The 1,135,758-nt window shown below is 28.5% G+C and overlaps 5 protein-coding genes, 1 long non-coding RNA gene and 1 other non-coding gene across 12 annotated transcripts; 1 reads left to right on the top strand and 6 right to left on the bottom strand.

The window, feature by feature from the left end:
* Nucleotides 1-26,914: 26,914 nt before the first annotated feature.
* Nucleotides 26,915-130,596, bottom strand: LOC107446793 (homeobox protein DBX1-A). The gene is made up of 5 exons (XM_071182263.2): nucleotides 129,589-130,596; nucleotides 74,262-74,324; nucleotides 69,696-69,821; nucleotides 44,637-44,926; nucleotides 26,915-28,588 (listed from the first exon to the last, which is right to left on the bottom strand). The coding sequence occupies exons 1-5, from the start codon at nucleotides 130,016-130,018 to the stop codon at nucleotides 28,283-28,285; spliced, it is 1,215 nt and encodes a 404-aa protein (XP_071038364.1). The 5' UTR covers nucleotides 130,019-130,596; the 3' UTR covers nucleotides 26,915-28,282.
* A 115,310-nt stretch (nucleotides 130,597-245,906) lies between these two features.
* Nucleotides 245,907-266,408, bottom strand: LOC107455318 (uncharacterized). 2 transcript variants are annotated; one of them, XM_016072832.3, is made up of 4 exons: nucleotides 266,256-266,408; nucleotides 262,730-262,841; nucleotides 257,469-257,535; nucleotides 245,907-246,100 (listed from the first exon to the last, which is right to left on the bottom strand). In XM_016072832.3, exons 1-4 carry the CDS (start codon nucleotides 266,281-266,283, stop codon nucleotides 245,918-245,920), a joined length of 390 nt encoding a protein of 129 aa, XP_015928318.1. In that variant the 5' UTR covers nucleotides 266,284-266,408; the 3' UTR covers nucleotides 245,907-245,917. The 2 variants fall into 2 exon arrangements, with proteins under 2 accessions (XP_015928318.1, XP_042899524.1); XM_043043590.3 differs by having other exon boundaries at nucleotides 266,265-266,375.
* A 14,940-nt stretch (nucleotides 266,409-281,348) lies between these two features.
* Nucleotides 281,349-950,525, bottom strand: LOC107455319 (potassium voltage-gated channel protein Shaker). 4 transcript variants are annotated; one of them, XM_016072833.4, is made up of 3 exons: nucleotides 949,514-950,525; nucleotides 360,896-362,518; nucleotides 281,349-282,208 (listed from the first exon to the last, which is right to left on the bottom strand). In XM_016072833.4, the coding sequence occupies exons 1-2, from the start codon at nucleotides 949,618-949,620 to the stop codon at nucleotides 360,955-360,957; spliced, it is 1,671 nt and encodes a 556-aa protein (XP_015928319.1). In that variant the 5' UTR covers nucleotides 949,621-950,525; the 3' UTR covers nucleotides 281,349-282,208; nucleotides 360,896-360,954. The 4 variants fall into 4 exon arrangements, with proteins under 4 accessions (XP_015928319.1, XP_071038363.1, XP_071038362.1 ...); XM_071182262.2 differs by lacking the exon at nucleotides 949,514-950,525 and adding an exon at nucleotides 708,505-709,057; XM_071182261.2 differs by lacking the exon at nucleotides 949,514-950,525 and adding an exon at nucleotides 523,969-525,009.
* On the bottom strand, nucleotides 304,838-304,909 carry TRNAE-UUC (transfer RNA glutamic acid (anticodon UUC)). The gene has a single exon. It is a non-coding gene; the product is annotated as a tRNA-Glu (tRNA).
* LOC147810952 (uncharacterized) lies at nucleotides 434,708-438,361 on the top strand. 2 transcript variants are annotated; one of them, XR_015433055.1, is made up of 3 exons: nucleotides 434,708-434,948; nucleotides 437,048-437,209; nucleotides 438,208-438,361. It is a non-coding gene; the product is annotated as an uncharacterized LOC147810952 (long non-coding RNA). The 2 variants fall into 2 exon arrangements; XR_015433056.1 differs by having other exon boundaries at nucleotides 437,048-437,197.
* Nucleotides 950,526-976,859: 26,334 nt separating the features above from the next.
* Nucleotides 976,860-981,530, bottom strand: LOC147810953 (uncharacterized). The gene is made up of 4 exons (XM_087162165.1): nucleotides 981,455-981,530; nucleotides 980,033-981,346; nucleotides 979,265-979,942; nucleotides 976,860-979,147 (listed from the first exon to the last, which is right to left on the bottom strand). Exons 1-4 carry the CDS (start codon nucleotides 981,528-981,530, stop codon nucleotides 976,860-976,862), a joined length of 4,356 nt encoding a protein of 1,451 aa, XP_087018291.1.
* Nucleotides 981,531-1,053,393: 71,863 nt separating this feature from the next.
* LOC147810954 (multiple coagulation factor deficiency protein 2 homolog) lies at nucleotides 1,053,394-1,054,328 on the bottom strand. Its single transcript, XM_087161081.1, has one exon. It carries the CDS (start codon nucleotides 1,054,246-1,054,248, stop codon nucleotides 1,053,829-1,053,831), a length of 420 nt encoding a protein of 139 aa, XP_087017207.1. The 5' UTR covers nucleotides 1,054,249-1,054,328; the 3' UTR covers nucleotides 1,053,394-1,053,828.
* Between the last annotated feature and the right edge of the window lie 81,430 nt (nucleotides 1,054,329-1,135,758).

A 1,135,758-nucleotide genomic window follows, 5' to 3' on the forward strand; every position in this document is an offset into this window, starting at 1 on the left:
TTTAACAAAAGACATTAAAAGCCTTAGAATTTTCAACTCCTGAACAAATGATGGCGGCGATCTAAATAGACCGCGAATCCAGGAGAAAATCGCTGTAATTCAAACCCTCTTCTCTCTCCTCTTATAAAATTGAAACCCATTCATTGGATGACCCTGCCGGCATGGAGATACACCATGATTCCGCATAAGGAAGCGGGGCGCAAAACGGGGCGCAAGAGAATGAACCGCCAGCCCTCAGGCAGCATATGCTTCTGACAGCCACCCCACGCTCCCGCTCCTCCTGACCGCGGCGGGGGCCATTCGCGAAAATGCGCAAATTGTTCACTCGGGGTATATATTTATGTAACTTTGCACGTTCTCCCATATATCCGGATTTTAGGTGTTGATCTATAAATATTAATTCTCAGTTGAGAGTGAATGGCCGGGATTTCTGTTATTCTGAAAAGGAGAGAGAATGTTAAATTAGTCTGGGTTGTGTAATAATCATTTCATCTCATTTGAATATTCATGGCTTACTAGTTAATTATGTCTGAGTGTGGTTATGGGACGACTATTAAAAAGCATAACAGCTTGTTTTAGTTGAATGATTAGGTGGTAATTTATACAATTATAGATTTACATCGTTGTGTTAGAACACATTTATTTTGTTTCAATTAAAAACCAAAAACGCTTGTTTTGGTTTAATTAATATTAAATATCACATTTGTTTTAAACTTTGAGTATTGTACTTAAATTCATTAACAATGCTTTAACTAATTCTGCCATAAATGTGGTTTATTTGTTTATTGTATAACACGTACATATACAGGCTTATAAGCCCTTGTTCAATTGTAGTATAGGTTAGTAGTAGTAGTACTTTAGTAGAAGTAGTACTTAAGCCAATATTTATTTTTGTTCTCCTGTACTACAGCTTTAGAAAAGCATCGTATACGGTATATTGTATTCAGATATAAATTGTCCTGTCAACTAAAATTTAGTAATAATACAGTTATCTTGTTATTGTTAAATAAATCCTTATAATTAAACGCTTCTGTGAAGAAAAAAAATTTCTGTTTGAAAAAAAAAGGAACCAATGGGTTAAGAATTGTCAATATTTAATAGCGTAATAACTATTACAAGTCTATTTTTATTTATGCGGCCACTAAGGTTAGGATATCATAAATTGTTATATAGATCTTATAAATCACTCCATCTCATTTGAATATTTATGATGTACTTGCTAATTATGTCTAATAAGTTACGTTGTGATACGACAGTTAAAAGTGGAACAGCTTATAAGGTGTTAATTAACTTATAAGGTGTTAATTTCTTTTCGTTGGCAACTTAACGTTTCATATTTCAAATAGTTTTTGTTTCTTCTCATTCATTTTAGACAAATCTTGAGAATGGGCTCCTATTTGTGAGAGCTTTAAATATGCTGAATTTTATTTTAATCTGCATATTTTTGAAGCCAAAGAAGTTTTTTAATCGAGTGATATCTTACCGCTTCAGTTTTTTGGGATTATTTAGTTAACAAATAAGGTGGTTATATTGATTCACATATGAATCGTTGTATTAGTACGCATTTATTTTGTTTCATTTAGGTAAAATTCATTAGGTTTTGTTTCATTTAGGTAAGACTTCTGAAGGTTTTGATTAACTTAATATTATACGCAGCAGTCTGTAGTATATTCATTAATAATGCTCAGATTTTACAATTGTAATCAATTCACGTTTACTTTTCATGTATAGAAACTAAAGTGAAGTTGTAGTTAGTTGTAGAATTATAGCGACGCGATAGTGAGAACAACATCGCATATACAATATATATATATATATATATTATATTACGCCCTAAGATGTGGAATAAATAAAATAATTAACAGTACGCAACATATAAAACAATCAATCTGAGTAAATTTTGGTTTAAGGATTGAATTATAGTGTACCAAAATGCAAATTGCTTACGTCATTAGTACTTACTTTCACTATATAGTAAATGATTAGAGCACACGGTACTTAAAACTGCTAACTAAATTTTTTCTTTACAAAAAATACTTTTTAAAATGAACTACATGGGAGAGGGTATTCCAATTTCGAAAATATGCTTCTGAATGTTTAGCCTCGAGAACGGTCGAAAATTAAAGCCTCAAATAATTAATTTTTTTGGACTTATTTCATCGCTTCTTCCCAAATATTTAAATGAAATGAACAAATTTTTAGCACAAGTATAATACTCATATATCCAAAAAATAAAGATTTCTAGCAAAAAGCAATTTCTATTATTTTTGTTGTTATTAAATTTGAAAATTATCAAAACTTTTTGAAATAATACTTATTTTAAACTTTAAAATCATTTTCAACTATGTACTTTTAAGTGACTAAATACAAAATTTTAATGAAATCTATCGACATTTTTTTTAAGAAACGCAATTATAAAAATATAAGTTTTCATGTTATTTTTTTGAAAAATATCCAAGTGATAATTAATTTAATAATAATAATAATAATAGTGAAGAAGAACAAAGAAGAAAAGAAAGAAAGAAGAAAAATAAGAAAAAGCAAAAAAAAGAAAAAAGGAAGAAGAAGAAGAGAAAGAAAGAAGAAAAATAAGAAAAAAGCAAAAAAGAAGAAAAAAAAGAAAAAGAAGGAAAAAAAAAGAAAAAAGAAGAAGAGAAGGAAGAAAGAAAGAAAAGAAGTGAAAGAAAAAGCATGAAAAGAAATAAAAGAGACGAAAAAGAAGAAAAGAGAAAAAGAAGAAGAAAGAATAAAAGCAAAAGAAGAAGAAGAAAAAAAGAATAAGGGAAGACGAAAAGAAAGTAAAAAAAGAAGAAGAAAGATGAAGAAACAGAGGAATGCTCTAACAACTGTATCATGTTCTAACGCGATTTTTACCCTTATCTAACTGTATAAAGAAAGACATAAGTTTAATTTTAAAATCACGGAAGAATTTTACTTTGCAGCAAGTTATATAAATTTTTTTTCTATAAGAGAAAAAAATGATTGTTGTGCACCGAATTCGGAAAATTCGAACATAAATCTATGTTATGATTGAGCATGTATATGTATATTATTTCGGAACTGAATTCAAGTTTTCCTTTCAGTATGAACTGGTTGCGAAATGCGGATGCAATCATAGAATATACTCCTCCAAAAGTAGTAGTAGATATATAGAATTTTTTTTTCTCCTACTCCTATTATGCTGTTAATTTTTTTTTTGTGTGTGTCAAAACTGATAGCAAATAATAAACGATCAGGATTGAAATTTTTAAAAATTGTGCTATCGCTATTTATATAAATTTGTGTTAACCGTAGTAAGTGGGGAAAAAACTGGGTTTCTTTTTTAATAGAAGTTCTAAATAATTTTTTAAAGCATCAACCACTTAATAATTTTCATTAATTTGTAGGCTAAGCTCGCTAAATAAGAAAGCTCTAGCTGATATTTAATTAAAATTAAAGAAGCTTATTAAAGTTAAAAGTTAAACATTTTCCAACTTTTTGCTATTAATAAGGAATCAGTATGCTATTAATCATTATGCTATTATTAATAAAGGAAAAATAATTTTTTTTATTATAATAGGAGTAAAAATTATATCGATACAAATAATTTAACATGATCTTTGAAAATACACCGTTACTTTTAGAGTTGCAGGGTGAACAAATTCTGCTTCCATGCAGATAAAGGCTATGTTCCTTTTGCTATGTTTTTTCTTTTCCTTCTTCAGAGAAACACGGGGTCCAAGGCGGCAGAGTGTCTATTCCATTTTTATTTTGCGTCAGACTTAGTTTATACCACCATTTAGTGGACTTACTTAAATAAAATATTACTGCTTTTATTTGGCATAGTACTGTCAAGATATTGAATTTTTAGACGTAAATTCCATTAAACTAAACATTTTTGTGTAGGTGTATTATAAAAAAAATCCTTTAAAATTCTAAAAATATAAATTCCCAGCATTTTTTCAAGACAGTTGTCTAGTGCTTTGAATGAAGTATTAAAAGTAAAGATGTGTTTTTAGAGAAAATGTTTCCCAGTCTGGTTTTTTTCTCAGTGCAATAGAAATGCGTATTAGTTTGTTTAAAAACATTCTCCCTATGTTCAGGTTTCTTTTTTATGATAACAAACGGTTGTTTGAGTTCACCTTGCATTAAACAGGTATAGAACAAGTTAATTTATGTTTCTCCCTTTCCTGTAGATTCAGTTCAACATTCAAAAATGATTAAATTAAACGCTATCGCCTCAAACCTATTACTTGGACAGACTGTTAATTAATCGTGATAAAATAAGTAATACACAGATTATTTATGAATCATAAAACTGTCTAAACAATCTCACATTCCTTTAATTTTCTCATTTGAAAACAAAAATAAAATAAAGAGTTAATCTTGAGCAATTTGGCTACAGAATATCCGCAACCAATATCAGTCACCACGCTAAATTTGCCATACGCCGATTCAAATAAATTAAATTTAAGAAACACTTCGAACCCGCAAGCATTTAATTGGTAAAATTACCTTCCAACACCTAGAACAAGCGACGTAGGGATAAGTCAAATCCAATAAGGATTTACACCACTTCCCCACTGAAAATCTCAACCGATATACACAGAGCTCTCATACTTGCATACATGTATGCATGCCATGCAGTAAATGCCTGCGAATTTGAATTTCGCCCCGAAGGGTATTCCGAGAAAATCTTCAAAGCCCTCTCTGATTGGTCGACGAAGCTTATGCATTTAGAGGGACGCAAAAGCGAGAAGGTCCCACCTTATTAAAGCAGACCTCAGGGTCTTATTCAAAATGTACACCGAGCACAAGTTGAGCAAAGATATTTCCTTTTTTCCCCTTGCCTCTTGTATAGAAATACACTTCTATTTTTTTTTCTTCTTTTTTTTTACCACCACCCCCTTGCCTATTTACTTCGAATATCAAAACGATTCCAAAGTTCCTTTTATATCGTATCGTAAAGAGAGGTATGCCAATAGATAGAGTTTTTTGAAGGAAAAGTTCTGGTCTAGATATATTTTAATATCTTCCGATTTTTTTTCGTTTACATAAAAAAGTGTTTTGTGGGGTGGGGAATTTACGATTTACTATTTTTTTTCTTCTTCTTCCTCGGCTGAGGATTTTACCGTCTCATTTTCTATCTCTCTCTTTTGAAGAAGTTTTCCTGTAAGACTAATTTTGCTTGGAGGTAGAATTTACCTCTTCAGAATAAGGGGCCGAGCTCACATTTACGCATGTTATCGTTTTCCTCACTAATGAGCACTTTGATGTCTGTCGTTCATCAGGAATTACTCTTTTTTATTGAAACGATTTGTTTTCTTATTTATTTGGGGTGTCCTGTAATCCCCCCTTTAATATACACTATCTGGAAGAAAGTAACGGGACAACTGTAAAGTTTGGTGGAGGAGGATTGATGGTATGGGACTGTTTCTCCTGGTATTGGGCTGGCCCACTGGTGAAGGTTGATGGTATGATGAACGCCAATGGATATCGTGATATTCTCGACAATCATGTCCTTCCTACCTTGTAGGCAACGTACGGTACGGATGATTGCTTGTATCAAGACGATAACGCAAGATCCCATGTTGCAAGGAGGACTCTTGATTGGTATGTGAACAACAACGTTAAGTGCATGGAGTGGCCGGCGCAGAGCCCTGATCTTAACCCAATTGAACATCTCTGGGGCGAATTGGACCGTCGGTTGAGGGCCTGCACCCCACTCCCCAAAAGCAAGCATGAACTATGGAGCTTCCTGTTAAACATTTGGAAGGAAATTCCTCTTGCCACTATGGCTAATTTAGTGGAAAGCATGCCCAGAAGGGTTGCAGCTGTGATGGCAGCCAAAGGAGGCCCTACCTCCTATTAATTTTAATAAATATGGGTTTACGTCGTTATAGTGTCGTGTCCCGTCACTTTCTTCCAAATAGGGTATATTTTTTAAATCTTTCTCAAGCTGAAATCAAAGAATTACACAGAACATTGGTTTTAAATTAATATTTCAGTAAAGAAGATAGGTATGTAAATACTTTATTTAACTCGTGCTAGAGCTGCAAAATGGGCTATCGACAACGGGAAGCACCCTTGAGGATGATCCGAAGATGCCATCACAATTTTGATCCTCTGCAGAGGGGATGTCCCCTCCGCTTTTGGTAGCCCAACCAAAGAATATCGAGGTAATCTCCCCTCTATATTCTTTGGTTCAACGATTTGCAAGCACTTTGAGGTAGAACAGTTTATCGAGGACTGATGTTGGTCCTCGTTAAACTGTTCAACCCTCGGGTCTTAACGAAGACTGATCATTGTGGTCATCCATTAGCTTACTGACCGCATCCAGTTATGTTTGACTTCGGTGTTCTACTGGGAACCGTGTCTTTACAATTAGTCTCCTACAAGATCAGCAAATAAGAAACAAAAACAGCATTGATATTTGTTGAATCACTAATGAAGGAGAATTAAAAGCACCCAATTTGTTTACCTTATAGAACTAGGAATGGGTTTTTAATAGCTCGCTTTCAAATCCCCCCTGTCTCCTCCAGTTTTCTACAATTTTTTTTGTCTGTAAACCCTAAAGAGTATACTTTTTCTCCTTAATCTGTCAAATCTTTAAAAAATATACATTAAGGTGAAAAATTACGAAATAACATGAAAAACTCCTAATCATCTAAACTAATTGTAGGATTAAGTTGTAAAATTTGGAACTATGAATAAACTATCTTTAAAATGATTTTCAACGGTATCTTATGGCCTTTTTTCTTCTTATTGTAAACCGAAGGGGCATAGTTTCTGTATTTCATTCAAATGGAAAAAGAGAAAAACATGAACTTTAAGTTAAACATGTGTATTTCTTATCAGAAAATCGGAAAATAAAACTTATAATATGAAAAATGAAATAATTTTTATATTTTAACGAGGGTAGAGTTTCACTCATACTTCTAAGAAAATTATACTCTTTTCTTTCGGTTTTGAAAGGTTAATTTTTTTTAAATTTTGCATTTTTACTTGTTATTTTTTCAATACTATACTTTTATAGTTACTTTAATTTTAAATAATAGTTCTTTTTATTCGTTACTCTTTAAAAACTATATTTTAGTTTAAAATGGTTACTTCAATTTTAATTATTTGCACCTCTTTGCATTTTTATTCTTAAATATTTACAATTTTCAAGAAAAAAGATGTTAACGTATTTAAACCATTACTGTGAGATATTTTATCTAAGACATTTTTAAACAGCACTGACGTATATTTTATGTTTACAATTAATTGAAAAAGAAACTGAAAAAGTTCCACCATTTCTTTTCCAGCAATTAGTTTTCAAGAACTAACAACAAGATTTACAAGAAAAAGTTTTTTTAAAAATTTAACTTCAAAATAAAGTTTTATTCAATAATGTTATTTCACGTTTTCACAAATTCTAAATTATATTTATAATTTAAAAAATTATTGGAAGCAAATCAGAAGACAAAAAAATTAAGAAAATTTCCTTCGTATAATCCTCTTTTCAGTTTGAATGCTATTAAAATAGAATTAAGTAGGTTTAATTTTTTTAAATCATAAAACAATATCCGCTACTTATTAAAATTTTTTATTAGGTAGTTGTATTGCATAAAAATTTTTTGCAACAGACTAGACTTTTTGATTGACTAGTTTTTCAGTACATAGTGTCTAAAGTTCTCATCACACTAATATTGAAATAATTTACACTCATCATAGCGTAATCATCATAATATTGAGACCACTCATCATAATATTGAAATGATTTGATGTAAAATGATTTTTAAAAGTATGCGAATTAAAACTGAAAATGCAATGAGCAAAAAAGGCATCAACATAGACTTTAAATTAGTATTTACTGGAAGTACCAGTAAAACGTATTTAAAACACAAGTTAAGAGTATTTAAGACTTTATAAATAATATTAACGCACAAGATTCATTTTATTATTTTATTTTTTATCTTTTTCCGCAATTCAATAAAGTGGAACAAAAAGTTTTAGTTTAAAAAATAAAATATTTTCTTTTTTTAAATAATCTCCTAAATCTCTTCACATAAAAATACAGCAAATCTCCAAAACAGATCTGAAATTCACTCAAAATCATTAAAATTAATATAAGAAAACAAAGTTCTCTTTATTTTTCTCTCTTTAATCCTAATTAAATAAAATAAACCAAATAATTTGAATTTGTAAAATAACTTATTTTCATTTTACAAAAAACTCCTAAATTTATTCACGTAAACACATAGAAAGTCTCAGAAACTGATCTGAAATTTACTCAAAATCATTAAAATTAATATTAACACGCAATATTTCTTTTATTTCTATCTCTTGTATCATAATTCAATAAAATGAACAAAATAATTTTAATTTAAAATATCAAACATTTTCCTTTTGCAAAAAAAAAAACTCCTAAATTTATACATATAAAAACTCAACAAATTTCAAAAATGGATCTGAAATTTACTCAAATTTATTTAAAACCCAATCCCTCAAAAACTATTTCTCAGCAAGAATATCTCATTGAATTTTAAGAAATAAGCCTTTTATTGAGAAGAATCTTCCTCTCAGGGCTTTTGAATCAAGACCAAAGCTGTTTAAAAGAAGAAGAGGCTTAAAAAAATCATTATTCAATTATTTATTTATCATTTTCTTCTATTCAATCTTCTTATCTAATGTGTTATCTTTGAAATCTTATTCCTCATTTTCATTTCACCCCCTCCAGTAAATTCATATTATCATTATTTGAAAATATAATTGACTCCCAAATCTCAAAGTTCCTCTTTTTCTTTAACCGTCTGAATATAAATTGGATGAACTGTAAGTACATTGCTAAAGAAAAAAAAATTAAATAAAGATCCGAAAAGAATGCTCATTTTCACGAAGTTTGTATTCATTTGTTATTTCAGATCTTTTTATTCTATTCACTGGGCACTAATTTTTTTTTCTTCTCCTTTTTTCTCATTTTGGCGCTTTTTAAGATGATGTTATTTTTATTGGAGATTCTCATTATTTATTGTGTGTTTCGGAGATTATTTGAGACGCATTTGGCGACCAGCTATTTATTTTGGTTTTGAAATTTGGCTTCTTTTCAAATTGAGCTTTATTGTTTAGAGAGGATTGAAAAGAGTTCATGATTATCGTCTATAAAATAAATTTAAGTAGAAATGAAATTCCAGGCAAATGGATTTGATATTATTTCTTCATAGATTTAAAGAATTCGAAAATGGTAAAATATATTTCAGACTTAATCTGGAAATAATTTTTTTTTTAATTTGATGAAAATATTTTATTTTGTTTAGATTGTTTATCATTGAGAAATTAATACATTTTCTTTAGCAATATCGATTTATAATGTTTAGCTATGTTTAAGCATTTCAGTTTAAGTAATTTTTCTCAGTAAAATGTGCTAATAGTTTTTAGAAGAATATTTATATCCAGAAGAAAAGTTTTTAAAATGCATTTTTTCATTTAAAATATGATGTATTTTTTAAAGTTAAAAAATTATGAGATGTCTTGTTTTAATAAAGTAATTATACAACTTTTATAAGTATAAAAAGTTTTTTTGATAAAATAACAATGCGCTAAAAACGTGAAATTTTTTTATTTTATCTTTTTTTTTATCGTGGAATTAACATGAGGTCAATTTTATCTGATAAATAAAATTACTCTAAATTTTCAAAAATTTATGAAACTGTTAAATGTACAATGCACCAGAAAAATTGATTACCCTGAATAATTTTTTATCTAATATTCGGATCTTCACGCACTAGGATTCATTCCTAATGGCTCAAGAGGAAGAATTCAATTATGCTAATTAAATAGTGTAGACGTTATTTTAAGTGACGAAATAAGATACAAAAGCGTACCTTCTCTGAATAAACATACTTTTTTTACAACTGATTCGGATTTCTGAAACCCAAAACATAGAGCGTAGCCGCAATCTGGGAAATATGGTCCCAAATGCGGTGAGAACGATTCAAAGCTTGGACCCCTTAAAGTTAATTTTATTTTTTGCGCTTTACATTATATCTTGAGAACTTTTTAAGCGAATTGAAAAATTTTGAGCTCAATTGTAAAATTTATTTATCCAAAGATAATTCCATGCAAAAAAAAAAATTTACTAAATATTTATTATTTTTCATTATTTTATTTAATAGTAGTCGAAAAAATTTTAAATTGTAAGGGTAGAAAATTTTTTTACATCATTTTTACCATGTAAAATGACATCATCCTGTCATTTTACAAGGTAAAATACAAAATTTGAGCGAACACGATTGAACAGTTCGTGAGAAATTGAGTTTTAACTATACGAGTTCTTTAAAATTCGATTTCTCAAGAGCTGTTCAACCGATTTCGCTCAAATTTTGTATTTTGTTATTTAAAATTACAGACTTTAAAATTATGTAAAAAGTAATTGCATATTTTAAAATTCAAAATTTGTTTGACTATTATTAAATAAAATAATAAATATTTACTCGAAGTGCTTTTTTATGTATGATTGTATAAGCGAATTTTATAATTGCGTACAAAAATTTAAAAGTTCGCCTAAACAGTTCTCTAGATATTGCGAAATATGCAAAAAATTAAATTAACATTAAGGGATCCAATACTTGGATCGCTCTTTTGATCAAATTATGTTGTTACCGTCGTTACCGTCTTGTTTCAAATGAGTTTCTATGAGTTTTAAGAATTGTCACCTTGTCGTCATAAATGAGCTTCTATGAGCTTTAGAGTCGTTCTAAAGTAAAAAGTGCGATTGCCCGGAAAGCTCTTGCCCTGATTTGAATGTGAGATTCAAGAATGTATTAGCGTGAGCTCTATGAGAAATGACGATAATTTTTTTTTCAAAACTAAGCACTTATGAACGCTATAGTCAATGAGCATCTATGAGTCGTTACCTTCTTGTTACAAATGAGCTTCTATTAGCTTTAAAGTTGTCACCTTGTGGTCATAAAGGAGCTTTTATGAGCTTTAAAGTCGTTTTAAAGTTAAAAGTGCTATTACCCGGTATGTTCTAGCTCTGATTTGAATGAGAGATTTAAGAATTTATTAGCATGAACTCTATGAGATAATACTTTGTTGCCACAAACAAGTATGAGTCATTATATTGCCACAAATGTGTATCTATCAGTTCTGTTAGTCATTATTTTGTTGTCACAAATAAGCATCTATCGGTTCTATGAGTAATTTCCTTCTCGTCACAAACGAACATCACTGAGCTAGCTCTATGCCTACTTTCTCGTCACAACTGAGCGTCTATGAACTCTGTGAGAAGATTCCTTGTTGTCACTAAATGGTCATCTATCAATTAGTTATCTTGTAGTCAGAAATGATGTACAACAAACTCAGGAAATTTTACTAGTTGTAGCTTTTTCTCATCACTTTTTAAAAGACGTAGCCACTTTTTCAAGAAGTGAAAATTTTAAACGATTAAAAAAGTTGTTATTCGTAATAATACCTAAGCTTTTTGTCACCAAGTTATCCACGTAAAATCTTGGTTATTTGAACCTCTTTTCATCAAATATTTCTGTTAACCAAAGTGAATTTCTTTTTTTTTGTTGGTAAGTTTGAAAACTATGTTCGCGTTTTAAAGTGTACCCATTCAGATATTGCAATAATTATTTTTTTTAAATGAGAATTATAATTTTTAAAGTATTGCAGTTAAATTATCAAAAGAAATACCATTTTCTTCAATCAAATTTATTCTTAAATAAAAATTTCTTTCAACTTCAATTATAAAAAATAAACAAGCAGTTCGTTGCTGAAAAAATAAGTTATTAGTTAGAAAACAAATTATTAATATTATTAGTTCCACAACAAGCTCTTCTTTATGGCTTTATGAGCTGATGTCTAAATTGTGTACTGTAAAAAACTTGAGTGAAATTATTTCATAGAATGGATGAAAATAAGTATTTACTGTTATAGATTTTAAAATCATTCGCACAACAGCCAGTTGGCGGCCAAGAGGGTATTTGAGGTTAACACTAGAAAGACGGAAAATTAGCATATACCTATATTGCCCAAAAGCAGTCAAGATGACTGGATTGTGAATGCGTAAATAAATTTGTTTAAAATTAATTTTTTAAATTTTTTATATTATTTACAGTTATATAACAAGTTATTAGTAAATATTAACAATAAAAAAATTATATGTTGTATAAAAAGTCACAAAATTCTAAGAAATTTTGTCATTATATACATCATTGTTTTTCTATTTGAAATTAAAAGCAGTCAAAATGACTTCCTTAGGCAATCTAGGGTTAAGATTCCAAAATTTAAGGTTCTACAACTTATATTTCCCACGTAAGCTGGAATCCATCAATGTTATTCTCGGTAGGATTCAAGCTGCCACCGGAGATAGAGCCCCAAACGTTCCCTTGGCAACTTAATACCTTAACCACTTTGCCGTAGTATGTTTTAAACACAGCTTGCAATAAGTTTCATACTTCAGATTTTGTTCTATTAAGCATTGTTCTAAAAGTGAAAATATTCTTATATAAATAAGATTTTTTATTTTATCCGTACAATTTAGCTAAATAATATTATATTTAGAAAAACTTATAACGTATATAAAAGCTAAATAACTATATTTAAATAAATTTGTAAGCAGAACAATTGCAGGATTGCATTAGGTGTTGATATTAAATAATGTCATTAAAGTGATGGTAATGGCATTATATTATGGTAAAAAATAATGTGATTAAAAATTTTTTCGGGTTTTTCAATACTTATTGTTTGTTCTTATTATTCTTATTTTTATGTTAATTTTCTTATTTTTATGTTCATTTTATGTTTGTCTTCTTAAGATCAAATAATTAATTTAAGGAAAAAAATTTAATCAAATTTTAAAAGGTGAAAAATACTCTGCAATACCAAATACGATAGTAAGGACTACAGATTTTAAAAATAGGGCATAAAAAATTTGCCTTTAGTGTTTTTTTTTTCCCGCAGTGATCAGGTTCTTTCTGCGATTCATAATTATTAATCCTTGTCATTAACATGTGTTATTAAAGATTATTAGCTTACCTATTCGTTAAAAAAAGTAAATTTAAGTATTACTTGTTTGAAAATTGCCTTCGCTTCGAAAATATGAAAATTCCAAACAACAGTCTACATGTTTCGAGGGCTCAAAAGCAGATACCAATTTTCAAGACTTGCCAGATGAATGTTATTTGCTATTTGTAAATTTGTGTAGCGAATGAAATTTTTAATTAAGTAATATCTTTCCGCTTCACTTTCTTGAGTTTATTTATTTAAAATATATTTAGTGCAGAGTTATATTTTTATTGTATCTAAACTATATATATACAATACCAGTTGTAATAAAACTCCTGAGATAGATTACTATATCTGAAGAATATTAATATTGTACCTATAGTATTGAAAATTTTGAAAATGTATCTGAAATATACTATTAATGAATTGATAATATTAAAAAAATAATACTAATGTGCTTATTGGGTTACTAAATAATATTAATACACATATTCTGCTTAAAATATTATTGTATTCAATTATTGTATTTAAAATATTATAAATCGCATTTTTATTATAAATATTATTGTTAAATTTGAGGTATATAATCAACTTAGACCAAATGAATTGATGAAGAAAATTTTATGCAGTTAATGTTAATTTGAATTATTTTGAACGTTGTTTCAATTCTCAAAACTCTTCATCAAAATGATCTTATAAATATTAATCAAATATAATTCATATTAGTATGACACGAATGAATAATCCATACTCAACTGAAAAACAATAAAATTATTTAATTATGAACATGAAATGAAGGAATATAAATTAATTAATTGAAAAAAGCTAATTAAGAGAATTATTTGCTGTGAAATTTGCTTCCATACAACTTATTCATTTCCTTCAAGAGCAGCGAAAAGACTGCCAAAAGTTATTTTCATTCTTTTTACAAACGCAGACAGAAAAAGCAGGTCACAATTCCTTCCCTTTGAGAAGGTAACACCCTCCCCCTCCCCCTCTACACCAGTACACAATACTGCGCGAGACAAAAACAGCTAATACCTTTAAAGAGCAATTAATAAGCCATCAACTTAACTAGGTACACGATATTAATAAAACTCCTTCAGGCTTGCTTATGCTTTGCTGAGATTACAATTATTATTATTATTATTAAAATAAATGAAGTCAAGACAGGACGGTGGTGTAAAGGTGTGGGGATGTATGTAGAAAAAAAAGGGGACAGAAAACGTCTTTATGCTGCTAGGTTTACATTCTCATTAACGCTAATTACGAACTTTACGCCATGTTAATTCTTTGGCGACTTTTAATAAGACGGCTGGAGTTGTTTGAGCGTTTATTTTTTTCTCCTTGTTCTCCCATCTCCCCCCGCCCCTTCACCACACCATCCTTTAATTTTAAATTGCTTACTGCTTTTCCCTTCTTCGGCACAATTTTTCCTCTTTTTTAGGGATTTTGAATATTGCTAGGGAATATTCTTTTAAAGAAAACTGTCGGATCAAAATAAGAATTTATTTCTTGCTTAGTATTCAACATCATAGTTTGAGTATTCGTTTGGGTTGGTTTTTATAGGTGGCATAAGACATTATAATAAAAAATAGAAACTCAATTTTGTTATTATAATAAAGAATAGAAACTCAGTTTTAATTGAGTGTTTTTCCAGAACTGCTATACCTGCTAGCATATCATGTTTAAAGGTTCATAGATGCCCATTATAGGTTTTTTTTTTTTAAATTACTTTCGAGCATGTTTAATTTGCAAATATAAAAACATTTTTTCTCTTTTATTTCTATTTTTTTATTACTTTTGCAAATGTTACTTTTGAAAAGTTAATCGTATGCATTTTCTAATGAAAAAAAGAAAGACTAAAAATTCAAGAAAAAATTCAAGTCTAAGAAAAAGCCACTAAAAATTCAAGTAGATAAAGACGTTTTTACTTTAACAACTTTATGACGACTTTATTTTAACAATTAGTTTGCTTTAAATAATGACCATGGTGTACTATAAACAGTAGTATGCCATGATAAAGACTATTAATACATTGTTGTGAAAATATTTATTTATCGCTCTCGGTATCTTTATTTTATAAGTTTATGCTGATGTCGAAAATAACAAGAGAGAGGGGGTGAAATGTTGCTTTGTATAGATGTTAACATTTATAATGAACTTTATAAAAATACTAAATATGTAATTCAATAAAGAAAAAGAAAACAGTTTTCCAATTGAATTGTTATAATATATAAATCTCAGTTAAGAAAAAAATTGCTCCTCTTTTATTTCTTCTTTGAAGTCGAGTGAATATTATACAAATTACTCTTCTCATTCAACAATGCGCCATCGGATTTTAATCTACTACAATAACTACAATATTTTGCCTGTATTAAACCATTTCATATATGCAATTTTCATATATTTTGCTCAAAAACCAATCGGTTTTTATTAACTCGACATTGAAAACTTGCATAAGAGGGTAAAAGGCTGCTGATATTGTGAGTGATTACAACATTGATTAAAAATAAATATTTGTTAAACATTTATCTATTAGAATCCACTGTTGTTGTCGCAGGACATTAAAGGCTTTAAGAGTGCTATTGCTTTTGTTTTCCAGTGGCGCCATCTCTGGACAAGAGTTTGACTTCTGCCACACCCGTACGTCACACCCTTTTATAGAGAGAATCCATTCATACGTCCATTCATTCATCCATAGATCATAATTTTGTCTTCAACCAGAGAACGATCAATCTCCAATTCAGTACTCTTGAGGTATAATTTGTTATGGGATGATTGAGGACTTTGTGACTCAACAGATTTAACGTGAACCGGTCACCATTTACTGCACGGGGAGTCTTCAGTCAGTTGGATTCGAACCCCCATTCTCATGAACATGAGTCCAGCGCCCTTCCAACCAGGCTATTCCGGCCCCTTTAGAATCTATTGTTAAAAAGTAACATCACTTTCCGATCCCCTTGCACTCTCAGATATAAAATTCTCACTTTTGATGATTTATCGATTTTTGAGCTATATTTTGTTAATTCTGAGAACTATTTCGTATCAAAATCACGTGATTCGAGGACGAAACGGAAACTCTCAGATCTATGATGGAAATGTTTCCTCAACTCGAAACCTTAGTGCAGTGCATTGTGGGAAATTGTTTATTAGAATAACGAAACTAGGAAGAAGACTAGACGATCGAAAACAACGTGCTGAAAAAAACCCGACCTGCCTGGACCGTTCCAGAAAGATCCCTGGTTCGAATCTTGCTACGGGCATGGATGTAATTTATCGCTCTGTTTCATTTGTTTTTCTTGTATTAAGGTGACATTGACCCAGCTATACGGTTCTCACGATAAAGTGATTATTAGAAAAGTAAGTTATCTTAAACACTACAAGATATTTTCCCTGGGAAAAAAATACAATGACGAAATTTGTTTCCTCAAAAAAGGGACAATAGTTATTTAACATTTTGGCTGAATGTTCGCTTTGACCATGTACAAGGAAACAATTTCGGAAAAACGTATATGTTTCATGAAATTTGAGTATCCATTTTTTACAGTGTGTAAGTACTAAATCCCTTTATCCCTAATTTTGTAATGGTTGATAAAAATATGCTTATCTTTGATCCAGAATTAAAAAAGGGAAAATAAAATAAAATTCGATAAACATTTAAAATGATTTTTTTTCTATAACCATGATTCTGAATGTAATATATCAAATGAAAAATAATTTGGATACAAAAGTATTTCAATTTTGCTGCAAAGTTTTCATCTTAAGAAATTTCCATGCTAAATCAATTTCAAGATTTGCTGCTTGTTGCCATATTTCCATGACTTTTTTAGACATTCCAGTGAGTAATACTCTCGAAAATTTAATAAGCTCAAATATTTAGATTAAATTATAAATTTTCTCTCGAATAAAGTCAAAAATAAAGTAGTTTTTCTCCAATACAGGACAGTTATTTGGTTTTCTTTTTTACATTCAGAAAAACATAAAATTATTAAAAAAGAGTGTTTTCGCAACTTTTTCGCCATGATTTAAGTTCTATTGCATTTGCATATTACAGATGAGTTCGCGAATATGTTTTTCAGTTACTTCAAAAACTCGAAATCTTAGCATAGTTCACAAATTTTTGTAATATACCTGTCAAGTTTGAATATTTCATTTAAAGTGAGCTATTTTTCAAGAGCATATATATATCGCGACTTTATATAAATATATCTAATTTTAAGAAAGAAAAAAAAACTAAAATGATGACGTAAAAAATCTACACTTCCGCTTTTTTTTTAAAATGTAATATATAGAAATAGAAATACGTGAAAAGTTATGCTTGAGAAACGTTTAAAGATATTAAATGAGAGAGACGAAAATCTAAAAAACGTAGCTTTTTATTGCTTAAATAAATATATATTTTTTTTATTTTCTTTACCCTCCAGTTTTTTTCATCTGTCTTTGAAAGAAATATCTTGATTGTAATGACTTGTAAAGCATGAACGCAATTTGCTTATTAAATTAAAAAAAAAAAAGAAAAATAATAAAAAGAATAACATTTTGGTAACATGCTATTAGCTGTCATTTTCTTAGCAGCGGGTGGAACTGTTTTTCGCCAAATTATTAAATAAATTGCTTTTTCCCTCCCCCTAGTCACTCCCGGGTTTTTCTCTCCCCTCTTTGCATTTATAGAAACGATACTGAAAAGAGAAGAAAAGAAAAATGAACATGAAAATAAAATCAAGGAGAAAAACTGCAAATATATAAGAAGGAAAAAAAATGCAATAATAAATTTATTTTTTGGAAATAAAAAAAATATCTTCCCGCACATGTAACAATATTAAGTTCTTACCATTTGCCAGTTTTTTTTCTTCCTCATGCCTTCCTGAACCAATCGCAGTGTCTTTCGTTTTAAAGAGGGAGATTACCATAAAAAAAGGGAGATTTTTCTCCCTGCTCATTGATAGGTGTGGAAAGAAGAAAATGATCGAAAAGAAAAAGAAATAAATAAATAACATTAAGAAAAAGAGAATTATACATATCCAAAGCTCCTGGGCTGTCAAATGAGTTTTCAGATCTTAATAACAGTGTCACCACCATATCTATATATGGGGGGTATAGATATATAGGCTACTGAAATGTCTAAAAGCTCAAATCCATTTTGCACTTTTTCTCCCCTGATTTTTCGGAGCGTTAAAATTTGTGCACTGAGTTACCAGTTTCTTTTTAACCGTTTTTTGAAGGTTATTTAAATGCTGACATATACCATTCAAAACGGAGTTTTTTATTCGTTTATTTTACTTTCCTTTACACGGGGAAAATTTTTCTTTCGTTTTTCCCTCCCCTCCCCCATACTCCCTCACATCTTTTCCCGAAAAATTATTAAAATTTTTCCCTTAAAAGCTGCAAAATGGAGAGTTTTCCTACTCCACCCCCGTGCAGGGGCGGCGCGCACGCACGCCTCACGGAGTTGATAATTTGTTGAAATAATTTTGCGGCCGCACTGAACGCAGGCGGAGTTAGGAACGAAAGCTAGAAAAGGAAAGTAAGAGCCAAGCGCACCTGTTAGAAAAGTCGTTTGGCTGTATTCCTCTTTCAGGGGGTGGTGCTGGGGGTGTGAAAATTACATCTCACCATTTTCTTTACAATATAGAAAACGAGAAGAAGCAATAAAGGTTTTGCCATGCGGGGTTTGCCCGGGCAAGGGCGCCTGTTTTAAAATGAGGTCCGCACTCGGGCGTTGAAAATTTTTCTCTCTTACCAACTTAACATACACGGTGACATGTATTAAATTAAATTGTTCATTTATTATTATGTTTTTTCTTCTCTATGCAGCTCTACCCTAGAAACATATTAAAACTACAACCTATCCCCTCACCTATCCCCCTTCTTCTTCGAAGTCAACATTATGTAATATGCATTTGGGAAGAAATTTGTTTATATTTGCGAACATGAGTTGCACATTCATTCCACTACCCCCCTCTCATTTCGTTTTCGCTACAGAAAACTCGGAATATTTATTTAAGACAGAGTATTCCGGGAGACATTATAAAGAGAAATGCATATTATTCTTTGAATAGCCAACCTAAAAGAGTTGCCTTTTTATTTTTATATTTTTGGAATGGTATTCAAAATACGCATTGTAATTTGCTAGAAATATGCATAGAAATGAAAGAAATTAACACCGAGTTTTATAATTTAAGTAAGCTAAATTTTGAAAAGAGTTTTATTAAAAAAATAATCAACATGAACTCAATGATGTTTTTATTTTTATTTTTTATGTGAAGATATATTGTAATATTTTTTTATAGTTTCAGATAATGTCGATTTGAAACTAATTTTAATGAATTCTATCAGTTTAAGTGACGAAAAATATTTAAATGCTAAGAAAACGAAATATAAGAACAATCAATATTTTCTTTTAATATTGATTTGACTCTAATTTTAAAAAAATGCTCAGTTTAAGTGACGAAAAGTATAAAAAGAGAATATTATGAATTTTATTAAAAAAATTGGCTACAATTACATTTTTTCATTTATTATTTTTTTTCCTCCTTCAGCACTACCCGTAAAACAAAATAAAATGTAAAGACTTATTCATTTTTTTCGAAGTCAATATTACACTGTAAAAATCTTAGGAACAATTTACGGTAAAAAGAACGGACACTCTAGGTACAGCATTCATAAAAGAACAGTAACTATTAATGCTACTGTAGTTTTATAGTAACTATTACTGTAAAAATTGGGGAACAAATCAATATTTTTTCAACATCAAATATTTTTTCAGTAAAATTTTACTGTGAAAATGGATTTTGCAGCAAAAAGTAATGGCAATTCAGGGTTCTAGTAATTTTACAATAATTTGAATATTTCTTTACAGTGTATGCAGCATACATTTGTGTATATTTTTTTATGCCAGCAACATCAGCTGCGCATTAATTTATCATCCCTCTGTCTTTTTATTTGCATAACAAAAAATTCAAAATATTTATTTGACGGTTTAACAATCCTTAAAGTTGACAAAAGACACCCGTAAACATGCGACATTTCCAACTGCTACTACTAATTACAATAAAACAAAATTTTAAATTGTTATTTACAGAAAATATATATAACAAGAAATAATTTGACGCCTTGAAAAAACTTCGAATGAAAAAACTTCGAAACAATTTCAGAAAAAATTAAAAAAAATTTCAGTTTTATACACTAATAATAAGGACACTAATTATTGAAAGAATGCTATAAAATGAAGTATAATTTAAAATTGCAAGTTTCACACTATTAAAAAACGGTTTTAGATTCTTGAAATTGAAAATTAGCTTGACTCTTTATCGTAAGCACCATGTTCTGTACGCTTTTGAAATTTAAAAAGTGCCATTTTGAATATTTTTTAAAATTTTACGAATGACATTTACCACTGTAATTTTCAAGTTGTCAAATTATTTCTGTATATTTCTCTTACAAGGCGACAAAGAAAGACCTCATTTCTTTTTGACGTTGGCAACAAATAATTGAAAAATCAAGCTTGTGAGCTGAAAGTGTAAACGTGCTCGTTTACGAATTTGTTTTCTGTAAGTTTCTCTATTGCATGCCATTTAATTAAAATAAAAATAAAAATTATTTCCATAATTTATTATTTAGCAAAAACTTTAATTTTTTAAAGAGCAATCAGTTTAGAAGATTTTAATTGTTGATTTAAATTCTTAAGATTTAACACTAGAACACGTTTCAAGTGGTAAAGTTGTAAATTGTTGGAACCTCAATTTCGACAAAGCAAAAATTAATTCCACTCCAGCAACATCAGCTCATCTTGATGCCCTAGAATCCTGTTTTATTAATATGAATTCTGATTCCCTTGTTAACAATATTCATTCCTCACTATCTCTCCATAGCACGAGAAATTTCATCTTAACCTGATTTGAGATCAGTCTGCGTAGGGACCGAGGGTGTGCGGTATTGGTCCTCGTTAAACTGTGCTACCGTAAAGTGCTCGACTTTGCGCGCAGGTCGTCGGGCTACCGAAGCGGGGGTGCCATCCCCTCCGCAGAGGATCAAAATTGTGATGGCATGTCTTCGGATCATCCTCCGGGATGTTTCCCAGACCGTCGCCAATAGCCCAATGTGCAGCTCAAGTGCGACGTAAATTAACAACAACAACAACAACCTGATTTGCCCTTCTCGGCAACTGCGGTTATTCCTGGTCTGTTTTTCTTTCTTTTTCTCTCTCAGCTACTGTGGTTTTACTAGTTTTGTTTCTCAACTTTTTTTTTTCATTTCCATCTTTACGTATTATATTTCAAAACACTCTCATTTCTTTTCATTCACGTCTTGAAAATGGGAACGTCTTCAAGGCTCGCGAGACTTCTTATACCCGAGTATTGTGTTCGACTATAAAGAGAAACTTGTAATATTTTTAAACATTTAACCTAAAAGGCCAATTTCACGCCAGCAGGTGATAGACTAATATAGCCTTCAACGCTGGTGCAAGATCTTCAATAATGAAAAATATAAAAGTTTCAATCAGTGATGAAAATAATTTAAAAACTACTAAAAATATTTCTTTACATTTTATTCTGAGATTATCTGATTACTAATTAATAAAACTTTGATAACAGATTAAAATTGATGATATTAATTTAAAAAGCTTTTAAAATAGTACTTTTCTGTTCCATTTTTCAAAAAAAAATTTTTTTTTAAGCATTTAAAAGGATAAGCTTATAAAGCTGAAAAATCTAGCTGAATAAGCTTAAACAGAGTAAGTATATAGCTAATCTCTAATGTAAGATTTTTTTTTCTTCTATTATTGTTTAAAAAATATAAAGATAAATATGTAATTTTCTTTGAATATTTCTACCTACCTTAAAAAGTTGTTTTTTATGTTTGATAGTTATGTAAGGTATTCAAAATGTAAGTCGCTATTCAGTGAAAATAGGCATCTAAATGAAATAAATTTATACAATTATATAACAAGCTCTTTGTTTTCTTGGCCTCGATAGTTTTGTAGAAATATTTTTACAAATATACTTGGAATAAATATAACTTATTTTCGTTGAAAATTATTTTAAAACCAAAATAAATGCATTAATTTTAATTCTTACTGTTTTTTCTGTCAATGCTTATTTTAAATTTATTAAAAAAATCCAGTTTCAAAGTAGTCAAGTTTCTAGTTTATTCAAAACAAAGTCTTCACAATTCAAAATAAGGGATAAAAATGTTAAAAGTTAAGATAACTTTAATATAAATCATACTGTATAACTTTAATATAAATCATACTGTAAATTTTAGTATAAATCATACTGTATTTATTTAAAACAAGTCTTTTGAAAGTAGAACAGTTTATAATATTTTTTGTAATAGTACTTTGAAAAAAAGTGTATTTAATGGATAATTAATCTTTTGTTAATCTTTGTTTTAACATTTTCCCTCCGAAATATTTGTTTCAAGCATAAAGAGAAAAATCTTATATTCCTTGAATATTTAATCTATCTTACAGTTACTTAATCTAACCTAAAATATTTCATTTTTTTCATGTTTTTCATATTTAATTTGCATTGTTTCTCAAAATGTTGTAAAATTTCGTTTAATTTCCTAAGAAAAAGCAGGTACTCCTTTTTAAATAAAGTATCTTCCAATTAATTACTTTTTTTGAATATCTGTATGCTAACGATAATTCAAAAAAAGAAAATCTCAAATACAGATAACAAATAAAATTTTCGGAGCAGAAACTTTTACCTATGAATAATTGCTTAGCTATTAATTGCATCGATTTTTAATTATTAAATTTCAAAATGATGGCGAATTTCTCTTCTAAGAAAAAGCAAATAAAATATAGGATTTCTAATTGTTTGGTTATCATGAATATCAGTGTATTATAATTGCTCTAAGGTAAAGAACTAAAACCTGTGTTAATAAAGCTGTACAAAATTGATTAAAGTAATATATATATATATATATATATATATATATATATATATATATATATATATATATATATATATATATATATATATATATATATATATATATATATATATATATATATATATACACTATTAGCTTACTTTCGTTTTCTTTTTGCTTCCGTTTTTAATTCGGTCTTCTAATTTCGTGTGTTTAGGGCATTGCTCTTTGAGCCTAATTTTTGGATTTAAGCAGCAATAATAATTTGGCTCCTGCTAAAAATCAATTCAAAACGAGTAAATTCTGTTATTTTTTTTAAATAATTTTTTTAATCCTCAAGAGCTATAACACATCTGCAGCAGAACTGGATATGAAGACGAAATTGCAGGACAGGAACACTTTAATTGTCCACTAATCTTCAGATTTCCTGCAATTAATTGTTAGAGAGAACAATACTTCATTCTGTGGACAGAGTTAAATCTATTTTTGCAGTTTGGGTCAGATGTCCTATAATAGTTTTTTTTGGTTTTTATCTCTTATGACAATTTTTTCGGTTTTATCTTGTATGACATATTTTTGGTTTTATCTCCTATGACAATCCTATTGGTTTTTATCTTTTATGAATTATGATATACCTTTAGAACTTTTATCTCATATGACATTTTTTCGGGTTTTCATCTTTTATGACAGTTACTTTTTTTGAATTTTATCTCTTAAGCATAATTTTTTGTCTTTATCTCCTATGGCAAATTTTTTGGTCTTTGTTTATGAGAATTTTTTGGTTTTTTTTTCTCTTATGACATATTTTTGGTTTTTACTCCACATTTTTTCTGGTTTTTATCACTTATGATAATCTTTTTGGTTTTTTATTTCTTATGACTTATTTTTTGGTAATATCTCCTATCGCCGCAACTTTCTTCTTTAAGTAAAGTAATCACTTACAACAGTAAAGGTATTACTTATGAAAATACAAATTTCTTTATGCAATCGGTAATAAAATTGTTATTAACGCATAATTGTATTGTTATATTAAATATTGTTATTTAAGTATAATTTTGAATAACTATAAAATATTTTTAAATTACAAAATATCCTTACTTCTCCATTGCGTTAATCTATTAAATATTGAATATTTTTACATTTTCAAAGACGGAAATATATATGAAATTTGTTGAATATTTATGATTTCCTTAATAATATTATTGAAGATTTTTTTAAAACTTCAATTACTTTCTATCTAACAAGAAAATATATGCATACGTTAATATTTTTTGATACTTTAAAAAAATCCAGGAATGCTTTTACAGTTAACAACTTTAAATTTTCATTGAAAAATCATTTTGATATTTTAAGCTAAAAAATATTTTTAGTTGCTTTTCAGTTTAAGTGTAAAGAATAAGTATTTTTATGTTTCTGGATTTGTGTTTCGTGATATTTTGCATTGGAAGTTTTGTGAAAGAAAAAAAATAAATAAAAAATAAAAACAATAATAATAAATAAAAGCAATAATAATAAAAAAATAAATAAAAAATAAAAGTAATAATAATAAAATAAATAAATAAAAAATAAAAACAATAATAATAAATAAAAGCGATAATAATAAAAAAATAAAAAAATAAATAACTAGAGGGATTCAGACAAAGATATAGAAAGTCCATTTCGAATAAAACATTATTTATTAAACTTTGTTTTATTGAATGTGTTTATTAGACATTTATAAACACAATGGAATAAATAATTCATTACAATCTGTTTTCTTTTGGCACGTTAATTGTGCCGATTTGGCCCAAGCATAAATGCTTAGCATAGGAACGTTAGTGTATACATTATTTACATATTTTATACGTAAACATTAGTAATTACACGCAGATAAATCATTATGAACCGTAAATTATTATTTCAGCACAAAAGAAATATTATTTTCCTTATGAATTCAGCAATGTAATTATTAAAAATTTTAAGCATCTTTATTTCTCAATGCTATATATAATTAATAAAAATAATAATGCTCACAAGTCACTAATAGCATTTTGTATTGTTGATATCAAAACTACAAATTGTTAAAAATTGATTTTTGTGGCTATCACAAAAAAATATTTAAGTTTGTTTTCAAATTTATATAGTTGAAGATACAATTTCAGCTACATTTTATCTGCGTGCAATTTAGCTACATTTAGAAACTCAACATTTTAAACTAAAAATTTAAATTAATTTGATTTATCCCATAAATAACGATTACATTTAGAAAAACAATTATCGTTTGTAAAAATTAACTTATGTTTAGAGCTAGCGATTGCAAAGAAACTTCCAAAGTGTATGCTATAAATGCTATATTTGTATTTCACGTAAAATATATGGTGAAATCAGATTTCATATTTAACACAATTCAGCCATTGCTTTAGATGCTATAACTGTAAATTTTGTCTATTCGTTATGCAAAAGTAAATGACGTATATTTAAAGTTAAGAAAAGATTCTAAACATTTATATTTAAATGAATCGTTTTCTCTAACATGTGTTGCCATTTTTTAACTTTAAATTATAATTTTTAATATTTTATAATTTTTAATATAGACATCTCGAAGCACACTTGAGTGATTTTTAAGTTGTGCAGAATTTTAAAATTAATTTTAAATTGTATCTATAGAAATGCAAAGAAAAGCTCATACTTAAATTTTAATTACTTTTATAAATTCGAACATTTATGAATTATTGAATTATTATTTTTATGAGGAATCAGCCTGTAAAGAGGAAATTACTTGCAATTTAAAAAAAAAAATACGTTTTTTCAAATATGTAACATAAGCACAGACACAAAATTTTTATTGTTTACTCATTCTATTATTATCTAATAGCAAAGTTTCACCGGTGTTAATTTATAACCTTCCTTTAATAAGTATAAATGAGAAAGTTGTTAATTAAGCAATATAGAATAACGTCAACTGCAAATTTGCGATGACGATATTAACGGCATTGAATGTTTAAGTTAGAAATTGCATATAAGTTCAATATTTAAAGCAATGATGTTTTCTATCACTCTTGATTTATTCGATGTTGCGCTATAATTTTTGTACTAACATTTGCTAAATCATTGTCAGTTTACTTATTATTTGCTTTACTTTTATCGATTTATTAATTATAGCTTCCACCCATTTCGTCTTTGAAACAGAAATTTTTATATCTGTTTTTTATACTTAATCACAAGTATTTTTACTAGTTATTCGAAATACAAAATCTCAAATCTAAAGGAAACATCATATTACTTAGTAGTTTACATTAATTTGGTTCTCTATTCAAATTAAATGAGCTACTGAGTTTGCATGGGAATGAGGAAAAATATTTTGTGCTTATATAATTGCACAAAAGAATTCAAGTATCTTTATTTTACCTTATTTCAATTTGTCTTATTTAAAGTAATAAAATGCTAACAGAAAATTTAATTGAATGTTTAAGTTAAAAATTATTTTAAACGAAATGACACAATGAAACTGTTTTAGTGCATAATATAAAATTGACTTGAGCCACCATCATGCTTATTTCGAACTTTTAACTTATTTGATAAGAGTACACAGAGAAAAAAGTATGGTTAAAATTGCCAGAATATAGTCGGAATTTGCCGTGTTTCTGGCTCTATGAGAGCAGCAAAAAGCTCTGCAAATTTTACTGAAGCGCTTTGATAATGATTTTGGTAAAATAAACAATAAAATATGGCTTTACAATAGACGTAAAATTTGGCAAAGAGGGTAGAAGTCAGTAATTTTTTCAATCAATTTACCATAGAGATTGACTTAAAACCATTTATTCGTTTAAATTTACTTCTCAATTTTGGATCTTTTACTAACCGTGGTAATAAGAACTAAAAGTTTGAACACCGGGATTTCGAGGAAACAGTTACCATATAAATGGAAAAACTATCAAATGAAGGGTTTAAATACAATGTATTTTGGTTACCATTTTATTAACCAGAATTATAATTGTTTTTTAAATTTTTTTTAATCAGAAATGCTATAATTATGCCATACGGTATATTATACCATACAGAATTGTACCATACAGAATTTCTTTTCATTTAAAAAGTTAAAAAGTGTTTGAGTTTCTAAAAGCACTAAATAAATAAATAATAACAATGATAAACACCGAGAATAATATCACGTCGCAAAGATTTACTATAGTTCATCTTTGATCATGTTTAAATTGTACAAAATCATCCAGGAGTGTTTTCAGTAAATGGACCAGGTGGTTGAGCTGCAGTTCATACCCAAACAAATTCAAAATTACATTGCATGTTTTTTATATATTTTACAACAAGAAAGTAAGAAAGCAATAAATATTTTTAATTATTTCAATTTCGGGTAGCCTTCTAGATTTTACGGAATTCCCGTAGTTTCAAAAAATATTTTTCCTAGTTTTAGCAAATATAATGCATTAATATTTTTTGATTTAAATGAATTTTGTCTAACACTACATACAAATAATTTAAACAAATATAAGCAAGGTCAAATAGACAAAAGATCATGTCATAAGTTGCAGTAAAAATGTAAAACAATTATATAGATATTTTTTGCTAATTTAGTTTGCTACCACTGGAATAGTTCATTCGAAAAAATCCAAAATAATGGAGGGTATGGCTGTAGGTAAATCACCTGTTCCTTTTTCTGAATACGCTACTGAAATCAGTTTGGATTATTTTTAAAAATAGCAATCACAGCCCGATTGCTCAATACAGTTCTTTAGGTCTCCAATAATTTTTCAGAGTTCGTACAAGATATACACATCTATGCAAAAATTTAATTCACAAAGCGCTCTTCAGGAATGTTATTCACAAATCTTGTATGCAGTAACTTGATTTCTTAAAAAACTGTTTTTTTTTTGTGAACATTATAGTTTTTCGACTAGACTCCAGCAAATAAATTGAATAGGATTGAAATTTGTACCGTACGTTGAGAGATTTTGAGATAAAAGTTGAGGACCAAGGAGGAAGAACTGTTCATGTCAATTTTACACAAAAATGGTGATCGGTTCATCATTTGTTGCATTTTGAGGTTTAATAAGTTTTGACAAATAAATAACGTGAAAAATGAGCAAGATCACACAGTGAAGATGGACCGTTCTATGGATGTTCTGTCAGCGAGCTTGTGTTTGTTTCTTCTCAGAATCAGCTTTCATAGACACAAGCCATTCTTTCCCCTTGATCTCCAATTGTGCTAATATCTTGATGACATCATTGATATGATATGAATTTTAAATGAAAATTTTTTTTCATGGTAAAAATGCTTTTTGCTTTTCATTGGCTTTTCGAATATTTTTCACAGGTGAAGTTGACTGCAGACTCTTAAGTCTTTCCTCTATAATTACAACCGGATCAGGTACACTCGTACAATGATCAGGTACATTCTTACAAGTTGGCCCGCAAACTCGGTACTTATTTACAACACTTTAATGTCCATTTCATCAGAACTGCGGTCAACGCAGTGGGAAATATGAGGATGTCCACTATCATCGTCTCCAGGACTGTCCGGTGTATGGCATGGGGTGACCTTTAAGTCTTTAAAAGCATCTTCGTCTCGCATGCAGTCCGAACTTTTGGATACGTAAGAACCGACGTCACTAAGGTCAGGGTTTGGATTGTGTTTGGTGGGGAGAGTCTGTTCTCTTGATCCACCACTGGATAGCAACTCGCGTTCTTTGGAGTTCCTCCACTTCATCCTTCTATTTTGAAACCAAATTTTTACCTGGAAAAGAAGAAAAAAAATAGCTATTAATTGATAATAAATTATAAAACTTTTATTAAAAGTTAAAAAAAATGTGCAAGTTAAGAAGAATATCTTTGTCCTAACTGCTTAGTGTTAGAAATGTTGGATAGCATTAAAACATAACATCGGGTAATTTTACGGTTCTAAGATCATTTTACGGCTCTACCGTAGCATGAACTTGCTTTAAATAGCTAAAATGCTTTAAATAATACGAAGAATAAATGTAATAAGAAGTATAAGAAAATAATAATATATAAATGTATAAGAAGTTTATTGATCGAAATAATTTTCGTAGTTATCCCGTATTTTACTTTATATGCTAAATTGAGGCATAAAATTCCACGTCCCTGATTTTAAAAAAAAGAGTTGAATTAACTTGAAGCTCATCACCAATTAGTAAATGTTGGGTAGGCTCTTAAAATGCAAAATAAAATTATTAAGTGTTGAGCCGCAGTGGCTCAAGGGACAGAGCGTTCATAATTCAATTAGGTGAGCCAGATTCAAACCCCAGCAGTTTGAACCCTAGTGGACACGAATTCTGCTCCAGAATCACATCGACCACAGTGCATACGTAAAATATCCTCAGTGATAGATGGATCATGGGTTAGAATTCCCTTGCCATCGGGCTAGTCATGGGAGGTTTTTGTGATTTCCCTCTCACGAGTAAAGCATACGTGAGTTAGTTCCATTGAAAAGTCTTCCACGAAGACCAATTTCTCTCATTGTTTGATCCAGGATTACCCTTGTCTTCTGGGTTGGGTTCAAAATTACAGGGCTACGGAGTTGAATACTGACAGTCGTAAACTCAGAGTTGGTTCGCTCTTCAACGCCGGTTATAAAATTAAATAAAATTAGTAACTGTAAATTAACTGTAAAAAACTGTAAAACTGTAAATTAACTTTCATTATAAATCACTTTTTGTGGTGTTTTCTAGCATCTGTTACAATTCATGAGTATGTATGATATTAAGGTTAAAATGAACAGGAACATTATATATTTGTTTTAGGGTTTCGTTCACAATTAGATTATAGCACTTTTTTTCATATTTTTCCCAATTTTATACTCATATAGATTTTAGAAAATAGTTTTTCTTTACAGTTTAAAAAAATAAACTTTCCTACTATATATCTTCTATACACAAAATGCCACATTTGTAGCATATAATCAACTCCTCTTTAGATGTTTTTTTTTTTTTTTTAACAAAAGTGCTTTTATGCAAACTTTATTATTACTACATATTACCAAAATGAAGTAATATTGTTACACGAGTTTGACATTAGGAATTGTGTACAACAGGATCGAGATTTGGAGGAAATATTTATCATTTATGACCTGCAATTTTAAAAACTAAAATTTTAAAAATATGTCCGTACATAAAAATTTAATGCAACTATTTTGACCAAGAAAAATGTTATTAAATCACGTTGGGATTCGTGAACAGTTCACTTGTGATTCAGGAAAACTATCTATCATCGAAAAATGGTTCTAAAAATTTCAATCTTTTATTTTTAAAACTTGATATAATATTATCAATCAGGAAGAATGTCATTACATGAGTTAAACGGTGTTCAGTTGCGTTATGATTCGAAATTATCTCTTATAAAGAAACCATTTTAAGAAAGTATCTATCATTTACAACCAATAGTTTTTAAAACTCAAATATGTTCTTTAGTTTCATATTTGAATGAGGGTTATAAGAAAAGACAGACACCTCATTTCTTTGCATAGCGCATGCGCGAATCAATGAGACGTAGCAATTCGTATGACAAGCGCCACTTCCCATTGGATACAGCTGTGACGTCATTGCTATTCACGATATTCAGTCGCATCCGTAGATTGAAAGGGGAATAAGGGGAAGGGGCCACCAAGTAAAGGGCCGTTAATGCAAAAGCTCTACTGGTTTTGCATGTATGAGGAAGTTTTTGGCATCACCTGATATCTACCACTCTTTTTTAAAGTTATTTTTTGGTTATGGATTTTTTTTAAGTTGTGTACTAGGAGAAATAGGGCTTTGCTCATATATATAAATGTATGTATGTGTTGCGTTGCGAATATATTCATGCATATGTTACGCTGAAATATCGAAATCTGTCAATTCTTAACATTCTTTTCTCAAAATCTTTTGCTTTTTTTGAAGGGAAAAAAAGAGGGTAAAGCCTCAATCGAATACTGAATAGCGGTCATGGTTTTTGTAAATCTCAATTGGTTTTTTTTCCCCGTGAAAGCAGGATATTGAATTTAAAGCAAAATAATTTTATATGGGTTATAGTCCTATTGCCTTAATTGTAAATGGAAAATTGCAACAAAGGAAAATTAACCAATTTGATAAAAAAAAAAGGGATTTTTCGTGTGTCACTTATAAAATTTAAAGCTGTATAACTTCATATTTGTCGCATACTTGCCAAATAAATTCAGTTTTAATTCATTGACGCTTTGGCACTAAAATTTGCAGTACTTTTTGTCTGTTTTGTGATAGGCAACAAAACTGTTGAAGTAATATGAAACAAAGTGAGATTTTTGTGTTAAAAAGTAACAAGACTGTTGAAGGAGTCTAGAGCAAAGCAAGTTTTTTTTTTTTTTTTTTTTTTTTTTTTGTGGGGGGAAGCAACAACACTGTTGTTCTAACGTAAGAAAAAAAAGGAACAAGTTTGTTATGAGGGGAAGAAGCAAGACCTCAGCTCTTTTCCAAAAATTAAAATGTTTGAATTTTCCATTCAAATGTGGCTCAAATTTTAGCTATTGAGGCAAAATGATTTCGCAGAACTGAGGAACCTCAACGAATTTTATTAAATAAGTTCATTTTACTTTTATAACTTTCGATATCCTCTCTCTATATTTTATAGAGAGGATATATTTATTTATATATAGATAAATATATTTATTTATATATAGATAAATATATTTATTTATATATAAATATATTTATTTATTTATCTATATAAACAACTTAAATCCTAAGTAAGTCATAAACTGATTAGTGCATTTCATAAATAATTGTAAGTGAATTGAAATATTTATTCTAATGCGACTGTAGCAAAAGTATTTTTTTAAAAGATAATTTTTATATGCAGGTTGAAATATCAAAATATAAAACAAAATAGTAACATACGTAAATAAGCTGAACCATAAATATAAATACTTTTTATTAATTAACAAATTAATTCAAAACAGAATTAAAACATAAATTTTTAAAAAAAATTTACCTTTTCCAACCTTGTTTTTAATTTTTACTAGAAAATTCTCAAATAATAATTTATTTTCTGAAAGACAAAAAAAGCTTCTAAAAATATTTTATCAGATTTTCTCTTCTCTGGGGATAACTAAGCCGGGAAAAAAAAGGAACAAAGAAAAAAAAACTGTCCTGGGGTTAATTAATTTTTGCAGAGTTGAAAAAAGTACATAAAAGCATAAGATATGAAACGTTTCAACTTACAACATGTCACCATTTAAGTAACACCTGTATATTACAAGTGAATTACCTGTCTTTTGCAAAGACAGTACAGGCATGAAAAAACTCATTTGAAAGAAGGCAACGAGAAATGTGTCAATTTTTTTTATGAAAATATTTTCTCATTAGGAGTTTCAAAACATAAAGATAAAGATTAAATGTGGGCTTTAGAGTATTTGTTGGATTTATTATCTGATTAAATTTGAAAAAGTTTTAGCATAAAAAGAATTTTTTTCCCTCAGATTTACTCATTTTTTTCTAATAAATTTTTAGCAAAGATTCACTTTTATCTTGCAAGAAACTATATTATTATATTTTGACATAGAAAGGATATATGCATGTAATTTTCATGCAACATATCATAAAAGTTTATATATAAACGTAGTTTTATGATAAAATATAAAGATGAATTTTCATGATAAAAAATTAAAAAAATAATTTCATAGATTTAACTCTACATTTTTATAACGTATCATAAATGCTTAATATACATATACATTTTTGTAAAAACTTGTATAAATTTTTAGGTATACATACTATAGAAATTCATATGAACACAGATATTTTCATTATACTTTATACTAATTCATAGATAAGCTTTAAAGTATTTGTTGAATTTATTATCGGATTATGTTTAAAAGAATTTTTCTTCTCACATTTACTCATTTTTTTTGAATATATTTCTTCACTATTTAATTTTCACCTTTACTTTTTTATTTTTACCTTTACTTTACCAAAGACCATCGTACTATATTTTGTTGTATAAAGAAAATATGCGTGTAGTTTTTCTGACAACATATCATAATAGTTAATATATAAACATAGCCTAAAGTTTTTTTATAATAAAATACAAACTTGAATATTTATGATAAAATATAGCGAAATTTGTAGATTTAACTGAAAAAAATATGATAACAAATCATAAATGCTCAGCATACATTTAACTTATTATAAAAACTAATATAAATATTTAGAAAACATGCCGTAGAAATACATATAAACGCATACAATTTCCTAACAATCTCAAAATTCAAAATTCAAGATACTCTATATAATATCATTTAAAGAACATTTGTTTCTTATAATATTTGTAAAAACAGCTACAAAAATGTTATTATTAAGTATATTCTTGCTCAATAATCGACTGATTTTTCTGAGAGTTTTTTGAAGGTTATCTTACTAAAATTTCAGAAAAGTGTCTCCGTATTATGGTTCAAGCTGCCCAGATTACTTGTCAATGTTAAACCGGTTTTTTAGATACACTTACAAAATTTTTAAAAAATTTTAAATATTCATTTTTTTCTTCTTAGTTCCAGTATATTCCTCCTAATATTCAAACTGCATATGTTGAGTGTTCTACAGAGATAATTATATGGTGCTTTTTACTGGGAAATAAACACGCTTAATTTAATTGCTCTAAATATGATTTATGTATATTTTTTTCCATCTCTTTTGAATGTTTTGTAAATGACCATGGACAAAGTTTTTTAAAAATTCAAATGGAATTTCAAGAACTAATTACCAAACATTCCTATTAAATATCAACACTTTCATTTTTATTTCAAAAGTATGAAATCTGTCAGGCGAATATGAAATCAATATTTTGGGAGTATTAAAGGAAGATAATTGCATGGTTTTTTCCTACTAGGAAATAAACACGCTTAGTTTAATTGCTCTAAATATGCTTTATATATATTTTTTCATTTATTTTGAATATCTTGTAAATGACCATGGACAAAATTTTTTTGAAATTTAAATGGAGTTTCAAAAACTAATTATCAAACAGGTCTATTAAATATCAACACGTTCAATTTTATTTCAAAAGTATGAAATCTGTCAGGCGAATATAAAATCAATCTTTTGGGAGTATTAAAGGAAGATAATTGCATGATTTTTCTTAGTAGAAAATAAACACGCTTAATTTAATCGCCCTAAATATGCTTTATATTTTTTCATTTATTTTGAATATTTTGTAAGTGACCATGGACAAATTTTTAAAAAATTTAAATGGAAATTTAAAAAACTAATTACCAAACATTTCTATTAAATATGAACACGTTCAATTTAAATTCTAAAGTAGGAAATCTGTCAGACGAATATGAAATTAATCTTTTGGAAGCATTAGAGGAAGATAATTTCATGGTTTTTTCTTACTAGGAAATAAGCACGCTTAATTTAATCGCTCTAAATATGCTTTATATATATTTTTTTCATTTATTTTGAATATTTTGTAATTGACCATGGACAAAACTTTTTAAAATTTAAATGGAGTTTCAAAAACTAATTACCAAAAATTTCTATTAAATTTCAACAAGCTCAATTTTAATTCAAAAATATGAAATCTGTCAGGCGAATATGAAATCAATCTTTTGGGAGTATTAAAGGAAGATAATTGCATGTTTTTTTCCCTTACTACTAGGAAATATACACGTTTAATTTAATCGCTTTAAATATGATTTACAATGGGGTTTCAAAAACTAATTACCAAATATTTCTATTAAATGATATCGACACGTTCAATTTTAATTCAAAAGTATGAAATCTGTCCGAAGAACATGTTCAATCTTTTGGGAGTGTTAACTGAAGAATCTACCTACTTGTGTAATACCTCAAAAAATACCCCGTTATCATAAAAGAGTTGGGGGGAACAGGATTCTAAAAATCGTCTGCCTTAAAACACACACTCACTCACGCATATAATGTCACTCTCTCTATTTCAATAACATTGCCCCCACACACCCTTATAAGAAATAAAAGGGGGAGGAAAAAAGCCAAAATTTTTTTCCACCCCCGGGATAAAGGCGAAGCGCCATCTTGTTCGAATGATCCCAGGGGTGGTGCACACAATGGTACAGCGTTGGCCACATGACAAGTGCACGCGGTGCGGGCTGAGAAGGTGATTTCGTTGCAATAGAGCCGTCAGCTGGCGCACCCCCTCAGCACTCCCCCACCCTTCGAATTTTCGGAACGAAAATGATCCTCCCTCAACCACCCCCACTCATAGAAGGATTTGCACCTCTCTTATGAATTGTCATCCATGCCAATTGCACCATTTCCAAGTGATGCTTTTCCTTTTTTTATTCTTTTTGCGCACCCCCGTTCATCCCCTAAACGAAGGGGATGCATAGAACGTCACCGGCAGGACGAGTTACATATTACATCTAATTTAAATAATTCATTTAAAACTGCAGCACCTAAGAGGGAGTCTAATGTGAAAAGAGGAGTTTTCATTAATCAGAAATTTCATTAGCATCTTTAGCGGAATTCGTGGGTTTTCTCGCTCTCTTCTCAAGATTCATTGCTTTCAATGAATCATTAAATTGTATTATTTCATTTTGAGTAGAATAATTTATAACCACTTTTATGTTCGAGAAGATGATTATTTTTAAATGCTGGGTGATTAAAGATTGTATAGATCATATTAAGTTGAAACTATTAATTGAAATGATTCGGCTGTTTTATTTCGTTTGAAAGAAGTTTGTTCGTTTATGGCTGTTCTATTAACTGTTATATTAAACAATACATTTTAGAGAATAACGTATATGGTTGTTTTTGTAAATGTCATGAGTGTTTAATATAGTTTTTCAAAGCTCTTTCGCCAAAGAGAATAAAAAACGCCTCAGTTTAAGTGTCGTATACTTGAAGCAAAGCTATAATTTTAAACTTTATATGCCATCTTGTAATGAATTATCTGGGCTTTAGGACGAACAAATAACTAAAATATTCAAAAAGTTGTTAAATTTCTTTAAAAATTGCCAATTTGGCGAAATTTTTTTACCTAGATGAAATATATCAAAATCATTGCCTTATTATCAGTTTTCGCAATTTTAAGTTTATCTGTTTATCAGTTTTTGCAACTTTATGAGCCCAGATAATGCAGCTATGGAGTAAGTTTTAAAATATATTTAAAAAAAAAAAAAAAAAAAAAAAAGGAGCACTAACGTTTTTCTTTTTCTCAAAACTGTGGCTTTTCTCCATTAACAGTTTCACAGTTCCTTATAGAATGATGAAATGATTATATATTACATGATACATTATATATTACATGAAATTTTGGAAACCGTTGTTTAACAGCTGACTGAATTTATGGTTTACGACTACAAATGTTCAACTCTATAGCCTTGCAATTTTGAACTAAATTCAGAAGACAAGGGAACTCCTGGATCAAGTATTGGGGGAAATTTGAAATCGCGGAAAACTTTTTGATGGAACTAACTCGCATTTGAGTTACATAGAGAGGAAAACCACGAAAACCTCCTACAGTTAACTTGAGGAAGAGGGGACTCTAACCCATGATCCGTTTGCCACTGAGGATATTTTACGTCAACACTGTGATTGGTGCTAGCCGGGTGCAGAATTCGAATCGACCAGCCATTGCTGGGATTCGAACCCGGTTCACCTGGAGAACACTGCATCCCCTAATTAATCACCCTTTTATTACATGTTATACTCTTAGCAATGCCCACTTCTCAAACTAGACTATATTTTATATTTTAAAATTAAAAACATAAAATTTTATATTAAAAAATATTTTCATATTGATATTAAAAAAATATTTATGAAAAAAATGCTTTTTATTAAAAATAAAAAAACCAGCAGAAAAACAACAAAAATACCGGATCAATTTCATGAAAGGAGCTTTTTTAGTGTCTTAAAAAAAAGTAAAAAATAAAAATAAATAAGCAAATAAAACCATCTGCCGTGGTTGAAAAATTTCCCCCATATTGCACAGATAATAAAGTATATTATCGGAAAAAAGCAAACCACTTTTCGGTTTCATAAAATAAAAAAAAAAGCAGAAATAAGAAATTGTATTTCTAAAAAAAATCTAAACGGAAAAATCTTCTCATTTCTTTGCATGCGTCTGAAATCTTTAATTCCGTTTTATGACGTGCTATAAAGGACCTTTAGGTTTAGCCAACTGTAAACGAATAACTCCCAAATAAAGAGAGAGAGAAAATATCGAATAATTTTTTTTTTCTACTTCATTTTCTCCCTTTATAAGATCGAAGAGTTGAATAACTTTTCCGAAGCTCTTTTATTTATTTTGTTTATGTATTTTTAAAGGATCAGAGAAATACCATACTTCTAACGTTAAATAAATTTCATGGGAAAAAATTTGGGCATAATTGGTATGAGGTAGTTTTTTAACTGGATAATATGTTACGAATGCATGATACTTAAAAGGTATTTGTTAATTTAATTCCAAAACAATATTTGTTAAATCCAAAATCACAAAGGAATTAGTAATATTACTTTTTACGATAATTATTAAAAATTTGGGCATAATTGGTATGAGGTAGTTTTTTAACTGGATAATATGTCACAAATGTATGATACTTAAAAGCTATTTGTTAATTTAATCTCAAAACAATATTCATTAAATCCAAAATCACAAATTAATTCGTAATATAAATTCTCACGATAATTTGTAAAAATGTGGGCGTAATTGGTATGAGGTAGTTTTTTAACAGGATAATATGTTACAAATGTATGATACTTAAAAGCTATTTGTTAATTTAATTCCAAGACAATATTCATTAAATCCAAAATCACAGATGATTCAGTAATATTACTTTTTACGATAATTTGTAAAAATGTGGGCATAATTGGTATTAGGTAGTTTTTTAACTGGATAATATGTTACAAATGTATGACATTTAAAAGCTATTTGTTAGTTTAATTACCAATATTTACTAAATCCAAAATCACAAATGAATTAGTAATATTACTTTTTACGATAATTTGTATAATATTTCAATAATCGATAGCAAGTGATTTGAGCTCGTTTATTAACTCGATAAAAGGTTACAGTTATTGATGCATTAAAACTATTAGCTAATATTATTCCAAAACACCATTAGTCAGAACAGAAATGACTATAAACTACTTTAATTACTAGTACTGTAAGTACTGATACTACTAATACTTTAATTATTTATGATTACACTGGGGAACAAATTTTTTGTTGCATTTATACGGATACTTGATCTTGCTTAATTTGGGACTGAAGTTTTCAAATCTGAAATTGTTTTTTCTCCAAAAGACATAGATGTTTTTTAAAAGAAAGTTCTTTAAAAATGTCAAAATGCATAAGCTTAAAAACGTAATACATAACAGGGGGCTCATAAATGTTGCGACAAACTTCTTAGGAAGTTAGAGCACAACATCAGGATTAAAAGTGCATATGAACCAGTGCCAGGAAATGTCGTCATACGTCTCTAAGGGCGCTTCCTTGTTAGGAAGTGTTTCTTCATGTACTTTTGAATTGGTCAAAATAGGAAAGCGCTCCTAGTTGCTTACGAGGATATTTATGGAATGAGTTTCCATGTAAATTTAATTTTGATTATGTGTCTTAACATCCGTAAGAGTATGTAGCAACGTTTATGCGATCCCCTGTTGTATACAACGTTTTTAAACTTCTAAATTTCAACAAAAAATAAAGTAAAAATGTTCTTTAAGAAAACTTTAGCTTGGTGGGCGAAATGGATTGCAGATACGAAATCAGTGACGCAAAAGTATATAAGATTGTTAAAAAAATATCAAACAACAGAAAAATAATTGTTTCCCAGTGTTGTTTAGGATTATTCATACAATATTCAAGCAGTTTTTAATTCAATAAAAAGTTAAAACATGGGGTGCATTAAGGTTATTAGTTAATTAGCTTTCAAAACAATCTTAATTCAAACCTTAATTATTAGGAATTGTTTTGGATTACTTATATTTCTTAATTTTTTATGTCTAAATGCATCGAAATTAGTTTAAAATAATTAAGCCAATAGGATAAATTTGATACATTTATCGTTTGAAAAATAAAAGATAAAATAATCGAGTGATATAGTATAACGTGACTAATAATTCTAACTCGTGCGAGCCGATTTATAAGCAAGTAGTTTTTGATATCTTATATGTTTGAATCTTTGAACTTACAATTTTACTTACAATTTAAAATAGCTTTATCAAAATTTGAAAAAGTACTCATATTTCAAAAACGATATATACTTTTTATAATTAAACTTTAACTTTTTTATGAAAAGTTAATTTTGAAATTAAGTAAATGACTGACATATAATTTTCAAAGAAAAAAAAACTAAATAAAGTTATTTAGAAAGTATAGAACAAAATATTTTTGAAAACAAAGCTCTCAAATCTGTTAGAATCTGAGGGCCAAAAGCATTTATCGATTTTAAAATCAGCTTCAAATATAATATCAGTTCAAATTTGAAATAAAACACTTTCAATGACTTAATTCACTTTTTTCGGAAATTTTATGGAAGGGGCTTGTTGTTTGATTATTTGCTTTTATTTATTATATTTCTCTTAGAATATATCTATATGAAATATTTTCAAATAAGTAAGAAATTTGAAAGGAAAAACGGATTTCATTCTCACCATTGAATGAAAAAATATTCCTCTCACCCTCGTACTTAAAAAAAATTTCTTCACTTCTCTTCTTTTTATTTTGAGTATTTGTAGACTATTTTTGCGTCATATTTTCCCATTGAATTTCAATCTAGTTTTTTCACGGTTTATTGGCAATGTGCGAATGGAGCTCAAAGCTTCATAAGAAAAACGAAGGGCTGGCAATATTTAAAGGAATAAATATATAGATAGATTTATATCTTTTGTTGCTTTTTACTTTTCCCTTTGGTTTTTAAAATCAGTTTCTTTCGAAGCGCTGGTGCTTAAAGTCTATAAATTTCTCCGGTTGAATGGATTTGCTTTATATCAGTAAAGATATCAATCATTTTGACTGTATTACGCTTTTCAAATAAAGTTTAAATTTACGATGAAAAATATGAAAGAAAGTTATTATATCTGATTGCTATAAAATACTAGAAGGCTTTGTCCAATGCTCGCTTCGCACATCAAAAAAAAAATTTTTTTTGTCTTCGCTCACAAAAAAAAAAAAAAAAAAAAAAAAAAAAAAACTTGAAAATTTAAAAAAAAATTTTTTTGTCTTCGCTCACAAAAAAAAAAAAAAAAAAAAAAAAAAAAACTTGAAAATTTAAAAAAAATTTTTTTTTTTGTTAAATTTTTAGTTTTCTATTTTTTTATTAAATGTGCAGTAATAAGAACTGTAATTCTGACAACCAAAGTTTCCAGTAAACCTCTACTATATGAACTGAAAAATTACTAAATGAATGGTTTAATTACCGTATATTTTGGTTTCATTGACCAGAATTATGACTTTTTTTTAATCAGTAATGTCATTACCGTATAGTAATTTTCCAAGAATTTTTTTTCTGTACATGTAAACAGATTAATGACATGAATAATTGTAGGATACCCGAACATTTATCTTATTTTTCTGAAAGTCAAACAGCTTTTATTCGATCACTGCCTTCAAAATTAAGTTAATATTTACCATAAATAAATAATCATGTCTTAACCTAATTTAAACTTAATATTGTAGATACCAACGAAGTTTATAGTTTTGTGCTTTGTCTCTTTCTCCTGAAAAACAACTATTTTTTATCACCTGATGAAAACACTGGCTTTGAGATGAGCTGGACATTTTTATGAATATAAAAAATAGTGCAGTTTATGCAGTCTATATGCAGTTTAAACTAATTATTAAAGATATGATTAATATAAAGATATTAATAATAATTGTACATATTTTTTGAAAATCAACTTTTTTATTCACTGATAAAGTGGCTTCTTTTAAAATTAAGTACAGAATGGGGAATAAAAAACATAATATTATGCCATTTTAACTAATTAATACTTAATGGGGTTGATATCGTGTTATATATATTTTACGAAAAACTATTTCTTTTTATCCACTGATTAAAGTCATTGATTTTAAAAGGAATGTAAATCCTACAATGACAATTTTAGTGGGTTAAAGTCATTGATTTTGAAATGAATTTAAAACCCAACAATGACTATTTTAGTGGGTTAAGGTCATTGATTAGGAAATGAATGTAAAACCTACAATGATTAGTTTATTGGGTCGATAAGTAATTAAAATAATTATTACAGATATTGTTTAATTTGATATCGGTAAATTTCGTGTTACATATCTTTTCTGAAAAACAAATTCCTTTCATATTTTGATAAATGTCCTACACTGTAATTATTATTTTAAATATATTTACCTACAGAATATTTTGAATTCATCTCACTCTAAAAAAAATCTGGATCAAATTACGGTTAGAAATACTGGCACTTTGGATGCTGGTACATTTTACCGTAAAATCCATTTTAACCAGAGCAAGTTACGGAACAAAAAAAAATCGAATATACCGTAATTTTTTCAGGAATAATTACCGCAAAATTACTGAATCATACTGATTAAATAAATATTACCGTAAAATTTACGGTGTAGTATTTTACGGTAAAAATTGATTTTACGGGTGATGCACCCAAAGTGCCCGTACTTTATGTCATAATTTGATAAGGAATTTTTTACAGTGTGCTTCTTAACTTTAATTTTAAAAACGTTATAAACATTCTAAGAATTTTTTTTTTTACTCACTGTTCTATTATGAGTCATTATAATGCTAGAAATTGATAAGAAACCGGTATATTTTGCCCATATTTAAAAAAAAAAATGAAAACGTGCTTTATCTGCTTCACAAAAAGTTTTTGTATGAAACAAAACCATCCAAGATGGATTATTATCAGTATTAGCTAAATGATGGATAGATCAGAATTCATTTTTACCTCTCAAATGCTAACAGTATTGAATCCCAATTATATACCAGACGGATCGATGCTGTTGTAGTATTATGAACCCAACAACTCCTACTTCATCAACGCCGCTTAGATCGGGGGTATATATCAGGGTCATTACCGTTGCCCTCCTGCTTTCTATCGATTGAGTGAGTTTGTACAAGGCAGGATGAGCGTGTCTTGCACGCTGTTGAAACAGATTAATCTGACTATATATTCCAGTGTTCAACCAGATAATAATTGTGCTCATCTCACGGCCATCATTTCTGCTGTTTAAATCGGTGTAAATAGGGAAGTGAAATTCAAGTAGGATGATAACTGTCAAGAAAGATTATAGTATAGGTGCAGTTATAATTTTGGAATTAGTTAGATGTTTATCGTATTAGAGAATTGACGTTTGTAATTGTTTTCAGTTTGACAATTGATTTTTAGAATTGTTTTCAGTTAAAGAATTATCATTAAAAGCTATTTTTCAATTATGGTATCGACAAAATACCTGTTTTCAGTCAGATAATAGACGTTAGAAATTGTTTTCCGATGGAGAATTCGCATTAAAATTGTTTTTCCTTTAGGAGTTCACTTTAAAAATTGTTTTTAGTTAAGGAATTGACGTTAAAAATTGTTTTTAGTTAGAGCATCGGCATTAATAGTGTTTACAATAAAATTGAACTAATTGACTTTTGTGAATAAGTGAAAAATGTTTTAAAATAGTATTTCAGTAAATATGAGAAAAATAACATTAAAATACATTGGGAATACTAGAAATACTGAGATAAATAATATATTTCTACAAAATATATTCTATACAAATATGAATTGAAAAAATACCACATGAATGGTTTAAACACTGTATAGTTTGGTTTTATCAACCAGAATTAAAACTTTTTTTTAACAGAAATGTTGTTGCTATACTATAAGGTAATTTTACAGGAACTTTCTTTTTTCGTGTTTACATTAAAGATGTAAGATTTCATATAAATATTAAATTTGCATGTAATGTGATGCAGATAAGAAGAAACTGTAAATAGTAAAAAATGCAAAAATACAAGTAAAAAAAAGGCAATATATGGTTAATGTCTATGTAATGAAATTTAATGAACTTTTACTCATTGTGTTTGGAAAGGAGATGTGACCGATATTTCTCAACAAATAATAACAATTTCAGTTTCTTTCACTAAACTATTAATTACAACGGGATATTAGATTATGCTAATATTAATGTTGACAAATGAAAAGAAATTTTTTTCACTCCCACATATTAAAAAGAAAATTATATTTATTAATTATGCAGAGTTTACAATTCAACTAATCAACAGCTGTCTCCAAACTAAGCAATATACTTAAAACTTTATTTGTTTTTGAAATTTAATGTAATCAAGGAACATCTTGTTTCTCAAACAAAATAAGAACTTTTTTTGAAAATGAATTTCAAAACTGCAAATGCACAAAGAAACTGATTAATATCTGACAGACATTTTGTGCAAGCTTTCGTTGACATAAACTACTCTTATTCGTAGGTGAGAATGGATTTATTTTCTAAGACTTAAAAAAAAAAAGAAAAAAAATGTTTTCCTTTACAGGGAGAAGTTTCATTTTTATCTATTTTTTTAATGATAGCATTTATAATTTTAATAAAAATTACGTTCAAATTAGTTTCTAATCTGTACATAACTGACAATCTTTTTTTAATTCAAGACCTGTCTCGATATATCCGATTTCAATAAGAAAAAAATGAAAATCGAAGCAAGTATATATGCCTAGCAGACTTTTAAAATCTCTTTCTAATTTATAACTTGAGAATGAATTCGGATTAGAAAGGATTCTTTAATAAGAAAATGACTTATTTGAATTTTTTGTTGTTGTACGATATAACACATATTAAGATATTTATTTTGTTTTTGTTTATTCTATAACAATATATTTTAAGTTGTGCGAATGATCTTTTTACCTTATTTTCTATAGAATTATGCAGTTATGCAACATGTAGACGTCATGCAACTACAGTTTTTAATTAAATTAAAATTAAAATTAACTATATATAATTTAGTTTGAATGATTTTTCTTTATATTTCCCAAGTATTATTGTAAATGTTAAAATAAAATCTAGCTTAGTTTTTATTTGAGCTAGAATATTAACGATAATACAAATTATTGAACTGAGAAAAAATATGGTGAATATTTTCAGAATATGGCGAAATTTACCGTGTTTCTGGCTCTAAAGGGATATAAAAAAGATCGGAATTTTTTACCGAAGCGCCTTTGATAACGATTTTGATAAAATTAACAATAAAATATGGTTTTATGATATGTGACAAAATTTGGGGAATGTGGTAAAAGTCGCTATTTAAAACATGATAGCTTAGAGCATGGCATCAAATCCATTAATTTGATTAAACTTACTTTTCAGTTATGTATTTTTTTCTAAAGGTTTGTTAAAAGAAATATGCTTCTGAAAATCAAAACTTCCAGTAAACTGCTACCACGTGAACAGAAAAATAACCAAATGAAATTGTTTAAATGACGTATATTTTAGTTGTAACCAGAATTATATATATATATATATATATATATATATATATATATATATATATGTATATATATATATATATATATATATATATATATATATATATATATATATATATATATATATATATACTGTCATTTATTAAGCACATTAATTTATACGGCGTATTCTTAAGTGCTTGAAATGGTCTTTTTGAAAAAGAAATACTGTCATTCTCCCTAAAAATAAAAAAGGTAATTCTTTTTCGAATCCTACAGAAAAATGCCTGTACACGTTTACACTATGATGCATCATCTAAATTTTGATTAAACAATACATATTTGAAGTTAGAGTTAATACTTTAGATATGAAAAAAATCATATAATTTCTACCTGTGAATCTTTAAGTCCTAATTTTTCTGCCAGTTTTTTCCTATCCGGCTTGCTAATATATTTTTGTATTTGAAATCTTTTTTCTAAGCCTTGTCTTTGAGCGTCGCTGAATACAGCCCTCCTCATCATTCCCCGACGGGGCTTTCCTCTTGCGGCCGCAGCCCAGGGAAATGTCGCCGGGAGGGGGAACGTCACCCCCGATGTTGGAGAAATGCCGGCTAATCCATTCATTCCAACAGAGTTGAAGCCTATTCCAGCCACTGTCACACCCGGTATATTAGCATTTGGACCTAAAATATACAAAGTATACATAATTAACATTACTAAATTAACGTGATTCATTCATGAATAAACGTGATTAATTCGTGAACTAACGTGAATCAATCATGAATAAACGTGATTAATTCACGAATAAACGCGATATATTCATGAATTAACGCGATTTATTGATTTATTCATGAATTAACGTGATTCCTTCATTCTAAGGAATCCGACAGGGTGAAAATCGGTGATTTCGATGAAAATTCCTGTATCTTTTTTTTTATTGCATATACTTTGTTTATTAGCTTTCTAATTCTTCTTAAATTATTGTTCTTCGATCTTTAGAATAGAAGTTAACGTTGTTTTTTTCGCTTGCTGGTAAACGAAACAGAATAGCAATTACCATATATACAGACATACATACAGATTAGCAATTACCATAGCATATACACTTTAAAAAATTCCGGATCAAATTACGTAAAAAGTACCGGTACTCAGGCTGCCGATTCTTTTTACGAAAATATTACAAAGCAAAAAATCTGAAATAACCGTAATTGTATCAGTAAAAATTAACGTAAAATCACTGAATCACTCTAATTAAATATAGATTTCTGTTAAAATTACTGTATAATATTATACGGTAAAAATAGATTTTACGGATGATGCACCGAAACTGATACACACAAAGTGCCGTAATTATATCTGGAATTCTTTATAGCGTATGTTGATAATGCGCTTTTGTCAATAAAAGCATAAGCTTTGTAATTTTATACTAACGCTTCATATTATAACAACATAGACTTAATGAGTCTATGTTAAAGTTTCAACTTAGCACTTTAACATAAAATAATGTTCTCATGTAATTGATATTATGTTAGTTTTGAAGCTTCATTTGCTGCAAATAATATGCAATTTGAAAATTTGCACAGAGAAATATGCAGTAAGGAAGCATAATTCCCCCCCCCATATAAATCAGCTACTATGATCTACACTGAACACAACAGCTTCGATTGATAAACTGTTATAATATTTAGCTTAAATAGGCATTGAAAAAACTATTTATTTCAAAACATATTCTTCAAAAAAATAGTTCCACTATCGTTTTTTAAAACTCTCTAATTGGAGGTATTTTTATTAATGACTGAGTGAATAATTTCGTTAAAATTTCTGAAAAAAAAAAGATATTATTTTAATTCTCGCCATCGTTGAAGTTGAGCTCATTATTCCGTAAGAAACGTAATAGTTTTTAATTTCTTTTTTTTCCTTCCCTTGGTTTGAAAGAGAGTTAAAAAAAAATTATGTTGAAATACTGAAACAGCCGAATGAATTTGGAGTAATAATTATTTCGGTAATTAACTCGAAAATGAGACCTTTCAACATCAACTCTTTTTTAAAAGTACCTCTTTTTTGTGAATTAAAACATTTGTTTCTTTTTGGACAAGAAACTCATTAGAATCGAATGTTTTTGTATGAAAGTGATAATTATTTCGTTTTTGCTTTTGAAAAAGAACTATAAATGGAGTTAAAAATAGTAATAATTGTTATTAGCAACTTGTACTGGTGAGCATATTTGAAGACAAGTGGTATAATAGTAAATATGACTTAATTTATTCTTTCATGTTTTCTGGAATATAGAGGAAGGAACGAAAAAGAAACTAGAGGAAGGAAAAAGAAACTTCTTTTATTAATTGATTTAGATACTAAGTAAATCATTTATTAATAATTTAGATACTAGACTAATTGGATTTTTTTAAATTTGGCACTAAATATATGTATTTATCTTTAGAAATGCGTGTAAAGTTCCTAAAATTATAATAATATTAAAATTAAAAATGATAAGAATAATGTTGCTTCCTGAGAAATATTTGATTCAAGTGATCACAATTTTAGCCATTATATATAAAAGCCCAACTTAGCTATACATAAGCATAGTTGATAATCAAAGTTACCAAATCAGACGAAGAGTGACTTTTTCTCAGGTGAAAAATGCCCTGAGCTGTCAATGGAAGGAATGAAGTACGATTTTCTGTAGCGGCTCAGGCCCATCCAGCTTCAAATTGATGGATACCAGTTTGTATGGGAAGTAAAAGTGGGTTGCGTGCCGGCTCAGGCCAACATCTACTAGAAGTGGTTATGGTTGTGTGCATTGCTGACCAGATTTTATAGCCGCAGTTGAAAAGCAGATTCAATTTTAAATTTATGACTACCAATGCTCAACTCTGTAACCTTGTAATTTTGAACCCAATCTAGAAGGCAAGGAAACGCCAGGATCAAGTATTTGGTAGAAATTTACTTTTGTGCAGGACTTTTTGATGGAATCAACCCGCATTTGCGTTGCATAAAGAAAGACCATGAAAACCTCCATGAATAGTCTGACGGCAAGGGGATTCTTACCCATGATCCGTCTATTTTGGGGGATATCTTTATGTCAGCACTGTGGTTGATGCGAGTCGGATGCGGCATTCGAATCAATCAGTCGTCGCTGGGATTTGAACCCTGTTCATTTCATTGAGAGGAGAGCGCTCTATCACCTGAGCCACTACATTGTGACTACATTGTCAAAATCATACCATTTGTCTAGAAATCAAGGAAACTTAACCACCACGATCCCCATGACTGTTGTCGAAAAATGCCTTTCGTTTGATGAAGCACAAATTGTACCTTTTTGCATCATTTTTTAGATCTTTCTTTCGTCACTTTGCATCTAATACTGTTATTGGATGCTCATTCTTTGAAATAGGCAAGTACGTTTCTAGTACTATCAATATGTTTCATAATTTTCTCCTAACAAAGATATTTTTCTCCATTTAATATTAAAACGATTCTGAATAACAATAAATGGAAACACCCATTAAAATGTAAATATTTGTTTGTCATTTTGTACCGAAAATTATCATTGACTGAAAGCTCATTTATAATACTTAAGTGCATTCCACTATATGCTATCATTATCTTTTACTCATTATCACTATATATAGTTCAATCTGCATTTATAACTAAGATTTCAGGTCAACTTTCTGTTTTATTGTATTTTTTATTGTCTTGTTTTTTATTGTCATTATAACACCTCCAAAGTTTTAAGCTGACATATTTTATGTTTATGCTACATCTTCGTTATAAAACGTACAGTATAAAATGCACAGTAAGAAATAAAATAAAACCCAGCGAATGATACAAGAGAAGCCACTGCAAACTCTTCTAACAAAGCTATTTTTCTTCAATTAATATTAAAACCGTTCTGAATAACAATAAATGGAAAGACCCATTAAAATGTAAATATTTTTCTTACGTCACTTTACATCCGAAGCTATCATTGGCTGAGCGCTCATTTAAAATACGCGAATCTAATAAAATAAACGAATAAAGAGACGCAATCCACAAAGAGAGAGCGGGAAACGGGACCTTTGATTATTTAAATGAAGCATTTAAAATCTGATGTGACTGTAACAGCTTTTCCTTGATATAAATATTTTTGAAAAATGGACTCCTACTACAATCCAAGCTTAAGTATCTATTTAATGACGGTTACAAAAGAACAAAATAAATGACAAAATTTTTTTCTTACTATCAAATTAAGATTTTTATTTTTATGTCTTTTTGGGAAGGTATGAAAACGTAGGAAGAGTTGGAAAAACGAGGGAGTATTTTGTGGGGGCCGTATTCATAATGCATAGATTTTAATGGCCTGAAAATTAATTGAAAAATCGATATAGTGTCTCTGTGACGTAGGAATTCTCTTAATGAAAAAAAAATTGTTTATTGAAGAAAGAAATTGTTTTATTATTTTTATGAATTAGTCATGGGGTTCTTAAGGCGAATTTAAATTATAGAGTTGCTTTTTTTGAAGGTATAACTTAATGTAGTTTAGGGAAAAATAAAGTATGTTATTGTAAAGTTAGTGTTTTACTTACAATTATAACAATTCATGTATTTTGGTGAGCTGAAAATTTATTTAAGAATCAAATGCATTATTCTTGTAATGTAGAATGCATTTATGTAAAAAAAAATTTAATCTTAAATAATTTTTTTAACATTTTATCAATCATTTATGGGGTTTTAACACTAATTTAAAACTTAGTGCTGCTTTTTGAAAATAGTTTTTTTTATTTTTATGTTGTTCAGAAAAAATGTACGAATGCTATCTAAAACTTTAGTTTTCAAAATTATCATTTATGTATTTTGATTTGAGGAAAATAATTTTATGATTCAAATGTATTACTCCTATAATTTTTTTAAAGGATAAGTAGGCCAACTTTTCTGTTTCTAATGATCCAGTTACAAAACTTTAACCATAAATTTAAAGCATGTTTTTTAAAGTAAATTTTAAAACAATTCTATGCAACCAACAATCTATACACAACTATATAATGTCAATACAATTATATACAATTTAATACAGTTTTAGTGCAGTTATATAATTATTCGATATGTTCTTAAGTCTGTATTTAAGAGAATTTGTCTGTTAAGTCTTTAGTAAAATTTATTTTCATTTAAAATAAATAAAAATACGTAGAATCTTTTAATGATCTCCAAATAACTGATAAAAATACATTTATTAAAATCATTACGACATTTAAAAAAAAGAACTCCACAGAAAAAAATAATCTATGTCAGCAAAATGAGCGAATGTATTTGCTTTTAATTAAATGAAAATAGCAAATGATCAAGCAAATAATATATTAATAATATTTCTAATGTACGATATTTTACATGCATGGACACATTTACATTTTGTTACAAATCAGTTAAGTTAATCGATTAAAGCAATCCGTCTATCATCGCTCAATGAAAAGTTGTGCATTGTTTTATGAATGAATTCTCTTATGTAAGGAGTATTTTTTTATTTAAAAACATAAAATAGTCTGTATAAAATATATCTCTTGTGGAAAAAATTTGTTCGTATTAAAGTTGTGCAATCTGTACAAGATAATTTTAACTTTTTTCTTATTAAAACCAATTTAACTAAAGGTTGCCATGAATTTTTACGTATACATCACTTTTTCTTAAGGCTATTTCTCCGAAGGTTTCATCGCATTATGAAATGATACCTTTTTACGAACAATATGCTATTTGTATAACTGATGTGAGTTTGCAAATGTTACTCATGACTGTTTGGTAAAGTTTAGTCTATCTAAAGCCGGCACTGTCTGTGCTTATTTAAAAATGGCGCAAAACGTCAATATGTAGAAAAGCCACAGTTTTGTGGAAAATGAAAAACGTTTGTGATCTAATTTTTTAATATTTAAAAGTTTACTCTAATGTTGCCTTACTTGGGCTCTTAAAAATTTGCAAAAGCTAAGAATGACGCAGTCATTTTGATAATTTTCATCTAGGTTGAAAAATGCCGCTGAATTGGTGATTTTTAAAAAAGTTTAATAACTTTTAATATATATAAGTTACTTGTCTGTTCTAATGCCCAGATAATTCTTCATGGCAAGATTATATATATATAGTTTAAAATACTTGCATTGCTTCAAGTGTAAGGCACTTAAGTTATTGCTCTTTTATTTTCCTTAGAAACAAAGATTTGAAAAAGAATTGTATTAATTTAATTTTTTTTATCAGTGTTAATTATAATGCATGCCGTGGTGTTATAATTATTGCCATGGTATTAAAATAAAACGTATTACGTGTCATTGAAGATGGCACGTATTACTTGCAATCAAAATTGACTGCAGTTCTAAATAGATAATAATAATTTAATAATTATGCAGTAATAGACAAAAACAAATCATTGATTAATTCTTAGTTTAAAATCTATATGTAACTAAAACTTCAACCCGATTGGTGAGCGAGCGACTCAAAGGAGACAGCGAGCAACGAAAAAATATATATCATCTAAATAATTTGATACTTACGTTCTAAAGATCGAATTTTCATGAATTCAGTGCTAATATTTATGATTCAAAACTAAAACTATTGTTTATGTTGCTGTATCAGACACAAAACGAATTTCTCGAAATTAAAATTTCTTTTTTTCTCTCGACAGATTAGTACTTTTGACTTTCAAAATATAAGGCGGAGTCATAAGAAATAAAATATCATAGCTCATCATAGCTTTTTCGCTTACAAACTTCCCCAAAGAGCGCAAAAAGGGAAATTAGCGTAAACAGCCTCTAGTTTTCACTCACTATTAGGAACTATTATTATTCCTAAATTATTATGACCATGCTTTCCAAATGTGATTAATCCCAATATGTGGAGGTCAAAACGCTAATTTGTTGAAAAAAAAGGCATGTTTATTAAAAAAAATTATGTTTTTATGACTGATTCCTTCACAAAATTTATAGTTATCAGTAATTAATTAGCTTATTTATGGTCATTCTTTTGGACTGTTTATTTAAAAAAAAGTTATCCAGGGTGATATTTTACCTTTTTAATTCACTATACTTTCCCTGTGGTAGTTATGGTTTTTCTTTTACTTGAAATGAACAAATCGGGTAATTTAAGTAATATATCGTAGAAAAATTACTTGTTCAAAGTACATGTTATAATCTGTTTTAAATATTTACTTGCAAAAACATTACATAATACTGAATAAGTACAACGAGAAAAAAAAATTATTGTCAAAACTACCAGAATATGGTAAAATTTATCGTGTTTCTTCTAACTCTATGGACACACTAAAAACGTCGGTAATTTTTACCAATGTGCTTTGGCAATATTTTTGGTAAAATTAATAATAAAATATCGCTTTATAATATGTAATAAAATTTGGTAAATGGGAAATTTAGTTTCCGAGAACCAGCCGGCAAACTTTAATTTTTTAATAAAACAAATATGCATATTAAATTAAATCAATATTTAACCTCATTTAACCTTAATGTTAAGATTAACCACAGTGTTCAGATTAAGCTATTTTGTAGATTTTAGGACATAATAAGATTTTTATGTAGATCCGGAACACCTATATGTTATATGTTACAGATCAGATGTTATAGATCTATAGATGCTATAGATCATATTGATGTTATAGATCTGTATGTTATAGATCATAAATATTTTTTTCTATTATCTTACATTTTTGATCTTTAAAATAATATTTTGTATTACATTTATGACTTTCAAAAAAATTTAAATGTACATTTTTCACCCAAACGTAAAAAAATTTTTGGTCCAATCTGTGAGGCTTAAATATTTTTCAATTTGACAAAAAAAAATTCTGGTAAATATCTAACCATAGTCACAACATTTAATCAACTTGAAATTTTGGATATCAAAGAAATTTTTTTTTCTTTGGAGTACTCTAATAAGCACACTAATAATCCTCCCAAAGCACACTAATGATCCAATAAATTAATAAGTTCCATCCACTTTAATATTAAACTGTGCTTCAGAGTTCATATTACCTAATTATTGACAAACAGGACAATGATAAAAAGGTGGTCTAGATCTGGTGGTTTGGTGGTTTGATCTTTAAAATAATATTTTGTATTACATTTATGCCTTTCAAAAAAATTTAAATTTACATTTTTCACCCAAACGTAATAAAACTTTTTGCCCAATCTATGAGGTTTAAACATTTTTCAATTTGACTAAAAAATTTTCTGGTAAATATCTAACCATAGTGGCAGCATTTAATCAACTTGAAATTTTGGATTTAAAAAAAAATTTTTTTTTGGAGTATACATCTCAGAACACACTAATAATCCAATAAATTAATAAGTTCTATTTACTTTAATATTGAACAGTGCTTCAGAGTTCATATTACCTAATTATTGGCAAACAGGACAATGACCCAAACGTAATAAAACTTTTGGCCCAATGTGTTAGACTTAAACATTTTTCAATTTGACAAAAAAAAAAAATTTCTGGTAAATACCTAACTATAGTGGCAACATTTAATCAACTTGAAATTCTGGATTTCAAAAAAAATAATTTTTTTTTGGAGTATGTATCCCAGAACACACTAATAATCCAATAAATTAATAAGTTCCTTCAACTTTAATATTAAACAGTTCTTCAGAGTTCATATTACCTAATTATTGGCAAACAGGACAATGATCAAAAGGTGGTCTAGAAACGACCCCCACATTAGAAATATTCAACCGACGAATGACAATGGTAATGTCTGCAAATGCCGAGTGTAAGGGGTAAGGGGGAATGGGACAAAATGGCAGCCTTTTTTATCCTTTTGACTGTATTACACCCGCAGTTGCGCTTAATGGCCTGACGGCTAATGTGCCGTTTTGGGCTAAAGCACATTCCCCAACAGATGGCAACATACATGAGAATTGGACAAAAAAAAATCATTTGTTTGGGAGGGGCTGTGTGAAAGTGATCTAAGTTGTTAGCACGAAAAAAAAAATGATAATTTATCCATATCAGGAAAATGAATAAATACATGTTTAACTTTGGCATCATTAGAAAATATTTAGTACAATGATTATGAATTATGCTATAGTTATGTTAGAATGTGCTTTTAAAATAATTATGAAGGGTAATTTATTATTTTGCTTTCGTTTTACTTTAACGTAAAATTTGTTGGGATATGTTCATTTAATATTTCAGTAAAAAGTAACTTCACTGATTAAGGTCACATCTATGAGAATATGGTGAAGTTTACCGTGTTGCTGGCTCTATGGGAATACGAAAGAGCTTGGTAATTTTTACCGAAGTGCTTTGGTAATGAGTTTGTAAAATTAACAATAAAATATTGTTTTATAATTAACAATAAAATTTGGTAAATGTGGTAAAATGTGGTACCTTAGATCATGGCATAAAAACAGTTCATTCGGTTAAACTTATTTTTCAGTTTTGTATTTTCACTAAATGTGTGGTAAAAAGAGCTACAATTTTGAAAACTGACACTGTTACTATATGAACGGAAAAATTACCAATTGAAAGGTTAAAACACCGTATATCTTAATTTTATTAACTAAAAAATGATGTGTGTGTGTGTTTTTATTTTTTAAACCAGAAATATAATTACCATAAATATATACCTTATATATATAATTACCTTTTGTCAGAAATGTTTTCAGTACCACATAATTTGACGGAAATTAGTAAAAAAAAATATTATCACGATTATTATTTTGGTAAATTTAAAACAATAAGAGGTCTTAATATTCTAAGTAATTTTTGCCTAACTTTTCACTATTTGTGCTATATTGATAAGTAAAACATGTTTAAAACAAATTAACAGATAGTAAAAAAATATAGTTATTGTTGTTAGTATGATTTTTTTAAAATTTTAAGCAGTAGTAATTCATTAAAATTTGAAGTAATGTTTGCTTAACTTGTGACTATCTGATGGTAATTGGATCTGGATTCATATTGGTAAGTAAAACACGTTTAAAACAGAGGAACAGGAGCTAAAGATATTATTATTGTTGTTATTGATATTATTTTTGGTAAATTTGAAATATTAATATTTTTAAAAAAATTATAAGTGATGTTCGCTTAACTTGTGACCATTTGTAAAATTGATAAATAGAGCACGTTAAAAACAGTTGAAATTATTAAAGAAGTATTAAAGAAAGTATTAAGGAAATTGAAAAACTTAGTTATCTTTTGAATCAGTTTAAAGACAAGAAAGAGGCAATTATTAGAAAACCATTTAAATATTTATGTATTCACGCATTTTAAAGTCCTAAAATATATTTACAATTTGACAAAGAAAATTATCCAATATGCGAATCTTAATCTGAGCAATAGTGTGTCAGGCTCAAAGTAATTAGATGTGTATAAACTGTGAATTGAAAAATATTTTCCAACGTATCAGTATTTTAATAATAAGTGAGTAATCAATTTTGCTTCGTTTAACTGTATATAGAGTTATTATTTTCTTATATTTCTCTAAAATTAATTTTAAAAGACATTTAATTTTTATTTGATGAATCAAAATTGAAATTTCAAGGCTTAATATTTTAAAATATCTTTGCAAGAGAGTTTTTAACAAATAATGATTGTAATTTATATTTTCCATTTTTATTTGTTTATAGACATGAACAGTAGGACGAAAAAACTATAAATAGCATAAAATGAGGAACAAATATTAAGCATCTCATGCAAACTTATTCGAATAACATAATCTTCTTTTTTTACATTAAAATAAATAACAACCTTTAGTTAAACTAGAAAATAAAGGTCAAATTTCACAGATAATTAACTTTTGATATAAAAGAGTTTGACTTTGACCTTCAGACTCGAGTTAGTCTCTAAATAGTTAAAAATCATAAGCATTTTACTACTCTTTAGAAATCAATTAAAATGTTAAAAAATTCTTTTCTAAATATTTCTTCTTAAAAAAATTAAATTTTGATTAATATAAATGGATTTGTGAGGGATGTATCATGAATTTAAAATAAAATTTCTTTAAATATTAGTTAAAATTTGAATACAAATCTAATTGCATCTATACACATTAAACACAAAGAAAAACATTCTGTTAAAATAACAGTACTGTTTGACATTTCTGGTAAAAAAAAACCCACATGATTCTGTAAAGTAAAGCCAAGATATGCTGTATTTAAATCATTTATTTGGCAATATTTCCGTTCGTATGGTATAGATTTACTTGAAATTCTAGTTTTCAAAATTATAGTTCTTATTATCACATATTTGGCACAAAATACAAAACTGAAAAATAAATTTAACCGAATAAATGGTTTTTATGTCATGCTTTAGGGTATCATGATAAAATTATCAAATTTTATCACATCACATAAAACCATATTTTACTTTTAATTTTAATAAAATTATTACCAAAGCTTTTTGGCGTTAGTTTAGAGCCAAAAATACGAAAATGTTTATCATATTCTGGTAGTTTGAACCATACTTTTTTTTTCTCAAAGTGTATTTATTAGCTCAGTGAAAAAAAAAATTCTGTTAAACCTTCTGTTTATTCTCCAGGTTTGAGAAGAACTTTCCCAAACTATACAGAGCTCAACTTCTTCATTTTGCATAAATTTAAGGAATATTTTAGATGTATTTCAATCATCATTTTTATTATTTTTATTGAATTTTAAAATTAAAAGCTTGTTAGTTTGAAAAACATACTTAGAAAATATTTTATTTTTTATCCCGGACCTCTTCGAGTAAATATGGGTCTCACGGCTCAGAAGTACAACATCGATATTTCTTTCTTTGTTTTATTTGCTTTTTGCCATAGTTTTTAGCATCATTTGATCGACTGCGTATATTTTTTTCGCGCTGTTTACGTTCCGAGCAGTTTAGCAGATTCCAATTTTTATCAAATTAGAATTAAATTAAAGTTAATTGCAAATTAAAGTTAATTGTAAATTAAAGTTAATTGCAAATTAAAGTTAATTTCAAATTAAAGTTAATTTTGCAATTAACTTTAAATTGATTCATAAAATATTTTGTTGGAAGCTAGAGTATTTATATTCTTTTGACAATTGGATAAATTATTAGGAAAGAAATATATTAAAAGCTTTTTGTTTAGTAATACATTTTATTTATTATCATTATAATTGTACAATGTTTCAAAAAATTATAATTTTTTTAAAACCGAATATATATATATATATATATATATATATATATATATATATATATATATATATATATATATATATATATATATATATATATATATATATATATATATATATATATATATATATATATATATATATATATATATATATATATATATTCAAATCTCTTTTTTAATGTTGCATGATTAAAAAATTTATTGGCTTAAAAAAATTATGCAAATTGGAAATAACAGTCGACATGTTTCAAGCGCTCAAAAATAGGCTCCCATTTTGAAAACTTTTTAGACGTAAATGAGAAGAAACAAGTCTGGAAAATGGCCACCTATTTTCGTGCGCCTGAAACATTTGTATATTTTTGAAACGAATGATGTTTTTAATTAAGTAATATCTTACCTCTTCATTTTCTTGGGATTATTTATTCACATTTTTAATAGTTAAACTTCTCATCCAGCGCAATATTAAAAAATTCACTATCAAATCATTGATATTATGACACACTTATTAAATTAATTAAATTAATTTAATTATGTAATATTTTTATGTTACAGGACAATATGAATCAAAATTTCTATTAGATCATTAAAATTGCATCAGATATATTTTCTGAAAGTAACGTATCATTTTTATGCTTTAAGATAGAAATTAAGGTTTTAACTTATGTATATTTTTTTACAAGTCCAAACAGAAAGAAATATTTTTTTACTAATTTATTTCCAACAGTAATAGCGCAAGGTAAATTTTGATTGTTAACAGAGAATTTAGTAAAAGTGTAAATCTTCTAACATACACCACTCTTCCAGAAAATACTTTTCGCAATATAGAATAAAAAGTCTCTCTCGGAGACGGAATGTGCAAGGCAGATAAAAAGATGAGTTTACATATAACAAATGGGCTGTTTGAAAAAAAAAAGGAGCAGGGAAAAAAAAAGAGCAGGAATAATGAAATGGGAATAGGAATCAATTCCAGAAATCAAAGTACTTAAGCGGCATGTGGTGCTGGATACTTAGAGCTTTTCAGTTTTCACACGGATTTCTACTTAAGCCTGATAAAATTCAATTGACGGCGATAATTTGCATTTCAGTTTGAATTTCATATTTTGAGAAAAAGATTTAACAAATAAATTCGAGAGATGGGAAATAATCCTTTAATTATATTTTGTTCGAAAAGGATTTTTGAAATTGATTTCATTCTATAAAACTTTCCTTTTTGTTTTGCTTGCGGTGATTGTGTGCGAATCTTTTAGAAAAGAACATCAAATAAATGCTGGTGTAAGTTATTGGCAATGAAGATAATTTCTTTATTAATATTGTGATTTAAGCTGCTGTGTTGTTAAGTTTTGCTTTAAAATTTTACTTAAATGAATGACTTTAGTATTTGAATATTTGAAGGTTATTATATAAATGAACTACTTTTTAATTGGAAACTAAAAAATAGATAAATAAATAAATAAAAGTAGGATAAAATAAATTGGTGTGAGAAATATGTCAGGACATTCTACAAGGACAATTAATGAAGACCAAGGGGGGACGGACGAATTAGATACATGAATACTGATTCTGACAATTGAAAGCTTAAGAATAAAAATGTACATGAATATCACAAGCGTTTATTCCACAAAAATTTCGAAGCAAAATTTGCAATTTTTATGTTCATGAAAAATAAAATTTTAAAATTTGATTTGATGTTCCTTGTTACTGATATGTCAAAATTTAATAAATCTAAAAATGCAACAGATAGTTATCACGTACCTCCATCTGAGTTTTTCAAAACTTAAAGGCAATTATTATTAGTTATAACAGGCTAAGAAGTTTACGAGGATCATTATATATTTTTCACTGCACTGGTGTTAGTAAGTACACTTAATTGTTCTTTTCTTCTTTCAAAAAATTAACTTTTACAAAAATTGTGAAATGATAAGACATACTCTTGAGCTAAAAACAAGAAACAAAAATTAGAAGCTTTGGGAATACTTACCGAAAACTAATATCTATCATATTTTACTTATAAAGAAAGAAACTGTAAATTGTATTGAAGCTAAAATTAAATTTACTTTATTCTATTATTTCTTTTAAATAAATGTTTAAGTTTAAGAATTACATTATATTTAAGCATTATGGACTTTTTTTTAAATCTATTTTTTATAGAAAATGCGAATAGAGAGTTTTTTTTCTTATAAATAGCGAATGAATTTTTTTTTACTTATTCTCTTTAAAGAATGTGAATATAGAGTTTTCTTACTTAAGGATAAGCACCAATTTCTATACTTATTATCAATAAATAACGTGAATGCAACGTTTTTTTTTTTTTTTTTCAAATATGAAGGATAAACTAAGAGTTTTTTCTTCTTAACGTAAATGAATAAGGAGAGTTTTCTTACTTACGAAGTCTGAGTGACTATATTTTAACTCATTTTCTATAAAAATGTGAATATAAGGTTTTCTTATATTTTTACATCAGTGTTTAAGTCCTTAAAACAGCAGAGAAATAAAAGTGGTTATATGTGCTTAATAAAATAAGATACGTTACATGTTTACGAACATTTAAGGAAATCGAAAAAAGTTATGGAAAAAAAAAGTTGGAATAAAGAGAACTGGAAGGAGATAATGGATTCAGTGGTCGGGAAGAAAAAAATATTCGGACCATCTGCCGTAAATCGATGGTCATTCGATACGCCAAAGACCACTGAAGGGCCTCGTGCCCGTTAGACCCATCACCTGCAAAAGGTTGGCCCTCGGACCTCAGTACAAACCCTTTTATTTGCTAACACTTCAACATGGAGTGGGTAATTGATCTCCTGTTTTGGTCAGAGGACTTTTTATTTAAGCTTTTCAATACATCTGCGTCAAGTTTTTCTTTGCTTTCTCAAGTATTTGTTTGACTCAAGCATAAACGGAAAAATATACACTCGTTTTGGTTGTTTTACTTGAATTCTATGTATAAACCATTACCAGTACATAAATTGCTTAATTTAAATCAACTTACCATGATCGGTTTTAATAAGCCCAAGCAATGCAGTGCTGGGGTAATTTTTCAAATATTAAGCTCTCAATTATTCAAATTCAATTAAGTTCTCAAATTAAGTTCTTAAATATTTTCAATTATTCAAAGTTTGATCAAAAACGGTTAAAAAAAATATAGATTTTCATCAGATTCGCAGTACATAAATTGCTTGATTTAAATCATCTTACCATGATCGGTTTTAATAAGCCCAAGCAATGCAGTTTTGGGGTAATTTTTCAAATATTAAGCTCTCAATTATTCAAATTCAATTAAGTTCTCAAATTAAGTTCTGAAATATTTTCAATTATTCAAAGTTTGATCAAAAACGGTTAAAAAAATATAGATTTTCATCAGAGTCGCAGTACATAAATTGCTTAATTTAAATCAACTTACCATGATCGGTTTTAATAACCCCAAGCAATGCAGTGTTGGGGTAAATTTTCAAATATTAAGCTCTCAATTATTCAAATTCAATTAAGTTCTGAAATATTTTTAACTATTCAAAGTTTGATCAAAAACGCTTCGAAAAATATAGATTTTCGTCAGATTGATATTTATTATTGATATTTAATTATTCATATTACGGATGAAAATAGTTAAAGTCATTGAATAATTCTTAGTTTTTGCATATTTTTGCATGAGTTTTAACAAAACCGTGAACTTTTTTGATATTTAAAATTAGAATTACGAACACCTTTTAATTTTAAGAAACTGGGACTTTACTTCAAATTAATAGTTTGCGAAAGTTTTGTAATTAGCATTGGCTGAGATCATTACACTTTACCTAACAGTCAGAAATAACTGTTATAAACACACAAAAGTATTACTAAAATTTGCTCTTTTTAAAACTGCTTAAGTTACAAGCTTACAACAATTATAAAAAGTGGATTTTTTTTTTCCACAGAAAATAGTTATTTGACATCGCAACGGGACCGCCGAATATGAACTCAAAAATAAATTTTGAAATAGAATATAAAAACAATTATTTTAAACGAAACAGAGCATTTGATTCTATTTTTGACTTTTTCTCAAATATCAACAACAAATTCACGGCTTGCAGCTTCTATTCAAAAAAAAAAAAATTCGAGAAAGAATGGAAGAAAATAAAGTCGATATTTTTTTACTTTGAATAGATCTACTTGGAGTGAAAGAAAACCCCCGAAAGAATAAGAGTTTATTTTTTGCCCAATTCGTTCTTTTCTACTAAGATTTTTGTTGCCAAAAGTAGATATTTAAGTTTTCGTAACTCGCCTACTTTCTTACCGAGCCCCAACGGGTGGTTTTTCAAACTATTCGGTCGCTCAATGCAAAAGCTTTCATTTTTAAAAGACGTCTTTTCACTTAAAAGAAAAAAAAAGGAAAAAAAAATGAGAGATAAGGTTTAAATCTTGGAATCAAACCCCTCCCTCTGCAACTTTTTGGTCCCGAGTTTTATATAAATGAGAAGACTTATCACCAGAAAAATAGAAAAAGACGGCTGTGCGCGTACAAGACGTCAGTTTAAATGCGGCTTGTGTAAAAAGCTTTTTTTCCCCTTTTTCTGGTATTATCTAACTTTTGTGGTATATAGAGAGATGAGAGAAATATGGGGAAGGCAGGAAAAAAGGATCAAAACTCTTTTTCTACTTGACTAGACTTGCATTTATAGATCAAACGTTGACGGCAAAGTTTGAGCATGGAATCATTAGCTTGCTGCAAAAATAACTTTCGCTTCCAAAAGATTTTTTTTCCTTATTTCTGCAAAAAAAAAAGTATTTCTTTTGAAGAATCGTTTGATAAAGTTTCTCCGTTTGAGAAAGGGAATTGTCATCGATATAAATGGGTAGTCAAAAGAGCATTTTTTCCCTTCCATATAGCTTTAACGAGGTTGTAAAGAAGTATTTGTATCAGAAACGAGGTAGAATTGAATTGATCAAAAAGAAGTTAAAAAAGAATTCGAGTCTAATTAATGCAATTTAAAGTATTGTACGGATAATGAATTTTTATGGGAGAATTATTTTTATAATTTTTGTGGCTATAATTCTCGTAGGCTATAACAATTGTTCAAAAAGAAGTTAAAAAAAGATTTTAAGCATAATTAATGAAATTTAAAATTTATTGTATTGATAATGAATTTTCGTGGGTGAATTATTTTTGTAATTTCTCTAGGATCTGTAGGTTTGTGATTCTGTTCTTATATACTTCAGAAACTTGCAAAATATCTAATTACGAATAATTTTAAAAGTAAATATTGAAAAAAAGAATTGCTTCATACTAACCTTCATGAATTTAAAAAAAAGATGTATGACAAAAAAAATGTACATATAAATATATGTAGTCTCGAGAAAATATGACCAAAATAGTTTTTATATCTGATATAAAGATATATCAGGTATTAATACGTTTTTAAGGAATGCCTTCAAACAACCTTAATTAATATGTTGTATATGTGTTGAATATATATATATATATATATATATATCATTCATATAGGAAGAAATAACATTGACACATATACATTTTTCATACTTTTCATTTTTTGACTTTGACATATTTTTAACGGATGTCTTTTGACTATCTAAACTAATATATATGACGTGTGGGACTTGTGGCGTGTGGGACTCAGTTATGTATTTACATTATTTCTAAGTTTACGTGAAAACTAATTTAAAATGTGTAATTCTTATTGAAAGCATTCCCATAGAATGCAATAACTTTTAATTAGTTACAATAGGCTTCAATTTGTTGCTAACTTATGACAGGGGGATTAACTTTATGAAGTATTCTACTAAGCCGTTAATGAGCAGTTGTCTCAATTAGTCGAGGGGCAAGAATTTTTTTACTAAATGTAGGAAGTTAAATATAGAGTTTTATTGGCACAAGAGTCGGGAGCGGCTATGCAGTGCCTAAAGTGAGAATTTCTTTCTCGCCTAATTAAACAAAAAAAAAAATCCTAGTATGACATAAATTAGGAATGGCGCAAGATAAAAAAAAAATCAAGCAAAAAAGAAATTAGTGACGAATGTTCGTGGGGGTCACGCGACCTGCCTTTGCGTAAAGAATGCAAACTTCTAGGGTTTATAATAACTGAAATTCTACATCATAAAACTTTTTTCAATAAAAAACTATACTTTCTTCTTATGTATTAAAATACAATAATAAAAATCAGACTGACTCTAACGTAAAACGTTACTGTACACGTTACAGTAAACGTAACGTAAACCAAAAACGCAAGTCATCTAATATGAAATCTTATTTAACAGGAAATAGCCCTTTGCACCTTGACAGTAATTAACACTCTGTCACTAGCAATCTATTAGATAGCAATCAACGCAATCCAACACTTATCAAATCCCTCTAGAATATTCCGCTACTAAAAACAATCTCACTCCACGTAATTATATCCAATCCCCTAAAATCCCCATCCATATTTTTTTCCCCCAAGCATACAACGTAACACGAGTGGGGAAAAAAAATCCCTCACATCTTCATGGGGACTACAGTTTTTCCCTCCATTAGCTTGACACAAAATCTGTTTATCCACTCCTGTAGTTGAATCAATTGCTCTTTAGTCCCAGCGAGAAGAGGGGGAAGGCGGAAAGCACTCGCTCAAATCTATCTGTATTCTATAACGACTGCATATGTTTATATGCGTGGGTTATAACGCACACGACACTTCAAATATTCTTTTTCTCGCAGAAGTGCTAACAAGTACTTAAAAACAGCTGCTTTTTAGGATCCTTTTTGTATTCTTTTTTTCCTAAGTAGTATTGTTTTATTATGCAGAGGTGCTACTTTTGATAATTTGTCGCGATGGTGGCATAAGACGGCACGCGAGATTTCTTGATAAGTTGAATGGGCTTCTTGTGTTGTATTACTTTAAGATGATAATAAAGGATAAGAGTTTTATGAATAGATTGGGCGGATAAGTGGATGGGTTTTATTTTTAATCATTTTGGTAATTATGTTTGAATACGACTGATACAATTTAATTTAAATTTCCTAATTATTTCATAAACATTTATTTATTCGCTTCTTGCTTATACTTAAAGAAACGACTGCAATAATATATTAAGTGATATTTTAGTGAATTTGTGTTTAAAAAAATGTGTTTTAAAATGGACAGAAAAAAAACCAAGAATTTGCTTATAAAATAGCTTTTTCAACTTAAAACCGCATACTTTAAAGAGAAATGTTTTTAGAACATGTGTATATGAATATGAGAAAATAATACAAGTTGATGATAAAAGTCTGTATTTATCGTTTTTATTTAAAACTTTACGAGAAATTTTAATTTTTTGCTTTCCAATATTGTTCTTTGTTTCCTAACGGCGACATTTATATATGTATAAATTAATCAACGTATCAACTAACTGTAAGTACGATGATTAAAAAATTGATCTATGACAATGAGGTGAAGAGGGTTTTAATTCCAGCGATGGCTGGTCGATACAAATTCTGAACCAACCACAGTGCTAACGTAAAATATCTTCTGATGGATCATGGGCTAGAGTCCCTTTGTCATCAGGCTAATCGTGGTATGTTTTCGTGATTTTCCTCTCCATGTAGAGCAAATGCGGTTTTGTTCCATCAAAAAGTTCTTCACAAAGGTAAATTTCTCTTAATACTTGATCTAGGAGTTCCCTTGTATTCTGATTTGGTTTCAAAATTAAAAGGCTACGGAGTTGAACATTAGTGGTCGTAAACTCGAAATATGGTCGGCTGTTCAACGACAGTTATAAAAATAAAAAATAAAAAATAAAAATCATCTTAGGCTTTCATAATCTCTTATCAGCAATATTTCTATCGATTTCTTTATTTTATGCTCAAGGTTTATTATTTTTTTCTTTTTTAATATATATGAGCTTACTTCTTTTACAACTTCTCATTGTTTTTAAAAGTTTCCAAAAAGCTTTTAACAATTTTTAAAAATTGAAATAATTTACAAAAATAAATAAAAAATTCTTCAAATATATTTTATTTTTAATTTATAAAGCAGTTTTATCATTACTTAGATTAAATACACTTTTTGGAGAGGGTAAAAAGTATTTTGTGGTCGGCAGTTTATTTTCATAATTGAATAACTACAACAAATTAATGTTTAGCATTAAAAAATTGATTTTAAAACTATAAGGAATGATGGCAGGCTGTTTTTAATTTAACATGTAAACATGATTTAACGCAAAAAGAGGGAAGAGGAACTTTAATTATGGAACTGTTCATAAAAGTCCATTTCTAATTATTTTTAATTATGGAACTGTCCTCCCCCCCCCCCCAACATTTTTGACCTCATCTTCTTTTTGTCACACTTCACTATATCTCCTACTTCTACTTTGTGACATGTCACGCTATACTGCATAAGCATATACTTGCAGTTCAGAAGTAAAACACGGCGTCGTACTTCAAATTTTATTTTTATTTTTTAAAATTTTATTCTATTTGTTTTAACGACTGTGAGTATAACAACAATAATTTTATGTTAACTTATTTTGATGAGAAAAAAATAAAAATATTTAGTCTGATAATTTCAAATGTTTTTATTTTAAACCAAATATATAACTTCACACTTTTAGTTCACTCTTAATTTTTTTCTTGTCAAAAAATGTCACAATTTCACGAACCTTTTCCATCTTGCTCAAACTGATATCATTTGCGGTCGGCACCAATTTAAATTAACGAAAACTAATAAATATTATATAATTTATTATTTTTCAATATTTGAATAAATCTAGCAACAAATAATAAAAAGTCTTATTTATTGAAATTCTCAAATTATAAAGAAATTTGAAAAGCGACTTCTGATCCTCTATATAGTGTTAGAAATGATGAAAAAATCATAATTAATTAATATAAATATTGTATTATTTATTATTTTTTAATATTTGAATAAATCTGATGATAAATAATAAAAAGTCTTATTTATTGAAATTCGTAAATTATAACGAATTTTGAAAAGCGACTTGCCTTCTGATCCTCTCTATAGTGTTAGAAATAAAAATTTTAAAAAAATTCATAATTAATTAATAATAAAACATTTTTTTAAGATTTTGTATCTTTAAATTTTATTTAAAAATATAATTTTTAACAACCACTTTGTTGTGTAGGAGGCGAATATGATCAGTCGTTTTGTAGAAAACAAAATAAAACAGTTTATGTTCTCGATTCTTACGGGAAAATAGCAATATGTTCGATCAAATCTCTGACACTTTAAAAAAGAAAAAAAAAATGTTTAAAATAAAATATAATGGAGAATCACGTTGTAAAAAAATACCCTATGCATTTAAGAGAGTAAACTATTGGAGGAGCTGAAAAAAAATTACGTAAAAAAAAGCGAAGGGCGTATGGTGTTAGTTTACAATGCCTGAGTGCTTTGAAAATCTTAAATTTGATACTCAATTTACTAGTTGTTCCTCCTCCATTGTATTTGCTTTAAAGGGTATTTTTTCGCTTGTTCCTTCTTTACTGATCAAACTTTTTAGTATTTAACATTATCTTTTAGTTTTATTTTTGTTCCTTTTACTTTATAATACATACACAGAGTTTTCATGAAGTTTTTATATTTTTTGAAGCTATATATTTGTGAAATAAAACCAGTTATGAAATTAAATTTTTTCAGTCAAATGATCTCTGGAATATCTGAGTTGAATTAACCCAAATTTGAGGGAAACGTGATTTAGTTATTTTTCTAAAATTATTTTGAGAAATTAAAATTATTTTGATTAATTATTTTGAGGTTCAATTTAAAGAAATGTTTTAATACTGCTTTAGTAAAAACAAATAATTTAATTCTGATATAAATAAAGTAATGAATTTATAACTGATTAAGTGATTATGCGTTAAACCAAATAATTTATAATTGACATTGTTTAACCAAATAATTTATATCTTATTCAGTTAAATAAGATATTTGTATTCAATTTAGTGTTACAAATATTTTATATCTGATTTTTTTCACTACAATGGGAGAAAAAAAACTTATGACTTTAAATTACTTTTGTTCTTGAAATCAGATTTTATCTTATTTTTGAAAATTAAACTCTCACATAATAGGATAATTTATTTTTTTGGCTTATTCTAATAATTATATAGAAAAAAATGAAAAATTCTTTATTGCCTTTGTTGGTTTAAAAAAATACATTTAGATATCTGATAAAAAATTCATCTGTTCACAAAAATATAAGTTTTGAAACTCATTTATAGAACAAATCATAGCACGCTCTAATAAAATAAATATGTAAGTGATTAAAAGTCTGCATGAGAATATAGATCAAATAATACTTACAACATACGCTCCAAAAGTGCAATGAATGCTTAGTGTATTTTTTTTCTTCAGAAATTAGTACAAAGAAATAAAACCTTCAATAATTAACAATACATGTCCAGAAATTTCTCTATTTCTATCTCTTCGGCATGCTGAGATATTCTTCACTTAAATAACCCAATAAAATAATTAAGCAGCTGAATTATATGGGGTTACTGTCAGGTTATATTGTTATCCATGATATCAAATGTGTAGAGAAACGCAAAATATCGGGCCGTATGCTGTTCTTTTATAAAATTTGATTTTTAAATAGGGTTCGCTTTTTATTTATTTAATTAGTTTATAATCGTTTGCTAAAACTGTTTTATCGTTTGCTAATAATGGTGTTTACTATCTTTAGCTAATATTATCTTAATCATAGCGTTTTCTATCGCTATTATCGTTCACAATTTATTGGCAAACGATATAAATTAGCGATAGCAAACGTTATAAATTAGCGATAGCAAATATTATATATTAGCGAGAGCAAACGCTTTATATTATGGAAATGTTAGCAAATGTATCACTATACATCCGCAAAGAATAAAATTGCATACCTGATAAAATTGTGTCTATCTATGAAAATATAAAATTTTAAACTCATATTTGTAGAACAAATTATAGCATGTTTTTATAAAATAAATTTGTAAACGTATGAAACTCTGGATGAGAATATGAATCAAATAATGCTTCCAACATGCACTCTAAAAACTGTAATAAATCTTTAGGGTATTTTATCTTCATCCATAAAATAACACAAAGAAGTAAAACTTTCAATATGCAACAATATATTTCCAACATTTTCTCTATTCCCGACCCGTGCATTATTTATTTTAAGTTCCATATTCAGTTTCTGCCTGCTGTGATATTCTTCACATAAATAACCCAATAAAATAACTAAGCGGCAGAAATATGTGGCGTTACTTACAGGTTATATTGGTATTCATGATTTCCAATATGTAGGGAAACGCAAAACATTGCACCACACGCGGCTCTCTCATGAAATATGATATTGGTCTTCATTTAGTCCTTGGTTGGTCCCTATAAATGTCAACTACACTCGCTCATATTTTATCGAAGTTGGATTTGAAAATATCCTGAATATATTTCAGATGCAAAAGGTTTTTAAATAGTTCGAATGCATTTTTATGATTCTTGGTTAATTATTTAATGGTAATCATGAACAAAGCTTTAAAATTGCAGAAAAATTCTGGATAGATTAAACGTTTAAGTGGAAAATATTGTATTGGAAATGTTATGGATTAAACCTTCCTTTATTTTATTTCTACAACGCAAGCTTACTTTATTATAAAATATTTCTTTTACTAAAGCATTATCTGTTAGTTAATCATAGTTTTTTCTTATTAAAATTAATATTAAATTTAAAATACAATTTAAAAATAATCAAAAACATTTAATTAGTAAAATTAACATTTTAATTGATGTGTGTAAATAGAACAGAAATTGACGCATTTAAAAAAAAAATTAAAATCACGATAAAAGAAGTGTTTTCTTAAATGTGATGTGATGTTATAATACTACAGATAAGTATTTAACAAAGAATAGTGTCAAAATTTTAGTTAGCTTTAACATCTGCATGGTAATATCAGATCTTTTTCGGTGAGTGAACTCGCTGATCATAAGAAGTAATCCCATGAATCTTAACTTGCTAGATGGTGGATTACTTGTGTAGATTACGTTTTAAGGTTTTAGTCTTTATTAAACCTTTTTTTCTGTCCAATTCCAAGTAGGAGCAATTAAGATTAATAGCAACGGGCACCAAGTATTTGTGACAAAAGAATTTCACTTAATAAGAAAATATTTCAGTTATCTTTTTACCTTTTTATCAATGTGAAACTTTAAATAAATGATAAATATGCATCAGCAATAAAGAAATTATGAAAAAAACCTGTGAAATAAGGGTTTCAACATGCCACTAATAAAGAAATGATATAAACCAAACCTGTGAAACAAGATTATAATCTTAATTAACCTAAGGTATTAGTCTTTATTAAACCTTTTCTTTCTGCCGAATTCCAAGTGTAAGCAATTGAAATTACTAACAACTCTCTCTAGTATTTGTGACAGTAAAATTTCACTTCATAAGAAAATATTTCAGTTGTCTTTTTATCTTTATATTAATATGAAACTTTAAATAAATGTTAAACATGTATCAGTAATAAAGAAATTATTAAAAAAACCTGTGAAATAAGGGTTCCAACATGCCATAATAAAATAATGATATAAACCAAACCTGTGAAATAAGGTAATAATCTTTATTAACCTATGGTATTAGTCTTTATTAAACCTTTCTTCTGCCGAATTTCTAGTGTAAGTAACTGAAATTAATAACAACTTGCTCCAAGTATTTGTGACAATAGAATTTCACTTAATAAGAAATTATTTCAGTTGTCTTTTTATTTTTTTATTAACATGAAACTTTAAATGAATGTTAAACATGTATCAGTAATAAAGAAATTATTTATAAAACCTGTGAAATAAGGGTTCCAACGTGCCATTAATAAAATAATGATATAAACCAAACCTGTGAAATAAGGTATTATTCTTTATTAACCTAAGGTACTATAAACCTTTTTTTTCCTGCCGAATTCCAAGTGTAAGTAATCGAAATTAAAAACAACTCTCTCCAAGTATTGGCGACACTGGAGTTTCATTTTATAAGAAAATATTTTAGTTTGGTTTTTATCGTTTTAGTAAGAAACTTCAAGTAAATGTTAAACATGCATCAGTAATAAAGAAATTATTTATAAAACCTGTGAAATAAGGATTCCAACATGCCATTAATAAAATAATGATATAAACCAAACCTGCGAAATAAGGTAATATTCTTTATTAGCCTAAGGTAAAAAACTTTTTTTTCTGTCGAATTCCAAGTGAAAGTAATTGAAATTAATAACAACTCTCTCCAAGTATTTGTGACAGTAGAATTTCACTTTATAAGAAAATATTTTAGTTGTGTCTTTATCGTTTTTATATGAAACTTCAAATAAATGTTAAACATGCATCAGTAATATAAAATTATTTAATCCAAACCTGTGAAATACGGGTTCCGACATGCCACTAATGAATGCAAAGGTGATTCTAGAAATGGTCTAGGGACGGGCTTTGCTACGGATGAAGCAGCATACGTATATGCAGGTGGACAAGGAATACCGGCACCTATGAAGAAAAAAAATTTAAACATTTTTTTAAAGGGAATTTTTGTTTGAAATTACATAAATTCCATAAATTCATTAGTGTAATTTTAAAATCAAAAGTATAATGCTTCTCAAATAATTCTTTAAAATAAATAATTTTTTATGCAATTGAGAGACTCTTTGATAATATATTAAAGTATTACTATGCTATAATTCCTTTGCAATTAATTTTTATACCGTGAATTTATCAAATAATAATCAAGTATTATTTATATTTATTATTATATCGTATATTAATTTCTTTCTTTTTAAGCTATGAAATAACCCTTTTAAATAAATATTCCACTCGTAATAGTTCAAATGTATAATCAAATTTGTCGATTGCTTATCTTGTTGTTAATTAATTCTTTATTGGCAATCAATTTTAATATCGTGGGCACATATTTACATATTTAGTAATAGTACATTTTCTTTATTTTTTAATGAATGCGTTTGAATAGTATATGTATGACTGTTTTGCATTAAATATTTACAATATACCATTTTCAATTCAAAGTTTTGGCAGGATAGTATATTCAAAGATAAATACGTGAATACACTGTAAAAAAATATATTCTCAAAATTCCTGAAAATGTCTTGGTTTTACGACAAATATGAATGTTTCATTAAATTGAAAAAAATAACTGTCTTTAATAGTTTAATTAAACACATTTCATAAAAAAAACTAGGCTTGCTTCTACATACTGATTAACACGCTTGATAAAAAAAATAATGGAAAACAATATGAATATAATGTGTGAATGAAGTGAGTTTTCAGTCTTCTGTAGGATTTGAACTCTGTCAAAAAATGCTAACGCAGTATTATCCCATATAATTATATTATCCCATGTAATTCCATGTAAACGCAGTATTATCCCATTACACAGGTTAAACGGTTTTAAAATTACACAAAGAACGTCAGAAGACCCAGAGACATACACATACAAGTGAAAAAGCTGTTTCGTTATAGATTTAAGAGTTTGTGTTTCGTCAAAAAATACGCAGTTTCATGATCAATAGATATCAAAAATAACTGAATCAAGCATAAATGAGAGTTCCGATTTATAAGGTGAAACAAGTAGAATCCCACAGAATTTTTGCGAGAGGGTAGTCTTGAGTTTATGGGTGACATAGTTTTCATTTCCAAAATGACCGGTAAATAAATCATCTTCAATTAGGAGATGGTCCTCAATCATTTCAGATTGATAACGCTAGAAACAGAAGTCAGCAACTCTTTTCAATCGATATTTGCATACCCTGTCTTTCTAAAGAGGAAAGAGAGAGAGAGGGGGAAAGATGAGATCTTTGTTAACTAAATAATCACCGTGTAATTAATCGGTCGGCATGGCGTACGCTAATTAACAATTAGTCACCGAAAAAGGCCACCCGCCTCATTTGCATATTTCCTCTATCCCTTCCCCTATATTCGACCTAGGGGGAGACTCCCAATTAGCAAACGCCATCAGTAATTAGACTTGAAATGCTCTAGACTTTCGTGTAGCTTCTTTAAAAGTCTAACCCTTCGGCACTATAAACCACAGGAATTATTGACACGGCGGTAATAATTTTGGCGCAGTTTTGAAAGCGATAAATTAGCTTTGCTTGCTTTCCGCACCCTTGATATTCCCTTCCTACACCCCATTACCCCACACGATTCGAAAATTTCCCTTCTCCCCTGCTTGAGTTTTAAAGTTTATAAATGCCTTCGGGAGATATTGGAATTTTCGGGCAAAAGACGGGCAATTTGAGACCGGGCTCATTGGAAATTAAAAGATCTTGTCGGTTTGCGAGAAATGAATGGCTATATTTCGATTCGGGTTTAAAAGGGGGAGAAATGAAACATTTTTCGCAATTATAATTTTCGTGATATTTCACAGCTGATAAGGCGAACAGTATTCTGATTCTTTATTTTCGAAGATAACGCCGTGGTTTTACCGCCATGGGCGCCAACATTTGAAAAGCTGTAATCTTAATTAAATTGCACGTAAAGCTACTGAGCGGTACTGTGAACACAATTTAGTTTGCTCGTAAATTGACTGCGAATTTTGTCTCATAGAGCTCTTAAAGTGTTTACCACCTTCCGCGTTTTCAGAAATGTTCTGTCTAAACTTAGTTTCTCTGAGATTTTATTAATTATCTTCATGCTAATGAGATGGGACAATTAATAGCTTGTCGTTTATAATAATGACTGGTGTGAAAACAACGTTTTGAGAAGAAAAAAAAAACATTTTTGAGAAATATCAATTTTGCTAAAAGTGAAAATTCTATTAATATTTTGTAACTTTGAAATTAACTCTTCAAAAATTGAAAAATGCTTTGAGTGATTTGCAATTAAAATAAGAGCTAAAAACTAAAAGATTTGTTAATGCGTGAAGCAATCACAACTAATATGTAAGCAAACTGATTAATTGTTGTATGATCGTAAAATTTTTTTCAGATTTATCTTTGATATATTTCAGATGCTTAGTTTCAAAATTATATAGATTCTGAAACTCAATTTTTGAGAATTTTTCTCAAAAGAGTAAAAAATATATAAATTAATAATTTAGGGACTTATTTTTTAGAAAAACTTGAACCTGCAGTTTAAATGGTGACTTTTTAATTCCATGGTATTTGATGTAAAAAGTGAAATTTATCTTTGGGATAAAATGAATAAATCTGAAAGAAAGATAATTATATATTTTATTGTGCTTTAATTTGATTAGCTTTTAGAGAAATTTTCGTTTTAAATTTCTGCACATATTCCATTATAGTAAATAAAATAAAATTTTACTATTTATGATATATATTATAGACCACAGTAAATTATGTACTTAAGTGATAATTTCAGAGTAAAGAATTGCGTACAGAAAAATTTTATACTAAAAATTGTAATTTATCTTCATAAAGAAATTGACGAGAAAAAAAAGAGTTGCATGCTTAGCTTGACTTTTTATGACTTTTCAACAAATCTCTCCATTTTAAATCACTGTACAAATTCCATTGTAATATATATAATCAAATTTAAATTTTGTGAAATATAATATTCTTAAACTGTTTTAACTTGTTCACTAAAGAAAACAAGTTTTTAGTTTTAAGAGGTATGTACAACCTTTTCTCGAAAATTTTTTTTGTGTATTTCTTAAAAAAATATTTAGAATAAAAAATTTTGTTAAATGTGTTTAAAAAAAAGTTAAATACCGCAACAGTTTTTCAAATACTAGTTAGACTGACATTTATTGCTTTGCATAAATATTTTCCAAACAAACTCTTATAATCAAAAATTGTTTGGAATAAGAAAAAAATTTTTTTTTAATATAATTTAATTAAATTTAAATAATTCTCATTAAAGTTTTTCGTTAAATACTTCGCAAAAAGTTCATCTAAATGATTCATTAATTAATAGAATAGTTTTAATTAATTAATAGAAAAGTTAAACTAATTTCGTTTATTTCTCTTTTACATAAAAAAGTAGTTATTTAAAATTATAAAGCACTTTGGAAAAAAACCCTAATATTCGTAAACATAATTAGTTCTTTTTATAAAATCAAATAGATAATGTAGCCATGAAATACTTCTATATCTCTCCCAAGAACTAATTTTTGTTCGTTTCGAATATTTCAGAAATTAAAAAAAAATGCAGTTTTTTAAAACAGTACAGTATCTTAACAGTTATTTTAAAAAAAATATTAAATGCCTGCAGTGTAAAAAATTACTGTAAAAAGTACCAGTACTCAGGGTGGCGGTACTTCTTACCGTATAATTAGTTTTTACTGGAACATCCTGTGGAATAAACAATCTGATATACCGTAGTTTTCATAGTAATAAATGTATTAAATCACTCTAATTAAACAAATATCACATATATAATTACGATATAATATTTAACGATAAAAATGGATTTTGTAGTAAAATGGATTTTACGGATGATGCACCCAAAATACTGAATATTGTAACAATTTGCTAAATTTTATTTGATAATATCAGTGCATGCACGAAAAATGTATGACTGTTAAAATTTACGTTCAAATTTAAGTTGCATTCATTTTATTTATTATATTTAAACAAAAAAATGCTGCTAGATGTGTGTTTAAAATACTCGAAAAATCTTTTCATGTTTTTATTTTTTTATCTTTTAAATTCTCAGAAAGCAAATATTAACATCCATAGAAGCTTACAGCAAATATGAAAATGAAAAATATGGAGGTTGTTCACCCTATAAAATCAGGAACATTCGAAGACTAACTATAATAATCGTAGTTCTCTAAGTTAACCCCAATATATTATGGTTAATCTCAAAATCTCCTTAAAAGATTTAAAAACTGAAAGTTTTAAGAATTGTTTACCATGGCGTTTAATATTGTTTACTATTTTACTACTACGATCGTGTATTACAAAAACGGAAATACTTTTTTTAAAAGAATATGTAAAAAAAATTTCTTACCAGAAAAGGCGTAACTGTTCTTGTAATCTCCTTTTACCGAAAAGTATTGGAATTTGGGGTGTTCTGAAAAAAATAAATGTTCTATTAGACTGTTTTTACACATTAGATTATTCTTATACTAAAATTTAATCTTTAATCTAGATTATTTAAAGGAAAATGACATTTAATCTTATTTAGAAAAAAGTAACGCGGAAGGGAAACCTAAAATATTATCTTGCTAAAAAAATAATCGTGTTTTCTTTAAGAATTTATAATAAAGTTCATTGACTGGTTTAAGAACAAATTTTTGAATTAAAGCTACTAGACTAAATATATTTGTCATTTATGACCATATTATATATATATATATATATATATATATATATATATATATATATATATACACATTATTGTACATTTTCTGTACTTTTACAACCAAAAACTGCTCTATCGTTCTTTTACCTTATAATGTTTTATTTTATATGTTTGCAATAAATTATCGTTAAACTATATGCTTACTATATGTTTAAACTATATATTCAAGTAATGTTTTGATGGCTTTATAGATCTATTGTTTGAGTAGATTGTTGAGTTCAGATATTTATCGAATTATATTCTTTCTAAAGCTAAATAATTAAAAAATAGTTTCGGTAGTAGCTATATTCTCCTCAAAGCAGATTAAACCGTTTAATAAAAGCTTATATCGGAAGGTACTTTATTCTTCCTGAAGTTATTAAAATTATTCAAACTTCTAAACATGTGTCTTAGTATTACTTATTATGTTCTTTCCAAAATTAGTAAATATATTTATTCTGCCACACATTAGTCTTTGTATTATTATTTATGTTTCTTCTAAACAAGTAAAAATGTTTTAATTTGCAAACAAAAGTCTTAGTATTACTTATTATGTTCCTAAAACTATTAAAAATTTAAAACTTACATTTGTCTTAGTATTACTTATGTTCTTCCTAAGGCTACTAAAATTATTTAAATCGACAAAAAATTGTCTCTGTAAATCAAGGAAGAATAAAGTAACTACAAAGCAAGTTAGAGCATTTTTACTATCCACAGATAGTAAAAATGTTTAAACTTCATTATGTTCTTCTTAAAGCTGCTAAAATTGTTTAAATCGACACAAAATTGTCTCTGTAAATCAAAGAAGAATAAAGTAACTACAAAGTAAGTTCGCGCAATTTTACTATCCTAAGATAGTAAAAATGTTTAAAACTCATTATATTCTTCCTAAAGCTACTAAAATTCTTTAAATCGACAAAAAATTGTCCCGGTAAAATAAGGAAGAATAAAGTAACTACAAAGTAAATTCGAGCATTTTTACTATCCTTAGATATTGTCCTTATCCTTAGATTTTTACTATCCTTAGATAGTAAAAATGTTTAAAATCTATAATGTTCTTCCTAAAGCTACTAAAATTTTTAAAATCAGCAAAAAATTGTATTTGTATATCAAGAAAGAATAAAGTAACTACAAAGCACTATCCTTAGATAATAAAAATGTTTAAAACTCATTATATTCTTCCTAAAGCTACTAAAATTCTTTAAATCGACAAAAAATTGTCCCGGTAAAATAAGGAAGAATAAAGTAACTACAAAGTAAATTCGAGCATTTTTACTATCCTTAGATATTGTCCTTATCCTTAGATTTTTACTATCCTTAGATAGTAAAAATGTTTAAAATCTATAATGTTCTTCCTAAAGCTACTAAAATTTTTAAAATCAGCAAAAAATTGTATTTGTATATCAAGAAAGAATAAAGTAACTACAAAGCACTATCCTTAGATAATAAAAATGTTTAAAACTCATTATATTCTTCCTAAAGCTACTAAAATTCTTTAAATCGACAAAAAATTGTCCCGGTAAAATAAGGAAGAATAAAGTAACTACAAAGTAAATTCGAGCATTTTTACTATCCTTAGATATTGTCCTTATCCTTAGATTTTTACTATCCTTAGATAGTAAAAATGTTTAAAATCTATTATGTTCTTCCTAAAGCTACTAAAATTTTTAAAATCAGCAAAAAATTGTATCTGTATATCAAGAAAGAATAAAGTAACTACAAAGCACTATCCTTAGATAGTAAAAATGTTTGAAACTCATTATATTCTTCCTAAAGCTACTAAAATTGTTTAAATCGACAAAAAATTGTCCTGGTAAAATAAGGAAGAAGAAAGTAACTACAAAGTAAGTACGAGCATTTTTACTATCCTTAGATAGTAAAAATGTTTAAACTTCAAAACAATTTTTATGGTAGCTATTTTTAAAATTGAATCTAAAATTCAATTTCCATAAAAGCTGATTTATCATTTTCAGGAAGAAGAAAAAAATCAGAAACAAACAACTTCTCTTTCAATTTTAATTACCACTTCGTCAATTTCAGTCTCTGTCTAAAATTCTTGATTAGCAACCTAATCCAATAATTTAAATATTCATGGCATGGTCAGGCTCATTAAGTACACGAGTCACATCATAGGTATAATCAACTTCCCGTCCTGTTTCCAAACTTTTCAGAGGTATGTTTAAAAAAGTGATTCATCAAATATCTGCCATAAAAACGGATTTGGTAACATGTGTTCTTCTCAAAAAAAGGGGGCTGTGTTCTTTAGCCCGAAACTTGACCTCTTCATCAAAAAACCGACGCAATCTAGCCAGCGCCGCCCCACGACCCTAACTTGTCAACAGATTCCATGCAACATCTTTATCAAGGCTAGGATGTAATAATTAGATTGAGAAGATAGGACCATGTTTATAGAAAAAGAATGAATTTATTTGAAATTCGTCTGAAAGCCCTGATTTTTTTCCCCCATTTTAGTGTTTTTATTTTTAAAATGGTTAAATGAATATTTCTGAAGTTAATTTCATTTATGAAATTATTGGCGAAAGAAAAAGCGCTAGTGAGAAGAAAAAAAATTAAGAAGAAAAATTAAAAAATTGTAGTTAAGCTTATTGAAGGAAAGATATTACTAAAATTTATTACCTTATCATGTTCTTTTTTTAATAAGTTTTTTATTGATAATAATATTAGAGCCAATGGGCGTGCGTCTAAAAATATAAGTGCACTGTAAAAAAATTCAGAACAATTTACGGTACAAAGTACCGGTACTTTGGGTGCATCATTTGTAAAATCTACTTTTATTATTCAGTATTATACCATAATTTTTATAGTAATATTTGTTTCGTGAGAAATTTTACGGTAATTATTACTGTGAATTATATGGTATGTCTGATTTTTTGTTCCGTATCATGTCCTGGTAAATACTTTTAGGTAAAAATGAATTTCACGGATAATGCACCCTACTTTGCATAGTAATTTGATCTGGAATTTTTACAGTAGTATAAGAAAAATCTAAGCCTCAGTTACAAATCCTTGAGCCACACACTTTTAAAATACCCAAGAGAAGAACAGTAATTATTTTACTTTAATTGTCTGTCTTAATATTTATTGAATAGTTTTAAAAGTATTTTAAATTGTACTTCAAAATTTCTTCATATTTTTACACCTGCGAGAACGATCTCCTTTCCAACAGTTTCTCTTTTTTAATTTTTTAAAACAAAAAAACGAAGAAAACTTTTGCAAATAATTCGCATAAAAAACGAAAAAACGATGTAAATGATTGTTAAAAAAACGAAGAAAAAAAAATACGAAAATTATTTTTAAGCGTATTCTTGTGCATTAATTTATTAAAGATTGAATAAAGAATTTTGAATAAAGAAAGCAGATTGGTCATTGTGACAGTTACGAAAAATTATCTTCCACGAGATTGTTGTCATAGATTTATTTATTAGTTAAGATATTTCACATAAAATAACTCTTTGGACTTCAATGCCTCCTTATACACCTTACACTCAAGTCACACCTTTGCATCTTTCTGTTAAGTAACTGTATTATTCTATGATTGTAAGTTATTATATAGAAAGTAAGTTAAAAGTAAGGAAGTTGTGATTTTTAATTTTTAAGTTCTTACTTTTTTTAATTAACATGCTTAACTCCGAGTTCAGAAGATTAACTTTAAAAAAATCTTAAAAAACTGTGTTATATGAAAGTTTAAAGCACTATAAAATGTTAGTGCTATAAAGCGTAAGAATTCTGGAAACTTTAGAAAATTAATGCATCGAAATTGTAGGCGGGATGTAGCATTGAGTGAAGTAAAAGATTTATTTTAAGTTAATACGACCCCGAAAAAAAAGTATGATCAAAACTACCAAAATTTAATCATCTTTTTTCATGATACTTTAGAGCATGGTATGGTATTCGATTAAATTTCTTTCTGTTTTGTATTTCTTACTAAATTTGTGATAGTAAGAAATATAATTTTAAAACCAGAATTTACAGATAACCGTTGTCATGTAAACTGAAAAATTACCAAATGAATAGTTTAAATACCGTATATTTTTGGTTTTATTACCAGAATTATGTTTCTTTTTATTTATTTATTTATTAAAAAAAACTAGAAATGCTATTACCATGTAATACAGTAATTTTGCCAGGATTTTTTCCCCTTGAAATATTACATATTTAAGGGTCAAAATCAATTATTATTCTTTGCTCCTTCTTATATTGAATTTTTCTATCAAATTATAGAGTAAAATATTAGAAATATTCATAACCCATGTAACATTATATAATATTTCTTGTTCGTCCATGGAACGATTCTAAATTAAAAGAAATTCTACACGTTTCAAATTTTAAAGATTGTTTAGACTTTTACTGCTTTTGATACCATGTATAATCCACTGAAATTAAGACTCAGTATATTTTTGCTTTTGAATAATATTATTTCTTAATATGTTTCAGTAGTTATGTTCTATTTGTTTAATATAAAATACAGTGGAGCATCGTTTATACGACGCCGAAGGGACCACCGAAAAACGTCGTATAAACGATAACGTCGTATAATCGATTTCTACTTCTAAAACTGAAACTAACTCTGTTTTCAGTTAATTTTAATGTTTAACGTGTTGATTTACATAAATTTCTAAATTAGACAAAACAAAACAAACAAATGACCAAAGAAGAAAAATTGCAGTGAGCAATTTGAATGTATGTTGCCTTTAATTATATTTTCTTGCTATTAGTTTCTGCAATGCTTTGAATAGCGAGTTGAACTTACTGCTTTCTATGATGCAATTTTAAATTTCTAATCACGGCTAAATCTAATGGCTGAAGCGCACTTGTGCAATTTGCAGGAAAAAAGAGAGCTTTTACATTTTCCAAAATAATTAGTATCGATGGATGCGCTGGACATTGGTCGATGAATAGCAAAGTTTTTCGTTTTTGCCTCTTCATAACATTGTCTAGTTTTTTCAGTCATCTAGTAAAAATTATGGTCGTCATCCAAGCATTCTTGTTGGCACCCTTTTCTGTATCATTCATGTTGGCAAATTCCGCCCTTTTTTAAAATACACAAGAAAAAATAAAATAAACGTGAACAAAATCTAAAAACCGACGTATAACCGATTCTGCGCATCGTATAAACGATATATTTTTACATTAAAATGAATAGGAATGATTTGGGACCACACTAAAACGTCGTATAAATGTAAACGTCGTATAAGTGATCGTCGTATAAACGATACTCCACTGTACATTAATGAAAAAGTTTTTTTACCAATGTTTTGATGTATATTACTTCAGATCTTATAAATTAAATCCATATACTTTTTATAAAACACTTTCATTATTAAAAAAAAATAGCGTTACAATTACCGACATTCATTTCAATCCTTATTTACACTAAAGCTTTCCATTCTTAATGGAGTTTTATCCTTCGAAATAATTTTCTGCTCATTTGCCGTCGAGCGAAGAGTAATTAATCAACGCAGTCCAGGGGTCAGCCTTTTTTCTTCCTCACCTCCTGTATATCTTCTCAATCACGTTAAAACTCGTATCACGTGATCAAGCGCAACGCTTGATTAATGAGCGCTCCTCATCGAGTGCTATTTATCACCCTCTTTAATGCATTTTCTTCTCCTTTACTTCTCTGCAACAACTCAGTTTTCGGTTTTGAATTTCAGATGTATTGAAATCTCCTCCCAAAAAAGATAATAAAAAAAACTCGAAAAACTAAATAAACTAGTTGTTTTTTTCCCCCGTCCATAAAAATAAGCGAAGCCATTTTTTTTTACGGTTGCCATCACTCATGAATAAGAAACTGAAGATTAATTTTTATTGCGTTTGTAGGTAGTTGTTGAATGTTTACATGTTGTCATTTATTTAGGTAATAACAGTACAAACTGTCGCTGCAAAGCGAGCGTCACTTTAAACCGAGGTTAACAGGCATTAATCACATGAAAGGTGTCCAAGCACCACCATGCGTCATATTTCTGGATAATTTAGCTGCGAGGGTAGTTATTCGTTGTCGTTGTATGCCACGACGCGAGTGATTCGTAAAACAACGCGTCCGGAATTCCCAGTGCTGAGCAACTTGATGAAATACCGATAGGGAAATATTACGGCCGTAAAATATAGCTGACATATATGTCGTTAGAAAATCATTGCTCAATTCAGAACCATTCATTTGCTTAGATTTTGAAGCTTTATAAACTTTAAAAGCAGCTGCAAAGTTTGTTAGTGGAGATTACTATGTAGGCTTAAACTATTTATTATTCTTAATTAAAACTGGAGTAACTCATAAATTGAAACTGTGTATGTTGCTCCTTACTTTGCGCGCAAAATTATAGAATATTTTTTGGAATTTACAAGGGAGCGTAATTTTGTAGTTGCTCCTTACTTTACCCAGCAAAATTACAGAATATTTTTTTGTAATTTACAAGGGAACGTAATTTTGCAGTTGCTCCTTAGTTTACCACTCAAAATTATAGAATATTTTTGGGAATTTACAAGGGAACGTAATTTTGTAGTTGCTCCTTACTTTACCACGCAAAATTATAGAATATTTTTTGGAATTTGCAAAGGAATGTAATTTTGTAGCGTGAAAGCTATTTTTAAATCCTTTGGCATAGTCAAACTCAGTATTGTTTTTAAACTTGCCGTGTATTAAAATTGATTTTAAAATTTTACTTATCTCACAGAATATCTTTGTACTATTCTTAATAACCTGTGATACACAGTCTTTAGTACAAAAAGAAATTTGATACGAGTAACTTTTCTTAAAACTTTTTAATATGCAAAATCATTTTCTTAAAAAAGTGTTTATTTAATTAAATTTTATGCAATTTGCAAAAATAGTTTTATACTATTATTTATGTGTAAAAAAATAGTCAATATTCTAATTTTATTATAGGTACACAATATTTTAAACAAAACTGAAATTGAAAGTAAGATAACAGTTGCGAAACTGTGCAATTTATAAAATCTTTCGCCTAATTAAATAAAAAAAAAGAACTTTTTTCTTTGTTTGAAATATTAATATAAGCTTATCGTAACACACACCGAATAAGAATGATCACGCGTGACATATATCGATTAGCATATCGTAACACTTTCTAAGTTAATATTTATTTTAACTTAGAAAGTGTTAAGTTGATATATATTCTAAGTTATGCTAAATAAATGTTAAATGAGATTTGATTAGGTGACAAAGCTGCAAATTATTTTATTTTATAACCGGCATTAAAAAGCTGACCAAATTGTGAGTTTACGACTATGGAGTTCTACTCCATAGCCTTGTAATTTTGAATCCAACCCAAAAGACAAGCGAACACCTGAATCAAGCATTAGGAAAAAAAATATTCTTCGTGGGGGACTTTTTCATGGAACTAGCTCGCATTTGCGTTACATGAAGAGCAAAACTATGTAAACCTCTAACGGTTAGCTTGATAGCTAGGGTTATGGTCACACTATAGTCGCCTAAAATGGCGATTATGTTGTAGGCCTAATATAAAAGAATAAAATGCGCGTGATTTACTCCTGTTCCATCTTAAATTACGTCCTATTTCATTTTTTTTTCGGCAATTTTCTCTACGGATTTTCACAATTTTTAGATCCTATTTTAGTTTTTATTTCTTTCTAATATGATATATCCTAACGATTTGCGAATTTGTGAAAAATATCTCGATTTGGTATTACCTCACATAAATTAGAGCTATTTTATTTTCCTTTTCAAATTCTATTTGCCTGAATCATCATTGAAGAATAGGCTACTCTTTTATTATCTTATTATGAAAACTTAAGGATTTTTAAAAGAAATGGCATTATTTGTTAAAATTTTATTTCTAGAATAATCACCATGCATCTACATTATAGTAAATTGAATTTTTTTTATCTGTTTTGTTAGCCAAGTCTTCGCTGACCAAGTTATATTAGAAAAAATTGTTAGTTAGTTCTTCCATTAGTAAAATTTCTGATATATTTCACAAGTATACATGTATAAGATTCTTTATGCTTATTTTGAAAATATATTAAATTTATTGCTACCTTGTGTTATTTAAATGTTCCTAAATTATGCATTTTTGAAGAAATATAAATTATCAGTAGTAAATGTTTTTGAAAAAAAAATATGATTGGAATAAAAAAAAACTGATTTAACTGACTGATTTTTCCATAAGAATATATTTAATCAATGTAAATTAATACCAGACCTTGTCAATTGTAGTATCAAATTTACTTTCCATTTTTAACCACACAGTTTTTATATCTGTTCCTTAGAATTTTATCAAATCTTTTAACGTCATCTTAATTATCAACCAGAATAAAAAAAGCAAACTAATACAATTCAAATCATAAAAGTGTCAATTCTTATTTCACCTTAGGTCTTCTTAATTGCATTATGGATTTTAATTCTTCTTTAGCACACAATTGTTGTATCAATTCTTTAGAGTAGTGTCAAAGTTTTAAATCTCATTTCAATTATCGACCAACTCATACGATTCAAACATTCAGACCATGAAAATACCTGTTTTAAATTTCCAGATGGTCTTCTTCATTGGTACAATTACGGTACGATCTCGGTACAATCAATTTCAATTCCATTTTTTAACAGGATAATTCTTGTATCTATTCTAGAGAATTTTAAATCAGATCTCAATTATCGATCAGAATAAAAGAGCAAACTAATACAATTCGATCCGTAAAAGTGTGTCTTCTAATTTGACATCTAGTCATCTCCATTGTATTATCTATTTCAATTCCCCCTTTTAACTTCACAATTCTTATATCTATTCTTTAGAGTTTTATTAAAGTTTTAAATCGCATCTCAATTATCAATCAGAATAAAAGAGCAAACTAATACAGTTCTTATCATAAAAGTGTCTGTTCTAATTTGACATCTAGTCATCTCCATTATATTATCTATTTCAATTCCCCCTTTTAACTACACAATTCTTGTATCTATTCTTTACGGTTTCATCAAAGTTTTTAAATTGCATCTGGATTATCCACTGTATTAAGAGAGCAAACTAATGCAATTGAGAACTTAAAGTGCCTTTACTAGTTTTGCCTGAGCATATGTCATAGCATTTAATAAACAATGTCAGTCTTTAATATGAAGACGCCTGTACTAGTTATCATAATTACTCCAGCAGTTGAATGACTATAGATGCTTATGAAATCTGCAGTTTTCAATAAACCATCAGAAGATGAGATCGCAGATGCCTTAGAGTATCACCGTTTCCTTTTGTGTGAATGGAACAAGTACACGATGCATGATTTGTGTGGCGATCGGAACGGCTTCTCTGGAATCCAGGAGCATTTCCCGGAATTGAGAAGCGCTTGTGCAATCTGTTGGCTTCATGATTGTCACCATAGGTAGCGTTATTAAATCCGGCTTTTCATCCTCCATCCTACTAAATAATCTTCTGTGTACGCTCATTGGTGCCACAAATCAAGCCCTGATGACTGTTTAAGGGTCCAGCTGTCGCCCCCCTCTACATAAAGAGAGGCGCTTCATATTCAGTTCGCCAAAAGCGAAGCCCAGCAATTAATTTCCAGATTAACTTCGCAGTGCCTCCGCTTCGGTTCTCGCATGATCAGAGGGGTCGTATATTATTTGAGGAGCGTAATAACCCATGGTTCCAACAAGAGATTTAATTTTAAATATTAGTTTTTTAACATCATGTGCATTCTTTTCTTAGTGGATAAAATAACTGTAGTAACAATAAGTTTATATCTTCATACTCATTATTTTTATAGCTGATAAATACCTGTATTAAGAATAAGCTCTTATAGTCATACTAGTTCTTTTTTATTTTGGATAAACAACTGTAGTAGTAATAAGCTATTGTACTCATACCCATTCTTTTTATAGTAGATAAATAACTATAGTAACAATAAGTTTTTATCGCCATGCTCATTTTATTTATGGTGGAAAAATGATAGCAGTAACATTAGTTAAAAAAAGTTTTATCGTTACATTCGTTCCTTTTATAGTAGATGACTGACTATAATAACAGATTAAGAATAAGCTATTTTGATCATACTAGTTATTTCTACTGTGTATAAGCAACTGTAGTAGTAATAAGCTATTATAATCATACTCATTCTTTTTATAGTGGATAACTAACTAAAGTAACAATAAGTTCTTATCGCCATGCTCATTCTTTTTCTAGTGGAAAAATGATATCAGTAACAATACTAAAAATAAGTTTTATCGTTACATTTGTTCTTTTATAGTGGATGACTGACTATTATAACACATGTAATAAGTTTTAATAGTCATATACATTCTTTTTATAGTGAATGACTGACTATTATAACACATGTAATAAGTCTTAATAGTCACATACATTCTTTTTATACTGGATAAAAAACAGTGGTAAAATCAGTAAAAAAAATAACTTTTTATCATCGTGCTTTTTCTTTTTATAGTGAATAAATAATAGTGATAATAACAAACTTAGGTTCTAATAAGAGATTATATTTAGGTTTCCTAAAATATTTTTATTGTAATCAGCATTATTTTATAGTTTTATAGTTGAACGGTAATGAAAGTGTAATAACTTGTAAGGTTCCAATTTAGAGATATTATTAAAACAAAAATACGTTTTTCTTTTAAATGTTTATAATTTATAGTGGCTAACTAACGGTAGTGGTAGTAACCTATCATTCTATTAAAAAATATATTCATTTCAAAAATAAACTTCTTGGTCTTAATATGATTATCTTTTTTTAATAGGAAAATATCATTAATGGTAATAACCAACTGATGTAATAAGAGATCCTAGTTTAAAAAATGAGCTTTTTTTTTATCATGGTAAGTACTCTTTTTGCAGTTTGATATTCTAACTGTGAGTTTTTGCATGTATTGTTATTTCTGTATTGATAGCATTTTTGTATCGAATTAGCAGTAGTGGTTAATAACTAATGGTTTCTAATGAAAGATTTTGGATAAAAAAAAAAGTTTTTAGCGTTATATGTATCTTACAGTGGTTGTAGGTAACGCTTTATTTGTAATAAATTAAGCACTGTTCAGTGTTTAATTCAATTGATAAATGAAGCACTAATCTCTTTATGAAGAAGTAAATAGAATTGAATATTTCTTTTATGAATTTGGGCTCTTCGAATCAAAATTTCTAGTTTAAATTAATTTCCTAACTTTTTGGATATATATATATATCCAAAAAATTAGGATATATATATATATATATATATATATATATATATATATATATATATATATATATATATATATATATATATATATATATATATATATATATATATATATATATATATATATATATATATATATATATATATATATATATATATATATATATATATATATATATATATATATATATGTACTTGAGTAGATGTAGATGTACTTGTAAAAATTGCGGCAAGCTGAACCATTCGTTATAAGTTTTAGTCTTCAACATTAAATATCTAATAATTATGTTCACATTAGTTAAATGCTTTAGTTATCATCTTAAAAACCACGAAAACCTCCCACGTTTAGCCCGATGGCAAGGGTAACTAAAAGTGTCTACATTTATTTTAATAATCTGCTTAAAAATTAGGGAACTGAAAGTATTTATAAGAAAAATAATATTTATCAATATCTTAACCATAATTTTAATACAAAACTGAGAAAAATATTTGCGTAACATACTCTCAAACCCTGCCAAGCCAGTATGAAAATCAAGACAAAACTTCTCAATAATCACGTGTGAAAGAATCCAATTATGTAACCCTATTTAAACCGAATTCATTTGAATACATTAAGAGGAATACATAGACGACACATACAATTCCACCCCCCATAAAACCTAAATAATCTTAACTTTTAACACGGCACTTGAATAGAATTTTCTACAAAACCCTCAAAAGATTTAGCTTTAGCATTATTCAGAAGTCACCAATGCCCAAGATTTCAACATAAGACTTTCTTGGCTGTGCACCTCCCCACAACTTCACGTCACCTCAATTCCTTATTAACTAAATAAAGCAGGAATTCCAAATGAAAAGGACACCCACCTACGCCACCCACTCTTTCAAACTACCCCCGCGTTAACTGCGATATTTGTATTAACTCCTTCTTGTTGAATAAACTCTCCTTCCAAGACGCCTCCCGGGAAGTCAGAGAAAGGGAGACGCAGGGGGTGGACCGAACGTTAGACAAAAGAGATTCGATTTCCCTGAATTTTCCTCGGTATCGTCTTGTAATTACGAATGTAATTAGAGGTTTATTATAATGTTCTAGCTACTCGTCATTGTAGCTTTTGTGATTATTAGGACGTTAAGAAGATGGAGAGAGGAGGTGGGAAAGGGAGGTGGAAGAAAAGATTTCGGCTTTCTTGATGGTACTCGCTTCAAGTGTTTTATGATTCTGTTAAGTCTTAATATTCTCTAGTCATTAGTTTACTTATATTATGTGATGAACTCGCATAATGTAGTCAAAAAGCTCAAATTATTACAAAACTTAAAACTGTATACGCATAAAAGTGGTTAATTAAAATTGCAAAAATGAGTTAGCCTCAATGATACAGCATATACACTGCACTTGTAGTATGATTTAAGCTAATTTAATGAACGAAATTGCTTATCAATGAAATTTACATGGTTAAGGCCCTGAACAGTCATCATAAGGAACTAGGATTCGATGCCCAATGGCGCCGTGAAGCCCACGGTGATCGGTGGGCACCAGCTTGTCTGGGAAGTAGAGGCGGCTAGTGCGCAGTACCGACCACATTGCCATAATCATGAAATTGTGAAGGCTTAACCTCCACGAACCCTCTGACATATAACTGGCTGGTGAGGGAATATTTTATTTTTTTCTTTAAAATAACAAATACTAGGTTGCCCGGGAAGTTTATGATTAATTTTGCTGAATTATTGAAAAGTTGTACAAGTGAATTTTTGTAAATATTTTTAACGTTATAAAAATATAATTCTGTTCCAGTTCTTCTCAATCTCTCAATTAAATAGGAAAATATCACCCGTTTATGATCTTTCAGTTTTTTAGTATTATTCTATTATATACATACATATATATATATATATATATATATATATATATATATATATATATATATATATATATATATATATATATATATATATATATATATATATATATATATATATATATATATATATATATATATATATATATATATATATATATATATATATATATATATATATATATATATATATATATATATATATATATATACTCGCTTTTTCACTCAGTGCAAAATATTTATATCAGTAATAAATATGTCAGTATAATATATTTATTTGTCAACAAACTAGTCAATTGGAAATGTCATGAACTTCACTACTTAGTCTAAAAATTTTGAATCAAATACTGGTACTGTCAAAAACTAGAGCAAAAACTAACTAAAATTGGTTAAAACTGACAAAAACTGCATTGCGGAAAGAAGAAAAAAAATGATGATAAAAATTATAATAAAATTTGAACAAAATAAAATAAGACTGTGAGTAATATGAGTATTATAGCCTATGAAAGTAAATTAGAATTTGCTTATCCGCAAGTGCAATTTTTTAAAAATTAAATTTAAAATTACTGGCTTTAAATAATTTTAATTTATATACTCGTTAAAAATATTAATAACAAACTTTAATAATTACACTTTTAAATTTTGTCATTTTAATTATTATGTTCGATAAGTTTAGTAATCAAGTCTAGCACATGAAAGAATACATATAATTTAACAACTATAGTTAAATATATGAAGTTATTAAAATTAAATGCCATGTACTCTTTCAATCTATTGATTTCAAAATTATTGCATTTCAAATAAAGAGTTCACAAGAAGAGTAAAAAAAAATAAATAATAAAAAAAACGTTCTCACGCATGAATTCGTTTAATTGTCTGGTTCTACCACCACTGAATCGAAGGATGCTGATAAAATGTTTTAAGAATTTTTATTTCCCTTAACCCCTTATTTCCGAAGCGTCACGAAAAAACATCTACATGCAAACTCCGGATAGGTGTTGTTTCGTGACTCTCCAGGTATATAAGGTGGGGAAGGTAGCTTCGCGGTTGTTGGGGTTCATTGGGGGAGGGGAGAAAATAGGATTGTCAGTTAACATCAATTAGTTCCCTCCCTATGCATTGTTGAAAAGTTTTCGCCTAAGGTTGCTATTCTTAACTTTAAAAATTGCAGGCATGTCTCTTTGAGAAAGCGCCAAACACCAAATTTTATCTTCTAATGCAAACTTCACGGAAAGACACTGTTTTAAATCAACAAATTGACGTATCCTGTGTTATAACGAAATGCTTCACAGCCCTTTTTTATAATAAATAAATAAATAAATAAATATTTTCCAGAATTGATGTTAAAGTATTTACAATTATTTAATCAATAAGAATTTATAATTGTGTCAAATTACAATTAAAACTAAAACATAGCGTTTTTTTATTCTTCGCGGGAATTCCTAAGAGCTGCTATACTTTAATAATTCTTTTCTCTTAGCCACAAGAGTTTGTCATAGTGCTACCGTTAAGCAAACTTCGAATAATTATGGAACATATATTAATTTCTTCGGTTTAATAATTTTTCTTTGCATTAACACTTTAAATTTCAAAACGAAATTATAATTTTTTTCATATCACATTATGAAATTTTATTTTTGAAGCAAAAAAAAAAGAACCATTTAATCAACGGCTGTGTTCATTTGTGGCAATTTGATTTGTTAAAATCGTGTTAAATATAAGTATATATGAATTTAAAATTTTTTCTTTTAACTGAAACGTAAAATTGTTGCCATATTGGATTTCCATGTCGAGTTTACTGACAAAATAGCCTAAACTGACGAAACTGTACTTCTCTCTAACCACATTAAATATTCGCTATTCATAGGAATAAGAAAGTTGTTTAATTAATTCTGTCAAACATTGATTAACATTTCTTTTACACTTGTTAAAATACATCCGTGGTTAAAAAAATGAATAAATGAAAGAAAGAAGGAAAAAAAACACTTTTGTATTAGAAAAAAAAAGCGTTTGTGATTAGCGCATACAGAAATTTGTTTGATATTTCAACTTAATTACCTAATACAATTGTTATTCTCAAGTCTTTGGAGGTTATGATGCTTGAGCAATTACCTTATACTTAATTTTTCTTATTAAAAAGTGGAATCAAATTTTAATTACAGGGCAATTCCATATGTGACGGAATGACATTTTGACTTGCATGATGACAATTAATTGAAGTTTCTATGCATCTAATTTCAAATAAACATGATTTTTTCTCATGCATATCATTATTATTGGTATAATGTGATTCATAAACTAAAAAAAAAGAATTTTGTATTTTTTTTATTTTTAATTTTATGAACTTTTTACTTGTGTGACGGAATGACATTTTGGCAACCAAGCTTTCGGCACGCCGCTTAGAACTGGTAGTTTCTGCGAATTTTACAACTATTATTTTCCTGAACTATTTTTTACTTTTAGTATAATGTGTAAGCAATGTAAATTGTGAATTTGGAAAATTAACCTCAGGTTGGCTAGCAGTTATTAACATCTATTTGCTGTGACGGAATGACCGTGACGGAATGACAAAAAGTTTAGTGGAAGAAAGTCTTCATTTAAAAAATGTTTTATTAATATGTAAATGATAAACAGAATGTAACAGATAAACAGAACTAATATTTACGTAAGAATCAGTTAAAATTTCAGCAATTTGAAAATTAGGTTGTCTCAGAAGAGGTTTTATATCTAACTTGCCAATGTTACATCTTATGCTCGTTCTCAGGAAATTTATGCATAAATCAATTTTTGTCCCATGTTCTTTAAATACTTTAACATTTAAATCGTCTTTGTTTATCAAAGTAATTTGCGCTGCATATAAATGTGCCTTCTTTTTTTTCGCAGTATGGGACAATGATTAAAGAGCCGACCGCATACTCCTCAATCATATTTTCCATTTCCTCTTCAAAACAGTGGCTTTTCAAATCATACACTTGGTTTTGGTTAAAATTAGAAAGCATTCCAATTTTGATGAATCGCTTCTCAACTACATGAGCATCTAGTGCAGGTCTCTTGCTCCTGGCAATGCTAATGTAGCAAGTGTCTAGCTGAAGTCATTCTCTTTTGCCCTCTCTTAAATAGAATAGCTGGACAAAAACAAAACTTCAACGATTTGTTGCTTCGACTTTATGAAATCATAAAATTCTTTTACATATTATGTGCCGTTTTACAGCAGCCAACATCCTGTTTGGCCTTTTAGAACAACATCACAATTACATGGTATTTATAGGTGCATGTGCTGTGAGGTATTAATGAAATACACTTAACAAAAATGAGAATAAGAACAAAAATGAGATAAGACACACTTTACATCAATACATGCTTCTTTATGAAAAGCCTCTTTTAAGGCCATAAGTATATATTGCATCTGCACTCTTCGTTACTCTGTCAGAGTTTGTATTATGACTGAATCCTTCATACTTGGGGGCTTGTACCTAACATCACCTTGACAGTAAAAATTTTTTAACCAAATTAAACAGCTCATCAACATTACTTTTCTCACTTAGTTTCTTTTGAGTTCGATGTTAAATACTTCTCACATAAAGACTGAATTAATTTTTTTTACCTCTATTGGTGATTTTGGAAGTGAGTGTACAATTTTTTTTATGGTGAGTGTACAATTTTTTTTATGGCTTTACCAAGACTCTGCAGGAATTTGTATAGGGAATTTAAATTATTTGTATGTGAAGAGATTGGTAGAATTTTATTTTTTCTTTGTTTACACAATCTCCGCACAACAACGTTTGCACTTCTGAGTTTTTTAAGTCCAACTTTTGTCGCGGAAGCTTTCTTCTCTGCCTTTCTTTCTCTGTTTTTTTTTCTTCATCATATCATGGGGATCTTGGTCCTTTTCAACATTTTATCTGTCTTTCAACAGCTGTTTTAGCCATTAGGTTAATTGAAAAAAAAAATCATTCCCTAGTTTTTGACTAAGCTTCTCAAGGACTCGTTTTGTCATTCCATCGCCGAAGATGTGTCATTCCGTCACGCTAATTATTGGAAGTTAATAATCAAATGCATAGAATTTTACAATTTCTCATTGATTCTTATGCCACATCTGCTTTATATTCCAAAATATACACATTTTCACTCAAAAACGCAGTTGCTATTTAAAAAAGTATACTAAAACATGTGACGGAATGACACAAAAAAAGTTACTTTTATTTAATATATTAAACTTAAAATGACTTAAAGGCTATGTTTTAAATGTTTAAATTTTGCACTATATGCATATTTTTATCAAAATATTGCAAAAGAAAGATACATTTCTTTTATTTTATAAGTATTTTTCAAGAAAACAATTTGAGCACAAATGTGAAGAATTCACTTGTCACCCATGTGATTACTTTAGAATGCTGCCAGATTCAAAAAACTTAAAATTATCAAAAATTAAACAGTAATATGTAGACTTTGGCTATTTTTGAACATATTTTTAAAATTAAAATATGCAATTCATAAAAAAAAATTTCACTTAAAAGTTGACACTTTCGTGGAATTGCCCTACATAGTTTTTCGCGGAATTTTTTTTCAAAACAATATATCTAGTACACAGAGGAAATGTAGGGTTTTATACGTACATATACGAATTAATGTGCTTTTGAGCAGGTACACAAGGAAACCTCAGGAACACTTACATAAAACTTTCGAATAGTCTTCGAATGATAAAGATCAATGCTTTATTGTTAAAGAATAATACGCCGCATAAATCGATAAAGGAAAAAAAAAAGATTGAAATTGAAAAAGGACTGATTTCTTGTTTTAGTTACTTTTTTAAATTTAAAAATGTATAACAACATTAAAACTTATATTTTTCATTATGATATGCGTCGTTATGTTACTCGATATTGATCGCGAATAAAGAAACTTAGACATTATTTTTTAATATTTTATGGTGCATAAAAATATTGAAAATACAATACATTAATGTCTACAAATTTATTTCAATGTAAGAAAAGATATGAATTTATTCTAAGGAATTTTCAGTATTTCTACTTTTTTCAATATCTTTTTTGTTTATTTTTGTTCAGAAAATGTTTAGAAATAGACGACCTAACGAATTTTTGAAAATGTTTGAAAGCCTTTCATTTGTCATACAAAAATCAAGTTTTTATCGATCAAAATACTACTTTAATTTCTCATTGATTCTCAACCTCATTGATATCAAACCGTTTTAATGTTATTCAAAATGCTAATGATTAGTGTTAATATTTTACTAACTTTAAATAATAAATATTTTCTTTTTTTCTTCTTTTTCTTAATTATGCGTAATCATTTTTTTCTTCTTAAAAATCATTCAGTGTTCTATTTCAAATTTATATTACTGTGGTAGTACACCCTTAGGAATATTTCTTTTTTTCGCGGCAAGGGAAAGACTAATGTTTGTAAGTATTCTGAGTAAGGATTTACACAATACGGTTGTCCACTATTTGCTTTACATAGAAAAATTTCACAAAGCTTTTTGACTCCTCTTCACCACAGGGCATCTAAACTATCCTACTAACCCACAGTTACCAGAGGCAGAAATTCTTTCAATACTTGTCTATTCCTTCTTCATTGTTACTTGTGGAATTACAATAGCTGCGGAAAGGCATTGTAAGGTATTGCACACAGTAAACGTCACCAAAGAAAAATACACAAAATTCAACCACTTCATTTTCTGTTGTTTTTTTTTTTAAATACAAGAAAAAATTATACTATATATTTTTTTTTCTGGGAGAGAGAGATTAACGATCATCGTAAAAAATAAGGAATAAACACGGAACACCTTAAGAAAAAGATATAGATAAAACTGATATTGGAGGAAAAAAAGTTAGAGAAATTCATATTCAAACATTGTCACACCAAAAGGTCGTGCAATTTTCATCAGATTTATAAATATAATATTAACTAAGTACTGTTGGTTTTTCTATGGTGATAAAATTAAAGATATCTAGCCTTTTTTCTATTACACTTTTTCTATTGTATTTAATTAGTTTCTTTTAGTAAATAATGTCTAATAATTCAACTGTTAGTCTCTCTCTCTTTAAACAATAACATGAGTTAATTAAATTTTAATTGTTTTAATTAGGGGAAAATAATATATACTTCAATTTATTAAGTGCAAATTTTTCATGCATTTTCAATTTCATACATACCTTCTCTGATCGACTACGTACCCTAGTTTATGGTGTTTCCCATAGATTTAAGAAAAAAAATAGAAAAATTTTTTATCCACACATAAAAAAAATATAATTAAGTAAGTAAATAATTAAGCAGAGACATATATTGTTACTAATGCAAAGTAGAAACAGAAAATTATAGGAAATAAACTTCCTCTACTTAGTTATTTTTCTCTCTTCTTAAATTTTTTTTTTTCAAAATAAGAAATGTGATTTTTATTAGAAATAATGAAATTTAATGTCTAAAAACTAATACTTAAAAATTAAAAGATTTTAAATATTGTGGGCATTTTTTTTTTTTTTGCTGGCAGCCAATCTTAAAGCAGATTTAACAATATTTAGAATATTTAATAAAGATTTTGAAAACCGAACTTTTAAGGAATTTAAAATACTTGTTCAATAAAATCTAATTGCGCAGAAATTATAATTTAAAACTCTAAAGATTTCAATGATATAAGAAATTACATTGTATAGTGATATTTAAATTTTAAATCACTTCACAAAATCAACCATTAAATAAATGTAAGCATATTCATAAAATAAATTTATTTCAATGGTACCATTCAATTGAAATTAATTCAAAACAATTTATTCAAAATCTGATGATTAATATTGGTAGACATAAGAATTCATATCATATTTTATGTAATCAAATCTTCTTTTTTTTTTCTTAAAGAAAATTCTTAAAAAGAAAACAATAGTTGTTTTGCTGTCTTTTCAGCTTTTTTTTCTCCTTTTTAAATTTTCTTTTTTTTTTCTAATAACGCAATTGGAAACAGTTACCCAAGTTTTTTGTTCTGTTTCGATTTTAGCAATTTTAATAAATTTCAAATTTTGTCAATAAATTAATCATTTGAATACAATTTGAAAAAGACTTTAGTCCTAGTCAGTCATAATTTTCCTTTTATTTTCTTTTGAATAACCTCTTTGTCTATGCATGCTTAAATTAAAAAATAAATAAAAATCAACTGTTTCACGAGGGAGGAAACGAGGGGGACTAAGTCTAGTAATTTTCGTTATGAATGAATGTGGTCTGCCGTTTTCCTATGTGTTCTAATGTAGGAGAAAGTGCAATAATTTTTCTTCTTATATGAGGAATGGATAAAATTTCTAAAAAATCGTTTCTATTTCAAAAATATTTTGAAAGTTTGATTGTTCTAGACGACGTATAAAAGTATTTACTGTTAGCCTGCAAGAACGAGTGGGAATAATTTTATGACACCATGTATTCTATAAGTTCGTATTCCTGAAAAACTAGGAAAGAAACCTTTTCATTTCTTTGTTATTCGTAGCTTCCTCTATCTATCTTATTCTGTCCTTATCTACCTTTTGTGAGTAATTAAAATGACATTTGGGCATTTTCCTTCATCACCAATAGACGTTTTATCATTTCCCCAAATATCTTCCAGTTTGTTCGACCAATTATTTTATTTTTTGGTGGTTGCTGAGTTCAGTGTATTATATTTTGCTCCCAACTGAATTTTCTTGAATTTGTATACAATGTTCACGAAAAGTTTTGCCGCAATACTTACAAGAACTGAGCTATCTAATAAAAATCCACAATTTGTACCTAAGACGCTACCTATCTGTGAATGAAAATCAAAAACCTTGCTATGTCATTGATTAGAATCACTAACTACGCGTTCAAATATTAAACGATTTTCGCCTGGAATCAACCAAAGTATAAAATAAAAACTTCTAGAAGTTTTCTAGACTAACGATTTGTGCCTTATTTTTTTCCGCCCCAAAACGTATGATTTCTGTCTGTAACTATTGTCACCAATATAGCAAAATATAAAAAAAATATATATTATTATATACAAACATGTCTGCATTAAAACAATCATATCGAGTATAATATAATAATTTATATTCAAATTATCAGTGAAGTAAATATTATGCTTTAAATTTTATTTCGAAAAAAAACAATGGTACACGTTTCAAATAATTTAGCAATAATTATTCAAAGTAAGTCTAAGACAAAAAGGTGATATATTTCTATAAAAAAAATTGTAATTTTTCTTTGCAACGTATAAATGAAATTCATTTTGCGTCAATCAAATTTTGAATCGCACAATACTTTGGCAAGAGTTGAATAGAAAATATGGCTTAACTTGATGTTTCTTTGCGGTTGTAGCAAATTTAATCTTGCACTGATTTTTCTGACATTGCATGTATCTCTTCTTATTTTGTTTTAAGAAATTATAAATGTTTTCACCTCATTAATTAAATTTTTAAAAAAAATTATTCAGTGTGCTTTTTTTATTATTATTATTTTCTTTCAAGATTTAAGTTATTTTAATGCTATTAACCATGCAACATACTACTATTTCTATTTATTCAAATTATTCACGTTAATATTGAAAAAAAGAACATAAATGAAACATTTTACTTTTAAAAAAACTCAAGTATCAACAGGCTTTATTTAAAATGTTAATATAAAGGAATGGATATTATCACCTTCCCGCTTCCTGCTCCAATGTGCTGTTTACTTTATTCATTTATTTAATTTTTAAAAAAACTGAGTGTAATAAAAAATACTTTTAAAATTTAGAAAAAGCCTTCCAAAATATTAAAATTAATCAGATAGTATCCTTAATTGTATTAATTTCTTTATCGTTTATACTTTTTTTCTATAGAGAAAATTTAAAAACAACTGAATTACTTTAGTTCTGTTTTATATAAACTTTTGTTTTTGCAACAATAAACAATGCTTTGCACCTATGTGACTTATTAAAGCATTCTAACGTAAGAAATAAATAAGAAAAAGATAATTAAATAGTTAAATTAATAACATTTGTAAAATTACGACAGTAATTATTTTTTTTAAAAATTATCTAGGGCGAAATGTTTCTAAAAATATACAAGCAAGAAGGATTCAAATACAGTTTCCGTTTTATTTACAGTGGAACCTGTCTAAATTGACCACCCTCGGGACCAAGTCAAATGGTCACTATATAGAGGTGGTTACTTTATGAAGAGTCTTTAAAAAGGACTTTTTAAATAAAACTTGCAGAAAATGGTCACCTTACTCAGATTCTCACTTTAACCAGGTGGTCACTTTTACAGGTTCCACTGTATTTATTTTTTTTTCGGAGAAGGAGGCCAGCACACCTTGATCGAAGAATATAGTGGTGTCAATCGCTATACAAAAGGGAAAGAATTCCCGATGTGTGTTGTGAATCATTGAGCCGGTTGGAAAGGGTACTGAGTTGAGGCGTGTAAGACGAATACCTGCTGCGTAATGAGAATATAATAATATACTATACAAAACACTTCTTGACATAAGATAGTAAAAGCTAAAATTTATTTTACTTTGGCCATTTTTGCTGAAAAGGATTGCAACCAGCAAGAAACATTTTCTTAGAAAAATAACAGTTGGGCTTCATTTAACCATGAAGAAATAACCACATTCTTTAATTTATTGTTGAACATTTACGCAAACAAATTCCGATTCGACGTCAAAAGTGGTTATTGGGAGAAAAAAAAGAATCTGTAACTAAACTTGTATTTTAAAACTTAGACTAAATAATATACTTTCAAACTACAAAAGAAAATTCTTTTATTTTTATTAAAAAATGAATTTAAGGAATTCTAACAACTTTGAAATTCTCCATTATCAAATATTAATGTTAACAAATTGCTTAATATTACACTTATACCGTTAAAAGTAAATTATGCCTGATAATTACATACAAATTAGCTAAGATGATAGTATTCTATTTTTTCACAGATTTCTTTTCACTGAAAAAAAAAGATACTAAACAGACTAATCCATCTTTCTGATTCTTCAATCATAAACTAACCATATATCTATAATAATACACACAAATAAAATGTGATAACTTGTGGCCACCAGATGCGGGAATAGTTTTTGTTATAATTTAATTTAAAGTTAATGAAGCCGATGACACTATCCGAATGTTCTTGCCTACAAGATAGCGAGCACGTTATGTAAATGCTTAGTTCTTAAAGATGAAAACGCAGGTCTTGATATCATTCAGTTTTATTACTAATTTATTGAACAATATAAGATGTGCTCTGCAATAAAATGCTGCTCTAAATATTATCACTCAAAATTTAATAATTTTGAGTCATGATTCTATTTAATGAAAAGAAATAATATTTTTGTCTTAAGAGGTCCACTTAGAATATGCATATTATTTCATATAACTATTGATTTCTATGAAAAATTCAATACACAGGTGATTCCTCAGAATGAAAATAAATATTTTTCAAAATATTGTTGTCAGAAAGGAAAAGATAATTTGGAATATATGGCCTTCATAGATCAGTAAAGAGAAAGATTGAAACTTATACCTTTAACTATTATGCCTTTCTATTACTCTCTCTGAATCTAATTATGGGGATCAAAAAGTATTACTCAAATAGTATAAAATTTGTTTACACTAAGACAATTTGGTTGAAAATAAGTGAAAAATATTATATTTAGCATTTTAATAATTTATGGATATGAAATAGAGCAGGAAACACCCGTATCTTTTTCTGAGTTAGATAAAATCTTCCAAACACAGATCACTTGCAAACATTATATATATATTTTTTTAAAGTTTGCCTTTATTTTCACACACAGTTATTTTGATCTAAAAGAAACAATTTTCTTTAATTTTCAATTTTTACAATTTCTTTAATTTTGAAAATCAATTTCGGATAACTTTTTTACATGTATGAAAATAAAATTTTTGTTCAAATTATTATATTCATATTTCATATTTTAGTATAAATATAATTCTGATAATCTAACAGAGTTTTTTAGAAACTATCATACTGTTTTTTACAATTAAAAAATACTGAAATAAGTTATAGATGGTAATTTGAGTGCAAGAAAAAGTATATATAAAAGGAACACCGGTGTCTCATCTTCGTCAAACGGTTAAAAAATAAAATCTAGTATTTTTTAGGGACTGTTCAACTGATCATTTCGAGCCATGGGTATTGTCATTTATAAAACTAAGATAGCTAAATCGTTCAGATTCTGCAAAATATTAATCTTTAAACTTTAATCTTTAAGATTGAGCAAAATTTTATAATTTAATCTTTAAGATTCTGAAAAATTTAATGCAATATACTATTAAAAAACTATTTAATCAAAATCTCCATTTAATGAAAAATAATAGGTTATTCAAATTATTTTTAAATTAAATAAAATTTGAGTAAAGAAGTCTCGAGATTCGATGTCGGAAGTGGTAAAACAGAGAAATTTGTGAGGTATGGTATACATATTATTTAAAGCTAAATTAATTATTCAAGAATTATTTGAAATAATGCAATGTAATAAAAAATTTATTGAAGAGCAATTTTTATCTAAACTTTTTACATTTCATGATTTTGTGAAAAAAATCGAGTAAAAAAAAAACAATAGAAAAGATGTAAAAAGAAAACAAAAAAAGAAGGAAGGAAACTTTTACAATTCTAGTTATTCGTCGCCAAAAAAGTGCTAAACTAACGTTTTGGTAAATGGGGTGTTTAAACTTATCCAACAATTTGTTGCTGCATGCATTTTTTCCCCACTTGACTGAGTTTCAATGAAGAGAAAGGAGAATCATTTACACCCCTTTTACTTATCTCACTGGGTGGGAACCGTGGTCGAGTTCAAGTGAAAAACCTTCCTTCTGAAAACTGCCGTAACAGGGGAACTCAAAATCTCAGACCCTACCGGAATGAAAGAGTTAAGCATTCGCAAATATTAAATTGTACAAGCTGGAAAATACAACGAATTGAACTCCACTCATGGAAATCAAAATATAAATTACTGTTCGACGATGATAAAAAAAAAAAGTTTAAAGAAATAATAACGACGCAATTGGTTTTGAGTATTAGTTTCAGAATAGCGATAATAAATTCAGTCATATTATTTTAATGGAACTTTTAATGCTTTCTAATTTGGTGGCACATTGTGAGCTGATATTAAAATTTCCCTTTCCTTTAATCTTATGTCGTAATAGCCTTGGCGAGGAGAAAGGCAGTCAGAGAAATAAATAAGACGCGGGAAAGAGGAGAAAACGAAATGGAATTTTGATGGAGTTTTCTGCTACTTTAATCGTTTGCTCTTTATTTTTTCTACTGAGGAGAGAATATTCGAAGTTCTTGTATGACGCGTATTGTTTTCTGCCCAATGACATCTGGCTTTAATAACTGCAGACAGCTTAAAATCTCTACCCGGGTAGAAATAGGGGTGGTGGAACTGTTCTATTTCACCGCCTCTTCACTTAATGCTTCACAAATCCCACGTTACTGGCAATCTGACAGAATCGCTTATTTTCAGAAGCAGACGACAATAAGCGCTGCGAAAATATAAATTTCGTTTTCCGATTTTGGCATTAGCAACTTCTTTTTTATCGCTTGCGAATTTTTTCCGATGGGTACATATATATATGTATATATTCGTCTCTCTTTTTCTCTCAATGAGAGGAAAGGAACCAAAAAAAGAATAATAAACTGAAAAATAGGATTTGACTTTCACGTCCTGTTTCTTTAATCTGCTTTTGCCTCTAAGTTTTCAATCAAATCGGCTCGATGATTTGGAAAAGGACTTCTAACACTTTTCCCTTTGTTTTGTCCCATTTGGTACTAACTGGCGCGAACCAGGCGGTTCGCTACCATTGGTTAAATGGCGCGCACGCGCCGTGACGCTCGCCGTTACGGTTGCGATCGGCTTCCGGGTCGTTTGGCGTTGGAAATAGATCTTTTAGGGCGTTTTAAAAGCTTCTAAGTTGAGTGCAAGTCGAGTCACTATTGCCGCAGATCGCTGTTCATTTTTGTTATCGTTATTTATTTTATTTATTGCAGCACCCCTTCTCCCTCTTATTATATTTTTCTTAGTAATCGTGAGGAAATGAACAATCGTATTTATTTCTTTTATATTTATATATATATCTTTTTTTACCCCTTGTATTACAAACAACAGGCTGTACTTGATAGCTGAAGAACAATACCGACGTAATGTTCGCCGAAACGAGCGACGTAATCACGTCGTTATCAGAATTCCATGGGCCGTTATTTTACTTCGATAACGAATAGAAAAGTCTTAAGCTTTCGTTTTTTAAACGTTTCATTAAACTTGTTCTATTTTCTTTCGAATATTTAATTCCTAAGCTTTAATATCTTTTATTACCACTCAATAAAAGGACAGCAATTTTATCTCGAATAATATTCAATTTAAAGAGCCAATTATCATGTTGTTTTTATTGTTTACAAATGTATTTTCATAGCTCCTAGAAAATAAAAATCACATCGGAACAATTCTTTCGTAATTTTTTATTGCATCCTTGTAAACTGTTCTTTTCTTTTTGTGACAAATTATCATATTTTCTGCGATCCTTTTTTTTAAATATCAAAATGGTTACGGTTTGTATTAGATTTATTCAATCTCGATTGTTTCATTCATAAAATTTCTTCTGTGTAATTTATTTGTAGAATTTACAATTCGATTAGGATTAATTATTTTTAACTGATTGTTTGTTAAACAGCAGAAAGAAAAATTTTACTTCCTCCTAGAAAGTAAATGCAGAAATAGCTTTAACAGTTTCTTACTATTAGGTTCAAATATATTGGTTATTTTTACGTTAAATTTTCTTGGGCCAATTTAAATGTATTTAAATTTAAGGTCAATCTAAGGTCATTCATAATGCTCATAGTTGTTATTCATTTACTTTTTTGATGAAAATACTGAGAAAAAAAATTCAAATAATAATGAGCTAAACATATGCAATTTCATAAGACATAAAAAAAAATAATAATAATAAAATAATAAAACAAATTTTGATTAAAAGGGGAAAAAATAAAAAAAAATTCTGTCGATGCTATTTTTTTTCATTGTGTCCATTCAGCTAGAATCGCTAATAAAAATAAAGATTATTTGTGTAGTAAAGCATGGCTTCCAAAAGAATTTACATTCATGTCTATAAAATAAGGATAATGCCAGTTCTGGCAAATGAAGGTTCAGTAACAAAACAAACGTGACTCATTCATAATGCTCATTTATTAAACAAAAGATAATGAATAAAAAAGATAGTGCATGATATCATTTTCAGAAAATACGATTTTTTTCCGTCTGGAGCAATCATAAAAATTATATCCTTTATAAAAAACTTTACAAAATTGCATGGTTGGTATGATGGTTAATATATTGCATGTCTCCTATGCGATAAAATGCAGGACATGCTGAGTATCAAATTATCGAGTAGATCTAGGGTGTATTACTCCACTCCGCAAGCAATGCTTTCCAAAGTTCCAGAACACGCATGGAAGATGATTGACGGACTGCAACTCGTCAGCAAAGCATGTTTTAGGCGGAAAAATATTTTTCATGAATTAGGTTCTCGTTCTCCCTCGACGGTGTTAAACGCACGCAGTGAGAATGGCCATTAATGCATGTGATAGCAATGCAATACTTGCAAGATTAACTGGTACCCATTGATCTGGAAAGCTGAGTGAGCTTTAAGTCGCTAATGGGAATAACACCTTTGTCCTTCACAATTACATCTTAGTACCTTTGAATAACTTTTATTCTAATACTCGGATCTTCATGTTCTAGGTCTCAATCTTAATGGCTCGAGAGGATGACCTCAAATATGCTAATTAATTAATGCAAACGATAGATTAAGTTAGGAAATCACACACAAAACGTACATTCTTTAAATAAGCATATTTTTTTTTAATAAGAGATTCGGATTTCTGACCCCCAAAATATAAGGTTAACCGCAATTTGGGAAATACGGTCTCCATGGCTAGTTCAAAAGAGCGATCCAAAGTTTAGACCTAATTTTACTTTTTGCGTATTTCGCCATATCTTGAGAACTTTTTAATTAACTTTTTGCACACAATTGTAACATTTATTTATCCAACAATAATTGCATGAAAGTAATACTTTCTAATTTACTCCATATTTTGAGGGTTGAAACTCCAAATCCGTTTAACAAAAGCTGTGTTTATTCAAATAATTATAAACTTTAAGAAGCTATTATTTAGACTTTATTATTTTCTTATTCCTTATCTTATAAAATATCCTCAGTGGTAGACGAACCATGAATTAGAATCTCCTTTCCATCTGGCTAAACATGTGAGGTTTTCCTCTCCATGCAATGCTAGTGCGGATTATTTTCATAAAAAAGTACTCCGCAAAGGCAAATTTCTCCCAATACTTGATCCGGGAGTTCCCTTGTCTTCTAGTTTAGGTTCGAAATTACAAGGCTACAGAGTTGAACATTAAAAGTCATTGGGTCCAATGACGGTTATTAAAAAAAATTAGTATTAGTCTGTTATCAAATGCTAACTATATTTAAAAGTTAATGCTTCGTTCTGTAAGCAAAATGCTCAGAACTAAAAATTTCTAAATCCTTCCGCTTCATATTGGTTGATTTTTTAAATTGTCGAGCATCTTTTAGGGAGAACACTCGGTATACAAAGTATTTTTTGAGATAAAACTTTAAAAAATATAATTCTTTTGGAAACTTAAACTTGTCAGATTGTCAATTCTTAAAGATTTTCTAAATACGCATTATGTTTTTGGTAGTTTTTTAATACAGGTTGTTCTGTAATGGCAAACCTTAATATAGATTTTTAAAATTTTTCTCGAAAATGTAGTCAAAACATTAGGGAACTCATCATAATCTTAAAGCTACCAAAAAACATAACTTCCTCAGTAATGTTTCCACATATTTAGATTGCATTATTTTGAATAACCAGCAAGCTAAATATACCAAAATGTGTCTTCCACTTATTTTGGAACATTTAGATTTATGCCTTTAATATTAATTTGTAACCTATAATGAGTATTTTTTTAAAAATAATTTTGATAATGATTTCTAAAATATCCACTAAGAGCGTTTGTTGCAGAACAATCTATAGATGCTAACCATAAAGTCAAGTTTTTTAAAGTACAGTTCATTTGTTACAGTACAATTTACAAGTACAATTTTGTAATGTACAGTGTGTTCAACTATACTAGTGAGAGTTCAGAAGCAAAAAGTAGAAATTTCAACACGATTGCCTAAGACTTTGGTTTGTTTCTTTTTAAAGAGGGCAATTAATAAAATGTTTAATTTAAACTAACTTCAACTAAATATGCTCGAAATTTATGCGATTCTTAATTTTACCACATTAACGCACCAGAAACCATTAATGGTGCTTCGAAATATCAATAACTAGTCGTATTTTTAACTGCAGTTTAAATTTAGTCTCCGTTTAATTTACATTCTTGAAAATGCTATTCCGTCACAGTAAAAAGATGATACCTATGCCTGCTTTACACATAAAACTAATTAAGCTGTACTCGTTTCAGAGTTTCTAGAGCACAAGTAAACGGTATGGAACAAAATTTTCGTCTTCTTTTTTGTTTTTAACGAAAACATGAGAAACTTTTTGACACTCATGATTTATTCAGATAGCTGAGACATTTCTACAACGACCTATATTACATTCTCTAAAACGTGTCAAAAACGCCAAAACCTTTAAACCGTTTTCGCTTATTTTTACACCTCTTGCCGTGAACTTTAATTAACTAAACATATTTTATGACTTGTCGAAATAACTTTCGGAAGTTATTTTGCTTAGGCACAAACAAAGGCAAAACCTTTCGCAAGTAACATACACACACCTGGAATAAGCAACCAATTTCAATTAGGGAAGAAAACCCGAGACGCAGAACTTTTACAACTCAACTCTCTTCATTTATTTGACAGACGACGGGCCTTTTACGCGCGAAATTCCCCCCTTTAGCCACGTACTTCTCCAGTTTTAGGAAACTACTTAAACAACTTTAACAACATTAAAGAGGCAAAATAAGACACACTCACGCTAAGTGAGGATAGTAAAAAAAAATGGCAACGGGAGAGAGAAGCATAATAATTTCCCCTGCGTTGTTTGGCAATCAAAACTACTTAAGAATAATGTCAGCAAACAACTCAGCTCTAAGCAGACGATTATTCGTTAAACACAGAATTCTTTCATTCGAAACAAAAGACGTGTTGTTCGGGCCTTTTAGAAAATATTTGCGACAGTAAATGTGAAAGCCCACCCCGCTCCCGCCGCCTACAAGCATTATTATTGCTCCATTTCATCTTAAATTAAAGAACGCATAGTGTGTACTTGTAAAGTAAGTTACACGCGTCTTTCTTATTTTTAATTAAAATGAAGCTAAACAACAGCTGGTAGAAGGATTTAAGGGGGGTTGGGAAGGAAAAAGGGGGGTCCTCAGGAGATTTTTCTTTCCCCTTTTCCTGCGCTCGTGAGTAAAGCGATATGTTAATTTGATGACATGGATGAAATTTAAATGCCGCTGCATTTGCCTTGTCTTCCCGTTTTGACGTAATAAAATTAAAATACTTGTTCGCAACTCCATGATTTATCAATTTATGTAATAATGGTCATTCACAGAAGTGACGGCGATCAATTTGTCTCCAGAAATATTCCTTTCTTAGAATATTCTGGAGTTTCGCATCTCATTGCTGTCCCTTTTTTTTCATTACTTGGCTCTTCTTCTTTCTCTTTTCTCCATAAATTGCAAATGAGAATTTTGATTATGACAAAGCTGTTATATATATTTTAAAAGATATTTCAATTTCATTAGTTTGGTGGCCGTGTTTTAAGCAGATTCAAATTTTATTTATAAAGTCATTTCACTTCAATTTATTTCAGTGCAAAGGCTTCTTTTATTTATTTTTTTCTTACGAGAATACTGCTTAATAATAATAATAAATTAGCACATTATTCATATCGATGCCTTTTGCTCAGGAAAATGAGTTATATAATTTGTGGCATACAGTAACATTACGAATTAGTTAAAACTTTTCTTTACAGTGTAAAAAGTAATAAATGGCTCAGATTTAAAAAAAAAATATTCGGCGCAATTGTCTTGAAAAATTTATATTTTTCTGCTCAAGATCCTATTTAAATTATATCACATTCGTTTATTTTGTCAAGGTATTGAATTTCGAAGAACACAGTAGATAAAGGTGCTTTGAATGACAATCATTACCTGTTTTTAGTGTAGTAGAAGATTTCAAGTACATTTGACAATAAACAGTCTACGCAAACCATGAAAAGCTTCTATCTTGATAGCTCTAAGATGCGAATAGTCTAATCTCTAACTCTCATAATAATCTCTAACTGATAGTCTAACTCTAAGATGCAAATAGGGCAAATGAGTACTGGGGTGTACATATTTCACCAATTTTAAGCTTGAGGATAAGAAATAAATGCAAGGCATAATCTTCAGTCTCCTCACGCACAAAATAGTGCAAATTTCAAATTTACTTTTCTTAAGTTCGCGAAAATGTCACTTAAAACCTTTACTCACTTATTAATTGACATTCAAACATTAGTTAACTCTTTAAGATTGTTCATATTTTCTTTATAAGTGAACACATGTTCTATAACAAGTTATATGATATGTTTGCTATATCACATCCCTCAAATCTTGTTTTTTTTTTTTTTTTTTTTTTTTTTTTTTTTTTTTTTTTTTTTTTTAATCTCCTGAACACATTAAATTTTATCATAACTGTGTTAAGAAAAAAATTAAATATTTTTTCCCTTTAAGTCAAATATGGTGGCTAAAATTTGTTACTATCACAGAACGATATTAAGCTAAACCATGTCATCAATTGTTTGCATGATTGAGGGACGAATGAATATATATATATATATATATATATATATATATATATATATATATATATATATATATATATATATATATATATATATACAATTAATAAAGATACATTAGATAAAAATACGAATAAAACCAGAAAAGAATTGAAAAAGAAAAACATTTTTTAAAGAAAAAGAGAAAAACTACCAAAACTGAGAAATTATTTTAAAAATTTAAAAGAAAATACTGTTACTTACTGTTACTGACGGCGACATTTTGTTTTCTAGCTTTTTATTTATATATTTATTATGCATATTTTATGTGTCTTATTTATATTCGACCTTTCTTTTATAAACTGTTTCAGTTTTTATCATTTAGTTCATTCGAGCGCTAATGATTACCTTTATTTAATTTTAACTAGTAAGAAAAACGTTTCTTTTTCTAATTTTTTTTTTTAATTATCAAACCCAGTATTGGCTTTCATTTTTCAAAATACGATAGGTGGTTTTAGAAATAAAACTACAATATTCAAAAAATAAAACTGCAAGTCACTCTATTTGGTTTTTAACAATATAAGGCCTTAAAAAAAAGTATACACCGCTAAAATTGTGCCGAAATATGAAAGTTTATAAATAAGTGAAAAAATTCATTACAATGAAAAATGTATAAGTCATACAAAATTGTACAAACCATTGTCCTTCTGCTGATTATCGCAAATTAGCTTTGTGAATTAGCATTAAAGCATAAAAAATACAGCGACAGATGAATATACTTTGCCAAAGTAAAATATGCATAAAATAAAGTTTAAAAATAACAAGATTATCACTTTTGATTGTAAGTTTTTTTAAGTTCTTCCCCTAAGAGTTTTAAACACATGCATGCCTATTTCCTAACTTATAATTATCTACATATTTTAAGACACATCTAAATAATTTATTCATTGTATTAACATCAAGGTCACAGTCTTAATTTTCTTAAAAATAAAACGCTGAGGAAATCTTATATATATTGCCTAGTCACGATTTCCAGTTTCGAGCAAGCGTGGTTAATTAATTACAGCGATCATAACTTAATTTGAGCAAACAGGAGATGGGTTAATTGCGTTGAGAACATCAATAGCATAGAAGTGTTAACGATGATATTTCGTAATAATAAATTGTGACCTTAATTATTAGTTATTATTTTTTTTTCACTTCATTTTATGTGTAAGGTGGGTTTTTTTAATATTTTGATTGCTTAAGATCATTTGTCAACACGAAATTAATTTTAAGAAATTTAATTAGAATGTCAACTTTTGTATTTAGTATTTGAAATACGATTACTGTTTAAAGTTAGTATTTTGAATAGTGATGATGTAAAACGTAAATGAATATTTCATTTGAATTTGAATGGTGTATTGTTTTTATTCATTGAAGGCATCTCTCAATGTCTAAGCATGTAAGTTATAGGCCCTTAATTCATTGCATGTATTTTGTACGTGCTATATTAATGTTTTCTTTGTTTTTTTATGCTAATGTATATTTTTACTGAATAATCTTATGTTTATTTATTATTTTTAAATTATCAAAAAAGTTTTCCGATAGAGGAAAAGGTGTAAATATGGGCACCCTCTTTTGTTTTTTGGATAAAGTTACTTTCAATTTGAAAATTTCTAGATTTTTATCTTTCATTAACAACTATAACAAGTTTCCTAAATGCAAGAAGGCAAACCAATGATTAACATCAATTATTTCATTTCAAAATCGACGATTTTCAAAAATCTTTTAAAAAAGCACCACAAAAAATGGGGTGTAAATATGGGCCCTCTTCAAAAATGCTACCAAAAATAGTTTAAAAACAGGATAAAACAATACAAAATAGTAGAGAATTTATTTATTACAGGAAATTTTTTTTTACAGAAATCGCAAACATAACTGGCTCTTTCACCCCCGGCACAGTGCCCACATTTGGCACATAACGCATTTTACCCACACCTCTCCTCGAGTGTCTTCAGAGAACTTTCATCACAAATACTGCAAGTTGCATCGCTTGAGTCTGGTTTATCGCCACCGTTGACATTTATTAGATTCGTATCATCATCGCTGTAGATAAGAGGAGGGTCATCGAGTCTGATGAGTCCGATGATGAATCGTATCGTTGCGTGGGCCGAATTTTCTTTTCTTGAAGGCCTTTCATTTTCCCACCCTGCCCTCTTGCCGGTCTCTTACCCCGGGAAAACTCAAGGACGTCTTCTTGAGAGCACTTGTCAAGCGTCTTGGTCAACTGATCCTTGTATGGTAATCCGGTGATGAGGCTGGACCTTGCTGCTTTGCGTCCACGAGTAGTGGTTATCTTCTTAATGTTGGGAACAGGAGATATGTCGAACGGAGAAATTGCACTTGAAGTTCCCGGGGAACATTGAGGTATTTCAGCTGCCTTATCAATTGGCATAACTAGAGCCTGGTGTGCTAAACTCCACTAAAAAAAGTTGGTGTAATTATGGGCACCCTTTAAATGGGGGCCCATATTTACACCAACCCCATCTAAGAAGGATGGCCACTATCACAAGTAACCTAAAAGCGTGCGTGACTAAAGGTGTGCTTCAAAAAATAGCTTAAGATCTCCGCTTTCCGGATATCACTGTCAAATTATTTTTAACTGAATATAAGTACATGAAAAGAAAACGATTTCACATACCTCTCAAAAGTTTGCAGTCCAGAATAAACACCAATTTGCACAATAACTCACGCTACATCCACACTACTTGAAAAAATGGTTTCAACTGCTCTGTGCAATCTTATATTAGCAACTGGCGCCATATACAGTCCTTGCCACCAGTCTTCAGTACCTCCCATAGCTACTAGGGAGGGGTGCCCATATTTACACCTGTGCCCATTTTTACACCTTCTCCTCTATACTATGCACAGAATATACAAGTTTAAATTATTTCTGGGTTTTGTATTTTATAATATTTGCTTAATAAAAAAGCAATCTTTGACAAAGAATATGCTAAACGAAATACACTAAAAGACAAGAAATCAAAAACCATTGAATTGATTCCTAATATGTAATTAGAGGTTTCGTTTGCAAAAAAATTATACACTGATTCCGGATCAAAATACAGTATAAAGTACCGCCAATTTGGGTGCATGATCTGTGAAAAACATTTTACCGTAAATTCTATTTTTACCATAAAATCTATTTTTACAGTAAAATATTATACCTTACTTTTTGCTATAATATTTACTTAATTAGAGCGATTCAGTAATTTTACTGTAATTTTCACAGTTAAAATTAGGTTATATCGGAATTTTTTTTTCCCTACGAATTTCGGTAAAATTGGATTTTACGGTAAAAAGTACCGGCACCTCGAGTGTCAGTACATTTTACCGTAATTTCTACCAGAATTTCTTACAGTGTATCTAGTTTGATTAAAATGATTGAATGCTACTTTTTTTTAGAAACTAAGATTTCATTTTTTGCTTTTCCTCGAATTTGTAAAAAAAAATTAAGAAATTGTTTTACTGACATTTTTCAGTTTCTGAAAACTAAAGATCAAGAATACTGTACTGAAATCAGGTACTTGATCATGCGCTGAATTTCCCAAAAAATATTTTCGTTCAAAAAACTTTCGTTCAACCAAGTCTCGAATACGGGAACAATTAAAAAAAATTTTTTTTTTTTAAACATGTGCTTTTCCGTGAATTTTTAAAGCATTCTTTTTTCAATCTCCAAAAACCATAGTGCTTAAGTTTGGAAGTAAAATTTAGTTCTTAACCTGCCATTAATCTTCTTTAAAATATTTTCATTCAAAAAGTTTACTCTTTCTTCTCTTTTCTTTTTTTTTTGATGCAGATTTTGTTTTTGAAGTAAAAAAAATAAAATAAATAATAAAAATAATAATATATAAAAAATATTTAGAAATTTCAATTCCAATTTTATAACGAAATTAAAAATTCTTCCAACAACAAAAAAAAAAAAGGAATATGCGAGCTCAGAGAGCTTCTACACTGTAAAATAATTCCGGATCAAACTACAGTAAAAAGTATCGACACTGAGGTTACGCTGCTTTTTATTGTAAAATTTATTTTTACCAGACCATGTCACGGAACCAAAAAACCTGATATACCGTAATTTTTACAGTAATAATTACCTTAAAATTATTGAATCACTCTAATTAAATAAATTAATAATTTGATCCGGAACTTTTTACAGTGCATAACAAAAATAAAAACAACAAGTGCTTTAGTAATCCAACAATGTCACTTTCTTCTCCAAAATCAAACAATATGAAAATTTTAACTCAATGAAACCAATCAGACAACTTTCACGAAGTTTCAGCAAAAACAAATTCCAATCCAAACAAATTACACACGCATCGTATCCAATCTCAACTGAGCACCAAATTCAAGGTTGATGTTTTGGAAAAAAATTTTAATGCAAAATTTCACTTCAATTTTGACTTAAATTACTTTCCTCCGTACCAGGCAAAGGATATTATGTTAAATACCTCATTGTCTTCGGCTCTATGCTTTTCAAACATATAGGGTGTTGTCTTAATCAGGTTTCCTGACATATGATGAATTGAGTCTCTCCAGCGCTGGTTAAGCGCTCTCTACCGTTTCCACGCTTCGCGAAACAAGCCTCGATTTATTACGACGAAGGCATTTTACGCTGGAAACAAATAGATGCTGCAAACAGTGTCGACGTGTATGAATTAGTTATTAAGTTTTCATATCAAAAACTGGGCAGGACATCTTAAATTCACAGTAAGATTGGGCTGCACGGCACGTAATCCGGAATTGAATTAAGAGCCATGATGTTGGGGCTGAAATGAAAACTCACCAAAGCGCCGTTTAGGTTTATTGCAAGGTATAAGACCATGTCTGATGAAATATGATTGTGCTGGATGATTTTCATCTACTCAAGTCACATTTATTTTTTGTCAATAGCATCAATTGATACAATAACGATTCAGCAAAGCGCTGTTTAGATTTTTAATAAGAGCACTGTAAAAATCAATCTAATTATGATATAGAGCAGTATTTCCTAAACTTATGACTTTTGTGTACCCTTTCTAAATTTTTCGTAACGCTGTGTACTACTAATGAAAAAATTAATGCATTTTTTACTATAAAAAATTGCACAAAAGTTAAAAATCACAACTGGCTGGTGACACCACTAATTATTAACTGTTAACTCTGCAAAAAATAGCTAATAGAAAAATACGTAATCGTAAATTTTCATGGCTAACTTTGTTTTTAAATACAATTTTTTGAAATTTTCGTTTGTTGTAAGGTATTTCACATAAGAACGTGCACCTCCGCTAAACTGTTCCCGTACCCCTGGGGTAACGCTTACCATACTTTGGGAAACACTGATATAGAGTATCGGTATTTTCAGTTCATTTCCCGTAAACTTTATTTTTACCGTCAAACATTATACCTTAATTTTTACAATAATATTAATGTATTAGATTGATTAAGCAATTTCGCTGTAATTATTACTGGTTATAGTATATCAGATTTCTTGTTCCGTAACATATTCCGTTAAAAATGGATTTTACAGTCAAAAGTACCGGTACCCTTAGTGCCGGTATTTTTCACCGTAATTGGATTCGAATTTTTCTACAGTTTATAAATCATAATAGAATAAGAGGATTTAATATATATACATATATATATATATATATATATATATATATATATATATATATATATATATATATATATATATATATATATATATATATATATATATATATATATATATATATATATATATATATTCAATAATGTTGAACTATTTCAACAATGACTAAAAAGAAAACACTGCTTAAATCAATTGCAAAAAAAAAAGGTTATAAAATATCATTGCACTGCATGACTTTTACCTCCACGCACTAATGCTTAGTTATTGTAAAGTTTTTAATATTTTAAGGCATTTTTTAAAATTACAATTAATGTAATAATGTTATTAAAAAAAATCACGTATTTTTTCCCTGAAGTTTTGTTACTTGATAATAATTAAACGCATTTTTTTAAATAAGAAATAATACAATAATATAAAGAGAAAATAAAACTCCTTATTTTTTTTCCTAAAGATCTGTGACTTGATAATCATTAAACGTATTATTTAAAATTGCAAATACTGTAATAATGTTTTAAGAAAAAAAAAGTACATATTTTTTTTTTTAAAGATCTGTAACTTGATAATTCTTAAAGAAATTTATCTATCATTTATATTCATTAGGGGCATTTTTTTAACGTGTGAGTAATGGGCAAATGGTAATACCATTAGGTATTTTATGCGATAATGATATTAATCATTGCTTGTACATAGTACCCAGTCATTTGTCTATGTGTCACATATTACTAATCATCTCTCGGAACCAGAAATCATTAATATCTCTCATATGTATATATGTATGAAGATGCAACCAGAAATACTGGAAAATATGCGTGTTTATAGGGAAAGCGAAATTCTGTCTTTAACCAAACCGCCATTTTTGTTCCAAGCTAAAAGAATTTTCTTGAAATTAATTGTATACTGTAAGAAAAAAAAACTTTACATTTTTCAGTTTCTCACAAAAAAAGACTATTTAAAGAAAAATACTGATTTTTTGTTTCGTTTTTTGTTTTTAAGCGTTATCCGCGCTTTATAAAAAATACCCGCTTTTTTACGGACTTTCTCTGTATATTTGATGGTCTAAAACTGTTTTGTTGACAAAACGGTTTTTCTTTGTTTTTCATCTTAATCATAAATGGATTAAAACGGTCAGTTATTCCTGTTTTTCCAATGCAGTTTTCCTTACAGAAAAATAATTTGATCTCGTTTCAAATAATTTTGCGATTATATTCTACACAAGTCCTTACTTTTCAACAATTATTTTATGGTTTTGAAAACAGTATAAGTAAAATTTTGATTCTACTTTACTTTCAAATTTATACTCTACCAGACTATTAACTATTTTTAGATATAATTTTCTGTTATTATAATTATTTCAATAAGATTTTAAGATAAAGACAGTTTAAGTTTTTTCTTCGTAACGGAACATTACAGCTGTCTTGGCTCAGGCAATAGAGTGATCGCTATTCAATGAGGAGACTTATGTTCGAATCCCAAAGTTGACACGAATTCTGCACTCAGCTCGCACCGACTACAATGCTGACATAGTTTTTTTTCTCGCTAAAATAATAGAGTTCTTTTTTGTTTAAATTACAGGATTTGTTTGTTAAACATAGTTTGTTTGCTAAAATAACAGGACTTATCTGCTTAAAAAGCAGGTGATGGTTTTTAAAAAACAGTTTTTTTCCGTAAATTTAACAAAAAAAAATCTTTTTTTACAGCTATAAATAGACCAAGCATTTTATTTTTGAATATGTAACTTTATTTAACATTTGTTTGAGCGTATTTGAAGAGTTTTAACTTTTATATAAAAAAATCAAAATGAAGGTTAGGGTTAAATGTTAACGAAGGATTCATTTTCCTTTTGAAAATATAAACTTATTTGGTATTAGTGATAAATCCGAATAACTACAATTTTTATTTGAGAAAATTCAAATGAAATTTAATCTGAACAAATATTATAATAACGAAAATTTTTCTCGTTTATAAAAATGTAATTTTATTTGATGTTTGTTTAAACTAATTATGGGTAGCTTTTGGTAAAAAATATTAAATAAGGTTACTTTTTATTTTAATGTTGCTTATTTGATACTTGTTTGAGCTGCATTTTAATGATATTAATTTTCAATTCAAACAAATCAAAAAGCAAAAAACTGAATTCTTAAATCAATTTAAATATATTCTTCTAATGCATTTTTTTTCACAAGAAAGTGAGCAAATTATTTTAGATTGCCACAAGTGTTTGATATCAATAATTTTCGCTAAATGTATCAGCCCAAGCAACAATTTTACCTTGGCCCCAGTTGGACCCAAAATTGACTCAACATGGGTCCGATAAAAAAAATGCACTGTTCCTTATAGTTTAGGAGTTATTTCATGGTTTTCTTGCCGTAATGTTTTTCTTGATCAATTATTATTGAAGCGAGCTGAACTAAAATTTGGGTTACATAAGATATTTTATTTAATAAAAAAAGTATATATTTCTTTAGTTCGCAATTCAGCAACTTAGAAAGAAAAAGCGAGGAAGTTTTAGAGGTGTTTTTTTCTCTGAGGCATTGCACTAGATATGTTGTGTAGTGCAATGACACATTGCCTGTAATAAACGTGCAGTAACTTTATTTCAAAAAGCATTTGGCATTTAAAATGATTGTTGAAATCTTCAGCATTAAATTATCAGAAAACATCTGCCCCACCTCTAACTTTCATAATTTACAAATTGAATCTTTCTTAATAGAATTCATTTCTTATATCATATTATTCCAACCTCAAAATGGCGCCATGAATGTGCATGAAGGAGGCAGCCATTTTTATTAATCGAATTCCGAAGGGAATGGAAAGCAATCATGTTGCCATCAGGCGCAAACAAATAGTGCTTTATATCAGAACGCAGTCCTCCCCCAAATTGTTATTTATTAACGTCTTATAGAAAGGCGATTACTCCTTACCTCTTACCCCCTACTACCCGTCCATAGATTATGTTTTATTCAAGGTAATAATATGAAGGGTATTTTTAGTTTTCAGCTATTAGGGCCAAGTAATAATCACATCTCCCTATCGTTATGGTTGCTATAGAAAAGGAGGGGAAAAAATGGGAAATAAATAAAAATATGTTTGCTTTTACGCAACCAATAAATGGATAATTGAAACTCAAGCCTTAAGGTAATGTTATGTCTTTAAATGTGGTTTTTATTCGATAATCATATTAATATTTTGTTCACATTACTCCAGTTTTTTTTTAATCTCTTATTAAATGAGAGATTGCCGTTGTTGTAAGTTATATAAGTAGTAATTTATAAGTTAGTGAAGTATATTATATTGAGGGTAAAAAAGACTTTTGTAATATTTTATTAAGGTATTTAATGTTACGTTTGATTAAATGAGAAGATTTTAGAGATAATTGTATTGGGTTCTAATAAAGTGTGATGATTAAGTGGGAATATATGAAGGTGTTAAATTACTTGCGAGCTGCATTTGCTGAGATTGTTTTTCTAGTTTAATTTATTGCTTTAATTTAATATTTGTGGGCGATTATTGAATAGTGCTGCTTGCATAATGACTGTCCAATTAATTAACATAACACAAAATAATATTTTTTGTTTTTATAAATTACTTGGATTGATTTTATTAGATTCTAATAGCATGTATATTAAATAGGAATATATGAATTTTTTTTTTAATTGATAGGAGGATTTGTTAATATCGTTTATTAGATGAAATCATTTCACTACTCGTTTACTTTAATGTTACTAGCGATGATTAAATAGGTCTGCTATTATAAAGATTTGATTATCATCATACTTAGGACGATCACTGTTATGGGTAAAAAGTAGTTAAGTTTTGATGTTTTTGCCATGATGCTTCGATTATTTCCTATGTTAATCTAAGATGTTTTAATCCAATGTTGAAATTTACATAAGTTGTAAATTATGTTCTAAGTAAGTGGATCATATTATATTGAGGGAAAAAAAGACTTATGCAATATTTTAATAAGATATTTAAGACTAGGTTTGATTAAATGAGAAGATTGTAGCGATAATTGTATTATATTCTAATAAAGTGTGATGATTACGTAGGAATATATGAAGGCATTAAATTGCTTGCAAGGTACATTTTTTGATACTGTTTTTATAGTTTAATTTATTGCTTAAGTTTGATATTGTGAGCGATTATTGAATAATGCTGCTTGTATAATAAACTTCAATTTACTCAATACAACAATAAATAATTATATTAGTTTATATAAATATAGATTTATTTTATTAAATTCTAATAACGTGTAAATTAAATAGGAATACTACATGAAATTTTTGCCTTAATTGCCAGGAGGGTTTTTTTAGTTGAAAGCTTTTTTATTTCTTTAATTTAATGTTACTAGCATAGATTAAGTAGCTCTACTATATTAAAGATTTAATAGTTATCATAGTTGGGAAACGAACTGTTATGGGTAAAAAGTAGTTATATTTAGATATTGTAGCTACGATATTCCAATTACTTTATATATTAGCTAAGATATTCCATTCATTTTTAAATATGATTTATAATAAGTTAATCATGTTAAATTTTTGTTCACATTAAACTAGTTTTTTAATTTTCTTATCAAGGAAGATGTAGCTGATATAAGATATATAGAGTGGTGTGAAGATAATTGTATCTGGTATTTATAATGGTAGCTGAATAGGTAATATATGAAATCGTTAAATTATTTGCCAGGGGCACTTGCTAACATTGTTTGCTAATTTATTCTTATAGTTCAATGTTCTTTGAGAGTATTGAATAGTGCTACAATTATAAATAAAGATTTAATGATTATATAAATCAAGATATTTTTAACAAACAACATATTCCTATATATATATATATATATATATATATATATATATATATATATATATATATATATATATATATATATATATATATATATATATATATATATATATATATATATATATATATATATATATATATTATTATTTACGTGTTAAATTTTTATTATTGTTGCGTGTTAAATTAGTTTGAGTAAAAGTTGAGCAATCAATTATTTAAAGGAGTCAAAATTTGATTTCAGTTTAAATTTTTTGCTATTCTCATTGGTATGTAATTTAATTCTCTAATTTAATGCTGCTAGCATAATTTGTGCCTTTGTAACACAGATTTAGTAGTTAGCTAAATCATGGTGAAATAAAATTTATTTATATGTATTACAAATTAGATACCACAATTAGTTTTATTTACTTATTAACAACTATTATTAATATAAATATATACATCAATTTTAAGGAAGTTGGCAGAATACGCTTCAAATTCTAAGGAAATAGAAATTTGATTCCTATTAATTGATTCCTATAATTTGATATTAGTTCCTATTCCTAATAATTTAAATATTAATACTTTTATGGTTGTTTGATTTTAGTATTAAATTTATTTATCTAATTTGATGTTAATAGCATAATTCATTAATATTGTTGTTGCTAAAAATGAGAAAATTAAAATTTTCTGAGAGCTTTATATATCATTGAGTTAAAGTTTGCTGCCGTATAAAAAAAAAAAGAGAGACATAATTGCTCTAAAAAATTTCATAAAATCATTAAATTACTACAATGATATGGTAATAATCTGAAAATAACTGATGATTAAAATTATTAGTTAGATATAGACACCATTTTAGAAAAAAGTTAAGAATAGAATTTTGTAATAAAATTGATTACTGTTTTCAGTATCCCTTTTTTTAAATTTTTATGCCGATTCCTAACAACGCTGTAAGATTCAAAATATATTGTAAAATAATTAATTATTGATCATTAATTATTGTCAAATAATTAATAGTTGACCTATTGTCTAATAATTAGTATTGATTAATTATTGAATTAATGGTTAATGAGTTATTGATAATTGATTATTGAAGTGAGCATAAATGTTTTTATAAAAAAACACGAAGGAGAAAAGTTTAAATAATATTCCTTTATATTTCACTCTTTCACTTCCAAAAAATGTTAAATTGGCTCACCATTTATTTATATCCCACAAAAAACATGTTAAAGCGCATATTTATATTTAATTTAATATGTTAAGATTAAATTGCGAAATAAAATAAATGTTGCTTCACGTAAAATTTTTTAATATATTTTAATTTAGTACTTGGTATAATGGACACCCGGTGGCTCCATTATACCAGAGTGGAGGTTTTATCCTTAGACCGGGCAAGTTTCACTTAGCTTTTCAACTCTTCATAATGTTTCATGTCTATGTTTATTATTTATGTAAACTAAAACTTAGGTATTGCTGACATTGGATTTTATCAGAAATTGTGTTTTTATGAACAATTAGAAAATAACTAAAAAATATTTTGAGATTTAACAGAGTTTATTATGTTACAATTACAGAGTTTGTAAAGCAATATTTTAATTAACAAAATATCTTGAGCAAATATAGTATATTTTAACCAAAAAATATTATAATCTCAAAGATTCAGGTCCATAAAATGAGCACCAAGCATGTTTGAGAACAAAATACTAGGGTTCCTAGTTCGACTGACTGTAATATCTGCCAGAGACAGTAGCGCGACAACCTCCATGGGCTGTCGCGTCACTAAGTTTAGAGTAATTTTGGTAAAACAAAAAATGTGATGCAATTTTTTGCCGAAATCAAAATATATCGTTAGTTACTACATTTCAAAATAAATAAGAATAAAACTTTTTATTGCCAGCATTTAAAAAATAAATAAGTCGAATTTTGATTTAATTAAGCAAAAATAAATGGTACGCCTCACCGAATTAATATATTCCGTAAGACCCTTATTATATGTCTGAAATATATGTTATAAAATTTTCTAAACACCATATTCAAAAATAAGATAATTGAGGTAATTTATCTTAGAAGATGAATTTTTAACGTACGGCGGCTTTTTCTGACAAGAAAAAATTTGAATTTTATAATGAATCATTAATTAAAAACTTCCTATAAATTACTTATTAAGCATTCGAGTCAATTTACCCTTTATAATTAAACGAGTTTATAATCATGGCATTAAATTTAAATAATTTATCAAGATTCATTTGCACCAAAAATAATAAACAACATACCGATAAATCATAATTTTTATAAATTACCGCACTTAAGCGATTAACATAGATCTTAATTTGAAAATTTCATAGATTAGTATTCCAAAATTACCCTTCAAAAAAATATTTTTTTAACAAAAAAAAGATGCGTATTAAATGATAAATATGCTCTTCATTTTCCTCTACTATTTTATATTCAATTTTCTTTTTTAATTCTTTTTCGAAAAAAAAAATAATTACAGGATAAGGTTTTATTGAAACATCAAAGAGTATCAAAAAAGAAAAAGCAATTTTTGTTTATAATCTTCACTAGGGTGTGATATAGCTTCATAAAAGAAGTCAACTGAAAAGCTATGTTCTGGTAGGGTCCGAATATTTTTTTTTCTCCCTATTTCCCTGTGACCGCAGGCCCATCGTTCAATTAAGCCGTCACCGATCTGAAAGCTGATGAATGTGGGCCCCGTGTCCCCCCCGGGTTACTTACGGTGCACCACCCCAAAGTGTCAGCCCTGTTTGCTCTTGCTTCTATTATCATTTAATTACGGGTTCAACTTGGATAGTTTCGAGGATACAACCGCCTGATGAAGATATCATGATCTTAATCAGTCGCTTTGTTCCTTTTTTTTTTTATTTCTTTTAAAAGATAATGATTTTTTTCGCCTCTAAAACTTCAAGTTCGTTGCAAACTACTTTTGAACAATCAATTTTTATTTTTTGATTCATATTTTAATGTTTCATTTTGCCAGGTTGGAAGGAAGTTCCGATTTTCGAAATTGGAGAGCTGCGCAATTGTTAAATTAGGAACCAGTTTGTTTATCAGGGATTCATGTCATGTTAACAGTTTTAATTCAATGACATGTTAACGTTTCTAATTTAATGATTCAATTGCATTTTGACAAGATTTTTGAGATCTAATTTCAAATAATCAGTTTCTCTTTTTTTGTCTTATATTTTCTAATTTTGTAAGGTTGTCAAGGAATTCCAGTTTTCAGATTTCAAAATACTGAGCAACAAAGTTGCAAATCAGAAATTAGTTTGTATCATTATTATTTTTTAACTTGTTATTATATCGCTATTATTATTGTTATTTGTTAAAAATATTGTTTATTAGCTTGTATTAGGAATCACGTGTTAAGGTTTCATTTCCAATCGTTCAATAATTCAATGGCATTTAAACAAGGTTTTGTGATCTAATTTTAAAAATTAAGTTTCTATTTTTTTACTTTGTATTTTCTGATTTTGTAAAGGAATTGCAATTTTCAAACTGCGAGTTACGGTGCAACAAAGTTGCAAATTAGAAATTAGCTTGTATCATTATTATGTTTCAACTTGTTATTATATTGTTATTATTATTGATACTTATTTCCATTATTATTTAGTATTGTTTATTAGCTTGTATTAGGAATCATATATTTACGTTTCAAATCCAGTTATTCAATAGTATTTAAACGAAGTTTTTGTGATCTAAATTAAATAATTAGTTTCTCTTTTCCGCTTTGTATTTTCTAAATCAGCTTTGAATATTTAAATTCTTTCGCTTTGTATATGTAAAGAATCTGTTTATATTTTTTTTCTTCGTATTTTCTGATTTTATGAGGTTGGTAAGGAATTGAAATTTTCAGGCTTCAAGTTACTGAACAAAATAATTGTAAGTTAGGAATCAGCTTGTATCATTATTATTTATTAGCTTGCTATTATTATTGTCATTTATTAGTAATATTTTTTATTGTCTTGTATTAGGAATGACATGTTAAGATTTCAGATCTGATGGTTTAATAATTCAATGGCATTTAAGCAAGGTTTTGTGATTCAATTTTAAAAATTTAATTTCTGTTTTTTGCTTTGTATTTTCTGATTTTGTAAAGGAATTGCAATTTTCAGACTTCGAGTTACTAAACAATACAGTTGTAAATAAGTAATTAGCATATATCAAGATCTCGTATCATATTTCTATTTTTAATTCAATTATATGTTAGCAAGCTAGCTTTTTTTATTTTGTAGGGGTGTAAACTAATTGAAACTTTCAAAATTAGATTATTTTCAGCTACACAATCCTTAAATTAGGAAATAGTTTGTATCAAGAATTCATATCAAGTTTTCATTTTGGACCCTATGACATTTTAACATGTTTATTACAATCCAATTTTGAATAATCAATTTGACTTTTTTTTCTTATTATTGAAAAAAAAATTGCATTTTCAGAGCTCAAGCTCGTAAGCTACATAATTAGAAAATTCTGAGTTATTTTTTGTTAAATATTCATATCAATTTACCATTTTCAGTTCACAAATTTGTTAATAAATTCACTGCGAATATTTTTCGAAGATTTGAAAATTCAATTTTGTAATTTTATGTTTAATCTTCGAAGGTTGTAAAGAAATTTCCATTTTCAGATTTCGAAGTTGAAGTTCTGAGTTCGTAAAAAGATTTTTACAAACGTTCTTACTTTAAAGAACTGATTCTGACTGCTGAAAATTAAACACGGCATGAAATAGGCACAATATATAAATTCGTTTTAGGAAATAACTGATAAATTTATTTACATAGACTACACCAATTCAAAATTTTAATCTAAAATTGCTTTTTTCTGTTAAAAATACTGTTCTACAAAATTTTTTAATGCTGAAAAACTGAAACGTTTTTTCTATTTTCAAGCGTTTTGTCAACGGTCTATATTGAAAATGTTAACTATTGTTCTATTGCCATATATATATATATATATATATATATATATATATATATATATACATACATGTTGTTTTCAAAATGACCTTTGTTTTATTTACGATCCCTCACATGTACTATAAAAAGAGTTATATTGCATCAAGCAACCATAATGACAGAAAAGATTGCTTTCAAGCAATTATTGTGTAAAATTAGTTTAACTGTTGGCAACCTTGAGCTATTAGAATGAATAGATCCTGAATACATAATTCCTTTGCCAAAATATAAATCATGCTTTGACGATAAAGGGTTCAAGATGAATAGAAACACAAACTATTTTTACAAATGATAATAAATTTAAACTACTTTGTTTGAAAAGATTGGGTTAAGCAAACATAGGAATAGAATTTGCATAATAATTTCAAGAACAAAACAAACGAAATTTTCGAAAAATTATCAAATTTAATTAGTTCTTTAAAATATAAGGCTTAAGAGTGAGTTCATAAGGAATTAAAATCATTAAATAGTTTATAATTTTCCCATTTTGCAATTGATACGTTTTTTCTAATAAAAACAAATTTATAAAAAGATAACAGTAATAGTTTAACTTATATATTTGCGACAATATATCTATATATACACAGCGATTCAGTCGAAACCTTATTTTTTATAAAATTATTAGTAAAGAACTTAGTTTTTTTTCCTCAAAATTAAAGTTTTAAGCTCTTTTTTTGTTCCTAAATTGTTTAGACATGAAATTTTTAGTTTTCATAAAGTCAAAGTTTTATGATAAGAAATTTTTTTAAGAAAATTAGAAGCATACAGAAAACTTTTACCTTCTAAGTTTAGAAATAATAATAAAAAAATGCCTCGGATTTAATATCAAACTTGGCCATAAAACTTCACCTCATTAAAGCTTTAACCCACATAAAAAAGAGTGAGATTTTTTTAATACCACTTAAAACTTAAAACCATAAAGATGGAATTTTTAATCTCAATAATGTTAGCAATAACGTTAAATGTATGGAGCTGCTTCCCATGGACCATGCGATAAATAAATTAAACTTTCAATAAAATAAGTACTACAACAATCTCCTACTATCGCTTACCCTTGATAAATTGCTCCAAAACCAATAAAGCGCAACAAATTCCTCTTAAAATATGCCCGAATATATAGGCTGATTTAATTTTTTTCTCCACTTAAGCGAGTTTTTAAAAGCTAAATCAAAATTTTAATTACCCACTGGTAAGTCGCCTGGCAAATTGCCACTTCACAACAACGAAAGCAATAAGGAAAAAAATTAGCGGCTCAATTTCCGAAAACTTAAAAAAAGCTTTTGAAACTTATCGCCACTAACCGATCAATCACTACGCTTAAGGATATTGCTAAAATAAATCTTTTACACTAGTCCGAATGCTAGGACCCCTGTACATAAGCCCTCTCTAGCTCACATAACACAAAATAAGTGAAGTATGTTACACGTATGTGTTTATGTGTACTATTTTTTCAAAGTTTTGTTGTGTAATAAGGAAGTGTTGAAGTTCTTACTTAATCTTATTTGATGTATTGCCCATGAATGATGATGCATTGGCGATAGTCTATTTTGTGAGCATTTATTCTTCGATTGATTTTCCACGGAGTGAATTTTATTGCCTGCCAAGGTTGTGTTGTAGCATAATGAGGGATGGTTTTTAATTACCGAAGAGTGGCACTTACAAGATTGATTTTTCTTTTATTTAATAAACGGCTCATTAAGGTTTTGGGTAAAAGGAAGAAAAAAAGGTCCCGTAAATGTACCATTTAATTATAATTAAACGGACTTTTCGAAACTCTCTATATCTCAAATCGAATGGAGAAATTTTTTTTTGTGAAATTACAGTTTTTTTTTTTTTTGGTAATGACACTTCTAGAAACGAAAATATACGGTATTTAAACCGTTAATTTGGTGATTTTTCTGTTTATATGGTAACGGTTTACTGGAAATTCTGGTTTTCCGAATTACAGTTCTTATTATCTCACATTTAGTAATAAAAAAAAAGAAGAAAAAAAATGCGAAATTTAAATGAACAAGTGATATTTATGCCATGCTCAAAGGTTTCCAGAAAAAATCACCAAATTTTATCACATATTATAAAACCATGTTTTATTATTAATCTGACCGAAATCAAAGTGCTTCGGTAAAAATTACAGAGCTTTTTGATCTTCCCATAGAGCCAGAAGCATGGTAAATTTTATCATATCCTGGTTGCTTTGACCATGCAATTTTTCTTAGTGCGCATTGGCATTTTAAATAAAATTTAATACAACTGCTTAAAAATCAAAAGAAAAATAGTTTTATTAACAAGCTTTTTACAAAGAAAAAAAAATTAAAACTAAAACTAGGAATAAAAATTTGCCTAAAACCGTTAAAAGTGTAAATCTTTACTTGATTTGTTTTATTAAGTTTATTTATTATTTGTTTTGGTTTAAATAAAGATGGAGCACTGATAAAAATAAATTATTTATATGTTTTATATTATATGTTTTACATTATTTGTTCTGGTATAAATAAAGATGGAGCACTGATGGAACACTGATTATTATTTATGATAACCTTATCAAATAATGAATCTCTCTAGCATTTTCAGTTCATAGTAGAAAAAATATTTAAAATTGAGTATTTAGTAGAAAATAAGTGCTTAAAATTTAAAGAAAAAATTAATTCTCAACTTTACTAAGTTTATAATTTATTGAAAAAAATAATTATAATTATTTTTATTTCTAACATAATTTAAGTTTTGTAGGACACCTTTTTTTCAAAAATCAGTAAAATATTGATAGTAAGACTGAAAGTTCGTGTTTTTATTCTAAGGTTAATTAGAGCATTGAACGACTGAGCTGTTAAGTTTCGGAAAACGATGTCAAAGTTAATTAATATAAGCTTTCTTTTATCAAAAAATAAGTGAAATTTTATCTTTTAGCTAAAAAAAAGAATAGAAAAGTCAATAACGTGAAGCATTTCTGAAATAGTAGTTTTGATAGTGAATTTATATCACTAGGAATAATGTATAGCAATTATGTATGTATTTTTCTCCGAATAAATTCGATTTTATTTGTCACCGATTTTTGTCTTTTTGTTTATTTTACACAAAAATAAATTAACAGCGAAAAAAAAATAAAGCGAGAGGATTGTTGTGACAAATAAATTTACGAAGCACTATGTTTACTATTCAAAATTGTATTTTCCTTCAAATGATTTTTTTTTATTATCCTTTTGGTTTCCGCGATTCTAAAACAATCGCTTTAAAAAGTTTTGCTGTGAGAATTGCGTATACTTTAACATAGAAAATTTCTTATATGAACTCAAATTAAATTTTTTGCTCAATTTCATTGTTTTATTTTATTATTTTTTGTTTTGTTACTGTAAAATGAAGGAGAAAAATAATTTTTTAAAATGAGAGTTATGGTTCTTTCAGTAAACTAAATTCTCAAATACTATTATAAGGAATTGTATTTTTTCCCAAAGAATATTGATTTGATTATTTTTCCAGCTACTTTATAATAAATTTTGAAAATAAAAAAAATTATCACAAGAAGTATGATCATATTAACACATAAAGTTATTAAACGCTATAAGGAATTCGAAATATTAGTTTCATTAAAATTTGTATTCAAAATTTAAATAGACTTGTTTCCGAAGGTCTTGGTTCATTTGTAGCTTTCCTAAGATTTTATAAAAAGTAATTTTGAAAATATCTAATCTTTAATGATTACTTTTGCTCTTAATAAAATAATCTAATGTTAACAATTGTATTTTTTTTCTTTTTTTGATATGGGAAAAATTTAACTCTAAATGATAGTTAATTTTTTTTTAAAAAAATATGGTAACTGTTTATATAATTATTTGACTTGCATAATATTTAAATATTCTCGAATAATCAAAGCTTTAAAAATAAAAATTAAATTATGCTTTGCACATTTGACGGATATACAATAAAATCATTACATGAAGAGTAATTTTGTTGCCGAAGCTCAGTTTGATTTGGTTGAGTTTTTGATACGAAAAGATGCTTTCCTGTTTTAAATTCAGTTATTTAGTATTTTGTTCGTTATATATTGCATAGTATTAATGAATATGCATATTATTTTGCGTAATACTCAGCTTAATTGACATTTTTTAAGGTCGATAAAGAGAAAAAAAGCCACATGCATTTAAATAAAATGATACATTTTCTTTAAAAAAATATTATGATAAGAGAAAGCATTGAGGACAATGATAAAAGAAAAAAAAATAAATAAATAAAAAGAAAAAGAAATAAATAAAAAAAACTAAAAATTTTTTTACAGTAATAAAAGAATGTATTGAGTTATTATAAGTTCAACTTCAACTTTCAGTAAATAATTAAAGACATTGTTATCACAATAAGACAATTTTATTATTTGTCTCTACATAGTTTTTGTTTCTGTTTAATTCAATATTGATTATTTTATTTTCATCGTTAAATAAAAACTGACATATAATGTTAATCGTTAATGTTATCTCTTAAAGTAAAGTCTCTTAAAAAAATTTATATAATTTAAATTTTTTTTTTAAAAAAAAAAGTGTATTTCTACAAATTTAAATTTTAACCAACATTAATTTCTTTTTCTTTTGTAATAAATAATTGCGAAAACAGCTACATTCTTGAATGTTAACTTTCCAGTTAGTAAGTTAAAATAGATCAAACAGCATAAAAAAGTAGCTCTTTTTAATTCATCAGTTTTCCAAAATCTCAAAAACAATTTTTTTCCCCTTCCTTTCAAACGGAATCAGAATTCTAACTAAATATTGCAGCTAATATTTTATAAATTTAGTACCATTTTGAGTGAAGGGTTTTACGTACTCTTTCACATTTTGGGGAAAAAACGTCTTATTTTTCTAATTTTAATATTTTTTATGATGCTAATATAAATGCGTTAAAGTACTCTTCCTTATGTTACACTATTGTTTCAAATTTTAAAATGAAAGTGCTCAATCACTTCAGAAGTTATTGCCAAAATAAAGTGGCATCTCGTTGCCACTGTGATAGAATTGAAGATAAATCTTTTCAATATAATTGATAAGTTGTCTTCAATCCAAACTAATGTATAGCTTTATTTAAATAAAAAAAAGTTTTATCTTTTATACTTTAAATATAATAGTTTTTTCTCAATAAACACATTATGGTACACGTAAATTAAGTATGTACTATAAGAAATATACGTAGAATTTCATTTAAGATATTATTCATACGTTATGTTCTTTTGATGTGGGAGAAATATTTCTTAATTACTTGAAAACATTTTATGATGTGTATACCAAACTATTTTCAAGAATAGAAGCTGAAAATCTATCAAAAACTATACTAAAGTGTTGCTATTTTAAACAAAACTTATCCAATTTAATGGACGAATTTTGCTTAATAAAATAGTAATATAAAAGCAAATGAAAGTACTTAATGAAATTAATTTGATTCAATAAAAAATAATTACTGATAATATTTTTAAAAAACCTATTTGACTTTTAAACTCTCGTTTTAAATCTGTATTCTAAAGATGTTAAAGTATCCATTTGAACTTTTTAGCTCTCTTCGTTTTACGCATGCATTTATAAGTACCATAAGCGTAATACTTTTTCGCACTCTTAAAGGTATTACGCGTATGGTACTTATAAATGTAGAAGTTTAAATCAGCATCCTTATGGATTACGATATAAGGGCAGCAAGATTTTTGAATATCTTTATGAGCAAGTGTATTAGTGTAGAAACATTAAGGAACAATTTATGTAAAAGTGTGGCTGTTTCAAGTAACATCCTTATGAGTTAATGTACAAGTGTGGCTATTTCAATAAACATTCTTATGAGTTAGATTAAAAAGTGTGGTTGTTTTAGTGAACATCCTTATGAGTTAGTATAAGAGTGTGCCTGTTTTGAGAAAAACATCCTGATGAGTTAGTGTATAAAGTTAATGAACATTCTATGAATCGCTGTTTAAGTGTAGTAAGGTTTATAATTAGCATTATTAGCGGTGCGAGGATTGATTAGCATTTAGCAGTGCAGTGCATAATACTTTCTGAAATTTTCAAATAAGAAATAAAAATTTTATCAAATTGTAACATATTTTATTAAAATGTGTTATTGTTTAAAACACATAGTTTGAGGCTTTTCTAAAACTTTTTTTTTAATTTTTAATAAAGTATTTTGTATTATATATTAAAAGAAAATGGTTTTCATTTTTTTCATGTAGGAATAATTTACTTTCATTCTTTTCTAATTTTATAGTTAGTTATAGTTAAAATTCAAATTTGTAAAGAAAATAATAAATTTGAAAAATGTAATAAATAAAACCGAAAAAGCTAGTTGTTGAAACAAATTTTAAAAATTTTTACGAGTTTGCTTTCATAATAATATATATTATTACAAAATACGCAAAAAAAAAAAAAAAATACCTTCATCATCTTTTAGTATGAGTTTTTACAGTTTTTAATGAATATGCTGTAGCTTCCAAAAAGTATGGAATTTCTCTTAAATAAATTTCTCTTTTTTATTTATCAGGAATCTTAATATTATGAAGCATTGTAGAGAGTATGAAAATTATGATTTTGAAATACCAAAAAGAAAAAAGAAGAAGAAAGAAGGAAAGAAATTAAAATCTTGGAATTCTTATTTATGACACATTATTTAAAATATCAAAACTAACAAAATGGTTTTAAAAAATTTTGTTTAACATGCTTTAATTTTTCAGATTTTTTTTCACCGTGAAAATTTACATTAAAATTTTATGTGAATTTTACGGTGAAAAGTACTTGCCTCCCGAGTGCAAGTACCGGAGTTTTTTTTACAGTGCATCAGAGCTTTTAAGATCTTTATAGTTACAGACCGAGTTGTTGCAGCAGGCTTAAAGTATTAAACATAATAGGCTAGATAGGACATGGTATATATAAAAAAACTTTAATTGCAGCTTATTATTCTCAAAACTACTAATTTTATCCGCAACTTCAAAGAGTAAAATCAGGCGTGATTATAGCAAAGTTGATGTATTCAACAAAATACGAAAAAAATAATAATAATAATTTTTTATTTTATTTAAAGAATAAAGAGAATCTATTTTTTTTCTTTTTTATCTGGTACATTTTGTTTTCAAATCTATGAGTTTCGATTTCTAAACAGAAAAAAATAAATAAAATTACTATGTTATGATACAGACATTGATGATAAAAAAATAAAGTAAAAAATAAACTTTAATTTCGGTAATAAAACCAAAATATACGATATTTAAACCATTTATTTAGTAATTTCTGTTCACATGGTAACGGTTGACCGGTAATTCTGATTTTCAAAATTATAGTTCTTATTACCATACATACTAAGAAAAACTTTTTTCTGAACAGTAAATTCTATCGAATAAATAGCTTTTATGTCATACTCTAAGATATCACGATAACATTAACGAATTGTACCTCATTTACCAAATTTTAACACAGAATATGAAACATTCTTTCATTATTAATTTTTCTAAAATTATCACCAAAGCGCTTCGGTAAAATTTACCTTGCTTTTGGTGTTCCCATTTAGCAATAAATTCAGTACATTTCACCATATTTGGGCAGTTTTTACCACACTCTTTTGTAGTTTTAATCAAATATCAAGAAAATCAAAAGATACTTAAATTATTCCTGATGATTCCCTTAGAAGCTTAAACAGTTGGTGTTTTGAGTTATTTGAATTGGTGAGTTTAATAATATAAGAAATAATTAAGTTAACTTCACCGACTGTTTTAAACAAGACTTTTTTTTGAAAAATTTCTATGAGTCATCAAAAAGTACTTACCAGAAACAGAAATCACATTTTTTGCCGTCAGTTTTTCCTTCGATTCAGCCGCTAGAATTGCGCTCACACCAAATTTGAGGTAGGGTGTTCCCGGACTCGCACCCGGAGATCCACCGTTCTGACACCTACCACTTACAGTCTTGTTTGCTCCCGTGGGGGAGCACCCCGAGCACGTGGTACACGCCGTACAACCTCCGACCTGTTCAGGACATGCAGACACTGCAATAGGTCTTGCAAGAAAAGGACTACCACTAGCAACAGCAGCAGCAACAGCTGCTCTGTCTCTGAGTATATTGTCCACAAGAAAAGAGCTACTAACTGGAGGACTGGATGCTGGGGACAGCGGGCTGGACATCAGACCCCCTGCAGGCATTGGACAACGTAGGAGAGGTGAATAAACCGATGTTTGAGCCAGTAAATTTGGATACATAATACCGTTTCAATTTTATAAATAGTTCTAAGTCAATGTTATTTGATCTCTGATTAAATTTGAGATCATTTTCATTTCAGTTTGATTTACCAATGCTTACTTTGAATAAAAATTTCCCAGCAAGTTTGGCTTATTGATGCAAAAAAATTTAAATCGTCAATTTCACAAGATCTAGATCGTTTGAAAAAGAATCATATAAGTCATTGTACACGGCAATCGAAAAAAGTTTTTCGTTTTCAGTTCGTAAATGTATTAGGCTTAACGATAAAATATTCTTTTTTTGTTTCTTTGCACAACGTTGCAAATTTAATATTAAATTCTTCAAATCCAGTTAACTTGTTAAATTTAAATAAATTTCAAATTATTTTAATGTTTAATATAGCAAAATCATAAATCACGTGCCTAATATAAAAGTCCACTTCTAATAATCCACTGCCGGCGAACCAGAACGATTAAGGTTAACCGAATGTTCTTGTCAAATCATTCCCTTCAGTCCATGAATTATACACAGCGAGACCGAATGTTTCCGTAATGTGCTAACACGGGCTGTGCCAACTCTGTGAATAAAGTGGGAAGAGCCAAATACATACACCCTGCACCACGGACCACATGAATGTAAAGCCCAGGACCTCCAAACAAGACGCTGATTGGACGAGAAGTGTGCTTATCAAGTGAAGAGTCCGCCTCTTTAGTGTCACGTGGCAGATATCACGTGATCACGCCCTCTCGAATCACCTGTTGAGAGAGAGTTTTGTTGGGTCTTACAGCTATTTTGCAGTTTTTCATTCGATGGTTTTAAAAGGGTTCATAGAATTCTTTACATGAAAATATTAGAAACTCTGAAAAATATATTTGCGTTTACCTGGAACTTAATTATTTTCTTTATTCTCTCGTTTACTTATTTATCAGGTTTTTTAAAGTAAGTTTTGAGAGTATTTTTTGCTTGTTATGAGTTTCTTTTTCAGAATGATACGATTTGGAAATGATTAAGATATCTTCTGAATAATTCTGTGCGAAAAATAAAAATAGGAGATATAATTTTCTCAGATTCTTATGAAATGAAATATGATGTATCGGCAATGAAGGACCTTCCACAAATCCTATCACGTTTTTTTTCTTTCAATGTTGAGCCCCCTCCCCCCTAACTTCTTCTCATATGTATACATAAACATACACTAACAGTTCAGAAGAAAAAAAAAAGTTACATATCATACATCAAATATTTCTTCAAACTTTAAAACTATGTGGTTAATCACGATAATTCTGCCCTGCATTAAAAAAAATCAACGTAAGCGACAAAAAATTCAAAATGGAGATTTTTTATATATTTGACATTTTTGCATAACAGGCAACATATTACGATTTTTTCTTCAAAAAAAATTTTTTTTATCAGTTTTTTTGATATTCTTTTTCAGTGTTCATGGAATTCAATTGTACGGCAGTAGTATACTTATTTTAAACAAAAAAAGTTCAAAAAATAAAAAAATAACTAATTAAAGACATTTAATCTGCCAGTTTTAAATGTTTTAATTTTAACCAATATGTGTGCTGTGGCATACATTTTGGTACCCCTTGTTCCAAGTAGTCTTAATTTTAAGAAACCTCTCCTCTTAGAGTGACACACACAGCCCCTTTCGTAAACAAACTTGTGAAAGATCATGATATGATTGACATTTTAAAGTCATAAGCAAATCTTTTTGATATTGAAGTAGATAGTTGCACGTAGTGCGATTAATATATTTTTTTTAAGTATGAAATATTGCTTGTTCTGTAAAATTAGTTCTGTATAAAACAATATGTAAATATTTTTTTGAAAAACTTTTTTTTTTAAAATATAAAGAAAGTAATATAAGTCAGTAAACATGATTTTTAAGAAAAATATTAAATAAAAATGAATTACTTGATATTTATGTGATTGTAAGAAGACGTAAAAAATAAATCTTATTTTCATGAAAATAATATATTTTTAAGGAAACATTTTACACTTTTTGAATTACTTATGTTTCGTTTATTCAGACAACGTACACCAACTACACTGTAAAAAATTTCAGATCAAATTATAGTTAAAAATACGAGCAAACACAGTGTCAGTACTTTTTTTGACAGTCAAATCCATTTTTACCAGAACATGCTTCGGAATTGATATACAGTAATTTTTACAGTAATAAAATTACTGAATTACTTTAATTTCGTAAATATTATAGTAAAAATTGTGGTATAATATTTTACGGTAAAAACGGATTTTACGGATGATGCACCCAACGTGCTGGTTCTTTATGCCGTAATTTGATCCGGAATTTTTTACAGTGTACAAGAAAAATACGTCTTACATTAAACTTTTTTTTGATCTCCGAAACATACTAGTTTTTATCATTTTTTTTTATCACCGACAGTTTCAGTGATTAATCTGCTGCTAATAAAAAATTTGATCGCAGTACGAACGGGTTTTCGAAGGCACTGTTGTCACATTAGACAACGCTTTTGCTAATTATGTGCAGTAAATTTGTAACTGCTGTAAGTTTGCAACAGTTATTTATGTAAGTTTTCAACAGTTAGGGCAAGTTTAGCTTATCTTTAGCCATTATTCTCTATGTAAATTTTGAAAATTGCCAAAAAGTGATAAGTCACAATCAAAGACAAAAAAGTCACCGAAAAGCATTCGCGATCTAATTTTGAAATATTTAAGAAGTTATTCGAACTTTTTAATACTAAAAGCATTATCTAGGTTCTTCAAAATTTGTTAAAATTGAGAAGAAATCTCGCCAAAATAATTGTTTCGAAAAGCAATTCATAACAATAAGTTCATGTAAAATTGTAACTTTTTATATAGATCTGATTGCAAAAGTCTAAAGCCTTTTAAAGGAAATTTAAATATCTTTTATGTAAATTTAAAATAATTAATTAAAGAGATAATAAGCCGACTAGCACTTACTTACTTACTTACTTATCCTCTACGTGCCTTTGGGTACTTAAGGCCTCTGGCATATCCCTCCAACGCCTCCTGTCTCTAGCAATAGATCTTGCTTCCTCCCAGTCAGATATTCCACATTCTTTTAATTCGCCCCAAAACATGCTCTGGATGGTAACTCTGGGTCTTCCTCTTGTTCTTTTAGCATCAGGGACCCATGTAAGCGCAACAGATGTAATTTTTTCTTTGGGCATTCTAAGGATATGCCCGAGCCAGCTCCATTTTCGTTTTTTAATTTCATCTTCTATTGTTTTTATTTTAGCTTTCTTTAATAGATTCTGATTTGATACTTTGTATGGCCAGAAAATTTTAAAAATAAATCTTAAACATTTGTTTTGAAAGGTTTCTAATTTTTGTATTTCGATCTTAGTCTGTTTCCAGGTTTCTGCGCCATATAATAGTACTGCTCTAACAATAGCTTTTTAAGCAACTATTTTTGTCTTTATTTCAATATTTGACTCTCTCCAAAATTTATGTAATAGACCAAAATTATATAATAGACCGACTAACACTCGTCTAAGTATAATTAACAATACTTATAGTCCTCGTTTCTCGTAATATTTTATTTATTTTTTAAAAACTGAATTTTGTGTTTCGGTTGTTTAACTAGGACGTTAGATAATGAGAGCTGACTCTAACACTGGAGATGCTTTAATTTATTATTTTACTTTTGTGTTGAAAAAAGTTATTAAAATTACTTACAGCAACGAAATTAAACTCAAGCAATAGTGAACAAGCTGTTAAACTACACTTTTGAGCGTTAATAGAAATACTCGGAACGAGCTTGAAAGTATTTTTCAGTTGATTATGTCGAAATTCTGTTAAAAAAAATAACTGAATAAATACTACAAATTCAATCTAAAGTAATGATGTAGAAGCTGAGGAATTATTTACAGTGAAACAATCCGAACTAATTTTGAAATTATCATTATTATTATTCATTCCGCCATTTTGGTGAAAAAATTAATAGAAATAAATCGTGAAACGAAGTTAAACTAAATAATTGATGTACAAGCTGTTAAATTTCTAATAATTTGTTAATAGTTGCATATGTTATCAAACATGCCATTTTTAAGTGTTTCAAATAAATAAAGAAAGAAATATAATTTTTAGAAAAAATATAAAAGTTGCTTAAAAAAATGGAATAAAATGCTTCGTCCAATTTTTTTTTTAAATATTCATGTCCGTTTTCTTAAACACGTCTTTCGAATTTTTTCTATTTTCGTAAACACGCATCATGAGCTGCGTCCATTTCAATAAACATGCACTTAGTGCTGGATCCATTTTCCTGAACACGCATTACAAGCTGCGTATATTGTTAAAAACATCTATTTTGTGCTCATTTTCGTAAACAGGCATTTTGAGTTGGGTTTAGATTTAAAAGCTCACTAACGATGAGCTCTTTTTAGCACGTGCTGCCTGTAGTTCTGTGCGGTGCAATAAGAAACATCGAAGGAAAACTTGTGTTACAGATTTTTTCGCTTTGTTGATGATCAATAGAAGGTTCTAATTTCCTTACAATACACTTCTCTTTTTTGAACCTCGATGGCCCAGGGAATGGAGCGTTCGCCTTCCAATGAGGCGAACCGGGTTCGAATCCCAGTCGATACGAATTCCGCATCCGGCTTGCATCGACCACAGTGCTGACGTGAAATATCCTGAGTGGTAGACGGATCATGGGTTACAGTCCCCTTGCCGTCAGGCTAACCGTGAGAGGTTCTTGTGGTCTTCCTCTCCATGTAGCGCGAATGCGGGTTAGCTCCATCAAAAAGTCCTCCATGGAGGCAAATTTCTCCCAATACTCGATCCAGGAGTTCCCTTGTCTTCTGGATTGGATTCAAAACTACAAGGCTACGGAGTTGAGCAAAAAGTAGTCGTAAACCCAAAATTGGGTCGGCTGTTCAATGACGGTTATAAAAGTATAGAACAAATTAATACTTTGTCAATGAATATCAAACTACATCGTAATACTGCTAAGAAATATTTAGTAAAATTTAATAAAATGAAATAATTATGGAAGTAATATTTTGTCGATGAATATCAAACTATATCTTAATAAAGTAAAGAAATATTTAGTAAAATTTACTAAAAGGAAATAATTATCGAATAATACTTTGCAAATGAATATCAAACTATATCATAATACTGTGAATAAAGATTTAGTAAAATGTACTAAAATGAAATAGTTATAGAATACTTTATCAATGAATATCAAACTATATCATAATAAGGTAAAGAAATATTTAGTAAAATTTATTAAAATAAAATAAACAAAAGTAATAATACTTTGTCAATGAATATTGATTTCTCAATTTAAATGATAAGGCAATGCAAAAAGAGACACACTATTGAAAAAGAAGAAAAAAAATCGACGTAATTATTTGCCTTTTATATCTTAATCCGTCGAGGCGTCTTTGAATTATAGAAAACAGAGCACATAAAAAGTGCCCTCTTTCCGTATCGAAAACCAATATGAGACTTCGTCAACCGTACAAACCGTACAAGGGGCCCAATAATAGAAGAAAGCTGCCCCCAGCAGGCTTTATTTGCACCAACGGTCTTTTGTACCCGTGGCTGCAGGAAAAAAAAGGAAGATGTGAAATAAAATGGGACTATTTTGCCTCGACCATATCGTATGGATTATATATATCCTTAACTCCATCGTTACTTAGTGATGCGGCAAAACGTTTTCTGAGGGGGCGGGAAACAAAATGGCAGAGCTGAGGGTGTAATGCCACCCTGTAGGGGGCGGGAGAATGGGATTTTTGGAAGACAATCTCTGCACGTGCGGGTGATCGCCTATAAGGCTTGTAGTCTTCCTATTTTGGCACTTCTGGAATTTGTTTACCTGCAGATTTTGTTTAGAATTTATGTGTGGATGTGTAGCTTTGGATAGAGGGAAATGAATAGGATTGTATTTTTTTTGGAGATTGCTATCTGAAGATGTTTCGATCCAGGTGTATTTAAAAAAAATAGAGATCGAGGTTTCTTGATGGAGAAGAATGAAAAGCGTTTTCTACGCCAAGATGGCAATTTCTGGAAATGTTGTAAGCTGGATTAAATGGTAGAAGGAAAAAGGAACCTATTTAGAATAAAATTACAGCTTGGATTCAATTTTGATAGCATATTATGTTTGAGATTTGCAATTCTGTTGGGAGATGTTTTGCTATAAACTGTGGAGAAAAAATTGTAAGCGTTTAAGCCCGATCAATAGTGAAACTTACATTTAGTTTAAATGACAAAAAAATGTTTTAGAATAATGTAAATTTTTCGATGCAAAAAATTTCTACTTTTAATCTTTAAAAGAAAAATTATTAACTATATTAAGGTTGCGGAAAATTTGAACGATTTTATGTCTCAATACGCTTTAAAATTTATAGCTTTGTGTTATTTTCATCCTTTGTCGATCAAAAGTATCCGTTTTACCAAAATTTAAAGTATTCTCGCAACACCCTGCTTTGATTAAGGAGGGTCATGGAGGTTAAGGCTCCAAATTTCGTGATCAACGGCGTAATTGTGGCAATACACACAGGTCGGCTTTATTTCGCAATATTGCCGCAATCAATATCCACCGATCTGATGCTGGTTGGCTTCAAGCGTCACCGAAGATCGAACCTCAGTCCTATAATTTTTTTTAATTTTTAAAATATCAAAATCCATCTAAGTTATGGCACGATTACTTTCCTACAACGTAATCCTGAATAATCCTGTTATAATTTTTTATTTTTGAATTTTGATATTCATTTGAAACTTTACTATTTAGTTACATTCACGAATTACTTTACTTAGTTTATTCTCTATTTAAAATTCAAATTAATAATACAGGCAAAGCAGAATTTGTCACGAAGTCATTTTTCCAGCCAAAAGAGGTACTCAGGCACATCAGTGAGGTTTCTATCATTTGACTTTTTTTTCTGGCAATTCCTATTTATTGACTTATTCCAAAACTATGCATTATTTGATTTCCAATCAAAATGACCTTCTTTTTAATGGACTTAAGAGTTTTTAAGAAATTATTAATGAAAGTGATGATAATTGAATGGCTCGCCATGACACAGGGTTGGGGGTTAGATTTTTTGTGTTGTAAGGCAAACCTTATTCGAATACCAACAGGACTTATTCCTTTGAATATTGCTTCCAACTCGCATTAACCACAGAGATAACAAAACATGTCTCCTACAGTTGGTAGATTACTGTCTCCTTTGCTCTTTAATGCTATTTGTGAAAAATTTTCGTGGTTTTTCTTAACCCGTAAAGTAATTGTTTATAACTTTTACTCAAAAATTCATTCTTGAGAACAATTTTGTTCTAATACTTGAATTATAAATCCGTTGATATTCAGTATTTTTTTCAAAATTGCATTTTTGCTATACATAAAATTTTTTCACTTTTATAGTGTGTCTATGGAAAGAACTCCCTCACTAGAAGGTTTAAGGTGGTCTATTGCTATGGAAACAAGAAATACACATTTCAAAGAGGGAGCTTTTATTTCTCCTGATTCCCTCCTCTCTGTCTCTCTCCCTCTGATTCCCTCTCTCTCCCCTAATTCCCCTTCTATCTCCCTGACTCCCTCTCTCTCTTTTTTGACTCCCTCTCTCTCTTTAGACTCCATCTCTCTCCTTTGACTCCCTCTCTCTCTTTTTTGACTCCCCCTCTCTCTCCTTTGACTCCCTCTCTCTCTCTCTTCCTTGACTCCCTCGCTCTCTCTTTTGACTCCCTCTCTCTCTCCTTTGACTCTCTCTCTCTTCTGACTCCCTCTCTCTCCTTTGACTCCCTCTCTCTCCTTTGACTCCCTCTCTCTCCTTTGACTCTCTCTCTCTCTCCTTTGACTCCCTCTCTCTCTTCTTTGACTCCCTCTCTCTCTCCTTTGACTCCCTCTCTCTCTCCTTTGACTCCCCCCTCTCTCTCTCTCACTCATCCGAGTCAAAACCTATCTTAAATATTGACCCAATACCCGTACTTGAAATAGTTAATTGAATCTCGTTAAATCTCGTAACCATGGTCACCGCCTCTGATCCAGATGAATGGGGAAGGGAGTTCTTTCCATAGACGGACAATATAATAATAGGCTTCTCAAAACCAATGGTGAAATAAAATTAAATTGGGTGGTAGTATACTAAGTGTTTATAATTTTTAAAAATTTTTTTTTAACATTACTTCGATAAATTTGATTCTGTCAAGCTAAGAATTTTATTATGGCATTATAGTTAGGAGATTTTCCTTTTAAAATATAAAATTTTAAAAAAATTCAAAATTTTCAGGTGTGAAGTTTGGAAGGTCAAATCATAAATGGAAAACCTTCAGAATATTTTAGTTTATTCAATTATACTATTTTGAATTATGTGATGCAACTATATAATATGATTTTATTTTATTCAATTATATGAATCGTTAGAATCCCAGCAACCGATAATAGACAATCGCTAAGACATTATTTTCTTATCTTTTTGATCAAAAAATTTCAAGAGTTTCATCTAATCACATTCTTTTTCCTCACAGGCCACTTCAATTCCGAAGAGGAAAAGAGAAAAAATAAAAAAAGTAAATAAATTAAAATTCTACCCTTCATTCTAAAATCAGAATACTGACAGCCAACCCTTTTATTTAAAACCCCCTTCGTTCCTTCTCATACCTTCCACCTGTGCTTGGAAGCCGAAGCACAAGAAAATAAGAAAGAAAATAGAACCCTTTTTCACATTTCGAATTCTCATTTTGTTCTATATTCCACACTCCCCTCCTCTGGCTCTAACCCTTTATTTATATTGCTAGATAAATTTTTCCTCCATACCCATTTTGATCCAATCATCATATTTATCGATTTGCAATGGAAAACAATTTTTCCCTCTCACACTTCCTTGTTGTTGATGTGTGAAGCCTCTCTTCCCTTCATTTTTCCCTATGCATCTTCTTCCAATCAGTCCGTATTTATTTATTATTTTTCCCTTTTTTCCTCCCTACCCTTGGTGTCGTTTGAGTTTTCATTTCGTATTCCTGCTTTTTAAATGATGGCAGGAAAGGTATATACGGAATAATCAAAGGAAAATGCATGCAAGTGATGTGGTAATAGGGAAAGCTGGTGCGTCTTTGAACGCTTTTTTTTTTTTGGAAGATTGTTTTTAGAAGTTTACTGATATTTTAAATTTTTGTTAAAATAGAGCGTTGTTTGGAAATTATAGTTCAAATTAAATTTTTTTTATATTATGGTTCAAGTGACTAATATAATTGTTCTACTTTCAACCGATTTTTCAACATCTCTATCAAATCTAAAATTAAGGTTCGAAAGTATTAATCTGAAGTTTTCAACATATGCACGCTGTCTTGTCAAACAGATTTTTAGTAGCAACTGATTAGTCATACCAAGGGCATTGATTACCTTTATATTTTACTGTAAAGTTTCAGGAATTGTATTTATTCATTTTCTTATCAGTTTTATTTCATGTCTTATAACATCATGGTCTAAATACAGAATTCATCGGAATTTTAAAATTAATAAATTTATCTGGAATCCTACATTTTTCGAATACTCTTTTACTTTGCTGTATAAGGAAATCTGTACTCTTAGTTTATATTTTTAGCGTTGAAGTGAAAGATATACAATTTAAGGATCACGAATAAAATACGTAACGGGTTTCGAAACTCTTTCGCAAAATTTTAAGAGGTCAAAGAAATTATCTAAGCAAGCAATTTTCACCATACAATGCATGAGTGGGGAGAAAGTGGTGAACTAACTGAAGATATCTGTTACTGTCACATGAACGAAAGAAGCACCAAACAGATAGAGTAGGTACTAAATTAATTTTATTAACAGCATGTGCTATTAACAATATGCATTGCATAAGCTGCAAATGGTAGAGCAGACATTACAACTGTGACGTGTAATGAGCGGTGCACGTCATTTAATTTACATCAAACGAATTTATCCGTTTCGTTTTTTCATGTCACAGTAGCGGATTACTCCTCGGTATTTTTTGCTTGCTTTCCGCCCATGATATGGTGAAAATTGCTTGCTTATATGATTCTATCACTCTTTTAAATAGTGCTCCATAAGCTTAGAATCAGCCTGTATAAGCTGAAAAAAACAAACAGACATAAAAGCTATCGAAATGTAGAGAATCACTTATAAAGAAACATCAAAACCAGTTTGATTGAGGGATGAAGCTTGGATGTGCTTCTAATTATAGTCTATTTGTTCCTTCTTGGCTTATTCGGCCCTCAAATCTTTCTTGTTAATTTTTAATCTCGCATTCCACATCAATAATTCGTAAATCCCTATTTTTGTTCTTTCCTCACTTAACTATAAGTTTGCAACTCCTAATGTGCATCTTTTTTTTCTCCTTTTTTCAAATTCCTTTTGATCAATGTTTTTAAAATTTATATGAAAGTTGGTTGGTATAGAACACCCTGTATGTTTAATATTTTGATAAATTTCATTCTATTCAATTTATACATTCGGAATTAGAATAAAAAGTCTTTCACTTTTAGAGAATATACGCACGATTAACATATACACCATGCTTCCATCCTTACTCATTTATTTCCCCATTGCGGATTGAAACTCATTTTTTTAAGCCCATTGTTCATCAATAGCCGAAATTAATGCTTATAAGAATTTGAGATCCTTATCCTCTTCAACCCCTCTAATTCTGTCAACAGCACTCATTGGCCGGCCGGATTAAACCTCTACTACAACACATCAAATAGAACGGAATGAACAGAACAAAAGAGCACAATTCACCCCCTCTTGCCCAAGAATGGTACGAAGGAACGTTTCCATTCATCAGTGCCCCGCCTTGTCACTTGCAGCTGCCCCACCCTCTGTCCCCCTCTTCTATCCCGGGCCCTTGGAAGCTCCATCGCTGGACCCTCGGACCCCCCTGGCAATTGATGATCTTTTATTGGTTTGTAGGTGATGGCAGAAGAGAATCTCGCATGGGGTGGAGGAACTTTTCCAAGGGGTCCAAAGAGAAGAGGGGTCAGCAAAGTCCGAAGCCTCCACTAATTATGAGGAACAAGACTAAAGGGGAAAAGTGGGGCAAATAAAGGCGGGCAAAGCTAAACGCCTGAAATCACCGCTCCTTATATGAAGACGGGGATGGGGTATAGGGACCTGACACCACGTGCTATTGACGGGTGTGCTAGAATCCAGATTGTGCTTGGGTGGTAATAGAAGGGGGGAAGGAAGTAGCTGGTGCGTATGATTCTCTATTGCTGCCGGGTAGACTGTAGCAAAACGTTGATAGAACAACCTTCTCTTTCTAGTTTGCCCCCCTTCCCCCAAAAGCATACGGACATTACGGTTTCCTATATTCCTTTCGCGTGTTATAACATGAATTTTCGTCCGCTGTCACTGTCAGAGAGAAGGACCGTTTCTCCTCATCTTGAGCTTCCTTCTCTCCATCCTCTTTCATCGAGTCCATCTCTTCTCTCTGATTGGTGGATAAAGGAGAGGGCTGTCATATTCCCCTCGATGCTTGTTTATTATTGCCCATTGCCCGTTAATGATGAATGTTATAGTTTCATTTCATCGCTCTACCCCCAGAGAGAAGAGGTTACAAGGAGGTTGGGAGGATGGGGAAAGAGACCCGTAAGACCGGATGCTTTGGTCTTCATCTAGACATTCTTCGCTTCGTTCGAGGGTTTCGAAATGGACACTTGGATTCCGCGTCAGTCCCTTTTCAGATTGTAGCCATTTCAATTAGTGTCACATGCAATCATAAAGTGACAATTTCTAACTGATAGGGTATCTGTTTGAAATGATTGGTATAAAATTTTAATAACCGTCAATACATTTTAAATGAGATATGATATGGTAGCGGGAATAATTTTCGAAGTGAATTCGAATTAAAGATGGTTTTCATAATTATTTAAAATAAACTTTATTATATTTTGAATCAGTAGTTAAATTGCTTATCTAAAATGTTTTTATTAATAAATATCATTATTTTGTACTAATTTTAATCACTTATAGTTATGCTACAGTTAGTTAGCAGTTACACTTATATTTAGTTTATATAAGGTTGGGTAAATTGCTTTAAAAATGATAAAAAACTTTTAGTCAAAAGATTTCAAAAGGTAAGGAAATTTTTTTCTCCATTCAATCTTTTATTATTAAAATCATACCATCTACATAAAATTATAAAATATATAAAATTATATCATCTTTAAATTATACCATTTTCATGCTCTTTAAATTAAAAAGAAGTGACAGCAAAAATTACACAATTATCAACATTCTCTGAGAACGAATACATTTATATAGAGTATAACTTTTAAAGAAATAAAAAAAAAGTACTTAGCACGAAAGCTTTGTTTTTACTATAAAACCTATAAAATTAGTCTACAACTTTTAATTGCCATAAATTTTATATCACGAAAATAATATTTATTTCAATTTTTAAAAGCCAGATAGATTTCGAAAACATTTTGCTTTGCAGAATTATCGTTCATTCTGAAAGTAATAGTATTAATTAAAAAAAAGCTTTAAGATCACAACTTCTATTAAATAAATTATTTAGCATTAAGTTTTTAAATTTCTACAAGATGTTATTATAATTAAAATAGCTGTTATTTTTTAAGAAAAAAAAAGATTTTTTTTAATTATTTATGTATTATCCGAAATCATAATTATATAATGCGATAATAGTTTGATAAGGCAATCATTTATAATGAATGATTAAAAAAATATTTCATTCAGGAAATATTATTCGTTCTAAAATAAACAAGCAAACGTTTAATCTAAATTTTAGGTTTACTATTTCATAACCATAATTTTAAAACTTATTTCGTATGACTTTTGAAATTATTGTTATCAATACTTTTATTCTCCTGAAAGAGTTTTGTTACATCATATTTTTATATAAAAAAAAGTAAATAAATAAAAAATGATAATCGGATAATCATTCAGAAAATCAATGTTTTCTGGCTAAGTTTTTCTGGTATATTTTTTTGTGGGGTTTATTTGCCTATGTTTACTCGCTCTACAACTTAAACGATAATATATAATAGACATACAACTATTTCGATGCTATAAATAAGCATTATCATCCGCGCAGAATAGAAAATGAGGAGAAAAATTTGTAACATGAAAGTTAACATTTCACTATCTGTTACGTTTTGTTTTTGTTTTACTTGCTCATGCGGAATTTCTTCTGTGCAAGTTTTAACTGTCAAGTACATAGTGTCAAGTGTTATAAAACTAGACTTGAGGGGAAATGTATGTTTCTCCCCTTCTTTTTTATTTCTCAATATAAATAGTTATTTTTTATTTTCACAGGGTGTACAAAAAGTGTGGAAACGGCTAAATGTATCCAAAAATACGCATCGGATCAAATATCTGAAAATATAGGTAGAAAATATTTTCCAAATGATCATACTAAATTCGATCACTTCATGATGTAGGGATAACTTTTAAGCTTTTAAATAGGAACCCTATTTTTTTAATTTTTTATTTGGATTTTCTATAAAAAAAAAAAAAGAAAAAAAAAAAAAAAAAAAAATAAAAAAAAACACCGCAATTTGTCTTGCTGGTCTTTGCATTATAGTTTACAAATGGTGCTTTAATCACAAATTGAAAATGGAGAAAAATTTGTTTAAAATTGCACTACATTGAAAAGTCATATTAGATAAAGAAGAAATTATAAATGTTTGATTCTTCAAAAAAACTATTTTATACTTTAAATTTGACCCACGCTTTCAAACTTTGAGCTATTTTAAACCAAGATACAGAGACCTACAGATCGAAAAGGGATACTTTTTTTCTTCTTCTGGAAAATCCGAACCTGTCCTCTAAAAACGGGATGTTATATAATGAAGTTGCCCCCCCCCCCCGTGTAATGAGTTAAGTAAACGAGGCACTCACAAAAAATACTGCCAGAAGGGCATTGAAGTTAAAAGAGAGTATTTTTAAGGGAATTGAGTATTTTTTTTAAAAATAAATTTCGACTTATAAATGGATACTTTTTTTAATATCAACATATTGAGAACTTTTTTTATCACAGTTAAAATGTTGAATTATTAAATTAAACTTATTCTTATATGTTTGAAGCTTTTCGTTTATTTATTTTATTTCCTTTATTTTATGCTTTGTTTAACTATTCAAATTCATTTTTTTAAAAATTATATCTCTTGATTTTAATTAGATTTGAGTTACAAGTTTTAGATAACACTGGAAAGCATTTACCTCCCTGTTGCATGAGATTATTTAACAGATCTTAAATGCTTTCGTATCGCTAATTTAAAATCTTCAATCGGTATCTCTCTCTAATCAACGGTTTTTTTAATGACATTTTTAATCTATTTTTTGTCGAAATGTACAAGTTTAAAAACGCTATATCAGCGGGATGCATAAATGTTACCACAAACTTCTATGGTAGTTTGGGAGGGTCATTAGGATTAAAATTACATAGGAACCCATGTCTGGAAATATAGTCATTCCTCCCTTGGGGTACTTCCCTATTGTAAGCTGGGTAGAAGCGCACGAAGAAGCAGTACATAATAAGGAACAGCCCTTAGCGGCGTATGGCGGCATTTTCGAGCATTAGCTCCTATGCAGTTTCAATCCTGATCATGAGCCCTAACTCTCCTAGAAGTTTGCTGCAGCATTTACGCTTATATATAACGTTTTTAGTATTATATATTTCGACAAAAAGAGACTAAAAATGTCATTTTTGTAAACAAAATCTGTAGCATTAGGAGTGAAACTAATTTTAGATTTGAAATTTCCACACCCGAATAAGTCAAGATTAAGTATTTGTATAAATACAACAATAAATTTATTTCACAGTGTTATTCCTTATGTAAAGCTGTTAAAAGCTTAAATCCTTAACTTTTATTCTTGTATGCTGTAGGCATTATCTTCAATCTCCTTATCAGATTCAGGTAATTTTCTTCCATATTTTGCCCATTTATAAAACTAATAAAAAAACATCTTTACTAGAAAAATAAATATCACAAAAAGGGCTAAATTATGAAAATAAATTTAACTAATAAAGGGAATTGATTAAATTGCAAAATAATTAGCAACATAGTTATGAACATTTTAATAGAAGAAAAAAGAAAAGAAAAGAAAAAACTTGGTAATAGTAACTTTGAAAATATTTCTAAAGAAATTGTTTGTAGTGTTTAAGTTTCAAAAAATTGTTCTATAACATCGTTACAGCTTAACAGTTTTTGTAGAAAAATTTGCAAGTGTTTTACTTAATTAATATTTAATCACTTTTGAAATGAAGGATAAGCTTTCCGCGAATTTGCTTTTTTACGTTTTAATGATGATAAAAAGTCCCAATTTGTTGGAATTTTTCTAACAACAAAGTGCCAAAATCTTCTAAGGATTGAGGTTGATCTAATTAAGGCGAACGATAAATATTTTCATAAAATTTCGAAAAAAGTTTCTAACTTTTTATAAAGAACTATTCATTTTATAAACCACGATCTTTTTTTATTAACATTCTACATTTTATTGCTGACTTGTAGCATAATTTTCTAAGTACTGTTTTCCTGCAAGATTAAATATTTTATATTTAATTGTATAGTGGTGTAACAAACTTGATACTTTGACCTCAGTATCAAACGGTGTTCCGTATTTATCATCATTAACATATAGTTTTAGAACCTTGTCAAAAATGAAATGTTAAAAATGTGTTGAGTGCGGGAGAAAAAACGTGAATTCCCTAAGTAACTTTTGAACTAATAAGCAAATTTTCATGCAATAAAACTCCATCTTGATAGTTCGAGGATCTAACCTTATAATATGTATAATATGTATAATTTTAAGCTGATAAAAATTATATATTGTAAAATTATTTAACACAAGAACACGACGGATTTGTCTCCATTTTTCGCCTCTCTTTTTTTGTTGTTCTGTAATTCAAAAAATAAGTAACTGAATGGGTAAAGTATTTCAGACTTTTCATTATTCGATACCAAGCATGCTTGAGGACTAAACACTGGGGGTTCTAATTTCGACTGACTACCTAACTGGAGCATGTACGCCAGAGCTCTAGGTAAAGAAAACTGGTATGGGCATAGTAGGCATTCAGTCGCGCAGCTGAATATAGTTTAATATGCATTAATACAATTTAATATAATCAAAATTTGAAATGTGCAGTGTTTCAACAAATTGCTTGACACTAAATTTTTCTAAACTTGTTTAATTTTCTTTTAAATCCTTCTGTATTGTTAAATGACTTATGTAATATGTTTTTATGCAAATATTAAAAGCAATTGTAGCTTGATTTTACCTAATCTATTATAATTTAAGAAATATGCACTGCGTGTACAATTATCAATTCTTTTAATACATATATATATATAGTTAGAATACTTGGAGAAATTGGTGCATAAAAGTGTACAAATTAAGAATTATATTAGTTTCATGGATAAGAATATTAATTTCACTTTGTTTCTTATTTAATATTTAAATACCGATATTCAACTGTGCAGATAAAATATGAAAATTATTAGTAAACATTCTGTTAACTAATCACTATAAAAAGGGAGTTAGTATTAACCTTTCTGTATGTGTTTCATGAACTATAGTTATTGTTTTTTTTTTAATATACAAGGTGTTTCATAAATATTACCCTTAATTTTTGCTTTAAGGTTTTGAATTATTACTGAATTTTATTTATTATGAAAAAAAACACAAATTAACCACGTCGAATGTTTTGAAAGCAACTGAAAATGTCAGAAAATGATTTCAGTCGGAAGTTGTTTCGATTGGTTATTTGACCCACGTGACTAAATGCAACCAATTTCGCAGCAAATAGTGATTTCTTTTATCGTTACGATACCAGTGATGTAAAAAAAAATACATCAAATTTGCTGTGAGCTTTTACAGTGCAGTTTAAAATACTGCATATACTGTACACTGTACACATAACGTATAAGCATGTATAAACTGTATAAACACACTGCATAAACGCTTTTCGCAGTGCAACTTAAGAACTTTTTACAGTGCAGCTTAGTAATTTTAATATAAATCTTTTTCACTGCACAAACATAGAATTAAAATTCATTGCTAAAATGAAAATCAGAACCGAAATAGTGCTTTAACAAATTGTTTGACACTAAATTTTCCTAAACTTCTTTTAAATCCTATCCTGTTATTAGATAATTCACGTAATGCGTTTTTATGGAAGAAATTGGAGATTAATTTTACCTAATCTGTTATATAATTTTTAAAATATTTGCCGTAATATGGAAAATTGATTGCCTTTAACCCTTTGACGCAGAATCTTTATTAAACACACATTTCCTACTTTTTTTCATTATTTTACATTAATTTGGGTAAAAATAAAGGAAATATTATATTTAGCATTTTAATAACTTATTGTTATGAAATACAGCATGAAACATCTGAGTTTTTTCTACGTTAAAGGTAAAATCTTCCAAACATGCCTCAATTCCAAGCAATAATTTTCCTAATTTTCAGTTATTTAGGTGTAAGTGAAACAGTTATTCATCATTGAAATCTCTTTTTAATTTACAAAATAAATTATTGACAAATTTTTGAATAGGAAAGATATTTTTTTTTGTTTCAGACTACTTTTTTCTGGATTTTATATTTTAATACAAAAATATAATTCCGATAATCCAGCAGATATTTTTAAGCAACCTTTAGACAGTTTTTTTTATAATTGAAAAATACCAAAATATATTTCTGCTTGTAATCATATAGCGTCAGAAAAAATATATAAAACTGACAACGGAGTCTCTTCTGCGTTTATCTGTTTCCTCAGATAATCAAACAGGTTTTATTGTTTTTGATTTCGTCTTCCAGAGTAATATTTCACAAAAGTGTTTTCATTTAAATATTCCGGCCTCAAATGTGTATTTATTTAACTTTTTTTTATTTTACTTTATTTTTAAAAGAAGTTAAAAATGCAAATTAAAGCTACATAAAATGTACTTATATAAAATATACTTATATTAAAATGACATATAATACTTAATTCCCTTTCAAAAGTAGTTTTTTAACAAGAATCTCTTATAACCATTTTATTATTTTATGCGTTCCGTTAAATATCAGTGTTCAAATATTAAATAAGAAACATAGCGAATTCAATATTCTAATCCATGAAGCTAATAAATATAATTTAATAAAATGATATTTTAAATCTCCAATCAAATTCTCAGTTTTTATTCGTTTTGGTGCTTAGATCTCACGTTATTGCCGCATTCGTAAAGGACGGGAACAGAAGCAGGTGAAGGAAAAGTATAAAAAAATAATAACAGATAAAATTCCTTTCTAAGAACACTGAAGGTATTGGTATTCCAACGATTAACTTCGCGGGGAATATAAATAAAAAAAAGGAACGTTATAAAATAAGCCGAATAATAAAATATATATCGGCGTTTATATTTATATTTAGCTCGCTTCTGCTTTTCAAAAATATTCCATACGTAATCCATTTTTATTGGCTGGCATTGAAGCCGTTTTTATTTCTTTTGGCTGGATAGCTTTTAGTCCAAAAGGAAAAAAAAATTTTTTTTTTATTTGTTATTGATTTATTTTTATTTATATACATTTTTCTTATCCCTTTCATTTCACAACCGAAGCATTTAAAAAATGGAAGGAAAAAAAATATAGTGGTATAAAAGAGTATAGATATACATATGGAGAAAGGGGGTTGGAAAATATCATATATCTATATTTAAAAATATATATATTTATAAAGTTGCGTTTTGAATGCACAGAGGAATTTTAGTTTAAAGTTATAGAAGCGATAAAAAAATTTGAGGCATGAAACCCGGTGGTTGAGAATCTTTCATTTTTTCATAGTTTATTTTATTTGGTAGAATGTACTTTTTTTCTTTCTTTTTTTTGGGATTATAGTGGTTTTTCATATATAAAGTAATGGTTTTAGAGGCAATCCTTGCAGATGTGCCTAACAGTGTTTTTTATATCCCGAAAATGTCGAGAAAATAATGCTGCATTTTCTTCCCTATGAAAATAACAGTTGAGAAACCTTTGTATATTGAAAGGTGAATATTTGGTTTTATTTGTGAATTTAATTCTTAGTTGCTTTAATATTTCTTTTTATTTGAAAAATATTTTCATTCATTTGGATATTTTTTAATCAGTGATTTGTTTTTAGTTTTGTATTAAGTAATGGTCTTAGAGGCAATCCTTGCAGATGTGCCTAGCAGTGTTTTTAATATCGCGAAAATGTCGAGAAAATAATGCTGCATTTTCTTCCCTATGAAACTAACAGTTGAGAAACCTTTGTATATTGAAAGGTGAATATTTGGTTTTATTTGTGAATTTAATTCTTAGTTGCTTTAATATTTCTTTTTATTTGAAAAGTATTTTCATTCATTTGGATATTTTTTAATCAGTGATTTGTTTTTAGTTTTGTATTAAGTAATGGTCTTAGAGGCAATCCTTGCAGATGTGCCTAGCAGTGTTTTCAATATCGCGAAAATGTCGAGAAAATAATGCTGCATTTTCTTCCCTATGAAACTAACAGTTGAGAAACCTTTGTATATTGAAAGGTGAATATTTGGTTTTATTTGTGAATTTAATTCTTAGTTGCTTTAATATTTCTTTTTATTTGAAAAATATTTTCATTCATTTGGATATTTTTTAATCAGTGATTTGTTTTTAGTTTTGTATTAAGTAATGGTCTTAGAGGCAATCCTTGCAGATGTGCCTAGCAGTGTTTTTAATATCGCGAAAATGTCGAGAAAATAATGCTGCATTTTCTTCCCTATGAAACTAACAGTTGAGAAACCTTTGTATATTGAAAGGTGAATATTTGGTTTTATTTGTGAATTTAATTCTTAGTTGCTTTAATATTTCTTTTTATTTGAAAAATATTTTCATTCATTTGGATATTTTTTAATCAGTGATTTGTTTTTAGTTTTGTATTAAGTAATGGTCTTAGAGGCAATCCTTGCAGATGTGCCTAGCAGTGTTTTTAATATCGCGAAAATGTCGAGAAAATAATGCTGCATTTTCTTCCCTATGAAACTAACAGTTGAGAAACCTCTGTATATTGAAAGGTGAACATTTGGTTTTATTTGTGAATTTAATTCTTAGTTGCTTTAATATTTCTATTCATTTCGAAAATATTTTAATTCATTTGGATTTTTTTTAATCAGTGATTTACTTTTAGTTTTATATTAAGTAATGGTTTTAGAGGCAATCCTTGCAGACGTGCCTAACAGTGTTTTTTATATCTCGAAAATGTCGAGAAAATAATGCTGCATTTTCTTCCCTATGAAACAAACAGTTGAGGAACCTTTGTACATTGAAATGGAAGAATTTTGTTTCATTTGTGAATTTAATTCTTAGTTGTTTTACTATTTCTTCTATAAGAAAAATATTTTCATTCATTTAGATATTTTTCATTAGTAATTCAAGCGTGATAAACCAGTGGTTCCCAATTTTTACCGGCTGTGGAATTCTAAATGATCAACCTTTTATTGACGGAATTCTAAAAGTTAATGAATAAATTTCAACAGGAGTTGTGAACGCATTAATTAAAGAAAGACTTTTTATTATAAATATGTAGCAATCTAAATTTATCAATTATTTTTGAATAAATTTAGTGACAGCATTAAATAGCATTGTCAATCGTTAATACTGTTGTTAGAATAGTTTCTAAATTATCTCACTTCAGTTCGTGAGCCATTACTTTAAAGTAAATAGGCAACCGGAATCTGTTGAAATAATTGTTTACTAGATAATTTCAGACTGCAAACTTTTTGAATCATTAGTATTTTGACATTTTTAAGAAATTTATCAAGATTCCATAGACAACAATAAGTTAACAATATCTACACGATGAACCAGCAAACGATTTCTTGTTCTAACAAACGAAATAAGTTTCGGAATCGAAGTTTTTAAATCGCTTTTGTCCTTCAGTTAACGATGATAGAACAAATGACAGGTTATCATTAGGTGGCACATCAGCGCAATCCTTAAATTGCTGTTAGAATAGTCTTTAAATAATTTCGCTTCAGTTCGTGAGCCATAGCTTTAAATTAAATAGACAATCGGAATCGGATGAAATGATTAATTACCGACCTCAAACTTCTTGAATCATTAATATTTTGACATTTTTAAGAAATTTATCAAGATTCCATAGACAGCAATAAGTTAATAATATCTACACAATGAACCAGCAGACGACTTCTTGTTCTAACAAACGAAAGAAGTTTCTAAACCGCTTTTGTCCTTCAGTTAACGATGATAGAACAAATGACAGGTTATCATTAGGTGGCACATCAGCGCAATCCTTAAATTGCTGTTAGAATAGTCTTTAAATAATTTCACTTCAGTTCGTGAGCCATAACTTTAAATTAAATAGACAATCGGAATCGGATGAAATGATTAATTACCGACCTCAAACTTTTTGAATCATTAATATTTTGACTTTTTTAAGAAATTAATCAATATTTCCATATAGAACAATCAGAAAATATTATCTACACATTGAATCAGCAAACGACTTTTTATTCTAACAAACGAAAGAAGCTTCTAAATCGAATATCATCGCTTTTGTCCTTCAGTTAACGATGATCGAACAAATGACAGGTCATCACTAGGTGATACATCCAAATTGCAGCGGATTTCTAAACGCGCCAAGGCAAGATGCTAAGGGGGATGTAGCAAGGATGAGTTATGCGACGAGGGGTGTATCTCCATTTCCTAATTAAAGTGTCGTCTTTCTAAAAGCGAAACACATGGCGACATCCTGAACTTGTTTAAACAATGCTTAAGCGGCAAGCCAATTAATGCGGCCACCCTTCCAGACAACATTCTAATTAACTGGCGGCTAATGAGCCAGCGAACAACCCTTTAGCGCGCTAATGAGACTACCCCCACTCTTACCCTCGCTTCCTTTTCCACTTTGCTTTCTGCTTTGGTGAGGGGTGATGGCGTGGGCGTTGTGGAACAATCGCCTTTTGATTGGCTAAGCGACTAGAAGCTTTGTGTAGAGATATTTTTCGTTAGGGCCAGTCAAGTGTGAAGGGGGTATTTAAATAACTTTTTAAATACAATGTTAACGTAGAAGGATTGCTCGTTTATTGCGATAGAAGGATTCGTGAAATAAAATCCTAAAGGGTTGGAGATGTTGCCAGAATCGGTGTGATGTTGAGTTACATTTTATTGTTTTAGTAACTTTAAATGACAGAGATAAATTAATGTGACTGTTTATATTCTTGTTTACGTTTTGATGGGAATGACTTTGAGTAATATTAATCAGTACTGTACTATGTTTAAAATTCGTTCTTTTGTATTCGGTACCTTTTTGTTAATTTCTTACCCTAGCAACGAAGTAAATTAGTTTTCCTTCTCTGCTGTAATAGAGAGATCCGATATGAACAACGAATGAGACAAACATCCTTCGTAACTTGTTATTGGTTTATAATTTCTTGATATGATGCGGGATTACATAAGTCTGGATATATCCGTTTAAGAATTCTTCTTCTTCATATGCACACCTGCCCACAACAAGCTATACTGCAAAAAAAAAAAAGAAAAAAAAAAAAAAATTCCGAAACTGTTTTGAATATATAGGGCAGCTACAGTAGTTTTCTAAAACGCTACATGTAGTTTTCTAAAACGTTTCTTAATATTTCGGAAACCTCTTGTGGGGCTAGGCTACCAACAATGTCAATCGTCATCTATCGAAGGTATCTTAAGATAGAATTGAGTTAACTCTATACTATACCAGTTAATCGAGTAAATACTCGGTCGCAGTCGTTTCGATTGGCCTGAGCCCGGATTGGCCCTTTAAGTCTTCATCATCAGGTGAGGATTGTTGAGATGGAAACTTTCTCTTTCTTGTTGCGTAAAAATAAAAGTAGGAATTTATAAATGGGCACATTACCCGAGTATAAGAGTAAACACTATACTATACTAGGTATATTAGGAAATTGGAATTTAATAGCTGAAGTGGTCTTTAATAGTTGAAGTGGTCTTTAATAGTTGAAGTGGTCTTTAATAGTTGATTACTCCCCAACCAGAATTTTATTTTCGATGGAATTCGAAGAATGGATACTTTCATCTAATTCATGGCTGTCTTGTGAGAGGTCAGGAGAGTTGGATTAAGATCACCAGACTTTGAGCGCATGGTTGTAGGCGTGGTCACTCTTGTGTTGCAATTAGCAGTCGAGTGTGTACTGGCCCCCATTGTGTGTGATCGAGATTGAGGAGCAACAGCGTAAGAAGGTCAATGTCTCATTCACAAATAGCAAGTCAACTGTTCACTGCTAACCATCCATCGAAATTGGTGAACCATCCATAGAATTAGTAAGTGGGCACATTAGGAAGTGGGTATCATTAAAGATTATACAGATTGTACAAGCAAATATACATAAAATAAAATAAAATAAGAATATATAAATAATAAAAATTATACTTCCTGTACGAAGTTCGTCTGTATAACACAACATGTTACTACCATACATCATGTAACGCATGCTCAACAGAATAAAGCTAAGTTTAGTTATAAGTGTGATAGAATCGAATTAACATGTCTTATTAGTGATATATGTCTAATGCATAAGCGGTTGGTATGGCCATGAATACTTTTTTTGGTGGTCATAGTGTCATTAGCTATAATTAGATATCCAGCTTATCTTAATCTTGGGATGTGAATAAAATTAATTATATATGGGTTTTTGTAAATTCCTTATTACTGCATATTTGTTTTTCGCCAAAATTTCCTTTGTTCAACAGCTTTAAAAATACCTCTTAAAAGCTTTCTCTCGATGATTTCCATGGTTCTCCCAAAAATTGCTTATTTTTCTAGCGCTTAATTATAGCCAAATGAAAGATTTCTGGCGTACACAGAGCTTATAATAAAATTGGCTTTTTTGGATAGGCAAGAGCTATTTTTACAGTAGATAACCAGTTTCAAAACCTAATGTCATTGATTATTTATATTTTAGCATTTAGAGGCGTTTCTGCAATGTCAATCAAGTCCCGTAACAATAATGCCACAGTAACTGATGAGCAAAGTGAATTGAAAACTATCTGCTGACTTGTCCATCCCTTACAAAAAGAGGAAAGAAAATCAGTCTTTCTCCAAACACTTCCCAAACTAACTTTTATTCAAATCGATGAAAAGTGGCACAATGCGATGATAGCACCTCCAAAAAAATATTAATAACAACAATAAAAAAAACTTTTAAAAAAAATGTCGGTAGTCCACTGTATCACATCTCTTTGTAACCACGTCTCAAATTTTGACGCGTCGCTTCTTCGCTGTCTTTTCATGCCTTCCCGCCCCCTAGCGAGGCTTTCAAAAATTTCCTTTTTTTAAGCTTACTTACTTTAAGTTAATATATTCACTTTCTTTTCATGTGCCTAATATTATCTATTCAGACAGAGGAATAAGGCCATCGTTGATGTTGCCACATCAAATGTAATATAGTAGATAAAAAGATAATTTTTGCAGGTTTTGCATTCGAGTATAATGACATTAAAGGAAAAATCATATACTAGCAGTTTTGATGCCAACAAAGGGAGGGTATAGCTTAAAAAGTTCTTTCAGTTCGCGTGTTTTTATTGTTTGGATAAGAACGGATGTTCTCAAAAAAACTAAGCTATTGTTTTTTTTCTTCTTTGTAGTAAACATATTTTTAATTAATTTTTTTTACCATGTTCTGTTATTTTTTTTATATGGCGGTAAAATACTTAGTTAAATCAGTGGTTACAAAAGGCTTTTTAGCCGGAAAACAAAAAGTTGTGTGGCAAAAGGTGTAATGCGTGATTTTTTTATTTAACAAATTTAAAGAACTTCTACAGCATAAAAGGAAACGTAAAGAAGTTTATTGTGTTTTCTACTTTTATGAAAGAGAAAATGTATTTAACTTCACAATTTCTATTAACGCGAGCTTCACTAATTCTATTCACTTATTTATTCAGAAAAAATATGAGTATTAAGAGTTGATAATAAAGCTAAAAGAGTGATTTTTTGTGAATCAATTGAATTTCATTGAAAGCAAAGTTTTAAAATAACAAATAGTAAAAAATTATTTAAAACCTATTATAGACGTTTTTATTTTATTTTTCACAAAATTTTACTATTTTGGATTTTTAAGGGTTGTTTTAATGATTTATAAATTTTTTAAATGAAATTTTACCATTTGTGATTTTAAAACGGTGTTTTTAATGAAATTTACTAAGAATCAAGCTTTTTAATAACAATATTCGTTGCATCTTTTTATCTATCCCTTATTATGTCATACAATAAATTCGTCTATAAACAGAAAAAAAAACTACATTTGTAGCGATTTGTAGAATCTGTTCTCCAGTTTTAAAGGAGTAATAGTGCATGTCAATTATATAAATATGCATTTTGTTAAACACAGGAATAAATATAAGTGCAAGGAAAATGGTGAGAAATTAAATATTTAATAATTACAATTTATTTTGCAAAGTGTCCTTTTCTTTTCATTAACACACGGCATCCTTAATCAATTAACATCTAAGCATTTCACAGATATAAAATAAAACAAATAATCAAACGATTATAAGGAACTCCATAAATTTAATTACAGAAAAATGTTCAATAAAATTCAATTTAATAAGGAGAGCGGTATTCTCATCAATTTAACTAGTAGCTAAGCATTTTGCCCCATCGTAGCGCTAAATACACTGTGGTCAGAGATTTGTCATTTTGGAGCGCATACATAAATAAGTGCGTTGTCTGTTTATATGCTTTAGCATTAGAGTGACAACTATATTTCTGTATTTAGCTATGGGGGCATATCATTCATGTAAATAAGTATCTTATTCGACATTGAATAGATTTTAAAAGAATAAATATTGAGATAATTAAAATCCTTAAAATAAATCGTACTTTACACAACAAAATGCACATTTGGGTTCATTAAAATACATTCTTATGCAACTTACATCTAAGCATTTCATTGAACTAAAATAAAACATAGCCAAACGACTACAAAGAACTTCATAAATTCAATTACAAATAACAAAAGAAAACGATAAACTCATCAATTTATCAATCTAAATAGTACCCGTAGCATGGCGCTAAAAACTATAACCGGAGTGTTGCCCTTTTGTGGCACGTATTGATAAAAAAAAAGTCGTCTTTTTGTATGCACTAGCATTAGAGTGGAATCTCAAAACAATGGCTAGTAGGCATGAAAATAATGCCATGGCAACTAGTGAAAAAATTCCATTTTTCAAACTTGTCTTCCGAATGATCTAATTGAGATTTTTAAATGATTTTTAGGATCGTGTGCTAAATTTGCCTCTTTCATCCCTACTCAAATTTTAGGACGTTAGCTCTAATGATTCTTGAGTTATAAGAGTGACACACAGACAACTCTTAAATTTATTATTAATTGATATAGCACCAATTTATTTTGCCAAGTTTTTAACAATTTCGTAGATTGCACTTTGAGTGTTTTCAAAAGGGAAGAGGCTCGAAGCGCATTTGGTAAAAAACCCACAACAAGCAATCTTAGACCATCTGTCTTTTGACAGCATATTAAAAAGTGCGAACTTATAGCACGAATTGTTTATAATGAGTGTTAAGGTATAAATAAATTCGCCAATAGCGTTTAAGAAAGAAAAGCAATCCAAAATCTTCACTTTCTATATTCAGTGTATTAACTTTAAAACTAATTGACTCAAGGTTCCCAAACTGCCACTTAGAAATATTTATCCACCAAGTCATATGATTCAAGAAGTCAAGTCAATGGTCATGTCAGCATAAAATGTTTCCCAGCAGAGAGAATAGAACATTTTCTAAACTTCAGGCACTCATCAAAAAGCAACATATCAAAAGCCCGAACGCGTTTCAACAGGTTTTCCATCTTCTTTAGCAACATAAAGTGTTTGTAGAGTAAAAGCCCTAGAGGGTGCAGTCTCTGTTTTTGACAGTACTACTGTAACTTCGGTATCGGAATTCTGAAAGGAAGAAGCGAAAGAGTCAATTGTGGTAACATTTCTAAGATTAAAGACAACATTTCAGAATAGAAGAATTTTGTAGAAGAGGCATATTTTTCACCTTCAGGGTCGTGGGTGAAAAGGAATTTTGTAGATTCAATTTAAAGACTATTGTAAAGCTTTCATGGCTTTTATTCTGAAGTTTGTGATCAGTTTGTTTCAGGTGGAGTTTTTGAATTCTATCTTGTTAAATATTTAATTTTTTATTAGCTTGAATAATAGATTTTTCATGATACATGTTTATTTAATTAGATTTATTGCTGCTTTCAATTCGCTGAATGCATTACACAATAATAAGACAGTATTATAATTTTGCTAAAATATATATGCAGGCTGATCCAGAAAATAACAAGAGGTTCTAGGAGAAATTTCTGTATTAGGCGAAATTAATTAGTATCAATTGGACTAATTTAGTATTCAATAAATTAATTCCAAGAAATTTGAAATTAATTAGGCTAATATAGTATTCAAAAAATAACATGTGGTGTTACTTAGAAATTACTGAATCAAATAATTTATTTAGTAACCAGAAAATAGCATGCGGTGTTACTAAGAAATTACTGAATCAAATAACTAATTCAGTATTCAAAAAATAACATGTAGTGTTACTTAGAAATTACTGAATCAAATGACTAATTTAGAATCCAAAAAATACCATGTGGTGTTACTAAGAAATTACTCAATCAAATCACTAATTTAGAATCCAAAAAATACCATGTGGTGTTACGAAGAAATTACTAAATCAAATCACTAATTAAGAATCCAAAAAATACAATGTGGTGTTACTAAGAAATTACTGAATCAAATCACTAATTTAGAATCCAAAAAATACCATGTGGTGTTACGAAGAAATTACTAAATCAAATCACTAATTTAGAATCCAAAAAATAACTTGTGGTGTTACTAAGAAATTACAGAATTAAATCACTAATTTAGAATCCAAAAAATACCATGTGGTGTTACGAAGAAATTACTGAATCAAATCACTAATTTAGTATCCAAAAAATAACTTGTGGTGTTACTAAGAAATTACTGAAACAAATCACTAATTTAATATCCAAAAATAACTAAAAATGTTAATATAATACATATTCACTTTCAAACACTACTATTTTTAGTTTTTATATGGATTCAATTTTTTTAAATGGGTGTTTGGGTGGGGGCAAACTACTCACAACTGACGTTTTCCCAAGATCCAGAACTTCATCTTTCCCCATAATAATTAAAAAGGAGAAGAAAAAAATTCTTTAAGCAACATGATTAATATTTTCAACGAAATTTATTAATATCTGAAATGAGACATTGGAAGAAAATACTTAATTATTTAAAAATTAATTTCGGCTTCGAGGTATGCTGAATCTCGATCTTTTAAATTATCTATACCACATTTCAATAATCCGAATGACTAAATGATATTAAATGAAAATTCAATGTTATTTCAATGAATTAAATGGCAATTAATTACACTCCAATAATCCAAATGGCATCCAATTTCTTTCCAATAATTTGGTTGATATAATATTTTACAGAATCTAGCTATTAGTACATATGTACAGCAAAAAACATACTCAAATATTAAAACTGTACTTCATTATACCATTACGCCAATCCAGTTAAGTAAAATTACCAGACTCTACTTTCCTTGCCATCTTAGATATTTTGATTAAATTTTTGAATTTTCGTTTTCTGGGTCTTTTTTGTTAAGATTTCATGAGAGCATAATTCAACAGCACACTTTTCAAAAAAAGGGGTGAAAGCCTATTCATCATTTTAGTAAATTAGAAAAAACAACGTTTGATATTTTTTTAAGGTTTTTCTCAAAAATGTAAACCACTAAAAACAATCGATTAGTAATTGTAAGTAAATTTTCTATTTTTAAACTACTTTTTTAGAGTTTACTTTTTTTATAATTTAAATTGATTATAACCAGTTTGGATAGGGCTGAGAATTATTTTCGTTCTCTACATTAATTCCGCAAAATCAAAGATATTTATTAGAAATTTGAAAACAGACAATAATATTTAACCAATTTTTAAAACTGTTGATTACAGAATTGTATTGGAATAATTTTGTTAAAAAAAAATTAATTATAATGCTAGAATAACACCAGCTATATTTTCTTATTTTAGGTCTAGTGGAGTGAAGCATTTTAAGTTCCACTTAAGGCTTTTTTTATAAATTAAAAATTTACATATACTTTTCACCTTTTTTATATTTTTGCATTTTTTTACATTTTGCACTTTTTTTATACATTTTACACTTTTTTTACTTTTTTAATTTCTTTAATAACACTAAAGAACATCTCTTTGGGTGACCGTGCAAGGGACTTATTGGGTTCATAGACTTTTCCCGCCACGCCTCTTGTGTTTTTGTTTTCTTTATGTTCTCATTTGTTCCTCCCCTATTGTGGTGCAGAGTGTCTCTCTACAACTCTGGTCATTGAAAATAAAGTTTCTTTTATAAGTGCAAATTTTTTTACACAATTAGTTTTTTCACGCATTTTTACCTTTTTACACATTCAGCTATTTTTACAGTTCTAACTTTTTTTACATTTAACTCTTTTACACTTTTAACGTTTTTACACTTTTATATTTTTTTACACTGCAACACTTTTCGATGTACGAAAGCAAAGTAATAAAAAAGAAAATGAAAAGAAGTAAAATTAGAAAAAGAAATTACAGCAAGAAGAAAAATAATTCATTTAACATCTCTTACACACAATTCGAGAGAAAATACTCAAATAAACAACACAATATTTTAGCAATAAATATAAAGTTTAAATAAGCATACTTGAGTTAAAACATCTAAGGAATAACACTCTTAGTTCAAAGATAATTGTACTGTTATAATCAAAATGAAGAAAAATGTTTTTACTTCTTTTGTTCAAGACGCTTTGCTAATAAGGCAGCTTAATTCTCAGAACTTTTGTTCCTAGTTTTCGATGTCACAATCCATTAAACTGACGCAATCCATTATTGGAAATCTTTTAGAGCTTTTTCGGCAACATCTTTGGGGTGTCTTTTTTTCCGACAATGACTGGATATACACAGCTTTTGCTATTGTTTTTCTATTCTGTCAGGAATGTATAAGCTTTAGGAATCGTTCCATTAAAGGGAACAATGTTATAAAAACTCAATATTTTTTTAGCACATTTCATACGATTTCTTCTCAAGAGGGGAAAAAAAAACAAGTACAACAGCCAAATGTTTCTTTCATTGGTTTTCTGTTTATTAGTTTTGTTGACTTGTTTGTCCAATTCACTTCTTTTATTTGATGGTATGAGAAGTTCTATACATTTATTTCTATCATTGTTTCAGACATTGCTTTCAAACTGGTCAAATAACAGACAGAAGCATTGAAGTGTTTTATTTGAAGTTTATTGCAATTTATTTCGCATCACGTGACACTTCTGTCCAATAAGCTTCTTACATTCAATAGAATGATTCTAATCAAGTAGAAATGTAATGAAAATAGATATATTCTGCTTATATTTAATAATAACGAAATTAAGTTGGGATTTTTATTTTGAACGCAGCTCAAATTGCTCATTTTGGAAAAAGGAAAAATAATTTCATGTTTTAATAAAATATGTTAATCTCCTCACAGTGTTACAGAAAGAATTTAATCACAAACATTAATTTTGTTTTGGAAAATATTGTTTGATACGGTAATAAGAGGCATTATACTAAAAAAATAAAGGTTATTTTATACTGAAAACATTTAAATAAAAACACAAATTTATAATCTTTATTTTTCCAAAAATTTACGAGCAAAAATTTCTTTTTACTGGTACTTAAATGAATCTTAACAATCAATTTTTGCTTTGGACAATAATAATGTTTATGTGCTTTAACAATACGTGGCGATTGTCTCTATGATACGTGTCGATACTCTACGATACGTGGTGATACTATGATACGTGGTGAATAATACGCGGCGAATACTCTTCGATGATAAAATATCGCTTATTAAATGATGACAAAATTTAAATAGAAAAAAGAATTCATTAATTCGATTGTTCAAAAATTTACTGTAAAAATTTGTTTTTACTCTCACTTAAATGTTTTTAACTCAACAGAATTAAAAAAAAAGTCTTGTGAATAGAATTTATAAATCATGTGTTTACAATACATCTTATTACTTGATAAATTAATATAGGAAAATAATTTTTTCATACTTATCAAATTAGCAATGTTGTAATTTTTATTTTAATATCATTAGTTTAACTCAATTGATAACATAAGAGCTTAAGTAAACAATATGTTAAGAGATATTTGAATATTTAAAAAAAATGAAAAGAAAAAATAATAAAAGTTAAAAAAAGTTCACAAACACCTAATGATTTATAAACTCTATTCACAAATTTTATTCAAAATATATATAAATTATATTCATAATATATATAAATTCTATTCAAAATCATCATCTTTATTTTTGCACTGAAAATCACTTTTTTTGAAAACTTGGCAATCTAAGTAATACTTTTTGAAATTCGAAAAATTGATTGCTATCAGAATATGACTAATTTTATTCATCCTCTTAACTCATCAATGTGCTTTTGCAGATTTAGCAATTTTTTTACAATTAAAAACAACTGTCATGCTATCAATAGGATCACATATTTCACACTATATATATATATATATATATATATATATATATATATATATATATATATATATATATATATGTGTGTGCAATTCTACAAGTAAACGCCAATTAGGTGGCCAAAAAAAAATTTTTTTTTCTCTATTTCTACATGAATTTTTGCACCCTAAAAAGGCGAGAAAAAATCGTGAACATGAAATTTTTTCTTTGTGACATACTTTAAATGTGACATACTCTTTCTGACATACTCAGATAAACCTGAGCCATTTATTCAGATAAAACGATTTTTACATAAATATAATATTATTATACTCTCTAAAATGTATTTATAGAGATTTCATACTGTAAGATTATATTTTAGTATAAAAATTGTCGTTTATTTGTAGAATTGCTCATATCGTCGCTTTCAAACTAAACCGTGGTAACTCAAAAAAATTTTTGCTCTCTTTTCTCTCAATTGCTCTCTTTTCAGGAGAGCAATTTCTAACTTTCCGCGCTAATGCTAATCGCGCCAATGCGATAACGATTTATCTGCTTTCTAAATTAATTTTATGGAACTATGAAGATAACACTTTGTTTCTCTAAAGGGGTGATTTTTTTTTACACAAAATGACCCAAATATCTCATTTTTCGATTTTTTTTGAGTTACTACGGTTTAGTTTCAAAGCGACGATATGAGCAATTCTACAAATAAACGCAAATTAGGCGGCCAAAAAAAATAAAAAAAAATTTTTTTTTTGGGGGGGGGACAAGCTATTTCTACATGAATTTTTTTCTTTTTTACACCCTAAAAAAGCAAGAAAAAAATATTAAACATGAATTTTTTTCTTTGTGACATAATTTAAATGATAAAATACCAATTTTAAATTTTTCCGATTTTTTCAATTTAGGAACTTTAATTAAATTTTTTTATTTTTGTTTTTTATACTGAAATATAATCTTATAGTACGAAATCTCTATAAATACATGTTAGAGAGACATTATAATAATATTATATTTATGTAAAAATCGTTTTATCGGAATAAATGGCTCAGATTTATCAGAGTATGTCAGAAAGAGTATGTCACAAAGAAAAAATTCCATGTTCACCATTTTTTCTTGCCTTTTTAGGGTGTAAAAAAGAAGAAAATTCATGTAGAAATAGTGTGCCCCCCAAAAAAATTTGTACATTTTTTTTGGCCGCCTAATTGGCGTTTATTTGATATATATATATATATATATATATATATATATATATATATATATATATATATATATATATATATATATATATATATATATATATATATATATATATATATATATATATATATATATATATATATATATATATATATATATATATATATATATTGTATATATATATGTATCTGGTAAATTTATATTCAATCTTTTAACTCTTTTATCAATAAATACATTTATTAAATATTTTTCCCGGAAAAAAAATCCCTTGTAATGGGAACATTATTCCTGGAATAAATTTCCACGGTATAAGATAGGTTGAACTCCGACCCACCCCAGGGGGGGGGGGTATACGGAGATAAAAGTAAAATTATTACAATAAATTTCTCTAAAACCAAAATTACAGTAAAAGTTTGCCAAATGACAGTGGTGGTGATCAGTTAAAAATGGATTAAAAATAACACTTGACAATTAAAAACATGTGTTAAAGGCAATGAAACCCAATAGCGCCGGTGTAAATGTCGAGAATTAAATGATTATAATAATAAGGAAACAAGAGATAAAAAAAAAATCTCAAAACTAAAATCAATGAAAGCCAAAAGTCCAAATAGTAAATATCTAAAAGTAAAAGTCTGACTAGAAGTCCATGAAGTCTAAAATCAAAAGTAGATAAAAATTCAAAATGTAAGGCTAAAAGTTGATTAGTAAAAATTAACGATGACATGCTCTATTGTTGGTTCATGACTGGGGTCAGTTGATCTGGGGCTAGAATGTCCTCGAGGGTTTGTTTAATAATTTGAGTCACAATTTTCCTGCAGGTCAATATAGCGAAGAATTGATGTTCCTCTTCGCAATTATTCATGTGGGTTCCACGAAGTGCTCGGAATCTTGGACAGTGCTTAAGTAGATGATCAATGTCCTGTTTCACTCCACAGTAATTGCATGAAGCTGATTTTTTGAAATATTTTTGTTGATAGATCCCGAACACTCCCTGGCCAGTAAGGAGCTGGTTTAAATAAAAATTGGCCTGCAGGCACTTTATGCTTGGGTCTTTAAAAAATTTATAGGTTTGTCTTCCCTTGTCACTAGACCTCCAGTCATCTCTCCAGCGGTTAAAAGTAATGTTCTTAATGTAAGATTTAATTTCGCATTTTTCACCCGGGATCTCAAAATCAATCTGGCTTCCTTAGCAACCCAGTCGGCCTCTTCATTCCCTTCAATGCCTGAGTGTGCTTTAATCCAATTTATATTATAGTTGCTACTCCACATGGCTTTGGTGTCTTCTATAAGTTTGAGGTGTTTACGTGGGTCCTCCAGGCTCATAAGTGAAGAAAGGGAATCTGTGTAAATGCTTGCCATTGGAGAACCCTGGTTTTTAAGCCATCGGAGCGCTGTCTGTATCGCAAGGAGCTCAGCCAGATAAATACTGCAGTTGTTATTTATACGCGCCGAGATGGTACTGATGGTTTTGCCATTTATCTTCATTACAACACCATATGCAGATTTGTTTATAAGTCTACTATTGTTCTCAGTTTGAATTCTCGACCCATCTGTGAAGATTTCAATGCCATGGTTAGTTGGAAGAAATTTTCCCCAGGGCAACGCGAGAGAGTTTGAGGGATGAACCAGTTTGGGAGGTAGTAAGAGGTGATCAGGAATATGATTTTCAAGCCAATTGATGTCTTCTATCCTCCATTTCCAGATATTTCTTTTAATGTAGATCTCGTCAATGATTTTATAGTAGATTGGTTTTACTCCGGCCAGTATCTGGAGTGCATCAGTGCTGACAGTCCTATAAGATTTGGTAATGGTAATAAGCGGAATTCTTTGAATTGATTTTAGTTTTTCTCTTATTTTGACTGTGTTTCTAACCCAGACACAGGCCGCATAGATGATGATTCTCTCGGTTGCCTGGAGGTAGATCTTTTTTAGATCATGATGGTTGAGACCCCAGGTGACTCTAGCAATCCTCTTTAATTTGTGATTGAACATTTGTACACGATCCTTAACTTCGTCAAGATGGGGAATCCGGGCAAGTTGTGGATCCAAGATAACACCTAGATACTTTAGTGTTTTCACATTCTTCATATTAGCGTTATCCGGAAGATCCATCTTGACACAAGGAAGCCTAGCAATTCTTTTGTTAGATTTCGGAAAAGTGATTAATTTTGTTTTTTCCTTGCTAAAGTGATACAAGATGGTACGCCTCAAAAGTAAAAACATGTCATCAGCAAAAATGATAAGTTTAAAATCAGTAGAATTAAAATTATTAAAACGGCTAAAATATTCCTCGTTAAAGATATTAAAAACTTGATCAATAAGGATCAGCCATAAAATGGGCCCGAGGGAAGAACCCTGAGGAACACCAACGTTAAAAGCTCCTCGAGTTAAAATGTGACCCGCACTGTTTTCATATAAAACACTTCTGTCGTTTAAAAAACTGAAAAGAATCTTGAGTATGTTGATTGGAAGATCCAGGCTGTTAAGTCTCTTCCTGAGTATAGCCCATCTCGCGTTGTTAAAAGCACCCTTGATGTCTAGGGCCACCCCAATTGTATGTTTGCTGGATTGTTTAGCCTCACCAATAAAATCCACTACAGCCTTCAATGCGTCATCCGTCCCCCTACCAGATCTGAAGCCATATTGATTATCATTCAAGCTATTTTTACTTTCCAAGTAATATGTAAGTCTTTTGCATAAAAGTTTATCTAGAATTTTTCCCCAGACTGGCAGTAGGGAAATGGGCCTGTAGGAATCTGGATTGACAAGATCTTTGTTTGGTTTACCAATTAGGGCAATCCTGGCAATTTTCCAGCATTTTGGGAAGTGACCCAAAGAGAGACATTTATTCATGATACTAGTGAACCAGATCTTATTTGTGTAAAAAAATTTCCACGGTATAATAAATTTAACTCATACAGATATAAGTATTTTCAATGACTATTAACAGATAAGTTTACCATAATAAATAGTGTTGAAATTACGCGTAAAAGTCTATATTTCCCCAAATCATTTAAAATATAATTATCCGTTTCCATTGTGTGTGTGTGTACGTTCGATTTTTAATAAATAGTCAAAAAGATTTTTAAAATGTTTTTAATAATAGTAATAGTCAATTTCTTTCGATGATAACCGGTGACAAAGTTACACTTTCTCTTGAATCGAATCCTGAAGAAAGAGGCAAAGGACAGTAAATAGGTGTTTCCTGTCATTAATGATGATACTATGAAAATGTGATTTAAATTTCTCCCTTATAAAAAAAATCAAATTTTCAACAAAATATCATCGAAACAACTGAAATATTACGAATATTTCTATTGGAGCATAAAAATATGTGAGCTGCCATTTAGTTTTAGTCGATATAAACGAAAATTGAAAGGAACTACAGCATTCTTTTATTTTGAATTGCCCTATAGGAATATGCCATGCACAATAGAAAAATATATTAAATCAAAGAATGGAAATGATAGCTGTTGTTCTCAACCCCTCAGAAAGCTGGCTTTGACCCCTCAGGCATTTGCCAACCGAGCAAGTGACAAAAATCTGATGTCTTTTACACTTGTGTGAATAACTTCACTTTGATTTTCGAAAAGCGATGCATGGAATATATGATTCAGGAAAAAGGAAATTACGCTAAAAAGTAATAAAATGAATTTTTTTTTAAATATGTGAGGTAGTTTTTTTATTATGACTATAATAAGGATTGGTTGTATTTTGGAATTGTTATTTTTTATGGACTATTCAATTAATTTATTTCAAAATTTATTAATGAAAATAAAAAAGCTGCGTGGTTACTAAATTTGTTCAACTTTTAATTAAAATATTTTTAATTTGAAAAAAAATATGTTGAAAATTTCTTGTTACATACTTTTGGAAAAACATTTTGGTAAAACTACCGTACTATATAAATGACGTTTTTAGTAAGAGAAAAGGAAAAACATAATTCTGGTTAATAAAACCAAAATAAACGTATTTAAATACTTTATTTCTTCCGTTCATATAGTTCCATTCTTATTATATTAGTGTAGTGTAGTTGTTATATTTTAAGTTAGTTAGTTATTTAGTTAAAACATTTTTATTATACTCCATATACAGTGAAACCTCTCGGGAGAGACCACTCACTGTTTCATAGTAAAATGGTCGTTAATGAAAGTTGGTCGTTCTAAGGGGTTACCGCCATTGACTTCAAAATGTTATCGAAGGTACATGATTTTTCGCAAGTGATTTTAAATTTATTTATTGTCATTTTCTTGGTGCAGAAATGCCATTGTGTTGGCGTCACAAAAACAGAATTTATGAATAAAATTAAGCCACAATAAAAATGATCCCATCTGATCCCTTAAGGCGACTGCCCACGTTCGGTGAACTTTTTTTAAAAAAAATAAATTTTTAAAAACTTTTATGCTTAGTTATATAAAATGGGATAAAAAATGACACAAATAAGAAAAATTAAAACAATATATTTTATAGTTTGTAAAATTTTGTTGAAATTAGGTCAAAAATTAGTGATTTTTAAGAGTTACGCTGGACACCCTCAACTTAGTTGTGCGTAATAAAATACAATTTCCTTTGGAATATATATTATTCTAACCCTTTTCTGTGTTTTGAACTAAAAGTTAATCAAAATATCAAAAATTTGGTGAAATATGCCCAATTACGTAGAAAAACAGCAAAATAACGATATATTTTTTAAGTTTTTTTGATTTACTTAGCTATAAAATAATCAAATATTGAAATAGAATTTTAGTTCTAGTTCAGAACACAGATAATAATATTTATAACAGTGTTACAAAATTTAATCATAAAATTCCTAATAGTTTTTGAGAAATAAGGTCCAGCGGGAATCGAAAAACGGAAAAATTCAGTTTTCCAGAAAACACATTTTAAGATTTATTTGTACAGTAAAAGTAAATTACATTTATCATACAAACATTAAACTATCCAAAAAGATATACCTAACCTTCATATACACTATACTTGTTTAAATTGAACTTTTCACTGAATATTCTTTTTTTCCTGATCCTTTTTTCAATAAGTTGAAAATCTCCGTACAAATGCTCGATTTACTATTAGTAAACATCTGTTTATTTTTTGTCATTTTAGATTTAATTACTTTAGAAATACAGGTGATAATAACATTGCATAGCTTGAGTTAGATATAAAAAACAATAAAAGTGCAATTTCATATCAATACATAATTAAATATTTTAAAAATTTGAGTATGAAATTAGTACATTATATGTTTGTGTAATACACGATTACACAAAATTATAACCAATAAGACATATTTCCTTTATACTACATACTGATTTTGCTCTATTTTGTGCTTTGAACTAAAAGTATAAAATTTATATAAAAAAATTGAAAATATATGCAATATTATGCTTAAAAACACAATATTTAAAATAACATTTTACGAAGATTTTTGAAAAAAGAAAGAAAAGATTTTTGAAGAAAATTAAAAATAACTAAAAAAATATCAAATTCTATCGAAAAAATTTCAAAATATAAATCGGATCTTGTTCAAGAACGGAATGTAAAGCGCGTGAATCAATCAGAAAACAAAATATGTAAACATCATAGCAGTTGCCATTCAAATCATATTTCTTTAAGAAAAATCATTAATAAAAAATTGCCAGATGCATTTCAATACATTTATAATTGTTATTAATATTATTTTATGGCTTTTCACTGAAAGGAAAACAAAAAACCAACGCATAACAGCTTTGTTTACATTAAATTCCGTCATTTTTTATTCACTTCCGGTTTTTCAGAATGTGACTTCCGGTTTTTAAATCGGCTATAACTTTACAAATAATTATCAGAAAATTAAAAGTAAAACATTTTTGGAATCTTGAAAGTTCATATTTTTTAAAAATGTAATAAACAGAAAATCGATTTTTTGTACGAAATCACTCATTTCAAGGTAGGCAGTCGCCTTAAGTGTAAAAACAAATTTAACAATTATGAATGAGAGGGGCCGGGATAGCCTGGTCGGTAGGGCGCTGGGCCCATATCCAAGAGGTCGTGGGTTCGATCCTCGCCGGCCGAAGACTCCCCGCGTAGTAAATGGTGGCTGATGCACGTTAAATCTGCCGAGTCTCAAAGTCCTCCATGTTCCCACAACAAATCAATACCTCTGGGGGTACTGATCCAGGAGTTCCCTTGTCTTCTGAATTGGTTCAAAATTACAAGGCTACGGAGTTGAACGTAAGTAGTCGTAAACCCATGAAATTGGGTCGGCTGTTCAACGACGGTTATAAAATAAAATAAAATAAAATTATGAATGAGAGAGCCGCGATGGCTCAGGGATAGAGCGTTCGCCTTCCAAAGAGGCGAACCGGGTCCGAATCCCGGTCGTTACGAATTCCGCATCCGGCTTGCACCGACCACAGTGCTGATGTAAAATATCCTCAGTGGTAGACTGATGCACCATGCCATAACGGCACCTTTTTAATATCCAAGCAGAGGAAAAAAATAACATAAAAATTACGTCTCGAAAACCTCCAAATGTTCTCCAAAGCTGGGGAGCCATCCCCTCTGCAAAGGATCAAAATTTTGAGGGCATATCTTCGGATTATTTTCAGGAATGTTTCCCAGACCGTCGCCAATAATTCATTGTGCCCGCATCCGGCTTGCACTGAGTCCCCTGTCAAACCGTGGGAGGTTCTCGTGGTCTTCCTCTCCGTGTAACACAAATGCCGGTTAGCTCCATCAAAAAGTCCTCTACCAAGGCAAATTTCTTCCTATACTCGATCCAGGAGTTTCCTTGTCTTCAAATCTGTTCAATGACGGTTATAAAATAAAATTATGAATGAGAGAATTATTTTAAATAAATAAACAATTATATTTTTTGCCTGAGTTTTCATTTAATTTATATTATAAAAATTAGTTTTCTTTAATAAAAAATGAGAAGAGGTATGTTTGCTTAAAATGCTTAGTTTTTCTAAAATAATTTTTTTTTTTTTAAATTTAACTTACTATTCTAAAAATAAATCATTGATAGCATCGTCTTTAGTACGCTTTGATGGCAGCATGAGAATTTTAATCTCTTTCAGAGATCGTTTAAAAAGAGCTCTCTAAACAAGAACCATTCACAAATATTTTGAATACATATGAATTAACTTACTTGTTTTGTTAACTTCTTTTGTTTTGATATTTTGTTTTTCGTGTTTCCTTATTTAACCTTTTCCGCAATTGGTGTGGAGGTTTACCCTGTCACTCGAAGAGATTTTGGTGGTCTTTTTTAAAGGTTTTCTTCAACATAAAGTTGATGAATAAGTTCTGCGCCTCTCAAAATTGGTGGTAAATAGAGGAGTTCGCTACACAGAAGTGGTCTTTCTTGGAAGTTTCTCTGCACTATTATTAAAATAATAATATTACTAATAGAATTTTTATCTTTCCTTCTGTGGAAAAATATTCTGCAACAGAGCTGTTTGAGCTATAAAAACCATAGTTCTCTACAGGGATAATTTTATATTTAAAAATGTTTCTTATCCCTTTGAAGGAATATCAAAACATATTAAAATGGCACCTTTTCAGAGAAATGAAATTTTATAAATATTTTTTTTTTAAAATTTCTATGAAAGAGGCTTACAATATAATAATAATTGCTCGATAAGATCAGTGGGATTTCATTTTTTTTTTTTATTTGAAAGGAGACGATATACTGTTCTAAAAATTAAAAAAGTACAGAAAGTTTATGCCTAGTAATCATGTTAAGAAAATGTTCAAAAATTGATAGCTTCTTAAAGCGATTCCATTGAAAAACTTTCTCTTGTGAAAGCAATTAACAAAAAATAAAATTATTCTATATTTTATTTTTTTCTTCAGAAATCGATTTAAAATATTCATATTGATTAAAAATGAAACCGTTTCTAAAACTGTATTCAAAATTTATTTGCGTAATATACGAGTACGAATATACGAATACGAATATACGAATACGAATATACGAATACGAATATACGAATACGAATATACGAATACGAATATACGAATACGAATATACGAATACGAATATACGAATACGAATATACGAATACGAATATACGAATACGAATATACGAATACGAATATACGAATACGAATATACGAATACGAATATACGAATACGAATATACGAATACGAATATACGAATACGAATATACGAATACGAATATACGAATACGAATATACGAATACGAATATACGAATACGAATATACGAATACGAATATACGAATACGAATATACGAATACGAATATACGAATACGAATATACGAATACGAATATACGAATACGAATATACGAATACGAATATACGAATACGAATATACGAATACGAATATACGAATACGAATATACGAATACGAATATACGAATACGAATATACGAATACGAATATACGAATACGAATATACGAATACGAATATACGAATACGAATATACGAATACGAATATACGAATACGAATATACGAATACGAATATACGAATACGAATATACGAATACGAATATACGAATACGAATATACGAATACGAATATACGAATACGAATATACGAATACGAATATACGAATACGAATATACGAATACGAATATACGAATACGAATATACGAATACGAATATACGAATACGAATATACGAATACGAATATACGAATACGAATATACGAATACGAATATACGAATACGAATATACGAATACGAATATACGAATACGAATATACGAATACGAATATACGAATACGAATATACGAATACGAATATACGAATACGAATATACGAATACGAATATACGAATACGAATATACGAATACGAATATACGAATACGAATATACGAATACGAATATACGAATACGAATATACGAATACGAATATACGAATACGAATATACGAATACGAATATACGAATACGAATATACGAATACGAATATACGAATACGAATATACGAATACGAATATACGAATACGAATATACGAATACGAATATACGAATACGAATATACGAATACGAATATACGAATACGAATATACGAATACGAATTCGTATATGCAAATATACGAATACGAATATGAATATAAAGCAACAATGAGGTTGTTAAAACAAGATAATTGATAGTATACAAAGCAAACGCAAGTGTTTTATCTGAAACAGCTTTGTTAGTAACCTGTCATCTCAACAGTTATTTGCTTTCCCATAATATGCGAATGTGAGTCTCAAGACATATACGCTCATAGCCATAATATTGTCTTTGTCCTTTATCCCACCTTTTTTTAGTCAAATGTTGTTTTCAACACCGTTTGATTTCATTATCTTGAGCACGCAAAAGCTTTTGTGTTTTGAGCTGTTTATTTGCTGTACCATAAAACTCTACATCTATTTAAACAAACGCTTAAACTGAAGCTTCTGTTTAACCTCCTAAAATAGTTTTAAAATAAATAACTCGTGAAAGTAATCCAATAAAAAAAGCATTGAAAAAAGGATGGAGTATAATGACTTTTATGATGTAATCTTTTTAAAATTTAACACGAAACAAAAGTAAAAAACTTAACACCCTAATGATCATTCCTCTTTTTTACTTAGTCTATTTAATTTCTCGTCGAATGACACTTGAATTTATAAATGGAATCTGTAATATCTAATAAATTTGGCACTGTACAACTGTTTCTATTTCTGGTTTTTCCCTTTGATCGATCCACTTTTCTTAAATATTTTATGAGAAAATAGACTGTGAATTTAATACTGCAAAAGTTAGTTTTGGCAGAACTACGCCTAACTTAAATGATATTTCGCATTTAACGTAATGAAAACAAATAGCTTTATAAATTAGGTTTGAGGAAAAATAGGAAGCGAAAATTAAGCGTATCTCTTGGAGTCAATAGAACCAGTAGAAGGTCATTTTTCAAAAAAAAAATTACAATTTATAATTTCTATTAGGTATGGTTTATAATTTAAAGTAAATTTACTCAGAAAATAACCATTTTATTGCTGATAAACTTGTGTTTAAAGATACAATTTCTAGCTAATAAATAAAAAATATATACAATTATATTTTTGTAAAATTGAGACTTAAAGTTTTAAAATCAATTTAAAGTTATATATTCCATATATCACATTTTAAATACTATAAAATTAAGTAGTATTTTTCATGCGTGATAGTATTATAAAACTACATTTTGTAAAAACTGGTATTTAAAGCAAAATAATCAATTGTAAGCGAATTGGAATGGATGATTTTCTGCTCCGGAGAATATTAAATACATATTTCTAAAAGAGACCAGAATAACTTTACTGCATCACTGAAAATGGTATGATAACTTTACACATTCCATCTATCGCATTTTAAATAGTATAAAATTAAGTAGCATTTTTCATGCATTTAAGTATTATAAAACTTATTTTTGTAAGAACTGGCATTTAAAGCGAATTGGAATGGATGATTTTCTTCTACGGAGTATATTAGATGTAAATTTCTAAAGGAGACCTGAATAACTTTACAGCATCACTGAATATGTATTCCATCTATCACATTTTAAATAGTATTATAAAATTAAATAGTATAGTATTATATAACTTTTTTGCTGTTGTAAGAATTGGCATTTTAAGCAATATAATCAATTTAAAGCGAATCGGAATGGACGATTTTCTTCAATGCAGTATATTAAAGACCATTTTCTAAAGGAGACCCGAATAACTTTACAGCATCACTGAATATGTATTCCATCTATCACATTTTAAAAGCTGACTCTCATAATAAAAAAAACCGCTCATATTCTGTCCAGCTTTTATCTATGAGTGGAAAAGAAGGACGGTCGTTGGATCATTGAATTCCATCCATTGCCCACGCCCAAATGAAAGCAGATAACAGCGTGTACCTCCAAAAGGAAGATCCTCCTCCTCCCGTCAAAAACCCCTCATCCCAAGTCCTTTGGAGTGTCACCGCATCGCTATGAATGGGGAGGATAGAGGCATGGCCATAGCATCTTCCCATTCACTTGCTAATGTAGCATGAGCAGATGGGATATGACTTACGCAACCGCCGGATGCTCCACAATGGCTTGTCTCTCTTTCTAAAGGAGAAGGGAAATCGAATTTGAGGATCATCATACACACTTCAGAATGGTAATGTTAGTTTGATGCGGTATATTGAACAAGTATTGGGAGATATTGGGCAATATGTGTAAGCCTTTTGTGTCACAGAGTTGCCACCCTTCCTTTGCGAGTATATTGGATTTTATCTTCTGATAGTCGGTTTTATTAGAGTAGCTAAAATTCAGTTGCCTGTCTCGCAGTTGGGAAAGATTTTACCAAAGGATGAATGCCTCTACTGGTAAATATTTATTAGAAGGCTTGCTGCATAAGATATTAAGCAGGGAATCGGACTGTTGGAAGTCTTTGGTTCAAAATAAAATTTTACGTATGTTTGCAAATTAGAACATTTTATATAGTTGATATATTGGAGAGCATTTAAATATTGGGCGATATGTGCAAGCCTTTTTTTCTCAGTGTTGCCCCCCTTCATTAGCGAGCTTATTGAATTTATAAACTGATAATTGTTTTCGTTAGAGTACTAAAATTCAATTGTCTGTTTTGCAGTTGAGAAAGATTCTACCAAAGGATGAATGCGTCTACTGGTAAATATTTATTAGAATGCTTGCTGTACAAGATATTAAACAGGGAATCGGACTGTTGAAAGTCTTTGGTTCAAATTGAAAACTTACGTATGTTGACAAATTAAGACACTTTCTAAAGTTGATATGTAGTATTAATATATTGGAGAGTATTTAAATATTGGGTGATATGTGCTAGCCTTTTATGTCACAGTGTTGCCACCCTTCCTTAGCGAGTTTATTGAATTTATAGACTGATAGTGGCTTTTATTAGAGTAACTAAAATTCAGTTGCCTGTATTGCATTTGGAAAGATTTTACCAAAGGATGAATGCCTCTACTGGTAAATATTTATTAGAATGCTTTCTATATAACATATTAAACAGGGAATTGGACTGTTGGAAGTCTTTAGTTCAGAATGAAAATTTACGTATGCTGACAAATTAGGACATTTTCTACAGTTGGTATGTTGGAAAGTATTTAAATATTGCACGATATGTGTAGGCCTTTTCCCTCTCTTCCTTGGCAAGTTTATTGAATTTATAAACTGATAGTTGTTTTTATTAGAGTAACTAAAATTCAGTTGCCTGTCTTACGGTTGGGAAAAATTTTACCAAAAAATGAATGCCTCTACTGCTAAATATTTATTATATAGCTTGCTATATAACAAATTAAATAGGGTACTAGAATGTTGGAATCCTTGGTTAAAAATGAAAATTTAAGTATATAGATAAATAAGGACATTTTCTACAATTGATAGAAAATATTTATATATATCATAAAATTTAGCACGTGTAATCACAGGAAAGTTTAGCTCTCACAACTATATTGCGGTGGATTACTAATTAAATATCTTTATCAAATAGACTTTCATAATACACTTAGTCAATTGGTAAAGGTTCTATAGTGACTGCAAAGCTTGCTTTTATAGAAACTCTTCTATGTTAAATGATATAGATGCTCGACGTAATTTATGCTTACGACATTTGCAACGAAATTAGTTGATTTCTTCATAAACCATTAGTACTAAAATTAGTTGGTATCCCGTGATTACATCACGTGCGTTGTTTGTACCAACAGGCATTGATTCTTAATTAGAATACAAAGTAAAATGATTATTATTGCCCGGTGTACTCGTACAATACGCTTCTTTCTTCGCGTCCATAAATGCCTTATAGGGGCTTTTAAATATAGATTTCGAAAAAATATTTCGGTAATAATGTTAAAAAGTTACGATGGTCCTTGAAACTTCGTTTTGTGCTGAAAGAATTGAGCTGGCGCATCAGAAGAAATTCTATTCATATTTTATCTATGCATTGGAAGAAGTAAGGGGAGTCGGTAGGGCATATATAAATAATGCTAAAACTGACCTTTTTTTATGTTCCTTTTCTAAGAAACTTCTCATGATATCTCCTTGAAGTTTTTGGGGGATGTTTGAGATTATTTTAGTTGTATGCTGCGTTTCAGCGTTAACAGAAATACTTTTTGAGTTATGAAAGATTTTTGCTCAAAAATGATGAAACTTTTTAAAAGTTCTCAGTTCATAATTTTTTTAAAAAAAATTCTGTCAAAGACGTATTAACAGTTTATTATCAGTTTATTATGTTAAATGTATTGACAGTTATCATAGTGTAAACATGTATATGTAAACATTCTGTGGAAAAAAAACTGAAGCAATATCTTACTTAGATGCCGAGAAAAGGTACATCGAAAAAGGTCAATTTTAGCATTATTGGTATATGCCCTACCCCTTAAGAATTTAGAAAATTCATACAGTATGTATCTGTTGGAAGGGAGAATATATATATATATATATATATATATATATATATATATATATATATATATATATATATAAATATATAACTGATAGTTACCCTTTTCTGACACCCATGTCTCATAATTTGATATATTTTAACACAGAATCTTCGGTTTACTTTAAATTGTATGACACTATAAATAATGATTTATATTTTATTATATTGCTTTATCATTTTTTCTGTTCATTGCTATTTTAATGAAATGGTAACACTGTGGGGAAAAGAGGAATTTCTGAGATAAATACAATACAACCAATATCTAAAAATGAGTAAATACTTTTCCAATCCGGTCACTCACTAAATGCGAATGCAAGATTAGTACAAAAAAGTTAACATAATTTCAATACAAAAATAAGTTGTATGAATAATTTGCTTCGAGATAAACATTGTTGAGTAATGGGCTTATTACATCATAATTAAGGTTAAAAATATGGTTTATTGTTGCATAATTAGAAAAATCTTTTCTAGACAAAAAAAAACGAAAAAAAAACGTCCTGTCTTTAATCAATTAGAGTATCAAAAAGAAGAAAAAAATGTAATTTATATTACTGTGAATTTCACCTATTTAACTTAATCATGTGTAGTAATCTTGATTTACGGCGCAATTCTAATTAATTTGATTTCCAATTGCTCATTCCTAAACAATTCCTGAGCTATTGAAACTTCAAAATTTGAATAATGATTGTAAAACAAATATAAAATGTTTATTTTCTTCCAAATTTCTACTCTGTTCATATATTTGGGAAAAGCTGGATTCAATATATATGATTACAAGAGAGTTTTTAGTTGTTAAATAAGGAAAAAAACTAAAATATATTCTCTATTTCCAGTTCCAAGAAAAATACAAAACAACATTACTAGGTACAAAACAACATAGGTACAACCAAGAAAAATAGGTACAATTATAAAACAATTTCAGGCCAGATTGCCATAAAAAGCTCAAATAAAAGATTCAAATAATAATTGCAAAAGAATTCTGGAATTTTCTCTTTGAATCACTGAGATGTCTATATGTTTTGCAACAAACAAATATATTAGATATTTTACAATTTTATAAGCGATGATGAACTGCTGACCCAATTCTGAGTACGTTTATCGATGTTCAACTCCGTTGTCCTTGTAATTTTGAACCCAACCCAGAAGATAAAGGGAACTCCTGGATCAAGCACTGGGACAAACTAGTCTTCGTGGAAGACTTTTTGTTTGAACTAACTCGCATATGCGTTACATCGAGAGTAAAACCCTGAAAACCTCCAACGGTTAGCCAGAAGATAAGGGAACTTTAACCCGTGATCCCTCTATCTCTGAGAATATTGAGAATTGACTAACTTATTGAGAGAAATCCAAATATTTTATTTCTTCATATCCCTTTTTTGCAAGCAGTAACTCAACTATAAAGACTTCCGTATTTAAATAATAATTGCACAATAACTCATTAAAAAAAATTTCAACTCTAATCATATATTTCATAAGAATCAAATAAATAAACATCAGAGTAAAATTTTTATTAGTCACTAAAAAAAAATACTAAGTCAATTATGAGTTTTTACTTTCAGAAAAAAGTAATTTTTACATCCTGCATGAAATTCAAATTTATGCCCAATAGACATTAAGGACTTTAAGATTTGAATAATAGTAACTGCAAAATAAATATGAACTATTTCCTTAAAAATAAACTCTGTAATGTTCATATGCATATATTGTAAGAATATAAATATTAGTGTAAATTGTTTGTTGGTTATTATATGTAAAAAAAAAAAAAAAAATTAAAATCAATTCCCCATTTTCACTTTTAGTAAAGAATTTTTTCTTTACCTTAAAGGAAACTCAATGCATATTAACACTAAATATTTCAAGATTATAATAAAGGAACTTCTTTTTTTAAATATCTCTAATGTTCATATATTTTATACTGACTTAAATATAATTTTAAATTATTTGTGCTATGTTAAGTAAGAAAAAATTAAGTCAATTCACCATTTTTATTTGCAGAAAAAAAATTAATGTTTACATATTTAATAGCAAAGACAATAAACACCAATAATATTTTTAAAAATTCAAAGTCAATTTCCTATTTTCGATTCAAGAATTTTTTTTTATCGTCTTATTGAAAATCAATGCCAGTCATAATAACGTTATGTATCTCAAGATTTGAATAATACCTGTTAAATAAATATAACTAGTTATTAAATATCTCTTATGTTTATACATTTCATATTAGCCGAGAAAATAAATATAGAAACAAATGATTTATGAGTTATTAGATAAGGAAGAATTCAAAGTTAATTTCCAATGAGGAGATGAAAAAATAATTTTGCTTTTTCATCATTATTGTTTATTGTAATATTCATATAATAAACAAACATAAAATATTTTTAATGTTCATATGTCCTATTAGCCCCAAAAAATTAATATCAATATTAATGAAAAAACAATTAACGTTAAAAATTTCAAGATTTGAATAAGAATATAACTATTTTTTAAATATCTTTACAAAAAAGGCCAAAAAATATATAAATATTGATATAAATGAAAAAAAAATTAACGTTAAACATCTCAAGTTTGAATAAGACGTGTTAAATGAATATAACTATTTTTTAAATATCTTTGTAAAAAAGGCCAAAAAATATATAAATATCAATATTAATGAAAAAAAATTAACGTTAAACATCTCAAGATTTGAATAAGACGTGTTAAATGAATATAACTATTTTTTAAATATCTCTACAAAAAAGGCCAAAAAAATAAATATAAATATCAATATTAATGAAAACAAATTAACGTTAAACATCTCAAGATTTGAATAAGACGTGTTAAATGTAAAACTATTTTTTAAATATCTCTACAGAAAAGGCCAAAAAATATATAAATATCAATGTTAATAAAGAAAAAAAATTAACGTTAAACATCTCAAGATTTGAATAAGACGTGTTAAATGAATATAACTTTTTTTAAAATATCTCTACAAAAAAGGCCAAACAAATATATAAATATCAATATTAATGAAAGGAAATTAACGTTAAACATCTCAAGATTTGAATAAGACGTGTTAAATGAATGTAACTTTTGTTCAAATATCTCTATAAAAAAGGCCAAAAAAATATATAAACATCAATATTAATCAGAAAAAAAATTAACGTTAAAATCTCAAGATTTGAATAAGACGTGTTAAATGAATGTAACTTGTTTTTAAATATCTCTTCAAACAAGGTCAAAAAAATATTAATGAAAGGAAATTAACGTTAAACATCTCAAGATTTGAATAAGACGTGTTAAATGTAAAACTATTTTTTAAATATCTCTACAGAAAAGGCCAAAAAATATATAAATATCAATATTAATAAAGAAAAAAAATTAACGTTAAACATCTCAAGATTTGAATAAGACGTGTTAAATGAATATAACTTTTTTTAAAATATCTCTACAAAAAAGGCCAAACAAATATATAAATATCAATATTAATGAAAGGAAATTAACGTTAAACATCTCAAGATTTGAATAAGACGTGTTAAATGAATGTAACTTTTGTTCAAATATCTCTATAAAAAAGGCCAAAAAAATATATAAACATCAATATTAATGAGAAAAAAAATTAACGTTAAAATCTCAAGATTTGAATAAGACGTGTTAAATGAATGTAACTTGTTTTTAAATATCTCTTCAAACAAGGTCAAAAAAATATTAATGAAAGGAAATTAACGTTAAACATCTCAACATTTGAGTATGACGTGTTAAATGAATATAACTATTTTTTAAATATCTCTACAAAAAAGGACAAAAAATATATAAATATCAATATTAATGAAACGAAATTAACGTTAAGCATCTCCAGATTTGAATAAGACGTGTTAAATGAATATAACTATTTTTTAAATATCTCTACAAAAAAGGCCAAAAAAATAAATAAATATCGATATAATTGTTTTGTTGGTTATTAAATGAAGAAGAATTCAGAGTCAATGAGGAGATGAAAAAGTAATTTTCATCTTCTCAATGAAACTCAATCCCGCGCCATTATGACGTGAAGTGATCTCGACTGATTGAGCATTCAATCCAATCACACAACCGCATGAATGACCCCGAGTTCTACTACCGGATCGTCCGCTTCACCTCCGAATACGTCCTCCGCATCCCATACCGGCTGTTGCGCATCCGTGACGTCACAGAATGAGAAGCTCAAGAGCAAGTCATGCTGATCCCAAGCATCACCACGTGTTTTCTCTATGGAAGCGCTATTAAATTTCCATTAGACGCTATCGGAGGTCGACCCACTGATGAGTCAAAGATGGAGGTCGCAGCTGTAGTCGATCCCCTCTACCCCTGCCAAAATCTGTATCTTCGCCCCCCTTGCTCTTCAACATCTATTCCCATCTGCATAGCTTGATCCCTGTCAATATCACCATCAAATGACCATTAGCAGTTATGAAGGAACACTACTCTTGAAGCTTGTGTCTTTCCGCTTTTGAAAATTTTAAACTGTTGCCAATTTTTTTTTCTTAAATTTTTACTGACGACATTCTATCCCTCTGGTATGTATTTATGGATTTTTTACGGCATTCCAGATTCTTAAGCAGATTTTCTTTTAAAGCGGCTCTTTTCTGCTTTTAGAAAATGGATTGTCGCGATAGTTGCTCGCCAATTGCGAATAAGAGGGATTTATTCTGCCTTTTTTTTATTTATTTCTTGAAGTGTTTTTATAAAAAGACATGCGCGTTTTTTACGACTCCGCCCAATCTATAACGTAATGTTTTTTTAAAGAGCGATGCTATTGGCTCTTTCTCAGAAAATGTTATTTTAATAACGGTGATTTTTCTTACGATTGGGTATTTGTCTTGATCTATGCAGATTGGTTTATAGAAAAATACGAAATAGATTTATATGAAATACTTAAATTTTAGAGGTGTATTAAGATTCAAAAGTTTATAATTAAAAAATATCGGCAAATTTGTTGTAAATTTATGACAGGACCTATTATATTCCATGGATAAACTACAGTGTAACGTTTTATTTAGGTATTTTTTTTGTTTTTAATATAGTTAGACATAAAAACAGTTGCTATTGAAATTTATTTTGTAATATTGTTTAATTTTACTTCCTATTAAATTCCCTTTTTTCTTTTTTAATTTATTTGTTGCCTTTTTCAGATTAATATTTATTTTCAAATACCAATTATAACTATTTAGAAACATTTCTATTTTTATTTCTTCTCTCACTTCTCAGTTTTGTTTCAGCGTCAGACATCAGACATAGTTGATTTTTAGAGTAAGAAATGAAATCAGCTACGCAATATTGCGCAGTATAGCCGCATTTGGCTTCAGGGCAAAGAAAATTTAAAAAAAGAATCTAAATGTCTAAGAAATATTCTTGATTTTCATAATCATTATATTCTATATTCAAACCAATTCAACAAAATGTCAAAGATGTAAATCATTATTATTATCAGAAATATATTAAGTTTCAAATATTTAAACTAATTAAAATATAGCTATCGATTTCAACTACGATTGCTTTCAAGTTTATTACAAGGACCCACAATATTATATGATGTTGAGAAAAGTTACAGTGTAATGCTTTATTGAGGCTTTGTCATTGTTTGACACAAAAACTGCATCTTCGTTTAACATTGTTTCATATAAAAACTGTTTGTAAGTAACTATTTCGAACTACCCCTTAATTTTACTTTCAATCAAATCCCCTATTCATTTTATTTATCTCACTTTTTTTCGCATAAATACTTGTTCAAAAATTTCGAATAAAAAGATTCAGCTATTTTATTTTTTACTTTACAAGTTTTATCTTAATTTTGTTTGTGCATTAGATGCACCACCTTGCATTGTTTGATTTTCAGAATTAGACCATTGTTAGATTAGACCATCTGACATTGCTTGATTCTTAGAATTAGAACATTGTTAGATTAGACCATCTAACATTGCTTGATTCTTAGAATTAGACCATTGTTAGATTAGACCATCTAGCATTGTTTGAATTTTAGAATTAGACCATTTTAAATTAGACCATCTAGCATTGTCTTATTTTTAGAATTAGAACATTGTTAGATTAGACCATCTAACATTGTTTGATTTTTAGAATTAGAACATTGTTAGATTAGACCATCTGACATTGTTTGATTCTTAGAATTAGAACATTGTTAGATTAGACCATCTAACATTGTTTGATTCTTAGAATTAGACCATTGTTAGATTAGACCATCTAGCATTGTTTGAATCTTAGAATTAGATCGATGTTAGATTAGACCATCTAACATTATTTGATTCTTAGAATTAGACCATTGTTAGATTAGACCATAATGCATTGTTTGATTTTTCCTCAAGAGTAAATAACGTCGTCAGTTTTTTTTATTGTTTTGCATATTATAGTCGAATTCGCCCATTTTGTAAAGAAAATTTAAAAAAGAAATTCAAACGAAAATTCAAAAAATATTGTAAATTTACTGTAACGAATACTACATTTAAACAAATCTAGCAAAATAATCATTATCATTATCTTCATCATAGATCATTATTATCATTATAGTTGTAACTTTGTTACCACTATATGTTATAATTATTTTTGTGCTAAAACTGTCTTTTCCTATTTTTTTAAATGCGTGTTCAGTTCAACAAATAATCTTCAGTTTTAGTGTTTTTTGAAAGAATTTTTTTTTTAAACAATCGTGAAATTACTTTGTTTTGTTTGGAAATAAATGCTAGGAATAATCAGCAAAATTTTTAATTGGAAGTAATTTTTTGAACTAATTGTTCCGTCCTTTTTTTCACAGAAGAACTTATTATAAATAACTGTTGTTCTTAAGAAGAAATAATTTCGAGATAACAAATTACATTCTAAGATCAACTTAATTTTTTAGCTGAAAAATATTTCTATTTATTGAAATGTATTTGATATAAATAATATATTGTTTTGGCATGTAAATCGGCAGCTTTAAGTTCTTTATTTTTAATTCTGAAATTTAAACTCAGAGCTAGAGCAACTAAATTTGGCTACTCTTTCAGCAAATATAAGAATAGAATCAAAATTATATTGGTAATAATGATTTAATAATTATAATGGTAATAATCGTCGTTTTTTTTAGTATTATCGTATGTCAAATTATAATATGCAAAATGTTGTAAGGATATAAAATTGTGTTAGAATTCAGAGGTCGTGTTATTTTAAACGATATTTTTCTTAACTTAGAGAAATTAGGAATTTTTTGACTGTAAAGCTTGAATTTTAATCGCTAATTACGTCGAATTTTAAATTTGACCTAAGTTCTTAGACTTTCATTGCAATAATTTTCAAACTTAAATTTTGATTATGGAAATTTTTTTTCAAAAAAAGAAGTTTAAAGGAAAATTATGATTTTACAATGTAAAGAAATAATAGAAAGTCGTTTATAGACATAATTTTCTTTTTTAAAACCACAGTTTTGAATAACAATTTCGTAGAATACAATATCACTGTCTCTAAACTTGTTCTTACGCTGGAATATGCTCAACTTTTTTAGTTTACTTACTTTAGTTATAAGTACAGGTCTCACGTCCTAAGAGTATCGTAGTAATTATTTCTCATTTATTATCTTTAACTTTATTTTTTCAGTCATAATTAATTTATAACGCCATTTGATTTTGCTTCATTAAAAATGCTATATCATTTGCGTTTGGTGCAGTATTGCCATTTTCGGCTTTTGTGCCATTAAATTTGCATTTTTGTGGCATTAAATAAATGCTCATGAAATTTTAATTAAACAATCAATCAATAATTTGAGTGTTTTTCAAAAGTAACTAAACAAGTCATTCTTTTTTGCTCCTAATTTGAATAACATAAACAGATGTTTCATTAATAAATGTTTTTAAAATCCTTATTAAAAATAAAGTTAACACATTAGGTGTCATGAATTAATATTTAAAAAAAATAAATAAAATTCATCATAATCAGTTTGATTATCGAGACCAGATTAAACATTAAAAACAGATTGATTACCTGATGAAACTGATATTTTAACTATCGCAATTCTCCTTTTTTTCTAGCAATCAAACAAGCTTCGATATTTGCCTGTCTTACAGACATAAGTTTCATCAAATTTCTGTAAAATTTTTACATCTGCTTTGCTTAAGTAGTAATTTATGAGTCTTAATTTATCGAATACTCTGTATTTATTTAATTATTTAGTTAAAACGCTCAGCTTAATTAATTTAGTAGTAATTTGTGACTACAAATTTATTGAAAGCTTTCTATTTGTTTCATATTTAGTCAAAACGCTTAATTTTGATAGGTTAGTAACAATCTGCGACTTCTAATTTATTGAATCGCGACTCCTAATTTCTTTTTTTATTTGATAGTTTAGTTTAAGCGAAAATCATGCATGTTCTCAAGCAAATCAAATTTTTTTTAAAAAAAATATACTCAAATTCGCGACTCCTAATTTATTGAATCGCGACTTCTAATTTCTGTATTTATTTGATAGTTTGGTTTAAACGAAAGTCATGTATCAAGCAAATAAAAAAAAATTTTAAAATATACTCAAATTCGCGACTCCTAATTTCTGTATTTATTTGATAGTTTAGTTTAAACGAAAGTCATGTATGTTCTCAAGCAAATCAAAAAAAAAAAATTAAAAATGTACTCAAATTTGCGACTCCCAATTTCTATATTTATTTGATAGTTTAGTTTAAACGAAAGTCATGTATGTTCTCAAGCACACCAAACATTTCTTCTTTTAAATATATTCAAATAAAAATAAATTTTATCACTACAGATCCAACGTTGATCCCACCATTTTAATAATTTAACTACATTTTATTTGATTTATTTTAAAATATTTTGCATTCCTATCAAGTAAAATATATTCTATTCTTTTTTTTTCTTAAGTCTAAAGAAAAAAGGATGAAGATATATGGTCGTTCTCTGTTTTCTAGACATGTCTCTGTATCCTAAGAGTCACTTGTCCACTGCATTAAGTTGAAATAGCGCTCTTATCCATCTGGACTGTATATATACACCATTTCCTATATATTTATCTATATCTCTTCTGGCTCCCATATTTATTTTATTTATTTATTTTGAAGGAAACGTGGGCTGTCTGCAGGCCATAACAGCGAACAAACACAGTTGATGATATGTGGCCTTACAACACATCACGGACTATAGAGCTCGTTACGGTCAGGTTTGCCAAATTTGGCACATTTTTTATACCTTGGCGAGAGAAATGTAATGAAAATTGAAAACCATTCAGTTTTTGGTTATGAATTAGTAGTTCCTATAAATGTATAAATTATTAAATATATTTCTAACTTACTAATTTAAGATTATTTTGACATGAATTGTAATTCTATCAAGATGAGTCAAATACAAGGTGTTGCCTGTTTCAAAAAATAAGACTGCTAATGTTTTACATTGATAAAGAATGGAAAAAGTCTAAATTATTATTCAGAATTGTTTTTGGAAAAGAAATACATTTTAATTTTCACATTTTGTGGAACTTTATATTAATTGTCATAGAATAATTTCATACTCAGATGATGTCTCATTAGCTCTAAAATTCTTCTTCTTCTTCGTCAGCACTACAGTCTAGTGCAGGCCAAGGCTTTCTCAATTAGCTGCCTCCAGGTAGATTTTTTCACCTGTTTATTCCCAATTTCCTCTCTCTCCTTAAAGTTTCAATTTACCTAAAAAAAGTCGTTTAAGTTATTATTTTATTTATAAAACTAGTTTATAAAATATGCAAAGGTCATAAGATCCATTAGCTATTTCTTTTACCTGAATATTTCGTTATTGTAATTCTGCAGAAGTATGATTAATTTTTAATATTTTTGTACCACAAACAAAAAGTCTTTAAAATAAAATTCAATTCGAAATTTTACTATTAAAATGTTTAGTTTAAATGTAACTTTCATTCTATGAGTTATTTAAGTTTTTGATTTTTAAAGGAAATATTTCATTATCCTTGCAGAAGGAAGCAAATTCAGCTCTCTATCTATGTAATACATAGGCTGAATTTGCTTCTTCTCGGTGACAATAAACTCGGGTCCCACGATCACGAGATACTCAAATAATCATTTCTCTTACCCTCTTTCTAGTAAAGTTTCGGTTCTAACACCATTTGATCAGCTTACGTTATGACCTTAATATTTCTTACCTATACGATTAGTGCATTGAATTCAACCATTATGATTGAATTTCTTTCATATTTCAATCATAATATGCATATCGTTGTTTAAAAAAGCAATTTAAAAATATTTAAACTTATAAATTTCAGTATTTTTTTAAATGATTCAATTAATATTGTTTATCTATTTATGTTTGTTTCCTTAAATGATTGACTTAATTCGGTAAACACGTATTCTACAGGCCCCAGGTGGTATTGTTCGATTGAATGAGGCTTAGGAAACTCGCAACATTACTTTGTTTTGTGTGTCTGGCAGATCTAGTTTATATCACTGCTTGATTAACTTGGAATAATGTTGTTTACTTTAGCAAATTAAACCAAATTTCGTCTTGTTCTTGTATTATCGAATTCTACAATCAAAGTAACAGAGCCGTGATTGCTCAGGGGATAGAGCATTCGCCTCCCAATAAGATGACCCGGGTTCGATCCCAGCGATGGCTGGTCGATACGAATCTGCATCCGGCCTGCACCAACCACAGTGCTGACGTGAAATATCCTCAGTGCTAGACGGATCATGGGTTAGAGTCCTCTTGCCATCAGGCTAACCGTGAGAGGTTCTCATGGTCTTCCTCTACATGTAATGATGGGACTACATGTCTACATGTAGTTCCATCAAAAAAGTCCTCCACGAAGGCAAATTTCTCCCAATACTTGATCCGGGAGTTCCGTTGTCTTCTGGATTGGATTCGAAATTGCAGGGCTGCGGAGTTGAACATTAGTGGTCGTAAACCCAAAATTGGGTCGGCTGTTCAACGACGGGTATAAAATCAAAGCAACAATTCTCAGTGCAACCCTTTTATTTTCTTATTTGACAATAAATAATTAGTTATTTATTTTCCCCCATTATTTAGTTTAAAAATCTAAAGCAATAATAATATTGGGCGGTTATTGTTTTATTTCGGGTAACAAAATGAACAATACATTTTCTAGATTTTAAAATAAATTTAGAGGTCAACATATATAAAATGTATGTTTAAAATACGTTTTATTAGATCAAATAATAGAAACTCACACCGATGAGACTAATGAGATTTGTTTCAAAACAAAATTTTCCTTCTTAAAGTTGCCAAAGTCTTGAAATGGCGAATGCCAAGAATTGTAGAATTGTAGCAACCTACGGCCATAGAACGAGCGTCACTCTCGAATTTTTACGACCTTCTCAGCCGTTTCACTCGTTCAACGGACCTTTAGTTTTACGGCTTGTTGACCGGCTATAGTGGACACCTTAACACAACTCGAACAACAACGACAAGCTTTACTTTTTTCTTCTTTTTTGAAAAGAGAAAAGGAAGAAAAAAAATCGTCACACACTCCTTCATCTTTTACTGGCCAGTAATATTTTGAGCTGAAAGTTTTGAAACACTTTGGCGCAAGTCGAAGGTTATATCACGGATATAGTTGCGCCATAAAAGAATTGTCGTTAGTTGAGTACCTTATAATTCCGCGATGGTGGTTGAAAGCATAAAGACTACACTTCTTTCTTCTTAGTACTTCAGACAGTAAAGTATATTTTATTTGAAGATTTATGCGCTACATTTATGGAGCATTTTAATGTTAAGACAACTTTCAAATTTATCTATAAATACTAAAACTTTTAATTTGAATGTAATTTTGGATATTTTAACTTATGTTTGTATTCCCTAACTTAGTTGCGCCATGAAAGAATTTGATTATTTTGACATGAAAATGAATCGCATAATTTAGTTGCTCAATAAGAAAATTGTAGCTTAATGCATACAGTAGAATATCTAAATTTTCGAGTTTATCAATTCGACTTCGGTTTTACATGTTAAAGTCAGCAGTATGGTTAGTAAAATAATTTATTCTGATAAATTCATAAATTAAATAGTTTTTAAAGTTTATTCTTTACTGTACTTCAGACGATAAAGTATATTTAATTTAACGATTTATGCACTACATTTATAAAGTATTTTAACGTCAAGAATCCTTTGAAATTTATCTAAAAAGACCAATTTTTTCAATTTGAATAGAAATTTGGTTATTTTAACTTGAATATAAACCGCCTAACTCAGTTGCGCAATTTAAGAATTTGATTATTTTAACTTGAAGAGTTTCAAGTAGTGGAAAATTTCAACGTAGGCATTATTTGGCTTATATATCCCAGGTCACAGGAATTAACGAAGGCCTAGTGAATAAACGCAAAGGTAAAAAATGCTTTTTTCCTTCTTTTGAAAGGGTAAATTTTTTAATTTTTACTAATTTACTAAAAATATTCTAAAAAGATTTACTTCTTTTTTTAAATGAATTATTTTTGTAATGAAGCCATAAATTAATTTAATTGCGTATGAAAGTATGACTTACTAAACAAACAAAAAATAAATTATAAGGAAATAAAACTATAACAGTAAAAAAGTAACTAAAAATAATGATTACATGCACTGTAAAAAAATTTAATTTACCTCAACAGCAAAAATGGTAGTAAGTAAACATCAAACTTTTTTTTATAGTGCGAAATTTTTTTACCTACTGCAAAAGAAGGGTAGGGGAGAGTTCTCCCACAAAGCTTTTAACTGAATCTTTGAATGTTAATAAGCTAAACTAATTTTTAGTTGAAACTCTCATAGGACATTTGAATATCATACTAGAAATAAATAATTCCTTTTAATAAAATATCGCAACAAAAATAAAATTTTTCTTTACCATAAAGTAGTTGTTAAAACGGCAGCGAAAAAACTTGCTTTATTTTATTTTATCTTATTTTATTTATATACTAGTGGGCTGCGCACCCTGCTCCCTAACGCTCGCCAACACCCGAAAATTGCTACGCAATCTTATATGGTTTGCTTCGCGTACCAAGATCGCTTCGCTCGCTACTAACTTAGGTACATTGCAAATGCACACAATTCTAAGAATTCAAAACAATCATTCAAATCCATATAAAAAAATTACATCTTTTTAGTAAATACTAAGTCATTAAAATAAATTTGAATTCAAATAAATGACATGTAATTCGTTAAACCTATTAGAAATGTGCTATAGTATTATTCGTGATGTAAATCAAAAATCGTCAAATAAATTCGTAATCTATAAATTCGTGAAAAAAAGCGCTTTCGACAAAATACTAAAATAGAGATCTATCGACAAAGACTACTCACTTCTGCCTAGCTTAATAGTATGAGATTGCCGCAGCTGATGCTCTCTGGTTATTTCAGTTTCCGTTTTTAAAAGCGCTATATGTTGAGTCACCTCAGATAGATTTGGCATGTGACATTTTAAGCGGCAATCATGGGTCATTCGCCGTGTAACAGAAATAGTAGCGTAAGCAAAACAAAGCAAACGTTGCCACCGGCGGAAAAGAAATACAGCCAAAACTTGGGAGCCACGTAAGAGAATTATATATATTAGATATTTAGATCTATTGGTAAACAGAAGTGATTTCTCTAAGTAATCATTTTTTTAAATAACATTTATGTTGTTATGACGTTATATTGTTGAAACAAATTTGATGAGTTCACATCCTTAATTTAATATTTTCACTTACCAAACGGTAGGATATATTAAATACTTTTTTTTTTTGCCTGCATCTCATTGTGCATGAAGCTGATCCTTAAGTTCTAAATCATTTAACAGATCTCTTTAACTGTAATTTATAACAGTATATTAATGTTATTTGCTCAAAAATAATAATTGTTAGACCACCTTTCTAAATAACTTTATCTTAAAATGTGAGGCAGATTTACATTATAATACTAATAAAAAAACAGCAATTCTCTTAGTTTTAAACTCTTGAATTAAAAGCATAATAATAGCATTACAGGAAAATAACTTTAAGTTAGGGATTCAAAAATATTTATAGAAAAGCATGACTTTTATTAATTTTATGCTGACTACAACCAAAACAATAAGGAGACGAATGAGGAAAAACTGGATCACACCACTTGATTTTCTGGCCAATAAAAATGCACCGACAACAATGGAAAACTGCGACACCATCATTAGAATTTTATATATAGTAAGAATTATGATAATAATAATAAAAACAATCTACATAAACTCTTAATTTAGAAATCAAAAACTTAATAATAACAGTGCAGGTAATTTTAACCTTTAAATTAGGGAAACAAAAATATTCATGGGAAGAACAGTAACTTAATGACTTATATCAATTTTATGCTGATGACAACCAAACCCATATGAAAATTAAAATGAGAAAACTGGATCCTGCCATGTGATTTTCCAGCCAATAGAAATGCCCGGACAATAATGGAAAATTGCGACACCATCATTAGATTTTTATATATAGTAAGATTTATTTATTTTTCAAATAAAGAATAGGACTTAGTTCAGACAAAATCGAAATATTTAAAAATGTATTGCATTTAGAAAGGGACTTTTTTTTTAATGGCTTCGAAAACTCGAAACAAATGCGCATATTTTCTATAGTATTTGAAGAAAATTTACGCAACCTTCATGCGTACACCACGCTAAAGGAAAGATGAGTGAGAACCATTTAGTGAATTATTGATTCAGTTACCAATAATTAAGCGATATGTGAATTGGGTGAATTAAGAATTAGAAAAGCAGCATTCGGGTACATCCTGGTTAATAGCGGGATTCGAACCTGCTATCTGCACGCTTCTGAAGTTTTGGTGGAAAGGCAAAACATCTCGGCCACAGAGACCCTAATCTTCTCGAGCTACTTTGATAGAAGCACTGGTCCCGCAGTGGACTGATCGTTAAGACACGGTTCCCAGCAGATCACTGAAGTCAAGGATCACTGGCTGCGGTCAATGTGCGGGTGGGTGACCACTTGGATTAGACTACGTAGGGACTGAGGTTGTGCGGTACTGGTCCTCGCTACACTGTTTTACCGTAAAGTGCTCGACTTCGCGTGCAGGTCGTCGGGCCACCGAAGCGGGGGTGCCATCCCCTCTGCAGAGGATCAAAATTGTGATCGCTTGTCTTCGGATTATCCTCAGGGATGTTTCCCAGACAGTCGCCAATAGCCCATTGTTGACAGAAACTTGACAGAAGCACCGAAATATAGCATACTTACTAGCATCGTGATCATCTGTAAATTTTCCGCTAGCTTTATTGTATTGCCCTGGCCGAGCGGCAGCAAACGCGTAGAGGTATCTGGTTTGAAATTCGTATGTAACTCCTGATGTATCTATGTTTTGTCCTTCCCTCATTTGTGCTATTTCCTGGAATTCTGTGCTACATATATATTCAAAAGTTTATAAGTAGTTCTTTATAAGGAGCACAAAAGCTGGAAGTAGAATCGATAATAAATAATATGGGCCTCGCACGCTATTGCACCAAGCGCTCGGTAGTGTAGAGATAGCAGATTCGAATAACCTTGAAAGTATCTCCATGATGTCCTTGTCTAAGTTGTGCTATCTAATCTTCAACTTGACATGGGCTTGTACGCCATATACTGGCATGCAAGCCTGCATATGTATGAGTTATAATTAAATAAACTAATAAATTGCATTGCTTTGAGATTAAAAACTAATTACAAGGACCTTCCTGGCCACTCGGTAACTCCCGCCAAACAATTAGGGTAGAGAGGAGGTAGCGGGTTCGAATACCGCTGCTAAGCTGAATGTATCTGAGTGCTGCCTTTCTCTGTATTGTTCTATCTGTTCTTTTACTTGACAAAGGCTTATAAGCCTTAATTGAGCACAAACGCCTGCAAATGTATGTTGCACCAATAAACAAGACTACTTGGTGCTGTCTCTCCTATTGTGCTATCTGTCCTCTTCTACTTGACGAAGGTTTATAAGCCTATTTTGAGCACACAAGCCTGAAAATGTATGTAATTGCAATTGCAATAAACAATAAACAAATTGTGTTGTTGAAGTTGTGGGTGCTTGGGTTACGTAGAATCAGATGTATGAGATATTTCAAATATCAGACATAATATTTAGCGTGATATTGTATTTGGTTATACCGAAAATAACTTTTTGTAAATAGTTTAAATTTGGACTTTAGTTGAATATATACTAATTCTGCGATTCTGCGGGGTACCGACTCTCTTATAAACAGCTGTTCAATATTTTGAAGGTATGTATATTTAACTTCCATCGTTTTTAAGTTCAGTTATTTATTCTTCAGAATGACTTTTCGAACAAAAATGTCTGTTAAGTAAATCGTAACTAAATATTTTACAAAAAAATATTTCTAAGCCAAATATATTCATTTAAATTAATTGCTATTCGCCATAAGTTGGAAACAATTTAACATATGCTGATATTTTAACTATTGCATATATTCGAACAAGCACTTTATCACCATAAGATCATAGCAAAAAAAAAATATTTTATACGTTTTTATTTCAGTTTAATTTTTGTCTGAAAAACTGTAAAGAGGTATTTATTATAGTTTTAAACTCCAGATTATCATAGCATGTTTTTGTTGATAAATGTCAACTATTTATGTAACTCTTTGATGAAATATAGTGAAATTGAATAAACAATTTAAAATAATAGAATATCTTATGAAATCTAGTATACTCATTGCGCTACAAATTATACATTGATGTTCCTACATTCCACCTTAGATAATTGGTGATCCGGAAGGTTGAAGTTTGAATAATTAAATATATTACAGTAGTTTATTAGAAGAAATTATGAGTATGATCCCACAATTGGGATATGATTCAAAGGATTAAAAATGGGCTGAACTTAATTTGGTGATTATTTTCTCATTTGAGATTATTCAGATCATTGTATTTTGGGACATTAGAATTCTACTACAGTTGGTCAGAAAATTATGAACATTTTAAATAAGTAAGATATAAATAATGCCGTGCAATTGAAAAAATACCGTAAGAGACAAAAAATTGAAAATTGAGAATTCTATACACTGCTCAGAACAATTAAAGAATATTGAGTTTGTGGGTTGATCTTGCATCTGTAGAATTGTTTGAATGATTCATACATTATCGACAGACGCAGACGTTATAGGCCAAGGATGGCGAACCAATGGCACGCGTGCCCTAAATGTGTGTCGCTACACAATATTTTGATCCATCACAAAGTTCATTATGAAGCATATTAATAATTAAATTAAAAATTCGCAATAAACGAGCAAAAGAATAAACAATTTTTAACCAAATAATTAACAATTAATGTAAAAAAAAAAACAATTAATAAGCATAAAAAACAAGCTAACAATTAATAACTAGCAAAAAATTAACAGTAATGCTTGAACTAAAATCTTACAACCTAATATAAGTTATTTGTCATCTAATCTGCAACAACAGAAGTCACACTGATGTTACTTTAAGTTGAATTACGTATATAACTGAAACATTTCAAAATGTATTATTTTTCATTGTAAATAAAGAGTTTTGAGTTGATAGCATTTAGTATTATTATTTTCCCAATAATTACGAAGTCAAAATTATTTGACGGCAAGTCTATGGCCTCATTAAACAATTGTTTAGAAAAAAATGGCACGCTGGTGCACAAAGGTTCGCCACCCCTGTTATAGGCAATATGAGATAAAAATGATATTTGTTTGTCAGAAAAAATGCGTTTTATTGAGCATTTGGGTACAAAAGGAAAACAAACTCAATTTGTGCATATGCGAAAAAAAGGTGTTTCCTTAAAACAAAATCGATGAGGTTATTTATGAGGGCTGTTGAATTTTGTTCCACTTCTCCAAAAGCGCTCTTTCCATTTCTTAGAGAGTTTGTGGGGTGGCAGGCATCTAGTAATTCGTCTGTCTAGAATCATGCTCGATTGGGCTCATGTCCGGAGAACATGCTAGCCAATCCAGTCATATGATTCCTTTCTCCAGAAGGAAATCATTCACCGAGTTAGCACAATGTGGCCTGCAATTGTCGTAAATTAATACGAAGTCATCTCCAATTGCTGAGGCGTAAGGGACTACAATAGATCTCAGGATCTTATCCTTATATCGCGACCGGTCAGTGCTAAATTTCGAATGATATTGAGATCGGCGCGCCCATCAATAGAGATGCCATCATAGACCATCACTCCACCACCGCCAAATCGAAACTGTGGTGTCAGTAGCCGAGAGAAGGTGTTGTTAAAGAAGAGTGGCATTTACATTTCAGTGTCGTCGAGCCATTAGCGTTAAATAACGATCTTCATTGGGTGTTGTAGCGCTTCTGACCTTTTGCCCTGAGCTTTGGTCTGCATTTCCAGTCTCCAAAAAACGGTTCCAGCTCCTTGATATATATATATATATATATATATATATATAGTCTGTCACGGTGAAAGATCGAATATTTCATTACATTCTTGTACATTCGGACCCTCACCGGTGTATGTCGACAGTCACAGATATGCTTTGGTGAATGTCCGAAATATTTATTACATTCGATTTGATATGAATTTATTCGTGGATATAAATACATTTATTCGATATTTTAACCCTACACTGATGTTTTTTTAATGTTAAGTGCCACTGCCCGGTATACATTTGCCCGGTATACCCTACATTGATGTTTTTTTAAGGTTTAGTGCCACTGCCCGGTATACATTTGCCCGGTATGCCCTACACTGATGTTTTTTAGGGTCAAGTGCCATTGCCCGGTACATATTTGCCCGATACTCCAAACACTGATGTTTCTGCGAATCTATCGTCAGTAAGTATTAAAATATAGAATAAATATAAATATATCAAATAAATATAATAATATTAACGAATAAATTAATATAAAATTGGATATAACAAATATTTCGGACATTCAACAAAACGACTATGTGATTGTTGACATTCATCGGTGAGAGTCAGAAATAAGGGTATTTAGCAAATATTTCGGACATTCACCAAAACGACTTTGTGATTGTTGACATTCATCGGTGAGAGTCAGAAATAAGGGTATTTAGGAAATATTTCGGACATACACCAAGCGACTACGTGATTGTTGACATTCACCGGATTATACCAATATATATATATATATATATATATATATATATATATATATATATATATATATATATATATATATATAGGCAGAATTTTGGCCATCTGATCCGGATCCTTAAAATTGGTCATAATCATTGGCGAATCGTTTGGTTGAGGTCGGGGTTGCAAGAGTGTCCCAAAAAGGAGTGTCTTTCTAAAGAGTGTCCCAAAATTCTCGCAAGATTTAAAATTTATTCAGTACGTAAATTTAAACACTTAAAATAAGATTGCGGTACAGCAGATAGACCAGGGTTATTAAAGATGAAGAAATACAGAGAAGAACAACGCAATTTGAGAAAACTTTGAGCATTTTTGTCATTCCATGGCTGGAAAATTTCCCATTTCGTGATCAGCATTAGTTTTCCAGATCAACAATTTAACATATTAAGACCCTATTTTAAAGTTCTAAGTCAATAAGTCCTCGAACATTCACGTCTTCAAGGTGGAAATTCAGCACTATATCAACATATCAGTTTCTTTAATGTTAAACGTTCTTTGAAATTTTCAACAAAAGGGAGCGCATGTACCAGCAAATTCCTTTGCCGGTATACCACGCAGGCAATTAACTAAACATGCTATTCACACACCTATATGCACAGAGTTTGTATTGTCCTTAAAAAATTTGTAAGTGGTAGTAAAAATAATAATAAAGCAAGATATATTTCAGTAAATTAATCTTCACTACCATGCTTATTATTTTCAAATATGTCTAATTGCAAAATTCTCGGTTTCGTATTTTCTTTAACTTGAAAAGGAAAGCTAATAAAAAGAAGCATGATTTTTTATTGCAATATTGTCACTCTTTTTTACATTTCTTATAACCTTCGTATATTTCATGAATCAATGAAAAAGAAATCCGAGATTTGATTTCGAAGCATTTCTTTTCTATTGTTGGGAATATTAGGATATATTAGAAACAACAATGATTTAAAAAAAGTATTGTAGGAACCTTACAAAAGTTTTTGATTTTTCACATATGAAATGATTTTGAATGGTAAAGAAAACTGATAGATGAATTAAACTTCGATTGAAATTTAAAATCCAAACTGCCATTTAAGTTTTAGAAGCGTAGATCATCTAAACTTTTTATATTTGCCTTAATTATTATTTTAAAATCTTTGCAATCTACTAGGATTGCTGCAAAAAGAAAAATGAGTTCATGCTAAAATTTGTAGCCATCTATTAACCCTTTGGCACAGAATTTTAACAAAAAATATTTTTTATACCCTTTTCAATATTTTGCATTAATTTAGGTCAAAATAAGTAAAAATTATAATATTTAGCATATTAATAATTTGTGGTTATGAAATACAGCTGGAAACACCGGATCTTTTTCTGTATTAAAAGTAAAGTCCCCCAATCATGGTTCACTTCCAAACAATAATTTTTCAAATTTGCCTTTATTTGAAGTTATTGAGATCTAAGAGAAATAGTTATTCCTCATTGAAATTACTAGACCAATTATTGATAAATTTTTGAATGTAAGTAAAAAATAAACTTCAACTTTTTTTGAAGTTTTAGTAAAAATATAATTCTGATAACCTAACAGATTGTTTTCAGTGACAATTAAACTGTTTTTTTTTTATAATTAAAAAAATACCTTCATACCTTCTAATGCAAGGTCAGGGAACTGGCCTTTCATCAGAAAGGTTCAGGGTTCGAATCCCGGGCAAAGCATGGGTGTTCTTTCCATCTCGGTACTTTCTGTCCTTACTGTGGGAGCAACGTTGGCCCACCCAATATGGCGACCCTGAAAGAATGGCCAACAAATCTATCTGCCTTTCAGATGTCTGTATGACAAAAGGTCATTCTCCAGGTAAACATTGGAAAAAAAATTGCTTGTAATTATAGCGTCAGAAAAAAAAATGGACACCTGTGTCCTATACGCGTCAAACGGTTACTTTTCCTCTTCATTTCTGATTTATATAATTTGTTATCCAGATTGTTCTAATTGAAGTTCTACTATGACTTATTAAAAATAACTAGTAAATTGGGAACCAGAAAGTATCTATTTTGCTCAAATTATTAAAAATTATTTTTCATTTGGGGATTCGGATGTTCGGAAGTTAGTATAATATATTATACTAGTAATTAAATTTTTACAGCAATTTATTTAAAGTGCAATTTTGGATTCGGATGACTTAAATATTTAAATATTTGGGTAATAAGAACTCAACCGTTGTTTATAAGATTTAAAAAAATTAATTTTGATAAGTTTTGTGTGAAATTTATTGATTTAGTTAATGATCTAATCAATAAATAATTGTTGATTCCACATGATTGAGGTTCAGATGCCATGAGTTCTGTTGCAATGTATTAGGGGAAAAAATGAAAACAAAAAAAATTCTGTTGAAATGATCATTTTATCAAGGAAATATCAAAAGATGAAGAAAATAACATGCACCACTTTTACTCTTTCAAGAAAAGTCTGTTGGTCTTGAGTATATGAGGTATAACAATTCTGGATATGTTTCTTGGAAAATTCACCCTTTGAATGGCAGTCAAGATTTTAGAGGAAGCATTTTTGCCTACCATTTATCCTAACATCCTGCCAGTAATATTCCAGCTATACAGTCAAGACGGTATTTTTCTTTCCTGGCATGGCAAAAAATAACAATGTTTCAAGAAAGTATTTTTTGAAAAATGTTGTCCGATTTCTGCATACATTTATCGCACTGAGGTTGACAAGTTGTTGAGGCTATATTCAAATATTAAATGAGGTCTAGTTTGTGGATTAAAATAATAAATAAAATATTATAATCTTATTTTTAGAGACCGCGAAATTTTAGGAATTTAAAAATTAGCAAGTAACATAAAAAATTTTTTTGTTATATATTGATGCATTTTATATATAAAAATATATAACGTTTTGTCACTTTATGCCAAATGACAAAAATTGTTAGATGACAACAAGTATGTTGCACTAATATGCCCCTCTCTGTCAAATCATATATAGCATGTTTAAGGGTTACACAAGTATCATATTGTGTTTTATTGCTTGATTATCTAATGTACATGCGATACATAGGCCTGTAATAATACAAATTTTTTTTAAAAAGTACTCTAAGAAATAATAAACTTATTTTAAAATATTTTACAAAATATTAATAATTCAAATAATTTTTTAAACAATGAGAAAGTAATGCGCTAAAGCATGTAAATAGCACTTAATTAAATTTTGATTTCTAATTAATTTCTTATGCCTCACACTGTGCATGATTTAACCCTCTGACGCAGACGGGACACAGGTGTCTCTTTAATATATATTTAATATACAGTACCGCTCAAAAGTATCAGTACACCTAGAAACTTATAAAAAAAATGGCAAAATTCAAAGTGTCATAACTTCTTTAAAAATGATCAAAAATGCTTCTGCTTTAGCTAATTTTGAAGCTTAAAATCTCTACTTTTATGTACTTTAATTGTTTTCAATTAATATATTTCAACCATGTACAATTGCCCTCTAAGCAATCATAGAAAAATGTATTAATTTTTTGTGAAGTTTGACGCGATGTACGGGCACAAAGGGGTTAGATATTGTTAATTTTTATTATACCATTGAAAAATTTGGACTTTTAGCTTTCATTTAAAAAAAAAATTCCAAAAAAACATGTTTTTTGACGAAGTTATTGTCAAATAAAAAAAAAAGATTTTTTTTCAGAATTTAATGATTTTTCAGCAATTTTAATGAATTTTAGTGTAATTATAATATGATATGAAAATTTTTCAATTAAAATAAATTAAAATTTAATATTTCTCGATAATATTATTTCATAATTTATTATAACAATTTTAACTTTTTTTTTTGGAAAATATAATAATGAAATAAGAATCAACGTTTACAATTTAATGTTTTGAAATTTATTTTTTCGTATTTTTCTCAGAAAAAATTTGAAAACAAAAATGTACATATATTTTTGTTATTTTTTCGTATTTTTCTCAGAAAAAATTTGAAAACAAAAATGTACATATATTTTTGTTTTCAAAATTTGTTACATATGTTTTTGTTTTCTGAGAAAAATACGAAAAAATAAATTTCAAAACATTAAATTGTAAACGTTGATTCTTATTTCATTATTATATTTTCCAAAAAAAAAGTTAAAATTGTTATAATAAATTATGAAATAATATTATCGAGAAATATTAAATTTTAATTTATTTTAATTGAAAAATTTTCATATAATATTATAATTACACTAAAATTCATTATAATTGCTGAAAAATCATTAAATTCTGAAAAAAAACCTTCTTTTTTTATTTGACAATAACTTTGTCAAAAAACATGTTTTTTTGGAATTTTTTTTTTAAATGAAAGCTAAAAGTCCAAATTTTCAATGGTATAATATAAATTAACAATATCTAACCCCTTTGTGCCCGTACATCGCGTCAAACTTCACAAAAAATTAATACAATTTTCTGTGATTGTTTAGAGTGTAATTGTACATAGTTGCAAAATATATTAATTAAAAACAATTAGAGTACATAAAAGTAGAGATTTTAAGCTTCAAAATGAGCTAAAGCAGAAGCATTTTTGATCATTTTTAAAGAAGTTAAGACACTTTGAATTTTGCCATTTTTTTATAAGTTTCTAGGTGTACTGATACTTTTGAGCGGTACTGTATATAATGTATTTTTTAATGATAAAAAACAGCTTAATAGTTACTAACAGAAATCTAATAGATTATTAAAATTATATTTGTAATAAAATATAAAATCCTGAAAAAATAGCTAAAAAAATAATCTTTTCATTCATATGCAAAAATTTATCGATAATTGATTTTGTATATTAAAGAAATTTTAATGATGAATAAAAGTTTCTCTTAAATCTAAATAATTACAAATTTGAAAAATTATTGTTTCGAAGTGAGCCGTGTCTGGAAGATTTTATCTTGAACGCAGAAAAAGACACCGGAGTCTTTTTTTTCATAACCATAAATCCTTAAAATGCTAAATAAAAAATTTTTTTTGGCCTGGTTTTTAATAAAATGACGAAGAAAATATGAAAAATACGCTTAATAGAGATTTTGCTTCAAAAGTTTAATTAAATTAACTAATGAAAATTTTATTTTGGTAACAACCTCATCAATTTACATAGTAACGTTTCTTCACAAATGAACGTCATATCGAACACAGAAGTTTACGGTATCAATTGATATAAAAATTCATTGATCATGTATTTTAAATAAACAAACGTTTAAGTTTCATTAAACTTCACACAAAATGGAACCTATGAAATATAAAGAAGCAAAAATATCAACAACAAAAAATCCGACATTAAAGTATAAAGAATTATCTACAAAATCATAATTTCTTAATCGAAAAAAAAATTATAAAAAAAACTAATTACCATTAACGCTAATCGTTTTTAGTCTAAAACTATTTGTCTAAAATTATTTGACTTTCATACTTTTTGTAATACTATATACGTAGTAATTTTTAATTCTTAATCTTGCCGTTTTAAACTGAAAAAAAGATGTTTCTAGAAATGATAAATTTTTTAACAATGGTGTTCCCAGTTGATCACCGAAGTCAAGCATCACTGAGCGCTGTCAGTGAGCGGGTGGGTGATCACTTTGATGAGTCTGCAAAGATTGAGCAGTATCTGTCCCTGTTAAACTGTTTTACCGTAAAGTGCTACTTCGAGCGCAGATCATCGGGCTAACCAAGCGGGGGAGGCATTCCCACCTCTGATAATCAAAGCTGTGATGTCCTGTCTTCGGTTCATCCTCAGGAATGTTTCCCAGATCGTCGCCAATAGCCAATTATGCGAGCCGCGTTGGCTCAGGAGATAGAGCGTTTGCCTTCCAATGAGGTGAACTGGGTTCGAATCCCAGCGATGCCAGGTCGATACGAACTCAGTACCCGACTCGCACTTACCTCAGAGCTGGCGTAAAAACATCCTCAGTGGTATACGGAGCATGGGTAAGAGTCCCCTTGCCGTCAGGTTAACCATGGGAGATTTTCGTTTTTTTCCTCTTCAAATATCGCAAATGTGGGTCAGTTTCATCAAAAAGTCTGCCACGATAACAAATTTCTGCAAATGCTTAATCTAGGAGTTTCATTGTTTTCTGGATTGGATTCAAAATTACAAGATTACGGAGTTGAACGTTAGTAGGCGTAAACCCAAAATTAGGTCAGCTGTTCAACGACGGTAATAAAAAGGTAGCCCATTGTGCAGCGTAAGTGCGTTATGAATAAAGTAGTACTACTACTACCTTTTGATAAAGTATTTAACAATAAGAAAAAATTATTAATTGAGAAAGTACTATGATAAAAATTCAACTCACAATATTAAATATTTAGTTGAAGTGATGAAACTATTTTCTATTATTACTTATATTAAAAATTTAATATAAATCATAACATAAAATATCAATTTGCTTAAAATATAAAATAAATAATTACTTAAAATATACTTTGAAAGAAAAATTTAAGCTGAATAAAACTTTTTCTTAAAACTTTAATTTTCAACAGCACACTTGATAAATTTTAACTATTAATTTTCATTCAAATTTTACGGTATTAAACCTTATTAATTTTAAAAACAACGCAAACAGAAACAACGCAAAAATTTCGATTTATTATTATCATCGTTATAAATTGCGGATGGAAAAAGAAGAAACTTCCATTATAAGAAATATGCTTTCGACAGGAGTCCGTTCATAATGTATAGATAGTACAACCAAAGGTCAGCTTCAATTTTATTCTTCACCAAAAAAACGTCTTCGAATGTTTCGGATATATTTCCTGATGACCAAGACAACGACCATACGAGCAAGCATATCCAAAAAGCCTAACAAAGGAGTAACAAAAATTAAATAAATAAAAATAAACCTTTTTCCAAAAACCTCAAACTTTTCAATGTCAAAAACATACTGCTTTTGAAAAATTTTCAATCCTTACCCCACCCTCCCTTCTCTTCCCTCCCGTGATGCTCTCTGATTTTTCTTTTGGAGGTTTTTATACTTCTAAAGTGCAATCTATAGAACGTTCTGCCCCGCGTTTCTGGGGCATTTGTCCGTAAATGATAATAATAAAAAATCGTTTCTTTTTTTCATCTTTTTTTTCTTTAAAATAAGTTTCAAACATCCTTTATTATTATCCTTTTTTTTTTTTTTTTTCTGGAGATATGATTCGAACTGAAAAAGCGGGGGGCTTGGAGTTTCTTAAAATGCCTGCAAATAAAATGTTATAGCTTCTAAACGTGATCTGGTGATATAAAGCGGGGGTGGCGGTTGATGGGATAAGGGATGGGTAAGACGGGGGTTGATGTTCTGAAGAATTCGAATGTGTATACAACAGGGGAAACGTAATATATAAGTCTATATCGAATAAAGCAAGTTAGTATAAACCGGGAATTTTCAATCTTATAAAAAGTCGAATGGAAAGTTTTATATATATTTTTTTAGAAGTCCTTTATTTTTATTTTTTTTTTACAAGATAGTTGGTAAAAGTTATTTTTTTTTTTTTAAGACAGTGAAAATATATATTTGTTACGATTTGAAATAAAGAGATTTTCTATTGGCGAAGATAAGATATATAGTATACGGGTACTGTCTTGAAGTATTTTTTTTTTTTCAAAATTGTTCTTTATTTACTTATTAGTTTCTTTTTAGAGTGACAGAAGAGCCTTCTTTTATGAGTTTAAGTATCGAATTCTTGTCAAAATATTAGATATTTTTTGTCAGATGCTGTACACTACTTTGACCATATTTGAGAAGTTTTAAAAGAATGGTTGATCCTTTGTTCTTCAATAGAAAGTAAAAATTTTAGTTCTGGAAGTAAATATATATTGAAAGACAGAATGATGTGTTTTAGAAATAAATCCCTTAAATTTTTGACATATTAGAAAAGTTTCTTTCTATTTTTTTCCCCAGAAATGTGTCAAGTTTGATTCCAAATGTCTTGACATGTATCGACATACTTCGTACTGTACTTTGTAATGAAATAAGCTTTTTGCAGTTATACTGTATTTGAATTGAGTCTCAATCCTATGACTTTAGTGTGATTATATGGAATAATCAGCCTGGTTATTTATAGAATAATATACACTGAAAAATGAAGAATTATGTATTTTTGAAATAAACTTTTTTTTATCTAAGACATATTTGAGCTAGTACGTTGATATTAATTCTTAATATATTGAAAAGTATGAGAACTGTGATATGTATTTTGTAAAAAAATAACTTTTCCATAATATACTGTGCTTCAGTACCGGTTCAGAAATAATATGTAAACCCCATGTTTGAATTGTGATTATGTAGAGTTATTAAAATAGGGATACTGAAAAAGTTTTTTTTTTATAAAAATATTTTTTTAAATTTTTTGTCTTTATACTACGTATAGATATTTATGCCTGGTTATTAATAGAATGATATACATTAAAAATAAGAAATTATGTATTTTTGAAATAAACTTTTTGATATAAGACATATCTGAGCTTGTACGTCGATATTAATTTTTAACATATTGAAAAGTGCCAGTTCTGTGATACGCATTTCGTAAAAAATAACTTTTCGAAAATATACTGTGCTTCAATACTGGATCAGAAACAATATATTAATTCCATGTTTGAATTGTGATTATGTAGAGTTATTAAAATAGGGATACTGAAAAAGATTTTCTTATATAAATATATATATTTTTAATTTTTTATCCTTATACTATTCAGATCAATCTCACCCCAACCTGCATTTATTTTTCAAATGGAATATTTGGAGTTTTATACTGTCACACTTCTTCCAAAGGGACTCTTTTTCAGATAAAACTGTTGCTCAGTACTGTTTCTTGAAATATACCTATCAAGTTTTCTAAATTGCCCATTATATAGCAGCACGATACGGAAATATTTCACGGACTGCATGAAAATAGTGGTATTTTTTTACTGAAAAATCCCTTTTACACGAATTATAATTGCGGATTATAACTAAAATTCTGTGGCTTATTATTAGAATTCTATTTTCAAAAACAATATTCAGTGAATTTAGTAATTCAATGGAAAAATGCATCCTAAACTGATCATAAAATATTATTCGCATTAAGTAAGAAGCTCAGCCAACGTCTAAAAGGAAGACAAGGCGTCTCGATTGACTGACATGGCATGTCGTTGCTAGGTCATATGACCCTAACTGGGTAAAAGTATACGATATCGATGAAATTGAGCATATTTCTGAGCAAGATAAATCTGAGTAAAGCGGAAAATACATTTTGATATTGATGTTAATACTGTTACTCAGTTTATAACATACATACGAATTATAAATGTGTATAAAATGTATCAGAAATTTATTGCCCGTAGAATAATATTGAACCACAAATAACTAACCATAAAATATTAGCTCCAGGGGTAGGGGGGTAAGAGATTGAGTTTGGTATTATTGATTCTATCAATGGTTTTATAAGCATTAGTAATTTGTATTTTTGTTTGAGTTTGTTTGAATAACATGTATTATTTATATTTCTGTTTTGTTTGAGTTACTCATTGATTTAATGAGTTTGGTACCATTGATTTTATCAATGATTTTGATATCATTGATTTTATATTACTGGAATCATCAAGCTTGATATCAGATATTAAAACAGCCAAATTTACGAGTTCTTCCAACCAACTTAAGTAATGTTGTCAACACTTGTTTGAGTTATTCAGTGATTTAATGAGTTATTTGTTTGAGTTACTCTGTGATTTAGTGAGTTTGGTATCATTGATTTTATCAATGATTTTGGTATCATTGATTTTATATTTTTAGTATCATTGAGTTTGGTATCCGATATAACAACAGCCAAATTTACGAGTTATTCCAACCAAAATAATGATGTCAACACTATCACTTATTAGAAATGAACATGCTTTTCATAGGAATTTGAAAAAATAAAAATAAATAAAAAAAATAACGATGGATTTATGGCAAAAATATTGTTCAATAGACCAGCAAAATGACATTGATATGACCATACTATACAACTAGAACCGTACATATATTTATTAAAAATAATTTATATTAATACGGCTTACCAACAATCTCTTTATGAATTTATTGCTTGTATTGCAATAGTCAAATTTACGAGTTGTTTCGACTAACACAGCTTCTCAAAGCCAACGTGAAAAAGCTTGAATGATTAAAACACATTTCTCAAGCTTTTTGGTACACACTAACATATGGCGTGAAATCGCTTTCAATACATTACGCTGTAGAGCAATGTGGTCAACACACTATCACTTATTAGAAAAGAAGATGCATTACACGGGACTTTGTCAAAAGCAAGCAAAAAAAAACGATCGTTACATGACAAATAGATTGTCTAATAAAGCAGCAATACGACCCTGTGATGATCATAGAAAAAACATTATCTTTTCTGTTAACACATCGACACCACACTTACGCCGAGCCAGGATCTCCCCATGTATTGATAACTGTTGCAAACTCTATGCAAACAGGATACGAAAAGATTATTTATCATTTTTGCCCAGGCTTATGAGTGTATAATACATTTCATACAATAATAATGCCCCACGTTTCTAATAATAATGCCCACGGGAGGAGGTGAATGGGGCAGATGACTATGTGGACCTTCTTTGTAAGTTCAAAAGTCGGAAAAGATTTTGTTGAAGGGGCTGTATAAGGCGTGATTGGGATTTCAGTGGAAGTCATATTACCTACACCCTTGTGTTGTTACCCCCCCTCTATTTTTTAGACCATCTGTTGAGTTTTCAACTGCCCTCAACATTTTTTTTCACCTATTAGTTTATTACTTTTGCTGTTCAGGTTGCGAGTAATCGTTTCTACACTCTAAAAACTGTACCTCTGATTTCAGAGGCACATTTGAATCATTTGTGCCTCTGAATTTTAAGGGCACAACGTACCTTTAAAAATGAAAGGCACAATGTACCTCTGATTTCAGAGGCACATTTGGATCGTTTGTGCCTCTGAATTTTAAGGGCACAACGCACCTTTAAAAATGAAAGGCACAATGTACCTCTGATTTCAGAGGCAAAATCAGATGTACCTCTTAACTTGGAAGGTACATTGTACCTTATATTTTGCTTTTATGTACCGCTCATTGAAACAAGCATTTAGTGGTACCAAAACCTGTTATTTACCAGATTTGAACACATTTTTTTTTACCTATTTGTAATTTGCATGCACTTTATATAAAAAGGGACTTTCTGTTTGGTTTACACTATTACCAAGATATTAGTTATAATAATTCTTAATGAAAAATAATTTTCAATTCTTTGAATATTGGCCACTTGAAAGTGATTATTTCAAGGGATTCCATCTAAGGCTTTTTCATAGACAATTATAAAATATGTAAATTTATACAATTTCTTTAATTATGTAGCGTTTAATGATACCTCAACAACTACAATGATGCTTTTCTAATCAGATATAGGTACAAAAAGATAATATTTATTTCTGTTAAGCCAAGTCAATATAATTCATGGATTTTTTTTCTTTTCCAAAAAGCATCCTCAAAATGGAAATTTATTATAAATTTAGATATTTTTTTAAATATTTAGAGATCTCATAAAATAGTTTTATAAGGATCAAAAATTAAACACTAAATATCATGAAATCTAATATCTTTTATTTTCACACATAAAGAACAATTTTACATGATTTAGTAACAGTTGCAATATGATGTATACAGCTGCACAAATTTGGAAAAACATAGAATATTTTAAAATGATAGATGTAGATTTTGACAACTTGGATATTTTATAACATGAAATATGCTTAAACAAATGACTTAACAAGTGTAAAATAAAAGATTTCTTGCTATTGAAATGAATTTTTTTTAAATCCAGATTTTGGCGAAACATATTAACCCATTCCCATCATTATATTAACATATTAACATATAAACATATTAACATCATTCCCATTTTGGGAACATTAGCTTTCAATTTTTTTAGAACTAACTATACTTAATATTATTTAATAGATGATTTTATTTGAGTTCAGAATATATGAAAAGCCTTCTGCAATTTTTTTGGAAAGCTTGTTTCAGAAATTTTTTTTTATTATATTTTAAAAAACGTGAAATTCTGCATTTTTGCCCCAATCATTAAACATGCATTTGTTTTATAAATATTATTAAAATAAAAATTACTTTCGTGCTTAAACTTGATTACAACAATTGGATATAATTCTCTTTTCTATAATCCGAATTTCGATGTCTACAGTATTTCTTAAAATGTCCTATTTCACCACAATCGAAACATTCACGTTCAGATCTTCTTCACAATACTTGGCGAATTCCATTTCTCATTAAAATGTTCTTTCTGGCGATCGTTATTACACGGAATAGCTTGTGGGTCATACTGAAAATTGGCAATGAGATTTTCTTTAAAGTAATAATAATTATCATCATAAATTTCTGACCTTTCAGCAGGAATAAGCTGTAAGGATCGAAATTCACACTAAATCTCTTCGCTTTCTGTTCAAGGAGTTCGATGTACCGTCGAATTCCACACTTCTTGGCATCAATTTTAAACATCTCATTCACTAATTTTTCTAAAGTAGGAAATCCTTAATAACAATAATATTTGTCACCAATTCTTTCAAAAACTTAATAAAACATTTCTGGAACGGATCCCACCGCTGCCACCAATTAATACATAGCTGTAGCGTATCAAGCTATATTAAAGAACTGTTCAGTTTTTTCATAAAAACATTTATTTCACACCACAACAAATACAAAGTACCCGTAACGGGATAGTTAAATCTTATAAAGGAAACTAGAAAAAGTGCCCGTAGCGGGATATATGAAAACTCACCCGTAACGGGATAGATAAAATATCATAAAACAAACTAGATAAACCCGTAACGAGTAATATGAAAACTCAAATTCCACACAAAACTAATTCTAAAAAATCAACAACTTTCTGGTGTTCTAATTTTATCGTCTGCTTTTATTATTTGTATTTCGTCATAAAATATTTCATTGATGTGCGCATGCGCTTCTTCTCCGTTACATCGTACCGAAGAAAAAAAAGAGAAGCCCATTTGAGAGGCACAGGGAACCGGTAAAATCCTTTCGTACCGCGCATTGACTCGCGTTTGCTTTGGTGCCTTTCATTTCTTGCGGTGCCTCTCATTTTTAAAGGCACATTAGTTATGTGCCTCTAACGCGAGAAAATAAAGGGTACATTTAGCTTGTGCCTTTTATTTAAGAGGTACAGTTTTAAGAGTGTAGAAAAGTTTTCCTGGTGAATTTTATAGTCAAAGAAATCAAATTCTGATTGTTTATTCCGATGTCACCTAATAGTTTATTGCTTTTGCTGTTCAGGTTGCGAGTAATCGTTTCTAGAAAAGTTTTCCTGGTGAATTTTACAAAGAAATCAAATTCTGATTGTTTATTCCGATGTCACCTAATAGTTTATTGCTTTTGTTGTACAGGTTCCTAGTAATCCTTTCTAGAAAAGTTTTCCCGGTGAATTTTATATTCAAAGATATCAAACTCCGATTGTGTGTATACATGTTTACATAGCTTTATTAGGAAATCAATCAATCACTCCAATTTTAAACAGTTAAGAAATTTAAAACAGTATTAAAATGAGCAATAATCGGCTAAAAAGAATAAGTCGCATAAAACAGCCAAGTGCAATCTTTGTGAATTCATAATGATCTTTGTCTTACAAGGGAGACTAGGGAAGGGTGACTCGTCAATTTTGAAATAAACTAGTGGGATGTATGCCTTATGAGGAATAATTTTAGGGGGCAATATTCGTTTCGGCCCATAGAAGGTCCTATGAGAGATTAAAAACAATTCAATATATAGAAAAATCAGTATTTTATTACTTCAATGCAGACTATTAGTTATTGTGATTGTCTCATAATCCAATTAATCTGTAATTAATTGGATAATTAATTAATTTGCCAATTAATAAATTAATCAGAAAATTAATTATGAATTAATTGTTAATTATTTATTAATTAATTAATTGATTTGTAATTACATGCTCCAATTAATTCGGAAAGTTTTTTGGAAAAAAAATTAAAAGAATTTGATGTCAATTTTCTTTAAAATTAACCTAACAGGTTTTTCTGAATAACTATAGATATATAAAATTTTCGAAATCAATTTTTACAATAAATATGCATTATATAGTATGTAAAAGTACCACAAAATTAATTGGAGTATGAGACAATTACAATAACTAATAGTCTGCATTGAAGTAATAAAATACCGATTTTTCTATATATTGAATTATTTTTTATCTCTCAAAAGACCTTCTATGGGCCGAAATGAATATTGCCCCCTAAAATTATTCCTCATAAGGCATACATCCCACTAGTTTATTTCAAAATTGACGAGTCACCCTTCCCTAGTTTCCCTTGTTAGTGTAACGATTATATCTATCTTTTTAAAAGTACCTGACTTTCATTCTAAGTATTACGCATTAGCTAAAACCTAAAGCCAATTACCATTTTTCACAAAATTAAAAGGTTCTAATGGCATTTATTTCTATTTTATTTTAGAGCTTTTTCTATGTCATATGATACAGTATCGTAAAATTACAGAAAACTAGCTATATCTTACTTTCCTGTAAGTTGTGGTTATATCTGCAGTTATAATTTTGTACGAAAATCATTTTAATATGCTATTAAACAATTTATTAATACGCCTAAAAAATAAATAAGTGAAAAAGTTGTGGAAATAGGAACATTTTTGGAATCTTAGTTGCTTAGTTATCTAAGTTTATGACGAAAATTCATCAAAACTTCATTAAGTTCAAAACTAAAGATTGATTTATTTTTAATGTTTTTTATTTACGTTTAAATTACTGTAGTATAACTTAAGCTAAAAACGTTTAAAATTGAAAATAAGTTTTCTGGTGGGTTTCAATACGTTTCGGAAACTGATGCGAGCGTGATTAAAATTTGAAAAAATGATAGTTCAAATTCACGTCTGATTTTAACTGTAGTTTTGCTATATTTATGATTAGATTTTTGGGGAATTGAAGATCTTTTCAGAGGAATTATTTTTATATTTTTCCCACATTTTTTGCGTATTTATGTTGTGGATATTCGCTATTGAATTTCTAGATGACTGAACTAGTTATTTCCTATTTTTTTAGATTTTCATTAATTTTTTTAGAAAATGATAAATAATTGGTATCAAGTGCATGATTTAGTGTATGAAATTGAAATAGAAATTATAGGCCTTTGGAGTCAGAATAGCTTCTTAAATATATACCGTCATTTTGTTAGAATATTTTTTAAATATCCCACGTTTAATAGTAAGCTATACTACAAAATTGAAAGCTTATTTGTAAAAGTTTACTAACAGCAGATGTCTCTATTTCGTGACAAAATTATGCATTATACTACATCCGAACAGTCAACCCGAATTTTTTCTTAAAAATTTTACTTAAGATTTATTTTTAAAAAAATTTAAAAATTAAATGATAATTTTTTGTTTCTGTGAAGGCGCAATAAATTTTCTTGAACTATCTTGAAAAATATTTGTTGGATGGAAATCAAGCGATATTTATATTGATGTTTATAAATGTTATAACACCCCAAGGTGGCGCGGTGGATCTGGAGATAATACATTCACTCCCTAAGAGGTGATAAAGGTTCGAATCTCAGGAAATGGCTGATAGATAAGAATTCTGGCTGACCAAAAATATTCTCAGTGGCAGACAGATCATCGGTTAAAATACCCTTGCAGTCGGGCTAACAGAGAAAAGTTCTCATGGTTTTCCTATCCATGTAAGGCAAATATGAATTAGCTCCCTCAAATAATCTTTCGAAAAATCCCCAGTGCTTGATCTAGGAGTTCCCTTGTCTTCTGGGTTGGGTTCAAAACTACAAAGGTATTAAGTTAAACAATGATAGTCGTTAAGTCAAAATTGGGTCGGCTGTTCAACGTCGGTTATAAAATAAAGTATTATATCCAACCGAGCAATAAATAATAATTTTACTAGATAAAAATTAAAATGTTTGCCGGGTACCAGGAACCGGCTGGGTTAAAGATTTAATTTCATCGGTTACAGAGTAAAAAACTTTAGGACCCGGTACATCCCTAATGTTAAATTCTCACACTCCTGAAATTCCTCAATTTCCAATTTTTCTTCATCCAGTTTTCTATTTTTTCCTAAAAAATCCCTCTTTCCTCAATCAGTAATTTTATTTCTGAACATAAAGCTTTCAACGGATAATACCTCTTGTAATAAAAAAAAAAAAATGTTCGAAATAAATCGTTGAAAAAGGGAAAACAATTTTCTAATGGAGCTTTCATCCCGAAAGGGGGAAAGAGAACAGGGAGACGAACGGGAAACCCACAGAAACAGTTAACCTCCTGATCCTGTTAGTAATTGTTTAACAAGCACCGGAAAAGTACTCCTCTAATTCGGAGCAAATACTTCAGCCCACCCCCCTCTGTTGATAATCTGGATTGAATAAAAGGGAAGGACGCTAGTGAATGGGCATTTTATTCCGATATAGAGTGGAGAAAAGAAAGTTATCGGGAGGATCGAATTTCTTGGATAAGAAATAAAGTTTTCTAGATAAAATTACTTTTCATAAAATAAAAATAGTACTTCTAATTTTATTCGTTGTGACACTTTGATTTAATTATTTTCTTTCATTGTGAGTTCTTCTTATGTTGACAAATAAAGTTACAAATTAAATGATTTATTTAGTGTTTTACCCAAAAGAAATAGAAGACAAGATTATTCCACGAAATAGTTCATTTCATGGAATATAAATTTCATTTTTAAATACTTGATTTTAGAAATATTTGAGTTCTATGTAATAGTTTTATTTTTTTTTAATGTAACTTTCTTTATTATATAGATTAACATTTTATTTTTATCACTTTTTATTGCTTAAGTATGAGAATGAAAATTTTACGTGGCATTAGGATTACGAACCAGCGGCATTTTGACAACTGTAATCGGTTAAATACGGCGTTACACGCATAAGAAAGGTACATTATTGATTAAATTGTATAAGCGAGAAAGCATTTATTTTAAAAGTACTCGTAATGCTACTGTTACTACACTATCTACCAAGAAGCAACTGAGCATCAGTGATAAAAGAGAAAAGCACAATTTATTCATATTTCAATAGTTGATAGAGCCTCCACCTGGAGCAATTAAAGCCTTAACCCTCAGGGTCACCCTTTTTACAAGTGTTTGGAAGATGGACAGTGGTATTTTCTTCTACATAGCTTGGAGAAAACATGTAAGTTCTTTCACCAATTTTGGACGTTATCTGCACTTTTTAATTTGGCAATCCAACACGTCCCACAGGTTTTCTATACAATGCAAGTCTGAACTCTGGCCAGGTCAGTTTATTCCGTTCACCCCATTGTCGTCACACCAATCCATGGTAAACATGGATCTCACAGCATGAGATATGGCATTGTCATCCTGGAAATAATTATCATCCAATCTGTAAAACTGCCGCATCGTAGGAAGCACGTTATTGTCTAGAATAGTAAAGTAGGAGTCTGCGTTGAGCTAACCAGTCCTTATCACGAGAAACATCCCCAGATCTTAATTCCACCTTCGCCAAACTTCACTGTAGTCATAATGCATTCTGGCCATCTCCAGGCATACGCCAAACTCAGACCCTACCATCTGATTGGTAGAGATTGAACCCGATTCATCACTTCATAAAACCTGTTTCCACTTATGAATGGTCAAAATGCGACGTGCCTTGCACCACCTTCAACCTAGGATCATGGATTGTTTTTATAATCAAAGGATAATGGGCGGCAGCATGACCATGTAAACCATACAAATGTTTCCGGTTGTTTCTCCTGGATTAAGTGAAAAATCGGTTTGTTGAGTTTTTTCCGAATTTCTTTAGACAGCATTCGACGGTCACTGTTAGTTTCATGCGTCGAAGCATATTCCAACAATCCACTTCTTAATCACAAAACCCACTGTCGTTCTGAATCTTTAACTCACTAGATATGTGCCTTATGGGTCGGCCATTTCTAGGATGTCCGACAATTATGCCTCTCTCAAAGTAAACAGGGCAGTAGACTTTACCTTAAACAAATTATCAATGATCAATCCTCAATGTCTGTATACCGAGCAACACACCCCCTTAAAAATGTCAGTGTAGGGTAAACTTGGCAATAACATTCGCATCCTTTCATTAATCAGATTATTAAAAATAATAATCAGTAGTTATTGATTAATTATTCTGTTTTAAGTTTGATATGGCCGGAAAAAAAATAACCATCACTAACGACCACCATAAAAATATTAAAAGTAAAAATGTAAAACATTTAAAAAAAGATATATTTTAAAATATATTTTAATCTTAACCTCAATGTCTGTATTTACAAATGAATGATTAATTTTAATATTCAGCATTTTTGGGAGCATTACAATCCATATGCCTTTGTCCCATTAAATTATCATTCTTTATTTGAACCTCCAGTGACATTAATTTAGTGACTTAAATGCTCAACGAGCAATAAATCACAACTATAACGAAGTCCAAACTACGATATTGCCTCCTTTTGTATTCAACGGTTAAACTTTAGAACGGGAAAGAGAGAGAGAGAACGAAAAAAAGAATGAAGTTTTCATCTGACGAATATGATATAATAAATATCCTTTAACGACTTGTTGATAATCAATTCTCCTCTGCAGAGCGACGCTAGTGAATGAGGTTGAGGGAGTTATGAAAAGGCAAGTAAAAAAATATTAAAATGAGTTTTGGTAACAAAGGTTCAGCACTAAATCATGCACAGGACAAAATAAAAGATAATATATAGGGGGTGTGATATTCCCCTATAGTTAGGCGCGAGTGTTGCGTTAAGTATTTATGATGTTGCTGCTTTTCGAATAGGCACGCGCCTGCCATGCCATAAAGTATACCTAAATAAATATGCATAGAATAGAGAATATTCCAAGTTAACGTTGATAAAATATATTTTCTTGAAGTTGATTCTAAGTAGATTTTTAAAGTAATTTCGAATAAAATGCTCTATTTGCGGTTTTTGATAACAGATGGTATATTTAGTGTTAAAGTATATTGTTATTTATACTATATAGATTATATAGATATATTTTTTTTAACACCACTTTTGCTTGATTTTGAGAACATTTTTTAAAAATTTCTGTTAGCATTTTTTAAAATAAAACATTTGATATGGTGCAAGGATTCCTGGAAAAAAATAAAAACAAAAGGTAAGACAATTATTATAAGCAAAAGTTTTCGAAATAATATTAAGACAAAAGCTCTTTTTAATTCGATTTAAATAGTACGAGGAATATAAGTTCTGAAATTCAAGTTGGTTTCTGTAGTATTTCTAGAATAAGTGTTTTAATAGGTTTGAATTTTGAGAAAAAGCAGTCAAAAGAAACCGGTTACAACGTTAACCTTTACCACTAAGAGATTTTGAAAAATGATAAAACTTATTCAAAAACGCAGTTATGTTTTTAATACTTGTACTTTTTTAAAAAATAAACATTAAAATATGTCTTTTTTAAAATTTTTTCCTTAAAAAAATTGCTTTTTTCTTTTGGAAAAAAAAAGAGTTCTTAAGGAGAGCTCTTCGATGGGACAGATTTACCCAATGTCTATGTCTAGGGCCTGCAAGTTTGAAAGAGACTCTTAAATTCAAGTACATACAACCAAAAAGTAAATATTCGTTGCTCATAATAAAAAATATGCTAGACAATCAGTTAATTGTGCTTGTACTAACTCTCTCTCTCTCTCTCTCCTTGGTTTTAGGTTTAGTTTTTAGTTTTTACTTTCTTGGTGCTTTTTTAAAATTTTTTTAAAACAAACTTTAGAGTATCATTCGAATGCGCAATACTTTGCAAGAAAATTAAATGCTTTTAAGAAATGAAATAATTTTTTTAAATTTTTGCTGCATTTTTTCTCACATCATTATCGAGCATAGTTAACGCAAAAAAGATATAAATCAAAGTTGAATTAAAATAAAGAAGTAAATACAAATCTTTTCATTTTGATGCAAATTAAAATTAAGATAAATATTCGATACATGGCTTAAAATGCGCTTTGTCAATGCTGCACAATGAACCAAAATTTATAATACCTACCTCAATCACCTATTTAGAAGTCACTTAAACCTTGTGAATAAGAAAATTCGATTTTTTTTAAAATATGAATTACATTATTCACTAATTCTTCCAAAATATAACAATCATAAGAATAATAAGAAAAGGAATGAAATTCTACGTCTATTTTCCTAAAATAACTTAGTCTATTATTTTAATAGAGCGTTTTCAGATTTGTCAATTTTTTTCAAGCACACATTTCAAGCCACATTTTCTTATATTCGCATTTCGAGCTCAGCTAATTGTTCTTCAAACATGCCGAGGTTAGAGTCGTGATGCTTCAGGGGAAAGAACGTTCGCTTTCCAATGAGGCGAATCTGGTTCGAATCCCAGCGATGGCTGGTCGATACGAATTCCGTCACAGTGCTGGCCTAAAATATCCCCAGTGGTAGACGGATCATGGGTTAGAGTCCCCTTGCGGTAAGGCTAACTGTGGGAAGTTTTTCTGGTTTTTCTCTCCATGTAACGCGAATGCGGGTTGGTTCATTCAAAAAGTCCTCCACGAAGGCAAATTTCTCCCAATACTTGATCCAGGAGTTCCCTTGTCTTCTGGTTAAGGTTCAAAATTAAAAGGCTACGGAGTTGAACCTTAATTGTCGTAAACCCAAACAATTGGGTCTGCTGTTCAACGACGGTTATAAAACAAAATAAAACATGCCGCTGTTGAGAAAGCTTTCACTGACTGAGCTCAGAAAATACGGCTTAAAATGTGCGATTGAAAAAAATTGAAATAGCTTAAAACTCTCAATTAAAATTATAGACAATTTCAGATAATAGACATAGAATTTAATTCGGTATCTTAAATTGCTCTTATGATCATTGTATTTTAAAAGAATTAGTGAGCTGCGGTGACTCAGGGGATACCTGGTCACTTCGAACCTGGGTCACCTCCTAATGAGGTGACCCAGGTTCGAGTTCTTAGTAGTGGTTGGTTGATATGAAGTGAACTCCTACCGCGCACAGACCACTGTGCTGACTTAAAATATTCTCAGTGGCAAATGGGTTAGAAGAATCCACTTGCCACCTGGCTAACCGTGGGAGGTTTTCGTGGTTTTTCTCACCATGTAACGTAAATGCGGGTTAGTAGCATTTAAAAGCCCTCCACGAAAGCTAGTTTGTCCCAATATTTAATTCAAGAGTTCCCTTGTCTTCTGGTTTGGGTTCAAAATTAAATGGCTTTCGGAGTTGAAAATTGATAGTCGTTAACAGCATTGGGTCAGCTGTTCAACGCCGGTTATAAGAAAGACATGCATTTACCTTTTTCTCAAGCGTGCATATAGTGATTCTTATTTTCTTTAACACTCATTAAACTTTTCACATTTTTTACATACCTGTAAAATGCAATATCTCCTTAAATTGCATTAATATTTTTACATGTATGATAAAATTACATTCATTTTTTGAGCTCGCAATTCAAGCTGTGACATTTTTAGATACGTATAGTGAGCAACGCCCATTTTTTTTTCAATCGCCAATAGAGCAATGCTAATATTTTATTACTGGCATTTTTGAGCTATGAGAATTTTTCTATGTCTGAGGAATGCTACGTTTGTATTCTTATGTAGATTTTTCTGTTTTTTTTTTATTTATTTTTTTTTTTTTTATTTATTTTTTTTTTTTTTAATTCTTCATTTTGAGGTATGTTTCGTTTTTCAAATTTTTCTATATCTGAGAAATGCTACGTTTGTATTCTTAAATAGATTTTTCTGTTTTTTTTTTTTAATTCTTCATTTTGAGGTATGTTTCGTTTTTCAAATTTTTCTATGTCTGAGAAGTTTGTATTCTTAAATAAATTTTTCTGTTTTTTTTTTTTTTTTAATTCTTCATTTTGAGGTATGTCCCATTTTTTAAATTTTTCTATGTCTGAGAAATGCTACGTTTGTATTCTTAAATAGATTTTTCTGTTTTTTTTTATTTATTTTTTTAATTCTTCATTTTGAGGTATGTTCCGTTTTTCAAACGTGTATTTTAAGTTATATCAATTGCTTTAGAAACAAAATTTTAAGGTCTACTCCCTTTTGTATCCCCTCTACTTCCTCAATACGCATTTTGAGCGGCATCTATTCACTCAAACGTGTATTTTTATTTATGCCTATTTTCTTTAACACACATTTTGAGCTATGTTGATTTTTCAAACTGTGTTATAATCTCTCAAATGGGCATTTTCTTAAGTTTAGTCCATTTTTCACGCGGGCAATTAAACCATGCTTGTTTTCTTAAACGCAAATTTTAAGTTAAGTCAAAAATGAAGTCCTTCAACGATTTTTCCGTTTTACTAAGCAATTTTCTTTTATTAATTAGTTTTGTTTTATTAATCTTTTATTATCTTCAAACGGATATTTTAAATACTTACATGGTCGAGGGAAGTATACTTTCCCCCAAATTCATTTTTTAAATGTAGATGGGAAGCTATTATCCCACACATGAATTGTGCGCCATCTGTTGATAACTTCAAAAAATAGGAAAAAAATACCGCTTTGTTTACGCAAATGTGGATAACAGTAAAGGTTCGCGTAGGGCCAACAAGATATGCCTACACTGTGGTGCTATTTTCTCTAATGCATTATACGTTCATTTGATCACCTTTCGGCCAGTTTATTTGAATTTATAAACGCCGAATTTTTAAATTCAGTCATATAAAAGTAAGGAAGTTCAAGTTTATGGCTATTTCTTTACAGTAGGCAAAAGTTTGGAAATCCCCACGCACCTTCGAGCAAAAAAAAACAAACAAAAAAAAACTAAATTAATTTTAGGTAATATACTAAATTAATTATTTTTATTTAAATGAATCTCAATCCCGATTCAGGCAATTTAAAATATGCCTTTTTTCTTAATTGCGCATTTATTATTAATTTGATCCTAAAACCAAAAAATCTACTTCGAACAAAATTTTGAATATCGTTTTAACAATTATCTTACATTTTACTACAACTCCATAAAAAGAATTTTATAATGATTGTTTAGTACATAATAAGGAGGGGGAAAGGGATGTCAATAAAAAAGAGGGTGTTTTATGAATTATTTTGCCCAGCTGAAGGTGTGGATAAACATATTCAGTTTCGAACCCTGGTGTATTTTGATATCTTTATATTTGCAGTGGAGGTATAATAAAGTTATACCAGCAGCTGCCGTCATTCTGAATCATTTAACACAATCAAAATTAAGGATTTATAGACACATAAAATCTACAAGCAGCTTTTCTGTTGAATAGAAAACAATTATTAATACAGAAAGTGGGGCTAATAAGGGTTGCTTTGAAAGTGTTGGCGACTTTATGCAAAATTTGGCATCATAAATGTTGTCAGCATTAATAAACAAATTGGGATAAATAAATTTTTTTAAATCTAAAATGCTGAATTATCGTTGGGGCAGTTCAACATAACGTTACATTTTCTTTAGCTGCGCAAAAATTATACGAGTTAAAAACTATAAATTACGAAGATGAGTTGAAAAATGTGCTGGGAGTAAGTAAAATGGAAAAAAAATTAAAATTTCATAATGAGTTCGATGATTATTAAGTGTTAAACTTGTAAGAAAAATACCATACGGGCTGATCTATAGGCCGCAGTGGATGCTACTACAGAGTTGCAATTTGTTAATTGTTAAACTTGTAAGAAAAATTACTGTACTGGCTGATCTATGGGCCGCAGTGATGCTACTACAGCTTTGCAATTTGGTATGATGAAAGGGCCATATTTGTTTATAAACTTAACACAGAGTTTTTTCCCCCCTGAAATTTCAATTTGTTTTCTAGTTATTGCAATTTTTAGTGCCTTTTTGTGATTTCTTTCTCATTTTTTTAGTTTATAAATTGCTACTTTTTTTTCTTCTTAAAATCTATAACGCTTAGAAACTAGAAATTACTCAGATATGTAGAAAAAAATACATAGAATATGACAAAATAAAAATAAAAATTAAGATTTGACAATTAGTCCGAAAATTATAGCTGTTAAACTTGTATGAAAATTTACTTTTAGTCAATCTGTAGCCCATTGAAATGCAACTACAGTGTTAAAATTTGACCTGCAGTAAGGGCCGTTTTTATTTGTGAACTCCTATTCCAATTTTCATTTCGTTCGAAAGTAATTGTAAATTTGAGTTTTATCCATTGTAAAAGAAAATTAATATTTTCCTCACGTGATCTTTCTTTCTTTATTTCACGTTCAAATAGATGTCGGTCAAAAGTAGTAAAATAGGTAAATAAATAAAAAGATAAAGATATTCCATGTTGGTAGATATAAATCTTAACATTTGTAGCAAAATTTTTAAAAATAAAAAGCCTTAATAAAGAGTACCAGCGGCACTTATGAGTCACTTATGTAGAGAGACTTGAACAACGAAGACATTTTAAGAACATAATGTATATTTTCAAAGTTGTGTATTTTTGAAATTGTGACACATAATTTAAAATATATTTTATATTTAGGTAGGATTCTTTCAGATTCTAAAATGTCTTCTTATAATAAATTGAATCGCCAACATAACTGAGTGTAAATTATTGAAGCACTAAAATAGCTTATCTGTAATGGTGGTCAATGTTAAATATTCTGGTGCAAGTTCCTTGGAATTTGTCAATTAAGAGTAAAACGCTCTAGCTTGCAAAATGCTCTTACTAAAGTTTCATTTAGATTTTCCCCCGTATTAATTAAAAAAGCGAAACTTTGCGTATTTAATTAACACAATATTGACAAAAGATTCAAACTTAAAATGAAATACAATTCTTGACAATAAACCTTTATTTTTAGTTTTCTTCAAATTTACCATATTTGACAGTTGGACATTATCTTAAAATGTCCAAGCCGGGGATTGAACATAAAATTAAGATTTTCTCACGTGACTTCCTCATTATTACCATTTTTAATATAAATAAAAATAGAAACAATATAAGGAATAAACATGGCACTATAAGGCATAGAAATAGTCTTTTATTTAATACAAAATTGCACATTTTATAAAAAAAAGAAATTTTTCTACCGACTTCGTAAAGTCGCCAAATAAAGCCACAAGCGTCTTTTTCAAGGAAATTCGAGCCAACATTAAATGTCACTGAATTGTTAAATTTTGCATGGAAGTGTAAGGAGGGGGTGAAACGGGCCATTACATCGACCCTAAAATGATGTTTGGGTAGTATAAAGAAAACTGAAAGGATAAAATGCCCCCTCCCTCCCTGCTGCACTACGATCATTTGGTTTAGGGTGAATTTATAACATGTGGATGTTAATTCTGATTTAAGGTTATAGAGGTAGGGGGAAAAAAGGCAAAGAATAGAGGAAACTTACTCGCGCCCTCAAAATCACAATATTTAGTCTTGTATTGTAGTATGATTTTTTTTTAAATGTTAGTAAAGTAAAACTACAAATTATGAGAACGATGAATGAAAAACGGACTCAAGAGTGTTTATATCTTGTCTCAAACTATGTGCTTGAGTTCTATTATATACATAAACGCCGTGGAATAAATCCAAAAAGACTTAATGTGAAGGCTTTAGAGAGTAAGGATTATTGCAATTCCTGAGGCGAATTTTGTAACTTTTTAGTTGTATATTCATCATTTAAGAGCTCGATTGGAAATGCACTTAGTGGAATTACATAAATAAGTGAAAATAAAAAGAATAAAATTAATAAAAAGATTTTCAATGCAAAAACAATTTTAGGGCTCTCAGATCAAATTAAGTAAGAGACCAAACTTTCTAATCTGCTTAAATATATGTACGAAAAAAAAAAAATATTTTTTCGTGTAAATGTTTTGATTTGCTAGGGATATTTGTTAAGTTTATCATGAGTAATTTTATAAAATACGTTTATTTTATTATGAGTAATCTTCTAATTTAATGTTTATTATATTAGCCACTGGCGCTGTTTAGTTATATCTATTTTTTAATTATGTATAATTTAATTTGTTCCATTATGAATAACTTTTAATAAGTTTAACTTCATTACTTATCTATCCTCCATCTTGATAAGAGAACTTACTCACCAACAAATGATTACTAATTATCTTTATTTAAGAATAAACTCATATTTTAAAAGACAATCCAAACATTTACTAAATTATTAATGCCTCCTCGAGTCAAAATTCTTGATGGCTCCATCAAAACATTTTGATGGTTGTTGGTTTCTGTGAGATTTATAATGGTTCAACAACATTTTATGGTAACCATCATCCAACATTTTCCATTCTGCGTTCATGATTTTTGATATGCCAACAAACTTCCATCAATCCATGGGGTCTGGTTCATTTCATCGACAATCACTTCATCGACAGGCCGTTTCATCGACACCACTTCATCGACAGGCCATTTCATCGACTAGGTCATTTCGTCGACAGGCCGTTTCCTCGACAGGGTCGTTTCGTCGACAGGCCATTTCGTCGACAAGTCATTTCGTCGACAAGTCATTTCGTCGACAAGTCATTTCGTCGACAGGGTCATTTCGTCGACAGGGTCATTTCGTCGACAAGTCATTTCGTCGACAGGTTCATTTCGTCGACAGGTTCATTTCGTCGACAGGGTCATTTCGTCGACAGGGTCATTTCATCGACAGGGTCATTTCGTCGACAGGGTCATTTCGTCGACAGGGTCATTTCGTCGACAGGGTCATTTCGTCGACAAGTCATTTCATTGACAAGGTCATTTCGTCGACAGGGTCATTTCGTCGACAAGTCATTTCATCGTCAAGGTCATTTCGTCGACAGTGCCATTTCGTCGACAGGGTCATTTCATCGACAAGTCATTTAATCGACAAGTCATTTAATCGACAAGGTAATTTCATCGACAGGGTCATTTCGTCGACAGGGTCATTTCGTCGACAAGTCATTTCGTCGACAGGGTCATTTCATCGACAGGGTCATTTCTTCAAAAATCATTTCGTCGACCGGGTCATTTCGTTGATAGTGTCATACGTAAATCTGAAACTATTTTAGAGATTTAATCTAAATATTTCTATTATTAATTAGAAAAATGCAATTATTTAATTTTTATACTAAAGTAAAATTCTTTATGGCTGTGTATTGTTCCAATTGGACTAAAAGAAGTTCGCTTTTTAAATTAATTAATTGGTAGTTGAGAAGTGTTTAAACGGTTCATGTATCGAAATCTACTTTTCTATATCTAAATCGTAATAGCTCGACACTTATTTTCGGGATTGGTAAGGAATGTCTTCAGAACATTACCAAGCATTATATCCGGACCGTGGTCAACAGTTAATATAGTGTGACGTTAACAATCAAATTGTTCTTAATATCAAATCAAATTAATAAAATATATTTTTAGAATTAAAAGTAATAAAAATATATTACAATGAAATTTTAGACACTATTTCAAGGAGGGGAAGCTAAATTTATTGCTGTAAAAATTTTCAACATTTCTACATAAATTTTAACAAAAACATAGACTTCAGTCGAATTCTCACAGAAATGAAAATAGTCATAGACCTAATTATTATATCTGAAGAAGTAGAAAAAAAATTCTAGGTTTTTTATGATGGAAAAGTAATTTCTTAATGTTCACTTTAATTGCATAATGTTCACTTAAATTGCTTTAATTCCATTCAATTCACTTTAATTGCTTAATTAAATTTTTTTTCAGCATCTTAAACATTAGGACAGGAATATGCTTTTTCGAACAATCGAACTGAGTCTTAGTTTCGTTACTACTATTACAGATTTCGAAGAACAATTGGAATGCAAACTTGATGTTTAGGTATTTACCGAGGCGATTGTAGATTCCTACAATATTTAAAGTGCTACTCACCCTACCAAAAAGAAGAACATGCGTAACGTTGCAAGCGTGTTAGTGTTTGCTCTTCACAAAATGTGTTTTTTCTATGAATAGTGAATTTAATAATAGTATTAATTATTAAATTCTAATCTAATACTATCAAATTATACTATTTTGAATTATACTATTATTATAATTAAATAATAATAGTATAATTTAATAAGAATAATAATAGTAGTAAATAAATGATGAATTAATTCATTTTTTATTTGCAGGATTTAAATTAGACACATTTTGTTTAAAAGAGAATTAACAAGAAGTCAAACCTGGAATTTAAACGTAAGAATAAATAACTCTTACTCTACAAAAAAGAAAAGAAAAATCTTGCAATTAAAATTTGACCAATTTTTTACTAGTATAATTGCTGAAATTTTTGACTGATTTTCTGTACAGGATGAAAACACAATTTTCAAACTCTTACTGACCACTATTAGCACGATTTATCACCAATCAAAATTTTGATTATTTTCGGCCTGAACAAGCCAGGAGGCTCAAAGTTAAAATGCAGAAAAAATGAAAATAAAAAATGCATATATATTTAAAATATCAGGTTTGTTCAGTAGACTACAAATGAGAAAAAAATTTATAAAAATTTTCACGCATAGCAAAAACCACAAGGGCAAAATTTCACAAAAAATTCTATCAACATTCAAAATTCCACTCTTTTCGTTTTGGTAACAAAAATTCACATTTCTTTTTCAGAACACATATCAAACATAATATTTAAAAACATTTCCATTTCCGATTACACTTTTTAAAGGACTTTCCTTAGTGCTCGCCTTTAAAATACATACTCTCACTGCAAATTCTATTTATTTAAATAAATTTTTATTCTCTGGCAAATCGAAAAGAAAAACATTTTAATATTTGAGTAAAAAAGCAAGTTTGCTACTAAACTTATTTTAATAAAATATTAATGAGAATAAAATCAGATGCATATGGATAACTCTCCTCAATTATAAACACAAAAGACAATTTATTTGTTATATCATAATAAATTGCGTTTTTTTCCCAAATGTTTTAGATCATAAAAACCAATTAGACAGGTTTCCTCCCCTCCTCTGATTTGGAACCATCTTTTATATCATTTCGATTCCATCGTATACCGAGGATGTGGAGTCATTGTGAGTTTTTTCTTTTTTTTTACATTAACGAAGTTTATTTTATAAGGTAAAACAGCTTATAAATGTTTAGGGAGCATATAGGATAAAATACATATTAAACTATTAAGCACCAAAACATTATAAATAATTAATTGAATAAGAAATAAAATAAACTGGAAATGTGAGAACAAGACTTTTGTTTCAAACAATATTTCATTTAAATTTCACAAGAATTGTCAGAAACTTCCCTCTTCAGCAGCATAGCTAACAAAGACATGAGGAAGAGGGTTAGAACAAAATTTTTTCCAAGTTGGATTTTCATTTTATTTTTCCCCACATGCATTTTCCCCTCAATATTTTTATAATGCTAGGAAGTTCCGCCCCTTGCTCACTTCGCTCACCAACCTTCGTAATAGCCACTCATACAACTTATATTGTTTTTCTATATATCGATATTTTTTTTAAAGAGAAAATATATAAATATTGAAATTTTATGTAAGAAAATTTCATTAATATGTCAATAGTAACAAAATTAACGATTACTTGCATATGAAAAAAAAAATCAACTAAGCTTGAAAAAACACCGGGAATATATAAATTTTTGATAAAACAAGAAGTAATTTTACTATCTAACTGTCTAAAAGATTTGTGTTTTTCGGATTAAATTCTTCGTAAACCATTGTTATCATTGTAAAAGTTTGTTCCTTTTCTTTCTCTATTTTTGACAAGATTTTAAACTGTATTAATGCATTTTACTCATTGTGAGGGAATATTATATAAGTATAATTTTCCCTTTATCGACAGAAAATTTTTGCAGCGGAAATGGCCTGTTAACGAAAAGACCTTGTCATTGAAATTACTTATCGACCACAAGGTTTCATTATCTCACAGATTCATTATATACTGTCTTTTTTCCCTTTATAATTTCACTCGTCATTCACTCCCTACATCAAGAATCATTTACAATAGTTTCGCAATTGCTTTTGCGATGCTACTCTACAATAATGTTCATTAGAAATTAATCTTAGAAATAAATGTGTTAAATATGACTGGAAAAAAATTGTGTAATATACAACTTAAATGTGATGTGAATAGAGGAGTAAGCAATTTTCAAATAAAATGCTTTTTTCTGGCAACTTCAACATACTATTAAGATTTTGCATCAGGCTAGGTTTAAAAAATTTCTTCATAAACATACTAAAATACAAAGAAGTGGAAGGGGCATAACGTCTAATGTAAAAAATCATAAAACGAGTTTCAAAATTACGCATGACTTTGCCTACAAAATAATCTTTTCTTAATATTGTTGACGAAATGACCTTGTCGACGAAATGACCATGTCGATGAAATCACCCGGTCGACGAAATGACCCTGTCGACGAAATGACTTGTCGACGAAATGACCCTGTCGACGAAATGACCCTGTCGACGATATGGCCTGTCGAGGAAACGATCCTGTCGACGAAACGGCCTGTCGACGAAATGACCTAGTCGATGAAATGGTCTGTCGATGAAGTGGTGTCGATGAAATGGCTTGTCGATGAAGTGATTGTCGATTAAATGAATGATGACCTGTCGACGAAATGACCCTGTCGACGAAATGATATGTCGATGAAATGACCCTGTCAATGAAAAGACCCTGTCGACGAAACGACTTGTCGACGAAATGACCCTGTCGATGAAATGAACCTGTCGACGAAATGACCCTGTCGACGAAATGACCCTGTCGACGAAATGACCCTGTCGACGAAATGACCCTGTCGACGAAATGACCCTGTCGACGAAATGACCCTGTCGACGAAATGACCCTGTCGATGAAATGACTTGTCGATGAAATGACTTGTCGACGAAATGATCCTGTCAATGAAAAGACCCTGTCGACGAAATGACTTGTCGATGAAATGACCCTGTCGACGAAATGACCCTGTCGACGAAATGACCCTGTCGACGAAATGACCCTGTCGACGAAATGACCCTGTCGACGAAATGACTTGTCGACGAAATGACCCTGTCGACGAAATGGCCTGTCGACGAAACAACCCTGTCGAGGAAACGGCCTGTCGACGAAATGACCTAGTCGATGAAACGGCCTGTCGATGAAGTGGTGTCGATGAAGTGATTGTCGATGAAATGAATGCGACCCAATCCATGTTGGAACATGCTACTTTAACACTTTGATGTTTAACCATCAAGAGAAGTTTGATTCTCATGGATCAACAATCCATAATATTTCCAACTCTACATTTCCATGATGATTTAATGGGAATTCCTGTTGGTTCTCAGGAATATGCCATCAAAACTATTACGTATTTTTTATGCTGGACCATCATAAATCAGTCCAAACTCTGACATTGGGATGATGGTTGATCATGATCGTTCAAACATTTGATTTCGAAGAAACTATGATGGAAAATTTCTGATGGTTCAACCTGAACAAAACATCAAACAAGTTGCTCTTCTTATGTTGGACCATCATAAATCTTTCCAAATTCCTACATTGTGGTGAATATTACTTATGTTGGTTACCATCGAAAATATAATGGTTCATGATAGAATTATTGATAGTTACCATCAAGATTATGTTGGTCCATCAATGGAAAACCATCAAAGATTTTGACTTTGGTCAGCTTACTGAGTTAGTCACCAGGTATTCGTCCAGTTTTGAAGAAGATATAGTGAAGAAAGCGCAATAGAACAAGCATAATAAGTTATAATTACTATAGTATAACTATAGTAGGGGAGAGTGGGGTCAATTGTAACATTTTTTACTCAACTATTTTTAACTAACAAAAAATCCAATATATTATTAGTATTAATTGACAGACGAGTAAAGTAGACTATCCTCTTCTAGAAAAAAAATAAATACCTGATTTTAAATATTATTATATTAGTTATTAACAATTTTTGACAGTCGTGCAGTTGTTACAATTGTCCCTACTTACGGGGTCAATTGTAACAGTTCATAAATTCAACTAAAACATAGTTAATTATACATATTATCATAGTTGTGATATATTTTTTAATTGATCAAAATAGTAGAGATATTTTAGGAGTAAAAATAATAATGAGCAGAAACCTAAAGGGTTAAACTTTTAACTTTAAGGGGTTAAAAATTTTAATTTATGCCGTGAAAGGTGACACATAAAATAATGCACATGCAACATAATATAAATGATATAGGAAACTATTGGTGGTTCTTAAAGAGTTAAGTAATGGTTTGTAAACATAAGATTATTTATTTTCAGCTGTTACAATCGTCCCTTTACTTATTGTTACAATTATCCCCAAGACGCCATTTCAGCTTCATTTGTTAAAAACAATGCTAGTTAATCTTTTTTTTATTGAAATGTTAATTAAAGTGTCCACTTACATATTCGGTTACTAATTTTTATTTGTTTAAACAAAATTACTTTGTTACAATATAATATTCTAATACCAAAAAAAAGTACTTGCGTGGCGTGAAAATATCTTTTGTGATGTAACTCCTTCAAAAGTACATAAAAATGGTTGCCATCAGGGGTGTACATGTAGATTTATTAAATACACCTTGTGCGTCACCTAGGAACCAAATCTAGAACCCGACACTCGAAATTTTTGCTCTGTTACAATTGTACCCTGTTACAATTGACCCCACTCTCCCCTATGCTACAATAACGAAGCTATATTTTTAAACTATATATATTAGCGAAACTATTTTCTTACCATGAAGAATAAGTTGGTTTTTAAAACAAACAAATAAATTATTTTAAAAATTATTAAACTTTTCTAAAAATGGTCAATTTGGCAAAATCTTTCAACCTGAATGAGAATTATCAAAATCACTGCCTTATTCTCTATTTTTTTCAGTTCCTTCATGAGTTCAGATAATACAGAGCTGAAGTAAGTTTTAAAATATTAAAAAATCAGCCAATAAACACTTTTCAATTTCTCTAAACTGTGGCTTTTCTCCCTATTGACGTTTTGAGCAAATTTTCAGAGTAAGCATAGAGAGCAATTGCTATAGATTGGCTAAACTTGACCTAACAATCTTGAGTAACTGTTGCAAAGTCACTGCTTTCATAAAAAAAAAGCATACTATTCATAAAAAAGCATAATTTCATTTGACGTCGAAGCCTTATAAAAACAGCCTTAAGTGTGTGTTTACTGACAGTTTAAAATGATTAACAGCAATGATATAAAAACTGACTAGACATTTCTGTTAAATATCTTTGAAATTGGCGTAGAATTGCTCTCTCATTTAAAAGCTTATTGATTACACGAAACTACAACTAGATAATCACTATAAATTGGATTGTTGCATGACTAGAATAGTTCAGCAATTTATGATAATTCAATGTCCTAAACTATAATCGAATCAATAGTGCAATTCTAACTTAACTACCTATGGATACATCCATTAATAACATTCAGTCTTCCTAAACAATTAATCTAACAAATTGAAACATTACCATTGCTAATATCCTGCCTATATTGCGTTGTTAATGAATGAATATTAAATAGCATATTATTTTATTAATTTGTAATCTGTGGTGTTTGCAGATTGGTTTAATAAACTGAATAATGATGCTCGGATTATTGCTTTTTGTTGATTTCATTAACTTTACTAAAGTTATAAAACGATATCGATACAAACATTTTGTTTTCGAGTTGCAATTAAGTTTCAAATGATTAGTTGAAAATGCAATTAAATTAAATGAGGCAAAAACTCTTGGTTTTAAGTTGTATTTAGTGGTTTTTAATTGTATTGTCCTTCTCTCTATACATATAAGAGCGAAAATTTGTCTGGATGCATGTTCGCCAATAACTTGAGAATGGGAGTACCGATTTGGATTGTGTTTTTTTCAGCTATTTACTAATTTTCAAGGTGTGGCTGAAAACAATCACCTCTTAACGGTGTTTTGTTGTTCTGGGAACAGTATCGAAAATACAAAATTTTATTGATGAAAACCATTGTTATAGATTACGCGCACTATAGAAAAAAAAAACATTTTTACAATATATTAAATTGAAAAGAAAGAAAGAAAGAAAGGAATATGGAAATAGACCGCTGACGAAACCATTAAAAAACTTAAATACTCTTAAAGCTCTCTAAATTCTCAAGCATTAATTAGCAGAATTAAAGCGATCTAAAGAAAAATATGCAGGCTATCACAAGGTAGCGAAAATTGAAGAAATATTATATTTCATCGTCAGCGGTAATGTAAAAAAAATATGTTTATTTTTATTGATTTAAACGGCATTTCAAATTCAAGGCTTTAAAATTTAATAATTTCTAACGTTAAAACATTTTAATACCAAATATTTTATAGTAATAGTTAATTGTTCACTTTTTTTTTTTTTTTTTTACAAATTTCAAATTCTTAAACTTTATTTTTATTTTATATCGGCGTTGAACAGCTGACCCAATTCTAAGTTTGACTATCAATAGATCCGTAGCCTTGTACTTTTGAACCCAACTCATAAGACTAGAAAATTCTTGGATCAAGAATTTTGACAAACTAGCCTTCATGGGGGAATTTTTGATGGTACCGACCCGCATTTGCATTATATGGAGAGGAAAACCACGAAAACCTCTCATGGTTAGTGCGATGGCAAGGGTATTCTAACCCGTGATCCGCTTTCCACTTAGGATATTTTACGTCAGCACGGTGGTTGCTTTTTTTTTTTTTTTTTGAAGTGGTATAACAAGAAATTACTGCACTTATTGGCTTTGTGTTAATTAACGCTTCAAACACTGTCACATATGTTTATTACAAATAATGCTATATCACGTTTTTTCTCCTCTGATAGGCACGTCATAACTGGAATGATTGTATTATTTCTTTTGTGATAGCTATGGTCTATCAGTATTAGATAACTTTTTTTTATTATATCACTAACAAAAAAGTACATTTTTTTGGGGTGCACTACTTTCGATCATAAGTTTATATCCGCTTTTAAAAAAAGTTTTCAATGAAATAACATTGGTTATCCGACGACTTTGGTTTTTCCTATAGCCTTTCATACCATCAGATGTCTGATGAAATCGGGAAAGGAAGATATCATGTTCCAACAAATGATTTCCAAGAAGTGTCGGAAATATTTCTGATGGTCTAACACAATCCAATCATCAAAACACGTTACGTTGGATCATTAAAGAGTAGTCCGGAATTTCTATTTTGAAATAATGGTCATTTATGTTGGTTACCATAAAAAAATAAGATGGCATATGATGGATTCATCTAATGGTTACCACTATGATTATGTTGGTCCATCAAAGATAAAACCCTCAAAAATGTTGACTTGTGCTACGCACTACAGAAGCTCTATATCTTCAATCAAAAAATACCCTAAGAATATTACCTAATCAATATATAAGACAATAAATCAAAATTAATTATTATACATTAGCAGTTAAATATCATTCACAGCTCCCTCTGCGAAATGCAGCTTCATCATAAGCTTCGTAACTAAGCAATTAGCTATGCATGTAAAACAACTCCTTTATCGTATTCGAATAAAACGACGCTAAAAGGAAACGTTCTTTTTTTTTCTTACCGGAACCGTTTACTGAAGCGAACGTGAAACAATAAATCACCAGCGAAACGCTCTCAAATCAAGCACTGCTGTTTCGTTCCACAACAAACGAGCGAATGGGGACATCCCTTGTGTAATGTAATTGCTCCCCCGCATTGCCCGCTTATTTAACCGCTTTTCTGCAACCAAAAGCCATTTATAAAATCTCGCGTCTCTACAGTTGGAACAAATAAATGAATTTAATTCTCTGCGACAACCGCAAATTACACTCACAATACTCATAATAATTGTCTACGTCATGGGAAAAGTGAAAACCCCCAGAAGTATTTGTGATTACTCCCCTCTTTCTCAACAACATTACACGGTTTGTGCTTTCATTAGCCCTCCTCCATCCACATAAATCCCCCCTTTACCTCTGGAATCATCGTCTTTTGCAGCAAGTGTCAGTACTGGTTGTACTAATATTTCAAATCTGTGTCTGTATAATTTAATCGTGTAATGGTTAATGATTTATATAATTTATTTTCTTTTATATAAATTTAAGATTGATGGTACTTAATTTTTCGTTCGAAATGTACTGCTTTTAGTTTTTTGGTTGTACCTAAATTTGGTATAATCATTGCGGTAGGTAGAGTTTTTGCTTGCATCGGTTTGGATCGAGGTTCGTTTCTTTGTGTTAAACACTGAGTGCTGAATCAGTTTGCATTTTTTATGATCAAATCCTAGTGTAATGTCTCTGCTGATTTTATGGCCGTAAAAGTCCACATATGGTTAGGAGATCGGAGATCTTCATGGCGAAACCGGGTGATTCCTACTACTATCTACCCTCTAAACTAAATAATGCAGTGCATTATTCGTAAGCGGATCATCATTCAAAATGGACATCATACCATCGTAATTAGCATGTTAGAGTAGGGCTAATGCGATGTTAACTATTAAACAAATCCAAAATCAGACTACGATCGACTAGTACCAAGCTTTGGTTTAGCTTCCGGTAGATAAATCTAATGTATTTCTATAATAATTCTTTATGATGATCATGAACTGCATGTAGCTATGTTTCTTTTAAACCCTTTGTTAATAGAGATAAATGTATATTGTAAGCAAAGATTTTCTTTGCTTGGGCTCAATTTTAGTCTTACGTATAAGCTTTCAGAATTGCGTAATATACGTGCTCTAGAACTACCTTTTCTGGAAATTTTTTTTTTACAAACATAATAATAGGTTTTGCAGACCTTTTTTTTACGTCACACTAGAACTGCACAATGGGCGATTGGTGACTGTCAGGGAAACATCCCTGAGGATGATCCGAAGACATGTCATTGCAATTTTGATCCTCTGCAGAGGGGATGTCTCCCCTGCTTTGGTAGCCCGACGACCAGCGTGAATCGAGCACTTTACGGTAGAACAGTTTAACGAGGACCAATACCACGCACCCTCTGTCCCTACGTAGGATGATTAAAGTGGTCAGCCACCCAATTACTGACCGCAGTCAGTGATGCTTGACTTCGGTGCTCTACTGGGAACCTTGTCTTTACGATCAGTCCACTGCAGGGCACAAACATTACGACGTCTGTATTTTAAATGAGCGAAACTTATGCATGATTAACTATAATTAACTGAATTGATTATGTAAATTTAGATCGCTTATTTATGTTGATCGTAAATTTCTGACGTAAATTTGCAAGAGGAAACTGTCGGAAATAAATGAAGCTACGTAGCAACACATGGAAATATAAAAAAGCGTAAAATACATGATAGAAAATAATTGAAGCAACTCATAAAATAACCACAAACGAATGAAATTTCATGTCCTAATGAGTCATAATTTATGTTTCAGCTGTTACTGCATGTCTAAGTAAGTCTGCAAATTTTCCGGTATTTTATATTTTAAATTAGTTCTCGAAAAATTTTAATCCATGATTTTTGATTTTTCTAATGTTTAGAGCCAATAGTAGTGTTGTGTGGAATTGCACCTATTTTTAAATTTTTGCTTTCAGTTTGTGCTACAGGTACATCAAAGGTACAAGCACTTCATCCAAATGGTCAATCTATTGTCGGAGGATTCCACAGTAAGGATTACTACAATCTGTTCTACTTTGAAGTATTGGTTTAAAGGACAGATATTGTTATCATCTTAAGAATAATAATAAAAGTAGGATTGCATTTCTTGGACAGTTGTAGACGAAATAAATCGAATATCTGAAATATCCCAGTAAATATAGGATTACTTTTGTGCTATAACTTCTTAGACGTTCTTATTACTCGTAATTGTTATGAATTTCTAAGTGTTTAAGATTCCATTGCCTAATCAAAACTCAACAACTGCTTTTTGCACGCTAAATTTCCACTAGCATTCAAAAATTTGTTCTAATAATCTCTTCAATGGTTGAAATTTGTTCTTATAATCTCCCTAACTTAAAATATTTAAGGCTGCTTTTCGAACACTCTATCGTCAAATGAAATAACGGTTTTTTGCAAATATATACTTTTTTAATAAATAATAATCTGCTGTGAGTTTGCAATAGTTATTGATGACTAGTTGGTCAATTTAAGCTTGTCTTAAGTCAGCATCCTACATACTAAATTTGAAAATGGCGCATAGCTTCAATATGAAAAAAAGCCATTGTTTTTTGGAAATGAAAAGTGTTTGTGCTTTAATTTTTTTTAAGAATATTTAAAATATTACTCCAACACTGCATATGAAAATTGAGAATGTTTCATTAATTTTTACCTACTGTAAAAGGTTTTAAAAAGGTTTAATAGCTTGTAAAATATCTAAGTTATCTGATCGTTCTAAAGCCCAGATAACTCTTAGCTGCAAAATTTGTATAAATGATTTAAAATTATACCTTGCCCTCAAGCGTAAAATATTTAACTTGTGGAGATTTTTGTTAAAAATTTATTTTTCTTTGGTGGCATAAAAACACTTCCAAGAATCAATGTTGACCTTCTCTCTGTCCTTCATAACTCTATCTATAAGAAATTAATCACTTAATTCAAAGAACTGCCGAATTCGAACTTTCGTTTTACTTTATTATCCTAGAGTCAGGAGTAAATTTGAGCTTTAAGTCGTTTTCTTTCTAGCTAAAAAAATCAATTTCGCCCATTTTAAGGACTCTATTGCTGATAATAATAGCAGGGATACTTGCAAAATTTCTTGGTATATTTGACAATCTAAACGTCTGTTTATTAATGTATAACTTTGACTAAAAGAACATGACAAAATCAGGATATTAAACAATCTCAATATTCCCCACACAACTAGACTCCTAAACATAGATTCAAGATTTTTTTTTTCTGAAGTTATTTAACACTATTTCACAATTCAAAGCCATTAATATAGATTAATGAGAATCATTTCAGATTTTCTAGTATATTCTAGTATATCACCTGCTACACCTACATAGTACACTTGCTTTCTATCTTCCTTTTGTTTGACTTTTCAAACTTGTTCTCTCTACTCCGATGGACAACCTTCTTTTCTTTCTTTCTTCCTTAGTATAATTAGCTTAAAATCTTCTTCCACATCTCTTCGTCTGTGTTTCGATACTGAAGAAGGCTCTTCATGAGTACGGAACTGCAGTATGTATGTTTATATGGCATTTTTTGAGTTCTTTTCATTATTTGAATTTGTTTCATTATTTAAGTTTTTTTTTTAATTTTTTTTTTTAATTCTTTATATGAGGTCTAAAACTTGCAACTACGACTAAACACAGAATGTTAAAATATTTTGTCTCGAATTTTATTCGGTTCATTATAATGTTTTATACACACTATATGCAGAAGTTAATACAGAAGTTACGTTTAGTAGTTTACGTAAATAATCACTATAAGTATCTGTTAATATAAAGAAGAAAAAAATTGTATTTGAATGCTAATTACATGCATAAGAGGGTATTTTTATCCGAAAAAATAATCATACGAATAAACAAACCCCATCAAATCCACGCTTTCGGCCCAAAGAATCTACCAACCCACCCTCCGATCTGCATCCTAAGCCAAAATGATTAATCGCCAAGAAAGAGCGATGTATATTCCAACCAGCATCGGGCGTCGGCCGGGCAATGATATATGAGAGAGTGCACTAACAGCTCAATCAATGGGCCTAAGCCGTCAGTCCCAGTCGCGGTATCTCCTTTTAGAAAATCTCAGCCATCGTTAATACCTAGTACTTTGGCTACGGAACAGGCGGCTGCCCCAATTTGTCAGCGGCCGCAGGAGTTAAATAAATATGGGGACGCCCCGGCACACAAAAGGACCTGGTTTTCAGAAGGGGATTTATTTTGTATCGCTTATTGCTACCCCCCCTTCAATCCGTGGACATAACTGAAGCACTGGCAACGGGTCGGTTATGGTTTAGGGTGGGAAGAATGGGTGCAAAAAGGGGATAGGGTGAGGACATATAAACGATTTGATCTCGTTTATTGAATAAGTGTACGATATGCAATGTTATTAGCCTTTATCTCTATTTGATCTGATTGTATAGGGCCTGTATGGCCTATACAATTAGAGATATCGCTTATACTATTGACCACATTGTGATGTTAAGGGTTTAATGTGCTACATTTGTAAAATTTGTAAATATTGACTTTAAAAAAATCGGTTTAATGTTGAACTATATTGTCAATATTTTGAACCGAAACACAAGGTAAATTTGCAGCAGTTTTAATTAGTATGCTAAACTGAATAATATTTTCTTTCAAGTTAAGCCACATTATCGTATAATCAAGTTTAAGGAGTACTATAATATAGTTCAATTTAACACCATATAATGGTTGCTGCGACTTGAGCGATGTTATGGTTCAACGTATATTAAATTTTGATACATTATGTGTGTTGAACTATTGAGCACGAATATACTACATTCAATATATATTCGTGTATGTTGTTTAACATGTCGTATTTCACATTAAAAAATAACATTTACCACTGATTTAAAAATAAGATTCATCGATTATTTACACTCTCAAAAAAATCGGTTCAATTCTAATCCACACTTCGATCTAAATACGCTGAATCATTAATTAGGTGTAAAATTGGACCATATTTTCTTTCACGTTAGACCATAATTTCGTAAAATTAAGTTTAAGAATTACGATATTATGGTTCAATTTTGCACCAAATTTGAACGACAAATTTGTAGCAACAAATTTGAACGACTTTATAGTTCAACACGATCTAAAAAATTTTAACAGTTGAATCAAAACAAATTGCTGACAAACGAAGTGAAGTAACACGATAAACCAGATTTTACAAATTTTTAAGAACATGCGTTAACTTGAAAAGTTATCAAATATAAACAATTTTTTTAAGAATATACGTAACATTAATTTATATTCAACCAGTATGGTATTTTTGTTACTACGATATTTTGTTTTCTACAATGAAATATTAATTTACTATGAATCAAATATTATACTTTTTTCTTATAAAGGAAATTTGTGATCTTGTCAAAAAAACAATAATGAAAACAAATAAAAGCAAAAAGAACAGGTTACTTTTAGTTTAATATAGGGAACTAGATTTTGAACATAGTTGATTTAATTTCGTTATTTTTAGTATACATATTTATTTCAATTTATTAAAATAAATTTTTAAAAATAAGGAATCCAGGCTTCCTCTGAGTTATAAATTGTTATCTGACAATATCTTGTAAAAATTATAAAATTTAGAACCAAAATTTTGTGGGAATGAAAATTTTTCCCAATCTTTATTAAAAACAAAATAATAAGAATTAAAATATCAATTTTTAAATAAAAAATATATAATTTAAAATTTCTGTCAGTGCTAGTGAAATTTTCAATGGTAAAAATAATGATAAGTATTCATCTATATTCATCAAGAAATCAAAAATATATATCGCAACGGAAGCGTAGCTGCTAACAGCTTTTGTTTCCCATAATCCTAAACAATAAAAAACCAGCTAACAACTAGTGTTTCACAGAATGCTAAACAATGAAAAACTTGCTAAAAACCTCGATTTCTTAAAATTCTAAATAACGAAAAACTTCCCTACAACTTCTATCTCAAAATCCTCAACAAAATTAGAGAAATAAAGCGAATGTGAAATCACAATCCCTACTAAGTATACCCACCAACTTTATATATGATAAAAATACTACTGAAAATCTAAAAAAAAGTGCTAATATTGAAATGGAAAACCAAACCATGGAAATTTTAAGAGATATTTATTTCGTTTCCATCTGGTAACCAATGGACTTTGTGCTTGCGGCGATGCTGAGCACATTCTTCTTCATTGCAAACTGTATGCGAGGGCCCGACTAAATTAAGGACTGATTTGAGGCGTCTTTCTATTTGTTGGCCTCCTGTTTTTTCAGAACTGGTCAAAAGTATGAAAATTTTACATTTTCTTGTTTATTTTCTATTTACTTCTGTAAGCCTCGTGCTATACTTTGTGGTGCGTGAGGAGTTTTCAATCGTTTAAATAATAATAAAAAAAAATAGTTAAACGGATAATTGAAAACTTAAAACAATAATAAATTTAATTTTTTCATAAAAAAGATGGAGTTACCAGATTTTGAATCTCGGATATCAAGTACATAATAAAATGAAACTTTTAGTAGTTGATTAACAATTATAGTTGTTACATGAAAATCCCATGTTCATTTCATTAAATTCACTGGTTCATTTGAATGTTAAGTTACAAAAATTAATTCTATTTTTTTTTCTCTTGGTGCTGAAAGTTTATAGCGTTATAAACAACAATCACAGCGATCACATACAATATCCTGCTTAATGGTGGCAGGGGTGTTTCGAATAAATTGGAAAGATCCGTGAGAAAACAGCATCCCCTAAAAAAATCAAGAAAAGCCCCAGTATGACTCTGAATAGATTCGCTACGCCCGATTTTCGGACTTGGGGATGTATTAAGACCTTTTTCCAACTTCCGAAACCGCGTGATGATGGAAGGGGGGGGGGGATCCCTTGGGGATTGATATACATTTTCACTGCCCTCTTTTTTTCATAACTCAGTCTCTAAAATGCATTCGTGTTATGGCGGTTAACCACGGCTGTCAACTTAAAAATAAAAGAGACGTTCAACCGAGGATTAAGTTAACCACGGAAAATTTTGTGTCCATGAAAAGATATAAAGGGGGTGGACCATGCCAACTATGCCATCTGGCTTTTCATGTTATTCAGCAATTCGTAATCGTCTTTGGGTTTACTTTGAGAATACAGTTTTTAAGGGGGACAGCAACTTGTATAATCGACGATTATCAGCTTATCGAACGAAATTGATGATCCAAAGGCGTGATATTTTTCAGATGGAATATTTTTTTGCTGCATTCAGGTTTGTGCGATCACTGAAAGGTATAATAGTGCGTGAAAGACATGTATATAACGCGTTTGGCGGCGGAAACACCACAATGGGTTTAAGTTTATGCTTCAACTATTGACTCGGATTGTGAAAAAGTCAATGATTATGTAATGCAAATTTTACCTGAGAAAACCATCTTCTTAGTATGAAATAATATGCTCAAGTTCTAGGCGAGATACAAGGTTTCACTTCATATATTATCCTGAAGTGCATACGTTATAGGCTTATTGAAAACTCCGGCTATTTTAAAATTTTGGAGCCAGGTTAACTGGAAAAAACTTCAGATTATATATGCCTGATGTTTTTATCTTATTTCAATCAGTCTATATGCTTTAAGGTTCATTGGAGAATGAGTAAATAAGCACTCAGGCTGAACAAGCTTAGGCTTATTGAAATAAACCTTTAATAAGGCTTTCTATATTTAACTTTCCCTACTCTGGACTTATTGCAAACTGCCTGATAGGAAATAGGCTAATTGATAACATCCAGCAGGTTGCAATAAAGTTAATTGTAAAAAGATCTTTGTATACTTTTTTATATTTAACCTTCACTACTAAGGGATTATTACAGAATGCCTGATGGGGATCAGATAGATCAATTGATTATACAAATCAGTTTGAAATAAAGGTTCATTATAAACCTATAATAAGGTTTTTATAACTTACCATTACAAACATAGGCTAATTGAAAACTGCCTTATTAATCAGACTAATTCAGCAATGAATGATGTATTTTCTAGGTAGCCTAGAGGTATGTCAGCTCACCACCTTAAACCTAAAAAGTATCAAGCTTATTGGAAAATTCCAGTCCTTTTTTTTAATCAGCCAAGCGCATGACAATAGGCTGTTTACAAAGAGGCAGATAATTCAATTAGCTTTCAACACAGAGAATATTAGAATAATAATACTTTCGAAGAATTTTGAAAACAACGGGAATAATATGGGTTCCATTTCGGTTATAACTTTTAAAACATCTATTGAAAAAGTTTTTTTTTAACAAACTTATATAATGATTCTAAACTTGAGCTTTTTTAAGAATGCGAAAAATGGAATCCATGGTAGAGGGTTTTGTTTTCTAGATTTTATTCTAAAGTTCATAGAATACATTGCCTGCTATTAAATGTAATTTTACGGTACCTGAAGGTTTTGATTTTAATTATTGCTGATTAATGATGCAATAGAATTAAATTAAAGTTTTTAGAGTTAATCAATTAAGAATCTTATATTTTAATTTAATAAGTTTACGGATCCGCAAGGTCAGTTCCTTGAAATTCATGAGTGGCTGATTCCACTAATCAGTTATTTTACAAACTGTCACTAAGCGAGGAAAATAATACTTTTGTAAAAATTTTAAAGAGTAAGGTTTGTACTAATTTTGGAGGCCATTTTGATTTTTACGAGCAGCCATTGAAAATAGTTCCATAGATTGTTACGGTAACTTTCAATTGTGATTCATCAGAATGTAAAAAAGTTCAACCATTTTGGGTTCAGATTGTGATAAACTCGCATTCCATTAATAATGATAATAATCAATATTAATGGAATGCGAGTTTTATCTTGAATAACGAGTTTCTTGGAACAATTAATGCAACGAATTTCACAACGCAAGTGCGAAATTTTCGTCAAAATTTAATAGGGCTGAAAGAAATCAAAGCTAGCGTTATAGTAAACGTAAAGCAAACGCAAATAGACAGGTATTTCTTTTAGGGGCTTTTTTTTTATTTCTCTCTAAAAAGGAGTGTATAGATTATGTATGTGATATTCTCAATAAATTTCAACGTTTGTGTTTATAATTTATTCGGAAATGCATACATGCAAAGGAAAGTAATATTGCTGTATCAAATTTCAAATAAAGAAATAAATGTAAAATGAGCAATTTTTAAGATTTTAATTTTAAAGTAACAATTTTTTTTAATAATTACAGAGAGATTTTGATATTATATTTTATTTTTTGTGGAGCAAGATGTTTTGATATTACATTATATAGAGATTTAATTGCCATTCTTCCAAACAAATATAATTTTTTAATTTAATAATGGATAGAAATTTTTTTTAATTGTAAGGTGTATACAGCTAAGTTTTACCTTTAAGTTATGCAAAATTTCAGCGAAATCGGTTAAATAAATTCTGAGTAGTAAAATTTCAAAAGAGTCGTTTTTTCATCTCAAATATTTGGCCGATTCCGCTCAAATTTCGAACTTTGCGGTGCACATTTACGCAGTTTAAAAATGATGTAATATTTTGTTTACATTGAAATTTTAAACTTTTGCGATCATTTTTTAAATAAAAATAAATTTAAAAAAAAAAAATTGTATACCTAGTTTATGTTATGTTGTTAAATCTTAGTAAGAAAATTAGTTTCAAAATTGTGTGCGAAATCGCTCTTGGCTAAATAGATAGGTATAAAAAAAATTACCAGGGAGTCTAAATTTTCGAAAACTGTCTCGGCTAAAATAGTGAGACAATATTTCCTATATTGGGGTTCTGCCCCCACCCCTCGATTGACCAAAATTCTAATAGTGAATTCAAATAGATAGATTAGTAGATCAAGAATCAAATTAATCGATAAAAGGTATGTTTGCTGAAAGAAAGTAAGTTTTTTTTATTTCTTTTTCGTAACTTAAAGTATCTGAATAGAGCAAAAACACATTTTTAGGAAACATTTTCAACATTAAGTTTTTATTAATTTAAAATTCCAGTACTCTAAGCTTTCTATAAATACTTTACTTTTGTTTGTATTCTACTTATTTACAAAGTTATAGCAATTTTTGTACATTGTGATAAGAGTGGATAGATTAAAGATTTTAAGTCTTTTAAATGCGTTTATCTCAAAATCAGATTATTTCAGATTTTACACCACCATAAACACGATATCTTAATCGATTTTTAAAATAATTATTGAATATTTTTTCATGAGTGCTAGTGATAATAGCATACATGTTTTAAACTACAGACTAAAGGGAAAAAAAGTAGAATTTCATTTTTTATGCATGTTTTTTTTTTTTTAGCTAAGACAAGTGAGGAAATTTTTAAAAATTTTGTTTTTTTAAATACATTGATCTCGAAGTCAGTAGTAAATATAGTAGTAGCTTTTAAGATAAAAGTTCAAAACATAGTTGATAGGCTTCTAAATAAACCCCTCCAAGATTTTTGTTGTTTTAAGCGATAGAATTTTTTTTACAGTGTTTAGTGTATAAGCAAAAAAATTTCTTATTTTTACTAATAAATGGTCATTTTAAAATAATATTTTTTTTGTGCAAATTTTATAAGTTTTTATACATAATAAAATAAACTAGTTTTTCTTAAAACTTTATAATAATATTTAAAAAAAAGTAGTCGAAACTATTCGGATATCTTAAAATATCGTATACATAAATGAATAATTATAATTAAAGACATACTTTTGAACCATTAAGATTTCTTAGTAGTAGGCAAAAATCTGATCATTAGATAAAAAGTTTTCTTTTTCGCCAGTTTTTCCTTTTGTGCACTGTAAACTTATGAAAAAGGAAATATAGATGAAATAAAAGAAACATGCTAATAGATATTGAAAAGAGAAACAAAAATTTTAAATTTTGAGCAGAAAATTTATTTATTTTTTAACTCTGCAACTATTTAGCATGCATAAAGCAGAATTTTATTTAGGTCAAAGAGTTTATAAATTCGATAATGAAATTCATTAAAAAAAACCTATACACATGTAAAGTAGTTTTCAAAATATGAAATGAAAAAAGTTTCCGTCATACTCGATTTGAATGATTACCTTTTTCTACGATAAGATAAAAGTATTGTGAATAGCAGTGGTTCAAAAAAGTGTCCTATCGAAGCCCTAAGGTTCCGTGGAAGAGGGTTCCAAATTAGGACTTCTTTTTTATCATTTCTTTCTTTCAGTTATGATTTACGAAATTTGTAATTAAAGTTAGATCTAATCACTCATACAGTATTTATTATGAAATTATGTCAGTAAAATGTTAGTGAAGAAAGAGAAACAAAATTTTAAAAATATATGTACAAATATCATCATTATATAAAATGTATAATGAAAAAGATATACATTCATAAAAAAATTGCATTAGAAATTTCGCATGGAATCTTTCAATTTAACATGAAATAACCATGTTTTGTAAAGAATTATGTTTTTCTAAAAACAATTATCAACATTTATTTTCGAGCAATTATGTTTTTCTAAAAGCAATTATCATGATTTATTTTCGGCCTCTAGTTTTCGCGTAAATTCTACTCCCGACCTGTGAATTGAACTGAAAACCTAATTTTAAGATTTCGATTGACGAAAAGCTGAAAAAAATTTAATGAATTTGTAGTCTTTCATTGATTAACATGTTCACAAGTACTAATGAACTTCATAAGTTTAGGAGTTAATTAGCCAAAAAAAATAAATAAATAAATAGGAATCGTTGGTAAATGATTTTTTGAACTGACTCTCAATCAAGATCTTTCATTAATGTTCAATTAATTCTGGTACAAGTTCTGCCCTCTAGTAGCGGCCAAGTAAAGTTAAAACTACCCTGTAGAGTTGAGAGTCCTACCACAAAGTCATTATTATGTATTGAGCATTTATAAATTTTGCTTAATTTCAGACGCAACGTAACGATTCGAGGAGAGATAATAGTTAAAAATCAAAAAGATTTATTATTCATTATGGTAAAAATGTGATAGCTGATTGTGTTAAATATTTAAAAAATTATATAACTTCTTACTTTTTTAAAAAAAATATTTATATCAAATTAATCTCTCTCTTTCTCGATCGAACAACAACATAGATTACCTTTTAAAAATTTATAAGGTCTTAATTTTTTTTTATCGCTCCAGAAATGATTTTATTAAAATTGTTTTCTCGGTTTTCTCTACTCTTCAAAGAAAACAATGCAGGTTCTGCCATCTATCAATCAAAAAAGTAAATGTAAACTAACCTCCGCAATATCGGTCCACTTAACGATGTATTATGAACTAAGACTATTTTTTATTTATTTGAAAGATGAAACCAATAACAAATAAGATGAAATATTTCAATCACAGTTTAAATATATTTTCTTTCCTCATTATATCAGAGTATTTTACAATAGCAATGACCTTTATTAATTTTAGAATCTGCCATACTTTTTCGTTTTATAACTATTTTTATCAATCAGCAACTGCTTGTTAAAAGTATGTTGATTAAAACACATAATTTAAATGAAACTATTAACTTTAAAATCCCTACTTCAGAATTTTCATATTTCTTTTGTGTAATGAAAGAGAGACAATGATGCTGTTACGATTGTTGAATATTTAAAATTTTGGCATGGTTCTACAAATGTCGATGACTATTTTTCCAGAAGCCACCACATTAAAAAATGGAGAGTAGCGTAAAGACAACACTTTCCATTTAAATCTTTTTTTTTACTGATTTAATTGTTTTCTTTCAATAGTTTCTTTCATAAACGATTGCATTTTAGCGAACGGAACTGAAAAAACTGGTTAAAATATATCACACATCCAGGTAAAAATGGCGATTATTATATCATGGTGCCGTGGCAATAGCAATGTGGAATTTTTGAATCTTGGCATTTTATGATAAAAAAACTGTTTTTTTTTTCGATGATTAATTCCATTGAAGAGAACAAAAATTTTTACATTAAAAAAAGTAGATTTTACACAAAAAAAATCCTTGCATGTGTCTTTTGGTATTAGATTTTTTAAACGGATAATTAGATCGATACATTAAAAAAAAAACAAACATTGATACATTTTATTATGAAAGTTTTACAGTATTCCTTCAAAAAATAATCTATAATTGCTCGGTTACAAAACATAATTTTTAAGTCAATAAGAATAATAACAGAAAACATTATTACAGCTCAAAGTTTCGCTAGAAACATTATTTTTGTACAGGATATGCAAACACGTTTTCTTAGCAATACTACTTGTGAGCTCAAAATCTCTGTAGTCAGAAATAAGTGTCTAATATTTAATTATTAAAACTAATTAAATATATATGGTAATATAAAATTTATTTTAATCTAAAATGTATGTGCATTTGAAATTAATTTATGTATGATTCATAATTTTAAATAAAAAAATTGTGAGACGTTTAAAATAATTTTTAAAAATTCATCTTTATTTAAATTTTTAAAAGGTGACCACTGATGACGTCGGCAAGCCACATGATACACATCGAATTCCACTCTTACGAGTAGAGTTTATGATTTTTGGAATTGAATTCAAAACATAAATAGTTAAATTAGTTTAAATTGAATATTATAACATATTGCCCACAAGTTTTAGATGACACATCCAAAAATTTTTGAAAATGTATTATAAAACAAGAATTTGTAGAGAGCAAGGGGAAAAAAAAACCCCAAGGAATTTTTCATGAAACTTAACTTATCTGCTTTTAGGAAATGTTTTTCTAACAAATTTTTATTCAAAAATATTTTATGGGCATTTTGATTAACAATAAAAAAAAATTTACATTTATGTTACAAGGTGAAAAGATTTTGTTCTTCTCCGATCATTTAATTGAGTGGTTCTCAATATTTTCGGCTATAAAAACCCTAAGCGATCTCACTTTTAGCTTTCCTGACTTCATACATAAAGTTCATAAGCAAATGTGAATATATGTATTTACCGAAAGCATAACTATTTTGAATGGACTACTAATTATTATAAAAAGTTTTCATCTGAAGAAAATTTTTTTTGATCATTTTATCAATATTAGTTTTAAAATTAGATTTTACGCCAGGCAAATGAATTTGCAGAACTACAGAGGCATTTTAGTCTACTTTTGAGTTATCTAAAAATGTATCGAGTAAGCTGAATTATGGTTTTTCTTGAAATGAAATAGATATATATATATATAAAAGTATTAAAAGTGATTATCAGGTAAACATGTTTCTTTATGGATAATTTTTTTTTTTTTTTGAATTGAGAAGTTCAGTGGGAAATATTGATTATATTTTTTATAAATGTGTTCTTCTTCACAACTTATGTATTGTATTTAGACTAACTATATGTGTTTCAAAGATTTGCTATATTTTCCACTGTCATTTTACTTAAATAATTTCTTAAAAATAACTGAAATATTAACTAAACAATGGATTATTTATTAGATATAATTATAGGTTTCCAAAGTCAGAACTGGTTAAAATCAGTCCCGACTCTGAGAACCCCTATAACCCTTCCATGGGACCCTAGGGACACCATTTATGAAGCACTTTAATTAACATATATTTAAATCTTATTAATAGATTATTCATGTAACATATCATCTTAGATGATAATTCCATAATTATAAAACAATATCTTATAAAATGTTGGTGTTCCATAAATGACATGAATTAGATTAGATACCAAATGAAAATTATAAATGTCCTACAGAGTTGATGTTTACTTTGGCATCCATCTTTCGACTTTTAATACCATGGTCAATGTCATTTACAAAAAAGATCTCATTATCAGCACATTATTTGTTAAACTTTTTACATTGGTTTTTATGTGATAATTTTTTAAAATTCAAAATGAGCATTTTTAAAAGTTGCTATTTAAATTCAAATTTCATAATAAAAAGCACATAAGTTTTAGCTGTGATTTGACTACTAAATATTTTTCAATGTGTTGAGACTATTAGTGTTCCAATTCATTTGAAACATTAGCTATAACAAATACAAGGGTCTGTCCTGGGCAAATTTACTACCGTTTAGCGGTGCCTTCACAAAATGCTTTTTCTTAAAATTTTATTTCTGTATCCCGTAAGAAACGATAAATCCATATTTTTGTGTTGATTTTTAATATAATTTTTAATTTTCACAAATTATGTCTAAATTTTCAGAAAATGGGTACCTCTCAGAAAAACCTAGACAGACCCCTGCAAATAGTTTGTTGACTTCTTCACATATAATGAAAATAACATAAACTTTTACTAATATCATCTATTTATTGAATCTGATCCTACAGTCCTTTCAATTTTTTCTAATAATATTTCCATTCGGCCCTTCATAACAGGTTGACCCCATTTGGTTCTTTGAGATAATTTTTTCATATTAAGCCTTTTCTTCTGCTCATATTTTTTCCTCGCTTCTTCTCTTTCTTTCCTTTTAGCTTCTATAGCCTATGAAGCAAAAAATACCATAGTTAGTTCAAAATATTTAATACTATGCTCATAATCATGAGGTTGTCTATTATGGCAGGTAGGTAATTCTAAAAATTCAGTCATGGAAAATCTGGTGATCTTTTCCAAAGGATATTTTTCCCCTCTGTACATAGATAATTTCAAATAGCAATTTGCTATGGGTATAAAAAAAAAAAAATATCACTAAAAACTGAAGAGTATTGTAGTTGCACTACTAAAGAAGTATCATAAGAATGTTTACAATAATCTTTAAAATAAATAATAATAATAGTTAATAAAAGGTTTTTACATTTTTGAATTATAATAAAAAACAAATTATAATTGACGGAGCGCATATTTATTTATAAAATTATACATTAGTAACAAGTAATTTAGTAAACTTCTCCTATTTTGTCAGTTTTCAGAATATCATTTGACGAATAAATTTATTTTATTTCATAAAAACTTTTTTTAAATTTAAGATTAAAAATATATTTAACTTTATTAAGTTCAAAATGCATTTCACAGCCATTAACAATTTTTCTTTAAATTTCATTTATAATATTTATTTAGTTAAGAAACTGTAAATAATTTAAAGCAATGATAGGTTTTAATTTAATATTAATGTAGAAAAAAATTAAATTAAAAAAATTTCAAGCAACTTCATTTACAAGTATTTGTTTTTGGTATTTGTAGTCTATGAAAGGACCCATATTTTCTAAAGTTGATCTAAAAAAGCAGGATCATAAAAATATTTAAAACCATGTTTTACTTCTATGCAAATGACTATGTTTTGAGGGGTAAATTTAAGAAAGATTATATACTACCTCTTTGAAACTTCTATAGTAAAAGTGTTTGAGATGTTTTGACACTATATGTACTCTTATTTCAAGGTATGATAGATATTTGTCAAATTTACTCTTATTGATTAAGGTGAGCTGAAAGTAGTATTATTTCATTTTCAATATCATATAATGTTATTGAAAGGAAAAAATTGTCTTTATTGTTCTGTAATGTTGCACACTACAGAATTATTAAAGATAAGGAAATGTGCATTTTAAAACACCAATTTAATCCCTTGACAATGGACCTACTCATAATTTTTTACATTCAACCCTGTTTCAAACCCTGCCATCAGTCATATTTTTGTGCACCTCGTAATACACCTCATGATTTCTTAGAGGTTTGAAAACCACTGGTTGTGCCGAGCAGCAGCAAATGTTTACATTAATATTGTATACATTGCAACAAACATTGATTGAAATTATGACATATATAACAGAAAATGTAAATGAGTTTTAATATATAATAAAGGTACAGATTTTTTTTTCCTATAGAAAACTGAAATTTATATTCCATGGTAAGTATAGAAATTTAAAGTTATATTTTTAGTCCTAAAAAAGGTATTTAGTAACATTTGAGGTATTTATTACACTAAAACTTATACATCATTTGAATTTGCTGCTTTTTATGCAATTAGAATTAATATTTGTTATAATGTTACCAATATAAAAACCAAAATTAGCATAAACTTTTTATTACGGAAAAACATTACATATCATTATAAATTGTAGGTAGAAGTTCACGAAAATCTAATTGTAATGGTGGAATTTTAAATGAAGTAAAAGAATAAATAAAAATAATAAATTACCCCAGTCAGATAATGGAATATAGCAATTTAAATGGCTTTAAACCAAATTATTAGTCAATTTTTTTTTAAAAATAAAAATTTATTTTAAAAAACAAAGATTATGAAACTTAACTTAAAATGTTCAAAAAATGATAGGTACTTCAATTCTAACTTGATACATCGCTATAGTAATCAAACTTAGTAATTGGATCCTGAGGCCTCAAAAATATTATGATTAGGTAAATTATTTAATAATATTATTGTCACAAATTAAATACAAAAAAGTCATGCCAGTGATATCATCCAAACCCATTAAAAGTGGGCACATATGTCTTAATGTTGCTACAGGCAAACTACATTACAACACCAGGTGCTGAAATCTAAGTCTCATACAAGGGTAAAATAAGAGGAGAAAAGATCATTTTGGGGCAGCTATATTACGAGCTCAAGCATAGCAGTAAATCAATTCTCTTGCACTACAAATAATTTAAGAAGCCATTAAATTCCAAGAAACTCAAAAGGTAAGATATAAATTGATTTAAAAACAAGAAATTGGAAATAACAGTTGACATGTGTCAGGAGCCAGATAATAAGAAGTAGAAAATATTGCCAACTGCTTTTCAATGCAATGGTAATTTCTACAAACATATTGAAAGTTAAGCCACAATTAACTTCTTTTCTTCCATTTTTTATGATACATACATTATTTCGAAGTAAAAGTTTTTAAATTGTTTGTATTCTCATGTTGGAAAAGATACGCTGATGATACGTTTAGCTTAGTTAGACAGTGATACTGATTTTGAAGAGTTACTTTCTGTTGTCTACTCAATTGACTCCATCATTCATGCGCAAATTAATTTAGAAGCTTTAAACATAGAAATTAATTTTACATGTTCTTATAACTAAATACCTGATCATTTCCCCACATCTGTTAATCGTAAACTCTTTGCTACCTCATGCCAATTCTAATCACTTTAATCCTTTGACGGTTAGGGAAATGAGCAGTTTTCATTTAATTAATTCGAGCAGTATTACAAGCAAACAGTAGTCGAAAGTGGCAGCTGTTTCCCCCCGCCGTTCTTCCGAAAATGTCTCACTTCTCTGGCAATGCCTCATGCGTTTTAAAACTTTCTTAAAGTATTTGTAGTACATTTATGTACTTTAAAATAATTAATAAATGAAAATTATCAATAGTAAATTATAAATGATTATAATCAATGATATAAATAATTATAAATATAAGACAAATATTAAATTACAACTAATGTAGAACTTTATGAAGCATTTAAATACAGTAATTACCTAAATACTCTGAACAAAGTCTTCATCAGACTCAAAACTTCATAAGCTTTCTCCATCACAATCATCATCATAATTAGCTAACTTTCGCTTTTCAGCCATTTTACTTTACAAACGCGCCAAAATACACTTGAAAAGAACAAGGTAAAAAAATTAATTCCCCCTTCATTATGAAAAGAAATTTAAGGAACCGGTACTGCCATCTGTAGGCAGTAAAACTAACTACGCTTCATGAGTAGGATTCATTTTTAACATAATCAATGCAGAATAATAATGGCGAACAAGCTCAGCGCGCATTGGGGGGAAATTTCACTATGGGAGTAGTGCTCGTTACTAACCATAACGGTCGAAATCTTGCTCTCGAGCGAAACTCGTTTGATTGCGAGCCGAACTCGCTCATAACCGCCAAAGGGTTAATTGTCAGAAAATTTCTGCATTTCAAACTTTTGTTTCCTATGCACTAAATCTTTAAACATAATTTCCTGCACTTACTTTCTTGCTGCTTATCGTGTATTTAACCAAACTCACTTCTTTTGATCCTTGCAGAGAATTTGTTACTTTAGTGTTTTTTTCCCAGTTTGCTAATATCCTCTCCTATTTTTAGTTTTAAAGTCATCTTTAGCTCAATTAAGAAAATCATATTAAAATCTCTAAAGATCCTAGTTTTGACAATTGATGGGATATTTACCACATTACTTGTCAGTGTCTATGCTACATTGAACAAACTAGACGAACATTAAAATTTAGACTTAGAGAACACAATAGTCATGTCAGTTACCAATAATACGAGAAATTTGTGAATATATAGAATTTCAAAATTATTTCTACCCCAGTCACATCAGCTAATCTTGAAATCCAGGAATTTTGTTTTATTCACATGAATTCTGATGTTCATGACGACACTGCCACCTCTCCATAGCAAAGGAAATGCATTTTAGTAGCTGCTGTGATTTTTGAAATTTTGTTTCTCACACCTATTTTCCCATTTTACATCTCAAATCACTTGTGCTCATTGCAAATCAAGTCTGGCAATAAAGTCTTCATTCAAGCAAAAAAAAAAGTTATTAAATTTCAGTGTAACAGGATTAGGTTATAAAATATCTAAATAAATAAATCTTTTGAAGTTTCGTCATCACTGTTTGAACAGATGCATAACTGAGAATTCCTAACCTAATTCTCAGTTCCTAATTAAACTTTGATTAAATTATAGTACAGAGTCATATACATTAATTTCTATTAAAGTTAGAAACATAAAGGAAACAATAGCCTAAACTTTTCTCGTAAGTTGACATAATAAAATTCAAAGGATTTAATTTTTTTTTGTTTCAGTCATTTATAGGCGCAACTGCATTTTCAAGCAAACTATTATTAAAATTCTTTCAATGGGACTGGGGAACACTTTTTGGTATCTACACTTTTGAATTTTTATAAGTTCAAAAATTAACTTTTTGATGATAGAATAGGATTGTCTGTAGTCTCATTAAATAAAATGGGAACATGTACAATAAAAACGAGTTACATGACAATGCATTGGTCACTGATGCTATAACACCAGCAAGAATCTTATCTTTATGATTAAGTAAAAGCTTCCATGCAGTGTTAATAAAAATTAACTTATAAAAATTGATAAGGTTTGTCCCTTCTTAAGTAACAAAGCCATCTAATGACATTGGATTGGTAATATACGATTCACAAAATAAATGTAAAGCCATATTTTTACCATCATGTTTCAATATACATTTGCTATGCACAAATAAAAAAAAAAAGGAATTAAAACTTAAAGATATCTATAACTGCAATAGATCATTTACTTGAAAAGAATAGTTATAACTTAAACTATTTTTTATTTATTAGATATTTAAGCTAAATCAATGATAATACCCTTCAATAAAATAACGTTTATAAAAATTAAAGTTAGATTTTTTTCATATGTTTTATAAGCAATAAGAAAAAAAATTATTTGGTATCTTGCATAGTTAATAAAAGAAAACTATTGATATGAATTGTATTTTTGAAGGTAGTTGGATGAGAAACATACATTACCTTCTTACATTGTAGAAATGTAGCATTCTATTTAAGTAAAAATTGGCAATGCTCTATAAAAATTTAAACAAAATCAAGCAAAGTATTTTACCACCAGGCCATTTCACCATTAAACAAGTTAAAACTTAGCTAGAATATAAACTGCGCTTAATTATTTCAAATGTGCTTTCCTCAGAAATGACTGGCCCATATATTTCACTTTTAAAATTACAGTTAAGACATACTTCTAATACACGAAATTTCATCCTACAACGAATTGTGAGGGCGAGCGACCCCATTGACATATCTAAACATGACAATAGTAGGCCTCAAAATATGCCACAGAAAAATAAATAATTATAAAAATAGACAATATTTTTTAACCAGAGTATACACATGCCTGACTACGTATAAAAAGAGTAAATGACAAACTAATTAAAGTACATTTAACTCAACTTAGCTATAATAAAAGCTGAATCACAAATGAATTTTAAAATATACTATTTCTCATTTATTTTATTCACAGCAAAAAGAAAATCAAGCACTTTTTACCGTAATTTTATTAATGGAGTACAAACCAAGTCTTAATAGTTTGACATAAATATATAGAAAACTTGTTATAGCACTGTTGTACTATTAAAAAAAAAAGTTTATTTTTTTCAATACTGATATTTAATTAAACTTGCAATTCACTTCAAGATTTTGTTAATCAATTAATTTTAAAATAGGATTTCAATAATCTTGAAATGAAAACACAGTAAATATGTCCCTTAACATTTTTGTACAAAATTAATTTAGAAGATGTTCCCTCGATTGATAATTTAAAACTTCTATGATAAGATTACAGTATTATAAACTGGAATTGTTCATTTTTAAAATCAGACGAAAAAGACAAAACAATAAGTGTGAAATTACAAAAGTCTACTCTAAAAGATTTATTACTGAAACCCCTGAATTCCTTACCCTAAAAACTTGATAATGCAAAATTGTTGAGAATATTTTTCATGAAATGACTGAATTCTCAAAAAGTTTGAAACAATGAAAAAAGATGTAAAATCCAAATTTTTTGATTATTCAAACTAATAAAATTCGAATTTGTATTCATAGACAGTGTGAGTAGCTAAATGTTTCAACAAAAATTAAAGACCTTTTAAGTACTTTTGAAGCACTCAAAAAATATTTTTAAGCACTACTTACATTAAACACAAAGGAAAATTATTTTCAAAGACTTTACATAATTCTGGATAAAATAACTAGTTTCTGACAAAGAACTCTTTTCATAATTATATTAACCAATATAAAAAGATAGAGAGATTTTTTGGTTTGAATTTCAGAGGGTGGAAAATGACATGCAGACTCGCAAGAATTTCATCAAACATGTAAAATGATTGGCTCCTTCATACGCTATGGATCGACGGTACGACGAAATAAATAGTGAAATCATTAATCAGAACAATGTAAAAAGCACGCTTTTATAAGGCTCCAATATTCATAATAAATTGAGAAAATTGATATGGCAAAGAAAAATAAATCACGTTTTTGAAAAGGGAAAATTAAACTTTTTAAAAACACCCAATGAAAAAAGCACCTTTAAGGGCTTTTAAAAAACAAATATTGAAAATAAGCACTTTTCAAAAACGCTACGCACCATGATAGAATATGGGATTCTCAGCCCTGCAAGTATCCTAACAGGGTTCTTCGTAGGTAAGTGATAAAGTTTGAAAAATTGAAAAGCATAATTTTTATCAATCGAAATTAATGAAATAATTATTAATATTTACGTCCTCTGTTTTATTTTGAATTCAGTCAAAATAGGAATTAAAAGTGAATATTAACTTAATAAAATTATGAGAAATAGTGCAAGAAAAAAACCGCTTGTTGTTTAAGTATATAATGTAAGAAAGATTCTATTTTTGAATAAGAAAATAATTTGTCGAAAATTGAAAACCTAGATAACAGCATGTGACAAACAAACAGTTGAGAGGGTTAAAAATAGACACATAGCAGGATGTTTTATTTGAATTAATGTTGAGGCCCACTAGTGAAGATATTAACATTGATAATAAACTTTATTTCCTTAAACTAACAACTTTATTTCAATGGAATTTGGATTTCTGACCCTTATGATACTGTTACCTGATAAAAAGTGCACCACGACTTTATAGACCTAAAATCTGAAGAGTATAGTTTAATGGCTCTGGCAAGAAAAGGTGAAATTCAGAACTACATAAAGCTATTTGTACTTTTAGTATATGGATCAAATTTTTTTTTCTTTCCTTTCTTAGAATTAGATTATCCAAGGATAAACATACAAAATAAATGCATTTTAAGATATCATTGATAGAAAACACTTTGAATTGTAATAAAATAAGAAAGAAATGTATAAAAAATTCTATAAACTTGTTCCCAGATGACTATCGTTGAAAGAGTTATTGATTACAATGAAGTTGAATTATGAACATTTTTTTAATAAACTTCCCTTGTGAGAAAAAAAAAATATTGAATGTTATTTAAAAAAAATGCTCAAAGTTAAATCCTGCAGATATTTTTAGAAGTTGAAATAATGTTAGAAGGCAATTTTGATGCCTTTAGCTAAGTTGAAATTTATGGAGAAAAAAACAATTTGAATTTTCAGAAAATAAAAAGAATAATAATGTAGCTAATAAAATAATTTTATAAAACTTCCTATAATCTCATAAAATCCCCAATGGTAATACTTTAATAAATAACGATTCTCACAGGGGTGAATTGAAAGGGAAAAAAGGGGACATCTCTTTTTAGAAAAGCAGTCTTATTCAAAGCGTATTTATGAACACAAAATTTTAGCTGTATCAATATATACTTTTAACCATTAAAATGGTAAATTCTCAGCAATTCACAAAATCTGACAAAAGTGTATAAATATAATCACAAATAGTTGAGAACTGACAAAGAAACAATACTCATAAATATGAATAATTTAATTAGAATAGGACTTTGACACAAGAGGGACTTCACCAGCAAGTGTGCATGCTGAAAGGGAGTGAAAAAACCAGTCAGACTAAAGTTTAATCCCGAATTATTAGTGTACACTAAGATAAAATGCCCAGTATAAGTGAAATCATGCATGTAAAATTTGTATTTCTTACGTTGCAATCTTTCAATGCAAACTCAAGACAAAAATTTCTTAAAAATGGCAACATTTGTAAATCTCGCCAGCAAATTTTCTCTTGTTTTTTATGAGAAAAGATCTAATAATTCCATATATCGATATGGCAGCCTATAAAGTTCCATCATTCTAATTCCTTGTCTTTAAAAAGGGGATATTATTTAAAATTAATCGTACAAAATCAATTTAATCTAATACTATACTAGATCATAGCTTTAATTTCATGAATCCATGCATCTTTGCTGATACTTTAACACAGTTGCTGATACTTTAGTAATTAATTTAACACAGTACTAATGAATTTCATGGATACCAGAAAATAAGAATCACGCTAAGAATTGATGGTCAAAAGAATATTTTCAGGCATTTCAAAAAATGCCTTTCTTGGTGATATTCATTCTGCAATAATCTTTAGTAATGCAGGTAGAAATCTAGTTTTTTTAAAAAAATTATGCTATAAGATTCTTGAATGCCATACTAACAAATGGCTGAGTTATAATATCCAACTATGTGTTGCTGTATACTATCTTAAGGATTTAAAACAATTAAGTTCCATGTGGGGATATTGTTGAGACATATAGTCATAAGTTTTAAGAGGATTTTGCATAGGATTATGGTTTCCATGAACTATAATGTTAACTTTATTCGAGCTTAATAGCTCATGCACAAATTTTTTCCCACAAATCATCTTGCACCTAAGGGGTAGAAAATCAAGTTAGCATTACACTTAATGCAAGATAAATGGTATACAAAAGCTTCCTTTTATTAGCTGTCTTTAATTCCTAAAATGACTTTTTTTGTTGTTGATGTTTTTAAGACATGTTTACTAAAATATATTAGTTTCAAATTCCAGTAAACATTTTGTAGAGATAACAATGAACTGCAGTTAATCTTAATTCATTTGTATTTAACAAACAAAATATAAAGGATGTCAAATAGATAACTCAAGTTGTTTTTTTTAATACTGTTTTTACAATCTGTATTAACCATGGGTCCCTCCCAATCATCATATTGACACGTTAATCATTTCAAATTACCTCTCTCTGATCCTTTTAAATAATTTTTTTTTAAGGCTACAGATACTTTAATTATTTTAATTTTCCGTTATTCTTCTTTTCTCATATGTTTCTGAATAGTGCAATATTTTTTATGATAAGTAATATTTGTTGGAATAGCCAATACAATAAGAATTGAATGCTTAAGCATTTGAGATTTTTCATTCAGGTTAGACACACATCAGTCATAGCGGGTTCTTATTTGTTATCTTTTAAAAGATTTTGTTGAGATGAAAAGCTGGGGAGAATATTGTGATTTGCAACAAGTCTTCCCTTGCAACAAACTGTTCCTCACTATGATTCAAGATAAGTACCTTACAAGTTACTGAAATTTCTGCAAGATAACAGAACAATACAGAGAAACATCCTGCATGCATGGAAATGTTTGCAATTTTCTCCAAAATCACTATTAAAGAATGGTCGCCTAAGCAATTTAAAAATATAGCTTACCAATATATTGCCATTTTTTTAAGCATATCACCTTAAAGAATGCAGGAAGTACTTAACACTATGCACAAGTCTTCTGCTCAATTTCAAGGCATTTTGAAATTCATTAATTAATAGGCAACAATAAAAATACACCGAACAAAAATAACACTCAGAAATTATATAATGTAAACAAAATGAAATATTTCTAATAATAATAAAAACTCAACCATGAAAAAAATTATGTTCACATTGGTAGCAGCAAGAGAAAATGAATCAGCCAGCGTCGAGGAAGCATACATGCGCCCACTTAAAAATAACTTTTATCAAATCACACAACCTTTATCATATTCCTTTATTCATATTTAATATTCCAATGAGAAATTTTTTTAATTCAGCCCCCTCTCAACCTCTAGTTGCAATTTTTTTTTAAAACTCAAAATAGATTAAATTCTAGAAATTTAAAATTATTTTTGATTTTGAAAAATATTTTATATCAAATTTTTTTTATTTTCATTTTACGCTACTATAATATCATATTCAAGTATCAGTTAAAATAAGAATATTAATAATATCTAAGCAATAAAAACCTTTGAATAAGACCTAGGGGAAAAAAAACTACCATCTTAAAAATAAGCTTCCTTAGATTGTTTACAAGTCATTGAAAAACTTTAGAAGTAATGAATATTTTGAAATAATTTTCACACATAAAAAGCTATATATATACAAAGTACAAGGTTATTCATGATCCAACTGGGGTTTCAAAAAATTATAACATAAAAAAAAAACTAAAACAAATGCTGTAAAATGAACTTAATACTAAATTTGTAAACTCAGAATAACTGGTATTAGTGTAACAGTTAAAAAAAAAAAACATTACATAAAGAAAGCTCATGTGTGTATGCGAAGATTACATACTTAATCTAGATGGCATTCTTTTACCATGGATCTGCAATACTCAGATTTATCACTGTGATTTTTCTAAGGTGCCTTGTTTTCTACACCCTACTCTAGTATTAGAGAAACCCAAGGAAATAATATTTAAATGATTTTAGGTTTGCTTTGTGAATAGAGTGAAACAAATTGATAAAGCACAAACAATGGCATGAAAACAGACATATTACAGCTTGAGTTCAATTAACATGAACCTCCCTTAGTGTCAATATACAGAGCATGTTTTAAAAAGAATATTTAAAAAAATTTCTTTTTAAGTTGACATATGAAAAACAAATATGTTTTTCGCTTAAAATGAAATAAACACGAAAAGCCATATAATAAATAATAACAAACTTCTGGAAAAAAAACTGATATGCAAACATATAATAAACATATTTCAGTGCTAAAAACATGTTCTAAAATTTTAGCATCTTTATAATTTATAGCATCTTTATAAATATGGATAAGAAAATTTATGCATTAACATCGAAATATAAAGAGGTGTAAATTTAAAAGCTCAGTTCAAGTACAAGACACTGACGAAACTAATTTTATTTTTTATAAAAAATACCTCATTAAATATTATTTTAACACTCAACCAAATATCTTTTTAACATAATTAATTTTCACATTATATTTCAGGGTTAATAAATATGTTTTTTAAAAAAGATATATTGTATATCTCGTGAGTACTGTTGATTTATAAATTCAGTTCAAGTACAAGACACTGGCAAAATCGATTTCGTAAATGATTCAGTAAACATTAGTATTATTTGCTAATTATAAGATATTTAATACAATCATACCATTAAATAATAATAACAATAAAAGAAGTAACATAAATTATCTTACTTTTTTCTTTTCCTCTCTAAAAGCTTTTCTGCGCTCATATTCACTCATCGCTCTCTGGAAAAAAGTTCTAAAAAATAAAATAAAATTATATTGTAGGCATGTAATGGATATCAATGCTTAACATTAAATAAATCTACTTTTAATATAAAATAATGCACTGTATGCAAGACTATCAAGTATAAAAGTTGTCAAAAATCTATCTAAAATTTAAAACCTGAATATTAAGACACAAAGAGTAAAAATTTCTGTCAGACTGAATTTAATAGCATCTACATTTATTTAGAACTCATTCAAGATTAAGAAATAAGAAATATCAAAATAATAAAAAAAGAAAAAAAATTATTGGAAGATAACTTTTTATTGAGTAATTCTAAGTTATCTTTGCATAATTTATTTTCATTTTGATGCTTTAAAAACTTATTTTCAGCATTTGAAACTGCATGGCTTAATCTAGGTTTGCTTGAACCCAGTATTTCGATACTTAAAATTTTAAATTATTTATGGAGGCAAAAGAGATTTTGTGTCGAAAAGTTTCTGCCGTGATATGGCGTCCACTTAATTCACATATAAAATGGAAGACAAGAAGAAACCATTTATGTAAAAATTTACAAAACATTTTAGGATTGTTTATGTTCTTGCAGCTTTAAAATGGATTGTAAATATATTGTCCTATGACAGGGATGAGAGTAGTCAGAAAGTAAAAAAGAGGAAATCCAAGACTGAATAATTAATTATATATATGTATATATATATATATACACACAAATTTAACAAAAAAGAGTGATTTTTAAACTTGTAAACCATGTGATCACAAATCCCGATGATTAATTTTATAATTGTATGAATACGAATCACATGCATGATTTTAAATTGAGAGAATATGAATCCCGATATGAGGTTTTTAAATCACGTGAATATGAAACTCTATATCAAATTTAAAAAATGCGAAAATACAAATCATGATGCGTAATTTTTAGATCACGTAAATAAGAATCACGATGCATAATTTTTAAAGCACGTATAAATAAAATCGATGTTTGATATTACAACCACAAAAACGAATCACGACATTCGATTTTAAGCTCGCGTGAATACAAATCGCCACATAAGGTTTTGAAAGCGTGTAAATACAAATAGCGATATTGGATTTCTAAAACTCGTAAAAAAGAATCGCAATGTACGATATTTAAATCGCCTGAATAAGAACTACAACGTTCAATTTTTAAATCAGGTAAATACGAAAATCAATGTTTGATAATAAAATAATAAAATCAAATGTTCAATCAATGTTTGATAATAAAATCGCATTATCAAAATCGATTTTAAAAATGCATAAATACAAAACGCGATTTTGGATTTTTAAATCTCATAAATAAGAATCATAATGTATGATATTTAAATAGCATAAATAAGAATCAAAATGAGCAACTTTGAAATCAGGTAAATACGAAAATCGATGATTAATATTAAAATCGCGTGAATAATTTCTAAAAGGCTTGTTTGTATTGTTTAGGCATAATAAATAAAAATTTACAAGATTAATTGAATGAGCAAATATTTTCACCGCAATTCCACCTCTATTTTTTTTTCTCGCTTGCTCACGTCAGGAAGCAACAATGTCTGAATTACGAAAATACGAGCTATCCAGCGGACAGATAAAAATACGGAAAATCTTATTTTCTGTGCGTAAAAGCGGAGAAAATAGCTAAAATAAGTAAAAATGTGGAAGGGTTAGCAGGTAGATATAGCGTGAATTCTCTGTTTATCTTTGAATTCTCTGTTTATCTTTGAAAACTGTAAATAAATATAATTATTTTATTTCAACGACTTAATTTTCTTTTAAAAAAAAAAAAGCGGGATATTTAATGAGGGAAAAAAAACGAAGCTTTTAGAGAATCAGAGTTTTTGATAAAAAGGCTGAAATTCGAGAGACAAAAGCGATAAAAGCAAAGATCCGCTAAAAAGCGGAAAAATCTCATCCCTGTATGAAGGTCAACCAGTTTTATCCCAAGGAAATGATTTTTAGAGAAACTTTAAAGGGAAGAATGAAGACTTCAATACTTTCACTCCGAGGAAAATTAAATTCCTCATAAAATATTTTATCTTGTTCAAAAAAAAAATTTCCGCTGAAATTAGAGGGAAAAATCTGAAGAAAAAGAAAGAAAAAAAACGGAAATCCACGAATCTGTGGAAGAATCACATCCCTGCTATGAGTAATATACTATAGCCCTTCTGAAATGACATGCAAAATAAGAATAAAGTAAAAATTTAATGCAGTTCTTTTTTAATATTGATATATCTGTAAAATGAGGTTAGTAAGTAAAATATTTTTTTGTGTGTGCAGAAAACATGATTGTAATGATTCATCCAAGTATTGAAAATATATGTTTAAATCTTAAAGTATATACAATACAGAAAGAAAATTATCTGAAATGAGTGTAAAGGGGCTGTTTAAAGAAAAAAATATTAAGTTTAAATTAAAATAATAATTAAATAAAAAAAAATTAAATATAAAAAATCATTAAATAAAAAAATAATTGAATAAAAGACTTGAGGTTAAAGAAAACATTTAGATTCCTTTATCTTATGGTGATTTTGTTTTTTAATATATGGGTACAAGTTAAATTATCACATAAAGAAATATTAGTAAACATACGGTAAGCGAAGATAAGAGACAACACATTTCAATTAAAGCTAGTAATATGTTACAAAAGGTTAAAATGAAATTGAGAAAATTAGCATCAATGGAACAATTGTAACGATTTGTCCACAATCATTGCTGTTAGCAATTGTAAGAAAATGAGTGATAAGTTAGCAATGCTTTAAAAAAAATAATTCACCAGCTTCATTGGATGGGAGTACAAAAACTTTCAGAAAAAGAGACAATAAAATCGATTATTGAATTATAAACACCTAATATTTGGAGAATTTAATAAGGTAAGAAATATTAAAACATTTTGTCAAAAGAAAAAAAATACCCTTAAAGCATCGGAACAAACTTGAATAATAAATGGATTCAGCTCATGGACTAGGAAAAAAAAACCTAATAAACAGAAACAATATTCTAACCTCTTCTTCCATCTCCACCACAATCTTTGCCCCTTTCTTAAACTGCATAGTCCCATAGTCTCTAAACAGGTGATTCATTTAGCAACCATGGGAAAGTTTTATGTGGCATTCTAGTTTCAAAGAGTTGTAACAGAGCAAATTTTAATGCAAGCAAAGCATTACTAAGTTGATGATATTTCAACCTCTTTAACGATAAATTTCCGTTAAAAAAAAGTGGGTGTAACAAATGGTAAAATTATTTAAATTAAGAAAAAAATTTTAGCTTTTCTTTAAAACTCTGATTTTTTCAGGTTTCCATAAAAATTTCCCCTACTTTTCCAGGTTTTTTTCAGGGTGGCCACCCTGTTTGCATTAAGATAATTTTAAATAAGGTTGAAGATTTTTATGTTTAATAGATCAATTCACAAATTAACTTTATTGACTAAAGACAGTAACATATCTGAAATAATTCAATATTATTGCTTTAAAATAATTTTCATACACAAAAACTTTTAATATTGATTATTTACAGAAAAAAATTTAAAATATCAAGAAATTCAAAATAAAATCATGAATTAACAAATGTATCACTTTTGGTTAGCTTTAGAGATTGTATAGTATTATAGTTTATAGAGAATTACAATTTATCAGGGGTGATTGTGAGCCCAAGTCAAAATTCCGGAAAATTTCTTGAGTTAAAAAAAAAGAAAAAACAGTTTACATTGAAAAAAATTTAAACAAGGTTTTTTTTCCCTTTTTCTCAATATTTCTTAGTTTACTTAAAATATATTTAAAATTTTACACATACCTATACCATTTACACATACCTATGATGACCTGGAGAAGTAATTAAAATTTACAAATATGTATTTCTTTCTTGAGTTTATGATTATAATAACTATTTACTTATAAAAAATTAATATTAATCATGAATATAAGCTTATAAAGTATCTCTCTGGCTCTCCCTTACAAACAAATAAAATAAACTGCGTTTTTAAGCTCCACCTTTGAAAATTTGATTTCCGTAAACTTTCGTGATCAATGATTTTTTTAAACATCTGGAGCTTCGATCTCCGGAAATCCGGATTTTTTCCGGAGCACAATCAGCCCTGATTTATAAAATTGCATTATAAAAATTTTCTACAGTATCAATACTTATCAACTAAACATAGCAACGTATACATATTGCAAATATTTAGACTTTGAAATAATTTTAAAATACAAATACTTAACAAAGATATAAGTTTAAGTATTTATTCTTTGCAGAAAAAAAATCATAATTATTAAGAGCATTAGATAAAAAAACAAACAAATTTATTATTTCTGTTTGCTTTAGAGATTGTAAGGGTAATGTGGATTATGGTGAATTATGTTTTATAGAATTATAATATATAGAATATTGTACTTAATGTTTCATGTAACAGTTGAATATCTTCTAGTTTAGGATTAGTTTGGTTTTAATTGTACAATGGATTAGGAGCTGTAAAAGCAGAAATACTTTATTTTAATAATTCAATAAATGAATAAATATTAAATGAATAGAACTTATATCATTTCGAATATTGAAATTAAATAAAATTGCCATATCACTTGAGATTAAGCTTATACTATGTATTTACAAAAACATAATTTAATATTTGAAAACCTTCTTTCAGTTTGCTGTTATTTTGATAAAAATTTTGTTAAAAATAAAAAAAACAAATAAATAAAACAGGGATACCAACTTTCTACATTTTGGGGGGAAATTTCTTCTAGTTGTAGTAAAATTTATGTTTTAATGTATGATTCTTTATTTAGCAAGCTTGATTTAAAATTATATTCCACATTACTGCATATGAATGCTCAAAAGTTCATATAAAAAGAATTTTGTTCTGGTTCTCTCCTGGTAAACTTTTAAAAATGTTTACAAATTTCACAAAAATTCTGAAAGATGTAGATTATGAATGTCTACAACTCTATAAAATAGTTTTCAAAAATAATAGTAGTTGGCAGCAATATAAATTACATGAACATTTCTAAAATGGACATACATTTTCATGGCCTTATATTAATATTGATACTATGAATGAAACTATTAATTAACAGTAATATTAACATTACTCTATCAAAATAATCAGTTATCAAAATATCAGATAACAAAATAATCTATTTATTTGATATTTACAATCTCAAAAAATTAATGCTTAAGTATTCGAGAACAAAACTTAACTTACTGTTGCTCATCTTGCTTATTTTCTCTGTTGTGTGACATATTTTTCGGCTTCTTGTCTTTCAGCATTTTCCTATAAGCTCTCATTATAGCATTCTTCTTCTTACCCCAAACAGCTATAATATAAAAACTAATTTTAATAAAATTTAAAACATAGATAAAAATTCAATAAGTACTCTTTTAAATAAAATTCCTAAGAAACTGAAGCAGTAAGATATTGGTTCATTTAATAAGAAAATAAACTTCTTTGATTTAAAAAAAAATATGCAGAAGGAAATAAAACTAGAGATGTTTCAAGCAAAAATAGATGCACATTCTCAAGACATGCCAGGCATGAATAAGAACTAACCAAAGTGATTTTAAATATAAAATGCAGTGTTCTCACTAAGCGTTTTCAGAAGGGTGAACCACTCTGCCAGCCCCGTGATCTCTGTAGATACGTCCTCTTTGTTCGCTTAGTAAAAATAAGTTGCCCATCTCTTTATATTCATATTCCATTATTAAAAAAAATCACTGTTTAAACAATAATTACACACTGGTAAAATTATCTGTGTTTGTATAGGTGCAGTTCCGATTACTATTACAAATATTTATTTTGTTAGATTACTCTCAACTTGTTAAAATTTTTAATAGCTTTAATTTTTAAAATTATTCGTTTAAATAAATAACTTTAACAAAAATACAGCTTTAAACATTTTCTCCTTATTCTCTCTATATCTCATAGCATTTTCTCATAATTTTCAGTTTAAAATACATAAAAATCTTTCAAATTGTTTAACAATTAATAACTATTTTAGTTTACTAGTTTTAAAATAAATTTATGCCTAGAGATTATCGATTAGCATGGCATTAATTATTTTTATAAACTAAAAATTTTTCTCTCATTCTGATAATGAGTAAGAATTATTTTTTGAAATATACATATAAAATAGTATAAGAGGGTAATTTAAAAAATTGCTGAAGATAAAATTCAGTTATTGCAGAACATTACACATTTTGATACATTTTTACGGTGTTGCACGAGTACTCTTTCATAACTTAGTGCCCTTTTTTGGTAGCCAGTCCCCATCCCTTTTTTATTCACAGGGAGAACTCTGCAAAATGTAAAGAGGCTACCAGAAAATAAAAAATAAAGGTGAGAAACAAAACTAGAAAAAATGCAGTGGCGGAATGTGAAACAAATATAAAGATGAAAAAATAGAACAAGAAAAACCATCGTGGATGAGAAAAGGAAATCAGGGTAAAATATATTTTCACATGCTGTCGTTTTACCACATACCTTGCCAGAGCAACTTGGCAATATCGTACAAACCAGACTCATTTTAAAATTTAGACTTCAGGTACATGATACATACGCATGTAATCAAGAATACGGCATATTTGTAATCAAGAATAATGTGCATTGCTGGAATCGTGTGCATAAATTCAATTTTAACAATGCCAAAATTATCACATCAGCTCATTTTGATGCCCTGGACTCGTTTCATTCGTATCTGATTCCCTTGTTAACGACATTAGTCTGTTACCACAACTTCATAGTACATGGAAATGCATTTTACCCTGATTTGTCCTCTAGGTCAGTGTTCCCCAACCCCCGGTCCGCGGACCGGTACCGGTCCGTAGATCAAATGGTATCGGGCCGCCTATTTCATTGAAACTAAATTTAAATTCCTAGATTTATACCCCAAATTAAAAATTAAAATTTTATTGATTTAAAATTCTATTGACTTAAATAAAAGGGGCCCCTGAAGGTAGTGGCATAAATTTTTTAATGTTTGTAATGCATCATTGTCTCCGATTACCCCCAGATGGAACCGTCTCATTGCAAAGAAACAAGCTCAGGGTTCTCATTGATTTAACGTTCTAGTAAGTTAAAATGTTAAATCCCTTTATATTTATTTTTTTGGTGTAACTGTATTTTATTTTGAAGGCATGTTTAAATATAATTAAATTAAAATTAATGAATCAAAATAATCTAAAATATAAGCAATCAGCGTCCCCCCCTCCCCAGCGGGCCGCGGTGAAATTTGCAAACGTTGACAGGTCCGCGGTGATAAAAAGGTTGGGGAACACTGCTCTAGGTGGTTTTTCCAGTTGTTATCATTATCTTTACTTATCATTTTTAGTTGTCACTTAACGTTTTATATTTAAAATCACTTTTTTTCTTCTTATTTATGCCAGACAAGTATTGAGTTTAAGTGGCTATTTTTGAGCGTTTGAAGCATGTCAACTTTGTTTCCAATCACAGATTTTTTAGTGAGATTTTTCTTTTTTAAACCAGGTAATATAAATTTTTAGCTACATTATGAAGATATCTTAATATATAGTAGCTAAAATTTGGCAAAAAAATTGTTTGATCTAATGTCTGTTACTATGGAATTGACAATTCCAGTCAACGATGTGATGTTTTAAAATCATCTGTTTTTTGTTTTCAAGTGTTTTGCTAATTTTCAAAAGAGCTGACCATTATTAGATTTACTTTTGCCTCTCTAGACTGTACATTTTTATTTCCAAGCATGGCATGCCTTATTCATTAATTTTTTATTTTCGAATTTGATATGAGTTATGAAATTTGGGTGAATTTCCAAACCAAAAGTGTACTCTTTGGCTTCATTTATATTGTTTTAGCCTATTTGAAGAGCAGCGATAACGTATGAACTGAATAAATCTCAAATATCTGTATACTATACCAAATGACAGTGAAAATTTCTTGTAATACAAAAACTATATATTTAGCTTAAAAATGATATTTTTTAAAAAGGAAAATTTATAAATAGATACCTGAAGCAAAATAGTTATAATTATAATGTCAAAATAGCCACATTTTAATTATTATCAGTCAGTGGCATTTCAAAAAAAAAAAAGAGTTATTATAATAACACTGTAGAATCAGATGACACACTTGAAGAGCAAAACTAGCAGACATGAAGGGACAAAAAGTACTAGCAAACAATAGGAACTTTTCGAGTTTTTCAAAAAAAAAAAAATGCTATTTTTTAAAAAGTATAACCAACATTACAGAAAAACCAAAGTTGTTTCATAGTGCTTTATCTTTAGCTTACAATATGATATAAAGTTGCAGCAATTTAAATGATTTTAAAACTTCTTTATAAGATATTTTATCGATCTTAAATAATACATAGCTTTCAAGATATACATTCAGGTCACAAAGTATATAAGCATTGAAAAAGTATCTGATAGAGTCTAAAGAGTGGTAATAATGCTTATTAATAACAATAATTAAAATCCACCATCGCCGAAATTGAGAGTTTTTTACAACTGATCAATGCCATAATTTAATAACAAATTTTTATTTTAATATATTAATAAATTATTAAGAATATAAAGATTTCAATTGAAATAAAAATTTTGTTTCAGGGTTCAACTATCTGTAAGAACAGTAACAGAATAATTTCTCAGAAAAAAACATTTCTCAAACGAAATTCAACAATCTTACTTTGAATTGAAAAAAAATACAGGACAGGGATAAAAGAGAAAGCTTTATAAAAAGTATACTTCTTGCGTAGTACCTTGCTTACCATCTTGACCCTTTGGCATTTTAATTATTTTATTACATAAAATTTACTTTGAACTGGAACTTCGCACTCGATTTGCATACATAAACATAAATACGCTCATAGCGACTTGTTTTTGTCAAAAAAAGTACCTTTGCGTCTTGGATGCGGCCTTTCTCATAGCATCCGATTTACCTCTCACATGAAATTTTGCGCATGTACGAAAAGTTCCTAGAAGCCGTTCACGCTATATTGATTTTCAAATCTGAAATTGTCATCGAGAAAAACGAAGAACCAAAACAGGATTCTCAATGTTAGTGAACTACTAGCTGCCAAACTAATTATCCCAGCAGCGTGTGCGAATGTTTAGAATTTAATGTAAGACACACAGCTTGCTTAAAAAAGTTGACGTTGAATCACATATACGAACCGTATGCAGTGGGAATGCTTCATAATGAGTTTTTCGTGGAAGAATATATTTTTGTCATTCTCCTTTGAAGACATTGGTTTTCATCTGCGGGATTTGTATGTAATGAGAATAACCCTTAAATGTACCTAAGGCTCCGTTTTCATTGCTAGCAAAGAGAATGGTCGTTTCTTCACTTCCTGTTCCACCTGTTTTGTTGCAATTCCCACATCTCCGATCATCATAGAGGATTAAGGGGAAATAAATTGGTGATATTTTTACTTTCGCGAAAAAATATAATTTACCAATGAGGTTTCATCAGCAATTGGAATCGAACCCAAAGAAGATCTGCTCACGCAGGTGTGAATTGCTTATGCGTGCGATCGCATCAGTTTCTGATTTGGATACAAAAATTCGCTAATGCGAATTTAGAGATGTAAATGAGACTCTGATATGAGTTTACTTTTGCTTTTTTTTTTTCAACCGTCGTTGAACAGCCGACCCAATTTTGGGTTTACGACTACTGGTGTTCAACTCTGTAGCCTTGAAATTTTGAACCAAACCAGAAGACAAGGAAACTTTCGATCAGTACCCCCTGAGCTACTTATTTGTTACGAGAACGTGGAGGACTTTGTGACTAGACAGATTTAACGTGTATCAGTCACCATTTACTACACTGGGAAACTTCGGCTGACGGGGATCGAAATCCAGACCGCTTGGACATGGGCCTAGTGCCCTAACAACCATATGAATTGTTACCCTATATGAATTTACTTGCAAAAAACTGACTAATCAGTTTCACGTTTGAATTTTCAATCTTGCATATGCGATTTTTTCCGAATGGGTCTCTTTTATTTCAAAGCGAAAAATATGTAGTTGTGAATTAAGAGATGTAAAAGCGAAACTCATTGTACTGTTTATAGCAATTAATGCATTCCATAATAAAACATGTGAAATGATTCTCAAGCAAACATTTTTTGTTGCAACTTAATACTGATAATAATTCGGTTTGTAAAATGGAAACCTTGTTGTATTTTGTAGATTTAAGTTTATCTGATGATTCTGATAAATATCTTGCTAAAGTCGTATATTCGAATAGTAGTTACAAAAAATGTTACTCGTTTGTCAACAACGTAATTTATTAAAAAAATTTTGTTTTTATGAAACACAAATTTTACTTTAACCACTTTGTCATAGTTACTATCAAAAATCGATTACGTTACATTCGACTACTAGTAGTAGTTTATTTACGTCGCACTACAGCTGCACAATGGGCTCTTGGCGACGGTCTGGGAAACATCCCTGAGGATGATCCGAAGACATGCCATCACAATTTTGAATCTCTGTAGAGGTGATGGCTCCCCCGCTTCGGTAGCCCGACGACTTGCACGCAAAGTCGAGCACTTTACTGTAGAACAGTTTAACGAGGACCAATACCGCATACCCTCGGTCCCTACACAGACTGATCCAAGTGGTCACCCACCCGCACACTGACCGCAGCCAGTGATGCTTGACTTCGGTGATCTGCTGGGAACCGTGTCTTAACGATCAGTCCACTGCAGGACTACGTTACATTTGAAGAACATCAGTAATGGGAATGCCAATTGCTATAGCCCTTAGCCTAACAAAATCTGTATATGTTATACAAGATCAAATGTATTCGCTGATTGAATCTACCTTGCGTTCAAAAGACGAAAAACAGTACGTATTTTTATTAGTCTTTCAAAAATACATAAAAAAAAGAAAGGAAAAAGAACTTCAAAATTTCGTAAGTCTCTAACTCCAAAACTAAGACGAAATTTTACTTTTAAATCAAATAATCAAAAATTTTTAAATCTTCATTTAAAAGAGTAAATGGCTGGAAAAAAAATTATAATTTTGCTGAAATTAGCTTTGTATTTACCTCGAGAAACAGTTAATTTTGAATTATTTAATTTGAAATTCAAGCAGAGTGAGGCCAGTTGCTCATCTTTAGACATAAATGTTTAAAGCAGCACATGAAAGAAAAAAGTAAATTTCTAGCTAATAGTTTTTGCTAACCTGAATTACGCTTTGCTTTAAAAAAAAGAAAAGAAAAAAAAAACTTTTACGTAAAATAACTATAAAACTAATGTACTATAAAGCTAAATAACTATAAAGCCAATTAAAGAAAAGAAAAGAAACAAGCTTTTGAGATGAATGTAGGAAGCTCCTAATACATTTAGAGTGATAAACGCAAAAACGAAAATAAATAAATAAATAAAGGAAACGGCAGAAGTGGTTAAGTTTTTTTTCTCTACTTAACTTATGAATTAAGAAAAGTGCATATATTACATACATTACGTAAGTAATGCGTATTCTTGTATAGTTACTTGCTAACAAGCAGGTTAAGTACTGAACAAAAGCAACCTGAAAAGTATAAGATTAAAAGTACTTGAAACACTTAAATTACTCGAGTTACTATATTAACTGGATATATATATTGGATATATTGCATAAATAGAATATCCACTGATTAATTATTTTTTTCAAACATAATATAATGTATAATATGATAAAATGTATAATTTAATATAAGGAAATTGTATTATATTAAAACAACTTCATAACAAAAAAACAAAAAAAAAAAAAAAAAAAAAAGAAAGAAAGAAATTACCTTCTTAATAAGAGAAAAGCAGCTTTTCTCTTCGTTTTTGTGATATTCATGTTCAGCACGACAAATTCATTCAAGATTGGATACTTTCCCCCTAAGAATTATTAATTGGCCATTAATATAGTGTATGTGGTATTTTGAAGAAGGATAGACAACCAAGACTTGAAAAGGAACTGTAGCTTTATTAATTTGATCGCGGTATCTACAATTCAGTAAAAAGGATCTATGTATATGTCGTGCAAGAAAAAGGAGAACAATATAATTTTTTTGAAATTTATTTGTATCATTTTAATTTCATGCACACAGAAAGGAAATAAAGAAATTGATCTTATGAAGATTCTACAAAAAATCAGACTGGAGACAACAAATGAAAACAGTATTACATATATCACATGCTCACAAGTTAAACAAACTTCGGTGGAAAAGAAACAAGAGAATAAACCTTTTGCACATCTATAGTATTTTTTTCAAACAAAGGTTTGTATTCCACATTTTGGACGGTTATTTGTAATAAAATCAACCAGTCAAAGGCCAGGCAGATGAGCCTTGACAGCTTCTTTAGCCTTTATACTGAAGGACATGGAAACAGGTATCGTACAAAACAACAAGAGCAACAAAGTAAACAAAGATGAGATTCAATGCATTTAGAGTGTTTTAAAAACTTTGCTGAACAGTAATGGTCATTTTCATGGAATGGCAGTGAGTTATACTTGAGCACGTTCATTTAAATTTTAAAAAAAATGTTCCTTATTCCAAATTGTTTGATGACAGGAACTTTTATTCAGTGCTAGAGACTTAATCCAACAAGTCAGATTCACCATCGTTTTAATCAGCTGTCAATGGATGCTCGCCTCTCGAATCTGAGCTTAGCGTAACATATGAGGTAGGCTAATTGAAAATTCCGGCTCTTTGCAAACGTTTCCAACATTTTAAAATGTGCCAGACTAATTGGAAAAGTTCTTAGCATTCTCTAGTCCAAAATATATTCTTTAGACTTATAACAATCAGCCTTTACACGTTTTGGAAATGTGAGGAGAATCGCTCAATCAGACTGAATTTTCTAAGGCTTAATGCAATAAACCAGCAATAGGTCTTTACTACTCTCGGCCTACTGAAAACTGCCTGAAATAAATCAGGCTGATTGAATATTGCATAGTATGTTTTATAATTAGTCTAAAGGTATGCAATAAGCTTAAAAAGTATAAAATAGATTAAAAAATGCTAGATACTTTTCCAAATTAGCATGGCGCATTGCAAAATGTTAGCGTGGCTATCTGAAAAAAGCCCGAATATCAATTTCACCTATGACACATGCATTATTTTTTACTGGGCTAGCTGCTATAGAAACTAGGCGCATTCTATGTATGGAAATTAGGATCTTGTAAATTACTTATTGATCATTATTTTCTTGATTAATAGAAATAAAAAGTACAAGACAACTTTTGCATATAACATCAATTATTTTTTCTTTCTAAAATCATAGTGTAACAGTTTCCACTGAACTATTGTCGAAAACTTTTTAAAATTTACTTTAAGTATTCCAAATTAATAAAAGCATTATCATTAAAATAATAACAAACAAAATCAAATTAAAAAAAAATTTATTTTGTAACTGGAAAACTAATTAAATCATAATCAAAAATAAATGTCTACCCATAAAACCATATACAAATGAAATAAAACGCTTGTATTTACATCATTTGTAATTAAATAGAACAGCTAAAGTGTATCACTAATAAATAGTCATCCATTGCAATATCGAAATTTTTCAGATTTTTTTTACTTAAGTAGACAGACAGAAATGTGAATTAAATCGTAACTTTTTATAGTTATATTTATAAATAATTAATAATACAGTGAACATGGACATTGAACGCCTGGTTACCACTGCTCATAAAGAAAAAAACTTTTTTTTCTGCCAATCAATGAAAAGAAGCTGTTGCAATGATTTTAAAACACTTTTACATTACATTTTTATTTGCACTGGTACTTTTCATTTTAAATATATTTTACAGTAATATGAAGGTTATTAGCAGCTTATTTTTAAACCCTGTACCAACCATATATGAGAATAGGTATTTAACAAGCAATAAATGGAAGCACCTTTCAAAATCTTATCACATAGGAAGAGTTAAACAGTTAAAAGGCAAGTGAAATGCTTCAATATCAATATATACGAAATAAATATAATTTCAACCTAGTTCATGGTTAGCAGTGTAAATAAAAATTTTCAAACTGTTATTATGTATATGTTTCGCTCAGTATTAGCAACTTTTGGTTTGAGTCATTCAGAGTCGTACATAAAATACCAAATCCCTTTTAAATATTCACCAGTGATACGAATCTGTGTCTGAATAATAAAACATTAATTTCTTGCTAAGTTTTAAGTCTTATGCAAAACGTAATTTAATTCATATAATTGAAGTAATGGATGGTAACACGCAAGTAATTCATTTTCAATAACATTTAATTCAATTTTTCATTAATAATAAAAAGAAAAAAAAGCGAGGGGTGAAAAAAAAATTAAACAATTACATATTACTCAGTTTGTGGATGCATACGAACGAGTTAGAACAGTTCTGACATTAAGTTTTGTTTCTAATAAAATTAAATTTCTGCATAAAAAATTCGTTTTTTTAATAGTTTTAAAATTTTTACAATAAAGTGTTCAATGAGTTTTCGAAATCTAAATTTGTCGAATAATTGTGGCAGAAAACATTATTGTTCTATGATTATTGATTGAGATGGTATTATTGTTCTGCGAATGCTGCATTTCATGATTAAAAAGAAAAGAAAAAAAAGATAAGTTTGTTGAATTTTCAGAATTATAATTTGTTTAAAGTTAATTGTGCTCGAAACACTAGAATAAAAATATTTGATTATCCTTCTTTGTGTGTTTTATCTTATGATAAAAAAAAAAAGTTCATTGATTTTTTGGAGTAGAAATTTATTGAGTAGTCGGTGTACTGAAATTGTTCTAGAAAACATTAATACGAAAAAGATGTGATTATTGATTATTATTGTTCTATAATCGTTGTATTTTATACTTACAAAAGAAGTTTTCATACAACTTCCGAAGTAGAATTTTTTTTTTTTTAAAGTTCGTTGTATTCGAAGACTTTGGAAGAAAGGGCATGAGATTATTGTTCTACGTTTGCTGTATGACCAGAAATGAAAGATTTATTGAATTTTTGGAATAAAACTTATCGAATTTTAAATGTATTCGTAAAGATTTGGAATAAAAATGATGTGATTATTGTTTATTATTGTCGTATTTTTTGATTGGAAAATAAGTTGGATATATAAATGGAATAATATTACATTTCAAAGTATTTTTTTCTTTTTTTTTCTTTCTCATTCGCAATTACGACCTATTATTGTACGTATGCAAAAAAGATAGACAAATGATAGAATAGAAAATGTGTTTTGATATGGTAAATGGCAGCACTATAATGTTGTACAATTCTTGCTGTAATCGACATTTCGAAATAGCTTCATGGGAATCCTCTACGCATGCATAAAGTTATTGATTACTAAAAATAAAATGCGGTAAATTTTTTAAAGGAATACGATTTATTTCTTTAAAAAAAATTATAATGTTGTCAAAAAATTTCTACTTACACTAAGTATTTTTAAAAATATTTTTGCAACTTAGTAATTTTTTTAACTAAAAAAAAAAATCTTTTTTGTGCAAAAAAGTGGTTTTGTCTAAATTATTATTTTCTTAATAATTATTTTTAATTGTTTTCTTTTTAATAGAAAAAATATTGAACATTTATTTGGGATCACATATTCAATCAGTACGCCTACTTCTAGATCATTCCTCGACTTTTTAGAATCTCGAAATCAGAAAAATCTCGAGACTTTTTTATGCGTATTGATATTATTCATATTTTAAAATTTTTTATTTTATTTAAATGTCTGTACTTTCAAGAATATTTTAGAAAACAAGTGTTTCTTTGAACATCAAAAATAAAAATGTTTTGCGAAACTAGGAGTGGAGTAATCTTTTTCGAAGTTAATGCAGTTTTTCAATCGTGTTTGAGATTTAAATTACTATTATGATCATTTTGTATTTGCACCTTAATGTCACGTGTGATCATAAGGCTATATGTCATTTAACGTCAATGCTGTCATTTCTCTGCATACTATAGCTGAATGTCATGTAGTACGCAATAATATTTACCATACAGCTAAACGTTATTAGAATGTCTTTCAATGTCATTACTCAGTATTTTACAGCTGAATGTTACGTGCGAAACAACATTTACCATTCAGTTGAATGTCATTAGAATGTCATTCAATATCAATACTGTCATTATTCAGCAATGTACAGCTGAATATTATTACGTAAAATAATATTTATCATTAAGTTCCACTACATTTAATACAGTATTTATCGTACATTTAGAAAAATTGTTTCAAAATAACTAGGCCAGTGCTAATTACATGGTTATTCGCTTAAGCGTTAAAAGAAACATTAAAAAAATTAATTTTTAAAAAATATTTTATCTAAGCAGAAATGTAGCACCAGTTCAAATTTACAGGTAAATTTATAGATCATCGGTCCCATTGCTTTGCTTTTGAAGCTTGTACAAAATGCTTAGAATTCATTTGAACATTTTTAGATTGTCTTAAATTTCTTATAAATTTTAGTGTCGAAATTCGCTTTCACATTTATTTTCATTCTATCATTTTAACATTACTTCGAAATTCAAAAAATGATCTTTATTAGAATTTTTTTAAACAGCTTGCTAATGATTATTTATCAATAATTTATAAAGATAATATTGCAAGATAATTTTAATTACCTAATGACTGTTTTATTTCTTTTATTTTTTTGTAACTTTTACACATAAAAAAATGTGTGTATTTAAAAGTTTGAGGATTTAGTTTGGAAAACATATTGATTCGTAACTTCTGCCGATTTAAGCTATTGTTTAACTATGTAATAAGTGATTTTTAAGTATAACACAATTTATACAGATAAATAATCAGTGACTTTAGAAAAACGAAAATATTGTTTCTTTAATCTATGAGATTCAATTTTGGTTCAAAAATAATTTCAGTTGACAAATGAAAGTTCTTTTTTAAAATTGAATTTGAAAAATAATAAAATCGAAAGATTCTTATTTTATGAAATAAGAATAAATGTACAATTTTATTGATACATTATTTTGTTTTTACATATAGAAATTTTTTTATTTTTAGACTTATTTTCCATGGTACTTGGTTAGTGCAAATACAAAAAACCTGTTCCAAAAAGTTCAAAAATGTTCTATATTTAAAGCTGAAATGAAATTTTCACGTTTTGGTTTAAAATACGCTTAAAAATACGTTTTTGGCTTAAAATACGTAAAAAAAGAAATAACTGAAGTCAGCATTTATTAATTTTTTTTAAATGTACAAACTTTCGATCTTTTCTAACAGTTACTGCCGAAAATATAAAGTATTTGGTTATTTATGTCGCATTCGAGCTACACTGATAGGCTACTGGTGACGGTTTGGGAATTAATGCTTAATAATGACTGATGATGTAACAGTCGAAGAAAATGTCACTAACAGAAAATAATTAGATAATAATTAGTAGAAAATAACTTTGCAAGCAGATGTGTAATTAAAAATAATTAGTCCTAAGGAGTCGTCTTTAAAAATCATGGAAACGATTAGCAAATAATAAGAAAAGTAAAAGGATTACCCCAAAATTGACAATGATTTTTTTATTAGAATCATAAATAGCACTTCTAGCTCACAATGCGGCAAAAATTCAAAGGCGTCGAACACTATAACATTTATAGTATGCTAAATGAAAACAAAATGTAGGCGCGAGGCTTTCTTTGCAGGTCAGTGAATTTGGAAAAGTTTGGTGGTGGCAATATAGCACTCCTACATTCTAACTAAAAGAGTTATTGCAAGTTTACTGAAAAGAATATTAAAAATATTACAATCTATAAAGCGAGGGTCGTGGTATTAACGTATAAATGTAAATTACTGAAAAACTTCAAATTGTATTATCCTTGCTTGAAGAACGATATTATTGTTATTAATTGACATTATTTATAGTGAAAGAAATCCGTGAAAAATTATGGCATAAAAAAGTTAAATGACATAAAGTAAGGACGTCGTATAGTGTGAAATAAAATAAGCTTAGTGTGTCAACAAAGGAAAATTCAAGACAGTGGTTCAACTGGTAAATAAAGGTATATTTAATAGCCTCACTGTGTAAATAAAACAGATCTCTGTGTGTAAATAAATGAAAGTACATTTAATGATGACAAGTATAAAAATATTCACCAAAGTTTTTCAGATTAAAATGCCTTCAAGAGACATTACTAAATTAATTTATTTCCACATTTCTTACAATGTTTGAATACCTTTCCAAAAAATAAATACTTTTTAAACGGACTTTTATTAGAATCCTATTAAATGGTTTCAACTAATCATTCCATACCATTAGTTCACGACATAAAAGCCATTTGCATTACACTTTTATTGCGTAGCATTTTCAGGTTTGCACAGTTCACACTTTCAGTTGCTAATTTGTAATTGTTCCCTTATATTCATAAACTCTCTCGTATATGGTTGGTCAGAGTTTTACATACATTTCATAGCTGCTTTAGTGTTGTCTGAGCAATTGTAACTTTATTATATATCGGGCAACTAGTATATAAATTATTATTGATCCGAAGGTAGCTGTCGTTAGCTAGGTTTAGAAGAAAAAAGAAGTTTAAAGTATTAATTATTCAAGTTCAGCTCGGTGACTTGAAATTCCGAGCTACTTCCCTAATTCTAAATGTAAATTTATTCCTACTTCTACCGAGGTTTAATATTGGTTTGAATTGAGCTACCTTGAAGGGATGTCCTTCCTGCTTGCATGTACCGACATGTTGGATAAGATTGCAATGTCTCACTTCATTTTTTTTCTTCATGATTAGATTCTCAGTTTAATGAGTTTAATTGAAACATGAAGGTTTTCAGTTTAATTATTTGAGATTTCGGACACAAAGCGAGCTATTACATTCTTATCCTTAGATAAAGGGATGGTTTTTGGGTCCAATGAAATAATTATTTTTTAAGAAATAATATTCCAATTTTATTCCATTACTCTTATTTGCTGTTATCGAAACACAGTTATAACCTCTATTTAAAGCGTCGATGAAAAAATATGTTTTGATATCTTGTTGCCGTTAAAAGATACTTTAAGAAAATAAAATATATACACAAGTATTACGTTCATGTTTAGATCACATTGCTTAGGCATCAAACTTAGAATTGGAAAAAATTGTATTTAAATCATTATACATTATTACTAGATAAGATCTGGTAATTTTCTTATATGTCTTGAAGCCGTTAGATGTTGGTAATAAGATTTTGTAAAGTGATCGCATGACCGATCGGTAATGGATCAGCAAAATGATTGTGATATTCTTTCAACAAACAGAGGCATTTCTTTGGCATAATTTGCGTCTTTTTGTGCGTTAGAAACATCAATGTTCATTTAGAAATTACATATTTGTTCAATACTTAATGCCAACCAACGATTAAAGCAATAAGATGACAGAATAAGATGAATGTACCAGATGATAGATATATGTTCCCAAACAAGCAAAGGAATTTTTACAGCACAATCCGCGTCCGGTTGTGCGTTAGAAACTTCAATGATTATTCAGAAATCACATACTTGCTCAATACTTAACGCCAATTAATGATCGCAGCTATAGGATGGTGGAATAAGATTAATGCACCAGATGATAGAAATATGTTCCCAAACAAGAAAGCGAATTTCTACAGCACTATCCGCGTCCGGAAGTGAGTAGAAAATACCCTTTTTTGTTTAGAAATCATATATTCATGTAATCTTGCACAATTATCTTTCGTGGCTAGCTTTTATAAGCGATCACTATAACAGGTCACTATAAAGTGACAAGATAATATTACTTGGCTAAGGGATAAAGACACGTTCTTCAGCTAAAAAATAACACTTGTACTGCCCTATCCGCATTCAATTTTAGGACTTAAACATCCATGTTTATTTATGGACTATATGTTTGCCATCTCGCAAAATCATCTTCAGTCTTCAGCTTCAGCGACAGACCTTCAAAGCACTTCAGCGACTATGTACCCTATGATGATAGGATAAAATGATTATGCTAAATAATAGGGATGTGTTCTTTGATAAATAAGGACATTTCATCAGCACAATCCGCGTCCGGCTGTGCGTCGCAAAGGTCCGTGTTTATTTTAAGACCATATTCCTGTCATTTCGCACAATAATCTTCAGTGTCCAGCTTCAAACAGTGATCCCAGCTATTGAGCACCATACGAAGACAAAATAAAATTCTTAGACTAGATGATAGTAACATATTCTTTAAATAAATATTGTCATTTCCAGAGTCCAATCCACGTCTGGCTGGGCTTTGTAAATGTCCATGTTTATTCACAGATTATGTTCGCGTCGTTTTGGAGCAAACATTTGATTTTATTATCTTATGGTACACTATTATTATGATCAACATGCATCATCTTGGCACTTTCTAGAAATTTAGCATAAAATATAAAGCATCCAGGTTGTGTAAAATTTAATGAATGTAATAAAAATGTATCATATACATTCAGTTACTATTTACAATCCCCGTTAATTAAAGTTCTTTAGATCTACTTGGGTAGAAATAATAACAATAAAAAAATCATACATATTTTATTTTCTTGTAAAGGAATTACATTACCAAAAAGTTTTAAAAAGCTGATTTTTTTAATAAATTGTAGGTATATCTTCACCGAAAGTAAAATGTAGAAAGAATTATTTCAATAAATGGCATTTTGATGAAAAATTACGGAGCAATTTTTTTGAATTCTTTTTGTAGAATGAAATAACAAAAACTGAGACTCAATTTCGAACCTATATCATATTGTATAATTGACAATATTTCGCCAAAAAGTATTTCCATTAAAGATATTTACACAACGAATATTTATCATAGTGCTTTCTTTGTTTGTATAAATGCTGTTAAGAAAGAACTGGAATGTTAGTTAATCACTAGATTTCTTTACGTCTGCTTCATTTTTTTAAGAAAAAATATTTTTTTCCCGAAAAATATTTTCGAAGGTTTTTAAACTGATTTTTTACGAACAACGTAAGTTTTCGATAACAGCACAAGTAACGAAATAGCTTATTAAAAAAAAAAGTAGGTTGGGGGAGTAAAATTTATCAAAATTTGAAAATATTTAGAAGTAAAAAAGTCAAAATAACTGATTCAGTTATAACTGGTTGGTGCGTTTAACGCAGTTTTAAAGCAGATCAGTTGATCTATAGGATGTGCGTTCCAGTCAAACATACAATCCTTACAGCTATAGTCAAGGCGTTATTAGCACTTTTTACATAATTGTAATAGTCTGGTAAAGTACTTGTTAAGAATTATAAATAAAATTGATAGCAAATAAAGAATAATGTAAGAATCAGTTTCATCCGTAAGCAGGCAGTTCCCGAACAAACAATATAAAATTCTTTTCACAGTATTAACATTAACTAGAATACAGAACATTTCAATGTTAACAACTTTGCAATTTCAATAGGATATTTATTAACAACTACAATCATCAAACATTAGTGTGTGGCATTGCTTAACTTATCCTTCAATCATTAACTTCGTTTTTGTACCCTGTACAACTAACAACGATATCGAGGCAAGCTATTCGTCTTCGATAAGTTGTCAGTTGCTTGGGTACAAGACTCTCACTGTTGCCACCTTTCAGTGGGGAAAAAGGCTTTTAGAATAAATTTTTTTATAATATCGTTTGGAACAATAAGTTCAAAGGCAAATTTCTACAAGGCTTAGTATAATCATTTTTTATACCGCATTTGGTGAAACGCTTAAGAAAGACAAAAAGAGAAAATTTTTCTCTCATTTTAACATGTAATGATTTAAGTGTTAACCATAGAGTCATAAAAAGGATAAGGATATATCTATATTTACAATATCATAAAGAAAAATATCGTAATTCTTTAAAACACAATAAAGTTTGGCATGTTAAAGTAATAATTACATTATAAGGAATGTTTGGTATCAGCATCATCAAAGTTCATTTTTGATTCACCAATTATCATAGAGTAATGATAAATTTTTTAAATTTTATGATGATTTTTTTCTAACCTAATAATTGGACAACCCGAAAGTATTGGAGGAAATTTTGAATATGTTTAATCATGAATAGTACAAAATCATTTGAATACAGAGTAATCTATATACATAATGCAAATACTTTTCTAGTAATGGCTATGGGCTTGTACTTCATAGCGAATTGGTAGAAAATCTGGAATCTATATTCGGCAATTTGTTTCTTCACACGCAAATGTAACAAGCAAGCTACGTCACAGTAACCAGCAGAGATGACGTACTCTCTTCCCTACAATTCATTTTATTATTAAATTTATCTACAATAAATGGCAACAGTTTCAATTCTAAAATCTATATGGTTAACGGAGTTTATAAAATATTTCTAGTCTGATCCCAGGAATATTTTGTAATTTTGTATTCTTCGCGGTAACTGTTCTGAATATGATTTTAAACAGTTATTTATTATGAAAAACCATAGATGGGTATAGATTTAACATCATTTTTTTTGAAAAAATAATTGCATATGTAACAAAAAAAGAACACAACATTTATGTTTTCAAAAAACCCTTTCACCTTTTCTCCAGCAACTGAAAGACATGTGGTTTAAGCAACCAATATCTTCGTTCAAATAAGAGCACTTTCGAAATATTTCGTTTATTTTTCTGGCAAATAATGATGAATATTTTTTTAATCATAACTCACCAGAAAAAAGGATAACATATTAAATTTCCTAAAAAATAAAAAATAAGCTTAATATTAACTTTATCACATTTTGAGATATTTCTAGTTTGTGCCTTGTCATGAGCGCAATTTCATGGAATTTTTTAATTTTTTTTTATTTGAGCTTATTCCGTTTAAAAGCTCGAAAATATTTGATATGAGCTCCACAATTTGAGCTCCAATTTATCTGATTTAAGCTCCACTCAATCTGATCTGTGCTCCATCTAATCTGATCTGAGTTCCACTTACTCTTAACTTTCCTGTCAATCTGATTCGAATCTTGTTTCAAAGATCTAAAAGATATGATATGAGCTCTAATTTAACTGATCTGAGCTCCTTTTAAACTGATCAGAGCTCAATTTTATTTTAGCTCCACTCAATAAAATCTGAGCTCCACTTAATCTAATCTTAGCTCAACTCAATCTAATCTGAGCTTAATTCAATGTGATCTTAGCACCTATTTATTTTAATTCCCCTCAATATGGTTTGTTCAATCTGTTATGAGCTCCACTCAATTAATTCTGAGCTCCACTTTATGTAATAAGAGCTCAACTCAATCTGATCTTAGAACCTGTTAATCTGATTTGAGCTCCAATTTATCTGATCTTAGCTCCACTCAATAATGCCTGAACTTCGTTCAATCTAATCTGAGCTCCACTCAATTTGACCTGAGTTCCATTTAATCTCCCCCAGGTTTTTTTTAAAGCAATCGATAAATGGTAAATAAACTGAAATTTTCAAAATTACGCAAATGATTGTAGAAATATGTCAAAATAATGACACGAAATTTAGAAAAAATTACCCACCTAAGAAAAAAAATTACGTCACCTTATTATATTGATAAAAAGATTAATTTAACTTTCAAAATACTTTAAAAAAATTAAATATTAACATTTTTATATGGGTTCGTAAAGATTAAATTGATTTAAAGGAGTTCCTAGAACATTGTAAGATCAGAAATTTGTGAGAGTGATTTTTTTTTTTTTTAGTATTTTTTAAAATTTTTCTTTTGTAAAAGGGAATAAATATGAAAAAGCTAGACCCTCCTTCTGTGCTAAGCACAAAATGAGGTTAATAAGTTGTATGCATGCATACTCTTTTTTTTTTTACTGTTTTAGTATTTAAAAATGCGTTTCAAGATTCTGACCTTAATTTTGAAGACTTTTCTTTTTAACGAATTTCTCTTCATAAATAGTTTTAATTAATCAATACGTTGGAAAGGGAAATAATTTTTCTTTCAGGTTAATAATGCAGAATAGTTTAGGAATTTGAATGATTGCAATGATTTAAATTTGTCTCAAAGTTAACCTACGTATGGGAAATAATTCTACAGAAAACACCGGTATCAATAACTAGAGTCAAGAAAATGGAAGGCATATGATATTCTGCATATACTTGGTTTGGGGAAGGCAACCACTGGTTTCTTCTTCTTTGTTTTAAAACAACAGCAGTCAGCGCCATCTGTAAATGGCACTCGGTGCCTTCATAGGCTCCTTTTGGCGAAGAAATCAATAAATAAATACTTAATAAGTAGATAAAGTATAAACCATTTAAAGTTGTTTATTTCTAGTTCTCATATGACGTTTTTTTTTTTTTGGCTTATATCAAAATAATTTGGGGTAATAAATAAATAATTTCTATAAGCTACTTGGAAACGCCTTGATTGACTTCGTTTAACGTGACTCGAACAATAATAACTTAAGAACAAACAAACATAATAACCAAAAATGTCTTATTGTAGAACACACCATCACAGTTATTTTTTTTGTAATAAAATGATTAATATAATCAAATCCACTTTTAAACTAATCGATAGATTTTGTTTTGATGTAGTAAAAAGGAAAAATACTGTAGCTTTTGAAGTGTGGCACATTCTTTTGTGCCGAACTTCAAACGAACCTCCTTAGTCAGTATCGTTGGCTCCATTCAAATGGCAATGGATGAATTGGGCGAAAAACTTGGCTCCTTCCTTGGCGAGGGTCAGCTCCAAAGTCTTTATAATTAATAGAATAATTTATTAAGCTTGAAAGACCTTTGGTACACATCTTCTCATGTATCCAGCCTGGAAACCAATATGGTTTTATGAAACTGGAAGCTGAACCAAGAGTTAAGTTTTATAATAGAAGATTAATAAGGAATCAATTATATAAAATAATACATATTTAAGATATATAACACATTTATCAGCACACATAAGATTCAATAAATCTAAAGACATAATAATTAGTAACCAAAGCATTTATGTTAAGAAAATGCTCCGCTATGACTATTCTTAATGAAATTTTGCAGAATAATTGTTAAAAATTAGTACAAAAAGTGCAAATTAGTATTAAAGCGAGGAAACAACACAAATGTTATCTAAATCTTAAAAAAATATTATCTATGGAGGGAGGCACTAAAAACATTAAAATCAGTTTGATTACATAAAAGCTTGTTCACACATAAACCCCTTTCAATTCTTCTGTTCTATTGGCAATCAAACAAGCTTTAATTTTTCAAATTCCATTCTGTCTCCATTGTGATTCTTTAGAATTGATGGCGTTTTTTACCCGTGTTTAATGACACATTATGGGTATGTATTGATTTCATGTTTCCAATTTGTATATTTCTATATGTCACGTCTACTGAAAGTTTATCTTAAGAGTGATCATTACGAAACCAACTGCAAAATTTCGGAAGAATCATTAAATAAATTAAATAACATGAAGGCAATATTTGACAACATCAATAGTTGTTATAAGAACTATTTGCTATATTTGCTGAGGTATGCTCGTTATTAATATGAAATTTTGACGTGTGGTAATTGTGTGAATTTGAAGCACTAAAAGCAAATAATTAAATAACAATTTATTAAAAAGCAAAAACGATAATTTAATCAACAAATGAGAATTTACAATGATAACGTAAAATACATTTGTGATCAAAAATTAGGCCCTGTTACGTCCTCATCCTTCAACTTTTCGGCATCAAACTCAACTGATTATTATATTATTCAACTACAAATGTCTCGTATGGCTCTAGCCTTGGCCTGAAAGCATTAAATACTTCGCTAAACCATGACACTCTTTTAAATATTACACATAAAAATTTATTAAATAATTATTAAAATTATTAGCTGGTTTATAATTTGTAGTTTCTAATAATCGTCTTAACCCATTTATAAAACTGGTTTTGAAGTTTTTCTTTCTTTTTTTTCTAAATCCCGACATCCGTAGTAATGGCTCGTTTGATTTTAATAAAGTATACATTTTTGTTGGTTTAAATACTAATATTCAACCTTTGGTACGTATACTTTTTAATTTCATTTTTGATTTATTAAGATTCCAAAATTTGGCATCATTATGGAACAACAAATTATAAACTTAATCTGAAATGAAATTAAAAAGTAGGGACATCAATGGTCTGAAATTAGTATTTAAATCAGAGGTATCCAATGGATCACTACTGCGGAGGGTGGAATAAAAAAGAAAAAACACCAAGATCAGTTTTTTTACAAATGGAACTTGAGGGTGCCTCTTAAAATCTTTAATAATCGTCCGATATAGTGCATATATATATATATATATATATATATATATATGGAAAATGTTTTCTAAAGATGTTAGTCTGTTACAATAGTTATAATGAAACAATTACCAAATTTTACCACAATATCAAAATTTTAATACATATTATACAACAATATTTCATTATTAATTTTATCAAATTACTTATCAGAATGTTTCGGTAAATCTAACCACGTATTGTGTTCCCATAGTACCAAGAACATGGTAAATTTTACCATGTTTTGGTAATTTTGATCGAAATTTTTTTCTCAGTGTACGATAGATAGCCTTCGTTAATTATAAATACTACTAAGATATTCTAAAAAAAATTACGTTTCCTTAATCATTATTAAAATAAATATTAGACAGAAATAATAGTGTTTGTATTTCGATATTGTCTTGCTGTTTCATTCATTTTCAATGGTTAGAAAAGCCGTTGAATAGGAAAAACACCTGTAATGGTCATCAATACGCAGAGAAAGATTCTTGTCTGTCATTGACTTAAAATTAAAGTTATAATTGTATTTACCGGTAATATATTTATTAATTACTCATTTAACGGTATTTCTTAACCCTATTATTCTTTGCTATTTCTGCTGTTTTCAATTTTGATTATTAGTAAAATTAAGAGCTGGCAACTAAAGTTTAGTAACTAAATTTAACAACTAAATTTTAGAAATTACTCTTCTTTTATTAAATGATAGGGAAATAACAAGTTATTACTTATTATGCAGCATTCTGTGATAAAAAATTTTGTTACCGTTTTAAAATCCTCAAACGGTAAATAAGTTATAGTTAATTTATAATAAGTAATATACATGAAATTGTCTTAAGTTAACTTACGATATTAAATAATAAATAAAATGTGCTTGCTTAGAATTCCATAGCATTCATATTAAGAATCAACTTTTCCCACTATTGCGAAATAACCTTATGGGTAAAAACATTTAATGAGCTTTTGATATTGCCAAAAGTTAAATATAAACTTAAAAAAAGCAACTTTGTGGTTTGTGTATGCTATGGTAATTGAGCAAAATGATTTGGTTTCAATTTAATCTCAATCGAATCTCAACGAAATCTCCAGAACCAAATCTGTATTCCCACAAGAAAAACTCTTTGAATTGGATAATTTTTTAATTTGCTACAATATGTTTACCATAAAAAAAAATTATATTCGAGCAACCATGGGGGTTTGTGACTGAAGCGAGCAGAGATTATAATTCTTTACTGATAATATAAATTTTTAAAGTAGATGAATACAAACTTGCCTTAAAAGTTAATGCAATGCTCAATGCAAAATCAAATTGCCTAACCATGAAACGAGCTGTATAAAATGTTTTATCATTATTATTCATAAGAATGAATAAGCAACAATAAAAAGTTAAAAATCTTAAACTTTGAGCAGTATAATAAAATTGGAGTGGTCATAAAGATGGACAAACACGTAAATAAAAATTTTCATTGAAAAGATTCCGAAGAATCCCAAATGTTCTAATAACAATTGAGGGGCTTTTGATGTTTTTTAAGGTCATTCTGAGGAATTCAGGTATTTTTCGACTGCGCATGCGCTGGAAGATGCTCGCTGAATCGATGGAGGCGTAATGATTTTCTGATTCGAAGTTCCAGCTTTTCTGGCGGGAGCAGTTTTGGTAGGGAGATTCTGGAAATGGTATTCTTATAAATATTTATAATTGAGAAGTTGGTATTCAAAACCTTATCTACTTTTACAATGAATATCAATCTCTTATGTTAAAGACACCCATATTTCCTAATATGAATGAGAAAATTTAACATAAAATATGAAATTTTTATAAAATTTTTATAAGTGAGAAGTTGGCATTCAAAACATGTATTGTAGTTTTCATGATATGTCAAATTGGTCCATGAAAAACGCATGAACTCTAAGCGAAACATTAAAATTAAAGTTTTAAGGGGATATTATACAATTATACATTATACAATTCTGAGACGTAGTATTTACATATTAATTTTACCTAGTTCAGTAGAATAATCAATATTCTGTTGAATTCATAATACTTAACTATTCAATATTTTTTTTTTAAATATTCAAAAATAACAAACATGAAACGTTTGGCTTGCAGATGATTGCATTAAGCTCTAAAAACCTTAAAACAAGTTTTTATACAATGTTATGAATTTAATAATTCCTAAAATTTTATCTAATTTACTTGAAAATTTAGAAGAATTAGGAGAAATAAATTACAAATTTAAAAGAAACACATTACAAATGTAGTTTAGTTTTTTTTTTCAGTGAGAGAGTTTTGAGGGTGAGTTTTTCTATGAGTTTTGTTTTGTTAGGATTTGTAAAAGACATTGTTTTCCTACTTGTTAAGTGATTAAGCAAAAATGCATTAAGAATTCACAGAGACTGCTAATATCATTGATAGCATCATGTTGAATAAAGAATCATGTTGAATATAGAATCATGCTGGAACAGGACTATCTCATCCATGTGACAAGGATTCAAACATAACTAAATTTAAGGGTTGTTGTTAAAGTTTGAATTATCGCTATATTTAAAACAATCTTCTTTTTTGCTGCATTCGATTTTTTTTTATTCTAGCCTTTTGAAATCCTTGAAAGATTACATATGCTATGATTTATTAGGTGATCATTAAATTTAATAGGAAAAACAAATCTTGAAGAGAAATTGCAAATTGCACTGGAGTTTTACGCAAAAGTAAATCTTATCAAAAAAATTTTAAGTAGTTTCAGAAATTATTACTGTAATGTATATAAACTATATAATGACTGTCAAAGATTTTCGAAATAAAGATCCTGATAATGCTACTTTAATAATAATTATCAACCTTTTTTACCAACAAACAAAATAACAGTATTATTTAAAAAGTTATTGCTATGGTTTTTTATATAAATGCCCATTTCTTCTAAAGATCAGAGTTGGAAAACAATATTAAGCAGAATAAATCTTGTGTTTGGTGCTTTTATAAGTCAAATTGCATAATACTATTTAAAAATTTAAAAAGTATTATTTTACATTGATAAAATTTTGAAAATTGGTGAACTAAATGATGTAAAAAGTACAATTTATGCCTAATAAAATTTCAAATTATTATAAAATAAGAAAATTTCACGTTTAAAGTGCTCTTCTACAGTCAAGTTAAAAGAATAAAGAAATTTACATAAATTTTATACTTGAAATGAAGCTCTGAAATTTGTAATTTCTCAATAAATATTATGTGTCACCTAAAATTACATTAACATGTATCAAGTTCATATAATAATAATTAAAAAATAACACTAATTACGAATTAAATTTAAAAAAAACTTCTAAAATATTTTAATTTAATTTAAAAATAGGGCTTCCCAAATTAATGAAAGAAAAATTATGAGAAATAGCAAATAAAAATTATAAGAACTAACCAGTTAAATCTTTAAGAAATAATGAATAAAAAATGATGCTGATTTTTATTCAATTATTAGAGTGATTTAAGAAAAAGAAAACTCTAAGTTGGGTTGCATTCTATACAGTTTCCGTCTCATGAAATTTGCATTTTAAATTGTTTAAGAAACCAAAAATTGCGAAAATTAAATATTTTGATACAATTAGGGTAAATCTTACTTATTAATTATTTACTGATTTTATTTATTATTAAAAATTAAAGCTGATTTTAAAATAATAAGTCTGCTCGGAAAAAAAATATGGTAGAAACTGCCAGAATATAGGCACATTTAGTGCACTTTCACTGTTCTGGCTTAATGGGAACACCAAATGGCGAGTTATAATGATAAGGAGTTTGGTAAAATTAGCAAAAATATATGGTTTTATAATATGTGATAAAATTTTGTAAATGTGGTAAAAATTAAACTTTATCTGACTATATTAGACCATTGTATAAAAGTTATTTATTCAGCCAAATTTACTTTTCAATTTTTATTTTTCACTAAATGTGACGTAATAGAAACAATAATTTTGAAAACCAGGATTTCCGTTAAATCGTTCCATTAAATAACGGTCATTTTGATTTTTCTTTTTGTTAATATTGCTTAGGCTTTTTTCATCAGAAATGTCATTACCATACAATACGGTAAAAATATCAGAATTTTTTCTCAGCTCGCTAAGTTTGGAAATAGCGAAATATTTCGAGAAATGCACATTGGATCAAAAATATAGATATAGACGTGTGAAATAGGAAATATTTTCAAAGGAGTCAGAATCAATCCCTCATATCCTAAGGATGGGGCAGAGAGCAACTTTAAAATTTTATGTGAGAACTTTTTTTATTTATTTTACTTTGTTTTATTTATTTTATTTTATTTACTTATTTATTTTCTTTCCAGATTTAGATTCTCTATAGAAAACTGCATGTTTTTGCATTATGGTGTGCAGATGGATACGCATTCGCAAAATGAAATTTGGGTAGAAAATGATTAAAAATGAGGCTTTTCGTGAAATAAATGCCAAATAAAAAATAAATAAAATCAGACGTTTTAAAAACCTTTCTATTTATACGAAATACGACTCCATCCTTATTCTTGACAGGAGAAACTCTCAAAGGGTGAATGTCAATTATGATTGAAATTCGATGATTTTTGTTAAAGCTCTTCGAGAAAATTTGTTGCGTTACTGATGCTAAAATTTGTAAAATTAATCAATTTCATTATGCAAGTTTATTGCTTTGCTTCACATTGTTGTTTTCCTCAGAAAATCACTCTAGTTTTGAAAATCAACTGTCATAGTCTTCACATTGCAAAATTGCAAAATAAATAAATATATATATATGTAACATAAAAAGCTTCAATTAATCTTTTTATGTTAGTTTCTTTTATAAAACTTCATCCTAATTAATTATTCTAATCGAAATACTTTCTCACACTTTTAAAAGCCACATCCTGTTCTTAAATCTATTTTTGGCTCGAGTATGCATTTAATTAAGAGCAGGACATTTTTCCCTTTGCTCTGTGTGGGAAACGTTCGATCTATTTTATAAACCAATAGCAACTACTAAGATTTCCCTCTTTCCCTAAATTAAGACATTTTACGGATTTTACTTTGCAAGATTTTCCCTAACATATAACCAAGGAGCGCAACTTTTCATGTGACTTTCACTCTCATGACTACTCTTGTCTAATAATTAATAAATAAATTTTGTACCCTCCTTCCCGACCTGGGACCTGTTTTAATCCTTCCACTCGGCAATATATATATATATATATATATATATATATATATATATATATATATATATATATATATATATATATATATATCATAAAATATAATTTACGATACTTAGAAGTGAAAGTTTTGCTCTTTATTTTACACCACAATAAAAGTACGTTTCATCCGAAAACTACATAAACACTTAAATTTATAATGTAAAGTAGCTTACAGAAGCAACTACAAATTTAAAAGGTTTTTGGCACTTGATTGAAAAGGACAAATGTTTATAAATGCAGAGAAAAACTCTCCAGAGTTTTCAATATAGCAATTAAAAAAGCAACATACTTTTTAAAAATCTAACATATACTACAGCTGCATTATAAACTTAACTGTACTCTGTTGCAAGTTAAGAAAAAATCATTATAGCAATTAATATATGATATTATTGATACATCTTAAAGCTTTTTATTCGCGATCGCAACGAACTATAGGGGGCGTTGTTGTATGAGACGCTTACCTGCGATTTCCATATGAACCGTCATTCAGTTACTCTGGAGACGTCGTTAATGTAGCGTGTAGCATTGCAACGTTCCTTCTTTAATGTGGCTTATTAAATTTAAAAAAGAAAAATGCTTGATCTTCTTTCTTGTACAACCGAAAACAAAATGGTATCTCTTTTTATTAGAGAAGGAATATCCAAAACACATCGGAAAAATATTTGTACATTAACAGAAAAAAATATGTATATTCTTATAAGAGTTAAAACCTAATGCCCGAGAAATAGTATTACTAAATTTAATGATATAACATGAAAGGCCCATTTAAACTTTACATTCTATAGTTTTAAGAATCATATTAGTTCAAAAATTAAAATGAACAAAGAGTATACATAAGCCTCATAATTTTATGAAATTTAATTTTGTAAACAACGTTTTTTGACAACAATTTTTATCAAAAAATTTCAAGTTTCAATAAAAATCATTATTTAGAAACTAAGAAACGTAAAATAAAGAATGCTGACGAAACAAAAACAATTCTTTTTTGTCGCCATTTTTAGTGCTACGAATATTCGTCTTTGGGATTTGCCAAAAACAAAACAAGATGCAATTTTATTTTTTCAGGAGGGAAATATTTTACCGAAAAAACGAAAATGTACCAATTCCCACAACATAAAACTTTATCTTGGCAAACGTACGTATTGGAAATGTTATTTCATTTGGAATCTTATTCATCAGAGTTCATATGGCGATATGATTGTTTTGAATCTATGCTAAACTCTATATAGGCTCATTTTCCACCGAAATCCAATTAACTATTTTGATTTTAAATAAAGTGTTTTATTTTATGAACTGTCGCAAAAATTTTAAGTGTAGATTGGCGGCACTTAAAAACCGTCAAATCTGTAGCGGCGGTGGCGTTAATACGTCGTAAGTACCGAATTTTTATTCCATACTTTTCTGAATCATATTATTTCAAACATTGGAATATACAAGAAGTATACATAAACACATAATGTTATACCATTTAATTTTTCAAAAGTATTTTGAGAACAATTTTTATCAAAAAATTATAAACTAAAAAACGGAAAATAAAGAATTCTTAGGATAAAAAAACGATTTTAAGAATTATTAACATTGAAATAAAAACTTTCATATTGTTTCTTTTTTTATTATTCTTATAGTTCTTAATCAGACGTAAAAAACCATTCTGTAGAGAACCATCATCAAATGAAAAAAAAATATTTACAAGCAAATTTTTTATTGTAAAAATCATTGCACTTACCTGATTTATGATTCCCGGAGAATTCCAAAATGATAAGTTCCTTGTTTGAAAACTTTATTCTCAAATAATAGATACATAGTTTATACCTTCATTACTTTTAGATAACATACTACACAGCAAAATTTTATAATTGATATGAATTTGAATATGTAGCTAAAAACAGAATAGCTGAATTCTAGTTGAACTTATTCTTTCAAAATTAAAAAAAACTTACCAAGAAAACGATTTAAATTAATTAAGAATCAGCACAAATGGCACTATTTCAAGTAACTTGGATAATTTTTTATTGTTGTTTTCCGAATTACATGGATACAGAAATATATACTATTCTATAACGAAGAAGAATATGTTATAACTATTACAATTCTGTATGTTCTGAATTCATATTTATTCACTGGAATGACGAAAGCAATGTTGACTTCACTTTAATTCGTAATGAATTGAAGACAGAAGAAATGCATTTTACCTTAATACACACATCTGTAACAGTATCCGAAATCGGAAGTCATCAGTTGCAAGTTTGTTGATAATAGAAATTAAAAATTATTGAGGAATTTTTCTTCAAATGTTTGGCGTGTTCTGTTCCTGAAAGATTTACTAATATTCTGGAGATTTTTTTCAAGTTCTTCGGCCTTTTCCTTAGGGAAATTTTCTTTCTTATTTGCTGCTAAAAAATGGCGTCTGATTCAGTCAATGACTTTGATGGAACTAAATGAAAACGTGATAAATTAATGTCCGATATTTACAGGCTCCCGCTAGACGGCGTACTCGAGCGTTGCGATCGCGAATTGTATATTTGTGAAATTCACTAAAATCGTTTGCTTTTTAAAAAATTATATAAAATGCTTGAATTTTTCTTTAAATGTTTGAAGAGTCAAAGAAGACAAAAGTAAAGTTTTAAGTAAAATAAATTATGACTTGGTTTTAATGTTCTTATAACTCCAAGTTTTATTAATTTAATGTGATTTAAATGTTTTCATTTTCGAATGCTTTCTTAAATTTATTTCCATGATGGATCGAATGCATATTTATATATTTGACGTGCTCTATCAACCATTTTAAACACGCGGAATAAGTGCGGGTTATTATTGCTTATAGTTATAAGATAATTATTTTTCGATTAATATAGATTTTTCTTTCCTCAATTTAATTACCATGACAATTAACATAATTATATAAAAATTATCATATAACTGAATCAGATAGCAATAAATAAACACAATAAATAAAATATAGCACAGGCATTAGAAAGCTTATTCTGTAACTGTGACTAGCGCAAAAAGAAATAGAAAAGAGAACCAGAAAACGACAATGGAATGACCTAAATATTTTTTCTTCATTCTTTAAAATGTTACAACTTATAATACAAAATTAAGTTTCAAAGTATCGCAATAACCCAGTAGTCGCGATAGAAAAATAAATTAATAAGAAACATTTCTTCATAAGTAGTAACATTCGTCATTTCTTAAAATATGTTCTAATAAATAATATCGTCTACTAATAACCTATTTTTTTTATCTACAGGAAATTTTTTAAAATCGTTTGAGTTTATCTTTACAAGATTCTTTTGTTAACATCTTGACAACAACAACGAGTCCAATAAAACTTATTTAAAATGTGCAGCGCAGTGGTTTTTAAAAATATACTAAATATCTACACTTCATGACGAAGACTTTCTCTCAGATTGACTTCTTTCATATTGATTTGAATAAATTGTTTTCAAAAAACGTGTTTGAGGGTTAGGAATGTGTTTAGAAAGAAGAAATTATAATTAAGTTTATAAGCGTTTGTAAGTCCAGAGAGTAAGAATGCTAACATTTGCTAACTATTAACGCAAACCATATAAAGCGTGATTCATTTTGCTGTTTTTTTTTCTGTCTCTATGATTATTGTTCGTTTATTTTTTGTTACTGTACATATGAAAATTTTGTTAGATTTTTTCACGTGCTTGTCTGATTAGCTCGTTTTGAATGTGGTTACTTTTTAAATTGTTCATTTTAATTTGAAAAAAGTACTATCATCTGCTCGCGTCACTACCTCACTTGTAATTTGTTTGATTGTAGATATAACGTGTGAATAAAGGGAAGAAACGGATGAGAAAAGAAAAGAAGAAAATCAATTTATAAGCTAATTGATAAATCAGCTTTTAAGAAGTGAGTTAATCGTCTTGTTAGTCAATCAATTAATCAATTAAAAATAATATCAATAAAAATAAGCAGAAGTTTGCAATTAAAAGTAATAAATAAACAGAAATCTAATAAAAGCAAACTTTGTAATTAAATGAAGAAAAAAAAATGGTTAAAAATATAGTTTCTATCACGTTCACATTTTTTTTCCTTTTGAGTTTCATAAACAAAAGATTAATACATTCATAAAAATTAAGACTGTCTAATATCCCATTAAACAATTAGAAACAATAAGGGTATTGATATAGCATATGAAAACTCTTTACCACAAAGACTTCTAACGAAAAAATTAAACATTAATATAAAAATCAGTAAGCTCAGCAAGAACTTTCATAACGTTTTCTACTTAGGTATTAATCTTAAACACATTACCAATAATATCTATTTATTGTTTATTGTTGTTGTATATCTATTTATTGCCTATAATATTTATTTGACTAGACTATTTGCCTAGAATCACAGGATTTTAAATCCTAACCATATCTTCATGAACATTCAGAGTGAAAAAAGTCAGAATAAAGAAGCTTGATACCGTCAATTGAGGTTACTTTGGACGCTTTTAAACTTTGATTCAAAATTTCGTGTATTTCACGACTAGTTAGGGAGAGGAAATAATTGTAGATTTGATGGGTAAAAAATTTATATAAGTTTAAAACCTGTTCAAAAATACTAGTATATTTAGGTACTTAAAAGGCTTTTTGCAAAGCCAGCGAGAGGTGGTCAAATCAACCCCGTTGTACAGCAAAAAATTTCCGTAGAAATTGAGGTATAAAAATTTCAAAATCATATTAATCTAATGGTTATCATATACGACTAGGGCATGAATAGAAAAAATATGAGAATTTCACTCGCTATTACTATGGTTTTATGGAACAAAGTTGCCAAGGTACTCTCAGCAGTCACTTTTCAAATGAGTTATTTTAACATTTATGATCTTTTACTAAATGTAAACACTTTTGCCACAATCTTTAAAACCATCAGTCCTGAGTTTGAACTGTGCTTTCAAGGGCATAAGAGTAAGTGTATCTTTCAGCCAGATCTAATCTTTTAGAGAATGGCTAATGTTAGTTCTACTGGCCAAATTAACTCCAGTTGAAGGTGTGAAATGGGAGATAAACAGAAAAAAAGTATAGCAAAAAATGCGATAATACAAATTTAAAAATCCCCTCTCTCTTAAAAAAATCTTGAATGAGTTTAAGCCAGCAAACTTTGAAAACTGAAAGAAAGAAACAAGTAATATTATGAATTATAAATTAGTTTTCAAATTTTTATTTATGTCTTTATGAATCGATTTAAACATCACCAGGAATTTCATGATAAATATTTAACTCTTTGAAAATATTATTTATATGTTATTATATATTGTTTTTTAAAACATTTTAAATAAAGATATCTTATGATATCTTATATGACTAATAACATATATCAACAAGACTAAAGATTATTGCTTCAAACAAAAGATAGTAAAGATAAAAATAGTGTAACAGTAAAAATCTTGATATTTTGCATGATTTTTTTAACCTTCATTTTGAAGAAAACGCTTCGAGAAAATGTTCCTCATGCCAAAAAAGCTATAATTTTCGACATGTTAAAATATTAAATTTACTAAATTTCTATCCTATTGAAAATTGAATATACAATGAGTAAATGTTACACAATTGAATAACCTCATACCATAAAAGAATATGTAGTGCAATAAAGTAGAAAGCGTAATACAATCTGATGGCATTGGATGTTTTGTTTTGTGGTAATTATTTTGTCTTAAAGTTTATTGAAATTAAAAACAAAATCCTCAATTAACAATCTCTAAGTAATTAATTTGAGCGTCCTATAGCACTACTTAGTTTGAAATTCTAACTGTTGGTTAACCATATCTACAACACAATGGATATTTAAATAAATTTCCTACTGTTTTGCGGGTAATTTTATCAACAAGAAGCAACAAGACTCATCTAATTTCATTGTAAAAGCAGTCTTGCGGAAAACCAAATCTGTCATGCTATCATCGACAACGCCCTCTCTCGGGCAATAAAGTCAATTCGTTATTTTATCTTCGATCTAAACTGTGAATGGTGATTTTATCTTCTATTCTTCGGAGTATTAGCTACATGCTTAACAGAATTTATCAGTAGGAACGTGCATTATAATTTTTCATAAAAATAAATGTTAGATTTATTGATAGTTGTACACATTTGATATTAAACATTTTTATTTATTTATTCTTTTAACGAATCCCCAAAAAGAAGGACAAAACTAAGCTCTGACTTACATCATTGTTACGTACCAAAAATGCAGTTACAAATCGATTTCTAAACCGCAAAGAAAACTCGATATGTCAGTTCCAAGAAACGATTTTCTCTTTTAAAGAAAAGACCTTCCATATTTTTGTTCAACGTTATTTTTATAAACATATTTTCTAGAAAATATTTTTCTATCGAGATTAAAAAATAAAGAAATAGAAAGAACGAAAACAGAATTCGGATAAAACTAAATGTTTTCTCTAAATTCTGACTAAAAGAAAGCTGAAAATTTTCATAAAAAAATGAATATTGTTTTAATAGAAAAAAATACTGAAATGTAAAATGTTTAAGTAATTATATAAGTAACTGCAGCTAGACAAAATAAACGAAGCAATATATATTTTTCCTAAAAAATTGATTTTAAAATATAACCTTCCATAAAAGCAGAATTTAAATTTTTATAAAAAAAATCACTATTTATGTTACATTTCAACGTTTTTTCGTGTTTGAAACAATGGAACGTTGCAATTGAAACTTCGACCACTCTTCACCCTCAGAAAAAAAGTACGGTTAAAACTACCAGAATATGGCAAAATTTACCATGTTTCTGGAAATACCGAAAAGCTCATCAAAGTGCTTTTTTGGTAAAATTAACTATAAAATATGTTTTTTTTTATAACAAGTGATAAAATTTGAAAAATGTGGTAAAATTTGCTAATTTTATCGTGTTACCTTAAAGTACGGCATAAAAACCATTTATTCGGTTAAGTTTAATTTTCAGTTTTCTTTATTTTACTACATGTGTGGTAATAAGAATTTTAAGTTTGAAAACAGGAATTTTCGATGAGCCGTTATAATGTGAACCGAATGAATATGAAATAAATGATTCAGAGAAACTGAAGCTGTGAGGTATTGTTCACTTAAAAACATCATTCGCGTCAAAAATGTACGAATTGGAAATAACAGTCGACATGTTTCAAGTGCTCACAGGCAGGTGCCCATTTTCAAAACTTGTCAGACGTGAATTAGAAGAAACAAAAGTGATACGAAATATAAAACGCAAAGTTGTCACCCAGAACATGAAAAATGGAGGTGAGAAACAAAACTAGAAAAACCATAGTGGCTGGGAGAGAAAAAGAAAATTCAAAGTGTCGTGAGGGGGGAAATGAGAGTAAGATGCATTCCAACGCTCTTTGGTGAGGCGGTGAGGAACTAATGTCGTTAACAGGGGATTAAACATTCATATGAATAAAACAAGATCCCAGCGTATCAAGATGAATTGATGTGACTGGGTGGAAATTACTTTGGCTTTGTCCAAATTCAATTTATGCCCAATATTCCATCAATGTGCATCAATTGATGATTTCTCGCATTCTTGATAATAAACATACCTATCGTGTTTCTTAAGTCTAAAATTTAAATTGCGTCTAGTTTTTCTGATCTACTTAAATTTAATTTTGTTAACAAGTCTTAAATTGCGTTAAACCAAAACGAGACAGGATATTAGCAATTTTATTACAAACGGAAGAAAAAAAACGGTAAAGCAACAAGCTCTCTGTAAAAATTGGAAGAAGAAGGGTGTTTGAGTCAAGTGAGTAAAGCAAGAGTTGAATCAACTCTAGAAGGTTTAAGTAAACGGTTAGTAACAAAAGAGAGGAAGAAGTTAAGTTCGGAGTGTAAGGAAGAAGAGTCAAAGAAAGGTTTAATTCCTTAAGTCTAAATTTTAAAGCGTGTCTAGTTTGTCCGATCTACCCAAGGTCTCAGTGACAAGAAATGTGGTAAATACCCCAGTGATTAACAGAACTAATAGGACCATTAAGAGACTTAAATATGATTTTGTTAACAAATCTAAATTGCTTCAGACCAAAACGGGAGAAGATGCTAGCAATTTTGAAAGAAACGGAGGAAACAAAAAAGGGTAAAGTAACAAGCTTTCTGTAAGGATTGGAAGAAGAAGGGTGTTTGAGTCTAGTGAGTTAAGCAAGAGTTGAATCAACTCTAGAAGGGATAAAATTGAATCAACTCTATCCACTGTTGGTAGAAAAAGAGCGGAAGAAGTTAAACTCGGAACATAAGGAAGAAGAGTCAAAGAAAGGTTTAATTCCTTAAGTCTGAATTTTAAAGTGTGTCTAGTTCGTCCGATTTACCCACGGTCGCACTGACAAGGAATGTGGTAAATACCACAGTGATAACCAAAACTAATATGACCATCAAGAGACTTAAATTTAATTTTGTTTACAAGCTTTAAATTGCGTCAAACTAAAACGGGAGAGGATATAAGCAATTTTATATCAAACGGAAGGAAAAAAACGGTAAAGTAACAAGCTTTCTGTAATGATTGGAAGAAGAAGGGCGTTTGAGTCTAGTGAGTTAAGCAAGAGTTGAATCAACTCTAGAAAGATTAAATCCACGGTTAGTAGCAAAAGAGTGGAAGAAGTTAAGCTCGGAGTATAAGGTAGAAGAGTCCAAGAAAGGTTTCATTCCTGAAGTCTAAATTTTAAAGTGTGTCTAGTTTTTCCGATGTACCCAAGGTCGCACTGACAAGGAATGGGGTACATACCCCAGCGATTAACAAAACTAATAGGATCATTAAGAGACCTAAGTTTGATTTTCTTAATAAGTCTAAATTACGTTCAACCAAAACGAGAGAGGATAGGAGCAATTTTATAACAATCGGAAGGAAATAAAAACGGTATAAAGTAACAAGCTCTCTGCAAGGATTGGAAGAAGAAGTGCGTTTGAGTCTAGTGAGTTAAGCAAGAGTTGAATCAACTCTAGAAGGGTTAAATCCACGGTTAGTAGCAAAAGAGCGGATGAAAAGTTAGGAGTATAGGGAAGAAGAGTCAAGGAAAGGTTTAATTCCTGAAGTCTAAATTTTAAAGTGTGTCTAGTTTGCCCGATGCACCCAAGGTCACACTGACAAGGAATGTGGTAAATACCCCAGCGATTAACAAAACTAATGCTACCATTAAGAAACTTTAATTTGATTTTGTTAATAAGTCTAAATTGCGTTCAACCGAAACGAGGGAGGATATTAGAAATTTTATAACAAATGGAAGGAAAAAAAATGGTAAAGTAACAAGCTTTCTGTAATGATTGGAAAGAGAAGGGCGTTTGAGTCTAGTGAGTTAAGCAAGAGTTGAATCAACTCTAGAAGGATTAAATCCACGGTTAGTAGCAAAAGAGTGGAAGAAGTTAAGTTCGGAGTATAAGGAAAGCGAATTAAGGAAAGGCTTGGTTCTTTAAGTCTAAATTTTAAAGTGTGTCTAGTTCGTCCGATTTACCCTAGGTTGCTCTGACAAGGACTGTGGAAATACCCCAGCGATTAACAGAACTAATAGGACCATTAAGAGACTATTTAATTCTGTTTATAAGCTTTAAATTGCTTCAAACTAAAACGGGAGAGGATATTGCAATTTTATAAGAAACGGAACGAAAAAAAAACGGTAAAGTAACAAACTCTCTGTGAGGATTGGAAGAAAAGAAGGGCGTTTAAGTCTAGTGAGTTAAGCAAGGGTTGAATCAACTCTAGAAGGGTTAAATTCACGGCAAGTAGCAAAAGAACAGAAGAAGTTAAGTTCGGAGTTTAAGGAAGAAGAGTCAAAGCAAAGGTTTTGTTCCTTAAGTCTAAATTTTATAACGAGTCTAGTTTGTCCGATGTAGGCTAGGCCGCACTGGCAAGGAATGTGGTAAATACCCCAGTGATTATCAAAAGTATTATGACCATTAAGAGACTAAAATTTAATTTTGTTAACAGATCATAAATTGTGTTAACCCAACACGGAAGAGGATATTAGCAATTTTATAAGAAACGGAAGGAAAAAAAACGGTAAAGTAACAAACTCTCTGTAAGGATTGGAGGAAGAAGGGTGTTTGAGTTTATTGAGCCTGGCAAGAGGTGAATCAAATTTAGAAGGGTTAAATCCACCTTTAGTAGCAAGAGTAGCAAAAGTTATCATGATATTTAGCTACAAGAGCATCGACTAAGGGTTGAGTAAAATTAATTTCCATGTCAAATGTAAATTGAATGTTGGGATTAACCGAGTTGACAACAGAAAGTAACTTTGTGCAATTGCGTTAATGATTGCAAAATAATTATTTAAAATAGCAAAGAGATACTAAGAATCAATTTTTCGCCCTTTTGCTAATATATTCTCTTTGACGAAAAACACTTAACGAATTTTATAGTAAACAAAAACTAAATTCGAATTTAACTCACTAAGTGTAGTCCCGTCCCTTTCCGAACTTTCAGCTGCAAGTTCTCTTGGATAATAAAACTGGTTTTCCCCATGTTGATTAATAGGAAGGTCGTGCGTGACAGCAAAATTTCAGTGAAATTTTTACTCATTGGCTTAAGAATAGGAATTATTATTCATCATATTAGCAATATGTACTTATGTTTGAAAATTTTGTTAATTACTTTTGTTTCTTGCCGCTCTATCTATTGCGAATTGTTATGCGTTGACGGTTTTTAACAATTTCGATTATTACAATTTTCACTATCCACTTCTGAATAACCAATGAAATTTTATTTATTAATCTAGAAGTTATATATTATTAATCTAGAAGCAACCTAAAAAGTGTGTCGCTTTGATAAACATTTATTTACTGAATGATAATAATAGAAGCAAGAAATTGCAAATTTTGCACAAAATACCTGTTTTCGAGCAGATAATTAAAATTTCCAGGAAAACATATATTTCGCAACACTTTTCCAGAATAAAATAAAGCAGAAAACAGGATTAGAGCAATTTTGAGCAAAACGCTTGTTTTTGTGGACATATAATATTTTCTGGAAAAATACATATTTTGCAATACATTCGAGAATAAAATGAAGTAAGAAGCAGGATTAGAGCAATTTTATGTATAACACCTGTTTCAGAACAGGAACGACAAAACTTTCATAAAAATATATGATTTATGGCACATGCAGTTCATATTGAAGTAGGGTTGGAGCAATTTTATGCAACTTGCTTTTATGCAGATGCGGCAAAGTTTTTAGAAAAAAAATATTTTGCAGCACTTTATTTAATATCAGTTTGTGCAAAGTTGCAACATGTTTGGCATAGCAATAAAACTCTAGACTTAATTTTGCCATCTGCAAGATTCAAAGAGATAAAAAACGATAACGGTAAAAAAGGTCTTTTTCCTTAAATTTTTTTTTTTTTTAAAAAGTTATCTATTTATTTATTGTGGAAACAGAGGAGAGTTTAAGATCTCAATTTGAGCTCATAATTTTGATTGCAAAATATTTTAATGAAGAAAAATCATAACAACAAAGAAAAATTGTAAAATTTTATGCTGAATATATAAATCTTTCGTTTTCTTCTCAGGAAGAACAACCATTCCTACACTTCGAAAGCGAGACCAAACCTCATGACGTCATGTTGTCAGCTGGCACATCGATCAGTACGTCATTTGGTTACGTCACACTCCTTGCGCAAACTCCAAAATATTGGTTGATGGTGGAGAGCGCGGGAGCCTATTAATAGAGTCAGGTGCTCCGATGAAAAACAATGAGGAATGGTGATAAAAATCTCTTTCAGAACCTTTTCATTCAGGATTCCGGAAAAATAAAATGGAAATTATTTGTATAGATTTGAGAAGCAAAGGCTAACGGCAATGCATTTGTAAGGCTTGCTTTAGGCTTGGCTTTAACGTGCAGCTTTATTTCAGAAATAACTTCGCCAAACATTAGTATTCTTATTCATTGTTCTATGCAACATATGACATTGAAGATATATTTATAATGATTACTTGTAAAGAATTGAATATATTTACATTATTTTATCGCATCGAAGGCGCTAGACATATTTATAGAATCGAACTAAGAACTAGCCAATAAATTTGTGATACCTGCTTACGCTTCATATCAATTTTTGGAACAAACGCAAAGATTTATTTCAGGAGTAAACTCGATGAATTCCAGTGTTTTAATTTATTTTTTACGCAAGGTATGATATTAAAAATGTAATGCTTACTTGTATGGAATCGAATATATTTCATAAATTTTTAGACTCAGAATAAATTTTTGGGACAAATGTAAAATTTAATTTCAGAAATAACTTATTATCAATATATTGATTCATTGTTCTATAATGATATCAATATACAAAATGCTTACTATTAGTGTGGAAAGCATCAAATGTATTTATAAAGAGACTTAGCACTAGCCATCAAATTTTTAAAACTTGCTTTAAGTTTTTCGTTAGATTTCAGACTTATTTGGATAATTTTAATATAATTATCAGCATAAGAACACTAGCAACAATAATGGAATCATTGGTGTGCTTAAAAATTTGATAAGTAATGATAATTGAAGAGAATACAATGAAGTAATATAAAGCAATAGACAAAAAGAAAAGTAAATTTCACTTAGTAAATTGCGCCCATACTAAACTTGATTTAAAGCTTATGAAAGAAATGGCATTAATATCAGCGATGGTTTAAAAATTATAGCTTTAAATTTGATTTAAGACAAATTTATTGCATCATGACTCTAACCATTCTCATCAAATTAAGAAACAGGAAACTCAGAATTTATGTTTTAGCTCTTGAATTCTACACTTATAATTTAAACGACGTTTTTGAAGTTTATTTAAGCAATTACATCAAAATCTTGTATTAAAGTTTGATCCAATATAAGTAACATGAGTCTGAGCAAGTTTCAATTTGGAAGGTTTCTTTAAAAGTAAATTGGTGTCTCTCTGAAACGCGTTTTTGAAAAGGACTAAAGTAATCTGTTGATATATGATAATGATTAAGCAAAAAAAGGCTAAAAATTTTAAAGTGTATTTGTTAAAATTTAGCCTCGATTCGGTGTCCTTAGGTACATCGACAGAAGCGGGACACACTGCCAGAATTTAAAATCCAAAATTACGGGAAAATGACCGGCACAAGTCTGTCCATGCAATTAATAATGCATTTTACAGTTAGGTACATTTTTATACCTTTACGGCTTTAAAACCATTTACAACTGGAATAGTTAAGAAACCATGAATACAAGATTGTACGATTTCGTTACCATTTACGTCTAGTAATATTTCAAATCGTAAAAATAAAATTTAACTGGACATTGGAGTTATGTTATGCCATTCGTTAAGTCATGGGCATTGGGATTGAGTAATATTTTGTCAAATGAACAGTGGAATGTGGTTTAATTAGTTTATCTGGTTGTGCAATCTAGCGTGAGAGGAGGGAAATACTATACTTTTTTGTGTTAAGCAGGTCTGTGGTGCTGCCACCCAGGCATGAATTATAGTTTCATATTTCAATTGGCCAGAGTCACCAACTGGGGAGTATAGGACACTGGAAATTCTTCAACACATTAATCAGGGCTCGAAAAAACTCAGAAAGTTTACCCGTCCCGGAGGACGGCTTGTCCAACAATGTACCCGTCCTCCTTTGAAACTAACCCGTAGCTTCTAAATAAATAAAAATATAATTTTCTCTTATTTATTGCTAACATTTATATAAATTGCACAATGAATTAGTAGTTACTAGGATTACAAATACTAGGATTACATTATACAGTAATAAAAGAAATACTAGGTTACTAATAGCAAAACCTAGTATTTCTTTTATGAAATAATTTATTTCTTTTAGGAAATAATTTAAATGACAAAGGTCAAGTTATCTGGAATATCAATTTATTCGAGGGTACTGAGTTTTTTAAATGAATCAAATATCACGTTTGCCAGTTCCACAATCAAGCCAATGATTTACAGAGGCTTTTGCACAGAAATCTGAAAGGGGTTTTCCATTTAGGTAGATGTTCAAAATTGCGTTTAATGCTTCTTGTTTAAGACCAGTATATAATGAAAAGCCTCTTTCAACCGCTGCAGTGCTCCCAGACAGAGAAAACATTAATTCCACCATGCACAGTATGTTGCTGTATTTCTAGCACTTAAAATCGTTATGATTTCAGAACTTAAATACAAAGTTGCCACTCGATTGGCAAGTGACAATTGGATACCTGATCTGTGAGAATATAAAAATAAGAATTTAACATAGAGGAAAGTATTTTCAGCAAAATGAAAACTGTAGCACCTGAATGACTTTTGATCTAATGATTGGATTGTCAGGAATACAAATGCAATTATCATAATCACAGAGAAATCGCTACAACTAAATCAGGTAAAAGGTTAACGAATTTTTTCTAAGCTAGGCAAAATGACAAAACTCTTTGACCAAATGGGTTGGCCGCCCAAGCGTGGTAGAAAATTTAACTACTATTTGAAACGAAGCTTTTATAGTTTTCTTTTATTATTTTCAATAGAATATTTAAAATTCTTTATAATCGCTTTGTTATTTGTCGATTTTTATTCAACAAAATGTTTGGGTGTTTATTTTAAAGCAGTAGTGTGTTAATGAAAGCCGAGGTATATTTTGCAAAGTAAGTTACAATTTAATTTAAATAGTTTATTTTTCACAGCTTTTCTTGTCTTGAATTAATTTCTGTGTTGAATAAAATGAATATTTATATTGGTGAATTGCACCAATAATCATGTTAAATTAATAGAAGAGTAAATACTCAAAAGAATTATTGCTGATAGTTACAGTATAAATGTTTTCGATAAATTATGTTAAGTAAATTCTTTTTCCGTGCTTAGTAGTGTTAAATATATAGCAGAAGGAAAGAAACTGGAAAAAAGAGCATGACAGAAACACTTTTTGTTGAGATCATAAAATATTAAATATTTGGGAATTTAAGATAAAATATCTGGAATTGATTAGAAAAATTGGAATATCTTATGTTTCTACTCAAATGCAGAGTAGGAAAAACATTTCAAAGCACTACCAGAAATTGACGCTTTAAGCTTAAATTCAATAAATTTTACTAAAATAGCGCTTAAGAACACAACTTAAAAACTTTAAAGTTGTTAAATTCATTCAAGTTATTAAGAGAATCTCACAGTAGTGTAAATTATTTTCGCATTAAAAAAAAGTAAAAAATAAGACTAAAACGAAACACTAAATTACAAAACGAAAGTTTTAACTATCCAAATCTATTGCATTAACCAATCATTTCTTCTAAATGTTGCAAAGGGGCACCGAGGCCAGAAAGGCAAAAATAAACTTTTATGAAAAACATTATGAAGATATCAAGTGATCGTCTTTAAGTAAATGGTGCTAACTTATTAGTGCAAATGATCTTTTAAGTTGTCCCTTGTTTTCGACACAGAATACTTACTCCCTCTGAATAAACATACTAATTTTTCGATGGATTCAGATTTTTAACTGTCAAGATATTGAGGGGAGGGAGGGGTTAGCCGCAACCTGGAAATTATGATTCCAATAGTTTGCTCAAAACAATGATCCACACTTTCATAGCTTCACTTAAACTTTCTTTTCTGTCTATTTCACTATATTTCAGGAGCTGCTGAAGCATCAGAATAAATTTGCATCTGGTTTTAAAACTCGTTTTTCTGAAGATATTTCCCCCCAAATGGTATGGGTTACTGACCACGAGTTGGCGTGTGCAAAGTGAGAATGAAGCACACCGGTCGAGTTTATTCCAGTGATCTAGGGTAAGAGGGCCAAAATTCATCTATATGTAAATATGGTATATGTAAATGTATATATGTGTGTATGTGCATATATGTATATATGTAATAAGGTATATGTGTGTACGTAATTATTTATATGTAAAAAAAAAAGTAAAAACAATTAAAGGGCTTTCTGTTGTTGTTGCTAATCTCGGAATCGTCTAGCGCGCTAGACGACTCCTATGAATTCGAACACCTCCAAAAAGTCCATAAAAAGACTGGAGTCTCACACGACCTCATCTTTACCGAACCCCTAACAAGTCAGAATATAAAAAGCTTCCCATGCTGGGAATTGAACCCGGGCCGCGTGGGTGAAAGCCACGAATCCTAACCACTAGACCACATGGGAGTCTAAGACATAGGAGTCTCCCACATGGGAGTTTAAAGAACTTTCTATCGTAATTAACCGAATAATCGGAATGGTATGCTAGTTTTCAATTCTCGAAAAAAAATATGCTCATATTTCGCACCTTCTAACTTTTTCTCTCTCTGAAAGTGAATTCTCTGAAAGTGAATTCGTCTTCTAAGCTTTCAGATTGTATTTGAATTTTTGATAAATATTTATTATTTAATTTAATATTGTGGACAAATTTTTAACTGTAAGGTACACACATTTTTAGATCATTTTATATTTTGTAACTTTAGTTGACAAATCAAAACTTTGAACGAGCTTGATCAAACGTTTTTCACGAAGGTAAAATTTTATAAGGTGGTATTTTGAATTTTTATTGCTCAGAAACTGCAAGAACGATTTCAATAAAATTTTGAATTTTGTTAATTAAAACTACTTTTTAAAATGAGAATTTTTTTTTTATATCTGATGATTTAGAAAATCCGATCATTGATAAAATTAAATAAAGAAAAAAAAATTCACTCTTTGAATTTTTTATTTTATTTTTGGAATTGCTATTATTTATTTTTGGAAATTTACGTCAAAATTTCTTTGATTCGATTAAACAGTTACAGGGATAAGGAAAGAAGAGGATAGACAGGGATGAGGATATGACAGGATTTCGACATTTTCAGGATGAAAAAAAAAACGGTAAAAAGACGTGAAACAATAATTTTTCCGCCATCACATATTAAATAAGTACACTGTAAAAAAATTCAGGATCAAATTAATTCAGGATATAAAATACCGGTATTTAAAGTGCACTATCCGTAAAATCCATTTTATCATTAAGAATCCATTTTTACCAAAAAATATTATACCGTAATTTTTGTTGTAATATTTAGTTAATTAGAGTGGTTCAGTGATTTTGCGGTAATTATTACTGTAAAAAAACTCCGGATCAAATTACGGTAAAAAGTATCGTCACCTTAAGTGTCGGTACTTCTTACCGTAATTTGATCCGGAGCTTTTTACAGTGTAGTGAATTTTTAATTCAGTTTTATTAATTCTTGGTCAAATCATTTTATTGCGATGGAAATTGCATGATTTGGGAAAGATATAATGTACCAAGTCTTATCTTAATTTTCATAAAATAAAATTGAATTAAATTCGTTTGATGCTGCAACTGGTAACGTGAAAATATTAACGTATAAAAAAAAAGCTCACGTAAGTGAGAAGGGTTACTTATTTGAACTGAAATTAACGAATACTTAAAAACATTCTTAAAGTTTCAACCAAAGCAACGCAAAGTAGATTACCAAATTACTCATTAGAGCGATATTGTTTAAGTTGATCACACTTCCTTCCTTACTCGAACATAAAAGGATTTAAAAAGACAAGTTCTAATAATAAGAGTGTCAGCAACGCCCTAAATTCTTATTTTTAATGTTACCTTTACAATTGGGTGGATGTGTTTAACGAAATCATGCTTAAAAGTATCATTAAAACTGACAACTAATTCAGACCAGTTACCTACATATTCAAATAATATTTTTAGACTAGGTCTAAATATATTAGTTGAGTTCTTAAAGAGGCTGCTAAAATTGTAAAGGGAATTTTGTTAAATATTTTTCTTTTTCATTTTTTACAAATTGGAGTTTAAAATAAAACCGAATTGCAATTACTAATGCTTCCTGTTCTCCAACAACCTCAGGACCCACCAGCTCTTGAAAGAAGTATCATGCCATTTTAGTCTACTCTTTTTCCTTAATATTTTGTCTTTTGAAAATGATGTTTTGCAAAACATTACTGACGATGATATAAATGGTAGTTTTGAAGTTTTACCGTAATTTAATAGAAAAAAATCCTTTATATTCTTTGTTATTAGTTGCTCACATGTAATTCATTGCATCCTGATATAATAGGTATCTATTTGAATTATTTTAGGGAAATAAGGATGTCCTTATTTTGTATAATTGAAGAAAAACTATATATTTGTATAGTAGAAAAAACCCAGAGTGAAACGTAAATCTGGTTAAATTTAAAGGAATTCAATAAATATCAGGGAATGAATAAACAAAGTGCTGGAAAAACAGAAGTGTTTACTTTTTCTTTTCTGCGCTTATTCACTGCTCTAATAGTAATTTATAGCAACAAAATGATAAGTTCGTCTTCCTGTGTGTCTGCATGTTTTAAAACTCCAGAATCATTCGTGCAAGCCTCCAGAAATTTGAACAGTGAGTGAAAGAAACAATTTCAGTCTCCCGATTCTAAAAATCGCACAAAAAATTAAATTAGATCGTTAAGGAGACGCATTTGAAAAATTGAATTTTCTCATTAATTTCAAAGCTATTGTTTTTTTAAACAATAGATTACTTTATTTTTAAATATTTCAAAACTAATAACAGTGTTGTTAGTTAGTTTTTAGCTCTCATCAATAAAAAAAGGAGTTTATTGAATTATTTTTTTATTAATTATGTCATGTTTTTTATTGATTTTGGTTAAAGTACCATTTATAAAAATTCAAAACGCCGCAGTTTGACCATCCCTACTGTAAATTGACCATTTCTGAACCTTCGGAGGCATTAAGAAGACATGTTTTAGCATAATAAACGCAAAATGCTAGGATTTTGTTTGGATATGCATAATGATAATTTATCAAAAATTACTGTAGAAAAACCTTTTTTTTTCAGCTTACAAATATTTCTACTAAGCAAAATTTTTCTATAATTTTGAGATTTTTTATCATTGAGATTTTGGTTAAAGTACTATTTGTAAACATTCAAAACGCCGCAGTTTGACCATCCCTGGTATAAATTGACCATTTCTGAACCTTCGGAGGCATTAATAAGGCAAGTTTTAGCATAATAAACGCAAAATGCTAGGATTTTGTTTGGATATGCATAATGATAATTTATCAAAAATTACAGTAGAAAAACCTTTTTTTTCAGCTTACAAATATTTCTACTAAACAAATTTTTTCTTTTGAACAATGATTAGGCGACATAAAAGCAATTATAGAATTTTTTTGTTAAATTACAAGAATGGAATTGATACTGAAATGTTATTGGTTCTAAGCAAATATGAATTTTTATTCAAAACTTCAATCTAAAATATATTCAAATGGAAAAGAAAGAAGCCGAAAAGTTCTTTGTTAATTTTTCTCACTTTTGATAAAAACTTTTATGAAATGATAGCTGAAACAACATTTTATTGTTTCAGTGTCCAAGACCAATTTCCGTAAAAATATAAATTTTGTTCCGAATATCATATGCATGACTTAACAGCAATAAAAATCCTCTACTCTAAAAAACATCAAAGAAATTCTTATTTAATTGTTATTGGTCTTTCTCAAATGTGATTTAGAATAAAAATAGTAATTCAAAATATTCATAGTATTGGGAAAAAATGGAAAAGAAGTTGACAGTTTTTTCAGTTTTCTCTATTTAGTTATAAAGATTTATAAATTAACAGTAAACAAATGGGTACACTTCAATCGAAATTGATTTCATTTTAAAGACTGACGTTAATCATTACCTGTATTTAAAACAATTTCAATAAGTACATTTCTGAAATAGCTCTGAATTGTGTTTTAGAAATAATATTATTGAATCCAAATTACTAATTAAAATAAATCTAATAATAGCTTTTAACTCACTTCACACTCTTTACACATTATTGTTCAACAAATAGCAAGAATCAGCACAATTCTTAATGAAATCAAATAAAACGGAGCCTAAGTACTTTGAAATAGCACTCTTCCATTGTATTAAATGCAATTCAATTAAACCCATTAAATCAGTCCAAGAAATGTTTACACATACAACAAAAATAATCGGTGATAAATATAGAAATAAACGTCGCACATTAAAGAAAAGAATTGCCCGTCACAAAAGGGGTTTGAAGTAAAAAAAAAATGGCTCAAGCTCGTTTTCCAACAACAATGGAACAACTTCTCGAAATGTAAGAGCACTGGCTATGTTGCTTACAAAGGAAAAGGCAGTAACTGCAACCAACGTTTCCGAAACTGCTTTGGAACGATAAATAATAATTTACCACAGTAAAAAGCAATAAGGAACTAAAAGAAGAATTTGATTCATTTTTGAATAAGAAGAGATCGTTTGCAACAAAAGAAAGTGGAGGTTCAGGAACTGAAGTGAAATAACCTTCTACGCCGGATGTATTTATACCCTTACTACCTTGGACGCAATCTGTTGAATTGTTGCCAGTTATCAAAATTTTTAAAATTAAGGTTACTCCCTTAGGCATATTCTGAATTTGACGAAGAGTTTTTGCTAAAACCCTTTCTACAAGCGTATGTCTTTTGACAATAAACTATGTGTACTTTTTTGCGTTTTGGGAATAAATTTTAAGTTCTTTTTTGTGTAAAGAGAAACTAAATTTCTCTTAACTTTCAAGTACATATTTGTCTGAACAACATCCTGGGATGCCTCTAAAACATATAAATTTTCCACTGATAAAATAACTAATTGATGTGTATTTCATTTCAGAGAATTTAATTTTAATTTATTTATGCAATCAATTTCACGTTTGTCAGAGTATTTAACTTTTCTAAGTAAGCAAGGAGTTAATATTACGATTTGCACTAAAAAACTTCTTTTTCCATTTTTGCAAATTCTTCACATAAAAAAACACCTAGAACCATTTATAAATATAAGGAAGAACAAATGCTAAAAATTTTAATAATTATCATTTTAATTAATATCAAAAATTTTTATACTATAAGACATACAAGTTTTTCAATCATATTAAAATAAAAATTTCAGTGCTTCATAAATTTTGAAATAAAATCAGTCTTATTAACTCACTTAAAAATTATTATTTACGCTAATATTTATAATAATTTTTTAAACTATTATAGTTCGGAAAACTATAATTATGTATTTTGATGCATAGTTTTGGATCTAAAAATTTATGTGTAAATTATTAAAGGTTAAAGCATCTGAAAAACTATAATTTTCATTGCAATTGCTGTTGGCTTTTTATGTTTTATTATTCTACAATAGCACTTGGCCATTTTTCAAACTGTCACAATAGTTGGATCCGTGAACTTTAACACAAAATCTGTGCGTGCATATTTGTTTTATTACACAAAAAATTTGTTTATTATGGTAAATTATTTACTTTTTTTAAAGCAGACAATCATCAAAATAGATTTTTAGAAACGAAAATAATTAACGTGGATAATTATTGAATGGTTTGAGGTATGTGATAATTTTTTTTAGAAATTTCAGCAATAATAAATTTCGATTAAAGAGAAGTTTTAATATTGGAATAACAAAATAGTTACTGTATTTTAATTTTATTTTCTAAGTACCATCAATCTGTAAATCAATTTACAGTAGCAGATTTACATCTGTTACTGTCTAACTTCGTAATCTTGTAACTTTGATCCAAACTCAGAAGTCCGGGAAATCTTCTGCATCAAGTGTTGAAACAAAATGATATTGGAGGTAGATTTTTTTGATAAAATTAACACGCATTTGCGTTGCATGGAGTGGAAAACCTCCTAAAGTTAACTCGACAGGAAGGAGATTTTAATCCACGATACGTTTATTATTATGAATATTTCACTTTAGCATTGTGTTTGGTGTTAGTAGGAGATTCGAACCCGAGTCATCTCCTGCTTGATGTAGGCTGGGAATCTCCTACATCAAGTATTGAAACAAAATGACATCCGAGGTAGATTTTTATGATAAAATTAACCCGCATTTGTGTTGCATGGGGTGGAAAACCTGCTAAGGTTAACTCGACGGGAGGGAGATTTTAGTATGCTATCCGTTTACCATTATGGACATTTTGCTTCAGCATTGTGTTTGGCGTTTGTAGGAGATTCAAACAGGTGAGATTCGAACCCGGTTCATCTCTTTCCCAAGGCTGGGAATCTGCTGCATCAAGTGTTGAAACAAAATGATATTCGAGGTAGATTTTTCGATAAAATTAGCCCGCATTTGTGTGGCATGGAGTGGAAAACCTCCTAAGGTTAACTCGACGGGAAGCAGATTTTAATCCACGAACCGTTTACCATTATGGATATTTTGCTTCAACATTGTGTTTGGCGTTTGTATTAGATTCGAACAGGTGAGATTCGAACCCGGTTCATCTTTTTCCCAAGGCTGGGATTCTTCTGCATCAAGTGTTGAAACAAAATGATATTCGAGGTAGATTTTTATGATAAAATTAACCCGCATTTGTGTTGCATGGGGTGGAAAACCTCCTAAGGTTAACTCGACGGGAAGGAGATTTTAATCCATGATCCGTTTACCATAATGAATATTTTATTTCAGCATAGTGTTTGGTGTTAGTAGGAGATTTGATTCTGGGTCAGTGAAATGTGAGTGTTCTATCCTCTGAGCCATCCTGTCTGAAATAGTTTTCCTAGTCACTAAAAAAAAACTAGAAAAATTTCAAACATAGCTTAAGCTACTCTTGTACCCTTAAGTGTAATCAAAAACTAATTTTGTCTCCCTTTAAAATAAAACAAAGAATCTTAATGGATTTTAAGATCTTTATAAATTTCATTAAACTCATGATCAAACAAAACGGTTTGGATATTATTGTTTAAAATAATCATTAATCCATGAACCCACGTTTCAGACTGCAGGGGTGCCAAATAAAGACCTGTTAAATGAGTTAAGTAGAGAAATGGGGGATTCTCAATGAATATTTTGGCGGACCACCAACTAATTAGTAAATGACCACTACAAAGCAACGACCCATTTAGAAAACCGGGCCTCACCTGCAATCGATAAATGAAATACCCAGCTGATCAAGAGACGGTTGTTAATTACATAGAATTATGTCTTTTAGCCACAATCGCCACAACGAAAGAATACTTATTTGGGAAAGGTGTGGCCCATTTGAATATAGGCAGAAATAAAGGATATTATAATCCGTCTTTCCAAACTGTTTCCTCGTAATTCTATTTGAACGTGTTGAAACTTGTTTTCGTGTTTTGCGAGAATCTAACTTTTAAATTTTTTTTATGTACTTAAAAATAATTATGAGGATAAAATTTTTGCGATTTATTTTTGAGTTAAAGAATTGCCTCATCATAGTTAGCAGAGCTAAATGGGGAAATAAAAGTTTTACTCAAGCTAAATAATTAAGCTACTAATTAAATTTTTTAATAAGGTATTTGAGGAATTGTTAACTTACGAAATGTATTTTTATTGCAATACTATGATATGATTTTATTGCAATACTATGATATTATTGTTAACTTGCGAAATGAAAGAAAAGGCTTAAGAAATCATTTATTTACAACAGTTGGAGAATGTTAAAAGATTAAGTGGCTCATAATAATATATAATTTATAAATGGCTTATAGTTTAAATGTTTACCTACAAGAGATTATGGCATTATAGATTATGATTGTTTGTTAATAATAACAACTATATAATTAAATAAATGAATAAAATAAATAGATAGAATGTCTGATCTAACAAATAATAAATGTCTGTTCTATAAGTAAGATACGTCAGGCAACAATTATCAACCTCATTAAAAGTTTGTAAATAGTTTTTAGTTCAGAACAATGTAAAAGAGAATCTCATCCTTTTATTTTGGTTATAGAAGTTCTTTTTTTTAAATTTTTTTTTTTTTTTTTACAAAAATGAGTTTATTGTGATTTTAGTATTAATCACTGAATTATAAATAATCACTATATATTATAAATAATATTAATCTCTGAATTAAAATATTACACCATCAACTTGGCAGTAGTATTTTTGAGTCAAGCTTAATGTTATGACATTATTTTTTTCAAGCAATTTTCTGCATTGTTTGTCAGAGATGGATAAAATATAAATGTTTGCAAATATTAAATCTTGATTACAAATTAATAATCACTTGAAATCGCGAGTGCATGCAAATCAAGATTAGCTGTAATCATAAGTAGTCTTAATCGTTGATCATTAGCAGTTGTGATTGTAGCTAATATTTGTTTGTAATTATGATCTCGATTGCAAAAGTAAACTATGATTGCTTATAACAGTGAGTTAACATAAATTATGATCACTTGGGATTCAAATTTCAAGCAGTTGGTTACTAATAATCATCTTCATTTTGAAAACTTCATAGTCTTAGTCCCTGGTTTTACCAAATTTTTAGGTGCAGGATTTTATTGATTAAAAGCCCGGTTTTCCCCATATAACATTGGGAAAGTAGGAAAATTTCAGAACAATTTGGCTTCGAGGGTTTTAAAACTAACTACTACTAACGTGCGGTAAAACTAAATTGGTAATATTATTAATGCAAAATAGTGGAAAGTTTGACGGAAAGTATTTACTTAATGGAAAGAAACCAGCATTATTTTATTACAGAAAGTATTAAAAGACCAAAATTAAAAATGATTGACAAGTGATACTTCAAATAAACTTAGTGGGTAGTTAATTCATGCACAAATTTAACTGCATCCCCATTTTTACCTATTAATTCAATTTTCTTAAGTTTTTTAAAAATACATTTGCTGTAAGTTCCTAAGTTGAAAGAAATACGAATATGATCCACTTTTGGTGACCAGAGAAAATACCTTTCAAACATTTCCTTTGCAACAAATAAACTTTAATGGTAATCAAGGCGAATGCACAGCACAACTGTATTGAAATATAATTCTTAAACCCATCTTATAATCCTAATACCTTAATTAGTTTTAAATAATAATTCCACCGATAATATTTCCACCGATTTAAAATAATATTTCCACTGAGCCAATTTTTTTCACCGTCAAGCTGTTGCCCGCGCAGAAGTACTTTTTTTTTACAATTTAACTATTTCCAAGAAATGTTCTCGATAGAGTGAAATTTCTGTATGTTTTGAATTTAGTAATTGTTACTGTTAAAATGTATAATTATTTTATTTCCTGAAATAACTAGACAAGTAAGTCAAAGTATACACCGAAGAGCCATTACATTATGACCCCCCTCCATTTATAACAATGAACTCGACCAGGTTTTCATGGCTTCTGGCCGAGGAACAATGTTTTCATGGGGCACATTAGGACCCATAATCCTCATAGAACAATCCCTGACGTCTGTAAGCTACTTGAACATAGTTGCAGATAAGGTTCACCCATTCATGGCAACAGATTTTTCTACTGGGGATAGTGTTTACCAACAGGATAATGCACCATGTCATAAGGGTCGAATTGTCATGCATAGGTTCGAGGAACATTCCAGTGACTTTCAAGCCATTTCTTGGCCCTCAAATTCACCTGATCTTAATCCAATAGAAAACCAAATTCGTGCTCCGATGCTACCCCCTCGCAATATGAGGGAATTGCAGGACCAGTTGGTGAGCGCTTGGTACCAGATACCTCAGACTACCTATCAGCACCTTGTGGAATCAATGCCACGGCGGGTACTAGCAGTTATGAAGGCTAAAGGTGGTCCTACATGCTATTAGCAGATTGGTCATAATGTAATGGCTCATCGGTGCATAATAGATGAAAAGTTTAATACTTTACCGAATTATTCTGTGGAATGACTAATGTAAAACCATTGAGGTGAAAAAAAACTAAAGTTATTTTATTAATTAATTGATCATAAATAGCTAACCTTTTTCGAAAAATACATTTTATCCCTATTGCGGATGAATAATTGATAAATAATAAGGAAAAACAGATGATATAATTTATTATTGTTCATATTAATAACTACGTCTAAAAGTAATGAATTGAAGCGCACACACACGCACTCACATCATTGCAAAACAGCTGTAAAAGATTCAAAGCTCACTAAAAGCATCTAGAACCCGGTTTAAAAAACATTTGAGTGCTAATTTTCATACTTTAAGGATCAAGTAATCGTTATTCTATAGAATAACGTTAAATCGATGTAATATTACTAACGTGATATCGATATTAAATCGTTATTCTATAGAATAACCAAGTTAAATCGTAGGATTCAATTATTTTATGTACTTTAACTGACTTGTCTCGTTATTTCATGAAATACCTAGCTATTCTATGTGAAATAACATTCTGTGAATTATATATATGTACACCAAAGAGCCATTACATTATGACCACCTTCCAACTATAACAATGGGCTCGCGCAGGTTTTCATGGTTTTCTCGTCCAAGAACAATGTTTTCATGGGGCACATTAGGACCCATAATCCTCATAGAACAATCCCTGACGTCTGTAAGCAACTTGAACATAGTTGGGTACCAGATACCTCTGACTGCCTATCAGCACCTTGTGGAATCAATGCCAATGCAGGTACTAGCAGTTTTGAGGGATAAAGGTGGTCCTACATGTTATTAGCAGGGTGGTCATAATGTAATGACTCTTCGGTGTATATATATATATATATATATATATATATATATATATATATATATATATATATATATATATATTATTGCTGGCTAACGCATCAGTAGAAAGTATTAAAAGTATGAATCGTTATTCAATTTTGATATTAGAAAACAGGTCATTGTTATTATTTTTTCTCAGGGAAACTCAAAGTATGTAATAGGAGAATAATCAATAGTTAAATTCAGGATTTAAAAGATAAGTGGAGCTTAGAGGATTTAACCGTATCTAACAGCAAGAGAAAAACGAAACAAACTATCTTTAAGATTACAACATATTATTACATTTTTCTTTCTTTTTTTTCTTTAGATAATCACATACATGAAGTTATCACTTTAAAATCACCAGTTGAAATAATCAAAGAAGGGCAACATTAGGTATTTTGTGACTATTTGCTTGAGTAAATCACTTAAGTTTGCTTGAAATTACTTTTAACGGGATTGAGTTTCAGTTTTATTACTTTTCTAATCGCTCCTGTTCACTACTCGATAGAATGTATTGCCATTTTTCTCTTAATATGGGCTTAGATGTCTTAGGAAGTTTCTCTTTATCGTTTTCTTTCAAAATGTTTTTTTTTTTACTTTTAACATACATGACTTACATAAAGTGCAATTTATTTTATGTGTTTTATTGGCTCATTATTTATATTTTAACAACAATGTTATATATTAGTTTTTAAAAAAATATTTTAATGATGTTGAAGTACAGTGCAGTTGTAAGTATTATATTTATTTCCCAAATAACAAAATAATTCTTTTTTATGAAGAACAATACTCTGATGAATGTATGAGTCACGTAATGTTATGAGCGCTATGATGTACTGAGTGAGTATTTAAAAAATTAACTGAAATATGCACCAAATTTGATAATTTTAAGAGAAATTAGGATTTTGATAATTTTTCTGCACTTTAGAGGGATCTTTTTTTACAGTAGGAATTAACGGAGTAAGTCTAGGTTAGATGGTCATAGAGGAGAGAAGGCCAGTTTAAAAACTTTGATATTAGTTAATATATTGCTTTGATATTAGTTAATATATTATCCAATATATTATATTAATATATTAGTTAATATAATATATTGGATAATTTCAAAGGAAGCAGTTGAATTAGTCATCAATTTGGACAAAGGTTTGCCTTTCGTTACAGCAAAAAGTATGTTAAATTTCAACGTTTATTTTATTTAAGGTTCAAATATTTTTTATGAGTTAAAGATTTTGTTGTTTTGAATGCGTAGGTTATATTTTTTTTCAATTAGCTGGACTTTTAAGACACATTAATTGTCCAATCCTTTTTCCTAAGTGAAAAGCATAAAAATATAATGGCAGCACGACTCTGTAAATTCAGTGACCATCTCATCTTCAACTTGGTCACATAAAATAGAGGAGTGAGGACCACTTTTTATTAAGGAGTATAGACATATCTGCGTATCGACCACCTTTAAAAAATTAATAATGTGTAGATACAGTAAATTATAATATGTATATTAGTGAATTCTTATTCACCACTCCGCTTAATATTCACAAATAAATAAATCGAGTTACGAAATCATCTCTGATATCCTTAATGGTTTTCGTTTGGTTCGGTTTTGTAAATTTAAGATAAAAGTTAATAAAAATAAATCCTTCGTTTTTTAATACAATATTAAACAACCTTCTAAATTTTTTTTTCAGGATCGTATTAACCTCAAACGTTACATTCCAATTCGACAGGCTTAACGCATAATCTGATCGAATAATATAACCTACACGATTCACTGTTAGAATTTTCATTCAAAATTCATGGTAATATAGCAGGCAGCAGTCTGTTCATCCTATTAATTGTTAAATTTACGGTAATGAACATTATTAATCTTTAAGGATTTTTAAAATATTTACAACTAGTATGGTTAAAAACATTGAATATAAAACTGTATGGTTTTTTAACCATTTATGTCTAGCATAATTTCTAAACCGCAGAAAGACCGGATATATTAGCTAGACTGTTTAGGTAATGGGTATTGGAGGGTGCAGGACACTCTTGATGCGTTGTAGAGAATGGTGGAAATACTGTGGTCAAAGTTGGGACTCGAACCTGTGTTCCGCCGGTCAAGAGACTGAGAGATTTGCCCTATCAACTACAATATATAAGCAATTGAAAGGAACTTAGTGGTTTCATTAGATGGTCTTAGTTGGTGCGATAAATTGCTGGTTTCTTAACCGTATTAGGTGTCAACAGTTAATAAACGGTTTTTCCCACAGTTAACAGCTTGATTAGCATCTTACTTAAGGTTATTTGGCTATTTTGTTTGAATATGGTAAAATAACAATTAAATAAATTGTAGTAAACCATTCTTTCCGCAAGGTTTTTAACTGTCTACAAACCATAAACGTTAAATTCCAATTCAGAGGTTTAACTCATTATCTAAACGAACGCTATAATACTCGATAGAACCCTACATATCTTCAGACTCTACAGACTCATAATATAAGGGTATTAGGGGAGGAGAAAGAAACAATACCACTACTAAAAGGTGAAGACCTAATAAGATTAGTAAGGTGCATGCAGTGGCTCCATGAAACATGTACAACCTTTGGAACTTTTGCCAAAGATGTGATAAAGTTTTTTCGAAAGTGTTGGATCAAATCTATAGATTAGATGTTGTTTATATGATTCTTTATACCTATTTTCCATGATAAAATGCATTCTTCAGAATTTATCTTAAGATTTTTATGAATAAATTTATTTTATTTTATAGCTGTCGTTGAACAGCAGACCCAATTTTGAGTTTACGACTACCAATGTTCAACTCTAGAGCCTAGTTATTTTGAACCTAGTCCAGAAGACAAGGGATCGAACTCTTGAATCAAGCATTGAGAGAAATTTGCCTTCTTGGAGGTTTTTTTGCTTTTGATAGAACTCACCTGCTTTTGCATTACACGGGGGAAAAAACCACGAAAAGCTCCCCAGATTAGCCTTACCGCAAAGGGGACTCTAACTCATGATCCGTCAACCACTAAGGATATTTTACGTCAGCACTGTGGTCGGTGCTGGCCAGGAGTTGAATTCGTATCGACCAGCCATCTCGGGGATTCGAACCAAATCACCTCGATGGGAGGTGTTTATAAAATGTGTTATTTTTAATATAACTTTATTTCATTGGATGGCAAACTCACCTAGACTTTTAGGATAAATGGCCACTTGAAAGTTTTATTTCGAACATTTTTTTCCATATTTTGTTCTCATTATTTCATTATTTTTTATCAAAATATGTTGAGTGCATTTATGAAAATTTAAGATAGACATAAAAATTTCTTGTATCGCTTAGTTCTTAGTACTTTTATTTAGATTTGAAAAAATTACGGCCATCTATCCTAGACGTGCCCTACAAGAAAATAGTTCAGATTAATTTACAGATCAACAAAATTTAAGGCTTTTTACGTTATGACACAACTTTTGTTGACATTATGTGCTATAACACAAAGCTGTAAGTTAAGCTGTAAGTTATTACACAAAGCTGTATAACTCAAAGCTGTAAGCTCATTTTTGAAATGTTCCCATACGAAAATTTTATTAATCACAACTAACTCGATGAAAATAATTATTTACTTTCGGAAATTTTCCAAAATTTAAAAGAGCAAAAGTTTTTAGAGATTTTTGTTATGTCTGAAATATAAAACATCATTTTCGTATATTTTTAACATTTTAAATCAGAAAGTTTCCGTGTTGGAATTATGTTCTTTTTTCCTCTTTTAATAATTATGTTTTAAATTAAGATACTTCAATGGAAAATGTTTAAAAAAGCTCAGTTTATGAATAGTTGTTTTAAATTCAAAATCAAACGTATGCAATTTAGTAAAATGGCGTTTTGATATAAAATGTTATTTTAGAGTTTTCCTCAATTGTGTCACCTTCGACCAAAAACCAATGGCCACCAGATAAATAGTTTGTATTCTCAATTAGATATTTCTTGAAAGGAATTATTCCAACCATTTCATCAACAAAAATTACTTTTAAGAACCCAAACCGAGGACTCGTTTCAAACTAAACAAACCGGATCCAACCTCAGATTTTCATAGCTCTCATTAAATTATTCTCACGAACTCTTCCTCTTCATCACGATGGCTGACGGATCACATTTTTTCGACGTTTTGCACCGAAGAATCTGAATGAGTGCATTTGGCGACAACCCTTGGCTGTTTTCCAAGGACCGTGAATTTTGTGTTCTTAAGGCAACCCCTGTTTACTGCAGTGTCCCGTCATGTTGAACGGAAGCGGAGATAACGGATTTTCTGGAGAGTTTACAGGAAAGAGAGTTAAAGGTTAAAAAAGCTGGAATATCGTGCACTAACAGATAGTGAAGAAAAAAAAATCTAATCCTTTTTTGCTGCAATTAATAAGCTTACAGCAACAGTTAAATTTTTGATTTAGAGAGGCGGGCGATAATCTCTTTTTTTTTCACCTGTTGACATTGAAAAGCCATAAAATAATTATTCGGATTAGTTGAACATTAATTCCATTGCTATTTTGTTCATTTCAAACACTTTTTTTCCGTTTTGTTTAGCTTTCAATAAAGTTTGACGTCTTTTCGTTTAGTTTTCAGTTTTAAGTACAATTTAAAGCTCATTAATGTAATGAGGAAAACTAATTTAGAGACGACGGTAGAAAATGAATGGAAATGTTGATAGCGGAAAAACTTTAATGCATAGCTTAAGTCATTAATTTTATAAAGGATACGAATTTGGCAAAACAAGAAAGTGAAAAAATGTACTTATTTAAGGAAATAGAACATTTTACGCATGATTGAAAAATGGTCATAAATTCATAATTATAATAAAAATTACAAATTTGCAATACAAGAATGAGAAAAAATTCATTAAGTATTTTCGAAGAAAAGATACTTTACGCATATGTTTTATTATACTTTCAGATCTGTTATAAAGATGACAGATTTGGAATAACAACAAAGAAATAGAATTATAAAATGCTGGGAAAGCTGTTTATGCATTTTAAAAACTAATCATGTTTTCATAAATACGACGAAGGTTACAGATTTGAAATATTAAAATGTGAAAATTTTATTAAATTTACCATAAGGAGAAAAGATAATTCATGCAAAAATTTTTACAACATTTTTAGGATTATAATGCAGATCATAAATATGGCAAAACATAAAGTGAAAAAAATATATTGATTGTGTTAAGAGAAAAAGCTCTTTATGTATAATATAAAATTGAACGATTTGAGGGAAATCGAGGGAAAATTGATGAAAAAACTTAATGAAAATAATAAGCATAAAATTGAAAAATGATGAAAAAATTATAAAATGATGAATCATCAAGATAATTCTATCAAGATAAAATTTTATCAAGATAACACTTAGATGAAAATTGATATTGGATAAATAACAAAAATTAAGATTAGAAATGTACAATATAAGAATATGAATAAGGCATAAATATATTGAGAAGAATGAAACTTTTTGTATAATTTTCCACTACATTTTCACAATTATTATTAAGTTTACAAATTTTGTAAAACAAGGTCACGTGAGCATTAGATGACTTTTATTGTCATACATTATTAAGAATTAGTACATCATACTTTCTTTCTGTAGGGCATAAAAAAATTTTATCCCTAAAATTAGACATTTTTTGGGTGAATTTTAAGGGGCATATTAGCTTCGCCTTATCCTTATCTTCTCTGGTAACCGATACAAAACTTTTTCTTAACAAATTTAATAAATCATACGTTTCAAATTTTTAATTCCTGTCCATTATGAAGGTGCGATTAATTTTATCGTATTCCATCGATTGTATGGGCCTTCTCAAGTAATTCCTAAGCTGAAATTTCTTCGAATTGAAATTACGTCAGTACTAAAGTTTATTTGTAAGTTTTTAATGTATTTTATAAAATAAACAAGTAGGGTAGTTTTCTTTTGTAAGGAAAAAGAAGTAATAAGAAGTAAAATTTGAATATTTTCATTGATCAATATTACGGTTCCTAAAGCTCAATTCAATAAGATTACATGAAATGAATAGTAATATTTTTATCATTATTATCATCTAACTTACTTGTACAATTAGATAACCTTTTAGAATATTTGAAAAGCAATAAAATGCTCACCTTTTTATCTGTTGGAGTTTAAATGTTTTGCAAAACATTCTGCTAGGTTTCACATATTCAAAAATCGTTTTAGGGGAAAAAACATGCTTTAAAAGACTTAAAATATAGCTTTGTTTCGATTGATGAATTCAATTAAGTAATCTATGGGTTCAGAATACCTTTAGGAACAGTTTGTTTTGCTCTGTAAATTTTTAAACACCACTAATTATCTAATTTATCTTCAATTGTATATTTAATGCTGTTCATTTGTTAGTATTGTAATAAATTCTTAAATAAATTTTTAGAAGCTGAATTTCAAAATGATAAATGATTTATGGGAAAATATTTTTCTCCTTTCTTAAGAGAATAAATCGATAACATATTGTTTAAACTTATTTTGTAGCACAATGAGATTAGCCTTTTAGCATATGTAAAAAATAACAAAATTCTTACCATTTTATCTTTTAATGTTTAAATAATTTTCTAAAATATTCTACTTGGTTTCACAAATTCATTAATTATTTTAGAGGTACAAAACACATTATACAGAGCTTAAACTTTAGCTTTGTTTCAATTGACGAATTCAATTGAGTAATCTATGGGTTCACAATACCTTTGAAGGATCAGCCAGTTTAGTGTTGCGAATTTCGCAAACATTTCTAATTCACTAATTCATCGTCGATTGCATATTTAATTCTACCCATTTGACAAGTTTTTAAATAAATTTCAGAATCAAAATTTTACCATTTTAAATGATTTAGGGGAAAATATTTTCCTATTTTTTAAAAAAAAGAATAAGTGGATAACATATTGCTTAAATTTCGAAAGAACTTATAGTAACTGCTTTAAAGGAATTATTTTTCTTGTTTTGATGTACGATATTACACATGCTTGTTGAACATTAATGGGAAATTGACATTTAAAAAATATTCCAGGATTAATAAATGCTTAAAAAGCATAAAATTTCCCCTTTCTGTCTAAGTCAACTACAAAAAATACTATCAAATTAAAATATTTAATCATTATTTTGAAAAATCAATCATTATACAATAATTATATTTATCATCATCATCAATTATTGTATTGATGAATTCAGATAAGAATCTTTATTTTATCGAGGACAAATGGTTTTATATAAATATTATAAGACGTTTATAGAGATATAAAGCATTGTTTGCGAAATACAGAAGGATACAGAAGAGAAATACATTGTCTGCGAAATTGCAGATATATTTTTTAATATTTTGATTATAGCAGATATATTTTGCGATAAATATAATGTTGATTTTACTTACAGTAATGTAAATCCTTTATACACTAAGTGAATAAACTTAAAATACTTTTGCCCTAACTGGTATTTTGAGAAGCTTAATAAGTATTCCATTTTTAGATAATTAAGAATTCTTCAATAAATCCTATATTTTAAGTTTAAAATTGAAATATTTAATTTTTAAAATTAATTCATAATCAAGGAAATAAAGTAATAAAAAATATTTCGCCCACCAGTAAAAAAGAATGAAAATACTAATTACTCAGAATAACTTTTGATCTAACAATCGTATTTTCCGTACTAAGACTCAGTCTTAATGGTTCAAGGGGTAAATCTCAAATATTCTTAATTAATCAATGCAGAGGATAATTTAATGTACGAAATACGATACAGAAACATACTTTCTCTGAATAAGCATATCTTCTTTTTGATTGATTTGGATTTCGGACCCTTAAAATATAGGGAGTAGAAAATATCGGGGAATTTGGGAAATATTGTCTTAATAGTTAGGTCAGGAAAACAGTCCGAAGTTTGGACTCTTTAATGTTAATTTTATTTTTTGCTTATTTCGCTATATTTCTAGAATTTTTTAAGCATACATTTATAAAATTTGTTTTTCTATAGAAGACGTCTGAAAAATTTCGTTTTTATTAAATATTTATTATTTTTATTATTTAATTTGTATGTAAATTTTTACGTAATTTTTTAAGAATTTTATTTTTATATGCCAAACTACAAACTAAATTGGTCGGATAGTTAAAAAAATCACATTTTAAAGAAGTAGCATATTTAAAATTCGATTTCTTAAGAATTATTTTATCGATTTTATTCATATTTCGTAGTTTGACATATAAAACTATACGTTCCTTATAATGATAGTACATAAAGTTATTCCTTAAAATGGCCTTCAAGTTACGCAAACACATACTTCGTACAAAATAAATAAATATATTTTTTCTTATTAAATAAACACATTTTTTATTTCTTACAAATTAAACAAATATTTTTCTTCTTATAAAATAAATACATTCTCTACTTTTTACAACATAAGCACATACCTTTGAAAAAAATTCTTATAAAAGAAATTTTTTCGGAAATAAATTATTCTCTTACGATGAAAATATATTTTACAGTTTTGTTAAAATCTTACTATATCAAGATACTTATGTTCTTATTGTCTAGTAAAAAAATCCAGCATATTTAACAAGCTTTTTATAAAGTGATTTACATTTTCAACGATGCAATTTTAACGTTATAATTGGGCTTTCATATTTTTACAAGAGTTTGATCATAAATATAGTACAGACTATATTTTGAGATTGTATTTTAACACTGATTAGTACTAACTATAAATGCAAAATCAGACTTTTTTCGACAGGTTCCGATTGTTGAATACAATTTTTTAAAATTATTTTTCAATAATGGAAAAGAGAAATTTTGAATAGAAAGTTTCAGAAATTTTTCCAATATTTCAAACTGCCTAATTTTAAATACTAAATAAGAAATTTGAATTGAATAGTTTCAAAATCTCTTGAAAAACTATAAATCTAAAATACGACTTTTTTCGTATGTTTATTACTGTAAAATATACTTTCCAGTCTCATTTCATAACTTGAATATATTCTGCACAATTAAATTGAGTCTTATAAGTCCTAATTTTGGAAACATTGAGATGGTGTCAGATTACAGTACGTGGAAATCTGATTATTAGATCAAAAGTTATTAAGTTGTTCATTTCTCGCACTTTACAGCAATAGTTTCTATAGGATTTTCAAATAATTTATTTAAAAAATGAGTTTTAAGCTATAAATTTAAAAAAACTTATTTTGAAAAAAATTCTATTAACAAAAAGTTAGCTTAAAAATACTTTCTTAAAAAAGGTCGCAAAAATACTTTACCAAAAACAATTAATTTATCGAACCTACTTATCGTTGGTATTTTAGCATTTTCACTGAATGCTAAAAAAAAAAACTCTGGTACGGACGTGATTCCTATTAAAAGAAATTTCAAATTAGATATTAATTGAGAAAGCGCGTGCCATACATAGAAAACTTTGAAACAAATTACACCTTCTTAATAGACAGCCATCGGAAACATGAAATATTTCACCCATTGAGTACCTTAAATAAAGAGGTTTAGGGTATTGTTTTAGAAATAGATTTGTGTCGGTTATCGGATAAAATTAGGACAAGGTGAAACTAATGTGTCATTTAAAGCATTACCTAAAAAAGAGTTATTTTCTAATTTGAAAGAAAAAAATAGTATGTAGCTAATGAAGAAAGAATGTATCCAGTCAATAAACACACCATAAAGTTTAATAAGGTACTTGAAATAGTTATTTTGTGGGTCATTTTATAAAAAATTAACAAGTATATTTTATTGAATGCGTTTGATGTTCTATTAATAACTATGTGATAAATAAAAACTAGAATTGCGTATCACTTATGGAGAAGAAGGTTGTAAATAAATCGGAAAGGAAAGACTGTCTATAATAAATTTTAATTAATGCCCTTTGTCACGTTTTTTAAAATGAAAAATGACTATTTTTGATTATGTCCCGTCTTATCTTATCATTTAAGTAAGTGATTAAGCTACCGGATGTGTGCTTTTATTTGTTAGGATAGTGTAAGCCTGAATTTAGTTAAAAAATAAGGGTATTTCTAAGTATTGCGCTTTGATTTAGGCCATTTGATTAATAGGTCATGGTACCTTTCAATTTTTTTTAAATTTTAGTCTCTGGTAAAATTTTATTCCCTAAAACGTATTCATAAGGGGTGAAAAGAACATATTTAAAACTTGAAATGAGGAAATTAAGAATTTTTTTTTCCAATTAGTTAAATATTAATTAGTTGCAAAGTTTTGAAATGCTCTTTTTCTTCCAGTTTTGAATAATTTTTAATAAAACTTGCACTGTATAACCGTTACATTTTGATGATTAATACAAAAATATTCCTATAGGTAAGAAATGGTGGTTTGAAATTCCAAAACAAATTAATTCTGTTTCATTATTAAAAATTATTTTTGAAAAATCAAGTTTTAAAATTTTTCAAAAAAAAAAATTACTGCTAGACTTAAAAAATTCAAACATTCAAACATTTAAACAGCCCTTAATTGTATTATTATTATTATTAATAGAATTAATAGATCATTGGAGCAATATTCGTTACTATATTAATGATTAAATATTCCAATTCTGTGGTAATATAAAAAGTTACATAAAAAAAAAAATTTAAGTTTCATAGTTAAAAAAAACTTATTGCTCGACTTATAAATTTAAACTAACTTTTAATTATCGAATTATTATTACTATGTGTCCAAAACATCTAAACATTTGAAGATTTGTAAAAAAGCTTTAGTATCATACAGGCAGATAAAGTTGAAAAATTTATTTGGCTCATATTATGTCATAGAAAACTTAGATCAAAGTATTCATTACTGTAAAAATTGTTAAATTCACATTTAAATTTTATAAGTTTACAGGCCTGACGAATAAAAGTATGAAGAATAATTTAAACAGAAAAATGTGTTTAGATATTTAAGTCGACTTTTTCCAAAAATTAAGTAACCATAAAATGAAGTGGAAAACCACAAAACCTCACATCGACAGTAAGCAGATTCTAACATTTGATTAGGTAACGACTATGTCTAAGTATAATGCTAAAAAGCGTGAACAAAAGCACAAATAATATCACATACTGTGCTTTTCCACATTTTTAATTTTATTAATGGGCAGTACAAGTTTATTTTTTTCCACCTGCACATTTTTATCTTGACTTTGCTGTGTTCAGCATGTTATAAAGCATTTCGCGAGAGTCTTATGGAATTCGAGTGTGCCGTTTCAGTATAGTGTGAAAGCAGCGTTTATATCTAAAAATCCGGAATTGATCATACTGCCCTAAGCGTGAAAGTCTTTAAATACGAATGTATAATAAAACGAAATCAAACGGCATGATAAATTAAGCTTTTCAAAACAGAAGAAATTGGAAAAGAAGAGTAACCTCGTGGTGCTCATGTTCATCTGAAAAAAGTGAATTATCTCAAAGGGGTTAACTCTATCAACAGCAGCATTATGTTTTCGTTTTGTACAATTTTTGATTTTGGAAGTATAGCTCATAAAGCGTAGCTTATTTAGCTCACAACCTATATAGTGTAACCTATTTGGAATATAGTTTATAGGCTATTTGTTTATTCGGTATATAGCTAATAGGCTATTCGGATTATAACTGATTCTGGATATAGCCTATAAAGTATTTTCTATTCGGACTATATCTTATGAAATAAAAGTATTCGGTATACTTTTTACACAGTAAAAACTTAAAACTTCGGGATAAAAATACAGGAAAATAAGTTCCTACTAAAACATGTTAAGGAGCAAAAAAAAAAAAAAAATCTGATTTACCGTAATTTTTACAGGGACAACTTTAGTTAAGTCACTAGAACACTCGAATTAAATAAATATTACTTTAAAAACTATGGTGTTATATGTTACGAAATAAATGGATTTTACGCCGGTACTTTATACTGTAATTTAATCCAGAATTTTTTACAATGTATAAAAAGTTGCCAATTTGAAACATAGTCTATAAAGTAAAGCTAATTTAGAGTCAAGCCTATAAAAAAAAAGATCATTTGATGTATAGACTATTCGAGATACAGCCTATAAAATATTTCCAATTCGGAGTTTAAACTTTTCAGTATAGTCCATACGAAATTTAGAATTTTAAGTATAGCCTAATCGGAGTACAGCCTATAACGTTTGGCCAAATTTGGAGTATAGAAAGTATTAAACCTTCTTTTCCAGAATAATTAATGGGTTAACTTTCTTAATTAATGGGTTTCAAAGTGTAAAAAATAGTAAGTAATAGATCCTATGAAATTTTCCTAAAATAATATTCTACATCGAAATAAATCCAGATGTAACTCATAAGTAACAATCATGTATTATACAACAAATGGATCAAATGTCTGTCAAACTAAGTAACAATGCACAATTGTTGTATGCTAGCTAAGTCAATTAACCCCAAAAATGATTTGAAAAATTTTTTTAAGTTTTAATTAAATTAAAATTCTTTTTAAATTACTCTTCAGAAATAATTCAAGCTAAATAGTAAATAAATAGGATCATAATAAGCAAATTTAAATAACTAAGTTCAATATAAATCACAAAAAATTACATCTTAACCAGTTAAGAACTTTCAGGGATGCTTGTTTGAAAAATTTTAATTTTATTGTAGAATTAGTATTTAGGACAAATGATCAACACTATGTTTAGTAAAATAATAATTCTTGATTATGCTTAAGTATAAAAAGAATACTTTACATAGTTTCGTCAGAGTACATTAGTGCTTTACTCTCACCTACCACACTCACTACTACTATACGATGTTCCGATTCCGGACGCATTCATGTATAGCAAAACTTTACTTTTGATCAATTTCAGCTTCCAAGAAAAGCTGTCACTGTTTAAAGCCGTATGCATTGTACACCTCATATTGCCCTTTCCATGACGCAACCGCACGTGTTCACTTTTCATTTTGACAATCCTTACAGTTTTTGCATTACTCTAAATCTTAAATTAAAAGATTTTTAGTGTTACCTTTGTTAAATATAGATTATTTTTTACATTCACGCTTAATTTTGAATTAAAAGGGTTTTCATTATTTTAGATTTACGCAGGCATTGGTTTAACTTTCATACTCCTTTTTAATTTCAAATTAAAAGCATTTTAGTGTTATTTTGCAAGCATCTAGAAACCAAAATTAAAAGAGAATTTAATGGTTTCCTTAAGGAAGAAATAAAAAAAGAATCTCCCGAAATGGTTCTCAGCGGAATTTCAAAATGAATGGTGAATTATTACAAATCAATAAGAATTTAATTACCGATGGTAATTAAGGGTAAGCATTTGATCACCAGTCGTAATCCATTTGCTATTGGAGTTCAAGAAGAGTTTAAAAAAGTTAGGGATTACTAATCAGCATTTGGTTTCAGTGAAATTCAAAACATATTCTCATCTGCTTTTCAACTAGATCTGGCAACATTATTGGAATGGAGATAAATCGATCTCTTATGTACTGGTAACGAGATTGCGTGAAATTAGAAGAGTGAGGAGGAAAACTAACTTGATTGGTTCCCTGGATTGATTAATTAGGTGGGGCAAAAGTGTTAATCCCAAGTTTCTCTTAATTTATGGTTAAACTCCTTAGATCTTTTGTGACGTAAATTCCCCGGGCAGTTATTTTTCCTGAAAGCAACTCTGATAAAACCGCATCAAAACGAAATAAACAGTAAATGAAAAGATTAACTGAGTTCGTTTTGTTTACGTCCTTTCCATTTTAGAGGCATGACAAAATTTGGAAAAAGCAGCAGGATGTAATTTTTGTATTGTTAAAAATAATTTGAAATTTAAAATACTCAAACGGTTAATTTTCTGCACGATCTAATTTTTTTTAAAAATAATTTAATCCACTTACTATTGATGCAAAGTGCTAAAAAATGGTTCTTTTGATCTACTAATTGGATTTTTACGTATCTATCTTCAGTTTTTGAGGGCTTGACCATGAATAATCTATTTAATTATATGCAGAAGATTTACTAAGTTGCGAAATCAGAAGCAAAAACTCACTTTCTGTGTATAATTATACCCTTCTTGGGGGGAATCTGGATTTTTGACTTCAGCATGTGACGGGTAGCCGCAGAAGATATGGTTCGAATAGTTTAGTTAGGAGAACGGTAGACAGTTTGTACTCCTTAATATTAATTTCACTTTTTGTAAATTTCGTCCTACCTCCAGAGCTTTTAAAGCGAACCGAATTTTTTTTATCTAATTATACAATTTGTATATCCGAAGATATTGGGAGTACAAATTAGTTCTGTCCATTTTCAAAAGATAGCTCAGACTGTTATGAATGTTTCATAGCGACAGCTGGTTTCGGTGGCTTCAGAGAGGTTAGACATCTGCCAATAATATTCAGTTTATATCGGTTACTCAGTTAAGCGATCACTTTGAGTTTCATACGAAAACCCTGTTTTTTAATTTGTTGAATATGTCAAATTTTGTGGTAACTAAGCAGCATTTGTTTATAGATTGTTTATTATTATTGCTGCATAGGTTTTATGTTTCTGCTTTAATTTTGAGAAAAGTGCAGCTGAAGCTCATCAAATGCTTGTAGAGGTTTATGGCGACAATGCTCCAACTGATAAATCATGTAGGAAATGGTTTCGACGTTTTAAGAATGGTGAAAGAAGAATGGTGAATGTAAAATGGTGAATAGTGTTGCATACTATTAGCTGCTACAACCTGGCGATTCCATTACGGGTAACCGGTATAGGCTGCAATCAATTCGTTTGAGCCGTGCATCACGAGAAAAACGGCCGGAATACGAGCAAAGAAATGACAAAGTTAATCTTCTGCATGATAACGATCGACCTCATGTCACGAAAGTCGTAAAAAATTATTCGGAAACGCTCAAGTGGGATATTTTACTACACCAGCAGTATTCACCGGACATTACTCCTTCTGATTACTGGTTGTTCAGACTGATGCAGCATGACTTTGCAGATCACCGGTTTGCTTCTTTTGCAGACATCAAAAATTGACTCCTAACTTGGATTGCCTCAAAAGACGAGACATTTTTTCGAGATGGAATTCGAAAATTACCTGAGAGTTCGGAAAAAGTAGTAACCAGCAATGGACAATACTTTGATTAATCTGTTAATTCATTTTGTTCTGAAATAAATGCATTTTTGACCACAAAAAAGAAAACGGATCGAACTAATTTGTACTCTCAATAATTCTATGCAAAATAATAATTTTCAATAACTATTTGTAATTTTTTGATACTTTATTTAGTAATGGTCGAAAATTTTTTAAATAAATTTGAATAATTATGAATAAATTTCAATAAATTTGAAAAAAAAAAAATATGAATATAAGGCATAATAAATTTGTATTGAGTTAGAAATGACTTATATAAGGCTTTCGCCTTCCAAAGAAGGTTATTCGATTCGTATATTGTTGTCATCTTACACTGAAAACAGTTCTGTTGTAAAATATCTATAAGCAGATCAGGCGCAAGAAGAGTCCATAGTTTTTTTTCTCCACATAGTTTTACGCAATAAGCCTTCCACGAAGGCAAATTTACCTGGACTCTTGATTTGAGAATTTGTCTTCCGGGTCAGGTTCAAAATTACAAGACTACAGAGCTTTAACACTGAGTGATGGCGCAGTTTATGTATGAACTAATTACGCAACGCTGGTTAAAAATGAAACATAAAAACTTGCATTAAGTAAATTTTTTTCCATAATTGATTTACAGATATTGCGAACCTAAGGAAATTAAGTTTCGATAAATATTTTCTAATAAGATATGTAAACATAATGAAAATTATATTAATAATTGTTTTTTTTTGTTGGGATTTCTAATATTTTAAGGTCATTAATAAGATGTGAAATGAGTTAAGCGATCGGTAAGATGATTTCAACTACTATCAATTTATTAGATTTCGGACCGTAGTTTTGTGATTGAAAAAATAAACTAAAACTGTGAGCTTTAATTGATATATTTTTATAAAGGTTATTTTAATTGTTCACAGGGATTTTTTAGTTGATAAATTCAATTGCTTTTGTTGATTTTTTAAAAAACTTAAAGCAAATTTTTCCTTTTATCTACATTAAGTTTTTTTTATTATTATATTTTTGACAATAACCTGTTCGCTTAGCAGCAAGGTCTATGTTAAAATATCAAAGAATAAATAAATTTGTAAAAAATATTTAAAAACAATACACAAACAATTATTAAAATTTTTTTAATATCAGAAGCAAGAAACATAAAGTAAAATAGCTATGAATCTTAAGCACTAAAATTTCATTAGGTATTTAGTTTTAAAATATTTGTCCCTTAAGTATTAAAATTATCAAAACAGATATAAAATTTTTAAATTTTCAGTATTTCACAAACTAAAAAGAACCTAAAATTTAAATTGTTTGAAAATTATTATGATACTTTGACTTTAAACAACATGTGTTATAAAAATTATTATGTAAAGCTAATTCATTGCTGAAAAAATAATAAGTGAAACTTTAAAAGTAGCATTAGATTCAAATTATGCAGTTAAAACTTTATAAATGAAAGAGTTTTTGTTAGCATGGCGAAGTATGTAATTCGATTCCATTTATGTAAACGGTATTTATTAAACATGGTTTGTTAGAAAGAAAAAAATATGACAAAATATTTTCTTAAAGGGAGTTAGCGATTTTTAATCAAAAGCAGTAACGAAACTCTTCTTAAAGATTAATATATTGTAGAAATTTCAAAAATTAAATTTAGGCTAAACAAAATTTTGCTTTTAAGATTACTTCTGATATTCTGCTCTACTTTTGGAAGATTAGTCTATTGAAAAAACCATTACAACCAATGAATATTAGAATAAACTTTTCGTTTAAAATAGTGTCAATCACAGTTGTAGTTTTTAAAGTAAATTAAAAATCATAAATTTAATAGTAAATGAAAATTTAACATAAAAAAATCCCAAAAATAAGTTTTAAGAAATTTAGAAATTAAAAACTAGCTCATGTATGAAATAATTTGATAGGAAAAATTATCTTTGATGCCTTTATATTTATGTCTGTAGAGTATTACTTGCACAAATTCCAAAAAAAATAACGTGAGTCCTTAAAATGACTAGAATATTCTTAAAATGTTTGCTGCTAACATGCATCTAGGACAATATTAAAACTAATCAAAAATCGATAGGTAAATTCTTTAAACATTTAACCAGTGATTTCAATCTCGACTTCAAATTCTAGTAATTTTATAGTCTAGATCGTAACACTAGACCTAACACTTTAGATATTCATGTTAATGCTAAGTGTTCAAGTTATTGTTGAATAAAAAAAATTAAAAAAGAGTTTGGATAGTTCTCGGGAATTCAACAACTTCGTAAAAGCGATAAAACAAATTTCATTGCGAATAAAGCAAGCATTAAATTCTATTCCTACGTTTTGGAAATGAAGTAAATAGTACACTTTTCAATTAACAATATTAGCAGTTAGAAAAAAATTGAAAGATATTCTAAAAATCGGTATAAATTAAATTTATTAAGTTATTAAAATAATTAACGAGGAATCAAGAATATGCTGTAGAAGTCAAGAAAACATGGGTAAACGAAATAAATTAATGTTGAATTATGCAGATGTAATAATTAACATAAAAACGGAAAAACATTGAGACATTTTAACTAAGAGTAGTATTTATATTTCGAATTTGATATCATGAATGTTGCATGCAATTTGAAAACTAATTAGATATTAAGTGATGTTTTTTTTCATTGGAAAAATATAGAGTTTAAATTGTTTCCCATTCTACATTCTATTTAAACGAGGATAACGAGATCTGTATAATTTTTTAACGGCATGTGTGTAAACGTAACCTTGTATTTTAAACACGGCCCGAAAGACCCCAGAACGTATGAATTAAATATCGACGAAAACTCACCTTCATGAAAAAAAAATTTTGTAAAATAACTCGCACAAACTTTTCGAAGGGAAGAGACCATAAAAACGCGCATATTTCATTTATAACTTATAAATACTTATAAATAATAAGTAACTCAGAACCATTAGAGACACTTGAACCTGGTTTATGTGCGTTAAATGCAGAAGTTCTATCGTCTAGTTATTTCGACCTCTAATCTTGAAATGTATAGTTTGGGAAATTAGATTGAATATAAAGTTTAATAGCCTTAGGGCTAGAATCGGCTATACTGCACTAAACTGAGACTGTATAACATACTTAGATAATGAAATCAAACTATGTTAATAAAATTTTCTGAAAAAAATAAAAAGAAGGCGGAAAGATTAGTGGGATTTCACGCGATTCATGTTTAAAGAAGGCAAACATCCCACGAATTTATTTCAATACTATTAAAGTAATAGAATATTATGTTATATACATTATTTTATTTATATTCCCGCATGCAATATATTCCTTCATATTATTGTAACCTATTTAAGTAATAATGTAATGTAATTTTTCAGCCAGCATTTTGCAATGCAATATTGGTTATAGCTTAGAAATGTTTTCTTACAAAACTTTTTTTCCAAAAATAATAATAATAACAATTTCTCAAAGCTTTTTCATTAAATTCATTTTAAGTAGGAAAAAAAAAGCAATGTTGTATCCCCAAAAAAGTCAATCGTGAAGGAAGGATTAATTTCAACTAACGCCTCATTAATTTGTTTAAAGTTTATCGAAATGATAAATGTGCAAATAAATTTTTATCTCTGCAAAAGTTTAATATTTTTTTCTTTCAAAATCACATATTTAGGATTTCCATTTCAATGAAAAATTCAACGGATTTTTCGTAGCTTACATTCTGCTTCAAACATTTAGATTCATTTTGTATTTCGCCAGTTGATATGAAATCGAATTTGGTTTCACGCATTTTCCGCAAAATTACTTCCCAAATTTCAATTCAACTGGAAGAAACACGCCTAAAAAGATAAGTGAGGAGAAAGAAAAAAAAAAAAAACCCTTTCATTTCCATATTCAATGACTCTCAAAATATCCCCATCATATTTTTATTTGATACAGTAATGCGATAACTTTTTATAAACTCAAACCCTTTTACCGCATGGTATATATACCTTTTACCCCAAATAAAAATTTATTCCTGAAATGGCTAGATAAAAAAATAGGTGAATTGCGTGTCTCCAGGGCATCCATATTTGGCGACACTATCATCCGGAGAAGCGATCGTTCCGTCGATAACGAAGAGAAACTATGCGCATGCGCTTGTGTAGTGGACGGATCCATGTCCGGTCTTTCAGGGGGATGTGATGGGAGTAAATTTGAAGATGGGGAGAAAAGAGTAGACGGAGTAACCGCAGTTAGCACCGTGATCGATGCTGTTTTAATGGAGAAAAAGTGTAAGGCATCGTTATGTTTGTTACAATGCGAATGAGCTATTGTTGTTGTTTTTATTATTAAATCTCGACCAGTTTGTTGGGGTTTTTCAGTTTTTTTATGGTGGGATAGTAATAGAAATATAGGATTTTTCATTAAAATATATCTCAATGTTCCAGGGGCGTATTTTATATTTATACATTTTGTTCCATTAAAGAACGATGGATGATAACTGAAAGTTTTTATTGAAATGATATCGATGAATCGATTAGTATCAGTATTTTTAAAATAATATTTTTACAACCTATATTTTAATAATGGGGTTCTCCATAATAAAAATTCATATATATATATATATATATATATATATATATATATATATATATATATATATATATATATATATATATATATATATATATATATATATATATATATATATATATATATATATATATATATATATATATATATATATATATATATATATATATATATATATATATATATATATATATATATATATATACAATAATTATACAAAGATTTATTTATTACGCATAGATTATTAGATAACATGCAAAGAGCACGATTGAATTTTTTCACGGGTTTTGGACAAAAATCTTATTAATTGCGCTTCTTTTGAAGTTCGTTAACTTCAAATTTTAAGAACATATTATTATGTTAATGCCACTGTAGCAACGGTTATTGGAACTATGATAAACTAGGAATGATTGATATAGCTAGTGAATAAAGAAATAAAACAACTGGTGACGAAAGGAAAAGTAGCAATTGATCAGAAAAATATCTGATTTTAATGAAAATATCGTAATCTAAGGCAAAAGGCATAAAAATAACAAATTTGTATTTAAGATCTTTGAAATATTTGTATACCTGATCTTAGTTTAGCTATGGAAAATAAGACGCCAGTTCTGATTTTGTTAAATTACAGTATAAAGTACCGGCATTTTAGGCACATCATTCGTAAAATTCATTTTACCATAGAATTCGCTTTTACAGTAAAATATTATGCCGTAAATTTTACAATAATATTTATCTAATTAGAGAGATTCAGTGATTTTATGGTAATTGTTACTGTAAAAATTACAATCTATCAGAATTTGTTTGTTCCGTAACATGTTCCGGTAAAAAAGATGTTACGAAAAAAGTACCTGCACCGTGATTGCGGGTACTTTTTACCGTAATTTGATCCGAAACGTTTTTACAATGTATTTGGAGCTGAATCACTTGAACAAATTTTATAAGCAATAAATGGGAAGTAAGGTGAGAACTATAGAAAGCCCATTTTAAAGTTTAACATAAATTTTTTTTTTAAATATTTGATTTTTTAAAATTATAAAGAATTAAGTTTTGAAAAAATTAAATTAAAAGATTACAGTTTTAGATTAAAAAAAGGGAAGGATTTTGCCAAAGTTTCACATTTTTATGCATTTTTCTTAACGTACTAGATGAAATTTAAATATAAGACAAAAAAAATCATGGATCAGAATAAAATCATGGATCAGAATAATTCAAATCCTGTTATTAAAGAAGTTTTTCAAATTCAATGACTCGATAACTCCACCTATCTTCAACTGATATTTTTATACTCATTGCATGCAAGTCTTTAACGAAGTTGATGTGCTTTTTTTTCAACTGAAGAACAAAAGAAAAATGGCTTCGAGTTGAACGATTTATAATGCAAACATTCACGTTTCTAAAGATTCTCCCGCCCTCTATCTTCACTACTGAAGCATTTTTATAGAGCCCACCCCCCTTTTAAAACAAGCATACTATATATATAACCTTTATCAAGAGCTGAGGCATAATTCTTGATAGATTATTTATTTATTCTATTTATTTAAAGAGACATATTTATAATTTACCAAACCAATTCTTTCTGTCCATTTAATTATTACGTTAGTATTAACATTACAAATAATTGAGCAAAATTTTGAAGAATCAGAATTTATTAAAGTAAAACAAATACTTAAATTTTTCTCGAATCCACGTAAACTATGCATTTATTCTTTAAAGCATTGGAGGATAAGGGTACTGATTTATCACCAAAACTTAAATCAAAAATTATTTGGGAAAAATGTAATTATAATTCTCCCTAAAAGCAAAATTCAAACAGCCTTTCTATTTATTCAATATAGAACTCACATGTTTCTTCCAAAACAACATTTTGAATAAGCTGAAAACACAATACCGAGGAATAAAAAATAATCCCATTTCATCCGCAAATCCATGGTTAAAAAATGCTTTTAAATCGATCCAACAGCCTCATAAATCCGAGTCCATCCAATGACGCCCTGGAGGTCAAGAACGCTGAGGTATCACTATCTTCACCCGTGTAACCGTGACTGTTGCAGAAATGGCGGCAGAAAATAAAAATAAGGAAAAAAGCAGACGAGAATCAAAAAGGAAAAAACGGATGGATCTGGCAACAGAAAAAGGAAACAAAAAGAAGAAATGGCAGCAAGCGAAGTCTTCATCAAAGTGGTTGGTCATCGAACAAAGCTTTCGAAAAGCAATCTCCAAGGAAAGGACAGGATCGTTAATCATTTTCGGCGAGAAATGCTTTAGAACGTTGGAATTATCTCTTACACTAAACCTTTTTACTGGAAAGAGCAGTTTCGTTGGAAAAAAGCTCCAGAACTTTCACAGAGAATGAACGTATTATGAAATCAAACGTTCTCAATGAAAAAAGATGGGGGTGGATGAGCCAATTTAAAAGCAAGAATGTAGGTAAAATGTTCACTTTTCCCAAAGGGAACTTATAAAAAGAATTGATGAAAAGTGTAATCCGAAATGCTACAAGCTGCACTTAGTGGTCAGAAATAAAAAAAAAAATTAAAAATATGTTTTGGCATCATTTAAAAAAAATTACTGCAAAATGCATTGGATTTAAAAGTAAAATTTAAAATCAATACATTTTGACTGTAGGAAAACTTAAATAAATTGAATAAAATCTGTTCTAAATGGCAAAACTATTTTCATAGAACCAAAAAATGTTTTTATAATACTCTATAAAAGGGGTCTGGTTCATTTCATCGATGATTACTTTATCAACAGGCTATTTCATCGACACCACTTCATCGAAAGACCATTTCATCGTCTAGGTCATTTCGTTGATAGGCTATTTCCACGACAGGGTCGTTTCCTCTACAGGCCATTTTTACGACAGGGTCAATTTGTCGACAGGTCATTTCATCGACAGGGACATTTCGTCGACAAGGTCATTTCGTCGACAAGGTCATTTCATCGACAGGTTAATTTTTTCGACAGGGTCCTTTCGTCGACAAGGTCATATCGTTGCCAAGGTTGTTACGTCGACTGGGTCATTTTATCTACCGGGTTATTTTGTCGAAATGAATATGAAAGTGTCAAGCCTAATTTTGAAATTATTTTGGAGACCTAATCTAAATATTTTTATTATTAATTAGAAAAATGCTATTTTTTAATTTTTATACTAAAGTAAAATTATTTATTGCTGTGTAGTTGTTCCAATTGCTGTAAAAGAAACATTGTTTTCTTTTAAAAAATTCATATCGGCCTTTACTTGTGTTGCACATTCAATTGAATCGAAGAAACTTTTGTGAGTTCCAGCTGTATTTTTCAAGTATTTATTTCGCAGATAAATTGTTTAATTTTTAAAGCGTGTGCATTTTTATAGATCATCATTAGCCAAGCTTTGGGCTATATGGTAAAGGGTCCATAATGATCAAGGCACATGTACAAAGCTTGGAGAAAAGAAAATATTAGCACCACATAGGCACTTGCTATAACTACTGAAAATGATTCGTGATATAGCAAGTGAATGGAGGGGGAAAAGAATTAGTAAAAACAAGGCAATAAATTAATGAATCTAAATTGGAAAAAATAAATTAGGGAACAATGACATAATTTTGGAATTGAAAATTTTATTTCAATTTCGCTTTCTAAATAAAGTGATAGGTAGTTGAGAAGCGTTTAATCGCGAACGGTTGATGTATCAAAATCTACTTTTCCATGTCTAAATTGTAATAGAATGACACTTGTTTTTAGGATAGGTAAGGATTGTCTTCAGAACATTACTAAGCATGATATTCCGGCCGTTGTCAACAGTTGATACAGTGTGACGTTAGTAATCAAATTATTTTTTAAAAAAATAACATTTATTTTTATTTTTTAGTACGCTTATCAAACGATGATAAAACATTTCAATTTCCGATTTCACTTTTGAAAAGGACTCTCCTTAGTGCACTCCTTTAAAATATGCACCGAAGAGCCATTACATTATGACCACCCTGCTAATAACGTGTAGGACCATCTTTAGCCATCAAAACTGCTAGCAACCGCCGTGGCATTGATTCCACAAGGTGCTCATAGGTAGTCTGAGGTATCTAGTACCAAGCGCTCACCAACTGGTCCTGGAATTCCCTCACATTGCAATGGGGTAGCGTGGCAGCACGAATTTGGTTTTCCAAGTAGGACCACAAATGCTCTATTGGATAAAGGTCAGGTGGATTTGGGGACCAAGACATGACTTGAAAGTCACTGGAATGTTACTCGAATCAATCCATGACGATTCGACCCTTATGACATGGTGCATTATCCTGTTGGTAACCACCATCCCCCGGGGAACAACTTTCACCATGAACGGGTGAACCTGGTCTGCAACTATGTTCAAATAACTTACAGACGTCAGGGATTGTTTTATGAGGATTATGGGTCCTAATGTGTCCCATGAAAACATTGTTCCTGGGCGAGAAACCATGAAAATCTGGGCAAGCCCATTGTTATAGATGGAGGGTGGTCATAATGTAATGGCTCTTCGGTGTATACGCTTATTGCAAATTTTATTGAATTAAATAAATTCGTATTCTCTGGCAAGTCGAAAAGACAAATATTTAAACTTATTTTTAACTAAACATTAATGAGAATAAAATCAGATGCATATGGACAACTCTCCACAATGATAAACTCAAAAGTCAATTTATTTGCTATGTCGCAATTATTTGCGTTTTTTTTCGATATGCTTTAAATCATGAATACCAATTAGACAAGTTTGCTCTCCTCGTCTGATTTGGAACTCATGAAACAGTTTTTTATACGATCATTTCGATTGCATCGTATTCCGAGGATGTGGAGTCATTTTTAGATTTTTTCTTTCTTTTTAGATTTTTTCTTTCTTTTTAGATTAACGTTTTCTATTTTATAAGGCAAAGGAACTTATAAATGTTTGGGGAACACATAGGATAAAATAAAAACTATTAAACATTAAAACGTTAAAATAATTAATCAAATAAGAAATAAATTAAACTGGAAATGCGAGAATAAGTTTTTTGTTTCCAATAATATTTCACTTAAATTTCACCAAATTACGTAAGGAACTGTCAGAAACTTCCCTCTTCAGCAGCACAGCTGACAAAGACATGAGTAATAGGGTCAGAACAAAATTTTTCGCAAATAATATTTGCAAATATGTTTTCCATGTTGGATTTTCATCGTAATTTTTCCCCACAAGCATTTTTTCATTTTTATAATACTGGGAAGTTTCACCCCTTGTTCGCTTCACTCACTAACCTTCGTAATAGCCACTCATTCATCTTAGTTTGTTTTTCCCTATGCCGATATTTTTTTAAAGAGAAAATACGAGGCCTCATCCAGAAAGTAAGTTTCCCTAATTTATTAAAAAAAGGAACTCGCACTTTCAGGAACTTATTTATTGGCAACAAGTACAACAATGTTTCAGCTATTTTTCAACATAGCCACCACCAGAATTGAGACACTTGTCGTATCGTGGAATCAACTTTTGTATCCCTCTGTCACAGAACTCTGCCGCCTGTGAATAGAACCAACGTGTGAGAGTTGTCTTCAGTTCTTCGTCGTTGCTAAAACGCTCACCGGAGGACAGGAATTTCTTGAGGTGAAAGAACACGTGAAAATCACTGGGAGCAATATCAGGGCTGTAGGGTGGATGATCAAACAACTCCCAACCAAATTCCGTCAAAACAGCTGCTGTGCGTCATGCCGTATGTGGACAAGCATTGTCATGGAGGAGCGCAACACCTGCAGTAAACATTCCACGACTCTTGACCCATTCACAGTCGGCAGAGTTCTATGACAGAGAGATATAAAAGTTGACCTCACGATACGACAAGTGTCTCAAATCTGGTGGTGGCTATGTTGAAAAATAGCTTAAACATTGATGTACTTGTTGCCAATAAATATGATTCTGAAAGTTTAAGTTCTTTTTTTTTTATAAATTAGGAAAACTTACTTTCTGGATGCGCCTCGTATATAATTATTGAAATTTTATGTAAGAAAATTTTGCTAATATGTTAATAGTGAAAAATTAATAATTAATTCCATATGAAATAATATCAACTGAGCTTGAAAAAATCAAGATATAAACATAGGAAATATGTATGTTTTAAAAAAACAAGAAGTAATTTTACTAGCTAACTAGCTAAAAGATTTGTGTTTTCCAGATTAAATTTTTTATAATCACCACCATTGCAAAAGTTTGTTCCTTTTTTCTTTCTTTTTTTTGACAAGATTTTAAACTGTATTAATGCGAATTACTCATAGTGGAGAAATATGATATGAGTATAATTTTCTTTTTATCGCTAGATAATTTTTTCAGCTGAAATGGCCTGTTAACGAAAAGACCTTGTCAATGAAATGACCTATCGACGAAGAATATCGACGTAATCAAAGAATGAAACAAATTTACAAATTCAGAAAATGACGAAATAAGTAAGTAACATTAAAATAAAAATGGAAAAGTGCTTAAAGCAGCTGAAACCAAATTTGTTTTATTTTAATTTAGAAACTCAGAAATACAATTTTAGCCGAAAACAACAAAAATTTCAAGATATGTGTATTAGCAAGACAGCACTTCATCAGGGGACGCACTGCCTGCGAACATACAAAAGCCCTTCCGCTCTCAGTGATGAAGCAGAACACTGACACTGTCCCGAGGCCCCTTAAAATAAGTTTGTGGAATATTTTGGGGTAACAGACAGGTCAATATACCAAAAAAGATTAAAAAAATTTCAAAAAAAATTTTTATTCGATTTTTGGCGATATTAGGAGTACTTCAAAAAACGTCTATCCAAATCTAACAGCACCAAGATTAGTTTTTTTTAAAGATGGCCTTGTCTAAAATCATAGATAACTTGGTAATTTTTTAGCACAGAACAGTTATTTATATTTTTAACATAAGTTTTTTTCTTCATGTTTATAAGTAACAAAGTTACGGGAGTTTAGCCGATTTGAGCAGTGGCCATCTTGGAAAAAATGCACCTTCTCTGTCAGATAGATTGTTTTTTAAGTTAAAGTACACGCATAGTAGTACCGAAATCCGTCTACAGACCGAATTTTTCTATTTTGGGTAATTTTTTTCCCGCTATTTTTTCACTACCTATAATACACTATCTTCCTGTAAGTATCTGGATACCTATACATAGCATATCGTAAGTGAAACCGTAATATTCGGGTACTTCTTCTGGAAGGAACCCTTGGTCCAAATTCAGTATAAGAACAACGCTGGCGTCTACCACACTTTTTTAGGTGATATTGGACTTCTTCAACAGTAGCATGTTTTACAAGTTGAATCCTGTTACTATTAGGGCCATAGCAAGCGCTATAATGTATGGTAACAATATGATTAACCGAAAGTACTTATAGTGTGTGGCTTTTAAGAGAACTCCTCCAGACTAAAAGTCTGTGGCTGCTATGGTAACAAGCAAAAGCATATTTTTAATAGGTGTGAAATTGAGGAAAGAAGGTGTAAATTGGTTTACTTACGACGACCTACGCTAAGATTAAGACAACACTATACACCCCACACCCCTATTCAAAGTGACCTTTCCTCGTAACCATAGTACCCGCCCCGACGCGAGATGGGTGTCTGGAGGAGTTCTCCTGAAAGCCATACTATAACTTCCCCGACACATGTAAACTACCCATAATACTCAGAGGAATGGATCATTGAACTAACAGTCTGAAATTGGTGAAGATCTTTGCATGTCTTCTCCAAGCTAAGTGGAAAATGATCGTTATTTTAAATTGTTTTTTTTTCTTCTTAAATTGATCGAATAATTTCTTAAAATCATGACTCTATTTAAATTTTTTTAGCTATATCTAGCAGCATGACTGATGTACGTTTGAATGATTTCAAAATTTTGACAAAAGATGACTCAAAAACTGGAAGTTAGTATATATTTTTGTAAATTCTTATTTTAAAATGAATTATAATTACAACCCTAATTTCGTACAAAATACGGAATTTACAATGTTTGTGAATTTTCACTAAAAAATGGGTAAATGTAGAATGGCGTAATATAGGAAGAGAAAATACCAAAATAAATAAATAATAGGATTTCCAACCCGAACTAGGCTTTTCGATTGTTAAAATATTATTAATAACCAGTAAGCATTACTGCACTGAAAATTAATTCTATAATTCAGCAGAACTTTCATTCAGGAGCATTCTATTTTAAGAAAAAGTTTATTTATTTACTTATTTTTAATTCTTTTTTGTTACGAACAACGTTTTGGAACATATACTACTCTTATCAACCTTCAGTTACAAGGAAATAGTGCTAGAAAATAGAAATAGAAGCATTACTTACGAAGAAAATATCAGAAAAACTTAAGAATCAAGTTTTATTTTTCTATATTAAAGATAATATTTCTTAATTATGAATTGAAATGGATTGGACTGCAGGAGTTCACGTTCAATTCAAAAAATGCAACACCAGAACTACACTTTTCAAACATTAAAAATTTATGAATAACCACTAAGCATTACTAATCAATTTTGAAATGCAATGAAACTTTTGTTTTAGAGCATTCAATTTCAGAACAAGTCTTTTTAAAAAATGTTTTACATTACGAACAACGTTTAAAAACATGTACAATTGCAATCGACAACCTAATTACATAAAAATAGTGCTAGAAGGAAAAAAATATAAAACTATGATAAAATAGAAAACAATAGAAAAAAATGACAGAATATAGTTACATTTTGTAATATTCGAGATTAAGAATAAAAATTAGACGCTTAAAACTTCGAAAGACCGTTAAACTATTTGTAATTTTCAATTTTGTGAAAACTTAACTTGAACTAATTGTAAAACTTAGTTCAAACCTAAATTTAAGAATTTACAATTTTTTTACATTTCGCACCAAAACTCAATTTTCTTTATTTTAAGTATAAATATAAATTGAATATATAAATTAGTCACCTAAATTCTAAAATTTCAAAAGATGATTTAGACTAATGTAGAATCGAGAATGTTGAACATCCTAGAAATTAAAACAAATTGCTTATTATTTTTCTTAAAATGATCGAAAATTGGATCATCATAATTAAATCACCTCATCGAATATCTTCCAGCAAGAATTAAATATTTACTGTTGGTAGGTTAGTGCATTTAATTATTGAAATAAGTTAAAACTTATTCTTTTTTCTTTTCTTACTATTCGATTTTTTTTTGTCTTGGGTCTTTCTTTCAAACAAACTTCCACAATCTATCTAGACTATAAAAAATGTAATTTGTCAAAATATTTCTTTAAAAAAAAAACACTCAGAAACGTTGGTTCAACGTTGAACAATGATATGGTGTCTTAAACCGTAATACTGAATAAATTTACTGCAACCTGAATAAGGTATTAATATGAGACAAGGTGAACTGTAGTATAGTGTAACCAAGTTTAGGGAGTACGATAATATGGTTCAAATCAACACCACAGATTTCAGATTTCAACAAATTTGAATGATATTATTGTACCGAGAACAGGGGCTCGTTTCGATTGTAGATTAATGAAACAGTCTGTCTACTCTCTACTCTGTGAGGCAGACTCCTATTTATATAGACTTGGGGAGGAAGTCCCAGAACATTCGACACGACTATCTATAGTTTTCCAAACTATCATTTTCTAGCCAAAATGGTCTCCAAGATTATCGCCAAATCACAAAACTTTTACTAAACCGAGTCCTCCATAAGAAATACATTAAACCTAATTTTTTCTCTAAATTAAGTTAAAATTACGCGACTTTCTTAAAAATTTCTAATTAAATTGCTTATTTGTGATCAGCCTGAGATATTTAGTTTCATAACAAAAGAATATTCACAAAATTATACACATATTTACAAATTCATAACATCTCGTTCAGAACATTTAAAACTTTTTAACAGACTAGATATATGATTGAAACTTTCGATACAACCAAATTATTTAATCATCTAATCTTAAAATAATTTATTGGAAAAACAAATTAGAAAGAGCGATTAGAAGAATTGAAATTTAAATGCTACGAAAAATTAATGACAAATAAACACGCTTTAAAAGTGGACAGAGTGAGACTTAATAATGATACGCTCACAAATAAGATAAATAAATAAAGATAAAGTTACAATTGGAATAACCAAATCAAAATATAATATAAATTGCTAAATCATTAAGAAACTTTAGAAATAAATCAAGTGCTGACCCCTTTTTGAAAATCGTGAAAAAAAAAACAAAAAAAAAACATTCAATGAGTAAAAATTCTAAAAAAGTGCTGCCATCTATATGCTTCAGGAACAAAAAATTCTAAATTACACCGCATAGGCCTATTTATGCTGGCTTCAATATCGACCGCAATATTTGAACGTCTTTAATATATTTTGAATAAAAATATCATAATTACAGTAATAAAAAGGAAAATTATTAATTATCTAATGTATTCTTGAAATTCCTGATAGCTGAGAGAAAATCTGTTTTATATTACAAATAAATTAGAATCTAATAATTTGACCTATCAAAATATTCTTAAAAATCTTAAAGTAAAGGTTGGAATTAAAATGTGTTAAACTAATAACATTAAACTTAAAATCTCTTCTGTTATCGTATAATCCGCTGAAAATTTTTTGGTTATGAGGTTTGATATCAAGATCTGAAAAATAAGCACAATTTTCATCTGAATTTGCATTCATTGAATTTAGTTCCTCAGGATAAATATCTTTAATTAAATTAAAATCATTACAATCGAAAATTATTAAATCAACAATAAATCTAAACCCAATTAGCAAATTATGTTCTAAAAATTTTTGCTCATAAAAATGTAAGAAAATATATGCAAATGCGCTTGAATAACAATTCCCTATTGAGATTCCTTGAATTTGTCAGTAAAAACAAGTACCATTAAAAAGATAATTGTCAAAAATGTTTATATTACATAAATTTATACAATCTTCCTCATTAATGTTCTCATTATTCAAATAATTATCTAAAATTTCCAAACAAATATTCCTTAAATTGTTATGTCGTAAAGAGATTTTCAAAATGACATGTAAATATAGTATTAATATTATCGTAGTTCAAATATTTTATAACGTCTTGGTTGTTATTAATAATAAAGTGCTTATTATTTGAAATAATCTTATTTAAAATAATGTTTCAATGATTAGAAAATCTTTTACCAAAAACAGAATTATAACAGCCAGTACTGAAAGCTACAAATCTAAATTTAACCGGTGTTTTGAGGAACTTAATTGTAGGAAATAAATAAGGATAATTAATGCTATTGATTTTTAAACCTATTTTCTTGGAAAAAGCTAATAGTCGATTATAAATTTCTTTTTCAGAATTATTAATTTTGATAGAAGTATTATTATTATCATATTCTTTACTCATTAAATGTCAATTTTTTTTTACATATAAAGCAAAAATTATTAGATGCTTTGTCAACAATGCAAGTAATAAAATTATATTTTAATTGCTTGACAGATTTAATAATATCAGAATTCAAATAGAAACCCTGATATTTTGCATTATTGTTCAAAAAATTTAATTTAAAATGATTTAAAACACAAAATTTTCATATCGCCGAAGTGGTTTCATTATTTCACTGATTCATTATATACTCTGTCTTTTTTCCCTTGCTAATTTCGCCCTTCATTCACTCCCTACATCAAGAATCATTTACAATAGTTATTGCCATTCCTTTTGCGATGCTAATCTACAATACTACACATTAAAAATTAATCTTATAAAAAAATGCGTTTAATATGACTAGAAAAAAAGTGTGTAAAATACAACTTAAATGTGAAAAATACAATTAGAACACCAAATGTAAAAAAGGTTTCGTTTTTGCAACGTAATGTGAATAGAGGAGTAGGCAATTTTCAAATAAAATGCTTCTTTTCTGCCAACTTCAACATACTATAAAGATTTTGCATCAGGCTAGGTCTTAAAAATTTCGTCTCAAATATACTAAATTACAAAGAAGTGCAAGGGGCACAACATCAAATCTAAAAAATCATAAAAATAGTTTCAAAATTACGTATGACTTTGCTTACGAAATAACCTTTTCTCCAAATTGTCGACGAAAATAACCCTGTCGACGAAACGACCCTGACGACGAAATACCCCTGTCTGCGAAATGACTCTGTCGATGAAATGGTCTGTCGATGAAATGGTCTGTCGATGAAGTGTTGTCGATGAAATTAATGCACTATGCCTCAAAAAAGCACTAGTGAAATTAACTTTAGTATACTTATAACTGCAAGCATCAATACTTTTTGAAATTAGAAAGATCAAATATGAACTTTATTCTTTATACATATCATAATAAGGATAAAAAATAATTTTCTAGTTCCAATATTTTGAATAAATGTGGTAGAAATACATTATACACAATATTTAAATTCAAGAAGCAATACCTTTAAAAATTAAAAAAACTCAATTATGGAGTTCACTTGGCCTAAATGGTTTTGTTATTCTACCCTTGTAGAAAGAATTGATTTAAAACCAATAAATGGCTTCCATACCATGTTTTGAGGCATCACGATAAAATGTTACCATATTTAGTAAATTTTTTCACACATTACAAAACCATATTTTATTGCTAATTTTACCAAAATCATTGCCAAAGAGCTTCAGTAAAATATCCGAAACTTTGGGTGCTTCCATAGAGCCAGAAACACAGTAAAGTTTACCATATTCTGGTAGTTTTGAGCATAACTTTTTTTCTCAGTATGAGTAGTGAAACACATAGTGTCACTAAAAATAAAAGGTATAATCAGATCTGATCAGATCAGATTTCATCAGAACAGATTTATTTGTCAAATAAATTGTATTATAAGATTTTGGATATCATAATTGAGACTCTTTAATGCTAACTTATGTGAAATTCAGCATTAACCTTCTTTTATAGAAAATATTATAACTTGAACTTTCAAGTTGTGTTGAGTCACAATGGCTGAATATTAAAGTAAGGAAATGGCAGTGTAAAGATTGGTAGTTCGATCCTCAGTGGCGGCTTGATGTCATTTAGATTCAGATCGATGGATACCAGGAATTCCGGGAAGTAAAAGCGACTTTGTGTGCAATGTTGACCTGATTGCCACAATCATGCTGTTGGTCACAATATCGAGAAGCTCTGACCTCCATGACCTCTTTGCCTAAAACGGCCTGTTGCAAATATACGTTCCTTCTAGAAATTTATAATGGAGAAATTTACTTAAAGAATAAAAAAAATAGTTCTTGAAGAAGAAAATTATACATTGTTTTGAGTAAACAGCAAACATTTGCGTAATTTTGTTGAAGAAATAAACTAAAATTTCAAAATATTTAACATGAGGCATGAATCGTACGCGAAATATTTAATAATTACGCGTAATATTTGTAAATGGTGAAAAGATATAGTTAAAAAGTGTGTTTATACTTGTAGTTTGGTATGTTTTTCAATAAAAAAATATCAAAAACGACAGTAATTCACGAAGTGTTAAGAATTATACAATGAAAATTTAAAGCTTAGTAGAAGAATAAATCTGACAATTTTTTTTTCATAGCGAGAGCAATTTATTTCATAATCCAGTTGTAAAGTTTCTTGCTTTACCTATAGCACCGTAACAAAACATAAGCGTAAAGCAAACAAATCGTAAACCGCATTGCCTCTGTTTTGCAATCAACAACCCATTATAAATCCTGACAAAAATGAAATTAAAATAACATTTAATTGCAAGAAAAATGTATGTAGCAAAACATTTACACTATCAGTGGGGGCACAAGAACTGCTGTCACCAAATTTCAAGAGACACAGGGGACAAAACCCCGAACCTACCCAAGGATAGTTCATTGTCATTGCTATTGAGTGTTTACATCTCTATTTAATACGAAGTTATGGTATATTTTATTATATTTCATTTTGGTATATTTTATTATACCCATAGAAATTTATTCAATCGATTTACCAATTTTAAAATCTTATTCTTTTGTATTTTTTTCCAATTTTTTTCAAACTTGCTCGAATAGTTATTAAAAATTATAGCAATTCTAAAAATGGTTACTGGTGGGCTCAATAGATCCTATTTAAATGAATAACAAAAAATTTAACAAAACAACATGAAGTATGAATTGGGTATAAAATTAATTATTAAAATTTTTTAGTTTTTAATGAAGAATTAACTGCACATTTTTTTTAATTTTTCCGAGCGCTGTCTAAAAGGACTCTTAAGAGTTAAGAAATTTTTTTTAAAACAAAACACGTTTAATTTTTGCAGTTAATCATAGTTTTAGTCAATATTTTTAATTTATTCGAAATTATTACACGAAATTTTAATTTTTTGAATTTAATAAATATTATTTATAATCATATTTCAAAAATTAACTGGAACAAATAAAATCAGATTATTGTTTTATAATTAATTTTTTGTTTTCGAAAAAAAAGACACATTGTTTTGGATTGATAAAATGTTTTCAAAAATTAATGAGTCTAGCAATGATAGTAAACAAATAGCGTTTCAAATTGGGATTAATGATTAACACATTGGGATTCTAACACATGACTAATGATTCTTTACCTATAACCAATAATTGCATTTGTTACATCATTTAGCAAAATAATTCGAGCTGTAACGTAAAAAACAATTACCTTTGATCAGATAATGTTGAAGTAGTTATAATGTGATGGATTGTATGAAAGCAAATTTTTTTAAACTCAAATATGATAAATTCTAGTTCTTTTCAAACAAAGCAACCTGCCCGGCTTTAGAAGGTTGTTTGATCAAATATATTTTTCATTCGAATGCTTCCAATTAAGGGTTTGTTTAAATAAGCAAACAAAATTTTTACAATTTACAAGTTATTGTTGTAACTGTTTTACCCAAATACTTTTGTTTTTTTGAAATTAATCTAGCATTATATTAACAACGTTTTTAAAATATAGATCATACGCTACCTAAACCATTTTTGTCAGACTAATTTTAGATAAAATTGAAATAAAATGAAAACTTATTGAACAATTAGCATTGAAGCAGAAAAAGAGTGAAAAATATTCTTATTTAATTATTTCTTTAATCTTTGATTTTAAACCAAAGCTAAATTTAATATTAATATGCTAGTGCTATTCCCTGATGCTAACTGATGGTAGATGTTAATCATCAGTATAAAAATTTTCCACTGTCATAATATGTTCAAAAATGACTTAATTGGATGCTTGCATTTGCGTAACATTTGTTTATGCCACGAATCAGCTGCCAATCAGGTTTGACACTGACTCGTTACATGGCTTGTCGGTATTCAATTAAATCTGAACCGAAAATTGATTTAGCGGGTTAATAAATCAAGCCAAATAGCTAACCCGTTAACCCGACATGCTCAACCACGTGATTTGACACAGCGGTTTCTCAAGTTGCAAGGACTAGCTGTGTTTTCAGTATTCTTTTTGAAAGTCATTGACCAATTGAAAATGCATGGATGAAGTTTAACTCAATGTATCCTAAGGATAATTTTTTTAACTTTGTATATCAATATTCTATATTATGATGTCAATTAGAAAATCATTTTAAGGTTCTGTCTGAAAGTGCTTTCGTTTTTATTTAAAAAACAAAAAACCATACAATTTTGAATACAAGGAAAAAACTAAAAAAAAGGCAGAAAACTATTTAAATCTGAAAATATGACATATATTAAAAAAAAAAAATCTTGCAGTTGTACATATATGACATTTTAAACTTACGAAGCCATCATTTCATGCAACATAAAGTTATGAAATACAGCCTTAAAAACTTAATTTTTTTTCCTTAAAGGTAAAATCTTACAAACACTGCTTACTTCCAAACAATAGTTTTTAAAATTCACTCTTATTTGCAGGCATTTAGATCTACGAAAAACAGTTATTCATCATTGAAATTTCTTTAATTTTCAAAATCTATTATTGATAAATTTTTCAATATGAATGAAATATTTTTCTTCATACTGTTTTCTTTTTATATTTTTGTACAAATATAATTCCGATAATCTAAAATATTTTTTTGGAACTACTTGACTGTTTTTAATGATTAAAAAAATACCAAAATAAATTTTTGCTTGTAATTAGAGCGCCAGAGAAAATATATAAAATGGACACCTGTGTCCCCTCTTTGTCAAAGGGATTTAAAAAGGTTGTTTAAGGATCAGGTTGTTTAAGGGAAATTATAGACTACTGTAATTTAGTATCTGGAGCACAAGCAGAAAGAGCTTGGTTGCGAAGCGATTCGAAGGGAATCCTTATGTCAACGAGCAGGTTGTTTAACGAGATTTCTAGACTACTGTAATTTAGTATCTGGAGCACAGGCAGAAAGAGCTTGGTTGAGAAGCGATTCGAAGGGAATCCTTATGTCAACGAGCAGGTTGTTTAAGGAGAATTCTAGACTACTGTAATTTAGTATCTGGAGCACAGGCAGAAAGAGCTTGGTTGAGAAGCGATTCGAAGGGAATACTTATTTCAACGAGCAGGTTGCTTAACGAGATTTCTAGACTATTGTAATTTAGTATCTGGAGTACGATCAGACTGAGCTAGGGAAGGAATCCTTATGTCAACGAGCAGGTTGTTTAATGAAAATTCTAGGCTAGTATAATTCTATAATTTCGTATCTGGAGCACGAACAGTTGGAGCTCGGATTGCGAAGCGATCCGAAAAATATCCTCATGTCAACGAGCAGGTTGTTTACGAAAACTCTAGACTAATATAATTTAATGTCTGGAGCACGAGCAAAGTGAGTTCGGGTTGCGCAGCGATCCGATGGGAATCCTAATGTCAACGAGCAGGTTGTTAAACTAAAATTCTAGACTGCTATAATCAAGTATCTGGAGCACGAGTAAAGTGAGCTTGGGTTACGAAGTGATCCGAAAGGAATCCTAATGTTAACAAGCAGGTAGTTTCATGAAAATTCTAGACTACTGTAATTTAGTATCTGCAACACGAGCAGAAGAATCTCGGGTTTCAAAGCGATCCGAAAGGATGGAGTTGGAGTGTGATGGTGAGGGTGAGCAGAAAGTAGTAGTATTTATAATTATTTTCTGCACTGAGAAATAAAAATTATTGTCAATGTCAAAAGAATATGATAAAATTTACCGTGTTTTTGGCTCTATGGGAACACTGAGAAAGTGTTTTGGTAATGATTTTGGTAAAGTTAACAATTAAATCCGGTTTTATCTGTGAAAAAATTTAGTAAATGTAGTTTAATTCGGCATTTTTCCAATATTATTTCCTAGAACATGGCATAAAAATCATTTATTCGGTTAAATTTACTTTTCAGTTTTGTATTTTTCTAAATGTGCAGTAATAAGAATTATGATTTTGAAAATCAAAATTCCCAGTATAATGTTACAATATGAACGGATAAATTACCAAATGAATTGTTTAAATAACGTTTATTTTGGTTTTATTACCCAGAATTATGTGTTTTTTACCAGAAAAGGTTATTACCATACAGTACGGTAATTTCACCATATTTGTTTATTCGTGTGTAATAAATAAATTGATTTCTTAATCTATTAAGGAATTTGTAAAAAATAAGAAGGAATGGGAGAGAGTAGCACCTTTGTTTTAAAACGTTATACATTTTTATACGTTTAAACAGCATTATAGACTAAAAATTTAATAATACTACACTTAGTTTGCAAAATAATCAAAGTAACTACAAAATTCTTTTATTTATAAGGTAATCTTTAATTAAATTGAAGAATTTAATTAATTAGTTACGATAATAATTACCTAGTTTAAGTTACAGGATATGGTAGTTTCATAACCTTAAAAAAGTCGACTTCAACGATTTTAGTTATGATGAATTATCTATTTTTAAGATGTACTTTTAAAATTATTTTGTTTCTATTCTTGGTACCATTTTTTTAACATTACCACAAATATATAGAATCACAAAAATAAAGTTGTGCAGGAAATAAGATACGCGGAAATATATCTAATTATTTTTTAGCAAATAAACTTTTTTTTTTTAAAGAAAAAGGAACTAAAATTTGAGCGATATTTGTAGCATAAATTTAAAAATATTGAATTATATTGAATACCTAGATTTGAAAATATACTTATAGTAAAATAATTTCAATGAGCATTTCTACACATTTTGCACCTAAAATAATGCTATAGTGTTGTTAATGGTAACTTTTTTTAAGCCCAGTGGTTTCCAATCTTTTGAACCTGAAAGAAGTTGGTCAACACTTTGTATAATTTATAGAAACAGGTTTAAAATCCCTAACCCCTAAAATAGATTAGAACTTTTGTTGTTTACGTCGCACCACATTTCAAAACAAAATGTGAAAACGTAACCATAAAAATAGAAAATGATACAAAAATTGATTAAACAAACCAACTGATTTTCAGGAAAAGCATTCGCAGCTGTCTGACAGAACAAATGACTAATGTCTAACGGTGTCATTCTTAGATGAGGTTCTGCGCTTGATTTCAAGTAAATGTAAATTGAAAATCTTTCCTCAGGTTGAAATATATTTCACATTAACATTTTAATGAATTGGTTTGGCAAACAGCACTGATTCAGACATCAATTAAAGAATGATCCATAGGACAAAAAATAACAGTTTTTAAAGAGTTACCTCAGAATAAACTCGATATGCTTCCATGTGATATTGCGTTTATTAGGGTAATAGTTGTATATTGTTTCAGATATTCATTGACAAATATTTTTGAAGTTTTCATCAGGTTCAATTGACTTTTCTGATAGCTGCGGCAAAGAAAACTATAATGTAACTGTGTTGTTACACATCCCCCAGGGGAAGAAAAGCCTAGACCAGGTCCAGAAGGCCTGTCCCATCAGTTCCCCATTTATCTGCAGAAAGTCCCGATCAACCAGAAGCTGCTTATAAGAAGCGCCAAGGCAAAAAAGAAGGTGATCGGGACTAGCAGGTTGTGAGCAGGAACAAGGTTGGAGAGTCTTCTCCCCATTTTGAAACCTTAAACACTTGAGATGGCCACTACGAAATCTGGCCATGGCCGATTGGAAAGGCTGAGGGCCGCTGCATGTTAATGATAGGCCAGCGCGGTCACCAGCATACCACTGATGGGATGGAGTACGGTGCTACACTGGAAGCAAACGATGTTTTCCCAGGGAGTGGACCTCAGTGGGAGTAAGACGGTTCAAACAGTCCATAGGAAGATCACAGCCATTCTTGGCGAGCACATCGGCTGTCTCATCGCCATGTACCCCGACATGCGGTGGGATCCATTGGAGGCTTATTGGTGTCTTCAGGCCGATTTCAGATAGAAGCTTCATAATCTCCTGGCCAGGAATATTATCTGACTAAGGGTTGTTTGCAGCTTCTTTTTAGTTAGAGGAACCACTAGGGCAGAAGACTGACTAGACCTCGGAATGGAACTGTATTTGTAATTATTCATCAGCAGGCATTAGATCAAAAGTAGCTCAAAATGTCTAATGTCCGAGTAGCTCAAAATGTCTATGATACACATAGAAAATGGCTATAATCACGCGTTGTAATGATGTATTTTTCTTCTCTTTTAAATGATGTTTGTCAGAGTATGCAAGCTTTTCTAGCCGAAGTATATAGAAAATAGAGCAGAAAAAATTCATTGCATAGTAAAGTAAAGGTAAATATTTTTTAAATTAGTAATTTAAATCCTTTCATAATAATAACTTTTACGAACACCCTTTCTACACCTTGTTAACCACTTAGGCTTCTCAAAGTAACGGTTGGGAAATAATAATATAACCAATTGCTTTAAAGATATAGACCGAAGATTAAAATGTACTGAAAAACAAATATTTAGAAGGACAGCAAAAAAAAAAAAGAAAAAAAAAGATGAATTAATTTTTATTCATTTAAGTTAAAAAAATGACACTGGTATGAGGTAATTAGCAACGAAATTCACTTAAATAAACTAAAGTAATAATAAAGTAAAGTAATGAATAAAGAAACTTGAAAATTTAAATATTGTTTCAATTTTATTATTACTATTATTGTAATTAATACTATTTATTATTATTATCTATTGTCATTGCTATATATTATTTTTTATTACTGTTATTACTATTATTTATTTTTATTACTATTATTTATTATTATTACTCTTATTTCATAATAAATTATTTTCATGATAACAGTGCAAATTTTCCTAAAAATGAAGGACTAGATTTCACACAGTTTAAAACGTGCCGAAAGCGAAAAAGACATGAGTAGGTACTTGGGACTGGCAATGTCAAATGTTAAGCCCGACAACATGTCACGCTATTTACGATAATTCAACCTCTCGAGCCGTGGCTGCTCAGAAGAAAAAACACTAGTCTCCCAATAAGTTGACCCAGGTTCGAATACCAGCGGTGGCAGGTCGATACGAATTTTGCACCCAGCGTGCATTGCACGCAGTGCCGACGCAAAATATTCTCAGTAGTAGATGGATAATGGGATAGAGTCCTCTTGCAGTTAGTCTAACCGTAGGTGGTTTTCGTGATTTTCCTCTTCATGTACCGCAGAGAGATAGTTCCATCAAAAAGTGCTCCACGAAGGCAAATTTCTCCTAATACTTGATCCGATCCAGGAATTCCCTTGTCTTCTGGATTGGATTCACAATGACAAGGCTATGATGTTGAACATTAGTAGTCGTAAACCTGGAATTGGGCCGGTGGTTTAAAGACGATTATAAAAGCAAAAATAAAATTAATCTTCTCAGGATGGTGGCTTAGGAGCACTCGTTCCCCATTGAGTTTTGAATCCCAGAGATGGCTGGTCGATACGAATTCTGCACCCAGCTGTCACCGATCACAGTGCTGACGTAAAATATTCTCAGTGATAGATTGGTCACGAGTACGGGGAAGCCGTGTAAGGTTTTCGTGCTTTTCTTCTCCGTGTAACGCAAATACAGCTTAGTTAGATCAAGAAGTCCTCTACATAGGCTAGGTTGTTCCAATGCTTGATCCTGTAGCTACCTGGTCTTTTGGGTTGGGTTCAAAATTATAAAGCTACTGTGTTGAACACTGATAGCTGTAAACTCAGAATTGGGTCGGTTGTTCAACGCAGGCTATAAATAAAATTTATCGCCTGAATTCTGCTTTTCGCCGATAAATATGCATTTAGTATCTTATCTATCCTAAAATTCATATATTTCACTAAAAAAGCTGGAATGTTTAAAAAAAAAAAAAAAACTTACAAGATAAGGCAAAAATATTTCGAAAAATTCTCTATAACTAGGTTTTCCGACAGATCCAAGAAATCCTGCATAACAACTCTTATTTTCTTTTTTTAATCACGATTACTTGTAACTAACATATGTATATTTTAACGCAATAAGTATAATATCCGTACAAAAATCTGAAATGCATAAGAATTTTTATAACTTTACTGTTGTTCTCGTTTAAGTAATTAATAGTTTAATCGGGTAAAAAGTATTTGTGATTTAAAAGAGGTGATAAAAATCATTAAAAAGAGACTTATGGTGTTTTAATAAACTAGAAAAAGATAATTTTTGTAAATCATTTTGCGAAATAATAAAAGCTTTCAAAACATATAAAATGGAAGGAAAGAGAAACTAAAAGTTTAGTAATTGTGAAAACTATAAATTTTAATAGAATTTCTAACGAAATTGGTGGTTTTTTATTCGAACATAAATTCTTTTTTTTTTGGATTCTACTTCCTTCCTGGATTCCTTTCATATTTTAAATTCTTCAATGATGGAACTAAATATAATTCGGGTTTCTACTACCTTATCAAAATCCCAATTAAATAGAGAGAGATATATTAAGTATTATTTATAAAACATTTTTTTTTCTTCAAAAAACAAAAACAAAAAATAATCACAATATTTTAACATTTTATACGTTTCTGGTTGCAGTATTTATGTTTAAAATCAGAATAAGATGGAAGCCTCTCATAAAATTGAAAACATCTTTTTTCTGATCTAGATTTCAGAATCTAATATTAAAGCAGTGTTGGAGAAGGTAGAGTTGGTAAGTGTTAGGGAAAGCGTCTCTTACAATTGGATGTAAGAATATAATATTTCAGTAAAACCATTACTAAGACTCTATTATTAAGGTAGGTTTGGTAGTTTTTTAGGAAAGCGTCTCACGGAATTGGATGTAAGAATGTAATATTTAAGTTAAACCATCACTAAGAATCTACTATTAAGGAAGGTTTGGTAACTGTTAGGGAAAGCGTCTCACGGACTTGGATGCAAGAATATAATATTTAAGTTAAGCCATCACTAAGACTCTATTATTAAGGTAGGTTTGGTAGTTTTTAAGGAAAGCGTCTTACAGAATAGGATGTAAGAATGTAATATTTAAGTAAAACCATCACTAAGAATCTATTATTAAGGAAGGTTTGGTAACTGTTAGGGAAAGCGTCTCACAGAATTGGATGCAAGAATATAATATTTCAGTAAAACTATCACTAAAAATATACATTTAATGTCAGTTTAGTAAGCGTCAGGGAAAGTGTTTCACAGAATTGATTGCAATAATATAATATTTCAGTAAAATCATCATTAAGAAGAAAAGAAGCAAGAGCTCTTTAAACATGTCTAGGAAAAAGTACAGTTTTGTATCGAAGAGAAGAGTTTTATCATTAGTGGATATGGAAACAGGATCCTTATCTTCAAATCTAGAGAGATTTATTTTCCTCCCAATCAGTAAACATTTCTCTTTTTTAATCTTTGACAGTACTAGAGCTGGAGATTGAATAATACATTTTCATGTTGTTTAATGTGTGTATTTTCACATTATTTAATTTTTTGATCATGCTTTTTTCTTTTATTTATTTTCTGGGTTCATATACTAAGATTCTAAATTGTTTTCAAAAATTGGTTTTCTAATTTTTCTTTAATTTTTTTTATTGTTTTGAGGAACAGAATGAACAACTATTAACAATTAATGTTGAAATTTTTAATATTATTCTTTATTGAGTAATAAGTTTATTTTTATTGCTTTTATAGGTTTTATAATTTGTATTATTCATTATTTTTTAATCAAATCAATCAAGTTAATTAAAGTAATCAAGCAACTCTAAACTAAAAAAAAGAATGAATAAAAATTGAAAATATTTCCCAAGGGTTTTCTTCTATTTTTTATCCTTCTAAAATTTTAGGGAAAAATTTATAATATTAAAGTTTAAGTGTTAATCTCATTTTTACATTGTAACAAAACTGTATGGTATTTTCTTGGTGATAAGAATTGATGATTAAACTTTTACTAATTAAGGTTCATTCTCTAACATTGAACTACTAACTACTAGAGTAAAAAGGATGTTAAGTGAAAAAAATGAAGATTAAGTTTTTTTTTTCCTAAAAATTTTATTTTTCAGAAATATAGACAAATTAATTAAATAAAATTTTAACGATAAAAATACAGAAAAAAGTCATAAATATCCGCTTTTTATGAATTGTTTAGCTTATTTTTAACACGACTTTAAAACAAAAAGGATTTACTATTATGGCTTCAAAGTTTTGTTTCATTTTTTTATATTGTATGATATCTATTGTAATTCTAGTATTTCTTTTGGTCTGAATTAAATTTACTGAATTTATATATATATATATATATATATATATATATATATATATATATATATATATATATATATATATATATATATATGCATTGAGAATGATTTAAGAAATGAAACACCTGATTTGCATTTCATTTTTATGCCATGCTTTGATAATAAATGAAGTGCAAATCTGATTTTGCATTTATTTGAGTACAGTATCTAATTTAACTGAACCCTCAAGAGCAATATCGAAGAAAAATATGTAGTTACTGTATATATTCCTCAATTTTCAATTTTCTTTAAAAATTTTATAATTCATGTTCAGAAGTAATAAATACATTAATAGCACAAAGATTTCAAAAATTATGATTAATTGTTTTTCAATCGTAATGATATAATTGGTTTTTCAAATTAACAGGACATGTATGAATTTTCTTGTTCATAATAAATTCAATGATTAATAATAAAATTAATAGAAAATGGTCAAGGAAACTTTTTTATTTACTTTGAAATAATTATATTATTTTATTTAAATGTAATCCATTAATTTAATCATACATTTCAAACTAAAAAATTGACGACAAAACTCGGGTACCAAGCAGTTAAATTAGGAAAAAAATGCACTTGGTACAGAAAAATATGTAAAAGAAATCATGAAATCCCAATGAAAAATCTAAAAAATTCAATTCAGGGTACGCCAATCAACTAGTTCTGAAGTACAAGAATCCATAAAAAATAATGATAATAAAAAAATAAATAAAAACTAGAAATCAAATGAATCATAATTCTTCCTAAACACAATGAGCAAGAACAAATCTTATACAATTTAAATTTAGCTCAGTGTATTATTCTTATGTTTAACTACTATTGTATTCATCCGACTACTTCACATTATTTTTCAAAGTTTAATATAACTTAATAAATATAGGTTTCAATAATCACGCTCTCTTGATGCTGTAATTGGAAAAGTACCGTAACTTACAAAAAAGAGCATCACTTGTTGCCTTCCAACGTTCCTTTCAAAAGTAAGAGTTTCGTATATAGGAAACAAAATGACTGTGAAAGTTGTGGAATTCATGTTTAAAAAATTTCCGACTGTGATTTATTTGGATTTAATTCATCATTTAATGTAATTGAATTCCTTGCTTAAACCAAGCTTTAAATATTGAGATTATTGATAAAAAAAACAACAACTGAAGACGAAATTTCAACAAACCACCTTAATTTTAGTGTGCATATTTGAAACCTCATCTTATGATTATATATGATGATTTTAAAATGTTTTTATTATTCTCACAGGGAAATTTAAAAAAATTATGTACGGCAGTTATTTTAAATAATCTTTAAATCCTTCCCATCTCTTCTCATGGCTGATTTTTTTCTGGTTATAACTAAAACAGCTTTTTTTTAAAAAAAAAATTATGTAAAATTGTGTAATAGTTTTACTTTTATGTACTTTTATACTATATTATGCACTTTTAAGCAATATTATGTATTATTTTCATTATTTTGGCACACATAAATGTAACCAAAAAGAAAAACCAAACAATGCGTGAACATATTTTATAATTTAGAATCATTGATTATATTTTTTTAGGCACAAGTCGATAATTTTTTGCGGTATAGAAGTTTAGTCAGAAGAAAATAATATAAACACTCAAATATTTTAGAAAGAACTTTAGACAAGTTTAGGTAAATTGAAAATGTGAATCAATTATTTTTAATTGGATTTACTACTTACAAAATTCGTTAGAATATGATTAAAAATGTTACTTAATATTCTAAACTCCAACAACTTAAAATAAAGTAAATAATTATCTAGAACTTACATAAATAGGAAACAATGATTATCTTAAATAAGAGATTAAAAATTGGAAGAAAAATACTGTCAATAAAGTAAAATAATGCATTTCAATTCCTTCAATTTCAGTATTATTATATTAAGAGTAAAATGTTTTCTGAATTATCGTACTATAAATTGTTATAAAAACAGAATGAAATTGTTTAATTTTATACAATAAAAGATTTATGTAATTAGATAGCAGACAAAATTTTGATTTACCATCATAAAATTTTCGTTTTTATGTAAAGATTAACAGTTAAAAAAAAGTTTGAAACATTTTTTTGAGTATTTACAATTACCATGTCATAGGGAGATTTCAAAATTAAATGTATATATACTCATTTATTTACATAAACTAAATATAAATAATGCTTATATTGATGGGAAAAATACATTAAGGTATCATGCTATACCTGAGTTTTGTGATGCAATTATATAATAAATGAAATGAGAGCTTAAAAATCTATATCTACTATAATATAAAAAATATTGGTTCAGATTAAACTGTATTATCATACAAATTTTCTGCATATTTAAGGTGTTAAGTTAAGCCATATTTCCTTGGAAGTTAGTTCTCAAAATGAATTGCACGATACATTGGCTTAAAGTTACACCTTATTAAGCAAATTTAAATGATAATATGGTTTGAAGTACTGGTATGGTTTTCAAAAGTAGAACTTAAGAAAAATGAGAAAAGATATGCAAGACGAAAGTAAAACATGCATGTGACTTACCCGCGTTTAAATCCATAATGAAAGCATGTAATGGGTTAAAAAAAGAAGAAGAAAGGATACGTGTATATAAAGGCTGCTCTGTAGGAGGACATTTGCGCAGCTGCCAACCAAGCACTACTTCAGACGTCGGTTTCAATGGAGACGGCATTCACGTTGTTATTGTGAAGGGGATTGCAGTTGGGCTTTTTCTGCTGTTGGTGATAGTTGAGGAGCATCTGGTGTTGATGATTCTCGACACTGAGCAGCATGCCTTCCTCCAATTCCATGATGTCTGAGGCAGACTCGCTGACAGAATCGCGCTTGAGCTTGGCGCCCACCGTACCGGGCAAGTACGGGCAGCTAGTTACATGATTGAAGTTCTGCGACTGCATCTCCTCCTGATCCGTCTCCCGGTGGTAGAAGTAGTTGAAGTTGGAGACTATGACGGGAACTGGCAGGGCGATGGTGAGCACGCCAGCGATGGCACATAGCGAGCCCACCAGCTTGCCCCAGACCCCGACGGGTCGCATGTCCCCGTATCCGACAGTCGTCATGGTGACAACTGCCCACCAGAACGCGTCGGGAATGCTCTTGAAGAAAGAGCGTTCAGAGTCCGCCTCAGCGTAATAGACGGCACTCGAGAAGAGGATGACGCCGATGAAAAGGAAGAAAATGAGCAAGCCCAGTTCTCGCATACTGGCCTTTAGAGTCCGGCCTAATATCTGTAAGCCTTTAGAGTGCCGGGAAAGTTTGAAGATCCGGAACACCCGCACAAGACGGATAACCCTGAGTATGGCCAGCGACATGGCCTGGTTGTTGCCCCTCTCGTTGATGGGCCTCTCTTGTGGCCGCTGACCAGACACTACGGTGGCCAATGTAATGAAATAAGGGATGATGGCCATCAGGTCTATACTGTTCATGGCGTCCTTGCAGAACGCCATTTTGGAGGGACACGCTAGGAACCTAACGAGCAATTCGAAAGTGAACCAAATGATGCAGCACGTCTCGATGATGAAGAAAGGGTCTGTGGTACGCGGCACTTCGTCCTCTATTACACGTGTCATGTTGTTAGTTGTGTTAAAGAGGCGGTAATGCTTGAACTCGGGCAACGTCTCCAGACAGAATATGAATATCGATAACAGAATCACTACCACGGACACGATGGCGATCACACGAGCTCCCTGTGAGCTCTCGGGGTACTCGAATAGAAGCCAGAGCTTGCGCTGAAGCTCCTGCTTGGGCAAGGGTCTCTCCTCCTCTTTGATGAACCCCTCGTCTTCGCGGAACTTGTTGAAGGCCATCTCTCCGAGTTCATAAAACTTGATTTCTTCAGCAAAAACGTCGAGTGGGACGTTTACAGGCCTTCGGAGACGTCCTCCGCTTTGATAGTAATAGAGGATTGCGTCGAAGGAAGGGCGATTCCTATCAAAGAAGTACTCATTCCTCAGCGGGTCGAAATAGCGGATACGCCGAGCCGGGTCCCCCAACAGGGTATCAGGGAACTGGTTCAGCGTCCTCAGCTGGGTCTCGAACCGAAGACCACTCACGTTGATCACAACCCGTTCGCAATAGTCGTGGTCGTGTGGGATGGGCTCGAAGTTGCAGAGGGGCGGCAATGATAGCAGCTGGGCGCCGCCCACTCCTCCACCCTCGGTGATGCCTCCTCCACCGCCTCCATCTTCGCCGTGCAGCTTCGGCAGGGACCTGGAGAAAGGAAGAGAAGATGAGGATACAGTTTGTTTAATAACTAATTCGTCGCGACTTCCGAACCAGTTTTTATTTCCTTCACCACCCCCTCCACTACTTGCTCTTCTCAGGTGGGCTACAGCCGGTGGCGGCGGTGCCAAAAATGGGGCCCGCCGGGGCCGGAGGACGGGGGTGACCCCCCACTTCTCGACCAGGTGGAGTTTCGAAATGGTGGAAGGTCGTTATCACCACTGTTTATAAACCCTTCACTGATGTTCTTAAAAAGTTCAATTGTTTAACTATGTAAAAAGCCTAAAATCCCGGTTTGATTGAGTCCGGCTAACGATTGTGCCGGATATCCGGGATGTAGGATAACTATCCTCCTGCCGCAGCAGGGGTTTTTTCCACCGACTCCTACATCGGCGCATCCCTTTCCGATGGGATCCGTTGCTCGCACTGATGAGGATTTTGTCGACGAATTTACCCCCAGAATCAGGGTTGCCGGATCAAAGGGGGAAAGAAAGCAACTACTCCGCCAATTCCTACATCGATGTTTCTACTCTTTCGCCAGCTTTGCTGGCACTTTTTTTTTAAACGTCAATTAATGCTCACTTTTAAAACTGTTTACTTATTATAATTGCTTGGCAGTGCAACACTTTTGACGTAAAGACGACATAGGTTTAAAATTAATTTCATGATATCGATCGTAGAATTTCTGGGACTGAAACATCTCTACATATAGTTCTCTGGTTGCTCGAATTATGATTTTGATTTCTATGTTCGCAAACTGTTTAATAAAAATAAATCGATAATGTAATTCTCATTATAAATTTATAAGTCCTTATAAAGCAATTAAAGTGGATTAATAAATAAAAATTTAGAAGTATAGAAAATTTCGAGTAATTTATTAAAAAACTGTTCAATTGCAAAATTATTTTCATTTTTGTTTAATAATTAAAGGCATATAAGTTAGTAATTAAGTTAAAAGTAAGTAGTGTGTAGTAAAATGAAAAAAAAGAGTATTCGGAAGAAAATAAAGTTTTATTGATTTAAATTTGTCTAGAGTAAGAGGGCAGTTTTCATGTTTTTTGAAGGATTTTAAGATATGTTTAGTTTAAATCCTTAAAAAGCACATTGTTTGATAAGAAATAATTTATTTTAATGTAGTTCTTTTTTTAATACTTTAATATTTAAATCTAATGTATATTCAAGAGTATAAATTTTAGCATTTAAGTGTTTAAAAAATATCAGCATTGCAAAAGGATAAAAACTTTTAAGAATACACAAGTTGCAAGACTATACACAAATTTTCTAAAATGCATTTAAAAAAAAATAACATGAAAATAGTTATGTTTCTAATTTGTGAAACAATTAAAAATTGCACAATCTTTACTTAGCTAAATGTTGTATTTGTTTTTAATAAAAGTACTGATATTTCAGTTTCTATTAAAAAGCTTTTGGCACAGGATTTAAAATATGCATAAATTTTTTTATTTAAATTATTTTTAAATATATTCCCTTATTTTTGAAAAAAAAAATAGCATCAAAGTCTAACTTTATTTTTCACCGTCATGAAGATCAATTAAAGTGAAATATCTGTAATATAAATTATTCAAACTTCATTCCACTCATTAGTTTTGCAAAAAATTATTTTAAAATTCTTAAATATATATATATATATATATATATATATATATATATATATATATATATATATATATATATATATATATATATATATATATATATATATATATACGTAAAAAATAATCTGGTATATAAAGAAGCACTCAAATTTCATACAAAGAGAATATAAGACTTATCTTGCATTCTATTCAAAATAGCCCTAACCCTTAACCCTTAACATAACCCTTTATCCGTTAAAAACAATTAGTTCAGAAAAAATCAAAAGAAAATAATTATTATTCCTTTTATGTCCCATTTCAAATTGAATTAATTATGTTGATAATGCAGTACAAGGGCTCGAAAAAAGTTCAGAAGATTTACATGATCTACTGAATATGTTACTCTACAAAGTACTTGCTGAATTATGCCTTTTCAATTGCATGTTATTGAAAACATGTGATTGTAATTATTATTATCATATGAAAACAATGTTATTAGCAACATCATATCTACATCACTTTTACTTTAAATCTGAAGCATTAAGTATTACAAACAAGAAAATATTAAATATTGATAGAGTTTATGCAGACTATTACTGCAGACTACAAAAAAGTCATGTAATCAAATTTTTTAAGACTATGGGCAAGAACATGCCTTTCTAAATTTAATTTTTTTAAGTACATTATAAACCTTTGTATTAAATATTTTTTCATGTACCGTGAGCAAAAAGAAAACATTCAGAATGACTTATGATTTAATGTTCCGAATTTTACAAACTGGAACTCAATGGTTCATTTTTTAAATTTTTTTTATTTGCAGTTAATAAGCTTTGGATGTATATCTTTTACAGTTACTAAAGAAAACTTTTGTATATTTCTGTCTTTGTGTGGCTTATAACTCCAAAACTCCAACTAGGATCCTGAAGTTCTAACAACGGGTGTAAGGGATAACATTAGCCCCCCACCCCGATTCTAAAATTCCTTAAAAAATATTAGAAAACGAGAAAATTTTGTTGATTAGAATTTCACAGGAAAAGTTTTAAAACGTTCGAGAGGGATGCATGAAAAATGAATTTTTATCATAGAAATATCATCAAGCATTGTTACAATTTAATCTGCAGATTCATTTTCTAATTAGTTACTCAAAAAAAATAGTGCTAGCTTACAGCTCAATTAAATAATGAAAACCGAGTTTCATTGGAAGATTTTTTTACGTTCTTTACTCAAGAATCCAAGTATCAAGAGGGCACTTGGATGGCATTTAAATAAAATAGTAAATTGAAAGCTCTCTTAAAAATTCTGGTCTTTGTTTTTGTTTATAGTTACTTATTTCTATAATTTGAAATAATACGAAGTCAGCAGTATTTTCTCCGGATAAAAAATATAAATTATTTTAAATTTTTTAATAGTGTTTGTATATGCACATTAAAAAATTCCGGATCAAATTACGGTATAAACATATTCCATCATAGGGTGCCTCATAGGTTTGGGTGCATCATAGGAAAAATCCATTTTTACCGTAAAATATTATATCGTAATTTTTACAGTGATACTTATTTAATTGCAGTGATTCAGTGAATTTACGTTAATTATTACTGTAAAATTTACGGTACACTAGATTTTTTGTTTCTTAACATGTTCTGGTAAAAGAGGATTTTGCTGTAAAAAGTACTGGTACTCTGAGTGCCGGTACTTTTTACCGGAATTCAATCTGAAATATTTTTCAGCTTGCCTTTGGTTTTGTGCAAGATTGCGCGTTGTCTTTGCTGAATATTCAGCAAAAATAAAGAGCATTTGGCAATTCAAAAAGTCATAATGCTCGAACAATAAATGTCGTACCAACAAAAATCTTATCCGCGTTCGCAAAATATTTTGATAAATGATTTTGATTGCTGTTAAACGCCAAGCATCTACATTTGTTGCCAAAAGTTTGATGGCTGATGATTATAAAGGAGGAAAAGAAAATTTGTCTATTTAGCAGTTCCTATCTGACATTGAAAAAGAAACGCTTATTTTACTCTTATGCTTCCATTTTAGATTCAAATAAATTATTTTACACACTAAAATAAAAATAGCAAATAAAAGAACAAGCAAGACAATTAAATGGTTCTTGAAACAAACCAAATGACGCAACCTCAAAAATGCTATTAATGTTCACTAAATATTTGGATGCTGGCTTTGTTTAAAGCCAAGAATCTGTTATCACTGCCAACATCTTAATGGCTGATGATAGTATACTCTAGTGATCTGTTCTTCTAATTTCTCCTGAGATTTCTAAATGTCTAAAACAAAATAAATATGTTTAGATTTTTAAACTGACATAATCGGATGACATTCTGAAACGCTTGAAGGCTGGACCAGGAATGTTTTGAAAAGGAATTTTCCAGATGTTATTCCTGCAGGATATTAAATTTAATGTAAAGGAATAAGTGGCATTTAATGTGTAAGTGGTTCTTCAAAAAATGAATATTGAAAAATTGCACGGTGATGAATTTTTATGACTTTAAAGTTTTCTAATAATGTTACTTTTGTATGAGTTGCCATATACTTTGCAATAAAGTTTTAATTTTTCAAAAATGATATTACAATGTTAAACTTTGTTACTAGGAAAACATGGATAGTATTCTAAAGTTATAGAAGGTAACAAGAAAAAGTTTGAATCATTAATTTGCAGCACATCTCCTAAATTTAAAAAACAAAAATATTTTCCCCAAATTTTAATGTTTTAAATGATTGGAATGGTAACATATACCTTGTGTTTGACAGCTGAATTATATTTTTGCTCGATGCATTGCTTTTGAGAAATGGCAGTTGAATGTTAAGTAAATTAAAGCGGTAAGTAAATCTAATTTTTTGACTTTGCAAAGGGTATTTAAGAAAATAATATCCAATATGTGTGTCATAAAGCTCAAACTTTTGAGCTATAAATAGTTTTTGCAAGTGCAAATCACTGAAAGAGTGGTATGACATAGAATTGGAAACGCAATTTAATTCAAAAAATGACAGTTAAGCGTCGACATTTACTTAGAGCAAATTACAAGGAGCTCCTAAAAAAAGTAAAAATTTAGCACAAAAAACTCATTACTATTTTTTGTGAAGTGACTGTGAGATGCTGGATTATATACAAAGGATTGGGTGAACCAAGTAATCTACGTAATGAATTTCAACGAACATTGTACTTGACTAAAAGGTAAATTCTGAAAAATCTAACCGATTTTTAGAAATTGATTAATTTTGTTCCTTTTCTTGCCTCCTTTAATTTGTAATCCTTCTTAACCTGGGGGAAACACATATGGAATCGTAGTATGTAATTAGCATTGCACTTGGGATTGCATAATTGGCTATTGGCAACGGTCTGAGAATCACCCCTGAGGGTGATCCGAAGACACGCTATCATAATTCTAATCCTCAGTGAATAGGAGGACTTTTTCACTTTGATAATCCGATGAAATTCATGCGAATTCGAGCACTTTACGATAGAAAAGTTAAACGAGGAACGATGCCACACTTCCTCGGTCTCCTTGTAGTTTTATCAAAGTGGTCAGCCACCCACTCACTGACAGCTTTCAGTCATGCTTGACTTCGGTGATCTAGTGAGAACCGTGGTCCACCGTGGGATTAATACACATGGAATGTTAAATATTTTACTGAAGGAGATAAATAATTAATTTTATGATATCGATCGCAAAATTTCTGGGACTAAAATATATGTATAGATTGCTCCCTGATTGGCAGAATTATGATTCTGATTTATATATCCATAAAATTTTTAATATTATAAATAATTTGTATACATGCTATATGTTGAACTTAATTTTTTAATAAAATATAATGAAAAATTAATCATGGGCAATTCATTCTCTGCACTATCTGTCCTTACTGCGGGAGCATAGTTGGCCCACTTAAGATGGTGCATCTGAAGGAGTGGCCAACAAATCTCCCCTTCAGATGCCTATATTGACGACATTGCCCAGGTGGGCATTGGAAGAAAAATATAATCGAAAACTTATTAAAATTTTTTAAATACTTCAGACGGAAACAACAGACAGTGAAACATAAAGTAGATTTAGCGGATAATTGCTGTCCTATTATCTCACGTAACAAAAGTTTCTGGTAAAATTACAGTACTGTATGGAAATTACATTTTAGGTAAAAAAAATAATTCGGGTTAATAAAACCAAAATATGTGGTATTTAAAGCATTCATTTGGTAATTTTTCCTATCATATGGTAACGGTTTACCGCAAATTCCGGTTTTCAAAATTATAGAAGAAAATACAAAACTAGAAAAGCCCTTTTAACCAAAAAAAAATGGTTTTTATGCCATGCTTTAAGGTATTATAGTCAAATACCCAATCTTAACACATTTAACGAATTTAATCACATATTATGAAACATTATTTTTTACTAAAATCATTACTTAAATTGCTGTTTGAAAAATTACCCATTGAGCCAGAAATACGATTAATTTTAACACATTCTGGTAGTTTGGACTATAAATATTTTCACAGTGTGGAAAGTGATAGAAATTTAAAATGGTAGATCCCATCCTCACAAACGTGAAAGCCCGTTGACTAAAAAACGTTTTAATATTATATTAATGGTGATTCTTTTATAAAAATTTAAATTCTGCTCCAATGAATGATTATCGATTAAAATCAAATTATTCGAATATTTTCAAAGCATAAAATATTTCAAAGCAAAGATTTCAGGACAAAAGCATACTTATAAGTTTTTTTGGCTAATTTTAATAAAAATAAGCAAAAATTGCTGAACTTTCGAGAAAAAAGATCCCAAGGAAATTTGTTTTAAAATGTCTTTATGTCTAATGCTCGTAACAATTCTAAGAAACTTAGAAGTTTTGTGCTGCATTGAATTGTTAAGGTATATTGTTTTAAAATGTCTTCATGTATAATGTTTGTAACAATTCTAAGGAATTTAGAAGTTTTGTGCTGCACTGTATTGTTAAGGTATATTGTGTTAAAATGCCTTTATGTATAATGTTTGTAACAATTCTAAGAAATTTAGAAGTTTTGTGCTGTATTGTATTGTTAAGGTAATTTGTTTTAAAATGTCCTTATGTATATGTTTGTAACAATTCTAATAATTTCGAAGTTTTGTGCTGCATTGTATTGTTAAGGTATTTTGTTTTAAAATGTCTTTATGTATAATGTTTGTAACAATTCTAAGAAATTTAGAAGTTTTGTGCTGCATTGTGTGACATCAGACAAAAGAATAATTGCTGAGTGGTGAGTCTGAATTACGCTGGAGGAAAATGGAAAGATGCAAAACTCTAGAAATTGATTGATTTGATTAGATAGAATGAGGCTTTGTATTGTTTTTGAATTTTATAAAAGGTAGTTTTGTTTTTTTTGTTAAAACTATGAAAGTTCATCATTTACTTTAAATTTAATCGTTTTCCTTTGAGATTTACTTCTGAATGACTTTGCAATGGATTGTACAAGAAAAAGAAGACTTTTTTTTAAAAAACTTATACTTATGCTTGAATCCATGAATAATTGTGGAATTCAACAAAAAAGTACTCAATAGTAAATGATAAATAAAGTTATCAGTCGGTTATCTAATGTCAGCTATATAATAACAATTTAAAACTCAATCTGTCGAATCAAATAGCAATACAGTACTTCCACAAATGATTTTTATCATTGTGGGGAGAGGAGTTGCAGACCATGTCAACCGTCATCTATGAAAAGGTACCCCAACATAGAGTCGAGTTAACATGTCTTATATACTAGTGAATTGTAGTTGTAATTTTGTAGTGGTAGATACGCTACAGTACTCCCCCACCAGAATTATAGCTATGATAGAATTCGATTAATGGATGCCACTAGTTGATTCATTGCTGTTTTTGTGCGAAGCCGGGAGAGCTGTATTAAGATCACCGTATTTTTTTTTTTAGTGCTGAATGTGAGAGGTGTATTAACTTCACGGTTGTAGTCGCTCCTGTGTTGCCGTTAGCAGTCGAGTGTATGCAAGCCAACGTTGTGTGTGATCGAGATGAGACTGAGTAGCAACTGCGTGAGGAGGTGGATAATGATGCAGTCACAAGTAGCAAGTCAACTGTTCAATGTGGACCATCCAACGAAGTAGGCGTTACTGCCGATGTAGGCGTATCCAGATCAAAGTGGGCGTTTTTGCCAAGGTAGGCGTGTTCACATCACGTCCGGGTCACCAATGTGGGGAGAGGAGTTACAGACCATGTCAACCATCATCTATGAAAAGGTACCCCAACATAGAGTCGAGTTAACATGTCTTATATACTAGTGAATTGTAGTTGTAATTTTGTAGTGGTAGATACGCTACATCATCATTAAATCACAATCATATTTACAAGTGAACGTGCTTTTGTGTTACAAGGAGCATTTCTTTATACACAAAATGTAATTACGATGTCAAGAATTACTTACAGATGATATATTAAAACAAAACTAATAGCGCACAAACAAGCAAGTAAAGTATTTTCAGAAAGTACAGGTAACTGCAGTTAGTGAAAACTTAAAATTAGTTGAAGAAAACGAATAACCAAACAAATGAAAATGTTAAAGTTTAAATCACTTTCTAATCTAAATTGCTAAATCAATAACTTTAAGTTTCATTACTTTATTAAAGACTGCTAAATAGCTAGAAAAGCATGTGATAAAATATTATGTTTAAATAAATTACCTATTTTAATTATATATTTTATAATATCTTAAATAACTAACATTTTGTGTACAGATATGCAATTTGAAAATATTACTCATATTACTCATGAAAATATTTCTCATTGTTAGAGATATGATATACTTTTTTCTCGCTTGGCAAATCTTGAGAATGGGCTCCTATATTTGAGTACTAGTAACATATCGTTTTTAATGCCATCTTCATATTTTTTGAAGCCAGTTAAGTTCTTAATCAAGTAGATCTTTCATAATCCTTTTCTAGGGATTATTTATTTAATAGGCATAATATAGTTGCGATTCTATAATGTAATCACGTAACTTCTTCAAGATTTAAACATAGAATAAAAGAGGAAAATACAGTAATGAAAAGGAAAACTTCAAGAGTGAACACGAAAATTAAAGTACTGAGTATACGTTATTTTGAAAAAATTCAAATAATTTAGTTGATGTTCGATTGTTGCCTTCTTTCCAAATGACTGAGAATCTATTTTGTTTTTATTACAAAACCTAGTAACATCTGAATTTCCCACCTTACCTGCACCACACCTATTTTAATGACCTTCTTTTGATTATCTAGAACATTTCTTCCCCCTTACCCAAATGCTCAACTCTTTTTTCAAATATTATATTTATAAAGTTCAGAGATATAAAAGCATTACAATGCATAGTTAAAATAAGTTTAAGGTTAAAAAAACAAAAAAACATTCAATTGAATCTTTACATTATCATCATATTTTAAAGAAACATTTCCGTACTTCCGTATGTCACTTTTATTCAATTTGAGTCATATTCTTAAAAAAGTAATATATATATATATATATATATATATATATATATATATATATATATATATATATATATATATATATATATATATATATATATATATATATATATATATATATATATATATATATATATATATATATATATATATATATATATATATATATATATATATATATATATATATATATATATATATATATATATATATATATATATATATATATGTATATATATATATATATATATATATATATATATATATATATATATTTCTTTTTTTGTTAAATCATTCCAGAATTATTTTTAATTTTATTTGTTTAGAATTTCATTTATTTTGAAATTCATAGTTAGTAGTGTTATCTAGATATTATTAATATGATTAAAAGTTAAAAAACATCTTCGGTTAACTGTACTAATGAATATCATATAAAATTTAAACTAATCTAGAGAATTCATGTATATTGAAAGCACAACGTTATAGGTTCTTATAAGATTTTTTTAACATTCATATAGAGCAAGTAATAAAATCATGCTACTGATTTTATATTGTAAATTTTTTAATGTTAATTCCTTTGTTTTAATAAATTACAGAAGGTGATAATACCAATTGAAGATAATAAGAAAAAAGTGAACTATATAGCTAATAAGTTTTAATTTATTAGCCATTTATCCACAAGAGAAATTAACGAACTTGATCTTGAAATAATTACAATCTTTAAAGTTTGCTCTTTTACCATCCGAAAGCCACCTTACAAAGAAAAGCAGAAAAAAAATCGCAAATCTACCAAGCGAAAGCCGCATCGCCAATTTGAGCAATCCACCGCCAAACTGTGGCAAGCCTTATCATTTGATCAGGAGAGGAGAGAATATAGCGGTATATCTCATCCGTATGAGAGGAGCAAGAGCAAAGAGAATGAATTCGAAGAGTTCTGGAAAGGAGAGTTTTTATGAGACCAGTCAAAGCTAAAGAGGGCTAAGTTGCTTTTCACGCAAGCGAATGACAATTAGAAGTTGTAAGAACATCGATTTTGGAAGGCGTCATTACCATCATGTGTCCCCCCTCTTTCATTCTTTTGTTTTGTCTCCTTATCTGCTTTCGTCTTAAGAGAATATTAATCGGATTATAATTGAAGGAGGATATTTCATTTTTAATAGAAAGAAATTCATATATGGTGGAAATGACTGCTCCATACGGTAGTTAAATTCAATACGTTCATTGTTGTCTATAGATTGTATTGAATAGGGGGAATGGGGTTGGTTTTTTTCGTTCGAAATAATATGGCAAATGTGTTTTCACGAATTGTGGATCGAACTTTGGAAAATATTGCTCTTTGCTGTAAAAATAAAAATTCTGAATGCATTTGATGAAAGGTACTTCAAATGCGGTTTTAAAGCTTTTAGCATTTTCATTTTAAATCCTATGCTCCCAGTATTATCAATAAAATACTTTAAATGGGTTTTATAAGTCGAGTTTTATAAAAAGTTGCTTTTGTTTAAGCATTGTCTCAAACAAAATTACTTTGATACTATTCATAGTATTTTGATATTGGAACACGCAGTCTTTTGTAGTATTTGGATTATATTGCTCGACATACTCGAAGCATGTAAATATTCATATCGGGCATGTATTTATGTATTTCCTTTTTGCCTTAAATATCCGGTGTGGTAAATAAATATTTAAGCCACGTGGTTTTACTGCATTTAGCACTTTTATCTTGAGTCTTAAGTCTCCCTTAATATCAATAAAGTGCTTTGAATGTGTTTTATTTGGCGAGTTTTACAAAAAGTAGCTTTTTTCTGAGGCATTATTTCAAACAATTTTTTTTAACACTCCATACAGTATTTTTATACTAGGACACGCAGTTTTTTGTTGTATTTTCATTATGTTGCTCGACATATTCAAAGCATGCAAAAATTCATATTTGGCATGTATTTATGCATTTTTACCTTACATATCTGGAGTGGCATATAAATATTTAAGTCATGTGGTTTCACTGCTTTTAGCATTTTTATCTGGAGTTCTATGCTTCCATTAATAACAATAAAATGCTTTGAATAGGTTCTATTAGGAGAGTTTTATAAAAAGTCACCTTTGCTAGAAACATTGTGTCAAACAAAATTACTTTAACGCTTTGTGAATCATTTTGATTCTAGAAAACTAATTTTTGTTGTATTTTGATTATACTGGATGGTAAAAATTGATATCGGGCATGAATTTTTGCATTATTTACTTTACATATCCAGTGGAATATGTAAATATTCAATCAAAGATATCGGAAAATTCAAACTAAATACTCTTTAAATTTGTACTAAAATTACAGTTGTACCAAAAGGTTTGGAAAGAAAGGAGACTCTTGAAATAGAAATTTTCTTCTTTGTTAGTGATAAAGCTACTCATTTACTTCATCAATGCTTTTTTGAGTATGTTAAACAGTTCTATCAGTCCTCATTCAGTCATAATTCCTTTTTGTGAATAAAAAGTGTTAAAAAAATACTACTACATATTACTTTATAGTAATTGATTACATGATTTACGCTTAAAATAAATGTTGATGTAGGCGTTATGTAACTAATGTAATTTCTTTCGTTAGAATAACAATAAGTGCATTTGTACGTTTTTACTTGTAAGCAATCGAAAAAGATATTTGGATATGTGAAAGCTTTATTCCAAAATGTATTTCGCTCAATTTGATTTACTTCATTCATTGTGAAATTCCTTTTATAATAATACTTCATGCCAGAAAGTGATTTAAGTGCTTTTTTTTCTACTTTCAAAATATTATTTATAAGTTTTCTCGAAAAGGTAGTCGATTATGAAGATTCTGTTGTGTTATTGTGTTATAAAGATTGTATTGGTGTCATTTAAAGTTGATATTTTTTGAAGTCAGTGTAAAATATATAATTTTAAAAATAATTGTTTGGTAATTTTCCAAGTAATTTTAAGACATTCAGCTTTAATAAACATAACAGAATGGTGTAACAAACTCACCACAAAATAATACAAAACCAAAAAATAAGACAAATCCATACAAAATCATAAAAAAATTGCACAAACGTTACAATCTATAATAAAAGTTAAGACAAAGCAATTAAAAACACACGAGAGAGTTGATTTTTTTTTATTATTTGAGACTGTTCCATTGATCCTAAATTGAGACTGTAATATTTCATTCGTAAAGGTTAACTCTTTTTTTACTCGCATCTTTTTTTTTCTTTATTCTCCCTTTTTTACCAATTACTTTTGTATTTCTAACGTAACACCTTTGAATGTGATTTCCATTTTGTGTATTTTTCTATAATGTTATTCGAGTTTAGGTTAAATGGAGTATTATTTCCTTACTTTTACATAGCGAAATATTTTACATCGGCTTAAGGACTTATTATCTTTTTGTCACTTTTCACATTATAGTATTGCAACTTATCTTATTAGAATCTCAATATATATAAAGGAGTTATTTTAAGTAATTTTTAAAAATGCCATCTGTTAGTCCCTTCGTTTCACAAAAGTTTTGTCGAAATAGAATTGGAAATGTAAACTTTCTAGATAAATCTTCAACGCCTTAATTTTTTGAATTTATTTCCGTACTTTTTCGTTTCCGTTTAGGATCTAATTTTAAGATATTTTTACAGCCTTAAGACTTGGATTTTACATTGTTTTGTTTATTAATTTCCCTTTAAAACTTCGCTATTTAATTCAAAATCAATCCCAGTTTTCAATTTAACTACCAGTACTTTGGATCTTCACCTTTTAAGACTTAACCTCTCTATGTTTGGCTAAACACTATAACAGCTGTATTGAGCCAAATAAGAAGTTTGACATATTGATTATGATGATAACAAAATGATGAAACATTATTTAAGATTTAGCATGGGACAAAACTAAACGAATAATTAATGGAAATGTAAGAGAATTTAAGATCTTTGAACTAAAAATACACTTATCCCCGAAAAAATTATGGAATATTATTTAATGGCATGTAACTACACTTCTTGATTTGATAACCATCAGAACTGAGTTTGGAAGAATTGGGTTGGATTTTCTGGTGCGTCATATTAAAAAAAAATGGTGCGAAATTGTTTTGGGAATTTACCAAAGCTCGAAGATTATGATTTAGGCATCTTGCCTCTTGTTTCAACATTTCCTAAAAGTTTTCTATGAGGTTTAAGCCAGGTGATTTCACAGGACAATATAAAAGTAATGTGGTCTGGAAATGTTCCTAAACCAGTATCATGTTCTTTGGACCATATGAACCACCTGTTAATTATATTTAAAAACAGGGTTATGACAGCATACTTATCACGAAAACACTGAAGGAAAGGAAATAACAAATCCTTCAGGCTGTTGAAGTAACCATACTGGTTTCTATTAGTTTCCCTAATATGAAAAATGTCCCTTAATCATTATGGATCCACTTCCATTAAAAAAATATCTTAATATGATTTTTCAAAGAGTAGCTGATTTCTGTTCCTGTGGGTTAATGGGGTGTTTGGATCTTTGAATCTGCATTTAAATTAAAAAGTAAACCCTTTGAGAGGAATTTATGAGATATTTAACCATTGTTATAAAGTTTAGCAACAGAATAAGGTGAGAAAAGGGTTGAATAAAAACGATAAAACAATGATAAAAAACACTTAAAGAGCAATTAACTGTAGCTGCATTACATTCAGTCATCAGCAGTATTTCAGTATCGGTTAGTCACCAGTTTTCACTAATGCTGAAGTTTTCATTTATTCATTTTTTTGTAATATTATCTAGATTCACTTTTTAAAATTTATACCTTATGAAATGTGTAATGAGCCTCATAAATATTCTGATATCTATGAACAATTTTATTTATCAATAAAACTTAGCGTTTTGTTTCATAATAAGTATTATCTGTTTACTTTTGATTAATGTTTCAAGTTTTTAGTTTTGCAAACGAAATATAAATCTATTACGACATACTTTTAATGCGCAAGAATTTATACTTTCGACCAGAAACACTTGTTGAAAGTAGCTTATTCAAATGTTAAATAACTTACAAAATTATAAATTTGGAATGCTTTTCATATTTACAAATTGTCTTGAAATATTTTTTACTTTTTTATATAATTTTAATTAAATTAAATGTAGTTTTGTAATTAAAAACTAAAATTTAAGATAAAATATATTTATCTAAAGAGAAAACTAATATTTCAAATTAAAAACGCGTGAAAAACCCCCCATACAGAATTATTTATAAAAAGAATGAAAACTAAGGGGGGAGACTGGTTTTATGTCTTACTCTCAGAAAAATCACGACTGAATCGTTATCTGTTGCGTTTAGAGGTTACAAGGGTTCTGACAAATTAATAACAGAAAAAATTGGTTCTACTTGAGAGTTATTACACAGTAAAGATAGACTGTTTGGTGAAGAAAAAAACATGTTTTCTGCGCGCAAGATCGTTTTTTCTTAGAATCAGCTTTTTCGGACATAAAACTGCTCTTCCTGTTTTTCTTACTTTAAAAAAAAAGGAAATTTTTTAATAGAATAAGGCACGTAAATACAATGTTTTAGTAAAGAATTACTGTACAATAGCTTAAATTGCAAAATAGCCTGAAATCTGGAAGTCTTCATAAATATGTTAAACTAGAGAATTTAATATTAAGGAACTAATTAACGTTTTGACATATTTTTGTCTAGCATACTCGGAGAATAAAGGTATGGTCAAACAACCTGAATTAGGTCAAATTTACCGCGTTTCCGGCTCTATGGGAATACCAAAAAGCTGGGTAATTTTTATAGAAGCGCTTTGGTAATTATTTTGGTAAAATAAGCAATAAAATATGGTTTTATATGCGTGGGTATGGTTTTATATGTAAAGGTGGACAAATTTGATAAATTTAGTAAAATTTGGTTATTTTATTGCAACTATCATGGCATGAAAACCCTTTATTTGGTTAAATTAACTTTTCAGTGTTGTAGTTTTTACTAAAAGTGTAATTTTGAAAACCTGAATTTCAGGTAAACCGTTACCATTTGAACGGAAAAATTACCAAATTAACAGTTCAAATAACGTGTATTTTGGTTTTATTGCCAATAATAATGGTTTTCTACCAAAAATATCATGATCACACAAAATATTACACGGTATTTTTTATTAGAATTTTTTTTTCTATATGTAAAGTATTGTCTAGATTAACGTATTTTTATGAAAATAGATTCCACTATGGAAAAGCCAATTTACATTAAATTCTAATCGAGATATGTATTAATAAATATAAAAACAATCTACAAAATTTTGTATTTTTCATACGTTAAAAAATTCAAATGTCACTAATATAATTTAATTTGCCGGCTTTTAATTTGCCGAAAAAAATATTAAAAGTTTTGACGCTTTTTAAGATAGAAGAATTTGAAAAAATATTTCTTGCCTGTTCAGCAAGATCTTATAATTGTAAAAATATTTACTATGAGGATTAGAAAATATATATTGAAAAATAAATTTTACGTACGTATCATACTTATGATATTTAAGACGTAATGATTAAAAAACATTCTTAGACAGTGAAAATATTTTTGATATTAGGATAATTTAAACACTGTTAATTTTTAAAAAGTCAGGGAACTGGCCTTGCATCAGAAAGTTTCTGGGTTTGAATCCCGAGTGAGGTATGAATGTTTTTTTATTTCTCTGTACTATTGTCCTTATTGTGTCCAAGGTTGGCCTACTTAATATGGTATTCATGAAAAAGTGGCCAACAAATCTGCCCTTCAGATGCCTGTATGACGAAAGGTCCTCAGGCGGGTATTGAAAAAAAAAACGTTTTGAAAAGTTAGCATAACATTCACCAACTTTTTTATTATTTTAATAAAAAAAATTCAAAACATAAAATGCTTTTCTGTGGAACGTTAAAAGTCTATTTCTTTTCTACAAAATCCATTGGTATATGAAAAATGATCAAGCTATCTCTATCATTTTAAAAAATGCAGAAAATTATCTATCATACTAAGAATAGGAAATTAGTCTAAATTTAAATCTTGAAGGAATTATTTTGGGATTAAATCCACTAAGCCTAAATGAATGATGATGCATCGATTCCCAATTCATATAATTTAATCAGAAAATAAAACGAATAAAGTCAACGCCCATGCAGCCTCACGTGATTTTTTACACGTGACTTTAAGCTAAGTGTCCCGGTAGTGAAACGTCTTTGGCATTGCAATGTATAATGAGATTTTAACGTTGATAAATTATTTTTAAGGAATACTGTTAAATAATTGTCTGGGCACAAATAAAAAAATTAAAGTAAAAGAGAATCTAAATATAAATTTTTTATTACTCTGTTCATAGATAATGTCAATTATGTATTTTTGCTGCAACTGGGTCGATGCAAGGGACGTTATTGTAGACGAATCATGCAATTTGTCGATTCAGAAAGATAATCAAGTCAGCCACACACGTTTGGCTTCGTTACAGATGTCTAATTAAATCTGCTTTAAATTAGAGAGTTAGGCATAATCAGTTTACTACTTTTCGAGTTGCAAGTACCCAATTTCGTTTTGTTGTTTCGTTTTATCCTTTTCGTTCAAAAAGTAGACATTAAGGATGATAATTATTAAGCTACAAAATTATACACAGAGAAGTATTTCGTCACAGCATTTATACGAAGAGAAATACTTTTGAAGTTTGAAAAATATGCCGACTGGATTGTGTAGGGGTCAGAGAACTGGACTTGCATCTGAAAGGTTCTGAGTTTTAATCCCGAACAAGGCATGGATGTTCTTTCATTCTCTGTAGCATCTGTCTCCACTATGGGAGCAATGCTGGCTCACCTATCATGCTACCCCTGAATGAGTGGCCAACAAACCTGCCCTTTAAACGTCTGATTTGATGAAATGTTAACACAGGTGGGCATTGAAAAAAATGTTTGAAAATATTCAATTGAATTATTCACGTTAGCTATTTCTAATGTACTTTTAAATACCAATTTAAATGTTTACATACTTCACCACTTTTCTGAAACAATGTATTACTATGTTTAAAAATCTGATGATGATGTTGCAGTTTTCAATTGGTATAGGAGCATTTTTATTGGCCGGAAAATCACATGGTAGGATGCAGTTTTCCCACATTAATTTTCATATTGGTTTGTTTCCATCAGCATAAAATTGATATGTCATCAAGGTATCGTTTTCCTATATGCACTATTTTTGCATCCCTAGTTTAAAGGTATTTACCTGTACTGTTATTATAACGTTTTTGATTTTGTTTGTTTTCTAAATTAAGAGTTTAAGAGGAATGTTTTTAATAATATTACGGTTAGAATTACGTAATTCTAAGTTTTATTTTAAGATAAAGTTATTTAAATAGGTGTCTGATTTTATTAACCTTTTTACAATTTTAGTTTTTTTTTGCAGATTACTTTAATGTATTACTATGAATTACTGTTAAAGACATTCGTTCAATAATTTAGAACATGTACAAAAGCAAAAATTGTGTTTTAAATATTCATCCGTTTATTTGGTAAGCAAAAATATTGAATTTCAGTTGTGAACTCACAAAATTTTTTATAAAAATATACTTTTAATTTTAAATGTTATTAAAAAAACTATTACTTAGAAAAAGGATTTAAATTCACTAATATATTGAAATAGTATCATAAAGGAGGGAATAGTATCATAAAGGAGGGAAATATTTGGGCATGGGAAGTGGTGGGACAAGTGTTCGTTTTAGTACATATATTTTTAGTTCAATTTCAATTGTTTCATGTCAAAAAACAGCATTTATTACGAAGCAATCATCGCTTAGCCCTCTCGTTCATGAGTAAAAAAAATGCGGACAGAATTATAAAACTCGTAAATCGAGAAATAAATTAGTGCAAAAAGTTACTTTCTATCATATTTTATTAAAATTTTTATTATTTAGATATATTAAATTGCAAAAAAAAATCACCACGATATTTATAAATTTTCACATTGAATAGTTTTACTCAAGTAAACTCAAACTTTGAAGGAAATCAATGAAATAGTTGTCGGAAAATGCAGTAAAAACTATTATTGATAATAATATGAAATATTCCTCTAAATACGTTAAAATGCTACTATTATTTGGTACAGAAAGAACTAGGTACTACAAAATAGTTTTCGTATCTTGAAAAATGTTTAGTGAGTTGAATTTTGCTGGTTTTCATTTAAAAAAACATCATCGGGAGTAATCCCAATGATTATGGCGTTATCTATCACTATGCGAAAAATCGTTTTTGTAACGAGTATTCATCATATTAACGGTCACCATAATGACGTACAATTAATTGCGCTTAGAATAAAATTTGTTGACTCTAAAGTCACAATTCTTTCAACTTAGAAAAAGCTAAGTTATTAAAAACTGTAATAAGTAATTATAAGAAAATGCAGACAGTGTAGCCAAATTTGTGAAATTTCTTTCTAAATTTGAGAAATCAACGTGTATATTTTTTTTGCCTTTTTAAGTATGCGATGGGATTTAAAAATTTCTTTTATAAATGGAAATGTATAAAATTTTTCGTCTTTTTGTAAAAGGTAATATTGCACGTATAAGAACATATTCTAAAACAATATAAAGTAATTCGAATTAAGACGAGTGGTTTTTAAAAATAAACGTAATAATAAAACATGTAATATAATAAATGATGGAATAAATCTTGTTCTTCAAAATTTTTAAGTGTTGAGGTTTAAATTATTAATTTTGGATAAATCGTTGTAAGCTGAAAAAAACATCTAAGACTTGAACCATTTTTCTCAAAAATAATTTTATTTTGATAGCGCAAAAAAGAAAAGAAATTCTATATGACATTGCTTGATAGTTTATAATGCTTGCGATCTGTTTACATTATTATTTTTTGATGTTTTTCAACAATAGACAACCCTTTTTATTAATGCTTCTTGAAGAGTGAACAAACTTAGTCAAAACTCTATACTTGAGGGTGATTTGACCCGTTGTGAGAAGGACTAACCCTACGAGAATTAAAAGAGTTTTAAAACCTATGCAACAATAATTTCCCATATTATCTGACAAATGTCCGGATTTTTCTTTAAGAAAAAATATGTGAAAATGAATATCAACGGCTGCAAAAAAAATTGATACATCATATGGATTTACGGCGTAAATTGAGCAAATGAAAAAGTGATTACTTAGATTCCCCATGCTAATTGCACGTGTCTAAATGATAATATCGTGAACTATTTTTTTAAATTTTGGAATTACTTTTTAAATTATTAATTTAAAATTCTAGCTGAAGCCAGCTGCTGCAGAATTTTCTTTCCTTTAAAATCAAAGTAGTAGAGATATTTGTTGAAAAAATTTCTGCAGAAAAAAAGTTCTTTAAAAAAATTGCGTAGAAAAGAAAAAAATTTTTTTTGCTTCTCAAATCTGCAAGAACTTTGTAATGTTGCTGTATTATCACAACATTTGCTACGGGGTCTTACATATACATCATGTTATATCCAAATGAAGCATGCTCAGATATTTTATTATTTTAATCTCTTTTAGAAGTTCCTAAGTTTCATATTTAATTAATTATAGATTTAAGAAATTTCAATTTTTACTCAGTTTTTACAGTATAAAATTTTCATTATGAACTAAATATGTATTTATTTCTTTATTTTTAATCAAACTAATAGAATATAATTATAAGAGTTTGATAATTTTAAATTTATTGTAAATTATCTCAGATCACGTAGAAAAAGTAACTAAAAAAAGAAAGGAGAAAACGTGTTTATTTTTTAGATTATTAGTATAGTTAATAAAATTTTATTTGCAAAGTTCAATTTAAAACCTTAGGCGTATATGGTACACCAGTGTCCCCTTTATGTATATTTTTCTTACGCTCTAATTAAAAATAAAAATATATTTTGGAATTTCTTAGTTATTAAAAAAGACAGTTTAATAGTTATTAAAAAAAATCTGTTAGATTCTTAGTGTTATATTTGTTCTAAAATATAACCCTCCAAAAAAAGTAATTTTAAAATATTTTCTTTCATTCATATTCAAAAATATATCAATAATTGTCTTTGTAAGTCAAAGAAAATTCACTGATGAATTACTGTTTCTCTATATAACTGAAAAAAAGTGTAAATTCGAAAAACTTTCGTTTGAAAGTAAGCCATGTTTGAGAATTTTTACCTTCAATGTAAAAAGAGACACTGGTGTCCGATGCTGTATTTAATGAACGAAAATTATTAAAAGGTTAAGTATAATATTTTTTTTTTACTTTAATCAAAGCAAAATAATGAAAAAAGTATGAAAAATACGGTATGAAAATTATAAAAGTATTCTGCATCAAAGTGTGAAACTAAATTAAATGATTGGCAAAGAATAAAAATCAGGAGTACCTTTGTAACTATAAATTTAATATAAGGAAGGGAATATTCAATAAGGACTATTCAATTAATGATATTCAATAACGGAAGATCAATTAGGAAAATCAATATTAAGGATGACAGGTGCATTTTCGGAAATTAATGCCATACAAAAGTGTTAAGAGCATTCCATGGACAATGTATTTTTGTATCAATTTAGCTTGAAACAGATTTATAGATTTAAAAAAATCATCTTTATCAGATAGAGAAACAACTAAAAAATATCAAGAAAGAAAGCAAAATATCAGATACTGAAGAGAATTCCGGAACTTCAAAAGTTCGACAAGAACGGATCGTTTTTCCGAGGCATCCCCATCCTTTTTAAAGAAAGCAGGGGTAATTATCTAACGGAGTGGTCCGACCGCTGAACAAATTACGACTCGATAGATAAAGATCTAATGAACCCCAAGAATGTTGAGATAGACCCAGGACTTTCCAAAAACCCTACTACAATGCAGTAAGTATGGACCCCGGACTTTTCTGCAGTGCAGCTGTCAGGACGAGTGCCAGAAACCCCCTATTTCCCCAAACCCCTGCTCGTTGTACTCTTGCCAAATCTAAGTACGTTCTCTTCTTCCACAAGCATCTTCTTTTTTTCCCCATTTTTCCCCACTCTACAGTGGAGGGGATGCCGTGCTCTTCCGTTTCGTCCTTTTTCCCTAATTTTGCAATTTTTTCCCCCTCTTCATAAGGTTGAAGAAATTTGGTTTTTCGGTTTGATTTTTTGCTCAAAAAAGTAAACAGAAAAATAAAATAACGTTTGAATTTATTGCTGCGTTTCGTTTTTTTAAATTTAGAGATGGTAAAAAATGATTTGTAGTTCGAAAAATGCAATCTTATAAATGTTGACGACCGTTTCTGAGGAAATTTAAGTGCACCGAGGTAGATAAAGCGCTTAAAGGCCCTACCAGCTATTTGGAATGTGTTTAACAGATCGAATTTATTTTTTACTTTCAATACAAGGAACGTGACTTCGGCTTCGAAATGTGCCTTGAATTTATGATTCCTTGAAAAAAAATCTTGTATATATATTTGACTCTTAAAAATACCCAAAAATATATGCCATTTTAGATTTTTATTTGATACTTGTTAAGGATTATCTGTTTAAATAAACTATGCTGTCGTAAATTTGTAAAGTTAATTAGATTGATAATGTTGAGCTTATAATCGAAGAACAAAAAATGAATTTCTCGGAAAATAGAAATAATGTAAAGTCCCAGGATAATGTAAATTTATTGAATTATGTGAATAATGAATAATATAAGTTCTGAATATGAATAACTTTAATTTCAAATCATGTGATGCTATTAAAAGATCTAAATGTTTGAATAATACGAAATATATTTAAATTGTTTATTAATATAGATTGATAAATAAGTAATGTACGTATTAGGAAAATATTTACGCTTCTCAGAAAATTTAATTGCAACGAGGTAGATGAAGGGTGTAAAGACTTTTGCTATTGGAATGCGTTTAATAAATCGAAAGTTCACGAAAATATATTATTTTCCAGTATGTTTTAACTCTTGTTAACAATTGTCTGTTCAAAATCCAAATAAATAAGTAATCCACAAATTTATGGACTTCATCATATAGATAATGTTGAATTTAAAATTTACTTAATTTGCAATGAAAAACAAAACCATAGAAAAAGTTAGTGAATAAATTAACTTCACTGAATAAACATTTAAATTTTATTAAATACTGTAAATTTACTTACTAATATAAAATAACAGTGTCAATTTGCTTATATTTTTGTATTTACAAATGTGTAAAGTACTGGAAATTATGAAAATACTTATTCTCGCCAAAACAATAATTCAAAAAAAAAAAAAAAAAAACGAACAAGCTCGAGAGTTTGACTATAATAAAAAGTAGGGGTGCTTCTAGTTCTACTACTAGAATACGGTTGATTTAAATCCACATTTATTAAGCAGACAAATGCGAAAGGATTCAAAGAAATGTCGGTACAATTTTTCAGTGGTCAACAAATTTAATTTAGAATAAAAGATGCATGGTAATTAAGAAATAAGAATGTAATATAATATAATATAATATAATATAATATAATATAATATAATATAATATAATATAATATAATATAATATAATATAATATAATATAATATAATATAATATAATATAATATAATAATATAATATATTATATTATAATATAATATAATATAATATAATATAATATAATATAATATAATATAATATAATATAATATAATATAATATAATATAATATAATATAATATAATATAATATAATATAATATGATATAATATAATATAATATAAAATAATGTAATATAATATAATGTAACAGTGTACTTTCATATGTACTATAATCAGTACAGACATTGTGAATAAGTATTATCGAAACAGCTATCTGAAGTTTAATTTTTGTATCTGAACTTTATATGCTGTTTTATATGTTATAAATAATATATTGAGTTCAGGATTTTTTTACACCATTTTCTGAAACAAATATATTTAAAATTTGGTATTTTATATCTCAATTTTTGTCACCAAGGCTATTATAAATACACATACACTATATTTAGTCGAACTACCTGAATTTATTTTAAAGTTTATCTTTAAACAAAGAATTAAAGGGTAATTATAAAGATTTATTAGTAGCGCTGATAATTATCCTGTAAGGGACAATTTTTTTATCTGATTTTAAAAAAAAATCATTACTTTTTAATGACAAAGATAAAATGATAAAACAAGAGGATTTTATAGGGAAAATAAGTTTTTCAAAACTATTCTTATGAAACCAGATTAGTATTAAAAATTCCCTCTAATGTTAGCAATAAGTATTAAATAATCTTGATTAACAACTGTAATAAGTATTACTGTTGTATTACTGTTTGCGTTTTTCGTTTAAAAACAATAAGATAGTTATAATTTCGAATTTAAATGGCCACAAATATAAAGGAAGTGCATTACTTTACATCATTTCTGAAATAAATGACAGGATCATATGATTGTCTCAAAGTGCAAACGAAAGAAAAAATACTTTGTTTAACATAAATAATAATTTTAAGAACATGCCTTGGTGAAAAATAAAACAAAAAAAAATTAAAGATAATAAATGGTAGTAGTAAACAGATAGCTAATAATTTCTTTAAAGAGATAAACGTGTAAAATAACTGAGAAACTCTGAAAATTTAAAATAATGAAAATTTATATTTATTCTGAGTCAAATTTTAGAAAAAAGAGATTAAATAAATCACATAAAAGTTTTTTTAAAGGTCAATTCCTACTTAGATCAAGAAAGAAAATTTTAATTTTTGTTGCTTTTTATTAAATAATTGAAATTTTTCTCCAATTTAAAATTAAAATTAATTAATGAAATTTAATTAATGGATTAATATTTGAAAAAACTGTATTAACATCACTGCATGTTTAAAAAAAATGTATTTGAACTCGAAGGGATAAATAAAAATCATTTTATTAACCATTGAAAATTTAAACAAGATATGTAAATATATATAGGGAGTGTGAACTAATTGTAAGAATTGAAAAAAAAAATGCGCGAAGTATCAGACAACTATAAAAGTATAAATTTAGTAACGTGAACCACACGTGCTACCACATAATGTTCTACAGTGAATTTATCTGACACAACGAATATAAAATAAATATTTAAATATGCGCAATAAATAATTTTTTTGTTCAAATTCAACTATGAGTTAGAAATTATAACTGATATTATTTTCAAAATATGTAGAAAACTGAATCACTTATAGTAAAACTTAAGACAATGACTAACACTTAACTAATCGGAAAATTCCATTTTGTTTTTCACTCATCCCAATTTTAATGAATGAATTAATCATTGAAAAAACTGAATTAACATCAAATGTATTTCACTACAAGTTGTAAAAAATGAATTTGATTTTGAGTGGATGAATAAAAAGTATTTTATTGACGATTAAAAATTTGAGCAAGATATAGGGAGAGTGTGTACTAATAGTAGAAATTGAAAAAAAAGCAAGTATTTAAGTAAGCATTACGTAAAGTGCGTAGTATTAGGTGAATCTAAAAAGAAATTTATAATAAAATCTGTACAACTTACAAACAACTTATGACAACAATGATTTTTGAACTGTTTTCTTATTTTTAGAAACATATATTTAAAAATTGTTTTCGAATGTTTTCTGACTATAAAAACATAATAAAAAAGCGCGAGTTTCTCATATTCTGAAACTTTAACAAAATTAATTTTTGAAGTTATACTTCTTATGCGACTTCCAACAAGGTTGCATTAAACGTTTAACGCTACATTTTTATTGGCCGGGAAATCACGTGGTAGGATCCAGTTTTCCCTCATTCATTTCCATATTGTTTTGTTTCTCACTAGCATAAAAATAATAAAAGTCATAAAAGTATTGTTTTTCTATAAATATTTTTTTAGTTTGTTTTGATACACATATAATTTAATAGGGTAGTATTTTTTATTTTCAAATTTGGTGGATAACAATTGTAAAAAATGAGTGGAAACAATCTCACGGACAATGCGACGGATTTAAGATTATGTCAAGGTACGTCTCTTGTGAATATCAATTGATTGTTTCTCTTTTGAAATTACATTATGACGCATTCACATACATTATTAATACAAATACATTTTCCATGGCGAGACGAACCACAAGCACTTCCACTGGTTCAAGAGATCCACGAGGGAAAAATGCACAATATTACTGTTATTACAGAGCACGGAAGAGAGCTGAGCGGGAAAAAGAGTCGTTGAATAGAACTAGTGATCCTTCTACGACTGCTGATTCCTCTACAATTAACGTCGCAGGTTACGAAGTTTAACTTCTTCCACGCGGAGGGACTCCACGCTCTATTTTTTTTAAATATGATTCATACAGCTATATTTAGGAACTTCAAGTATAAAAAATATAAAATGTAGCTTAAAATATGTATCTTTTAAATATATTAGAATTGAATCTTTGGCTGTTTTGATTTAATTTATATTACTGAAAAAATAAACATTATTATCGTAATTACTGCTTTCAGCAGACTTTCATGGGTTGCAAATTTACACTTATAATGTTTGCAAAGCGTTGTCTTTCAAGTGAAAAAAATCATAAATACATAAACGCATTTAAGTAGTCTGACAATTTTAAAAGTCAGCAAAGCATGAAGCAAACTTTCTCTTCCACTTTCTTGACACAGTGATGGATAGCAGAAAGTAGAAAATTGTTCATCGCTTCTTCAAACAAAACAAACGAAAACTAAGAAAATTTTCACCTCAACTCTTCTTAAAGGTGTTTAAATGTTTGAAGAGCAAGATGTGGATGAATCTCAAACCTTTCATGCACTCTCTTCTTGGATTTAGTTATCGCTAGATTTTACGTCACAGATGGAAGCAGTCCAATCAGGAACGTTGTTTCATTGTAAAAGAAGAAATATTTTTTTTCTCTCCCTTTGGCGCTGGTTGCTGCAGGTTGAGGTCAAAGCGCAATCTTGACTCTTTTCCTCTTTATTAAACAGCTCTCAAACATCGATTTTAGCTCCCGGGATTTTTATGTAAGCCGATTCATAAGATACTTTTCCCAGAATTTAGATCTGCATTAGAAGAGTTGATGAATGAGAAATGGTTTAAATCTGAATTTAACATAATGAAGATTGATTTTATACGCCGAATTGGTGATGAGAGATTTGCTTGAAGAAGCAGGAATTGAACAATAATTATGGCTAGTTAATGGGTTATGGATTGAGTTTCATGGAAATTGTCGGTATTACCTTGAAATTCTATGTGATTTTGGGAAATGCTGTAATATTCCTAGTCTTACGCATATTAAACACATCTGACGACTTCGAAATAGTTGCTTTTTACCCACATTGATAATAGTTCATAAAATATAAAAGTTAATTTACACTGATAATCTTAAACAAAAATTTAAAAGGAAAACTGAATAATAGTTTTTTCAAATAGTAATTTGAAGATAAATAAAAAGTAGGGAATGATTTCGTCGTAATTTTATAATTTCATTGAAGTATGGATATTTTTTTAATAAATTTTCAAAACTAATTACTTCTTATAATTTATTAAATAAACATCCACGTGAACTTACAACGCTTGTACACAGCACTTGTAAATTGCATGTAAACTTTCTCATTTAGTTTTACTTTTTGCACTAAATATGAAGTCGTAAATCATGATTCAAAAGCAAGCAATTTCACAATGAGTGTATGATTTTAGTTTATAACCTGCGTTCGGTGAATAGCTGGCCCAATTCTGACTTAACGCTCACCAATGTTTAACTCCATGGCCATCCCAACCCATACGACAAGAGATCACCTATACTATGCTGTATTACAAACTATCCTTTGTGGAGGACTTTTTGATGAAACTGATCCAAATTCGCGTTACATCGAGAGGTTAGCCCGCAGCGGGATTCTGACCCATGATTCTTCTACCACTGAGGATATTTTGTCTCAGCACTGTGGTCGGTGCGAGCTGGGAGAAAAATTCGTATCCATCAGCCCCTCCTGGGTTACGTAATTGGGAAGTTTCCTGAGCCACCGTGACTGCAGTGACCATCTTATGACGCTACTTAGATCCTTGAAGCAGGGTACATACTTAGGATGAGAGTGCTACGTTAATATTATGATCGGCTGAGTGGCGGATTCGAATTTCAGCACTGACACTACAATATTTCACCCCTTCCTTCAACGCATGAGGAGTAGCCTTTGTCTAGTACTTCTTAGTGCTTCTGATGAGAAATCAAAATGAATGGATTGGATTTTCATGTAAGTATAGAATTGTAAGATTTCCCCTGAATTGAAAATCAGCTTTATAAGATTTGATAAATGTGATGGGGTTTTAATCTGCATTTAGCGTGATAAAGATTGATTTTATACGCAGAAACGGAAATAAGAGTTTTGTTTGAACAGTCAGAATTTGAACAATTACTTAAGATAGCTTGTGGTTTCATGTAAACTGCCGGAATTACCTAAAAATTCAACATAATTTTGGAAAATGTTAAAATATTTCTAATCATGCACATATTAAACGCATCTGATGACTTACTTGAAGTTAGCTGTTCTTTATCCATTGAGAATAGTGAAAAATATAATTTAAATTAGTAACGTTAAAACAGAATTTAAAAAAGAACACAGAACATTAAGTCTTTATTACTAAATCATTGCGTGGTTTCAGGAATAGAATTAAAAGCAGAAATGTCTTTAAATGATTTTAATAATTTCATTAATAATTTCTTTGAAAGAGGAAATTTCTTGATAAATTTCAAAACTAAGTACTCCTTACAATATATCATAACAAAGTTTTTAGAAGTTAACTCTAAATTGTGTGGAAAAAACTCAAGCAACCTATACGGTTCACATTTAGTACTGCTTTTTACACTGAATAAGTTTTAATTCAAAAACATGCATTTCATGATTTGTGTTGCTATTCAAAATACAATTCAGATGAATTATTTTATGCGAGGTATATTTTAGTTTATGAGATTTCTTATGTAAGTTAATTCATAAGATAATCTTCCTTCTGCATTGAAAGGTTAAATATAGGTGAAGAATTTTTTTACCTTCAAATAACAGGATGAAGATTGATTTAATACACCAAAATAGCAATGAAAGATTTGCTTGAGTAAGTTTCTATTCTTGTTTGTTAACGAATAAACATTATTTCTAAGAAATTTTCGTTTGTTTAGAAGTTAGTTAAAAGCAGAAGAATAAGAATCATGAAAAAATTAGGCTAACTTAAGCAACGATAAAAAATAAGCACTACAACGGGATCAATTAAAGAAAGCAGACTGCAATTTCGGAACTTTATTGCAGTTGATTACATTCTGACAGAGTTTTTAGTTCTTTCTATTTTTCATGAGTTAGAATAACCAGTGAGCCAGAAAAAAGTATAATGCCACTGATAGGTATAAAAATATAATAATATTTCGTATAATATTATCAACAAAAGAATTTTCATTATTTTTTTTCTGTCTTCATACTAAAAATCATCTGACAGAGGGAATTTTGTATGTTTTTAACAGAAATAATTTAAAACAATGTTATTTTCTATAAATACAGCTTTTCAGTTATAATATTAGGTGCAGAGAGTACGCCATCAATGTTTTAATTAATGACCATTAGAATAATACAATTTTTGAAACTGAAACTTTAAAAAGAAAAATATGTTTTGCTACATATGTAATCATGGCAATGTAATTTCAAGGTATAAGAGGTTCGATTTAGGTCGTAATAGTTGAGATAGAACTCTTTTCTGAAAGGAAGCTGGTCTCTCAAGGAAAGAGTTTAATTAAATGAAACTGATGTTTTTTTTTTAAAAATATCTATCATAATAAAGTCAAAACTGTCACGTTATAAGTTGATTAGAAAGTGATATCAGATTTGCAAACTAAAACCTCTAAAATTGTCATGGTAAGTTGCAAAGCTATGTCAGTTTTTATTTTCAAGCAGTTTGGTTTAAATAATAATAGTCATTCATTACGGTAGAGCTAAAACATCATTTTTTGAAAATACCCCTAGAAAAAGATCAATTGATTGAGTTATTGTGACTTGATTATTCAATTGATGTTATTGGTGACTTAAACGTTAAGGGCTTATATCTAAAAAATGTGAAATATCGCAAAATTTTTAAGGAGTTTTAATATGTTCTACACTAAATGCAAGTTAAAAAATATTCAAAAAACATTGTCTCCTCTTAAAATCCCTGTCACAAATATAACAAAGAAGGAACTTTTCCGATCTCATTCTCTGATTTTACCACATTCTTTAAAATACTCAAGGATAGTAAAAGAACTTTCCAAATATAGAAATTTAATTTTTTATGATGTGGTAGCAGTATAGTAATTGTTAAACGATTAAATTTTTGCGGTTTATTTATCATCAAGTTTTTGTTCAAACTGAAAAGCTTGTTTTCTGTTATTGTAGAGATTAAGCTATAAAAACTTTTTCATTTAAGTCACTTTATTTCATCCCCATTTCTTCGAAGGACTGCTAAAATATATCAATATTTTATCGCTGGCTGATACGGTTAGTAAGTTGAACTATTGGCATAATTTTTGCCTTTACAAATCGAAGCACTTAAACAAGTTTTTGATCAGATTTTTTCTGATCATTTACATACTCTCTATAATGAAAAATATTTTGAGACTAAACCTATTAAAATATAAATAAAATTTATATAAATTCTAATACAAATATTAGTCTGAGGACCAGTCAATACGAAACACTGATATAAATGATCAATATTTTCGTAAGATTGCCTCTTTGAATATAACATAAAATATTTATTTTGTAAAATCATGTTTTTTTAAAAATAATTTGAAAAAAAGTAATCTGCAGTAAATTTTCTGTTAAATTCAAATATTACACGAAATATTCATTTATAAAATTATCTGTCGGTTTTTATTGAATAGATGAGATTGAAAGCAAGTAATATATAATGGAATTTGAGATATTGCAAAAAGCATTTATTTTACATTAAATATCGCATAACATGAAATTATTTTATTCAATTATATGTATTTTACGTTACATTACACGAAATATTTAGTTACAGCAAAAAATTTCAAACGAAAAATTTATATTTTGCATAATCGTCTGCCAATTTATCAGTCAATTTTAATTAAATTGGAGAGTTTAAAAACGTGTAAACTTTAGCCGTTTTTTTTGTCGAATTTGAATAGAATATTACACCGAGTATTTATGTTACAAAATCTGAGGACTTTAATATAATCGATGTGTTTGAAAACAGTCAATCTACACTGAAATTTTCAATCTATGGGATTTGACTTTTAAATAAAAGTTTCTTGCAAAACTATCGGTAAGTTTTTATTGAAATGATGAGTTTGAAATTCTATTTACGCTAACATCTTCTAACGAAGAAACGGCATTAATTAAGGAGTAACAGTTTAATTTCCAAAACCTAACTGTTAAAGTTAAAAACTAAAAAAAAAGAAGCACTTTATTTCGAGTATTTTTTATTACAACCAACTACTTTTAGGAATTAAAAATTCCTAGAACTTTAGAGTTATGACATAATTTTATGTTATCACATCAATTTGATATTTATAATAAATTTTTAGATGTTCAGAAATCTATGATAATTGCAACTTATGTTTTGTATATTTGTTTCTTCTAAAAATATGGGAATGCGAATTCAAAATAAAGGTATAGATACGTAAAATACAAATATAGTCAACGAAAAAAGCTTAAGAACGTAGATACATAATTCTGTTTTTTAGTCTTTATGTTCGGCTTAAAATTTCCCACTGTAAATTGTTCATATTTTTGGTCTCACATCTAATAATAGTGTTTATGATATACGAGATATGATTCACAACAACTATTCTGCTTAGTTTGAAGTCAAAAAAGAGAAGGTTGACTGTTTAGTCAATAATGATGACTCCAAAATAATTTTACACAAACAGTGAAATTTCACTGACATGGCGCCATCTGTACGTTTTGTAACAAAATAAACAAACTGCTGAAATTAACAGCAAATATTTAAATTAATATACAAGACTGATCCAAATGTAGCAATTCTGTTTGTGAATAAATAATTCCAATGCTAGCAGAGAGGTCCAAAAATGCACTGAGAAAAACAGTAAGGTTAAAATTGCTTAGAATAGAGCAGCATTTAGCGTGTTTCTGTCTGTATGGGAATACCAATATAGCTCGGTAAATTTTACCTGAGTGCTTTAATATTTATTATGGTAAAATTACCAATAAAATATGGTTTTATAATATGTGATAAAGTATGGTAAATATGTTAATAATAGGTAATTATGCAATAATATCTTAGAGCATAGCATTACGATTTATTCGGTTAAACTATCCCTTTTCAGTTTAGTATTTTTTATTTCCCATGTAACAGTATGAAGCCGTAACTGTACACCGTACTGTATTACATTATGAGACAGTTACCATAAGAAGAAAAGTAACGAAATGTATGGTTTAAATAAAGTTTTTTTTTTTTAGTTTCTATTATCAGAATTTGTTTTTATTAAAAGAAATGTTATTACCATACAGTAAGCTAATTTTACCAGAATTTCTTTTTCGAGTGTTAACAGGATTTTAATAAAATAACTACTGTTAAGACTATAATTAAAACACTGTTTATAAACTAATATCAAGAGGCAATTTGTATAATTTAAATACAGTTTAAAATACAATTATTATTTGTTCAAATTTGAGCAAATAATATATGAAATTAAAGTATTGAGAGACTAAAGTTATCTTAGCTATATTTTGTTTGATTAAAATAAATATGTAATGTTTAGATCTGACAACTACAGTAATCATTCCCTAATTTTGAAATTTTCCGGAATTTATGATAAAAAAATAATTTTTTAAATGTTTTAAAGAAAAGAAATTTGGATAGGTAAAATAATTAAATGATGTAAATCAAATATTGTGTTTGATCCCTGAAAAGAGTTTTCAATTCCTCAATCGAAAATTTTTAAAATCAATTTCAAAATAATATAGTATGTATTATTTTTTTTACTTACTCTATATGAAATTTATGTTTCTAACTAATTGTTTTTAAAACTGATCTGCTTTTAAGAGATAACTTAGTTTTTTTAAATAATGCGAAATAGATAATTTTTTTGAATTCTGAATCGTTTTCCGGAATTAAGTCTGAAAAATAGTAGCATATTTTTTATTACTCTTGTTTGTATAATTTTACTTTCAAATAATGTATAATTTAATCTTGAATAATATTAGTGAAAATTAATATTTGCATAATAATATTAATGAAATTATAATGTATAATATTTGCAAACACTTATTAAAAAGTAATACTCTTAAAAATGGGCAATGAAAAATATTTTGAGATTACGTTAAGTATTTGACGTTTCAAGTACGCTTCTTACAACAAATTGAGTTAAATAATGATGGGCATTGTTGCAATTGATAATTTTATTTATAAATGTATTCATAACGAATGATATATATATGATATAGTGAGTTAAATAATGAAATGCACTGTTGAACGATAATTTTATTTGTAACTCTATTTATGAGAATTTATATATGTTATAGAACTTTATCCTACATCGTGAATTAAATAATGAAGCTCATTGTTGTAACGCCCATTTTCTTTATATTTCAATTATATTCGAAGTTCAATCGTGAATTAAATTGTTGAATGAATAATTTCTTTATATATTTGTTCATAATAAATGATATGCATGATATAGGGACATTGTTATTCATAGTAATTTAAATAATGCAACGCATTGTTGAACGAAATATTTATTTACAACCCTATTTATGAGAATTAATATATGCTATAGAACTTTATTCCACATCGTGAATTAAATAATGAAGCTCATTGTTGAAGTGACCATTTTCTTTATACTTAAATTATATTCGAAGTTCATCATATATATATATATATATATATATATATATATATATATATATATATATATATATATATATATATATATATATATATATATATATATGAAATGGAAATGATAAAAATTGTAAAATAAATAGCAATAAATAGCAATGCTTATTGGTGTAAGGGTGAGCTTCTACTCTTCATAACATTTATGATACGAGATTAAATCCGCTGGAATATTAAAGGCCTTTTTTGTATTATACTAATGAATGCTTCAGCAGATTTATTCCAGACATTCAACGGTTAGATTGCAAATATACGTCAGACATATTTATCAATGAAAAATTTAAGTAATCTGAATGAAATTATGCAGAAGTAAAGATATTTTCGTTATAAAACTGAGTTTATTTACTGATTGTGACATGCACGAAATACAGGCTGGAATTAGTATTATCACTAAAGGTGAATGGATAATGGGTCAACTGTTAGTGGTTGTGATTTTCTCAAGAAATCATTTCTTAATTTTGTAACGAGATTGTGTATATCTTGTGGTTTAAAGGAGACATTTTCCTAGACTTTTGTTATTTTGTCTTAAAAATAATACTCTGTTTATATATTTTGGAACGTATTTAACCATAATATCGTTCCAATGTCCGGCAACTATACTTTCATAGCTTTATAATAAAATAAGCTCACCGGAAAAAAATCATTAGAAATCATTGGGGAAATTATTAAAAGTATAATTTAATTTCAATTAACTTGGTCTCTAAACTTTATTGTGTATCTCTGGGATTCTATCCCTGGTGGTTGCTTGAAGATCACCCAGGTTTAGTTCAATGAGTATGAAATTTCGTGGTAAGTTAAGGCATCCGATGCGCAATGCTGAGTACATTGCAGCCATTACACTATTGGTCATAAAATTGGTGAAACTTAACCCACTTAATAACTTCTGCAACTTTTGTCATTTTGTTTAGATGTAAAGAATTGAATTAGGCAATAACAAATCTTAGATAAGTAATTAAATCCTCCAAGCATTGAGTCCCCATGTAAAATTGTACTGAAAGTTCCCTGGTACGCATTTCCCATTCAACAACAGAACCAAGCATATAGGAAAGCCTGCTTCTAGAACTTCGAAAAAAGACGAATCTAACGCTCAGAGGGTCACTACGAAGAATTTGTGTATTTTAAAAAATTTTAAAGATTTAATTGTATTATAATTGTACTATATTGTTTAAACTAATTAAAAGTGATTTAAACGACATAAAAAAACTGCCTTAATTTATAAAAAAACAAAGATATTTATCAAATATCTAAAATCAGATAATTATATAATTGTAAATTATGTAAAAAAACTGATTTCAGAATAGTGTTGGTTCAGTTTTGTCTGAAACAATCAAAAGAGAATACGATGCTGTAGGATTGGAGGATATTCTGATTGGAGGAAATTCTGATTGGAGGAAATTCTGATTGGAGGATAAAATTGTATTTTAAATCCTTCGAAAGAAAATATTCCCATTCACCGTTATTTTATTTTAAAAAATGAATTAAAAATGATTAAAACATATTTGGAATTTCCCCTCCATATTCACACCTTTTATAGTTGTATTTTGTAAGGAGGAAAAAGGCCTCTTAAGTTCCGCGTCAAGCATTATAATTACGACGTTTTATCCAATGTTCATAACTTCTATGCGGTTGCAAGTTGATAGATTTCGCAGAACAATTAAAATATAATAGGGTGTGTGAGTCTTCATAAAACCAGTTAAATATTCTTTCAGCTTGATAACTTTGCTGTTGTCATCTTACAAAAATAAAGGTACAAATCTGCAGTTTCATCACAAAGATGTGAAATAAAAGATCTGATCACGAAACATGTCGGTTCACGCTAGTGATTGTCTCCGTGAACTGGCCTGAAACATAACACAAAATATATCCTTAAAGCCAGAGCTGTGCAGTCGGTATTGAGAGTACTACTCCTGATTATACTGAGAATTTGACACCAACTTATTGGAATCTTTCCAGGATGTTCAAAAGAAATTTAGATATTAAATTCAATTCGTAATTAAACTATTGGATATAAATATGTTTGATTCAAAATTACATTTTGTATTTCAGCATATCACTTGGGGATTAACCTTACGAAATATATTTGTATAAAATATTGAAATTGCACAAAACCACTATTAGAAAAGATCTAAGTATCAATATCACACCAAACCACACTCTTGCACACTCAAATTTGTAAACATCTTATTATAAAAAGTGTTTTTAGGAAACATTCTGATATACTACAAATGATGGTGGAATTCATTCGGATATCTCTTTAATTTAATTTTTGAATGTGAAATAAATTTAATATTGGCATCGAAGTAATTTTAAATGGTACGAACAGTTTTTTTTATAATTTATAATTTAAATAATTGTCACAACATTTCTTTGAGTAATATTTTTATCCACATTTTAATAATAAATATTTGTTCATATGACTTTGACTTAAAATTCGTTTCTTGTTTTAAACTGTAGGATCTATATGAGCAATTTTACAAATAAACGCCAATTAGGCGGCCAAAAAAATAAAAAAAATTGGGGGAGGGGGGCACGCTATTTCAACCTGAATTTCCTTCTTTTTTACACCCTAAAAAAGCAAGAAGAAATCGCGAACATAGAAATTTTTTCTTTGTGACATACTTTAAATGACAAAATACCAATTTCAAATTTTTCCCGATTTTTTCAATTTACGAACTTCGATTAAATTTTTTTACTTTTGTTTTTTATACTAAAATATAGTCTTATAGTATGAAATCTTTATAAATGCATTTTAAAGAAACATTATAATAATATTATATTTATGTAAAAATCGCTTTATCTGAATAAATGGCTCAGATTTATCTGAGCCATTTATTTTAAAATTGGTATTTTGTCATTTAAAGTATGTCACAGAGAAAAAACTCCATGTTTAAGATTTTTTCTTGCTTTTTTAGGGTGTAAAAAAGAAGAAAATTTATGTAGAAATAGCGTGCCCCCCCCCCAAAAAAAAGAATTTTTTTTTGGCCGCCTAATTGGCGTTTATTTGTAGAATTGCTCATATAGGAACCAACCGGGATTGGAGTTGATTTTTTTCTTCCAACTGATCCTTACATTTAATACAATCAAAGTACTTCTTTTGGTTGGAAGGATTAAGTCTTTGTCAGATAAGCCTATTACAGTTTAACTTTGAATTACGGTCCAATCTTAATAAAGTCTTAAAAACTTTTCAAGCTACCGATAATATGATATATCGCTGTACCCATTTTTCTAAGAGTCTAAGGATGTGAATTTTCCAGTACTTTAATCCCATAATCGGTTTTATCCCTAAATTCATAACACAAGTAGGCAGTTAATGTAATTCAGTGAGAAAATTTAAAATATTATTAACTTACTTTTAAATTGTAACACGTCTAATATATTGCACTTAAATTATATGTTAGGTAACATTATAATGATAACTGCATGTTTTTCGAAATATATACTGTTTTTTTATTGCATTTTTTATTAGATAAAGATTAAACACGAAGAATATTAAACCTTATTTTCGAGAGTAAACGGAAGTTAGTTTTTAATTTGATATAAATAATCCGCTTTATCCCTATAACGCAAGTGTGTAGTTGATTTCATTGAGTGAGAAAATTTAAAATAGTATTAACCTATTCTTTTAATTGTAACATAGCAATTATACTGAAATTTGAAAGCAAAATTATATGTTATATAAGATTATAATAATATCTACATGCTGGTACGTAATATATATTATTTTTCTATTGCATTTTTTATTAGATAAAAATTAAACATAGAGAATGCTGAACTATTTTTCCGAGAATCTAAGGAAGTGAATTTTTTCTATAACTTATTTTCTTCTGAGTATCATTACGCAAGTAGGTAATTAGTTTCATCCAGTAAGAAAATTTAAAACAGTATTAACTTATTTTTTAATTATAACATGTCTAATATATTGCAATTAAAAATAAAATTATATGCTATATAAGATTATAATGGTAACTACACGATTGGACGCAATACATATTGCATTTTAAGTATATTTTTTTATAAGATAAAAATTAAATACTTTAGTTTCACGAACGTTATGAAATCAAATCTGTGATTTTTTACAGTGTCATATATTTATGGTAACAAAATAACATTGGAGAACTAAGTCACCTTTTTTAGTGATCTGTGGCATGGGTTTGCAATAAAACATGATACCAATAAGCTTTTATGGTTTGATCTGCTGTAAAGAATGAAGAGTTGAAAGATACTTTGAACAGTGAATACATTTTCCTTGAATACAGTGGTTTCTTTGGAGAGCTTCCAGCTGCTTTATTTACCTCTTGTTGCAGAACGTGCGAAGTTGTTGATCAATTTACAGAAAAGGTGCGCCGTTTTAAGTAACTTTTAGTCTAATGGTCAATTTTAAATAACAGAAAAATGCATTTTTTCTTCTTTTCTTAAGAAAATATGATGCTCGGTAATTTTCACACTTAGATGATATATGTACTTGTTAAAAGTATATAAAATATTTAAAATAAAATCAAGAAATGCTTTGGGTATTTAAATATTTGTTTATAGTGTTTCTAAATTCAACGTTTGATTTGATTGATAATTTGTCTCGAACATTTAAGCAATATTCGAAAATTCTGTTAAAATTACCAATCTATATTTTGTATGCCATGCTCAAAGGTTTATGATAAAATCATCAAATTTTACCATATTTACCAAATTTTTTCTCTTATTATAAAACTATACTTGATTATTTTCCAACTCCCAACTAGAGAATGACCTTCCGTCATAGAGGTCTCTGAAGGGCAGATTTGTTGGCCACTCTTTCAGAGGCACTATATTAGGTGGGTCAATGTTGCTCACACATTAAGAACAGATAGTACAGAGAAGGAAAGAAAAATCCATGCCTTGGCCACGATTCGAACCCAGTACCTTTCGCATGCAAGGCTAGTTCCCTGACCCCTACGCAGGCCGGTCGCGGATATACTTTATTGTTAATCTTACCAAAATCAGTACAAAAGCACTTCGAAAAAAATGCTTAGCTTTTTGCTTTTTTCAAAGACACTGAAACATGAAAAATTGTAGCATTTTCTGGTCGTTTTTAACATACTCTTTCACTCAGAGCACAAATATTTAGTTTTGAACTGTTTCTAATCATCCCAGAAACATGAATTCGATGAGCCTGATTAAATATTCGTTTTCATTTATAGGATTCCTTCTTGTTAAAGAAATTTTTCACTGTGGTTTTTATACTTTTTTGCTATTAAACCAATCTTTTTAGTAAAATTATAGCTTAGTAGATGGTTATTAAAATAAACAAAAAGTGAAACATTTATTTTTCGTTTCGTAAATTGGTAATTGCTGTTGTTTATTTATGAAAAATATTTCCAATATAGAGCCGAAAGTTATGTAAAAGAAAAAAATCCCGCTGAGTTAGATATACATTAAACGAATAAAAGTAAAATAATTTCCTATCACCATCTCATAAGTAAATGAGGAAAAAAAAAGGATTAGTGGAATGAAAATAAATGTACCAAAAATGCCCACTTTTAAATCCGGATAAGTATACTTTCAGTTAAGCTTCATTCATTTAGTAAAAATTATAGATGTATTGAAATAATTCAGAAAAAGATACGGGCATATTTATTTAACTGCAAAACATGAAATATGATGCACATCAGAATCAAAATGGGAGAAATATAAAAATCTAGATCTTTGAAATCTTTTTTTAAGAAACACGAGGAACTGGTAAGCGTCAATAACGAGACTTACGAGAACATAATACATTTCTGTGCAATCATTAAGAGAAATTACTTATGCAAGGTACATGAGTAATAATTTAAAATTCAATTCATTCTAAGTTTCTGTAATTATTTTTATGTGTAGTAAGTATTAATTTTTTTATTTCTTAATTTGCATCAGATTTTACCATATGTAAGTCACTTTATTATTCGCTTCAGACTTGATAAATTCTCTAAATATTTTGGCACCTGATTTATGGCAAATGATGCATGATGTGATTATTTTATTTCTTCCATTGAGTTAGAATTGGACTTATGCTAGTCCCCCAAGACCCTTAGTGTTATTTAAAAAAAGTGATACAAAATTCAGGAAAAAAACTGATTATTACAACTGATTATTAAGTATAATGAGAGCCATGATGGCTCAGAGGATAGAGCGTTCGCTTTCCAATAAGGTAAATCAGGCTTGAATCCTAGAAATGATCTATATGAATTACGTATCCGGCTGGCACCGACCACAGTCCTGACGTAAAATATACTCAGTGGCAGACGAATAATAGGTTAGAGTTCTCTTGTTGCCAGGTTAACAGTGGGAGGTTTTTGTGGGTTTCCTCTCCATGTAACTCAAATGTGGCTTAGTTCCCTCAAGAAGTGCAAATTTCTCCCAATACTTGATCGAGCAGTTTCCTTGTCTTTGGGATTGGGTTCAAAATTACAAGGTTTAGGAGATGAACATTAGAAGTCGTAAACCCAAAATTGAATCCACTGTTCAATGACAGTTATAAAATAAAATAAAATGAAATGAGTATAATGATAAAATAAATGCAAACTAAATTTTTTTTCTTAAATTTTCAGAAATGCAAAACTTTTTGAACTATTAATAAAGTAAATTTTTAAGATCTAAAAAGTATCAAGACCCATTTATTTAAATAATTTCTTTTCATAAATATTACATATAATGAAAGAGTTTAATAAAATAGTAAGTTTTTGAAAAAAAATCAAGAGTAAAAAATAAAAATTCATAAATGTAAAACTTTAAAACTGTATAATTCTCTGTAACAGTATGATTCAATCTATATACAGAATTTAAAAAATCATTTTCCAAACAATGCATTCAATTTTATCATTTTTTGTTCATTCAATTCGACACAGGTAATCAGAAGGAAATATAATAACAAATTAGGCAATGCTTAATATCAGACTTACATATGACAAAAATGCAGTATCATAAAGCAACGTATGTTTGTTTCTTTTAAATACTAAGCCCAAACGTATCATTTTTAATAAAACGCTAAAAATTTACGTTAATGAAAACTTTCGTAATGAACTAAGGAAACATTAATTAGTTTTTTACCTACTCAAAATACCATAACTATAAAATATTGATTTTAGTACATATACATAGTTTTCAAGAATTAAATCCCTAAGTGCAAAGGTTTAAGTCATTTAAGCTTTACGTATATGAAATTCTTTATAGTACCTTGCATTGAAATTTCACCTTAGGCAAAATATCCACCTAAATGATTGAAATTTACTCTTAACGGTAAAACAAAATATTAGTCATATATAATTCACCCACATCGAGAAAAATAATGGTCAAAACTACCTGAATATTTTAAAATTTACCGTGTTCGTGGCCTGATGGAAACACCAAAAAGCTCCATAACTTTCACTGGAGTGTTTTTGCATGGATTTATGTAAAATTAGCAATAAAATAAAACTTTATAATACGTGATAAAATTTGTCAAATACGCAAAAATTTAGTATTTTTATCATGATAGCTTATAGCATGAAGTAAAAACAATTTATTTGTTTAAATGTACTTTTCAGTCTTGCATTTTTTGTTAAATGTTTGGAAGTAAGAAATATAATTTTGAAAACCAGAATTTCCAGAAAAACCGTTACTATTTGAACGAAAAAATTATTTAATGAATGCTTAGATACCACACATTTTGGTATTTATTACTTGATCAATGTTTCTATTTACTGGAAATGTAATTACTACAGAGCACGGTAATTTTACCAGACTTGTTTTCTCTATAGAAATGCCTATAATATTTACTACTCATAAAATAATCAAATTCTACTCAAATTGTTTTGAATAAAAATTTAAAAAATATTTCTAATTGCTTCTAAAATGTAAATTAATGTAAATTTTTCTTTTGAAAATATATAAAAAAATGGAAAAAATAAAATTAAACCAAGACCCTTAAAAATATAATTTCTCTAATATATTCACCAGCAAAAAAATCATCCACAATAATTGACGTTTAATAAGCAATATCATGGGATTTCTTTTTATTATGTTTTAAAAATTTGTATATATTCATACAATTATAAAAATTAAAAAATTTATATGAATTTGTCTTTTTGATTAGTTAAATAGCAAAAATTTAGTTGTATTTAACAGATGTCTTTTCACATTTTTTTTATTTTGTTTAAATATTGAAAATGCTAATTCATATAAGTTTCTAAAATATTATTTTTAAAAAGCATTTTTGCCTTAAATTTAATGAGTATATAAGATATTCCAGAAATTTTTTTAAGAATTGTAAAGTTACTTTTTAATTTTCATTACTTTTCGCACCACTTAAATAGTTTACAGGAGTGTCGCTGATTGTTAAAAAAACTGTGAATACTTTAAACAATAAAAATAAAATAAAAATAAAGTAGAATAATATTTAATGGCATTTATATTTACTGCTAATTACATGTAGGTAGTCTTTAGAAGAGAAAATTCAAATTAAAAACATGTTCATATTTTAATATAAAATCAAATTACTTCAATGCTAACATTAACTGCCCTGTATAATTCTGAAAGTTGTGAGCGAATAAAATATTTTAATAAATCAAATAAGCAGATGAATTATTTTTAAAGCACCAGCAAATCAAGTAATATATATTCAATTGGAATTGCAATAACTTTACTAAAATTTATTAAGCGATTGTGCAAGAAATCATTAGTATTCAATAAGAAATTGAGAATCTGCAATCAGAAAGTTGTCTCAAATTAAGGGAAGACAGTTTCCTCATTTACTTATTCATATTTCTGATGTTATAACAATAATTTAAATCACTATATTTCAAATTTAAAGATACTAAATAACAAATAAATATAAATGAAAATTAGATTTAAAAAAATGAGATTAACTTAAAATACAGGTTTGCATAATTTTGCATAAACTAAGCTTTTGATATGAAACAACTATGAGTTTATCAGAACTACTATATTTCTTATTACATTTAATTTAAAATTGAAATAAATAAATGCATACACTGATTTTTTTAAATGCAAAAATAAAAAATATTTATGATATTTTAAAATGGAAATGAAAAATAAAACAGCTCAAATATAAATTTTAACTATTAAAAATTATATGTTGCATTTTAGCAAGCAACTAAAATGGGAGAAATCATACATAATACAAATACTTCTGTAAATTACTTAAAACTTCTGTAACTTAATTAAAAGCGTTCCCCAACTTCATTTAAACTTCATAAATTCACTTAAAGTAATTTAATATTGACATTGTACTAAATCTACGAAATTTGTCTAAATTTTAATTTAATTTTACTAAAATTAATGGGAAAATTAAAATTATTTGTTTGAACAATATTATGCGCAAATGAAATTTGGAAGCTAAGAAAGATTGCATTTCCCAATAATTTTGATTAATTTATTTTGTTTTGAAATTAGGGTATATGTGTTTTGATTTTTAAGTTAGTTCTGTTAGTTTGGGTAATTTTTGTTGCATAAATTCAAAATATGAATACAAAAATATTGTTTGATAAAATTTCATGAAAATTAAATTTCATCGTGTTTAATTTGATTGATTCATAATTTCAAGCTTTAGGATAAAAAATATTTAAAAAATCTTGATATGAGATATGTATAAATGAAGCGCAAATATTTGATGAAAAAATAGTATATTAAGACGAGCAATCTTAATTTACTCTTTAGAAATGTTAATAATAGAAAGCTTAATTTAGCAGGAATTGTTTTCACAGCTTAATAAATATAAATATAATTATTTTGAGTATTTATTTAATGGTTAATGCAGGCAAAAATATGTTATAAAATACGTGAAAATATGTTATATGTTAGAAAAATGTTATCATCATATTTATAGCAAACACTTTATTTTCCCCTAAAAAGGCCTAAGAATTTAAGAAAAAATTTCACGTACTCAAAATTAATTTTAAACAAATGTCATGCGGATATCTTTTAAGAATAATTTTTACTAATACAATGTTTCGTTGTAATGTATTAAATTAATTGAAAAATTTATGCAGAATTTGTTAAGATTGAATAAAGGTTTTTTGAAATATTTTGCGTTTTTTTAATTAGTCACAATGCTTTATATTTTATTTATTTAAACTATATTATATCTTTCAAAAATATTTTTTTTAAATTGATGAAATTTACTTACTCGTTCATATGCCACTTGGTTGTACATTTCCTAGTTTATTATCAAATACTACTCTCGTATGCCTAGGCAAAATTTTTCTCATCATTTTTCCACCAGCTTTCTTATTCATCACTTTTTCATAAACAAAAGAAAAAGCTAATCTTTCTTCAAAACAAATGTTCTTGCTTTCAAAAACTTTCATGTTTAGGTTCATTTCAAAAACGCACAAGTAAATAAAAAAAATAAAAAAATACTAGTAAAAGTTTTTTTGGCGATCACGAGAGATTTAATTTACGCCAGTCAAATATTATGTCACCAGCATTAATTAATCCGTCAAACATAAAAACAAGGAAGACAGCAGAAAAAAAAATCGCCAAGCTTGCTCTATTTTTAAAACACTTTGCCACTTGGTTTGTGAACAAGTACGCTTTTACCACTTATTTTAAACATTGTCATCTTCCTCAGCAGATCATCATAGCTCGTTGCTACGCCTACGCTAGTTTGCTACTGCCACTTTTACTCGAGCGGCCATCTGTTAGCTTTTGTGTGTAGTTTATTTTTAGTTATGTACTTTAGTTTTCTTGGCATCCATCTCGCTATGTTTGTGTGTGCGCACATTCCCCTTTAAGAAAAGAACGCCATCTCTTTTATTATGGTCTAACTACTGCACAAAATAAAACGAAGAAAAAAGGGAATGAATCACGTTTGAATTGCGGGAATTTCTCTCTCCGTCAACAATCTTATTCTTTTCTTATCAAATTTACGTCTTGAAGGAATTCCAAATATTGATACCAGGAAAAATGGGACGATGTGAAAGTTTTAAAATAGTTTTTTTTTTCTTTGTGTGTGATCGAATTTAAGGTTGAGGAAGTTTTATTTATCGAAGAATTATAATGAGTTTGGCGAAGTTCATTTAAATTGAAAGAATTTAAAAATTGCAAGAAATGGCGAAGATGAAAGGATTTAGAATAACGATTTTTTAATAAAATGCTATGTAAATAATAAGATATTATAATTTTTTTTTTCAAATTTTAAAATTGGAACATATTGCAAAAATGACATCAAATCAAAGTCCTATTTGAGATTTAAGAAACATTTATTTCCAAACACTATTTTATAAAATTACTTTTAGAAATATCGATAAATTATATATGTTTTCATATTTTATTATTTCTTTAAAATATAAATTGGATTTTTTGCACTGTGTAAGGCATACATTAAAGTCTGACTAATGTAAATGCATTTTAAATTGACTTATCAAAAAGTACTAAGATTCGGCACTATGAAAGGGCAGAAGAACTTAATCATGCTTATTACCGCCAAAGATATTTAAATTGTAAATATTTGAAAGTTTTTCTAAGTACTAGATTTAAACAAACATCAAAAATAAAATTTTATTTATATACCATCATTTAAAGTGTATGATTTGGTAAACAAATGATAAACTCCTACGTAAAAATTTGAGTATAGCAATGCAAAAGTAAATAAAAAAATAAAAAAGTTTGCACGAAATATAATAAACACTTTGTACAGATACACTAAACACTTTGTACAGATTTGGGCGATGAGTTTTACAATATTTGTTCACTGCAGTCGATCTATAGAATTGTGTAATTAAATTTAAGAGGTACAATGGTATGGTTGAATTAGTATCCTATTTAAGATTGCAGAAAAATGAACAATATAATATTAAGTTTCAACACGTTTTAAAAAACTCCTTTTTACGATTTTTCAAAGACGTTTTCAATTATTTTTATGCAGGAACTAAATTCATTTAAAATATTTTCCATTTGAATAGTTTTTAAATTCAACTAAAGTGTAAAATTTTAAAGTATTAAATTTTAAAGTATTAAATTGAATTGTATAATATGATTACAGAGATACAAGGATAAAAATGCTGGTAAAATTTCTTTACAGTATGGTAATGATACTTCTATCAAAATAATTCATGATTCTGGTTCATAAAATAAAAATAAGTGGTATTTAAACTATTTATTTGGCCATTTATTGACCCTACTTTTTTTCTCAGAGTAAAATTCATTCAGCGTAAAATTCTCGTTACCAATGTTTTATTCCACAAATTGCACAAAATTCAAATAACATGCGAGTAAGCACTCTTTATAATAAGCATTTAACACAATGAAAAGAAGATAGTAAGTATCGGAATTTTGAAGAATTTAGAGACACCAATAAATTAATATTAAGTAGTTGCAAACTTTTACCACACTCAAAACAATACAATAAAAAAATTGTACCCAATCTAAAAATTTTCATTTTTTCTAACATATAACTTTAGCTTTAACAATATCAAGGTCTAAATGTTCATAGATTCAAATAATTTTACTGCTTTTTAAAAAGTTCGAAAGAATTTTTTTACACTAGAGATTTGGGAAACAACCAATTGTTTTGACATTAACTGAAGCATGAAGGTCATATGTTTTAAATTAAGATATTTTAGACATAAAAAAATAATTTGAGTTCGAAATACTAGTATTTTTTTAAATCTCATAGGAATATAAAAGTTTCACGATAATTCTTTTGTGTAAAGTCTTTTATATTTAGATATTTTAATCGAAGGAATATAAACTAGCGGTATTAAAAAATTCGTGAGGATTGACATCTTTCTTGTTTTTGCTACATCCAGTAGAAAAAAAGATTATTAATAATATTTTTTTGCATTTATATTTATTTAAAGATAAAATGATTATATTTTTTTCCAAAATATAAAGTAAAGTAATTTTGCTTGTTTTCGTGATCTGAAACTGATGAACAGAATCCAAAACGTTGCTTTACGTGTTTTAAATTTAAATTAAAAGTCAAAAATATAAAGAATATCTACACATAAACATAAACGTATCTACACATAAAAGAATGGTTTGAAAGTTTTTATGTTTATTTCATTCTTTCTGTATTCTGATCCCATTTTAATTAAGCAATGAACTTTCCCCACAATTATAAAACCAGTTTTTTTAAATATATTAATATGGATATTTTTTGTAATTATTTATTGTTTGGGTAAGAGCTGTGCAAAGCATTTTCAAATTGTAAGGTAAGCAAATTTCTGAAAGATTTTTTTTAATGGTGGGCACTTGGGATGTATTGTTCCATTGGTCAGGAGTGCCAGAACTGCTACTCTCTTCTCGTTTCCCAGTGAGCACTTGTGGAGAAGCCACGGAAGAGGAGCAGCGTCGCCCATGTCACACAACCACAAACCCATTTAAATGGCGGATCACATTCGCACAATCACACAAATGTGAAAGTACATAGAACTCAGAGAGAAAGAAACATCCATGCCCTGAGCGGGATTTGAACCCGCAACCATCGACTCCGCAGTCAGACACGCTAACCACTCGGCCACCTGGTCGGCTCTGAAGAATTTTAAACTGTGTGACGTGAAAAAAATCCAAATTTTTTAGATAACAATTAAATAATTTCCCAGAAATGAAATTTAAAAAATACGAAATTTTTAAATGTGATCCCACAGAATTCTTCACTTAATTTTGTTCAAAGTTCGGATTGTCGTTAAAAATTGTCCAAATAAAATGCATTTTAATTGTCAATAATCTAAAAATCAATTTTTATTTTATTATATTTTCGTTAAGTTTTTTTTTTTTTTTTTTTAATTTTGTGGAACATATTTTATATTTTTTTCCCGAACTGTTTCAGAGGTAAAGCGAATCCGTACATTTAGCTTTAAAGGCGTCAAACCAAATGTTGCGTAATAGGGAAAAGTTGAGAGACTTCTGAAACACGTAAAAAATTCAAAACCGTGCCAGCGTTGAAAGTAAGGCAGAAAAGTTTATATTTTATTCAGAGCGACGTGTGAGCTGTTTTCTAAGAAGCATACTAACACGGATAGAAGTATATTTCAAATATGAAAAGTACAATTTTGAAGAAAAACGAATAGCACTTTATTATTAAAAGCTGAAAAAAGGGCGGATTCAAACAATTTGACAACCTGTGAGAGCAAGTATTGGGCATTAAATGACAGATTTATTAGCGTTTATGTCTTTTATTACTGAGGGCTGGGATACCCTGGTTTGTAGGACGTTGGACTTGTGTTCCTGGGAACGGGAGTTTCAATCCAGCCAAAAGAAGAATCCCCGTGAATTAAATGGTAACAGGTGAGCTCTAAATCTGTCTGGGACACAAATTCCTTGAAGTTCCCATAATAAATCAATGCCTCATGGGGTATTGATCTAGGCATTGTCTTCTGGATTTTGTTCAAAATTGCAAGGCTACGCAGTCGAAAATTGGTAACCGTAAATTCAAAATTTGGGTTTGTAGTTCAACGATGGTATATATTATTATTGAGAATTGTGGTAGCTTAGGGGATAGAGCATTCGCCTCCCAATGAGGTGACCCAGGCTCGAATTACAGTGGTGGCTGGGTGATACGAATTCTGCTACTTACTCGCACCGACCACAGTGCTGACGTAAAATATCCTCAATCGTAAACGGATCAGGGGTTAAAATCTGCTTGCATTCGGGCTATCCATGGGAGGTTTTTGTGGTTTTCCTCACCATGTAACACAAATGTGGGTGAAGAAGTATTTCAAGAAGTCTAGATTGTCTCAATGCTTGATCCAATTTTCCTTCGTCCTCTGGATTGGGCTCAAAATTTGAAAGCTATTGTTTTGAATATTGATAGTCGTAAATTCAGAATTGGGTCGCCTGCTCAACGCTGGTTATAAAAAGAATAAATTAGTAATTACTGTAAAATTACTCAACATAAAAAAAATAATTTGTAATGTAGCGTAGGCGTAACTGGAAGGGTTTAGATTAGTACTTAAATTATTTCAAGGTTATCGAACTTTCATTACATTAATTGTATATAAATTCCGTTATCTAACGTAGTTACTGTTATACGAGTAATAGTTTGGGATTGGTCGGGAGCCAAATTTTACTAAAGAGAAACGAAACAAAATTTTCCTCTAAGGAGTAAGCAATGCATCTGTACCTGGTAGTATTTCAGATCTATAGATATGTATTAATTTTTCTAGCTTTAAAGGTACAGACTATTCAAAGTATTCATTATTCGATAAAATACTGTTAATAAATGCATAAAGTTTGAGAAACTTAGATTTTAAAAATTACAAGAGTGATTTAATAAAATTGTATCAAATTATTTAGACAAAATAGTGATTGATTTAATGCAATGTTAGTTTATTTTGCTACAAAATATTTCTTATAAAAAAATTCCCAAATGATCTAAAATGAAAGTTATATACTAAGAAAAAAAGATGGTAAAAACTGCGAGAATATGGAAAAATTTAGCATGTTTCTGCCTCTATGGGAACACCAAAAACCAACATAATGTTTATCGAAGTGTTTTCGTAAAATTAATAATAAAATATTGTTTTTTAAAATGTGTTAAAATTTGGAAAATGTGGTAAAATTGGGTAATTTTATTATGATTCCTTAGAGCACAGCAGAAAGACTCTTTATACGGTCTCAGATACTTTATACTCTATAGTTTACGCTTCAGTTCTGGATTATTCTTAAATATGTGGTAATAAGAACTAAAATTTTGAAAAAACGAAATTCCGGTAAACCGTAACCATATGAACGGAAAAATTATTAAATTAATTGTTTAAATACCGTATATTTTGGTTTATATAATCAGAATTATTTTTTTATTAGAAATGTCTTTACCAAACAATGCGGTAATTTTAAATGAATTATTTTCTCTGCCTATGTTTATAGTTAAAAGGAAAAATTGCCAAATGAATCGTTTAAATACCGCATATTTTAGTATTTATAATGAAAATAATTGTTTCTCACCAGAAATGCCTTTACCATATAGTACGGTAATTTTACCAGAATTGTTTTCTCCGTCTACGTGTTTAGTTAAGGAGCTGAACTATTTTCCCCAATAATCAATTATTTATGCAAAATTTGGTGTAGTTTGCGTGTACTATGATCAGGAAAAAGAATAAATTATCTTGTACAGTAAACATGATCGGGGTACAGTTGATTTCGGTACTGTTGACATGATTTCTAACCAAAAAGTAAAAAAAAAGGAAAAAAAAAAAAAAAAAAAAAAAAAGCAAGATTTGAGAAAAACTTAGTTTTATATGTTATTCCATTTCGGTGTTTTTTGTTCTCCATGTTTAACAATTTAGAAAATGTTCCATTTAACACCTAACTTCCTTAGGTACATGGACTCAATCTTTACTCAACGGTTTTAATTAAAAGTTTTTTTTTAAAATTTAAATAAGCCCGTTATATATATCGACAGTGTTTCAAAGTCAAAAATATTTTTAAATTATTAGTTTTAAAAGAGTAATTCTTTCAAAATTTGAGTAAACAGAGTTATTTTCTATTAGAGTTTGGAATATTTATTTATTTGTATTGAAAAAAAAACTTTTAGCAATTATAATCAATCAAAATATTTCTCATTCGACAAAAAAGATCCGAATTCGTACAGAATTCTCATTGGCGAACATTCAGATGGCGAAAAACCAAGTTGTCCTTTGCCAAATGGTCATTCATCCAAAATATCTACAGTAAACAAAATACTATTTCTCAAAATCATTGCCAACGTACATAATGATATTATAAATTTTTTCGATGAAATGCCAATGTTTGTGGATCTGCATTGCTGTAACTATTATAATACTGACTGAGATGGCAAAATATTATTATTAAATCTACAGCATCTATATGAGGTAACACAACGCGTAAATAATCTATAACTTTATTGTTCTATGAACTATTCCATGTTTTGAACTATAAGCTATTCATTTATCTATAGGTAAGTAGACATTTTAGCTATTTTTCTACCAGTACTTAATTTTGTGTTCTATTATTGAAATTTGTTGACCATTTAGTTGCTAAAATAATGAAGTATTTCGAACATTTGAAGCTTTAACTTAATGTTAGCTGAATTCATTTCTGAAAAAAGTACTTACATTTACTAAATTAGACAAATGTCTGGTATTTGCAGTAATATTAACAAAAACAGTTGTTATTTCAATATCTAATAGTTTTGCTATTTATGTAAATAATGTGTTTTTTATTTTTTTATTAAGTTAAAATAAAAATGTCCATCATTAAGTAACTCAAAATTATCATAATTATTTTTATTTATTATTTATTTCTTGGTAATAAAAATGATTTATTGTTTGTAAACTTTTATGAAATGTTTTTTGGTAATCTCGTAGTGATGTGTTACAAAATAACTTGTTTCTCTGTTAAAAGTGTTAATTGCATGCATCATGTTGTTTAACGTAACCATAATAAGTAACGTAATTACTTATCACGATAAATAACATTAGTAATATGATTAACTGATAAATGTGTTAGTCATTATGCTTTAATTTATTCGATCAATCATTAAAAAATGTTTATTGAAAGATTGATTGAAAAATTATTATTCACATTCGGACATTGAGGATGCGCCATTAAAATAATTAATTCTTAATTAGCATTTGTTATGTAAATATTGAGAAGATTACTGACAATGTGCAATGTGAATGAAAATCATAATTTAATAGGAAACAAAATATAAATTTGTAGAATTAGCCTAAGTCATGCAACAAAAATATTACTTGATGTTAAAAATTCAATTTCTTATAAAAATCTGTTGCAGAATAATGTTAAAATTTATTGATATACTCACGGGCATTAAAATAAGGACCTTGTTTATTCAAAATCTCAGTTCGAAAATAGACTTACAGATGGCAGCACCAATAAACTTCTGTTTTAGTTTTCTAAAGTCTAACGTATTACTTTTTAAAGTCATTGTTATCTCAAAAAAAAAAAAAATATTTAAAATTTAATTTGATTTTCAAATGCGCTTCAGAAAAATACAATAAACGTACAGGTCCAGCTGTTTCTACTCTTTTAAATATTTAAAAAAAAATTTTCTTAGTTGAATTGTGTACGTTCAACTAATTATGTCTGTAAATATATTTCTCCTTTGATATAAGTTAATGGCAGGGAAGAAAATTTTACCAACTTTTGTGTCCTTCCTCTGTTATGCACTAATTTTGAGACTCTAATTTTACAAGAAATTATATTTACATGAAATTATATTTAGAAGAAATTATTATTTTTATTCCATTTAAAATTTAGAGATGACAAGTTGCTTGATGCCTAAAAATGTTCTGAAATTTGCTTTTAATAAAAAACACTATTGGACATTAATATTTTTGGTTACAATTTGTATAGTTCAGAAAGAGATGTTCTAATCAAAATACTTAAAGCAACTTTTTCACAATGCTGTTATATTACTTGGACTTGAAATAATCTAAAATGGAAACTTTTAAGGTTTAAAAAGTTAACTAATAATTTTATAATACATGTTCACTATAAAGCATCTATTGAGTAATGAAGACGAGTTAATCAATTAAAACAATTAGAACTTTGTAAATTTTTCTGATATAGGTTTTTTTATTTCTGATTAACATAGTACATAATTTTAAAATTTTCAATTGAAAAAAATTTTTGTTACAAAATGCCATTTTTAAATGTGGTGAAAAATTAAAAAAAAAAATTATTTCGAGAATTTTATTATTAAAAAAAGCCATGAGAATTTAAAAAAAAATTAAAATTTAAAAGAGAGAATTAAAATTTAAAACCACATACTATGATATTTAAAAATTATGAAATTGATATACATTTGATTAATATGCGAATTGAAAATTTATATTGTTATTAACAATTGATTATTATAATGAATTTGTAGAAAAGTTTAAATTTTTTTTATTTATGAATAACGTAATTCTATTTTAATTGTAATTTTTCCTAATCTGAAGTTTGAAACTTGCTTTAATACTTGATCACATCAAATATATTTCAACTAAAACATTAAATCTGTCTTTCAGTTTCCACTTAGTAAGCATTTTTGGTGAATTACCCTAAAGGAAAAAAATATAAACACTAAGAAGAAAATCTGTATTGTAATGACATTTCTGCTAACTAAAAATAACTAAAAAGCTATTATTCTTGTATTAAAACCAAAATACCCGGTATTCAAATCAACAGTATTATTTTATATTCATATGGTAACGACTTACTGGAAATTCTGGTTTTCCAAATTATAGTTCTTATTACCTCACATTTTGTATAAAATAGAAAACTGAAAAGTAAGTTTATTCAAATAAATAGTTTTTATGTCATGCTCTAAAACATCATGATAAAATTAATACTAAATTTTACCATATTTACTAAATTTTATCATATATAATAAAACCATACTTTTTTGTTAATTTTACCAAAATCATTACCACAGCACATCGGTAAAAACTATGAAGCTTTTTGGTTTTCCCATAGTGCCTGAGACACGATATATTTTATCATATTTTGGTAGTTTAGACTATACCTTTTTTCTTGCACTTTGCTCATTGAAACTGACGTTTAATTAAGGAAGTCAAATTAATTTATAAATATTTAAATTTTTTGTTCATTTAAAGGTGTAAAAACTTATTTAAAGAATAATAATATTTGGAATTTAAAATTTAAAATTCGTTTTTAGTTTACCAAATGCAATTCAATGGTTTTTTATATTCTCCTTGGGGAACTAAATGAAACAAAAGAGTAACAAAAAGTATTCAAAAATAACTTTTATTTGAATCCTGTGATTAAATCGCTACCCAAAACGTATTGCTTGTATTAGTATTAAAAGTACCCATGTTTAGTACAATCATAATTTGAACTATTTAAATGGTGTATTAACACTATTCTAAGATAAAATCTCGTGGTTATGCAAACGTATTCATAATTGTGCATAAAGTTTAGTGTACTTTAAATTTCGCATGAACAAAATACAGCAGATATAGAAATGAACTTAGACAAACTATGTATCAGGTACTTATTTCACCTAGACACATAGTACAACAAGGCAATTGCCTAGACAAAATACTTAGCAGGTACAAATTACGATTTGATAAAATATATAAAAAGAAATCTCATTTATACAAAATATTGAGTGTAGGAAAATTAGTAGACATAGAATATAAGAATTAAATGAGTTAAGAATAGTTAGTCCTAAGAGGAAATAAATGATCTAATATGTTTATCAATATGTTTAAAAATAACCGGGAAATTAAATGATATATCCTTTTAAAAAGCATTACAAAAAATTTAAAAAAAATTCTTTACAATACATAAAATCATAAAATATATTTCTTCAAATTAAAAAAATTCATTTGACAAAAAATATAGAAAAAGTGGGCAAAGATGGCCTATTTAGAGTTCATTTCGATAATTGTTATCTATGATCTACAAAAAAACAATAAAATAAATTCTGAATTTCTGAAACTAAGAAGCTTGTATTAGAGTAAGAAAAAATATAAAGATTTCTTCTATTTAAGCATCAATTATTAAAGAATCCTATCAAAATATAAAACATAATATTTTCCATGGATTCCATATAAAATAAGCATTTAAACAAAATCCAATCGGCGAAAAAAAAGTGGAAAAAAATGGTTGATTTACACGAGTTCAGCACGTATCATCTTCACCTAATGATGTAATAAAAATAATACAGCAAATTGAGCATTCTATGAATTCGTCAGCAAGTGGCAGATAAGAGAAAATAGAATGATTCTGCCTGACAGTGATTGCTTTAAATAATCGATAATTCTGATTCTCTTTTCCGGAATGGTTATCTAGATACCACATCCGGAGTCATAAAGACACATCTTTCTACTCCCGCCACTATTCTGATTTCAATAAATATCAGAGATTTCACCATAAATACTAAAGAAACTAAACACTAGCTGTTTTATCGGTTTCTGGAAGTAATTTACAAGCGAACTATTTGAAGTTAGTTTTTTCTTGGCTGGTACATAAGTCCTGCACATGTTTTTGAAATTAGTTTATTTTATTTAGCGAAAGAAATAATAATTATTATAATTGTGGACTTCTATAAATGAAGTTAATAATTGTTTTTCTTTCCAGTGATATCAGAAAACTTAGGGTTTAAAATAAAGGATTAAATTTAAAGGTTTTAAAATTAAAGGTAAGACGCAAAATTTTTAAATCAGACTATTTAAGATTGCCCTATTAGTTTTTTAAACAGGACATTTGTCGTCTAAAATTATATATATATATATATATATATATATATATATATATATATATATATATATATATATACATTCTATAATAAAAAATTCGACGCACCAAGAAGCAATCATCCGATTGCTTTGAAATTTCGTATGCATGAATGTTTTGAACAGATATGGCTGGAATGATGCCGACTGGGGACGTATAGTCTTTAGCGACGAATCCCGCTTTCAATTGTGACGATCCTGACGATCCTGAAATCATCGTTCCTGACGATCATCGAAGACGTGTTTGGAGAATCACAGGGGAGAGGGGGGATCTTGCTTTCACTATTGCACGCCACACCGGCCTTCAACAAAGCATTATGGTCTGGGGTGCCATTTCCTTTGACAGCCGAACCCCTTTGGTCGTCATTAGAGGTACACTTACGGCACAGCGGTACGTCGACGACATCCTAAGGCCTGTTTTGCTACCGTTCCTTTTGCAGCGCCCTGGGCTGGTTTTTCAGCAGGACAATGCCAGACCACATACGGCACGTGTTGTTATGAACTGTCTGCAAGCTTGTCAAACTCTTCCTTGGCCTGCCAGATCACCAGATCTCTCTTCCATCGAACATGTCTGGGATATGATGGGAAGGTGATTGCATCTGGCACGGAATGTTGATGACCTCGTTCGACATTTGGATCGAATTTGGCAGGAAATACCGCAAGAGACCATCCGGGAGCTTTATCGGTCTATGCCACGCCGTGTGGCAGCTTGTATGCAGGCTAGAGGCGGGTCAACACCTTATTAAACTTGTTACTGTAACTCTGCAATACATTATTCAATTGTTTTGAAATTTTAATCATTTACTATTCTGTACATTGTCTTCCTACCCACCAATTTTCGGTTCAATCGGACAACTCCTTCTTGACGGTCGATTTTTTTTGTTATAGAGTGTATATAACAGACGCAGTGAAGTGTTTTAATAATTACTTGTTTTGCTGTTTGTATGCAATACTTTTATATTAAACATACAAGTAATGGGATTTTATTCAGGTGATTCTTTATATTCTTCCTATTTGTATTTATTTTTAACGAATTGCACAAAATTTTTAATCAAATTATACGCGAACATAGACTAGTGTAAGCCGGTTTCAGCAGCGTCCGAACAATAATGCCGTGTAGTATCACCATAATTTGACCAGGGACATAAAGGTTTGTTCTAATATTAAGAGAATGATTTTAGATTAATTATTTAATTTACATGTAAAAAATAAATGTAGAACTAATTTAACTGGCAGAAAATCTCAGACTCTAACTTCACAATCATTATAAATATTAGCGCGACGAAGGGAATTACTTTTAGGACTTTAGGATGCTTATTTTACATTAAATTTTTACAAAAGCATTGATTACATAATTATTAGTATCTTAATAAGTTGCAGATTTGCAAGCATAGTATTATGATAAAAGTTACTTATTATGCATAATAAAAATAATTTTACCTTGGCCAAAGATATTTTATATATTTAATAACATAATTTTTCAGTCATATTATCCTGTCGTATAAATAATTTAATTAGCATACAATAATGAATGTAGCTTTAATTTGTCTTAAGAAATCTCTAGATTTGATTTTTTAATCAACATAAGACAAATAAATTTTACTATCTGGAAAGCTAGTTTTTTTACGAGGCAATCAGGTTACGTTTTCAATTGAGTCACTGGCAATTTTATTTCCTTCGGGACACTAAATTCACCAAAAAGAATAACTTAAGGTTCTATGGAAGTTAGTGCTTGAATTTATGGCTTTCTTGCTCTTGAACAATCTTAATATATGACATCATTCACTGCTTGGCTCTTTTTTTTGGCGGCATTATACGTTTTTGCCACGGATTCTTGCCATTTTTCAACTGCCTCTTTACGTATGGTGGTTTGAGTAACAATCTTTTTCCGGGAAGCATTTTTTATTCCTGAATGTGTTTGTTTTCATAAGCACCACTTGTTTCGTAATAAATTTTAAGCAAAAATAAAGACGCATTTAAAAATAAAAGCAAAAATAAAAACATAAGATGGGTTCAGTTTAGGATGTATTAAAAAAAACAGTTTTGCAACGTATTAGTTTTTTGTTACTCAGGTGCATTTGAAAAATAGAAAAAAAATCGTTGTTTACTTGCATTATTTGAAAAAAAGCTTTAATTTTTTTTGAAAGACATTATCAAGAAAATGATCACTTGAACACTGTAACTTTGTGAACCACGTTATCCATCTTTGTAGTTTTTGTTAAGATTATTTATCACGCTTGAATAGATTTAATATTTATAGGAACAGTTCAATTTCCTGAGCAAAATGAGCTAAAAATCAACTTTATTTCTTAAAAATGTTAGCAAAATGGGAAAAATTCTGACTGAAGTGAATCTTAGAAAAAAATATGCAGCTAATAAAAATGTTTTGGAAGTTTTATTATTTTTTTCCTGAGAAAAGCATATAAAATTGCATTTAAAACTTTTTACAAAATGAATTAAAAGTTATTAATGAAAATCTGTTAATTTCCGAGTTAATTATTTTTATTGACTTATACACTATTAATTACCTTCTATAGGCTATGTAAGTGGGAAGGAGTATATTATGAGCATTTGCGAACAGAGTTCATTTGCTTTTTAATTAGTTTACCCAATTATATATCCATATACAATGAATTTTGAAACACTGTGGTGCAATGTTTATTATAATGTGATACTTCTACGATGTAAATTAATATTTAATGATTGTTATTTAGTCAGTAAGTGTCATTTCAAATTTTTCGTCCTAGGACGATCTGTCAAATTTTTATTTAATTTATCAAATTAAGTCTTTTAATGATTCTTGATAGAGTGAGTGATGAAAGGATTAAATGAGTGAATAAGTTTAGATTAAAATACATGAATATTTTATAAATCTTTGTTTATTTTAAATTCATTAAAGTTTATAAGATAAGTTTCATAAAGTTGGGTTTTAAGGTCTTTTAAACCAATCTGACATGAAAGTAGTCGGTCAACGATAGTTTTTATATTTTTTTTCCAAATTGTTTAAATTGCGTTATGAGCAAAATATTTGTTAGGCATGATTAGTTTCGGCATGCAAGTACATTTTAAAGAAATTAAATGTACTTTTATGCCATTTTAGGTCAAAAATGCGTACTATATAAAGGTTAAACTTTTTATGGGTGTTTGATGTATTTATATAACTTAAGCTGGAACTCAACATGTTTATGAAAAATGAAAAGTAAAAGTAACATCACTGAAAGTTACATTAGAGTGTAGGAATTAAAAAAACTGAGATTTTTCCTATTAAGAAGAAATTTTAAGTTAACGTTACTGAAATGTGTTTAAATATTAAAATATTTAAAAACTCCATTTATGCTTAACAGAAACAACTTTCAATTAAATTCGTTAAAATAATGAGTTTTAAATATTGAACTAATTAAAAGCTAAATTATTACTTTTCAAAAGCAAATTTAAATCAACATTGCTGAAATGGATAGTAAATTTTAAAAGACTTGCGTAATTAAAAATAAACTTAAACTAACTCCTCTGATATGCGTTTTATTAATTGACGGCATTAAAATACAAAATTCTTTACTTTTACTTCATACTTTTACATAACAAAGACTTTGCTTCTTAAAAACAACTTTAACAATGGTGAAAATATATTAAATTTAAGACAAATAATAAATTTAAAAAAAACTTTAAAAATGCTATTCTTAACTAGAGCAATTCACAAACTCAATTAAAGGCTTTATTAATTCTTTAAACGACGGAAAAATACAGTGAATTTTAATTGCTTTTAAAGTAAAAGATATTGATTATTTTGGGAAAAACATTTTTCATTAAGAATATGATGCAATTATGCACGTAGCAAGGCATTTAATCTCGAACCATGTATATTAACTCAAACGTTATTAAGTTGAGACAAACGAGCCATTAAAGAACGCTTTTATCAAGATCTGCAACTTTCATCAGGCATTAATCATGCATCAGATTTCTAAGCCATTTTCTCATATTGCGTGTAGCAAAATTATTTTGAAGATAGTACAGAATTGTTGAAGAACAGGATGCAGTTTCCAAAGGAAGTAGAATTATGTTTTTAAAGATAAGTGTAGTACCTTTCAGTTTGGTAATGTATTCAGTTAATATCTGAAAACGGCATTTATATGCTTACGTGTTGCTTTTACGCAATATAATATTTTTCATTTGTTTGCGTGAAGTAAAGGAGAATTTTCGGTGATATGAATAAGAAATGATTTAAATGTAGCTCCGTGTAATCAATAATATTAATTTTTAAAAATTGAATAAATGGATGAAATAAGAACGAATGATATAGGTGTTTCGAAAAATAGAATAAAATTGGCTATATAAATCAAAATTCCACTTATCTAATTTTTCAATATGCAATTCATTAGAAGTAGGCATGTATCAAGTTTCTGAACCATTTTACACTCTCTTTATTTCATGCATTCTATTTATTTTTAAGATATTTCGTGACTCTTTAAGAGTATGAAATATTTAAGAAAACAAAGAAGTAATTAAGTTCTAAAGAAGTAATGAAGTGAAATCTATGATTTTAAGGAAAAGCTTAGCTTTTTTTTCAACTTGATAATCTATTTATTTAATATCTGAAAACACGCTTCGTGTTATTTTACGGTTTGCATCTATGTAATATATTATTTCCTCTATTTGCATAAAGTAATTTAATTTTTTTTCACAATTTCTGAAGAATATAAAGAGATTTAAATATAGTTTTCATATAATTATCAAATGAACTTCAAAATGTTAATTAGTTTGAGAAAATATAAAGAATAAAATCAATAATTTAATCATTAACTATTCTAAATTTTAAACATATAACATTTTAGAATTAATTTTAACAATGAATTATCTTTCTAAACATATCAATAACTCTATTTTATAGAGCAATAATTATTTATAAGATTGTACATGCTCTAAATTTCGAAGAAAGAGGAGTAATTGTTCTGAAGAAAATGTAGTTGTATTCGAACATGTAATTTATTTATTTAATGTCTGAAAAGGCCTTTATTTGGTTGAGTGATGCTTTTAAGTGATATATCTTTCATTTTTTATGAGGAGTAACAATTTTTATTTTTGCAATTTTAAAAGATAAAAATGTAAAATAATTTAAATATCACTACGAATAACTCTAGAAATTAAATTTTAAAATATTACTTATTCTTAAAAATTATGAATGAGTCAATTTGATGAACTAGGGGCAATGTATTCAAAATTTTAAGCATGTAATATTGACGAAATAAATATTAGTTATTCAAAAAATCATTAAAATATTTTACATTGTTATTTCATGTAGCATTAATAATTTTAAAGATAATTGGTAATTGTTAAATTTCATGCTACAAATTTCTAAGAAAGCAAAAATGTTTGTTCTAAAGGTGATTGTTGTTTTGTTCGAGTTGATAGTTTATTCAGTTGATGTCTGAAAACGGTCTTAATGTGATTACGTGTAGCATTTTTGCTGTAAAAAAGAACTCGTTTGCAATCTATTTAATATAAAATGATTTAAAAGTCACTTTGATAATATCAGCAAATCAATCTTCGAATAGTTAATTAGTTCTGAAAAATAGAATTGGATGTATATGGTAAATATATCACCACTTGATTTAAATATTAAATGTATAATACTTTAGTATTAATCATTCTATAGAGTGCAGAAATTTAGCGCATTAATGCACCGTAAAATTACTGAAGGATTCTTAAAAAGCTATTAAAATGACTAATATATGATAGTTATAACTAATTTTTACTAAATTAGATAATAACGAGAATAATTATTAGTTTATCATTAGTAAACTTAAATAAATAACATTCCTGATAATTTGTAAAAGTTTTGAAAAATTATATATTTAAAGGCCCTAAGCAACAAAATAAACTATATTGTAGGTGTTAAAATAAACAAAAATCAAATAATGCTTTGCTGGAGTAGAATGAAAATTTCAGATTTCATTACAAAGTCTTTAGGAAATTAAACTGCTTAACAATTCGAAAAAATGATGTGTAACTGTACACGAAGTCTATAAATAAATATAATACGCAATGAAAAACTTTTTATTTGAGATAAATTTTTATCGAAAAATTTATATTTATTATTATTATAGACAGTTTTTAGATACAAAATATAACACGAAATGCATATAGATATAAAATGCATTTTGTATAGGGAAGGACCAATTTTGAATAAATTCTAATTTTATTCATAAAGCTATTGATACTAGTTTTTAATAACAATAATGCCAGTTAACAATTATGCATTAGTCACTTAACATTGTGAGCAAACGAAAAATACTTTTAAACGCCATGTCTAAATGTATTTCAGTTAAAAAATATATATTGCTTAAAAAATACTATTCAAAAATTATGTTTTAATAATAATAATTACATTATGTTTTTTTTAATAAGAATAATTTGATGTTTATAAGATCTTTCTTTTAACGGAAAACCGAATGTACCGTACAGTTATTTGTAACAGCTAAAAAGAAAATAAAACATTTTAGACATAAAGAGTTAGATATTTTTTCTTGTTTCTTGACTTCGCAGCCACTCATCCGCGGTCACAGTTAATAAAAAAACAATTTGAATACGAAAGGGCGTCCTCAATGATGACAGACGACTTTGTCTCACCCCCTCGTACTTTCCCATCTAAACCCCCCCCCCATCCACTTTACCCGATCGAAGACGTCGAAAAGACTCAGGATACTGTCCCGTCCACAGGAAAACCCTTTCTTTTCCTTCTCCATACAAAACTTTCATTGGCGATGGGCTATCATTGGCCCTATGCCAAAGAGGGCGCTCCCCACCCCCTTTCCTATGGATGTGTGCTGGGGCGCATTCCTTTTGAGGGACAGTAGAAGGAAGAAGCTTGTCTTATTTTCCTGCCCCCCTTTTAACCTCTTTTGGAAAAGAGGGGCGTTGTCATTATCATAGCGGCAGTATTGATAGATGAGATTAGATGGAAGACCGAAATTGTCTTATCTCCCCTGTTTGTCGTTCTAAGGGGAATTAAAGACGATAGATGTAGATGAAGTCGTCTACAATAAGTATTCGGCGTAAAAGCTCGTTATTTGGACGATAATTGCCTCTCAGTCAATTAAAAATTTAATTGTATGCATATTAGAGTTGTATTAAATTGTTGCAATATTAGTTGTCTAACAAATAAACGAGATTAGATAGTTGATAAATTTTCTTATCGTTCCTATTTCTCACTCTGAGTGTTTGGTGTAAAAGCTAGGATGATAATTGTTCTTAGTCAATTAAAAATTGAATTATATCACTGCATGTATGTTAGAGTTGTGTTTAATTGATCCAGCATTGCATATCTAACAAATAAGCGAGATTTGATGGTGGAATAAAGTACTTTTATCTTCCCTATGTGTTGTTTTAAAGGGAATTAAAGATGATCCGTGAAGATAAAGTCACCTACGTGTGTGTTGTAAGTGTTACGTGAGTGTTATGAGTAAAAGCTGCTGATTTGGATGATAATTGCCCTTACTCAATTAAAAATTGAATCATTTCATTGTATGCATATTAGAGTTGTATTTAATTGTTACAATATTAGTTGTCTAACAAATAAACGAGATTAGATAGTTGATAAATTTTCTTATCTTTCCTCTCTCACATTCTTAAAAGAATTAAAGACGACAGGCTTAGATAAAGTCGCCTACACTAAGTGTTTGGTGTAAAAGGATTATCATTATTTGGATGATAATTGCTCTTAGTCAATTAAAAATTGAATTACTTCAATTTATGTATATAAGAGTTGCGTTGAATTGTTCTAATATTACTTGTCTAACAAATAAACGAGATTTGATGGCGGGATGAAGTACTTTTATCTTCCCTATTTGTTGTTTTAAAGGGAATTGAGCACGATCGATATAGATGAAGTTGCCTACAACGAGTGTTATGAGTAAAAGCTGCTTATTTGGATTATAATTGCCCTTAGTCAATTAAAAATTTAAATTATTTCATTGTATGTATATTAGAGGTGTGTTGAATTGTTCTTATATTACTTATCTGACAAATAAACGAGATTTGATAGTGGGATGAAATACTTTTATCTTCCCTATTTGTTGTTTTAAAGGGAATTAAAGACTTTAGATGTGTTTACGCTCATGTTGGGAATAAAAACTAGTTATTTAGATGTTAATTGCTCTCAATCGCTTAATAATTTTATAAATTCACCACTAAATGTATGTGGCTCATTTTCAAACAAATGTACCTTTGATGTCTCATAACTTTAAGTAATTTTAATTACGCAAATTAAATTCCAAACAATATTTTCACGCATTCGAACTAATTTATTATGTTTTGAGTAAATATAGATACATAGAAATTAGTACTTAAAAATTATGTATCTAGTATGTCTTTAATATGTAAGATTCAACCAAATTGTTATGTCCTGTTCTTCTTTACCTCTCTTCTAACTGCAGTGAAACATACTGTTAATTGAAAATAATGTTGATGTTGTTGTTACTGCGTTATGTCGCTTATCAATACTGACAAGTCTATTTTAAGGCAGAAGGGTGCTCTTCTTCTTGTTTTCCAGTTTCGCCATCTATGGTAACGATACGACTTTTGCCAGAAACATACGTCACTGCCCATTTTACAGGAAATGCGCATTAACACACCATCCATCCGCATATCGTAATTTTGACCTGAACCAGAGACAATCAATCTTTGATCTAGTTTGATTTGTTATGGGAACTGGGATTATTTGTTATCCCAACTGATTTAGAGTGCACCTAGTCACCATTTTGTATTTAAAATTAAGTTAATTTATCCCGAAAATAAAGTTAATCATGGAATTTTCTTATTATAATTAAATAATAATGTAAAACAATAAGTAATAATAATTGTTGGTAATATACTTCTAGAGGTAAAAATGCGATATTTTCTGTTACAATTTAAGAATATTTTATATTTTTCAATTTTGGTTACTGACGTAACATAATTCAGTTACAAGTTAATATTTCAGTTTCTATTTTATGCTCAAAATCATGGGAAATATAAAACTGTTTCATTTTTTCCATTTCTTGATTAAAATGGGTGTTAAGATAATTTAGCTGTCTACTACACATGTTTTGAGTAGAAGCAAGTTATTTAAAAGATAATTGGTATAGTTTAGTTAAGTATTAAGTAAGCTTAAAATTAAATGCAAATATAGTAGTTAATTAGGGCAAATTTAGGTAAATAAAAGATGGAAAAAAATTAGAAAAAGGATAAAAATTCATATTTCACGTAAGTTCTTACGTGTCTCTAACGTGTTTATAACGTGTCTCTTAATAAAAGGAATTAACTAGAAGTGGTGCATCTATATACGTCTAGTTGCTGTATTTATCATTTAGCATTATATTTTCTTTTGTTAAAATATTTAAATAGCTTTAAAGTATATTTTTACTATAACTTTTATCGGTGCATATTAGCATGTGTCCGAGATGTTGCATAAAAGTCAGAAAATCAGTTTGTAACTTAGAATTGTAGATTTTGCATTTTTTGAAATATTTTTTAAATGCATTAGCTTCTTAATTTTGTAGATATTTCACTTCAAATTAAGGTACTAAGAATTTTACATAATAAGCACTCAATATTTTAAGATTTGTATTTGTTCCTTTAAAGAATAAGTTAATATCTCTTTTATGTTGAAAATGAAATAAATTAAATTTTTAAAAAAAATGAATGAAATTTTCTTAAAAATAGTTTTGATTCGTTATCAACCAATAGGTGAAACAATCTAAACATATGATTCACAAAGACACAAAACAATTTTACATATGCGGTAAAACTCTAATGTTCTGAAACTTTTTTTTTCTTTTCATTTTCCTAGTATCATTACCAAGTTTCATTATCAAGTTTTGTAACTGGAACACATAGGTTTGTAAATCGTTAATTTTATTCTTCATGATAAAAATAATGAAATCCAATTAAAAAGGCCATCTTAGTTTCCTGGCAGAGAAATGTATCAAATTTATTCTTCGTTCTTTATTAAATTTTAATAGAATTGGTAATTAGATAAGAATTTGGACGTAATAAAAATATAATCTTCGAGTCAGCTTTCGCTTTCATTAGTAGCACTATTCTTTTCGAATTGAATAAGATCATTTGAAAAAAAAGAAGATAAGGTCATTTGGAATATGAGAAATAAAAAGATTATGAACTATGCAATGCATATATAATAAAAAATATACTTTAAAAATGTTTAATTTGAAGAATATACCTAGGCAAAAAGATCATGAAATTGAATAATTATAATCGATGTACAAAAAATTAAAGAAAAAGATTCAACTAAAAAAATATAATTGATTTACGAAATCGTTTTAATAGTCTGAGTTATCAAATTTTATAAAGTCGTTGCTAAAATGCAATTACTCGAGAATTATTAGACAAAATTTCAAAAAAATAGTGACTTTTGTTATTGAAAATTACATACTTTTAAGTAATATAAACATTTGTATATCTTACAATTCAAATTTTTTTTAAGCTTTTTATTGAAACAAAAGAATAAATAATTATTCAAAATAATTTTTTATATCAAATTATTTTTGGAAAAGCGAGTTTTTAAATTGTGCACAAAAAATTTTCCATTTACTTGTAAAGTAATTGATACATAGCTAAATACACAAAAAAAATTATTAATAATAATAAGAAATAAAGCTTTTAAATGCTCTCCTGAACAAACTATTGGGACCATATATTCATATTGCATCAACCCCCATATTTCGAGAATCTAGTGATCCAAATGTAGTGAAAAATAGGTATGCTTATTAAGCGAAATAACGTATTTGTCTCTGAATTTGTAATTTAAAATATCTTCTGCCCAAATCAATTAGCATATAAGATTAGGCCATTAATCCAAGAAGATTGAGTCCTAGTGAGTGAAAATTAGATAATTGGATCAAAAGTTATTAAGGATATTATTTTTCTTTTGGGCATTTTTTTACCAAAACAGTTGCAAAGAAGATACACAGTTGTATCATACACATGACGTTTTAAAGCTAATTAATATATTTGTCAAAATTTTTTTAGTGAATATATATCTATACCTGAAATAATTTGGTACCAAATAATTCTATAAAAATAACATTATTCATGTTCAAAAGAAAAAAAAAAGTATAAAAATACGGCTTCCTATTATCTCTATGAAATTGATATTCAACAAAAATTTGAAACAGACTAAAGAGTCATACATTTTAACTATTTCATTGCTACACCAGATTAAAGTTGTCGGTGACTTTCATTTCATAAAGATTTTATTTTATATTTCTTAGCATTATTTCTTGTTTTCATCATGCAAAAAGCATTAGGTATTTATTATCAACGAAACTTTGCATTCGCAGTAATAAAACTAAATAACTATAAAATTCGGAAAACATAAACTTTTATTTAGGAAAACAATATTATAATATTTCATACAAAAGTTTAGTTAAAATATAAATGTCGGGTTCAAATATTGATCGAAATAACTTGTAAAATATATATTTAAAAATAAAGGGGAAATTAGTTTTGTGGTATATATTAACTAAGTAACACGGGTGTTTAAATAAACATTTGGTAATGTCAAACAAACAAGTTTTTTTTTAAATAATGCATTCAATGTGTGAGTATTTAAAAACTTGAAATGGTGAAAACGGGGAGACAAATTTAACAGATGGAAATAGTGTGCTTCATGAAGTAGCATGCAATAAAAATTTCATGAAGTAGTATGCAATAAAGAAAGTTAAAGGTGGATTTAATAGCACCGAGACCAAATGGGGTTAGCTGCGCGGACACTATAAATTACATAACCAGAATAAAAGCACCTGTCAATATGTAAGAACTAATTTAAAGAATTCATAAAAACATATAAAATTATGGGAACAATAAAATAATTATAATAAAATTTTAAATCTCAATAGAATTAAGAAAACACAAATTTATGTAATAATTGTTTCCATTCCACCATTTGCTTTGCGAATGCGATACTTGCGGACTTGCAAAAAGCATTTAAAACAGAGGTCTTCTCTGTTTAAAATAATTAAGTATTTCTGATATTTTAAAATAGCTAGTGTCATTTACACCTGCTTTACTTTTCACAAACTCTTATTAACATAATTTAAAATATTAAAACTGAGCGTTTACGGACGTAACACAAAATGTTGCTTTCATAAAATATCTAAAAGTCAATGAAAGTTAGGATGAATTCAAATTACGCTAAGAATTTATAAGTAATTTATCGGAGTTTTCTGGTCTATGAATTACAAAAAAATGAATAATTTTTTATTGCATATTTCGATACGTTATACCATGGTGTATATGTGGGCAAAACTGTTTTTCCGAAAGTATTTCATATAGTTGAAAAACGAGATCACTGAATCGGTCGTTCCTCGGTGTCGGAGGATCTCGGGTGGTGCAGGAGGTAATCAGGCCTATTTACAAAACTTGTTATAAGTCAGTTTATTGAAACATTTGTTGGCGGGAACAGTAAAAAAAAAATAGCTGATCGCTAAATTCTCTTATTTGGATGTTTTCACCAGAACACATTTATTACATTAAAGATATGGTTGAAATTGCAATGGTTATCTTTTACGGCGGTTTCATGGAGAATACAAGGATGATGGATGTCATGGGTATTCGAATTGCCAACATGTAGTTCGGATTTTGAAAAAGTGCAGAGCAGATCGCATTGAACGCTGGGAACACAGCACGTCTACCTCCAGTAAAGAAGCCAGATTTGTGGACCGGGAAGATGGTGTGCACGCAGACGAACTGTATGAGTTCGTGGAAAACTAACAATATGGTCTGGGAATCGCCGATTGATGGTAAGTCCCAATGAAACAGAAAAAGAACGTTATAAAAACGTACGTTACGTATTTAGATAGCAAAAGAAACACTAAATTGATTTTGATGTCACTTTGGAAATTTCTAGAGAATTGATGTGACTACGATTGAGACCAATAAAAACTGAACCTTTTCCAAAATTTCTGTTTCTTTTATGTGCGTTTAACTGCTGCAAAAAGGGATTGTTGTTGTTTTTTATAGCTGTCGTTTTTTGTGAAAAAAATGACATTTTTCTGATTATTTCGGCTCTAAATATATCTACGCTCATACATAATCCTTAATATTTAGTTTGTTTCAGATTATACCATGTGGGTGCACGCTCTGCTATCCTCGCCATTATTTTTATAAGTCAATTTATTTTAATTTCGGAAGCGAAAAAATTTAAAATGTAACTGAAATTGAACTAAATAAAACCAGGAAATCATTATGAAACTTATCTTTTCATTTCACTGAAAAAAAAAGCTGAAAAATGCTAGATTTTTTAAATAACAAAATTTTTTCATTTTTAAATGTGTCATATACATAGAAATCTCACAAATATGACATCTACAGATGGTAATCCAGTCGGAATTCAAGTTCGGAAATTTGCAGTTCGAATCCAGCTGGCCGAAGTAATGAATGGTGACTGGTGCGCGTTGAATGAATACCACTGGTGCGCACAAAGTCCTCCATGTTCTCATTACAAATCAATACCTCTGGGGTACTGAATTGGAGATCGATCGTTCACTGGTTCAGGTCAAAATTGCGATCTATGGATGAATGAATGGATGAATGAAGGGGGTCCACCCTATAAACGGGTGTGACGTATGGGTGGGTCAGAAATCAAATTCTTGGCCACTGGTGTCACTGGAAAGCAAGATGGTGTCACTGGAAAGCAAGAATAATTGCACTCCCTCTGCTTTAATGGTCGATGACAATAACAAAGAGACAAACTGCAAACAATACTATATACGACCTGACCAAACGTTCTAATGCGGTTAATCTGAATTAAAAAAAGTGGTTAGATAAAGAAAGAAGGACCTCTTTCAATGTATGAAGTGTTATCCATATTTTGATACTCATCAGCGAGCAGGGAAAATTATCAGTTTTAAATTTAACCATGATTTTCGTAGTTTTGCACTTAAGTAGCTGGAGTTAACTAATTTTAGCAACTGGAGTTAACTCAGACGATAAGAGTTGACAAAACCAAGCAGAAGAAAAGCACAAAATAAAATTTTTTAAAAAGTGTACGCTTCCAGTTTTAGAATAAAACAGTTAATTCGGGATATCTGTTAAATACGTTGATTGGATTCAGTCAGTTTTGAAATTAAAAAAATAAAAATCTAAGTATATTTTAATGGAAAAGCATAAAGAATCTTTTTAGAGGAAAACAAGTTAAACCATAAAAGCAACCAGGAGTGTTTTTTTCTTAATATAGACTATTTTTCTTAATAAATCTAATATTTCTCATTAGAACTTGATCACTTTTGAAAGAATTTCAACTTCAAAGTACAAAATTAGAAACCATTCAAATGTACTGGAATACAAAATAATAATTTAAAATATTTTTTTTCCTTATTTACAAGCGCTCTTGCTTTGATTTTTATTACTTAAAAGTTAGTTTCCTATTTTTGTTTCATACAACATCACTTTTATTAAAAAGAAACAAACATCTGAGGCCTAAATACAGAAAGAAAAATAGCTAAAAACCACACCCAAAGTTACTTTTCTTTCTTCAAGATTTATATTTTCCTTTCACTTCATTTCAAACTGGATATAGAAGAAATATTTCCGTAAAATAACAATTCTAAAGATAGAGTAAAAGCAGACGATGTTATATCGCCTTGCTCTTTTGCCTGTTTGGTCAAAATGGAACATGATCCCGTCTTCCGAAGTTTAAATGGAAATAATTTATCAAAATGACAACACTGCTTTACCATATGCTTAAGCACAACCATTTTGTTGTCTAGCCATATTTTGTTATGGCTAAAAGTTGTTTTTTATTATTTTCGAAAAATGCTTAAGATTAAGGGAACTGTTTGGCATTACAGTTTAGGTTTTCATTCTTATGCATCATAAAAATATTTCATGTGCTTCATAAAAGTTTGAACGAAGTATTTTTTCAGCTAATTCAGTTATTTGTTTATTTTCTCATTGTGAAAATATAGTCGAAATATGATCACTTGAAATTTAATCGTTACGTATATTTGAAATGTATTATTCACTATTATTGAAGTAATTTTTTTAAAAATTAGTTTGCAAAAACACTTTATGTTTGCAGAAAAATTCCGGTTTAAAGAAATAAAAAATTTAGATAGCGTTTTTTAAAAACTAATTGGATAATTTTTAGAAGAATTTATTTATTTAAATATGATATAAACTTAATGCTTTTAGTTTTATACACATAACTTTATTTTATACATATTATATACTATGCACTATACTCGTATTTACATTATTATATCCTATTTTAGGAATTTCACTTCTGTATACAAAAGTATAATTAATACTTTTAATTACTTAAAAAAGTGTAAAAAATTTAGTTTATTTAAACATGATAAAAACTTAATAATTTTGGTTTTGTGCGCATAACTTTATTTTTTACATATTATATACTAAGCACTATGCTAGTATTTACATTGTTATATCCTATTTCAGGAACTTTACTTCTGTATTCAAAACTATAATTAATATTTTTAATTATTAAAAAATGTATTTAAAGATATACACAGTAAAAATCCAAGGCAATTACGAAACACTTATGGGTGGTTATGATCATTGGATGTTCCGTCACGATGCAGAAAAAGCAATAATTTAAAAACCATTAAACGGAAATATGCGATAATACTTTTTAAACTCGATTGTACGGAGTCTAACAAATTAGTCTATAAAGTTAAATCCCATTGGATTAATCAAAACGTTTCTCTTGTTATTAAAGATTATTTTGGTTTTAAGGATTTTGTCTGCATTTGAATTCATCAATTAAGAACGGTAAATGATATCGCAACATTGATTAAATACATCGTTAAAAATTTCTCAGGAAAAATGGTTTAACAACAATTTACTTAATTATTATCATACTGAACTGAAACAGTCAATTGGCTATAAAAATTATATCCAAAAATATGATTAAACGACTAGAGTTTTATTCGCGCCAACAACGCTCACCTTATGAAGCTACTTAGTTCATTACAGCTGAGTACATACTACAGCCGAGAGGATAGATATGTCAATCTGGTGACCAACTGAACGGGTATTCGAATCCCAGTGTTGACACCGCAATATTTCTTTCACCCTTTCAACACATGAAGAGTTTTCAGTATGTTATACTCACCTATTGGCGACTCTGAATTATTAGAATACGAAATTTTTATTCACGTATAGATGATATCACTACAAATAATCTACTATTTCCAATCTCTCACGATAGATGGCATGACTAGATAATCTAATTCAGCCACATTCCACTATTCACTTGACAAAACTCTACCACAATACAACTAGAAGTTTAGATTGGATACAATACCGTATAGTTTTGTATTCATAGTTTTTTAATCATATCTGTTGCAAACGGTTTCATAACCCTAAAAGTAAAGAAATGTTCCTAACAGTAAACTTTATGGTTAATTGGATGGACAGATTGTTGCCGGTTATTTTACCGTTATTTCAAATTAGAAATTCTAGCAATGTATTCAACAAAACGTTCTTTATTCATGGAATACTCTAATTTACTTTCTTTATGCAAAGAGGAATTTGTTTCAAACTATTTCTTTGTGATTTATTTCAGTTTTATACAGGGTAAACATAAATACGTCTGTTAAATAGAATGATCTAATGGTAATTGTTTCAACAAATGAAAAATAAGAGCACATATGCTAGCGAAATAAAGAAACACGCATAGTTTATCTTCTCCACTAATGTTCTGCTTTGTTATTGATTATTTTGTTCCAATAATAAATCAGGTATCGTCATATGTTTGTGACTCGCTTACTGTTCATAAATCAAATAACGTGCAATAATGATTTGTGGTTTCATTTCCAGAATTTATTTTGGAAGAGGCAGATTGAAAATTTAATCTTTAATAAACCTCCACACAATGTAATTTCTCGGACTTTACATGAAATAATTCTTCCTCCATACTAAAAGTCTCCTTTGAACTGTTAACTTTTTCTTGCCTTTTAAGTTAATGCCTCACATTATCTTGATTCAGAAAACTGATGAAACTTTCAATGCTACAATACTATGAGCTCAAGATAAAGGTAAAATATTACTATCCAATATTGAGCAACAACACAAATATGATTCCATAATAAATTTTATTTACGAAATATTACGAAATTGGCTGACAAATCTACGCCATAGAAGTATTTAATTCATGAACAGAAGCGTTCTCAAAAATACATTATTGAATAAATTAGTTATTTTGATATCTTTATTTTCTGCTGCTTCTATTAGGGTTCTCTACTCTAAACAATTAAGCTTTATTTTTAATATCATTTTAAAAACAAAAATGAAAAATAAATGTTTTCGTGAAATTCGCTGTGGCGCTATTTTATTACCTTCAATCATCGCCAATATTTAATGTGATATGATTACGAACAACGACATATTTAGCAATTTACGAACTTCGAAATTGCTAAGAAAGATACTGAATTACTGATGTCGCGATTAAATGAGCAATGAAAAGTAATTTACTTTCGATTTTTCCCACTACCATTATTGACGACTGGTCATTAATTTCGCAGTTCCACATCCGCTAGATTTTCTGGAGCCTCGGATGCTTTCCTTGAAGAATATATCAATTTTGAATTATTTCTTTACTGCGAGGGGGAAAGTATTAAGAACGCAGTTCACGTCGAAAAATATTTTATCTACTATCTCATAAATTTTGTCAAGAAAAATATTAAAATACAGATTATAACACATATTGGAATGCGAAAAAGAAGTAGATTTAAGTACGACTATCCATATTTTATTTAAAAAATAAAATTAGAAGTTATGTAGTTAAGATGATTTTTAATTTTAATTCTTCGTTTAATTTACAGATTATGGAATATATTTCATGCTAAAATAGGCATAACATATTTCGATATTTTTCGGTTTGCCGTGTGAAAGCGAAAAGTCGCCAAAAAATGCAAACCTCAATCACCTTTTTTATTTATTTTATTTATTTTTTAAATGCAGAAAAATGAACTGAAAAAAGAACAAATAAAATTAAATAAAATAGAAATAAAACTTATGACGATATCCAATTAATTTGAGAAATGATTTATAAAAAAACGAGCCAAATTATGGTGATATAACTCGATTACTTTCTTTGAGAAACTGTTATTGTCTTGCCCATACAGCAAATTTCGTCCTAAAGACATCCCAAAACATTCCGAACACTCCTGGAACAGTCATATCCGTAAAGTGTCAGAAGAAAGAATTTCGGAGGATGTCACAAATAGACAGCAATATGACAGGCCTTTCAAAGGAGTGTTTTAGGAGTCTTGTAGGATCATCGTTCAGCGCATGCGTGTTAACTTCAACTTTGCCGTTAATGTTATTTCTTTTATCCAGTGACAAGAGCAATTCTGCTAGTGAAATCTAAACAATAAGGTATTTATAAGCTCAAATATCTTATTAGTTTCTTTTTTGTTTATCTTTCTTTTTTTTATTATCTATTTATATATTTGATTTATAAGTGTACTTGAACCCCCGTCATTATCTTTAATATCTCAATTGCAATGTTTACATACATTACTAAATGTTTAAATGCGTGGTTTATTTAATTTTTTCATAATTATTGAGGAAGTTTTACTTTTATTATTTCGTGAGGCAAATTTTTATCTGTTCTGATAACTCATTCTTTCTATTTTTGTTTTCTTCCTTTAAGTTCAACTTGTTATTTGGCATGTTTTTTTGGTAACCCTAAATTAATCATTTCTTCTAACTACAAATGAAATGACATTTAAATTATTTCAATGTTGCTATTCATCTTCATTATTTAGTATATTGTTATTTTACCATTTTTTACAAAGTTTTGTCTATGAATGGTGTTTTCAATATAAATGTAAACAATAACAATCTCCAACTCAATACTTGCTACTGCTTATTCTGCTAGGCTATATTTTCAAACTGATAATTTTGTTTTTAACAAAAGAAATAAATTATATAATTTTTAAGCTCAAATCTGTTGTATTTCATAAGATAGTAACGATAAGTAATTCTGGTGAGAAGTGAAAATTTGTTTTATTTCTTTAGAGATGCATTGAGGCAGAAAAGGTGATATGGTTGCTATTTTTTGAATAACTCCCTTTTTTGGCAATCCTGATTTGGCCTCTTTCAATTTGTTTATTATTGTTTGTTCTTGTTGCAAGCTGTGCATCATCTTACGTTAGTGTTAGCACCTTTAGCATTGTAAACACAAGTAATAAGTAATCAAATACCACGTTTGCAAGAATCACAATGTTCTCTTGCAAGTTCTCAAAACACAATGATCGCGTTGTGAGCCAAATGGCTTTAAAATACACTCGAAACAGTAACCTGGAAGTATAGGCGTATAGAGCTTGCAGCGTTCCCTTGTGTAAAAAATGCGGTCCATAGGGATTTTTAAAATTAGAGATACTTAGCCAAGTAAATAACCAGGCAAAAGGGTTGCAGGTTTTTTTTTCCGTCCTAGTCTGAGTAAATTGCAGCATTTGCTGCAATGAATTCAATTTTTCTCCTTATATGATTGTTCATAATCAATCTGTCTTAAAATTAATAAAAAGTTGCAAAGTTATCTAACTATTATATTAAATTTAATCAGGCTATCAATTTTAACTGCTGAAGATAATTACATTATTTTCACTATCTCAGTAATTCATATCTTTTTAAAAATAGTTCTTAAATTATATTTATATTAATGTTAGTTAAGTTTATTATTTAAAAAAGAATCATATGGACGCGATCGAAATGTCTATGTGTGTAACTAATTTTATACAGAATAGTGTCTGCATTTTCTCATTTTAATGTCATTGTTTCAAAAGCAGTTATTAGAATTTCTCCTGCTTAATGCTTAGTTTCATGCTCACTACTTAGTATTTCAAGAAATACTTTTTTTTTTAAAAAATATCGAAAAGTTAATAAAAGTATTGAAAAAAGTTATTGAATCTGTAAGGAGTTTATTTTCTTTTAAAAAGTTCTTGTAAATATATTTGTCATTATTCACCTCTTGCATTGTGAAGCTGGTTTAAATATATGTGTTTACAATTTAATTCTTAGTTTACTTTTATAGATATATTTTAGGTAGGTATCTTGTGTTTCATAATATGTATTTTTTGACGGGGTTAAAAAATATTCAATGATCTCTTAAGATAAAATATTTAGTGCTTTAAAAGGCATATAAAACTTACTTGTAGTTGATCTGCATATTTTCTCAATTATTAAATTTTTGTTAACATTTTTAACTGATAATTGTGGTTGAAACATTTAATTAGTATTTACATATTTGTATTTTTACAAAAAAAAATTGTATGCTAAATTTTAGTATTGTCTTTTTCTTGATTCTCCAAGAGTTTGTTCTTTTACAAGGACAGATTTACGATAAACTATTTTCAGAATGAAATTTTGTTTTCTTTAAAATAAATTTTTATTAATTATATCATATTATATTTACATGTCAATTTGCTTTTTTAAAATATTTTTATTTGTATAATTTTTTTTCTTTCTCATAGTCTGCTAGATTGCAAAGTCTTGATGGAACTGATTTTAAAGAACGTACAAGACAAGCTATTCGTCACATCATGCCTGATGATGTTGTTGAACTCTAAAGCTGGATGGTGGGCAATAAGGAAAAAAAAGATTTTTTGGTTACAGAGTGTCAGGTGCAATTATTGGTAATATTTAATCCCTTTATATATATATATATATATATATATATATATATATATATATATATATATATATATATATATACAGTACAGAACCTGTTATCCGGAAATCAGAAAACCGGAAAACCAAAAAACCGGAACGAAATTCGATACATTTTCCCGCCATTTTTTAAAAAAAAATTTTTTTTCCCCATAAGATTTTAGGATTTTTCTTTCTTTTTTGAAACATGTTTACCTTACCATCATTTTGGAAATAATCATTAGTGTATTACTCCATCGTTTTTTCTTCTTTTTAAGATTATTTCCAAAAAAAAATATTTTTTTAGTTGGGATTTACAATAAAAAAACGGCTTTTTGTAGCGATTCAGAAAACCGGAAAAATCAGTTATCCGGAATAACGATGGTCCCGATCGTTCCGGATAATCGGTTTCCTACTGTATATATATATATATTATTCCATTTGTAGTTTGACAGTATATAGTTAAAATTTGTGTTGCTAAAGTTGCCAAACTTTTTAATATACTATAAATTTAGTATTCCATGAATTTTCAATGAGTTTATAAATTTCAAACATTGGAATAATTTATGAGTGTGTTGTTTGAAATAATATTGTTATTAGTATCACCATCTTCTTTTCCAGTCATAGTAGAATGGTAATCATACGATACTTCAGTTATCCAACACTTTTTTTTTACTTGCACTTGTGTGTACTAATAGCTTTATCATTATTACAGTTGTTGTTACTAGATTATTCTTATAACAATGAATCAAACATGTATCAAATCATTTTATTTTTTGTGAACTAGTATTAAGTTACGTATGATGGGCAATTGAAAAAGCAGCTTAACAAGGTTACCCCATAATATTTTCCCTGAGAGTAACAGAAATCTGGGCTTCTACTAATTTAGTTTGAGGTACCTTTTAAATAGGTTCTGAAATAATTTTATGTTTATTCATGAAAATACCTACTGGTTTGTTTATATTTTCTTTTTGTTATGTTTTAGAAGCTGTTTGCAGTGTTTTCACATACACTAAAGTAAATGAAGTTGGAAGCATTATTAGAGGCTGGTTGCGCCATGCTAAAGAAAGAAGAGTTTATTCTGTAAAAAAATTAAGGAAATAATAGTGTAAATAAAAGTTTCACTTATGTGATTCTAATATTGTTTATTTTTTTCTATTCTCATATTTATTTGCATACACTAAATTTATGCTGCAAAAAATAGATAAATCCTTAAAACAAGTTATTTTTAATATTTTCAAGATACTGATTTAAGTATCCCTTCAGCTAACAATTCTTCAGCAAAACATGGCAACAGCTGTTTTAGTTTGTATATAAAAACAGATAATTTTCTAATTTTATTTGTTTTTTTAAATTGCATCATTGACACAATAACTAAACAATAAAGTATGTGATCCATAAACATCTATTTTGAGTTTTTGATAAAATTGTCACAACTTCATTTAAACTATTTATAATATAAAATGGTTTTTAGTAAATTTTGCAGAAGAATGTAATGAGAATTATTTTGCCAATTAACTAGTTTCAACTGATCATACGAGAAATTTAAATATTAATGCGAAGTTCTCAGTATTAGAGCAACATTAAAATAAAAATTATTCATTATTTTATTATAAGATATTTAATATATCTACTACATTAAACAATATGAGCAATAATGAAGCAATCATAAATTACAATGTACATAATAGATTCAATAAGTCTCATAATTTAATTTAATAAGAAATATTCTTTACAGAAAACTAACGCTAATTAGGAGAATGGTAACCTTCCTTGGTGTTCAAAGGGTACATTCAATTAGACTTTTTAATAATGGCCAAGTTTTTATTCCAAGCAATAGAAATGTGAAATCCAATTATCTTGCATATTTTTGTATTAAAATGATACATTATTCTTTTCTTTAGATACGTTTGTTTATTAACTGTTTTACTCCCTTTTCCTTTACTAATTTTCCTAAAAAAAATAGTAGAGGAATAGCCCATTTTTCTGGAAAAATAGAGTGGTATACAAATTAAAAACTATCACCTTTTTTTTCATTTAGAAAACATTTTTCTGACCTCTAATTCAGTAAATTTAAAAGAAAAACCTTATTTAAGTTGCTAAAATTAATAAAAATTTCAAAGATGAAATTTATTTCCAAAATAAGACACCCTCCTATTACTATCATACCATTTCCAACATGCATCCCACAAGTTACCTCAATCCTTACTAAACAGGTCTTCTTATGTCCTAATGCCATCCTAAAGCGTTCTAAAGGTATCCTGAAACTGTCCTAGTTATGACATCATTAAGATATCTGCAGGTGGGACATTCTAACACGCAGATGACATCCGTAGGACATTTAGCGGTAAATATAGGACTTCCTCTGGAAGTCACAGAATCCTAAAGATGACAACTTTAGGATGTTATAACGAAGTCAATGTGCTGTATGGGTTGTCTTCTACCCTGTCTTAAGAAGGTTAAAACTAAGCAATAAAAGTTGCACAACCAAAATGGAAATGGATTTTTTAATGAAAAATACTGGATAATGACGACACTAGTTCATTTATAACTAAGTTTTTGTTTTGTAAAAATAATTTTATATGCATGACAAATATTTTTAAATGGGCAATTACTAAAATTTTACTAAAGCGTAAACCAGAAAAATATCACGTAACTTGTTTTGGAGCTAACACAGAATTTTTTTTTATAGTAGTAAATTGGATATCAAATCTTTGTCTGATTTCAGTAAAATCTATGTTGGCGCGATCACGTCAGCAAGTTCCGACGGTCTCGCCAACCTAAAGCCGGATGGATTTTAACTGCCTTAGTATGAAATAAGTAATTTAAAATTCACAATTTAAAATTTTTTTTAATAAATATTGCAGAATTGTAAATCTAGCAAATACTACATATAACAAAATTAAAAAGATACTATGGCAGCTAGAGTGTCATTAAAATATTAAATTACATCTTACTTTAAACAAGAACTAAATAACAATATAAAAAAATAAGTACTAAAATATGTTTGGATGTGGTTTAAATTTAAAAAATTATCAAAAACAAATTGTGATCACGGCAAGTTTATCACAGGCTATCCATTGACAAAATGGTTGTTGTCAAATTTTTCTTTTGATAGGCAATTTTACTGTGTTTTCATCTTGGACATCTTTAACTGCTAACAAAATTACAAAATTAAAAGGGAGAAAAAGAATTCTAAAAAAATTATCAAACAGCAGCGGTCTCCATAGCAACGCATGCAATGACGACGCATGCGCACTGTTTGCTATTACCCTTGATTATTGTAGTTGAAAAGTGTGAGGATTCTATCATATCCAAATCAAGACCCATTTTGCCAATGGATAAAAATAGTTGCATTTTTTGTTCTCAGCTAACCGAAAAGTCCTTGTATTTCATAAAATTTAAAAATCAATTCAGGTTTTTTTCTTCAAAAAACAAAATCCTTAGTTCTTTAGTTAATAACGTTAGTTCCCTAACGACCCTTAATACTTAAGTTAAGCTCTTACCAGACATAATTAATATGATTATTAATAATATTATTTATTATGTATTTAATTATGATAATATTCAAGGCTCATATGACAGCAATAAAAGAGAAAGAAATACGAAAGATATTTGCCACCATAGTATGCAAAAGTGCCATGTCGTTTATACGGCAGCATTGTTCCTTTGAGGCTTAATGTCTTTTTCTTAGTAACTTTGACAAGTAAGCACAAATCAATTTCATTTTTAGAAATTTTCTTTAAGACTGTTGTATCAATATTTTGAATGCCATCAATTTTGCAATAAACACAAAGAACAATCCAAACATCTTTTTTTGGAAAAAAAAAAGAATTGAAATTATACTAGCAAGTGAGTAAAATATGCAGCTTGGGAGTGGAATTTCGTTGGTTCTTAGTATAATTGACAGTTTTTCTTTAATGCAAGGTATATCGAGACTTCAGTAACTATGAAAACCACTTTTCGATTCTGTACAATTTCTTATACCTGCAGAAAATCGCAAAATAAGAACGCTGCTATAATTTGCTTTCTGCAGTTGTGATTAGATTTCGCGATTCTGATCAGTTTATTTATTGAGATATCGTGTATGTATTATCTAAGATAAATATCATCTATGTGATATTTTATTAATGAGATATTTATTTTAAAATGAGTTATAATGTCTATGCATCATTTTTTCTATGTAATAAATGATTAATGTAAAATATCATGCGTGATTAATAATATTCACGTGATGCATTACTATTGTAAAATATAATTAGTTTAAAGAGTAACTTATGTGGTATATAATCACTGCCAATGCTATATATCGTTTACTTTATACTTGCAATAAAATGACAACAAGGAATTTTACTTTATCATTTTTTATCATTAAACCTATTTAGTTATATTTCTTAAGGCAATGCGCTGAGTTATTACTTTTAACATTTTTGGCAACAAAAAGACTTTCATCTACATAACTCTTTTTTTTTTGTCTTATCTTTCGTGCTAGTATAGTTTTTGTAAAGTAAACTACTCTAAATCTTATCACGGTAGATAACATAGAAAATGAATCTGACGTACAAAATTAGCATCCTGCAATTATTTTGATTAATCAAGCTTCATTAATTCACCACAGTGTAGTTGAAGTTAACTAGAAGAACTCTCTTACATTCATCTAATTTATTCAAAATACATTGCAGATTTCACGAAACAAATTTATAATGAGGATTCTCAATAATTTTGTTGCATGCAAAAATACCATTACAGAAAACGAAACAGTGTTAAGTTTCGAATTCGCTCAGAATATTATAATTCTTAAAACTCAATCGATTATATATACTTTGTACTTAAATTGAAATGGATTACTATGAAAAGGCGTCCGATTCTATTAGTTAAAGTGATTTATCATACAGCTGGGAGTCTATGGTAATAAAATATATAGTCCATACATTTAAAGTCTAGACTTTTAAGAATGTATCAGAAGAGATTTACAGAAAGTTTTAAGTTTGATAGATATGAATAAGTTTTAGGAATTTGGAATGTTAATGCAAAATAATTAGTTATATTAATCATTTTATCTTAAGAAATAAGTCTTAGTTACTAACCAAAAGACTTAATAAAATCAAACAAAAAACTAACACCTTTAGTAGAAAGAATAATTACTGTAATAGTAAATATTACATTTATTGACCTTCATGAAGAAAATAAATCAGATATCAAAGTGCATAAAATGTTAAAATGTATTATAATTCTAGTTTTATATATTTTAAAAATATTGATGAAATTGTAATTTAATATTTTCTATGATATGCTCATATTATTGACCAGTGGGAGAATGAAAGTAAAGTTCAAATTCATACCAAATCACTTAACAAAAAGTGTCCAAATATAGTATAGTTTTTAATCTATTTGAGAATGATAAAAAATTTAGATATTGCATTAATAATGAAATTCCTCCGAAAAAGTAGACAACAAATTAAATATTATGGCCAAAATGCTCATGCATCTAAGCTATGAAACAAATTTAGAATTCAATATTTCGTTGAAATGGGTTTTTACGCATTAGTTTTAGAACCTAAGATACATCGCAAAAAAGTGAATGCATTTTAGTTTTCAGCTTAGAAATATCTCTTTAAAGAAAATTTAAAAGAAAATGTTTAGAAATGCATTTTTGTTTTACTCTTAATATTTTTACATAACATGATAGCAAAATTTTTTTTCAAAGTTTTTATGAGAGATGATTTGTAATCAATTTTTATCAGTGAGTTAAGTATGCATACTATTGGCTTGTTGAGCTAAGGGCAACAGGATGGTAAATATTTCACTTTTTTAAAAAATAAAAAAGAAATACTAGAATTGAAATGATAACTTAATTCTTAATTATGAATTTGAGCAATCAATTGTTATAGTAAAAATTGTTCTAAAAAGAAAGAAAAATAAATCAATAATAAACGAAAAAAACATTTAATTCAGCATAACATATTTTTCTAAACCTCCCACGACTACACTGTTAAAAAAAATCAGAATAAAGTTATTGAAAAAAAAGTACCGAAACTGAGATTGTCTGTACTCTTCATTGCAAAATCCATTTTTACTAGAACGTGTTATGGAACAGTTTAATCTCATATACCTTAATTCTTTCAGTAATAATTACAGTAAAATCAATGAATGGTAAAAATTGATTTTACGAATGAGGCACTGAAGGTGCCAGTTGTTTATACCATAATTTTATCCGGAATTGTTGCAACGTAGATCTGGTAAAATAGGCGCGACGATGTGGTGAGCGTTAACTTCAAAAAATCTAGATCTGCCACTGTCTCTTACGAATCATTACATGAATTAATTTTAAAGTTTCATTATGCAAAAATAGTATTTTACATATAAAATTACCATAAACTATTAACTAGATATGTAAAATATTACATTTTACATATGTAGTAATAGTACATAAAATACTTAATTTTTATACTTTATGATTAAAGACTCTTTGCTCATTGCATTTTAATGATGTTAAGTAGACAGTTCCAAAAAGTACTTTTATATACTGAAAAAAATTACGAGAATATGATAAAATTTACCATATTTGTCTGTCTACGGGAACATCAAGAATTTTATCAATTTTTTCCGAAGAGCTTAGGTAAAGATTTTGGTAAAATTAGCTATAAAATATGGTTTTATAATAAGTGGTAAAATTTGGTAAATGTGGTTAAAATTTAAGAATTTTAACATGATAGCTTAGAGCTTGGCATAAAAACCATTTATTTGGATAAACATATTTTTCAATTTTGTATTTCTTACTAAAAATAGGAGAATAAGGACTATCATTTTGAAATACCAAAATTTTCGGTAATCTGTAATCATATTAACGTAAAAACATCTGAATGAATGGTTTGAATATCATATCTTTCTGTTTCAATAACAAGATTTATGGTTTTTTTCTTATTGCAAAGACATCATTACCACACCGCACGGTATTTTACCAAAATTGTTCCTCTGTGTCCACAAAAGATTTCTATAATTTTATGCAATTTTTTTTTAACTGGCATATTAAGTTACACCAATACAGAAAAATACGCATAATACTGAGGTTCGCAAAACAACACAAAACATATGATGTTTAACGCATTTTCTATCAAACAATTGAGGTAGACCTTTAATCAAAAGTAGGAAATCTTAAAGAGTAGGAAGTCAAGCATTTTAGGCTATCTTTAATGGCTTAGTCTTAAAATAACGAATTAAAAAATTTTGAACGAAACACTCTTAGCTAAATGAAATCAAAAACACTTCTTTAAGATAAAGTACTTCTGTAACAGTTTCTTGACATTTAAGGAGTTATAAAGGTTCAGTTTCTACAACTGTAATACCAAGGCGTAGTGATTGCTAGTTGCTCTGAGTAGTTACCCAAATACACTCTATAACAAAAAAATCGACGCTCCAAAAAGCAATCATCCAATTGCTTTGAAACTTCGTATGCATGAATGTTTTGAACAGATATGGCTGGAATGATGCCGACTGGGGACGTATAGTCTTTAGCGACGAATCCCGCTTCCAACTGTGTCCTGACGATCATCGAAGACGTGTTTGGAGACGCACAGGGCAGAGGGGGGATCCTGCCTTCACTATTGCACGCCACACCGGCCTTCAACAAGGCATTATGGTCGGGGGTGCCATTTCCTTTGACAGCCGAACCCCTTTGGTCGTCATTAGAGGTACGCTTACTGCACAGTGGTACGTCAACGACATCCTAAAACCTGTTTTGCTACCGTTACTTTTGCAGCACCCTGGGGTGGTTTTTCAGCAGGATAATGCCAGATCACATACGGCACGTGTTGCCATGAACTGTCTGCAAGCTTGTCAAACTCTTCCTTGGCCTGCCAAATCACCAGATCTCTCTCCCATCGAGCATGCCTGGGATATGAGGGGAAGGCGATTGCATATGGCACGGAATGATGACCTCGTTCGACAATTGGATAAAATTTGGCAGGAAATACGCAAGAGACCTTCCGGTAGCTTTATCGGTCTATGCCACGCCGTGTAGCAGCTTGTATCCAGGATAGAAGCGGGTCAACACCTTATTTAACTTGTTACTGTAACTATGCAATAAATTATTCAATTGTTCTGCAATTTTAATCATTTACTATTCTGCACATTGTCTTCCTATCCACCAATTTTCGTTTCAATCGGACAATTCCTTCTTGGTCCGTCCATTTTTTTGTTATAGAGTGTATTTACCCAACTATTTAAAACAACCAGAGTCAAGTATTTGACCTATTTTTTGAACTATTAGAATCAACTATTTAAATTATCCAGACTATTTATGACGGGATGGTAAGCGCCATCTGCAAACAATCAAGATCAAGTGGGCTTCAACTCAAGATCCAGAGGATTTAAAATTGGTAATTTAGAATAAATAAATTTTATCTAGGGTAAACCAACCAGTGAAGGAACCCTACCCAGTGAAGGAACATTTCATATATATTGATTAAAAAAAAGAATTTGAAAGTTTTTCTTTAGATTGGTTGGTAAACAGCTTACTGCCAAACAATAGGAAGTCATCTAGTAATGTTTTGGATTACCTGGTGAAATAGACTTCTCTGGAAAAATTTTTGAATTTGTTATTTTCTCTGCAACACCTTGTTTCTTTGAAAAAATTGTAAGGTGAGTGTTTGTATTTATATGTTTGAAGTGGAATTATTGGCATGTAATAGTTTTATTTTTCTCACTGTGAAAAAGAGAATTCAAAATATAGTTATTGAAGTTACGTTTTATTTTTTTAAGCATAACGGCATAATAAAGTACTGAGATAGGGGAGTGTTTATTCACTGGATCACCAAACGATGAGAACCAGTGAAGGAACAAATGTTCCTTTACTGGTGTTTTTTCTAAGTTAATGAAAATAAAAGATAAACTTCAATCTTCTTGTACCTTTAGTGATGTTCCGCATCAAAAGTATGTTAAAAATACGAAAAACAGCTTCTAACCAGTGAGGGAACAGGCATGTTTCTTTACTGGGCATAGATTTCCTAGTGAATGAACAGTATGTGTTAATATGTTGACACTTTAATTTTCAATTCATGATTACAAAAAAAAGTTAGCATTTTCCAAGCATTTATATGTTATAATTTCAAGAACAGGCTTGTTTTTAAATATTTGTATGGCTTATAAATTCACAAAGAGCATTAAAAAATAACCAAAATTAAGTATTCCTTTACTGGGTGTTTATTCACCGGTAAGAGCTGTTCCTTCACTTGGTCTTCTTTTCACTTGTTATTTGAACCTCCAAAACTTTAAAACAATATTATGTAAGTTCTCTACAATTTTTTTTACATAATTTGCAATTAGTAACAAATATGTTGACACTGTCATTTAACTAAAATTACGAATTTTGAAATTAATATGATTTTTTAAAAGGCAAGCGAAGCTTAAGTGTTCCTTCACTGGTTAGTTTACTCTACTCTCTTAAAATGAACGAGTGAAAATAACTCAACTTGAGTGCGATTTAACTCTTTCACCTAGAAAAAACCGGCCTTCTCATCTGGAGTTAAAATCACTCAAGTAAAAGAGTTATATGGAAATAGCTCAATTTGAGTGAAAAAAATTTCACTCTAACTTGAGTTATTTTCACTCCAGTTTGAGTGATTTTCAGTATCACCTGAGTGAATCGTTTTCACTCAAACTTGAGTGATTTTAACTCGTGTTTGAGCGATTTTCAGTATTTCAGTTTGTAAATTGCAGTCAAAATTTTTACTGTTAATATTCGAAATTTTTGTATTTAGTGGTGCCATCTATCGTAAGCGATAAAAAATACTATAGTTTTCGTTTCAAAAAAATTCCTTTTGATAGAGAAGGCCTTAGATACGAATTTTTTTTATCTTAACGTTTGATGAATTTAAATATCGAATTAGATAATATAGTACTAGTGAAAGTTTTAGCTGTGAGCATATAGACACTGGCTGAGATTCGAACTGGACTTCGCCTGTCGTGAGATTGACCGATTAACCATCTCGGCTACAGTCCTGTGTCAAGACGGCTACAAAGAACTAATTAGTTTCATGAGCTGGATCTCGTTGGCGAGTATAAAGTTTTTATTTGTTAAATCAAATAAGGTGAAAACACAGTTAAAAAAATTTTTCAGAGTTAACAGTTTGAATAGCAGCATTTTGTGGTTATCCAATTATTTTGATTGAATACGGTAAAACAACAATTAAATGAATTATTACTTAAGAGTTTTTTTTATGAAAAATTCCTAACCATTGTAGATTTGAGTTTTTTTTTCCTTTCCCCTAAGTTACGTCATTTTTCTTTCAAGTTTAATTTTTAAAAGTAAGGAGCTCTAAACGAATTTTTAAAGTAAGCAGTTTTATAAATATTATACTCATTTAGGTTCAATTGAAAATACTATGAGTCATTTTTTTTCGAACAAATTTATTCGTTTAATTTATAAAGCTTTATTTTCAAGCAATAAAAAAGGTATAGTGTTTTAAATTGCCTAAATTTTTTTAAGACAAATTTCAGAAACTAAGTGAAATTAATAAATTTTTGAAGAAGACGTTAAAAGCTAAAAAATCTGGATTAAATACCCTTTTTCAAGCTCAATTTTGCAAACTCTTTTGATATAAATTTGTTTAAAATCCAAACTATATATTTGTTTTGATTAGAAAAAAAATAATTATAATTTTTGTTCTGCAATAATCCTAGCTTAGTATGAATTCGAATAAAAAAATTAACTAATTTACATTAACTACTTGACTTTACTTTAATATTGTTTTTACCATAAACTTTGCTCAAACATAGTTTTCTTAAGTCAAAAAGAAATAAATAATAAAAATTAATGAAAACGTCATTTTTAATAAAATTACTAAAATACAGAAATATTTAAATACCTAATTTTAGGCACATTTTAAACTAATTAAATTGTATCGCTTCTGAATTATAAATAATTACAATTAAATCAAGTATGTATTTGATGAATTTTAACTATTATGAATATAGATAGTGTGCGTTATTTCCGTTATCAATATATATGTTTAGAATTTTTGCCTAATTGTAAGAAATTAATATATAATCAAAAAGAAAAAACATTATAAAAATTTAATATACCAGCCAGGAAAGCAAGATTGAAGACATCAAACTCCTTCAATTTTACAACAATGCAAAGTAACTGCAGTTTTCCTGCAGATTCATCAGAAAGTATACTTCTGAAACAATGACTGCATAATTACTTCAAATTTACTGCAGAATGACCACGGATTTAAAATTTCAGTTTTTTCTAAATTTATGATTTTAAAGTGACCTCACTTAAACTACAGTAATTTTGTAGACAATAGCTAAAATTTTTTCGAAATAAATTACTGAGAAATTACTTCGCATTAGCTGCAAAATAACTGCAGTGTTTTTACAGTTAAGATTGCACTACAGAAAATTTGCAGTTAACTCTAGAAAAACTACGAAATTACTTCAGTTCTGTAGAATAACTACAGTTTATTTTCAGCTGGGATATAGGTATATAAATTCAAATTGAACTATATCTCATAATAAATATTACTTTTAATTTTGTTCCTATTTTTTTACTATTAATCTATAACTATTGTAATATTCTAATTTATTTGCATTTTCAAATACTTTAATTAGCATTGTACTTTTAATTAATTATTAATTCTGCATTTTCAATTTTGCCTCGAAAATTGAATTTGAAGAAAAGTGGTAAGAACTTTTATGCTAGCAGCAAAGGAAAAATAGTTTGTATAATGTGATAAATACTTTATGAAATAAGAAGATAGTATTAATTCTGAATTCCAATTAAATAAAAGCTAAAAACAGGATAAAAACAGAAAAATTCGAAATGCTGCTTAATTTTTTTAAATATAATATTTTCCACTTTTTCTTTAAATGATATATTTATAATAAAATACATTGAACATCTGAAGATTCTGATTTGCATGAATGGTTGTTGCAGATGTGAGCTTTCATAAATTAAAGACAGTCAACTTTATTAATAGAAAGCAATTTAAATAACAGCAATTATAGACTGTATGAACAATAATTTCGTAAATATCTTTTATAAAAGAAGTATAGAATGATATGAAATTAATTATCCAGAAATGTTTTGTACAAAAATTATACATCAAAAAAACTAAAACATGGATATAAATTTATTATATTAAAATAAAATGTTAAAACTTTAATATGAAATCTGAAAAAATTCTAAAACTCTTATCAGATATAATATATTCCCACATGCTTTGACAAAGATTCTGGCAGGGAATCATATTTTTTTAATATTTCATAATCATCCACATTTAACACTTTCAATTTTAATAAATTTTTTTGACAAATAATTTAAAAGAATAGTATATTTTATTAAAAAACGCTGAAAAACAGATAATTTAAATGGAGTGTGTATATAACACATTCAAAATAAAAACAACAAAGTATATCTACTTACTGAAAAGTAAAACAGCGTCTTCTTCAGAAATACCGCTGTGAACTAAAAGTTGTTTTAATTCTTCTTAATTCAAAATATTAAATGACATATTCTCCAGAAAAAAAATTAAACGTAAAATAAAAACGAAGACATAGTCTATTTAGATCACAGAACATAACAGTTTTATTTAGATTTATTATCGTTTGCTTTTTAAAATAAAACGATCGAAATTCCAGCTTATATCTCGCACACAATTAAATAACAAATAAATCAGTCAAGTTTGAGCTTAAAGCACTCGAATATTGCTTAATAAATACCACTCAAGTTTGAGTTAATGCAAAGCAAGACTTTCGCTCAAATAAGAATGTATTTCACTCAAGTTGAGTTAAAAAAATTTAACTCTTTTTTGAGTAGGGGAAATAACTCTTTCATTTTAAGAGAGTATATAACTTCTAAAATTTATAAGTGGTTCTATATTAAAATACTCGAAAAAGAAGTGAAAAATAATTATCTCTATCTAAAAAAATACGGTATTTTCTGATACAAATCCAATAAAGAAAAACTTTTCATTTCCTCTTATCTTTTTTCTTTTATTTTATCATCTTTATAAGGCACTTCTTAAGCACTAGAGCCTTTTACAGACTAAGGTTGTTTTTTCAAGTATTCTCCTTCTGATACTACCCAGCGCAATAAAATATAAAACTAGTATGTCTGAAACTTTAAAATATTTTTTAATAAAATAAAATAAACTTTAAACACACTTTCTATTCGGAGTCAAAACCGCCAATGACTCAAGCTATCGTATATGCTTTTGGAATATAGAATAGGATATAACAGCACGAAATAGAAAACAAATGGTTGAATAAGTCATTGAAATTCAAGGAAGGAGATTCCGCTGAGATTTCGTATTCAAAATATAGCTTTTGTACCTTTCAACGTTAGAAAGATGATATCAAGATTCAGAAAAAAGTAAAAGAGTTGATATAGTTGGATTGGGTGTGCTTTTGTAACTAAATAATTTGTAACTGACAATTCATTTAGTTCAGCTTTACTTGATCTGTATCTGTTTCTAAATCTATGTAAACATGAATTTATTTTATTTAACTATTAAAATACATTAGGCTGCACTCTGTTAAGTGTCCTGTCTGTTGTTAGAGACAACAATTAAACAGAAAGACGCTCCTTACGACGCACAGAGTCATTGATGTATAATTGTATGTTGATTGTATGTTGAATTGAATGCTGTATAATTGTATGTTGAATTGAATGTTGTATAATTGTATGCTGAATTGAATGTTTATGTATAATTGAATGTTGATGTATAACTGAATGTTGATGTATAAGGCAATCAAGACGAATTTTAAAGGGGACAGAGAAGAAAATTTTTTAAAAGACTCATAAATATTTTCATTCTATACATTAAAATGCAATTAATTTTCTTTTTACTAATGAATTAATTTCTTTTTTCTTATTTTAAAATTTAAGTTTCAATTTTCTCAGTATTAAACTTCAAGTTACGTACAAATAATTCTTTCAAATAGCAATATGGTATTGTGGTAATTTATCAATAATGTTAACAAATTTAAATCTACACACCCTTACTTTTATTTGATTTATTTCTCAAAAAAGTTTTAACCAATTTATTCAGACTTACACTGCAAAAACTCCGGATCTAATTATCATAAAAAAATACCGGCTTTCAGGAACATGATACAAAAAAAATCTGATAAATCGAAATTTTTGCAATAATAATTACAGTAAAATCACTGAATGACTCTAATTAAAAAAATACTACTGTAAAAATTTCGGTTTAATATTTCACGGTAAAATGTATTTTATGAATGATACATCCAAAATATTGGTACATTATACCGAAATTTGATCCAGTATCTTGTACAGTTTGCACTATTAATTCAAATAAATAAGATTTATATATCCAATATATAGTGTTCTGAAAAAATAATTATTTTGGCATACGTTTAGATTCGACACTTGCATGGTTGCAATTTCAGACTTACTGCTATTAATATGGAACAATTTGCCGATATTTTTCATAAATTAATTGACTAAAAGTTTGTGAAAAGTTTGTATCAAATTTTAAATAAATTAAAACAAACAAATGATTAATTAAAATAGTAAGAATGTATTTTGTTAATTTATTAATTTATTTGCTAACAATATATATATATATATATATATATATATATATATATATATATATATATATATATATATATATATATATATATATATATATATATATATATATATATATATATATATATATATATATATATATATATATGCACCCTCCTTTTCTTACTTATTTCTCGAAAATGCTTAAAATAAATTATTTCAGATTTACCCAATAAAAATTTATAGCGAAAAGTACCGGGGCACTCAGTCAGGGTGCTGGCACTTTTTATCGAGAAATCTATTGCTACTGGAGCATGATACGGAATAAAAATATGATATATCATTTTTCGCAGTATTAATTACAGTAAAAATCACTGAATCACTCTAATTAAATATATGTCACAGTAAAACTACGGTTTAATATTTTACATTAAAAATGGATTTTACCGGAAAATGAATTTTATGGATTATGAGCTCAAAGTTCTAGTACTTAATACCATAATTTGATCTAGAATATTTTTTTACAGTGTGGAAACGTAAAAATTGCTGAAAGTTGTAAGAAACGTAAAACTTAAAAATGTAAACCTATATTTATGAACTCCTAATTCATAAGTTCAAATTTAGAAAAAATATCGTCTTTATTCTTCGTTAAGTCGATTATTTGTTATTACAAGAATTGCGAAAATGCATACATGAAAAAAACCCTCAGTTTCTGCGAAAATTAAGACAACAAAGGGATCGCGTGCATTATATTAATTTGAAAGTGCTTTTAGGAACTTCATTTCAATGTGAATAGATGATTAATTCCGGTCTTTGTCTGACATGTTTAATATTAACAATTCAGATGCATTTGTTGCTTGGACACTAATTTCCTAACTCATACCAATCAATGAATTGTTGAGGCTAAACTCAATCTATTCTTTTTGCTAAAAAATGGTTTATCTAAACGGTCTAGGTGATCAAAACATTAAGAATTAAAAGCAGATAATTGAAAATAACAGACTCTGTGAATTGGGATGAATTGGATTTCAAATCTGTTTAGCTCTGTAACCCTAATTATCAAGTTTCAGGAACTTAATAATCAATTTTTCATTAGTATTAAACAGAAATAATAAGTTTTTAGTTCTTTATAAAAGGATAGAAATTCTTCATTTATGAACACACCTTTCAATAAAATGGGAAAAAAATAAACAGGATATGATAATTTGTACACTAGTTTTAAAAAATTAGAGAAAAATTACAAAAACAGTGATAATTTTTCCAAAACTAAGCCACTCCCGATGAATTAATTAGAGTGATTCAGTGATGTAATTATTAAAATAATAAATACGGTATATCAGATTTTTTGCTCCGTAACATGTTCCGTAATTTGATCTGGAATTTTTTACTATGTAGAACATGCACAAACTTTAATACCAGAATTTATACGTTTAACTCTAGACTTCACAATATAAGAATTTTTACAGAAACTAAATAAAGTTTAAATTTTAGATTAAAAGAAGATGTTTGACTTAAAGATTTTATTAAGTAAAAGCAGATTTTATTGAATAAAACTCAAATGCAATGTACGAAGATCAAGGAACTCAAGAAAAGAAAAGAATCAAATGTCTGTAGGTTGTTGGAATTTTTTTTTATATTGAGGCCTCATCAATAATTTCTTCCTTCGATTCCTTTGAAAACACCCCAAAGGGACGAGTGGCATTTCGTAACGAAAATCTATACTCTAGAATCCCTTCGCCACAGCGGTACAGAATCTTATTACACATCTTAATGGATTTTCGGGACATTTACTTCCAATTTGTTTTTCAGTAAGTCATTTATTTGTCGTTAGAAAATCAGAAGGAGAGCATGAATGTGATATGATTTGCTTATTTGGGTGTCAATGCAAGAAAACTCTGGTTTAGATTATTTTTCTCAGAGGTTTCTTATTTCCAGATATACATTATGAAAATATATGCCTAGTAGGAGGATAACTTCATCAATATCACGTGCGCTTCTTTGAAGTTAGAGGATTGAAAAAAAAGGATTATGAAAGAGATATGTTTTGCTTCTTTAAGTGCCAATGCAAAAAAAAGGAAAAAAAAGAAACTGGTTAAGACAATTTTCTCAAAGTTTCTTATTCCCATATACACCGAAGAGCCATTGCATTATGACCACCCTCCATCTATAACAATGGGCTCGCCCAGGTTTTCATGGTTTCTCTCCTAGGAACAATGTTTTCATGGGGCACATTAGGACCCATAATCCTCATAGAGCAATCTCTGACATCTGTAGGCTACTTGGATATAGTTGCAGACCAGGTTCACCTATTCATGGCCTATTCTGCGGGGGATGGTGTTTACCAACAGGATAATGCGCCATGTCATAAGGGTCGAATCGTCGAGGAACATTCCAGTGACTTTCAAGTCATGTCTTGGCCTCCAAATTCACCTGACTTCAATCCCATAGAGCGTTTGTGGTCCTACTTGGAAAACCAAATTCGTGATGCCACGCTACCCCCTCGCAATGTAAAGGAATTGTGGGACCAGCTGGTGAGCACTTGGTACCAGATACATCACAGACTACCTATCAGCACCTTGTGGAATCAATGCCACAGTAGAAGGTTGCTAGCAGTTTTGAGGGCTAAAGGTGGTCCTACATGTTATTAGCAGGGTGATCATAATGTAATGGCTCTTCAGTGTATATATTAAGAAAGCAAGTTGACGAAAAGTTATTCATAGTTTTGTTTTTTATTTTTAAAATCAAAACTTAAATATGAATCATGACAGTAGTAGGATAACTTTCTTAACATCATATGCACTCAAGTCATTTATTTATCATTTATTAATCAGAGGAAGGGCATGAAAATGATATGTTTTGTTTCTTTGTCTGTCAATGTAAGTAACTTTTGGTTTAGATTATTTTTATAAAATATTTATTATTTCCAGATATACATTTTGAAATTAATGTGATTGAAAAAATATTCATAACTTTTATTTTTTACCTTAAAATTAAAAATTTTAATATTAATTTCTGCAGTAGTAGGATAGCGTCATTAGCATCAGAGGCACGTAAATCATTTATTTATCGTTAAAAGATTGAAAGAAGGTCAAGAATACGATATGTTTTGCTTATTTGGTTGTAACTGCAAAAAAAAAATCTGGTTTACATTATTTTCCTAAGGTTTCTTATCCCAAGATAAGCACTATGAAAACAATATAATTTAAAATATATCCATGGCTCTTATTTTTAATTTTTGAATCAAAACTTGAATTTCATTCATGGAAGTATTAAGATTACTTTTTTAACATCACGTGTACCTTCAAAATGCAGAATATTCTCTTTTAAGATGTATACTTCTTTTATTGTGTTTAAAATCAGTATTGAAGACTATTTTAGCTTGCGGTGATCCCTCTAATTTAATTTAAATGAATTATAAATATTTAAATTTGTGATTATTTGTAAAAAGATTTTTAATTTCTAAGAATTATAAATGTAGCTAAGCTGCTGTTATTTGCTTAGGCAAATTTTGACTTTAAAGGTAAAGAAATTTATTCCTGCTACTTTACAGCATCCTATTTTTCAAGGTTCATTTTTGACCTTGTCATTCTATTACCATAGTTAAGGTTTAGCTGATAAGTCAAATTTGGAAGGGGAACATTCTAGAATTTAGTGTCTCGGCCCTATTTGTATTTCCTCTTCTTTCTTCTGTTTTTAAGTTATATTGCAAAATAAAATTTACTCTAAAAAAAGAGTACTATTTTTTGATAATTTACAGTAACATATTTATTGTGAGAAATAATATTTATCCGTACTTATTCTTTTATAAGTTTAACTGAAATAATAGTCAATGTTAAGCTCATATACAGGTGGTTATCAAAATAATGGAAATAGGAATTTTGAGGGAATCGCCGTTTTGAAGGAAGGCCGTAAATGTTCTTTTTATGAAGGTATCCTCTAACTGTAATTGTTGACACTGGAGAATCCAGATGCTGATTGAGCTCTGCGGTCACTTTAGCTGCAGTTGTTTTCTTTTAAGACATTACAATCCGCTTCAATACACGTCGGTCTCTTTCACTCAGCTTCTCCTTCCGTTTAGTATTTTGCTTTGCTGAGCTTGTCTTTCCGCGCTGCGTGTATGCTGTCATGACTTTAGACACCGTACCTCTAGAAACGCCTAAAAGCTGGGATGTTTCGGTCCCTGTTGCTCCAACTAGTCGGGCTCCTACAATTTGGCATCTCTGAAAATCTGCGAGGTTTGACATTTTACGCTTCTGACAAAAAATCAAAACGCAGACAACTCTGCTAAAGCTCTCTCATACCACCTAATATATGTACTTTTTATATTAAAAAAAACTGGTAGCTAAGATTATATTTTAATGTTTATGAAGCGAATTCTTAAACGTCTCTTTTATTCGCAAGTGTTTCCACTATTTTGATAATCACCTGTATATGCGTGATATACGGCATAAAGACAGAATAAATAAAATCGCGAAAATTTAAAATATTTAACCTTTTGCAGTCATACTACATAGTTGTCAGTCATACAAGTCAAAACTATTTTTGTTAGACTATAATAATAATAATAATATATAGAGTATAATCCAGTTTAAGAACGAGAATAATTGAAGGAAGTTAAAATCATTAATCCTTTGTAGTCATATTACATAGTTGTCAATGGATCGAAATTATTTGTCCACGTTAAAAGTGTCCACGGTGTCCACGTTAAAGTGATTATTATATAGAATATAATCCAGTTTAAGAACGAGAATAATAGAATGAAGTTAAAATCATTAATCCTTTGCAGTCATATTACATAGTTGTCAATGGATTGAAATTATTTGTCCACGTTAAAGGTGCCCACGTTAAAGTGATTATTAGAAAAGTGCGATACATTAGGCCATACAAGGTTTTATTTATTTATATTTTGGAGAAAAAAAATTGAATAAAAAAATTCGTTTACTTAAAGAAGTAACGATAGTTATTTCATCACTCTGATGAAAATTTTGCTCGGAGTGGTTTCGTTAAAATCGAAGAAAGTCTTGTGATATTTGAATATTAATTTTTTACAGTGAATAATAAGACGTTATTAATATTATACGAAGATTACCGTAATTGTGAATCTAAATTTGAGTAATATGTGAAACTACCCTTATTAGAATTGCGATGAAGGGATGATCAAATAAAATACATGGCTGACATTTGGTCTCGTGATGAAATTGCTGAGAGAATAGACATTAAATTCCTTTTCTTGATCTAATGTATGATTTGCATGGTTTTGTAAAGTAAACTATATAGCTCGCTCTAAAACGTTGATAAAAACTAGACTGAAAACTGCAATTATCTTCAAAAATAGTTTGAAAACTTCTAGATTGATTTAGGATCACTTGAGTGCGTTACATTATTATTTAGTGTTTACTTTAAGTATTTAAAAAAAACATATTAGGCTTATGTTTATTAATTTAAAATAAAATTAGAAATATTTGTATTTGTATAATCAGCACTACAAGATTTCAGCGGAATCTGTCGAACTGTCCCTGAAAAATCGAATTTTAAAAAGTAGCTCGTTTAAAAATCGATTTCTTAAAAATAATTTGTCCGAGTGCACTCAAATTTGATATTTTTTCATGGAAAATTGCATTCCATAGAACTATATTAAAAATTGAGTCCTTTACAATTTTAAAAATAATAAAAAATAAAAAATATTTACCGGAAGTTATTTTTGTTGGAAATTATTTTTTGCTGAACGGATTCGGATAAAATAAAATAATAAAAATAATAAGTATTTAATAAAAGTTATTTTTTGTATGGAACTTTCTTTGGATAAGCGAATTTTATTATTGTTTGCAATAAGCTTTCAATTCGCTTAAAACGTTCTCAAGAAGTGGCGAAATTCACAAAAAGTAAAATTAACATTTAGGGATCCAAAAGTAGAATCTCTCTCCTGACCATGTTATTGGAACCATATTTCTCAGATTCGACTGTTCTTTTTATTTTGAGGTTCGGATCATCATAAAAAGAGTATGTTTATTTAGAAAAAGTACATTTTTATGCTCGTAACTTAAAATACCATCTGCACTAATTAATTAAATTGTTTTTAATTTTTGAAAATTTTCCCCTCGAACAATTAAGATTGAGTTTTAGAATGCGAAGATCCGATCATAAGATAAAAAGTTATTTAAGGTGGTCCGTTTATGTTTTTGCACAGGATGTTTTTATGTTTTTTATAGGACCAAATTATTGCCTGACTAACCAATTTTTAATGTTTCCATTTTGTCGGATAGTTGGCGATCGCTGAAACAATTATGTTACTACTATTTACTTTTTTTAACAATGGATATCATACTAGCTTCGAACTGAATGAAGAAGAATAAGGAAATCTGGTCACCGATATTTCTAACGAATTCAAAAGAATTACGTTGAATAACAGAAGCGAAATGAATCGATTGGAACCAACATATCATGTATTAAAATCTACATTTTGATGAGCATCGCTTCCATTTTTCTTTGTTTTTTTTTTAAAGAGATCGATCAGTGGATGTCTTTTGTTTTCAAATAACATTTCCTACACTGCTTGCGGTATTGATTGAAAAGGGAAAAATCAAGCAAAGGTACAAAATGATAACAAAGATGACGTCATTCACAGAGATGGCTAGAAATCGAATATTTGTCTGAGAGAGGGGAAAAAAATAAGAAAAAAATTGGGGAAAATAAAAGAGAAAAAATGAGATATTCTATATCACCCACAAGAGATCTTTCACACAAAGAGGGAAAAAAAGCAAGCATTCTTGGGAGTATCTAATGTTTTTTCTTCTAAAAGAAAAGGTTTTTGGGGAAATGGAATCGATGAGGGAATTTCAAGACGCTCTTCTTAAAGTGATCCAAAGATTTTTGTTTTTATATTTACTTGAGAAATATGAGTATTGTTTTTATGTTAAGGACTCCCAAGTTTTGCAACGTCAAACTTTTTCGTTTAGACGAAGGACAGATATGGGAGAACTGTTAGAGTTTGCGTTATATGGATGTTGAAGGATGATTTACTCAGTAAATAAAGTTCTGTTTTCTGTTTTTCTGTGTGCCCGAATGCACATTATAATGATGCTTTGTTTGAAATACAATATAAAATAAAATGATATCAGCAAAGCACGCTATTTGTTTTGTAGGGATTATTGAAGGGCTTATGGGAATAATATGTTAGATGGCACTCGAAAAACAATTAATAATAGTGCATTGCTTTGTTTGAAACACAATGCAAAATAAAAATATCAGAAATTGTGCTATTTTTGTTGTTAAAAAATAAAGAGTTTAATGAAGTAACATGTTAAACTATATAAATATATTACAATTACGAAAATTCACAAAAGCAAAATCAGTCTGAATATGTTTACATTTATTCTTAAAATAGTTGTGTAAAGTGTTAAAAATAGTTGTGTAAAATGTTAAAAATATGTTTTATATTATTAGAGGCATTTTGTAGTTTATAAAAAAATGAATTTCTTAAATATAAAAAAATATTCATATACAAGCATTTAAATATAAAAACTACTTGCAATATAAAATTTCATATCAGAGTAAATCAAAACCAGCTTTCTGAAATTTCGATATGCATGCAAGCTTTTATCAAATAAAAAATCCAAAATTAACAATATCTTTTTAAATTTTATTATTTTTTTTGCTTAACATCAATAAATTAAAGTAAAATAGTAAAAATAGCGAGTGAATATTTGAAATGAATATTTGAAAATCATATCCATTACAATTCTAATTAGGTGACAGAAAAACGATTCATGATAATATATTGTCTAATTAGTAAAAAAGTAAAAAAATAAGTAAACATTTTATTAATAATAACAATGAATTTAATTCAGCTAACAAGAAAAGAGTGAGTGGAAAAAAACAAAAATTGTAAATTTGAAAATCATATCCATTGCAAGAAAATGATTCTAATCACGGGACAGAATGATTCGCGATGATATTTAATCCAAATATTAGGGGGGAAAAGGAAATGAAATATATTTTAACAATAACAATGAATGTAACTCATTACAAAAATTACAGACTTAAAGATCATATACATCGCAAAAGAATGATTTTGCTCAGATAGAAAAAAATCACGATAATGTTTTCTACCATTACCAAGATAAGGTACGAAAAAAAAATTTATTATTCATGATAACAATGAGTTAAAATCATTAAACATAAAATTGAGCTTACGAAATTGTACAGGTCACTAATTTTATAGAAGAACATGATAAGGAAATAGTCCCAAAACAATAAACGTTTTAAATTATTTCAAGTTCAAAAAGAAAAGAAAAGAATGATCATGCAGTGCAAAAGGTGATAAAAAAAAAGAATCATTACCATTTCGAGCAGCTACAGTTATTTATGTTTGTGAAATCATACATTAAAACTCAATTTATAAATAAAATATGAAAAACTTTATAAATCTACATTTCATATAATCGAAAAATAATTATCTATATTGTATAAACAAACATTGTCACAAAATCGAAAACACGCTGAAAAGAAAAATTTGTGGACAAAACCCGGAAATAAACTGAACTATAAATTTTACAGAAATGGAAAGTTAAAAACAAAAAGCTTCTATAAAACAAACTTTCAATTTTATTATTGTACTTAATAATTTTCGAAGGTAACTACTAATTTAGAGTTATATTTTTGTTTTTAATGATACGTAATAACTAAAGCAGGAAAGGAATGAAAGGATGAAGGCATTTTATTAACGGGAGATCAATCAGAAATGAGATCGGAGATAGAGCTCATTGAGACAATTAACATAATTCTGTATTTTGTTTTTAAACTTTGGTATACTACCTTCAGTTTAACTTACGTTATTATCAGTTTTGTTTTAATTTACTTACCTTTTCTTTGGTTTGCACGGATGTTTCAAATTTATGTTGGAATAAAATTTATGTTCGACTTAAAACTGTTACGCCTCCAATCACTAATGTTCACAAGTTCGTAAGTACTGAAATTTTTTGGATTATTTGTTTAAAAAATAATTCCCTAGTAGCACGGAAATGCATATAAAAAAAGCATTAAGTATATAAAATTTGAATATTTTTTTATTAATATAAATTTTTCGAAATGTGTATCTTCTTCACTTTAAAAATAGTAATAGTAGAAGAAATTTGGGTCCGTTATCGAACCCTTCACAAAATATCTTTTCATAAAAACGGTCCCTTCATAAAATATTTAAACTTAAAAACGGACCCTTCACAAAATAATTTATCTTTTAATCAGACCCTTCACAAATTTGTTTATCTTCATTATTGTTTTGTTAATCGAATGAACCCTTCCCAGGAAAGGGGGAAAGAAAGACAGATGTACTCTCTTAAAATGAAAGAGTTATTTCCCCTACTCAAAAAAGAGTTAAATTTTTTTAACTCAACTTGAGTGAAATGCATTCTTATTTGAGCGAAATTCTTGCTTTGCATTAACTCAAACTTGAGTGGTATTTATTAAGCAATATTTGAGTGCTTTTAGCTCAAACTTGAGTAATTTATTTATTATTTAATTGTGTGCGAGATATAAGCTGGAATTTCTATCGTTTTATTTTAAAAAGCAAACGATAATAAATCTAAATAAAATTGTTATGTTCTGTGATCTAAATAGATTATGTCTTCTTTTTTATTTTACGTTTAATTTTTTTTTCAGGAGAATATGTCACTTAACATTTTGAATTAAGAAGAATTAAAACAACTTTTAGTTCACAGCGGTATTTCTGAAGAAGACGCTGTTTCACTTTTCAGTAAGTAGATATACTTTGTTGTTTTTATGTTGAAAATACTTTTATTTTGAATGTGTTATATACACATTCCATTTAAATTAGCTGTTTTTCAGCGTTTTTTAATAAAATATACTATTCTTTTAAATTATTTGTCAAAAAAAATTATTAAAATTGAAAGTGTTAAATGTGGATGATTATGAAATATTAAAAAAAATTGATTCCCTGCTAGAATCTTTGTCAAAGCATGTGGGAATATATTATATCTGATAAGAGTTTTAGAATTTTTTCAGATTTCATATTAAAGTTTTAACATTTTATTTTAATATAATAAATTTATATCCATGTTTTAGTTTTTTTGATGTATAATTTTGATACAAAACATTTCTGGATAATTAATTTCATATCATTCTATACTTCTTTTATAAAAGATATTTACAAAATTATTGTTCATACAGTCTATAATTGATGTTATTTAAATTGCTTTCGATTAATAAAGTTGACTGTCTTTAATTTATGAAAGTTCACATCTGCAACATCCATTCATTCAAATCAGAATCTTCAGATGTTCAATGTATTTTATTATAAATATATCATTCAAAGAAAATGTGGAAAATATTATATTCAAAAAAAATTAAGCAGCATTTTGAATTTTTCTGTTTTTATCCTGTTTTTAGCTTTTATTTAATTGGAATTCAGAATTAATACTATCTTTTTATTTCATAAAGTATTTATCATATTATACAAACTATTTTTCCTTTGTTGCTAGCATAAAAGTTCTTACCACTTTTCTTCAAATTCAATTTTCGAGGCAAAATTGAAAATGCAGAATTAATATTTAATTAAAAGTACAATACTAATTAAAGTATTTGAAAATGCAAATAAATTAGATTTTCACAATAGTTATAGATTAATAGTAAAAAAATAGGAGCAAAATTAAAAGTAATATTTATTATGAGATATAGTTCCATTTGAATTTATATACCTATATCCCAGCTGAAAATAAACTGTAGTTATTCTACAGAACTGAAGTAATTTCGTAGTTTTTCTAGAGTTAACTGCAAATTTTCTGTAATGCAATCTTAACTGTAAAAACACTGCAGTTATTTTGCAGCTAATGCGAAGTAATTTCTCAGTAATTTATTTCGAAAAATTTTTAGCTATTGTCTACAAAATTACAGTAGTTTAAGTGAGGTCACTTTAAAATCATAAATTTAGAAAAAACTGAAACTTTAAATCCGTGGTCATTCTGCAGTAAATTTGAAGTAATTATGCAGTCATTGTTTCAGAAGTATACTTTCTGATAAATCTGCAGAAAAACTGCAGTTACTTTGCATTGTTGTAAAATTGAAAGAGTTTGATGTCTTCAATCTTGCTTTCCTGGCTGGTATATTAAATTTTTATAATGTTTTTTCTTTTTGATTATATATTAATTTCTTACAATTAGGTAAAAATTCTAAACATATATATTGATAACGGAAATAACGTACACTATCTATATTCATAATAGTTAAAATTCATAAAATACATACTTGATTTAATTGTAATTATTTATAATTCAGAAGCGATACAATTTAATTAGTTTAAAATATGCCTAAAATTAGGTATTTAAATATTTCTGTATTTTAGTAATTTTATTAAAAATGTCGTTTTCACTAATTTTTATTATTTATTTCTTTTTGACTTAAGAAAACTATGTTTGAGCAAAGTTTATGGTAAAAACAATATTAAAGTAAAGTCAAGTAGTTAATGTTAATTAGTTAATTTTTTTATTCGAATTCATACTAAGCTAGGATTATTGCAGAACAAAAATTATACCTATTTTTTTCTAATCAAAACAAATATATAGTTTGGATTTTAAATAAATTTATATCAAAAGAGTTTGCAAAATTGAGTTTGAAAAAGGGTATTTAATCCAAATTTTTTAGCTTTTAACATCCTTTTCAAAAATTTATTAATTTCACTTAGTTTCAGAAATTTGTCTTAAAACCTTTTTGGCAATTTAAAACAATATACCTTTTTTATTGCTTGAAAATAAAGCTTTATAAATTAAACGAATAAATTTGTTCGAAAAAAAATGATTCATAGTATTTTCAATTGAACCTAAATGAGCATAATATTTATAAAACTGCTTACTTTAAAAATTCGTTTCGAGCTCCTTACTTTTAAAAATTAAACTTCAAAGAAAAATGACGTAACTTAGGGGAAAGAAAAAAAAACTCAAATCTTCAGTGGTTAGGAATTTTTCATAAGAAAAAAAACCTCTTAAGTAATAACTCATTTAATTGTTGTTTTACCGTATACAATCAAAATAATTGGATAACCACAAAATACTGCTATTCAAACTGCTAACTCTGAAAATATTTTTTAACTGTGTTTTCACCTTATTTGATTTAACAAATAAAAACTTTATCCTCGCCAACAAGACCCAGCTCATGAAACTAATTAGTTCTTTGTAACCGTCTTGTCATAGGACTGCAGCCGAGATGGTTAATCGGTCAATCTCACGACAGACGGGAAGCCAGTTCGAATCCCAGCCAGTGTCGATATGCTCACAGCAAAAACTTTCACCAGTACTATATTATCTAATTCGATATTTCAATTCAACAAACGTTAAGATAAAAAAAATTCCTATCTAAGGCTTTTCTCTATCAAAAGGAATTTTTTTGAAACGAAAACTATAGTATTTTTTATCGCTTGCGATAGATGGCACCACTAAATACAAAAATTTCGAATATTAACAATAAAAATTTTGACTGCAATTTACAAACTGAAATACTGAAAATCACTCAAACACGAGTGAAAATAACTCAAGTTTAAGTGAAATTTTTTTCACTCAAATTGAGCTATTTCCATATAACTCTTTCACTTGAGTGATTTTAACTCAAGATGAGAAGGCCGGTTTTTTCTAGATGAAAGAGTTAAATAGCACTCAAGTTGAGTTATTTTCACTCGTTCATTTTAAGAGAGTAAACTATCTAAATTTTGTCTTCGGCAGACGGTTCTTTTTTTATTCGTCCGAAATGAATATTCTGCGTTCAGCAGTATAGGGTAAATATCAAATATTTGTATGTTGAATCTCTAATTGAATAACAGCAATTGCTTTAACAGCAATTGCAACAGCAATTTTTTAAAATTTAATTTTTTTAATTATAATTTCACTGTATTAAGCATAATCTTGTATGTCTTTACAATTCAGAAACTCCTTGAAAAAGGTTTTTTTGCAATCACGAACCCTATTTGCACAAATTCACAAAAGTAGGGCCCTGGTTGAAGGAATGTGACTAAACGTTTATTTTATATTCTCAAATTACGAGTAATTTTTTCGCAATTTCACAAAAACGGATTTTTCACAAAATGTCTGGACTGACACCTGGTATAGTATTACCTAGTTTTTCTCTGTCAAGAAGTTACATTCAAACAAAATGTTTAGCTAAAATGTTGAGACTGTACAAATAATGAATTTTAATAATAAAAACAATTTTCTGTTGTTATCTGAATGACATTGTGATGACTGCTACGAGAAATGACATCGCACAGTGTTGCAAAATTTAAAAAAAATTCCAAAACAATATACACATGAGTTAATAATTTATTTACAAAGGAAATGAAAATAAAATGAGCGAAAAAAAGGAAGCACGTTATTGATCGGGTTTCCGTAGTAATCCTAAATGACTAGTTTTATTTTGTGGCGTATTGATTCTTTCCATAGAAGACATAGCAAAAGTCTTGTATCACTTTGAGCTTAGGCACGATATCGACGAACACATAGCAAAGACAGAGTAGAGATAAAAATGGGTTAAATTGTTGTTAGAAAAGGGATTATTTGCTGAAGGGATCTGTTAATATTTACCATTGCGCCTTACTGAATGAAAAGGTAATCGAAAAATCGTGAGATGTTGTTTGAACTTAATCTATATTTATGAATTGGATTGTATTTAGGAGATCTTTTATGTTCTGGAAAAAGTTCAAAACAGGCTTTGATTTGATTTACGAACTTTTTTGCTAATTTTGTAACCAATTAACTCTTCTAGCATAGTAAAATGCTGTAAATAAATCTCGCAATTATTGTAAGGAATTTCATTTAAATATGCGTACATTATTGCATTGTAATTTACATATGCGTACATGCACACATCATTTTAAGTATACTACTTTCTTTTAAATTCGATTTCGAATTCGATCAAAATTTGAGCAAAATCGATCGAATAGTTCCTGAGAAATTGAATTTCAAAAAAAGTTGGGTATTTAAAATCCGATTTCCTTGGATTTATTCGACAGATTCGACACTAAAATTTCGTATTTTGCCTTAGAAAATTTCATTTTATAAAATGATGACGGGAATTGTAAATCTTACATTTCGAAATTTTTTCCACCATTATTAATTAAAATAATAAAAAATCCGATAAAATCCGATTTCCCTACGAACTATTAGGCAGATTCGACACACAAAAATCGTATTTTGCCTTTGAAAATTACATTTTATAAAATGATGTCTAAAATCGTAAATCTTACATTTCGAAATTTCTCCACCATTATTAAATAAAATAATAAAAACATAAATATTTACTTAAAGTAATTTTTTGCATGGAATTATCTTTAGATTAACGAATTTCACAATTGTGCGCAAGCATATTTCAATTTGTTTTAAAAATTTTTCAAGATATGGTGAATACGCAAAAATTAAAATTAACATTCAAACTTTGAACCGCTCTCTTGACCATACTATGGGGACCATATTTCCCAAATGACGGCTGCTCCTCATATTTTGGGGTATGAAAATCCGAATCCATCACAAAAAGACAAGTTTATTCGAAGAAAAAAAGCTTTTGTGTTTGATTTCGTAACTTATAATATCGTCTAGCATAGAGAATGAAAAGAGAATATAAAGAATAAATATAGGGAACATAAAGAATATAAATGAGCCTCTCATGTAACAAAAACTAAGAAAAAAATCTAGTTGGAAAGATTTTAGCTGCAAAGCCTTTAACTAGTCGGAAAATAACAAAGCGAAACTACACAATCAATTCGATTTTTGTGAATTTGAATTTGAGGGTAATTTGAATGTAGAGCTAGCATAAAAGGTCTTAAAATAGGTTGATCCTGAAGTTCTTTTAATGGAAGGGTTCGGCTCACCCTAGACTAATGCTGAATGTTCAGATTTTATGCAGGTGAAGATGAAATTTCGTGCTATAAATGAATAAGCCTAAACAACGTAAAAAAACACAACTAATACATCAACTAGAAGTAAAGTAGACTATAATTTTTTTTCTGTAATGAAATATGTCACCATCGTCAAACACGGCAATTGCCACCATGTTAATGTACTAAAAGGACTTTTATCCAATCCCCTCCTTTACCCCGAAACTGCTTTTTGTTTGCTGAGAGCATTAAATTTTACCCTTTCTCAAAATGTCAACAATACAGGAGTTTAGCTGATAGCATCTTGGGTTGCTCATTTTTTTTATTTTTAATTTATTATTATTTTTTGGGGGGAAGAAATACGCATTTTTCTTCCTCTCATTTACGATATTTTGAATATTATATAAAATATATAATAAGAAAATTATTCTTTTATTCTTACAAAATTTTCAGAGTGTTTTTTTTAAAATTTATTTTTGTATTTTTATAGGAAAAATTATATATAACGTGACAATTATTATCATAATTATTTTACTTTTTGTTCTACTATTTGAGGTTGTTGTAAGCCTTTTAAGGTTTCAAAAATATATTGACTTGGAAATATATTTTAGATTATGCTTCTTTTGCTACCATAATATTTTGAGAAATACAATGCAAAGTATGAAGATAGCATTTTATGAAATATGTGACCAAATCAAAATAAAATCAAATGCTTGATATATCTTGCTTAAATGCTATAAATGCTTGATATAATAAATGCTTGATGTTATCAGTACATGAAAACATTTTTCAAATTCTTGAGTAAATTATAATCATATATATTTTATTAAAATGTTCTGAAATGTTATGATTAAGTCATATAAACATATTTTATTAAATGAACACTTGTAATTATGCACACAAGTACACAAATAAGAAAGGTAGATATTCTGCTTTTTTTAAAAAAAAATCGAAATCAATATATTTTATTATAATAGTACAAACATTCATAATTAAACACTCAAAAACATTTATTTAATTCAACGAAAGTGTATAACATTATTCCTCGAAAAATAAAGGACACAGGTATAGTATTTATGTGTTCAAGTGAAAATATACATGAAGAAAGCTAAAAGATAGATATTTTACATTTTTATTCAATTAATAAGAACGGTTTTAATTTGATCCCAAAACAACAACAAAGATGTTCCTTAGTCTGAGGATAAAAACCGTAAGAATTTAAATTACAGCGACAAGTGTTGCTTAATGAAATTAATTAAAATATTTTCTCAATTTCTGCGCTCATTTCTTTATACTTAATTAAAAGATTACCTAAATGAAATTTCTACAATGTTTGATACAAGGAAACTCTCGTTGTTTATTTAAATTTAATTAATCTCTGAAAATATTGAGTCATCTAAACAATTGCGTGTATTAATAGGGAATAAAATGATTTATTTATTGTGAAATTTAATTAATATTTTCTCAGAAAGGATTTTTGCTGTTTCAATATATATACAACAAAATAAATAAATACAAAAAAACAGGAGGAAAATTAAGAAAAACAATAATTTTCAACATTAAACAATAATTTAAAATTTTTTAATTACAAACAATTTTCATTTTATTTTATTTTCAACTTTTACGTGTTATTTTTACTTATTGTGTTCTATTTTATTTGTTATAGTTTTTGTAAAATAATTTTTTTTGAGTGCTCCTCACACTATTGCATTAATATATTTTGCTTTGACTATATTGATACAATATAGATACAATCAGAAAGCACTCTTTTTTGCGGATATAATCATGCGGGCTGATGAAAATATTATATCTTTTATTTTCCGGATTTTTTAAAAAAATTTTATTTTCTCCCAGTTGTTTGTTATATTTTATACTTACTAAATTATTTCTTACTAAAATGCAAATCAAAGTGTAAAAACAAAGGAAACTAATAAATCTAACTGAGTTAGTTACATTTACGATTTTTAGACTAATATCATGAATTTATGAATCTATATTAGTTTGAGAAGAGAAGGTTCAAAACTTTGGAAATATTTTTAATAATTAAAAGAGTGACACTAGTTTTTTTCCCTTTTTTCTGTGATTAACTTTGATTTACCTTTAGACCACCAGATGGCATTTTTTAATTATCCATGATATAGTGCAGTGTTTACCAAAGTGTGATTCGCCTACCCCCAGGGATACGGGAACAGCTTAACGGGGGTACGCGTTCTTATGCGAAATATCTTCCAGCAAACGGAAATTTCAAAAAATTTTATTTAAGAACAAAGCTAGCCATGAAAATTTATGGTTACGTATTTTTCTATTGCTATTTTTTGCAGAGTTAACAGTTAATAATTAGTGGTGTCAACAGCCAGTTGTGATTTTTAACTTTTGTGCAAGTTTTTTATAGTAAAAAATACATTCATTTCTTTTATTAGTGGTACACAGCCTTACGAAAAATTTAGAAGGTGTACACAAATCATAAGTTTGGGAAACACTGATATAGTGAGTGAAGAATTAAATATATGAAATAATGGGCAAGTAAAATTAGTGAGCGATTTGGTGAAACAGCATATGATCGAATCATTTGTTGAACTACTCAAAAATGGTGTGAAGGAATATTTTATTTCAAGTTAACATCAAGTCAAGCGTCCATATACACTTTAATAGGTGTGGATAAATCTAAACGTATATAATGGAGATTGCTTACATGAAGTAATTTTCACTATTCGTCAAATATTTTAACTTCTGAAACACCAATTTTGATGTACTTTTAATATCGTCGGTAGAATATTTATGATCAAGTATGAAACGGCGTAGGTGTTGTGTTGTTTTCCACGCTGGTCTACATCTACTGGAATCAAAGTTCGCCCTTATGAAATTTATGCATGATTTTAGTTGTTTAATGAGAGTAATTGAATTAAATAATTTATAGTATTTAATTTGATCTTCTAAACCTTATTTAAATTCGTTTTAATATTTTTTTTGTGCTATGCACGTTTTTGATTGCCAAACTAATTTTATTTTGTGAATTAATGCGTGTATGAATTGTAAACTAATTGATTCTTTAAATTGTATAGCAAAAATAAATTAATTGAATCTTAAGTGTATCATATCTTATTGTTATTTTATATTGCAATGTCACGGCATCAAAACTACCAGATGCTACTAAACTCCAAAAGTAGGCAAAATGGATATTTTTTCTGTTTTACTCCAAACAGCAAAGAATTATGGAGTTATCTGCGGTGATGTGAAACACTTCAGTGTATCATACCTTATTGTTATTTTATATTTCAATGTCACTGGGCATCAATATTACAGGCTGATACTAAACTCCAAATAAGGCAAAATGGACATTTCCGCTGCTTTACTTCAAACAGCAAAGAATTATGAAGTTATCTAAGGTGTTTCGCAACAGCACATTTGCCACCATTTTTGATGTTAAGATACAATAAAATTTTTAATAGTGTTAATACAGTAATTTTTGTAGTTGTGGTATGGCAATCAACAACTACGCTTTTTTATCTATTTCTTGACTGCATCCAAGTTGCCTAGTTTTCTTAATGATGGTTGGTGATTTTTATATGAAATATAGATTGATTAAAAAATGAGTATTTGTGAGTCAAGTCAAAAACCAAAATCCTAATTCAGATAACATAAACAGATCTAAATTTTAGATTTAGGAATATTTAATGTTACCAATTTATAATTGTAAGGTGTTTTTTCTTGAAAACATTTCATGTTTTTTTTCCAAATAGCGTCTAAATTCATTTGCAACAATTTTATTATATATATGATGAAATTTAATATTTTGTGGTTATTCAGTGATCTTATACCCAAATACGGTTTCATAGCTATTAATATTGTTCTTAAATATGTTTGTTTTGTCATTGTTAATATTTCTTCAAGCATTTATTTTTCATAATTATTTCCATTTTTAGGTAAGTTTTTCATTAGTCTTTTTTTACGAAATTTTTTTTCTTCTCATCTTATTATCTTTGTCCCTGAACACGTGCTTTTCGTTATTGTCAATCTTCTTTTCCTAATATGTGTGTTTTGAAAGGAAAAAAGTTATCTAATACATGTTCATGTTATTGTTAACAATGCTTCCAAACACATATTTATCTTATTTTCGTCACGTTTTCGTTACGATAAATCTTGCTTCAAAATATTTGTCTTACATTATTAGTAAGCTTGTTCTAAATATGCTTAGTATTTTTTAGCCTTAAGACCTCTTCTACTTTCGATTTTGTATCAGTTTTAATCATATTTCATATAATTACATGCTTGTTTATAAATATATGTCTACGCTAATTTTAAACTTTCACTTAAACATAATTTATAAGCTTTTACTAGTCAAGTTTTCTGTTTTATATTTTGTAGCGGCATCTAACTATGCTTTGCACGTGGAGAAAATAATTTTTGATATTTAATTACATTACCGAAATATATGGTAAGGGCAATTCAGGCTAAAAGATAACATTATTCTGGAATTAAAAAATACAGTGAAAGGTATTTAAACAATTCATCTTAAGGTAACAGTTTACTGGAAATTCTGGTTTTCAAAACCATTGTCCTTATAATGACACATTTAGCAAAAAATACAAAAATTTGCAGAATAAATAGTTTTTATTCTATGCTCTATGATATCGTGATAAAATTTCCAAATTTTCTCCCTCGCTTACTTAATTTTATTAAATATTATAAAATCATATTTTATTGTTAATTTTATCAAAACCATAGCTAAAACGCTTCTGTAAAAATTACAATACTTTTTGGTATCCCCATAGAGCGAGTATACGTGACAAATTTTAATTTATTAGTTTGGGCCATATTTTGTTTCTCATTATAGAAAGACTAATCATCTATTTTGAATTAGCTTTCAGTCATATTTCTCACAAAGCCGTACTTGTTTACAGATATATGTTTATGTAAATGTTAAATTTGTTCTCAAATGTACTTAATAACAAATTGCTAATAAAATCTTCCATTTCCTATTTTGGATCAGGGTTTATTTTTACTTAACTCAAACATAAGCTTGTTTAGAAACATGTATGTTAATGATAATCTTGTTCTCAAACATGCTATATATCCTTTCGCTAGTAAAACATATTATCATTCAGCCTTATTCTTCACAAACATGTCTTACAACACGAGGTGTAAAAAAGTTGTAGATAAAATCATCAAAAATCGAAAAGAAAGTCCGAATCATTTACGATGGTGTTTCACGCTTCACACTCGTCACGCATGGGCATCGCTGCAGAGGTGTGACATTATCCACCAGCCTTTGCATTTATATAACATTTATTGATCGTTCAGAAGTTCATGTCACTCTAAATTCACAGCATTACGTTTCTTTTCACGGACAATCATTGACAGTGAAATGTATCTGAGATGTCAGGCTCTGTATTCGTGACTCTTAGTTCACTCTCAACAAAAAAAAAACAATCACTTTTGACTATTCAGCAATCCTTGAGCTATATTTTGTAGATTTGGAGAATCATTTCATCCCCAAACCAAGTGACTTGTGCTGAAATAGGAACCCTTAAATATATGACTAAATGTTTCACGCAATGTTTAGTAACATTGTAACCTTATCGTAGTGGATTGTAGAAGATTGTTAACAAGAACGACGAAACTAAAATGAAAACTAAACACTCGAAAATAAAGTGACGGATTTAGCCAACCTGGGAGTATAGTGGTCAAGGAGTTGACCTCGAACCAGGAAGATCACGGATTCAAATCATGGGTGTAATTTATCTATCTTTTTTATTTTTATTTTTTGTGCTTTTAGGCAATATTGATCCACCTATATAGTGCCCACGATAAAGTGATTATTAGGAAAGATAGATACTTCAGGCATTTTTTTTTGAAAAAATAAAATGACGAAATATTTCTTCAATTTTGACGAAATTTAATTCCTTGAAAAACTGACTACAGTTATTTTGTAATTATTATGAAACTTTTGTTATAAGCATATACCAAGGAAAGGTTTCGTCAAAACGGAGAAAATTTCGAGAAACTTGAGTATCTATTTTTTACAGTATAGACTTTAAGAGGATTTCATATTATTCTGACGTGAATTATGAATTTTCGTCATTCTGATTTTCATAGCTATTACTCCTTTTATCCAATCGAATGATAGTAACGTAAAACATTTTAAAATTAAACAATTTTACGTAATCTAAGCACTTTGTCTAGCAGGGCGTATACCAGTGGCTCTTTTTATAAGCGGCCATATTTAAGTGACTGACCTTGTCATCCATGCTGTTAAAATCTGAGAGTTATTGAGTTTACTACTCAGAGGAAATGGTTCGTTATTCCTATACTAGGACATATGGAGCTTTGCTTTTATGCTAAAAGTTGTTCAGATCAGCTAAAAAGAATCTGCAATTTTTAAAACGTCAACAATCCATTTACGCAAAAGTCAATTTTTCTGCTTTTTCAAAATATTTTGCCGTAATTAAAAATATTTTATATTCCAATTCCTTAATAATTATTCTCAAATATTCACTTCAAGTATTTTGATGTTGACAAAAACCTTACAACGATTCAACTTTAGAGTAATTTATATTATTAATGACTGAAATGCAGTTATGATTGTTACTTCTCCTACTTCGTGAGGACATTTAACGAGAAGTATTTTCTTAAACAAACCATCAAATCCATTTAAGCAAAAGTAAATTTTTCTGTTTTTTTTTAATATTTTGCCGTATTTAAAAATATTATTTTGTATTTAAAAATATTATCTTTTATATTCCAATTCTTTAATAATTATGATCAAATGTTCACTTCAAGTTCTGATGTTTACAAAAACCTTACAACTGTTCAACTTTAGTGTAATTAATATTGTGAATGACTGAATTGCAGTAATGATTCTTAACAGTTTCCTCTTCCTCATGAGGACAGATTGCGTGAATAGTTTTCCTACATAAACCAACCAATCCATTTACCCAAAAATCAATTTTTGTGTTTTTTAAATATTTTGCAGTAATAAAAAAAATGTCTTCCAATTATTTAATAACTATGCTCAAATATTTACATCAAGTATTCTGCTGTTTACAAAAATCTTACTACAATCCAACTTTAGTGTGATTGATATTGTTACCGATTGAATTGCAGTTATGATTGTTAACTGTTTCTCCTACCTCGAAAGGACAGATTGCATGAATAGTTTTCCTGGTTTTATCACAGTTGTTAAAAAGTAAGCATAGCAAAATAATTATGATAGTGTGAAAATGTATAAGCACAAATGTAGTCAGCTTTATTAATTTGCAGATTAGAAAAAAACTAGATGATACAAGCTTTGCTAAGTTGTACACAAACCCTCCTAGCACTAGCCTGCACTTTATGCCTGAGAAATACGTATTGTAGAAGAAGACAAAAAATAGTACAGTCTGAAAATACATATGTAAATTTAAACTTTATAATAAGCAGGAATAATTGTGAAATGGTAAAAAAACTGTGCAAGAGAATGGCCTTTAGGCGTTACTGTAAAATTAAATGTATTCTGCTGCAGAAATTAAATTAATATAGTTCAACTTTGATCATTATCTTGGAAGCGAAACTTTGCACTTTAGTAATATGTGATTTAGTCAAAAAAGTAAATTTAAAAATTTAAAATAAAAATTTCTAATATTAAAAAAAGATGATTTTATTGAAAGTAACCATAAAAAATACTGGGTGTCGTAAAACTTCTAAATTGAGTATATTAATGAGGATTTTATTCCTTGCTTCAAAATTGCGTATTTTTATTATTTATTTTCATATTAGTTTCCGAGGGTCTATTACAAATATATTATCAATTTGTTACAATATTTTCCTTCGCTTCAGAATTTCAAAGAATATCTAAAATTATTTAATAATTTAATTCTAACTTTTTTATTATTCAAAATTGGTAACAAGTATTAATTTTTTCTGCTATAAAAAGTGAAAAAATGTGTTATGAGGATTAAATTATGTGTAATATTGATGGTATTTATCAGCATCTGGTCTTCTATGATAAAGATAATAAAGGGCTAACAAAAGAGTGTGCTACTTTTAGTTACTAGTTAGCTTAACTAATGTTTTGTAGAATAAACAAATCTTTTTGTTCTGTTTTTGACAGCATAAGCTCTGGATTTCTCAGACCTACTAAACGATTTAGAAAAAAAATATATGTGCTGCAGAATTATTCTGGCAAAGACTCAACGGGACGTAGAAGAATAAAGTTTATTTCTGATATGAATGTGTTGTTCAGATTTGGCAAAAATTTATCAAATGAAATGTCTTAGCTTAAGATTAATTTATGGTTTGACGTATCTTTTGGAAGGTCTCCAAATACTCAATTTAATTTAAAATCTAAAATATTTTTCATTTTTAAACTTTTGTAGTACATGCAACAATACTTTTGAAAAATTTAAAATTGAATAAATATACGTTTACTCTAAGATATGTTGAACTTATCAATAAATAAATTTAGATCAAGTTTATTTTTTATTTTTTGCATTAAAATGTGTCTTTTTTGGCAAAACCATTTCAAAATTGAAGATTATTCATCATCCTTTTTCCTCTGAAATATCAGTTTAACTTTGAACAGTAACCGTAAGACGGAATTAATTTACGGAGCTATCTTAATATGGAGTTAAATGCCATAATATTGCGTATAAATAATATGAACCCTAATATCACGCAATCAAAACTAAGAAGTTAGATAACAGGAAAAGTGTATTTACTTTATTTTAAAAATTGCTGCTACATTTTTAAAATAATTTACCTAATAATTATTTCAAGATAAATTATCAATTTTGTAGAAATTACTGAATGAAAAATTTTGTAAGTGAAGTTTTTGAGTAGGAAATCTGCTGTGTAATATTGTTAGATAATAAATTGTAACATGAACAACAAAAACTAGAACTATTTTAAAATTAATTTTTGGATCAAAGAATGGATTATATGGTTCATAACTTTAGCTAGGTTTTGATTACAAAACAATGCATTGTTGATAGTTTAAATTTTTGAAAATGAGAAAAAAAAATTCTATCTATCTATCTATCCATTTTTTTTTTGTAAAATGCTATACCATGCTTTTTAAGGTGATATTTTATTAATTAGAATGATTAAATAATTTTACAAAAATTATTTCCGTAAAAACGATGGTACATACGATTTTTTATTCCGGTATACATTTTACCGTAATACATTTTACCGTATACATTTTACCGTAATTTGATCTGAAATGTTTCACGGAATATGGGTCGAGAAGCGATCAGAAAGAAACTCCAAAAGAAGGAAAAAAAACTGTCCCTGGGTTAAGTGAAACGGAGAAGTTCATACATAGGAAAAATATAGAGGACCTTACTTCTTTTATAGAACACTCTTATATAAGAAATAAATTGAAGCATATACCAACAGAAAATACAAAATAATTTTTCATTAATGTTTCGAGAAAATATAAATACGATAGAAAAAGGGACAAATTAGATTTGGGTTATCTTTAGCTCCGTAGTTTTCTGTAAAGATTAAAAAAAAAGGAGAGTTATAAATAATTAATATCGATTCAGCAAAACGATTACACACTTATGAATTGTGAAGATAAGAAGAAAATTGTGATCTTACTTTTTTCTAAAGCTGTTATAGATCAGTCCAAAAAGTTATTATCTGGAAAATAATCAATAAATGGTCGAAGAATTGAGCGAAGTATATTTTGCGAGGAGAAAATATACTTTTTTAATAATGTAATAATGCATAAAGTATTGATTAAAATCTTACTAACTAAAAATAAATATTTTTCTTGAAATTAATAGTGAAAATACGTTAGCTTATACTAACTAATATAAGAATATTTTCATGCAAATCAACTGTTTTTTAAAATTGTTACCGTTTTTTTGAGCTAAGTAAGTTTGCAACATTTAAGTAATCTCTAGTTTCTAATATGATTTTTTTAAGATTTGTCGCCAATTAAAATGAAAAAAGCAACAGCTTAAGTACTTTACATTCGAAGTAAAATGATGATTTTAAACTATATCTATTATCCTGACGTAAAGAATTATTTAATTTGTCGAGCGTATAAATGACTTAAATATTTCAGAAGTTATTTAACTTTTTTAAAAATCGCCAATTCGGCGATATTTTTCCTCCTAGATGAAAATTATCAAAGTGAATGTCTTATTTTAAATTTTTACAAATTTATATAAGCCCAGATTATGCAGCATTAAAGTAAATTTTTAAATATGAAAAATTAGACCAGAAACGCTTTTGATCACAATGTTCTCAAAACTGTGGCTTTTATCCATATTGACGTTTCGCGCCATTTTTAAAATAAGCATAGACACCTCTGGCTTAGATACACTAAACCTAACAGCCATGAGTAACTGATCAAAATCACGGCAGTTTTGAAAATAGCATATTATTCGCAAAAATGGCATCATTTCATATGACGACGAAGCATTCGAAAAACAGCCCTAAATGACTTCATTGATTGACGTAGAGTATTTTCGTAAGAATTGGTACAATTTTTCGGATTAATATGCATTTTTTTTTCACTTTAAATTTTTCGCATACAGTATAAAGAAAACCTTTTTTTCCTCAACATTTCAGAGTACGCTAATAAGGCAACATGATTTGCTATAAGAACGTTTATCTTTATAATTTCAAAAGAAATAAAAGGAGGCGAAATCTAATAAAAGATTATAAAGCTCAATTTTATATTCAATTTATTTTCATTTATTTCTTTAGTTTTTGAAGGAGAATAAGTCTTCGAATCTTATTAGATGATGAAATTGGAAGTTTTACGATAGTAAAAATTTATTTCTTTATTTAATTTCTAAACGGAAGAAAAAGGGATGAAAATAGAAATAAAAATCGATTGATGCAAAACTTTCGAAAAAAAATACAGTAATGCACGAGTTAAATTTAAAACGCTACATTAAACGAAAAATAATACTTAAATTGCCGATGCATATGGGTAAGTTATACGTCTTTGATCCAAATACATTTTTGGTTTTGAGATTCAATACATAGGCCTATGATAGCACTAACAACGAATTAGGCTAAGAAATATATATTGTAACTAAATTAACTAACAAATAAATATTAAAGCTTACTAAAATGCATTAATAAATAAATGACTAAAGTATATAACTATGATTGATATTTATAATTTAAAGCATAAGAATCAGCTTGAAATATTTTATTCTCTTATATTTTCAAATTTGAAAGAAGGTCTTTAGAATTTTTATGGTTGACGTTGACATAAAATAACAACAAACCAAACAATAATACTAATAAAGAAAAAAAAATACTAAAAACTGAAAGTCTTAAAAAAATTTCGTTCAAAAGATTCAAATTTTCTAATATACATAGATGTGCATAATAAAATTTTGTGATCAAATGTTGATAAAGATTTCAAGAAAAAATTTAGGATGAAGAGAAATGCCTTCTAAAAACTAAAGGGAATTTCAAAGAGGAGTTCTACATTACAAATTCAAGCTCTCATTCAATAAGACGATACAAGAAATCAACTCAATGCACTTCAGTTGCTTTTAAATTGTTGCTATAAAATATGCAGTGGAATCTTCTGTTAAAGTAACACTGTTTAGAAAATATTTTCACTGAAAGGATTTAAAATTAAATATTCAACAGCTAAACTCTTTCTCAAATATATTGCAGCTCTTTCACTCATCTTTCGATTTTTATGTTTATTTTAACGATTTATTTACCATTTTCAAGTTTATATTATTATGCAATTTTTTTTATACTTCCTAAGAGATGATAAAAAAAATTGACAAATCAGAGAACTGAACAACACTACAAAGTCATGCGTAACACTGAAGAGTTTGTACAGATATAATTAATAACGCCAAATTAATTTCATTTCTTTTTAATTTGTTACTATTTGTTGCCCATCTCGATTTTTTATATTATTAAATTAAGCAAAATGAGTTTAATTTAAGTTCACTCCAGCAAAAACTGTATTCAACTATTGCTCGTAGTTAACTCACAATAGTCAAAACCTACCACTATCAAGTAATTATGGGGCCGTAAAACAATTATTTCCTCAGTATCTGTATCAAAACTGCTAAGTATTGGTGCAGTTTTAATAATTACCAACTATGTCAATATAATGCTTTATACCTATATTACTATGTTTGATACCTATCAGGCAAACAGGGATGGCAAACTGAAACCGAATTTTTAAAATAAAAAAATAGAATTATTTTAAGACTATGATAAGATCTTTATAGCATGGTCATTTTTCTATCGAAGTCTTAACACACTGTATTGATGTAAAAAATGTATGCATAAGTATTGGTGGAAAAAAGTTTTTTCAAATCCAGTTTTTTAAAATATTAATACACTATTTCTGTTACCACTGGAAAAATACTTTCCAAAACTAAGAAGAATCCGTTGTAGAATTCCTATTAAAACTGGACTAATTAGCTTAATACTAGCAGTACATATGGCTAAAATTGATTTAACGTCATCTGCGTATGGCGATTTTCTAGGCTTCATTTAGGCGAATAAGCATTTTTTTAAATCTTTATTTTGCTTTTTAGTAGATAGTTTATTTTTTAATTTCAATTAGTGCATCTTAACAAAATTAAGTAAAGATTACTGACGTCAATAATAGCCTCCAATAATAGTATGTAATTTACGTTTCTCTTAAGCAAAATAGTACTAATTTTCATTAATTTTGCCTTTCAATACATAACTATTTTTTTTTTAATTTCAGTTACTATTGATTTTAAATTCGTTACTTTTATAGAAATACGTTTTAAAAAAGTTACTTAAAAAAACAAGTGGTTTCAGATAACTTTAGAAAAGATAATTTGGTAGAGTAGTCCCCCCCATGTTACTTCCTTATCATTATTAATAAAAATAGTGAATAATAAATAATTAAATATAGTTAAATAATTGGTACTTGAAAAAAAGTCTGTTTTGATCAAATATATTTATAAGCTAGCAAATATCACAATATTTGCTGGCTTATGCTGTTATTATTTTCAAAATAATTTAAAAAATGGAATTATCTTTAGTTAAATTTAAAACTATTGCTAACGCTTAACCATTCAGAAAATATTTCAATTCGTGTTTGACTCATCATGCTCAAATGGCTCATTGCAGAATATTATTATGTCATAAGTGATCTTTCTCGCGCTTTAAACAATAAGCATGCCAACTTTCATCGCTCTCGCTCGGATGGTCATTAGAGTCTTTAAAGGATAAATAGACAAACAAGCATAAAGTTTCATTTGTATGAAAGAATGTAAGTATGCAAATGGCTATAAAATATTATTACACTTTTCTCTTACGCATTTTGTATTATAGATACAAAATCAAAAATGAAAATTAATGAATAAAAATTTAGAATATTTGTTTATTGATTTTAAATATTTTTGGCAGTAAACTAGTTAGCACAACAAAATAAAAACGTAACACATTTTCCATGTCAGAAAAAGAAAATGAAAATATTCGTGATAGTTGGAGAAATAAGAAGCGAAATCTAGTGAAATTTTATATTAAAATATATTTAAATGTAAAAAAAGCGATGATAGCTTAAAAGTAACGGCAAGGTTTTGTCGCGGCTAAATAGTCTAAAATTTAGTCAAAATTGGACTTGAAATGGGTTTGATGTTGGGTATGACTCTTCCCCTGGTGGCAGATCAAGTTACACAATAGATTTTATATACAATAGATTACGAGACACAATAGATTACGAGATTCTCTCTGCGACTAGACACAATAGATTACGAGATTGAAAATTATTTTGAAACACTAAATTAATTTTCTATACAGGCAGTTTATAGTCCGGAAGATTGACCCTGTATCTCATTGGTCCTAAAAACCACATTGATTTAAAAACTACCACAGAGTTTTGAGGTAGTTTTTAAACTACTATTACTCTTGGTACTGTAATTGTAAAGTTGCATTTACAGTAACAAGAACTTCTATTTATATAGTCTCGAAAAATTTGTGAAACTGGTAAACTGCGCGAGAGCTTATTAAAGCTTGCATTGCAGCCAGAAGCCCAGATGAGTAGATTAAATTATTCAAATAATTACGTAGTTTTGACTCTCCACCCGTATTTTAAGGGTCAGGAATCCAAATCTGTCCAAACAAAGACTTTTTCATTTTGATAAAGAACGCTCTTTTGTCTTAAAATATCGTTTGCACTACTTAATTGATACATTTAAAGTTAGGTTTTCAAACCATTAAGACTGAGTCCTAAGTTAAAAACCGATCATTAGATTAAAATGTGTTTAGGAAGTTCAATTATTTATTTATTTATCATGTTTTTACACTCTGTACACATGGTACTTTTTATTGAAGTAAAGCCTTTGCATTAAAACTCTTTTCTCAAAACAATTGTTTCCTTTCATAAAACATAGATTAAATAAACGTTTTTCCACGCAAATAAATTTTCCTATTCCTCGCGTATATCACGCAAGTTTTTCAGTTCTTATCTAAAGTTCTTTGGATTAGGAATCATACAACTGCATCTTATATGATGTGGAAAACTTGGATTTTGCACAAATACTAAAAGGAAACGGAATAACTGCTAATTCTAATTTAAATTTATTAGTAATAAATTTGGAAGCAAATTTATTTCTTTACCAACAAAAAATTATATTGTGTTAATTTATTAATTGTAGTTTATCTATTAATTGTAGTTTTTTACACTATTTAAAAAAAAAGCCCTCAGTAGTTTTGAGGGAAGTTATAGGGAGAGTTGTAGGGAAAGATTTAAGATACAGAGTTTAGAATTGCAAACAAAACATCTCAATTACAACAGTAGAATATTTGTATATAGGTTTCCACCAGCAGCACATTGTGTCTGTTTGTCACTTATGGAATTGATGAACGAAATAAGTGTTGAATATAAAATGAATGAAATACTTTTTTATTATAGTAGTCTTATGACACATGTTGAATGCTAACAAGCCTATTTCAAGGCTGAGGTGTGAGCTTCTTCTTGATTTCTAGTGGTGCATTTATAGCCAAGAGTTCGACTTTTGCCTCACACATACATCAGAGCCCGTTTTACAGGAAATATGCTTTCACGCACCTTAGATCCATACCATGATCGTAACTTTGACCTGAACCAGAGCACGATCAATCTCCGATCAAGTATCCCCAGAGGTATAAATTTGTTATAGTAACTTGAAGGACTTTGTGACCCCATAAGATTTAGTGTGCGCTAGTCGTCATTTTGTAAGTGCGGAGTCTTCGACTGATGGGTATCGAACTCACGACCTCTTGGGCAAACGCCTTACCAACCAAGCCATCCCTATTTTAATGTAATATGATAATTGAAGCTATTAAACTCCAAAAATAGTAATTACTGAATACAGATATAAAAATATTTCAAGCAAAAAATAAAAAAACAAAATGTCTAAAAATGAACAGCTTATTTCTGGCGACTTCTGTTTAACACATTATGAATAAATTTAGTTGAAGATAGGGGAAAGAAGTTTTGAGAAATTCATTTTTTTCATATATAAAGTTCTTATGAGGCAAATTAAGCAGTTAATTGCAAATACTATTAAAGTTTTTCAACTTTCGAGCTGACAACTGAAACATTTCAGAATAAATAAAATAAAATCATATAACTCACCATGCAAAACAATTGGAATTGTTTGCTAAGAGATGCTCCTTGGTGCTGTACCTTTATACAAATCGATAAAAGTTTACTAAATGGCAGTTTTTATTACTATTTATTGATGAATATTACGCTCTGGTGTTTGTTTTTGGTGTTCCTGGATTTGGAGTCAAATAAACTATTAACATTTAGCGTGGTCTGTAGTTGTCAGTAAGAACTCATATTTTATGATAATGAGAACTTTCACATTTTCCCTCTTCAATAAAATTACTTAAAAGAAAAAGTTTTTCATATTTTTTAGAGTTAACGTCGCCTTATAAGCTAGTGAGATATGTTACTTTTAAAGAAAAGAAAAAAAAATTACAATGTTTTTCATATTTCTTAGAGTTAACGTCGCCTTATAAGCTAGTGAGATATGTTACTTTTAAAGAAAAGAAAAGAAAATTACAATATAAACACATTGTCAAATACTAAGCCGTTAAAGACATATTTAATTTTACAAATTTTCTCTTTTACTATCTAATATTAAACAGCGTATGTTAAGCATGCAAAAAAGTAATTATCACAGAACGTACCAATCATTATAAGTACCAAACGAATTTCAAACGACTACATTATTTTTTTACGTGGGAAAATAATGTTTATAGTTTTTGAGCAAGAAAAAATAAATTAAAATGTCCAATTTATAAATAATTATAAATTCCAAATGTAACAATTATTTATAAACCTTTTTTGATCGCACCAAAGGTATAGAACTCTTAAAAATAAATAAATAAATGCTTATTCTAGAAGATTAAACATCAAAGTTACGTATTCAAGAAGAAGAAAAAAAATCAATTTTTCATTATGATTCAGATTAAATTGCACGAAGTGTAGTTTTTTTCCTTTATCTGACTTGCTTTCAAAGTGCATGTATAAACTACTTAGTTATGCTAAAAAGATGGGAAATAAAACAAATGTAAAAAAGAAATATATCCTTTATCAGATTAGTAACTGGCTTCTTTCCAGTTCTCAATAACAAATTAAGTTGGGCTGCGAGTTTAAATTTCTGTTCTTCCAAATGTCTTTTTTTTTCCCGAAATTTTCATAGCAATGCGGAATAATTGTAATGTGGTAGTGATTATTATAATAAATGAAACAAATATAATTCGTGATAATCAACGTTGTTTAATTATTATAAAAAGCAATATTTGCAAAATCGAAAGAATGCATATGCTCTTTGGCTTTCGCAAAGATTACCAAATTTTTTCTGTTGCGTTACCCAAAAAAGTACCATTCGTTTAATATTTATCTATAGAATATTATTATAATAATGATAAAATGAACGTTTAATATGCGTAAGAACATGAAACGGGGAAAATACAAACATATTTTCAAATACTAAGACTATAATTATTATATTATATACAATTTGAATAGTTTGGAAACCTAACCTTGCGTATGCAAAGTTAATTAGTGAAGATTAAAAGTTACGGAATCAGTTACGAAGTTAGTGAAGTTTCAAAATCAGATACAAAAATGTGCTTTCTCTGAATCAAAATATCGCTTTTTCGACGGATTCTCCTTTTTAACCCTCAAAATATGGGGGATAATTGCTGTCTATGGAAATATGGCCCTTGGTCAAGCTAGAAGAGCGGAGGAAAGTTTAAACTTCCAAATATTAAATTTACTTTTTGTGTATTTCACCATATCTCGAGAGCTCCTTTAGGGAATCAAAAAAATTTTTTTAACACAATTATAAAATTTGCTTATTTAAAGATAATTCCATTCGGAAAATAAATTTTAACAATTATTTATTATTATTTCACTTAATAACTATCAAAAATATTTGAATTATAAAGTAAATTTTTACACCATTTTAAATTTTACTTCAAAGGCCAAAATGCAAAATTTGAACGAAATCAACCGATTAGTTCTTGAGAAATAAGACTTTAAATATAAGACTATTCCAGATAGCAGGGTAATGTTGATTTCAGTGTCAGCAACAACCTTTATCAAAAGGCCCTACAAGGTTCATAAATGATTAGCAAATAAACTATACAAACTTTGAACAACGTTAAATTGAACTCTACTAGTTCGAGGGCTATGAGATTGATTTATGATCTTCTATATAGAGATTGAATCTGCAAAACAAGTAAAACCTTCTGAAATCGAGGTTGAATCCCCATCATTCGCAAATAGAGTAGAAAGCGATCTCAAACCTAGGATAAATCTACCTTTTCAAGGTTTATTTCAGTTTTATGACCGTTACTGAAACAAGGTTTCTTCGCGCAAGCTTTTGTGTACTTTTTTTAACACTTTAAAAGGGATGATTGGCCTGATCATTGAGTTTTCAACACAAACAAAATATTGCGTTTGAATGCCTAAATAAAGCTAGAATAAAAAAAAAAGGTAAAAATAAGGTTTATGGGGTACCTTGGAAACCTTGGCTTGCTTCAAACATTTACGAATTGAGTAAGATATAAACAAAGAAACAAATACTACGCTTAAAGATAATTTAAAGGAATATTTTTATTTCACGCAAGAGTTGTGATGGCTTAATGGATAGAGTGCTTGCCTTCCAGTAAAACGACCCAGGCTTGAATTCAAATCACCCTGGCTCACACTAATCGAAACGCTATAGTTGAATATATCCTATAGATGGCTCAGCTGTAGATGGTCGATAGCTCACGGGTACAATCGGGTTAACAGTTGGATTTCGCAGATTTTCCCTCATTAGTCTTTCGCTCTACGCTAATGCGGATTAGTTACCCTCATGTTAGTTCCTCAAGAATGTGAGTTAGTTCCAATTCTTGATCTGGGCTTTGTTCCACGCTGATACGGTTTAGTTACACTCAAGACAGTTCTTAAAGAATGTGAATTAGATCCAATTCTTGGTCTGGGCTTTTGCTCTACGCTGATGCGGGTTAGTTACCCTCAGGATAGTTCTGAGGGTAACTAACCCGCATCAAGAATGTGAGTTAGTTCTTCAAGAAGTTCTTCAGGAAGTTCTTCAAGAATGCGAGTTAATCCCAATTTTTGATCTGGGTCTTTGTTTTCGCTGATGCGGGTTAGTTACCCTCAGGATAGTTCTTCAAGAATGTGAGTTAGTCCCAATTTTTGATCTGGGTCTTTGTTTTCGCTGATGCGGGTTAGTTACCCTCAGGATAATTCTTCAAGAATGTAAGTTAGTCCCAATTTTTGATCTGGGTCTTTGTTTTCGCTGATGCGGGATAGTTACCCTCAGGATAGTTCTTCAAGAATGTAAGTTAGTCCCAATTCTTGATCTGGGCTTTTGCTCTACGCTGATGCGGGTTAGTTACCCTCAGGATAGTTCTTCAAGAATGTGAGTTAGTCCCAATTTTGGATCTGGGTCTTTGTTTTCGCTGATGCGGGTTAGTTACCCTCAGGATAGTTCTTCAAGAATGTGAGTTAGTCCCAATTTTTGATCTGGGTCTTTGTTTTCGCTGATGCAAGTTAGTTACCCTCAGGATAGTTCTTCAAGAATGTAAGTTAGTCCCAATTCTTGATCTGGGTCTTTGTTTTCGCTGATGCGGGTTAGTTACCCTCATGATAGTTCTTCAAGAATGTGAGTTAGTCCCATTTCTTGATCTAGGAATTAATTTGTCTTCTAGGTTTGGTAATTATGTAATTGAAGTTTGGCAGCAGCGAAACTGGTGTGGTTCGGCTGTCCAAAACCAGTATTAAAATAAAATATTCTGCAAAATATTTATAAACATTCTAAAGTTACACACTAGCAAAGCTATGCCACCTTGAAAATTTCTTCGCCTTATTATTTATTTCATGTTACTTGAGAACATCAAGTCTTTGGCCATCAACGCAATTTCATGAACGCGATTCTTAGAAGTGCTGGTCATATCAGAAATTTTTAGAACTTTATAATAATAATATTTCAAGACTTTTTTTTAATTTTTCATTTACTTAATTAATCAGACTAACCAGTCAAATTTAAACTAGTTGAAATTAATTGAATGCTTAAATAAAGTGTAAAGGAAATCGTATCTAGTTGTGTTATATAATTATGAATCCATGTTTTACTTGACCATCAACAGGAGTTTGGCTCACTTTGTAATTGTAAAGAACTTATAAAAATTGTTAAGATTATTACTATATTGGTGAAAATATTTTAAAATTTATTTTTTGGTATATGCATGAAATATTTTTACACTCATAGTAATTTCTTCTTTGATAAGTTTTCGAAATTTCTTTGAAAATTTTCGACCTAACTTAAATTATATAATGAATTCTTGTTAAATACACTACACATAACGTCAGTTTTTACATAACTTTATTCTCTTTTAATATGGTTTTCCGAATATTTTTTTTTCAACTTCAGCAATTTCAACGTTTTTTTCAATTTTCTCTGAAGAACATTCTTTCCTGACATACGTAGAGGTTTTTACGATACGACACTATAGAAATAAAGCTTCGCTCTTTTCTCTTGCGTTAATTACATTCTCTTTTTCCAAACTGGTTTGAGAGCATATACTAGAAAAAGAAAATCTTTTTCGTAAAAGAAGATTGCATGTGCAAAAGAATAATTATTTTACCTTTTTAGTCAACATTTTGTATGAAAAATGAAAATCAACAGATAATAAGCGTTTTCTTAAACTTAAAGCTTTAAATCGTCTTACATTTCTAATGAATCCTAACACATAGCTCATACATACCAATTTGTTTAATATATTGTCTCAGTAAAAATTATATGTTGGAAGCCTAGTTGCTTCTGGCAGCATTACGATCTTCATAGTTTTAATACCACTCCAGATGTTTAAATCAGAGTTATGGCTTACAAAAATTAGAAAGGCATATGGAATCACTCGATATCACTGGAATTCGAACTTGAATCGATTATACAGGATGTCCCAAAACGACCGTATAAACTCTGCACACGTTGGGATTCCACGTTGGGAGTACATAAAAACTGCTCAAAGAAGCTTTCCTGTACGATCCATTGTTTGCGAGAAAAATACGAAAAACAAAGTATGACGTCACTGCCGGTGCAAGAAAAAAACAGTTTATTGGACATTCCACGGCTTGCTCAAGCCTGCTTCGACATGCACGGTGGACACTTTGAACATCTTATTTAAATTGCGCATAGTATACTGCTGTTTATATGTTCAATAAAGTGTTTTTTCCTGCTCCGGCAGTGACGTCATACTTTGTTCTTCGTATTTTTCTCGTAAACTATGGATCGTACAGGAAAGCTTCTTTGAGCAGTTTTTATGTACTCCCAACGAGGAATCTAGCTGTGCAGAGTTTATGCGGTCGCTTTGGGATACCCTGTATATGGTTCGATCGTAACGTGATTCTAGCGTTTTATATAATTTCCTCAGTAAATACTTAAATATACAGAATTGGGGAAATTTTGATGGACATTGATTATTAAAATTCGGTTCTATTTATTAAATTCTGCAAGAGCCATTCTCAATCTTTCAGACGATCTGAAAATTCCATCATTCTACATGGAGAAAAAATGTGTTAAAATGCACGTACTGTACGATAATGACATTTTTTGTAAAAAAAAAAAAAAAAAAAAAAAGACAGCATAACTTTGGTGAATAAAATCAAATGATCGTTAAACCATTCATTTGTTAATTTTTCCCAGTCATATGATAAAGATTTCAGAGAAATTTTGTTTTCAAAATTATAGTTCTTATTGCCTCACATTTAACAAAAATTACAAAAATTTGACCGAATAAATGGTTTTATTCCTGGTTATAAGGTCGCATGATAAAATTTCCAGATTGCACAGCATTCATCAAGTTTCATCACATAATATAAAACGCAATTTTATTGTTAATTTTACGAAAATTATTAGCAAACTGCTTCGGTAAATTTTTTGGGCGTTACAATAGCGCCAGAATCACGAAAAATTTTACCATATTCTGGTAGTTTCAACCATGCTTTATTTCTCTGTGTAGAATCCTTCAGGATTTTCTGTGAAGAATTCTTCTTTGGGAGTTTTTTATTGACCAAAAATTTAAAGATTCCTTTGAAAGAAATAACAGGATATATGAGAGTATGCTGTTTATTGAATATAAGCTAAATCATCCCAACAAAGGTTTCACAACTTTTATCTAAATTATAAAGATAAACCTGGCTTTGGATATTCCTGGAGATGTCTTCCAATTCACTACATCTTGATATTTTTATGTCCTGATTTACATCTTGATGTTGATTATTGCTTTTTTTAAATTATCAGCGATATTTTTCTTAATTTCCTTTCTGAATATGCTATTTACTTTCAAATTTTCTCTTATATTCTGAACTGTTCATACGCCCTCTACCGAAAAACAGCACTACTTTTCAGGGCAACAGAATTATAGTAAAATATTGCACTATAAATGCAGTTGTAATAGCTTTGACCATTACTTGAGTAAAAAGTTCAATTACTTCAAAAATATATAAATAGGAAATAACAGTTGACACATTTCCAGAGCTCAAAAACAAGACTCATGACTTGCCAGACGTGATTGGGAAAAAGGAAATTTTTTGTTTGTTCAGATTTTGTTTCTTCGCGTTCACGTCAAACAACGCTTGAAAATGGATGCCTGTTTTTGTGCGCTTGAATTATGTAGACTGCTATTTCTGTTTTTATACTTTTGAAGCGAATAAATTTTTTAAACAAGTAATATTTTACGGCTTCATATTTTTGGGATTATAAATTTAACTTTGAATCTCATTTTGAATCTCTTTTGTGATGGTTTTACACATTTAGTAAAATTTAAACTCAATGGAAACGGAAATTGATGTTTCCCATTTTAGAGTGACATCATCTTGTATTCTTTAAAATAATGAAATAGATGAAAGAAGACGCGGCATAAAATAAACGTTTGGAATCGAATTTCTGGAGAACACCAACTGTTGACACAAGTTTCTATGACTACGAGCCAGACAACTTTAAGTGTAAATACGGAAGGGAGATCAAATGAAAAAATTTACCTATTTCAATTCGTAACACATCTTAAAAACGTCTTTTTTTTCTTAACTTTGATATGAATCTTGCGGTTCATGTAACACAATTTCCTATCATAAGAGAGTGATTCAGTTTTCATAATGGAAAGTAAGTTTAGTATTTAATTGTGGTATTGTCATGGCAGCAAAAACATTACCTAATATTTCTGAGGTTTCGTACCAAAACTAATTCTATCCAATTTTTTAATTGATTTTTTTAAACTTTTTTTTCGAAGATTTATGATCTCTATTTAAACTCGATTCCTATTTAATTTCGATTCCAATCAACATTGAAAAAAAACTATTTCCGATTTTTTAGCGATTTTATTTAATTGCAACTTGTTTTTTCTCTCAAAATATTTAAAAATATAAATGAGTAAAAAATGTAAAAAAAATTTAAGAAGAAAATGAAAAACACTTAGCATATTTTCTTACAAACTTTTTAAAGTCATTCTTATACGATAAACAGATTTAAACAAACGAATTTTCGACAGGTAATTAGAATTAATCCATTCAAGGTTTGATAAACAAAACAACAAGATAAACAAAATGACAAAATATAACAAACATTTCTTAAAAACTCAGTGTTGTGTTATTACGTTTATAAATGACATTTATGTAATTAATTACAAGTCTGTTATTTTTATTTTTATAAATATTTATATTTAAATTTAAAAAAACATGTTTTATCCTAATTGTACGAAAATGTGCCAACTGTGTACACTTTTATAACTACTTTAAGAAGCATATTAAAAATGAAAATGAATAGAAAATAAAAGTCATATTTTAAAAACTTCATGATTCTTTACTGTAAAAAATACCTCCAATTCCATTGTGTATACTATAAAATAAATAAAAAAATAGAAATTGTGGTTTTCCAGTTAATATAAATGTTATATAGCTTTCGATATGATACTGCAATTGTTCCATTTCTTCAATTACTTCATAGTAGTGTAATAATACGTAAAAATGTTTTTAAAGTTTATTTTACTCAAAGTCTTAAAACTCAAAATTTACATCTTAATTTAAAAATATATCTAGCGCCCAGATATTTAATTAAATATATGTAGATATTTTTAATTAAATATCTGTGTTAGCAAACATTAGCTTTACTATAATGAAAGCCAACTGCAAAAGCTAAGCTACTATTTAAACTCTAATTAAATATCCTTACTAGAAATTTCTGCACTGGCAAAGAATACTGTATATATATATATATATATATATATATATATATATATATATATATATATATATATATACCATATTTACAATGTTAAATTTTTGAAACCCGGTCTGATTTATGCAGCAAGGGAAAATGTATATACTGTAAAAAACTTTGTTTACCATTTTTGGTGTTGAGATAAACTTAATTTTTTTCGCAGTTCATGTATTCACATTTTTTATTAACTTTTTCACTGTTATCCTTTTATTTATTTATTTATTAATTTATTTTGTTTCAATACTGATAAAACATATTTCCATGTGCATTAGAATCAATTTAATGACTTCATAACAAATACATTTCATTACACATTAATTCTTTCAAACAATTGCTATTTTGTCAATTTCTTATAATTTTTTGCACGATAACTACATTTTCGTACTTAGAAAATTTATTTAGTTTACCATAACACCATAAAATGGTTACAATTATGCAACAAAGTGTTTCACAGTTCACTCCAACCAGAGAGGAATGAATAAGTTTGTAATTTGACATGGCGAAGTTCTTTTTTACTTAAGAAAATTTTGCAAAAATATAATATTAAAGCACAATTTCAGCTTGATAACTAGTTACATTGACTTCAATGTAGCCTGTAGAATATACCTGTCTATTGAGCTGCTATCAAGAAAAAACTATGGGACTGGTAAAGTATCTAACAAGGAACAATATTAAAGAAGAGTTTGTGGCAAAAACCTATGGAAAAGCATGGCTTTTAACTATAATTATATTACTCTAATCCCTTCATATACAAAATTGATCTCAACCATCATCATTTACATGACAGCTCGGAGTGGACCTTAGACATCTCCATCTCCAGAATCTTTCTCCATGGAGTTTCCACATCAGATCTTGACAACTCAGTAACCTGTTGGTTGTTAAAAGCAGTGACATAGGCTTCACAATAACATAGCACCAAATTCTTTACTTTTCCTAGCGTCTACCTGAGAGCTGCAGAAGAGATAGCACGGATCAGCCAGTTCTTAAACACCAGAAGTTAAGGCATAATAGGCCTAGCAACATATAAGACAAATGAATTGGCCTTCAATGACCGTGAACCTGTTCAATCCATGACCTAAATTCAGTGTCCTCTTCCGCGTGACAATAAAAACAATAAAAAGCTATTTGATTCAAATAAGTATTTGCGTAACCTACAAATTTCTTATACTGGTAGTGAAACACCCTGTATATTAAAATACTTTGGGTGCAACAATCGTAAACTTTTTTTACCGAAAAATCTAATTTTACCGTAAAATATCATACCGCAACTTTAACTGCAATATTTTTTTAATTAAAATGAATAAGTGGTTTATCAGTAATTACTGCTATAATTATTTCCGTATATAAAAATTTTTCTTCCTTAACATGTTTCGATAAAAAGGAATTCTAATCAACGGTAAAAAGTAAATATAAAAACAACGGTAAAAAGTGCCGGTACTCAGGGTACATTTTACCGTTGTTTTTACATTTACTTTTTTACAGTGTTCTCCAGTATTGTAAGCACTGAGAAAGGTAATCCTCATACCGTAGTCTAAGCAGAAAAAAAGCCTGAAACCTTAAGAAAATGAATATTTCATAGTAAATGTTAAAGAAAACTCAACTTTTAGAAATGAAATAAGCTTTTCTTCTTGAAACATTTCCAAAAACTTAGTCTTTGCGATTTGGAAAAAGAGCAATAATTTTTTTTTTGAGTTTATAGAACGTGAAAAAAAGAATCGGAATCTTCCTTCAGTTCTTTTTCTGACAAAAATAGGGAATTTGAAATTCGTTCAAATATCAGAAAAAATGAAGACCTGATGGGAAAAACAAAATAGAAGTGAGATCGAAGCATTTGCTTGTAAATAGCTAAAGGTTCCTGTCACAATGATGTTCAAGATACGTCTGAAAATAGAAGCAGTTTGAATTTCTGTTTTTATTAAAATTTTTCGAAAATGTTTCAAAACTTTCAGTATAGCAATATATTTTTCATCTTTTATTTGAAAGTTTTATTTTCAACCTAAAAAAAACTCAACAAATGATTTTCATTTTTGCAAAGTCTTTTTCAAAGCAAAAGAAAAAAATTTAAAATTTGTTTTAAGCTAATATTTACAAGACTTGATTTAAATTTAATGGGTTGATAACTGGATGTGACATGTTACACAAGGCTAAAGACGATTATAATCACGATAAAGTAAACTCACAGTGAGGCACCCGATAGTTGTTACACTGAAAAAAAATATATAGTGTGTTTCTGGCTCTATGGGAACACCAAAAAGCGGACACTTTTACTAAAGCGCTTTGGTAATATTAACAATAAAATATGGTATATATGTGATAAAAAGTTGTTATTTTTTCCATGATACCTTAGAGCATGGTATAAAAACTATTTACAGTGATAAATTTATTTTTCAGTTTTGCATTTTTTACTAAATGTGTGGTAATAAGAACTACAATTATGAAAACTAGAATTTCTGGTAAACCATTACGATATAAACGGACAAATTACATGAATAGTTTAAAAGCGGATAATTTTGATTTTATTAACAAAAACTATTTATTAGTTGTTAGAACAACAATTTTTTTTAAACCAGGAATCGTTGTTCTTTGTTTATAGAGGAGAAAAGTTCTTCATGGGGGAAACTTTTTTCAAAAGTAAGATAGGAATATAATTGTTATTATGATGTCAATTGTTTCTGCATTATTTCTGTTCGTAACCGATGTGAATCATTTAGCCAAATTTGCGAAATTCAAATTCTTTATGGTGTTATCTCTAAGAATTTTTTTTTACAATTCTGATAAATCTCCTAATATGGAATAGTATCAAAATATATTAAATACGTAAGTCTTACATAATTGTTAGATTATTAAAAATGGTTATTTATAGATAATTTTATGGAAAAAAAAACAAATATATAAAACAAAGTGTTCACTCACATTTAACTAAACATAATGCATTTCAATAAAAACTTATATCGTATAGCTTAAGAATAACATTAATTCATAATATGTAGATTGTATTTTATTGCAGAAGTAGAAAAAGCTGCTTCAGAAGAAACAAAAGAAATATGACTGCATATTTTTCAACAAAAACGACTTAAAATTCCGCATAATAACAATATATATATATATATATATATATATATATATATATATATATATATATATATATATATATATATATATATATATATATATATATATATATATATATATATATATATATATATATATATATATATATATATATATATATATATGGTAACAGCACAGAGCACAAAAAAACACCCAGAATAATTTTTGATATAATGATCGGATTTTCAAGTTATAGGCCTGAATTTTAAAGGTTTGAGGGGGTAGCCTCAAATGTGCTAACTAATTAGTGTAGACGATATTTTAAGTTACGAAATCAGACACAAAAACGTACCTTCTCTGAATAAACATATCTCTTATTATCATTATCAGTATCATTATCATTATCAGTTCATTATCTTTTTTTTTGTTGGCAGATTTGGATTTCTGACTCCCAAAATATAGAAAGTAGTAGCAATCTGAAAAATATGGTCCCCATGGTTTGATCAGGAGAGCGGACCGAAATTTGAATCCTGTAATGTTAATTTTATTTTTTCAAGATAATTCCGTGCAAATTATGAATTTTAGTAAATATTTATTATTTTTTATTATTTTATTTCATAATGGCCTAAAACAATTTGCATCTGCTGTTCCCTGACATAGAACACTGCTCGATAGAACCAAATATAGACCCACTGAAAGACCTTCCGAGGGTTTTCTTTCACGAGGAACTTTTGGCCTCCAGTAGTAAGAAAAATCAGCATCCAGCACTTCTTAGACAGTTGGCACTGGAGACAATCCACAACACCCCGAATGAAGCAGTACATATTTTCAAGGATGGAAGTAAATTTGATAATGGCAACACTGGTAGTGGTGTTGTCATAAAAAACCAAGATGACGTTACAAAAATTAAAAGGCGTAACCCAAACCATTGTTCAGTTTTCAGATCAGAACTAATCGCCATAAACGCTGCTCTAGAACACATGATTTCCATTGAGAGTACAGAGAATATCTGGATTTTCACGGATAGTAAGAGCTCAGTTTCATATTTGAGTTATTGGCAAAACATCAGTGACTGAATTGGCCTAAATATCATCGACAATTTGATGACTTACTCTTATCACAATGATATACATCTTCAGTGAATCCCCTCCCACGTGAACCTTCACTTTAATGATCTGGCCAAGGAGGGCTCCAATGATCCCATAGATAGAAGTGGCCTTCTAACATACAATGAAGTCTATGCAAAAGCAAAGGCCGACAATAATAGGATTTGGAGGATTCCACCTAGTCGTGAATGGTATCAACAAAATAGTCCTTGGGGCTGCTCTGGAGCTAAAAGGTGATAGGAAACTGCAGACAGCTATCACAAGACTAATCACGGGTCATACCCGCGGACTAACATTTGTTCAGGGCCAAAAGACGTTCCCTGTATGCCTAAAATGTAATGCTCACCAGGCTTCACCTGATCATTTGCTGTCCTGTATGGGACTGGAGAAAAAATTTTTTTTGGAGGATCCGCAGATGGTGTTTGATTTTCTGTCGGTGAACGGTCTCCTGGACTTGGTCTAGCCTTGTTCTGGGCCAAGAGGAATAAGTACCACCACCACAAATTGCATTGCAAGCTTTAGCATCTTTTACATCAATTTAAAAGATGCAATTTTGCATGACGAAATGCGAAATTTGAGCGAAAATAAGATATTTTTAAATTCGATTTCTCAGGAACTACTCGAGCGATTTTCTTCACAAATTGTATTTTGCCTGGTAAATTTACATTCTTTGAAATGAAGTAAAAAGTTTATTACCTAATAATTCAAAATTTCTTCGACTGTGATGATCTTTTTTATCCTTGGATAAACGAATTTTATAATTATGTGAAAATTTTTTTCAATTCGATTAAAAAGTTCTTGAGATATGGCAAAATACGCAAAAAATAAAATCAACATTAAGGGAACTTTCATAAAATCAACTTTGGAAGCTATCTTGCCCAAACTATGGGTACCATGTACCAAGATTGCTGCTACCCCTCTACATATTTCGGATCAGAAATCCGAATCCATCGTAAAAATATAGTGTTTATTCAAAGAAAATACGATTTTGTGTCCGATTTCTTAACTTAAAATATCATCTGCACTAACTAATTAGCATATTTTTGTCACCTTTTCAAACCATTAAGAATGCATCCCAGAAGGAAAAGATCCGATTATTAGATAAAAAGTTATTCGGGTAGTCAATTTTTGTTATTTTGCACACTGTACCTAAGAAGTTATTCTGTATTAAAGTAAACAGAAGTAAAGTGTGAATACAAGTAAAATGTAAATGTAAATTAAATTAAACCATGTGAAAATAGAAATTTACGAGAATAAGCAAAAATGTATTCTCAAATCTTAAAGTGCAAAATAAGAAATGCAGAAAAGAGGAAATCTTAATATATTTAAAATGCATATGTATTTTTTAAATTGTAAGTAGGGGGATTTACTGTCAAATTAAAGATGTTAGAAGGAGAAATTAATTAAAGTAACGAAGAATTGTATAATATCAGATGTGTTGAGCATTCAAGCCTCTGAGCTTCAATATTGCAATCAATGTTTGTCAGATACATTTAAAACTACTCTCATTGATTTAATTTGATAATTATTAAGGACGTTTCTGCAATTAACACATTTAATTACTTTAATGTTACTTTTTGTTTTAAAATATCTATGAAGTTTTCTTATAAAAGTTAATAAATTGTGAGTAAAGTCTAATTCTACAAATTACATATTATAAATTAGCAAATTGTAACACAAGTATAAATTATATATTAGCAAATTGAAAACTGCGAGAAATTTTCTTGACATCACGCAAGTTTGAAATGTAATTAAATTTACTGTTGTGTGTATTTATGACGTTATTTAAAATAAGAATTTCATACTTAATTACTATTATAATTCGAATTCTAAATTTCGTGCATGTTTCGGATTCCTAAAACTGTTTCCTTTTTAACAAAACAATTCTAATTCTAAGCAAACGTTAATTTTATTTTAAGTTGAGTGAACTTTAAGGCGATAAGCTGAAACATATACTGAGAAATTTTTTTTTGTTGATGAAATCACCGTTCTGTTTTGCAAAAAATTTCTGGCAAAAAAAATAACAATAATTTTGCTTAATAAAACTGAAATTTACGATCCGAAATTTCTGGTTTTAAAATTATGGTTTGTATTACCACACATGCAGCAAAAATTACAAAACTCAAAAGTGATTTTAACCGAATAAATTATTTTTATGCCAAGCTCCAAAATATAATGATAAAATAACCAAATTTTAGCAACCACATTTATCAAGTCTTATAGCATATTATGAAACCATATTTTATTGCTGACTTCACTAAAACGTTTGCCAAAATGTTTCGTAAAAAATTACCGATATTTATGCGCTCCATAGAGTCAGAAATATTATAAATTTTATCATATTCTGGTAATTTTGACCGCACTTTTTTTCTCACTGTGCTATCACGCTTCATAAATCTTATTACATGGTTCGTAAGATCAGCATGAATAAAAGCAGAGTTCATCTTAAGACCATTAATTTTGAGAAACGATTGCACTAGATTATTGTTGAAGTATCGATATCATGGATCAAAGTTAAATTTTTCTTAATGCATAGTTTAATTTTTCGTAAGAAGATTCCTGTGGGAAAATTTTTACTTAACTCTAGCTCATATCGAAAGGGAAATGTTACAGTTTCCAACGCGATTGAGAGGTCTGAAGCTTATTTTCTACGTAAAAAATGAAATATCCTGCATTCGGGAAAATCATGAAAGAAAAAAAACGTACAAAGATAAAAGATGAAGGAAAAGCAATCGAAAAACAATAAAACGGAAAAAATAACTAATCAAAAAAAATATTGAAAAGATTATGATTTTGATTAGGGAACAGAACTGCCTCAGGACCTGGTTTTAAATAAGTGCGAAAATATCTAAGTTACCTAAAAAAATTGTGAAGATCGAAAAAGAATTTCAAATGGAAATAGATAAATTTTCGTAATTTCAGCTATTTGGTAGTATTGAATCACGGAGAAAAAATTCTGGTAAATTTGCCATATTGCTTGGCAACGGAATTTCTGGTAAAAAAACAACATATTTCTGGTATTAAAAACCAATATAGACGATATTTAAACCATTTATTTGGTAATTTTTTCCTTCATACAGCAACGATTTTAGCAAAAATTGCAATTGCAATTGCAATTAGGAAAAAGGGATAATTAAGAAGAAAAAAATTTCCCATTAATATACAGGGAGAAAAAAACTTCTGGTGAAATTACTGTACTCTGTAAGTGTGACATTTCTGGAAAAAAATTATAAATTTGGTAAATAAAACCGAACTATACAGCATTTAAATCATTATTTTTAATTTTTCCGTTCATGCATGGACGGTGTACCGGAAATTCTGGTTCTCAAAATTACATTATTTATTATCACACATTTAGTAAAAAATACAAAACTTAAAAGTAAATTTAAATGAATAAATATTTTTTACGTCATGCTCTAAGGTATAACGATAAATTTACCAAATTTTATCACATTACATTACTGTATCTTAATGCTAATTTCACTAAAAATTATAACCAAAGCACTTCAGGAAAAATAACAGAGCATATTAGTGTTCTGGTGCTCCTATAAAGCCTGAAACACGTTAAATTTTAACATATTCTTATGGGCTTAACCATACTTTTTTTCTCTTTATGTAAAATGAAATTATAAAAATATTAAATCGTATTTGTTTCAAAATTTAAAGCGCTAAGTTTTTAAATATGTTTCTAGATGTTCTAGAAGGCTCCAATATCTATTTTCCTTACATTATGTTTTGATTCTGAAACAATCAGGGACATTAGAATGACTAAAAAATGTCCGAAATACAAAGACTAGATGTGTAAAAGCACAGCTCAATTAGGCATCTCGTCTTTAGCTTGGAGAATTGAATCCTAGAACAAGCTGAGGTATAAGAAGACTTAACCCATTAGGAGGCTGCAATTTAACTGAAATATTTGTTAAATATACTTGAGAACGTGCAAATACCCATGAAAAAATGGCCTAAACCCGTTAGACCGACGAAAGGACAAAGAAGCACTTCCTTAGCCACACCAGCTGCGAGTTTATACGTACTGAAAAGTAAGTATCCATACAAATACGAAATGTAATGTGAGAGTATCGTATTGAGGTCACGTCCGTGTGATTTTGAGCTGTTAGAGTCAGAAAGACCCGTTTCATACATCATACCGTGGGTCATAAAAGGAAAATTGCGTGATCGTGTATCCTGAAAGAGATAATATACGGAATTTAAATGAAATTTTGTTCCTTATTTTTATTTTTTTATTTTATTTATTTACGATTTCTTTCGAAAATAAATTTTATTTCAAGTCTATAACTGTTTACGTTAAATATACTTTTAAAAAAAATAAAATACAAAGCAAGAAACTAATACATTTTTCTCTATTTCTGTTCAATTTTGAATTAAAATACTATATTTTTAAGACGATTAAGTTCCAAACGCTTCTTTTCAAGGGCTTAACTATTTGTAAGCGAAAGTCTTAAATTAAGTCTTTAAATATTCATTAAATAATTAACTCAGCATTTCTGAACATTATGTCAGGAATACAAGTCTGTAATACTTTAATCCCATATTATTAATTACATTTTTTCTGACGTTGTATTTCTTCTGAAAGTTTCCAGCTTGTTAAGTTAAATTAACTTATTATTAGCAACGTCTTTGCAAGGCATTGAATACAGTAATTAAAAATCATGGTATCTTAGATCTTGCACAGTAAAATATCATTGACTTAAATTGGTAAATTATTTTGACCTTTATTGTTTTTATATAGTCTTAAAGAGTCTAAGACATGAGGATAGGTAAGTGAAAAAGAATCGGGAACATCAGGTTATATCATTTGTTGCAGTAATTGTGGTGTTTTCTAGCAGCTGTATGTTTCAATTTACTTAAATATCTAAGATGGTATTGACATGCTGTTAAAACTTAGCTGGTTAACATTTTTGGTAAAGAAGCTGTTTCAAACTGTATGTCAGGCAGCTTACTTTTGATTTATAAATTAATTTTGAGATTAGAATAAGATGGGAAGGAGATACAAGCTAACTAAGAAAACAAATAGATCGCCATAAATTATTACTATATTAAATTACCATATTTGTCTGGCAGCTTACTTTTGCGTTATATTTTTATTTTGAGATTAGAATAAGAAGGGAAAGAGATACAGGCTAACTAAGAAAACAAATAGATCACCATAAATTACTACCATATTAAATAACCATATAGATAATTTTCATATTAACAAGTTAAGATGAGATCCTACACAAAAAGATACAGAAATACAGAAAGTAGACAAAAAGATAAATCAAGTATTTTTTTTCCATATTATCATATTGACATGAAAAAACAGAAGCAGGAAGAAAAAAAAACTATAAATAAAATTCATTTCATTTATTTATTTCAGAGACAACTTACCACTTACTTTGTCTTATAAGAATATTGAGTTAAAGACGGGATAATAAGTGAGCAAATACGATAAGGGCAGACCTTATAAATATTTTCTTTCTAATTTCACAAAATATTCAACACCTTGTTTCATCCAAATATTGAGGTAAGACAATGTGCTGGCAGACACAGGAAGAGAAAACTATTAGTTTTTTTTCTTCTCTTTTTCATTTTTTGTTTAATTTCACAAAATATTAACACTTAACTCGTCTCATCGAAATATTTAGGCAACGAATAATAAGATACAAAAAAGGTAAAAATTATAGATCTAGAATGTTTAAAAAAAATTCATTAATAGTAAACATGATTACCCAATATTATCTGATTATTGGGGTAAGGCAGCATAAAGAGTAAATAGACTGACTAAATATCAAGCCAAACAACTAGTGACTTCTTGGGATTCAGGGATTTTTCCAAAATTTATTTAATTGAAATTTGAAATAAGAATCAAATCATAATGACTAGAAGCATTTGAAAAAAAAAACAGCAGATTAAAAGGAGAAGGTAATTGTACTGCAAAAAAATTCCAAATCAAATTACGGCCTTAAGTAATGGCACTTCAGTCCATTTTTATCTTAAAATATTATACGGTAATTCAGTAATATTTATTCAAATATTACTAAATTCAGTGATTTTATGGTAATTATTATTTTAAAAATTACGGAAACTCAGACTTCTCGTTCCGTGACATTGCTTCGTTAAAAATGGATTTTGGCAAAAAAAAATTCTGTTTCCATTTTTTTTCATTTGCCGTAATGATAGATTTATTGCTATTATTAATTGTTAATTTTAAGTTCATTTAAGTAAGTGCTGAAGAATACAACTTCGATTTGCTGTTTTGAGAGCAATATTCTAGTACTCCGTACATATAGGATTATTTTGTCCGAAAACGCCTCGTAAGCATGAAACAACATGTGATATTTTCACTTTTCTGTTGTTTTAACGACAAATAGATTTTAATTAGAGTGATTCAGTGATTTTACGGTAATTAACACTAAAGAATTATGGTATATCAGATTCCTTGTTTCATAACATAATTCTTTTTATTGCAAAAGCACTTGATTTTACATCATTGGCCCCCATGCATCGAAGATGCTTGAGGTTAGAGCATATAAAACAAAAACTGAACCATTGAACAATACAAGAACAATATAATAACAAGAACAATAAATACTTGCAAAACGTGAACCACTTAAACATGAACGAGAATCAGTCGCTGGATACCAATTGCATCAACTCCCTAGCTCGCCAATATCGACTGAATAAATCTTCTTCATTTAATGAAGAACAACTGAGCAAATGATCTTTGTCCATCTCAAAGTTCTGGTTGCACAAAGTGCACATGGGACTGCCAAATATACCAATTCTGTATAGATGTTTAGCAAGGCAGTCATGTCCAGTCTCCAGATGGAACGCCGCCACTGCAGTGGATCTAGGGGAGTTTGGAATTTTATTAATTGAATACCTCCATTTCTTATTCTTGATTTCTTCTGCTAAATTAGCATCATAGCTTTTCTTCTCAATATTTTTTATAATTCTTTTAATTGATGAAAATAGTACTTTGGCATTACCTGCCTGCAAAATCTCTGTTCCCTTCTTTGCTAATGTATCAGCCCATTCGTTACCATTTATTCCTACATGAGATGGAATCCACTGCAGAACAACAGTCCTTCCCTCAGAAGCTAGGAGATTGTTTCGTTAATTCGTGATTTTACGGTAAAAATTCTGTTTCCATTTTTTTTCATTTGTCCTAATGAGATTGATTATTATTATTAAATGATTTTTTTCTAAGTTCATTAGTGTAAGTGCTGACGAAAACAAACTCGATTTGGTAGTTTGAGAATAACATTCTAGGTTGTGTATATATAGGATTGTTTTGTCTTGAAACTACTCGTAAACATAAAATATAATATGAGATTATTCTTTTTACGTTGTTTTAACGACATACTTAGATTTTACTTAGATAGATTTTACTTCATTTTACAGTAATTATTACTAAAGAGTTATGGTATATCAGATTCCTTGTTTCATAACATGTTTCGTTAAAAATAGATTTTACGGTAAAATTTTTGATTCCATGTTTTTTTTTTCATTTGTCCTAATGAGGTTGATTATTATTATTAAATGTTTTTTTCTAAGTTCATTAGTGTAAGTGCTGACGAATACAAACTCGATTTGGCAATTTGAGAATAACATTCTAGATTGTCCATATATAGGATTCTTTTGTCTGGAAACTACTCGTAAACATAAAGCAAAATATGAGATTATCCTTTTTACGTTGTTTAAACGACAAATAGATTTTACTTAGATAGATTTTACTTTCACCGTAATTATTACTAAAAAAATTACGGCATATCAGATTTCTTGTTCCGTAACAAGTTCCGGTAAAAATTATTTACACCTTGAGGGCTGCCGTTTTTACCGTAATTTGATCCTTGAATTTCTCACATTGTGGTACGTGAAAGATTGAAATAATAATTTTACTCTTGTAAATCACGAGAAACTTGAAAATGTCGCAATTTTAAAATAACCCTACGAATGATACATTTTCAAATGAAGTGTCTTTTCAATAATAGTTTCCAAAATTGAAAAATAGTAAGCCAGGTTAGTCGAAGTAAAATGGCTTGGAAAATACAAAAATATGAATTAAATGTAAAATTATTGCAGTAATTTTAATGATTTAACAAACTGCTTTTGATAATAAATATAACATGCATTTGTTAGTATGTTTAAATAATATTGATCAATATTAGACATGTTAATTACATATAACACTATAAATGACAATTAATTTAAAGAAAGAAATATTTGTGCTATAAAGCATTTAAATACCAATATTATGCACAGAAATAATTTACAATGATATGGTTTAATTTATAAAAAAAATCGAAAAATTGTTAAGTTACATAAGATGAGTAGTATTGAATTTTACACACTTTCCTGATCGCGGACAAATAAAAGAGTTTCTTTTACAAAATGGCAACATACTTTTCTGATTTCAAATATCGGAAATCTGTGAGTCAGTCACAATCCGTTACATCTGAAGATGAAAAATTGATCAAGACAATAAAAAAAAATGTTTAATGTTGTAAAAGTTATTTTTCAAAACATTTTCCTTGCTTTAAATTTTATTTCCTGCAAGCTTAGCAAGTCTTAAAAAATCATCAAAAACTAGTTCTATTTTTGAATTGCCATATTTCTCCTTTGATGAGTAAAATACACCAATGCAAATAATTATAACAAAAACATAATGTTATGCAAATTATTTAGCAGTAAATTTATCGAAATGAAGATAGGGTATGTTTTGCACAACGTACACTGATGAAGAAAAGTATAACAAAAACTACCTGAATGTGGGAAAAATTACCACGCTTATAGCTATGGGAATGCCAAGCTGCTCGGTAGTTTTTACCGAAGCACTTTGGTAATGATTTTTGGTAAAATTAGCAATTAAATATGGCTTTATAATGAATGATAAAATTGGGTAAATGTGGTAAAATTTGTTAATTTTATCATGATTTCTTAGGTCATGGTATAAAAATCATTTATTCGGTTAAATTTATTTTTCATCCGTTAACTTCATATTTTTTTATTGAATGAATGGTAATGAGAACTAGAGTTTTGGAAACAAAATCTACAGTAAAGCGTTATCAAATGAATGCTAAAATTACCAAATGACTGGTTAAAGTTCCGTACATTTCGGTTTTAGACTATGAAAATCAAAACTATGATTTTTTTGCCAGAAACGTCATTACCATACAGTAAGGTAGTTATTCCGAATTTATTTTTCTTAGTGTATGAATAAAACAAAACAGTGGGAACAACAATACAAATTGGACATACTTAATTTAACATATTTGTACTTAATTCACATTGCTTCGCAAAATTCAATCAATTTACCCTCCAGCTATAAAGTTTGAATATTTAATAGAAAACAAATAACAATTTTGCTTCATTTTCTGAAATAAGTATTCCACTTTAAGACTTAAAGAACCAATAAGAATTTATGTGAGATAATAATAAACTCCATACTTTTTTCAAATTTCAAATATATTTTCTCACCCTGAATATAAGAAAGAGTATAACAGGTCAATTTTTTTTGAGAAGTTCAAAACTTTTATGTTAGATAGAACTTTATGTTTTCATAAATATGCTGACATCTCCAATTGCTTGATACTTTGTGATTTAAATAAACTGACTTAATTTTTGAATTTATGTTAACTTATGTCTTATAAACATAAATCGTTGGCAAAGTTTATTAGCACTAATTTATCTTGTTGGAATTAGAGGTAAATTATAAAGTAGGAACTGGACGACACAAAGTAATTATTACCTAGTATAACTTTAGCGCACAATTTCTGCCAGCTTTTCTGACAATTGTTGCTCTCATTCTGGACAAGACGTTCCTGAGGAGAACTCAAGAGAACCGGTGTCTTATTATTTTAGAAACATATTACTAACTATTTTTATTGACTGATATTTTTGCTGATTTTATTAATTTTAAGCAAGTTTAAAATTAAGATTTATAATGGTAGTGTAACAAAAAAAAAACGCATACTTTTTTTAGGATTATGTTTTGTCCATTATTTTTGTCCTATATAATCCGTAATTTGTACAAAACTCCCCCCTCTCTCTTTCAAAAAAACAAAAACAAAACATAAAATCACTCTGTGCGAAAAGGAATATATTCTGCAGATAGGAATCATTATGTGATATTTGCATATAGACTTGGATTACCACTAACATATGCACACAAAATCTAAGAGTAACACAAAGTATGACAGGTTATGCAAGTATCACGTCTATTTTCTTTTAACAAAGCAGAAGTATCCCATGTCATATATATATAGAGAGAGAGAAACATTGCATAACATCATAACATGATATTGAATTGGAATAGAATGGAAATGAGTTGGCCATGCAAATCAAAGGATGGTGACAATAGCTTATATTATTGAATTCATGTTATGTGACAAGGAAGATTACTGCATACAAGGTAGTCTAATGAAATTAGGAAAGCAGCAGCTGTCAATTTTGAAAGCAAGATCAAAAGATCTTGCTAATTCTGCAGGATGCCTTCAATCATCGGTTGGTGGATGTCTGTTGAAATTCATATGATAATGCATATAATTATATAATGGATAAATTCGTTTTTCAAAATTTCCAAATCCATTCCCTCTATATTTCAGCATGAATTATATTACAATAAAAAATTAAATTGTTTGAAAAGAATGATTAAAATGACAAAAGTCTTCCAGTAATGTTTAATTTAAAAATGACAAAATATTTATGTATTTTTCTTTAAATATTACAGCATATAAAAACATGATGCCAGAAAGAGAAATTTTTTCATTTAACTTATATTAGGAAGTATTTTAGAGAACTTTAGATAAATATTGATGATAATGAATAATATGTGTAAATTTATAATAATATATGAAGCTGTCAATATTAAAAGGTGGTCTGTAACATTTTTAGGAAAAATTTTTTTTTGTTGGTTTTGGAATCTGTACAGGTAAACGCTATGTTTCAGATGAGTATCTAACAATTTAAAAGCAATTAAAACAGTATTTCTCCAACAGACGCAATTTTTTTGGTCTTTCTCGAAAGGGCAGATTTATAACATACCCCCTATTAACATTGACCGCTTCACATATTGGATAGACTAGTTTTTCGAAATTTTCTAGCACAATTTCTCCATTTGCAAAGGTACTTTATCACTATTTTACAATAATAAATTTAAATTATTATCTAAAAATGATTTAAATCATGAAAAAAAATTTCCGTTGTTCACATTTTAAAACAATATTTTTTGCATTCATAAAATTTTCATATATTCTTTAAATTTTTATTTTAAGTACTGCTTATGAAAACACAATACCAGATAAAAGAGCCTTTTTATTCTCATAAAATGTCTTAAAAATGTCTCAAAAAAGTTTTTCAAAAAGCTCATATAAGCATAAAGCAAAGATTTTCAGTTCATTTTGAAACGGAAAGGAGAATTCAACACGCAAGGTAAAAGGGTAAGTGAAAAATATTTCTTCCTGTAAAAACATAAGTAGAAAACGGTGTTCACGATTCAGATTCTAAATCTATGAGTTTTAAGAATTTATTTTTCGTGTTTGTGATGATCACGAAATGTTATTTCACTATCTACAGTGCAAGAACTACAATTCATATTCATAATGCTATAATAAAACGTTAACAAATATCAAATTTAAGGCATTTATTTGTTGTAAAGTTTATTTCTGAAGTTATATACATGGAACATTATTCTGCTATAAATTTTTGACATACTAGTTACTGGAAATAATAATAACTGAATTTTGAATTTTTTTACGGCTTTATTGTAAATTATAAGGGAAACTAACGGGAATTATCAATGAGATATCTATTATACATTTGATTGGCGAAACTTCATAAACTTTAAAAATTTAGGTGGGGGCCACAATTGCTCAGGGGATAAAACTTTCATCTTCCAATGAGATGACCCAGATTCGAATCCCAAAGGTGGCTTAGCTGATACGCATTCTTCTTATGGCTCTCACCGAAAGCAGTTCTGACGCAAAAAGTATTCTAAGAGGTAGACAGATCATGGGTTAGAATCCCCTTGCCTTCAGTTTTACCGGGGGGGGGGTTCATGGTTTTCCTTTCCATGTAACGCAACCACTGGTTAGTTCCATCAAAAAAGTCCTCCACAAGATTAGTTTTTCCCATGAGTTCCCTTGTCCTCTGGGTTGGGTTTAAAATTTCAAAGATAAGTAGTTGAACTCAATGCTGATTATAAAAATGTAGATGGTAAACTTGATGTTTGCACCATTCACCTATTTTGGACTAACGAGACGTGCTTTAAAATTTGAAGTATAGGAAAAATAACAGAAACTTTCGTTGGCAAAAATTTGATAAATCATCTATTAACAAGTATTATTGAAAGTTAGGGCATGTATTTAACTTCGGTAACGCCAAAACGTCTTTATAATTCTGTGACTCTAGCTCATCTTGATGTTGTGAAATTTAATTTCAGATTACTAATGCTAATTCCCTTTTATATGATATAAGTTCTAGACCAACTCTTCATTCCACCTGGAAATGCAACCTGTCCTGATCTTCCTCCTCCATCATTCGTCTTGGTTACTGCAGTTTGTTTATCATATTCATTTTTTTCTTCCCCTTTTTAAGGTGGTAACGCTGAGTTTTCTTTTAAAGTCTGTTTTGTTTTTATCATTCGCGTATTGGCTTACCTCGGTAATGAGCAGCAATTTTGAGTGGTAGAGGGATTGTTAATCTTTGAGTTTTGCATCTAATTTAGTGTTTTTATTGAAAAGTTTCGGCTTCAGTTACTTGGAATTAATGTACAAATTTCTTTATGTAAAATTTGCCATCAAGTATAAAGATTTCATTGAAAACGATGCCTAAATGATGAATAATGTACTAAGATGGTACATATACTGTTTCAAATCTTTTTAAAACATTATATCAATCGCAGATAAAAAAATAGTATTTTTATAATAAATAAGACAAAAGTAGTGAAAAAACAACGTAGAGAGTAAGGTAATCAATTTCTTGAAATCATTAGCTTATATGTTTATGGGGGTGTTAAGCTGGGGCATGCCCTTTCTCGCTTATAGAATGCTTAAGCAATGATCCAGAAGAAAAGATAAAACAAAGATACTAAAAATTAAATAATGGTACTATTAAGATGCTAAAAATTAACAGTGGTTTCCCGTAATATCAGAACTAAGTGAAGCTGTAATCAGCCAATGCACCACGGTTTAGCCCCCACTGGTGTAGAGCAAACCAGAACACAACAAAACTTTTTTTGTTTTTAGTACCAAACTGTAAAAAATTATAGATTAAATTATGGTAAAAATTACCGTCACTCTGGATGCGGGTACTTTTTATCTGATACCTAAATCCATTTTTACCGGAACATGTTACGGAACAAAAAATTTGGTACACCATAATTTTTACTGTTATTGCCATAAAATCACTCTATCACTCTGAATAAACATTACAGTAAAAATACGGTGTAATATTAAACTTTTTAGGTAAAATGTATTTTTAGAATGATGCACCAAAAGTACTGGTACTTTATACTGATCCAGTATTCCATCCGAAATTTTTTTAAATTGAATAATAGCTGCTTTTCTTTCAAAATGTATATATTATTTCTTTTTTTTTTACTTTTATGATACAGTATTTCCTTACTTGCTTTAAATAAATATAACTAATGAATAATTCCCGCTGTAATAAGACCTTTGTGAAAGCATATCAAAATAACTAATAATATAAAATTGAGTTGAAAAGTAGGAACTATTTGTAGTAACTATATACGTTTTCAAATTTAAAGAGACTGAAATAAAATATCTTTTAAATGAATAGCATGCTTAAGACATTTTATGTTTAAAAGGGTAACAATGTTTCCTACTTCATTTACTTGACTTTCTTTAACAGCATTCTGACACTTGCTAACACTAGAGAAGTTTAAGAACAAAAGAATTAAAAGTTGACAAAGATGAATGATCCATATTAACTCATTCATCAGTCAAATTCAAGGGTAGAGCTGAATTTCTCTCTTAAAACTAATAAGAGTTGAATAATAGCACCAGCACGCGATAAATTTCTTCAAAGTTGCAAATAAAATGAACGATAAATGTAAAGAATTATCTAACATAAAAGAATTAATTTACAAACTGATTTTCAAGCTTTTAATATTTCATAATTTTATCAAGAATTTTTATATTTTCGAAGTGTATCTAAATTACTATCCAGTTCTTTTTTTACCTCTTTTAAATGGTATATACTATATTATATTAATTATATATTTATATAAATATATAGTTAAAATAATATAGTATCAACTATACTATATAGTAATACAATATAATATTATATCCATACTTTTTAATGTGAATTGCTATGCATTTTCCTTTTCTATGTAGTGTAAATTTGAAATATTTACTTTGTGTTAATTAACTTTAAAGTATAACCTTCGAGCCTTTATGAAAAAACTACAAAGTCCCGAGTTATCATTGAGTTTGTGAAAAACTAAATCAATATTTTATTGTTTCAGTTAAAACTTTAGCTTTGAAAGCCTACCTAAAATTATTCAAAACTTACAAAAAGAAATCTTTCTAATATTAAATGCTGTTAATAATTACAATTGCGATATGCATCGTAACTTTAAAAGAAAAAATTATGTATTACTTCGCTCTTTTTAGTATTTTATTAAAAAGAGATTAATGACTTTTCTAAAATGAGAAAAGAAAAAAAAATATGTAGCTACTGTATTTTCTAATTAGTATTGAAAAAAATTAATCTGTGGTTGTTAAGAAATCACAAGAGTTTATTCAAGAGAATTCGTAAAGATTTTTCGTCTGAAAAAAAAGACCAGACTTAATTACTTTTAAATCCGTTTTCATTTCCATTATTCAGATTTATTACTTTCTTTTTTTACTAATATTTTTAAATTACATTATGCAAGATCGAAGTTTCCTTTCTGAGCTGCTATAATTCATAAAAGTAAAGATTTGAAACAAACTGTTAGTTTTGGATATTTTTATTTCAATTGATTTTTCTTCGTGAATATTTCAACTTTTTGTTATATTTCAATTTATAACAAAATAAGTTGCTTTTATTTGATCTAAAAACTACATCAAAGAAATTAAAGAGTTCGAAAAAATGAAAAATTAAAGCAGACACATTGTATTGGTAAAATCTGTAAATCAAAAACGCAAAATTAAGATAAATCTGCGAAATATCAGTTTTAATGCTTGTTAAAAATTGATTAAATAAAATATATCTTCATAAAAATGTATTTACATCAAAGATGATGTGAAAAACAGAACAAATGTATAAAATTTTAAAATAAAATAACTTAAAATGCTTTTATGTTAAGAGAAAGTTTTCGAAAATGATTTAAACTGTTTCGTTTTTGTTTAGGCATTGAAACGTAAAAGTATCAATTTTTTTGAAAATATCTTGAAAACGTTTTATTTACGTTTTCGTAAATTTATTTAATTCTTTCAAATACATTGCAGTAAGTTTTAAGTGCTTTTTTGAGTAGAAACTACCAAGGTGACATTTATTTATAAAACAGAAAAAAAAGCATGCTACCAAAGACTTAAGCATACTAACAAAAAACTTATGTAACTCATGAAAAAACTTAAGTAAAGTAACGTATACTTAAAGTAACGTATATTTAAAAATGATTATGATTAATAACTTAAGACTTAAAGTTTTAATAAACGACCACGCATTTGGCGTGTCTGGAGTTTTGCTGACGCAAGTTAGTTTGAAGACGCAAGAGCATCTACTGCGCTGAAATCATTGTAAGGAAAGCTGAAAAAAGTTATCTTACTCTGAGTCAACATTATTAAAATTTTCATTCTAAAATTACGGTAAAATAACAGGCAGCAGTTTGTCCATCCAAATAAACGTAAAGTTGACGGTAAGAAACGTTTTTAAACTTTGGTGCTTCTTTGAAACCGTTTACAACTAGTACGGATATCAAACTATGCATACAAAACCATACGTTTTTTTAACCATTTGCAGCTAACAGGGTTTCAAAATGATAAAAAAGAAATTTAACTGGACATTGGAGCTAGGTTTTTGGTTAGGTAATGGACATTGGAGAATGCAAGACACAAATTAGGGAGTGAGGGACACTGAAAATTCTTTCAAGGGGTTTTAAGGAGATGAGAGAAAATATTGTAAGGTGACTCTAGCAATCGAACCCCCGTTCTGCTGGTCACGATCCCCCTCGGCTATAATATGTAAGCAGTTGCAAAGAACTAAGTCGCTTCATTAGTTTTGATTAGTAGGTGGGATAAAATTCTGGTTATTCAACCGTATAAGATGAAAACAGTTAACAAAAGATTTTTCACACAGTTATCAGTTTGAATATCATTTTACTTATGATTATATGATTGTTTCGTTTGAATATGGTAAAATAATAATTAAACAAATATTTATTTAACAGCTTTTTTCTGAGAACTTTCTAACAGTGTAATACCGAGACATGGGAAAAAAATATTGGTTGTGAGAACCGTTTTTACCTAATAGTGGTAGGGGTATATAGTGTCAGAATTTTCCAGTTCCTTCATCAAAAATTTAGTTAAACTGAGGTAAATAATAAGGTAAATAATTTTAAAAATTTAAAATACTATTATAAAATGGAGAAAAAAGTAAAAAGTACTCTGGTTGTTAGTTAAGCAGACTTCATCTTAAATTTTAAATAAATAAATAAATAAAAATAAATAATCGTTATGTTCTTTACTTTAAAACTGATCAAAAAAGGAGATTATTAAAATAACTGAAATAATTGATTTGAAACAACAAAAAAGCATAAAATAAAATATTATCTTATCCAATTTTTACACATTCATAATGGGTATAGTTGGTGCTTGTTGAAAAAATAATAACTTGAGAGTTTAATGTTTCCAAATCGTGTTCTATTTCTAAAAAAATAAAATCTTATAGGATTTAACGATTGGCATTTATATTTTTATTGCTTAAGAAAATAAATATAAAACATGTAATTCGTAATTATTCATCAGTCTATTCTGTAAATATCAGTAAAAATGTTTCATATTGATAAAACTCAGTGCCTCAGAAAATAAGATTTCTAAATTTAAAAAAATGAATTTTCCAGAATTATCAATTTTTATTGAAACAGTTTTAAACAAAAAATAGCAAACTAAAATCCATTCTGAATATGTTTCAACATTTATTCTGAACATATTTATTTATTCAATCATTTTAAAGGAAAATTCGATAGTACTTTTATCTAGAAATATTTATTTATTTTATAAATAAATGGAGTAGTTTCTTAATTAATTTAATCACTATTTTCAGTTTGTAACGCAAAATAGATTACTCTTTCAAAATCTTTATTTACACAAAGAATGGAAAGAAACTAAATGACTTAGATGAACAAGCAATTGGAAAAATACTAATTATGCAAAATGTTCTCATTTCATTATTTAGATTAAATAAAAGAAACGATTAAACGTAAACTACTTTTCTTAATGTAGGTGATGAAATTACAGAAGGTTTGTTTAGTGCAGCGCTAATGTAATTCCTAAAAATTGTTTCGAATGAAAGTGAAACTTATTTGTATTATCTTTTCAAAACATCCCTAGATTAAACATATTGTTCGTTTAAAAAGGTTTTCAAATTATAAATAAGTTTGCACTTCATCTGTTATTTTCTAATTAATTATCCAACTTAGGATTAAGGTACAATAGACCATTGTGTTACAACGATGTATTGTGCCCACTGTTAGAATTGTCATTGTAAAATTAGGGTAAACTAACCAACAGCAGTCTGTTCATCCAATTAAACGTTAAGTTTACGGTAGAGAACAATTTTTACCTTTACGGTTTTGAAACCGCTTAAAACTTGTATGTTGAAGAAAACCGTAAATACAACCATTTACAACAATTATTGTTTCAAAGCCATAAAAGAGAAATTTAACCAGACATTGCAGAAAGTTTAGTAGCTTTATGTTGCTACCGTCTATGCAATAATAAGAGTATCGCATTCTAGTAGCCCTAGGTCACAAATTATGGAATGGATGAGAAGGTCACAAATAGAGGAAATATTGTGATGTCAATGCTGAGATTCCAACCGCGTTCTGTCGGTTACGTAAATGACAGATTAGCCCTCTCGGCTGTAATACGTATCCTTCTGCAATGATGTAAGTGCATTTATTAGGAGGGTTTAGTTGGTAAAATAAAATTCTGGTTGTGTAACCGTATTAGGGGAATAAACTATTAATGAACTATTTTTGTCACAGTCAACAGTTTGAATACAATCTTATTTATGGTTATTTGACTGCTTTGTTTAGACTAAAATAACAATTATCTAACGGTTTGAATACAATCTTATTTATGATTATTTGACTGCTTTGTTTAGACTAAAATAACAATTATCTAACGGTTTGAATACAATCTTATTTATGGTTATTTGACTGCTTTGTTTAGACTAAAATAACAATTATCTAACGGTTTGAATACAATCTTATTTATGATTATTTGACTGCTTTGTTTAGACTAAAATAACAATTACATAAAATGTTATTTAATAATTTTTCTTGAGAAATTTCTAACAAGGGTGTAGTATTTAACCCTTATTTTATATTACCTACACCTTGATGTTATCTTCATGAATTAAATTAATGTTAGAAGGAAATAAGTTTCGGTACTTTTTGTACACTTTAGTTAGTAGGTATCCTAATACTTAATGTTTTTCGAAATTTAACGATCAAATTAATGATTAGTACACAATACATTTTTGTGTTACAAAAGATCTATGGTATTATTTAGGCTAAGTTTATATTACTTACATCTTTTTGTTTTCCTTCTAAAATTTAAATTGCGTTGCTAAAAAGGAATTAGTTTTGGCACTTTCTACAACCTCTTAGCTTTTGTCTCTATGATTAATTGTTTAAATAAACTAATGATTACACAATACATTTCAGTGTTATAAGAAAAATCATGGCATTTTGTCAAAGTCTTCATTACGTAAACATTGATTTTTAGACTTACTTTGTAAATTATGTTAATGTCAGAAGTGAGTATGCTTAAATAACTTTCGTTATCTTAAATTAACTTTCATTAAGCTTGAATTATGTCTGTATTTTGTGTAATATTTGAATAACATTAATTTATATATTATATTTATAAAAATCATTGCCAGGTTAGGTCATTTCAGCACAGAGAGAAATTTCTGGTAAAATGATCATCTTTCTTCTGTAAGAAAATTTCTGGTAAAGAAATCATAATTCTGGTTAATAAAACAAAAATATATGATAATCAAATCATTCATTTGTAGTTTTTCCATTCGTATGGAAATGGTTTGCTGCAAGTTTTGGTTTTCAAAATTATATTTCTTTTTACCAAACATTTTGTAAGAAATGCAAAATTGAAAGTAAATTTTATGGAGTAAATGGTTTTTATATGATGCTCTATGGTATCGTGATAAAATATAAAAAATTTACCATATTTTATCAAACTTTATAAAATGATAGTTAATTGTTAATATTTCCGGAATCATTGCCAAAGCGTTTTTTAGCGTTCCTAAACATGGTAAAATTTAAAATGTTTCTGTCTCTATGGGAAGGCCAGATAGCACTGTATTTTTGCCGATGCGCTTTCGTAATGATATTATAAAAATTAACAATAAAATATTGATTTATAATATGCGATAAGATTCGATAAATGTGGCAAAACTTGATATTTTTGTCATGATATCATGGCATAAAAACTGTATTTAATGGTGAAATTTACTTTTCAGTTTTACATTATTTACTAAGTGAGTGGTAATAAGAACTACAATTTTGAAAACTTGAAATCCCTGTCATCACATGAACAAAAATTTACCAAATGAATAGTTAAAATACCGTATATTTTTTTTTGTTTTATTAATAAGATTATGCTTTTTTTACTAGATATATCATTACCATAAATTACGGTAAGTGCACCAAAATTCTTTTCCTAATGACACACAGATCATCAGTATCTCTATTTCCCTTTAACAATTTAAATAATATTTTCAGACCAATCCGCAAGTAATTACAACTTATATCAATGATAAAATGTTTCATTTGAAAATTCTAAACTTCTAAATGAATTCTTTAAACTGATTGCCTTTGAATTTCAAATCGAAATGTATGGACTGATTTTCAACTCCATTCCAATGAAGGTCACATTAGAAACTGAAAATGGTCTGATTCTATTGTCATCGATTTTCCGTGCGTTTGTTGTTCGCATCGGGAAGATTAACAATGAGTAATGATAGTGGCAGTATTCTATTGATTGACCTAAAAGATTAAGTGGTTGTTGACTCAATAAGAAACTGGAAGGAGCTTAATCTGTTTATTTGATATAAAATTAATTTCAAGTTAAAGTTAGTGTTTTTAAAGAATATTAAAGTTAACACTCTTTCAAGCTTTTTTTTCCTAGTAATGTTATGTAGAAATATTTCAGGAAATGAGATTGATTTATGAAAATAAATTTCTTTACTACATAAATAAAAAAGATCTTTAAGATACTTTTTTTGAGAAGGTGGTTGAGATTTTTAAAATTATACTTTCCATAAAGAATTGGTTTAAAATTATAGGCACTAATAAATAACCGAATACGAATCTTGTGTTTAGAAGGACAAATAAACTCAATGATCAAATGAATACCGCACGAGCGAAGATATTTCTCCATTGCTAGCGTTTCTTCTTGACCTCATGCTAACCTTTACTGTTACCTACATTTATCTAAACAAAGACCTTGATTGGCGTTTTTTATACTCGTATGTGTAATGCCACAATTGGCATCACATATTTATTTTCTATCCTTTTAAAATATCTTTCATTACTTAAGCTTATTTTTATAAATAGAATTACATTTAAAATAAATCGAAGACTTAATCTTTTGAAATGAGAAGAAAATATTTATTCTTCTTTTGCATCGATCAATGTAACGAATACTTTTTATTTCATTACTAATGCAAACTTATTAATTCACTGTCGCCTCTAATTGAAAACAAAACTCTATTTATAACTTTTTTTTCTAAATTTCTAACCGCTAAATGTTTGGATGGTATGGTTGTAATAATTCTCATAAATTTGTTGGCGACTCGTGATTGCCAAGGTGTTCTTTTAAACCAATATTGATATGCTGGTTGGCTTTGTTTTGGCTATGTTATATTTTGATAATTCGCCAATTTTGGATCTCCTGCCCTTACTTTCTGTGTCCGTTGGGAACAACTGTATTCACTTTTAATTTCAAAATTGTGGAGACTGGGAGTGCCTCTTCGGGCCTCCCCAGTCTCAATTTCCAACCGTCAGAAATGATATTTTGGCTGTATGATCTCTCAATAAGAGGGTATTCTGATTTCATCCATTTAAGGAATTTCTTTTTTTTTTTTTGGATGAAGAAATGGCCATTCTCTATCACCAATTATGCTTAATAAAATCTAAATTTCACTAAACAATTTGTATATTCTCTCCTGGAGACTGTTAATTCTTTAATCCATTCATTAATGGCCAGAATGAAAATTTATAAAGTTATTTTCCACTATACGAATATTGGCGGCTACTGATGGAGAACCAACCTCCGCCATAGTATGCTATGAAGCTAACTGCAGATAGTGCATAAAATATAGGTGAGAAAATAGCTTTTCATCGAAATTTAAGAAAAGTTGACGATAAATATACAATATATGGCCCGATAAAAGGTAAAAACACTCTCTGGATATCTTGATGAAATATGGTATAATTTAGCTATAGGATAGTCATGGAATAATCACTCGATTAATTTAACTAAATATTTAATACTGATTGATAATTTCATTTGTTTCTTCTAATATTTTTCTATTATTTTTTCTAACTCTTAAATAGCAATATGCTTCCTCCAGCCTCAATTATTAGATTTTTTTAATATTCTAACCCTTCTTTATTATTTGTGTTTTTAATATGTAAATCCTTTTAATCCAAGAATGACAAAAAACAAACTCAATCTCTATGGTATATAATACGGGAAACCTACAGAGAGCTTAAAGGGGATAATAATCTTCCATTATCCTTTCAGTCTAAGATATTTACCAGGCACCTTCTATGTTTATTACTAATTATTATTATTAATAAATTCTCTATTATTCTGTTTTCAAACTACCAGGACAGAGGTAACCTATTCCGAAGACATTTATCGAATCTCTAGAAGATACTTCGAATTAAGAGACCTTTCAAGATTTTATAATCCATAAATAGTAATAATTACATAATTTTCGTAATTTATTAACTTAACACACGTTTCTCTTAAGCTTAATTATAATTTATTATTATTCAAACCTTTCCTTATTTGTCATTTTAGTATGTCAATCCTTATTATCCCCAAATGATACAAAATAAGCTCAATTTCTAACGTATACAGTACGGGAAACCTACACAGAGCTGCTTAGAGGGCATAATAATCTTCCAGTCTAAGATATTTACCAGACACTCAATCTATTAGGTTGACCGGAAAGTAATGTTGTTTCGGCTCATTAAATATTTTTTAGTCTTAAAAACCAATTCATTTTTTTCAACCCATTTCTATTCATTTTCGATCCATCATTGAAAGGTTAATGCTGACGAGGGTGAATACATTATTGATTGAAAATAAAATCTTGATGATAAATATCAAAGGCATCGAAGTGACACTACTTTCCTGTCCACCTAATAGTAACCTCTAAAAGAGGCTTATAATTAAAAAAAATATATGGCCTTTATTAACTTATAAATGGAAAAATTAAAAAGCTAGACCTTGAAAATAAAACATGCTTAAAGTAACTCTTAAATAGCAAAAGCTTCCTCCAGGCTTAATTATTATTTTTTTTATTATTCAAACCTTCTTTTATTTGTCATTTTAGTATGACAAGCCATATAATCACCAAATGATATAAAATAAACTCTATCTGTAACGTATACACTACGGGAAACTTACAGAGAGCTTAAAGGGCTTGATAATCTACCATTATCCTTGCATTCTAAGATATTTACCAGACACTCTCTCTGTCTAGTAATAAAACTTCCAGAGGACAAAGGCAACCTATTCCTACGACGTCCATCGCATTTCTAGAAGAGGCTTCAAATTAAGAGCTCTTTTAACTGAATAGGTTTCCTAGCGGATTCTATCTATCTGTGAAACTTCTCTCTTTTCTGCTGCAAATAAACGATCGATAAGACATACAACGAGTGAGGAATAGAGAGAAGAATAAAGCCTACACAGAGAACTCGGTTACCAGCAAGGCTTTATGATTCCTATTCACTCAAACAAGTTGGTTGCGCTTTTGGCAAACGGGCATCCCGCTGTAAATTGTTGGTTTAGTTTTGGTGGCGTTAATTTATGTGACACATGGCGAAGTGTCCATAATAGTGCCAAGGTGGCTTTTCACGTTCACCAAATATAGATTGAGTAATTTATTTTGGAACTTGTCGCTGTATTGTTCCTGCTTTAACATTTGCTGTTATTTATGATGATCTTTACTCATTTTTGCATTTCGCTTATGTAATGAAGTAATATAAACTTCAAAAAATGCCTAATATGTTGTTGAGTATTAAATCTGTAGTGGGAAGAGGATATTGTTTTTTTTATAATTTATGTTACATTGCTTAAGCTTTATTCTCGATGGTAACCCATAAAAAAGCAACTTTTCAATAGCTTATTTTCTTAAAAAAGAAAATAATAATAATACATCAACCAAATTTTATTTCACTGGAAAAAATATTAATTTTTGAATAAAAAATAAATTTTTTTTCTTGAAAAAACAAGTTTTATCGATTTTAACGAAATTTACTATGGGTATAGTCAAACATATACACAATTTCCTTCAGTGCAACACATGTATAGCTCCTAATTGCTTATTTTAGTTCATTCAGTGAAAGCTAAACAAACAAAAAATTGTTGACTGTTGTATAATGTTTATCTTTATACCTAAAATTATGATTTTGTTGTGGTATAATTACTTATAAGTTTCCTTTTGGGGGAATTGTAATGGTATGAATCTGGAATTTGATTAATTTCATCGTCTCAGACAAAAATGTAATTTTTGTTGTTTTTAGTATCATTATTACAATTATCAATCAATACGTTGTCATTGTAAAGAAATAGGATTCGATCTCCAGCGACGGCGTGATGCTCACAAAACTTTAGATGAGTGGGTACCAATTTTTTGAGTAAACATGGTCGGTGCACAATGATGAACTCATTGATAATATCATGCTATTGATCACAAAACTGTAGAACCTTACCCTCCATTCCGACTCTCAACTGGTTATTATGGGTTACTTTAGTGTTGTACTTTTATAGATTTTAATAGTAATTCGACATTTAGTGATTTATTTTTCTAGTTTATATTAATTTAGATTAGTTAACATATTTCAATCAGATTAATTTAGATTATTATGACTTGCATGTAGACAAAGATTCTAAAATTATATATTAAGGTTGATGCTTAGGTACTATCTTATATGGTCGTGAATTGTGGATGTGATCTAAAATAATTCATTGACATTTTTGCATAAGTATCATCAAAATCCTTTGCGATTAATTTTATTCCCTATATAGATTGAATTATGAACCTTTAAATCTTCAGTAACTAAAAGACTGAGAAACTGTAAATTGGTACAGGTAATATCAACTATCGGAAAAGATGCAGGGGAAAGGATATCGGAGGAGATGCATATCAAAAAGATGCAGAAGTGAATCAGATTTAAAAGTAATGAAATGTTTTATCAAAATATCAATAGTTAACCGATGTACTCGTGTAAAAGTCTTAAATTCAATAAAAAAAAGATTACTTTATAACTATTTTTGAAAACTCTATTTCATTAAAATTCTTTAAATATTTTAGTTGTGAGAGTTTTACTTTCCAACAAGTATCCAAAGTAAAAGACACAAATATACTTTTTCCGGAGAATAAATTTGAATAAAACGATTTTGAATTACATGTCCGACGGTTACCACACGAATTAATTTTGCTAACATACGCACGAACGCTAGTGCGTAACACACACGAGATTAAAAGTAAAAATATCATACATGCTTTTGTATAAAACAATAAATAAATTTAAATATGCTGATTTAAAAAATTAAAGGATTTTTCAGCAAAAACATTGTTTTCTCTCCAAAATTAGTCATAGTCAGCTGAAGGCTACACGGAAAAACTCTCTGGTAAAACTATCGTACTTGATGGTAATGACATTTCTGATAAAAAAAAATATTGAAAAAAAATATACGGTATTGACTATTCATTTGGTGATTTTTCCGTTCATACGGTAACGGTTTTCAAATTCCGGTTTTCAAAACTATAGTTTTTACTACTACACTTTCAATAAATAATAAAAAATTGAAAAGTAAGTGCAACCAAATAAATGTTTGATTACATTTACTAGCTCTAATGTATCATGATGCAATTATCAAATTTTATCACAATAACCAAATTTTTATCACAATTACCAAATTTTTATCACAATTACCAAATTTTTGTCACAATTACTACATTTTTTACCATATTGCAAAACTATATTTTAGGGTAAATTTTAGAAAATTTATTTCATCATTATCCTAGCCCTACAGCAAAAATTACGGAGCTTTTTGGTTTTCGAATAGAGACAGAAACACGGTAAATTTTACCATAGTCTGGTAGTTTTGAATATAATTTTTTTCTCAATGCTTTTAATAATGTAATTTTTCATCATAAAATGAGTATGTTTAAAATAACAACTCTTAGCCCAAAGATAATTTCTCATTTGTTATAATGTTACTATGAGTTTGTTAAAATTTTTAATTTTAGCACAAATCATGAATAAAAAATTAATCCAAGTCATAAATAATAAAAATTATAAATAATCATAGATAATCCAATACAAATCATAATTAAAAATCTACTTTCTACTTACGAAACTATAAATAATTATAAATTAATTGAAAACTAGTTTTGAGCTTGCATTCGAGTTTTTTAAATTTTTTTTAAATTCAATAAATAGTTCTAAGAATTAGGACGAAAAGTAATAAACTTTATTATTTAAAACTTAAAATTAAAATTCTTTATTTCCAAACTTGAAATTGTAGTAACAAACAAATACCATATTCCATTCTCTTTTGATTTTTAAGTTCATTTTGTATGAATTATATATATTTCTGAAATAACTGTCCTCGGTATAGTTTTGTTTTGTTTATGCACATAAATAATGCAATTTAATTTTTGAAAGAAAATAAAATTATTATGCAGCACACATAACTACTAAAATAAAATACCATAACAGAACAGAGCCTGCTAGATTTTGTTACAGAAATGACTAAAAAAGACAAATTAGAAAGCCTTTGGAAACTGTTCGCGAAATATCAATAAAAGTCGATGCCATAACAACGTAAATTATTTCTGCAAGGATACGCTATTTGCATTTAGTTATTAACATTACACTGAATTATTCAAACCTTTGTTGCATTTAGAAAACTTTTATTCTGACTGGGTGATCCAATATTAGACGTTAAAAACTAGTTTTGTAAACAAATATACTATTTATAGTAAAAAATAAATAAAAAATTAGAAAGTATGATGTTGAGGGTAAATGAAGTATTAAATATTGCAAGATGATTAATGGTAACGTAAGAGATTAAAACAAGCAAAAGTGCCAAAGATATATTAGGTATTCCAGAAAAAAATTTGAATTATTCAGATTAAAAATAAACATTTTTTATTAAATATAACATGCAATACATATAACACATTATATATTTAAAATTGAAAATTATTTGTTAAATTTTAATTAAATTTCCGATCACGCCTTAAAAACATATTCTAAAATCAAACACCACATACTCTAAGCTAAACCTTGTTAAATTTCATGTTCTTATAGAGTTTAAAAAAATTAAAAGTAAATTTTAAAAAATGTACTTATTTTAGCTTTATTAATATGCTGTCTGTAAAAGTCTTATAGCTCTATGCATGATTTCGTAGTGTTGATTAATAATGATCAAAGAATTATTTTACTTTTAGAATCCATAGAAGAGCGAGCTCTCAGTTGACATTTTATCTAATTGGGTTTCTATATAAACTGCCATTTTCTATTTGGTTTTGTTTAACGGTCATTTTATTTTGCTCATATGGTATCTATATAAACCTTTTATAAACCATAATGAGGTAAAAGTATTTAACTACGTTAATTTTGGCTCAGCCGGGTATAAGTGAAAAGTCACCAAATAATTTAGATTTGTGTTAAAATATAATAAAAAAATATTGATGAGTCATTTTTTATTTGGTTTTATGTAACTTCCATTTTATTTTTCTCGTTACATGTATACTATTCTACAGATTTCATTCCAATTTGGCATTTTTTTTAACACAAAAATCGCATTTTTTAAAATGATGTTAAGATTTGTATACATTACAATTTAACATTTTTTCGAAAGTTATTGAATAAATTAATTAAAAAAAATCAATTCTGATTTTTCTTTCAATTAATTATTTTTGAGTAAACGAGTTTTTTAACTGAGTGCAAAAAAATTTCAATTCGCTAAAAAATTTCTATTCGCTTAAAAAGAAAAGGCGAAATAAGCAAAAAAGAAAAAAAAACAAAGAAAAAAAAAACGTTTAAGGGGTCGAAGCTTACGACCGCTCTCCTGATTAATCAAACTATAGGGACCATATTTCCATGATTGCGGCTATTTGTTATGTTTCGGGGTTAGAAATCTGAATCCATCGAAAAAATGCATGTTTGTTCAGTGAAAGTACGTTTTTTGTGTCTAATTTAATGACTTAACATATCGTCTTCACTAAATAATTAACGTATTTGAAGTAACCCTTGAACCTTTGAGATGGAGTCCGACTACGTGAAAACCAATCATTAGATTAAAAATTATTCTGAGTGCTTCGTTCTTTTTTTTCCACACCGTACTATATAAATTTAATTTTCATTTTCAGTTATAAATTATTCTTCCATTTTCAGAATATATTTTTCTCATACATACATTCATTACATAATCGCTCAAAATCAAACTTTTTTTATGTTTAAACAAACTTTCTGATAAAGTGAAATATTTTAAAGCTTTTAATAGTTATTAAATTACATAAAATTAATTATTTTCAAAGTAAAAATAGTATTCTTTTAGATGTCAATTTGAAAATGACGAGATTTTACCATTTAGTAATTTTTAATTTGAAAGATTTTGTTAATATAGCGCATTTTTATTTTAAGTAATGGCTTATCTATACCAATTGATTTCAGATAATGGAAACATAACATGTAGGATAAGTCTAGAACAGATGGCCTAAGAGGAGAGATTGCCAGTTTAAATATCCTCGATATTTTTCAATTTATTGTTGCAGAAGCAGTTTTGAAGGAAGCAATTTAACGTGCACATCAATTTGGACAAAGCCTTACTTTTTGTACCAACAAAAAGTATGTAAAATTTTAAGTGAATTAAGTATTCGATTGCTTTGCAATGCCTAAGTTATACTTTTTTGAACTAGATGAACCTGCAATGCGCGTAATTAGTCTAATTATTTTTTCTGAGTACAAAAAAAAAACCGAGGAATAATATAGTGGAGTGACGCTATAAATTCGGTGACCATCACATCATCAACTGTAGAAGAGATGACCAGGTAAAATCGAAAAGTGAAGGCCATTCTTTCATTAATAGGTATTAACATATCAAGGATTATACAATTCCTAAAAAAATAGAAATAGGTAGCAAAAGTAAGAAAATAAGATGTATTTCAGTAAATCACTACATTTAATACAATCTAATAACTAAATCTGGTTACAAAATCCAACCCCCAAATCCATTCAATTTACAGTAATATTAAGGTAAGAAATATTTTTTACCCTAACGATTTAGAAAACGTTTACAACTATTATGGTTATAAGACCATGAATTCAAAACTATACGGTTTTCAACCATTTACAAGTAGCATGGTTTTAGAACTGTAAGAGAAAAATTTAGCTGGATATTACCAGCTTTATTGTGCTGCCATCTATGCGTGAATGAGAGTATCATATTCTAATAGTCTAGGGTCACAAATTACAGAGCGCAGGAAACTGGAAACTCTTCACGAAGGGAAGGAAGAAATGATGTAGCGTCAACGCTGCTACTCGAGCACCAGTTCTGTCTATCATGGGATTAACAGATTAACCTATTCGGCTATAATATGCACTGAACTGCAGTAAACTAAGTGGTTTTATTAGGGGGGTCTAGTAGGAGCGATAAAATTCTGGTTGCTCAACTTTATTAGGTAAAGGCCAGTTAATAAACGGTTTTTCTCACAGTTAGCAGTTGAACACCCTCTTATTTATGGCAATTTGACTGTTTCGTTTGTATTTGGAAAAATAAGAATTGAATAAATGGTTGTTTAATCTTTTTTCCAAGAAATTTCTATTACTGTATAAGATATAAAATTACATTAATATCATTAAAATTTAATTTTTTATTATATAGTAATTATGTGTTTAAATTATAAAAAACTATCTGCAAATACTTACGATTGTGTACCATAATCCAATATGTAATCGCCAGGAAGTTGCTCGGGATAGGACGATGCCCCGGCTTGCGACCAAATTGCAGCCATTGATTCTTTTCACACCAAAGAGGAATCAAGAAGAGGAAAAAAATCTCCCGAAATTGAGTTAGAGACTCAGTAAATCACTTTACTTGCAAATCAAATCATCTCCCATTATTCACTAAAGATCAAGAACCAAAATGGAGGATTCGCGCACTCACTAAAATGCTAGATTGTTGATTTTGTATTCCCTGTTGTTGCTTCGCGCTCCATTTAGCTATCTCTTCAGCAATAACTCACCACGATTTGGTTTTGATTGATGATACATAATTACAGTAATATTACTGGCAGTTTGAAATTTATAGTCAACGTTATTTTAGTATGCAAGCTAGACAGTGAAAGCGTTTAAATCTTATTCCTAATCTATTTGTTGTTAATTAGCTACACATTTTAGATTTTTTTAACAATGATCTAGTTTTTTAAGTAACACGTACGTAAATGGATCTTAAGTTTTTCTAAGATGCATTCTAAAATTACATAGGTTTTTCAAAGGTGCTTCAGGAATGTGCCTTTGTGCATTCAAAATACTTGTAAATAGTTTGAAATTCCATTGTCTATTTTACAATTTTGTAATTAAATGTCATGTATATTATTCCTAAACTATCTTGTCTACTAGTACCTTATGTTTGAGTAGAATATAAATTATTTCATCTTATCTTCCACTGCATGGTAAATTAGGATCTTATAATCCTGCAATTTTTATAGAAATATAACTTTAATGAACAAAAAATCTTCTATAGGCATTACTTTGACTACGTTTTCTAAATAGCAATTGTATAAAAGTTCAGATCATTTTTCTTCTGTTAATCAATATTTCCACGTCATAAGTTAAAATGAAATCAATAAAAAAACGGATTAAATTAATATTAATTTGCATATTCGAAACAAATTCAACAACCAACAATTAGAACTTAACGTATGTTATAAACTATAAATAATGTATGGATTCGTTGAGTATTTGATAAATAATATGATAATTTATAAATTAATGAACTTAATTATGTACCTAAACCTTAAACATCTGAAATGTAAAATTAACTATTTTTTGATAAATCATAAATTTCGGTTATCAATATTATTTAAAAAAATACTAAAGTGAATACTTTTGTATTCAAAAATGTATTTTAAAAGTAATGTAATTTTAAAATTTATGAATAATATGAATTATATTATCATTCAATTATAAATGTTTAACAAATATATTTTCAAGTATGTTTTAGAGGAAGTATTTACAAACAAAAGCGTATATTAATTTCAAATATGACTTCTAAGAATTAGCTTTAGTTACGTATACTTTTCCGTGATGTTTAATGCTTTGCAGAAAAGGGAAAAAATATATTGTAGTAGTAAAATTTTAACAATATTATAATTTATTAATAAGAAGCACTAATTAAAATAATATTAATTATTATATCCCAATTGGTTAAAGTTTAATATTTTAATTACGATGTCAATAGTTGAGATATCAAAAAATTGACATTTTATTTTCCAAATTGTTAAATGAACAGTAATTAATTATTCTCTACAGTTGCTCCCAGAATTAATCATTTGCTTTAACATCTAGTTTAATTTAAGCTAATTATTACACTAACGTGATTTTGACTTTTAAAATATTTACATAAAAAGCAACAAATATATTAAATGAGTTAGAAATAATAAAGTTATAATGCTTTTCGTAAATTCGAAATAATTTTCGACAAAAAAATCATAATTAATCTTTTGAAATAATACTGAAAGATTTTTCGGAAAATCATACTGATAATTGTTGATTTAAATAAGAATACGTTATAAGCCTTAAGAGATTATTGCATTCGCAAGCATTAATTATTCTGCAGTTAATTTCGAATGTCATCATTGCAATGTTCAGTATTTAGATAATTTAATCAATCCTTATTAAGAGCTAATTTTATTTTAAATTATACTTTTTTGCTTAATATTTAATTTAGTCAAATTATATAAAAGCTATAACAAGCGGTGCATAATTTAAATTATGTATAGTGCTGGTGATAAAGTACAACTATATGTATATATATATATATTTATAACGACCTGATATGAGTATTTAAAAAACAAGGTTTGACGTTCAACTTCGTCAATTTGTTGATAGCAGTGCAAATAATTTTCATACTATCTACTATATTACTGGGATTATTCTGACATTTAACATTCAGAATGTCGAAAAACTTTTAAAATGCCATATAAATATGTAATTTTCGAGAAAAACAGGAAGAAATCTTCAGGTATTTGTTATTTATATGATAAAAAAATTAATTGATTCGTCTCAATATTCAACATCAGTATGAAAGAGCAAATTCAGGCAGGTGCATCATATATGTAATCTAGTTACAGAAAATATATCTTCATTGCGATAGTAACATTCGTTGAATAAATTGCAGCTATTTTCTAAACTTTGATGTTAAAGAAGAAATATAAATAGTCCCAAATTTGAATTTCAACCTATAGTAATTCCACACAAATTTGATGAAAGCGACACACACATAAACACACAATTGCACGAATTATTTACACAGTCGTGCACAACTGTTGCATTTCCAATAAGAACTAATCGGTATAAATAATTACAAGGCATCCATGTAAAATTTACAAGTAAAAAAATTTCGTAAAGCACAAAATTATAATAAAAAATATTATTTCACGTGATACGTTTTTTTATACATAATTATATAAAACGAGCGAGATATTTAATAATTAAAAAAAGCACATTATCCGGGCACCACATTTTCAGGGTCCGTGTTATCCGGTTCGGAAAACGTTCACTACTCTATGTAGGCAGGAGCTAAACCGCTCGCTGGTCGATCTTGCGCGGGGTTGTATCCCCGCCACCGGACTAGTAAGGGACTTCTGCGCATGTGCAATTGCTTTGAAAGAAAAATCCGAGGGTGTCACGCACGGTGCGCGCAATCTTGTTTATTTTCCACCGCTGCTTGTTACGTTTTCCTTTTTTTATTCATATTTATCAAAATTCCACGCTTTTACATTTTATTCATTTGATGGTGTTGATTCAAAGCGAAAAAAGAGAGAAAAGCATATGGGATCCAGGGGAAAAGAACGTAATTCTGATGAGCAACAGGAAAGGAGATTGACGAGATTTTTTTTTTCCACTTCTTTTCAACTGCAAAAGATGTGTTTGAATGGGGATAAATCAACTAGGTAAATCTTGAGAGGGAAAAATTCATTCTCAGGTAATGACGCAGGGAAAAAGCGTGCGAGAAGAAAATTTGAATATTTTAACATTGAAAAGCACTGCAGTATTGATCGTGAAGATTTGATTTTCATTAAAGAATTATGCTCCGTGGCAATAATTGAAACGTCGGGATTTTAAATGTCATTTGAAATTTTTAATAATGCAACTAATTCTTGTTTACGTAATTTTAAATCTCTTAGAAAAATTTACATCACAATATATATAGCTCAATACAGCTGATATTATAAACATAATGCAATAGTTGAAACTGTTTCACTAACTTTCATTGTATCGAATCATTTTGTCTGTTTTCCTTACTTTCTGCTCATCTTTGTCATTAAGTAAATTAAACTGCAAAACCAATATATTTATGGAATGATATTTTCCATTAAAAAAAAACATTTAAAGTCAACACTAAAATCTTAGCTGAATTAAATTTGATTGTAAAAAAGCTCTTAAGCATACTTTATTATAAGTATTCAATCCTTAAAAATTCAAGTTATTTCAATTACAACTAGGGTAAAGGGATAATTAAGGAAGAAAAATCCCCATTATAAGAAAAAAAAATCTGGTAAATTACCATACTATCTATTACCATCTATGTGGGGGATATTTCTGGTAAACAATTATAAATCTAGGAAATAAAACCAAACTATACAGTATTTGAAGCATTAATCCTAATTTTTTCGCTCATGTAGTAACAGATTACCGGAATTTCTGGGTTTAAAACATATAGTTTATCACATATTTAGTAAAAATACTAAAATGAAAAGTAAATTTATCCGTCTAAATGATTTATATGTCTTGCTCTAAGGTATCATGATAAAATAACCACATTTTATCGCATATTATACGATCCTATTTTGTTGTTAATTTTACCAAAGGGCTTCGTTAAAATTGTAGAACTTTTTATTATTCCCATAGAACCAGAAATACGGTAAATTTTATCATATTTTTGTAGTTTTTCCCAGACTTATATTCGCATATTATACAATCCTATTCTGTTGTCAATTTTACCAAAGGGCTTCGTTAAAAATTGTAGAACTTTCTATTATTCCCATAGAACCAGAAATACGGTAAATATTATCATATTCTTGTGGCTTTTACCAGACTTATATTCCCATATTATACGATCCTATTTTGTTGTCAATTTAACCAAAGGGATTCGTTAAAAATTGTAGAACTTTTTATTATTCCCATAAAACCAGAAATACGGTAAATTTTATCATATTCTTGTAGTTTTTACCAGACTTATTTTCTCGGAGCAGATTGTTTAGTTATTAATAAAACATGCATTATATTAAAAGGAAATTCAAACTTAATTGCAATATAGTAATCGATTGATTTAATAACTCAGTTTATTTTTTATTCTTTACTTTCGTTTCTACTTCCTTTTCTTTTCTTTTACTATTATGTTTTCAGACTTATTTAATAGATCATTTATAACGTAGGAGATTGGTTAACTGGCTATTATTAGATGCATTTTACGTAAAATATAATTATTGTTACCACCTTTCAGTGAATTGTAAATATAATCTTTAAATTATCTCTAAATACAATAACAGAAAATAACAAACTAGAGAAATGGTACCTGCAGTTAATACAAATTTTAAACTGAAGAAATTGAGAGAAGATAATATCATAAAAAGTCTAAATAAAATATATCAAATCAAATTATTAATCAAATAACTTAATAATTTTTTTTTATTCTAACACTAAAAGGAGTGTCTTAGAAATAAGAAGCTCCACTTATTAAGTATTTATTTTAATTATTTGAATTCGAAATTTCAGTAAAAAATTAAAAGTAGATGTATGTTGAAGTTTTTTTTATATTGTGAGATTCACAACATTTTCTATATCATTAGTTTCTCCCTTTCTCCCTTTTTAGTAAAAAAAAAAAAAAAAAAAAAAAAAAAAAAAAAAAAAAAACACTGCTGATAATCATCTGTTTCTTAGGGTTGTCAGGAAATAAAAAAAGGGGGATGGATTTTTTTTGTAAATATTTCTTCAACTGAGTTCGTCCTTTTAAAATACAAAAATTGTCAATAAGACAAACGGTATTTTAATAAAACACTTAATAACTAATGTGATGAACATATATTTTAATAAACTTATAACAGTATTCACGTTTCATGAAAATAAGAAGAAAAAAATTAGAGAACCATTACAATATAAAACTTACACTTATAGATACAATTTTAAATTTTTTAATAATTCTTCAAATAAAATAATATAAATGAAATCGTGTATAATTTCTATTGTAACACAATAATTTATAAATTTTCTATACTTGAACGATAAATAATTTACAAAGAAGGAGTGTTTTTATTATATATTTTTTTAAAATATAGATACGTAACCTTAAATTTAACAAAAATTTGCAGTGTATATTTGTAAAATACATAATCCGAGTGAACAGTAATGCTAATAAATGTAATTTTATACTATGTTTCCTTAACAAATTACTTAGATTTTATGTTCATTTTTACGTGTAAATTTAAAAAGAGTAATGATTTTCTATGCAATGAACGCATGATCTTAATTAATTCAATAAATGTCATTCTCATTTGTAATATGCAAATGCATACCTCAAAATAAAATAAAAATGTTCAGAATTCTAACTATCGAATTTGCCGTCAAAATTTATTTATTTCTTAAAGCTTTATCTTTTCTAACTATTAAAACAAAAACATCATGCATGCTTACAAAAATTAAAAAAGTTACTGTTAAAAAAATCTGTAATCTCATAATCAAACTATGCAAAACTTGTTTGATATTGATATTCCCAAGTTACTCTTAAGATGGGGTGAAATGTAATAAAACACGTTTATTGCATTTTGAGAGAAACATATATTCTGAAGCAGTTTTACGGGACTCCTAACGAGAATTACCAGGATATTAAAATAACAGTTAAATGACATTTAACGTTGGTATCTAACTTAATTATCTAACAAACTGATACACAATTATTTATTTAAGTCTTATATTAAGTTTCTTGCAATCAAAACTTTAATCTACTTTCAATTTTAGGTAAAGAATATATATATATCTAATTTTATGTATGATTGAAACTATTTTACCTTTCTTATAATAAAAAAAATTGAAAAAGTAATTCAAAAATTAAGTTCATAAATATGCTTTTTCTTAGAAGAAATATTGCCACACAATAAAAATAATTCTGATGAAATTAATGACAATTCCGGTAAAAAAGGACTATAATTCTGGTTATAAAACCAAAATTTACGGTATTTAGACCATTTAGTTGGTAATTTTTCCGAATATATAATAACGGTTTACCCCTAATTTTAGCTTTCAAAATTATAATCCTTTTTACCACACATTTATTAATAAATACAAAACTGAAGAGACTTTTTTTTGTGTAAATGGTTTTTATGCCGCTCATTAAAGTATCATGATAAAATTACTAAATTTTACCACATTATCATGTATTTGATTGTTAATTTTAAGAAAATCGTTACTAAAGCGCTTCGGTACAAATTACCGAGCTTTTTGGTGTTTCCATAGAACCAAACGCATTCTTAATTTTACCATATTCTGGTAGTTTTAACTAAACATTTTTTCTCAGTGCAATACATTTACTAGTTCTCTGAACGGAAAATTAGTTACTGCTAAAAAATTAACGATAACGTGTAACTTCACGACTAAACGAAATAACTGTCCATATATGGTTTGGTATAATAAGTGGTATAATAAGTGAGGTATTATACTGTATGGTATGATGTTATTGTATAATAAGTGAGTCCATAAGTTCTTTCGTACGCGTCGTATCCATTTTAAGGCATCTGACTAGTGTAAAAACATGATTTTGGACAAAATTTTCGAAACTGATTTTATTATAAATTATTATGAACTTGGCTTTCTAAAAATACTTTACTTTCGTTTGTACTCTAATTAATTGCAAAGTTACCGCAGTTTTCATATTTTGCACCACCTTAAGCACGATATCTCGTATTGTTTTTAAAATAATTGTCTTCAATTTTTCATGAGGGTTTATGATAACATCAGACATGTTTTGAACTAAAGACATTTAGTTGTATTATATTAATTAATACGCTGTTCTCCTAAAATATTTTTTTAACGATAATTAGAACAAAAGCGTTACGATTGCTTTTTTAGTCATTAAAAAATTACATTGACTATCAGCGAATAATTTAGTATTAATTACGTATGTGTGAAAATTCCAATTAAAATTCAATAAATTATGCAATTAACAAAGAAGATGAAGAAAAACTGATGACTTATGAGAGAAAAATATTAAGGGAAATTTTTTGGTACAGTAAAAGAAAACGGAAACTGGAGAATTCGCTGCTACCAGGAATTGCAATCAAAATGTAAAGAACCAATCATAAGGATTCTCAAATAAGGTGGCTGGGATATGTGTTTCGATATAGTGATGAAAATCCTGTCAAAAAATAACCTTCCAAATTGAAAAAGAAAAAGAGGAAGACCTAGAACAAGATGGTTAGATGGAGAAATATGGAATCGAATAGATCTGGATGTGGTAAAATGGTTAAGACGGCACTGGCCGATAACCAACTGAAGTGCTTAAGAAGAAGTTTAAAATTCATTCGCGACGAATTATAATTTATTGTAAATTTGGCTTTCTCTACTTTATGATAAATACTAAGTTGGAGCCGTGATGGCTCAGGGGATAGAGCGTTCACTTTCCAATGAGGTGAACCGGGTTCGAATCCCAGCGATAACTTTTCGATACGAATTCCGCATCCGGCTTGCACCGACTGAAATACTGACGTAAAATATCCTCAGTGGTAGACGGATCATGGGTTAGAGTCCTCTTGCCGTCATGCTAAACATGAAAGGTTCTCGTGGTCTTCCTCTCCATGTGACGCAAATGCGGGTCATTTCCATCCAAACGTCCTCCAAGAAGGCAAATATCTCCAAATTCTTGATCCATAAATTCCCTTATTTTCTGGATTGGGTTCAAAATTACAAGACTTCGGAGTTGAACATTAGTAGTCACAAATCCAAGAAAATTGGGTCGGCAGTTTAATAACTGCTATAAAAAAATACTAAGTTGGAATTTCTTTTAAGTAAGAAGAAAATATTATTTAGAATCACATAGTTTGAGTGATATGTTAAGTAACACAAAAGTTTATGGTCAAAAATTTGGTATTGATCAATTATTACATGAAAAGCAATAAATTTCACGCTTACAATGTGTATCAAATTGCCGGAAAACATTCGTCCTGAACATATTCTTTCCAAGCTTTGTTTGAATTCAGAAACATATGCTCTCTTTTTCAAATGAAATAAAAAAACACACTAAAGCATTTTCCCGATTGAATTCAAAGAATTCTTCCAAGTAGAAGAAATAAACGACTCCATAAAGTTCATTTCTTCCTTTTAAGTTTTTCTCCAAGAAATATAATTCTCCTATTTTCCAACTTTTATTTCTTTTTTTCTCTCCTATTTTAAAATATAGATGCACCTTCACTGAGATCCATTATTCTGATTCATACGATTTTTTTTTCTCTTTTCAAAATTGTTTTAAGAAAAGACGATGATGGGAGATTCATGAGGCTATTTATAGTTAAAAGCTTAACTGGTTAGCTAGAAAAAAAATCTTTAACAACGTTTAATTTTTGAAGCAGAAGGATTTAATCGCTATTAAATCTTAGTTGCATGGCAAAATCTTATTGCTTAAGTTTGTTAATTTGTCATTTCATTTGGTGGAATTTGATTTTCATTTATTTCGATTACTGAGATTTGTATAATTTTTTTCTATATCTTAATTACAATAAACGTTAAGAGTTTTTTGGCATTAGTTCAATGTTTTGTGAGAAATGAGAATAGTTAAAGGATATATATATTTATATAAAGTTAAAAATACAAGGGAAATAAAGAAAAAATAGATATTTTTAAAGAGAAGAAGAAAAAATAATGCTTTTAAAAATTATTAAAAAATTTAAATATATGGATATATATAAACCAATGCAATGAAAAAATTTTAAACATTTCAATTAATATTTCATAATAATTTCAATTTTCATTTCTGACTTTTAATATTCTTTAAATATTCTTTTAAAAAATATTTTTGTATGATTTTTTTCTTTCTTTTTATAATAGTGATCTATTTACTGTATGCTATGCTTCATAAGTTACAATTTCAGCTACAGTTATTTTAATAAAACGTTACAATATTCCAATTAACAAAAATACAGGATGCACAAAATTTCACTTGATGCATAAAATAACGGATAATTACAATGCGATCTTTGATTTTCAAAACACATACAGAAAAATTTGAAATTATAATGTTCTTAAGTTTCTTCAACAACACGATAATTTTTTAACGGCAGCCACAATGAATAATTTATTCAGAATCGAAAAAAAATTACTAACAATATATTTTCCTGAAAGTAATTTTAGTTACAATTTTGTATCTGTGTTAAGCATCGATTTGTTAAAGATGTTGTTTCTTATTTTCATGCTTCCAGAAAATATAATTGCATGTTGGCATTCGTATTTTCAGCATCACTTACGTCTGATGTTCTATCTATCTTCCATTTTTGTTGTTCGGATTACCTTCAAACATTGTAAAAGAAATGTTTGGTATTAGGAAATCTTTAAAAATATTTTGTTGCGATATTTAAAAAAAGATAGAAACTCTCTATTTATTAAGAAAAATATCTCTTTCATGCAAAATATATCTTATGTGGTGTTTTATTTCTTCTTCATTCTTGTCTGCTGCCAATATAGCTTTATCCATATTTGTCAAAGCTTCGTGGTTCAACCATGCTTCAAAATTTTTAACAAATCGTTTCTATTCTTTTCATTGGAGTGGTGCTGACTATAGTGCTATATTTTATGTTAGCACTATAAATGCTATATTTTATGTTAGACTATAGTGCTATATTTTATGTTAGCACTATAGTCGCCCTGACTGTAGTGCTAACATAAAATATCCTCAGTGATAGACGAATCATGGGTCAGAGGCCCCTCTCCTCCTGGAAATTCGTGGGAGGTTTTCGTGGCATTCCTCTCCATGTAACGCAAATGCGCTTTAGTTCCATCAAAGTCATCCATTCCGTCCTCCACGAAGGCAAATTTCTCCCAATACTTTATCCAGTAGTTCCCTTGTTTTCTGGTTTGTGTTAAAAATTAAAAGAGTACGGTGTTGAACATTGGTATTCGTAAACTGAACATTGGTCGGTTGTTCAACGACGATTATAATATTAAAACAAGGTAAGGGAATGGGGATTATATAATGTCTGATGAAGTTAAAAAATAATCATATGATTCTTCTGTTCAATAGGAATGCACGAAACTCTCATCATTATTTTTTTGTTTAGTTAGATATTCTATCGTAAAATATTAATATTTTACTACAATATCTACTTTAAGATATAATATTGTGATAAGATATTAATGTCATTGTAAAATATCTACTTTAGTTGAATTTTACTTAAAATAACTATTTCAATGAATATAATACTTTGAAAACAAATGATTGTCATAAAGTTAACTATTTGTTATAAACTTTTCTAGATAATGAATGAATAAAATTATTTTCTCAATCCAACTTTGAGTAACTTATTAGACATTTAAATGAAAACCAGAGCGAGAAACCAAGAAAAAGAGATGTGACCAAATATGTCTGATCGACCATAATTCTCAATTCTTCCTATGACAGTTTGGCACAAAAGATCACGCAACCAATTGATGGACAGCAAGTTGATTGGATTTTCCGTGGCAGTGACATCCATTTCTTGTCAAAGTGTAATATCATTGATTGGGAAAAAGTTGGGGGGGGGGGGGAACATCTAGCCATTTTTTAGTATTTCTGGTTAAGCAATAAAAATTATTTTTTTATATTTTATTTACAAGATGCAATAAAAATGCTTTTATTTTACTTTGAAAAATGAAATATAAAATTTTTGAGGATCTGTACGATACATACAATTCAATTATTTTTTAATCTAGAAGCTTATAAGAAATGCCTTATTCTTGTGATAAAACCAATTACAAAATCTAAAGTAGAAATATATGGTAATTTGGATTAAGTGATTTTTTCAATTTTAAATGGAATTAATACTTTATTTTACTAAAAAAAAAGGTATGAAGGAATAAAATGGATAGAAAACATGTTTATTTATAGTATTAATGAAATGTAATTGTAAAGGTTTCCATTAATTAATTTAAGTACAATATAAAATTGGTGCTATTTTTAATTTTAGTATATAATTAATAGTATACAATCATTGGTGCTATATTAATTTCTATAGCGGGATCGAAGACTTCCATAAAAGCAACTATATTAAAGGATAATAATATTCTGATAAAATTACCGTACTGCATGGTAAAGATATATTTTTGGTTGAAAAAATTATAATTCCAGTTATTGAACCAAAATATACTGTATTTAAATCATTCATTTAGTAATTTATCCGCATTTAAATGGTATTGGTTTACCAGAATTTTGGTTTTGAAAATTATAGTTCTCGTTAACACACATTTAGTAAAAATTACGAAACTGAAAAGTAAATTTAACCAAATAAATGGTTTTTATGCCCTAATTTAAGATATCTTAGTAAAATTATTAAATTTAACCAGATTTGCACAATTTAATCACAAATTGTAAAACTATATATTATTGTTAAATTTATCAAAATTATTAAAATTGAAGAGCTTTTTGTTGTTTTCACTGAGCTAGAAAGACGATTTTACTATATTCTAGTGGTTCACAATGTACATTTTCTCAGCGTGTAGTGTAAATTTATTCGTTCTAGCTAATAAAATATATTTAGCCACATTTTGTTTTGTTATAAAATAATAAATTCTCTATTAAAACAAACATACTTTTCACAAATGACGAAGCTGCATAATTGTTACGACTTATTCATTTGCTAATTCTCCTTATATATTTATGTAAAAAAATTTTGACGACAATATACAACATTCCATTACAAGAATAAGTATAATTGATTTCCAATTTTATGAATGAAAGAATTTAATTTCATTATTTTTTCTTTTTATTGAGAAATGTAACATAGCATTCATTTACCAAGCTTAAAAAACAATATAAAGAAAATTAAATTTATTACCCACTACCCCATATTCTTGAAACTAAATTCAGAAAACATCCGGTTTGTATATTTTTATTAAAACGTTTGCCATTTTTTCTCTACAGCAATTTATTTTACTGTATTTAATTTTTAAATATTCTTAATTAGAAAGGTTTCATTTGAAAAGTATTAAGAAAAAAGAAGTATAAGGAGAAAAAGAATTGAGTTTGGGAATTAGAAAATGAAAGTGCACGATTAAAAAGAATAAATTTAGACATAAAAATAAGATTCATTAGCTAAGAGCAAAATTAGTTCCTAAATTACTATGCAATTTAGATACTTGTTCTAAGTATTTTGAAGATAATTTATTTGCTAAATTTGAACTTTAACAAGAAATTGTTTGAATTGATTTTTTCAGCATTTCAAAAGTGTCTCTTTAAAATGCAGCTATTACGGTATATCTGGTGAAATTTCTGAAATTCTTTGAATTTTTTGGCCAAACTTCTATCCTTAAAAATCTAAGAATAATTGCATAAAAAATCTAATTGGAAGCGCGAGTGGCACTTAGTGATAAGAAAAATCGCTAGTGATTTCTAATGGAGTAAATTAAAAGTCGAAAGAACTTTTTAGATTCCTTTAGAAAAAAGAAACGTGATGCCAAAATTAAAATACTTATTGATGAAATTGATAATGATTAGTTATTATAAGAGTGTTTAGTCAAAATTGAGCAAAAATATGTGAAAATAGCTTCGAAATAGACATTAGTCGAATTTGAAAGCCAAGTGTTGTCAAAATTAAAACATAATGTACTTATTTTTGAGCAGTTTGTGTAGTTTCAAAAATGATGTGGAGGGAAAATAAGGAAGATGTTCGTTGTTTTATCGGCAGGAAATTCTAGTACTTATTAGGATGCCCTAATCATCGCAAAGATACAATCCAGTGCAGGAAGAGTTAGGAAGGTTTATATAGTGACCACCACAAAAGCACATCATGACATACTGACTTCCCATTTCAATGGTGTAAAAGTTTGCAATCTAAAAAAGTATTGCTTTAATACTTTGTCAGGAAATCGGTAGTTTTAACTACACTTTTTTGATATTTCGCTATAACTGTTAAGCGAATGTAAATGTATTCCATATGCAAAGATTGTTTTCTAGAAATAAACACAACTATTTTTGAATTTTTTTTATATAAGTAGTATATTTGAGTATTGTAGTTGTTTGAGTACTTTTTAAAAATATTTTTTGTTACAAATAACTGTTCCTTCAACTTAAAAGTAATGAAAGGCTGCGTGAGAATACTTCCTTTTTTGGTGATTGTAACGAGAACGATTTATTGCAAAGCATTCAAATAACAGAAAAAAGACAAAACATTGTGGGGACTAAAAAATTTAATGATTTCAAATGAGAATAACTATAATTTTGGTTTCTAATCCTGCTTTGCCCTATTCTTATACATTAAATTTATCACAAATTTTGCGTAATTCTTTAAATTCATTGAGCGTAGCAGCTTCTCCTATACCTATTTTTCAATGCTAGTGAGCGATTAATGCTACAAATGTATCTAATTTGAAATGTTATTTCCTTTATTTATTTTTTTAAAAACTGAAACTGTTTATTTATTGTAACTGTTATTGTAAAGACTCCAAATATCTTTGAAAACTGTATGAATGAAAATTATTTTCATTTTTGTATGAAAACCTTACGACCTAATTAAAAAAAATATTTTTGAAAATCGAACATAAATTAATATAATGAATAAATATAATAAATTAATATAAATAAATAGAATATAAACTAAATTTAATACAAATTTAACCTCTTCCTTAAAAAAATTGCAAACATAAATACTATATTTAGAATATCTGAATAGAATGTTTTAAATTTTCAAGAATGAGTATCCTTATTTTCTTTTTTCTCTACATTTAGGGTTGTTATTTCTTTTTGCAAACTTCAGATAATGTGAATTCTGATCTGATCTGATTTCGATATCAAAAGATTTAATTTGCTTTCTTAAAAGTGTATAAACTTCAAAATAATGAAAAACCAACTGTAAATCAATGTAGAAATTGAGTAAACTTAAAAATTTTAATGAAATATTCTAAAACTATCCCATAATGTAAGTTTGATTTTGATTTCATAAAACACCAGTCAAATAAATCTTTGATAATATTTGTACCATTCTCAAAGCAAACGAAGAAAAAACCATCAATAAAAATCAAAAGCAAGGAAATGTAAGATAAAAAACTAGGAACATTTGTTTCCAAAGCAACGAATGGTACATTACGGAAACTTCAAATTTAGATAAATCGCAAACTCAGCAGAATGATAGAGGACACGAGAATTTTTGCTTCACTACAATTGTTCTATCTTTATGTTACTCTTTAAATGCTTGTTTATGCTGTTTCCTTGCTTTTAAGATTAAATTTGTTCATTTTTTATTGTTTTTTTAATTAAATACCAATTTTTTAAAAACAAATTAACAAAAATTTTTCAATATAAAAATTATTGCTTTTTAAATTGTCAGAATAGCACTATGGGAAAAATTTTTCCGTGGCATAAGATTTTTACAGCTCTATAATACGCTAGCTTTGCTGCTTTGAAATTTATAATAGGGTTCTCGCTACAATATGTGAAGATACAATATTTAAAGATAATCCTGACGATAAAAGTGGAAGAATAATTAATGCCTTGTTGAAAAAAATTAAAAACTTCAAAAATTAAAATTAAAAAATTTAATTTATTTTAAATTTTTCTGTGAGTTTTTCAAAACGAATTCAAGGGGATTGAAGATAACATTGTAATTTTCTGTTCAAGTGAAATTTCATGCAGCTTTTAATTTTGTTATTTGGAATATTATAACGATTCATTAAAAAAATTGTACCTAAAAGTGTAATTTTTGCAGCATAGCATATAGTTAAAAAATTAATATATAATTTTTTTTTTAAAAAGTATTAAAAAAATGTTACATTTTGAAAAAAAAATAATAAAAAAAAAAAAAAAAAAAAAAAAAAAAATCTATATATATATATATATATATATATATATATATATATATATATATATATATATATATATATATATATATATAACAAAAAATAAATAAATACAAGAAAACACGAAAAAAGTTACGAAAAACAATAAGTTTAATTTATTGCGCATAAGCTGCAAGAAAACAGAACTCATTAGATAAGTTAAAAATGAAGATAAAACAAAGGAAAATTATAGACATATGAAAAAAAAGGGGGGGGGGAATAATAATTAAAAAATAATTGTAAGCACTCTTTTTTGCGGATATAATCGTGTGGGCTGATGGAAAGATTATATCTTTTTTTCCCCAGTTTTTAATTTAAAAAAAAAAAAAGAAGAAAAAAATCAATATCTTTTTTCATTATTTCCTTTTCATTAGTTTTTCAGTGTTTGATTTTTATTTTCAAGTCATTCTTATTTTTTATTTTTTTATTATCATAATTTTAAACTATTTAAATCTTTCTATTCCATAATTCATAGTAATATTTCCACAAGTTTCACAAAATGTAATATGATAAAAATTGTAAGGAAAAATTGAGTTAATGAACTTGTTTTAAGTCATTAATCTTCTTTTGAAAAAGCAATGCAGGTAATTAGTTTTAGTTTGAAAATTTGTTTCTAATTCCTGCATGAAAAGCTATTTAATCTTAATACTTAAAAGCAAATGCTGAGTTCATTTATTGTAACTCTCCAAAAATACTTGCATTGCTTAAAGGAAAAAATATTATCATTGCATTCAAGAAAAATAAATTTTTGCGTTAAAAAGGCATTTCTTTGAAATTATCTGGATAACCAATGACCAACATTTAATTGCTGAAAGTAATATCTTTATTCAGTCAAAAAAATTTATTGCTTAAATTTTATGAAAAAAATTACTATTTAAAGTACAAAAGAAATGTTGAGACATTTCATATTCCAATTTCAACACATATTACCTGAATATAAATATCAATAACTATTAAAAATATAAAAATTTATCCATGCACAAATGCAGATTAAAAATAAGTACTTTATAGTCTAAATAAAAATTTTATTGAAGAAAAATTGAATAAATTGAAGAAAAAAATGTTAATGTAAATTTGTCTCCCATGAAAGTTTTACGAGAATATATATTTTCTATTCTTGACTGTCAGATGTCTTTACAAATAACTCTACCGGCAAAGCGATTTATTTCCGGAAGGCTATCAGATGCATCCGGAGGAAAATGATAACCAGAAACTGACCATTTGTCTGTCTTAAATTGTATCTTTGACATTATCGAGAAGCATTATTACAATATTCTTGCTTATCTTTTCTTTGAGTCTTCTCAAATAATGATTTTCTTCACGGCTTTCTTTCATGTTCTTTAACAAATTTTAATTACTTTATTGATAAATAGTAAAAAATAGGAAGAAAACTCTGTTTCAAAAACTGAATTATTGTTTCTTTTTCTTATAACAATTTTGTGTTTTTATTGTTACTATTTTTAATGATTGATTAAAAATGAAGTAATTAAAAAAGGATATTTGTATTGATGAAACTGGAAGTATGTGTAGATAGAATGCAAATTGAATATAAAATTTATACTGCAAAGCAATCCGGATCAAATTACGGTAAAATGGACTGTTACTTATAGGGGTCGGTACATTTTATTATAAAATCCGTTTTTACCCTAAAGTTTAAAGACAAAAAATCTAATATAACTGAATTTTTACAGTAATAGTAACTGCGAAATCACTGATTCTCAGAGCACTGTAAAAAAGATATTTAAATATCACGAAATTTTTTTCGCTTTTGATGGAACCATTTTATAGTAAATGCTCTTAAGAAAATTTCGTCAAAGTGATGAAATAACAATCATCACTTCTTCAAGGAATTGAATTTCGTCAAGATTAAAGAAATATTTCATAATTTTTTTGAAAAAAAATCTTTGTAGTGACTTTATTATGATCACGACGCAGGCGAATCAAAGCCGTCCTAACAACACATAAAGGGCAGATAAATTGGATGAATAGAAAAATAAATTGTACATAAGCTTGAAGCGGTATTTGACCCCTGGGTTTCATTAGTGCGAGGATTATCGTCCACAATGCATTATGATGAGGTTTCGAGTTGAGAAAACATTTTCGACATGTATTTAATAGTTCGCGTTTTGTCACAAATCATGTGATTTTGTGACGAAATGATTCTCAAAACGAATATAGCTCAAGAATCACTGAATCGTCAAAAATGAGAGCTTTATTTTTGGGAGAGTACTAAAATGAATAGTACTATAAAAATTACGATAAAATTTTACGGTAAAAATGAATTTTACGGCAAAAATGAATTTTACGTAAAACGAATTTTACGGATGCAGCACTTAAAGTACCAATTTTACCGTAATTCCGAATTTTTGTTTACAGTGTAGGGGAAATGATTTTTTAAGACTCTCTTTTATGTTTTTTAACGTGTTTTTTTTTTTTTTTTTTTTTTTTTTTTGTGATAAATTGTTTTATCAGGAAAAGTTTGAAAGTGCAAATTTCTATGTTTCACTTACTGCCTTTTTAATGATTGAAAAAAAATGAATCGATTAAAAAAGGACGTTAGTACTGATGAAACTAGAAATATATACAGATAGACTGCAAACAGAATTTTAAAGTTTTAAAACTTAAAATTAAGTTATTAATATCTAAAAGAAAGTTTCGTTACTTTTGAGTATTATTTTACGTTCTATAATACTTTTTTATTTTGACGATAAATAATTTAGATAGAAAAAAGTTAGGAAGTGTAGACATCTCCAGATTATCTCTCACTACCAGCTAAGTGATTAATAAAAATAATGAAAATTATAAAGAAAATAATGCCTGTACTGATTAAGTAAGTAGATTATGTAAATAACCCTTAAATCTAATCATACATTTGTGAAAATTTAAATTGTATAATTTTCATTTTATATAGATGTATAATTAGAGCTTTCTTCCTTTTCTTTGTCTGTGTCTTCTATTACAATGATCTCTTCGCCTTTATTTAATATTTTCTTTACAGAACTTTTACTTTAGTGATAAAAAGTTTTAAAGTGCACACATTCTTTTCACTTCCAGATTGGCATGATTGGCAAAATAGAAAATTAAAAAAAATATGGTTTTTAATGATGATCGACTGAATGCAGACCATATCGACTGAATGCAGACCATTCTGTCGACCCATATAGATCGACTGAATGCAGATTTTTAAAAATAAAACAATTATTAATGTAGTTTTGTCTGACAAGTCTCTGCAAAATATTAAAATTTTCATTCTCGTATTATGTTTTCAAAGAAATTTCGCAGAATTTAATACTTACAATCTAGGGATTGAATGAGATATTAATACATATTTTCCAAAAGCATGTTTTGTAATTATAAAAGAACAAGAATAAAAAACGATAGCATTGTTCAAAATGTTTAATTTCAATATCTATTTAAAAATGTATTACTATAATCTAACTCTTCAAATAAAAATTAATAGTGTGAAAGGATATCATGGGTACTTACATTATTGATGATGATTATGGTGAAAGAAATGAATTGATGGATTTTAAATAATGGGTATTCTTATAATTTAAATCAAATTAATAATATTATGCAAAAAATCTCTAACTTTTTAAAGATTAGCTGCAATAGATATTTTATTGTTACCTTTATTCTATTGTTACTATATTTTATTGTTAATAGTTGTCTACTTACTGCCGTAAACTCCATTACCAGAGCATTAAAAAATGAATGCTGGTTGTTTCATTCGACCCTCTGAATTTTAAGGATGTTTCGTTAAATTACCTTAATCAAATCGTTAAATTACCTTAATCAAATCGTCAAATCGTTAAATTACCTTATACAGTCATAATAAAAAAAATGTGGCCAACTCTTACGCTTTTTTTTTTTAAATAATCTCTATAAGTTTCGTTTGAAATGCTTTCTTTTGTCACCAAATCCATTCAGCGTATTTCTCTAGGTCGCTTATGCATTTTTACCTCTGTATTTTTCTTGCAATATATATTGCAGTAAATCACTATGCAAACGCTCATATTTACAAGGACGAAATTCATTTTACATTAAAATGACTTAATTTTGTTTCCGTAATAAATTCAATAAAAAACGTATAGATTTTTCTAATAATATACTTTTAAACTTTATTGCCCATTTTATAAAACAAATATTTTTGTAATAAACATAACGAATTCTTGCATATTTTTTTAAAATCACATTTATGTGTGATGAAAGTTTGGATGGTGCGGAATTCTTTGAGCCCGCAAGCACGGAAAGAAGATACATTTGAGAAAGTTTGACTTTATTTAGAAAAGAAACGTAGTGAATTCTATTCTTACAGGTTTTAATACTACAGATATCTCTACATGCAAGAATAAAAACTAAATCAAAAATACATAAAAAATTAATTCCGGCATACAGAAAACCCATGGCAAAAAGGAATAAGTGAAAAAAATCATATGAAATACGTAGAAACACATAAAAATAAATGAAGAATAGAAGTAAAAAGAACTGCATGCCCACTCAGAAAGAGAAACACACGAATCACGGGAGCAAATGCACAGGATATGTAAAAATTCATGTTTTTGTATTACATGTAAAGTCATCAGGGTATATATATATTAATTGTTTGGTTTTTAATTTTTATAAATAAATTCCCAGTCTCCCAGTTGCAGCTCTAATTCGAACAAAAAATGCTTATGCTTTTGACAATGAAAATTAAATAAATATTTATAGATATAGATATGGATATATATCAGAACTTAAAAATTAATACACATCACATAGGAATTATCGTTAAACAAAGAAAAACGGAAATACTAAGAGATTTTTATAAAGCTACTTCACAGTTGAGTAGAATATCTATAAAAAGTACACTTATTTCAGCTTTTTGCACACAGTTTCGAACCAAGTAAAGAATATCTAAGGGGAATAAAAATAAGCGAATGAAATTCTTCGACTAAATTTATTGCCTCATCTAGTTTTATTAGAGCTAAAACATTGGATTGATGCTCCAAAAAATTCATTTATTTTGTTTCCCTAAGGTTAAGTTCTCCTGGGGCAAAAGACAATGTTATGTTATTATATTTTTTGGCTCGTTTTATTTGATATTTTTTCTGTTAACACACTACATAAATAATTATTTGTGAAAATTTTCCTTGCAGTTAAAAAATAAATTCAGAAAAATCTGTAAAATTCAGTATACTTTTATTTGAAAAGAAATTAAAGTTAACATATTCAGAGTTATTTAGTTCCATAACTTACTTTGACTGTCACGGATATAAAGGTGCTTATTTCCGTAATAATTCACAGGATTATCTAAAGCTCATTATATTTGCAACTATTAACTTATTCACAAAATGTTTTAGCTTTTTTAACCCGTAGCTATTTATTCACATTTAGAAGTGGTTATATCTGTAAACATTTATTCACTTATTCCTAGCTGTTGAGTTCTATAACTATTTTTTATACTTATTCACAGCTGTTTATTCATTCACCTTTTCTTTCATTCACCTTTTCATTCATTCACATTTTCATTCATTCACATTTTCATTTAATTACTTTTTCATTCAATCACTTTTTCATTCATTTACTTTTTCGTATATGTTGAAAGCCATAACTATTCTTATACTTTCTTAGAGCTGTTTATTCACTTCCGGATTCATTCGCTTATTCATAAATGTCGATATTCAGAAGCATTCTTCTACTTATTCTGAGTGGTTCATTCCTTCCTTCATTCCTTTTTATTTATTCTCTTATTAATATATGTTAAAATGCATAACTATTTTTCGACTTATTTAGTGCTTCCTATTCATTCATGTACTTATACTTTGACTTATTTCGTAACTTTTTCATCAATTCAGTTCTGTTTAAAGTGTTTACATTCTTAGCTATTCATTCATAATTCCAGAGTTATTTCCTTTCTCAATTATGCATTTACTAATTTTGAGGCGTAACTTTTGATTCCCAATTGAAGTTGTTTAGACAAGTAAATATTTATTCAGTAATTCAGATATGACTATATAACTAGTCTTTAACCAATAAATGGCAATATAAGTAGTTTATAACTATATAATTATGATTATATAACTAGTCTTTAACAGACGACTTTTTCGACAGATAATTAAAGCACCTTTATATCCTTAATTATTTCTTGAAAATTATGATATACTCGTTTTAATAAGTTTAATAAGGGAAGGTGAAATACAAAATACGCTCTCTTGACTATATAAATAATACTCTAAGCATGCCCGTTGGTACCATGGTTGGAACATTTCCAACTAATTCTCAGATCCTTAATTAAATTAAATTTAATTAAAATTTAAAAAATATTAGTTTTAATTAATTTAATAAGGGAATGAGAAATACCTAAAATACGCCCTCTAGACTATATAAATAATGCTCTAAGTATGCCCTGTGGTACTGTGGCGTAATCATCGTACTTGATTCGAGAAGTTCATGCTCTGGCGAACCTGAAAATTTCAACATACGATCAAAGTATTTTTCGTAATCTTTTTCAACTGAGACTGAAGTTCAAGAAATAAAATGTGATCATCGTAAAACTTCGTTACCATCGAAACCATCGCGATACTTTTTTCTTTTCTCTTTTCGCAATCTGTTTTACGTTTTTCTTCAGTTATTACTTGCTCGATTATTCCATTTGTTAAGTTTTCATTAAAGTTATGTTTAAATTTAGCATTTCTCCTTTCTGTTATCTTTGGCGACAGATTTAACTTAACATGCAGATTTATAATAAACAAAACCGATTTCTCGCCAAAGATAAGTGGTGACCCGGACGTGATGAACACGCAATCTTCTGATCTGAATTGAGTTTTCATTAAAGTTATGTTTAAATTTAGCATTTCTTCTTTCTGTTATCTTTGGCGACAGATTTAACTAAACATGCAGACTTATAATAAACGCAACCGATTTCTCGCCAAAGTACCGTGAGATTAACATTTCCAACCGAACACATATGATCAAATCTTATTTGGCTTCTAATTGCATTATTTCTTCCAAAATTTTGCTCACACTTTAGTAATCTTCTACATTTATTGCATTTTTTTAAAATCCTTTCCAATCCTTTCTAACACAAATTCCTTCTAAGAACATATTGTTTTTTTTCTAAGATTTCGCTTTGTTTTCCTTTGGAAAGAAGCAAATAGTTCTTGTTTACATTTATGAATAGTTGCAATATAAATAGCTTTGAATAAGTAATTTATGAAACGAAATAATAATTATACACAGATAAAATATTTGAGCAATGTTCAAACATTTAAAAAGCATCAATATGTGGTAATACGTTACCATTAATGTGCACAGTTTGATGCAATTTTCTTTATTCAAGGAATGAGGAATGACAAATATTCATATTACTCACCTAAAAAATGAAACAAATTAAGTTCTCGATAACATAATTAGCATTCATATTTTTATTTTTGCATTAAATAAGGAATAAAAATAAAAATTACAATACGTATACATTTAATTGTAGAAAAGAATAACTTGATAAAATCCCTATTTAAACTTAAGATTCTTGACAAATAAATAAAAGATGCATAAAATTTAGTAGCATTCGCATGAGTAGAAAAAAGAGGCTAGCTCATGAATTTATAAAAATTACTTTTGATAATTTGCTGCAATTTAATTACATTACAATTGCATTTAAACGAATTAATTTTTTGCACTAATTATAGCTTAATTTTGGATCTATCATGAAATTAATTGATGTTTTATGGAAAAAAAGATGCCAAATAATTATTTACTTTTTTATTTATTAAATAAACTAAAGCAACTACAATCATTTATTGGCGTTAATTGTAGCACCATAATTTAAATTTTTTTACTGGTGTTCGCAAACATGAATGTCGATAAAAAATTTAGTCAAAATTTGTAGTAGCAACAAAAATTAAATATAGCGCACTTAACCACAGTAAAAATGATTTTTCAAATACCGAAAACAAATTGGATTTTAAATTTTCTAAATTAATTTCAATGCTGTAACTTTTAAAAGTTGAAAATTCTCAAAGTTGCAAATTCTTAAATGAAATGTTTTCATTGTTCCTTTTTTTATTTCTAATTTAGCTGCAAAGATTCCTCACTAAAAACCTCTCTATCAACATTAAATCAGTATTTGGATGACGATAATTAATTGTAAAAATGATTTTAATCGAAAACAAAAATGTTTTTATGAAAATAATCAGGATTGCATGTAATATTCACAAATATAAAATGAATTTGAACTTAGCAAAAAGATATTAATGTAGGAATAAATGAAAGATTATGAGTATGCTAAGAGGCTAAGCCCTTCTATTTGTTGTCACTCACCCATCCCGTTGATTTATTCGTAATTATTATTGTTTCTTGTTTTCTATGAAAGTATAAACTATTCACTTAAAGCATACGTACTAAAAAATTTTCTTTGCTTATGCTCCCCCCCTCCCAAGTCAAAAAATTTCCTAGATGATTCGATTAAGATCTGTTAGTGAACATAAAAACTTTGCTCAGCAATTATTTTTTAAAACAACATTTAAAATTATAGGTATGTTTTTATTGCAAATTTGATGAGCGCGTAACTGTAATTTAAAATTTTCGTTTACAGAGCAGGCTGATATATTAAATACAATTTGGTGCATGCATCACATTGTACAGGTAGCTGATTGACTCAACTGTAATTTATGTAACCAAAACCGTAATTTATTTAACCATATTAAAGTAATTTTCACCAAAAATAATAGTTGTGAAACGGTTAATAAATTTAGACATTGATTTAAATACGGTTATCTTTAAATGTAGCATATTAAGTAGTAATAAAATACAATTAGATTATAATAAAGACCCTTTCAAATCCACGCTCTTAATTTAGAAGACAATCGAAATCAGAAACGTAGTAATAGAGTAGAGTAAGAAAAATAACTATTACAGGTAAATACATTTTAAATTAGGGATACAAAAATATTTTATAGGAAAACGATATATTTATGACTTAATTAATTTTATCTTGATGGCAACCAAAAATATATGTAATATAATGTGGAAAAGCTCGATTCTCCCTACTGATTTTCCGGCAAATAAAAATACACCGACTACAATGAAAAACTGTGTTAGACATTTTGTATTTAATGTTATATAGAGATTTATAGCTCGTTTTTGAAAAAGGTTCACTAAATTAACAATAGTTTCTGAATTAATAACGTTCCCATTTCTGATTGGCTGGATGATGTATATGGAGTGAAAACTTATGTTTCATCAAAGATTTCATTGGATCATGAGACATCATCATTAAATTTTTATATATATTTGGAAAAATGATTTTAGTGCCGTGATACCCAAAAACACATTTTAAAAGTACTAAAAGAACTCGTTTTTACTTAATGATTTTAAAAAAAGGCCATATAAGAAAAGACAAAAAATATGCTTTTATAATTAAACTTGTTTTTATTATTTATTAATATTTTAATGTTTTTTTTATCAGATCCCTTCTCTTTGTTAAAGTTGTAAGTTGAAAAAAAAAATTTTTCTACGAAATGGGCAAAGTTTCTCATAACTTTCTTTTTCAATTTTTTTTTTTTTTTGAAATATAATTATTAAATAATCTTCTTTGACAAACGAAAATTGTAGAGGAGTTTGTTTTTTAAAACAATTGTAATAAAACTAAAATTATGATAAATAATTAAATATTTTTTTATTTATCAGCCAATAAATATGTTGATACTTTCGAAAAATAAGTTGAAATTTCGCAACCAGTAGGGAAAAATAAGCCATTTTTATTAATATATATTATGAGTGACTAAATATGACTAAAATTTATTATGAGCGATTATATGTATAGGTATTTTTTCCTAAATAAAAAAAAAATTCGAACAATAAAAGTAAAATGCGACTATAAGGATCACGTGCTCTTTTTGTGCGAATAGCAAATGGTTGCATTTAAGTACCTATCTGCATTATTTTTTAAAAGTACAGTAAGTATCTGTACTACCAAAATTAATAAAACTTTGCTTTTATAAACACTAATAAATAGAATTTCTTATGGCTTGCTCCTCTTCGTAAATAGCAGATAATATTTTATTAAAAAAAAAAACATTAGATTAAATCAGTGTTTTCTTTTTTTTGATAATTAGAAGCAAAGCTTATTAATTCACCAATATTGTACCAAATCATTAAGACACAAAAAAAATACTTCAAAGTACTCCCGATTAATCTATGCTTCTGTTTCCAAAAATGAAAAGAAAATACAAATTATGATACTAATTTCCTTCCTTTTTTTATACCAATCACAATTTAAACCATAAAAATCTGGATAATGGAAGCGATTTATTTTTTCTTCGACTTGAACAAAAATAAGCATAAAAACGTCAAACTATTTTAGGTTGGTAAAAAAGCTGAAAAGTGTATTGGTTGTTAGAATTAATCAGAATAGCTAAGCTATAATGGCGTTAGTAAGTGTTCGCTCGATAGAGTACTAACGTTCCCCTCCAGAAAAGGTCATAATATTCCCTTAGGACATGGGTGGGGCGGACTAGTACAAGAATACCAATGCACTTTTGGACTAGAAGACTTTATTCGATACCGGGAATGAAGTGGCTAATTAGAAAATTTCCATATGAGTCATTCTAAAACCTACAATCGTTTTTATATATATTTATCAAATTATATAAATGAATTATTTCAATTTAGTGCAGTCACTACATTTTATTTATTTTGGTTCTAAATTTATTCCATTCCCAGCAGTAACGTTTTTTATATCCTTCGATTGCTTTCTAGCATATTTTTATTTTATTGAAAATGTAATTTTAGGTATTGATTTTTTTCAATCAGTATTTTTTAAAAAAAATATAGCAATTTGAATTATTTATAGTAAAAGAAAACATTAAGTTGGTTAAATTATTAACTGATTATTATAATGATATGCAAAATTACTTTTCAATATTTTTTTCTTAAATTTATCTTATATATTTTTAACGAAATTTTTTTTCTCTAAAATGAAACTGTCTACTGGCCGTAGACGCCACTGTTTTAAATGTTCAACTAAAAGATAGATTTTGTCACACTGAAATTATACGACTTAGAACTTGAAATTGCAAAAGTGTATAAAAATTTGTACATCGAGTACAAAATGTAATAAAAAAATAATCATTCCATAAGTAGTTCGAGAACGATTAATTGATAAACCTGTAAGAAAAAACACCATGCGGGCCACTCCGGCTGCTGGAAAGCAACTACAGAATTGTAATTTAGCATGGTGAAAAGTTTACGGTTGCTTATGAACTTTTATGGAGGTTTAAATTGGTGAGGTTTATGAAGGTTTATGGTTGCTTATGCTCCAGCTTTTCGTGAAATTCGAATTAAATTAAAAGTTTCTGCATTTTTAAGTGTTTTTTGTGAATTTTGTTTCACTTTAATTTGCTATATGTTACATTTTCTAATGCTGAACAAAATCTTTAAGACTAAGAAACCTGAAATTGAGAAAATAAGTAAAAACATGCACAAGAAATTCGATGGAATAAAAGAAAAACGGTTCGATTATTAGTTCGAGAATTTTCGATTGGTGAATTTGAAGTAAACAAAAAACATATTGGCTAAACTCTACGCTGTAAAATAATAACAGTAAATTCTACAGGAAAAAAACAACATATGTTTTTTAAAAAAACAGTTTGAGGATAAATACTATTTCTTTCCGTTAGAAAATTATTTTTTGTTCTGTATAAAGCTATTGTTCATTTCAATTTAAACATCAAAAAGCTGTTCTTACATAACATTTTAATAATTATTTATTGTCCGAATGATCTTTTTTTAACAGTTTCGAATTCATTGGAAGAAGACAAAGAGAAACGAGAGGTTGGTGAACGGAGCCTCCAAATTGCATAAATATAAATACGAAAAATGTATTTTTAGTGTTATGAGATAGTAAAACGAGATAGGTTGGTGAACGGAGCCTCCAAATTGCATAAATATGAATACGAAAAATGTATTTTTAATGTTATGAGATAGTAAAAACGAATTCTTAACAAATAACTATTTCTTCAACAATAACAACAAAAAAACTACAAAAAAATATTATTATATTGTATTGCATTCAAGTTCTGCACAAAACCGAAAGAATATGCGTAATGCATTTAACTTCAAACACCAAAATAGAAAAAAAAATTTCATTTTATAAAACTCTCGGAAAACTAAATTAAACTTTTGACTATAATTTGGTACTCTGAACAGTAATATCATAAGCAATTTGTTACAGCTTTAATATAATATTACACAGATTCCAAATTCCCTTCATTTTGTATCATAATATATTATGTTTTCAAGTTTAAAATATTTTAATTTGTATGATTATATGGCTCAATGCACTCTGAAAATTTCAACAATGAGCATTGATCAAAATACACAAAGGTTAAATGATATATCACAAATCATTTATAGATAATTATTGTTATTTTATGTATATTACTGCCATTTTTAAAACTAGAAGTATTTTGAATTTCTTAGAGCATGAAACACCAAGAAAAAGAGTATGGTCAAAACTATCTCAAAATATGGTAACATTTAACGGTGTAACTTTCCCTATGGAAATGCCATCAAAAAGCACGGTAATTTTTACCAAAGCGTTTCGGTTGTTATTGTTATAAAATTAAAGATAAATATCATTTTTAATATATGACAAAATTTGTAAAATGTGTTAAAATTTGGCAAATTTTATCAATCAATTTACGATAGAGCATGGCATAAAAACCATTTATTTGGTGAAATTCACTTTTCTGTTCTGTGTATTTTCACAATGGGTGGTAATAAAAACGTTAATTTTCAGAACAAGATTTTCCTGCAAACCGTTATCATACGAACGAAAAAATTACCAAATGAATGGTTTAAGTTAGTTAGCATTTTAGTTTTCATTATCAGAATTAAGTTCTTTTTTTAAGTAGAAATGTCATTACTATAAAGTATGGTAATTTTACCGATTTATTTCTCCGTGTGGCATTTAGGTTAATAAAAAACCTGAGCAGATCAAATCGAGCTTTTTTTCTTACACAATGCTGAGCTTGACAACGAGATGTAGAAATCATCTCCAAAAATTATCATTCTGTTATCATCTTTCAAAATCATTCTGAACAGGAAGAGTTGTTCAAAATCATGCTTCTGTTCGCCTCAGCATGTTATGGCAAGGACAGTACTGCAGCAAAAAGCAACTCGTTTCGACTCTCCAATTTGAACTCTTTAACGCCCCATTTCCTCGCTGTTTCAGCTTTTTTTTTACATGTTGAAATTTAAAAAAATACTCAGTATGTAAAAAGTTCCATTATAAGTTTTAGGAAGAATCACTTATTAGGAGAGAAAGCCTAAGGTTAAGGAGACTTACAAGCAAACATTCAAGAGAACATCCCAAAATTGATAACAAGGATCAGAGAAGTGGAATTTTCTAGGTTTCTATAATTCAGAGTAAAATATCGCTTCTTTTTTCTAGAAAAAAATGTAACGAATATTTCTTTTCAACTTATTTAATTTATATTTTTGTGCTTTATATGTTTAGGGTTATGTCCCAACTCACCACCCTAAATGTACACCAGGGAGATAAATAAAGGAATTAAAGAGTAAACCTGTTCTTCAAACTTAATATTTGGAAAAAATTTTTAAATTTCCGTTTCTTACACCCGAGGAAAACATATCGAAATGTTCCTGTTCATGACACTTAGTAAACTAAAAAGTATTTTTATAGTGATAGATTGAATGTTTGAGGTGAAATGATAAAGGGATTTCTCCATCGTTTTTAATCAATAAGTTCATTTGTTTCTAGTTTTTCAGATATAAAAGATACTTATTTTCATATTCACGAAAAATATAAGTCCCAGTGCCAGACGTAAGAGTTAATATCTCAAAGTCTATTAAGGCTAACATCGATTAAGAGCCAAATATATATCTTGGCGACGATAAATACTTTTAGAGAAGTGAGATTTTCTCGCATTTTTCATCAAAGTAAATCTAATTCTGTAGCTTTAGAAGAATAGGAATGGATTTCAGAATAGTTAAATGGATATAAATCTAATGTTTCTGCAAAAAGAAAATTTTCGATTGTAAAATTAGGTCGACGTCTTTCGCTTTTAAATCCAAGAAGATCGCATAAGGAAGTTTGAGGGGGTAAAGTAAGTGCATGCCCAAATGGATTGGCCCTTGTTTGGAATCAGGCCAACATTTTGAAAAGGGTTCAATGGATTAAAGCTCGGAACAAAAATGTTTAGGAAATCGTACTGCCATCTGTCGGCATTAATAAAAGATAATAGGCAATTTTAAGACTTTCCAAATTTTTTCAGTGCTAATATTTCTATTTCATTTCTTGGATGTCTGTGCCAGACGGAGCACTCTAAATTGAAAATTGTATTTAGAACGGTGATATCATGATGCAAAAATATAATTGAGAAATATTTAAGAAACAGAATTCACAAACTTTATACAGAACTAAAGAAATGCATTAAAATTTCTTAATTGAGAAAATTCATTTCTAAAGCTAGAAAGTAAAACTGCATGTTTGTTTAATCGCTACATATTTAAAGTTATTATTAATGAAAGAAAACAACTGCTTCTTATAAAATGTGACAAATAAAACGAGAAGTGCAGGAGAAAAAGAAAGCGTTGGTAATTTCTCTCTAAAAACTGTAGCTAAAAATTTAAACATAAGAAATTTTGAAAAATAATGATGACTGTTTTTAAATATTATTACAGTTATTATAATTGACATATAATGTAAAATATAATAGAATTCTTATTATTTATAATTTTTTTACTATATATTGAAATTATTATTATTGTAACAATATTAATATAATAATATTAATTATAATTGAAATTATTATAATATTAATTCATAGTGCAATTAATGATCTAGTATTGCACTAATTAGTGACACCAAATATTGAATTACAAACTAATTTTAAGCGAAAAGAGAAAATAAATGCGATAATCTAAATGGAAGTATTTCCTTGGGATAAACTGCATTTTGACCTGAGTTTTAAAAAATCTTATATTGGCAAAAACGATGTTAAGTGACTAATTTTATTCTAGTAAAATTGGCGTAAGGAAATCTTTCATAAATAAAGAAGGAGATCCGCTGTAGCTCAAGGGATAGAGCTAGGCTAGCTAATTCCGCACCCGACTCGCACCGCACCACAGTGCTGACGGAAAATATCTTCAGTGACGGATTATGGATTGGAGTCCCTTTTCCATCAGACTAACCATAGGAGCTTTTCGTGGTTTTCCTCTCCATGTAACGCAAATACAGGTTAGTTCCATCAAAAAGTCCTCCACGAAAGTAAAATTTCTCCCAATATTTGATCCTGGAGTTTCCTTGTCTTCTGGATTGGGTACGAAATTACTAGGGGTAAAATTGGGTGAGCTGTGAAAATTGGGTGAACGGTGATTATGAAATAAAATAAAATACTGAAAGAACAACAAATACATTAACAGCAGCCGTGATTTCTCAGGGAATAGAGCTTTCGCCTTCCATTAAAATAAATTGGGTTCGAATCCCAGCGATGTCTGGTTGATTCGAATTCCACATCCGGCTTGCTCCGACAACAGTGCTGACGTAAAATGTCTTCAGTGGTAGACGGATCATGGGTTAGAGTTCCTTTTCAGTCAGGCTAAGCGAGGTAGCTTTTACGGCTTTCCTCTCCACGTAACGCAAATGCGGGTTAGTTCCGTCAAAAAGTCTTCCACGAAGACAAATTTCTCTCAATATTTAATCCAGAGTTCCCTTGTCTTCTGGATTGGGCACGGAATTACAAGGCTATGGAGTTGAACATTAGAAGTCGTAAACACTAAAAATCGGGTTGGTTGTTCCACGACGGCTATAAAATACATTGACAAAAAAGTCTTTGCTTTATTAATGCATTGATCTATAGTAATTATTTATCTATTATCTAAGCATAAAAATGAAGAGTTAGTCTGTTGGTCTCCTTTACAACTGCAAAAACTTGTGGTTGGATATTGAAATTTTGGCATTGGATCAAAGAAGAAATTTTAACTCCCGGTTCTAGAAATCGTTCAAAATTTTAATTAAATTGTTCCTAAGAGATGTTTAAAAAATGGAATTTTTTCATTGGCTTAGAACTCACCATTGATTAAAATGGAGATGACTGTGTTTTTTATTAAAAAATATTTTAAAGATGACAACAGGAATGTTTTCTAGTTTATAGCTCTCACTAATAAAAAAAAAGGAGTCTTTTGAACGTTCTTAAATATTTATAATTTGTTCATCATCTCAGATAAACTCAATGATCATCGGGAGCGTAGAAGCATAAGCAGACTACGAGACGCAAAGCAATATTTCCAAAATTATCTTTAATCACTTTTTCTTTATTTATCGTTATTCTCATAAATTAATTATTTTTTGTTGAATTTCATAATAGCCACTGATTTAAGGTTAAAAATATATAAGTAGGGGAAAGTGGGGTCAATTGTAACAGGGTACGATTGTAACAGACCAAAAATTTCGAGTGTCGGGTTCTAGATTTGGTTCCTAGGTGGCGCACAAGGTGTATTTAATAAATCTACATGTACACCCCTGCTGGCAACCATTTTTATGTACTTTTGAAAGAGTTACATCTCAAAGGATATTTTGACGCTACGTAAGTACTTTTTTTGGCATTAGAATATTATAGTGTAACAAAGTAATTTTGTTTAAACAAATAAAAATTATTAACTGAATATGTAAGTGGACACCTTAATTAACATTTCAAAAGAAAAGAGATTAGTTTTGTTAATTAACTAGCATTGTTTTTAACAAATGAAGCTGAAATGGCTTCTTGGGGACGATTGTAGCAATAAATAAAGGGACGATTGTAACAGCTGAAAATAAATAATCTTATGTTTACAAACCATTACTTAACTTTAAGAACTACCAATAGTTCCCTATATCATTTATATTACGTTGCATGTGCATTATTTTATTTGTCACCTTTCACAGCATAAATTAAAATTTTTAATCTCTTAAAGTTAAAAGTTTAACCCTTTAAGTCTCTGCTCATTATTTTTACTCCTAAAATATCACTCCTATTTTGATCAATAAAAAAATATATCACAACTATGATAATATGTATAATTAACTATGTTTTAGTTGAATATATGAACTGTTACAATTGACCCCGTAAGTGGGGACAATTGTAATAGGTGCACGACTGTCAAAAATTGTTCATAACTAATATAATAACATTTAAAATAAGATATTTATTCTTTTTTTTCAAGTAGAGGAAAGTCTACTTTACTCGTCTGTCAATTAATACTAATAATATTTTGGATTTCTTGCTACTTAAAAATAGTTAAGTAAAAAATGTTACAATTGACCCCACTCTCCCCTATTAAGCAAAATAAATGGAGAGATGGTACTAATTCATTTAAGTGAAGTGTATAATATCGCCAAACTATTAACGATACCAACGACGCAATATAAATTTTTGTAACAGGTATTAATTGTAACAAAAAACAAAGCTTTGTACTAAAATGAAGAATTAATGAAGTGACGGTAATTATTTATTTTGGAGAAGAGTTAGGAATTGTCAAGATATTTTTGCCACCAGTGATGCTTCATTGATTTTGTAATAGGTACTACTTGTATTGTGATTATTAGGGCAGTTTTTAAACTTACAATATATAGAAACACACACACATTTAGTATTTATGATACTGATAAAAACTACGTTAATCTTACATAGTTTTAACACAGATACTGTGGAAAAAGTTTTCTCACGATCTCTCGATACCATGCCAAATGATACCATTCGGTATCATGCCAAATGATACCGAACACAGTTATATTTTTTTATGGGAAAAGCTGCTAAGAATGTTTTTTTATTAGTTTAATAACGTAAATTCATCGGAAAAGGCTAAAAGTACTGAAAAGTAAAATTATAAAATTTTTTTTCGCTGATTGCGTTGTTCAGTGTCTTTCAGTTATGTGAATTATTTCGTTGCGTTCTACAGCTCTGACTTATTGATTGGTCACTATTTTTAATCCGTACGAAGAATGGGTATGCCGCTATTACATACTTCAACATACTATTAAGGTATTAAAGAATTAAACACTAAAAACGTAAACCGACTGCTTAGGCGGTGGGATTTACTTTTACCATATATATAATTTTATTAAGCAAATTAAATAATCTGTTGAATTTAAACAGATTTTACAAATGCACAAGATAAATTAGTAGTACTCATCTATCTTAATCTGCAATATCCTATTATGCATATACATTAAAAAAAACTGAAATCATAAGTATCTTTCAATTTATTGATCTGATTTTCCAGTACTAGGACTCAAATTTAGTGGTTAGCGGGGTTGATCTTAAATGAGCTATTTTATAAATGCAGGTGATGATTTTAAGTTCTGAAATCAGATACAAAAACATAATTTCTCTGAATAAACATGCTATTTTATTCAAAGGATATGCATTCCGATATTCAAAATCAAAAAAATTTGTTCCCAATAATTTAATCAAGTTTCGTATATTTTATAATATTTTGAGAATTTTTTAAACAAATGAAAATATGTGATCACGCATTTATAAAATACGTCTATCCAACGATAATTCCATGCAAAAATATATTTTCGAATTATTTATTATTCATTATTATTTTATTTAGTAATAGTTGAAAATTTTGAACTGTAAAGTATCCAAACTTTGACATCATTTAAAGGGATGCAGTTTTGCATGATAGAACATAAATTTTAAACATTACAGGTGGAGTAGTACTTGAGAAATCTAATTTTATGTATACTACCTTTTCTAAAAGTATTTTATGAAATACAACTACAGCGTAGGGGATACTTGATAAATATAAGCCAGGAAATAGCACTTAAATGTTTTTTTAAAATAAGAAGAAAAAATGGCGGAATGGTTGGAAATGGCGGATAAGTGTATACTGAGCAAACGTTTCAAATCTTAATAAATAGCGAAGTAGAGAATATCGGTTATTAGTCGCAACACTTGTACAGTATTCCCAACTGTGATGTTTCTCCTAAACAGATATTAAAATATGGAACAAATATTTATGTATCGAAGAATAAATCAATATCAAATCATATTTAGCATATGCATGGGACATTTACAAGGTGATTATAAGATTGTTGACATTCACCGGTGAAAGTCGACGTTCACCAATTATGGTATTTCACAAATTACATATACACCGAAGAGCCATTACATTATGACCACCCTGCTAATAACATGTAGGACCACCTTTAGCCCTAAAAACTGCTAGCACCCGCCGTGGCATTGATTCCACAAGGTGCTGATAGGTAGTCTGAGGTATCTGGTACCAAGCTCTCGCCAACTGGTCCTGCAATTCCCTCACATTGCGAGGGGGTAGAGTGGCAGCATGCATTTGGTTTTCCAAGTAGGACAACAAATCGTCTATTGGATTAAGGTCAGGTGAATTTGGGGGCCAAGACATGACTTGAAAGTCACTGGAATGTTCCTCGAACCAATCCATGACGATTCGAACCCTATGACATGGTGCATTATCCTATTGGTAAACACCATCCCCCGCAGGAAAAACTGTTGCCATGAATGGGTGAACCTGGTCTGAAACTGTGTTCAAGTAGCTTACAGACGTCAGGGATTGTTCTATGAGGATTATGGGTCCCAATGTGCCCCATGAAAACATTTTTCCTAGGCGAGAAACCATGAAAACCTGGGCGAGCCCATTGTTATAGATGGAGGGTGGTCATAATGCAATGGCTCTTCGGTGTATTAATCAAATCTTTTACAGGATGCATGTATGTTGCATAGTTTTTTTATTTTTTAAAAAAAAAGAGAATCATTATGCGTACAAGGCTAGATTAAAATATATAACTCTCCAATGAGCCATGTTGAGCCGATTTTGTAGTCGGAAAGGAATTGTTTCAGGCAGTGGGGTTAGCGAGCACACAGAATGGGGAACCCATCCACTTCTATGTATAGAGCGGTTGCTGGTTGTTACTGCACGGTCGTGATGTCATCACTGATCAATATCAACCTCTGTTATTATTTAGTATAAGTAATATGGAATAAGCAATAATGATTTTTATAGCGTTTGTGTTTTTGTATGGTATTCGTGGTATTGTTGAGCATTTTTTTTTAAGATCACAACAACAAACAAAAAGCGAAAAAAGGGAGTTAGAGTGCATCATTAGGATTAAAATTGCATAAGAACCAATGCCCAGCCAATATTTTTTTTAAAAAGTGTAGTGCATTATTTGGCATTATTTTTTTAATATTTTGAATTTATTTCTGAAAATGAATATTAAATTAAATCTACTTAAAACTTTCGGCATTCACGGGTTATTAAAAAATAATCGAAAAATTATTAAATAAATCAAAATAGGAAGGAATCAAAAATAATAAATAAAAATTCTGGATATACTTCTTTATGTAAATAACGGCATTATTTAAAGAAGGGCACAGAACTTTTTTTAATACGAAATAGAAAAAAATGTTTGTCCAAACTTTTTAAAACTAGATATTAAAGGCACACAAAGATTTCACTTTAAATTTTATTAATATTAACTATTTAATGTAATAAAGATCATAAATTCTAAGAGTATACTTCTAGATGGCAGCACCACCTGCATATTTCCTTTCAGAGTAAAGTTTTTATCATATTTTTCAAGGATTTAATACTTTATTGAATTATATTTTAGCTCACCAATTAATACTTAAGCAAAATATTATACACAAAATATTATATTAAAAATTTAAAGGTCTAAAAATCTAAAACTAATCTAAACTAAATTTGAAATATGCTAAAAATCTTAGTACTAATTTTAAGCAACTTTGAAGTCAATCTTTCAAACGAAATTAATATTAAAGGACTTCATATTTAAAAAAATGGGTATGCAACACGAAAACAAGCGCACGGGAATAATAGGGAGATGTAAAAAATACCGAAATTGGACATACAAAAATGTCTAAGAAATTCATGGAATAATTTTAGTTTCTATTTCTGAAAATTTTTAAAGTAATGGCTAACTATTTCCAAAGCATTTATAATAAAACGGAAATTTTTTTTTATTTAACAGATGATTGAAAAAACTTCTATTAACTTGTTTCCTTTTACCTTAATAAATTCTTTGTTATAATCCAACAAAATAATAAGATTATCTGATTCAACAAAATAATAAGATTTTTTTTCTCCTTTCTACAACTTGTTCGTCTTCATTTTTAGAAAAATGGAAAACTATAAGTTTGCCTTTTTGCTTATTATTATCTGCAGTTTTGTTTTTAGTTCATGAATTTTTATTTAAAATAACTAAGTTTATATTTAGAAACATCCTTATGAACTATTTTACCAAATGAGTTGAAACTAGTATGCGGTTAGGTCTTTGTAAGGAAATAGAATGTTTTTATAAGTAAATAAAAACTACTTAAAGCTTTAGTCTTTAAATGATCTGATTAATATTTAGTGAATGGTTCCAGTTTATATAGAAAAATAGATTTTAAGGATAAATTTGACGTAAAATAAATGACTTCGAAAAATAAAATTAGACGCGCATTTAATAAGACAACATAATTTTTAATACATGGTAGTATTTTTATAAAAATTATCGGAAATCAAATGCAAATTATAAAAACATAAATTAGTAAAAATTAAGATGCATTTTTCATATAATGGTCTATAAATAATATATTTATGTACAAAATATTTCGTTTTCTTGAGCAATTTTGCGCGATAGATTTTTTTTAACATTGAAATATTAGTTCATATTTTCATCAAACCTTTCGAACCATTGTCAATATTTTTAGAAATATAATAATAATGAGAATGACAATTGTTTAAAAAAATTTTAAACAATTATTCATTGTGAAAATACATAATTAGGAAATAACAAACAAATGCGAAACCTGATAATACGGAAATTCAATCAACTTATTGCTCTTTTAAATTTTTAATTAATTACTGGAATACTTTAAATTTGAAACATTTCTTTTAACTTAAATTCAAGTCTTCTTAGTAAATGTGATTAAAAGAAAGCATTATTTAATATGTAATTGGGGTAAATTGAAACATAAAAGAATCATTTCAAAAAATCATTCAAGAAGTTATATATTTTAAGACCGTTTGTTTGGTAGTAAATCATTAATCACTATGTACTTATTCATTGAAAGCTGTACATTATTATTACTGAAATTATAAAATGCAATTAGTTATTTTCGATTTGTAATTTTAATAAGAGTTTTGACTTACTAAGTAGAAAAATATTGTTGAAGAAATAGTATACTTATCTATATTTTTTTATAAATTTTAATATTTTAATATTTAATTTTTATATAAAGCTACTTATTGAACGCACACAAAGGAAAATATTATTCATTATATAATTACTAAAAGTAATTTAAAACATAAAAAGAAAGAAATATTGTTTTGAAAATAAAATCCTTTAATAAGTTTTAAATCATAAAATCAGTTATCGCTAAATAGGCATAAGCGTTTGGTATTTGTATATAATTGTTATTTTAATATGAAATGCCATGAATTTTTTTTCTAATGATAATTTTAATGCGACATACAAATTAACAAGAAGTTTCTAACCAAAGTAGAAGTAACCAACTTATTTATCATATAAATTTAAATCAGAATCAATATAAGTAAAAGTTACGTTTTGTAAATGAGTTGCAAGTCGTTACTTTAGAAAAATGAATGCTATTTGGCAAAGAAATTAAAAAGAGAAATTTGTGTTATATTTCAAGTTATGAGAATGTAATATACAACCATAAGCAATCCAATCATATAGTTTATAATTGGGCTCACTTGAACTTTTTTAATAACTAATGTTCCAAATTTCCCAATGACATTTTTAATTATTATGGAAAATTTGATTAATAAATGTGTCACTTATCACACGACAACTCGTTGCTTGTTTAGAACTTAAATAATTTTTGAGGAAGATGAGTGCAAAATATATAAGAGAGGAAAATTTAAAATTATAAATTTTAAGGTCATCAAATTCCTTAAAAAAAACGTGCTTTATTTGACTAAAATGATGACCAACAGTAACGTTTAATAAACAAATATATGAAATAGAAAATATTAATAAACTTAAAACTATAAAATCAATAGAAATTGAGCAATAAAAATTTATTAATAATAAAGCAATAGTAATAAATAGAAATTAAAGCAATAGAAATTAATTTATTGCCTTTCATTAATTATTAAATTTAAATTATTTTAACATTATTATTTTAGCACTATCTTGTTAATCTTGAAAAAAAAAAATCACTGAAAAATTTTACTTAAGAATACTTTTGGGGATTTGTGCTTTCTTGACGCTGCCATCTATTGTCAAAAGTCCTAAACAATAAAACGTAACTCGATGTTAAAATCATTTAATGCAAAATATGATTGTTAAAAACAATAGATTAATAATTTTATTAATTTTTATTTTACGAAAATTTTTTTTTTAGTGAAGTTATTTTACTGATTGAAGCAATGCAAATTATTCTATATTTATCATGAATGTTATAAAGTATTTTTGCTTTATTTTATTTGCTATGAATATTTTCATATAGATCATTAATTTCAAAAACATTAATTTTAATTATATACATCATATCACAACATAACATGAAAAGTTTTTTCTCAATCTCTCCCCTTTAATTCGATATATATATATATATATATATATATATATATATATATATACATAAATTTAGAGAAAAAAGGCAAAATTAACGGATATACATGAAAATTAACTAAAAAAATATTTTTCAATAATCACAAAAAATATTACTTTTTAATGTATAAACTTAAAATAGGGTCCTGTTTTATAGAACATGGCTTACAGTTGCTGTTGTTCGCCACATTACTTACACGAAATTCGGTGCTCAAGGAAACATAATTGTAATGCCAGTCTTGGTTTAGGAGTTCTAGCATGACGTTGTTTTTTTATATATATATATATATATATATATATATATATATATATATATATATATATATATATATATATATATATATATATATATATATATATATATATATATATATATATATATATATATATATATATATATATATATATATATATATATATATATATATATATATATATATATATATATATATATATATATATATATTAAGGGGAGTCGAAAGGGGCATATACCAATAATGCTAAAACTGACATTTTTTGATGTACCTTTTCTCAGCATCTGAACAAGATAATGCTTCAGCTGTTTTTCGCAGAATATTTACATATACATGTTTGCACTGCGAAAACTGCTTCTTCATAGCTTTTCCAGAAATTGCTTGAAAAAATTATGAACTGAAAACTTTTAATTTCTTAAAAAGTTTTATCATTTTTGAGCAAAAGTGTTTCATAACTGAAAAGTATTCCTTTTAATGTTAAAATGTTATCACAGCCTGTAATTGATATAATGTCAAGCATAGCCAAATAATTTCAAAGCGATATGATAAGTAGTTTCTTAGAAAAGGTACATTGAAAAAGGTCAGTTTCAACATTATTGATATATGCCTATCGACTCCCCTTAATTAGTCTAAAATCAATATAACTCTATTTATTTCAAGAAATTTCTTATTTTCTAATACTTAATAGCCATTGAAAGCCATTTTATGTCTAATAATACTTAATAAGAAAGCAGATGGCAAAGTCGCCAGTTTTCAACTGACAGTAATAACATAAAAAATATTATTATCAGTTATTTATGCTTCCACTGTTATCCAATAAAAGGTGTTAAGTTGTTAAAAAGTGACTCTAAAACAAACAAAAATCTACTTATTAAACTAATATTTTGAACAATTTATTCGCTGTTATCAAATGTAATATTTTTTATTACTTTTGCAGCTATAAATATCTTTATTTTATTTTTTCTATTTTTTGTTTCCTCACTTTATTCTAGAGTTCTCTAAAACTGTTCTTTAGAAGAAATACATTCAAAAACGTGGTTTAGGATCATTTCAACTAAATTTCCCATTATCGAAAAAAACACAGATTTCCTTTCCCCGTTTTAAGACCTATAATACTTTTTGCTATCAAGTCAATCAGTTATGTTGCTTTCTGAATCATTTGCTTCTCTGCTCTTTCTCTTCTAGCATGTGTTTCGATAACAAAATTTTATAAACATTTTCCCGGACTGTTTAAATCTCAAGTAAAACTCTAAAATTTCTTCCTTTTCCTCCTTTTGCATTAAACAATATAACGAGTCATGTGTAAGTGCACAGTAAAAAAAGGATACTCAAATTTAACGAAACTTTCTTCGTTTATAATGAAGCCGTTTCTTGATATATGTTCCGAGTGAATATTTCGTCAAATTGACGAAATAGTTATCGTCACTTCTTCAAAGAAACGAATTTCGTCATTCTGCTTTTCATCTTCCAAAAAAGAAAGAAGGACCTCGTAATGCCTAACTTTTCTAATCATCCCTTTATTGTAGGAAGCATACAACTGAGTCAATAACACCTTAATAACACAAGAAAGACAAATAAAACAGTGAGATAAATGTCCCCTATACCCGAAACGGGATTCAAACCCAGGTATTACCTGGTATGAGGCAAACTCCTCGGGCACTATACAATAACTAGATCAGCTAATTTTATTTCGTTATTTTCGATCATTTAGTCTTCTCTCTAATTTTATTCTAGTTAACAATCTCCCACAAAGCACTATGATGAGGTTTCAAGTTGAGGATACATTTTCGTCATATATTTGAAAATTCCCGTTTTGTCATTGGCCACGTGATTTCAGGACAAAATAATTGCCATAATTAACGAAATATAGCTCAAAAATTGCTGAACCATCAAAAGTGAGAGTATTATTTCTAAGAGGGTAATCTTTTTCAATAATGTCGCAATAAATTCTGCTTTCGATGATCTAGAAATGATGGAAAAAATATTCTTTGTCACCTAGTTTTGATTTCTGAATTAGATTTAAATTCTTCAGTCAATCAGAGAGCTTTCGAAATTTCGATTGTCAGCTTAAATCGTCATAAACACGAAAAACAGTTAATGAAGTGGTAATAAAATAAATAGTCTAAAAATAGTGGTATTTTTATTGCAATGTAATTTTTTAAGCAGTAAATCAACAACATTGTGAATAAGCTAACATTGAAGTAAAATTTTTATTGAATAATTTTTTTCTTTCAAACACTGGGGAACTTAGTTCAAAACTACTCGAATATGGTAACATTTAATTTTTTTCTAGTTGGTACTATGAGACACCAAAAAACTCGCAACATTTTATTGAAGCACTTTGGTAATGATTTTGGGCAAATTAACTATAAAATATAATACTTAATAACATTTGAGAAATGTGGTAACATTTGGCAATTTTATCATGATACTATAGACTCTATAGTGTCATGATAACTGGTTTTTATGTCATACTCTATATTATAGTACATGACATAAAAACCTGTTATTTGGTTAAATTTGCATTTCCGTTATGCATTTTTACAAAATTTGTTTAAATAAGAACTATAATTTTGAAAACCAAAATTTATGGTAAACCGTTACCGAATGAACGAAGAAATGCCAAGACGATTCGTTTAAATACCACATCTTTTGGTGTTATTAAAAAGATTTTGTTACAAGAAATATCCTTATCATATAGCACGGTAATTTTTCCAGAATTTTGGAAATTTTTTGTAACATAAATTCTTTAGAATTGAGTGTGGTCAGCAAACAAGTTGTGAAATTGAACAAGAGTGAATTTGTAATAATTCTATAAATATCTTTAAATAAGTAGTTACTATATTTTTACTTCCGGTTTTGAAATGCTGTGCCTTCGTGAAGGCATTTTTGAATTCTTTTTTTTATTTTCTAAATATGGCCTTGGTGTTTCTTTTTTTCCCTTTTCTTTTTTTTTATAAAAGCAATTTCGAAAAGACAAAACAGCCTGTTCATGAATTCTTCATGAGCAGGCAGATAATACTGTATTGACAAATTGATGTTTCGATATGAAATGTATAATTTCATCGAAATTGCATTGTGGAAAACAAATCGATTCAGACTCCAGACTACTTACAAATGATAAATCAATACAAGAAATTCCAATATAGCTAGAAGAATATATTTTTTACCATAATTGACTGAACTTCTAAGTTATTTTTCAATTTATTTAATTTTAGATAAATGTTATCTTTGCACTTGTCAAAAAGTTTTAATACTTTTAAACGAACTGATATGTGTACTTCAAGCAAAATTTGCTTAGTTTTTTCGAATATTTTTTTACTGTTTCATAGAGAAAACTGTATATTCAATTACTTCAAAGTTTGAGATTTGTTTATTCAAAATAACGTAGTTTAACCCATTTTTGTTCTTTATTTTTGGAGAGGCAAGGGCAAGAAAGTTGAAATTGTCGTGACATTTTTGCTGATTTGAAAACTTCAGCAAGGAATTGCTTTCTAAATAGGTTTACTCATTAAGTTTTGCTTTATTTAATGACTTGGCAGACAATTTCCATTATATAGTTTCAGTAAAACAAAGGCTAATTAAAACCAGAGTTCTGAAGTGAGCAAAATTTCTCTATTCTTTCAGAATTTTGCTATGTACTCCAGATTTAAGTTGCACTAAAATAAAATAATTCAATTATGTATTTTAAATTAATTATTATTTGTGTGCCTGTGAAAATACGTCTATTATAATATTATTAAAAGAAGACGAAGTATGTAAAAATTAGGATTCATTAAAAATTTATTAAGTAGATATTTTTCGCTTCCAAAAATTATTTAAATAAAGATTTTTCCTCAAAAATATACCAAACAACTGTTATACAAATTTATGTACCCTTGAAAATTAATGAAGTGACAAAAAAATTACTTAGTTACAATGTTTAAAATCAGTTTTTTAATCTTTTTTTCGTTTAGGACAAACAAAGTGTGTTTTTCTTATTTCCAGAAGTCAAATTTACTGTGAGAGTCATTGTCAAAGGCAATTTATTTTCTGCGTATTGTCTTGGCTGTCTGCTTTACAATATGAAGATACTTAGAAACACAAAACTAAATGGAAGAAAATTATTAAATCAAATGCAAATTTTTAAAACTAATTTTTTTGAAAGGAACTGAGGAAAACAATAACTGACTTTCTTGTCAAACCTAAAATAAGAAGCGTTCGGCCCATAACTTCTGCATTTGCGTTCCCCGTTTTAAGTGCGACAAAAATTTAACTATTTTCTTTTTCTTAAATTACTCTAAAATCACATATTTTTAAATATTCTTTTAAGGGTGATGTTTTTACTTTTTTATTCATTTTAGTAGCTCGTACAGCAGTATGTTAAATTTCAAAGTATGTATAACAGCTTTTTATAACTGCTTTCAATAAATAATGCAATGATAAATAATCAATTAAAAAATGTTACACGAACTATCTTTTGATACATCACAAAATAAATTTTTGAAAAAACTTCAGAAAAAAAAAATTTGTACCAGAACTCCATTTATGATAAAAATTTTAAAATTCGATATTCATAAAATCTAAATGTGGATACTTAACTAAGAGGAAATAGAATCAAAGTAAGTAAATTTTATAAAATTAAATAATTACAGCATCTACATTCATGTTCTATATTTCCCTTGTTATATTATTTGATAAGTCCTATTTAACAATCATGATGGCATTCACTTATAATGTATACTTATTATGGAATAAGGACGTTGATTTTAAAATTGTAGAGTCATAATCTCCGTAACCCTTTGGTCTTCAACGGACTGTTTCGGGAATGCGTTACTTAATTTTGATAAATCAATGGGTGTAAATTACTTTATACAATTTATGAAGGATAATTAGAGTTTATTACATTGTATTCCTTAACAAAGTTAAATATTCTTTAAGTAATCATTATTTAATAAGTGCTATTAGACGTTAATGTTGTCTTATAAAATGCGATTTGATTTCTCGAAAATAACAATTATACATTATTCTAACAGACAGAGCAATTATTTTTTTTAAGTTTGTAAAACTTAGTTATTTACTTTTCAATTACCCACAAATAATGTTTGAAACTAATTTTTTGAAAATGTGTGAACAAGAATAATAATATATAACGTTGTATCTATCAATATACCTTAATATTTTAAAATTGACTATTTTTATATTTAAATTCCATAAACATTATTTTTTTTTTCATCTAAACTTTTATAAAAAAATTAAAAATTTCAAATAAAATTGATTGAAAAAATGAAACTATGGTAACTAGGTTTCAATTATCTAGTCTGAAATTAACTCTATAGTTTCGGTATTCGCTATTAAATTACTCTTACCATCTAAGTAGCGTAATTGCTTTCAAGTGCATTATACAGTAAATTTCTCTAATGGAGCGAAAATGATACTCATGATTATTATATAGGTTAGCATTTAAACCATATTTATACAAAGATATCACAATATAAACATGTTTAATTATGATAATAAATTACGTGTTTTGGGGCAGAACAAATTATAAAAATAAAGGAAATCGGTATTTGTATAACTAAAGTAAATCAAAATTAATTAATTTATAATTTACAAATGTACATGAAATATGAAATAAAAATACCACAAAAGGTACTATAATTACAAATAAACAAAAATGAAACGGGCATGTAACTTAAACCAAAACTGCAGCACGAGAAACTTTACTGTTCAAAGGATCATGCCGACAGAGTAAGACTCATAATTACCACTTCCAAGTTTTAATTTCTCTTTATTTTGTATTCTACAAATAATCACATGTATTAACTATTTTTGTTTTAAGCTTTCATTAGATTTGTCTGTATCAAAAAATAGTTTGTTTAGTATAATTATTCATGTTTATTTATTTCATTTAATTTATTTATTTATTTATCCATTTTGTGCCTTGAAGTTATACTACCTCCAGTCACCTAAGCGGTAACAAATATAAACAATTCCAGTAAATGTCTTATTTTCAATTTGCAATAGTTACAAATTGCAATAATCAAATGACAATTGTTATAATTAATGTAATAAATTGCATAAAATTTTAAATAATGCACTAATAGTTGCAGTAAATTTTCAAAAACATTTTCACCGACTTTCTTCTTAAAAGTATTTTTTCTTTGCTTCTATTAAGTTTTTGATCAAACAAAGTAGAGAAAAACCCGTAAGTTATTCAGAACTATAAAATAAATCAACAATTTTCAAACTGATTTTAAATTAAAATTTTTAATATAGTATAAGATAGAACAAGGAAAAAAAAATTAAACTCCCCTTACCGCATTCGAATTACAGCTTACCAAATTCCGCGAATGAATACTACAAAATATAGAGACATTTCTAGCTGTTATTGATAATAGATGGAGCTTGTTTGAGCTTAAATTGTTTTTCCCAGAAACAATTAATTCGAAACCCAAAACCTAATATATATGTATATGTAGGAAAAAAAAACCTTTTCTTAGATTAAAAATAAATGGAGTGTAGAATTAGTTTCTTAATGCAACAGTAGTAATGTGATGAACTCAATACGTAACAGTTGGTATGGAATAGAGTGTAGAAAATTCCCTTATTCAACTGAAATTTTAGTTCATTTCTTAGGTAAACATAGCTTAAAAGATATTTGTTTTTATGGAGCATTAAAAAATGTTTTTATAAGGGAAAATATTTAAAAGACTAAGATAACGTTTTTAGTTGTACTTTTAGATAAGCTTCAAAACCTAATTTAATATTTTTACGCAAATGAAGTACCCAAGATATATTTATTAAAATTATAAAGCTTATTATAAATATATAATAACACAGCATTTCAAAACAAATCTGGGCAAGACATTAAGATTAGTATCTTTTATCTAAAGAAATGCCACTATAAACTACGCTTATTTTGAACATAATTCATGAATAATTTCAGACACTTGCAGAGAATGTTACTTTAATTAGATTATTTTCCTGCATAAAAGTGAGTTAAATACATGCGCACTTGAAAATGAAGAAAATTAGTGTTATTTAAGATGTTTTTATTAACAAAATATTTATAAATCCGATATTATTTTGCAAAACAAGTAGTTTGCATCAATACTTAAAAATATATAATAATTAAACAAGTACCTTAAAGAATTAAAGCAATTTACTTTTTTTTTGGTTGCAGAAGTTCAATTAAACATTTTTTAAAATGATTTTTGTAAATGCAACATTTTAATATAGAAGAACTTTTTAATATATAAAGTAGTTTGGTAAATTTTATAAAGATAAAATGAGCCGACCGGCGTGTATGGTGGTTAGGGAGGTGATCCCATGTCAGAAAGGTCCCTGGTTTAAATCCCGGACAAGCCATGGATGTCTTTTCCTTCTCTTTTGTGTACTATCTGTCTTACTTACTGTGGGAACAACGCTGGCTGACCTTCTATGATGCCCCTGTAGAGTGGCCAACAATTGTGCTCTTCCGATACCCAAATTATGAATGTCAATATCCAGGTAGGTTTTCGAAAAAAAATTGTGAAATGATGAGGCAGTTGTTGCTGGAGATTAAAGTAGATGGGGAAAATAGCATTATAATCATTAGGATTATAATCATACTAAAACTTGACTTGAGATCTCGATGAGTAAAAAAAAAAGAATATTATCCAAAAGAGATTTCAACTAAAATCATAAATTTTTTATTATGTGAATAAGGACAGGCAATGGGAAATAAACCTGTCTAATCGAAAGCTAAATTAAAAGGATCTCTTGTTGCTAATTAAAGTGAAGTTAATGAAATACAATGCCGTATAGCGCATCGAATTTGTTAAAATATAATTATTTCTAGTCTACGTCTTTTGCTTAACTTAGATTTATCATTTGTTTATGTATTTCATTGTAACCGTGATATATATTTTTGTTTTGTGCATCTGGCAACTTCGATTCATAAATAGTTCGTTTATGTTCTACATGGTTTCGTGCCTGTTTATATATAGTGAAAAGAAATATATAGTGAAAGAATTAGAATATTAGTAAAAGAATTTTTGTTAAAGAACATAGAATGTGCACACTTAAGTGAATTGATGCTTGACGGGGTTGGTTACTCGAAATATAAGGAAAAGAATAGTTGCTAACATAAACAAATGCCCCCTTTCAGCACCCAATCAGGATCAAGATACTCACTCTTCGTCCCTTGCAGCTACTGCATTGATAAGAACTGCATTTTTTACTTAAATCCAATTTCACGATACGCAATTTTTTTAATAACTTGAATCATTGAGTTAATGCTGTTCACCGTACAGCTTACATATAGTAATTGATTTACATTTCCGTTTTTTTAATAAAATTGAGTTATAGTTGTTTCAAACTAAAAGAAACAATTCGCATTCTGTGAAGTAACATTTGACTCTTATATATAAATACAGTTTCTCATTCCTATTTACCTCAGTTCATTGCCCAAATAAGGATGTAACAATTTTCGGCGTAGAGCTCCATTTTCTTTTTTACGCTATCAAGTTTCACGCCATTTATACGCCATCTGGAACCCATTTGCCGACCACCGTTTGGATATCCAAAAATATAACATGCCAAATTGTCTGAAAGATCCATAAGTCTGTCACCAATTGTTCACTGACATTCAAAATTCCTAATGCCCATAAACTACAAATGGAAAGAAGAGCTATTCAACACAGAAAATGACCAGCCATTGACCTAGTAATCGGAAACCAAAAAGGGATTACGGTTGCGGATCAATACATGAACAGTTACATCTCAACAAAAGCTTATTTAATGGAGAAAATGACAAATTCCACAGATTTAGACTTTTTGTTCTACTGTCTGTAATATTTACGGTACTTGCCATTGTACGCCAAAATCAGCAGTATACCGTTACAATGCATTCAACACTTCCTTAATCGATATTTTTCATGTTGTTAAACACAGTTTTAGTTAAACAACCGTTTATAATGCAGACGAATTAAATACTTATTAAACTAACTAGCAAAAAATAAGAGTGATTAATGATTAAAATGTGAAATTTTGTAATTAGTAATTAAGAAGGATTATTAAATTCAAAAACTTAATGAATGAAATATGTATTGGCAATATTTCTTAAATAATATTCCAATTAAAGTTCTGTATCTTACCATTGATATAAATGGAAAAGAATCTTAATTGATAGCGTTAGAAATGATATAACGTAAAGTAGGTCAAAGCTTATTTTCCTGTTTTGGATGTGGTAATTAATTTCATGAAATGGGCCTTGAGCTCTATTTTGATTAATTTAGAAATATTTAGGAGAAATCTCATCATTTAATTATTTTACACAATGCGAGGAAATATCGGTCAAAATAATGAAAATTGAAAAATGTTTAAAATAATAATAATGATGGGAAAAAATGAAAATTAAGTAGAACATTCCAAAATAAAATTTAGACTAGAAATAAATGCTTAATAACATCATGAGATTATTATAATTTTTCGTATAGATATTTTGGTCGTCCAGTCTATGACGGTTTATTTTTTCCCTACAACGACTTAGCCGAGATATGATTCCCTATTTTCTGTATACTCAGATTATATCTTCTGAAATTAAGTCTCAGTGATTTTAAACCAACAGTAATGCAATTTAAGGAGCTAAAAAAGTGCACAGATGGTTTGAGAGCATGGTGTGAAGACCGGGTGATTGCTACCATCACTCCTGTGATCTAAATTTTGGTAGTTTTGCGTGCTCAAGCACCAGTGTTGTTTTCAGAACATCATTAAGGATTGAACGTAGAATTATTCCAGAATAGAGCATTACTATAGCTCTAGTGTGATGTCAACAACTGTGGTTAAATCATTAGCCTCAGAGTTGACCAGGGTTCAAATCCCGGCTGTGGCCGGTTGATACGAATTTAGTTCCTGGCTATTTCCGATCACAATGCTGAAGTAAAATATTGTTAGTGGTAGGCGGATCATTGGTTAGAATCCTGTTGCCGTCAGAATTATGGTGGGAGGTTTTTGTATTTTACCTCTCCGTTTTAATCAAATATGGGTAAATGTCATACCTGAGCCGCGATGGCTCAGGGGATAGAGGGTTCGCTTTCCATTGAGGTGAACTGGGTTCGAATCCCGGTGATGGCTGGTCGATACGAATTCCGAATCCTCCTTTCACCGACCACATTGCTGACGTAAAATATCCTCAGTGGTAGACGGATTATGGGTTAGAGTCCCCTTGCAGTCTTTCTAACCATGGGAGGTTCTCGTGGTCTCTCCATGTAACGCAAATGCGGGTTATTTCCATCATAAAGTCCTCCACGAAGGCAAATCTCTAACAATACTTGATCCAGGAGTTCTCTTGTCTTCTGGATTGGGTTCAAAATTACAAGGCTACGGAGTTGAATATTAGTAGTCGTAAACCCAAAAATTGGGTCGGCTGTTCAACGACGGTTATAAAATAAAATGTCATACCTATACCAAGGCCAGTTCACCCAAGACTTGATGTAAGAGTTCCCTTGTCTTCTAGGTTACATTCAAATTTACAAGTCTGCGGAGTCTAACATAGATGGTCGTAAGCTGGGAATTTGGTTGGATTTTCAATATCAGTTATAAAATAAAGTAAAACAGCCATATCAATAAACATTGTGTATTGAAGTAGCTTACAAAACGCTTTACAAATATTTTTAAATACCCTATGCCGTAAAATAATTCGACTCACGCATTATCAATGAGTGCATCGTTTTTATGTACAACAATTATATATTCACTTTCTTAAACTTAGCATACATATTGCAAGCAATATAGACAGATTTTTAATTATACGTTTTGAAGTCATGATTTTTGATTTCATAATTAGTTTCTTAAATTATCATCAAAAATAATAATTAAATCAACACTGCACTAATAAAAGTACTTTCAAAAAGTGAATAAAATTGCCTATTTGGTGATCAGTTGATTCATTCTTTACAAATACCTTCTAGTAGGGCACTTTCAGAATACATAGAGAATATTTAGTTTAATACTGAATAAGATTCTGAAAGCATTAGAATAGTATAAATTAAGAATATAAATTTTAATATCTAGAAATATTAGAATGTAAAAAGTATTAACGAAAAAAATAATGATAAAAATATAAATTAAATGAAGTGTAATTAGAGAAATGCTAATATAACTAAAGAACATGCTGGATTTAAATTATATTTATTCTGGAACATTTAATAATAACGAAAAGATTTTCTTTGAAAATTAAGGTTTTTAAGAGCAAGTGAAATAGTAAAAATATTTTTTCTATTTTACTTGCTCTTGCTAAAGAACAATGTGATTTAAATAAAGGAATAATTTTTTCCCTTCATTTGAAGCAGTCAGTCTCATAAAAATGGTGTAAAAACAGAAAGGAATGCGTGGAAGAAATGATTTTCTTTTAAGTTAAGAGAGAAATATTTAAAAAAAGAACGTGTACAACTACAGAGAGAAAAAAACGAAAAGTGGTGAACTGACTTTTCTTTTTTTAACTCAGTAGAAATTCATTTTATTGAGAAAATAATTTAAAGGTTTTCTTATAGTGAGAAGTCACATTCCTAGACAAACTATATTTTAAAAAATCTTAAGCTTATTGTTTTCTTCATTATTTTTAGAATGTAATTTTTACAATTTTAGAATGTTTATTATTCCTTTTTTTAAAATTCAAAACATTAATTTTTCTTTAATAAGTCCAGTTAAAATTTCAAAACAATGTAAGAATTATTTACTGAATATAGTCAAAATATTTGTAAGATTTTGTAAATAACGCTTACAAGAGAAGTACACGTCTGTAAAATTTCTACTACAATGAAATCAAGCTTAAACTAATGAGCATGGTCTAAAATTGGGAAAGGTCAAAATTTGCTACAACTGCGTAAACGTATGGCCCTTCAATGTTTCAGTTCTTTTATTAATAAAACTCTAAAAGCTTCCAGAAGATGACATTGTGTGGCCGAATGGCCAACATATCCAACACATACAATGTAAAAAATTTCGGATCAAATTACGGTATAAAGTACTGTCAGTTTGGGGGCATTATCCGTAAAATATATTATTACCATAAAATATTATACAGTTTTTTACAGTAATAATATATTAGAGTGATTCAGTGATTTTAATTTAATGACCAGGTTTTGAATAGTAACATGTTCCGGTAAAAATGGATTTCACCGTAAATTCACTGATAGTGCCGGTACTTTTTACGAAGAAATATATACCCTTACTGTGAAATCGTAATATGATTCAGATCTTTTTTTTTTTTTTTTTGCTGTAGTAAATTAGAAACTTTAGAAAAAAATCAGTAAATAAAAATAAATTTTAAAATTACGCTAACTACTGAATTACTTACAGCTTATAAACTAAAAGGTAACTTTGCTCATATTTAAATGAATTTGCTATTTAAGCAGTATGACCAAGTTTTCATACATCAAGCACAGACATAAAATCCAACTTAAACGTCGTTAGTTTTAAGAGTTGAAACACTTACAATAAACGTGCCTCCGATACTCTGATTTCGAGGAACGAACTGTGATACTATCACGTATAACCACAGCGATAAAGAACCAAAACTTATGTCATGTTTATTCAGGAAGTTTCTCCGTTTTTTAAGAGATGCTGAATTGCGCTTGGGACAAGTACGATGGGTAATTCCAAATGCTATTTTTACTTCTTCTGTCTAGTACATGTATACAAACGCATTGCCATCACGGAAAGCAATAAAACTCTTTGGTTCAGATGCAATCTTTTCCCTTCTTTGGAATCCTAGGTCACACGAGCAATTGAAGATCACGAAATTACAGAGATACCGAAAATTATAAGAGGAAAGAAGTTAACCAACTGTGACTTTAAGAGCTTACTCCCTTAGATTAGAATTGCGAGTGAAAAATGAGAAATCGAGGATTTTCGCAATCCATGGGGATTAAGAGAATACTTTGAGATTGAAAACCATACGTTATAAAAGAATTTTTACCGAGGTAATTGTATCAAGAAAATAAAGTCACAATTTATTTTATATGGTTTATATTGTGTACTTAAAAGAACCAGTGACTTCAGAAAGAGGATATGGTTTATTATACTTTATCAAATAATGCAAATTACTATCAGGACGAGTTTAGATAAAAATTAAATCAGGTTCAGATTTAATGAGTGTAAGAACCACAGTTTTATATCTTTGTAGGGATGGAGAGTATTATCGGTATTTTTTACAGTAATTTCATTCAAAATGCTTTACAGTGATGCTGAGAGAGTGGCTGTTAATATCGGCTGATGGCTTTATTTAGATCTTTATTTCTTTGTACTGAAAGATGTGTTATTTATTTTAAAAGTGAATAGGTAAAAAATTATTAATTTTTGTGTCAAATCTTCAGTTTTCTTAAACCTAAAAATGTTCAATTTTATTAATTTATTAGTAATAATTTTTTTTCAAAATTCTTTTTGATATTTTAACGTTTTTTTTATGACAGAAAAACGTTTTTTTTGAAAAAAAAGAGGCAAAATATAGTTTTCTTTCAGAAAACTATTTTTTTTTCTTTTGAAGTTAAAATAACTAAAAATTAAAAAATACAATATTTATAAATTTCATAAAATACTTTGAGTTTCTTCAATAGAGAAAAAAGTTAATTTTTTTTAAGGAAATCAATTGAGATTCTTAATAAGTATGACTCTTAAATAACTCTTAATTTGCTAACGAATATAAATTAACATCATTTAGAATTAATAAATATTTTTAAGTAATTACTAAATTTAATGAGTCGAGTTTTTCACACATATGCTTAAAATAAAAATATATAACATATTTTTCAGTATTAAGAATGAAATGATAAAATGTATTAAGAATGAATTAACGAATTTAAATGAAAATTGAACAATGGCATTAGTTTTGATAGCTATGTTTTGAATGCCTAAACAATTTAACCACGCATTCACATTGTCCTTAAGCTTTTTCAATTTTAATAACAGATGAACTGAAACTTTGAGAGGTTATACTTTGACCCAGGGGCCGTATTTACAGAAAACTTTCAAATTGCGTTATATTTTCGGCGGTGCTTTTTAGTTTAAGCTTGGTTTCGTGTCAATAGGTATTTTACAAAAGTGTACTTATTTTTTTATTTTTTTTTGACAGCAAAAACTAAAAAAAACTTTGACTTCAGTAACTCTTTGTCTAGATTTTGTAAAATATAACATTTGGTGTTTTGATAGATTTATAAAATTGAACTTGGTAAGGACAGTTGTTTTCTCAACGAAAATGTTCGTGATAAAATGTTCTAATAGAAAATAATGAATTTCCGGAAAAAAAATTTACATTTTTGTTTTATTTATTGACACAAAATTGATTTATTTTACATTTTTTATAATTCTATTTATACAAGTGTGAATTTTTAATATTAAGTTGCATAAAATTCATTTAACATTTAACGTTTGATTTTTATACACTGTTAGAAATTTCTCATAAAAAATGGTTAAATAATAATTTATTTGTCATTTTGGCATATTCAAACAAAACAGTGAAATAATCATTACTGAGGTTGTATTCAAACTGTTCACTGAGGCAAAAACCGTTTATTAATTGCTTTCACCTAATAGGGTTCAACAACCAGAATTTTACTGCACCAACCCGTCCTATCTAATGAAGCCACTTTGGCAGATAGGAGCATATTATATTCGAGAGGGCTACTTTGTCAATATCATGACTAACAGAATGGGGGTTTGATTCCCAACTCTGATGCCACAATATTTCTTCTATTTCCTTTAACACACGAATAATTTCCAGTGTTCTGTACTCCCCAATTTGTGACCCTTGGATATATGAATACGATAATCTTATTCACGCATAGATGGCAGCACCATAAATCTGCTGAACTAATTCTAATATCCAGTTAAACACTTCTTTCTTACGATTTTGAAACCATGCTAGTTGTAAATGATTAAAAAATCGTAAAGGTAAAGCATGTCCTTTACCGCAAACTTTATTGCAACGGTTATTTGTATGAACAAACTGCTGCCGGTTATTGTACCATAGTTTTAGAATGGAAATTCTAACAGTGTACACAAAAGAATTTTTGCGATTTTCAAAATATCTGACAATACAAGATAAAATTTATTTTTTTAAAAAAAAAAAAACGTCCCCAAAATATGCTATCAACCCTGTCAAAATTTTCATGTATTGAAATTGTTTTATGCACCGAATCTTGAATTGTATTCAGTCATTCCGAATTGCCGTTTTAGCATAGCGCTTCTGAGTTACCGTTTTGCGCTTACGAGATATGCTGACACGCTAAATACATAGAAGTTCGATTAGTCTAAACATATAAGTATGATGCGAACGTCATTAACAATTCTATAACTTTATTCTATAAATTTAGCTCCATGTCCAAAAACTGTGTGCGTAAGCGAAAGATTAACGCCTGCCTGTAGCTTTATTCATTTGGTGTAGATATTTAATGTACCAAATCTTAATTTTCATTCAGTTAGTCCGAATTGTCATTTTAACGTCGCACTTGCGGGTTATCGCTTTGCGCATCCGAGATATGCTGACAAGCCTAAGAAAAAGTTGATTAATCTAAACAGACAGGTATCTTGAAGATATCATAAGGACCTAGGATGAAACCTGCAGCAATTCTGAATAACTTGAATTAATTTAATTGCAGCTGTTCCGAGTTACCGTTCTGTGCTTCAGAGATAGGCTTACACGCCAAATAAAAGGTTGATAAGCTTAAACAGAGAGGTCTAATGCAGCCATCATAAGGTCCTAGAATGAAACCAGATCACAAAGAGTTCCCTTGTCTTCTGGACTGGGTTAAAAATTACAAGGCTGTGGAGATGAACATTAGTAGTGATGAATCCAGAAAAAAAATTGGGTTGGCTGTTTAACGATGGTTATAAAATAAAATAGTAATTTCGAATAATTTAAATGAATTTAAAAATAAATTTAGAATAGTTAAAATTAATTAAAAAATAATTTCGTTTATATAATAGTTTAGTAATTTCGTTCATATAATTATATAATAACTTAAATTAATTAAAATTAAATTTTTAATTATTTTATTTAATTAAAAAAATTATCTTTCTTGGACAATTTAAATTATTTAATAATAAATTTTCTTATTTTATAATTATTAAAAATAAATTTCGAAAAATTAAAATTAGTGGAAAATAAAGTTCACATAACTTAAGTAAATTAAAAAATTTTTTGAATTATTAAAATAGTAATTGAACATTAACTTTGGTGCTTAAGCACCAAATATTTGATGATAAGATTGACTCAATTGACGCTGAGACTATATTAACTCGATTCTTGTAAGTTTCTCACTTTTTTGTACATGAGTATAAAAAAGTTGTTTCTAAACGATAACAGCTCTAAATTTTGAAAATAGCATAATAGTTTTCAATGAAATGTTTAAATATATCCATCAGAAATTTATCTATGCTAAATTTATTTAAGAAAAAAAAACTGAACGTACTTAAATTCTTAAAAGTCTATACTGATTTAGAATATAAAGTGTTCTTTCAAAATTTTTCAAAGCAAAGTCTTTCCCGAAGAAAAGATTTGATTTGTATACCTTCCTGTCTCAATGCACTAATTAAATTTACCCATTAATTGCTTTATCACCAAGTTACAAGCAAGTTACCCAAAAGAACATTTTCAGCGAACATAACTTAAAAGCAGGTTCAAATTAATGTCAGTAAATAGCGATGAAATTATTAATGCCTCTGCCTTTTGAGACATTAAAATAATTTTTGGCAAAGCTATAACATCAGTGTTCTAGGGCAAGCAAATTAACTATCATATGTATAAGTAATAACGTATAATTGGTCTGAAAACTGCATAGAGTTCGTATGACGTCATTTGTTCCTTTTATGATGCATTTAATGCAACGCGTCATCGGTGAAATTAAGTGCCAGGCTTACCCATTTGTCAGGTAGCCAGCGTTCTGAGGTGAAAATTCCTAAAAAAAGTTTGTTTCGAAAGTTAAATTAACATTGGATGAGAACCAAGAGGTTTGAGAATTTTTTGGCGAAGAAACGAGTAAACGAGAGATGGAATTGTATTTTTTATGAGAAAAACAGTGGCAACACACAATTTAACGTTTGTTGTCATGGAGACAGCTGAAAAAATACTTCTCAAGTTTTTGTGTTTTGAAAGAATAAAACATTTGTTTTTACATTTTAGGAACACTTTTTTTATTTTTTTTTTATTTTTCTTCCTTTACTTTATTTTTTTTTTCTAGTAAAAAAATCAAATTTAGGAAGAGGTTTAACTTGAATCACAGTCAAATAGCATAATTTAAACATTAACTACGATTGTAAGTGCTCCATTACGTCCATTTATATTTTTGCTTGATATTATGATAATACGTAACTTATTTACTAATGAGCTTCGACTCTTTTATTTTTACTAAGGGGTTATCCATATATATATATATATATATATATATATATATATATATATATATATATATATATATATATATATATATATATATATATATATATATATATATATTGTTATCTCGTTATTTTTTTACTTATTAATTCCCCCCCCCCTTTTCTTTCATATGTCTTTAATTTTTCTTTGTTTTATTCTCCATTTTGAACTTATCTAATGAGTTCTGTTTACTTGCAGCTTAAGCGCAATAAATGAAACTTATTGTTTTTCTTAACTTTCTTCGTGTTTTCTTGTATTTATATATATATATATGTATATATATATATATATAAATGAAACTTATTGTTTTTCTTAACTTTCTTCGTGTTTTCTTGTATTTATATATATAAATATATATATTTATATATATATTGATATATATTGATATATATATATATATATATATATATATATATATATATATATATATATATATATATATATATATATATATATATATATATATATATATATATATATATATATATATATATATATATATATATATATATATATATATATATATATATATAAATGCAAGAAAACACGAAGAAAGTTAAGAAAAACAATAAGTTTCATTTACTGCGCTTAAGCTGCAAGTAAACAGAGCTCATTAGATAAGTTCAAAATGGAGAATAAAACAAAGAAAAATTAAAGATATATGAAAAAAAGGGGGGGGGGGATTAATAAGTAAAAAAATAACGAGATAACAAATAACAAATAACAATCAACAGTTTAAAAAGAAAAAAAAGGATGAAATTCTATTTAAAAAACCGAAAAAAAAAATCGGTAAAAAAGAGAAAGCACTCTGTTTTGCGGATATAATCGTGTGAGCTGATGAAAAGATTATATCTCTTTTTTTCCGGTTTTTAAATAAAATTTCATCCTTCTTTTTTTTTTTTTTTTTTTAAAACTGTTGCTTGTTATTTTTTTACTTATTATTTCCCCTCCCCCCTTTTTTTCATATGTCTTTAATTTTTCTTTGTTTTATTCTTCATTTTGAACTTATATATATATATATATATATATATATATATATATATATATATATATATATATATATATATATATATATATATATATATATATATATATATATATATATATATATATATATATATATATATATATATATATATATATATTTAACAAAATATACGATATCAATGAATAATAGCTTATATGAGAAAAATTGATTGAATGATACAGAAAGGTAAGATATTTACAAGCGATAGATAACTGGTAAATAAGTTGAAATTATTTATGTTAAGAAAAATAATATCAATCAACTAAATGATGTCATAATCTAAGCCTGACAAAAGTTTATAGACGTGTAACCAGTATGTTTTCCTAAAATAAAATTAAAATTATTGAGTGATAACTGAGATTGATGTCGAATTGTTTTCTATTATTACATTATATTTTTGTTTTTAATTATAGTGATAATTAATTTTTTTTGCAAATTAGGGAAAACATATAGTTTTAAGAACTTTTTATTAATTTTATATCCTCTCATTCATTAGTAGTTTGAACTCCCTGCACACACAGAGATTTAATCATTAATAAATCTAAAAGAAAGGAAAACACGCTATTTAAGGAAATAATATTATTTTAAAAATTGCTTACTTATAAGTCATCTACGCATGAAATTGGTATAATTCGAGGATTTTGATTATAAATGAACGTCGATATGCCAAATTTATATAATCATGTATATTTTTTTCCCGTTTTCTTAATAGATATCACACGCTTTCGTTTAGTTCAATATATGCGTCAGCATTTTTATTTTATATTGATGTTGAAACTATCTGACCACAAAAACTTAAATGATGAAGTTGAAGTATTAACGATACTATTATCAATAAAATTCTGTGATTGTTGGGCAAGTATGACTGATCTGTCTTTGGTAATAACATGTTTTTGCCAACAACAAGGCAAATTAGATTTAGCTATCTTTTAGTTTTATGACAAGATCTATAGGCTATAATAATTTCTTCAAGTATCCATACTTATTTTTATAAACTAAGTACCTAAATAAAATAAAAATGAACTGATTCAAAATGAAAAAAATCAAGCGGCAAATTTGCCCATTACATTTTAATCTCAGTTATTTTTCCACTCTCTAGCGAAAGTACTTGCTATTTAAGTAACTATTTGAGAAGAGAATTTCTGTAATAAGAATTTTATAATGAATTAGAAGAGTATAGCCCTGTTAAGGAGATATGATAAAATTAAAAACAAATTCCCATTTACATATTTAAATACTGGTTACAGTAATTGAAAGTGTATTATTTTAATTTAAAATTCATTCATCATCCATTCATCAACTTAAGTAGTTGTCAATGAAAAAAATAATAATCTTAAATAGATTCTTAATGATACTACTTGATGGTATAAATTTACCGAAAAGTTTTTTTAACAAATTCTTTAGGTAACATCATTTGTTCATTAGAAAGTTCATAGGATAATTTATTTTGAATTAAATTACTTAGGATTACTGAACTCGGTGTATATGAAAGAGATTTTTCTTAACATACTGCTGAAAAAATTAAAAAAAGAATTGAATAGATCATTATTGTTATTTTATTTTCTAAATTTATTAAAATGCCTCATAACACGCTATTTTAGTAGTATTTTCAAATTTTCATTCAAATGTTCATAGGAATATTTGTTTTAAGATTAATTATTTGAGATTACTGAATTCAATGTATATGAAAGACATTTTTTATAACAGGAAAAAAATTAAAAAATTAAAAAAAAATTAGATAGATCATTTGTGTGACCTTATGTTCTAAGTTCATTAAAATGTTCCATAACATGTTATTTCAGTAATACTCGTATTAACAAGTTTTAATTAGAATGCTCATAGGATAATTCATTTTTGAAAAAAATATTTTTGTACTGATCATTAATATAACTTGATGATATATATTCACTAAAATGTTCCTTACGATGTAATTTCAACAATATCTTCAATTGCTCATTAGACTGATCATAGGATAATTCGTTTTAATACACATATTTGGAGTGAATTTACCGTATCAGTAAAACATTTTCCTAAACATACTGTTAATTAAAATATTTTAGGACATATTCTTAATGTTAAGTGTTGTTTTTAAGTTCACTAAAATGTCTTTTAACATGTTATTTCAACAAGCTCTTTATTTATTTGTAAGACTGTTCATAATATTAGTTGCTTTTAGATAAATCTCTTCAGATCATTGAACACACTGCACATGAAAGAGATTTTAGTGTAAAAAAGTAGGACTTTAAAAGCCATTCTTCAAAGTTGGTAGTGTTCCAATAGCGTCTCACATTTGTATATTCTTTATTCATATCACTTTGATGGAGGAATGCTGAGGATCAACTCAACTTGACTCCACCCCTTATGAATCATGCATTATCAAACTGCATATGAAACAGATTATACTGATAAAAAAGGGATACAAATACATTTGCCTAAAAGAAAATATGGATTGCCATTCGATGGATGTTTTATTTATTTGTGCCATTTTGTCAAGCTTCAACTTTAATAGCAATTTGTCTATTATATTTTTTATTTTATAATTGTCGTTTAACAGCCGAACCAATTTTGAGCTTTGAACCCAGACAATCAATGTTCTACTCCGTAGCCTTGTAATTTTGAACCCAATACTGAAGACAAGGGAAATCTTGAATCAACTATTAGGAGAAATCTGCCTTCATGGAGGACTTTTTGATGGAACTTAACCGCATTTGCGTTGCATGGTCAGGAAACCTCCTGCAGTTAGCCTGACGGCAAGGGGAATATTACCTATGGTCCATATACTAAGGAGGATATTTTTCGGTAGTACTGTGGTTAGTGCGAGCCGAGAGTGGAATTTGTATCGAATAATCATCGCTGGGATTTGAACCCGAATACCCCATATGGAGGCGAGTGTTCTATCTTCTGAGCAATCAAGCCTTTCAAAAAACGATTTTTGCGAGAAACAAAAAATTCGATTTCTGCAAAAGCGAAAAATTACTAAAAAAATAAGACAATGGACATATTTTTTTTGTCTCCAGAAGTATTTTAATGTGGAAAATGCTTGAATTTATTTCAATTTAAAAGCATTAAAATTTTGCTTTATCAAAATAAAAGGAGAGCAAGAAATGAAATTCAATAAAAATGCAATAAAAATAATGAAGTCAAGTTTTTAATGGCAATCAAATTCTAGATGAATTGAAATGTCAACGCAAGGATGCCAATTGCCAATCTGAATGAAATTAAAAGTAATCGATGTTAATTGAAGTAATTTCAAAAAGTTACAACTCACTAATTGCTCGGGTGAGAGTAATCACCTTCTTGATACCCCATAAGCATTTAATGTTTTGATTATGGCCTATAAATATTTGTTAAAACAAGGAAATAGTTCTATATATGTGTAAAAAATATATACATATACCCTGATAACAATTAAAAGGGTAATTATTCTAGGTTATGCAAAGTTACCTATAATTTTAAATTCGCTTAAAGTGCCAATTTTCGTTCGATATGCATAATATTTTAACACTTCATCTAATCTTTCTAATCTAATCTACTATCTAATCTTTCGCGTTTCGATGCCGACTTTAGATAAGAAAGGTAGTATGTTATAAATCTAGCAAGCACTTTTCAACCAAAAGAAAATTGGATTTGGGAAACTGTGCTTCTTTTGTCTCATACGCATTCACAAATTGATGTTGTGAAATGACTAGATTGCCTGTAAATTAAGGTTAAGTGATCAAATATTCCTATCTATGAGCCTTGAGCTGCAATATCTCGGGAGATAGAGCTTTCGCCTTCCAATGCGGCGAACCGGGTTTGAATCCCAGTCGATATGAATTCCGCATCCGGCTTGCCCATACCACAATGCTGACGTGAAATATCCTGAGAGGTAGACGGATCATGGGTCAGAGTCCCCTTGCCGTCAGGCTAACCTTGGAAGATTCTCGTGGTCTACTTCTCCATGTAACGCAAATGCGGGTTAGCTCTATCAAAAAGTCCTCCATGAAGGCAAATTATTCCCAATACTCGATCCAGGAGTTCCCTTGTCTTCTGGATCGGGTTCAAAATTACAAGGCTACGGTGTTGAACATTAGTTGTCGTAAACCCATAAATTTGGGTCGGCTGTTCAACGACGGTTATAATATTTGTGTGCCTAACGGAGTATGTGTCTAGCAAAAGTGGTACAAACATAGTGGCTATAGCTTGCCTATGGATACTTAAGGTACTTTAAATAAATGTAATAATTTACATGGTCAAGTTAAAGCAAAATTTTGAACTTGGCGTTTCAATTTTAAAAAAATGTATAAAAACACAAGTTATGACAAAAAAAATAAGTTGCAGAATTGTAGAATATTAATTTATACTTTATTTACGGGAAAGGTTTGAAAGGCTTTGTTATTTTTCGAAGCTGTGATGTCACAAAACGAGCTGTTTCAACACCTCCTGTAAGAGAGAAGGCCTCCGTATGGATCAATTTAGTACTTCGATGTAACAAACATTAACTAGTGATGTGGGTGAATATTAGGAAATATGTCACTACTTTCGGACTATAAAGTTTCGGATTTCTCATTTTCGGTTTGTTTCCATTCAAAGATCAAACCGTGTTAATTCGTGTATTTTAACCTTTAATAACAGAGCTTCAGTTACAATAGTTAACTTATCCTCTTTTTCGAAGAAAGAGGGGAAAAAATAGTTCATAAAGCCAAAAATATTCCCATTTGGTGCAATATTATATTCTCAAAAAAATGCCCGAAATATTCTTATTTTTCAAAGTTTTGGTAGCCGTCTTTTAAACATCGCTTTTAGTATAACATGAAATGAATTATGAAAAAATTGGCTTAAAAAATATGCAGATGGAAATAAAATACGGCATGTTTCAAAAGCTCAAAACTTGCCAGACATCAATGAGAAGAAACAGAAGTGATTTTATTTTTTCTCATTCATTTGGCAAGTCTTGAGACTGGACGCTTATTTTTGAGCTTGAATCGAATTTTATCTTGTCGGATTTTATTTCTATCTGCATATTTTTGATGCCAATGAAGTTTTTATATCAAGTAATCAGTTTCTACATATTATTTGCGTAATATTTTTAGTAGTTGAAATGTAATTCTTAAAACTGTTTTGAATTTGTAACAGTTTTTTAGACTATTAGTCTGAATTTCATTCATCATCAGTCTGTGATTACTAAATTCTTTAAGAAACTTTCGACATGGCCAAAAACAAGAGTTTTTGGAAAATAAAAAGTTCTTTTTTAATCATATTATTACTTATTCGAAAAGCAATGCCTGCGCTAACTATTTGGGCTCATAAAAATATGAAAAAACTGAGATTTATTCAAGCATTATAGTAAAACGTCGAAAAATCACCAAATGGGAGAATTTTTACAAAGCTAATATTTAAACTATTTGGCTTACTAGACATTTTTTTCAGAAAAATAGTATCTATATATAGTTTAAAATTAAAGCTTTGACTTGAGTTTAAAGCACACACTTTGTGGCTTTTCTACTTTAAAGCTTCACTTTGTGGCGTAAAAGCTTTAAAAAACACCTTTAAAGTGCATATTATTCTGCAATACTTTATAGGTGATCATTTGTGTCCTATGTTTTATAGCATGGGTATAGTGTATTTTTGGGTTATATACTCTAGTTCTGAATGTATGCTACAGATGGCATTTAAACTGCTTTCATCCAGTTTCCAACTCAGTCATTTAATGAATCAAAGCAGACTTTTCATGGAAATAGTTTGTATATTCTCATCAAATTTTAGCTTTAGCCAGAATTATTTTTTTTACCTTTAATTGGAAATAATATTATGAGAACAAACAATCTTAATTTCACATTTAAACCATAACAATACCATGTGGAAAGTCACAGCATCAAACTGACAAAAATATAAATGAATATTAGTCCATAATGAAGTCGCGTTTTAATATTTAAACACAGCTTTCTAATAATTGTTCATTTGGTATACATCAATCGATTATCTTTCCTAACTAACAAAATTACGAATATTTTGCCTAGAGGTTTTTTTTAAGCTATGGTACTTTGCCAAATCACGAAAACAATAAATTCATTTTCCAAACTCATGCTTGCAACTCATGGCAAAATCATGGTTAGAGGAACACAAAAGCTTCAGATATGATTTATGTCAGTTTGAGAACAACACTCTGCATTTTCAGATGTGAGTAATTACATTATTTTTAGTCTAGGCTAAATTAGTCATCCAAATAATTAGCTTTACTCCCTAACGAAAGGATCTACATTATGCAATTTACAAATGCAATCCTTTTTGGCGCAGAATCAGAAGAAAAAAAATATTTTTGCATATCAGTATCTAAATGAAATCTCTCTAAATTATTCAATATATCTCCTACTGTATATTGAAATCTTGCTGCTTAGAAGATTGAATATATTAGATGTATATATTTCAGGAAATATTAAAGCTTTGAAATTCGACTATGATGAACAAAATTGGTAGTTCTAAATTTACCTTCAATAACGAGATGGAGCGATTTCTATATTTTTTGAAATTATTTGCCACGTACTCTTGGATATATAAAAATTTAATAGTGGTCATTGAAAACTCGCATGAAATATTTTCTTTAAAATATTTTAAGTTGAAAACAGTGTAGTTTTTATAGATGCTTACGACCATTCTCTCTTTCTGATTACGACTCAAAATCGGAGCAACACAATATTATGAAGCAATAATCTAGTTTGAAAAGAAATAAATAGAATTTCGAATGCTGATTTTATAAAGGAAAATTCATCATGATGATTGCAATGTAAAGATAACAATTGTCACTTTGCACTTCGCATCGTAAAATGTAAAGGAAGTGTGAGTTTATTTTAATACAAAACGAAATTCGTATTAACATGTAAAACAACGCATAAAAATAAGAAATAACCTAGTAAAATATAGTCAAAAATCTCGTAAAATTTTAGCGACCTGCAATCATGAAGTTCAGGTGTTGCCACAGCTAGTTGATGAAACTAAACGTGCTTTCGTGTCATTATTTAGTGATTCCTTCTTGATATTTTATTCTGCTTTCATACAATTAATTTCTAGCTTTCAAAGCATACACAATTTCAGGGAAAAATAAAAATAAATAAAATTAAAAAACGACTAAATAATTAAGGTTTGACGATTAAAAAAAGTGTACAATGATTCTATAGTACCGAACACAGCGGTACGTTTTGATTGGAGATGAATCGAAAAATCTTTAAGACTACCAAAATTTATAAGCAGACTCTTCCAGAAATATAGTTATTTCTAGCACTCAATTACAGCGTAATGCAGAAGAGGCGCACACATACTTATACAGGCTTGGCGACGAAACTTTCGATATGATTCTAAATGATTCTCGCATAACTCTGTAAATATTGTTCCTAATTGCTTTGAAAGTAAGTTTCTAGAACTACACTGCTCAAAAAAATTAGGGGAGCACATGGTTTTAATGAAATTACGCAAATATTTACACCGATAAGTAACAGAAAAGTAATCATTTATAATGTAAGACCGAGCAGGAAAAGGAAGAAGAAAACTTCATATGCAAATAAAAGTTCATGACGTCACAAACCAGAAAAGAAGATAAGAGCAGAAATCGGGATGTAGCAGAGACGTCTGTTTCACTGCCGTAACTCAGAAAGTTGATTTCTCAGTTATTGTTTTCGAGAAAGGGTGACTTGAAAATGTCTCAACTGGACTGGAATCCGGGCAAACACAGCGCAGTGTGGCGGATGCTGTTGGAGTCAACAGAAGTGTCGTTGCAAGGCTGTGGAACTGATTCCAAGAGACTGGAAATATGAGTCGTCTGCCAGGGCAAGGTCGGCCACGTGCAACAACTGCAGCTGATGACCGGCATATACATTTAACAGCACGTCGTAACAGAGCAGACAATGCTACTCAGCTGCAAAGACAGTTTCTCGTATCAACAGGACGAAGAGTTTCCACCCAAACAATACGGAATAGGCTCCATCAGAGAGGTATCTATGCTCGTAGGCCCATGATCTGCATTCCATTGACCTCAAGCCACAGTGCGGCTCGCAGAAGATGGGCTGCTGAACATCAAGATTGGGAGCAACGGGATTGGAGCAACGTATTGTTTACAGACGAGTCTCGATTCAGTCTGAAGAGTGACACCCGACGTGTTTTGGTGTGGAGGGAAAGGGGCACTCGAAATAACCCCACTTTCACTCGTGAAAGGTCACACTACAGACGAGCTGGTTGGATGGTGTGGGGTGGAATAAGCATAGGTGGACGCAAGGACCTGCATATCATTCGGAACGGTACTTTGACGGCCCGCAGATATGCAGACGAGATATTGAGACCTCATGTCATACCCAACGCAGCAGCCACTGGAGATTCCTTTGTTTTACAAGATGATAATGCGAGACCGCATACAGCTCGTCTTGTGGAGGACATGCTGGAAGCTAAAACAACGCAGCGTATGGAATGGCCAGCGAGCTCTCTTGAATCCAATAGAGCATGCTTGGGACGTGCTCGGGTGACGCATTGCTGCGAGACCAAGGCCTCCATTAACTCTCCGTGACTTGGAGATTGCTCTTCTTGAGGAGTGGAACTGTATTCCCCAAACTCTCATCGATACCATCATCGCATCCATGGAAAACAGGTGTGCAGCAGTCTTAGCTGTTCGAGGAGACCACACGCCTTATTAACAGTACTGCATCATTTCCAAACATTACTTTTTTTTATCGTTTACATGTAAACCAATTGTTGCCTTAAATCGGCTTTTTTTTTCATAGTTTCCATGAATTGAAGCTTAATTCCATATGTTTTTACGTCTTTTTTTCTGTATCGCGCATTGATACGTATGCACTATCCATTTCATGCAGCTCTGTGGATGTCTCGCACGATTTTCTTACTTTCTTTGCTTGATCACCTAATTTTTTTGAGCAGTGTATTTGTTTTGTCGTAAAAATAGTCGCCAAGTATCGCCAAGTTCATAAAAATAATTGCAAAGTTGGCGAAAGTGTCGCAAAATCTTTCAAAAGGCGTCATTTTCTCGCTCTCTCTCTCTCTAAAATACGTTAGAATTACGCGATTTTCTAGCGAGTTTTCTTATTAAACTGTTTATTTAGGATTCGAGTGGGATGTTTTGCCTCATAACAAAAGAATATTCACAAAGTTAAATACATATTTACAAATTCATTAAATTATATAGGTTGTTAAAATCAGCTATCAATGTAGGATTAATATTATCATTTAATTTACACAATGTTTTTTAAACGATATTTCACATAATTTACACGTATTTTATTTATTATATGCTTGATATTTATGTTGAAATAATAATCATTTTTTGAGAAGTTTATAATAGAAGTTCATAGCCGCCTTGAAAAATAAGTTTAGTCTCTTTTAAACTTACGTAGTATAGTTAAATATTGCTATTAAAATATGAGGGGAAATATTTTGTTTCGGTCGTATGTTTAATCGCAAACAAAACATTTTAAAGTTAAAATCGAACGTTCATTTAATCTTAAATTTTAACAGCAAATTGTGGTATCAAATTCCTTCGATTGTTAGCCTATGTAAGAGTATTACCAGAGGATTCGTCATTTCGAATAATGAATAATAAATAAAGAACAAGAAAAAAGGAATAATTAAAAAAGAATAATGAATAAAGAATTTATTATTCTTTTTTACATAATTAATTATTACATTATGCATTAGCATTAATTATTAATTTTTCATTACAACAATATTCATTGGTGCTTTCAAATTTGAAGTTTCGCATTGTTGTGTACAAAGTAACGGAACTTACTCTCATGGTTCTAATTAGATTATTTTATAGTTTTAAGAGGCAAATAAAACTCAGATTATATATATATATTCTGAAAATCATCAAATTAGAATAAAGTAAATTTTGCAATTATTGAGTAAGAAGATGTCATTTTATTAAAAACAAGAGGGAAGGTAAAAACTTATATTAATCCCTATATTAGTGAACTTGTTCAAGGATCTAGAATAAAGTAGCCAATCAATTGCAGTACTTTACTTTTCTGTTGGCTAAAATAAGAATTATCTTCTGGAAAGGAGGTGCTTGGAGCTATTAGTCCATCATAAGAATGCCATTACTCAAGCCGCATTAGCGTAACTAGGGTAAGATATAACTGGCAACATAACTTTTATTTAGTTAAGAAAACTACTTGCATAAGAATGAAAATTCCAAATACGCTCTTATTTCAGACTTAATATTGTTATATAAGGTAATTTTGGAAAAAATTTTATTTATTGAAGAAAAAAAGATTGGTTAATGACTTTTAGTTTAGATATTACAATACACGCTTCTTAAATAATTTTAAAATTATAGTTGAAAGTAAAATTTAAAAGAAATAAAAGCCTGCTTACAGTAAAAATTGAAAAATTATATTAAAGGAAACAAGACCAAAACTATCGAAATAATATCTCAAAAATATGTATCACAAAAATCAATAATTATTAATAAAGTGAAATTTGTGATTATTTAGTAAGACAATAATTAATAAAAACGAGAAAAAAGTTAAAAACTTGTATTAATCCCAATATTAGGGAACTAGTTAAAGGATCTAAAATAAAGTAGCCAATTAGCAGCAGTACTTTTCTGTTGGCGATAAAAAGATTTATCTTCTATAAAAAGGGAGCTTGAAGCTATCAGTCCGCCAAAAGGATGTCATTACTCAAGCCGCATTAGCGTAACTAGGATAAGATATAACTGGCACAGTCACTTATGGTTAGTTAAGGAAACTACTTACACAAGAATTAAAATCCTAAATACATTCTTATTTCAGTCCTAAATAATCTTTAATGTTATTTAAAGTAATTATGGGATACACTTTATTTATTTTATGAAGAAAAAAAATTCTGCGTCTTGAAATGGCATAGTTTCAAAATACGTATTATAATATAATTCCAATAATGATAAAACAGTATTTCCATTCAAGCATCACTATTGATTTTAAACAATGCTGAACGAAAGTTCTAAGCTATATTAAAATAACAAAAGCATCAGAATTATATAATAATTAGTAAATAATAAAAAAAATTAACAATAATGATAGCATCAGAATTATATATATTATAATATAATTCTAAGAATGATAAACCAGTATTTCCATTTAAGCATCACTAGATTCTAAGCAATACTGAGCAAAAACTCTAAGTTATATTAAAATAGCAATAGCATCAGGATTATATTAATTATACATATGATTTAAAAAGGCAGTAAAATAAAGATCATAGCATAATGACTGTTTTAATATATCTTCCTTTTTACTTAAAAAAAATAGATCTTAAATACCATATTTGTAATCTAGAGTCACAATGTTTCAGAATTCTTAGATTTTTCGACATTTTTAACTGAAAAAATTGAAGCTTACGAATTTAAAATGAATAAATAAAACGAAACAAGTTTAAAATAAAGCGATAAATATCACTTAAGAATTTTTTGTGCAAAAATTCCAAACTTATGTCTAGACTTTTAAATTTTTTGTTACGATTGTAGTAAATTTAAAAAAGAAATCTCATTAATAAGAAGATAAAAAAAAATTTTATTACGAAAATTAATGGTATTTAGGCGGTATGTTTTAACGATTCCAATCTTTATCAAATGACTATTGTCACTAAGTAGTCGATATTATTTTCTAGGCATTCCAGTTTTGTTAAATAAGTGAAGATTTGCAATAATATTACTTGTATTTTGCTGAAATGGATTAAATTTTGACAACAGAATAAATTTCCAAAATTTTTTAGAGTGTAAGATGTGCTTGGAATATTGGCTAGAAATGTTAGAATTCAAATTTCGTACTGAACTAACATGATTACTTAAAAAAGAGATATGATTAAAAATATTTAAACATTTATATTTGTATTTATTTTTACATTAAATGAAATATGAAGCCCCTTTTCATCTATATAACTTTGATTAGAGATTTATAATTTTTAATGATTAAATATTCAGACTATGTAACGGTAGAGTATTTAGATTTAAATTTCGGAAACGTAAAACATTCAGCACATATTTTTTAATAAAAGCTTCAGTTGAAGCCATTAAATAATATAAAAATGATATATTCTAACGATGTAAGTTGGGTGATCAAACATTATCAAACGAAATAAAGTAAAAGGAAATACATTTTATGAGGTGTTATTAAATTTACACAGTTGACTAAAATTTGAAGGAATATGCAAAGATTTATCCATTTTAAATGGAAAAGTAATAATAAAAGCTTAAATAATAAAAATGCAAAATTTACTTTAAAAAAAAAGAAAAAGGAAAGAAAAAGAATATCCCATTTTATATAGACGTGTTAAAAAATAAGTATTGACTTTTCCTCTAATCAAAGAAAGTACCAAAAATTCACTCATCTGGAGTTGAAAAAATAATAACGACTGTTTGGGAAGTCTATAGAAGCCATTTTGGAAAGACGTGGAATTCGAACGAAAAAAAGGAGAAAGAAAAGTACTGTTTATTTTACACTTTAAGTAAGAACTTAGATTGAAAGAAAAATAAATATGCAATTTAAACGAAATTTCAGAAAATAAATCGCAGACTTGTAAAGCTGATGTTTTGTTTAGTGTAAATTGTAAAATAAAAAAATAACTGTTTTGAACTAAAGCTTTGAAAACTGTACATATTAGAATACGTCAGTTTTTAGTCGGCGGAGTCTATGGTATCCGTTATTGCCAGTTTCTGAAAACCTTTTTTTTAGATAAACATTTGGGAATTAGAAGTTATAATTGATAAATTACTGAAGCAAATTTGTTTAGCATTTTAGAGACTGCTGTTGAAATCTATGTCTTTTTTTAAAGTATTTTATATATAAGTGACAAATATTTATTTTCGTGAGATGCCATATTTATTTTGTCTTCATACTGCGTCAGTCAATATAACACAACATGTATCTTATACATCAAATACTTTTGTAAAACAAAAAGTCTCCAGGTAATAACTTTTGCACAAGCTGTCTTTCAAAGGTTAATAATAGTTTTAGTATAATAGCGAATTTCAGAATGATTATTTTAAAAAGCATGCTTAGCGTATACATTTGTGGCTGTTATGTGAAAAAAAACTGCAATCACGTTTTAAAATCATTTTAAAATAAACATCTGAGTGTTTCAAATGATAATAAAAGAGACAAGAGTTCGCAAATTTACGTCCGCTTCCGTACGCAAAATTTCAAGTAATTGCACATGCGTCCATTTTGGTGAAATGCTCATGTGCCCGTGAAAATATACCAAACTTATGTAAGGAAAAATATTTCGCAAAAATCCGTAAGTTAATGCGAACGAAGTGGAATATAATTTTAATTTCAGCCATAAAATCAAAAGAAGCGTTCACAATGAGTGTAAACTATCTGTTTAAAGCTGTAGTCATATGATTCAAGATGCTTCACTTTAGGCAAAATTGTGGTTCTATGAGTAAAAAATTAGGTAGATTATAGATTTTGATGAATTCAGCTATAGAGAATGCAGCTTATTATTATTATTATTAATTAAAAATTACTAGTGAATTTTTATGCATTATTTAATTCCTTTTAACTAAATTGTATAGTTAAAATATAGTTTATAATTTGGAAAAAGTGAAAATATATTTAGTTTCTTATGAAACTTGCGCAATTAGACAACCATAATATCGAGCAAAAACAAATAAATTTTTTTATTAAATGAACCAATTGTTACAAGATTATGCAATTTATTTCTTAATTTCATCATTTTTTTTTCTTCAAATTCGCATTTCACGTCCATGTTTTTAGTTCAAAGGCTGGCTTAAGCGCGAAAAAGCATTTAACAGCTATAAACAGCGGGCTTAAGTCTTTTTAGCGTAAGTCATGTCAACATGCGTATTACCTAAAATAAACGTAAACGTGTGCAGTTGTTTCAATCTTACGCACGAGAGCGTACGGAAACTAACGTAAAAGTGAAAATTCTCCCTAATATAACTGATATGTGAATCAAATGTATTTTCAGTTGAAAAAGATTAAAAAATAAATAAAATTTCTGAATTAGAATTGAAACTAAAGGATACTTTAAGCATTAACACATGTGACAAAATGAAAAATCGCAACCCAGTTTTCAAAAGCATTTTACGATAAGCATTGGAGTGTTAAATATAGCTGAAAAATGACTTAATCAGTAACTTTTAAGATTGATTATAGTGTTTTTTATTTAAATTCTAAAATTACAGATTTTTTTTCAGGAGATATTATCATATTATTGCTATAGAATGGAAGTAAGCGAGAAACCTAGAAAGAAACTTTTCAATAATACAACGACCGATAATTTTATTTTTGTAACAAATATTCTTCTCACAATAACTGTCCTTTTTTTTCCAATTTCTCTTTTAATAGAAAACGATGCATCACCAAAGTCAAACTGAATAGGAGAATTAATGGATATTATTGACATATTGAGGAAAAGGAAAGATTTTAGAGTGGAATGTATTAATAAGAATATGCAACTTTTTCGCTTTTTTATCCGGAAATTATCATACTCCTCAAACGATTCAATATATATGTTTAAATTTTATAGCTTTACAAATCTTATTTAATTTATTTATTTAGTTTAGTCGAAATAGCTCATTACTAAAAACTATAAAGAAATCATACGTTTTAAAAATACTTTAATAAGTTAGGTTCTAATATTTTTTTTCTTTTTTGGAAAAAGAATGCTAAAAATGTCATGAATAATTTTTTTGAAAAAAAAAACAGATAATGGCACAATTAGTATTAAAATAATAAATAATAGTGATTAGGAAATCAGTTTATTTAGGAATTAAAATCTTCAAAATTGCTATTTTAGGCAGGTACATTGCGCCAAAAAAATAGGACCACTCAGATTAATTTTTAATCTAATGATCGGATTTTCACATTCTAGGACTCAATTTTAATGGTTAAAAGGGATGACCCAAAATTTGCTAATTAGACGATATTTTATGTTACGAAGTAAGACACAAAAACATTCTTTCTCTGAATAAACTTAAATTTTTTTCGATGGAATAGAATTTCTGAACCCCAGAATATAAGGGTAGCCGCAATGTGGAAAATATGGTCCCCACAGTTTGATCAGGAGAGCGGGCCCTTTAATGTTTATTTTACTTTTTGCATTTTTTGCTATATATCGAGAACTTTTAAACTGAAATGTCACATAATAATAAAAATTTACACAAACATGCAAAAAATATGCTACACAACTATGCAATTTTACACAAGCTATAATTATTTCAGTAAATATTTATTATTTTTTATTATATAATTTAATAATGGACGAAAAAGTTTTGAAATAAAAGGTATGCAGTTTTTTACGTCATTTTGAAATATATAATTTTACATTGCAAAATACCTAATTTGAGTGAAATCGGTTGAATGGCATGAAGAATAATAGGTTGAATGGCTAAGAAATCGAATTTTAAATATACGACTTAAATTCGATTTCTCAGGAACTATTCAACCAATTTCGCTCAAATGTATTTTGCTATGTAAAATTACAAACTTTAAAATGTCGTAAAAACTTGTATACCTAACAATTCAAAAATATTTCGACTACTATTATATAAAATAATAAAAATAATAATAAATATTCATTAAAATTTATCTTTTGCAGCGGAATTATCTTTGGACATCCAAATTTTATAATTTTGTGCAAATTTTTTCAATTCTCTTAACTTCTCGAGATATATGGTGAAATACGCTTGGTGAAATACGCAAAAATACGATTGCTGAAATACGCAAAAATACGCGAAATACGTAAATATAAGGTTAAGATTAAGAGGTCCGATTTTTGTATCTCCCTCCTGACCAAACTTTGGGGTCCATGTTTCCAAGATTGTGGCTTTTTTGGAGGTCAGAAATCCGAATCCGTTAAAGAATAGGTTTGCATACTCAGAGAAAGTACGTTTTTGTGTCTTATTCTGTAACTTAAAATATTGTCATATTTGAGGCCAACCTCTCAAACTATTAAAATTGAGACGTAAAACGCGAAGATCCGATCATTAAATCAAAAGAAATTCAGGGTGGTTCGTTTTTTTTTGCGCTGTACAAGTACGTCTTATGGTGTATAGTGAGTCGAAATAAATCATCGTCGGATAGCTTTCAGCTTATGTTACCATAATGTTATAAAATCTCTTTAAATATGCTACCTATTAAAAATGTTTAATCCTATAAATATAATATCTTATAACTGGAAAATATGCTTTTTTTAGGATTAGTAATTAAAACCACATTTTCAAGTATTAAATTAATTATCCCAAGTAACCGAAGCGATTAGATATTACTTGAATAAAAACTTCATTGCTTGCAAAAATAAGTAGAGTGGGAATAACAGTCGATGTGTTTAAAGCACTCATATATAGACGCCCATTTTCAATATTTGCCAGAGGTAAATGAGAAGAGACAAAAGTGTAATGAATTTTGTTTCTTCTCATACGCAACCGGTAAGTCTAGAAAATGGGCACCGAGTTTTGAGCGCTTAAAACATGTCGAGAGTTGTTTCCATTTTGTATATTTTTGAAGTGAATTAAGTTTTAAATCATGTAATATATTTATGCCAGCTTTCTCTGTACGGAAGAAAAAAAGCAAACGAAATACCATACGTACCAAATAAATATCAAATCATATATTACGGTAAAATTACTGTAATATATGGTATAATTACATTTCTGTTAAAAAAATTAGTCATTAAAACCAAAATGTGCCGTACTTAAACCATTCACTTGGTAATTTTTTAGTTCATATGACAACGATTTTTCAGAAATTATGCTTCTCAAAATTATAGTTCTTGTTAATACACATTTAGTAAGAAACACAAACCCGAAAAGTAAATATTTAACTGAATAAGTGATTTTTATGCCATATTCTGAGTTATCATGATACAATTATCAAATTTTACAAGATTTAAAAGTTTTATCGCGTAAGTTAGAACCATATTTTATTTATAGTTTTACAAAAGTCATCATCAAAGAGCTTCGGTAAGCATTACCGAGTTTTTTTGTGTTCCCATAGAACGAGTAGGTTAATTTTATCATATTCTTGTAGTTTTGACCATACTTTTTTCTCATAGATAGTGGGTTTTCTCAGAGAATACTCGCATCAAACTGGTTTGCACATGGAAAATTTTCATAAAAACTTAAAAAATTGTTGCTAATCATTGCTTAAATCAAATAATTTTATTGCTTAATCTACATTGATCAAAAATGCAAATAGAAACCAAGTAGTATGAATGCTGAAAAAATATAAACCATAAATTAAATAACTTTTAATTTTAAATAACAATTTATTTTCTAAAATGTTATTTAATTGAAGAAATTTGGCTGGCAAATAAACTTCCTAAACTGCATTGATAAAATATAATGAAGTACCGTTTAAGAGTTCTTTTTTCTAAACGAAACCAGATTAGTTCAGATTTAAGGACTTGCGTTAATGAAATGATGACCTAAATAGGCTTTTAGATTTTGTTTTATTTGCTGGCAATTAAGTTTTAATGGAAAGGAGGCTTAAACCTAGGATTATATTGAATCTACACACTAATGTTGTAAATTAATATTATTGTGATCAATTCATTAGATTTTTTTCGAAATTTAGTTGCTTAACAAACATTGATTTATTAATTCATTTAACTACTAAATTTATTTTTGCAAATAAATAATCACTCTATAAATTTTGTTGTTCCTTAATCTAAACAAATCTATTATCGATTGTTCTTATTTTTGAATAAATACAGTCAGTTTTACTAATTTTTCTAGTTAATAAATAATAATTATTAATTTATTATTTTTTTTCAAAATTTAGTTTTTTAGCTAACACAGTTTATTTAAGAATTTGTATTAATAAATTCATATTTGAAAATGAATGGGCACTGTTAAGGTAGGAAAATGGTTGTTTCTTAACCTGAAAAAATCAAGATTTTTCTAGTGCACTATTAATTTTATAATTTAATAAATACGATTTTTCATTTTCCATTGCATAAATTTCATCTGATGATTTATTTATGTTTTAATTACAGATTTCTTTTAAAATACGCAAATAAAGATTTAAAAAAGAAAAGAAACAATCATTACTGAGAAATTTCAGTCGACGCGTTTCAAGCACTCAAAAAATAAGCGTCCATTTTCAAGACCTTTCAGACGTGAATGGGAAGAAATAAAAGCGACCCGAAATAGAAATGTCAAGTTGCCAACAAAAAATGGAAAATAAAGATGAGAAAACTCAAATGTTCAATGCCAGAGACCCAAACGCTCTCATCTACAACTAATACTTACAAGAGATCTTGTTGCTTTACCGTTGTTTTCGCCAGTTTGTTATAAAATTGCTAATTTCTTCTCCCATTTTGGTTTTAAAGTTATTCGCTGGTGCATTTATCTTAATCCTTGTCAGTGTGATCTTGCCTACATCGAACAAACTAGACGCTCTTTAAAATTTAGATTTAAGGAACACAACAGATATGTCTGTTATCAAGAATTCGAAAAACCATCAGTTGCTGCACATTGTTGGAATCTTAGGTATAAATTCAATTTCGATAAGGGCGAAGTTACTTCCACTCCAGTCACATTAGCTCATCTTGATTCCCTGGAATCTTGTTTTATTCGTAAGAATGCTTTATTGTTCCTTACCATATCCTCCATAGTACATGGAAACCTTTTTACTCTGATTTGCCCCTCTTGGCCACTGTGGTTTTTCTTGTTCTGTTTTTCATCTTTTTTTCTTTCTTAGTTATTGTGGTTTCATCTTGTTTTGCTTTCTCAACTTTATTTTTCCATTTTTCGTTAGCAACTTTACGTTTTCCTTTCAAATAAGTTCAATTATACGCAATTTTATGTAGTTTTCGTAGGGTTACATTCGTTACAAATGAGACTTTTATTTACTGTCAGTATGCTTCAAAAGATTTCTTTACTAATAAGATGATTTTTTAGCCAAAAGTAAAACCCTCCGACCTTGGAGTTTTATACGCTTTAATAGAGCAACTCTTAAAATTTATAATTTGGTTTAAGTCATAAGAGCTGTATTTTATGTTATCTATATGTTGTTTTAGAACTAATATAGCTTGATTATATGTTATCTATGCATTACTATCACACCAAGATAAATGCATTTTATGTTACCTGTGAGCTACTATCGCACCAATATAGCTGCATTATATGCTATTTTTGTGTCATTATCGAACGAATAAAGCCCCAATATTATGCTAGATCTGCGTTACTATCGCACTAATATAGCAGCATAATATCTACTTGTTACTAGCCCACTAACACAGCAGTATTATATATTGAATATTTTTGACCCTTACTCTACTCTAAAAAAATAAATAGTTAGGTTTTTATTAAAAAAAAAATGGTGGAAAAGTTAGAATTTCTAATGTAGTTAGAAGGCAAAAGCGGATGACATTTTTATAGCACAAGTGTTGGATTAGGCTGAACTAATTCTAAGATAAATGGTGTTACACATTCCGAATCATGAAAGCAGCTAGAATTCTAAGAGAAAGGAATAGAAAAAAGCTTAAATGGTAACTTGGGAATCTTGGTGATAGAAAAATGAAATATGTTAAAGATATAAGAAAATTTAAGGTTCTATTAATGAATTAAAGAACCAGTGACAATATTATTAAAAATGCCACTTTAAACATCAGTCGATACGAGCAATGCAAATGTACTAATTTAAACAGGCCAGAACTTTCTGGAAAGAAAAATAATTTCAGGAACCGAATGGAAGAACGTATACCTTCAGAAGGAAATTAAACTGCATTTTTTCATGCCCTTGAAAGTTGAATCAAAAGTGCGATTTTAAATAAAAAGCATGATTTATTTTTAATCTCACATATTTAACTATGCTTGATCATCTAAATGCTTTTTAACATTAAAAAATAATGTCGGTTGTTTTTCATTTACTAATTTTTTAATAGTATAGGTATTTGTTATAGGTTATAATGTACAACAAAGCTCTACTTGTAGTGGTAAGTGCTTGTGTAACAAGAAAAAAATGCAGTCTTTTTGTTTAAATTTTTATACTCACTTTGAAATTCTTCAAAAACTAATAATTCATAAATTTAAGAAATAATAAATGAGAACATTCAATTTTGTTGTGTGCAGTTTTTCAACAAGCAAAAATTTTTAAATTTTGTGTTAAGTTTTAAAATAATTTCCTTGAGACCTTTTTTTCTTTTTGTCTATTTTATTTTTTTAGTTAAAAACAATTAAAATATAATCTTTGTATTTCTATAAACAAGTGTAGAATTCCATCTTGCAATAACTTCTAATACTTGAATCTAACTAAACACACTTAATTTTAATTTTTTTTGTGGATTATTTTCTCTCAACTTAATTTAAAGCAATAAAAATGCTTAATTCCTGTTTAAAAAAATACCGTCCTTAAGCAAATGACGACACTGATCATAATACTTGTTAGAAATAAATGTACATTTTTTATTCATACTTTTGATTTTTTCACTTTATTTTTATTGCATCCCAACATATGTATATAATATGAATTAAATACAATGTTTAATACAGTCACTTGAATTTTAAATTAACGCTTTGCTCGTAATCGTAGAATTTTATGGTGATGGCTCGAATGTAAAGATTAAATTTGCGGACGAAAACTGTACTCTTTTCCAACAGTTTTGTTCAGTAGTCTTTTTAATAGTTCGATATTTAGAATTCACTTAAACTCCATCACTAAAATTCCCAAGCAAATATTTTTCTATTTAAAATTACTCAAGCCGTGTTGTTAGATAGTTAGTTGTTAGATATAAAACTAGTACAGTCATGAATAAAAGTGTTGCTGTGAATATAATTAGGGTTAGTTAATGGTTTTAAACTTGCTATATTTAACAGTGCTAGTGATTTTTCTGATGATATAAAGTAGCTTATGTTTGTGTAAATATTTACAGTAATAAGCATTTTAAACATATTTAATATCACAGATTTTAGAATGAATTGATACATTGGTTTTTACGACAGTAAAAGGAAGGAATATAGGTCTCAAATGAAAAAAGTGTCTTAAACACACACCCTAAGCATTTAGAAGTCCAAGAAGTTCAGAAATTCGAGACAAGAATTTTTATTTAACTTTTTAGTAAGAACTCAGGGAAAGTTACTATCCCCCACGTTGGAACAACTTCACTTTTTAATATTTAGCGACAGCAATCACTAACTATAGATCGCTTAGTATATTTTACAAATTTCAAAAATCTCTACCTCTGCCACGAGTTAATTCACATTGATAGGAATTGTGCAAGAAAATAAAATTTTTTTGTACTTTTCTTCTAATTTTTCAATGTAAATAAACTAAGACTGACAGATGGAGGCTAATACTGTTTTAGTTGCTACTGATAATATTTAAAACCGAGTCAAATCTGCATCATTTAACCATAATAACAATGACGGCATGCTTTACTATAGCTGAAACATAAAGATATTGTATACCAATTGTTTGGCTGCAACTCAATCAGCCAATCTGATTTACTTTTAATGGGCTTATCATCCAACCATACGAAACCACACCAAGACTAATATTTCGAAACTTTTTTCAATAAAAGCGTTGTCAACATACACTGGTGGACAAAATTAAGAGATGGAAGACATTTTCTCAAATATCTCAAAAAATACTGTATATAAATAAATGAAATTTGGTATGGATATAGCTTATTCCATGATAATTAACTATGCAAAACAAAAATAAAAGTGCCATTCACTGGCAAGACCTATTGCCAATAAATCCAATGTAGTCTGAACTAAAGGATAAAAGATGACACTAAAAGTGAGGCTTGTACAGTGTGTGTTGCCTCTAGTATGATGTATGGTCACCCCTGACAGACAGACAGCATGCACAACGAGTATGCATGCTGTTAATAAGGGATTTAAGGAGGACTTGAGGAAGACCCTCCCATTCTTCCACCAGAGAAATTTTTAACTCCAGAATGGTTCTGGGGGGGGGGAGGTTGGAGCATCGCAATAGCTCTCCCAAGAGCATCCCAAGCATGTTCAATAGGATTCAGGTCAGGAGATTTGGCTGGCCAATCCATTCGTTGAATATCCTCGCTTTCCAGATACTCATCAACCATGAGAGCCTTATGTGGTCGTGCATTGCCGTTCATAAAAATGAACTCAGGGCCAAGAGCGCCCCTCTGGGCATTCACGGAACCATTGTCAAACACATGGAGAGGTGTGCGGGTATCTTGCATGATTCCTGCCCAAACCATGAGTCCTCCACCAGCATAATGGTCCCTTTCGATAATGTTGCTGGGATGGTATCGGATTCCAAGTTCCCTCCATATCAATAACCGTCCAGAATCAGGTTGTAGACTGAATCTGAACTCATCGGTGAAGAGAACATTAGCCCATTGAAGCTGTGTTCAATTCTGATGTTGTCTTAATTTTGTCCACCAGTGTAGATTATCATATAATTTATTTCTTATACATACACTAAGCAATATAATGGGTTTTTAAGTATTTTCAGTGTTTTATATGCATGTTCGATGCTTACAATAGTTTTTATTTTGTTCCAAATTGTGTTTAGTTGATATTGTATTAAAACTAAAATAGCCATCGGGCTAACGAAGGTGACTGGATTCTTGCATTGGGTCAATCGCACTTATTCTCATTTATCTAATATTTACTCAACGTTTTATAATTATAACTTCTACGCATACACGCAGAAAAAAAAATTTGGCAAAATTACCGCATTGACACATTAAAGTTTTAAAACACTTTTTATTTCTGTTTCAAGTTATCTTATGTATCAATAGTTTTGTTTTGCTATACTTTCTAAAATTTATGAAATGTTCCAAACATTTAAAAAAATCAAAACTTTTTAGAACATCAATTTATTTAGTAATTCTCCAGTTAATTTCATGACTTTTTGAGTAATTTATTATTATAGAATATTGGCAGAAACTTTAAACGATGAAATACAAAATGTTATCTAATTTTCCAAATAGTTTGTAAGCATCTTTCAATTTATATTAATTGGGATTTTACAGCTTATATTTTTACTTCAAGAAAGTTATTATTATTTCCATTTCAAGTAAGCCTATATTTTAACAGTTCGCTTTGCTGTAATTCCTAAAACTTTTGAAATGGGTTTTATTAAATAAACCGAAACTTTCTAGAACATTTATTTACTTAGATATTTTTCAATAGATGTCATGGTTTTCCTCTAATTTATATTTACAGAATTTTGACTTCTATATTTTTATCTTGTTTGAACTTTAATTGATAAAAAGAAAAATGTCATTTAATTTGTCAAATGGTATAAAAGAATATTTAAATTGATGTTGGTGGAAGTGTCATGGCGAAAATACTTCATGAAATTTAATCACAACTATTTATGTTAAAAGCATTATTCATTTTGACATCTTAAATGCTCATTGGAAACCAAATATTACTTTTAAGGAGAAGGGAAATAAAAAGAGGCACACAATTAGCCTCCTCTTTTCCTTGGTGAAGAATGGACTTAGTAACTTTATGATCATCTCCAAGACATAAAGCCATTTTCTAATGACTCTTAATGGAAAAGTGAGAATGTAAAATGAGATTACCTAATTAATCGATCGATTTAGTTTCTTAAAAAAAGAGATTACTCATGTCTTTTACTGTTAGAACTGAAATTCAATATTTTTCTTAATAGGTTATTCTTTGCTGTAGTTTAATTTCCCAACGCTAAGTAAATATATTTCTACAGTGAAATACATTTATGTGAAAAACTATAAATATATAATATTATGTATTGATCTTGTAATATTATTAATGAAATTATCAAGTTAATCGATTCTATCTCCAAAAAAGAAGCAATTATTTATGTCTTTTACGGTTTAACTGAAATTTAATATTATTCTTAATAGGTTATTCTTTGCTGTAGTTTAATTTCCCAACGCTAAGTAAATATATTTCTACAGTGAAATACATTTATGTGAAAAACTATAAATATATAATATTATGTATTGATCTTGTAATATTATTAATGAAATTATCAAGTTAATCGATTCTATCTCCAAAAAAGAAGCAATTATTTATGCCTTTTACGGTTTAACTGAAATTGAATATTATTCTTATTAGTTGATTCTTTGCTGTAGTTTAATTCCGAAACGCAAAGTAAATATATTTCTTAAGTGAAATACATTTAGTGGAAAAACTATATACATTATGTATTGATCAAGTAATATTATTAATGAAAATACATAATTAATTCATCTGAAATCTAAAAGATCTAAAAAAGAAGCGATTATTCATGTCTTTTACAGTTATAACAGAAATTCAATATTATTCTTAATAGTTCTTTCTTTGCAGCAGTTTAAATTCCCAAAACGCAAAGTAAATATATTTCTGAAGTGAAATACATTTAGTTGAAGAACTATATATATTATGTATTGATCAAATAATATTATTAATGAAAATACATAATTATTTCATCTGAAATCTAAAAGATCTAAAAAGGAAGCGATTATTCATGTCTTTTACAGTTATAACTGAAATTCAATATTATTCTTAATAGTTCTTTCCTTGCTGCAGTTTAAATTCCCAAAACTAAGTAAATATATTTCTTTAGGGAAATATATATATTTATTAAAAAACTATAAGGATATAATATTATTAATTTATTATAAAATTTTATTAATGAAATTATCTAATTAAGTGATCATTTTGGTTTCTAAAAAATGAGATTACTCATGTCCTTTACAGTTTCAGTATTATTCTTAATAGTTCGTTTTTTTCTGTACATTAATATATCAATAGAAACATTACAGTTTTAGACTGCATATATTATGAAAATATTTATAAATGCATTTCTTTTAATGTATACTGCAAGCGTATAATGATAGAGATTTTAATAATATTATATACTTATAGTTTTTCAAATAAATGTATTTCACTACAGAAATATATTTACTTTAAATTTATCTCGTAAATAGAAGAAAAAAAACTAAAGTTTTTTGCTATGTAGAAGAGACATTACTTTATTATTTATTCTTTTTTTTTTTTTATTTATTGAAGCAATTCATTATAAAATTTCGCTATTAGTGAGATTTATCATTCATGTTAAGTTATAACATTATTAGTAGCTTAAAAGCCTGTTTTTGTAAGAAGAATAAACAATATCTGCTAAATTAAAATTAATTTTTACTAATGAAACGCTAAACACGGGTGAAAAATAAAAAAATATTTCTATTATAATTGTAAATTGAAAAGTGTAAAATATATTTAAATTTTAATTTGCTTTAATTTTTATTAAAAAAAATCATTTTGATAAGTCTTTAACTGAAATTTTACCAGTTATTTCACATAACATTAAGTAGAAATAAAATGTTTACTTTGCATTTGAATACCTTAAAAAATTTCATACAATTTAAAAAGTTTTTTAAATTTCAAATAACGTATTTATTTCGCATCATTAGTTGACGCTTAAACAAATTATTTTAAAATTATTTTTTCTATAGTTTATTTGTTTTCACTTTATAAAAGTGAAAAAAAATACAAATAATAAAAATATATTTTGATAAAAAAAGGAAATTATTAACTTAAATTTCAAACATAAACTTAATTTTTTAAGCAATATTTTATTGGAGCATAAATTTCAATTACCGTCAGTTCCTGCTACATTAATCATTATCTGATGGAAAAGAGATATGTTTCACTTAATATTTGTGTTATTTTGTATAAGATCTTACAGTATAAATATGAAAGAAGATTTATGTATCCAATTACTTATAAAGGTCTCAAATGCGAGCCGAATAAAACCCAAAAGGAATTTTACACGGACGAGGTACTTGTATTCAAAAGCTGAGAGCAGGCAGTCAAGCATTGCAATAATTTAATGATTATAAGTCTTAAAATGCTTTAAAAGGAAGTGAAAGTAATTTATGTTCCTTTCAATGATTTTTTAAACAGATAGGACTAGAATTGCTTAAATATTATTAATTTATTTTGTTGTAAAAATTTTGTTATTCTTCTAAGCAAAAGAAGTTCGAGAATTTGAGAAAATGCAAAACATAGGAAGAAATAAAGCTGAGTTCGAAATTTATGTCATTATTTTGAAGAAAAAAAAAGATTTTTTGCATATCTTTAGAGATTATTTTTAAAAACCAATATAAATAGTTAAAATTTATAATTGAAATACAGTCAAACCCCGCTATAGTGAACACGGTTTATAGTGAACTCCCGGATATAGTGAACAAAATGTTCTGTCCCGTGCCTTGCCATACACGTATAATGTTATTTTTTGAGGATTAGTGTACCAAAAAAGTGAGGAAGTAGGATATAATGAACTTTTTTCTGTCTTCGACTTTTTTTTCTTGTTTTGTGTAATAATTTTGAAATTTCTACTTCAAAATAAATACATATACCAATGTTTAAAACAATTTATAGAGGGGAATGCAGCGATAAGCATTTTTCATTGTTAGCTTCGTTTATCTCACTTTCCAATCCCTAAACAAATCAAGCAGATGTTTTCAACCCAGGCAGTTGATGCACCTGTAAAATGTCAGTGGGATTAATATGCATTTTCTGCCAGAGGGAATGAGTAATCATTCATTATTGGTCAAAGCGTTAGACACTAATATGTGTTGATAAGGCTCTCATTTCAACTCCTTTTTGCTCTCAGTTCAGTTAAAAAAAGTCTGCAAACAAGTATATAAATTTAACTATGGCGATCAGTAAACGTAAAACGTTCTCAATTGATGATAAAATGGGCATAATCAGAAAAATTTATAATGGATGCAATCAAGTTGATATTTGCAGGGAATATAAACTAATCAAATTTGCAGTTTGTAACATATGGAAAAATAGGTAATTAATAATTTCTGCCCTTGAAAAATTTTTAGAGGGCAGAAAAAAGTTGAAAAAAGCAAATCACTAGGATGTTGAAAAAGCATTACTGAAGAGGTTCACTATTCGAAGAAGTCGTAATCTTCCAGTATCTAGACAAATGTCGATGAATTTGCTTAGCGATTTTATGACACTACTTTTATTTGCTCGAATGGCAAGTTAGGCTGGTTTAAGAAGTGGAATAACAGAAATGCAGGAAAAATTATCTGAGAGTCAAGAAGTGTTTCCATATCTAATGTTGAGGATTGCTCATTAGCAAAAAATTACAGTTTTTTTTTTTTGCACGCAGGACGAAGAGTAATGAAAAATAACACATTTTTTACTACTACATAATATTTTCCAATCATTTATTTGAATAATGTGTAATAAAATGGAGGAGTTTGGCAACCATTAGTTAAATTGCTTGCGTAACGGATATAGATAACTCCCGGTTATAGTGAACCAAAATTTCAGTCCCTTGAAGGTTCACTGTAGCGGGGTTTGACTATTATGAGAAATAAATCATAATTTATATAAGAATGCAATGTAATTTTGCGTACATATAAATTAATAAATTTAGAAAATAATCTGGATAGTGTGGCTGCAGGGTTAAGCCCAAAAGGACATAAACGTCCTCCAAGAAAATGAAAACGCAAGTGTCATGTGTACGCTAAAATAGTTATCGCCAAGTAAAGTAAAAAAATCACCAGATTTATAAGAAACCACACGTTAAAAGAAGACAATCTCTAAGAAACAAATAAAAATGCTTTAATATTGAATTAAATTGTTGTTTTGAGATCATTTAAAACTAGGGCACTTGGGTTTTTAAACAAGAGATCGGTAGGATGTTGATTATTCTCATTTAAAAAATATCCATATTTCATAAGTACTTTTTTCAGATTTATAGATGATGATGAAGTAACGTGTAGCTAAGGCCTGTTAGAGCTAAGGATCTAGAACTGTAAAACAAGAGAACATTAGAGAATTGACAAAGTCAAACTAACTTATCTAAACAGACGCCATAAATTAATCAACAACAGGCCAGTATGGCAGGACCTTTTTTTACTGGTAAAGTGCCTTTACCATCAAAAATAAACTTTTTTGCCTTCACCAGACTCAAAAATAAAAACTTTTTTTTGGAGTTACTCCACTAAAAAGAAAAACTAATTTCATTACAATTGATATATCCAATTTTACCCTACTCCTCCCAATCTCCCATTAATCAAAAAATTATAGATAAAATATCATTGTATAGGTAGATCAAAGCGACTTCACTAGGTTAGCAAATATTTATTGGTAAGTCTCTTTATTATTTTAAATTAATAAATTAATCAAATAAATTGTGTAAAGAAATTGTCCCCGATTTTAGTAATGACAGTTGAATATTTAATATTGCTTTTGAAGACTTATTATGACGAACTTTTAATTATTAAATATGTAATACGACTTGTGATAACAAATTATTAAATATTAAATAATTTCCAAGAATAGAATTTTTAAAACTTACACAAATTTTCACTTTTTTCTTAGTTGGCATTCTGAAAAACTTAGTTGGCATTCTAAAAATCTCAAAAGAAAAGAAAGAGTGAGTTTTAAATTGTCATTTCAAACAATCAAAAACAAAATACTAATGTATTTTTGTTATTCTAAACTCATTAGCACGCCAATAAATTACAAAAAATATTAAAACCACCAAAATCAGTAAAAAAAAAATTCAAAATATCTCATATTCTAATGTCTTGTAAATTTTTAAATCAATCACTTTATTAAAAAAACTTGTTTAAATCAACGATTTATTTAAGGAAAATCAGTTGATTTAAATAAACTTAATTACATCAACGAATTGCGTGATAAAGATTTATTTAAATTTTAATACATTTTTATAAAGGTTTTCTTAATAAAATAATTTTCTGTTTTCAGAAAATCAGCTTCAGTAAGAAGGAAATTTATATAAGCAAGAAAAATCATAAATCACCGATATGTCTAAAATCGTTAATACAACTTTCTCACATATGTCAATTTTGCTTCTTAACGAGCAAGAATAGTATGAAAATAAATCAAACCCAAGAAATATTGCTGTACTTTCTTAAATCTATGGGCTTCAATTTGTGGTCTACTATGTATCTAATCATATTTTGTATTATATAATTATAATAATGTATATTTAAAAAAATATGTATATGGCTTAGAATAAAGCAATTTATAAGCAATAAAGCAATTATGAGATTTATAATTTCGTGCATGAAAATCGTAATTTCACTATAAATAATTATATAGAAGTTCAACTACTAATCTAATGATCCAAATATAAAACATGCATGTCAATTTTCTTGAAAAAAAATTTCTATAAAAAAAGTCTGATGTTACTTAAGGTTTAAACAATGAATTAATCATGATTGGCATGATTAAAAATTGTCGCTTATTGCAAATAATCTGTGATAACTTGAGATTAATTTATTGTTAGCATCATTTTCGAAAGATTAAAAAGAATATATTAAAATTTATTCTATGTATGGGGCACAAAATAAATCTTATTTTTGACTTGTTTTACGTTTCGAAAAAAAACTGACTTACTATACGGAGAAAAATGTTCTGGTTAAAGTACCGTACTGTACGTTAATAGCATTTCCAGTAAAACTAAATCAGTCTGTTTATAAATCGAAAAATAAAACCAAAATATATGATATTTAAACCATTCAGTAGGTAATTTTTTTGCTCATATAGTAACATTTTACTTGAAATTCTTATTTTCTAAATTATAGTTCTTATTTATACACATTTAGTAAAATATACAAATGTAAGAAGTACAGTAAACCAATCAAAGATTTTTTAAGTCATGTTCTAAGTTATATTTTGAAAAAAATACTAAATTTTATCTGTGATATATGTGAATTCTATGTATGATTTCATATGTGATAAAATTTAACTAAATTTTATCATATATTTTAAAACTGTGTTTTATTATTAGAGCTTATTATATAGATTGCCGAGCTTTTTGGTGTTCCCATAGAGCCAGAAATAAAATAAATGTCACCTTATTCCAGTAGGTTTGTGCAAACATTTTTTAATCAGATTACCCTTGATTTAGTAACTGAAATCGCGATTCCGCACAAACAAACTGCAGAAGCCCTTCCCTGCAAAAGTAAGCTTAAAATCCTCGTAATTAATTACAACATTGTTTATCAAATGTTTTCACACTTATTTTTCTTGGGAAAATTACATTCGGCTAAAAAAATATTTAATTAAAATTTCCAAAAACAAAATTATTTAATTATAGGCCTGCCATGCAACTGTCAACTCTGATTAATCTTTCTTTCAACTTAAAATTAAACTTGTGTTTTTGATATTATCTTTTAGAATATCTTTTTAATTTAATCTAAATTTCAAAATAAAGTGAAAATTAATTGATTAATTACAATTTTTTCCTAAACCTTGGAAGGAGAAATGAGCAGAACTAAATTACTTTTTTTCGGATTTGGCATAATTATAGTTAAAACTATGAACACGTTTATACATCTTTTTAACAATTGTATCAATAATCTGGAGAGGATAACTTCCATCTTGAGTGATGGCTTCAATGTTATTAATTTTAACACTTTAAAAGCTTAGACGAGGAACACATTTTAAGAGCTCTGGAGACAAAGGTGTTGAATGCTGCAGTTATTTCGTTGGTAACGTAATAAAGATTTCGTTGGTAATTGACGTAATAAAGATAAATGGATATTTTAATCCAAACTACGATGTCATAAAACTAACTTAAAACATACCCCATAAAAGAGACAGCACAAAGCTTCACATCATCATCAGAGTCAACCACTGACTTTCCACAACACTTCTAAAACTTCAACATTTTTTCACTGGACTTCATAGGTGTACCATCAAAAAAAGACTAGTATTACTCAGATGCAGAAAATGCCAAACAATTGGACACCATCAAAACTCCTGTACAGAGTCTCATTGTTATTGTGAGAAATGCGACTACAAAGGCCATAGTGTTAAAAAACTGCACAGAAAGGGAAGAATATTGCATAAATTGACATTCATCTAACCAAGACTTCAACCTAAATTTGAACTGTCACCACAGAGCCTCCTCATCATCCAGTCCAACTTACGTACATGAACTGAAGGAGTTTCGTCAATCCATTCAGAGTTGAGATTCCACTTTTTAACCGTCGTCAACCAGCTAGCAAACCAGGAAATATACTTTATATAATTAAAACAGATTTCTAACATCTTCGCCCTTGTTTCAAGGAATATATAATATTTTTTTTCCTTATTATTAGATAGTTCTAAATTTTTTTTTCTTTCTTTCTTTACACATTAGAAAGGGAAAATTCAATCTTTCAAGCCAAAGAGTTGGCAATCTTTGAATGAATTAAATATATTAGAGCACTAAAAACTTCAATAATAATGATAGTTATATCCTCTGGTCAGACTCAAAAGCATCAATATCATCAATTCTTGAGTTTGTCACAAATAATAGAATTTTTTTTTTGATATTCAACAAGAACTTCAACACACATCAATGCAAATTTCCTGGATTAAAGCACACAGCAATAGAGTAGGTACCCGTTCCTAGGCTGGAGTGATCTGGACTAGTGGCCAAGTCCTGGGCTATATGGTTAAGGGTTTTTCATAACCTAGGTACATGATCAGGGCTTGGAGGAAAGAAGAAAAAAAGTTATTTCGTTGGTTGGAAGACAAGAGAAACGCTGTGGTTGAAGGTGAAATCCCTCTCGGGAGTGACCACTCTCTGTTCCATAGTAAAATGGTCCATAATGGAGGTTGGTCGTTTTTAGGGGTAACCTTCATTGACTTCAAAATGTTATTGAAGGTGCATGTTTTTTCACAAGCAATTTTAATTTCACTCACTGTCATTTTCTCGGACATGAAATACCACGTGTGTTGGCGCCATGAAAACCGGATCGATAAATAAAATTTAGCGTCAATAAAAATGACCTTTAATGATATAATTATGTGTAAAAGCAAATGTACACATTATGAATGATAGAGATATTATGAATTAATTAAAAAATTATGTTTTTTGTTTTAGTTTGCATTTAATTTTATATCTTAAAAATTAGTTAGCTTTAAGGAATGAGAAGAGGTTTGTTTGTTTGAGATGCTTGGTGTTTTTTTTTTCGAAAATAACTTTCTTTTCTAATTTAAATTTCAACTATGAAAGTAAATCATTGATAGCATCGCTTTTAGTGCACTCTGGTATGAGGTTGTCGATCTCTTTCAGAGACTATAAAAAGAGCTCTCTAAATAAGAGCCACTCTCAAATCTTTTGAATACATTTAAATCTACTTATTAGTTTTGTTAATATTTTTTCTTGATATTTTTTGTGCTCTGTTATTTGACCCCTTCTGCATTAGGGGCAAAGATTTATAGGGTAGCAGTGGAAGGTTTTGATGGTCTCTCCTAAAGGTTTTCTTCAACACAAATTTATGGGACAAAATCCATGCCTCCCGAAAATGATCGCACAGAGGTGCTTTTTTGACGTAACCTGTGTCCAATTAAAATATCTTTGTTTTGTCATCCCTATCATTTGTCTTACCGATGCATGTGACACTAATTCGTGTATATGATTTAATTAAATTTTGCTATTAGTATATAGGCTGTTTTTTAAGCAAATTCAATTTTATAACAAAAGACTACCCTCATTATCTTATGAATGAATTATCTTTGTTTCCCTTCAGTAATCCCTACAGTCATGAATATACTGCAAAAAGTGACCATGTCAAATTTTTAATAGGTGTATGATTAGCTGTTTTCATTTTAAACTATCATTTAAAAAATTATTCCGAATAATTTTTAAAATCTGAAAACTTGGTCAATTGATTTTTTTTCATTAATTGACTTAACAATTGACAAACTTAAAACATAAACAACCTAATTTAGTGATACGTTGTTAACAGAATATCTATAAAAAAAATTAGCATTTCATTTAAAAAAAAAGTGAAAAATTTTTAGTTATGGAAAAAAATACTAATAAATTTTTTAAAACATATATTAATAGTTAATCATAATATACTGAATATTTGTAAGCATTTAAACATATTTATCTTCAGCTAATGAATGTTAATCACATTATATTTCAAGAAAAACTCATAAAAATTAAAATATGCCACCCTTTAATTAAAAATAATTTCTAAACCATATAATAACGATAATTGCATGCATACATTGCCTCGCGTTTGATTTTCAAAGTAAATTTATATGATCTAATTAACAAACTTACTAATAAACATATTATTCCCTTATGATGAAAATACAAGCTTAATAATTCCATTTATTATGGAATTCCATGTTTTACATTAAAATTCTTTTTTTATTGAAATGAAGTTAAAGAAATTTTCTAATTAACAACTTCTGAAATCCAAAACAATAGTGTTTATTCTTTAACGTATTAAGAATATAACTATTTTATGTTTAAATATGGTTTAGGAAATAATTTTAATTTAGAAAAGAAACTATTGCGGTTATACTTACCACCTTATTAAAATTAAATTTTTTAGCGAACTCGATTACTGGTATTACAAAGCTTATTGTGATTATTACAAGGTTAGAAAAATATATAGAAAAAAATGCTTAAAATATATATCACGATTTATTCGTTTTTATAATTATTAAACAGTATCTAATAAAAAAGTTGGCATATAGCTTGCATACATTCAAACAAAAAATAAAATTCTAAGTTAAATTGAGTATTTAAAAGGAAGAAAAGATTTTTCCAAACACAAGTAATAAAGTCATAAAATACTGAAAAGTTAAAGGAGGGGAAAATTAATACATTAAAAGCAACAAAACAAAAAGAATCAAAAAAATATTGATCTTAAAATCAATGAAGGACATAATGATAAAAGAGGATAACTTAATCAGAGCGTCTTAATAAAATTATTCAAGCGATGAAAACACTTTTTGAAAAACATTGTACATATGTTGTCAATAACATCTGATAAATGCCACACTTATACCATGTTAAATGCGAACATTTAGAGGTCGATATGAGATTAACGCTTTTGAGGAAAATACCGATATGCCCCTTTTATTAAAATATCAAAAAATTTGAGAAAAGAAAATTCGTTTTTCTTAGAAACTTTTGTATCATATTAGACAGATGAATTCGAATGAAAAGTCCAGAAATATATTTGACTTAAATTTATGCCACAGTGTTGTTATCAGACTTTTAGAGACAAAACTACGGAAAACTGTTTTATAAATACAAGCCTGTGTATCTTTTTACATACATAATTAGACGTAATATAAGAATTTTTAGTTTTTCATTAAAGTTTTAAAAAAACATCAAAATTATATTTTACATGAAACATATTTTGAGAAAAAATTGTAAGATTACTAATGATATGTAAGATACATATAGTTTAAAGGACAGCACCCCTAAAGTAATTAAAAAAAATCGGAAGTTTGTCTACATGTCTCTTCATATGACTTCTATGGAAAATTACAGCTTTAGTTTTATTCTTCCCAAAATTAAAAAGTAATTAAGATACATAAATGTCAGTAAGGGTATTTAACAAAGCTTCTTAAATTTATATTTTAATCTTTGCTGGAATTCATTGAAAAGAGTCTTTGCTCACCAAATACTCTATTAGAGAATAGAGTATTTGGTGAGCAAAGACTCTTTATTCTCTCCTTTTCCGATTTATTTCTCTTTTTGCTGAAACAGAATTATAATGATGACAAAAATGATTCATAAATAAATAATAATATAAGAAAGAATTTAAAAAATCATTCTTAGACCATATACTTTTTACTCCAAATAATGCTATGTGAACCAGTTATTTTACTTTAGATATTAAGAATAATAATTCTAAAATTATAGGAGCAGTTTTAACAAATATATTAGATAATTAAGGACTATTAACAAAAATTAGATTTTTTATAAATGGTGCTAATTAATAAAACACAATAAATAATTATATATCTTTCATAAAACCACCTACTGCAATTTTCTAGCTTCTGAACAAGCACTTTTATGATATTTTATTGGTCTAGTGTTTTACAGAAGTTGAATAATAAAACAAGAATATTAATGTTTTTGCATTTAACGCTTATAAACTATTACGTTGGTAACAAATTTAAACTAACTATTTCGGAAAATAAACTTGAAATACATTTTATCACGTTCTATGAATTCCTCAACAAAATACTTGTCATGTAAATAGTACAATAGATAGATAGTAGTACAATAGAACAAAGCAAGTCAAAATAATGACAAATGAGTTCTTTTTTTTTTCCACTGTCCCATCAGGTTATAAAATTTAAATGAGTAATGTTTTTCCAATTTAATTGCTGAAAATGCTTTATACTTGTTCCCATTTCAATTAATAAATTACATAATACTACACTCCAAATACTACACTGTACTACACATAAATTACATAATACTACACTGCAAAAAAATTTTTAAATTTACGGAAAAAAACTGTCTGCTGGTGTGAGCGTATAAAACCGTTTATTTCGCAGAAAAATATACATATTGCTTTACTCTCTGAATTTGAGCAGAGAGCTTCTATTGTAGCTTTCCATCTCACTATATTCGTGGGTAGATAGTTTGCGTTTCTCCATGTTTTTCCTATTGTATTCAATCTTCTTAGGGATTCCAATCAGAAACCTGTCGTACTTTAAAGTTTTCAGGTTTACGTCGAACATGACCAATCTATTTCCACTCACGTTTATTTTAAATTTCCAGATCAATCGGTTTCCGGTATGCTTTTTACTATGGATTTCTGCACTAAAAATTTCATGGAACCACTTGATACGCAAGATTCTTCGTAAACTCATTGAAAAATACTGTTATTTAAAAACAGATTACCTGTGCTTGAGGCAAATTAGTGCTGTTTCTGTAAAAAACAAACTCCGCTATTTTAACGAACAAACTCTGTTATTTTAACAAAAAAATTTTTGCGAATAACTATGCCAGCAATGAGAAATATGTGAGCCTAGAGCAGAATTCGTAGTGTTCGGACCATGGTCGCATTATTGGGAGGCTAGCACTCTATCTGCTCAGCTACCGCAGCTCTAGTGTCTAATATGAGGAAATAATAAACTGTTTTTCATACGTCTTACTTATTGAAATAGTATTTGAGTGAAATAAAACATTTAAAATTGTCGTGGCTCACTGGTAAAAATCAGTCTAGCAACTTGACTTACCAAAGAGATATAGTAAGCAATTAGTGTATCGATTTCAGAATAAAATCCGATCTCATTGCCATTTTATTCATGCGATGCTCAAAACCTTAAATTAACTAACTAAGACCAAGTATAGAAAGTAATTGTAAAATGATTTGTAAGAAGGTGGACTAATCGGTTGGAAACTGTTCAGCAAAGACTATAATTTGAATTGACGGTTTTAATCCGTTTATGATTAGGATAAAAATCAGAGAAAAACTGTCTCGTTTACAAAACAGTATGTTTGATGGTTTACGTCAAATATACAGAGATAGTTTGAAAAAAGAAGGGGGATTTTTTAACAGTTTATATAATTTAAAGTATTAAATTATTTTCGACAACTTTATTTTAAAATATTAATATAAAATTTTGAAAAACTAGTCTATTTATTTTATTATGTGTAAAAATGTATGAAGCTAGCAAGAAAAACTATTATTATAATTATATTTTTTTCTTCTTTAAATTGCCATTTTTAGGTGAAAATAAGGTATTTTTTTTACATATACGCTAAACACTGTAAAAGAATTTTTATAGCAAAAGAAATACCTTGAGTATTTTATTTAGGAGGTTATCAACTATGTTTTGAATTATTATCCTTGCATATACTACTGAGTGAGGGATTAATGTAGTCAAAAAAGCAAATGTTTAAAAATTTCCGCACTTGTCTTTGCGAAAAAACATGCATAAAAATGAAATTCTACTTTTCCCTCTGAGTCAGAAGGTAAAAACATGAAAAATCGTAGACAATTTTTTTAAGATGAGATAAGGCTGTGTAAAATGCGAAAAAACTTGATTTTGAGATAAACGCAATTAACGTTAACTCATTTGTCTATCCACCGTTATCACCTTGCAAAAAACTGCTATAACTTTCTAAATAGTTCTAGTACGAAAAAAAGTAAAGTATTTTTAGAAAACTAAGGGAATAGGGAATCAAAATTAAAAATAAACTGAATTTCTAAAATTTTGTTCAAAATCATGTTTTGTCACTAGTCATACACCTTAATGAAAACAATACAAAAAAATTAAAAGATAATTTATCACATTCATAAAAGCAAACTATCAAAATAAATTTCAAAGTCCTATTTAATATAATAGATACATTTTAAAATTCATTTTCCAAAATATCTTTTGACTTTCATTCAAGATAGGCTAAAATATCAATATGTTTGTAAAAGTTGTATATTTCTAAAAGTCAAAGTAAAATACCAATAAGTTTATATCAAAACTAATTTCAAGTAATATTTGAAATTTGCTTAAAACATTTTTCATACTATTAATGACAAACACGGAAGCTTTTGTTGGATATGCATATGTCATAGAAAATGACAAGCATGTAAACCAAAATTCTTGAAGGGTAGATTTATATTAAACCTACATATTTTGAAACATAAAAATCAACAAAAATATAGAGTAAATATTCCATTACCAGGCCGAGTGCATAAATATTCAGGGAAATGTTTTCAAAAGTATATACACATCTGTTTGTTATTAAGAGATGGATTACGAAATTTATATTTTAACAGAGAAATTCTCACCAATTATGTTTATACATACAATGCCGTCTTTGGTTTGGCATTTAAGAAATGGCTGTTTTTCTTGTTTAACATCATCATATAAATACATGCATCGTTATGATAGCATGATTTATAGAGTACTACGATCAATTTGTAAATATTAAAATATTTTATTAAATGTCAGAATACAAATGTTTAGTTTTATTAAAACAAAAATGTTGCACAGTATTTAACTTTCTTTAATTTTTTAGAGACTAGAAGCTGCACCTCTCTTTCCTTTGTTCCGCTCATCAACTCCCACCCCCATAATCGCTCCGCATTTGCCATTGTTTCTCCAGAAGAGGACACCATACCACGTGAGAAAATTTTTATCTCAAATTTTCTTTCACCTCCATTATTAATTTAAGATTTAAAAGATAAAAAAATGAGTTCAGGCAAGTCTAGAGTAAGCCCGGAAGTTTCGATTGCTGAAAAAAAATTCCAAATACCAAAATGGCAACAAATTATTAGAGGGGAATTTCTTCACTGTGTAATCCATATTATCTTCTTGTAATTTTTATTTTTATTTTGATATTTTAAAAGTTTCTCTTCAGTTTTTGACTTCAGTTCAGTTGACTGAACTCACTTTTTCTATATTTTTAATCAGTTATGGAAGGTGAAAGAGAATCTTCGACGAAAAAACGTTTCTGCATTGATATGTCGTCCTCTTAAGACGTCGATGCTTGTTAGGAAAATAGAAATTTTTAGCTAAGTACAATTATTAAGCAAAAAAAAATTGAGAATAAAATATTGCTATCAAACAAGCAAGAATTATTTTGATAAATTAAAATTCCTTTAATCTTGATTTTTACTTAATGTGACTCATATTTCATTCGCCTGATTATTTTATGCAGTTTTGAATCCAATTGTGAAAACAAGTAATAAGAGTAATTCATCTTCATTGATTGTCGATAACAACATTTAGAAAATTGCATCCATGTTATAAAAAGTAGCAAACCTTGAAATCTTTTTTCAGCAGCAGCATAACTCAACCACCAAATCAATTTTAATTAAACTACAATTAAGGCTAGTTTTTGTCAGCAATGCAGCAGTGTAGTTTCAGGCAAACTATTTTTTTTCATTTATGGAAGCTAATTAAAATTATCTGCAATGAACTGAAATTAAACTGTTTTCTATTTCTAGTGTTTAATTAGGTAACCGATTAGTTTCAACAACTTTTTTTAAATATTATTGTAAAATGTTTCACAACTAGTTTATTTGTTTTATCATGTGCGAAAACTTCTAAAACTAGCAAAAAATATATTATTATTACTTTTTTTATAAATGGCCCATTTCTTGGTAAAAATAAGGCATTTTTTGCATATACGCTAAACACTGTAAAAAAATCCATCGCCAAAAAAAAATCCATTGAGAATTTTTCTTAGAAGACTATCAACTACGTTTTTAATAATTAACTTAAAATAAGTGCATATATTACTGAGTTAGAGATCAATATAGGGAAAAAAGTGATTTTTTAAATATTTCCGCACACGTCTTTGCGAAAAAACATGCATGAGAAAATAAAATTCTGCATTTTTCTCTCAGTTTGTAGATCAAAACATGTGTGCAATAATCATTAGCAAACGTGACAAATTAAAGACAATTATTTTGAAAACAACATGAGATATCGTGTTTAATGCTATGTAAAATGTGAACAAAATCTGATTATGAGATAAACGCATTTAAAGATTTAATATCACTAGTCTATCCACTGTTATCACCCTACACAAAAACTGCTACAGCTTAGTAAATAATCCGAGTACAAACAAAAGTAAAGTATTTTTAGAAAGCTATAATTGCAGGTCGAAAATCATGTTTTTGCACTAGTTAGGTACAGGTACCTTAACTTATTTTTATGTATAATTTACTCAATTCGCTTAAAAATAAAAGCATATTTATGACACTTTCAACATATTTGAGTCAGTCGGTATAAAATTTATGATCCTAATGATGAACAAAAAAATCACAGATATTTTTTAAGAGCTGTTGTTTTTGAAAAACTAGTTGCTTCAATACTAGTTAATACATTGGTTAAGAAAAAAATAACTACTAAAATGAAAAAAAATAATTTAATAAAACACAGAAAAAAGAATTCAGAACCTAAAAAAAAACTAGTTTTTTTAGCATGTAAAGTGTGGTGGCTTATGCCAAGTATTCACAAAATTTTGTCTCAGAGACTTAAAGAGTTATTCTCTTATTTATTTTGCAGAACAGAGCTGTTTCAAACGATGCATAGACTGTAAGGTGCACGTAAAAATATCAAATAACAGAACATAATCTTAACATCAATTCAATTCAAAAATCTTCTTATTTGCAACCGCACTCATTTGCGAAAAATGGATATCATATAAATTTAAAATAGCGCAAGAAATATTTCTTTCACGTCAAATCTTCAAATCCCAATTCTGAATAATTAGCATCACACAGAGATAATAAACGAGATTGAATGTTTAATTTAAAAAAATATATACAAATTTTAGTAAAAAACCATTCTCCTACAAACTAATTTGCTATCCCTCACTTATGGGAAACAACTTAGGAACCCAATAGGGGCCACAGAATGGAAAAAACTCGAACAATCAAACTTTATAAAGGAATCAAACATTATAAAAAAGGAAACTTTATAAATTGACGAAAAGGTTAGGGTATATTAGTTAAAAATGAACTAAAGAGCTTTTAGATAGCATTGATGAAGAAATAAGAGTTAATCTTCAGTTTAAATTGGAACTAAAAGTAAAACTAAAATTACTGAAATCAGTGAAAAGATTAAAATAAAATGTGACAATGATTCTAATGTTTTTTAACTGATTTCCTTACAAACCGTTTGCTGAAAATTATATTTTTTAAACTAAGAGGATTTTCTTATCGTTATTTTCGGAAAATTTTTGAAGTTCCTCCTGTTCCGATAAAAAGTTGCTTTAAAATTTTTAATCATTGAGAGATAGATAAAAGACGATTTTTTTAAATATTGTTTTCGAGTTACTCATTGCCAGTCATAAAATGCAAATACAGTATGCTCTCAATATCTCAAAGTTGAAGGGACGCAAAAAATTTCCGAGACAGTGAGTTTTCAAGATAGGATCAGAAATAAATATGTTCTAAAAAGTTTTTCTAAAAAAAGTTGGAAACAGAAGTAAAAATAATAAATAAATGATAAATAAATAAAGTAGAAAGAGAGAAAAAGGTGTGATGAACAACATCATTTACGGGTTATATGATCATTAGTGGGTTTGAAAATAAAAAAAGTAAATAAATAAAAATCTAAAACAAATAAATAATTTTAAAAAGTTGCTTTGAAAATAGCTGGAACGTGCAGTTTAGGACGTGTATTAATTGTTTTTAGCTATCTATAGTTTGAAAACAAAATAAATGAATAAGAATGAAAAGATATAGTTTAGAATGGTTGCTTTAAAAAAATTATTTTCAGACGGAGGGAAATGGTTACTCATAGATAATCACAGGTAATTTCAGAACGAAAGAAATGGATATACGGTGAATTTGTATAAAAGTTGAATATTAAGATATATTTTTTCGAAATTTAAAATTTATCTTTTCCTCTTATTCCCATTCGCTCACTTGGCATGTATGTTGAAGATTATTTTCTTAAACGCAAGTAAAGTCAGACGCACTACGAGCATTGATTTGGTAATATAATAATATACTATATTTGTTAAATATTATTAAATTAAAAAACTACGTTAAAAAAACCATTGAAAAACACAATTTGAAAAACATATCTTTTCAAAGATCGCATTAAAATCTCCAAGAAAAACCTGAAATTTTCAAAACAATAGATTTCTTCAAAATCAAAAATTCACATAATGTTCAAGTTGTCGTTTGCAGTAAAATTTCTTTTCTCGATTTTCTCCTCCCAGTCAATTCCTATACATTTTTCTTTAATTGTGTCTAGTTACTTTTTTTACAATGATAGAATGATATTTGAATCGAATTGATCGTTTTTTTATACAGGAGAACCAGTTTATTGGAACTTTGAGCTATTTTTAACTTTCGATTAGCTAGATAAAGGGAACGTCTTGGATACTTTTGAAAAGTCCAACTTCCTCCGCAAATACACCTCGAAAGAAAGCTAATTTTGAAAATCTATAGGGACTTCAAAATATACTAAAAGAAAATTGATTTTTTAAGTGTTTTGAAAGGTGTAAAAAGCTTGCTCCCCCTAAAGAGATGTAACAATATATTTTATCTAAATCTAAGAATGTAGTATAATTATTCTCGATAAAAGCCTTTAAATAAAGGGTGTTTTACAATAACTACCCTTAATATTTATTTTTAAGCTCTTTGTCAAGCACATTGAGGAGTGAAAATAATATTTCAGTAAGGAAAAGCAGGCATGCTATTTTAATCTAGCTATAACTATGGCGAAATGCATTACTAAAAATTGTAGAAATCAGTTTGATAACATAATTAAACTTTAAGGTTCTTACAATAATGGACTCATAGAAAAAATATAGCCTTGTTCTATCTCCTTTCTATTTTCATTCCCTTGATGCATATTTTTTTAAACATATTTTTCACCCTTTCATTTTTTTAATTTGAGGTCAAAATAAGTGGAAATAATATATTTAGCATTTTAATAATTTATGGTTATGAAATGCAACAGGGAACACCGGTGTCTTACGATAAACTAGGCCTTATTTGTATCAGTTTAAAGAAATCTAAAAGAAACAGTCATTTATCATTGACATAGATTTGGTTTTTTCAGCTGAAGTTTATATATATATATATATATATATATATATATATATATATATATATATATATATATATATATATATATATATATATATATATATATATATATATATATATATATATATATATATATATATATATATATATATATATATATATATATATATATATGTATATCTTATTGCGAAAATATTTTAAATCATTCTTGAAAGATTCCGGAACGCGTAAGTTCATTTTATTTGCTCCTCACTATGTAGATTTCCTTTCGTGTACTGTTCTCTAATCTCTTTACATTTTATTTTCTCTTTTTTGCTTGATATATTTGGTTGTTTTATCGTATATATTTTTTACTTAATATGTTCTAATTTCGTTTAAATTTTTTTGAGTGCTCCTCACGCTATTGTATTGATATATTTTGCTTTGGTTATATTAATACAATATTAGAAAGCACTCCTTTTTGTGGATATAATCGTGTGGGCTGATGAAGAGATTATATCTTTTTTTAGTTTTGCTTTCCGGATTTTTAATTTCTTCTTTTTTCTTTCTTTTTTTTAGATATCAAAAATTATATTTTTTTAAATACTTTTGAAAAATTATTTTTAATAATTTTCTTCTCTTGTCATTATTTTCTAAATATTTAGTATATATATATATATATATATATATATATATATATATATATATATATATATATATATATATATATATATATATATATATATATATATATATATATATATATATATATATATAGTGTTCCTTTATATTTAGTAAATGGAAATACTTAATTTGGAACAACAATATTAATAATATTATTCGTGTTTTAAATATCCATCATTCGATCGTGTTAAATGTGAAAAACGCAATTGTTGTAATAAATATAAATAAACATGATATGGGTATATCATTAAGAATAGAGTTTACTAAGTAACATACAAGTCTTTCTTTATAATAATCCGTTAAACAAATAAAGATTTCAAAAATTGCCTTTAAATCTTACCATTTAATACAAGTCAAACATAAATAAATCGATAATAAATCAGAAGTAGAATCATTAGGATTTTTAAACAATGGAATAGAATGGGAAATTCAACTATTATGGTGGTTGTTGAACGATCATTAAGGAGCAGTATATTTTTGGAGAAGTATTCGAATGAATTTAAAGGAAAAGTAACTTAATATTTGGAGGAGCATTATTTTTTGAAAGCAAAAAAAAAAAAAAAATTCGAATGCAGCAGTCGTTATAATGCATACATCAACATTGAAATATTTTGTATTGTTTAATTATTTATAAGTATACAGTTAAATTATATTTTTTTATTTATATTTGTTGCTAAATAATCTACAATAAAAAAAAATTCTGAAAAAAAAACGCTGAAATTTCGTGAACTTTTGCTCTAAAGCTTCATATTTAATAGCCATAATTAAAGATTTATTCAAAAACTATATAAGTATGTATATAAATAAACTACTAGCAAGTATTATTAAAAGCATGTATTTAATTTAACCATTTTTTGCATGCTGGTGGAAGTTTTCTTCATAGGAATTTGGAGAAAAGAAAATTGTACTCCATACAGGTGTACAGTAAATTGGTTGTTGCTGGTTATTTTTTCACGACTAGCGTTTAATAAGGAAAGTAGCAGTGAAAAAATGACACAAACATTATGGAGGGTTTAGATTTTCTGTGATATTTTTCTTATAAAAGTAATAATGAGTAAAAAAAAGTTTTTTTTTTTGAATTTCTGGCATTTTCTACGTAATTTATATCGAATATCCCAAATTATCTTCCCCAAGAGGCAAAAATTTATATCACTAAGCATTTGTTTCACTTCTAATGTATGACGAAAATGTTTTTTCCCTTTACGTTTATTGTATGTTATTTTTGTAGATAAATTTAGAAGAGAGGGACAATGAAGATTATACTTGGAGGAGTTAGTAGGCGGTTGACTATCAGAAGATGGCGTGAAAGACGAATATTCTGGCGATGAGTCCCGCTTTGAAGATGGAAGAGGAAAATAATATTTTGCAAGAAGAGAATAATTGTTTCGTTTTAATTATCATCAGGAATAAAGATATATTGATTTTTAGTTATTTCGTACTGAGCTTTACTTGTGTATTTGCATGATGATGGGTATTTCGCTTTTTTAATAAATTAGATATTTATTCCAGGGATTTTTTTAAAAAACTTATTTCCTTTAATCTTGAAGAATTATAGCATCCTGATTTATTTCATAAAAAAAGAAAAATAAATAAAATAAATGTTGGATAGCTAATGTACAGGAAGGAAACTAAATCATGATAATGCTTAAACCATATAACAACAAATTATATAACGCGACAGACTAGAATGTAGGGTAACGTAGAAAAATGAAATTTTCAAAATTTAATTTCAAAATTTAATTTTCAAAAAACTGAATAGAGATTTGAAATATGAGAAAAATAATAATTTTGGTTAATTTTCTTGGGTTAACATTTTTCTGATTAACATTTTTCCTTAAATCTGGACTATGACTTATATCACCCCTGGTTTATTTCACAGAAAAGATAAATAAATAAAGATACATAAAAACTTTCTGGATAATATAAATTTTGAATAGCGAATGTACAAAAAGAAAAATACATCATTAGAATGCATAAATTATGTAATAACAAATTATGTAATACAACAAACTAGAATATAGGGTAACAGAGAAAAATGAACTTATCTTAGAAAAATCTGAACTGAGGTTTGAAATGTAAACAAAATGATAATACGGGTTAATAAAAATAAAATATATGGTATTTAAAAATGTAATAGGTAATGTTTCCATTCTTATGCTAACGGATAACCGGAAATGCTGATTTTCAAAACTATAGCTGGTTTAAAAAGATGTGTTTCGAGATTGGGCCAAAATAATCATTAAAATTTCGCTAAATGAAAATCATATGTTTAATTATTACGGCTTCAATTTTTTTTATCCGATTCCAAATAAAATCAGAATTTATCATCATTGTTTGACTCAATAATTAAAATATATGACAAAAACAGAATGTATAATTTAAATATGTCCCATAAAATATATAAGTTTTCTTAGTATATAAAATTTAAAACTTTAAATTCTCTTCTTTTATTATTTTTAAAAATGAAAATAAGAAAAGTAAATATGCTTAGCAATTCTTTAAGGTAATTTAATTATTCGGTAGTTTTCCAAGCATTATTAAATGAAATTCATTAAATTACTTTAAGCCTTAATTCTAAAGAAAAAACGTTAACTTGAAATAGTCAATAGAATTGCTAATGGATACATAAAAACTTTATTGAACAAACGTTAATTAAAATTGACGATTTGAGGGGAAAAAATAAATTTCTTATCCACTTAAACTACTACTCTTGTTAAATCTTTTATGATAAATTTGAATGTTCTAAGAAAAAACACTTTTTTGTAAAAATAGCATTCGGGACTCAATAATATTTCTTTTTGTAAATAGTAAAGAAAAAAATCTGAAGCAGTTATTATTCTTTTTAAATTTTTGTGGAAATAAAACAATTTACGCAATTGATTTTTTAAGGCAATAATCCAAAACTGTAAAAGATATACTAAAATAATGTATGAAAATGTATTAAAATATACTTTTTAATATCTAAGTGCATACCTTAATGATGAAATTTCATTTATATCCCTTAGAGACATCAACAAAATTTGAAATTTCCAAGACTTTTAACATCATAAATACACAAAGTAAAAAACGCGGATTTACTTTATTTCAACAAAACGTATTAAAAATTGAATAAGGCATTTTTGACACATAGGCACAAATTGTTCTGGAAATAAAACTTAAGTTTTGTAAGTAAACATGAAAGTAAAGTTTTAACAAGTAAGTTTTACTGTTTTCCTCTTTGGACAACTGTGCCTGTTAACAAATTATTATTATTAATTGTAAAAGCATAAACAAGTCTGGTATTAGGAAAGGAAGAGCAATAAAAATAAATTAATTAATTGAAATTAATTAAAATCTCGCTTTATTAAAATTTTAATCAAAATTATCTCACATGTTTTTAACTTCCTTCTTTCGAAATTTTATTGCATGATTGGTTTCATTTAAGTAGAGCTTTAATATTTTAGCTTACAACTAAGCTTGAAACGCAATACAATAGTTAAAATTCAGTTTCAATTTCTCTCCTCAATCTTTTATTACAATCATTGGTTATGAAAATCATAAGACTTAAAATAAACTACTTTATGACACGGCAAACTATAAAATAATATTCTTTAAGACTCATAGTCAATAATAGGGTAAATTTATCACGCCAAAGCGTGTGACAAAGAATTTATAATGCATTTCATTTCTAACACAATGTGAAAATGTCAAATGACGCGATAATTTGGAAACTAACTGGGTTGGATATTTTACCGTTAAAATATTTTTGGTTCATAAACTTCTGCATAATTTTAAAACAAGTTGGAACCAATATTTTTTAAATATTATTTAGTTAAAACTCTGGTGTAAAAGAAAAAACAGGTTCTGGGATTGTTAAAGTTAAATATTTAAAATTAAATAAGTTGATTACAGAGAACAATACGTCAAGATGTCAGGAGTCTCTTTTAAACCGTTTTGCTAAGTGTTTCGATTTATTTTCTGAAAGCATTTTATAATTATTGTTAATTTTAGTAAAACAAATGCGTAGTTAGTACACAAAAGCAATTAAAATGAATACACTAATGTAAAATGTTATGGAATATAGTTGCCACCATTTTCGGCGATGAAGAGAACTAATATTTTTACAGTGCATATAGTCACATTTTTTATTGACTTTTTCACTGTTTAAGTTTTATTTATCTCTTGCTTATTTATTTAATGACAATGCATATTTCATATCAGACTCAATTTAGGGCATCAATGCAAAAACATTTCGCTTAAATAACTAGCACAATTTTAGTAATAAATCTGTACTAATTTTTTCCAACAAATGTTATTTTGTCTATTTATAAAATGTTTTTGTACGATAACAATAGTTATATATTTAAAATCTGTTTAATTTACCTCAACACCAAAAATGGTGGCAACTGAACATTTTTTTTTTACAGTGAATTATTTAGTGAAGTTTTTACGGTGAATGTTTTTTATAGTTCGAGAGAAGGACCTCAAATATGCTAATTAATAAGTGCAGACGATATTTTAAGTTACGAAATCAGGCACAAAAACGTACTTTCTCTAAATAAAAATACCTTTTTTCCGACGGATTCGGATTTTTGGCTCCAGAAAAATGGTTCCAATAGTTTGAGCAGGAGAGTGGTCTAAAGTATGGACATAGTAATATTAATTTTACATTTCGCGTATTTCGCTATATCTCGAGAAATTTTTAAGTGAAGTGAAAGAAAATTCCCCACTACTATTAAATTCGTTTATCCTAAGATGATTCCATGCAAAAAAATATGAAGTAAATATTTATTATTTTTAACTATTTCATTTAATAATGGTCGAAACAATTTTGAATTGTAAGGTGCAATTGCAATTTTTAATGGTAATTCCATGCAAATTTTTGCATCACTTTATAGAATATGATTTTACTATTAATGCAAAATTTGGCAAAATTATTTGAATAGTTCCTGAGAAATCGAATGGATTTGAATTTCTGACTCCTAAAATATAGGGCGCAGCCGCAGTCTGGGAAATATGATTTCCCTAGTTTGGGCAGGAGAGCATTCCAAAGTTTGGAGCAATTAATTAATTAATTTTACTTTTTCGTATTTCGAAAATGAAGTAAAATCGAGGAAAAGCGATTGAATTACTCTTGAGAAATCAAATTTTTAAGAAGTCGTATTTTTAAAATTCAACTTAACATATTTTAATATTATGTTATATGTTTATTACGTTATATAAAATTATATTACATAAAATTATGTCATTTATTGTTATATTTAAAGTTAGAATGTCTTCAATACTCCTTAAAAAAATTCAAAAATAAAAATTCCAATTCCGTTATCTATTCTGTAATGAGATTTTAAATGCATTTTTTTAAAGTTTTTACGTAAAAAAATTACCCCCAAAACCAGATAAAAAGTACTTTTTCGTAACAAAATCGGTATATATGTGTGACTAAATTTCGATAATTAGTATTGATAAGTAAATACAACTTTCGAAATCAAAACTTTTCCATGGTTTTCACTTATTTTAATGTTATATATAACCAGAAAAAAACGCTTTAAAATATTTCTATATACATTAACTTTCAAAAGAAAACATAAACTATAATATTATGTTTCATTCAATAATTTTTAAAAATATTTCCATGTTTTTACTCTTGGTCAAAAATGCATTTTTGAAAGTTTTTTTAAAAAAAATCACCCCTGAAACCAGGTGAAAAGTATTTTTTCGTAACAAAATCGGTACATATGTGACTAAATTTCGATAATTAGTATTGGTAAGTAAATACAAATTTTGAAATCAAAACTGTTCCATGATTTTCACGTATTTTAATGTTATATATAACCAGAATTAACGCTTTAAATTATTTCTATAGATATTAATTTTTAAAAAGAAAACATAAACTATAATATTATGTTTCATTTCAATAATTTTTAAAAATATTTTCATGTTTTACTCTTGGTCAAAAACGCATTTTTGAAAGTTTTTTTTTAAAAAAATCACCCCTGAAACCAGGTGAAAAGTATTTCTTCGTAAAAAAATCGGTACATATGTGACTCAATTTTGATAATTAGTATTGATAAGTAAATACAACTTTCGAAATCAAAACTGTTATACCGTTTTCACTTGTTTTAATGTTATATATAACCAGAATAAAGGCTTTAAAATATTTCTATAGATATTAACTTTAAAAAAAAAACATAAACTATAATATTATGTTTCATTTGAATAATTTTTAGAATTATTTCCATGTTTTACTTTTGGTCAAAAAGGCATTTTTGAAAGTTTTTTTTTTAAAAAAAAAATCATCCCTGAAACCAGGTGAAAAGTATTTTTTCGTAGCAAAATCGGTACATATGTGACTAAATTTCGATAATTAGTATTGATAAGTAAATACAAATTTTGAAATCAAAACTGTTCCATGATTTTCACGTATTTTAATGTTATATATAACCAGAATTAACGCTTTAAATTATTTCTATAGATATTAATTTTTAAAAAGAAAACATAAACTATTATATTATGTTTCATTTCAATAATTTTTAAAAATATTTTCATGTTTTACTCTTGGTCAAAAACGCATTTTTGAAAGTTTTTTTTAAAAAAAATCACCCCTGAAACCAGGTGAAAAGTATTTCTTCGTAAAAAAATCGGTACATATGTGACTCAATTTTGATAATTAGTATTGATAAGTAAATACAACTATCGAAATCAAAACTGTTATACCGTTTTCACTTGTTTTATTGTTATATATAACCAGAATAAAGGCTTTAAAATATTTCTATAGATATTAACTTTAAAAAAAAAACATAAACTATAATATTATGTTTCATTTGAATAATTTTTAAAAATATTTCCATGTTATACTTTTGGTCAAAAAGGCATTTTTGAAAGTTTTTTTTTTTAAAAAAAAAATCATCCCTGAAACCAGGTGAAAAGTATTTTTTCGTAACAAAATCAGTACATATGTGACTAAATTTTGATAATTAGTATTGATAAGTAAATACAAATTTCGAAATCAAAACTCTTCCACGGTTTTCACTTGTTTTAATGTTATATATAACCAGAATAAACGCTCTAAAATATTTCTATAGATATTAACTTTAAGAAGAAAACAAAAACTATAATATTATGCTTCATCTCAATAATTCTTAAAAATATTTCCATGTTTTACTCTTGGTCAAAAATGCAGTTTGAAAGTTTTTTTAAAAAAAATCACCCCTGAAACCAGGTGAAAAGTATTTTTTCGTAACAAATTCGGTACATATGTGACGAAATTTCGATAATTAGTATTGATAAGTAAATACAACCATCGAAATCAAAACTGTTACATGGGTTTCACTTATTTTAATGTTATATATAACCAGAAAAAAACGCTTTAAAATATTTCTATATACATTAACTTTCAAAAGAAAACATAAACTATAATATTATGTTTCATTCAATAATTTTTAAAAATATTTCCATGTTTTTACTCTTGGTCGAAAATGCATTTTTGAAAGTTTTTTAAAAAAAAAATTACCCCTGAAACCAGGTGAAAAGTATTTTTTCGTAACAAAATCGGTACATATGTGACTAAATTTCGATAATTAGTATTGATAAGTAAATACAAATTTTGAAATCAAAACTGTTCCATGATTTTCACGTATTTTAATGTTATATATAACCAGAATTAACGCTTTAAATTATTTCTATAGATATTAATTTTTAAAAAGAAAACATAAACTATTATATTATGTTTCATTTCAATAATTTTTAAAAATATTTTCATGTTTTACTCTTGGTCAAAAACGCATTTTTGAAAGTTTTTTTAAAAAAAAATCACCCCTGAAACATGTGAAAAGTATTTCTTCGTAAAAAAATCGGTACATATGTGACTAAATTTCGATAATTAGTATTGATAAGTAAATACAAATTTTGAAATCAAAACTGTTCCATGATTTTTCACGTATTTTAATGTTATATATAACCAGAATTAACGCTTTAAATTATTTCTATAGATATTAATTTTTAAAAAGAAAACATAAACTATAATATTATGTTTCATTTCAATAATTTTTAAAAATATTTTCATGTTTTACTCTTTGTCAAAAACGCATTTTTGAAAGTTTTTTTAAAAAAAAAATCACCCCTGAAACCAGGTGAAAAGTATTTTTTCGTAACAAAATCAGTACATATGTGACTAAATTTTGATAATTAGTATTGATAAGTAAATACAAATTTCGAAATCAAAACTCTTCCACGGTTTTCACTTGTTTTAATGTTATATATAACCAGAATAAACGCTCTAAAATATTTCTATAGATATTAACTTTAAGAAGAAAACAAAAACTATAATATTATGCTTCATCTCAATAATTCTTAAAAATATTTCCATGTTTTACTCTTGGTCAAAAATGCAGTTTGAAAGTTTTTTTAAAAAAAATCACCCCTGAAACCAGGTGAAAAGTATTTTTTCGTAACAAATTCGGTACATATGTGACGAAATTTCGATAATTAGTATTGATAAGTAAATACAACCATCGAAATCAAAACTGTTCCATGGGTTTCACTTATTTTAATGTTATATATAACCAGAAAAAAACGCTTTAAAATATTTCTATATACATTAACTTTCAAAAGAAAACATAAACTATAATATTATGTTTCATTCAATAATTTTTAAAAATATTTCCATGTTTTTACTCTTGGTCGAAAATGCATTTTTGAAAGTTTTTTAAAAAAAAAATTACCCCTGAAACCAGGTGAAAAGTATTTTTTCGTAACAAAATCGGTACATATGTGACTAAATTTCGATAATTAGTATTGATAAGTAAATACAAATTTTGAAATCAAAACTGTTCCATGATTTTCACGTATTTTAATGTTATATATAACCAGAATTAACGCTTTAAATTATTTCTATAGATATTAATTTTTAAAAAGAAAACATAAACTATTATATTATGTTTCATTTCAATAATTTTTAAAAATATTTTCATGTTTTACTCTTGGTCAAAAACGCATTTTTGAAAGTTTTTTTAAAAAGAAATCACCCCTGAAACCAGGTGAAAAGTATTTCTTCGTAAAAAAATCGGTACATATGTGACTAAATTTCGATAATTAGTATTGATAAGTAAATACAAATTTTGAAATCAAAACTGTTCCATGATTTTTCACGTATTTTAATGTTATATATAACCAGAATTAACGCTTTAAATTATTTCTATAGATATTAATTTTTAAAAAGAAAACATAAACTATAATATTATGTTTCATTTCAATAATTTTTAAAAATATTTTCATGTTTTACTCTTTGTCAAAAACGCATTTTTGAAAGTTTTTTTTAAACAAAAATAACCCCTGAAACCAGGTGAAAAGTATTTCTTCGTAAAAAAATCGGTACATATGTGACTCAATTTTGATAATTAGTATTGATAAGTAAATACAACTTTCGAAATCAAAACTGTTATACCGTTTTCACTTGTTTTAATGTTATATATAACCAGAATAAAGGCTTTAAAATATTTCTATAGATATTAACTTTAAAAAAAAACATAAACTATAATATTATGTTTCATTTGAATAATTTTTTAAAATATTTCCATGTTTTACTTTTGGTCAAAAAGGCATTTTTGAAATTTTTTTTTTTAAAAAAAAATCATCCCTGAAATCAGGTGAAAAGTATTTTTTCGTAACAAAATCGGTACATATGTGACTAAATTTTGATAATTAGTATTGATAAGTAAATACAAATTTCGAAATCAAAACTCTTCCACGGTTTTCACTTGTTTTAATGTTATATATAACCAGAATAAACGCTCTAAAATATTTCTATAGATATTAACTTTAAGAAGAAAACATAAACTATAATATTATGCTTCATCTCAATAATTTTTAAAAATATTTCCATGTTTTACTCTTGGTCAAAAATGCAGTTTGAAAGTTTTTTAAAAAAAAATCACCCCTGAAACCAGGTGAAAAGTATTTTTTCGTAACAAATTCGGTACATATGTGACTAAATTTCGATAATTAGTATTGATAAGTAAATACAACCTTCGAAATCAAAACTGTTCCATGGGTTTCACTTATTTTAATGTTATATATAACCCGAAAAAAACGCTTTAAAATATTTCCATATACATTAACTTTCAAAAGAAAACATAAACTATAATATTATGTTTCATTCAATAATTTTTAAAAATATTTCCATGTTTTTACTCTTGGTCAAAAATGCATTTTTGAAAGTTTTTTTAAAAAAAATCACCCCTGAAACCAGGTGAAAAGTATATTTTCGTAACAAAATCGGTACATATGTGACTAAATTTCGATAATTAGTATTGATAAGTAAATACAAATTTTGAAATCAAAACTGTTCCATGATTTTCACGTATTTTAATGTTATATATAACCAGAATTAACGCTTTAAATTATTTCTATAGATATTAATTTTTAAAAAGAAAACATAAACTATAATATTATGCTTCATCTCAATAATTTTTAAAAGTATTTCCATGTTTTACTCTTGGTCAAAAATGCATTTCTGAAAGTTTCTTTAAAAACAATCACCCCCAAAACCAGATAAAAAGTATTTTTTCGCAACAAAATCGGTATATATGTGTGACTAAATTTTGATAATTAGCATCAATAAGTAAATACAATTTTCGAAATCAAAACTGTTCCATGGTTTTCACTTGTTTTAATGTTGTATATAACCAGAATAAATGCTTTAAAACATATCTATAGATATTAACTTTTAAAAAGAAAACATAAATTATAATATAATGCTTCATTTAAATAATTTTTAAAAACATTTCTATGGTTCACACTTGATCAAAAAGTGTAAATAAGCAGAACAAATGCTATATTTGGTTTTTAAATATGACTGTCTCAAAATGATAATTAATAATATTATTCTTCAAATTTAAGTATTTCTTAAGGCTATTTTAATGATTAATTCTAGGATAAATTTTGTCTGAAAGCTATAAAGGAAAATAAATAAAAACAACTCAATAAACTAAAGAAAAAATCTGAATTATTTTGCATTTGTATATCTGAATATAGAAATAATATATTTATAGATAAACCTTTTTGATTTTTGTCTATTGGGTCATGTTAGGTAATAAAAATAAGAATTAAAAGCTGAAAAATATATTCAAAAAATGAGGAAACATCATACTGATGAATGTACAAACACGCACAACTCTTTCCGCCTGTGTTGCCAAAGTTGTGTTGATTGTGTGGTAGTTATGACAACAGATCATATTTCTAAAGAGTGTGAGAGGGGTATACGAATGATTATTCCAAAGTGTTGGCAGGAATGAGCTCTTTTGGCACTGTCTTTAGCATTTTTTTTTACTCTTGGTCGGTCATCGATGCTTTTGAAAGAAAGTTATAATAAGCCATTTTTAAATATATCACTTTTTTCCATTGAAAAATCTTTTTCTTGTCATCTAGATGAAAATTATAGCTTTTGTGGTTCTCGAAATTGATATATAATAAAGAAATAAAGAAATCGTAGAAAAGATATTTAAATACCTTTAGATGATACGAAATAATATGTGTGGTCATTTTAAATAATTCTTCTAAGAAATGTCCAACTAAAATGTTTTGTTTCATCAAAAATGATATAAAAAGTTTTTAATAAATAATGTTTTGAGCGAATATAGATATGATGCATTTAACTCTTTTTAATGTAAATATACATTAAATCAAACTAACATAAACACAGTAAAAATTGTTGTTATTTTTTGCTAAGTAAGTGAAAATCACTTGAAATTTTTACCAAGTTCTGTTAAAGAATAAAAAAGAAAAATATTTCATATTTCAAATATTTAAAGCGAAAGGAAATTTTTTTTTCTTAAAAAATTAAAGATTTCTTGAAATTTAAATTGCATTTTTTGTTTAAAGAATAAAAAACAGAAAAATTCTTTCATGTAAAAAATATTTTAATTGGATTTAAAAATTTTTGGGGTTGCATTTAGAAACTTTAACATAAACATCAGAAAATAAATTGTTATAAGAAACTTGATAAGAAAGTACTTAGAAAATTTAAAATTATTAAAGTATTTTAAAAGCCCCAAGGAAAAATTAAATAAAATAAATTATTTACATACTACAAATGCTTTAATATGTTAAAAGATAATAATTGAAGAGTAAATTGAATTGATATTAAATAACTTCAAATAATTAATTTTGATTTCATATAATTATTTTTTCTAAGATCTAAAACAAGACTATTTTTTAAACTAGAAAAAAGTTAAATATTATGATTTCAAATTTATTTATATTTATTTACCTTATCATTTGTATTCAATATCTCAGTGATATATAAAATGTACAGCACTATCAATTAACAATTCTATAAATTTATCTTCAATCAGTAAATGAAAAAGTTTCGGTACGTACTATGCTATAAGTGAATGTTTAATTACAAAAAGATATGGGTAAAGTAAGCAGGTTGACAACACTAGCCAAATTCAAACAGCAATTAAAACCTACACCATTTAAGATAAGGAAAACTATACTTTATAAAACTGATATTGATTTATGTATATCGACAAGCTATTAGTTTTTAAATAAAAATCGATATATTTTTTTTGTATTAGAAAGAAATGTCAAATAAAAACACAGTTAAATTTAATTTTATACTATTATAAATTATTTTCAAATAAATTATTCAATAACTATGAAACACATCTACGAAAAATTATAAAACAATGTTAGCATACCTGGGGAAAAATCTGATTTTTTCAAAAGCATTTTGCAGGAACAACTCAATGGAAATTGTGCACAGAAACAAATATTCAGGTTTACTTACCTAAAAATAAATAAATAAATAAATAACTACAAATTTTCAAAAATCAGGCATCAAATAATGATATTTTACTTTTTTTCACTTTTCACAATCGTTAAATCTACATTGGGACAGTTTAACCATTGACTAAATTATACATAGTCCAACGTTCAACGTTAGACGCATAATAGCGGTCCCTTGAATCACAATACTATGCAAACTTTTCTGCCTTCTTATTAACATAATGAATTGAACTATGTTTCAGTACAAGTCAAGCCATTGTATCATGAAATCAAGTTTACTCTGAGAAAAAGCATGAGACATAGAGAAAGAGTATGAGACATAACTATGAGATTATAGTAAAATTTACCGGTTTTTGGTTCTATGTGAACACGAAAAAGTTAAGTAATTTTTACCAAAACCCTTTGGTAAAATTAATAATAGAATATAGTTTTATAAGTAATATAATTTGATTAATGTTGCAAAATTTGGTAATTTTATCATGATATTTTCCAAGCACTGAAACTGTTTATTTGGTCAAGTATAATTTTGTATTTTTTACTAAATGTTTCATAATAAGAACTATAATTTTGAAAACCTAAAATTCCAACAAGACATTTATCATATGAGTGGAATAATAACAAAATTGAACGATATAAATCCCGTATATTTTGGTTTTATTGGACAGAATTATTATTTTTTAACCAGAAATATCATTATCATATACTACAGTAATTTTACAACAATATTTTCTTTCCATAACAAGTTCAATAATATAGCTCAATTTAGCACCATATTAAAATCACTGCATGTTTGAAAGATATTATAGAGTTCAATATACGTTAATGTACAAAAATATTCCCTTAATTTACGAAGTCAACGCACTTAATCAGGTATTGTACTTACAATAAGTAAAACATTAATGTTTGATTTTAGCTTTTAAATTTAAAGTTAAAAACAGATTATAAGAATAATTTGATTAAAATGGGTAAATTAAAAAGTAAATTATGGCTATTTTCAATAAAACTCGTAAATCTTCCGAGGATAATAAAAATAAAATTTTGGTCAGTAATGTGTTTTTATTTTACATAATTATTTGCTTTTTGGTTTTGCTTACCTTCTCGTAGGTTTGGAATCAATAAACCATTATGACTATGCATGATAATAAATTTTTTTATTGCAAAAAATAAAAAGAAGTTGGCAAGCAGGAATTAGACTGTTATTGTGGAGGTGAAAACACGAAAAAAGGGAAATTAGTATTTCAATATTGTATTTTTTATAACTTATTAAAATGGTTATGACCTGAAATAAATGTTACCCGAAATGTTTTTAAAAATATACAATCGGGGGCAATGAATATTGTTTTGAAAAGTTATTTGATAACTGTATTTACAAAGACTATTTTCAGAAGGCAATATAATCTGGAAGTCATTCCATAAGGCGAATATTTCTTTTCAAGCACAATAAAAATTTACAGAAATAGCAATAATTATGACACTATAACAAATAACATTAGAAATGACATTATAACAAATTTCTCTTAAAATGAAAAATTTGTTATAAGGAAGAGTAACAGAATTATTTATATTACTATGTAATTATTTATCTAATACAGTGCGGAGAAAAGTATCATGATAAGATAATTGTATGTGCAAAGATAAAGTGCAGAACAGTAGCATACCAGTTCTTTTACGATGCTACAATAACAGTAACTGGTATAACAGTAACTGATAAAAAATATCATTTTGTTAACTTCATTGTGATATTCATAAAAACTACTTCTATTTTGTTATTTATAAAACTAGATTCCTAAAAATTTGAATTTATAAAAATTAAGACCCTTACCTATCGTATTTACTGGATAGATTTACGTAGTTAGATGCAGTTAAAACAGACATAGTTATATCCACATGTAAAGTTGAGTCACGTTAAGCCTCTTAGAAAACATTGTAGACGCACCACCATCGACAATAATACTGAAGAAAATATCAATAGATAGCTGTAAAAACGACTTTTTTAATAAAAAATAATCGTATTTACCCGATATTGATTGAATGCATATACGTGACAGCTAGTCGTTAAAGTTTGATTAAATGCCAATCAATATTTACATATATTAGGTAAATTTGTGGGAGATGTACTGTCACTTAATACCACTTATAATTTTTTGAATTAAACATTTTAAAAATTAATTTGACGAAAGATATTATCTCTCATCCATTTAAGGTCATTTCCTTCGTTCATTGAGATTATTGTCAATATCGTTTATTTTAGCAAGCGTATCCACAATGATACAGAAAATTTTATTTTTTTACATCCATGGTTAAATCCGAGATCATTTGTTTAAAGAAGTATTCAATTGATTTTTAAAAATCTATAAAGCATCAGAAAAGTTGAATACTTCTTTGCATAATTTATTTCCTTAGACAAAAGTATAATTACGTTATTGCTTATAAATTTTAGACCGTTTTATCCCTTTGTATACCTGTTATATTGAAGTGATAAAAAGTAGCTTTATGAAAAAAGTTGTATAATGCTCGTATGAAGTAAGTGGAGATTTTCTCCTGTTACTACCACTATTTTTTAACCAAAGTTAGTCATGGATTTTTAAATGCTCAATCGTGCATAAATTATGATTATCTCTTTATTCTCTTAGGACATTTGAAACAATAGTCCTACCACCATATATGTTTTTGAAAAAAAGTAATTGTCCTATAAATAGGACGCTGGACGCAAAATGGTTAAGGCATATATCTTAAGAATTCATTTTAACAAAATTTGACTTTCCTCGATTCAAAGTGATTTCCCTTTTTATTATGGTTATGAATGACATCGATTATTTCAACTCAAGTATTCAGAGTTGCTGAGAAATTTTAAATATTTATTTTTCCGGCCGCTGTAAAATGGTTAAATTTGAGATAATTTGCTTCAGGAACTATTGAATTGATTTTTAAAAACTATTAAATTTCATAAGGTTTGAAAAATACTTTGTGTAATTTATTACCTTAGACGTAAATAAAAATACGCTATTACTTATAAATTTCTTAGAACGCATCCTTAAAATTAGTTTTAACAAAATTTTTCGCGAAATTCATTCAAAATGAATTTCTTTTTAAATATCAATTGTTGGCGACAGAGGTTATTTTAACACAAGTATTTATAATAATTGAGAAGCTTTTAATTTTTGTTTTCCAGAAGATCATGGTAAAATGATTAAGTTTGTGGTCATTTGTTGCAGGTATTGAATTGATTGATTTGATTCTTAAAAATTATTGAATTTCACAAGAATTGAATAGTTTTTTGTGTAATTCATTACCTTAGATGTAAGTTTAAATATGGTATTGCTTATAAATTTTATAGCACGCATCTTTAATATTAGTTTTAATAAATTTCGTTTCTCATCTGTGCAAAGTTAATTAGTTTTTTTTTTACGATTCTTGGTGACATGGTTTATTTCTACTCAATTATTCAGAATAATTAAGAAACTATTACTTTTGAATAACTTTATTTCTATTATAAAATAGTTAATTTTGAGGTAAATTTTTAACTACATAAAAGTACAAAACTAAAAAAACTGCATAATTGATTTTTAAATGTTGAGGAGATGACTGATGAAATGTTGAGGAACGGGAATCTATCATAAAGGGAATAGTTATTAACAAGAGTCAAAACAAGATTGTAGAGCATTAAAATGAGTTGATGTGACAAGGGTGGTGAAAAACATTCCGGCATTATTCCTTTTTTTACAACCGTAGTTGAACAGTCGACCCAATTTTTGGGTTTACGACTACTAATGTTCAACTGCGTTAAAAATTTCGTTTCTCATCTGTTCAAAGTGAATTCGTTTTTTTTTACAATTCTTGGTGACATGGTTTATTTCTACTCACTTATTCAGAATAATTAAGAAACTATTACTTTTGAATAACTTTATTTCTATTATAAAATAGTTAATTTTGAGGTAAATTTTTAACTACATAAAAGTACAAAACTAAAAAAACTGCATAATTGATTTTTAAATGCTGAGGAGATGATTGATGAAATGTTGAGGAACGGGAATCTATCATAAAGGGAATAGTTATTAACAAGAGTCAAAACAAGATTGTAGAGCATTAAAATGAGTTGATGTGACAAGGGTGGTGAAAAACATTCACGCATTATTCCTTATTTTACAACCGTAGTTGAACAGTCGACCCAATTTTTGGGTTTACGACTACTAATGTTCAACTGCGTTAAAAATTTCGTTTCTCATCTGTTCAAAGTGAATTCGTTTTTTTTTTACAATTCTTGGTGACATGGTTTATTTCTACTCACTTATTCAGAATAATTAAGAAACTATTACTTTTGAATAACTTTATTTCTATTATAAAATAGTTAATTTTGAGGTAAATTTTTAACTACATAAAAGTACAAAACTAAAAAAACTGCATAATTGATTTTTAAATGCTGAGGAGATGATTGATGAAATGTTGAGGAACGGGAATCTATCATAAAGGGAATAGTTATTAACAAGAGTCAAAACAAGATTGTAGAGCATTAAAATGAGTTGATGTGACAAGGGTGGTGAAAAACATTCCGGCATTATTCTTTTTTTACAACCGTAGTTGAACAGTCGACCCAATTTTTGGGTTTACGACTACTAATGTTCAACTGCGTTAAAAATTTCGTTTCTCATCTGTTCAAAGTGAATTCGTTTTTTTTTACAATTCTTGGTGACATGGTTTATTTCTACTCACTTATTCAGAATAATTAAGAAACTATTACTTTTGAATAACTTTATTTATATTATAAAATAGTTAATTTTGAGGTAAATTTTTAACTACATAAAAGTACAAAACTAAAAAAACTGCATAATTGATTTTTAAATGCTGAGGAGATGACTGATGAAATGTTGAGGAACGGGAATCTATCATAAAGGGAATAGTTATTAACAAGAGTCAAAACAAGATTGTAGAGCATTAAAATGAGTTGATGTGACAAGGGTGGTGAAAAACATTCACGCATTATTCCTTATTTTACAACCGTAGTTGAACAGTCGACCCAATTTTTGGGTTTACGACTACTAATGTTCAACTGCGTTAAAAATTTCGTTTCTCATCTGTTCAAAGTGAATTCGTTTTTTTTTTACAATTCTTGGTGACATGGTTTATTTCTACTCACTTATTCAGAATAATTAAGAAACTATTACTTTTGAATAACTTTATTTCTATTATAAAATAGTTAATTTTGAGGTAAATTTTTAACTACATAAAAGTACAAAACTAAAAAAACTGCATAATTGATTTTTAAATGCTGAGGAGATGATTGATGAAATGTTGAGGAACGGGAATCTATCATAAAGGGAATAGTTATTAACAAGAGTCAAAACAAGATTGTAGAGCATTAAAATGAGTTGATGTGACAAGGGTGGTGAAAAACATTCCGGCATTATTCTTTTTTTACAACCGTAGTTGAACAGTCGACCCAATTTTTGGGTTTACGACTACTAATGTTCAACTGCGTTAAAAATTTCGTTTCTCATCTGTTCAAAGTGAATTCGTTTTTTTTTACAATTCTTGGTGACATGGTTTATTTCTACTCACTTATTCAGAATAATTAAGAAACTATTACTTTTGAATAACTTTATTTATATTATAAAATAGTTAATTTTGAGGTAAATTTTTAACTACATAAAAGTACAAAACTAAAAAAACTGCATAATTGATTTTTAAATGCTGAGGAGATGATTGATGAAATTTTGAGGAACGGGAATCTATCATAAAGGGAATAGTTATTAACAAGAGTCAAAACAAGATTGTAGAGTATTAAAATGAGTTGATGTGACAAGGGTGGTGAAAAACATTCACGCATTATTCCTTTTTTTACAACCGTAGTTGAACAGTCGACCCAATTTTTGGGTTTACGACTACTAATGTTCAACTGCGTATCCTTGTAATTTTGAACCCAATCCAGAAGACAAGGGAACTCCTGGATCAAATATTGGGAGAAAATATGCTTTCGTTGAGTACTTTTGATGGAACTAACCCGCATTTACGTTACATGGAGAGGAAGACCACGAGAACCAGCCACGGTTAGCCTGACTGCAAGGGGACTTTTTCCTTTTTTCTTTCCTCCAGACGTGGTCACGTACCTAGGTTTGCAAAACCCTTACCCGTATAGTCGACGTCTGGCTACCAGTCCAGCTCGCCACAACCCGGCGAGCTAGCCTGATCAGTGGGAATTTATTTTAAAAAAATTTGCATATTACTTCATACATATAAAAAATTTTACAATAAAAAACAACATTGAAAGTCTTGCAGAAGACAATGAAGTGCAACACATTTGCTTCAGAAAAAACAGTGACTGAAACAATAAATGAAGAAAAAAGAGCATGAACAATAAAAAAAATGAATTTTGTTATATACATAAAAATTTAAAAAAAGAGAAATAAAAAGAAAAAAGTATAAAGAAAGTGTGCATAAGTATAATGTATCATGTTAGACAAAAAAACTTTTTAAATATATGAATATATATATTTTTTACAATAATCAAATTTTTTTTAAAGATTTTTTCAAAGACAAATTATTTCTTTTTTTTTGTAGGCAGATTATAATCTTAATGAGGTTAACATTAAAATTTTATTAATTTATCATTAATAGATAAAAAATGCATTGTGTTTTTAAGTTTAGTATTTAAAGTCTTGTTAGTTAGGAAGTTTTCTAACTCATGATCTGTCTACCACTGAGAATATTTCACGTCAGCACTGTGATCAGTGCAAGCCGAATGCGGAGTTCGTATCGACCAGCCATCGTCGGGATTCGAACCCAGTTCAACTCATTGGAAGGCGAACGCTCTATCCCCTGAATCATCGCGGCTAATTTTTAGGGCGTTATTGGGGTTAAATGCATGTCTAAGGATTCCAACACTGCTGCCGTTAGTGGACACAACTCTGTCATGTGTGGATGTCATATAACGCAACTAAGACTGACATGTGTGGATGTCATTTAACACAAATCATTTTAGCATATGTGTCTATTATAACACAACTCCTGTTAAAATGTATGCGTTAGGACATAATATAACGTGTTAAAGTAAAATACTGTGTTCGCTATCACAACACTATTTTGAGAGTTTATATAAATAAAGAAGCTCATTGTAGAATTATTTGTATAGCAAAATTTAATTTAAATTAAAATTTACATATAAATACAAAACACTCACCGACAGTATTTTTGGAAATTTCCCTTCAAAAGCTTGGATTTAAATTAAACTATCACATAATCAATTAACATTTTGAATAATTACAGACATGATAGAATTTTTACCGATAATTAAAAACTAATTTTAGTTTCAAAATCAAATTTTTCTTTCTAAAAATTCACCCTATATAAACTTGAAACCAAATTTGAGATAATGGTAGAAACACTAAAAAGTCTAACTAAAACTTTCAAAAATTATTTTTAGCAATATTCTTTGAAGAAACACTTAAGACAGTGCCGTGAATATTCACTTAGGCTGCGAATTTACTTCGGCATAAATCGAATTATTTCCCAGGCAACAGAAATCCGACTATTCCTGAAATTTCTCCCCCTAGACAATTGTTCCTAGAAATTTAATCCCCATGGCTGCGTATTAGCTTTAGAAACTTTGCAAATGGCATGGTAGAAACATATTTCACGCGGAATTTAGAGACTTATAAATAGAAACAAATATCACTGGTGGATTTCCTAAGATATTTTAAGTCCCGCTAACATTAATATCTGGAGAGTTTTCGACGGAAATCTCAACAAAAAAAATTATAATAAATAAAAAATGTCTTCGTGACACTGTTTTCCTTTTTTCTTATGGTGAAAACCGCATTTGAAAATTCACGCGAGAATTATAGAATACTAAATCAGTGGCTAAAACTATATCGCTAATAAAGACAAAGTAGGGGAGAATGAGGTCAATTGTAACATTTTTTACTTAACTATTTTTAAATAACAAAAAATCGAATATATTATTAGTATTAATTGACAGACGAGTAAAGTAGACTATCCTTTACTAGAAAAAATAAAGAAATACCTTATTTTAAATGATATTATATTAGTTACTAAAAAATTTTTGACAGTCGTGCACTTGTTACAATTGTCCCCACTTACGGGGTCAATTGTAACAGTTCATAAATTCAACTAAAACATAGTTAATTATACATATTATCATAGTTATGATATATTTTTTAATTTTTCAAAATAGTAGTGATATTTTAGGAGTGAAAATAATAATGAGCAGAGACCTAAAGGGTTAAACTTTTAACTTTAAGGGGTTAAAATTTTTAATTTATGCTGTGGAAGGTGTCAAATAAAATAATGCGCATGCAACATAATATAAATGATATAGGAAACTATTGGTGGTTCTTAAAGAGTTAAGTAATGGTTTGTAAACTTAAGATTATTTATTTTCAGCTGTTACAATCATCCCTTTACTTATTGTTACAATCGTCCCCAAGATGCCATTTCAGCTTCATTTGTTAAAAACAATGCTAGTTAATTAACAAAACTAATCTTTTTTTCGAAATGTTAATTAAGGTGTCCACTTACATATTCGATTAATAATTTTTATTTGTTTAAACAAAAATACTTTGTGACAATATAATATTCTAATGCCAAAAAAAGTACTTACGTAGCGTGAAAATATCTTTTGTGATGTAACTCATTCAAAAATACATAAAAATGGTTGCCAGCACGGGTGTACATGTAGATTTTTTAAATACACCTTATGTGTCACCTAGGAACCAAATCTAGAACCCGACACTCGAAATTTTTTCTCTGTTACAATCGTACCCTGTTACAATTGACCCCACTCTCCCCTACTTATTCGTATTATTTTAATTTTTATACAAAACACGTGAAGTCTTCTTCACTAAATAAAAATTCTTGTAAAATTACCGAACTGCATGGAAATGTAATTTCCGTTAAAAATAAATTATGATTCTGGTTACAAAACCAAATTATACCAATCATTTGGTAATTTTCCATTTATGCGACGGTAACGGTTAACTGGAAATTCTGGTTACAAAACCAAATTATACCAATCATTTGGTAATTTTCCATTTATGCGATGGTAACGGTTAGCTGGAAATTCTGGTTACAAAACCAAATTATACCAATCATTTGGTAATTTTCCATTTATGCGATGGTAACGGTTAGCTGGAAATTCTGGTTACAAAACCAAATTATACCAATCATTTGGTAACTTTCCATTTATGCGACGGTAACGGTTAACTGGAAATTCTGGTTACAAAACCAAATTATACCAATCAGTTGGTAATTTTCCATTTATGCGACGGTAACGGTTAGCTGGAAATTCTGGTTACAAAACCAAATTATACCAATCAGTTGGTAATTTTCCATTTATGCGACGGTAACGGTTAGCTGGAAATTCTGGTTACAAAACCAAATTATACCAATCAGTTGGTAATTTTCCATTTATGCGACGGTAACGGTTAGCTGGAAATTCTGGTTACAAAACCAAATTATACCAATCATTTGGTAATTTTCCTTTTATGCGACGGTAACGATTTGCTGGAAATTCCGGTTTAGAAAATTATCGTCTAATCTTTAAGTGGGGGTAATTCTTATTGACAATTCTTATCAGCTATAATATGGAGATAAATTCTATGTGTAACTAATAGATAAATTTTCGAGTTAAAGAAAAAGCTGGGAATTTGTTTGGTCATCCAGAACAGGACTATATTTATATTTAAAAAAATTTCTAAATGTGGTTACAAACTCGATTGACTATGAATTCAATTTTGCTATAAAAAGGTAATAAATACGTCTTACATTCACCAAGAAGCACTTAATATTTGTTCCTGTTTATGGAGCATTTAAACTTGTTATAAAAGCGTCTATAGTTTGAGAGTAAGATTTTCTTTTGTTACAGACACAAAAGCAAAGTTAATACAAACGTAGTAGAAATGCAATGTCACATTTTGGTACCTTGGAAATCACATATAATGTCTGAGAACCATGAAGGCGACAATGATATATCTTGGTTTAAGATTCAGAAATTCAATTTCATCGATAAAAATTTTGGTTAGAAATGAAGTGATAATAAGCTCTTTTCTGTGAGTATATAATTAAATGATCAATTTGACCTAATTACGACGAACTTATAAGAAATGTATCATCGTATCTAAGTATATTGACCTGTTTTTTATGCATTTAGCGACACTATCATGACAATGAAAAATAATGAAGAAAAAATGGCGTTAAATGAATGGCATCGGGTTTCTATAATCTAAAACAACTTAAAATCAACATTGTTTTGTAAACATATTTAAAAATGTTGACAATAAAATTGACTAAAATTAAACTTCAAATTGTGCTTCTTTCATTAAATTATTACATAAAACGTTAGCCAATTAAATTTAAAAAGCTGATTTTTTATGAAAATTTATGTTAAAACAAGATCAAAAAATAAACTTATAGCAGATGGCTTCAAATTCTTACCATCTTTATAAAATGCATGAAACAATTGAAATATGTTACGGTAGAATAAAATTCTAAAAACATGAAATTCACAGAACAAACGCAAATTAGCATAGCCTCATGAAGCTTTAAAAATCGATCAAAATAAAAAAAAATTACCAGCAGTAAGTAAAAAACAAATTACGACGACATTCGTACAGACTAATTTTTTTTCGCTTCAAATCCTTCTACAAGTTAATCACCGAATCCATCAGCCCCGAAAAAGCAAGAAATTATACAGCTAGTTTCTTAACAGTCAGAATACACTAAGTCACTATATCCTATTGTTCCCGTTTTCGAGGTTTTTGATGAGGAAAAGATCGCGTTTTCTAATTAAATACTGATGAAAATCACCGGAGTTGAAAGAATAAAAAGAAAAATTCGTTTGAAGATTCCGATGCCTGCTGTTCATTTTCAACAAATATGGTGATTTTCCCTATTTACAATCAATGGAATATTTTAATGCAAACAATTTTGTATACAACTTAGAAAACAATTACTGGGAAAAGGGCATCTTGGTATTTAATTAAAGTTTCCAACATTTTTTAAAAAAATATTCTAAGCAATATGGTTGTTCAGAATTTTTTGTTTGCTTTTGTACGCGTGTATTTTCAATTCCTTTTGTGATATAATAGCTATTCACATATATAGAATCGAATCAGTACAGAGTATACAAAAGAATCAAATCTACTAACTTTAGGAATTTGTGTTCTCATTAGTAAAAAAACTTCATTAGTAAAGATCAACTTTGTTTAGAAATATTTGCAAGTAAAAAAGTCAAATTTCAACAATAATTAACTAAAATTATACTTTTAATTAAGCTAATTTCATTACATCATTATGCAAAGTGGACTTGGCTTATATTTTCGTTATAGAAATTCACATTTCCTTGCAATGTTTATATAATGCATGAGACAAATGAAATATTCTGGAAATAAGTTTAAAATTCAAAGCTTTTTAAACATGAAATTCCTAGAACAAATGCAAACTAACATAGCCTCATGCAGTTTTCAAATTGATCATATAAAAACAAAATAACAAGCAGCAAAAAAAAAAATTACGATGACATTCGTAACTCATTTTTGTTCACTTCAAATCCTACGAGTTAATCACTGAGTCCATCAGCCCCGAAAGAGCAAGAAATTATACAGCTAGTTTCTTTCAGCCAGAATTCCAACTACACTAAGTCACTACATCATATTGCTTCCTTTTTCGAACTTTTTGATGAAGAAAGGATCGTGTTTTCCAATTAAATACTGTTGAAAATCACCAGAGCTTAAAGAATAAAATGAAAAATTCTTTTGAAGAGACCGATGTGCTTTTCATTTTCAACGTATATAGAGATTTTCCTATTTACTGTCAATGGAATATTTTAATGCAAACAATTTTGTATACAAATTAGAAAATAATTATTGGAAAAAAGGCTCCTTGGTATTTAATTAAAGTTTCGAATAACTTTCACAAAGGATTCTAAACAACATGGTTGTTCAGAATCTTTAGTTCTGCTTCTGTACACATGGAATTTTAATTTTTTTAAAAATATAGCACCTATTTATGTACATAAAATAGAATTAGAAGAGAATATAAAATAGAGTCAAGCCTATTGTCAAAAATAAAGTGGCTTTTATAATGTCTATTAATTTTAGCCATTACTAAATAATTTCTTAGAGAAATGTAGTGAAAAGATAAGAATTTATTAAAATTACATTTATTTATTTATATATATATATATATATATATATATATATATATATATATATATATATATATATATATATATATATATATATATATATATATATATATATATATATATATATATATATATATATATATATATATATATATATATATATATATATATATATATATATATATATATATATATATATACCAAAGAAGACCAAAAAGCACTATAATTTTTACCAAAGCACTTTGGTAATGAATTTGGTAAAATTAACAATAGAATATAGTTATAAAATATAAGGAAAATTTGATAAATATGGTGAAAATTGGAAATTTTATCATGATTCCTTAGAGCATGACTGCAAAACTATTTATTCCTTTCAATAGAAATTTCAGTTTCGCATTTTTTTACTAAATATGTGATAAATAGAACTATAATTTTCAAGACAAGTGGTCTTTTCCTCGAAGAAATTACCATATGGACGGAAAAATTACCAGATCAAATACTGTATACTTCGTTTTTTATTAACTAAAGGTATGTTTTTTTTGCCAGCAATTCACTACGATACAGTAAAGTGATTTTTCCATAACGTTTCTTTATTCGTGTTCGATTAATTAATTTTCCTAACTGATATTTGTTAATTCTGTTATGATTGAGAAAATTAATTTTTTTTTCAAAAATACCACAATTAAATAGATTACACAAATATTTCTTCGCCAATGAGGTTTAAAAAATGATAGTACCAACTAGCTTATGATAGCACCAGCATGATAATATTTGTAAACGATATTTTTAAAAAAAGCCAAAAGTTTCGAAAATAATAAAATTAGTCACAAAAAATACATTATTTTTTTTTGTAAAATTGATAGCTCGCTTTCAGTAGATGTTAATGGTGAGTTTTTACGTTTTTCAAACTCATTCTTAGGATAATGAAACCTCTTTAATAATATCGTTTTTTAAATGGTGGAACATTCTTATGCTTCTGATCAACATCCATTAGTTGTAACTATAAACATAAAATACTAAAAAAGCAATTTTTCTATTTAAAATAAATTAAATCATTGTTTAGTAAGATAAACAAACTAATTCATACTGCCATAGTTTTAACATTAATCTAATTATAATATGTTTGCAATTTGAAATGTTTTATTAAACTTAGAATGCGCGAAAGGTTCACCATTTTGACCTCCTGAAATAACACCAATTCAAATTTAATAAATTGTAATTTAAATTTTAAAAGGTTAGATGTGATGAAATGAGATATTTTTTATTTTAAAAGCAAACTCATTGAGCAATACCCTAAAAAATAATATAAATACATAAGTGCTTTTTAAACTTCAAATCAACAAAATGTAAAATCCATCAAAACCATAAAACTATTTCAAGCAGTTCACCATACTTTGAAAAGTATTTGTTTTTTATCATTAATAATAATTTCGACTTGATTAATAGCTTCATGAGGAATAGTAAATTCTTCAACAGCATCTCACACATCAACACAACGCGTAAAACTTAACGTCATGTCACTACATGGAACTCTTAAATGACGTCACCGTGAATTTGCATTGCGTGAGAAACCATAGCAACAAAAAGTTTGGCTCAAAATCAAGAGTGAAGAAGGTAAAGCAATAGAAAATTAAACTGAAAGTTCTTAGAGTAAAAATACTGATTCAAGCGGTAATAGGATTCTTGGGATTCTTAAGAAAAGAGTTGACAATGGTATTTGAGTTATTTTATTCATTTACCATCTATCGTATTTGAATCTAATTCGTAGACAATATAAGATAAAATGCACTATTAAAATAACAGTTTAAGTCAGGTAAAAAATATAGTCCTGCAAAATAAAGAAATAAAATATTTGGTATTAAATATCTCAATCCCTTGTTCTCTACCTTTTACTAATCTGTCAACCGGATAGCATCGGGACCATTCGGTGGCTGCTGTAAAATTGCTTCTGTATGGCAAACTGCTGTCAAAACATATATATAAATATACATAGTATGTATATGGGTACTTGTATAATAGTAGTAGGTACCTGTCCTGGGCTATATGGTTAAGGGTTTTCATAACCTAGGTACATGCTCAGGGCTTGGAGGAAAGAAAAAAAAAGAAAAGTAGTAGGTACCTATATGATTGCAGTATTAACTTGCCAGGTGTACTAGTCTTTTATATAGTGGTAAATTTGCTCATTTCAGCGCATAGGATTTTTATACACGAAAATAAAAAAGTGTATTTTTCTCACTCGGACTCTCTCCACCTTTTCAATGAATGCAAGATACTTAATTAAAACGCTCTAATGCTTTGTATAAATGAGAATACTGATATCATCGATATACAATGACACCATGAATCATAATTGTCAAATCTATTGTTAGCATTAGAATGGTGATCAATTGTATTTGAAATTACCTAAAATTGGATACTAGCAAGTAACGTCATTGTAGGTAAATCATGGCTTCTGTCGATTCAGAGAAACCAATCAGGATCGACACATACGCGTGACGTCGCTTACATGTATCCCATCAAATATGATTTAAATTACATGGTTAGGAATAATCCCTTAACTTATTCTCTAGTTGCAAGTATCCAATTAAAGATAAAAGCCATTTTTAATAATTAAGAATATAAGCGAATTTGGTAGGTAGGTAGATATCTTATTTACATAGCACTAGAGCTGCATAATGGACTATAGGCGACGGCCTGTGAAACATTTGAGGATGATCCGAAGACATGTCGTCGCAATTTTAATTCATAAGCATAAGTTTCATTGTACTATTTAGCATATAATTTATGAACCATGTATGCAAAAATGTCATAACGTTATACAAACTTATAAAATTAATTTATTTTAATTTCAGAATGTTTACAATAAAGAAATGTAATCCCAACCTTGTAACTGGTCACAAATATAATCAAATAGTGGTCGTAAACAAGGAAGGTTTGAAAGGTACGGTTACCTGAAAAGAATACGAAGAAGAATATGAAGATATAAAATTGCAGAAGAATATGAAGTTATAAAATTTGATAAGAAGGCACTTGAACTTTGAAGTTATATCAATTTTGTGGATTCAGATGAAGTTCATGTGATTAGTTTATTTCAGATGTAACTAACTCAGATTTTCTACATTAAGGCAGATATTTTTCACTATATATTATGAAATATTTGCTAAATACGCATGAAGTAGACACTCTAAATAAGAATTCCTAATTGGATACTTGCAAGTGATGTCACGAGTGAGTCGGGTACGGCGCACACATGCATGACGTCACTTGCAGCTATCCAATTAAATCTGATTCGAAAATTGATTCAGGATAATAAACCTAATCCTTAAAGCTCTAACTTTGAATCAATATAAACAGCCATGTGATTAGACTCAACCATGTGATTAGTTGCCAGTGCCCGATTCAACAATTCGTGAGATATACTATTAGGTGAAAAATCTCTGGACACCCAATTAAAGAGAATGCTACACAAAAGAGAAACTTTTGCTCATAAGTTCTCTTCTTCATCTCCATTGGTGGTATACTAAATTTTAAAATTTTTGAGAAAATTGAGTTCAGGTAAACCCAGAATAAATTATGAAGTTTCAAATCTCGAAAAAATATTTCCGAGACATCAAAACGCAAACAAATTATTGGAGGAGAATATTCTAATTCAAGTAATCCTCTCGTAATTTGCTTGCATTTTTATATTTTGAAAATTTTTCAGTATGTGAATCTTCACGATTCATTCCGTATTTACCTACTTTCGCTTTTCCAAAATTTACATTTTTAAATTACTTCTAAAATTGCATTTGGCAGAAAGGATTTCTTTTTCCGTGTCACAGTGTCCTTTTAGGAAGCTGGTGTGAGGGTACTTCTCATACTTTGACCTGGTTCCCTTATTTCCCGTGGTTGGAAAACGGGATTTTTAGATGTATTTGGACATTTTGGACAAAGTTGTTCTCCTAACTGTACAGTATTATTTCTGAAAGGTTCATTTTTATTCCAGAAAAACAAAAATAAAATTTATTTTTAGTAAGTTTCTAAATCAATAACTACCTTCAAAAATTTATTTAGCAATTTTTTTTTTGTTACAACAACTGTCTTGGTTCTAACAAGTGTTTTTATTTACTATCAGGAAATCTAGTAATCTATCTAGCAATAGAGCTAGAATTATTGATGTCTCATTTGTGAGAAAATATTTGTGCTTTGCAACTGTGGTCTATGCCAACAAATCCAAATCATGAAAACATAATATTGCATTTGTTCATTTACCGAAAGCAAATTTAGTATGTGAGTAATTCACATATTTAATTTTTTTCAGTAGTTATCTTTGAATTTTATTAACTACTGTTTTATTGACTTTAAATATTAAAATTATTAATTATTCGTAATTTTTCATTTATTTAACTATCACATTAATTTAGTTAAAACATTTTTCAGAACTGGATTCAGAAGTTACATATGTTTCTTATAAGCAAGCGCCTCTTTTTTTTTTGCAAAAATATTTCTCTGCTCAAAAGATTCTCACTTTACCTAAGTTTTCATGAATTAAAATTCTGCACAAAGGTGAGATATCTCATATTTAAACCAGTTATTTCAAATTAATTATTAAAAATATCACCCTTGATTATTCTGATTGATGGAATACGTAGATTTCCAAAACTATAATTGCTTTCATGAATAAGATTACCATAATTTTTATCACTGAATGTGATTGAGTTAATATAGTTGTATCGATTATAAATGAGTGTTACCCACAATTAGGTAGCGGGTAAAATTTGTCAGATGCATGCACACTGTAACGGGCACTAAAACTGCAAACTGCGCTCCGACTCAAAGCATCCAGCATGGTTTTTGTAATTTTTTCTTTTAATTTAAACCTTTTAACTATGCAGGAATTTATGCTTTTGGCTATCAAGAACGTATGTAGGGTTTTGATTCCTGTTTTTTTCACTGTTTTTTAATGTTCACTGTTTTTTTAATTTAATATATATTGTTTTTTCTAATATATTGTGTAATTGCTACATTGTATTTAGCCGCATGCTTTTGACGAAATTTTTATCCTTAAACAAGTGCAGAGAAAAACTTCTTTTCATTTTGAAAAATAAGAATGTTTGCTCAAAGAATTTTAATTAGCTTTGTAGAAAACGAAGAAATTTTCGTGAAGTTTAAATACCTTATTTCAACAATGTTAATGTATATTTGCATGACTTTTGTAGCAGTTTCGAGAAGTATTAGCTGATATATAAGGCATTCTAAATGTTTGCGGCACCATTTAAATATTTAGCACTATATTATTAAATCTTCATAAGTGGGAAAAGTTTGGTGAAATTTTTAACTACGGTTTAAGCTGAACGCAAAAAACACTAATTTTATTTTATTTTTTGAATTAAAGCTTTACTTATTAAAACTGAAATAAAAATACCAGCTATAAATTCAGTAAAAAAATCATTACTTTTTAATAATATACCATAAAAGTGAATTAGTAGTTTTTTTTCAAATCAAGAATAAATTAATCATATATCTAAACCAAAAAAAATTAAAATAGTTAATGTGTAAAATTGTTTCACACGCATCTGAACCAAATAAATATCTATAGTAATCAATCAAATAATAATTATCAATTAATAAGCAAGCTGAATAATAATCAAGTCAAATAATAAAAATAATACTATTTAAATAAATCATAAATAAAAAAATAGCCACAAACACTCTTAATTCTTCTACGAAATCAATATAAAAAACACTACTTTTTACTCCTTACAACAACCTTTCGTTGTGTTCCATTTTTTATTTAAAGACTCTGATTTAACTTCAATGTACGATTCAAACTAATAGAAAGGGTAGAAACAATTTATTTTTGGGTTTTACAACTTAGAAACGTAAAGAAACGAAAGGAATTAAAAATAACGATAACCGTAAGTAAGGGGCGTGGCTTAGGGCAGTTTCCATAAATAAGCATTTGATGACAGTTATGTAAGTTCAAAATTTTGCAAATCAACCAATGGGTGTGTTTGCCTGAGGTATTATTATATTTGCTCTATATTTGTATGTTCTAATTTTTTTCTCTATAACACTTTTACTGTTACAAAACAATAAAAGAAAATTTTATTTGTTATTTTATTAACAGTGTCTTTTTTGTTGCTTTGTTATTTTATTAAACAACTGCCGCTTTTTTCCTTTTCCGAGCCAAGTAAGTTTGAAAACAACGCAGAAGATAGATAAACTCTTGGATTAAGAATTCGGGAAAAACTTAGCTTTCTAAAAGGTACTGTTTACTAAAGGTACTATATTCTAAATTTAATATTTTCAATATCTAGAAGGAGAAATGCCTCAAACATCTCATGATTTTGAACCCAGCTAAAAGACTCTTCCTTAAAATAGAACAGTGTAAGCATAAGCAGGTGGGGCAAAATAAGGAAAGTATACGCAGCAATTAATCATGGCCGAATTTCGAACGTAGTTATTTACATGAAGGGAAAGTGACTTTCGATTTCACAGAGCCCTATCCCCTAGCATGATAAAAAATTTATAATAATTGTCCACTTAGTGTTAAAAGCAACATTATTTTATCACCGCATATTTGTTACAGAAAAAGATATTTAACGATATTTTAAGATATCTTAAGATATTTAACGTTTCATATTCCATCTCTAAAAAGTAGGGTGACAGAAATAAAAAAGAGGATTAAACAAACAAAAGAGGATAATAATGATATCTAGACAGATGTGACTTTGTTGTTGGCGAATATTCATTTGCTGAATTGAATAAAATCAATCCAAAGTCCTTAGTTAGGGAGTTGCCCTGACAAGTAGTAAGGAATTTGTTTAAAGTTGTATGCAGTACAGCTTCGTACAGTATGTTTGATATTGCTCCACAGACAACTGATGCATTATTTTCTGAAAACTCTGTTACGCTAAAATGTATGAAATCAAAACCAAGTCGATATAATAATTAATTTATAATAGTTAATTGATAATAATTAATTATAATAATTAATTTATATTGCCTTTAGCAGTCGAGTGTATACGTTGTACGTTAGGTATGATCGAGACTGAGAGGCTACAGAGTGAGGAGGACAATATCGCAGTCGCAAATAGCAAGTCAACTGTTCATTCTGAACCATCCATCGAAGTATGCGTGTACAAATCGTAGTGAGCGTTTCTGCCAAGGTAGGCGTGCTCACATCACGTCCGGAGCACCAATGTGGGATGAGTTGTTATCAACAATGTCAACTTTCATCTATGAAAAGGTACCCCTCAATAGAACAGAGTTAACATGTCTCATATGCTAGTGAATTGGAGTGGTATTTTTGTAGTGGTAGATACACTACTGACAAAATAAATAATTTTAAATTTTAAAAGTTATGAATGCTTTTAACACATAAAAAGAACAAATTTTGTCTCATACATAGTTGCACGTTAGGCATTCCTATATAGAGAAGTGAGACATTGTTTCTTATGCATTTATTAATGCATTCAAATCAAAATTAACAACTTAATGTCAAAAGTTAGGAAAAAGAACATTCCTGTCATTTCGCTACACCAATCACCTTTTGTGTAAGTAGTTGCCTAAACTCCTGGTAGAAAATAAAATAATTTTTTTTTCAATGTACGTTTGTATAAGAGCCTTAACTTTAATATGAATCAGCTTTTTAAATCTGTTAGTAAAATAAATATACAGGTAAGTATCCAATTTTGTTTTCGAGACGACATTTATTCAGTTTTCTCAGAAATGAATATTTTAATGTTACAAGGCGACAAGCAAGACAACGAATTTTACATTTATGTCCTGCTGTAAGCAATTCCTTTCATTTCTCATAAGCTTAGTCGAGTCCTCTAACTTACTCTAAACTAGTCCTCTAACTTACCATTCTGAATTAAATTTGAAACCACGTCTTTTATGAATTCGCAAAGCAATGCAGTTAAGTATGTTTTAATGCTTAACTTCTTTAGCAAGTTTAATCTTATATTATTAAAACGGTACTTATTCTATCAGGAGGCAGTAAATATGCTTGTTTAAGATGTATGTTATGGAATTATTACTAATATAAATATTACCAGGAGTAACAGACATATTTATTAATTAATAATTTGCCCTATTTAGGCATGAAAAGAATATTTAAGCCTCCATCAAACCAAGTCTTGGGTGTGATAATATAGAGAATATCTCTTAAACTAATACTTTCTGCTTAGTCAATAATGAAGATGATGAAAAGGATTTATAAGCACAGTTGCTACTTAATTATTCTTTTCTCATTTATATCAGATTATTGCGATTAAAATATGACTGATTCGAATCATTCTGATATAAATAAATTTATTTGAAAAACTGATGAGTCAAATTAGTACTGAAATAATAATTTATTCAAAACGATGTTTTCTTAATTTTATTTATAATGTTATCTATGAGTCGTATAAATTATTTTAACGTTGAAACGAAACATAAGTTACGTTATTTAAATGGATTGTAGTTAGAATTATCATGACCAGAATTATAATAAACTAATAAAAATCATAAAATACAATAAATTAGTAATAACTGACAGTGAAAAAATTCTCCAGTTTGTCAGTTTTGTTTTATTTGTTAGTTTTGTTTGACTCTATTTGGGAATTGTTAATTTGATTTTATCGTTACACTAGAAATTAGTGATATATTTTGCTTTATCCCTTGTACGACTCTTTTTAAAATAAACTGACTGGCAATTAAATATTATGAGGGGTAACTATACGTTGATTTTAAGAACATGCAAGTAATGTAGTGTAGCTGTTGTTAGCAAAACTGTTTCAATTTATTTCTGGATCTAACATTTGTCGTAAAAATGAAAAAAATCCTTTTATCGCGTTTTTTTGAAAGCCGAATTTAGAACTAAGTTTTGAATACTGCATGGTAACATTCAAATTATACATGATATAAGGTGAATTATTTGAACAAGATATATGTATTTCCATGTGAAACTACCTGAGGGAGGTGGTTATACGCATAAGGAGTATATTGGATAGAAATTGCTTACAAACTTACCAATGAAATGTCCCAAGACTGGAATTACTAAAGGAGAGAGTTTGGGGAAATTTATATGTAAAAAAATTCAATTTTCATGATCATAATTGCTTAATTTAATGCTTTAATAAAATAGTATATTGTGAGTTGTGAGTTTCAGGGAAAATTTCAAAAAAATGTGTATTATTGAGAGATCATGTGAGGTAATGGGAATTAACTAATAACAAAGAAAATAATGTCTGATAGTCATTCAAAAATCTACAGTGTTTGATGCGTTTTACTAAAAACATCCACAATAAACAGTGATTAATAGAGAGGAATAAAAGCCTGTAAGCAATTGTGTATTGCAACCCTAACTAGTTATAATTTTAGTAAACGCACCAAATGAGGAATTTCCATTGCCATTAATCGGCAGAGTTATATGATGACACAGATAAATGTCAAGTAGCAACATTCCAAATGCCCCCAAAGAGAACAGTAAACGGAAATTATGTGACACTCAAGGTTTGTCTCTGTTAGTAGGCTAATGGCTATCTATTACGGTTCTGTTGTTCCGTAAGGAATTTATTGAGACAAACGATCCAATCAGGAGAGCGAAGGTAGAATTCATCTCATAAATGCTGCTATCCGATGAGAGTTACTCAAATTTCTCATACTGCAGTTATGCGGCTCTCGTATTGATATATAGAGGAAAGGGATTTTAATTTTTTTTTTGTATCAATTGTTATTTTGCAATCATTCAGAATTTTTTATATATCCTACCAATAACATATTATCATTATAATTTATATGTATCGAAAAACGAACACTTGTTTTTTTGAAAAAAATGGAATAGAATTTATCTTATAAGTGCTATCCGATCAGAGTTAATCAAAAGTCTGCTATTGTAGTCATGCTACTCCTATACTGATGCTGCTAAGGGACTTTAATGGTTTGTATTTATCACTATTTGTAATTTTTCAGCAATTCTTTTATAACTTTCTACGATATTTTACCATTTTCTATGCTATTTTACATGATAATTCATATATTTTGAAAATCCCACTTTACCTTTTTAGGAAAATGGGATAGATAGAATTAATCTCATAAGTGCCATCCGGTGAGGATTACTCAACTGCCTGAAATTGTAGTTATGTTGCTCCCCATATGATATATAGATGATAAGGATTATGATTTTTTGTATTAATCAATATTTTGCAATTATTCAGAAATTTCTTATATTTCTCATTGATATTTTATCATTTCCTTTGACATTTTTTAATTTTAATTTATATATTTTGAAAACCGCACTTTCGATTTTTGTGAAAATGGAATCTCATAAATGTTATCCGATGAAAATTACTTAAATGTCTGTTTTTCCCTCCAGAAAATATCAGGCATTTGCAGATCAAGCTACTATTGCAGCTGCAATGCTCTCCTATTAATACTGATAAAATTTATTAGAAGGTTTTGAATTTATTATTCTTCTGTAATTATTCAGCAAAATTTTGTAACTCTAAAAAAAAAAGTATCATTATGATTAACATCATACGAAAATCACATTTCTGACTTTTAAGAAAATGAAATGATCTCATAAATGGCAGCAGATGAAATAATTTCTACGCTGTGAGAGCTCAAAAGATAAATGCTACTAATAAAATTTTATCCCGAAGTAAATTTACAAATGGTGCGTTTTCTTTATAAGTCTGACCTTAAAAAGGAAAATTAAAGAAAAGAGAAAAATGAAAAACATAAATAGAATGCCGCCACGTTGTGGCATCTACATTTACATGGAGACGATAAATACGGTTTCTGAAACACACTGAAGTGATAAAATAGGAGAAGATAAACCACCGAGGGGATAAAATTATGTAAATAATAGCCCTACACTGAATAATATTATATTTTTCTTCATATCTAGAATGATTACTTTTCCCCTTTTAAAAATTTTTTTAACAAAATACAAAATGAATTCCATTTTATTTCAATTCTTTACAATATATATATATATATATATATATATATATATATATATATATATATATATATATATATATATATATATATATATATATATATATATATATATATATATATATATATATATATATATATATATATATATATATATATATATATATATATATATATATATATATATATATATTTATATATATATATATATATATATATATATATATATATATATATATATATATATATATATATATATATATATATATATATATATATATATATATATATATATATATATATATATATATATATATATATATATATATATATATATAAAGTTTAATAACACAGACATGTCTAGTTTTCGTTCCCGTAATAATAACACTTCGCTCAATATGTTTTAAGAACATTTGACTGAAAATAAAATTTGTCTATAAGTAAACAAGGGATCTTTTTACTTCAAGGAGGTTTCAAGGAAGTTTTATATTTTAGTTCTTTTAAAACAAATCATTTAAATTTTAATGACTTATGAAAAAATTAAGAATATTAAATATTTGCAGACACGTCAAATTAATTTAATCTACACTTCATTTCGCCTGTTTTAACGCATGAATACTCTTTCGCTTAACAGGCTGATTTTTATTTAAAAAAATAAGAAAGAAGAAAAATGAAAACCTTTTATAGCATATTTTTAAATTATAAGAAAAACTGAAATATTTTTATTTTTATTTATCTATTTATTTATTTGAATTCATTATAATGTAATTAGTAAAAACTTCTGATCATTATTTAACCTTTATTAACGATTAATTCCGCAGATTAACGATTAATAATTCCGATTAATTTTTATCCGCAGAACAAATTTGTTCTCATTTTTTAGTCCAGTTCGCTCATTACTTTTATTTTAAGGAAATATTACATGAATGACAATAGTTGAAGCGATTTTGAATTTTACATTTAATGTTAACACAATTTAAATAGGTGTAAACAAGAGCGATATAAATATTATTTTAAGAAACTGTTGTTGTTTTTTTAATAAATTTTTTGGACCTTTTAAAGAGCCTTTTAAAAGCCTTTAAAGAGCCTTTTTCACTGGCCTTTTTAAAGAGCCTTGAATTGTAGTGAAACTTTATAAGGTGTTACGTTCAGTTTCATTGCTCTTTTTTAATATGAATAAATAATAGCTGAACTGGAAATCTTTTAAGAAATAATACAGTTGAGTCCAGATAATCCGATCTCTGATTATCCGATCCCTGACTATCCGATCTCTCATTATCCGATCCCCGACTATCCGATCCCTGGTTATCCTATCCCTGATTAACCGAGTTTCCGCTTTAACCAAGCTATGAAACATTGCAAGGAATTTTTTTGCTCTAGTTTATTTTTTGTTTTTAAAATTACCAGAGAAAAAATATTCTGACTTTTATCTTCCAAACTCTCAGGAAAAAAAGTTGACGAACAACACGAGATTACCGATGAAATAATCGTTAATATCTTCAATAATGAAAATTGATGTAGCGAGAATAATGAAGACAGTGCGATGAAAACCAACGTACAAAAATCTCTCAAGCTTATGATGGATTAAAAGCTATCGAAAGTGCTAATGATAAGATAGAACAATAAGAAGAGGCGACACTAGCTTTCTTGTTTTCCCTAAAAAAGGGGCAAAACATTGCTGCAGAAAAGTGCTAAAATAATATAAAACGAAAAACAATTAAGGATTTTTTTAAATAAAAACTCCTTAATTATCGTAAAGTATGCTCTTTAAGTGTTTTAAGTAAGCTTCTTAATTATAATATGAATTGTAGGTGGTGTACTCGAATGAATTTTGTAATTGACAAAAATATTACATTTGTACTACTCTTTTCCTTTCCTTTTTTACACTCTTCGCCTTAACCGAGTTTTTCGGTTATCCGAGTTAGTCGTGGTCCGAATTAACACGGATAATCGGGACTCTACTGTATTATAAAAATAATCAGAATAATAATTATTTTCCTTCTTAGATTCCTGTTCGAGACTTAATATTATCATTTGAAACAAGTAATTGCATAGAAAAACGTTTTATACTTTATTATATCAACCATTTTTATCATATCAATCGATATTACTCAGCTTATAAGCTCATTATAAATAAATTGTACTAATCTTGCACTTATTTAAGATCTTGCATTAAATGCGACATTATATTTTTGTTGTTTGAGATTTAATGGGATTTATTGAACTTCTTTATTACTAATTGCTCACTTTTTAAGTTATAAAAATGTTAGTTAAAATGATTATATATTGTTGCTATAGTTTTAGATACTAACTAAATAGCAGTAAACACTTACAATGTCACTGTTGTTAATTAACTAACTCTGACTTCTTCTTTGGAAGAAATAAATGCATGTATCGATCACTGATAATTTGTATGCATAAACTTGAAATTTTTAGAATATTTTTTTGTTTCTTTTGAAAGCTATAATAACGATTTCAAAAAAGTAAAAAAAATTTTATCAATTAATTATATAAATTGCATCGTTTTATACTAAGTAATATATATCTGACAGACTTTGCCTTAATAAAGCAAATATTCAATATGCATTTTTCATCAATACCATCAATTGTTCAATATTCTAGACATAAGTTTGAAACTCTTCCCAGTATTCCATACCAAGGTATCAAAATTGGTTCAAAGTTGAACCATAATGTCGGTATCTCAGTCAATAATATAGTGCAAAAATTTACGGTAACCTTTATAAATTGTAGGATGAAGCAATTTTTACCATTATTTACAATACAGAATACTATTGTTAAATATATAATCGCAAGAAACTGAAGTTGTAAGATTTACCTTTACGATTGGCCATTCTTTCACTACAAATCCTTCATATAATATTTGGATGTACCTAAATAATAATGTTTTTCTGGTCTAAAACTTTATTTAATCAGTAATCCTTTTGACCAAACTGAATCGATTCAGTTCAATTAGTAAAAAATAGTAAAAAAAAAACTTTCAGATGGCAAGAGAGCCTCTGGTAGTACTTTTAAGATTTATGTGGCATAAAATATATCTGGGTTATAACCATAAAACTATTCCCTCGTGGTACTTAGTTTAGAAGCTTACTGTATGGCATAAAAAAACTCAGTGACCACTGTTATTTAAAAAATTTAAGAACCACATCTCTAAAGAAGGATTTTATGCTTTCACTCACAAACTCGGCTTTTATATTTTCTTTCTTATCTCTGACTTTTATTACTTTTTTTTCTTAAAACCTAAAGAAAATTTGAAAGTCGCATAATATAACTACGAAGTCCTCGACAGATTTTATTGAAAATACTACGAATTGTGAAGTACTAAATAAAATAAGAAAACAAATATGATTATGCTTTGTTTAATTGGAAAACTATGCAACACTATATATTACAATTAAAAAATAAATTTCTTTCATAGCCATTATTTAAAATTATCTTAGGTCATAAGTAAAATGTTCTAAAAATCAAATAACTATATTAAGTCCAAAGAATTCTGTAGTTCTGGAAGATTTCCTAAATGGATACAAACTGCGGCACCATATCTAGAAGGACAGTTCAGGTAGGTCTTTCAGAAATTTAAGATCGCGTAATTAATGAAAACTTACATGCTTATTTTTAATTTATTCTACCTGTTTTCAACTAAATTCAAACACGTTATTTAAATAATTTCTTTAAAACAAACTCGTTTAACCAATTCATTTGACCAATATTCGTTTAACCAATAGTTAAACAATTTTTTTCAAATATCTGATAAAGATAGACACAATAATTCCATCAATTTTATTGAATCTTCTTCAAAAAATTTAAATTATATTCATGTAGTTACTGTTACATAAATGGTCTTATTCCTCCTAAAAAGCATAGTAATTGATTCAAACTTACGATTTTTTTAAACTACAGATATTTGATAAACGCGATAATTTCATAAATTCCATCCAACTTGCTTAAAAGAGTTCAAATCGTATTAATATAGTTACTGTTATATATAAGCCTTTTCTTTCCTCAAAATAGCAAAATGATTGATGCAAACAAAATGATCAATTTTTTATTAAAATGCAGATATCTGATAAAGAAGAAAAATTCCATTAATTTATTTTACCTAATTTACTTTATACATCTTAAATCGTATTAATGTAGTTGCTGTTGCAGACATGGAACGCCATAGAATAGGTGAATAATTGATGCAAACAAAGCGATTATTTTTTTTTATAAAATACAAAATATTAATTTTTAAATAGTTCATTTGGATGAGCAATAAAAATCCTCGAATATGATTTCTATTTAAATATGCGCTTAAATAAATTCGATAAAAAATTTGGCAAAGCTAGGAGTTTTCTACTTAGAAAAGACAAAACAAAGACATTTTGATTACAAAAGCTGAACGCACCACCAAATTCAGTTTGACAATAGCGACGGTAAATGTTTTTATGCAAATAAACTGTTTACTAGCTTTCATTTAAAAAAAATATTAATAACACTCATCGCAGCCAATATTAACTACAATACTTCCTGGCGGATGCTTTGTACTTTCGACCTCCCATTTGTTGTTGTAATTACATAAGCTAAACGAGGTGGGTCTTGCCGTGGCTGATAAACGAACAAAGGCTTTATTTTCAGGTGCATGCATTCTCTCATCTTTTTACATTAATTACTTTTATTTCATGGAATAATTTTGAATAGTACTAAAACAGTGTATATCCAGGAATAATTTTGTTTTTTGAAGTAGTTGATGAGTTGATTAACTATTAGTTGAAGAGGAGGATTGATGCATCTGTCTATGTTTTATTCCAGAGTGATTCAGGCTGGCAATGATTTATTAAACATCATTAACTGCTAAAATGAAGAATAATTATTATGATAAGTATTTTATTTCGGAAATTGCGTGGAGCTCCAAAGTAAAGATTAATCTTAAGTTTTAATAAAAATATACATCATCAAATTATAAATTTGAAAAATGGCTCAGAGAGTGTGACTGCAGGGCTAAGCCCCGCTGAAAACTCCTCCGGCCACTAAGAAATCAAAAATGCTAGTGTCATGCGGACGTTAGCACAGTTTTTGTCAAGGAAAGCTAAAAAAATCCGTGTATTGGCCATGCCATCAATTGATTTTATTTATTGCCAAGGTTCCTTTTCTTAGCCTTAAATGCGTTGGTGGAAAAGAAAGGGTGAGAAATAAAAACGAATTTTTATGAATTCAAACCTTTAGCAACCATATAACGGTTTACGAATTCTATGCCAATGTGTTAAGCAGATGTAGAGGGAATTTCTAGAAATAGAATTTATTCTGCACTAAAACCAAGGTTCTGGTATTACAAGATAACTGATTATAATAATGTTTTTTATATATTGAGGAAAGGGTTAAATAAGATATTAATTTAGTTTTTAAATGTTGGGATATATGATACGCATATTTCAGCCTGACAGTGTATTTCTTCTGAAATCCTTTAATTTGCTTTATTTGAAGATTTGCGTAATTAATTAGCTTTAATTCCATGATTTACGTGAATATTTTTGTTTTAAATAGCAAATGTTTATGACTTAAAAACTTTTTTAAAAAAACAATTAAAAAAACTTTTTTATTTTATTAAAATTAAGTATAGTGTTAAGTATATTAAAATTAAGTATTTCATTTAGTTTCGTTTCTCTCTTAAACTTATAATTACTTCACCGTTAGTTGCAATTTAGTTAGCCTTTATGACTTAAAATATTATCTTATTTCTACATATTTTGTGGGCTTCTGTATTGAAAAACATCGAATTTCAGATACAAATATACCGAATGATGTCGATCGATAAGTGTCAATTTAAAAGATTTGTAATTAAAATCATGATAATGCAATGTTTACTATTTAGAACACCCTACACCATAGCTCATATTTTAACATTTAAGCGTGAATTTATTCCGATGAAATTCTATTAAAAAAATTCAATAGATAACATTTTATCATTCATTATTCAAATAAGTGTGAAATATTCTTGACAAAGGACCTATTTCACTTAGCAATATTAAAATACAATACGTTTATGATTTGGAGGTGCAGTCATTAAATTTGCATTTTCTAAAAAAAATTTCAAGTATATAGTTGTAAAAAAATTTTTTCACGTGCTTTAGAATTAAATATAAATGCAAATTTACCCGAGTAAACTGTTTAAATAGAAGTTTATTTTTCTTGGAACTTAAAGCTCTAAAATAAGCAATAACTAGCATATCGAAAAATTAATAATTTATCATCGTTATAACAGCATGCTCAAACTATGTTTCACACATAAAGACCTTTCGCCGATTTATAATTAAAATTCTGGATATTTAATTAGATTTGACAAAATATACATTTAAATGCAAAAGATACTAAGTTTTAATGCACTTTTTGTCGTGAAATTTATTAGAAATATGCGCATGAAATGTATTGTTATGTGTAAGAAATAAATATTTTCGTTGAATACTTTCAGTAAAACATATTTTAAGAGCAATATTGCTATATTTTTGCAGCATTTCCAAAAGTTAATATTTCATTATCAGTAACAGCATTAAAACCATTTAAAATTAACCTATATTTCAGAGATAAAGATCTTTCGCCCTTTTAAAATTTTTCTAAATAAAGTTAATTAGAAGCGACAATTGATGCATTTAAAAAAAATTATAAATTTTAATACACATTTTTGTTTGGGATATAATTTAAAATATGTCCATTAAAAAATGAAATGTATACCAGAAAAATATTTTCGTAAAATACCCTCAGTAAAATATATCTCAAAAGTTGGAAATTGCTATTGTTAGCTAGCATTTCCAAAATTTTATAGTTTATAATCATTAAAAGCATTTTTAATTAAGAAAAATTTATAATCATTCTATGTTTCAGAAATAAAGTTATTTCTCCTATTAATAATTAAAATTCTAGACGTTTAATTAGATGTATAAAGTTATATATTTAAATTAGTTATATATACAAAAAATAATAAGTTTTAATGCACATTTTTGTTAAGGAAATTATTAAAAATATAAGCCAGAAATATATTGAATTATATAATAAAAGAGTATTTTAGTGGAATATTTTCAGTAAAATATATTTTAGCAGTTAAATATATTTCTAAGTATTATTATGTATTAATAAAGATATTTCTATCTATATTTCTTTCCATTACGTATATTTTTTATGTGCATAGCATGAAAGAGTCTTTAAATCATGACAAATAAGGGTTCATTTGGCAGTGTTAATCTGTAGATATGTATGACATTCAACACCATAAGTGATACATCACTTTTTTTGGCTCGTATTCGGCCGTTATCAAAGCATTGAAGACAGTTCAGACTTAAAGTATTCATTTTTATGAAAAAGAAAGAGAGAGTAGACAGAATCTGTCTGCGAACTTTAAATTATTTCCCTCGCGACTTGGTATCAAATAAAAAAGGGTAATTTTTAAGCTCTGCTTTTTTACTGTTGTTTCTTCAGTTTTAAAATTGTTTTAAGGCAATAGAGTGAGGAGAAACTCATCGTATTATTCACTTTTTTGTTAATTGTTTGGTAAATTTAAAAAAAAATCATTTGTCAACATTTTTGATTAAATGTTGAGTTTGATAACACAAAAGTAAATGGCAAATTTAAGCATGAGCATTCTCATGTGTTTCAACAAGAGTTATGCCATAGTTATGAGTCAATATAAATAAAAAATAGTTGTGTTATTATGTAGGGTAGTGCAATACATCATTGCAAGAAATTATTGTTTTTAGTATTTTATAATGAATCAGTGGACTTAGTTAAATAGATTACTTAAAATTACAATTAAATTTAAGTAACCTAATTTGGTTTAATTTGAGGAATTCTACGTCACTTGTAATCTAATATTATATTTTTATACAATTAATTAATTATTTTAATTTTTTAAATTGAGGCAAAATTTTCGTTTGTATACTAATGTCTAGAATAAAAGTTATTTTCGATACTGATTCGTATTCACAGAAAGTTTTTCGAATAAAGTATGTAGTAAAATTCTCATGTCTCATGCATAAAAATTTTTCGTTTGGTCATTAGTTTATCCTGAATATTCTATATTTAAACATCTTAATAAGCATATTTGTTTCAATAACAACTCTGGATATTAAATTAAGTTTAGAGAAGTTTTTGTCTACAAGAGCATATCTTTACTATGATACTACCAAACACTTTAGTTAAACAATGCAACCAGATAACTTTGCAAGGTTGATTTTAATGTAGCTGTAACCTTTATCACGAAATCCCAACAAGGTTTATAAATGATTAGCAAGTAAAACATGCAATCTTGAAACAATGTTAAATTTAACTATGCTAGTTTACTCGCACTAAGGTTCACATTAAGCTTGCATAAACAGAATTTTTTAGATCGAGATTGAATCTAAAAACACTACACATCATCACTAAAACAATGTTTCGTTTGAGAACTTTAACGTACAAATGAAAAAGAAAGTTCAAAAACAAGGTTTGCAGCAAAAGCTAATAAATTATATTTTTTGTGAAGGTTTATGCGAGATTTATGCAGCTTTGAAAAAAAACAATATTGGCATCGAAACATTTAGGTTTGTAGGAATAAGGATTAAACAGTCAACATTATTGTGTCAATCTAATGATACAACATATACATTAGTCTCGAGGTAGATTTTTTCCTTGATATGAATTTCTGAAAAAGAACATCTTTTCAATTTTTTTCCTTGGGTAATTTCACACAAGTAGAGATCCCTTTAAAAGGATGTACTTGTATTCAGTCACTTATTTCAATTTTCTATAAATTCTAACATGTAATTAACAAAACTTAATAAACAATCAATGGGTAATAAATGGATTACGTAAAAACCTATTATGCTAATTCTATGTTTATGTTTACTTTAACAAATTTTTTTAAAAAATGAATATGCTTATGCAAGCAATTATGTATGCTTTAACATTTATGTGTCTGATAATTTTGGACTAACATGGCAGTAATTACATATTTAAGTTAAATTCAGTGAACTAAATTAAACTATTTGTTTTGTGTGCCTATTGCTGCAATTATAAGCATTTTTTTTTTAATGATAAAGAGGATTTAGCAGTTGCAGTCAAGCAAATAAGCGTGCTGTATTGCGAAAATAATTTGTTCGTCACGTAGAATACAATAAACACAATACAATACATACAATTGAATACAATAAAACGTTAGACAAAAGGATGCTTTGAGGCATTAAGTAAAAGAAAAATAAGAAAACTTACACAAAATTTTTAAGAAAACGTTTATATGCATATTTTATTCGAGTACACGTATCATTTACTCTGAACGTGTGAAAACATGTTTTTGATTTTAATTGACCTTCTTTGAGTTAAATTTTTTCAATCTACAACTTTGTAAGTTTAAATTATTATTTATCAGTTTTTAGAAAATTCCAACACAATTATGGAAAGTATTTTTACTTGTTTATCCATTTTGGAAAATACTTTATATATTAAGGAGAACTTCTGAACTTTAAATAGCTGATTCCGAAAGCCGATTGTTTGAAATATTACGCAAAGCATACTGTAAAATAAATATTATTATACAGTTCCATAAATGCAAAGCTGTCATAATTTGTTGCCGCATAATTGAAATTTTCAATGAATAGAGCTTTCTATTGTGTTAGAATAGGGCATTAAATTTTAGTTAAGGTACTAGACAGACTAAAATGTCTACTGGCCTTTATTTTAACGACAAATATGGACTATTTTTAAAACATTTACATATATAGTACGATAAATATCTTTTTACAAGAAAAGAATGTAGAAATGAAAATATATTTATTATAAAGTAATAATAATAATAATATTTAAAGATAAATATCCCGTAAGGTCTTAATGTTTTTAATATCATCCAGATATCATTAAAATTCGTTAAAATACGAAAATATCATAAATTTACAATATTAGAAATATCATTTTTCAATAGCAGCCCTTGTAACAAACTATATAACCCTCAGACTCTATCCTTGAGTCAAACTCTAGTACACTAGAATTACAAAGTTTGACTATATGACACTAGAGTCAAAATTTAATACACTGGAACCTAACCTTTAAACTAAAATCCTTTTACAACTTTTGAACTAAATTTGAAGTCTGTTATTTTTAAATATTATGTCTAGTAAATTTAAATCAGCCTGTTATATTAAAATATTATGTTATATTATGACTAGTGTAATAGAGTTAAACTCTATTGCACTAGAGTTAGTATGTTTTACTAACTCACTAACCCTAAATACTCAGTTGTCAATGGCGAGCAGGCGAAATTAAATTTCAGACCCTGGATTAGAATATTAGCGAATCAAATTAAATAATAATAGAATATAAACGAATCTTATTAATCATATTAAATAAACAACTGATAACATCAATTTAAAAAATAGAATATAGAAAAATTTAAAATGAAATAGGCTGATTAAAATGAATTAAATAGGGTGATTAAATTATTAAAATGAATAGAATGATTGAAATGAAAAAAATATTAAACTTTTACACAACATTTTATGATTCCTATTTTTTTAATGTAGACTAGTTGCAAATATTCGGAAATAGCTTCTGTAATAACTAACTTTATATTTCAAAAAAATTTCATCAAATCTTAAATCAATTTTTTTTCTCAATAAAATGTTAAATTGTGTTATAGCGATCGTTTAAATATAGCAAAAAAATATCATAAATCACCAGAGTGTTCTGAATATACTATACTAAAAATTACCTTCAGAAAGTTTCGTTGTAGTAATGAACTTTGCAATAATTGCCCTTCTTTGGTTCTGTCACAAATAAAACTTCCTCATTACATTTAGAATTTACTTTTATTCTAATTTACTTGTATTCTAATTTTAATCTTAACAGAACGTCTATTTATCCGGAAAAGATTTTTAAAAAATCGGTAGTAAGAGCATTTCATCCTCTTATTAGCTACAACCACTTTTTTTTCTTGATTACAACCTATATGTTTGCTTGTGAAATTTCTTTTAAGTTAACATGCATTGTAACATTTTAGATTGTTTATTTCTCCCGAAAAGAATGACGAATTTTGTGTCAGTTTCTTAACTTTTCTGGATAAGTAAGAGACCTGACTCATTAGTTAACATCGAAAATCAAGCGAAAAGTATTACGGAATGTCAGTTTTCGAGCGTGGTGTTCATATATAGATGGCGAGAAGCTATTTTCTGTAGTGTGAAATTAACTATACCAATTTTTTTTTAAAAATTATCGAAAACAAACTCTCAGCATTATTAAATGCTTATTTTTATTTTTTTAGTTTGTAGAAAAGCGCTAAAATTATGTGTTTTTTAATTTTCACCACAAAATCTTAAAAAAACTCATCACTTTTTTTCTTAACAATACATCAAGCAACATCCCAATGAGAAATATGGTCAAAACTATCAGAATATGGTCGAATTTACCATGCTTTTGGCTTCATGGGAAAATTAAGAGACTCGGTAATTTTTACCGAAGTGTTTGGTAATGATTTTGATACAATTAACAAGAAAATATGGTTTTATAATATGCGATGAAATTTGATTATTTTAACATGATGCCTCAGAGAATAGTATAAAACCATTCATTTGGTAAAAATTATTTTTCATTTTTTTTATTAAATGTGTGGTAACAAGAACTATAACTTTGAAAAACCGAATTTCCATCACCATATTAACAGAAAAAATTAATAAAGGAATGGTTTAAATACCTTATTTATTTATTTATTTACTTTCTTTACCAGAAACATCATTACCATACAGTACTGTAATTTTACCAGAATTTTTTTCTACGTCCCTATCTTCACTGTTGTTCAAAACTTCAATTTAATGTGTTTCAATGCAGAAAAACCTGAATTTAAGATTATGCAAACAAAAAAGTAAAGATTTTTCCGTTGCAGCAAACATAAGAAATCCATTAAATTAAGCTCTTATGTCACAAACACTCTATAATCATATTATCTACAAATAATCGAAATCAATTTTAGATGGTTATAAGTTCATTTCTGTCGGAAATGATTAATATTTAGCAGTCACGCAACTCAAGAAGACAGTAGTTGGGACAATCTTTCATTCCTTCTGTTTTCCATTACTTCGTAGTCTTACGCACTCTTGCGAACGATTAGAATATTGATTACAAAAAAAGGTAAAAGATTTTTTTTAAGCATTATGATAGAAAAATTTATCATCACAGATATTGTTTGTTTCCTGATATTTTTTAAGTACAAGAACTCCTTTTATCACTGCCCTGAGCAATTCGTCTTAATATTTATTTAATTAGATTAGAAACTGTATTTCATTTAAGCAGTGTGAAGCACACTCAGATTCGTGCAGTTTAGCATCAGCTGATTTCAAAAATGAAGACGTTCGGTACGCTGTTCTGGACTTGGGGAGTTAAACCTTCAGGGGTTAAATAGTCTTGAGATTGAGGAGTTGAAGAATCAAGTAACAATCTTGTAACAATCAGTAACAATCTTGTACAACTGGATTTTGCAGAAGTTTTCTAATTATTATTTTTAAATCGAGAATCCAGTTGGTTACTCTTCATTTTGAGGAAAATATAGTAAAAACTATCAGAATATGATTAAATATGTCATTTTTCTAATTTTATAGGAACATCAAAGAGCTCGGTAATTTTTATCAAAGCTGTTTGGTCATGATTTTGGTGAAACTAACAATAAAATATGGTTTTGAAATATATGATGACTTCGGATACCTAATGAGATTTTATCAATGATGCCTTAGAGTATGGAATAAAAGTCATTCATTCAGTTTGACTTACTTTTTTTTAAATATTTTTTGTCTTGTATTTTTATTTATGCGTAGTAATAAGAACAATACTTTACAAAACCAGTAAACCGTTACTATATGAACGAAAAAACAACCAAGTGAATGGTTTAACACCGTATATTATTAACCAGAATATGAGATTTTTTCCCGAATAACCATATTGTTCGTACCATATTTTCCCCAGTTATGGTAGGTTAAATTAAGAACTAATCAACATCGATTGCTTTTAATTGTTAAAATAATTCATAAAACTTAATTACATTTTTCTGAATACAAAGTATCTGAGGTTTGAATAAAGATAATTTAATTTACTTCATTATCCCAGTAGGTCTGTTTCAAGCCACATTGTTTTGACACAAAGCATTTCTAGTGGTACAACAATTCTAAGTTGGAGTTCAGTTACCATTGGGCTAACAATAAGTTTTTCGTAGAATGTGAATGTAGAATAGTGTCACTCACTAACTCATTTTAAGAAAAGCAAGTTTATCCCAATGTTTATCCCAATTGTTAATTGAATTTTAAAAGAGTGCCTTCATTTTTGATCATATCTAACCTTGACCAAAAAAAAGGTTACGAAGTTCTATAACTGGAATGGTAATAAAAGCCACAATAGTTTACTAGTTAAGGCACTAAACTGCTAGAGTGAAGGAATTGTATATAATTCCCAATAACGGCTTGAAGTTTTTCAGGCCTCAGATAGATGGATGCCAGATTCTCTGAGAGGTGAAGGTGGATTTTGCACAATACTGATCACATTGCCTTCCTTGTCACGAATTTGCGAAACTCTAATTTGCATTACCCCCTGCCCCACAGTGTTCTGTTCGAGAATGTTTTGCTATCCATAGTACATAGATCGGATGTTCAATGCTGGAAATGAAAAACAAAATTCCATTTTTCGGCTTTCCCATAGATATACAGTAAATAGGAAGTATGTAAAAAATCTCCTGAATAAAAACCCATTGCATATATGTTTAAATATAAAAGTATTGCATATAAACTAGTGTGAAGCATGTAATTATTAAGAAACTACAGTGCTTCTAATAATTTGATCTAATTATTACAATATAATACCTATATTAATAAATATTCTATACTTATACAATATATCGTCCAATTTGTCGAATCATTGAATTTAGATGGTCTAATTTAACCACTTGTTACACGAACGAAAACAAGTGTAAACCTGTTTCAGTCCTGCAAAAGCTCATAGTTTATACTAATATTTAAGATTTTACATAGAATCTTAGAGTATGTTTGATAATTTGGCCAGGGATATTTATTTTTAACGTATTGTATTACAATGTTAACCAATTAATACACGAACGTAAACAAGTGCAAACTGGTTTCCGCCACATAAAAGCTATTAAGCTGCATATATATATATATATATATATATATATATATATATATATATATATATATATATATATATATATATATATATATATATATATATATATTTATTTAAATGACTTAAAACTCCTCATGCACCACAAAGTATAGCATGAGGCTTACAGCTGTAAGCAGAAAGCAATAGAAGAAAAATTTACAAATTTACATTAAAAACAAAATTCCGCAAGGCCGCAAGACTTTCAATACTTTTGACCAGTTCTGATAAGACAGGTGGCCAACAAATAGAAAGAAGTCTCAAATCAGTCTTTAAATTCATTCGGACACTCGCATACAGACTACAATGAAGAAGAATATGTTCAGCATCTTCATCAGCATCACCACAAGCACAAATTCCACTGGTCTGCAGATGGAAACGAAATAAATATCGCTTAAAATTTCCATGGTTTGTTAAAATTTGGGTCAATTTAAAATCAGTTGCAAAGAATTTACATTGCAAACGGTGAAAAATGGATGGAAAGAACCTTTTCGTCCAAAGCGACCGAGGCGAAGCAAGAAATTCAGCATTGCAGTCCGCAATGATTTTATCTCTAGCGATGCGCTTTCAGTGAGAAGCTGGAACAGACACACTTAAGTCTATTTTACCACACGTAGCTTCCCTAGCCAATTGGTCTGCTCTTTCATTGCCCAAAATACCGCTATGACCACGAACGTAAGAAAAATGAATAGTTACGTTTTCAAGAGCGTTCAAAATCGAGTGAATTTCCATCACAAGCTTCTCAGTAGAAGTCGTGTCATGCAAAAAAAAAGGTGAAGAAAGAGAATCTGTACAAATGAGATATTTAAAAATTTGGTTTTCACTAAAAGAATTTTGTATCCACTTAACAACCAGGTTTATACACAAAAGTTCAGCCTGGAAAACAGTACATTCATTATGTAGTCGGTGCTTGGCAGTAACCTTCTCTGTTCCATTTTCATAAATTACAAAAGCAAGACCAACCCTTCCATCAAGCTTACTACCATCCGTAAAGCAGATAGTTTTATATTCCTGAAAAACATTATTTACATAAGGAATAATTATAACAGGTTTCCTGCATGCTGGGTGGGGCAAACATGAAATAGGAAGCTTCCCATCCAGGGTTAGACAATCGTTGTTTTTTATCTTCTCCTTTAATTCAAGATTATTTAAGATAATTAAATCAATAGGCAGAAGACCAGCGATAACAAAGACCGCATCATAACTAACAGTTCTATATCCCCGAATAATACGTAGAAGAATTCTTCTTTGAGTTTTTCTAAGGATTCTAATATTTATCTTCTTTCTCAAAGAGTTTCCCCAAGATCCTGAAGCATATGAAATAAGTGGTACAATACCTTGATTATATATTAATTTAAGAACATCTGTTTCAACCCCATAAGTATTTTTTGAAATTCGCAATAAAGCAAGAAGAAGTTTTTCACTTTTACTGGATACATAAGATATGTGCTGCTTAAACTGCAGTTTATTATCAACAATAACTCCCAAATACTTTATCAGCTTTACTTCTTCAATAGGTTCATTCCCAAGAGTCAACTGAATAACCCCATCCGGCATCGACTTTTTATGTATCATCATAACTTTAGATTTAAAAGGAATGAATTCCAGCTTATAAAGTTTCGACCATTCAAAAACGTAATCCAAGATATTCTGAGAAAGAACACAAGCATCATTAAAGTTCTTGCACTGAACAATAATAAGTAGATCATCAGCAAATGCAATTTTATAACTATTTTGAAATTCTGATAAACCACAGAGCAAGTCATTCATAATAAGGTTCCAAATAAAAGGTCCCGTAACGGACCCCTGAGGACAACCCTTTTCCAAAACAAAGTTTTTTGTGATATTGCCCAGAGTAAGATCAGCAGAGCGACCGTGCAAGAAACTCTTTATTAAGTAAAAAATATTCTTAGGAACTTTGAGTTGTCTAAGCAAGTGCAGAATTCCAGGCCACCAAGCATTATCGAAGGCTCCTCTAATGTCTAAGGAAACAAGAAAAGTGACAAAATTTTTATGCTTACCCTGTCTAACTTTATTACAAAGCCGGATCAGAGCATCTTCAGCTGACTTCTGAGGTGTAAAACCATACTGATCCTCACTTAAGAGGCTTGATTGTCGTAGATGAAAGTTGAGTCTATTTATGAAGAGTTTTTCATAACATTTGCCTAAACTAGGAAGTAGACTTATACATCGAAAGTTATCAATATGTGACCTTGATAGCTCAGAATTTTTTGGAATCGGTACAACTTTCGCTCTTTTCCAGATTTTCGGAAAAATACCAAGATTTAAACAAACATTAAACAAGGTCATCAGTATAGAAGGACAACTAACATGCAAATTTTTAATTAGTTCATTCGTAATTCTATCGTATTCTGGAATTTTATTCACCTTTAAATTTTCGACTACACAATCAACTTCCGCACTAGAAAAGGGAACATCATCTTTAGCGTCATAATCCAATTCAGCCTCGTCACGTAAGAGCTTATGACTGAAATGGTCCTGTGATGCCACATTTGACATTACATATTTATTTCCTATCTTTTTAAGATATCCTTCATTACTTAAGCTTATTTTTATTAATAGAATTACATTTAAAAATAAATCAAAAACTTAATCTTTTTAAACGAACATAAAATATTTATTTCTTCTCTTCCAGATCAATGTAACGGATACTTTTTATTTCATTATTATGCAGACATGTTAATTCACTGTCGCCTCTAATCGAAAACAAAAATCTATTTATAACTTTTTATTCTAAATTTCCAACGGCTAAATGTTTCGGTTGCATGGTTGTAATAATTCCCATAAATTTGCTGGCGACTCGTGATCGCCAAGGTGTTCTTTTACATCCATGTTGATATGCTAGTTGGCTTTGTTTTGGCTATGGTATATTAGGAAATATCGCCAAATTATGGATCTCTTACCCATACTTCCTCTGTCCGTTGAGAATAATTATATTCACTTTTAATTTCAAAATTTGTGGAGGCTGGGAGCCCTTTGGGGGCCTCCCCAGTCTCAATTTTCTAACCGTCAGAAATGATATTCTGGCTGTATGATCTCTCAATATAGAGAGTATTCTGATTTCATCCCTTTAAGGGATTTCTTATTTTTTGGATGAAGAAATGGCCATTATCTAAATCACAAATTATGCTTAATAAAATCTAAATTTACATTCAACGATTTGTACATTATTTCCTGGAAACTCAATTGTTCAATTCATTCATTAATTGCATAAATGAACATTCATGTACTACACTATACAACTATGGGCGGCTACTGACGGAGACACAAAACTTCCGTCACAGATCCTGCATTTTAGAATCACGAGGAAACGATTTCTTCAATATAGCATCAATCGTATCTTCAAAAGAAGAGGTGAAATGACCGGGGGAATCTTCAATAACCGAGATTTCAAGCTGTATATTGTCACCAGATAATTAAGATTTTGCATAGAATCTTATAATGCGCTTAATAATTTGGTCAGGGACTGTATATCATACAATAAGCTGGAGCGAAAAAAAAAGTTTTCGATAATTGAAAAGCACTGCCTCCCAAAAGTTGTATATGAACTGGTATTTTACGCGTGATTTTTTTTTCCAGAATTTTTAGGCATCATTTTCATTTCCCACAAAGGACTTAAAATTTAGAATTTTTTCTTAAAAACAAATAAAAAATTTAGAAATTTTTCAAAATGTCAGAACTTGTCGGAAAAAAACAAGTTACCTGTCAAATTTTTTTTATTGAGCGCTAGTGACTTTTTCAAAATGTTTCTTTCATATTTTCCTTTCCAGGAAAGTTCACGAATTTTGAAATTTCTATAAATTTCAGTATTGAAGCTATACATTGTAAATTTATTTTCCCAATAAAATTTTTCTCAACAGGAAAATTAGAAAGGCATTTTGAGAAGCATTGTCAACGCGACAGTTATCTCTTTTATGGTCTCTGTAGTTACGGATATCCGGGCACGAGGTCTTTAGAAAATTCTTTAGCACCATCGTAGTAGACACCTAGAAAAAGTCAGTGCCCTTTAGCGAGTTACGACTTGCGTTTAGAGCATAGAATGTATGGCGTATTGTGCTTATTTAGTTGCCTTCCATTACTCTGTAACGCATGCATGAGTTTTGGGACACCCTGTACGGTTTTCAAACAGTCTTTTAAAGGGCCATAGAAAATAATATTTTAAAATACAAATGCACTGAAACATTCAGAGAATTTGGAAAGAGAAAAAGAAGTGATATTCAATGTAAGGTTCCCAGAGTTTTCCGTAACATATTAGAAATAAATATTTTATAACTCCAGTCACTAACAACTGTTTCATTATATCGGATCTAGAATATCCCATTAGGGAAAGTAACAAGAATTGCATCTGGCGAAAACGATAAAATCCAGTTAGTATTCCGATTGGATGTTAGCCAATATATTAACCAATATATAGTACATAAATGACAACGAAAAATAAAGGAATAAGGTTAAAACTAGTGCAATAAAGAATTATAAGAAGTTGTGGTGAACTAATAGTAATATTTTTTGTTGTATTGACAGTTTAAGCAATGAACATCGTAATATATGTTTTTTTTGAAGCAGTTAAAATAATTAATTTAATCTCGAGTTATATATATATATATATATATATATATATATATATATATATATACATATATATATATATATATATATATATATATATATATATATATATATATATATATATATATATATATATATATATATATATATATATATATATATATATATATATATATATATATATATATATATATATTAAATCATTTAATTTACTCATTGATTATTTGTTGTTGTTGTCGTTTGACAAGTGCGGAAAAGTACAAGTTAAATGAGACCAAAGGCATGGAGCACAGCCCATTGATTATTTTATCTTAAATAAAGATAATTAAGTTTCAATAGCAAAGTTTTTAAAAGCCCGTGACAGAAAAATATATTCTAACACAGTATCTTAAAGTCTTGAAAATATTTAAGAGAATATGTAAACATTTCTTATAAAGAATATTTAAACATTTCTTAAAAATACTTTCTTAATGAAAGAAGATAATGAATTTCTTATAAATCTCAAACATTTGTTTAAATAAGTCCTTTTTTGTAACAACAAAAAATGTAAATTCTGTTGTTTGTTTGCAGCAACTGATTTAATTAGACTAAGCTGACAAATGTAAAATGCTTTTGTTACGTACCTTTATCGTTCACTACTTTTAACAAAATAAGTTTTTGTTTATACCAAATTAAGAGTAAAATGTTCCACTTTATTATCGTGATTGTTCTTGTGACTCGTCTTTTAAGAATTTAACTTGGTATGATTTTCACTGTTTCAAAAATGCTTTCTTAATATATTTTCTCTAGATTAAAAAAGAATTGTTTTTCCTGAGTATAAAAATATTTTTTTCTTTCTCTTAAAAACTATTTTTTTCACAAAATGTATTCTTTTAATCATTCATTTAAAATAAATTTTACATTTTGAGATATAATATCTCTCTATGAAAATAAACTTTTATGAGTACATGATATATGAACATGATATATGAACATGATTATGCAAATAAAATATTAAAATAAAATCTATACAAAAAGTGAAGCAAGATTGATGGAATGCGTGTAAAGCGCAAACTAATAAATGTTATACCGAAATATTACTAATAATTGGATTTTTACATACGTTTCGGTATATTTTACACACGTTTCGGTATATATTATTTCTGTAAAATACTGCGGGTGTTCTCAAATATGGGAGAAACACTATAGGCAAAATATACTCAAAATAGTTTGATTATGAGGCATAAAAACGTTTATGTTCCTTACTGTTCTTTTCATTTTTTTTCTAGAACTAATCGCGCAAGCTATTTTGTCCTAATACGCAAGAATTATATATTTGGGATCATTTTTAAATTTTCGTTTCCCTAAAGCAGCGTTTCCCAAAGTGTGTCCCCAGGGGTACTGGAACAGTTTTCCGGGGTTACGCGCTCTTATGCGAAATATCTTGCAACAAATAAAAATTTTAAAACATTTTATTTAAAAACAATGCTAGCCATGAAAATTTCCGATTACATATTTTTCAAATGGCTATTTTTTGCAGATTTAACAATTAGTAATTAGTGATGTCAACAGCAAGTTGTGAGCTTTAACTTTTGTGTAATTTTTTAAAGAAAAAAATACATAAATTATTTCATTAGGAGTACACAGCGTTGCGAAAAGTTTAGAAAGGATACACAAAAGTCATAAGTTTGGGAAACACTGCCCTAATATTTAGCTATCCAAGAATCGTTTTTAACCTTAATTTTCTTACTAGGTGGTAAAATAATTGAAAACAAATTAAATTTTTAACTTCTCCTGTTTTACATCTCTTAAAAGTATGTTACTTCATCAAAATTTGGACTAAATGAACTTAATCGTTTACCAAGAAAGCAATTGAAAAACTTTTTATTCTTGTGTAACAATTTGTAAGACTTTTTATTCTTGTATATTACCTTTAGTTCCAAAAAATATAAAATCTTTTCCTTAAGGAAAAAGTCATTTGCAGTGTGATTTCTATTTGAATTTAGGTACCGCAGCGCATTGATCATTCTTTCACGTCATATCAAATGAGTGAATTATATGTAAAACGTTTAGAATTCATACCGTATGAAATTCATATAATCTATTTCATTGAAAAATTAAACTTGAATATCAAACCTATCTAATATAGTTAATTTTGAAAATACGAAATATATTAATTGAATAATAAAAATTCAATTTAATAATAATTCACTTCGGTAACGCAAGTCTCTTTTCAATTTAAATTCCGAATCGATTTGTATTGCAATGTCATTTCAGGAATTCAGTCCGGCTGCTTCTTTTATATCGTTGAAATTTTAATAAAATGTAAAATGAAACGGCTTTTTAATGTCTGGAATGAACGTCGCTTTCTCACGCAATTCTTTGAGTTGCTATTAATAGCTCAATATTGAAGCCGTAGTTGTCTAGCTTCTAACCGAGATTGCTCCATTCCATATTGAGAATATTTTCAAATGACAAATGACTTTCTACTAATTTTAGTTTCTACTCAGTCAACAGATTATTTAATTTCAAATTAGTAATCAGTTTATTTTATTAATTTTAAACTCGTTGGTAAATCATTTTACAGTTGAATACTATTTAAATCTTAGTTTTGAATGTTGATTTGTGCAATTATTTAAATGTGTTCGATGAATGTTAGTTCTTTATATAAATATATATGTATTTTTTCGCCAGATCTACTATATCTCTCTTCATTGCTTGCTATTCATAAATCTTTGTGTAGTTTAAATTTAAAAATAGGATTTTTTTTAAAATTACCCTTTGAATTCTTTGATGTAAAAACTATGCCTATCTGTGTTTTTTTTAAAAAAAAACTCGTTCAAGATAAATCACAGTTTTAAACGTCAAATATTTAAAGAAGGTCAACTTTTATTGTTTCTATATTTTAACATAGCCTTAGGTAAGAAGCAAACTTACCTTAAAAAATCTTACAAATATTCTTAAAAGTTTATTTAATATTAAAAGAAAATTAATAATGTTTATAAGGAAATAAATTTTTAAAATTTAATTTTATTTCTTTTTAAGGGAAATAAATATTTTATGCACTGTATAAACAAAATATAATTTAATTAAACAATCCATTTATGAAAAGTTAATGCTTTAGTTCAAACTTTCTTTTCGTCTATGCCAAATATCTAAAGTTAAGCAAATAACAATTAATTATGCAGCCGCAATCTCTTTTTTTTTAAAAATTCAAATATTGAGTTCAATAGTCAAATTCAAAAATTGAATTATGGCTTGGAGTTAAAAATTAAAGTGGTAATTTCAGAATATATTTTTGTTTTTTTTATATAAAGCATTGTAGTTAGGGATCTATTTAATACAAATCCGAAATTATAAACTTTTATTTTGCAAAAAAATAAAATTAAGGGAAGTTGATAATAAAATAAAAGTATTTATTTAGCCAGTAGACTGAATATGTGTGATAAAGTCCTAATATTCAACATGGAAATAAATTAATGTTGAAACAAAAAAATATTTTCACATTTTTTTTTAATATTTTTTTTCCAAATTTCTTAATTAAGCATTTAACATTTTGTACAGTGATTCATTTTATGTTATATTTTATTACCGTCGTTGAACAGCTGACTCAATTTTAAGAGTACGACTACCTGCTCCACTCCGTAGCCTTGTAATTTTGATTACGATTCAGATGACAAGATGGGATTAACCAATATTCGCTTTTCATTAAGAGGAAAAACACGAAAACCTCCCACTGATAGCCTTACGGCAAGGGGACTCTAACTCATGATCAGTCTAATACTGAGAACATTTTACGTCAGCATTGTGATCGGTGCGAGTCGGGTGCAGAATTTATATTGACCTGCCATCGCTGAGATTCGAACCCGCCTCGTTGAAAGGTAAGCGCTTTATCCCCTGAGTCAAAAAGGCTCTTTAAACTTGTTGTAAAACTTGAAACGTAAGTCTATGATATGAAGTACCTAAGCAGAAAAAAATTACCATAATGATAAGTATTTCATTTTTTAAGCTTAACTTTCACTATTTTAAATTTTTCTTTTGTGAAAATTTCACAAATACATCGTAACTTAAAACATAATCTGGATTATATATTTTATTACTTTAAAACTTTAAAAAAATTCACTTTGTCAATTTTTTGATTTTGAAATTTCCTCTAAATTCTAAATCTAAAATTTCATTACTGCTTTCCGAAGCACTTGAGCTCTGTTTTAACTGAACATCTTAACCGATTATCCATTGGCAATAGAGTTATCTTTATGCTTTAAATGCGCAAAGCTTCATTCTCTGGAGAATTATCTAAGTTAATGCATCAATAAATTTAATTCTCCAAGTGGTTTATCTTTCACCATTTGAAAATTAATTCCATAAGCTGGATATCTATATTATGTATTGTTGGCTTTAAGTGCTTTCATTTCTTGTAATATGCTGCTTTCTTGGATGTTCAGGAAGACGTTCTGATAAATTTACTATACACACTGTTAGAATCTTCATTCTAAAATTATTAAAATTACCGGCAGTAATTTGTCCATTCGATAAACTTTAAAGTTTACGGTAAAGAACGTTTTTTACCTTTGAGGTTTTGAAACTATTTTCAACTAGTATGGTTATAAATTCATGAATACAAAACTATACGGTTTTTTAGCTATTTACTGGCATTAACTGGCATTGTTTTAAAATCGTTGAAAAAGAGTTTTAACTGAACATCAGAGCTAAGCCTTTCCAATGGAGAGTGCAGGGAACCAATTGGGAAGGGCAGAACACAGAAAACTCTTCATGTTTTGAAAGGAATGGATGAAACATTGTGGTGTCAATGCTGGAACCAATTGGGGAGGGCAGAACACAGAAAACTTTTCATGTTTTGAAGGGAATGGAGGAAACATTGTGGTGTCAGTGCTGGAACCAATTGGGGAGGGCAGAACACAGAAAACTTTTCATGTTTTGAAGGGAATGGAGGAAACATTGTGGTGCCAGTGCTGTAACCAATTGGGAAGGGCAGAACACAGTAAACACTTCATGTTTTGAAGGGAATGGAGGAAACATTGTGGTGTCAATGCTGGAACCAATTGGGGAGGGCAGAACACAGAAAACTCTTCATGTTTTGAAGGGAATGGAAGAAACATTGTGGTGTCAATGCTGGAACCAATTGGGAAGGGCAGAACACAGAAAACTCTTCATGTTTTGAAAGGAATGGATGAAACATTGTGGTGTCAATGCTGGAACCAATTGGGGAGGGCAGAACACAGAAAACTTTTCATGTTTTGAAGGGAATGGAGGAAACATTGTGGTGTCAGTGCTGGAACCAATTGGGGAGGTCAGAACACAGGAAACTCTTCATGTTTTGAAGGGAATGGAGGAAACATTGTGGTGTCAATGCTAGAACTCGAACCCCAGTTAGTTTTTCACTCATTACGGAATATTTTTTTTACGCATGACGTTTTATGTGTGCTGGAAGCTATAATTTATGATATATTGCCCGTGTGAAATTTCATTCTACGATAATTTGCATCAAAGTCTCTTCTTAGTTTCTATAGTCATCCTTAAGCCTTTTTATACCTTATGTTATATAGCTTCTTAAGATCCTTTTCAGTTTATTTGATCTTCAATAAATTTTGTTTTGCGATATTTTATTTGATAAGGCTCTAACATTCGATACTTTGATAACACATATAACGATGCTCTGCCCAGAGAAGATTTCACTTTCATATAACTTTTTCTTCCTTTAGCCTTTCGGAAACTTAGTTTGCAGCTATTTGAGATATTTTGGTCTAAAACCACTTTTGTCATAAAGCATTTAATATGCATGAAGTTCTTATCTACGATATTTTGTTCTAGCTAACTTTCATCTCATACTGTTTCATGCAGATGATATTTTGTGTTTGTGAGATTCTGTCGCATAGTAATTTATGCACATGAAATATAACACAATTTCGTTAACTATCAAGTGTTCCATCCCTCGAAATTTTGTCACAGGTGATGGAGTAAATAACACATAGAAAATTATAATAACTGCAAAATGTAACTTATTTGCTAAATACATAGATTCATAAATCATTACTGCTACATCACGAATACGAAAAAAAAATTTAAAAACAAACAAAATATATTTATTAATAACTCCATAATCTAATATTTTCCCCAGTGGTGTTCAAACGAAAAATATTTTGAAATATACAAATTACTTTTGTTTAATAATGAAATAAATCTTCTTTAAATTAATATCTTCACTAATACCTGATAAAAATGTTTTTATGGTAAAATAATTTTGTTAATGAATAATTTTAAAATATCTAAAATTAAATATACTTATTTGCGATAAAAAAATGCTATCATGTTTATCATATTCCCAAGATAATTCAGTTTATTATTCTAAATGAGGTTTAGAAACAAGAATTCGTTCCAAGGCGAAAAAAACAATAAGAGAAAAGATCTATATTTTCTGTTACATTAAATTAAAAGAAATAGCCTGAATTTAATCTTAAAGAAAATGCATTTTGGTAAGCGTTTTTTGTTTCGCTTTACAAAATTATTCTCCAACTTGCATACAAATAGATATTTTAAAAGTATGGGGAATTGTGCAAAAGCTTGCGTCAGCATTTCTGTTATTTTCTTTTATTTTCCGTGAAATCCGATTAAATTCTATTTTACATTAAATCTGAGATGTTACGTTTCAAAACTCTAAGATAATAAATTATATTTTTGTATTAATTCTTTTAATTGTTATTATTACCTTATATGCTTCATTTAAAAATACATTTTTGAATAAAACTGCACAACCTTGAATATACAGAAAAAAACGTCTGATTTATGCTTAAAAAATTTTTAAAGCATCATTTTACTTATATTTAATCATTTGCATTTAATGCGTTTTATTTAATAAGAAGTTTTTAACAAAAGCTATGCAGATACATAATATAACGTAATTTATATTTAAAAATGTTTAATACATGAAATCATTTCTGTTACAGATACCTAAAAATAACACCATTCATGTCGTCACATAATTAAAGTAACTAGAGGGCTCTCCCCCTGTTTGCTACCGCCCACCAACCATCAGAACTGCTTAATCAATTTCTTCAGATCATTTTTTTAGAAATTCGTTTTAACAATACAATTTTTGTGTTTAAATATGCTTATTTCAATAATTTCAAAGAGAATTTTACAGCAATGAGTTAGTTTGAATAATAATAAAATCATATTTTAATTTATACAGTATTTTTGAAAGGATAATAAAATTATTTTGAAAACAAAGTTCTATGCTTCAGCAAACTTACGTTGATAAAATCAACTAATATTTTAAAACAATGTTATTTATTTGAATATCAATTAAAGAAACGCTATAAATATTGAAAGTACAGAATGTTTCGAATGGTGTTTATTTTTAAATTTTTATCAGATATTTTTTAACAGCATTTTACCATGTTTCTTTTATAACTTTCTCGTGCTTCTTTGAAAGAAATTTAAAAAAAAAATTTTTATAACAATGTGGCTTTTTTTAACAATTTTTAAAGGTATATTCCAACAGAATAAAGAATTTTTCGAGAAATATATTAAAATAATGCAATGTATATCTTTGAACTTCCATTAGAAATTAATTTAATAAAATTACGAATTTCAAATTATTTCTTTAAAAAATTAATAAATCTTTTACAATAATGTTAGTTGCTTGAATTACATTAAAAAATACACCTCAAATGTTGAATTATGTAATGTATCAAATATGATTTTTATTTAATATAATATATTTTTTAAACATTTATCAGATAATATTTTATTAAAATTATAAATGTTTTTACTTCGGCAAACTTCCTTTAAAAATGTCAAACATTATTTTTATGACATAAAAAGTTGGCGTGTGTATTTTTCTTTCAAATGGTAATGTAATATGAAGACGAGACTTTTACGCTTTACACTAAAAAATATTTTACTTAATACTAAAAATACTTGCAATACTTCAAAAAAAATTCTACTCATTCTTTATACAGTATAAAATTTTTGATTAATATTTAAAAGCACACTATTGGAAACACAGAATGCTTCAAATATGTTATTTTTAAAAATTAATACAAAAGATATTTTAAAATGCACTAGAAAATTATTTCCTTAATAATTATCATTTCATTTCAGCATGCACTCTAAAAAATATTCCGGATCAAATTACGGTAAAAAAAACCGGTACTTTTTACCATAGAATCAACTTTTACCATAACATGTAACGGAACAAAAATTCTGATCTACCATAAATTTTTACAGCAATAATTACGAAAAAATCACTGTAATTAAATAACTATTACAGTAAAAATTAACATAGATTATTTTATGGTATTAATAGATTTTATAGATGATGCAAGCCAGACTTCAAAACCAGACTTTGTTCCAGAAATTTTTACCGTGTAGATACTCAAAGTTCAATTTTTTTAGATATAATAACGATATGATATTTTTCCCAGAATTTAAGATTGATGCAGTCAACGTAGTTAGGAGATAAATAAAAATGGTAAAATTAAACCTATTTTAAATGTTTCGATGACGTATTGTGATCAGAGCAAAATATACTTCACTCAGCGTAAGTGAAAAATATGTTTTTAAATTTTAAATATTTTTGCATAAGTTAATAGTTAAGAGATAAAAAAAAATGGTAAAATTAAACCTATTTTAAATGTTTCGATGACGTATTGTGATCAGAGCAAAATATTCTTCACTCAGCGTAAGTGAAAAATATGTTTTTAAATTTTAAATATTTTTACATAAGTTAATAGTTAAGAGATAAAATAAAATGGTAAAATTAAACCTATTTTAAATGTTTCGATGACGTATTGTGATCAGAGCAAAATATTCTTCACTCAGCGTAAGTGAAAAATATGTTTTTAAATTTAAAATATTTTTACATAAGTTAATAGTTAAGAGATAAATAAAAATGGTAAAATTAAACCTATTTTAAATGTTTCGATGACGTATTGTGATCAGAGCAAAATATTCTTCACTCAGCGTAAGTGAAAAATATGTTTTTAAATTTTAAATATTTTTACATCCTTTTACTTTAATATTAATTGAAATATTGCATGATCAATTTTATTTTAAATGTACACGAGTTTGAGATAGCAGCTGCAAAAGAACGATCTTATGAATGAGAAGTAAATCTAAAGAGTAAAATGTTCGGAATAAGTAAAGAAAAAAAACGTAGGAACAAGGAAAAGTAAAAAAAGAAATCTAGATTCGTACAAAAAATCTTTGAAATATAGAATAAAAGGGCGTGGTAAATGAAGGTTTCAGGTTATTTTTTTATCTGAATCAGCCAGTGACAAAAGGCGTTTTTAGTAAAATGTAGAACTTATATTTAATACGACTGACCGAATACTCGTTTAGCAAAATCGTTAAACTATGAAAACAGATTTAATTAACACTACGTAATCATGCAAAAAAAATGTAAAGCACATATAATGCCAGCTGAAAAATTTTAATAATTAAATTTTTTTCCTATTTTTTGGCCTTCTTAGTGGCTTAGATTAGACAGAGATTTTTCCAACTGGTTAATTTCATAACATTATAAATAAAAATTGTTTAAGAAATTTAGGCAATAATTTATTTGGCATTTTCGATTCAACATTAAACCATAAGTTACAGCTCTTAATATATCGAAAAAAACTACGGCATACATTTTTGAAATAACTGGAAGGTTTTACTTATTTTTTTAAAGTGCAATATTTTACCTTCACATCAAAAATGATGGATTACCCAAGTTCATCATATTTCACTTTTCTACTGCTAGAAAAAATGCAAATTTACTTTTTTGATAAACTGGATAACGAGCTTTTACAAATCTTTGAACGTAGAGGTTTAAACCCCTTTATTAAAACCACTTGCACTCAAACGCTTTATTTAGTTCTTGCAATAATTACTAAGCTATTTATTTTTTAGCTATATTAATTGTGAACAAAAATGAAACCGAGTATAAATTAGTTGTTGCTAAATGATTTGAAAGCACAAATGTGTAGAGTGTATGACCAAAATGTGAACGATTTCGAAATCAACTCTAGATACAAGAGAAAAACATAAGGAAAAGGATTGAAATAAACTGTGTATTGATAGTGTTTAATAAATTTTGAAGTAAAATTTAAAAACAGATGAAGTTGTAGGATGTACGTCGTAAAAAAGGGACTTAAAGGGAAAGGCATATTTTTACAACATACAAGGATCCCTATAATACCTTATGGTATAACAATATCTAATCGGGCCGATTTTTCTTGCAAATAATTCCCAGTATTTTCCGAAACCATCAAAATGACAGCTCAATGGTAAAAATACCCAAGACATCCAAAAAACAACAAAAAATTAATATTAATTATAGAGTTAGGTGAACTTGAAAAAAGTCCTTAAAATCGAGGTCAATTATTATCTGAATGCAAACAATAGAGGTACACATCTGGCATTTCATGGTTATGAACTATAGAACATTCGGATTCCCCCCGTGCTACTGCTGTAGCCGTGTTTAGACTTTTGACCGGACATGATTGTCTACGTTCTCATTTATTTTTAACCACATGCTTTCTACTTCATCAGATTGTCTTTTATGTAACTCCGGACAAGACATGACTGCTGCGCATTTTGACACGTGCTCTGCACTAAAAGACTTTGACTGTATTGTTAAGAAATATTGGGGAGCTAGAAGCCTAATGACCTAATAGTCAATGGCTGGCATTTGTTTAATAAAAACTATACAGGGTGTCTCAGTTAAGCGTTTCAGAACTTCTAAGAGGGGTAGGGGGCATCCTGACGACTCGAAATCATATAGCAATGTGGGGTCGGAAATGCTTTCCTGAAGCTGTGACGTACACAGACGCACCATAAAGAAAAGAGACCGTAAGTGAAAAATCGCTATAATAAGTGCAACCTCGAAAATCCGGACTGCTGGGGGGTTTGGAAGGTCCGGATTTCCGAAATTTCCGGATTTTAGATACCTTACTTAAATTGATAGAATTATCGAACTTTCGAAGTTGCCAGGCCGATTTCGCGATTAAACGCGCGTGTGTAGACCATCGACATCAATTTAAACATAAATATAATCTTTAAATAATAAATAAAAGACATTAAAAATCAAACTTTCGTCATTTTTCTCCGTAATCGATCGTTTAGATAACATAATATTAGCAATTAAAACTAAAAATATAGGCTTAAAACGCGAGCTGAATTTCAACTTGTCGCTGAAACAGATGCTTCTAGACTAGACTGTACCAGCTGATACTAATCCTTTTTTTGTTGGGGGATGAAAGAACTTGGCCCCGCCTCCTAAGCTTCAAGGTTAAGAAAGAACCAGTTTTCTTTCTTCACAAGGAGGAAAAACAAAGTGGTAGAATTCCTCCTCCTGAGGGGATTCCCCTTCATATTCTTTGTTAACTATACAGAGCTGATAAGATTGACTGGAATTTCCTTATCAGCTATGAGCTTTATTTCACTCCTCACCCCTACCTCTTCATCTACTGCTTCATTGTTGGAGGAGGGGATTCCCCTTTATATTCTTTGTTATCTATACAGAGCTGATAAGAATGACTGGAATTTCCTTATCAGCTATGAGCTATCATTCACTCCCAACCCCAACCTCTTCATCTACTGCTTCATTGTTGGAGAAGAGTTGTGGTTTTGCACTCTTACATGAAAATTTTTATTTTAAGCGATTTTTTTAAACTTTTTCTTTTGAAAATTTTTTCTGACGAACTGGACGTATGAGTCCGGATTTTAGAGATTTCCGGATTTCAGAAGTCCGGATTTTCGAGGTCGTACTAATACATTGAAAAAATTATATAGTACATGAGCCAAAGTAAGTGTTCGAAGTTTCTGCCCCCGGCTACAATGTACACCTCACATCTCCGGCGCATGGACATTCGAACATTCTGCAATACTCCAGGCATATCTCGCAGGCAGCTACTGCGATTCTTGTAACCAGCATTATCAACAGGGGTGTCATAAACCAGTGTTTTCATATGACTCCAGAAGTCAAAACATGATAGGTCGGGTGACCGAGGAGGCCATATAATTTTTTCAATGTATTATTATAGCGATTTTTCACTTACGGTCTCCTTTCTTTATGGTGCGTCTGCGTACGTCACCGCTTCAGGAAAGCATTTCCGACCCCACATTGCTATATGATTTCGAGTCGTCAGGATGCCCCCTACCCCTCTTAGAAGTTCTGAAACGCTTAACTTACACACCCTGTATAACATTGAAATATATAATATTTTTCCGTCACGTGATATAATCTATAATAAATAAGGCAGACTTTCTTTATATTCTAAACTTACGCCTCGGAGCTCGAAACGCATATCTTATCGCATAGTTGACAGAACCTCTGAAATATATTTATTACAAAAATTTTTAAACTATATGTTTTAAACATACAGAGTGAGATTTCTATCATTGAGCAGAATCCTTAAATATAGCACCTCTATTTGGTTGTAGTTATTGGCCGTATACTTTATGAAGTTTAAAAATTGCCATCTTGATAACGAGTTAGCTCACGTTCAAACAAATTTCCCGTACAAGAAAGTTTATTACAATTTTCAAGTGTAAAGTAAGTAATTTTGTTTCAATTTTTAAATGTAGGCAAGTAATGCATAACTTTCAGACGTCAATAGTGTTACAAATGTTTCTAATAATATTTGAAACTGTGTTTAATCATTATTTAGCCATTAACAGTGCTTAACCATTCACAATCCATCAACAATGTTTGTTTACTTTGTCATAAGAGAATTTACGAACAAATTACAAATCAATTGCTAGTTGCATTCAATAAGACAATCTCAATTACTATGAATGAGCTGGTGACCCTACTTTAGATACATTATCCAGGTTAACATTTTCTAAGCTGTGCGAACTAAAATGTCATTGTGCCTGGTTTTATAATAGCATATCTGGAATAATTAAATAATAATTTGTTGATTCTATACAGATGCATAAACATAAAGGAATATTAAAGTAACAGAAATCACTAAAAAATTTCGTAACTATGCAATTACTACTGAATCAAGCAGACTCATAATACTCATAATCTTTGCAAAAACTCTCTTCCCCGATGAAAGCGACAGGTTTCCTTCATTAGGCCAATGTCACTAATTTTCCTTTTACCAATGCTGACTTACATTTTATAATTATTACTACGCCTAGGAACATGCAGTTTGGAAGAAAATAATTATATTCAAATATATCAAAATACAATAATTGCTAAATTTGACGCCAAAAACAATAGCCACAAATAAGTAGCCCAAAAATAGTAACCTTCCATTATCTGACAGACGAAATGAACAGACAAAATAGACAAAATTTTCAACATACAAAAAAAAAACAGAAATCACTAAAAAAATGGAGTAATTTTTATGTTAGTAGCGAGTCAAGCAGGCACATAATATTTCAAACTATTCTACTGACTTGTATTAAAGTGACACTTCATTGCAAAATAAAATGGCTACTTCGCAGAAACTGTTCCCAGAAATTGTTATATAGACGTTTAGGTACGCATGGTTTGGAAGAAAATAAATATATTAAAATGTAACAAAATATAAAATTGTTATATTTTGAAACCAAAAACAATTTCGAAAAATAAATCGCCCAGCAATAATTACCTTTCCCTATCTCACAAAACCAGAAAGAACGAAATCGGGGAAATTTCTAGCATCTCAAAACAGATTAGACAATACATAAAAACTGACTTCCTATAAATTTATTTAAAAACTGATATTTTTTGCTTTTAAAAGACTATTACATTGTCTGATAAATGGAATGGATAGCGATTTTAAAGTTAAAAATGGAGTGTTTTTCAAAATTATAAAAGTTGAATTTAATAGCATCATCGGTTTAAACATTTTCAAATATGAAAATAATTTCTTTTTGGCGAACTGAAAAGAATTTAAATGTTAGAGAGAAAAAACAGGATTTTAATTTCATACAAGTCGAATGTTTGTCTTAATAAAAACAAAGCATGCAATTAGAAATCTATAAAGAAAAAATATCTTCTTACAGAGAATTGAAAAATTTTAAGTAGACGGAGAATCTAATTTTAATTACTTTTAATCTCAGATTGAGAAACGGTGTAAGGAATTCCTTTCTTTTGAATGCATTTTTTTTTAAAATTTGTGATTAAAAAGTAATTAGGGTTTGTAAACTTCATTAATATTCACAATCTAACATGTTTTGTGAGCGAAATATATAAATATAAATGTAGAATATTTTGCCCTTTATGAGTTCAAACGGAATTTCGAAATAAAATTAAGATCCTTTATCTATCATTGTTTTAATCAAAAAAGTTGCAAAATTACAGAAAATAATCCGACTACCTTGAATAACTTTTGATCTAATGATCGGATCTTCACGTTTTAAGCCTCAATTTTAATGGTTTGAGGGGTTTACCTCAAACGTACTAATTGTTTAGCACGGACGATATTTTAAGATACAGAATAAGACGTAAAAATGAGCTTTCTCGGAATGAAAAATGGATTTGGAATTCTGATCTCCATAATCTAGGGGTAGCCCAATATGGAAAATATGGTCCTAACAGTTTGGTTAGGAGAGCGGTCCAAAGTTTGGAACCCTTACTGTTGATTTTATTTTTTGCGTATTTTGCTATATCTCGAGAACTTTTCGTTCAATTTGAAACATTTTTACGCATAAATATAAAATTCGTTTTTCCAAAGTGAATTCCATGCCAAAAAATATCTTTTAGTAAATGCAGTGTCTTAATATAGCAGTACAGTATTTTAGCAATAGAACAGTAAAGCAACAGGGTCTTTTCCTCAGCAGTAACTTTTAAAATATATATAGGATAAACTAACCAGTGAAGGAACACTTAAGCTTCGCTTGTCTTTTAAAAAATCATATTAATTTCAAAATTCGTAATTTTAGTTAAATGACAGTGTCAACATGTTTGTTACTAATTACAAATTATGTAAAAAAATTGTAGAGAACTTACACAATATTGTTTTAAAGTTTTGGAGGTTCAAATAATAAGTAGTAAGAAGACCAAGTGAAGGAACAGCTGTTACCAGTGAATGAATACCCTGTAAAGGAACACTTAATTTTGGTTATTTTTTAATGCTCTTTATGAATTTATTAGTCATACAAATATATAAAAGCAAGACTATTTATGAAATTATAACATACAAGTACTTGTAAAATGCTAATTTTTTTCTGTAATCATGAGCTAGAAATTAAAGTGATGCTAAATACAAAAAAAATCATTCTTTCTTATAATTTGACAGTCAAATCTAAATCATTGCGTCATCCGATGCTGTTTATTATCATTATTATTTTATCACCTTTTTGTTTACTCTTTTTCCTCTTATTTCTTGAAGCTTTTTTTCTTTTTTAAGTATTTTTTATTTCTTTTTCTTCTCCATATTCTCTTGTTTCAACATTTTTTCTAGATCTTTCAGCCTCTTGAAACTTTTGTCATTTCTCTGAAGTTAGTGCAAAAGGTAATTTATTCGTTTTTCTTCTTATTTGTCCTTTCTTTTTATCATCAATATTTGGCCAATGTAAATGGTTCTTCCAACATTTCCAGAATGCCTTTCTCAAAAATAGACTGGGGAAAGGTGTCTTGAAGTTTGAGGAAAATCCATCTCTTGCTGACTTATATCTAGAGGATCTTTAGAAGTACTGATTTTACTTATAGAATCATTTCTTTTTTCAACTAAGAGAATGAGGACTCATTTCAAATTCGATATCTAAGATGCATTCATTATCAATACTAGCTTCAGTTCCTAAATTTGACTTAACCAAGTGGTCTTCTTTTAATACGTACTTCTTCCATATTGAAAAAAGTACAGGCTCTTGGACATTTTCGATATAAGACTCTTTAGTCAATGCTGCGTTAAAAATTTGCAACATATCATGAGGGATTTCCCTCTCAAGCTTCTGAAGAAATTGAGTATCGCTTCTGTTTAAATCTGTTTTTTGTTGAGGAGCTTGCTTCTAAATTCTAACATAGTAAAGTAGTTTTTTATAAATTATATAATCGCGTTGCTATCCCATAATGATAACTTATTAGGAGTTCTTGGTGCAAAAGCCAGCGAAAAAAATTTCTATTCAAATTTTTATGATTATATTTAATTAGTTTTCGATTTGTAAACATAGTTTATTAAGTTGCCTAACATTTGATGTAACTACACACCCTATCAATAAATATAAATTATAATTTTTTCATAAATTCAGCTATTAAATTAACATTTTAAGCTGAAATTATTTCAGGAATTATTCATACAATTTTTAACAAAATTTCAGTTGTCCTCTATATAGCAGAATTACTTATCCTAGAGTCATGTAAAATCATGTTTCACACATTACTGTTCATTCACTGGAAGTATTCCCAGCGAAGGAACATGCCTGTTTCTTCACTGGTTAGAAGTTGTTTTTTGTCTTTTAAAACAGAATTTTTATATATAATATGACTAAAAGCACAAGAAAATTAAAAAATTTCGTTTATTTTCATTAACTGGGAAAAGAAACCAGTAAAGAATCACTTGTTCCTTCACTGGTTTTTCATCGTTTGGCGATCCAGTGAAGGAACTTGCCTGTTCCTTCACTGACTAGAAATTGTTTTTTGTCTTTTAAACAGAATTTTGATGTATAATATGACTAAAAGTACAAGAAAATTAAAAAAATTCTTTTATTTTCATTAACTGGGAAAAAAACCCAGTAAAGAAACACTTGTTCCTTCACTGGTTTTTCATCGTTTGGTGATCCAGTGAGTAAACACCCCCTTATCTCAGTACTTGATTATGCTATGGTGCTTTAAAAAAATAAAACGTAACTTCAATAACTATATTTTGAATTCTCTTTTTCACAGTGAGAAAAATAAAACTATTACGTGCAATTAATTCCACTTCAAACGTATAAATACAAACACTCACCTTATAATTTTTTCAAAGAAACAAGGTGTTGCAGAGATAATAACAAATTCAAAATTTTTTCCAGAGAAGTCTATTTGACCAGGTAATCCAAAACATTGCTAGATGACTTCCTATTGTTTGGCAGTAAGCTATTGTTACCAATCAATCTAAAGAAAAACTTTCAAATTCTTATTTTTAATCAATATATATGAAATGTTCCTTCACTGGGTAGTGTTCCTCCACTGGTTGGTTTACCCTATTCAAAGCAAGAACTATGGATTTATTCATTAAAGAAAAATGACTGTCTCATTTGATAACAGCTAGCAAAATCAAGCTTTTCAAAATTAGGAAACATTTTAGACTAGTATCTTTTAAGGAATTTAATGTATATTTAACCCATATTTTATTTTAAAAATGAAACCTTTAGACTTATTCATTGACAAAATAGCAGTGTTTTATAAAAACATCGATAAAAGTAAAGAAAATATTTTTTAAAAAAAGCTGAATATTGCAAAGCAGATTAAAAAAAAATATTACGTAAGACATAATTCAAATACGCAATTTTTTTCCTACAATGAAATATTATCACTGACTCGTTTCCCTGCACCATTAATGTGAGAATTATCCTTTCAGATTTATGAATAGAATATTGAGTGACCATTTTTCTAATTGAAAGGATTTTATTTAAAACCCGAATTGCTCGCAAATGGAAATTGTGAAATTGCTTTAAAGAAAAACGCACAATAAAATGATCATTCAAAATAAACTGTATAAAGAAAGTTTAGTATAAATAATTTAAACTACGTTTTAGAAGGATAAACGTACTTAATGTAAATGTCAGTATCGATTAAAAAAATGGTTTATTTAATACTTTTTTTCTTATAAACTTCATAATTAATGCTTTTTATTCATCTTAAATCCACAGAAATCTCGACTAAAAATCAAACTCTCTCAAAGTCAAATCTCACCAGCAAGAAAAAATGCTTGCTAAATAGAAAGTATTAAAGGTGAGATTCAGACCTTCCAATCATGTAAGAAAAAACATCAGGCCAGAAAAATTCGGCGATAGCCTTTAATTGGGAAGATTCCCAGAGTCTCAGAAAAGTGAACTTGGAATTGCCTAGGTCAGTTCCATCTCTTTTAGCAGATGATACCTAAAACAATGGAGGGGTGGAAACTTTTCATTTCTTAAGAGCCTGGGTCTCAAGTATTAAATCTAGTACTAATACATCGTAGTAACATAAATATATCTTAGTAAATTACGAAGAATAAAAGACTATATCTGAACACTTTTCCTTTTAAATATTGAAAACTGAATGGTATGAGTATCATTAATGTAGCTATTCTTGCTCTAATAGGTGTTTTCTTAACTTTAATAGTTTATGGTTTGTTAAATTTTCTATGTCAGACTTCTAAGAAAAGCCTTAATCTGATATTATTACTTAGGTAATCAAAAACTCTCAACAAATTACAAAAAATTTAACAAGCAAGAAGAAATTAATTAGATATAATTCTATTAAAAAGAGAATCGGAATAATCTTAAAGAATTGTTGAGATGTTAAACACGAAAAGCATTGTTTGGGAAAAATAAATTTAAAATTTGTGGAACTTAGTTTTGTTCAATGCGCTTTAAACTAAAGCAGGACTTATCTTTCAAATTTTTAGTGCATTAAAATTATAAGTTTTAACTCAATTATTCTTTGCGATTAATTAAACTTTTAAAGTCAAATTTCTAAAGAAAAGCCTTAATCAAAAGCTCTAAACATTACAAAATTTTCGCAAATGGGAAGGAATTAATTAGATATAACTCTTTTAAAAAGTGAATCGTAATAATCTTAAAGGAATTGTCGAGTTTTTGAATGGGAAAGGCTTTTTTTTTAGAAAAAGAAATTTAAAATTAGTGGAAACTTATTTAGTTTATATGCTCTTTAAAATAAGGCTAGACGTATCTATCTCACTTTTTAATGCGTCAAAAATATAAGTCTATGACTATAAATATAAGTCTAAAATTATGAGTCTATATTCAACTCATAATTTTAGAATAATTTTATTAATCTTATACGCCAATTTATGAAAAAAGAGGATTTCATCAACAAAAAAAAGTAATAAGAATGTCGTAGGGGACTCATTTTAAATAAATTTCGCTCCTTTCATTTGTTTTCTCGATTATTTATTTAATTTATTCATTTCGAAATTTCATAATTCCACTGCAAAAAGGTTATGGCTTTAAAACTACTTTTTACCTGACATTAGAAAATGTATTATCATTTCATTAATTTAAAATTGGAAAGGAAAGGGAGGAAAATTTCTTGGAAGAACCAAGATTTCAAAACTAATTTTCATAACGAAATTGAAAAAATACTGCATCCAACTCATCGGGATTTGACATGTTGAAAATATCAACTTTTGAAGAAATCAAATTAACATATAAGAGATTGAATTTTAAGTTTGAATTTAAGATCTGCATTTATAAAAAGGAAGAAAATTAGCCACTAAGTTCGAGGAATTATTTTTTAAGGAAAAAAATACTTTCTCAGTAGAAAATAGCGGTTTTTGAAATTTTTGAACGTTTTATATCTTAATAACATTCTTATTTGTTGCTACTTCATTGTAATGCTAAGTTTTAAGTTCTTAAAATTACATGATACATTAGTTAAGCATATGCGAAAAGATTACTTAGTTCAAAACCTTGTTAACTTACAAATAATTTGCACCGTATTCAAAACACTATTATTATAATTCAACACTATTATTATATTTATTTTTCTGAAGGAAAAAAAAATTCAAAAATTAAAATGCTTGACTCTATAGATGATCCACACTCCGTAAAGTTTTGATCTAAACAATGTGCAATAAGAAAGAAAGTATGGTCAAAACTAACTGAATGTGGTAAATTCTAAAGGAAATTTTTTGCTCTAGGGGAAAAAACTCGGTAATTCTTACCGAAGTACTTTGTATATGATTTTGAAAACATTAACAATGAAATATGGTTTCATGTTATGTGATAAAATTTGGTGAATGTGATAAAATTTTGTAAAGTTGATAAAATTTGGCGATTATCTCATGATACCTTATTGCATGGCATAAAAACCATTTATTCGGTTAAATTTAATTACCAGTTTAATATTTGTTACTAAATGTGGGGCAGTAAAAACTACAGTTTTGAGAATCAAAACTTACTGTAAACTGCTCTTAATTTTTATTACACGATCTAATGTGTAAACAAGAACGAAACGCCGTATTAAGTTTCCGATAATTTGCACCGTATTCAAATTATCGATGTTACGGTTCAATGTTAATTCTTTTAAGAGAGAGCAAAACTAAAACATAAATACTCGACTATACAGACGCAGACGATCCGTATTCTATAAAGCTTTTGTCTAAATACTTCAGAAAAAACGTATATAAGTATATGGGAAACTAAACTTGCAGTAATATTTGCGGGCATTTTTTGAAATATTGCCCTCAATATTCATTTAAAATGTTTAAACATAACGGGAAATGTAACCTTAGGAAAGATTGATTTAAGTAAGATATACTTAGATAAATACCATTAATCTACATCTGGAAGAAGATTCCAAAAATCACTTACTCTTAAGCTGTTATACTGCGTGGAAAATGTCTTAAATATTATTATTCATGCTTAAGAAGTTTATTTTACTAAATATTTTAAAAGAACTTCGAATATAATACTATTGAACAAAGAATTTTCATACATTATCCACTAGACTTTTAAAAAAAATTTTCTGCTTTTTAAATATTTTTCAACATCAAAACTAAGATATGGAACTGTGCATAGGGAATATAAGAATTGAGGAAAGAAATAGTATCAGGGAATTATAAATATAACTTGTTTTAGTAGTTATTTTTGTAAGTTACTAGTTAGTTGTTATGTTCAAATCAGATATTTTTTAACTCACTAATGGCAGTTTCTTTATAGAATAGTATGAAAAGTTTTCAGAAATACATTGAGAAGCCAACAGCCAACAGCCAGAAGCCAACAATTAATTTACCCAGAAATCTATGAGATACTTTTAGGAGGTACTCAAAATGATTGAGTAAATTGAGATATGCAATAATGTAAGAAGGAAAAAAATTCACCATTGCTTTCTCTTTACATTTTAGAATTTTGACTGATTTACTTAGAACTTAAACATTAAAACTTAAAACTTTAAAATGATTTTGTTTAAAATTTATGAAACGAAACCTTAATTACAAAATCTGACTTTTAAAAATTTGCAACTTTCTAAATAATATTTTTTTCCTTTGAAACGCTAATTTTTCACAATGCGGAATAAGTTTTATTAATATTGAGATCAAAAAATATTGCTCATGCAATGAATGAAAAAAATTTTCTAAACAGACTGATTTAATTTTAAGTTTATAAGATTTAAAACACATTTACGTAAATGCTTAAGATGGAGAAGTATGGTATATTCTTCAAAAAAAGACTTTGGATATTATTATATAACATTAATCATCAGGTTTAGTGAGGTTTTATATTCTACGGTCAAAGATAAATCCTTTTTACGATAATGGTACAATTACAAAAAGAATTTCTGATACAAAAAGAGAACTAATAGTAAGTCAATTGTTTTATTGTTAGAATTTATCACGCATAACGACAAAAGTATTTCCTTTTTTTTCATAAAGGAGTTTTCCTTCTTACTTTAAAATATGAACTCAGGAAGCAAAAGAGTAAATAATAAGGTTATAAAGCTTATTTTTATCTGATGTTCAAAATCTCTATTTTATGATACTTAACGAAATGATAATAATCATATAAATATCAGTTATGAACACCTAAAGATTAACATTATATTTAAGGATAGGTATGATATTAGTTTTTTAATATCAACTGAAATTCAATTATTTAATTTACTTTTAATTTTAAATGGCGATACCACGCTTTAAAAGAGTTTTTTGGTATGCAGAACATTGTCTGTAAAAAGGCATTTTAAAAATCACAAATTCGTTATTCAGAAAAGCTAACCAGAGCAAAAGAAATTAATTGCAAGTGCAATAAAAGACAGAAAATAAACAGTCGACGTCTATGATTAAATATGTTGGCAAAAGTGATCATACGAGAGCGGCAAGTTACTCAGATACAAATGTCATAGTAAGCCTGATCGGCATAGTAAACCTATTCAAGGGGGAGAGTTTTTGAAGGAATCCTGGTTAACATGAAATCCCTCACTTTTTGATGATCTCGATAATAAAGATAAGATAATTCAGCGCATCAAAGATACTCCTCTATCTAGAAAAGCAATAAAAGAAAGAATCTTGAAACTGGCCGGAAATGTAACATATCAACAAAAAATTGACATTAACTCCGCTCCTTTTATATTACTATGTCATGACGAAAGCATTTACGTCACTAAATCTGCACGGTTAGCTGTTTTTTCTCGATATAGTGTAGGAAACGTCATTAAGGAAGAATGCGATAACATCGTTGCTAACTACAAAGGGCGCAGATATTTATACGGCTGTTAAAATTTCGCTTGCTGAGAAAAAATTGATTTGAAATTTTGTTTCAGTAACAACTAATAGTGCTCCAAGTATGGATGGCAAAGCAATGATTTCCTAAGTTTATTTCAAACAGACGTAGGACATTCGATTCTTGAATTCCACTGCATCATTTACCAACAAGTCTTGTGTGCTAAGAGTGGTTTAACATCTCTTGATAATATAATGGCGGTAGTCACAAAAATAGTCATTCTTAGTTCGTCGCAATCTTCAAATAAGCGAAAGTTTGGTGCTTCGTTAGACTTCGGCGTATAATAGCTTACTGATGTATAATAAAGTTCGCTGGTTGCCGCTGAGCCGCGGGAATGTACTTCAAAACTTTGTTGATTGCTTGGAAGAAATCAGACAGTTTCTGCAAAATGTTGATCGATGTTTTTTACAGACATGTGCCAACGTTAAAATGAATTAAATGCAAAGCTTCAAGGCATAAATTAAACAATTATCGTCATGATAGATCTCATTCACACTTTTAGCGATAAACTGCATGTTTTTATAACGATATTATTACAAGAAACTACAAGTATTTTCCGAAATTGAAAGGAAATATCAGCGATTTAGATGCACGTGAGAAACCAAGGGAAGAAACAGTCTCTGAAAAATTTACTTCTGTAATTGATTCTGCAATAAGTGAATTTTCAGCGAGATTTTCTCAGCTCAAAGAATTATTGGAAGCAGTTCAGTTTATTATGTACCCTGATGTGACTTTATTTGATAAACTGAACTTGTCCCAATTTGATTGGTTGGAAATTGAAGAATTTGAAATGCAGCTGATTGATTTCCAGTCTAGTTCAATATAGATTCAAAAATTTATTAAAACAAGGAAAGAGTTAGAATAAATTAAAACAGAAAGATTGACAAGCAATATAAGTAAAAATGTCAATAACAAAATTTTGGAAACATGGCATTTGTTAAAGGACACATTGATTGATTTCCAGTCTAGTTCAATATAGATTCAAAAATTTATTAAAACAAGGAAAGAGTTGGAATAAATTAAAACAGAAAGATTGACAAGCAATATAAGTAAAAATGCCAATAACAAAATTTTGGAAGCATGGCATTTGTTAAAGAACACATTCAACTGTTTGAAGAAGCAGGCTCGTGCTATTATAACCTTATTTTCATCTATTTATACCTGCGAGTCATTATTTTCAGAGATGAATAACATTAAGAACTCGCTTAAAAACCGTTTGAGAGATGACTCCAGTTCAGCATGCATTCTGCTACAAATAACATCTTACAACCCTAAAATAAGTTATTTGTCATCAAATCTGCAGCAACAGAATACTCACTAATATTACTTTAATTTCAACTACGTGTATAACAGAGACATTTCAATTTTTTTTTTGTAGTAAATAAAGAGTTTTGAGTATTTAGTATTATTATTTTCCCAATAATCAAGTCATAATTATTTGACAACACGTCTATGACCTCATTAGACATTTTTTTTAAAAAAAAATGGCAAGTTGATACATAAAGATTCACCTTCCCTGTCCTAAACGAATTAGTTCCTCCATTAATTTTGACTTTCAGTGCATTACTTATTTATTCTAAATACCATTGATTTTAAATTATTTCATTTCATATTAACAAGTTTGTAAAGCATAAATATAAACAAAATAAATATGAGATATCAAATAACTTTAGAAATGGTAATTTCTTTATGCTACCACATATACGTTGACCTATTATCTAATCTGACGTAGCGAATGAAAAATAATTAAACATCTGAGAAGCGTGAAATAAAGTTATTGGTTAATGATAGCTAACAGATATCGTTGGTGCAATCTTTAAAATATTTTTTAACAAAACAGAATCATCTGCAGTTAATTTTTTTTAACAATGACAAGTTCTAAGCCAATGACACAATTCCATTTTTCAAGCATCTCTCCCAGACAATGAAAATGAAATTTTTGAATGATTTTTATGATCGGAGGTTAATATTGTTTATTTCATACACTGTTGAAAATTCAGAAAACTACCATAAACGTTTCTAAAGTGATAACATAGACTCACAGAAAAGCACTTCATTCTCTTATTATATTATTAGTCAATATTTAAGCGTATAAAATAAATCTGTACCACCAAATGCTTGCAAGACAATATCTTGCAGAGGAAAAGGAACTAGGGATTAACTTTATCTCCCACAACCAAAATGTCTCGCAAAATAAACTATCATGTTTACTAAAACATTGCAATAATTGTATTCGTATTTAACCTTGTATCTGAGTATTTATCTTATACGTACTTTTTTTCAACTTGCAATTTTTATTCAACTCAAGATTATTTTCAAATTGGGCTCGCCTAAGCGATATTTTGTCTCTTTTTAATCATGTCGTATTTTTCTAAGCCATGACTGCACATAATTTTTCTATAATTGCGATCGACACCCTTTTGAGATTTGAAATTTTCACCTGGCAAACTGGCCATATAATATTTGCCAAAGTAATAATTTTTATTACGTACATTTTAATGTATGTTTCATTTGTGTTGGAATATGGAACAGAAATGAATAAAACAGCAAGTGGTGAGAGCATGAACATAATAATTACTTTTTATATGAATACACGCAAGTACTTTACTTGCAACCAAAACAAAGGTATGAATATATAATACTATAATTATTAATATTATATTTAATATTATAATTATGAATATTATATTTAATATTATAATTATCAATATTATATATAATATTATAATTATCATCATTATATTTAATATTATAATTATCAATATTATATTTAATATTATAATTATCAATATTATATTTAATATTGTAATTATCAATATTATATTTAATATTATAATTATCGGTAGAATAAGTGAAAATAAATTAGAACCATTACAACCACAATAAAATAATTCATAAGTAACAAAAGTATTGTAAATTTATTTAGTGTCCGGAGGTGAGCTTGCTGCTCGTTACGCAACATTTCAAATTCTAGTGCAAACTCGATAACAATCAAAAGGGGAGTTCTTAATCAAGTAATTTTCAGTTAAATTGATGGTTTTTATCCTGATTGTCAAATATTATTCTCATTTCTTTTTCGGAATTTATTTTCAAATGATATTTTCTCTTTAGAACAACAACTTCTGAAAACCAAGTTTCCTCAAATATGAAGTAGCAAAATAAATGAGGAACCCCATAGCTTTTGTTTCTTAAGAGGACAGGGTGCACCTATATCTTACTCATATAGAGAAGATCAAGTCAGAGGCTAAACTAGATCAATGTTCCACTATCATTCAATCAATCTCCGTTGACACTATTCCTATTTGACTATTCCTTTTGGTAAATGATGGATTTTCAGTTGACAGGTAAGTGGGGGGATGTCAGCTAAGATATTTTGATACAAAATTGCAACATCTCTGCCTAGATACTTTTTTTGTTTTTGAATATCCTCATGTTAGAGTTAAAGAGTTAATGTTAGGCTTGAAGGTATAGACTTCAAGTGGCACTTCTCTTCTCACTCCAAGGCACCCCAGGATGCCACGGCACACATTTTGGAAAACTTATTTCTTATCATATGTAATCGAAAAGCAGAATTTACAGATTTCAAAGAAACTATAGATTTTACTGCCTAAACTATGTATTAAATTTTCAAAAAAAAATTTTTTTTTGGGGGGGGGGGGGAATCTAATAAATATATTTCAATGCAAATGGTTCTAAAAAAATATTTATTTGGTTAAATTAATCATTATTCGTGTTTTATTTTGGTGATCATATCTTAATGTAGAACTCTACAAAGGTTTTTACGATTCATACACACGAAACATGATTTTTGACAGTATAAATTGTTTAAAATAATTTCCATCTTAATTGGTTCATGCTTATTTAACTAAAACAGAAATAGAATTTTAAAATATTGCATCTAAATTGGTTTTTTTTAATGCGAAAAATTTTATTATCGGTATTTTTCTAAGCGCCCACGCACGCAATGAAGTTGAAGAGGATAATGTACTGTGTTTGCCGTGTTTGGTTCCTTGGGAGTATTCATCCACTTTTCCTTCGAGGTTAATATCTTCCTTACCTGTACTATGCATGATTCTTTATCGCCTTAGGGCGCTTTTTCATTACACGACACGATACCGACAAAATCGGACGACAAATGTGTGAACGACAATATATGGTTGCCGGATCGTTCAAGCAATTGTTTTTTCACTTGTCCGATATCGTTCGTCCGAGAAGTAGAAATTCTTGTTCATTCAGTGTTTTGAGCTTGAGTGAGCAGTTGTTTGTGTTCTGCTGCTATTCTTTTTCTGCTAACTTTATTTATGCCGGATGATAATCATCGTCTCAAACTTCTTACTTTATTTTAGAAGAAAAAAGCTTGCAGTGCAAAAACGTTTTCGGGTGCACGAAATGGTACTTACATATTAACGACACCGCAGCTACAGATTTGGCTGTTTTTAAGTGCCGCCAATCTACTCCTAAAATTTTTGCGACAAATCATGAAATAAAAAACATTATTTAAAATCTAAAAATTCAAAACACTTTATTTAAAAACAAAGTAGTCAATCGGATTTCGGTGGAAAATGGGCCGATATAGAGTTTAACATATATTCAAAACAGTCTCTTTTCTTTCATCAGATGCTGTCGCCATATCGTCGCTTTGAAACTAAACCGTAGTAACTCAAAAATGAGATATTTAGGTCATTTTGTGTAAAAAAAAATCACCCTTTTAGAGAAACAACGTGTCATCTTCATAGTTCCATAAAATTAATTTAGAGAGCAGATAAATCATTATCGCATTGGCGCGATTCGCCATCTTAGTTTTAGGGAATAGTGTAGCAGTGTGCCAGTTGCAACAAAACCTTGGAGGAGATAACGTCGCTTTGAAACTAAACCGTGGTAAGTCAAAAAAGCAAGTTTTTCAGGAGAGCGATTTTTTTCCTACACTGTTGTATGTCAAAATTTGAAATGAAATATGTAATATTTGGGAGGATATTTTGAAGAATACCGTTGTATTTTGAAATAACTCTCCACTTTTAATAAAAGTTTTAGAGAAAAGTGTTGCAACTCAAAGTACCTTAACTTATTTTGAAATTACCACAAAATTAGAAATGCTACAAGAATCTGGCCTGGTTCATTAAAAAATGTAAAGAAACAGAGCTTTTTTAAAGTAAACTATTTTGTAATAGTCGCCATAGCTTTGAGTCAACCTGCGGTGGAAGGCTTTTATGTTCATATTTTACATTTATGACATGATCAAATAAACGATTGAAATTGCTTAAAAGAATATAATAATGATATCAAAAGAGGAGATAAAACAGGAAAAATACACAACATCTAATAAAATCGCCACGATTTGAAGAGAACTTGCTTGCCTAACCGACATTTGATTCCGACAAACGATTTCGCCTTGTCGGATACGACATAATCGTTATCGTATCGGTGAGTGGAAAAGCGCTCCGTCGCTGACCATGTATTTTACTTGACCCTATGTCGTTCGCCGACAATCGGATCCGTTTTGTCGTTATCGTGTCGTGTAATGAAAAAGCGCCCTTACGAGATCATCGCCAACAAAACCAATTATTTTTATTTTTTGAAATGCCGGATGCTATTTAAGTAAAGTATGAAATAATCTTCCTGATGAGGTTATTATGCAAATGATGTGCATGTTACTGTGAATGACCGAAATCGGTGGTTGTTGACTTTCACCGGTGAATGTTGACAATCAAATTAGTCGCTTTGGTGAATGTCCGAAATATTTATTACATCCGATTTGATATTAATTTATTCGTGGATATAATTACATTTATTCGATATTTTAATACTTACTGACGATAGATTAGAACAAACATCAGTGTTTGGAGTATCGGGCAAATATATACCGGGCAATGGCACTTGACCTTAAAAAAAAATCAGTGTAGGGTATACCGGGCAGTGGCACTTGACCTTAAGAAAACACCAGTGTAGGATGTACCGGGCAAATGTATACCGGGTAATGGCACTTAACCAGACCTAGTATGACTAGACCTTTGGTAAATGTCCGAAATATATACTAGGTCTAGTGCCACTTTTGCTATAGCTTAAATATTAAAAAAAATTAAACAAAGCGTTTGAATCAATTTTAAACTGATAACGAAATTATCGCTTTAAAATTAAAAAAATAATAATAAAAACTGCGCCAGATAAGAGTAATTGAAGTAGTTGCTTTATACAGCGCATCTGCGGAAATTTTTTTTTAAAAAAATTATCCTGGTGCATCTAAAAATGGATGAATATCCCAAGACACCACTGTGTTTTGATTTTCGATTTGATTCGAAGGTTTTTAATTTATAATTAATTTTTAAAAAAAATATTTGCTTCGATTTTAATCAATTTTAAATGTTAAAAAAAACTGTAAATACACGAATATAGAATACACATCATAGTGTTTTGTGTTTGATTTCAGTAAGGAAATTCTTTAAGTTTAAGTACTTGATCTGGTAAGTTTTTAATATTTTGTGACTTGGCTCTAACTAACAAATATCTTATAGGTTACCTATTAAAAAATGTTTCAATTTGCTTTACATATTTTTCGTACAATAAAACCAACTTAATTGAACGTAAAAAGGAATACTAATAATTAAATATCAAATTCCGTGCATGTGTATATTTTTTATATAATTATTTAAATTCATATAAATAATTTTTTTTATAATTTTTAATTTGGTACAAAATATTAATTTTTTACATTATTAGAAAAAAACTATAGATTTTATTACATATTTCGCGCAAAAATATTACTGGGTGAAATATAAGAAATAAATTTCTATATATAACATATCAAGAAATAAAATTTTTAATTTCTTTTAATAATTGACTAAATTAAATATCATATAATCCCGAAGAATAATACAATTTATGCATTATGAATTATTCTATGGTTTTAGAGTTCTAAAAAAAATATAAGACTTTATTTGTTTACTTTCTCTTTGCAGAAATTATTCTTCTTCATCCATTTTGCAACCAAAAACTGCATTGCAAAGACCGAAAATAAACTTTTTTTCTAAATTTACTTACCTTGAAAAATGCTCTGCCAACGCATATTCCGTCACAGCAAACATTTCAGTAACAACTTATTTTTGAAAAACAAGTTTTCACGTCGAAATCTTCCGTTGTCGTGAAAACCGGGGAAAGTCACATTTTTCTTTTTAACATAGATGAACATTAGAAACAAGAAAAAGATTTATATATCCATGCGTTATCCATATTCGAGACGGATCAGGAAAATATATTTCAAATCGGTTGAATTTTTTTACACATTTCTTTCGTTCTAATTCATTTTCGGCAGACGAGAACTTCAAAGCAAATATTATTTAAAAGCAGACGATATTTATATAAAATTTAAAAGCACACGTCAAACTAAGATAAATATAAAAAATGCTTGATGGCAGAAAAATAAAACGCTGAAAATAGCTAAACTTCTGATTTTTCAACTATTTTTTTTAGCACCGGAATTGAATCTTTATTTACTTTCCTCAATCTGTGTCAGTAGTAATAGAAAGTTGAGGAGAACGATGGCGGGAAAAACGGGCTTTTGCGGCTCTATTGCTCCCTATAAACGGAGACGACTGCGGAAAATGAGCACGTGATTCCATGCGAGCCTTTCTAGGTTTCACAAAGTTTACAGCGCCGCTCTGCGACTGGAAGCACTTTGACGCAAATTAAATGCAACAGCCCCTGTGCACTTGAAATCTGAGTTTTCTTTGTATATATATATTTTTACTTTAATTTGCAAACTATTTTGCATTTTTTGTGCATTGATGCAGAAAACAAAAGTCAGAACACAATGTAAAAAATGATTCTTTATTGCATGAATATCCATATGTTTTTCAATATCAATGACTACACGCATCTCTTTTTTTTCTTAACACTGACAATGAACCAGTAATTCCCTTGCTTGAGATGTAATAAACGTAAAAGTCAATGTGGAGAAATCGAATTTCATTTCTAAACTTGCTTTTTAAACTAGACTGGTTTTTTTTTTTTTTTTTTAATTGTCGTACTTTTTGGCAGAGACAATTTCAAAAAAAATCATACAGTAACATTTCTAATTAAAACCATTAAACATAATTAAGCATAAATTTGATGTTATAGGAAATATGTTGTAATTGTACTTTGGGGCATGCCTTAAGGTTCAAAACATGTATGATTCTTAATAATTCCGAAGCTTTTGCTTGAAGAAAATACGTTATAATCTTTCGTAATTTTTTTATGTATTGAAAATATTACCTCTCCCAAGAATATGATAAGTTAATGAGTAATTACAATAGTTTGATTATTTTTTATAATTTCCATATTGAAATACATTTATTTGGGAGCAATGAACTTTTTTTACGAGTAATTAAATTTTGCACGGCAATAGCTTTCATAAGGGTATTTTGGTTCGATAATTATTTTTTTCTCAGTTAGCTCTTTGTGTTCCAGACCCAATTAAAATATATTATTTTAAAAATTTTAATATGTTTCTTCTTCAATTTTATGAAAGTATTTAGAAAAAATTTAAATATTCGTTCTCCTTACTGCACCCGTAAAAATACTAATATTTGCATTATTTAATCGCGATCGAGGGTTCTGGACAACCAAATATTAGTATCCATCATTCCTTTTGCAATAAAAAGTATAAAAAACTATTCGCAATAAATACTTGAGATTTCTCAATTTATCGTGCAGATTCTGCATCGAATGTTTTAATATGAACTGTTGAAAAAGAGAATCTCTATTTGTTGTATATGCAATTCTAAAAAATGGAAAAAAACCTGAAAAACCTTTGATCTGATGATCGGATCTTCACCGATAAAAAAATATGGTCAAGGCTACCAATAAAAACCAGTTAAAATATAATAAAACTTGAGAGATAATGAATATAATAAAACGAGACAAACAATATGGTCAAGACTAACTGTAAAACCAGTTAAAATATAATAAAACTTTATCTATAAAGTTTTTGTATCTCTTCGTAATCGTAGTAGTATTTCTGTCATAAGAACTTATAACATATTTCAGAAGTACAAATAGCAGAAATACAATCATAATACGAAGAAATTGGAATAAATAGTAGAAAAACGTTATAAATATTTCTGATGATATCTTAAATTGATAAACGTAAAAATCACCAGGAGAAAATTAACGTAAACGTTTCTTCATATTTAAATGTATATACATCTAATTGTGACAGCTTTCAAAAAGCGGAAGAAAGTAAAATGATCTGAAGAGCGGAAGCGGTAAATGATATATTTTTAATAAATATAAACATGACGTTCGTAATCCACTTCCTGATATGTAGTCTTAGCAGCTATATCAAAACGAAGTTAAAATTATAATCCCGTCTAGAGCACAAATTAAGGAAAAAAACAGTTTTTTTATAAAAATGTGACGAATCATGCATGAGAAAGGCGAGACTAAGAGCATCAAGAATTTTTTGATTGCCAGACAGATTCTAGAAAAGGGTAAAAGTACTTGCTAAAAACGTCTACAAGTTTCATATAGTCTTAAACATATTTTTGATGTTTTTATTTCTGACTACCTCAGATTGGACAAATTTGATAACGGTTTCATTTTTATTATCGCTTAAATATTAATAAGTTACCCCCATTATACATATTTTTTGGATTATAAGACTTTGGGCCTTGGATTATTTACATCTTTTGGATAAAATTTCAAATCTTATAATAAGGGTCATCATTACGGAACATATTTTCAAAAACACAATCGCTCTTCATATAAGCTTCTATTTAAGACAAAGCTTTGTCTAAGAGTTCCCTTGTCTTTAGAGTTGCATTCAAAATTACAATGCTGCATCAGTGGAAACTCTATGTAAAATGGTTGTTTAAAACAACTTTAAATCAATGTATGAAAAAAATGCTTAACTCTAAATTTGAATTCAACCCTGATGCATTCATTGATTTATGCGTAAAAACTACACCTTTAAAACAAAAATCAGTTTTGAAACTACTATTTGCAGTACACTCTGAAACAGTGATTTGAAATACTTCGACACTATAAGAATATTCTAAAACGTCTTGCCTTATTTCAAGCAATGTTCCTTGAAATATTGAAAACTGACTTTCTATGGAAAGGTTTTAAAATTCTTTGGACATGTTTCATGTTATTCCCTAGAAGGTTGCCGACTTTCAATAGGAAGGCTTTTGAATTGTTATGAAAGATTCCTGCTTTTTCCAAGAAGGTTACTGATAAAAACTGAGTCTCATTAGATGCCTATTATATTCCAAAAACATTCCTGAATTCATTATATTGTGTAGCATTTACTAAGATAATTTCCAACTAAAGAATACTTGAGAGAAGTAAACATATAACTCTAAAGATCTCCCTTCTACATTTCAGGAGGCTTATTAACTGATACTCCTGTAGTCGTAATCATGTTTCGTGTTCTCATTATAATAATATAATAAAACTGCCGTTGAACAGCTAACCAAATTCTGAGTTTAAGACTGTCAATTCTAAACTCCGTAGCCAGCCTCGTAAATTTGAACGCATCCCCGAAGACAAGGGAGCTTCTGAACCAAGAAATGAAACAAACTAGCTTTGGTTGAGGGCTTTTTGATGGAACGAAACAGCATTTTGCGTTACATGGAGAAGAAAAGCTCAGAAACCTCCAATGGTTAGCCTTACGGGAAGAGGACTTCAACCAATGATACATTTATCATTAAGGATTTTTTTACGTTGGCACTGCGGTCAGTACGAGTCAGGGGCTTAATTTATATCAACCTGCCACCTTTGGGATTCGAACCTACTTCACCTTATTTTCATATCCACTATCATTGGAAAGCAAATTCTCTATCCCCTGAGCTACCACGATTTTTTTCAGTAATATATAGAATGAATTTAAAAATTTAAAACCTTTATCAAATGGAAAATCAAGCATGCTTATTTCTCCAAAAGTATTTATGATTGTTACGATATTGCCAGAATTGATTTTTAATATTTTAAATGCTTGTAAATATCTATAAAATTTAAAACTAAGCGAAAAGTTACAGAATCAAAGAAATTATATTTTTGAAAAGCTCGACATTCCCTAAAGCATTATGAAAATTTACAAAACTCACTTTCGTAGAAAATATTGTTTTTAATTTTCACTTAGAAAGTTTTCTTTCCTTCATCTTTTCAATTTACTGAAATTCGAAAGAAATTTAAAGTAACTGTTCATCACTTTTACCGAATATATGTTAATTAGTTTTGCTCAATTTGAGCTTGTTAATTTGCTTTTTTTATACATAGAGAGGAAGGAATTTTAAACAGAGTTTCATTTTTAATGTTCCATTTTCTAATTTCATTAGTCCTATTAACCAATTTCGTGGGGTGCTCATTTAAGCTAACACACTTTTACATTATTATCTGTAATGGAAAAACTGCACATCTCTGTGAACTTAGTCGTAATGCCTATTTTTATGACGAAGTAAGATAATTTGCAGATAAATCTACAACAAGACAAACCATTGTGAATAAATTGAAGATGCTTATTAGTACATTTGCTTTGTACTGCGATCTTTCGTAAATGGTTGTACAGATGCTATGAGTAAGGGGACAGAGATAATTACACCTATTCGTAATATGAAGTCGGAAGACAACTTGTAGATGTTTATAAAACAATACCATTGGCACAACTTTAAAGACAGATGAGCCTATTTTTAATAAGTAGCTTTATGTATCGTGAGAATATTTCATAGATAATTCGGCAACGATTAATACCAATTCAGCAAATAGCTGATTCAACCACGATTAATATCAATTCAGCAACGATATGCACCAATTCAGCGTATTGATATTACAGCAAGTAAGATAATTAGTAGCTAATTCTACAACAAGTCAGACGATTGCTAACAAATTAAAAATGCTTATTAGTACGCTTGTTTTTGCTTTGTACTATGATATTTCGCAAATGGCTGTACGGATGCTATGGGTAAGGGTACAAAGATAAGTACGCCTAATACCAATAATGAATAATAATACCTTTTCAACACATATTTCAAAAATCATTAATACCGATTCAGCATATTGATATTTCAGTTCGTATAAATAATTCATGAATGATTCGGCATATAAATATTTCAGCAAGTATAGATATCATGTTTCCATTTTTTTATGGATAATTCAGCAACAATAATTATAAAAGCAGCGTTTTAATGATAGGAAATATTTTTGCGTATATAATTATACAATTATTACTGTTACGGAGAAGCTTGCTCTCTCTAGTAATACGCTTTTTTCCTTTGTTATGCCAAGATATTTTGTAAATAATTTCACAACTATGAATACGCTTTATAAATGCGTGAACTGATAATTCATAGACTCCTGCACTTATTAACTCGTGTTAGATATATATATTATTGGTAGCGTTATATATATTATTGGCACATGAAGATTTTTTGGTAGACAGTCCTGCAAGAATTATTACCAATCCTGATAAATCGTAGACTTTGATACGATTTGTAACGCTTGTTTTAAGGAGTGACAATAATTACACTACACTATACAAAAGAGAATATAGCATTTTTATAGGGCACAATGAACTATTGAAAAGAGGGGAAGACGGATCGAAAATTTCTGTTGATATTTGCTAAACTATCGAGGCATCTATTCACTCGATACCTTCATGAATAACATATTTGAGGTCACTAATGGTTTTGGAATTGTGTTTGTAAATTTTGTTTTTAATAGCTCCAAGGATTTAAATCAGAGTTTGACGATCGATAGAAGCTGTGACTGTGCAATATTTTGCACTCTCGCTTCTGTTGCGTGATCAAGTGCACATTTCAAAAACGTGTTTTGTTATATCTAAAATGAATATCAATTTCATAATATGAATATATTAAGCTTGCATATACGTGCTTGCTAAACAAGTAAAATTATTTAACCCGAAGATGACCAAATGGGGTCATTTAGCCACTTTAACACAGATTTTTGATAAATATTTACATAAATAAAAATTATAATGCTATCAATATTTTTCTAGCTTAGTTTTATACAGTATTATGAATATCCCTGAAGTTGTTTATTTAATTAAGAGCAAATTTAGTAATTAGAAATTTTCGTTTTAATATGAGGCCACTAAATAATTCTTACTGGTTTTTAATATTTTTAAGAAATGAGAAGAGACTAGTTTTATATATGGCCGATGATAGTTATTTTAGATATCTGTCTAACACATAAGATTTAATAATATAGCAAATACCAGTCACTGGTGGAGCTGAACCAAAAAGAAGTACCAGCTGCATATTTGTAATAGGCTATGATGGTTTCATATGTGCCTAAACAAAACAGAGAAGTATTCATGCTTTCAATCCATAGCTTTTATTTGGATTTTAACATGACTTCAAACTCTTGTAATTCTTGGAAGAAGTAAACGTGAAGATCTTGGACCGATTGGTTTGCAAGTATTGATGCTCATGTAATACTAAAAGATGGGCACTTTGCTTATCTTTTCATATATCATTAATATAGTAGCACATTAATTTTGTTTACTAGCTAATTTTAAGACAATGAGGAAGGTATATTTTTTTGAAGGAAACTATCAATTTAAGTACGACCTTAATAAACAGAAGAAAAAAATTCTGGTAAAGTTACCGTACTGTGTCATTAGAGTAAAGTTACGGTAATGACATTTCTAGTTTAAAAAAAACATAATTCTGCATAATAATCCAAAATATATGGTATTTAAAACATTTATCAGGCAATTTTTTCGTTCATAGAGTAACTGTTTGCTGGAAATTCTGATTTTTAAAATTGTAGCCCTTATTATCCCACATTTCTTAAAAAATACAAAACTGAAAAGTATATTTAACTGAATAAATGGTTTTAATGCCAGTCTTTAAGGTATTGCAATAAAATTACAAAATTCTACCTAATTTTCCAAATTTCATCGCATATTATAAAACCATATTTCAATGATAATTTTTCCAAAATCATTACCAAAATTTCAGATTCATATGTATGAAATATTGAATACCGGTTAGAGTATAAATGTCAAAAATTAAAAACATAAATTGTCAAGTTTTCCACGTCAAGTAAAATATTACTGTTAAATAATATATTACCATTGAAACATTGTACTCTATTAAAACCCAAGTCTAAAATATAAAATATTAAAATTAGGGTTTTTTTCAATTATTATATATGTAAGTGTTTAATGTAATTATTGTGATTTAAAATATTATTTTTTAAACGAAATAAGATAAATTTTATAAAAAGAATTATTTTGCAAAAATATTCAGCAATAAATTCGAAAGTTTTGCTTAAATATATTTCTTGCACGATATATGAATGCCGTGCTATCTGAGTATTAACCCTTAAATTTTGGAGTGAAAACCTTCGATTTAGAGTTTTATTATTTAAGATTTTACCATTTGTAAATTTGTATGATATGCGAGGATGGAATTGTTTTTTTTTCCCTTCTAAATATGAGGAATTTATGAGGTAAATGTAAATAATATTCATATTCTTCTGCATGCAAAAGAAATGCGGATTCTTACTCTGCTTTTTCTGTTTTCTTTTTTTTTTTATTATTTCTAATAGCATTTGAATTTTAAATTTTAGTAGTTCTATACTTACGTAAAATGAAGTGTATGATTACCAAACGTGAAATTAATCATAAAAAATTAAACTCTTTTAACCTATTCTTATACTCTTTCTTCGGTTTAAAAAAAATTTCAATTCTTAAAATTAGCCATGTTTTCAGATTAATTGAAAGTCTCAAAAATCAGTTGTGACTATACAGTGCCAAATACATCATAAAATCATTCCTGATATGTACAGGTGAAACTAGCCTGAAAACTATGCCTTGCTCTTAAACCAAAAGGAGAAGAAAGAATGTTAATACAGTAAGTCATAGCTGAGACGGAATTAAATTTATCTGGAAAAAAGAATATGTTTTGGTGATGGATTGATGGATGTTTAATATTTTGGTAGGATATAAAATATTATTCCAGAAAATTATTTCTAAATTTTTCAGACTTTCTTCGTTTTTTGATAAATGACGTTACAATCAGACATTTCATAATAAATCGAAATAAATTTTTATTCTATATATGCTATTTCATAAGATGTCTTTTAAATTGGAACTTTTCAAGAAAGATTTTAACAACATTCCGAAAGTTTCACATGAGTTAGAGTATAAATAGAACTCAAAGTGTGAGATATAAGTGAAAGTTTGAGCATCGAGGAAGCTGAAGAGAATGATTGTTATATATATATAGAACAGTTCAAATAGTAAATCTAAAACCATGTATGAACTGTAAATAATTTTGGGATGTGAAGCTTTTTCTGAAACATAAATAGACTTTTTATCCCGTTCATGTATGCAAACAAGCAATTAAAGTTAGTTATAAAATTATATATAAATTGAAATTAAAATAATTTTTTTTAATATGATTTTTAATTTTTCTTTTCAAACATTTGTAAATACCATTTTTAAAATTTAATTAAATTCTGAAAAGCGAGTTTTATTTTCCATTTAGAAATATCTACAGTTCTGATTATTATTTCTAAAATGAAACAAGTTGGTTAATTATTTTAGTTAAAAAAAAAATTTAAGAAAATTTCATATTTTTGATACATAATAGAGCTAAGTTTTTCAAACCTGTCAGAATTCTCTAAAAACTCTCTAAATCCACTCTTCATACTCTTTTGATGGATACCAATTAATATATCATCACGAACAGCGATTAAATACAACAAATACATAATAATTTCCTTTAATATATAAAATTTTTGTAAATAATGAATAAAATAATTTGCACATTTTAATTGCGAGAACATTTAGGCTATGGATAACGATCGTTATCAAAGACCTCGTATGCTTTTTCATTTTAACATTTTCTAAAATCATACATAAAAGGTAGTGATTACGAAACACATTGTCAAAAAATCAATATATATACACATATATATATAAATTGAAGTTCAAAATGAAAATAATGCAAAGCAAAATTACAGACATATGAAAAAAAGGTGGGAAAAAAAATAATATTAATAAAATAACAAACAACTAGGGGGGGGGGGTGATAATAATAATAAAAATCCGAAAAAAAGGATAATTTTTTTTTTTAAAAATCCGGAAAATAAAAGATACATTCTTTTCATCAGCCCACACGATTATATCCGCAAAGTGAGCTTATGAGTTCTATTTACTTGCAGCTTATGTGCAATAAATGAAACTTATTGTTTTTCTTAATTTTCTTCGTGTTTTTTTGTGTTTATTTATTTTGCTGTATATATGTATGCATGTATATATATATAAATATATATATATATATATATATATATATATATATATATATATATATATATATATTGAATGATTTTTTGACATATATATAGAAAGATAGATATTTATTATAATTATGAACAAACTTTTACTCTCGATATTTAAACTTAACATAAAAACGAGTCTAAAAGTATAAACATTTCTTGTCAGACTTACATATCATAAAATCTTTCTAACTTTTTTTCTATATTTATCATGATAAAAAAGATGAACTGATCATAAAATGATATATCATTTCATAAGAAAGAATATATAGTATCTAAAAATGTCAATTTAGTGTTGACATATCTGATGTATATATGTTCCACGAAGGGATACATTCTAAAGAATAAAGCTAAAGAAAATCGTCTTTCCTCCCTAACTGAAAGCGGAATATTTTCGTTTCCCCGGTATTGGGCTTTTCAATTTTGTCTTTTTATCATAAAATAAACAGAAAATGAAACGACGAAGTATTACGGTCTGGTTAAGAGTAAAACTCTTGATATATTTTTTTTATTTCAAAATTTTCCGAACTTTAAAAAAAAAGAAAACGTTATCCCTTAGTACGTTTTCATAGAAAAAAAATAACGTGTAAAAATAATGTTATTTTGACGTTATGAAAAAATCATAAACGCAGCTTTCTTTAACGCTTTGTGAATACGATATTTCATTATTTATGAGCATTGTTATTGTCTCTTTATTAAGATATTTTTATCAATGATAATTATTTTCAATTTATTGTTATTTTAACTAAACATCTGATTAATACATAAATTTTAATGATTGATGAAAAGTGATTATTAATTATATGTTCCTTTAATTAAACGTCTTGTTAAAAGTAGTAAAAAGTGATAACCAACATTTCTGAAGTTTTAGAGAAAAATATATTTTTCTGTCACATACACTACAGAGATGGGTAGCTTCTCATGAAAATAAACTGGCATACTCTATCCTATTTCATTTTCTGATACTTAAAATCAAATTTCAGATGTACTCAGATCTAATCAAAATACGGATCTAATTTAAAATAATTTCAGATAATTGTCGAAGATATTTCTTTGATGTTGTTGTTGCTGCTAATTTATGTCGCACTAGATCTGCACAATGGGCTATTGGAGACGGTCTGGGAAACTTCCCGGAGGATGAACCGCAGACATGCCATTACAATTTTGATCCTCTGCCGAGGGGATGGCACCCCCGCTTCGGTAGCCCAACCACCTGCTCGCGAAGTCGAGCACTTTACGGCAGCATAGTTTAACGAGGACCCATACCGCACACCCTTGGTCGCTACGCAGACTGATCCAAGTGGTCACCCACCCGCACACTGACCGTAGCCAGTGATGCTTGACTTCGGTGATCTGCTGGGAACCGTGTCTTAACGATCAGTCCACTGCGGGACGATATTTCTTTGAAGAAGATAAATTAAATGTTATTTTGATGTGTGTTATTACTTTTTGCATCTAAAGTCTTTAATTATAAATTTCCAAAGCCTTCAACTTAAATATGCAGAATTCCTTCAACTTAAAATCAGCTCATTAAATTTTAAAATTTATAAATTTACAACAAGTTGTATTCAATTAATGTGTATTAGTAATTAATAAATTCCAATACGAGAAAATCAAGCCAAATTTTTGTTTCGCAGCCATCCTCAAAAGTAAGAAATTGAAGGTAGTACATATACTATTTACTACTCCCCACGTTAAAGCCGAAGTCGATTTTATTTACTATCAGGTGGAACTTAGTAAAAAATGAAAAAAAAAACATAGTGAACTATGAGCTACACTTTTAAACAAAAACGGTACTTACGTATTAACGCAACCAGGCAAAAATTCGCATAAATCGCCAAATTTGGCGTAAGTAGAAAAAATTGAAATAAATTTTTTTTTATAAAACAAAGTATTTTATAAACAAAATTATAAGCATATATTTTAATAACCTTTTAGATTACATATTATTTCGACATCACATAGTGCATTATTTCTCATAACAAATACAGTTTTTTATATTATTTTGTTTTAAACTATAAGATTTAAAATATAAGATTTGCTTTCCAAAATACAGTTTCATTTTATGAGAATTTTTACAAGTACGTTCGTTCGGTATAATTCCATATCCCTGTAACAATTCAACAGCATCTTTTTCACTCGCAGGCAGATCCCAAATACCTATAGTTAAAGTATTTCACGGCATTCAATCTAACCAGTAAGCAAAATAATTTGTTTACGAAAAACCACGTATAACACGTAGGGTTGCCGTAAGTAGGGTCGCCAAATTTGGCGTAAGTAGGGAATTTTTATGCGAATTTTGGCCTGGTTGCGTTAATACGTAAGTACCACAAAAACTGATACATTTTTATGCAATTAAAATCAACAACAAAAATTATTAGAATTTCTGAAAATGAAATCAAAATTAAAACTCAAAGCTGTTAAACATGTAAAATATTGAAGACCCCGTCAGACTCAACTAAACTATGAATCAAGAAGAAGACTCGAATATTTCGCTTATAATGATCGAATTTAATATTCTAAGTTAATTTAAACTTCAATAAATTGCCTGTTTTATTTTTAAATTATTTAAAACAATTTTTATAATTTCATAATTTGGCGAGAAAGAAAGGCGATTAACTGGCTATTGTGGTTTAGAAACATCTAGCAAACAGATTTGCCATCACTTTAATATCTGTGTCGCTTTTTATCGGCATGTTAGTCTTACCAAAGGCCAGAGGTGAGGTTAAAGAAAAGCATAGATGAGTTTCCTTGGTTGGAATTACTTACAACGTCTATTAAATCATAGTAGTTAAATTTATGAATTAACGGAATAAATGATGGATACTTTTCTTTGCCACAAGAATTTCACATACGGCATTTTGCTATATGGACCAAATTTGTACACCTATAATACACAGTTTTTTTTCTTAGAGAGATTAGTAAGTTAGCTTCATATGATCAATCAATAGTTTAATTTTTTGAAGATTTTACGGATAAAGCAAATGGGAGCTTTATAATTAAATGGCTTAAATTTGATAAAATAAGAGATGGCGGAAAATGCAGAAAATTCTGAAGTTCTAATTATAAACCGATGCCTACCAACAAAAAAGTCAGACAAAAAATTCAGTTAAATTTAGTGTCCTAAAGTTAATTTTCTTTTTATACAAAATCAAAATAATAAAATAAGAAAAACAAAGAATGCTGCCAAAAACATTAATGGTAAGAAAACATCAAAAAATACTGATAAATAATAAGCTAATGGAAAATATAGCAAACCATAAACGAAGTAAACAACCTAAAAAGGATCAATTTTGTATCCTGGCTTCATGACAAACATTTTTGTCGAAAAATAAAGATTTTCTTTTTCTAGGAAGTGAAAGTTTTATTTTTTTTAAAAGGTGCATGTTTGTACATTTCATTTCTCGAACGCATGTTCAAATATAAGTTTTCTTCATATTTTGATCGAGCACTTTTTCCCCTTAGATAGCAGTATAAATATTGAATTTCATTTTTTTTTTCTGCTGGTGCATGAAGGAAAGTTATATTAGTAAAGTTGAAAAATATTATTTTAGGATCTTGAAGAAAAATTGACTACCTGTATTGATTTTCTAATGTCGCAGAATTGATTTAATAAAAAGTTGATGTTTGGTTTTTCGACTATAAAATATATAATTTTTATGAACTGGAAGAAGTTAAATATTATTTTTACATCACCACTATGTTCAAGGACATATTTTGTATGGAGTATTTTCTAAATAGTTCATCAGATAATTTTTCAACATTTACTTGTCATTTAGATTTTAAAAATAACTAGTGGGCTGCGCCCCCTGCTCGCTAACCCCCGAAAATTACTACGCAATCTTAAATGGTTTGCTTCGCAAGCCAAGCTCGCTTCTCTCACTTTTAACTTAGGTGCATTGCAAATTCACAAAATTCTAAGAATTCAAAACAATCATTCAAATCCATATAACAACTTTCTTTTTAAAAAAATTACATCTTTTTATTAAATACTAAGTCATTAAAATAAATTTGAATTCAAATAAAGACTCATTGACTGAGATTCATTTTTCAATGAATAACTAATAACAATAATAAAACAAATAAATTCGTGATATAATTCAAAAATCGTCAAAAAAATTCGTAATATATAAATTCGTGCAAAAAAGCGCTTTCGACAAAATACTGAAATAGAGATCTATCGACAAAGACTACTCACTTCTGCCTAGCTTAATAGTATGAGATTGCCACAGCTGAATTTTTATTTCAGTTTCCATTTTTAAAAGCGAGCCACCTCAGTAGATTTGGCATGTGACATTTTTAGCGTCAATCATTGGTCGATTTTCTAGCGTTGCCATTCGGGGAGTTGTAATGAGGCTTTTTTTATCGCCGTGTAAGAGAAATATATATATATATTATTTTTCCATAAATTAAGCATATTAAATTAAATTTTATCATAAATCTACATTTAAAATCAAAATTTCGCCATCAATCCATTTTGTTAATAATTTATGCAAATAATTTTTATTTAAAAATTTATAAACAGGGGTGAATGCATTTCTCAATTCCATAATTGATAAAAGATTATCTAGAAAAACTTAAGAGGTTACTAATAAAAAAACATAGCATACTATGTCATTTAGTTTAGAAACTTTTGGTTAATTTTTACATGAAGAAAAAATATAAATCAACTCAAATTATGAAGCCGTGTTACTTTAATTGCCGCGATGTAAAAGGTTTTTGATAAACCTCTCAACCTTCCACAACTATTGAATTTACATAATGATATGTAAAGCGACTAAAAGCAATCTAAGTGAATACCCGTTATCACTTCCGATAATTACAGCATAACCATTCTTTTATTTTCTTAATCTTGTTTGCCCAATCAAGAATTTCCAGATTGCGTGTTAACAAGTACTTGATTAATCAATAAATCTTAAGAGCCGTAATTATCTATGCATATTCCTTGAATTAAAGATAAGTTAAATTTATGGTAAGATGTCGGTAATTCTAATATGTGCTTAACTCTCCGTTTTATCTAAAAATAATAATTTTACACCTTCGAAAAAAATCTGAAGTGTCACTTGCCAATCTTATTGACATTTTTATATATGTGGTACTGTTAAAGTGCAATAATCACACAAATTGTCTGAATTCATGTTGGTCTAATTGAAATTAATTTAATCAATTAAATTCTTGTTGGTTTGATAAAATGCGATTTCGGTCATTCTAATTAATGTTTAAGCTCTCCGTTTTGTCTGAAACTAAGACTTTTTGCATCGTCGAAAGGCATTTGAAGTGTAAATAGCCAATGTTATTGAAAATTTTATGTTTGTGGTACTGCTAATTGGCAAAGATAAGCTATTCTACAAATTATCTATTTTCTATTTAATATACAAATTAGCTAAAGTGATCTGTTAAAGTGATGAAAAATTGTTTCATTTATCTAATCATCCATTTAATCTTAAGGTATCCAACTAGGTCTAGAACGTCAATTTTGACAAAAATTTTAATTTTTTTTTTACTCTCCCCTTTTTTTTTTGTCCACGCACTTCTGTTTCTAAAACTGTTTTATTTGTGAAGATTAGCTAACTAGAAATGAAGTTATTTTATTATTGAAGATTAATATTAGCAACATATACCACAAAAAGCTTGAAATGTAAACTTTAAACACGTTTATTGAAAAATCTATTTTTGAGTAAATTTAGCATTTAGCATTCGTAAAACATTATATCTTAAAAACTTACTAAGTAATCAAGTTGAAATTTTTCACAGTTATTAATTAATGCTTTGTGAAGGTAATGACCCACTGATAAATGTGTATATAGCATGATTGTTATTTTAGAGGTTTTTTTCTTAATTACTACCCCAAAAATTTAAAGAATTTTTGTGTTGTAGCATTCAAAAGCTTATAACTTTTAAAATTTTTAAACATTTTCTTAGTTTTGGGTCATTGCTTTCTCCTATGTCATAAAATGATACATGTAAAAGGAAAACTAATTATATTAAGTTCATTTTGTGTTAGAGCGTTTTGCGTTATTCTATTTTTTTGCCGATTTTTTACCAAAAATGTACCATTTTTAATATTTTTTATGTTTGTATCGTTGTTTTATTACTTTAGTAGCAAGTTTTAAGCTATGATGTTTTAAAAAATGTACAAATAATATTACATAACAAAAAATTTAAAAAAAAAGCCTCCGCACCTAGTCGGATACCAATTCTCTAGATAATCACCACAGTATTAACTAGGCACTCATTAACTCGCAAATTTACTTATTAGGCACTCGTTAAAAAAGTTCTTTGTTTGAACAACGCTTTTGCATGCTCAAAATAATATTGTGATTTTTATTTATTTTTCAATATATAGAGAACCAAGATTATACAATGAGACAATTATCAAATTGGAGATAGAAAGGAACATCAATCAATTAAAAAACTATAACACAAAGGTATCAAATTGGTAAATTATTGCAACTAAGAAAATCAACATAATACTACTTATTTATCTTTCAATAACCAAAGTGGCTTGGTAAAAGTAGAGATTAGGCTTAAATATGACTTCATTTCAGCCTCTTATCAAACCATGTTCACCCTCTTGCCAAGTCTGTTAAATCCTATATTTTAGCGGTTAAACATAATTTTTTGCAAAGTGGCTTGATGGAAGTTCGAGGTGTGCTTTTTTAAAATTTGATTTCTCATGAACAATTCAACTGACTTAGTTCAAAATTGGCATTTGATATAAAATTTTTCATTCCTTAAAATGCTGCAAAATTTTATGTATTCAAATGCAATTATGTAATTCAAAATATTTCCGACAGTTAATGATTGAAATATTAACATATAATAAATAATTATTAAAATAATATTTCCTGTGGAATAATCTTTGGATAAACGAGTTTTATAATTGTTTTTAAAAATATTTCAATTCGCTTCAAAAGTTTTTAAGACATGACAAAATGCACAAAAAGTAAAATCCTGACTAAATTATCTCCTGAGTAAACTGTATTTCTCAGACTGCGAATGAACTTTATAATTTTGGGATCAAAAATCATAAACAGCCAAAAATTAAAGGTGTGCTTATTCAGAAAAAATACAGTTTTGTGACTTGTTTCTTAAGTTAAAATAACGTCTATACTAATTACTATATTTGAGGTCACACCCTTGAACAATTAGGACTATGTCCTAGTGCGAGAAAATTCGATCATTAGATCAAAACTTATTTAGAATGAATGCTTTTTTGGGCACTTTACATTTTGGTTTTTTTTTATTTTAACACTCAATATACATCACATTTCAATTCTAAGTAATAAGTCTACATTAAATAAAAATATTTTATTAAACATAAATTTATAATATTTTATTAAATATATAAATTCATAATTTATACAATATAGCACAAACGAGACTTACCGTTAGGTAATTCTTAGTTAAAATTATCTTAAAACATGTTTGCTTCATTGTTCGAAATTTGAATTAATCATTATTATTGAACCTTACTCACCTAAAAGAAAAAAAGAAAAATCATGTTTTAATCAACAGAGGAAACTGAATTAAACAAATTGTGGAATAATTTCATGCAAAATATGAGTTCTTTAAAAGACAACGTATGGCAATAAGCAGTTATAAACAGATTCTTGTTTGAAAAAAATTTGCCTTGCCGAACATTAAATATTCATGGCAAATCGCTAAAAAAGTAAGAACTATTAAATCTCTGCTGTGCGAAGTTTTATTCTGTCACGTTAAACTCAAGCCATCATAAATGAACACTGCGAAAAAAAGTATGGTCCAAACTACCAGAATATGGCAACATTTAATGTGCTCCAGGCTCTATGGGAACGCCGAAAAGCTCGGTAGGGTTTGCGAAGAGCTTTGGTAATGATTTCGGTAAGCTAACAGCAAAATATGGTTTCATAATACGTGATAAAATTTGGTAGTTATTCATACCTTACATATGTAATATCATACCTTAGAGCATGGCATAAAACTTTTTTTTTCCTAAATCTACTTCACTTCTGTATTTTTTACTGAATATATCGTAATAAGTAATATGATTTTGAAAAAAAGAATTTCCAGTTACTATTAGTATAAAAACGGAAAAAATCACTAAATAAAGGGTATGAATACAGTATGTTTTGGAATTTTTCCGACCAAAATTACAATTTTAACCAGAATTATCATTACCATGCAATAAGATAATATTACCATAATTTTTTATCCGTGTAGAATATATGAATTTAGTTGAACTTAGTATATCTCTGACCTTATTTTTTTAAAGATCAATATTAATAAGAGTTTTCTAAAAGAATGATTAAAACTGCCTAATTTATGACAGAAAATATTTCTCTACAAGCTCCTCAATATTATCTATAGCATAATAGCCTTACAAAATTATCCGTACACTCATACATCAATGCATTTTAACATTACTTGTAGGGAAATTTTTATTCTTTTAGAAAATATGCCATTATAGGCATTATATATTTCCCAGCTTTCAAATTTCCTATTTGTCATAAATTTAATCATTCATAATTCTTTTTTTTGTTCTTTTTTTATGATCCTGTTTTCATCACTTGCTTCAATCAGACAACTTCTATTATTTATTTCAGGTTATTTTACTTTATTTCATTTTGCATACACTTTGAAGAACTTTAAACTGTGACAGAAATCGTTCAAATTTGAAATAAACTTGATATAGTGGTAAATTGAATCTTAATATCATCATTCATGAATTGATTAAATTATATTAATCCTTAAATTAATATAATTTAATCAGATTTTGCCAGATAAATTGATCTGATAATTTGATCAGATTTTCCAGAATTTAGAGCCTTATTAGATTTGCAGCAAAGTGGAACCGGTTATTCTCCAATTACCAATACTATTATTCAATATTGAACCAATTTTTCTGTGAGTGGAATATACTAGCTAACATATTCATGAGCATATTTTTAAATTCAGTTATAATTTATTCATTATGTTATGATAGGAGCTCACTTAAGGTCATTTATTCCTACTTTTTAAGTAGTTTTAAAGTAAAAAACTATTAAAAAGGCAGAGAAAGAGGCACCATCTATGGCTAAAAAAAAAACCCGTACAAATCCTACAAAAAGATTTCTGTCTTCCTCTGACGTCATATCAAACAACACTATTTATTTTTTTCCAGGTCTTTTTCTCTTTAATGCAATATCCCATTGAATTTGGTATGATTGGCCTTAAGGAAATTTAAGCATCTAATTTCAGGTGACAAATAAGTGTTTCGGCGTGTAGGTCACCCAGAAAGGAAACCATCCCTGCCCCTCGCGAATGAACTCTTTGCCTCTAAAATCGAATATTCTATTACAAAAATAAGTCGGAATTTGATGTAAACAAACAAAGAAAAAAGAAAGAAACTATAAGTGAATTTTCAACCGGAAGTTGAAAAAACATCTCTAAGCCATACTGCTCCCCGCCATTGAAAACCCGAAATACAATAATAAAAGTTTTCTTGCTAATGTTACGGGAAAGAGATATTTTGGCAAAATACGCTAAAAATAAAACATGATGTAGTTGATGAAAATATGTCGTCATCATTGAAATTCTTACAAAGCAAATTAGCGGGAAATTGATATTTTTTAAATATAATAACTCGAAAGCTAACTTTCAGTAGCTGCATTTGAATCAGGGTTATTCTGTATCTTAATTCATTTTTATCTTAATAATAATTTATTTAGTTTTATATTATATAAATACATTTAATTTTAGTAATTTTTTTAATAACTAATATAGCTTATTTTAATATATATCTTTATTTTTATATAAATATCTACTTTAAATATAGATACTTATTTTAATTTAAACACAAAAATAGGATAAAAATTAAAAATTACAAACCCTTTTTTAATATATATATATATATAGGCATCAATTTAACAATAACCGATAAAAATCCTCCTCATTCAGTAGTAGCTATTATTAACTTACATTTAATTTTCTTTAGAGGTTATGATCAAAATTACCTATTCTCTAATGGCATCATAAAAAGTATCAATAAAAAATGTTTTTTTCAGGGAAGTCTGAAACAAAACTAAAACAGAAAAAATCTTGTCAGGGATTCCATTGTTAATATAGCCATTAGGAAAATGACATATGTTATTTGAGCATAAAAACATTAAAATTCTGAAAATAGCCATCTATACTTTTTTTTCTTGGATATTGCAGCTTCGTCAGTTCGTTTTGTAAACTATTTAATTCTCATGTAAATTTTAAATAAGCACATACTACGAAATATGTTTATTTCTTGTAAGCATTTCCACAATAATGATAAATATATTAGACTCTAATCGACAACTTTTTTTTAATTACAGTCTAATAATGTGGTGCCAAGAAAATTAATTATTTAAATTATTAATAACGGCTAATTATGGCTAATCTCAAGACACAAATATTTATCTATGTCCGTCCACTAAATTCTATTTAAATAAAAATTATACTTCAAAGTTTAATTATTAATAATAATTGAATTAGGACAGTTCATCTAATTTTGATGAATGATCTTAAATTCAATTTTTTGCTTTAAGGGGAATTTTATGATTTTCAACCACCAGCAACATTCTGTGTTTATTCATTACTAAGCTACATTCGTTTTGATAAATAATCCTGTGCAATTTGAATGGTGATTTTTTTGCATTTTATTATTCTAATTTTTTATATTAATTAATATTTATTAATTATTTGTTTATTATTAGTTTACTTAGGAAAATGAGAAAACCATCCCAATAGAATCAAAGAGGAGGTTTTGCTTAATATAAAAGTTAAAGAATTTTTTTTTAAATTGTTTACATGATAACGTTGATCTTAAAAACATCACCATTTCATTTTTTATTTTATATTTAAAAAACGGCTAGTTTTTCCTTCCGCTTTTTATATCGATGGGAATTTTTTGTTCATTTTGGAAAAACATCTCAATAAAATTAAAAAAATACTTCTCTCTTTAAATAGAAAAAGAGGGAAAAACATTTTGTGTACTTTCTTTGTCAAAAAAACTGCGTATTAGAAACAACACATATATTAATTTTACTCCTAAAAAACATTAGCTTTAATAAATTTAATTGCGTTGAAAAGTTTAGATTTTAAAAAAGTAAAAATTACGTAGTTTTTTTACTTAATAGTAATATATATTAAGTGGTAATCGATAAAGATTTTAAAGTAGATTTTGCTATAATATAATGTATAAAATATGTTTGCATAAGCATCCATAAAAAAAGCTTTTTGGAATAAATTAGTTTCCGTAATGAAAAGATAATTAAATGAGTATTATTAGAAAAAGTCGTTTTTGTCATTTGAAGATCAAAGAGGAAGGAAGGTTTAAGCAAAAAATGACGATTGGGTCTCCATATTTTTCATACAACCGCCATTGAGCAGCTGTCTCAATTCAGAGTTTGAAACTTTCAGTTGTTGTTGTTGTAGTTTATTTACGTCGCACTGGAGCTGCTCAATGGGCTATTGGCGATGGTCTGGGAACCATCCCTGAGGATGATCCGAAGACATATCATCACAATTTTGATCTTCTGCAGATGGGATGGCTCCCCTGCTTTGGTAGCCCGACAACCTGCACGCGAAGTCGAGCACCTTACGGTAGAACAGTTTAACGAGGACCAATACCGCACGCCCTCGGTCCTTACGCAGACTGATCCAAGTTGTCACCCACCCTCACACTGATCGCAGCCAGTAATGATTGACTTCGGTGATCTGGTGGGAACCGTGTATTAACGATCAGTCCACTGCAGGACTTGCAACTTTCAATGTTCAACTACATAGTCTTGTAATTTTGAACCCAACACAAAAGAAAGATAACTCCTAGATCATACATCGGGACAACATAGCCTTCGTGCAGAATTTTTGGATGTAGTTAACCATCATTAGCGTCACATAGAGATCATTGCCAAATCCCGAAAACAACTCACGGTTAGCCTGACAACAAAGGGATTCTAAACCAGGATCTGTCTATCACTGAGAATATTTTACGTCATCACTGTTGTCAAAGTGATCCAGGAGCAGAATTCGTATTAACCAACCACCACTGAGAATCGAACCTGGTTCACTTTATTCCCTGAGCCACTGTGACTCTGTATCACCACCTCGTGCATTACTAAATTATGCAAATCACTAAGGATTTCTAAAGGATCCTTTCTAAAAGGATTACTAAATATAGACAAATCACTAACGATAAAATTTGGTACTCCTAAAGAGTTATTAAACAGTGAAGATGAGAGGAACTGGAGAAAAAGTTTAATATTCACACGCAGACAAGAAGAACAAAGGTGTAGTGAAGAGGAAGACTGGAATAGTGACGAAGAATTGATTGTGGTCGAAATTATAGGAATAACTTGATCTTGCCCGACAAAATTTTGCTTTTTCTCCACGTCAAAAATAGCACATTTTGTGTCAAAAATTTTAGGGGAAGTATATAAATGGTTGTGACATTTGTGCACATATTTATTTTTACGATTTCAGCGGAATGCTTGCTCAAGAAAATTTTTAAACCTTGAATTTCTCTTTTTTTAGAATCAGTTGACATGGACATAAACTAAACCGTTTTTCTTCCTCCAGCCAGGAATTTAATATTTAATTCCAAGCATCAATGTTGGGAAATAATATTTTTTTTATTCCAAACAAGAGCGACTTTTAATTTGCAAGATGCGTGTAAAGAAAAGAAGATAAAAAATATTAAAGTAATAAATAAATTTTTTAGCATTCCAAAAATAATTAATGAGTTTAGCGGGCTCCTACTCACGCGTTGATAAGTAGAAAAGTATATGAGCTATTTTTAGGTTAATATTTTTCTTCTTCTTTTTAATGAAAAGAAAATTAATATTCGTAGTCTATGAACGTTTTGGGTAAAATGAAAAGCCTGAATTTAATTTCTGTTTATTAACTTTAACTGCTGACTTAATCTAACATTTATACTGGTTAAACTGTACTATTTTTTGCGACAAATTTTTGATGAACGACAAATGACACAGTAACGGTATGGTATAATTATTTCATGTAAGTGTGCTGTATGACCGAATGAAATTATTTGAATTTCAAGTAGAAAGACATCTTACAACTATTTAAGAAAAAGAGTTATATTTCAATTGTTAGCAAAATTCATTTCTTTATTATCTTTTTTATTTGACGTATTTTCTAATCTGATATATATATATATATATATATATATATATATAAGAGGAATTTCTTATTATAAATCACTTTAATTCCAAAAAATATTTTGACATAGCATTACTAGAAAAAACGCCCCTATGAAGATTTAACCATAGCTTACGAATAAAGAAAATAAAGGAAATGTCTTATACTTCTCAACATTTTTGATAAAAATATATTTAAAAAATTGAATGATTTATATATAAATGTAATGTAAATCAGTACATAACTTTCGTTAAAAATATTGCCTGAAATTAATGTATTTTTAAGGAAAGTGTGATAAATTTCTACTTTGCAGTTAAATTATGCACAACTCAGTTATAAGTAATAAAAATTAAACTACGAGTAGTTCCAGCTGGAAAAAAAACTTATAAAATAAGTAGATTAAACAATTTGTAATAAAAATACAAGTATAAAACATCAGTTACTGAAAAAATTTAAAACTGATAAGAATTATATTATCAGAGAAGATTGTAATGTCTGAAATATATTCTATCTTAACAAAAAGTTCGAATAAATTTAAATATCTCCTTCCATTACATGCATTAGCTTGAAATTTTACTTTAAGCAAATGCTCAAAATTGGGTCTGCTGCTCAACGCCAGTTATGGGCTACATAAAATATGGTGATTCAATCAAAATATGACAAATTGGCCCACCGCTTCATTTTTGAACGGATGAAAAAGCTGCGAGATGAATATCAAATTTAACTTAACCCAGGCAATTTTTTTCGAAGGTTAATGAACAATGTTTGGAGGTTGCTTTAAATGAAACTTGAAAATCAGCATTCTAATGATGCCAACTAGAGTTAACTATCTGCTGTTTAGGTTGGATATTAATTTTGAATTTTAAAAGGAATTATTGGCGAAAAATGGAAAACTTATATTACAACGGGTGAGAAATGATCGTTAGAAGTAATCGGTTAAATAAATAAAAAATTATTTGTAAAAGGATATAGTAGAGGTTTTATTCAAATTAAATGAAGATGCACTTTACTAATAGAATAATTTTTATGTTAAGGTGAAATAAATAATTAAACATGGAGGAAGATTATTTCAATACGATAATGAGTCTGTTTTTGAAGGAAATTATTAAATTATAGCTGTTAGTGTAGCAAATATGTTCTGACAACAATTTAAAAAAATTTTTTTTTAAAAATTAATGATTTAATCGAAACTGGTGATGAAAATTCATAAATAAATCTCAACAGAATCATGAGGCAAATTAGTTGACGCGTGGAACATGATCTTAAGCAAGAATAAAAATTTAGTGCACACAGTTCGTGTAAATAATTAAATAAAATATTAATAATAAAATTTTTATTCCGTGAAGCAAAAATTAGTACGTAGCATTCATGCACTTTGGGTAGTGGGTAGCGAAAAAGCGGCTCACCCTTATTAAAATCATGTTCTTAACTAACTAATACCCTGAAAAATATTTATTTCTTGATAAAATATTAGAATTTTAAAACAATTTTGAATTTTAATTACGATTTAAAATATGTAGGTTAGAAGTCAAGGTTAATCAATATCTTAATTTGCTAAGGTTTAATGAAGTTACGTCATTTTCTAAATTTAATAAAGTAATAAATGTCCCAAAATTGGGACTAATTTCAAGAACTAATAATGCATAGCTTGTCTGAATTAATAAAATGTAAGAATTATGCAAAACAGATTAATTGCATTAATAAACGTACGGTTTATATATAAAGGAAGACTAAAACAGAACAGAAATTCGATGCTGCCAATAATATCATTTCCAGATTCATAGACTGTGGAATTCTTACTGAAACTATTCCATTTAAAGAAGAGCAATAAACTTAGAAATGTCGTCGGTCAATTGATCTTCCTCACATTTCTTTCAATTGGTATTTGATTAATTTTATCTGCTCACTCCAATTGCTTTTTACTTGTAATTGAACAGAATTGTTTTTTAGATTGCTTAAGCATATTTTTTTTCCTCTACAGATTTTTCAACAAAAACATTGCTAGGATACACAATTTCTCACTAATTCATTAGAGTTTATCCAATTGTTTGCATAGGTGTCGCTGAAGTAGTAGAGGACTAAATTAAAATACACAGAAACAGAAGTCTTCTAAATTTCTAAAAAAATTATTATATCTGCAAAAATATTATTTATTTTAATATCTTTACTGTTTTTTACTTTGATATGTTTAATTCAATGATGATTCATGAAAAATATTTTTATTTATCTGAAATAATGAAAGGTTCTTTTAGTGATTTCTAATTACAAACTCGAACTTAGACTCATCACCCTTTTGTTGTGATTGTTTGATTCAAATTTATCTAATAACTATTTTGTGTTAAACATTATTCAAAAGGTCAATTAAAAAAATATTAAAGTAGCATTTCAGTACACACACTAAACCCTAGCCCCCAACGTTCAATACTTTATTCAAGACACATTGTAGGAAAGAATTTCTCAAAATTGAGCTAAAATTTGTTAAAATAATATTATTATTTTTAATTAATTAAATAATAGTCATATTTGAAGACCTCGTGTATTAAAAAAACAGTATCTACTCATTTTTGAATGATATGGCATAGTCTCAAAAATGGTGCGAAGGGAAAAATGTGTGAAAATTGAAGTAGGTTGATAGCCGACAGCATTAGAAACAACTTTCCTTGTATTGGGGTTTACAGTACGCTAAAGAAACGGATCACCCTGAATAACTTTTGATCTAATGATCGGAGCTTTACGTTCTAGGACTCGTTTCTTATGATTCGAGAGGGTAGCCTCAAATCTGCTAATCAATTGGGACAAACGATATTTTAAGTTACGAAATCAGACAATAGTTACTCTGACTAGATATATCTTTTTTTCAATGGATTCGGATTTCTGAATCCCAAAGTATTGGAAGTAGCCACGATCTGGGAAATTTGGTCCCTATAAAAAAAGAGCGATTTAAAGTTTCGGCCATTTAAATTTAATCTAACTTTTCGCGTATTTTGCCGTATATCGATAAATTTTAAGCGAATCGAAAAATTTTAAAATTTGCGATAATTTTGAAGTATGTAATAATTTTAAGTATGCATTAACATCATTTCAAAGTATGTAGTTTTACAAAGAAAGATCGGTTGAATAGTTCTTGAGAAATGGAATTTTTGCATTTTTTTAAGTAAACTTATAAGAAATATTAAATATTGTGTAAAATTATGTTTGGCCGAACAAATTTTAAAATTTTGTGCAAAAATTCTTCAATTCGCTTACAAATTTCTCGAGACATGCAAAATATGCAAAAAGTAAAATTAACATTAATGGACCCAAGCTTTGGATCGCTCTCCTGACCAAACAATTAAAGCTATATTTTCCAGTTTGCTGCTAGTCCTCATATTTTGAGAATCAAAAATGTGAATCCGTTGAAAAAGAGGTATGTTTATTCAGAGAAAGTACGCTTTTGTGTGTGATTTCGTAACTTAAAGTATTGTCTGCACTAATTTATTAGCATATTTGAGGTTACCCCCTTTAACCATTATGATTGATTCCTAGAACGTGCTATCATTAAATCAACGTTATCCATGTTTTTTTTTTTTTTTTTTTTGCCTATTGTAGAATAATGGGTATTAGAGCATCCTGGTATGAACTCGGAGACCCCCGGTTCGAATCCTACCGGCAGCCAATGGGTAACCCGCCATAGCACAAATGCGATCAAAATTTTGTTCTTTTTGTAATTAAATGTCACTATTACCTATTTTTGATGGCTGGGTGGCGCAGTTGGTTTGTCGTCGGCCTTCTGAGCCCAAGTCTGCGGGTTCGATCCCCGGCCCAGACACCGGATTTTCGGGATGCAGAAAATCCTCAGCGGCCATGTCGTATGATTATGCGGCATGTAAAAGATCCCTGGAGTGCCTTATTGGCTCTTGGCATTTCCGGCAAAATTAAAATTCCTAGTGCACTTTAGCATCCAAATAGAGTCTCGGTGTTGCCATCTAGTGTGGCAGAAACTAGACGTCCAAATTAACATGACCAACGGTATCTCACCCATTGTGGTGGTCCTGAAAGAATGGATACCACCTCTGGAGAACGCACTAGGTCTGCTCATTGGCAAGACCGATAGTGCAGCTCATTGGAAATATAAAAAAATTACCTATTTCTTAATGCCGATCGTTTTTATAGAAAACTGTTAAATTTACATAAGAAAACTATTGAAAGAACCTTCCTCGAAACGTACTTAAAAAGGGAGAATTTTAAAATATAATTAATAACATTTTCCTGCATAGATCTGCCAAATTTTATTACTAGAACATTTTATTTAATAACAGAATTTTTTATGGGCACGATGATAAATGTATACAAAATTGAAGAGGTTGTTTATCAGTTTATCTCTTTTATTTGTGTATTACACACTATTTTTAATATCATTACGATATTCTTATTTTGATAAAACTGTAAAAAAAAAAGAATGATAATTTACGGAAAGAAGTACCTACATTCACGGTACTTTTCACTGCAAATACCATGCCATAAAGAATAAAGTTCGAAAAAGTAGGATGGGACGCTCACTTAATCACCGACATAACTATAGTTTGTCTACGGTAAGAACTCCCCCTGCCACAAAGTTTGAGGCCATCTGTTGCTATGGAAGCAAGAATAGCGCGCTTCAGGGAGTGTAGCTTCGCTTCACTTTAGGGCTAACATAATAAACCGAAGAAAAAGATTCCAGAAATGAGCCAAAACCTGTCCTAAACAGTGATCCTACTTGAAATAGTTATACCTCGTTACCATAGTCACCACCACGAAAGGCTAGGGGTGTTCTTACTTTAGATAAACTAACGAGGGCTCTGTTAAAAACAAACGCGCAAATTCCAGTGATGCATTCGAAAGTATTTTAAACCAGATAAAATATATTAAAAAAAATGTTAAAACATTTATAAAAAAAAACATTTAAAGCTTACATTGCCTCCAAATGAGGAATAGTTATATTTTATGCCACGTATGTATGAGACAAAACCAATGTAAAATAAAGGTACATAAATAGACATACTATAGTTTCGGTTGTGTTTAGCGTCTGAAGTAAACAGTGGAAAAGTAACTAGGTAAAGGCGTGCAAAGTGGTTTAACAATAAGGAAAAAGGAACAAGATAATGAAACAAAAAAATAAAAAGGCTGTTGGGAAGGGATTAGGCGGGAACCCAATGATGTAAGAATATTAAATTAAATAAAAATAGATTCAAACATTCAGCTATGGGATCATAAACTAAATCAGTAGAATTTTTCTTCAAAATTCTAGATCTAAAAATGAAAAGCAGCGTTGATTGATTTTATCAGTAGAATACTCAATTTAGACATTGAAGAAATTTATACCTTGTTTATAAAGAAGTTATGGTATACCCATTTACCTACCTTTATTTGTGCTTTGTTCTTACATAGCTTCTTCAAAAAGAAACCCCACGTAAAATATTAAAGTTGTATCTCCGATACAGATTCAAAACTGATATCTATGTATGCTTTTACTAAGAAAACACTTATAAATTAAATTCCTGATACATAAGAGAACCGTTATCCTTTGGAAATATAAGGATACTTTCTATAAATATACTTGCAACTTTAAAAATAAAGAAATCGATATACTTTTCACTATTTGCTCGAGCATGTTTCTTCGCAACAATAAAAATAATCTCTCCAAACTTATAAAAGCAAAACAATAAAATAAAAAAATCTTTCACATAGACTTGGTTCAGTTTAGTCATAAACTCTCGCCAAATCACATCACGTCGCCATTATCTATCTCTCTTCTTTACTATCTTCTGTATTTGACTGCCAAGTGATATTTTATTTAGTTGGCCTCACCAGAAAGAAATTATCTATTAAAGGTAAAATTCACCAAAATAAATCACTTCGAGTGCTTTGATCTGTGGTATAAGAAGTGATTATAAAAAGAGAAAGACTAAAAAGGTATTTTATCTTTCAATGTGGTTGAAAGAAAAAAGTTTCTTACATTGATTGAACGTAAATGAAATTGAGTTAAGCTTAAAAAAGATTGTGTTTATTTTTCAGAATTCATTTTCTTTCCGACTTATTTTACCGACTTTGTTATTTTCGTTGAAATTTATGGTTTGACAGTTGCAGTTATTATTTGATTTTGAAACATTTTTGTTGAATTGGTAATATACTTAAGTATTAACTATTTGATGTAATTTGAATCAGCTTTGGTAAAAAATTAACAATGAAACTAACTAACTTTTAAGATAACACGAAAAGAGTTCGGATTTCTGTTTACAAACAAAAAAAGATTATTTTTTGTTAATAAAAACAAAAGAACTAAAATATTTGCAAGCAAACAATGAAAAAGTTAACTTTTAAACAACAACAATGAAAAAATTCGAATTTCTATCATTAAATTTTAAAAAAATTTTCAACCTATATTTTTTTAACAAAATATTAAATTTATTTTAGCAAACATTAAAGCAGTTTATGTTGCAAAGTTGGAAAAATCCATATTTCTATTAACAGAGTAAATCAAGCACAAAAATCTCAATTTCAATTAACAACTAAGGAATTCTCCATAGTTGTGGTGAGCTAATTTCATATTTAAAGAATTAAACTTGGTTGAACATTGTGCTTAAACTATTAAATATCTTTAATCCTTTCACCCGTCCCCCGAGAATTCTATGTCCCGCAGACGAAAACACCATTGCCACATATGTGTGGCTCCAAAACAACCGGTGGGACATATATGTAACAGCCCCTGTTGCCTCTTTGCCCAAATAGCTAAGTTTTTTTTATTTTATTTCAGCAGAATGTATTGTTATTTTAACCCTATTTGATCAATTAAAATCTTAATTTCTCATTTCCTTGGACAAAGAAAAACTGATCTTGAAAAGGTTAATAATAATTACTTTAGAACGGAAAACGTTAGAGATCATATAAAACGTTAAGATAAGAAAACTAACAAAAATTGATAAGCAGTCGATTTGGAGGTTAAGAGAGCAGGGAATTTACAGCTTTTTAGTAGTTCTGATTAAACATATAAGAAAATTTAAACAGAATTTTTACTTTGCTATTATTTCAAAACCAATCTTCTGAAATTTTTAAGTAAGCTACAATTTAATTTTTTTTTATTGCTACAAATTCAAAAGCTGTAGTTTTCCCCCCAAGGGAATAATAGCATTGCTTCTAATTTAATTAAAAAGTTTCATTACTAAGTTTTCATGACTGCGTTTTTTGTTTCTTTTTTTATTAAACACTTGATTTTTTAATTCAATTTGCAAATTTTCTCAAAAAGAACACGATGGTTTAAATAAAATTATGAAGTACTGTCCCTTGCTGATTTCAATTTTCTTCTTTGATTTGCTTACTAGGTCAGAAATTTGATTGAGAAGCTGAATTATTGTGTTATACATATTTTATTTTATTTTTTCAAGAGGTGCACTAACAATATCCCCTATTTTATTTTATTTTCGTAATTTTTAAATCGTGCATGAAAAACCACTATGAGAAAGGAACGAACTCTTTTTTGTAGATTACTTCAAATCTGAAATAAACAATCCTCAAAATTAAATCTCAAATTTATCCATTTACTCTAATTTTCAAAAAAACTGCATTATAGCTTACAAATATGGGGATTTGGGCAGAAAAGCATACTCTTAGTACTTGCAACATTTTTTAAAATTTCACCTACCCCATTTTTTCTTTGCAATGACTTTTGTCGCTAAAAAGAATATATTTCTTGAAAACATAATTTTTTTTATTTAATTCATTTCCTAGGAGTTTAATTGATATCCTAATAATTTACTCTTAATAAACAACAGATCATAGGTGTAAACTTCAGACAGTAGCGTTCATTTACATTGACTAAAAATTTTAAGTACAGTACAATTGGACAGCAACTAAGAAACAAAACACATTGTTGTGTCTAAGTACGAGGTTATGCACTAGCGTGTTAATGTTACAAATCTAAAATTCGGATTCATTATCCCATTCAATAAATCTTCGGATCAGATTTAATTGGATGCCAGCAAGTGACATGACGCATGTGTGTCGAACCTGATTGGCTGACCCACGCTTAACGTCGATTGCAGCAAACCAATTATGAAAAGATGACCATTTCGTGCATTCTCTCATAGGATAAGCAAGTCTTGTAACACGATCTTTAATAATCAAAGCATCAGCTACTTATATGTTAATCACTCATTAGCAGGGAAAAACAAATTTAAGCTATTATAAAGCTGTTATCGATGCTTTTACTTTCTGTAATATCTTCTGCTATTTTGAACTTTTTAATATTGCTTATAACTGAAAAATAAAATCATAAGAATAAAATATGTGATTTCTGACTCTTTAGTATTTTATCAAGTGATTCTGCTGCAATATTAGATTATAAATTATAACAGATAAAGATTACATTATAATTTATCATGACCTACTATGGAATTTATATTAAGTAAATATTATTTTTATATAAATGCGATATTTACGGAATAATCGACATTTGGAATAATTAGTTTTAAAGAATATTTAATTTAAACGATTAAATTTGTATTAAAAGATTATGCAAAATAGCTTTTTAAGATTATAAAACAATATTAGGGACTTAATTTTTAAAATATTTCTAAGCAATCCGTTTTGTAAAAACACTTAATGAGAGTTTTTGATAACCAAAAATTAAATGATAATTCAAGAAACAAGTTTGTAAATTTAGTTGCTATGGTAACCAAACAAAACGATAATGTATAAAATTTATCCCAATGGAATCTGTCACTAAATCTGTGTCAATGCAATAAAACTCACAATTTTTATTCTTAATGTAATATTAAAATTATCATTCAAATCAAAAATAATTATGTAACAATCGTAGAGATTGGTAATTAAAATTTGATGTTTGGAAAGATTTTATTTCTTTCTGAAAAAAAAAGTAAACGCTCCTTCTTTCTTTTTTTTCCTTGTAATTGCCACTGTATTTACATATTAACTTTTTAATAACATTTGGAAATCCAATAACATATGTATTAATGAATGTGTTGTGTCATTCGAAATTTAATATATTAATTACTAATAATGGAGTCCTCAATTTTGCGTACGATTGGATTTTTCTCTCATCGCACAAATCGACAAATACCGAATTTTTCAAGGTTGGGTTTATTTTATTTCTTTTTATTCTTTTTACGAAATGAGAGGAAAATAGGGTCCATCATAAAAAAAAGGAGAAATGCACAGCATGGCTGAAAATGTCAATGTTCGACGCTTGGAGGCGCTTCCTTATTGTAAGTAAATTTTTTTATCTGTGTGGTTTTAAAACGGCACTTTTTGCAAAAAATATCTTAATTTTAAGTTATTTGGCGTATTTTTATATTTATTGCAAGAAAAAAAACATTAGAGTTAGCCAAAACTTTATTTAGCTCTTCTATTTTGTTCTATTTCGAACAGCTGACCCAATTATGAATTTAAGATTATCAATGTTCAACTCCGTAACCTTGTAATTTTGAACCCAACCCAAAAGACTATGGAAATCTAAGATCAAATACTAGGGCAAACTAGCCTTCGTGGAGAACTTTTTGATAGGGCTAAACCACATTTGCTTTGTAAGGAGAGGAAAATCACGAAAAACACATACGTGAAGAAAGTGGATTCTAACTCTTTACCTGTCTACTACTGATGATATTTTACATCAGCACTGTGGTCGGTGCGAGCCGAGTGCAGAATTTGTAACTCTGACGTTCGTACCTGGGTCATCTCATTGAAAGATGAGCTCTCTATTCCCAAAGATCTATCCCTAAACCATTACATTAAGACAAAACAGTTTTCTCTGATCCTATTTTAATGTGCCCCTAGCAACGCACGATTATATTTCAGGCCATGCTTTACGATGCACTTCGCTATCGTTATAAAGAGTTTAAACTCATCTCTTTTGTAGAAACAATTTTAACTCACCTTTTTAATTACGAATTCAAGTAATTAAATCACAAACTCCGTTGAGTAATAAATTTCACGCAGAACGTCACATTGTTCAATCAAACAGTGAACCAAATACATGAATTAGCATATGAATCATTCACTGCATTCAGAGTATATTAATTATAACTCCAACTGCGAATTAGTTGGTGAACTCTTAATACTCGCATAATATAACCTCAACATTCTCAAAATGTAATTCACTTGATCCAGATGATAAATCCGTCGGTCTATTTAAGCCCGCAAATGACAAGTTAGATACATATTAAATAAAGAGACCCTCTGATGAAAAGGATCTAAGCCATATGAGATGTACCCAAACGCTGAAAGTTGTTTACTTAAATAAATCACGGGAGTTGTGGATGTTGTTTAAACAAGCAAAGCTACAGGAATTTTAATCAACATTACGATTGGAGAAGATATTCAATTAGATAAATGCAGTCTCTAAGCTTAAAATGAATGAGATCTTGAATCAATTTATTCGGCGTTTTAAATTAACCTTTTGCAGTAGAAATAAGTTTATACATAATTGTTATAGAGTTATAATTTTAAAATTATAATTTAGATCGTAATTTTGATTAGATTGGTGAGATTGAAAGTTGTTTGATATCAGCGTCTTAAGGATGTCATTAGCAAATTAGATTTTTTTTCTGCTTATTTTGCCTACATTGATTTCATTTAAAAGCGTTCGATTAAAGCGTTTCTTTAAAGAATAGTCTTAATACTGTTCGATTGTTGAAAAACTGTTACATTTTCCTGACCACACTGTGGAATGCTTCTCAAGATTTGATCTCAGTAATTCTAAATTAAAGTTTTTTCACTGGTAAGAAATTCCGGATCAAATTAAAAGAAAAAGTACAGGCTCCCTGAGTGCCGCATGCGTAAAATCCATTTTACCGTAAAGTTTCATACAACCATTTTTACAATAATATTTATTTAATTACAGTGATATAGTGACAATAAACATTACTGTTAAAATTACGGTGTATCAGTTCCGTAAAATTTCACGACAAAAATGGATTTTATGGTAAAAAGTACTGTCAGGCTGAATGTCGGTAATTTTTACCGTAATATGATCTGGATATTTTTACAGTGCTGTTGTTCAATTAAATTGTGTGCTATGCTAAGTAATCAAAGTACCTATTAACAAAACATTTTCAACTTTTTAATAAAATGCAAATTCAGTACGAAAATGTGCAATTTAGAGATGCTTGATAATAGGAGCTGGGCTATCTAATTGTTGTCAAGAAATTTTGCCTCTTATTTATGAAAATATTATTTTATTTCATTATATTTATTTCATATTTTTTATTCATATTCCTTTATGTATAATACAAAAAATTATTTAGATCGCAGTAAATTGCAATATAAGCTATTCGAAAAAAACGACTTAAAATACGTTAATTTGTTAGGGAGGATTAAAACTAAATTGCAAAACCAGGAATAATTAAATGTTTATCTGAATACACTTATGATATTTTTGATCTTGAATATTTTCATGCAAGTATTTTAAGAAGTAATTGAAAAAGTATTGGAAGTATAAGAATAAGTGAAAATATTTGAGCAGTTGAATAAAATACACTTAAAGGAAAATTTATTTAAAATTAAACTATGAAATTTATACTTTGAACTATTGCTTTATTTTTGCAGTGAAATAAATTCGAACTATTTTGAGCACTCGAACATGTCGCTCCTCGTCTAGTAATCAGTAATTAGTAAATATTTTAGTAGTATATAGTAAATATTAGTAAATATTTTAGTAGTATATAGTAAATATTAGTAAATATTTTAGTAGTATATAGTAAATATTAGTAAATATTTTAGTAGTATATAGTAAATATTAGTAAACATTTTAGTAGTATATAGTAAATATTAGTAAATATTTTAGTAGTATATAGTAAATATTAGTAAATATTTTAGTAGTATATAGTAAATATTAGTAAATATTTCAGTAGTATATAGTAAATATTAGTAAATATTTTAGTAGTATATAATAAATATTAGTAAATATTTTAGTAGTATATAGTAAATATTAGTAAATATTTTAGTAGTATATAGTAAATATTAGTAAATATTCTAGTTATTATAGTATATATTAAATATTATTTAGTAAATATTTAAAATTTCATGACTTGCAATTCAATTTTTTTTACTACTACTAATAAAAAAAATTATTTACTAAAAGTTGTTTTGCATGAAATTATCTTTGGATAAATGAATTTTATAAGTGTGTGCAGAAAAATTTTCAATTCGCTTAAAAAATTCTTGATGTATGAAGTGAAATATGCAAGATGTAAAATTAAGGGGTCTGTGGGGGAGGTTTAGTCCTCCGTCAGTAGCCGCCAATATTGGTATAGTGTAATACATGAATGTTCATTTAGGCCATTAATAAAAGTAAATGGATGAAACAAAATGAAAGTCTCCAGGAAATTAATATGAATCGTGAATATAAAAATTCAATTTATTAAGCAATATTTCTTGAAGATTATAGAGAATGGCCATCAATACAAATCATCATGATAATTACCAATTATCAAAAATAAATCCCTTGAAGGGATCAAGGAAATATAACTTCCACATCAAGAAGTTTTTGTTAGCATTTTTGTTACGATTGCATTTATATATATATTTTCTTTTTTAAACCGTTAGGATGGCTGGGACAGGAGCACCCCAAAGGGGACTCCTTGTCACCACAAGTTTTGAATTCCAAGTGAATATAATTATTCCCAACGGACGTAGAAAGTATGGGTAGGAGATCCATAATTTGGCGATTTATCTTAATATATCATAGCCAAAACAAAGGCCAACCAGCATATCAATATAGGTTTAACAGAATACCTTGGCGATGACGAGTCGCCAACAAATTTATGAGAATTATTACAACCATACAACCGAAACATTTAGCCGTTGGAAATTTAGACTAAAAAGTTATAAATAGATTTTTGTTTTCGATTAGAGGCGACAGTGAGTTAATAAGTCTGCATAATAATGAAATAAAAAGTGTCCGTTACAATGATCTAGAAGTAATGAAATATATTTTAAAAGGATAGAAAATAAATAGGTGATGCCAATTGTGGCATCACAGGGTCCAATCTTTTGATTGCTCTCCTAATCAAACTATGGGGATCATATTTCCGAAATTGAGGCTATTCACTTTATTTTGGGGATCAGAAATCGGAATCTATCGGAAAATAAGTATGTTTTTCCAGAAAAAGTACGCTTTTGTGTTTGATTTTGTTACTTAAAATATCATCTGCACTAAGTATTTAGTATATTTCAGGTCACCCTCTCGAACCAGTGAGATTGAGTCCTAGAACGTGAAGATCCAATCATTAGATCAAAAGTTATTCAGAGTGGTTCGTTAATTTTTTGCGTACTGCACATATGAATTCACAAGAGTAATACATTTCATCTTTAAAAAACTTGCTTTGTATATGAATAATAATAATACGAATAATTAATAAGAATCTAATTGAAAAACATGCAAAAAAAGTTTTTAAAAAGATCTATATTTTTCAAATACTTTGTCATTCGAGGAAACATTCTGGAGTTAAATTAATTTAAATAGCTTACTAGCTTAGAAACTTTAAATATTTAAAGAAATTCGCTTTACAAACTGTCACACGAGCGAGCTGTTTACCACTAAAAATACCTCGGGCGAAAGAAAGTGATTTCTGGAACTTTCTTATTTATTTTAAGAGTGGGGAAGGACATTTGATCGGGCAAAATACAGTTTTAAGTTCAAAAGGGATCTGTATAGGAAACCTTTTAAATTTATACCTTATTTTGGATTTTGATTTAAGTTCGTTAACAAAGGCAAAAAAGCATTATTTTTCCTGTAAATTTTATCGTTAGTAATTTAACTAATTTTAAAAATTTATCAGTCGATGTTTGATGTAATGATCCCTCTGCACCCAAAGAAATATTCATAAAATTTAACAAGTTAATCAACCGGATTCCTTCTATGAGGAAAAAAATGCCCATTGTCTGTTATTGTAACGAAGTTCAACAAAATTACAAGAGTTGGACTGTTAAATTATACCGTTGGAATATTAAGCTTCCTAAAACATTTTGGCAATATACAGTGTGGAAAAAAACGAACACTCAGAAGAACTTTTTATCTAAAGGTTGGATTTTCATGTATCCACAGTTTGAAAGGCCATCCTTAAATATCTGATTAATTAGTTCTGGTGATATTTTAAGCTCGGAAATCAGACACATAAACGTATTTTTTGTGAAGAAAGGCATTTTTTTTCAACGGATTTGGATTTCTGATCCTCAAAAAATAGTGAGTAGCCGTAATTTGGGAAGTACAGTCCTCATACTTCGGTTAGGATTGGACCCCTTAATTCCAATTTTACTTTTTTGTACTTTGCTATATATCGAGAATTTTTTAAGCGAATTGAAAACTTTTCTGCACACAATTACAAAATTCATTTTTCCTAAGATAATTTAATGGAAAACATAATTTTTAGTAACTATTTATTATTTTTATCAGTAGTAGTAAAAATTTAAATTGAATTGTAAAGTATGCAATTTTTTACATCATTTCAAGGAATGTAATTTTACATAGCAAAATACAAAATTTGAGCGAAATCAGTTGAATAGTTTCTGAGAAATAAAATATTAAATGGTTAGCATATTAGAGGCTACCTTCTCGAAACATTAATATTCAGTCCAAGAACTAGAAAATCTGAATCTTAAATCAAAATTTATTCAGAGTGATGTGTTTTTTTCTTCTGCATACTGTACATAAAAAAAGCAATTTTATATTAACGAAATATAAGTTTTTAAGTACTATATTAGCAGGTGAAATGTCAGCTTGTTACAATATTCTGATTTTATATTTACCTTTGTGTTTAAGCGTGGTATAAAGTTATTTTTATTCATGCACTCTATTGAAATCTGGTGAGATTCACAAGAACAATAAGTGTTTTTCAAGGAAACCCCTAAGTAAAATGTATTGGGATGGATTAAAAGAGATAATTGAAAGTTTAATAAGGTAATATTCCAAAAACGAAAAATAGCCTCATTAAAAAAAATGCTAAATGAAGGTGTTTGAAACGTTTAATGACCAAACATGACAAAGTAGGTACTTACATGCAATAATAGAATAACTTATCCGCAAGTTTTACCCTGTGCCTTTCGAATTTAAAAAAGAAAATTTTGAATGTGTTGGTCATAAAACTTAATGAGAATAGCGATTAAACTTAGTATAGTGCGTACAAAAAACCTATTATTTATTTTATTAATATTTGTCAGTTCAATTTTTATTTTCCTTCTAATTTAACGTTTTAAACTGCTTTAATATGTATTTTATATTGATTTATTCTTAAGAATGTAAAAATTAACGAATCTTTATAGCATTTTATTTGCGTGACTATTAAATTTAAGAAATGTGACTATTTAATAACAAAACCACTCGTATGAAAAATTATCCAAAAAGAGCCTAAAAATCATGACTATTATTTTTCTTTTTTGATATTAAAGCTCCTTTCTCATAAATTATCTGTGCGTACAAAGAGAAAAAAAAGAAGAAAAAAAAAAGAAAAGAAGAAAAAAGTTTTAAAAAAATAAAGAAAACTAAGAGCACCCTGAATAATTTGGATTTCAGACCCTCAAAATACGGGGATAACCGTAATCTAGGAGATATGGGTCCAATAGTTTGGTCAGGAGAGCTGTCAAAAGTGTGTACCCTTAAATGTTAAATTTACTTTTTGTATATTTCGTTTTATCTCGGCAACTTTTCAAACGAATCGAAAAAATTTTCTCACAATTATAAAATTTATTTATCCGAAGATGATTTAATGCAAAAAGCAATTTTTTTGATAAATATTTATTATTTTATATTATTTTATTCATAACTAGTCGAATACATTAAGGTATACAAATTTTTATATCATTTTAAGGAATGTAATTTTGAATGCAAAATGTAAAAAGTGGTGGTAAATGTAAAAAAGGGTGGTAACTCAGATCAGTTTCCGAACTTTATATGTGAAGTTCAATTTCTCAAAAACTATTAGGATTATTATCATATGATTATTATCATTATCAGGGGAGATAAGAATGACATGCAGATACCCTAATATAGGGGGGGGGGGTTGACCTTTATACACCAACGTGCCGTTTTCTCTAAAAAACTGCTTAATGAGGTCATAGACGTGCCGTCAAATAATTTTGACTTCGTGATTATTAGGAAAATAATACTAAAATCTATCAACTCAAAACTCTTTATTTACATTGGAAAAAAATACATTTTGCAATGTCTCAATTATACAAGTAATTCAACTTAAATTAACATCAATGTGACTTTTGTTGTTGCAGATTAGATGACCAATAACTTATATTAGGTTCTAAGATGTTAGTTTAAGCAGGACTGTTGATTTTTTTTTTGCTAGTTATTTATTGTTAGCTTGTTTTTTACGGTTATTAATTGTTTTTTAGTATTAATTTTTAATTTTTTTATTAGTAGTTGTTTAATATTTTGTTTGTTTTTTGTGAATTTTAATTTAATTGTTTCATAGCGTAATAACATTTGTGTAATAACAATTGTGATCGGTGGAGTGCCCAAAATACTGTGTCGCGTGCCATAAATGGCACGCGTGCCATTGGTTCGCCATCCCTGCCCTAATATGTTGGTTTTATGTTCATGAACATGGAGTCACCATGTTGTTGATTCACTACCTAACAAGCATTCTATCATTATAAGTATAAAAAATAAATAATAACTAAATTATTTAATATCATTCATAAATTATACATGTTATAAATGTTTAAATGCTATTGATAAAAATTATATTTGTATAAGTAACAAACATAGCTAAGAAGAGAAGAAGTAAAGTATTTAGGGAATTTTACAAAAAATTTTATTTTGATATTTATTAAAAAAATTTTTCTTCCTTCCTTTTACAAAATTTTACTGCAACATTAAATAGTTGTGTCAAATGAGCTGTGGAAATATGATATGCTTTCTGCTCGGTATGAAACTAAAAACCCATCATAAAATTTCATTTTAATTTAATTTATTCTTTATTTTTTGTATGAAATATCGATTAAGAAAGTTAAATTGATGGAACAGCAAGCACCAGGATAAAAGCTTTACAATTTTTAAATGCGAAATTAATCAATGAAGTTGATAGCATCAAATGTTTCCTTCATGTTTTTCTTTCCTTTCTTTTTTCAGAAACAAATTTTATCTTTATATTTTTATCTTTTTTTTTTAGCTTTCTTGATTAATTACATGTAATTGAATAAACTGAAATTCGATAACTAACACTTTGCTTCCATTTTTTTTAAAGATTTCATTTATTTATCTATCTATTTATTTATTCATTTCAAAATTTTGTTTATGTCAAATTTTTATTACTCAAAAATCAATCAACAAAAATGAACTGTTGAACCAACACCGTAGTAAGAGTCTTGCAATTTTTAAATGAAATGATCACATCAAATGGTTAATTAATTCATTTTTTTCTTTTCCTTTCCCTTATAGGAAAACAATTTTATTTGTGAATTTTCTTCCATCTCATTTTTTAAGCTTTTTCGATTAATTTTATCTAATTGAAGGAACTGAAGCTGACTTAGGTTCAAATCCTATAGTACTGGCCTGAATTCCACGCCCGGCTAGCACGGACCACTGTGCTGACATAAAATATCCTCAGTAGTGAGTGATCCTTTTTGTAAATAAAGGGATAAAAAAAATCGTTATACAAATAATGTATGTTTTTGGTGAATAAGAAAAACAAAATAACGAGAATTAACAGTTTTTGACTTTACAATTTTGTAAATAATTTTAATTACAAAACTTTGCTACGGATTGAAATAAAGAATGAAGCAATCAAATAAAGAATGAAACAAACACTGCAAAAATTCTTTTGGCAACAAAATTTTAAAATAGAGAAATTGTTGTATTCTGCGCGATTGATTGCTTTCTTACAATGTCTCCTAATGAGGTAACCCGTGTTCTAATCCCAGCGATGGTTGGTCGGTTCGAATTCTGCACGCTGTCACACCTACCACATTGCTGACGTAAAATATCCTTAGTGGTGGTTGGATCATGGGATAAAGTCCCCTTGCCGTGAGGCTAACGGTGGAAGGTTTTCATGGTTTTCCAAGCAAATCAAAAAAGTCCTCCACGAAGGCTAATTTCTCCCAATACTTGATTCAAGAGTTCCCTTATCTTCTGGATTGGATTCAAAATTACAAGGATACGAAATTGAAAAGCATAATTTTACTAATACTTATAATCTAAAAAGGATTGCTCTATTTACTATTATATTTACTACTACGACTACTGTGAGCATGAATTTTTCCTTTCACTAAGCATCATTGGTAAACATAGTGGCAACTGCAGCGTGACAGCTGGTCACTCACTCAAATTTTGAGTTTCTATTAATTAAAATGTTATCGTTAAAGCGAAATTTGAAAATCAGAATAAATCAAGCTTATCAAGTTTCTATTTTCAATTGAAGTAAAAGTGAAATAAGATATAGAAGTAAAATCTAATAAAGCGTCTATTAAATATTCTAATAGAGCATACTAATACTGAATCCTTATATCTAATAAAGCATGCTGCCACAGGGCCTTAAAAAATCATAGCTGCCTCCCAAAGCTGTTGCACCTGTCCATGTTATTTCGGGCCAGCTGGTTAATTTACAATCCGGTGACCCTACCCGTGGCGGCTTAGGGGATAGAGCGCTAGCCTCCTAATGATGAACCGAGTTCGAATCCCAGCGATGACTGATTGATTCGAATTGCGCACTCGGCTCGCACCGACTGAATATATCCTCAGTGGTTGACGGATCATGGGTTAGAGTCCCCTTGCCATCAAGTTAATTGTGGGAAGTTCCGCAGTTTTGCTCTCCACGTAACGCAAATGCGGGTTTTCCGTCAAAACGTCCCCCACGAAGGCAAATTTCTCGAAATACTTAATACAGGTACTCCCTTGTCGTCTGGGTTCAAAATTACAAGGGCATGGAGTAGAACATAGGTATGCGTGAACCTAAAATCGGGTCGTCTGTTCAACAATGATTATGAAATTAGTTACTAAAATTAAGTAAGCATCATGGCGTCTAAAATAGTACGGTGATTTCTTGCGATTACCCTAAGCGAATAAGTACCTTCTCTCCATAAGCTTTTTTAGCTCATATATTATTTCAATTAAAACAAGTTACCAAAATATATTGAAATAATTGAACATCTGAGCACGTGCAATAATCTCAATTTTTGTGAGAGTTGTCTGCAAGCAAATATTACTGATGTAATTTTTAAACTGTTTGAAAAAACACATTTGTCAGTGGTTTCATTTAGATCAATGGCAAAGTTTTAAATTAATAAAAATATTCCATTTTTTAAGCGTCTTCCTCAAACAAATTAATTGAAATTTTTGAACGATGTTTAGGATCGGGGGCTGTATTTGCACTTTTCTCCCATAATCTAAATTTCGGGACACTATCATAAAGTGGTTCTGGAATTATAAAAAAGAATTATAAAAAAGTTATAATAAAAAGTTGTATAAAAGAGTTATTAAAAAGAATTTATAACTCTTTATCCTATAAATTACAATCTTTAAATAATATTTAGTGCTGCCATCTGTACTAGTTAAGCATAAATTTACACTTAGCCGTAGTATTTTAGACAAAAGAGAAGCAAATAAGCAAGAGAAAAATTGTATTTATAATGATTAATTAAATAAAATGAACTTGTAAACTTCATATTTCATTATTTTTCGATTTAATATATTAGCTTTGAACTTGGTTGAGTTAGCTCCCTTATTTAATTGTAAAAGTAAATAAATAAGTAGAATAAAACTTTTTCGCTTTAGTTGTGGTTTTAAATTTTCAAGCCTTTTCCGAAATTTACCATCTTAAATGAATAAAATGAACAGTCAATGCATGCTGCACTCGTTCGCTACGCAAAAAAAAAATTTCGTTTTTGTGTTATTTTAGCAAACTTAATGTACATTTTATACAGAATACATATGAGATATTTTAGTTTTTGCTGTGTTTGGTGAGATATTATGGAAGAAAAGAAAATAATACAGAAAGAAAAAAAAGACGTAACACCCTAAATTTTACAATATTTTATTTTTGTTTGTTAATTTTATTTATTGATTTATTTTATTTATTTATTTACTTTTAAAGTTTTAATGCAATGCTAAAAAATTATTTTCCTAATCTGCAAAATTCTAAACGCAGTTTTTTTTTATTTTTTTATTATTGCAATTTTGACTATGAAAGTTTGAGCTCGTCAGCAAATGATGTCACTCATTTTTTTTAAATTTACCCCTCAACCCTTTTGTTACAAAGTGTCACATTTATTCACCACTATTCACTACATTATTCACTACATTATTCACTACATTTATTCACTACATTACAGAAACGAAGCCCTTTAATATATAAATTTTTACATTTTATTTTTAAACTTTAATTATGTGTTTTAATATGGCTAAGAAGCTTTGCAACATTTATTAATAAGTGTAGAATAAGACATTCAATTTACTGATTTTAAATGTTTTTATTTCAGCCAAAATATGGAATGTCACTTCTCTGGTGACCCCCTCTATCCCCTTTCTCAAACTGTCCCAATTTCACAAACCCTTAATTCCAAACGTGAAATCATTATTTCAAACTCATTCTCAGATTTTTTTTTCTTTTTTTATCAATAAAAAAAAAATACCTGCTTTAGTAAAGCTCCTTGTTTCTTTTATAAACTTTCTAATGATGGACAAGAAAAAAAATGACATTATTTCATTTCTTAAAAATATTTATTTCATTTCTAGAAAAAATAAACGAAACCTTTATTTTTAACAGAAAACAGTTAAAATTAACCACGTATCTTTATAATTCTAAGTAAGAGTCGCTTTTGTTTAATTGATAATTCCTAATATTTTTCATTTTTCTGAAAATTGTTTGCTTTAAAAGTTACCAATTGTTAAACGGTTCATTACCATTTGTTAAATCCTAAGAAAAATTTCCAATAACGTATTCTACAGTTTATTGTTACACAAGAGTGTGTTAATCATTGAGTGTTTATTATTTACCCATATTCAAGCAGTTAAAAATATTCAGTTTCACGAAAGGTTTTATATCTTGCACAAAGATGGCAGCACCACTTATGCATTCATACTTAGAATTTAAAAATTATGATAATGTATTATAAACATTTATATAATAATAGATTTTCTGAAGAATTTATCTTTATAATAATAAAATAAGAATTTGTGTTAATTAAGAAATGTTAAAATAAATTGTGCAAATGGTAAAAACTCAATCCCGACTGAAGTGGGAAAAAAAAAACGCTACGTAATATGTTAGTTTCAGCACCTTAATTTCTGTCATTTCCGTTTTATTATAATCATTATAATTGATAAATGTTTATCAATATAAATTGTTATTATTTAGAACATATGTACTGTTTTATAGATGATGCATAGAATGAAAACAAATTGATTTATTTGAAAGTTGAAAATAATTTACAGAGAGAAAAGAACAAACTATCTTATTTTAATATGATAATAACATCGAGATATATAGAAATAGCTGATCGAATATAAATATAATCCAAGAATATTGAATATGTCACTATTTAATAGATTGACTTGTTAAATATGATATTCACGGAATTGCATAAAAAAAATTTATAGAATATCATCATACTGCAAAAAGTCAATAAGTCACGATATCTAAACACTTGCATTTGGAATTTTCTTTTCGAAGAGAAAACCAGTTTTCCTGCGTTACAAGTAATTACCAATTATTCAGGTGTATTTTATTTAATATACAATATTTAAATAAAAAAAATGTTGTACAACGTTCTTCCTACATACTTTAAATTGGTGTGAAACACATTTTAAGTTTTAAAATAAATTTTTGATACGAACATGCTTATTTTTATAGAACATTTCTGCTTATTGCAGAACACTTATCTTTTACTTATTACAGAACAAAAGAAATGCATTATTTTATAAAGTTGAAAAAAGTAGTCAGAGAATTTTTCGAAAAGCCAACGAAAAGTGCAAATTTATAGATAACTTAAAAATAGTCTGTCAGATAATACAAGAGCAATATAATGCAAAGGGCTATATATACAATTTAGAGCAATATAAAAACCCAGATTTTCAAAGTGTTCAGGGAAATACTTTTGGGTAGAAACGCCACGGTTTTCATATAAATAATTTACTTCTGCGTATGGGCTGTTATATAACGAAAATTCTAGAAAATTTTTTTGTTGAAAAACACTACCATTTCCCTATAAGTAATTTGATTCTGTGTATAGTTCTGTTACATATAGAGAAAATTCCGAACAAATCTCTTGATAAGCAGCACAACGATTTCCGTATAAGAAATTTGCTTCCTTGTATGATTGGTTGGTGTTATGGTGTTAAAATAAATCAATGAGACATCAGGAAAAAAGATCCTATACACTGCTACAGCTATAGCAAGGCAAATGTCCGAATAAAGGTCTTGTGGACAGTCACTAATCTGTTGTTAGATAGCCAAAATAGCAGAACAGGAGAAAAGATGTTCAGGTGACAGTTCTGAGTCAGGGCAACAGTTTCTGCTATGCAGGTACCGTCATGTGGGGCTACTTTGTGCAGGATTTCGCAGTTTTTGAACTTTGACATGTAAAAAAACTATGTTAATTCAAACTTTAGCAAAATTTATCGATATTATATTCATAACTGGACTCAGATAAGTAAATTTGATCAATATTGGCATTATTTGTGTGTAATATTTACAAATAATAAGTCAAAACATACCTTGCACAAAGTAGCCCCCAAGTGGGGCTACTTTGTGCAGCGATAGGAATTCAGTTTAATAATCATGTTTTTAGTAAAATATTGATATAAAATTTGTAAAAAAGTTAAGTGGTGACATTTTTAATGACAAAAACATCAAGATATGTAAAGATATTAGTTTGAAATTATTTTTCAGCGTTAAAAACCCATTTTTTCTAAAGAATTTTTTCTTAAAAAGAATGTTTATTTCAAAACATTTGAGTTTAAACAAAAGGAAACCATATACATTTTTTAAACATTGAAATGGATGAAATTTCAAAAATAATAATATATTCATTAACATTTATAATATTGATAAATTTAAGCATAACATGCTTGAATGAACATGACAGAACTTGCTCTTCAGTTTCCGTCAAAATCACCTGATGTCCTATAAAATATATTTTTATGTGTTAAATCGTTTGATTAATTCATTGAAAAATCTTTGTAGAAGAAAAATAATAGTTTACCAGCACGTTTCACGTGTTTCTTGTAAATTTTATTAGAGATAGTATTTCTGTGGATTTTGCACTTCCGAGAACCTTCTGCAATCGACATACCACCAGCAACTGCTTGCAAACATTGTTGCAGCTTTTCTAAAGTGTAATCACGGTAGTTTCTCGTTCCATGTATTTTTTTATAACGTCTGACCATTTTTCTGTCGAAAAAAAAAACGAATGAAACTTTGCAAAAAGTAGCCCCACGGTGCATTTTTTTATTATTTTCCGTTTATTTGTTATTAGTTTTCAAAAATTGTTTAACTCTAACATGATATAATTGTTTATTAATATATAAATAAGAAATTTTGCACTTACGACAATTGCTTTATCAACGTCTTTGCATTTCACAGCTAAAGTAACGACGCACACTTTTGGACGTCCGACGTTCTCAGAAAGTTGTTAACATTGGATAAACAAAACACACTCTGAGAGTGTTTTAAAATTCGAAAAATTGTTTGTAGTAATAGAGGAAAGAGACTTCTATTTTGAAATTCCACACATTTTTAGCGTGGAAAAAACATAATGCTGAACAGCAGCACTTGAAAAGTGCCAAATTCGAATTTGCACAAAGTAGCCCCACTTGACGGTACTTAATAGTTCCCCCCCCCCTTTTTTTTGTTCCTTCTTTTTTTTCGAATTTTCATTCCTCTCAGGTGGCGTTGTCTGAGTCTGATAAGGGTCCTGCTTGCGTCTAATTCACGAATTTGATGTTTAAGATTCACTGTCTTGTCCTTTAATCTCGACTTTGCCATTGCATTAATATTATTAAGTGTTACCACACAGGGCAATTTATCATTGCTGAGCTTTCTCGCCTGTTTCTCCAAAGCATCCGCGGTATCATTCTCATTCCAACATGTGCTTGTACACACTTCATGATACATTTCTTATTGCTTATGTGTATGGTGCTGTTATAAAGCGGAAATTTCGAAACCTATCTTAAAACAAAACAGTTTGATGTATGAATGAACAGTTTGATGTATTGGATATAAAGTGTGGCTTATCATTATATAAGTACAATCCATTAAATTCCAAAACAAATCAATCTTAATTTTTTATAACTTTCTCTAGGTATCTTAAATATTCGCAAAATTAACAAACGATAGGTTGATTTAAAAGGTAAAAATGCAAAGAAATTTTCAAATGTTGAAAGGTAAACCCACATCAAAAAAGTTTTTTTTTTTTTACTACATAAATACATTACATAAATACATTTAAATAAAAAAGAACCCATTCAACCCTATTTGCTGTAACTTTGACAGTTAAAAAATGTGACTTTATGACGTTACCAAAAACAATTAAAAAATACTCCATTTAAAATAAATTATTAAACCTGTTAATTGGAAGGCTATATAATGCAAGATCTATACAATGCAAAAGGCTATATATGCAATGAAACGCAATTTAAGCCAAATTTACAAATTATTAAGGAGTTTTTTTTTTATAAGCTTTTTTTAGAGAGAAACACTACGGTTGCTGTATAAATAATTTAATCCTGTCGAGAAACTAAGTTCAGACAGTTTAATGTATAAATCTGTAACTTAAACATAATTTTATGACATTAAAAGTTTTGCAAACAGCTTTATCAAAAACAATTTTAAAATTTAATAGAATATGATTTTCTGTTATTGACCTTTGCATGCAATTTCTTCCTTTCGAGCCCCGCGGTTTCTTGTAAGTAGTCTGCGCAGGCTATTTAAAAATTGAACCAGCTTCGCTAATGAATCGTACATCTATTGTAAAGATACCAGAAAGAAACATACTCTGCATTGATATTTATATATTTGGTGAATTAATTTGAGCTGGTAAGCAAGGAAGTTAAACAAACTATTTATGTTTGTTTAATTAAACAGATTTTATTACGTACATTTCCTACCACTTTCTTCTTTTTTCCAGAATTTCTATAAACTGACTATTGTGCAAATTGGCTCACTTGTATAATGGTCTCATCGGACTACTCTTAAAAATCCGAGTGGAAGCTTCATGTTATAGAAGGCGCTGCCTAAGTTAAAGGAGGCTTTATGCTTACAATATAATAATATTGTAAAAATTTGGTTACAAAACGTTGCTTATCATTTCACTTATGCAACCCATGAAGTTCCAAAACAAGTTAAGTCTAATATTTTTCTTTTCACTCATTTCTCTACATACCTAAATATTCAGAAAATAAACAAACGAAAAGTCGATTTAAAATATAAAAAAGAAAATAAAAGGTCAAAGGTATAAAGGTAGACCTATTCCTGGTGAGTTTTCTTTTACAACAAGCAATAAAAAAGAGTCATTCTATTTATTGTATATTTGACAGTTAAAAAAATGTGTCAATCTTTATGATGTTACCCTACTTTACCCTATTTTTTTCGATCAGAGGATAAAGCCATCACTTTTTACTACAGACATGTCATATCAAGGCAGACAGTTGGTTTGTAAGCCAAAAAATATAATCGTTAGCGTGTCTGCAGTAAAAATTGATTTAGTTTTTTATGACATGTCTGTTCGATTTAAACCAAATGTAATGGTATTGGATTGAATCATTCAATCAGTGATATTCCGTCATTGACCTTTGCATGCAATTTCTACATTTCGAAATGAAGTTAATCATCAAATCGGAAAGAATGACAAATTTACAAAATAAATTGCTATATTGTAAGGAAAAACAGTTTTGGTCTTTTCTATAAGCAGATCTGTGATTCATATATAGTTCTATTGTATTGTAAGTTTTGCAAGCAACATTATTAGAAGAAATTAAACATTTTACGTAATGAGACATGATATTCTGTGATTGACCACTGTAATTTCTTCTTTTTGGATTTTAGTAATCAAATCTAACAAAATAAATTTATTTGTGAAAATTGCAAGAATAGAAAAGCCTATTTTTTAAATAAAAATGAATAAATAAATGAACAGTTTCTTAACTTACATATAATTATGTGATATTGTAAGTTTTGCAAATAACATTGTAGAACTTTAATATTTAAAAGATTGTAATATTCTGTTATTAACATTTTCATGCAACTTCTGCATTTCGAAATGCAGTTAATCATCAAATCCGAAAAAATGACAAATTTACAAAGTAAATTGCTATATTGTAACGAAAAACAGTTTTGGTCTTTTCTAAAAACAGATCAGTGATTCATATATAGTTCTATTGTATTGTAAGTTTTGCAAACATCATTATAAGAAGAAATTAAATATTTTATGTGATGAGATAAGATATTCTATTATTGACCATTGTAATTTCTCATTTTTGAATTGTAGTAATCAAATTTAACAAAATAAATAGAATTGTGAAAATTGCAAGAATAGAAAAACCTATTTTTTAAGTAAAAAAAATAAATAAATAAAATTTAACTTACATTTATTTCTGTGATATTGTAAGTTTCGCAAACAGCATAGTAGAACTTTAACAAATAGAAGATTGTAACATTCTGTTACAACTTTTTCATGCAATTTCTACACTTCGAAATGCAGTTAATCATTAAATCAGAAAGAATAACAAGTTTTCGAAATAAATTGCTATTATTGTAAGGAAAATCAGTTTTGGTCTGTTTTAAAAACAGTTCTGTGATACACATAGTTCTGTATTATTGTAAGTTTTACAAGCAACGTTATAAAAAGAAATTAAACATTTTATGTCATATGTTATGATATTCTGTTATCAACCTTTCTAATTTCCTTCTTTTGGATTGCAGTAATTAAATCTGACAAAATATATTAGATTTTCAAAAATTTCAAAGAAAAAAATAACTAGTTTTTACTGTTTTTAAAACAGACCTTTAACTTACATTTAATTCTGTGATATTGTAATATAATTGGAAAAAAAACTTAAACATTTAATAGAATGTGATTTTCTGTCATTGTTCTTTGCATACAATTTCTTCATTTCGAAATATATGACAAAATGATGCATTAATAAAATTACAAATTACGTTACAAAATAAAGCTTTTTAGAACAGTAAAAAAAAGCATGTAATTATATAATATTGTAAGTTTTACAAATAGCATTATAAAAACAAACTTGAACATTTGAAATAATTTATGACACCTCATTATTGACCATAATAGAGTTTTGCTTATAAAATAATAATAATCTCTGTCATTCAAACTTTAATCCAATTATTTTTAAAATTTCAATGCAGTAGTTATCAAATTTGGCGTAATTAAAATATTAAAATGTTGGAATTGAATCAATTGTTTTGTTGCTAGGTAAACTGTTTATATATATATATATATATATATATATATATATATATATATATATATATATATATATATATATATATATATATATATATATATATATATATATATATATATAAAGCGAATTTGTTATTATAAATCACTTTAATTCCAAAAAATATTTTGACAAAACATTAGTAGAAAAAACGACGCTATGAAGATTTAACCAAAGCTTACAAATAAAGAAAATAAAGGAAATATTTTATACTTCTCAACATTGGTGATACAAATATATTTAAAAAATGAATGATTTATAGATAAATGTAATATAAATAAGTATATAATTTCTGTTAAAAATATTGCCTGAAATTAACGTGTTTTTAAGGTAAGTTTCTACTTTGCAGTTAAATTATGCACAACTCAGTTATAAGTATTAAAAATTAAACTACGAGTAGTTCTAACTGAAAAAAAAACTTATAAAATAAGTAGATTAAACAATTAGTAATAAAATTACGAGTATTAAACATCAGCTACTGAAAAAATTTAAAACCGATAAGAATTAAAATTTCGGAGAAGATTATAATGTCTGAAATATATCCCATCTTAGCAAAAAGTTCGAATAAATTTAAATATCTCCTTCCATTATTTGCATTAGCTAAAAACTTTATTGGCTACATATAATTATGTATATTTAAAGGTAGCTTGAAATTTAAGTACCCCTTTAAATGTAACACACATTTAGAGAAATGAATGTTAAAATTTAATTTCTTTAATAGTTTCATCCTTTAAAAAGGGTACACAATAAAAGAGCCAAATATCTCGTAAAACTGAAAGCAAGGGTACTTCTGTCTAGTAATGAATGAAAAATAAATAAATAAAAATTCATCTCAGAACTAACTCAATTATAAAAGCAAAAGAATCCACATAAATACCATCTTCGCTGGTAAAGATACGACTTGCTAAAATATTAATAAACTTTGCCTCCATAAAATGTCCCAGTTTCATGAAAATACACAAAGGAATAATAAACTCAAACGCAAAACCGACGCTTCCGTAAATTGGCCTCTGGCGAAATCCTGTGTGATAATAATTCGCCAATTCTCCATTGGCTTAAAGAGAAACAATCTAAGAAAAAGATGATGGTAAGGAAGGCTTTTATACAAGTATGCAAGAATTGGATCTATATATTACATTACTGAAGAGAATAAAATGCAGTTAGTATGACGTGAGAGTAAACAACACTGGAGAAATCATTGCTGTAAGTGCAACAGGGAAACTGAAATACTCAACAAGCAATGATGCTTCAGATTAAGTTCTCGGCAAAAAAAGGATATTATTCGAATTGTATTATTTTTTAAGTAATTTAATTAGGCCTATTTTTGTTTAGAAGAAACAATGAAAACTAAATAGTTTGACTTCAAAAATTTTAGATATGTTTATTGTAAATTTAGATACTTTGCTGAAAAACTGTATTTTTGTCCTTCATTAATGTGTACTTTTATTATTGCAAAGTTGCAATTTGTCTACAATTTGGATGTACTCATATAGTTGAAAATCTGCATTAGTTTTGCACAATTTTGAAAACATTTACTGCTGAAAACTCAGGTATGCTTTTATAACAGCAAAGTTGAAATGCTTGCCGATAATTTAAATGCACTTTTATGGATATGTAGCAGACGCTTTCTTTGTCTTCTTGCAAAATTCTGTGAGATAATAACTCGCTTATTCTCTATTGGTTTAAAGAAAAAACAAAGTAAGGTATAGGCCCTCAAATCTTAAGGTTAGTCCTCGAATTCTAATAGTTGTCCTCAAATACGTTAAAAATCCTTGATGAGAGAAAAAAAAATCTCAAATCTTACTAATGTTCTCAAATATCCTTGAATTTTCCATAAACATTTCATCGTTTTCAATATGACGTGAAATATAAAATAAATAAATCGGATGAGAGCATGTTTTATTAAACAAGATTATTTTGTTTTATGGATATTACTATTGAAAAGCAAAACAGTACCAAACTAACTGCCTGAAAATATCTTCAGTGAAAAATTAACTAATAATCATGATGATCTTAATTTTAAAAGTGTTAAACAAATGAAGAATATCATACAATGCATCAAAACTGCTTAGTAACGATATAAATCATGATGATGATGGGTCTGCATCTTATATTAATTAATAATTTTAAAAGCAGAAAGCTTGATTGCACATATTTTCCATAAATATATGGGTGTTCCAGAATCGTAAAACATTTTTGAGGACACTCCGCTGGTTTTATATGGATTAGAAATCTGGTCAACTTATTCTAAGGATAAGAAGGCGTAAAGGCAGGCCTTTGTATAAGTATGCTATAATTAGATTTATATAGTAATTTGCGGGAGTGAATAAATTACAATAATTATGAAGCGAGTATAAACAACACAGTGGTAATCACTGTTATAAGTGAAAGAAAAAAAAGAAGTATTCAACCAACAAAAATTTGAATTTTATTGGTTGAAATTCACAGTTTGAAACAGGTAACTGCGTTGGTTGTGTAAACCGTAAAATTTCCGAAGTAAATCAGTAGTCTCAATGGTTTCTTTCCATAGAAGAACAAGTTTTTTTCCGTAAAAATTACGAAGAAAATCCGCAATCAGACTGGTTTTTTACAGTCACAAAACAAATTTTTACTACAAAATTAATTTTCACTATATGGGAATAAGTTTTCTCTGTGAAAAATAAAAAATAAATCTGTTCTCGTACCAGATTTTAATATTTTAAAGCTGCAAAATTTATGTCAACCACACCTGGGTCACTTCATTGAGAGGCATGTGCTCTTTCCTCGGAGCCTTTGTGGCTCAGGGGTTTTATTTTAAAAAATTGTGATCGTAAGAATTCAATATTGTAACAATTTGAGAATAAAGTAGACTCACAGTTTTATTAAAACAATGGTAAAAACCATAAAGTAATTTCTAAAAAAGTAAGAACAAGTATAGAAAGTATCTCAAAGTAATTGGAGGTAGGGATAGTTACCGGCACGCAAAAACGCATGGCAAAAACTATAATTTCAACTGGCGGTTTTAAGGGGACACAGGAGGTTCCGAATAATTTTTATTCGATTATTTTCAAATTTAGCAGAATATTGGTATCATTAGTAGAAATCAGTATACAAAATTTTAGAAAAAAATAATTATTAGTTTTAAAGTTATAGCTAAAAATATGGTTTATAATTGGTGATAATTAAAAGGCTCCTTTCGAACGAATTTTATTTTCTTTTAATTATTTTTTTAAACAAATACGTTGTTTATAGGCATTTAAATAAAGGTATGTGGTTATGGTAACCGTATGAAATTTAATGTAACTAGACATTAAATTTTTAATTTGTCACAAAAAATTCCTTCAAACAACACGCTTCAATTATGTTTGTTCAATTTTTAAGAAAGTAAATTAATATATTTAACTAATCAAATTTATTTAGAATTAGACAAGACACGTCGAAAAATATCTGAAATATTTTTTAATAACAACAAAACAAAAGCTTGTGCGAAAGGAATTGATGGAGTTGTGAGAACATTGAAAACTTCCATTATGAGAAAAAGCAACTTTGTCAGCGAGAACTACAAATTGATGTATGGACCCTTACTAATTCAGAATCTTATAAGTCGGTAGAAAAAAAAGCATGGTAAGTAAAGCGTAGTAAACCAAATAATGGATTCTTGAAAGAATTTTTCTCATTTTGAAGGTCCAGTGGCCCATTAATCCGTTTGAGATTAGGGTGAAAAGGGAGAAAACCGTTTTATCAACGAAACGGCTTTAAACCTTTAAATATACGGAGAAGTTCTGAAAAACCACGGATAATTCTTACAGTGAGATTAGAAATATTTTAGGAAAAAAAAATATTGGATTTTTATTCTCACAGACAAAGGTAAGTATATTTTCTGACTTTCTTTCTTTCTTTTTTCTTCTTTTCTCTTCGTAGATTAAGCATAATGGGACTTGGATCAATTTTAAGAGGTTAACACATATCATCACTTATTGCTTTAATATCCATTTTTTTTTTCATTTTGAGCAATATGTTTTTTGTCCTTCTTTTTTTCAGTAATGATGAAAATAAATTTGAGAAAGTAAGAAATAATAATTATGATAAACCTTACACTTTTATCATACTTAATTCTATTACCTACAATGAGTAATTGCTTTGATCTCTTCAGAATCGTATATATATATTGTGTATATATATTTTGAAATTTTGAAAAAGTACTTTAATGTTTACATATATATATATATATATATATATATATATATATATATATATATATGCTTCAAATTTTTGGCTTGTTGTCTGTTTTGATTCGTATGACTCATGTAGTCAACGATTTGAAGTTTTCAATTAAAAAAAACTACCGAAATGCTAAATATTTAATTATACTGAATGCACCAACAAAATTGCCTAATGATCTGAGAAAACTATATATGCATCGGACACCCGACAATTAACCGGTGCCTTACCAAAATTTCATAACTTGAACTCGGAAAAAAATATCATTTGCTGGTACCTGAATCTGGCAAAATTTGGCGGATATTCAGGGCCAGGTAACCCTCATTTATATTCAACGCAGCCATATTCAGTTAAATAGTAACTTTAAAATTGTTCCTAAAAATAATTGTAGTTTCAGAACTCCATATATTCCATCAGTTCCATAATAATAAAACTGAAACGACTGGTTTAGGCGCGGCATGTTTTGCTCTTGTGTAGAATTTTAATTCAGAAAAACCTTAAAGTGAACACCTTTGAGACATGTTCGCTAAAGAGAGGTGCCCGCTTATTGCAAGAGCTGCAAATTTCGAAATCAAATTCTGAAAACTATTTCAAACCAGATTAACTTGAATTATGGTATTACATTGATAGTGATGAAAATTAATAAAATCCCAATGAAAAAAATCAATAGACAACTGTGAAAAATTGCAGCATTCGTTCATTATAAATTAAATACTAAATTAGCCTTCAGCAAATGAGTAAATGCAGTAATATGTTTTTATTATTTGAGTACGTAGGCTTAGTATTTTATTGAAATATATTGGGCAACAGTTGCAAACAAAACAAATATTTCCTCACAGAGGACAGATTAATAATTCTTATTAATTTAGTAATGTTCTTTTATTACTAATTTAGACATCATTGAAGATTAATTTCCTAGTAAATAAAAGCACGTGTTAAAATCGATAGTTTTAAAAAAATTGATGAATACAAATGGTTGATGAATGATTCAAACAAATGATTTTTGAAAAAATGAAGAATTTATTTTTGTAGGGAAATTTTTATTTTGAAAATAAAAAAAAATATTATTTTATTCTGGCAAAACAAAAAGCTCATTTGGAAAGTTTTCATTACATTTACAGTGTCAATTGATTTACGCGTGTTGTAACAAAATATACGTTAATGAAATTAACGATAGGTAAATTTTTAATTTTTGCCAGAAATCATGTTTTTTAATCTTTTGTTCAATAAATTAAATTTTTAACCAGTTTGGTAAAAGTTTTTTACCATCAGGCTAACCATGAGAGGCATGGGTAGGTTTTTTCCCCCATGTAACCCGTTACCCTCATGTTACATTCCTCACTTTAGTTTCGCAGAAAAAAAAGTTTTCCATGAATAATTTACCCCTTGATGTTTGTTTTATGTTGGAGTTACCGTATCTTTTGGGGGTTCAAAATTACTAAATATGGAGATTTTCAGTGGCGCCCCCCAGTGGCCAAGAATATGACTTCAGTCACACACACGTCACAACTCGTATATACGGCAGACCCATTCATACATCCACAAATCATAATATTGACCAGTACCAGAGAATAACATCCAAAGTTACCTCCCGATGGAATCGAGCTGACATGTCTCCTACACTAGTGAATTGAAATTTAATAGTTGCAGTGATAGCTACGCTACAAGTTTATTGGGAATTTGAATGCTTTTGTACAAAAATGAAGAAAAAAAAACAGTAATTTATTTGTTGTTTACATGTGTTTGCTATAAGATATTAAAGAAATCTGTAGTTTATCGGGAGTTCAATTGTTCCTGAAATAAAAGGAAATGACGTAAGCTGTAATTTACTGGGAATTTAAATATCTATGTAATAAATGAAGAAGATAAACTATTTAATAAAATTTGTATAATTTTTTCATTAAATAGAAAAATAAATCATTAGCAGTTTAAAGTTCTCAATTTCGTTTAGGAAGAAACTCAACTCTCCAAAAAAATTTCCTTCTGTTTATAGTAAAATATAAACTTCTTATAATATAGTATAATGCTAAATAAATATCTTTAAATACTACATTAAGAAAATCATTTGAATAATGCACTTAGTTTTATTTGTTTTTAAATGAAACACAACTTAATGATACAAGTTTACTCATTTATTAAAAAAACAATTAAAAGCGAATTTTTCACAATAGCACTCCATATTTATTCATGACACAATATCATTAAATATCAAATATTTCTTTTAATATTTAATATTTGATGATAATGTGTCTTTTCAAATATTTCAAAACATCAAATATTTCTCTTAAAAATAAAATCATGTAATCCTATTACATTTTATAATTGTATAAAAAATATTTATTGAATTTATTATAAATTATTTATTAAAATAATTCACATAAAAATAATTTAAATGTCTTACTGCAAAAAATAAATTCAAAAAGAAAAACTGGATAGCAGTCTAAGGTGTTGACAAGTGAGCTCATTTCTCTTCTAAGTGGAAGTTTTTCAGAAAACTAAAAAATTGCCAATACATCATTCACATTTACACTTAGGCATCTCAACACCTCTCGGAAATCCTTAAAAGTACAATCAAAAGTTGTACCACAAAAGTCGCATTTTCTCCGTTATTGATTACTGTCTGTCATAACTTACAACCTTGGTACAACTCCCTTCCGTAGATATGAATGCGAAAACATGAAGAAAAAAAAAGAAATTTAAAACACAATGGTTAAAGATATTGTTGGCGAGAAAAATAATTTCTAAATGACGTTGGCTTAGAATAGGTTTTTGGATTTAGGCGTTCCGTTTCGTTACTTGCGTTTATTTTTGTTTCGCCGAGCTAAATTTATGACGCCTGGTGTTATTTTTGTGGTTGTAAAAAGGACTTATGCGTTATTGGAAAATAAAAGAAAAAAAGTGAAAAACCGAATTTTCTCGTAGCATTTTTATGCTATAATTGCGTGATTTTTCAAGTGTTGATCACTTTCTTTTGCATACTTCCAAAAGATTTTTATCAATTAAAAAACGGTAGGAAAAATAATTTTAGTTTAAATTTCTTTTAACTCTTAATTTATTTCATAACAATTTATGAATTAATTTGAAAAATGGTTTTTAAATGGTTATATAGTTAGTCACCCTGAAAAAAAATTTTGTCAAAACTATTATATAATAAAATTTACGGTATTTCTGGCTCTAAATTGGTGCTAAAAAACGTTGGTAATTTTTTCTGAAGTGCTTAGATAATTATTTTGGTGTGAAATTTACAATAAACTAAATTTTTATAAAGTGTGATAAAATTTGATAAGTATGGTAAAATTAAGTAATTTTAACATGATACCTTAGAGCAATGCATAAAAAGCATTTATTCTATTAAATTTACTTTTCAGTTTTGTATTTGTTACTAAATGGGGGGTAATGAGAACTATAACTTTGAAAACCAGAACTTCCGTTAAAGCGACTGGTTTAGGCGCGGCATGTTTTGCTCTTGTGTAGAATTTTAATTCAGAAAAACCTTAAAGTGAACACCTTTGAGACATGTTCGCTAAAGAGAGGTGCCCGCTTATTGCAAGAGCTGCAAATTTCGAAATCAAATTCTGAAAACTATTTCAAACCAGATTAACTTGAATTATGGTATTACATTGATAGTGATGAAAATTAATAAAATCCCAATGAAAAAAATCAATAGACAACTGTGAAAAATTGCAGCATTCGTTCATTATAAATTAAATACTAAATTAGCCTTCAGCAAATGAGTAAATGCAGTAATATGTTTTTATTATTTGAGTACGTAGGCTTAGTATTTTATTGAAATATATTGGGCAACAGTTGCAAACAAAACAAATATTTCCTCACAGAGGACAGATTAATAATTCTTATTAATTTAGTAATGTTCTTTTATTACTAATTTAGACATCATTGAAGATTAATTTCCTAGTAAATAAAAGCACGTGTTAAAATCGATAGTTTTAAAAAAATTGATGAATACAAATGGTTGATGAATGATTCAAACAAATGATTTTTGAAAAAATGAAGAATTTATTTTTGTAGGGAAATTTTTATTTTGAAAATAAAAAAAAATATTATTTTATTCTGGCAAAACAAAAAGCTCATTTGGAAAGTTTTCATTACATTTACAGTGTCAATTGATTTACGCGTGTTGTAACAAAATATACGTTAATGAAATTAACGATAGGTAAATTTTTAATTTTTGCCAGAAATCATGTTTTTTAATCTTTTGTTCAATAAATTAAATTTTTAACCAGTTTGGTAAAAGTTTTTTACCATCAGGCTAACCATGAGAGGCATGGGTAGGTTTTTTCCCCCATGTAACCCGTTACCCTCATGTTACATTCCTCACTTTAGTTTCGCAGAAAAAAAAGTTTTCCATGAATAATTTACCCCTTGATGTTTGTTTTATGTTGGAGTTACCGTATCTTTTGGGGGTTCAAAATTACTAAATATGGAGATTTTCAGTGGCGCCCCCCAGTGGCCAAGAATATGACTTCAGTCACACACACGTCACAACTCGTATATACGGCAGACCCATTCATACATCCACAAATCATAATATTGACCAGTACCAGAGAATAACATCCAAAGTTACCTCCCGATGGAATCGAGCTGACATGTCTCCTACACTAGTGAATTGAAATTTAATAGTTGCAGTGATAGCTACGCTACAAGTTTATTGGGAATTTGAATGCTTTTGTACAAAAATGAAGAAAAAAAAACAGTAATTTATTTGTTGTTTACATGTGTTTGCTATAAGATATTAAAGAAATCTGTAGTTTATCGGGAGTTCAATTGTTCCTGAAATAAAAGGAAATGACGTAAGCTGTAATTTACTGGGAATTTAAATATCTATGTAATAAATGAAGAAGATAAACTATTTAATAAAATTTGTATAATTTTTTCATTAAATAGAAAAATAAATCATTAGCAGTTTAAAGTTCTCAATTTCGTTTAGGAAGAAACTCAACTCTCCAAAAAAATTTCCTTCTGTTTATAGTAAAATATAAACTTCTTATAATATAGTATAATGCTAAATAAATATCTTTAAATACTACATTAAGAAAATCATTTGAATAATGCACTTAGTTTTATTTGTTTTTAAATGAAACACAACTTAATGATACAAGTTTACTCATTTATTAAAAAAACAATTAAAAGCGAATTTTTCACAATAGCACTCCATATTTATTCATGACACAATATCATTAAATATCAAATATTTCTTTTAATATTTAATATTTGATGATAATGTGTCTTTTCAAATATTTCAAAACATCAAATATTTCTCTTAAAAATAAAATCATGTAATCCTATTACATTTTATAATTGTATAAAAAATATTTATTGAATTTATTATAAATTATTTATTAAAATAATTCACATAAAAATAATTTAAATGTCTTACTGCAAAAAATAAATTCAAAAAGAAAAACTGGATAGCAGTCTAAGGTGTTGACAAGTGAGCTCATTTCTCTTCTAAGTGGAAGTTTTTCAGAAAACTAAAAAATTGCCAATACATCATTCACATTTACACTTAGGCATCTCAACACCTCTCGGAAATCCTTAAAAGTACAATCAAAAGTTGTACCACAAAAGTCGCATTTTCTCCGTTATTGATTACTGTCTGTCATAACTTACAACCTTGGTACAACTCCCTTCCGTAGATATGAATGCGAAAACATGAAGAAAAAAAAAGAAATTTAAAACACAATGGTTAAAGATATTGTTGGCGAGAAAAATAATTTCTAAATGACGTTGGCTTAGAATAGGTTTTTGGATTTAGGCGTTCCGTTTCGTTACTTGCGTTTATTTTTGTTTCGCCGAGCTAAATTTATGACGCCTGGTGTTATTTTTGTGGTTGTAAAAAGGACTTATGCGTTATTGGAAAATAAAAGAAAAAAAGTGAAAAACCGAATTTTCTCGTAGCATTTTTATGCTATAATTGCGTGATTTTTCAAGTGTTGATCACTTTCTTTTGCATACTTCCAAAAGATTTTTATCAATTAAAAAACGGTAGGAAAAATAATTTTAGTTTAAATTTCTTTTAACTCTTAATTTATTTCATAACAATTTATGAATTAATTTGAAAAATGGTTTTTAAATGGTTATATAGTTAGTCACCCTGAAAAAAAATTTTGTCAAAACTATTATATAATAAAATTTACGGTATTTCTGGCTCTAAATTGGTGCTAAAAAACGTTGGTAATTTTTTCTGAAGTGCTTAGATAATTATTTTGGTGTGAAATTTACAATAAACTAAATTTTTATAAAGTGTGATAAAATTTGATAAGTATGGTAAAATTAAGTAATTTTAACATGATACCTTAGAGCAATGCATAAAAAGCATTTATTCTATTAAATTTACTTTTCAGTTTTGTATTTGTTACTAAATGGGGGGTAATGAGAACTATAACTTTGAAAACCAGAACTTCCGTTAAAGCGTTATCATACGAACGAAAAATGAATGGTTTAAATCTTATTAAACATATTTTTTCTATTTTTGAGAGAAATATCATTATTATAGAATACGGTAATTTTACCATTTTTTTTCTCCGTCCAATTTAAGTAATTATACATACAATAAATTTTAACTTTTGTTACAACACAAATATCCATTAATAAAGGTGACATACGTATGTGGGTTTTTGTTTATATCATTGATTCAAATTAAATAAATTAATTAGTTCGTCATTATTTGGTTTGTGCACTCTCAATATAAAAATGTTTAATTAGAGGCACATGCTTTCAAATTATCATACACGGGATTATCAATAAATGTTGATTCCTAAATTATTTGCAAATCTTTCAATTAATTTATACTTTTTTAATAAAAAACTTAAAAATTAGTTTAATAAAAAGATTAACTTTTTTAATAAAAAAATTAAAATTACCATATTCTTTGGTAATGACATTTCTGGTAAGAAACCCCATAATTCTGGTTAATTAAACCAAAATTTGCTGTATTTAAACCATTCATCTGGTAATTTTTCCTTTCATATGGTAATGATTTATCGAAAATTCTGATTTTAAAAAGCAAAGTTCTTATTACCACATGATTGGTAAAATTTATGAAATTAAAAAATAAATTTTACCGAATAAATTATTTTTATGCCATGCTCTAAGGTATCATGGTATATTTACAAAAGTTTTCCACTATTACCAAATTTTATCACGTATTACAAAACCACATTTATTGTTAATTTCATCAATACTTTGGTAAAAATTACCTAGCTTTTTGTTGTTCTCATAGAGCCAAAAACACTATGAATTTTGCTGCTCCCATAGAGCCAAAAACAATATGAATTTTACTTGATTCTCGTAGTTTTGACCACTTTTTTTCTCAGTTTACAACACTAATTTCGTAACTACATCAGATATTTAATAATCTGTAGATCTATTATTACCCAATTTAAAAATTCTTATCGGTTTACACTCGTAATTTTAATCAGCTAATATATATAAATAAATGTAGACTTAAGCAATAACTTAATTTGCTTTATGAAATATTTATCGGTTTTCATTTTTCACAATTTAGTATAAGTGTTTAATTTTTTCACTGTATATTTCCACATTTATAGAGATAAATTGAATATACAATTTAATTCCACTGAATGTTGATATACATAAATGAATGCCAATATGCTACTTTAAACTAGCGCATTAAAAACAAAGAGCTGAATTACAGAATTACTTTTAAAAGTTATTTTCGAGCAATAAAATAAACTCTTCTGAATTCCAAGTACTTATTTGTTTCTTAAATCCAAATTTAATTTAATATTTAAAATCATGTTTCTTTTTTATTTAAAAGAAACTTAAAAGAAAAACACAAAAACTGCTACGTCAATCGTTATTAAAATAGCCAACATCCCTATATAAAAACTTTAATTTCTAAATCCCGCTTTATAGCGAAAACACGCGTTTTTTACGACCTAAATCTAATTGAAGTAATTATAAAACTGCCGAGAACTACTATCACGTTAGACTTATCTTTGAAATAGCAAAGAACGAATTCCATTAAGTAGACGATCAAACTTTTCTAACCAAGTAAACAAAAATAACGAGAAAAGACCAGCCGGTGGAAATAGTTTTTTTTTATCCCAGAAAACAAGATAGGTTTTCCAACTTTATTTACCTGTTTAGAGTGAAATTAAATCTTGAATATTGCAGAAGCTCTTTTGCATTTTAAGATAAAGTAAAGCAGATTAAAAAAACAGTTCAAAGCAAATTACTTTAATGCATGATCATAATAAAAATGTTTAAATGTTTATTGTTTTCGAAAAATAAATAACTTGTATGTTTGCTTATTGCTTGTATGTTTGAGAAATTAAATTTTGCTTTCATCAGATGCCTCACTGCGTTAAGAAATATATCGAGCATTAAATGATGAAGACATTCAGATTTAATGTAACAAGTAACTCTGCGGTGGAAGAGTGTATAGTTATAAATATTATGATAATTTTTTTTTCTACATAGAGCAATATGTAGTTGGTCGTATGGAGTATTATAATATTAACAAGTTAATATTTTATCAATAAATACGAGCTTCAATCAGTGATAATTTAGAATATATTAAGGATCCAGTGTTAGAATTTATCGCAACAAAACGTAAGAAGACAAACTTTAATTAAAAGTTTCACAATTAAAAAAAAAGAAAAATACTATTTTCAAATGCTAAAAAACTAACTCAGTGGCGCGACAGCCCATTAAGAGGGCCAAGGCCGACTGTGCCCATCTCAGTTTTCTTGACCTTGGGCTCTGGGGTGCAGGAGCTAGCTGAGAAAAATTGTTTCAGGGTCATAAGTATCGATTCGATAGCAAATTCACCTAGGACAAGGAAAAACTAAACAAACCGATTAGTGACTGAATTCTGTAGACTTTCTTACTTTTTACAAGAATAACATTCAAATTTTACTTAGGGGTCTATAAAGTATCACACTGAGAAAGAAAGTATGTTTGTTCAAAACTACTGCAATATGGAGAAATTTACCGTTTAAATTGGCTCTATCGGAACACCGAAAAGCTTGGTATTAAAGCAGTTTGACAATGATTTTGACAAAACAACAATTTATTCCTAACATTGCACAAAATATACACTTAAAATGTCAAATAATTACATAATGACCTTTTTTTTAACATGTGTAAAGCAGCATGTATAAAGAAATTTTCTTAAAAACAGCGGTCGTCAGAAAATGCATTTAAAATGGAGGAGAATTCTAAAATGTAGGAAAATTTTTGACTAGCAAAAATTAATTCTGCGAGCTTTTTTGAAAATAAATTTTATTTGTCTTAAAAACATAATATATTATCAAATACACCAAGATTAAAATACTTAAAGCATAACACAAACATTATAGTTTTGTTTTGAAGAATTTAATCCAGATTTCGGTTTCGTCTGTCGCAATACGAAAATACAACCACATCTTTATTTTTAAAAATAGGAGATAAAAGAAAATGAAAGGGTTTTAGAGAGAACTGTTGGACTAAAGTTCAAGTATGAATAATTAAAAAAAAATGAAACTTTAGTCGAAATCACTAATTTTCACCTTTAATACCTGGTCCTTTTGAAAAAAGCATTCAGCTCGATCATTATTTTTTTTATTATTTATTGTTTTTATTTATTACTATATCTGCATCTTTTTTTAACTTTCACAATTCTTTATTTGCTTTCAAACTATCAGATGTGTTACTTTGTTCTAATAAGTTATACGAGTTAACCAAATATACCCCAAAAATTTATTATCTGGCAAAAAAGTGACAGATTGCATAGAAAGGGTATTATTGGACATTTTTGCATCACAATACTATTATCCGGAAAACTCTGCCAGTTTCACATTTTTCCAGGAGTGCAGTGATAAATCGACACTATTTAGATACCAGATAAAGCAGGAAGAACTGGTATTGTGCAGTTTCCTGGAACAATGCCCGGGTGATTACTCGGAAAACCGCCTAACCAATTTTTATCGGGAGATAAGAGATTTTCCCGATCCCTTAGGTCTTTTGAATTTATCCGATTTGACAAGCAGCCCAAACTCACTTCGCCTACATTGATCTTCAGGGAACTAAAAGTTATGTTTATCATTTACAAATGATGGTGCTTATTAATATATCCTTAGCAGGCAATTTGTTGTTACGATGTACCCTGATAGCCATCATAAGCTTCCAGGAAGATTATTGTTTAAATGAAATATTAAAACCAATTTGAGATATTATCTAGGCTAGAGGCAACTATATTTCAATACATAACTCAATTTAAATGATTTTTTATTTTAATTAATGAACTAAATTTTTATATTGGAAGAGAAAACCTCTGCAAGGCATGTACCAAAATTGGATTGATGGTTTAAAAATTTGCAATAGGAAAATGGTTACATTTAAATCAAAAGCAATTCCTGCAGAAAATTTATATTTCATGGCATTCTTATATCCCGGAGTTACCAATTTCAGTTTTAAAAAAATGTCAACAGATGGCGCTGTATTTCTTAAAAAATTTAAATTCTTATAGTTCCAAACCTTTTATGAATGAAAATCACATTAAAATCTCGAATTGTCTACCGCCATCACTGTAACATTCGGTTGATTGACGGACGACCGAAAATGCATCGATCCTTTGAGAAAAATTGCTAAATTCATACCTTTGTTTGCATTAAAGGATCTCTTTGTTTATATTTTGTTGGCGACTTTTATAATTGGCGATTTAAACCAATATATATAAAACTAAACCAAGAACCAATCACATAACGATAAACAAAAGTTGCGATAACCGAAAGGTGACGTCAATGAAAGCAATTACAGCAAGTACTGTCATGGTAACCAGAAACGGAGAATCAGCAAAACTAAACTGATTATGCAGATTTGTAAATGTTATAAATAGACTACAGTCCTTTGAATTTTACTTCTTTTTTTTATTTAACAATTCTTGGCATGATGATTGAAATTTCTATCATCACATTTAGTGAACAAAAATTATGCTTAAAACAAGTGTGCTGTAAACTGTTGTTTCTGGCAACTTTTTTCATATTGCGTAATAAGGTAAGTAGCTGGGGAAAAAAATCAAAAGTCACAATCATTATTTATCATTCCGCTGTTTGTTGTGGTTTGAAAAGACGTGCTATTTCTTGAATATTTTTATAATTAATCCGAGATTTGTTTGCTAATAAAAAAGTAAATGAGTAAACAGAAAAGCTTGTTTTTTTCTGTTTCGGTTATTTTCTGTGTAATTTATATCGAATACCCATAATCTATCCGAAACCATGTGACGGAAAGTTACAACAACAATGCGCTTATTATGCGTTTATTTCATGTTATTTTTGAAGAGAAATTTAGAGGAGAGGGACATAGAAGATTCTTCGGAGGGCTGTTGGCTATCAGAAGATGACTTTGATTACGAAAATTCTGACCATGAGTACCACGATGGAGAGAAAATTATAACAGTGTTGCAAGAGAAGAAAAATAAATGTTTTTTTTATAATTATCAGGAATAAAAATGATGTAATATTGACGTGCGTCTGAGTAGTCGAACAATAAAAGTAATCTCTCTGACGAAGCTGAGGTTCTGAGTTCAATCCTCCTTGATGGAAGAATATAAATATATACGCTGTTTAAGCTTTTATATATTATTTGAATATATTCCAGAAGTTTCTAGAAACTTCTCTTACATCATTTTTTGTTCCTTATTTAATTGCGTTTAAGTTCATGAATTTCAAGTAGAAAAACAGTTATCTTGTTCCATGTGTTCTATAAGTCAGTGCAATTAGTCCCCTCTTTTCTGTTTCTTTCTAAGCGACAATATATTATTCTTTATTTATAAATATATTATTATATTTATAATTATATTATTATTATAATATAATTGTAATATAATATAATTGTGTTTACAATTATATTATTATATTTACAATTATATTATCATATTTGAAATTTTTAAATATATTATTATTTTTTATTTATTTTGTACTGAGCTTAACATGTGAATTTGCACGATGATCTCCATCATATAGCTTTTTTAAATTATTTTGCATTATATATTTATACTAAGTTTTTTTTAAAAACATTTTTCCTTTAATCTTGAGCATGGTTTATATCACCTTGATTCATTTCTTAAAAAAAGGAAAAAGAAGGGTTAAGTCTATTTTGTTGCTTGTCTTTTTATCTGTTCATGACCTTAGTCACTGGTTTAATTTGTGTGGTATGCTTGAACGGTACAGTGGTTTTTTAATGGCTATTACTGTTCCTAGAAAACACATATTTCATAGTAGATGTAAACGACGTAAACTTAGTAGATGTAAACACATATTTAGTCAACACATATTTCGGGCTACTATCTTATAAATAAAAGAAAACCTGCAATTCCTCCAATCCACTATATATCTGGCTGTAACGATTTAGTGTTTCTATCCTGTGCGAATCAGGATCAGCAGTACATCGCATTACATACCGAAATGTGACATGATATGATGCGATTTTTAATTATTACCATTGTTAATTGATAGATTTTCAATACGCCTCACAATCTTTCGAAAAAGTTTTAACCGAAGCCAGGAACTCTGAGAGGAACAGATTGGTTTATTGCGTGTTAGATTATTTGTTTCAATAGTTATTTAATTTTATAATTATATTTTTGAAACTCGTCATTTCAGTTTTTGTTTAGTTCGGTTTTCATAAAAATTTGTAACTGGAAACTTAATATAGAGCAAATTTGTTACCACTTCAACAAAAAGTTTAACTGAACTATTTCTTTACTTATGTTGAGCCATGTTAAATGTTAAGTATAATCATGACCATTGTATAGCAAAATTATCATATCATTATCCGGAAACGGTTTAAATGTATTATTCTGCATATGGTGTCTTCAGATGTTTTAAATATTCAAACGTTTCAGATCGAATTTCTATTTTTTGAAATTTGAAATAATAGCAGTTCAAAATTTTAAAAAATATAATATAAGAAAATTTTCTCCTACCGCATAAGTTTAAAAAAGAAATCTTGCAAAACTTACCTATAAAATAATGAAAAAAATACATTAATATAAAATATTTTTATTAACTTTAACTGCATAATAATCAAAAAATTAATAATGAAATCTATTGTCTTACAATAATTGTATTAAACTTCTTGGAATAAAAAACGATAGTCACTTAAAGCAAGTGAAGATTGTGTTGTAATATAGTAAAGATAGTTCAAGTAGGTTTTCGAAACTATTTTGCCAAATATCGAAAAATAATCCAAAGAAGAAAAAAAGAGACATCGCTATGTAAAATAATATGCTCATACTTTAAAATGGGAAAAAATTCTAAGTAAGCTTGAATGAGAAAGATTTCGAAAAAGAATCATAGTCAAAATTCTTTAATAATAAAATTAATTTCACCAAGATTGAAAGAAATATCCCATCTGGTCTACTTTTTCGCAGAATTTTGAATCTGCAAAATGTAACTTTGTGGACGAAAAACTCTCGAGGAATCCGCGAGCCTTAAACGAAAACAATCATCTAGTTGCGGGCCGCGATGTAATCAAGTTCATGTCTAGGGCATTTTTGGGGGGGAGAGGGAAGGAGTTTTGCGGCTTTTATCTGCACTGGCAAGCATCAAGTTATATAAAACAAAAATAAGTATTGAATTATGAATGAAGTATGCCTTTAAACAATTTTAATTACATATTAATAAAAAATTACAGACAAAAATAATTTTATTTTGAATGCAATTATTAAACTCTAAGATTTTAAACTTGATGTTTGCACTCGCAATTCGTCTCTGTCTATTAACTCAATTCCTGGAGCACATTCTCCTGAGAGGTTTGGGGCCTTGTGCCAACGAATCCATTATTGCTTGGTGCTTCAGCGGCTGCTTTCGCGGTGGCTAGTCTAAAACTAAAGAATAGGCCTGACGCATGTTTCAAAATATTATTCGGGTATTCAAAATTTTTATACCTATAACCTATACAAAATAGGGAAGGGAATTTACATAACATCAAATGAAGTGCTAAGTTAGGGATGTTAGCCAATGGAATTAAATACAAAAAAAAAAAGAATGCCCACTATTTCCAAAGATGTACGTCGTCTGCATTTAATTTTGATGTCTTAGATAGAGTAGAGAAAAATTTGTGACATGGGTTCTAACCATAATTTCAGCTAAATTTAAATATAGAACTTTTATTCTTTTAATAAGTTTCAATGTCTGGATAATAAACTAAGTTTCCCACCAAAAGTTCTCAGACTTGGAAAGTTTTTGATCATAAATTAAAGAAACTTACTTTGTTTAGGTAGGAAAAGTACACAATCAAAACGCAAAGAAGGAGCATACAATAGGCGTGATATTTTCATGAAAACAAAGAAATTAAATTAGTTCGCGAATGGATATACGCAAAACTGATAATGTTAGGTATAAAAAAATTCATTTATAAAACTCTTTTGAATTTTACACCGCCTTTTTTGGACCGGCGAGAGAGACACGCACAGGCTGACAGTTAGAAAACAATGCTTTAACAACGTAAAACACGCACATCTCATTTTATTATATGTAAGAAATGAAACAACACTTTTAGTTTTAGACGTTTAATTCTGAATGACAATCACAATAAAAATGTAATAATAATGGACAATAAGACTAAGAAGGATTGGTAATTAATCGCTGGTAAATACATTTATAACTTTAATTTTTAGCTCCAAAGATATCTAGATCATTTTTGTTAATTAATGACAATATCACGTGAGTTTTCTGTAAAGTTAAAATAAAGGAAACGGCAAAATGGCAGTTATTTTTACACAGAAATATTTCACAGTTTCAAAAATTCCAAATTATTTAGATAATAATTATGCAAATCTCTTTGATGTGTACTATAAAATTTTAAATTGGGAAATGAACAAGTATTTTTATTTTGTTTCTGGAAATGATCTCCATTTAAAGTAAACAAAATACTTATTCTATTTGACGCAGCGTATGACAGAGAACTATTGGAAACTAAATTCTATTTAAAATTCCCTCCGATGTTTGGAAATAAAGAGTACTACTTGAAACGAATTTAAAGATTGAATTGGAAAGAAATAATTTGAACCATGCTGAAATTAAACTTTAATTTCACTTTGTTTACTTAATGCTTGCGAGAAAAGGAATTTAAATGTCGAAGGTAAAGTAAATTTACTTTTCACGTTTGCAATACTGGATGTGCTCATTTACACTGATTGCAAATCAAATTAGGTTATAATTCAAACTCGGAACCTTACGATTTAAGATTTATATTAGTAGTTTTTGAGAGCATTTAATAGAAAATTATTAGTTTAAAGCCTGAATAATCGTAACACAACATATTATATATTAAGTATAATTTTTTTACAAACGAAAATGCGGTATTTGATTATAAGTTATATAAAACGTATTGAGGATATATTATTCTAGCAAATGTTATCTAGATTTGTTTTTGTTTTTTTCCATTCAAAAACTCCACTAAAAATTGATTGAATGTTAAACCATAATAATAAAATCTCCACCAATGATACTCGTATAGTAAAAATGAGATGATATATATACCTTTAAAAAGTTATGCCTTGTAAACCTCATTTAACATTTATAGTTGAGTATAATACCACTCTCAATCAGAACATTTATATAAAAATCATACACTTTAAGAATAACCAATCATAACTCAATATAAAAGACGAGTATTACTTTTTTTATGTAAGTAAATAGAAATTTTAAAAATAATATTCTAATAGTTTCTAAAAATAATAATATTAATAGTTTCTAAAAATATTAATAGTTTCTAAAAATATTAATAGTTTCTAAAAATAATATTCTTACTAATAATACCAAATTTTTAGTAAGTGAATTTTTAGTTAGTAAAACTATAATCAAGAATTGTTTAATTTTAAACCATAATAATGTAACCTCATACTATAATAGGTAGAAAATTTGATGAATTTAAAACTTTAATAAATGTAAAATTTAACGACGTTTCCGTACAAGTTGAACTACAATGCCATGAAATCAAGTTTAATAATCTGGTTCACTTTAGCTCTAAATTAAGGTTGCAGAGATAAGATTGAAGTACTAAATAGGGTAACAGCAACATATTAAAAAATGTCCATAAGGGAAGAACTACATAATGTAAGCATGGAAACTTTGGTAATCAGCAAATAGAAGCGAATTTTTGTTACATTGTAGTAGAACCATAGAAACCATGAATTAACTGCCTAAAGATACTTTATATCATTGAGGTGAAAATTATGTTCAAAAATTAAAATACGAAACAAGGAGTTTTATTTAGGATTCTTAGATTACTTGTAACAAGTTCTTACACAGCACTGACTGCTCCTATTTTTGAAATTCCCCAAATGAACATAATGATGTGCCTTATCATAAAAAACAGGTTAAATCTACAAAATCATTTTTAAATAAATCAAGGATCCAACAAAGCAAGGAGTTTTATTTAGGATTCTTTGAGTACTTGAAACAAGTTCTTACACAGCACTGACTGCTCCTATTTTTGAAGTTCCCCAAATGAACATAATGATGTGCCTTATCATAAAAAACAGGTTAAATCTACAAAATCATTTTTAAATAAATAAATCTGAATTTTTTTTTAAAAAAATGAAAAGTTAACCATAAAATCCATGAATTAGTTGCTTCATGATATTTTATATTAATGATGAAATAATAACGAGTATAAATTAGGATATGAAACAAATTGCCTTGTTCATAATCGATTCCTATAAATAGAAGTTCTTAAACCATACTGATCCGAATATTATTCGAAAAGTCAAATTTAACGACTTCCTCCTCATCAAGCAATGGATTAAATCAATGGAATTAATTTTAGATTCCATATTTTTGATAAATGATAGGTAAACTGAGAAAACCTTGAAGTAGTTGACTAACGATTAAGATATTTTATACCAGGAGGTAATTACCACACTAAGAAAAAAGTGTCTTCAAAATCATTAGGATATGGCAAATTTAACCGTGTTTCTGTCTCTATGGGAACACCAAAAGACATGATAATTTTCATCGGATCGCTTTGGTAATGATGTTTTGGTAAATTTAGCAATAAAATATGGTTTTATTACCATATTGTAATTTGGAGTGAAAGTAGGTAATTTTAACAGTACTAGTATAATTTGAGGTGAAGCAAAAATGTTCAAATTGATAACATTTAATTTATTCAGTAAACACTTGAGCATTTAATTTATCGTCCGAGAGTTGTTTTTACTTCTATGTAAGCTATAAGCTAATAAATAAAAATTTTTAAAACTACCAAAATGTTTTTAAATACACAAATGCCCTAACTAGGCTATATTAAACCAGTGGCTCAACTGTTACACATCAGGACTGTTCTGACATCTAAAATGTAAGCGTAGAGATAATGGTTTGTATCCTAGAGCAACACTGGAAATATCTATTTAATTATATTTATTTATTGTTAAACATACTTATGCACCGCTATTGTGTTCTCATTATAAAGTTCAGCTTATAAGTCCATGGCAAGCCAGAATACAGATAGCATAAGACAGAGAAAGACATCGCAAAAATATATCCAGGGATACGGTGGGCATCGAACTCGCTACCTCCCTGCTACAATCGATGCATCTTTGTAATGTCTTTCTGTAACTACTGCTATCTGTTCTTTAATTTGACAAGGGCTTAAAACAAATAGTGCTTTATAATGTGCACACAAGCCTGCATACGCATGCGTTACACTAAATAAATAAATAATTGGAATAGTAATATTTAGTTTTTTAATCATTTCCCTTACAGATATTATCTGGACAAGACCACTACCAATTGGACGCAAAAGTAATGTATTAAAAAAGAAGAACACGAATGCAAATTTTCGGAATTTTTTAGTTTCTAAAAGCTACAGATTGGAATGTACAACTGCATTAGGGTGGCCCTTATTTTAAAATTTTTAACAGTTAGGCAGCTACTTGCATATCTTGTTTAAAAAAAACCATTGATACAATAAAAACTTGTTAATAAAAACAATTTGTGCAAAATTTTATTATAACTGGACAACTTTAAGGTGACCCCCATTGCAGATGGAGTATTTTAATTTTTCTCTAAAAAAGCATTTTTCAAATAAAGGACTTCCTTTATTCGAGATTTATTTGCAGGATTATAACAGTATGAAAGAAGTTATTAACAGCATTATTACAGTAACTTTTTAACGTGGAATAAAAAGCTAAACATTAAGGTTTTTTAATACGCACAAAGCCCATTCGTACTAAAGAGAACGTACGCGTGCTATTACGTGAGTACTAAATTGAGATCACGTCCGTGTGATTTGAGCTGCTGGAATCAGAAAGCCTCGTTTCGTACGTGATACCGTGCTCCAAGAAGGGAGAATCGCATGATCATGTGATTACAGTCCTGAAAGTGCTAATTCTCCGGAAAACCCATCACTACTACATTCATGCCCTGGTACTGCATACATGGTATCTGTAAATCACTATTTTGAATAGATATTTAAATAATATTTTATTAAATATAAACGCTATTTTATACACCATTATGCATACATTGTTACATATAGTGCCACATTGTGGAACTCCTCATTGGCCTAAAATAATTTCCCTTGGTATGGTACTACTATAGTACCTTGTAATATAATATCTGGCCGAGTTTGAATATTATGGGCTAATATTAAGTAAATGGAGCCTTGTATGAATGCAGTATATTAAGCAAGTGCATATGTGATATAATCACATTAATTTTTGCTTTCTTTTTTGTATATTTTTGCCTTGCATAACAACATAATCAAAACATTTCAACACTTTTGCTTTATATTTCTTACAGTGTATTTTTTGATGGAAAATGTGTAATTTAAAGTGCATAATCACGTTATCCATCACATATGAAACCCTACAGCACACGTGCTATTGGCAAATGACATGTATTTCGGTGGAGCACAAGAAATTCGTCTTAATTAAGGGACTAGTTTACTTGTTAGTAGGATGTTTGTGTATAAAGAAAACCTTAATTAAATTGCAAATTATTAAATTAATTAAGATATGGTAAATCTGCGCAATGTTTTGAGTAGGTGTTTTCATCAAGGAGTTTTATAACATATAATCAATTGTAAGAAACTATTTTGTTTCGTATTTAAATCAAGTCATAACTAAACAGCAGTTATAGTTACATGATGTAATTATACATTACATGATGTACGGTTTGAAATAAAAGCAGAGGCTTATAGATTATTTCTAAAAAGAAATGCTACAAGTGGTACGATAAACACCAGAAAACAATAAACCCTAATTTCCTCGGCACAAAGATCGAAAAAGGTTTGCTACCTCTTCCCTGTATAGAACACGCAACAGAAAAACGCATAACTTTTTTATCTAAATTATTCGATCTGCTCATTAGTTTTCTATACTAGTTTAGTTTTCAATGATTCTTTATAAACATTTTAACTTTGTTCTTTCTTAGAAAATTTCAACTGTTTATAACAGCATTTATTTTAAAATTTTAACATTTTTCAAATAAAAAAATTTAACTGACCTGAACTGAAAAAGAAAACCTTAAATAAAAACTTTTAACTGCTGCTCCCTTTCAAAAAATATTATTTCTACATGCGAAAACTAAAGAACCTTTATTAAATTTATATTACTGATCTGAGACAATTATGAAAAACGTCGAATCTAAACTCTACATCTCAAACAATTGTCAAATCACTGAAATTATTTAGTAATGTTTTAAATGCCATGTTTATCCAACTAAAGGAGGATTAACACTAAACAATCTTTGAAAAAAATTGTTACCCAAGGGCACCAAAATAATATATTACGTTTTCAAAAGTTAAGAAGCCGAAAACAAACAGCTGTTTGAAGTGATATTTTTGGCATCACTATTAATGCCTTCAGAGATGAAGATGTTAAAAATAAACGATTCTTTTTATTATGAAATGCATAACCTTAAAGTTGAACTTTGTCAAAACTAAATATAAAATAATGGAAACAAAGAAAGGAAATGCATTTTGGAAGAGGAATTGCTTTGCAAATTATAGTTTTATACAACTACAGTTTAGAGGTTAACATTACAATTGTATTTTATTACTTGTAATTTAAATAGAATATTACTCATCGTTATAATACAAAACAACTCGTGAAAGCACTAATTATATTAATTGTGTTAAACTAGCACAATAAACATATTTAATATAGTTAACGATTTACATAAATTAATATTCGTGATTAAAAAAAAATAGTTGTTTAAATTTTAAAGACATTCAATGAAACATATCGGATTGAATCAAATGTAGAAATTAAAAACACAAGAGCTAGAGGCGGCTATCATGTGTTAAATTCGAGATAATAAAGTTATAAGGAACGATGTTCTACAAAAAGAATCATATAGTTCCAATAGTTCCAGAAACCAGCATGTTCCAGAAACCAAACCTGAAGTAAATAGTTAAGATCGTAGGTAGGTACATTATTTACGTCGCAATAGAGCTGCACAATGGGCTATTGGCTACGGTCTAAATATCATCCCTGAGAATGATCTAGAGACGTGCCATCACAATTTCGAGAGGCAACTTCCTCAATTTAGACATATATCTGAAGGAAGGAAACTTTTTCCAGTTCCTTGCACCCATGATTCTGCTCAGTGACCGACCACAGGACTTTTGATTCCACAGATTTTACTAGCACGTATATCGCATGTACTCGGAGGGTCTAAGTGGATTCGTGGATGAAATACCGGATAATAATAAACCGATCAGAAATTAATAACTTCCAGGTGGATTTAAAAAATCGAAATGATAGAGTAATTTTTAAGTTCTTCTCATTTTCTAAGGCAATTAAAACGAAATACCAATAACATAAACATCTGCTTGCTACACTGTAAATATTAGGTACTCAAAATCCCGGTAAAATATCTTCGATCTTTGACAAAACAGTTTCCAGTGGAAATGCTTTGAGTAAAAATTTCGTATTAACTTTCTTTCGCATTAACCTAAATGAGCACACTAACCTCGACACCATCTTCCGACATACCAAAAAGTTGTCTTAAAATCAAATAAAAAATTCTGAAGAACTTCCAAAAGTCGTGTCAAGTGTCGTGGTGGCTCAGGGAATAGAGCGCTCGCCTGCCAACGAGATGACTCAGGTTCGAATCAGGTTTATGCGAATTCAGCACCCTTCTCACAGAGCTAATGTAAAATATCCTCAGTGGTAAACGGATCATGGGTTAGAGTCCCCTTTCTGTCAGGCTAACTGTGGGAGATTTTCTTGGTTTTTCTCACCATATCACGTAAATGTGGGTTAGTTCCATCAAAAAGTCCTCCACGTGGGGTAATTTCCCCCAATACTTAATTCAGGAGTCTCCCTGTCTTCTTGATTGGGTTCAATATTACCAGGCTACTGAATTGAACATTGATGGTCATAAGCTTTGAATTGGCTCTGCAATTCCACGCTGGTTAAAAAATAAAATAAGATAACTTACAAGATAATAAAGAATTTTGTCAAATATTTTAGTGTGAATTCTGTCTAAATTCCCAACAAAACAATTGTCCTATGGTTTTAATTGTCAAAAATAACAAAATATGGCTCAAAGATTGTCAAATCGTCAAAAATGAGAGTTTAATGTTTGAGAAACTTTTGCAGCAAGAAAACAAAATCATAAAAAATCCTCCTCGTTTTTTTTTCAAAACATAAAACCCAGTTGTATTTTAACAAACTAGCATAAAATGTTTTATTTTCAAATTCTCAAACAGAACAGAGTTTAGATTTTTCACTCAATATTTTATAAATAAAATAAACAAAATAAATATATGCTTGGTGCGAGACTTGTACATCATAAAATGCATCATTTATTTTCAGAAAGAGGAGAAATGGGAAAATATTAAAAACATAATTTTAAGTTTGATAGAATAATAACTCTCATTTTCCTGAAACAATTTAATAGTTTATTTATGCAAACCAGGAAAATATTTCAGTTTTCGGAAACTTTAAACTTTTCCAGCAAATTTTATTATCACTCTTTGATTTATGAGCTTAAACATAGTATTTTAAAGAAAGACGCAGCGCTGTAAGTTAAGAGAATAGATTTCAAACAAATTTACATTAACGATGCGTTATTCGCCATATGGTACCTCGATATTATTGTATAATAACAATAATTTATATTTTTATAGCAAGGCAGGAAAAATACGGAACGAAAATTCAGGCGATTAAAAGTTTATCCTTTTTAGTGATTCTTGACACAATTTTATTTTTAATTAAAAAGTTGTTTCAATTGAACTAAGCTATTTAAAATAATTATTTTATACAAATCAACTTATCGTGATCAAGCGCATATTTCTTGTTAAGAATTTGATTTGAGTGAAGAAATAAGTTCAGACATGAAAGAGGCAGAAATTATAATAGTTCAGTTGTTTCAATTGAACTGAACTACATAAAATAATTATTCTGCACTAATCAACTTATCCTGTTCAAATACATATTTCATTTTAAGAATTTGATTTGAGTGAAGAAATATGTTCAAACATGAAAGAGGCGAAATCAAGTTAATAGCTCAGTTGTTTCAATTGCACTGAACTACTTAAAATAATTATTCTACACAAATCAACTTATCCTGTTCAAATACATATTTCATTTTAAGAATTTGATTTGAGTGAAGAAGTATGTTCAGACATGAAAGAGGCAGAAATTAAGTTAATAGTTCATTTGTTTCAATTAAACTGAACTACTTAAAATAATTATTCTAATCAAATAAACTTATCCTGTTCAAATACATATTTCATTTTAAGAATTTGATTTGAGTGAAGAAATATGTTCAGACATGAAAGAGGCAGAAATTAAGTTAATAGTTCAGTTGTTTCAATTGAACTGAACTACTTGAAATAATTATTCGATACAAATCAACTTATCCTGCTTAAATGCATATTTCATTTTAGGAATTTGATTTGAGTGAAGAAATATGCTCAGACATGAAAGAGGCAGAAATTAAGTTAATAGTTCAGTTGTTTCAACTGAACTGAACTACTTAAAATAATTATTCTACACAAATCAACTTATCCTGTTCAAATACATATTTCATTTTAAGAATTTGATTTGAGTGAAGAAATATGTTCAAACAAGAAAGAGGTAGAAATTAACTTGAAACTTTAATAAGCGTATGTATGCATAACAGTCAAAAGTTGATGGAAATTTTTTTATCTGTTCAAAAGAGCAGAGCTACAATGCAAAAGCGTTAAATAAATGCTGAGAAAAAAATTCTGGTAGAATTACCTTACTATATGGTAAAAACACTATAGTTCTGGTAAACAATACCGAAATATAAGGTATATAAACTATTCATTTGGTAATTTTTCCGTTTCTATGGTAACGGTTTACCAAAAATTCTGAAATATAAAGTTATATTTCTTATTGCCACACATTTTAATAATAAATACGAAAGTTAAAAGAAAATTTAATCGAATTATAGGTTTTTATGCCATGCTTTAAGGTATCAAGAAAAAATATTAATTTTTCACTATCACAAAAATTTATCACATATTATAGAACAATGTTTTATTTTTTATTTTACCATAATCATTAACAAAGCATTTCGGTAAAAATTACTAAGCATTTTGGTTCTTCCCATAGAGCCAAAAACACTGTAAACTTGACCATTTTCTGGTAGTTTTTATCATATTTTTTTTCTTTGTGTACTAAGAAAAAACCATAAATAAATATTATAGGAAAAATCTACGTCATTAAGAAGGAAAGAAATAATTTATAGGTAGAATTTCCCGTTGATACCAAGCGAAGAAACTGATATTCCATTGTTAATTAACGAACTTTAGTGCATGAATTACTGACCTATAAGAACACATAGATGACAAAAAAAGAAATTTCAGATCAACATTTATTTTTGGTAAACAGAGAAATATCTAAATTTAATCGTATGACATAAATACTCATGAACATACAATATGATAAACAGTCCTTTATTGAAACGAGCTTTTCTAAAAAAAAATTTTTTTTACTTTGGAATAAAGTAGTTTCTCTTCCAAGTGACTCAATACCCTTGTTGCTATTCCCAGTTGGCATTCGAAAATGTGTGGTAGCAAAACTGTGTTATTGGAAGAAAAGAAAATATTAAAACAGCCGCGGAGTTTACTCTCTGTTTGAAGTTTGTATGCCATGAGATGCTTAACTTCATGTAGGAATATTTTCAAAGATATGTTAAGTATGGATTTTTGATAAAAAATCTACTATGTAGATAATTAATCCTTACATTAACTATATGTAGATAAATAAAGATTTATAACGTATGAATGGATAAGTCTTATTTTTAAAAAAAATGACGTTTTTTTTTCTAAATCAAAGCTCTAATTGTTTTTAAATTTAGAGCTTAGCTTGCAAAATAAAAAGAGAGTTTTTTATACAATAATTCCATACACTTTTTTATTTTATTTCGTATTATTTTATTTTATAACATTCGTTGAACAACCGACCGAATTTTCAGCTCACGGTTACCAATGTTCAATTTATTAGCCTTGTAGTTTTGAACCCAATCCAGAAGACAAGGGAACTCCTGGATCAATCATTGGGAGAAATTTGTCTTCGTGGAGGACTACTTGATGAAACTAACCCACATTTGCGTTACATGGAGAGAAAAACCACGAAGACCTCTCACGATTGATCTGACGGCAAGGGGACTCTAACCCATGATCCGTCTACCACTGAGGATATTTTACGTCAGCACTATGGTCAGTTCAAGCCGGGTGCGGAATTTGAATAGACCAGTCTTCGCCGGGATTCGAACCCGGTTCACCACATTGGAAGGCAAGCGCTCTATCCTCTGAGCCACCACGGCTCCATGCGCCGTTTTAGTATCGTAACGAAATGGTTTTGAGGCACCTGAATAAGACAGAATGTATGACTTAAGCTTTTATCATACTTCGAATTTTAGAAATTTTTACCACATTTCTTAAAAAAAGGCAAGTAATTTGAAAAATTCATTAAATAAACTTAAAAAAAATATTGAATTTTGACAACATTAGATATTATTATTCAATATATTATTTTAAACATTAAAATTGTAAGGACAGTACTAATCTTTGATATGCAAATATTTCAAACTGTTCATTTTTATCCTCTTTCATTATTTACTGATATAAATTATCCTCCTTTATTTACCTAGTATAATATTGATATAATTTCGTCAGAAGCAAGAATTTAGCTTGGATAAATTTATATATATATATATATATATATATATATATATATATATATATATATATATATATATATATATATATATATATATATATATATATATATATATATATATATATATATATATATATATATATATATATATATATATATATATGACAGTGTATAGAAATAAAGTGCCCCGAAGATTTGAATTTAACCTTAAAACTACAAAAACTTAAATGATGGTAATCAAATAATACTCTACATTCAATGGAAACTTGATCATTTATTTACTTGCTGATTCCATTAATTTAGTAAAGCGAATGAAATTTAAATTAGTTATCAATTTAGTAAGTGAAAAAAACCCATATAAAAACATTTTCAGAAAGGATGTAAATGTCTGTTAATGCATTTTTCATCCAGATTTGCTTAAATTTAAAATGACTGTTTTTTTAATCTTTTTTTTATGAAAATTAGTGTCAATTTATATTTATGGTAACACATTTCCGAACGTGCCCTCTCAATGCAAAAAATATAGTTCGATTTTTCTCAAATATTGGGTTGGCATAATTTTGCACTAAATCTTAATATGAAATCCAGCAACCTCAAAGTGAATTCGCGATCGCAACGCTTGAGTACGCCTTCTGGCGGAGCCTGAAAATATCAGGCATTTAGTTCTATCATAATCATTAGCAAAGTCGAACGCCATTTTCTTAGGGGCAAATAAGAAACAAAATTTCCCTAAGGAAAAGGCAGGAGAACTTGTAAAAACGACCCAGTACATTGGTAAATCTTTCAAAAACAGAACGCGCCCAACACCCTAAGAAATTTCTCAATAATTTTTACCTTTCTATTATCAATAAACTTGCAACCGATAACTTCCATACTGTTACAGATATGGGTATTACGGTAAAATAATTTTTTTTGTCTTCAATTCATTACAAATAAAAGTGAAGTTAATATTTCTTACTTTATTTCAATTGATAAATATGATTTCAGAACGTGCAGAACTGTAATAGTTTTAGAATAGTATATATTTCTGAATCTATATAATTCGGAAAACATTAATAAGGAATCATCCGAATTACTTGAAATAATATTATTTATGTTGATTATTAATAAATTTTTATCGCTTTCTTGGTAAGTATTTTTTAATTTTGAATGACAAATTTCAACTAGAATTCAAACATACTGTTTTTAAGTTACATATTAAAATTCATATCGAGGTCTTGCAATTATAATATTTTATTGTGTGGTATGTTATCTTAAAGTAATGACGGGATAATCTATGTATATATTATTTGAGAATAAAGTTGTCACATGAAGAACATATTATTCTGGAATTCTCCGGATTTATAAAGCATGCAAGTGTTATAATTTTTATAATAAAAAATTTTACTTGTGAATATTTTTTTTCTTATTTGATGATAATTTTCTATAGAATGGTTTTCGACGTCCGATTATGAATACGTCAGATAAAAAAACTTATTTTGCAAAATTAAATTATATAAAATTATGAGCTTGGGTATATTTTTTACATATTTTAATATTTGAAGTAATATGATTCTCAAAACTATGGAAGGCAAAGTTTAAAAAGATCTTGCATGTTATATCATTAAATTTAGTAAAACTATTTCTCAGCCATTAGGTTTTAACTCTAATAAGAAGATACATATTTTTTTCTGTTTATTTACAAATATTTTTCCGATGTATTTTAGATGTTCCTTCCCCCCAAAAAAAAGAGATACCATTTTGTTTTCGCTTGCATAAGAAAGAATACCAAACATTTTTCTTTTTTAAATTTAATAAGTCACAGTAAAGAAGGAATGTTACAATGCTATACTGAAGACATTTTCAGAGCAACTGAATGACTGTTCTTATGGAAATCGCAGGAATTCGTCTCCTACAACAACGCCCATTATAGTTCGTTGCGATCGCGAATCGAAGTTAAATGTTATAAAATTGACAGATTTATGTAAATCTTATAAGAACATAAATATATTTATTATACGACTGAAAACAAACATTTTTATTGCAGTTTGCATAAGTAGTTTGTCAAATCAATATACCAAGAAGGATTTTCACCAGAAAATCGTCGTAAAAGAGATAATCTTATACTTTATTATAAAGAAATAGATAAGTGATAAGAGTAAACTTTTGCTATCATTTAAAACGTTTCATAGATACTGTGGAACATCCCGATATATTTAAATTGACAAATCAACATTAATTATAATTATTGACAACTGATATTAATTATATGGTTGGGTAAAATGACCGCTTTACAAATGTTTAATTAGCTATTTTTAACCATATCGAACATCAAATCAATTCTCTGAAAATAATGTATAAAAAGTTAAAGAATCTACAAGTCATTTGTCAATTATTTATAACGCACATTTTCTGACGTTGAAATTAAAAATACAATTCATTCATAATTATCAATGAACTTAATCCGTGTTGTTTATGTGTAACGAACATGTTTAAACTCACAAAACATAACTGCAACTTAAATATAGCTATATAAAATTCGGTGTGTATTACACAACCGTTTTTACAGTATGTAGGTGAAAAAGAATTTGCCGTAAAGTGTTTGTCCCACGGTAAAGTGCCGTGTAGATGTTTTCAGAATAATCTCATTCTAAAATTTCTCGCATATTTGTGTACATTGCTCAAATTAAAAAAATAAGGACCCACCTTGAATAATTTTTGATCTAAAGCTCGGATCTTTACGTCCAGGGTTCACTCCTAATAGTTCGAGGAGGTGACCTCCAAGATGCTGATTAATTAGTGCAGACGATATTTTAAGTTACGAAATCAGACACAAAAGCATACTCTCTCCGAATAAACATGATTTTTTTTCAACAGATTCTGATTTCTGACCCCCAAAATATAGGGGGTAGCAGCAATCTGGGAAATATGGTTCCCATAGTTTGATCAAGGGAATGATCCCAAGTTTAGACCCCTTAATGTTAATTTTACTTTTTTGTGTATTTCGCTACATCTCGAGAAATTTTTAAGCGAATTGAAAAATGTTTGCACACAATTATTAAATTCGTTTATCCAAAAAATAATTCCATGCAGAAAATAATTTTTAGTTAATGTATAGTATCTCAGATTGTTTAATGGTACTGATTCAGTTTTCATTTAAACGTTGCTTAAGCCAACTGCTGTTGTTGCTGTAGTCGTATGCCATAAAAACTAAAGCCCTATTTAAAGGCTTAAATTTAAACAAGAGGAATAATCCTCTTCTTGTTTTCCATGGAGACATGCATGACCAAGTTTTTGATTTCTCCTATACGCATACGTCACAGCCCATTTTACAAGGTGGACACATTCACACACCATCAATCAATCCACTGATCGTAAAGTTGACCTGAGCCGAAGCACAATCAATTTCTGATCCTGTACCCTCAGAGGTATTGATTTACTTTGGAGGACTTTGTGAACCCGACCTATTTAGCGTGCACCAGTCACAATTTTGTACACGAAGAGTCTTTTGCCGGCGGAGATCAAATTCACGAACTCTCGTCCACATGGGCCCAACACTCTATTAACCAGATTATCCCTGCCCAAGACAACTGCTCATCGTTATATTTGTTTTTCATTTTTGATTCTGTTTTTAAAAAGTTTTTTTTTTTTTTTTTTTTTTTTTTTTTTTTTTTTTTTGGTTTTCTGCTTGATGAATATGCGATTCTTGTTCTTTGTTGTTTATACGAAACTTCAATTTCATTAAAAAAATACGTGTTCTACAAATTTTTTAAAAGTGTTGCAATATTGTGTCTGTTTACAATCATTTGCTCAATTTTAAGTCGCTTATTTTCGGAACAATACACCTAAGGGACAATTAGCATAAATATTGTTTTACTGTATTTTCAATAAAATACACCAAAGTTTTTTTTTCTTTTCTTTCCCCAATGCCCGCCTGTGGAATGACTTACGGCATAAAGGCATCTGAAGAGCAGATTTGTTGGCCACTCTTTCAGGGGCACCATTTTAGGTGGGCCAACGTTGCTCCTACAATAAGGACAGATAGTACAGAGAAGGAAAGAACATCCATGCCCTGCCCGGGATTCGCACCCAGAACTTTTCTAATGCAAGGGCAGTTTCCTAACCCCTACACAGACTGGTCCGCATAAAGCAAAGTGAATGTAACTAAATAAATTTATACCTATAATTCCTTTTCTTTTCTTTATAATCATTCACTTTAGCTGATTATACTATTTCAAATGAAGTTATTATTTTTTTAGAGAACAGAATTTCGAATTCTTTCATGATTTAATGTTTCATGATAAATTTTAAAAGAAAAAAAGCTTCTTTATTTGTAGCACAATACCTTTAGAACTATACCTAACATAAAAATAACTGTTTAAAATTATACGGACATAAATATAAATCTTAAATAAACTCAAGTCCATTTCCTTTTAAATAAAATTTAATAATAAAAAATCGTGATAAGAAAACATAATTAAATTTAAAACAAAAAATATTTGAAAGTCTTTCGAAATAAACAAACCATGGTGAATAAAGATTTTTAGTTAACAAAAGCTTCCAGTTCATTTTTTTTATGGAACTGTAATTTTTTGTGATCTGATATTTCACGGAATTCGATCATTCAAGATACAAATTAGGTTTTACACTTACGTGTTTCGATATTTGTTTAAGTGTGATAAAAAATTTGGATGTGATAAAAAGTAGTGAACTAATGGAGAAAAAAGTTTAGCAACATCACCGTAATGACATTTCTGGTAAAATAAAAAGAATAATTACGGTTAATAAAACTAAAATGTACTGTATTTAAACCATTCAATTGATAATTTTTCTGCTCATATTACCGTTTGTTACCGGAAATTTTTAATTTATTAAATTGTAGTTCATATTACAACAAATTTTGTTAAATATGCAAAACTGAAAAAGGAAATTTTACTGAATAAATGAATTTTATTCCACCCTCTGAAGTATCATGATAAAATGGTCAAATTTTATCATACATTATAAAATTATTTTGTATTGTTAATTTTACCAAAATCATTACCAGGTCGTTTTGGTAAAAATTAACGAGCTTCGTGGTGTTCCTATAGATCCAGAAACATAGCAAATTTTTCCATATTTTGATAGCATTAACCATACATTATTTCACAATGCAGAAAAATAGTTGAGTGTTAATAAAAACAAGCGAAAAAATTATCCTAAGAAGGTGAATAAAGAATTTATGTATAACTTTTTCTTAAATTTTAAAATTATTTAAAATAATTACACTTGAACTTTTTCTTCCGCATTAAACGTTTTGCCAAGAGAAATATAATTTTGCTAAAAATGATAGTAAAAAGAGAAAGAGCAAAAAGCAAAGACAAAGATTTACATTTTATTCCTTTTGCAATTTAAAGTTTTCTCACTAAGACAATCGAAAATATTCCTCCCTCATATTCCCCAAAAGCTACATTTATAAAAATGAACATGGTTGTTCAGTATCGTTTTTCAAGATTCAAGCAACCATACAGTTGTAATAAAAATAACATTTCGTTTTTTCCCTCTGAGCATTTCTGTTAAAACAAGATGAAAGTAGAATTTTTATGCCAAATTCGTTTTGTAACTCTTTCAGCTTTTCTACTATGTTGATATAAAATTTCACAAGGGTACAAAAATTCCATGGGTTCTATCGTCACCTAATGTGTGGAAAATACTTCTTCTAAAGTTCTATTTTCACATTTATTTGCGCTTGGAAAACATAGCCTTAACCATATCTTGTAGCCAAGAGTCTTTTTTAGAAAAATCCTTCTTCTATTTAGATGGTTGAACAATAAGAGAGCGAAATAGTTGTTTTCCCTTTGTGCAGCTTTTACGTTTTTTGGAACTTCTTGTTGGTTGTTTTTTATTGCTTGAGGCAACAGTAATCGGATCGCAAACTGAATTTTAGGCCATTTTTTGTTACAAAATAGAAATTTTCTCTCGTACAAAACGGGTATTTGAGTTTGTTTGTTTTTTAAAGGGGTCATGAAGAGAATGACATTTTAAGAAATTTCATTCGATGTCTTTGAAACAAAACCTTAGGATGAGAATTTTTATTGTTCAGTTTATAAAGTATTCATTAAAGTGAATACTACCTTTACTTTACATACTGTTCGTATTATTATTTATAAGAGAATCGTACTATTACTTAAAAAAATATTGCAAAGTTTATCAAGGGTTTAGCGTTTTAATGGGTACTAAAACTCGGAAACAATTATAACCTGAAAGATACAATTTGTTACAACATTTATTCATTTGAGTATATATTTCAATTTTTGATTCAATTTTTCAATATTGAGTATATATCACACTTTTTTATTTACGAAACATGTTGTTTAAATAGAAAATTTTTTAAATTGGTTCAAGATAGACTTTCTTGGGGATTTAATTTTTTTTTTCATTTTTAAGTGTGCAAAGCTAAAGGAAGTTTTTTTAAGTTTTCATTTAAGTCAGTAAAGCTAAAGTATTTTAAATTTTAAACTAATTTAAACTTACTTTTAAACTTACATTTTAAACTTTTTATTCTTTTAAAAAGAATTTATTATGTTCCAAACTTTAAAGTTTCATTGTATTCTTAGATTTTATCTATACTCATTTGTAATTTTTTAGTTTAAATTATAAAGATAACTTACATTTTTATCTAAAAGAAAGTTCTATATAATTTTTTTGCAAGCATGTCTTAGTAATTTTTTTAGAATCATAATTCACAGCAAAATTTGAGTTTTAATTAGTGTAATTTCATTTTTAATAATTCCTAATTACTTTCATTTTTGTTAATTTTTGTGTACCTTATTTGTGAATTTTTATAAATTTTCTTATTCGTATTTTTGTTTTATTTTTTTTACAATAAGAGTTTGCTAATTAACTAGCTGATATTTTTCAGTATTTTTGATAATGTATTTCTAAATAATATCTTCATTTTTTGTTAATTAAGATGAAAATTTATTTAAAATTGGTAAGAACATAATTTTTATGAAGAATTTAAATTTTAATCTTATTCTTAGATATATTGGCTTATTTTGGCACACTTCTACAAAATCTATATATAATATGTTTTTATAAAAAATTAGTTTAATTTTTCAATACAACAATTTCAATTTTTAAAATAATTTTTTTTGGACAAAAAATTTGAACAAAAATTAATTAAGTTATTCAAAATTTTCAAAAATATACAACTTAAAAATGCTTATTTTTCATATAAAATTTTAAAAAAAATTTTATTTTTTATTTTCAACCATATTCTTATAACACTATGCACACTCTCTGGCATTTTTCAAGATTTTTTTAAACGTTAATAGAAAAACAATTATCATCAAACAAATGCTGATTGCTTAGGTACTTTGAAATGATCAAAGTAAATAAATAAATAAATACATAATAATAATAATAGATAAATAAATTAAATAAATAAATAAATAATAATAATTAATAAATAATAATAATAAATAAATAATAATAAATAAATAATAATAATAAATAAATAATAATAATAAATAAATAATAATAATAAATAAATAAAAACAGAAATATATGTGCATCTCCGTTGGAAGAAGTTGGAAACCTTGAAAAATTTCTCATATTTTTTAACAGCAACATAACTAAACCGCCAAATCAACTTTAATTAAACTACAACTAAGGTTAGTTTTTGCAATGCAGCTGTGTAGTTTTATGCAAACTATTTTTTTTTTCATCCGAGCGGTAGCGTTTCGCACTCCCATGCCACAGGTCCTGGGTTCGATCCTCGGGCCGGGAAAGGCTGATTCAGCCTTTCATCCCTTCAGTGGGTCGATAAATGAGTACCAAGCATGCTTGGGAACTAAACAATGGGGGATCCGCGTTCGGCTGACCACCTGACCGGAACATCTGCTTCTGCAACCCAGAGCCCAAGGTCAAGAAAACTGAGATGGGCACAGTAGGCCTAGGACCTCAAGGGCTGTCGCGCCGCTGAGTTTAGTTTTAGTTTAGTAATATATGTGGAAGTATCTAACTACCATAACTATACTCTCCTGTCCAGGAAGCTTTCTATAGCTTTCATAGCAAAGCTTTCTATAGCATAACACATCATGGAATACTATTTTCCACTTTCAATGGTACAAAAGGTTGACATTCGGAAAATTAGGCCCTAATATCTTAGTCAAGAGATTGATAATTTTAATGCCACTTTTTGCTTATTTCCCTCAATCTTAGAGACTTTTAAGATATCGGAAGCTATGTCATGATTTCGTACAAGTAAAAAGTACGTACTTTTACTTGTACTTCGTTACTTTTTAAATTTAGTACTTTTACTTGTACTTCGTTACTTTTTACATTTAGTACTTTTACTTGTACTTTTGTTACTTTTTTAGGGAAAAAGTACAAGTATTTGTAACAGAAATATCGAATGAAATCGTTACTTTTTTCTGAAACTCGGCAAGCTTTCTAAAAAAAAAAATTAAATTTTAAAAAAAATGTTTATGTTTTTGTAATTTATAAAATTAATGTGCAATATATATGCATTCACAGCTAACTTCGTGTTTAAAAACCTTCTGTTTCAACTTATACTGCACATTCAATTATTTTTTACTAGCTCAAAGATCACAAAGATATCTGAAACCCCGTGTTTGCTTTGTTTATGTTTGTGCTTTTAAAACGCGTTTCTAAAGAGTAAAACAATTTTAAATCAATGGTAATTTAAATAAATAATAAACTAAAAATTAAAATCAATAGATAAAATTTCTTTCTCGTGCAAATCTATAAAAAGTTTTATATTAAAATTATATTTGATTTTGAAATTATATTATACGATTATATTATAAAATTATATTATAATATTCTTCCGAATTTAAAAATAAATTAATATCCATAACTTTCAAAATTAAAAATAATTAAATAAATAACAACAATTTTGCAAAAACATTAAAGGACATAATATTATTCAATAAAATTTTAGGTTACTTTGAATTTTCGATTTCCTAGAAATGAACTTTTAAATCGTTACTTTTTTTGTTTAGTACTGGTACTTTTACATGTACTCTTTACTCGTTACTTTTTAAAATAAGAACTTTTTACTTTTTACTCGTTACGTTTCTTAAAAATACTTGTACTTTTACTCGTTACTTTTTAAAAGTAACGTTGCCATATATGGGTGTACTACAGTAGTGGTCAGAGCATCCTGAAACGAGCCCGGAGATTCTTGGTTCTGCTGGCAGTCATCTTTCTCACATATTTTATCACCACATGTATTTTTTGCAAAAATGAGTATATGCTGTTTCAATTTTGAATATATGGGGCCTTCAGAGTCGGCTATTATTTGTTTCAGAGCATTTTTGATTCATTTTTGTTCAGTTCTGAGTGACTGTTTTTAACAGTGTAGGGGAGAGTGGGGTCAATTGTAAAATTTTTTACTTAACTATTTTTAACTAACAAAAAATCCAATATGTTATTAGTATTAATTGACAGACGAGTAAAGTAGACTATCCTCTACTAGAAAAAAAATAAATACCTTATTTTAAATGTTGTTATACTAGTTATTAACAATTTTTGACAGTCTTGCACTTGTTACAATTGTCCCCACTTACGGGGTCAATTGTAACAGTTCATAAATTCAACTAAAATATAGTTAATTATACATATTATCATAGTTGTGATATATTTTTTATTGATCAAAATAGTAGTGATATTTTAGGAGTAAAAATAATAATGAGCAGAGACCTAAAGAGATAAACTTTTAAAAATTTAATTTTATGCTGTGAAAGGTGACAAATAAAATAATGCACGCGCAACATAATATAAATGATATAGGAAGCTATTGGTGGTTCTTAAAGAGTAAAGTATTGGTTTGTAAACATAATATTATTTATTTTCAGCTGTTACAATCGTCCCTTTACTTATTGTTACAATCGTCCCCAAGACGCCACTTCAGCTTCATTTGTTAAAAACAATGCTAGTTAATTAACAAAACTAATCTTTTTTTTTAAATGTTAATTAAGGTGTCCACTTACATATTCGGTTAATAATTTTTATTTGTTTAAACAAAATTACTTTGTTACAATATAATATTCTAATACCAAAAAAAGTACTTACGTATCGTGAAAATATCTTTTGTGGTATAACTCTTTCAAAAGTATATAAAAATGGTTGCCAACAGGGGTGTACAGTCCGCAAAAAAAAAAAAAAGAGATATCACCCTGAATAACCTTCGTTCTAATGATCGGATTTTCACGAACTAAGTGTTAATCTTAATGGTTCCTGGGGGTGACCTCAAATATGCTAATTAATTGATGCTAACTATTAATTAAGTTACGAAATAAGACACAAAAACGTACTTTCTCTGAATAAACATATATTTTTTCTTACATATTTGGATTCTTAATCTTCAAAATATAGGGGGTAGCCGCAATCTGGGAAAAATGGTCCCCATAGTTTGGTCAGGAGAGCGATCCAAAGTTCGTACCTCTTAACGTTAATTTCACTTTTTACGTTTTTAGTCATATTTTAAAAACTAATAAAGCAATTCGAAGAAAATTTCACCCAGTCATAAAACTCATTTACCCAAAGATAATTTCACGAAAAAAATAATTTTTAATAATTGTTAATTATTTTTTATTATATAATTAAATTAAGGATGAAAAATGTTTGAACTATAAGGTATGAATTTTTTTATACCATATTAATCTACATATTTTTCAATTGAAAAATCTAAAGTTTCAACTGTTTTTATTTATTAGAAGCTGAGAAAAATTAAAATTAATTATTTTAAAAAAAATAATTTGGCGACAATGAAGAAATGATTAAATGGGGCGATTAATATTAAAATGTGATAAACTTGCGAGGAACTTGACTTCGCGCTTAGCATAAAATTTCATTAATATTTTTTTCGCTAATAATCGTTTGCTTATCTTTTCATTTTTATTTTTTTAAGCTATAAAATACGATGTTTCTTTTATAGTCGTCTAAAATTCTATTTGCAATTTAGTAAAGAAATTTGAATAAAACATTTTATTGAATAAAATACATTTTATTCAGAGAATGTGGAGTTTTATAAAAGAATGCTTCTGATAGAATATGATTATACAACAGATTGTGCTTCTTTAATGTGATTATTTTTTAGTTTTTAGTTTTTTTTCTCAATAACTGATAAAATTTCAATAATATACATACGAATGAATAAATTTGGAATAAAATATTCATCAATTTCTTGAATATATATTTTATAAATATTAATAAAAATACGTAGTCAACATTTTTAAGCATCTCTCACAACATCGCAAATTTCTCAAAATCTTATAGGGTAAACTAACCAGTGAAGGAATACTTAAGCTTAGCTTGTCTTTAAAAAAAATCATAAAAATTTCAAAATTTGTAATTTTAGCTAAATGACGTATTTGTTATTAAATGCAAATTATGTAAAAAAAATTTAGATAACTTACATAATATTGTTTTAAGCTTTTGGTGGTTTAAATAATAAGTAGTAAGATAACCAAGTGAAGGAACAGTTCTTAAATTGAATAAACACTAAATTTTCCAGTGAATGAACACTTAATTTTGAGAATGTTTGATGCTCGTTAGGAATCCTTAGGCCACACAGATATCTGTCGCCCTGTAGATGCCTGAATTGACGGATGTTAACACAGGCGGGCTTTAGGAAAAAAAAAATCTTTTAAGTTTTCGTGCCCCCATTTCAGTATCTTAAGGGCCTTACGAGCTCTGTTTAAAAAGAGAGTATCATATCAGATATATATATATATATATATATATATATATATATATATATATATATATATATATATATATATATATATATATATATATATATATATATATATAAGAAAACAAAAATAATCATAGTAGCAGTATTTGGTGGTAAATGTAGCTTATCGTAATTGAAGAATATGCTGTGCGACATTTCATGGTGAATTTGCGAACGTAAGTTTCAGAATGTATCGAAACATGTGGATGCTATTTGCTAATCATCTTTATCCAAAGAAAACCATGTAACGTAAATATCTAGCAAAATGAGGCAATTTTTTAAACAATGAATCATACAATATGCAACATATTATTTCAATATCTTATTCTTAAACATAACATATTTCAATGTTTTTAAAATGCCACTAAACATTCAGCAATTCATTGAGTTATAGAAAAAAGAAATATCGTGAATTATAGAAAACCTTGTGAATGTGCATTAGAATTACTATACAATCTACATTTTGTTTTTCAAGCACTTTTTTTTCCTTCTAACTTTCATACCTAAAAGACTCGATTAAAGCTGTAAAAATCATTATCCCTAAAATTTTGTAAATAGCTATTATAAGTTATGTTAATTTGGTTTTAGTATGAAATCCTCGAATAAACATAGCAAAAATAGCATAATCTAAATAATATCAGATAAAAAGTTCACGTATTTAAATTCTAAAAACTTATAAATCGATTCAAATTTTCTTTTCAAACGAGATTAAAATAATTTTTTTTTTTTTTTTTGCTTTTTGGACATAAATGAACTTAAAAATTGTCTATTGCCTAGAAACTTCGAGATGTTTTCTATTAACTATTAATTGGGTATACTATAGCCTACGTCACAGGTTGTGTTATTCCTACTAAATTTAACCCATGAACGGCATTTTCTGCGAGCCTAACTTCAAGCCACAAATAAACAAACGAAGTGTTTGATCGTTTAAATAGCTGCTCGCCAGATTTTATTGCATTATAAAGAAAAGTAATTGATAAAAGAAAAGTAATTGATATTCGATTTTTGATTAATAATTGATTTATGTGGATAGTGGCATAGAATTTAGCATTGCGTCATGGTAAATGTTATCCCTACTAAGTGGAAGTAGTTTTGTTTTTTTTATATTATACCCAATTAAACCTCTCAGAGCAATCACAAAACATTATTTCAATTTTTTTACAGTCAGAAATTGGTTGCCTAGGCAACCTAGTAAAATTAAGCGTTCCTCTTTTGAATCAGTCAATGGGTTATCTTAAAATATTTATTTGCGCAGGCGACTTTTTTTGGCGGTTTTCTGGACTATCGCCAAATATATAAACCTTTATTGCAACCCAATTTACGACCCAATTGTCTTAAAATTTTGTCTACCCCCCCTAATTCAAGTGTCTAAATTCCAAATATGTAAAAGCAATATATGTTTATTCAAAGAAAGTACGTTTTTGTGTCTGATTTCGTAACTTAATTAATAGTTAGCACTAATTAATTAGCAGATTTGAGGTCACCCCTAGGAACCATTAAGATTGACACTTAGTTCGTGAAAATCGGATCATTAGAACGAAAGTTATTCAGGGTGATAGCTTTTTTTTTTTTGCGGACTGTACATGTAGATTTATTAAATACACCTTGTGCGCCACCTAGGAACCAAATCTAGAACCCGACACTCGAAATTTTTGCTCTGTTACAATCGTACCCTGTTACAATTGACCCCACTCTCCCTTACTGTTCTTAGGAGGACGCCATACCACGGAAGAAAATTTGCCTCTCAAATTCTCCTTTTACTTCATTACTAATTTAAAATTTGAAGCGTTGAAAAAGTGAGTTCGAACAAACCTAGAGTAAGCCACGAAGTATCAAACACTTAAAGGAAAATTTCAAAATATACAAATGAAAATAAATTCTGAGAAGAGAACTTAGAATTACGCAACGGTGAAGTTCCCTTGTAATAATTTGTGTGCATTTTAATATTTTGAAATATTTTTTTCAGCAACTGAGACTTCATGACTTACTCAACGAATGCCTGAACTAACTTTTCTTTCTTTTAAATTTTAAATTACTAATGAAGGATAAAGATAAATTGTTTCGAAAACTTTCTCCCGCTGTATGGCGTTCTCTTGAATACAATGTTGAAAAAATTTATAAATATTTTACAGAACCCCACATTTCAACCCTATAAAAACCACCTTTTCGATAATACCATATAATTATTCTGCTATAATAAAAAGAGCAAAGTTTCTCTTCCTGAAGCACCATAATTCCCTTGAATTTTGATCAAAGGATTTCTATAACCAGTTTTCTTATGTAGTTAATTTTTAATATAAATTCCATGATTGCACTAGTTACTACTTTAATTAATGCCTCCCAATTTAATCAAAAATATTTTAACATCCTAACAGAAATTTCTGAGTCTTTGAAATTACAATATTATTTAAATTAATAAAATAATTAAATTAAATTAATAATTAAATTAGTAATAAATTAATAACTAAATTAATAATATTATTTAAATTATTAAAAGGAGCAAAGTTTTACTCCCTAAAACGCCTTAATTCTCTTGAATTTCAATCAAAGCATTTCTATAACCAATTATTTCATGTAGCTAATTTTTAATATAAATTCCATGATAGAACCAGTTATTACTTTAAATAATGCCCTCCAATTTAATCAAAAATATTTAAATCTACTAACGAAAATTTTTGAGTCTTTAAAATTACAATATTATTTAAATTAATTTTCAATCAATCAACATTTTCAAGCTGAATTACCCAAAGCAAATTATATTATCTCATTTCAATTTGTATTTGAATTAATAATTTAATTGAAAGGGTTCTATTATTCATAGCATTAAATAGGAAACACGATAAAATAATTGTAAATGAGATGACAATTTATGTAATTCGAATAAATTCTTTTACATAAATAGCCACTTATTTAAATTATTGGCAATTAAAAAAATCTTCAACTAATTAGAGTATTTTAAAAAGCGGTTATTAATTATTTTAAATAATGCTTAATATTCAGGTACCATACTAAAAATGTGTGTAAAAAGAAATTTACTCGTCCCAAAAAAGACAATTACATTACTTGAACGTGATATTTATATAAAACTGAAACTGCTGCTACAAAAGAAGCTCGATTTTCTCGGTAAAAAATGTAATAGATAACGTGCTGTGTTTATAAATTTTCAAAATGATATATTTGTCAATTTTCTTGTGGATAAAAGGACACACGACAAAATCTTATTTATTCCGGCTATGAATGAAAAAAAGGTTTAGGAAGAAGTTTAAATCAAGTCAGAAATCTTTTGAGCCGGAATTTCGTATTAACCGTTTTTTAACTGTTATAAAAATATTTATGCAGAATGATTATTTAATATAGTTTTGAAATATTTGATAATAATATGTGAAATAGCAATATTTGAAAAAAAGTTGTTTTTCTTTGGAAATGTGACCCTAAACTGAGAAAAAAAATATGGCTGAAACAACCAGAAAATGGTTAAATTTACCATGTTTCTTAGGGAACAAAAGCTTGATTATTCTTGCCGAAGCACTTTAATAACGATTTTGGTAAAATTAACAATAAAATTTGGTTTAATAATATGTGATAAAATTTGGTAAATGTGGTAACATTTGGACTTTTTATTTTGATACGGTAAAACATGGTACAAAATCCATTTATTCGGATCAATTTACTTTTTAGAATTTTACTTTTTACTAAATGTATGGAAATAGGAACTATAATTTTGAAAACAAGAATTTCCGGTAAACCGTTACCGAAAATTCATGAACGGAAGAAATACTAGAAGAATAGTCGAAATACTTTATTTACCAAAATTATGCTGTTGTTTTTTTAAACCAAAAAAATCATCAACATATAGTATGATAATTTTCCAGATTTCTTTTTCTCGTGCAACCCTCTTTGTCTCTTCTTATAAGCAAGAAATATGAATGTCACGTTATTATAAAAAAAATCAGTATTATAGTATGATCGAAAACATGAGAACGTCACATTATTCTTGAAAAAAAAAATAAGTGTCATATTATTAACCAAAAACATGAGTGTTTCACTATTATCAAAAACCTTTTTCTTTTTTTTTTTTTTTTAAGTGGCGGGCACTTGGAACTATTATTGGGCCACATAAAGTGCCAGAACTGCTAAATCTCTTTTCGTTACCCAGTGGGCATCTGTGGCGAAGCCACGGCGGTGGAGCAGCGTCGCCCACGTCACACTACCCCAACCAGTTTATAGGGCGGGTCACATTCACACATTCACGCACAAAGGAGAAAGGACATAGAACACAGATAGAGAGAAAGAAACATCCATGCCTTGCCCGGGATTCAAACCCAGAACCTTTCTGATGTAAGGACATTATCAAAAAACTTGATTGCTAAATTTATTTCTGCGATAATAGTTTTTATCGATTTGTTTAGAAATACATCAGCACAGCAAAATATGATAATTTTATACTTGTTATTTTATTTTTGTTACTTTTTATGAAAATTTTCTGAAAGTAACATGTTTCAAACTGTATCATTAGACTCATGAGATCTCTTATTTATTGATCGTATTTCATAGCAGAGTCCTTTTTATATATGGGTCATTCTCACAAACACTGTCATTTTTCAGTTCATAAAATCCCGAAAAATAAAGTGAATAAAAAGCTCTGAAACTTTTTATATTAATAGAAATATGTAATGGCATTATAAAGAAAGTATATATCCTATAAATTATACTTAATATTTAAATTAATTTATTTTTTAAATAATTAATTTATAATTAATTAATTTATAATAATTAAATAAATAAATAAATTAATTAATTAATTAATTAGTTAATTTTTTAATTAATTAATAAATAAATTAATTAATCTCACTATTTAAAAAGTGAGGGAAGGACACTAATAGTGAGGAAATGATATTTTATTTGAATACATGTTTTTATCTAAGTTACATCTACCTAAAGTTTGAAAATGATAACATACCAAGTATATCTAATATTTATTATAATTTAGTTTTATATATTTAATAGTTTTTACAGGTTTGGGAAATAAAATTAGCTGGCACGATTGAACAAAAAAATTTTTTATAATATACTCATCTTGAATCATTCCCTCACTTCAGCATCATTCCCTCACTTTATACACTAGTGAGGAAATGACAAATTTAATAAAATTTTAAAATAACAGTTAGGCCTAATTAATTTCTGAATTCAATCACATACAATTATATTCATAGAAGAAAGCAACATATATTTATCCACTTTCTCGATGAAGTTGTATTTTATTTTACTCTAAAAAATGACATGAGGGAATGACAAATGTAAAAATTTTTACCTGGTTTGATTCATTCAAATTTATTCCACAGCAAAGCTTCTTTAAGTTGAAGTTGGAAACATACTGCAATTTTGTTCTATGATGCCAGTTGTTAACTGCCAAAGTTTTTATTGAAATATTTTTATTCTAAGAAGATTGCAGGTGATAAGAACATTGTTGTGAGGGAATGATGCGAAACACTAGGGACCAAGTTTAAAATAGTGCTGTGTTAATATTTTTATCAGAAATTAAATTTAAAATTGATTTTCTGAATTCTCTATTTCAATATTCTGAAATAAAAAATACGAATTTGTAAAAATTTTTTTATTATTTCAGAAATAATTTTTTTCTTTTTTTAAATCAGCAGTGGGGACAAGTGAGGGAATGACATATTGGTATATTTTAATTACCTAAAATAAATAAAAAATAAAAATTGATAATTTTATTTTTATTCTTTTGTTAGCCTGCATTCTGATGGACACTTTCCTTGAAAAATTTTTTTTCGCAAGTTGTAAAACAAACATAAAATATACTGGGGACATGAAAATGACTGTTTTTGTGAGAATGACCCATATCTAAACAGTATAGGAACTGCATAACCTGGCTGATAGGGTGTTGTACCCATGTCCGGTAGTTTGATTTCCTCCTACCGAAGACTCATGGTGTACAAGATGACTAAATCTATCGGGGTCACAAAGTCCTCCAAGTTCCCATGACAAATCAATACCTCTGGTACTACAGAATCAAAGAGTGATTGTGCTCTTGTTTGGGTCAAAATTACGAGCTGCGAATGAACGAATGGCGTGTGAATTTCTATCTGTAAAACAGGATGTGACGTATGTATGTTGCTTCCGCATTATGCTCAGGGATGCTTCCCAGACAGCCGGAAATAGTCTTTTGTGCAGCTCTAGCGTGATGTGAATAAAAGAACCATAAACATTATCATTAATTTACTGTGTCCGTTTAATTTTAAACCCAATTCAGAGGATATTTAAATGACCTTTTATTTATTTTTTCACAGTAATTAGGCTCAATCTCTTGTTAAAAAGCATATTACTAAAGAATATTTATTCTACCAGTTTGCGGGTTGTGAGCTCAATGCTATCAGCTCGATAAGGAGGAATCTGCTGCAGGAGTTAAATTTAAATCAACCTGCTATCAGGGGGATTCAAACATGAGTTGTTTCTAAGGAAAGAAGAGCTTTTTATTTCCTGATTCTTTACGGCTGCTGATGAAATATTTCGTTTGTCAAAGACATTTTTATAGGTTCAGTTTGAGTTTAACAATTCATATGCATACTTAATTTGTGAAAAAAAAAACATTCTTATTCTCATACTGAAAAAAATTTTGATACGTCTTTATAAAAGCTATTAACTCAATAATTATAAAATATTTTCAAAACGACTTTTAATCATTTTTCTTTTAAACAATAACTTATTATTGATCGGTAAAGTAGAATCTTGGTTTCGATAGAGGTAATCCCGGTAATGTAGATTGGTAGAGGTTATCCTGGTTTACCTCTATAGTAAAATAAATGCTAGACATTTCCCGAATTTTAATTATATCCGATTTTGAACTAATACCGTTTTAGAATCATCCACTGTTTTGAATTATATATTACATTAATGTTTCATTTATATTTAGTCACGTAATTCTTTCTGCTTAAATCTAACTCTTTTTAGAAATCCGAATAATTGTTTTATAAATAGCAGCAAGAAAATTTTTAAAAAAATATATTAGACCAATTTCTATTAAATATTTTGTATTTATGCATAAAAAAATACTAACTTAAATTACTTTTATTAAACTTACGAACTTTCATAGTTTTATGCACTTAAAAACGGAATTTAGTATTTCAAAATCATAAAGAAATCCCCAATGAATAATTTGATTTATTTAAATAATTTAATTTCGTTTGTTACCTAAAATTAATTAAATTTTTAAAACCAATTTTTGTTGTTGGGATTTTACTAAATTTTACTTACTTTGAATAATTTGTCACGAACCTAACTTCCGTCGTGCTTATACTGAATTTATAAATTCCGTATTTATAAATACAAATAAATTTGATGAAAAGTGATGTACGAACTGAAATTAATGAACTTAAAACACGTAAGAGAAATTAGCTCCCTGGTATTAACCTTTCTTCTTGACCCCACGCAGTCGTTTCATTTATAGTTTGTCTACGGTAAGAACTGCCCCCGCCACAAAGTCTGAGGCCTTCTGCTGCTATGGAAACAAGAATAGAGCATTTCAGAGAGCTTCTCCTCACTCTACGGCTAACACACTAGACTGAAGAAAAAGATTCCTTTTCTCTCGCAGACCAGAGCGAAAACCTGTCTTAAACAATGACACCACACCCCCACTTAAAATAGTTATACCTCGTTACTATAGTTACCTCCACGGGTCCTGACGAATGGATAGGGGAGTTCCTACATTAGACAAATTATACCCAGATTTATGTACACATTCTTTTCGTAATTTTTATCTATTTTCAGAAGTTATCAGCAGGTGCTCATGCAAGTCACGTGGAGAAAATAAGCTCCCTTTTGACATTAGAAATAATTAATCAATTTGTTGGGAAGTTTACTTTTAATAGCCTTATAAATGGTTAAAGAATAAGAACGCTGTAGAGGCCATTCTAAATTTAAATGCAAAACCACGTTTTACTTTCTAATTACCTAGCTTTCATTAAATTAACTCTGCAACTAAAATTCAGCGTATTTTCTTCAAACAAAGACCCGGGAGAAGTGATGAAACAGTTAGATAAACCAAACAAACATTATGTTATTGTCTGTAATCAAAGGATTAGAGACAATTTGCAATTGGATTGTGAGATTTGAAAGCCAACAAATATTTGGCTCCTTTTTTTGCATCGCGTTCTAATAAAAAAAAAAAGTTAAATTTACGATAAACCTTTCCCCACGTTTCTGGCAGCCTACGTCGTTTTTTGTGAGTCAACACATGTTACAACGTTCCTCTAACGTAATCAATTTTTTTTGTGTAATGCTTAGTAATCCATTTAAAGGCGACACTTAGAAAAATGTGGTTAAGTAAATAGTTTTTAATGGAGGGTAAGTTATCTTACCGTGTTTATTGATAAGTTTAGCTTATCGGAAAAAACATTCTTCAGTGACGATTAAAATAACTAATTTATTTTTATTAAATAAATCCTACACTGTTAGAAATTTCTCGGAAAAATTGTTAAATAACAATTTGTTGAATGGTTATTTTAACATATACAAACACAACAGTCAAATAGCCATAAATAAAATGGTAATCAAACTGTTAAGTTTGAGAAAAACTGTTTATTAACTGCTTTCACCTAATATAAACAACCAGAATTTTATCGCACCAACTAGAGCGACTTAATGAAGCTACTTGGTTTTTTGCAAATGCGTACATATCATAGCTGAGCGGGCTTATGTGTCAATCTCATGATCGGCAGAACTGGTGTTCGAGGCCTAGTTTTGACAACACAATATTTCTTCCTTTCCCTTCAACACATGAAGAATTTCCAGCGTCCAGCACTCTCCAATGTCCATTGCCTTACAAAAATCCGAGCTCCTATGTCTACTTAAATAACTAATTCATTTTTTTACGTTTTTGAAAAATGCTAGTTGTAAATGATTGAAAAGCCGTATAGTTTTGTATTCATTGTTTTATAACCGTATTTTCTGTAAATGGTTACAAAACCATAAAGGAAAAAAAATTTCTTTACCGTAAACTTTACGGTTAATCGGATGGACAGACAGCTGCCAGTTATTTTACCATAATTTTAGAAGGAAAATTTTAACAGTAATGCTGATTCAATCATTGAATTTTATCGTACAGTGAGTAAAAAAATAAACGGACCACCCTCATTGATCTTGACGGGACTTTTGGTCTAATGATCGGATTTTCACGTTCAAGAACTCAATCTTATTGGCTCTTATCTCAGGGGAAAGACCTCGAACATGCTAATTAATAAGTGGAGACGATATTTTTAGTTACGAAATCAAGCACAAAAGCACACTTTTTCTGAATAAACCTACAATTTTTTCGATGGATACGGATTTCTGACCCCCAAAATATAGGGGAGAAGCCGCAATCTGGGAAATATGGTCCCTCAATAGATATTTAATATTTACTATAAGTACTAATGAATAATATCTTTAAGTTATTTATTCACACATAAAATATTAAACATCAACAAAAGATATTTCTGAAAATTATAGTTAATTTTTTATTTTAAAAAAATCCATAAAAATTTTTCCAACAATCAAAAACTTGTGATACAGAAAGATAAAGCTAAGTTGGTGACAAGATAAAGTTTGTCCAAACATTAGGTGAAAACCATGTGAGCACAATTAAAGAAGACTACTTATTCTTTTGTGAAACATTTGAAAACAAAAATAATTAGCATAAGTCTTAAAATTATCTATCATTGCTTAAAAAAATGCAAAGAGCTTTTTAAACAACTGAAAAATCTTAATTACAAACATAAAGATTAGTTGATGACAAGATAAATCCTATTCAATGACTGCATACTAACTGTATCCGCACCATTTAACAAAAGTTTTATTCTGCGGTAAAACATTGAAAATAAAATCAGTATCAAAATCATTATTTCTAAATACTATGGATTATTTCATTATCTGAAAAAAAATCGTCTAGCTTTCATTTCAAGAGAAACGAAATGTCATAAACTTTAACATAAAGCTAATTTGTTGACTATATAAAGCTTATCTAAAAACTATTTACAAACAATATCAGCACATTTTAACAAATTTGATATTCCACAGTGAAACCTTTAAAATTAGATCATTAACAAAACAACTATTTCTAAAAATTACTGATTATTTTATTATCTGAAGAAACCGAATCGTGCAGTTTCCCCCAAAATTTTAGTGTCGTATGCCTTAACATAAAAGTTGTCAAGAGAAGGCTTATCCAAAAAAATACATATAAATCGTATTAGCACCATTTAATGAAATTTTTATTCTGCAGTGAACCATTCAAAAACCCATTTGCGAAATGATTTCATTCATTATCTGAAAGAGAATCTGCAAATCATTTCATCCTCTGAAAAAGAAACTGCGCTGTTTACCACAAAAAAGGGAAATGCCATGATCCTCAATATAAAACTAAACAGTTAACAAGATAAAGTTTATTCAAAGACTATATAAAAACTTCATCAGCACGGATTTAACAAAATTTCTATTTTACTGTGAAACATTCGAAAACCGATTAGCATCTTATAATTATCGATTATTTCATAATTTTTTTAAAAAAAACTGCGCAATTTTCCGCAAAAAACAAAATGCCATAATCTTCAACAAGAAATTAAACTGCTGACAGCATAAAGTTTATTCAAGGACTATATACAAACTGCATCAGCCCGCATTTAGCAATTTTTTTATTCTACGGTGAACTATTTCAAATAAAATCATTAGCAAAGTAATTATTTCAAAAAATTATTGATTATTTCGTTATTTGAAAAAAAACTGCACAGTTTTCCACAAAAAAAAGCCATAATCTTCTACACAAAGCTAAGATGTTGACAAGATAAAGTTACTCTAAGATTATATGCAAACTGTATCAGCACGCACTTAGCGAATTTTTTTATTCTATGGTGAAACATTTAAAATAAAATCGTTAGCAAAATAATTATTTCTAAAAATTATTGATTATTTCGTTATTTGAAAAAAACTGCACAGTTTTCAACAGAAAAAAGTCATAATCTTCAACACAAAGCTAAGATGTTGACAAGATAAAGTTACTCTAAGATTATATGCAAACTGTATCAGCACGCACTTAGCAAAATTTTTTATTCTACGGTGAAACATTTAAAATAAAATCGTTAGCAAAATAATTATTTCTAAAAATTATTGATTATTTCGTTATTTGAAAAAAAACTGCACAGTTTTCCACAGAAAAAAAGCCATAATCTTCAACACAAAGCTAAGATGTTGACAAGATAAAGTTACTCTAAGATTATATGCAAACTGTATCAGCACGCACTTAGCAAATTTTTTTATTCTACGGTGAAACATTTAAAATAAAATCGTTAGCAAAATAATTATTTCTAAAAATTATTGATTATTTCGTTATTTGAAAAAAAACTGCGCAGTTTTCCACAAAAAAAAAGATATAATCTTCAACACAAAGCTAAGCTGTTGACAAGATAAAGTTTATTCACAGATTATATACAAACTGTATCAGCACGCACTTAGCAAAATTTTTTATTTTACGGTGAAACATTTAAAATAAAATCATTAGGAAAATAATTATTTCCAAAAAAAAAATATCCGTTATTTCATTTGCGGAAACAAATAGCACAGTTCTGCACAAAAAAACGAAATGTCGTAATCTTTAACATATAACTGTTTACAAAGATAAGACCTTATGCAATGGAAACAATGAAAAAAAAAGCTACAACCGAAACGGAATTGGAAAACCTACACTTGCGTGAAAAAAGTAAAGAAAAATAAATGTCATTTTGGAGTAGTGTCTATTTTTGCTCCAACGGACCCCACTTATGTATCGCTAAATGTGGATCTACAATACCCTCTTCTTCCTTTTTATCTTGTCACTCAAAATGGCGTCGTCCTCGTACTTGATTCATTCGAAAAAATCTCTTGCGCGGTTTTGTTCTTTTTCCTCGCCCCAAGGAGCTGTCGAAAGTCCATGATAATAATGAAGAGATTTAAGAGTGTGTCCTTATTTATGGCCTTTTTCGTCGCACTTCTTGTTACAGTTTAATTTAAAGTTTGGAATTTTAAAAAAAAAATATTTCTAAAGGGAACTGTTGAGATTCTTTTTTAGATTTATCATTAGAAAAAAAAATTCCATTGTATTGAATAAAATTTATTTGAAATATTTCGTTTTTCAGTTTCTTAATAAAATAAGTGCTGTTTACGGAATTTCTTTCAAACAAATAATGTAAAAAAAATTATAATGAAATGATTAATTTTTATGATAGAATATTATTACAGCTGACTAAAAATGACTTGTTTGTTTTAAAATTTATTTATTGATCTAATATTGAAAGAAATATATATTTATTTGTACCATATTGTGAATTTTTTTTTACGATTTTATGTAAAAAGAAGTCAGCATAATTAACCGAGATTATGGATACAACAACTAACGGTGAATGCGATAGCTAACTTCGTAAATTTTCTTGCAATTTACTTAAAATTTCAATAGCAAATTTAGCATATTAGCGTATAAACGAACGGTTTTAAATAACCATGACGCACGTTTTAAAAAGTACTTTTCATAAAATTATAATTAAATGATTAATTTTTATGATGGAGTATTATTACAGCTGACTAAAAATGACTTGTTTGTTTTAAAATTTATTTATTGATCTAATATTGAAAGAAATATATATTTATTTGTACCATATTGTGCATGTTTTTTTACGATTTTATGTAAAAAGAAGTCAGCATAATTAACCGAGATTATGGATACAACAACTAACGGTGAATGCGATAGCTAACTTCGTAAATTTTCTTGCAATTTACTTAAAATTTCAATAGCAAATTTAGCATATTAGCGTATAAACGAACGGTTTTAAATAACCATGACGCACGTTTTAAAAAGTACTTTTCAGAAAATTATAATTAAATGATTAATTTTTATGATGGAGTATTATTACAGCTGACTAAAAATGACTTGTTTGTTTTAAAATTTATTTATTGATCTAATATTGAAAGAAATATATATTTATTTGTACCATATTGTGCATGTGTTTTTACGATTTTATGTAAAAAGAAGTCAGCATAATTAACCGAGATTATGGATACAACAACTAACGGTGAATGCGATAGCTAACTTCGTAAATTTTCTTGCAATTTACTTAAAATTTCAATAGCAAATTTAGCATATTAGCGTATAAACGAACGGTTTTAAATAACCATGACGCACGTTTTAAAAAGTACTTTTCAGAAAATTATAATTAAATGATTAATTTTTATGATGGAATATTATTACAACTGACTAAAAATGACTTGTTTGTTTTAAAATTTATTTATTGATCTAATATTGAAAAAAATATATATTTATTCGTACCATATTTTGCATGTTTTCATGTGCAATCTTATGAGAAATTCGTAAAATCATATAAATGACGTCATAATCATGTTAAAATTGCTAATAATAAATCGATTTCAAAAATATACAATTTACTAAAGTGTTGGCTATTTTTTTTTCTTTCTTTTTATATCTGCAGCTCTTAAATATTAAAATAAACTACATTAATATTTTAAAAAAGGAACAAATTAAAAATTATCTTCAAATGTTTTTCCCGACAAATAAACATGTAATACTTAGTTACCCTACCTATATTTTAATGCGTCGTATTATACTTTAACCAAAATTAACATAGTTTATCATAATTGTTATAATTTAAAACTATTATCAAAATTCATTTTTGTTTATTCAGTATTTGCAAAAAGAGTTCTATTTGTTCTTCAATTTAAATCCTTTTTCCCCATGTTCACCAGTAAACATTGCCATTCGTCATTCGAGTATCAGAAGAACAGATGTGTTGACCACTCTGAGCGGGATTTGAACCCGGGATTGCTCTGAAATAAGATCAGCTCCCTGACCACCATACACCAAGTCGACAAATTTAAGTATACTTTAATGCTTAGTTTTTATTATTGCAAGTTTGATGTTGGCTGTGTAATACCTACCAAAATTTGGTGTTGAAAAACTCCGAAAATTGTGTGATTGATTAATTTATTTCCAGTAAATAGCGAATCGAACATTGTCACACTCTTCCCAGTGTGTAGTTAAATCGTAACACATAGCTTACATCAATCTGCATCTCGTTGGTGTAGAAGATTGCGTTTCTCTGAGCTCCGTAAAATTTGGTGAAAAAATATTATATATTTTAGCTATGTAACTAAATTCCGTCATGATTTAAGCATAAAATTTTTCAATTCTCTTAAAAAGTTCTCAATAAATGGTGAAGTATGCAAAATATTATGGGGTCCAAACTTTGGAACAATCTCAAGACCAAATTATCGGAACCATATTCCCAGATTGTTGTGTTTACCCTCCATATTTTGGATGTCAGAAATCTGTATCCAGTGGAAAAAGATATGTTTATTCAGATAAAGTACGTTTTTGTGTCTGATTTCTTAACCTAAACATATCGTCTGCCCCAATAATTTTATAATAAAATATCGCTCAGAGCATGGATGCTTCTCTCTGTGTTTTGTACTCTGTTGTGAGTGAAGTGCGAACGTGGCCCACCCTATGAACGCGTATCTGTGGCAGTATGGAGTGGATAATGTTACTCGCCTCCATGAGTTTTGTGCTATGCAACTTTATCGAGCTGCCATCTATGAGTGAATCAGAGTATCATATTCTAAAAATTCAATGGGACAAATTGGGGAGAGCTGGACTTGAAAACTCTTCATGTGTTGAAGGGAATGGAAGAAATATTGTGGTCTATCCGTCTTTTTGGTCATGAAATTGTCAGATTAGCCTTCTTTGCTACTTACTTCCTAGCAAGTTGCCACTAGCAAGGAACTAAGCGACATTATAAGGTGAGCTTAGTTAACGCAAAAAATTCTGGTTTTTTTAACCGTATTAGGTGAAAACAGTTACTTAACGGTTTTTCTCACAGTTTGTTTACCTTCTAATTTAAGGTTATTTGACTGTTTTGTTTGAATATGGTAAAATAACAATTAAATAAAATTTTATTTAACCATTTTTCCGAGAAATTTCTAACAGTGAATGCTCTTGCAGAAGTAAACACTTCATTTCTCTCTGTTACTAAAATAAAGCATTTATTGCTATATCAGTTCAAAGCAATAATTTTAGTTACTTAAAATGTACGGGATATACATTCAGAGTATTTCTTATATAAAAATTTGAAATGAAAGATTTTAATTCTTACACAATATGTTTAAAAAACTGTATGTGTCTATAATAAAGGTAAAAATATACCAAATATAATCGTTTGCTTTTATAACAAAACGATTAATTGCTTATTTGTTCTGGAGTTTCTTTCCAGCTAGCACATTTTTCCTAGTGGCGAAAATTTCTTAAAATCAATAATAATAGCACGTGTTAGGAATGTACTGCACTTCCAACAATTAAACTAATTTGAAAGAATTGCTAAATCTGGCAGCTCACCGTCGCGAATTTTCGACATGGACCTAATGAACCAGTCTAGCCTGCAGTCAATCAACTCCACTTAACTTTCTGCGCAGAAGTTTCGCTAATGAGACAAGTGAAAACACTTCCCGTTAAACTAATGTACTAGCGTTATTAAAACTCTCCGTTGTTCATTGTATTGGAAAAAAAAATAAAGCAAAAATATTTGTTCTTATACCAAGTTTAACAAAACAAAGTTCATAACAGAAAGAGTCGAAATTTAATTTTTTAGTGAACAAAGTCTTAATTTTGAATTTATTAAAAACAGGCTCTGAATTCGATGTGGTTCATCAGCATTAAATGGTAATATTTATCCAATATTATGTTCTACACATTATTAATTACTCGCTATTTTAAAGGAAGCATAATATTTTTTAATGTAATTTATAAAATAGTAAATTAATGAATATATTGTATTATATTTTTCTTTGTATACATTTAAATCTAGACAATATATACTTCTTTGATTGATAATATGAAAATTTCATTTGCTTTATAAAAGTGTAAGCATAATAAAAGTTTATATGTTTTGAGCGCTCATAAATAGACACTCATTCTCAAGAATAGATAGACGGGAATGAAGAAAGCAAAAGATATTTGAAACGGAAGAAAAAAAAGAAAAGTAGAAAAAAATTAGAAAATAAATAAAATTGAAAATGACAAAAGGTTTTCTTTCTAAGTTTTTGAAGCAAATAAAGATTTTTGCTTCAGTTTCTCGGAATTATTCCTTAAATAATTATTTTATTACTTAGACGAAAAATATATGCAAACGAGAAATAGGTAAATATTAAATAAACTGAAAGAAAAAACGTGAAGACGTGAAAAGACGTGAATGAAGAAAACAAAGGAGATTTGAAAGAGAAGAAAAAAAATAGAAAAAAAGTAGGAAATAAATGAAAATGAAAATGACGAAAGGTTCTCTTTCTAAGTTTTTGAAGCAAATAAAGATTTTCGCTTCAGTTTCTCGGAATTATTCATTGAATAATTATTTTATTACTTAGACGAAAAATATATGCAAACAAAAAATAGGTAAACATTAAATAAACTAAAAGAAAAAAATGAAATTTGAAGAATTGTTCTAAATGTTGTAAAAAATCTAGTTTTCTGTAACTTAACATAAATGTGGCTCGAAGAAAAAAGAAAAAAAGTAAAACAGATAACTGAAGACTTTTTTTTCGAAATTAATCTAAGCAGGCTATGTTTGGTATTTTTACAGCGATTATTTTTACCTGGCAATATTAGCAAATCGAAGATTACCGATTAGTTAAGAACTTGCAAACTGCAAATTCTTACTCAATACTAACAACAGAATAAAATGGCAGATTAAAAAACCTTTTGGCATGTAACCTTATTTTCCTAAAAACTACAAATAAGTTATAAATATATTATTTAACATTAAGTAAAGTTAAAATGGTCACATTTTATGCAAATTGTTTTTATTATCATCATGACTCTAAAAATAACTTTTTATAAAACTTATTTTGTATTGTCAGTCATTTTTTGAGTTTAAAAAGAATTATAAAAATTTATATTTTGTAAAGTAAAATACTTTTGTCTTTCAGTTAAATGATTTAATTCATGATTAATGATTTAATTAAATGATTTAATGATTTAATTAAATGATTTAAATGATTTAATTCAGTTTAATTCATGATTTAGTGAAAAAGTATCCCATTTCATTATTTTTTTCTTTATTTTAATTAAATTTTATATGTTGATAAATATATTGCAATATATTGCAATATACTGTATATAAACATAAGTATTGTTATACATACACACCATTTAGCAAATTATTCTTTAATAAGTCGATATTTATAAGCTTTCTGTTGTTGGAGACGTTAAAAAATGTAATAAACAATTAAATCTCTTAAAAATTCTTTGCTTAAGTGATTTGCTTAATTTAATTTTTTTTATTTATACAGATTAAACCATTAAGAACCCTCATACTAATAAAATCGCACGATCTAACTTTAATTTTTTTTATTCTATTCGTATTTCAAAAGTTAATTACTTTAAAGTAAATTTTAATTAAGATGACACTGCAACGTTCTATTTGCTCTCTCTTACTCTCTGTTATAAATGTGAAAGACACCACTGCAACAAACTATAATAAATGACATATGAGGAAGAAATTATTAATCAATTCTTAACCACGTAAAATGACGTTAACTTGTCAGCAAATCTATCATACGTTCACAAAATATATCATGGCTGATAAGCTGCCAAATAATGTCAAGCCACAAAATGCCATCATGGTGACTTAATGAACAAATCATTTCGAACTTTCAGAAAACTTTCTACAAACTGTCACTTTCAAAACAACAAAGTGCAGAAGTCTTAGAAAATTAGTCGTTATATTGCAAATCAATTTTAAAATACTTATATATTTCTCATTTATATGGACTTATTTTTGGGGGCAGATGATGAAACTTGTTCTAAACGTTTTGTGAATTCTTTGCAAAATGTTTATAATTAGTTTATTTTCAATATTTTTGACTGTTGATAGTAATCAAATAATAATTTGATTTATTTTAATATATAACTTAAACTGAGAAACAGTTTGGTATTTAAAATACTTTAAGTTAGTTCTATATTTGAACTTTTCAATAATAAAGATAACTTTTTTTGTTGATAAAACGCTAAAAGTTTAAATCGATTTTAAATTTTTAGCTATTAATTTCAGAAGGAACAAAAATATTTGTTACACTTTTAGACAATACACACAAGTCTTCATAAATTTTACATACATTGTTCTTTTTTTTTACTACTTTTGTAAAGAAATAGAGAAATTGGCAGGAAAAATTAGTAATTTGCTAATTATATTTTTCAGGTGATTGTCGATATAAAAAGAGATGATTCAGATTATAAATAGTTGCCAAGAATAAAATACCCAAGTTCCAATAAAGTTCAGAGGGCTCAAAATAGATTAAAAATAGAAATAGCAAGTATATATTGAAGCAAATATTTTATATCTGTTATAAAGTATCTGTTTATTTACATATAATATCTAAATTTATGAATGTTTCAGAATATCTTATACCTGTTACAGAACCATAACTAATCCAAAGATAACCTTCTGATAACATAGATTTTACAAAATACCAGGTCAACGTTGTGATTTAGGTGCGTTATTTTCTTTTAAATTCTAGAATTAAGCAGTTAAAAATAAAAACAAATTAAATGAAAATCCTTATAGCAATTTTGTTTATGGTATTGGTGTTAAGACATTGGTGTTTCTGGTGTTAAAAACTGTAAGCAACTAACAAAATTCAACCTAGGAGAGCCTTTGATGGTGTATCAAAAGCAATCAAATACGTGCTTTATCCAATGAAAAAGGCTAAATTCTTCCTGAATAAACCTATTTCTCATGTTACATTTCAGATATTTGTCAGAAATGTCCGGAAGATATGTAATAATACTTGACAACCAATCAAAAGAAAAAACATCCAATAATATAAGCCAAGCATTTTTCGTTGGAATAGATATTTGCAACAAATATGATTTTGAACGTTTTCTAGATAAAATTTCTCACTTTCACTGCTGTAACTTTTTAACGTTAATCATTTGACTTCCGAAATTGTATATAACAATTTAAATAATATTTCTGTCGTTTTTAGCTCTTTTACTTATTATTGACACTTATTATCGTTTTTAGCTCTTTTACTTATTGCATTTCTATGACTTAATAATGTATGTATAATGTTTAAAAATGTATAAGTGCGTAAACTAAAATACTTATAACTAATTTTTTTATAATTTGAAATTAATTTTTCATAATTTACAATTTTTTTTAATCATAAACATTTTTTTATAGGTTATAATTAATTTTTTCATAATTTATGATTTTTTTTATAATTTATAATTCATTTTTCAACTTTTTATTATTAATTTTTTTAATTAGTTAAAAGCATGTAAAAGTAAGAAGCGAAAGTCAAGATCAATGTTAATGACTTCTACGGAACAATTATAATTCCCTTTACTACTCTTAGATCCATTCTTTTAAGCAAAATCTCATAAAAATGACACAATATTTAACCACACTTTTTCCATAATATATATATATATATATATATATATATATATATATATATATATATATATATATATATATATATATATATATATATATATATATATATATATATATATATATATATACAGTCAAACCCCGCTATAGTGAACCTTCAACGGACCGAAATTTCAGTTCACTATAACGGGGAGTTCACTATATCCGTTGCGCAGGCAATTTCACTAATGGTTCCCAAACTCCTCCCTTTTATTACATTATATTCATATAAATGACTGAAAAATATTATGTAGTAGCAAAAAATGGGTTATTTTTTATCACTCTTCGTCTTGCGTACAAATAAAAATTAGTAATCTTTAGCTGATGAGCAATCCTCAACATCAGATATGGAAACACTTCCCGACTCTCAGATAATTTTTCCAGAATTTCTGTTATTCCGCTTTTTAAACCTGTCTAACCTGCCATTCGAGCACATTAAAGTAGTTTCCACAGATGCTTTTAAAAATCGGTATATCTATTTATTTTGAAGTACAAATTTCAAAATTATTACAAAGAAAATGGGGGGGGGGGAATAAAGTTCATTATATCCAACTTCCTCACTTTTTTGGTTCACTATATCCACTAAAAATAACATTATACGAGTATAGCAAGGCACGGGACCGAGCATTTCGTTCACTATATCCGGGAGTTCACTATAAGCCGTGTTCACTACAGCGGGATTTGACTGTATATATATATATATATATATATATATATATATATATATATATATATATATATATATATATATATATATATATATATATATATATATATATATATATATATATATATATATATATATATTATAAGGTGTTAGTAATTTATACTTTGAATTTTAAGTAATGCAAAGCTGAAGTCTGAAAAATTATTAATTTTATCATAAATGTTCTTTGAAAAAGATGTGCATTTATTTTTGTTTGAAGATTTGAATTATTCGGTATTTGAAGTATATAAACCTTATTTTTATGTTAGAAACACTTTGTTTAAAGTGAATACCCATAAATTTAAAGTGTTACTTCTCACTAAATAGAATAATAACATTAGGGAAGAATTTTAGATTTCAATTAACATAATGTGGGCAATAAAACTCATAATGTTTCAACCTTTATTTAACTTTCATCCATTAAGTATTCAAAATAAACACAAACGATAAAAATTCCAAGACAAAAATAATATACTGTTGCCATTCTCCGAAAAATAAACTTCACCTGAATAAACAAACAAACCAGTAGTTACTGAAAGTTCTTAAAGTGTAGGTCACGCGAAACTACTCGCCAAATAAAATAAACAATGCATATAACCATGAAAGCTTTATTCTTTGAAATAGTACTTTCGTCACAAATAAAGATCGTTTTAGAATTTCTTTTTACTCTAACTACTTAAGTATATCGTCTAAAATAGATGAAATTTTAAAGAAAGTAGTAAGCTAAAATAGGTAAGTTAAGCTAAAAGTAAACAGGGTACACTAAAAAAATTGTACAAAAGTATTTTTTCTTTAAAAACAGTTTTGTAGACACGAATTTTAATTATAAATATTTCTTGTTTTCCTATTCGTATGAATGAAAGTACATATATATATATATATATATATATATATATATATATATATATATATATATATATATATATATATATATAAAAATACAAGAAAACACGAAGAAAGTTAAGAAAAACAATAAGTTTAATTTATTGCGCATAAGCTGCAAGTGAACAGAACTCATTACATAAGATCAAAATGAAGATAAAAATAAGAAACATTATAGACATATGAAAAAGGGGGGGAAATAATAAGTAAAAAAATCACAAACAACAGTTTAAAAAAAATAATTGGAAAAAAAAAATTGAAAAAAAAAGGATGAAATTTTATTTAAAAAAACAAATAATCTTCTCATCAGCCCACCCGATTATATCCGCAAAAAAGAGTGCTTTCTCTTCTTTTTTTTCTTTTGTTGTTTGTTATTTTTTTACTCATTATTTTTCCCCCCTTTTTCATATGTCAATATTCTTTCTTTGTCTTATCTTCATTTTGAACTTATTATATTAAATATATATATACACACACACACATATATATATATATATATATATATATATATATATATATATATATATATATATATATATATATATATATATATATATATATATATATATATATATATATATATATATATATATATATATATATATATATATATATATATATATATATATATATATATATATATATATATATATATATATATATATAAATATATATATAATAAAACAAATTAAATGGTTATTCAAATTTCATATTTATAATAATATTTAAAAAAAAGTTCTCAAAACTAGTTGGATACCTTAAAATAACTAGTTATTAATGAGTAAGATGTCTGTAAAAGCAGCTTATGTACCTAATTATTTTTTAAACTCTTTCATTCCTTGAAATGTATTCTTTTTCCAAAAGCCTTTCCTCTTGGATTTCTATCAGGATTCTTTCTTAATAATTTTCTTTGGGGCATTTATTAATTTTTTTATACATTTCGAAGATGTTAACATAATTTTATACTTTTAAACATTCATAACTAATCAGATAATCTTGCAAAAATTTTGTGAACTGTTTCAAATATTTTAATTAAAATCTCCAATTTTTGATATAATGTATTCACATTAAGAAAGTAGTTTTATCTTTGTTTTTAAATATATTTTTGCCAAAAACACACACACAAGAAACACAAACAAACAATATTTAAAAAGAAGACATTATGGTATTACAAATAACTGAGCAGCGTAACTGCTATTTCTCTTTAATTACTTCTTACATGCTTTTATGTTTCTATAAGCATTTCCAAAAATTCTGGAAAAAGAAAAAGAATTCCTATCCTAGAAAGCACAAAATACACAAAAAATATTCCTTTTGTAAGTTTTCAGTAATAATCAGGCTTTCCTTTCACAGTTTATTTAATTATTTAGTTCATAAATAACTAAATATTTCAAAGTTTTACGAACTTTGGAACGAAATGGGTTTAAAGTTGAAAACATTCAACAAAAATGAATGACAGTAAAAAAAATTTTAGTATTTAATACTTAATTTATGCTTATTTAATTAAAATTTTATTACAATTTATATTTACTTTTACTTATGACACTGGGAAATTTTGCTTTTGTTTTTTGCTGCATGAGATTTTTTAACAGATCTCTCTTATCGGTAATTTCAAACCTCTAATCGTTTGATCTCCAGAAGCAAAAGATTTTTTAAAATGACATTTTTTGTCGAATTGTTAAAGTTTAAAAACGCATAAGAGTTACATCAAACTTCTAGATGAGTTCGAGCATATTATCAAAATTAAAATTGTATAGGTTCCAATATTCGTAAATGTTGACATACGCCATTGGGGGCGAGAGCTCATTGTGAAATGTTTATTCAATAAAAGTATTTGAACACCTGTCTAATTAGCTATTTCGCAATTATAACACGAATGAAGTAACGAATATTTCAGTATGTGATGCGTAATGTATATATATATATATATATATATATATATATATATATATATATATATATATATATATATATATATATATATATATATAAAAGTTAAAAATGTAGAGAAAACATGGGAAATTACAGAGCAACGGTAAAAGGGAAAAAAACAATAAAAATCCACCCGGAAAATAAAGGATATAATCAATTCATCAGCTAACATGATTGTATTCGCGAAAAGCAGTGCTTTCTAATATTGCATCAATCTAGCCAGAGCAAAATATACCAATACAATAGTGTGGGGAGCACTCAAAAAAATGTACAACAAATAAAATAGAACAGACTAAGTAAAAATATCACGTAAAAACAGAAAATAAAATATAAAGAAAAAATTATAAAACATCTGTTACTTTCGCGCGAATAGTTAGAAATAATATTTTTGCAACAAATATGAAACATTTAAAACAGAACAACACAAAAACATGTCTATCAATTATAAAATGGTCGAAACACTATTTCAAATTGCAGTTTTTTTCCTATGTTGAAAACAATGTAATGGCCATAATTTAATGCATATCACGTTTTAAGTAAATACTGAAACAGAGATATGTTTAACAAAAATATATTAAGGATGAAATTATCTTTTTACCACGTCTCACATTACAAGAAAAGAGCTTCGAAAAAATTTTATGTTTTTAATAATTGATTACATCTTCATGCTACGGTCTTCTTGAAAAATGACAGTAACTGATTAGAGAAAAAGTTAATTATTCCTGCGGGCGTGACTTCCTTGTGTAACATGCAACTTTTCAAGCAATTTTCAGAAATTATTGTACGAAAAATGAGCAAATGAGGATTTTTTACCATCCATCATTACTTCATTATACATAGGCTTGTGTTACCTTTAATAATTGCAAGACTTTCTTCGTTTTTATCATAATGTATGCACGTGAAATGGCAAAAAAAATTAAAATGATGAAAATTACTTTATTTCAAAGTTTATAAAATTCCATATTTAAGATTATTTTATGAATTTCACGTTAACATACATTTTTTTTTTTAAAATTTAATTTGCGATTTTAAAAATAATGGTATTATATTTTAATGTTACAAGAGAAATACAAAATAAAATACAGAAAGTGTAGAACATAAACCTAATAACCAGATTAGACATACATCATTTACTTAGTCTGTCATCTTGCAAAAATGATGAAAAATAATTTTTGTAACTAGTAGTTTTCCGGATATATATATATATACATATATATATATATATATATATATATATATATATATTTACGTAGTATAGCTACGTAGTCTGCTCATTCTAGCACGATCACTTTGATCCTTTAGACAACCTAGCATAACGAATAAAAAATAATTAAGTATTGCAGAGCGAGCTATTAACTTTTTTGATAAAAGCTAACAGCGATACTATATACAAATCACTACATTCTGTTTCAGAAATTCAAGTAATTTATTCGTAAATTTCTAATTTAGTTTGAAAGTTATGTATTATTAGTTTGAAAGTTAAGTATAAAACAATGCTTGAAAATATTTAAATTGAAATGGCCTGGGATGCAGCAGAAAACATTAATTTTTCATTTTATAGGATATTAGAGACAATCAATAAATTAGTGATATATTTGTCAGTGACCAAATATGTCACTAAATTAAAACCTCGGGATTTCTTAAATTGATTTTTTTTTATATATCTTGGATGATTCACTTGATATGTTATAATATAATATAATATAGCATAATATAATATAGCGTATAAATAGCATAATTCAACTATTGCACACTATTTTAATAAACTTTAGAACTTTTATCCCACCATAAATCTTTTTTCCCAATTCTTCACACCTTAAACAGTTTTAAGGAAAACAATTCCTTTTATTTTTCTTAATGAAAAGAGTCTTGAAAAGTCTTTCACAATTAGGGTTAAAACGGCAGAGAATTCTTTAGAAAAGAAATTCATGTATTAATTCAAGCATGCTAATTAAAAGACAAAATAAAACTAAATTCTCTAAAGATTGAAAGCTTAATTTAGTTTTCACGGTTACACTTTACTATAACAATTAACCCACTCTATCCTGGGAAAGACGATCAAACGAAGTTTTCGAGAAAAGAATACTAATGGCTAAAATAATGTGGTAATGAATTATTCATCCTAACTGTCTGTGGGAGGCAATGAAAATAGAAAGATAAAATCATTAAATGTGTATTTAACAACCACGAAAGACAGTGTTAATTAAATTTCAACCACTCCACAATTACAATTACAAGCAAACACATAATGCGATAGAATATTTAATCTAGTTACTCTCATTTTTTAAATGGTGGCAACAAAATATTGATCAGTGACAGTATTTGATGTAAAGTTGATTTATATAAAATTTCAAGGTACAAAATCTGACAGCAGCTGTACTGTAGCTTATATAGATGAATTTTATACTGATTGTAAGGTTATAAAATGATAGTGCAGGTTGAAAAAATTACATATAATGACCCCAGGTTACCAGGGTGCGGCTGAACCGTGTTAACCTGATGAAGACAATTTCTTTAAGCCTAAGGTTTATCTAACTGAAATAAAGCTACTTTGATTTCTCACTATCATTTAACATGAATATACTAATTAAAGTATATATGTATATGTCACGGTGAAAGACCGAAATCGGTGGTTGTTGACTTTCACCGGTGAATGTCGACAAACACCAAATGCGTCGGTGAAAGATCGAATATTTCATTACATTCTTGTACATTCGGACCCTCGCCGGTGTATGTCGACAATCACAGATATGCTTTGGTGAATGTTCGAAATATTTATTACATTCGATTTGATATGAATTTATTCGTGGATATAATTACATTTATTCGATATTTTAACCCTATACTGATGTTTTTTTTTTAAGGTTAAGTGCCACTGCCCGGTATACATTTGCCCTGTATACCCTACACTAATGTTTTTTAAGGTCAAGTGCCACTGCCCGGTATACCCTACACTGATGTTTTTTTAAGGTCAAGTGCCATTGCCCGGTATATATTTGCCCGATACTCCAAACACTGATGTTTCCTCTAATCTATCGTCAGTAAGTATTAAAATAAAGAATAAATATAAATATATCAAATAAATATAATAATATTAACGAATAATTAATATAAAATTGGATATAACAAATATTTCGGACATTCACCAAAGCGACTATGTGATTGTTGACATTCACCGGTGAGAGTCAGAAATAAGGGTATTTAGCAAATATTTCGGACATACACCAAGCGACTACGTGAATGTTGACATTAACCGGTGAATGTCGACATTCTCCAGATTTCGGTGTTTCACCGTAACATATACATTGATAAAAAATTTTGAGGAAAAGAAAACAATGAAAATAATGAAAAGTATAAAAATGACAACCGAAGCTGACGTCATCAGGCTGCACCAGCTCCGGAAGTCATAAGAACTCAAAATCTTTTTTTGTCGAGAGAGCACGAGAAATGTTTAAAAATTGCACTCTCTGTACCCCAAAGCTTTTGTATAAAGTCCAGGAATCGAGAAAGGAATATAAAAACAAAATACGAAAGTAAAATACGTATGTAATTACAAAAGGAAAGCATTTGTGGGGGCGGAGTTAACGACCATGCCAACCTTCATATATCAAAAGGTACCTCGTGATTGAATCAAGTTAGCATATCTTACCAGTGAATTGATGTTCAATTTTCGTAGAGGTAGTTACGCCACAATACTCCCCCACCAGAATTTTATCAGAGATAGAATTCGATGAGCGGTTTCCACTAAGTTGCTGTACTTGTGAAAGACCGAGAGAGCTGGAATTAAGATCACCGAGTTTTTTGAGTGCTGAATGTGAGAGGTGTATTAACTTCACAGACGTGGTCGCTCCTGCGTTGCCTCTAGCAGTCGAGTGTATGCTGGCCAACGTTGTGTGTATGTTCGAGGCGAGACTGAGCAGCAACAGAGTGAGGAGGTGGGTGATGCCGCTATCACAAGTAGCAAGTCAACTGTTCAATGTGGATCATCCATCGAAGTAGGCGTTACTGTCAAGATTTTTGCGAAGTGGGCGTTACTGAGTGTACAAATCACGTCCGGAGGTCACCAATGTGGAGGCGGGGTTAACGACCATTCCAACCTTCATCTATCAAAAGATACCTCGCGATTGAATCAAGTTGACTTGACTTGATCTGGTCCTTGTGTTGAAGTACCTGCCCGCGGTAGCGGGCACTCGACTTCTTCATATGAATTAGGCTAAATGGCAACTGGGACTATTGGCATATACTGAATCAAGCTAGCATGTCTTATATACCAGTGAATTGATGTTTAATTTTCGTAGTGGTAGTTACGCCGCACATTCTTCAAAAAACCTATTTAAAAATATTCTACTTAATAATAAGAGATTTAAAGAAAGTTTTTTGAACATTGTTTTCCTTTTGTAATTGTTTATGTATTTGTCTTTGGTATTTTGTTTGTATATTTTGTACTTTGTATTTCTCTTATATCTTTCTGGAGTTTTTACAAAACCTTAGGGTTACAGAAAGAGCAAAGCAGTTTTTAGACATTTGTAGTGCTCCCTCGATAGAAAAGGTTTTGTGGCTTTATGACTTCCAGAGCTGGTACCGACTGAGGACGTCAGCTTCTGTTGTAATTTTTATATTTTTCCTTATTTTTCTTCTTTAAAATTTTCAATTTGTTTATTTTTTCTTATGGAATTTCTGCTGTATTGCGTAACTTTCCTTTGGAATTGCAGTATTTAACTGCTTTATTCATGATTTTTGATTTCTCTTTTTACTACGCATATATCAAAAAAAGTCTATATACGTATACATATTTAAAAGCAGATAATAACTTTCCACCACAACTGCGCAGAAAAAAATATGCATATGATACTAACCTTCAAATATGAAACACATTGAAATTGACTGCCATTTGTTTATGTGGGACTATTGCGGATATCCTTTACGTATTCTTGAAGATAAAGATCAGAAGAATTTGTAGAATTCGTAATGTAGAATTTGTAATGTTCTTAGCGGCGTTTCAATGCTGTTTCCAACTTGCCCAACACCTATCTCTGAAAAAGGCATTAAACGAGTTTCCAGCAATTGTTTGTAACCGTTAGCCTTTATGAAGACAGGTTTAAGTTTAACACCAAAGTCGAGGCTTTTTCAGGCCTTGATGAGCCTCTACCTTGATGCACTTGTATATTTGAGAGAAATCTTCTTCTTTTCCAATAAAATACTAATAGAACCTAAGTGTATTTGGGTAAAAACATGGTTAAGTTTACCATCAAATTCGAACCTTTCTCACAACGTCCCCCTAAGTCTACTCCTATATTTGAGAGAAATCGTCTCCTTTTCTCATAAAATACGAACAGAATCTAAGTACTCTTGGACCATCCGAAATCTCTTATATTTTTATTTGCTTACGGATAACAGCTTTGAACAAAGCCAACTTCTTCCTTCTCTTACTTCACAAATTGCATGTATATAATATAAAATTGGAGACAGTCGATAAAAATAAAAAGGAACTTTTCTCCAATAGCCAGCAAGGAAAAGGCTCATAAGTAAAAAATGTTTTGTTGGTGGTAGTAAACTAAACCTTGTTTTTCTTCCAGGGAACAAGAAAACTACCAATTTCGAAGAAAAGAAAAATTTATTTATTGCCATTTGCTGAGAAAATTGGTGGCCATTGCAGCATTTTTCAGCACGATAACGTCTCCAAGCAAAATCAACACTATGATCATTTTTGAAAAACAGGGGGGCCTGCCATTGAACAGCTAGAACTTTTTCTTGATCTCCAAGAAATTAGTATAAATATTCTAAGTAGGACTGTATATGACAGCAGTATGAATCGATGGCAGATTTGATAGCTAAAAAGGGTGAAATCTGTGATAAATTTGATTCTACTGTCCTTCGGGGATAGTATGGGAATGCAATATCGTATAATCCCAGTCTTAAGTAAATATATACACCCTTGTGCAAATTAATTGAAACAAACTCAATAAATTCAGAAAACTAAGAGAAAATGCTAATTCATTTAAATTTATACAAACTCAAAAATTTTTAGTACATAATATGATCTCCACGACACTTTATTAACATTTGGACACGATTCGGCATGGATTCCACTAATTTTTTACAGTCATTTATAATATTTGTGTCCTTGTACCACACATGAATTAACGCCGTGATTAGCTTCTCCATAGTTGTACAGTCCATATTTAATAGGTGATTCTTGCATATGGCCCAGAGATTCTCAATTGGGTTGATATCCGGAGATTTCCCTGGCCATTTCAATGTCTCAATTTAATTCTCAGACATGAATTTCTTGACAATTTTGGACGTATGGCAAGGAGCTAAATCCTGTTGAAAAATCCCTGTTCCATCAGGGTATCGTTTCTTCAACTGTGGAACAACTTTTTTACCCAGAATAGTAATGTACTGCTCAGAACGCATCATACCGTCAATAGGCTGCAAAGGTCCAACCCCATTGTAACCGAAACAACCCCAAAACATCTTCTTTAAAAAACACGAAAAAAAAGTTTGTTTCAATTAATTTGCACAAGGGTGTAGGCTTTTAACGGTAGTGGTGTGGAGAGAGTAGATATCGACAATGTCAACCTTCATCTATGAAAAGGTACCCCAACATAGCATCTAGTTAACATGTTTTATATACTTGTGAACTGGAATAATATATTTGTAGTGGTAGATACACTGCAGGGGTTATATTTCAAGTAAACACTTTTTTCCCTCTTTCTTCAAATATTCGATTTTTTTCCTACCCTGATGGGACAGCAAGGAACTTAGTCTCTGTAAAAATATATTAGTCTAAATATTATCTTAATATGAATACTATTTTAATATATATATACTATCATAATATACACCGAAGAGCCATTACATTATGACCACCCTGCTAATATCATGTAGGACCACCTTTAGCCCTCAAAACTGCTAGCACCTGCCGTGGCATTGATTCCACAAGGTGCTGATAGGTAGTCTGACGTATCTGGTACCAAGCGCTCACCAATTGGTCCTGCAATTCCCTCACATTGCGAGGGGGTAGCGTGGCAGCACGAATTTGGTTTTCCAAGTAGGACCACAAAAGCTCTATTGGATTTAGGTCAGGTGAATTTGGGGGCCAAGACATGACTTGAAAGTCACTGGAATGTTCCTCTACGATTCGACCCTTATGACATGGTGCATTATCCTGTTGGTAAACACCATCCCCCACAGGAAAAACAGTTGCCATAAATGGGTGTACCTGGTCTGCAACTATGTTCAAGTAGCTTAGAGACGTCAGGGATTGTTCTATGAGGATTATGGGTCCCAACGTGCCCCATGAAAACATTGTTTCTGGGCGAGAAACCATGAAAACCTGCGTGAGCCCATTGTTATAGATGGAGGGTTGTCATAATCTAATGACTCTTCGGTGTATATACTATCTTAATATAAAATCGGTGAATAAATATTAACTTTAATTCAATGAGGTAAATCTTAAGGAAGTTTTTAAATATAACGCAAGTAAACAAAAGACTACATCATAGATAACATCTCATAGAATCTTTATCAATTAAAATCTAGAGTTATAATAGTAGGTTTACGTAAGAATTTCATAACTGGTTTAACAGTTCATCAAAACTATTTTGTTACATACACCGTTTTTACTTTAAAGCATCTATTTAAGAGAAAAAATTAAGAAAATCGTAAAGTTATTTAAAATGTTGAAACATTATCCTCAGAAATTAAGAAAAAAAAGTTAGAAGACTTTGAAAAGGGTGACAAAACAATTTGGAGTTTTTCCCAAGCGTAAAGAAAAGCCGTTCAAAATTACTTCTATGTTTTTGTCGACAACTATTTTTTTTTTCGTTCAACACTGACACTTAGGAAATAAAAGGTTCTTTCGTAATTTTGCTGAAAACAGGCGTCGTTCAACAATTTTTTTAAGATTTTTATTTTTTATCTTTTTTAACTGTTTTCACTTTCCTGTAATCTTCTTTTTTCCAATTAATAGCTGAAGCTTCTTCTACTCCAACAGAAAGTTAACTAAATGTCAAAAATTTAAGCTGTTTTGTAACATTTCTTTTAACATGGTTAAAGTTATTTTTTTTCACCAATGAAGAGCTATTTAGTTGCAGTAAGCAAATTAAGTGTCAGTACTTCTAGTGATCCTTACACAAATCATCGAAGATTTATTGACATACAAACAACAGCTATAAATTCTACATTCTTGGTTGAGATTCTATGCTTGTTATATGAGAAGGATAATATTTAACATCGCACTGCCTCTGCTAACTAGGAATCGTTATGGCAAATATTTACATTTGCCTAGACTACCATTTATATGAAAATGATCTTGGCTGTCAATATAGTTGAATTACAATTTAGAATTTGATTATACTCAGTTTCCGGGAAATGTAATAAGAGAACCTATGATTGTCCATATGTTTCTGTGAATTGTTCCACAAATTGAAATTGAAATTGGAAACCATAAATCTATCATTTCATAGTTAAAACTAAATTCTATGATTTAAAATTTGAAATCAAAATGCATTATTTGATATTTAAAATCTAAATTCTATCAATAGTTTTTAAATTCTGTGTTTGTTTTTTTTTTAAATTAAACAAACTCGATGGTTTTTATTTCAAATCTAAATTATAAAAAATGCTAAAATTAAGGAAAATATTACAAATACAAAGCAACATATTCTATAACATTTGAGATTTTTGCCAAACACTTTTTTTTCCGGAGATAGTTAAACAAACAGAAACATTTTTAAACAAATGAAAAAATTTTATAACTTTTATCATAAATTGTAAGTGCTACCATATATTAAAAAGATGAGTTTAAATTGTTTATCTGGAATGGTAGATAAAAAATTTTAACTCCAATTTATTAAAACGAAAACCGAATATCCGTTCTGTCTACGGTGGGAAAAAGTTAATAATCACTGAATTGATATTAATCAACACCTCAAACTCATGCACAAAAATGAAAGACATATCGGACTCAACTAATTAAGCTAAAAAAATTGCAATTTTTATGTTATTTTCTTGTCCTTTGCGATGCCTTTGAGATATTAGATTAGGAAAAGCATGTTTTTTAGAAGTTCATTTCAATTTAAATAAAGTATGAATCTATGATTTCATACTTAAAACTAATCTCTATATCATTTCTAAGTCAAAAGGCATCATTTGATATATAAAATTAAATTTCATAAATATTTTACTAAATACTGTCTTTAGAATCTAAATTAAAGAATATGCAAAAATTAGAGAAAAATTTTATAAATGCATCGCACCTAGCACTTAGAATTTTTTAGAAAAATTTTTTCCAATGGAAGTTAACGAGAGCTGAAATTTTTAAATCAAATAATATTTTTATATTTTTTATTATTACCATTCAACTACCATTGCCATCAACTACTATTACCATTCAACTATTTAACCCTGCATAAAGGAAAGAGTGTTAGTGGCTAGTGGGGACATTTTATACAAATTTGTCCAAAAATGCATTATTTAATTCCAGAAGTATTGTTTAACAATAATTTGAACACTAGCCTTTCTGAGCCTTGTGGAGAAGCTATGGGACTAGTGTGGCAAACTTGATTATTTATCAACTAGCACTTTATTACAACTCCGGAAGATACTTCAAAGGACAGAAGGAAATCAATTTCAATCTAAATCTTATTGGAGAATAAATATTGACACATTTTAATTACTATACTAATTTGTACATATTTTTAGTAACACATTTTGAGCACAAAAATATATGACAATCATTATTCAACGCGATTTATTTAAAAGCGCGGAAAAAATTTTCAGTTTAATCAAATTTAATAGCCATAGTTTAAGTTTGATGATAAAACGATTCAAATGGGCAACAAGCGGAATGCATTGCTTACTAATATTTTCCTTGCGGGAGCAATGGGAATAATTAGTCTAAGTGAAGACGGGACCGTTCGCTGATATTCTGTTTTAGTTTAATGTTTGGCGAAAAATTTGCTTAATTAATTCATCGATATTGAATAATATACTTTTGACAAACTTGATTAACTATTTCCTTTAATGTATCCGACTGTTAGGAAATGAGCAATTTCGATTTTTTTTATTGTTCACATTTGAATTTTTGTTCATTAGCTTACCAAAACTCTTTAAATTTATGTGAACTCCGATTTTTTTTAAAATGAAGTTACAGATGTTTTTTTTTCTTATGCTAGCAGATGAAGCCAAACCCGAAAGAAAACTAATAAAAACAAATCTAAAGTCATTTTTGTTATGTCTTGAATATTTTATCTTTTTTATTTAAATGAATTATGTTTTTAAGACAAATTAAATTTATTTTCTGAAATTAATTTTCAAATGATTAATTTTTTGTCAGAATTTTCTTACATATCAGAATTATCGTGCATTTTAAATGTATTTTCTGAATAAAGCTGATTTTAAGAAAATTTCCTTACGCTAACGCACATTACAAAAAGAGTTTATTAAATGCTTTGAAATTTCCTTAAATTTTAGGGATGTTTAGAATAAAAGCTAAAGTCTAAGTGTGAATTCGTTATATTTAACAAGCTTTAAGTCAGAATATTTCGAATTTATCTTTAAGAATTCAATACTAAACAATATATTTAGTCCTATTTCAATGTTTTTTGGAATTTTTTTTAAAGTTTAAATTCAAAACACAAGTAATTACATTATTGATCTATAAAAATTTTTTTTCGAAATTTATGCATTACAACTTGTTGTAGAGCTTCTGAAGTGACATGAAAATGTTTTAGTTTTTTAGCTCATATCTGTCCTTTTTTTGAAAAATGTTTTATTAATTTTTAAACTTAACTTTAGATTTTTAAGTTTAGCTTACCAAATAAATTAAAATTTTAATTAAGCTTTTATTTATAACAAATAGTGACAAAACCAGCCGAATACCTTCAATTTGAGTAAAATCTTTAAAAAGTGAATTAATATAGACGTTTCGTAATATTGAAACCATTCTCAAGTCAAAATTCTTGGAGGTCCCATCTAAAATTTTGATGGTTTATGTTACTTTCAATGCTGTTCATGATAGTCAAACCTAATTTGATGGTCCCCATCATCCAACCATGGACAATCATCCATCATTCATGATGGTCCAACACAATTTGAACACCATCATCCAACTTTCACCATTATGCCTTCATGGTTTCTGATATGCCTAAAAACTTCTATCATTCCATGATGGAAAATGCTACTTTAATACTAGGGTGTTCTACCATCAAGAATAGTTTGATTCTAATGAACTAACAGTCCATGATGATCTTTGATGGTTCATCGTGGTTCCAACTATACATTTCCATGATTTTTAATGGGAATTCTTGCTGGTTTTTAGGAATATACGAAACAATTTGGGCTTTTTTATGTTGCTCCATCATAAATCAGTCCGAATTCTTACATCGGCATGATAATACTATGACGGAAATTCATGATGGAGCATAATGATACAACAATGCATTTCCATTTCGTTGTTTTTATGTTGACCCATCATGAATCATTCCGAATTCTTACATCGGCATGATAATACTATGACGGAAATTCGTGATGGAGCATAATGGTACAACAATGCATTTCCATTTCGTTGTTTTTATGTTGACCCATCATAAATCATTCCGAATTCTTACATCGGCATGATAATACTATGACGGCAATTCGTGATGGTGCATAATGGTACAACAATGCATTTCCATTTCGTTGTTTTTATGTTGCTCCATCATAAATCATTCCGAATTCTTACATCGGCATGATAATACTATGACGGCAATTCGTGATGGTGCATAATGGTACAACAATGCATTTCCATTTCGTTGTTTTTATGTTGCTCCATCATAAATCATTCCGAATTCTTACATCGGCATGATAATACTATGACGGAAATTCGTGATGGTGCATAATGGTACAACAATGCATTTCCATTTCGTTGTTTTTATGTTGCTCCATCATAAATCATTCCGAATTCTTACATCGGCATGATAATACTATGACGGAAATTCGTGATGGTGCATAATGGTACAACAATGCATTTCCATTTCGTTGTTTTTATGTTGACCCATCATAAATCATTCCGAATTCTTACATCGGCATGATAATACTATGACGGAAATTCGTGATGGTGCATAATGGTACAACAATGCATTTCCATTTCGTTGTTTTTATGTTGACCCATCATAAATCATTCCGAATTCTTACATCGGCATGATAATACTATGACGGAAATTCATGATGAAGCATAATGATACAACAATGCATTTCCATTTCGTTGTTTTTATGTTGACCCATCATGAATCATTCCGAATTCTTACATCGGCATGATAATACTATGACGGAAATTCGTGATGGAGCATAATGGTTCAACAATGCATTTCCATTTCGTTGTTTTTATGTTGACCCATCATAAATCATTCCGAATTCTTACATCGGCATGATAATACTATGACGGCAATTCGTGATGGTGCATAATGGTACAACAATGCATTTCCATTTCGTTGTTTTTATGTTGCTCCATCATAAATCATTCCGAATTCTTACATCGGCATGATAATACTATGACGGCAATTCGTGATGGTGCATAATGGTACAACAATGCATTTCCATTTCGTTGTTTTTATGTTGCTCCATCATAAATCATTCCGAATTCTTACATCGGCATGATAATACTATGACGGAAATTCGTGATGGTGCATAATGGTACAACAATGCATTTCCATTTCGTTGTTTTTATGTTGCTCCATCATAAATCATTCCGAATTCTTACATCGGCATGATAATACTATGACGGAAATTCGTGATGGTGCATAATGGTACAACAATGCATTTCCATTTCGTTGTTTTTATGTTGACCCATCATAAATCATTCCGAATTCTTACATCGGCATGATAATACTATGACGGAAATTCGTGATGGTGCATAATGGTACAACAATGCATTTCCATTTCGTTGTTTTTATGTTGCTCCATCATAAATCATTCCGAATTCTTACATCGGCATGATAATACTATGACGGAAATTCGTGATGGTGCATAATGGTACAACAATGCATTTCCATTTCGTTGTTTTTATGTTGCTCCATCATAAATCATTCCGAATTCTTACATCGGCATGATAATACTATGACGGAAATTCGTGATGGTGCATAATGGTACAACAATGCATTTCCATTTCGTTGTTTTTATGTTGCTCCATCATAAATCATTCCGAATTCTTACATCGGCATGATAATACTATGACGGAAATTCGTGATGGTGCATAATGGTACAACAATGCATTTCCATTTCGTTGTTTTTATGTTGACCCATCATAAATCATTCCGAATTCTTACATCGGCATGATAATACTATGACGGAAATTCGTGATGGTGCATAATGGTACAACAATGCATTTCCATTTCGTTGTTTTTATGTTGACCCATCATAAATCATTCCGAATTCTTACATCGGCATGATAATACTATGACGGAAATTCATGATGAAGCATAATGATACAACAATGCATTTCCATTTCGTTGTTTTTATGTTGACCCATCATGAATCATTCCGAATTCTTACATCGGCATGATAATACTATGACGGAAATTCGTGATGGAGCATAATGGTTCAACAATGCATTTCCATTTCGTTGTTTTTATGTTGACCCATCATAAATCATTCCGAATTCTTACATCGGCATGATAATACTATGACGGCAATTCGTGATGGTGCATAATGGTACAACAATGCATTTCCATTTCGTTGTTTTTATGTTGCTCCATCATAAATCATTCCGAATTCTTACATCGGCATGATAATACTATGACGGCAATTCGTGATGGTGCATAATGGTACAACAATGCATTTCCATTTCGTTGTTTTTATGTTGCTCCATCATAAATCATTCCGAATTCTTACATCGGCATGATAATACTATGACGGAAATTCGTGATGGTGCATAATGGTACAACAATGCATTTCCATTTCGTTGTTTTTATGTTGCTCCATCATAAATCATTCCGAATTCTTACATCGGCATGATAATACTATGACGGAAATTCGTGATGGTGCATAATGGTACAACAATGCATTTCCATTTCGTTGTTTTTATGTTGACCCATCATAAATCATTCCGAATTCTTACATCGGCATGATAATACTATGACGGAAATTCGTGATGGTGCATAATGGTACAACAATGCATTTCCATTTCGTTGTTCTTATGTTGCTCCATCATAAATCATTCCGAATTCTTACATCGGCATGATAATACTATGACGGAAATTCGTGATGGTGCATAATGGTACAACAACGCATTTCCATTTCGTTGTTCTTATGTTGCTCCATCATAAATCATTCCGAATTCTTATATCGGCATGATAATACTATGACGGAAATTCGTGATGGTGCATAATGGTACAACAACGCATTTCCATTTCGTTGTTTTTATGTTGACCCATCATAAATCATTCCGAATTCTTACATCGGCATGATAATACTATGACGGAAATTCGTGATGGTGCATAATGGTACAACAACGCATTTCCATTTCGTTGTTTTTATGTTGACCCATCACAAATCAGTCCGAATTCTTACATGATGATAGTGGGTCATGATTATCGCAACATTTGATTTCTAAGAAACTATGAGTAAAATTTCTGATGGTTCAAAATGAACAAGTTGTTATTTTAAAGTTGAACCATCATAAATCAATCAAAATTCCTACATTGGGGTATAATGACTTATGCTGGTTACCATCAAAAAATATATTGTTTCATGATGGAATTCTTGATGGTTACCATCAAGATTATGATTCTCCATCAATGGAAGACAAATAAAAATTTTGACTTGGAATTAACTGAAGGCATATCATTCTACGATATAATTCCAATTTCAAAAAAAATTATATAATGTGGTATATTTGTAACAAATTCATATTTCTTCCGTTGGAAGTTGAATGGGGTCAGTGTGAATACTTTTACACTAACCTCACCACCATGTGTCTCAACTAGCCCCACGGAAATATATATTTGTTTATATCTAGTGCATATCAAGTAAACATAAATACCAAAATAAGCAAAAAACCGTATAATTTATAACATATTGTCACCTTTTGTAGTAATTCTGAAAATTAAATATGTTAGTAAATGATAAAAGTAAAGTAAAGAAAAGTAAAATAATTACAAAGAAAAGATAAAATTTGACTGTAAATTTAACACCTAAAAAATATTTTTACTGAATCATTCAGAGTCTTATTATGCAACTGTTCATGGTAAATATCAATGTTATCTATCTTATCCCATCTATGATTTCTCACAAATTAAATTTTACCAGTAAGTACAAAAGTTACTTAAGATTCCACTCTCCCCTAACTATTTATCTAGAATGGTGAATAAAAAGTTTTGACTACAATTCATTTATGCATTAATACATTCTTATTAATATAAGTAAGAATATTATTTTCTGAAACTTCGAAAATTCCTTATTTGGACGCCTACAATGTTTGCAAACATACCTATAAAGTGGCGCACTTTTCTATTAATAAAATCATGCCCTTCTGTACCTTAAAAAAGTTACTACTAAAAAATTAATACGAAACGTAACTTTGGGGAAATTCCTATACTTCTTTTTAAATTAAATGCTAGTCCCGGTGAAATTTGTAAATAGTTAGTTTCATAGCTAAGTAATATTTTTTTAAAAATTTCCATGTCATAATTACAGTTTCTAAGAATTTATAACTTTACAAGAATAAATGATATGCAAAACTACTGAGATTTTAAAATTTACTACCGTTTCCTGAAATGGTTCACTTAAAAAATAAATAAACACAAACTATATTAATGATATTTGAAAAAAACAAACATAGAAAAATTATAAATAGTCCTGTTTTTGAAAAATCAATTGCATGATTCAAAGCAAAAATTATTATTTTTTAAAAATTTGTTTTCTTAGAACCAAGTGTCGTTTAAAAAGCATGGTCATGAACTTAGTAACTTTGAAATTTTGGTGTAATGATCCAAAAAATATTACCTTCTAAAGCTTTTGTTCTAATGAGCGGATTTTCATCAACTAAGTTTCCATCTTAATATTGTAAAGAGTTATTTCAAATATGCTATTGGTTCTAACTATTTAAGTTTCAAAGTAAAAATCAAAACGTTCTCTCTACGTACGAAAATAATTATTTTTCGACAGTTATAAGTTAAATTTAAATTCCCTTTCGCATGTTTCGCCATATCTAGGAATCTCTTTAAGCGTTTTGAAAATTTACAGTTATGTAAGCCTTTTTTTTTTCAATATATTTCTGTAGAAAAAATATAATTTTTAACATTTATTTTTTAGTTTTTATTATAATTTCTTAAAATCTTCGAAACACTTTTTAGTCAGAAAGTCAAAATTCTAGTCAGAAATTATTCGAAATTTTAGTTTAAACAATACTACTATTCAAAGGCATGTTAACAAAAACATAATAATATGCACTATGCATTCATACTCAGATCAAAAGAAAATATTAATAAATGTGAACAATTATCAGCAAAATATCATTATCTCTCTGCATCTTTAATTTAATCTTTCCTTTAATCATCGAAACAACAGAGATATAATCACTAAAAGACATAAATAACACAACCCAACCATTAGCATTACAAACCAATATGCGCAAAATGGGCACAAATCCGACACACCCCGAAATTTCCTTACCCAAGTAACACATAAAACTACATGATATACATAATTTTAGGCGGAACAATTATATTCCTGTACCCCAAATTCGCCAGATTCTGCTTTAACCTTATCTCTTAAGCGATCGTATTAATATGAAGTGGCTTGATAGACGTTCATCTCTGACTGGTGAATAAGATTCTCGCCAAATGCTTATAAATTGTGTAGCTTAAATGAGATACTTAATTTTCCATTCAAACAGTGTTTGGATTTAAAATATTTCGATTCAAATAGCATGCTTTGCGTGATGTCTGCAAATAACTGTGAATCCTTAATGACTTAATGGATTTCAAATACTTTGAGAAATAAAAATGAATGTTTCCTTTTGATATTGGATGGTTAAAAATTGTTTAGCTTCAGTGAAATAGTTTCTCAATAAGAAATTAACTTGGGCTGCATTGTGATTATATGCTTACTGTGTAATGGGTTAAAAATATTGTAATTAAATTAAATATTTTTAATCTAGCTCAAATTATAATCCAAGTACATTTATGTAACCGCTTTAATAGAATACGTCTCGTCATTTTAATATTATAAAAGCTCAAAAATATTAAATATATTATGAATGCGTGTACAGTGAGCCAAAAAGTGGATCACTCTGAATAGCATTTTATCTAATGATTGTTCAGAGAAAGTACGTCATTGCGTCTGATTTCGTTAACTTAAAATATTGTCTACTTTTATTAATTAATTCCTGAAACCATTAATATTGTGTTCTAGAACATGAAGATCCGATCATTAAGTCAAAAGTTATTCAGGGTAGTCCATTTTTTTTTGGTGCACTGTACACAAACTACAATAAGGACTCAGTAAATAAATATACAAAACCCTTACTTATTAATCCAAGTTCTATTCTAACTAAATAATATTATTATAAATAATGAAATTCATCCAATCCTAATTTGATGTACTGGAACCGATAAACACGAAAAACACTATTCATTTAATACTTGAATGATATGTTGTTGTTGCTGTCGTCACCTATTAAGGCAGAAGGGATGCAACTGTTCTTGTTTTCCAGTGGCGCCATCTATGGCTTAGAATTCAACTTTTGCCACACCTATACGTTACACACGTTTTTGACTGACACGAAAATTTTACTTGATTTTAAATGACTTAAAAAGCGCTGACTTTGTCATTTTTGCTTAGCATACTATGCAAGTTTAGAAATAGAATTATACATTATTTTGCTCAAAGTGTGATATTCTTTCACACCATTTTTACTCAGGTAAAAGTATGGTGCTTTGAAGCACAAGAATTTGAAAGACTAGAATTACTCGCCTTTACTAAATATTTGGTCGTCAATGGCGTGTTAGCTACTGAAAATGTCGCACTCTGGTCTTCATGTCAAAAGTCTGGTATATTTGTCAAAAAATGTGTATTACAAATTAACTTTTATGTGAATGAAAGACAAAAACATTGACAAATCCTACCGAAGTCCACCAAAAAGTGTTTTCAATTAAAATAATTAAAACCAGTTTGGCAATATGATGAAAGAATAGGACGTTTCTTAAATAAAATATTTTAAATAATGCCACGAAAATAGTGCAATTTTATTAAAATAAATAAATAGGTATATAAGAAAATATATTTACATCCCTACTCCACCGCTCACCAATATGTATAATTTCTTCACCGTTACATTTGTTCTTTATTGTTAATCAGAATTTTTATTCCAATTCTTATTGATTTCTGAATCCAAATAAGGGCACAATTTAATCACAGTGAAATTTTTGTGGTAAATAAACAAACACTGTACATGGTGATTGAATAGTTTTTTTTTTTTATATTTATGTAATAGAACTGTATATGCATATTTTAGAAATGATATTTCGATTGATTACTGGTTCATCCCTGTAAAAACTGCGTAAAACCAATATGTCTCCAAATGTGTTGTTGAACAACCCTGAAACTTGTGTGAACTAGCATTTTTTGTCATGTTAACAAAAATCGAAACTTTCATATACAATTTTAAAGGGGTATTAGAGCTCTAGACAGCGAAAATGTAAAAAAAAATTACACCAAGATCGCTTGTCTTTACTCGATACGTTAAATATTTTTCTTTCCAAAATTTCCAATGTTTTCGCGTTTTGAAAACGTCTGTTTCGTCGATATTTTACTGTTAATTATTTACAATCGATAACGAGTAAGAGAGTGATTGTATCTGTCTTCAATGCTGCTTTTCGTCTGTGAAAACTAAAATTACCAATTAAGAATATCCATTCATGTTTTGGGTAGAGTTATAAGAATATTGATATTTTAATTTTCCAGTCTCTGTAAACTGCATTAAATAATTTTATAATAAATAATTTCTATCCATTCCTTCCCTGTTAAGCGTAGTTCGAATTCGCCTTAATATTCTCTTTGCGACGCTTACGATAGTTCAATAGACTCCTTTTATTTTAAGAATCAGTGTTTATAAAGCGACATAAATTATTGTTTCTTACTTTATATTATCTCGTAAAAATAATTTTACTAATTCTTACATGTATCATATCTTAGTGCAATTATAAATTCTAGTGTTACTAAATAACATACATGGTGTTTGGAGGTGGATACTTTACACCAAGTAGTATGTAGAGGTTCACAATATTTAATGTAAGATTATTATTTAAAATTACAAAAAAAACAAGAGCCTAGTTTCGGATTAACTTCTTTATCTCTCCCAGTTAAAGCTCTCATTAATGTGATTACAAATCACGGGGAATCCCCGACTGAAGTGTAAGTAGTAGTAGTTCGGTAGCTCTTCTTATTTTTATCAATAGGTGTCACTACCACAGTATGAATAGGTTACCGACCCGACAAATGTTAAAAAACATTAAATGTCTCAGTATCCATGGATTTTTGTGTAGTGGAACACCTCTTTGGTGTAGATTAGTTGCTCCCATTTTTGGTTTTCGAAGAAAGCTTTTTCAGTATACGAAAACTCCATAAGCTTGCTCAAGAACAACTGTTGCATTGGACAAACCAGACGTGCATGCGGAAACATGATAAATATCTGTCATTAAGAACTCGATATATCATTTATTAAACATTGTTGGGACCTTGAAGATAAATTTAACCTCAATAAGACCAATATTCCTTACATTCATGTCACATCAGCTCATCTTAAAAAATTATTTAGAAAATATGAAACCCGAAAGTCTTGTTAGCAGTGCATAAATAATTCAATATTTTGTCACTCTTAAACATGCTACATGTTCTTTCCTGTAAGTAATTCCCTTTTCTTCAAAAATTCTAGCGAAAATAATATTTCTTTGTCAAAAAGTGGTCAAGTAATAACAATAATGACCATATAAACTTTTCCAATAGCAAATAACTTTTCAAAAAATACTAAATATGGCAATCAAATGCGGTAAGTTCCAGTAACGGCAATCAAAGATCATATTTATTTTGTTGGAAAAGAAAACAATATAAAAATTAAACTTACTAGATAAATTTATAATTACTGAAATCAACATTTCGGCTACTGCTATTAAAAATAATTTGTGTTATAGATATCGTATCAATTCGAAACCATTCACTTTGGCTCTAAAATTTTTATACAAAGCAACTCCTTTGATTTTCTTCAGCATTATAAACTCTCCCCCGTTTTGAAAAAAATATTGCCAGTAAAACTATAAAATAAATTTTGAAACTTCAATCTGTAACACTTTCTAACTATTAAATTTACAAGGAGCGATAAAGTTTAAAACGATATTGAGACAATTTTTTTTCATTATATTAGCAATAAAGTATGAACTTATGTTATAAACTTTCGATGAGTAAAATTTCATTATTTCTTGTGAGACAGTGAATCTGGTCATTAGAAAAAATAAAAGGGATTTACATAAAAGACATTTATAATCTCAATGATTTTTGACCAATTTCAATAATAAAGAAAACAATTTACCGTCATTTACAGTGCGCCGTAAAGACAGACCACCCTGAATAACATTAGTTCAAATGATTGGATCTTCACTTTCTAACATTCAATCTTAATGGTTTGAGAAGGTGACCTCAAATATGCTAATTAATTAGTACAGGCGATATTTTAAGTTACGAAATCAGACACAACTTTTTGTAGGAACAAACATACCGTGTTTTCAACGAATTGGGATTTTTGACAATCAAAATATGCGGGATAGCCGAAATCTGAGAATTATGGCCACCATAGTTTGCTGAGGAGAAGGATCCAAAGTTTGGTCCTCTTAATGTTAGTTTGGATTTCTGACCATCAAAATATGCGGGATAGCCGAAATCTGACAATTATGGCCACCATAGTTTGGTCAGGAGAAGGATCCAAAATTTGGTCCTCCTTATGTTAATTTTAAGGTTAATTTCGCTATTTTTGAGATTTTCTAAAGCAAATTGAAAAATTTTTGCACATATATAAAATTTGTTTTATATGTGCGCTCAAATCCTTACGATTAAATCTTAGAACCTGAGATCCGATCAACAGATCAGAAGTTATTCAAGGTGGTCCGTATTTTTAGGTGCACTGCACACGAGAGAGTGGGAAAGTTCTCAATTTTCATCCTTAAATGCATTTTTCGTAATTGCTGAACAACCAATCTTTTTATTACAAGTTAGGATTCATGAATTATCAAGTGCTAATTTTTAATACTATTGTAATACTATTGTAATACAGATTTCTATGATCTTGTTGATTTGCTGACCTTATGAATTAGTAATGTTTTGAGCAGCATATTAATATATCCATCGCAAAGACCCAAAGTCTTAGCGCAGGAAACAGTAACAGTTTTAATGGAGAGAAAATGTATTCTTTTCTGGAATTTTTTTAAAATTTTTCCTTGTAAAACGCAAGTTTCCTTATGCACATCGGTACACACATTGAAAATTTTATACTTAATTTATCCCTTTGTCACAAAATTTTTATTGTGCAAATTTTAAGTACTTTTTTCATTGTTTTGTTTTAATTTAGGTCAAAAGAATTGAAAAATATTATATTGAGCATTTCAATATTTTATGGTTATTAAATACAACATGAAACACCAGTGTTTTTTTCTGCGCGTTTAAGGCAAAATCTTCCAAATAAGGATAATGTTTGCAGTTATTTAATTGCATTTTTTTGCAGTTATTTAAATCAACGAGAAACAATTATCATAATTGAAATTTATTTAGTTTAAAAAATCAGCTATTAATATTTAAACAATTGTCAATTATTTGAATATGATCAAAAAGAATTCCAAACTGCTTTTTTGGGATTTTATATTTTATTACAAACATAATTCCAATAATCTAACAGATTTCTTTCAGTAACTATTAAACTGTTTTTATAATAACAGCATAATATAGCGTCATTAAAACGGTATAAAAAGGACAATGGTTAATGATATATTCGATGTGAAAACTAATTAAATAACTAAATTTTTTAAATTTTTATAATTTATTTTCCCGAAAGTAAAAATACTTCCATGATAATTATATGATTAATACATTATACTCAAATGTTAACAGTTTTTTAACTAATGACGGAACGATGCTCATTTATTTAATTCGATAATAATTCCTTACACCTCAACTCAACTCTAACCCTTTGAACTGCCGGCTACTGTCCGCCATTTTGCAATTCCTGCATGCGATGAAGAAGAACCATTTATAGCACGCAAACTGTCACTAGTATAGGTATTCCATCCATCCAGAAATACATATTCAACCCCATATATTGTATGGTTTTCTTTGTATCCAGTATGCATGTATAGGTGTCTCCATAAAATCATTAGGTAAAAAGGAAATCAGACAGAAAATGAATTGGGTCACGGAATTTTTATCCAAACTCTTTTGTTGCTGCTTATGTGGGATAATAAAGGGAATGTTGTGTTCTTTAAATTAATGGAAACAGGTGATTTGTGGAATAAACTAAACGCTGTTGGTAGGAGGAGACATTCGTTTTTTGTATGATTTATTTCAAGAACTACTCGAACAAATAAATTTGGTAAATTTTTTTAATGATGTCTTTGTGGTGTTTTTTTGGGTCATAATAAAGCTTTTATTGGTATTTTTAGTAATATATGTAGAATAAATGGTAAAAAAATGTATTTTAGATTTAGGGAAGGTGGTTATAATGGTTATTAGGAAAAGAAATAGCCAAAAGGGTGAATTGGGTCACTTTTAAAAGATATAATCAAACAAATAAATGAGTAATTTTAAAGCTATTTAAAACTCTTTTGATAGTGATCACGATATATATTATTTTTGCTACTTTTGCTCTCCTATTTAATTTGACAATAGAAATATTGAAGTACATTTTATTTTGAGCTATCTAATATCTTACCAAAATTGTTCTCCATTCTACTAATCGTAGTTTTGAATACAGTAATCGATAAAAAATGAAGAGCTCGTTAAATGAGTTTCTAGCAACATTCATTTTACAAGATGTTTAGGGTGCTTTACGGAATAAAACCAAGAAGTAGTATATATTCTTAGACCTCTGAATGCTATTCTAGTTTGCTTGTTTATTACTCTTAGGTAAACGTAAATCAGCTAATCATTCAACTCATAGAATACGAGGTAATTAAACTTAAGTCAGTGTCACTCCGTAGCTAATCATTCAACTCGAAGAATACAAGATAACTAAACTTAAATCAGTGTTACTCTGTATCTAATTATTCAACTCATAGAATACGAGATAACTAAACTTAAATCAGTGTTGCTCTGTATCAAATTATTCAGCTCATGGAATACGAGATAATTAAGTTTAAATCAGTGTCACTCTGTAGCTAATCATTAAACTCATAGAATACGAGATAACTAAACTAAAACAGTGTTACTCTGCAGCTAATCATTCAATTTATAGACTAAAAGCTGACTGAACTTAAATAAGTGGTAATTGTAGCTAATAATTAGACTTAACCTGCTAGATAATTCAAAAAATTAAACTTATTTATATTTTTATACTTACGTATATTTTATATTATAATAATTTACATCATTTAAAACATTTAAAAGATTCGATGAAACAACCTGACATAATAAAATTGATAAATTGGTTAGGCAAATTCTTTTTAAAATTTTGATAAAATTTATTTTCTTATAGATGTTTTGATAAAACTGACTGGTTGGCAAGGGTTTAGTTATCTAACGGTAATCATTTCAAACAGCAAATCAATTCTCCAAAAAAGATTTACACAATAGATTAAGGAATCTATCCTTCACTTGTGAAATATTTCTGATGCATAATGTTTTGACATTAAAATAAAAATAATAAATAAAACAATTCATTCAGCATTAAAATAACTTACCGATGAACTTAAATACTGTTTCTTAAGTTTAGTGAATATGTTAATGCACTTAAAATATATGTAGAACAGATTCAAACTCACCTGAAAAACAAATAAAAACATATTTAATTTCTATAGATACATTGTAATGTTTATTCTAATTTAAATATTCAATGTCTCGAAATACAAGTTATCAAAACAAGTAAATAAAACTTACTGTCAGATAAACTATACAACAAAAATTTAATGAAAATAATTTGCAAAAAATACGTTTGCAGCGGAAAAAATTAGTAAAAAAACTAATAAATTTTCAACCTCTTCCTTCGCGGAAAACAATAGATATATACCGTCGTACTTAGTTCACTTGGATAATTAAAACCATTTTATCAGCGCACAATTTGGCAATGATTTTATTTTATTTATTGATTTGATATTTTGATTTTCATAAACGCTGTTACAATTGTATTATTTATTTTCATACCATAAGTTTCTAATTAGAGTGAAGTTTTGGATCACACACGCTTCTCTGAGAGTGAATTAAAAAGGAAAATTTCTGAATCTTTATCTGTTTGAATCGGTTATTTCATCACAAGTTATTAACTTTTATGTTCAAACTGGTAATTTTAAATCGAAATGTCACTAAACATACTCTCAAATGGTTTTATTAATTTTACTTTACTTCACTGATTATAATCAAAAAGTACTGTATATCCAATATGATTTTAAATTAAATTCACTTTTTTTGCATAAAATAGCAAAGTTCGCAAAATTTTTTTCTCCAAAACTAAGTTTTGTTACCCCTTCCCAAAGTCAGAGTAGTAGATTGGAGCACTTAATTATTATTTGAACAAATTATTTTTATCTTTACGTAAATGCTAGAAAATAGTGATTGATTTTATTGTTTTTGATTATTGTAATTTCCTCCTAATGTACTATTTGTTTTTGCACGGTAAAGTGTTGAGGGAGCAAAAACACACTGTAAAATCATTATGCTTAATATTTTAAAAATGCTAATTTACCTAGCAGTTGTAGCATTCCAGAAAAATCTGAATTTACTATAACAAATTATAGCATTACTTTTTCTATTTTATATTACTGTTAGCTCTAAAGTACATAATGAATTACCTTTTAATGTGCAAGTTTACAAGTCAAATTAATGTCAACTCCCAGATCATCAAAAAAGCAAAAGTAGAAATATTCGTAAACTGCGATTTCTCACATAAAATACACAAAATAAAAACTTTCTGAAATTATACTTTCTAAAACTAGCTAATTAGCTAGCTAATTAACCATTTTTGTAACGGATAAAAACTTAAAATAATAAATTAATTGGTATTAATCAACACTACTTAATCTTGCACATAATTGAAAAAAATATACCGGCTTAATTTAGAAAAAAAAATGACTTGTTTGTTATTAGCTTTTATTCTTCCTGGCAACTTCATATTTATTAGATAAAGCAGAGAAGCTTTCAAGTTACACTCATCAAAATAAATTAACTATGTTATGTATTTAATTACCGTTAATTTTAAATCATTTAGATATATATTTAGATAGAATTTTTAGGACCCTAAAACAAACGCGTCTGGAATCATAAGATAGAGGCAGATACAAGCTCTTTCTTTCATTCTTACAGATTTTAAAGGAAATAAAGAAAATTAAATTAATTATTGAGTGCGTATCATTCCCAAATTTAAAAACAAAGCGTTGTTTCGAACTCGTTTGATATTTTGTAGCAATGTTACATCGAAACAAATATTCATTCTAAATACAAACAGCCTACAATCTTTAAAATAGTTTTATTTTTTAGTTCTTAGATGCAAAACTATTTGGAAAATAGAAGAAAAAAAAAGTTGGAAAAAATATTGATTTTTTTTCCAACTGCAAAAATTTTTCTATCGTCTTAAAACTTTTTCTGCAAGTTTGCTTTTTAGACAATTCTTAAAAAAATATTTTTATCCAAAAAATGGGGAAGGGAAAAAATTTATTCGGCATTCTTATTATAACTTTTTATGATACAAACAAATTCAGTAAATTTCAAATGCAGCTGTTTAATGTTTCATTACCCAAAAGACTGCGTCAGCAGAAATCAACAGAAGTTTAAGAAATTTAATCATAAAAGTTTTCTCTAGAAAGAATAAACACTTACGGTATAGCTCACATTGAAGTAAAATTATTAAATAAATATTTAGAGTATGCAAAATAAGATACTAACACAGCAATTAACTGAGTAAAGTGAAAATTCGAAATTTATATTTAACGAGATATGAGAAAATTAATAAATAGCTACATTTAAAACTAGGAACTCGTGAACAAACATTAAATACGGCAAAGAAAAATTGAGCTTCGATTACTAATTTGAGGACTTTTAATAATTAGATTGGAGTAAATATTAAATGGAATTGAATATTGAATTAGTTTTTTGTTTAAAAAATGAATCGTTGCAATAGTAGCAAATTTTACACTAGAGACATGTGATTCTTGGTAGTTATCAGCAACCTTTTTATCTTGCTTCATTTATTTATTTGTCTCTTGTTCTTTTTTAGAAAAATATACATAACTGAAAATGCGTGTTTAAAAAAATTTTAACGTACCATTTGATTCTACTTTAGAAAGAGTGTTATAATTATTCACACATCACCGTAAAAGTTAGCACACTAAGAAAGAATTGTCAGAATTAAACGAAATTTTATATGTATATGTACAGTGTGCAAAAAAACGGACCACTCTGAATAACTTTTGATCTAATAATCGGATCATCACTTCTAACTTAATGGTTCGAGGAAGTAAATATGCTAATTAATTAGTGCAGAGGATATTTCAAGTTTAAAAATCAGTCACAAAAACGTTCTTTCTCCGAATAATGGATTTCTCCGAATTCGAATTTTTTAATGGATTTGGATTTCAGACGATCAAAATATACGGAGTAGACGAAAACTAAGAATTATGGCCACCATAGTTTGGTCAAGAGAGCGATCCAAAGTTTGGCCCCCTTACAGCAAATTTTACTTTTTGCGTATTTCTCCATATCTTGCGATTTTGCAAACCAAATTGAAAAACTTTGCGCGCACATAAAATTCTTTTATCTAAAGATAATTTATAAAATAAAATTTGTAAGTATTTAACATATTTTCTTATTTTATTTAAAAACAGTCGGAGAATTTTTGAGTTGTAATGTATACAATTTTTTACGTCATTTTAGTAAGTATGTTATTTTACATGTCAAAATACAAAATGGCAGCAAAGTTGTTTGAATAGTTCCTGCGAAATCAAATTTTAAATTTACGACTTTTGCAAAAAAAAAATTATCAAAAATTATTCAACCAATTTCACTCAAATTTTGAATTTTGCCATTTGATGTCACAGAAATACCTCTACCACAATGCCATTCCTTTCAGGTCTGCTCTATCCCCAAATTCATATCTAAGAACACTTAAGATGGCAACTTGAGCAACCTTCCAGTTTAGCTGATTTAACGGCAACTGTGACACAAGATGCTTTTGTGCGTCATAAGGGACTGAAATGTTGCCATAAACTTTAATTGTAAAGGTCAGAGAATCATTGAAACATTTTTTTCATTCAGTTCTAATTTTAAAATCTAAACATTTCAGCTTATCACAAAGTGTTCGGAATTTTTATTAACGATAAATTTATTTTGGAGAAAAGTCTGCGATAAATTCAGTTTACATTAGTTAGAAAATTATTTTAAGTAGCATTTGCATCGGGAACGGGGCGCAGTCAGAGATTTGAGTGCTGGAGCCACTCAGAAAAAATGGAGGAAAAAACATTATTGCAAGATCTCCTCGTTTGCAGACACAAAAGCTAATTGAAAAAAGCATAGTACTTATAATTAAAAGATATATAATGATGAATTGGAGCTTACACGGTAGCGCTTTTACAACGCGTTTAACTACTTTTAATTTAAGCTTCAAAACAAAATATTGATTACTGTACTTAATATAAGCTATTGCTTACAAATTCGAAAAAGAGTTAAGATCTTAAAACATTTTGTAGAAGTTAAATAAAAATATATTTTTAGGATGTGTATTTTGATAACCATCCTTGAGAAAGTAACCAAGGGCCTTAATGCAACTAACCCATCAAACATTAAAAGTAATTTTTTTAAAATTCTCGTCAATAGCATTCAGCAAACAAGATATTGGGGAAAATGCAATGTAGAATTTGTTTTAACAATATACGGCTATTTATTTGAGTTACCGTTTTGATTTGAATAAAATTTAAATTTATTTTCAAATTTGTAAGGATATATTATTTTAATGCGAAAATAAATAAGAGGAAAAAACGAAAGTATTCAGCAAACACTCAATAGCATTCTCAATAATCTCCTCAATAACTCAATAAACTCCTCAACAGCATTCAGCAAACAAGTTATTGGCGAAAATGCTATGTAGAATTTGTTTTAACAATATACGGCTATTTATTAGAGTTATCTTTTTGATTTAAATGAAATTTAAATTGATTTTCAAATTTGTAAGGATATATTATTTTAATGCGAAAATAAATAAGTAAAAAAAACGAAAGCATTCACCAAACACTCAATAGCATTTTCAATAATCTCCTCAATGACTCAATAAACTCCTCAATAGCATTCAGCAAGCAAGTTATTGGCGGAAATACAATGTGGAATTTGTTTTAGCAATATACGGCTATTTATTTTAGTTATCTTTTTGAGCTAAATAAAATTTAAATTTATTTTCTAATTTGTAAAGATATATTATTTAAATACGAATATAAAAAAAAAATTATTTTATTTTATAAAAGAAATTCTTGTCCATTCAATATAACAAAGCTAAATTAGATGGAAAATCAAATATTTTACACGAGATTCCGTATTGTATTAATATCTAAATAAGTTAATACAATTTAAATCAAATAGTTCCTTAAACCATGTCAAACGCAACCAAAATGGCGAAAAACAAGAAACAAAAAAGTAGAATATAGCTACTTCAGATCAAAAGAGATTTTTTAAAAAGAGCATACAATTTTTAAAAGTATAAGAAAGAATTAATCCAATAATTGCAGCTTTTATTTATCAAAAAAATAGATAGCCAATATGGGTGCGGATTGAATCCGTGCTTAAATAAAAATCGCAAGCCTTAAAAAATTTCAAAAAATTGATAACGCACGAAGAAAAAAAAATGTTCTGGTCAATAAAACCAAAATATACGGATTTCGGTGATTTTTTTAATTCATATGATAACAGTTTACTGGAAGATCTGTTATTTAAAATTATAGTTCTTATTACCATACATTTAGTAAAAAAATACAGAATTGAAAAATAAATTTAACCAAATAAATGATTTTTATGTCATACTCAAAATATCGTGATAAAGTTAGCAAATTTTATCACATATTATAAAATCATATTTTATTGTTAATTTTTTCAAAAATTCTAATTTAAGTGTTACGGTAAAAATTACCGAGTTTTTCTGGGGTTTTTTTAATGAGCTAGAAACACGGTTAAATTGTCCATATTCTAATCTTTTTTACCATATTTTTTTCTCTGTGTAATAAGAAAAAGACCATGAATAAAAATTATAGGAAAATGTATTTCAACAAATAACAAATAAAAAGATAATTTTACGAATAATTTCACCAAAATCTGGTTGCCTACTTTTACTTTTAGTGGGACTATACTTTTCTTCTCAGTGCAGAAATCATTACAATCGGTGATTTAATATTTTTACATTTTTAAATAGTTAGTTTTTAAATTCGATTGCATTATCATTTTTCTCAAAAGTCAATTATTTATATTCCTTTTTTTAAATCTTACTTTTGAAAGTTTACTTCATCCCTAAAGGCAATCTGAAAACTTCTATCGCTCCAGTGGCCTTAATCCCAAACAGTAACATTCCAAAACTTTCCCAAAGCATCGAAAATCCCAGAAGTTTTAGTAATAAAAATTCTTTTTATCGTAACTAATATCTAGACACGCTCTACTCGACTTCAAATTTCCTTCTCAAGATAAGTTGAGATTTTTCCTGAATCCTGGAGCCAGCATTGACTTCAGATTTTGAAAACTTTTGTTATGCAGCTCCAGTTTTTCCCATATCTTTGGTATTGCCAGAGAATGTCAGTTTTTCCTCGCTTCAATGATAGTGAAACTCTAGTAATAGTTTGAAACGAAAGCTAGCTTACCATTGAGGTAAAAGATATATTTTTTTCAAAAGTATACACACTGAAAATATATTATATATTTGAGAAATGGTATATAAGATCAGCTAAAGAATGCGGCAAAAAAAAGTAGTTTAAGAAAAATATATTTAAAAAGTACAGGATTTACAGCAAGTAATGTATAGGTAAAATTCATATTTAATTAGTTAACTCTTTGACGCAGAATATTTATTAAACATATTTTGAATTCATTCAGGTCAAAGTAAGTTAAAAATATTATATTTATCATTTTAATAATTTGTGGTTATAAAATACATCTTTCTGTGTTAACGGTAAAATATTCCAAAAATGGCACATTTGAGAAGAATAATTTCTGAAATTTGTACTTATTTGTAGGTATTTAGATCTTCAAAACATAATAATTCATCATTGAAATTTCCTTAATTTACAAAATCAACTATTGATACATTTTTTAATATGAATGAAAAAAATTCTTTTTTTACTTAAAATTTTAGTGCAAATATGATTGCGATATTCTAACAGATTTTTAGTAGCAACTATTGAAATTGAAAACTACCAAAATGCATTTTTAATTGTAATCAGAGCCCTAGAAAAAATTTATAAAGGAGTGCCGATGTCCCATTTGAGTCAAACGGGAAAACATGAAATAGACATAAATCAAACTTTTGAGATGTCAGATTATTATATTCAAAATCAAAAGCTTGCCTAAGCTTGGTATAACCTTATAAAAATTAAAAACACACATTAATTCAAGCCCAAAAATAATGAATATGCTTTTATCAGTCATAGTTTGATTGGAAAAACTATCTTCGAACTATTTCGCAAAATTCTGAGGCTTTTTTTTCAACTAAATTTGACAATGAATCAAAAAAATATATATTTAACATTCAAAAAATAGTAAAGCACTTCAGAACCAAATTTTTTAGACTAACAGCTTGATAGTGACAATGATATGATTAGCGTGGCCTTGGCACGTTGATATCTATCAATCTGAAGCTATGTAGGGTCCAATTCATCACCTGGAATAGAACCCTTTACCTTCACAATAATATCTCAATGCCTTTACACCATGCCATCCCGGCATCTTCTTAACAGAGGAAAAAAATTCCATACAGAGGGGGGAAAATAACAATAAAAATTATGTCTCAAAAATCTCCAAATGTTCTCCAAAGCGGGGGTGCCATCCCCTTTGCAGAGGATCGAAATTTCTAGGGCATATCTTCGGATCATTTTCAGGAATGCTTTCCATTGTGCCCGCATCCGGCTTGCACTGACCACAGTGCTGTCGTAAAATATCCTCAGTGGTAGACGGATCATGAGTTAGAGTCCCTTCGCCGTCACACTAACCGTGGGAGGTATTCGTGATTTTACTATCCATGTAACGTAAATGCGGGTTAGTTCCCTCAAAAAGTTCTACAAGAGGGCAAATTTCTCCCAATACATGATCCAGGAATTCCCTCGTCCTCTGGATTGAGTTCAAAATTACAAGCCTACAGATTTGAGCATTAGCAGTCGTAAGCCCAAAATTGGGTCTGCTGTTCAAAGATGATTATAATTATAATCACTACTGCAAAAAATCTCAATAACAATTTAATCAACGTTTTTCGATTTAAGTTTTCTTTGAAAGGGAGAATACTTTACTTTTTGATTTCGAACAGGGGATGTTCTTTTTCCTAAAACCTACAGCTATCATTAATAAATCTATTAATACCAGTAAAACTTAATTCGTCTTTACGAAAATTCTCAAAACATTTGCAATTATTCATACCAGTTGATCACACTGACGTATTTTAGAAGTAGGAAGAAGCCTATCTATCATGACGGAAATTACAAGCACTTGAATCTCCAAATCGTACAATCTTAAGCAGTCTCTTGGAACTAAAGCCGTCTACTCTAATTTTTCAGACTTCTATTATTACAAATTTTAGAAAAGTATATCTTGCATCTAAAATAAAGTTTTAGTTTTAAATGAAGAATAGTAGATGTCTTAGCAAAATCTATTGTTCAAGTGGCAAGTTTAATGAGTTAAGTCAAGTTAAATAATGAAAAATAGCATCACTATAAGTTAAATAATGATAAGTTAAATAATGAAAAATAGCAGTCCAATTTTAAAAAAATTCAAAACTATTTTATGGTAAATTAAAATAATATTAATGAAAAATACTCCGTACCATTTTTAGATTTTGTGGATTTTATGAAATTTTTATACTGGTTTTAAATGAAGAATAGTATATTTTTTCAACAAGATCTATTGTTTAAGAAGCATGTACGCTTACATTGTAATAATGGAAAACGGCATCCACAATTTCTGATTTGAAACTATTCATAACTTTTTAATAGTAAATTGAAATATTATTAATGATGAATATTAGGGAATGAAACATGCTCCTAACTTTTTACAGATTTTGTCGAAAATTTATTGTAAAATCGTATAATACATTATCAATTCATACCTAATAAATTAACGGCAGAATTGTATTAATGCAGCGATTAAAATTTTTCAACTGTAAGCTTTCATTAAATATAATTGTTTGTCTAAAATAAATATTTTTTGTATTTCCGTGCAATTTCTTCAAATGTGAGTAATGGTTTCAATTTTAAAACTAAAAAATAGTATCATATCCATTTTAATGGCAGGTATATAAATAACTAATAAATTGCTTAAATAAATAATCCCAAGAAACTGCAGAAATTAGATATTACCTTATTGAAAGCTTCTTTACTTCAGAAACAAACTAAAAAGAAATAACAGTCGACATGTTTCAAGGGCATCAAAGATAGACGCCCATTTTCAAGACTTACCAGGCGTGAATGTGAAGCAATAAGTTGTTCATTCCCAAGTACTTTTAAAAATTAATTTTGAGATGTTTTTTGTTTCCATTAGAGAATAGAGAATATATGTATTTAACAATAAACTCCATAGATAATAAACTCCATTTATAATAAAAGCCTTTATTAATTTTATAACCAAAAAATTTTTTTAATTTTAAAAAATAGAACATATGCATAATGTATTAAAAGTGTATTATGTTGTTTTGCTAAACTTTATACATATTCTATTAATCTCACAGTCGTTTTAATTTTAGAAAATGTCTCTGAGTGAATTTTCATTTCATATTTGTAGAAAACGTCATCTAACTATGTTTAAAATCTCAATTTGAGATATTTTTTTGTCATAACTATAATTATTTGCAGAAAATTACCTGAAATTATTAACTTAACAACACTCTTAATTTCTACAATAAATATAAGAATTGTTTTGAGCCAAGATATAACAGATTTAAAATTCGATTAAGCTATTTTAAACGCACTTTATTACGCGAAGATGGGTAACTGAACTAATCAACCAGCTTTAAAAATTACTGATTATAGAAAATCCATTAATAGTTCAGCATTTTTCTTCTTAACGCCGAACAAATCGAATATCAAACAAATATATATTTTATAATAATAGCTTTTAAATATAAAATATCTTCATAATGTTAAATATATTTATGATATTGAATATTGTTTATAATATTAGCAATTCTAATTTGTGAAGAATTACACGGACTTTATCAGACAGACTAATCTAACTATACTTCACTAATATCATTTAAATATAATTGAATGTGAGAAAAAATTTTGATCGATACTCATTTTCATAATTTGTAGAAAGTGTTTTAAAATTATCATTGCGACAATGCATTTAATTCTAAAATGAGTGGGAAAATTAGTTTGTGGGAAGATCTAGTGGAAGATTTTAAATCAATAAACAGCTACAAATTATTCTAAACATCAGATGAAAATAGTTAAATGAAACTAGTAAACAAACTTTTAAAAAAAGCTGATAATATAAAATCCATTCACAGAGCAACATTTTCCCGATTAACGTTAAGCGAAATCAATATCCAACAACGATTTCACGTGTCTCGCTTTTATCCCGATCTTCCTTACCAAATGAAAAATTGCACGCACCAACGTCAGAAACATACCTACATCATCCATCAAACTCTCACATTCGGGATTAGAATGATAGAAGCAAAAAAACACATATTTGGCTAAATATTTTGCGAGATTTTGACTACGTTTGGCGACTGGCCAGATAGAGTGCACCCTTTAGATGCGATGACAGGACTTTTTGACGAATTGGAAAAATGCCTTGAAGCTCTTTCTTGACAAGATGCAAAAGGTTCTATTTATGCCTCGAAGATAGAACGAAGGAAGAGCTATGATCTTAAAGTGGATGAAGAGGAAAAAAATAAGGTGAAGAAAAGATAACGCACATTTTTATATGTATTTTCTAGCCCCCGATATGTTTTGGCAAAATATATTGCCTTATTTATGCTCCCCTTGTGACCAAACCTATAAGTCTTTTTGACATTCATATTCTGGAGCAGTTTCCGTTTAGGATAAAATAATGATCCAGTTGTTGCATTGGATAAGAAAGTTAGAATGAAATTCGAAACAAATGAACTGAGAATACTAAGAAGTTTCAGTTACTGTTCATAAATTCCTTGAAAAATCTTTGGTCTTGAAATTTATTTCAAACAGAAAAGAGAAGATTTAAATTCTTTCCATTCTTTCCATGTTTGCTTCAGAAAAAAATTTTTATTGTTGTTCGGAATTTGTGTAGAAGTACTTTTTATGCAGAGATAATTACAAGCTGTTGCATTTACTTGATTAACTATACTTTTTTAAAGCAATTTCGCAAAGTTAAACGAAGACTCAGTAAACGAAGCCGCAGTGGTATGTAATCACTAATATGTAGAAACCAGTTATTCTACAGATTGTCTAAAGCTAACGTTCAGATTAATTAGAGTGATCTGTTAAAATGCCAAAAATTGCTTCCTTCATCTAATTACCTAGAAAATATGAAAATTACCTACATAATACGCAATTTACCTACCAGTTCACGTTATAATCTGCTCATCACATCAACCATAGTAGACTAACAAGACAGAATCTGTCCATTGCAACAATCATTGCACACTATCTAAATAATTTGCTCTTTAAATCAACTATTGCAGAGTACCTTGACAATCTGTACAATACATCAAACATATAGACTGCCCAGATAATCTGCTCACTAAATCAAAAGTAAATACTCCCTAGATGATCTGCACATAACATCTACTATTGCAGACAACCTAGATAATCTGCAGATTTCATCATCCTTTCAAGACTGCCAAGATGATATACGTATTACATCAAATATTCCAGACAACCTAGATAATCTACACATTACATCAACCATTCGGACAACCTAGGTAATCTCCACATTTCATCAACCTATTCAGACTGCCAAGTCAATCTGTGCATTACATCAACTATTTCAAACAACCTAGGTAATCTACTCATTACATCAATCATTCAAACTACCTAGATAATCTACACATTAAATCAATTATTTAAAACTCTTCAGGTATCCTACACATTGCATCAGCCATTGGACTACCAGGAAAATATGCCTTGGTTGAAAAGAAAATCTTTGCTGAAACAATCCTAAATTAAATGCTAAAGATATCATAATTTTGAATTTTGTTAACTTATTTTTCGTTATCTAAATAATCAAGTTACTGAAATCAAATAATCAACACACGACTTGATAGAATTAATCTTCAATCCCTTCAAAAACTGTTATATAAGGAATAAAATACTTTAAAATATTATTAAAATTAATAAAATTAGCATTTTTTTTTTAATTTTAAAGAATCAAATCAATAAATGCAATCGAACCATCAGCAAAATTTTAAATAACAAATTAATTAATAGAATAAGATAAACAAACTTTTGAACTTGATAGATACAGAAAGCTTTTGCATTGAATAGCAAGGCTGAAAATTAGATTTTCGGCGGGAAAAAAAGCCTATAAAAGGACGTCTTAAGGTCTCAACCAATTAAACTAAAAACGTTTTTTTACTCAACTTTTTATTTCTTCAATTTTCTTTACCACGTTTCAGTGTTCGATTTTTTCATGCTTTGACGGAGATTTACAGCATACTTTATGCAGTCATCAGTATTTTTAAAATAAGAACTTTTATACTGATTATCACTTATCTAAAACGTAATTTCGACTGTTTTATACTACGAAGATAGTTTACAGCATATTTCATACAGCCACCGTTTTTTTTTTTTTTTTAAATACCAGCATTCAAACTTATTGTTACTGATCTAAAATATAATTTCAACTGTTTTATGGTGTAATGATGGTTAACAACATAGTTTATGTAACTAGTGTTATTTTTAAAATAAAAACTTTTGTATTGATTGTTATTTATCTAATACGTGATTTCGACTGCTTCATGCTACAATGGTGTTAAGGCATATTTTATGCAGCCATCGTTATTTTTAAATAAACGCCTTCAAACTTATTGTTATTTACGTAACGTAACAATCGCAAATTAGACTAATTTATGATGTAATGGTGGCTTGCAGTTTATTTTATGTAGCTATCATTATCTTGAAAATGAAAAAAAAAATCTTTTGTAGATGTTCTCACTGATCCAAAATAAAATTTCGACTATTTTATGAAGGAATGATAGTTTACAGCATATTTTATGCAGCTATCACTATCTTTAAAGTAAAAACTCAAAGAGTCTTATAAATCATCCTGATACAAATCTTATCTTTTTGTTACCTAATGACTATTTTTCAAACAGTACAAAATGCTCCCAAACATAAAATTCTCGTGCGCTTTATGCTTAGATCTTTTTTTTTCTAAAAGATGAACTTCAGTGAAAAAAAAAATTTCACATATTTTCTTTCCCTTTTTTAAGCTAAATATTCATTGTTTTTGTTCAACCTTTAAATAAACAACACATATGAGACAGATATTATATAATATAAAAACTAACATTTTTAAAGGCAAATTTGTATTATGATAGGTCGTTCTCGAAATTATAATGGAGCAAATTTGTTGATTGAAAAATTGTACTAAAATGTGTTATTAAAACGCTTCAGTATCATCATTTGAAGCTAAATTATTATTAGTAATTAAGTTTTAAATAATAAAACGCAACTGTTTTGAGCAAACGTTTTGAAAAAAGTCAAATTTAACGAATTGTTTCTTCACTCTCAATTTGAGACATTAACTGTTAATAAAATAAAAAATAGGTATTACAAACTTCGAAAACATGCGGACGGTAAGTTATTTAAAGTCAATTGTTCGAAAGTTGTTTAAAAAATTTTAAGCTTATTTTAACATATTCCGTACACACGGAGTTTTTCTATGCATTAACAGCAGTCTAAAAAAATGGCGGACATAAATTAAAAATTCAAATAAAATAATATGCTAAAATAAAATTTTATGTAAAGATAAAAAAAATAATATTATAGATATGTGAAGTTCGAAGTTAAAATAAAAATGGAAAAGTAGTAGAGAAATAACAATTAAATAATGAGTTAAAATATGTAATCATACTCTGACTCGCCACAAATCAAATTAAAATATTATTTCTTTTTTTATTAATTAATAAATTGATTCACTCTTTCTCGGACACTGAAAGGCAATAATTCTCATGTTCATTGAACAATACTTTTCTAATTCACAATTTCTCTATCTCGCGCATTCATCCATTCGCCCATTAAATAGCAGGTAAATTTACTGATCCGCTAATTCACTGATTCAAAACACTCGGATTCATTGATCCGTTTCTTTTTTCCCTTTTATTTTTGCTCATTTTAACGAGACTATTCATAGTTGCGCTTGCTAGAACAATGTGATTCTTTTATTAAAAGCTTTTAAATTGAAAGAAGAAACAAGTGCAATTAAAATAAATTAATTGAATTGTTTAAAAATAATTCTAATGAAACAAATAAAATTTAAAAAAATATTTATTATAATGGTTTAAATATTGAATAACGTTAGCTATTATTTAACTTTAAATGAAGCATGAAATTAGAGATTTTCTTTTCTCATATATTAAAGGAGCATATTAAAATTAATCATTTTTACTTAAAAATTATTTTTCTTTTCTTTCAAAAAATAATTAATTTAATTCCCAATAAAATCAAGTAATTACTTCTTCTTTTACACAAAGCAATTTGCATGAAAGTGAAGAATTATTTATTTAATATTATTAAACGTTTTATCAATATATGATATATAATATCTATTTAATGACTTGTATATTTAGCGGAAGATAACTACAATACCTAATGGTTATTGAATTGAAATCATATTAAAATTAATCATTTTTACTTAAAAATTATTTTTCTCTTCTTTCAAACAATAATTACTTTAATTCCCACTAAAATTTAGATAATGTATTCTTCTTTTACACAAAGCAATTTGCATGAAAATGAAGAATTATTAATTTAATATTACTAAACGTTTTATCAAAATATGATAGATAATATCTGTTTAATGACTCGTATATTTAGCGGAAGATTACTACAATACCTAATAGTTATTGAATTGAAGTCATATCTTTGCTTCAATCAAGCAAAAACATAATGGAATATAAAAAACAATACTAAATAAATGATTTGGTTCTTTTTTTTAACTAAAATGTGATTAATGAGAGTTGTCAGATGGTTTTGCCAACTTCGAGAAAAATGCTTTTGATTGCTATCTGAAAAAGCAGTTACGTCAACAGTTATGAGTTAGATATTTGTCATTTATCATCAACTTCTAGTTATTATTGTTATAAATGTATTTGTTTTATATTTAATGCTCAAAAAGGAAAGTTTAATTATTGTTTTGATTGTTTAATAAAATATTAGACAGCTATGAAATCTGGAGAACCAAAAAGTTAATTTTCCTTTCTTTCCAGGCCAGTGCAACTTTTACCGAAGTAAACTAACAAACAAATTGACTCAAACTCAAAAACTTGAATGACGCTATAAATATAATAAATTAAATATAATAAATTATGAAATATAACATAAATGTAATAAATTAAAAATGATAACGCTGATTACCGTACCACAAATTCAAATTTTAGGCAATAATTCATTTTTTAAGGGATTCATCGATTCCCTGATTCGTCAATTCCTTCTTTCGCAAATTCTCTGATTCACTTAGCACTGTTACGCCTATTCTCGAAGATGATTATTCATCAGTTTGCTAGTTTACTGACTTGTTCATTCGACAATATGCATATTTGTTGATTGGCTAATCAATTTATCAAATAAGACTCAATCATTGATTTAATAATTCTCTGATTCTGTCACTCAGTTTAAAGTCCATTCACTAACATGGCCATTAAACGATACGCTAATGAGTAGATTTGCTCTTTCTCTGATTAAATAGTTCTATGTTTTCATCACTTCAAGTCCATAATCTAATACAACAATTCACTGATTTGTTGATTCATTGGTTCGTCCATTCACTAAAACGCAAATTACTCGATAAAATAGTTTATTCAAGAGTAAAATAATTCATTCAAGAATAAAATAATTCAACAGCATAATTCAAATTAGATAAAAATAATAAAATTAGATTAAATTATGAGATTATATTAAATTAGATAAAAATCATGAAAGGTCATAAAATAAGGTAAAATTATCAGATTAGATTAAATTACGTAAAATCACAAAAATCATAAAATTGAATGAAATTAAGAAATTTAATTAATGTAGATGGAAATCATTACATTAAATTAAATTATGAAATCGGATGATGTGTAATAAAAATCATAAAATTAGATCAAAATATGAGGTTGATATAAATTAGAGATAAAAATCATGAAATTTAATTAAATTATGGAATCTGATCAAATTAGATAAAAATTATACAATTAGATTAAATTATAAAATTATATCAAATCTGAGATAAAAATCATTAGATCAAATTAACGGACTACATCAAATTAGATAAAAACTATAAAATTAGACAAAATTATGAGATTAGATTAAATTAGAAATTGTCATAAAATTTGATTAAAGTATGAGATTTATATTGAATCAGATAAATATCATAAAATTAGATTACGATAAAAGTATATGTTTCCCAAAATTATTATTTGAAAACGAATGGTTTTTTGTTATTATATCCAAGAAAAAATAGGGCAATTTAACCTCCAGATATCCAAGCTTTAAATAATGATAGAAAATGTATTCTTCTCCTAAATATGTAGCTTAGAGGAAACTAAACTCAAAAATGATATAAATATTTTTCTATAAATTATTCAATTAATTAAGCTTAATTATTTTTTTTAATTATTTTCAATTATTGCATAATAAATTAAAGTTTTTAATTTTTAATTGTTTTGAATATTGTAGATTATTTTTATAGTATATCTTTTATATATCTGGCATGAAACGAAATACTCTAAACTTATTTAGTAAGATATTTATGGGCCTTAAAACTGCTCTAAAAGAATACTTGAATCATAATTTCTTATCTTTCTCATAATTTTTCCATAGAAATCAAATATTCTTATCTACGGGGGTAAAACTATATTTCCTTTTTAAATAGATATATACTTTATAAAGCACATCGACAGAAAAAAATTAAAATATAATTTTGAAGTGAAAAAATTATACCAAATATTGTCTAATATATTGAACGCTTGGCTTTAAACGGATATTGAGAAACTACATTTTAAAATTGTTCAGATATGGATTTTAAGAGAAAAAGAATTTGAGTATTATGCAGGCAATACGATGATTTATTATTATCTAATGGAAGATACCGAAACTTGTTTTAAGAGGGGACAACACCGTAAAAGCCTGTAAAAAAGAAGGATGTTTAATTAATTTTACAACAGTTGTGATACACTTTGCTTAATACAATTTCTATCTTATTGTATACATTTAAATCTTCATAAAATATACATGTTACAAATATAAAAATTTAAAAATATTCGTGTTTGTTACTATACAATAATTATAACTTATTTTTTTAAAATTATCCACAGCTTGCTGTACTCATGAGTTGAAAAAAAAAATCATCCAAATTTTATTCATTTTTCATTTTTTTAACTACATGAATATAGTTTTCATTGCACTATAGATTTTGATAAAATAAAAAAAATATTATCTTTTTCACAAAATGACGGTGTTTTAAAAAAGAGGATTTAAAATTAGATACATTTTCGTAGATTATTTCAAACCAGTCATCCTACCTACAAAAACTATATTTATTGGGAACATTGTATCGAATTTTGAAGCAACTCGATAGAAAATTGTGCTAGTTAGAGATACAGCAAGTAAGAGAAGCAGAATTTCGAGTAAGTGGCGCTTAAAGTTCTGTGATCAATAAACCTTATAAATATACTATAATGCATCTATACCAGGTCCAAAAGATGCTACTTCACCATTATTTTTAGCAGTCTCGAGGACTAGTCTAATCCTTTTATTTTTGTCAGTCAAACTTCATCTGATGCCTCATATGTGTTTAGAGTGTCAGGCGAAATTCGGCAATCATCTTCATTTTTGGCATAATCTTCGGCTGCCTGGCCTACATTTATTTCCAATTGTTCCAAAAATGTCGATAACTCTATGCAACTTTCATCAAAAATTATTTCAGCTAAATAACTTATATTTAGATTGGACAAAGGTCCTTATATATCAACAAAAGAGAAATATTTTGAATTATTTTGATAATTATATCACTTTGTTTAAATGTTCAATTTGTTTGGTAATTCTATCACTTTGTTTAAATGTTTACTTTGTTTAGTAATCATATCACTTTGTTTAAGTATTCAATTTGTTTGGTAATTATATAACTTTGTTTAAATGTTCAATTTGTTTGGTAATTATATCCCTTTGTTTAAATGTTCTCTTTGTTTGGTAATTATATCGCTTTGTTTAAATGTTCACTTTGTTTGGTAATTTTATCACTTTGTTTAAATGTTCACTTTGTTTGGTAATTATATCACTTTGTTTAAGTGCTCAATTTGTTTGGTAATTATATCCCTTTGTTTAAATGTTCACTTTGTTTGGTAATTATATCACTTTGTTTAAGTGTTCACTTTGTTTGGTAATTATATCACTTTGTTTAAATGTTCACTTTGTTTGGTAATTATATCACTTTGTTAAAAGAATTTCTCTTGTCTCACTTAAAATCATCTTTCAATAAACTTTTTATTTTCTTACATTTTAGAGGGATTTTTTAATTTTGCATTAAATGTATTTTTTATACATTTTTTTTAAATTCACAAACACAATCTTGTTTTTTGCTTGACCCACATATTCATAACAAATTTCAAAATCAATAACAGAGAAGCTTAAACGAATGAAATACACAAATAACAAAAGAAGTTTTGCTTTCAAGCAAATCTATTTTAGATTACTAACTGTTTTAGAGCAAAATAATAAAAAAAAGAATCATAAAGCGTTATTTTAATTTGTTTCGCACGTTATTTTTATTATATTTTTATTTTTAATCGTCGTCCTGGCGACGAAATCTTCGACAGGAAAAATTAATGAAGAAACGTTGGCAACACCATTCAAACAGATGATAATGCCGATTGCGTGTTCGCTTCTTCTTGAAGAACACGAAAGATTCGGCATCAAATGCCAATACTTTTCACAGCAAAAATAATGGTAATTATTACAAACTAAACTTTACTCATTTACGCGTGAAAAAATTAAATAACTGTCATTAGAGCTCCTTACTGTCTCCTAAAAAATATAATAATTGATAAGATTTGTAGTTTTAACAACTAATTTTTTTCCTGGAGCTCTTTTCAATATAGCAGAATAATTGAATAAAAATTGGAATGTTTTTTTCCACTCCAATATATAAAAAGGCAAAGTATGAAATAATTAACTGGGTTTTTTTCATGTAAAATCTATCTTCTAATTGTTATCCATGGCAGTTGCCCTTGATGCAGCTTTTTTATTCTCTGTAAAATTATGACTAGCCAACTTTGGCAACCAGCTTAGTCATCTTTCAAAATTATCTTGCAGAATATATAAACTTTGAAGGTAACTATCTTGAATGCTAAATTTTCTAATTTTTTTTACCCCTCCTTCTATGCTAACACCTTAATTAGTTTTAAAGAATGCATTAACCAAAAGTTCATACGTCTAGCAGTTGTCCGGGAGTATTTTGATTTGAATTATTAATTTCAACTATTGATTACTTTGATTTCTACAACTTTGATTTCAACTATTTTTAAAAGATGGCAACTATATTGTAAAAGTTCTTTATGTATTGAATTTTAATTATTATATACAATTTTACGTGCTGCACTACTTCCTCACGCACCTCTTGAGCCGTAACTTTAGTATCGTATAATATGCTATTGCTATAATATGATATTGCTATAAAAAAGACTGGCTTCATCACCAATAATTGTAAAGACATTACGCTGTACCATAGCACCGTTTATGTTTAAAATTTCAACAGCTATTTTAAAAATGATTATAAATAAATCTAAATAATTACTTCGTAGCTAAGTTTCTATTTCGATAAAGTTACACAAAGTATTTTAAATAAACTATTAACTCATAGTAAACAATTCAACACTACTTAAATTATTACTTAAGACTACCTAACAGAATGAATCTAAATATATACTTAACGTATAACTATTTTTTAAACACTACTTAAATTATTACTTAATACAACCTAAAAAAATAATAATAACTATAGTGTTGCAACAGAAAAAGAATTAGCGATGTTTACGAGGGCACATACGAGAAATATATTTATAAATTATTCTATATTATGTTGATAAATATTTTATAATGGATAAAAAATTAATATTTTGGTGCATGGGGAAAAACCAACCATCAATCTCTCGCGCATCATTATTGAAGTCAATCAGAATAAATGCGGAATTAAAATGTTCAAAAACAAAATGCTGAGGAGGAGGTTAAAAACGGTTCTAATGATTAAAGACGCACTTGAGTTACTTTGAAAAAAATTAACTGATTTTTGATTCATAATTAACTTTTGCATTGATTGGCTTGTGCTTGTGAGATTGCGAGTTCGAATCCCACCAGTCGAAGAGTTATTAAATGGTGACCCCGTGTAATAAATGGTGACTGGTTCACATTAAATCTGTCGGGTTCAAAAAGTTCCCATAGCAAATCAATATCTCTAAGGGTACTGATTTGAAAATTAATGATTCTCTGGTCAAAATGACGCTCTGTGGATGAATGAATGAAGTATGATTCAGTCTTCCCTGTAAAACGGGCCGTGTCATGTGTGTGGCTGAAGTCAAATTCTTCATTCAGCATTTTTATGAGTTTATGAAATGGCGAAAGTACGATATAAATAATTTCAGGGACAAAATAATAAATAGTTGTTACATATTTTTAAAAAGAAAATGTTAAAAAAATTCTTTTTTATGTATATTTTTACAATATTAGAGTTTAATTTATAAAGAACTCAAAATTTCGCTCCAATAGTCAATATTTTTTGCATTACTTAAGCGCAATATTGATTATGTGTCTAAAAAAGGGTAGTTTTGAAGAGAATTTTTCGATGGAGTTTTCCAATACAGATACGATGTGGGCGGTTATAAGAATTGAAGTTTTATCTGATATATCAATCATTTTTAGCGTTCTCGAGTTTTCTTTTTAATTTACTTAATATCAGAAACTCCAAAAACAAATATATTAAATAACCACAAAATAGAGATTATTTTTTCGATATTCGAACAAAAAAAAATTATTCAGAACATTTGAGAATTTAATAAACCAATAGTTGTTCAATATTCTTTAGGTTTTGCGAACTGAATTTATTTCACTTTGAAATACCTAAATACTACTTCTTATATCTTCATATACCGTAATCTGAACTATATGTTTAACTGCTCTTAAAAACCAATTTTAAAAAAAATCTTTTTTTATGAATGCTTGTACAATTTTGACCATATCTTTGATATTTTTCTTTACTTTATTTTCTTGCAACACAAATTGATTAAAATTCCTCTTTCAAATCAGTTCTTGTTTATTTCCATAACAATAAAATAAATAGAAAATTTGAATTTACCGTAACTAAAATAAAAAATAAAAATTAAGATTAAAACAATATTGACCTGAAACTAGTTGTTTATAGTCGGAAATATCACTTATTTGTATGAATTCATAAAATAAAATACACATTTTAATAAACATGTGAAAATATTCTTGAACATAACGTTTTAATTACGTTTCAATTTTATTTTTAAAAATTGAATGTTACAAAAAAAAATCAGTAGTTTACATTCTAATTTAAAATGCTTAGATTTCAAATTTTATAAAACTATAACAATAAAACCTGAAATTTTATTTCATATCTAAAATACATATTTTCATAAATTTTTGGAATTATGTAAACAAAAAATTACCTCTGCACATAATGTTTTGACCTCAAATGATTTTCAAATGAAATGTGATGAAAAAGATAGTAAAACAGTTGCGTTTTATTGTTAAAATACTATTAAAAAAGATTATACTAATTAATGTTGTAATGCTGTTAATAATGTTATGTTAATTAATACTAACAGTAAAAAGTACCCATTTCTGCCAGATCTAAAATGCGTACTTCTATAAATTAATATTCATGTATTTTATCAAAATTATGATTTAAAAAAAACTCAAATATTTCACGTTTTCAATGCAAATGCTTTTCTTTTTTTATATTTGAAATGAAATGTGATGAAAAATATTCATGATATTAATTATATTTTTAAGATACTCGCAAAAACTCTTATAAGACAAATTTTATCAATCAATTACAATAAAATCATGATCATCTGTCATATTTTAAGTATATATTTCTGAGCAATTTCTAAACAAATCGAAGAGAATCTATTTAGCGAACCTTACTGTTATTATTCTCCATTTTTCCTGTTCCTAACAGGTGCTGGAGAAGTAATGGCCCCACCTAAGCAATGTTCCAACGCCTACGTATAAATAATAAAGAATTCACTAAAGACATTTTGAAGAGTGAAAAAAGTAGTTATATGATCAATAGAAGAAATATAGTTTTTTCATCTATGTTCAAGGTACCAATTTCATCTAATTTCATTTAGTATTTTTCATCTATACACAGCCTTTATTAATTATAATATATATTACTAGAAAATTATAAATGATATAACTAAAATGATTACAACACGTGAAATCTGAATTTTAATCATCTATTTAAACATAACTTTCGAACTAATAATTATAATAGTTCATAACTATAAAATTGCACAATTCTGAAATTAAGACTACCAAAAATGCTTCAAAAAACTTAATCACGAAATAAATCAAGAAAATTCAATTTTCTTATTTAAATTCACTCACTGCGTAAGCATACGTATCTAATGATTACTAACATATTACTATAATTAGTCTTAAAGTGATATAAATGGAATAATTATTATGTAACCATAGAATTCTTTCCATATTTTTATTTATTAACTTAAGTCTGATTATATCGATTAAATGTGTAATCCCTTTACCACGAGAAAAAAATACTTTTAAAAAGAAATTATGTTTTCTTCGATGGCGCAAAATGTAGGATATCTAGTGATTATAATAAATATGTTATTTTAGAAAAATTAAACAAATCTTTAAATTAATTTTGATTTTTCATATTTTTAATGGTTAACAATGAAACTTCGTTAAAATTTCAGCATTGCTTTTTGATTCATCAATATAGGGTCAAAATTAAATGAACTTTCAAAAATAATTAATTAGTTTAAGAAAATAAATAGCGTGTAAAGTAATTTTTAACGAAATTAAAAAAATTGGGCATATTCTATTTACATGATATACATATACATACATATACAATCATATGCTAATATGGTTTATTTTGCATAAATATTTGATCGATGGAAAAACACTTCAATATCATGACTTAAAAATTATTATTTAAGTTTTTTCAACATTGAAACTGCAAATTTTATCAATATAACATAAACATTACGAAAAATCTGAAGTATTATTATTTAGTATTAGTATTATTATTTTTTTTTTTTTTATATTTCGATAACTTAAACACAAAAATTTTTTGTTAATGCTTTTATGAATTAAAACAAAACAAAAATATTATTTTTGTAAAAAAAAATATATCTCTTCTAAATATCAATTTTTTATACAAAAAAATAATTTTATATAAAATGAAAGACATTCTATTTTAAAACTCGATACGAATTATTGTTTGCTTATAAAAACATATGTTTTTCCAACATTGAGAAAAAAGTATGATCAAAACTACTAAAATATGGTAAAATTTACCCTATTTCTAGCTCTATAGGAACACTGAAAAGGTCGGTAATTTTTACCGAAGCACTTAAGTAATGATTTTGGTAAAATTAACTATAAAATATGGCTTCATAACGTTGGTAGTTTTATCATGATATCTTAGAACATAGCATAAAAATCATTTATTCGGTTAAACTTATTTTTCAGTTTTTTTTTATCTCATTTTTACCCTATTTTTTCTAAATATTTAGTAATAAGAACTATAAATTTGAAAACCAGAATTTTCTGTTAACCATTACCATATGAAAGGAAAAAGTACCAAATGAATAATTTATGTATAACATGTATTTTAGATTAACCAGAATGATGTTTTTTTTTCTCTTGCCAGCAATGTCAATAATATACAGTATGGTACCAGAGAACAGTATTTTAACAGAATTCATTTTTCTTTGTAGAAATATCATTAAAGATAAACAATGTTTAATGCCATTTAAGTCCATTTAAAACTGTTTAGATTCAGTTAGAATGAAAACCCATGAGATTTTTCTGTTGAATCACATTCAGTTTATGCTACTCACAAAAGATTATACCAAATTGCCGAGAACCTGACCCTTACGTTTTACTCGCAGTTCCAACTTATCCCACTCAGAAGATTAAGTTGGATGATTTGGTAAGCCAATCAAGACGCAATATGATGTGAGAATAGTTATTATTCCTTATATTATCATTAGCTCATATATTTTTCCAAGTCTAAGAACTTTCCTGTTATTATCTTGAAAAATAATGGCATCAACAACGTATTCTTCGTGAAAATATTGACTAAAATGCGACATCTGATCCTCAAAAATATTAAAGCAAGCATGCTAGCTCATATCAATGATTATATTAAATTCATTTCAAGAAAAAGAAAAACTCAATACATCATATGCCAATCTCTAAGAAATAATTCTGTTAATGATTTTTCTTGTAATACGATTTTTTTTTTGTCAGGTGAAGTTTTTTCGTTTCAATTAAAATTTATTTATGTTCCGTTGTACATGTTATTTTTACCTCTTTTAAAAATCACAGGAGGTAAACTATTGTCCGATTTTAATATTATGAAAAGAAAGTGTTTTCTTGTAAAGAAAAAAATTGGTAGACTTATATCGAACTTTTAACTTGGACGGCTCAATTAGTTAATTATTATGATTCAAGCATCAGTCTCCTTGGTAAGGCATTACCTCGAAAAATTTAGTCATCCGATCCTTTTCGGATTTGCTTTCAATCAATTCTTAAACTTGTAGTTTTGAACCAAACCTAGAAAATAGTGGTGCGCTTAGGCCCAACATTAGGACAAACTCGCTCTGGAGAAGTACTTTTTGTTGAAATTATTCCGAGTTTATATCAGAAGTAGTAGAAAATTATTAAATGAAACTCTCAGGCGTTTATCGGAATGGCAAGAGGTCTTATCCAAGATAAAATTTGTCTACTTCTGGAAATATCTTACACCAGCGCTATGGCCGGTTAGTAATTTACCAATCATAACAGGGGTTGAACCTAGGTCATCCCATTGGAAGAAAAGTGATCTGACTCCTGAAACATATCAGCTTGATAATTGTTTTGAAATTTTAAACTCATTTTGTAATAAAAAGCGAAAAATTTAACCACTGCTCTAAAAGTGGATGGTCAACTTGCGAAAAACCAAATTTATGTATCCCCAATGCCAACCTCAGTTGTGCAGAGTTTATGTAACCTAATTCCAACAATGCTTTATGAAGTCGTCATGGTTGTCATGATGAACATTGATAGAATCATGTCATTTTATGTCACCGAATCTACATATTCACTTTGACGGTTGATTTTTAGCGCAGATGAAGAACCAAAGCAATATGTAAAGACATAGTGGAGGTTGGACAATAAGAATAATTCATAAAATAAAACACATATAAAGAATCCACTGACTAATTTGTTTCGTAAAATCTCTCGTCTTTTGTCATAACTGAAGATTGGAATAAATAATTCACTATAACCCCATTCCGTAGCTAAGATTCCGACAAACTCAGAATGGTTGCAGAGTCTATTGCATCATCTCTTCCATATGCTAAGGGATCAAATTTTACTGGACTATCGAGCAATAAATCGTTTTTTGTAGTAGAGCAAATTTTTCAGAAATGTTTAAGCTAATTCCCAACAAGAATACTCATACAGGAAAAGAAATGGTAGAAAATTCCTAAAGCTAAAAATTTCAAACTGGAAATCCATTTATTGTAGATATAACTTCTAAAAACATTTCATTCATCACTTATTCATTCGTTTTTTACCTTAACATTGTCACCATACTTTATTTTTTTCCACAAGATAAACTAAAAAAAAAAACAAACGATAAGAGGTAAAAAGTTCAAAAATACGAATGATCACTACGTGTATAAGACTATCGCTTTCGTCTTAGAAAACTTCATGGGAAATCAAACATTTTTCTTATTCTATTTTATTACTTGGACAAAAAAAGTTCAACAATAGGAAAGACGCCTAAAAATACAATAGATTCTTGAAACCTAAAAATAGTGGATTGACGATAGCGTTGCAAAGGGGAGAAAAAGCAACACTGGTTTCTTATTCTTCGCCATTTTTTTCTCTTCTTCTAGCTGTCGATATCTTGGCTTCAGAACTTTTTCGGAGGAATTTTTTTATTCTTTCCGGTACTACGATACCTACGAAGGATACTGTTACTTTTTTGGGTTTTTTTTTTCTTCTTTCGTATTCGCTTAATGCGTGTTTCGGGTATTGCTAAAGTATCGATCATAGCTAGGTCAGGTTTTGCATGATAAAGCAGAAGAAAAGGATTGGATGAATTAAAACCTGGCAACTTGTGAGACGGAGTATTTTTTTCGTTAAAAAAGTTTTATGAGTTTTTCAAGATGACAGAATATGTTTTGACGCTTTTATGGGTCTCGGGAGGTTTTTTGGTATTTGAGGCAATTAAGATAAAAACTTTTCGGCAAGTTGCGTAATTTATTTTCATTTGGTAGATGTTTAACACTTGAAGAAATTTGAACAAAGAATTTATGTATATGAAAATTTTTGTTCTTGTTTTCAGGAACTATAAAACAGGGGGAGGGGGAATTTTAATCGTAAACTGTTACTGTTGGATAAGAAACTATAAAATCTCATGTAAAACATAAATTTTTTTATGCACAAAATAAATTTTTATCAGTTCTCTTAAAAGCCATTTCTGTTACAGCTTTTATTTCAGCAAAACGTTTGTGAAATTTTAAATTTTATACATAACATAAACTTGTGTTAAAAGCATAGCAATAGTTTAAGGTTTGTTAGGAAAAAACGGACACAGTGAAAATGAGCACTTAAAAAAATATTCTTAATTCCTTAAAAAAAATAAAAACTTCTTTTAATTGACTAATCTTACAATTCTTAAACAACTATAATGTTTAATCTATTTCAAAAGAGGTAATGATTATTTGAAGGTATATATTCAATATTGAGTAATGATTATTTGTAGTGTCTAAAAAAAATAAGAAAATTTTCTGGTTGATTTAAATTTAGTTCCATAGTAGAAAAGTATTTAGCTTCATTGTATAACAGAACAAAATTGCATTTTATACTAAGCACGCTTTAACACGTCTTAAAAACATTGCACAATTTCTTAAACACGCCTTTTAAGCTAAGTCCATTTGTTTAAACATACATTCTGTGCTAAATACAGATATCTAAACGGGCATTTTGAGTTACGTTCGCATTTTTTCAAACGAGTATTACAAGCGATGTTTGTTTTCGTAAACATTCCTTAAGCACACATTTTAAGCTTTAGGTAATTTGAAAAAAGTACCAATAAAAATTTATCTAATGTTTCATATTAAAAAATTTTCTTCAATAATGTGCTTTTAAACAAAATAGGAAAAAAACTAGTTTTCGGATAGTTCACCATAAAAATAATTTCTTTTTTTAAAAAATTTTAAAGTAGTCTAAATTAGCAAATAGATTTGCGGCATGCAAATCGTTTCGTAACTTCAGATAACTCGGAGTTTATTTGCAATATCAAGAATATCGGTTGTAGTTTAGAGGTTGAATTTGAATATTGTTATATCTGTACCCTCTTTGTTTGTATATTGTTTACTTTGAAAGATTAAAAATTGAGTACTGAATAAGGTATAAATTGAGTCTGAAAGTATAAAGTGAGTATTAAATGAAAACTCATTGATCAAAAAAATGCGTAGAAATTCCTAGTATAAAATGTTCAGAAACCTTAACCTTTAGAGTTCTTTCACTATAAATCAACAAGCTCTCGAGCACGAATGCAAATAACACTATATGAAATTTCATTTTGGTTGGTTCTAGTGGAAAGATGTATAAATATCAATGCATTTGGTTTTATTTAAAAGAAAATCTCCCAAAATATGTCCCATTTTTTCTAAGTGCAAACATCTCGTCTTACTTTTAAACCAATACCTAAGAAAAAAAATTAAAGTTAGACGTAAAAACTTAATTAAAAAATAACGATTTTTTAAATACATGTTTATATCTTTGAAATTTTGTTAACCAAAATGTCTGTGCCGAATTTTCAAGGTTGTAGCTATAACGAACCATCCCAATAGCAAGAAATTTGGCACAGAGCTACTTGAATCACCAATTATTTTCAAACGAAAAATATTTACTAAATTTCTATTTATTTCCTGAAATGTAGACAACAAAGGGGTACAATCAACATTTATTGTGAAAATGCCGCTGTGTTCAAAGATAAGAATAGGTTTAGCTTTCAACTTCCATTTAGCTTTTCTTAGTAGTTAAAACCGTATTTAAAATAAGTATTTCAGCTTGTTTTTTTCAGTTTTTTGTATTTTATCTTAAATTCTGCTATTTTCTGTTCCTTGAGAAAATATGTTGAGGGGATGCAAATTACTATTACTACAAACAATTTAAATCACGTTTTTGTTAACCCACTGACGGTTCTACACGTATTAAGTCGTATTTTAACCTGCAGTCTTTTCCGCATTGTTATTAGGTACAAAAATAGTGTATAAAGGTGAAACATTATCCAAATTCTGCCCATTCTCTAAACCTGCGTGGGTTAATAAACTAAGTGGGAAAAAATTTAACTGTTTTCTTTCAATCAATTTCATTATTTTTTAAATTAAATATATAAATTTAAACTAAGGAAATTTAGTTATTGTTAAATTATTAGATAATATTATTAATTATTATTTTTATTATTACTGTTATTATTATCTTTATTATTACTGTTATTATTTGTATCTTTATTATTATTATTTTTATCTTAATTATTATTTTATTATTATTATTTTTTATTATATTTCATTATTATCATTATTATTAATACATTTCATAATAATTTTTATGAATTTTAATAATTAATTAATAATTAATTAATTTTAATTAATTTTTGTAATTTATTTTCTTATAATTAATTTTTATGATTTCAGTAAAAATCTTTCAATATTTATCCCGATAGTCAATCTCTTTATCATGTTGGTTTGATAATGTGATGTCATCTAATCATATCTGAATTATAAGTAACTATATGAAACGATCCATAATAGTAAAAGTAAGAGTTTGTTGGTGTCTTTGTCTCTTTGTAAGACTTTCTTATAGTACTTCTAGAATCTCTTACGCAAGCGTGATAAAATATAAACTGCAGTCAATATTCACATACTTTTAGTTTCCGATTCTAAAAATTATTCAAAAATTTAATTGAATCATTCAGAAGCGACTTCTAGAAAATGGTTTTTCCTTATTTGTTTAGCAAAAAAGATACTGTGGAAATATGTTTTTATGTCCCCTCGAAAGGGAGAAGTACCGGAGAAAATAGCTTGAATGTGGTAAATTTTGTAGATCATGGCCTAGATCAACATCACTAAGCCAAATGATACAGAAAATATCAAAATTTATTTAAATGATATGAACTATAAAAAATGCGTTTTGCTTTATCTAATAGCGTAAAGTCACCGGAAAGGGTAATAATTAATAAGAAATTAGTTGGTTATTTTAACTTTATTGCTTGTATCACCGGTATATCTCTGTCTAGTACTCGATTTAATAGTGTTACTCAGTACTTATTAATCATGTACTTTTTCCACCATTTACGAATAACAGGTTTTGAGCTAATAAAAACAAACTGAAATTTGAGTCCAATCTTTTATTAAATGAAAGCATAAATTTGAATTAAATCACATTGCAAGTGTTCCTTTTCCGTTACAAATCATTATTTTTAAGGAAGTCGACGCGAATTTTCGTATCGCAGTTTTCATTTCGCCTTCAAGTCAGATTCCTACTATTCTAAACCAATTTTTATTTTTGCTTTAGCTTCCTTGGAAGTATTTCTGTAGTTCTACAAAAACTCTTTGTAGTATATTTTAACATTGATACTTGTTCTACCTTTCACACAAAACTAGAAACTGGTGACCTTCACACAAAACTAGAAATTTTAATAAAGAATTTATATTTTCTCTAAAATTTCTGATCTAATAAACTTAAATTATAATTTATATAGTCATCACATAGTTCATAAAAATTCAATTAGAGCTTCTACCAAAGTATTTACTTAAAAAAATCGTCACTATATTTGGGAAGTTTTTTTTCCCCACAAATCTTTGCATGCTACATCAAGCGATTAATTTTTAATAAACATCCAAGCAATTTGCTGTTCAAAAGGCCATTATGAAACTGACAAAAAAAAATTGCTAGAAAACTTATTGCTAGAAAAACAGCTAACTAAAAAAGAATATATATTACTCTGTAAACAATTCAGATCAAATTACGGTACTGGGACTTTGAGTACAGCATCCGTGAAATACTATACCGTAAATCTTACAATAATATTTATTTATTTAGAGTGATTCAGTGATTTTCCGGTAATTCATCATCAGCATTGGCACGACAGCCCTTTGTGAACCTGGGCCTTCCTCAGAAGTATTTCCCATTCTGCCCCTCTCCCAGCAATTGATTTCCAGTTCTTTACTTTCAGTATGGCAAAATCCTCATCCACACAGTCTTTCCATCTCTTTTTGGGCCTTCCTCTTGGCCTTTTATTGGAGGGGGTTGTATTAAAGACTCTTAATGCTGTTCGTTCTGGGCTCATTCTCACTACATGCCCGGCCCATCTCATTATACTTAGTTTAATAGATTTAATGATATCATTACTATTAAAGATCTTATACATTTCAAATTTATATCTTTTTCTCCAGTTGTTGTTATCGAGGATAGCGCCGAAGATGGTTCGTAGGACCTTCCTTTCGAAGGTTGCTAATAACTTCTCTTCCTTTTTTGTTAAAGTTCATGTCTCTGAAGCATAAGTTAAAACTGACTTGATTGAAACCTTATAAAGTAAAACCTTCGTCTTTTTTTCGGTAATTATTACTCTAAAATGTCAGATTTTTTGTTCTGCAACATGCTTCGGCGAAAAAGAATTTTACAGTAAAAAATACCGGCAACTTGAGTAAAAAGCAACCGGGATTTTTTACAATTTTCTAAAAATAAGCATCAAGCTCATATCTTCAATTTTAGCTCATATCGTCAATTGTTCATATTGTCAATTTTAGAAAATTATTTCATGAAAATAATACTCTTTAACACAAGTATTCAGACCTTTTTAAAATAAATATTGGGATTCAATTAAGTGGAAAAAAATAGGAGATTAAATATACTTTTCTAAGTAATCTCCAATATTACATCTATTCAATAATATTCGCTATTTAATATATAGAGACATTTGTAATTGATATTTCTGGTGCAATTTAGTTGCAAATGAAATTAACAATCGAAACAAATGAAAAATCGATATTTGAGGGTAATTAATTAAATGCTCAAGGCAAGTTATCTCACTTGGCCAAAATTATCATAAATCACGCTTTAAAAGACAAATGATATCGTGTGGCTACAGCAAGCAGTGATAAAAGGCAATTTATTCAAATATCATATTGATAGGGTAGGATTGAATTATCATAGAATGAAATCCCAATCTCCAAAAATCGAAGTTCTCTATTGTCCTTCCTGAGTTAGTATGAAATCCATTAGTCAAACAGAAAGATAATGTGAGCAATTTAATTTTATTTGCGAAATATTTTTTATCGTTCTTAAGTTTAAAATTCTGATTAAGCTAAATAGTTTTTTTTTTCTTAATCTTCGGCTTCTCCGATAACAATATATTTTTTTTTTAAATTCGAAGAGCTATTAACTTAAACTGAATTTTAACCATTAAGTGAAAAAAAATTTAAATTAAACCATGAAAAATTGTTTTGCGCTCGTTCGTCTTCCTGCCGATATTGATCACAATGCCCTCTAATTTTTCAAGAAATAATATTTTTTTTTAATTTCAAGTACTAAGAACTACGTTGGTCATAAAGAAAACTAAGTTTTTTGGAGCTTGCACAATAAACTAAATAAGGTTTGAACCACAAATATGGTTGATTCGTACTCATCTTCCTTTCCGTATTGATTAAGGTGGAAGCATACATTTTCCTAGGTTTAGTATCGGTATCTGTTTTTGAATAGCTATGCAATAAAGAAACCTGAATTTTTGGAAATTTAATGACAAAATAAATAAGGATTGAACCACTAATGTGAAAGGTAGATTCATATTATTATTCCTCCCTACATTGTCCCTATACTTTTTCCCAGTATTAATTTCGGTATCTGTTTTCGAATAAGAACAAAGTCATAAAGAAAACAAAACTTTTTTTTCAATTTTAAAAGATAACATAACAAGGCTCGAATCACGACTATGACAATTTGATTCGTACTTTTCTTCTTATACGAATTGTGGCGACATATATTCCTCAAGTTTTACTACCGATATCTGTTTTCGAATAATAACTATGCCATAAAGAAGACAAGACTTTTTTGGATTTTTTTAAAAGATAACGTAACAAGGCTCGAATCACAACTATTACAATTTGATTCGTACTCTTCTTCTTATACGTATTGTGGCGACATATATTCCTCTAGTTTTACTACCGATATTTGTTTTCGAATAAGAACTATGTCATAAAGAAATCAAAACTTTTTTGGACTTTTTTTAAAAGATAACGTAACAAGGCTCGAATCACAACTATGACAATTTGATTCGTACTTTTCTTCATATGTGTATTGTGGCGACATATATTCCTCTAGTTTTACTATCGATATCTGTTTTCGAATAAGAGCGATGTCATAAAGAAAACAAAACTTTTTTTTAATTTTAAAAGATAACGTAACAAGGCTCGAATCACAACTATGACAATTTGTTTTGTACTCTTCTTCTTATACGAATTGTGGCAACATATATTCCTCTAGTTTTACTACCGATATCTGTTTTCGAATAAAATGTCATAAAGAAAACAAAACTTTTTTTTAATTTTAAAAGATAACGTAACAAGGCTCGAATTACAATTATGACAATTTGATTCGTACTCTTCTTCTTATACGTATTGAGGCGACATATGTTCCTCTAGTTTTACTATCGATATCTGTTTTCGAATAAGAACTATGTCATAAAGAAAACAAAACTTTTTTTTTAATTTTAAAAGATAACGTAACAAGACTCGAATCACAACTATGACAATTTGATTCGTACTCTTCTTCTTATACGAATAGTGGCGGCATTCATTTCTCTTGTTTTACCATTGATATCTGTTTTGAAATTATGGAAATTGTATCATATAGACAACTGATTTTTTTTTAATATTTAGCGATTAAGTAAACAAGGATTGAATCACATCTTTGATCAATTGATTCATAATTTTCTTCTATATCATTTGATCAACGTGCTATGCATAAGAACCGTGCAATATAGGCAACTGTCTTTTTCTTATTTTTAATGATAAGACCGTTTGTATATTATCATGGTACGGCATTTTATGTATTATGAGTGTTCTTATATTTTTATTGCTCATACATAACATATTTCTCTTCACTCAGCATTGGAGCACAGGTTTTCAATCATAGCTTTCCATCTATTTGAGGCCAGATATTTTGCATCTATCCATCTTTTTCCTATTGTTTTCAATTCATTTATAATCATCCTGAGCACACTATTTTTAGGTCTTCCTCTTTTTCTATTGCCCTGAGGGTCACAATCAAAAACTTGTTTTACTTTAAATTTTTCAGATTTACATAGAACATTTACATTTTATTTTCATTGTATTATGTATTTCATGACACTTCTAAATGAAAACAAATCTTTTTATAAGTTGTCCTGCATGGTTCACTACAAGTATTAACTCACAAGCAAAAGATTCAAACCACTATAAATTATTGAAATAATTAGTAACTCATTAATTACATGAAAATAATTTTGGCAAGATTAATTTTTGAAGAAGTTCCTGAGGGAAAATAAAAGAAAATGTTAATTTATACAAACGGAATTGGTTTGAAGGAAATTGGAAAAGTGACAAAAACCAAGTACTGAACTTATCAAAGAAAAAAAAATTCTTACGCAGATAGAGTATTTCTCGTAAGTAGAGTTCTTTTTGGCTAAAACACAAAGCAATTTTCTAACGAAAACGAGAAAAAGGTGCGCAGCGGTAACTAGATTTTTATCATTCAAAATTTAATAGGTTTTTCAGACAAATTTCCTCCTTTCCTGCAAATGACACATTTTATAGAAGAAAGAGAAATGAAATGAACTTAAGGACATATTTTCTTACAAAAAGAAAGAACTTGTGAATAGATATTCGAAAATAAAACGTTATAGAATCCTCAGAAGAATTTTATTTTGAGTTCACAAAGATAAAGTGATAACTATCATTTTTAAGCAAAGTTGTTATAAGTAAAAAATTATAATTTTGTGAATTTCCATGAAATTATTTTATATTTTGATCGGATTTTTAATGAGAAATTTTGATTTTTAAAGAATGAGAAATTTTTATTTTTAAGGAATGTTAAATTTAGTTTAAATCTAAATATGGAGCAGAAATATATCTAAGAAAATTCTGGTGGAATTACCATATTTGTATGGCAGCTTGTATGGTACTTGTACGGCAAACCAAAATATACGGTATCAAAACCATTAATACGGGATTTTTTTTGATTTTTTTTTTTTTTTTTTTTTTTTTGACAACGGTTCATCTGAAATTCTGATTTTCTAAATTGTAGTTCTTATTACCACAAATTTAATGAAAATACAAATCTGAAAAGTAAATTTTACCGGATAAATATAGTAAACCATGCTCTAAAGTATCATGATTAAAATATCAAGATTTACCACATTTACTACCAAACAGCGTATGGTAATAAACCATATTTTATTGTTGATTCCACCGAAAGTCATTACCAAAGTTCTTCAATAAAAATCACCATTCTTTTTGGATTTCCGATAGATCCAGAAACACGGTAAATTTTACCATTTTCCAGAAGTTTGGGACATACTATTTTTCTCAGTGCATAAAATACCATAAATCTACTTATAAAATATGTAAATCAACCTATCTAAACCCTATTCTTTATTTCAAAAATTATACTTTAATTTACTCAGAAATTACAATAAATCTACTGATGAAGTACCATCAATCTCATTTATGTTTCAAAGATATTTTAAATACATGCTACTTTACAAAAAGTTTTTAATTCTCAAATACATTCGCAATGTGTCCCTAATTCGACCATTTTAAAAGGTCATGAATTTCAATAAATAATCCAATAAATTATTTAAAACTTCAAAAATATATATATATATAAAAAGGTTTTGGAAATACTCGAAAACCCGAGGGCAATTTAAGAATAAACCACATTTTAAATTGATCCAGAGATCACTTTCATATAGTGAAAAATTAAACGTTGTCGTTGTATGCACTAATATGCTTTTGTGCCGGTGAAAACTCTGGAAACGTGCCAGTGAAAATTCTAGAAACTAGAAAAAAGTCAACTGGAAACAGCATTACGCTGGAGTCTGTGTGAAAATATCATCGTTGCGAAAAACGTGCTGCAGCACTTTACTTCCCTAAGGCCCTACATTTTTAAAATCCTTCAAATTTTCATGATTTAAAAGTTTAATACAAATGTGTTTTCTAAACACACTAAGGATAGTTTGCTACAGCATTAATGAATTACATTTTCAAGAAAGTATTATAATTTTATGTCATCATCATTCTGTAATCTTTGTTGTGTTATGTTTATTAAGGGGTCACAGTACTCTTGCAACATTTTTTTTTAAATAAAGGTATAATAATTCATTTTGTGGATGCTTTACATGCTCATTTAACTTATAATCAATAATTTAACTTCAAAAAACAGTTAAACTGCTTAATTTTTTTTAAATTTTAAAAGAAATTGAAAAAATTCAAAATTTTTAAATTCTAAAGGCTGTTTTTATTTTACATTATTATATAACATATTATTGTACAGCATATTTTCAAAAAAAAAAATTTCTTAGTGCTTGCAATATTCATCTTAACAATTTTGTGCATTCATTTGTTGATATATCAATTAGAACATTTTTTATAGATTATTTTGTAAAAAAGTAGAAAAAAAGATTAAAAATTCCTGTTAGGTATATATAACATGCTGCAAAAATTGTAATACCTCATAAAATGCTTATTCCATGAACAGTTGAAATAAGTGTATCATACTCTAGATAAAAAAGTTTACCTCAAACCTGTATCTTAAGTAGAAAAAATTCCAGAGGGATTTAATTAAGATTAAAACACAAAATTATCATCTATGAGAAAAAACACTTTAAAGTCTGTCTGCTGATCAAGTTTCTGTTTAAGAGCAATCTAAAATCATTCATAACTTTTTTAAAAATGTAGATAGAGAGATGATTTTTTTTCAGTGCATTTGAAATAGTTTGAAATTTTATTATAAGCAATAAAAAAATATCGATATTTTGGTCATTTTTTGGGTACTGTGACCCCTTAAAGCATTAATTTTCTACACCAAAATAACTTTTCATTTAATAATCTGATTTTCAAATTAAAAATTTATCTTAATTGTTCATATATCTATGATATAAAAAGCTAGAGCAAAGGCCGTTCCTGTGAAACGGCGTAAAAAGCTAGAGTATAGGTAAATGTAAAGGGGATTTTTAAGCTTGTCTTTCGTTGGGATAAATTCCTCAACATACATATAAGTTATGTAGGAAAAAATAATAAGTGTGTAAAATTCTCAACCTGTTTTATATTGCTATTAACTGATTTCCTACTTCCTATTTTAAAATCATGTGCTTCTCTTTCCACAACATATGCTCATCGATATTACATCTTATTTCACGGTTTTATTATCAATTCCGTATGATTCCATACTGTAGAAAAGATGAACTTTATGACCTACGCGAAATAAGCTTGATAATAAAAAATAGCATTTGCTTCAAAAACAGAAAGGTGATAAAAGTCGACATGTTTCGAGTGCCATAAAATAGGCACCTATCCTCAAGACTCGATAGACGTGAATAAGTAAAAGAAAAAAGTTGAAACAGAAAAAGTAAAGTTGTCAACGAAACAATTTGAAAATAAAGAGAAAAAATAGGAGAAAGGCAGTGGTCTAGAGAAGCAAATCAGAGCATAATGCATTTCCATGCGCTATGGAGAGGTGGTGCAGAACTCATGACGATAACAAGGGAATCTATCTGTATATTTCCCATTTTTCCGTTGGCAATTTTACATTCTCCTTTTCAAACCTCTTTTTTCCACTTTCGCGTTTTGTGAGCCTTGAGAATGGGAGCCTGTTTTTTATAGCTCAAAACATACCTTTTACCATCATCATAGGTTTTTGTAGAAAATGAAGTTCTTATATTATCAAGGTTCCTGGCATTTTACTATAGTTTGAGTTCTGGGATAAAGAATCTTCCTCAGTATCCAAAAACATAACTCAGAGGTTCATATACTGATGGAGGTCCTACATTACTTAACCGAATTACTAGAATGTTTGTTGATTTAATATCATCTGTGTTTTTTACGCTATTTAGCTTTCGCTCGTTCTTTAAAAGGTTTACTTTTTAGTGGGCGAAACGAGATTTATCGAAAAACCATGCTTTCAATACTACGGTCCATCATCACATTCAATTTAAGCTTAAGTACCTTGAGACAAATGATTATCTTTAAAATAAGGGAAAATGTAACTTAAAGAATCTCGTTGAAGAATTTAAGTTTTCAGAAGGAAAATAAAAACTTAATTGCCCATCGTCCGTCTCTTTCCTTAGCAATCTTTTATTTCCAATACAAAAGAGGGGGATTTTTCAACAAAAATAGTTAAGTTTTAAAAGTTCTCAAATAGAGCTGCAAGCATGGCGTACACGCCTCCCTTGGAAGAAAACTGCTCAAAGTTATCTTTTTGCTGTTTGGCAACGTGACTTCTGACCATTAGCACTAAGTGCTTTTCGATTGAATTGCCGCGGATTTGGACAATCGCATCTTTCTTTATTTCAAGCTTGGACGAGCGTGGAGAATTTATTCAATAAAAATGTCTCGCGACATCGGTTTAAGAACAAAAGTAAAAATGTTATTTAAATATTTCTTTTATCGGGTTTTGGAATTTCTGCCATTTTTAGTGGAGCATAAATTTTTTCATTAGTCTTGCTCGTAATGAAAATGAGGACATGAAATTAAAACCAAAATTAAATGGAATTTGTTTGGGCCATGGATAACTTATAAAGGCTTTGATTAAGAGGAAATATTTTATTAATTTCATTAAAAAAATTGACTGATTCCGAATGTATGTTGTGTTCAGCCTTTACTCTAATTTGCCCTTTTGTTCTCAAATACTTTTTTTTAAATACCCTTAAATCTTTATGATGAATTTTGAGCTTTACATTAATAAAGCTGAACGACGTAAGACAAAGCACAAATAATATCGCATAATGTAACGGACTATGATTTCAGTTCTATACTAAATGTGAAAGCATTCTGTGATTAGATACTCATGAGGATTTTTCATTACAGAGTCAAAATTATAGTACGTTGGTTTATGCGGCTTTATTTGTGCTTTTTTTTCTAGTTGTTTAGCTTACTGAAAAACGTTAAATAAATTATTAGATATGTAGATTATATATATCATAATTCATTAAATATAATTATTACAAAAGTAAGATTTACGTAGCTGTAGAAATTTACAACTACATTTTCTATTTTTTATGTTCTTGTTTTCTACAAACAAAAGTTGATGTTTGAATTCCTAATGTTTGAAAAGTTGAATGTTGGAATTCCTAATAAAATGTAATTTTATGTTATATTACATAAACAGGCACTCATAGCATATCTGATGAAACTTGAAAAAATTTATAACATGAAAATTCTTTCCGATACGAATATTTTTCTGCAATGAATTATTATCTTGCGCACATCCAATTTCGGGCCCATCCAAGGTAACTAACAAATTAGGCGCGCTTCAGTTTTGCAGTACGAACATGCCATAAGATATCACTTTGTTTATGCTTCTGTCTTCATATTTTGTAATCTGGCAATCTTGTTACGAAAATATTTTAAATCATTCTTGCAAGATTCCGGTGAGCGTAAGTTCATTTTAATTCGTTCCTCACTATGTAGATTTCCTTTCGTGTACTGTTCTCTAATCTCTTTAAATTTTATTTTCTGTTTTTTGCTTGATATATTTGTTTGTTTTTTCGTATATATTTATTACTTAATGTGTTCTAATTTCGTTTAAATTTTTTTGAGTGTTCCTCACACTATTGTATTGATATATTTTGCTTTGGCTATATTAATACAATATCAGAAAGCACTCCTTTTTGCGGATATAATCGTGTGGGCTGATAAAGAGATTATATCTTTCCTTTGTTTTGTTTTCTGGACCTTTTTTTTTTTTGGATTTCAAATATTATATTTTTTTAAAAATACTTTTGAAAAATACTTTTAATTATTTTTTTCTCTTGTCATTATTTTTTATTTTTTATTATTTTCCATATTTTCTCAATTTTTTAGCTTATTTTATGAGCTCTATATACTTGCAGCTTATGCACAGTTAATAAAACTTATTTATTTTCTTCGTTTTTCTCTTTGTTTTTATTGTGCTATGTTATAGTGATCATATTTAAAGCAGCTTTAGCGCTTGATATTATCTACTATTAACTTTCTTTCGTTTTCTTTCTGTTTCCGTTTTTAGTTCGGTTTTGTTTTTATTGTGATATATATATGTATATATATATATATATATATATATATATATATATATATATATATATATATATATATATATATATATATATATATATATATATATATATATATATATATATATATATATATATATATATATATATATATATATATATATATATATATATATATATATATATATATATATATATATATATATATATATATATATATATATGCATTTCCTTCAAAAATTGCATTTTTAATTACAAAAAATAAACACACACTCCTAAAATGCATGATTAGTCTTAAATAAGTTATTGTACGAAACTATTCATTGAACGAATCTAGTTAATAAACGAACCAAGTTTCTACAATGAATTTTTCAACTAGAACCAATTGGTTTTCTCGTAGAGAAACTCTACAATATTTTATTACGATTAAATGAATTTAATTTACATAATTAGGGCATAAGAGATACTTCTAGAATGCTTGATAAATTTTACAAAAGTTACTTTACGGAACTAATCATTATACGAAATTTTTCTACGACGAAGTTTTCAACTGGAACTAATCGATATCCTCCCACAGTATTTCATTATGATTAAATTTATTTAAGTTACAGTATTAGAGCATAAATTTTAAAAATCAATGAATATTTAATTTTCAGAAAAATTTATTTTTCAATAATAATAATAATCACATAAACAGACACTTCCGAAATACTTGACGACTAAATATTAAAATTTATTAAGCGAAACATTTTCAACAGCGAATTTTTCAAGTTGAATGAATTAATATCCTTATAGAGAAACTCAACACTATTTCATCATTATTAAATTTATTTAATCACAGTATTAGTATAATTTTTATAGATCTATAAATATTAAATTTTCTTAAAAATTTAGTTTTTATTAACAATAATCACATAAACAGACACCTCCAAAATACCTGATTAAACTTAAAATTTAATATACGAAATTTTTCCAAAGCCAATTTTTCTTTATAAAGAAACTCTACAGTACTTCATTATAATTGAAAGCTTTTAAGTTACATTAGTGCGTGAATTTTAAATATCCATAAATATTTACTTCCCGCAAAATTTTAGTTATAAATATCACATAAACAGATACTCCTAGATACTCCATTAAACTTAAATGCATTTTATTTAAATTTATTTACCTCACTTCCTTAACAAATTAAATTTAAATTTTATTTACCGCTGCATTAAAGGAAATTCCTTATCCTCCAAAGCAGATTTTTTTTTCTTCTCATTTTAAAAATGTACGTTCACTCCAGACGGGCGAACTTAACTCTCGAGGGTTTCTCTTCTAATCTAAATTGTTAAGTAGTGAGATTTTTCAAGGTTTTCCGAAGGTAAGTCTAGTCTCCGAATTTATAAATATCTTCGTCGAATTGACACGCCCACAACTTTTAGAAGAGTGTTTTTGCCCGATCTTTACTGTGCTATATATTTTCCTTTCCTCTTCGGTGTGCTTGTTTATTTTGTATGTGCCAGTTTGTTGTTTTACTTTGGAAGGAAAAAAAACAATAAAGAACATCTGCCGTTAGTTGTGTTTGTTGTAAAACTAGCATTCTGAGATATTTTATAAATATCAGCAAAATGGTTTTTTTTTTTTTTTTAACTAAAATTTATTTCCATTATATTTTTTTGACCTGATTCACTAAAAACAGCCACGTTATATTGATTTTTGCAGTGTTTTGAAGTTATAAATGGTTTATATGGTGAAAGTTTGTAGATATTTCTATGTAGATATATATGTTTGTAGATATATATATATATATATATATATATATATATATATATATATATATATATATATATATATATATGGCAGCGATTTGAAGTTATAAATGCATAAATTGTTTATCTGACGGATATTCTACACGGATATTGTTACAGACGGATAATCTTTCAGATAAATGTAAACCTCCGCAAACGTTTTAAAACTTAATAAAAAAATTATTATTTTATAAAAAAAATTATTGTTTTATGTTTTTCATTTATCTAACTTAATGTTAGTTTTACTTTTTGTAAATTTTGCTGAACAATTTATGCAAATAAACAAATATTTGCAAACAATTTTGGAGACATTTGTCCAAAGATAATTTCATGCAAAATATTATTATTTAGTTCACGTATTATTTTTTTAAATTTTATGAATAAAAGTAAATTTTTTCAGCCATTCGTATTTTAATTCTCGAAACATTGAACGTACCCACAAAAAATATGAACATTATTGATTAGCTACAGGATTAGTCAAAATTTTTACTACTAGTATTCTAGTTTATTAAGTTTTGACGTCTTAATTCGAACTCTAAATGTCTCCTTTCTCGCTCAAATTCAAAAACTGACTGCACAAATTGACAATTTTGAATATCATTCTAATGTAAATAATTTAAAATTACAAAAGTTCAAAATTTAAAACGAGAAATTGATGAAAAAGCCGACGCAGGACAAAACATTAATATTATTACTTTTTTTTTAAATCTTATTTCTCTGGGACTTAAGTTTAGTTAGTTTTAGTTATTAGCGTTTCCCACTACGATGTTTTAAGTTATCTAAAATTATTTTTTTACATCTTGCACTTAAAAAAAAATTTTCTCTCATCATTGGTACAACAATATACAAATAGTCAATAATAAATTAGTCATTAAGCACCAACAAATTTTCGTTGGTTAAACTTTACCTGAGTTATTAAAGAAAACTCTAGTGTTTACTCATTGACTTTACAAAAAAAGTAAAAATAATATTACACTAAATCAAATTTCCGTATTAACCGAAATATACGGTATTTAAAGCATTCATTTTGTAATTTTTCCGTTCCTTCTGGAGCGATTTACCGGAAATTCTGGTTTTAATATTTAAATTTTTATTACCACACATTTAGCAAAAAATACAACACTGAAATGCAAATTTATTCGAGTAAATGATTTTTATGTCATTCTCTAAGGAAGGTATCATGATAAAATTATCAAATTTGTCCACATTCACCAAATTTTAATATATATTATAAAAACATATTTTATTGTTAATTTTACCAAAATCATTACCAAGCGCTTCGGTAAAAATTTCAGAATTTTTTTGCATTCCCAAAAAGCCAGAAACACGGTAAATTTTACCATATACGGTAGTTTTGGCCATATTTTTTTCCTCAGTGCTCCATTCAGGTTCAAAATCCTAATTCGTCCAGAACAAGTTACGTTTATTTAATTTAATATTTTAAATTCTGCAATAATTAATTAATTAAAAATTAATTAGCAGTAATTAATCAAAATAGTTACAAGTCTTCTTAAATCCTTATAACTACAAACTAGTGCATGAAAATATGAGTATTGGATGAAAAGGTATTGAGGATTAATGTTCTTTGTATTTTCAAGAAATATTTAATTTATTTTAAAAAAACAATTACGTAATTTTTAATAATTTTTCATATGATATAAGCTTTGTTCAACTTTTCGACTTGTAAAAATCTTTTAAAATAAATATGTTATCATGTATTTAAATTAGAATAATAATAGCTTGTTTCTGAATGTCTACTTTGAGCGATTTTTTTTCTTACCGGAAAAGATAGTTTTCTAAACTGTTTCTAATTCGTAAATGCAAAAATAAATACAAAATGTCTTAAAATCCTCCCCCGCTGTTTGTACTAAACGAAAACAAAAAGATTGGCAAACTCATGTTGGAAGTAACCAAGGTAACGGATGGTAAACAGATTCCAATATTTCAGCAACTTATTTGTTTTCTAAATCCCACCTTTGCCATCTAGTCTAATGCGATTTCATATTTACCCTTTTTCGAATAAATAACTGCGAGTGTTTATTTTGTCGCGTGCATCAAAGTGACGTATATCTGCGCTTTATGAAGAATTCTATTGCAATTGTAATAGCACGTACTTAAAATTTACTCGCATTTGGAAACTAAATGTTTCAGAAATGAAATAATCTGATATGGTAATATATTTTTGACTATGACGGACGATGGGTCATGAAAATTGAATCATTAGTAGGAATTGTCTTCGCGTGATTAAGAGCTGTTTGAAGTCTCGGCTGGCAATATAATTCGCAAACTAAGCTGTTATTCTGTATAAATGCTTCAGGGATATTTGTTTTTAACTACTCCTGCTGTATTTTTAAATGCGCTGCTTTTATAGCACGACATTGCTGTTACATTTTGCATGCATTACTATCAAGTGTTCATGGATTATTTTTTAAAACTTACATTTCAGCTAATTTTTAAGCAATATACTGATATCTAGCTTTAAATAATATCATTAAAGGCAAAGATTTCTATCATTGAAAAGTGCGATATTTCTTTTTAATTTGATCCAAATACAAACTAATTTAGAAGAAATGAACATTTATTTTTTTTTCGTTTCTTCAACATCTTGTATACAGATTAAGCAGAGCTTTAAAAAAATATGAAAAAGACGCTCCGTCTTCTATACATTATTAAAATTTCATATGCAAAACTTGGTTTCTCTTTTCACATTTTGGAAGACACTCTTACATCCCATCTAATCATTTATTTAAGAGCACCAAGTACATCGTGGCCCGCTCCGTCTGAAGCATTTATGATTTTTATGCGCATAAATAAGTACAAGCTAAAGTACAAAAACATGACAAAAAACTATAGAATTTTCATAAGACTAATAAACTGTATAAAACTAAATTAGCTGTGTTTTTAAAAGTGTCTCATACAAAGGTTCACTTCATGCCAAAGTTTTTTGAAGTTGAGTTTTTAACTAAAATTAACTTTAAATTATTACTTTTTTTAGATCTTAATTTTAAAAAATTTATAAACGAGACGTTTTTTAAGCGAAACACATTGAAAAAAAAGATGAGCATTTGACGTCTGTATTAGCATGCTGGTTTTCATGGTAATAAAGACGTCAAATACTTTTATTTTTTAAATACGTCTTTTCTTATGCTTATACTTTTTCCTATACTCTTTTGTTAGTAACACCCCCTTGCAGCAGTTAATTTTAAGGAGAGGTTTTAGCTTGAAAAAAGCTTGACTTTTTATGTAAAAACAGAACATTATATGTATGAACATTATGTGTAGTGTGCTATTATATGTAGGCTATGAACATTATATGTAAAATGCTATCATCTATTTAAAAGACCGGGCACTTATGGAGTAGTAGGGTTGGGATAACGTGGTTAGTAGGACTTTGGACTCGTGTTCGTGAGAATGTAAGTTCAAATCCAGCGGGCAGAAAAATTCCCATGTATTACTTGGTGACAGGTGCACGTTAAATCTATTGGAGTGACAAAGTTCTCGATATTTTCAGAATAAATCTATACCTCTGGGATTACTGAATTGAAAATTGATCGTTTTCTGCTTCTGGTCAAAATTACGATCTATGGATGAATGAATGGAGTGGAATTGGGTTCTCCCCGTAAAAAAGGCTATGACGCATATGTGTGCGTTTAAAGTCGTTTTCTAGATCATAGATGGCGCCACTAAAAACGAGAAACGTTCTCTCTGCCTTAAAATTCGATTGCTAATACTTCAAGCAGGCTTGCTGGTATTGGCAAGTGGCATAAGTAACAACAACAAAACTTGTGGAGTAGCTACCTAGAAATTAAATTAATGAACATTTCGGCGTTCTTAATCTCTGACCTGAACTCCTCTGAACAATCTGAAAACTGACATATACAATTACAATGGCCAAAACTCTGTTGTATATTCTTTAAAAGGATTTTTTTCTCAAAATATTTATCAACAGTCCAAAATAATCATGAAATCATCAATCGCACTCAAGAAAGAGTGCGATTTTAACTCATTAAATTTAATAATTTCTACTAAATTTATTGGCTTCTGGCATCTATTAGCGACAAGATTCTCCAAGTTTGTGCTACTTACTTATTGCTCAAATGAGAGCTTAAGATGTCATTTGAGCATTATCATTTAAAGGCATCAACAAACCTTTCAGGAAAAAAATGGTTGTTTCTGCTTTTATACTAGTTTCAGTATTTATGTCCATTACATCACTTTCTACCACAGACCATATTTTTCAATCTACTTTCAGCAGATACCATTGAAAGTTTTAACTGCAATGTTTGTTTGCCAAGATAACATTGTTATGTCCCACAACCCCTCAGTATTTCTTCCAGACACACAAGTTTCATTTAATTGTAATTTTAATTTAGTTTCTACAATTTCTTTTAATTAGCAAAACAGTGTAGGAAGAAAGTATATTTTTGCCTCAGTTGAAAAACTCGTGTTTTCCACCAAAAACACTCTTCAAAATTGTTTTTCAGCAGATTTTGAAAACTGTTGTCAACCACATTACTCGAAGCCCAACTAAATATTTTGAGAAAAAATCTTTTAATATTTAGTTAGACTTGGGGTAATATGGTGAACAACAATTTTCAGATTGAGCAGAAAAACAATTTTTAGGAATGGTTTTGGTGAAAAACATCACTTTCTCAATTTAGCCAAACAGACTTCGTTTCCTACTCTGTTCTGCTTAAGCAAAAAAATAGCAGAGACTCGTAAATTATATGTCTAAAAGGAGTACTGAGGGATAGAGTGACGTAAAAATATTATCTCAGAAAAAAATCATCGTGTTCTTAAAATATTTTCTATATCCTAAGTCATTATCAAAACGTGAAGTGCACTCCTGCTTTTATAACTCATTAAATTTAATAATTTTTAGTAAATGCATTAGATTCTGGCACTTGTTAATGAACTATTCTCAAAACTCATACGATTTACTTGTCGCTCAAATGACAGCCAAAGGTGCAACTCCAACAATCCCACCAGATGAAATTATATTCTCGCTTCCTGCTTTCACAGTAGTTCCTGTAATTATATCCATTACATCTCTTTCCCCAAAGACCATAGTTTTCAATCTACTTTCAGCAGATACCAATAAAGGTCTTTACTTCAATGGCTGTTCGCCGATCCCTCATTACTCTTATGTTAGCAACACACCCTTTCAGCAGTTGGCCATTACAACTTCGTCACGGTTAATATTGTTGCCCTTTTCTTTTTTACCTTTTCCGGCTTTCAACGTCTATAGTTACTTTTTCCTTCCTTTTGGAATTTTGCCAAAATGAAAGGGTTGTGCTTCTATAACGTACATTAGTTTAGTTACTTACCGTGGAGTTAGTAAAGAACCTTCCAACGTGGGCAACTGACGTTGGCTAATAAAGACAAGTCAAATGGCCTTCCGTGCACGTGTTCGGGAAACTATGCAGGGAGTATTATCTCTAAGCCACAGACTACAAAAAAAACGTGTGCTGGTTTTCTGAATACAAGATATATTAATTTTTTGTAATGGTGATCATCAATTTTTGGTAATAAAAATAACTCACGCATAGGTGTTTATTTTGCTAATTTCACTTTATATACATCTCTATTATTAAAATAGTTTCATTACACAATAAAAATAAGTATTGCTTCAAAAATGTAGGTTGAACATTATTTTTTTTAAATTAAAACATTGTTTTTTCAGTTAGAATTTAATTAGAAGAAAAGATTGTGTTTTTTATATGAAGTCTTGGAGAAATAAAGGGATAAGCCTTTTTTCGAGAAGGTGGCACTTTTATATAAAACTGTTTTTAGTATTGCTTCCAGATAGATATTTTACATATCTCAGTAATTTTTACTTGAAAAAGAAAATATGCATAGAAACATCTCATAGCTTACATAGAGGTTTCTTTCTATAGTGTTAGTCATACTGTTTTGTTTTCTTATGTTTTTCGCTTTTCTGGACAATATGAAAATGCGACATATTGTTACATTGTTATAAGCTTTTGATATTTAAAGAACAATAGAAAATCATTGAATGTAAGAGTTTGACTTAGTGGTTTGTTATCATTTAACACAATGGATATCTATATTATATAAAAATACTATAGGTATGTATATCGTTAAAAAGATAGAATGAAATTTCTTTACACGTTGACAACAAAGACTGAAAACAGAAATATCAAGGAAGTGATAAGCATGAACGTTCAAGAGAGCATGTTTGCAAATTTTTAAATGTAATTTCTTTACTCGCGTGGACAATAAGACGATAAAAAAACTTATCTGGGCAGATATTTAAGATTAGCGAATAGTACACATCAACAAACAAACTGTTATACATTTACGTTCTAATTATATTTATCAATTCATTCCATATTTCCATATTCCAGAGCTAATACTTTTTTGTTTTAATTGCATTACATTACGAAATAATCCAAAAGAACTGGATGAGGTATAGAGTAGGGGTGAGCCCTCTATATAAAAGATAAATGCGTTCGTAAACTATCAAATGAACGATGTAATTTTTTCCTCCCTTTGGCATCAAAAAACTGAAAATTGAGACATCATCCATCAATAAGCACCAAAGCTTAAACATACACATTTGCAAATTTCTTAATGGAAATTCCTTTCTCACGTGGGTAACAATATTCTGAAGCAAACTAAACTGCAAGTTGGATGAAAATGAAAATCTGAAAGTTAACAATGTATAGAAATAAATCACTATTCTATATTTTGGTTTTAATGATGCTTATTAACTTGTCGAGGTTCAATAATAACTTCGAGCTACATATTTTCACCTTAATAATACTTTGCAATTAACACAGAACCGCTTTATCAAAAGAGAATAACCAATTTTCAGTTTTTAATTTTGAACCATTTTCTTTGGTCTCATATTTTACAAGTTTATTTAAACATAAAAGGCCTATAATCCTTATGCCAAGAAACGCTAAAATCTATTATTGAGTAAATATTTAAATTCTACGATTTACTTGTTTCGAACATAATTCAGTATTGAAATGCATGTAAATCAAATCGTTACGTACATGTATTGAATAAAATGCGTGTAAATCAAACATTTCACAGAATTATAAGTTCCATATTTTTAGAACTTCACTATTAAAAAGTGTCAGCATACTAACAAAGCTATAATAAAATATACGATTTCGAATTGTAAAATAACTAAAGTTGAAATTAGTTTCAATTAGAAATTAAAGTTGAACGCACAGAACAAGGTTTGGGCCTCCTAATATAATTATTTCTGGATATTTATTATTATATAAATAATTAAATTCCATTATTAATTATTGAATTTAAAATATTGATGCTTTTGCAAAAAAAAACTTAGAAAAAACATTTTGAAATATTTATAACGTAAGTTATTCTTTTACATTTTTTTTTCGTTTTTAGTATTTCAACTGAGAAAAAAGCATTTTGTATAAATTTTTTTTGTAGGGAATTTTTATTTAGTTGGAAATATTAAACTTATTTTTACTATACAATGAAAACATAGTGATATTACTAAAAAACTTCTTTCAGTTATATTTTATTATCCTCGGTTATTTACTTATGAAAAATATCGTTTAAAGAAATTTTAAAAAAAATCTTTACGAACAAACATGTAATAAATAATTATTCAGATTTTAAGATAATACTTTTTATTCTCAGTTTACTGTAAACTGTTATTTATGAGCAACTGCCAAAAATAAATATGCAAATCATTTCTTTGAAATTTGAACATTAATCCTAACTCAATGCATTTTTTTGGATGGAAATGTTTTCATAAATAATGTAAATACAATTTATTTAAAAGAATATGATTTATTAGTTTTTATCTCTCGCAATCAACAATTAGCATTTATTATTTTGACGTGATTGGTAATTAAATAACGTGTTTCCTTTTTGTGATAAATTGCTGCAAGCTACAACTTGAATTAAAAAAGATACTGTTAGTTCATTGCAGTTTTACGCTCGTTTCAGTTTCAGCATTTTGAATAAATAAGTTGAATGTAAAATACCATTAAATCTGATTGGGAACACCGCTAAAAACAACGGAAAACTCTAAAACGAAATGAATAACAATTACATAAAGTACTTAAATTTAATTTTGAATAAGAAAATAATTTTGTTTCTACTTTATTGGAGAAAGATTTAAGTGCTAGTTATGGATTGGAAAGAATATCAGAAATGTATTTATGTTAAAACTTATTTAAAATAGAGTGAGTATAGCAATAACTGAAGAGCTTGTAGTAAAAAATTTTAGATTCCTATTAGGTACACTATCTGTACAAAAGTATTCGTTTACACACCTACACTGAGGGAAAAAAAATCTGGGAAAATTAACATACTGTATAATAACTATATTTCTAATTAAAAACATTCCGGTTAATGAAACAAAACTACATGATATTTAAAAAATACATTTTTGAAATTTTCTGCTCAAATTACAAAGTTTTAACGGAAATTCTGGTTTTAACAATTATAATTCATATTGCCACACATTTAGCGAAAAATATAAAACTGAAACATTTTTTATCGTACAAATTTCTATGTCATGGTCTATGATATCATGATAAAACGACCACATTAAGCAAATATTATCTAAAAACTAAACTCAGTGCCGCGACAGCCCATAGAGGACCAAGCCTACTGTGCCCATCTCAGTTTTCTTGACCTTGGGCACTGGGATGCAGAAGGAGATGTTCCGGTTAGGTGGTCAGCCAAGCGCGAAACCTCCAGTGTTTAGTTCCCAAGCATGCTTGGTACTCATTTATCGACCCACTGAAGGGATAAAAGACTAAGTCAACCTTGTCCGGCATGAAGATCGAACCTTGGACCTGTGGCGTGAACCGCTACCACTCAGCCATCAAGTGTCAGCAAATATTATCACATATAATAAAAACCATTTTTTATTGTTAATTTTAGATCATTTAACCATTTTTTATTGTTAATTTTAGAAAATCATTACCAAAGCAAGTTGCTAAAAATTATCAAGTTTTTTGGTGTTCCCATAGAACCAGAAAACTTAATTTTTATCATATAATCTGGTAGTTTTGACCATACCTTTTTTTTTCTTAGTGTAAGGAAATTGATATGGGCAGAACAACAGGTGTTGCGGGGTGTTTTAATGGTTTTTGGCATGGTTTGGTTATTAACTCAGACATGTATGTGGAAGTTCAGGACAATGCTGCTTTTCCAACTTTATGGCATTATTTCAGTGAAGACCCATTTCTTCGAGCAGGATAACTGGTTGACTCAAACATTGAAACTTGAGCAACCATATCTTGACAAAATGGCTGTTTTGAAATTAGGGTAGTTTCTTCAAAGCCCTTACCTGAACCCTATGAAACACCATTAAAACGAATCGAAACACAGCTTACGCAGTCAGTAAAATCAATCATCTTGATTACAAGTCCTCACTTTGGCTCTGATGGATGAGTAGAAGTCGATTATTACAACTGCCTAACAAGATCTAATATAAAGTCTCCCCAGGCTTGTGCAAAATGTTATTGATTCAAAAAAGGGACTTAATTCATATTAATATATGCCTCAGAACTCTCCAAGTCCATATCATTGGGTGCCTAGATAATGTAGGGCGGATTGTGTATCATGCTGATGTATTACCCAACACTCATCTAATATTTTAATACGCATAATAGCTCTAAAATTTCTGTAATCATTCAGCGTTTAGAGTAGGGGCTTATAATATGTACCTCACTTTATTTAATTTTTTGCTGTCAGTGCTAAAAAAAGACATCAGAATTGTGACTAATGTTAAATATTATGTAATAATTTAAAATGGGTCCAGTATTTTATGCAGAAAACGCATAGTGTTTTTTTTTTTTTTTTGGTAAGCAGTTAACAGTAGGATGTTAGCGTGCTCAAAAAATAGTACTTAAATCCTCTTCACAACAGCAAACTTAACAAGGAATTCAAACAAAAAAGTAAGTTCTTCAGTAGAAACATTAAGTGACTTTCTTTCCACTAAAACTCATTTCTAGAGAAGAAACAGACAGGCGTTGTGATTAAGCTCTCACAATCACGCCATTTATCATAGTAAGTGAGACACTGTATAAAAGAGTAGTTACATGCAAGCAAATCATAGACTGTAAAGTTTTGTGTAGTAACGGACAAGTAGGATTCGAATGTTTATTTTATTCGTTTATATTATTTGTTTTAGTTTTGGAAATTCTAACCTAACGACTTTTTTTCTAGCTATAGTTAGAACAATTGAGAAGATACCATAATTTCAGAAAAAATTTGTATGGATGCATGCCGGAGAAGTGGAATTGGAATATTTATTTTATTTTGGTCTAGATATTTAAGCCGAAAACCTTTCAAGCTATTTATGTACTAAATTTAAGACACTTATAAGGGTGCTCTGAATAATAAAATAGCTACAGAAAAATAGTAGGAAAATTATATTTGGTAGCATGGTGGAGTAATAGAATTGGAATATTTATTTAATTTAAATTTGAGTATTGAATCCTAAAACTTTCTATGTTGTACGAGACCCACATTCTGTATTTTAAAAATAATCATATAAATATGTATTATAAAAATATTAGAAGGAGTAGGTAATCACATTATTTTCATATAAGAAAAAATATTCGCAGATACTTGATAACAAGACGGGCAAATAACATTCAAATATTTACTTCATTTTATTTGTGTTTAGATATTTAAACCTAAGACATTCCTGCTATATTTTAGCTACAATAAAAATGATAAGGTATTCTGCATTGTAAAAATAATTATAGAAAAACTGTGTTTGGTAGCATGATGAGAATGTATATTTATTTATTTATTTTTATTTTGGGAATTCAATTCCACATAACAGTTGAAATATAAACATAAACTACACTGAAATATAATACCACATTCTGAAATATAAACTACACTGGTGCTCGAAAATTAATGACGAAATTGTTTTTCGGGTTTAAGTTGGAACAACAGAACTGAAAATTAATAAGAATCATACCATAGGATCCGCAGAATGTAAGAATATAAGAAAGTAAACAATTTGCAATAAAATGTAATCCACAGGAACAATAAAGAACTTTATTGAAATGCAGGCTTAAAACACAATTGTACAAATGACGAAGACATCAATGTTACACGGGATTGGCAAGGAAATTCCAGCTTTTAGTATGAGATAGGATCATCTCCGACTGCTGGGCAAAATTGACATCGTCTGTCCTTGCTGAGGACTAGATTGTTAAGATGCTCTTGACTAATTGCTCCTGTTCCTGTTGTAGTGCTAATCGCAGCTGCTGAATTATTGCTGGCAGCTGGGTACGTGCAGTCAAGCGTTTTCGCTAGAGTGTCCCACATGCGTTCAATCGAATTAAAATCCGGGGAACTCGCCATTCCATGCGTGCAATATCTTCACTCTCCAACTGTTCTGTGACAGCCACTGGAAGATGAGGTGCCCATGAAGATGAACTCAGAACCCACAAGACTTACAAAAAGACGCACATGAGGAAGAATAACCTAGGTACAATAGCGGGCACCAGTGACTGAACCACCATGGAAGATGTGTAGATCAGTACGGGTACAGAGCATGATGCGTGATGCTCGCTCTTTCCAGATGTGTATGCTTCCACAATCACTGCTCAAATTAAATCTGCTAGCTTTCGTGAAGAGTACTTAACCCCATTGCTTATCTGTCCAGTTGTTGTGTTCTTGGCACAACATTAAACGACGTATTCGATGAACTGGCGTTAATAGAACACACCTTACTGGCCGTTTTTCAAACAGACTACCCTAGTTCAGTAAATTGCATGATGTAGAGTTAAATAGAAACTGTTTGCACTAGCATTTGTATTTAGACGAGGAAAAAAAATATCACTAAAAATTGTGCGTTTCAGAAAGAAAAAACATTTTATTGGTTAATATGACATTGGGGAACATGTTTTTTTGTTTTTTAAAACATGAGATTTCCTAATAGATATTAAATACTTTCATTTCACTGATTTAAAATCTTCAATCGAATTCTCTTTCCAAGCTACAGATTATTTTAACGACATTTCATGCCAAAATGTGCAAGTTTAAAAATATTATAAATTACGGGGGGTTGCGAAAATGTTGCGACAAATTTTTAGGGGAGTTAAAGCACATCATTATGTTTAAAATTGCTTAGGAAACCATGCCCAGAAAAGTCATCATACGACACTAGGAGCATATCCTCCTCTCCCCTCCAAGAACTGTTTCTTTGTGTGCTTCTGAACGGATCATAATAGAGAAGCACTCGTTGCCACGTACGAAGACAATTCCGAGCATGGGATCTTATGCAATTTTAATCTTGGTGACGTGCCGTAACTCCCCTAGTAGTATATAACGTTTAAAAATTGTAAATTTCGACAAAATATACAAAAACAGATATTTAAAAAATTTCAGTAGGTTTAGGAGCAAAACTAATTTAAGATTTTAAATCACCACACCCCATTTAGGTAAGGTTTAATATTTGTGTAAATTCAACCAAAAAAATTTTTTCAGTGTCATTTTTCATTACCAGAAAAATAATTTTTTTTTTTTGAAATACGCGTACTATATGGTTTCTATTAATAGACTACCAAGTTAAAGAGTCCAAAAAATACCATTAATATTTCTTGGAGGATCTTTCAATAGGTAAGCTTTTACTCTGACACAAGTGACTCAGGTTGAAAACACGATTCTAGTTAATTGATCCAGAACAGCTTCTCACAACAAACACATCGCTTTCGAAACTTACCATACTTCCAACTACAATCTCGGAATCATACATTAGAGTTTCATTACAATCATGTGGACCACGGGAATTTTTTTTCAAATTTTTGTCCTTCTCTATAAAACGCAAATGTGGGTTTATGACGGAAGTTTTGTGTCTCCGTCAGTAGCCGCCAATTATCGTATAGTGTTATATTCATGAATGTTCATTTAGGCCATTAATAAAAGTAAATGAATGAAACAAAATGAAAGTCTCCAGGAAATTAACATGAATCGTGAATATCCAATTTATTAAGCAATATTTCTTGAAGACTGTAGAGAATGGCCATCAATACAAATCATCATGATAATTACCAATTATCAAAAATAAATCCCTTGAAGCGATCAAGGAAATATAACTCCCACATTAAGAAGTTTTTGTTACGATTGCATATCTTTTTGAACAGTTAGGATGACTGGGACAGGAACCCCCCAAAGGGGACTCTTAGTCACCACAAATTTTGAATTCCAAGTGAATATAATTATTCCCTACGGACGCAGAAAGTATGGGTAGGAGATCCATAATTTGGCGATTTTATAATAATATATCATAGCCAAAAGAAAGCCAACTATCATATCAATATGGGTTTAAAAAAATACCTTGGCGATCACGAGTCGCCAACAAATTTATGAGAATTATTGCAACCATGCAACCGAAACATTTAGCAGTTGGAAATTTTAGACTAAAAAGTTATAAATAGATTTTTGTTTTCGATTAGAGGCGACAGTGAATTAATAAGTCTGCATAATAATGAAATAGAAAGTATCCGTTACATTGATTTAGAAGAGAAGAAATAAATATTTTATGTTCGTTTAAAAAGATTAAGTTTTTGATTTATTTTAAATATAATTCTTCTATTAATAAAAATAAGCTTAGGTAATGAAAGATATTTTAAAAGGATAGAAAATAAATATGTAATGCCAATTGTGGCATCACAGGGTTACTTCAACACTTCCTAGAAGAGAGAAGGTCTTCGAACAAATTACCATTAACAAAAAAGCGGTTTTTTAGTAGTCTGAACGTTGTAACAACTTTCTTATTTTTCCCCACTGCGCAATTTTGTAGTCTGATGGTTGTGACATCTTTCTCATTTTTTCCCCACTGCTCAATTTATGTTCGTTCCCTCAGACTACTAAAATGATTCATAAGGAATAAGGACCTCTACTGATTCATAAGGAATAAGGATTCATAAGGACCTCTCTTTTAGAAAGTGGTGGTTAGTTTCGCTTAAATAAGTCCCATAGTAATTTGTCCCGATAAAACGAGTCAACTTGCCTTTGAACTTAGGTTCGAAACTGTAGAGAAGAGAATTGCTATCTCTCAAATATACTAACTAAAAGTTTATTTATTGCGCTAAAACAAGCCTTTTATGGAAATTCGTGTATTTTATTAATATCAGATGTTATTATAAATCTAACTTATAAAAATAATTTCGAACTTGCAGTATATTTTTATTTAAATTTTACCTATATTGCTATAATTTTTAGATCACGTTGAACCATAATATTGTTACAATTTGCTACATTCTTAACGGTGCTAAGGTAAATCATATTATGGTTCATATTAATTAATTTTAAAGTTGGTTATACAACATTGTGTTTAAAATTAAACGAAAACATGGCACAATGGGACATCTATTAAAGTTTCAACACTTTTTCATCTTATTATAGTTCAAAGTACTGACGTCATGGTTTTCAATATACCGATTTTTCTGAGATTATTCAGAAACAACTCAAACTAAAAAGCAATTTTGGAATTATTTTTATTTGCATTAGCTTCGATTTTGTCAATAAGTATAAATACTTAAAACAATTCAAATTTTAATTCTAACAAGGGAATTAAATGTAGGTATGCAACGATTCAATTAGAAATATTTTTGAATGCTTAAAATATTTGCATATAAAAAGGCAAAAAAATGACTTCTTTAATGAAATAAACATTAAAATAAGAGTTTTAGAACTAAAGCTTTTGTAAATGATAAATGCAGCAATTTAATTTTATGTTGGTTTACATTATCTTTATTTGAAGAACTCTCTTGAGCAATTATCCGAAACAAAGAGAATAACTGGGAAATAACGATAACAATTTCTCTTAGAAATAAAAGGAAGATTATTAAATTTTCACTTTAGTTAGTTTAGTTGCAAAATCATTTCATTTCATTCATCACATGTCTTTAATTGCCCTTTTCCAAAAAATGATATAATTTCATGAAAAAGCAATGATATGAAGCCTTAATAAAACACTTTCATTTTAAAGTCATAACACTATCTCTTCATTCATAATGTTTGAATTGTATTGTATTGTATTCCATAATATTCGAAATCATAATTAGTTATTGTGCATTTGCCTCATTTTAATTACCTTACTTCATACTATAAGAAAATTTAGTGAAAAGTTGGGCACCATTTATGACGTTTAAGTAAACTAAATATATTTTTAAGTACAGAATTGACACTATCGAGCGAAAAATTATATAAATTTGACGAAATAACAATTGTTTGAAGGAATTACTTCAAATATATTAATAAAAATAAAATTGTTTTCTAAACTGATTGTTTTTTTTTTCAATTGATGTGCATGAAATATGTGTTGTCAGTAAACAAACAAAAAATAAATAAATAAATAACTAAAACTTAATCTGCAAAAAAGTAAATAGATGCACAATAAAAAAATTTAATTTCCCTCTGCACAAAAAATAGTAGCGACTATGCACTAAAAATTTTTACAGTGTGCATTGCATAAAAAGAAAACTGTCTGAAGTAGTTTCTAATTGCAGTCGGCACGTTCTTATTGGACATAAAAATTGTTATGAAGAATCATTAGTTAACAAAGAAAATCCAGAAATCTTTAGCTGCCATCAACATAAAATCAATTAATGTTATAATGGTCTTTTTCTGTTAATTGTTTATTTATCTCTTATTTAATGGTACTTTTATTGGGTTCTATTTTTATTAAAAAAAACTTAAAATATACTTGAAATTCTATTCTAATACTTTTATTCTATTCTTCATAAATTTAGCAAATTTAGATTTATTTTTTCGTTAAATGAATAGCAAACATAATGACTAACTCACTCGACTAACTATCTCATTCAAAATTAATGGTACCAAACTCAAAGTTTTTTTTTATTAATGTACGAAGTAATTCTATAAAAAAAAAAAATTCTATAACTCTATAATATTTCATAATAAATACATTTTTAAACAATTGTTAACAATCTTTCAAACAATCATTTAATGATTATGAAGTAATATTATAATGATAATATCTTTTTATAATATGTTTAACTTAAAATACTGCAAAGCCAATGTCTCTAATTAACATGGTTTTTCGAAGCTCTTTCGCCGAGGAAAATAAAAAAGCCACAGTTAAAGTGCCTTACACTTGAATCAGATCTGTAATTTTAAACTATATTTCAAATTTCTTATATAAAGTAATTTTAATTACCGTTGATTTTAAATTACTTAATTTTATAAAAACACGTTTTAAAGGCGCCACTAGAACCAAATTTAACAAATGGTTTCGGATACATTCAGAAAAATTAGTGAAGTGGAAAGTTTATGATCATTTAATTGGTAAAACGTAAAAATAATTTAACATTAAAGAAAGAGGAATAAAATCATTTTTTTAATGATAGCTACAAGCTAATAAATAATACTGATCTTATCTTTAAAATTAAAAAAACGGAATCGTTTTCAATTAAATTTTTATCATTGGTGGGTTCTAAATCAATCAGAAAATACTATTTAGTTTTTCACTCAACCCCCTTGAACGGTCCGTAATACAAAGCTATAATGTCGACAATGGCCTTCCTTGTGCTTTGAACTATCAATACTCCAAATTTCATCACTCTCGATTGGATAGTTTAGGAATGCATAAAGGATAAACAGACAGACATTCATTAATAAAATATGATATGTTTTTACATAGATTATATTGATTTATAAATGAAATTATTTCATAGATTAAATTCCCTTTATACATTTTTTTATTTCCTCAAAATATATTAAAAGTAAAATAAACAAATATAAAAAGTTATTATCATTCCTTATTTCTGGATACAGAAAAACAAGCAAATTGAACATCACGTTTAACTCATTCACTGTTGCAAAAACAAAAATACCAGACAACTATTATAAATGGTTATCGATTATTTCGCAGAAAAGATTATTTTCATCGAAACTATGTATCACGTTTTAATCAGTAGCCCATTGAACTATGTTCGCAGTGATTTAACCACGCCTTATTTCTGACATAGTTTTTTGGTGAAAGAAAAAAAGGTTTAATCTTTGACGACTTTTTTTCCACAGATTATTGATACTTATTAAAGACTATTGAAAAACTGAAATGTCTCACTCATTTCAGAAAATGCAAATGTATCGTTGATAAACTAGCCCTCCAATAATTGAAATATATTACAATATATTTAAATAAAATATTTTATAGTAATTTAAATTTATTTTAATATCTTAAGTTTATTTAAGCTGGATGCAACTATTCTTCACCATACTAAAACAACTAATTCATGCAATGAATTGTATATTACATATATTTAGTAAGAAACATAATTTTTTTCATGTAAGAAAGATACTTGATTCCAAATCAAAATTACTGAGTTTAATAATAAAAAAAATAGCAATGAATTTAAATAAATTTTTCATTATAATCTATAGATATATCTCTCTTATGTTCACCAAAAAATCAGGTATTTTCTTGTGTAATGACAAGAATTATCGTTATTAATCATTTTGTTAAGTTGTCAAGTGATAATGTAAGTAATGATAAAAAATGAGTTATTATTTAGATTCATTTCGATAGGTTGTCTTAAGTAATAATTTAAGTAATGTTGAATAGTTAGTTGAATAATAATGTTGAATACGTAGAGTATTTATTTAGAAAAATGTAATATTCTTATAGAAGTAAAAGCGTAGTTATGAAGTAATAAAGATATTGTTCCTCTATGAAATGAATGTAGAATTTTTTCCTAACATTGTTAAAAAAGGAATTCTGTTAATGAAAATAAAAGAGTTCGTATTAATTAAGACAATAGAAAATAAAATAAAAAATATATAAAAAGCTAATCACAACACTATAAAGATTAATAACACCAGAAACTTTCATGTTGATATACAATCTTATTAACGTGCGTAAATGCAGTTTATTTAACTATTACATCATTAGATAATTCATATTATATTTATGTTTAACAGCAGTGCATATATTTACTTGTTTCAATTAAAAAAATCCGTTTATCAGTTCCAAAAAGTTATTTTGGTCTTTTTCTTAAAAAAAATATATTATAAAAAATTTTTATTCAATATTTTTTTGTTGTTTTAACCTATTCAATGGTAAAATAAATAAAAAATAATTGTCTTAAAATTATTTTTTTAACATAAGCTTCGTCCATAAAGGAAATATTTATGCATCCTTTAATTAATATTCGTAGTTACTTAAACTATACACTTGAAGAAAGAAATAATTTTTCCAAGCTCAAAATGCTTAAATGCTTTTTCCAAGCTCAAAATGCTCAAAATCCTTAAAATGCTTAAATGTTGGTTTCTTCTTGGAGATGTAAACAGGGAACAAGAGTAAAAAGTGGAGCTGCTTTTAACTAAAATTCCATTTCGAAAGCATATTATTTAAAACAAAAAATATACATCAAAAAATTTATAAATCTTTTATTTTTTTAATTGTGATATTTTTAGTTAAATTTCAGATTTATTTAAATTTAAAGTTATATAACTATTAGATAAATATTACATAATTGTTAAACATTACATAATTGCTTGATATTACACAATTTTTAAATATTTTATATATTTTAGTTAAATACTAAATTACTAGGAGGCTTCGCCCCCTGCTCGCTGGCGCTCGCCTACCCCCGGAACTGCTTTCGCAGTTCATTTCGGATTGCTTCGCAATCCGATGCTCGCTTTGCTCGCTCATTGGATGCGTTCTTAACGTCTAGCTTTTGTATACTTTTTTGAACACTGAAGTTCCTAAAACTTTTCACTGTAGAAAAGTCTAAACCTGTGCATTTCAATATTAATTGCAAACAGTTCACGTATTTTTCTTAATCACAGTATTCTAAATTTCAGTTGTTGAGAAAAGTAACTGTTGTAAGTTTTGTTTTAAAGTCTTTCCCACCAGAGGGCTAAAACCATGTGTTGTAAAACAATATGAAATAATACTGAGCGCCGGATGTAAAGCATCGGCTTCGATTAAGATAATTTTGTGAGAATTTTTTTCATAATTCAGTGAGAATTCACCCGATTAGACATATGATGCGCACTATGTGCTCTTGCGCACCGAAGTCTATCAATTAAAACGTATTAGCGTTTTATATAACATGGATTAGCCATATGATGCTCACTACGTGCTCTTGCGCGCCGAATCCAATCAATTAAAAATGAAAACTGTTGCCAGCGCGAGAAAAAAATATCATCGGTTTTTTTGATACATACATACGTACGTATTAGCTTTTTATATAATACTAGGAGGCTCCACCCCCTGCTCGCTAACGCTCGCCATCCCCCGATAATTGCTACGCAATCCTATGTGGTTCACGCCGTGAACCATGGCTCGCTGCGCTCGCTCGCCAATGAACACAATGTTCTAGCACAAAGACATAATATATTATCATCAAAGACATAGTATTTTATCATCAAAGACATAGTATTGTACCTATGTAGAAGAATTCTACCAATGTTCTTATTGGCTTTTAAAAAAGTATATTAGCTATTTAGATTGTACATGGTGAAAAAATCAAGACATTATAGCTAAATAAGAAACATATTAGCAAAATAAATTATGAAATATTGCGTCACTAATATTCTGCATTTTAAAGCGTGAAAATTCAATGCATAAATAAACGCGAAATATAAAAAAATTCAATGCATTCAATACAAACACTTAAACGTTTTTTAGACGTTTAGGTAGCTCCCAGTAGAAAAATATCAATTCAACAGCGGCCTTTTAAAGCATTCTCACTTCAATTAATTAATTAATTCCTAATTCGCGATCGCAACGAACTATAGGGGGCGTTGTTGTATGAGACTAATACCTGCGATTTCTATATGAACAGTAATTCAGTTACTCTAGAGACGTCGTTAATGTAGCACGTAGCATTGCAACGTTCCTTCTTTATTGTGGCTAATTAAATTTAAAAAAGAAAAATTCTTGATATTCTTTCTTATGCAAACGAAAACAAAATGGTATCTCTTTTTATTAGAGAAGGAATATCCAAAACACATCGGAAAAATATTTGAACATTAACAGAAAAAAATATGTATATTCTTATAAGAGGTAAAACCTAATGCCCGAGAAATAGTTGTACTAATTTTAATGATATAACATGAAAGGCCTATTTAAACTTTACATTCGATAGTTTTAAGAATCATATTACTTCAAAAATTAAAATGAACAAAAAGTATACATAAGCCTCATAATTTTATGAAATTTAATTTTGTAAACAAAGTTTTTTGACAACAATTTTTATCAAAAAATTTCAAGTTTCAATAAAAATCATTATTTAGAAACTAAGAAACGTAAAATAAAGAATGCTGATGAAACAAAAACAAAAAATCAATTCTTTTTTGTCGCCATTTTTAGTGCTACGAAAATTCGTCTTTGGGATTTGCCAAAAACAAAACAGGATGCAATTTTATTTTTTCAGGAGGGAAATATTTTACCGAAAAAACGAAAATGTACCAATTCCCACAACATGAAACTTTATCTTGGTAAACGTACGTTTTGGAAATGTTATTTCATTTGGAATCTTATTTATCAGAGTTCATATGGCGATATGATTGTTTTGAATCTATGCTAAACTCTATATCGGCTCATTTTCCACCGAAATCCGATTGACTATTTTGATTTTAAATAAAGTGTTTTATTTTAAGGAATTGTCGCAAAAATTTTAAGTGTAGATTGGCGGCACTTAAAAACCGCCAAATCTGTAGCGGCGGTGGCGTTAATACGTAAGTACCGAATTTTTATTCCATACTTTTCTGAATCATATTAATTCAAACATTGGAATATACAAGAAGTATACATAAACACATAATGTTATACAATTTAATTTTTCAAAAAAAGTATTTTGAGAACAATTTTTATCAAAAAATTATAAACTAAAAAACGGAAAATAAAGAATTCTTAGGATAAAAAACGATTTTAAGAATTCTTTACATTGAAATAAAAACTTTTATATTGTTTCTTTTTTTATTATTCTTATAGTTCTTAATCAGACGTAAGAAACCATTCTGTAGAGAACCATCATCAAATGAAAAAAAAATATTTACAAGCAAATTTTTTATTGTAAAAATCATTGCACTTACCTGATTTATAATTCCCGGAGAATTCCAAAATGATAAGTTCCTTGTTTGAAAACTTTATTCTCAAATAATAGATACATAGTTTATCCCTTAATTACTTTTAGATAACATACTACACAGCAAAATTTTATAATTGATAAGAATTTGAATATGTAGCTAAAAACAGAATAGCTGAATTCTAGTTGAACTTATTCTTTCAAAACTAAAAAATACTTACCAAGAAAATGATTAAAATTAATTAAGAATCAGCACAAATGGCACTATTTCAAGTAACTTGGATAATTTTTTACTGTTGTTTTCCGAATTATATGGATACAGAAATATATACTATTCCATAACGAAGAAGAATATGCTATAACTATTACAATTCTGTATGTTCTGAATTCATATTTATTCACTGGAATGACGAAAGCAATGTTGACTTCACTTTAATTCGTAATGAATTGAAGACAGAAGAAATGCATTTTACCTTTATGCACACATCTGTAACAGTATCCGAAATCGGAAGTCATCAGTTGCAAGTTTGTTGATAATAGAAATTAAAAATTATTGAGGAATTTTTCTTCAAATGTTTGGCGTGTTCTGTTCCTGAAAGATTTACTAATATTCTGAAGATTTTTTTCAACTTCTTCGGCCTTTTCCTTAGGGAAATTTTGTTTCTTATTTGCTGCTAAAAAATGACGTCTTATTCAGTCAATGATTTTGATGGAACTAAATGAAAACGTGATAAATTAATGTCTGATATTTACAGGCTCCCGCTAGACGGCGTACTCGAGCGTTGCGATCGCGAATTGAGTTTAAATTAAATATTGTCATGTTTTTAGTGCATGAATCTGAATTGAACAACCTGATTATGCTCACTCTGGTTATTGTTATCTGGTTGCTCACTACGTGCTCTTGCGCGCCGAATGCAATCAATTAAAAATGAAAACTGTTGCCAGCGCGAGAAAAGAAATATCATCGGTTTTATTGATACATACATACATACGTATGTATGAGCGTTTTATATAATATAGATAGATTTTTTTAACTAATTCTTTTTTATAGAAACACAAACAGGTACTAGTTTGCGATGATGGCACCAGGATCAGGAGATGAGGCACCTTGGAATTTTTTCAATTTACCGTTTAAATAATACATTATTTAAGCCAAAATATTTTACATTAAAAATTAATAAATCCAGCTGAAAAAGTAAAGATAAAAAATTCTTTCCTCCTGTACTAACGAGAAATCCGAAAACTCTCAGATACTATCTCGAATCTTAGAGCTAAATCATTTCCCCATGCAGAATATTTTAACAGGAGTTATATTTTACATCATCCTCTATGTTTGGAATTCTCAATGTGGAATACTAAAGCATGCAGGGCTCATATTTCTGAAAGTAGCTATATGTTTCCTGAAATGCCATCAAGTTTCATTGTGGAATGTACTTTAATCCGAAGGGAAACCGAAGAGATGAAGAAGCTTGAAAGATATCTTCAGAATATTGAATCCCAACCTATCTCAGAGAACAGGAAGAAGTTTTTATATATTTTCAAAGGAAATTTATCATATTCAACAGTGGCCATGATTAATGGACAATGAATTTCTCTTGGGGGAATGGAAATACTAGATAGTCGTTTTCAAATACGGTGAATTAGGAAGATAAATCTGTCCGAAACTTTTTGTTGTTCAAAATACTCAGGAATATGTGAATTGTAGATGTGATTTGGATTCTTATAGAACTTTTTTTTGAAGAAAAGCAAAATAATCCCTACTTTTCAGAATTCTCTCTTATTTCCAGAAACATTTTTTTCGAATAACGCAATGAAAGCTTTAAAAAATAACTGCGAACAAATAACGCTAATTGTATATATACTGTTAACTAAAACAACACGTGATACTTCAGTAATCAAGACATCAAGTTGTTTCTGTATAAGCTGTAATGGTACAGTTGTCAAGGCATTGAACTGTCACCGTACTGGATTGATGTGCGGGGGAGAGTAGAAATCGACAGTACCAACCTTCATCTATCAAAAGGTACCTCAAGATTTAATCAAGTTAGCATGTCTTATATACTGGTGAATTGGTGTTTAATAATCGTAGTGGTAGTTACGCCTCACCAGAATTTTATCAGGGATAGAATTCGATGAACGGATGCCACTAGTTGCTGTATTTGTGAAAGACCGAGAAACCTGGATTAAGTTCCTCGAGTTTTGAGATTTTGTCGTATTAAGATCACGATTGCGTGTGTGGTCTCTCCTGTGTTGCTATTAGCAGTCGAATGTGTGCTGAAACCAGTTGTGCGTAAATAAGACTGAGAAGCAACAGCGTGAGGAAGACGATGACGCAGTCACAAGTAGCAAGACAACTGTTCAATGTGGACCCTGATGTGGACCATTCATCGAAGTAGGCGTAAGCATATCAAGTCCGCAGGGCACCAATTTGGGGAAAGACCATTAGACAAAGCCAACTTTCATCTATCAAAAGGTACCTCGAGATTGAATCAAGTTAGCGTGTCTTATACATATACTAGTGATTTGATGTTTAATAATTGTAGTGGTAGTTACGCCACAGATGTGATGTCCAAAAAGCTTCAGATCGACTGATTTATCTGGGAAGCGTTACCATCACTTCTACCATCACATCCTTGGTCTCGAAATCATAAAGCCTCAATCTCAAAATCAACTTGGCCGTTAACCGGCTCTTATGGAAGAGTTCTATTTTATAGTAAAGATTATGCATTTAAAAAAAATCAATCTAATAAATATAAGAGAGAGATAGAAACGTGCGGCTTGTTTCATTCTGTTTAGGAATAGTTAATGAAAAATAACACATTTAACTTTGATCATAAAATAAAACATTATATAACAAATAATAATTCAAAGTACACACATTCCACACAATAAGCTGTTTTTAAGTAAATCATGAACGTACTACGTCCCTATTTTTCTAACGCAGTTATAAAATAAGGAGCAACTTAAAAAATAAATTTTAAAAGAAAATATATCTTTGCTTACATTGCAGAATTTATAAAAATAAGTTACATTGCAGTTTTTATATTAAAAATACTCTTTTTTTATTTGAAAAGAAAAAAAGTCTTTGAAAAAGAAGCTAAAGCAATTATTAAGCTAAGCATTTTTTCCTACGAAGAGCATTTTTAAGAAACGCACTGCAGAATACTAAAATTAATTTACGTGAAAAATTTATCGAATTTTTATTTAAAAAAAAATCTTATTATTCAATATAAATTTTAAGTATTGTAGCACAAAATACAAGCTCAAATCACCGTAAGAAAATAAACTATTTTTTACAAACCTAAAAAAACAAGTAACTCGATAAAAATCTTAGTTAGATTGCTTTTCCTTCTTTATTTAGAAATCTTTTCATTAAATAAAAGTATTTTCCAAATTTCTTCATCAAATACATTTTTAGCAAACTAGGTAGTACATCATGTAGCTTTGTAAATTTTTTACAAAGACATTCAGAATGCGCGCAACTATTTAGTAAGGGAAATGATTTTTTTCTGTATTTACAAAAAGAACATTATTGGTGCTGCAAAAAAAAGTCAGAAGTCTTAGGAAAAAAACATGTTCAAACGTGTTTAAGGGAGAATAAACTGAAATTTTTTGTTGATTGTTATTTAACTGCGCTTCAAAAACATTTTTTATTGCAGCAGTCTTTCTTTTTCCTCATTATAAGCTGTATGAAAAATTGTGAGAAAAATTTATTAAATATATAAAGCTAAATTAAGTTTTTCAATAAACAATTTACCAAATGTATATTTATAAGAAATTAAAAACAAAACTAAAAAAGCGAAATTTGATAATTTATTTGTTTTGAGCTCCGGGGATAGAGCATTCGCCTTACAGTGAGGTGAACCGGGTTAGAATACTAGAGATGGCTCGTCGATGCGAATTTATCACCCGGCTCACACCGACAACAGAGCTGACGTAAAATATCAAGTCGGGGTTCCCATAGAACCAGAAACAAAGTATATTTTACCACATTCTGGTAGTCTTAACCATACTTCTTTTTCTCAATGCGTGAATACAGCACTGGTAAAAAAATATGGCAATTTTCAACCTTTCCGACACGAAACTAAGCGATAATGGAATTTTAAATTCGATTGAAGATTTATGTGATATATTATGGATATCTGTTTTTCTAATTAAGAAAAAACTAAAATAGCAACAACAAAATTGAACAAGGTGATATTTTTTTATTTTATAACCGTCGTTGAACAGCCGACCCACTTTCTTATGGGTTTACTACTACTAATGTTCAACTCCGCATTCTTGTAATTTTGAACCCAATCCAGAAGACAAGGGAACTCCCAGATCGAGTATTGGGAGAAATTTGCCTTTGTGGAGGACTTTTTGATGGAGCAAATCATTTGCGTTATATGGAGAGGAAGACCACGAGAAACTCCCACGGTTAGCCTGATGGCAAGGGGATTCATGATCCATCTACCACTGAGGATATTTCCCGTCAGCACTGTGGTTGGCGCAAGCCGGATGCAGAATTGGTATCGACTGGGATTCGAACCGGGTTCGAATCGTTGGCTGGCGAACGCTCTATCCCCTGAGCCATCGCTGCTCAGCAAGGTGATATTCAATAAACTGGAGTGCAAGGTATGGCACATATTAAAGATTTTAGATTGATTAAAAAGCCAGGGGAAAAAAGGCCACATAACACCAAATAGAGCATGTCCCTATTATGAACGGGCTGCTCGTGCGTATTTTTAAAGTTTCATTTATTTATGCAATTACTTCAATGCTTGATCGAACTTAACGTTTTCTGGAAATAATTGATTCAAATAGTTAATAATTGCATTCAAATAGGTCTAGAAAAATTATAATATTAGGCAACTAATCATAATTAATTATTTGGCCATAAATTAATTATTTGGCAACTAATTTGTAACTTGCTTAGTTTGTCACTGAATCACTAAATTACGATAAAATAATTATTTTTGGCCTATTTGAATACAAATTCGAACAGAATTTTTGTAAAAAAAAGATTAAAATTAAATTAAGATAATTTAGATCACTAAATATATCAGTATACAGACGTAGGAACAGGAAATTCACAATACTAAATCGTCCCTAGTGGCGTACGATGTCATTCCCAGGCATGGATTGCTGTTCAATACTCAATACTTATGATGTGCCTTATAGGTATGATATCATAAGAATTACTTATTTTACCTTATTATCCCCAGAAGACGAATGTGAATGCTCATTCGAATAATATTCACCACACAGTATATTTTTTATGGCCCATATATTAAGTATAAAAGATTACTTAAACATTCATCTCATTAAATTTTGATTAAGTTTAGATCAAGCTTATATTGCATGTAACTTTTTTGGATTCAAACAAAAACATTCTAAATCAATATACGGAAAGGAAATGAAAAGATAATGCAAAATAAAAATACTTTAATTACATATTCTTAAAACGGACGATTGCAAAATGAAAAAAAAAATTACATTAAAAATAATATTTCTAATTCTCACAATGATTGCTTAAACTAATTGGATATTTGTATCATTGTCGAAAGATTGCTTCTTTTTAATGAAAAAGAAAAGTTTCGATAAGATTAAAAGAATTTATTAATAAGATCTCTTCGAAACTGATGACTAAGTAGAAATATTACTTTAATAACAGTTGTCTTTTTCTTTCAAAAAAAGGAGTATTATTCTTTATCTTAATCAAAATTGAGTTAAAGATTTTTATGGTTCAACTGACTGGCATTTCTTTGATCCGAAGAAAATGAAGAAAAAAAAATATTTAACAAAAAATACATGGAAATGAATGTTTTTCGATAGTTTCAGTATATAGGCTAGTTAATTAAAACTTCCCTCTCTCGAAGTTCTAGAATGGTCCTCAATGATAAATATATATATATATATATATATATATATATATATATATATATATATATATATATATATATATATATATGTAATACAAAAATTAAATACTTTTGTATTAATAAAAGCATTAAAACTTCATTCGTTTTCATAAAATATCTTTAGTAAAAGATAAGGGTAGAAATTCTATTTTGGGACTTCAAGGCTAAAAACATGCCAATGAATAATAATTAGATTTATACTTCAAAAGAGAAGTTATTTTAAGATCTTTCACTTCCATATAAGGAAAGATTAAACGATTTGCTATGAGTAATAAATAAATTGATGAGGCGTAAGAATACAGAAAAAGGCATATGACTGGGCCTCTTTACAACTAAAAATCATCCTATAAAATGCAGGAACAATGTTTTTGCGTGACTTTTTGGTGTATAATGTTTACCAACTAAACTCCGTCGGATCTGACTGGAACTTTGTCCCCCCCCCCTCTCCAGCCGGGAGAGCGGGGATGTGACTTCGGCTTCACGATCGATTTGGTAAATAAAATCTTGTGCACAATATGTTCTCATTATTCCTTCTTTCTTGACAAATAAATCCACCAAAATATAGGGGTTGTTGCCCTTATATTAGATATATATATATATTTATATTATATATATATATATATATATATATATATATATATATATATATATATATATATATATATATATATATATATATATATATATATATATATATATATATATATATATATATATATATATATATATATATATATATATATATATAATAAATAAATAAATACAAGAAAACACGAAGAAAGTTAAGAGAAACAATAAGTTTCATTTATTGCGCTTAAGCTGCAAGTAAACAGAACCCATTAGATAAGTTCAAAATGAAGAATAAAACAAAGAAAAATTAAAGACATATGAAAAAGGGGGAAAAAAAGCAAAAAAATAGCAAACAACAGTTTAAAAAAATAAAAAATAAGAAGGATGAAATTTCATTTAAAAAACCGGAAAAAAAAGATATAATCTTTTCATCAGCCCACACGATTATATCCGTAAAATAGAGTGCTTTCTGATATTGTATCAATAAAGCCAAAGCAAAATATATTAATACAATAGTGTGAGGAGCACTCAAAAAAATTTTTTATAAAAATTACAACAAATAAAATAGAACACAAAAAGTAAAAGTAAGTAAAAATAACATATAAAAACAGAAAATAAAATAAAATAAGAAAACAGTAAAATTGGACTATAAAGCGAGTAGCGAAATCAGATCAACTTACACGGATGGAACTTTTTCAAGAATGATTTAATAATGTTTTCGCAGAAAGATTGCCAGATTACAAAACATGAAAACAAGAGCGCAAATTGAGTGTAACAAGAGGGTTTCAATATATTTTGCTTTGGCTTTATTGATACAATATCAGAAAGCACTCTATTTTACGGATATAATCGTGTGGGCTGATAAAAAGATTATATCTTTTTTTTCCGGTTTTTCAAATAAAATTTCATCCTCTTTTTCTTTTTTTTCTTAAACTGTTGTTTGCTATTTTTTTACTTATTTTCCCCCTTTTTCATATGTCTTTAATTTTTCTTTATTTTATTCTTCATTTTAAACTTTATATATATATATATATATATATATATATATATATATATATATATATATATATATATATATATATATATATATATATATATATATATATATATATATATATATTATCATAGGATAATTATAATTTATTCAGAAATATCGCATTAAATTATGTTATTTTATTATCTTTATGTTATTTTATTTTATCATTTGTGTCTATATATATATATATATATATATATATATATATATATATTTCACTTGATAATTACACATAGATTACTCTAAATATTTTATTAATTACATTTTCAATAAAATAAGAGAGCCATGCATAGAAAAAAATCTTTCCTTTATTTCTTCACAAAATCAATTGTCTCACTGATAGTTTTCGAAAAGAAAAATGTATTCTGTAAATGTCATGACAAATAAAGAAACATTGATTTAAATTCGATGGATATCAATCTTTTTACTGATTATCACTCGATATTAGATAATTTGTAATTGATTGGTAATTTTCTGCTCACTTAATAGTACTTTTTCATTGAATTGTGTATAGAATGTTCCGTAAATACTACCTCCTCGATAAATGTCTAGAATTCTTGTCGCAAATGAGATAAAAAAAAAAAAAAGGATCACAAAATAACACTTTAGGGAAGAAAAAAAAATTAAAACATGATCATTCATCAATTGAGAAGGTGAGATTAAAAATGTATGTTTAGATTCCGAAAAAACATAGAGGAATTGAAAGACACTTATTTGAGACACTTCAAACTAAATTCGGCAATCAAACTGTTTTTAAAGTTTTAATTCCGTTTATCTTAATAGTGATTCTGACGATTTTCTTATCGTTTTCTCCCGCTCTTAAATTATATTTTGCGATTCCTAATTTGTATATTTTTTTAAACTTAATTCTTAAAGAAGATTCTAAAATTATATATGAGGATGTAGATTACGGAACACTCTCCATCATAGAAACAAGATGTTTCAGTTTTCATAATTAGATATTGAATGATAGTAAAAGATATTGATTTGATTGTGAAATATAATTTTCTTCTGTTTAATGTCATGTTTTTGTCATATATTAGAAAAAGTTATTTTTATCAATCCATGCGTGTATTTCGGTTTATATTATACATATATATATATATATATATATATATATATATATATATATATATATATATATATATATATATATATATGTGTGTGTAATAAGCGAGACAACAGCCTCTATGTTATCCCGCCAGATGTCGCTCGCAGGAACAGGAATGTATTGGAACTTTCTCGATGTTAATGAAGAGAGTCAGTTGATGTAGTTTCTAAGTGAAACTGGTTGTTTTTAGGTAAAACCTGAAACCTGTGTGGTTCGAACCTAAGTGGTTAGAGTCTATGTGACTCATGTTATTATTGAGTAATAAATATTATTGTTATTGTTATTGATCATATGGTTGATTGAATTAGTTGATGATAACCATCATCGCATTATGGTGTAGTTTGAAGTAACTCGGCATATATACCTGACATATATATATGTATATATATATATATATATATATATATATATATATATATATATATATATATATATATATATATATATATATATATATATATATATACATAAATTTTATCTGACGACGTCAATGCAGCCTTTTTTTTTTAATTTTAAAAGTAATGTCCCATATTAGCAATCTACGATAATCTATAACCTGTCTATAACAAACGCTCCTCCACAAAATCTAAGCATGAAATACAAACAGAAATGCATGAGGATGCACATAAGAAAAGGTGGTAGGGAGAGTCATAAATCACAGTGAAGGCTGGTTTCAGCCTCCTGCGGTGCAAAGGGTAATTTTCGCTGTGGGTAATTATGTTGAAAAGGGTTTTAGAAGGGGAAGGAAATTTTGAGTCTGATGATTGAAATTATTGAAACTAATTTACGATTTACGTAATATGTATAAAACCTAGAATTAAAATATTAATCTTAAGTTATAGAGAGTGTCTTAAGCTTTAAATCTGTCTTAAAATTTTTCCAAAAATGTTAAAAATAAACTTGTAATTAAAGTTTATCTCCTAAATTTCAGTCTTTCGAAGAACATGTTAGTTTCAAAAAAGTTTTAAAAATATTTAAAATCTTCCAACTGAAAATTTTGTAAGATAGTTTAATAGTAGACATTTCAAAGCATACAATGAAGCAAAAGAAATTCCAAAATGTTAATTAGTGACTATATAATGAGTAGGCTAAGAGTCATATAATTCTCCATAGACTAACATGGAGAACGACGAAAGTAGAATCTCTCTCCAAGACACCCTTAAACCTGGGTTAGTTCTTCCCTGGGATTCAAAACTGGGTTACCTCCTAGAAGAAAGCTCTCTGTTTCCTGAGCTACGCAGCTCTAGTTCCTCAGAATGAGCAAAATCTTTTTATCTCAAAAATCTTAGTTATTGAAATAAAATTTAAGTTTAAAAACATTTAAAATTATATATAGTGGGTCCACACGCATAAAAATGGTCTTATTTCCTTAAACTTAGTGTTTAGGGATAAAAAAGAATGTAGAAATATTTGACTGTTTGGAAATACGGAATTTTAAAATTGTAAGGTTGGGCAAAAAGAGGGACGTAAAGAATTGCACAAAAAAATTCGAAAAGATCGATATAACAAATAACAGTTTGAAGAATCCCTTACAAAATGCTTCAAAGGGCATTAATAATATGCTTCTCTAAACATAAATTTTAAAAGTTTTTTTTTGTTATAGTCTTAATTCAAATAAGGAAATTTCAATTTAAAAATTCAGAATCATGCTGGAACTTTTTGTATTCATAACCCGAAAGTTGCAACTTTTATTCAGGTTACATAATTTTACCTTTAAAGTTAATATTTTAAAGTTAAAAGTTACGCTAAATTTAAATTTCTGATTAGGGTGAAAAAGTTTTAAAGCGAACTTTTAGCTTCGTTTGCAGGGCGACTAAAACCTGGCTACTAATTTAGAGTAAAAATTGAAGTCTGTAATAGTTTATAACTTGATAATTGTGAATCGTGATATGTGATATTGTGAACTGTGATGCGATATTGTGAAAATGTTATATTGTGAACTCAAAATTATAGTTTTCTAAACTAAAAAAAATATCTGTAAGAAATTTTTATCCGATTCATCTGCAGAGTTAGATACATCATAACATATTTGAAAAAAATTTTAACATACATTTAATAAAAACTTTTTGCTGAATGAAAATAATAGCTTGACGATTATGTACGTATTTTAAATGCACAGCTTCCAATTTGTAAACATTTCGTGAAAAGTTTTCTTGTGATTTATATGTAACCGCAATCACAACCATTTTAAAAAAAATCTATTAAACATGGAAAATTTGCTTCCATTAGAAATAAAACTTCCCCAAAGAGTGTAAACTATGGCATTCATTTTTATCTTCCAGAAGGCAGTTAAACGCTAGAATTTAATTCCACGTAGAATCTTAAGCCCTTATTCATAAATAAAAAACCCTTTGCAGATAAATAAAAATGTTAAAATTAGCTCTTAACATTAAATTTGTGCTAACTAAACTGTAATTTTAATGCTTATTTGAAATTGTCATTTTGCACTCTCAGAAAACAAAGTTCAACTCTAAACGATAATATCGGCACCACAATACAGTGCGAATCAGATGAAACATGAAAAAAGTCTGAATTTAAACCGTGTTTCCCTTCAAACTGAACCTAATAGTATCATATAATTAAATTTAAGATGAATTATTTTGCCGGCTCCTTTCGTCAATGGCCTTCTTCAGTACAGATTTCCATTTATTATAATTACGACATTTTTATTTTGAATGCTGCCCTGATAAAAAATATGTGGTCAAAACTGCCAGAAAGTGGTACTGCGTTTTTGGCTCTATAAAACCACGAAAAAAGTTAGTAATTTTTACCGAAGAGATTTGGTAATGATTTCGGTAAAATTAATAATAATATATGGTATTATAGTATGGCAATTAAAATAAAATTTGTTAAATGTGATAAATTTATTAATTTTATCATGATAGCTCAGAACATGGCATGAAATCACTTGTTTGATTAAATTTGCATTTCAGTTTTCTAATTTTTACTAACTGTGTAGTAATAAGAACTATAATTTTAACAACCAGAATTTCTGCTGAATTGTTATCATATAAACGGAAAAATTATCTAATAAATGTTTTAAATACAGTATATTTGGAGCTTTATTAGTAGAATATCTTTTTTTTTTCCAGAAATGTCATCATCATACAGTGCGGTAATTTTACAAGAATATTTTTTCTTGGTGTAATGTATAATATGGTTCATTGCATTATATTTAGGATACAACAAATTTGAACGATATTATTGGTCAAAATTCCCGTAGTGTATGTAGTTGGTATTGCCAATTAAATAGTTGTTGTGAAACGAAATTTAAAAAAGTAAAAAATCGCATACAGTTAACTTTTAAAGTGAACAAGGAATCCAAATGTGTCCAGCCCCATAAAAATTATTGCCAACATATCTTTATTGACACCGCTCAAGAGTAAGTAAATCGTACAAAGTTCTTCCTCATTAAAAATTAATTTTGCTGATAATAGCTAAAATTCAAGAAAATTAGACGGTCAAGTAAAATAAACATGTAGAAGATATTTAATTTTATAATCGTCATTGAACAGTCGAACCAATTTTTGGGTTTACGACTACCAATGTTCAACTCAGTAGCCTTGTAATTTTAAACCCAGTCCAGAAGACAAGGGAACTCCTGGATCAAGTATTGTGAGAAATTTGCTTTCGTGGAGGACTTTTTGATGGAACTAAACCACATTTGAGTTACACGGGCAGAAAAGACGCGAAAACTTCCCACGGTTAACCTGACTGCAAGGAGCTCTAATCCATGATCCATCCACCACTGAGGATATTTTACGTCAGAAATGTGGTCGGTGTGAGCCACGTGCAGAATTCGGACCGATCAGCCATCACTGGGATTAAAACCCGGGTCATTAGGAGACGTTGTAAGAAAGCAATTAATTGCGCAGAATACAACAATTTCACTATTTTAAAATTTTGTTGCAAAAAGAATTTTTGAAAGTGTTTGCTTCATTCTTTATTTCAATCTGTAATAAAAATTATTTACAAAATTGTAAAACCAAAAATCATTAATTCTCGTTATTTTGCTTTCCTTATTCTCCAAAAACAAACATTATTTCTATAACGACTTTTTATCCCTTTATTTACAAAAAGGATCACTCAGGCAAAAAAATTAAAGTCAGGGGAGAAAAAATGAAGAGGAAAAGTAAAAACACTTCTGTCAGCCATCACTTAACTATGTTTCGAAAGCATTTTTCATTTTTTTAAGTCCTATTCTGCAATCAGTGACGGAACTTAAATTAAAGGTAAAGCTATTTTCAAATTAAGCTTATTTTTATGTTAATGATAATAATGAAAATGCAATGCATGCATAACAGTGGTTGCCAACTGGTGGCCCCCGAGAATTAAAATATATTAGTTGTTATTTTTTTGAGGATAATTTTCGTGAAAATTCTTTATGGGCTTAAAATACTTTTCGTTCGTTAAAAAAAGCCTAATTTCTTCGTTTCTGTGAAATTTAACATACCAACGGTGCAAAAAAAAATTATTTCTCAGGTAAAAATCTACTTCGTATTTAGATTTGTTATTCAATACTTGCCGACCGGCCTGAGTAGGGGGCAGGAAACTGTCCTTGGATCAGAAAAGTCCTGGGTCCGAATCCCGGCTAAGGCATGCATGTTTCTCTCTTTCTCTGTGTGTGTTCTATGTCCTTTCTCCTCTGTGTGTGAATGTGACCCGCCCTTCAAACGGGTTGTGGTTGTGTGAATGGCGTGGCAGAAGTCGAATTCCTGGCTATAGATGGCGCCACTGAAAAACAGGAACAATAGCACCCCCACTGCCTAAACAGGCATACGACAAAAAAAATTCAATACTTTTGTTTTGTACAACTTGATGAAAATCTGACAGTAGTATTTAATGTTCCTTCAAACATAAAAGAGTCCTATACAAAATTTTGATTAAGTTGAGGCCCGCCATTTGACTAGTGTTTTTAATTGCGGCTCCCGGCCTCATGTAACCCCTGGTGTAGAACACAGGCACCTGCAAAGATGACCACTTAAGACTTACTTTGTGAACTTCGTCCTCAGCACAGGATTCATAGCATCAATAAAAATTACAGTTTTAGGATTCAAGCCCCTTTTCTTCCAGGTGTTATAGATCACAGAAATAGATCTTTCCTCTTACTTTTTATTAATAAAAAATATTAAGTAGTACTTTTCTTTCATAACCTCTATATCCTATTTTATTTTAAAACCGTCGGTGAACAGCCGACCTAATTTTGAGTTCATGACTACCGATGTTGGAGTTCCCATGACTACCCAACGCCGTATCCTTGTAATTTTGAACTCAATACAGAAGATAAGGAAACTCCTGTATCACGTGTAGGGAGAAATTTGCTTTCGTGGGGGAATTTTAGATGGAACTAACCCGCATTTGCGTAACATGGTCAGGAAAACCACAGAAACCTCTCATGGTTGGCTGGAGACTTTAACCCATGGTCCGTGCACCACTATGGATATTTTAAGTCAGCTCTGTGGTCAATGCGAGCCGGGTGCGGAAGTCGTATCGGCCAGCTATGGCTAAGATTCGAAACTGGTTCTCCTCATTAGGAGACGTTGTAAGATAGTAATCAATCTCATCGAATACAGCTAAATTTCTCCTGAACATTTTCAATTGAACTTTTTTTTTCTTAGTTTGCTTAGCCAATTTATTTATCGAAATTATTTTTTATTTTGGAATTTCTCTATTTTAAATTTTGTTTCGAAACAAATTTTTACTACTTGTGTCATTAATTTACTCTATTTTTTTTATTTCAATCCATCATAAAAACTTGTAATTAAAATATTTTGCGAAATTGTGAAACCAAAAATTTTTATTTGTCTTACATATTTACAACCATAATTTTTCTCATTATTTAGATTTTCTCATTCACCGAAAACATGCATTATTTGTAAGAAGAATGGTTTTCCTTCATTTTCAAAAAAGATCATTTAGGTAAAAAAAATTTAAGTCCTGGAATTTTTTCAAGAAAATAGAAAGGAAGAAAGGATGAAAAACGTTCATATTGAGAAAAGAAAAAATGTAGAGAGGATAAATGAAAACCCTCCTGTCAACCATCATTTAACAATGTTTCCAAAACATTTTTCATTTTTTTTCAAGTCATATTTTGCAATTACTGAAGAAACTTAAATTAAAAGTAAAGCTATTTTTAACTTAAGTTTATTTTTTCCACAGTATTAGTAATGAACAGAAAAATATCTATTTTTCGACAATAGAAACAGGCATAACGGCTGTTTCTTTTATAGGTATAGAAAGTAAATAAAAGGAAAGTAAATTTTAGAACTGTAAAAAATACATAAATATGAAAAAAGTTGAAAGTCAAAAGTAAAATACTAAAACAACCATATACTATATTCTATCCTTTTTAAATGAACGAATTTTTTCAAATAAGAGTTTTTTTAATTCATTATTAATTATTTGGCTTTAAAACAAGAAATAAATTCAATTAAAAAAGAATTCAAAAAGAGAAAAATTTACAAAAATTATGAAGTCATAAATATAATTAAAAAAATTTAAGTTAAACAGATGAGATTTGCTTGACATATTTGTCATTTAGAAACAACTAGCGCAATACAACATAATTTCAAATTTAAATCAATTAATAAGTGAACTAAACTGCGTCAAAAACTACGATGACTGGGCTCCTTAAACGTGAATTTGCGAATGCCAGAATTATTTTTCTGGAGAAGACCAAGACCCTCCCATGGCTGTTGTAATAAATATATTGATAAAATTGAAGGTAAAATGTGTGTAAAAGATAAGCACTTGCAAAGATGACCACTTAATTGCTTGTGACCTTCGTCCTAAGCACGCATCAATAATTAATACAGTTTTGAGATTCAATCCATAATCCTATTTTATATTTATATCATAACAGTCGTTGAACAGTCCACCAAATTTTGAGTTTCCGACTACCAATAAATGTTCAATTATGTAGCCTTGTAATTTTGACCTAATCCTGAAGACAAGGGAACTCCTTGATCAGGTATTGTGAGATACTTGCCCTCGGGAAGGACTTTTTTATGGAACTAAATCAAATTTGCTTACATGAAGAGGAAAACCACTAAACACACCATGGTTAGCCTGACTCTAACACATGATTTACGCCAGCACTGTGGTCGGTGGGAGCTGGGTACAGAATTCGTATTGATCAGCCATTGTTGGGATTCGAACCTGGGTCACATTTATAGGAAGTCAAGTGCTTTATCCTCTGAGCCACCACGGTGTCCTTATTCTGTTGATGGGAATTCTTGTTTATTGACTTTTTTATACCGGTAATATTTTATTTCTGGAGAAAAAAAATATTCTTAAACCAGCTTTCTATCTATGCCAAGAGCTCGGGTCGTTTGCTAGATTTGTTCTCTTCTTTTTCTGAAAAATAACAGTCGTAACTAGCAACTTTTTATATATTTGTTGAAACTGTAGTTGATATTGCAGATTTCGTATAGATTAAAGGCAAGTTTTAAAAGACCACGTTTCATTTGGAGTAAATTCATTTTCTTTTCATCAAAAAAGATCTCTATTTTCATTTTATCTTCTATTCGAGACCTGTTACGAATGAATAATGTTGTTTAAGGGCTTTATCCTCTTTTAAGCAAAAATGGTGCAGCAATGTGTGCCACAGTAATATAGTAACTTCTTTTAGTGAGACTGGCACTGAACATCATAAAACCGACTGCAATGTTCCAATGTTCTTTCAAACTATACATTTGAGAATATCACGCCATAAATAGCAATCTACAAGTACATGGTAACTGACAATCTCAGCATAATACTTCAAACACTAAATTGTTTGTCACCTATACATTGTCTTATGTCATTAGAATTTATTGAACCAAATGGAATTAGTTTGCAATTCGGTGTTGCTGTTTTTTATAACCATCGTTGAACAGCCGACCCAAATTTTGGGTTGACGACTACTAATGTTCAACTCCTTAGCGTTGTAATTTTGAACCCAATCCAGAAGACAAGGAAACTCCTGGAACAAGTATCGGGAGAAATTTGCCTTCGTGGAATACTTTTTTGAGGGAACTAACCCGCATTTGCGTTACATGGAGAATAAGACCACGCAAACCTCCCACGGTTAGCCTGATATAGCAAGGGGACTCTTACCCATGATCCTTCTACCACTGAGGATATTTCATGTCAGCACTATGGTCGGTTCAAGCCGGATGCGGAATACGTATGCACCAGCCCACGCTGGAATTCGAACCCTATTCACCTCAATGGAAGGCGAGCGCTCTAACTCCTGAGGCATCGCCGCAATTTGGTGTGTTCTTTTTTTTAATAACTGTCGTTAAACAGCTGATCCAATTTTATGTATTTACGACAGCTAATGTTCAACTCCGTAGCCTTGTGATTTTAAACCTAATCCAGAAGACAAGGGAACTCCTGGATCGAGTATTGGGCAAAATTTGCCGTTGGAGAACTTCTTGATGGAGCTAACCGGCATTTGCGTTACATAGAGAAGTTTGGTGTTGTTTAAAACTATCCAGTGCCTTTAATCAATAAATTTTTGCATTGATAAGCCCATGTATAACTTATCTATTGCTTTTACTTCTTTTTCACCGACTATGTTGCTATCTCTTAGGTCAAATAATAAAAATTGCAAGGTGTGCCGTTCTTATCATACCCCAACTCATCCTACTTATTTACAGTATTTTAGAAACATAACTTTGCGCTTTTACCAATCCCTTAATAAAAGTTTTTTTCCCTTTTCCCAACATTAAACATATTTTCTTCATTTATTCTGCATTACGGCATGCATATCATTTGCAAAAAAGAAACTACATTGGCAATTCAAATTAAAAATAAACCTAAAAGAATTGAAATTAGATATTTATTTAAAAACCTTACAAGCTTAAAATATAAAGACACAGAAAAAGAAAAATATATCTTTTTTTTAATTTGAACAAATTTTATTTGTATTAATTAGGTTTGTATCTTTATGCAATAAAAATATGATTTAATTAAACGAATAAATACACTAATGAGCTTAAATGCAATTATTATTAGGATATTCTTAGAAATTGACGAAGTTGGAAACTGTTTTCATTAATCTTCTTCCATTTCATCAAAAAACAAGAAATACAATTCTGTCTTGATTAGTTAAATTGTGAAAAGATTGAATGATACAAAAAACCATTTATTCAATCTATCTGAATACGAAAAACTATCATTTGAAAAAGTAAGACCATATTGCAGTCACTTTTTCCAAAACTTTAATTAAAAAAAACAAGAATAACGAAAAAAACGCATTCATATCGTAATCACCAAAGTGTCCTTAGGGTTGAAAGAATAACAAAATAAACTAAAAGAACTCAGAAAAATGGAAAAGAAAAACTAATTGGGAAAATTGTCGTTTGCTCTATCGCTGCAGAACTAAAGAAAAAAAAATTTAATAAAGAAATGCGAATATACAACGTGAGTAATCTTGTGAGCAATAATACGGTAAAACCTTTTAGCTTAAATCCATTTATATGTTTCCAATGTGGTTTCAGTCCCTTTGGGTTGCATCCAAATTTTGTAGAAGGTTATTGTTCCATAGAGAAGAGTTGCGGACTAGTCTGTTCAGGGACTACTTTATTACGCCCCTTGACGTCTGATAGCGCCGCGACATATAGTAATTGTATGTGATCTGGTTTCTGCTAGGCGATAAGAGAAAAAAATATTGAGAACAGAGAATTGTTTTGGATGCAATTCATTGTAGATATTCCAATAAGGTTGGTGTATCGTTATTCTTAAGGAATGTTGAGTTCAAATGAAAGACATATTTTCACAAAATATCTAAAATATGTTTCCAAGTGTAGTGATTTGTTGAATCATTTATGGTTCATTTTTATTTATTATTGAAATATGTCATTATTTATTATTGAAATCATTCATTCTTTCTTATGTCAAATACAATTGAAGACCTTATAGTAAGACTGTGATAGACCAAAAAAAATTTTAAAAATGCTTAACATTTGTTTCATTTGGGAAAATGTGTAGTTGTTTTGCTTCTTATATTAGCTATAGCAAATGGAACAACAAACCTAAATTATGCAAAGTGTAATCACCAACCTTAAAGTATGTTCTTAAAATCCTTGTCAAAATGGAAGTTTAAAAAGTATCGACTTGGGTGTCGCAAATTAACGAAACAAAACAGTTATCGAAATCTGGTGAAGTATTTTCACGTCAAAACATGTTGAAAACATGTTGAATAGCCCGATGATCCTCGAGAAGTTTCTAATATTCGTCTTTTAAGTTACTTCTGTTTCCTCAGGGAATCACACAGGTTTTGGTGTTTTCAATACTACCTTATTCAGTAGTGATTCTCAAGATTTCGGTAGTTTTTTCGCTTTTAATATAAATTTGAGGCCCCTAAAGTGTATACTTTTTTACTGTATAAGAGTTTACACTTTAGGGTTTTACTGTACTAAAAATATATATACAGAGTAGACTTTATGATATACTCTTCATATTTCTATACAATTATTTCGTCCCTTACTTTTCCAAAAATAATAAAAAAGGTATGTTTTGCCAACCTGCATTTTTTATGTGATAAAAACACATTATGGTTCATAAAAGTAGCTGTCTTGCAATGACAATTTCTTTAATTCATTCCTCATGAAATATCATTTTGTTAGTAACCAAACTTATAATACTGAAATGTTAAATAAGTGATTTGTTGTATTAAATTTCGTGAGATCTTGTGGAAATTTGCTTAAAAAAATTTAACCAAAACTTTTTTTTCGTTAATTTACATTTCAAAATCTAAGTAGAAATACGAAAGAACCGCAAAAGGCTTAAAGTTATGTGAAATATCAAGAAGGATAATTTTCATTCACGTATTTTTATTTTCTATAACATTTCTAATAGCAAATGTGTTAAATTATTTATTTATTACGGAGACCAGTATTTTTTTTTAAAAAATTATGAAAAAATGATGTCCAAACTATAATATAAAATAATTTATGTTTAACATTTTTAGTTATATTTAAAGTTTTAGCGAAATAATAAATTATGTCAAAATTTTAAAGAGAAAATAATTTTTATAAGCGCATTATACACTTTTAGAACTATCATTATAATTTGTTTCTAAAGAAAATTAAACATAATTTGTAACATAAAATGATTAAAAAAATCACTTTGATGCAATTTGAATAATCTAACTTAATTCGAAATATCAAATAACTGCGATATCTAAGAATAAAATTTCTTCCTTATCACAGAAAAAGATTGATAACAAATAATTTTGAAACCACTTTTAAAGAACTGTATCTGAAAATGTTCTTAATGGATTTTCAAAATGTTCTTAATGGGCCTTAATAATGTTAAGTCAGTTGTGCTATGGAATCCAAATTATGTTATGGAACATGTTATTGAGAAAGATAAATCTCGAAAAAAAGTAAAAATGATGTTTAGATTACATTTATATACATAGGAACGTTATTTAAAAAAAGAGCTTTTTTAATGGTAAAAAAAATTATACTGTTTATATGTAAGTGCTGATATCAGTTAGAGAATTTAAAACTAAATAACTGAAATCAACTCGATGAATGCTTATATATATATATATATATATATATATATATATATATATATATATATATATATATATATATATATATATATATATATATATATATATATATATATATATATATATATATATATATATATATACATAATTTATATATATATATATATATATATATAAATTATGTATATATATATATATATATATATATATATATATATATATATATATATATATATATATATATATATATATATATATATATATATATATATATATATATATATATATATATATATATATATATATTAACAGTACCAATACATGACATTCTGTATTGGTACTGTTAATTGATTATAATCTGTACTCAGCAGATTACATGATAAACGTCTGTTGCAAAATTGCCTATCAATAAGAGAAATTAAATGCGAATTTTGCTTGAAAATATATGCATTTGTTAAAAGTATATCAGTTCAATAATTGTATTAATAAATTGATAAATTTTAACACGCAAAGAGTGAAATAATTTTATAATACATAAATAACAAAATATAGAAATATAATAACTATCAATAGGCAAACATGATGAATAAAATCAATCAAATATGTAATAGTCAAATTTTTCTTTATTACTAAATTATCGAAAAATTCAGATTAATAAGATTTACTACAGAACCATACAGTAATATGCAGTGTACATAAAATTGGAAGAAAAAACAAACTAATTATTTGTTCAAAACTAATCAGGCCTTTAAGAGCATTGAAAACAAAAATAATTGATTAGAAATATTCTAAATTTAAGCATCTCTTGAGAGACAATTAAAACGAGAATAAATAGCGTAATTTAAGAAAATTAGCTGCGGTAGAAAAATATATTTGCTACTAATAGACTTTTATGACTTATTTAGCCAACCTTCGGGAATACCAAAACAAAAACTGTCACTGATATATGAAGGTTAAAACGGAGAGCAAAATCTTATGTTATAAGAAATAACGATTTTACTTCTCCAAAGGACTATAAATAAAAAAACAATAAATGGCTGAGATATACTTACAACTAAGCATTGCAGACGGAAGAACGTAGTTTGCCAAACTTTTTATAGTTACTATAATTAGTAATATTTTGTTTCGCTAAAATAAATCTTTACTTAAAATCATTTTGATTACTCTAAACGAGGATAGGGTATACTTTTTGCTACTTAAAATAAAGCAAAACAATACAAATTAAGCACAAATAAAGGCTTAAAAATGAAAGAAAAACTATAGTTCCTATTTATTTGAAACTACAGTATGTCTATTTCTATAACTCTAATTGCGTTTTATTGCCTTTGTTTTGCTTTCATCATTTTAATTAATAACTTCAGCAATTCTGATAACTTTTAAGCTGGTCTAAAAGCAAAGAAATGAGATTTTTTTTTATTCAAAAATCTACATTTATCTCTTTCAAATGGTGAAAAAATTATGTTATTATCTCAACTAAATAGTTAAATAAGACTCAGAGAAAATTCTATTTTCGCTTGAAAAATATATTTCTATTGGTTCTTTTTCAAGTGGTGTTTTTATTTCAATTAATAAACGATATAAAACATATCATTCACATCTTGCGAGTCTTGAGAATGAGCACCTATTTTTGAGCCCTCCAAACAAGTCAACTTTTATTACCATCTTTATATTATTTGAGACAAATGAAATTTTATACCATCAAGATACGATGAAGTATCTTGATAATATAAAGTATAAATTAATATTAAGTATCTTAATAATATAAAAGTAGTTATAAGTTGCGTTTTCTATACATTGAACTTCAAATAGCACTGCTTTTTTCGTAATGATTAATTTTTCCTGATTTATTTCCCAATTTTAAAATGCTAAAACAAAATAAGGTTCAAAAGGTAATTGTATTAAATTTTGAATACATATTTTTTAGTTTATTTATTTCAGCTTCTATTTAAGAAATTCGGAAATATTTCAAGTCTTCTTTTGATTAGATTCTAAAAATAATAAAAAAAAGAAAAAAGTGCTATCTTAATTTAATAAGTTTTTAAATTTTAATATACTAAAGGGAAGGATTTTATTTTTTTACATTATTATTAAAGCCCAATATTCTCAATAACTACAAAAATTAGAAAGATAAATTCCATACAAAATTCTTAACAAATATTTTGTTCAAAGTTAAAAATTTTAAAGCTTCATCAAAGATGTGCCAGAATTTTTATTACTTTACTGCATGAAGCAGCAAAGAAAAAAATTAGAAAATGCGTAGACTTAATGAAAAAAAATTTAAATGTTTCTCAAAGTCTTTTTAGAGTAAACTTGATTAAAACCTTAGTGTTCATTATAACAAAATATTTATAGTATTTGTGCATATACGGTTTAACATTCAAAATATTCTGTATACTAATTTCGATCAGAGCATATATCGAAATTTTTTTTCAAAATATAAAATTTTAAGTGGATAAAAAATATTTACCAAATATATGGCGAAAAAAGGCTTGGTTAAATGGAAAATTATTTTAATATTCGAATGTAAAAAATATCGAAATTAAGTTCTTTTTTTCATTGAAAAATTACATTTCAATTTTTATTTAAAATATAACATAAATATAATTTCCATCATTAAATTTCATCAAGTTAACCAAAAAAATTTGGTTGAAGATTGAAAAATATATGTATTTGTTAATAAAAATTAAGGATTTCATTAAGGTCACGTGGAATCTACATTGAAACCTTAATCCAACATAAATTCTGCTTAATAATCTTATCTAAAGATTCGATATTGAAAAAAAAGATTGCCAATTAGGTATCATGGAATCTGCATGAAAGCTTTAATGCAACCTAGAATCTGTTTGACAATCTTATCTACAGATCAGATATCCCTATCTCAAGATTCTATAATGAACGCAAAGATTTTCAATTAGGGACTGTGGAATCTGGATGAAAGCTTTAATCAAACCTAGAATCTGTTTAACAATCTTATTTATAGATTAGATATCTCTATCTCAAGATTCGACAATAAAAACAAAGATTTTCATTTAAGTATCAAGGAATCTGGGTGAAAGCTTTAATCCTACCTAGAATCTGTTTAACAATCTTATCTACAGATTAGATATCTCTATCTAAAGATTCGATAACGAAAACAAATATTCTCAATTAGGTTTCATGGAATCTGAATGAAAGCTTTAATCCAACTTAGAATCTGTTTAACAATCTTATTTACAGATTAGATATCTCTATTTAAAGATTCGATAATGAAAACAAATATTCTCAATTAGGTATCATGGAATCTGAATGAAAGCTTTAATCTAACCTAGAATCTGTTTAACAATCTTATTTACATATTAGATATCTCTATCTAAAGATTCGATAACGAAAACAAATATTCTCAATTAGGTATCGTGGATTCTGAATGAAAACTTTAATCCAATCTAGAATCTGTTTAACAATCTTATCTATAGATTAGATATCTCTATCTAAAGATTTGATTTTGAAAGCTAAGAATTTCAATTCGGTCTCGTAGAATCTACATGAAAGCTTTAATAAAATTCTGAATAAATGTAAAACCTTGCCTAAATATTCAATTATGAAAACTAAAGTTTTTATTTAGGTCTCACAGAATTTTTATGAAAGTTTTTTTTCATATAAACTAGAATTTACTTTAAAAACATTGTCTAAATATGCGATGATGTAAAAGAAGGCTTTCATTTAGGTCATACGGAATCTACACGAAAGCCTTAATCTATAGAACCTATTTAAAATTCTTTTCAAAAGATTCAACTGAAATCCTGTTCATTTTTTAATGAAAAATATAGCTTTAATGTAGATTCTTAGACTGCAATGTTCCATCTCATTATAATTTGTTTTATTGTTATATATTTGTATATATTTTATATTGTTATATATTTTATTGCTATTTTATTTGTTTTATTGTCTCATTATAATTTGTATTATTTGTTTTATTCTTAAGTTTAAAATTTTTAAATTTCACATTTTGATCCATCAAAATTGAAACTTCAGACCCATTCTAAAAGACCTAAATACTTTGAATTGAATGAATTTGATTAAATTGAAAAAAATTATCTAGCATGTAAGTCATTATCGATTAAGATTTTGTGAATTACGAGAAAAAAAATTCATATCACACCCTGATGTGGATAAACTATAATATACTATTGCACAATTTTATAATTAAACACCTAAGCAGCAGTCAAAATTTTACATAATTACTTTATACACCAATTCAATTTCTTAATAAATGAAACAACTCTAAATAAATATAAAAGAATAGCAGAAGAGTCTTTTAAAAAAAATTATAAAACATTTTATTTAAAAAATTATTTTACAATGATAATTTACAAATTGTATGAAATTCCAAGGCTAATTTTAATATATTCATTCTGTAATCTTAATGTAGAATTTCAATATGCTTTGGGTATAAGAGATAACGGTTTTCAAATATTCAAAAATTCAGAACCATAAAAATAAGTCACGCATTCATAATTTTACTTATACCTAAATAATTCAAGGTAAGAAGCTCAGTACAGAGCTCAAAACTTACATCTGATAATAAATTCAAGCCCAAGAAATCAATAAGTCCCTTTAAAAAGATTTATGACTCATTCTTCTTTATTTTCATCATAAAATAAAGTACGTATAAGTATACTTAAAAACAAAATTGATCATCAAAATTGAAAATATCTTATACCTTGCAAAATAAGTTTAAAAGTTTATAAATGTTTGCAAAATAAGTTTATTTGAAAAATGTATGCATAGTTTTTTTTCAAATTTCTAAGTTCATTCGTAGGTTGCTATAATGTCATTCTTTATTTCCATAATAATTAAATAATAATAAAGCTAATAACTAGGCTCATTGATATTAAGTTCCTACTTTAGTTACAATAACTACCTCGTTTAACCCATGCTTAGTACCACACTAATCAATCATTTAGTTCTTTTTTTAGTAGAAATAACTACATCGCTTATAAATTTCAGATTAGAAGAAAAGTGTATACATTAAAAATATTATTAATTTATTTAAAGAATGAAATATCCACTTCAATTTGAAGCTCCTTTCGTAATTGAAAAAATTTAGTTTTTTCATAGTTAGCTAATAATCGGTTAATTATTCAGTTAATAATTTTAAGTAAGTTCCCCATTATTTACGAAACTTCCTTAGTAACAATTATTAGATTGTTTCTCGCGTAAGTAACATTTTATTAATTAAAATGTTGACTGTCCAAAAAAAGGTTTGGTGCAAGATGAAATTACTATTTGTTGAAGAGGTTGTTCTATTAGATTGTTTCACAAAAATTATCAGATTGTTTCTCTCGAAAGTAATATTTTATTAATTAAAATGTTGACTGTCCAGAAAAAGGTTTGGTGCAAGATGAAATTACTATTTGTGGAAGAGGTTATTTTATTAGATTGTTTCACAACAATTATCAGATTGTTTCTCTCGAAAGTAATATTTTATTAATTAAAATGTTGACTGTCCAGAAAAAGGTTTGGTGCAAGATGAAATTACTATTTGTTGAAGAGGTTGTTTTATTAGATTGTTTCACAACAATTATCAGATTGTTTCTCTCGAAAGTAATATTTTATTAATTAAAATGTTGACTGTCCAGAAAAAGGTTTGGTGCAAGATGAAATTACTATTTGTTGAAGAGGTTGTTTTATTAGATTGTTTCACAACAATTATCAGATTGTTTTTCTCGAAAGTAATATTTTATTAATTAAAATGTTGATTGTCCAGAAAAAGGTTTGGTGCAAGATGAAATTATTATTTGTTGAAGAGGTTGTTTTATTAGATTGTTTCTCAACTATTATCAGATTTTTTCTCTCGAAAGTAATATTTCATTAAATAAAATGTTGACTGTCTAGAAAAAGGTTTGGTGTAAGATGAAATTACTATTTGTTGAAGAGGTTGTTTTATTAGATTGTTTCACAACAATTATCAGATTGTTCTCTCGAAAGTAATATTTTATTAGTTAAAATGTTGACTGTCCAGAAAAAGGTTTGGTGCAAGATGAAATTATTATTTGTTGAAGAGGTTGTTTTATTAGATTGTTTCTCAACTATTATCAGATTGTTTCTCTCGAAAGTAATATTTTATTAATTAAAATGTTGACTATCCAGAAAAAGGTTTGGTGTAAGATGAAATTACTATTTGTTGAAGAGGTTGTTTTATTAGATTGCTTTTCAACAATTTTCAGATTGTTTCTCTCGTAAGTAATATTTTATTAATTAAAATGTTGACTATCCTGAAAAAGGTTTGGTGTAAGATGAAATTATTATTTGTTGAAGAGGTTATTCGAAGAATTTCCACTTGTCCATATTTTATTCCGGAGTAATGTCGACAAGCAATTATTTTGCAAAAACCACAACATGCTTAAAGAATCAAACTACATAATAAATAAAATTACTTTACAAACTTATGTTGAGCTCCAAAGTAAAGATTAATCTTAATTTTTAATAAAAATATATACATTATCGAATTATAAATTTGGAAAACGGTCCGGAAGGGGGAGGCTGTAGGGCTAAGCCAAACAGGACGCCTCCATCCACCAAGAAATCGAAAATGCGAGTGTCATGTGTATGTTAGCATTGTTTTCGATAAGGAAAATTAAGGAATCCTTGTATTGGTTATTAATTGTTTAAATTTAATGCCAAGGCTCTTTTTTTAGCCTTACACATTCACATGCGTTGGCGGAAAAGAAAGCGTGTGAAATAATGGAGAGTTTTAATGAAATCAGAGCATCAGTAACCATATAACGGTTTTCGAATTCTATGCTAATGTCTTAGGCAGATGAAGAGGGAATCTCTAAAAAACATTTTATTCTGCAGTCAATTCAAGGTCGTGGTATAAAAAACATAGATTATATAAACTGCTGTTTGTAGAAAATGCAACACCATGAATGAATCATCAGAATCAAATGAAATTTAATGCAGAAACGACTTGTACTGATACAAATAAATGATGAAATTTTCAAAACAAAAGAAACAAATTAAGCGTCCGAAATCAGTATTTGGTGCAGCCACCACGCGCTGCAATAAGTGCTGCTATACGACGTGGCATGGAGTCAAACAGATGTTGAATATCTGCTTGAGGAAGAGAATTCCATATCGCTTGTATGCGCAACCAAAGTTCGTCTTTGGAAACTGCAGGACGCGGATCACGAGTGAGACGCCGACCAACCATATCCCACACGTGCTCAATAGGCGACATATCCGGCGAATAAGCAGGCCAAGGAAGAAGTTGCATGCGTTGTGCTGAACAGAAGTCTCTAACAGTCCGCGCAACATGTGGGCGTGCATTATCCTGCTGAAAGATAGCTCCAGGGATGCCTTGAAGGAAAGGAACGACTTCGGGCTGTAGCACTTCACGGACGTATCTGTTGCTATTGAGATTACCCTCAATTCGTATCAAATTGGATCGTCCATGATACGAAATCGCACCCCAGACCATAACTCCGGGTGTTCGACCGCTATGTCGTTCAATAATACACTCAGGAAGGCAGCGTTGACCGGCATAACGTCTAACACGAACACGGCCATCATGGGTCCACAAATTGAAGCGTGATTCATCTGAAAAGACAACTTGGTGCCAATCAGCTCGCCAGTCTCTGTGCTCAAGAGCCCACTGCCGACGCAGCCGTCGATGATCCGCCGTGAGGGGAATCCTGTATAATGGCACCCTTGCACGCAATCCACGGCGCAGCAGACGACGACGAATTGACGAAGCCGACAATTGTACACCTGTAGCAGTAGACCAATGTGCTGCCAGCTGCCTGGAGGAAGCTGTGCGATCATTCACCGCCATGCGGAGCAGGTGTCGATCATCGCGCTCTGACGTCACCTTCTGTCGTCCAGTGCCTGTTTTTCGAGTTGTTCGGTGCTCGTCGGTCCACTGCTTCCAAACTCGCATCACTGTGGAACTGTTCCGCTGCATACGAGCTGCTATTGCGCGATAGGAAAATCCTCCTTCTCGAAGGCCGATTATCCTCCCTCGTTCAAACTCCGTAAGTTGCTTGAATTTCTTATTCTTCCGTCGTGGAGGCATACTCAGGTCTCACTAAACGTTTGCCACTAACAAATAATCATAGACTATTTTCAACGTCCCGCTACAGCACTTTATTTATACGCTTTCAGCATCAATTCAGAGGGCGCTGCGCGCGCCACGCACGCGCGATGGCTCTGAAACTTTATTAATCTGCATAATATCCTATAATTGACATTTGCTGCGAATTTCATTTGATTCTGATGATTCCTTCATGGTGTTGCATTTTCTACAAACAGCAGTTTATGTGGTATAAAATATAGAAGTGGTATAAAATGATGGTATAGATGTGGTATAAAATATAGAAAATATAGATTTTTTTTTGCTTATTCAAGAAAGATTAAATAAGATTAAATAAAATAATATTTTTTCGTTAAAATGTTAGGAAAAATTGTATGCATATTTCAGCATGCCATTGGCTAATAATGAAGTTCTTTCCCTAGTTGCAATAAAAACACGGAGAAAAAAATTTGGCTAAATTACCGTACAGTATGTTTATGACATTTCTGAAAAAGAAAACTTGATTAATTCTGACTAATAAAACTCAAACCATTCATTTGGTAATTTTTCCGTTTATATGGTATTGATTTATCAGAAATTCTTGTTTTTTAAATTGTCGTTCTAATTATCACACATTAGTGAAATACGAAAAAAAAAACGAACAAAACGGATTTTATGCCAAGCTCAAAAAAATCAAGATAAAATTCCAATTTTCACCACAATCTAGATACTGTTTAAAAAATTAATCTAGATGCAGTAATATAAATAATCTAGATACTGCTATATAAATAATCTAGATACTGTTATATAAATAATCTAGATACTGCTTTAAAATGATTTCCTTGTATTTCCATTATTGAACTTCTGAAAATGTGAATACTACATTCAGGTGATTTTATACTTAATTTTGAAATTTGAACCATATTATGGTTCGTCGTTGTGGAAATATATGAGGGAAAATTGCCTCAACCAGTTAAAAGTTGTTTTTTTCATTAAAATTAAATGTGAAAGAGAAAACTTTTGTCATAAATTTATATATTTTTTTCATGAAAAATAAAAATTAGCTATTATTAAAAAAGTTATTAGCTTATTTTAAGATTTTTCTTACAAAAAATGTGTAATACATACACAGGTTAATAAAAACAATTCTTATCATATAGAAATGAAATTTCAAAAAACTCAACCGCAAATTAATGCAAAATTACTTCTACATTAATAGTTGTCAACTTGAAAGCTGTTTTCATTTTTTTAAGTTGTAAAACAATATAAGTTAATTAAGTTCAAGAAACATTATTTCTCTAAAGATTAGAATTCCATGTGACACTGTATTAAAATTAAAAGTTTAAAAGATATTGTGGACAACACACTGAGGCGTAAGACTTCCATAATATGGTAAACTTTACCGTGCTTCTAGCTCTACGGCATTAAGAAAAACTCAATATTTTTTACCGAAACTTTTTCATAATATTGTAGGTAAAATTAAGAATAATATATGGTTTCATAATGTGTGATAAAATTCGGTAAATGTGCTAAAATTTGGTAACTTCATCAAGCCTTCTTACAGCATTGCATAAAAATCACTTTCTCGATAAAAAAAATTTTCTGTTTCGTATTTATTTAATGTGTGGTAACAAGAACTATAATTTTAAAAATCAGAATTTCCGGATAACCGTTACCATAAACGGAAAAACTACCAAATAAATATTTTAAATACCATATACTTTGGTTTAATTAACCAGGATTTTCTTTTATATCAGAACTGTAATTTTACCAAAACTTTTTTCTCGATACAGCATTTCAATACGTATCTAATGATATGACTATAGAATTTAATTAGTACTAAGTTAGAACTTAAATTCAATTTTCCAAACCACCAACAAGCTGCATCGAAAAACATAATGAAACAATACAATTTATTTGTGCATACAATGTTGCGAATGAAAATATCCATTCCAAGAACAGTCTTCAAAAGAGTTGGGATTTATTGCTTTGACAGGTGTGGTTGAAAGGGTCCATTACTTGGCGACTAAACGCCATTTTCTGGTTGTGAAGATGCATCATTTTCATTCATCCGTAACTGACAGATAAATAGGTGTATGCAAAATATTTTGAGATCTCGCCAACTTTCATATGCCTATGGACATGTTTTAAATATTTTGTGCTTATTACGCATAGCACGCTGTGAGAAGATAATATGAATACGTCTAAGTTAAAAGGCGAATGCTGTATTTATGTTGTGTTACTTAAAAAGCTATTTTTCATCCAACTTTCTAAATAGCTTATATTTTTATCTCTCATTTTAAAAAAACATTTTCAACATGTATTTGTATTGTTTTTACAAATAACACTAAAAAAATAGATATAATAAATGCAGTCTACACTCTTTTGTAGGATGTCTATTACAGCGATAATGACCGCTGCTTTAAGAGCAGTTTTCTTTTACAAGAGTATATTCACTGAAATAAATTACGGAATAAATCAAGGTAAAAAGCATTGGCACCTGAATTAAAGATTCGTACAATCTATTTTACCGTTTTATACAGCTTTTTTTGAGGAGTTCCTTTTTATTTCATTATAGCGTGATTTTTCAGCAAGTATTACTGTAAAAATTTTTGAATTTTTTGTGAATATTTCGTTCCTAAAAACATTACAGTAAAAATAGATTTTACGGGGAAAACTAATGGTACCCTGAGTGTTGGTATTTTTTTCGTAATTTAATCCCGAATAGCACCTCCAAATTATCACTGAACCATTTATCCTTAAATAGCGACCAAAACACTTCTTTTTTTTTCAGGAAAATCATTTCAAAAGAAAATTTCAATATTTATTAATTATGTCTAACATAAACTTCAATGATATTATTTAAATCAATATTTCTTTCGATGTTACAGTATATTAACCGTGAAATAACTTGAATTCTCTTTGAGTGAGGAAAAAGTGACACGACTTCTTAGATCTAGGTAATTTGGATTAATCTGGGATTCTAGATAATCTGAAATTTTAAGTAGTCAGGGATTCTAGGTAATTTAGGATTCTAAGTAATTGTATCATTTTTTTTAATAACGAGTCAGTATCGATATCAGTTTAGTATCGATGTCATTTTTGTTAGTTTATAATAATAGCAGCTTCTCTTTACTACGTTGGTTTTTATTTAAACGAATATCAAATGTCAATACCTAGTCCCCAATACCAAGTGTGAACTGTATTATACCTAAAATTTTAATTTGCTGTAATTATAATAAGGTATTTAAAAAGAGCTGATTTTTGTCTTTATTTATTACTAAAAAGATGATATGCATTATCTCTACCAAATAATAGAATGGATATAAAGAAATAAGATGAATAATATGGATCTACGTAAATAAAATCAAAATAATAATATGGATAGATTTATCAATTGTGAGAAAAAGATTTGCCTAAATATTGCATGAGATGGAGTTTATAGAATTAAAATTGATAGTAATAAAAAAAAAGTTTTAATTTCTGAATGTTGATCTTTCGGAAACAATTAATGTAATAAATATCATTATAACACTGCTTTTATAACATTAAAATTTGACGATTTAAAAACTTTAGCAGCTAACTACTAGTATCTTTTACAGTAAAATAAAAATACATATTTTATTATCTTCACCTAAAGTGAATAGGAGCTTTTTTCTAATTAAATTTTGGGTAATAAGGGATAAAATGAACTTTGAATTATAATATATAAATATTAAAAACTTATTTTCTTAAAGTAAACTATTAGAAATTTTCTCACTTTTACTCTAAATACAGAATCAAAAGTTAGCAAAAATATGTTTTATTAATATTTGATTGAGCTCTTTAACAAAATAAATTGATATTTAACAGGATAAATGATTAAAATCAATTAAACTTTTAGCAAAAAAATAGCATCAATTGCGAAAATCTATCACGTTTACTATCAGAAGTAACTTTCATATCAAATCTCAAAAATTACATTCTCTTTAAGTGCATGCAATTATCGTTTGATTCAGAGTAACTATTCTTAAAGGAATTAGTAAACTATTACTATTATATGTAAGACAAACAAATGAATCTTTTAAACGTACCCCCATTTAAAACTACGATACAATGTCGAGATAACGGACATTTAACTAGCAACTAAACTAATATTTATGAATGTCTTGTAATTGATGTAGTCAAATATTTGTTTAAAATAAAACGAAAAAGTCGGAGTTTCATGTATCGATTTCAAATTAAAACAGGAAATATGTTTATTTAAATCTCTAGGAATGATTGCTTACATGAACAATTCTACAGTGTTTATATCATTTTCTCTCAAATCGTTTGAAGAAATTATATCGGTTATTAAATTTTGAAATGTTTAACTTTTGAAAGGGATATCGTAAATAAGTAAAGAAAAGGATAGTTCAATTTTTTTTCAATTTACTATGAATAAAAACTATTATAAATTATTTATTAGCCAATTATTAATAATTTATTGTTAGATACTTTTATTGTAAGTAAGTTATTTCAATTTAAATTTAATTACGATAAAAGTCGCAGTGGTTATACAATATTAAAAATAAACGTACTACACACTCAATTTAATATTGAAAAGATGTCATAAAACTTATTTTATTGCGAAAATAAAAAGCTTTTTCCAAAACATGATGTTTTCTGTTATATTTTAAGCAAGCCGTAACACAACATGTAATTTTTTCCCTCAACGGTAGTTTTAATTTAAAAATTAGATTTTGAAAATCCAATATTTAGAAAATTATTTTTAAAATATTTATGTTCTTCTAATTTACATTATTGAACTTTGTTAGATACATTAACATATAAAAATTTAAAAATATTGATAACAATTATTTATAAAATAATTATTTTAAAAAATCATATTTAGTTTATATTAACTGTTTTTGCTTGTTTTAAAGCATCGTTTGTTTTCAAAACTTGTAGGTCTTAAGACTAGATTTCCTGAGAGTTAAATCAAAATGAAATTGAATATCTCAAACTGAAGTATGCCAGCAATTGTCTTTATGAATAAGTGTAAAACTTTCTTAAGTTTCCATGAAAACCATCCTTTTTTCTTCTTTTATTATTTATGTAATTATGTTAACTATTATGCAATAATTTATTATGATTGTAAAATTTAATAAAAAATTAGATAAATAAATAAAGATTCCTGTACTAATTCTGCACACGATTCAATTCAAAAACTCTTTTCAAATAATTCCTATTTTGAAGCAAAGAAAATGTTTTGAAAGAGGGCTAAATGCTACTAGCCAATTATTACAATCATATTGAAATAGTTTGCATATTTGGTAAAATTTCTTAAATTTCAATATCTAAAAGAGAAAAATGAAGTGGCAAATTTCCAAAATTAATTAACGGGAAAATTTATTAAATTTCCAAATTAATTAACGGGACAGAAACGGTGGGATGAAATGTCGGGATCGAAACGTCCTGCTTTAGTCTCTTATTTCATACAACTTTCAAACAAACCGCCTATGTATTATTTTATTCAACAACAAGGGTTTAATTTTAAAGATAAACAATTATTCCTAAAAACTACAATTTAGAGAATTATCTTCCCAAACACTCTTATATATTTTAATTTCAAATGTGTATCCCTTAAACTTACTATTTATTTCTGATTGAACTATGATCTATCATTCAACACATAAAAAATTCAAAAGATTGAAATAAAAGATTGAAATCATGATTCATACATTTATTTTGCTTGTGGTGATAAAAAACGTTTGCTTTCAAACTGTTTTGATCCTGTAAAATACTGTCTCTGAAATCATAGAAAAATTCTCAGCTCATATTGTATTTTCTGTTAGAAACATATAAAAGAATATTTTGCTTGTAGGGTAAACTAACCAGTGAAGGAACACTTAAGCTTCGCTTGCCTTTTAAAAAATCATATTAATTTCAAAATTCGTAATTTCAGTTAAATGACAGTGTCAACATATTTTTTACTAATTGCAAATTATGCAAAAAAATTGCAGAGAACTTACATAATATTGTTTTAAAGTTTTGGAGGTTCAAATAACAAGTAGTAAGAAGACCCAGTGAAGGAACAGCTCTTACCAGTGAAGGAACACAAAATTGCCCAGTGAAGGAACACTTAATTTTGGTTATTTTTTAATGCTCTTTATGAATTTTTTAGCCATACAAATACAGTCGGACATCTATTTAACAAACTTCCATTCTACGAATTTCCCTATTTTACGAATTTTTTCGAGGAACCAAGAGCATTTTGGAAATTTTTTTGTAAAATAACTTCCATATAGCGAAGTGAATTTTCTATTTAACGAACTTTTCATTGAGATCCAATTTCCCTATTTTCCAAAATATTTCTTAACATTTTAAACTTGTTAAAGCAATTTATGGGGGAAATGACATTAAATTAATTTTCGAAGCCACTGCTTTATGAAATGTATTACTGTTTTGTCTAAAAATTATCTTAGAGAAAGCAGTAAATTCCCTTTCCCTTTTTGTTTGCACTTCAAACGAAAAACTCACTTCAAATTAACGGATTTCATCCGTAGCAATTTAACTTAACGCAAGTGGTAATGTATGTTTAAAATTACTTTTATAATAAATGCAACTATATTTTTATACATAAATTTAGACTTTTTTTAGTTGAAAATGTATATAGCATGATAGTGTAACACTGGATAATGTTTTGCTCTATTCTTGCTTTCCATGCAGATTTCTTTTATGGTTGAGATTTATATGATAAATAGTAGATACTAGTTTACAAGATAAAAGTGTATCAATTGCTATTTTAATTATGTCTAGTGTTTAAGAATTTAAAACCTGTTTTGTGTTGTTTAAGTATTTTAAGAGGTGATTTTCTATTTAACGAATTTTCCATATAACGAGCTTATTATTGGTATTAAGTGATTTTGTTAAATAGAGGTCCGACTAAAAGCAAGACTATTTGTGAAATTATGAGATACAAGTACTTGTAAAATGCTAACTTTTTTCTGTAATCATGAACTAGAAATTAAAGTGATGTTAAATACAAAATAAATTTAAAAAAATCGTTCTTTCTTATAATTTGACAGTCAAATCTAAATCATTGTGTCATCCGATGCTGTTTATTATCATTATTATTTTATCACCTTTTTGTTTACTCTTTTTCCTCTTATTTCTTGAAGCTTTTTTTCTTTTTTAAGTATTTTTTCTTTCTTTTTCTTTTCCATGTTCTCTTGTTTTAATGTTATTTAGATCTTTCAGCCTCTTGAAATTTTTGCCATTTCTCTGAAGTTAGTGCAAAAGGTAATTTATTCGCTTTTCTTCTTATTTGACCTTTCTTTTTATCATCAATATTTGGCCAATGTAAATGGCTCTTCCAAACTTCTTCTGATTTTTCAGCAACATTTCTAGAATGCCTTTCTCGAAAATAGACGGGGGAAAGGTGTCTTGAAGTTTGAGGCAAATCCATCTCTTGTTGACTTATATCTAGAGGATCTTTAGAAGTACTGATTTTACTTACAGAATCATTTCTTTTTTCAACTAAGAGAATCAGCATGAGGACTCATTTCAAATTCGATATCTAATATGCATTCATTATCAATACTAGCTTCAGTTCCTAAGTTTGACTTTAGCAAGTGGTCTTCTTTTAATACGTGCTTCTTCCATATTGGAAAAAGTACAGGCTCTTGGACATTTTCGATATTAGACTCTTCCGTCAATGCTGTGTTAAAAATTTACAACATATCTTGAGGGATTTCCCTCTCAAGCTTCTGAAGAAATTGAGTATCGTTTCTGTTTAACTTTGTTTTTTGTTGAGGAACTTACTTCTAAATTCTAACATTGTAAAGTAGTTTCTATAAATTATATAATCACGTTGCTATCCTATAATGATAGCTTATTAGGAGTTCTTGGTGCAAAAGCCAGCGAAAAAATGTTCTATTTTTATGATTATATTTAATTAGTTTTCGATTTGTAAACATAGTTTATTAAGTTGCCTAACATTTGATGTAACTACACACCCCGTTAATAAATATAAATTATAATTTTTTCATAAATTAAGCTATTAAATTAACATTTTGAACTGAAATTATTTCAGGAATTATTCATACAATTTTTAACAAAATTTCGGTTGTCCTCTATATAGCAGAATTACTTATCCTAGAGTCATGTAAAATCATATATCACACATTACTGTTCATTCACTGGAAGTATTCCCAGTGTAGGAATATGCCTGTTTCTTCACTGGTTAGAAGCTGGTTTTTGTCTTTTAAACAGAATTTTGATGTATAATATGACTAAAAGTACAAGAAAATTACGAAATTTCTTTTATTTTCATTAACTGAGAAATGAACCCAGTAAAGAAACATTTGTTCCTTCACTGGTTTTTCATCGTTTGGTGATCCAGTGAAGGAACATGCCTGTTCCTTCACTGGTTGGAAGTTGTTTTTTGTCTTTTAAACAGAATTTTGATGTATAATATGACTAAAAGTACAAGAAAATTAAAAAATTTCTTTTATTTTCATTAACTGGGAGAAAAACCCAGTAAAGGAACACTTGTTCCTTCACTGGTTTTTCATCGTTTGGTGATCCAGTGAATAAACACCCCCTTATCTCAGTACTTGATTATGCTATGGTGCTTTAAAAAAAATAAAACGTAACTTCAATAACTATATTTTGAATTCTCTTTTTCACAGTGAGAAAAATAAGACTACTACATGCAATTAATTCCACTTCAAACATATAAGTACAAACACTCACCTTATAATTTTTTCAACGAAACAAGGTGTTGCAGAGATAATAACAAATTCAAAAATTTTTTCAGAGAAATCTATTTGACCAGGTAATCCAAAATATTGCTAGATGACTTCCTATTGTTTGGCAGTAAGCTATTGTTACCAATCAATCTAAAGAAAAACTTTCAAATTCCTATTTTTAATGAATATATATGAAATGTTCCTTCACTGGGTAGTGTTCCTTCACTGGTTGGTTTACCCTATCACAACTTGACAACTATTTTTAAAGAAAGCATTTTACAAAAACTTATTTACAATGTACTTTATTAAATAAAAAAATAAAAATAGTTTGAATTTGAATATTAGAAAAGGAATCCTTAAGAATTTGCAAATGATTGGAAAAAAGCGTTTTTTTTTTTTTTTTTTTTGTTTTTTTTTTTTTTATTGAATTCTTTAAGCTCCATTTATAGATTTCACAAATTATTTACGTTTCATTAATTATAAATAGAATATTTAGAAACATCGGAAATAATTATTTTTGATTTGAAACCAAATAATATTAATAATTAGCTTTAATTTTAATCTAATTCCATTGGTTACCTTTCTTTGTTATGTAGAGGAATTATAGGATTCTTGCCCCCCGAATTACCGTAAAAATTATGGTGTATCAGCTTTTTTTGTTCCGAACCATACTCCAGTAAAAATGGTTTTTACGGTAAAACGTACCGGCACCCAGAGTGCCAGCACTTTTTATATAAATTTGATCAGAAATATTTTACAGTGTATTTTCCAGGAAGAAAAAAATGAGTACATTTCATCTTAATATTTTAATATTAAAAGCCAACATTCTTAGAAAAATTTTCATTTGTGTGCTTTTTATCCTATTTAAAGAAATGGAGAAATTTACAATACTTGAAAGTAATTTTTCCCCAATTATAATCTGGGAGAAACATCACGTGAAAACCTCTGATGGTGATTTTAACCAAATATAGAAAACTGTCAGGCGGAATTACTCATTAAATCATTTTTTAAAATGAATTTATTTCAACAAGAGATTTTTATATATGTCACATGTTAAATCACTTTTAAGAATCTGCTAGCCCATTAAATTAATTGGTAAGATTTTCTCAAGAACAAGACATATTTTTTTACCACGAGAGAGAAGAGAAATCAAGTTTTTTTTTTTTTAAAAAAAGTCGTATACTTAAAATTTAATTTCTCAGGAACTATTCAATCGGTTTAGCACAAATTTTGTATTTTGCCAAGTAAAATTACCTTCTTTAAAATGATGTTAACAATTTTATAGCTTACGGTTAAAAAAATGCAGACTGTTATTAAATTAGAAAATAAAAAATAATAAATATTTATTAAAATTTAATATTTGCAGGAAATTATTTTTGGATATATAAATCTTATAATTGCGTGCAAAAATTTTAAAATTCGTTTAAAAAGAAATGATAAGTTTTTTTTTCGGTGCACATTAGAGTTTATCAATTTATTTTGATAAAACTTCACTTCAATTTTGGCTAAGTTAACACACTGATGTTCCTCATAATTTGAGTGCATAAAATCGGATAATACGTAGGGTTTTATTGAGTAGGTTATAGAGTTCTACCGGTAGATGCTAGGTCTGTAGAATCGGAATACAATATGCAGGATTTATACGGTACTCAAAAATTTAACGAAAGTGGTTTCATAATTGAACAAAAGAACTAAGAATTTCTTCTTATTTGCTTTTATTATGAAATTACGAAGCAAAGAACAACGAAACCATTAGCGAACCCAAAGATTTCGGAGCTTGATATAGATGTTTGGACATATATTAAGCTTAGTGAAGACTAATTTACTAAAATACATCTTACTTTTTTACTTCTGCTACATATTTTTAAAATGTTTAAGGACATTATTATCCTTGATATGATATGTTTTAAGGAAAAGTGACCATATTTTCTCGATTTTATGTGGTCATCTCTCCCGAAGTTGATATTGAAATGGCCAACAAATTCATAGCGTCACTCCACTATAACATTCTTCTGCTTTTTCCTCAGGAAAAAAGATTGAACTATATATGTGCTTTAAAGATCGACATAGTTGAATAAAATATAACCCACTCATCAAAAAACAATAGAATGCTGAATTCAAAAAAATATTTGACCCTTCAATAAAATAAACATTAAATTTTAACATATTTTTTGTTGTTGCAAAAGGCAATGTTTTGTCGTCGAAGTGGTTTGTCTAAAGATATATGAATTATAAATAAAATGAATAAAGAAGGAGAAGGACTCTTCCAAAAACTTTGAAAGAGTTTATTACTTTTTACACGAACTTCCAATATAAAATGTAATGAAAAATATAAAATGTAATTAATTTAATAAAAATATATGTAATGGACAAACCAACATCCAATTTTTCGAAATTTTTAAATATTTTTAATTTATAGAATTTTGAATAAGTGTATCGAGAGATAAAAGCTAATGTTGATACGTATATTACATTTTAAATTAATGACTAATTTTTTTTTAAATATTTCCTTTGAATAAAACGAACGTATATTTTTTGTGAAGAATGCGTTCTCTTATTGCTTAACTAATCAAAACGTTTTACCTCCCTTAATATTTAATGCATGCAATTAAGAGAAAAATCATGAAATTAGTGAAAATGTGTATAATTAAGAGAAAATGTATGTAAGTAAGTGAAAATGCATGTAATGAAGTGAAAAAATAATGAGTGATTAAAAATTTACAAAGGATGTTTCATGATTTAAAACATAACTAATAATGCGAAAGAAAATCTAGTTAGGTTGGAAAGTTTTTAAACGTCTGGATTTGTAATTTATATATTAAGTTTGTACAAAATCTACCAGATTGACATTTTTAAAAAGAGAGAAAGATTTCGCAAACAAAGAAACTATAACCGTTTATACATCAATAGCATAAATGCTCCATTAACGAAGTAAATCTTAAATTTAAAGAGAAATTTGATTAACAGAGTTAAATTTTTTCATAAATTAAAGAGAAATAAACAGATTTCTCAATGATTCTATATTCTAGCCTAAAAAATATTGCTAAATTAAATTTGTTGGTTTTATGTATAAAGATCAATATTGCCATACTATGTCACGCAAATGACTAGTAATTTGTATGACAACTTCCTTCAATCTTTTTCAAATAATAAAAAATTTAAATCATTTTATGTCCAGCAGTATCACTCTCAAAAAAATAAAAATAAACAGTTATCAACAGAACAATTTATTATTAAAATGATTCATGAATTTTAAAAAAGCAAAACGCTACCGTAAAAATAAATCGGTACTGACAGGCACAGAGTGACATGTGTCACATTAGTGCACCAATAAATTTACAAGTAAGTTTAATGTAAATTGAAATAGAGCATGAACCAGAGTCGGCTAAACTGCGAAGAGTAAGGGGTGTTACTGTAAGATTTGCTATAAATTAAGTATTGTGTAAAATAACAGAAATATAGTAGAGATCATTATCTCGACAGCGTGGAACTCGTTTTTTCATGAAAACGGTGACCAGCTGAAGAAAATAAATAAGAAACCTTTAACAATACTTTTACAGTTAGACCAACAATAAATCTTAACCCTCCTAAATTATTTATTTTTTGGGGAGGGGCATAAGTTTGTGATATAAATAATAAGCAATGCTATAAGTAATGTGATAAGTTATTGACGTAAGTCATATAAATGATGAAATAAAGCTGTAAAATCAACATTATTAATAAGTTAACGGTAAAATCAATTGTATTTCTATGCAATTTTGATGAAACTTTGAAACTTTATTAAACTCAATGAAAGAGTTTTGGTCAGAAAAAAATGACTCAAACTGCGTTCAAAACACATGGATATATGTATTTGGTTCGACAAATGATGAAACTTTTAAAGGAATGAAAATACGATAGAATTGATTGAAATAGGAAAAATTTCAACGATATTATATTTATAAACATACGCAATGAAACTTTTAAAATTATTCTACTTAATAAAAGAGTTATAGCCAAAACAAATTTTTACCGCATTCAACAGATTTAAAATAAATAGTTTATTCTGCAAATTAAAAAAAAAAACTTTTAAATGAATGTACGATTGAATTAAAATAATATGTATTATGGCAGCAAATTTAACAAACAAATGCAGTTACTCTATATTAAACGCAATCATCAAAAAAGAATTTAAATAGCTCACCCTTGGGTTCCCTGATGCTGAGTTGAATGTTGTTTTTTAACTTTGGACATGAGCTTGTCCCATGGACCACCCATGCCAGAGGCACCGGTAGCTCGGAACATCGCCATGTTGACAACTAATTTCCACTTTAACTATCTTCTGCAGTTAAGAATCACGTAATCCATTGTGAACAACACCATAAAGTCCACTGAAATTCACCTGTTTGGTCTTTTTTGAACTAAAATTTATCTATTTGGTCTTTTCTGAATTGAAATTCATCTATTTTGGTCTTTTTAAAGGCAAAGAGAAGATGATAGAAGAGTTGAAATTTAAATATGCTAATTGAAATAGAGATTTTTCTGCCAAAAAGCTGTTGAGATCTCAGCAACAAAAATTATTATTATTATTATTGCTTAGAAATAATGTTGAGAAAAATTGTGCCCAAGTCTAATAGTAGAAGCTAAAATTTACGAAGAATTCAATTAGTAAAGAGCTAGTAAAGATGTGCTCGAAGATCAAAAAGACGATTGATTGTCAAAATTTTCCAAACTATTTGATATGCTAGTTAAGTACGGAACTAACTATTTTCAAGACCGATATCCTCAAGGCATTAGTAATATATCCAAGAAGGCACTAAAATATCCTAAGGTATTGAGAAAATTGAATCTTTTTCAAAACCTAAGTTCGACTATATTTCTTTGATTTAAACTAAGGAATTATTTTTAAAAAAATGAACTCTTCTTCGTTTATATTGGGCTGTCCGGTAAATAGAACATGATTTGAACTCTCAAGATCCTTTGTAGGCAAAATCACACTGTACACAAGGAGTCAATTTATCGTTTGGGACTGGAGTGTTTTGAAATTGAAGAAGCATGGTGCTCCAGTCGTTTTACTTTGTTCCACACAGCCCCACCTGACTTAGATCGTCTGCTGCTGCTTCAGGGAGGCAGATCTCCACCGACGCACCTCGCGTCCCGTGCCGTTTCGTTCTAAAAATTATCGTTTGCGCTTCCTTCGAGAGCTCAGTAAATCCGCGCTTCACTCCACAGGCGGTTGTTCTTAGAAGCGCGCCCTGGTGGTTAAAGTTTTGATCGTTCTAGGTTTCGTTACGCTCTGTCAACTTAACTAGCAAATGATATGCAGAAAAATAAATTCTTGATGCAATCAAAATATATTTCCGAATAAAGTAATTAAGTAGTGTCTAAAACAGCATTTTGGCTGGATTTCGACCAGAACTAACTTTCCTCTAAAATAATTTTAGTTCATGGGATTGTAGCTTAGTCTATTATTGTATTCGTGATGTAAAACTGGCATTTTAAAACTCTCGTGTTTAAACTGCCATGTTATAAAACTATTTCGTAGTTCTCCCATTTTTAACAAGCGCTTAATTATTTTCAAATTGCTTGAGAATTACAGAGAATGAAATTTTAAAAAAAATTTAACAAGATGGAATTTATAATGAAAATATCACACTAAAATTCCTTAGTTTTTTTTTAACCATCGTTTTTTTTAAAACAGCCGACCCAATTTTGAATTTACGACTACAATGTTCAACTCCGTAGCCTTGTAATTTGGAACCCAATCCAGAAGACAAAGAAACTCGTGGATCAAGTATTAGGAAAAAATTGCCTTCGCCGAACACTCTTTGATGGAACTAGCCCACATTCGTATTACCTGGTGAAGAGAACCGCAGATGCCTGTCATGGTTAGCCAGACGGCAAGGAGACTCAAATCCATAATTCTTCTACCACTGAGGATATTTTACGTCAGCACTGTGGTCAGTGCGGCAAGTGTGGAATTCGAATCGACTAGCCATCGCTGGGTTTTAAACTCGGTTAACCTCTTTGGCAGGTGAACGCTAAATCTTCTGAGCTCCCACGTCTCTTCTTCAGTTTGATCAAAATTTCTAACAAAAAAATTTAAGCAGAATACTTAGATTTTTCGAACACTTATAAATAATAGAAACTTTCTGCGAATTGTCGCTACACTCTGACAATTTCCTTTGCAAACTATAAGGAGACAAGCAAAATCTCAAGCGAAGATTATTTCCGAATATAGTAATTAAACTGTCAAAAGCAGTGTTTTAACCAAATCTAACTACTCGTCAACAATATTTCTACTTCTAAAAGTAAATAAAATCACTAAATAACTAAATACAGCGTCGTACAAATGTAGTGATAAAAATTAATCTATATCTCCCGTATTTAAAACTAATTTTTCGCTCTTTTATTTTTGATACGCGCTTTATAGTTTTTAAATTGCTGGAAGATACATTCTATAAAATCAAAGTAACAAAAACTCTAAATTTTTAACGTTACTTGAAATTTGAAACAAGAATATCAAAAGACAAAATTTTAAATACTTTATCAGCAATATTTAAAACAAAAGTTTTAAATGAAAAATTTAATTCAAGGAGCGGAATCAATTTAATTAAGACATATTTAATGGAAAAATAGTTTCGAACTTGATTCATATGTATTTGCAATATTGCAAAATATTTTCTTAATCCATAAAGGAGTAAAACGCAAATTAATTTTTTTCGTAAAATCAAAAATGTTTATTGATAAAAATGTGAGCAAAAATAAAGACTTTTTTAACATTTCTTTTACAAGTTCAGAAAATAGATAGTATAGTTTGTAATGACAAAAATAAAACTATCAGTAACTAAATCATAAAATTACTAAATGTTATCATTATACTCTAAATATTGTGTTCAACAATTTTATAAATTAAATTTTCTGTGTTTATTTTATAATATTTTCATTAAAAATTATACCGAAATTTGTCTAAGTATTATTTTTGTCAAAGATTATAAGATTATTTTAAAAGTTATTTTTTCCATAATTGAATGTATTAAATCAAATAAATGTATTTCACCATTTTATATGTTTTAATTTCATAGTTAATAGAGGAATGAAAAAAAATACAAATGGATAGTGTTCTGATAAAAAGCTTCGAGAAAAATTATCATATATGTATAATAATGACAATTCTGGTAAAAGAAAAAAAAATATGGAGACAAAACCAAAATATATGGTATTTGAATCATTCATCTGGTAATTTTTCCGTTCGCATGGTTACGGTTTACCGGAAATTCTGGTTTTTATAATTAGTTTCTATTACCTCGCGTTTAGTAAAAATACAAAACTGAAAATTAATTTAACCGTACAAATGGGGTTTTTTTGTTGTAAAATTTAGTAATTTTATCCAAGTTATCATGATAAAACTATCAAATTTTACCACCTTTACTACCGAGCAGCATGGTAACAAAACCATATTTTATTGTTAATTTTCTAAAAATTGTTTCCAGAAAATCAAAAATACAATCAATTTTACCATCTTCTGGTAGTTTAGACCACATTTTTTTCTCAGTGCACTTATAAAACCATATTATTAGCAGCATAAATAAAATTATGAGCTTAATATTCTAGCACACTAATGCCGTGTTTTTAATGTGGTATTTCTCCTTCTTCTATAACTCTACAGCTCTTTGTGGGCCCTAGCTTTTTCAACAATTTCATTTAAACAAACTCTGCTTTAACTTCTCCCTCCACTTACGGATCTTCATTATTTATAAGTCTTCAATCACGTCAATCTTCTACTTTTTCCTTGACCAGTATTTGCAGAATTTAATTCTAAAAATTTTAAAATTAATTTTTCTTGTGTGTTTCGTATTTGTGTTTTAGCTTTAAATTGTAAGCTTGCGTAAAATCAATTAGAAAATCTTCTTTATTAACAAGTCAACAAATTAAATTATTTTTATTTTGACTAAAGAATGAACTTAACTGAACCAATGCCGTCAAAAAAGAAGAATGAACTTAACTGAATCATTTCCATCAAATAAGAAGAATTAACTCAACTGAATCATTTCCATCAAATAAGAAGAATTAACTTTATCATTTCAATCAAATAAGAAGAATTAACTTAATCATTTCAATCAAATAAGAAGAATTAACTTTATCATTTCAATCAAATAAGAAGAATTAACTTAATCATTTCCATCAAATAAGAAGAATTAACTTTATCATTTCAATCAAATAAGAAGAAATAACTTAATCATTTCAATCAAATAAGAAAAATTAACTGAATCACTACTTCAAAAAATAAGAATGAACTTAACCGAATCATTTCCGTCAAATAAGATTAATGAACTAAAGCACACCATTTCCATCAAATTAAGTAAAATTTAATATTGAATTCATATAGTTCCATAACACACTAGCAGTTGAACATTTTGATTAATACATAATCTTTGAGAGCAGTAACTAAGATGCACTGAACTGTCATCGTAGATAAGTTTATTTACGTCGCACTGGAACTGCACAAGGGGCCATTGGCGATGGTCTGGGAAACATCCCAGAGGAGGGATGTTTCCCAGCGGAGGGAACATCGCGCAATTTTGATCCTCTGCAGAGGGGATGGTTCCCCTGCTTTGGTAACCCGATAACCTACGCGCGAGGTCGAGCACTTTATGGTAGAACAGTTTAAAGAGAACCGATACAGTGCCCCCTCGGTCCCTACGCAGGCAGATCAAAGTGAGCAGTGACGCTTGACTTCAGTGTTCTACTGGGAACCGTGTCTTTACGATCAGTCCACTACGGGACACTGTCATCGTAAGAAAATGGGTTCTGTCCCCAAATAGCAGCTGGAATGTAATGCTGACTACATTTCCACAATCATGAAATTGGTCACAAAATTGTAGAGCCTCAGCCCTTATGGCCACCTTGACTCACAGCAAGCTGTTACGGGAATACTTTACATCATAATTTTTAAATGTAGTTTGAACAATCGATTACTAAATCTTTTTTTTCTTATTTAACTTAAAAAATTAAATATTTTACATTTTCTGCATTTTTGAAGCATTGTTTAAACGTTTTTAGAACTTGTTTTCCGCAAAAAATAGAAAAATGTCTTAAGAAATATTTTAAAAAACTATGTTGCTGAATATATCAATAAAGCACTGAATTCAAAATTTTAAAGAGAAAAGAAAAACATTTTTTAAATTTTAAAAAAAAAAATCTGATTTTTTTTTTTAATTCCTTGATTTCTTTTGCTTTCAGCACGCATACAATCAATTTCAAATAATTTTCAAAGGCAAATTTTATAATAATAAAGTGTGTCTTTCAAAACATTTAAATATTTTATAATGACAAAAAGCTTTCTCGGAGATGCTGAGTAGTTCTACAGCATCGACAGCATTTAACTTTCTTCATTCTAAAAAGCTATTATTTCTGGTAATTTTAATATTGTTTTTGCTTACACTGGCATATTTTTTTCTTTTGCTTTGTATTGATAAAGCTGTTAGGGATTTTGGTGAATGTTAAAAGTTTAAGTGGTTACTTACTTTACTTTATTTGAGATCAGATTCAAGTTTTGATGAGAGGTACTTAGTGTCACTGATAAGTAAAGCCATTCTTTCTTGTCTTATTTATGGAAACAAAACGTATTTATAAGCTTTAAACGATTTTTTTATTTTTCTGAAAATAGGTAGTCTTTTTATTTTTAAAGTGACAAAATGGAAAAAAAGTGTTTAGTATTTATAAAAGAACTTTTTTAATGTATTTTAAATAATTAACAGTGGTCATTTTAAAAAGACTTTAAAAAATTTGAATTATTGATAATTTTTAAAAACTAATCAGACAGTAGACCATAAAAAGTACTAAAGCAAGTTTTAAACTAAAACAATCGTTTCCAAAATCTTTTTTTTTAAATAACGAATTACATATTTTATATTTTCTGCGATTTTGAAGCATTATATAAACATTTTCAGAATTTTCATTCCATAAAAAAAATAAAAAAAGGTATCTAAAGAAATGAAATAAAATTATGTTGTTGAAGATATCAGTAAAACGCTGATTTCAAAATTTAAAAAAAAACGTTTGAATAATTCCATATTTTTCAAAATTAAAAAATATATATCTCTTATTCATTTCTGTTGTTGTTGTTTCTAATGCCACTTGCAGGTTTGCTCGGTAAAACAAAGCGAATCTAAGGCAGAGGAAGCATTTCTTGTTTTTCAGTGGAGCCATTTATGGCCAAGAGCCACACACCCCTCACAGCACTAATGCGAACCGATTCAAACCTCCAAAAATCATAGTTTTGACCTGAACCACAGAACGATCAATTTCCCAAAGGAATGATTTGCTATGGGAACTTCGAGATTTTTGTGACCGACAGATTTAACGCGCACCAGTCATCATTTACTATACGGAGAAACTTCAGTAGGCGAGGATCGAACTCACGACCTCCTGGACATTTGCCTAACTCCCTACCAAACAGGTTATTTTAGCCCAAACTGTGTCCTTAAAAACATTTAAATATTTTACCATAACAAGCATATTTCCCTGCAAACGTTGAAATATAATAATGTATGTTATTGGTTTTTTTGACTTTAAGTAGCAAGAACTTACCATTTTCAGAAATGCAATTTTCAACCATTGCATCATTAATTACCGAAAATAATACTTAAAAAAAAAAATTTTCCTCCAAAGGAAGTTAAACTCGTTCTATTATCAAATAATAAGAAGAATTCACTTGGTAATACATTGTGAAAGAAACTAGGGTCAAAACCACCAGAATATGGTACAATTTCCTGGATGGAACACCAAAAAGCATGGAAATTTTTACCAAAAGTACCTTGGTAATGATTTTAGTAAAATTAACCATAAAATATGGTTTTATAACATGTGTTGAAATTTGGTATTTGTGATAAAGTATGGTATTTCATCATACCTTAATGCAAGACTTAAATATAAGGAAATTTATAATAATTATATGGAAAATACAAATTTTTTTTACTTAAATTTACTTTTTAGTTTCGTATTTTATACTAAATGTGGGGTAAAAAGAACTATTATTTTGCACACTGAAATTACGCAGTTAACACATGAATAGGAAAACTACCAAATGAATGGTTTAAATACCGTATACTTTGGTTTTTATTTCTAGAATTATAGTTTTTTAATTAACAGAAATGTCATTACAGTACGGTAATTCTAATGAAATTTGTTTCTCCGCGTATGTACACTGTGTCGAAATAAAAAACGAACCACCCGGAATAACTTTTGATCTAATGATCAGATCTTCACGTTCTAGGACTCAATCTTTATGGTTCGATGGGGTAACCTCAAATATGCTGATTAATTAGTGCATACGATATTTTAAGTTAATAAATAAGTCAGATTTGGATTTTTGACTCCCAAGTTATAGCAGGTAGCCACAATCCGGGAAATATAGGCCCCATAATTTTGTCAGGAGAGCGATCTAAAATTTGAACTTTCAAACTTTAATTCTATTTCTTGAACATGTCGCCATTTCTCGAGAATAATCATAGAATCCGTTTATTCAAAGATAATTCCATGAAAAATATAACTGTAAGTAAATATTTATTATTTTTTATTATTTTATTTAATAATGGTCGAACAATTTCTAAATTGTAAGATATAAGTTTTTTATATCATTCTCAAATATGTAATTTTATATGAAAAAATACGAAATTTGAGCGGAATTGGTCAAATTATTTTTGAGAAATTGAACTTTTAAGGAGACATATTTTTAAAATTAGATATCCCAGAAACTATTCGACCGATCTCCCGCAAATATTGCATTTTTTCGAATTTAATTGTGAAAGTGATTTTTTTTTATTCTGTCAAAAACTAAATTATTTACTCCGTTTTAGTATACTTTAAATACAAAGTTTTTTTAAATTTTTATCATATATGTTTTACAGTTAAAATACTTTCTAACTATTATAAAACAATATTTTACATGTCCAAAAAAATATAACTATTTCCCGATTTGAAGCTTCAATTCAAGGTTAATAGTTCAAATTTCCTTTTCATAAAATAAAAAGGAAATCATCTTATATCAAGAGAAGCAAAAAAAATTACAGAAACTTCTTTTTTCGAAAAATTGTGAAAGAATCTGTCAAAATCAGCTTTTTCAGAAATGCTGAGTAGCTATACAGAATCGACAGCATTAATTTTTTTCTTCATTCTTAAAAGCCATTATTTCTGGCATTTTTAATCTTATTTATGCTTACACTGGCATATTTTTTGCTTTGTACTGATAAATCCGTAACGAGTTTTGGTGAGTGTTAATGAAAAGTTTAAGTGGTTACTTACTTGACTTTATTTGAGAACAGATTCAACTTCTGATAAGTGGTATTTAGTGTCACTGATACATAAACTTATCACTTTTTTTCTTGCCTTTTTTTATGAAAATAAAACATATTTAAAAGCCTTATTTATAAAAATAGGTAGTTTTTTTTTTATTTATGTAATGACAAAATTGTTAAAAAGTAATTAGTTTTTATAAACAAACTTTTGTATGAATTGAATAAATCAACCGATGGTGGTCGGTTTAAAGTCACTTCATAGCATTTGAATTATTAACTTTTTTTGAAAATTTTTCAGTAAATAAACCAAAATAACTAAATCAGATAGCCAAATAGTGTTGCTTGTGTATGTTACGCGAGGCATTGAGTTTTAATGTTGCGTAACTTACGTGGGACATTTATTTGTTTAGCAAGATATTTATTGGTATATTTATTTCATTTTCAGCAACTTTTGGTAATACATTTTCCAAACTTCCTTAAAATAGCAATTGTATTAATTAAATTAAAATTATAAAAAAATTAAATTAAATTAAAATTATAAAAAATTAAATTAAATTAAAATTATAAAAAAATTAAATTAAATTAAAATTAATTAAATTAAAATTATAAAAAAATTAAATTAAATTAAAATTATAAAAAAATTAAATTAAATTAAAATTATGAAAAAATTAAATTAAATTAAAATAATAAAAAAATTAAATTAAATTAAAATTAATTAAATTAAAATTATAAAAAAAATTATTAAATTAAAATTATAAAAAAATTAATTAAATTAAAATTATAAAAAAGTTAAATTAAATTAAATAAAATTAAATTAAATTAGTTAAATTAAAGTTAGTTAAATTAAAGTTAGTTAAATTAAAATTATAAAATTATAAATCAAAATTATGAGTGACCCATTTATAATTTGTAAGTACTCTAAAAACAGTAGAAATTTTTTTGTTAATTGCGAATACTATTAAAAATATTCAAATAGTATTTTCTAAGTATATTTTCATAACGCAGATGACACCTAATTTTTATGAGAGATATTAATTTGAAATACATTATTTATACTGATATATCACTGAGTCTTTAATGCATTTTTAAAAAAAATTTTCGTAGTTCTTCAGACCAAATGCATAGTACCCGCAATTTTGATTAAAATTAACTTAAATTGTTTAAACAATATGAAAATTTACTTTATTTAAATAAACATGCTTTTTTTTCTTGATGAAATTGGATTCTTGGCCCCTAAAGTATGTAGGTTAGTCGCAGTTTGCAAAAATGGCCTCAAGAAGCTAAGGTAGTTAAGCCGTCGAAACTTTAGATCTCATGATTTTAATTTAACTTGTTGTGTTTCGTTATCTCAACGAAGTCGTATTTTAATATTTTTATCTCTCAAAAAATTCTCAACTGTTTCCTCTCACATTTCGGTTTTTACCATTAAAAATTATGTTGATTAAGTTGATTGTAAAAATATCATACCTTGAGATTTACCCAAACCTTGTATACCTTGAGATTTAAAACTTTTTCTCCATTAGTAAACTAGATATTCAAAATTTACATATAATTTTTTTTTTAAAAATATGCATTGAATTATCTTTGGGTAAGCAAATTTTATAATTCTGGTCAAAAACTTTTTAATTTGCTTCATTAGTTTCGGAAAGGAAGTGAAATATGCAAAAAGAAGGGGAGTTACGATTATTAGACTTTTTACTACTTTGCTGTCTGAACTAGATGAAGAGTATTTTCAAAACTACGGGTACCCCACTCCCCTTCCATATTTTGAGAGTCAGACAAAACATGTTTAGTTATACATAGAAAAATATATTTATGTGCCGTATTTCATAACCTAAAAAATCTCTGCACAAATTAATTAGTATATTTTAGGTTTAGCAGCCGACCGCACTGTGTAGGGGTCGGGTAACTGGCAATGCATCGGAAAGGTTCTGGGTTTGAATCCCAGAAAAAGGCATGGATGTTTTTTTTTCATTTTCTGTACTATCTGTCTTTAGTGTAGGATCAACGTTGTCCCACTTAATATGGTGCCCCTGAAAGAGTGACCAACAAATATGTTCTGTAATTGTCTGAATTGACAAAATGTTGACACAGGTAGGCATTAGAAATAAAAAATAATTAGGTTCAGCCGATTAAATTTGAGTCTTAGTACGTGAAGATTAAAGATATCATTAGTATTATTAAAGTTCTGTTCTTATTTGCCCTCTGTACATATTGCACATATTAAGAAAGACATGTACACTACGCAACAATAATGGAAGAGAAGAAATTTTAGAAATTTTTTTAGAAATTTTTCGGTTTCAGAAATTTTTTAGAATTTTTTAGAACTTTTCAAGAAATACTTAGAGGACTATTTTAAAGAAATAATATTATCAAGAAACACTAAAAGGTGATTTCTCATACTTTGCAATAAAGTTCAAATCTTTCAGGGGTCTTAAGCATCGACAATAAATTACAAGAGAAAAAAGTATTTTTGAACACCTTTTGCCAGAAAATCAAGCAATAAGCTTGTAACTAGTACCTATTACTTTGGTTGTTATACGCAATGACTGCATAAAACTTCATGAATCTAGCTTAAATGTTTACGAACACTTTTATAAAAAAAAAAAATTTGTCTCATGTTTTTTGCTATAACTTTGAAATATTCATTAAAAATAAACAAAATTCTTGAAACAAAATTTAAAATAAATTACAAAGTTATTGTTTTAAAATTAGCCCATTAGCACTAGGCCCATGTCCAAGAGGTCGTGGGTTCGATGCCCACCGGCCGAAGACTCCCCGTGTAGGAAATAGTGACTGATACGCGATAAATCTGTAAAGTCACAAAGCTCTCCATGTTCCTATAACAAATCATACTTCTGAGGATACTGATCCAGAAGTTTTCTGGTCTTCTGGATTGGTTCAAAATTACGGAGTTGAACATTGGTATTCGTAAACCCAAAATTGTGTCTGCTGTTCAACGATAGTTATAAAATAATATAAAAAGAAAGCTCCGAATGATAAGGGGTTTTCTACAAATATTATTATTTATCGAAAGACCGAATTTCATAACATATAATAATAATTAAAAATTTTCATGCACCAAAATTTCACGTATTTAGCAAATAATGGAAAAAATTTAATTTAAATATCTTAAAAGCGTAAAAAGTTTCAAGTAATTTTTAAAGTAGTTTTAGTACTTCTTGAAAGAAAGTTCAAAACAATAAGGATTTTTTCACAGATTTAATTTTGTTCTTTCTGTCCAGTCATTACAGGATTATGTAATTTGCAATACTTAGTAATAAAATTTGCAAAAAATCCCTGATTATTTGAGCTTTCTTTAAAAGTTCAAAAAAAAAACACCTTGAATCTGCGTGAATCTTTTTACATTTGTGAGATGTTTAAATCAGATTTTTCCATAAATTGCCAAATACGATTCAATAAAAATTTTGGAAAAATAATTATAAATTTTTTCCTTGTACACCCACTACAAAAGAACTGCTTTAAATACTCGTATCTTGCGAATATTTTAACATATTTTTTTCAAATTTAAAAAAAATAATTTTGTAATTAATTTTGAATTGCTCCAAAAATTTTGTTTATTTTTAATTAATTTTTTAATGTAATAGTTAAAAAACAAGAGATAAAAAAATTAGTTTTCTTATAAAAGCGTTCATATCTCCTTAAGTATTTAAGCTGGATTAACGGAATTTTATGCAGTTATTGCAAATAACAACCAAGGTAACAGATACAGCTTATTGCTTGATTTTCTAGCAAAAGATATCCAAAAATACTTTTTTTCTTTTGTAATTTATTGTCGGTCCTTTAAACTCCGGAAAACTTTGAACTTTATTGCAAAGTATGAAAATTCGCCTAAAGCATTTCTTGATAATAGTTTTTGTATTTCTTGAGAAATTCAAAAATATATCAATAACTGAAAGTATCTTTTCCATTATTGTAGGATAGTGTACAAACATTTCAGACAATTTGTTGTTATTCAAAACTTAGTTTAGAGTATTAAAAATATATCTTATTCCCTTAACTCGTTTAACAAAATTATCATCGAAAATGTATTGGCTCATTGTTTTAACTTATCAAAGTTTGGCTATTCTATATTTACTTAGAAATTTAAAGAATGTCAAAAAATTGGAAGTGTCCGTTAACTTTAGTCTACATGGTGTCTATATCGATAATAAATGTTTCAAAATTTTCTGAAATATAGGAACGAGTTTGTCTTTATAACTTCGAAAGTAAGTTTTGATAAAAGATTGGAAACTGGTATATTATGAGAAAAAGAAATCTATAAATCTTTATGATTATCTCAAACACTCTTTTTTTTCTAAAATATTAAATCTTGGACTTCTTAAATATATTGAAACAGTTACTTTTTCAATTCTTTTTGATGGAATACAGCCAAAATTTTATTTTACGGTAAAAGTATTGAATTAGATTTTCGTTCGTATTTTTTGAAATGTTTCCAAATTGCTCAACAGCAGTAAATCAAACATCTTCAGCTCATAAAGTAATGATTTCTTTTTTAAAATGTATTAATGGAATTAAAGTAATAAAACTTCAATTAAAATTTATTTGCTCCAAATTTTACCAAATCTGCATTACTTTCTGTCTGGCGGATGCAAACTTATCATTTTCGCTTGAACGTAATAAAAATGATAAGTTTGCATTAGTCTTTTAAATGATGCAAAGTAAATTAGACTAAATAGGATGTAAGTTTTAAAAATAATTTTTTTGAAATGAGTAATCAAAAGAAATGAAAGAGGAGAGATATAGTTGTCAATATAAAAACAACATTAGCGTCAAATGTTTTGATGAAGAAGTAGCTCACAACTCATATTAGCTCATGTATTTCACCCAATCATGAGCAAGCACCTTGCACGTTTTGATAATTACATCTTTCATCGACCATGGTAAGACTGCCAGGTAATTTGACTTCGGTCTGATGACGTGGTCAAATCCTGAACTACTATTCCTCTCTTGAAACTTCCACACCACTACGAGTAAAAGGAATTTTATCAAAGACAAATTTAACAACATATCTCTTGAATCTTGTTTCTTTCATGAGAAAGGCTATTTCCTAATAAATGAAATCAGTTCCTCCCCGATCCTCTTTTCCCACTAGGAATGCATCCGTCCCTGATTTATCTTCTTCGACCACCATTGCTCCTCTCTGCAACTGCTGGTTTTTTTCATCTATATTGTTATTCATCCTTTTTTTTGTTAACAGCGTTGCGTTTCTTTTTCAATCCTGTTTTGTGTTTCTAATTCATGTTTTTGGGTCATAATTTTCGTATCTTTCATAAAGCTTAGTTTAGTTTAAAATTTGCTGACAAATTGTCATTAATAAAATAATTTCTGCTTTGATACTATAGAGTTAACAAAACACCTAAAAGAAATACTTTTTTTTTTAAATCATTTTTTAAATATCTTTATATATCTATACTCGTAAAATATTTCGAGTAAACTACAGAAAATAGCACAATAAACACACACTTTCTTTTATTAACTCTAAAACTATTTTTAAACTATTTTTTAAAACAAACTATATTAACAAAAACTATTTTTTAAGACTACACACAATAAGCAATCCATCCAAGAAGCAGTGTGAAGAAAACATCGATTATTCAGTTTACTATTTCATCATCGTATGTGTTCGTGTATGTTCTACCCTAAATAACTCAGCTATTTCGTGCAACTTCCATTAGTACCAGTTCTTACTGCACGTATAGTAATGGATGTAAGTAACAGAATTACACAAGTAAGTTTATGAACGAATCAGTGAATGAAAAAAAATCAATGAATGAAAGAAAAATAAAATCAATTTATGAGCATGTCAGCGATCATAGTAAGGAGCAAATATGCAAAAATATGCACCATAAATATAACGCCACATACACAAACTCAGTTTTTTGACATAATTGAAAAAAATTTCATGACATTAATAGATCACCAACTCCAAAAATAACAAAAATAATTATTCTTTAGTAAAGCTTTTCCAAAAACTGTCGATTAGTTTTCCAATTAAAAGCACCAATTCTTATGGTTACTAACTGTCATTACTGTAACGTAACGTACAATTTTAATAATTGTGTAATACTTATTAAACATTTACGTCACCTTTCTGTAAATCTACATATATATATATATATATATATATATATATATATATATATATATATATATATATATATATATATATATATATATATATATATATATATATATATATATATATATATATATCGATACAATTATAAATATAACTCAATAACATGTTCTTCAAATTTTAAGGGGTATTCTGCAGAAAAGTTCCTTTACAAAGATTAGATACGCTCGTATTTGTGACTGGAAAGTTCTCTGTTTAGGTTAATTACTTGCGTAAACATCACCAATCATTGACAATTCATCGCAATAACTAAAATCGATCGATGTTAAGTTTTAAAGAACCTAGTTATTTAACATTCCTAACATTTTTATAATGACATTAGTATCAGATCAGTAATTTAAAAAAAAAAAAAAAAAAAAAAAAACAACAGTTCTCTACAGTGTGTTAAAGCATTAGGGAAAAAGCGCTATGTATTGCTATTAGTTTTTTTGGAATTTTTCTTTCTAAACTCTCACTAGATATTTTATCTTATTTTAATAACTATCATTGTTGATCCAGGGCGCTCTTCTTATCACATTACCATAGCTCCACAACATCATAAAATAAAAGTTATTTCCTTTTTCAACCAAGCATTTCCGCTCTTACACCAAAACATTGTTTCCCTAACGATACTGAAACTGGAAAATTTTTCTCCTGTTTTATAGTTATCATTATCTAATCCTTTATATGCTATGAATTTATGAGAGAGGATAAGATTTTCCGACATTTATTACGAAAAATAAATTCGCTTTTGTCAAAATAATTATGAGTTTGGAAAATCTTAAATGTTTTCGATGTAAAATAGAAGCCTATTTCCTGTAGTTTTCTTACAAGAATTTATTCTTTCATTTGTTTTTTCTTTCCTCCACTTATGTAAAATACAGATTAAAATTTTCAGTAAATCGAACAAATTAAGCCTTTTTTTCAAAACTTTATATAAAAGTAAAATTAACTTTCTCATATTTATTTTTTTTTTAAAATCTTAAATAGGACCTACTATTTATGTAACACACTCTTTCTGCTCAAACTTTTATAAAGTTTTAATGATAGTTTCGAAAATATTTGATAAAACTACTTTTTTTATAAAATATCATTTAATAAAAGTAAGAAACATTTCGAAATGCAAATTACTTCATAAATATGTTTAAAAATAATTCTAAACGTTAACCATTTGATGCAGATGGGACACCAGGGACCGTTCTACACATTTTTTTCACTCACTAATTTTCTTTTTTCCTTTATTTTTTGTCGTATGCCTGTTTAGGCAGTGCTGGTGCCATTGTTCCTGTTTTTCAGTGGCGCCATCTACGACCAGGAATTCGACTTTTGCCACGCCATTCACACAACCACAACCCGTTTATAGGGCGGGTCACATTCACACACTTTCACACACAAAGGAGAAAGGACATAGAACACAGAGAGAGAGAAAGAAGCACCCATGCCTTGCCCAGGATTCGAACCCAGGACCTTTCTGATGCAAGGACAGCTCCCTGCCCCCTACACAGACCAGTCGGCTCACTCTCTAATTGCAAACAAATATATATTTCGGTGCCTTTTTAACATAAAAAGCAGCCTAACAATATCTAATAAAAATCAGCTTGATTATCTAAATTATATTTGTAAGGAAATTTAAAATCCAATAAGAAGATAGTATGAAATTTTTGTTTTTCATTCTTTTTCAAAAATTTATCAATAATTAATTTTGCAAATTAGAAAGATTTCAATGAAGAATAACTGTTTCTCTTAAGTCTAAATAACTGCAAATAAGTGCAAATTTGAAAAAGTATTGTTTTTAATGGTGTTTGGTGTTTGGAAGATTGTACCTTTAACGCAAAAAAAGACACCGGTATCTCATGCTGCAATTCATTGCCATAAATTATCAAAATGCTTAATATAGTATGTTTCACTTATTTTGACATTAATTAATACAAAAAATGGAAAAAAAATATGTAATAAAAATTCTGTATCAAAGGGTTATTTCAAATGTTTAATTTACATTTGACGCAAAAAAAGACACCGGTGTCTCATGCAGTAATTCATTGCCATAAATTATCAAAATGCTTAATATAGTAAGTTTCACTTATTTTGACATTAATTAATACAAAAAATGAAAAAAAAATATGTAATAAAAATTCTGTATCAAAGGGTTATTTCAAATGTTTAATTTACATTTGACGCAAAAAAAGACACCGGCGTCTCATGCAGTAATTCATTGCCATAAATTATCAAAATGCTTAATATAGTATGTTTCACTTATTTTGACATTAATTAATACAAAAAATGAAAAAAGAATATGTAATAAAAATTCTGTATCAAAGGGTTATTTCAAATGTTTAATTTACATTTGACGCAAAAAAAGACACCGGTGTCTCATGCAGTAATTCATTGCCATAAATTATCAAAATGCTTAATATAGTATGTTTCACTTATTTTGACATTAATTAATACAAAAAATGAAAAAAGAATATGTAATAAAAATTCTGTATCAAAGGGTTATTTCAAATGTTTAATTTACATTTGACGCAAAAAAAGACACCGGTGTCTCATGCAGTAATTCATTGCCATAAATTATCAAAATGCTTAATATAGTAAGTTTCACTTATTTTGACATTAATTAATACAAAAAATGAAAAAAAAATATGTAATAAAAATTCTGTATCAAAGGGTTATTTCAAATGTTTAATTTACATTTGACGCAAAAAAAGACACCGGTGTCTCATGCAGTAATTCATTGCCATAAATTATCAAAATGCTTAATATAGTATGTTTCACTTATTTTGACATTAATTAATACAAAAAATGGAAAAAGAATATGTAATAAAAATTCTGTATCAAAGGGTTATTTCAAATGTTTAATTTACATTTGACGCAAAAAGAGACACCGGTGTCTCATGCAGTAATTCATTGCCATAAATTATCAAAATGCTTAATATAGTAAGTTTCACTTATTTTGACATTAATTAATACTAAAAATGAAAAAAAAATATGTAATAAAAATTCTGTATCAAAGGGTTATTTCAAATGTTTAATTTACATTTGACGCAAAAAAAGACACCGGTGTCTCATGCAGTAATTCATTGCCATAAATTATCAAAATGCTTAATATAGTATGTTTCACTTATTTTGACATTAATTAATACAAAAAATGAAAAAAGAATATGTAATAAAATTTCTGTATCAAAGGGTTATTTCAAATGTTTAATTTACATTTGACGCAAAAAAAGACACCGGTGTCTCATGCAGTAATTCATTGCCATAAATTATCAAAATGCTTAATATAGTATGTTTCACTTATTTTGACATTAATTAATACAAAAAATGAAAAAAGAATATGTAATAAAAATTCTGTATCAAAGGGTTATTTCAAATGTTTAATTTACATTTGACGCAAAAAAAGACACCGGTGTCTCATGCAGTAATTCATTGCCATAAATTATCAAAATGCTTAATATAGTAAGTTTCACTTATTTTGACATTAATTAATACAAAAAATGGAAAAAAAATATGTAATAAAAATTCTGTTTCAAAGGGTTATTTCAAATGTTTAGTTTACATTTGACGCAAAAAAAGACACCGGTGTCTCATGCAGTAATTCATTGCCATAAATTATCAAAATGCTTAATATAGTATGTTTCACTTATTTTGACATTAATTAATATAAAAAAAGAAAAAAAAATATGTAATAAAAATTCTGTATCAAAGGGTTATTTCAAATGTTTAATTTACATTTGACGCAAAAAAAGACACCGGTGTCTCATGCAGTAATTCATTGCCATAAATTATCAAAATGCTATCAATTGCCATAATTGCCATAAATTATCAAATGATTATCGTAAATTTTAACCCTGTTAAGGCTTCTTTTCAGTGAGATTTCATTTATTCTAAGGTTAGGGAGGGAGGAACTAACACAAGCGTTTAAATATAAGGATTTTATTTTAGTGAAACAAGAGTGTTTTATCTTCCAAAATACATAATAACAATATAATTATTCATATTTATGTCTGAAGATGAAACTTAAGCCCAGTTATGTCCTATGATTCTTCAAAGCTAAAGAAGTAGATAACAAAAAGAAATTTTCACTTGTTTTAAATAAATACACAAAACAGTTTATTATGAACAAATACATTTAATTTTATTTTATTTTATATTATTTTATATTATTTTATTTTATTTTTTAACCTTCCTTGAACTGTCGACCCAATTTTGTGCTTACGGCTACCAATGTTCAAAGCTACCAATGTGTCAAAAGTTCTACCAATGTGTCAAAAGTTCTTGTAATTTTAATCCCAATCCAGTAGACGAGGGAGCACCAGGATTAAGTATTGGGAGAAATTTTGCCTTCGTGCAGAATTTTTTGATGAAGTGGAAACCGCATTGGCGTTACATGGTGAAGAAAACCACGAAAATCTCCCATGGTTAGTCTGACTGCAAAGGGACTCTAACCTATGATCGTTAACCACTGAGGATATTTTACGTCAGCAGTGTAGACGGCGCGAACGCTCTATCCCATGTGCGACCGCGACATTCCTGACATATTATTGAAATATTGACATTAAGGGAGGTAAAATATCGCAACTAGAAATGAAAATAAGAGCATTAAAGAAGTAAACAGCAATAAAGAAATGAAAAGCCGCTTCAGGAAAAAGAAAGCAACAGCTTTTGGGAAATCGCATCAATAAGGAAGAAACTGCGCAATTGAGGAAAAAAACATGAAGTCAAAACATTTACTGTTCAGATCGTGAAGAAAATTATTTCGCATATAAAAATAGAGGAATAGAAATAAACATTATCATAAAAAATAATATCATTTTACAATTGTCACGAATATATTCTTAATCGAATTTGTAATTGAATGTAAAAGCTAAAAGGATATAAACGCTCTAAAAAATTTATTTTAAAGCTTATATACAATTTTTTATCAATAAACTCACATATTTTGGACCGGAAAAAAATACTCCATCTATATGTAACTGAAAATTATTTGTTGAAATTTTCAAGACTATAAAAAATTGATTTGATGCTGATTTTACATAGCTTCAAAGCAATGACAATGTTATTTTTGCAAAAACAATATGGTAAACAAAATTTATGCTTTTTGTTTACCAAAACAAAACTAACTAAATTAAATTTAAAATTTTTAGGGTTACAAAAGAAATATTTCTTTATTACTAGTTATTTTGAAGTACACAAGTTCGTTCTCGAAACTTTTATTTCGTTATTTATGAAAACTCATTCTAAGCAAACATCTTTAATTAATTCTAAAAAGTGAACTTAAAACTAAAACCGTAATTTTTGAATAAATAAATAATACTTGTATGTTATGTAATCATCTTGTAGTCGCTGGAACATGGAAATTTTATAAAGTTAGCATCTGAGACTGACACTTGCAATAATCAAGTTTAATTTGCCTAGATATCGTAACTTGGATAATCTCAAAAATATTTGCAAAGCCTTAAAAGGAAGCCATTCCACGGGAGAAACTTTTCATTGCAAATACTTTTTCACCTCCATAACATATTTAAAACTAAAAGTATAGAAAACGTGAGTTCAGACAAACCTAGAGTAAGCCATGAAACTTCAAATACTATAAAGAAATTTTTAACTGACAAGATAACTTAGGATTACTCCTCATATCCGAATATTCTCAGGGGTACACGGATCATGGGTTAGAGTTCCCTTGCCGTCAGGCTAACCGTGGGAGGTTCTCGTGGTCTTCCTCTCCATGTAACGCAAATGCGGGTTAGCTCCATCAAAAAGTCCTCCACGAATGAAAATTTCTCCCAAAACTCGATCCAGGAGTTCCCTTGTCTTCTGGATTGGGTTCAAAATTACAAGGCTACGGAATTGAACATTCGTAGTCGTAAACCCCTAAAATTGGGTCGGCTGTTCAACGACGGTTATAAAATATAAAAATGGCCCTTAAGGCAACAATTGTGCAATGGTGTTTAAGTTGTCCCTAAGGTCAAAATCGTCTTTAGGTTCAGATCATAACAATATATGTATTGAGATCAAACAAAAATTATTTTAACTAAATTAACTAAACTAATTTTATTGCAGATGGTAAGACTAAAAAAAAATTCATAGAACTTGACGCTATGGCATCTGATAAAAAAATGTAGCATTATTATAATTAAACATTATAAGCAAATATGCTTGAGAAAATATTTCTCATCTAATTTTCATTTTTAATATTAAAAATATCATGAGAAACTACCGAAAATCTAGACTTCCCTTTTAGAAATATCGATCGAATTCTAATTAGCAAAATTTAGCATTTTCTTGGGCTGGAGAATCTCCGCAAGTTTCCAGTTAATGAATCCGTTTCTACGAAACTTGTTTGTGCATAATATAAGACGCCACCAATGCTTATTATGTGTACTCATTAAAAAATTCTTTTTAATGAATTTTAATGAACATTTATTAATTGCTTCTCTGACACCCAAATTCGGGGGGGGGGAGTAAAAAAGAGCAAGTGGTCATAATTCTGAGCTTATTTTGGTCAATAAAATCGTTCTAAACATTAATTTTTTTATATATATAAACATAAATTTATTTCAAAAATAAAACTGTTAGCACAATTTACAGGTTTTAACAGTTTTATCTGTAACATCAAAACATTTTTTTTCAAATAATAACTAGTTTTCTTTCGTAAATAATCAAGAAAAAGTAGCAGAAAAGGTTGCAACGATATTATACTATTTTGATAGACCTAAAATGATAAAATAATTATTTAATAAGGAATATTTACAGTTATTATATCTTTAGATTTTTACTTAATCCACTAAACATTTCCGGGAGACATTTTAAGGGATATTTTTGGTGATAATTTGAAAACATTAAATAAATGAAATCATGCAAATTAATTTCCTTTTCTAAGGCATATAAGGCATATTTTTAAGCCATTTAGGGCATATAAGGCATATTTCCTTTTCTAAAGATTATAGCTATTTTAAATAAGCATTAAAACTTTTTTGGAAACCGCACATATCTAATTTTTATTGTTTCAATAATTTTATCATTTTTTGTACTAAAACTTTTATAAATATAAATTTTCAACAAACATTAAAATATTTAGTAGACTATAAATCTCCATTACACTAGATTACATAGATTCCTAGAAATCATAGATTCTGATAGCATCTAAAATCTAATTTTTATTCAATTTATATTAAATTATCAATCAATTTTTTTATTTCAAAATATAATTTTTAAGCTATTTTTAATATTATAAATTTATTTTCAGAAAATGAAAACATTTTTATAAGTTTATTTTGTAGTCTTAAATATTATGTTATGAATTAAATGCATTTATGATAAAATCATAGCTATACTTAATATGTAAGTATCAAATAGAGTGCTTGGATTTAATTTGTTTGAAAGCTTTTTTAAAAGAAAAGAAAGTCTATAAACAAAAATATCTATCGAGGGATTCATATTTCAATTAAATCTCTCATGGAGAGAAATTCAGAAGATAATATTTCTAAGAAGATGAAGATCTAAAAGCTTTATAGATATATACTTTTTCAAAACATGAAGTAGATTTTTTTTCTTCTTGAAGAGACCAATAACTCAATATCTAATATATAAAGTGTTAAGGAGAAAAAAAATCTGCTAAAACATTGTGGAAAATTTTAAAGGGCTTCATTCTTTTTCATTCCTTATATTTTATTTATAGCCTTTTAATATGAATAAAATGTTTAATTAGTATAATATAGTGACTATAGTGAGAGTAAATGTAATTTAATTTCAAGAAAAGTGCTAGTATATGATATCGTTACAATTTATATTTTCCTATAATTCCGTGGAAGTTTTTTAATTGAATGTAGGTTTGAATCGGACTCAATTTCTCAGGAACGTCTGAAGTCAGAGCTTGATTCAAAAAATATCCGCAACCAACTCCATTGTTCTAATCAAGACTACAAAATCACCCACAAACTTAATTAATAAAGATAAAATGTTTGCATTATTTTATTTATTGCTTTTATCAATGGCTTCATGTTATAAGTTCAAAACACTTTTTAGAAGTTCATCTTATGATAATATAAATTAACTGTAATCCGTATCATTTTGTAAGAAACCATCTCAAGCAATTTCAACATTTAAAGCATCTTAAAATCCTGGTAAAAACTTGATAATAAATAGTCAAGAGATCTTGGTCATCAGTTAATACCAGATTGTAAATCTATTGATAATTGGTTATCTATTAATAATTGGTACAAATGTCCAAAACTCAATGTAATTTGAATCACTTACTAATCTAAGTTTTTAATATTTTCCTTTTAGTGTAATGTGGTATTTTGTGTCGATAAATTGAATATGGATTTTAAGCGAGGTGACAATTATCGAGAAATTAAAAATTTAAATTATCAATTAATTAATAGTTTAAATTAGTAGCTCTTGTAAAAACTTTTTCAATGTATTTTCCCATATTGTGACTAAAAATCTTGATTAAACTTTAGATAATTAATTTCCAAGCAGTTGTGATGTAAACCATTATTACTTGAATTGATAATTTTTGCTGAATTGTAAAAAAAAAAACAATTTTTTATCACGCATCTTGGCTATAAATCCGAATTAAATTTCAGATAATTAAATTTTAAGTAGCGTCGTTTCAGCTGCGATGTAAACCATCAATACTTGAATTGATAATTTTTGCTGAATTGTAAAAAAAAAAACAATTTTTTATCACGCATCTTGGCTATAAATCCGAATTAAATTTCAGATAATTAAATTTTAAGTAGCGTCGTTTCAGCTGCGATGTAAACCATCAATACTTGAATTGATAATTTTTGCTGAATTGTAAAAAAAAAAAACAATTTTTTATCACGCATCTTGGCTATAAATCCGAATTAAATTTCAGATAATTAAATTTTAAGTAGCGTCGTTTCAGCTGCGATGTAAACCATCAATACTTGAATTGATAATTTTTGCTGAATTGTAAAAAAAAAAACAATTTTTTATCACGCATCTTGGCTATAAATCCGAATTAAATTTCAGATAATTAAATTTTAAGTAGCGTCGTTTCAGCTGCGATGTAAACCATCAATACTTGAATTGATAATTTTTTCTGAATTGTAAATATATTATTTTTTATCGCGTATCGTGGCTAAAAATCCGGATCAAATTTCAGATAATTGAACTTTAAATACCATTTTATTGCGATGTAAACCATCATTACTTGAATTGAAAATATTTTTTTGCTATGATGCTTAATTAAGATCATCGTCCCTTTGAATAACATTTGTATTATTTTCTTTGTCATTTTCACCATGAAGTTTGAATTTTTATTTTTTAGTTCAAATTCTAATTTTTCAAAAGACAGAAAAGATTCTACAAAACTTTACAAATATTAAATTGAACAGAGCCAAAAAATGTTCTCATTTCAAAAACACATCATACCACATTAAGTGAGTCAAGATTCTTAAAACTCTTCCAAAAAACACCCTGAAGAATCAGTAAAACACCCCATTGCGCAGTTTTTGGTTTCTATTTCTAAAGCGAAACTAACCAAACTTAATCTTGATAATGGAAAAGAACTCTTCGAGTTTAAGTTCGAATGCAGCGAATAATACTGCAGTGGAATTCAAGTGAAATGTTTTTAGTTCTTGTTTACTTGAGACAGATTTAAATTTATGACATTTTACGATGATGGAAGCAGTTATTTTTTTTTCACTAAACAATCAATCATTGTCATGTTGTAAATGTCATTGGCGCAAGCGACGTGTTTGTTCAATTCAAGGATGTTATTTTTAGTTAAGTAGTGCAACTAAACTAAATTACAAGTCCATTCTAAAAAAAGCTTTCTACGTTTATTGTTATAATGTGCTTAACAAAACTAAGTTATATGAAATAAAACTCTTATAATAGTATACTTCTTACGCAATGAAATAAAATCTTGAAGATAAAAGTAATTTCAAAATAATGGTTCTAATTTTATTTTTTAATTTCTTTAACATGTTTGATTCAAGGATTTCACTATCAAACTAAACTTAATAACAAGTGCATTCTAAAAAATGTTTTCTAAGTTGATTTTTTTGATGCTCTTAAACAGAACCAAGTTGTATAAAATAAAACTCAGAACATTGAATACTTCATACGTAATGAAATAAAATCTTGATGATAAAAGAAATTCCATAATAATGGTTCTAATTTTTTTATCTAATATTTTTGACATGTTTTTTTCAAGGATTACTATTAAACTAAAATAAATTACAAGTGCATTCTAAAAAAAAATTCAAAGTTGATTGTTTTAATGCGCTTAAACAAAACTAAGTTATATGAAATAAAACTTTAATAATAGAATACTTCTTACGTAATGAAAAAAAACCTTGATTATAAAAGCAGTTCCAGAATGATGGTTCAAATGTTTCTGATCTTTCTAAAATTTTTGATTCAAGGATGTTATTGTTAAATAGCGCAACTAAAGTGAATCCCATCAGCCCTAAAGCTTTAAATATTTAATGTTTAAATGAATTTAAGAAAATAAGTTAGAAAAAAAAAGAATTATATACAATTTCGTTTAAATTTAAATATTTCTTACGAGATTAAATAAAATCTTGATGATAAAAGTAATTCCAGAATGATGGTTCTAGTTTTTTTATTTAATATTTTTAACATGTTTGATTCAAGCTTATTACTATTAAACAGTACACTTAAACTGAATTAAAACTATATCAAAACAATACAAATTTGAATGTTACTAGAACAAAATTAAGTTTAAAAAATATAGAAATTAAATTACGTTAATAATAAAATATTTCTGCCGAAATGAAATCAAATTCTTATGATAAAAGCAATTCCAAAATGATGGTTCTAATTTCTTTGATTTTCCTAACATTTTTGATTCAAGAATATTTTTATTACGTGGCACAACTAAACTGAATCACAACTGCATTAATGCTAAAAAATTTGAATGCTTAAATGCACTTAAGCAAAAATAAGCTAGAAAAGATTGAAATACAATTTCGTTGAAATATTTCTCACGAGATTAAATAAAATATTGAAGATAAAAAAGAGTTCCAGAATGATGGTTCTTTGATCTCTCTCACATGTTGATTAAAGTTGTGTTATCTATACATCTATATACATAATAATAAATGCGGCTGTGTGTGTGTCTGTCTGTCTGTAATCACAATATATCGGCCCAGAAGCCTCGCCCAGGCACGAAACTCGGCACATAATTGTGTTTTGACGTAATGAAGAAGTATTTTTTTTCTTTTTCAAAAATTTGGATTAGTTTTTTAGTTATCAGTCATTTTGTAAGAAAATCTATGCTTTTTCGACTTCAAAGAGCCATAAAAAGTGCATATACTTTTCTCCACTCTTATAAATGTATGCTAATGCGAACCTTACAATTGAAATATTAATTTTCGACAACTTAAACCAATAATATACGAAGGAATTAATAATTATTTGTAAGGTTCGCATTAGTTTACATTTATCAAAGTGGAGAAAAGTTTAACTTTTGTATTAAAAATGTGGCAACATATTCGATACGTAAATAGAACGCTTCTCTTTGATATATTTTTATAAACGCAGTGCTATAAGCGAAAGCAGAGAGCACGCCGCACTTTACTATACTCAATACCCAATATTTGTCGCTGTTCATAATTGTTATAATAAGTTCTTTCCACGCTCTATTTCTTTTTTCTTAAGCGAAGACGATAATTTTTGTAGCGATATAGAAATAGAAATTGATACCATAAAAAATTATATAGAAATAGAAATTGATACCATAAAAAATTTTATAGAAATAGAAATTGATACCATAAAAAATTATATAGAAATAGAAATTGGGAAAAATATACTTGAGGGTGCCCCTTGGCGAAATTAAAGTGCGGTGTAAAGTGCGGCGTGCTCTCTGCTTTCGCTTATAGCACTGCGTTTATAAAAATATATCAAAGAGAAGCGTTCTATTTACGTATCGAATATGTTGCCACATTTTTAATACAAAAGTTAAACTTTTCTCCACTTTGATAAATGTAAACTAATGCGAACCTTACAAATAATTATTAATTCCTTCGTATATTATTGGTTTAAGTTGTCGAAAATTAATATTTCAATTGTAAGGTTCGCATTAGCATACATTTATAAGAGTGGAGAAAAGTATATGCACTTTTTATGGCTCTTTGAAGTCGAAAAAGCATAGATTTTCTTACAAAATGACTGATAACTAAAAAACTAATCCAAATTTTTGAAAAAGAAAAAAAATACTTCTTCATTACGTCAAAACACAATTATGTGCCGAGTTTCGTGCCTGGGCGAGGCTTCTGGGCCGATATATTGTGATTACAGACAGACAGACACACACACAGCCGCATTTATTATTATGTATTCTCCGTCCATGTTTTTACAAGAGATCTCGACGGTGGGAGTACCTGATTTAGATCAGCTGGATACAATAGATCTTAAAAAACGCTATAGGTATCAACAGACGTTAAGAGAACAGTTAAGAAAAAGATTTCGCCGCGAATACCTAGCGACACTCCTTCAACCGCGCAAGAAGAATAACTATTATGATCTAAAGGTTGGCGAGATTGTGTTAATCGAAGATGACTTAAAGAAAAGATTACACTGGCCGATGGCTAAAGTTATTGCCGTCTATCCGGGAAAAGATAAAAGGATACGCGTGGCTCGACTTAAAACAGCACATACCGAGTTTTTGAGGCCAGTGCAGCGGATTTATCCGCTGGAAATACGTTCGACACCAAATGAAGGTTCAACTCCAATCGCAAGCGCAACTTCAAATGAAGGTGACAAGCATAAAAATTTCCAAAGTACCTTACGAAACATCGTTACCACAAGAAGCGGCCGAACGGTTAAGATTCCATCAAGATATTTGGACACATAATTTTAAATTTATATTAGATTTTTTGTTATTTTGATTAATGAAATACACATAATCAAAAGGTGGGAGTGTTACGTCACTCTCATAAGATGACGTCATTCATTTAAAGTGTAAATAATAACTAAAACGATTTTTTAGCCTGTGTATATATGAAAAGTGTGAGTGGCAACAAAAAGAATGTTGTGCTAGATGTGTTCTATGAAAATAAAAATGGTTGCTTTTGTAAATATGTGTACGCAGGTATTTCTTGTAAATTTAAGTTATTTCATCGCTGGATAGATCGGGTAGATTTATCGGAAGCACGATAACGGAAGATAACGGACTCGCAGTCACACAGAACACTAATCATTTCTTCGTATGAAAGGCATGCTTTCCCCAAAATTTTTCGAAGAATATTTTTTACCAATTTCACCATAATCTCCCAAAAGCCTCCCCACCAGGGAGCAGATGGTGGATTAAATTTCCATTCAATTTTGTATACTGATGTTTCAGCTTCAATTGACTTCCAATCTAAGGACTGAAGTAGATTCTCAGCTCCTATAAAATTACTCCCGTTGTCACAATAGATGATGTGAGGTCTTCCTCGGCGAGCAATGAATCTTCGTAAACTTAAAAGGAACGCCTTAGTTGAAAGTGACAGCACAAGTTCGAGATGTATTGATCGATAAACGGCACATGTGTAGATGACAATCCAACTTTTCACACCTTCCTTTAAATGAAGAGGTCCGGCAAGATCTATCCCGACCACTTCAAAAATAGAAGCTTCTTTAACTCTGTCTTCAGGTAAACCTACGGGAACAGTTTTTATACTTCGTGCATTATATCGTTTGCATCTAACACAGGTCTTGAGGATGCGACGAACTGCTCGACGTCCATTAATAATCCAATAATTTTCTCTTAAATTGGACAGTAAAATTTGCAGTCCAGCATGTAAACATTTCAAATGCTTCTCTTTGATTAGCATATCAACCAATACAAGTTTTTCTGGAAGCAGAATAGGCAATCTAAAATTCTCGGTATCATTTCTCTCTGTCAATTTTGTTTTAATTCTATACATTCCTTTTTCATCTTTGAAGACATTCAATGATTTTAAGCTTTTTATATAATCTGCAGTAAAGGCTTCATTTTGTATAACTTTTATAAGTTTGATTTCTGCATTTTCTATTTCAGCCAGAGTTAGTCCACCTTTTTGCCTATCTTTTTCAGACAGTTTGCAATTTTCAAGGAATCTTAGAATCCATCCAACCATTCTGACATTTTTTGTGTAGCTTGAAAAATAAGAAAAAAACTGGTTTGTTCCAAGCAAATTTTTACTTACGAGTATGGTTGTTCTTTTTTCCTTTTCCTTGTTGATAACGTCTTCATCAATTTTATATTCAGATAGAGGCCATGTGTTTTCAGGTAATTTCAACCAGGAAGGACCTTCCCACCACCTTGAACTCAATAATTTTGTTACCGAGCAGCCGCGTGATGGTAGATCGGCTGGATTAGAGTGACCGGGAACGTGTCGCCAATTTCCTGATGAAAGAGCACGGATTTCTTTAACTCTATTTCTGACAAACACACTCCATGGCTCATCTTTCTGGATCCATTGTAAAGCAGTTGTAGAATCGGACCAATAATGAATCTTGACATTTTCGATTTCCAAGCTTTTCTTAACGAAATCTGCTAGACGAGTACCAATGCAACAGCTTAGAAGTTCAAGTCTGGGAATAGATATTCTTTTTAAAGGTGCTATTCTTGATTTAGCAAGTAACAATTGTACTGTTGTTTGATATGGTGTCTCACATCTTATGAAAATAACAGCTGCATATGACAGACCACTAGCGTCGCAAAATACATGAAGACTTAAGCTACTATTTCTCAAAATAGCGTGACGGGGAATTTTCACTGTATGCAGTATATTCAGATCTTCCAACCATTTGAGAAATTTCTTTTTTATATCCTCAGAAACTTTTGAATCCCAACCTAATTTTGATTGCCAACTTGTTTGCAATAAAATCTTCGGATATAACATAATTGGACAAGTAAATCCGATTGGATCAAACACTCGATTAGCAAAAGATAATATTACTCTTCTGGTGATAATTTCTGGAGGATCAATAATTGTTCGAGTGTCACAAAACAATACGTCTTCTGATCTGTCCCACAGAAGACCCAACACAGGTGACGGTTCAAATTTTTCAGTTAAGTTTTCTTTCTCTGTAAACTCCCAACCTCGCAGTTCGAATTTCGCTGCAGCCATTAAGTCTGTCGAACATTGAATGAACTCTTTTAACTCTTGTTCAGAATCTACAGACGTGACACAGTTGTCAACGTAGAAGGATTTTTTCAACTTCATAGCCACATCTTGGAAATTTGAGGATTCATACTTGTTCAAATGATGTTGAATAACAGCTCCCAGCAAAAAGGGACTGCAATTTAAACCAAAGGCAACTCTGGCGTGTTGAAAAACTTTAACTGTTTTCGCTTCTTTTTCCTCCCACCACAGAAATTTTAAATATTTTCTATCGTCTTCATTTACGGATATTTGGAGAAAAGCCTTCTTTATATCTGATACAACTCCAATTTTCTTTTCTCGAAATTTTATTAGTAAGGTAGGGATCATTTTTAACAAATTTGGTCCTTTCATCAGGTAGTCATTTAACGATAAGTTATCTCTTGTTTTACAAGAAGCGTCAAAAACTGGTCTGACATTCGTGGTGGAATTGGACTTGAAAACTCCTCTATGAGGAAGATAATGGCCGGTACCTTCGTTTGATTCTTCGATGAAACCTTCTTTTATCCATTCTCCAAAAACTGCATTATAACTATCCAAACGGTTATCCTTGATAAGTTTAGTTGTCATCGTTTTCAATCTTCTGCCCGCAATATCTCTGTTACTGAGCATATCGTTTACATCTTTCACCCAAGGAAGACTAATTTCATATCGACCATCTGGGTTTATTTTGACATTTCTAGAAAAGTGTTCCGTTGCAAGAGCATCGTATTCTTCTGAAGTAATTGTCTCGCAAGGATCAGATATACCAATTGTTTCCAATTCCCATAAGTCAGTAACCGAAGTATTTTGAATGAAAAGTGATGTTGAGATAAGCCCAGTGGAACTACAAGTATGGTTTGTTTTTCCCATTACAGTCCAACCAAGGTACGTTTCCATCGCTACCAGTCCGCACTTTAATTGCATGGTTTGACCAGTGTATAGTTTTCCAATATAATCCGCTCCTATCAAAAGTTCGATTTGTTGAGAATCTTTACCTACATCAGAGATATGGATTCCTTTACTTCGTAATTCAGCTAACCAAGAACCATTTTTCAAACTTGGAATACATCCACATATTACCTGTTGGTCTAAAACTTGAATTTCGAACTTGTTATTTTTCTTCATATTTCTTATCCACAATGTGTATTTTTTATGTTCTTTTCTGGAACTAGCTCCACCAAAGACTACGTGTGTTAAAGTTTCATATTTGTTGGTCTTCCATCCCATTTCATTTATTGTTGATTTCAGGATGTACGACCGTTGAGATCCTGTATCACATAGTGCTCTAACAGTTTTCCGTCGTCCATTAGCTTCAATAACTACCATAAGGGTTTGCAATAAGACTTCAGGTTGGCTTTGATTCGACAAAGTAGTATTTTCTTCAGCTGATGTGCCCACAGCCGGTGTCTGATTTATTTGGCTCAAGTCTGGGCACATTACAGGCCAATGTCTTTTGTTACAAACAATACATCGAATATTAGCCCTGCAGTGTTTCGAGCGATGTCCCACCTTCAGACATAAGAAACAGGCCTTTTGTTTCTTTATTATTTCCTGTTTCTCATCTAATGATAAATTCTTTCCTTTAAAACAATTTTCTGAATTATGTTGCTTCCCGCAAAAAATGCAGTTGCGTTTAAAATGTGGTGCTATTGGCTTATTCTCAGAGAGCAAATCATTTGCAGTAAAAGCAGGAGTTGATATTTCGAAATCTTTGTCTCTTTTACGATGCGAAGAGTCATTATTTTTAAAACCATTTTTTGCCATAGAAATACGTTCTTCGCCTTCGACTTCGGCTCTCAAAAATGTTAATAACTGCGATAATTTATTGCCATAGGAATCACTTGAATCATTTTCCTTAGTAATTACAGGATTTCTCAGCCACACTCTTAATAAATCCTCTGGAATACATGATTCCACAAGCGGAAACAACATTGCTGCGTATTTCTCTTTTGTTACGCCAATAGACTCCAGTGAACGCAGATATGACTCCAATTTATCGTAAAGTTGCATTATGTTCATCTTTGCTTTTGTGTTCATTACATTTTTCACCACTAAATTTAATAATTCTCTTACGTAATATTCGACGAGAAGTTCTTCCCGCCCAAATCTCGTTTTTAAACTTTCTACCACTTTGGCATAATTATCAGCAGACGGCGGATAACTGTCCACGATTTCCCTTGCTCTACTTCCGACAACCATGCATTGAATGAGATATTGGAATTTGTCCTCATCACTCATACCTTCATCATCATGGATTCGACTAAATTGGCTCCAAAAACTTAACCAATCCTTGACTTCCCCACTAAATTTAACTAATTCTATTTTGGGAAGCTTTAATTTTGTCTTTTCAGCCGCCACAGACAAAGCGGTTTCGGGAAATGTGAGAAATTTTTCCAAATATATTTTAACTTTAATACGAATTGCATCGGTTTTTTCCTTGTACTCTTCAATTTTATCGTATTCTTCAGATAAGTTTTCTGATTTGGCGTCAACTAATAATTTATATATTTCTTCATCTAATAATGCCAAATCGTTTGCAATACGTTCAAAAGAGGAAAATTTAATTTCAATATCTTCACGGGTACTTTTATTTTCCTTACACATCGCCAATAACTGATTATAACGTTTTGTAAATGTTCCACGAACAGGAGTTCGTTTGGCGATAAGAGAATCCATAATTGCAGTCGCCAATTAATATTGCAAAAGAAAACTAACCTTTAAAATCCGGGTCACCACAATGTTTCGTGCTTCCGATAAATGCGGCTGTGTGTCTGTCTGTAATCACAATATATCGCCCCAAAAGCCTCGCCCTGGCACGAAACTTGACACAAAATTATGTTTTGACATAATGAAGAAGTATTTTTTTTCTTTTTCAAAAATTTGGATTAGTTTTTTAGTTATCAGTCATTTTGTAAGAAAATCTATGCTTTTTCGTCTTCAAATAAGAGCCATATTAAAAAAACTATTAAAAAATGCATATCTCTTATAAATGTATGCTAATGCCAGCCTTACAATTGAAATATTAAATTTCGACAACTTAAACCAATAATATACGAAGGAATTAATAATTTAATTGTAAGGTTCGCATTTGTTTACATTTATCAAAGTGGAGAAAAGTTTAACTTTTGTATTAAAAATGTGGCAACATATTCCATACGTAAATAGAACGCTTTGCTTTGATTTATTTGTCGCTGTTCATAATTGTTATAAAAAGTTTTTCTTCTTCTTTCCACGCTCTATTTTTTTTTTCTTAAGGGAAGACGATAATTTTTGTAGCAATGTAGAAATAGAAATTGATACCATAAAAAATTATATAGAAATAGAAATTGATACCATAAAAAATTAATTCGTTTTTGGGGTAGACTATATTTGAGGGTGCCCCCGCCAAGTTGTGATTGAGGTTGATCGCCAAGCTGGGCGATGTTGAAAACCAATCGTTATTCTGATTGGTTTAGATTTTAATCGTGATTCTGATTGGTTAAGAATTTAGCGTTGTTTTTAAATGTAATTTCAGAGATCCGTTAGTTCTACCAAAGAACTTATACGCTTCGCGTAAAGAAGGGAAACTTCCTATACTATCAATGTTAAGTCGTAAGGATCTTTCCCCCAACTTGGGCGCTGAAGGTGTAATGCAGGAAAGCCACCATCAAGAGCGATTGAAGAACGGGCGCAGATCATTTGATTTTCACCCAATGCACTCATATTTTCTCCGTTAATTATAATCGGATTCGATTTTGCTTTTAAATTTTTTTCAGTTCACAAATTTAGCAGGATTATAATTTATTTTAAAGTAGTAAATATTTATTTAACAAAAGTATTTTACATTAAAAAATAAGAATTCGTTAAAACTTTAAAAAATTGAGTAAAATTTATTTCCCCTTGAAAAAAAAAAACTTTTTCGCTTTGTTAATTTTTCCATGTGTGTATATGTATAAGAAATGTGCTATATATAAATAAAAATTTTCAATTATATATATACTTAGAGTTTTAAAAAAATAAACAAGACACTTGTTGCAGAATTTGTTTTATCTTTATTAAACTTATCTAAAAATATTCTTTCTGGTTATATATTTTAAGAATATACTTTTCAATAAAATAAAAATTACACAAATAAAATTGTATACATTTTATACAATAAATAAATATTTGAGCAAGTTTATGAAATAAAATAACATAAAATTAAAAAGATGCAATATTGGTTCATTGGAACTGCACTAAGAACAAGTCTGCATTATTTTTGATACATAATCTTTAATTTTAGAATGTCTTGAACACAATCTACATCTGTTGTGTAGTCAGTCTGTCAGTATCAACATTTCGTAACGATACAATTTTGCTGGCCTCTAATCATTTCTTGCACCTAATATTATTAAAAAAAAATCACACAGTAAGATTAAAGTGCTAATATGACATAAGAATGCTGTCTAATTCGAGAACGGAACTTAAAATGCATGGCATTAATAAATTATATGTATTATTTTTCTAATATAATACATAGTACATAGTAATTTCAAATATAATACATAGTACATAGTAATTTCTAATATAATACATAGTTGTACTAATATTTTATTAAATAGTTTTAAAAAAGCAGACAGTGTTTAAGGAAAATATTTAGAAAGGAAATTTAATAACAAAACAATTCATTGGGTGATTAAATAACAAAATCAATTAAATTTATGTTTTACTGGCAGTATCATCTTCATAGCATGCAGGGGCCCTGGGCACAAAAATATTTTAGACCTATAATGTGTCGTAATGTTTAAAAACAAACTAAAAAACTTCACATACAAAAAATAAATCATTTTTGAGATACAGTCCCTGGCCAAATTATTAGACGCACTTTAAGATTCTATGTAAAATTATAATTATCAGGTAATACTATACAGCTTTATTGTTTTTACGTAGTTGAAACCGGTTTCCACTTCTTTACGTTAGTGTATCAGTTGGTTAACATTGAAATGAAATACGTTAAAAATAAATACAAATAGGAGGTGAATGAAAAATCTCCTGAATGAAAATTCATTCGTATGTTCAACTATAAAAGCATTAACATGTATATTAATACTTTTAAAATTAAATACATTATATTAAGAAATTAACGCGTATGTTTAATTATAAAAGTATAGTATGTAAACTCTTGCAAATTATGTCATTATTAAAAAACTACAGTGCGTCTATTAATTTGACCTAATTATTATAATATAATAATATAGTACCTGATACAATAAATAATCTGTATTTTTATTACATTTTGTCGTATTTATATTACATATCGCCTAATTTAACCAATTGATACACAAACGTAAACAAGTACAAACCGGTTTCAGTAGCGTAAATACAATAAAGCTGTGTAGTATCACCTGAGTAATTAAGATTTTACATAGAATCTTATAGTGCGTCTAATAATTTGGTCAGGGACTGTATAATACAATAATTTTAACTAATTTTGATTACCACAAAAACTCAAATAAAGTACTTTTAAACTATGCATAGTTTAAAAAAAATTGATACACTAACCTGTTGTAATCCTCATATAATAAAATAAGAAAAATAGTTTTCGGTTGACTTTTTAAGTTTTCTTGGTGATAAACTACTCCAATTATTGGTGTTTGATAAGCAATCACCATTTGTAGAAAAAAAAATGCTAGAAAAAAAAAATATTTTTTGAATATATAAGGTAATGTTTTTAGTCCTAAATTCTTTTTAATGCAATTTTTCAAAAAAGTACGATTCTCTAGGGCCCCCTGAGAAAATGGGGTCCCCGGGCATTGCCCTGTGTGCCTATAAGTAAAGACGGTACTGTTTACTGGACATTTAGAGCTAACAGATAAATAATATATATATATCTACTATAAACCACTCTATAAATATTATATGAATAAAAAGTAACACTTTTTACACTTAACACTATAATAATTTCCTATACGTAATAAACTTTCAAAAATTTAAAATGTCAGATTTATAGATCTTTTTCACATTTCTTGAAAAACATTTAAATTTTTACTTAGTTATATACATAAATTTCATTTGTAAATATTTAATTCCGACCGAAAAAGATAAACGCACTTATGGAATTATACAGAATTTAAAAACCAAATGAAATTAAATTAAAGTCAGACACTATAAATTAGTCACACATTTAGTTACAATTCTAAGTCAGTCTTATCTAATAGGCTCATATAATCAATCACTGAAAAATAATTTACCGAAATCTTCGAAAATGCTTAACTATTTACTTACATTTCGATATTTTGAGGAAAGCGAAACAATTTCAAATTTGGATAACCCGCTCTATTTACATTGCAGTAAGCACAGCTATCATAATTCTTTGCCTTGCGCACAGAAGAATCACTGAAAAATATTGAAAGAAAAAAAGAGGATAAGAATCTTTATTAAAACTGAAAGCAAGGAGAAAAAAATCAACAGAAGATAGGTTATACAAAGCGCACTTACTTGTTAGGGATAATTGTCAAATTAACGTCCGCCATTGATTGATTTCTCATTTGCTTCTCTCTCCAAACTCTCCTTCCAAAACTAAGGATGATATTGCGCATGCCCCTGGAGACAAACTTCTCCGCCGTACAAGAAGCGCTGGCATTGTGCCAAATTTTGTTACGACTTTCGCGAGTTTCCCATCTTTATACTTATACAATCTTTGGTTCTACTTTGGATACTGGCTGGTAAGGTTACTCTTGCTTCTGGTACTAAAAATGAATACTGTCAATAAGACAAATCTTAAGTTTCTGTACGATTTGAATAACAAAGGAAAAAAAGTAGTGATTGACTGGTGTATGAATGAAGGTTTAATTAGTAATAGATATAAATGTCCTGTTTGTGGGAAAGATGTCTCTGGTTGAATGTAAAGATTGATCAGATGGATTTGAATGGGTCGTGTGAAAGGTTCAAATGCTCCCATCATAAAAAGATCTATTAGAAAGGGATCGTAGTTTAGACAGTACCTAACTGCAATTAGAGAATTCTGTGCACCAAAATCTGAAGATATTCAAGCTTAATGAAGAAGTGAGTTATTTTTCTCTTTTTCTTTCTGTGCTTACTCCATTAATTTTTGTTTCGATTCAAAATGCATTTTAGTGGGTTTATTAATTTTGATTCTATTCTGTTCACTGCTATTTTAAAAAGCTTTGTTTAAATTTTCAATTGTTTCATTGAAATATCACTATGTTTTGGCCGCTATTCCTGTTACCACGGAGTTCTGGCAACCAAGTAAGACGCCAAACATAAGTCGCCGATTTCGCCAAGGGGCACCCTCAAGTATATTTTTCCCCGTTTTTGTGTTCTTTTCATGTATTTAGCATTTTAGTTTTTTTCCTTAAGCGTTGTAGCCATGTAATATATAAAATATGAATTAAATTGTTTTTAAAGGAACGATCACACTTACCTTGGATCTCTTTGGTTTTTCTATTCTTTATTTTAACAGTTTTTATTAAATGTAATTAGTCATTTCAGAAAGTTTCAGTTTGCAGGTAAGCACTTAGATTTTAATACTGAAGTTTCATGATTTGCTTTCATAGTATGTTCTAAAGTATTCGTTGACTTCTTAAAAACCCGATTACTGACATGATGGCAGAACCGCCTTCCAAAAAACTTTGTATTTTATCAAAGAAAAGGATATTAAGAGATTCTCAAAGAAGAAGAAGGGTAGACACCTGATAGTTATATTATAGGTTAGATTACCATAAGCCTTAGGTTACCATAGGCCTTATGTTACCATACCAAAGTTACATCTTCAAACATCCTCAAGAGCTATAACACATCTGCAACAGAACTGGATATGAAGACAAAATTGCAGGACAGGAACACTTTAATTGTCCACTAATTTTCAGATTTCCTGCTATGTTTTAAAAAACTTTATTTGTGAAAACCGTTAGCGTGGCGGACAGCTGGCCGCCTTTAGCGGCTAGTAATTAATAATTGCAACTAAACTGATTCACAGCTGCTTTAAAGATTTACAAATTTGAGTGGTTAAATGAACTTAAACAAAAGTAAGATAGAAAAAGATTGAAATACAAGTTCGGTGAAATATAAATATTTCTTACGAGATGATATAAAATCTTGATAAGAGCAATTAAAGAATGATATGGTTCCAATTTTTTTGATTTCTTAAAATGGTTTAAGGATGCTATAATTAAATATCTCAACTAAACTGATTTACAACCATCAAATTTGAATTTTACGTAAACAAAATTAAATTAGAAAAAGATTGAAATAAAATTCTTTTAATTATGAAATATTTTTTACGGAGTGAAATATAGTCTTGATGATAAAATCAGTTTTGAAATAATAGTTCTAATATCTTTGATATCAATTCTAATACGAAATGTTAATTATAATTTTAATATTTATTTGGATATTGATAAAATAATACACAGTTATGAAACTCTAATTCATATTAAGGAAAATCTGTCATGAAATTTTTTTGTACTTCCATTCATTTTGTTCCAACCTGTCAAACTTTCAAACTATAAAATCACTAATTTTGGGTGAATTTACTATAAAATCCCCAGTAGCCTGAAGAGAAAAAGAGGGGAAGCAGAACAACAAAAACAACAGTGGACGAGAGCGGCAAATCATAGTGAAATTCCTTTCCACGTTTTGAAGATGTGGTGAGAAACTAATATCGTTAATAAGGGAATCAGCATTCAAATGAATGAAACAATATTCCAGGGCATCAAACTGAGTTGATGTGACTGGGGCAGAAATAATTTTGGCATTGTCAAAATTGGAGTTTATAATCAAAGTTCCAACAATGCGTAGCAGCTGAAGGCTTCTCGTATTCTTGATTCCGGACATATTAATCGTGTTCCTTAAGTCTAATTTTTTTTTTCTAGTTTTGTTTATCATATTTATTTTTCCATTTTTCTTTGGCAACTTTTCGTTTTATACATCAAATCCTATTTGTTTCTTTTCATTCACGTCAAGCAAGTACTGATCATGGACGCCTGTATTTGAGCGCTTGAAACAAGTCGACTGTTATTTCTCATTCAATATATTTTTGAAGTGAATGAAGTTTTTAATCTAGTAAAATTCTATTATCAATGGGATTATTTATTTACTAATAACACTTGGTTATTCTGAATTATGTATTTGATAATAACAGTTGGTTATTTTTATCTACATAGGTTATTTAATATTAAATTTATTTGAAATTTTACGAACAAAAGGGTAATAAGTAATATTAAATAAACACAGATGTATACCTTTGGGGCGTAAATAAAAGAGCAATTATTATAAACCCAAATCCCCACTCTGAAAATAGAAAAACATATTGTTTTACTACTCTTGAAAGCATCAAATTTTTATATCAGAAACAAAAAACTACTCAAATGCTTACTCAGTATAAAATTCCAATCAGTAGAAAGCGCCGACACTCAAGTACTTTTTACCGTAGAATCCATTCTAACCTTAACGTCTTAAGAATAAGAAATCTGATATACCGCAATTTTTACAGTACTACATACTGTAAAATCCCAGAATCACATTAGTTAAATAGCGGCGAAAAAAGACTGTGCTAAAATGGATTTTACAGAGTCTATACTCAGGGTGTTTTACCGTAATTTGATCTGGAATTTGTGCAGTGTAGATTAAGATTGATTATTTTGAGCCTAAGATTTGATCTGTAAAATCTGTAGTGTTTATTTATACTGAACTACATCCGTTATTTTATGGCAAATTACAATACACAACTATCTCTCTAGTCTACAGAAAAGCATAAATAAGTTAATATAATTCATTTTTGAGGAAAGAAACCGGGGAAGATATTCATTTGTTTTAATCACGAAATGCATATTCTATATGTTTGTCTAGTCTATGGAAAAGTATGTATGAGCTAATATAATTAACCATTTCTGAAGAAAGAAACAGGGGAAGATATTAATTTGTTTTCTTCAAGAAATGCATATTTCATGCAAATATCTACATCAAATTTAAAAAATATCCTTCAGTTTCTACAAAATAATCGTGCGAATTGAAAACAAAAATAAATTCTAAGTGTTTCTCATAAATGTCGCGATTTCGTGGACCTTGTACAGGTCGCGTGTCCTCATGTCATACTGAAACTTTCAAAATAATATAATATATTTTTTTTTGTCTAGCAGTTATCTAAAATAGAAGCATAAATTGTTAAACATTCTTCTTTGTATTATTACGCCCATCCCTTACAAAATTTGCATGCTAGTCACGTTGATCTTTGAAGAAAAGCGTTCAGCTTCAGACAATGTCAGTCTCTGTCATAAAACGGCGGAATTCTATTTTCTATTTTTTTTAATTTGCTCTAATGAGATTGATTGTTATTATTAAATGCTATTTCTATGCTCATTAATGTAAGTGCTGCAGAATACAAACTCGATTTTCTAATTTGAGAACAATATTTTAGTACTGACTATAAATAAAACTGTTTTGTCTGAAAACTACTCGCAAACCTGAAGCAACATCATATAAGATTTTTACTTTTAAGTTGTTATAACGGTTTAGTTTTTCAGACTTATTGAGATTCAGATCAGCTTTGCAAATTTTTTTTTCCGTAGCATGTAAAAGAGGATTTTACGGTAAAAATTTTGTTTCCATTTTTTTCATTTGCCATAATAAGACTGATTGTTATTATTAAATGCTATTTCTAAAAGTGCAATTAGACATCCAAGTCCTTAAACTATAATGATAATTAATTTAAGAAAAGCATGGGGTAAACTAACCAGTGAAGGAACACTTAAGCTTCGCTTGCCTTTTAAAAAATCATATTAATTTCAAAATTCGTAATTTTAGTTCAATGGCAGTGTCAACATATTTGTTACTAATTACAAATTATGCAAAAAAATTGTAGAGAGCTTACATATTATTGTTTTAAAGTTTTGAAGGTTCAAATAACAAGTAGCAAGAAGACCAAGTGAAGGAACAGCTCTTACCAGTGAATGAACACCCAGTAAGGAACACTTAACTTTGGTTATTTTTTAATGCTCCTTATGAATTTATAAGCGATACAAATATTTAAAAACAAGCCTTTTCTTGAAATTATAGCATATAAATACTTGGAAAATGCTAACTTTTTTTTTATAATCATGAATTGAAAATTAAAGTGTCAACATATTAACACATACTGTTCATTCACAGGGAAATCTATGCCCAGTAAAGGAACATACCTGTTTTCTCACTGGTTAGAAGTTGTTTTTCGTATTTTTAACATACTTTTGATGCGGAACATCACTAAAGGTGCAAGAAAATTAAAGTTTATCTTTTACTTTCATTAAGTTCTACTTTACATTCCCAGTAAAGGAACACGTGTCCCTTCACTGGTTTTTCCTCGTTTGGTGATCCAGTGAATAAACAACTTTATAATGCTATGTTACCCAGTACTTTATTATGCTATGATGTTTAAAAAAAATAAAACGTAACTTCAATAACTATATTTCGAATTCTTGTTTTCACAGTGAGAAAAATAATACATGCAATTAATTCCACTTCAAACATATAAATACAAACACTCACCTTATAATTTTTTCAAAGAAACAAGGTGTTGCAGAGATAATAACAAATTCAAAAAATTTTCCAGATAATTCTATTTGACCAGGTAATCCAAAACATTGCTAGATGACTTCCTATTGTTTGGCAACAAGCTATTGTTACCAATCAATCTAAAGAAAAACTTTCAAATTCTTATTTTTAATCAATATATATGAAATGTTCCCTCACTGGGTAGTGTTCCTTCACTGGTTGGTTTACCCTACTATAAACTTAATCATTGAAATTCTGTAACATTTTATTCAATTTGGTTAACGAAAATATTTAATTCAACAGAACACTTTCTTTTCAATTATAAGTGTGCATTACTTTATTAGATAATAGAGTTTCCTTTTTTCTGCAAATAATAATTAAAAATACGATAAAATACTCTTGTTTTGTAATGAAACTAAGATACCTTATATACACCAAAGGGTACCTAATACCCAAAACTGAGGGGGATTATGGGATTATCAAAATACATAACGGGTCTCTCTGGCCTCTCCCGTCATTCTAGGCATAAGATTCAATCTATACGTATCTAAAAGACTGACATGTGAATGAATAAATAAGCACTTGAATTGGATCAAATTATTAAAAGTCATAAATACTCAACATTATGATTAAAATTATGTTTTTAATTACAGAGTATCATCATCATCATACAAAGCATTATGTCCAAATTGGCCTCATCTATTTTTCTAGAGTTAATATTTAAAAACAACTACCCATCAAATATTTATTGTTTCAATGCCTCAATAATCTTTATATTTTTTCTCGCTAATTTTAAAGCATGTTTTTTCAACTTTAATACTTTAATAATAAAATTTATAATTTACTCAAAACACGTTTTAAGCAGGAACTTTTATTTTTCATCTTTATATGCACCCTTTGATGTTCTCTGATAAATGATGATGATTTTTGTTACTGGTAACTGGCAAGCTACTTACTGTATTACCCATAAACTAAACTACTTCATCTTCTTTATTTCTTCCTCGTAAGGTCTTGATAGGTCATTCGCTTAATTATTTATTCCGTCAAAAGCAACCATCAAATCACATATACGTGGAAAGATAGATTACTAGGTAGAACTCAAACACCTTTAAACCTTTTCTCAATTTTCTCTGTTAAACGTAATTTTGTAATTTGCGCGATGATTATTTTACAGTTTTTTTAAATGCAAGTCTCTTACGCAAGGTTTTTATAAGTACGCATGTATATTTTATAAATAAATATATTTTTAAGGATCTACATTATCTATCAAATATTAAATAAAATTTCATTATTTTGCAATTCTAAACAGTATGTATTTAAGGATATTGTCCTTTAACGGCAAAGATCTAGAAAAAATGAAACAATAATTATTGATAATATACACCGAAGAGCTATTACATTATGACCACCCTCCATCTATAGCAATGGGCTCTCCCAGGTTTTTATGGTTTCTCGCCCAGGAACAGTGTTTTCATGGGGCACATTAGGACCCATAATCCTCATAGAACAATCCCTGACGTCTGTAAGCTACTTGAACATAAATGCAGACCAGGCTCACCCATTCGCGGCAACATTCCTGCGGAGGATGGTGTTTACCAACAAGATAATGCACCATGTCATAAGGGTCGAATCGTCATGGATTGGTTCGAGGAACATTCCAGTGACTTTCAAGTCATGTCTTCGCCCCCAAATTCCCCTGACCTTAATCCAATAGAGCATTTGTGGTCCTACTTGGAAAACAAAATTCGTGCTGCCACGCTACCCCCTCGCAATGTGAGGGAATTGCAGGACTAGTTGGTGAGCGCTTAGTACCAGATACCTCAGACTACCTATCAGCACCTTGTGGAATCAATGCCACGGCGGGTGCTAGCAGTTTTGAGGGCTAAAGGTGGTCCTACATGTTATTAGCAGGGTGGTCATGATGTAATGGCTCTTCGGTGTATTTGATTACACTGGGGAATTTTTTTTTCGATTTTTTTTCTGTTGCATGAGATTTTTTTCAGCAGATTTTTGAACTTTCATACCACTGATTTCGAATCTGCAATCGGTTTCTCTCTCCAACTGCAGTTTGTTTTTTTAATGACATTTACAGTCCATTTTTTGTCGAGATATACAAGACTAAAATCGTTATATATAACACGTTGTATATAATGTTATATATAAATGTTGCGTCAAAATTCTAGAGAAGTTAAGAGATATCATCAGAATTAAAACCGCATAGATGACAATTCCCGGAAATGTCATCATGCGCCATACATAAGAGACACTTTCCTACAATGAACTGTTTTTTGGAGTGTTTGTGAACAGGTCATAATCGGTAAGCTTCCTTAGCCACCCATGACCTCATATATAGTTTTTATCCCGATGATGTGCTTTAGCTCTCAAAGAAATATGTCGCAACATTTACCGGATCCACTGTTTACATAATATATATATATATATATATATATATATATATATATATATATATATATATATATATATATATATATATATATATATATATATATATATATATATATATATATATATATATATATATATATATATATATATATATATAAAATTGTTGCTTTAGGAGAAAAACTAATTTCAGATTCCCACAACCGAATTAGGCAAGATCAAGCATGTGTATAAATGCAACAAAAAATTTGTTTCCTAGTGTTATTAATGAATTTTTCTTTCATTTATAATGGCGTTTAACTCGGAATATAAATGTGCAACCCAGATTACTTTTATGAATTTGCCACATAAAGCACAATTAAACGATCTTGCTCACACAAATTTAAAGAACTAAACAATGTTTTAAACCGAGTCAAAACAATGAAACCTTGTGCATGGTTTTGATTTAACCGTGATCTAACATATATAATGATACTAGCGATTTTATGAATCTACTTTTTTATTAACATCAAGCTTATAATTCTTTGACCATTTTTAGACAGAGCATTAGCTCTTTGACTGTTCCCAAAATTGTTCTCACGATTTTGCTTACAATCAAAGGAGCAATGGTGAATCGATTTTCTAAACTATTTTGGCAGGAATAGTTTGTCTTCTATAGTACGTCTCTGGCTTGTTTAAACATTCTTCATTGCAGCTTTCTGCTCATGCGCATAATCTTAATTGTCTGATAATATAATGTTGCCGAAACAGTGTTTCTGATAACGTAAACAAATTTTATAGATCGTCATCTTGTGGTATGGCTAATTACTTACAACAGCAAGAAGGGTGGATTCTCCAATGTTAAGACACCGTGTGTTTTTTAGATACCGTGTGTTTTCGTTTCCTATTTTCGTGTAAGTCTTGTTTTAGGGCCTTATTTATTTAACTGTTCCCTGTCCTTTTCTGCAATTTAAAAAATGCTTTTATAATAAGGAGGTGTATGTTTTTATAGAAAAATTAGAGCAAAGCGGTAAAAGTTTTTGACAGTTAAAATCTTAATGAAAATGAAATTTTTAGCATATTTTTGATCCCTTATGAGCCTTTTTGCTGTTTTTTGAACTTTGGTTTGAACTCTTACTGAGCCAATTTACATTGGCTTTTTAGGAGTTGTTTGTGTCTTTTCTAAAGCAATATGCACGACATCTAAATAATCATTCTGATGAAATTCTTCGGTGCAATGAACAGCATTTTGTGTGGCTTCGCTTGAAATTGATTTACTATATCTACGCCTACGCTTTATTTACTCGTAAATAATAATTATTTTTTCTATATTGATTTTCCTTTTCAGCAAACAAAGTAGTAACTGTATGTCTTATTCTATAGCGAAAATGCAATACAATGAAATAGGAGTTAATGCTTCTTAAAAAAGAAATGTGTTTTTTTTTCTTCAAATATTGATTTAAAAAAAGGTTTGACCAACAATTTTGATTAATGCAAAGCATTTGTACTGAAAAAATTACCTTACAGGTAGCTTTTTTTATTCTCTTTTGTAAACAGATAAATTTCTACTATAATTTTTAGCCTCATGACAAATTTGCATACAAGCTCTAAAGAAGAAGTAAATTTCAACTGTATGTAAATATTGTAAAAGTTCAGTTCTGATCATGAGTGTTATTCAATGCTAAGCAGTTTTCTGAATATATGAATTCTGTGTTCTATTCATTATAGAACTACTGCTAAACATTTTTGCGAAACAGAAAGTTATGAATTAAACTTTAACTTCATTTCAATTATATTCCATTGCTACAAATTTGCATCCAGTTTATATGAGGCATAAATAATATTTTAATAGCATTTTTTTTATTTCTCACAATGAAACAATATGTTACGGGAGAACCAGGAAAATTCGGCTCTTTGCAATTACAGCCAGCATTTCGCAATAAACCCAATAAACCAGGCTACTTGAAAATGTCTCCAACACAATATTGTTAGGCTTATTGCAATCCAACTAAGTGCCTTTGGGGAAAATACTTGAAATATTACTCATTAAGTCTTGATTTTCTCTAGGCTTATTGCAGTGAGTTTATGGTCACTACTCATGGCTTATTGCTGTGAACTTTACTGTCACTAGATTAGGCTCATTACAAATGACCTAAAAAAACGTGGCTAACTAAGTTATGATATATATTCTAATTAGCATAAAGATATCTACACTCTTTTCAATGAAATCAAAGAATGGAAGGCTGAATTGAAAATACTGGAGAAATTTTTAATCAGCTAAACGCATTACAAAATGTTGGCTGTGCATTGCAAAGTGTTGGATTTTCCATTTCACCCAGAACATAGGTGTTGTCACTAAAATCCGAAATTCCATTTATTAAATTGATGAGGATTATTTTTATCTCACATAGCATATCAAAACATAGTTCTCTTTTTTTTAATTAACCCTTTTGTTAATAAACAACGTTTGTAATTTGATACTTTTATTTCGTTATTAAAAAAGGCATGAACTAAGTTAAATATTAAAGTCATAGTAATAATGAAACAGAATAATAAAAATTTTCCGAAAAATGGAACGAAAATTTGAAAACAAAAATTTATTCAGGTGTAACAATGTGGAAACGGCTATTAACCGAAACTACCGTTGATATAATATTAAAAATACCGTATGCCTAAAAAATGCATGACTATTTGAAGAATTAAATAAAAAATACAGTAAGGAGATACAAATGGACGGTTGGCAGAGTTCTGCAGAAGAATAGTAGATATTTATTCTAACCAAATTTCAAAGTTAGTTACAAAGTTTGCCATCAGATGGCTTTGTAGACTTATGGCTCCGAAACAATATTTTCTGCTACGTGTTAAACCTTTCCAACAGAAACATCATTTTGCCTCTGACAACATAACATGGTTGACGCAAATAGTGGCTAATGTGAATAAAAATTCCGTTTACTCGACTAGCAATGCCATCTGTTGTCGAGCTTTGTAACTTACTCTGGAACTCGGAAAGAAAAATAACTAGTTTTCTATTACAATGCAATGTAACGTCGATTTCTAATGTCCACGTTTTCTTTATTTTTAACTTATTTTCCAAGTCCCCGATCATTTTCAGGATTCTTTGTAGCACTAAAACATAAATTTTAAGACTTTAAATCAATGAGAAAATAAAATCATGAATACTTAAATCCCTAACTTAAAAATTATCAGCGGGAGTCATTTAATAAAAAGTTTATCACAACTTAAACTAACTCTTTAGAAATACTTTTATTCACTAACTTTTGAGCTGCATTTTATTGCAGTTTAAAGGAAGAAGAAAAATTATAATGGAAAGCAGGAACGTTCTTCGGAATCTCGTTTTTCTTCGATTTTCGATTAGTACCATTCATGTTTATAAAACTTTTTTTTAAACTTCATAACTATTGTTCGTTTACTTTTGGCAACACTGATAAGACTTTGAAGGATGAGTTGAGATTTTGAAATATATTGATATAATTATACAATAACAATCGATATAATGGCTCGATTAATCATTTACGACTTTAAACAATGAAAAAGGAGTATATAGACTAAAATACCGTGTATATGGCCGCAATACAGGCGTTGGACAAAATAATGGAAGCACTTCTATACTAACACTTTTTTTCTCAAAAAATAGTAAGAGAATAATTTTATAAAATTAAAAGTGTTAAGACTGTATGATTTCTCTTATTTCTTAATTAAGTTTAAATTTTTCTGAGGTTTGTGGGAACGACAATAAATTATAAACGGAAAATAGAGTTTATAATCACCCAACGCCAAAAAATGTAGCAATAAATATACAACTAGTATAAATTATTTTGCCTATTATATACGATAATTGCATGAAATTTCGTAAACCTAGCTAAGATATTTATAGAGATATGAATATTTTTATAAAAGAAAAATAATAAAAAATAAAATAACGATTTTTTGTCGTACGTCCTTTTTTTTATAGCTTTAAAAATATTCAATTAAATTAAACAAAATTTTTTGAGCAAATAAAAATTTATTACAGAATTATTGCTTTAAAATTTAGGAAATGTTTGTTTAAAATTTCGCAAGATATGAACAATTAAAGTAGTTCTTTGATACTGCGCATGCGTGGAAAAATTAGAAATGTTTTTTCTTGATTTTGTAGAGTATCGCATTTGGCAACTAATTAAAAAAAAGTCCGATTCTAAGTCTCATTTGGATATTTTAAAAATATTAGAAGTTTCAAGCAATTTTCTAAGCATTTTTGTGCTTTTTAAAAAAAATTCAAAATAATTAGGGATTTCCCACAAATTTCATTTTGTACCATTAAATCAATATATATTAAAAATGACACCTGCACTACTGAGGATCATCCCTCATAAAAGCATTTTTTTTCCCGCATGTTTTCTTTCTTTATAGAATCATATTTCGGAGTATGAATGTTTATTGTAAGGTATTATCATTTGTTCTTTAGTTTTGTCCTATGAAATAAAATAATATTTGTAGAAAACCCCTTATAATTTTGACTTTCCTTTAAAAATACAAAAACTGCTTAGAAAATTGATAAAACCTTTTTAAATTTTCAAGATATTCAAATCGGACTTTTTTTAGCAGCCAATTACGATTCACTACAATATTATGAGTGAAAATTTTTTTTATTTTTTTCCACGCAAGTGCAGTTTAAAACTACTAATACTGTAATTACACAGTTTACACAGTTTTCAAACGATTTTTTTTTTCAAATTTGTAATTAATTTTAAAATTGCTCTAAAAATTTTGGTTAATTTTATTGAATATTTTCAAAGTTATAGCAGAAAAACGCATGACAAAAAAAAAATAGTTTTTCATAAAAATTTTAATATCTCCATAAATATTTAATCTAGGCATACAAATTTTTGAGTAATTATTGCATATAGTAATCAAAATGATTGTTACGAGTTACAAAATTATTGCTACATTTTTTTAGCATAAGGAGTTCAAAAACACTATTTTCCATTAGTAATTAACTGTTGGTTCCACACACCTTTAAAAGCTTTAAATTCCATTGACATGATCTAAATGCTTCTGATGTTATAAAATATTTCTTTAATTATTTCATGAGAAATAGGTAAAAATATATTAATATGGAAGTGTTTCCATTATTTTGTCCACCCCCTGTATCTTGCTAATGGAAAAATAATTATTTTGAATAACAAAAAAAGTTAATTAAAATTGGAATATTATTATGATATTTTTGAACCGAAAACAATTATAAAAGGATGATATTATTAAAAAAGCTGAATACTTACTTACGTTATATATTAAACTAGACGGGATAAAAAAAATTATAAATGGTCAATAAATTTATATAAATTAACACTACTCAACGATAAAAAAAAAATTTAAGACTTTCTCAACGGATAGGGCATTCGCCTCCCAGTGAAATGACTCAGATTCGCATCCCAGCGAAGGCTGTATGATACGAATTCCACACCCAAATCGCACCAACCACAGTGCTGACGAAAAATATCCTCATTGATAAACGAATCATGACTCAAAATCCCCTTGCCGTCATAAATAACTGTGGGAGGTTTTCGTGGTTTTACAACACAAATGTCATGAAAAAGTCCTACACGAAGAAAAGTTTGTTTCAATGCTGGACCTAAGAGTTTCCTTATGCTGTGTGTTGGGTTCAAATTCAGAAAGCTACGGAGTTGAAATTCAGAATTGGAGGGGCTGTCTGACGCCGGTTACAAAATCAATTAAAGCAATTTAAATATAGCCGAGGTGACTCGGGAGATTGAGCGTTCGTCTCCGAATCACGGGATTCAGTTTCAAATCCCAACGGTAGCTGGTTGATACGAATTCTGCTTCCAGCTCACTCCGACCACAGTACAGATGTAAAACATAACTCAGGGATGGACGGATCGTGAGCTAGCATCCCCTTGCCATCGATATAACCCGTGGGAGGTTCTCGTAGTTTTCCTCCCCGTGTAACACAAGTGCGAGTCAGTTCCATCAAAAAGTCCTCTACGAAGACAAGTTATCCCCAATGCTTGATCTAGGAGTTATCCTATCTTCGAGGTTGGATTCAAAATTACTACCGAGTTGAACATTGATAATCGTGAACTCAGAATTGGGTCGGCTGTTTAACACCGATTATAATATAAAATATAGCCAGAACTAATCGGTACTAAGAACGATGCTATTGATAGCGACAAACAAGGCATAATCTTCTCTGGTTCAATTTATAACAATAATGTTTAACCAATGAACGATAATACTTAAGAACGATTCACACTGCCTTTATCACGATAATTTCCTTTAGATTTCTACTTGCCCAATGGGTCACTGTACCTCTTAATAACACTAAAAGAAAACGGTTAGTTGATATTATAGATTTAAATACTTTGTGGTTTAAAGTTCTGAAGTTGAGTTCTTTTTTTTAAAATTAATGAATATATACAGTATTACGTGAATTTATGTTAGTATCTCGAAATTTTTTGTGCTCCATTTGTGCAGAAAACAGGTTTTCAATTAATTCCAAACCTCTTAACCCAGTTTTTAGTCATAATACCGTAAAAAGCGATTGCCATGTTTTTATTTACTTCTACTTACTTAATTTTCTTACATCGTAAAATCTTCTAAAAAAAGGTAGAAAGAAGAAACATTCTACCTTAATAACGCTTTCTGTATTTATTCTTCTATTAGTTTAAAAGGATTAATGGTGCATATAAATATGCATTTTATTCAACATTGAAATAAGTTTAAGAAAAAAGAAAATTGTGAGAAATTAAAACGATAATAAAAAGCTTTTTATGAAACTGAAAAAAATTACCAGACGATTATAGCTAACTTCATAAATTTAATTAATTTACAAAAAAAAACGATAAACTCTTCAATCGAACTAGAAGCTTAGCTTTTACCGTGGCATGGTGTTGAAAACATTTTTGCGAAAGTGTTGCCATTTTATTGCGCTTTCCGTCGTTTTTTATATGCTCAAGCATCAGAGTTAAAACTCTTAAAATATTTATCTGTGGAAATACATTGCACAAGCGTAGCTAGAAATAAAAATAAAAGTCGGAGTTTCAGACAACTTTAAAATTAGTAATTCGACGATACATTACCATCGTCCATCCATGCTTCGAAAACTAAATTTTTAAAATTAAATTTAAAGTTTCAATCATAAATTGAATTGGCACTTGTGCTTCCAAACACAATGAATCACATAAGAATAATCATTATATAAAGTATAATAAACTCGAAGTTAGACTCTCTTTTATCATGGAAAACTGCAACTATCAAATATCACAGATGTTGTATTTCAAAAAATTAAAAAAAGAAACAAAACTGTCTGCTATTTGTATTAGATAGTATTTAGTTATCTCGTGTGAAAGATTAACTCATTGGAAGGTGGATCTTATGAAAAATGCAAGCAACCTCTTCGAGTAAAATTTTGGAACGATTTTTAGGATCACGGGCTCAAATTGCTCCGGGGATTTGCTGTTCGAATTCTTGCACAAAAGGTTCCGGATTTTTAAGAGAAACATATGCACAAATTTTTCCTTCCCTTTATTATTGTAACTATATTTACTATTAAGATAATTTTGGGGATGTGTATTAGAAATGAAAATATAATTATAAAATTATACTCGTTAAGCATACTGAAAACGTTATGCTTAAAGTAATATGCACTGAAAATGCAATTTTCAAATAATAGTTCGTAAGAGAAACTTTAAGATGAAACTTAAGAGAAACTTAAGAGAAACCTAAGAAACTTACTTCTGATTAAAACTTTACTCGAAAAATTATTTCCTATAAACTTCTCAACTCGTGATTTAGGCTAAACACTAAATAAAAATTATATTCAAATATGCACTTAAGACCTTAATCTAGCACATAATGATCTTCCCAATCTAACACTTAATTATGTTCTTAACATTCTTAGAATTTAGGGTAGACGATTCAAAGAATATAAAGACATGGTAGAACATTGAACTGGAAAATCTCACTTCGTCAAGGTGTTCGTAGCTAGGACGTAATTAAACGTTTCCTCTGTTCCTGTTTATTGATTATCTCAAGGGACAGAACTGCTTTGCAGGACCTAATTACTTCGATGCAAGACATAATGAAGTACAGCTATGACGCTAATTACAAAGCCTCCTTTCAACTTTTCTCTGTTGTTTTGGTGACTGAATTATTTTGTCCCCGGAAGTGAAGCTTTGAAATATTTTAGCCTTAATCAAAGTTCAATGATTCTCATTAGGATTTAATTAGAAATGACTGATAATATTTTGTATGAGCGCATTAAGTAACTTTTTCCAAAGTAACTTTATGCTGCTTTCTAAAGGTTTAACAGGCATAACAGTTTTACATAAATGGCATATTATAGAAATGTATCATTCTATAGAAGCGGAAGTATTTTATCACCAAAAGAGGAACTTTGAAGCATTTGAGACTTAACCAAAGTTCAATGATTCTCATTTAGATTCAATGAAAATTGATTGAGGACATTTTGTATGGGTGACTAAAGTAATTTTATGTTGTCCTTTAAAAGTTAAACCAGCACAACAGCTCTGTACTGAGTGACATATACCCTTAGATATGCATTGTTTTAAGGAAAAAGAATTATTTTGTACCTAAACGGGAGGCATTGAAATATTTGAATCTTAATCAAAGTTCAATGATTCGCAATGATTCATCATATTTTGTATAGAAACGTAAAGTAACTGTATTTTAAAAATATTTTTATTATGTCTTCAAAAAACTAAACCGTCATAACAATTTAGTGCTGAAAGGCACATTTTCTCAGAAATGTATAATTTAAAGAATTGGAATTACTCGGTATTTAAGCGAGGCACCTTAAAATATTTGAGTTTTTCTCAAAGTTCATTAGCTCTCATTTAGATTTAATGAAACTAGTTGATGATGCTTTATATGAGTAACTTATATGATTTAGTTTTATATAAATTTTAAAGTAACTTTCATTTTCAAATTCTATTCAAGATGTCTTGATAGACTGCAACCACCACAATAGTTTTGTTCAAACAGCACATTGTCTTTGAATTACAGAGAACTGGAAATAATACAAGGATGAAATATAAGAGAGAAGGACTACATAATACTAGGATGATATATAAGAAAAGATACGTTGTATTTTAATTGTGAGTATAAAGTAACTTTACTTTTGCGCTGTATTTTGAAAATAGTTAAAATAGTTTCGGAAAATTGGTACATTTTCGTAAAAATCCATAATCTTAAATAACCTAAAATATGTTATTTCTATTGCAGCGTGAGGAAACAGTGAAGCATTGCATAAATTATATAATTAAGAATTATTGAATTATGGTTTAAATAGAAAAGATTGTAACTATTTGCTCAGTTATGATCATCGGTGATGTATTGGTGAAGGCACTGAGCTACTATAATGAAGAATTTTGGTTCCATTCCTGGTAGCAATTTGAAGCCCAACGAGTTTCAGATTGAGTGGATGTCAGCTTGTATGTGAAGTAAAGATAACTGGTGAGCAAAGCTGTCACCATCATGAAAATAGTCTCCAAATCATAGAGCTCTTACCTTCAATACCACTCTGGCTCAAAACTCGTTGTGGAGAAAGTGCTTTAGCTTGTTTTATTCCCTAAATGCACAGTTAGATGTGTATTTAAGCAAAGTAGTTGCAACCATTTATGGTGTAAACTCCTTGCTTGTTGTAAAGTTGTTTAGTTTTTTGTCTCTCTTTGCCAACATGCAAGCAAGACGCAGAGAACAAAATCATACTCAAAAACAAGAGAAAATAGAAGGACTAAACCAGAACGTAGTGTTACGTCAAAAACAAGGTACACAAAATTCTATATCGTATAATTCTATGTCAAAAAAGACATTAGACAAATATCAGTTTATCAACAATGAAAAATTTCATGAAACAATCAAATAAGAGTTAGATATTGTTCAAATTCATGCAGAAATTGTCTGTTTTAATGTTATTAACTTTTTTGTCCCTGTTTGCCAACATGCAAGCAAGATGCAGAGAACAAAATCATACTCAGAAACACCAGAAAATAGAAGGACTAGACCAGAACGTAGTATTACGTCAAAAACAAGGTGCACAAAATTCTATATCGTATAATTCTACGTCAAGAAGGACATTAGACAAATATCAGTTGATCAACAATGAAATATTACATAAAACAATTAAATAAAAAATAGATATTGTCCAAATTCAAGTAGAAATTATCACACTGTAATAGATTTTCGACTGAAAACTTCCAGGTGCTATTTTAGCACCCAATTCTAATAACAATCAGTTCCCAACTCCATTATCAGCAATTTTCCAAGAAATGAGAAATTGGCCTTTCCTTCCTCACGAAGACAAAGTGAAGCATTTTTCATGGTTGTTAACTCCTGCCTTTACTTCCTTATCTTAAGCAACCAGAAATATCAGTAAATCCCAGCTATTACTCAAAAACAAAGGTTCTAAAATCAAGGAATTATTCACTATGACAAATCGCGAACTGTATTCCAATTTTTCACAAAGCAAATAGCTCGTGCAAAACAAATCAACTTTAAAAGAGCTACTGAAATATTAGGTAGGTATATGGCATACGGTGTTCGTTGTTTTGATAAATGAAAACTAGTATTAGCTTTAGTACCATTTGTTTTGGGGAAGCGCAATTACTTTAATGCGTTGGCAGCAGCAAAGAGTATTTTAGAGTTTAGATAAATTCAGTTAACGGATTATGACGTCATTCTTCTGAAAAATTTTAAATACTTTGCTGGCAACATTTCAGGAATTCCAGATAACGAATTAAAATTAACTACGTTAGTTTTTTCGTTCATTTTGGGCAATTTTTTTCTTTCTGGGGAAATTAGTGACATATATTGTATTTTGAAATATTCCCCGAGTAAAAGAATGTGACATATTATCCATTTGAAAAGAAGTTTTTTTTTTAATTTTATTCAAAATGGACCTCTTTTGGCACTGCTTGCTTTCAATTATGCTAAATGGTTCGTAAAACTTTCATATAAAGCAGTTAATTTAATATATTAAGATTTATATCTGTATCATTATCTAAATGAAGGCAGTGACGATATCTGAAAAAAATTAAGCTGATTTTCCTGGCACTCTCGGATTGACTAATTTCATTTCTCATTTCAAAAACTGTTTTTCTTTAATTGGAATCTTTTCAATATTTAAATTACATTTTTTTTAAATAAGTCAAGTAAGTGAAAAAAAATCATTCTGCCTATTCTGAATTTATAATTTATTAAAGATTTTATTGAAGCAAATTTAATCAGTGGTCTAAATTATGCCATATTTCTTAACAGAGATTGTAAAAAAAGAACCAATGCGTCGGGATATTATTGAGGTGTTAAGTATAAGCAGATTTAGGGAATTTAAGACAACAAGACAATGGTATAAATAAAAATTCTAAAACAAAAAATCTTCTTTGGCAATTAGTGAACTGTAAAAATTAATGAATTCACATTTTGCATAATTTAGCTATATATATATATATATATTGTATTATTTTCTTGTGTTTAATTGTATCTAATTATAGTTATTTTGGAAGCATCGTAATGTTATTTTTATTCATTGAAAAATTTGAAGATTTCGTAAAAAACATTTTTACATGATTTTCACTTGTATTTCTTTAATAACCGGTTAACTACTTGAAGTGTCATCCGACAATTTGGAATAAAATCTCATAAATTTATATAAAGTTGCTGTTAACAGTACACTTTCCATTTTTAACGTAAAAATAAATAATAAAAACATACAAAAATCAAGCAGATGTATTTTAGGGCAATTTGAGGATGATAGATGACAAGAATTTGATAGATGAGAACGCCGTCTTCACTGTAAATATCACCAGTATGAAATGACCATCATTTTCACCAGTCTTGAATCCATTACAGCATGTGTTGGACATGCTTGGCCAACGAGTTGCAGCTCGTCAACGATCTCCTGATTGTATATATGGAGAGTATTGCTTGCTGAGTGTAGTAATTTTACCCAAGATCAACGTAATGAGCCATGGTGGTTCAGGGGATAAAGGATTCGCCTGTCAATGATGTGAACTAGCATCGGCTGGTTAATACGAATTTCGCATCCAGCTTGCCCCGACCACAGTGCTGACGTAAAACATTCTCAGTGATAGACGGATCATAGGTTAGAGTCTCTTTGCCATCAGGCTAACCGTGGAAAGTTTGCGAAGTTTTCCTCTCCATGTAACACAAATGCGGGTTAGTTCCATCAAAAAGTCCTATTCGAAGGCAAATTGCTCCCAATACTTGATCCAGGAGTTCCCTTGCCTTCTGTATTGGCTTTAAAATTACAAGGCAACGGAGTTGAACATTTGTAATCGCAGTCATAATCCCAAAAAATTGGGTCTGCTGTTCAACGACGGTTACAAAATAAAATAAAAGGATTAACCTGATAATTCGACACTCAGCATGACAAGTATCATAGATTGTATTTCATCGCATGGGAGATATACAATATTTCATGCAATAAACCGTTCTAAAATATTTCATGCAATAAAACATTATACTAACCATGTAATATTAAGTTTTTGTAAAATATAAATTTCTTATAATTCCTCCAGAGAGCAAAAATTGAAGATTTTATGATTGATATCATACGTACACCATCTTTTATTCGTTTCTTTTTTTTTTTTTGTTTTTTTTTTTATTTAAGAAAAAGCTTTATGAATAACTTACGTTTGCTTTGTTTCTGAACCTTTAAATGTCAATGGCATTATCCTTACTTTATGGACATAAGCTTAAAATATGGTTTAAAAAGTAAAGGTATAGAAACTTATCAAACATTTACAGAAGAACTTTATATAATAAATGTTTATTCAGTAAGTTTATTAAGTTCTGACTCCACAAATTGGTCAAAATAATTCTACATTTAATTCTTTATTTATTTCATTGTTTATTCATAAATTTTTGATTGTTTTCTGGAATTTACCGTTACTAAAGCAACTCTGTAGAGTTCAACAGAACGTGTGAATATTTTATGCATTTCAGCAAATCTCATGAATAAATGTTTCTAGTCTACCTTAAAATAAAATAGTATTTTTGCGTGATTACACGTTATAAATTTCAAAACAAATAAATTTATCGATTTAGGAATATTTCCTAAAAATTTTGGATAAGGCATAAGCAAATGTTTATTTTTCTTATTGTTTTTGCATTTATAGATAAGTTTTTTTCATAGGTTTAAAATGGAATATGCTGAAATCGTTGACATCTTTCCAAAAACCTAACATTTTATTCACAATGTATTTCTTAAGTAGCCGAAAAATAAAGGAATTCTAAAATATTTCATGCAAATTATTTTGTTTTTAAGATGTGATTTGTTTCGTATTTGTGTTTATGATTTGTTTTATACAATTTGCTTTACCCTTCGGAATACGTATAAAAAGCATATTAATAGGCATAATGAAATAAACAGTGAAATTTTAATAATTTAAGAAAATAAAGTTTTAAAATTGTGAAATAAATTCACTGAAAAAGATTTGGGAAATTTAAATTGTTTAAAATTTTTTAGGGAAAAAATTTCAGTTAAAGTTTTATTTTTCTTTCAATATTTTTAAGATAAATGATAGTTTTCCCACTTATACAAGGAATTAATTTGAAAATTGTTCAAAATAATGTATTATTACGAAAATAAGGAATTAATTAGTAATTAAACATAGTCAGGATGGGCTATATCGTGCCAAGATCAAACAACAATGCGCAAATGCAGCAGTATTAACCAGTGTTATGAACTAAGTTTTACGCAAAAAATGAAAAAAGTATGAATTGATTAAAATTGTGGGATCTATGTTTACTTTCATAAAATAAATCTTTTGAAGACTACAAAAATTATGAAGTACCAATAAAAATATTCCTATACAATAACATCATATGTTATTAAAAAAATTTAAACTTAAGAATGATGATATTCCATGACATCATCAAAATAAAGTGCGCAAAACAGTATAGAATTTTGTTTCATTATGTACTGTCTAGGAATAGTAAGGCAAAAAATATTGTAAAAAATAATAATTAAGGAGAATGAAAATTGGCAAGAAATGTAGTTTCTGGTGTGTCAAAAAGGAATCCAGTGTTTTTCATGAGGCAATAATTGATATTAAATTAAGGAAAACTGGATTCCAACTTAGAACTTGGCAATCTCTTCCTTCAGATTCTGAAAGCAGCACCTTATCGAAGAATCATAAAGAGCCTCTTAGATTTCCTAGAAGTTAGAGTCACTAATTAGCGGTATTTGAAATTACTAACAAATCGAAAAAATTGGTAACATTCTCTTGGAGTAATTGCGTTTCACGGCAACGCCAGAACGGACACAGTCTCGGTAATAAAAGAACTTAGTGAACGTTTCAAGTGGGAAAACCTTAGCTATCCACTCCATAGTCTGGATCTATCTCCATGAGACTTTCGCTCACCTAAAGAACTCAAAAAGCACACTAACAACTATGAGAAAAGGTTCTAACTCGCTACTGGTCCCAACAATGGCCAATAGTTTCTAACTAGTGTGGAATTTTGCGAATGTAGCAAATGTAGACAACTCTTTCGAATTTAATTAAATAAATTGTGCAAAATAGCCTCCGACTCGTTGCACCTAATCCTAACTAAAAATTTTATTCAGATTAATACCAGAAAAGGGGGCTAACATTTTTATATGATCAATTGAAAATTAATATCAACAATTAATCTTTAAATAACTAATTTTAATTTCTATTTAATGCAAATTATGAAAAAGAAAAATACCCGGCTGAAAGGAAATACCCGGCTGAAATACTTATATGTAGTAGTAGTTTCGATTTAGAGATAAAGGAAAAATATTTCTCAGCATACTTTTTTATCAATCAAATAAATCAGGTAATTTAAAAAGCAATTAACGTTTCTAAACCCCTTGTGTAAAAATGATAATTACCTCACAAAATCGAAAGCAGAAAACATTGTATAAATATGTAAACGGAAATACTCATAAGAATTAAAATAGAGCTCAGCATGGAAAATAAATAAACATAATCTATTTGCATGCAAAGTGAAAACGTTTACACATTTGTATCCTTCAAATATTTAAATTAATCTTCCCGTTTTCTAAAAAATGGAAACCAATTTTTTTCATGAACAAAGAGAAAAAATTCCAAGTGGAGGAGAATTTAGAATTGATTTTCACTCTCCTTCATTTTGCTTTGAAGGCTGAAGGTGCAGTTTTTCGATTTTACCATTATTTGATTTCAATAATGGAATACTTGATTCTTGCTTTCAACTCCGTGAAAAGAACAATACGTTTAATATAGAGGAAGGCGTTATTTAAAGAACTAGACAGCTCTTAGATGAATATTAAAGATGCTTTATGCGTCGAAGAAAATGAATCCCAAAATATCTTACATCGAATAATAAACATTTATGACGCTGATGCAGGTTGATATTTTAAATCAAAATTTATGTTTATCGCCTATCGATTGCATGGAGAGAAAAAAACAATTTTTTTTTCCTAAACTGTTTTTTATTTTCTTTATCAACAAAATAGTCATAGTTATTTATAAAAAGGTGTTTAAATTGTTATTTATTCAAAAGACACTTCATCAAATCTGTACTACTTAATTGCTTACCTGAAAGTACCTGAAAATACTCTAGCAGAAAAAATATGATTTCATTACCATAATTAGTTTGTTTTATTTAAATCATATTGATTGTCCCACACTAAGAAATTCCGGATCAAATTGAGATATAAAGTACAGGCACTTTTGGTGTATCATGCGTAAAACCCATTTAACAGTAAAATTTATTTTACAATAAAATACTATACCGTAATTTTTACAATAATATTTATTTGATCATGGTGATTCAGAGATATTATGGTAATTATTACAGTGCGTAAAATTTTTTATTCCGTAAAATGTTCCGATGAAATTGGATTTAACGGTAAAAAAGGACTGCCGGTACTTTTTACCATAATTCGATATAGAATCTGTGCATTTGGATTTTTTGTATAGTAATGATTGTATCATATGGGGCTATATTTGTACCGTAATAATCGTTCCGTTTTGGTTTTTATTTCTACCTTAATAATTGTCCTGCTTGTTTGTTTTTTTTTTGTTTTTTTCATTTATTTATTAAGAATCGCCTCTCCGAGTTTTTTATATCCACCTTACGGTTGTCTTTTTTTTGTACCTTATGGTTGTCCAATTTTTTAATTTATACAGTAATGGTTGTCTCATTTGAATTTTTATCCGTACCATAACAATTGTCTCATTTGGTAATGTAATGATAGTTCAATTTGGATTTTTATTTGTGCCATAATGATATTCCTATTTAGGTTTTATTTCTTACTATAATAGTTGCTCCTATTCGGTTTTTAATTCGCAACGTAATGATTGCCCTGTTTGGGTTTTGGATGCACCTAAATTATTAATTTGTATTATATTGGTCACGTAACGGTAAACAAGTTTTTCTGGTACAAACGTAAGTAGCTGATGATAATTTTTAATAACAAAACCAATGAAGGAAAAGAAACGGGTCTGTAAGAAAACTGTGTTTCTGTTTTGCACCTAGCTATAACCCTGAACAAAAATAATATATAAATAATGTATTTTCTGAAAATGTTAGCAAAACTAAATTTCTCTCTTTCGTATTCACATTACTTGAATATGCAATCTTTGGTCTAGTAGGTTTGAAATGGCAAGCATGAGAGCAATTTATAGATTTATTGATGAAGTTGACTTTTTTCGTTAACTGCACGATTTCAAACTGGATTTCGGAAAGTAAAAAATATGTCCAGAAAACAGTGATGTTTGCTTTTTTCAATCAATATTTAAAAGCTTCTATTTTAATAATTTAAAGCAAGCTTTTAATCGAACATTCCATTCGGTACAAAGACAGGATCTATTTCAAAAGATTTAAACTATAATTGTTTTAAACAGTTTATGCATTTTTTATATATTTTTTCTTTTTTACTTTTGACAGTTACTGCGTTTACCTTAAAATGTGAAGAGCCGCTGGGCTCAGTGGATAGAGCACTCGCCACAACAAATGGCTGAAACAGGTTCGAATCCCAGCGGTGGCTGGTAAATACGAATTATACTCGGAACTCCCACTGATTACAGTGCTGACATAAAATATTCTCAGTGGTAGGCATGGTTAAGAATCTCCTTGCGTCAGGCTAACCATGGAAGATTTTTATCATTTTCCTCTTCATGTAATGCAAGTACGAGTTAGTCCCATTAAACAGCAATCCAATAAGGCTATTTTGCCCCAATGCTTTCTACAGGAGTTCTTTTGTCTTCTGAAATGGGTTCAAAATTACAAGGGTACGGAGTTGAGCATTGATAATCTCATACTCTAAATTGAATCCCCTGTTCAACTCCGGTTATAAATGTCGAGAGAAAGAAAAATTAAATATTTTTTTAGAATGATCCAGTTGGCACAAATCATAACTCAAACAGAATTAAATGATTTTTAAAGTAATCAGAAATATAAATTTTTTCATATTCTATTTAATGTAAAATCAATAAAATTTACCGGAACTGTTTCATTAAACTATTCAAGAGTTTTGAAACATTTGACGACAAATGTTTATGTTTTTCATTATTGTTACTAGTTTTAGAAGCAAGTAATTACAAGCGCAGCTAATAACATAACTCTTTTCTTTTCTAAATTATACCATAATCAAAAAATTAATTTTAACACTGTATTTATTTTTGATTTTTTTTCAAGTATAATATTCGGTTTAAAATTTAAGAATTGTTGTCTAAGCTTCCGATTAATTGTGAAGATTTAATTAGTTAAAAAAATATTTATAGTGAAAGTATTACCTCCGATATGTTAAATAAACAAACTTCATTCTTCAGAAGGGTATGATATTCTAGATAATGTATTTTGCATCATTAGGAAACTGAAAGAAATTGATATATTTCGTGTATGAAATAATTATTTCCTCGAATCGTCAATCATCACTAATTGTAACACAATAAATAACATTTCACCCTTACATGTTACCATTTATCATTATTTCCATGTTTGCACCCAGTAAAATTCATTTTTTCCTTTTGATAGATCTGAATAGTTCAGTATCAATACTCAATAACATTTACCATACTTACTTTTACAAGAGCTAACGTTTGGTTTGCACTCTGGTTCATGTTTAAAATTTAACCAATTTTAAGTTCTAGTTATACAGTAAAAATTTAAATATTCAATTGTATATAGATATATCAATCAGCTTTCTTTAGTGTCTACCAATAAGCATTTCTTAATAAACAAAATCCACGTTTACACTCATAGAATAGATATTAGCTTCTCGAAGTGTACTACTACTAATCAGATAAATTCTGATTTGAGTAACTGATTATACCTTTGTACTTGTGTTCTGCGCATTCTGTTATAAGCACCGTATAAGGAACGGAAACAAATTATAATCTAGTCTAATTTTGTTATCTTAAAAATACGAGAGCAATTCGGAACTAACATCCGTAACGTTGTTAATAATAAATCCTAACGAATTCAACAAATTTATCATTTACTTATAACCTCTATTACTTATTACCTCTATTTTTCAATAAAATTACCGTGAATCTTCAAGCGCTTTGCTTTAGCATTTTTCAAACTTATTATTATCTCCCGCATATATCAACTTCACCCTCGGTTTTGACTGATCCGTTACCGTAGCTTAAAGTTCTTAGTTGTCAGAAAAATGCCGAATATCAAGTAAATTTTTAATAGATAAATGGTAATCAAAAAGAGAAGAGTCCAGTCTGTATTGCAAGTGATTAAACACGCCCCATTTAAATTGGAGTGAGGAATCTTGTTCTATTCGAGCAATGTGAGGGCGAGTGTTATCTTGCAGCAGCACAATTAATGTCAGCAGATCGTAAAACTTGTTTTGGATTGGATTGCTCTTTTAATTTCCCTCAAAGCAATAAAGTAAGCCTATTTCATCTCAACTCGCGTTTAACCGGACTTTAAATGGAAACGCACAATTTTGTGACGTTATAACCAACAAACGCGCAGCAGAACAATTTTTAAACTAGGAAAGCTAGAAGCTTGCTAAATTACTAATTTCTTGAAGTAATCATGGTGCGCTTCAAATACTGTTAGCACCACGCCATGACGAAATTAGTTATCGAATGCTGTGGTATATCCCATTATCGAATAACAACTTTGTAATCAACTTCGCCAGTTTAATGCTTCACATATCTTCTAAATCATGTAAAAACATTTAGTATCAAATAATTTACAAATAAATATTTAAAATTTCTAACAAAAACGTCATGCAGTCGAAATAATTCTGGTATGATTAAGATAAATTCTTCTCTATGGGACCTAAGCACAAATAAGTTGAAAAAATTGCATTTTATTATAAATTTAAAATTTGTGCTGCCTTTGAGAGAAATTGTTCTTTTGTCAAAAAATAATTTTTTAGATTGCTATTAAAAAAATTGGCTTGAAAAAAGTAATAACTTAAAAAAGATTCCATTAACAATAATTCAGTTACATTAAATCAAAAACCCCTGCAAATAACTTTACAGCTATAATTCTATTGATTTCAAGTTGGCTAGGATCGTCTAAGATGAGATGTATGAAGCTAAACATCTGTAATTTGTAATCTACTAATTACACGTGCTTCAATCCTTATTAACTCGCATTAGACGTAACTACATCCAATTACGTCTAGAAGTAGTTTATCTTCTGTAATTAGTGTAGTCTGTGAGTAGTGTCTTATTTACGTCAAGATATACACAGACGTTCGAAATGGAACCGAGAGATCTTTTATTTAGTTATAACTTTTGCTTAATTCATAAAACCCATCAACGTATAGAAGGCAAGTCTTAACCATACAATTATCATGAAATCATATTACTCAATCGACGCAAAAAAAAGTTACTTAAGAACTACATAAGGACATTAAAACTATTTACTTGGATTTATTATATTTACAATGAGTAAAGTTAACACTAATTTCAAACATCGTCTTTTAATATAGTCATACTAGTGGGCTGCGCCCCCTGCTCGCTAACACTCGCCAACCCCCGAAAATTGCTACGCAATCTTATATGGTTTGCTTCGCTCGCTACTAACTTAGGTACATTGCAAATGCACAAAGTTCTAATAATTCAAAACAATCATTCAAATCCATACAACAACTTTTTTTTTTTTTTAAATTACATCTTTTTATTAAATACTAAGTCATTAAAATAAATTTGAATTCAAATAAATGACATGTAATTCGTTAAACCTATTAGAAATAGTATAAAATCTTAAGATAAAATTTCTAAAACTCATATCTCTTTAAGAAGGTTAAAATTTTGGCTATAATTAAGTCTATTAAAAATTGAAATAAGTGAATTGCAATGGAAAAACCTGCGTAAACAAATAAATTCTAGTAAAACAAATGAATTCGTGATATAAATCAAAAATCGTCAAATAAATTCGTAATATATAAATTCGTTAAAAAAAGCGCTTTCGACAAAATACTAAAATAGAGATCTATCGACAGAGACTACTCACTTCTGCCTAGCTTATGCTCTCTCTGGTTATTTCAGTTTCCGTTTTTAAAAGCGCTATATGTTGAGCCATCTCAGCTAGATTTGGCATGTGACATTTTTAGCGGCAATCATTGGTCGATTTTCTAGCGTTGCCATTCGGGGAGTTGTAATGAGGCTTTTTTTTGTCGCCATGTAAGAGAAATATATATATAGATATTATAATAAAAAATTTGGCAAATACTCGTAAAACTTTTTATAAGCACTTAATCAGGTAGAATAATACAATCGGATCTATAACACCATGAATTTCAAATCCCATCTGTATTTTGCTTCAAACAGAATAAAACTGAGATATGTTTATTTTATTTTAAAACAGTCGTTGAACGACCCAATTCTGAGTTTACGACTATCAATGCTCAACCTCGTAGCCTTGAAATTTTGAACCTAAACCAAAAAATAAAGAAATTCTTGAATATAGCATTGGGACAAAAGGAAAAGTCAATTATTGATTTCTTAGCCAAATAGAGGAAGTTGCAATTAGCAGTGACAGAATAATCTATGACCCACGGGAAACTAACTCATCAGAATCAGCCAATTTGATTCGCAGTATCAAGTCAAGTACAATTATTATACCAAAGCTCATTTCAGTTATAGTATTTTAAAATTTATAGTGCAAGTATTCACCATAAACGCGATAACTGACATGAGTAATAAAATTAAAATTTTAAATTGCAATTTTTGGTGTGAAATTTACCCTAAACATTTAAACAAGTGACACAAGGAGCATTCACTAAAAAACTCACGATAATGTGTATATCCCTAGATATCTCTATTTCGAGCAATTTTGTCGTCTTGCAATTACGGCCCGATCAGTGAACATAATTTTAAAAACCCGTTGTTCAATCTTGGTAGTATTTTTCTGAAGTATCCAAATCTGCATAAAAGTGATGGCTCTAATTTAAGACTTTAAAGTCCCCAAATCCAAGCACTATGGTTAGGAGGTCAGTTTAGTAAAATTGAATACATCTTTTGAAAATATTTCATATGCATATTTTTAAATTTTTTTTATCTAATGTGCATCTTTCGCGACATATGACCATTTCCATAATTTTGAAACAACATACATGCAAAACATGTGAAGCAGTTTAGACCACGTTTTTAAAATTTTCAGCCTAGTTATTTTAGTGACAATTCGGTGACATTTCTAGGGACATCTGGGGATCATAAGATGTTTCCTTGCAACTTTTATGTTGGCAAAATGATTACACTATTAATTAGACAAACTTCTGAAATTTGCACTTGAGCAATTGGGCAATACTAATTAATTAAAAATAATACTTTTCATTTTGCAGTTACAACTCAATCTGTGAACATAATTGTAAAAACACGTTGGTCACATTTGGATACTTTCTATAGTATCAAATCAACACACAAAAAAATAAGGGTTCTTAATTAAGACCCCCTATAGAAAAACGCTACTGTGAGAAAGCCAAAGTTTAGTGGCATTGAATACATTTATTAAATATTTCACATGTATATTTTAACAATATTGATCTTATGTGCCTTTTTTCCAAGACATCTGAACATTCACATAAATTTTTATCTTTTTTTTATAATTATGACCCTAAACATTTTTATAATTATAAACCTGAATGCGAAGCACTTAAAACAGTATTAGTCCCATTATTAAAATGCTCAGCCTAGCTATTTTGGTGACACTTTTGTCACATTTCCAGTGACATCTGGTGAGAATAGGATTCAATAGTTATAGAAAAATGATTATACTGTTATTAAGAGGGACTCCAAAGATTTTGAAAATGAACAATTGGAAAATAATACTTTAGGTGCAGTCTAATGTTAAAATGTCACCTCTGAAAAAAGTGTGGCATATCACTATGCTGACCATCGGTCTTCATTTCCAAAATTCAGCGAAATTAAATATATTAAAATGTATGAAAAGGGAATTCGTTAAAATTAAATTCGTTGAGCTGATAAATTGTTAAATTGTTTGAATTTTAAAGCAACCACTATTTTCTGAGTGTTTATTCAATATATTCACTTTATATACCAGAAATAAGGTTTCGTTTTTGCGGGTGAATATAAAATGTTAGTACCAAAAATTTTATTTTTCGCTTCCTTAAACTTCCCACTAGGGGTACATTGCTCTAAAACCCTCCTCTAGATCCGTTTTTTCTATGCACATACGCTTGCCAAAAAACAATAGGCATTAATACAATTTCAAACTGAGCAAAATCCCTTCTATCTCTGAGCTTTATACGTTAACTTAAATTCATCCATTATTTTAAACCCGATGCTTCTCATTTTTATTCCCACATAATCCTTAAAAGCAAAGAAAAAATAAAAATATGTTCGAGATTTCGAACACAAATAGAACGAATCCAACATCATGGGCTGAGTAATATTCCACAGCAAGAATATTTCGTGGCCCTGATCCAAAAGAAGCTTAACTCGAAAACAACTAAAACAACGGAGTTCAAAAAATTCATGCAGTTATTGGGAGAGAAGCCACGTATACGAACGCCTATTTTGTGCCCATGAAATACTTGAATGTAAGATGAATTTCCATAGCGATGCGTATCTTCTTTGTTCACCTTTTTGGACGTGGGCCAATTGCTAGTTTAGCATTCCGCTGAACTTAACTAAGTTAAAGGGGAACTGATAAGTTAATTTTTTTTTTCATAAAAAATGTTTTCTATCAGAAAGAAAGGTGCAGATCTTTTGTTGTTCTGCCGCTACATTGTTGTGCAATTTTCTGAAAATCTTGTAATCTAATATTTATTCATATTTTTTTCTCAACTCATTTTGTAATTCAGCACTCATTTTAGCGTATTTAAATAAGTTTCAGCATTGTCATGTTTACTAACACTTTTTTTAAACGGATAAAAAAAATTGCAAAAAATTTTTTTTTAATTTTATATCATTCAGTGTTAGAAATTTTAAACCTTAATATAGTTGGAGTATCCAATTGGTTTGACACATTTCTTTTTTTTTTATAAAAAAAGGCTCAACTAAAATTTTAATTTTATGTTTGGCAAGCAAAGTACCTAAAATTATAAATTTAAAGTTAAGCATAAACATCTATAAAATATTTTTCAAACTAAGGGCAAATTTGAGCTTAAAAACTATACATTTTTCAAGTCGTTCTAACACTTCGTCAACAAATAAATTACAAAAAAAATTCTAGATCAATAATGTTATAACCTGTAATAACCTGTGTTTTGAACTAAAATCTTAATATTTTTGAAAAAGAATAGAGTTAAATACATTGTTTATTAATGATTTTTTAAAGAAAAATTCTAAATTGTCCTACTTAAACCTTGATGAAAATAGAAAACTCACAATTAGACTCCTCAAAACTCTTGCTTATATTATACAAAATCTACAAAAGAAAAATTCAAAGTAATCTATAAAAAAATAAATTTGTAACTTGTGTTAGCTTGAAGAATTTTTGCAAAAATCAATTTTTGCAATCAATTTTTCAAAAAATGTATTAAACGCAAGAAAATTAAAAAATGTAATAAAATTCCAACAACAAAAAATGAAATTTCGAAAATTAATTCCTGAAACTAAATTTTATTTGACTAAAAGTTATAATTTATTCAAATAAATAGAGGTAAATTTTTTTTAAAAGCGAAACAAAACCCTATTTTAGTTTCGTTTTCGCTAGTTAACTTCCGGTTTCAGATTCCTCTGTCAGCAAAAAAAAAAAAAAAAAAATTCATTTCTCAAAATCGGAGATCAAAATTTTAAAGATTTTTGAAAAGCTAATTGGCGAGCGTACAAATACGGATAATAATACGGAAATTTAAACAAATTACTGAACTTCTTTAACTTTTTTACATAGTTCTGAGACGGATATGATTCAATTTTAAATTACTGTGAACTTGTATTATACTATGACTTAAAATAGCGAAATTATAGTACCGTTAAACTTATTTTATGAGAGTTTCAATCTAGTATTACTGAAATTAAGGATATTAACGGGTCATTTATTTATTTTTCGGTTCCTAAGGAACCAAATCAATGCATTCAAACAACCAACAAATTAGTAGAAGGAATGAGCACGACAAACGGTTGAATTTTATCGATACTGTAACGTAACTGCGCAATTTACCTAGGTAAATTGCGAAGAACATTAGCGCTTAAAAGGATTGTCCTAGTTAATCTATAATAATGTGCGCATTATAAAATGATAAAAAGGACCGGAACCCAGGGTGCATCACCCGTAAAAGGCATTTTTCTATAAATTCCATTTTTACTGTAAAATTTTATACCGTAATTTTTACTGCAATATTTATTTAATCATAGTGATTCATTGATTTTGCAGTGAATATTACTGCATATAAAAATTACGGTATATCGATTTTTCCTTTCCGTAAATTTTTACAGCAATTCGATCCCGAATTTTTCACAGTGCATAGTTTTTTATAACCTTTGTTTGAATAGCCGACTCCATTTTTCGGTTTACGAATACTAATGTTCAACTCAATAGCCTAGTAATTTCGAACCCAATCCAGAAGACAAGGAAACTCCTGGACCAAATATTGAGGAAAATTTGCCTTCGTGGAGGACTTTTTGATGGAACTAACCCACATTTGCGTAACATAGAGAGGAAGACCACGAGAACCTCCCACGGTTAGCCTGAAGGTAAGGGGACTCTAACCCATGATCCGTCTACCACTGAGGATATTTCACGTCTGCACTGTGGTTGGTACAAGCCGAATGCGGAATTCGCATCGACCAGCCATCACCGGGATTCGAACCCAGTTCACCTCAATGGAACGAGAACGCTCTATCCCCTGAGCCATTGTGGCTCTTACAGTATATGTTAGCGGTTTTCGGTATTTAGCAATTAACGTCAGCACTAAAGAGGTAAATAAAAATTGATTAAAATACAGTCCTTTGCCAAATTATAAGACGCACTATAAGATTCTATGTAAAATCTTAATTATTAGGTGATACTATACAACTTTATTGTTTTTATGCAACTGAAACAGGTTTGCACTTGTTTACGTTCGTGTATCAATTGGTTAAATTAAGCGATATATAATATAAATTCAAAGATTTGATAAATTAAACGATAAAATATATAAATATAAACTATTTATTATATCAAGTATTATATTATATTGTAATAATTAGATCAAATTATTAGACGCGCTGTAGTTTTTTAATAATAACATGTTTTGCAGGAGTTTATATGCAATATTTTTATATTTAAACATATATGTAATGGTTTTTTATTTAGAAGATTTTTTACATACTTCCTATTCATATTTATTTTTAACATATTGCATTACAATGTTAACCAATTGATACATGAACGTAAACAAGTGCAAACCGGTTTCAGTAACGTAAAAACAATTAAGCTGCATATTATCACCTGATAATTAATATTTTATATAGAATCTTATTGTAATAATTTGGCCAGGGACTGTATACTATACAAATTCACCTTTTATATAAACAGCAAACAAAATATTTCACTACATCTGTTTCAAAAGGAACTGATACTTTTTCTCTATCTAAACAAAAAGTATTGAATTCTAAAATAGTTCACCATATTTTCTCGCGAACTTTTCCCTTTAAGTATATATTGATGGAAAATGGATTCTCAGAGCCTCACACCCTTTTCAAGAAAATTTTCAGCGCCAGCAGCAAAATTTTATCCACACCTATTCAGTTTATAGACTCGAAAAATATTTTATTTATTTTCGTGATCTGGAAAATGTTTTTGTAAAAGAACCTGAAAATTTGCCTTCTTTTTCCTAAAATATAAACAAAACGGCTGTCAAAACAGAGAATCATAAAAGATGAGTTGTGGAGAAGTTATTTGCTGTACAGAAGGAATAAATGGAACTCTTCTTGAGGAACTAAGTGGAAAAATATTTAGATGGCTAGTAAACGGAATAGTATTTATAGATTTTACTATTAGTTATTTTTAATCGAAACATTTTTGTTTCACGTGCACGCTAATGCCATTAATTTTATAGTTTGTAGGTAAAATTGAAATTTGTCTTTCTGAAGGCAATAAAAATAACCACTTTTATATTTTATTTTATAACCGTCGTTGAACAGCCGACTCAATTTTTTGGGTTTACGACTACTAATGTTCAACTACGTAGCTTTTTAATTTTAAACCCAATCCTAACTAACTAACTAACTTCCTGGCATTACAGTCCATGTTGGACCAAGGCCTCAGTAACAATTTTCCTCCAAAGTCGCCTGTCTCTAGCTCTTTGTTTCCAGTTTCGGAATTTTAGAGTCTTAAGGTTTTTTTCCACCTCGTCAAACCATGTTTTGACCGGCCTTCCTCTTTTATTTTGGCCCTGGCACTGCCCCTAGAATATCTTCTTAGTGCCTCTGTTTTCCTCCATTCTCTCAAGGTGTCCTAGCCATTGAATTCTCCTTGCTTTCACATAATTGATTATATCTTTTTCTTTAAATAGTCTTGCAATTTCAGAATTGTATCGCCTTCTCCACAATCTTTGACAGGTTCAAAAATAGTTCTAAGAATTTTTTTGAACCCAATCCAGAGGATAAATTAATCCCTGTATCAAATATTGAGAGAAATTTGCCTTCGTGGAGAACTTTTGGAAGGAACTAACCCACAATTGCGTTACATGGAAAAGAAGACCACTAGCACCTTCCATGGGTAGCCTGATGGCAAAGGTCTGACTGGTCAGATTTACATGACGATGCCTGAGGCAGTGGAATTTTGTTTTACCAAACAAAAGAAACAGTTCAAAAGCTAACCGATATGCTGTGTAATTCTGAAGATAAAAGAATGATCTAAAAGATAGGCTATATACAGCATTAGCATAGTAAAAAAATAGTTGCCAAGCCACTTTTCTCTAAATCTATCATGAAGTACAAGCGTGATTTTTTCAATTGCAAGACGATATAGATTTCAGTCATATTTATTGCTGAAATTTTAACTTTCATCAAAGTGTAGATGTGTCACAATTATGCTTTAAATGAGAGAATTGATAAATTATCTTCTCTTTAGTACCACCTTCGCTTTTTTTAAATTTTAACGAGCGGTTTGGCAAACTTGTGGTTGTAATTCAATTACGCAATGTGTACCATCCTCCTTCGAGATTCGCTGAGTCGTAAGGCTCGTTGACAAATCTTTTGATCTCAAAAACCACTGAAAAAAGTCTCAATTGGTTAAATCGCATAGATTAAATGAGCATACTTGTTACCCAAAAGGGAAATTGTTCGAGTGTATATATATATATATATATTATATATATATATATATATATATATATATATATATATATATATATATATATATATATATATATATATATATATATATATATATATATATAAATAGATAGATAGATAGATAGATAGATAGATAGATAGATAGATATAAAATCTTAATTCTTGCATCAAATACTGTCGTCTATGGAAAGATACTTTCATGGGGAAAAATTTTAATTATTCTTTACTACTTTACTTTTTATTTTTGCAAAATTGAATAACATTTATTTGTATTTTTGACCTTTAAAAAATAATAACTTAATAAGCAAAGAAAAATGGAATGCGACAACATAAATAAGTCACATTTTCAGTATCTTTAAAAGAACATTTTTGAAAAGAAAAGGATTTCCATGTAACCAATAAGGTGTTTACGTTTAATGTGAAAATTTACAAAATTTCTGTCAGGAAACATTACTGAGGAACGGTTTAATGCAAAATTGCCTTTCTTTTAAAATGTGCCACTTATCATTATTTTTCTTCAAATTTTTCAATTATAAAGTATAAAAAATATTTATATTATTTTAAACTATGTACAATATTTCAAAATTCGAAAACGTTATCCTTTTTATAGCTATACAAAAATCCTTTTTTTAAAAATTGCACTATCGACTCCTCAAAATACTCCTTTTATACAGTAATTATTAAACTAAATATATATCAATAAATTTTAATAATTGTTTTGATAAAAATAGTTATTTCCAGTAATTGTTTTGAAGATTTCACAAAAAAAAATTTCATTTAAAATCCATATTTTTTAAAAAACTAAAAACATTGTCTTAGTATAAATACTGAATGAAACATAAAGTATGTCTTAGAACAAATATTAATTTTTTGAAAAATTCCTTTATTGTTGATTAAATAAACAATAAATATCGATTTTGTTACATTAATAACAAATTAATTTTGTTCTAACTAATTTTTCCATATAATTACTTAAAACAATTACAATTATAATTAATTAGTATAAATCATTCTTTACTAATTGCTTTACTGACTAAATTAAAGCAATAAAAAAAGTATATTGCGTTTCATAAACGCCCGTTTATTATTATTTTTTATATAAGTGCTGATGTCATCAGTATCTGTAACACCAAAACTGGAAAAATTGTTCTTACATTGACACTTTAAACATTTCACACTTTTACTATTTCGAATAAACATAAAAGAACGAGAAATAAAACAACAAACCTTACAGTACATAACTTCTGTGCTGAAAACAGCATGGCAAATATTTAACGTTCGTAAAACTTCAAAATTCAAGATTATGCTTCTATAACTTTTTGTTCGCATCTGGAATAAAAAGTTTATATATTCCAAAAAATCTTTCAGCTTCTTTTTTGTTGCATTTGAATGCACGCTTGCGCAATTCGAACTTCCCACATTTTTCGCCAACTTGTGCATTTTGTTACACAGTTGTAAAAGTCCCTTGCCTTTTTCTCAAAATATTCGCTTTAGAAAAAGACCAAAAAATTGACGAAGCGGGGGACATTGCAAAAATAAAAATCCGCAAGTGTAGGTGGAAAATTTCCAATTGGTATTTTTTTTTTCACAATTGGGATCAGCAATGTGTAAATGAACTTATTCTTCGGTTTCTGAATGGGTTGTACACACGCACTTTTGTAGTACTTGCATATTTAAGTACCCTAATGGAAATTGTTATATGTAATTAGTTTCCTCATAAAAATATAAGAAAGTAGCTAATATAACCATAAATTTCGTGTAAGTATTTCCTTAGTTAGAAAGAAAGCAAAAAAAATGAATTGAAGCAATTATAAATTAATGATATGGCTTCGAATTGTTTCCGCAGCCTTCCTATCTTCGTGACTTTACTTTAAATTATGAAGTTGAAATATTGTGGAAATGCTCTATATGTGGTAGAATATTATATATATATATATATATATATATATATATATATATATATATATATATATATATATATATATATATATATATATATATATATATATATATATATACACTATATATATATACACATATATGTATATATATACACAATCTACCAATAAGTATTTGGACACCTATGTAAATGACTATATCTGCGGTCCTGAGATACGTCACTCCCTCGGTTGGTATATATCATATAGGGAACAGCATTGGTTTTAGTCCCATGCAAGATGCCTACTGCACTATTTCGGATGACAATGTGCTTTCTACGTTGTGGCAGTATTACGGGGTGGACCCCTGTTACTTCCAGGTGCCAATGGGGTTAATTTAATGGACTGGCCTGCCCAGAGCCCAAACCTGAACCCTATCAAGAGCCTCCGGGACGAGTTGGATGGCCGAATTAAGGGGTGTACTACCCGTCCAAAATCGGTGAAGGAACTTACATGTCTTCTCCAAGCCGAGTGGAAGACCGCTAGCCGTCACACAAAGACTTGTGGTAAGTATGCCCCGGAAGGATCACGCTGTAATTGCCTTTCGGGGAGGCTCTACCAACTATTGATGATGAGTAAAGTTTGTTTTTCTTTTCAATCATACGTGTCCAACATATATATATATATATATATATATATATATATATATATATATATATATATATATATATATATATATATATATATATATATATTAGGCATTATGTGAAAAGTATGGCATATTATGTCATCGAAGAAATATTTTTGTCTAGAATTTAAATATACGAGGGTTGTTTTTTAAGTAGCGGCCATTTAAAAATAAAAACCAAACGAAAGAAAATTTTCAAGAAGAAAATTTATTTTCAAGTTCCACATACATTTCTCTTTTTTTTAGCATAGTTGCTAAGTTTGTTTAAGTACTTTCCATACCTTACAACTAAATTTTGAATACCCTCTTTATACAAACTTGCCGTCTGCTCCATTAACCAAGAGATCACGTTTCACGTATTCGTTATCGTAATAGTGATTGCCGCCAAACTGATGCTTGAAAAATCGGAAAAGATGAAAATCACTCAGTTCAAGGTCTGAGCTGTAAGGAGGGGTGGTTGAAAACCTCCCAACTCAGATAACAATAAAGCTGGGATCTGAGTTGCGGAGCGAGAAATTGTCATAGAGCAGAAAAATTCCCTGTCAGCATGGCAGGGAATTTCACTGCTTCACCAATCGTAACATCTCAACTCTACCAGTGAAAATATGTGGCAGACAGGTTTTTTGCAGACTAAAAACGCATCACCGACCGTATCTCTTGTGTGGCGGGTGAGTTGTTAAATTTGAACATTTAAAGACATAGAACTGACCATACAGTTTATCTACACAGCTGCAACTGAGCACAGTTGTTCACTAGAAATGCCGGAACTAGACACAAGCACTCATTGCGACGCACGCGTCACCTATTAGTGAGCACAGCAAAACTGTCCTTACTTAAAAAGCAACCCTCGTATGTTTTTCAGTTTTTTGTAAAACAAAACATATTATACTTGCGTAAATTAATTAAAATGCATTTGTAAGAAGTTAGAATCCATAACCATGATAAGATACTTGGGCATGCATATTAATTTAAATTTATAGCAGAAAATCCATGTTGATGTATGCCTGTTTAGGCAGAGGGGTGCAATTGTTCTTGGTTTCCAGTGGCGCCATCTATGGTTAAGAATTCTACTTCTACCACACCCATATTTCGCGCCCGTTTATAGGGCGGACCCATTTATACAGCCATTCACTCATCCACAGTTTGTAATTTTGACCTGAATCAGAGGGCGATCAATCTCCAATAATGTACCCCCAAATGTATTGATTTGTTATAGGAGCATGGAGGACTTTGCTACTCGACAGATTTAACTTGAAACAGTCACCATTTTACTACTTCGGCTGTCGGGGTTCGAACCCACGAACTCTCGGACATGGGCCCAGCTTCCTACTGACCAGGCTATCCCGGCCTGGTGCGAAACCCATGTAACTTATATAATAAGAAAATTAAGATATATTTTGAGTAGGTTCTATCATTCAAAATTTAAAGTAAATAATAAATTTCTTACAACTTTATATCGTGCATTCGTACACTCTTTCAGTTATTATGACCTATAAGTTTGAGATGGGAATTATATTACAATCTTATAATAAATTTCTTACAACTTTATATCGTGCATGGGTACACTCCTTCCGTTATTATGACTTATAAGTTTGAGATGGGAATTATATTACAATCTTATAATAAATTTCGTACAACTTTATATCGTGCATGGGTACACTCTTTCCGTTATTATGACTTATAAGTTTGAGATGGGAATTATATTACAATCTTATAATGAATTTCTTACAACTTTATATCGTGCATGGGTACACTCTTTCTGTTATTATGACTTATAAGTTTGAGATGGGAATTATATTGCAATCTTATAATGAGCTACGCAATATTCATAACAAATTTATTAAATTCTTTGTAAGAAAAATAAACGAAACAAATTAAAGTACTATTAATTCTCAACATATTACCAATCCAAAATTCATTTTTCTGAAAGCCATGTGTACATCTTTTCAAACAACCAAACTTTTGTAGCAAAATAAACACACAAAAAACACGACTAGCATTAGAAGCTCTAACCAAATTTATTTTATTAAAATTAGAAAGAAACTAATAGATAACACAAGTGTCAAGTAATATGCATATATTAATGTCACAAAAAATTTATAATTACGTTCTTTTGAAAAAAGAATTAAAAGTAGGAATTCGATGCGCATGATTCGGAAGCGGGTATGCAGAAAACAAACTTGAGAAACCTTCAATATTCATAAAAAGTACTTAATACAACATAATCGATAACTATTCAAAACGCAAAAATAAAATAACTAAAAATTAGAAAATTAAAGAGGAGAAATAAAAAAAAACGCTTTCAAGAAATTAATCTTGGTATTTAAATTTCTTGAACCAGACAAGTAACTCGTATAGGCTGAGAAAATCAAATTTAAAGCAGATCGAGAGCTCATAATTTGGAGATCCTCAGAATGAAAGTAATAATTGCAATTTAAATCGAAGCACAGGATGTAAAGATTAATTCTAAATTGGAAAAACATTTTTTGCACGACCCCTTTTTTTTCACCAGGTACTCATCGAAATCACGTTTACCTTGCACAGCTCAGCCCTCTATCAACCGCTGTCACATTTCAGAACTTTTACCTAGTTGGCGATTGATGACCGTTGTCCAGATAATACGTGTAATGTGGGTGGAGCACTTACGATGCATCGTTTGCTGAACGACACAAACTTCTGTTCATTTAATGCTTTAAATCTTCTTTTTTTTTAAAAAAAAAGACAGCAAATTGGACAAGCTGAACTTATGTTGGTGACAATTTATTTGTCATTATGAATCTTATCGACGCACAGTGTGGTATGAACTGTTGAAAATAAATTGAAATTTTAGTTGAGATATTAAAATTGTTGATTGTATTTCTGCGAAAACTTGATTACCAAAATTTGCACAAAAACTTACAAACATTTTCGATAGAAAGCATAAATGATATAGATGTTAATGATTTAAACATTATTTTAAAAACGTATCAGAAAATAAATAAAACATAATTATTTTGCAATCAGCTTAATCTCAATAAAATATATCACTCTGTTTTATGTTTTTTAAACAAGTTTAAAACTTCAGGGAATAGAAATGTTTTTTTTTATATATATAACAATCGTTGAACAACCGACCCAATTTTGGGTTTAAGACTATTAATGTTCAACCTCCTAATCTTGTAGTTTTAAACCAATGCAGAAGACAAGGAAACTCTTGGATCAGTACCCCCAGAGTTATGATTTGTTATGGAAATAAGGAGGATTTTATGACTCGACAGATTTAAAGTGCATCTGTCACCATTTACTTAACGGGGAGTCTTCGGCCGGCGGGTATCGAACCCACGACCTCTTGAACATGGGCTCAGTGCCCTACCAACCAGGCTGTCCCAGGCCTAAAAAAATGTTTTTAAAAAAAATTCTCAATTTTAAGAAAATTTAAAATTTTAAGAAAAAAAAAATCCGTAAGTAAAATACGAAAAAGATATTATTTCGTCATCAGCTCACGCAATTAAATCCGAAAAAATAATGCTTTCTGATATTGTATTATTATTGTCAAAGCAAAACATATCGATACAATAGTAATGATATGCTTTGCTTTGGTGCTACATTTTATATTTATATATTTGATATTTTATTTATATATTTGATATTTTATTTATATATTTGATATTTTATTTATATATTTGGTATACTATTGTATTGATGTATTTTGGTTCAGCTATATTAATACGATAGTAGAAAGTACTATTTTTTTTTGGATGTAATCGTTTGAGCTGAGGACGGGATTATATCTTTTCCTTATTTTATTTACCAATTTATTTATTTCTTTAATTTTATTGTTTTTTAATTTATGATTTTTTGCAGTTAATAATTTTTATTCTTCTCCTTTAAAAAATCTTTTTTTTCTCTTTGTTTTCTCCTTATTCAAAGCTATATTCCCCAGATTCATTCTATAATTTACTAAGACTTAGAAATACAATAAGCACTTGATAGAAAAAACACTAAGGTTCTATTCTATAAAGGATTAAGAATGTTATTAACTCGTTCTATTTATCTGTTCCGCATGAAACTTGAAGATGTTTCTAATAGTAATTTGTCAGATTCTCTTCTCTAGGGGCAATCAAACAGGTTTTGATGATTTCAAACACGCCTTTAGCAATAGTGATATGTCAAATTTCGTTGAAGCTTTTTTTTTCTCTTCAAAACTTAAACTACAGTTTGAAACTTCTAACTATAACTTTTATAACAACTATAACTATAACTTCTAAAACTATAGTTGAGAATTCAATGTTATTCAATATTATTCAATGATAATTTTAAACTATGAAATTAAGTTGCATAAAGAAATGTGTTCTGTTCAATTTATCAATGTCATATACTTCTTCTATTTTTTTTTATCATGAGTCAAATAAGTTGTAAAGGTATAGATTTATAAACAGTAAAAAAAAAATCTCTTAACAATTTTTTTTTCAAATTATCCTTCATTCAAAGCTTTGTATTTTAATAACTAAAATGAAATATTAAAAACATCCAAAGTTAGTTTAAAATATTTTGATTTTACAATATAAACAAAATCTAACTCTCATGAATAAATAAATTATCCAATTCTTCCTGAACTTTAAATTCAACCAAAATTTTAAAAAACATTACAAAATAGACTTTATTTTAACCAAAAAAAGCTCTTATTTAAAACTAATTCAGCAACTTAAATCTTCTTTTTCGTTTAACCGCCTCCTTAAAGTTAAAACTAGTAAATCCATCATACTCTTTTTCATATCTTCTAGTGCATATTAAAATGTAAGAAATCTCCCCTCTTATACAAGTGAATAACCAACAATTTAAGGATTCTTTACAACATTTAAGTATCAATTTCAAAAGAAATTTAGAATATAAGTAGAACATCTTGTAAATTTTTTGAATACTCAGGAGATTTTCTCGAAATATCTCTTAGAAATTTAAAAATACCTTTTGTTGCAATTTTCGAACTTGAGAGCTTAATAGCTATGAAGCACCGTGGTCGTAAGCTTTGGAAGGAAAACTAAACTTTTGTTAAATCTTTTGTATAGTTATGCATTTTATGCTTTTAGTTTTAATAACATGTTTCGCTTATTTCATATATTATAACGTTTCTACTGAAAACATTAAAAATATGTTATAAAAGATCTAAAAATATTATTGAAATATAGAAAATATATAATAAAAAACGTGTATAAATTACAATATTTTTAATTTTGTTATCTGGATCTTAATTTCTTATTGAATTTCCATATTTTTATTTTAATAACAAAAATAAATATATATAAAAAAGTCAAGCATTGGTTTTAAATCTCGCTAAATTAAGTTTCGTTTATACAATTTATACAAAATCACTATTTTATAAATTAATAATTGCCCAAATTCCCCAAAATTTCAGTATTTATATTACAAGGTATTATTTTTAAAAAAATATTAATCTTAGTTTTAAACGAAATAAACTTAATTAAATTCTCTTTTACGTTTTAAATCGTTTTCTAAGTACGAAATATTAAATCAATCAGACTACTTTTTCACTTTAAGTATTAAAGTGTAAGAAATATCTAAGTCGTATTTACATTATTAGCATGCTTAATTATTTCATATATAGAAAGGTTTCTTTTTAAACGAATGGAAATATGAAAACAGTTAGCGAAAAGTTGGGAAATATATAACAAAAAACTTTATAAAATTCGGTACTTAATTTTTTTTATTGTAACTAAATCATGTAAGGAAAAAATTATTTCGACGATAAATTTAACATTCTTCACTATAATAAACTTCTTAAACAGAATTAATTTAATGCCACTAGTTTTATATAGAAAACAATAATACCTTCCTTAAAATTTTAAACATTATCTCAAATCACAAGTTAATGATTTGCGAACTGTTATCATGCAAGATTTTCTTAAATTTTTTTTGTTTAACTTAGAGTAAGTCTCAGGCACATTTCTAAGAAATGAGGTACTTCTTTCATAAATCAAAATTACAAGAATTTTTTTTTATTCCTAACAATGCCCTCCTAAGCAGTAGAACAGCATCCAATCGATTTACGTCTTCCTGGAATTTTGTAACTTATATTTCGCTTCCGTTAATGATCAGAATAAATATCTGCAGGCAAAATGGCATCACCAAAAAAAATCGAACGATATCACAAATCGGAGAATTCGTCCTTATCTGTTTGTAACTGCCTTGAAACTAGCGGAGCATAAAAATTAGCAAACGAAAAATAAAATGCCAAACGACAAAACTGTTTTTTTTTCCAGCAAACGATAATGATAATTTTATCTCAGAGTGAAAGAATTTATCGTCTGGTCGCAGAAGAAAAGAATTCCTAGGCCATGGAATAACTTATTGTTCATTATTGTTTAGTAGTAATTAGTAATCGTAATTAATCACTCAGCCAAAGCTTCCGATTTATACGAACTCTAATCACCTGCAGATTCGGACTTCCTCCAGAGAATCTGTTGTTTCAGTCTAATGTACGAGCTTAACTAAGGATTTATTATGATAAATCTCTTAAAACTCGTAAGGGTGCATTAAAAGGAATTAACTTCCTATTTCAGGTCTTTAGCAATTTGTTTCTAAATAAACTAATTAATTATTCTCACAGACTTATGTTTGTTTATATTTTTAAGTTGTAATAATGTAATGTTTTTACTTTTAAGTTTATGGCGATTATTAGGTTATTAAATTTATGAATAAACTTAGTTTAATTTTTTTTCACTTTCTTTAATTTTATGCTAGTAAGAAAAGTATTTTTGAATATTTCAATACACTTAATCATCAAAAAGTTAAACAATAAATAAATAAAAAGTATTACAATAAAAAAAAGTTTTTTTCATGCAAGCGATAATGATAATCTTATGTTATTCGGTTAAGAATTAATTATTTTTAGTCAATGTTTAGTAGTGGATATTAAATAATTTATTTAAAGCTCCTAATTCATAAACTGTAATAGGATCTTTAAATAAGTCTCTCTGCCTCTTATTTGCTGAAGATTTAGTTCAATAAAGAAACGGTATTTAAAAACAAAATAATGCCTATAAAGCTCAAGAAGAGAGAAGAATTTAGAGAACACAATATCACAAACATTGATTTAAATCCATGACGATTCTGCAATTAAATAAAATATGAAAAATATTTTTTTTCAAAAAGGAAAAAAAATTTAAGCAAAAATACAAGAAAACGAAAAAGATATAAGAAAATTAAAAGGCAATAAAAGAAATGGATTTATTCATCTCCGATTCAATTAAAACTGATATTGTTTTCATCATATCGCGCCTTTAAACTATTTTCGAATCCTATTTTTGTAAAACTTTCTAAAATTGGGTATACTATAGCCTACGTCACAGGTTGTGTTATTCCTACTAAATTTAACCCATGAACGGCATTTTCTGCGAACCTAACTTCAAGCCACAAAAAAACAAACGAAGTGTTTGATCGCTTAAATAGCTGCTCGCCAGATTTTATTGCATTATAAAGAAAAGTAATTGATATTCGATTTTTGATTAATAATTGATTTATATGGATAGTGGCATAAAATTTAGCATTGCGTCATGGTAAATGTTATTCCTACTAAATGGAAGTAGTTGTGTTTTTTTTTATATTATACCCAATTGAAATAAAATTCCTATATTTTTTGGTGTATACAGTGTTAGTAATTAAATTACATTTATTTTAATAGTTAGTAGTAAAAAGTCTCACAAAACACCCTTTTTGAAAATAAAAAAATATAAAAAAATTTTATTGACAGTTAAAATTTTTATTTTTCGAATTTTTTTTTTTTTTTTGCCAGAAAAAAGTTGGCAGCACAGTTTTTCTTATAGCTGGCGGCTGCGGTCAACCACTTTTTTAATGGTATCTAGGGAATAACCTTCATCCATTTTTACGACAACAACATTCGTCCATTTTTACGACTAAACCTTAAGCTAAACTTGATCAAAAGTGGTCAACATTTCAACTAGCTGAAAACAATTCTTCTGTATAACATTTGTCATGAAATTTACTCAAAATCTACTGTAGTGATATATTTTGACAATATATAATTTTAGATCACATTCTCTTAAAATATAAGTAATCATTTATACATAAAAAAAACAGACAACAAAAATAGCAAGATTAAAAATCTGTATTTTTTACTATGAAATTGCTGTTATTCATATTGAATAACTTAAGAAAAAATAATATTTTAGCCTTTTAAAAAAAAAGGAAGAAAATTTTTAATTTTCAGAAAACATTGAAGTTTTCACATTTTTAAAAACATTACGTGAACCAAAATTTTACCTTACACATGAGACTTAACAAAAATAATATTTAAAAAAGAATACAAATTTTTGAGAAAAAAAATTTGTTCTTTGCAAATATTTTTATTGTTTTATATATAAATATATATAAAACAATATATATATAATATTTATATTGCTTTATATTCAATACCTCAAAAATATCATCATATGAGAAGTCTTCACCACAAAAAAATAACAATTGGCAGCCATTTCTGAGGATATAGATTCTTAGGAAGAAGGAAACTATTTTTTTAAGTAACAAACGTCCTTTGTTTCTAGTCTCTGACATATTGCCTTAAGAAGAATTCCAGAAAATATTGAAGACCAATGCAATAGTGGAAATATAAAGCACAGAAATAAATTCATAAGAAATATTTATTTCATGAAATAAAATAATGAAAACTAAGGTTCATTTTCATTATTTCACAAAATAGCTATTGTTCAACCTGCCTGCACATCCAACTTTGCTAAAGCCATTAAATATTACTTCAACATTTTTTCACCAATTCCAGTTATAAAAGAATAATTATCTCAGTTACACCATAATTTAAATGCATCTGGAACTGATGCACAGCGTAATGAAAAATGCGAACTAATCCCTTTTCCAGAAATTTGTGGCCTGAAAAATATTCTCTCTCTACATCTTTTCTACGCGAGCTTATATTTATATGCAAAATTTGAAAGATGTTAGATGTTAGATTAACTTTAGTTTGTTGGAGAAAAACTTTATATTTGTTTACCCTTAGAAGGGTATGTTCTAGGTTTTGAAAAATCTAGGTAAAAAGATCTGCTTGTAACCTCATTCCAAGAACTAGTAGGTATAATTAACCATAATATATAAATCAAAATTAAAAATTAAGATAAAGATGAAGATTAAAATGAAAGCAAAAGTAAATTAGTATTAATAAAGAAAGGTAGAGAGAAAAATTGTAATATGAACAACATAACAGTTTACAGAAATCAATAATACTTTCCATAAATGATTATTCTTTTATTGTAATAAGTAAGATATGTTATAAATAAAGCTTACGGTTTGGAAAAAAGGTAAAGGTCTATTATGGAGAACATATTACAAACACAACAGAGATATGAATTTTAATTTTAATAAAAAGTAGGAAAGTTTGTATATTTGAGAGAGAAAATAGATGCCAATTCAGTTAAAAAAAAGTGAATTCCTCTGGAATTGTATGAATTGCACTCTACTCGGAGAAAAAAAAATCCATTAAAATCATTGTACTATATAGACATTTCTGATAATAAAAACAAACTATGCAGCATTTAAAAAATTCATTTGATAATTTTTCCTTTCATATTGTAACGGATTACCGGAAATTCAGGTTTTAAAATTTCTATTTCTTATTATCTCAATAACAAATACAAAACTGAAAAGCTTATTTAACGGAATAAATGGATTTTATGCTACGCTCGAAGGTATGATGATAAAATTACGAAACTTAGCAATATTCACCTAATTTTATCTCGTTATAAAGTCACAGTTTTTTGTTAATTTTACAAAAATCATTGCCAAATTGCTTACATAAAATACAAAACTTTTTAATGTTCCCATACAGCCACAAACATGGTAAATTTCACCATATTCTGATGCTTTTCTTTATATATTATTGTATACCTCACAATTCAAAATAATTTCGACTATTATTAAATAAAATAATAAAAAATGATAAACAATTATAAATATGTACCAAAAGTTATATTTTTCATGGAATCATCTTTAAATAAACGAATTTTATAGTTTTTTGTAAAAAGTTTTCAATTCGTTTTAAAATTTCTCGAGATAGAGCGAAATTTTCAAAAAATAAAATTAACAGTAAAGGTTCCAAAATTTGGACCGCTATCCTGACCAAAGTATGTGGACCATATTTTCTAGACTACTCCCTATATTTCGGGGATGAGAAATCCGAAGCCCTTGGAAAAAAAAGTATGTTTACTCAGATAAAGTGCGTTTTTGTGTTTGATTATATAACTTAAAATATCGTCTGCACTACTCAATTAGCATATTTAAAGTCACCTCTTTGAATCATTAAGATTTAGTCCCAGAACATGAAGATTGGATCATTAGATCAAAAGTTATTCTGGGTGGTCCAGAATAACTGATATTTTGCACACTGTACATTTTTTTTTCAAAAGGCAGGCACCGAACATTATTCTTCGCCTTAGAAGATGCCGGAATTGTTACTCATTTAGTGTTACCCAGTGGGCACCTGTGAACCAAAGTCACGGAGGCGAGCAACATTATCCACGCCACACTGCCACAAACCCGTTTATAGGGTGGGCCACATTCACACATCACACACAACAGAGGACAACACAAGAGAGTGAAACATTCCTGCTCAGAGCGGGATTCGAACCCGCAGCCTTTGGCTTCGCAGTCAGGAGCGCTAACCGCTCGGCCACCTGGGCGACGCACACTGTGCATAATGGGGAAATTGCGGTATAAGTATAAGGAAGATACTAGACTTTAACTGAACAATCCATTATTTTATATTTTACCGCCAAATTTAATCATTATATAACTGTCATTTTGGCCGTTTTTACCGAATGCCATGCGTTGTGATATAAGCTATAAATAATTTGAAAATTAATATTATGTCTAATGCATAGTCTATTCCTTAACATTATCTGTGAACAATATAAATCAAACAAAATTTAAAAAATAATAACTTATAACTTGGGTATGAGATTTTCAAAAAGTGTCGTTTTCTAATAGATTTTGCTATTTTTCAGCATTATTCTCAGCTCCATATTAAAAAATAATTGTTTAAATTTCGATGCATTAATATCATGTCTCTATTTACAATCAATACATATATTGAAACAAAAAAATATATAATAATAAAAAAATGCGAAATTTCTTTCAAAATTTGACCTCCAAAAATCTAAAGGAATAAACGCAAGAAACAAAAATGCAACTTGATAGAAAATACATTTTTTATGTTAATTATTTTATTTTTTAACCGGTGTTAAACAGCCGACCCAATTCTACGTTTACAACTATCAGAATTCAACACTGAAGCCTTGTAATTTTTAACCCCAAAAAACAAGGGAAATCTTACATGAAGTATTGGGACAATCTACACTTCGAGGAGGGCTTTTCTATGGAACAAACCCACATTTGATTGACATGGCGAGGAAAACCACGAAAACTTTCCCACTGTTAGTCTAACGCAGGGGTTGCCAAACTTTTTTGATCATCGACCCCTACATAATTTTTCGAAATCTCCATCGACCCCCATAAAAGTAATTTTCTGTTAATTAAAATAAAACTCTATTAGATACTGCGTTTGTACATTTATTTTATGATTTTGAACATTTATTAAAGTAATAGTACATACATAGTGTAAGAATAGTTTTATGAAAAATATATTAATGTTGAAATATTGTTGTTGTTGTTACTTTACGTCGCACTAGAGCTGCACAATGAATCCCCTCGAAACTCCACATTTAATTTATTTCTGTTCTTAGTTAAGATTGAATTTACGTGACTGAAACCGGCTTCAACCATATAGGAACTTGGAAATGCCATGATAAATGGCTGAGCTATTTCGTAAAGTCTTACATATTTTTGCATTATATTTATATTTGTCCAAAATTTGCTTACTGTTAAATTTTTAAAAAGCGTCTTTGCTTCAAATCCCCATAATAATTCAGCAAGCTCATCTTGCTGGTTGATGTCTACGTTTTCAATTTGAGCAGAAAATGGCACAATAATCCAATCAGGGATGTCAATGTTTTCCAAATCAACAAAACGCAGTTTAAAATCGTCGCTCAATTTTTGAAGATCACCTGTATATATTTCCAATCTTCTTCTTTTATTTCTAATTGTCACAGATCTGAAAAATACTGATAGTCCTTCGACTAACCGACCCTTCCGGTTTGGATCGACCCCCATTCAACCCCCTGGCTCAGATCGACCCCCGCTTATGTCAAATAGACCCCTGGGGGTCTATATAGACCACTTTGGCGACCTCTGGTCTAACGGCAAGGGGACTCTAACCCATGATTCGGCTACCACTGAGGACACTTCACGCCATCATTATTGTCAGTGCGAGCCGGGTGCAGAATTCGTATCCATTAGCCATCTCTGGGATTCGAACCTGGGACACCTCATTAGTAGGCAAGCTCTCTATCACTTGAGTCTTGCGGATCTTTTTAATTTATTATAAATTTAGCGTTTATGGAATGTATATAATATAAGGTACAAATTTTAGTCTGAAGCCTCTAACTTGGAGTTATAAGCAATATCAAAAATATAATGATGTCAAAGAATAAGGTAAAATGTAAATTACTTCAAGTGTATGTAAACGATTTAAAAATTAATATCTAGATCAATTTTATTAATTTAATGCTAATGGAAACATAAGAGAGTGGAATTGGTTATGTTTAATAAAGCTTAAGTCATGCGATTTTTTTTCGCCCAAAAAACAACATGCTTCCATAAGAAGCAAACAATTTGCAAGGTTAGTGCATGTTTGTAATATATTGACACATTATTGAAATATTTCACCTTTATGGGTTAAAAGCATTATCAAATTATGACCATTGATTTTTTAAAAACAATAAATTAGAAAAAAATAATTATCAACTTCTAGAGTCAAGATTTATCTTACGCATCTTATTTGTAATTCTGAATTTTTATGCGCAATTTTAATTAATTTTATCATACTCAAAAAAAATTTAAATGAGATTTTTAAACTTAATTAAAACTTTTACAGATATTTCAATAACGAAGCTCTTGATTAATTTTTAAACTCCTGAGAAAATCCTAAACTTCTTATTCAATGCAATATTAATAATGTCAAAGATCATCTGTTAAACAAATTAGATTAACTTAAACAATATAAAATGATTAATATCGCTTGTATAATTTAAATCTTTTATTAAGAATTAAGTTAATATTTAATTTTCGTTTTTCCTTAACTTTTGAAGAAAATTCATCTTTTTAAATTATTACTGAAAGATAATGAATATTTGAATATATTTAACATTGTAAAATATATTCCAAACATTTTATTGAGTGGTTTTTGATTAATTTCGCTCATATTTGTTAACCATTCAAACTAAACGCTTTGAAATAAAAACATCTACTTACAACTGTTTGTTTTTCCTTACCTTAACATTTGGTGCATAACTTTAACACAACAGTTTTACATATCACTAAAATTATATTGGGTTGTATGTTCGTGCACGGAAGAAAGAAATTCTACTAATGTAATGCAATTTCTGATTTTTTAAAAAAACATAACCCTGGTTAATAAAACTATAATATACAGTAAATAAACCATTTATATATTACTTTTCTCTTCCTTTGGTAATGTTACACCGGAAATTCTGGTACCTATTGTAAAATTGTAGCTCTTATTACTACACATTTAGTATACATTTAGCTTACTGAAAAGTAAATGCAACCCATTAAATGGTTTTTAGGCCATGATCAAAGGCAATCATGGTAAAATTACCAAATAGTATACACATTTACCAATAGTGTAAATAACCACATAGTATAAATATATATTTTATTGTTAATTTTACCAAAATTATTACCAAAAGTAATGATTCCCATAGATAAAAGATGATTCCCATGGGTTACGATTACCCAAAGGTAATGATTCTCATAGTGATCCCCCATGGATCCAGAAACACGCAAATTTTACCATACATCGAGAGTTTAGCCAATACTTTTGTTTTTAGTTTGGGGCGAAAGATAAAAACCTTAGATTCTGAAAAGAATTAAAATTGCTACCTTCAACTAAGGTTCTATTCTTACAAAAGAAAGTTAAATTTAATAGTAGCTTTATTTAATTTAAGCTTATTACTATGAAAAAGTTCCGGAAAAACAACTCTCAATGTATATTTTAGGAAACAAATCCGTTATGTCTTATCAAAATTGAAGATAAAATAGTGTACACATTGGAAATCGGAAATAAATAAATTAAACCGTAAAGAGAAGAAAACATCACATATCGAAATACATCACATCCCGTTTTATAGGGAGGATACATTCAAACACCACTACTGATCATAAATTTGACCAGAACTAGAGCACGATCAATTGCCAATTCAGTACCCCAGAAGCATTGATTTGTTATGGAAACTTGGAGAACTTTGGGACCCCGACAGCGTTAGCGTACTCCAGTGACCATTTTTTATACGGGGAGTCTTCGGCTGGTGGGGATCGAACTCACGACCTCTTGGACATACCAAGTAGGCTATCCCGTCCCACAGTAACTGTTTTAACGCCCCACAATGAACCTTTTTCTGGAGTTTCGTGCCCACTACTTAACTCAATTCCCAGCAATGGCTGTTAGAGGCAAATTCTGCACCTGACTCTCACCGACTACTGTGCTGACTAAAATATTACCCGTGCTAGAAGGATCGTGGATTAGAATCCCCTTGGCGTTGGTAGAATTATAATTCGAGGTTTTTCTCTCCAGGTAATGCAAGTGCTGATTAGTTACATCTAAAATCCCTCAACGAAAGTTTCAATGCTTGATCCAGGAGTTCCCTTGTCTTCTGGGTGGGGCCACTGAGTTAAACATTGATATTCGTAAAATCAGAATTGGGTCACCTGTTAAACGCTGGTTATTAAATAAAATATAAAGTATGTTTAGTGAGATTTAAAAAGCGGTTTTTTCCTTTCTTAAATATTAACACGCAATCTCCAATTCTTACACACATTTTCTTTTCATTCTTACAAACAGTTTTTAAGGATAAAGCATAGATGAATCACAGCTTATTTCCTTAATTTCCCCTCTTGAATCCAAAAGAATGTCGCAGCTAAGAATCGAGCCCCAGACTTTATATCACAATCGCAACTTACTACTTTCAACAGTTAGCCATTAAAGCTTCATTTTTCAAAAACTTTTCTGAAAATATAAATGATGAGTGGTCTTTACAGAACACCTTTATTATATAAAAATATAATTAATTAAATAGCAACTAAGGAAATGTATCTTAGTTAAAAATGTCTCATTCAGATCATTTGCGAACTAATTATGATACAAAAATACCTAAATATACTTTTCGGGTAATTTAGAAGGTATATTTAAAATAAATCCCATTTAACTTTTTTTAAAAATAAGTTAAAAATTATAGTAAAATAAAATATTTTATCTTTTTTGGAAAAATGAACTAGAAACCTACAGTCTTATTATAATTTCTAACAGAATCATGTAAATAAAATAGGTCATCACCACTCGTTTAATAAAAATATTTATATATACGTACAAAATGTAATTATTTTAAATTGAACTTAAAACAAGTAAGTTCTCTTTAAAAAAATTCGAACCACTTTTTTCATTTAACTGCATACTAAAGGAAAGTGGAGAAGAGGATAATTACATAATCATTTTTTATATACTAGTTAGCAAAGTATTTTTTATTAAAAATTTTAATATTCATTGGAATCCGAAGAAGTTTTTAAAATCCTGATTAAATCACAAATATAAATAAAACAACAAAATCATAATATCTGAAATTGGAATCCGAATTCCGAAATACACAAAAGGATAATGGACTTAACAGATTTTATAAATTTTAAAAACATTTATACTCAGTTTTTCTACCTTTTACTTAAGTGGCTTCCCGCTGCTCTGAGTTGTGACTTATCATTACTTTGTTATAAATCCTTCAGTTGACAACTTCAAAATAATGGAATTCCTTTCTTAATAACCTATGTAAATTATTGATATTTTATATTAATAAAATTTATTTTAATTATATTTATGACGGAAACAATTGTCAGTAAGTAAATAATAAAAGTAGCATTTTAACTCAGTTTCTTTTTGATTATTATTTTAATTAAATAGAAAAATATCTACAGAAAAAAAAATTTAAAAATTCAGTGAGAAATTTTTATAGTTATTTAATTCAATAATAAATTTATTTGTGAAGATCATTTATTTTGTCCCTTTTATTTCTCTATCCTGAATCTATACCGAGTAGATTTGATGAATTTCAGAATAAAAAATGGAATTTTGAATCCAAATGAATAAGTATTGTTTAAATAAATTCAATGAAAAATAATCAAAAAACGCATATAAAAATACATTAAAAATGTGCAATATATGAACTTATTGTGGGTATTAAAAAAAATCATGTAAATCATAAAGAACATATTTTGTATGCAATTCTCTAATCTTTTTACATTTTTATACTTTTTTGCAAAGTGTTACAAAATACCTAAACGAAAGAAATAAAATACAAAACACTTTACAAAATATTTCCATATTTACAATTTCATTCCACTTTAAATCACTTCATCTCACTAACATAAATATCCAGTTGAAACAAATAGTTTTCAATTCCATGTAGAATTAACAAAATTATTTCCACAATTATTTTAAATAAACGAAATGATTCCAAATTAATAATTTTTTTCCAATTTGCATTCATGCTTTCCTAAATATCTGAATAAGTAAGTTCAGTTTAATAAGCATTAAATTCATTTTTTGGGTAAAAATAATTTTATTCATATTATATATAGCATTATTTGTTTTTTTTCTCTCAAATTAATTTCGTATTCATAAATTCATTCCAATTTAAGCAACACTCTTTTTTATGCCTATGAATAACAAATTAATTTAATTTACTAGGCTAAATATTCATCATCTCAAACATTTAACGACATTATTTTATACTTTTACTCCACAAAGTTATTTTACGCTTAGAATAAGTTTCAATTTAAGTGACAAGCTTTCGCAAGTATTGAAATAAATATTTCTAATTTAATTTAATACTCTTTTAATTATCCATAGCAAAAGGCTAATTATTTTTGCCATTATTTTAGCGTAATGAAAGGTTTTATATTCATAATTTCATTAATTCATCAAATAACATGATATTCCTATTTAAACAACATGCAAATATTATGTTTTAATTAATTACTTAAATATTCTTGAAAGTAAAAAAAATTAATCGTTTAAATTAATAAACCGCAAACATAATTATTTACAGAATTATTTTTATTTTTACATGAAATGTTTATTATTTTAAATTTATATAAATTTAAACTGTTTTTTTTTTTTTAATTGTTAAAAAATTGTTTAACAACATTAAAAGAATCCTTTGTAATACGATTATAAAATAATTCCACTTTAATATTTTTGATTCGATTTGAACAGCAAGCTTTCAAGAAGAAATTTCAAGTTAGAAATTTCTCGAAAAAGTGGTTAAATAGCAATTTTAATTGTTATTTTACCATATTCAAACATAACAGTCAAATAACCTTAAATAAGATAGTATTCAGACAGTTAACAGTGAAAAAAAGACGAACTAAAAACCGTTTATTAACTGATTTCGCCTAAGACTGTCAACACACAGATTTTTATCGCACCAACTAGGCCCACCTGAAAAAGCCCTTAGCCCATATAGCTGGGTACATATTATAGCCGAGAGGGCAAATTTGTCAATCTCATGTCCGACAGAACGGGGGTTCAAGACCCAGCGTTGACATCTCAGTATTCCATTAAACACCTGAAGAGTTTCCAGTGTCCTGCACTCCTCAATTTTTGACCCTGGACTAGTAAAATACGATGCTCTCATTCATACATAGATGGCAGCACCATAAAGCTGCTTGAGACAGAAAAAAAGTTTAGCGTTTCCTATCTCTTATGATAGGTGAAGAAACCAGATAAACTAATTAAACCACACTCCACGATTCATTTGATAAAACGCAACTCAACCGCAACCTAACTCCAACGCTCATTGCCTAACGAAAACCCTAGCTCCAATATCCAGTTATATTTATTTTTTACTGTTTTTTAACTATACTCATTGAAAACGGTTTCAAAACCATAAAGGTAAAAAATGAATTTACCATAAATTTTATGTTTAATTGAATGAACAAACTTCTGACTGCTGGACAGAAGGTTATTTTACTGTAATTTTAGAATGAAAACTCTAACAGAATACTTATGTGATTATATACATTTGTTTAATTTAATATAGTTACTTATGTCATGTACTTAAATATTTTACAGTTTTTATCACTAAATGATTCCATTATTGAAATATTCCAATTTCAATAGCATGCTTTCTTAAGTATGTAAATAAACGTTTTGATTCAATATTTTATTAATTATATACAGCATCAAGAAAACTATTTGCTTCGTATCTTAAATGTTATAAACGTTTCTATATATAGTTTAATTTAATTTTGAATTGCGAACTTTCTTAAGTATGTAAATATGTCTTGTATTAAATTTAATCACTAACAAAAATATTTATGGCATTATTTCAAACTTCCAATGCACGCAATATTTCTTTTATATGTGTGAACAAATATTAGGATTCTGTTAATATTTCAAGTATTTAAATCTTAATTTATATGAGTATTTTATATTTTTTTTTTTTTTTTTATAAAATGAACCTCTTCTCTATTTATAGTTTCATTTCCGTTTTAACTACATTTTGTAACTATGCGAATAAAAAATAAAATTAATTCAATAAATTTTTAATTATAAGTAAGTATTCATCATTCAATTATAGATAAGTACATTCAGATAATTTATGGTATAAATAGCCTGCTTTACTAAGTATGTAACGAACAGTCATATTTAATTTAGTAATTCAACTATTTATATTATAAATATAAAAATTTTAAGCATTTTTTATTACTTTTTTGTCACAAAATGATTCCGTCCTAAAATTTCATTCCAACTTAGAGGACATGTTTCAAACCCTTTGTTTATCGAAGTTTTAAAAAATTATTAGAAGTTTGCGAAACTTTCTTGTCCCATTCAATAATGTATATTTTATACTTTAACGAATATTTTTTTTAATATCCTTTATTATTTTCTAAATTTTCATAAAACTTTTTAATTTTATACTTCGATAAATCACAAAATTGCGTCCTTGATAAAAATATCAACATATAGGTTATTGTTAACTTCAAATAATCGTGTGTTGTGAACCAGTAGCGATAAACGGAAAGTCATATTACATGAACAGACAAGATCAATGAGACACTTGGTTCATTTTCATTGTTAGGTGAAAATAACATTAAACTAAACTAAACTCAGTGACACGACAGCCTATGGAGGGCCAAGACCTGTGCCTATCCCAGTTTTCTTGACCTTAGGCTCTGGGATGCGAAAGCAGGTTCCCGTTAGGTGGGCAGCAAAACGAGAAAATCCAGTGCTTAGTCCTCAAGCATGCTTAGTACTTATTGTATCTGCACTCTAAGGAGACAAAAGCCTGAGTCAATCTTGCCCGATCTGAGGATAGAACCCAGGACCTGAGGCAAGTGAGCTCAATGCGCTACCACTTAGCCACCCTGCATATGGTAATAACGTTAGTGGAACTTAAAAATCCCGTCGGTACACGGAAGGTTAAGTATATAAATAGAATGTGAAATTGAATCCTGATTTGTCCCTCTTGGCTACTTCTTGCTCAATTTTTCATCTTCCTCTCTCGGTTACAGTGGTTTTTCTAGTTTTGTTTCTCACTTTGCTTTCACTTTTATTTTTCCATTTTTCGTGGCCTCCATTACGTTTTATATTTCAAAGTTCAGTTTTGTATTCAGTTTTGTAGCTTCTCATTCACGTCTGGTAAGTCTTGATAATGAGCTCCTGTTTTTTTGAGAGCTTAAAACATGTTGACTGTCGTTTCCTCTTTGCTTGTTTCTTAAGCGAATGAATTTTTCCATCAGTTAATGCATTCATAATCATTTCAATTAATTTTTTTATTAAATATACATAGTATTAAGAAAATTCTTTGCGCCAGTAGCCTGTACTTTTAAAATGTTTCTATATTTTGACTGGCGAAGCAATGGCACGCTTGCCACTAGGTGTCTCGTGAAAGGTATTTCGATGGCACTCAATAATTACTTATCAAAATATTTCAATTCACTTATAATCAAAAAAAATTAAAAAAAAATAAAAATATATCCAATGCTAGCGACCAATATAGACGGGTTTAGAAACAAATGCGAATTTGAATACGATTTTCCTGAACACAAGAGTGACTAAAGTACTCTATCCACTATTGACATTGTTAGAATTGTTGACATTGTTGGGAAAAACTTTTTCTTGGGAAGCACGCTAGGGTGATAAGATGTAAAGAGAAAACCTAAACTTAATTGTTTACAAAAATTTAGAACTCTAAATTTGCACTATGTTTTAAGCACGTGTTTAACAATGAGTTCTATGTAATAATCGATTGTAAAAAGCCTCATGTATAAAATTTAATTAAACCTTATGTGTGTATTTTTAATGACAGGTTATGGCCCAAATAGTTTTACATAACTGATAAGGTTTAACAATAAATATCGCACTAAATGGGATTAAGTGAAATTTTTATTTTAATATATGGTAGTGCATGTTTACATAATTGACTGAATGTACTTCAAGAATTTAAAATCTTAACTAATGAAGCGAGTTTAGTTTTAAATCGGAGACCATTTGTAATGAGAATGTTAATACTATTTAAAATATTTGATTAAATTTTATTGACATATCTTATTTTTCATACAATAATAATTTAAAAATATCATTTTTTTAATGAAAAATATCAAATTTCTTTCAATTTCGTATTATTGCTTACCACAAAGGATGTCCGTTTTATGATATTTTCGCTTCGCTAAACTTGCTTTGAAAATTTGATATTTTGTTTGAAGCAATTTAATAATTAAACAACAAATATAATAGCGTAATGCAATTTTATAGTTTGTAATGAAAGTACAACTGTTTAATGATAATTTTAAAATGATAAATAACAAATGTGAGAATAATCGATAAAAGTTCGCCGTTTTTTAACTACATATTGAAGCGTCGTTTCATACTTTTTTTACCACAAGCTGATTATGTGCTTAAAATTTTATTCAAAATATTTGACATGTTTCCTTAAGTAAATGAATAAACTTTAGGTTTCTATTCATAATTTAAATATTTATATCGCGAACTTTTAGTACGTTTTTCTGCAAAACATGTCTATGTGTATTATATTATTCAATTTAAATCGTATTCTTTCTTAGGTATGAATAAACATTAAATTAAATTGATATTTTTTTAATAAATGACATTAAGATAATATATAAACTGTACCAATAACTTGCTTTTCTTCGGATTTGTCACAGAAACTTGCTTAATAATTAAATTATTTCTATTACAAATTTAAATATTAAAATATTATACTTTTTGCAGCGAAATGATTGCATTTTAAAACTCCATTCAAATGCGTATGATAGTTTTTTAAGTATGTGAATAAATACCAATTTTTAATTGGATAGTTATAAATTATATATAACCTTAACTTTATAAAGATGCAGTACATTTTTAAATGTTATATTAATTATAAAAGATCATTTATAATTTTATATTGCATTTTTTTTCAAATACCGATATCAGTGAATTGTAGTGGAAAGAAGAATTTTCTGACTTCCGAAATTCTCCCTTTCCGAAATCCGGGCTCCCCAACCTTAAAAGGTCACAGGTCAGTATCTGGAATTCGAATTATGCTGCAGATGGAAATATAGCGCAGTTTCATTTTAAGTGAAAGGGACGGCCATCAAACGACGTATGGAATTCTCATGTTTTGTTGAAATATTTGGCGAGAATGCCTCTAATTGCTATCATTAATATGAGACAAATTCCATTAAAGACTGGAATTTATCGTTTGCTCTTAAGGGCTTTATGCTACTGTTGCCACTGGGGGATTATAAATTATTATCTTTAATATCATCTACTTAATTATCAGTTGGATATTTCAAAAATGGTAATGTGAGTTTTTATATATATATATTTTTTTATAATTACTTAAAAATTGTGTTAGCTTTTAGATATGATTACATTGATTTAGTTTTAATTAATTTTAATGAAAGGCTATATTGTAAAACAATAGTGAGCCACGCAAAAAATGAAAAATTGAAAATAAATAAGTTTCAGGAAGTTTAGAATTAAATGTACAAATAGTGTCTCGCTTTTGCTAACGCTTTCATTAAAAAAAATATTCGAAGAATTCCAAACCTTAAAAATAATACTTTTAATCAGCCATACAGAGAAGTAATTCTAGTTGTTTTATGTGCCTTCAGAATAAAAGTGGAAATTTTTTGTCAAAACTTTTAAATTTTTGATGGTAAAAAAAAATTATTCTGTAATTGTGGTTGTTTTACAATATCGCTTTCAATTCTTTAATATGTAAAAAAGATATATGTCAAATAAAATTATTGTTATGACTTGAAAAAACTATTAACAACATATTTAGCACAAAACTTATTACGAAGATGTACTCTCAAAAGTGACCAAGTCAATAATTGCAAAAATCATATACCCTAAACACCAGTGACCTTTTTGGAGTAAAAATCCCAAATGTGATGCGTTTAATTCTAGTTGTATTTAGAGTACTATGACTTGGTCCCTTAGGCAGAATATTGACGGTTTATTTGTAGGTTTACATATGTAGATATATTGAAGCAGTAAAAAAGCATACAAGTATCAACATAATTAACATATATGAAACCTAATAAAATTAGAGATTTTTATCCGAAATATGCTTCTATAGTACATGTAAATTTAATCAGTTTAAAAAAAAAATAAAACTTTGTTAAATGAAAGATCTGATTCCTTTAGCAGAAAGCAGTAAACAGTTATTATCACTTTCTTTTATTTAAAGGAAAAGTCAAACACATTGTCAGAAAATTGACCGATAGTTTGAAAATTCATTCAAGAAAAATTAAAGAAAATAAATAGTACATTTTGCTTCTTAGGAAGATATTTAATTTTTTCTCAACAAATTTAAAAATACGATGTAAAAATGGTCATCTGATAGCACTGTTAAACACATTCTTTTAGCTCTCATCAAAATGACGTCTTGATATTTCGCCCTTCAGTTCCGGTGCCCGTGATATTTCCGGAATAGAATGTTCAAAAGTAACCAACCTAAAAGATTAACGCAACATATTTCTTATGCTCAGAATCTTCTTTATTTCTCGAATCTAACCATCAGATAACAGTACCAGGTGATTTATTATGCGTTTAGAGATAATTTATTTTGAACTAGATGTCAGTACTCATGAATATTTGCGAAACATGTATATATGATGAAAGATCTCTAACATGTATACGTGAAACATGTAAATATTGCTAACGTTACATAATCTCAGCTCAAATACCTAGTTAGGCTCTTTGTGAATAAATGTGCTTTGCTTTCTGTGATAAAATATATTTTTTAATCCCTTAATGGTCGAATTTTTTTTTAGAAAAAATCAATTTCAAGTTAAAAATTTAACAAAGAAGTTAAAAAAGAATTTTCTTGATTAAAAGATAGGCACTTTTATGACAGTTTTCTTCAAAATTATGAGTAAAATGGAAAACTGGGAAATTATAGAACATTTGCGACTGCATATCAGACCATTCCAGCAGAAATGTATTCACAAATGTCAATTTATTTTGTCCTCACACTGCTTCACGCAATTGCTGCAAATGATGGTTAGTTAGAAAGCATGTTATATAGATTCTTTCAGCTTTAAGCGCTATCTGTTGGCGAACTTCGTAACTAATTTTGAAGAATGGTGAAATAAGTTATTGAATTTCTTTATCAGAACGCAACAGACCAAATATTTCCTCCCCTTTTATTTATTGGCTTTCTCAATTAGTTTTATTTAGTTAGAGACTTTCTATATCTCTAGTATTTTCCTCTAACAAAAGAACCTGTCAGACAAATGAGTAGGCAAATAAAAAAAGGAAAAGTTTCTTTAAAAAAACACAATGCACAATGAAGCTGTAAAAACAAAAATTTCATTTTGTAGATTTGCCATATTTGTCAAATGTTTGAAAACCATTATTTATTTTAATTTTCTGCCAATTTAATGTTTTTCCGTTAAACGTACATTAATCGATTATGTACTATGACATAAGCTATGTCAGATTAATGCCTTTTATCTTAACGATGGTGTACAATTCTAACACCGAAATGCGTATAAATTTTTATAGAAATGTTTTCCATTTGTAATTTTATACGTTGTTTTAAATTAAATTTATTAGTTTCTTTAGTTAGTGAAGCAGTTTTAAGCAGTTTTGTCATTTTGATAGCAGTCACCTAAAAACACTGATTGGCAGTAACGATTATTTACGATAGCAACTTGCGCACGCATATGAAACAAAACAAAGCAAAATAATATCTAAATATTGCTTTCCATGTCAACTAACTGTACAAAAGTAGCGTCGCAACTCCATAAATGCGTGAAAATGTTTAAATCTAAGTTGCCATAAAGTTTTATGCGTATAAAAAATTACCTCAATTTCTTACTAATGAAGATGCAAGTTTCACTAATTAGTCTTTTAAATCTATTTCGACTTTGATTCTGAATTTTAAAATTGAACTTCAATTAAAAAAAGTTCAAATAATTATATTTACATAGATTTTTCAATAGAAAAATTCTTAGGTAGTTTGTGATTCTAAATTATTAATTTAATTTCAAATTAATAACTTGAAATTCCATTAATTGAATTCTTGAAATTTTAACTTTGAAAAGTAACTTCAATCTTTTTGGGAAGGATTCTTTCGTTAATATTTTCCTTTCAACTTTTATTTTTCTTTTATTTTATCTTTTTGCTAATAATTCAAGAACTTTTAATTAAATTTTTCTCAGCAAACGAATTTATATTTACACCGTATTGTAAATTGGAGTCTTTTAGCCTGTTATATTGTTTTTTTCCTAAATGACATCTGTTTAAAATTTGCATAAAAACATTCAATAGGGCATGTATATGGTACACTAAAACTAATTATTAATACAATTAGTTTTAACATTAAAGCATAATTATGATCAAAAAATGGATTTTTTGTCTGAGTCGGGTCTTATATGGTTAAAGTGCAAAAAATTTTTGCATTAGTGCTTTGTTTTAATCAACTTTTTTATTATTTAAATTTTCGGAAATGGCTAAGAATTTCCGCAAAACGTAACATGCAAGGGATATAACAATTTCTTTTAAAGCTTTTTACCTTAATATAGGTTTCATGTTGATAATAGGGAAAATGCACTTAAGAGTTTATAAAAATACCAACTTTAATTAAGTTATTTTAATCCGCTTTTATATTAACAAAAATGTTAAATTAGGTTTTTATTTTCATTTAGCGAAACATTTTCCTTAATTTAAACTTTTATTACACTCCACGAAAATTTACTGCAGCATTAGTTGCAAAAAAAATTTTCAATTAACGAAGCCCATAAGGAATCTGATCTTTTTAAATAAATTTTACATCGAAAAGGAAAATAGTTGGATAGCTAAAATAAAACTGTCCCGAAAATAATCTTTATTTATTTATTTTTACTTTTTTTTCTTTTGATAATCCATTTAGAAACAAGAAGCATTTATATTTTAATTAATACATCAGCATTGAAAACCTTGTAGCTTAATCCTTTATCGGATCATTTTTCTAGTAATTTCAAGTCAAAATATTTTTACTATTGAAGGTAGGTAGGTAGTACTTCATTTGCGTCGCACTAGAACTGCACAATGGGTTATGGGCGACGGTCTGGGAAACATCCCGGAGGATGATCCGAATACATACCATAGCAATTTTGATACTCTGCAGAGGGGATGACCTACGCGCGAAGTTAAGCAGATACCTAAGAACCGATACCACGCAACCTCTGTCCCTACGCAAGCTGATCAAAGTGGTGACTCACCCACTTACTGATCGCATCCAGTGATGCTTGACTTCAGTGTTATACTGGGAATCCTGTATTTCAGTATTGAAACTGACCAAACTACCTAAAATTATTCGCTCTTGCCCTTCCACCAAACATTATGAAGCTTAGATTTGAAACCCATCGAAAACCTCGCTATGTCCTTGTAACTTTCATTCTGTAATTTGTACTATGTGCTCTTCAATTCGACTAGAACTTATAAGCCACCGATTGGTCTCACCGTTCCAACAAACGCTCTGAGGCGTTGACGTAGTGGATTCGAATTCCGCCGTGACGATGGATCTCTGCAATGTCCATTTCAAAATTGCATTATCTCGTATTCAACTTAATTAGGGCTCATAAGCTATACTTAGTAATGAGCACACTACCCTGCTTATGCATGTATTATAATAAATAAAAATGGTAAATAAATGATGGGTAGATACTTGGGGACTCCGTGGCTGAGCGGTATCACCTGGCAAATGCTGTGAAAATCGTAGAGATAGCGGGTTCGAATCTCGCTGTTATCCTGGATGTATCTTCGTGCTATCCTTCTCTGTATTGTGCTATTTCTCCTTCTAGTGACAAAGGTTTATAAGCCTAAATTTAGCACAAAAGCCTGCAAATGTATGTAATTACAATAACCAATAGTCCCGCAGTGGACTGAACATTAAGACACGGTTCCCAGCAGATCACCGAAGTCAAGCATCACTGGCTGCTGTCAGTGTGTGGGTGGGTGACCACTTGGATCAGTCTGCGCAGGGACCGATGGTGTGCGGTATTGGTCCTCGTTAAACTGTTCTACCGTAAAGTGCTCGACTTCGCGTGCAGGTCGTCGGGCTACCAAAGCAGGGGTGCCATCCCCTCTTCGGAGGATCAAAATTGTGATGGCATGTCTTCGGATCATCCTCAGGGATGTTTCCCAGACAGTCGCCAATAGCCCATTGTGCAGCTCTAGTGCGACGCAAATGAACTACAACAACAACCAATAAATAAATAGGTAGGTAATTTATTTACGTCGCACTTGTGCTGCACAATGGGCTGAGGATGATACAAAGACATACTATCACAATTTTTATCCTCAGTAGAAGGCATCTCATTTGTGAGGACACTTCTTCAATTTAGGCATATATCTGAAGGGTGAAATTTTCTCCAGATACCTGTACCCATGATACTGCTCAGCAACCGACCACAAGATTTTATGATTCCACAGATGTTACGAGCACGTATATCACATGTACTCGGTGGGTGTAGTGGAGTCGAGGATCAAACCCCGTTCCTTCCGAACCGGAATCCAATTCTTTAACCACTAGGTTAAAACAGACCGGTAAATAAATGAATGGACAGAATGGCGGAGATTCTAACATGCTGTACAATGATAAGTAGTAGTAGTAGTTCTTCTTTTACGTCACACTAGAGCTGCACAATGGGCTATGTGCGACGTTCTGAGAAACATCCCTGAGGATGATATAAAGACATACCATCACAATTTTTATTCTCAGCAGGAGGGAGGGCTCCCCCACTTTGGTAACTTGCACGTGAATTTCTCACCTTACAGTGAAATAGTTAAATAAGGACTGATACCGTACACCACTGGTCCCTTCACATCGTGATCAAAGTAATTATCCACGCGCTCACTGACTGCTGCCAGTGATGCTTAATTTCAGTGTTCTACTGGGAACCGTGTCTTACGATCAGTCCTTGTCCCGCAGTGGACTGATCGTTAAGACACGGTTCCCAGCAGATCACCGAAGTCAAGCATCACTGGCTGCGGTCAGTGTGCGGGTGGGTGACCACTTGGATCAGTTTGCGTAGGGACCGAGGGTGTGCGGTATTGGTCCTCGTTAAACTGTGCTACCGTAAAGTACTCGACTTCGCGCGCAGGTCGTTGGGCTATCGAAGCGGAGGTGCCATCCCCTCCACAGAGGATCAAAATTGCGATGGCATGTCTTCGGATCATCCTCCGGGATGTTTCCCAGACCGTCGCCAATAGCCCATTGTGCAGCTCTAGTGCGACGTAAATTAACAACAACAACAACAACTACGATCAGTCCTTGGTGTGGCCAAAGATAAGAAAGGTTGCTGGTTCGTAGCCAAAATCACAGGAAAACTCAAGCACTTTTAAACAAATGGCATACAAGTACTTAAAATAAGAATTAATTAGCAATTTTAATAATTCGGGTAGGTAGGCACTTTATTAACGTGGCACTAGATCTGAAAATGGGCTATTGGCGACGATCATGGAAGCATCCCTGAGGATGATCTGAGGGCATGCCATCACAATTTTGACCCTCTGCGGAGGGGACGGCTCCCCTGCTTTGGTATCCCGACGACCTGCGTGCGAGCTCGAGCATTTTATGGCAGAACAGTTTAACGAGGACCGATACCGTGCACCCTCGGTCCCTACACTGGCCGATCAAAGTGGTCACCCACCGGCACACTGACCGCAACCAGTGTTGCTTGACTTCGGTGTTCTACTAGGAACAGCGTCCTTACGATCAGTCGACTACGGGACTTAATAATTCGGATTTAGGCTAGGATTGCTGAAAAAGTTTGAACATTAACTAGGAACTGAAATTACTAAAGAAATACAGCAAGTAAAAAGCAAAATTTATATATTAAATATGAAATCTGCTAGATATTATATATGAAATATTCGTCGTAGCAATTTTCAAAGTTTCCTCTAAAAGCAGATCTATTACATGCGTTCTTGCTTTAGAGTTTGTATTTATAACGTTAAGTGTCATTTTCGTCTTAATTTCGTCAATCTACTATTTCATAAATTTTTTTATAAGCCTCAAAGAATTTCAAGCTTCTAGTGACCAGATATTACAGTATTTTTGTAGCCTAACTTAGTAGCCCAACGTGATACAATAAAAACCCATAATTTAATGCCTTGCATTCTATGTTGCGCATTAAATATAATCATTTCTGTAATAATGTGCACTAAATCTGGTTTTAGATTTGATGTAATTATAAAAGATGTTCCCTAATTTAAATGTTTAAAATATTCCATAAATAAAGTTTTTCCAGAATAATTCTTTATCTAATTCTAAAGTATCAGTTGAGAAAACCATCGAATTCGATAGTGAAAATTCTAAGTCAATAAAAGAATAAAATGTAAAAACTTCCACGATTTTTTTTTCCATGGAACAAATAAGATCATAAGAGCAAACTTCTCGTCAATAAACTTTCATTTCAAAGCATTTTTAGATTAAAGTACAAATTGTAAATTCGATATTTCACTATTAAATTGTCGCTTGTGGCTTGATTTAATTTCCAGCAAAAATTATAGCATTCTGTACATGTAAATTAGAAGATTTAATAACTTCACTCTTTCTTAGGAACAGTGTGTTTAAGGCAAGTCTACCGCAGTATGTAATGCAATCCTCAAAAAATCTAACTTTAAAACTTAATTAACTTTTAACTTTTAAATTTAACTTTTTAACTTCTAAACAGACTTATTATCTCAGAAAAAAAATAGCAAAATTAATGCAAATTCTAAGATATTTTCAAAGTTCCTCTTATGATTTGAAAATTGCTTCAATGGAAATAAGATTTCCTTCCAAAGGAAAGTCCAAGGATGATTTTTTATATTTTAAAATTATGTTTAGAATTATTTTTTAAAGTACCGAACCACGTAGCGAAGTTTTTAAACTAAATAAAATTAAAAATTCATACACGTTAATTGCACGCTCAAGATTTCATCCAGTTGTGTAGAACTCTCCACAAGTTTGAATTGCTGGTGCTATTAAATAGATTTTTTTTTCTTTTGTACAGTTAACATGATTTAACATCACCATTGCTACAAATACAATGAAATTACTAAAGCTTTCATTTTACAAGTTTGCATCGAAACACATAATTTTTATTAAACAGAGCTGTCTGATTGTCTTGAAACTAATATTCGAAACATTCTGATATATAAAGTAAAAGAAAAATCCATTTATTTTGACAATACTTACTTAATTGGTGACACTATTCTGCTTAACCAATAAAAATCGACCAATATGTAAAGTTTTCTTCGCTATAAATAATTTCGTTAAGATATTTAAGAAGAGTAACGTTAAAATAGTTAAAATGAGGAACTAGAAACAGAACATCAAACAGAAGAATTAGTTTTCTTTAACATTGTTACAGTAAAACTAAAGCAAATTCTTTTAAATTTAAATTTAATGCTAAATCTTTAACATGCATAGTTTATATAATTTAGCACCACTGAAGAAATAACTAAGTTCAAATTTTTATTTTTAAACAAATTTTAATTAAAAACGTGCTGATGTGTTTTAACACCATTAGCTAAACCAGTTACACATTTGTCTTGTAATTATAAAAAGTTAAGAATTAAAACTTACTACCTAAAAAGATACTCCAGTTATTTATAGTTAAAAAACTTACTTAAATTCATATAGAGAAATAATTAAACAATGTTTAGTATACTAGTTTATTAAGACAAATAAAATTACACATTTACAATTAATTATAATAGACACTCAATTTCACAAAATCCAATTTTGTTTACTAATAAAACACATTAAACATTTAGAGAAAACAGTGCAGTTTGTTTAGTCAAGGACTTAAAATATGATCAATAATTTCGCATATATTACCTTTTTAAAATTAGCTTTTGAAGCCACTCCTAAAAAAGCAACTTACGTCGACGATTTTAAAGTCAAATTTTGTAAGTTGCCAGTTAAAAAGTCAATTTCAAAACAGAATCAACTTTAAAAATCACAGTATTCTCGACCAAGACAATGTTCACAAGAATGTCTTTAGATATATTCCAGAGTTCAATTAAGTTTGACCCTTTTTTCAAAGTTTTTAATCAACTTAGTCGAAGAAATAATCTTTAAGTACATAAGAGACTAAGTTTGGCCCTCCTTCAAAGTTTTTTCAGCTTGTATAAACTCCGCATAATCCAAATAGCCATCTTGGTTCTTATCTATGGCTGACACTAAAAGAGGATCGATGGCTGTTTGCAACTCCAGGTCCGAGTACGCTGCATTTTCATGTTTATCTGAAGTTGGATCAGTTGCATGGTAGTGAGTAAATGCCTGAAGTATCTCTAAGCCATCCAGTTTCTTGTTGCCATCAATATCGTGAGCATTGAAGTAGTGGAATCTTAGTTCCTCGTCCTTTAGCTCGTCAGCGTCCATGCCATCAAGGTGCTGTTTCAAATGGTCCCGATCTTGCACATTTTGAAAATTCTGCGGACCATGATTATGGCAGGAGATTAAAAAGAACAGCGAAAAGAGGACGATGATTTCTAAAGCAAAGACAGACATCTTGGATAGTATGGTAACTAAACGCAATAGCTCTAGTCTCGAGAGAAATGAGAAAGAAGTGTTGAGTAGATGGCTTTTATCGACTTTTCTCGATTGCGCACATCGTTTCGCATTTCACTCAGCGCGCATGCTCTCATTTTCGGTTCTGAAATTAAATTTCAGCAATTCCGCGTTTCGTGATTGTAATTTGAAGATTCGAGAGTCAGCCTTTTCTCTTTTAATATATTTAAATGCTTTAATGAGGGATTCTTTTAGTAAAATTTTAAATTCTTTCCTTATGTATTTTTAACAAAATAATAAAGAAAAATTTAATGCGCTGATTTAAATATTAATGTAAATGACAATATATTGTTAAAAAATTAAATTTACTAGTTTAAAAAGAGATTTTTTTAAGTTCTCTTGCGCAATCGAAGACTACGGTGATTATTATTAGTAGAAGTTCTACTCTTTCACTATATTTATGTTTAATAGTACAACATCAATAAAATTTAATTGCTATCTTAAACAATAATTAAAATGATATTTTGTTTTTAAAAAAATTTTATTTAAAAATGTATTGGACATTTATAAGACCTGTGAAAAAACCTTTTGAATTATTAAGTACGATCAAATTTTTGAAAGGAAATATATATAAAAAGAAATTATTTTAAAATATACGTAAATATAATTTATTTCACGAAAAGGTATTAAGATGAACCTTCTGTTCATCTTAATACCTTTTCGTGACAATCGTATATTTCGTATATTCTGACAATCTGACAATCGTATATTTTCTTATAAAAAAAATAGAGCAAAATTAATACTAAAATAAATAATCTCTATTTTCCCAAAAGAATAAAATCACCATTAAATAAAACATACTTGCATTTTAATCTTATGATAGCTGGATTTTATCTTTAACCTTATTTTGCGCTGTAAGCTTAAGTAGATTTAATAAAATTTTCGTCTTAATTATGCGATGCTTATTCATATAATCGTGATTCTTATACTGGTGTTTATTTAAAGCACCAAAAACTGCTGTATGTATTTAAAATAATTTTCTATTAGTCTAATTACATTGCTTTCTACGCTACAGTTGTACTTATTAGAATCTAGTTACAGCTAGTGTCATATAATTAGAGCCCTTAAATCAAAATTTGAATTTTAGAGACTAGTATTTTTGTTTTGATTTCATTTGTTGTTGTTGTTGTTAATTTACGTCGCACTAGAGCTGCACAATGGGCTATTGGCGACGGTCTGGGAAACATCCCGGAAGATGATCCGAAGACATGCCATCACAATTTTGATTCTCTGCGGAGGGGATGGCACCCCCGCTTCGGAAGCCCGACGACCTGCGCGCGAAGTCGAGCACTTTACGGTAGCACAGTTTAACGAGGACCAATACCGCACACCCTCGGTCCCTACGCAGACTGATCCAAGTGGTCACCCACCCACACACTGACCGTAGCCAGTGATGCTTGACTTCGGTGTTGTGCTGGGAACCGTGTCTTAACTATCAGTCCATTGCGGGACTTTGATTTCATTTAAGTAAACAATTGAACCTTTTTCTAGGAAGAGTTAGATTTTTCTCCCTAAGTTTTTTGACACCTAAATATATTTCTCAAACGAACAATGGATAATGGACCGAGGGTGTGTGGTATTGGTCCTCGTCAAACTGTTTTGCTGTAAAGTGCTCGACTTTGTCATCGGGCTACTGCCATTTGTAGAGGATCAAATTTGTAATGGTCTTCGGATCATCTTCAGGGAAACTTCCCAGACCATCATCTATAGCCTGTTTTGCAGCTCTAATGTGACTTAAATAAAATTACAACTACATCTTATAATAATGATTTATTAAAATGAATGTTCCGGTATCCGTTTCGCTTGCTATATATTGCATTTTCGTCAAAAGCTTTGTAGATATAGAAGGTAGCAGGTTCGATTTCTTCCAAAACTCTATGAGTTTCTACATTTTTCACCTTTCTGCTGCCTTTGTCATTTATGCTATCAATATCGTTTGTCTCTTGTGCTCAAAAGATTTAAATTCTACCATTCAGGCGTTAAGATTCGTGTATTTAATATGGAATGCAGTGTGATATATTATTAAAATTTTATATATTTTTAAGCATATATCTACATCTGCAGACTTATGTGATCAATGCATTAACTGTTTTCAAACTCACCTCTAAATTAAAAGTAGATCGCACATAGTTGTTGCTGTTGTTGTAATTCATTTACGTCGGACTAGAACAGTAGATGGCACATACATACTAATAAGAAAAAAGTGAATGAAAGACAAGTGTTATTTTAAAGAATCGAACCCACTACCTTCATAGTTCTACCTAGAACGCAGTGGTTCTATCTAGAAATACCTAGAAAACAAAGACATTCAGAGAATGGAGTGGTCAACTAGATCTACAAACCTGAATCTCATAGATCATGCCTGGCATGCTCTTGGTAGAGCATCTGCAGATCGCTACTCCCTAAATCGCTAAAGTAGCCTTAATGAGATGAGATTCATTGCCTCAAGACTTTATCAACCTCGTAAACAACGTAAAAATTTGTAGTGACGCCTGCATTGCCATCAAAAATGGTCGTACCTCATATTAATCTCTTCACAAGTCTTCAATGATGCAGTTGCAATGATCAATCAATGATTCAGCTGCAATGCCTCATTAATGCCTCAAAATGACCACTTTGCTGCATTATTTTTGGACTGTTTAACTGGGATTCCCATTAACTAATATTGAGTTTGTATCGTTAACATTCTGCTATCAACGTTTTTGTCATAGCTTGATGTATATTCGTATAAAATCTTATTCGATTTGATTCACTATATCTTGAGTTACTCTCAAAATTATATTTAGTCCCCAGCAATTGTCCACGAGTGTAATTTGTTACATTCTTTTAGAGATACGTGTGTCATTCCAGCTGGAGTCACCCAGTCAGTGTAACGAGGAAAGTCTTTGCTTACCTCCGCTTGGGCTAAGGTCTGATCCTGAGTATGAGATTGAACGTTCTCCCGTATTATCTTAGTGTTTGTTGTTGTAGTTCATTTACGTCGCACTAGAGCTGCACAATGGGCTTTTGGCGATGGTCTGGGAAACATCCCTGAGAATGATCCGAAGACATGCCATCACAATTTTGATCCTCTGCAGAGGGATGGCACCCCCGCTTTGGTAGCCCGACGACCTGCACGCGAAGTCGAACACTTTACAGTAGAACAGTTTAACGAGGACCAGTACCGCACACCCTCAGTCCCTACGCAGACTGATCCAAGTGATCAACCATCCGCACACTGACCTCAGCCAGTGGGGCTTGGCTTTGGTGATCTGCTGGGACCCGTGTCTTGACTAAGATGTCACTGCGGGACATCTTAGTGTTTCATAATCCATTCTAATGCAATGTCTCTGGTAGTATCAAAATCGGAAAAGTAAACGTATGACGATTGGGAGGTTCGGGAGCGTGAAATGGAAGCCAGGTGATCACTATCCCTATCCGCCCCCAATCTAAATTAAGATAAGTATAGTGCGTGTACACACAGTATTGTCTTTGGGTCATCATTAAGGATGAATCCCAGACTATCACCAATAACTTATCAGTGTAGCTCGAGTGCGATGTTAGCAACCAAACGAATAGTTTGAGCATTAAAGCTTTGAAGGAAATGCAGCCCTCGCTTAACTTTGCTATGACCCAGGTTCAAGTCCCGATGACGGCTGGTTCGTATTCTCTTCTCACTACATTGCTGTGTCTAAATGTCTCCCGTGGGAGAGGGATCATGTGTTAGAGCTAACCATGTTGACTTTTTCGAAATCTTTTTTTCTTCCGTAACACAAATAGGTATAAGTAAGAATTCAAAATGAAGAAGAGTTTGTCCCAATACTTGAACCATGAGTTCTTTAGCATTCTAGGTCTGGTTCAAATTACAAGGCTATGAGTTTAAATATTAAAAGCTCCATATCCTATATGCATATATTAAAAGCCCCACATCAGGTTTTCAACGCTTGTCATAAAATGAAATTTCACTATTTAATAAATAAATATTATGAAGTCCCACAGTGGACTGATCGTTAAGACACGGTTCCCAGCAGATCACCGAAGTCAAGCATCAATGGCTGCGGTCTGTGTGTGGGTGGGTGACCACTTGGATCAGTCTGCATAGGGACCGAGGGTGTGCGGTATTGGTCCTCGTTAAACTGTTCTACCGTAAAGTGCTCGACTTCGCGTGCAGGTCGTCGGGCTACCGAAGCGGGGGTGCCATCCCCTCTGCGGAGGATCAAAATTGTGATGGCATGTCTTCGGATCATCCTCAGGGATGTTTCCCAGACCGTCGCCAATAGCCCATTGTGCCGCTCTAGTGCGACGTAAATGAACAAATCAAATATTATGAATTTGTTTTTTATCTTTATCTTGCATCAAAACACTATGCTTGACGGAATTAAATTGAGAATGCCTAGGTTTGACCTTGGCTTTCGTGCTGACGAAGATAAGGTTTTGTTTTTAAAAAAATATTTATTCATTCTAGTTTGAAAGAATTTTCACATAATTAATGCGTGAACAAAGCTACTTGATGATATTTATTGACTATTCATGTATTAACTATTCATATATTGAGGTTGATTTTAAAAAAAACATGCCGTCATACTTTTGATCCTCTGCAGAGGGAATAGGAAAAAAAGGGTGACCTATGCGTGAGTTCAGGCACTTTACAGTAAAACAATTTAACGAGACCGATATCGTGCACTCTCAGTTCCTTCGCAGGTTGATCAAAGTGGTCACCCACACGCTCACTCGACCACTACCAGTAAAGCTTTACTTCAGTGATCTATTGGGAATCCCGTCTAGCGATCAGTCCACTGTTAAACCTTGTCAAGTTAAAGATATGGTAGCACAACTCAGAGAAAGACAGCACAAAATTATATCTAGTGTTACGGTGGGATAAGAACACTCTACCTCCTCTCTACAGAACATTTGGCGGAACGGCGATATCATTCGTACAAGTTGGTCCTGGGACAAAGGAAATTTCTGGAAAACCTCTGTGCTTACTAGGAAAACCATATGATTATTTATTTGTACCTAAATAAAATCAAAATATTGAATTGTAGAGTAGGGATAACAACTTTTTGAACCAAAGCCAATAAACTACCTTGTATATCATACAATCGTTAATTATAATAAGTCAAGCCCCACGCTAATATGAATGGGATTGCGAAGTTTATCAAATCGAAATCATACTATCTCTGAAGAAAAAAAAAATTTTTTTAAAGCGGCAGGCACTGAACTTTCGTTCTTCGCTTTAGAAGATGCCTGAAGAGTTGCTCATAGGGCACCTGTGAACCGAAGTCACGGAGAAGAGCAACATTACCCACGCCACACTGCCACAAATACTCATTCATAGGGTGAACCACATTCATTCATTCACACATCAGAAGACAACACAGAGAGAGAGAAACATCCATACTCAGAGCGGGATTCGAACCCGCAGCCATTGGCTTCGCAGTCAGGCACGCTGACCACACGGCCACCTGGCCGGCCTATCTCTGAAATAATTTTTTGTCATTTTCTCTTGAAGACTTTTAAACTATGTAAAGTTCAAAGGAGAAGAACCTTTGTTTTGTTTATCATATAAGTTTATTGAAAAACTATCTAAACATTTTAACCTTAATGCATGAACTTGTCCTTAATTTTTTATTACTTTAAGATAGAAACAAGCGAAAGGTTTAATGTTTTCTTACGAACTATTTAGATGACAAAAGAGCAACAAAAAAATAACTTCCGAAATTACTTTACAATCAAATTTATCTAATTTGTATGATTTATTTTAATTCAAATTTGTTTACTGAATTAAGTTTAGACCCATAGTGGACTAATCGTCAAGACACAATACCCAGCAGATCACCGAAGTCTAGCATCACTGACTGTAGACAATGTGAGAATGGGTGATCACTTTGCTCAGTCTGCGAAGGGACCGAGAGCGTGCAGTATTGATCTTCGTTGAACTGCTCTCATGTAAAGTAGCTCTACTTGGCGAGCATCTCGTCGGACTACCGAAGCGGGGATGGCAGATCCTTAGCGAAAATTGAGATGCTCCATTTTCGGATCATCCTCAGGGATGTTTCCCAGAGACCACCGTTACCAATAGCCATTTGAGCAGCTCTAGTGAGATGTAAATTCATTACAACAACAACAAAGAGTAAAATTTTAAAAAAATCATAAAAAGTGTCAAAATATTGTCCTGGAAGCAACTTATGTAACTTTGTCTATGTAATACTTGTCTTAGTCTATGAACTTTGCCACTCGAAACACTCGATAACTAAAAGTCTTTACCATAAAAAAACGCGTATTAAAAAAATTTATATTTAATGACTACAGGAGAAAATAATGAAATCCATATGATTTTAAGTGTAAAATTTTAATAATGGTGTATTTAATAATGGCAGATAATTATATGCGTAAATAAAATTATTATTATATAGTTAAGAAATGATTCGAAGCAGAATTAAAAATTAAACTTGTGAACAGATAATTGATTGATTTATATTTTAAATCTAAATACTTACACTTCTAAAATAAAATTTAACAGAAGTAACTGCTAGATTAAAATTAATTAAAAATGAAATTATTCGAATTTTCAAATCACTGACAATAGATGGCAGCATTGAAAGGATGCACATTTCGTTTTTGTTCCAAAAATTAAGTTTTAAATATCACGTTTACTTTTCAAAAAGCAATGATCGTCTTTTTTCATACGATATAGCACTATTGTATAAAAATTCCATTTTATGGAACATATTCAATATAAAACAGAGTGAAAAAAATATAAACTGTACAAAAGAAAAGGTATTGTCATAATGTTTACAGTCAATATATAGCTAACAATAATTTTATAGTATCTGAGTTGAAGTTTTTGTAATAAAAAAATTGATTAAAGGGACTCTCTGTTATAATCTAATTATTTTTTTATATTTCTAAAGCCGCATCTTTAATCTACTGATGTTAACTAATGTTTTTTCATCCTGAAATAAATAGCTTTATTTGTAGTTTAATTTCTGTATTCAAATTGTACCTCGTACTATATTGCGTTAATTTATCTAATTCTTTTCTCAGGAAAAAAATATAGCTACTGATAGTGATCTTTCTGAATGCATTAGTCTAGGAAAAAGCTATATTTATGCATAAAATAATAAACAATCTCTTTATTTATTTAATAAAAAGAAAACAATTATAAATGAAACTACAAATTGGGAATCAAATATGATAATAATTTTTTTAACTGTTTCTCTTTGCTAATACGTTAAATTCTTCGACTATAAATGACATGGCTCGTAGCATTTTATTTTTAAAGTAATTTAAATAAATTTGTAGATTAGAAATCAAATATAAGTATAATTTTATTTTGACTCTTTTTCTTTCCTAATACGTTAAAAGCATCGACTATAACGTGAATTGTAGTATTTAATTTATAAAACAATTATAAATAAAACTATAGAGTAGAAATCAAATTTGATTATAATTTTTTTACTTCTCCTATTTTCTAATACGTTAAACTCATCAACTATAAATAGCGTGGATTATAGTATTTTATTTATACAACAAATACAAATAAAACTGTAGATTAGAAATAAAATTGGATTAAAGTTTTTTTAACTGTTTCTATCTGCTAATGCGTTAAACTCATAAACAATAAATGACGTGGATTGTAATATTTTATTTATAAACCAATTATAAGTAATATTGTAGATTAGGAATAAAATGTATTATGATTTTTTAAACTGTTTTTAGTTGCTTACTTTAAACTCATCAACTATAAATTACTTGGCTTGTAGTATTTATTTATAAAACAATTCCGAATAAAACTGTAGATTAGAAATCGAATGTGATCGTAATTTTATTTTAATCGTTTATTTTTCCTAATATGTTAAACTCATAAACTGTAAATAATGTGGATTATCGTATTTTATTTATAAAACAATTATAAATAAAACTGTAGATTAGGAATCAAATGTGATTAAGTTTCTCTTTGCTAATACGTTAAACACATCCACTATATACAATGTGAATTGTAGCATTTTATTTATGAAACAATTATTAATAAAATTGTTGATTAAAGATCAAATGTGATCACAATTTTTAAAACTGTTTGTTTTTGCTAATACGTTAAACTCGACGACTATAAATAACGTAGATTGTAGTATTTTATTTCTAAAAACATTTTAAATAAAACTAAAACTGTAGATTTGGAATTACATTGGATTATCATTTTCTTAATTGTTTCTCTTTGCCAATACGTTAAACTCATCAACTATAAATGACGTGGATTGTAATATTTTATTTATTAGCCAATCAAAAATTTAATTATAGATTAGGAATAAAAAGTTATAATTTTTTTTAACTGTTTCTCTTTGCTGATACGTTAAATTCATGGAATAAATAACGTTAGTTGTAGTATTTTATTTATCAAGCAATTATAAATAAAAACAATTTACTTTTACAATTTAACATGGCAAAAAACTCAATTCTTTTTAGGTAATATTTTCAAGAATTGTTTTTATTTGCTTTGATGCGTTTGAAAATTTTCTTTGATTACTATAAACAATGTCTAATATAATATATTATTTTCTTTTTTACTTTCTTAATTTACATTTTTCTGATTATTTTATAATTTCTTGTTACGTTTAACATATCAGAAGATAATAAAATGATGTTTTGTTATAATATAAAATTTTTTACTGGAACTGGACTGCTAGCGTCATCTAGAAAGTGTTTGCAGAAATACCAGTTGAATAATCCAACAAAATTTAAAATAGAAATATTCAAGCTTCGATATACATATAAAATTAACGTCTGGATCATTCTACAAAAATATTTTAATGGAATTCTTTTAAATGTAATGTTATAGTTTAGTCAATTACTAGTGTTACAGGCATACAATTGGTTATCAATTTCAAAACGTGCTGATTAACATAAAATATAAATAATTGATAAGATCTATATTTATCTTATCATCTTTCTAGGCATGGATACAGAATTGTGAATAGACAACATATATTTTGAAGTATGCTTTTTCTTTCTCTTTAGTGTGAAGAGGTCATTTGAAAAATATTGTTTTTTATTCTTAATCAACACAACAAATTTCTATAATTTCGCGAAAAAAAAGCAATTGAAATAAATGATTAAATGCATTGTAATTTTAAATACGTATATCATTAATTGCAGTGTACATAATTGTGATGCTATTTCTTGTTTATCATAGAACAAAATTGATAACTGTAAAATATGTCGAAAAAAATTAGTAATCAAGTTAAACTTTCTTTTCAGATAATTATTTTTCTTTATAATTTTTATGATTTAGTCATAAATAATTTTTTAAGTACCTGATAATACTTAATTCTTATTTAAAGCTGAATCGTTTTCTTTTTTATAATACACTTATTCAGAGAATCGTCTAATTATTTTACTAACGGACATTCAATTTCACTTTGATGCTTTTCCTCCCCAAATATTTATAAAAACATTCGCAAAATAAATACCTTTTTTTAAATTTTTAAGAATCAGTTTAATTAGTTCTTTCAATTTAGTTAAAAAAATTTGTGTATTACTTGTTAATGGCAACGGAATGCATAAAAAAACAATTGAACAATTCAAAAGGGAGCAAATTAAAATATGTTATAAGACTCTTCCCAAAAGATATTGAGAAAACATAGAAAAAAATATATAAATATTTTTAAAATAGAAGATTAAAAAATAAAATATTTTAAAATTTCATAGAGAAAAGAGATATACAAAAAGATATAGAGAAAACATAGAAAATGAAGGGAAAGATATAATCTAGTTATCAGCTCACATGATTATATCCACAAAAAAGAGTATATATATATATATATATATATATATATATATATATATATATATATATATATATATATATATATATATATATATATATATGTAAGTACATGAAATTAAAAGGTGGAGAAAATTGTCCAAAAAAATATTTAAAAACAAGTTTAAATTTACTTTTCCAAAAAAAAAGTAAGTTTTTAATGTACTTCTAAACATAGCATGTTATCATGTAGCGAAAAATAAAAATAAGAAATTTCTCTAATCTATCAAACATTTACATTAAAATATTTAACGATAAATAACGGAAATACGCCAGTTGTCAACACAAGTCTAATGCTCACATTTAACACCCCTTCTACTTTTATCCTATAAAAATTAAAACACGAAAAAAAGTATTTTTTCACGAATTTTAACTATTACAAAAATATTTTGCGCAAATTAATAACTTCAGATTGAGTTGTCTAAATAAATTTCCCCGCCTTGTTTTCAAGTACTTTTTTATTTATAAAACTATTAAAAAAGGTAGTGCATTTACTGTGACGGAATTAAAATCAATTAAAAGAAGCTAATTTGGCCATGAGATATTTTTCCGAAACATTAAAAGCCACCTATCGGTAAAAAGAAAAAATATATAATAAAGCGTGTATAACGAAAAGCTCTTAATGCTATTAAAATTACAAAGTGATTCGATAAGTCAACAATTTTTATTTCTGGTATTCAACAAAAAATTCAATTATTTATATGTCACTGCAGTAAAACAAATTAGCCTTGTGATTTTGAACTCAATAATGAAAACAGGGGAGCTCCTGGAAATTGGGAGAAATCTGCCTTCGTGGAGGACTTATAGATAAAACTGACCCTAATTTGCTTTACAAGGAAAGGAAAACCACGAAAACTTTCACGGTTAGTCTGACGGCGAGGGGACACTAACTCGTAATACGTCTACTGCTGAGGATATTTTACGTCAGCACTATGGTTGGTGCAAGGTGGGTGCAGAATTCGTATTGACCAGCTATCGCTGGGATTTGAACCTGTGTCACCTCATTGGGGGGTGGTGGTTCTCTCCTCTGAGCCACTAAGGCAAGGCCATTATTAGTGTTAGTCATAGATATGGTTATAAAGAAAGTGTGATTTTCTGCTGCATCTCTAGAAAAGCTATCATCAGTCGTCAACGGACCTTCATTTCCTTAAAAATGGCTAACACAAATTCAAAGCCTAGTTTACCAAAATCAATTTTTTAATTTTTTATACTCAATTTTTTTTAAATATAACGGAAAAGGAAAACAAATTAGTTCTGATATCGTAACTAATAAGTATTTAAGGAAAATAAATTCTTCTTTCCAAAAAATAAACTTTTCATACTTCTATTGATTAAATCAAATTCTTTATAATACTCTATGTCGTTTAAACATTTTAATACGAAATGAATTACCCATTCTCGCATTCTAACATAGATTTCAAAATAATTTGTTGCCCTCTGTGTAAAAAGGCTCTTAAAAATTTTTTCCTTACAAGATTTAGAAAACGTGACGGAAATTATAAATATTTATTCTAACATTATAATGATTTATTTTGATACATATGTATCAGAATGAATCTTCCAAATCTTGGGCAAATTCCAAAACTTGTCAACCATTCAGAAAAGGCAACATTTCATTTGTCCATTTTTTATGCTCCTTCATTTTTTGATTTTTAGTCTGCATTGAATGATCAGTGTATTTAGAACAATTCTATGTGCATAACAAATTCTAATTGCATTTTTATTTCCACAAAAAGAGATTAGAACTTCTTTATGAAACGCAAAATTTATTTCTGTTCTTATTTTTAAACTTTTATTATGTTTATTATAGAATCACTTAAGTTGTAAGCAGCAACACGAATTGGGGTCCAGTATTTAATTGTTGAAAACCAAGGAGGATGTATCGTATAACAATATTTCATCTCAATTACAATATTTTAACTCAATAATTAGCTCAATAACAATATTTTAATACGTATTTTCGCAATATATGGGGAATACCATGCCTCCAGATAAATGTCAAATGTTAGTGAATTATTGACAACGATAATCCCCCTCTTTACCGACGACATTAATATTGTGATCTTTATCTACGACGGTATAATCACAAGTATCCTTCACTATAACGATAATTATCAAAAACAATATTATCAATAGTATTCTTAATTGTTTTGGGTAGTAAAAAAATGCACCAATGTAAAAATGAGATAAAATAGTCAAATTTTAAAAATATCGTGAAATATCAATATATCGTTAATATCGTGAAATATCAATCTATCGTTAATATCGTGAAATATCAATATGTCGTTAACATCGTGAAATATCATGAAATATATCGTGAAATTTCTTAATATTCCCTGAAAAATCAATATCCCAATGCAAAAATATTTATGTTTTGCAATATTAAAATCGCAATATCACCCAACGCTTATTATAAAATATTTTCCACATTGCGAAAAAAAATCTATGCAAAGACGAATAATTCCAAACAAACAAGTTAGGTCCATGAATTGTTTCAATTCTTCACGATTTTCTAACTATATATCGTAAATAACGAAGGTTTCTGACAATATATCACGAAATTGAAATTACAATACCATTTAGCACCAATTTTATGCTATATATTGAAATATTTGAAATAATCTATGAATATAAATAGTTTCGTAATTTAACAAAACAGTTTCCAAAATCAATATTTTTTAACAATATATCACGATATTAAAGTTTAAATATATATCAGGACAGTACTAGTTCTGAGCAATTTTAACGATATTAAAAAATGACTAATAGCACCGATACTCAGCATGCTAGTTACCATAATTTTTCTAAGTAATTGCTCGTAGTATTCAGCTTTAGAATTTGTGATGTCAATAAAAAATTTCTAATTCTTCACATTATTTTCATTATTTTGTAATTTCTAAATGTCTTTTCCATTAATAACGTTTTCCATTTCTTAACAATCTAAAATTTCTCTCCCTATTATTCAAGTTTAATCAAAAGTTGAATTTTAGGATAAAATTTATTCAATTATACAGGGTGTTCTATAAAGATCACCTTTAACATATATAATTGTGGGATTTGTCTAAAAATGATGCAAGAAAAATCACGAAAAAAATTTTAAGTTAATATTTAAGCAAAATAAAACGCAAGAACAACATTAAAATCTAATCTTCTGAGAAAAAAGGATTTTGAAAAATTCCGCTTCTCAAAATTTCAAAATCAGCTTCCTCTTCAGCGGAAGAAAAATGTTCAAAATCCTTTCATTAGAAAAAGAGCAGAAGTAAAAAGTAATTATTAGAAATACCTCCAAGTTTTTTCAGATAATCAAACAGGTTTATAAATTCTTCACCCAACCTTCCTCGTTATTAATTCAGCAATTTCGATGGCGTTTTTTTTAATTACTTAAATATTGATTATCAGTGCCGACAGTGCACATTATCTTTTTTGCTTCACTTTTGGCGTGTTAGAAGCACATAGATTAATGTTAACCATTATGTAAACTTATTTAGTTTAAAAAATCATTAAAATATTTACAGTAAAGTTAAGTAAATAAACGTGTCTTCCTTTTGTCAGAATATTATCTCAATCAACCTCGATGGCACAATGGCTAAGGCACTGTGTTGCTATTGAGAAGAACGGGGTTCCATACCCTGTGGCAACTTGAAGCCTCTTCAATCTCAGTTCATTGGGTACCAGCATAAATAAAGACGACAGGTGCGCAATGCTGACCTAATTGCCCCAATCATACCTCTGGTCCCGAAATTTGGAAGCCATAACTTTTCCTGGCTAGCAAACTGGTTGTTGAGATAGTGCTTTAAATTTATATTCTCAATAATTATTAATAATATACATTTAAAACGTACTATATCCTGATTGTGTACAGAAGATCACGGGATAGTATGAGGCTCTGAATTTCAGAAATGAGAATCGATTACAAAAAGCTATTTCGACTAAAAATGATTTCACATAACTGTTACATAGTAATCAATTACTTTTATTCGAAACAATACGCCATCATTATTTACGATTACAGTTGCAAATATGGTTACAAATCATAATGATCAACGATTGCAAGGAATCGTAATTACAAGTTATCATTTGATCTATAGTTGCAAATGCGCATTATTGCAAGCAATCTAGGTTGCAAATAAGCAAGAATTCAAATTATCATTTAGAGAGCTTATAAGTAGAGGAAGGTTCTAAATGACATTTTAGAAATCTCGGTTTTAAAAAATAAAACAACAGTCGGAAATTATTAAAGAAACTAATTATCCCATTTAAAACTAATTTATTTAATGACCTGGCCGATAAAAAAAATTAGCTCTGTACATATAGCTGATCACAACATATTTTTAAGAATATCATTTGGTTCTTGCTTGCACTACGCTCTTCCCTTAATCATAATTACAAATAATCATGTAATCTTAATCCACGATAAATATGACATTGATTACTTGTCATAACAATTTCAAATATTAAAACATTCTGTTAAAAAAATTGATTTCGATATCCATAAAACTGCAATTGTCATCATTGTCATAATGTAAATAGAACACAATCACAATTATTTAACATATTCCTGTTAAAAATTTATTTTTTTATTATCATGGTTCTTCGATTAATTCCAACTAAAATGAAATTCAATCATAATTATTTGATTGATTATTTACATTTTCAAATACAATAAAAATTATGATTACTTGAAATGCAACGCCCAATCTAACTCTCCGTTCCTTATTAATTACAACTTTTCACACATCGGAAACAGCTAATAAAAAGTTTTAAAGAAAGAATATCTTCACAAATAATGGCTTAATAATTATTTAGAATTTGATTGAAATTCTTAATATTTAACTATTTTTCAAGTAAATAAACCAGCTATGAAAATGGTGAAATTCCAACAATTTCGAAATAAATTTCACTTACTTCCAAAGAAAGAAAATTGGGAATATTTAACCCAAACTTAAGTCTAAATATTTTTTAAATGTTTAAAACATTATTTTGCTTATTTTTAGAGTAAAATTTCAAAACATCTAACATTGATACTAAAACCAGCTTCGTTATACTATATCTCAAAAAATATGTAACATTTACAACTTTTTTCAAACTTTTATCACTTATATTGATTATTCCTGATATGTATGGTACATTGGGCAAAAAAAACGTAAAAATTTGAGTAACATTTGATCTAACAATGGGAATTTCACTTAATAAAATGCAATCCTTATAGCTTGAGATAAACATCTTAGACACAGTAAATTATAAATGCAAACGATAGTTTAAGTTAAATCAGGCACCAAAACTAAATTCACATCAGAAAAAAAACTCAATGCACCTGAATAAATATATCTGTAATCACTGAATAAACATGACTACTTTTCAACTGATCCGGATTCTTTAACTCTCAAAATAGCGACAACCAGCAAAATAGTTAATTTGAAGACCAGTCAGAATTTTTAGTTCTTAAGTGTTATTTTCATCAAAGCAAATAACAACAAGAATAAAGCACAAATGAAAAAACATAAATATATTGGATTTATGTACGAAATATGTATGAAAGTACATAAATACGCGAAAGTAAGTGAATATATTGCGCTTACTTTGTTTTTTACTTTAGTCTGCATAGCACATGGTATATCCTATCTTTTGTTGGATTATTTTTATTGTTTTCATTTTTCGTCATTTCTGAAACTGACTGTAGATAATTTCATTGGTAAGAATATCGGTAATTATTTTTTTATTAATTTGTATTTAATCGAAAAGGTTCCAACTATAGGGCAAAAAAAATTTTACATCTTCTTAAGCTTAATAATAACTAAAATTCAAAATTTTAACGAAATCGTTATTAAAGTTTTAGAGAAAAACAAAATTAAAAAGTGGTCATTTTATTATAATTTTATAAATGAAGGAGGGAATGAAAATGCTGAGACAGGTGCAAATGATCAAATTGAATTTGACCAAATTTTTCTTCTTTAAATACTATATTGATTCACGTTTTTATAACTTTAAATGTTACCGTTACTCTTAAATAGAGATAATTAACGTAAAATGAACTAAGCTATACTGTAAAAAATTTTTATGTATAGTTGTAACCATTTTTGGTTGTAAACTAAATTTTTTACAGTTCAAATAATCAAATTTTTTATTTACATTTTCACTACTATTGTTTTATTCATTTATCTTGTCCATTTTTTTGTTTTCTGTTATGACAAAAAGTAACTCACACGCATTCGAATCAATTTATTGCTTCATTGCAAAAACATTTCGTTTAAAAAACAATCACATTTTTCGTAATTTATTCGCACTAATTCTTTTAAACAGTTGTTATTTTATGATTTCATATAATTTTTTGCACGATAACTACAGCTCTTTATTTAAAATGTAATTAGTTTTCCTCAACACCAAAACTTGATATACATCAAACGTTTTTACGGCGTACAAACAATACTAAAAAATTCCTTAGCCTAAACAAACATGAAAGCATAAAATCTTTTATTACTGTAAAATATTTCAATTTTGAAGATTTACGTTTTAATATACCGTATATTTGGATGAACGATATGCACAACTACAATAAAACAAACCTACATGGTGTATTTGAGGAACAGTTCACGGGATAGTAATACTATCCTAAAATTTTACAAATGATTTTCCTTCTTTAGCCTTGTGATGAACTATATATACTACTATAATAAAACAAAACTACATGGTATATCTGAAGAGCAGTTAACGGGATAGCAATACCACTCTAAAATTTTACAAATGTTTTTCTTTTTTACACATTTTTTTAAAAGTATACAGAGTGTAAAATATATTATGCTTGAATGTTTTTTCTTAACCTGGGGAGTGAAAATTTGTGTAACCTTTAAAGATTTGTGTCAAATTCGTCACTAAATGAGTATTTTAACTTAAATCAAGTTTCAAGCTCTCCACAACACCATCGTTGCCAGCCTCCTCAGTTAAGAATATGAAGAAAAAAAAATTTAGAAATTTAATTAATTAAATTAATTAAAATTTAATTAAACATTTAATTAATTAAATTAACTGAAATTTAATTAAACAATTTAATTAATTAAATTAGCTAAAATTTAATTAATTGAAATTTAAAGTGATTTCCATTTTGTCTCTTTGATTGTATGAGGAATCAAATTTCCCAGAATGTAGCAAAAGATTTTCGTTGTCTCCATTTCCGGAATCTATATAAACTTCTAAAGCTGACTTCCCGCCGAAAATATTCTTTTTTATTCCATTTTTTCTACATTCATTTTCAGCTCGATTTTTTAACTATTTTACATGAGTTAATTTACTAATTAATTATAGTTTCAAGAATTAGGTACTTACAACTCGAGAGGAAATGAAGTGATTGCGCCTTACCTTGTGATTCAAATTAGATTTGATTGGTATCGACGTCAGGTATCCAATCAAATCTGACGAATCTGATTAGCTTCTAAATGGACAAATGGATTTACCTACGTTGACGTCACTTGAAGGTATCCAATTAAATCTGATTTAAATCACAAGGTTAGACGTAAGATTACCAATAAGCATATTCTTTTCACTCATGATGGAAGAAATTACATTTGGCACCATATTTATAATGGCAAAAGGAACAGTTTGTGTACCTATGCGCCTCACTTGTAACTCTAATACCATTTATGCCAGGTTTCTGGAATTTAGACCACGGGTGAAAGGGATAATTTTAGGCAAAGAATCAAAAACTATATTTAATATTTTATAACTATAAAATGTTAAAATTGATATATATTTCTTTATTTTGATTTTAATAATATTTCTGTATTGAAATCCATATGCTCAAACGAAGCGTACCAGAATTTTTTTCTTAATTATAAATTTCATGCATTTTCCTTCAAAATAAAGCCTAACATACTTTCTTGATATAATTCTTCAGATTTTTGGTGAAATAATTGAACAACTTTTTCGAGACTTTTTTGTTACAAGATAATAACAACATTAAAGCACCTCTTTCCGATATAAACTCGGAATCTTGATATATGGAATCACATATCCGGAATCTTGATGTAAAATATGGACCAATTTTTTCTTTCAAATTATAACAGGAACGGCGAAAAAAAACTTATTACATGATTTATAAGAATTTTCATCAACGCATTAAATAATTTTTCTCTTACAAATTCAGTTTCACCTCCATAACTAATTTTAATTTAAAGTATAGAAAAAGTGAGTTATGGGAAACCTAGAGTAATTTGAAATAGAGTTTCCATTGCTGAAAGAAAATTAAAAATATTAAAAATACAAGCATATTATTGGAAAAGAACTTCCCCGTTGCGTAATCCTAAGTTATTCTCTCTTAATTTGTTCTCATTTTGATATTTTGAAAATTTCTTTTGAGTATTTGAAACTTTATTTCTTACTTTAGGTTTGCCAGAACTCTGATTTTTCTATATTTTAAATTGCCTATGGAAATGAAAGAGGATTTGCGATAAAGAGTGTTTCCCGTGGTATAGCGTCTTTTTAATAAAGCGAAGAGAACCATTCAATCATTCTTTTCACCTCTCCCCTATTATAGCGCTGTTTGTCTTTATAATTGTGGAGAAGAATAAAAAAATGATTAATATTTTAGAATTTTCAACCTACGAGCAGTTTTCAACTTAAGATTCAAAGGAGTTTTTTCCGTGGTACAGCGTCTTTTAAATAAAATGAAGAGAACCATTCAATCATTCTTATCACCTCTCCCCTATTATAGAGCTGTTTGTCTTTATAATTGTGGAGAAGAATAAAAAAATGATTAATATTTTAGAATTTTCAACCTACGAGCAGTTTTCAACTTAAGATTCAAAGGAGTTTTTTCCGTGGTACAGCGTCTTTTAAATAAAATGAAGAGAACCATTCAATCATTCTTATCACCTCTCCCCTATTATAGCGCTGTTTGTCTTTATAATTGTGGAGAAGAATAAAAAAATGATTAATATTTTAGAATTTTAAACCTACGAGCAGTTTTTAACTTAAGATTCAAAGGAGTTTTTTCCGTGGTACAGCGTCTTTTAAATAAAATGAAGAGAACCATTCAATCATTCTTATCACCTCTCCCCTATTATAGAGCTGTTTGTCTTTATAATTGTGGAGAAGAATAAAAAAAATGATTAATATTTTAGAATTTTCAACCTACGAGCAGTTTTTAACTTAAGATTCAAAGGAGTTTTTTCCGTGGTACAGCGTGTTTTAAATAAAATGAAGAGAACCATTCAATCCTTCTTATCACCTCTCCCCTATTATAGCGCTGTTTGTCTTTATAATTGTGGAGAAGAATAAAAAAATTATTAATATTTTAGAATTTTCAACCTACGAGCAGTTTTTAACTTAAGATATAAAAGAGTTTTTCCCGTGGTACAGCGTCTTTTTAATAAAGCAAAGAGTACCATTTAATTATTCTTATCACCTCTCCCCTATTATAGCGCTATTCGTTTTTATCATTGTGGTGAAGAATAAAAAAATAATTAATATTTTAGAATTTTCAACCTAGGAGCAGTTTTCAACTTAAGATTCAAAAGAGTTTTCCCGTGGTACAGCGTCTTTTTAATAAAGCAAAGAGAACCATTTAATCATTCTTATCCCCTCTCCCCTATTATAACGCTATGCGTTTTTATCATTGTGGTGAAGAATAAAAAAATAATTAATATTTTAGAATTTTCAACCTAGGAGCAGTTTTAAACTTAAGATTTAAGAGAGTTTTTCCCATGGTACAGCGTCTTTTTAATAAAGCAAAGAAAACCATTCAATCATTCTTATCCCCTCTCCCCTGTTTTAGCGCTATTTGTCCTTATCATTGTGAAAAAGAATAAAAAAAATAATTAATATTTTAGAACTTTCCACCTATGAGCAGTTTTCAACTCAATGAACTGGCTAATAGCACGTTCTTACGTGGAATCAATTAATATGTTTGAGAAAAAACATCTGAAAAAACTTTAATTTGTAATTCAAAGATATTATCATAAACTATAGATTTTAGGGGGTGTCCTACCTCCTACCCAATACCATAATAACCTCCTAAGTCACAGTCTAGTTTAAGAACTTTAAGGGAAAAAAACACATTTTCATAATCCAGATGAGAAATAAAGTAAATTAGTTTTGTTTAACCCAAATACTGTGATATTTATTTATTTTTATTATTCCCATAAACGCACTGCACGTGCAACCTATACTTCTTGAAGCCAGTTCAAATTCAAATAAAATCGTAACATTTTTCTCCGTTGTTGTTCAGACTTTAATGCAGGCAAATTTTCTTGTTAACTCCGTGCTCGTAAATAACAATAGCTATTATCGAGAGCTGCTCTTATGTTAGATTTATAAATCAATAGTTAAAACTTTAGAATCGCTACTGAAAAAGTTGGCTTATGTTCAAATTCCACAACCACCCCTATCTGCTGCAGTGCAGATAATGCGTTTAAGTAGAATAAATACATATAAAAGATTCGTGGCGAGAAATAAAATTAAAATGGCAAAAAATCGTTTGGTGGAGCCATAAGAAACTCTACAGTGACAGATAATCACAGTGTATTTACAAGAAGTCCAACAAAACATTACAACTCCCTTTAAACAACGAGTTTTTAAGCCTTACTTTTTATTCAATTCTGATGTAACATCTGAATTCCACAAAAAAGAAATAAATGATCGTCTGCTACTTTTTTTTTCCTTTGCGCTATTTCCTTGCCCTCTCACTATCAGTTGCTGATGACGTCAAGAGTTTTTAACATTCTGTGCGGCAATCCAACATTAACTCCAGTTTGTAAAAACGTATTTCACCCAACAAGGGAATCGTGAAATTTGAAAAGACAGATTTGGAATATATTAAAAAGGTGTTTATCCTTTTCCAGAACAATTTTAAGAGATTCTTTGCTGAATTTATTGAACATCGCATGAAAATTTCTTTTAAAAGCTTGTGAGCATTTGATAAATATGATAAACATTTATAACCATAGATGAAATATTTTGACGCAAAAATATATTTTTTTAGAATCTTAATACAAAAATAAACACTACAAGTGAATTGAAACTAGCGTATAGCAATACTTCATACATTTTCGTAATATCATGTATTTCAATATATTGATTCAGATATACTATTTGCACTTTAAATTTAATTTTTATAAAATTAAAAATGATCATCACACAGTTTAAAATGTCACCTTTTATATTTTATACCTCTATTTTTTATTACGAAGAGAAACAAACGCATTCAGTAAACACATAAGCGCTAGTCATAAGCAAAGCGACAAGTTTCGCTTTAGAATTGATGGCGTGATGGCCATCGATATGATGGTCACAATGGGGTATCATTGCGCACTGACCGTCTTTATTTTCTACGCAGGCAGGTACCAATCAATCTAAAGCTGAGTAAACTTCAAGCAACACCTTCTAGAATATAGGAAGCCTTTCAACGGGTTACCATAAGCGAGAAATCCGATTCTTTAGCAACCCAAACGTCGCGACATCTTTCTTATTTTTGCCTCACTGCGCAGTTTAACCATAACGATGACGTAATGTAATCAATGATAGACGAATTATAATTTAGTGGGAACTTTTCCTAGTTTTAGCTCCATGTAACGTAAAAACGTGTTAGTTTTTAATAAAAAACTTCCCCCAAAAATTTTAGCAGATCACCTCGATTCTTGACTCAGGCAGTTGTGTGCAAAAGTTGCTTTGATGTCCAAAGCGAACTCTCGATTAGATGTCGTAGAAAAAATGGGTGCGATCTCTATAGGGGATGAGGATAAATTATTTTAAAAACGATAAAAAAAGACATAAATCCATATCTTAAATTAATTTTTATTAAATATAGATAAATAGAAATTACTAGACACTGTATAAAAGTCATGATCAAATTACAGTTAAAACACCTTGAGTGCAACATCTGTAAAATCCATATATATCATAAAATCCAGTATTTTTCATGAAATCCATATTTACCGTAAGACTTCATACCATAATTTTTCAGCAATATTTATTTAATTACAGTGATTTTACAGTGAATATTGCTGTTTGAAAAATTCGCTTTATCAAATTTTTTATCATATATCGGTTTTGTAAAATCTTACGGTAAAATATATTAAATAATAAAAGAATTAAAGGAATTAACATATTAAAATAAAAAAGAAATGAATACAATATTGGAGCAAACTATTGTATAAAAAAAATTGCCAATCATTTCTCATTTATCAATTTTAAACTTTCATTTTTCTACAAAATTTTATGCATTAAGACACTTTCTGGGTTATGAATTAAACAAGTTTACAAGTTAAATTTATAATCTTATCTTATTTATAATCTTAAATTTATAAATTTAGTATTATCAGTTAACAAGTTAAGTGGAAAAATTCTAACGCTAATATATATTTTGCGCTTTGTTGCACAAAATGTGCTTTACTAAGATTTTTTAATTAGGAAAAAAATGCTTTAGAGGGAGAAAAAGAAAACAAGTTTCAAACTAACTAACAAAGCACAAAGGATTCAATTTTAAAGTAGAACTCTATTTTTCAATTTTAAGCATTTTGCTTTTAAAGAAAATGTGATATAAAGACTCTTTCTGAACTGTATATTGTTGCAGACAATTTGTTGACAAGTCAGTTGTTTTAAGCTCGAACGCTAATATTTACTTTACGGTAAAACACCTTATTATACAAAATATGCTTTGTGAAATTTTAATTAATTAAAAAATAATAATATTTTTGAAACAGATAAAGGAAGCAACATTTAAGCAAACCATTGTGTAAATAATGCAACTTTTAACATTAAATTTTAAACACTTCTGAGGGCAATGTAAAATATTAAGACACTTTTTAGACTATAATTTGTTGTACAAAATTAGTAAAAAAGATAGTTCAGTAATATTAGAACTGTCATGTATATTATTGCAATAAAATGCGTCATGATACAAATTGTGCATTGGTCTATGTTTTTTAATCTGAAAAAAAAAACAATAATCAAGAATGAGAAAGAGGAAACAATTTTTAAATTAACTAATTCAGTAAAACATTTCGTCGCATAAAAATTTGCCTTTCTATTTTGTTTAATTTTGTTTTTTAAACCTGTAATTAAAATGAAAAAAATATAACTATCATGTAAACAACTTTGTGACACAAAATGTACTATGTTTTTTTTAAAATAAATAATTATCTGTTGCATTCATTAAAATTTAATCAAATCCAGTTGAAACATTGTACAAATTATGTCATTTCCCTATATCGTTTCCTAGTTCTTAATTTAAAACTTTCATTTTTCAATAAAATTGGTAAACACTTTTTGAGTAATAAATTGTTTTCATTATTAGTTTTAGTTCAAGTTTTGAGAATAAGGAACGCTTGTATTTTTATACAACTGATATTAAATAATCACTTAATTGCACAACTAGAGGTGTGGTATATCCTATTACTTTTAAATTATATTTTAAAATGAATACAAAAGTACAATTTCTGAATAAATTTTTTGTACTTTTTCAGTTTAAACTTTCATTTTTCAGTAGTAAAATTTCTACGCAAAGACTTTCTACACTATAAATTAATTGCAATAATTAGCTAACTGTGTACAAATAAGAAGCTAAAATTTTGATGCAATAATACTTTTAATGTAATTTATTTTATGCAAGTTGTTTACTGTTCAGTATTGTTACAGCAAGTTGCTTACTGTTACAGTACTGTTACTGGTAGTGTAAAAACCAGAGGCTATTTTTATGCTACAATATTGTGATAAAACACTTTAATGCAAATTGAGGAATTTTATTAGATTATTTATTTTTAAAAAAAATTATATTTTTGAATAAAGAAAATCATAACATTTCTAAAAAAATTCTAGCACAAACGAGTTAATTCCCTATCGTTTTTTAATTTTAAGCATTCATTTTTATGTAAAACGTGTTCAAAAACACTTTTTGGACAAAAAGTTGTTGGAAAATTAATTAAAATCAAAACAATAATATTTTTATACTACGTTGAAATAAAATACTTTATTGAACAAATTGCGCTTTGGTATAGCTATTTTAATGTTATTTTAAAATAAAGAAAGAAACACAATTGCTCAGCAGGTTATTGTTTCAACGACTGGAGTTTCACCAATCATTTTCTACGTCCCCTTTTTAAACTTTTATTCTTGAATAAAATATGATACAGAAAAGCAACTTTGAATTGCAACTTAAGCAAAATTCAAATCTAATAACTTTTATTAAAAAAATTAGAGTTAAGAATATTTTCAATATTTAAACATAACAAAACTTCTTGCTTAAATAAATTAAACTAAAATAGTATTAATAATATTTCTCTAAAACAAAACAAACAAAATATCTTACAAAACAAAATTCATTACAAACAAAAATATCTTAAAATATATAATAACTGGGTTCAAATTTCGATTTATGACTTTTCTCATATTATATAGTTCATATATGATTTTTAAAATATAAAAACACAGGAAAGGCAAGTTGTAACTAAAAGAAAATTTGAAACTAATAATTTTCTCATTGCAAACAAAATATCTTAAAATATAATAAATAGGCTTAAATTTTCATTTATGGCATATCTATCTTTTCGTAAGCTCACTAAAGCTTTTCAAGCATTAAAACACAACGAGGACAATTGAATCACAGATAACATTTGTATAAATAATTATCTCATTACGTTCAGAAATATCTTTAAATAGGCCGGGATAGCCTGGTCGGTAGATCGCTGGACCCATGTCCGAGAGTTTGTGGGTTCGAACCCCGCAGGCCGAAGACTCCCCGTGTAGTAAATGGTGACTGATGCACGTTAAATCTGTCGAGTTGCAAAGTCCTCCATGTTCCCATAACAAATCAATACCTCTGGGGATACTGGATTGGAGATCGATCGTTCTCTGATGCAGGTCAAAATTACGATCTGTGGATGAATGAATGGATGTATGAATGGGCCCGCCCTATAACGGGCTGTGAGGTTTGTATGGCTGAAGACGAATTCATGGCCATAGATGGCGCCACTGAAGAACAAGAAAAGCACCCTCTGCTCAGTTTCACCAAGCAGGCTTGCTAGTGTTTCAAGTGGGTTTATAAACAACAACAACAATATCTTTAAATATAGGAAAAAGGTTTAAATTTTGATTTATGGTATTTCTATGATTATATAATCTCACACATGCTTTTTAAACATTAAAATACAACAAAAACAAGTTGAATTACAGACAACATTTGTAATTAATAATTTTATCATTTCAAACAAAAATATCTTAAAATATAGTAAATATGTTTAAATTTTGATTTATGATGATTCTATCATTATATAAGCTCACATATGCTTTGTAAGCATGAAAATGCAACGAAGACAAGATGAATCATAGACAACATTTGTTTTGATAGAAACAAACATGGAAGAATAAAATTTTATATCTTCCTCTAAACCATTATCTGCTCTCAAAAAATATCCCTCGAGAATTTATCTTTTACTGGAGAAACACATTTGTTACTTTCGCCAAAGTTTAAATGTGATTTCTTGGGAATAAAAGACAAATATGTGTATTTATTCAGCACTTATACTTCTGGCAAACCGAAGAAAAATGCTGCGCTCTCGTGCGAGAGAATTAGCTTAAGAAGAGTATTTGGTTAATGTACGAAGGAGTTGGAAACACGCTAAAACGACAAAAAGGCTATTTGTTTAAGGCTATAGGGGTCATCATAATATTGAAATTAATTCTTTAGAAAGACTTAAAATATCTAGAATCTTTTAAAAATTAGAGTTTGTAGTATCAATTATAGTAAATAATGATTCGTAACAAAGGGAAATGTACGAAATAAAAGACTTAGTTTAAAAGGCTAACACTGCCAAAAGGAAATTCCATAAATTTTGCGATTTTAAACCGGCAACTGAGTTGATTGTGCAAAACCGGAAAAATTAGGAAGTGAATCCGTAGCCTCAATGGTTTTCTTATCATGCAGGGACAATTTTTTTCGATAAAAACTTTACATTTTTTTAAAATTCGTTGTCACATTTTTTCCGTAAAAATTGAAAAGAAAATCAGCAGTCAGAATAGTTCTTTCTTCTAATCAAAACAAGATTTTCCTGTAATAAACTCTTTACTCGCATCAGATATGAAAATTGTTCTCCACCACTGTGGTCGGTGCGAGACAGGAGCAGAGTTTATTTCGACCAGACATCGCAGGGATTCAAATATGAATCACATCATTGGAAGACGAGTGTTCTGTCCACCGAGCCACTGCGACTCTAGTGTTCTGTTACGCAGAAAAGTCAGAGGCTATGATTACCTTAAAAGTCTCACACATTGAAATCATACTTTAGTAAAAAAAATATAAATAAAACTACGCTGACCCTTCTTGTTGCCGTTCGCAACTTAACTTACTTAAAAAAAATTATCTAAAGAAAAAACAGTTAGAGCACCAAATTGGCAAAAACCGCAAATGGCAGTTTTATTTATACGATATTCAGAACCATAAAATAATTGCCAAAAAATAAGAGCAAGTGCCAAAAATATCGTAAAATGATTTGAGAAAAGATAAAGTTATTATACTGTAAGCAAAACTGAATAGCAAAAAGTGGAAATCAATCTAACGGTTTTAAACCGTTTATTAATATATAGGTAAAAAAATTGTCAACAAAACGGCTTTAAACCCTCAAATAGTCCATAAAAAACGTTCATTTTTTTGCATTGTCCAATTCTTTTCAACCTAACCTATGAATTATTATTATTATTATTATTATTATTCCCATATATTTACCTTCTTATAAAAATCCAATTTATAAGCAAATCAGAACTTTCCGAAGAAAATATCTCAATATTTCACGTAGTATCTTATCGTTACGGTGTCAGTAATGTTTCATGAATAATTGATCAAAATGTTGGATTTCCAATATTTCCTCATCGGAAGCGTTTCATTAAGTATCAAAATATTACATTTTTGATAATACACCCCATCAAAAATGTTTTTCATACTACTAATATGTTATTTTTTCAAGAATACATCACTGAAAATGCCTCATTCACTATCAAATCGTTATTATAAATTAGATAACAACATCGGAATTGCTTAATGAAGCATAGTAACATAACATCATCTCTCCAAGATCGCATAATCAGAATTAATTCATAAAATATCAGGATATTATTCAATATTTTTAAGAGTGCATCACACTGGCAATGTTTCACGTAACGTTTCAAAGATTGCTTCATCAGAAATGTTTCAAGTTTTTTTCTGAATTACCAGATTGTTATATTTTAAAAATAAATTCATCGGAAATATTTCATAAAGTATTAGAATGTTATGTTTCTAAGAGTGCATCACATCTATCGGCTAATATGCAGTATTTTAAATAATACTGCACTCGAAATGCTTCATGAGCTATTAAATGTTAAATTTCTGAAATTAAATCACCCTAAATTTTTCATTGTCGTCTTATCGAAATCTTATATTTATAATATTACATTAACAAAAATATTTCATTTATTGTCAAAATGTTAAGAACATCAAAATACATTTTTGCCTTTAGAAAAAAATAGATAAAGGTGACACCGGTATCACATCTGCGTCAAAGGGTTAAGCAAAGTACATTTAACATTGCTTAAGGACTTTGAAACCAAAACTTGCTTATTTGTTTCATTACTTTTAATCAAGTTATGCAAGATTAATTATTGAAATTCAACTTTTCATTTATTGGAGAATAAACGCAATGATCTGACTGACATTATTTGCTACAAGGACAATTGTTGCTTCTTAAAATTCGTCGTAAATCAAAAGCCGTCCACCCCTATGCCTCACATTGACTAAGCGCTTATTTTTGGCAGACATCCCAAGCAATTTTAACTGTCAATCTAATTCAGTTTTAGGAAGGGCAACAGGTCACCGAGTCTAGACACTAAAACCTTAGAAGTTAAAAATACATGATTCTGTAGCCTTTTCGCATTAAAAATTATTATGCTATCGATTAATGAAAAATAAGCAAGTTGCTTAACTGAAATTCTCCAATCTTTCAATTGGCAATAATTAAAAAAGTAACACAGCACAAAAGCGTACAAGAGAAATTCCAATTTCAAAATCAAGTTGAGCTATATTACAGAAGAGACAAAAGACTTCCTCCAGACATTTGACTTTAGAAAAATAGTTTAAGGAAAGAATCGAGGTCGATTAGTGTGGATTTGAAAAATACAATCAAAATTAAGATTTTGAAAACATAATTATAGTTATTATTTAGAAGTACAGTAGAGTCCCGATTATCCGAATTTCCGTTTCAACCGAGGAATCAAATATTTCAAGGATTAATTTTTTGTTCCAGTTTATTTTTCATTTTTAAAATTGCAGTCGAAAAAAATTCTGAATTTTATCTTCCAAACATTCAGGAATACAATCTTACGGACAACACAAGATTGCCGATAAATGATCGTTAATATCGTCAACAGTGAAAATGAATCTAACGAAGATGATGAAGGCAGTGATTGTGAAAACCAATGCATAAAAATCTCTCATACAGATGGAGTAAAAACTATCGAAAGTGCTATTGAATATATACAACAAGAGGTGACACCAGCTGTCCTGTTACCCTTAAAAAAATGGCGAAATATTGCTGCAGAAAAGCGCCAAAGTATTGCAAAACAGAAAATGAAATGATTAAGGACTTTTTAAAGTAAAAATTCTTTAATTCTCGTAAAGTTTGTTCCTCAAGGGTTTTTAAGTAAGCTTTTTAATTATAATATGAATTGTATGTGGTGTACAGTCCGCAAAAAAAAAACGAATCACCCTGAATAACTTTCGTTCTAATGATCGGATTTTCACGAACTAAGTGTCAATCTTAATGGTTCCTGGGGGTGACCTCAAATATGCTAATTAATTAGTGCTAACTATTAATTAAGTTACGAAATCAGACACAAAAATGTACTTTCTCTGAATAAACATGCATTTTTTTTTACATATTTGGATTTCTTATCTTCAAAATATAGGGGGTAGCCGCAATCTGGGAAATGTGGTCCCCATAGTTTAGTCAGGAGAGCGATTCAAAGTTCGTACCCCTTAATGTTAATTTCGCTTTTTGCGTTTTCAGTCATATTTTCACAACTAATGAAGCAATTCAAAAAAAATTTCACCCACTCATGAAACTCATTTACCCAAAGATAATTTCTTGCAAAAAATAATTTTTAATAATTATTTATTATTTTTTATTATTTAATTAAAGTGAGGATGAAAAAATATTGAATTATAAGGTATGAATTTTTTTATACCATATTAATCTACATATTTTTCAATTGAAAAATCTAAAGTTTCAACTGTTTTTATTTATTAGAAGCTGAGAAAAATTAAAATTAATTATTTTTAAAAAAATAATTTGGCGACAATAAAGAAATAACTAATTGGGGCGATTAATATTAAAATGTGATAAACTTGGGAGCAGAGTTGGCCGTTGATTACAGTAATCGATTACAACTGTAATTGATTACAGATAATTACAGCTATGTAATCAATTACTTGTAATCACGATTACAAGTAATCAATTACTTGTAATCGTGATTACAACTTTCAAAAAATTTTGATTACAGCTGTAATCATGATTACAATTTTGATTACAGTAATCAATTACTTGTAATCACGATTACAAGTAATCAATTACTTGTAATCGTGATTACAACTTTCAAAAAATTTTGATTACAGCTGTAATCATGATTACAATTTTGATTACAGTAATCAATTACTTGTAATCATGATTACAAGTAATTGCGATTACAAGTAATCACAACATAAACGATTACAAGTAATTATGATTACAAGTAATCAAAATATATGATTACATGTAATCATGATTACATGTAATTTGATTACATGTAATTTTGATTACTTGTAATCAAACTATACGATTACAAGTTATTACGATTGTATACTATAGTCAAATTTTTTATGTAAGTATTCATGTGTTTACATATTTTTATGTACATAGAATGTACGCACGCATGAACGTACAATTTGCGATTCCTATACATACAATGTATGCACAAACGTTGTTTGTACGTACAATATTCATAATTATATTGTAATATACTTAATGCAATGCGCATATGCTTAGTACATATAATTATGCATTTATGATACATGTACGCATGTATGTTAGTTTGTACAAAAAGGCAATGTTTTGTATCTTTGTATACATAGACAATGTATGTATGAACGTATATGAAAATAATGTTTATGCGTTTGCATGCTTTTATGCACTTAAGTGCATATATTGTATAAATTTACGATAATAGCACGTATATACAATGTACGTTTGTATATAAAATTCTACGTATTTGCGTACAATATGTAAAAATGTTATTTAAAGGTACAATATATGCACATAGTTGCGTAAAAAAAAGGCGTACATGTATACATGCATATTTATATGTACATCGATATATGTGCACGCAAAGTATGTACTTATGTACAACTTACGTATGTACTTGTATAACTACATACTTTGTTAATACTTATGCGCATGTAATGCATGGATGTACAAAAAAATAGTTATATGCACAATGTATGCATGTGCATACAACGTATACATGTACATAATTACAAGTTATGTACAAATACATGCGTACATTTAAATATATGTAATTACAATATACACATACATTGTGCATACATTAAAAAAATTTATGTGAGTAAAGTTATCAAAATTTGTTTTAAAATTTATTCTAAGGCATATGAAACTCGACCTCATATTTTTTAGAAAGCAAACGATAATTTTATTTGGAATTTCTAAATATTAATTCCACACATAAAATTTACCGTTTTTCTTACCATTTAAAAAATTTCTATGAATCATGCATTATGTTATAAAAAAAATAGATCTGTATTGTCAAACATTTCATGAAAATACCTGAAAATAATTTTTTATTCAGAGAATTTCAAAATGATATAGAACAATTAAAGCTGAAAACTAAATTTAAATATCGTTTGATTTTGTCATTTAACTTGCTTGAGTCATTAAAAGTTAACTTGCATGCATTTTATTTATTGCATTGTACACATATTTAGACATAAATGTAATGTGCATATGTATACGTGTAATGTATGTACGCATGTACAATGTATGTACATACATTCATGTATTGTACGTGCATATATAGTACATATGGATATGCATACATGAAACATACGTGTATTGTACATGTGTGGATACATTCATTGTACATATATACATTGCACCATATGCATAGATAGGGATAGCATGCATGTACACATGTAAAATTTGTACGAAAGAATTATGCCCAATATATTTATGCACATACGTACTGTATATGTACACACATATGTACATTATATGAACATTATATGAACATTATATGTTCATTTCATCATATGTACATTATATGAATATACATCTGTACGCTATATGTATATACATCTGTACGCTATATGTATATACATCTGTACAATATATGCATCTCAAATGTGTGTACGTACGTTATGCATGTCGAATGCATGTATGAATATATGTGAAGTATAAATACGCCCAATGTACGTACAATAGTTCACAAATGTATTATGCATATTTGGATACTTACATTGAGCATGAACATATTATGCACATGTACATAAATACACTGGACATGCATATCATGTACATGTATACATACATATATTGTACATCCTACAGATATACCTATATTGTACATGCATACATATATTGTACTGTTCATAAATAAATTGCACATACATGCATGGGACATGCATTGTACAGACAATGTATGTATGTTCGTACAAACACAAGTACTTGTATATACATGCGTACATGAACATAGATATACATTTTACATACACAAATATTTGCATAAAATGCATATATTCATTGTTTATAAATGTACATGTATACATGTACAGTGTATGTACATGTGTGTGATACTAAAATGTCTGAACATATGCACTAGATAAAATCATATGTACATACATTTCAGTTACATTCATTTGTACGTATACAAATACGTACAAAATGCAGTACATGTTAATACGTGCAAAATGTATCATTATAAAATGCATTCTACTATCTACTGTAAAATATAATCATTTATAAGAATACAATAGTCTTGTAATCGTGTAATTAGATTACATGTAATCATGATTACAAGTAATCAAATTACATGTAATCAAATTACATGTAATCATATATTTTGATTACTTGTAATCATAATTACTTGTAATCATTTTTCTTGTGATTACTTGTAATCGCAATTACTTGGAATCATGATTACAAGTAATTGATTACTGTAATCAAAATTGTAATCATGATTACAGCTGTAATCAAAATTTTTTGAAAATTGTAATCATGATTACAAGTAATTGATTACTGTAATCGACTATGTAATCATGATTACAGCTGTAATCAAACTTTGTAATCACGATTACAAGTAATTGATTACTGTAATCAATATTGTAATCATGATTACAGCTGTAATCAAAATTTTTGAAAATTGTAATCATGATTACAAGTAATTGATTACTGTAATCAAAAAATGTAATCGATTACATTTTTGGCCAACTCTGCTTGGGAGGAACTTGACTTCGCGCGCGTAGCGTAAAATTTCATTCATATTTTTTTCGCTAATAATCGTTTGCTAATCTTTTTATTTTTATTTCTTTCACACTATAAAATACGATGTTTCTTTTTTAGTCATTTAATAATTTATTTGCAATTTAGTAAAGAATTTTGAATAAAAAACACTTTATTCAACAAATGTCTAGTTTTAAAAAAGAGTGCTTCTGATAGAATACACCAGATTGTGCTTATTTAATGTGATTATTTTTTATTTTTTTTATTTTGTTTTTCAATAACTGATACAATTTCAATAATATACATACGTATGCATAGATTTGGAATAATATATTTATCAATTTCTTGAATATATATTTTATAAATATTAATAAAAATACGTAGTCAACATTTTTAAACATCTCTCACAACATCGCAAATTTCTCAACATCTTATAGGGTAAACTAAACAATGAAGGAACACTTAAGCTTAGCTTGCCTTTAAAAAAAATTCATAAAAATTTCAAAATTTGTAATTTTAGCTAAATGATGGTTTCGACATATTTTTTATTAAATGCAAATTATGTAAAAAAAGTTAGATAACTTACATAATATTGTTTTAAGCTTTTGGTGGTTTAAATAATAAGTAGTAAGATGACCAAGTGAAGGAACAGTTCTTACCAGTGAATAAGCACTAAATTTTCCAGAGAATGAACACTTAATTTTGATAATGTTTGATGCTCGTTAGGAATCCATAGGTCACACAAATGTCTAAAAACAAGATTTTTCTTGGAATTACGACATATAACCATAGTTAATGATGAAAATTTAACTTTTTTTTCAGTCATGGAATGGAAAGTAAAATATGTTTGAATACATAATTTAAAAAAAATGTTTTTCATTTTTTTCTCACAGTTTAATAGTCCGTTCTAAATTATGAATGTTTATCATTGTGTAATCTGATGATGCTTTTATTATTATTATAATTCGATCATTTTTTTGTTTAATCTTTTCCTCATATTTTTCAAGTTTTTTTTAAAATCTTTTTAAGTATTTTTTTTCTCTTCGTCATGAGTAATTTATTTCTTTTTCTTTTGATTTAGCCTTCCTCTTTTTTCCAAATTTTTGGCCAATGTAAATGTATCTTCGAAATTTCTTTTGATTTTCCAGTTCCATTTCAAGAATTCCTCACTGGATAATAAATGAGAAAAAGGAGTTTCGAAGTTTGAGTAAAACCCATCTCTCATTGACTTATATCTAGTAGTTACTTATGAAACCAATCGTTTTTGCAACTAACAATGCCTCAAGAGGATTTATCTCAAAATCGGTTTTCAAGATACTTTCATTATTAATGTTAGTTGTCTCAGCTTCAGAGCCAAAATTTGATTATACAATTGTTCTTTTTGAAATAAATTCTTCAATATTGAGAAAAGCGCAGGCTATTAGATATTTGGGAGATGAAACTTTTCTGTCAATGTTCCTTTAAAAATTTGCAACATAACTTGTGAGATTTCCTTCTCAAGCTTCTGAAGAAATAGCGCATCGTTACTCTCGAAGCATGTGTTTTGTTGATAAGTTGTCTTGCTCATTAACTCTTGGTGTCTGTTTTGCATGCATTTGTTACAGTCAACGTTTTCTACATCGAATGAAAAAATATCGCATTTCATAAAAGCATTTTAACTTCATCAGTTGATGCCTCAAATCTTATTTAAAAATGGATGTAAAATTTTCTAGACATATTGTTTTACAATTCTTTTGTTTTCAAGATCTAACGAGATTTCCAAGAATTACGTAGAAAACTAAACCAGAAAATTTGTTTTGAGGATTAAAACTTGCTCAGTTTCAAATTGATATGAGATTTATACCTATCCAGAAGAAGCAAAATTAGGAATTTGATTGCATTTTTAATTAGCCATGGGTAGAAACATTTGCAATATATTTGTAAAATGTTGCTGCGGTCATCGTTTCATTTCATGAATAGCTTTTTCCAATGAAATATGTAGCAGGGACTGATTCTGTAATATCTCTACGAATTCTTCTGTAAGGAAAAACTACCAATGGAGGTACTTTTTCTTTCCTAGGTACTTTAGAATATAAATCCTTATAATTTTTAAGGCCGCAGATTTTTCCCGTTTAAGGGCAGTATTCAACTCTTGTTTCATTCGCATTGTAAATGCAATCACTTTATAAAAGGATGCCAGGGCTACTTCCCTCCTAAAGATTCTCTGAAGTTCTTAAAACCAGTATTTCGAATATTATTCTCTAAGGGAAGTTTTGCCTTTTGAAATTATCTTCGCATTGCACTGAGTTATCGGTAGATGTCACCTTAAAAAAACTTCACCCATTTTTCACCTAGATAATTGTCTTTAAATGGATTTTTCCTACCAGTTCCCGTTAGGACATTAAAGACGGCAATAGGATAATAATTTAGCTAATTATTGGCACAAAATCCTGCAAAGATTCCATTCAAGCTTTTATTATTATATTCAGTTGTTATATTTAGTTAATAAACATTGTTTATTAAGGAGTCTAAGGTATGATGTAATAACTAATCACTACATTTATAAAGATAAATAATAAATTAATTATTATTATAATTCTTTAAATAAATTTAGCAATTAAATTTGCATATTTAAATGAAATAGTTATAGGAACTATTCATACAACATTTAACTGAATTTTAGGAGTCCTCTATGTCGCTGAACTACTAATTATCCAAGTAATATCATATTTCACACATACTATTCATACACTGGGAAATCTATTCTCAGTGAAGGAACATGCCTGTTCCTTCACTGGTTAGAAGTTTTTTTATTTTATTTTTAACATAATTTTGATTTATAATATGACAAAAGGTACAAGAAAATTAAAATTTTTCTTTTATTTTCATTAACTTGAAAAAATCCCAGTAAAGGAACACTTGTTTATACATTGGTTTTTCCTCGTTCTGTAATCCAGTTAATAAACACCCCCTAATCTCAGTACTTGCTTATGTTATGATGCTTAAAATAAATAAAACGTAAATTCAATGACCATATTTTGAATTCTTTTTTTCACAATGAAAAGAAAAAGCATTATTATATGCAATTAATTGTAGTTTAAACGGATAACAACAAACACTGACCTTATAATTTTGTCAAAGAAACAAGGCGTTGAACAGATACTAACAAATTCAAAACTTTTTCAAGAGAAGACTCAAAGACCAGATAACTAAATGCATTGTTAAAGAACTTCCTATTGTTAGGTAGTAAGCTACTCTTACCAATCAATCTAAATTAAAACGTTTAAAATCTTATTTCTAAGAAATATCTGTGAAATGCTCCTTCATTTGTTGGTTTACCCTATATCATCCTAATCTTAAAAGAAATTTCCGGAAGTGTATCGCAGAATTATTTTACCAACTATTTAATAAAATTTTAACATTTTAAAATTCTTATTCTTTTCCATTTTACGTTTATTATTTCTTCATTAATATACTAATAATTTTTTAGAACTTTAATTTAGATTTTCTTTAATTTAGGTTTCCTTTTCAAATTATAGTCAAGTTTTTTTTAAAGAATTATTGTCTGCTAGCTAAGAATAAAACCTTGTTAAGAAATTAAAAACATTCAGCTGTTTAAAATTATTTAATACAAAACAGCTGATTATTTACTTAGCATACTATTTTTTTGAAAAAAGAATATAAATTATTGATTGTCTTTTTTTTTGTTTCTTGTGACTTCAACTTAGATTATCTAAAATAGTGTTGATGTTTTATAAGTCACTACAAAGAGGATAAAGATACCGAACATAAAAAGCTGTGGAATACGTAGCCAATTTTTTTAGTGTCTTAAAATATCTCAGTATCTTAAACGTCGTCCTACTATCTTAGTTGTGAAATTAAATTTTTAATTTTCTGACCACGTGTGATTCACTAATTATTTCATTATATCTTTTACTCTTTATGATACCAAGTAGATTTTTTTTCTGATAATACACTAAACTATTTAGTTTAATTTTTTACTTTAGCATGATTTCCAAGATATTATTGTAGTATAATTTGTTATCAGGAAAATGCCTTATTTTGTTGATCAGGAAATACTAAAAATTGAAATTTGTAAGTATTCCGAAGCTGTGCACACAATACACAATTTCCGACCTTATTTTAATAAAAAAAATTTTAAAAAAAAAACGTGGCAAGTAGGCTAACATACTTTTTACAGAAACTGTGAAAACTAATTTTTCCTATATTTCGTCAAAAGAGGATAAGAATGAAATTGCTCCAAGAGACCTACTCAATAATTTCGCTATTTCCAGAATGAAATCTGTTTGATCGAAACATATTATTCCTTGAAAATTACACGAGGGAAAAATTAACTTTTATTATTTATCTAAGCTTATTCCATTTATTTAATGATAGCGGTATTAAGGTTAAGGATATGCGTCGGAAGCTCCGTTTATTATTATACTATAAATGCATTAAATCATGTAGCTTGAATAATTTATTTTAAGTAAATTATTTAATAATTTTAAGCAAATAAGGGTGTAAAAATAAACTCGATCGAAATACTCCGAAATTATACCCTGAAATATATGTAGAATAAACTTTGGAATCGATATATAAAAAATACCTTTTCAAACAACTTCGAGTAGGACGGAAACGCTAACTTGTTTAAAAAAGTTGTCCTTGTTACTATTTAATTTCGATTCCTGGTACTAGGGGACATTCCATTTTCATATTCGACTTTTGAAATTTCAATTGTAAACGGAATTTTTTTATGACCTTAAACTAAAATGTTAAGGCTTGCAGCAAAAAAAAAAATATTTTTTTTACTGCATTAATTTTTTTACAAAGTAGTGAATTATTATTTTTTCAATCTAAGAACCTGTGCCTATAACATATGTAAAACTTATTTTAATAACGAGTGAAATAATTTAATATGTTGTGTAACTAAATGGATAATCCCAAGAAACTGAATCAAAAATATAAAAACTTCATTGATTTAAAAAAATAATAGATGATAATAAAAATAGACATGTTTTGAGCGCCCAATAATAAAAGTCACAAGTTATCCAAGCCTGACAAGTCTTGAGAATGGGCGATTATATTTGAAAACTCGAAGCCAGTTGAGTTTTTATCGTCAATTATACTGTTTTACATTTGGGTCTTGATCATTATTTTGATAAGGATTTTACACTAGTTAAAGTAAACATATGCATTTTAATATTTTACCAGGATTCATATGGTCGTTAAAAATGTAAGAACATCAATATTGTAAAAGTTATATTTAACTAAAAAATTAACATTTTGACACCAGGTATTTTGAGTTAATGAAATTAAATATTTTATCTCTTAAGTTTTTGTGCCCCCATTTCAGTATCTTAAGTACCTTACGAGCTCTGTTTAAAAAGAGATCATCAGATATATATAAGAAAGCAAAAATAACCATAGTAGCAGTATTTGGTGGTAAATGTAGCTTATCGTAATTGAAGAATATGCTGTGCGACATTTTATGGTGAATTTGCGAACGTATAAGTTTCAGAATGTATCGAAACATGAGGATGCTATTTGCTAATCATCTTTATCCAAAGGAAACGATGTAACCTAAATATCTAGTAGAATGAAGCGATTTTTTAAGCAATGAATCATACAATTTGCAACATATTATTTCAATATCTTATTCTTAAACATAACATATTTCAATCTTTTTAAAATGCCACTAAACATTCAGCAATTCCTTGAGTTATAGAAAAAAGAAATATCGTATATTATAGAAAGCCTTGTGAATGTGCATTAGAATTATTATACAATCTACATTCTATTTTTCAAGCACTTTTTTGTCCTCAAACTTTCTTGCCTAGAAGACTCGATTAAAACTGTAAAAATGATTATCCCTAAAATTTTGTATATAGCTATAATAAGTTATGCTCATTTTATTTTAGTATAAAATCCTCGAATAAATATAGTAAAAACAGTGTAATCTAAATAATATCAGATAAAAAGTTCATGTATTTAAATTCTAAAAACTATCATAAATAATTTATAAATCGATTCAAATTTACTTTTCAAAGGAGATTAAAATAATATTTTTTTTGCTTTTTGGACAGAAATCCCCTAAAAAAATTGTTTATGGCCTGGAAACTTCGAGATATTTTCTATTAACAATAAATTAAGCCCCTCCGAGCAATCACTGAACATTATTTCAATTTTTTTACTATTAGAGTTTGGTTGCGTAGCAACCTAGTAAAATTAAGCACTCCTCTTTTGAATTAGTCAATGGGTTATCTTAAAATATTTATTTGCGCAAGCGACTTTTTTTGGCGGTTTTCTGGAGTATCGCCAAATATATAAACCTTTATTGTGGCCCAATTTACCACCCAATTTTTTTAAAATTTTGTCTACCCCCACTAATTCAAGGGTCTAGATTCCAAATATGTAAAAAAAATAATATGTTTATTCAGAGAAAGTACGTTTTTGTGTCTGATTTCGTAACTTAATTAATAGTTAGCAAAATTAATTAACATATTTGAGGTCACCCCCAGGAACCATTAAGATTGACACTTAGTTCGTGAAAATCCGATCATTAGAACGAAAGTTATTCAGGGTGATTCGTTTTTTTTTTTGCGGACTGTACTCGCATAAATTTTGTATTTGTTAAAATATATTACATTTATACCTACTCATTTTCTTTTCTTCTTTATACTCTTCGCTTTAACCGAGTTTTTCGGTTATCCGAGTTAATCGAGGACCACATTGACTCTGATAATCGGGAATCTACTGTAGAATTAAATGTACGTTTTCAATGATACAATTAGAATTATGGTTTTAAGTATGCAATTAAAGTTAGAAGTTTGCACAATTCAATGCATGATTTCAAGAAGTAGAGTAAGGACTTCCAGAGTAAAATTGTAGTAAAGAGTTAAAAGTACAATTAATTTTGCAACTTTGAGAGTACAATTGAATGCAGGATTCAAATTGTACTATTAAATATAGAATATCAAAACTACATTTAGAGTTAAGACTGCAATAGTACAATTAGAATTAAGATTAAATAATGTTATTTCAATTAGGATATAGGACCATAATTGAATTTAGGGAATTCGAGAATACAGGTAATTTTTGAATTTTAAATGAATAATTGAAGTTAAAATTTAAGAGCACAATTGAATCCAAAATTTCAGAAGTAAATTGGAGTTAGAATTTCAAGACCATAACCATACTTAGGATTTAGGAGTACAATTAATTTAAATTTTTTGAAAGTATAATCAAAGTTAGAATTTGAAAGTGCAAATGAATATAAGATGCCAACAGTACAATTAGAGTTAGAATTTCGAGAATATAGTTTTTTTTTTAAATTTCTATAATATAATTGCAGTTAGGATTTTATAATGATATTTTACGTAGGATTTCAAAAGTACAATTTGAGTTATGATTTTTAATAGAAATAGAATTCAATACAGGATTCAATGATTTCAAACATCAATTATTTCAATAATATTATAAGAAATAATTGTAGATAGTAATTAGATAGACTTGAATATAGGATTTCAAGAGTTCAAGTTTCATGTAGTCGAATTTTATAAGAAGATACATTGCTAAATAACATTTTAATTTTCAGATTTTCCTTACTGAATCTTATTTTACATGGTGACACTTCTTTATTTTTCAACTATATTTTACTAAAGAAAATTAAAATTTTCATAATGTAGTAACATTTTTGTTTATGCAAGTTTTATCCTTTTTTTCTATCTATAAGACCTTCACCCAAATAACTAATTATCTTTCTAAAGTATTAAAAAATTTTAATACTTTGTAACAATGCATACTGATGATAAAGGGCGTTATCATAATGCCACGCAAAGTAACAAAATAATTTAAATTGCTTCAATATATAGATATCAACACAAAACTTTACGAATAAGGTCTTAGTCTTTTACTCTAATTTTTACTGTCGGTGGTGGGACTTTTAGGGCAATTTGGTGCTATAGAGCTACTTTGATATACTTTTTCAATGTCTGAGATTTTTAACTTTTTGTTTAAGGTATTTCATCATTTTCACTCTTCCCTCCTCCCAAAATAGCCAGTCTTACTGTAGTTAGCCATAAAAACGTTTTTTTTTAGTTTCCAGTAGATCACAGTAATCAGGCATCACTGGCAACGGTCAGCAAATAGGTAAGCGACCACTTTGATCAGTCTGCAAAGCGACTGAGGCTGCTCGGCATGCGACTGAGGGTGCCTGTTAAACTGTTCTACCAGCACGCAGGTCACGCGCAGGTCGTCAGGCTGCCAACGCAGAGGCCCATCCCCTCTACAGATGATCAAAATTATGACGGCATGTTTCGGATCATCCACAGGTATGTTTCTCAGACCATTCGTCAATAACCAATTGTGCACCTCCAGTTTGACGTAAATAAATACTAGTACTACTACTAAGAAAACTGCTGCTACTAAAAAGACTGCTACTGTTTATAATGCAAGGTTGTTGTTTTTTTGTAACGAACTGGATTACTGATAAAATGGATCGCGCAACAAAACAGTCGCTCACCTATCATCTGTAACTGATTTATAATAAGCCTGATATATACCTTCTTCTAGTGCGTGTAAAGTTTATTGTGATATGCATAAGAATTTCAAATAAACAAATATTTTAAATCCGGTCATTCATTTGAGCTAATGCTGTACAATATATAAATAGTTATGAAAAAAATACGAAAATTATAGTTTTCTTTTTTTTTCTGTATAAAAGAAATTAAAGACTATGCGAGAGAGGAAAAGAAAGAGGGAGCTAAATTTTCAAATTAATTAGTATCAAAAAAAGATATACTGATTTTCATCATTGTCGAGAGTAGAAACAAATGATATATATATATATATATATATATATATATATATATATATATATATATATATATATATATATATATATGTTGCCGTTAAAGTATATAATGTAGTTATTTCATAGAATACCTAGTTATTCTATGAAATAACTAGGTATTCTATAAATTAACTAATGAAAGACAGTTAAAGTGAAAAATAAACAATTTATCTAAAATGAAATAACTAGGTATTCTATAAATAAACTAATGATAGACAATTAAAATGAAAAAGAAGCAATTTATCGAATTTATGCAGCGTATAAATGGTATTTATGGAAACGTACCATAAAATCCTTTGTTACAACAAGGATTACTAAAATGACACTTGGAATTACAAAGAACATAATTTCTAAAACAAAAAAATTTTTTGTTGACACACTGGGTTTTACACGAAAATTTTTTTAAATCCCTGACCAGTACCTAAATTTTGAGTTGTGGCAACCGACCGGAGTGATATTTCTACTTCCGTTACTTCGCCGGCCAGGTGGCCGAGCGGTTAGCGTGCCTGACTGCGAAGCCATAGGCTGCGGGTTCGAATCCCGCTATGGGCATGGACGTTTCTCACTCTCTTTGTGCTGTCCTCTGTTGTGTGTGTGTATGATGTGTGAATGTGGCCCACCCTATAAACGGGTTTGTGGCAGTGTGGCGTGGGCAATGTTGCTCGCCTCCGTGACTTTGGTTCACAGGTGCCCACTGGGTAACGCGAAATGAGCAACAATTCTGGCATAGTATAGGCAAAGATACAAATTCAGTGCCTGCCATTGGAAAAAAGAAAAAAAAACTTCCGTTACTTCTTCGATTTTAATTCATTTTTGTTCGCAGACACTGAACTGGGATCGGGAATATAATTGTTTTATGCGGCCGTTTCTTGTGCCCAATTGGAAAAATCCTTCTTCCGTTATTTTTATGATGATAGCTAAAATAGATTTGACATCACCTTCTCCTCTGTCAACTTCAGACACTGGGATACGGACGGTAAACACCACAAAAACCACTAGTTTACACTTTAGCGGGCTGCAGATCGTTATTATTCTTGGCCTATGAAATAACTAGTTAAACCTTGAAATACAAGAGATAGAAATACAAGAGAGTTTTACACTTTAACGGACGCGATCAGTTATTTAATGGAATAACTAGGTATTCTATAAAATAACGGATTTCATACTTTAACGGTAACATATATATGTATATAAATATATATATATATATATATATATATATATATATATATATATATATATATATATATATATATATATATATATATATATATATATATATATATATATATATATATATATATATATATATATATATATATATATATATATATATATATATATATATATATATATATATATATATATATATATATATATATATATATATATATATACGGAGAGAGAGAGAAAGAGATCCCCTCCACCCACCTTTAACCATTTTTCTTTTTTCTTTCTAATTACCCCGAATCATATTTCTAAATTGCCTCCCAAAGCTGTCTCACTGAATTTCAAGACGATCAAATTAGTCTAAAGCCTGGAGCCGCAATTATTTTCCGAGTAGGGATTTCTTTCAGGGTGTGGGGTGGATGTGCTACTGGAAAAGGTACAGGCAGACGAATATTCCATCTTGAATGGATCTCGTTATTCCCTTTTCCTCAAGGTTGTGGAGAAGGGGAGTTTCTTTTTGTATCCGAACTACAGGACGTCCTATAGGTAACTCCTCCACACAAATTGATTATTTCAAAACCCCTCGTCTGGCCAAGTGCCAACAGTCAAAGAGTCCTCTCAGCCCCGTCTCTTATCGTCCATCATATCTATAATTGTGGACACAAAGCATTTGAGAGGATAACGAGTATGGAATAACTTGGGGGAAATTAAAAAATCGTAAATATCCCCGGGAAAGGGAAGAATGCTTTTGGAAAGGGAAAAAATAATAGAAATTTTTTAATCTCTGGAACGAAGTTACAAGGCTTTAGAAGTTTAAGTACATAATAAAACTGGATGTAAAATGACAAAAACGTTCAAATGAATGAAGATGAACTTATTAAAAAATCTCTTTAAGGGAATTAGCTCTTTGGCTTGTAAGCATTTATTTACCCTTAGGGGCAGATGGGATTCCGGTGTTCTTTTTATATATTTTTTCCTGACGCTCTCATTACAAATAAAATACTTTTGGTTATTATTCAATTATAAAAAACAGTCTAATAGTTACAAAAAAAACCTGTTAGATTCTCCGAATCATATTTGTTCAAATTACTTCCATAAAGTTTTTATCTTCAATTAAACTGTTTTACATTTGGGCTTTGCTCTTTATCTTGATAAGAATTTTATGCTTGTAAAAGTAAACATCTGTGTTTTCATATTTCAACAATGTTCATGTGGTTCTTAAAAGAGTGCGAGATTCTTAGCATAAATAATGTAACTATGAAGTTATATGTAACTTTAAAACATAAAATCCAAGGAAAGTAGCTTGAGAAACATTTTTTTTTTTCATTCATATTCAAAAATGTATCAATAATAGATTTTTTAAATATAGAAATATCAATGATGAATTACTACTTCTTTTATATCTAAATAACTGCAAATTTGAAAAATTATTGTTTGGAAGTGAGCCGTGTTTAGAAATTTCTACATTTAAGGGGAGTCGTTAGGGCACATACCAATAACACAAAATCTGTACCTATCAAAGCTTTTCGATGCCTTCTTGATTTTTCGAAGTACCTTTTCTCAGTGTCTAAACAAGATATTGCTTCATTTTCTTCTTTATACTGTGATAACTGTTAATACCTATATTTGACAGAATTTTTTTAAGTATTAAGAACTGAGAACTTTTAAATTTTTAAAACGTATCATCATTTTTGATATTTCATAACTCAAAAAGTGATCTTATTAACGCTAAAACATTATCACATCATACAACTAATATAATCTCAAATATCCAGAGGAAATTTCCAAGCGATATTATAATTAATTTGTAAGAAAAGGTACATCGAAAAAAGGTCAGTTTTAGCATTATTGGTATGTACCCTACCGACTCTCCTTAACCCCATCCTTCGCGCTCACGTCAAAATGACGGGGTGAGGTTTCGCCCTCTATTTCTCGCTCTCGTGAAATTTCCGGGCTGGAGTGTTCAGTAGTAACGCGCCAATAAGAATAAAACTAATTCATTTCTTTTGCCCGGAAAACATTTTATTTCTCATTTTACACACAAGATGGCAGTACCAGGATATTTTTAAAGTAATTGTAGATAGTTTATTTTAAACTAGATGTCAGCACTAATCAAATACGCGTATTTGGCAAAATATGCACTTTTATGACCGTTTTCTTGAAAATTAACCGATCGTTAAGGGGTTAACGTAAGAAGGTGTGCGATGCTATATTTCATGAGCAATTATTATTAAAATGCTATATATAGAATTTTCACCTATTTTGAACTAAATTAATATAAAAAGTAAAAAATTTATGAAAAATCATTTTGATTAAAATTCTGCCTCATAGATCTTTAAAAAAAAAGCTGTTTTAGAAGAACACCTCAGTATGATGTTCGCAAATTTTTCTGATTCAAAAAAATAATTGAATTAAAAGGGAAAAACTGTTTATTTTAGGGATTGAGTTATATAGTTTTGCCCGGTGGCTGAGCGGTAGCGCTTCGCGCTGTCGTGCCACAGGTCCCTGGTTCGATCCTCGGGCCGGGCAAGGTTGACTCAGCCTTTCATCCCTTCAGTGGGTCGATAAATGAGTACCAAGCCTGCTTGGGAACTAAACACTGGGGGTTCCGCGTTCAGCTGACCACCTGACAGGAACATCTGCTCCTGCATCCCACAGCCCAAGGTCAAGAAAACTGAGATGGGCACAGTAGGCCTTGGCCCTCTATGGGCTGTCGCGCCGCTGAGTTTAGAGAGAGTTATATAGTTTAAATTGAACACAATAAAAACATCAATATAATTTAATAATAAAGTTCTTTAACAATGAAGAAACGTAATTTACTGAGCTTCAGATAAACTAAATTTTAATTATAAGTTCTAAATTTTAATTATAACTATCGTTGAACAGCCAACTCATTTTTGAGTTTACGACTAACTATGTTCAATTCCGTATCCTTGCAATTTTGAACCCAATCCAGAAAACATGGAAAGTCCTACATCAAGTATTAGGAGAAATTTGCCTTCATGAAGAAATTTATGATGGAATTGTCCCGCATTTGCTTTACATTGAGATGAATATCCCGAAAACCTTCCTCGGTCAGCCTAACGACTTTGGGATTCTAATCCATGATCCGTCTACCTCTGAGAATAATTTACTCAGCACTATGGTCTTTGCGAGCAAGGTACAGAATACACATGCGCCAGCCATCGCTGGGATTCGAACCTGCTCCCTCCCCCCCCCCCGAGCCACAATGGCCCAGAGATTATTATTGTAAAAATTATGCTTAATCTAACATATAATTTAATACAACTTACAAATATTAGATGTAATAAAGTTACATATAAACACTTTATGTAGTTTACACTTAATTTGATTTTTCATATAAATGCTTATACAAAACCTAATTAAGACATCGGAAAACAAGGATGAACTTGAAATTGATAATATTAAAATAGAATCTTTTCAATTTAAAGGAAGAATTAAAAATAATTGCAATTTATGAATTAATTACCATACCAGCACATGTACTTTGTTGACAATTAAAAAAATAACCAGAAAAAGAAATGTGATTTATTTTTAAAAAAATAAACGCGAAACTATTCCATAATTCTCATAAATGAAGATTTAAAAAAATCTCTTATTTTTTTTGTTTCATCAATGTTAACTTGTTCCTGGTTTTTTCAGCCTGCAATTTTCTGTGAAAAATAATTTGCAGAAGCTGCAGCTCCTGTTGCCGTGCTGGAGAATTTTAGCTACTGGGCTTGTTACTACTCCAATTATTAGATTAAAAGTTATTCATGGTCACATATTCTGCACTCTTAATGTACTATTTGAAAACGCAATTTATTCTCTAATATTGCTTCACATTTTTAAATTGCGAAGTTGAATTTTTATAGTTGTTGAAATTCACTTATTCTCTTATTTCGCTTATTCACTATTACTTCACTTATTCTCATATTTCACTTATTATTATTTCACTTATTCACATTTCTAAATTCACTTATTCACTTATAAGTATCTCTTTCAACTTAAATTTAAATCGAAAATGTTTCACTTCGTTTAATAAACTCTAAAAAAAAATTCTAAATTCTGATTTCAAATTTATGAATGAAAAGACAGAACTCAAAACATAACTTCTGCAGACATTTTTCTCAAATGCATATTACTATACTCTCTTGTATGCGCTGTAATTTCACCACAAAGAATAAAAATCGCTATACTTTTATTTGCTATTTGGATTTCGCATAGATGCGTGGAGTGCTCAGTTCTGAAAAACCCTAAATCGGAATAGACTATCCCAACTTTTACCCTTGAACTATTTTATATAACATTTCTTTTTATGATATTCCTGTCTGCTTCATGCTTTATGAAACTAAAAATGAGCTCTATGATTTAACCATTTCATAAATAGAATATTTTTATTCACTACAAATACATAAAAGAAGCAGTTTGGTGCAAAAGAAAACAGTCATATATATTTGTTACATTTTTTACCAGAATAACCGATTTCCCTATCGTTAGATATTATTGACTAGTTTGTTTGCATATTATATATTGCATATTTTTCAAACTTTTTTCATTATTTTGTCTTAATTTATGTCAAAATATGTGAAAAATATTATCTTTAGAATTTTAATAACTTATGGTTATATTAAAGGCATCATAAAACACAGGTGTTTTTATTGTTTATTTTATTTATTTATTTTTATTTATTTGTTGTTGTTTTTTTTTTTAAGTTAAAGATAACTTCTTCCAGACATCATAACTCACCTCCAAACAATTGCACCCTTTGAAATAGTTATTCATCATTGAAATTCCTTCAATTCATTGATAAATTTTATTATGAATGAAAAAAAAATTCAAGCTACTTTTTTACATGCCATATTTTAGTACAAATATAATTCTGATAACTTAACAGATTTTTTAGTAACTACTAGACTGTTTTTTATAATTAAAAAATACCAAACTATATTTTTGCTTGTAATGAGAGCGTCAAAAAATAAATATATAAAAGGAATAGCGGTGCACCGTCTGCGTCAAAGGGATTTCAAATTTCCCTATCCTTAAGTATTATCGCCTAGTTTGTTTGCATGTTTTATGCAATGAAAGGGTAGTGAAAAAACGGCAACTTAATAAAACATCGTAGATTAATAATTTAGATGTTTCATGGCATATTATAAACATAATAAAGTAATGAAAAAAAAATTTTAAAAAGTATAATAAAATCTAACAATTCGTATAATTATTCGTATTGCATGAAAAATAAAAGCAAATCATTATTTGTAAAAATATATGGTTAAAAATTTAAGTTAAATATCAAATTTATTTTAACATCAAAAAATATTCAACTAAACTAGTAGGTGTGTTTTAATGCTACAAATAGAACCTTCTACAAGCACAAAATAAACGACGAGAACGTTGAGCAGAGGTCAAATATGCTGATATGAAGGCATTTTAACTTGAAAGAATACAAACAATGTATCTTTTGATATATTATAAAATTTTAAAGAACATATAAAGCTTAGAAAAATTCAAGTTATTGTCAACTGACATATATAATTCTAAGAGGTATACTTAATTATTTTCGTAGAACGAATCGATTCTTAAATCTATATACTTCTCATCATTCTGTGATTGTTTCCTCTAAAAGTTATGCAACTCTAAAAGGAGTCCACTTGTTAAATTGATTACTGAAAATGTATGGTGAAATCTACCAGAATGTGGTAAAATTTACCATGTATTCTGGATCTATGGGAATATACCAAAACGTACTGTAATTTTTATCAAAGAGCAATGGTATTGACTTATGATGAAATTACAAATAAAATATGGTTATATTATCATGCTATTTGGTAGTAAATTTCGCCTACCATTATCAAATTTGAACAAGGCTAATGTTAGGCATCAGGCTGTCTCAACATCCTAAAGTGAAAGCGTGAAGGTAGTCAGTTCGAATCCCACCGAAATCTTTGTTTTGTCTTTCTCTTACTTGTGCTATTTGCTTTCCAACTTGACAAAGGTTTATTATAAATCATACTATGTAATAAGCACATAAGCTTGCATATGCATGTGTAACAATAAATAGATGATTTAAATAGTAATGTTTAATTTTTTATCATTCGTTTTACAGGGGCCTTCTTGGCCAAATAATCTCCCCTTTCCATAATGCTTTAAAATAAAGATAACAGGTTCGAATCCCATTGTAACTCTGAATGTTTAGCAATAAATAAATAAATTTTGCTTAGATTCATATGCAGGCTCTTGAGCTTAATGCAAAGAATTACTTGTCTCTTTCCAAATTGAAGTACAAATAGCACAAAAATGAGAAAGATGGTATAAAGATATTGTACTCGCTACACTTCAAGAGTTTTTTGTTGCAAAATACCACACAGCAGTAGAGAACCCAATAATGCATGGTTGTTTCACTTAGAATAAATCTCAGGTAACTTCCTCGCAGAGTCGTTGGTCCATTAACCGCTTTGAAGCGTGTATGTAGTGGGATCGAATCCCACTATAACATTAACTGTATATTCCTGCTGTCTTCTCAAATTTCTTCTTCCAGTTTTTCAGATTTCTTAAAAGAGGCACCAACTCCATAAATGATGCATAAAACAGGCAGCATCGATTGATATATCCGAGTTTTGTGTTTTTAAAGAGCTTGAAAGCATCATTTAGGACGCGTTTGTCTCTGTTACAATTGGGAAATACTTTAGGAAAAAATAATTAACCGTCACCTAACAACTAAAAAGCACATAAATAAATCCCCGTTGAAATTAAAAAAAAAAATTTAAATAAATAGATAATCACTTTTATTAATATTCTATTTTATTAAAGGCATAGACATCAAAAAGTTAAAATTACAAAAAAATTATAATATAAATGATAGTTTTTAAAAATATTTTGGTAATTTTATTTATCGTGTTACTTTTAGAGTACTTGTCATTTTTAAAGTCATTTATTCTATTATATTAACTTTTCAGTTTAATATTTTTTCTAAAAATGCGGTATTAAGAGCTATGCATTAAAAACCAGAATTTCTGATAAACATTTACCATAACAAACGGAAAAATTACCAAATGAATAGTTTAATTACCAGAACTCTCATTTTTTTCCAGATATATGTTTACCATACAATTACAGTAATTTTGCCAGACTTTTTTTCAATATGAAGGATTTCCAACTTTATTTGTTATTTATGTATTTATATGTAATAAATATATATATATATATATATATATATATATATATATATATATATATATATATATATATATATATATATATATATATATATATATATATATATACATATTTTTTTTCTAAAGACCTGGTTTTGCTTCAAATAAAGTACAGAATTTATTTAGAGCACTTCTGAAAAATAAATACTAAAATTAAGAACAAAAGTAAATAAAAATTAACAACTTTTTTTGTTTTAAAATGCATTCATGCAAAATTTTTAAAATAATGAAACGTTTTTTCAATTGCACGCCCAACTTGAAAGACTTGTTTAACTGCACACCGTGTTTTTTTTTTTTTTTTTTTTTAATTGAACGCCCATATTGTCCACTTTTTTACTTTCGTTCTGTAGCAGCTGCTGTCGCTGCGTCTTGTTAGAAATTTAGCGAATGCACTTGGGGTGCATCAGGAAATATTTAAAAATTCTCCAATATACTTTCTTCGGTGATCTTTAGATCAACAATGAAAAACTACAATGCAGATTCGAATAAGGAAACAAACAATAATAACTATATCAGAAAATAACAGTTACAAAGAATAATAGTTTCGTGTTAAAATACCAAAACTATTTCAAAAAAGCAGTTATCATTTCCAAATTGTATATGAGCCAACTTTATAACAAAAATAAACTTACTAAACTGTTATTATATAGTGTTAAGCACCTAGATATAAAACATTACATAAAATAACTGTAACATCTCACTTCATCATATAACTTGATGTAGTGCATAAAATACTTTTTTTAAAGCTTTAATTTTTCTTATCTTACAAAACTTGTTTCATCATTTATTTCTAAATTTTAATGTTTTGTTTCTCTTTTGTTTTTTTTTCTTTTAAAATTGTGAAGGAAAACATTAGAAACAATTTGTTGAAGTCTTTAAGTAATGTCATCTAAATTTATATTAGAACAAAAACTTTACAATAAGTATCAAGTCAATATGTGCATAACTAGTAAAACTGCCATAAATTTATCGTTGTTTTTTTAATAGATTTTATGACTGAAGGGTTTTATTCTTCTGAATTTTAAAAGGTTGAAATAACCATTTTGGAAAGAATGTTTCAACTGTTTAGTATAAAATCATTAAGCGAGGATATGATTTCATTATTTTATGGATTTTATTTAAATGGTCATAAAATAGCATATAAAGCACTCGTAAAAAACATTATAGACCTTTCTGAGTTTCTTTTTTATTTTTTAAAATTGAAGTGTAGTTTTCTTTTACTAGTTGTTATGTAATAGTAATACAAATGTTATCTATTCCCTTTCATCGAATGATCCATTAATAATTTATGTCTTATGTTATTATTATTATTTCAAGCTATAAACTTCCATCGTTGTTTTTCAACTCATTAGTTACAACTCAATACTGTTTGACAATTTGTTAAAATACTCAATTAGAAAAAAGCATTTTAAAAAATATATTGCTTATAATTTTTGTGATTACATTTATTACTTACAATATGTAAATCATTATGACGTTTTTAAACATTACTTTTTTTATCATATAAATGTGGTACGCAAATATAATACCGAACAAAACATTGCTATGAGTTTTTTGTGAAATAAGTAAACTCTTAATTATGCTAAAAGTTAAGTCAAAAAATGGCCTCTTATGGAACACTTCAAAAGTTTCTTAAAACTGTCGCATTAAAATGTTAAAGCATTTACTGTTAAATATTTTAAAACGCATTGTACCATACTTATGGTTCTTATTATTCGAATTATTGTTCTTATTACACCACTGAAAAATACAACACTTAAGTAAAAATGGTTTTCACTCCATACTCTGCAGAAACACGGTAAAATAATTAGATTATGTTCAGAACGTATAATTCATTTTACTAGTTATTTAGTAATTGTATGAATTTAATGACTAAGCCTTTCACCAAATAGAATGGCAATAGTACCTTAAAATATTTTTTTACCCTGCTATGGTTTAGTTAAAATGGTTGATAAGAGTAAAAGGCGATTAACTATTTCCTTTCCTAACATATTTCTCAATTATAACTGAAGGAAAAAGGGCATGAATGATGCTTTCGAGGCTGTCATTTAATTGTTTTATAGATACTATATCGTATTAAAGATAATACGGTAAAAACATTTGTTTCTGTTTTTTCTGTGTGTGTGAGTAATAGAAACTATAGTTTTGAAAACCAGAGTTTCCTATAAACTGTTACCATAACAATTACAAAAAATTATTTAATAAATGATTTAAGAACCATTCAACTTTTCTTTCGTCAGAGCTAGGTCTTTACCATGTAGATATAGTTCTTTCTTTCGTTTTTTTTTTTTTTTTTTTTTTTTTTTTTTTGCAAGAAATTTTTTTTAGAGAATAATTCAATTATTAGACAATTGTAGTAATTTTAAAACATAGAAAAAATACGTCATTTAAGTGTTTTATAGATACGTATATTGTATTAACGATCATACGGTAAAAACATTTTTTCTGTTTTTTCTGTGTGTGAGAATAATAGGAACTATAGTTTTGAAAACCAGAGTTTTCTATAAACTATTACTATAACAATTACAAAAAATTATTTAATAAATGATTTAAGAACCATAAATTTTGGAGTTAATTCCTTTTTTTTTTTTTTCGTCAGAACTAGGTCTTTACCATGTAGATATAGTTTTTTCTTTTTTTTTCTTTTTTTTTGCATCAAATTTTTTTTAGAGAATAATTTAATTATTAGACAATTTTAGTAATTTGAAAACTTTAAAAAAATATAAAAGTGTGATGAAAAAATTCTTAATCAATTTTTGTTAGTTAAATTTTCTCTTGGTTTTCAATATAAATCCATAAAAAATAGATTTAAAAGTTTTTTTTTAACCCTTAACGTATCGTAGTCACAACTAAACAAAAGCAATCATTTTTAGACTACAAATAATAAATAAGAAATCGATTACAAGTAATAAAGTTAAAAAGGAAATAAAATGAATGGTATTTTATAGCGCTGCCTCCAGAACTATGGTAAACATCACATATAACTATACAAAAAAAATCATAAAAGTGGGCTTCTGAAATTACATAATTTCCTCAACAAAGAGAGCTATCCAAAAAACATTTTTTATTTTACTTAAGTCTGTAAACAACCGAAATAAAGTGCCTCATTCCTATTTTTCTGCTTCGCAACTGTATTCATCGATTCCGACTTCTAGCCGCCTCTAATATATCGATATTGACATAAACTAAGACACATATTACAAACTTAATTTTTCAAAGCTACTTTCTAAGATTTTTTAAATAGTTTTCATGTTTTCTTTAAATAAATGAATAAAAGTAGACCGTCATTTAGATTTAGACAAACGATATTTTTTGTTTTTAGACAAACGATTATTTTTTTGTCTAAATAAAGTATAAAGTCGTTTTCGTATTTTTTTTTTCTCAGACTTTTTAAAAATAATGATTAACCCTTTAACGCTGAATTTTAATTAGTTATATTTTCATACTTTTTTTTCATTATTTTGAATTAATTAAGATAAAAAAAATAAAAAATATTACGTTAAAAATTTTTATAATTTACAGCTGAAGTATGAAATAGGGTAAACCAACCAGTGAAGGAACACTACCCAGTGAAGGAACATTTCATATATATTGATTAAAAATAAGAATTTGAAAGTTTTTTTAAGATTGATTGGAAACAATAGCTTACTGCCAAACAATAGGAAGTCATCTAGCAATATTTTGGATTACCTGGTCAAATAGACTTCTCTGGAAAATTTTTTGAATCTGTTATTATCTTTGCAACACCTTGTTTCGTTGAAAAAATAATAAGGTGAGTCTTTGTATTTATATGTTTGAAGTGGAATTAATTGCATGTAGTAGTCTTATTTTTCTCACTGTGAAAAAGAGAATTCAAAATATAGTTATTGAAGTTATGTTTTATTTTTTTAAAGCACCATAGCATAATCACGTACTGAGATAAGGGGGTGTTCCTTCACTGGATCACCAAGCGATGAAAAACCAGTGAAGGAACAAGTGTTTCTTTATTGGGTTCATTTTCCAGTTAACGAAAATAAAAGAAATTTTTTAATTTTCTTGTACTTTTAGTCATATTATACATCAAAATTCTGTTTAAAATACAAAAAACAACTTCTAACCAGTGAGGAAACAGGCATATTCCTTCACTGGGAATACTTCCAGTAAATGAACAGTAATGTGTGAAATATGATTTTACATGACTCTAGGATAAGTAATTCCGCTATATAGAGGACAACCGAAAATTTGTTAAAAATTGTATGAATAATTCCTGAAATAATTTCAGTTCGAAATGTTAATTTAATAGCTTAATTTATGAAAAACTTATAATTCATATTTATTAATGGGGTGTGTATTTACATCAAATGTTAGGCAACTTAATAAACTATGTTTACGAATCGAAAATTAATTAAATATAATCATAAAAATTTGAATAGAACATTTTTTCTCTGGCTTTTGCACCAAGAACTCCTAATAAGCTATCATTATAGGATAGCAACGTGATTATATAATTTATAAAAACTACTTTACAATATTAGAATTTAGATGCAAGCTCCTCAACAAAAAACAGAGTTAAACAGAAACGATACTCAATTTCTTCAGAAGCTTGAGAGGAAAATCCCTCAAGATATGTTGCAAATTTTTAACGCAGCATTGACTGAAGAGTCTAATATCGAAAATATCCAAGAGCCTATACTTTTTTCAATATGGAAGAAGTACGTATTAAAAGAAAACCACTTGGTTAAGTCAAACTTAGGAACTGAAGCTAGTATTGATAATGAATGCATCTTAAATATCGAATTTGAAATGAGTCCTCTCTTAGTTGAAAAAAGAAATGATTCTATAAGTAAAATCAGTACTTCTAAAGATCCTCTAGATATAAGTCAACAAGAGATGGATTTGCCTCAAACTTCAAGACACCTTTCCCCCGTCTATTTTCGAGAAAGGCATTCTAGAAATGTTGCTGAAAAATCAGAAGAAGTTTGGAAGAACCATTTACATTGGCCAAATGTTTATGATAAAAAGAAAGGTCAAATAAGAAAAAAAACGAATAAATTACCTTTTGCACTAACTTCAGAGAAATGGCAAAAATTTCAAGAGACTGAAAGATCTAAAAAATGTTAAAACAAGAGAACATGGAAAAGAAAAGGAAAGAAAAAATACTTAAAAAAGAAAAAAAGCTTCAAGAAATAAGAGGAAAAAGAGTAAACAAAAAGGTGATAAAATAATAATGATAATAAACAGCATCGGATGACACAATGATTTAGATTTGACTGTCAAATTATAAGAAAGAAGGATTTTTTTTTTTTTTTTTTTTTGTATTTAACATTTAACTTTAATTTCTAGTTCATGATTACAGAAAAAAGTTAGCATTTTACAAGTACTTGTATGTAATTTCACAAATAGTCTTGTTTTTATATATTTGTATAGCTAAAATATTCATAAAGAGCATTAAAAAATAACCAAAATTAAGTGTTCCTTTACTGGGCAATTTTGTGTTCCTTCACTGGTAAGAGCTGTTCCTTCACTGGGTCTTCTTACTACTTGTTATTTGAACCTCCAAAACTTTAAAATAATATTATGTAAGTTCTCTGCAATTTTTTTTCATAGTTTGCAATTAGTAACAAATATGTTGACACTGACATTTAACTGAAATTACGAATTTTGAAATTAATATGATTTTTTAAAAGGCAAGCGAAGCTTAAGTGTTCCTTCAGTGGTTAGTTTACCCCACCTGTGTCTTTTATTTTCTGACATGTAGAACTGTTGTAAAATTATAGGTTTTGTTCTTCCTGCCTAATAGTAAAAGTTTGATGTTAAAATGTCGTTCCAAAACAAAATTGGATACAAAAAGGCATTCCAATTTAAAATTGGCAGAAAAAAAGCCAATTCAAAATCAAAAAAATTGCTAGATTAATTCACAAATGGCTAAAGGAAAATATATGCTGTAAGTAACGTAAACTCAATTGATGACTTAAAGTATTCTCATTGTTCTTAAAAAGTATTGAGAGTAAATTAGTATCATTGCAAAGGGAAATAACGATATCAAAATCTGACGATTCATTAACGAAGTCAACTGTTGAAGCGTAGGATTAAAGCATCAAAATCAGCTTGGTTGTCTAATGAAACCAAAGTATTTTTCATAAATCCCGAGGTAATAATTTACCAGGTAACGTTTGTGTTTGCTTGTCTTTCTCATTAAACTGTTAAATTGTTTCTCTATATTGTATATTTGTTAGATTTCATTTTAAAATGGATTCTAAAAATATATGTTAAGGGCGTTGACTACTCAAAATCTTGTATATTTTTGTGAGAAAAGTATGTGCAGATTAATTTGGAGATTTTTGATAACTTATACTACATAAATCTTGATATCAACTGTTATGAGCTTTAGTTACAACTCCCACAAGATAACGGTGGAGTCAAGGGTCTTGTCGAAAGTCCCCGGACCCTTCCAAAATTAATCAAAATTTAACTAACAATCCAAGTGAAAATCTTGAGTTCTACATATGAAAACTTTACGATGTTCGTGGAATCTTAATATCCAAACGATGAAACTAAATATTTCATCTTATATAAAAAATGATATAAAAAAAGCCATTTTTAATATAAAAATTATTGTAGCTTGGCCATCTATTGAAAACTTGTTTGTAACAACAGTGGATTTCTACTCGTACATTCATATAATTTATATGTTAAAGTAAAAAAACATGTTAAAAATCAGCTTACGTAGCACTGTTAAATAAGTTCAAGTAGGAGTTTCATTTTCCAATCAATTAAACTTATTTCAATTAGACGTCAGAAAATTTAGTACAAAAGCATAATTTAATCGATAAAAAAACAAATGATTTAATATCTAAAAAAAAGACTCTGAAATAACCTATCAAAAACATCTGTGTTGCAATCATCTATTAGTATTATATTTCCTCCATTTTCTATTAAAGCATAAAAAAGTGTTTTTTATTAGTAGCATGTTTAAATATAATTAATTTTAAGGTATTAGAAAATATTTTAATCGATTCATTTTATTATGATTCATTCTTATTTTACTATTCATGCAATTTTGCTTTGTTTTGTGTATTCGATTATTTAGCAGAAAAATAATTACTGTACCTAATTTAAAAACTACGTAAAATTTTTCTCCTCTTAGATTTTAATCTTCTGTAAAAACATGTTTATATCGATTTCAAACTCGAATTAATCTAAAAAAATCTATTAATTTTAAATTTGTATATATCTAACAGATACTCTAATAAAAATCATTTTATATAATCGGGACTTAAATTGTGAAGTTTGTTATTAGTTTTTGCTGATTTTGCACGCAGTTTCTCCATGTATACAGACTTGTAAAAAATTTATGAAATATTTTACAATTCGCATATTGAAAAAATAATTTTGTAAACTTCTTTATTCAACTTTTTTTACAAAAATGAATAATTAATTTGTTTTAATTATACTGTATGTTGTGTTTTTAGATTGTGGCATTATTCTTCCCAGAGATGCATTTAAGATTGCCTGCGATAAATGTGTCAACGTTGCTAATTCCGTATTTTTGAAACTGTTCCGATCATTTGAATGCCCAATAACTCAAGTGCCTAACTCCATTTTCCCGATAGGTAAGTTTGCGATAGGTAAGTCAAACTGGCGTGTGAGAGAAATGAGCATAAGATTCTTTGCTGGCTACTGTTTCACCCTTTAACTAAGACTGGGCTACCTATGGCAAGAAAGTGCAAGCGATATTTAATGACTGTTTATGTAGAAACTGATTATGTTGTAAACATTTCCCTACACTTAATAAAGGATTTGAGATCTTTGTTATCGTAATCGTAATCAAATATCGTTAAAAGTTTAGCAAATGCATTGTCGAACAAAAGAGTTTGCGAGTAAAGGAATCCTTCTAGCAAACGTGCTTGTCGGTAAACTGAGTCGTTTAGCAAACGTACCTGTTGAGCAAAAGAGTTGTAGGGCAAACAAAGTCGGGCAATAGAACTGTTGGGCAACTAGTTGTCGTGCAAATATACCAGACGGCTTTTTGAAACATCATAAGGATCACACAGGATTTTTAGTTAATTTTCAGAACTGAGCCCATGATACCCATCAACATTTGACCAGATGTGTGAGGAGAATTTTAATTAATCGCTCTACCAGGGCCCTATCTAGCATTTTTATTAACATTAATTAATATGATTGCATTTTTTTGATTTGAAAAATATCGCTATCTTATTAAAAATAATAATAAAACAAGTCGCCTTTTGACAGCCAATCAATTTCTTCTTCTTTCATTCATTCGTTCATTAATTCATTCTCTCCTTCATTTATTTCTTTTGTTTTTCATATTTTTTTCCTCCATTCAAGTTCTTTTTTCATTCATTCATTCGCTTCCACCATCCATCATTCACTCAAACTACAACTGTCATTTCATTCATTCATTGTTAAGTTATGTTTATGATGAGTATTTTCTAATAGCAACTTTTGGAAGCAAATATCATCGCAATTTCCTACAAAAAAGATTAGTTCTTAACATAGACTTCTCAAAAAAGTCACATTAGAATACACCAAAAAAAATTACATCATAATTAATGAACAAAGAATCACAATGCTATTTTAGTACCATTCTTTAAGGTATATTTCGTTCTTTTCTTATTTAAAATTTTTTGTATCCTATTATCAGTTTTCTTAATTAAAAAGAATTTATGTATATATTTATGCTTTAACCAGAGCAAAAAAATAGGGCATAAACGAATCAAAACTGAATAAAATGATTCATTTTTTTAGAATTTTTTCATTTACTTTATAATCTCTTTTGCTTTACGATAAGAAAATTATAAAGGGTTTCGAAAAGTAGGAATACTTTTTTAATCGCAGCAATAAGTAAAAATTATAATATTTTCGTAATTGGCATAATATGAACGTAAGATACATAAAATTAGTGAAACCAAATGTATCAAATTAATTAGTTTTAACTTGAAAAAACGCATATTTTCTTTCAGCATCTGAAGATGAATCATACGAGAAAGAACAATAACTGAAGTTTTGGATATTAAGAAACCATAAGCATTAAAAAGTTTTAAAAATGTAGGAGTCAATATTTGCACTTGAATGTTAGCTTAATTTTGAGGGATACGGAATCCAGGACCCGCCCCTTGACTACTCCAGTGGTTTAACATTCTTCTTAAGCTTTACTTTTTCTGATTCTCTCTATTGCAACAGATTATAACTAATTATCGCTTATTATTTTTCCTTAAAACCTAATTTGCGAATTATGATATAGTTAAGTAAATATGAATGTACTTTAAGTAATGTATTGTAAGTTCTTTTTCAAATCATCTTTGAAAAATCAATATTTGGCGTGTTTAAAAGCAATATTTGGCATATAATAATCCGTAATATATTTTAAAATTAATACATTTCCTACAAGTTTTTGCAATTGATATAAGTCTCAAATGTATCGAATAAATTTCAATTTAAACAGTAAAAATTATTATTGTAGTTTTATTCAATGTATTAAACCAGTTATTGCAAGTAGGAAAAAAAATTCCGCTAATATTACTTCACTTTCTTTACCATAAAATGAAGTAAAATTAGCGGAATTGTTTTGACACTTCTGGCCAAAAAATAACCATAATTCTGGTTAATAAAACCAAGGTATACGGTATTTAAGCCATTCATTTTGTATTTTTTTCCTATCATAGCGTAACGGTTTTTAACGGAAATATTATAATCTTTTTTACTCTAAATTTTGTAAAAAATACGAAACTGGAATGTAAATTTAGTCGAATAAATGGTATTTATGGCCTGTTCTAATGCCATCATAAAATTAACAAATTTTAGTGCATTTACCAGATTTTATCAAATTATACATCACCATATGTTATTGTTAATTTTTACAAAATCATACTAAATTACCGAGCTTTTGGGTGTTTCTATAGAGCCAGGGAAAATGTTACCAATTTTTGACCTTACTTTTTTCTTAGTGAGTGTACATTTGTTTTATAAAAATATTTCTCAAGTTCTTATTAATTTATTCCTAGTTTAAATCGTTAAGCTTAACTCATAGTTTCAAAATCCCTTTCTTTTCAAAGATTCTTTCCAGAAAAATAATTTTGAGTCACAATTTTATCTTTTTATTGTATGACATAAACATCACTTTGTATATTTTTGCTTCATATTTTATGAAATTTAATTAATGTATAAATTATATGTTATTGATATAAGTTTCTCTTTGTTCTGATAACTTTAAATCAAATAAATGTAATGTATATATATATATATATATATATATATATATATATATATATATATATATATATATATATATATATATATATATATATATATATATATATATATATATATATATGGATAGATAGATAGATATAGATAGATAGATAATGCAAATGCAATAGTCTTTTTTTATGTGTATTTTTAAACATAACAGTTTTATAGACTTCTTGCACTTGTTTATTGATCGATAAAAATATCTAAAATGAATAAAACTAGCCTCTTTCGAAAACAAGTCTCTATTGAATTGTTCATACATATTAAAGCATTCTTCAAACAATCAATACTTTTATTTAGTTTTATCCTATTTAAGAGATTTTTTTCCTTAACAGCAATTAACTCAAGATTTGAATTTCTTGGATAATCAACCTTTCTTATATCTAATTTTTAAATCTAACAAGATAAATACTCGTATTATGTAATCAAAACACTATACATGTAGGATTTAAAACCATATTTTGTTACAATTTATTTATAATATTTTGGACTATTTTTTATATACTAATTTATTAACGGCAACCATCATATTCTAATGCCAACTATCATGCCCAATATTTAATATACCAATAAACTAATGTCCAGCTATTATAAAAAAAATTTTATTCTTCTATGGACCTCGTTAACTATACAAAAATGGTGATGATTTTTTTAAATAACAATAAGTTTGTCACGGCTGGTACACTAAAGGTACCAGAATGGCTTCATCATACCAAGCGCCGTAAGCAAAAGATTAATATTTCACTTTTTTTTTTATTTCACGCAACGACTGACAAAATAAAGCAATACAGCAAGACTCATTTATAAGCCATTGAAATCAGGGAGATAAATATTTTGCAATTTTGAGACTTATTGTATGATTGTGGTTAGCATTGAGCACCGGCCGTCCTTGCACCCTAAGCAAGTAGGAACCCAAAGGTTTGAAGCTGGGAATAAAATCTTGAGTAATGAAAGTTAGTGCTTTAAACATTTCGGCACCCCGATGGCTTTATGACAAAAAAAATGCAATTTCAATAACAAAGCAGTCCTCTAAAGATTGAATAATCATTTTTCAATATATAGGTATATCATAGGAATCGTGTAATAAGAATGGAAATATTACTTATATTTATTTCCACAGTTTTGAAGAAAAAAAATAGTTTTTCCATCTATTTGTAACAGTGAATGCTTTATTACAATTATGTATTGTATGCTAAGAAGAAAGTATTCCAGTAAAGGATTCCACTTAATAGACAAACAATAAAGGATTCCACTTATTTCCAAGAATAGAACTTTCAATTATTTTATTTTCAATCATTTAAAACAATGAATGTTCATTCATTGTTAATATTAATTTCAGTGGGGATCATGACCATAAAAATGAGTGATCTCAAAATCATTAAATAATGATCATCTATTCAAAAAAAATTGTCTTTCAAATGCATAATTTATGTATCCAAACCGCTTAAATTCAAAAAGAATAAGCTGCGAAATCTCGTGAATTTGCATGTAAAAAAAATAGTTTAAAAAAAACATATATATTATAGCTATAGATTGTTAAAACAAAATATAGTTAAAATACTATGCAGAAGAAATCACGATATGGAGTTTTTTTATTTTAATATAATTTTTTTTTAAAAATTCTTCTTTTTTTTCATTTATTTATAATTATAAATACTTTTTAACAATTATGAATTATTGTGTGAAAATAAAATAAATCAACAAACAAGTTATTCCACGCAATGTTAAGAACTTGAACCTTCAGTAATTTTAGTTTCCATCATTTACAGCAAATAAACGTATTTTTATTATCTATATGAATTTCAATAGAGATCATTATTCATTGAAATTAGTGATGTAAAAATAAATTAATGCACACCAACTCATCACAAACACCAGTCCTTCAAATGCATATTTTAAATATCAAAGACACATAAATCCTCATGGTATGGACTAAGAAATCTCGTGAATATCCAGTGTGATAATGTATCTAAAAGGATATAGTTAAAATATAATGCAATAAGAATCACGATATGGCACTTTTTTAAATTTATCATGGTTTTTAAAGAAAATTAATCTTTTTTAATATTCATTAATAATTGCAAATGTTTTATAGCACTAATGCATTATTGCTTACTAAGAACAATGTAAACAAACACAAAACAGATTCTACTCATTGTTTAGAATTTCAACTTTCAATATTCAACATTCAAAACAATAAATGTAAATTTGTTATCAATATTAATTTTAATATAAATCATGACCATTGAAATCAGCGATCTGAAGATAAATTAATGCACATCATCTCCCCAAAAACGCTAGCCATTCAAACAAAAATAACAAAGCCACTTAAATCCCAATGATATATTTGCATTGCGATACAGTGTCTAAAAAGATATAGTCAAAATATAATACAATAAAAATCGAGATATGGAGTTTTTTTTTTTTTATTTTACCATGGTTTTTAAAGAAAATTTATCTTCTTCTTCAATATTTATCAATAGTTTCAAATGTTTTGTAATAATTATATATTATTGCATGCTAATAACAATGTAAACAAACCAAAAAAAAAAGATTCCACTCATTGCTAAGAATTTCACCATTTAATAATTTTAGTTTCTATCACAACAATAAATAGAAATTTATTATCGATATGAATTTCAGTAGAGTTCATGATCATTGAAACTAGAGATCTGAAGATAAAGAAATACACATCATCTCCTTAAAAACACCAGTCGCTAAACTGTACTATATGAATATCAATGGCACTTAAATACCAATGATATAAATTGAGAAATCTCGTGAATTTGCATTGCGATATGGTGTTTAAACAGACATAATTAAAATATAATGCAATAAGAATCACGATATGGAACCTCTTTTATTTTACCACGATTTTTAAAGAAAAATTATCTCTTTTAATATTTATTAATAATTTCAAGTGCTTTATAACAATTATGCATTATCGTATGCTAATAACAATGAAAACAAACGAAAAAATATTTCACTCATTGTTAAGAATTTCACCATTTAATAATTTCAGTTTCAATCACAACAATAAATAGAAATTTATAATCGATAGGATTTTCAGTCGAGATCATAATCATTGCAATTAGTGATCAGAAGATAAATTAATACACATCATCTCCTTAAAAACACCAGTCATTCAAATGCATAATTTAAATATCAAAGTTACTTAAATACCAATGGTATAGACTGAGAAATCTGGTGAATTTGTATTGCGATATGGTGTTTAAAAAGATACAGTTAAAATGTAATGAAATAAAATTCACAATATGGAGCTTTTTTATTTTACCACGATTTTGAAAGAAAAATTATCTCTTTTAATATTTATTAATAATTTCAAATGCTTAATAACAATTATGTATTATTGCATGCTAATAACAATGTAAACAAACGAAAATTATTCCACTTATAGTTAAGAATTTCACCATTTAATTATTTTAGTTCCAATCGCAACAATATATAAAAATTTATTATCGATATGAATTTCAGTTGAGATCATGATCATTGAAATTAGTGATCTGAAGATAAATTAATGCACATCATCTCAAATGTACCATATGAATATCAGTGGCACTTAAATACCAAAGATATAAACCGAGAAATCTCGTGAATTTGCATTGCGATACAGTGTTTAAACAGACATAGTTAAAATGTAATGCAATAAGAATCACGATATGGAGCTTTTTTTTTTATTTTACCACGATTTTTAAAGAAAAATTATTTTCTTTTTCAATATTTATTAATAGTTTCAAATGTTTTATAACAATTATGTATTATCAATAACAATGTAAACAAACGAAAAAATATTTCACTCATTGCTAAGAATTTCACCATTTAATAATTTTAGTTTCAATCATAACAATAAATCGAAATTTATTATCGATATGAATTTCAGTCGAGATCATGATCATTGAAATTAGTGATCTGAAGATAAATTAATACACATCATCTCCTTAAAAACCACCAATCATTCAAATGCATAATTTAAATATCAAAAATACTTAAATTCCAATGGTATAGACTGAGAAATCTGGTGAATTTGCATTGCGATATGGTGTTTAAAAAGATACAGTTAATATGTAATGAAATAAAATTCACAATATGGAGCTTTTTTATTTTACCACGATTTTTAAAGAAAAATTATCTCTTTTAATATTTATTAATAATTTTAAATGTTTAATAACAATTATGTATTATTGCATGCTAATAACAATGTAAACAAACGAAAAATATTCCACTTACAGTTAAGAATTTCACCATTTAATTATTTTAGTTCCAATCGCAACAATATATAAAAATTTATTATCGATATGAATTTCAGTCGAGATCATGATCATTGAAATTAGTGATCTGAAGATAAATTAATGCACATCATCTCCTTAAAAACCACCAATCATTCAAATGCATAATTTAAATATCAAAAATACTTAAATTCCAATGGTATAGACTGAGAAATCTGGTGAATTTGCATTGCGATATGGTGTTTAAAAAGATACAGTTAATATGTAATGAAATAAAATTCACAATATGGAGCTTTTTTATTTTACCACGATTTTTAAAGAAAAATTATCTCTTTTAATATTTATTAATAATTTTAAATGTTTAATAACAATTATGTATTATTGCATGCTAATAACAATGTAAACAAACGAAAAATATTCCACTTACAGTTAAGAATTTCACCATTTAATTATTTTAGTTCCAATCGCAACAATATATAAAAATTTATTATCGATATGAATTTCAGTCGAGATCATGATCATTGAAATTAGTGATCTGAAGATAAATTAATGCACATCATCTCCTTAAAAACCACCAATCATTCAAATGCATAATTTAAATATCAAAAATACTTAAATTCCAATGGTATAGACTGAGAAATCTGGTGAATTTGCATTGCGATATGGTGTTTAAAAAGATACAGTTAATATGTAATGAAATAAAATTCACAATATGGAGCTTTTTTATTTTACCACGATTTTTAAAGAAAAATTATCTCTTTTAATATTTATTAATAATTTTAAATGTTTAATAACAATTATGTATTATTGCATGCTAATAACAATGTAAACAAACGAAAAATATTCCACTTACAGTTAAGAATTTCACCATTTAATTATTTTAGTTCCAATCGCAACAATATATAAAAATTTATTATCGATATGAATTTCAGTTGAGATCATGATCATTGAAATTAGTGATCTGAAGATAAATTAATGCACATCATCTCAAAATCATCTCAAATGTACGATATGAATATCAGTGGCACTTAAATACCAATGATATAAACCGAGAAATCTCGTGAATTTGCATTGCGATACAGTGTTTAAACAGACATAGTTAAAATATAATGCAATAAGAATCACGATATGGAGCTTTTTTTTATTTTACCACGATTTTTAAAGAAAAATTATCTTCTTTTTCAATATTTATTAATAGTTTCAAATGTCTTATAACAATTATGTATTATCAATAACAATGTAAACAAACGAAAAAAGATTTCACTCATTGTTAAGAATTTCACCATTTAATAATTTTAGTTTCAATCATAACAATAAATGGAAATTTATTATCGATATGAATTTCAGTCGAGATCATTGAAATTAGTGATCTGAAGATAAATTAATACACATCATCTCCTTAAAAACACCAGTCGTTCAAATGTACAATATGAATTTCAATGGCCCTTAAATACCAATCATATAAACTGAGAAATCTCGTGAATTTGCATTGCGATACAGTTTAAATATACATAGTTAAAATATAATGCAATAAGAATCACAATATGGAGCTTTTTTTATTTTACCACTATTTTTAAAGAAAAATTATCTTCCTTTTCAACATTTATTAATAGTTTCAAATGTTTTATAACAATTATGTATTATCTCATGCTAATAACAATGTAAACAAACGAAAAAAGATTTCACTCATTGTTAAGAATTTCACCATTTAATAATTTTAGTTTCAATCATAACAATAAATGGAAATTTATTATTGATATGAATTTCAGTCGAGATCATGATCATTGAAATTAAGGATCTGAAGGTAAATTAATACACATCATCTCCTTAAAAACACCAGCCGTTCAAATGTACAATATTAATATCAAAGCTACTTAAATCCCAATGGTATAGACTGAGAAATCTCGTGAATTTGCATTGCGATATGGTGTTTAAAAAAGATACAGTTAAAATGTAATGCAATAAGAATCACGATATGGAGCTTTTTTAAATTTACCATGGTTTTTAAAGAAAATTTATCTTTTTTAATATTCGTTAATAATTTCAATTTTTTTGTAGCACTTATGTATTATTGCTACTAATAACAATATAAACAAACACAAAACAGATTCTACTCATTGCAAAGAATTTCAACTTTCAATAATTTTAGCTTCAACATTCAAAACAATAAATGTGAATTTGTTATCAATATTAATTTTAATCTAGATCATGACCATTGAAATCAGTGATCTGAAGATAAATTAATGCACATCATCTCCCCCAAAACGCTAGCCGTTTAAAGGCAAGATTTAAATAACAAAGCCACTTAAATCCCAATGATATATTTACATTGCGATACAGTGTCTAAAAAGATATAGTCAAAATATAATGCAATAAGAATCACGATATGGAACTCATTTTATTTTACCACGATTTTTGAAAGAAAAATTACCTCTTTTAATATTTATTAATAATTTCAAGTGTTTTATAACAATTATGCATTATCGCATTCTAATAACAATGTAAACAATCGAAAAAAGATTTCACTCATTGTTAAGAATTTCACCATTTAATAATTTTAGTTTCAATTACAACAATAATTAGAAATTTATTATCGATATGAATTTCAATCGAGATCATGATCGTTGAAATTAGTGATCTGAAGATAAATTAATACACATCATCTCCTAAAAAACACCAGTCATTCAAATGCATAATTTAAATATCAAAGCTACTTAAATCCCAATGGTATAGACTGAAAGATACAGTTAGTAATCCAATAAAAATCATGATATGGAGCTTTATTATGTTACCATAGTTTTTAAAGAAAATTTATCTTTTTTAATATTTATTATTTACTGCAAGAGTTTTGTAACAATTATGTATTATTGTATGCTAATTACAAAGTAAACAAACGAAAAAAAAAAAGATTTTACTGATTATTAAGAATTTAAATTTTTAATAATTTTAACCTCAATCATTTAAAACAATAAATGTAAACTTATTGTCAATATGAATTTCAGTTGAGGTAACAACCATTGAAATAAGTGAAGTGAATATCAATTAATACGCATCATCTCCTTAAAAAACACAGTCATTCAAGTGCATAATTAAAACATCAAAGCCGCAAATTCCAATAGAATATAAACCGAAATACCTCTTTAATTGGCATCGCGATATGGTGTCAAAAATGATATCGTTCAATTTTCATGAAATAAGAATCATCATGCATCATTTGTTTACATTATCATGGATTTTTTTTCTAGAAAAAAGTTTTCTGTTTATATGTAACTATAAAAGTTTTATGAAAATTATTTTTTATTTTCTGTTAATTGTTCTGTTAATTAAAAAAAGAGAGAGAGAGAGAGAAAAGAATTGTCTTGAAATTAACTTTTCATAATTTTATATTCAGTCATTTTAAGCCATGAATGCTAATTTATAAATTAAAAATTTGTTAGTTTATAAGTTAAGAAGTTAGTCACAAAAGTTTTGAACTATTATTTTTATACAACTCATCAAAAGTTTGCATAAATTCTAGAATGAAAATAATTTTATTGCTTTTATACTATTTAAATAAAATCATGATGCTTTCAAGACATGCACTAAAGATTTTAAAAGCAATAACATCCAAAAGTTGATTGCACTTTATGGGGTGAAAAATTGATTCCTCTGGTGATAAAAATCAAATTCAGTGCTTGAAATTATTTTTAAAAGAAATTACTAAACAAAAAACTGAGTTACATTAAATAGAAGTTTATTTTAATTAAAGTTCAATTATCATAAAAAAATATCTTTTTTTACAAAACAATATTTTTCTCTTACATAAACATAAAAGATAATTGAACTAATTTGTTTGATCTGCATTCAGAACTCTTCAAAATTAGTATTTGTTTTAAAATTTTATTTATAGATAATGGCTATAAGCAAAAGTATAACACAGATACAAAGTAGTAAAATCATCTGAAATTCTAAGTTATTAAACCAAACATTACAAAATCGCTTTCATAAACAAAACAAAGTAAATTTACGAGATATACTAAAGAAATTTCAGTATATTTTTTTCAATATTCAGTATATTTCAGTATTTTTAACAAGTGTATCGAAAACATAAATTACTGACTGAATGAAAGAAGTAAAAAAAGGAAAAATATTTCTTCCAGATGTTACCTTAACATGATATTCCAATGAAACAAATTCCATTCTTTTGCTGCATAAAATGCTTATATGATATATGAAGCAAATTTCAATATTTTATGGATGTCTTCAATGCGTTAAACAAAGATATCCAAAGCATAAATCTCTAACTACGCAGATGAAATGAAAAGAAAAAAATGAGTGTCCCAAGTGTTACCATAACATATTATTCCAGTAAAAAAAATTATATTCTCTTACTACATAAAATAAATAGAAGTTGAAATAGTAAGCAAATTTAATAATTTATAGGTATGCTTATTCAATGTGTGAAACAATGGTTTCCCAAGCATAAATCATTGACTATATAAAAGAAGTGAATATGTTAATAGTGACCATTCCAGATGTTACCTTAACATATTATTCTGATGAAAAAGTTTTATTCTTTACTTGGGTGGAATCAACAGAAATGAACCATCGAGCACAACAGAAGTTGAAATAGATTAGAATTTGAAACAAAAACTGCCCAGATTGGTATTGTATAAAGTGAAACAAAATCGTCTGAAATTGAAACAAACAAAAAAGAAAAATATGTTTTTAATTTAAATTTCTTATATTACGTAATAGAAAAAAATGAATAAATAGTTGCGAGTTCGGATATTTTGAATTTTTTGGATTCAACATCGAAAATTCGGAGTCAGGATAACAAAAACTTTCCATAAAAAAATAGAAACAAAATTTAAAAACTAAATCGTCTGAAATAATAATAACTCTTCAAACGATTATAAATTTTAGATTCTACATTTAAATTTTAGAATCATTTCAGAAAATACTTAATTATAAAAGATTTTCGTAGGAAGCTTTGATTTTGTTAATTTTTCAGGTCATCTAATCACGATGAAATGGTTTGTTTTTGAAAAACATTTGACTCCATAAATGGGAGCTAAAAGGCGAATCATGAAGGCAATCTCAGCGCATGTCTCCTTATATATCCGAATGAGAGAAAGGTGAAAACGATTCTCTACTCACGTTGTTTGCTGTGCTCCACCGCCGTCGTGCTTGCCGCGTGGTGTTTTCTTTCTCGCGTTGGGCCATTCAAACTGGAATTTGGTGTTAACGGCCACCCTCAAGAAATCCATGATGAAACTTTGATTCTATTCTAAGAAATAAAATATTCTATTCTAAAGTATTTCGTGGAGCCAAACCCTCGACATCGGAACCAGTCCTTTCAGAAAAAGGTTTTTAAGAAAAATATTGAGTCCGGCATTTTAGGGGATGGTGCACCCCTAGGAGGGCACCGAACTTTTTTAGCCGCAGTCCTGACGCATCCAGCCAGGGAATAAGCCGACCACGCGGTTCCTTCTTCTCTACTATCCGGGAGAGTCAGGGATCGATGCTCAGTCCCCTATCCTGTCTCCATACCCCCTTTTTCTGTCTCGCTCTTCTCCACCGGATTCAAACCCCTCCTTCCCCTACACCATCAACTCTCACCCGGATTATGCGTTCCTTGTTTTGGCGGGAATATCAACTCGTTCAGTTTTATGAGATTTGGAAAAACTAATGGTCTCTTACCCCGTTTGATTATCGTTTTTCTATGCTTAAAACATGTCGACATTTTATGAAGTCTGCACCATAACTGATTTCCTTTCGATTTCTAAATGAGTAGCTTTAAGATTACGGCAAAAATCGATATCTGTTAATTAAAACAAGACTGCATAAAATTAACCCTAATTTCATTTGGAGTCATTAAAGTGTCAATGCCTTTAAAATATTAATGAGTTTAATCAAGATTTCTATCGCATTTTATGTGAATGCGAAGCATGTATTGATGATGTTGAGAAATTGTGAGAATTGAATTAAGGAAGCATGTTATCACAAAAACACAATATTTTCTTTAGAAAATAAGTATTTTCTTTTAATTTTCTATGTAGAACTTCTATTGGGTGAAAACTCTTATAAAATAATGAAATAATGTTCCGGTATGACGTGGAGGAATAAATTACAGAGAAAGAAGAAAAAAGTTTTTTCATTGTTTTATTTTAATTCTCGTTCATATTTTCTTCATCCCAATCTACAAGTGAAAGTCAATATAAACGAGACTAATGATTACACTGGGGAAAAAAATTTTGTTGCATCGATACAAATTCTTGATTTTGCCTAATTTGGGTGTGGGGATTTTAAATCTGCAATCGGTGTCTTGCTCCAAGCTACAGTTTCTTTTGAATAACGACATTATTTTGCTCTATTTTTGCCGAGATGTACAAGTTCAAAAACGTAATGCATAACAAGAGGTTACGCATATGTTGCAACAAAGTTCTAGAGGAGTTAGGGTACATCATCAGGATTAAAACTAAATAGGAACCTATTTCCGAAAATTCTGTCGTATGCGGCTAGGGTTGCTTCCTATTATGACCTGTTCAGAAGCAACAGTTCAAGAAAAAACATTTCATAATAGGGAAGCACTTTTACTGGCATATGATGACATATCTGGTCATGGGTCTATGCAATTTTAATTCTTATGATACACCTTAATCCCTCTAAAGTTAGTTTCAACATTTACGCAATCCCCTGTTATATAACGTTTTTAAACGCGTAAATAACAAAAAGACTTAAGCTGTCCTTTAAGAGCAAAAATGTAGTTTGGAGAGATAAACCGATTGCAGATAAGAAATCAGCGATAGGAAAGTATCTAAGATCTGCATTTAAAAAAATCTCATAACAAAACGAAACAAAATTGTTCCCCAGTTTTATCTGCAGTAATCATTAAACCAAAGTAAGCTCAAAACTATAGACCGAAATTATTTTGTTTATCTTATTCAAATTATAATTAATCAAATTAGGTGTATGTATTTATGATTATTAATAGAATTTCCTACTCTGTGATGAATTTAACCAATGGGCTTGACTAACTTCATTGTCCACTTAAATCAGTTGTCCTACTGTGATCTTTATTGACGCATAAAAAATCTGGAAATAACATGCTCTAAATTTTTAGCCGTAATTGCTAAGATAAATTCCTTAAGCTCAGGTCATCTATAAGGGCTCATAAATATCTTTCTGTTTCACTCAATGCAGTTCTGAAACATTTGTAGATATTTTGAGTAAATATTGAACTGTACTGCTAACAAGTATTTTCATCTGACCAGATGTGACTTGAAGATCTTTTTTAATCTAAAAACGTTGCTGTAGAATCAAATGCTTGTTTATCTTGCAAATTTTGTTTATCTTATTGAAATTACAATAAATCAGATAAAGTGATTGTATTTAGGATTATTAATAGAATTTCTTTCTCTGTAATGGATTTAACCAATGGGCTTGATTAACTTCATTGGTCAATTAAAACAGTTGCCCTACTGCGCATCTTATTAATGCATTAAAAAATCTGGAAGTAACATGCTCTGAACGTATAGCCCGTAACTGCTCTAGGAACAAGAAGATAAATTTCTTATGCTTAGTTCATCCATAAGTGCTCATAAATGTCTTTCTGTTTCAGTCAGTGCAGTTATGAAACATTTGTAGATATTTTGAGTAAATATTGAACTGTACTGCTAAGTATTTTCATCTGACCAGATGTGACTTGAAGATCTTTTTTAATCTAAAAAAGTTGCTGTAGAATCAACTGCTTGTTTATCTTGCAAAATTTTGTTTATCTTAAATTTTCAGAGAATGCTTTACGATAAAGAGAATGCACACCGAGAACGAGGCTATGTCGCTTAACTGTCTCGATCTGATGTTTATGCTTGCCTCATAATTATGATGATCTCCGAAGCAAGGAAAGAGGCTCAACCGGTTCTATTACCTACCGAGCTTTACTTTTTGTATTTATGAGGAAATGAAAATCTCTCCACGCGCTTCAGAACCGGTTTTTGTTTACATTCAGAGCAAAGAAGAGACTTTTATAAGGAAAGTATTTAAGTTTTAGCTTTAAGCTCGGTTTATAGTTAATTTAGCTACGTCACAAAATGAAAATTCGACTTATTTCTAATTGAGTATCAAATGTAAACCTTGACCCCTTTACAGCAAAATTACATAGGAGAGAGTAGGGTAAGATCTGGTAGTGGGGTGAAAGCGAGTACCTCGATTGTGTTGAAATTAGTTGTTTCCTAGCAAACACTTAACACTTTACTAGTCAAGGACTTCCCATATTGGCGTGTTCCTGTTGATTAATTCACGGCGTCTGCGCATATAAGTTTTTTTTACTTGTCAACTCTCCAACGTTCTTTCGTTTTTAAACTAGCTTTATTTATTGAAAATTCATGTTACAAAAACTATTTTTAGACCAGCTTATTATACCTTCACTAAAAATTCATTCCTTAACAATAAGGACTTTTTCTAATAGTAATATTGCTCTGTTACGTTCCGATAATCTAAACTCGGGGTAAGGCCAGGTACTTCCAGGTTTTGTCCCCACTCCCTTGATGTGAGTCTATGCTGGGCCCACGAAAGTTAAAGTGCAGCAGTAAAAGAAGCATAGCTGCTTCATACATGATTTTCCTAAATTGACGTACAATAACATCGTATATAATAATAATATAAAAATATCTGCTACTTTTTCCCTGAAATTCTTGTATTTCTAAATTTCTCACATAGTTAACATGTGTACCCTCTAGTGGGGTAAGACCGGGTTATTTGACTTTTCCTGGGGAAAAAATCACTCATAAAAAAGTAGATAAAAAAAGTTTAAAAAAAGTTCATAAATTTTCAAAAATGATATATTGTGCTGAATTTAACATTGAATATCATGATTAAATCTGACAGTTTCTAGGTCAAATAGTTTAGCTTCGACAAACCTTCGAATATTATAGCTATCCGGTCGTACCCCACTTTCCCCTACCAACTCAAAGCAAAAATAAGGTAACACTTTGATAGTATTTGATAGTGAGTTTTTGATAGTATTTCAATTAGAGTTTTTTTGACCTGCCTTAATCCTCTCTTAAAAATTGTGTGTATTCCTCAATCAGTTAGGAAAAGACTTTTATACATGATAAAGGGCTTAAAGAATCTACATATGGTGTTTAAATATATTTTTATAGCTTTCTCTTACGGTAAAAATTCAAAAACCTGAGGGGTTACTTTACCCACCAAATGCTTTCAATTAAAAACTACCTCACCTAAATTGACCTTCACTCACTACCTAACTCTACCTCATTACTTTAAACATTAATTGCAAGTAGACTCTTAAGGAATGTATCATTTGTAGGATGAAGGAAAATTATAAAAATTATACTAGAGAAGAGTTAAAAAAATGTTTATTATTTTTATAAACTACATTTATGTAAGAAACTCGTTTAATTTTTAGAGTCTCGTCACGCGATTTTCGAAAGTTAATTAGCAGAAATAATTTTAAAAAAGCGAACATTTACGTAGCTACATAACTCACGTACGTACTAGCACTGTTCCAAAAAGTCTTGAAAGAACATCTTAAGAATTTTGAATCATTACTATCATGGTTGGCATAATTTAAATCAGTCGATTTTTTTAAAACATTAATTTTAATAGAAACAATTTTTACTCAATATGAGTATATTCTAAAGATTTTTTTTTCCTCCAAGTCTAATTTTATTGATGATGAATGTTTCCAACTGATTTTTAATGATGATGAATTTTAGCAAAAGGAGGCAAGGTTAATGAAAGAAAGATGTATGTAAATTATTACTTGATGTTCGAAATAAAATACACTAAATGTGGATAAAAATTGGCATATAATTTTGAATCATAGCTTTCCAATAGTCTGCAACAAATAATCTGCATTTTAAAAGCTTGTTTCAATTATACCCACGTAGTTTTAATACTTATTAAATAAGTAGTGTAATAAATATCTTAAAAAATATTAAATACATAAATTAAAGACGATTCATAAGCGTGTTGAACTTGAATAAAAGTTATTGATTGGTTACTTTGTTGTAATTAAACATTAGATTTAACCATTCTAGTTGAAAACATTAAATATTCTATCTATGATTTCGTTTTTATATAATATTAGGTATTAATAATACATTTTATCAGAACTCGGATTAAAAAACGTTTAAAAAAATCTATTTTAATTTTTTTTTAAAAATCTGAAAATCATGAATTAAATCTGAATCTCTGAAATAAAACATGGTTTTTGTCAATCTTGATAACCATTTATATGTAGTTTTGAAAGCGTCGTTTGAAAAATACGTAACTTATTTATTTTTTCAAAAAGAATGAATCTCTTGTCTTTTAATCTCGGATAAAACAAAATATGTGCTTTGTGAATATATATATATTCACAAAATTTCTTGTTTACAAGCATGGGGACCATTCTAGAAAAATTTCACAACTGAAATTGTTTTTCGTTTTTGACTATTTAACAAGATCTAGCGTTATTTAGAAAAAAATTTCAGAAATTTATAGCTCATTTTCCGTAAGAATGGTTCACATATTATTTTTATTATAATTTTTTTTTTAGTTTATTTTTTTCCGATTAAGCTAACCTTGCATAACTTTTTACTGAATCAGATATTGTAAAATCAGATTGCTGGATCAGATTGCTGGATTCCATCACCAACTTTTTCTTGAAGCCAACCATTACTTATTTTACACTTCATCATCAGTGCTTTGCTTTGATCTATTAATTTGATATGTTAAAAAATAATCGTAATTTAACTTTGTCCAGTATCTCATGTTGGGGACTCAAGCAGATTCAGATTCAACAATATTAAATTTGTATAGACAAGGAGATGTGGAAATTCAGTCAATCCCATTCCTTCATTGTGGTGCGACATCATTACTTCGATTATTTTGCAAAAATTATAAAAAGCAACGTTTTCATAAAAATTAATAATTTTTAACATAAAATTTTAATTTTTATTTTATCATAAAATAATTGTTAATTTTTTTTAGAAAAGAGGAAAATTTTTTAGTAAATAAAAACTTAATTTAAAAACAAATTGAAAATAAATATTTATTGGAGGTCGGAAAATCAGTCCTCTGATCTTTGCTCAAGACTGATTTCAGTCCTCAGGAATGAAGAGTGGTACCCAAGCTTACATGTTCAAGAATCTCTCATAAATTTTAATACTACGTTTGTTTTGTTTTTTTAATAAGAAATGTCAGATAGCCATGAGTAGAAATGTCAGCTTCTTATTCACTGCTCGAGTCAGTATCGCTTACTGCTCGATGCCGTTCGACAATTGCCGAGAGGTGAGTAAAAAGAAAGAAAATTCTTATAGATCATGGGTGGGACATCATTGCCTAGATAAAAAATTCCTTTAAAATTAAAATATAAAATTTCTACACTCATAATCTTCCAAAACGCGATGGCTCAGGGAATAGAGGATCCGCTTTCCAATGAGGTAACCCAAGTTTGAATCCCAGTGATGACAGTCCAATACGAATTCTACTGCCAGCTCGCATCAACCACAGTGCTGTTGTAAAAGATCCTCAGTTGTAGACGAATCATGGGTTAAAGTCCCCTCATCGTCGACAAACCGTGGAAATTTTTCATGGTTTTCCTCTTTATGCAATGCAAATACGATAGGTTGCATTCATAGTCCCTCCGCAAAGAACGGTTCATCCCAATATTTGATTTAAAAGTTCTTGTGCCTTCTAAATTGTAAGAGTATAGAGTTAATCATTGATTGTCATTAACCAAAAATTGAGCTGGCTGATCAACACCAGTTATAAATTAAAATAAAAATATATACCTCCAGTAATTACTAGTATACGTAATGCAAATGGTAATAATAATTTACCAACCCTTGAAATGCATTTTATGGATAAAAGTTGCTAACCTACTCAAATCGCTTGTTCAACGGTCCCTTCAATAAACTATCTGAATACCCGTTCTTCGTTCGGGTTGGAAAAAAGTAAATAATCAACATTACGAAATCATGCCCAAAACTGCAAGACATATACCGAACACAATTAAATACATTAAAACATATCCAATTTTTTATTATTATTATTTGTTGCCCTCTCCAGTGACTTAACGTTATTAGATCAGAAACATGTTGCTACACACATAAAGATTTACTATACCTAGTATAATTTCATAATGTTGTTATTCATAGTCGATAGTTAAAAATTACTTTATCAATCATAGACGATAGACTACCTTAATCAGCCGATTTATCCTGTAGTATATATTAAAAAAATATGCATACTGAGATAGTTAAAGTAGTGCCCATTGCCAAAATTAATTAAGCATTATTAGTATCAATAACAGCGTGGCTATTTCTAACGGTTCTCATATACGAATAAGAACTTTTTCTCCATTAAATTGGCTTTTTAATACTAATTCTTTTCATTTTAATTTTTACCTATTTCCAAAATTAATAAATTAAAATTGTAATTCTCAAAATTAATTAGTAACGACACGAATATTTTAGTAATCATTTTTGGCAAATTTATATCATCGGTACTTCTAAGATAGTTTTTTTTACAGCCAAACGAAACATATTTGAAAAATTTAATTCCTTTAAGAAAAATTAAAAATTAACACGACGTAAGTTCGTTTCATACCTAGAGAAATGCTGTACTTTTAAGTTCCTAAAATAAATTTTATATATATATATTTTTAGCACTGATATACCAATATCACGTTATAATACCTCCCCCCCTCCCTTTTCAAAAATTCGTTATAACGAGCATTGACTGTTATTCAAAAACAATATCAATTATAAAAAATATCAATCATTTCAAATCGAATTGATTGCCTCTCAACAATGGTCTAACCGTTTACAAAAGTATATTAGTAAATCAATCAGTGAAACTAAAAGTTCTTTATTAAAAACATTTATCCTAAGTTCCTTTTTCCTATAGGGCCTCATTAGAACGTGACTGAACACAAAAGATCGCAGATATGGACAGAATTCACTTCAAAAGAACAATCAGCTTCGTCTTGTAACAAGAACATTCGTTGCTTGAATGATGACGATGATAGGCCGACGGGTCATCAAATCGATATTGGAATCGAAGATTTTGTCGCCTGAAAGACGGGCTGTCATTGAAGTTTAATGAGTTCGTCCATCTCCGAATCATTGTTGCCATCAGACATGACACTATATTTTGTTTATTTAAAATACTATGTAGAGAATAATAAAAGGTATAAGAAACTTGCAATATGGTTTTGTTAAAAAAAAATGTGTTTAGAACACACAAAAAATAATAATAAATTTAGGGATCAGAATGATAGTCAAAATCAAGATTGTTTAATTTAATTTTTTAGCAAATGCAATGCTTCAAAAAAAAATTTACCTCATCATGATATTCAGATTTTAATGGAAATGTTTTTTAAAAAAAAAGTGTTTGGAGAACAATGATAAGATTCATTTTCAAGTTGTTCAAACAGTAAAATTTTCATACACCCAATATTATGATTCTATATATTATGCTATTATCTAATAGGAAATTCGCAAACTGGATCAGTATCTATCTGGAAGCAATATTAAGCAACCTTTTGGTGTAGAATTGTTACACTAATTGCTCCAAAACTGTCACAAAGAATTTTCAGCAACAAAAGAAAACTATTTTTATATTTTTAATGTTTAAAAATAAAAAAGATAAAAGTTACAGCGTTTTTTTAAAATTTATTTTTAATTTATTTCTTTTTTAACTAATGTCCTGGTTTCCTAACCGCTACCAGCAGAATTTATAACGCTTTCAAGAATTTAACATCAGAGGAAATTTTAACCAGTTCCTGTTTAGCTAGAATGCTTAAATGTTACCTGGTACCCCACGCTAGATGACAATAAAAGTCCTGACAGCTACAAAATTTTATATAACCTTAAAAAAATTTAATGTCAGTCAAAATTTTGACCAGTTCCAAAGGGCTAGAACATTCAAATTTGAACTAGAGCTCTGTGCTAGCAAGGAAAATAAATAATAAAAAGGTTCAAATGTTAATGACCACTACAAGAATTTATATCGCTTAAGAAAAGTTAACCGCAGTCGAAATTTTGCCAAATTCCCGACAGGCTAGTCTTTAAATTTTAACTGACACTCTGGGATAAAAGGGAGAAAAGCTTTAACTCTTTGCAGTCGCATTAAGTTTATACATAGGGGTCGTGCTGATCGGAATTAATGAACTTATACACAATTTATAAAAAAATAATTCGAATTCTCCGTATCTCTGAAGTTTGTCGACTTAATATAAAATCAGTACGGTTCTTTGCTGTGTTGGCTGAAAGCAGACATACGATCGCAAAAATTGTCTGAATGCAAGAATTCATATCGCCATTAGAAATTTAACGCCAGTCCAAATTTTGACTAACTAACTGGCAAAAATGTCATAATTTTGCTTTGCTCTAGATGGCAATAAAAATTTCAATCATTGCCTGACCACCACAAATACAATTTATCCCTACATTTTTGTTAAAGAAAATTAATAGTCATTTAGATGTTCGGCCACAGTTAAGAGATTTTAATACTAAAATGGAGCTTTGTACAAGATAACAGAACCACTTTTAATCGTTCCTGAACTGCTAAAACAGGGTGCACAGCCAAATCTTTCAACAAAAAATAAGCACATTTTAAGTACTTTTTGAGAACTAAAAATATCTTTTTAAGCATTTTATACATGCAATGCAAAATAATTTTCAAATGATCATGATAAAATAACCAGTTTCTGATTAAGAACTCTTTTCTTGATTATATTAGCCACCATACATTGAGATTTTTCGGTCTGATTTCAGAGGGTGAAAAGTGAAGCCTGAAATTGGGAATATCTTGCAAAATGCAGAAGAGTTGCACACGAGAGTGCAAGAATCTCACAAAATCAAGCTCAGTCGACACACATACTTCATTGAACATGTAAAATGATTATAGCTTTCGTACGCTATGGACAAATAGTAAGCCGAAAGGCATTGAGTTTGAATGAATCGTAAACATGTTGAATAAAACTATGTAAAAATTACTCTTTTGCATAATATGTGACGAAAATAGACATGGTAAAGACAATACAATTTGAGCTTTTATTGGTTTATAAAGAAGAATAGAGACATCCTATCCTGCTCTTTTTGTAATAGGCAAACAATTTTGTGTTGAATTAAAATGCTTCGAAAACAAACTTAATTTTAATTTGCACTACTTAAATTTTTTTTAAAAAATGGAAAAATAAACAGTAAATTTAATAAATAGAGATCGCTCCTCAGACTCTCTCAATCGTATAAGCTTTATCTACGCAAACACAATTGATAGTAACATCACATTTGCAGTTATCATCGATGCTGGTAAGAAAAAAAATTTCAGCAAAAACAGGTGTAGATACCTTAAACTATTAAAATATTATTGAATTAGATCACTAAAAGGTTTACATTTTTCCAAAACTGACTCCGTTATACATTGATTTTTCGCAACATTTTTATAATTAATGAAGTTAATGCGGGTTAAATAGTCCACGGAACCAATCCACGGAAGAACAGTAAAAGGATTTTAATTTAACAGTATGTATAGCTTTATTGTTTTTACGAGACTGACACCGGTTTGCACTTGTTTACATTCGTGTATCAATTGGTTAAATTAGACCATATATGTGTGTGTATATATACACACATAAATTGGATAAACTAAACTAAAAATATAGAATTTATATATCAGGTATTATATTAGTATATTATAATAATTAGATCAAATTATTAGATGCACTGTAGTTTTTTAATTACATGTTTTGCATGAGTTTATATGCAATACTTTTATATCTAAACATACATGCAGGGGTCTGTTAATAAGAAATTTGGGTCCATTAACGAACCCTTCACAAACTGATTTTTCTTTTAATCGGACCCTCCACAAATTTGTTTATCTTCATTATTGTTTTTTTAATCGAATAAACCCTTCCCAGGGCAGAAAACAAGATGGATGTAAACGAATTGAGTTTAGTCTTCGGCAGACGATTCTATCATTATTCGTCCGAAATGAATATTCTGCGTTCAGCAGTATACACCAAATATTTGTATGTTACACCTCTAATTTAGAAGCAGCAATTGATGTTCATGTTTGAAAATTTAATTATTATTATTATAATTTTTCAGTGCCGAGCATAAGTTCTTATCTATTTGCAATTTAAAAACTCCTTGAAAAAGTTTTTTGCAATAACCGGACCCTATTTGCACAAATTCATAAAAGCGGACCCTGGTTGAAAAAATGTAATTCTTTCACAATTTCACGAAAACCAGACCCTTCACAAAATGTCTGGACAGACCCCTGACATGTAATTTGTTTTTATTCTTAGTGGATATGATTTTTATTTACTGGGATTGCAGATTTTTCATATACTTCCCATTTTTATTTATTATTTATGTATTGCATTACAATGTTAACCAATTGATACTTTAATGCAAACAAGTGCAATACAGTTTCAGCAGAGTAAAAACATAAGCTGTATAGTATCACATGATAATCAAGATTCTACATTTAAACTTGTAGCGGGTCTAATAATTTGGCCAGGGACTGTATATACTATTTAGTCTAAAGAAATCTAAAATTTCAAACTAATATGCATCACACTTTATTATATCACTAATTCAGTGATATAATTTAGTAATGAAAAAAAAAAAATAATTCTGAATTTTTTGAAAATCTTAACACTGCATTGATAGTGACTTTTCAGATATTTAAAAATTAAATTTTAAGGTCAATTCAATAAAACATTTTTAATGAAAAATTTTTTATAAATCACATACATCTTGCAGATTGAAAATTTAATATTTTGGATCAAATTTTATGATTAAGAAAGATTTATCTAAAGAAATAATGGCTAGTGCTTGGACTGAAACAGCAAAAAAAAAAAATTTTTAAAAATCCTAGTATAATTAACATACTATAATACATCAATTAAAAATTTATTCAATGGCAACTACTTTTAAAGCTTATGAAATAGGTAATGCATAGTGAAATTTGCAATACAATTCACAAATACAATGTTATAAATTCAGCGGTTAATTCGTACTAATTAAAAAAATTAGATGAAAAAACTAAATATTTTAGCTATACTGTTTTCTAATATTTGATATTGCTTTAATACAGTTTACTCTCAAAACTTGTCAATGAAAAAAAAAAAATTCCCCATTCGCATGAAATATTTACCTAATTTTAATTTGACTTTCTATGTCGAAGATTTCTACTTAAACCTTGTTAGGAAAAAAAATAAAAAAGAATTTTTTTGGAAAAAATCCTGAAATCCTTTAAATTTAACACATAATTATTTTTCGTCCCACTTTAAAAAAAAAAATATTATATTTAGACTTATAGTAAATAATCATTACATGCATATACATGACATTTCTCACATTTCATAACTAATTTTAGAGAGAAATATTTTAGAATATATTTTCTACTTTTAGAACATATT

This window comes from Parasteatoda tepidariorum, chromosome 4, assembly GCF_982258835.1.
Source record: "Parasteatoda tepidariorum strain Cologne lab strain chromosome 4, Ptep-v5.0, whole genome shotgun sequence".
NCBI classification, from domain to species: domain Eukaryota; kingdom Metazoa; phylum Arthropoda; class Arachnida; order Araneae; family Theridiidae; genus Parasteatoda; species Parasteatoda tepidariorum.

Bases quoted from the DNA above. Each gene is read 5' to 3' on its own strand.
- LOC147810954 (XM_087161081.1), bottom strand. From the start codon at position 1,054,248: ATGTCTGTCTTTGCTTTAGAAATCATCGTCCTCTTTTCGCTGTTCTTT.
- LOC147810953 (XM_087162165.1), bottom strand. From the start codon at position 981,530: ATGGATTCTCTTATCGCCAAACGAACTCCTGTTCGTGGAACATTTACA. The intron at 981,347-981,454 runs GTAAGGAAAATA...ATAAATTATTAG, and splicing joins TAATCAGTTATTGGCGATGT to TTGACGCCAAATCAGAAAAC. The intron at 979,943-980,032 runs GTGGAGCTAGTT...TTCAAGTTTTAG, and splicing joins TTTAACACACGTAGTCTTTG to ACCAACAGGTAATATGTGGA.
- LOC107446793 (XM_071182263.2), bottom strand. From the start codon at position 130,018: ATGTATCCAAATTTACTGGCTCAAACATCGGTTTATTCACCTCTCCTA. The intron at 44,927-69,695 runs GTTTGGATTAAA...TGTATATTTTAG, and splicing joins TCGGAACCCGTATTTCACAG to GTCCAAATGCTAATATACCG. The intron at 28,589-44,636 runs GTAGAAATTATA...CTTCTTTTCCAG, and splicing joins TAGGACTTAAAGATTCACAG to GTAAAAATTTGGTTTCAAAA.
- LOC107455318 (XM_016072832.3), bottom strand. From the start codon at position 266,283: ATGCCAAAGGGTCAAGATGGTAAGCAAG. The intron at 257,536-262,729 runs GTAAGTTAAGTT...TTTATTTTTTAG, and splicing joins AATAAGCAAGATGAGCAACA to AACTTTTTTCCAGAGAGCGA. The intron at 246,101-257,468 runs GTAAGATAATTT...TTTGCTTCATAG, and splicing joins TTAGAGAGGAAAAGAAAAAA to GCTATAGAAGCTAAAAGGAA.
- LOC107455319 (XM_016072833.4), bottom strand. From the start codon at position 949,620: ATGGCGATGTTCCGAGCTACCGGTGCCTCTGGCATGGGTGGTCCATGG. The intron at 362,519-949,513 runs GTGAGCTATTTA...TCCTTTCTCCAG, and splicing joins CAGCATCAGGGAACCCAAGG to GTCCCTGCCGAAGCTGCACG.